Source organism: Miniopterus natalensis, chromosome 15, assembly GCF_054644295.1.
Source record: "Miniopterus natalensis isolate mMinNat1 chromosome 15, mMinNat1.hap1, whole genome shotgun sequence".
Classification (NCBI taxonomy): domain Eukaryota; kingdom Metazoa; phylum Chordata; class Mammalia; order Chiroptera; family Miniopteridae; genus Miniopterus; species Miniopterus natalensis.
The window spans coordinates 12,443,586-13,454,728 of record NC_142095.1 but is presented as its reverse complement, the minus strand read 5'-3'; the positions used below and the strand labels follow the sequence as shown (position 1 = coordinate 13,454,728).

At 38.8% G+C, this 1,011,143-nt stretch overlaps 1 protein-coding gene and 1 long non-coding RNA gene across 13 annotated transcripts; one reads left to right on the top strand and one right to left on the bottom strand.

Moving 5' to 3' along the window:
• The first annotated feature begins 243,831 nt into the window (after nucleotides 1–243,831).
• On the top strand, nucleotides 243,832–884,565 carry RBMS3 (RNA binding motif single stranded interacting protein 3). 12 transcript variants are annotated; one of them, XM_087824903.1, is made up of 15 exons: nucleotides 321,963–322,983; nucleotides 457,737–457,909; nucleotides 500,607–500,665; nucleotides 560,087–560,178; nucleotides 661,472–661,629; nucleotides 677,862–677,941; nucleotides 756,845–756,951; nucleotides 776,371–776,417; nucleotides 786,226–786,322; nucleotides 788,600–788,650; nucleotides 824,125–824,235; nucleotides 831,766–831,813; nucleotides 867,511–867,591; nucleotides 870,136–870,263; nucleotides 878,091–884,565. In XM_087824903.1, exons 1-15 carry the CDS (start codon nucleotides 322,909–322,911, stop codon nucleotides 878,095–878,097), a joined length of 1,314 nt encoding a protein of 437 aa, XP_087681029.1. In that variant the 5' UTR covers nucleotides 321,963–322,908; the 3' UTR covers nucleotides 878,098–884,565. The 12 variants fall into 12 exon arrangements, with proteins under 12 accessions (XP_087681030.1, XP_087681028.1, XP_016054304.1 ...); XM_016198811.2 differs by having other exon boundaries at nucleotides 321,965–322,983; nucleotides 457,740–457,909; XM_087824902.1 differs by lacking the exons at nucleotides 321,963–322,983; nucleotides 878,091–884,565 and adding an exon at nucleotides 243,838–244,012 and having other exon boundaries at nucleotides 457,740–457,909; nucleotides 870,136–870,267.
• LOC107526380 (uncharacterized) lies at nucleotides 316,642–319,580 on the bottom strand. Its single transcript, XR_001602159.2, has 3 exons — nucleotides 319,505–319,580; nucleotides 318,856–318,965; nucleotides 316,642–317,204 (listed from the first exon to the last, which is right to left on the bottom strand). It is a non-coding gene; the product is annotated as an uncharacterized LOC107526380 (long non-coding RNA).
• Nucleotides 884,566–1,011,143: the final 126,578 nt, after the last annotated feature.

Sequence of the window (1,011,143 nt, the reverse complement as noted above, 5' to 3'; positions counted from 1 at the left end):
CCAATTGAATTTTTATTTTTATGGGATTCTCATTGATAGAGAACAATCAGAATGTTTAATTATAGCTTTAATTATAACAGGCTAGTTCCTTTTAAAACACATTTGATTTCCCAATTTCATGTAGCAAATCATTCGCAGAGAATGCCATAGATTTTATAAATTGTCACAGTTGGCCAAGGACCTGAGAAGTCATCTATTATGACCCCCTTTTGACAGATGAGGAAACTGAGGATCAGGGAGGTGACTTGCCCAGGTTAGAGGCAGCCCATTGAGACTGACAGCACACAATAAATAGTGCTGTCTTCCTAATGCTTTTTGAAGGAGTGTTTAGACCTAATGATTTTTTCTGCTATGTAATTTTATGCTGATACAGTTTCTACAGAAACAGGGCCAGAGTGCCTTGGAATAATTTGACACCACTCTTTACGAGACTCAGGAAGAAAAGAAATAGTGGCAACCAAGGCAGTTTTCATCTAAGGTTTCTTCCTGCAGCTACTATATGTGGATCCAGGGGCTGTGGTCGTAGGGCTGCAGCTCGCCCCCACTATGGTTTTGAATTCATTTGCCCCATGCAGGTTTTTCCAAGGGAGCAGGGATGTGTTGTGGATTATTAATGCTACTTTTTATGAAGTGTTTAGCAGACCTTATATTATGCATTTGATGTGCACTTTTAATGCTGGGAGCTGGAATATTGTTATGTTCACTTGAGAAAAAATGGAGCACAAGACTCAACAGGGAGATGAAAACAGAAAGATGACCCTTCAGAAGAAATAGAGCTTACATCTTAGAGGTAAAGATATGTTTGGTACGTTCCCATTAACGATAATAACATAGAATTATGGAATTAAGAAATGGAGGGGACTCATGATAGCATTTGGATTAGGGAGGGCAAATATGTAGCACTCATATATCACTTCTCCTTCTCATGGTATGACAGACGTTATTAACGGTCATGGCACCCTCGATGGACACAGGTTCACTGTCCATCTCCAGACAGTACTCCACGAAGTCACTACTGATTGCTTATCATTGACAAGTCAATCTAGCTATGATTTAAACATACTTTTCACCTTACAGATAAACCATCTGGACATCATCTTTTTTTTTTTAAGGTACTAACCCCAAATTATGCAACCAGTCATTTAAAGTATTAGAAACCAGTGTGTAATTTTTGACTTCCTGGCTGTTTGGCTGGGTTTTTATTTTGCTTTGTTTTTTTTCCCTTTCTACCAAGCTGGGAGGTTGTACTGGAAGTTCTTCCATGAGAAAGCATATGATGGGGAATAAACATGTGCCAAGTATGGATCAGGGCAACAATCCCAAAGAGATGGATAGTTGTAGATCAGACTGACCTTGCTGGCCGCAGAGGATGGGGGATGGCCTTGCCCTAAGAAACCTGGTGGTCCAGGGTGACTCTGCAGCCACCTTGCTTTGCAGAACAATGCTAGTGAAGAGATAGTGTTTGCAAATCTATGGACTGCACTGGGAGTTAGACAAACAGGGTGGGTTATTGAAGAATGGTCCAACCTCCTCTCTTGATAATGGAGTTCTTTGAAAGGAACAGATACTTCCTTGAGGTTCCATAAAGAAGGGAGTATAGAAAACGTATCCAGAAGAGGCCAAATAACCCAGACTCAGAACGAAGAGGAAGCAGAGAGTTCTAGTTCCCTGGCAACATCAGGGGCCTTGTGAGGAAGATTCGGGGTCTTTTCTCTTGCACCATGAAACTCCCTCAGGAAAGGTGCCCTTGGCATGGTTGCATCTATCTGTCCTGCCATTAATTGTTCCATTATTTCTCTCTCTTTTACAAAATGTTTCTTTGCCTCATTGCTCTTACTTATAGATTCTGTTCTTTATAAGACTAGTTTGCCATGATCTCCCATAGCTCTTACTCATTAATCCTCTCTCCACATTTCCTTTCATCTCCTTCCTCCACTGTTAAGTACCTCATGCTCTCAGAAGTTCCTGTTTTAGATTTTGAAGAGAGTCCTACTGGCCTAGCTATCCTATAGTTTAGAAGTTCTCCATGTGTGATGCCCCTTACCACCAGCATCAGCATCATCTGGGAACTTATTAGAAATGCAAATTTCTTGGGCCCTACCCCAGACCTCTGGGGTGGGGTACAGAAATCTGTTTTAACATGCTTTCAGGTGATTCTAATGCACATTTAAGTTTGAGAAACATAGTCTAACCCCAGGCCTATGGATTGGTTACTCTTGTGATCAAGTTCTCACCTCTGCTCTAGTGAGCCATGGAGGTGCCATTGGAGTTGGGTAGAGAAAAAAAGAGCTCAGACTTGTTTACCCAGGGCTGTCTCTTCCTTGGTGACTATGCATGGAGCAAGTACAAAGACTGACATTTCTCATATATCTTCTGTCTAAACCAGCACAGAATCTGGAATCAAAATTCCAAATCTTCATTTTAATTGTATCTCTATAACTTAGAAGTTTTCTGACCATAGTCAAGTCACTTTTCTCTTGTAGTCTCACTTGATTCATAGGCTAAAGATAGACAGCAATACTCATGTTTGGGAATCTGTAAGGATCAAATTATGATAATAACTAATAGTTAAATAGACTTTACAGTTTATAGCACATTTACTCATGTTTCTCAGTTGGTCCCTTGGATGAATGTATGTAAATGTACTTGGAAGCTGCCATCTACTATAAAACTGGAGTTCTTATGGTTATTATATTCCCCAGGAATGCTTGAGGAGGAGAGATGTTTCCTGTGGTCAGACCAGCCCACACATGCAGTGACCATGAGCTTATGCCATGAATCTTGGACTGTGATCTGATTTTGTAAAGAGAACATGCTGAAGCCCTTGTTTCTAATGCTTGAGTAGCCCTTGAACCAAAGCAGTGTATACCCCCTTGCTATTTGAATTTACTTAGAATTCAGCTTTTCTTTTACAAAAAGTATATTAACCACATGCATTTTTCAGAGAATGCAATAGACCTCAAAGTCATAACTTTGGGAACTTATAAAAATGTTATTCATGGTATGATTTTAATCTCCATAAATGAGAAAGAATCTCCATACTCTGAATTCCCATGACATCTATACTTGACTGTTTCTCAAAGAGTGGTTCTTGGACCAATAGTATCAGTGTCATCTGGGAACTTGTTCAAAATGCAAGTCCTCAGGATCTACTACTCCAGACATACAGCATCAGACATTCTGGGGGTGGGGCCCCCCAAGCTGTGTCTTAGTAAGCCTTCCAGATGATTCTGATGATGCTAAAGTTTAAGCATCATGGTCACAGCTCTTCTTAGTTGTGCTGAGTATTTTTTGAGGGCAGAGGTTGTCTATTAATTCCTTCTGTTATCTGCCTCATAGTGCCTTGCACATAGAACATACTCAATAACTACTGACAGATATATTCAGTGGTGGGGTAAGATGTGAAGAATGACAAATTGGGAGCCACTAGACCTCAATCCAAGTCTTAGATCAGTTACTTAACAATTACCACACAAGCTCGTGTCCATGGACAGTTGTGACATCAATGGGTCAAAGTTAGAATATTTAAGTCTTTACTTCCAATGAGGCTTATTTTTGGAATTCTTGGTTATTGAATGGTCACCCCTCCAGTCCACTTGAACCCTGAAACTCAATCTTTTAACTTCACTCAAGCTCTTGAACCTGTGTTCCATTGTGAACAAATACCCCTGTATTTTCACACTTACCATTGAATGATCTCTCTACCTCTTCACATCTAAATGGAAGCCCGGTTTCCAGAAGGCTGCTGTTTCCCTTGCAGCATTCTTCTGTAGAAGCAGCCTCATCTTTCCTGGCTCTTCACTGCCCCCTTCATAACTTTTCGCACTTAGGTAAGCATTAAAGACTGCTTCTGAGCTCATCTTAGTATCCCCCTAGCTGCCATTCTCCAACCTACTCAAAGTCACCTGCTGTCAGCATTCCCTAACGTGAGAATTGCTTACAATCCACCACCTCTCCTCAGATCCTGACACCTGGGAACTGTCAGTGCCTTTCTTACTTTGTTTTCTGTTTTGTGAGTCTCAAACCTAGCAGAATCTTGATGATGGAGAAAGTGCTCAGTCATTTCTCTCTGGATGATTTTGAAGGGAAAGCACGTTATGAAGATAGCTGAGGGTCATACATGAGAAGAGTTTAAGGGCTCTCAAATTTGTCAGTGGTATAATCTAAATTCTAAAACAATTCCTTGGACTATTAATTTGGGGTTGAGTCATTTGGGTCTATCAGTACTGAGGATGCTTTCTGAGGTTCACATACTTACCCTTTCCACTCTTAAAGGAATTTTCCATACGGATTCTGAAACATAATTTTTTAATGTAAAACTCAGACATGGACATTATTTAAAAAGTTGAAAAGTATAAAATATCCTATGTAATTGGAATGTCTCCACAATTCCAATTATGATGTTGGCTGTTGTTTTTAGATACTTATTGTTTATCCATTATGATAGTTTACTATTTATAAAGTTTTTTTTCTTTTTAATCAGTTTTTTCTTATTACCAAATGTCCTTTGGCATCCTAGAAGCTGATTATGTAATTCCTCTTTCTTGGTCTAATGATGTAATACATTTTGTTAATAGATTCTCTAATATTAAACCTCTGTTACATCTTTGGGATAAACTCTGGTTGGCCATAAAGGATAAAAAAATTATTAAAGTATTGACTTCATTTTACTATTGTTTTTTGCTCAGGGATTCATATCTTAATTTTAAGAAGGTTCCATTTTCAACTATACTCCCTTACAAAGAAAGATCTTTTTTTAACTTTTTAAATACTTTAAAAAATTTATCTTCATGATTTAAAATGCAAACAGTACAGGATATAAAATGAAAATTAAAACTTCTGCCATCTCAAACATGCTCTAACTTTACCTCCTACTATGAAAACAACTCTTCTAATGAAACTTTCTAGAAATGTTTATGCGCACAAAAGCATATTAAATTATATGTGTAAGTCTATTTAATACAAAGAAGGTTATTCATGTTATACATGTTATATGCTGTTATTTTTTTTTTTATTTGAGATGCTTTATTATGGAAATTCCTCTTGAACAGCAACAAAAGCCATTTCAATAATATGTTGTTACTTTTTAATAAATACATTTTGAAGATCTTTCAACATTGCCAAATACAGACTAAGAGGTGCCTAGCATTTCATTGGATGATGTAGCATCATTTAACTAGTCTCTTATGGATGCCCATTTAGGTTGTCCAGATTTTCAATACTATAAGCAAAGCTGCAACACACATCTTCATACACCTGTATATTTTATGGACAAATATATATTTCATTTCAGTTGGGCCAAAGTTTGTGTGTTCATCTGAACCCCAAAATCCATACAGTTGATAGGAAAGAGGTAAAAGATTAAATACTTAAAAGAGAAAGATATATAATAACTTGGGCAGTCATTGAACTTCTCATAGTCTCAGTTTTCTCATCCCTGTGCATTTTGCCAATTTTTAATATTATGATAGATATCCCCAAATTACTCTCCAAAGAAATTGCTCCAATTTGCATTAAGAAGTGATTTGTTCTTGACATGGGAAGTAAACCCATGTTTTACATTGTTGGGTAGTAGTCTTATTTAATTAAGGTTAGGAAACCTCAGGTCCAGCTTCCATCAAGCACCCCACCTGGCACCTGGAAGGGTCATCATGAAAGTCATCTTGGATCCTTTCCCTGTGAGCTCTCTCTACCTTTTCTCTCCAGGGTCGTAATGAAAAATTTAAAGAGCCTTTATTTCTACCCATCTTCTGAAAGAACTCTACCTCTGAGAGCTTTTAATTTCAAAATTCTCTACAGCCTTAAACACAGTTGAATCTCTTTAGCTTTTTAAAGGAAAAGGTATTTCCGGAAAACATTCAAGAAGAACTGGTAGCAGAAGGTCCCATTCAGTCCCCGAGCAGTTGTGCTTTTAATAAACTCGAAGGAAGTGCCCCCAAGTTGCCCTCAATTGCAGCCTCTTTTCTTGCTCCCCAGAGGACAGTGCCACCGAGCAGCCTTTATACTCTGCGAAGTCCTGCCTGTTTCCCTGTCTCTGTTAACAATTAGGATGCTTCTGTCCTCTCTCACTTCGCCCCACTGCGTCCTCACTGCTCTGTTGACATACTTTTTGTCTCCTCGTTTATCCAGCCCTTCCCTGTGGCTTTCTTTTATGAGCGAGGCACAGCTGGCCTCTTCCCTCCTGTTGGAATTCACCCAGGCCTGTACTGACTATTCTGCCATAGCTCCAGGAGACAGGGCCAGGTCATTATAAAAGTGAAAAAAGCTTCTATCCAATTTTTTTACCTTAAATTTCTGATATTTCCCCCCCATTTTAGTCCTGCAGAGCCTCGTTTCAGCTGCTGTGTTTTGTTTATGTGTTTATGTGAGGTTGGTTGGTGAGATTTCTGAGGCTCCCCAAGAAGTGCAGTCATTACGCCTCAGTAATGAACCTTTGGAGACGACTGTGTTGGGAGAGGCCACATTAAGTTCTGAGTCCTGCAGTCCTGCTTTGAATCTCTGTTCCTTCTCTCACCAACTTCTCATGTGACCTAACTTCATGGGAGCCTCAGTTTCCATATCACCACCACGGAAATAGGTATCATGTAATGCCTCATTAAAAGCATTACATGAAAAAAAAAATCATTGCAAAGAGCTGAATGGTGCCTGGTACATAGTCAGAGTTCAGGAAGTTCAAATAGTGCCAGTTACTATGATTGCTATTGTTATTTACAGGTGGCTTTTTGTCATAATTTTGGAGCCTCACAAAATGCACAGGGATGAGAAAACTGAGACTATGAGCTGTTCAATGACTGCCCAAGATATGATATGTCTTTCTGTTTTAAGTGTTTAATCTTTAATCTCTTTTCTATCAACATTATGGATTTTGGTGTTCAGGTGAACATTAACAAACAAGCTTTAGTCTAACTGAGATGAAAATGACATTATATATTTTTGTGTGTCCATGTGTTGTGCATTTCTTAGTACTCAAACTAACTCCTCAAAGGGGACAAAATCACCTTTAAAGTCCTATCTCACATTGAGATTCCCAGAAAGTAATTATAAACTGCCTCGGTAAATAACCTATGCATATTTGGCACAGAAATGCTCTTTCACTTTCTTCTGGCTTCTCTCTACCATGAGCTAAGTTACCATGCTTTTCTACTTCCCATGTATAGCACGCCTGTACCTTCTCCAGCGTAACACTGTTTCCTCCATCTGTGCCCTCACTGATTTCTCCTTTGTGAATGTCTTCAAAAACAATACTTCTGCCTCTCACACACTTAATTCAAACCCGAGGCCAGAATAAAAGGTTATAAATCTCAGTCTCTTACAACCTCAAACTGGGATTAGCTTGGTCTATTTTATGAAGGATATTTGCATGTGATTTACAGAGAACCTTTAAGAATTTTTTATGGCAAAGAATAATTAGGACTTCTTTTCTCCCTTTCTGTTTTGATGTTCCCCTATTATCATTTTAATTATGCCCCTTCCAGGTCTGGTTCCTCTCAGAAGTTCATAGCAGAATGGATTTCCAGAGATGCCTTGAGCCACATAAGTGTGTACTTAAGATCTAGCGAGTGTGTGTTGGGATCTTGCCCTGTGCCTCATGAATGGTGTCTCATGAATTTTATACCTACAATTTCCTTTACCACCACAAAATAGACATTTTTTTTTAATGCTCCATCCCCACCCCCTTTTATAGATGAGGAGACTATGGGAGAGCAATGTTTGGGGAGATGAGAGTGGGGTAGTTATATGACTTTATTCAAAACTCAAACCTCAGCATGGTGAACTGGAGGGGAGCTTTGGTCTTTTAAGTCATGTAGGATGCCCACCAATTTCAGAGCCCGGCTCAGGGGCATGCTGTTGTCCATTCCTCTTGACTGTAATCCTCAAAAAGAGGCTTGCTTGCTTGCTTTCTTGCTTTTCTTGCAAATTGTTGACTTCACAAAATTGGCCATCCAGTGATTATTTTAATGCTTTTTGCTGTACAGTTTTCAAGCTTTCCATCCTTATTATTTCTTTAAATGCCTAATCACCACTCCTGGGACCAGCTTGCTTCCTGCTAATGATGTGTACTTGCTGAGGCTGTATTTTGTGTTTTTACGATTATTATAAGTTCCCATCATCTCATTTCCCACCTCAGACTGGCAGGTAAACAGGCAGGGAGGGCATGGTTCTTCAGCTGCTGGAACACCCTAAGAGAAAATGGGGATGAAAACCCAAATCTGGAAGAACTAAAGCATTATAGGAAATTAATATTTTATAGAAGGGAGGGAAAAAACAGAAAGGATAAGAAGGAATGAGAGATAAGAGCAATTCTAAAAGCTTGTTGTCAGTGAACAGGAAGCTGGAATCTCAGTGGGAATATGGAGAGGTAGGAAATCTGGAAAAAAGGAACGTCCTTTGGAGGTCATGTTCAAGGGGCTTGCTGAGCAAAAACTGAGCCTTTGGGTATATGGGGGGGGGGGGGCAGGTTCCTAGGGTTGCTGTCCAGTTTGAATTGTAAGTCAGGAGACTGCATTGAAAGCAGAGTCTAGTTATCTGGGGCTAGAAACATGACAATACTTAAATAAAGAGTTCAAGGCCCAAGTTAGGGTTTTCAATGGGGCTCTAGTGACGGAAAGGAAACTGGGAATCAGAGCCTGAACAGAAGGTACTTAGTTAAGCTTATTGGAATTAAATGGTGAATATTAGAGAGTGAGGCTGCTGCCTGATGCTCACACAGGTGCCTGGGAACCAGTCCACAGTGGGCACACTGAGTGTTAAGTTTCCATTCCATCTCTGCACGAATGAGGGTGTAACCTGGCAGGATGTGAGAAGCTTCTTTTCATTAGCAAGTGTAAATAATCTGTGTGACGCCTTCACACCAATTCTAAAACTGAGTCATGAGTACCAGAATAAAGGTAAGGGGGGGCGCTATGGGACCACCAGGGATACTACTACCTAAGCCTGGCGGAACCTTGAGTGTTGGGGGGATTTTGTTTGGCTCTGAGTGGAGGTTACAGGTGGAAGGGGCAGCATAGGGCAGAGCATAGTAGTATGTGTGGGTATTGATGAGGAAAACCAGGTTTCGTAACAAACAGAATTTTGTGTCACTTATTCTAGAAGTTAAAACTCTCCAAGACCACCTGGCCTTCATAGCTCAGTGGTTGAGCATCAACCTATGATCCAGGAGATCGAGGTTCGATTCCCGGTCAGGGCATATGCCCGGGGTTTCTGGCTCGATCCCCAACAGGGGATGTGAAGGAGGCAGCCGATCAATGACTCTCTCATCATTGGTATTTCTATCTCTCTCCCTCTCCCTTCCTCTCTCTGAAATCAATAAAGACATATTTTTTAAAACAATCTCTAAGACCAATGAATCTTTAATATAGTTCTTCAGTCATTTAGCAATAAAATAGCACAACTTTTTTCAAATATATGTTATCAGCATCCCTCTCAATTAGCTTTCTTGGGTTTGCTAACTCGTGTTCATGTCATAAGGTCTACAATGGGAATTATAGGGAGTTAAAGAAAAGCCCCCCCACAGGAGCTGGGTTGTGGAATCCAGCTTCGAGGAGTCAGTGGAGGTTTCCCAGGAAAGTGACACCTAAGGTACATCCAAAAGGTGAACAAGAGGTAGCCAGGTGAGGTGGGTAAATAAGGGAGAGTTTTCCAATAGAGAGTGAAGTAGATATTAAACACGGCCTCAATTTTTTATCTCTCTGGATTCATCAGGCCCATTGCAATGTAACTCTGCAGTGTCCCCATCCCCCAACTCTGGGCTCAACCATGTGACTTGCTTTGGCTAATGAGATTTTACTAGATGTGATGCAAGTAGAGGCTTTATTGAGCAATTTTTTATTTCTGCTCACCCTCTACTTGCATGCTTCCATCATCATGAGAGCATGCCCAGTGAGGATGCCAGAGGATGAGAGAGATGGAGCTGAGTGTAGTTGCTGTAGTGGTCCAGCTGAGGCCATCCTAGCTGAGCCATAGCTAGCCAATCCTTAGACGTGTGACTGAGTCCAGTCTAGATCAGCAGAGCCACCTCCCTTAGTGCAAGAGCAGTGAACACATATCGTTACATGCCATCATGATTTGTTATGCAGCCTTATTGAGGCAATAGATAACTGAGAGAAAAAGACAGTGAAAAAACAGGGTACTAAAATCACTGAAAGGAGCTTAAACAGTCACCATTCTCATTGCTTATCCTAATGTATTGTCTCTGGACTTCTGTGAAACAGTTTAGAAACAGTTCCCCTTGTATGATCAATACCAATAGAATGAGGACTGAAGAGTCTTGAGGCAAATTCTGATGTGGGTTCTATTGACCTTAGTCAAGGAAATTGAAGCCAGCTTAGCAGAGTCTTACACCTATAGAGCTGGAGTTAGTGATGGAGGAAGAGTTCGATGGATTACTTATTTAGTATCCCTGAGTAAAGATTTATAAACAATCCATAGTCCTCTCTTTTGTTGTTTCTCCCAAAATGGAATACAACTTGATATTGCTGGGACTGTCAGATATGCCATTTAAACATAGGATCTATCAAATGACTAAAGATCATGAAAAACAAGGCAGTTAATAACCTGCTCCTGTGTTAACACTTTCTCTAATGACCTAAACATTGAACCTAGTACTCTATCTAGCCCAGCAGTTCTCAGACTCCTGTGTGCATCAGAAACACTTGAAGGGCTTGTTAAAATAACATTGCCGGCCCCCTGCCCCCAAAGTGTGACTCAGGTGACCTGGGGAAGGCCCAAGAATTTTTGTTACTAACTAGCAGGTTCCTGGGTGATGCTGATTGTGCTGGCTGGAGACTGCACTTTGAGCACCACTGTTTCCATGACAATGATGGTTAATTTTATGAGTCAACTTGGCTAGACTCTGGTGCTCAATTGTTTGGTCATACACTGGTCTAGATGTTGCTGTGATTAACAATTAAATCAGTAGACTTTGGATAAAGCAGATGACCCCCGCCTCCATGATGTGGGTGGGCTTTATACAGTCTTTAGAGGCCCCAAGAGCAAAGACTAAGGTATCCAGAAGGAATTTTGCCTCAAGACTGTAAACTAGAAATCCTGATTGAGTTTCTGGCTGTTAGCCTGAAATTTGGACTTAAGGATGCAACATCAACTCTTATGTGATTTTCCAGCATACAAATTTCAGACTAGTCAGTCCACACCATCATATGCATCAATTCTTTAAAATGTTTCCCTCTCTCCTTCTCCCTCTTTCCCTCTCCCCTCTCCCTCTTTTTCTGTGGGCTGCACTATGGTTGCATTATAAACTATTTACCACAGATTATGTCCTAGACTGCTTAGCATTATTTAACCTTATCTGCATTATAAAATTGTTCATAAGTCCTGGCTTATAGTTAGCATTTAATAAGTACTTTGAACGAATAAATAAGTGAAATAATGGCTTCTGTTCTTAATGAAATTTATTTATGCATGAAAGGGCTATAAAAATGAGGAACTACCAATTAGCCCTAAGAAATTGTATAAATGCATGCATATATTTTTACTTTACCAGGCTCACAAAAAACCTATGAGGACAGTAGCTGCCAGATAAATCAACAAGCTGGTGTAGTGATAACTGGAGCATAGACTCACTTATCCACTCAACAAGCATTTATTGAGTGCCTACTGTGTTTCTGACTCTGTGTCAAACGGAGTATTTACTGCTTGTCACTCATTATGGCACTTTTCTTCAACTTCCTTAAGAAATTTTTATAAGCACTATTAGGACAATATATTTTCACACATCTAGAAAATTAGTCATAGTTTTCTTACATTTTGAAAATTAAAAGAAAATTAAGCAAATGGAACTAGAATTAGAAAGAATGAGCAATTCATTAGGCGATAAGAATATTAACTAGAAATTGGGAATCTCTTTCCTATTTGAACATGCACTTGAGCCTAATTGGCGAAGTTTTGAATACGGGATGATGAGTTGTTAATACAAATAACACACCTTTTATGTACTTAATAAAATCCAAGAGTCTGAGATGCATTTATGTCGCAGACAATTTATCTGCAGGAGTCAGTGAGCTGAGTAACAGAAAGAGATAATAGGAAATCGGCGCCTGAGAAACTTATAAAGTAAATGAACGTGCGCCTTACTTTATTAATTTATAACAATAACGTGGCGGAGAAATCAATGAGGAGTGCTTTGAGAGAAATGGATGGGGGGAAGAGTTCCTCCTTTTGGCAGTTTGTTGAAATTATTTCCTCTGCAAAGGAAATGGTGGCCCCAGGTGAAGAAATGTCTTGCTCTTGGGACAAAAAGAAGCATGTACTTAGCAGAATCTGGGGGTGCTTTGCTTTATCCTGTGGGTCTTATGATTTTAGAGAGCTCCCTTGGCTTCCAAATGCTGGTATTTGCATCTCTTTGCCTGAAGACTCTTTTCCAAAGCCTCCACTTTAGCAAGCTTGCAGTACCTGGAAAATAACTATTTCCTGCTCCTCAGGAGCCTTCAACCAATGACTGATAGGTGTGTAAATACCCCAACTTTCCTCAATCCTTGGGTGCTATAACTCCTAGGTATTATTTTACAGTTTCCCCAGAGTTTCCACTCAGGATTAAGCTCCATTTATTTGTGTGGTTTTTTTAAACATCGATTTTTTTTAGAGAGTGAGGGAGGAGGAGGGATAGGGGGATAGAAACATCGATCGGCTGCCTGTCCTGGGGATCAAGCCCGCAACCCAGGCATGTGCCCTGACCAGGAATCAAACCAAGGACCTCTTGGTTCATGGGCCGACGCTCAACCACTGAGCCACACATGACAGGCAGGATGAAGCTCCATTTAGCTATAAGGGAAACTGGCTTGATGGGCTGCCTTCTATTCCCCACTTTCTTAGCAATACTTCCTGCATCTCCCATGTAAATGCTGGTACTTAAATCCCTGCTTGGGGTGGCTTCTAGGAAAACCCAAACTAATAGAGAAACAAAGAACCTTGGCTTTTTGTGAGCCTGGGCAAGGGGCCTGATTTTTCAGGCTCCCTAGTCCTGATTAGCAAGTACTGGTTAGAAAATTCCAGGTTTTCAGGGTTTAAGGAGCTGGTTTGGGGTAGAATTTTTCTGACAGAAGAACATTCCAGACAGATGGGGGGTATTTTAAGGCCATTTAGCTGAACTCTTCCTTCCTGACCTCTCTCCCCATTAGTATGTCCTGTGGCTTCATCGACACACAGTTGCAGACGGCCGGTTACTGATAATCAGACTGAGCTTTATTCATTTTTCATTGCCTGTCTCCATTGGAGACAGCAAACATGTATCTCACTAACATTAAGAAAAGCATTTTGCTTCTCTGATTCCTTGCATTGCCAACTTAATTAGCAGTTTGTGCAAGCTACTTACTGCCTATTGGAGATGCTCTGTCCATTCCACTTAGGGAGAGAATGTCCCCTTTCGAGAGTTTGTGTATGTCTCTGTGGAGGGAAGTTGTGTGATGTGGACTTTTCTCCCAGACATTATCTTCCATTCTAACTACTGTAAATAGTCCCCTCACTCATCTCTTGCTGCTGCTTTTAAAACCACAAGGATCTATCTTCCAACTGGCAGCCAGGATGGTCCATTCAGATGGAAATTCTGTTTATGACCTTTCCCCATAAAACCTTCCAATGTCTTCTCATGCACTTTCTATATGAGCCAAGCTCTTCCCCCATATTACAGGGTCCCACACCCTCATGCCCTTTGGCTCTTTGCTCATATGTCACCTCAAACAGGTCTCTCCCCACCACCTTATTTGAACTTGCAAGTTTACCTTTAGTGCTCCTATCTCCCTCCCGGGCTTTGTTATTTTTATGGTACTTACCACTATGTGATTTACTGCATGTCTGTCTGTCTGTCTGTCGCTTATCTTCCTTCGCTAGGCCAGTGCTTCTCTCACTTAAAACTCATGTGAAATTATCCATCTTATTGTGTGTATCAGTGGTACATTCCTTTTCATTGTTGTGTAGTATTCCATTGTATGTTTATCCATTCACCACTGGAAGGTCTTCCAGATTGTTTCTAGTTTGGGGCAATTATCAGTAAAGCCGCTATAAATATTTCTGTACAGGTTGTTATGTGGATATAAGTTTTCGTTCCTCTTGAGGAAATACCTAGGAGTGGGAGGACTCCTATGGTATAGTATATGTTTAACTTTATAAGAAACTGTCAAACTGTTTTCCAAAGTGGTTGTACCATTTCTCACGATCGCCAGCGTGTATGAGAGTTCTAGTTTTCCTAAATCTTTGCCAGCACTTGCCATTTTAGGTTTAAAAGCATGGGAGCCACTTTAAAAGAGCACCTGAGACTAATTATTCTATTTAATCAGAATTTCCAGGGGACCCAAGTGCAAGTTTTTGTGTTTTTTTTAAAATAAGATTTATAATCTTAGTATTAATGGAGTTTATTTTTGTAGAACAGTTTTAGATTTAACAGAAAAGTTGTCAAAGCACAGGCAGTTCCCACGCATCCCTCCTCTCCCTATTATTAATCTCTTAGATGAGTGTGGCACCTTAGTTACAGTTAGTGAACCAATATTGATACGCTATTAACTAAGGTTCATAGTTTACATTAGGGTCCACTCTCTGTGTTGTATAGTTCTGTGGGTTTTGACAAATCCAAATGTTATGTATCTACTATCACAGTGTCCGCACAGAATAGTTTCACCTCCCTAAGAATTCCCTGCGCTCCACCTGTGTATCCCTCTCCTCAGCTCTCCCTGAATCCCTGGCAACCACTGATCTTTTTACTGTCTCTGTAGTTTTGCCTTTTCCTGGATGTCATATAATTAGAATTTTACAGTCTGTAGCCTTTCAACCTGGCTCTTTTCACTTATTAATGTGTATTTAAATTTCCTCGGGTCTTTTTAAAAGGCTTCTCAGGAAATGACAATGTGCCGCCAGTTTGAGAAGCACCAAATTAGGATATAATTTCCTGGAGGATATTTCTTTTCTTCGACTATGTTTTGTTGATTTATATGCCCCAGAGCCTAGAACCCTGCCTGGCATAGAACAGGTTTTCACTAAATATCGAATGAGTTAATGAATGAATGAATGAATGAAGAAGGCCAAACTCCGTTCACAGGGACCTGAGGATCCCTCCCCATAATCCTCTCATGAGCTCTACGAGCGGCTTCACACCAAAGGGTCCACTCGGTTGATCAGTATGATTGGACTGGAGTTTGCCACTTAACTATTTTTTGCTGTACCTGTACTTTATTATGCCTGAAAATACAACATACCTTGAATTCCTCCTGTAATTCCTTTATCACGATCATTTCGAAACTGACTCTTCCATTGTGTCTCTCAAATCCTTCCAGACTTTCTATACCAAATTCAAATTTGATTTCTTACAAAAGACTTCCCCAGGCATCCCAAACCCTCCTGTAGACTCTTAAAGTAATTATTGCTTGTAGATTCATTGGACATTATGAAGTTCCATCTGTTCATTCTATTCCATCGCTCTCCTGAGATCCTAATTACACTCGATTGTGTTATTTTCCTGTGCTCCTGCTCCACCCCCCAGCCAGACTCTAAGGCCAGAGATAATATTGTTATTTACTTTATTCACTTTATTCCCCCTGCTACCTAGCATTATACCAAGCTTGATAAATATATATTTTTTCTAGTTCAGGAAATGAGCTATGAGGACTGAGAACGATGTACTGGGAACAGTGTGGGTCCAGGCAATCAGAGACTGGGAAACCTCTCTAAGCCTCCATCTCCTCATTGGTATAATTAACCTTTATACTAAAGTTTCCAGTTCCTCCTCTCTTGTACCATTCTGCGTTTTGATCATCATGGCCACAATACGATAATGAGACAGATGACATACTTGGCCCAAATAGATAAAGCTTCCGTTGGGACTGAACAGCGGTCTTTGAAAACAACAAAGGGGCAGGAATAAAGCTGTTAGCTTCCGATCAGTTCTGACTTTCATGGAAAATTCTTGTGAGTTATTTTCCCCTCTCCCCGTCCCTGCCCTTCGCCTGGGATACCTTTTCCCTTCTACACTTTCCCAGTACTCAAAGGTAAACAAACTCAAGTTCTACCTCAGAGAACCTCCCCTGGTTTGTAACAATTTTAGTTGCTTTTCCCTTCCTAGAGCTATGGTTTGGTGTCTGACATTAATTTGGGGGAATTCTTAGTCATTATTGTTTCAAATAGTTCTTCTGTTCCTTTGTTTCTTCTTCTGATATGTCCATGATGTGTCTGTTACACCTTTTGTAGTTGTCCACAGTCCCTGGAATTCTGGTCTCTTTCTTCCAGCCTTTGTTCTCTTTGCTTTTCAGTTGTGGAGGTTTCTCTTGATATGTCCTCTAGCTCAGTGATGCTTTCCTCAGCCAAGCAGCCTGCTGATAAGCCTATCAAAGACATTCTTCATTTCTGTTAATGGTTGGCTTGTCTTATCTCTAGCATTTCTTTTTGGTTCTTTCTTAGGTTTCTGTCTCTCTGATTACATTTCCCATCTGTTCTTACATGTTGTCTACTGTATCCATTAGAGTCCTCGGCATATTCATCACAGGCGTATCCTTAATTTCAGTCATTGTATTTTTTTAAAGTCTAGAATCTCCACTTAATTTTTCATAGATTCAAATTCTCAAGTGAAATTTTTATCTTGACTCTCTCTTCCTGAACATATTATTCACAGTTATCTTAAAGTCTGCATCTGGTAGCTCAAATATCTGGATCACCCTTAGGTCTGTTCTGTTCATTGCATTTTTCTCTTCTGTCCCTTTATAAGCCTAGTAATTCTGAACTGAATGCCAGACACTGTGTTAATAAATGTTAGAGTCTATAGATGCTGTTATCTTTCTCCAGAAAGGATTTTGTTTAGTTTCTGGCTAAAGGATTAGAGCTGAGCTAAGGCTGCATTTCAGTCCCTATAAAATCTGGTCCATTTCTGCTTCATTTTAACTAACTATGGAGTGTAAACTTACAGAGAATCTTCACCTATCTTGGCACTAAAATTCTGACTTCATCCCCTCACCAGGATGCATTGCCGCCAGGTCTGCTTAGCCTCTCAGTTTCCTAGCAGCTGCTTTCTGCTCCATTTCTTCAAATTTGGCAACATGTCATACACATTGATAGGTGATTAGATTGCTACAGGTGATATGGAAAATCATGCTCAGCTCAATAATTATTTGTAGCTGGTCAGTAGCATCATGGCCCTTCAGGTTCCATATGCCTTGATTGCTCTGCAGCGCCTTCCAACATATCTGATGGCTGCAAATAGATGTTTTTAGTCTGTGCTTTGTTTCCCTTTGTTTTTCCACTTTATCTTTTTTTGTAGTTGTTTTCAGCAGGAAGATTGGTCTGACAGCAGCTGATCCATTAGATCCAGGAGCGCAGGTTATAGAGGCCAGATCTAGAAGTGGCATAGATCATATCCCTTCACCTTCCATTGGCTGGAGAAGATCTCATGGCTCCGCCTCGGTATAAGCTGGGCTTTGAAATATAGTCTTCCTGTGAGCCCAGGAGGAAAATAAAACAGTTTAGTGAAAATATAGCATTTTTTTTTTCTGCCACAGGCAATGACTAGTGGATTTATTATATACTTTGAAGGTTTCAACGTGATCTCTATTCACTTTAAGCCCAATTTTAAGCTAATGCTTAAAAGATAAGGAAAGGGACCGTAGAACAATCTGTGTATCATTTTTAAAATACTCAATATTTCTTAAGTCCCATTTTTGTTCTAGGTATTATGCTAAGCACATTCACATCTGTCCTGTTCTCAAATCCTCCTCATATGCATCCTGCGAAGTAAGTATTATTATTTTTCCACACTTTTCCAAATAGTAAGTGTGAGCCTGAGGTTGTTATTTAGTTGTACTTTGTGATGTAGACTAAAGACTGATTAATTTATTCCATAAGATGGTTTTTAACAAATTGTTGTAAGTTGCTCTTATAGCATCTAGATGAAAGGTAATATAATAATTAAAACCAAGAGCTCTGGAACTGGGCTGCTGGGTTTCAATCCTGTCTATACGTTTCCTGATTGTTCAAACAGTAGGCAGTTTACTTCGTTTCTCTGTGACCTGGTTTCCTCCTCTGTAAAAAAGAGAGTAACAGATTGTTGTATTGAATAAATTAATTTGAAAAGAGCCTAGGAAGTTCCTATTACATAATAAGCACTCAATAATTATTAATTACTGATATTATGTGGTAGCAGAGGATTCCATTGCTGTTTCTATTACAGATTTACATAGCGCTTTGCAGCTTTGTAAGAGATGCACTAGAATATAAGTAAGTTCCATGAGTTCCAGGACTTTGTCCCTCAGCAGGAAGTACAAAACTTGGCATCAACAGAGGGTGCAGGCTATTGAATTTCTGATGATACAAGGAGAAAAGTTTGGCTCCCTTTTTTCACTTGTTCTTGTCAGTTCCAGCCAATAGTGTCTATCATATATCTTCCCCTCTTTTATTTGACAATTTTTTTTTTTTGCAAAGAAACTCTTTTCTCCAGTTTTAAAATTCTAAATAGCTCTGACTGTATCAGTTACCAACTCATCTCTCTTGAATTGGAGATCACTGTATTGCACGATGAAAATGTTGGGAGGAGCAAATGTAATTTGGATGAGGCGGTGGATATTTATTTTCTATCATGATGAAAAATGTATGCATTTACACTGTCACAAAACAACTCTCGCTGTGACTTGTGTTTCATACTTTATGTACATGATATCATGTACTTTTGACAGTTCTTTCCTGTTTCTGACAGATTTCTTTTTCTTTTTAGAAATAAGGAAGGCGCACATTTCTGTACTTGTTTTCACTTTTGCTCTACTTGTGTTAGTATCTCTCTCTTATCACACAAGATGTAGTTATCTGTCAATCAATATTTACTAAGCACTGACTGCATCTCTACATGCACATCGCCTTATTAGGGTCTGACTGTTGGAAACATGGCCTGCAAGGGAAAAGAAAAGGCTTACGTCTAAACTATTGGAAATGAGTTAACCTATGCCAAAGTATGTTGAAAATAAGGAAGGTCTTGTTTTCTTATTATTGCTATTACCTGGTGTATTAATTTCTTCAGGTTGTTATAACAAATTACTACAAACTGGATGGCTTCAAAAACAGAAACTTATCCCCTCTCAATTCTGGCGGCCAGAAGTTCAAAATCAAGGTGTTGGTGAGGCAGGTTCTTTCTGTGAGCTCTAAAGAAGAATATGTTCATGCCTCTCTTCTATTAGCTTCTGGTTGCTGGTGACAATCCTTGGTGTTGCTTGGCTCAGAAACATATCTTTTGTGGGACCATCATTCATGAAGATCTGTATTATTTTTCCTTGAATTTTCTCTTTTGTCATGTTCATAGAAATCTCCCTCAAGGACAAGGAACATATATCTCTTATGTTCCCTAGAGTGCAGTTGAGTGCTCTACCCAGTAAAGCCCTCTTAATGTAATAAGATGCATATGTATCTTATTAAAGGAATGGATAGCACACAGCACATGTAGACGAAAATAAGCAAACTCATGACATCTGATGATACCATTGGAATTTAGTGATGAGACTGACGAACAGTAAAACAGCATGGTGTGAGAGTGGTAAGCGCTGTGATATGACTCAGTGCGTATAGAAAGTCATCTGATTCAAGTCTAGAGGGAGTTGGAAAAACTTTCTGGGGAAGGAGACATAGCATATTAATTTTGAAGAGCTGGATAGGAAGTTATCTGTGAGAACAGTGAGGACAGGCATTCTAGGCAGAGAGGACAACACATGCAGAGATTTCCAGTGAGAGACCCCTGAGACCAGCAGGGAGTATTTGGTCTGGCTGGAAATATGGTGCATGAGGTGGAGGTAAGACCAAGGTTGGTGAGTGAATGGCAAGATGTAACACTGAGATTTCATGAGGGCTGCATCATAAAGGATCTTGTATGCTCTACCAAGGAGCTCATATTTATTCATAAAAATGACAAAATCATTGCTGTGGTGGCTGGAAAAGCATTGGATGAACTTTTTACAAAATGGTAGCTGTTGCAAAAGAGTAAATAAGACTGGAGGCCAGTTGGTTAATTTGGCATTGTTGGACTAATCCAGGTGAGAAATGATGGAGTGATGAATGCCTCCATTTAGGACAATCTAGGCTGAGGGTGGAAGTGTTTGAGAGTTATTAAAATGATGTTGTTGGCATCGTTTTAGTGGCTATTTGAAGTTAGCCACATGGGAAAGGGAAGATTCAAGAGTGATTTGTGCCCAGCCAGAGTGGCTCAGTTCACTGAGCATCATCCTGTGCACCAAAAGGTTGCTGGTTTGATTCCCAGTCCTTACAAAAAGTAAGGACTCAATAAATAGTACTTTATTATTATTATTTTATAACACAAACTCTCTGCAGACAGATCTACCCTGCCCTTGGAGAGCTTTCTTTCCTGCTTTCCAACTTTACAAATTAATGTAATAGATTATGATACATTACTAAGTGCATAGACCCTGAGGACTATGATCTCTGCATTCAAACTTACCTGTGTCACCAGATCACTTAGTTTTCCCTCTTCTACCCCACCCCCATCTGTTTGAATTTCTACAACATTTAGGGTATGTCTTACAACATTTAATACTGGATTATTGAGCTATCTGCTCTATGTTCACTTTGTTTTAGAAAAGTAGAACTAAATTCCTCAAGTGCGTGTATCTAGCACAGTTCAGGGCACCCAGAAAATACATCAAATGGGATGATTTGATAATCAACAATCTTTTTGATCTTCATAGTTCTCAGCATCTCCTCTTTGGGGTCTTGCTGACATTCTTACTTCTCAGCCCTCTCTTTCTATATCAAAAATAATCTTCATGTTCAGAGTAGAAATGGACTCATGGATACAAAGAGCAGACTGATGGTTGCCAAGGGTAGAGTGTGTGTGTGTGTGTGTGTGTGTGTGTGTGTGTGTGTGTGTGTGTGAAAAGGTGACGGGATTAAGAAGTAAAAATTGGTAGTTACAAAGTAGTCATGGGAATGTAGAATACAGCACAGGGAATATACTCAATAATATTGTAATTACTATGTATGGTGCCAGGTGGGTACTGGAAATATCAGGGGGAACACTTTGTAAAGTATATGATTGTCTAACTATTATGCTGTACACCTGAAACTAATACAAAATAATATTGAATGTAAACTGTACTTGAAAAATAAAATTTAAAAGAGAGGAGGGAAAAAAATCAATGTTTATATTTAAAAGAAAGAAGTTAAAGCAATGAAGTGAAAGATAGACCTTTTAAAACTTTGGTCTCAAAAATGAAGTGGGAGGAATGTTGGTTTTAGAACATTTTGACCTTTTTGGATGTGTTTTCTTCCATTCTCTGACAATTCAAAAATTGCAATAATAATTGCATTGTTCCCTAAATGCCATAGTTATAACCAAAGCCAAGAGTATTTCATCCACCTATTAGGAAGAGTTGTAGGAAGGAGCCCATAAAATATCCTTGTTTTCTTGATAAGAATGCAGATCACCTCACAGCCCAAGGAGAGTCTGCCTCGGCACTGGAAGTCTTGGCCTGTCTGCACTAATGGCTTTAGCAAAATGCCTGGAGCAACATAGGACATTAGCACTAAGGGCTTTCTTAGGATGGAACTATATTTATGTGGCAACTCTTTAATTTCATTTTCCAATTCTATTCATGGACTCTAATGGTTGTATAACTTGGGGAAAAGACAGCATTCTTTTGAGTAAAAGCTCAGGTACTTTTAATAAGGGCAAATTTACTTAACCTCTTCAAGTTTAGTTTTGTTCCCTGTTAAATGGGAATGAAAATATTTCCTCCCAAAGGAAACATTTAGTATCTTTCTTTGTAGATGTCTGGAGAGCAATAATAATGAGACAACAATCTGTCCCTTAGCTCTTTGAGCAACTATAAGCTACTTACAAATGTTTTGACAGCTCTTCCAACTTTCTGCCAAAGTATATTTTTAAAAAAATTTAAAACATGACTATCATGTCAGAGATTTATTTAACTCATTCATGAGCGAAGCAGCAGGATGTTAGAGCTGATTCAAAGAGAATTTGAAAAACTCAGTATATATAATAAGTCTGAAAAAAATTACTGCTGGAATAAGATTGCAACATTTAGATATAAAATTTGTTCACTTCCTATAGGGAAATGAAACTGGTAAAATGGTAAAAATATAAGTAATGAAGCAATTGTAAGTTTTGCATTACCATTTCTATCTACTGTTCAGATGTCATTTGCAATTCTATCAGATGAAATCTAAAGTTAACATTTAACTTTGAAAATTATGAGTCCTAATCAATGGTAAATAGTTAACCAAAGGTACCATCTCCTAGAAAAATACACAATCCTGGAGAAGATCTGTTAGACAATATTCCTGTGACTCTGAAAGGACATGTGGTCATTATTTAATCTTATTATCAAGTTTTGAATATATATTTTAATAATAATATTTGTTTTCAATATTTCCTATTATTCCCATTCCTGACTGGTACCTTCAGTTCTTTTATTATTTTGTTTTTGACTTCTCTCTGTCCCTGTAAGTCCACCTGTCTCTAACTCTCTTTTTCTGCCAGCCATTTATTGCCTAATTACATCCTCTGGTCTTTACCCATTTGCTTCCTCTCAAGCCATTACCTGAGTCTGCCTTAGTTCCTATGCTTACAGCGGACTTAAACCTAATTGGCTTTGCACAACTATTGTCTTCCTTTGAGTATTAGTATTTGCTGTTCCCCTCCCAGTATCTCTATGCAGTATAAGGAAAATAAGCCTGGAACAGCATCCTTCCATACATCTGAAATCTAAAGCAGGCAAGCATAGAGTACTGTAAACTCAATGAAATCCTGGTTCTCTGTCCTTCTGTCTGCTCCCAAATCACTGTGAATACATATTTCCTCAAGGCAAATATGCAAAATTCTGTGACATACATTTTCTAACCATTCTTTTTTTTTTAGAATCAAATGATCAGGGATCTTTTAAACCAGTATCCCAGGATCAAGTAGAAATTAAACGTAGGGAGCCATTACTAAGGGTAGAAGGTATAATTTTGTAGACTTTTAAAAAACATTCTCTGTTCATGTAAGAGGACTGTATCTGCTATATTCTAGCCCATCTTTTTATCTTCAACACCATCATTTTCACCAATGAAAGCCCATATCTAATATGCATTATGCTTATTAACAAGCCATTGATTTCACCAATGAAAATCCATTGATAATATTCATTATGCTAATGAACATTCTTCTATGTTGAGCAGAGATAAAGCTAACTGAAGCCTTGTAGATGCCATCTGGTGTGTGGTCTTCTGAATAAATGTTAACTAACCACCCTTGGAGTGTCCTCAGATATGGAAACTATCCACTCCTAGAGTTGTCACATTCATTTACATTAATTATACAATCTAGGCTGGAAGTAGTTTAAAATTAAATAGATTCTGCCTCACAACCTGGACTTGGCGTGTTTCTAAATTGTCACTGTCTATGGAAGGCAGGAGTGACATGGTATGTGCTGCAGTGGAAGGTTCCTATCTCTAAACTGTGGAAGCTGGGACAGTGGCAACACTTCTTTGGGAATATAAGTCCCATGTACCCTGGCCGTAGTTGGAATGGAGCAAGGAAAGCACTCAGGTCGAAACTTCTCCCTGAGCGTTGGGCTATCCCCCAGGATGAGATGCCATAGCCCCACAATCGCCGTGGCTATTGGCTACTGGGAAAAATATAAGGAAGGAAAGTGAAGTGTCCTAATTTACCATAAAGAAAGAATATCTTTTTTACATTGCTAATTTCTTTTGAGCACTAGTGCCTGTCAGAGCTTCCGGGGAAAAACAAAGACCAAAAGCATCTCTGGTTTAAATTCAATTGTAATTGTGTCAGGTTTTATATTATGATAAAACCTTAGCCTCCTTACAGGAAGGTTAAATCCCTAGTTGATTCAAAGTGAATTTAGTTTCTCCAAAGATGAGCAAGATGAGACAAAAACATGACCCATTTTTTTCCTCCTCAGGGCCCAAAGTTTTGCTGTATTGTTTCCCTTCTCCCCACTATCTTAGGAGTTTTCTCCCAGCCGACAGTGCAGAGGTCTGCTCTGCTGCTCGGGGAGTAGAAAGGTTTGTGGCTCCCTCCAGCACGGAAAGGCCCTGGATTATTTTAGGCAAAGAACAGCCTGCTCTGTAATCCACTGGGCACTGTGTGTGGTGTGCCCTGGCCGAAACTTTTACCTGTTTACAACAATAAAATTTCGTTTGCTTTTAGAGATGAACTGATGCCCCCTCTGTCAGACTAACCCAAAAATATACCCACCAAGGGAGATACTTAACCTCTCCTGGTGAACGACACTGCATATAGTTGAGTGGTGGGAGATAGAATTGTAGGTTCATTTCACTTCTTTCTAGAAGTGAAGGGGTTGCAAAAGATGCCGAGACTCCCAAATTTTGTGGTTATGAAATTTCTGAATCCATGTGATGCCATGATCTTCCTGCAAGAATTTAGCACCTACAATTATGAATACAATTTAAGCAATTATTTAAATAAATGTCCTAGTTTTATTTTATTTATTTATATTTTTGTTAACCCTCACTGAGGATAATTTTTTCCATTGATTTTTTAGAGAGACTGGAAGGGGGTGAGGGGGAGAGAGAGAGAGAGAGAGAGAGAGACATCATTGTCAGAGAGACATATCAATTGGTTGCCTCGCACATGCACCCCGACTGTGGCCAAGTATGGAACCTGCAACCAAGGTATGTGCTCTTGACTGGGAATCGAACCTGGGACCCTTTGGTGCTTGGGCCAACACTCTAACCACTAAGCACACTGGCCAGGGCAAAATGTTCTAGTTTTAGAATCATTTTTTCCCAGTGTGGATGGCAATGTAGAGTGTCTGCTTTTTTGTGTGTTAAACCGTTTCCATGTTTCATCTTACTTTATTCCATTTTTTTTCTTTATATTTATTTCCTTTTTTTTTTTTTTACCTTAGTGTAATTTTTAGAGATTTTACATATACAAGTGATTCTAATGCAAATATAATGAGCCCCATGGATGCCCCTTCCACTCATGTCAAATCAGGATATTTTCCGCAGACTTGCTGATTTCATTCCTTTGCCTTCCTGTTCCAAAAAGAATCATTATCATAAATGCGATGTTTTTTATTCTCATGCATGTTTTTATATTTTTAATACAGAAATTTACATCCGTAAGTGATAAATAGTTTTGGTATGCAGGTTTTTCTGCATCGTTTTGTTTTGTATGATCCTGCCATAATTTATTTATCCATTTCTTAGGAGGTTTTCAGTTTTCACCATTACAAACAATGAAGCAGAAAACATTCTTTTCCATGTTTCCACATGTAAGGGTTCTCCAGAGGATTCGACTACAATGGAGTTGCTAAATTTTTGGATATGAATATCTTTAACTTTACTAGATATTGCCAAATTGCTCTCCAAAGAGAAATGCTGGAGTTCTTTATATATGCCGGGTACTAAAATATGGTTGGTTATATGCACAGCAAATGTATTTTCCAGTCTGTGCCTTGTCTTTTTCTTTTGTTCATAGTGGATTTTTAAAGTAATTTTAATTTTAATGTATTCAGAGATATCAAGTTTTCTTTTCTGTTTTGTGCATTTTGTATCTTGTTCTATAAATCCTTTAATTTTATTTTTAACTTTATTTTTCTTGTTTACACTGTTACAGATGTACCCATTTCCCCCTCCTTTGCTCACCTCTACCACGTCCTCACCCCACTTCCCTCTGGCCATCACCACACTGTTGTCTGTGTCTATGGGTTATGCATATATGTTCTGTGGCCAATCCCTTTACCTTCTTTCATCCAGTCCCCCTCCCCCCTTTCCTCAGACAGCTATCAGTCTGTTCCAATATCCATGCCTCTTACTATTTTATTTGTCAGTTTATTTTGTTCATTAGATTCCACATATAAGTGAGATCATATGTTATTTGTCTTTTACTGACTGGCTTATTTCACTTAGCATATAAATCCTTTTATTTTACGTGGTCATGAAGATGTCACCCTCTCCCTCATCCTCTGATTCCTTTGTCTATGTGAGTATGTTTTGTGGATTGCCCTAAATTATAGGAGCATTGGTTCAATCCATGCTAATCCAGATGCAAGGTTTAGCTCTTGATATTTTCAGAATACATAAGTGAGCAAGGTGGATTTTATAGTATTGACAAAGGAGGAGTTTACATATACTTCACATTAGGTAAATCAACTCCTCCTGTTAGCTATTTCTAATCTCTCTTTTTGTTAAATCTGGACCTCACCAGCACTTTCTCTATCAGAATCAGCAGGCATTTTTTTCTCCCTTTGAGGAGCAAAATAACTCTTTACTTTGCTTCATGGAAAACTTCATTTGTTTTGGTACAAAATATGGATAATAGTTGACTTATAAATTAACAAGCAATGAGAAAAGTATCATCTGAATCACAGTGTCTCTTACTTAAAGAAATTATCAAAATGATTTACTCACTTATTTATGTCATATTTATCAAACATCAACTAAGGGTCAAACATTAAACAAGACACTGAGTGAACAAAACAGTGTCCCAGATGAAAAGGTCAAGGAGGGAGATCTGGGAAGACTTCTCAGAGGAGGTGACAGTTAAAGCAAGATGGGAAGAGTAAGGAAGTAGCCATTTCATGGTGAGGGAAAACATTTAACAGGAGAGGAAATGACAAATACAAAAGCCGAATGCCATGAAGAAGAGCTTGGCGTGTAGGAGGTACTAAGAGGATGACCATTATGGCTAAAAGGAAATGTTGAAGGAGCAAAAAGATATGGGATGTAGACGGAGAGCAATAGGGGTGAAATTATTTAGTGTCTTAGGCTTTAATAAAGAGAGGCTAATGATTTGCGTTTTTAAAATATAGCATTGGCTGCATGTAGTAGATAGAGTGGCAGTACCTTGGAGTGGAAGAAGGAAACCAATTAGGAAGCTATTGTGGGAGCCAGGTGAGATACAATGATGACCAAGATTAGTTTTATGAAAGAAGAGATGTAGAGAAATACACCTTAGTGAAAGAAATGACAGATTTTCTAGAGGTTAATAGAGTAAGGAAGAAAATATAATCAAAAATGGATCCCCATATTGTAACAATAAAAAATGGGACCTAAATGGATATGAACACTACCCAGATCGGTTTAGGGTAGGACAGGGATGGTGGCAGTCGAGTTTTGTCTTACACACATCACTCCTAGGTACCTATGTGGCATCCATGTGGAGACTGAGTGTTCAGTCAGATCGGATCTAGAACTCAGAGAAAAGGTAAATTTTGGAATATCAGCTGGTAGGAAAGGACAAATTTTTTCCTAATTCATGGTGGAGAGATTGATATATAGACAGGAAAGAGCAGTGAAGAAAGGTCTCGCTTTAGTTCCACCCTAAATTTTAGATTTCAGTGACTACCAGCCATGGCCTTGAGTTTCTGTGAATAGGCAGGGATCTTGGACAGAATATATTGCAGGAAGCCCAGGAAAGTGTCAAAAGATGACAGTTGTCCATTTGATCCCATTTATAAATCTCATTGCTCCTCTAGGAGTGTGTTGATTTTTAGAATTTTCAGTCAAGTGTTAGAAAGTATGCACCGATGTACTGCAAAAGCAATGAGGTTGATTGCACACTTTAAAGGAAAAATTGAATTATATCATTGGAGATTTGTTGAGAGATTTGTATCATAAAATGTGTTGATCAATAGGCAGCAAAACTGACATGCCTGTGTCTGAGCAACATTAACAGTTCTAAAACTTCTCCTTGGGTTTGTGTTAATATTTTCAAAGTAGATTTGTTGATTAATTCTGTATCATTGACAAGGCATTTGGCGCTTCAGTAAATTGTGCTTACGTTTTCTTACTGCACATAAAATGAGGAGCAGTTGAGGTTTTTTGGCTGAATCTTCTGTATGACCACTGATAGATGTATTTTCAGCTTGTATTTATGTTTATTTTCAGTGCTTAATCCACTTGTATTTACCTTTAGCTGCAACTTGCAGACAAAATTCTGGGCTCCGTTGTCCAGTCTTACCAATGACAAGTCTACCTATTAGTCAGAAAATATTGGGTGCCTACTATGATCCAACTGCACTGGTATCCATGAGAGTTACCAGAAAAACTAGGTCATCATTTCTGAACTCAAGAACTTGCAGTCTAAAAAAGAAACCAGTTTGTTATCACCTACATAGATTGCAAGATCCAATGGAAAAATGGTTAAAATAGATTAAAAAAAAAAAAAAGCAAAATCGCTTCCAGGTAACAGTGACCACATGGCATGGGTTTACAAATATCTCTAATGGCATGAATGAAACTAGTAAACTAGCAAGTAAACAAAAAGTGGATCACCAGTAGAAAAAAAATAGGAAGTAGAAATAATTGAATGCCCTAAATTTCCCCAAAAGTGACAGCCAAGAAAAGAACTAAAGGATTATAGTGTGACGTGACATATCTCTGAACCACAGCTCTAAAACTTAAAAAGCAATATTGGTGAGTGTATTATTCAGAGTAGGCTAAATGCTGAAACATGAAATGTTAAAACCTCGGTGTTTAACGTACTACAGGTTTCCTTCTCCCTCATTATATAACAAAATAGTTATACCATCTGAGATACCTTCCAGGCTCTTTCCATCTACGGATTCTTCCTTCCCTAGATCCTCAGAGTCCTCTCCATTAAGGGGACAGACTCAGAAATGTGCAGTTTTTATGGAACAAGCTTGGAAGCTGCCAACTTCACTTGGCCAGGAGACCTCCGTGACCCTTAACTGCAAGGGAGGCTGGGAAATGTGGTCTATGTGTGTGCTCAGGAGGAAAGGGAAAGGTGAATATAATAGTCTCAGCTACAGAGTCTATACAATCCCTAAAATTTCCATGAATCATCTCCAAACTGGAGAAAAGTGAAACGAAGAATTTTTCTTCATTTTTTCTCTTTTGATAAGGGATAGTGAAATAGCTAAATGAGAAGTGAACAACTGAGGGTGACTCTACTCAAGGAAGGAAGGGTTCCAGGGCTCCCCCTTAAAATGGGGAACACTTAGAATAGCTCCCAGGGTGAGAGGACACACCATTACATAGCTAGTATGAACTCTGGTTTAAAATGGTATCAGAATCAGGAGGCATTAGAGAACCCAGGCCTCCTAATGACTGCTTACCATCTCAGCTAAGCTTTCTCTTCTTTTGGCTCAGCCACTCCACTCCAGTTGCTAGATTCACCATAACAAAAAGAAACACAAGAACAATTCACTTGGACCTGGAATGCCCAGGCTTTATTTCTTATTTAAAAAGATACAAATAGGTCTCAATGGAAAGGAACTTAAGGGGAACTCACTCACTCTCCCTGTCACAGATCAAATAGAAATTCTGGACAAGTGTCTCATGAAAACTATGAGATGCAAAAAGAAAGCCACATGGCAGCTATAAAACACACTGTAGAGGGGAAAAACATAAGAGGAAAAGACAAAGAACCTAGTCTAGAAGAAAACTGTAACTCAGGGAATTAAAGAAAATCTCATGAATATGCTTTATGTTATTGAAGAACATAATAGGATTGAAAATTCAGGTCAACAAAAAGGAGCTCCAAGATGAAACTGCAAGGTAACAGGATGTGGTTGCCAAGGTAAGAGATCCGGGGTGATGACAGTCCCACTGTCAGTCTCCAAGGCACAGAACAGGGCAGAAGATGGAAAAGAGTGGATATGAGAGGGCAGACGAATAAGAATCAACATGCTAATAGATGCATGGAAGGAACTGTGTGCTTCCTAAAACCCAAGGACAGCAGTAAAGCTGGGCTGCCAGTAGAAAGCAGAACCCAAGAAAGGATTGGAAAGCCCCAAGACTCTCAACATTTCTTGTGTCTGCTGTTATGTTGTAAACCTTATCTCTCTCTGTCTCTCTCCCTCCAGTCTTAACAAGTTCTCAGTCCACATGGAAGAATATGCTTTATGTTATACTTCCAGCAACAAATAGACTCACTAGCTAGCTCTCAGCCATAATTCCAAATTTTCCAGGAGAAAAATCTTATGTGATGTCCAGTCACCTTGGTCCCATCAACCACAGAAGAAGCATAAAGTCATGCAGCAATAATAGTTAATAAACTCTGAGTGTGACCTGGATGTCAGACACTGTGATGCCAAGTGCTTTATATGGGGCATCTCATACAACCTTCACATAGGAGAGATAGTACTATCATTATTTTATTTTTCTTTAAATTGGAAGTTGTTGTTTTTTAAATTTTCACCCAAGGATATGCTTATTAATTTTAGAGAGAGGGGGATAGAAGGAGAGACAGATAGACATCGATGAGATAGAAAACATCGATCGGTGGTTGCCTTCTGTATGTGCCCTGACCAGGGATAGAACCCACATCCTAGGTGTGTGTCCTGACTGGGAATTGAACCATAACCTTTTGGTATATGGGATGATGCTCCCACCAACTGAGCCACACCAGCCAGAGCAGTTCTACCATTTTAAGTAGATGATTACAGATTACTTCGAGACTCAGAAAATTTAAATTGCTTGCCCAATGTCACACATAGTTTCAGAGTTAAGTTTCTAATCCAGGTGGCCAGCTCCAAGATCTGTCCTCAGCTCTTATGCTGCTTATCACCAGGACACCCAGGAGCCAGTTACAAAGAACAGAGGATGATGGTCTATGGATCAGACAGATCCCCTAAAATATAAACATTATTTTTCTAAAAATGTCTTTGGGATAGTCTCAAAAGTAGACTTATCAAATCAGTGGCCATATTGCCCAGTGGCTTTCCTGAAAAGTTGCCCTGATATATACCCCCTGGGAAACGTATGAAAGTTCTTCACCATCACATTACTGCCAACACTGAGTACTAAAATTTTATTTTATCTTTGCCAATTGGGTAGGGAGACAGTTTAGGAAGAATTATTCTGAGTGAGGACTGGGGAAACCTTCACAGTGGAGGTCAACGAGGGCACAGCAATAGCAAAGCAGAAAGGCCTGGAAGTCCATGGGTTATTTGGGGAAGGTAGGGCAGTCTGGGTGGCTTAAAAATAGTGTCGAGAGTTATATTTAGGAATCAGTCTAGAGAATGATAAAAGCCAGGGTGAAATACTATGACCTTATTAAAAACATTTTAGACATGAGAGGTGATATTATTCTCAAAGAAAGTAGCCCCTAACTAATCTTTGGGTGAGGTATTTGCCTATGGGGCTGTGATACTGACACACATTTAGGCACAAGTACATTCTTTCCTTCACCACCACCCCTCCCCTCCATACAATCATTTTCCTACACATACCCTTTTTGTTTAAAAAAATGCTGACAGGGCTCCTGTGAGATTGCTTGTATTAGAGTAAAATAAATGCACTAATGGGATGACAGGTGTGAGGGCTTTTTGGCTTTAAAATGCATGCATCCGACTGGAGACATTTGCATTCTATGAGATAACTATGCTAATATAACATTCACACTCAGAGGAGAAGTTTAAATTGCAAATTTGGAAAAGCTTGAAGTCAGTAAATAATATTTTGGGGAGACGAGTGGCAGTGCCAAGGCGATTTCAGTGAGGAAGTTTGCATGGAAGGAAAGCATTTACCAGGTGTGAATTTCCTCGGAGCAGAAATCACCTGGGAAGCCTGGGACTGAATTCTGTTCCTCTCTGACAGTAGATTGCAAACTGTAGAGCGCATTAGAATCACCTGGAAGGCTTGTAAAACCAAATTGCTAGGTTCCAACCCTCCCAGAGCTTCCCACTCAAAAGGGTTGGGGATAGGCTGAGAATTTGCATTTTGAATAGTTCCTGGATAATGCCTGTCCCAGGGACTCCACTTTGAGAACCTTTGCTCTACGAAAATCCATGCCCAGCCGGGCGTGGCTCAGCAGTTGAGCGTCGACTAGGGTCCAGGCGATCGGGGTTTGATTCCCGGTCAGGGCACATGCCCGGGTTGTGGGCTCAATCAATGACTCTCTCATCACTGATGTTTCTATCTCTCTATCCCTCTCCTTTCCTCTCTCTGAAATCAATAAAGATATATTAAAAAAAAAGAAAATCCTAATACTATGCTTGTCAAAATGGGTGAAAGAGAGTAACTAAATAATAATAATTAAAGATTCCCCCGATTAAATCTGGATAATGTTTCTCCATAGCTTTGAAAGGTTCCTTTATGTTTTGGAAGAACCTGATGGCAGGAAGGGGCAAGGTTAGAAGGTAGATACACTCTCGGGAATGGCCCTGGCCCCAGGCTGCTGCTGCTGAGAGCAGCTCTTATGGCCTGTGTTTCCTGGCGGCTCCAAAGCCAGCCAGCCAGCCACTCACCCGGGGTGATGATGTCAGCATGCTCTGCTCCATCACACCTGGCTGAAGGGATCAGATAAGCTCCACGGGACAAGGCCCGAGGAACAGCTCAGTCTTGACAGGTGAACCAAAGGCCCTTTTGTTTCCTGAGCTGAGGCCTGCTGCCAGGTAGGTGGATTTCTGTCAGTCTGCTGGCTGCTACACCTGTCTGCTTCTCCATTTTCCCTAAAAAGAAACCATTAGTGATTTGCAAAGCTGCTCCAGAGCACGTGGGTCTTTAATGTGAGACTGAGGTCGAGTCAGTATTGGGGAGGCATCTCCCGACTTTGGCGGGAAGCCACGTAGGGGAGTGGAGCCTATTAGGGCAGCCAAGGTATTTACGCGGTAGTCACCAAGGCTTGCCTGGACACCTTTATGTCTAACCCCTCCAGGCAGGTGACTCACCTGGAATTGTCCTGTCTGATGCTGCCCTTCTTGGGACCCCAGTAATTTGATTCCCACTGGGCTTGCTGCTTATCATCTGGTGGAACTCACAGTGTTCTCTTTGAGAGTTAGAACTTTTAAAGACCATGTGACCATGTTCTTTTGGACTTTCAGCCAATCCTGCTCATTTTGGAACAGCCAAGGTGTCAATGGGTTAACTTCAGCATCTGCCTTTCTCTTTCACCCTGTGGTTTGTTAGGTGTGTGGGGATAGGGAGCTGTGGGAGTGTGGCTTCCTCTCTGGATATGATTTATTGGGATATCAAAAACTTTGTAAAAGAGAGGGTGTTTTTTTTTTTTTTAAATAAAATATTATTATAATTGTTTGTAGGTCTAGAAAATGCTCTAAAAAACATTCTCCTTAGAAGGGAGAGAGGGCTAGGTGATATGTTTTTTTTTTTGTGGTGCAGGATTGAGAAATGACCCTGGGGACTCACTCTGAGTTACCTGGACAAGCTGCCAGACCAGGGTCTGTCTTCTCCCAGCAGGCGGGGCCTTCTCCCATCATGAGAACTCCAACTTCCTGAGGGCCTTCGGGTGCTGAGGAGATGTTGCTCCCAGGTACCTTCTGTAAATAGCTGACACCCCAATCTAGCCTGACACCCAAATGGTCTGATTATCTCCCGTGAATAGAATTACTCTTATACTTGCTCTATGACAAGATTTCTCAACCTTGACATTATTGACATTTTGGCCCAGATAATTTTCTGTTGTAGAAGGCCATCCTGAGCATTGTAGGATGTTTAGTACCATCCCTGATTTTAACCCACTAGATACCAGTAGCAACCCTCATCCCCAGTTGTGACAACCAAAGACATCATCAGATATTATCAACTGTCTCCAGGGGTTCAAAATGGTCCCTAGTTTAGAACCATTGATCTAGAAGAAGGGAGACACAGCATGGTGGGGAATCCTCCCCTGGAACAAAAATCCATTCCTGGGTGACCTGGTGATTGCTCTGGACCCAGCTCACCCTGATGGGGAGAATGGGAGGATGGGGACCTGTGCCTTCTCTTCTCTCGCTGACCTCATGACTAAGTTCTGGTTTGTTCAAAAGCAGAGCTCAAGATGTGGGTTCAGATTGTTTATTTGGGAGAGCAAGGAAATACATGTGAGAAACGTGAGACTGGACACAGAGGAAGACATAAAATGTATGTTGATGAGTAAATTACTGCTATGGATAAGTGAGGCTCAATGCCTCTGGGACCTTCTGAAGAACAATGTAGAATTCACTTCAAAAGTGTCTCTCCAAAGAATGGAGAATTGGGCATTTGTCCACTCATTCCTGTTCCCCAACTGGTAGAGACTGTCTCTGAGGAGCACATTAATTTCCTTGCACTTTCTGGTTGCACCTACTTGCTACCTAGTAAGCTCAGGTGCTTCTGGGAGAAAGCCCTCAGGCAGTATTGAAGAGAAATGACAGGTGCTTAAGGTAGGAAACTGTCTACTTGTAGCTGTAGGCGAACCCAGGTATGCTAGGTTGGGACCTTAACAGCATCTTCTGTATCCTGTCTTTGTGAGTTTCTTCTTTCCTCAATATAGTCTGTTTCTCAACCCATAGCATATAATATTGAGGAATTGGTTCCAAATCCTGGTGCATGACAAATAGGATGCACGAAGGGACCCAACTTGCAGGACCTTCTCTAATTGCCATTCTGTGGGCTAAGGAGATAATTTCCTGAATAAATTTTTGTGTCTGAAGGTTTGTTTTGCTGATGGCCCTGAAGGTGTTAAAATGAAATGTTTATACCTTTCCATGTTATCTGTCTTTACAGAGGCTTTTGATTTATCAGGGTCTTGCATGTGTTAAAAGAGCAAGTGGAGCATCCCTGGCACTTAGTATGCAGACAGCATGCTTACTAGATACTCTGATTTCCAGCGAGTCTGATGAAAGATGAGAATTAGAGTTATTGCTGCCTTCTGTGAATAAGGAAATTGAGATGCACTGTGGAGGGTCTATAGGGATTTCAAAGACCTTCAGTGGTGTTATGTGAGGCCACAATAGCCCAGGATTATTGCTCTTGCTTATGGGCGGACAGGTTTGAATGCCAAGCTGAGGGGTTTGGATTAGATATGACAAGCCACAGGAAGCTTCTGAGGCTTGCCTAGTAAGGAAGTGACATGATGAAAATGGTGATGGAGGGCTCCATTCAGCTGCTGGAGGACAGTTATTCTAGTGACTGCCTAACTGCAGAAAGAGTTGAAGCAAGGAGAGACTAGAGGGGGAGAGACAAGCCAAGAAGCTATTACAATAACCCAAGGATAAGATGGTGAAGATTGTAGAGTCAAATCTGAATCCCGATAAGAAATTTCAATTTCTCACAGCCCTTTCTAGAGCTAAATATAGTGAGGCAATATCTGACTGTCCTGATATTAATGTAGGAAGTGTTCTCTGAGAAGTGTCCCTGTAAGTCATGGAATCATGTAATGTCGAAGCTGGAAAGATCTAGGGTCACGTACTCCAGTGGTGGCTAATTTAGATGTCTACAGAGCCCAGGTGAGTCGCGTGTGAGGCAGGTATGACTTTAATTCATATAACTACATTGCCTGGGTGTGTAGTGTTGGGCACTGTGTAGTGGGGTGCTGGGACCATGACAGAGTATGCTTGTTCCACAGTATGCTTGCACCAGCTCATGATAGCCAATGGTTAAATTTTCAGGACACATGTAAGTTGGTTGATATGCCAATGGTAGCTTGAAATCAATGACGGCAGGAGTATTTCTGCCATCAAAGCTGGCAAACACTGCAAACCAGGGCTCTGTGTTTCCCAAGAGGTGGCTGTTAAAATATTTACCAGAGGCCCTGTGACAGACAAGAGCATGCGTGCCCAGGCTAAAGTGGACAGCTGCTACTCAACTTCAACCTCCATTACCTCAGTGGCCTGGTGAAATCATTATTTCCAGATGTTCTAATTTTTCAAGAGTGAAACGCCTTCATTTTACATGATATCATGCAGGCCTCGATGGAGAAAAAGCAGGGAAGCCAGCATAGAGGGACTAAGGGGACAGGTATATCAGTCAAAATGTGTATTATTAAAAGTAATTATCCGCCCAGCCAGGTGTGGCTCAGCGGTTGAGCGTCAACCTGGGATCCAGGTGATCGAGGTTCGATTCCCAGTCAGGGCACATGCCTGGTTGCGGACTTGATCAATGACTCTCTCATCATTGATGTTTCTGTCTCCCTCTCTCCCTCTCCTTTCCTCTCTCTGAAATCAATAAAGATATTAAAAAAATAAAATAAAACATAAAAAAAAAGAACCCTTAGGTTTATTTTAAAAAAATAAAATAAATAAAAAATAAAAGTAATTATCCATTCTCTGTTCATTGCTCTAAAGGAACTGAACAAATGACGCTCCACAAATAGGACCAAACAAAGGGACAGTGGCATTCTTTAGCCTAACCATGAAACTTTTCTTTCATGATATCATTGAGTTAGGTGTGCATAGCCAAAGAACTGATGAGAAGTAATCAGGGACTAGCAAGTAACTGAGGGGTTATCTCCTACTTCAAATATTCAGTAACATTCACTGAAGAGCAAATCTAAACAAAATTAGACACTATGCGATTCCACCCTTGGATGGGTCATCCCATTTCTTGAATTTCTGCTCTATCTATGAAAACAAATGGGCACTTTCTGTGGTTCCTCTTCACTTAGACCTCGGGAGACAATTATGCATGGCTTACATGGATGACTTACAATGCCTCAGTACTATGTCAATAGATTGTGGTCTCTTAGATCCATTTCCCCCCCCCCCCCCCCCAATATTTAGAACTTCTTGTCATTCTAGGCAACTCACAGGCAAGTGGGGAAGGATCCTAAATTTAGCTAATTTTGTAAGAAAGGATTGAAAGTACACTTCAGCAACTACACACATGCCGAATAGCAAAAGAAAGCTCTCCTAATTGGCTGTTGTGTGTGTAGAAGGTCCTGGGGAAAAATAACAATTAAGTTAAAAGCTACCTTTGCATCATAAATCCAAGTACCTTGAAAAAGATGACTTATTTTAAGTTAATTGCAAAGACTTGTTTTTTGTGACACAGAATTCTGAAAGACTTTCTTTACATGGGGAGTAATAAAAGCAAGTAGTTAAATTTTTTCTCTTTACTTGGGAAGTTTAATTAAGGTTTGTGTGTTCTATAACCTTGTCAGATCTCTGTCCTGGCTTGGTCTTAAAATAAGTTTTATGGCCTTCTTGACCTTCATTTACCTTAGAAACTGAAGCAAGCCAAGTTCCTCAAAGTGGAAGTAGAAATGGTCTGTACATTTTAAAGTACTGCAGATGTACTTAGCTGATGACTTGGGATTTAGTACTAGTTCCTTAGTGTTGTCTTGAAAACACTGCTAGCTCATTAACCACTAATCATACCCTCTTCAATTACTCTTTCTATTTACATTATAGGAAATTCTGTTCTTTTTAAAACCAGTTAAATGCTAGAAGTCATCAGAAAGGGAGCTGTTTTATTGACTGGAAACAGTGACCAGAGCCACACAATTTATGGATCAGATGAAGTCAAGCCTTAAAGGAGGATTTCAAGTTCTTCCATGGGTCTCTTCTCTTCTGAGCACATAGGACAACTGCATTTAATTGACCCTTTGGGGCAAGTCAAGGCCCTATGAGCCTTGACCAATGAGTTGTTAACAGAAGTGACATGTGCTACTTCTGGACTGGGGTATTTAACTGCTGAGGCTAGGGCCTCGGGAACACTCTCTGTGCCTCAGGTTTGGCAGTTACCAACTGGCACCATTCACATGGATAGCTGATATATCAGCTAGGCCTCTGAGTAACATTGGCAGCAGAGTGTCTCCATCTCCCTCTACCTCTGGTCACTCACAATGGATGTGTAGTGTAAACAAGAAATGAATTGTTTTTATTTTGAGTCACTGGGATTTGCAGGTTATTTGTTACTGTAGCATAACCTATCCTGACCTGAGTGATGTACATATACACACAAGAGGTCTGTGATTCTGAGAAAAGTGACTCAAGGTGGAAAGAAGTGCCTTCTACCAAGATGCTTTCTTGTTTTTGTAGTCATCTGATGATGGAGGTATAAGAGCTCAGAGACCATCACTCATGCTGGAAGTGTATAACCAATGTCTCTCTCTTTTTTAGTATGTTTTTATTGATTTCAGAGAGAGTAAGGTAACTGGAGAGAGAAACATCAGTGATTAGAGAGGGTTATTGATCTGTGGCCGATTGGCTGCCATTGATCTGTCATTGCAGGCCCCCTTCCAGGGATGGAGCCCGCAACCTGGGCATGTGCCCTGACTGGGAATCGAACCACAGTCTCCTGGATCACAGGTCGATGCTCAACCGCTGAGCCACGCCAGCCAGGCTGTGTAGCCAGTTTTGATGACCATCATCATCACCCTCATTCTCACCTCCTTTTCTCTCTCAGTTTCGTCAAATTGACTTTGAGCTTAGACCTTAGGGGTGAAAAGAGATCAGCCAACATGCTTGTGTTTGAATTGGTGTAAGGTTTTCAAATTAGAATAGCAAGTATTCTTACCAGGGGTAAGAAACAGTTTGATATGTTGATGACTATGAGAGGGTAAGAAGTTTACTGTAATGGATGCTGTGGGTGCCCCTCCTATGCTCCATTTCTAGCACAGTGCGCTCAGGGAATTGCCTCTAATGGCTACGAGCAGCCAGCTTCTCTGAGCATTGCTTTCCACCGTTGGGAGGCACCAAGGATAGAAGATTATAACCCCCTCTCTCTCCCCACCAAGGACAGCAGCCCACAGTCAATTACTGGCTGACTTGGGGAACAAAACACTGGCCCCTTTGTTTCTAGGTAAGATAATTTTGTTTTGTTGTTTATGTTCCAGAGTTTTCCCTTACCCCCAATTAGGCTAAAGCTGGACTCTACCTGAAATTTCGTCCTTGGTTAGCTCCTTTCTCTTTTCTATCCTGCTTCCCTCATTATATTTCTTTGACAAATCCTATACACCTAGATCCCTGTCTGAGGCTCTGAGTCTTGGGAACTCAACAGAAGACAAGTACCAAGGTAGGAAAGGGTCCTATGAGCCAAAACACCTGGAGAAACGCTGCATGGAGTTAACTCCTTTTGGAAGTTCCTTGCGATTAGTAGGGAGTTAAATCTCCCTGAAGGCCTATAGCTGGCAAATTTGATTGACCTCGAATAACCTATGCTGCTTGGAAGTTAAGTGCAGGAATCTCAGCAGTAGACCACTGCTTTGCAGAGAGTACTTTGGGGCAAAGTACCTAATCCTGCTGTGCCCCCTCTCCTCTCAGTAAAATGGGACTATACCCATTGTGGACGGAAAGGTAAAATGATATTTAGCCACTTTGGAAAATAGTTTGCCAGTTTCTTATAAAGATGAACTTACCTTATGTATCACTAATTCGCCTAGGTTTCTACCCTCAGAGATAATTGACAATATATCTTCACACAAGGACATATATGCCCAAGTGGTCATAGTACTGTTATTTATAATAGCACAAAAACAGAGACAACCCAAATGTCCACCAACTGTGGTGTAACTACATGATGGAGTATTATTCAGCAATAAAAAAAGGAAAGAACTACTGATACATGAGACAACATGGACCTCAAAAGCATTAGGCTGCGTGAAAGAAGACAGGCATAGAGGACCATGTAGTGTATGATCCCATTTATATGGAATTTCCAGATCAGAGGTTGCTTGGACCTTGGGGTGGTTTTGGGAGTTGACTGAAAAGGGGGATGAAGGAATTTTGGGGGGTGATGGAAATGTCCTAACACTGAATTGTGGAGATGATTGTAGAACTGTATACATTTACTGAACATCATTTCAACTGTGTATACACAATGGCTGAATGTTATGGTATGTATGCTATACCTCATTACAGCTGCTATAAAAAAACCCTCATTGAGAATGTGTGTGTGCGTGTGTATGTGTGTGTATTTTCTTACTCTGACATCCCTTAAATTACTTTTTGTAGATATCGAAATCTATTCTTAATAAATGAAAAGACAAGTTCTATATGATAATGAAAAATGGGGAGCTGTAATAGTTACCTCCTGGGGTACTGTGAGGATGGCATGAGATAAACACAGAGTGTTTGATACATGTTAGCTATTATTATTTTTTATTGTTGTAGTTGAATCAGCATTTGCCCACTTATTTTTAAGAGCAAAACATTTTCTTGCAATACCTGGTAATGAGATACTTTGGGATCCATTATATAAGACATTTTGTCCTTTGTTGTTGCTTTATTGTTTGTTTGTTTTTAACACTCTTCAGTTAACTTTTCCTTGTATTTTGACTACGGCATATTTAATTTGAGAAAAGTTTATTTGTTCCCTGTGTACAATCATCTTGCTAAACCTGGTGACTTCTCAGGATTGCAGATGCCATGAAATGCTAACTTGTGGGTTCCATCAAGGACACAGACTTCTACAACAGGCATTACATTCTGATAAAATTCATATTATTTTTGAGAAATTGAATACCATGTGTTGGGCCAAATATCTCAGAAAAACCAATACATATATTCTCTTTCTATCTTTTTGACATTAGATGAGCAAAAAATCCCACCTAGATGACCTTGTGTTTTGAAAGGCAAATACATCGGCTAGTGTACTGTTTTTGGCTCAGCCAGAAATGATTGTGAATTTCGTCCCCAGAAAGGCAGATTACCAAAGTACATTAGTGTTTTGGGCATGTGCAGTATAGAACAATTTGGCCCAATTTAAGCCGTCAGAGCAAGATTGCACCCAAACAGAAGTGCTTTGTAGAAATGAATTGACAACTCCAGTAGTTTGAAATCAATGCATGCTGGGCAATCAGACTCCCTTATCGCTCCCCGAAATGACCTGCTTAAAGAAAATTGAAGCACTGTTATGGCTGAGATAGCTGTGCAATCCACATGCTCAGAGTGGTGATCACCTTCAAATTTAAGCACTTAATTTAAGAGCTCCAATAATTTTAAATTGCTATGTGCTGCAAAGAGTGACAGACGGTAACCAGAGTGCGCCAGTATTTTTAAAACACTTCGGTGTTCAGTGTAATATATTTCAGTGGAAAGGTTCAGAGCAAGTTGAAGCCAATTTCCAAATTAACACTGAAGAGTCAAAGGCGACACGGCAGCAAACTTCAGGTTGGTTTCCCTTCTTTCTTCCTCCTTGCCTGTCCTCAACCCCACCCCCAGCCCAAAGAAGCCTCGTCATTCAACTTCCCTTTGGATTGAAAAACCTCAGGGGTTTGTGGGGGCTAAAAATCCAGTCCATCATTTTAAGTGTGAAATCCCCTGGTGGAGCCACACTTGGCAGAAGAATATCTCCAGAGCAGGGAGAATGGCCCGTGGGACAAAGGAAGAGGGACAGCTTGAGTGTTCGGGGCTCTGAGGGTGGTGAAGTGTAGAGGGTGGGACCTGGGGGGCTCAGAGAACCAGAGGCTGTGTCTGGAAATGCCTCTGTGTCCGGCTACCTCTCCTCTCCTGTCCTGCCTGGAAGCCCCTTGTCATGCCCAGGCCCTCACCCTGCCCCACTCTGCTCACTGGGCCCTCTCCTCTTTCCTTCTCTTCTTCCGCCTCTGAATCCCTTCTCTTCTTTCTCCATGAGACCTTTCTCTGCCCTATCTACTGGTGTCTAAATTGCTCATTTAGAGCACTGGTCCCTCCCTCCCCCACCCTCTCCACTTCCATCCAGCCCATCCCCCAGTTTCTACTTTGTAATAGGGTCCATTTTTTTTCTTTTTAACTGCAATTGAATTCATAGTCAACAGCCCCCTTTAAACTCTTAATTTTTAATTTAATTTATTGGGGCGACACTGGTTAACAAAATTATACAGGTCTCAGGTGCACAATTCTACAGCACATCATCTGTACACTGTATTTTGTGTTTACCACCCCAAGTCAAGTCTCCGTTCATCACCTTTATCCCCCCATGCCTCGTCCACCTACCCCTCACCCCCCAGCAAACACCACAATGTTGTCCATGTCCATGAGTTTTTTCCACATATGAGTGAAATTTTATGGTACTTGTCGTTCTCCAACTGGCTTATTTCACTTAGCGTAATGCTCTCCAGGTCCATCCATGCTGTCACAAAGGTAGGATTTCCTTCTTTTTTATGGCCAAGTAGTATTCCATTGTGTAGAGTGTTTAAAATTCAAAGGCTTTTAAAAATCAATTTTGATTTGCTATATTTACATACAGGAAACTATCCTTATTTTAGTTATACAGGGTTTTGTTTGTTTTTTTTTACAAGTGTGTGCAGTGATATAACCCCCACTATTACTGAGATGTGGAATATTTTCATCTCAAAATGCTCCTTCATGCCCCTTTGTTGTCACTTCCTTTGATCCGGGCTTTAGGAAACCATCAACCTTTACCTGTCACTGCAGATTAATTGTGCCTGATCCTTCACCAATGAAATAGCGAAAATAATGTCCACCTTAACTGTTGTCTTGAGGTTGACTGGAACTCCGTGGGTATTTCCCAGGAACCCTAAGGGCAAAGGAGAGAACCTGCCTGTCCCCTCCTCTAAGAGCCTTGAATTTCTCTTGAAGTTTTATATATTAAGTTTACAATTTTAAGTATTTTCTCCTTTTACTCCATTTATATCCATCCTTGTTTTAACTTAAAAATTACATTCGAAATTACTTACCATCCAGTAAAAATAATGTTATTGGACAAGATACTATATTTACTCTGTGGTTTCCGGCAGCTTCTAACACACTGAGATTCTACTTAGGTTGGGGAACCATCTAAAATGCCCATCCTAGCCAGTCCTGCCATAGAGCTGTCACTCAGGATCCTCAAGCTCTTATTAATTTCATTCATGATAAAGCCTAACCTAGCAATGTGGGAGGTCCCAAAACAGTCCTGGGGGAGGAATAGAGCTTGAGAAAGCTTCCACAGGGCAATATGAACGGAAATCAGGGAGGGACCTTATCTGCACACCTTGCACGTCTAGGGGTTACCTCTGCATGTGGAGCTCTTGACTATGCATTTCTAGAGCCTGTTCAAACATAATTATTACAGTTATTATAATCAGGCCACATTTATTACACTTATATGTACCAAGCGCTGTTCTAGGTACACAATTCCTTTTTGTATTTAATTTGTGAAACGATTCTGCAAAGTAGTCACTAATATGAAGAAGCTGAGACCTTCTGAGGTATTTAAGCAAGTTACTTAAACTTGTACAAGGTCCTATAGCAAGTAAGTGGTAAGATCTGGAACCACAGCCATGTTGAACTCCAGATGTATCCATTAGCAACATCTCTGAGTTGAAAAACACCTAGTGCTTGAAAGGTGAGAGTCTAGTGGAATGAGGTGCTTGTGCCTGGAGTCTTTAATGATGCAGTGTTTGTGCCTGTGTGTGCATGTGTCCCTGTGTGTGCTCCTGTGTATATGTGTGTGTATATGTGTGTGGAACCTCCCTTCCCTTCATTATCCCCACTCCCTGCTTTATTTCCCTCTCCCTCTGTGGTTCAGAACTGGAAAGAATGGTTTTCCCTGGAAACTCGGATTTCTGGAGAGGACAGGTTGCTTTGATCTTCTATAAGAAAAGGATCCCAGAAGGGAAATTGGTGAATGATAAACCATGGGGCTGGGCTGGAGGGCATCAATCACATTGGTTGGCCTGGACCCCCATGCTCTGGGCCGTAAGGGATTATGGATTCCAGTGAGAGCGGGGAGGAGGTAGATGACACTCCTTAATTTAAGAGGCTCTTGTTCTGTTTCAGCTATGTAGCTCAGAAGTAGGGCCTGGCTTCTGTGGGATGCGGGGGCAAGGGCACAACATGTCCTTGGTTCTGGGAAGGATCTGGTTCCAAATGGAAGCTGCCTCCTGTCTCCCCAGCAGCCTTCTCCCCATAGAGGGAGGGCGACTTTTCATTTGGAACAATGCTAATGGAGTCATTCGGGTCAGTGTCTCTGAGATAAAATCTGTCACTCCCTTCTGCAGGCTCATTATTTCTACCTTCAGGCTGCAAGGAGACAGCGGAACACTAGAGGGTAGGGCTATTTCCTCCCAGGGCTGACTCTCAACACACACTCACACACACACACACACACACACGTATGTGACTGTGGTCTTAAAGGTGTAATGAATTATGGGCACACCTTTTGTCTTAAATGAAGGGGATGTCAGTGTTTAAATTCCTTGCATAAATGTTATTGCTCTGAAGCTCTGCTCCCAATCTCTTTATGGATATGCCTCCATATTGGCTGTTAACAACAACCACAACAAGAATGAACTGCATAAGGGCTGGTCTCAGCCTGGAATCATAGCCCACATAGTTCTAACTGTTCAGTAATTTAAACAGAAGAGTGGCATTACACTGACTTGGCGGGCGATTTAAAGTTATGCTAAAGCAGGATTTTGCCAGCTGGATCCTTGACCCTGTTTGGAAACATACTTGGCTGTGTGCAACAGGGACCACTGATCCAGGAGGTTTGAAGAAATGGATTTTTTTTTTAAACAAAGGCAGAATTTTCCAGAAACCTGCAAACAGCCACCAATCAAGGTACTAAAACTTCAGGACAAGTGGGGATGCTGTCGTTCTTTAAGCAGTACTAGCAGTATTAGCAACTTGTAGTTTATGAGAGAAAGGGGAGGACCCACAAGCTCAGCTGTGATTTGAAGGTGACAGGCCTCTTCATGGAACAGCAAAAGCAGGGGCATGTGTTCTAGATTTTTCTTCTTTACAACTTTAACATCATGTGGTTCAGTCCTGCACCTTTCTGTCCAATAGCCCAGGGAAACATTGACATTTAACCACGCTGACCTGGGATCTCTAGTTTTTTTTGCAACCATCACACCTCAAATACCGATGGGGCTTCCTGGATGCAGGCTGAGTGGGGACTGGAGTGAACCAAAGGACAAGAGGGAGGTAGTTCATTTTGTATCATAAACATCCTTGTGACTGATCATGTGGCTGCTTTAGTGACCACTGTACCTCCACATTTCTCCCTTCACAACCAGAGCTGATTTTTATAACATGTGAGAATCTGGATTTACTCTGTGTGGCCACATCGTCACAATTTTTATTCTGGATTATAATATATGTTTTCCCAATATTTAAACGTAGGCAGCTGACTGACCAACAAACCAAATACTGGGCAGACCAGAGACACTTCCTCGATGAGCCAGACAGGGCTAGTGGATACTTGCTTTGATGCCTGGTCTCAGAGTCTTATGTCCCCATGATTGGCTGTAAGGTTCTCCCATCTCTCTTTCAGAGCAAGGATGTGACTTCTCTCCTCTGGGAGGGGCTGCCATAGGTGATGGGGTCACTGCACTTGGCATTAGACTTTCTTTTTGGCCAGGTCAAATTTTGGCACCTTTTAACTGAGTGATCATAAGCGAGTCCTTTCTCCACTCTGCTCCTCACTTGGCTGTCCCTCCTGTGAAATGTGAATGAGTGTTGGTCTTGCCCATCTCTTGGTGTTTTTGTCAGGATTTAATACAGAATGGACATGAACATACAATACTCCGTGAGTGTTGACCACTAAAGAGGAAAGCAACCTTGGGATGGTAGTCCAGGATTGGGGTTGTGTCCTTTTGAATATATAACTAAGCAGCTGTGAGATCTGGTCCAGCTGTGTGATCCTTTTGGGACTTGGGCTTCTCATTTGTGAAGACCAGGTTTTCTTAGGGGCGACAGTAGATCGAGAGAAGGCAAACCTGAAATCAAGGTGACACTCTGTCAGTTACTGACTGTGTGATCTGGGTCAGTTAGGTAATCCTTGCTCCTCAGTGTGTTCTGGCAGCATCGGCATCTCTTGGAGCTTGTTAGAAATGCAGAGTCTTAGGCCCCACCTCAAATTGGCTAAATCAGAATCTGTGCCCCCAGGTGATCTGCTAGTGTGTTAGAGTTTGAGAAGCTTTGACTTAATCTAGGGCTACTCCAAATGTGTCCTGGACGAGCCATAGATCATCTGGGAACTTGTTAGAAAAGTAGCTTTCCCCCCAACCCCCAATCCTCGACCCCCAGCAGCCCTAGACCCACTGTACTAGCAATCTGAGCATGGGAATCAGGAATCTGTGGTTTAACCAAGTCCATGGTTCAGGCTATCTGGGCACACCCCTGATTTAACTATTTGAACTTCAGTTACCTCCTTATCTCCAGTGTAATTGCAATAAGTATATCGTTAGTTCTAAGGATGAGAAACTGTGGCGTAGTATAGCAGAGGAGAGTGGGATATAGTTGAATGTGATACAGGAGAGTATAACACACTGCACTATGTGTATGTAGAGACAAAGCAGTCACATATAATGAGCAGAACTTGACAAATAGTGTGCGGTGAAGAGCGAAAAAGGAATTGGAAACAGGGTAACCCATGAGGTTCTGTATAAGTTATGGTACTTTGGTTTCAAGCCAAAAAAACTAACCCTGGCTAACTTAAGAAAAATGGAATTTATTGGAAGGATATGGGGTAGGTCATAGAATTAAATTTAAAAGAAAAAAATGAGCCTCCAGTGCTTGGAAAAGGCCACAAGGAGGGAAGCTCCAGAGATCTAGGATGGTTACAGAAACTAATGAATGGTGTCTCCGGGGCACCTCCATCAGGATGAATCATCTCCAGTTGCCCTTGGGCCATTCCTCTCAAGATCCAAATTCTTGGTAAAGTAACTGCCTGGCAGGCGTGGGTTGCCCAGAGGACAAGATACCTGAACTGCTCAGTGTAGGTGGGGGTGGAGGAGCTTCTCAAAGGAATTCATTGTTATCGAAAACTGTGGGCATTGGGATTGGGCAGCAAATCACCAGACACCCACCGCAGATGTTTCTAGCTCCAGTATCCCGAGTCTAACATTATGCATGGACCTTGGTCCTGGTGTGCTGATAAGTCCTGGAACAGCAAGCTGGAAGACAGACGGGTGCTGGCTTTCAGGAAATCTGGCTGCTGCTCCCACGGTGCAGCCGTAGGACTTTTCTTTATATCCAGACCTGAGTATTTTTGCCTTGGCGATTAAGAGTTGTGTATGCGACCAGGACTAAGTGTACCTTCACACGCACACTGTCTTTGCTCACATGCCTCGCTGCTCAGGGTGAAGCTGTGAAGTTCCCCTTGGCCCTGCCCTTTCAGTAATGAAGCCTTGAAGTACACAGCACTGGAGAAAAACACCTCGGACCTCTTTCTTCCCTCCCCCCCCCCCACCGTTTTATAAGTGATTAGAAAAACATGCTAATGTCTAAAAATTGCCATAGTGGCTCCATGCACTGTTTGTTTTTCTGAATATTTTGTTCATGTGGGACAGATAGCTGTGCATGGCTTGAGCTCCAGCTCTTTTTTTTTCCTGCTTTTGATTCTATCAGTTAATCACAAAAACGGCCCTTCTGTGTGGGGGGGTTTTCCCAGGTGTGTCTGTGCCATGGTAACGGTAGCTGGTAATGGTTTGTCTGAGCAAGGAAACTGGCATGAAGACTGGCTTATTTAAAGTGCATGGGAGGGAAGCGGGGTTTTCAGAGCCTTAAAAATGATTGCGCTGATATCTTGAGCATACTGTGGTGCCTTGTAACACTTGCTAATCAAACACAGAGACCTGGAGGGGCTGGGATGTCCAGTGGTTACAGTACCTGCCCATCAAGCAGTCTTGTCTGAACATCACCCATGAACTTACCTTTCACATGTCCTGGGTGACTTGGGGTTTCATGTACCACTCTTTATAATGGACGCATCTATAATTACACCTCAAAGTTCTATTTAAAATAGTAGACCAAGGCCAAAATAGCCAATACCAATTCAAAGAAAGAATTGGTTTTAGATCTGAAACTGTATGGCACTCCTGAGCTTACTATCAAAGATGTGTTTGCCATGAAGTGCTCTGTTGAGAATAAATATAGTGATGCTTCCTCTGATGAAAGGGTTTTCATTTTAAAGTCCTCATGGGAGTTAGAAATTACATAAAATTAAGATTACCCTTGGAAAATCTCTTAAATTCCAAATTAAGGTCAGTATCTATGGTTTTGTTTATATACTTTTGCAGCAAAATAATATACTGAATATATAATAAGTAATATATTTTTATAGCATATTATATAGTATGTAGTATATTTACATGTGTGCATATTTATATTTAATACATAATACATAATTTATATTCAATATGAGAAATATGTAATAAGCATTATATTATATAATATAGTATATATAATATGTAATATATTATACTTATGTATTTTACATAACAGTAAATATATTTATATGTTTATAATATATAAATAAAAGAAATATATAAAACATGCATAAGAATATTTGTATTTAAAATACATAATATATTTATAATTCATAATTTTTATATTATATATGTATGCAAGCTGCACAAGCTTATAAATTTATATGCATGTGTATATAGCATCAATAGTTGGATGTATGTTCACAATGTTTTACAGGATTGTAACTCCAGAAGCAAATATGCTTATATTTGAAATCCCAGAAGTTATGGCACCTCAACTTCTCTCCACCTCAAGGTCTTGCACTAGAGTAGAAAGTGCCTTCTGTCAGCTCCCTTTGAGATGCTCTCATTTATCCCTGCATACAGCTATATAACCTGAGCTCAGCATTTGGTATTTGCTGGCTTTTCTGCCCAAATGCTATGAATTTAAGCTCTGCATAGATATAAAGTGTGGGTCATTTTTGAAGTCTGGTTATCTACCAATCTCACTTTAGGGTATTAGTATTCGGGAGCACAAGAAGCCAAAAAATGTGCTGGCCTGCTGGAATTGCCTTTAGAAGAGCAATTGCTTAGTATCCATTCAAAGAAAAACCGAGTATTCCCAGCAAATGGGTGATCATTTAGATCCTGATAATTTATTTACTCTTATTTTACCCATCATAACAATTCTATCCTATCAATTATACATGAAACTGAATATTAGAAGCCAGAGGTGAAACAGGCTGGCATGCATTTCCTTTCAACCCAGTCACCTCAAATTATAAACAAGTTAGTTCTATATTTATGTCCCTCGGCAAAATCGTGCATGCATTTTACACATGCCAAGTATAAGCTAAGTCAGTAGTTATCATTGCCCCACACCATTTTCCTACAGACTCCAGTTTGATTTTCATAAACAACTGTTTCTCAGAAATGATATTTAGGATTTCCCTCTCTGTTTGAGTATGTTACGTGCCACCTCTCTTCATGGTGCTTATAAAGCAGAGGGAGGCTACCTTGCTAAGTAAATTTCTTCCTGTCCTTCTTGTAGAAGATGGTACAATGGGGGTATCTTCTGATTCCTTGGCACATGTTTGTTTTTTGCTCTAATTTGTTCTGGACTAACTAAAGAATTGGAATTGGTTTTTGTGTGTAGTTTTTGAAATCCATCTTATTTATATTCGACTCATCCCTTGCAGTTGATCATTAAAAAAGGAAACATTAGTGGGTGCAGCGGAAACCCAGATCAGGAAATGTAGAAAAAAGCAAGTTGTGTTTCAGATGGAAATTTCCAGTTGGTTCTCCTTACAGCCTGTCTATGGAGCATTTGTAAGGAAACTTTGCGGACAGCATAATGAGTGCCTTCCCGAGGTCCCAGATATGCGCAGTAGCTTCCGCGATGACAGGACTCCCTTAATTGTCATTTCAGGTTGTCCAGAATGACAGGAATAAAACAGAAAACAAGAGTTTTGTGTAGAATGAGAGTGGAGTTCATCAGGGCTATTAAAAATTCTAATGACATGAAAGCCAATTATTGTGACTTCAGGTGGTTCTTCTGAGTGCACTTAGATACGTGACAGTTGAAGTAAACATTTCAGCTCCAGACAGCTCCATTAATTAATTACCTCTCAGGATTCTAAAGCTTTCAATGCTTACATGCTCTAAGAGCCACGTGGAATACTTATAAGATACATATTCTAGGCAAGTCCAGACAGGCACACTACGTACTTGATAACATTTTCCCCATGTACTTGCTTGACATTTACTTATGAGAGTAAAGCTCAGATTTAAAAATACTTTACCCCATCCTCCATTTTCCCCTATAGAGAAATTTATACAGAAAATTCTATAGCAACTTAAAATGAAAAAAAAAAAAAAGTGACTGAAGAGGGCAGCCTTTCCACAATTTCTTGGAATTTATGCCACTTAAATACACATTGCATTGTGTGGTTAATTTTTTTTTTTTTTTTTTTCTGATTTAATGCTTGTGAATGCTTTTTACACGTGCTGGCCCTAAATCCTGTTCTCTTAAAAGTAGGCTCAATTCTCCACTCACCTCCCTCCTCTCATATTAAAAAAAAGGTTTTAAATAATGCACATGGCAACAAAATTCTTCTAAATAGATGACTGTGGATTAAAGAAGGGGAAGGGATTAGCCAAAGGACACATGTGCATAATCCATGGACGCAGACAACAGTGTGGTGATGACCAGAAGGTGGGAAGGGGCAGGGGCTGGGTGGAGGGGCAAAGGGAGGGGAAATCAGTAATAGTCAACAATAAAAATAAAGAGAAAAAAATAAATAGATGGCCATATTTGGGAGAATTCACTTTACCCCCAATTTACTCATGAGTATTTTATTGAGTAATTTTTTTTATTTCTACACAACCTTTTAAACGTTACAGTGAAGTTGTTTCTTATTTTAAGAATTATGAAACCTTTAGTTTCCTGGGGGGAGAAAAACTGAAGGACATATTTCTACTTTTTTACGTCTTTTATGCCCACAAGAAGGATCAGCCACAAGATAATACTCAGGAACAGTCATAAAAGTGTTCTCTCTGACATATTCCGCTCAGTCATAGAGCAAAGACGTCAAAGGTTTTCCACTTGTAAACACACTCACCCTGGAAAGGTCACCTACCAAAGATGTTAGCACATGGCAATTAGCATGGAGAACAAACCCAATCCATTACGACAGCTGCGGCCATCCTCTCCTCACTACCCACAGCCAAGTGGTCAGAGCAGAGCCTGTCACAGTGGTTGGGAGGCTCACTGCAGTGAGGTGACATCAGGGACTAAGTTCTTCCGCCCTGTCTCATGATAAAGATAAAAGAGGCAGGAGGAAATCGGAGGGTAAGAATGGAGGTGTAGGCAGCATCCCGGGACATGTTCCTATTGTTGGGGGCAGAGTGTTGACCATGATTGTGAAAGGGGGAGGGCACCTAATAGGAACAGGACCATGGTTGTTTAATAATTATTCACCTTATGAATTATAGATAAGAAGTTTTCCTCTAGACGCTGGGAAACTGGAGGATGTGTTGCAAGAAGAAAAACACCTTGGGGCCTGGATAGGTCTATTGCTTAGAAAAGAAAATGCATTTTGAGAACAAAGGACAAGATGTGCTTTGATTTGGTTGCTGTGCCTGGAGCCTGAGCCCCCTTCAGGCATTTGCCTCAGAAATGCTGACCATTCTCAGGTCCCAGGAACTGGCATAACTGGGTTTTAACACCATTGAAAATTAACTACCTTGTTATCAGACTTCAAGATCCTGGAAAGAAACACATGGAGCACAGACCTTGCAGCCATCCTCCCACCCCCCTTCTCCCTTGCATGCAGCCTCTCTTCCTCATCTCTATATAACCAGCCAGCTAATAAGGGAAGGGCAGAGCATATTTTATATGGACAAATCCTGCTGCTCTCCCATTTTGCTGGCATTATTGAAATAAACACTCATATATGATTCAACCCTGTCTCGGCTTAATTGGTTCAAGTGGTGTCCAGTTTCTATATGGGGGATAGCTTCTACAACTTATATGTCTCTGTGTGATGAAGAAAAGTCTGGGACATAAAAAGAGACATCTCTAACTTGATGGGGGCTGATTAAAGCACTCTTAAAATTCAGCAACTGCCACCACCCTCGTCAGGCTTTGAAAAGCCTTGTGGATTATAGTGCATTGGTGGTATCTAAGCTCATGGAAGCCTTTCCTGAGGATTCTCATGGCTTTGAGCCAAAAAATGATTGGATTGGATTTCCAGGCTAGGGGTAACCCCATTCTGGGAAACTGGGTTCTAGCTTGTGACCAGATCCTTCCCACTTAGCATTGTCTACTGTATGGCATTATGAATGTAAAAATGCTTTGAAAATATACAAAGTAATATATGAATATTGATAGACTCATATTTTCTCAGAAAATTTGATGTTTGTTCAACCTCTCCAATTTATAGATGAACAGAAATTACTTCGTTTAATGCTACATAATTAGTATCAAATTCAGGAGGAAATAAAAACAAAAGAAAACCTACTTCCCACATGTTTTTCCACATACCATATGTGGCAGGTAGCCTCCACCATGCCCTTCAGTGATCCCTTTCTCCTGGTATCATACCCTGGTGTGATCCCCTCCCACATTGTAACAGGATTGGTCTGTTTGGCCAATAATCACCAATAATTATAGGCCACTAATGAAAAAATCTCAGGCTTCTTCTGCTTAAATGAGAACTCTGACAATGCCTGGCATCATAGCATATGTTTTACAAGTTTCCAATGCACTTTGCCAGGAAATCTTTAGTTTGCTTATTTGTCCAATGAAACCAACTTTGAGTTTTACATTTTAAATATGTTAGTGCCCTGACATTTTCTGGAGGTTATGACCTGACCCATAACTTCCTAAATGATGGTTTTCCTACTGCAAGTTCCAAAAGTAGCCATCACTTGTGGGGTGAGGGTGGGGGGAGGCAGAGGACACAGAAAAATGAGGCAAGGTGTCCATCAATCAACTTTCCACAAAACAGACAGACAAACACAGAAAACTCAACACTTTTTAAGTTTTCTCTCTTTGGGGCTATCCTATGTATGAAAGTCAAGGGGTTGCTTAAAGTGTTTATTGACATTCAAAGTTCCTAACTCTGAGGAGTTAGGATCAAATTTTTCACTTAGGCTGATATACGCTACAAATTAGCTAACTCATTAGGTAACTCATTATTTCCTCAGGTAACTCATTACTTTTTCAGGAATGTTGTATGGAAGATCCAATCCCTGAGATGTTAATAGATATTCAGTAAGAAAACAAGTTGAGAGAGAGGGAGAGGGGGAGGCAAGGCAGGAGAGAAATAGTTAAATAAGTAAATAGGTCCCCTGGAAAAATGACATTGGGAAGCTGAGTTGAACAAATTGAAATTAACCCATAGATGGGTCTTTGGAACTAAAATTCTCAATACCTTTACCTGCCAAAGTGTCCAGTGGGTTAGAGCACTGTTCTATGCATTTACCTTCCTGCTTTTCTGCTACTTAAACATTCCAGTGAGGGACAAGAGCAATGTACAAACTCCAGCCTGGGGACCAAATCTGGCCCAAGCCTGTCTTTGCAAATACGTAAGATTTTACTGGAACACAGCCACAGTCATTCCTTTATGTATTGTCTATGGCTGCTTTCAAGCATTAAGGGCAAAGTAGAGTAGTTGTGAAAGAGACCATATAGCCCACAAAGCCTAAAACATTTATTGTATGGCCCATTTAGAAAAATTTTGCTGACTTCTGGGTTGGATCACTTGGAAGATGTAGCATTTCCCAAATTGACAAAAGAACCATTTTTCAGTAGTTTGTCCTGGGGGTCCAGTTTCTGTAGAGCACAAATTGGGGAACACAGAGTCAGCTCAAGCTTTCCTTATAGGTGTGTGTGTGCTCCCCTCCCCTCAGTTCCTTGAAAGACTAACTCCATGCCCTGCCCTGCCCTGTCAGGCAGCTGTGGGAAGAGGATTTCTGTTTCCTTGAGACATAGAGCGGCAGATCGAGCCCAGTAGCTAAAGGGAATCAGTTCGTTTTTATAAGATATAGGAAGATCAAGTTGGGTTTCAGAGAAAGCTGTGTAACAGGAAGCTTATCATTTATTTACAGAGCATCCTGCTAACTGTTTTTAGTCTTTTGCAGGAAGGGAGCTGGAGGTTACCTTGTGCTCACATCTTCAGGGACTTAGAGTACTCTGTCTCCTTGAAGAAAGTGACTGCAAGACATGTTAAATAACAATGTGAAAATTCAGGGATTTAATTTTTTAAAAAGACCTAAAGGAGGGAAAATTCTGAACCTTTTTTTTCTATAATTTACAGAGTAATGTATTCTCCCTGAGGTATGATTCACAGGATACTATATGCTTTCTATCACTTGTATCATAGTAAGAGGTGAATAGGTTTTCTGCTAATAAGGGGAATTAGTGATCTATTGCTGTGTAACAAATGACCCCCAAATTTAGCAGTTTTGAACAACAAACACTGATTATCTTGTATAGTTTCTGAGGGTAGGAAATATGTGATCAGATTGGCTGGGTGGTTCTGGTTCAGGGTCTCTCTGAAAGTTTCGGTCAAGCCATTAGCTAAGGCTGAAATCTCTGAAGATTTGACTGGGGCTGAACTTTCAAGTTCATACACATGGATATTAGCAGGAGGTTCTAGTTCCTCACCATGTGGGACACTCCATAGGGTGGCTCATGATATGGCTTCTCTCAGAGTCAGTGACTCAAGAGCAAGAAAGGATGGCCAAAATTATTACCTAATCTTGGAAGGGAGTAATCATTATTTCTATATTCTATTGGTCAAATATAGCACCCTGGTACATTGCCAAGGTCAATACCGAGAAGCAGAGGTCGTTGGAGGCCGTTTTGGAGCCTGGAGACCACACTCTGCTTATTTAAAGCAGCATCTTTTGGCAAAATCACCTCTAAGGCCCTCCTCCCTCCTTGCCCCTGGACTTGGAAACTCAAAGCCCAAGGCCAGGAAGTTGAGCCTAAAATCAATTCTGCACATGCAACATCATTACCTGCATAGAGAACACCATTTTGTAATGAGAATAAGATACCTTCTCTAAGATATTTTACTTCCATTGTTGGAAAATCATATCAATTTTCAACTCCTGCTGGAAAAGTGTTGCAATATATAGACATATGATTTTTGTGTGTTGTGAGTGGCTCTCTCATGCAGGCACACCATGCACAACCTCATACATGGTAGAAGGAGCAACACCCTTTGCGGTCGAGTTGTGTATGCATTAAATCCCTCACTGGACTGTAAACTCTGTGTGGGGAAGAACTGAGTCTTCATTCATTCATTCATTCATTCATTCATTCATTCATTCATTCATTCATTCATTCAACTGTTATGCACTGAGATACTGCTACGTGCATGATAGTAAAAGCAATGGTTAAAAAAGGAAAGTGGTAAAAAGATAAGAAACCTGCTTTCTTGGTATTTACATTCTAGTGAGGGACACGAACCATGTACAACCAAATAAATACACGAATGAAATTTCAGATAGTGACAGAGCTGTGAAGGAATTACAGTGGGTAATGGTATAACGAGTGATAGAGGGTACGCTTGCTTGTGGTTCTTTGTGGCAGGGTGGACCGAGGGGACTCGTATCCATGTTTGTAATGCCTCACTAACAGAGTGCTTTCCACATACTATGTGTGCAACAAAATGCTTGTAAAGTTAAAGTGCACTGAGGGGCCACAGAACTAGCAAATAAAAACCCTGGGAACACCATTTTGATTTCAGTAAATATGTCTGGTATTTCAGCTCCTAGAAGGAGATGGAGCCTGTATTATTCTACATATGTTTTTGGTCAGCAAAGCTCAAAGACTTGTTTAGGTGTCCTGAACAAGACGCATTTTTTTCTTCTGCCATCTCTGGAAAGTAAATCAAACCAAGAGGCAAAGCCTTTCGAAAATAGCTACGAAGCCTTTAGTACTCAGTCGGACTGAGATGTTCTCCCTTTTATTTTTTCCATTGAGGCCGGCTTAGATTTATTACACTTTGCATTTTGTAATGGAATGAGGACATGATGAGTAACTCATCCAATTTCACATTTCAGACTTCAGAGGGAGGATCATGGAGGTTTGGGAGGTGGCCCGGAGGAGGGCAGTGACATGAGTAACAGGCTGGAAACTAGGGCACACAAAGAAAGGTTAAATAAGACTGGTGGATTTAATCGAGGAAAGAATACCGAAAGGATGCTTAGCATTAGAAAGAGGTGGAGGATAGGTGAGTTCCTTGTCATAGACCTTAACAATCTGGGCGATTACTGAAACTGGAAAGATTTAGGCCAGCCTTTAGGTCGCGTTCCTTCCCCAGCTATTAGGATTCTCTGTAGCATTAGGAATGTGGTAGACCTCCGTGACTGAGCCTGCTTGGTCCTGAGTTCTGGGATTCCCTAATTGAGCTCAATAATTTCTTATTCAAATCAGGGTAATTAGTCTGTGATTGTGTTTATAAAGGATAGGAAAGGTCGAGACTCTTTTTTACGTATCTCATGGACGCTAGCAGTAGAGGCACTCAGTAAATGTTGAATCAGGGTAGCCACAGATACTGGAATCCGTGTTCCAGGCTATCACAAATATAATGAGGAAATCATGCTGCTCTTTCAATAGCAAAATTATTAAAGAGACTCTAGAACTTCACTCTACATCCTGCTTTCCTTTGTCAATTTCCTTTTCTTAGCTTGCCTGGTATGTGTGCATGTCCATGTGACTTTTTTTTGTAGCTACTTATTAAGGTGTGCGTGGGTAGAGCCTTTACCACTTATGCTTTGTAAAGTTTCTTGCCTTGGAAGAAAGGTTTTTGAGTCAGCTCTCCATACCTTATTTAAAAAATGTTACTGCTGTCTAGGTGATTTGCTTTTTTGGTCTTGTTTCTTGCATGATTCATCTCGTTGGGGTTGGAAACATGATTTTTCATCTGAAATGAAAACCCCACAAGTCATGGTCTGTCATCCAGAGTTCAGTCTGTCTGAGAACCCATGCTGGTTCTTGGATCATCTTTGTCAATGACTTTTTGTGCTAAGATGTTAAATGCAGATGTCCAATTGGCACCTTCCAACACTATTTATTGGTTTTCCATTTTTCATTTCTTTTTGTTCTTCAAATATGCTCAAGGCTTAATGCAGGGGAAAAAAACCTCCAGCTACTGAAAAATGTATGTGTTGCCAAAGTTCCTTCTCTTATGGTGATGGGCAATTAGACTTGGAGGAAGCTGGCCAAGCGAAGGACAGTTGGGGGATGGAGTGCAGCGGCTGACTGGCTGGCGGGCAGTCTTGCTGCAGCATCTGGCAGATTTACTCAATTATGAACTGCCACTGAATTTGGTCTGTCTTCCAGGGTTCTGCATCGCACATCTCTTTCCTTTGTTTAATAGACATTCTGTTAAAAAGGAAGCCTCTTAGTAGCACTCTGCATGCTTTTGTCACTAAAATGTTCTACAGGCTCCTCCTCCAGAACTCCCTTCTCTACAAGTCACCTGGATTCGCACAAGCCTCACAGCCTGGAGAAGGGAGAGAGAGAAGATGTAAAGTAGGGTCAGTTGCTTTGGCCTACTGCTCTCTGCTTTTGTAGATCACTTAGTTCTTTCAAAGGTTCCTCACAGTATTCCTGAGACTTCATGTGGTATAACGTGTATCCATTAACCAATGTTCTCAACTTCAAAGTGGTATCTGCTATTTCCTTATTTCTTGCCCAAGTTATGTTAGCAATTGATATTTTATATGAAGCCATATCAAGGAACTCTGCATCCTGATATTTTGAAGTCTGGGCCTAAGGTGCTAGGCTTTCTAAGAAATTAAGGTAGCTTTTAGGGCTCTGGAATCCTACCAATTTTTATTGTATTTGTCCTCAAGAATGTAACTTTCATCACCACTGTTTCTTATTTAAACATTATCCCATTCATTCTTGCCAAAGTTGAATAGGGCTCAGTTTACAGAAGCTATTAATTATTTCCATGTTTACTGAGCACTTATTATATTCCAGGCACAGGCATGCCTGGTTATGTGAGTAAATAAGACCCAGCCCCAACTTGCTCCCTCTTCTCCCCCATAACCTTGTGGAATGTACAATCTCAAAAAGGAATCTGTATTTAGAAGGGAATTTCAAGACCTTGTGATCTGCGTTTGATAAGAGGTAAGTTTGGATGTATTGGAAACACAGCAGAAGGACAATAGCCCATTCTTGGTATTCAGGGAAGGTTTTCCAAGGGCAAGGGGTGGATATCAAAACTGAAACCCTTACCCAACCATTTAATTGGGCTGTGGTGGTTCAAGGTTCAATCTATATCAGTAAATTAAAAATCAGATTCTTTTTCCCCAAGCGTCTTCCCACAATTTCCAGAAATATTTCTCTGGAGCTTGAGAGTTCATTTTATCTGTGCAGAAAAAACTGCTATCAATAATATCTTTGAGTCTTCCTGCCTCTCCTTTGCGCCATTCTTGTCCTTCAGTGGCTGCAGGTAGCAGCAGAAGAATGTGCTGGGGTGATTCTGGGATTTTTCTTTGCTTCTAAGATTTACTATCAATCAACTGAAGAACCTCCTTTAAAAAAAAAAAAAGCAAATTGCTGGATCCCACTTCCAGAGATTTGTAAATTCCTGGGACCAGAGAATTTGCATTTTAAGCCAGCATGCGTTATTATTCTCATCTGGATATTACCCTTTTATTAACCATTGGTTGCTAAGGGCACTAGTAGGAGGTAAATGAGGATATGAACAGTTATTTACCTGGTTTGTTAGGCGAGTTTATTTTTGTCTAGGCTGAACTCCAAACCACACTTTATGGCTACTGTATTCAAAGGCACATGAAGGAAACCCAACCAGATTTTGTGTTTTGTGCTGGGAGACTGATTTTTGAATACTGTCACATCCATTGGAAGCTGTGGTCCAATTCTGAACACTGTCATGTCTTTAAAATTTGTAATTAATGTTGACCAGTTGTTTCATTGTTTCTCTGGCCTTTTACATTTATCCTTAACACTAGAAAGGATGAGAAGTGTGTGAATCACAATAGCCTGCAATTACCATTATAAAGTTAATTATACTTGTGTCAGTTCTGAAATGCAGGGTGACCTTTAGAAAAAAGTTAAGTGTGGACATGGAAATATTGTGACACTTATCAAGACGGGAGAGATGGGCATTTCATATGGGGCTACTGTTGAGTTCAAATCCACAGGTGCCCATTGTCTGCCTTTCCCACTTCAAGGTTACTCAGTAATTTGGGTCATCACCTGTAGGTCACATACCTCACACTTCTTTAAAATGTTTTTGAACATCATTGCTCCTATCTTGACTTTAATTACCATAATTTTGTTTTGATTAAAAAAACCAAAGCTTTTAAGAAGACAAGAGGTAGCAAGTGTTGGTGAGAATGAAGAGTAAAGAGGACCCTTGGGTACTGTTGATGGGACTATAAATTGGCTCAGCCACTATGGAAAACACTATGGAGTTTCCTCAAAAATTTAAAATAGAACTTCTGTGTGATCCAGTCGTTTCACTTCTGGATATATATCCAAAAAAGTGCAAACAGGATATCGAGGAGATATTGGCACTCCATGTTTATTTCAGCATTATTTACAATAGCCAAAATATGGAAACAGCCCAAGTGTGCAAAATGAGGTAACTCAGACAGTGAAAGACAAATGCTATATGATATCACTTATATGTAGAATATAAAAAAGCTGAATTTTTGAAAACGGAGAGTAGAATGGTAATGACCAGGGTCTGGGTGGTGCAGGAATTGGGAAAATAGTGTGTAAGGGCACAATCTTAAAGCTAGTAGATAAATGAGTCCTGGAGATCTAACACACAGCTTAGAGATTATAGTCAAGAGTGCTGTATATAAACTTTAAAGCTGTCAAGAGACTACATCCTAATTGTTCTCACTACACAGAAGAAATGATAATTATGTGATGTGATGGGTGTTAGTAATCGTATCATATGGTGGTAATCGTATCACAATACACAAATGTACCAACTCAACACATTGCACACCTTAAACTTACACAGGTTATATTTTAATGATATCTTAATTTTTAAAAAGCTTTATTTTTCTAGCAATAAATATAAAACTTGTTATAATTTTAGAAACCTATATTGTGGTTTGAAACAATGATGAGTAATGTTCTCAAAACATGATGTCTCAAAAATAATTCCTAAGTCTTTTCGGAGAACTGAGACTCTGCTGAAGGCCAAATTATTGGGCTAGAAAACCAGCTAATAGCCCCTTCCTAAAAATGCCAGGAACTTAGCATCTGCTAAAATATTCAGTCAAGGGGCTGTTCTGGATTCTTAACATTCTCTAGTTACCTGAGGTTTAAGAAGAATTTTTTTTTTTTTTTTTTTTGGGTATTTTAAACATAGTATTGAAAGGAATCTAATCTTTCCATGGAAATTCAGTGTTGCCACTGTAATCATTTATACACTTTAAAAGTGGATTATCATTTACTTAAATAGATTTGGGGCTGAATAAGAAAAGAGCGTGCCGTCTAATTTAACCTTATTTTACAGATAGGAAAATGGCATCAGAGAAGGTTCATGTCATGCACTGGTAAAGTCTGATGCATCCCGAGTTCCTTCCTATTGCTTCTCCCTGAGGAAGTAGGAGTAAGTTTTAGTTTACCTTCTAGCTACTTCCTTGAGAGCTTTCCCTTTATCCAAGCTGCAAACTGAACCGCTCCTCCCACACTTTGCGACAGGGCCCGGTCCCTTTAACCTCTGGGGGTGCGTGAGACAGGGAGGGCCTGCGAGCTGGGCCCAGCGCTGCCTCCTCAGATGCGCTCAGGCCGCAGGGAAGCTGGACCGAGCAGGCCGAATGTCGCGTTTAGCGGGCATGCCAGCCTTCTGTGGCAGGGGCTCAGGAACGCGGCCGGAATCAGCAAAGGCCAGCAGGGAATTGCACAGGGATCCCGAAAGGCGGACGAAATGCAGCGGTGGTGAATGCAGAAGCCGGCGATGCTATATTGGTCTAGCCCTGGCCAGGTAGCTCAGTTGGTTAGAGCATCGTCCTGATACGCCAAGGCTGCGAGTTCGATTCCCCATCAGGGCACATAAAAGAATCAACCAATAAATACATAAATAAATGGAACAACAAATTTATCTCTCTCTTGCTCTATCTACCTATCTTTCTATCTCCCCCTCCCTTTCTTCCCCCTTCCTCTCTCTATCAAATCAGTTTTTAAAAAAGATATTAAAAAATACTATATTGGTCTGCTGATCATTTTCCAAACATACCAATTGCTTTCACATCTTCGTGCCTCAGTCATTATGTTCTCTCTGCCCAAAGAATCCACAAGTTCCTGAGGGACTGAAATCTTGTGATTGGACTTTTAATTTGAATGAGCCAGCAGAGCATATCATTATACCCTGCAAATAACAGAAAATATTATTCTAGTTCATTCTACGAGAGTTTTAGGCAAAGGGAGCAGCCTGAAGCGCAGTTTCAGCTGCTTAACAAGATCCATTTCTTCTCTTCTCTTGGCTTTTTCCTCATGGCCACAAAATGGTTGCTCTGGCTCCGTGTAGCATATTTATATTCAGAAAGAAGAGTGATGGGGTTTTGGATTAGCTACTCTACAGTGAGCATGTGGCGTTTTCCATTCCCAGGGAGCTGGGAGCGATGGTGTGGTCGGGTCTCTGCAAAGATAAAGGGTCTGTTTTTATAACAAGGATAAATGACTCTCAAATGACCTCATGTATTAACTTGGGCATTTGTACACCAGGTTTTGTTTCAAGCAGAAACTTATAATAGTGTGTCTTATTTCCTTCCAGTTGAATTAATCCCTGATATATTTAGAGCGCATTACTGTGCAAAGCGCTTCCCACCTGTTATCATATTTGAAACTCATGGGAATGGCATGAGAAAAATCATTATTCCAATCTCACAGAGGAGAAAGGTGAGACAGAGAGCACTTGGGTGACTGGCACCTGGCTCCAGATGTTTTGACTCTAAGTGTCCGCATTCTTACACTTGTCTCAAATGTGGAGGGGATCTGTGGGAGGCAAAAGGGGGCATTTGTAATACTTTCAACAACAAAGATAAATTAAAACATGAAAAAGAAGAAATGAAACAGAATGATTAAGTTCAGACAGTCTCAGTTGTGTTAGTGTTTGGAACTGTGGACACTGAATCAGTTTTGTTTAGGGAAACAGAGAGTGTATTCAATCTGTACGACAGCATGAAATCTTTCTTTCTCCCTCCCTTTTTCAGAGGACCTCAGCCAGCAAGTCTTCAGGTGCTCCTTCCTACAGCAGATGGTCCAGCTCACAGCCCCACCAGGTAATATGCTCCCTTAGAACCTTGACATCCTCGTGTTCCTCGAATTATGCTTAAACTTACAGTGATTTTGTCACTGGGCAAATGTAGAAGGGATCGGGCTCTTGTCTCTTCTCCCCTCAAAGGTGGCTCCCTCGACAAAGGCCTGTCTGTGCAGTTTGGGGTCAGGGTTGTGTGAGATGGACGATGACTGGAAAATGCCGCAGTTCCCCATTCACAGCCCCCCTCGGCGAATAGCTAATGAAATCAATCTAGAAATCACTGGAAGTTAATTTTTCTTTTTTTTTCTTCAACCAAAGATGATCCTTCCTGTCCCCTCTATTCCAGAAAATCGTGTATGCTCCCATGTGGGTGTGCATACATGTGTACATGTTTATGGCACATGTCTGTATAAGCGTGTATACACCAATATATCAGAAAATGGACTAATATTAGAATCCCCCCTTTTATTGCTTAGTTACTCAAGGTGATCAACAAAGTCTCTTCATGTCAAGCAATACTGAATATTATTTAACCTCTTTAGGGGAAGGTAGACCAGCGGGATCTTTTCTGTTGGTGAGCAGTTTTTACAGGTGACACACTGTGCCCACATGGCTTCTTCCTGAAGCGGCACATGGCGAGAACACTAAATTTGGACTCTAAAAGCTGAGTAGGACTTGCGTTCAAATTGCCTCCTGGTTATGAGACCAGAAAGAAACAAATCCCATTTACCCTTCGCTCCCTGAGTCAGAATTCTCTCTCGGACTTTTCGGGTCACCTAGCCTGGCTGTAGTGCTTCTAAGAGAGGCGCATGACAAATGGTTTATAGTCACATTTCTTCCTCATTTTACTGATCTTCTGTAGAAATTTAGCATTGGTGATCCTTTATCCTGACATCAGCATAATGTGAAACTTTTCTATACTCCTTTGTATCTTCTCTTTGCAATTAGAATTTGACATTTATCAATAAAACAACATCAAAGAAAATTAGAGAAAAAGAAATTCTCTCATTGTGCACTTTTTTATCACACTACCTATTTCTGTATGAATTGGTTGGTGGAAACAAAAAGTTGAGGCGCTGTCTCCCCGTGCCTCCACTGGCCTCAGCCTGTGTGGATGTTCTGGTTTTTGGCAACATTGGAAGGATATATTGCTTTGTGGGTGTAAGCTAAGAGAAGAGGCGCAGACAGAGGGACAGTGGCACCAGACGAGGGAGGTTGCTTTGAATGTCCAGGTTTCCTTTACTTCCTGCACAGTAGCCGTAACCTGAAAATGCACGCTGGGCTATGAATCAGCATTTCTGATCTCTGTTCTCACATTTTCCAGAGCCTGAGCTGAGCAAGCGACTACTCACATCTCTGCACTCACCCTGATGACGGAGGGATGGTCTAACCTAATCTAATCTAGTCTTCGTAGTCTAAGGAAAGTGAGACCCAGAGATGATATTGTCCAAGGTTATACAATGTAGTTGGTCTAGGATTCTTTTTTTTTTTCCTCCAGAACTCATTCAGTTTTATAAGAGAGATAATCTGATATAGTCATTCTGTGACTCAGCACTAGTCCTGCAAATTTTCACCTGCTGCAATGAATGAGAAAGGTGAAGACGGGAGTATCTGGGGCAGTCCTGAATTCTGAGAATATATCCTTTTAGTTTTCTGATAATACAATGACCTCATTTTATGAAATCAGGGGATTATTAGATGGTATTTGTGTAATTTTTAATATCCTAGGCAAATTAAAATGGTGACTGCCATCTACACATTTCCCATTGTTTTCCTTGAATTTTGATGAGTATATAAAAATCCACGAGCAGAAGAATTACCAAAAATGGGTTTCACTTTAATGCTCTCACATGTTGAAATAAATGTGGAAACTCAATCTTAGCAGTGCAGGTTTGATTGGCAGGGGCATTACTTGATGGCATTTCCAAATGGCACCCTGATTAAAACTAATATTGGTAACATCTCTTTCGTATTGAGGATTCTCTTTAATTCTAAGTGAAAGGAGTGGTACATTGCTCTGTTGTTAGGCAGTTTTGTCATGCAGACCTCATAGAATGTACTTCCATAGACCCAGACGGTGTAGCCACCACTATTATCGCACGTGTTATACTTTACATGACTGGTGGTAGGTTTGTTTACAATGGCATCACCATACACATGTGAGTAATGCATTGCCCTGTGACGTCACCAGGGCTAAGACATTGCGATGGCTATGACGTGAGGATGGCTATGACATTAGGATGGCTATGACGTGAGGATGGCTACAATGTTATGAGGGCTAAGATGTCATGATGGCTATGGCTAGGACAACCCTAGGCGATAGGAATTTTTCAGTTCTGTTATAATCTCCTGAAACCATCATCATATATGCAATTTGTCGTTAACCGAAACATCGTTTTGTGATGTATGACTCTATTCTGCAAGAGTTTGCTTGTTGCGCAGGTCATTTGCTCATTTGCTTTCAGAACTACTCTCTGCCTATCCCTGGACACCTGCTTCCCCAGGCTTCCTGACTAACTGACTCCTGAAAAGGTTCTCCCAATGGGTGGCAGTGTTGGCAAATTGGAAAGAGATGGGAGGGGGAAATGCAGGATATGTGTCTGCCTCTCTGTTGCTTTGGGTGGTACATCTCCACGGTCTGAGCCTCCCTGTGGATCCAGCTCCCGGGAGGCTTCTGGCCTCTAGGTAAAATCTTCTATGTCCCCCAGCTTTAGGGGAGGGAGCAGTGTCCCCCACCCTTTCCTGTCTGTTTCATAGCTCTCCCAAAACCCTAATACATCGTTTCCTGTATTAAATCCCTTCTCTTGGACTGCCTCGAATGGGCTCTGTTTTTCCCACAGATTTTCCAACTGTTTTCTGACTGATACACCTACCATGGCATGATGCACTCCATTTTTTTTGTTTCTAAAACAGTGGTTTTTAATTTTAGAAATATTATGTGAATATTTACAGGATCACCAGCCTTGCAGCTGCTGAAAACTCTGAGACTTATTCTCTTGAGCTAGCCTGGTGGGTGGTAATCCTTTTACACCCATATCCCACACAGAATAATTATTCCTCTTCTTTGTTACTCATGCTCTAATCCTTCCCTTTTAAATTTGTGTTTATTGCAAAAACCTTTGTCTTTTGTGTTTTCAGTGTAATAGGCTTATTGGCTTCAGTCTTTGAAAGAACCTACACAAATGCTCAGCCTGAGGTTGAAAATTCAACTGCAACTCAATTTTTGTTTCCAGCATTGTGTCTTTTTCTGATTTTTGGCATCAGCAGAACATTTAAGGGCAAAAAAAATGAGTCATGGATTTGTAGTCACTAAGGAAGGTGGGTCTTTTTCTATTTGTTTTCAGAGCACTATTTGTAAATCTCAGACACACACACAAATACAGTCATAAGTAAATCAGGAATAGATAGATCCCTACTCCTTTGAGAATTAATGTCATCACCATTCGCTCATAATCATTATCATCATGCCTTACATTTATTGACTGTTTACTATGTGGTGTCTGCTAATTTCTTTACATGTACTGTCTCATTTAATCCTGTCAATGTCTCTATGATCACGGTGCAGTACTTTACAGATGAGGGAATCGGCAACCTGAGCAGTTAATTAACTTGTCCAATCACACAGGGTTGGTTCTGTCAGATTCCAGCACCCTAGTCTTTCACCCAGTGGACAATACTATCTCCGTAAAGTTTTTAGATTAATTTGTGGCCACCACTGAAAGCCCCTTTTACAAATAGTTCTGTTTTGAGCTGACCAGAACACAGCTTTTTGGCCTTTAGGTAATATTCTTATTCTGAAATTGTTTTTACACAGTTAACTTTCTCTGTTGAAACAGATGCTTGTATTCATTCAGCATGAGCAGTATATTTACAAATAGACATCTTTCAAAGCATAGGCCTTAATGTGTTTATTAATAAGTTTTATTTAAAAATGCACCATTTATTTATAATTTACCAATTTGATGTTTTATTTGGAATAACTTGAAAATATTTGTAAGACAGAAATATCTTCTTCTATTGCTTTGCAGTTTGCAAGAAATGCACGTAGAATTTTATATGTTTACAAATATTTACCACATAAAGTTCATTATGAATTGAACTTCGGGTAAATGAAACAGACAGTGACTTTTTTTGTTAAATGTGGAACTCCTTGGCCTAGGAGGGAATGCCAGACCGTCTGTTTTATATATCACACACACACACAGGCGTGCACACACTTGTGCACGCGCACACACATTTGTAGGACTGTGTGTAAAATGGAAGTCCTCTACGATCTCCCTGATCCTTGCACTCATGTATTTGAGGATCTGACCAGAATAGCAAAGTGGCGACTCTCTTAACTAGGGCTGACATCCAGTTGACATTCTAGCATTATAAATCTAGAGATCAGGGAAGACCTGAAAAACCAATTTTTAGGCATTTGCAAACTGTCATGTTCTGTTTACAGGTTTTTTTAAAAGCATAAGGAAAAAACTGGAAAAGCAAATTTGACATAATATAAATCCTTACTAATATGGACTTGCAGTTGACAATGAATTATTTAGAGTGTAGGAAATTAGGGTACGATAAATGAAATGTCTGATTAATGATAGCTTGTCTCCAAAGATGATGCCCCAAGGAACCATGCCCCTAATACTCACAGCTTCTCTCTCTTTGGAGCTTGGTTGGCTCTCTGACTCACTTTTGATCAGTGGAATACAGTGAAGTGATCCTGAGGGATTTCTAAACCTAGGTGCTAAAGAAGTCTTGTGATTTTAGCTTTGTGCTCTTAGAATGCTTATTATAGGAGAAACTATCTTCCATGTAGAAGCCCAGCAATCATGAGGATGCCATGCTGTATGGAAGCCCAAGCTGGTCGTGTGGAGAGGCTCGGTAAAAGGAGAGATGCCCAGCCAGCCATCAGGTGTTTCTGCCACCCCAGCAGAAATGTTGGGTCTGTGAGAAAAGATGTGTTCAGATTATTGTAATTCTAGCCACCATCTGACTGCAATTGCCCATAAGTCCCTGTGTGAAAACACCCAACTGAGCCCAGCTGGTAGTTTATTATGCAGGAATCGGTAAAACAATCACTCATCTTAAAATAAACGTTACTATTATCCTTAGCAATGGCTAGGAATGTGTTGGCAAGTAAAAGGTCAGCTATGCTGATTTGAATGAATTGTTAATATTCATTTGCATTAACCATACCTCTTCTATAAAAATGAATACTATTTAGTGCTTGAAAAAGTTAGGCAGAAATTTCCTCTGCAATCTTCTCTTTATATTATTTTTTTGAACAAATATTTTCAGACACATCAATGCCATTTTAATTTTCCTTCAGGGTTTGGCACAGATTCTAGACTTTAAGACACCAGAAATCAAAAGAGTGGTTGGGATATAGTGGAGGCAGTAATGGTCACCAAATATCCCATTTGCTCCCCTGGATTGCAATTTCCCGCTGCAGTCGGATGGCACTATAGGACAAATTTCAGCCAATGGAATATTAGTGGAAATAGCACGTCACTTATACCCTGCGGAAATAGAAAGGCCATGTATAGTTCTCCAGTCTCTATTGCCTGACACAAGGATGACGGCAGATGTGTTCCAGATGTTGTAATTATGAGACGATAGAGTCTCCATCCGCCTGTATCCCTGGGTGAGGGAGGGGGGCAGAGCCCCTTCCTTGTTAATACATGATGGGCAACTGTACAAGCCAGAAACAAGCCTTCATTGTTCTTAAGCCACTGAGATTTGAGCTTAATTTTTTTCTGTAGTAGAGTCCAACCCCTTGTGACTCATACAGGAGACCTAATATCCCATAAGCTCCATTATGTCTACCCCAGGCCATTCAAAATCAACCTGAAATCTAAATGGAAATAATATAACTTCTATGTAAACAGAGCTTCAAGACAGAATTTCTGATTTTTTTCTCAAATTAGATTTATATCCCTAAGTCCCTCAATAGAGAAATTTTTGCAACAGCACTGTTTATTTACTTGGGTAATTTGAGAATACTTGACATTCAATTTATTCTCACATCACATTGTTTTCTTTTAAAAATTGATTTTTTCATAGTAATTTTATAGCAAGTATTTAATAAAATAATTTATTATATGATTTTAAAATATTTAATCTAGTCATATCAATGAAAACATCTGAGTTAATTTTTTTTTACTTTTAAAAATCATTATTATGAAATTTTTAACCTTGTATGAAAGTAGGGAAAATAGTGTGATGAAACTGTGTAGCCATTTGCCCAGCTGCAACAATTATCAACATACAGGCAATTTTTCAAACAGAAGTTCTGGCTACATAAAATTTCATTCTGTTTGGATCATCTTTTCAAAGATAAGATAATAATTATGCTTTTCCCCCACTTCCAAAAATAGATCAAAATTTTCTACGAACAGATGTGCTTTGTGGTCATGATGGTGTCTTCTTTATTTTGCTCTGTGGGAATAACTTCAGAATCCTTTGTAGAATAGCTTATTTATAGGGTATCCATTTCTCCCTGTTTGACTAGATGACAGATGACACCTATTGTCTTGGGGAAATTATTAATAGCACCTCCTTTCATTCTCAAAACTATTTGGATTTTTTTTTTTTTAATGTGTCTTTATTGATTTCAGAGAGAGGAAGGGAGAGAGAGAGAGAAACATCAATGAGAGAGAGTCATTGACTGGCCATCCCCCCCCCCCTTCTGGGGACTGAGCCCGCAACCCAGGCATGTACCCTGACCAGGAATCGAACTGCGATCTCCTGGATCCTAGGTTGATGCTCAGCCGCTGTGCCATGCCGGCTGGGTAAAAGTATTCTGATTTGGATAACAAATTACATGCTCATCCTCATTATTAAACAGGTGTGCTTGTTCCCTTGTCTAGTTTTTGCTTTCTTACGTCTTGCAGATCTGGATTCTACGTCTTGCATGGTAAGGCCCGGACAAGTCTAAACCAATCATAATCAGTGATGTCTTATCCCAACATCCATGAGTGGTTGCATCCATGGGTGCAGTATCTTCAGGGTTACAAATGTCTTTGACATCTGTAATGGCCTACCCAGGACCAGCTATACAATTTCTGGGGTCAAGTGTAAAATGTAAAAAAATATTGAAATTTCAAGAGGGTGACAGCAAAGCATGAAACCAACCGGAGGCTCTTCGAAGCATCGGCCCCTGTGTGACGGCATAGTTAGCACACTCTTGGAGCTGGCCCTAGGCCCACAGCCGCGCGCCCTACCCCCACCCCCACCTGCTTCTCCGCATTGGCCAATTTCAACACCGCATTCCTGTTGTAAACCCTCTGCTGTGGTCTGCGTGGTTAACTTACTCCTCAGTCCCACCCTGTGGGGCCAAACACTGGGCCTATCTGGCTGTTGTTACCATCTAATGAATACTTTCTATTAATAATGAGGTAGAGCCAGAATTCCAACACAAATTTGCTTGATTTCAAAGCAAAGGTCATTACCCTCCTGCTGTCCTGACTCTTAATCCTCGTGGCCTCGCTCAGTCTTGGCAGAGTTTTCACTCCGGTCCAGGATTCTAAGGAATGGAATTTAGTCATTTATGGACAGATGACCAGGAACTAAGATTCGATTTTGCTGCTCTCCACGGTCTCATCAGTCACCTGGAACTTCTCTCTGACATGTGCACTGCCTCAGGTGTCCCTTCTCTCTGCCCACATCCCCTCTCCCTAATTACTGTACTTACTGAAACATGCCTGAACTTGAACTTGGTGGATCTCCTGGGCTAACCTCTTGAGCCAGCTTAGTTTTATCATCCACTCTTAAACTAAGTTCTCTGTCTCACTCATTGCATTGTGGCTTAGGCCTGAGCTGGTTTCCCCCATGAACATTTGGAGTTAATTGGAACGTGCAGACTTTTAAGGGGAAAAAATAATGCACGATCATACCTGCTGTGTTTTCCCCAGTGCCAATTACTTTTATCATATAGAGTTAAATTCCATATTTTCGAGGACCTCTAGTATTACCGAATATTTTATGTAGCCCTTTATCTGCTCTAAGAGAAAAGGGAAGCCTTTGTGCACCTTTGCTGGAGATGTAAATTAGTGCATCATTAAGGCAAACACTATGGAGCTTCCTTAAAAAGTTAAAAATAGAACTGTCATATGATCCAGCAATTCCGCTGCTGGGTGTTTATCCAAAGGATGCAAAATTGCTATCTTAAAATATATCTGCACCCCCATGTTCATTGCAGTCTTATTTATAATAGCCAAGACATGGAAACAATATAAGTGTCCATTGATAGATAAAGAAAATATGGTGGAATAATATTCAGCCATAAAAAAGGAAGGAAATCCTGCTATTTGGCACAATGTAGATGGAAATTCAGGCCATTACACTGTATTACTAAAAAAAAAAAAGGTGAAACTGAGATTATTGCATGATGACCACTGTTTCCTTAATTTCCAGATTTATTTTAACTCTAAAAAACACACAACAATCTTAAATGAATGCTATTAAAACAAAACAAAACAAGAGAAATAAACAGGAAGAGGGAAGAAAACAATTTCAGTAGTGTTAGTGATTCCATGTGACTGTCTCTTCAATAAACAAACTCAGGTGAGATCAGTTGATATATCTCCTGTTACCCAAAATATCTTGTTACCATAATACCCCCATGAAGCGACCATTTTGCTGTTCTCTGTGTTATTTCACTGTTCAAAGATGCACATTTTTGTACAATATGACTCATAAATGTATACCATCCATCACTGGATGCCAAAAGGAACAGAGACCTGTTTTGTCTTTGGAGGAAAAGACGTGTTGAATACATCGAGAAATATGTATTGATATCCAGTGTGATGCCTTCCTGAGGGATTTTCAAGTATAGTTTTGGTGGCATTCAATTTGGCTTTACAGATTATGTGTAGAACTTAACCTCTGTTAAAATGGAGAACCTCTGTAGTTCTCCATTTACATTATAAAAAAATATAAATGTATTTATCCAGCTCAAAGTACCCACTTGGACTAAAACCCCTTTGAGTTCTTTGGAGATAGCTGCTGATGGAAGAGAAAAGTCCCTGATAGAGCTGTGTTATCTTAGCAGCCAAACATTCAGTTACTTTGTTTAAGGAGTAAACTCAGATTTCATCTTGATTCTTTTGTGTTATGGTAAAAAAAGAAGTGGGACTTCTGTAAATTTATTAAGAGGCACCGTTAATGTTGAACCGAAAAATAAGGCTTAGAAATATTGAGGCTCTCATATCCTTTCTCTATGATTTTTATTTCACCACAAATGGGGAATCTAAAGCATCTGCTACTGGATGAGCAGTGAATGGGACTATTTATTGGAGCATTAGTGGATATTAGAGGCCACTTAAGAGTAAATAATATATAAATAAATGTTTTGCTGTGGGAAGAAGTCATGAATGGAACAAGAAGAGATTGGTGTATTCATTTAATACTAACACTGATGTTAGCCATGGTATATTCTTACCCAGAGTATGGTGACCTTCTCATTTTCACCTAAAGGGAAGCATGGCTACATCAGTGGTCAGGGATGCTCTTTACGACAATCTGTGCACTTAAGAACTAAGAGGGTCTTCAGTGGAATAAATGGGGAGACATCTTGATGTTTTGTGGGACTGTGGAAAATGGAATAAGTTAGGGAAACCAGGAGTCTTATTTCACTATGAATCCACTCAACAGTATAAATGCTCATTAGCAAATTAGGTGTAAACGCCTGAGGTACACAAGCCTCCCCTGCTAATATCAGGCAGGGGGAACGGTAGAAAATAAAGACAATCAAAGCCAGGCAGTTGTTCTTAGCAATTTGTGGTTCAGTGGCGAGGGACCTGGCGTGTTTCTTCTCGGGTTGCTGATTGCTGCCTGGAGAAGCAACTGGCTCCATCGCTTCGCTGCTGTGCTGCGCTGTAGCCTCCCCTGAATCACTGGTGCTGCCTTCTTAGTGGTGCCTGATAGAGCTATTTATTTTCTTATGGCTGCACAATCTCCAAGTGGGTCTCTTTGGAATTTGGGAAGTAAGATATAGGATTTGGGCTCGGGATGATATGATTACTCAACAAGTTCTTTAGTTCCGTAGTGAGATATGGTTTTATAAGATAGATATGTTTATCTTTTATAAAATGTGTGTGCATGCGTGTGCGTGTGTGTGCAAAATCTTTCAAACCGGGGGGAAATAATGAGAGTGATAGCTTGTTATTTTGAATGGGGGAGGCTGGGAATTCTCACCACAATAGTGGTCAAGAACTTCGACTCTGGAGACTCTAGATTCACATCCCAGGTATGTCACTAGCTTGATCTTGGGAATGCCACTGAATTTCTCAATGTTTGTTTTTATCTGTAAAAGACAGAAAATGATTGTAGCTAACTCATAGGGTATTGTGAGTATTAAATGATATAACAGTACTAAATTATAAAACAATCAACAAAATCCCTAGAATTTAGTTTTTTTTTTCTTTTTTTAAAACTTTATTGTTAAAAGTATTACAGATGTCCCCTTTCTCCCCTACTGATCGCCTCCACCTGGCATCCACCCTGCACCGCCCTCCAGGCCTTCTCCACACTATTGTCTGTGCCACAGGTTATGCATATAAGTTCTTTGATTAATCTCTCCACCCCCACTCCCTACCCCTACCTTCCTTCTAAAATTCATCAGACTGCTCCATGGTTTTATATCTCTGTATCTATTTTGTTCATCAGTTTATTTTGTTTATTTCACATATAAGTGCGATCATGTGGTACTTGTCTTTCTCTGACTGGCTTATTTTCCTTAGCATAATACTTTCTAGTTCCCTCCATGCTGTCCCAAACGATAAACGATCCTTCTTCTTTACAGCTGCATAGTATTCCATGGTGTAAATGTCCCACAGCTTTTTTATCCATTCATATGCTGATGGGTACTTGGGCTGTTTCTTGCATTGGAATCAATTTATTAACCCAAATGAAGATGAATTCTTTGGATCCACAGGTCAAAATAACGACACGTTGTATGAAGGTCATATTATTTCTGTCCACCTTCCAGAGTGTGTCTCCAGACCAGTGAATGTTTGGTCAGTGGTGTTTATCTCTGTAACTGAGAAAGGAATCAGAAAACTCAGCTATTAAGGAAACTAAGTTGATGCTCAGGATACCTAGAGGAAAAGCCTCCACCCCAGTATTTATTCTTCTTCTTACAGCTTGTAATGACAGTTGGGACTCCTCTTTATGGTCAAGGTGAACATTATAACTATTATAAGATCTAATTTATATAAACCATATTAAATCACATTTACATCTCACACTAGACATTATTTTTCTAAAAAATTTGGAAGAATTTTTATTACTTTGCCTTTGAAATCCTTTGACTTCAAGAACAAGTACAATTTATGAGGGACTATGATTTCTCGACAATTGTTGTGCATACATGAGAGTTCTTGCAAAGTGAGAAGAACTGGATCTATAAATTGTTTTCAAATGCAATGATATTTTATGATACTAAATTTGGCTACTGATGAAGTGGCTGATTTTATAGCCTATAGATTTTTTTTGTGGTCTACATTCTGTAGATTTTGTTTTATTTTCATATTTTGAAGCTAATAGCTTTGTTTTTTGAGTTTTCATATTTTTATAGACTCAAAAAGGTCATAAGCCCTGGATACTGTCTATTGTTCTTCATGGAAAAAAATGACCCTGCTGGTGACCTTTTTAAGAATAAGATATGGGCTTATACTTATGCAGAGAAAATTTAAGTTGAAGGTTAAACAGTTTGGACTATGGCAAAAAAAAAAAAAAAGTCTAGGTATTTGGTTATCTTTTATTTTTTATGGTGTTTGTTTAATGCAAGCCAGTAGTCTCACTGACCTTTAAAATTCAAGGTTTTTTTATTTTTAGAAAGTTAAAGCAGCATATATTCCCTATACTTTATAACAGTCCTAAAAGGGTCTTGGGAAGCACCCTTAATCCATTAGCATTTCTATAGTGAAAGTTATGAATATTCACCAAATGGAACTAACTAAATAAAATGCTTCAAATTAGTTTAGGTCAGGTTTTACCACCAAATCAATTCTTGCCAGATGAAGTTTTGCTGCCAAAAGACTTATGAAAAGACTTTAAGTTGTCTCAGCTTTTTATATTTTGTAATACTGTTGAGAGATTACAGACCTATGACCTATAGGCTATTATTAGCATTGGATAATTTTACTTGACTTGTGAGATAAAAAAGAAAGAGGAAAGATATTGCCGTCTTCATACTATGGCTGGCAAAACTGGGATATAGAGCAAATTAATGACATTTTCTAGCTGATAGAGCAAGTAAGTGGTCAAAATGGAGAGGAGACCAGAGCATCCTGTGTCCCAGAGATGTTTCCAAATTTTTCATGGCCTCCTTCGTTATTCAAAGGGCTGCTTCCCTTGCAGCTCGCTTGGCCTGCGATAGCAGTCATTTCTTTAGACAGGCCAGGACTCCAGCACTTCTCAGTCCGATGCTGTTGCGTGCAGTTTCATGGGATTTTGATGCACATGGGTAACTGGTTGTGTAATTGTTCTAAAGAAAAGCTCTGGTACTTACACATCAAAATATACATGTGTGACATTTGTTGGGATGAGCTAAATTAGGTGTAACTGTTCGTTGCCAGGCCTAACACTTGCTAGTGTTTTCCTTTCCTCTCTTTGCTGAAGTCAAGAGAACTGAAGCTAGCTTCCTGCTGCATCTCCGCCCAGCTCTTAAAATTCCCTGCTCTGTTTCGCTGGCACCATGCAGCCAGTACCCATGGTGCATTTTATTGCTGCAGATGCTTGATTTGCCTGTTTTTGTCAGCACAAAGGTTAGTCTCAGGAGTGATGGCTTGAAATAATTCACCTGATGTAGTCTTCTTGGACATCCAAAACCTGAATTATTTTCACAACACCTGAGGACACTGAGAAGCCTATTTCATCACTTATGGTGTCTTTAGCAGAAAGCCAACTTTAGAATTCAGTTTTTCCCGTTTGTATGTAGGCATTCATTTATTCCTTTCTTTTTCTGTTCATTCAGGAAGCATTTATCAAAAACCTAGCAGTAGGCTAGTTGCTAAGAAGGTCCCATGTAGATCACTGGACAACTGTCCCTCTGGAAATACAGTTGGGGAAATAATGCTTTTCTTCACTGGCTCATCAAAGTCATCAATTAGCCTAAGCATTCACAACTTTCCAATGCAGTGAGCCAAGGCATCATTCATTTTTTTTACAATCACACATAAGAAGCCAGTCAGGATAGTTAAGTGTCATGGTTGGCAGCATTAGGCTTTGATGACATATGTGGTGGGTTCAAAGTCTGGCAAACAATTTACTAGGCTAGCTGATTTGAGAAGTTTCCTGTGCATGATATATATTTGTGGGTACATTTAAGAGTCCCTCAACTTTTGGTTCTGTTGTCTGTGAATGGAAGTGATAGTTTTGCTGAAGGACATAATGAAGACATATGTTAATTGAACCTGATAGTGATCCAAACAGTAACTTGTTTTCTTCCCCATTGCTTTCCTCTGAGCTATTTTGTCATAGGTCCCTCTTCTGTCTCTTAAGGAGAGATTCTCTTTTATGCCTTTAACAATAGGCACAGTACTGTTTTCAGGCATTAAAATGTTCTAGTCTAGTTTAAATTAAAAATTTACAAAAGCAACCAAAAGACTGGGAGAAGATATATTTCAAATATATTATGTATTATATATACATGGCAAATGACTCATCTCCAGAGTACATAAAGAACAACAAATCAGTGCAAAAAGACAGACAGCCCAGCAGAAAAATGAGCAAAAGACTTGAACAGACATTTCACTAAAGTCCATATCCCGGTGGCTCATAAGTGAAAGGTGCTTATTTCATTAGTTACCAGAAAAAAAGCAAATTAGAACCACAATGAGATACTACTACTTAGCTACCAGAAAAGCTAAAATAAAAAGATAGAAACTACCATGTATTGAAGAGAAGGTGGGGCAACAGGAAATTTCAATTAGTTGTTGATAGGAATATAAATAGATTTTTCCAACATGAGAAAACTTTGGCAATATCTATTAAAACTAGACGTAAGCATATGCCATGACCCAGCAAACCCACCTGTAGGTATAATCCTGGTCAGTGTGGCTCAGTTGGCTGAGTATCCTCTCAGGCACCAAAAGGTCACTGGTTCAATTCCCTGTCAGGGCACGTGCCTGGGTTTTGGGCTCAATGTCCTGTAGGGATGTGCAGGAGGCGGCCGATCAATGTTTCTCTCTCACATCAATGCTCCTCTCTCTCTCCTTCTCCCTTTCTCTCTCTAAAATCAATAAAAAAAATATTTAAAAAAAACACTGGACATAAACCCAGCAAATCCACCCATAGGTATGTACCCAACAGAAATGTGTACATGTTTTCACAAATGGCATCATCTGGAATGTTTATAGCAGTAATATCCATAATAACCGCAAACTGGAATCTATCCAAATTCCTGCACATTCAAATATTTTATCACAATGCAAATCAATGATCTACAGCTCTAGGCAGAAACATGGATGAATCTCATAGTACAATATTGAGTGAAAGAAGCCACACCCCAAAGACTACGTATTCTACGGTTTAATTTATTTAAAGTACAAAAACAGGGAAAACTAATCTCTAATATTAGCAGTCATATTTTAGGAGGTTAATAATTGGAAGGGGGCAAGAAGGAGACTCTTGGTTCTTGATTAGGGTGCTGGCTACATGGTGTATTCAGTTTGTAAAAATTTATCACACCATACACTCATGATATATATATACTTTTCTGTATGTTATATTTCAGTAAAATCCCCCCTCCCCCACAGTTTGGTATATTTTTTCACCTGTCCTTTACTTTGCTTTTCTTTACTTCCCCATGTCACCTACCAGTTTTTTACATTACTGTTGTTATTGACATTCCTTTGAGATTTGGGATTCCGCAGTCCAGAAGCCCAAAGAGCCCTGTGCTGGAATAAGCTCCTCTGCCCTCTCCTCTGCCTAGCCATGTCTTGCATATCCAGGAAGAGCTCTCTCTACAGCTCTATTCCCAGGCCCCTGAAGGCCACCTTAGGCTACAGGTTTCTTGAATTCACTGACAGTACCAAATATTAAAGTCTTAAAGACTGAGAGAGAGAACAGGAAAGCCTCCCCGCCCCCTGCCCCAACAGCAAAGCCAGAAGTTACTCCCAAATAGCTCTATACTTTTGGTCCCCACAATTTTCTTATAGTCTTATTTTTTAAATTTCCCAATCTCTTTCCTTCTTCTATCCCTCCTTTCTTCCCTTTTTCCTTTCATCAAGGAGTTGAATGTCTATAATAATGTCTATTATGAACTAGACAAGGGGCTAAGCGTTGAATACACAAGGATGAAAAATCCATAAACTTGAGCTTCAAGTACCTTATCTTTTAGGATAGATGGGGACACAAAGGTGATTATCTGCTAACTTCCTTTCTTATTACTAGAAGGTCTTCTCTTGGGAGCACATGGTAAAAATAAAATTACTCCTGTTAGCCCCTTTTGAGCAAATGGTCACCTAAGGAACATCTTCAAAGGACAATGTCTTTGAGTACAAAAGAGAGAAAATTATTGTCAGTAGAGAGGGCAGCACTAGGATATTAAAAGTTAAAGTAAACAAAGATTATAGCTTTAACTTAGTGCTAACTGGAGCCTCCTGGTTCCTTAAAATTTAGATAAGGAACACAGTGTTTCCTGACTTTGTCAGAATTCAACACCTAGGTCATGGTCAGTCTTTAGAAGTTCAAGGCTCTTCTTAAATGTTCTCTTATCTCTGTTCCTATTACATGAGAATAGGAATTGTTCTTCATCCTGTGGTTATCGCAAATGTGGAAGTTCTCCTTGATCCTTCCTCTAAAGTGACTACAAATCAAGAATTTTTGTTCTATTTAAGGATCACAGGGAAGGTTTACATTAGATACCATAGAGCAAATAACTAGAGTATGCAAATGAAATTCTATTAAGTTATTTTTTCACCACCACCATCATTATGTAGCATTTGCAGAAGGTTTCTCAGCATCTTCCTGGCTTCTCTGTGGGCCAAGTTAAAATCTTCTCCTTGTCTCATGGTGAGAAGTTTATCACTCACCTTTTGTGGTCTTGGTTTCTGCCAACCCGCATCCCCACAGGTTTGCATACCTCTACACCAGTGGCGTTATTTTCCTAAACAAAGATATTTTCCTCCTTAAGTTGAGTCCTGGTACCCACTCTTGGTAATAAATTATTTACATTCATACCTAGGATAGTGGCCAAATCCAGCTTTGGAGACAGTTTTCTTGATCCCAGCTTATCTCCATTCTCCACAAGCAGCAGCCTCATAAAACATCCTCAAAGGGAAACAGAGAAGCTGACTTTGATTAAATAAGGCCTGGTCCAAATTTTTTCAGGGATTATTAGAGCCATAAGAGTCAGGGATGAACTATTTAAAAGTTGCTGAGAAGTGAGAGGCAGAGTCTTTCTTCTTCTTGTCCTCTGGGGTGTGATTTTGGATTTTTGCATTTCCACCTGCTTCTTCTTGAGATGTGTTCCGGATGCCCCTCTGCCTGGAAACATTTTCCTTCATCCTTCAGGTGTTCCTTCAGTTATAAACAACCCTGAGAAAACTTTTAAAGTTAGCTACAAAACCACTCACTGCCTACCGTGATTTCTTCTAGCACTTCTTTATCTCTCTAATAAAACTATTATTTCAAAGTAGTATAATTTAATTTTGTGGGACCACCTTTCCTACTAAATTTGAGATTTGAGGCAATGCCTGGTCATAGGATCTGTTTAGAAGTAATATCTGTTTCTTAATGTGATTGGTTAAAAAGGGACAATGAATAACAGGCAGTCTTTTTGATTGCCAAGCATGTTAATGTTTTGAAATGGTGAGATGTGAGCTTTCTTACAATTAAAGAAGAAAATTTAGCAATATATAAATATCTTAAGATAAAACCTAAAAATTTTGCCAATGTAACTTTCTTTATGCAAGAAATACATGAATTAGTGGCTTTAAACAATGCTAACTTTCTACTATGTTATTAGGAAAGACCACAAGTACAGATGAAAATGGTGCAAAGATATTTCTCCCATGTTTAAGACAAAAAACCATGGGTGTAGAAGGGTACTGTTGGATTTGTAGGAGAGGAAGGACTTTTCCTCTATCATCTTAGGTTCCATGGCTGGGCCTGAGAAATAAACTGACAAAATAAAGAGTGACAGGAGAAAAGCATACCAGTTTTATTTGGTGTTAATATTTTTACATAGATGGAAGCCTTTGTGGAAATGCCAACCTTAAGAAGTGGGTAGACCTGAGAGCTATATACCATTTTAACAAAAAATGATAAATTGTGGCAATACAGACAAGACAAAGGAAAAAGGGGATTGGGCTAGGGGCAGTAAATGAGGGAAAGTTATCAGGAAATATATGGGAGGGACTAATGGAAAACAAGGATTATTTTAGTGGGTTTGTTTGAACAAATTCTTCTTGACATCAGTTTCTTATCTCTGGCAATAAGAATGTTCTCTTCCTGGTGTAGGGAGATCACCTCCCTCACAGGAAATTGTATGACCTGCTTTTAAGTCATTGAAAGGGAGAGGTCACAGAACCCTTTCTTCATCCACTGTTTCTCAAGTGCCTTCAGCTCAAAGTAATCAATATTCCAAAGTGTCATATTTGGGGATGACATAATCTGATCTTCAGATTGTAGTTTTAGTTTTGATAAAGCTGGCTTCTATTAAAAATAAACATCTTTAAGGACCCATGTCTCCCAGGAGGAGATACAAGAAGGAATGCAAATTCTAAGGCATAGGGTTCACAAAAGATGTAGGCTCAAATGACGGTAGAGATTTAATTGTACTAATATTTTTATTAATTTTATTAATGTATGTGTTAAAGTTCTAGTTCAAAGTTTCATAAGTTTTGATTGACCTGTCTGAACTCTTTTTTCCATAAATCTGTTATTTTTCACAGACAGGATGCAGTTTTTCAGTAGAGTATATTTAACATTAGGGGGGAAAATACATGTATTTGCAATTCCTAGCAAAAAGACATTCTCAAAAATATTTGCTAAATAGGAAGGAATTATAATTCTGGGACTATGATATTCCCAGAACTTTTTACCTGAGTGTCTCTTAGTTATAGCTGAGCTCACTTTCTTTCAGATTCCTAAAAAATTACCTATCTTGACAGTCCCAACTCCTTTGTGAAATAAACCATTTTTGTTTCTCATTATGACTCCCTCATTTTTGTTTCTCCTTCACTTATAGTCTCTTAATTACCTGTGTGCCTGTGTTTCCCGCTGGACTGTGAGTTCTGCCAGATCTGGTGTCTGATAGACACTCCACAAAAGCAAATTATTGAATGAATGAATGCTGAATGAATGCCTGTTTCCTTTTCTAACCTAGAATCTTAATTTCTCTTGGAAGAGGTAGAAAATGACAAGGTTTATCCATCAACCACCTTCTCTGGTCCCACAGGGAAGCCATTTCTAATAATACCTTGCAGTTATTAAGCACTAAATATGTATCAATTAATATAATCGCCACAACTACCATATCAAGGAGTACTTTTGTTCTCCCCATTTTATAGATGAGTAAACTAAAACTGAGAGATTACACAATCTGCCGACACTAAACAGGCCGTAGGTGGCAGCTCTGGGGTTCATACCCGGGTATCTGATCTCCGACCCTAGTTCTTAACTGGCATGCTGTACTGCCTCCAAATGTCAACAAAACGATCTCCCTGTCAATGTTGTGCAAATGCGTGTGCGTGTGCAAGGTGTGTTTCATCACAGCTGAAGGAGTTAAAGGGCCTATAACTTTGAGTGACTATTCCGCTGCTCTCATGGGGTGTAATTCAGTACCCTTTCTCTGGGAGGAATAAAGGACTTCTTTTAGCCAGTCGTGCTCAGACTTACAGCTTCAGTCCATCTTATTAAGCAGAGTAGTTTGCCTTCCTTAATGAGCCTAACCGCCCAAACTACGCCATTTTTCTAATGCTTAAAACCCCGATTCTTCTGCCTCCCTCTGCCTTAGCCATTCTACAAATACCTTCTCTGCTGTGTTTTCTCTTGCCTGGCAAGGTAACGAACTCAACAACTACCTTCCCCCCCTCCTTCCTCCAACTCCACCTCCACCTCTGCCTCCCCCCCCTCCTCCGGAAACTCTTGTGGTCGTAGATCTATTCTTTGATAGGGTGCAGTGCTGTGGGAGAATATTCCAGAAGGCTATCCCCCACCACTAGATCCCAAACTACAGATTTAGAAAGTTTACTCTTTTTCCATCTCAGTTAAATAATTAGACAAAGCTACTTAACTTCTGAATACCATAAACTCTTGTAGATGAAGACATAGAGATAATTATGTAAATTAGTGACAAGATGACATAAGATAATGCTTTAAAAAAATGCATCATCCAAATTCTGCATAGGGGTTTACAATAATAAGAAGCAGGTCAGCAAAATGTTGCCTAATGGAGACCCCTGGGGAGCCTGTTCCCAAGGATAAAGAGAAGCCTCAGAATTAGTTTAGCAACGGGTTATAAATCCTTTCTACTCCAGGGTGTAGTGGTGCTGAGGATATCTGAAATAGGTTATTATCTTAGTAAGTTAAAATAGCCTCCTGACCCCAAGTTATTCCTCAAATCATAACCCCCAAATTATATGTTATTCCGTTATTTTCAGAGCCAACTTTTTATGTATAAGCTTCCATTTAATTCCTTCCCAAATAACTGAAAATTCAATGTTTGGTAGCCTGTATTCTTAGGGTTTACTCTACCCGTTATGTAGAAAGTAGAGTTTGTGTGTGTTTGTGACAGAAGGCAGGCATGTAGGAGCACATGTGCATGTATGTTGACATGTATGTCGTGTAGATTTCTGCCTTGCATGCCTTCATATTTAAAAGAAGAAAAATAGGGCAGCACAGCTATGTAACTCCCCTCTGTGTATTTTAAAGAGGTTTCGTTTGCACGGTTGCTTTCTCTGTAGATCTGAATTCATTGTCTCGTGATCAGCATTTAAAGTTGTTTTGAGCGGTTTGACTGAGTACGTGAGGAAGGAAGAGTGGGAATGGAGACAAGTGGATCTAATCTGTGATTCTGTGGGAAACCAGGAGGAAGCTTTAAAGATTCTCCTCTAATTTGGGATGTAGAAGGAAATGGTGCCCTTTATGGCTCTTTGAAGCTGGTATTTCAGATATTTTTCCTCCTTTAAATTGGGTAATTTATAAATGAATGCTCCCAAAGAAACTCTTAAAAAATCAAAGAAAAATTATGCTGCTTGAAAATTGATTTGTCCTCGGTATGTTTTAGTCTAAATATTTTTCATGCAACTCATTTTCGAATACTTTTCTGATAAGTACTTGATTTTAAAATTCCATATGCTGAAAGTCAAGGAATATGCACATAATGTATACGAGAGGAATGAACGTGGTAAAAGGTCTCTTGGGGAAATTTTCGGCGGCATCTTTCGTATCTAATGGAAATGGAGCCTCACCTCCAGTTACACTTGTATTCCACAATTTTAGTATTTGGGTTGAGTTGGGGAAAAAGATAAAGCATATTCCTGCTGGGGCCTCTGATTGGCAGGTGCTATGCCTGGTTTCTCTGAATGTCTGTGTAGATCGGATTTAATTCTCAAGACAGTCATGAGAGGAGGGGAGTATCCTGATTTTACAGATGAAGATGAGAGGGCACAGAGGTATTGGGGAATTTGTCACATTCACAATGAATTTAAACATATTTTTATGGCTCTTTAAAACTCCTTCCACTACAGAAGCAGTTCTCACACTTGAATGGACATGGGAATCACCTGGAGGGCTTACTAAGTACAGATTGCTGGGCCAACCCTCTGATTTTTCCATTCGGTAGATCCTAGGTGAGGCTGAGAATTTGCATTTCTAACAAGTGATATTGATGTGGCTGGTCTTAGGGCCCCACTTTGAGAACTAGTGCCCTATAATGTAGAATAGTTTCTCTAAACCCATGTCAATCATGTTTGTGAAGAGCGAGCTTTCAGGGCCTGAGTGAAATCTCAAAAATCTGTGACCTGTATTACTTTATGCTCCTCAAGTGCAATGCCCGTGCCCTTGAGAGGCAGGGGGGTTGCCTGGGGGGCCTGAGAGCTACGGGGTAAACACAGTGCCTCTGCAAGGAGTGCCTGTTTTCCTTGATGGTGAATAAATAGTTGAACATGCTATTTTTATATTAAAGCAAACACACAGCTGTGTGATGGAGAACACAAAAGCACATGGATTTCTAAGATAAAACTCTAGATTTCAAAGGAAGTTCACCCGGATGGTAGACTGCTTTAGGCTACGCTCCGAGTCTCAGAGGGCGCATGCTGGCTCTCCTCTGGCAATAAGCGGATTTAGTTAAGAAAAGAAAAAAGGTTAATTTAGATCGATATTACATACCTTCTTGAGATGAGAGTTTCTTTCTCTGGATTGAGATTCTAGTCTCCTCCCTGACCTTATAGTGAGCATTCCTCAGGGTTTAGCCTTCAGTACCAGGTACATCAACCCCTTTCTGAGGACATATAGAAACTCCAGTGTTAGAGATGACATTTCTGTTTAACACTTGGTCCCATAAACTTCAATTTAAAAAATGTTTTTAAGGAAATTGAATATATTTCAAATCTGTTATCTTTATAGAATCTAAAGTCAGTTTTGGGGGGATTTCTTCCTTCACTATGGACCCTAGAAAAATTTAGGATTCATTACATGGCTACACACACACACACACACACACACACACACACACACACACACACACACCAGTAAATATACACTGTTCCTAACTCAGATGCCCATTGTCCTAGGCTGGCTGCACTGGCCATTTGAAGTGAGTGGTTCCAGTCTTTTGTGCTCAGCATGAGCATGGGACCCTGTTTTCCTGTCCCCAGTTTGTGGTTCTACTAAGGGTGGTAGAGCTCACCTCCTCCTAAAAGTTCTTTCATTGCTGTTTTTGTATGGCCCACAAGCTAAGAATGATTTTTCAGTTTTAAATGATATGGGGGGAAAAATCAAAACTGGAAAATGTTTCATGACACGTGAAAATTATACTTGTGTTAAATAACTTTATTCCTAAGTATTTTATTTTTTTTGATGCTATTTTAAATGGAATATTTAAAAATTTCATTTCAGATTCTTCGTCACTAATATTTAGAAATTGTATTTTGTATGTTTCTTTTGTACCATGCAGATTTGTTAAACTTGTTTACTAATTCTAATAGTTTTTTTAGTGAGTTTATTAGAATATTTTATATACAGGGTCACGTCATCTGAAAATAATTTTCCTCTTTCCTTTTTTAATCTGGATGTTCTTTGTCTTGTTCCTAGTTTTAGGAAGAAAGCTCTCGTTTTTTCACCATTAAGTTTGATTTTAGCTATGGATTTTTTTGTAGATGCCCTTTATCAGGTTGGGAAAGTTGACTTCTATTCCTAGTTTGTTAAATCTTTAAATCATGAAAGGATCTTGGATATTGTCACATTTTTTTCTGCATCTCTTGGGGTAATTATGTTGTTTTCCCCCTTTTTATCCTATTTTTATGGTGCGTTATGTTGATTGATTTTTAGATGTTAAGCCAACCTTACATTCCAGACATAAATCCCACTTAGTCATGGTTTGTGATTCTTCTCATATGCTGCTAGATTTAGTTTGGTAGTATTTTGGTGAGAATTTTTGCATCTATACCCGTAACAGATATTTGGTCTGAAGTTTGTGTGTGTGTGTGTGTGTGTGTGTGTGTGTGTGTGTGTGTGTGATGTCTTTATCCAGCTTTGGTATCAGGATAATAACACGTCTCATAGGATGAATTGGGTAATGTTAGCTTGTCTTTTTTTTTTTTTAAGACGAGTTTGTGAAGAATTGGTATTATTGCTTCTTTAAATGTTTGGTAGAAATTACCAGTGAAGCAATCTCAAAGGGTGCATCCTTGAATTGATCAGCAATGTAGGTACCTATGGCTGTATTCTGTTATATTTCTCTGAAAGAGCAAGTAGACCGAATTTCACAATTGCCCACTAAACACTAGAAGAGAGAAGCAATAGCGGTTTCCTTATAAAGTGTTAGCTCCCTTGCACTTTCAAGGTTTCCATGCGTGAGTGTCAAATGAGTTTTTGGAGATGTTCCACATAGCAGTGTCAGAGAAGCAGCAGTGCAACTGAAGAGGGGAGCTGTTATGCAAAGCTGCAGGTAGACACTTCCAGGTAGAAATTTGTTTTTGCATCAATGGCTGGAATAAATGGTTGAGTGAAGATTCGAGTTAGGGTACAAATGTGACTCAGCGTAGTGCATCCACTGAAACATTTAAATGTGCTGTACTTTTCAGTATCTTTATTAATTCATAGAGACTTCAAAGTTGTGGTCACCCCACATCTACAAAAGATTTAAACAGGAGGGTTAGTGGAACAAGCTTCAGCTACAACTTCTGCAACTCATTCTGAGACCTTACTTAATATTCATCCCCTTTTTCCATCTCTCATTATAGATTTTCCTCACATTTCCTTCAGCACTTCAGTGTAGATAAGTTGCTAACCTGACAGGGCAACTTGGAACTTTACCTCTGAGCGATATGACTTCTGAGTTGTTTTACCTTTGTTGAACCATGGTTTTCACAGTTCCTCGTTTACAGTTATTACTCAGCATAGGACAAAGCGATGCCCCAGAGAACCCTCTAGGTTCCATGTGTACCCTTGTCTGCCTCTCGTTGTATAGAAGCAACCATTCCTCCTCATAGTAACAGGATCAGTTACAACTGCCAATATAATAACTCCTTTCCTTGCTTGATGTTCTGTAGTCATGAGGCATCTCAATGGCAAGGTGGTAGTTGTAGGTGCAGGTTCAGTGAAATCCAATCCAGCAGAGCCTAAAGTTTCAGGGACAAAGAGAGCAAATTCTAAAAACTGGAACCTAGGCACAATGGACATTGTCTGTCTTACTTGTGCCCCTTGGTTTGCCTGGCCAGTTGGTTCTGGCTTTTAGGGACATAACACCATGTGCATCAGCCATTGCTTCAAGAACAAATCCCAGAGTGCAGTGTCCCAAACTCATAGGGTGCTGTTCTTGAAGTGGACCTCATTTGGGCCTTCAGTGAGCCATTCTATCATGATATTAGGCTGATTGCTTCTGAGTGATGTGATATATGGATCAGTAGATTGGGTGATCAGATGCCCATCATCACATAGTTGCCATAAAAGGGTCCTTTAGCGGTTGATGGTTGGTAGGAGATGATGCCGGAAATTAGGTGTTCTGTAAGTCTTTGCTTGTTGGCACTGACAGAGAGACTGTAGGTCAGAAAGCCAATTCCATATCTGGAGTAGATATCAATTTCAGTACGTAAAATCCCAGATAGAAGTTGTCTGATAAATCAATCTGCCAGTGAGTGGCTGGCTGGTCTCCTTAGGAGACTGTTGTACTGAGAGTTCAGCAGCATCAGACTCGGTTCTTGGCAGGCTGAGCATTCAGCAGTGAGCCTTAGAGCCTCCCATGCTATGACTGGGCTGTTTCACCCGTGCATATCCTTCCTGCAGCCACATCAACTCTGTTCAGGGGCCCTTGTGAAAGCACTGGGAGCAGTGGTTCCTTTTTAGCGAGCTTTAATGTGAAACCAGTATGAGCATGTTCATATCCTCTCAATAGATTCCCTCACATGCCTCTTCTCCTTCTGATCTTTTCCCTTCCAGGCAGCTGACCAATAAGATAAGCTATTCAGCAATACCCAGAATTCAATGTTATTCTATGCTTCAGGCCAGGCCACTTCTTCCTCCATGTAGAGCAAACGACCACATGTCCTGCTCTCATTTTTCCCCACTGGGAGGATTTCTCTTCACCACTTTCCCTAAGGCTGACTATGACAGGGCTTTCAGTGTGGCAGCATTTTCACTTAGTCCCAGTATATGGAGCTAATCCATCAGGGAACTGGCCTGAGTGTATCTCTCCTTGGCAGCTGAGCATAGGATCTATGTCCCCCTGAGGCGGTAGGTAGGAGTTGATAGAGATGTATCAGTACAGCTCAGGTAGGAGCTCCAGGAGTCTGGGCCCCTCTTTATGGAAGTGATGTATGCCTTCAAGGCCTGCTTGTGCCTGATCCTGAAGGTTTACATCCTATGATGGATCGCTGCTGCAGCTATCCAGCGTTATGACTTGATGGAGCTGATGATATAAGTTCATAATGGGCAATTCCCGACACATAATTACTTGGTGTCATGCGGTCAGGATCCTAAGATGCCACGAGGGCTCCTTAGTACTCCAAGACCTGCTTTTCAAGTAGGGGGTAGTTTTCTTCCGCAAAAGGCATGGCCTTACTCTACAACCCAGGGGATATGCTCTGGAGTCTTCTCTTAAGGCTTGTCGGGGACAATACGAGGCATTCTTATTCAACATGAGTAACTCCAGCACTGCTAAATCTGTTGGGTGATACGGGCTGAATGGCAGGACAGCTTGCTCTGCATCCCCAAACTGCTGCAGAATCTCCTTGTGTTTGTAATGCCACTGAAAACTGACACCTTTCTGAGTCACCTGATAAATGGCTCAGAGCAATATTCCCAGGAGTGATATAAGCTGCCTCTAAAATTCAGAGAGACCCACCAAATGCTGTACATCATTTTTTTTTTTTTTTTTAAAGCTACGGGGTACAAGGTGTGACAATTTGTTCTTTACTTAAGAGAGGATATCCTGACATGCCACAGGCTACTAGACATCCGTTCTACTCCCAGGAATGTAGTGTGGTCTATTAGCCATTGTCACAGATCTATGCAGGTCAAGACACCCTGATTGCCTCTTTGGCTTTGCTTTCCCTCACAGTAATTTCATCCATCTTGCCTCTGTCTGTTAAGTAATACCACATGGCCTCTGATATTGTGCAATGCCATTGGCCTTATTGAAGCTATAAATCCCAGCCCTGTGTCAGCATCTCCCACTGTTAACTCTATCTTGCAGAGGATAGCATTAGGGCGCTTCTTAAAGAGGCTGCTGTCTCCGTCCCCCATGTAACTTCCAGGCCACCGGATGACTCCATCCCTTGAGCTTATCTTTATGTCCATTCTTAGGGTGTTATAGCTTTTTTGAATCTTCTACTTAAATCTTCTACCAAAACCCCGATAAGCCACTGGGAACCAAGTATTAAAGATGGTACCTGCCTCCTACCTCCCCAGTTTGCCATACTGTGGTTTCCTTGTACCCTAATAATAGAAGGTTCTTTGGGGAAACTCCTGCTTTCAGAAATCTCCAGAATAGGAGCTAGTCAAGCCATCTGTTCTCAGAATTACCTACAACTGCAAGAGGACTCATTTCATATACTTCTTGTCTCTTGGGGCTAAATCCAAGAGGCAAAGAAGCAACAATAATTCCTTACTTGTTCTTGCTTTCTCTTATTTTTCTGAAATTCTCTCTTCTTTCCTGGCTCAGGGCTTTTTTAACTCTCATGGAGTGTGTGTGTGTGTGTGTGTGTGTGTGTGTGTGTGTGTGTGGTGTGTGGAGGTGTGATAGTTATTACTAGTGCTCACTAATATCTAGTTTTCTTTTCCTCCTGGGAAATATGAGAAACGGAACTTTTCAGCCTCCATGCAGTTAGTCAGAGCTGTCTGACCAGTTCTCACCAGTGGCCTGTGGTCAGATACGATGTATGTTGGTTGTATTATAGCCTGCTCTGGCTGCCATAACAAACCACCACAGACTGGGTGGCTTAACAGTAGACATCTGTTTTCTCATGGTTGTGGTAAAAAGTGCTGGCAAATTTGGTTTCTGGTGAGAACTCTCCTCCTGGCTTGTAGACTGCTACCTGCTTGCTGTGTCCTCGCCTGGTCTTTCCTGCGTGTGTGCATGGACAGAGAGACAGAGTACAAGCACTGGTCTCTCTTCTTACACTGGAACCATCTGTAGCAGAGTAGGACCCTCTCCTTATAACCTCATTTAATACTAATTACCTTCATAAAGGCCCTGTTTTTCCAAACACAGTTCCACTGAGAACTAGGGCTTCTACATATGAATTTTGAGGAGACACAATCCAGTCCATAATAGCAGTGAAAATCCCTTCTTCATGCTGTTCTCCATCATTCATCTTACATCTGGAACACATGTTACAAGATGCAACTAAGCTGAGCCCTGAGTCAGCACTTAGAAAGGTGTTCCTTGGAGAGCCAATGGGACCACAGAGAACTTTGATTAAGAAACAATATGTATAAAGTCATGGAGATATGGAATCTGGGCCATTAGCCTCTCCTGACTAATTCAGGGGTAATATAGCTCCTGGCATCTATATACTCTATTTCTTTTTGTCTCATGACTAGCACAAGGTCTTTTAAATCTAGGAAATTTTATTTACATATTTCTGTAGAGAAGTGGTCATATGGGACCTATGAATTCACCTTTTGAATTCATTAAAATATTAATAGATGATGTTGTATATATTGCTTCTTCCATGTCATCATATGGTTTTAATGAAGACCATTTTATTGGCTCTATAATATTTCAGTGCCAAACCTGAGATACTCTTATTTTGAAGACATTCTTTTCATACAGGTCATTATATTACTTATAATTTTGTTTGCTAATAAAACCTTTCTACCATTTATGTTGAAGAAAACAAGGCCTCTCCTGGGGTGAATTATCAAAGTTTAAAAATACACCTTTATTTTTAATTTAAAATTAATATAATGTTCAGATTCAGTACGCAATTGTCTTTAACTTCTCAAAACATGTCTTTTTTATGCTCTTGCTTTGGCTCTCAGTGAGCTTTATTTATGTGCTATGCTCAAAGTACACAGAACTTTCTCATAGAATGAATTTCCTTGAATAAATAACATAAAGTTCCTGCCCTAAGGAGCCTGGAGGCTGCAGGTGTGTGAGTCACCTAATCCAGGATTCAGAATCAAGAAGCAGCACTGGACGTGGGTTGGGGTGGTTGTTTCTGGAAAGATCAGCAGCAAAGGTGTGTTTTTAGCCCAGTGACACACAATTGATGCAATGGTACAATGATTTATCAGGCAAAATGAGACATTTACCAATAAAACAGGCCATTAGGAAGTCACTAGTGAGTCATTACAGGAGGCATTTCAGTTTTAAGGATGGCCTCAACCTTGCAGCAGGGAGTGACAAAGAAATGGCTTACCCTTCAGGAGATCTCGGCATGGCTGAGCTATTTTTTACTGCTTTTTCGTGGTATCTGAACAACACGCAAGAGGACAGAGAAACAAATACAGCCAGCTTTCCATTGCCACCAGTGACAATACCATCTCTACTTACAGCCCTTCATGAGATCTCTGAAATTGTGTTTCTGAACTGGTCATTTATGAAATGTTTAAGGCTCTTCCGATAAATAAAGTGGGAGGTTATGTCACAGTCTTCACGGGGCCAAAGGAGTCTGCCTTTGTGCTCGGTGTGAGATCAGGATGGTGTGGGCTGATGGGGGAGACGAGGTGCAGTTCAGGACTGTGATTCAGCTCCATGAGTAATGAAGTGACAGGCTGGAAGGCAACTTCATTATCTGTGGTGCGATGAGTCCATCCATCTGTGGAAAGTGAAAATACAGAGAGAAGGCAGGAGACGTGTAATGGGAAAGGAAGGGGCATGTGTTTGTTAAGTGGGTGGTCTTGGGAGTTAGAGAAACTTTAAGTTTGAATCCTGGCCTAATTGAGCGATTTGGAATGGGTTACTTAACTTCTCTGAGCCTCAATGTCCCCATCAGTAAAATGGGGAAATAAGTAATTCATAATGAGTGTTTCAATGTGTAATTTGGAACAGTAAAAATATATACCGTCTTTCTCAAGTATGCTGAGAAGGTCAGTTGAGACAATACATAAACGCATTATAAAACACTAGGCTGTATTATATGGCTAATGATAATCATTTTGATATCACTTCTATAGTTTCAACCATTGTTTATACGCTCAGATATTCTAAGCTTCCTTAGTCATCTGGGGCCTCTTTGGTTGCTTCAGGGAACTAGAATAAGTCTTTTATATAAGGATTGCTTCTAAGTGCCACTAGACCAAGGCGGTGATATAAACATAACTTAGACAACAGTAGACTGTCGCGCTAGTTGTGATGCAGTTTCAGAGTGTGGAAGGGGGCTGTGGTGAGACTTGGACATAGCTTCTAGTCATGGCTCTACCGTTTATTAGCTTTGTTCGCATTCATCAGTAACTTATTGCATAGATACCAAATCCAAATTTAACTAAGACTCGGTCCTTGCACCAAAGCTGGTAGCCTGATGAGGAAAACAGACTCATAAGCAAATAAGATCTCTCCCAGAGTAGACATAAAATGGTCTGTGGTCATTTCCATTGAACAGGGTGCAGTAAACTACCTGCCTGGGAAACAATAAGAGGACTTTATTGATACCGCGCACTTTCACACTCATTTCGAGGTGCACATTATATGTTAGGAACTGTGCTGTGGCCTGAAGTAACTGGTGGGGGGATAGAGTTATGCCTGCCCTCAAGGACTTCAGAGAAGAGAATCAGGGTGCAGAGAGGGGAGCTCCCGCAGAGTGGGCTGGACACAACAGTAGAACTCTGGACATTAGGATCAGGGGAGAAGACTCACTGGTGAGACCGTTGTAGGGGTGGGGTTCTTAGTGGCACAGAGCAAAACCTACTTGTGGATATTTTAAGCAGAAAAGGAAATTATTAGGACTACATTAGGTAGCTTACTGAGTTACCTGGAAGGATGGAAAACCAAGTTGGCAAAATAGGCAGAAGTAAATGGAAGCTAGCTACTCCAAACCAGATCTGCTGAGGGTACCTCGGCTGTCCCGGTTGAGTATCAGGGCACCATCCTGGACCATCACCACCCATTGCCCTGGGTGCTGCCTGTGATCCACTCTGGACTCAATGCCTGTGACGTGCATTCATTTGAGAAAACGTAGGCCTCCCGCTTTCTTCCTGGTTGCGAAGAAAGCTGGGGACGTGAATCTTCCCCAGCTTCTATATGTGGAGCACGTCCCCTTTCCCACTAAGATGTGTAAGTGAGGTGTTCTCCAAAGGTAGGAAGGGAATTCAGAAACTGGCCAGCCAAAAACACACGCTAGAGATAAGGAGAGGTCACGTTTTCATCTTTGTTCACTTTCTTGTGCCTGTTGGTAAAAAGCAAGTTAATTTCTTAGCATTTCTCCTTTATGGAGGAATATTTGCAAGGCTGCATTGCATCCTAGAGGAATCAAAAGAAAGCCTCATGTGCCCGCGCTTCCTTATTTCTTTCCAAGCTAGGCATAAGATGTGCACTTAACAAGCGCCTCAATGCAAAACATGGCTCTGGACCAAAAAAACTAATAAGCAATCCCAGGGTTCTTTTGTTCCTTTCTTTTGAATAATTGCTTTCCCTATTTCTTTCTTACCAATTCAGCCAACGTACTTTATCTCAAGGAAATTACACTTGCTCACGTAGGTGTGTGAGTAAGCAGAGTGGCAAGTTTGTTTCAGCTAGAATTAGATGGATATTGCAATTACTTGGGAAAAGAACATTTCCCTAAATTCACCTATGAATCCTCTACAGATCAAAACAAGGATCGCTGGAAAGATGGTTCTCTTGCCTTAATACATATTGTATTCTGTGAGCACATAACGACCTCTTGTTATGTGGTAAAATGCCCTTTTTAGCACCGAGGGGAAACAGATCTATTTTGATCTTCCTCATGATAGGGAGAACAGATAAGCTGAGTTTTTTGGTCAAACCGAAGGGGATTATGAGTTTTTCAAGTGTGTGTGATAAAGACTGAAAAGGAAGTATCATGGATGTTTGTATAGCTCAATAGTATTAATCCTAGAGCCTCCATTTAGAATTGAAACGAGAGTTTCCTTTCTTGACCTCTCTTAGGCACCCGTTCTTTGGCCTTCTATTAACATCCCATGATACACTCTGCCCCAGCATTTATCTGTTTTCAGTTTACTTGTTTGTTTGCCTAATGGTTGGTAACTTTTTGAAGGCAAAGACTGTTCTTTCCCTTGAGAACTCTTAGCTCTCCTAAGCTCTAGTTAAATCAGAAACCAGAACATTTGAAGGAACAAATGATTTAAACATAGAGAGCTCAATAGTATCATGGAATTAGAGTAATTATTTATTTTATATTCAGAGTAAATATGCCAGGCAAATAGTAGGTTTTGAGTGTGTATTATAAGCCTGGTAGCATGTGAGGGATTGGAACTGGATATGGCCTGTAACAGACATGATACCTCTCTTGGATTCCAGAAGAATGTGCTTTGAGGGACAGATTGTGTACATTTATATGTGGTTCAAAGGGGAAAGAAGGAATTTCAAAGTGCATTTCTGGCCAGAGGAATTAAGCAGAAGCCATGAGAAAAACATACTTCACAATTGACAGAAAAAGAGGGAGAGAAAAATGGATTACGGATATGACAAATTGGTAAATTTGACACCTATTTCTGGGTAAAACTCGAGGAAATTATAAAATGATTTGTGAGTTCATAGAAAAAGAACAACCACTGATTTCAGAAAGTGTCCCAAAGAACAGGCATATAAGTTACTCCTTGATTTATTTTTTTATAGATTATGGGACTTCTAAATTTAAAAAAATGACCAAAGTCTTTATTAATTTGAGCAAGACATTTGACAGTTTTTACTGCTATTCTGTTGATGAACCAGAGGGCTGTTGGCAAAGAATGTGGGTTATGATACGTTTCTCTGGGGTCGATATAGAAATGCCCAGCCTCATAGCTCTGCATTTGTGCCTTTCCCTTCCACAAAGCTGGTCAGTAACTTGGATGTAGACCTAAAAGGTATGCAAATACCTGAAATCTGAGGATCACATAATAAATATGGAATTCAAGATGATTTAGGACAGTTGGAACAAACGGCCAAAACCAAGACAACTTCATTTATCATGATTAAATTTAAATTCAGTTGTTTAGGTTAGAAAACAAAGAACGGAGATGAGTAGAACTGTCTGGGCTACCATCAACATAAACATGAGCAGATTTTTGTACAAACTAAATCTCCTACAAGGGAACAGAATGATGCAGCTATTCTTATTTCAAGCATTCTTATTTCTTATTGGATAGCATTAATAGCAGGATATTGTCAATTCCAAGGGAGCTGATGGTTCTGTTCTAAACTGTGCTTCCTCAGTTCACACAAGAGTGGTGTCAAGTGGGTGCTTCATTGATTAGCCCAGAGAAGAGCGATCAGAGAATTTCTAGGAAATTAAAACAAAAACAAAACCTCTCTGATGGTTCTGTGTATATTTGGTTTATAGGAGAAAGCTTTTAGGGACACCCTAATAAGGATATATGTATTTTTAATTGAAAGGGCTTTTATGTAGACGAGAGAATAGATTAATTTTGCATTGTTCTAGCAGGTGGTAGGAACTGGATTAGGAACACAATTCAGCATGAAGAACTGTTCACTGTTAGAACCGTGTGAAACCGGAGTGGAAAATCTTAGGAGGCAATGAGTTCCCATGATTATTAGTGTTCAGATGTGTGACTGACGGCTCTCCAGGTAGGGATTTTTACACGGAGGGAAAGGTAGATTAAATGGTAGTCTCTAAAGACTTCTAGCTCTAAGGTGACCACCTGAGCTTTTAGATTCTGTTTGTGTTTACTTTTTAACTTCAAAGGCTAACTTTTAATATTTTAAAATCATCCTTTTATTATCACGTACCTCAGTGAAGACAGTAAACAGAATCTATAGTGAGGAGGTGAAATGCATGTCGCTTGCTGTCCTCTGATAGGTCTTAGCTGAGATCGACATTAACAGGCATATACACGTGCCCAGTTCTATCTCTACATGTGCTTGTTGCTTTGTGCTGTAGGCAATGCTGCCATTCCTCAAATATTTTAGCCCTTCTTTTAATTCCCCTCAGAAGCTTTTCCCATAAATAAAAACTTTGAATCATTACATTTTAGTGTACTTTTAAATAACTGTAATAAGAGTTTTGTACTTGAATTGAATTCGAATTCTAGGTGGCACCCAGATTGTTAATGAAAACTTCCACAGTCTAGGCACGTAGGCAGGTTTACACTGGGCATTGATAAGGTAATTATGACCATATTTATTGAAACTTTACCCTCTGTGGGATATACTTACGGTCAGTCTCTGGGTTTTATCTCATTTAATCCTCATGAAAATCCTGATAGAAAACACTCCCATTTTATGGGTTGGGGAGACAACTGTTTGGAGAGTTCAAGTTATTTCTCATGGTGACTCAGAGCAAAGGCTTCTACCACCATACCTCCTATCACAGTAGAGAGATTTATTTTGAATACCCAAAAATCTACAGTTTCATTTCACTCCCAAACTCCAACCACCCAGGAGCAGACACTTCAGGAATTTCCTTTTTATACTTGCTTTTTCTTCTTTTTTTTAAATCAGCTGCACATGACCAAAAAAAAAAAAAAAATCAGACTTTGTTTTTGGTCGGATCATCCCTTCTACCCAGCCTATTTACCAATTTTAGTTCTAAACATTTAGGATTGCTTTCAAATGATAAATTCTAGGAATTTGTACTCAGGTAAGTCTAAACTATGTCATGTTCCTCCCAGTACCTCTAAAATGTCCCCAAACCTCACCTAATCAACTGGGACCATTCATTGGAGTCCACAATGGGTCAAGTCCCGACCTAGTTCCCATGGAGAATGACCGCAGAAAGCAAAGACTGTCAGCCTAGGAAACACAAAGTGATGTAAGAACATATTCCAAGGGAAATGCATGGAGCAGGGACAAATTAAAATGTCAGGGGTCAACCAGCTAATCCGCTGTATTTCTGCGGGACGCTGATTACCACGGTTGAGCATTATTAAGAGTTTTTCAGTGCAAATATTATAAAAAGCATTGTACAGTCAGAGCAGATTTCCTACCTTTTTATTGGTTCCAGCCATGCAGGATTAGTCACCGATTTCAGCAACGAGGAGCCCATACAGTACCGTCCCCTGCCTTGATTGCAGGAGGCAGCAAGGTTACTCGGTGGGGGGTGCTAATTCCACCAAGTATCTAACTACACAGCCAAGCTTAGGGAAATAAGGCTGTGACATACCTGTAACAATGGTCTTCCCTCTTCTTGTTTGTATTGCGTGACTTTGCTTTCCTCATAAATAAATCCTTTGAGACCCACTCTCATTGGATTCCCTATTGCAAAGGGGCCAGAGATGGTATCGGAACCAGTAGTTAGTTCTTTATTAGTTTGGGACCATTGGAAAAATACTTGGGACAGTGAAAACCTCTTTTATTCTTCCTTCCTCCCTGAAGTATATGTCCCCTCTTATGCCATTTCACAGTTAAAGTAGAATTTGGTGTAAATAATTAGCTCCTAAAATCACAGAATGGGAGGAGTCCCCTCTATGCTCTAATATTTTAGGGGGACTGATGGTAAAGAAATCATTTGGGTGCATGTGCGCTCCAGCGTTCAATGGAAACGTCTCTAGCTGAGAGTCCCATGCGCATTCTGAGACATGATTACCTGATTGGATGCAGGGCTTGGCAGAAATCACTTCTCAGCTCAGACATGGATGGCGACAGAGTCTCATTACGTTAATTTTATTTACAGGGCAGCCCGGTTTCCTGTGCTGTGAGCCGGGTGCTTATTCAGCTGCCTTGGCTTCGGCGGGTTTGCTGCACAGCATATTTTTATTTCCTAACCATTTTGGCCCTGGAAGGATGTCTGGCCTCATTTCACTTTCATAACTCTGATGAAAGCCACAGAAGTTTCCAGGGATCCAGAGCAGGCGACTTGTGGGGCCCGTCCTTATGCCATGTGAATGGCTACTGGGAGGTGGGTTCTGATCTGGAAAGAGCCGCTTGTCTCCAGAGGCCCTCAGCTTCGCAGAGGAAGGGAATGTTACCACTGAATGTGACATTGGTCTCCCTGTGCTACATCTCCGAGGCAGGGCTGGTAGCCACTAAGGTCCTAGATCTGCTACCTCTTCTTGGTATGGTAGATGTGGGGTCTTTCCCACCCTCACTATCCTCCAGGATGCTCTGTGTTGGTACTTATTACAAAGGATGTGAAAAAAACCCGAAAGAGAGTCTGGATTTGACTTTGAGGTTGCTACTGGTTTTTCTCCGCTTTTCATTCAAGGCCTAATTTTCTTATACATTACAAGGTACCTACACATATATTCTGTCATATAAGTATCACCACATATGTGCGAAGGTGATGGATGGAGACAGTAGTGACATGCCCGTTTCATCAAGGAGGTTCAGAGGGACCAAATGACTTAAGGCAGGTCACACAGCTCCAAAGTGCTGGAGCTGGAATCTAAACATATATCTCTTAACAAGTAATCAATGATCATTTTTTCTCATTCAGGAATGGTCCTAATCAAAATTAATATCTTAATTATTATATGAATCTTCAGAAATTATTAAATTTGTCAGAAGCATTGTATCACATTTGGAAGACAATTATAGATTGGACTTTACTCAGATCACAAGGAGATACTGACGATTGCTGAGAAATTAAATCATGACTAAGCTGAATTTTACTTTCAGCTGGGAAAATTAAGCATCCTTTCCACATATTTGCAGCAGACAAAATCGTATGTTATGTTGAGTGTGGCTGCCTTGAATATGCTGTTAATGAAAAAGACTGAGGTTTCCCGACATGGAATTCTGGGGCTGACAGAAGTCTTCAAGCAGTGCTGTTTTCATGATGCAGAGTTAACTGGTCCCCAAAGCTGATGTATTTGTACTTTGGGGCTGTGAAAAGGCACTTGTTTATGCATATACAGGGCGTAAAATATAACTAGAGTTCATCCCAAACTAACCCAGACCAATAGCTCTGTTTCCCAAGCTCAGGCTATCTCTGGGTACTGTGCTAAGTGCTTTGCTTATGTTATTTGGTAATGTACTAGTCCCTACCAGGTAGCAGGTAAGGTACCATTAGCCCGATGAAGACAGGGAGGCCCAGAGAGTAAGGCATTTGCTTAATAAGTAAGCAACGGGGCTTGGAATACAGGCCCAACTCAAAAGCTCAAACTTGTCCCTGAATCTCCCGCAGCCACGACCCCAGGCCTCTAGCAGGATGTGCTGCTGAAAGCTGCCTGCCTTTGTCTTCTTAGGCCAGGGCTTTCTTAAATACTATAATAACCTGGGAGTACTTGCAACCAGAGGTTGCTACTTTCATTCCCCCTCTCTCTCCCTACAAGAGGGGCAAAACCCAAGTTCCAATCGGAATTGAATTGTCAGGCTTTTATTTTTGTTTCAGTGCAGGTTTTGTGAAATAGGAACTTTAGACAATTATCCCTGTCTTTCATACCAGAAAATAAAAAAGAAAAAAAGAAAGAAAATTAGAGAAGAAAAAAAGAAAGAAAAGCAAGCGTTTGCTTCAGTGGGCACACATTTAAAGGGTAAGATGTTTCTCTTATCCTGAAAGATCTGAGTAATTGCCTCAATTTTACACTTCTTTTCATGTGCAGATATGGCCTCATTGTTTGAGAGCTTTTCCTACCAATAAGGTTCCAATATAGTTGAAGTTTTCAATTGTCTCAAGTAGAATGTAATAAGATCTTTTTCTTTGGGGCCTCTCATAAGTGTATTTTAAGAGAATCATTAAAATACGAATACCTGATTTGGCAGTGTTCGCAAATATTCACAGCCGTTCAAGGGCAGTAGCTCTGTGGGATGATGGAAACTGTTCAGCAAGTTAGGACCACGGTAAATCATTAATGCTAAATGTGTATACATGCCATTCTGCCCCTCCCACCTCCTAAAAAATTAAGCTGGATTTTTTAATTGAGCAATTCTGAATTGTTATTTTAAAAATGTAATTATCTTGAGTTTTCTTACTGAAAATTGTTTCCATTTTTTCCTAGATTTTTAAGGTTGACAAATTAAAACAGAATATTTTAGAACTGATTTCTTCAGCAGCTGAGATTGTTTTCTGTAACATTTTGTTCAGAAACAATTTCCATAGCGGAATCATCAACCAGAAAATCAGGACTGATAGGGAGAAAGCTACAGCCAGATGGGGACCACAGTTGGGTGGCAAAGTGCTTGGAATATAAAGAAGAAATAGTCTGTAAATTTCATAATGGTGAAATTGGATGAGCCGTTCAAATTTATGATCTCAACCTGGTGATTGAGCCAAAGGCAACTCTTGGCGCTTGAATCCTAGTACATCTTTCTTGCTCTACTAGATTTCCTAACTTCAGGGAACCCAGCTGGTGGATGGAGAAAGTGATTGTAATGTCACGGTTCAAACTGCAGCTAAGTTCACCTAACTTTTCATTCTATATTAATTTACTTCAGCAGGTCCAATCTTTAGAACTTTGCCTTTATATGGAGATTATCTTAACATCTAGAAAATAATGTAAGACTCTATGACTAAATAGTACAGTAAGAATTTATTTATTCTAGTCTCTATGATAATCATAAAATTATTGAAACATCAGGGAATCTAAAAATTTAATGGACTACGTAGACCCCATGGCATAATATTTATGCCTGCCACAAACAGCATATTTGTAAGATTCTGTTCATTCCTGAGAGGGGCAGGAAAGGGGTTGCAGAATGTTAGAAGACTTTGTACTTGCTGGTAGCAATCTTGATCTCCTATCTTCTCTATACCATATCAAAATAAGTGTTATTTGAGAAAAATGTTATCCTTCATTTAAGGCCTGAAAACACTTGATTCACGAAGTCCCTGTCCACCTAGACACACCCCTGGGGAAACAGGTGAGCCTGACTGACAATTGGGTTTTACTCATGTCTGCAGCATCAGTTTGTAACCCTTAGGGTATGTTTGCAACTGAATTTCAGTCGTATTTATGAACTGGAACCTAGCTCCCCTGAAAAGAGACCCATAAAGGAGCCAGACATGCTTGGCTTGGTTGCCTGGCAGGTACTCAAGGGAGTACTAATGATAGAAGGCAGTGCACTGATTCAGAAAAGGAGGCGGTTTCTTACTAAACTTGTAGTGCCCTAGGTTCCTGTTAAAGTCAGAGATTTTCTCCGTGGAGAAGCATTAAAGTCATTCTTCAAGGACAGATATTCTTTCACTGCCACACTTCCTTCCTTGGGGTATAACAACCTAGAGGAAAGACCCTGAACTCCTGGGAGGAGCACAAGCCAGAGTCTTCGGTTCGCAGAAAACACTTACTTGATGAGTTCATGAGCACATGGTCCTTGAGCCAGACTTGAAGAATTTAACTGGAAGAATTTTTTAAATTAATGAATATTCAACTGATATACTCAGAGTTTCCAAGAAGAATGAAATAAAAAGTCTGAGAACGTGTTTATATTATTATGGAGACTTCCAGATACTGATGGAAGGCTGGGGAAAAGTGTCAGTGACAGCCAGAATCTGGGGATGGAATTTGGAGGCTTTATACTTTTTATAACCACATTGAGGATGGTGGTTCCGTCTGCTGCAATGGCAGACCTCCTCCCACCACTCAATTCCTCCTCCTCAGCTCCATCATAATTCCAGGTTATGTGTTTCTCAGGAGTTTTATTTTGCAGCTAAGTAGGATGTGGCGTGCCTAAGCACTGGGGGTTAAGCACATGCCACTCCGGGCATATGACCATAGCCCTGGTACAGGCAACACTGAGATTGGAGGGCTCATCTCTGTTCCTAATAACCTCTCACTGAGGCCTTCCTGACTACTGATCCTGCTTTGTGCAACTGTCCAGCGCCCTCCACCACCTCCATGGTTGATCCTGAGGTCACTTAGCTTCACTACATGGACCCTTTATGAAGCAAGAATAGGAATGGATGCTGGGCATGGTACAGAAGTTTGCTAGTCAAGAAACAAACTTCATCCTTCTGTGGGAATCCAGTGGTGAAAGTAGATGGTAGTTACTCTCAACTATAACCATGGGAACCAGTGACTGCGAGAAGCATTGGAAATTCACTAGCAGGAAGTTGATCCTTCCCGGTACCTAAATAGAGGGTGACTAAGCAATAGGACAGGGGGTGGGAGGAATAAATGGAGGAAAAAAAAAAAGATTTCAGAGAAGTATAATTTTTTTTTTTAATCTACCACTTTGGGAAAATTCATAAAAACAGTGATTTCCCCTTTGGGATAGAAACTCTTTGCTAATTGTTTCAAAGGCTCTGCAGTCATGATTTTAAATATGTCTGAGATTCTGTGATGATATTTTATTTTTAAGGGAAGCCGGAGACAGACTCTTTAATACCTTAATTCTGAAGAAAACCAGACAATCATTAATTGAAACAAATTTGGATTCTTGTAATTGAAGAATTAAATGAAATGAAATCTTTTTATCAACCCCAGTCTCTTTCCTTATTTTTTCATGGAATTTATTTGCATTTTTAGCTGTAGGCTTAGTTCCTGTCTCTAGTTTCTGAGCCTGTCTTCTTTGAGAAATGGAGCTCTGGTCCCTGCCTCTCCACTCTGGTAGGAGAGGAGCATTAAGCCCCCTTTCCAAGTATGTTACCCTGTGAATGAGGGTCCTGAGACTCAACAAGGCAGAATTCCTACATCCTGTGTGTTTCTCACTGTCCTGTAATGGTCTAGTTCTGATCATAGGATTCTCTAGCACAAAGATGCCTTGTTAGCCTCCATAGAACTGATCTTCTTTCCTCTCCTTATCCTGAGTTCCTCTGTAAGGACTTCAGTCTGTACAGTCTACTTATAACATCAAGCTGGTTTAACTCTTAAAAGGCCCCTCTTTGGTCAATGGTGTCTACACCTAGAGAACTCACAGAACTCAGCAACCTGTCTGGACTTCTGAAGTTTAGTCATTCGCCCTGTTTCCAGGTGTTGAGTCTGATCTACCTTCTAGGGCCTCTTTCAACATTATCTTAGGTCAGGAGTTGTGAACTCATAGGACTTTTGAATGGAGAGTGCTGAGTAAGGATTGAGAAAACTGGATTGTGTGTGCCTCATTTCAAGGCAGTGGCCACCAGTCATATCCTGCTGATTATTGCAATTTCAAGAGAAGAAAGAACCCAAATTATGGTGTGAAGTTTCCTGATTTGAAAATTTTGGCAACTAATTCATTTATAAAAAAATGACATATAAGCCAAATAAACTCCATCTGCATCCTGACCTGTGACACAGCTATAGATGTGGGACTTCTATATATATGTTTCTGAACTGTGCAGTAACCCTTGTGTCTGCCCTTTTGTCTATGTGGCTAAGCCTGTGCCATCAGCCTCTGAGGCTAGAACATCCCACTATATATTGTAGCCAAGCAGATGGTTTATCTCCAGGACCTCCTACTGCCCAAGAATTTCCCATATTTTTGCATGTTGGGCACCAACATATTCTCAAGGAGCAATTTCTTGGAACTGTGATTTCTACCCCAAGAGATTATTACTAAGCAACTCTAGTGTGCTAAGCACTGTGCTATTTATTAAGGATACAAACATCAAATATCAGTAAGACAGACTTTTTTTCTCCAACGGTACAGAGGACTCAATCTAAGGTGAACCTCCGATGAGGAACATCCTTACATACTCCCCTCTCCTTGAGGGCAGACAGACCTGTTACTTGCTTCTAATCAGTGGAATATAGCAAAGGTGATGGGATGTCAGCTCCTTGATAGTTTATGTTATATGGCAGAGGCAATGGGGTATCATGCTCATCATATAAGATACACTCTTAACAGACTAGAGCAAGAAAATGCCCTGTTGGCCTTGAAGGAGCAAACAGCCATGCTGTTAACTGCCTCCAGCAAGGGTCATGTGGCATGGAACTGGACATCCTCTAGGACTTTGGGGGCAGCTTTCAGATAACTGCCAGTAAGAAACTGGGGCCCCTGGTAATACAGCTGCAAGGAGATGAATTCTTCTAATGGCCTGAATGAACTTGGAAGTGGATTCTTCCCTTGTTGAGCCTCTGGATGAGATTGCAGCCCTGGCCAACACTGCAGAGGGACCAGCTAAGCTCTACCTAGACTTCCATCCTATGAAAACTATGAGATAATACATGTGTGTTGTTTTAAGCCACTAAGTGTGTGCTAATTTGTCATACAGCAGTAGAAAATTAATACAGCAGTTTGCAGCTTACCGTATTGCATTATATAGATATGGATCATTCCCTTTATCTCAGGAAGTCCTGTTGGATAGTAGAGAGTAATCTGGTTTGTAGGCTCTGGTAATACCACTTCCTCTCCCTGCCTTTCTAGTCTCAGGGTGGGAGTGGCTTTTTGATGCTGCTAACCTCAGGATTGTCTCACTGTCCTTTGAGTTCTTAGCATTTCTATCACCTGTATAACCAATTCTCTGCACTGAGTTCCCCAATTCTAAATAATCAAGTGATATCTCTCTTGATAAGACTTGGATTGAGATACCAAAGAGGAGGATTGGATGGTCAACATTCCTATGTTAGCTACTCATTATTACACAGCAAATTGCCCTCAAACACAGCAGCTGAAAATAACAAACATTTATTATTTCACAGTTTCTGAGAATTAACAGTCTGGGTACTGGGTGGTTATGGTTTAGTCTTTAATAAGATTTCAGTCCAAATATTAGCAGGAGCTGAAGTCTCATCTGAAGGCTCAACTGAGGAAGGATTTTCTTTCAGGCTCACTTTTGTGCTTGTTGATTGGCTTCAGTTCCTTGCTGGCTGTTGACTGGGACTCCTTGCCACCTGGGTTTACCTGTAGACTGCCTGAGTGTTGTATGGCATGGCACTGGCTTCTCCCAGAGCAAGTGATCAAAGTGAGAGGGAGGGAGGAAGGGGGAGAGAGAGAGAGAAAGAGAGAGATTGAGAAGAGACAGTATCCAAGATGGAAAATGTCATCTTTTATAACTTAAATTCAGAAGTGATGTACCGTAATTTTTACTGTATTCATTGACCACACAGACCCACCCTGTTACAATGTAGGAGTCAGTACACAGGATGGGTGTGCTAATAGAAGTCATCTTGGGAGCTGGCTGCTTACCACAAGTACTCCAGAGATGTCAAGTGGATTTGATCTATGGGAGACTGTCCCACCTTTCTGTGACTTTTATTGGAAAGGCAAAAAGTCACACAGCAAAGGGTAAAAGAATGTCTTGGTTTAGAGGACTTTGATGGGAAAAAGCCAATACCTCAGTGACGCTATGTCAACTGTGAATTGTATGTGACATTCAGATGTCAGAGGACAATGTTCACTGTTTCAATTCGAGAAATGATGGAGAATTATAAAGATGTTATAATACTTGCTCTGGAAAAGGATTTAAAGCATTTACCCACCCAACATATTGTATCTGGATGCTATGACATTTGATGTGGGGCAAATGTCATAGCATCCAGATGTAATATTTTGTTCAGAAGAACAAATGTCTGGTTGGAACAAAATTTATTATAAGCTTCTAGGGAGACTGGTTCTGGTGTCACTTTCTTGCCTGATGACTTGGCAACAGACTCTCCTTCATAAGCCTCAGGTAGCTCTTGTCTGTGTAGGGTTTTCTATAAGGAAAGATTTAGAAAGCACAGTCCTTTCACTGTTGCCTGACAGATGATTAGGTGAGGGGCTGAGTGAGTGGGTTAGGATGAAAGGAGAGAGCACCTTCATTCCATGCCTAGTCTGTGGTAAGGAGACGTGGCAGCCTGTTGAATGTCGCTTGTTCTTCCCTGATGCAAGGGAAGCTAAGACATAAGTGTCACTGAGACACAGGTGTTCAGATGTGCCATGTGCAGCCATTGTCACTTCCTGATGAAAAGAGATCTCATCTTATCCCCAGTCAGTTATGTTTACGTTTAGCTGAACACAATCTGCCTGGGAAATGGCCCAGTTCAAGAAAATTGACATTTCAGGGAGAAATTTACTATCTGCTATTCAGAATAGAGAAGGGAACGTCTAAGAAGCATCTTTGTTTTCCTGAAGAGAAAAAGAGACAAAGAGAGAATGAAAAAGAAAGGGAACTGAGCCTGAATTAAGCCCAGGGTATAAAATAAAATTTTTTCTTAATAAACTTCAGTCAATAGGATTTTTAAAAATTTAAATGGAGAGGCATTTTTATGTTTGAAATTTCTAAGCTGTAAAAATAAATCCTGGAAGTAGATTGCCTGGGGTAAGATTTAATTAAACATTGTACAGTAAATTAGCATAATTTGATGAGGATCAACTTTAGTTCCTAGAAACTGCAACATGCAGAAATTTCAAGTTTGTAATATCTTTCAGAATTCCACTGTCTCATTTCCAAAGTGTAGTTTCAGGAAATAAAAACTAAAGAAGGTATTACCAAGCAGAAGACAGTGCATTAGAAAGATGATGTACTTACTGGCTGTGGGCTATGAGGAGGGCCTTGATGCAGATACTAAAAGTTTGTAAGATGGATGTTCCTTTCTAAACAAAATATATGGAAAAAAGGAGTTGAATTGCTTAGCTTGAAGCAGAGAGGTTATCCGGTATTATCATACTGATACTTTCCTGGGCTCTGACTTAACTAGGATTCAGAGGTCTGCCTGCCTCCCTCCCTTTCTCCTTCCTTCTCTCCATCTCTCTCTCCCTCATTTCTTTTTTTCTTGATCTCTTTCTAAAGAGAAAGGCTACTGTAGATGGTATTGTGGCTGCATTCTCAGGAACAACGAGGATGCCTGGAACATAGGGGGCCTCATTAAGTGTGCTGAATGAAATTCTGGATGCCGTCTTGCCCCATGTGCGAGTGGCTTTCATGAGTGAAGGTTAATGAGTCCCCAGGTGTCTTTACTTACCTATAGCAAATTTTAGAAGTAGAGACTATCTTTCCACCCCATAGTGACAGTCCTGAAAATCCCACAGTGGGAAATGTAATGGTTGAAAAACTTTAAATGAAAAGGAAATCGGAATTTCCTTAAAGATAATTTTTAAATTTATTCTACAGGCATTATAATAGCCACTATACTCATTTTCATTTTGCAGCTCTAATTTGAAAGAAAATTTCAGGATCTCTCTACCTTACCGTTTCAATGTCATGCTTATAGGGCATGTTGACCTTAAAAATAAAAGTCAGTTATTTTACCAGCAAAAATGGGTTTATTGGGGAATAGCAAAGAATTGCCATTTGGGACAAGCAAGCTATATCTAAAGCCATAGTTAAGCCCAACCAAACAGAAGAATGCTGTTCACGGAGGAAAAGGAGCTCAGGGTGCTGCTGCTTCTCATGGCTCTGTTGCTGGGGTAGTTTCTTGTAGAAGATGCAATGTAGTCGTCTCCTGTAGGGGCCTGCACTGGATGCTTTCCTGTTGATGATTGTTCTGTTGGGTCTGGAAATAGTTCCTTCTGCAGCTGGCCTGGCCTGGCCGGTACTGTGTGAGGGCTCCCCCTCCTGGCCTCCCGGCTCCACTTTAGCGAGGTTTTGCTTTAGTGCTTTTCCCAGCAGCGGGGCACTGGCCCTGTAGAATGCACGCCGGCCTGAGCTGGTCCAGGTGTTAGTCTTTTAGTTGCTGGGTCCTGGGAATGCCTGTGGTCCCTGGGGAGGGGCGGGGAAGTAGAGGGCGCTGAGGTCATCAGCTGTTTCACAATCATTCAAGGCATATTTTAATGTTTTAATAATGAGGATGGTGCAACTACAGTGTTCCAGGTGAATACTGGCATGCTTATAGAGTTGCTTTACTTTTTTTGCCAATACTCAGCCTACTTTATGATGTTTTCTTTCCTCTGTATGTAGGATTTCTCCTAAAAAATTCATTGCCTGCAATATTTTACTGGAACTTTATAGCATAAAAGCTGTTAACTTCATCATCCCATGTCCCCCACTCTGGTACCTTCGTTGGCCTCTAAAATGCAGAATAATATAGGTGCTCAGATTTGTCTGATATAAATTTATGCCAAGTGTAGACACTACCAGCTATGGCATGTAGGCACTGTTTCTCTCCTCCCAGGAGCCATGAGGGTTTAGTTTTAAGGCCCACGTTTCACTTGACCTCATAGTGCGAGGTACAATAGTCAGCGATCATTTTAGGGTATCAAGCAAAGGCTGCAGAGATAGGAGGAGCCCAGCTGCTATGGACTTCTCCAGAATTTCATAATAAAAAAAACCCCAAAACTGGGAGGAAACTAGTTTAATTTTGGCATATATTATACCAAATGTGTATAGTATAAAGTTTTTGTTTTGAATTACACATAGAGTGGGGCCTTACAACAATCTTTTCCACTAGGAGTCAGTCCCTAAAAGTTTTAATCTTGCCCTGCTTGAATCTCATCTCTCTTCTATTCTCTCTTCCCAGGTTTTATTGCCAAAAAATCGACACTGATTCTGCCTTCTGAGTTACCTCCTCCTTTCTCCGTAACCCTTGGTTTATGTTTTTCCCAATTATCCCCAACTAGAGTAGTTGGCAAAATCACTTACGCTGGAACCCAAATTCTTGCGGGTTTACTGGAAAAGGTTATACAGAAGTAAAACCACATAGACTTGAAGTTTGCATAAGGGGAACTCAGGGCCAGGGAAAGGTTGTGGTTTTGTAGGAAGATCACTCTCACTCTCAAGACGCCAAGGGCATTTAAAAAAATTTTTTTTTAAAGGAGTCCCCACTCTGTTTATGTGGGATGTTGTCCAGGGCACAGAGCATCTCTGGCAGGACTCTGCTGGCCTTTTGCTTTCTAACTGGCTGTTGTAAGCAAAACCAGCTCTCCAGTCTCTGCGTGGAGGGCACATGTGCAGCTGCAGGGAAGAGGAAAGGGACGATGTCTAATGTCTTTCCCGGTCAACAGTTTAAAATGTTGAGCTTGGGTCCTCACAGGCAGGGGTCATCAACCCAAATAAAGTGCAGGCTAGTTGCCAGCTCTGGAATATCCACCTAATTTTCCTTCAGTCAGTCTGTAAACCAGAAGTATTCTGAAGTCTGTCTGTGGGTTTTGACTTCCTGAAAGAGAGGTGGGGAGCCCTTCCTCTGGATGGTGTCCCCAACACCCTATAAATCAGCAGCTGGCCCACTCTGTATTTTCAGGCTATAATTCTTCACAGTTTCTTTAGATCCCATGGCCAAGTCTAGACTAGCTACTTAAGGATACATTTTGGGGTCCTTTCGATAAGCAACTTGACCACAAATAGATTAATTTTGAGAATCTTGTGGTTGTCAAATATATTAGGAGTTGAATTATAGTAAAATAGAAGTTAAAAGCCCCAACTTGATAGCCTGACTGCCTGGGATTCTGGGTTCACCTCTTACCAGCTGTGTGACCTTGGGCAAGTGTTTTTTTGACCCCTCTGAATGTCTATTTCCTCTTCTACCAAATAGAGAGAGTAACAGCCTCTACCTCATGATTTTCTGTAAGGTATAAAAGAGATGATTATTGTAAAACCCTTAGACCAGTGCCTGGCAATAATAAGCACTTAGAAAATGTAAGCTGCTATTGTGTTTGTGGTTGTCGATGTGGGGTCTAAACAAGTACTTTTCCTGCTATCTTCTAAATCCTTCTAGCTGAGCTAATAATCAAGTTATCAGAGTCAGAGTAACAGGAAAAAAATGTACAAAGTTTATTACGAATGTACATGCTAGAGGTGTTGTAAGATACGAAATCGGAAACACATTGGGCAGTTGAGGCTTATATGTCATTATGGAGAAAGGAGGCAGGGGTCTGAGATTTCAGAGGAAAGTGGCATTTTGCATGTAGCTGAGAAAGAGTGGCAGGCAAATTACTGCTGGACATGACTGGGGGCAGGGGAGTATAGTTAACAGGCCCCTGCTTGGACACTTTCTATCTACATTACTAAGGTGAATATGTCAAGATGCTCATGCTGGAGCAGGTCTTTCTATCTGAAACTCTTAGGCAGGAAAGGGAGAGGGTCCAAAGTTTTTCTGTGTCGTTTGTTTCTTAGTAACCAGATTAAAATCAGTATCCCAAATGGCACCTTTTTGGGGTGGCATATGTAGGTCCCCTTCAGTGAAGATGTCATTACTACTATTATTATAAGAAATTTTAATTTAGATCAGGTTGTCTGGAAGTAAAGCCTCAGAAAGCGATTCTAGTCCAAATAGTTATTGAAGAACTACTCTCAGGTGAAACCAGTGAGGCAGTGAGAGAGTTAAGCTTCTTCAGGCCTCTGATGGGTCCACCCCCTAACCAGTCTCTTTCCTACATCTTCTGGGGTCGTGTCTCTTGTCCAATCTGGTCCTTTCCCCAGGCTAGGCTGACAGGCCTCTGTGGTTGCTACCTTGGCTCTTACTATGCATGTGCTTACCTCCCCCTTTAAGGTTCTGTCCCTTCCCCAGGTGATCTTCAGGAATGGACCTGTGGCTTCCTGGGGAGTATGTGAAGCTGTAACTTCCTAGGGAAGAAAGCAGGCTTATACTTCCTAGTTGATTATGCTTAATAATGTCTGATTTCCTTTGCTCCCTTCCTTTATTAGTATTTAGCCACTTACGCTAACAAGGCAAGGAATAATCTAGGCAAAGATGTGGTTTTAGCTGAGGTCTGACCTCAGCCTAATCCCACGGGGAGCTCCGGAGTATGAATCACAACAAAAGCTGTTCCACTCTGAGACAAGGGGACCAACGTTTGTACCCCTGAAACAGTTAGTCATTGACTGCAGGCCGCCCCCAGTGAGACAGCGTGACTCCTAGGAACTTCCAAGGGAGGTAACCCTGAGAAGGGGATTTAGATGAATTAGCCAGACATTGCAATTAATCTGGAACCAGCAGTGAGATTCTATGAATGCATCTCATTTGGAGAAACATCCCCATTGAAATGGTTGTGTATGCCTGAGACTAGAGCATCAGAAGCACCCAGCAAAAGCTGAAGGGAGAACTTTTACAGACTTGCTCCTGGCTTCTTGGTTGACGGTCAAGAGCACTCAGTTTGGGTTTTTATTAGTATTTAGAGTTTGCAATGTCTTAAGGCTCCTGAACAGCCTCCCTGAACCGGATTGGTGAATAACTAGCTGGTGACTGGAGTGATTCATTTGCCTGAATTCCCTTGCTCCCTTTTGCCGATGCTCAGAAATCACGCACCGTGGGTTGCCATAAAGCTGTTGTATGCATCACGGTTCTCAATGTTTGAAACCTGCTATTTTGAGGCCCGAGGCTGTTTTCTTTTGCTTTGTTTGCTCTCTTTAGGAATGAGAAAAATTGGATAGCCAGGAGATCAGAACCTGCCACAATTGTTAAAGTGATTGGAATATAAAGTATAATTTTCTAGTCCCCTCCCTACTTACTGCTGTGGCACCTCCCTCCCTCCTCCAACCTTGCATGGCATTCATTGAAAGAGAATCTTTCATTTTGCACCATGCTGGGTTAAGTTCTTCCATTATATTCATTCACTGTGCTTAGAATTGAAGTAGAAAAAATGCTTCCCAGGCCCAATGAAATTTTGAACAAGTCGAGAAAAGCATTTTAATTAGTGCTTGAACTTGCAATTAATGTGCTCTACTTAAAAGACCCGTTTAACCTCAGATTCTGGAGTCTAGAATTAATGAAAGCTTTTGTGTACATAGCTACCTCCTCCTCACCTATGTGTGACTTGTCCAGTTTGCAGGCTTATCCTCTGTAAATAATAAAATCCTAGAACCCCCCGCCTATTGTGTCTTAACCACTGCTTCTCACTGCCAACTGGGGACTATTCAGTGTGCTGTGCCAAGTAATTTTAATATAAGTCCAATCTAAACGTAATAAAGAAGGGAAATCAGGTAAGATAGGAGAGAGTATCTTCCTGAACTATATAAAGGCAATTTTAAATATCTTATGGTTTGGAATATCCATGCCATTGCTCCTTCCCTTCATTGGTACATGTTTTTAAGAGTTGGCTGTAAATGCTCTCCTGGTCTTTGGTGAATTAATGACTCACAAAATACCATTAGAGAAACAAATATATTTTTTAAAAAATATTATTCCATGTAGAAGCTTTGTGTGTGTGTGTGTGTGTGTGTGTGTGTGGTTTTTAAAATAAACTTTTTATTTTACAATAGTTTTATATTTATATGAACATTACGAAGATAGTATAGAAGGTTCCCATGTGCCCCACACTTAGTTACCCTATTATTAACATCTTACATTAGTATGGGACATTTCACAGTTAATGGACCAATATTTTTAGATTATTATTAACTAGAGTTCATACTTTATTTAGAGTTCCTCGGGTTTACGTAATGTCTTTTTTGTTTTGTCCCAGGATCTCATCCAGGATACCACATCACATTTAGTTACCATGTCTCCTCCGCCTTAAACTGCAGTAGTGTCTCAGGCTTTCCTTGCTTTTGACCACCTGGACAGTTTGGAGGGGTAGTGGTATATATTTTGTAGAATGTCTTTCAGTGGGAGTTTTTCTGATTTTTACCCCCTGATTAGACCGCTGTAATGGGTTCTTGGGAGGAAGGCCGCAGATGATTCTCATCATATCATATCGGGCGCCTTTGCTATTGACATGACTTTTTTCTGCTGATGTTAAGTTTTATCACCTGGTGGACATGGATTTCTCAACCATGAAGTTACTCCCTTTCTTTTTTAAAAAAATCCTCACCCGAGGATATGTGTTTTGTGTGTTTTTTAAATTGATTTTCAAAAGAGATGAAGTGAGAGAGAAAGAGGAGGAAGAAAGAGAGAAATAGGGGAGAGAAACATCGATTGGTTGCCTCCAATATGCACTCTGACTGGAGATTGAACCCGCATCCTAAGCATGTGCCCTGCCCAGGAATTGAACCTGCAAACTTTAGGTGTACAGGGGACCACGCTCCAACCCACTGAGCACCCAGCCCAGGCTCCTCCCTTCCCTGTCCGTACTCTACTCTTTGGAAGGAAGTCACTGTGCGTAGCCCACACTTAGGGTGGGAGGGAGAAGGGTGTTATGTTCCATGACTTTGAGAGGAAATATCTACATAATTATTTAAAATTCTTTTGCTTGGGTGGTTGGCCTATTTTTCCTTATTTATTTAATCATTTATTTGTATTAGTATAGACTTATGGATATTTACTTTATATGTTGGGCTATAACCCAATACTTTGTTATTTATTTTGTTGCTTAAATTGTCCCAGCTTTGGCCGAGAGGACCTTCAGTTGGCTTATATGTCTCTTTGATGTAACTCCCATAATTTCTTTTTTTTTTTTTAAGTATTTCATTACTTTCTGGTACTATAGGATCTGTTTCATTGTTGATGGAGTAAACACATTTAAAAAACACAGATGCACTCACCCAAAACCCTTTGACTGCTGTGCTTCCTATGATTTGATTATTGATGGTTCTGTAGTGTATTTCGCTTTACTTTGTCTCACATTTTTGTCTATTGTAAACATTATCTTAACAAGGGGCATGTGAACATTTTTGAAGTGATACTTCTGGAGAATATGCTACTGCAACCGCAATAGTCCTTCTGATTTTTTATCTAAGCCTGAGTCTCCTCATCTTAAATGAACTAGGAGATAAAACAAGGTAAGCATTTTGTGAAGAGCCACTCATTCTGCATTAATGGCCAATGCTGACCCTACTTCCCATTCAGTGGTATCCTTGAGCTTCACAAATAAACTAGTGAGGCCACAAATTAATCTTACCTACATCTCTCTTGGTTCCTTTTATGTGTTTGCCTTCTCTCTGTGCAGTGTTTCATTGTAAATACCTGTGGTACTTTGATAACTACATTAAAATGAAGGCAATGTTTGTAGCTATTTATTTATACAGCTTTTTACTTTCTTTCATCTCAGTGGAATCCATAAATAAAAACGTCTTTTCCTTCAAGCAGTTGACTCTAAAAACACTCATATTTAAGGAACCTGCAAAAGAATATGCTACCTTTATGATTTATTAAAAGAAGATAAATGAGGAGTTAAAAATACCTACTAAAGAGAGAAAATATGGCAACTGGTATATATGTCAAGTAATGCTAGAGAATTATAGTTTTATTACTCAAGATCTATTTCAGACAAATGGGTAGAGACAAATATTCCTTGTATTTTAACTGTGATTTATTTTACAAGTAAAGCTCTATCTATGCAGCACAGCTTAAAGTTAGGATTTGAATTGGATTGTCAGCTGTAGCCAAGGCAAGTAATTCAAACTGTGAAGTGAAAGTTTGAGTTGAAATCTCCAGCTTGCATTTAGCCAGAAGGCTTCTACATTGAGACTTTTCTATTAAAAATAAAGGAAACACTTAGTTTCAGGTATTTTGCATCCCAGGATTCCTGGAATAGACCATTTCAATATCAAATATTCCCTCCCGTTCTTCCTCTATGTATATTCTTCATTAAAATCTATATTCCTATTTATTGTTCAGCAAATGTAACTACCATATACATTGTGTAACCTAAATATGTCTACACCTTAGTTCTCTGTTAGAACTCATTCTTTTAGCAAGATTTGACATCTCATTAGTTTTGAAACAGCGGCTTCTTGGAATAACCATCTTTAATGGGAAGCAGCATGGAATACTGTAGGGTTTCCTAAACTCAGCTCCCCATGACACTGCTTCCCAAAACGTTAATGAGAGTTTTACAGGGACTGGGTTATGTGACCATACACATTTAAAAATATCGGGTTGAACAAAATTAAATTATTTTTTCTGTATAAATTCCTAGAACTGTTGATATGCACTTAAACATTATGAATCTTGAAGAGGGAAATGTGACTCTAGTGTTTCCCAAAATTATGTGGCACTTCCTTTTTTCAATCCCATAGAAATTCTGTCCTTCCAGTTATCTATTGCTGCATAACACACAAAACCCTGATTTAAAACAGTTTATGACCATCTCCCACAGTTTGATCTTGGATGGATTCAACTGGGCTGTTCTTGCTTGAGGCCTCGTACTCACCTGCAACCAGACAGAGGCTGAGGCTGGAGTTATCTGAAGACCCAACTAGCCTGGACATTTATATGATGGCGGTTGATAGTGGCTGCTGGCTCAGAGCTTGGCTGTGACTCAACAAGAGCACTTACCTAGGTCTTTGCTGCATGCCTTTGGTTTCTTGCAGGGATTCTATGAGGTGACAGTCTCAGAGGGAGCATTGAAAGAGGGAACATTTCAAGAGACACAGGGAGGAGCTCCAAGGCCTCTAATATTTCAGGCTTAGAAGTCCCACAGTGTCACTTTGGCCGCAGTTTCTTGGTTAAGCAAAGCCTAAGACCAACACAGATTTGAGGAAAGGAAAATTAGAATCTACTTCTTGATGGAGACTAGAGAACATAAAGAGAAGAGAAAGAATGAGTGGTGGCCATCTTTGCAAACTATCCACCAGACTTTTGAACATCTCATGGGACTGATATTTTATAGAACAGTTTGGGTAGTGATGAATCTGCGTTGGAGCAGGGTGGAGGTAGGGGATGTCCACGCATCAGAGAGAAGTGTTCTGTCACTGATGTTGCTTAGAATTGCTGGTATATGGAGATATTAGAAAATATGCAAAGTTTTAGATAATTTTATTATTGTTTTGAGATTCTCTACAGATAGTTGTCAGGTGAAATACAAGATGCCCAGTTAAATTTTAATTTCAGATAAACAACAAATAATTTTTTAGTGAAGATGTGTCCCAAATATTGCATGGGGCATACTTACACAAAAAAATGTTTATTTATCTCAAATTAATATTTAACTGGGTGTCCTGTAATTTTATCTGCTAAATATGGCAACACTATGATAAAGTACTCCTTTACTGCTAATGTTATTGTCAAACTCCTTTTTCACCCTCTCACCCCAATATTGTAACACCATTGAGCTTAGAAAAAATCTATGTAATAGAAAGCTTTAGGTTTTAGAATCAGACAAATGTGATTTCAGATTTTGGCTCTGCCACATACCAGCCTTGTTGTTATTTAACCTCAATGAGCCTCAGTTTCATCATCTGTTGGGACCAGTCAAAATTACCTGGTGGGATTGCTAGGCTCTTAGGTGAGATGATGTGTGTAAAGCTCATGATTCTGTGATTGGGGCTTAACAGCCATGGAGCCAAAGGGAATCCTGACTCCTGTTCCTCCAGATAAAGCAGAAGTGAGAGGGAAATCCCATGCAGCCTGGTAGATGGTGTTTATTTGCTGAAGAACGTCAACAGGCTCGAACATAAGTGAGGTGTTTATTTTCATTCTTACAAAAGAATGGGGCTGTAAGTTAGATATCATCTTGGGAGTTGCAAGTTTGAGTCAGACCACACTTTGAGGAAAGAAAAAAATTAAATTAAAACAACTGTGCTGTCAACCCCATGACTGGTGCATGAGGTCTATTATGCAATTCTTCTGAATTACTTGCTCAATGATATTTTGATTTTGATTTTATTTGCTTGCATATCCACACTTTTATGTAGATCATTACCTAAAAGTTATTTCAGTATAATTGACAGTATGAGTAAATTTCATGATGGTTATTCTGATTAACCTCATGAAAAAAAATTTGAGGGCGTTACATCTGAATTAATGCCATAAAAGAACAATTTTCTCGGATGAACCTTGATGTGCAGGGAAATGTTTAGTGAACATATGGTCTGCCAAACACTGGAAATCATTCGGAAGTAAATGTGTTTATCTTCATTTTTATAGCTGGAGAAACTGAGGCTCAAATTGGCCTCAAGACTTGTTTGCAGTCACAAAATTAATAAAGGTAAATGTGCCCCTGCCCACCTACCCATTGTTACTGCCGTCATGAAAGCCGCCAATGGCATCCTTGCCATGGAGTTCAATGGACGTCCTCAGTGCTGATATTGACTGACTTTCCAGCAGCATTCTACAGTGTTTGACCATGACCCACGTTTGAAAGACCCTGTTCTGGTCTCAATAATATTAATGTTCTGGATCTGGCTCCCTCCTTCTGATCAGGCCTTTCCTTTAATTTCCCTGGAAACTTACTCTGCTTGATTAGATAATTATGGTTTGCAGTTCCTCAAGATCGGCCCGGGCACCTTCCCTTCCATTTTCTCCCCTCTTTACTTCAGTCTCAAGCACAACATAAATCAGCAGTTATCACAGTTCTCTTGGTGTTACACATCTTTCCACTGCCCACCTCAGAGCTGCACCTTTATTTTTAGTGGTGCACTTATTATTATTTTTTATATATCTTCATGTCTGCTTTTACTCACCATGAGATCCTCAGTGCCTTATACCTAGCAAGCATATATAATATAGACTTGAGCACTGAAAGAATGAATGAATGAACCTGGGTAGTATGACTTAAAACCTCTTTTTTCCTCCCACTCCCTAGTCTCCTCTCAAATGACTTTAGGGAGAAAAAAAAAATCCCAAAACTTTACTTTGCACATGAGGGGACTGAGATTCAGAGAGGTTAAAGACTTTATCCAAAGTCACACAGCACTCAAAAGCTAGGTCTGGGACTCTGCTCTCTCAAAGGCTGGAGCTCCCTATGTCTCTATCGATTTGATCCCAGCTGCTGGCTGAATATACTCATGGGGATGCTGGTTTTCCTTTGCTGGTAATGGAAAAGTCTTGGGGAATTGGACCCGCATATGTTGGTTCTACAGCTCATCTCTGCCATTTAGATCGAGCCAAAATCTGAAGTTCATCTCTGTATCAATTGCTGTCCTTTTCTCTTTCCTTCTGTATGCTACAGTGACTCAGCATTTTTCATCACCCTTTTTCTCCTGTTAAGGTTATCTAAAAAATAGTCCTTGAAAAAGAAAATATTTTAGTTTACTTAATTTAATAGAATTCTTAGAGATTCCAGATGCCTAAGATTTAAAATTCTACGTTGAAATTTCAAAAATATTAGTGCAATACTATGTAGCAAATAGCTCTTTGTACAATTCCACAAAAGGAGTCCTCTGTTTCCCTGGGAGAGTCCTTACACATATTCTGTGGTTGGTGGTGTGGTGAGTGGTACCTTTTTTATTGACTGACAGAATACATAGAGTATAAAGCCAAATAACCCACAGCAGATGACTAAACTTAGCTAGGCGTGAACTTTCCTTTTCTTCCTCTTTTTTTAGTGGTATTGAGGGAGTGTGGTCGGGGGGGCGTGGATGGCCAAAGCAAGCAGGAGCGAGAGGAAAAACACGGCATGCGCGAAAGAGGGCAGGAAGAACATCGGACAGAATCTCCATTCTCGTAGATTTACAGAATCTCGGCTGACGGAGCTGAGAGAGCTCTGGGAAACACATCTCCCTCCCTCATTGTATAAATTAAAAATTACTAAGGCCAGAGAAGCTGTCGGAGTGATCCGGCTTCAGTCAGTGAATGGGAGAGCCGAGAACTGAGGCCTTGCGTGTCAGTTCTTCCTCTAAGCTTCAGCTCACTCGGTACCTTCTCTGTGACTTTCTGTGAGCCCCCAGGCGTGGCCATGTACCCTCCCCCCAGTATTGCCATGGCGCTCTGTGTACCCCATGCACCCCATGGCCTCTGCGTGTCTGCCCTCCCTTCCTCCAGTAGGATGCTGCGCATGCATCGAGGGGTGGGAAGGGAAGAGGGACATTGGCATGCTCTCTGGTACGGTGGGAATTTGCTTTCCTGTTTCTTAAAACAGTCCTCTTTGGGGAAGGGAAGAGGGACATTGGCATGCTCTCTGGTACGGTGGGAATTTGCTTTCCTGTTTCTTAAAACAGTCCTCTTTGCCCATCACCATGTAGGAATTTCCCAGATGGCCCCTTGTTGTTCCTCAGGAGTTTCGTCTGTGTTGGTTTCTGAGACCCAGCCTGTCTCAGTGACGAGTGCTTTGCTATCACACCTGGCGTCCTGTCTACACCTGTCACTTGTGGTTTGGTTGATCCAAGATAGGCTCTTTATTCTTTTTGAGAATCAGTTTTCTCTTTCCTGTGAAATGGGTATATGAACAGCTGTGTTTCCAGATCTTTATTCAGAGTCTATGAAATAAAGTAGAGAAAGAAAAATATTTTATTTTATTCATAACCATTTATCCCTTCAGTGTCCTCTTCCAACTTCAATGGCCACACTGTTGTCCACGTCCACGAGCTCTCAAGTAGCTCTTGATTGCTTTCCTGCCTAAATCCCCTCTTCTCTAGGCAACATTAGCTGCACAGTTTTTGAGAAGGAGATCATTGGATTGAAACAAAACAAATGGTTTAATGTTGGCAGAGTGTTGCCTTTCAATTCCCCAGTTTTGAAAATGGCAGTGGTGACCCCGGTTTTATTACCCCTAAGTAATTTTTAATGAAGGGTTGATTCCGTGCTCAGCTGGTTGCAGCGGAGGGACGCGCTCCGTGTCTGTCTTGGTGCTGCTCAGCAGGTAGAGCGAGTGGAGAGTTCCACGCTCAGCAGTGCAGTGGGGTGACAGCTCTGTCCTTGGACTTCCTTCCTCCGCGAAATTACACGTACAGCACTCTACTGCAAGGGCATTTTGCTGTCACTTGCTAAAGCACAGGTAAGTACGTGAACCGTGTTTGACATTTATAAGCAACCTGGGCAATTCCAAGAACTGCACTAGATAATAAAGACACTTTCATAAACGTGGCTGACTGATGGCTTAGCCAAAATACAATACCTGGTAGTTTATGGTGATTTTCTCTAACGGGGGGTAGATATTGAATTTATTTCAAAAGTGCCTCAAGAGTCCTCTTTATGCTACCAAGGCGTTACCACATTTTTGCAAAGCACACAATAGGAGAGTAAATACTTCAGGCCCTAAAGTAACATTGTGTGTGTACATGCTGAGGGAGGAGGGCTTTGTTCAGTGTGCTATTGACTTCATATAGATAGATTGATAGACTGCATTTCATTACTTTGTGGAGATTGCAAAATCATTCCCAATGTAGAATTTATTAATGAAAAGGAACAGAGAGTTATTTACTGAAATTTATTTGATTTCAATAAGCAACTCAGGGGTAATTCCCTCTACCATGTTTTCAACAAATATGCCATTAAAGGCTCGCATCCCATTCTCGGCACAACTTCTTTCATTTCTCTTTTTAAATTAAGTTATAGAATAGCAAAGCCCAATCACCTACTTTAAAATTCTCTTAGGCATTTTACCTTCAAATTCGGAACAATTTTGCTTGCTACGTACTTCAATGGGCAGCGACCACAATGTGAGGGCAGCGAGTCTGCTCTTTTCAGTATAAATAGGAGAGAATCAGGAGGTGTTTTCATGGTGTTTCTGCCATGAATGAACTATGCAACCTCCGCAAATAATGTGCCCTTTCAATGTCTAAGTCCTTATTTTTTAAGTGGAAATCACAATACCTGTCAAATTTACATCGCAGAGTTGAAATGGTGGTAAAGTGAGATGATACACATGAAAATATAGCCCTTTCCAGTCTGCAAGGCTCTTTGGCGCATTTTGCCTTCGTGTGGCATATTTTGCAGATATGAGTTTTGTTCCTAAAACTTTTGGAAATCCTATGTGGACAGATGTGGGCAAATTGTTGACATGGCATTGGGTTCTATGATTACCATGCTTTGTCTTCATTTGCTGAGTTTCCTGCATTTTAGCACATACTACTGAGAAATAAAAATATACCAATATGCATGTATGTGTGTGTGTGTGTGTATATGTATAATCTTAGCAGAGGTGAGGTATGATTCAATGCCTCTTTTAAAACACTCAAAGCCCCAAACAATAGCCCTCAATAAAGACAGTTTGACTTGAAGAGAAAATGAAAGACACATGATACCTTAGACTATTGTGGATACCATTCATGTAGGAAGATACTGCTCTTGGCCCACTCGTGGTTAGTTGGAGATGTTTCAAGTTGTTTTTAAATTCCAAAAATGAGTGTGTTAGAGTTCAGGGGCAAAATGGTCTCTGATGATAAACACAAAGATCTTAACTTATGTTAAAAACACTCTTAATTACATGGATAAATGATTCATCACAATGAGTGTATTAGACTTTTGAACAAACTGTTTTCTAAATGTGTTTTCTTTCTCCCAAACTGTCAAGGACAGGGTGGCCTAATATATATACACATATATACACACACACACATATATATACACATATACACACACACACACACATATATATATTTAATTTATATATTATTCACATGCTATAAAATTTACACTTTTAAAGTGTGCAATTCAGTGGCTTTCAGTATATTCACAGTCATGCAACCATGAGCACTATCTAATTTATCTTTGTCATCACCAAAGAAACTCCATATCCATTAACAGTTGCTCTCATTTCCCCAAATTCTAGTTGTTGGCAACCACTAATCTTTCTACTTCTATGGATTTGCCTATTCAGAAAATTTTGTTTAATTGGAATAATACAACATGTGCCCTTTTGAGTCTGGCTTTCACTTAGCATATTTTCCAGGTCGATTCATGTTGTGGCATATATCACTACATCATTCTCTCTTATGGCTGAATGATATTCCACCATATGAATATGCCACTTTTATTTATATATTCATTAGTTGATGGACATTTGGGTTATTTCTACTTTTGGTCTATTATAAATAATACTGCTATGAAAACTTATGTACAAGTTTTTGTGTAAACATTTTCAAAAGTAATAGACTTTATTTTTTAGAGCAGTTTATGGTTTACAGAAAATTGAGCTGAAAGCCTAGAGAGTTACTATGGACTCTGTCTCCCCCACCACTCGCCCACTCAATTTTCCTATTATTAACATATATTGGCGAAGCACATTGGTTACAATTGATGAACCAATATTGATACATCATTATTAACTATAGCCCATATTTTGCTTCAGGGTTGGTTCACTCTTTTTGTTGTACAGTCTATGGGTTTTGCTAAGTGCATAATGCCATGTATCTACTTTTACAATATTGTCCAAAATAACAGGTAAATGTGCTGTGCTCCATCTCCCTTCTACCTTGTCTTCCCTTCTCTCCTTTCCTTCCTCTGAACCCCTGACAACCACTCATCGTTTGCTGTCCCCATGATTTTGCCTACTATAGAATGTCATATAGTTGGAATCGTAAGAAAAGGCGTGATAAACGTCTACTAGAGCAAATTTGCTAAGAAAAAATTTTTGTTTCATCAGAATTCAAAGGAAAGATTCAAGATACAATGCAGATGATTGTTGACTTGTGATGATGGATTATAATTGTTAATCAAGAACCAATTAAGTTGTAAATATAGGAGGTCATCTGCGATGCCCTTTGCTATTGCTCTTCTGCAGAAGAGCCCCTGCAGTTTCCTTAAGCAACCATGCTTCTTTTCACACATAGAGTTTTTGTTTGTTTGTCGTTGTTTTTGCATACAGTTTTATTTTCCTGAGAATTCTTCAGGTTTGTCCACTCCTCCCATCTTTCTCTGGGTAAAAGCTTCTAGTCCTCCAGATATTTCTTGGCATATCTTCCATGTCTTCCAAGATAATTTCTTTTTTATATTTATTATAGGAAAGCAGATGTCCTTTTCACATGTTTCTCTCTGGTGTTGGGCTGTTTCTTAGTCTTGTTGCTACAAATATTCCTACCCTGTTTTCCCATGTAGTGACTAGGAAAATATAGAGAATATAAATATTTGTCTGTCTCCGAGTGATAGAAGGTTTTATTGACTGTGAGTCCTGCCGGTTTCAGGGTAGCAGTCTATTCTCAAGTCATCATTTCCATACCTCCTCTCGGTCCCTCTTCTGCTCTATCACAGTTAACAACTATGTCTCATATCATGAAGCAGAGACCTTGTCAGGAGAAAGGGAGAAATGAATCCCTGATCTAATACTCAACTCTAATTTAAGGGAATTTTCTCCTTAAAAGTCTCATGAGATCTTGACACTTCTATACACAGGGAAAAGACTGAGGTGGATTTATTGCTCTTGACATTTGGCATTAATGGAATCTTCCATGTCTATCAACATAGATAAGATGAATATCACATTTATTTAGAATCTACCTATCAAGGGAAAATGTAAAGGTAAAAAACAAAAACTAATGTGTTTTCTGGTGGTCCTGTTGAACCAACAAATGTAAAGGATGTTTGTTGGCTGTAATGGTGCCTAAACTGGGAGAAAAGATGGAAAAATTTACCTACTAAAGGATATTTTACTCCAGATCCTCATCACGTACATGGAGATTTTAGTTACAATCTGTGTTTGTAACACACCCTGATTGGTTAGAGTTACTATGCTAAGTAGATGTCAAAGTGGATCAAGTCAGTGATGCAGAAATGAGCTCAGTTAGTAAAAGGAATCAGGCATCAAAGACTTGGAACCTGAAATGGGTAGAGCATTAGAGTGAAAGAGAAGACTGACCAGCGACAGGGTAGCTGGCGACCATGGTGCTGATGTCTCAGACGATGCAGATTGATTCCCAGGGCAGGTGGGCAGTAAGAAGCATAGGAGTGAGAGACTCAGAGAAAGGCAAAGCCTGTGACTCAACTTTCTCTTTAGATTTTTGATTTGATATGAAAACTCTCATGGAATGCCATGCATGTGTGGCAGGACACTGAGTTCTAAACAAACGCAATCTTAAGGATGGTTATATGCAGAAAGTTGCTTTTGTGTTAGGATAGCTTAGGCTCTACTGCAGTAACAAATCCTGAAATATCTGTAGTTTAACATCGTAATAGATTATCTGTCACCCACATCATAATATAGTGTGGGGTCAGGTGGCTCCTCAGTAGCCCTCTTTCAAGGGTGACTCAGGGAGCTAGAATGTCTCTGTATCGAGGCTATGTCATATGGAACAAGTGACTCCCCTGTAACTAGTGAGGGAGAAGAGCAGGGCTGGGGGTCATGAAGCATGTTTTATAATAATTTCCCTCTCTTCTAGCTACACATCATGGACCAGAACCCAGTAATGTGGCCCTAGCCTAAATGTTGTGGTGTCTGGTAGTCTGCCCGTGTGCTCTGGAAGAAGACATGAGTCATTACCTCTGACTCAGTTTTTGAGAGTATGTGGAGAAAATGCTACGTTGGCATGTGGCACATCTGTGGAAGTCCCTGGAAAGGGTTCCTTGTCAAAATGAAGGATCTTATTAATGATAGGAGGCAGAATAAACTGATGGTTCAGCTTTAAAAAATACATTAGTACTGGATGTTCTTAATAGAGTGATAAACATCTGAGACTTCACTTAGAGAAGAAAGAATATTTTGGGCATACATTATTAGAATTTCCAAATTAACAATGAATGCCTTTTAGCCATAGGATATCCACCAACTATTGCTACCAACTTTAAACTCTCTGGGCTGAGGTTTAGATCCTGTTTAAGGATTAAACACAGTCTCTAAGGTCATGTCCACTTCTGTCATTCATCGATAACATGGTTTTATCTCTCTCTCTCCTTTTTTTTTTTCTTTTTTGACACTTGGTGGTTTATTTGATAGGAACTCTGTAGCTCATGAAATAATTTTTATTTGCAAAGGAAATTGTTGCAGGTAGAAACAAAAGACTATTTTCCAATCTCATGTGTGTTATCCACCAGTATAGGAATTTTAAAGATTCCATTTGCCATCTGTTATTTTTTTTATTCCACAATGATCATACATAAATATTTTTCCTCTTACTACAATACTAATTTATTTTCTGCAGTGACTTAATAAAAAGGTGTATTTCACATTCTGAAGTGTCTACAAACCCTGCTCTCTGTCGTTTATATATATATATATATTTCTTTTTTTCTTGGAATACTGTTAGTTTCTTGGACATAGAGTTTGTTTGTTAAAAAAAAAAAAAAAAGGAGAGGGGTGATGGTGATGGAGGATTTTGGATAAGTATGAATCAAAGGATATTTTTCCATGAAATGTGAAGGTGAATTTTAACCCAACATTTAGCCTATTTAGTGGATATGATGTTTAGAATGTGAGTATTCTCTGGTTCTCTTTTCAGTTCTGTGAACAGATATACGTGGTGGTTTTGGAGTCTGATCCAACATTTTATTCGGTGACCTCTTAAATACGTTACTTGCCTCTCCATGCATTAGCTTCCTCGCCTATAAGCTGGGGTCATCCTAGTACTTATGCAACAGCATAGTTGTAAAGATCAAAGAAAGAAGTTCTTAGCCTAGTGATACTGGTAAGCAAAGGTTAGAGAGTATGGTGATGATTAATACCATCACTTTATTCAGTGATCAGTTAATTGCAGAATGAGCGCTTAATCTTATTATTTGTTAAACTCAACAAAAACATCTCCATTTTGATGGGAAATATGCCTCTGAATCAGGAGATCGCGGTTGGATCCCCAGTCAGGGCACATGCCCGGGTTTTGGGCTCCATCCCTGTGGGGGGATGTGGTACAGGAGGCAGCCAATCAATGAATTGATGTTTCTGTCTCTCTCTCCCTCTCCCTTCCTCTCTCTGAAATCAATAAAAACATATTTTTTTATAAAAAGGTCCAAATGACTGACTTCAGGTAAGCAGAAGAAAGCTACCTGTAAAAGGTAGGTTTCTTCTGCTTACCTGAAAATTTACATGGACGTTTATGGATGTTTATCAGATTAGGAATGGTTCAATTCAAATGGAAAGAGTTGGAAAAGTATAAAAGATGTTAACACAAGCAGGGTGTCATCGTTGTTATTAGAAGGGGTAACGATTTATTTACAAGTGAACTTGCACATTGAATAGGTTATATACTACTTTCATTTAAATAAAATGCACTCACTAAATGAATCCTTAGTCTTTAGGCTACTATTAAACCTTTGTCTCAGTTTTTCTGCTGAAGAAAACTTTTGTAATTCTGTTTTCCATAAAGAATAATGAGTCCTGAAAACAGGATTCACTTAGAGTTAATGAAACTTAAATGGAATGAGCTCATTTTGCTACTGTTAAGGAAACATCTAACCCTCACTGTAAATTATTGTATTACTTTGCTTATCTTCATAAAGAGATGACCATTCCCACATAAACCTCGGAAATCAGAAACGCCACGAAAATGAACAGCTTAATCTTATTTTGGTATGATACTTTCAAATAGATAGAACCTTGGAAAGCCTCGAAGAGTAGAGTTCTTGATTCTCACGCTGTGACAGGATGAACACAACTAGTAGATTTGAAAACATGCTTTTCCTCAAATCAAATCAAAGTGGGGGAGGGGCATAAGTCGTCAAATGGAAATGAAATCCCTAGCAGTGGTTACAGCTGTGGATGTAGCAGTAGGTTACTTGAAACTTTAGAACACAAGCTTTTAGAGCATCATCATCATCATGATAATAGACACTAGGGCCTGTTTTTGGCAATCCCAGTGCTGGCTATATCCCAACAACTCCATGGTCACTTGGGATGAGACATTAATAAGTGGTGATAAGGCTTAAGATCTCAAGAAACCTCATTAGAAAGCCCCTTGTATGCCTGGCTTGGGCTAACCCACGGGACTGAGCCTTAGTTCAGATAACTGCTGAATGGCTGCCTTGCATTTAATTTTTCACAACCCTCCTACATTGTATGTTGAGCCACATTTGAAGTGCATGGGACAGAGGCAATGGCCTCTGAGCAGACCTGTGTTGGCCGTCTTTTCCAGCCTCCTTGATGCTAGAGCTGTCAACAACATGGCAGCTGCGTAGAGCCAGGCAATGGTGATGCTGGTGTAGCTTCTACGTTAATACTATTCAAGGCTATATTGAAGCAATCCTTTTACTTGGTAACTTCTGCAATTCAGTAGCACTCCTACTCCTCCTTTCCCCAAGAATGAGTGTAACTTGGCTCACAGATAGGTAAAAAAAGCAACAACCCATTTTCTTCTCCAAACCCTCTAGCCAGAACCAGAATATGATGTTACAATACTAATTTGGTGGTGTTACTATTTAAAGTAAACCCTTTAGAACTGTATTTTGGAAAGGATGGGAAAACTTATATGTGGGTGGTCCTCAAGTCTCTGTGTGACTTTTTTTTTTTTTTTGGTATCTTTTTTGCAAGAGCTGAGAGATCGTAATAGATAATAGGGAATTAAATAGAAACATCATCTAATAAGCATGATGCGTGCTGTCACTGTTAATTCAAACATAATGAACAATGACTGAATAATGAGGGTTGCATCCAGAGGTCTGCCATATGCTCACTGTGGATGATTGTTGGGGATGCCTCCTTAAATATGGATGCCATGAGCTAGCCAACAGCACTCCAAATAATCAGATTTTCCACTGCTCTCAGACTCTCAATGGGATTTTAGGTATTTCAGTTAGTCGGGTCATAAAAATGAAATCAGATTCCAAAGGGTTTTATAGATGTGTATACAGTGGCAGAGAAGGAAGGAGGGGGGAGATAAGGAGAGAAGTAAGGGAAGACAAAAGAGAGAAGAGAATGGAAACTTAATGCTGTTTTCCTCTAGACTATGAGAAGCATCTTCTGAATTAGAAGCAGTGTGTTTACCATTCTTCCTTCCCCCATCTGAAGATTAATTAACTTCTACTCTATATAAAGCTGGCATGCTAATGGAACACAGTCTACTTAAGTGGACATTTTTCTCTGGATAACATTCTAATGTCTAATTAAAGTCCAAATTACAATGTATTCTGATATGTAAGTAAAGCCAAAATGATCCTTCTATTGTGTAAAATTAGTTGCTGTATTTAGCTCATTCATTGGCTAGATAATGTTTAGTCTGCATGAACTGATGGACTGCAGAATATGTTCTGATTTGCTCCAAAGTACCGGGTGTCTTAGTTGGGAGAGGTACAGGGGAAAGCCCTCTTTGAGGTAGAAAGGAAATTCGATTTCCACTCGATTGTATAGGTTGGAGTGTTAACTTTATTACTTATGGTCTTGAGCAAGGGCCCCAAGCTCTGAGACTTTCTTGCTCATTGATATGGTGAGGATAGGGTGAGAACTATGTGAGATTATGGAAGTGAAATCACTTTGTGAACTATTAACTAGGCCCTAAACTATTTGTTGGACATAATCTTCTAATCTCTTGAGAGATTATTGACAAACAAGCCCCCTGCAAAAGAAAAAGTCTGAACCAGAAGTAAACATTAAAAAAAAATAAAAAATCCAGAAACAATACCCACATATCTCTCCAAGGCGTGCCCTAGGATGCATTAACAGTAAGTCCGGACAATCCAGCTTTTATTTTAACCTTTATAGAGCATGAACATCACTGATTAGTGTGATGCTTATGAAAGTGCACAATGATCTAAGGGTTTATTATGTTAGCATTTTAATGGTGAAGAAGGAAATGCATTTATAGATTCATATCAGACTTTCATCCACACATGTTGAAATATACTCTTTCATTACACTCAATAACTGGAAGATTTAGACCTTAAGCCTTGCAAATTCTGGTAATTCATGCCTTTGATGGCACTTTCTCTTTGTTGCATCGCATCAGCAGCAGCACAGTCTGATAAGGGTAGGGCATGCTTGAAGTCGCATGGAAAATTTCAATTCCAAACAGAAATAGATGCCGAAATTTCCATTATTTTTCCAAATGAGACTGTTTATTCAGAGGAAAAGGAAAGAAAATGGGAGGAAATAGGCTTTGATTAATTTTTTTAATCATGAGAAGTTTTGGGAAAACATAACCTGTTTACTTCTTACATCACTTTGATATCTACTCCCTATGGACTGAAACTCTATATTTTAGCAGATTTCAGGATGTATGGTGAATGTGTAGCAATAACACACAATATGAAATAAATTAGGTTTGAGAGTAGCCTGGTTAACACAAAAGTAGCGAAGGTGGTCATTTTAAATCATTGACTTAGCTAAACAGTTTTTAAATACAAGACTGAAACTCAAGTGTGAATAAAAATAAAAATAAAAATCTGAGAGAGGAAGAGATTAACTAAAGAACTTATATGCATATATGTATTGCCCATGGACATAGGCAATAAGGTGGTGAAGGCCTGGGGTGGGGCAGAAATTAGATGGGGGGGGCAATGGGGGAAAACAAGGGGGGGACATGTGTAATAATCTCAACAATAAAGATAATCTCAACAATAAAGATAAAAAACCCAAATTTAGCAAACTAAAAACTAATTTAAAAATACTCAAGTGTGATTTGCATTCGGTATCTATAAAAGAAAAAATGAATTCAGACTTAGCAGCCATCAAGTTTATTTCTTTATAGGAGAAAAGACCACCCCCCCCCGCCCAAACCTTTTGAGATTGGAAAGAACTGATTTAATCAAATCTATGATATGACTAAAAATTCCTGAATCCTTTCAGAGTTTTGAAAACCCTGTGTATGAACTTTCTATACATGGAGTAGACAGTCCCCTCCCCCCCCAACACTCTGCTGCCCCCCAAGGCCATTAGGAATGTTTCAGATGCAAGTAATGGAACAGTGACTGAGACAAAAGGACATTTAATTATCTCACAAAACTCTAGAAGGCCAGAGGTGGATTTGTTTGGTGCAGAGACTCAGCCATGCCATTGAGGACCCAGGTTCTTTCTAACTCCCTTTTCCTGTTCTTAGTATGTTGGCAGTGTCTTCTTTTATTAGTCATGAAGTGGCTCTCCCAGTTCTGTGCATCATATCTTTACAACAGGAATCTTAGCACAAGAAAAGTTAACAGGAGACAAAAGTACCTTACCTCACTATCTGTACTTTTATCAGGAACGAATTAAAAAAATCTCATCCCATTTATTAATTATTTAATTTTTATTGAATTTATTGGGGTGACGTTGGTTAATAAAATTATATACGTTTTAGGTGTACACGTCTGTAATGTAAATGGTGATAGAAAGCACAATTTTTACCAGAAGCTGTCTAATCAACATTTCATTATGACTCAGTATCCCCCTAGTGGTCAGCGATACTCTTTGCTTCAAGGAAGGCAGTCAGGTACCTGGCTGCTTTAGTTTCACTAGGGGAAGGCTGGTAAGAGCGAAGGGGTTGGGGGGGTGGGGTTGATGGGTGGTTCGCTGACAGTGCTGCTGGGCCATGGGCCACAGCTGGAGTAGCAAAGTTCTATATCTCTCTGGTCTATTACCTATTTTCTTTTTGTGGTGGGGGGATCTCTATGTAATTATTTCTACCCTAATCCCATCCTTTAATTTCTTCTGTCATTTTCTGTGTACAGTTCCCTTTGCTTTTTATCTCTTATTTTCTCACTTGTCCCCGGAGGCACTAATGCGATAATATATGTAAAGTGTTTAATACAAACAGACTAGCTGCAAACCCCTTTAAAAGCGACCTTCCCTTTTCTTTTTCTACCATTGCTTATTTAACTGATGAAAGATTTTCTACCCCCCTTTTATTTTTCCTTTAAAATTCCATTTATGAAGGCAAAGTATAAATACCTAAACTGATAAATGTAAGTTTAGTGGCAGTAATATTCACATACCAAAGAAATACAAAGCTCTATGTTGTGATTTAAAAACAAATTATAATATAGAATGATTTGTTAGCCACCTCTACTGTTGATGGAAAGGCTAAGACTATATTTAACAAATTGTCACATAATTCCCTATTCAGATGGATGCCTCCTTCTCTAATTAAACTTGTTATTTCTTAATGACAGCATTCACAGGAAATAAAGCACTACTTCTCAGGCAATGTTACTGTCTTCCTGTTTTATTTAATAACAACCGTACAATAGAATTATTTACAACTATGTTGCATTGTCAATTTGCAGCATTTCTGTTACACTGAAGGCTAAACTGACTTTTATGCACTCAACTAGAAATCATTTGTACTCACGATAGTATTGGAAAATACATTTTGGCCTGTAGTCAATCAGTGTATAGATACACTTCTCAGTTTGCTAACGTTTTATTGGGCAAGGACAACTTATATTCTATAAGTAGTACTGTCAGGTAGAGCTTTGTGGATGATAGGAATGTCCTGTGTCTGCACTGTCCACTGTGGTGGCCGCCAGCCATAGACAGCTACTGAGCACTTGAAACATGGCTAGTCCAACTGAGCAACTGACTTAAAAATTTTAATTAATTTAAATTTAGCCATATGTGACTAGTGGCTGCCACATTGGACAGACTCCTCTAGAGGCACTGAAAGTTGTTGGCTTCATTGTTTCTCTTCACCACAGTTAATGATGGAGTGACTGGTTCTGGAAGTTACCACCTTCTCCTATACAAGTATTGTCTGAGAGCCCACTTGATCTTTTAGAAATGAAACTGCATAATATAAACGGGGATAAACTAGCTAATTTTAGATGTGCATATGTAGATATAGTAAGAAAATGCATAATGGATATTTTGGGTACAGGGGGATACAATGTTGATTACATTTTTCTGACAGGGTAAAGCAGAGGAATAGGAGATTGTAATAATTATTTGAATATTAATTCTCCTTTTTGTGTTGAAGAGCTAATTGGACTTTATAGTTTTATGTCCATCTGAGTGAAAATTATTCCCATTGTGCTAATACAGTCATCATTTATTATTCATGTCCATGACATGGACTAGCAACAGTACTTTTCATTACTGTCATTAATTCAGTCATTTATTATGCCTACTACACCAACTTTCAAAAGGAATTGGAGATGATTCATTTATGTCATCACTTTGCTTATCAAGTATTTGTCTGAATATTTATAAAGTTTGAATACAGCTTCTGACACAGTAAAAATGCTCAGCTGAAGAGGACCTCATAGTATTTATGTGTTAATATTACACCTGCCCTTATTTTATTTTTCTTAATCTTAGTTTCCATTTGGTCATATTTTTTTTTACTTACATTTTTTATTTTGTATATAGCTTTAAAAGCTACCTGAAACTTTAAAAAAAAAAAGGTAGGATAAAAATCCAAAATTAAAAGTAAGTAAGTATATTAATATAAATACTCATTAAAGTTCAGTTGAGAGGCTAGAAATGGATATATTTATAATCTTCTGAAAGGAGTTTTAGAACTCCTATGTACCCAAAATAATTTAACATGCATATTTTTTTGACCTAGCTATTCTACTTCTAGATATTTTTCTTAAGTAAATAATAAAATAATTTACAAATATATAGATAAAAAGATGTGGATTATATTTTTATTTATAATGATTATGTTTAAAATTTTGAAAATAACATGAACGTTTACCAGTCACATATGGATAGGTAAATTATACAAGCAAAAACTGAACATTATGTATCATTAAAGCGATGACATAGATCTATACTTATTGACACTGAAAGATACTGATATTACATTAACAAAAATGTAGGTTATAAAAGAGTATTTGAAGAACAATTTCGTTTGGTTCAAAATAGTGTGTATATTTATATTGGATATTGGATATATGGTATCATTTTAATGGTTGCTATGCCTGGATGGTGGGATTAAGCATGATTTCAAATTTATTTTTCCCCTGTAAGTGTTAACCATGTTTATATACAAGGCTGATCTTCAGCTGCTATGTCTTCTTAAAGCCATACCAGTGGTTAAAATATGGAAATACTTCCCTCTTATTTGAAAGATAGTTAATATCTGGAGTCCCCTCAATAAGTGTGACCCTGTCTCTGGCCCTCTAGATTCCTCTCCAACCTCCTGTATCTCCCCATGATTTAGTAACGGAAGTAACCACGTGCCATGGGGACCTCTGTGAGCCTCCTTTGGTTTTAGCCAATGTCTGCTGACAACTTGACCCCCTGACACATTGTCTGATAAATGTTTGAAAATTATTCTTATCTATGTATAACTTTCATATCACAAAATAAACCTATTTTTTTTTATTTTGAAACAAAAACAAATGTAACATTGCTCATCAGTTATAGCAGGAGGATGTGTTGCAACCTAACGTCATTATTTTCCTACCTCGTCAACCTGCCTAGCAAACATTTATCCCTAGACAACTGAGAAAAGAGAAGTTTAAACTGAAATGCTAGCTTTACATTAGTGCCTTTGCATCAATAGATGAGGCCATGGGCATTTATCAAAGGTTGGAGAGCAATCAGAATAAGACAGGCCGAGTCTTCCTACTTTCCCCAGAGTTGGCCTTTACAGAGTAGAGATTTAATGTTATTTTTGGAACTGGTTTGAAATACCAAAATATCATTGGCATATTTATTTAAATATAGGTACAATAGCAACTCGCTTCTCTAGAACACACACTCATCAATAATCAAAACTTCTGGGAAAGAAGCAAAAACGGGAAAGAAGCACAAGAGGCTTGTGGACAGTCTACCATGGGGTTCCCAAGTCTGGATGCTGTTCTAAGGAGACCACTAAACGGCTCCCTGAGGCCTCTCCTTTTAGAGTTCTGACGACCCTGGTTACTTGTTTTTGTCACCAGCAGCAGACCCGAGGTGGGCAGGGTTTGCAGGCAGCCAGGAAGAACGTGGATGGCCGTGCCAATTATTTCCAGCTGGCACCCATTCAGATGGGCAGGGCCTGTGTCCCATCAGCTATTCATTTGGAATACGACAGGCTCATACTTGGAGGTTTCCAAACAGAAAGTGGGAGAAGAAAGCACACAATCCATTGACTTCTATGTAATGGTGGTTTTTTGCTTTAGGTTATGGGTATGTGTGCGTGTGTTTGTGTACATTGTATTAGAGCATCAAGAAGTGACTTCTAATGAAGAAAGAGTAATTAAATAGATGATAAAACCATTTAGAAAAAAAAATAAGGGAAAATCCAAGTATAGTTGGCTGTGGCTAGTGTACTTTGGGAGACCCACTGGCTTATGTGATCTTTGTCCAACTGTTGGGTCCTGCTCTCTTTTCCTCAGTTAGAAAAAGATGTTTGATTAGGTCAGTGGCTCTCAAACTAAGCTTTGCATTGGAATCACCTGGAGATTTTGTTCAAATCCTTAGGGCCATGATGCTTGAGCCTCACCTCTTAACCACTATATTATTGGAATCGGATTTCTGCCCCCCAGTGACACTCTCCGGTGGCATTGGACTATTGTAAAAGGCCTTGTTACCACTGTTTTCACTTTCCTGTATGTCATACTAGGCTTTGGGGCAAATGTCATACTGTCCTTCAGAACAGGCCACCGTGTACAGAATCCAGGCCTTTTGTGACTCCATGTTTACATCGAATTAGAATTTTCATTAATTGATAACCTTTAAAGGACAGCATCCCTTTGAGCGAATGCAACCAGGAAATTAACTTCCAGTGGTTGTAGCTCCTTGTCGCTGAGGCCATGGGGCCTGAACAAAGGTTAGGAAATGCAAACGGTGACTCTCGGCATGACTCTTCTTGCACAGCAAACGTGAAAATTTAGAGACCCAGTGGAGCACATACCGTTCAGTTCTGCCTTAATATATGTCCTTCTATGAACGAGCCGGGCGCCTGGGAGCGTCTGCCTGGCTGTGCTGCTGCGCGTTTTTTATTTGTTTCTTCAGTATCGCCTTTGGTATTGTTGTCTAGCACCCTTCATTATCTTAAAGTGTATTCTTTCCTGAGCTGGAGAGCGTGTTGGCTCCCTATGGTACGTGAGAAGGGAAACCTCGAATCCGAGTGCTGAGGGCTAACGGGATTAGCCATCAGCGCTGTTGGGGTGCGCTGAGAGTCAGTGCCACTTTACCCGAGGGTGCATGAGTGGGGTCCAGCAATGCAGGGGGAAGGTGCATGGGTGGGGTCCAGCAATGCAGGGGGAAGGTGCATGGGTGGGGTCCAGCAATGCAGGGGGAGGGTGCGTGGGTGGGGTCCAGCAATGCAGGGGGAAGGTGCATGGGGGGGGTCCAGCAATGCAGGGGGAAGGTGCGTGGGTGGGGTCCAGCAATGCAGGGGGAAGGTGCATGGGTGGGGTCCAGCAATGCAGGGGGAAGGTGCATGGGTGGGGTCCAGCAATGCAGGGGGAAGGTGCATGGGGGGGGTCCAGCAATGCAGGGGGAGGGTGCATGGGTGGGTCCAGGAATGCAGGGGGAGGCAGCCTGCCTGTGTCTCAGAAGCATCTTTCCCACTGTGCTCTGAACAACACACAAGTCTTGTGTGTGAAACTCTCCTCCTCCCCTTCCTCCCCCTCATTAGATTATTTCTGAAGTGTAGGGGAGTCACCCAAAGAGTGAACCCTGCATTCAGACTGATTGTGTTCAAATCCCAACTCCTTCACATATTTACTTTGCTTTTATATTAAGGTACATGTGCTGGAGCTGGATTGTACCAGCCTGTAGAGCTGACTTTATGTCTTCCAAGTTCACAATCAGTGATGGCATGTTGGTAGCTCAGAATTGGCCATATCTGGAATATGTGCACACTGGGAATTGGCAGATTCTATGAGCCAGGAATTCTTTCTCTCCCCCCTCCTCCCTTTCCCCCTCCCTCCCCCTCTCCCTCTCCTTCTCTCTTCTTTCCTTTTTTTTTTTTTTGAAAGCAAGCTTAGCAGAACACTACAGGATATAATGTACATTACACTAAAATGCAGGTGGCACACTCCCTGTAAAATAAATATACATGATTATTTTTACTTATGTATAATCCACTATGCAGGTCAAGGTACAGAATATTACTCCAAAAATGTTCCTCATGCCCCTCTCTGTTAAAGTCATTTCCACACGAGGTAATCCCTGTTTCGACTTCTGTGATTATCAGTTAGTTTTGCCTTTTCTTAAAATTTATATAAGGAGTCATCGACATGTCCTCTTTTGAATCTGACTTCTTTTGTTTGAGAATATGTCTGTAAAAGTCATACGTGTTTCTGTATGTACCTGTGCTTTACTCTTTTAAAAATAGGTATAGATTTGTATTATGCAATTTTTATTTGGTAGTCTATAGTCACACATGTGGGGATTTTTTTGGCTAGTACAACTAAAGAACTGATTTCATAATTGAATTGAGATGTGGTGAAAATGTAAAATATGCATTAGACATGGAGGGCTTATAAAATAGAATGTCTCCCAGCTTCTGGAAGTTGTGGGCAACCCTTGGTGTTCCTTGACTTGTAGATGCATCACTGTTTTATTTTCCATGTTTAGAATTTCTCTTTGTTTCTTTTTCACAGACTCTAGTTCTCTAGTGAAATTTTTGACCTTAACATTGCCTTTCTGGACACATCTATCAGTTATTTTGGCATCAGATCTATCTATAGCTTCTGGTGTTCATATATGAGGCTGCTTCTGTCGCATCTCCCCCCACCCCGATATTATGTTAATACTTGGTGATGGCTGATTGAATTTTTAGCACATGTTTGAAACACTGTGGAGGCTCAGAATGATATTATCCCTTTCCTGAGATGATCCGTTGATAGGGACAGAGGGACATCACCTCTGCTAGGGGCTCACTCAAAGCTGGAGTTTTTATATGGCTCAGTCTACCTTTCAAATCCTCTAACCTTCTATCCCTTTGGGTAATCCACCTAAGACCCTGAGACTATTTAGTAGGGTCTTTGGGGGACAAATTTTAAAGCCCAGTTTTATCTTTCTAGCACCATGTAACTATTAATAAAACTCCTCTGTGGCTTTTCTGCTCCTTTCTGCTTTCCTACTTGGCTTCTTAGTATTTTTTCCAGCACAATTTAAGAATCTGTAAATTTCTCAAGGGCAAAACTTGTGCTGAGCATTGGGATCACTTCTCTTCAGACACTTGGCCCCTCATCGTCTTCTAATATGGTAGCTCCAAATGCCATTTTTGTCTCAGCATCATCATGAGATTATCAAAAGCTCTTCTGGCTCCTCTGCCTTTCACTGGCTGACATCTGCCAGCCTTATTAGCTTCTCATTCTGCACCAAGAGTTGGCAAATGACCCCGGGGGAAAGCAGTGTGCAGAAAGTTGGGCTCTGCTCGAGGTCCTTTCTTTCCATTATCTTGGCCTCTGTGGTCCAGCTTTCCTTGGCAGGTCCCAGCACCTTCGAACAGATGTTTCCTTTCGTTGTCTGCCTTTTTCTAGTTCTCATTGGAGCTTTTTCTTCACTCTACTTCATCAGGAGCAAAAGTTTTACGTTAGAGTTTTAAGCAGAATTCAGACAGACACAGGGCTTTAGTAAAATGTAATTTCAGTCACAAGCATTATATCCGTTTCTTTCCCTCACCGAAACCCCTAAATTACATGCCTTGGAATATAAATAGGACACTCCTCTCTCTCCCCGGTCTATCAGCCCAGTGGCAGCTATTAAAAGAATGCAGTGTAATGTATAATGACAGCAAATTTTCAATGCAAGCTTTGCTAGAAATGAAAGGGGTGTTCTAGGGTAAGTCACGGCACTTCTCTTGACTCTCCGATGTCTTCTTTTATATACTTTCCACCTGGGCTCATGAACTGAGGTTGAGTGTTAACTCTCTGAGCCTGCCTCGCTGTAACTATTACCTCTAATCTCTGAATTGGCCTAATTCCTTGTCACAAATTTCAACTTTGTTCCCTGATCTTATCCTATGCCCCCCTCACCCCCTTATCGGTTCCTCTTTTGATATGCTAACTGGCCAGGTTAGGGTAACTCATTACAGAATCCTCCCCATATTGCTCTGCTAACTGTCCTTGTCTAGGTTCAGTTCTGACGTTGACCAGAACTATCTTGTTCTGCTACAGTCCAGCTTGTGCCAGTGCAGTAAGCCTTTGAGAGCTGCATTTTGTATTCTGGTGCAGGTGGCACACAAGTTTCAACCTGTGTGCCAGCTCAAATCCAGTGGAGATGGCTGCATTGGCTGCTGAAAGAGTGCCGTAGCCAATGGGCCATATGTGTCTCAAATATGAAGGGGATTATACATTTTACACTTGTGAAATTTTGAATGAAGGGTTTTCCTTTGAGATCCCATCTAAGGAAAGGAGGAAGAAAAGTGTCATGTTGAATGTCTATTATAGGCGATGTGTTTCTGTGTATTTTACCCCACTGCTTTTAGGTAATGGAATACCCAAGGGTTTTCCATATCTTAGCAGAAGAATCTAATTAGCAAATATTCTCCTTATCTTGGGCCTGAAAAACATGGGCATTTATATTACTATAGTCAATTTATGTAAATGCCTACTGATTTTCATAGTCATGTATAAATGTATTTTATAACTAAATATCAAGTTTATTTATTTATTTATTTTTAGCCTCGCCCAAGGATATTTTTTCCATTGCTTTTCAGAGAGAGTGGAAGGGGGGAAGGGAGAGGGAGAGAGAGAGAGAGACATTAAGTGAGAGACACATCGATTGGTTGCCTCCTGCACCCACCCTGACCAGGGCTGGGGATTGAGCCTGCAACCGAGGTACAAGCCCTTGGCCATAATCGAACCCGGGACTCTTCAGTCCACAGGCCGATGCTCTAACCACTGAGCAAAACTGGCTAGGGCCAAATATCAAGTTTATTGAGTTATAAATAACATATAATATATGAACAGATATTAAGTATGAGGTTGATCAGTTTTGACAAATGAATACACCATGTTACCCATCTCTGTCAAGTATCCTCACCCACCCAGAAACAAACACTGATCTAATATGTTAGTTTTGTCTATTTAGAACTTTATAAATATAATTTTACAGTATATACTATTTTGTTTCTGAAGTCTTTCTCTCAGAATAATGCTGTTGAGATTCACTTATTTTTTATATATATATATCAGTAGTTTATTACTTATTATTACTAAGTGGTATTCCACAATATAATTATACTTTTAATTGCCTGTTCCTTTGTTAATGGACACTTGAGCCTTCCCAGCTTTTGGTTATTATGAGTAAGTCTTTGACAAAGATTTGTTTATGAGGCTTTTTGTGGGCATCAGTTCTCATTTATTTTGAATATATAAGTGGGAATGGGATCCCCAGTTGCATTGTGTACATCTATAGGAAAGATGTATATATTTAACTTTTTAAGAAATGCCTGTACTGATAGTGTTCTACATCTTGAAGCCTATTTTATCTACTACAGTAGTCTCTCTCCCCTTCTTTGCAGTTTCTCTTTCTGTGGTTTCAGTTACCCACCACCAACCAAGTCTGAAAATACTAAATGGAAAACCCCAGAAATAAACAATTCATAAGTTTTCAATTGTATCCCATCCTGAGTAGTGTGATGAACTCTTGCACCATCCCACTCTGTCCCACCGGAGACAGGAATCATCCCTTTGTGCACTGTATCCATGCTGCATGCTCCCCACCTTTGTCATGAATATTCATGAAGGCCCAGGGAAAGGAACTGGCAGGGGCAGAGCCTCTCCTTTTATCCGGGGCTCCCAGGCCAAACAGTCACGCCAGGGCAGCCACAGCCTTACCATTGCTGAAAGTGCAGCAGGTTGTTTCTACCTGCATCTAAGGTGGCATCTTTCTCCACGCAGGGAGAAAGCAGCTTGATTCCCTTTTCTTCTTGGGGAGGCTTGTCAAACTTTGGACTTTAGTTTAACATGTTGGTGGGTGTGTGTGTGGGTATGTGTGTGCGTGATTAATTCCTAATTTTTGTGGCCTCAGTTTTCTCATAGGCTTTGAAAAATGACTTTGTTTTTGTATATTATCTGACTTCTCATTTTGTTAGAGTAGGAGCAGATTTATCTTGTGACTTTTCTTTCCGCAATAGAAGTAGAAACCCATAACTGTTTTTTAATGTCTCTGCCTCAGAAGGTCAGAGTAAGATCCCTTCAAAGTGATCTGAGGCCGGCATGATCATCTTCATTTGTCAATGAAATAAAATCAGTTCCAAAGGGTAGGAATAGACCAGAACCTGTATTTTTAAAACTATGTTCTTTCTCTTGTCTTCACCATGTGTGCTCTTTGTAGCCAGTTTTAGGACATAGCTGAAACCTATCACTTTGCAGCCCTGACAGGGTACAACTGTACGGGTCACAACTGACATACATGTGGAGAAGTAAAAGCGAAACTGATGGAAAAACCTGCCAACGTCTTGAGGAAATGAGATTAAAAATACGTTCCTAGTATTACCTTTGGCTTTACTCATGAAGGCTTCTTCCAAGCAGTGTCTCACCCCTGCAGCACTTAGTTGGAACAACTTTAAAAAGTGTAGTGGATGAGTTAGAGCTTTATTGGAATTTAAACATGTGGTTCTAGGATTGCCTGTTGAGATGATTAAATTTTACTATTTTTCTTAAAGACATGAATTCAGTGGTCATGAAAGAAACTATTTAAATTGATAATTGACTCCAATAATTTGTTTACACAAACTGATACAGCTCCCTGACAGCAGACTATAAATGCCGATGTGAATTCCATATAATTGAAAGTTTTTGCACTTAAATTTAGAATCTCATTATAGTAGCAAATGCCTTGAAATGCTCTTGTACTCAGCTTCCTATTGTTTGTTGGACTAGTGACATATTTGGTTAATCAATTAAACACACATTATTTTATAAAATTACCTTTGCCTTTAGGCTTGACTTAAAATGGCTTGGGTTGCATTCAAAGAGGTGCTTGGTTAGTTACAGCAATAGCTCTTAATTAGTGTAAACCACAAATGATTAGGATTCGGATGGCTGACGATATAACTTCTGATGTACTAAATAGAGTTTTACTAGCCAACCAAAAATTTATTCAAGGAAGTCCCATGAGTCATGTTAAGGCCACTGGATGAGGGTCCAATGGCTCTCTTTATAAAATTCGATCTGAGCTACATTTTAGAACATCAATTTAGGAATAATCCTTTTTTTTTTAAATATGTTTTTTCAGAGAGGAAGGGAGAGGGAGAGAGAGATAGAAACATCAATGATGAGAGAGAGTCATCAATCAATCAGTTGCCTCCTGCACGCCCCCTACTGGGGGTCAAACCTGGAAGCCCAGCCTGTGCCCTCACCAGGAATCGAACTGTGACCTCCAGGTTTATGGGTCGACGCTCAATCACTGAGCCACCCCAGCTGGGTAGGAATAATCCTTAAAGAACTACAAATGGGTTATGTGGAGAAGAGGTTCTTGAGGCTGACATGAGCAGTACCTATCACAGTTTTCTTTCTTTACACACATACCCAGTTTGTGGATACAGATGGGAGACAGAAGTATAAATGAGTTGCTCTGACCTTTGAGGGCTCCACGTTGCAGTCAGCTCTACAGCAATGTTCATAGTCATGCACAGGGTGCAGCCTCTTACCCTCACCCCTTCTTCGATCCTCTTACTCCTGGTTCTTAATTATCAATGGGAAGTTGACTATTAGAAGAAACCAATAGATAGATCATAAAAGAAATACGACAGAACTAGATTTTAAAAGTGTTTTATGGAAAGGGAAGAAATTCAGTAAAAATGAGCCATAAAGTTACTCAGCCTATCCTCCCCAAAATTAAGTCCTAAATTGATCAGCTGTCATCTTGTATTATTTTTGGTGACCTTTTATGAATTAGCAGCTCACAGAATGGGGAGGGAATGTTTTGTTTGTTTTGGTTTTGGTTTTTTGGTTTTTTTTTAGAGATTAGGTTTTACTGATGGATTTAAAGATTAAACAAACTATAGCTATTTCTAGACAATGGAGTAATTCCCAGCTTTTTCTCCTAACAACCTTTCTTAGTAGATATATCAAAGTTCCATATGTAATAAAATACAACCAATGGAATTGCCAAGTGAGCACTATTGGTTGAGTCATGCTAGCTATTATTTTTTTAAGTTATTTTGGGGAAGTTACTATAGCACGTGGGCCAGAAATAGAATGAGTTTTTTTTGTTTGTTCTTGAGGTATCTCTATCCTAATTGCCTTTCATCTTGGCTGAGTAAGAATCATCTGTTCTTGTAAAGAATCCCAAGCCAGACTTCACTACAAACTACTGAGATCATAATTTCTATTTTTTAACCTCTTCAGGTAGTTCTAAAGTCCAGCCCAAGGTGAGAACCGTGGACCTCTCTTTAATCTCCTTGAGTGGTGCTCAAAGTGTGGTCTTCAGATCAACAGCATTAGTATCATCTGGGAAACAATTAGAAATGCAAATTAACATAAATAAGCCGTACATATTCAAAGTATAGAGTTTGTTATATTTTGGCATATACCCCCAAGAAATCATCATCACAATAAAAATAATGAACATATGCATTGCTCCCTTGTACCCCTTGGAAATCCCTACCTCTCTTTCTTTTCATCTCCAGGCAACCACTGATTTGATTTCTGCAACATAGATTGCATTTATATTCTAGAATTTTTATATAAATAGAATCATGTAGTATGTACTTTTTAAAAATTAAGAGACTTTTTGAGCAGTTCTGTGTTTATAGAAAAAAATAAGCAAAAACTACAGAGAGTTTCCACATACCCACTCACCCCAACCCTGCCCCACCCAATTTCCCTTAGCTTTGCCATCTTGCATTAGTGTGGTGAATTTGTTAAAATTGATGAACCAATATTAAGGCATTATTAACTAAAGCCCATAGTTTGCATTAGGGTTCACTCTTTGTGTTGTAGAGTGAACCCTAATGTAATAGGGTTTTGAAAAATATTGATTTTGACAAATGTGTAATGACATGTATCCACCATTACAATATTACACAAAATGATAGTTTTATCACTCTAAAAATCCCCTGTGTCCCACGTCCCTCCCTTCCCTCGGCAGCCACCGCTCTTTTTACAGTCTCCATGTATTTACCTTTTCCAGAATGTTATATAATTAGAATTACATAGTCTGTAGCCTTTTCAGATTAGCTCCTTTCACCTAGCAAAATGTATTTAAGGTTCCTTTCACATCCTTTCATGGCTTGACAGCTCATCTTTTTATCACCACTCATGGATGAGCCATTCACAGTTGGATTATCCATTCAGCTACTGAAGAATGTCTTGATTGCTTCCAAGTTTTATTGATTATGAATAAAGCTACTGTAAACATCCATGTGCAGGAGTCTGTATGGACATAAGTTTTTGACTTACTTGGGTAAATGCCAGGGACAATGGTAGTTGAATAATATGGTAAGATCATGTTTAGTTCCCACGAGCGATGGCTGAGAGTTCCTTTTGCCCCACGTTATCACCAGCATTTGGTGGTGTCAGTGTTTTGGAGTCTGGCCATTCTGACAAGTCTATAGTGGTATTTTATTATTTTAATTGGTGATTCCCCGATGACATATAATGTTGAGTATCTTTTCATATGCTTATTTTCCATCTGTATTATCTTCTTTGATGTCTATATCTTTTACCTATTAAAAAAAATTAAGCTGTACTTCTTCTTACTGTTGAATATTAATAATTCTTTGCATATTTTGGATAGAAATTTCTAACCTGAAATGTGTTTTGCTCTCCATCCATGACTTTTCTCTCCATCCATGATTTGTCTTTTCATCCTATCGATTCACTATTTTGACTGGCTTCCTTCACTACACAAAGTTGCTTATAGACTCATCAGGTTGTTGCATATATTCATAGTTCATTCAGTTTTATGGCAAAATTGTATTCCATTGTGTGGATGTACCATAAATCACTTATGAATTTGCCTGGTGATAGCCATTTTGTTGTTTCCAGATTTTGACCATTGCAAATAAAGGTGCTATATGTAACGTTCAGGTAACAGTATCTGTTAAGACATACCATAGACTTTCATTTTTCTTGTGTAAGGACCTGGGAGCAGAATAACTATGTATATGATAAGTGTATGGTTAATTTTTTTAAAGAAACGCCCAGCTGTTCTCCTGTAGTGGTTGTGTCATTGTATGTCCTTACCAGCAGTGTGTGAGTCTTTCAGCTTCTCCACATCTTCAGGGCAGTTGGTATGACTGGCCCTCTTTATTTCAGCCTTCTTCTGCTGAGTGGTCTTGAGTCCAATCGCACTGTCGCTGATGAAGTCAAGCAGTGTGACTTCAGCTTTGTGCTTCCTTATCAACATTTAGAGGCAGAGTAAAAATTGATATCGAAAAGATAAAACAATTTTAATTTTTGCCCTTATATGTCCTAAGCCACAGTTTCGAATTGTTATCCAGGGACCCCAGGAAGTCCCCCTTCAGGACGTTCACAAGGTCAACATTCTTCTCATGATAACACCAGGTGACTTGCATCGTTTTACTTCCCTTCTCCCATAGGTGTGGAGCTTTCTGAGGCTACAGAGTGTGTGACGTCATGCTCTGGCGGCCAATAGAATGTGTCCTTGTGCACTTGTGTCTTCAAAATTTCTCAGTTCTAATTTTTAATACAGTCAATATTAATCCATGTAACTCACATGAGCAATAGCTCTTTGGGATCCTCAGTGATATTTTAAAATGTTAAGTCTAAGACCTAAGATATAGATAAAAGTTAAAGCTAGAAAAGTTGTGTAATAAAATGTGGGAAAAGTATAGAAAATGAAACAAAGGGAGCAAATATTTAAAGTATGGGAAACAGAATAAATGCCTTCAAAGCTCAGAGCTTACTGTATGTTCTTCAAACTGGGAAGAGGGGACTATAAACACATCTCAACATGTGTTATGGGCCCTGGGGACCTGGCCTTTATTCAGATGTTGACAAAACTCTGGTTTCTGTAGCGCTAGACTTGCTGTCTCATTGCTCTGTTCCTGAGTCACCCGCAGCCTCTTTCCACTGTGCCTGGTCAAATGGAGCATTTTTCAGTTTATGAGAAGCTGCCACTGGTTAACGTGCCTCCAGTATGAAAATACCACTGCAGGGACTGAGAGGAGCTGGAGCTTGTCCTGAAGCCTGCTTGTGTTTCTGAGTGTCAGTGGCTGCTGGGACCCTGCCACCCTAGGATAACTTAGGAGATGACAGAGGAAAGAAGGGGTGATTTGCAGAGAGCATGCAATGGTTTCTGTTTCTCCATGTTTATTGGTAATATTCATGTGCTAATACATAGATGCTTTAACATGAATGAAGAGAGGGTTTCTAGGATAAACAATCAAAACTTTTCCCCTCTAGTTTAGTATCTTGTCTAGTTATGTGGTTAGTGGATGGTGCCTCTATTTCCTATATCAGTGCCCTTTGGCTCTCACACACTCCCTGGCGGAGTTTATCGTAGGAGACTGAGATTTACAATGCTATTGGGGGCAGGGGGCAAATGGTTTTAAAATTCTACTAACACAAATCATAGTAATGAATTCTTTGTTAATAATGCTACTTTACTGCTTATTGCAAGTACCACCCCAGTTTCTTCTGCTATTGGTAAAATTACCCTTTTAATTTTAAAAATCTCCCCAGAGCACAAGTCTAAAATATGAAACATTTAGGTAAATGAAATTGTCACATTCTTTTGAGACCATAATTAATGGTTTCTTATGTTTTCTGCAGACCTCTAGCTTGCTTTCACTCTGATAGTTACAACGTTCATTCATATTTATAAATAAAATATATGATTTCCTCCTAAGGTTAAGTTTAGGCATTCAAATTAAAACAACTGAATGAGCTTTTAAAAAAGTGTCTTCAAAATAAATTAATCATATATAAAAATGTAATTTGCTGTTCTATATATTTTTGTAGGTGTTTGTTTGGGTTTTTGTCCAATAATTATGATATTAAACCTGAATATTTTAGAGTGAAAATATATCCCTTGGTTCTAAGGGTAATTTTAAGCATTGAAATTTAAGTGCCTATTTGGACCTTGCCCAAGTTTTTGTCAAGATGTATTAACCGAATTCTTCTAAATCTATAAATTGTTTTTATTGTATCATAACATAATTAAAGATTCAACAGTAAGTAAGTTGGAAGATATACTGGCAGCATGAGAGAGTATTTAAGATTCTGAGAGATGTGAATCAAGGTGGGGAAATGTTAGTACATTTCAGCTCCTATTTTTACTGAGATAAATTAAAATTCCTAATACAAAATAGCATACTGGCCATGCCACTAGTCTATGCTGCTTGCTCATTACTCATCACCAGCAAAACCATGAGCTTTATTATCAATGCAATGGTCACTTTGTTTAGTTAGCATACATTTTTTTAAAAAAATTCTCACTCGAGGATATTTTTCTCATTGCTTTTCAGAGAGAATGGAAGGGGAGGGGGAGAGAGAGAGAGACATCACTTGGTTGCCTCCCAAATGGGCCAGGGGTCTAGCCTGCAACCAAAGTATGTGCCCTTGAGTGGAATTGAACCTGAGACCCTTCAGTCTGCAGGCCAATGTTCTAACCACTGAGCAAAACAAGCTAGGGCTCAGTATACATTTTTGGACTACCTCTATGCACAGGTTTATGTTAAGATAGTTATTTTTTCATGTTCTGTGTGTAGATCACAAGTACAATTGCACAATTGTAGTTTTACAGGAATTTTGAATCTGTGGGGATGTCTTAACATTTATTCACTCAAGCAAATTACTTTTTGATTATGAATATGTATTTAGAAAATATTTTCCTGTATGAAATTAGATGATTGGCACATAGGAATTGAAAGTATATTTTATTCAGATAAAATAGAAATCTGCTGGTTGCATATTCTTATTTTTACAGAATAAACACAATTGCTGAATTTTAAAGAATCTGACATCAACTTTTCTATTTTTTATCAATGGACAAAACTCTAAGTAGAAGGCAGTATTCATATGTAATAAAGCATGAAAATGTGTTGTGATTGCTGTTATTATTGTTGCTATTGCTCTAAGATAGACATATTCTCAGAAAAGAAATTGAGGTGTATAAAAGCAAAGTAAAGACTGAACTAATAGACCAACGTGAAAGATACATGGGACTTTAAAATTGAGGGTGGTACAGTCAGCCACGCACAGGTTTTCTGTTTTGTATCTAATTTTGACTTTCTCCCATAGCCAATAGCTGTTCACTTCTTATATCTTCAGTGCATAGTAATGAATTATATTGGCTATTTGATGTGAGAACGTATAAATTTTAGAAAGCATTTGTGCCCTAGCCGGGTAGCTCAGTTGGTTAGAGCATCATCCCAATACACCAAGGTTGTTGGTTCAATCCCTGGTCAGGGCACATACAAGAATTAACCAATGAATGCATAAATAAGTGGAACAGCAAATTGATGTTTCTCTCTCTCTCTCTTTCTCGCTCTCTCCTTTTCTCTGTAAAATCAATCAAAAAATATATATTTTTAATAAAGCAGCTGTAGGAGACAGTGTAATAAAGACCAGGCTCCTCAAGGGAGCACCGTTAAAAGGATTTGCTCCTCCGGGACCCATGTGCCACATCTGCCTGCCACTAGCTACCCAAAGACGTCATCGCAAAGTCCAGGACTAGTTGTTCTTTGATTAGCTCCATTGTTGAGGAGGGATTCCTGAAGAAAGTAGGACTCAGGGTCTGCTTCAGGCCCTTCAGATGAGAGTAACAGGTTACCAGGCCTGCAGGGGGAGGCTGGATGGGAGCTTCTTTCCTTCTGGAAGAGAATGACCAGGACCCCCGGGGGTAGGACAGGGGGCCCTCTCCTCCTCCCTGGGCCTCGCTTTAGAAGTAAAATTCAGCAGGAAACCACACCTGAGCCTTCAGCACCCAGCTGAAGAAACGGTGACAGTGCTCGCAATAGAAAAGGCTCACTAAATACTTAGAGAATGGATCTTGAATAAAACTTTGAATTCTTTTAATATACTGTGCAGAATAGGAAATCATTCGTGAACTCGTACACTCTATCATTAGTTTTAAATTATGAGTCATAACTCTTTATATTTTTATCATCATCAGTGGGTCACACTGGCACAGTTCAGAGACATTGGTATAGAATCGAGCCCTCAGAAGGATACCAGTGTCAGGGTGGGAATTAAGACAAACGGCCCAAGGTCAAGCCAGAAGGGGCAAGCAGAATGGGTGCTGGAACCAAGGAAAGGAATAGCAATAATAACAAAACAAAGGCTATTTTAAGCTTGGTTGCCTTGATTTTTCTCCTGTTGTATTGAAGGGATTTTCCAACTGGGTTCTGAAGCCTTGAGGTTCTAGGGAGAGCTATGGGGGTCAACTTGGTGTATGTGCAACAGAAAGTCAGCGCAGCCTCTCGATGGCTAGTGAGAGCTGCTTGTGCACATTTCTTTCCAAATCTGGGGTTTATGACCTCATGTTAGTGGCTTTAAATTGGCCATAGCTTGACTGTTCACACCAGAAATGGCCAAATGCTTCAGATCACAGCTATCAGCTAGCTGTTAACCATATACCAGCACAACTCTGGATAAAGTTTCAGGCATCCCATCAATAGAAGATTACATTTAACAACACAAAGAGGCAAAAGAAATTTAGGATTTGAATTACTGATTTTCTTCTTTATTATTACAGTTTTGCAAATCTGTAGCCAGTTTGTTCTCATTTAATAAGCAACCCTAAGAGATAATGAAGCCAGAGAGCTTCTAGGAGATTATAGAGTCAGGATGAATATATGGTAAAGAACTAAAAAGACTCATGCTACCTAATCAAGAGTAAAAAAGTTACACATAAATATACTTTACCGATTTCACATGGATTTTTGTTTAGCTCAGTGCTTCTCAAACTTCAATGTGTGTGTAGATCATCTAGGGATCTTGTTAAATGCAAATTCTGATTCTGTAGGTATAGCATGGGCCAGAGATTCTGCATTTCTAACAAGCTCCCAAGTGACACTGATGGTCCTGTTCTATGGACAATATTTTGACTAGCAAAGATTTAACTATTGTTGCAATTAGAGAAAAGTAAATAAACAAAAAGGCAGACAAAGGTATATATTTAAATACCTAGTTTCTCAGAAAGTAAACTGTGTGGGAGGAAAGATTGTGTTTTATCTTTGTGTTGAGGATCTTTGAATCCAGACTATTGCACTTTTTTTTTTTTTTTGGCAGATGTTTGTCGAGTTCACACAATACAGTAAAAGATTAAATGAGCTGGAAACATTAGAGATCCCAATTATACAACTCACTGACTACCCATAAGCCTGAACAATGAGAAGCATTCTGTGTGCTTCACTCATTTAACTTCACTGAAACCCTTCTTGGCATCCAAGTTACATTAATGCGATAACTCTTGTGTAGCAATTAACAAACTGTGGCGATTGTGAACATTTCTGGAGTTTGTCATATTGAATGGGAGCAGGCTCTGGGCCTCTAATTCTTAACTCATTTTCTAGGGTAGATCAGGCTTTGTAGATGATTTATCATTTTTTTTCCATTTTTCTTTGCTGAGGAATCAAAAGCGAGTTTATGGCTGTATCTTTCCACCAGACACTTAGTTTTGGAAGTTATTTGTAATGGATGACTTTTGATCAGTGTCTTCTTTTGCTTTCTTCGCTTTAGAAAACTCATTGAATCTTCAAGGATATAATTACATTGAACCCACACAAATGCACTTCCAACACTTCCATCAAGGTCACAAAAGCTGAGTGTTCTCCATTGCCCTGAGCCTTGTAAGTTCAAGCGCACTGAAAGGCAAATGGTGAGCTGAATAATACCGTATCCAATGCTAACAATATTGGGTATTGTGTCCCTTCCAGTGGCTCAGAATTAACTGTGTCGCTGGAGGAAGGCTTGAGGAAGAGAGAAAAGCTTCTTTTCCAAACTCAGAGGGTAAAGAGTATATTACCCAGAGGAGCAGCAGATGGTTTTTCAGCACTGAAACGCAGCATTGTTTTCATAACAACCCAAGGGCATTTGGAAGTCTTATTTAAAGGAACTAACTTAAAACCTTCAGGCATTGGAAAGTGCTCGTAGATTTATGGTTCCCCATTTTTAGGAAAGCAAGGACTGGACTTCTTTCCTTCCTACAAGTATGATTACATTGTTCTGCAGAAATTAAGGCTGTCCTGTTGTAGAGGATCAGGTGTAGGGATATTCTAATTTCCTGGCTAAGTACGTAAGTGAATGGAAGAATAGTTTCCTTGTAAAGTAACTTGACTTTACATTTGTAAATGGGTTGGCTCTGGTGGATTCTCAAATCAAGAATCTTTTTATTATAGCAAAAGAAGGGTTTCTATCCCAAGCTCTGTGATGTGTTTAATTATTCATGGATAAAAATTTCCCTGTTTACCATCTTACCATTTTTCATCATAATATGTGACAGCCATTTAGCATGTTGTTATTTTTTAACTCTACTCTTGGTAGGTTAAGTGATTAGCCTATGTGTATAATCAGAGGAATTTTGAACAAAATGCGTTTTTTAAAGCATGCACAAGGAAGCTACACAAATGCTTCTTAAGAAAACATGGAAAGAAAAAAGGAAGTAAGAGAAAATAGAAAGAAAGAAAATGTATATTGTGTTATATTTAATGTGAAATGAAGTTTTAAACCTTTTAAGTGAAGTCTCGGTTCTCAGATCCTATTTTATATAACATTATTACTTCACTGATATTTCCCAAAGATAAGGTTTGGCTTTATGATTTGGTACGTGACCAGCCCCGTCTGTCAGGTACCTCTGTGTGTTGTATATTAAGTATGCCCAAATATGACATGCTTAAACTTCACGTTTAGACTTAAAAAAAGGTACTTAAAGTTTGTAGAAACATGGGAGAAATCAACTGACTCCAGAGACGTCTCCATGAATTGTTGAGCTGTGAACCAAATTATTGTTCACAGAGCTAGGACCTCATTATCCCATGAATCACTCTTATAGTTCTCATGGTAAACTTTAGCTCAGCAACTTATTTTGTAATATAATTATGCATCAGGACTCACCATTGTTGCACAATGGGAAAAAATAAAGCTCATTTCTCTTAAGGTAAACGCAAATGAAAATAAAACATACTTTGTCTTGGCATTTAAGAATGTTCCATAGGGTACTAAATGGGTGGTAGGTAAGTCAGAACAATAGATAGGGATGGATAGCTAGGTATAGTTTGAACATTGACTCTTGGGAAGTTGCCTAAATTGTGGTTTGTGTCTAAGTGGCTAAGTCCTAAGTGGCTCTTCCGGTGTCCTGGGCTAACCAATAATCTGGCAAGAAGAATTTGTTCATTGGTGTAGATCACTGGTTTGGCACAGCATATGAAATCCACATGAAGAAGCCTAATTTTGTACCATGGATAAATGCAAATATTGAGTCCTTATAGCCAGTTTTCAATGCTTGTTTTGAGCTTGCACATGCCACCTGGTTACCAAGAGAAGTTCTTCTTTACTTTCTCAGTAATTTTTACTTTATTTTTTCTATGAGTGAGGCAATGGTGAAGGAATCCCTTTAATTTTAAGTTTAGCAAAAGGAAAAGACTTTTCTTACCAGATCTTTCTATGAAGGCAGAAAGCTCAGTTTCCTTGATTTCCTGGTGACACAGGAAAAGGGCGTGTGCTAGCCTCACCTCTATTACAAGAATCTATTCAAGTCGGAATTAACTCTTTAAACTTCAGAATTCCTCATATGAGTTCTTTCTGCCTTTGTGGTAAAATGAAGTCAGTTTTTATCTCTCATTACCCACATCTTCAAAATAACACAACCTAGAGTAAATAGCCTCTGTTTCCTTAACAAAAAAAAAAAACACTGCAGCCTTTAGCTCTCAATTCTGATTCAAAAAGAGTTCTGCATTAGCCTGAGTCCTTCCGTTGGCTCTGACCAAAGGAACAGGCAGCTGCTAATCCCCAAAATCATTCAGGCCCATCATTATAGTCAAAGGCATTTTAAAAATAAACTTAGTTTTAGAGTAGTTATTAGATTTACAGAAAAGTTTCAAAGCTGTTCTATAGTCAAACTCTTGCAAAGTAGACGTCATACTGGCAATATGTTACGTAAGGTTAGTAGAGGTTTTCCTTTTAATGATTTGTTATAATAAATGATTGTATACATAGTGGAAAATGCTAGTGTATCCAACTTCTATGAGCCCAGTTGGCTCCCATAGTCGGCATATAAAAGTATTGTTAATGGAACAAATTTTATTGATCCATCAGCATAAAGGTGGCATTTCTGTGAACACGTCAACAGTGATTCCACCCTGTAGATATTGAAAAGTTTTTCAGAGATGTCATCTAGAAAATTATAGGCAAGCCTATTTTGAAATAATGTTTCAGTAGTAGGAACTATTTATAAATTTCAGCCTTATCATACTTTTATGAAATAGTTCCCATTTAAAAAATAACATTATTAAAACATTTCCCTTAATGTAATATGATTTATGAAATAACTTTTTTAGTATAAAAAGCAAACCTGACTTCTCCTCTGGGTAATATAGCTCCTGTTCCCCTTGCTTAATATAACTATAAATCCTGGAAATAATGTAAGAGTCAGCCAAAGGAGACATCTATAAAGAAAAAAAATGTTGAAGGCAATGAGAGAAACAGCATATTGCCTACAGGGAAACACCAATTCAAATAACAGTAGGTTTCTCATTTAAAGCAATGAAGGCCAGGACAGGGAACATTTTTCAAGAGCTAAAAGTAAAGAACTCTCAACCTCCAGTTCTATAGCCAGCAAAACTATCCTTCAGGAAGGAAAGGGAGATAGAGATATTTTTAAATGAAGGAAAATTAAGAGACTTTTCCATTAGCAGGTCTATCCTTGAAGTATGGCTAAACAAAGTTTTTCAAAAATAATGGAAATGATACAAGAAGGAAGCTTGGAGCGTTAGGAAGAAAAAAAGAATAATAAAAAGAATAGAAATATGAGTAAATACAATAAATTATTCTTTTCCTTATGAGCTTTCTAAATCATATTTGATTGTTGAAACAAAAATTATGCTACTACCTGTTACTTAAGACTATGACATTTAAAACCGGGGAGGGTAAAGGGTCCACATGGAAGTAGTTTACGGCAATAAAATGTTAAGACCAGTGAATTGTGATTATATAAATATCCCAGAGAAATCACTAAGAAACTAGACAAAGTGATACATTCAACAGCAATATAAATAAATATGGAATGAGGAAAATGTTTCAAAAGCCCTAAGAAAGCAAGTTGAATGAAAAAAATTTAACCCCACAGGTTACATACTGTATGATTCTATATAACATTATTGAAATGATAAAACTATAGAGGTGGAGAACAGATGAGTAGTTCCAGGGTTAGAGACTAGAGAACCAATGGTAAAGGAACAGACAGTTGTGGTTACAAAAGCAACACCAGCGATCCTTATGGTAATAGAACAGGGGTCTCTCTGTGTTATTTGTTGCAAGTGTAAATGAATTTATAATTATCTTCAAATCAAAAGTTGAATTTTTTAAAATGTAAAAAGCCCCCAAGTCTTGAAAAAATTTTTGACACATAATTCAATTCTTAAAATAATACATTGAATGTTTTCAAGATTTTTAAAAAATTATTAGAAAAGGGAAGTTTTAATGTAATACACACATTAAAATGCCATTTATGCTATGTCTAAATAAAACAATTTCATACTGTGTGGATAGAGATGTAAATAAGGAAAGTCTAGAGATGTATATATTATTATGATACACAGCAGTTTTGATATAATACCTGCTTTTAAGGAAAGACAGAGAATTGAAATGTGGATATGATGAAGCCTTAGTGATAACTGCATTTTTTTTACAAAAAATAAAGCTAAAACAAAAAGTAAAATATTTGTTAACTCTCATGTTTGTTCTATATTATATATTATTTTCAGAAATATTTCTAAAAAGGGCTTTCAAGGGACAAAAATGAATAAACTTGATAAATTTTGTGTGATTATAACTTTGGTTAGACAGGCCTCATAATTGTACCATTTTGGGTTTTTTTTAAAGTGACTTTAGCTAAAAACAAATTTTATTTCATTTCTGCTACATGACATAATTGCAATAAAAAAGTATTTCAACTGGAGTTACATGAAGCACCTCAGGGGCATAACATTTTTTCTATATTATAATGGGATTAAGTTGGTTAGAAGGAAATTTATTTAAAGAAATGTGAAACTGAGGAACTTGAATCAATCCCTCATTTAGCGTGCACATTCAGCTTTCTAGCAGGATTCGAGGCAAATTATAAATGGAAAAAACCAACCCACAAAATAGTACAATTCAGGATAATCACATACGTAACTGATTTTAGAGACAGAGAGGAAAACAGAGAGAGAGAGAAACATCGATCAGTTGCCTCCCATATGCCCCCCGATCAGGGGCCTCACCAGGGATTGAGCCCACAACCTTTCAGTGTATGGGAGGATGTTCTAACCAACTGAGCCACATCAGCCCGGGCGGCCTTTACTTTTTTACCCAGCCCCCTGACCCTGCTCCCCTTCGGCAATCATCAGTCTGTTCTCTGCATCTGTGAGTCTGTTTCTGTTTTGTTGGTTCCTTTGTACTGTTTTTTAGATTCCACAAAGAAGTAAAATTATATGGTACTCGGTTTTCTCTGACTGACTTATTTCACTTAGCATAATACTCTCTAGGTCCATCCATGCTCCTTTTTCTTAATATAAATACAAAAGTAATTTTCCAAACCAAAGTTTAGGAGATTGGAGAAACTATGCTGATATGGAGGTCCTCTGAAGCCCTCCACAATACGGTACAACCAGTTACAGTTCTATTAGAAAGAAGACAATCGTTTTGCAGTAATCCAAGGACAAACACATCGCAAACTTCTATGTGTAGCTTGAAAAGAAGGGTTATTTCAGGGCAGTTGACTGGATTGATTTTAACTATGGTTTAAAGAATGTAAAAACAAAACATCTTTCCTCTCAATGCGTAGGAGGAAAGATGGGCTAGGAGAAAGCATATTCATTAATAAGGGGACCAGAGACAAAATGAATTTTAATTCTGAAGTGGATCTATGAGAGGAGTACTTTGTAAGAAAAATGAGGACCTTCAGTATTGACAGCTGGAGAGTGATAAAGGGCAAGCGAAAATAATAGAGGGATGAGGCAGATGTAATATAGGCGTAAGATTACAGCTTGAATTTCCAACTTCAGGTGCGGTGAAATAAATCTCTTGTAATAAGACTTTCTTGAATATTGATACTTCTGTTTGCAATGAGAGCATAGACAGGCTCTTAAAAGCAAGCTTGTTTCTAAGAAGAATTCTTTGGAATGGACTTGGAGACCTCTAATAAAGTTGTACTTTTGCCTTGGGAGAAATGTATTCCTTTCCCCAGGAGGCAGCTAAGACAAATGGCATTTGATGGAGGGGTAACTTGGCACTAACCAAATAATTCATCATAATTGGGTTTTTTTGCATGTCCATATATGGTCCAGCAAAAACAGACATTAAACAGAAAGCATTTGGTGACTGGACTTGTCAACTAAAGAGAAAAAAATATCAGCTCAATGCATCTGCTGTTGTCTGTAGTAGAGGTTGGTAAACCTTTTGTGTAGATGTCCAGATAGTATATATTTCAGGTTTTGCAGGCCACAGGGTTTCTGTCACAACTGCTAACTCTGCTGCTGTAGCACAGAGGGACCATAGACAGTCCATAAATGGATAGGTGTGGCTGCCTTCCAGTCCAGCTTTATTGACAAAAATGAGCAGCTGCAGGATTTGGCCCATGGACCATAGTTTTCCGACATCTGGCCTAAACTATCTTGGAGCCTGGAATATGGCCCATTTTTATTGTTCTAGAAACTGTTTACCAGGGATGCTATGAAAAACACATAGGTTCAAAAGCTTGGGGAGTATAAGTTGTTGGTTGAATTCATGTTTATAAAAAAGGATACTAACTGATCTGTTCACTAGCATCCTACTACACAAGTACTGTTCTTCAAGACTGCAAATACTTTATCCACCCCTGTATTTTTTTTTGTTTAATTTATCTTTATTGTTGAAAGTATTAAAAATGTCCCCCTTTCGCCCCATTGATCCCCTCCACCCTGCAACCCCCTCTAGGCCTTCACGACACTATTTTCTGTGTCCAGGGGTTATGCCTATATGCATATAAGTTCTTAGGTTAATCTCTCCCCACGCACCCACCCCTGCCTGCTCTCTGAGATCCCTCAGTCTGTTCCATGCTTCTATGTCTCTGGATCTATTTTGTTCATTAGGTTTCACATTTGAGTAAGATCATGTGATAATTGTCTTTCTCTGACAGGCTTATTTCACTTAGCACAACACTCTCCAGGCCCCACCATGCCATCTCAAAGTCCAACCCTGTACTTCTAAAAACTAAAGTACTTAAAGGTATATACTTTTTTTCACTGTGTACAGAGCATGCACTTTTGAGTAACTACACATTAAAAATAATACTTCCCTCACTTATTTCTTATGCTTTTCTGCCCTCAAATTCTAAAATGTGTTTTATTCATTTTTCCTTTTCATACATGTATCTTTTAAATTCATTTAAAGACCCAATGAAAATTGAATTGGGAAAGAGATGACATAAATTAAATAGTCTCAAAAGTAAAACTAATTAAGAAATTTAATGTGGAAGAGTTAGAATGTGGAACTGTCTCAGGGTCAAATTTTTAAATGATGAAAAACTTATTCATGCACATATACCCTTATTTAAATGATTGATGAAAACCCTGCTCTGTGCTAGGTCCTGTGATACATACTGTAAAGGGCATACAAAGTAGAAAAATTAGTCAGGAGTCTCTCCCTTGACAGAGAACACAGACAAATTGTCCTTGCTCATAGGTGACACTAATAGATGTCATGCAATATTTGCAAGAGTTCATTTCTCTTTAACTGTTGGCCTAGGGGAGTTTAACCTAAAGTAATTCATTTTTCTGAAAGTAGTTGAGAGGTGAACATCTTTTTAGTCCTGTGAAACCAGCTGGCGAATATCCTACTAAGACCCCCAAACTTTCTCTCTCTCCTCAACCTTCCCCTACTGTCTTTAAATAGCCAATGCCATTCTGCTACAGTTGAGCTGCACACTTGGTCTTGCTAATTCCATACTTTTTCTTTTTTTTCCTTCACTGAGATGAACATCAGTGGAAATCAAGAGCAAAGGAAATTTGTTTGTCTTTTATAGCTTTTTAAATGTTTTGACGTGGAGTAGTCAATTGATTCTATTTTTGAAGTGGATTAGTCAATTGATTCTATTCAACTTAAATAGAATAGTTGGCAATTTTTAACAGTACACAGACTCCAGATCTACCTATTTTTCACTTTTGAATGATTGTCAGGAGGCAGGAAAATGGTATAATGGAAGGATTATGGCCATTTGTCTTGGGTCCATTGTGCATGACTTAAAAAAATAAAAACTTCAAACATAGAATTCAGTTTTTATTTCCCAGATAACATCTCAACTGTGGAGACCAGAGATGAGGTGGTGGTAAGGGTTGGGATAAAAGTGAGGGATAGCCTGGCTGGCATGGCTCAATGGTTGAGCATCAACTTACGATGCACGAGATAACAGTTCAATACCCGGTCAGGGCACATGCCAGGTTGCGGGTGTGTAGGAGGCAGCCATTCAATGATTCTCATCATTGATGTTTCTATCACTCTCACTTCCTCTCTCTGAAATCAATAAGATTTTCTTTTTAAGTGAGGGATAGTATATGTTATGGGTTAAATTGTTCCCCCTAAAAACTTATGTTAAAGTCCTAACCTCCCCAGTACTTCAGAATGTGACCTTATTTGGAAATGGTCTCTACAGAGGTGATCAAGTTAAAATGAAGCCATCAGGGTAGAGTCTAATCTACTATGACTGGTGCCCTTTATGGACACAGAAACAGACGTGCACAGAGGAAGCCTGTGCAAAGAGACCGAGAGTGAACATCATGTGAAGATAAAGGCAGGGTTCAGATTGGGATGATGAATATACCAGCCACGGAATGCCAAACATTGCCAGCAAACCACCAAAAGATGGGTGAGAGGCATGGAACAGGTCTCCTCTCACAACCCTCAGAAGGAACACCAACACCTGCCAACACCTTCGCTTCAAACTTCTAGCCTGCAGACCTGGGGGACAATAGATTTCTTTTGTTTAAACCGTTCAGTTTGTGATACTTTGTTATAGCAGCTCTTGGAAACATAAAAATAATATAGACTATACATTCTTTTTAAGCACACATGGGACTTTTACGAAATCTGACCATAAATGGTTCATGAAGCAGATCTCATCAAATACCAAATGACATCTATGATGACAATGACATTTTGTTTGTTTTATTTTAAAAATATTTTTATTGATTTTGAGAGAGAGAGGAAAGGAGAGCAAAAGAGAAACTCATCCATGTGAGAGCAGAATATCATCAGTTGCCTCCCCCATTCCCCACACCAGGGATGGAGCCTACAACCTGGGCATGTGCCCTGACAGGGAATCAAACCAGCAACCTCCTGGTGCACAGGGCAACCCCCAACCAACTGAGCCACACCAGCCAGGGCAACAATGACAAATCACAGGGATGGGTACCGATGAGTGAGACAGGTGTTTGTTACGTGCTTCTAGGATGTCAAAAGGATGTCCTCTAGATATTGTATCTTAGAAGACATTCTGTCTTTGTTCCTTACTTTGTGCAACTTGGTTATGTAAATGGGAGTAGGAATCTTCTCCTCATTGCTGTTCTGCAAGTCTGCTTGGGACTTACAACAAACCCACATTTTGCAGAAATTCAAAACTCATGAATTCACTGATACCTGTTCTGGATCTTTGAGTGCAGAGCAGTTGCAATTCAGATGACAAGCTGTGAGGAATCCATGGTGGACTTGGAATGCATAAAACCAGAAATAAACTTGATATTATGACAGCAATAACCAACATTTAACCTAAAATTTATATAAATTAGTTATTTCTTATCATTAAAAATAGCCCCACACATCAGGGGCCATCAATTTGTAAGAGAATGAAATGGAAATGAATGAGAAATGGGAAACCGGGTTTACCAGATCTGTCCTTGTAATTTAGGTTTGAAATTTTTGCAGTGATTATAGTCCTATGCTGTCTCTGTACACCTTGTAAGGTATACTCAACAATGTATCTTTCAATCTTAATTTGAATAACTGCAACTTTCTTTTCACTTGCAAAAATTTTTGTGTGAGTCTCTTCACATACTGTATATGTGGGCAGATATAATTAACTCTAGTGCTGAGAAAAACTAGAGGTATAAAAAAGTTTTAATCATTTGTTCACCATGTAGATATTTACATAATTTAATCACACAAACTAATTAAATGTCAGGCCATTTGTAATACGGAAATCAAGCGATGACCATAGGTCATCAGATGTAGTAATTAGATATGCATGTATAATCGCATTAGAATCATATTAAGAAAAAAGCAAAAATCAAGACAGGTCATTTCTTTGTTCCTAATTACTTTTTTATAGTTTTGAGTTGATTTATCGGCACCATTAGGAGCTACACAAATGTGTAAAGTGTGTGTATGTATCTGTGTGTGTTTTAATTGGGTTTAGTATATGTCAAGTCACAGTTTTCAAGTGAAACTTGTTGATGTTTATGGGAGAGTTAGTTAAGAAATTAATGAGAAGGATAACCAAAGAGCATATTTTAACCCTGTGTTGAGCATACTGCTTTTTATTCTGCTATAGCTCAAGAGTGCCAGGAAATTTAATTTTCAATGCATTGCCCAGATTTTAATGGAAAATAAGAAGGAATAGCCTCAACAAATAATAGTGCAAACGTTTTCCTTTGTTTTATGAACTTTTGTAAAGTAATCTTAGGTAAAAATAATTTGCAGCAAATTCAAAAACGTCACAATTCTTTGTTAATAGTAATCGTTTGTTCTAAGCAAATATAAGATGTAACTAGTGGCAATTTCATCCTTATATCCCTCATAAAATAGAAAGTGAAGCAGTCCTTTTTATTTTTAAAACAGAATGCTTCTTTTAGCCTTACTTAAGGATTTGCTTTGGTTGAATTTAGAGATTTTTGTGTTTGCTTGTTGTTTAATAATGTTGTGAAGGAAAACAGCCAAAGGTAATGGAACTCTCAAGGAGACGGCAGACTTCAATAAGCTGGCTGAGTTCTGTAACAGTAGGAGACCATTATTAAACTGGTTTTCAGGGCCAAGGATGACACCTTCATTTTAAGCTTTCCACATTAATAAGACAGAACCTCTCTTTATCATGGAGATGGATTTGACTGGCAGGCATTTTATAACCAGTCCTACATTCTAGCAACACATATCCTAAAGATTTTCTAAGCAATTTAGACGGCTGATTTTTTTAAAGCCTGAAAGAACAGTAAGAGATAGGTAATAGATTTTGAAAGCAAGTATCTACTTTGAATTACTGATTAAAAAACAGAAAAATATAACAATTGTAAATTTAGTTCTATAAAAACAAAGCAAGTATGACTCATCAGAGCTTTAAATAAAATAGCATACTAGAGAATAGCCAAGAAAATTTAAGAAAAATTATAAAAAGAAGAGTAGTGAGTGAATAATTCTAACAAATATTAAACATTTTAAAACTATAATATTTAAAACAATTTATACCCTTGCATTCATAGATGATGTATTATAATTGAAGGAATAAAATATTGTTTCTAGGAATAGATCCAAATGTTTATGGAAATTTAGTATATATTAAGGTTGCTTCTTAGATCACTGGGAAACAAATTTTAGAAAATTGTTTTGGTAAATTTCACTAGACATGTAGAGAAAGAATAAGCTGGGCACCTACTTCAGACCTTATGCTAAAATAATTTTGAGATCAGCTTCATATGTATAATTAACTATAAAATTCTAGAATAAAAAGAATTAATTATTATAATGTAGTTGAAGTCTTCCTAAGAAAAATACAAAGTCAAGAAGTCAGTTCGACCATGTGGCTCAGTGGTTGAGCATCGACCTAGGATCCAGGAGATCACAGTTCGATTCCCGGTCAGGGCACATGCCCGGGTTGCAGGCTCCATCCCCAGCACGGGGCGTGCAGGAGGCAGCGGATCAATGACTCTCATCATCGATGTTTCTATCTCTCTCTCTTCCTCTCCCTTCCTCTCTCTGAAATCAGTTAATATATATTAAAAAAAATAAGTCAAGAAGCCATAAAACAAAAGAAAAAATTTACTAGGGTTAATTTAACTGTATATGTGTATATTTATTTGTATTTATATATGGAATTTATGTTAACAACTTGTAATGGTTGACTAGGTGCCTCGTCCCTTTGTTTTTATCAACTTCAAAATAGGGACCACCAAGTGCCATCTCTCTACTTCAGTCCTGCCTTCAGCTCTGAGACTCCTCCTGACTCATTTGAGCCACTTAAGAGAATTTTAGAGGAATAGCTCTCCATCTTATCTCCAGGCAAGACTTGGTGTTGGTTCTATGTTAAATTGGTTTGTTGGTAGCGGGAGGAGATGGACTCTGGATTTTGTGATCAACCCCTGTTCTTTCTTAAGTTTTTTAAAAAAAATATGTGCCTTGGTGGCTTTCTTCATGTTCAGAGATGAAGGACAGCCCCACGTTTCTCCTGCAAAATAACCAGAGAAATTTTTTGTTTTGTTTTTTTAATTAAAGTAGTTCTTTAAAGATGGTAAAGAACAAAGTAGTTCTTTAAAGATGATAGAGAACAAAGATGACCACTAGCCAAGGCCAGAAAAGTAAGGACAGAGTTGCCTGGGAAAGATCTTGAGAAAACTACCACTCTGCCTCTCTGAATCCCTAGGCAGAGGCAAACCTAGACTTTGTCGGGACTGAAGCTTATGCCACCTGTGGGCCCTTTTTCAGAAAAATACTTTTAACTTATATGTTCAGAATTAGTGAAAGGAGTGAATATTTATTTAGAGGGTCCTGACCAAGTGAGGGGCCCCAAAGTTAAAGCTTTATTAACTTTATGGTAAATTAACCTCTGCTGCTGTGCTAATTATTATCTGATTTACTGTACAACCTTCATCTGACACTTAATAATACACTGCCTAATTTTGTAATTTTACTCTCCATGTCTAGAATTTAAATTCCAGGAAAGTGGTTTTCAAAATTTGCTCTCTTTTTATTATACCTTTTACTTTTCTGTCTCCTGTTCTGCCATGCTCACCCTGAACCAAATATCTGTGTTCAGAGTGGGTGCTCAACAGATATTTATGGAACAGCTTTTTGAATAAACAGTGAATGAATAACTATTTCCTCTGAAATGGGTATACAAGAAGTGACCAGGCTAAATGTTTCTATAGATGATGTTTTAAACCTAGTTAATGAATTGGATGTGATTGAATCATTGGGACTGGCTGGCCCTAAATCAATAATTATTAATGTAAGGAGTATTATTATTTTTCAAAATGGGCTACTTGTTAATAGTCAACTAATGCTGAAGCTCTTCTAGAGGATAATTGAATTAATTAACAGTGTATCCCTATACACAAACACTGTCTTCCAACCCAGTCCAAGAAAATGCCAAATTTATATCATCTTCGTTTGCCATCAATTTGATTATCAGAGTAGTTGTATCATTACCGACAAATTTTCACACCATTCTTTTGTCTTAGATGTAAATGAAGATGTGGATTCACTTCTCTAGCTTTCCTCGTCTGCCCTTGCTTTTTTCCTTATTAAAGAATTACCCATGTAGAAAATTAAAAAGAAAGCAAAACTATAGAATCGCAACTCACAGACACTCCACTGATTTGTAATTTTCATAACTATTAACAACATACTCCCTGTGGACTATAGCATAGATGGGATAGGATGCTGGTTATTCAGGAGCTCCAGCTAAATCCTTTCCTCCCACTCCAGAAGACATAATAAAAGCAAGGAAGGGAAAATGACATTGGGCAACCTTGAATTAACCTTACTTTATTATTTTTTTTCAAGAAAATGATTAACAAATGTTGGCCTTTTTTTCTTTCTTCCTGATAGTAAAACAAATGACTTCCAACACCATGATGCATTCTTTAACAAAAACAGAAACATACAAACTTGGAATTGTTATTTCTTTTAGCCATAAACATGTTGGCAATTATTGTCTTTTTATTATCATTGGCCAACTAAGTTCCATTAGCATTTAACACAACACAAATGAAGGGAACCGTAATGAGTATGAAAAGACTACAAATGGGGACAGTGACCTTATGTTAGTAGGCATTCAATTGTACAATTGGAGCACAAAAAAACATTATCAGCAAGTTTCAAGGGATACTATTATGGGCCCTGACTTCGCTAACAACTTAGGAATAGCAGCTAGATAGATATTCTAAAGCTGTTACATCTAAATCAATCCAGTCCCAAGACCTCACTTGCCATATTTCTGATTAAGGACAGAGCGACTAAATGCTGTTTATTGACCAAATGAGGAATAAAAATTGGCTGATATATACCATATTGCTTTCTGTTTTGTGATTATAATTGTTATACATGGCCTAAGATCAAACACAAATAAAAGTAAAATGTGAGTGAAGAAAAATTAGTCATTAGAGGCAGATCTTAAATGGAGCCAAAATGCAGTTAATGCGCTGATGAGACCACAGAGAGTTAGTATCGGCATTCAGGGCATGGACTGTGGAGCCAGGCTGCCTGGGTGTGAGTTCTGGCTGCACCAATCGCTGCACATGTGACACTGGGCGAGTTGCTCAATCTCCATCTCCCTAAGCCTCAATTTCTCATAGTCTCATGATGAGGAGTCAATGAGTTAATGACTATAAATTGCTTAGAATAATGCCTGGCATGTAGTTAATTGCTGTATAAGCTCTTATAATAATATTTTCAGATAAAATAGAGGAAAGGGGAATTGTAGAATGTTTCTGAGGCACCACTGTATTTCCATTTGTGAACTCGACCTTAAACTTGTGGAAAAGTGCCAATATGGACTATCGAAAAGAGGAAGAAATTTAACATGTCATGAGAATAATGGTTATCAGTGAGCTTCAGGCCTAGCAAGTTCTAAATCCAGTTGGATTTTGTTTTGCTTCAACAAGTGGTAAGTGATCCACTAGTCTTGGACTGCTTTAATCAGTAATGATTTCCTGGATCACCTAGACAATGTAGAGCCAGGTTGCAAGTCCATTCTCAGAGTTTAACTATACCCTAAGTATATAGCCTCTGGGGTCCCTGCTTGAAGTGGAAGTGACTTTACTGGTGTCTCTCTCCTTGAGCCAGAAGCACTGACTTGATTCCTCCCAGCTCCATGAGGTTGCCAAAGCATCTTTTAGATTGACAAGTCATTGTCTGAATTTAAAAAATACTCATAGGTCAAAGCAGCTTTATGTACTGGGCCAGTTCATATGGTTTATAGATTTTGGTTGAGTATCTCCTTACTATAGTCTTAGTTCTTTGATGCTTTTAATAATTTTAAAATATATTTCATCTAACATTTTGGTTGTCTTCCGCAAATGATTGGTTCAGTTTACCCCTACCACCTTTCTCTAACACTTAAAGTCTAGTGTTTCATTGCTGGGTGGGGTATTTCCTGCTATCCAATAACTTCCCCTCTGTTCAGACAGTTTCTATAATGTTCTATGCCCATGTCTCGGAGAAAGAGTGAGCAACATAATGTAAAGATTAAAACAGTCAAATTGTTTACTTTTGCATTTTAATGGCCGTGTACAGGACAAATATGCATTAGCTTTCTAGATTACCCATATAAGACAAAAATTATTTACTCCCAGTGTGGGCAAAGGTTCCTCAAATGGAAGAAAGAAATTAGGCAACGGAAAATCTAAAAAGTGAGATACTGGACAATGTGCCATTTGGTCACTGAAACCTGCAAAACTGTGACCTCCAGGTTGTTGAGTCTATGCCCAACCACTGAGCAACACTGGCCGGGCTAGTAGCATTTTTTTAGTGAAACCACCTGGGCCTGGAGATTTGGGGGAAAGAAAATTTTAAATTATTAATTCAGTTTTCTTAATAGATATAGTGCTATTCAAATGGTCTATTTCCTATCAGGTAAGTTATACCCCTGGCTGGTTTGCTTCTTCCCTCTGCTTTTCAAAATCTTATATATATTTTTATATATAATATTAAGGTTTGGGGTTATACCTAGTGAGAAGAATAGGGAAACATATCTACTACATCTCCCTGAAAAGAGAAGTCCACATTATTAATTTTCATCAGCATTTAGAAGTTCTCCCATGAGGGACCTGAATAGAGTTTATTTTTTTCTATTAGGTTCACTGTCATTACTCTCTCCACTGGCACTAAAGATGGTTCTGATTTGTGTTAATTTTTTTGTTTATCGTGTTGGATTCTGATTGTTGTAATAAAGTACAAGACTGTTCAATATGCTTCCAAGTGGATTGTCTCCTGCAACTTAAATTAAGAGATGCTTTACAATATTGATAAGTTTCAATTAGTATGCTGACCCTATAAGTTGTTATTCAATACAGGGAAGATATATAGAGGAAATACTGGGACAATTTAGAGAAAAAATACAATCACAGCTTGAGTAGTAAATATTGATGTAGGTTTAATTGGCTCTATCATCATGCTCAATGAACAAGTTTATACTTTTGGAATAAATCTATAATATTCATATCAATGCTTGGGAATATTGTTTTAAAATGAAGTTTACTTTAAATCTCTTGAAAATAAGAGATCACCCTTTTATATTATGATATTTCACTCTCTTTTATCCAATAATTGAAATAATATAGACTAGGGTGATGCTACTCTGAGTACAGTCCATAAAGCATGGCGTCAGCATCACAGGGGAACGTATTAGAAATGCAAATTTGTGGGCCCTACCTTTGACTTAATGAATCACAGTTTCTGTAGGTGGGGCTCAGGAGTCTGTATTCCCAAGATCCACACATGATTATTATGTGCACCTTTGGCAAAGTGGGTAGGAATTCTTTGGGCTGCAAAGCCCCATTGCCCATTCCAGCTCAACCACATTTTAGTTGTGTCATCATTATTCTTAGCCATAAAATAGTATAATAATAGAATATACCTTCAAAGATTGTTTTGAAAATTAAATAAATAGATGAAAGTACTTGCAGTGATGTCCAACCCCTGCTTAATAATTGATAAAGGTTAGCTATTCTTATTAAAATGTATAGTATGATCATAATAGTGAAAAGTAGAACTTTTATTGATTTTTTTTCTTAATGGATATTTTCACTTTTACTAGAATTCATATGGCATGGAACTATCTAACTTTTAACTTTAAGTCAGTTGTCAAGATAGTATCTGTTTCTAGCCATGCAAATATAGGCTATTGCATGTTAATTTTATATTCTCTGGTGTGAGAGATTTTTATGCATGAAACAACATACATGGCGACATGCATGTGCACACACACACATGCATGCACACGTACTTACATCATTTGGCCTATATCATATTTGCAGGGGACAATCTATGGAACCCAATCAAGTTGGAGCACTGGGATTGTCTCATATCTGCTCTTTTGCTCCTGTGGCCCCTGGGACCTGTCTGTTTTCCATATACCCCGGTCCAGTTAATATTTCTTAGAACACTACACTGAATCTGTCTTTCTTCCTTACCTCTTTTTTGCCTTCTAAAGCCTCTGAACTTGAAATCTCCTTCCTGACTTCCTGAAACACATGCTCTACTATTTCCCTGTAATAATGTCCCCCTGTTGATCCAATCCTGTCCACAAGCCTCAGAACTTGCCATGTATATCCCCATCTTACCCTCATCTTATCGCCTGCAACATGGATTTGTTAGAAGGACAGATTTGGCGCATGGTCCATATGTAGGTTTTGATATTTACTTTTATGCATATACCCTTTCTCAACATCAGTTTAACCATGACTTTTGGGGCAGGGAGAAGTGTACGTCCTTTAGCTCTTTATAATAAATGTTTAGCCTTTGGTTGTTCATGTCTCTCATAAAATAATTTTAAAGGATCTAAATTTTTGATACTGCTTTTCATTTTGTGAATTATTTTTATGGACACTCTCCTACTCATAATGTCATTGATTGAGCTCTTTCTTTATGTGAAGCATTGTGCTTTATATAATCTGACTCATTTAATTTCCATAACCCTGTAAGATAGGTACCGCTATCATCCCTTTTCCAGAGTGAAGGTCACATTGGTGGTGAGTGGTTGTAGCTCAGGCAGTCTAACTCCAAGAGCCCCCTTACTCAGCCACCTTTTTTTGTGACCTCAGTTAATTTTACCAAAGAAAGTACAACAATTCAGAGAGGCTGAGTAAACTTGGCCTAGGGTAACTAGGTAGGCTCTCTAGCTTCAAATTCTTTATTTTTTTTTTTACTATACCACAGGAAATATTTGTTATGGAAATAAAGAATTGGGAGGACTCTTTCGATGGATTACATTTTTTTAAAACCTCTGATTTCTGAGATCTCACCACAGTAATGTAAATTGTGTGTTAAATGAGCTAGAGGAGATAAAGGGTGAAGGTAAAGAGGTAGAGATGCGTAGAAGGAGGTGAAAGAAGGCACATTTCATTATGAGGTTGGGTCTTTGTGATTTCCACAATGCCATGTTTCTTTTTGTTAATTTTTAATTTTTTAAATTAAATGTATTGGGTTGACTTGGTTAATAAGATTATATAGGTTATAGTTTAGATTTCTATAATACATGATCTGTGTATTGCATTATGTGACCACTACCCAAAGTCAGATTATCTTCTATCACCATATATGTTTCTATTTTACTAATTGAAATGTAAATGTCCTCATGCTTGTCAGCATTTGATTGTAAATGAAGACCTACCTGAAAGAGCTTTACAACACGTTTTATTTCTCCCTCCTTTTTTATACAGAGGCTTAAGAAGAAAACAAACAAATAGAAACAAAAGCCAAACCTGCGGTCATGGAAATGACCAAGCACTAAATTTAGCTTTAAATTCTATTAAAGTAATGGGACCAAAATAGATAGGAAAAAGTCTGTATATATCCAGGGAGTAACAGAACATTACCAATAAACAACTTACTTTATAAACTACAAATTGGGCTAGACAGGTTTGGTCACACTTTTCCAACTGAATCACTGAATTAGTGAATGAAGAGCAGTAAGTATAATATATTTACTAGGAAATACATGAGCTAGGAAATAAGTATGTTTCTCTGTACTTAAAGTTCAGCTCAAGGTGGAAGAAGTTGAGGAAAATGCAGCCAAATGAGATATGGAGATTATTGATTTGATTGTGCCTTTCGATATATGTTCATGGTTTTAATTTGCCTTTTCCTGATGACTCGTGAGATTAATCACCATTTTGAATGTTCATTCTAGTAGGATAATGGGTCAGATGTGGAAGCCATTGTGTTTTACTTTGATGAATAAAAAAGCTGTAGGGATGTCAAACATAAAATCAGATTTTGCCTTCAAGATTTCCTACAGTTGTCTTTATCAGTCTAATTTTTTGAGTCTCTGCTATTAGCCAGTGAGAAACACTTTTCTCCCCATATTACTCACTGGACTGTCTTGCATTAAAATATTTTTTGGTTCCACTATGAAAACGAAAACTACCAACCAATCAACTAAATGAGCAAACTAATGAGGGCCCTCGGATATATAGTAATTAAGAGGCTATAGTTTTGTTCAGTCTGGCCTAGTAACTGAGGATTTCTCTTTGCTCTCTCAATGCCTGATGCAAAACAATATGGGTTCCATTGACTTTAGGTGTCTTGGAGACAAGCTGACAAAAAGCTTACTTTAGCTTATGTTAAAAGGATATCAGAGTTTAAAAAATTTATCATTTTTTAAAAAAATTATTATTTTAAATTTATTTTAAAATTATAGTTGACATACAGTATTATATTAGTTTCAGGTGTGCAATACAGTACTTAGATATTAATATACCTTGCAAAGTGATCACCTGATAAGCCTAGTACCTACCTGTCACCATACATAATTATTATGTTATTGACTCTACTCCCAGTGCTCTACTTTACATCCCCATGGCAGTTTTTATAACTGGCACTTTGTACTTCTTAATCCCCATCAATTTTTTCGCCCATCCTCCTACCCCCTCTTATCAAGCAACCATAAGTGTCTTCTCTGTATCAGAGTTTGTGTTGTTAAGATTCCATGCATAAGTGAAATTATATGGTATTTGTCTTCTTCTAACTTATTTCACTTAATGTAATACCCTCTAGGTTCACCCATGTTATTGAAAATGGCAAGATTTCCTTTTTTATGGCTGAGTAATATTCCATTGTACCACATCGTCTTGATCCACTCGTCTATTGATGGACATCTAGGCTTGCTTCCATATCTTGGCTATTGTAAATAATGCTGCAGTGAAAATAGGAGAACATATATCTTTTTGAATTAGTGTTTTTGATTTCTTTGGATAAATACCCAGAAGTGGGATTGCTGGGCCACATGATAATTCTATGTATAACTTTTTGAGGAATCTCTGTACTGTTTTCCATAGTGGCTGCATCTGTTTACAATCCCACCAACAGTGCACCAGAGCTCCTTTTCCTCTACATCCTCACCAGCACTTAATCTTTATTGTCTTCTGATAACAGCCATCTTAACAAATAGGAGGTAATATCTCGTCGTGGTTTTGATATGCATTTCCCTGACGATTAGTGATATTGAGCATCTTTTTACCTGTCTGTTAACCATCTGTGTGTCCTCTTTGGGAAAATGTCTATTCAGGTCCTCTGGCAATTTTTTAATTAGGTTATTTGTTTTTTGATGTTGCATTCCATGAATTCTTTATATATTTTGAATATTAACCCCTTATCGGATAGATCATTTGCAAATATTTTCTCCCACTCAATAAGTTGCCTTTCTGTTTTGTTGATGATTTTCTTCACAGTGCAAAAAGCTTTTGAGTTTGATGTAGTCTTATTTGCTTATTTTTGCTTTTGTTGTCTTTCACGTAGGAGACATATTCAAAATAATATTGCCAAGACCAATGGCAAAGTTTATTGCCTATATTTTCTCCTAGGAATTTTATGCATTCAGGTTTTTTAAGTGTTTAATCCATTTTGAGTTTACTTTTGCATATGGTGTAAAAAAGTGGTCTAGTGTTTTATTTTTTTGCATGTGTCTGTCCAGTATTCCCAGCACCATTTATTGAAAAGACTGTTTTTACTTCATTGTATATTCTTGTTTCCTTTTTCATAGATTAATTTACCATATAAGTTTGGGTTTATTTCTAGGTTCTCTATTTTGTTCCATTGATCTATATGTCTGTTTCTTTCGCTGGTAGCATATTGCTTTGTAGTATATAGTTTGAATTAAGGTAGAGTGATACCTCCAACTGTGTCCTTTTGTCTCAAGATTGCTTTGGCTATTTGAGGTCTTTTGTGGTTCCATGTAAATTTTAGGATTGTTTTTGTTCTGTGAAAAATGCCATTGGTATTTTGATAGGGATTAAATTGAAACTCATTCATACGGCTGGCGTATTTTTACTGTTCTACAGAATATATTAAAAAAAAATTAAGTTAATAGTAAATGCAATTTGAGTACCAAATGGTGATATTAGTTTGGGCACTAATTAAATAACTCATTACTAAAGGTTTGTATTCTCATCAAATATAGACTGGTATCCAGGAGCTCAGGGAAGAAACATTTCTGGAAAACATGTACACCAAAATAGTGACTTTGGGGATATAACACTCTAAATCTTTGGGCTTAATTTCCTATTCATATAAACATAGGTTTTCCGATAGCTTTCAAATCTGAGGTACAACTCATTTCTAAGATCTCATCGTCTGATGACAGGTCAATCACTGTTGACTAAAATAAGTACCGACAACACCTACGTGGCCCCAAAAAGCTAAATTGCAAAGAGGGAACAGGTATCCTTGTCTTAAACTTCATGACACTTGATGCTCTGTTGGCTGTTTTCAATTACATATTTCAGTTTGAGTCCAGAAAATTAACTAGATATGTGTTTTTGGAATGCCCAATTTTAAAATGTGATTCCCTGAATGCACACACTATTTCCATTGTAACAAACGTTCTATGTAGCAGACGAGTGAAAAGATCTACTTTAAAATCCCAGTTCCATCATATACTTCCTTTGTGAATTTGAGCTCCTCTTATAAAAAGAGAAGCAGAGGAAATAATAAAGCTAATAAATCCTGGATGCATTTAAGTCCTTGATTCCAGTGGTGCTCAAAGCCATTTGTATGTCTCCCTCCTGAAGGTATTGAGTTTTTCCTTGGAATCCTTAAATCAGCAATTCTCCTTCTCCTTTATATAATATAATACAAGTCATGTTTCTGGTGCTTACAATGACTCAGATGAGTTATGATTATTGATCAAAATATATATTCATATTTGCCTGTGTCCCTGATTTCCCTTTTGCCTTTTTATTATTATTTTGCTTGTATTTTGAAATTGTGTATCATTTGTCACATAAGAGAAAAGATTGATGAGATGAATTTCAAAGATTCTTTAGCATTCTTATATAATGTGGTTTCCAAAAATCTTTAGACAAGCGATGACACTCATGCAGCCTCATTACCATCCAAAAATAATCATAGAAAATGTTATAAGAATCCTTGAGTTTATAAGGGTAAGTATGGAAAACTGGTCATAAGGGTGAAGAGGGCTGTACTACTCACTATTTGGGGAGATATTAAAAAGGGATATATTTTCTCATTGTACGTGACATAAAGGTTAGAAAATACCTAGGACTGCAAATGTGACTGATCACCATCATCACTGTCATCATGAATAAGGGGCATATCTTAGACAACATCAACCCTCAGATTCTGTAAGGATTAGACTTTTCAGTTTGGTAAGTCTCAGATAATTATTAGAAAGCATCTCTTAAGATCTTTGCTTCATGTTTACTTCCTAAAAGAAGTTCACATCGCATAAAAGTTATTCAAAATGAATTAGAGGATGCAGAAAATAGAGGAACTAATTGCTGATCAATCCAGAACATAATCACTGGACAACAATTCCACATTATGACTTCCATGGGCCTCTTCCTCCATAAAAAAATTATATTAAAATTTTTATTTTAGGACACTGTTGGTGAAAACACAAATATAGTAATATTATAGGATATTTTTTGTGACCTAAATTTTTTTTTTAATTAAAAATATAAAAGCATTTCATAAGGTTCTAAAAGTATCATGGGCCCTTGGCATTGTGCTTACTGTGCCTGGTAGATACAAGGACCCTGAAGAGCAAGTCACCCCATTCACTCTTAGCCATTAGTACATAGTTAGATTAGATTATCACACAATTAGGTACTACCTTAGATAATGGGGGGCCAAAGCTCTGAAGCTATGAAATGGTAAGTTTTATTAGAAAGAGAAAGACAATTTGAACAAATATTCACAAAACTTGAATCCTGATCCCAATGATCTCCAAGGTTATTGACAGAATCATATATGTTGGAAATGACACTAGTCATAATAGCCCTTATGGAAGAAATTGTTTTTACTTATATAAACTAAATAGTGTGTGATAAAATCTGTATCCATTTGCTTCTTGCCTTAACAAAAGAAAATTATCCTCTATGTAACTGTACTTCTGAAAGAATATTCCTCTTTTTGCCTTTTTCTGTTTGCCTCAACATACCTTTTAACTAATTTTATAAGCTTTTGGCTTGCAAACCTTTTAACCAAAGGAATGTCAAAGTCTAATGTGTCAGGAGAGACTTGCAAGCATAATGCTCATTTCATTTGTGAAAAGTTAAAAGTTATAGCCCTTATTAAAAATTCTTAAAATTAAAAATTTATTTCTGCTGTCAACAATGCCATATGATAGAGGAATGTGTGTATGTGTGTGTGTGGTGTTTAATTAAGCTTTTAACAGATTAGCAAAGATGTCTTTGAGGACTTCTTTGTGAAAATTGGGCTAAGATTGATGTGCATGTAAATATATTATGGTTGAATACAATTAGAATTGTGTAACAGAGTGAAGACTTTTTATTCTGTACTCCATAATAAAAACCCAACTTTCCTATAATGCAAAGCATGTCCTTTGCCTTTAGAAAAAAATGGATATTAATTGACTTTTGGTATTTTGGGTTGTCATTAACTTGATGGTAACATTTCTTGTTATTAATACCATTTTCCATGGTCACATATGTGGGGTTTTGAAAATATGTGGTGTCTCTTCCTGTGGGTTAAAGAAGGAGATTGTTTGGATGAATTACTTCTGTCTAGACAGACTCCTGCCTTTGGTTGTGTCATTCATCAGCCAAGGAGGACAGGGAATCAAATAGAGATGAGGGATTCGCATGCTGCTAACACGCAGACCACAAGCTGATTTGAACAGCATTAGCATGGTGCGTCTTAGCTCTAATAACTGGGTGCTTTCTTTGCAATCTCAGCAAGTTGTATTTACAGAGCGACCAAAGGACCCTGTGAAATTCAGGCATGGCTGGTCATCAGGAGGACTGTAAAACACTAGGTTTTCATATGCATGCAGTGATTAAAACAAGCCTTCAACTTAAACCTTAAGTGAACCGCTTTGGATCAGCTTGTCAAGGGCACTCAGAAGCCCACGCTGTCTGAGTGAGTTGGTCATGCACAGATGCCACCAGTCTTTTGTACGGTCAACCTGACTTTCATAGGAAGCAGAAAGTTTCATCTTGCAGACTTTTCCTCTCATTCCTCTTCCTACTTGATGGCTTGTTTGCATGACCCTCATTCCAACGATCTGAATTATAGAGACGCTTTCCTGCGTGTTGTCCATGCTGGGATAAAAGCAGAGAAGCTTTGAATTCCTTAAATGAAAACTGCGTACAGAGCTTTACTCTCCAAATAAACGCGTAGTGACTTGTGCACTAATAGCACCCAAGTTTCTGATGCTGTTTTAGGGGATTCTGAAGGATTTATGACTTTGCTGCATTTCCCTCACCAACTTAGACGTACTTCAGGGTTTTATCATCACTTTTGACAAAACACCTTGAGATGAAGGTTGTAGTAGAAAGTGCTCTACATGCCAAATATTGGATAATATCTGAGGCTGTTCAGAACAAATCCCAATTCAGCTGTCCTTCCAAAATTAAAAACCGAATCTTCAAAGCTTTATGTTATTTTTACGTTTTGTGTGTGCAAATGAAAGAAAATGTTGGACCATTTTCCATAATTTGACTAAATCACATTTTCCCCCACCAAGTGAAGAATAAACTCCTCATTTGCCATATCACTGGTGTCATTTTACTTTTCTTTCCATGCCTCCTTTTCCCAAGCAAACAGACTTTGCAATCAGATGCCTGCTAGCCGGGTGTTCACGAGCTGTGATGGATTACTTTTAATAGGTGCTATTTTCCTACTTCATTAACTGCTCCTTATCTGGTGATGTTTCTTTGGGCGAGTTGGAAAAGAAACAATGGCTTAGCCATTTACCCAAATAGGCAGTGACACTGAGTGTATTTTTAAAACGTTGATTATGTACACACAAGGTTGTGTTTATTTGGGGAGTTCGTGTGAGCAAGAGCTTGAGTGTGTGAGTGTTTGTGCTTCTTTCAACTTAAAATCCCCTCTCCCTGTGCCTGGCCGATAGCCACCACCATGCCAGGCTCCATGGCAACTTTCTTAAGGACAGAGCAGCAGAAATGTGAGGAGGCCGCGTGCCCACAGGCAGAGCTGCCACAGCCCTGCCAGGGCCTGATGAGACAGTCCCAGAGCACTCCACACGCCACGAGAGTTGTGCAGGTTCCGGCGCTTGGCTCCTGTGACAGCGGCAGGGCCTCAGGGCCTCGGAGGAAAGTTCAAGAATCCCTTCTGACCGGTATTCCCACATATTGGAATGTAAATTCACAGCCCGCATGTCTAGACATTATTTTCTCCTTCCCACTTGCTTTGGATCATTTTAGTATTTTATATCTAGCACATATTTTTCAGTGATATTTGGAACTTTGCTTCACAGAGACCATCGCCTGATACAGTATATTGAAAACTCAATCACTTGCATAAAATGTTGACTAAATGATGCTTTTAATCATTTGTCCCCAATCTGCTTTCATGAAAAGAATATGCTTGTTTGCTTTTGAATGAATTGTAATGGATTTATGCAAATTTCCCCCCAAAATTGTAAAATTATTTGTTAAAAGATATGGCTATGGATTGAAAGTTTGTTTGCCCCCTAAATTCATATGTTGAAATCCTGACCCCCCGAAAGATGGTGTTACTAGGTGGGGCCTTCCCTTCAGAAGGTGCTTAGTCATGAGTGTGGAATCCTCATGAATGGGATCAGTACCTTATTAAAGAGTCTCCAGAAAGCCCCCAGAATCTTCTACTATGTGAGGACACAGCGAGAGGGTGCTGGCTCTGAACCAGGAAAGGAGCCCTCACTGGAGAATTTCCTGTGCTAGCACCTTGAACTTGGACTTCTGGCTCCCAGAACCGAGAGAAATACATTTCTGTTGTGTATAAGCTGTTCTGTCTGTGGTATTTAGTCTATGAACTAAGACAGATATATACATAGTGTATATCATTGGTTCTCAACCAGGGCCAAATTCCACCCCCCTCCCCATGAGATACTTGACAATATCTGGAGACATTTTTGGTTGTCACAACTGGGGCCATGCTACTGGCATCTAGTCGGGAGTGTCCAGGGATGATACTAAACATCCTATAATACACAGAACAGCTTCCATAACAAAGGATTACTGGCCCCAAATGGCAATAGTTCCAAGGTTGAGAATCCCTGGTTTATATACATGTGTAATATGTGTGCGTTCTGTGTGTATGTGTATACATACATACCATTTTACAAATAAAAATCCTCCCCAGCCGGTGTGGCTCGTAGGTTGCACATTGACCTAGGATCCAAGAGATCCTGGTTCAGTTCTTGGTCCGGGCACATGCCCAGGTTTCAGGCTCTATCCCCAGTAAGGGGCATGCAGGGGGCATCCGATCAATTACTCTCTCATCATTGATGTTTCTATCTCTCTCCCTCCCTCTTCCTTCCTCTCTCTGAAATCAATAAAGATATATTTAAAAATAAAAATAAAAATCTTGTGTGTAGCATGCTCAGATAGGAATAAACTATGCTAAGGCACCTCCTAAGTTGTTTCAGCGCTCTCTGCTTAGAATGGAACCTAGAATTCTCATATAACACTTGTCAATCTTGGGCCCAAGTTTAGATTTTTCTGTGCAAGTTGTTTAGCACTCCCATAACTACAATTGTTTTTCTTAAGACCACATAGGTTACCTTAGAATACCAGACCTACCCTGGGGATTGGAAACTGTGACTCGTTTACTATGTCTTTACCAATGATTTTGGTGCAATGAACTATAAATAATACACATAGTGTTTTGACATTAACTATTAAGTCTTTCCCATTAAGAATTAGTAAACTGCTTAGTAAGTATGGCTAAGAGAAATATTTGTGATTCTCAGTATCAAGATTGCTCATTTCATCACCAAAGTTCTGCTAATGCTCCCTAGAGTGTTTATCTTGTTTCCATCTAATACTATTCAGCACAGTTGGTTTTTTTAAACCAACTATAGAAAATTCTGAGTTTCTGGTTGCGCAAATTCAAAGCTAACCTTTAAAGATAAACCCTGGACATTTTATTGGGTTAAGCAGTGCTCCTCAAGGTGTGGTTATCTGAACTGGCAAAGCACCACACACATTTGATTACTGGTCTGCAAGGATTTAGTTATAAAAATTGTAAGTAAGCTTTTAGAAACTTCTATAGCAACTTGAGACTGACCATCTCCTTAGACATTTGGGCGTTGTCAAATTCACATGTGGAGTTGTGGGGGGTCACTAGCTATGAACTAGTCAGTGGGATCACATGAACTCACAAGGCAAGATCACATATTGGTTTGTAATAAATTGGAAGTTAAAAAATTAACTGACTTTACCATCGATAATATTAGAAACAGTGTCATGTCTACTGTGTTTTTATTACCTGGAAATGCTTTCTTATTTTCTTCATGCATGGGTCAGTCCTGCTTATACCTGCACATGTCTGCTTAAGTTACCCCTCTGTTGTGCTGCAATGTTGAGATTAGTTGGCCACTCTTTACAGGTAGTGTATGGATTACTTGCAACCTACAAACGGTCTTCTCTTGGAGAAAAATGAAATGATATGTATCAGTAAGGATAGACTAGGATATGCTGCTGGTAATCAACAACCCCCAAGTCTCAGAGGCTTAAATCAGCAAAGGTTTATTTCTGGTTCACAGTACCTGCCTATCACATGCAGCAGGGGCTCTTTCACTGCTTTCATTGTAGTCACCCAGGAGCCCAGGCTGATGGTGTATCCACCAAGTTTAACATTGCTGACAACTGTCCAGGGACAAAGGAGGACTTTGGTTGCTCTTTAGTCAGGCAGTTAAATTCTGCGCCTCACATGTCACTTCTCTCCTTGGTGGCCAGATCTAGTCATTTGACCCCATCCAATAATGCAAGAAAAGTGGTGCACAGCTACCATGTGTTCTGGAGGTGGGGCCAAGAGAGATTTGGTGAGCCTTGCCAATTACTATGACACTGGGAAATGTCTGGCTTTCACTATTAAGCACACACCTTTGCCATTAGTATCCCTGGGTTTCATGTCACTTCCACTTTTACATAGACATAGGAGCCAGGATAGGGAAGCAAATAGATTATTTCCTCTGATTTCAACTAGAATCCCCACTCTACAACTTAGTTGGGGCATAACCATACATAAATTATTTAATCATTTTAAAATGGGACAATAATACCCACCTCATGAGTTGTAATAAAGATTAAACTGGGTAACTTTTATTAAAAAGCCTTGCCTATTGCTTTTTAAATGCAGGCAAATGAAAGTGTTTATTATTGGACTATAATGGTTTCAGTTTAATTTAAAAAAAATCTTGTTTTTGTCTAGAAAAGCCTAAATAATATTGAAATCAATTTAGGTAGAACTCAGCTGTTAAATCAAGATAGATCCTTAAGCATCTTTACAATATTGTCTGTTGCTGTTGACCTAGCCAATACATCTTGAATATACTTTATGAAATCATGGTGGGTAAAAATATTTCTACTTTCACACATTTACCTACTATAGCATTTTGCAGTGCCACGTGGGTCTTTCTTGTTCTAGGTTACTGTGTAATATTTCTAGAAAATTAAAAACGTGACCTGATGGGTCTTATTTCAAATCCCTTTTCAATTTCAACTGACTTAAAGGCTAATTGCATATATATTTTTTCATTTAAGCGTTGATTATATAGGTTAATTTTTCAAGAGAAAGATCATTTAATAGACTCAGACTCAAACTAATACTGATAATCAATATATCAGAAGATTATTTCTGTAAATAGAACCTTTTGATGATCAGAGGAATTTTGCATGTGTGATATGGAAAAAGCCATCCCAACTGTAGTAAACCATTTGGCAGTAACTCATTCCCACGGTAGGGTTAACAGTCAAATTTTGTAGCTTTTTCTTTCTGGCTCTGCCACTAATGAATGGTTTGATTATACCACCAATCAGCCTCTTGCTCTTTCTGCCTCCTTCCCTCCCTCTCTAGACTCTAGACCGTACTATTAGTTGAATGATTTCAAAAACTGGTATTTTGCAAGTATATCTGTGTTCTTGAGCCTAACTTCCACTTGAAGGTTCATTACCATTTTTTTGGTCATGAACTTTATGGTACATTGATGCAAAAATATTGCCATATTTTTTCGCCCATCCCTGTAACTTGCCTTCCTGGGGCTTTGCAGCTTCTCCCTTTAAGAGGTGGAGACTATTTCCCCACCCCTTTCATCTGGGCCTGCTGTGAGACCTGCTTTGCTCAGCAGGTGATGGTGTGTAAATTCAGAGTCTTGGCCTCAAGAGGCCTCACAAGCTCCTGTTTTCCTTCTGGAACCCAGCCACTGCCAAGAGAACAAGCCAGGCTAGCCTGCTGGAGGGTGAGATACTGTGTGGGAAAGAGCTAAGTCATCCCAGCTGAGGCGATTCTAGACCAGCCAGAACCCCATAGCTTCTACCTGGCTGCAGACCCAGGAGCGAGCCCATCAAAACTTCCCAGGTAACCCTTAGAATTATGAGAAATGATCTACTACAGTGTTTAAGTCCCCCAATTTTGGGGGTGGTGTGTTGATGCTGCAGTTGTTATGTGTACCTTAGACATATTTAAATTTTCGAGGCCTGTGCGAAGGAATGGAGCAATAGTATGTGTAAATTATCAATGAATCCTATGTCTCAGAGGTTTCCTCCCCAAATAAACACATTCTTTATTTGCCTGGGGCTTCTCATTTTTACCATGGTATCAGTCTCCTTTTGCTGATATAACAAATTATTATAAACTTAGTGGCTTAAAACAGCACAAATTTATTATCTTATGGTTCTAGAGCTCAGAAGTCCTAAAATCACACATTTTTTTGACATTTGGATTGACTAAGAATTTCAAAATCATTAAGTCCTGATTTTTTGGTTTGTTTTGTCACTTAAGAGGTGTTTTACTCAGTTTTTCCTTTCCTTTTACATTTGCCTATAAACAACAACAACAACAACAAAGCAGGCCATACCTTCAACACTTTGGAAACCTCCACAACAGAAGTTCTGCTTTTTGTAGATTCATAGGACTCATTTCACGAAACTTTCTTCCACTATATAATAAGACTCCCTTTCCTTCAGTTTCCAATAATGCATTTTCTCATTTCCTCTGAGCCTTTGCTAACAATGCCTTCGAAGCCCACATTTCTACCAACAGTCAGTTTATGACGCTTTGAATATCCTTTAAGAAAATGCAGACTTTCTCCACTGTGCTCCTCACTTTCGTCTAAATCCTCACTAGCAGAGCCATTAATGTCCACCATCTGTCTAAGGCCACCTAGGGGCTCCCTATCACCATCATCAACATTCTTACAGCCTCCACCCATTGCCCACTTCCAAAGCTACTTCTGCATTTTTAGTTGATTTTTATACATAGCAGCAGCCCACTTCCTGCGTCAAAGTCCGTATTCATTTTCTATTTGTGCTGTGACAAATTTCCACAAATTTAGTGGTTTGAAACAACATAAATTTATTATCTTACGTTTCTGCAGGATAGAACATCTAACGTGAACATGTTGGCGGGGCTGCGTCCCTTCTGGTGCCTCTAGGGGAGAATCCATTCCCTTGCTTTGTCCAGCTTCTAGGGTCTGCGTGCTTTCCTGGACACGTGGCCCCTTTCTCCATCACCAGAGTCAGCAGCACAGGATCTTCCAATCTCAGTCTCGCTCCCTCCCTCTCTCTTACCTCTACTGCTGTGGCATGTGGCCTTCTGTGACTGTCACTACTACCTCCCTCTTATAAGGACCCCTGTGCTTACGTGAGGGTAACCCAGAAAGTCTAGGATAGTCTTCCCATCTCAAGACCCCTAATCATATCTGCAAAGTCCCTGTGGCCATTGGAGGTAATATATTCACAAGTTTTGGGAATTAGGTCATGGACACCTTGGGGGAGGGGGGCATTAGTCTACCCACCACCATCTTTCTAGATTTTCTTTTAATATTAAAATCCAAATCTACAACAAATAGTACTCTTTCGTGGGTATTAGAAATGGAATGTACCTATTAAAATTCTCTTTCTAAAAGAGGAAGGGTGAACTTTATCTTATCAGAAACTGATATACAGTGAAAAGTATATTTCCTTAAAGAATTCCCTTTGAAGTCTGAGCTATTCCTAAACAATTCATGGTTTAAATAGCTTTAACTAGTATTAAATTTTTACTAGTAAGAATTTTTACCAGTAAATTTTTACTCTTCATAGAAGTCTGTCAACAATAAGCAAAGAGTATCTTTGGATGAGTAGGAAGGTGGAAATGTTCCACGCTCCTTTCTCTGATGCTGAAGCTTGTTTAATTTGCTAATGAAGTAGGGGGAGGCTGTGCTTGGCCTCGAATGCCCGTGGTCCAGTCAGATTTCCAGTTTAGAAACAATGCGTAGCAGCTAAACCAAACCTGTCAAAGCCTCTAAGGTTATTTGTCCTTATCCTGGCTTGGGGTTTGGTCACCCTTCACTCAGCTAAGCCATCCTCGTTGTTACTGTTGATCTTAAAATATTCAGCTGCTTTTCAGCTTCGGCCACAGTACTTGACACCCTGACCTTCAGCGACATTGACTGCCACAAGCTGATTATGTCCTGCAGAGAAGGAAATTTTCCTTTTGTATATTTTGTTTACTTGCTGTCACCTCTCTGTGACCCTAGTTCTTGCTTTGTAAAATTGCATAAGAAGACAGAAGAAAAGTGCGCAGAAAACAGATCCTTCCTCTTCCTGCCCCCAACTCATAATAGTATTAAAATAGTACTTCTCAGTGTCTTCTATTGGCAAAAATAAAAATATTATCTTTGCCACCTCATAAAATCTAAATGTATGACCTCATCTCCCACTCTACTTCTTTGAAGGCCCTTGGATTCTGGTCCAAATATTGCTCTTTTTATAGAAAAAGATTATTTACTCTCAGCCTAGGATGTTTCACTTCTGGTTTTAAGGCTCAGGCAGTGAAATCAAATGTAATTCTTCAGCATGGTGTTAGGGCCTCTCCCTTTTCGCCTTCTGCCAAGCATCCTGTTTGCTCTCTGGAAATTGAATTTTCACGGTGAAGAACATCATCAAAGTAGCTCCAAAATAACTCCAAACTATTTTCTCCATAGAACATTTGGTCAGTTTAGGGCCCAGCTGTTGACAGCTGCAAGTTACAAGGGAAAAGGTATCATTCTGTGATATTTACTCTCTTGCTTTCACGTGTTATGCTTCTCTGACAGTGAAATACTGTGAACTGACTTTCTACACTAAGGTTAAAGAAAAACCCAGGGTGCTGCCCCTGAAGGTTGATTTGATACTTTGCCGATGCATTATTCCTCCCTTTCCGGAGTGAATCTTCATGTGCCATCAACCTGCCTCCTCGCCCAAAACACTGGAGTCCATCTGCAGCTCCTTTAGGGGTCTGCCTATGGGTTTCCCTCTCCCCTCAAATCAAGGCAAGTTAGCATCATCAGCAGCCTTCCTACTTCCCATCTGCCGCCTTATTTCAGATTTTGAGATGCTTACAGTATTCACAAGTCCTGAAAGCAGTTATGGTTGCCTGAAAGACTTTTTATGTTGAAATCCGTTTTATAAAATTGATTTATTTTGTAGTATTAAATTTGCATGTGCGTGTGCATGGGGGTGGTGGTGGTAATGTATTTTAATGCACACTACCATTGACCTTAAATAGAATTGGAGTTGCACACTGGGAAATTTTAAAGAACACAGTATGACTTAGTGGTTCAATATAGAACTTTGGGGTCAGGTCATATAGGTGTAAATGATGACTCTTCCATTCACCAATTTTGCATCCTTAGGGAAATTACCTTTGCTCGGCAAGGCTCAGTTTCTACTTCTTTAGAATGGTGATCATGTTAGAGCCTTATCTAGAGGGTTTTTCAGATAATTTAATGAGATCCTACAAATAAATGTCTTAGCACGGTGCTTGGCAGGTAGTAAATACTCAGTAGTTTGTATTCTTTATCTTGATAAAGAGGTTAAGCAACTGTTCAGGAAAGTTCCAGTTTAAATAGAATTATAGTTATAGTCTTTCAAATGGAATTGACATTTATTTACTTAGTATACATTTATTAAACTCTCATGACTTGTCCAGTACTGTGATTGTAAATTCAAGTTCCCTGCCTCTAAGGTTTCCAGGAGAAAACAGTAAACCAGCAAGTGTGGTGAGTACTATGATAGAGGTGTGGCCAGGATGGCGCTAGAAACGAGTGACGCGAACCCTGAATGATGAGAGGAGGGTGGCATAAAAGATTGGATTATGACAAAGGAGCTGAACCTCATTTCTGGCATGTATTTGTATGATTTTGACACCTGGTTAAGGAAATAACTAATTCAGAGACAGTTAACCTTCTTTAGAAGTTTCTGGACCTGGGTGGCCTCCAGAGGAAGCCATAAAATGTTGTTGCCTATCTACATGGAGGACTCTGGAGAATTAGAGAAAAGAGACAAGACAGTGGACAGACCCCTTCCCTCCTGTTTATTGGATACAGTCATTAGGAAGGTTAAAAGGCTGCAACCTAGAAGGTGTGCTCTTTCAGGAAGGTGGAAGCTCTGCAGGGAATGTAAACAGTCCTGCTGACCATGCCTGACACCTCGTTAGAGTTGCTTCTTTGGGATGTTAAAATGCCTTTAGGCTTAGAGATGGTTGTTGGATTCATTTTCTAGAAAAGGGAAGAGTAGCTTCGTCGTGACTATTGACCCTATAACGTTCACTTGCTTCCATTAATTGCAGTGAGCTGGCCACTGCTAAGTATTTGTGCCCTGTCTAAATGGTTTCATTGTGATAAACTGAGCTAATAAATATTTAACTGAATGATGCGTCTACAGATCGGATTGTCTTAATGGGATGTACCTGCTTTTCCACATCTCTCCACTTCTTCCCATTATATACCCAGTACACCCGCTGACCCAGTACCTGTCAGTTTTTGGTTACTGCTGGTTTCTCTTTTGAGGTCTGTATTGCCATGTCTCTTGAAGCAACAAATTTTAGAGAGAGATCAATTAAAATAGAGCACAAATATCTAGCTACCCACCCCATTACCTGAGAGGCTGTAAGCAGCTGATTTTTAGATCTGGCTTCAGAATCCTTAACTCTTTGCTACAGAGGGAAACTAATAATGGAAGACAGTTGGCAGGTGAGATGAAACTCGTTGGTCTTTTGCACCAGTACAGTATTTTGCATGCTTAAAATAGTGGATCAGATGAAATTGGGAAAGAAGGATGTCTATTTTATATTTGTACATGTGTATATATGTTTGTTCATATATGTTTTGTACATATATAGGGAAATGAAAGTAACGATAAAATTTGCATAATCTATAATACAGTCATGCAATTAATAAATTGTATAAAGTAATAGGTTTGTAATATTTCCCCCATTACATTTATTATTTGTAGCTAAGAAATGCTCTCTAAAATTGTCTTTCTTGTAAAGGCAAAAGAACATTTTCTGTCTCCATAAAAAAATTACCCTGCCAGTACCTGTACAGGTTTATGTTCAGAAGCTATAACCTTTTTTATGGGATTTAAACACAGGGAATTGTTCACATTGATTTGGCTGTCACACAGAGCCTAGGCAACACTTTGCACTTTTCATCCACTCTGTAAGAAACAAAAAGATGGGTTAAGAAGCAAGGCATTTCATCCCTGTACTCCGTAACTGATAGAAGTGGGTGGTTCTCCCTCCTTTGCTTTTGTGTTTTATCCAAAGGGTAGAGTAGAAAGCTTTCCCAGCTCTTCATGTCTTTTCAACTTGCTCAGCATTTAAAGAATGTGTCTCTGCATAGTCCTAGGTGAGTAGAATATCTCATTTTTGGAAAATGTTTTCTATAGTCTGTATTAGATTTATTTACCAACTAAACTCAGTTTTCATGCAGGAGATCTAAACTCTCAGTCTGAAGTTGGAGTTAATTCCATCAAGTCGTACCAGAAGACAAGTGGGAAAGACTATTTTGTTATTCCTCATGGGAAGAATTTTCTTGCTTTGCAGTAGTCCTATTATATTATTTTAATGTTTGTTCTTTAAAAGTTTGCAGCATTTCCAGCAAATTCTAATTCCCTCTTAAAACCCTTTGAAAATAGAATTGAGACCAGTGAAATGGGTCATCCCTGTGATAGAGATTTTCCATCTTTTGCCTTTTCTTTCGCTGTTCAAACTGCATCATATTTATATATGACATTACACAAAAATATGACTTTTCCATAATGTACACTAGGGAGATGCCTGAATTTTAATAGCTTTGTGGGAGACTATTTTGGAAGAACAGATTGTCCTGGAAAAATGATATTTGCCAATATCTTGTATTGGGAAGTGATTTTCCATCTGACCAATTGTCATACCCTATTGATCAAAATTACAGCCATTTTAAAAAACATTTTCATTTGGTTGGTTCCCTAGACATTTTTGGTTGAGTTTATTGTGATTCTATATAAGTTTCTAAACATCAAAAATATTAGCTTGGAAGTTTAAGACCGAGAGGCAACCATTAATATTGCTTTAACAGGCTATAAAAAGAAGTTCTTCAGAAAGTCAGTCTGAAAGTTACCGCACATCAAAACATGCCTATTCAGCCAATTTAAATAATCTCAGAATGAAGTTAGGGTCCCTCTTTACCCTACAATGCCTGGAAAACTAATAGTGACATTGATTTCAAGGAGAGAAAGAAGGAAAAGCATTGGGAAACCTTTTTTAAAGAGATATTTTATTTTATTTATGATTATTTTTTTAGTTTTATGTTTCAATTTATTCTTGCTCCTTGGTTATGTCAGAGAGGGGCTAAATTGATGGACACCCGTGACCAAGCTGACAGCCACACAGAGACATGATATTCATTATAAGTAGATAAGAGATTTGGGTATATTTTGTTTGCCAGTTTTCTGATACATAAGGAAATATGATCAAACAGGTACATACTTGCTTCATTTCATCTTGTCTTCCTAGTTAATTAGAGTCAAAATACCTTTGATAAACAGGCAGGTGCTAACTCCCTTTATTTCAACCATATTTTATGATCTTTTAGTACAGGTAATAAAACTCACCTTCATAGATTAGCACAGTATTCAGCACATGGCATACACTCATTACATATTTGTTTATTTTGAGGTTGATGATAGACAAGGCCAACAATTAATAGTCTAACAGTGATTGTACTGCAGGATTTTCTTTTCCTTCCACAGGGTTAAAATTTTAAATAGGATGAATTGTATCTCCCTTGGCAGTTTGATTTATATGTATTTTAGAAGTAGAATCTTGAAAAAACTTTCTTCAACTTTGAAATACCAGGACAAATGTTCACCATGTGCTGTGCGAAGTTTAAGGCATTTAATATAACTGTATGGTCTATAGCACATTGCTCTTCTTTCTTAAACAACATAAATTTGTTGAGCTGGGCCTTAGAGAACTATGATTTGTTGACGTGAATTCAGCATGATTCCAACCTGCATAGTAAGAATGTTTTGATTCCTTTGCCAACTTTTATTTCTTTGCCAAGTTTTGTGGAACATGCTTTTGGTCTTGGCAATCTCATGCATATTAGCTATTCTATTCCTTCTAATTTCCAGAGAGAGAGATTAATTATATTTCTCTCTTCTCCTGGGAGCCATACATGTGATATTACTGGACAACAGCAGTAGGTTGTCTCCCTGAGACATTTTAAGTCGGGGTGGTACCAAGGATTTCTAGCTTAGACCCAAGCTAGAGACTGGGTCTAAGTGGTTCACTCTCAGCTGGTATTTGTCAAAAATTCTTGTTCCACCAAACTGCAGCAAACAAGTAGATTGGAGTTCTTACTTTGTCCATGAAGACATGAACTATGCCTCTTTCTGTTCAGAAGAAGTGCTTTCTTGATGGGAACTCCAGGTGGATGTGAAAACTTGCATTGTTGGCTTTAGAGAGAAAAAGTTTTGAAACACAGGAACATGCACTGGAGAAAATCTTAGCATACTTGTTTTATTCCTCTCTCTAGTCCTAAAATACACACTAATGGACTCTTTACAAATAAATTTTTCTCATTAGAAAGCCCTACCTGAGGCTTAAGATGGGATTCATTGCCGCAGCCAACTGAACAGAATATGACATTGAAGGGGCTGACCAGCCCCAGCTGCGCACAGTAAGTCCTTTAATTAATTACCCTAATTCCCACCCCAGTTTGCCTGTACTCTCTGTACCTGCTGGGCCACTTGGGGGGCTTCACCAAAAAATCACTGTGTCCACCTCCACTGTAGCCTCCTTTATGTCTCTGACGTGATTTACACATCGATAAAACCCATCTGACTACTATCTTGCAGAAATGTGTCAACTTTTTTTTTTTGCTGTGTGCATACTTCCCTTTTCTATGCTATTATGGATTAATTATTTCTACATAGCTTTATTATCATTCTATTGAGACTTTGAAGAGAATTGGAGATAAGTATGGATGTTGAGATAATGATTTTGTTAAAAAGTTTAGTCTCTGTTTGGGAAAAAGGAAAAACAAAGAAAACTGCCCTGTGCTCCGTGTTTCCCTCTCTATTGCCTACACAGGGACTGGCTAACATTTTCTGTAAGGGGTCAGAAGTAAATCTTTCTGAGTTTATTGACCCTATAGTCACTGTCACAACTCCTCAAATCTGCCATTTGAGTGCAAAAGCAGGCATGCACAATATGTTAAGAAATAAGCACGGTTGTGTCCCAGTAAAACTATTTGCAAGAACAGGTGACAATCAGATTTGGCCAACAGACCATAGTTTATCCACCCCTGGTTTATATGAAAGGCCCTGAGGGAGAAAATACTGATAGTCTAAGCACTGGACAGGAATGAAATATCTGTGGATGCATATCTTTCATGTTGAGTTAATATCATGAACCCAATTTATTGCTTAAACTCTCACTTTCTCATTGTCTATAGATAGTAGAGATATGTTAATTGGAAAATGTAGGGTTAAGAACACACCATTCTACCCACAAAATACTTGTTTTACTGTTTCCTGGTGTCAATGAATGAAATAATTTCTTGTGAGCTTCTTTGTGACTTTGTTCTTCACAATAGAATAGTATTTGAAAAGAATATTCTGGTGTGACACCCTGATAACAGAAATAACTTTCTCAGAAATTATGTTTACATGTAAAAAAGAAAAAAGGTAAAATCTCCAACGTTAGAGAACCAGAATTGCAATATGGCACACCTATCTGGTAAATTAGCACATGAGAAGAGTACAGCAACAGAAGATAGCTCACAATAACTTTCATCTGAGTTTTCAGTTAAATGGGAACCCATTAAAATTTGGAGGCAGGAAAAGGGCAGAAATGTGGAGAGTAGCTATAATATAAAGTATTTTGACATTTAAATGGATCAGGGAGTTGTTGCAAACATATTTCCCCCACGTATTTACTAAGGTGGATGCGTCACAGAGCAGCTCATATCTCCCTCTTTCATTTAATTCATGAAATACTTTAACACCAAGAAAAATCCCTTTACGATGTTGAACTTGATATTTGTATGTGCGAGCTGGAGAGAAAGAACTCAGCACTGGAGCTGACATGCAAAGAGCAGAGAACCTTACTGGGGAGAGTGTTTCTGTTCCAACTGAGGGCACACGTTCCCGCGCGCAGGGCTGGGCCACCACGCTTTGCCAGCTGCTTCTGCTCCTGCGGGGACTGGGGCTTCTGTTCTGGAAAGTGAAGGTTTAGTTTTCTTTCCTCTTTCTTCTCCTATGATACAGGAACCCACTTCTCATTTCCTCAGGATAGGATTCTCATGATTTGGATTAGATCTATGTTCAGTGTTTATTTTTACAGCGGTGCCAATAATATGATTTCAGCCATTTGCTTCTCCTGGAGTTAATCATCGTGGGGATTTTTTCCACTTGCTTAATAATTTATGTGCCACTAATTCTCAATATGTTTACAACTCACTGGGCTCGATATTAGTTTCATCTTAAGACACCTCTTCCAGAGTCTTCACACCTCACCATTGCTTGCTCTTCCCTGAGAGCCGTTATCTTAGGGTCACCCATCACCGTCATTTCAAGGATTTCCCTTATGTCTCTCTAGTGACAGGTGTCCTATTTCTGGGATCCTGGGCTTTTCCTCTTTTTGGTTTACTTCCTTGGTTTTTGTAGAATACTACATAAAACTTCCAATATCTTTGTGGTAAAGAGTTGGGATAAGGTGAATTTTTTGCAATGATGCATATCTGAAAATGTCTTTTTCTGCATCACACTTGATTGATAGTTGGGTTGAATATAAAATTCTACGTTGCAAATAATCCATCTTGAGAATTTTGAAGGCATTGCTCCATTGTGTCCTGGCTTTTGTACTGTTATAAACTTTGCTGCTCTTTTGATTCTGGATCATTTATAAGCTAACTTTTTTTCTCGTGGAAGAGTTTAGGATTTTGATCTTTTTATTCTCACATTGCTATCATATCTGTAGTCTGGAAAACTGGTGGCCCCTTAAAACTGGAAATTCTAAGTTCCTCATTTCTGAAAATATTTTTGTGTTTCCCGTGTCAATGTTTTTTTCCCTTTCTTCTTTAACTCAGTCTTTCTTTCTGGAACGGCTGCTCTTCTCATGTTTGGTCTTCTAGATTCAGTTTTTAGACATCTTCTGTTTACTTTTATATTTTCATTTTCCCATCTTTGTGCTATTTTCTGGGCGATATACTTATCTTAATTTTTTGTATATAAAATTTCATTTTAATTTTTACTTTACATGTATTTTACTTTACTTTAAAAATGGATCTATATTTAAGTTGTGCAAACTCTGAATATATTAGGCTATTTTTTAGTTTGGATCACTGGGAATGAGTACAAGTCAAGATTATCAGAGATATAGAAAATACAAAAGTGGAGCTCAAAAAGGAAAATAAAGCTAAAAAGGAAAGAAATAGAAAGTCTTCAAAAGAGACAATCTGCTTACACTTTTAAAAACTGGAAACAATGAAAGCAAGCAGACTTTTATTGAGAATGATCCACGTGAGATTCTTGAATAGGAGACTACAAATTGTTTATTTAGTGGAGATTTAATAACGGATTAGTATCATGAACCCAGGAATAAGATTACTCTCTTCAAATCTGTAGCTTGAACAGGTCAAATGAAATCTCTGCAATTTCACATTCTTTACTATGAAGATTTAATAACTGACCCAAACAGTTAAAATTAATTGAAAATTATATATGAAACCAGCAGGTAGAATGAACAAGAAGAATCCTGAGGCTATTCATTGTTTATTGAGCAATGATCCTGGACAGCGACCATCACATTCCTCTGTTTCAAATGAACGTTACAACATTTCATCTCTATTTTCACTTAGCAGAAAATTTAGTAATTCATTTTACACCAAAATGCTTTCAAGTGGAATAAAAGACTATAGAAATTGCATTTTATATTTTAGGTTTAAAGGCTATGTCTCTTGTTAAACTGTTACACTGCTCACAACTCGTTTTCAAGGTCAGCTTTGGCCAATGAGGGTATTTGTGACATAGCTTTTAATTTTTAAAGCCTGTGATTGTTCTCTGAAGGTTCTTTTACATCTTGTAGTTCTTGATTCATGAATAAATATTTCCTACTCTCTCTCTCTGAGAATATTAACACTATTTTTGAAGTTGTCTATGTATCAACTCTGCTTCCCCCAGATTTCTTTTTATTCCCTGTGTGTTTTGGTTTGTTTTGCGCATTAGAGTTTTTCCCCTCAAATATCTGCCTATCCTTTATCTGTTCAAAATTAAGACTGTGGTTCCAGAGATGGTTAGAAATTCTTACATGCAGAAAATAATTTTCAAACATGGGTTGCCAGGCCTATTTTATTAGGGAAACTTCAAGATCATCTCTGCTGCCCTGGCTGTGTGGCTCAGTTGGTTGAAGCGTATCTTACACCAAAGTTTTCAGGTTCGATTCCTGGTCAGGACACATACCTAGGTTGTGGGTTCCTGAGTGGGCGGCACTAGCAGTTGCCTAGTATCAAAGAAAGCAAGCATCTGACATCAAAGTTCCTGAACAAAATTACAATATATTATTCTATGTATTTTTTTCTTCACTGTCCCTCCGTCTTCTAGATTTCTAAAACTACCAACTCCTAACCTGTGGAAGCTCTGTTGTGAAAAGTGGGTTCTTTCTTAGCTTTCTGAGAGCTGCCTCTAGATGTGACTTCCCAGGACTGAGTAAGCAAGCTTCCCCTAGTCCTTCTGATTTCAAGCTCACAGGTAGCTGTTGTCCCCTCTGTGCTTCCTTTGTCCTTATAGGTTTGTTTATTTTAAGACATCTGTTTACCATCATTTTCTTGGAGTTTTGGGAAGGAGTGCATCTAAATGAACTTACCCAATTCTCCCTTGAGTCATTTTTTTAAAAACTTAAATAATGCTTTCATTTTTCTTAAGTACTATTTGTGGAATAATGTTTTTGTATAGTTATGTTTTTGTTATGCACAGAAAATAAACACACATGTTTTTAAGTTGTCCACATAATCCCCAAGATTATTTTATGGACTTCTAAGTAAAACATATTTTGAGAAGTGCTGTGCAATATTGCTAAGCAGGAAGCTGACACTCCTTAGACATTTATTGACTTGGAGAATTAATGGTCCCTGGGCATTCTTTAGAATCATTGTTTTTAATACTGTATTTTATGCAATATGTTCTTATGTAAATTGTGTGTGTGTATGTCAGCTGATCATTCAGCCACTTTATGGAAACAACACTACAGATTGTCTGTGTAACCCCAGGAACAATTCCCCACTGCTGAGTTACCATATCATTCAGCTAGGCTGAGAGCCTGGCTGTGGCATAAGTATTATCATTATTTTTCAGATATTACCATCTGCTCATTTGATCCATTAACCTCCTATTGTACCTCATAAACAAAACGTCCAGCTATATAAGTAGAACTAATCAGTGGAAAATACATTTGACACACACTTTGCTTTGGGAACAGGAGTCAATGCTTTTCCTACTTTCTTTCTCTTTACTAAATAAATCTTTAATTTTCCTGATGGAAGAGTGTAGGTAATCCACGTAAATGAAATGATCCTGGTCTAGTTTGTTTATTTATTGCTGGTAACAGGTTAAGACAAAACAATTAACATTCAAATTAGCCATTTCTTTGTGTCCACCAAGGGCAGAAAAAATAAATGAGCTCATAGGCTGTGAAATTCATACACAGTTTCTCCCCCTCCTACAGACACACAAATTGGTTTCTTTAGCCAGTAATTGTAACATCTTAAAATGATGTAATTTTATATTGGTCATATTGAAATTCACATGAAGTTTTAGAGTCTGAAAAATTATGTGATTTAGTGGTATATCTGGATTACTTATGTGGGTCCTTCTTTGTATTTCACATCACTTAATAATAATAGTACTCATACTCTATGTTGCAGACATTGTATTGAGAACTATGTGTATTAACTCATTTATCCCCACAATGACCTTTTGAAATAGATATTATTCCTCTTAACTAATAATGAGATGAGGCATTCAGAGAATTAAATAGCTTTTCTTAGGGTCACATAGCTAGTAAGTGGTGAGTCAAGGGTCCGAAACTTCGCCCATAGAATGGCCAAAAAATAATGAAGGAGAAGACAAAGCTGGAGTACTGACGCCACCTAAATTCAAGACTTAGAGCAAAGCTACAGTGATCATGATACTGTGGCATCAGTGAAAGGACAGACAAGTAGATCAATGGACTAGAACAGAGAGCCCAGAAACAGACCTGCATAAATAGAGTAAACTGATCTTCAGCAAAGGAGCAAAGTCAACACAGTAGAACGAAGGTAGTCTTTTCGACTAATGGTTAAGTGGAATAACTGGACATCACATGCAAAAAAAAATCAAGTTAGAGACTTTATACTCTTCACAAATATTAACTCAAAATGGATCATAGGCCTAAATATAAAATGCAAGACTATTAAACTCCTAGAAGATAACATAGGAGAAAACTTGAATGACCTTGATTATGGCTTTTGAGATATACCACCAAAGGCACTATCTATGAAAGAAAGAATTGATAAACTAAACTTTATTAGAGTTAAAAACTTCTACACTGTGAAAGACAATGTTAACAGAACGAGAAGATATTCCACAGACTAGGAGAAAATTTTGCAAAAATCATGTTTGATAAAGGACTGTTATGTAAAATACACACAAAACTCAACAATAAGAAAGCAACCAACCTGATTAGACCAAATCAGACACCTCACCAAAGAAGATATACAGATGACAAGCATATGTAAAATTGTTCCACATCATATGTCATCAGGCAAATGAAATTTAAAATAACGATGAGATATCACTACAAACCTAATAGGACAGGAAAAATTCAGGATACTGACAAAGCCAAATGCTAGCGAGGGTGTGGAGTAACAGGAACACTCGTTTTTGTTAGTAGGAATACCAGATTGTACTTTGGAAGACAGTTCTGCAGTTTCTTACAAACTAAGTAATACTCTTACCATATAACCAAGCACATGCGATCAAGCAACCACACTCCTTGGTATTTACCCAAAGGAGTTGAAAACTTTTGTCTGCATGAAAACCTGCATAAAGATATTTATAGCAGCTTTATTAATAATTGTCAAAACTTAAGCAACCAAGATGTTCTTCATTAGGTGAATGGATAAATCAACGGTGGTATACATAGAAACAATGGGATATTATTTAGCACTAAAAAGAAATAAACCATCAATTCAAGAAAAGACATGCAGTGACCTTAAATGCACATTACTAAGTGAAAGAAGCCAGTCCGAAAAGGCTACATACTCTATGGATCCAGCTATATGATATTCTGGAAAAGGCAAAGGCAAAACTGGAGACAGTAAAAAGAGGGGTTGTTGCCTTGGGTTGGCAGGGGCAGTGGGTGGGACATGGGGGGCAGTAGGGCTGAATAGGTAAAGCACAGAGGAATTTTAGGGCAGTGAAAATACTCTTTACGATACCATAATGATGGATACATTTGTTCAAATGCATAGAATGTCAACAAGAGTGATCCCTAATGTAAACTATGGACTTCGGCTTAGTTATTATAATGTGTTGATTTGGTTTCATCAATTATAACAAAGATAACTCTCTGGTGGGGAATGTTGATCATGGGAGAGACTACACATGTGTTGTGGGAGCAAGGGGTGTATGGCAAATCTCTGTACCTTCCCCTCAGTTTTGCTGTGAACTTAATACTGATGTAAAAAAGTTAAGTCATAAAAAAAATGAAGCTTTATGTTCAATGCTCATAATTTAATTTTACATTATTAAATTTTTTGTCTAAGGGCTTTAAACCTATGTTTGTTTTCCAAAGTATAAACCTAGTTGAAAATGTTACTGCAAAAGTTAAAACTGAGAAAGTCACTGACCCTCCCATATTCCCCTTAGGAGGTAAAGTCTTAGGCAGAAAATAAAAAGCAATTAAAAACCAAAGCCAATGCATTCCTTTCCATCTACCTCCACTTCTGTCACAGTTTTTAAAAAATATTTTATTTTCTACACTTCTGTAAGTTTATTACCAACTTGCTCCAAGAACTTCCCCCATTGTCTGAGTTAAATTAGTTTGGTTCTTTTTATATTTAGTTGATCAGGTAATCTTTCTATTCTGACAAAGGAGTTTTGTCATATCTTTATTTGGCCTCAGAGCGGAAACTATTCTCATAGAGAATTAAAAATTGGGAGTTTGAATAGGAGGCTAAAATGGCTTGATGTATATATTTGAATGACTCAACATAGAAATGTTGGAATAATCTGTTCTAATTTTCTAAAAAAAAAGCATGAGTTTTAGACTCACTGCAGAAAGGAGTGAGGAAAGCTAATATAGGCTTTTCCTGATAGTTAAATAGTAGCTTTGCAAGGACAGTTTATACAAAAATTTACATAAGTAGAACTTAAAATATTTAAACAATATGTGCGCACATATACAGATGACACAGATAAATGCATGCATATGAAGTATATACATATATATGAATATATGTATAACACATATTTAAACATACACACATGATTTCGGTGCGCACTGTAATAGACGTCACTAAGTCTAGAATATATCTGGTGAATCTGTGTTTCTCCAAGACAGAAAGTTGCTATTTTCTAAGCTGTGCCTCTTCATCTAAGCCTCGCTGTTGGCACAGGAAGATCTGATTGCTGTTGAATACGAAACTAATATGCTTAACACTATAGCAACATCTTCTCACATTAATTCAGACCAAAGGGACGGTGAAAGATGCCTGGTAAAGCACAGCGGAAACACTGAGCTTCCTGAGTCAGTTCATAGCTTCATTTTGAAAACTGTGAGGAAGCTGCATCCGTCAGTGTCCACACAACCTACTGTACTCAGGTATTTTCAGCAGAAGACATTTCATGCAGGTAACGACTGCAAAGGAGCGACCAGGGCAAGGAGTAAGGATGGGAAGGGAAGGGTCTTAGAGTTTAGTTGCTCTAACATCCGCCACAGCTGTATGCGTGGGAGAGGGAGAAGGCAGTGGCGTCCCCACAAATCCATGACTGCCGTGCTGCTGAGGCCACTGGGGCACCCACCAGGCCGGGCTGTCAGTAAAGGACTGGTCATTGGCCTTCGATTTTGCAAGAAGTCCGCACTCTCGCTGACTTGCTAGTTTTTATATGCATTTGTTAGAATTGTGTTTCCTAATTTTTTACTGCTACTGTAGAGAAATGTGAGAAGATTGTTGATTTTCCAGTCTAGTTAGCTCTTTATTTGTCAGGACAAAGTGGCACCTTCCAAGTTTCTTACATGCAAAACTGGAAACTGGAAGTCTAAGTTGCTCATTTAAAAAAAAAAAAAAAAATTATTCTGGATTTTTTAAAACTTTCAAAATGAAATGTTTTTTCCTAGGAAGGAATTCTGTTTGTTTCTGTGATTTACCTGGGAATACTGACAGTTTCCAGCCAGTTTACCTTTATGAGGAAGGGTATGTATGCCCTTTGGTTTCTAACTTCATGTAGTATCTCCTGTTAGGCCACTCACTTAGTTAAGGACCTAGATTTTGTCTCCAGTAGATGCTCAAATTCATAGTTTGGAAAATCTTACAAGGTACAAACTAGATGTCTTATCTTGGGCTGCTATTACAAAAATACCAGAAACTGGTGGCTTAAACAATAGAAATCTATTTGTCACTATTCTGGGAACCAGAAAGTCCGAGATCAAGGTCCTGACCTGTTGAGTTTCTGAAGTATCCTCACATGGTATAGGGAGGGAGGGAGGAAGGAAGGGAAAGTTTTCTAGTTTCCCTTCTTATAAGGGCACTACTCCCATCATGAGAGCCCCACCACCACGACCTAGTTACCTTCCAAAGGGGACATCTCCAAATACTATCATATTGTGGGTTAAGGTTTCAATGTATGAGTTCTGGGATGACATAAACACAAAGTCCACGGCACCAGATTAATTTTCATTTCTGGCCTCAGTGTTATATTCCTTACTTTATTGGCAGATAATCTGTGCATTAAAGGACATGTTAATGACATGTTATCAGGACTTTTAATTGTCTTTACTGGAGTGTTCTTTGTACACCATGTTGAAAGGTGGCCAGCATAACAATAAAATACATTAAAATCGTTCATAATATTAAGTTTAGAAAATAAGCTAAGTTTCAATTAGTAGATGAATGTTAAATAAATAGATAAATACTGGGACATCTATACTGTGGGGCACAGAATATTCAACAGCTTTTCAGAAAGAATGTATTAGTATCTATGTGTGCATCTAAAAAGTTCACTCGTTTATTTTTTTTAGACAAAAGCAGGTTACAGAATAATGCGAGAGAGCTATACACACTTAGATACATGCATAACATAAATACCGAAAAGTAATGCTTGAAGGATGCATTCAAATTGTTGCTAGCAATTATTTGAGAAGCAGATGGTGAGGCCAGTTGTGGAACTGAGTTGAAAAGAAATTTTACATTTAGGGAGTGCATGTCCATGTATTAGATTTTTAATAAAATTTTCAGGAGTATTAATAGAAGCTAGTCTAACTCTTAGCATATTCTTTATATGAACTAACATAGTCCTCTGTAAGTTTACTTGTGATACCTATTGATACCTTTATTTGTTAATTTAATAAAAGATTTGGTGGAAGCAAAGGCTTCTATAAAAATAATTTTTTTAACTTAAAATCTGAAAGCAAAAGGAAACTATTCAATTAATATAATGCTCTTTTGATGTAAGTTTTTAAAAATATTTTCTTTGCCTTGAATTGACATTGTTTGAATCATAGGTACATTTTAAAATTTCCATCTTTTCAGTTGCAGGGATTTGTGTTCTATTAGAGCCAACTCTATTAAATCTTACATCCTAGATTTGTTTTTAAAATAAGTTTAAATTAGTTTTAATTCAGAGCAGAAACTTTCTTCTGTAGACACATGTGTAAGATTTGTTAAAAATAAATTACCTGATAACACATTTCAGAAAAAAGTTTATTCCTGCCATAGTAGTTTTTGATAACTATGTTAGCACTCTTAAAGGTAATTTAATTTTTAATTACACATTTTAGTGATTTTATTTAAAGCAGCAATTACAGCAATAATATTGAGGAGACTGAAATTTTTCTTTAACACCCTCTTTATTTTTCACAATGTATTTTTCATCATTTCAGTTACTGGCCTGGAAGAGAATTATGAGAAGCTATTTATGAATTTTTGCTTAACCTATTATCATGAGGATCCCATGCTAAAGTAATATATGAGTATCAAAATGACATATCTATAGCCTAGTTTTAGAAAATACATTCAAGATTTTATTTTATTCATTGTTTGTCTTGGTTTCAAAGCATTAATCTCTTTAATGCCTGCAATGAATACAATTGACAGCTTTTCCTTACATCACAGCCTTCACATCACGATGGCCCCTGTGCAAAGCATTGACCTCAGTGGCTTCCTTTTACTAGTGGATGCTGTTCGAAGCCTGATGAGGTGTTTGGCAGAGAGAGGAGCATAAGAGAAGGCTTCAAGTTCTGCAGCAGCGACTGCATTGGTGAAAAGCAAGTAATTTTGAATGCTAGAGGTTAGGTTCCTATATGTCTGGAGCCTAGGGTACAAGAATCGGTAGAGACTCACACACTTGAAGAGGTAGGAAGGAACAAGGTCACATTATGTAGAAGCTTCATAATTCATGAGAATGGTTGATGGAGAAAGGAAGCTGAATGGATAAATATAGGAATAAAGATGAAAAGCTATGACTGTGTTTTATAAAACACAAATCAAATTATATGTACTATTACATATATTAACTTAAGGACATTTAATATATTTTAATGTATCTGAATTATATTTTATCACACCAGTTCTTTCTGCTTGTTAGGTGTCTTATATCTACATGCTTGAAAATCTTTTAAAGTAGCATAACATTTGTTGCTAGAATGAAATTAAAGTTCCACAGAATATCTATCAATTCGGAAAACACTTGAGTGAATTTCTAATGAGGATTTGGGTTATTAATTAGGCACGTTCACTAACATTTATTGAGGGGAACTGGTAACAGGACTCCCAATTTAAATTCATCTTTCTGACCTCATCTTTCATTTATTCTTGCACATACCCATGTGGTCCAGCAAAATTACTATGATGGACTGTATCATTAAGTGTTAATTAGTGGCATGTATTATTATTAGCGGTGTAGGGATTTAAGGATGGTAGAGCTATTGCCCTTGAGATAGTTTAGAGGTTTTAAACATGTAAAGAAAACCCTCTGTTTTATATGATCTACTTAGTATGTATGTCAGAAAAATATTGCTAATGGGCAAGTAAACTTAGTAGAACACTCTTTGTCCATACTCCAGTATGTGCCTTGGAATCTAAACACAGGAAAAGTCTCTAATGGAAGTTCATTATTGAAAACTTACCAAACTGTGTATCACTTAAATTGTTCTGTTGTTTCAAATGGGTGTTCCTCCTTCTATAAATTCTGTATGGTGTTTTTCAAGAACTGGAGCTTCTTTGTAGAAAGTTAAAAAGGAAGAAAATATCTCTTTCATAGGATTTTGCAAAAAAATGTAGCAAATTCTTCCACCCTAAAGTCCTTGCTTAATTCTATTTTCATTGGCTCTTTCTAATTCCAGGTTTTATATTTTTATAGATCAAGGACAAGTGAAGAGAGTCCTTGCTCCCTTTCCAGCTACTATTTTATGTGACTTTAATAATATATAATTATATTTTATTCAAGTCAAATATTTTTTATATTATGAATAATTACTGTTTTGAGTCCTTGGAGAGGATACCACTGTTGCTTTTATGGTCTAAAATAAGAAAGCCTGGAAATCAAGGTTTTGTTAAGAGTATATAAAGTATTCAGTGGTACCTTATTGTATTATGATATGTAATTTGATATAATATATATATATGTATGTATGTATGTATGTATGTATTAATCCTCACCCAAGGACTTTTTTTATTGATTTTTTAGAGAGAGAGGAAGGGAGAGAGAAAGTGAGGCAGAGAGAGAGAATCATAGATATAAGAGAGAAACATCAATTGGTTGCCTCCCATATGCACCTGATAGGGAATCGAACTCACAACCCAGGTACATGCACTGACCAGGAATCAAACCTGCAACATTTTGGTGTACAGACACGGACAAGCCACCAACTGAGCCACCTGGCCAGGGCATAAATATTATGTATTAATATATAGTATATGTTATATATTAATACATCAATAAGAATGTTGGAGGAATACGCTATTCTGAATAGTTTAATTTGGGAATTGCTGTACTTCACTCATTCTAAGGTGCATGTTTTCACATCCTAACATTTTTGAAATTGTAATGTGTCCTTCAAGCACGACATCTTACAGTCTTTTTTGGTCAGACAACGGTCTCAGCATCATGGTCATTGCCTGCTCATGAGCAGCCTTGGTTGTGATCCATCCTTGGTGGCACATCTAGACTTCAACTCTCAATGTTTCATTCTTCACACCCTTCAAGAACTGTTAGAGGAGGACTGCTTGAGGGCCTGAATTCTGCTGGCTGCCTTAAAACCTCCTAACACACCTGCTGTTGAGATTTAGAAAGAGTCAGCATCAAGACTGGCAGAATCAGTTTGAGAAGCTTGGAAGGAAAGTTCTCAGACACACTAGCGAAACATCCTCTTAAGCTGTATTACTAACACTCTTGTTGGTTTGGAGAATGATATTCATACAGAAAACTGGGATAGTAACATCTCTAAGTAAAAAATGATACTGAAAATTTAGACTCAAAATATGATAGAGTACTACAGATACTTTTATTTCAGTTATAATTCTCTTCTCATGATTGTACGAAAGTGATAGAGTTAAAATTAGATGTCTAGTAAGTCTAACAGAGCTCTTTCAATAAGTAGAACAAAGATTATAATTGATAATAAAACCTCATGTTCTTTTTTATTTGGCAGCTTTTAGTATTTTCATATAGTATATAAAATAATGGCATATCATGTACTTAATGGCACCTTAGAACTAATGGAAAACTATAATTGGCTTTTTTCATGTTAAATACTATGAATGTTATTACAACTTTGGTTTTTTGTTGGGGGTTTTATGTGATCATCCCTATAAAGGTTAATTCTGGCTGTGCATACTGCCTATTATGATATTAAAATTAGAGAACATAGGAATGAATATACAGTAACATTAGCCACAAATTATTTCTTTTTACATTCCTGATAGCAGCATTGATTTTTTTTGGCCTGACATTTAATTGTAGGTGAAAATTCAACCTAACCAGTACCCACACCTTCATTTATATGACCTTTATTTTAATAAGACTTTTATTATTTTAATTTTCTAAATACTGATGTTTTATAAGCTAAACTAGAGACTTACCATAGGACATATCTGACCTAATATTATTGTGATCTGCTTTAACAATTTACAGGAAATTCACAAGTCCTGAGAAAAACAGTTTATTGTAGATCAATAGGTGATGTCCAATATTTAAGTCTGATAACCTTAACATTTCATTCCCATAAACCTTATTTGTTACCTACACGAGCATAAACACTTGTAATGGGAAATAACACATTTGATGTTGGTCTTGGTATGATCATCTATTATATGCATTTTTAAAATGTATTCCATCAGAAAAGAGGAGAGAAAATGTAGCTATTATGCCCTAATAGAATGCTTTCTAATGCTTTCTCTGTATGAAATTATTGATTTTAGTTTACAAGAGGATCTGTTTCCCTAGCTCATAAATTCAACAGCTGACTGAGACCTAACAAATACAATTTTTCTTTAAGCTATTAGAAATGTGGGAGGGAAAACGGCACTGTTTCCATTATGTAGGTAATTAGGGCGCACTTTGTACAAACAACTGTTAGCACTTATCTCACCATAGAGTTATTATTCATATACAAGTCTGTTGACTGAAGCTAACCATGTGCTTTTTGGCAGCAGGGATCTTTTGTTCCATCTTTAAGTCCATAGTACCGGGTACTTTGTCTGCTGATTGTTAGTGCTCAATACAGAACAGAAAAGGAATGTAAGCTACCTGAGGTTCAGGATCTAATCTGCACTGTTCCTTTTGCTCAATAGGTGCCTAATAAATACCTCAAATTAGTAAACCCTGGAGGAAAAATAAGATTGCTAAACTTTCTCCAAATTTGAGCATTTTTGAAGCAAATGGCAATGTAAAAGAAGAAAAGTTTTAGCTGCATTTGTGCACCTGACCTTTGAGGGGCTGCCAAGTCACCCTCCCCAGCACAGACCTCCCTTCAAAGCCCTCCTGCCCTGCTCAGCTGCAGACAGAGCTGGCAACCGACAAGGAGAGCTGCCTCCCTGACCCTCTCCCACACGCCCCAGGCCAGCTGCAGGCCTGGGACAGTCAGGTTTGCAACAGATCTGCCAGGCGGGTCCATTCCACTTAAATGAATATTTATGTACATCTCATTAAAAAGGCCCTAATTCAATCTTTAATAACATTTTTTTCTCTGACTCCAGTCGGAAGTTAGGATTCCGGAATATGATTATCTATAAATGAAAAGCACTTTTTTGGTTACGCTTTCATATCCTTAGGGCTGACTGCTCGTTTTACTGTCCTACAATTACGATTTAGAACCATGTCTCTGGCTACAGATTAATATGGCTGGAATTCTACCTAGAATTATGAGTTCGATACGCTGAATATAAATTGTGTCTCCATGATATCAGAGACTCAGAGTTGAATAAAGGGACGTGCTTTCTCCACTTGCAGCAGGGTATAATTTTATGAAACATAAAATTTATTTTTAAACTTCAGCCCCTGACTCTGCACTCTTGAGGCTCTGTGACCTACCCCCCACCTTTTGCACATGTTTTCCCGTTCTTCAAGCTCTAAGATCTTTCTTTCATCCTTATAGCTCAACAGTGTGAATTTTTAAATGATTTATATTCCAAAGGTTTGGGGAGCTGATTATTTTAAGAAAGAAAGGACTTGGAAAATATATAGTCATTTCCATGGAGCAGGGCTTTGTAGAATAACAAAAGCTTAGGCTTCTAAAAATTGTCTTTTTTTTTTTTTTGTAATCTCTGGGTGGCAATCTCCTGTCCATAACATGACTCAAGTCAGTTATCCTAATGGATGTTTCTACAGATTATGGCCAGTGAAAAAGTATCACCTCTTCTCAAGGGACACCTCAGGTAGCAACACACATTATAAGTGCAGAATAAACAGTATTTATCTTAAGCAACAATGGAAGAGACAGAATTGAAATGAAAGGAAAAATGAGAAAAACTCATTGCCAGCTAAATTGTGCAATTTCTTTTTTGCTCTCCCCCTCCCTTCTCCTCTTTAAAGACCCAAAGAGCTATAGAAAAACACTAGACATAATGTCTATTTTTTTAAAGATGAGGAAACTTAGGCTCAGAGAGTTAAGTAGCTCATCCAAGCTCTTACAGCTTGGAAGTAGCATTAATGAGCTGGGTACTCAAGTCTCTTACTCCAAACAGAAGACGCTAAGAAGAGTTAGAATATGCCTGAAGTGTGTGAGAGGTTGAACTATCAAACAGGAAACATGAAGACAATAATGATGGCAATTCGATCACTTACAGAAGAGTTTGGAATAGAGCAGAAGGGGTGAATAGAATGGGAGATAGGGGTTTGGTTTCAAAAACAACAAGCCAGATATATAGGGTGTCCCCCCCAAAATGTATACACACACTTTGAGCAATTATAAAGGCAGTGTTTATTAAAATACCTTTCATTTTCAAAATTGAGCTCTCCACTGTTACAGTATGTATACATTTTTGGGGGGACACCCTACATGTGTCCTTTGGTATACTTCACATTTCAGATGCCTGCCACTATTGTACTGCAGTGGGAAAACTGCACATTAAATTGGGAATGCATCTATTTTTCCAACGTTCTGTGTATGTCCCATCAGAGTGACATGTTGGTTGGAGGAAGAATCCTAGGACCCCTGAGATGGAGTAGTGAGGTGGGAAGCTTTGTTCAAGAGTGTTTGGGTACATGGATTCAGGGCTTAAATCTGCCACTTAGCACTGTGGCTTTCAGGGCCTCAGATTCCTCATGACGGTGGAGGCAGTGGGGCAAAGGGATGTCTACATTTTCTTTCTCCATTTCTACACTGTGATTCTATGATCCTTGATCAAAAGTATACAATTAAAAGCCTTAGATGATTGTACCTGTCGATGTGATTTTTTATTCTTTCATTGCTCTTCCTTAACATCCTTAAGGTGTGAGATTTTTGTTGTTGGCTTCTCTCCCTTGTAGACTCCTTTTGACTTTAAGCAATAGCTTAGAGGGAACTTGGAATAGCAAGGAGATAAGCGTAGCTTACACTCATTTGCATTCTGTATTTCAGATTCATAGAATTGGCTTTGAATGGTTTAACTATATTGTATTAATTTCCTATACTTTGGAGTTAATAGCAAATAATGAGTGGATAAGTCTGATGCAAGTCAATGGAGGCCAGAATTAAATTAATAGGACTGTACATTAAAATGTAAGTGAACTGTTGAAAGGGCTCAACGTCAAATTATAAAAGGTAGAAATTGGTTGAAAGTAAAAGAAGACCTGATCATTCCTGTTAGATAAAAACAAAAGTTTACTTCGAGTTATATTTTAAAAACTAATTAATTTTCTTCTGATTCCAAGTAATATTTATTTTTTGGAAAACGGAGAGAAATTAATAAGCATAAGATAGCAACAGCACAATATCCACAGTCCCATCGCTTAGCTGTAACTACAATGGATCTTTTGGTGTAATATCTCCAATTCTCAGGAACTTAAGTGCATTTGAAGCATATGTTTTGTATTTGCTTTTTTTTGATACTATTCTATTTTTTAGCAATTTTTCATTTCATTAAGCATTATTAGAAAATATTCAAATTACTGTATATTACTCTGTCATACAAATGTGTTATTTAGTTGCCCCCTATTATTATATAGTTAGGTTCTTTTTGCTTTTCCTAGTACAAAGACAGATATACTCATACATAAGTCATTGGGTGTACTTCTGATTATTAATTAAAACAACTTCTAAGAAGTGGAATTCCTGGGTCATATTGTCTAATTGCTCTTTAGAAAACTTTCTTCAATTTATATCCCTTCCAGTATTGTCTGAAAGCATTCATCTTCCCCAAACATCATCAACTTAGGACAGTCCAAAAATAGTATCTCATTGATTTATTTTCTTTCTTTCTTTTTGATTAGTAATAAGGTTGGAATAAATGCAAGCTTTAATTTCCCCTTCAGTATATTTTTGCAAGAGTTGAGAGGGCCCCAGGGGGGTGGAGGGGCTTCAATAGAAACATCTATCCCAAGTAAGCTTTTCAGGAAGTATAAATGATGAGATTAACAATGGGGTTACTGAAAAGCCTGAGATATTTAAGTGCAATTAATCACTTGACCCTTATAATATTGACCAGAAAATGCTGATAAAAACAAACAAGAAATTATAAAGAAAGGAATGAGTCTATCCAATAAATATCTTGAAAGTTCAATCTATTCGAGATCACCAGAAAGGAGACCACAATGGTTAAGACCATGGGTTTTAGAATCCTGAAACTTTGAAGTTAAAATCTCAGCTCTGGCATTTATTTAGCTCTGTGGTTTTGACCAAATTATGTTTCTTCATCATAAAGTGAGAATAACAGGGCAATTTCAAAGGATTGTTGTGAACATGAAATAAGAATTTTAAAATTCATATCACAACTCTGAAGAGAAAAGGCACTTAATAAATGGTAGTATGAGTAACAGCAGAGAAGGTTGCTGTTGACGTGTTATGACTGCTGTTATTTGTATGTAGGGCAGATTGACACAGAGGGGAGGTGGACAGGGACCTATGTACTAGGGTTGGTAAAATTCCTCGAAGTTATGTATTCCTCTAAAAACACCACCAGCCTCCCCCCACCCCCTCCCCCCAAAAATGCATCATCACCTAACAGTAGTGCCTAAAATTCTGTCTTAAGAAATGTGTCTACTTACCTTAAATATTTTTTATTTTAGGATAAAATAATGTAGAAAGATGGGACCCATTGTTATAAATTAACCATTTATACTTCAATGTGAATTAGTTGATCAGATTCTGAGTGAAGATTTTAATAAGGAGAAACTTGTGAGCTCTCTATGGCCCAGGAGGCAGTGAGGGATTATACATCTTGGAGTATCCTTGACTTGGGAAAGTGACAAGCCTTTGGTAGCCAAGTAGTATAAGGATGGTTAGGAAGGAAACTTACTATATTGGAATATAGAACCTGTCAGTTAAGAGCTAAATACAGTGAGTGTATTCAGTAAAATGATTTATAGAGGAAAACGTATGCATTGTGTCGTGTACACACTTGGTAGGAATAAAATGAGCTCTTTAAATTACTGAATTCAGGAGAATGGATATTGTGTGGAAACAGACAATATAACCGGGGTGAGGTAGGAATGCAACTAGAGCTCAAGATAATGAATCAGAGGGACTGGCTGCATCTAGACATGTTCAGTTCTTGGCATTAATCCTAGGTCTTCCTCTTCTTGATAGTATTATTTAATAATAAAAGCCATATGGAAGCATATATTAGGTGACTAAGGAATATTAGGTCTGGGAAACACTGAAAGGCAATTGTATTATAGGCAAAGGATGAGACCAGGAGTGTGTGAATTCAGATTGCAATAAAATAAATTTTTATAAGATTGCAAGATCCAGATCTATTTGGGGATGTTGCAAGCAAGTCATCTCCCCCTTTTTCATCATGGAGTCAATGAAAATAAATTAGGCAGACCTGTGGTGCCTCCACTTTCCTTTACCCGCTCTATAGGAGGTACTGCTCAGAATCCCTGGAACAGGAGACACCGAGCTCCTTCTCCTGGTTGCCCTGGTGGGTTGACTTATGATATCAGGTTTGTGTTTTTGGCCATGTGGCATCTTGTGTCAATACCTGTTTCCCATTTACTGATAACCACTGTGGAAATAGTGACATACCCAATAGATGTGTGAATATTCAGAAGTGGGGACCACAGCAGGAGTATCTCCAGAAGGATGGTGGGGAAACTTTCACTTTAGCCAACCACCCCTAGGCTCCAAGCAGATCATTTTCCTGTCCTAGGGTACATTTTTCAACTATTGCTGAAGCTGAACTTAGAAGATTGCATTTGGTGACTATCCAAACACCTCATTAGACTCGTTGCCTCCTATAGTAGGAGGATGGGAAAAGTAGAAATAGCTAGTAAAAAATGGTGTTTTGAGGAAGCAGGTCACAATTTGGTTTTCTACAAGGCGGCTCTTAGTCTACCTGCTCTTCCCTGCAGTGAACAATGATAACCCAATTAATCTACATACTGTTATTCAGGCCACTTCCTCTAACAATACATTTTGATGTCTGATACTAAAATCTCACGGTTTTTATTAGTGAGAAAGCTCAGTCTTGAAATCCAGCCACTTCTTGATGATCTAAGAACTCATTACTGTACTTTCATAGTGGGTTTTCCAAGCCTCTGTTGTCCCTCCCTGTCCCTCCCGCTGCTTGCCTCAAGCAATTTCATTCCTGATTTGCACTTTCACTAGAAGATGGATCTGTAGAGAAATTGAATTCAAATAATTCATTTTTATTGCTTATAGAGGAGAGTTGATAGGAAGGAAGTAGAAATGACAGAAATGAGATTTTAAATCTCTTCTAGAAATTTCATTTATTTCAACCATGTTTATTGATTGTCTACTGTGTAATAGGTACAGTAGGGGATAGAGAGAGCATAAAGCATGGCCCCTGCCCTTCAAGAGATTTTAATCTAAAAAAAAAGTGCTATATACAAACTGTGCTATCTTAAATGCCCCATTGAGTAAGGCTGGTATAAATAAATACATACATGAACTTCACCACCAGGAGGTTGTAAGTGTCATATAGGTGGCATAGAAGATAAATGGTGGAAAATTTCATTTTCAAGAATGGCAAGTTTAGAGGGTGTGTAATCATGGAAAGATTTACTGAAGAGCTAGCATTTGTCATAAGTTAGATTTGTAAGAACATAATACCTGTGGTTACTTCAAATTCTGAAAATATTATATACTGACTATATAAAATGGGAAAGTACAGAGAAGAGTAAAGAGGGAAAAATCAAAATTGCTCATATTCCCACCACCTAATGAGATACCCATTGTTGGTTTTTTCGCAAAATATTGTTGTAAGCTATTTTTCCTCGTTATGACTGTGTTTGTATTTGTATTGTTAGCCAAGGTCCTGAGAGGAAACAGATGGCATAGTTAAGTTATATGAGTGGTAAAAGACAGGGGAAGCACAGGGGTGGTGCAGTACCCCAGGGCTAGTAATAGGAATGGAGCTGTAAACAACTTCGGCCTGCTAAAGGAGGGACAAGAGGAGGGTGTGGTCACTAAAGCCTAGGAAGAGAGTGGGTAGAGAAAAAGTGACCTTGAGAGAAGCCCTGAGAGTCGGGCAGCCCATGCAACTTGACAGGGAGAGAGACTCAGGGGAACACATTCTTGATCTCCTCTCCCCCATGTCTCAGAGCTTGTACTGGGGCTTCCCATAGGCTTCACCCAACTGGAAAGCAGAGATCAGGAGGACCCACTGGGTAGTGCATGTAAATCAGTTTCCTGGGGCAGACAGCAAGGTGGAGAAGTATCATGGATAAACCTGGAAGGGCCAATCAGCATGTCTTTGAAAACTGGATGACTCTGTACATACACAGTTCTTATAACCTGTACATTGTGACTGTTATACATGTTATTAGTTACTCTACTATGATGACACTTTTAATCATTACATGTTACTCCATAAAACAGAGGACTATAAATTATTCAATGAATGCCCTACCATATAATAATGAGAATGCTTCACATTTTTTCACTATAAAAATGAATGATACAATATGTATGTGAATGTTTCTTTATTTAGCTCTATGCACATATTTTTATATTCTTAAGATTAATTTCATGAAGTAGGATAGTTGAGACAAAAGGTATGCTTTGTTTAAGACTTTTAATGTATGTTGCAAAATTAACTTCCGGAAGACTATACCAATGTATTAAAGTAGAGCTTTAATGAGTAAGATTTTGATATATGGAAATGGATGGAGTATTAACAGATGGAAATTTGGAGGGGCTTCCAGGTGAGCACTTTGAAAATGGAAATGGAGCTGAAAAGGTGCATGTTATATTCAACAATGGACAGCATCTAATTTGACCTTAATAGTAACAGGGTGTGAGAGTTCATTCATACTCACAGTGTTGGAATGCCCCATGACTGCGATCGACCAGAAGTGTTATGCAGGGCAGCCCAGCACAGCATAGCTTCAGGGCAAAATGCACTGGATTATCTGCAAGGAGATTCAAGATTGAAACTGGTAAAATGGGACAAGTTTAAACTCAAAGTGTAAAAGAAGATGTGCCTGGTAGAATTATGCTCAATGAGTGCAAGGTAGCTTAGCACAAGATAAAATGCCTAGGGGGCCATTTGACAAATTTTGGGTTAAGTTGTGGCTCCACCATTTAGGTCAACTGTGTGACTTTGGACAAGCAACAAAGTCTCATGGTTTGAAGTTTAGAGACTTTTTGCTGAAAGTGCAGTTAACTGTTGAACAACATGGGGGTTAGTGGCATCGATCACCTGCACATTCAGAAATCTGCATATAACTTTTGACTCCCCCAAAAACTTAACTATTAATAGCCTCCTGTTGATCTGAAGCCTTACCAATAACATAAACAGTTGATGAACACATATTTTGTATGTTATATGTACTATATACTACATTATTACAAAAAAGTAAGCCTGAAAAAAAAAAGTGAAGAAAATCATAGGAAGAGAAAATACATCTCCAGTATTTACTGAAAAAAGTATGTGTATAAGTAAACATTTACATGTCAAATTGTGTTGTTCAAGGGTCAACTGTACTCAGCACAGCATCTGGTACATGGTAGGAATTATACAACTGGTCACTACTAAGAAATTAGTCGAGGACAGTAATTGGTCACTGTGTTCTGTACCCCATTTTTCTGGACTCTGGCCCATTTGGTGGGGGAAAGGCAACATGTTGACAAACCAGTATTGCAGGTGTTAAGTAACATTCTTCTCAATGGTTAACAGACCAAATAGAGGTGTTCAATTAGGAAAATAAAATAATAGCAGATTATCTTAATCAAAGTCTATAGAAAAATAGAATTTTAGTTTTTAAAAGACTTTGGAGCCTGTTACCACTTGCCTTTGAGCACTGGTAGAGGAATGATACTCATGTGTTATCAGGGAATCTCTGAAATATTCTGCTGTGCATTAGTATAGCGGATCTTCTATTTTGCCTGCCCAGATCCCATTTACCCTTCTTTGGGTAAAAATCACTACAGTTTCCCCCTAAAACTCTCTCATTTTCAGTTCATGAGGTTTGTGTGGATCTCAAAGAAGGGAACTTATAATGCTGGTCTGCCTGGTCAGAGCTCAGGACTTCCCTAACCTCAGTGATTGGTTCAAGGGTGATATGTCCCAAGTCAATCCAATCAGAGTGAAACCTGGGATTTTATGGGACCTTTTCTAAGAACTCACTTTTTCCCCCACCCCCATTGGACTTAGGTTTATAAGAATGAAAGCATGAAGCTGCTGGTAGCTGTCTTGCCATCATGAGGTTGCTTAATGGAGAAGCCAATATAGAGATGGACTCCAGTTGAGTGACAGAGAGCAAAGCCAGCTCTTGTAATTCCCTTGATGCCAAAATCAAACTATACCTGAAGTTAATTTCCTTTTGGACTTTAGAGTCACAAGAGACAATAATTTCTCTTTCTTTAGTTTCAGTTAGTTTGATATGGGATTTTCTGTCATTTGCAACTAAAATAGAGCAGGCACTTAGTTCAGTAGTTTATTTGTCTGTGCAATGTGAGTTCATGGGTAGGATTTAATTCTTCCAAGTTCCCATGATTGGACTAAAAATTTAATTTCATGCTATTCAACAGGGTTGGAGAGCTAATAAGTTAGAACACACTGGAGGTGAACATGCTGCTTCTTTGGACTTGAGCAAAAAATTGATATCTTTTATGCAATAGAAACTTCAGCCTAAAGTCCTCTCATCAGTGAAACACTGCACTTTTAAAATAAGCAAATATATAAATAAAGGCGAATGTGAGGAATCTGGTGGAATCTCTCCATTTCATTAAAATTGAATTTTCTAAGAGTAGAGAAACACACACTTGTTGGCCTTTTTTTTTTTTTTCCTTCCTTTCTTTTTTTCAAAGCTAGGATCGTCTGGCTCAGTGTACAATAAATCATTTGTATTTTTCTCTGTAATCTTCTCATTCAGGATAAAAGCAACACATATAACTGCCGGCCCCCGTCCACTCACTGCAGACTGATTTCCTCCCTGCTTTCATCTCAGCAGTTGCTAATGTCACAAATAGGCAGGCTTTGAAGTCAGAGGGAGGGGACAAGAGCAGCACAACTTCTTAACTGTACAGACACCAGAAAGCTCCTCCAGAAACCACAATTTCACCATCAAATTCAGTTCAGGAGTTCTTGCTTGAGGCAGCAGAGATCATCCCTGACAAGTGATAGGAAAGACTATTTCTTTCCTGCCTCTCTTAGTCCCAGGTATGAATAGAAACCTTGGGCCTCTTCTTGGAGTGCAGTGGAAGAAAAAGAGGGACAGAGAGTCTGCCCCCCTCGGAGAGGTCCTGTCCCCTGCGGCTGGTGTTGCAGGGGACATTCCTTTGGTGTGTCTTTAGGGAATGGGAAAGGTGGAAGCCAAGCTCGACTTGACATTGAGAAGAAAGGAGGGAGCCTTGTTTTTTGCCTTTCTTCCCTCATGTACTTGCTTTCCCATTGGTGTCCTGCTTTAGACTTTGGGGCATGAAAGACATTTGAGCGGTTTATGGGTTGCTCGGACCTCTGGGTAAAGTGCTTAGACAAGTCTCCTGCATTTTTCTTTCTGCTGTGCAGGGCAGCTGGGAATAAACCCTAAGCCACGTGGCTGTTGATGGCTGAGTGGGGCAGACGTCTTGACAAATGGATGGCCTTATGCCTTTCCCCTTTCTCTCCCCTCCCTCCCACCCTTCTTCCCTGCTTCCTAAGACTTTCCATCTTGGGGCAGGAGGTGGTGCGGAGAATTTCTTCTGAAAAGTGCCATTGTCCACACGCACTGAGTGCGTGAAATCTCATGCCATAGTTCATCGTTTTCCTCCTTTGCTTTCCTGTTTCTTGGCTGTGTGTTTAAATGCTCCATTTTCTTCTCTGAATTCCCTGTTTCTCCCATTCTCTGTCCTAAGCAGCCTGTTCGAGCTTCATACAATCGCGTTATTTTTCTTCTCTCTCTCGCCGTGCGCCTGCTTCTAGCTGCCCTCTTTGGAAACCTTCCTTTTCTGAAATCCTTCTGAGTCCTCAGGCTCTGGGCAAGGCCTGCCCAAGGAGCCCGTAAAGCTGCTTAGGAAATGCCTTGGAAACTTTAATGGGACAGGAACATTCCACGCTCGGCATGAATGGCTGACAATCTGCAATTCTCCTTGGCAAGAGATTTTTCCAGAGGCCTGTCCATAATGCTCGCATGCCAGAACTTGGGATTTCCAGATGTGATGTTAGGGCTATGGGCAGTCGGTTTGCCTACAAAAGCAAATCTAAACTGTAGTTTCTCATAATTATTGGGGGGGAAAAAAGCCATTTCCATGACTTCTTTCTTTCTTTTTTTTTTTTTACTTCTAATGTGTGGCTCACATTTAGACAAAAATTATCAAGGCACTAACTGTACAATTATTTCACAATAGTCAAGAAGGTGAGTTCCATGAACTTAAATCTCACATCCGTTCCTTCTCTGGCAGAGGCTCACATGTCCTCTTAATTCCTGTTTAAATATGTAGATATCACTTAAAGTTTATTTGCGTATTCATGAGGAAAGCTATTTCCCTGCCTTCTAATCCCCAACATGGGTAGGTGTGATTTAACAATTACTTACAGTCCTGGTAAAGGGTCTGGTCAATTTCTAAGGTTAAAAAGTATTCTGGAAAAGAAACTGTTAGGAACAGAAACTCCAATGTAGAGAATATAGCCAGGCGGGCTTCTGGAATGAGACACAAGGCATCAGGCCCTGAAGCTGGCAGAAGGAAGAGTGATGTAATTCAAACGTGAGATGCCTGTTCCAGCCCTGCGAACTCCCAGCTCTTTGAGCCTTAGAAAGTTACTGATAGAATCTGAACCTTAATTTCTCATCTGTAAAATGTCATCTGGGAATGATGCTATCTTGCAGATTTGTTGATAGGATAAGATAAAAGAATGTTTCTAAAGTACCCAGCACATTTGTGTTTAAACTTACATGAAACTTACTACGTGCCAGACTGGCTTCTGAGTACTCTGCAAATACTCCTCCATGCCTTGTAACAGTCCTGTGAGAGAGCCCTATTTTTAAGATCATTCCCATTTTCCGGAGGAGACGAATAAGCTACAGAGAGGTTAGCTAATTTGGTTAAGGTCACACAGCTAATGACAGAACTGGGATTCCAACCCCAGCATCTGGTCATCAAAGCCCTGGACACAGCCACAGGGTGGTGCATTCCATGTACCATGTTACTCTGTGAATGTTAACTCTCATTCCTGGTTGCTGCCCATTAGGTTTTCATGATTCCCTGTTATATCTTTTAGTTTTGTGACATGAACATTGCTGTTTGACCTGTAATGTGACTGCCTTAACATGCCTTAACATTTGGCTTCTTTTAATATTATTCTGTTATTAACGTCTCCTTGCCCACTCATTCCTCTGTTCATTGACACTTGTATTTCTCAATCCTCTAACAACTTTCCAGTGCATATTTTATAGTCCTGTATGGTTCATCTTTACAGTTCCTTTTCCTGAATTTGAACTCAGTAAATTGCTAGAGCATAAATTGTAGCCCACATCAAATACAGGCAAATTTGTATTTTTATTTTGGTTTAAATGACTTGTTTTCTGCAGCTATGCTCTCGGCTGGTAGGTGCATGACTTGGTTTACTATAAAATTTTCTTTGGCTTGATCTTCAAGCTGGTAACCCCACTCCACCAAACCTCAGGGTGAACTTTGGTCTTCCTCCCTCATTCCCTTATCCCACCACCTATTTTGGAACACAAAAATGGTAGGTTAATTCAGCTGCCAGAATGTAATGTCTGATCTGTTTTTAAAATGGAATGAGAGTCTCTTTCTTTAGAGTTGGCCAGAGGCCCCACCACTCCCTTCTGTCTTACTCTCTACCACCACATTCCTAACTTTAGGTTACCTGCCTGGCCTTGCAGTCACCTGAGTTTGTAATGAGTGCTGTAGCATTTGATTTCCAGATATCCAGAGGTAACTGAGTTTCAGTCATGTTCACAACCATCCCCTTGTTTCTAACTCTGCCTTTTACCTTGTTTTGACTCTACCATTAGCCCCAGTCCCAGGTCTATACTGACTCTGGTTTCCCCCCACTGCTTGTGTGAGTCCTCTCTGTCTTTATTGTTCTATCACTGCTGGGTCCTCAATGGCTGTTGGACCCTCAGTTGGACCTTGGTTCTACTGCATCACTCTGCTCAGTTCTGGGCTAGACCTGCGTGCAGCTACATGTCTGCTGCTTCTTCAGGCCATCTGCTGACTCGTGGCCTTTCCATGTACTCAGTATCTATAGTTCTGGTACCCAAGGGACTGTTCCTCCTTTTCAACCCCATCTCCTTCTTGTGATACTTGAGTCAATCTTTAGGAACTACAGGAGCAAATCCATTGAGAGTCCCTGCTAAATGTCTCTCTCTCTCTGTGCTTTGGAATAAGTTGTGTGTACTCTTCCTCTTACCAAGTATTAACTGAATTCCTGTTATTTCCAGAGTGCTGTTTAGAGTGTTGTAGTAGAAACACTATTATTTCCTTCTTATGTCAGTTTACTTCATATATGCAGAAGTTGGCCAAATGCACCAGGCCAGGGCTTTTGGCTTAGTCCTAACACAGGCAGCTGACACAAGAGAAGCTGTTAGCCCAGCCCCAGACTCGCAATCCAAAATCTCGCAGGAAATATATGCAAATTCCAAAAAGAAACTGGAGTTTGTACACTAATGCTACAATTTCGACTATTAATCCTGACAAAGAGTGGTTTATAAGTCTCGTTAATTCTAGTATCTAACTTAACACATGCCACACAATTTCAAAAGACTAATCCTGATAAATACAGAATGTTCTCTCTTGACTGTACATTGTGGTTAGCAGAGATGTGTTACACCAGTGCCCAAAAGACAGGTCTTTAATGGGCTTCACTTCTGTTTCAAGCTGCAGACAGTAGGGGTAGATAGCAGTACACATCTGAAAGACAGCTGAAGGTTCTCCTCGGACAGCGGAGGCTTCACTGCTGGAATGGGGCCAGGCTGGAGCTGTCTAGATGCTCTGTGAGCCTGCTCCAAACTAGCATATTTATTATCAAGGAGGAAGGCTCGCCTGATGTTAGGTCAGTGATGTTTACCTTGCAGTGTTTCCTTGCAGGAAATTGCAAGAAAGTGAATTAAGTTTGGTGGGGAAACCAAAGAGAAAGCCACCTTTCTTTAAGGGCAAAGTCCTGACAATATCTTTGCAGACTGGGAAAACTAGCTATTGGCTTATTACTCTAGTTTTATAAAATGAATGATATATCTGAAAAGACAAAGAGTGACAATCCATCAGGGGCCAATGGTGTTTTGTTGAAAATGGGAGCATTCTTACTGTTTTGATTTTTTGTTGTTGTTAGAAGGATAGGGATTTGTTTATAAAGGATTATTTGGCCCAGTTCTGTTGGTACAACACACACATCTTTTGAGGTGGTTCTGAGAAAAACCCCAGGCTTTTCAAGTCTGAGAACAGATGGAGCTCTAAACTCAACTGCATTTCACAACAGGGACATGTGTTACTATCTACCAGTCTGTTTTCACTTTATGTGAGACGTTCTCCTCTCTAGCCAGCAGAGTTATGAAACTTCTGTGAGTATATAAGCTTTGAAGTGGATGCGCTGTGCAGTTCTTGAATTTAGGGAAATGCAGACCTAGCCGTGCTCTTGAATAGCTCTTGTCAATTCTTAATTACCTTTGGGAAGTGTAACCATTTAAATATGTTTTATAAGATGGGCTCTGTAGAATTTTGGTCACAAGGTATTAACATGTATAAGTCTACAAGAAATTGAAGTCAGATGCTTTGAAGAAAACAAGATAAAATAACTGATTTAACCACTAAAATTTCCCATTCCCATAGCTGCCTAAAATCCACTGAATGAGATCTAGTTGGTTGTATATGAGGGCACTGCAGACGCTGTGCCTATTTCACGATGTTAGCTGGTATTCATGAACTTCTCGGAGCAATCTCTGAGTATGGGGTTTAAAATCACCTCCCATTTAAAGAGAAAAATCAATTGATCTCTCTTCCCTCTCTCCCTCCTTTCTTTCCTCCCTCCTTCCCTTTTTTTTCTCTCTTCTTTTTCTTTCCTGTTCTTTTTTCCCCCCTCAAGTGTTATAAACAATAAGGGGCCAAGTTGAATAAAAGTAAGTGTTGCCTTCACCAAAGAGCATAAAACTGTTGTGTCTCCATTTTTCACAGGCCAGGTTTACTACGTTGAACCTAAAACTTCCCAATGTTAAATAGATTACTTAACTTAAAATTACTTAACTTAATTAAATGACTCATTATATGTTTACTTTGACTTAGTAAGACCCTTACAGTTCAACTTATGTATATACAATCGACTCAAAGGTTTTTAGAATATATCTTTTCTATAAGAGTGTGCTTCTTAGCTAGTCCTCAAACATTGACTGGTAAAGTCTTAGAGATGTAACTTTGTACAGGTTTAAAAAAATATGCAGATCATTATTAACAAAAGATAAAGTAAAGGATGCTTGTCATTGGGTATATCAGCACCCTGGGGAAAATAGCATTTGAAGTAATCACATGTTGGCATCAATATTTTGGTTATGTTCAAGGTCTTAATGAATTTCTTGCATTTCACATGCCCAAGATTGTAGTTTCCAAATCAAGCTTCCTATTTGTTTGTCTTCTGAATTTGCTTTCCTTTGTATTGCCTGTGACCTGCAAAGCTTTATTTGTGTGTTTCTCATGGACTTTGTGGCACTAAGGATAGGAGGAGGGGACCTCAGTAGAATCTTAGCCTTTAGCTCTCAGTCAGATAACACATCTTCCTGTTATTTGCATCTTAGGACTTGGAAAAACTGGCTTTTTTGTGTTTTTTTAAATAAAATGATGGGCCATAACTAAACTTGATTGCATTAACGAGCTGTAAGTCTTATAGAGAGTGCCAGTGGATCATTAAGTAAAAATGTTCATGTTCAGGGTTGGCAGATTAGGACTTACAGTCTTTTTGGTGCTATCCCTCGACGTTTTGTGTAAAGGGAAAAGAGATGCCTTTAGACCGGTGGTTCTCATAGTGTGGACCTTGGATCAGCAGCAGGGGCATCATCTGGGAATGTGGTAAAAATGCAAATATGGGAGCCCTTCCCTGATCAATTCTAAAGGGAGAGGAACAGGAGCTTGAAGATGTCTTCATGCAGGCGAGCCTCTGAGTAACCCTTAAGTCATCAAGCAGAGGCAGCCACCTAGCCCCCCTACTCAGCAGGTTGTCTGGGATGGGAAGAAATCTTGTCAAGTTGGATCTCTGTCTCTTACCTGGTTTAGAAGGACTATATTCTCACATAGCCATCTAGTTGAAAATAATTCAATTTTTAAAAGCCTATAGCTTTTATAATAATTTGCTCTAAATTTAACAGTCCTCTCCCTCTGTAAATTTATCCCATGGCTCAACTAATGCAAACTGTTCTCGTACCCTATTTTTAGAACTTAAAAAATGAAAAATACCTTAATTTCCTTTCCCTTTCCTTTGGACATTTGAAGTGCATTTTTAAAAGAAACCCTTTGCCTTTTACACTTCATGCTTCTTCATGCCATCCTTTCTTTTTTTGCCTAAGTTTATTTTCATAGGACATTTCCCCACACGTGTACCTCTATAGGAATTAACCTAGTTCTCCAACTGGAAACGTGTTGAAGCAAAGTCCCCCTTTTGCAGGAGGACAGACAATGGCAGTCCTTTGGGTGCAGAATTAGTTCCTCTTAATTCCCCCCCCAGGTGTACCATTTTGCCCTCAAACTTGTATGGCCTCCAAACCTTGTGGAACTTTATTGACTTTGAACATGATCTAGCAAATATCCTCTAATTAATTTAATCCCTGTAGACATAACACTTGTTGATCAGTATAAATCAAGGCCGAAAATATCAGTGCTGCTTTTGGCAAGAAGCACCTTGATCAGAGTTGTTTAAAGCCCATGCAACAAAGATATTTAGGGAAGATTTTCCCCCACCCCCATTTTATAGGGACAAGCAACAGACACAACATTCTTTATGTATGTGTTCAATCCCTTCTAACTTCCTTCTCCCAACTGCTAATAAAAATTATTAACATTTTTAGATTTGCAGAAATAGCCCTGGAATAACTAGAAGACCAAGCATCCTGAGAGGTCACGTAACATAGCCTACTTACTTGCATTAATTTTTCTCTGAAGGATATTACGTCTTTTTTGTTTTATCCAGGACTTCCAGACTTGAAGAAACAATTGTCTTTCTAGATAGCAGTTTCATGACTAACAACACATTTTGTCAGGAAAGTCTCCCTGATGCTTAAGCCTGGTGCCTTCAACTATAGCTCAAGATCATTGTCTCTGCTTTGCCTTCTTTATCCCTGAAAGCCTAGCAGTAAATCTCCCCTTGGCTGTCTCTTCTCTTCACTAAATTATCCTGATTTCCTTCAACTTTGTCCATCTATCTTACTTTCTAGCTTTCTATATTTCTCTTATTTCTTCCTAAATTCTTTCTAAACTCTTCATATAAACCAGACTTATTATTTTAGTAGGATCTACCTGAGTGGGTAGATGGATTATCTAATGACTCTCGGCTATATATTTTTTCTTATACCTGGAGTAAAAAAATCATAGACTACTGTGATTCCTTTATTCTTTCTCCACGTACTTTCCTGTGGATTTAGACATGCAAGTCTCTTTGCAGCCTATTTTATATGTTGGTAGATATATAGGAAACCTTTTTACTGATTGTATTTAGCAGTACAGAATTTGAAGTTACAGCATCAACACATAATGCTTTTCTCAGGCCAATTATACCTGAAGTTGGTGAACCTTTTCCTTAAGGGGCCAGATAGTAAATATTTTATTTTGTGCAACTACTCAGCTCTGCTCTTGTAGCATGAAAGCAGCCACAGACAACATGCAAACAGATGGGTATGGCTGTGTTCCAATCCAACTTTATTTAGGAACACTGTGAAATTTGAATTCACATAATTTTCACATCACAAAATATTATTATTTTTTTGACTTTTCCCCCCAACCACTTAAAAACTCTAAAAACAAACAAAAACAAACAAACATCTTAGCTCATAGGCAGCATAAAAGCAGAAAGTTGGCCAGATTTGGGTCTCAAGCTATGGTCTGCTGATCCCTGAGTTATATGGGAAGGAAAGTTTTATTTAGGTACTGACAACATTTATTAAGCTGCAGCATATCTCTTCATCCAGAAGTGGCTGCTTTGGTCCTACTCACCTGAATTTATTGCCACAATCTTTTATGAATCAGACCCATTTCCACTGTTTTCTAATGTCTTCCCTGGCACAAATTTAATGCCACTGACTACACTCCTCACAGAGTAGCTGGCAGGTGTTCAACCAATGTCAGGTGAGTGAATGAATGAATAAACGAGTGATGAATGAATGAATGAATCAGAAGGGAGCTAGGGAGAAAGGGAGACAGAGACTACCAAAACTGGAGATAATTGCGTAATTGGAAAGGAGGAAAAATAAAAACAAATAAGCTCTTTTAAATAAAGGATCATCTATTTTCCCTCATCTCAGGACTTTTGTATTTTGAACAAAGGGGAGAAATAAGGTTGAAGTGAATGTAATTCTTTTGTTCCTCTGCTTTGCCTTTGGTATTGCCTCAGACTTGTGGGCCAGTTTTAATTTTAAAATTTGTATCCATATTAGGGTGCAAACACCTGTGCTATTTTTTTAAAGATGCCAGTATAATGAAGTTATATTCCTATATGTGGCTGATTTGCTCAGTCAATAAGGATGTTATGTTAAATAAAATGAGGTTATTGGTTCAAGTTTACCCAGGACCAACTACAGCCCGGCAAATGATTACTCTTTTTAATAAGATTTTTAAAATTTTTTGATTGCAGTTGACTGGCAATATTATATTAGTTTCAGGGATACAGCAACATAATTATACATTTCTATAACTTATGAAGTGACCACCTCAATAATTCTAGTACCCATCTGACACAACACACAGATATTACAATATTATTGACCATATTCCCTAGGCTGTAGTTACATCCCTGTGACTGGGATGCAGTACATATATACAAGGGAGTATTACTCAGCCATAAAAGAATGAAACTTTGCAATTTGGGAGACAACATGGATGGACCTACAGGCTACTGTGCTAAATGAAATAAGTTAGAGAAATACAAATGCCATATGTTTTTACTTACATGTGAAATCCAAAAAACAAAACAAAAAAACAAACCTGAAACAAACTCATAGATACATAGAACATTTTAATGGTTGGCAGATGGGAGGGGGGCTGCGTCAATGATTGAAAACTGGGAAGAGATTTAGATGGGCAAGTTGTGAATGCTTGTGATAAGATCTAGGGCCCTGGCCAGTGTGGCTCAATTGGTTGGAGCATTGTGCACCGAAAGGTTGTAGGTTCTATTTTTGGTCAGGGCAGGTTTCAGGTTCGATCCCTGGTTGGGGCACATATGGGAAGCAACTGATGTTTCCCTCACATCGAGATGTTTCTCTCTCCCTCTCCCTCTATCTCTAAAAATAAAATAAAATAAAATAAAAAACAAACAAAAAACATCCTTAGGTCAGGATTAAAAAAGAAAAAGATCTAGAGAAGACAATGTGGGCAAATCAAACTAAATCCCTGTACCTGGAAATGTGCCTTATAGCACATATCCTCTGTATGGTAGATAAATGCTATTGTCATATAAATAAAGGGCAACCTATTTATTTAGAAAAATATACATGATTTATTCTGTCTAATATAAGATACAAAAATTCATCCTCATCAATGAAAATTTATTTTTAATGAATTAAGTCTTTTGGGGCACTTCAAATGTATATTATTATTATTATTATTGCGCCTATTTTTCTACATGTGCAGATGTTTACTTAAACCTCCCTGGTCGCTTTGACACTGGAGAGACGATGCTGTTTTGAAAGGCCCGATACCATGTATCCATGTGCTTCCTGTGGCTTCACTGCTTTAAGTCTATTTGAGCAATATGTTGGGAAAGTTTCTTTAAATAAGAAAGAAAACAGAAAAGCTACCCGTCAGGGATGCCTAGGGTGCTTTGTATTCTGTGGAATGTGACCAGCTGGCTCTGGAAGGGTTTGGGCTCTTAAAGAGAGACAGCAACTCAATCCCTGTCCATTAGAACAACCTAGTGACCTGCATCTGCACAGGCTCGGCTTGGTCCGGTTCAAGGAGGAACAGGCTAGCGAACAGAGCCATCGGGGAAGCTGGCAAGGCCACTACTTCCGTCCCGCACAGAAGGAGAGTTCATGGGAAGAGGTCAGGCTAAGATTCCAGTGCTTTCCAGATATGCTCCCTGGAACTCACATTCCATGACATTCAACCAAGTAGCGGGTTCTGTAGAGAAAGGCGTCCAGGAGACCCTATGCCATACACTCCGCCAAGGCAGACTCGTGGGGCACATGGGCGAAGCAAGGGCTCTGAGCAGCCCTGCAGGAGACAGCTGATGCCGGAGGGGCTTTGCCATCCCCTGTGCTTTACGAGGCTAAAGTTAAGTAGCACTTTGTTCACCTAATATGTTACTTCAGCCCCAGACTTTGGGTTGTGGAAAATTCCTGAAGAAGATACTGTCAAAAGTTAAAGAATCTTTTACCTTTAAAAAATATTTCTTCTGTGCTGGGAGGTGAAAAGCTATATTTTTCTCTGATTTTAAGTGATTATGAGCTTGTGTATTCTTGATTTTCTTTTTAAGGCTTTTGAGGAATTGGCAGTAGAATGAGAAATAAAATCCTACCCCTCCAAATTCTTTGAGAAATGCCAAAACGTCTCCATTTAACTGGGTCAGCCCTGAGTTAGGATCGTTAACCCACAGCTTTAGTTATGCAACACTCAACGGGACCGCTGGTTATATTAAGGGGTATTGCAGAGATAATGGAAAGAATTCATTTTTGGTCATTTCCATTTTTAGGATGAGTACAAGACACATGGCAAGAAGTGTGTTATGAAAAGCTAGGGTGTGGCAACGTCCCAAACATTATGGATTGTGGGCTAGCACAGGGTTTTTCAACCTCAACACGACTGATGGACGTTTTAGGATAGACAATTCTTTGTTGTGGAGGCTGTCCTTCGCATAGTAGGAAGTTTAGCACCAATCCTGGCTTCTAGCTACTAAATGCTAGTAGCATTCCCCAACTCTAGTGGTGACAATCACAGATGTTTTCAGACATTGTCTCATATGAGAACTGCTGGGCTGGCAGCTCTGCTGGGGGGCCTGGGTCAGATTGTCGCCTGGCAGCCCTCTCATTCCCATAGGCTTTATGACGTGAGCTCCCGATCGTTCATCTGGAAATGAACTCAAAATATGTCCCTTTAGTTATGAGCTTTGTGTTCATATTATTACTACATTCTCAAAATAAATTCATATTTGGTAGAGATATATTTCATTATTATAAAATCCAAATTGTATGTAAGGCCTCAGTTTCTCTTGTCCCTGAGGCAAGGCTTGAAATAGGAACGATTTAGGTGCCATAACTTCTAATATAGTAATTAAATGATAGAATAATATTTTAGAATTTTAAATGTATAAGACCAATGGGATGAAATATGCAAAACATTTTGAGAGGTTCTGAATAATTTGTTTAAATATGTGATTTTTATAAGTGAATGTTTATTTGCATGAGAAAATACATAAATATAATTTACTTTTTTTCATAAAGCTAATTCTTTGTCAGATTAAAGGAAATCAGTCAGTAAGCACACTAAGAGCAGTAACAAATAAGATATTTTCAACACTGAACTTTTCACCCCAGATTCTTGGATCCACACCTTTATTTCTACTGAAAGGGATTCAGATGATTTTTTTAAAATTCAAAAATGAGGACTAGAAGAAACAAATTATGAAATCTATGCTGTGTATCTATAAATTGGAGAAGTACCTTAATTGCTTGCAAGGCATTCCTTTAGTGTAATTTTTCACAGTTAATCAGGTTCCTGTTATAGTAATAGCAACCTATGTAATGTTTAAATTATCTTTGTTGATATTTTTACATTTCACTCTTTTCCTCCCCTGGTTACTCCTACCTTTCAGTTTTATCTCTTATTATTCAAATCAGAACACTAAGAGAAAGAAACTGTTAAAAAAATAAATCCACTGGGCAAGGATTGATTTTTTTTCTCACACAAGTGTGTGTGCACACAAGATGAAGGTAAAGAAAGAAATGGGAGGGGGAAGGAGAGAAGACACTGCAGAGTTACTAAAAATATTTACGACTGGAAATGTGCCTTATGGTGTAATCCTTTGTACCTATTCTATTAAACACATTTTTAAAAAATGCAAAGAAAACACTAAGCTTTAAATAAGAGAAGCTGTAAGAAACACAAGTCGACTGCACTGGATGGGGCCGGACCCGGGCATGGCCTGCGGCGGGTTCTTGGTCCCCTGCAGGCTTGATTGGCAGTGGCATGGTCCCCTTCCTTCTACTTGCTGGGGCAGCTGGGCAACACCAGGCACAGTTGCTCTATGGCTATGAGCTGGCAGATGTGTGGGCACAAGGCACCCCTCATTTGGGACTGGATTCCTCTGCTAAATCATCAGGATTGACCCTGAGGATGATATAGTGAAAAGTCACACATCTTGAGAAGCAGATCCGCATTTTGCCATTTGTGTCCTCTGGGACCTTGGGCATCTATTTCCTTTTGTTCACTAGATCTTGTGCAAGGTGCTGTGGAAAATACAAAGATAATACAGAGTTCCTGTTTTTTTAGGAGCTTATAATCCATTAAACCTTCTGGGATAAAGAGTCAAGAGAGAGACATCTTTTCTTTAAAGCCAAGTTCAGGAGGCAACGCTGAGTATTTATTCTTCTTTGCATTTAGAGCTTTTGGTCTTCCTATTGTTCAGGCTGAGAGCAAAGAATGACAAAAGCATTATTTTAATGCATGTCTTTAATTCATTTATTTCATGTGTTTGCTTCCTAGGTAGGGAGCAAAATTAGTAAAGACAGGATTACAATTTGCAAACCTTTTCTTAGTTCTTAATATATTATTTTGAAATGATCTGAGAAATATATGTTCAATATATTGAAATGATCTGTTGAATATATATTCAAAGTATTAGAATATCTTTCTCGTCTATTAAACTGTTACCATATCAAGGGAAGGGCATATGTTTTAGTCATCATTGGAATCGTAGTGTCCTAGCATAATAGGGACTCAATAAATGCTGAACTGAACCAGGCTTAGAAAAGTGATGTGTGATCTTAACGATCAGTGGAATGTGTATCTGTTTGTGATTAAACAAAAGTAGGGGCAGGTTAAATAAGTTTACTATTTATAAAAACTCACGTTGCCCCTACCCAAGAGATGACTGAGGTGACTCTTGTCAGGTTATCTAAGAAGTTAGCATGTTAGAGGTACAAAGGAACACATATCATTTTTTCCTTTGAGTGCTTCTTTCTTGCCTGGAGAGAATTTGGTTGGCTTGCCCTTTTCATGCTTTCATTTTGCCATACAAGAAAAGATCCATATATACAGCAAACCTCAGTGTTTCCATTTATTTATTTCCACCTTCTCTTGCTTCCAGAAAGATCTGAGTTGAAACACTCCAGTAAGAATTATGTACCTAATCACTATGCTGACCTGAGTCTTCTGGTCCACTTGCCTGATCTTATCTTAAGAAACTGTGTGCTGAGCTGGTTTCCAACTCTAGTTGCTAACAACATGTCAGGTAAATAATAAATGAAACAACATATGTATTTCTTGTGTGTCATGGAAGACTTACTCTGAATAAATAACAAAGCGTTCAGAGGACAGTGAGAGGTTATAAAGGATTGTTTCCATCAAGCTTTCCAGCTCATCTGGTACATAACAAACAGATCTAACCCAAGCAATTTCTTTTGTCACCGAATTCTCTCCAGGCAAGAAAGAAGTGTTTCTTCCCCACCCATTTTGGGTGGAAGGAATCAAGAGTAAAATATGGTTTCTACCAGTAAGTTCAGAAAATGCTGACAAGTGACTGGAAATTCAAGGAGACAGGACTGAAAGCACTGTTACTAAGTAATGGTTGCCTTGTAAGGCTCACACACTTTCTTTTGTTTATACCTTTACAGATGAAGCAGACTGTAAAGAATCTCACTTCACTGAATTTTGTATTCCCTTCCATCTCGAATCATCAGTTTCACCTCCCTAAAGCCATGTCACGTGTGTGGATACATGCGTGTTTTAGTGCAGTGAAGCCACATGCGGCTTAGTTCAAATAAAGATTTGAACTTTGCCTATGATATTGGTAACTTTGTAAAGCAGGGGTTGGCAAGGTTTTTCTGTAAAGGGTCAAATAGCAAATATTTTTTGGCTGTGTGTGCCATACCATCTTTGTTTCAACTACTCAATCATGTAGTTAATAATACAAAACAAACAGATATAATTGTGTTCTACTAACCCTTTATTTACAAAAACAGGAGGCAGGCCGAGTGTGGCTCACAGGCCTGTAGTTTACTGATCCCTTGTCTAACAAAATGCAAAGTGGACAATAGGGGGGAAAAGTCACCTCTTGATACAGCAGCTGGACATCTTTGAGTAAACACATTTATAAGCAAGTTCAACTTAAAGACAGGTTGAAACTCCTGGAGTACGAGATATTTTCCTCCTAGACCATATATGAATCAGTTGTCATGACCAAATAAGAAAATGAAGTCTTTGTCGCCTTGAAACACTGTCCTTCCCCTTCACATTATTCCCCTTAGCATTCCTTCTCTTTAACTTAACTCCATGATGATAAACCTCCCTGGTGAAATGGGCCAGAGATTTGCTGCCAGAATGACTTAGCATCCTCAAGCCCCTGCCTGCAGCTCTCGTAAAAGCTCCCAAGCTCAGCTGGCTGCCCAGGCTGGCTCTCTGTTCCTGTGGGTTAGAGTGGGTATCACGTTTCTAATGGATTAGCTGACTACTGGGAATGCAGAAGGGTTTTTAAAGTCTCTTAACTTCTAAATGCAGCACATAAATGGATTTCTATGAATATTTAATTTGAGTACAAGACCCTGAGTTCTTTGCAATTAGTTTAACTGTTGCTTTCAGGAGAGAGAGTACTTCCTGTGAGTGTTTTAGGATTCATGGCGTCCTCTGTTTCCCTCATTTTGGAACTTTCCATCAGCTGGGTCATGACCACTTTTATAAAATGTTCAGAACCCATTCCCTATTTGGGTACATCTAGCACACGTCTCCTCTCAGTCTTTAGGCAGGAAATGGAATTTTCAGGTACAGTATCTCTTACAACTTCCATTAGCAACCTTCCCAATGTATCTCCACAGAACCTAGGAATCACGTTTGCCTAATGGACTAGCAGTGTCTGAGGCAAACTTCACGTGGGTCCCTTTCCAGTCACATAAGCAGTTTATTAGAAGCACAATCTGGCTTGAAATTCCAGATGATCTCCTTTGGTCTTCTGATACAAAAATACTAAAATACTAAAATTATCTTTTACTTGATAAGCTTTCAAAAAATGCTTCACTCAATAAATTCAAGGTTCTAATCCTAGTTCTTTCTCTAACGGTGTAATCTTAATCTTTCTGAATAAGAGTTTACTCATTTTTAACACAAGAGATTTTTTATTACGTAATTTTAGGTCCCTTATGGCTCTTAAATTTGATGCTTCTTTGGGTTCAACACTTTGCTAGGTACTGAACCACCTACAAATTATTAGAATTCCCTGACTTCTAGGAAGAAAAACAATAATTAAGAAGGCAACAGGAACACATAAAATAGTTAGGAAGCATAAAATGCATCCTAGAATCAAGAATGCCTAGCCTTGTTTTCAGAAGAGAAAGGTCATTGTGAATGTGAAAAGAACTGATGCGAAAGAAGAGTTTGAAGTGGGCCACTCTTACAGAAATCAGGCTGCTAAGAAGAAAGAAGACATTTCCAGGAGCCATTCGGGGTGGGGGTGGGGAGCTATTAAAAGAACATAAGAATACTAGGAAAGAATACAGTGTGTACTAAGAAAAATAAGGGATTTGGTCATCCTGAATTTTAACCTTTTATGGACATTGGAATTGTTACACTGCAAACTGGCTCTTTAATCCTTTTTGGCCCCTTTCCTCCTTTGTTCTCTTTCTTCTTTTCTCCTTTAAATTTTTTTTTTTAAAATAAACATGGTAGAAACAGCCTTCTGATTATTTTATTCACCACATATTTTTTAGGGGCCTGATATATACATGACCTCAGGCCCTAACTGTTGCTTGCTCTGGCTACTGCAACCAGTGTCTTAACTGGTCTCCCTATCTCCAGTTTACCCCTATGCAGCTCTAAAAATTCCAAAATGTAAGCCTGGCTATGTCATTGCAGCTGCTTCCCAACACTGAGGACACAAGGCAAGCACTTTGCATTAGCATCACCAGCACTTCAAACACGCCTGATTGCTCCCCACACTACCCGCCCAAGTCTTATATCACCTCTTCCCTCATTTCCTCCATTCCCCAACCGGGTTAATGACTTCCAATCGGGGCCACTCTCTCTACCTTGCTTTCTGATGTTATTTGATTGCAACAACTGGATGGCGATTTCATAGGACAACGGTTGAGGCCTTTTCAGTTTTGAATTCCAAGTCCCCAGCACCATCTGTGGTACATGGTTGTGGACAATAAATGTTGAATAAATATCCAGTCCTCCACACCGAGGTACAGAGTTTGAAAGAGAGGACACATTCTTTTCTTTATAAATTTAAGTTTCTTAAGTTTTCACAGAGTTGTAGCCCTGGCTTTGCTAATATATCATACTAGTTGGCTTTCTGTCTTATTTGATCTCATTCTGAGAGTATCTTTTCCTCTTGTCTATCTGCTAATGTCTGTCTAGCTCCATTATTAACCTTGTAATGAATGCTCTAATGTATTCAACATAGGATGTCTTAACCATTTTCTGTAATTCGTGCCATCACCATCTGCTATCTTGTGGTGCTGGATCCTGGAAAATATTATGGGTTTCCATTAGTGAGAGAGTCTTTGTGGATTAAAGCAACGCTGTGCTTCTCTTTCATAATGTACTCGCCACAACAACAGGACAACATAAGACCTTCCATGGCAACATCTGCAGAGAAATAAATCCCTTTGTGTGTGGAAGCATCTGTTTCCCATATATCTCCAAATTGTTAGGGCATGCATTTCCTAGTATCTCTGTTTAGCACAAATAAATCTATTTTCCACAGGACAGTCAAAGAGATATAAATATACCATATATATATATATATATGTATATATATACATATATATATATTTACATACACACACCCTCCACAGACTCTAAGTATGAGTAGATACTAAAAACACTTTGAATTTATTATTTATTCCATGTTTATGACCATTTAATGTATTTTGAAAAGACCTTGATATCAATAAAATGCATATTTTGCCTCTATTATTTTTAATTTATATTATTTTATTTCACATAATTTTTTATCTATTCACTTTCAGTTGTAAAAGAAATCGTAATTACAGTGACTAGGTCTCCACCTGAACCTTGATTTTCAAGCTGGTCCACCTCCCCAGACACACAGGTAGAGCTCTGGTATGTTTGCTTCCAGGCCTTTTCCTAAGCATTTGTATGCATATAGCTATATAGGTGTATACACACTCGTGTTTTCATAATACACACACATAATACAAACACATATATAATTTTACAGTGTACTTTTAACAATTAACAGCATGTCAGTAAACACAGATTTATATGATTTTCTTCAAAACTACCTCATTGTATTTTCAGTCTATATAATGGCGACATCTGAATGAGAGTAACCAGAACTCCTCTAACTGTGGCTTCCCCAGTAAAGACATCTGTTGTTTCACGTACAAGAAAACTGAAATTAGGTCCTTCCAGGGCTAATTCACCATCTCAGCAATAATGTCCAGGGACCCAGGTTCTTTTTAATTTTTTTAACCATCCTCATACGTCAGCTCCCCCCGCCCCCCTCATGTTTTTTGACTATTTCACACTAGGCATCAGTTCATAGTGCATTTAAAAGCAAGAGTAAGAGGGCTGGGGCAAAATAGATTTTCTTTTATCAGGAGGCCTAGTATCCTTCGGCATAGTTCCCATTGCATCTCACTCACGAGAACTGGGTCAGTTCCACCCCAGCTACAAAGGAAGGCGGGAATGCTCAGAGAAGGGGAACAAAGTAGGCAACCCCGGCTCAGACCTATGATGATCTGTTACTGAGACTTCACATATTGTTGCAAACAGAGCTGTATGGTTGTATGGAAAAAGAACGGGATGGCTAATGGATGGGCAGCAAACAGTCTGCCATAGAAAGCAGTTGTTGAATTTTCCATGTTCGTTAACATTTCAATGGTATCTAATCTTTGTTGTTAAAAACAATTCTATATTGAAAATTATTGTACATGGTTTCTTGCCCATTGGTGAGTTTATTTCTCTTATGGAAATACAATAACAAGAATTGATGCCATAGGATATGAAATATTTGTTTTACTTTAAAGGGCCAAACTATTCTTTAAAATAGTTGTAACATTTTGTACTCTTTCCAGTAGTGTATGGAAATATCTGTTTCACATACCAAGATGGACTTACTAAGTAACTGTCTAAACTTCCTCCTTTGTTCTTAGTGGCTCCCAGTCATTGAGGGTGTGCCAAGATCCACTTCAATGTGGGTATTTTCTCATTTGCTTGATGAGTAGGAGTCACTCACTTGTTTCTCAATTTCTTTCAGAGAGAATTGCTCTGTGTGTTGCTGTAGGTTTGCTGTGCCCATGGGGGGAGGTAAATTCGAGACTTCTATGTCATCATCTTAGACCAAAACTCTAAAAGAATTTTCAGAGTCATGAAGGCTGAGTGAACACTATCACCTAACTTGGGAAATTTTCCCAACTTGGAAAGAAAGGAGTCAATTCTTCAACTGTTGTTGATGGTGGTGGTGTTTTTTGTTTTGTTTTGGAATTACTAGGTTTTTTTGTTATTATGTGTACACACAAAATTTAGTTCTTTAATCCATCAGATTTTTAATAGTGAAATATCCTATTTTTACATTTGTCACAAAAAAAAGTATCATGAAAAAAATAGGCAATTTTCTCTATACTAGTTATTTAATAAAAAATTATTTTCATTAAGATTTAAAATATCATCTTTGTTATAATCTCAGTTTTCATGAACACATAGATGGGCTTCTTCAAACTTTCCTTTGTTCCTATAACCTGTTTACTTGTATTTGTACACATATCATAGTTTTTAAAATCAGTCACACTTTATACTATCATGTTATATTTGGTAGGAAAAGTGTCCACTCATTATTATTTTCTTCAATATTGCTTAAATATTATTTTATCTTTTCTCTTCCCTGTGACTACTGTAATCAGTTTGTCAAGATATATTAAAAGTAAAGTATTTTAGTTTTGTCTTATAAAGGCATTATATACTTCCTGATGGATCTTGTTTTTTGAAATTTGTTACTTTTTATTGGTATTTTAAATAGATTCTTTTTCTTATTAAGTTTTCTAACTGTATATGGTGAATATCTATAAAATTATTAATTTATGTAATTTGACTTTGAATCCATCCAACTTGTCAAAATCTCTTTATATGTCCATACTTTTAAAGTCAATCCCTGTGGAGATGGATATGTTATCTTGACATAAAGACAGTTTTATCTCTTTTATTTTTATACTTTTTTTTCTTGTCTTATTGGATTTGCAAGCATGTCCAGTTCAGTGATGAACAAGTAGCAGAATTCTTATCTAATTCCTCAATAAAATGGATTATTTGTTATATTTAGCCATAATATATGAGTTTTCTTGTAGATATTACTGATTAACTAAAGTGTGTTTCCTACTAATCATAATTTGCTTGGAGTTTCTCACTAATAAAGATGCTGCATATTTTTCTTATTCCACTATTGATGTAATGTTAATAATAAACAACAGAAATAATAAAGATTAACATGCACTGAGTTCTATAAGCTAGCTACTGTTTCAGGTGCTTTAAATTCATTCTCTCATCATTTCCTAAACTACCAGTTTGCTTGTGAAGAAACTGGGCCACAAAATGGTCTGTGACTTACCCAAAGTTACCTGATTGCTAAGCAATGATAGGTAGATTGTGATCAGTAGATTTAGTAATTTTGAAACCCTTATTTTATCTTGAAGTATTCCTCTTTTAGAATACAGCTGGATTAATTTAATGTTTAATTTAGTAGTTTTGAATTTATGTTCATAACTGAATTGTATGTCAGCTGCCTATCTGGCCAACCTATGTAATATGTTGGGTAGTTTTATCTTCTATCTTTCATAGGATTACGTATATAAGGATATAATTATATGTACATGAAATAGATAGTATATTCATTAAAAATCTAATGAATCCCATACGTAAATCTATTTGGGTCTAGTAACACTTTTAAAGGTAGAACTTGCCTTTCATTTTTCTTTGTGAGCTAATAATGATATATATAACATATATTTCCCAAAGAATATTGTCTATGTAATATATTGGCTTAAAGTGAAAGATACTTTTTCTCCCTTTTCTTCCTGCCTTTTATTTTTATTCAAATAATCCTCTGTAATTATAATTATCTGCCCTCCTTTTTCTCCTCAAGTTGTCTTCTTTGTGTCTTTTTTTGTTTTTTCCTCAAGTTGATTTCCTGCAGCCTTCTCTTTATGGAACATCATAATTTCAAAAGTTTGTTTTTTCTTTATTTTAGTGAGCTTTTTAGAAAACTGACTTGAAACCTCATTAAATTCTACTTTTTATTGTGTGTGATTTTCATAATTTATCTTTCATTAATTTCTTCTTTCTATTGTATTTAGTTTCATTTCTTTGATTTTTGGAGGAGATAAATCTTTATGTATTAATTTTCGTTTTCTTTCCATTGTGGCCTCCGAGAATGACTTCTTTTTGGTGACCTTAGACAGGTCAAATTTAGTCAATATCATATAAGAAAATGTGTATCCTATTTTTGGGGCACAAAGCATCTAGATATGTGTATATGTGTGTGTGTTAGTCTAGCCTCTTGATTATTGTATTTAAATCCTTTATAGCACTGTTATTTTTTTTTTTTTACCTATTTAATCTGTCAATTTCTTAGACAAGCTAAAATTTTCTACTCTAGCTGTGCCTTGCCTAATCATAACCATGATTTACTGAAGATATATTTTTTAATTTATGGATTTGATCCTACAAAATCATGACTTCCAATGTGACAGGAAATGTGAGATTAGCTACTATAACTGGGACACATGTTTCCTTTTATGATGGCAAAATCCAGTCTGCTTTATCTGCTTAGACATCCCAAAGAAGAATAAAAAATAAAAATCTTCAAAATCAATTTTGCAAATCAAGGCTTCTGCCTGAAAGGGTTACTGATGTGTAGCTTGCAAACCGTTCTGCAATATTGGCAGTTTTCTATCAAGATACAGATAATCCCCATCTGTCCTTCCCACTCACATAGCAACTTTGAAAGTAATGGGCTGCATTTCCAGGCATTTCTCAGACACTTACCTGGATGTCTCAGTGCTGCTCCAGGATCTGACAATTCCTCTTTCTCTTAGAGTTTCTTTTCTGCCAAATCCCCTCCTTGCCAACAGAGGCACCATCTGTTACATGTGCAGTGAGTGACTGAAGCATCACTGGATCTCCTCTGTCAGTTTTATTTCAACATCTAAACAATTGTTAGTTTATTTTTAAGGCAGTTTTCCACTTGAAAGATCCTCATTTAAGCTCTAGACATCCCTCATGCTAATATCTGCGACCTGAATGCAGATGTTCTAGAAGCAGCCCATCCTTACTTGCCTTTTATTGGCCGTTAGTATGCTTACGGAGGGTGAATGGCCTTCCAGCCAGATACCTTCCACATTATGTCAGTGGAAACTATGGATGTTGGGATTGATAATGGATGAGTGAGGGGTCAAAGAATTAGAAAACAATGACTCCTCAACCAGTTAGCACAGAACACCACCAAAGAAACCACCACAACAGGCTTCTTAGTATTTCAGCTTAGTATTCTCGGCTTGTTTCCCCATTCAGGGAATCCCCAAATGGAAACAGGGTACTAATCTCATCATGAGGGCCCACCCTCATGACCTCATCTAAACCTAATTACTTTTCAAAGGCCCCATCTCCAAATAGTATCACATTTGGGGCTTAGGGCTTCAAAATATGAATTGAGAGGAGACAATAATTCAACCTATAGTTCCATACTTGAAAATAGACTTTTCCCTTTAGGAGACCCCAGGTTATTGTTCTTAGCCTTCTGGTTTTTAAAAAATTTTTATTTGGTTCCTCAGGGATATCTTGTAAAATAATTTCAATTATTTGTTTATTTTTGGTGTGTGGTTAAAACTATGCTTCTCTAACCTACAATTTTCTAACTTTATGTTTAGATTTTTCTATCTTTGTTCTGTAGGCCATTTCCAATTGGATATTCTTTAGGTAGATGGATACTGATAGGTATATTACTTTTTGTACCAAAACACTTTTTTCTACTTTATCAGTCTCATCAATACCACTGTTTTATAGAACTGCCATCTTGGTAATCTTTTCATCCCTTTGACTTTTAAAATCAATTGTTTTCTGTAATCACAATAAAGAAATGTAGTAATTGATTCCAAGCCTTTTCTTTCAGTGCATTCTATATTTAGAGCATTATTCAAGTTGTTGGGAAAAGTACAGAGATAAATAAAAAATTAACAGTCTAAAACAGGGTTTGCCAAACTATGGCAAGCCAAATCCTGACCATTATCTGCTTTTGCAAATAAAATTTTATTGGCACTCAGCCATGCCCATTCTTTTACAGATTGTTAATGGCTACTTTTGCCCTATAATGACGAAGTTGAATAATTGCTACCAAGACTGTATGGACCACAAAGAGTAAAATACTTATTATTTGGCCCTTTACAGAAAAACATTGCCAACCCCCTAATCTAAAAGGTGGTGGAGTCTGTATGTGTGTGAGTGTGTGTGTGTGATAGGACAAGATATACATGCTTTTGCACAAACACATATTCTAACACTTTTGAATTTAGCTATACCTGCCACACATACAAAAAGATATGTAACAAATGATATGTTACAAAATTATGTGATAATAAAAATGAAAGAGCAGTTAATATCTGCTGAATGACTACAAATCGGGTAAGACTTCACAGAACAGCTCATATGTCAGTAAAAAATTTGAAAAATTATTGTGATTTTGATAAGAAGAGGTTAGTGGAGGCATTTTTAAAATAAACATTTACTGAGTATCCACTGACATATTCAAATAGATGGAAAGTTTCCTTAGGGTGGGAATCTGTCAGTTCCATGTGCCTTCTGTATGACCTAGCACATAGTCAGGTAACATTAAATACCTGTTATTTAACTAGCTGATGAAATAGTGTATAACCAATGCATGATGACATTCTATAGCATAAACTGTAACAATGTGGAGAAGACATAATTCCTGGCAGAATTTCCTGGAGACGATGAAACTGTATAGTGGCTAGGACAGTTCTTGGGTGATGATTACCTTTTTTTTTACTAAGATTCAATTATAACTCTAGCCTTAATTCTCTGACACCCAGTCCAATTTTTCAATCTGTGATGATTTTTCACAGCAGGTAGAGACTACATTGTTTGCTTTAGAATGAAAACTCCCCATGGTCTGTGTCCTTTGAAGTAGGAATTCAATAAGTGGTACTAATATTAGAATATTGATGCCAAGGGCAAGCCACTCCTGGTAGTTGGCCACACTTTGCAGCATGGAACAGTAATTTCATAGAATTTTCCACTAATAAGTCACTCCTATGTCTTTGGCCGATGGGAATTTAATTTTTTGGAGACTGAACCTAATTGAATTAGCTCATCACCTTAAGCTTATGTTAATATCTTTGGTGATAGCCGTAAGCTTTCTACCTTTTCAACTGAGTCTATTTGCATGGTTTTAGTTGATGAATTCTAAGTTTCTAGCCCAGAGTTTTCTGCTGAATGCCAAATTCACAGTCCTCCACATAGTAGACTCATAGACATCGCAGCTTCAATAGGCTCACTATTGAATTTATTATCTTTTACACCATCCTCCCTCATAACGAAGATCATTTTTCTGTGCTCCCTAGAATGAGTGGTGGTGCCATCTATCACCTGGGAATCATCTGTGATTCTTCATATTTTTCTGCCACCTCTCATCCCATGGGTCCTAAATATATCTCAGATCTGTCTACTTGCACTTCTGTTGAGTCAGGCCACCATCACCTCTTGTCTGCACCACTGAATGCTTTTCCCCAAGTCAAATCCCTACTCTTTGGCCTGACCCTGCTCCACCCATTTTCCAGGGACTTCCAGAGTATCTTCCATTAAATGCAAATCCAGTCACTTGCCCACCTGAATAAAATATTTCACAGGGTACCCTTACTTTGTCCTTGGGTAAAAATGTAAACTCCTAAAATCCTCTGGACATGTGCCCTCTCTACCTCTCCAGGTTTTTTGTTGTTTTTTCCCTCAGCTCCTTGAGCATTTTTCCCAGAAGAATAGCCTTGGGGGTACCGCTCTCTCCCTTAACTCTTGACACAAAGATCTTCCCACAAGAACCAAGCTCCATAAACGTTCACATAATCAGGGCTATCCTTTCAGCATGTCCATCCTCTGTTCCTCTGAAGCCTCCCCTCTATCTTTCAGCCACTACTTCAAATATAAAGTCTTCCAGTTTACACCCAGCAGGATACACAACTTGCTTTACGCCTTCCCTCCCTGTAGCCCCATTATGGTCTGGGGGTGGGGGATGGGGCGATGCTCCTCTTTATTCTCATTTACTATGTGCTTCCCTATTGAAACAATTATGTCACTATTTATGTGCATATTAAAGTGCCTGTCTCCCTTGCTAATTATTAATCTCTATTAATTTTTTTTCTCATGGTTGTAGTCCCAGCCTCTACCCAAGACCTGGTCCATTGTAGGCCCTCATTAAGTAAGTGTTTAATGAATGAATGGGTGGATGATTCATTTGGAACATCTATTGCTCGTTAGAAATGGTTCCAGCTGCAGAGATAGAAGATGATTAACTCCTGCCCTCGCATCACTCAGGGTCTAGCATTGAAATTCCTCTTAAAACCGATAAACTAGCTTACCTCTTGACGTTAACCTATTAAATGACTTGTAAGAATCATTTGCCATTTATCTTATTGTCATTTTTATAGGCTAATTTCATTTGAGGGAATCAGCCCATTCGAGCCTCAGTCACTCTGGGACTGTGGGAGTGTCCTCCAGGGATGTTCTGTGGGACTTTAACTTCCAACACACTCAAGCAGGAGCAGTCGTGTGCTTGGGCTCATTGAATGTGCACCCAGCCAGGGATTAGCTATAAAGTGACTCTTCGTGTGGAAAAGGAAAGTAAGTGTTAGAATCAATTACTCAAATGTAAAGAAATTAGCTTCTGCTAGGTTGATTTATTTTTCCCCCCAGAGGAAAAAGAGGAAGGAAGGCAGGGAGGAAGTGAATGTGGGAGGGAAGGAAGGTGAAGGGAAGGAACAAAGAAAAGAAGGAAGGAAGGGAAGAAGGCTTCCCTAAATTCTAACCCCAAAGTTATGTGCTCGTGTTGTTCTAAAAAATAGTAGCATTTTATTTTAATAATAATTGTTAGTACCATCTAATGAGTAGGAGACACCCTATTAAGTGTTTTATGAATTTCTTTTTAATCCTAATGACAAACTTATGAGATGGATTCTATTATTAGTCCAACTTTACAGGAAAGGAAACTGAGACCCAGGAAGGTTGAGTAGGAAAACACACTCGTCCTGTGTGTCTCTCACTTACTACTCACACAACACACTTTACTTCTGACAGGTTTGGCCACCAAATGTGTGGAGGTTTTTTCCACACCAAGCAATTCTGTGACACCAGCTGGGTGTCCTACAGTTTGACTCAATTTTGACACTATCTACCTGGGAATAGCGTGAGATCCCACAGGTTAAAGGCTCAGTCCCACAAGACTGTCCCTCATCCCCCACCCCTCCTTGTGCCCCACACACACTTCAGATGTCAATCTCAAATCCAAGTTGTCACCTGGGCCTCGGACAGAATGGCTGTACACTCGAGGTTCCCACAGCCCCCTCCTCGGGTTTGATTAATTTGATAGAGCAGCTCACAGGACTCAGAAAAACAGTTTACTTTCTAGATTACTGGTTTATTCTAAAAAGATATGACAAAGGATTGAGATGAACCTGCAGATGGAAGAGATGGGTAGTGCCAGGTATGTGCGAAGGGGTGTGGAGCTTCCATGCTCTCTCCCTGGGCACTACTACATGTTTACCAAACTGGAAGCTCCCCCCACCCAAACTCCTTACTTTGGGGATTTTAATGGAGACTTCATCACATAGGCATGATCAGTTAACTCTATTTCCAGACCCTCTTCCCTCTGCAGATAGTGGGGAGTGGGCTGAAAATTCTAAACTTCTAATTGTGCCTTGGTCTTTTGTGGTGACCAGCCCCTCCAGGAGCCCACCAAGAGTCACCTTGTTAGAATGAAAGACACTCCTATCACCTAGGAAATTCCTAGGGATTTAGGAGTTCTGTGCCAGGAACCAGGGACAGAAACCAATATATATATTTTCTATTATTTCACAGCTCACCTCGTGGTCTCTGGCCATAGTTCCTTTACAGTAAAATGATATACAACTGACAAGATTCTGGCACGTGGTTAGAATCCCATTCGGTCATTAATTACTAGTTCAGTCCATTGTCATACCAAGTAAAAATGTCTCCCTGGGCAAGGCCACTGAGGCTTGCAGGTGTTCCTTTGAGCTTATCAGGTTCCAAAAAGCAGGAGTGGTCTTGACAAACGTGTCTTCACCTTTTCAGCCATTTGTTATAATCGAGCTGAGAGACAAGGTCATCTCTTACTCTTAGCCTCTTTTGTGTGATTACATAATATTGGATTTCCCTCTTTACATAATCATTTATTCATTCTTTTACCCTCAGCTACTACTCCTTTCACTCTCCATTTATACCAAAACTCTTCCACCTTTAGAAAGGAGATTGGGTTCAGCCACTGCTGGTGCAGATTGCAGGCAGCGTTTCTAGTCTGGCCACGAGTCTAGCAGCAGTCCACTCTCCTAGAACAGGGTAAGGTTACACACATGCAGAACTAGTGGGTGATTTTTACCACCAGGCAACAGAGCCTTGTTCCTGTTTGCCCCAATCATACCAGGTTGGGCCAAGGCACATCCTGCTCCATCAGGCCTGTAGGAATTCTGACATAAGGGTTTAAAAACATAGTTACAGTTTCTTGCTGGAGAATCATCCCTGTTACCAGCAGGTGTGGTTGTAGCCCTGGTCCCGTGACCACTCTGTCACATAGGGGACAAATAAAAGTTGAGGTGATGTGGGAAAGAAATAAAAAAGCATCATCGTTATATTAGCACTCTCTCCAGTTGGAAAGACTTTCATAGTCATACCAGTATCCTAAGGGTATGGAACTTGACCAATGTTATAAAGCTGGGAGACAGCAGAGCCTGGGGCTTTGAATTACCTGATCCATTCCCAGATAAGTATATAAAAACAACTGAAAGAATGTAAAAGTTCCTCTCCGTTCACACGCATGCCAGAAACCCTCTTTCCAATCGCCAAAGTACTGTGAGTCATTATGATAATTGGTACTTAGTAGTGGACAGAGCTTCTTTCTTTCCTAATAGAGGTTTACTGGGCACTAAGTGGCAGTTCCCAGTGTCTGGGAGAGAACATCTTATCAGTCAGGGTGGGTCTGGTGACTACCTGGTCCAATCAAATACTAGTGAGTGGGGGAGTCACCTGGTATTACCTGGCTGGTCTAGGGCTGGCTTCATTTGGAGCTGGGAAGGCACCAGAGTGTCTGGCAAGAGCCCTAAACCATGTCTGCAGAGCATACCGAAAGCTTCACCATATTCCACTTTTTGAAGTTTTGAAGCTAGAAAATAACAATAGACGTAAATGCCAGAAAGCACCATGTTCTATGATCATTTTATAAAAAGGGCCCCTGAGGCAGATCCTCTATAAGTTGTGAGAAAAGCAATGCTGAAAAAATAAGACAGTCCCCGTGTCAGGGGAGCAACAACCATATGGAAAAAGTCTCCTTGCATCTGCAGAAACCAAGAGGGAGACACATCTCTGAGGAACATCCCAAAAGATAACAGGTCAATCAGAAGAGAGAGGATGCTTTTTCTGGGAGATGTTTCTCCCCATTTCCTTGTGCAGCCTCCTTCATTTCCATTGAAAGGATTTATTTGAAAGAAGCTTCTTATTCCATAGGGTCAGTTTCTCTCTCTCTCTTCCCTCTCAGGCCTTTGTAGATGAACAAAGTCGCCGCTTGTCCCACACAGGGTGCAAGGAGAGGTTTAGTGTGGGTTTTACTATCCATTCAGGCTCTGTTTGCAGCTGGTTCTAAGGGAAATCTTTAGAAACCACATAGCAAGAATCCTTTGCTTGGGGCACGGGGTGGGGAGGGAACTTTGAAAAACCTATTGAAACTCTGAGAGCTGTTGGGTAGAAACTTCTTTTTTAAACTTCCTTGTGGGCTGTACGGGAAATCAACACACACAGGGAGCCATTTAGCCTCTCTGTGAACTTCATGTTGACATATGCTTACCAAGAAGTTCATTGTGGGTACTTAAGAAATGCACACGTGTGTTCACAGGTGTGCGTGTACGTGTGTGTGTGCCTATGCACACATATATGTGTATATAAACATTTTGTAAAGTGATGCTAAAAATAAAATTAATGATGGGAAAAAAGAGCATAACAAAAAAAATACAGATGTGAATAACTTTTACAACACTGTGCTTTTAGGAGTAGGGGCTAGATTTGTTATATTTCTAATTAAATCTTTAATATCCACTGATGGGTCTTTCTCAAGTGTACTTCGCAGTGTTTTACACTAACGGCTTGACCCAGAATGTCATCATTGGTGTGTAATGTTTGGTTCATGCTTTTCATCTTTATCTACATGATTCTTGCTTTAGAACCGAAGCAACTTTAAGATCTTCAGTGATGCGCCCTAGCCGGTTTTGTTCAGTGGTTAGAGCACCGGCCCATGGACTGAAGGATCCTGGGTTCGATTCTGGCCAAGGGCACATACCTCGGTTGCAGGCTCGATCTTGGCCTCAGTCGACCAGGGTGCGTGCAGGAGGCAACCAATTGATGTGCCTCTCTCACATCGATGTTTCTCTCTCTCTTCCCCTTCCACTCTCTCTGAAAAGCAATGGGAAAAATATCTTCCAGTGAGGATAAAAAATAAATAAATAGAATAAAATAAAATAAATCTTCAATGATGGGTCACTGAATCGCTAATGTTGCCTGGACATGCTGGTTTAAAAAGCCTAAGGAGAAGAAGAATATATGTTTTACAGGTAAAAATGAAGGAACATGGACAGAGAGAAAGCATTTGGTTGCTAGGAGGAGAAATCCACCCAAACAAGTGAAGGCAGAATGGAAATCATGGGAATGGTTGACAGGATTCCTGTGAAACGTGTGACAGGTCTTATGGGAACCAGAAAGCCCTTGGTTCCCCTCTCCATCTGCACCACATAGTCTCTCAACTCCGCTTCTTTCTGCACATCTGCTCCTTTCACTTTGTATAGTCAGTGGTCATTCAGTTGCAATGTATACTCCAGATCACCTTAGCAGGAAAGAGGGATTTAGTATCTGGATGCAGGAATATCTTGTGGAACTCAGGATCTGGAAGTATAGCCAGCTGTTGCAAGAGACTGAGCCAAAGGCTGTAAAAGTCATCCAGAGCCGAAAAGTCCCTTCTATTTCCTTCAGGCAAGAGTGTCTGTTATCTCTGTTATTGGTCTTTTTCTCGCCTCCCCTCTCACTCTCATTTTTACACCCCCCACCTCTTCCCAGATGGGTTTTGTTTCTACATTCATGCAACCAAACCTCAGCTCTTCCTTTACATCACTTCCTAGTTCAAGCGTCCAATGGAGATTTATGAGTCATTGAGTAGCAATTTCATATTCCAGGGGGAAAGTCTCTGACTGGCCCAGACTGGGTCAGGTGCTGACTACCTGGTGACTTAGCTTGGGAAGGTCACCTGGAGTAAGCATATGCTATGTTCTGCAGGAGCTGTGGGAAGACTAGCTGGGCTGCTAAAACATGTTCACCACAGTAGTTATTATAGGAGTCTCTATCCCGTTGGTACATGCAGGATATTCCATATACTTTAATAGTATTTGTTATAAAGGATATACATTACCCTTACGACTAACCTCAGCAGTATTTTTAGGTTATCATTGGAATATACTTAAACTAATATCAGTATAAATTTATTAACTGTATTTCTAGAATCATCTTGCAATTTCTTCCTGCTGAGGGGGATTCATTGGGCAGCATTTAAAGGAGACAAATGTGGGAGGTTTGAGTTGGCTACGGCGTCATCACTAACAATTGAACTTGAGCTAACTTTAGTGTATTATTATGTGATAATGATATTGCCAATGGGGAAGGATGGTGTTATTCCCTAACAGGGGCTGGTGTTCATGCCTGCATCTCACAACAGTTTTGTGCTCTTTTGGATTGTTGACTTCATATATTTATATTAATGTATTCCTATAATGGTTTTTCTCTTTTTAAAAATATATCTTTATTGATTTCACAGAGAGGAAAGGAGAGGGAGAGAGAGAGAAACATTAATGATGACAGTCATTGATCGCTGCCTCCTGCATACCCCCAAATGAGGATCTAGCCCGCAACCGGACATGTGCCCTGACCGGGAATCAAACCTCAATCCCCTGGATCCCAGGTCAATGCTCAACTCCTGAGCCACACCCGGCTGCGTATGGTTTCTCTCTCAGTCTCTCTTTCAGAGTGCAGTATGTGGTTCATTCCTAAGCCTTATTCTTTGGGGATGGTGCATTGTTAATCATTAGTCAACCCTAGTTCTGCATCCATTGAATGTTTAATTCTTAGCTCTGTATCTTTGTTATCTCTTTAGTTGCCTAAACTCTGTACGTCCCCGTTTCTTCAATAAAATATGGATAACAACACCGATGCCATTGTCTTGTTTGAGGAATTCAGAGAGACAATGCATGAAAGACACACAGAAGCGAGGTTTCTGTAAACATTGCTGTTATGATTCCTACCACTGTATTTACTCTCAGAGAGGCGGCGAGGTGGTTGTGGGAGCTGCCTCCGGTCACCCCCTCGCATGCCCCCAGCCCCATCTCTGGCTAGGCTGACTGAAACTGCAGCTCTCGTGGACAGCTCCTGGTCACCCAGCACTTGCAGCACCCTCCCTGGGTTTACCTGTGTGTCTTTCCACTTTCTGCCCCAGGGCCTCTCTCACGCCAAGAGAGCTCACCCTCCCATGTCACACGCAGCTTGGAGGCGCTGCCTGCGATCATTTCCTAGAGGGCAACCCTTACCCAGCGGGGGACAGAAGGCAGTCCACAAACACTCCAGCCTCCCAGCTTTCAGTGGACACGTCTGGGTGACATTCTGAATACTTCTCAGGAGCCTCAGCAGAATCCACTGCTTTCTACCTTATACCATAGATCCCAGGAACACATTAATATTGATTTTTCCTCATTTTCTGATCCCGTTTTGCTGTTCCTTTCCTCCTAATTTTTGTAATCATGCCTGCCCACTCCTCTCCCTTAATACTCAAAGCAGTTTTCTTCCTTAGAATCTGTTCATTCTTCCTCAGTTTCCTCACCTATACAATGCACATGATAATAGTCACTTCCTTGTAAATTTGCTATTTGCTATGAGTAACACACAAGTCATCACAGTGTAAATACAAAACACTTCGGACCCTCAGTGCCTGATAGGTAGTAAGTTGCCTGTAAGTGTTAGGCCCCAGTATCGCCTGTAGACTTCTTCAGCTGTGCCTGGAAACCTTAGCATTAGTTACACCTTCCTTCGTCATTGATTTTCTTTCCTTTGTGCGGCTTTCTTCTGCCCCTCCCTCTGTCTCCCTTTGATTTGCTGGTGCTGACTCAGGAGAGAGAGCAGCAAGTGTTCCCTAGAGCTTCGTAATTTCTGGAAGCATGTGACGAGCCCTTGTTCTGCGCTGTGCTCCGCTTTTCCTTGCTCCAGCAGCCCTGACTCCAGATCTGCCGGCACACACCGGATGCTGTGCCGCGCTTGCTTCTGCAGAGGCCCTTTCTCCGGACGCTCTGCTCTTCTCTCTGGCCGCCTGCCTCTTGGCCACCAGCCGCTCCCTGGCATTGCTCTCAGAGGGCGAGCCAGGGAGGGGGAAGATCGCGGAACCCAGACTAGCCAGTTATGGGGTCGAAAAAATTAGGACTCTTGCATTATTGGGCTTCAGTTTTCTGACCATCTCTATCCCATCCCCATGAAAAATTCAGAATCAACCTTGTGCAATGGCAGAATATTTTTCTTTGATCGAGATACAATGAAGACGTAATAAAACACAGATCTCACGCATTCAGTTTGATGAGTTTTGGCAGATGTATGCATTCATATAATGACTGCCCAAAATAAGATGATTTCCATCACCCCAGAAAATTACCTTACTTTCCTTTCTAATCAATTCCCCTCAACTACCCCAGCAAACACATTTTGATTTTATTACTATATGTGTTTTCCTCATCTTGAACTTTATATAATTGAAATCACCCATATCTGTTCTTCTGTTTCTGATCTTCTATTTAGCACAATCCTGAGATACATCTATGTAATTGTATGTATTAGAAGTTTGCTATTTTTATTGCCGAATACTATTCTATTACCTGAATGTGCTCTAAAATTTTTTTAACCCATTATCATGTTGATAGACATTTGAGTAAGCTGTGATTTGGGACTAATGTGAATAAGGCTGCTGGGCATATTTTTAAAATGTATTTTTGAGTAAATATATTTTCTTTGAAGTAAATCACTGCAGGTGGAATTGCTGTGTCATAGGTGAAAGTATGTTGGGTTTTATAAGAAACTACCAAGCAGGATCGATAACATTTTACCCTGCCACTGACAATGTACCAGAGTTCCAGGTCCTCAGTAACCTTGTCAACATTTAGTATTTTCCGTCTTTTCAGTTTTCGCTATTCTAGTGGGTCTGAACTGGTACCTTACTGTATGTGGCTTTGTTTACATTTCTCTGATGACTAATGTTTCCGGGCACCTTTTCACTGTGCTTACCAACTATCTCAATTGTCCTCTTTTGTCTTTTCAAGTCCTTAATGGTGGTGAAGTGAAGCCAATTTGACCAATACTTTTGAGCGCCTGCCCTCAATCGTGCAAGAAGGAAATGCAAATATCTAGGGTTCTTCAGAAGTTCAGGGAGTCATCTACTTAGTAGCACATGCTATCGATGCTCTACTCATACCTCTTGGCATTTACTTGCCCAGAGCATGTCAACAATCTCCCGAGACTCTCTATGGGATAACTTCCTTTTGGCCTGTGGTAGTATAGGCCAGAAATGTCTGGGAATTAATGCTCCCAGGGGCAGCCCTCAATCAATGATAGGTGGGAATCAGAGGTTAAATACCCCTACTTTCTTTCACTTTGAACAGAATAACTCCGAAGATGTTCTACACTGACTCCCAGAGTCCCCCAAAAGAATTGAGCCTTAGTTGTCCACAGTAATAATGTATTCAATGAAGCAAACTTATCGGCTCCTTCTTTCCCTGTCACATTTCCTATTCTCACACTGATGTTCTATAGGATCACCTCCAAAGTGAACTGCTTGTACTCAAGTTCTTACATTGTAATCTCCTTCTAGAAAACATAACTGAGATTCCTGTCCCCAAAGATGTATGCTGAGACATAATAATTGTATGAGAGACTAATTAAGACATTGATGAGTTATGATGATGAACTTATGGCATTGATTTCCTTGGTAGCCACACAGATGATGAAAGGACCAGGTGGATATGGCAGAAAATCAGTAATGTCAGTGCCTAGGAGAAGCAAAAGTCCCTATGGACTAGAGGCTGAGGGTTGGAATAGGTTTTCTAGAAAAGCTAGGGATATTGAAGTGTGAACTGGGAGGAGGGGAGGACATTCTAGGAAGCAGATGGGTTAGGACGATGGCATGGACATACACATTATATTTGGAGAAGCAACCTTTCTGGAGCTTGAGATTATACGGAAAGGAACAAAAAAATAAGCCTTGCAGTGTAGGTTAGGATCACATTAAAAAGATTCAAATGAAAAATTAGGATGTTTGGGCTTTTCCTCCTAGGTAGTACAGAGATATTGAACATTCTTCAGCAGGGAGTAACACAAAAACAGTAGGTTTGTAGGAAAACTAACATAATGTCATTGTAGAGGGTCAATCAAGGCTTAAAGTAGAAGGTAGTTTTAGTGACTGATACAAACTGATAAAATCCTAAAAATGGGTAGTGGTAATGGGATTGGAAAGGATAGCATCAATTCAGGAACTATTGAAAAAATTCAGTAGAATTTGGTGACACTGATAATGGAAAGTTGGACAGATAAATGAGCCCAAGTAGTTCTAAAGCTTCTAGGCAGTTGGTTTCAAAATATTGCCCTAACATTATCAGAAATAAAGAAATTAAGGGGAGATGAAATTTTAGAGTAAAGCTATTAATCCATTAAATTTTATATACTGTAATTTAAACTTTGGTTCCATTTGTGGTGATCAATAGTCATACATCCACATCCAGCAGATACTTAAGATTTGGGACTGGAATTTAGGAGAGAGTTTGTACTGTTAAAGTACATCTGAGAGTCATTTTCTTGGAGGTAACACTTAAAGCTTTGGATAAGATCACGAAGGAAGAAAGTTAAAAGAAGGAAGAACATAGAACTGAGGATAAAGCCCTGGCTAAAGACCACACTGAGAGGGAGTACAGAGAAAGATAAGCGAGTGAAACACGAATGTGCAGTCAGAAGAGTCATGGAGTAGAAGGGAAAGATGGTAGAGTGATGGGGGAGAAACACTGAAATATCTTCACATGTCAGGGAGAAAGGTGACTCCTGGGGCTGTGGGAGAGGTGACGCAAGACCTTGACTTCATTAGGCCCTCGGCCTGCTTGGAGAGCTGAAAGGGACACATGTGAGGAAGCAATAAAACAACACAGTGGCAAGCTGAAGCGTTGGAGCTGCCCTGAGAGCTGTGGAGGGGCCGGGGGCACGGGCCGGGGCAAGCGACAGGCGTCGGGAATGAGACCGAGTCAGAGGCGGAACCTGAGCATGAGTTCAGTGGAAAGAGGGAGAGAAAAAAGAATTTGCATGAGGAAGACCACCATGAGTAAAATAACTGAGGAGAGACTGAAGCTATTTGGGGACATAATTAAACTAAGGGATGAGGGTATTTACAAACTTACTTATGCAAACACTGCCTGCTTTGCCAAGAATTTTAAGCTCCCTGGGCTAATTTAAAGAGAAAGGACCTAACCATGTCTGGCCTTGAGGGAGCTACCTATGAAATCAGCTGAGCTAGTGAGAGTGATACGTGACCACAGATGCAGAGCAGAAACCGAGACACTTTGGGGGCTAAAAGTGGTTTTGTGGCTGGACTTAGTCTTTGAAGTCTTTTGAGGTTATTATGAGAGAAATTGCCCTGCCTAGTGCCTTGCATTGCTGAGGCCCTTACTTCTTTTGGTTACCCCAAGATACCCAAATCTGCTTTCATGAAAGTTGTTCCTCTAAGTATCTAGTGGTATCAGAATCTAGCCCAATGGGAAACACAATCTCGGATAAAAGTTTCTACCCCACTAGGTTTCCTGAATATAATGGCAATGAGATTAGCACATTTTCCCAGTGATTGAGTTGGCATGTGTCCATAGATTTATAAATAGAATTTATTGTGAAAGTTACTGTGCTACATGGGTAAGTAGCTATTGCAATTTGATGAGAGAAAGTGTTCTCTGAAAAGAAACTATTATATGCCTTATATGCCATGGCATCTGAGGACAAAAAGGGACAGAGGATACAAGTGAGTTTTGTTTTCAGTTCATTCTACTCTATGTACAATTATGAACAAGCAGATATATTTAACATTTGGCAAATGGATTGATATTTTCCTATTCCTCTATTTTTAATCACATTGGTAGGGCCAGTTGGGGGTAAATGACAATTTCAAATCTTTCATCATTTTGCTGTCTTTAGGGGGTAGAAGGGTGACATGTTGGAGTATGTCCAGATGTCTGCTGGTGTCTCTCCCAGGAAAGCAATAGTCTCATGGTACTTGAATACCTTTTAGTGTCAGGAGCCAATCTGTGCCTCAATCCAGCCATCATATCCTGATCTGCATTTACTGCATTCAGATGAGACTGATGGTGAATTTCTGAGGTGAACACTACGATAAAAGGAAATTTAAGTAACTGAAAATATCACTGTTGCTGTCACTGCTAAACATATCTCATTTCTGAAGGATGGAGTTGCATGTTACAACCAGAAAAAACTGTTTTTAATAAGATCAGTTTCAATGAGCTTTTGTGTTTTGTGATCCAGTCCAAATTCTAATAGTGAGAAAACACTTTTATCCCGGTCAGAACCACATTTAACGTCTTCTCTTAAAAAAATCAGCATTCCCTTTAACCAGCTGAGTTCTGTGCCATGATCATACAAGAGAATGCATGCTGCTGCTGCTGCTTGTGTGTGTGTGTGTATGTGTGACTTGGGTTTTATGCAGAACTGTCTTTACATTGCATTTCTTTTTTCTTGATAGTCTAGCTCCACAGTGAGAGCCTATCAAACTAGTAAGTCAAGACTGACCATGAGCCCTGGCTTCAGCTCCCAGTGGAACAGCAGCCAGCCAGCCTGGAATACATACTCCTTTCCAAGAGCGAGCTTGCACTACCAGTCCCATGCCAGCTACACCTACTGTACTGGACACCCTACTGTAAGTACCCTGTTCTGTATTTAGAAAATTGGATGCTTTACCCAGTACATTTTGAATCCAGAATTGGTGTCTCTCTATTAATTGGGCAACTTTTCCAATGCTATAACTCTTTTAAGGCAAGAATATGCTACTCTTGAGTAACAGATGAGCCATGGAGAGTGTCTTAAGTGTTTACATGACATATGTTTGGATCTTCTGTGCTGAAAATTGATGTTTCATTTAAAGCTATCTCTAGGTGTAATAGGTTGGCAGAATTTTCAGAATGCTGGTACAGAGGGTGAATATATGTATGTCCCTGGTTTTATTTTCTGGCATCCTCCTGGCTGTTGCTTATGAATTTAGTTGTTGCTTTTGCATTGAGAGTGAGTGTCTTTCAAAATTGACCAGAAGAGTCCATGGAGCCTGTATGTCCCCAAATTCATTAGTGATGTTGTTCCTAATAGTTAAACATATTAACATATACATGTAAATTCAGCAGTAGGGTGTTTTCCAGTTCCTGCTACCTAGAACTCTGGGTTATTGGCATAGATGACTCAAAGGGCAAGAGAAATAAGCTTTTTCTCTGGAGAGAATTAAACTCGTGGAATTTGAAAACCTTTTAGAATAGGGTACCTGTTTCTGTCGTCATGTTTTTTGGTAACCCAGTAAGATTACTAAGATTCTTGCTATTGTAAATTATACTTGCATACTTGAAAAAGATCATAATGAATGTTGATTAGGGAAACCTGTGTTTACTATGAAAAATCCAAACACAAGACTCCTGGGAAATGAGAGACCTTTGAAAGCAAGCCGCGCATGCTTGTCATAGTGCCTTCGTCCTACTCTCAGTAATAGTAGACTTGACTTGGATTATTCAGCCATCCACAGGGCCCATGTGGACTTCTGCACGTTGGCCATTCTGTTTGCATGCCAAGGTTATGGGATTATAAAGTGTTCCAAGCTTCTAAAATGAGAAAATGTGTTTCCAATATCATGTCATAAAAACACTTAAAAGAAGACTCAAGGAATCCACTCAAAATGTAAATTGGTGTAATTCTGTTAAAAGGTGATTTGGAAATGGCTGTCAAAATTTAAGTTGCACATACCTTTGACTCAGTAATTAAACTTTTGGCATCTAACTGGACATGTACAAGGATGTATGCACAAGGACGATGTTAGGAACAATTTTGAAATTACTTGGGTAAAAACACCTAAATACTCCTTATTTATTTTGATTCATCCACTTTTTTCCCCAACAGCAATTTATTAAGTAGCATTAGGCATTTTTATATTCCAGTATTTTTCTTGGTGGAAGAGGCACAGGAGTGAACAAGGCCAAGTCTTGCTCTCATGGGGCTTCTATTCTAGGGAGCAGAAAGCTGGTAATTACATAAATAAACATATCAATAAATAAAAAGGGGCAACAAACCAGGAAAGTGTGCAGTCATGTTAAATGCTATGCAAAGACTGGAAAGAGGCTGGATGGTAGAGAAGGGCCGAGTGACTAAGTTGCATGGTCAGCCAAGTCCTCACTTAGGAGAAACAATGATGCAGAGTCCAGGAGGGAGAACATCCCAAGCAGAGGAAACAGTGAGGACCTGAGGCAGGAACGAGCCTGAATGTTCATCACACAGAGAAAAAGCCAGTGAGCGTGGCACTTAGCCCCGAAAAAACAGACCGAGGTAAGGTCAGAAAGAAAAGCAGAGGCCAGAGTATGTAGTGCTTTGTAACGTGAAATAAGGCATTTATATTTTTTTTATTTAAGCATGGTGGGAAACCATTGGAGGGTTTTAAGCAAGGAAATTATAGGACATAATTTATTTTTTTTAGGACTCACTCTGGCTGCTTGAAGAATTCCTGGTCAGGGAGTCAAGTTAGGAGAGTATTACCAGCATGTACGCACACACATGCACACACACACACACAGAGGCATGTGTGTGCGTGTGGGGGGGGGAGGTACTTCCTCGTACTGCAGACTGAAGTTCTGCAGTAAAAGGAAGATTTCTTCTTGTATATCCCTTAGTATGTTTGATGTTCAAAATAATGCATCTTTTTGTCATAATAATAAAGAACCAAGATGCATATATTTTGAATAAAATTTTCTGGAGTAACTAGTTCTATATCTAAAATGTCTCATTGGCCTTTTCCTTCAGTCAATATTTGGCAAGCTAGTTATATAAAATATAATATAATGAAATATTTTAATTCATATTCTTACTGGCCTCCAGGTCATCTAGAAGTAGCTGATACTTACTGAGCACATTTTCCAAGCTCTGTACTGAACACCTTCATGTGTATTATCATATGTGGTATTTTCTGTCTCAGCTTGGGACTTCATGCATGCAGGGAGCCAACTTAAAGTATATGCAGATTTTCAACTGTGTGGGTGGTCAGAGCCCCTAATCCCCAAGTTGCTCAAGGGTCAACCATATATATATTCAGCATAGCCCTAGGAGGTAGATACTGTTATTGTCATCAATTTAAAGATTAGTGAAATGAAGCTCAGGCAAATTAACTATCTTGCCCAATGTTACGACTAGTGGTGGAGCCTGAGATTCAAATGTTGGCTGTCTAGCCTCCAACCAGTATTCATATCCATTGTATGCTATTGCTCCTTACCAGAGTCCCTCTGTTGTTGTTTACATGCTGAGGACAATGATTGTACCCCAGATAGAACTCTTTGTAATCATTTAATTCAAATGTGCATGTTACTCCTTAGAGAAGTCCTTTTATTTATAAGATACTTGATTTAGGTCTGGGGGAGGAATGAAGAATAGATTTTGTCCTGTCCTGGAAACCACTGGAATAATTACAGGATGTCTAGCCACTTTTTATGCTTTAAAACCTAGAGACTGTTACTTCCTTTTGTGACACCACTGAGAGTGAGTTGAATCAAGCATGAAAGTAGAAGGAAACGAGAAAATCTATAGGAAAGAGCCATGGGTATTATACTTTTGATTTCAAGGATACTCTAAGGATCAATTTTAAACCTATTTGACATTCTTCCATTATTTCAACATTTAAATATTTCTTTCAGATTTTCCTCCCATGTGTGATCATATGGCAATAAACTTTGGACTCCAAGATCAGTGCTCTTTTAAGTTTCCTACCACCTTCTAAAAGAAATGATATAATCTAAAAATAGACCAGGGGTTCAGTATAAGGGGACTTTGAGAGCTAAGTGAAGATGCCAACATCCCAAAGGGGTGATAATTATTACTTGGATCATTATGGCAAGCCAATTACTAGAGAAATATTTGGCGCTCCAAAATGTGAGAGTAGATTCGGTAGTTGTCATGCAGTGTAAGATCCACAGAGGTTTTGTGGTTAAAACCACAGAAATGGAATTCCTGTCTGAATAAGCTGCCAGTGATTTTCTTGAGTCATATAATTTAGTAGCCTCTAATGAAACTATAAATGCTCTACCACCTTGTAAGATTCTGGCCCTTTTCTCTAAGTTGCTAGTTTGATTGAAGGTTTCCAGCTCTTTAATTTCCCAGGGTTACAAGGGTGTCAGCAAATGTGATGTTTGTGTAGTCAGTACACGTGATGCAAAGTGCTTCCTTTTGCTTTCATTCCTCTGCTACTGAGGAACCCAGATACCCCTTGAGTGTCTGTCTGATTAGTGAACTTGAAATTGGTAGCATATGGAAATCTCAGAATACAGTTATGCCTCTTGCTGACCATGTAAGGATTTCTTAGAGTCCTATTGTACAACACTGTATTAGTTTCCTGTGGCTGCTGTAACAAATTACCACAAGCTCAGGGACTTAGAACAATACACATTTGTTTATTCTCTTACTGTTTTGGAGGTTAGAGTCTGAAATCGAGGTGTTGGCAGGGCTGCAGTCCATCAAGAGCCTCTAGAGGAGAATCTGTTCCTTGCTTTTTCCAGCTTCTAGAGCTACATTCCTTGCAAACCTGGGCTCCTAGGCCCTACTTTCATCTTCAAGGCCAGTAGCATAGCATCTTCAAATCCATTTCTTCTCCATCTTCACACTGTCTCCTAAGTCTGTGGTCAAATCTCTCTGTTTCTTTCTTATAAAGACATGTGATTACATTTAAAGGCCCACCCAAATAATCCAGGATAACCTCCCCATCTAAAGATCCTTAACTTGATGACATCTGCAAAGTTCCTCTTGCCATATAAAGTAACTTGTACAGCTCTTGGAGACGAGTTGGAGGACATCTGGGAGGACTGTTGTTCAGCCTACCACAATCATAATATCCAGTGACTCAGTGGCTAACTTCTGGGCCACTTTGTGAAACTGACGAGACTTCTCACTGAGGAAGTTAAGGTGAGAGGGGTATTTTGAATGATAGAAGACTGAAATTGATAACCTACAATTTTTCAGCTCACGGTACATATAAATTAATTACTAAAATTCTATGGCATACACAAAAATATATATTTTGCTGATCTGACAAAAAATAGGTATAATTTTGATTCAGTCATCATATGGCTATATGGCTATTGTTGTGTTGGCTCTTTTCTTTTTTTTTTCTTTTTTTGATAATCTAAAGGAAAAGAGGTCAGTTCCCCTGACTAAATAGTCAGGTATTGCTTGTTTTAATAATTCTTACGGCACACCGGTTGAAAATCACTGCTCTATGGCAATTCAAAATTATTGACATTTACTAATATAACTTTGATTTTTCTGAAACACATCATTTTTCTACTTCTAAAATGAAATAACTATCACCTTGATAATCACTCCAATGCATATCTTAAAATAAAATGTAAAGGCAAAGTTATTAAAACTCTCCTAATGTTTAATCCAGGGCACTGGTAAATGAAGAAGCTATACAAATGAGGAAACTCTGTCCAGGCCTCTAAGATAGCATCTTCAACTTGGGATATAAAATGGCAAAGAGTAATATTCAAAATAGTCAAGCGGTGCAGTAATATAACTGATAATGTAAGTCAAATATTAAACATTCCATACTCTTTTTTTATTGCCTAAGGAAGTTGATATCATATAAATTTCTTACCTAGTCATATTTTTTGTAACACATTTCATTCTAATGATTTCCAAATACTATATTGACTCGCATGCTGGTTTTGGTCTTTCATTTTATATTTCTATCAGCAACTAAATGATAACCCTGCTAGCTTCATGATTTGACATGGGGAACTGCATCAAATTTCCAAGAACTTGCTATGAACTGATAGTCGTTTAGTGACTGGGGATCACGTTAATCCTAAAAGAAGGATGTTGGTTGAGCTGCCCTTCCTGATAGCTCTCTCCCTGCATCTGCTCCCTTGTGCCTTTTTCTTCTCACGCCTGAAAGATGTTATAATTTGGGTGATCCTAAAGAGATAGATAGGGGGACGGGAGGGGGGGGTGGGCAAGGATGAAAGGTGGATGGGGGTTACCTGATCCTCACTGCTGAGGCCAGGACCTGGCTACTGTTTTCCCTTTCTCTGGTGAGGAAGCACCATGCACCTCTGTGCCCCCTGGATGCTAATTGGGAGACAGCTCGTGCCAACCACAGGCAATGACCAGGTAGAGCCAGTTAATAATGAAGACAAAATAGAAATGGCTAAAGAAAAGAAGAGATAAAATAAAAAAGTAATGGAAGTGTATACTCAGAGGTTGATGCTGCCTAGAGGTAGTGGAGGCGTTTGCTAAGGCCCTGTGTCTCCTTCAAGAGAAGAGCAGGCAGGTAGGGGAGGAAGGGTGGGCGGCCTGGTGCTGGATTCTCTTTTTCTTATTGATTGATTTTAAAGAGAAGAAGGGAGAAAGAGAGAGACGTTGATTTGTTGTTGCACTTATTTATCATTCATTGGTTGATTCTTGTATGTGCCCTGACAGAGATTGAACCCACAAACTTGGCATAGCAGGATGACGCTCTGACCAACTGAGCTACCCAGCCAGGTAAAAATAAATCCTCGAGGGAAAGAGGGAGACAGTGCTAGCATTGTCTTGCTAGAGGACTATCTCATTTAGTCATTGAACAGGTTTCTAGGAGATTCCCTCTCCAGAAACATGTATACAAAGCACAGGGACAACTGCCTTCCATCAGGAGTTAAGTTGTCAAATAAAACCAGGGTTCACAAAGCTATCAGTGGGGACATTGTCTCACAATGAAGGCAATCGCTGTCTGTGTCCATGGCAACTGTCTATATCCGAGGCACCCAGTAACTTACTAGCTGCTTCCTCAACCCAGACCCTACTTCTCCCCACAGGCAGGGACAAGCATATCTTTTGGAGGTTTATAGAAAGGATTGGGAGAGGTTGCAACTCTCTTTCTCCTAAATAAGGACTTTTATGCTTCAAGGCTACCCACTAACTTCGGAAATAAATAGCAAGTCCTCTGTAACGGATTCCCTAGCACTGTCCTCCAATACCTATGCCACAAAGAATAACAGCCTGTTTGTTGGTGGTTTCTGAAATGAAACACGAATGCTGGCATTTAGATTACTGATGATTTTTCATGGTTATCCCAATTACTGTTATTCTGTTTACTAACATGTGTGAAGTGTTTTGATACTTTAATAGCTGGTATGGCTGAACACTAGCTTAATAACAGATTTGCGCAAACTTTTTGGGCTGTAGAAAACTTTTCAAGGAGTACTGGAAATGAATAGTTTTCCATGAAATAATGACCAGATCTTCAGCTTCCGTGAGTTCTCTTTTATAAACTGATTAGTCTGATAACTTACTAGTATTCTGGTAGCTAAAGTCACCATTTATCTCAGTTTCCCTGGTTTATGCTAATTTCCTAGATCATTTATTAATAGTGTCCCCTTTTACTCTCAAGAATGTTTAAGTTTGGAAGATATATTATACAGTCTCTCTACCACAGCCCTTTACAAGAGAGAATGAATTCCTTGCATATAAATCTTACTTTGGTCTATTGCCTCGGGGTGTAAAAGCCTCCCGGGGGTACACCAACAAAGGAGATGCTTCATGTAATGACTAATCGGGCACCATAAGCCAATGAGGTTCCCCGTCTTTCCCAGCTGTGTGTGCGCGAGCTAAGGGACAAGAGTAGTGTATCATAGTCTGAAAGTCATGTCCTTTGCAATTATTTAAACTCATAAGGAAAATTTTAGATAGCTTAAAAATGGAAAAAGGATATATAATTTTCCAAAACTCTTCAAGGAGCACATGAACAGAGTTTGAAGACCACTACTCAGTGGTAATTTTTCCTAAACTTTTTTTTTTTCACTGCTCACTGTTCAGGACTCTGGCTGCCCCAGACCTTGCCCAGCTGCTCAAAAGGCCAAGACATTACACATCTCTATCTCTTTCATATTACATCATATCTAAGGCTATCACTCCCCCTTCACCCACAAAATCTCCTACAAGACTAAATATATAAAGCATGTAATAACATGGTTACATTCATTGAAGTTGGGGTAAAGAACTTTATTGGTTAGGATTCTTTTGCTACAGAAAACAGAATATTCAACTGACAGTGGCTTCAAAAACATAGATGCGTAGTAGCTGTTCTAATAATTAAAAGTCTGGATGTAGAGGTAGATGCTGGCTGATTTTCAGGTCAAGGTCAGAAAAGGCCATGCTGCTTCTGTCTAGCACTCTTGAAAAGTTTAGTTTCCGAATGCTCTCTCAGGACACTTTCTTTCTGAACAAGTCGCCATTCTATGAGGAAGCCCAAGCTACCTGGAGAGAACATACGTAGTTGCTCTCTGGTCAGTAGTTACAGCTGAGCCCAGCTTTTGTCTTCTCAGCCCACATGTCTGATATGTGAGTTGAGGTACTGCCAGATGACTCCATTCTTGAGCTGCTTGAGCCACTTCCAGGTATTTGTCTTCCCACTAAAGCCCCAGACAGGAGAGAGCAGAGACAAAGCATTCCCACTGTGTCCTGTCTAAATTCCTGACCTGCAGAACTGTCAGCATAATCAAATGGTTGTGATTTTAAGTCACTAAACCTGGGATAGCTTGTTACTCAGCAGTAGTAAATGGAACAGTAGCTATTTCTAGGTTTGGTGCAGCAATTAATCAGCATCATCAAAGGGAGAGGCTCTTTCTGTCTTTCCTCTTGCCATCCTCAGTGGTTGTGATGTCACCTTTCCTTGGCACAGAATGAAGCCCACAACCCCACATTTCATTCCATACAACAGTCTTTCCCAAAAGGAAGGAAGAGAGCAGGGACTTTCATTTGCACCACTGTTTTATCAAGTAGGAGATTATTCCTCAGAATTCCTTTGGTAGACATCTCCTTATATCTCACTGACCCAAACTGGTTTTCCTAGTCAACTTTAGACTAATAAGAGGCAAAAGAATATAGACCTTCCAGTATTGCTCTAAACCATGCACATTTAAATAATCTTCTATCTTTTGTTTTTATATGTAACCAATCCCAATCTTGACCAATGAAAGCAGAACTTACCCATGTGATTCTACTGTGCAATCGTATTTGAGAATCATTGGTTTAGAACCTTGGACTTAAAGTGTGACCTGTGGACTCATGGTATCAGCATCACCTGGGGGCTTTTTAGAAATACTTCAGCCTAGACATCATAAATACTTCAGTCTGCATTTTATCAAGATCCCCTGTTTATTTATATGGACATGAATGTTTGCAAAGCCCTGGTTTAAATAAACAATAATTTATTCCCTGGGGCTAGTCATATTGATACCTAAACAAATTCAGGGTCCTATTAGGACAGAAAAGGGGAAATGCCTGTTGGGAAAACAACCAACAGTGTCTGCCATAGGGACCTAGACCTGTGTTATTTTGCCTCCCCAGCATGCCCCGAGGCATCTCCCTAGAGGAGTAAGTCTCCTTGGAACACAGTTTTACAAATCATACACTAAATGCCAATTCCTGTTTTTATTACAGTTTTATAAAACCAAGATTGAATCAGCTGTGATGCTTCTACTTCTCTGTATGGCTGGTCTGTCACTTATTTGCATATGACTCAGGGAGAATAAATACTCTTGGGCTTACTGTCCTAAAGCTCCCTCTTTTATTTGCATAATTTTTCAGGGACTAAGGCTTTAAAGTGTACTTGCTCCTGGGCTATACTTTTTTGGTTGTCTAGTACTCACTCATGTAGACTACCTAGAGTAGCTGAGTCCCAGCCATGACCCCTCAACTCCCTTAAACTTTCAACAAGGTCATATCTTCATTCAGCAAACATTTACTACATTCTGTAAGCTTGACATTGTGGTGTGTAGGCTCGGTGATAGGAAAGTAGGATAGAAGAGGAAGGGAATGAAGGATATAAAATGTCCATATTTTCAAGTTGCTTAAAACTGGTGAAGAAGAGATAAGGAAAGAGACTGATAGTAGATGATGGTAGCAAGGTTTTAAACCAGTGGTTCTTAAATACTAAATATAGACCCTTGGCACCTGTAGGTTGAGGGAGTTGCAGACATGTAGGGGCTGAGCATTTGGGCTCTGACATCAGACTGACTTGAGTTCATATCTCAGCTGCATCACTTAGGGAAAAGGTATTGAACCTGTGAGAGTCCACTTTCTTCTCTATAAAAATAGGGAAATTTAAGCTACTTCCTGAGGTCATTTTGAGAATTTAATGAGATGATATATGCAAAGCTGTTTAACACAGGCTTACTCCTTATAAATCACTAATGGATAGAAGTTATACTACAATAGGAAAGAAATCAATTTCAATTTGGATGATCAGAGAAGGCTTACAGACTCCCAGATTGCAGTATTTGGATGGCATCCTCCTTAAGACTCTGGGACTCAGCATTTGAATTATTGAGAGGCCCTTGAGAACATGAAGATTTCATCTGTATACGCCTGGAAATTTCAACCTTTCCCCTTAATTTTCTGTTGAGCATCATGCTTTCATTGACCAAGACCAGGAAGGCATTACATATTTGCCCACAGTTGGCCATTTCTAGTGAGACCTGACATCTAAATGCTGTTTGTTTTATATGGTTTTTTCCCCAAACGCAATGTTTTCCATGAAAAAATGAGAACCTTGTTCTGGTTCTTTTTTCACACACTGTTGGAAAACCTGAGGTTTCATGTGGTGCATTTTATTCCCTTTGCTCAGTTCTCAGCCATGAAAGTCACTTTCCCGTGGCTGTTTCTCTCTTCTGATAGTCCCATATCCCATCTCCATAATGCAGGCCTCAGTGCTGCTTAATTCTGAGTATCCAACACAGATGTCTGGGGAATGGATTCAGCCATCAGTCCCGCCATAGTCCACACCTCCTATGACAGAAGCTTGGATTTCATAGGACATTGTTGGAATTCCAGGCAGGATCTCAGGCTGCTCAAACCTAACTTTAACAGCTCTCAATTTCTTAGGTTTAATTTAAAAAAAAAAAAAATCCCCTGCCTTGATAATTTAAAAAAATTGACATTACAATTGATTACATGCAATAAAGCATCACATAAAATAAATTTTAAAACCATCATTAAAATATTACCTTATAAAAATAAACTATTTTCAAAGACTTTTGTTGATTGCATGGCATCTCGCACATTTTGGTTATGACCACTGGGGTGAAATTCAACTCTCCTAGTAACAAGGACCGTGATTCATAGGAAATTTTTTTTAAAAATCTTAGTTATTGATTTTAAAGAGAGGATGGGGCGGGGGGCAGAGAGAGAGAGAAAGAGAAACATGGATTTCTTGTCCCACTCATTTATGCATTCATTGGTTGATTCCTGTGTGTGCCCTGACAGGGGATCAAACCCACAACCTTTGCACATCGGAACAGTGCTCTAACCAACTGAGCTACCAGGCCAGGGCTAAGAATTTAAAGGTGATAGGGAAGAAAAGAGTGGCATCCCTGATGCAAAAAGGTGCATGACATGGAAAGGTCCTGGCTTATGATCAGCACTGTTCTAAATGTTAGGGCTGACGTAAGTTACCCGTATGTCTGCTATCTGTTATCTTTGTGAAGGAAGCTTCCTGAACATAAACTTGTTAAGGTGAGACTTCATGCTTCCAAGGTAGTGAATGCCTTTGGAAAAGAAAAAGAAATTAATCTTAAGAACAAAAATGCTTCTGATTAGCTCCCCATTCCCTTTTAGGGAGTGTAAATGCTATCAATTGCTTTTCTGAAGGGATTTTCAATGCAGTCTCTCAAGGCCCAGCTTTGCAGTAATCACAGGCAGTGAACTGGGATGGCACCAGCGAAATCAGCTCAGCACATTGGAGCAGCTCCCTAATTGTTCAAGTATGAAGACCCATTAAGGCTGGGTCTTTTCAATCACGAAATTAGCGCAGGTAAACATTCAAGCGATTTTGATTATACGTTACAGTGAAAGGGAAAATTCCAATGTCCTTCCCTAGCCATGGAGGAGAGCTGTTTACCTTTCAGATACTTTTTGGTTGTGGAAGCTTTTTCTTTTTCAAGAGCTCATCAAACTTAGGTGGGTATTTCAATAGTAATAGAGAAATAATAACAAACAAAAATATAATAAAATGTGCACCTCTGAACCCAACAGAACCTCTAAACCCTTCAGAAACAGAACCTTACAATACTTTTGCTGCTCCCCTGGTCCCCTGTAAGGCAACTCCTTGCTAGGGCCTGGAGAGGGGTGGGGATATGCTTTACCACACACTCGCCTATGTTCAATACTATCAGTCAATTAAACTTTTGTTAATCTGGGTGAAGATGGTAAGCTATTGTCTTAATTTGCATTTCTCTCATCTCTGGCGAGGCCAACCATCTTTTCACTTAATCAACCATTTATAATCTTGTAAGAACTTGGCTCCTTCCCTGAATAAAATAGCATGATAATATAAAGCAGTGTAACTAGAGATGTTCGCCCTTCCACTGCATTGTAATTTCATCATAAAAGCAATAGAATTATATTCATATCACCTGCAAATTGGTATTTTTGTGGATATTTGGACTTAATCTAAAAAAATCACAAACTTAATCAAGCTAAAAATGAGTTAATTTGTCTGCGTTTGTTGCCTGAGATCTTTTAGTTTTGATGTTTTAAAATAAGAGGTTTTCAAAGCACATTCGGCAATGTTATCTGATCCATTATATGTTAAATATTTTTAAATCAACAGATACAAATTAAGCACAACAAAATGCTTATTAATTTATTACTGCAGAAGTTCTTTTAGCAAGTATTACATATTTGGCATTCTAATCCCTGTTATACGCTTTTAGTGAAAATATTTTATGTTAATGACAGAATGTAATAAAAGCACCAGTAAAACCCAGGGAAATTACGAAATTCAGAATAAGAAGGGATATTTGTGAGGGTACATGGGCACCTCAACTCTCCTGGCAACATTCTATGTTTGAAGCTGGGTGATAGAGATACAGGTATTTGCATATATGATTTATACCTTCATATATTTGTAAATTATGTCTTGAAAATTAAAGCCTCAGTACTTGCCTTTCTCCAATTCTACAGTGGCACATGAATAAAGATTACCACTCTAAAGCTTAACGATCACATCTGAGGGGTTCCGATGCCAGCATACTTGGCAGCCATTCAGTGCGGGGATTGTGGACCAATTCACCGAGTCTGAATGGCCTGGATGCCTGCACTTAATCTGGCAGAGGCGAGCACGCCACTCTGATGATAGCAATTACTAGAATTCTTTGAGTTCACATGAACCACAAGTAATTAAAGTTCTTAAAGGCACCTGCAAAACAGGATGAAAAATAAGGAGGCACATGACTCAACAAATCTACTCAAAACCACTCTTATAAAACATTTTTTAAAAATTTAACCAACTGTCCTCTCTGATCGATAGTTTGCCTGTCTAATAACAAAGACCTGATGCTCACAACCTTCTACTTCTTACATTTGATGATGAATTTAAATCCCCCAAATGTGTTTGTTACCTAGTCCTAAGGGTGAGTGATGGGCTTCCTGTGGCCCCGTATTTGGGCACCTGGCTCATTTTGAAAGATAAAAGATCGCAGCCTAATAATGGTCACTTTGGGATTTAATGATTAAAATGCACAGGAATATTTTGTGAAGCAGTCTTTTTGGGATGGGAGCTCTATCTTATTTAAACACATATAACTTTTGTTGGCAAAGCTTTTTACTGACAGACATGGATAAAAATGTAACATCCGTTGGGGGGGCATACTTATTTAATGGTACACATTTGGACTTGACATTGGCTTTGCTTTGACTCTCAGATCTCATAGCAGAGATTTACCCTTTAGTGGCATTGCCTTGAGTGGTGTTCAACACTGCTATCAGTGGCAGTTAACATTTATGGCACAATTCATTTAGGTTTTTATGAGTCCTTCATATTCTCTTTATGATCCCAAACAGCAAATGTCAGTGCAGGAAATGAGTAACACTGCACACCAGAATCTCTTTGATTTTCTTTTTTATGTTAATAGTCACTAAACTTCTAAACCCAGGAAGGGTAGTTTCCTCAACCCCTCACATTGTGTATACCTTGAAGATCTTTAAGTATCATCTGGATGGAATTTCTTACGACAGAGTGATTTATTCTCTGATCCAGCTTGGGACAATATGGTTCAGGGACAGAGACATGATACCATATGGCACATATGACCATTAATTTAATTATTTTGCTTATTGAACCACTACTTGTTACATCTTTATTAAATACCTACTGTCTTAGCCAGCTTGAGCTGCTGTAACAAAGTACCATAGACTGGGTAGTTTAAACAACAGACATTTATTTCTCACAGTTCTGGAGGCCAAGATCAGGGCGCCAGCATGGTCAGATGTGATGAGAGCCCTCTTTCTGTAGCAGATGGCCAACTTCTCCTGTGTGGTCACATGGCCTTTCCTCATTGCCTGCTTGGAGAGGGAGCTAGGGAGAAGGGGCAGGGGGGAGGTTATCTTCCTCTTATAAAGCTATGGATCCCACCATGAGGGTCCCACCCTGATGACCTAATGAGCTAATTACTTCCTAAGCTCCTAAGTCCCATCTTCAAATACCATCATATTGGGGACAGGGATTCAACATATGAGTTTTGAGGGGACACAGACATTCACCCCATAGCACCTGCTATGTGCCAGGAAGTTTTATAGGCACTTCTGTGTGTTTGCTCAGGTATTCATATGGCTGATTGCTTTACCAAACACAGTTACAAATCTCAGAGGCTAAATGATAGAGAAACGTGTGAAGGTTTTCCACACATTGATTAAGGTGCTAGTTTCATTATGTCTCCCAACTTTGCAAACCCCTAGAACCTTGGAGTCACCCCAGGACCCTCTTCATTCAACCTGCAAAGAAGGGAGGAGAGAACAGAAAACTAGAACTGGGAGGGCTTTGTGGATGTGGCCTTGAGGGAGACATACGTCACTGCCACCACATTCAATTTGCTGGGACTCAGCCATGTGATCACGCTGGTTGCAAGGAAAGCTGGGAAATGTGGCCATCAGTCCTGGAAAAGAGACAATCTGTTTGGTGAGCATGCCTCTCCCAAATATACGAAAATATTAGCCAAGACCAATGAGGTTCCTCCCCGTATGGAGCATCCATTTTGGTATAACATGATGGATGAAAGACCTGTGAACAGATGCATGGTCAACAATACAGATGGTGATGAGTGCAGCGCAGAAAGTAACAATGGCCGGTGGGATTCAGGCGAACAACAGGAGAGAGAGAGTAGCATGACGGGAGAAAGAATTCCTCTCGAAATAACATTCCATCTGGGACCTGAATGAAGGGAAAGAGTCAGCTATGAAAAAACCTAGAGGGAACTTTCCAGGCAGAAGGCAAAGGGTCAGAGTCAGGGCTCAGTATGTGCAGAGCTCAGAGAGAATCTGAGTCTGGCCCAAGCTCATGGACTGAGATTGGGAGCGAGATGAGTGAGCCCAGAGGGGGACACTGGAGAACCTTACACAGGTCCTGGAGGTCTTTGCTTATTCTATGTAGAGAGATTTGATGAAGTATTTTGGATACATTTAATTTTTTCAACAAAACTGGGAAGTGGATATTATTATTCCCCCTTTTAGAAACAATAGAGTGTCATGGAGTTCAGGTAACTTCTGCAGGATTACGCAGCCAATAGAGTAGAGTCAAATTTACTCCTGAGTCTGACTCTAAAGTCATGCTTCCAACTATGATGCAACCAGGCTTTCAACCAAGATCTTAGCCAACACTGAGAACTTGTTTTCTTTTCCATGCATAAAACGATGTAGAAGAATGCGCTCTGCAATCTCAAAATTTCTGACAACTCGAAACCGCTGAGACTCTTCCAAAGCTCACGTATATTTCATGAGACATTTAAAATATTTTCATTAAAATTTTTGTCTACTATAAATATGCTTTATTCTTATGTTAAGTATTTTAGTCAGGTTTATCATTGTCAATTATAAAATTATTGTGATGCAAGGAAACTTGTAAAATTTGATACAAATCTTTTCACTTGAAAATACTACTGCTCTCAAACACTCCCCTCTCCTAAAATGTATAGCAAACTGTTCCAAATTTAACTCACAGGATTTTCCAATGTACCTTTTGATAACCTATGCCTCCTTTTTATTACCATCTAGTCTGCTGTTCTTAGAGTTTATATTTGTTCAAAATGCCCCTACCTTCATTCCCATCTTTATTTTCTTGGCAGCTAACTTTCCTTAAGTTCAGCTATTTAATTTAAAGCTTATTCTGAAGCATAGAGTAATAGGTTAAATCACTGTCAGTCTATTTTCCCTCAAACCTAGGCAGGCCACTAGAAATCCTCAACCAATTAAAGATAAAAGATAGCAGGGAGTCCGATTCCAAACCCTATCATTCAATTTTTCTCCCAATGTCTTCCCTTTCCTTTCATCTTATTTTGTACTCATGGAATCTTTTGTCTGTCTGAGGGCAGAGACAAGCTCACTCTTGAACCCTAGGATACAAAAGTACTGGAACATGAAACGTGTGTGTAGAAGAGCTGTCCACTGATTTATTTTCCATAAATGATGTGGGATTATCAGAGAACAAGAAACCCTGCAGTGGGTCGCTGTATGTGGAAAGTTGCTGCTTTGGAAACCTAGTTAGGGAAACTTTGAAACTGACGTGTGATACATACACCTCGGCATAAAGAGTCTCCTTTCTGTTCTGCCTCATTCTACCAATGCATGGAAAATTCAGAAATATTTTTAAAACAATGGTTTATTTTAAGGATAGGGAGAGCTCTATAATTATTTTCAGGGGAGATTAAATAGATAAATACCTTTTATGGCAAAAAGAAGACAATCGAGGAATATTTTTTAGAAGGAATCTTAAGATCTTTAGACCAACTAATCTCTGCTGATTTACCACTGTCTCCTCTTTATTACCCTCCTTTCCTATTGTCTCTTGTAAGGTTGACACTGGACAATAAGCTGGGATTATAGCGTCAGAAGACCTAAAGTTTTATCCAGACTCCATCATTTATTCATTTGCCGGCTCTACCCAAAATAATTTATGAATCCTGACCTGGTACCTGGTATTCTTCTCTGCACAGCATGATAACACAAGTGAAGGCACTTAGCAATATTTAATGTCATGTTAATGGGAAAATATTAACATTATTAGAATTTTTTTTTTTTCTGATTCAATTTAGCATCCTGGCTATTAAGGGCATCTCCTCTTTATAAAATCCCTGTTTATTCGGAACACTTCATCATGCCTGGACCATCCTAAATGCTAAGCTCGTTCATTTTTCTTCCTTCAGAGCTTTCCCTGTAATTGTTCTAGGATCAAGGGGCATTTTTTGAAGTGCAGAGTCTTAGGTTTGTTCACCGATGCATTCCTGCCTCGCGCTTCTCACCCTTCCGCCCTCCACGCCTGTTCTTTCTCCTGCATTTTCCTGGCTCCATTTGTTGCCACTGTTCTCTTCTTCTAAGCAAATGCTTTCTTATTATTTCCTTGGACATGATGAACTTTAAGGCCCTGTGAATCAAACGATGCTCTTCTCCTGGGAACAAAGTGAGTCATTTAAAATCCCCTCAATATTAGACTGAGTGGCAGAATCTCTTTCCCCAGCAAGTCCTTCCTGACTTTCTTCCCCTATGTGTCAGGACATTGCTACAGGCTTGTGGGATAGACAGGACTCTACTGCCTATCATTGTTTAAATTAGTTTTTTGCAGGGGGCTTGAGTTTTGAATTACAAAATACAATATTATTTTAAAACACAAGTTGTTGCTAATTGAAAACGACTTTTTCTTTCTTTCTTTCTTTCTTTCTTTCTTTCTTTCTTTCTTTCTTTCTTTCTTTCTTTCTTTCTTTCTTTCTTTCTTTCTTTCTTTCTTTCTTTCTTTCTTCCTTCCTTCCTTCCTTCCTTCCTTCCTTCCTTCCTTCCTTCCTTCCTTCCTTCCTTCCTTCCTTCCTTCCTTCCTTCCTTCCTTCCCTCCTTCCCTCCTTCCCTCCCTCTCTCTCTCTCTCTCTCTCTCTCTCTCTCTCTCTCTCTCTCTCTCTCTCTCTCTCTCTCTCTCTCTCTCTCTTTCTTTCTTTCTTTCTTTCTTTCTTTCTTTCTTTCTTCTTCTTTCTTCTAATATTTATTCAGCATCTGCCATGTGCCACATGTTGGTTCAGATGTTTGGGGTACAGAAGTGAATGAGCAGTTGTCACTCAAGGAGTTCATAGTTTAAAAGACTAGGTAACACCTATAGATCATTAGGATCATAAGATGTGGGTAAAACAAAGTCTGTGGAAGCTGCCATGAAAGCACCAAACATGATTTACTGTTTCTAACTGGGGATGACTTTACAGAAGAAAGGCTACGTTAGTAGAATCTTGGAAAGTTAAGAATGAGCCGTGTGTATGGAAGGTCATGCAAAACAGACAAATCAGCAAGACAGATGCCTGTTTCTTCAGGTATCATCAGTCTCTCTGGGCCCAAGTCTCTGCAACATGAGACAGTTGTATTAAATTTACTATCACGTCTCTCTCCAAATTCCATGCTCCTAGGATTTCTACCATGTTTTCACTATCTGCTGCATGCAAAGCAATGTGCTGACCTCCATGGAGAAAATGTTAGCTCTGTTCTCAAGGGCCTTGCTCTCCAGTGAGACATGGTAGGGACATTTCATTTCTTCAGCTTCCTGTTGATAGCAGTGCTTGAAGCGTGTGAGCAAGTTGTATGATTATGTCTAGATTCATTATAACAAGTACTGTGATCGATTACGGATGTCTGTTCTGATGAGGAGAAAGGAGTAGAGGTATGTGCATCATTTTTGTTTAGTCTTAGAGGTTAAATTTAGCAAGTTACCCAAAACCTTATCAAAGTAAAAAGTTAAAGAAATGAAATAAATAAGAAAACACCCTGAAAAGTAGAGTGTCATTTTTCGGGGGGGGGGGGGAATTCACATCATGAAAGACAAAATTGTCAAATCATGGCTTGTCCTTTAACAAATAATCTGATATCTCATTGGACAATAAAAATGATTTTGTGTTTGGGGGATGCAAAGGGGAAACTCAATATAAGCTGCTTTGAGCAAGTTAAATTACATCTTCTTTCCTAATGGCTTATCTTTCATTACAACACTGCTTAGAGGTGTCTCCCCCATTATAGTATATACTTCTTAAAAATTTTTATTTTTTTTATTGTTGACAGTATTACAGATGCCCCCCAGCTTCCCACCCCCCAGGGCAAGAACCACTGGGTCAGAATGTTGAGCAGTGTATTCTTGGCAGCTAGCACAGAAGGTATTGAATAGGCAACTCCTACACAGAAGGTATCCAATATATAACTGCTACTTGAGTGTTGAGTGAAAAATGAAAATTTCCCTGGGATAGTTTGTGTAATTTTTTTCAGCTATCAAGGTAGATACGGAAAGTTCACATCTGCAGATCATAAACAAGATGTGAGAGAATGTCAGGTATTCAGCTGAAGCCAACTATGCATGAGGAAGAGAAGTTTAGAAGTGCTGTTATTTTAGAAATAAAACTTTATGAATCTTGCATATCACCAAATAACAAGCTGGCTTTTCATTTACACAATGGAAATGAATATTAAAGTATTCATAAAACGAGTAGAGAAATATAAAGTTATTCTGATGGAATGAATTTTTAAATGCAAGGAATGAATATATATTATAGATTTATCTCAGCATGTAACAGATTTTGATGAGTGCATTGTGGACCACGGGTATAGAATTCATTTATGCAGATTCTTATGCACAGTCCATTAGAGTTCTTGAAATACATTTGGCCCATGTTTAATAAAAACTCTACAAAATTTATAATTTTCTTTTATGCCTCTTTCTTTCCATTTTTCTCTTAACCTATTTATACAGGACAGGCTGTTCCTATTGTTGGGTCTAACTTCAAGAAACATTTTGTTATTCATTAAATTGATTGAGAAATGTTTCAATTCTAGGAAGAGCTTCCTTCCAGCTAAACCTCATCATCTTTTACAGTTAGAGACCCATTTTTGCCCTCACCCAGGCAACGCAACTCTTATTTAAGCTAACGCTATGAAGTATTGCTTATAAAACTTTCTGTGAATGTGAAAACTTCAATTTTAGTGCTTATTAATTATAAAGTCATTCTCTTTATCGCTAACCTATAGCAAAATATTTCTAATCCTATTGCAATTCCTTTTCAGGGAGTCTTCTCTTCTTTTCCTTTTCTATCACAAGTTTTTTATTTCAGAAAGATGCAATTTGTGACTTTGTACAAAAGCTGTCCTTGGACCTCCTGCTATAGGAGAGAGTTATAATGAGAGCCCTTTATCATTTTCAGGCATAGTTACCTTTGGATGGGTTCAAGACTAGCATCATCCTGAACTCAAATATAGAATTTTTGTGTTGCTTGGCTATTGCTCAGATACCCACACCTAACTATGAGAACACAATTAGCAACCCAATTTAAAAAACAACAATTACGCCTTCCAAATGCCTTCTTACTTCTGTGTTTTGTAGTGTTTTTCCTTAGCTAACCTAGTGTCAGAGTACACAGGCAGAATCAGTTAATGCGCAAAATAAGTAACCTGAAAGATGGCTGGAGAGAGAGAATGAACTCAAAAAGGCATAAGTATTCAAATAACTCATTTTTGCATCCGCCCTTTCGGAATTTAAATCCTGAACCTTATTGGACAGAGATAAGGAGACTCCTGAGCTTGGCACTATTTGAGGAGTTTCATTGACATTGGATTGAGTCTGCTTCTCTACGATGAAAATTTTAAGCATTTTTTAACATAAAAATGGTCTTGGAGTCTACTTGCCCATGAAATTCACATGATTAAATATAATGAGGATTTTTCCTCCACAAAGTAAATAACCTCCTTCCCATGTGTATATTGATATAAACTCTCAGTGTGTTTGTTTTATGATTTAGCACAAATGGTTTCTCCCTTGTTTGAGGCTGAAAAATGGATTTCCTTTTGGCTCCCCTGGAGTTCTTTTTCTTTGATGGCTAGAAAGTAGGTGTTAGCTTTTCCTGAAAATCACACTTAAAGAAAACTATTGCTATGCCTTTAGAAGGTTTTCTTTTATTTATATATATATATATATATATATATGTGTGTGTGTGTGTGTGTGTGTGTGTGTGTGTGTGTGTGTGTATATTTAAAAGCACCATGGAAGTATCTGTTGCTAGCACACATTAGAAATACGTTCTCATGATAAGAACAATTCCCAAAAAGCCAGGTGATTTTTTTAAAAAATCATATTAAAATCTATTTTATTAAAATGGGTGCTTTGCATTTATTGTACTATTCCATAGATTATGTTAGTGCCAGTATAAGATTCAAGAGTATATTATTTTATCTGTTTATCACATTTAGATAAAGAAAATTAATCAAAATAAGTAGGCTACAATCTGAAGATCTTTAGCAGTATGGTAAAGATTTACATAATTCCCTATTGTATCTACCTATTTATAATTGCTAAATATGTGTCTAGGTCAATATCATTTGGTCTGGCACAACTAATTGGCATTTTCTAAACCATTTAAAATCATTACTTCATAATTATAAAAAAAACAAAAACCATAAAGTATACAGGTTTTCTAATGTGATAGATACAAAGAAACAGGAGGCTTAAGTAGTTTCCTTTAGATGACCCAGGATTTGGGGGAAAGGAATTAAGTAATATCAGTTTATCCTTTTGTTTGGGGGACACAACTCTGTGTTCAGAACTGAGACATGGCATGTGAACAGATATTGTCATTCTTATAGTGCATATTTCCAAATGGGAACCTTTTCTGCTTGGACATATTGTGTCTGAGATGCACCTTATGATAATAGTAGGAGTAACAGCTAACATTTATTGAGCTCTAATTATGTTTGGCAGTGAACAACATTGTTTTAATATTACTTCATTTAATCCTGCTAATTATCTATGAGATAGAGGCTGTTGTTATCAGCATTTTACAGACAAGAAAACTTAGATTTAAAGGCTAGAAACTGATGCAGTATCAGGAATCTGACAGGTATTAAAGGGTAACATCGGGTGTTATGCTTTTCACCAATATTCTGTGTCATGAGAAGAATTCAGCTGAACAGGAAAACCAGAGAAAACCCCTCATTAATACTGATACTGTAAAAGCTATGTTCTAATTCTTTAAATTACTGTTGGACAAATATAATTAAGCTTTACAGTTAACTCTCATCAGATTACGATCCCACATTATAATTTAATCCTTCTGGGTTTTGGTACTGCTATAAGCACAGAGCTGGTACAAAAATTAAGCCTTCACATATCAAATGAATCAGTCGTGGTATATCTACCCAAGTAAGCTAAGCAAACAAAGAATATAACTTTTGTATACATATCTCAGCCAAACTCATTTCTTCCTGATGCACTGCATTTGCAGAAGTCCTCTTCCTGTGGCATGGGCTGTTTTTCTCCATGTTTCCACACTTTGTTCCCCCAGCCCTGCTGTCATGTCTTAGGCCCTAATTGCCATGACTCCTACTCCTGTTCATGCTTTTTTCATCTGCTCACTGTCCCTGAAATTCCTTGCAGATCTTTTTTTTTTTTTTTTTAAATATATCTTTATTGATTTCAGAGAGAGGAAAGGAGAGGGAGAGAGAGAGATAGAAACATCAATGATGAGAGAGTCATTGATTGAGTGCACAACCCAGGCATGTACCCTGACCGGGAATCGAACCCCGATTGCCTAGATCCTAGGTTGACGCTCAACTGCTGAGCCACGCCCGGCCGGGCCCTTGCAGATCTTTAATGATTCCAAAAGCAACTGATATGTGATTGAGGCAGGGTATATGGAGTCAATAATAATTCTAACACCAAATTTAGAAGTGCTGTTTGGAAGAATATATGCACCCGTGTCCATGGCAACATTATTTACAATAGCCAAGAAATGAAATCAACCTAAGTGCCCAACAATAGACAAATGGATAAAATTGCTGTGCCACATACACATGATGGAATATTACTTGGCCATGAAAAGAATGAAATCTTATCATTTGCAACAGCATAGATGGACCTAGCGGGTATTATGCTAAGTGCAATAAGTTAGACAAAGGAAGATAAAGTACCATATGATTTTAATTATATGTGGAATCTAAAGAGCAAAGGAAATGAACAAAGAAAATATAAACAGACTCATAGACACAGAGATCAGACTGATAATTTCCAGAAGGGAGGAGGTGTGGGGGCTGGGTGAAAAGGGTGAACAGATTACGAAGTACAAACTGATGGTCACAAAATAGCCATGGGGAGGTAAAGTACAGCATAAGGAATATAGTCAATAATATTGTAATAACTATGTGTGGTGTCAGGTGGGAAATAACAGGGGGACCACTTTGTAAAGTACTTGATTGTCTAACCACTGTGCTATACACCTGAAACTAATATAAATTAATACTGAATGTAAACTGTAATTGAAAACATTTTCGAGTGCTGTATTCCAGTGGCAGTGGTGAGTGAGGTGTTAGAAATGAAAAGATGTGCTGTAGATTAAAACTAAATCAATAGACACTAAATGATTGGATGTCTGTATTCTTCATGCATCTTTGACAACCTCCACTGTCCTCTGTGTCTGCCTAAATCTTCCATGCATTTGCTGTGCATATATCTAAGTCTCCTTCTCCATCACCTTAACATTTCGGATTTGCAGTACCTCTGCTCATTTTATTAAGGAGCAAAACAGCCTTGCAAAGAAATGCCATCCATCAATAGAAAGTAATGAGATTTTTCTGTGCATAATACACTGGGGCTTTCTTTTTCACCATAAGTTGTGCATAAGCCACACATGCTGTCCTTTCCAAGTTGCATGGAATTTTATTTGCATCTACTCTGCTGTAGATGAACTCTATCAGATTTTAAAATCACAAGTCCCAAATGGACTCCCTGTGTAAAGTATATAAAAACTCAAAAAATAAAATACAATGCTGGAAATGAGAATCATGGAAAAAATCATGTTTAATGCATTTGATAATTACTGAATTAATGGTCTCCAGTGGTTCCATTTGGAGCTGACGGGGACTGGGACCCAGCCAGCTAAGAGAAATCCAGCTTCACTCACAGAAGAGCTCACAGCCCTGGTTTTTGTTTTATACTTCCTATTGTTTTTCTTCTTGTTAAGCTTCCCACCACCCATATGTAAACTGACAGATTAATATGCATATTATTACACAGAATGGTTATAAAATTGGAAACACAAAATGTTAACTAAATTCCAATCTCTTAAAATATCCTGATTCCTTGAAATAAGGGCACAGTGTGAGCACTGCTGAGGGACTGTTGTTCTCATGATCTCTGCATCCTTTAAATGTTTCCCACAAATGTCCCCACCACCTTCTCCACTCCCAGATGACTAACATATGTTTCTGTATTTTTGTTCTTTACCAAAAAAAGCAAGATTTCTACTGTTCTTATAAAACTGAATAAATAAAGAGAGCCTAGAAAGCTTATGGAAGTAGAAAAGTCATGATCTACACAGGGGATGGATGATACAGTATAAAAACTAAAGATTTCCCCCATTTGGGGTTATAAGATATTAACCCACCTCTATTGATCAGTGCAATGAAAATGCCACTATAACTACATAAATATAATATATTTTGCATAAATTCTGAGCCTTCTTCACTAAGCTCTGCCCACCTTTTAAAAAGTGGTTAGTCATTGGCTATTTTGATTGACAAAGTATAACATGTAGATGATCATCACAATAGGCACGTGATTAAACAGTTTTTCTGTCTTTCAATGTGATACTTGTCATAGGTGACTATACCCACCAACCTCTTCACTTTACTCATGAGTAAGAGTAGAAAAGTGGATATCAAGGATTATTTTTCTCATTCATTCAACAAGCACTTACAATAATAACAAGCGAGATATAGGGTGTAAATAAAATACAATCCCCACCACTAGGAATTCACATTCCAGTAGGGGAGAAAAGTATATTAAGAAACAAAAGACAACACTCAGTACAATGTACTAGTTCATAGAAAAGAGGTAGGTGCATGATACAGTGGAAACTCCAGGGAGAATGTAGTCAACTTTCCTGGGATGGAGATGGGGGAAAGGGGCAGACATCTGTAAGCAGAGCTCCACCTGAACTTGTGATTGCCCAGGTCCAAGCAACGAGAGGTCCTAAAGACTTACCCTAGCATTTTTAAAGAACACATTTCTAAGATTGTACATTCTCTGCTCCTGCTTGTACAGGTTCTATTTTATTCCATGTCAATTAGAAAAGGAAACCCTGCTTCATCATCAGTTTCTTAAGAAATGGTCAGAATCACCATTTGTTGACCTTGAGTGAGTTTGCTGAGTATTTTGTGGCCCAAGAGAAGTGATAACAGATACCACACAGTCCTCACCATCTTCCTTGGTTAGAGCTTCTTCCTTCCTCCCTCCCTCCCTCCGCCCTCCCTTCCCTCCTTCCTTCTCCACTCCTGGCATCAAAAAAATGTCTCTGGTGGCTGTCTTCAGAGTCATCAAATCTCCTTTTAAAAATTTCGGCATCAGCCTCCACTCACTCCACCCAAATAGACTCACCTAGCCCAACTGGCTTTATCAGAAATTTTTCTAAGCAAAGGTAATTTTCCCTCAAGCAGGAATTGTTATACCAGCTGCTAAGAGAATGAAACTTGTATAACACGAAGAAAGCTTCACTGAAATGATGAAAACTTGGCTGAATGAATGACTGGCCTTGGGCCATTCCTAAATAAGTAGATTGGTAATGCTTATTGAGTGCCACGTTCTGTTCTGTTCTAAGCATGCTAAATGCTCATTGTATTCAGCAGCAAATCTGAGTAGTGGCAATAGTGCTGCCCTGATTTTACTGAAAGCACAGAGATAAAGCGCAGAGAAGTAAAGTCACTTGATCAAAGTTCCACAGCTAATAAATAGTGAGCTAGGGATTCAAGCTCAGAGATTGACTCAAGCCAGTGGTCTTAAACATTACACTGTATTACACAAGAATTGGACACTGAATGCCAGGCTTAATCTCTCAAAGCACTCTAGGTATATTGGATCACTTTGAAAGTTGTCAGAGACACTCCAAATAACAGCAACAACTTATGAATATATTTTATCACATATGAAAGCGGAAGAATAACTCAGAAGTTGACGCATCACATATCACATCCACATTGGCCAGAACTTCATCACATGGCAACACTTGCTTACAAAGATTGGTTGAAAAGTCAAGTTTTTTAATCTTGATGACTACATACCAGCAAATTTCTAATACTGTGAAAAAGACAATGGATATTGGGGGCAGCCAGTAACCTGTGCTGAAGTGTATTAACTCTGCATTTTTATCCTCAAATTCTTTCAAGGTCCATTCCTTCTCTGAATAGTTTTACATTAGACTTGAGTTACAAAAGAACTTTGATAGTCATCAGATGTAACAGATGCATCCCTGTTTTGTCTCTGCAGAACATGGACACGTGGAATCATTAGGGTGAAATCTTTAATGATGTATGAGCATCTTTTGTGTTGAAAACAACCTCACAAGAGAACAGATGCACCCACAATCCCACAATGCCTACAGGTACAACCTCATTCTGTGACAAAGACTAGCCCTTGATTTTGGTCGTCAGGAATGGAAGTGCAGGATGGCATATGTTTTCTAAGGGAGGTAAAAATATAGACCAGAGACTTGACAACCTGATAATATTGAGGGGGAGTCTTTGGCCTTTCAATACTGATGGGACACTAATTGCTCATTCATTTCCATTGGGTTTGATCCAAGAGATGGTAAATAAATACTACGAAAAGGGCAAACAAATCGTCAGAGGTTAAATTTGGCCCAGTGGAAGAGGCATTGCTCTTACAAAGTTGTAAGTGTGTCACTAATGATATGGTGAATCCAGAGCTGTGATTGATAGTGTTCATTCACCAGGGTCAGATAGAGCAAGGAGATGAACATATGAGAGCAGTGAATTTTTGTTAGCTTCAAAAGTGAACTTAGGGTAGGTGGTGGTGCTAGGTTAAAAGGCACCCTGATTGTGGTGCTATATACCAGGCACCGTATTAGACAATGGGGATACAACCATGATCAAAAATAATAGACCTGCCTTTGTCAGTCTTTCATTCTGGATGAGGGAGAAGGACAATAAGTGAATAAATACCACTATTAAGTATTCTTATAGTAGTGTACTTAATAAATGTGTTAAATAAAATAACAATATTGAAATGGAAGAGTGAGCCAAGCAGAGGCGCCAGCACTGCGGTGCCCTGAACCAGGACAGTGCTGAGCTGTTCGAGGGGTGTTGAGACCAGTCTCATGGCACCAGTGAGCCGGAGGGAGAGTGGTAAGAGGTGAGCTCTGAGATGTTTCTGGGGAGCAGATCTTATATAGGCTGGCAAGCCAAGGTAAGGGATGTGGATTTGGAGCAAGGCTGTTGTTGATATTTATAACTTTCTCCTTCTGTTGCCCATTTCATCATACTTTTTATTCCATCAGCCAGTCCTTCATCTCAACCAAGATTATAACTTGGAGGGTTAAATTAGACCTTCATCTCTGAAAGTTGGAAAGACTTGAATTCTCGATATCTGTGGATTTATTCTTTCCTGTAGCTTTTCGATAAGTAATATTATCGGACATAAAATTATTAAGAGGTGTATCAGAAAATCTCCTGGGTTCCAGATATATTCCTCTGCTCCCATTATACTACATCAACTCAATTACCCAACCTATATTTTAATCACCTTTGCCTATTACTTTAGTGGCCTCAAGGGTCCAAAATGGCCAGGTGATCATGTCACTTTCTAATTCAGTGAAACTCTTGTTGCGTGACCTTGTCAAACCATTCTTCCCTTAAGAACTAAGGCAGCTAAATTAGCAGAGTCCAATTTTGGAGTAATAGAAAGCAAATATTTTATGAAGGGATATTAGTTGTAATAGTGAAAAGAACCACCCTTACCTTCACCACAAGTAGTCAGGGTGTGAGAGAAACATGGCTGTATGTTGATCCCTTGTTCCAAAGCTACCTGCATCCTGTAGGGTAATAGTCCAAACTTTCCGAGGGTTGCTTCCAGGCACTTACCATGTCTGAGTCTTCAATAGGCCGTTCTACTGACCTATCAAGTTAGCTGCTACTAGATAATGGTATATGTGTTAATACCAGTGAATTCCTTGGCCATGAGCCCATTGCTGGGCTTTTTGCTGTAAAATGAGTTCCTTAATCGGAAACAATGGTTTGTGAGTTGATAATACTGTCAGAAGCCTTGTGGAGAGGAAATGCAAATCAGTGTCTAGGAGTGTCTACACCTGTGAAGATAAACCACTTCTCCCATTGTGATGGAAGGATCCGGCATAGTCACCCTGCTGCCAGGTGGCCGTTTGGTCTCCCTGGGATTGGTGTTACATAGGAGGCTCTGTGTTGGCCTTTGAGGCTTGCAGGCTAGTTGCTCACTAATGATGAGAACATAACCAGCCTTGGTGAGAGATGTCGAGAGACGTCCATGCTTTTGAACACGTGGGTGCCCTGCTGCCTTGCTTACTTTTTAAGTGAATACATTAGCAAGAACTGGAACAGTTAGAGAAAGAGGCTGATTGACATCCACTGAATATATCCTAATTATCTTATTGCCACCTAATTACTGAGCGCCTCCTCTGTAGTACATGACATTTGGTTATAATTCATATAGCACAAAAATATCTGTACATGTGCCCTTCTCAGAGAGCTATTCACATACTTTTCCCCAGATTCCTTGGCATTAACTTTCACTTTTGTTCAAGTCCCTGACCATTCACCTAAGCTATTAGCCACTGTCCATAAATCAGTATAGACCCTTTTTGTTAGCAATCTCAAAATGTAGAGAAAGGGCCAACAGAATATATTGCTCAAATTCTCTCCAATAAGATGTTTTCCTTTCACTCTGTGCTTAAGAACTACCCTAGATTGTGTAATGGTGCTGAAGCAATCTATGTCCATTTGTTTTCAGCATATAGGGCTATAAACCAAGCCCACATTTGTATCCTCAGTTAAACTGTTCATAAGAACTTCCATGTTGCCTTAGGTCTAGATTGAGGGAGAGGAGACACTATAGCAGGAGTAGGTGTTATATGAATCACTGATCACATAACTTGTTTCTTCCTTCAGAACCTGCTCCAGATCCGTCTCTTATATCCCATTTCCACTTGGTGCAGATGCCCAACCCTCTGGTTTGATAGATCAAACAACATGGCGGGCAGCTCAGGATGCCCACTTGATGTCTCACAGTCAAGTGTATCGTACCCATGAGAGCCCAGTGGCTATCTAGGAGCTGTTACTCAGAAACAAAATAACTATCTGTAGAATAAGATAAGCCTTTGCTCTGAAACCTTAAAGGTCTGCATTGTGAATGTCCTATTGAATATTCGTAGCAGGTCTATAAAACATGCATATCTGCCACAAACACTTTAAACCCCAGTGGACCTGCTGGGTCATAAAGCTTAAAAGGCAGAACAGCTGGATCTGCAACAGAACCTTCTCTTTCTCTGGGCCCCACTCAGGGGGGGGGGGCACCTGAAGGTACCCTTTAAATGGTTTAGAGAAGCACACTGCAATGCGAGGCATTTTTGCCTCAAAAGTCCAAAGGTGCCGAGCTAGCTTTATGCCTCTTTCCTAATTCCAGGTAGTGCAAGCTGCCACAATTTGTCTTACATGTTGGAGAAAGTAGCTCATTTTGCTCCAGACCACTGGAGTTCTAGAAATTTCACAGAGGTAGTGGGCCTCTGATTTCATGTGTGTTTTGCCTACCCTCTGGCATTCACTCATCTTAGTAAGGCACCTAAGCTTCATGCTACTTTCTAGTCTCCAGGTACTAGCCAGCATAATGCCACCCATATGGTGGATCAATGTGGTGATCTATAGACTGTCCAGACAAATTAGGTCCCTGTGGACCAGATTATGGCAGAGGGAGGGAGAGCTGGCATAGGCCTGAGGCAAGACAGTGAAGGCATGCTCCTGTCCAGGCTGGTTGGAAACTAATAACCAGTGTAGGAGATAGTCCATTACTATGAATAACAACAGTATCTAAAATCATGATGCTGGATAACTTCACCTAGAGAGTGAGTGTAGGAGAAGAGAAGATTGAAAAGAAAAGAGGTCTACTAATGTTAGGAGGCCAGAGAAATGAGGCTGGACCAGTCAGAGGAACAAAGAAAAAATATCCAAGGAAGAAAACCATAAGGGTAGTACCCCTGAAGTCAGGAGGAGAAAGTGTTATAAAGAGATAGGCATTTACACATTTTGCCGAAAGGTTCAGTAGAATCGGCATTGAAAACAATGGAGAATTTAGCAGTGCGAGGGTCTTTAGCAAATCGAAAAGAACAATGTCAGGGGTGTGGGGAGCAGGAGGCCCAAAGCCTGATTGGAATGGATTCAAGAGAGAATGGAAGAGAGTAACTGAAAAGGGCAAATACAGAAAGGTCTTTCAATGAGTGTTTTTGTAAGTATAATGAAAGAAATTAGTGTACACTGGAAGGAGTTAATACAGCATGCTTGTGGACTGATGGAAATGAGCTAAGAGAAATGGAAAAAATATATTTTAGGAAAGAAGGGGACGCAATTACATGAGTGAAGACAGTGAGTGTGCAGGAATCAGAAGAGGGTGCTCTAGTTAGGGTCCAAAGATGATCTGCAGTCAGGGTTCACAGAAGGGAAAAAAGAGGGTAACAGTTTGAACTTAGCATATTTGCTTATTCTGCAAAAGGTGGGCTCACAGCAGTTCTCCCTTTCTTCAACCTTCCCAGTGGGTGCACGCACGCGCATGCGCTCACACGCGAGCACACATACACACGCCCCTCCATGCGGATGCAAATACATTAGCAATGAAGCATGGAAAACCTGAAGGCCAGGTGGAGGGGCTCATAAATATTCATCAGGACGTCATGTTGCTGTTTCCCGGCATTCTGTCCTCAAATATCACTGTTATATTTCAGAACCAAGTATTTTTACAAATATAAAAGTTAGATTACAAATTATCTCAGGATCTGGAGAAGATCTTTGTGCAGTTTCAAAATAACCATGTACATTTCATGATCATGACACACACACAGATTCATTTAAAAACACAGGTGCTGAGGATGGCTTATAGGGGCAGCTGCTGGAGCATTATCGAGTCAGGAAAAAGACCGTCTTGCTTCTCTGTATTACAGGGTCAAATAGCTTTGACTTGGAGTCATAGATATAGTTTGCCTATGTTGTCATAAGGGATGGGCTTTTTTTTTTTTTTTTTTTTTGTAGAAGGACAGACAGTAAATATTTTAGGCATTCAGACAATATGGTGTCTGCCACAACCACTCTATTCTGCTATTCAAGTACAGAAACAATCTTTTGTTCCAATAAAACTTTATTTACAGAAACAGGTGGCAGACCACATGTGACCTGCAGGCTGTAGATTGCCAAATACTGTTTTACATAAATTTGGGAAATCAAAACATATTGATTTATCAGTGGTTCTTAAAGTTGAGCCTTTCTAATATTCAACAGGAAAGAGCTGCACAATATAGTTTTCTGAAAGGTTTCGGCATGTAATGTTTAACCACCCAAAGAACCCTATGCAGCCTTGTGAATTGTTGGCTTTTGGCAAATTCTTAAGCTGCTTGGCTCATTAAAATATGGCGAGGAGAAAGGCAGTTCTTAAAAAAAAAAAAATCTCATTATAAAGCAGAAGGGGGTACTACTCCCAAATGCACTGAGGGCTATGATGTTTAGCTGGGATAAAATATCCAATATTGTACATATACATTTTTCCAAGCATTTTTAATTTTTGAGAAAAGTAGAAATAAATGTTCATGCTTAGTGTGCTTAAATCTGGTCAAAACGAAGTACAGTGTTTTCATATTATAAAATTCTGTTTCTGTAAATTACATCATTGCTAACATTCATATTACCTAGTCTTTTGAGAGATACCCCTCAGCATTGTCTTGGCAGAATTCTAAGGTCCAACCACTTGATATCTTTTCAACTTGACAGGAAGAACTTAACTAATTACAGAATGTCTCCCTTGTTTATTTATGAATTATAATGAAAGATAAATGTCTACTTAAGCGTTTAAGTCCTCAAAGCTCTTAACCTCTATTCTCTCCGCTGTCTCAAAAGAAAGGTGACATGGCAGGCAGGACAAAGACCCTGGTTTTCCTTTTTGTTTAGCCTCTGCCACTTACTGCTTTGCCTCTAGAAACCCAGCTGTTCTCTGACAAGGAAACCTGCCAGAAACATAAGAAAATCAAAGCTGGATGCAAATATAAGTAATAGAATTGAGTAACCTACATATGATTGTATATTATATTTTATCCATTTTATTCTTGACCACATTAATGTGCCGTTTTCTCATATGAAGGAAGTAAGTTCCTCCAGTTGGTGAGGAACCATAGCCTGGTAAGTAAAAACACATTTCCAGGAGTCCAGTTACTTAGATGTAAATCCCAGCTCTGTTATTTACTAGCTGTGTGACCTTGGCAAATTTATGTGCCACTCTGTATATCAGTTTTCTCATCTGTAAAATAGCAATGATATTAGTACCTGCCTCATAAAGTTGTGCAAATTAAATGTTAACATGTGCAAAATGCTTAGAACTGGATCTGGCAGAACATACTCTCTCAGATAGTATTGGCCTTTATTATCATAATTATTGATAACTTTAATGTTAGGGTAGCATCAAGTTTTTACCTTACCAAATAAATTGATCCAGGCTCCCTCCCTCCCTCCCTCCCTCCCTCCCTCCCTCCCTCCCTCCCTCCTTCCTTCCTTTCTTTTTCTAGCCTTCTTGGAGGGGTTGATGGGGCTGGGGTTGGGGGGAGTATTTATCACACTAAGCTGGATTGTACTACAGTAAAAAAATCTCTGAAATCTCAGTGACTTAAAAACAACAAAGATTTATTAATCACTTATCCCATTTCTGTGCATTGGCAGTGATGGGCCTACTGTCCAACAAGTGGCATCAGTGTTAGAGCAGTAGGAGGGAAAATTGATGATGTGTTTCTTTTCTTATGTTTCTGAATTTTCCAAAATGAGACATTTTAGAAAATATTATAAATAAAAGTAAAATGATCTTATTTTAATAAAAATAAGCTTCAATTATAGCAAACAGTGATCCAAACCTAAAGAAATAAATAACCCACAAAGCAAAAAACTCCCATAATGTTTGAGGGAGGAAGGGACTTTTAATGACACATATTAATGTAGAAGAAAAAGTCTTTTTTCCCCCTTTATCACCATAGTCCTTTTGTTTCATCATTGAGTACAAAGTCAGGAAATTTAGTAGTAATTTAAAAATCAGCACTATAATATTGCAGCTAAAATCGTGGGTTTATTGATGATTTGAATAAGTCTGTTGGTGATAAATTGTTCTGATTGCTAATAAGATATAAATAGATGAAATCATGGTATGTATTTTCAGTAAAATTAAAGTTTAGTAACAGCTAAAATGCTTATGAACTTATGAAATTTTTGAAAGTCTCATTTTACTCCTCAAAGGCAGTAAAAATGATGCAAAATAATGAGATTTTTTGTTATTTTATTTTTGGTAATGTTATTTGGCCATGAAGAATTATTTTTAATTCAGCAATAATCCCTTTCCACATTATTTAAGTACTTCCTGGCTTGTGGAAGAATAAATTATCCTTTACTTACACTCAAATAACTACCATTAATTTTAGTGAGAGTTTCTGTCTAAGAATGGAAAATGAATTGGAAAACAGCTATGGAAATTGAACAAAATCCTGATCTTTTCCCCTTAAGAATATTAATTGTACATCTTAGCAGATACTTTATTACTTTTGTATCATTCTCAGAATGCCAAAGAAATAAGCCTTTGAATGTCTCCTTTCTCTCTAACTATGATAGATAATAACTATTGGCTAATATTTTGTAACATCAAGTTTAGGTGTTAAGGATATTGTTTTCCTTCCCTTCTTTAACTTTCCATTTTTATTATAGTCATTCATGTTCTTGATTAATCCAGTATTTCTTAAAGGAAAGGGGAAAATAGCAGGTCCCTGCTCTACCCTTGCTTTCTGCTTCCAGAGGCAACTACCTGGAAATCTTTCTGTGGTTTTATTAGTTATCTGTGCAGCTCTCAATAATATACCTATACTTGTATTTCTTGGTATTCTGATTTTGAATATTATCTGCTATTTTTTCATTATAGACATTAAAGCTTTAGCACTTTCTCACCTACCCATACACGTCTCATCATACTTCTCCCAATATAGCTATAGCTTAATATTTAAATGATTATTCAGTGTGCATATTACAGCACCTCTGAGCCATGTTTTATACTAAAATCATATCTTTTTGTGTAATTTTTATGTACCCTGAAGTTAATAATCACCCTTTGTTGCCGTTTGGTAGTTTTCCTGTTCCAATCTGGATTGTTCTCCAGACCAGCTACAGAGCTGGCCTCCTGGAATCTCCTTCCACAGCTCATCATGAGGAGTCCCTCCTGCCTTTGATCTACTGCCTTCTGGCTCCAATGTCTTCCTTTCTCTTTGCTTACTCTCTCATGTTGGTGGTATAAAGCTTCCAATAGTTTCCCATAAAGAGGCATGTGGGAGATTAATTTTGCTCTGTGCTTGGTTCATATTTGATTGACAGTTTGGTTGGGTATAGAATTCTAAGCTGGAAATCGCTTTCCTTAGAATATTGAATGTATCTCACCATTGTTTCATAGCTCTAAATTTTGGTATTCAGAAATCAGATGACATCTAATTCCCAATACTGTATATATGATCTGAAATTCCACAATGATGTGGCTTGTTATGGATGTGTTTCATCCATTTATCTAGGGACTAGATAAATGGGAAGAATCATGTTTCCATTCTAGGAAAATTCTTGAATATATTTTGATAAATTTTTCTCCACGTTGAGCCTTGCAGGCCTTAATAAAGAGTTTGATCTTATTTTGGTTGCGGGAAGAAACTGTTTGAAAAATCACAAGGAGTAATGTGATACAGCAAATGCATAAATCAAACCCTGATACAAGTAATGTTTTACATCATATCTGAATATTTTTACTCACAAATTCATCATAGTAAATCCATATAGAACAGTCAAAATTTAATTTTTGAATAACTATCACAATGTCATGGTTAAAAAATCCAAAAAGTATGTGAAGGTATACTGTGATAAGACACACTTCTATTTCTTTCTCCTATTGCCCACTTCCCAATTGCCACACGAGGGGATCATTTTTGTTATTTGTGTGTGCTTATGTCCTTTATGCAGAAATAAACAAATAAGAATATTCTCACTTTCCCTAATCTTTATACAAACTATGCACAAAATTTCCCCTTACTTTTTAAAATGCAATATACCTCTAAAATCTTTATATATCAGCTATTAGAAGATTTCTTCCTACTTTTATACAAGTATGTAGTATTCCATTTTATCCACATAGTATGATCTATTTGTCCAGTCTTCTATTTATGAACATCATATTTATTTCCAAGAATTTGCCATGAATAAGGAATAACCTCCTACATATGCCATTTGGGGGTATTTAAGTATACCTGTAAGGTAAATATTCAAGACTGAAATTGCTAGGTCAGAAGGTTGATGCTTTTGTAATTTGGATCAATGTAGGTTAATGGTTGTTGTTTTTTATTGTTGTCTTATTTATTTGTTAAGTTCTTGGGTTCTAGAATCAAACTGCCATTCATTCAAATTCCAGCATCACCACTGTAACCTTGGTAAAATGAGTAGTTCCACCTACATCAGAATGCCCCAGCTAAAGCTGTGTCCATTCCGATAGGGTTAAAATCCAGTAGGAAGTGAATTGAGGATATGGATATTGAATGTGGAGTCAGCTGTTTTGAAAAGTTTGTATATGAAAAGAAAGAGAAAATGTCAGGAGGATGGGATTGTGGATGAAGGGGCTCTCTAAGTGGGAGAAATATGAGCACGTTTAAATTTTGATTGATATGATCTAGCTGAGAAGAACTGGTTGAATATACAGCAGATAAGAAACATAAAAGTTACTGAGAAGGAAGAAGCTGATAGATCAGAATGGAAGAAGAAACAAAGGGACTTATTGGGCCTGAATGATAGGAAGAGCACTCCTCTGCTGCACCATGAGGGACCATGAAGGTCAAAGAAAAGGGGAGGCGTAACATTTGTAGTTTTAATAGATGGTAGCTGAGGGCTTTTCATGTAGTCACTTCAACTTTTTTCACTAAAGTAAAAGGCAGAATAATCCTCTGAGATTAAGAAGGAAAAGAACAGTGGAAGGATTCGAATTTGGATCTCTTAGAAGGGTAGAAAAGATCGAAGCTGTTGCAAACGATGAGAAGTTGACTTGACCAAAGCAATGGATCATAACTGCCATGCTCCTGTTAGTTTGGTGATCACAAATTTACAGGGAAGCCCAGCTGTCTTTCTGTGGCTCCATTTCTCAGGTATAGAAAATGTATTATTTGCTTGATTTTCTGAGTAAGGAACAAGGGCCATTATGGCTCGCTAAGTGCATTTTAAAAATAATGAACCATGAGATCTAAGATGAAGAATGAATAAAGAAGAAAGCAATAGATTGGGTAAAAGTAGGGGCTTCAGGAGGGTTAGCCATTTAATAAGCAAATAGGAAGGAGAAGTCGTGATAATAGTTGTTTTCAGTATTAAATAAGTTAATGAACACAAATCATTTAGCACTACCCCTGGTACAGTGCTCAGTAAATGTTAGCTGCCCTGATTATCATGAATAGAGTGGCGTTCTGTATTTATCCAACCTAATACTTCTCTTTGAGTCCAAAGAGTACAAGAATCTTTAAACAGAGAAAGTAGAAGAAAGAGCCTTCCAGCCAGCTGCTTATTTCAAAGGTATAAAAATCAATCCACTTTTTTAATCTGACAAGCCGATGGGGCAGTACATTTTTCCTTGTTTCTATTGCAAACACGTTGCACTAGCTTTGAGAGTGATAAAAGTAAGAGAAATGAAATTTGACCAGGTCAAATAGAGCATTTCTGTGATAGCTTTCAGAAGCTGCCACAAATTAGGTATCTGATTTAAAGACGGCATGACTCCCTTCCTTTCACCTCCCCATCTTTGACAAGGTTGGGCTGTGGAATTGGACATAGGAAAGGTGGAAGAAGGTGAATACATACAGGTCACTTGATGTTGCCAGACCCAGGATATAGATTGATTGGCTTTGGTTATTTAATCCTCTTGTAATTCTGTTATTCCAAAAAAAATGAGACACTCAATCTCTCAGAATAACCTGTTTTGCTAGGTGTTTTCTTGTTTATTGAAGAGTAGTTAGAGGGAGTGGGAGAAGAAGCATACACAGCCAAATTCAAGCAATGAAAATAACACAACGGCAGTCATCTAATTTATTATCTGTACAAATGTGAAAGCATAGAAGAGAGCAGAATTTTTAGTAGCCCTGGATGAAAGATGAAAGTAATTCAGAGTGATTTGTTGCAAACTAGCGACAGGTCAGCACATTTGAATCTCATTTGAATCCAACAACAATCACAAGACGGGTGTAAACAGAATATCTTTGGTTAGCTCTGCATGTCTTTTACTGGCCGTGTGAAAAAATAATAAAACTCTCTAGCTGTACACGGGTACAGAACTTAAATTGGACTGCTGTTAGGTGCTCCAAACTTTCCAGTGAATATATATATTTTCCCTATGGGTCCCTTTTTAATTTTGTTTGTTTTGTGTTTTTTATTGTTTGTCTTCTTTTTTTAGAGGGCATGGCCTATGTTTGTTTGGCTCCAGTTCCTAGAATAATGTCTGGAATATATTATTAGGTGCTCAAAAAACATTAGTTGAATGAATGAATGAATGAATTAATGGTGAATAAATGTCTAAATTGTGCTTTCACTGCATAAATAAATTCTATTTTAGCAAGCAAACATTTGATTGAAACTGCATGAAAATTTAATATGTTTAAATCACCTTTACAGAGCATCAGTTTAGGATTTAGTGGGTAGATCCAACATGTGCAGGGCAGGGGACTTGAACTGCTACTACTGATGTAAAATATCTACCATATGAGCTGGAGCCAAGCAACACAGTGGCACGTCATGGAGGAAATTATGTGTTGTTAGATCACAGTGTAGGATGACACTTTTTTGGAAATATCTTCAAGTAACATAATTTGGAAGAAAAATACTCCATCAGCTATAGAGACATTTTTTCTATTAATTGAATATGAACTGGGAAACCACTAAGGTTTTTCTTTTAAACATTGAACGGATGGCAAATTGTGATTTCAGCCATCCTATGCAAGACTCTTTAAGAGCATCGTAAACAATGTGGCTTAGAAAGAAGAGACTCTTGATTTTTTTTCCTCATAGTTTCTTTTCTTTTTCCAGTGAGTTGTTGACCATGTAAAATATTATATCCTGATTTCCTAATATAAGAAGCAAATGTATTTCTGTATCTTGGGGTTGTTTTTATTATTTATGAGTAGTATTTATATTACATACAGAGTATAGTCTTTTCTGCGTTATTCTTTTGAAAACTCTGAATAATTCATACTTACAAATGACTTGAAAAATCCAATAAAAATGGAAGAGGATTACAGGAAAATGGTTACCTTTCCAGCAAAGATGAAGAGTTTTGATTGCATAGAGTTGCCTTTCTCAGTTTCAGAATACCTTGTCCTTTGTCCTTGCACCTCCCCTTTTGTTCACGGCGATGCTGTATGTAATGAGGTATGGCATGCACCGTGTCAGAGAAGGGCCCAGATAAGGGAAAGAGAATGGTCAGAAAGTTCTTGTCTAAAACAGCATTTCTCTCCACTACCCTTATCGGCTATTACTATACCTTCTCCAGTTTTCAAAGCCAATATATAACTGTGTAGCTCTTATATAACAATAATATATTTTAGTGGCAGAATTCACAGACATTGGTTTATTAACAAACCACAGAATTTAGATTTCTGTGTACATTTCTAGTTCTCATAAAATTCATCTGAAATATCTATTCAAGCCTGAGTTTACTCATAGGATGACCTGAAAATGATGTAATTTATTAAAAACTAATCTGATATATTTAATTTTTAAAATTCTGAAGCATGCTCCGTGAGTCATTATACAGTTTATATCTTTCTTCTACCTGAATGGAGAGAATTGATCATCTGGTACCTTAGCCTACCCAGATCATGCTACAGCAACAAACCCAAAATTTTTATGGCTTAATACACTAGATTTGGCATGCCTTTTAATAGCTTCTATGCAGAGATTCAGTCTCATGCTTTCATATATTGTTATTGTTACATCCTAACAACTTAAATCATAGTAACTACTTATCAAAGGAACATGTGAGAAGATATTTAAAATAATCATTTTAATTCTCTTCTATAAAAAAGATTGGTGACTATGACCTCTCATCAGATTTCAATTTTTTAAAAAGTAAAGATCTTATACCTGAAACAAATCTGAGACTTATTACAGCCCCCTTATTTCACAGGTGAAGAAATTAAAAGCCTGGATGAAACTACTTGCCGGAAGCCCATAGCTAGTTAGTGAAAACATAACTAAAACTCATGTGTCTTGGTCCAGAGTTCTTTATCTTAAATTCCTTGTGTGTTATTATGGCGTATTGAAAGTCAAATTTAATTTTCTGTGTAAGAATGAATTATAGACACAGACAACAGTGTGGTGGTTACCAGAGGCAAAAGGGGGTGGGGAGAGGTTGGAGAAGGTATGGGGGGGGCAGGATTTCTAGGAAGATTGAATGTGATGTGTGAAAGAAAAAATACTGTCAAAGATGGCACCAACGTTTGTGATCTACACAACTGGGACGATTGGGTCGCCATTGACAGCAATAGGGAACGCAGGGAGTAGAACAAGTTGTGGGGGAAATACCAAGAGTTAGTGTCAGACATGTTCAGTTGAAAATGTCTATTAGACATCTGAGTAGGGTTTTAAAAGACACAGGTGGATACGAGAGGTGTTGTGAAATAATGGTTACGAGCACAAATCTTGAACCAACTTTTCTGGGTTCAACCGATCTGCCTTTTCAACTTACTGGCTGACTTGTTACTTTCAAAATCCTGTTTTAACCTCTTTATGTTTCTAATTTTGATCTTGAAAATGATAGTAATAGTACATAAATACCTCATAGGGTGGTTAAAATTATTAGATGTGTAGAGGATAGGAGAGAATTAAATTTTTCTCTATCCTTCTAGGTTCTTTCAGCTGGTCTAATAAATCAACATGAGACAGATTAACAGGAGGAGATAACCAAATTTAATTACATATGTTTGTATGGGAACCACACATACAGGACAGTCAGAGACACCACATACAGGAGAGGTTCAAAGACAGAAAGGAGGTATAAATGACCTCATGAACTAATGAATGAGGTAAGAGCCCTGAGGCTTCAGAAAGGAGGAAGGTAATTTTTACGACAATAAGAAGAGCAAACTTTCAGTGATTAGATGTTTGACCTATGGTTTAAATAAAAAGTTATCTCTGGTAATAACTCTCATTATGGGCCAAGCCCCCAATTTATATTCTTCTAGGTAGTTAAAGGAGGGGCCAAGTTTCTTCTGTAGAGTTTTGATTGCCTTCAGCTATATGTAATCTACCTGCCGAAGTGGCACCTCTTTGGGAAGCTTGGTCTAAACTCTTTTAGTCACCTCTTTGAAACTTACTGAGAAGTTTTACATCCCAGACTTTGGGCTGGTATATTGCCCATCTCGTTAAACCATTCTCTTCATACTGAGAGCAGATTAGTTCAGTTAGATAGTTGTCTCTCAATTCCGGAGGTGGTGATGGAGTTGGGCTCCCAAAGTTAAGCCTGTGGTGCAAACAATTAGGTTTTTAATAAGAGGCATCTCAATAGAAACAAAAGAAAGCAAAGGTTAATTATTGGAACAGACTATAATCTTGGTTTCTGAGTTCTGAAGGCAGCCGTTTGAGATTTCTAGAGACTACCTGGCTTGAAGCGTCTTTGGAGTGAGGGCAGGCAGTGACAATCCCATAGACTCACCTGGTTTGCAGTTTGAATGTCTCTGCTGATCTTCCTGAGCAGCAACATGAAGACTGGCCAAACAGGGGCTACTATGGTGATTTCCCTGAAGTTTACATCAAGTCATCTAGCTTCAGTTTGCAAGACTTCAGGAAAAAAGGGAGTTTTAGTTCTTAGTGATTCCAAGTCAAAAGTGAGAGAAATACTGGAAATGTTGGTTTGGAGAGTTATAGCCAAATAGTTGAGGAAAGTATAATAATTCAGGATCCAGTCTAGTTTACAGGTTGGAACAAAACCTCAAAAAACAATGAAGGGCACTAGAATCTAATATCCGCAAAGGTGTGTTACTGAAACATAATTTTTCCCTCTAAAATCACCACCCTCTTTACCAAAGCTGGCCAAATTAAGACTAATTTGTTTGCAAAATAAGTATAGTTTCAATAAACTGGGCCTCTTGTTTACCCAGGTGCAGCAAGAATAGTAATTAACCATGTAGACTCTTTTAAATCTGTTTGCCGGAACTTTTTATAAGAAATCTCAGATTGAACTTTTAAAGGCCCCTCAAGGCCAGAAAAGCAAAGTCAAGGATTTGCCATCAGCCTTCTTGTGCAGTGTGTATAATTTTGGGTCTGTTTCTCTTCTTGAGGTCCCTAAAATACCTTGTGGTTCCTACATCTGCCAGAAAATGAACCACCTTACTCACCTGGTAAGGCTGCTGGGAACTCACTAAGCAAGCTACCAGGGTTTTATCAACTTTTATAAGGCAATATTAGTTCTGTAAAGCTGTCTGGTCATATTTGAGTTTATGCATGTCTTTCTCATACATGACATTACATCATAAACCTTGGTAATATAACCAATGTTCCCAATTATGTCCTGTTACAAGGAGAACAGACTGTTATTAAGCTTATGCAAATAACTACAGTATTGCCATGAAAATAATATTTTCTGAATTATGGAGGGATTAAGTTGGGAGAAAAAGACAAATGTTTCAATTCTACTTGCAGAGGTATAATTTACCGAATTTCTCTTAAGTCATGGGTTGCTTAGGAGAAAAAAGTTTTCTTAAATCTGGAAAATAAAATAAAGAATCAATAATGTTTCAAAGAAGAAGTCATAAAAATTGTAGTCATTCTCATCGCTTGATTCTTTCCCATATTGTTAATTCTTGTTGATCTTGATCTTTTAGTTAGCTGTTTTATGGGTCCAGTTTTTGTTTTTTTCCTAGAGTTCTGTAAATCCTTTCCCATTTCAGTAGTATGATCCGAAAGTTATTTGAAACCTGTATTCTGGAGTAAGCAGCAGAGTCGTTTCCATAAACTTCTCTGAAGATAAAACAAATTTACAAAAGCATCACAGTAAGACAATAAATGTAAATGACAAAAGAACTTAAAAATGGCATGGTTAAAGCTCTAATGAGAATATAATGCAATTGGAAAGGAAACATGCTTATTTCTGTGACACACATTTTAAGATAATAATTAGAATTACAAATGATAATGTTATACCAGGACGTGCCAGAATTTTAGAGATTTTATACAATTTCTAGAACACATATTAATATCCATGTAAATATTATCCTGGAAGATTTAACATCACTTATTTAGCAACACTCCCCATATAATATAACATATCAAATAAGCTTAATTACTGTAACATCTCTCTTTTTATAAGTAGAGAGAACAAGACTTTGAGATGTTTCAGGTACCCTCTAAAAAATGTAAAAATTAATTCATTGAGACTATTTAAAATTATTTGAGGGAAGTTCTTGTTTGTTTAAACTAATTAAATAGAGCTCTTTTACAAAATAACAATACCAATCAAAGGTAGAAAACACCACACATGCATGTAACATATCCATAGACATAGACACATAGACAAATGCAAACAGATATTAAATAGTTTTTGTTTTAAAATTTTAGCCATGAGATGGCTATGATAATGTAAAGTTTATAAAAGAACAGTTGAAATAAGTTTATATGTTAGATCTCTAAAGCTTTTTCTTATTAATATTTGTGGAGAATACATTTAAATTTTGTGTTCTTGACAAGTCATCTTATGGAAACTGTATAGCACCTTGTATTTTTTTTTAAACCCTCTTTTTATTTCTCTTCAGTCTTAAGAATTGAGGATGGTAAAGATAAGTTGGTTTTGAGCAGCTTTTAGAGCTGAACCTCTGATTTTGCAAAGCTCTGCAAGATAAGGACAGTTCTCAATTTCTCAAAGAATTGGGTTGTAGCCTAAATGACATCATAGGTTGATCTACTGGTCTAACTACATTATTATATTATTCCGAATTTGCTCCTTTCCCTCTAGGCTCTCTAAAAAAAATTTTTTTATGAGAATCATTTGCATTTCAAGGAATGGCTCTTAGGTTCCTTGAAAAGATGGGGGTAGAAAATCTACATCATAAAGGTACAGAGAAAGTATCCAAGTTACAAACCTTTTAAAAAATCTGTTCCTATCATCCTCTGAATATTAGCCTCCAGCTTCTAATTCTTACTGTGTGGGCTCAGGCAATTTCAGTTTCTTTTCTTTTTTTCAGCATGCCTAATTAATACTGCTTGAAGGGTGGATTTATATGCCTTCTGTTTTACATTATTAGGTAGGGAATATGTTCCCTAGGGAAACATAATGTCCATCTCCATAATATAATCAGATAAAAAAGATGTAATCCCTTCACATAAAGCCTGTTTAAATATATCAATTCTCTTATAAACTTTTACCTTAATTCTATCAACTCTTACTATTTTTTTTTTTTTTTTTTACTATAGTCCTCATTAGGACTTTATCAATAGGCTTTCATTTTACAGTTCTGGGTAGAGGAAGTGTTCTTGGCCAGACATAATATCCCTTCCCATAAAGCATCCAGGTAAAGTTCACATAGCTTCTTTACATAAAGCTGGCTTAAATATTCCAATTTTTATAATCTTATCAATCCTTGCATTTTTATGTTCTTTTGATCTAATCGTAGCCCCAGTCAAGCCTTCTCCAATGGGTGTTGGTACAATAGTTCATGGGATTTCTACATCAAGGAGTCCTGGAAACATCTTTCCATCCCCTGACCATTTTATTAACTCGTATGTAAAAGGCCTTTGAGTCCCCAAGGAGGGGTCAAGCCAAAGTACTCTGGCACTTTTATCAATCTTTAATTTGATTAATCAACTAACCACTGCCCCAAGTGATTGCTTGTCAGGTTTCTCATTGCAATCTCTGCCTCCTGGCTTTTAAAATTTCCCCAAACAGGGGTAAAAGAGATCAGATTTATTTAGGGTCCTTTAATGGTGTAGAATTAAAATGTTGCTTTAGAACACTCAGCCTTAGATAGTACTGTATTAAAATCTTTGTTATAACCCCATCAATGTTTGTTTTATTTATCCCAAACATTTTTAAAGAAAATTCTGGAGGCCATTATATGTCTTTGTATCCACATTTTAAAATTTGATCTTTCCATAGTTACCAATAAAGTACCTGCTTTTATCCAGTTAAAAGGATCCAACGTGTGGCCATTGATGATAGGATCTATTGCTCTCAGTAATAACTCAAAGCAATATTCCTTTTTATGGCTTAGCTGTGGACAAAGGAGAATGCAAAAATATGCAGCCCTCACAAGATCCAGAACATTTACTCCCAGAGTTAGATACAACCATTCCGAAACACAGGGAATCACATTTCCCCCTTTTTGAACAGAATAGTGTGACTTTTAAAAGTTTACCCATTTTTTTTAGATTTCTTAAGTTTAGATCCACTCAGGTGCCCAATAGAGATGCCTATGCATCCTCCACCTGGCAGAAAACAAGAACTGTTGGGGCCCTGTTTTTCACCATCTCTAGATGGAAAAGAGTTAGTAAAAACCATGACCTAACCACGAGTCATTAAGCCCAAGGAACTAGTTCCACAAGTCTTTTTTTCTGCTATTCTAAACTTAGAAAAGGAAGAAATGGACTCACACCATCCTGCTTCTACCCAACTCTGCAGGTAGAGATCTAGGAGTCTTACTTGGCAAGAATTCTTATCTTTTGGCCAACTGTAATCAAAGGCCCCAGGATCTTACTACTATGACATTAGCTTTGGGTGAGCAGTGCCCAGCTAGTGAACTATGCTGCTGACTACACCAACTGTGGGGGAGAAAGAGATTTTTCTCTACCCTTTTAGGTACTTTCAGCTGGTCTAATAAATCAACACAGGACAGATTAACAAGAGAAAATAACCAAATTTAATTACATATGTGCATATGGGAACCCAACATATATGAAAAAGAGGCCCCACGAACAGAAGAGTTACAGAGACAGAAAGGGGAAATGAGGTATATATAACTTTCTGTGTAAGGAATGAGGTAAGAACTCTAAGCCTTCAAAAGGGAGGAGGGTAATTTGCAGGTCAATAAGAACAGTTGTTCAGTAGTTTTATGACCTGCCGTATAGATAGGTCATGAAAAGTTATTTCTGGTAATAATTTTTATTATGAGCAATGCCCCCAACTTAAATTCTTTTAGGTAGTTAAGGGAGGGGCAGAAGTTTTTCCTGAGACTGCAAGGTCCCAATTGCCTTCAGCTCAAAATAATGCACATGCCAGCTCTGGCTGGTGTGGCTCAGCCTGTGGGAGTGTTGTCCTGTACACTGAAAGGTCCCAGGTTTGATTCCTTCCTGTCAGGGCACATGCGTGGGTTGTGGGTTTGATCTCTGGCCCCGGTTGTAGTATGTGTGTGTGTGTGGAGGGGGTAGACAACTGATGTTTCTCTCTCACATCAATGTTTCTCTTTCTCTCTCCCTTCTCCTTTCTATAAAAGTCAGTGAAAATGTCCTCAGGTGAGGATTTAAAAAAGAAATAAAATAATCTACATGCCAAAGTGACACATCTTGGGGAACCCTGTTCTAAATCACTAAATACTTTTAGCTGCTATCATCACTGTCATTTGAGACTAGAATTTGAGATAGAAGTCTGGGCTGTAGATTAAAAATTTAGAAGTCATTAGTTTATAGATGTTCTTTAAAACTATAGGACAGAATCCTATCACTGAGGGCACATGTGGATATACTGTAAATAGTATATGCTTCATTTTCCAAAGTTTCTTGATCCAAGATTTTTTCTCTTAAAACCTCTTTCCCATGTAGTATTTTATAAAGGAATGTTGTAAAAAATCTCTGAGTGGATGCTTAGTGAAAATTTTAGAGTAGAAAATAATGCTTGAAGTATGTTGGAAAGCAATATTATAATTTTTCTTAGGAAAGTCAATTAAGTGTCTCTTGGGATAAAGACCAGAGTTCTATATGTCAGGGAGCAAAGATGGTGGGTAGAGATCATGGGCTCACATTAGGAAGTATACATAGCTGTTTAGTAGATACACCAATTTTCTCATTATTTCTGTCATAGATGCATCTAGGATACAAAGCCACAGTAATAGTGTCTCCAGCAGGTGGGAAGCTGTGAAGATGAGTTGTATTATCAGCAATTACAAGCAGTTCTCTTATTGGTCACTGGCCAAGATACTTCAATTTGGGGGGGCAGGTGGTAGAGTAAGAAATGCAGCAGCTCAGTTGTACAATCCAGATGCTGTCCTGAGTTATTTCTTTTCTTGTCAAACCTTTTTCACCAGACATTTCTAGAGTCTCCTGAGTTTTCCCTGGACAAAGGAATTCTGCTTTTATGCATAGTCATAGAACTTACCCATGGTGAGCAGGTCATTGTTTGAATCAGTTCTCTGGTCTTGGTAGATAGATTCGTAGTGGTCCTTTCATAGGCTCACATCTGTTCTTACTTGTGGCCAGATAATAGAATTAACAGAAGGCTGGCTTGAGCTAAGGGTTTGGCCACTGACCATGGCCCACATTTAAATGTACTGACTGCTGTGAGGCTCCATCAAACCCCCATATTCTTGTCAGAATGATGTTCTAGCCAGGATCATGCAGTGCCTGAGTTAACAATGGTTCTTTGTGGAATCTTGGATTTTTCATAAGAGTGCTTATCAAATTGGTAAGAGATAATTAACCCTGCAATACTTTTATAGAATTTATACAGATGAAAAATTTCAGGTATTACTAATGTTTCTTCTACCAACATTTTACTAAGCACTTCCTATATATCAAGTCACCAAATTCTTAGAGAATGCTGTGACATTTTCCTGATTATTCCATTTTTCTACTGAGGTAAGCTAAACACCTCTGAAGTTAACATTTCATAGAGTAACATAAGTAGGTAGAGATATGAGATTGACACAGAACCTCCATGGCTTTTCTCTTTCTTCTAAGCATGTAACAATGTCTTCAACCTGGAGTTTTAAGTCAGGGTCCCAGAGATATTATTCTTGGTCAAATTGGCACATTTACTTACTGTTTTTTGATTATTTTTAAGTCACTTGCAAACATGATATGAAGAATTCATGGACAGCATTCTCCTATCACGTGAACTTTCCCACCTGGAGGTTTCTCTCTGGTGTTTTCATGTATCTGCCGTAAAACAGTCCCTATTTCACAAGAGTCCCAGAAGCTTTTTCTTCCTATATCCATTCTGTTAGAAAGTCAGAATGTCATACAAAGAGCGACTAGGAAGTTAAGAGGCTGCAGATTTAAGTTTTGGGGTCCTTCATCATTGAAGGCTTTCTTTGTGAAACAATGTTTGGCTTTGATTTTTATACACACATGCATTTACACATAAATCTCTACATATATAAAAATATGCTTGTATTTTATTATACATGTGTGTGTATACACACACACATACACATACACACATACACACAACTTGATGACTGTTACATATATACCCTTATTACCACCACCCACATCAAGATACTGAACATTTTCATATCCCCCAGGAAATTCCCTTTCTAGACCAAAGCAAACACCACTTCAGCCCTCAGTCTCCACATATAAACATATACACTCTTACAGGTAACCCAGATTTTTACTTTATTACCATAGATTAGCTTTCTCTGTTCATGAACTTCACATAAGTGGAATCATAAGGAATACCTTCTCTGTAGTCTAACTTCTTTCGCTCAACATGTTTTTGAGGTTCATCCATGTTCTTTCTCATTTAGTACTTGTTTTTCATGCTTATAGCTTTGTAGTAGTTCATTGAATATCTTCCAATTTATTTATCCATGTTTCTGTTGATGGACCCTTGGATTAAAGCTGCTAAGAGCATTTTTATCACAATCTTTGTATGAACATAGGCACTTATTTTTATTGAATATGTGCCTATGAATGAAACTGTGGAGTCACAGGTCAGGCTGAGATTTTCATGGAGTGATTTGGAATGCTGGTTCGAGTAAAGGAAGGCAAATCAAGTGATTTTAAAAAGTTAATTAGTACTTATTGTAAAAAGAGGTATTGGGGCTACTCAGTCTGCAAGATATGACTAAGAGGTGGCTTCCTAATTCTCTTGAAGTATGTAAAGGGTAATTTTAAGGAAGAAAGAAACACTATCAATTTATACAAAGTACAAGATGAGAGAAAATGGGATTAAATTTTGACAAAAGAGTGCTTAGGCAGAGTATTATCATAATTAACATAGAAATAGGTTACTGTCTCCAGGGTGTCTTCCAACATACTGTTCCTTCCTTGGGTAAAAGGTAGATAGATGTAGAAGCAAACTTTTCTTGCTATCTCATGAGTCCTATTCCTGATTTGTCCTCTGGAAGATATAACTTTCTTCCTAATATGTCTGATGTGTAGAGTGACTATATATTTTTTACTCTTGTAGCCAGAATACTTGGGTTCAGTACAAATAATGGTGAACTGGATGGTGTGTCAGGACAAAGGCTTAAATCTGGACCTTCCAAGGAAAACTGGAGAGTATGTTTGTGTCTTTATGATGAACATTTCTGGGGCAAACCAGTGACACCTGGACACATTTGATGAAAGTAAAGCTAGTGAAGAGCTCTGCTTCCAGTATGACAGAGTGGCTCATGTTAGACCAAACTTTATACAGATAATAAGTATAAACTCTGGACAAAATATAAAGAACAACTAACTGAAGGCAGTAAAAAGACCCAACTCAGAGAGATTGTGGAGGGGAGTTTACTCTTCAAGGAAGGGAATGACTCGGGGTGAATTTTATTTTCATGCCTTCTAACCTGTTATCAGCAACACTACATGAAGACTGGTGACAAGGGACATACATTTGTAATCTATTTGAATATAGGTGATAGTTTCCCTGTTTAACTTAGACACTTATTTGATGAGAAACATCCTGTTATATTAAAATATAAATACACAGAGACAGCTCAGAATAAAATATTCTAGCATTTTGTATCATGCCACTAATATAACCTATAATGTATTGGGCATTTGTCGAACATGTAGTATCCATCAACATTCAAACAGGGAATTTAAACAATTATTCTTTGTGAAAGCAATAGAATTTATGTGCAGAGCCATCAGAACTGAAAGCTTGACATGGGAAATTTAGCAGTTGAAATGCAACCAAGAACACATCAGAGGTGACCTACATAAAGAAACTTAGTACGAGTGATTCCTCCTTTGGGGAATTTACTTTTGTTCTTCCTTGTTCAACAGCGGAGAGAAAAAGAATCTTGTCTGTAAAAATGCTGAGGAAGAAACTACGATGGAGAATTGTTTTAGAGGGCCCATTTGCATTGTGTCTGTGAGGAACTCCAAAGGTTAGGTATTAGAATTAATTTATTACATCTGATATGCTTCTTTCTTTAATGGCTTTTCAATGATGGCTCTCTTGGGACTGGCTGGCCAGTGTCCTGAAGGTGTGAAACCAACGATCAGGAAATATTTCTGCAGCAGAAAGAATCTGAAGTCATCCAGAAAGTCCAATGGAATCTTTGAAATAGCAGCCTGTCTCCTGACCCCTCCGCAGAGAGTTCAGAATCTTTTTATACTTAACACAGAATTCATTGAAAACCACAAGATAGGAAGCAACCACCTTTGACTTTATATTTGCTGAGATAAATCACACACACACACACACACACAGACTCAAACATATTGGTAAAATCCCAAAACAGCACAGTAAGTGGGGACCAAAAATTCAAACGCACCAAATATTTGTTCATATTATGGACAGCTCAATGAGACGCTTGGGGTGAAATAACTTAGCCAGCTGACTGGGAATTTTAGGTTTCAAGAGTCAATTGCCAATAGTCTTATGTCCAAATTAATTTTATTGCATGATATGAGATGGTAGGGCTTTACTATTTTCCTTATAAAGGTATACACACAGAAAGGCACAGACACATTAAGAACTGAATATAAAAAAATCTAATTTTGTTTTGATAATTGTTAATCTGTGTCAGATAATCTTAAATTCTCCTTAGGTCCTTGGAGATATTCTATACCCAGTAGCTTATACAATGGGTTACTAGAAAGATTATTCTATTAACTTCCAGTCATGGAGTTGTGAAATCTTAGAGCTAGAAAGGGGTTAGTTCAATACTCTCATTTACAAAGTCATGTAGAGTACCTGAGAATTTTCTAAATTCATAGATCTGGATAATTTCAGGATCAAATTAGATCCAAATATTGTCTTTTCTTGAAGGATGTCCATTCAGTATTCTTGCATTTATTAATTTTTCAACTAGTGTTAATGTGTATAAGGAAATAGGAGGAGTGAAATTTCAATAATTTAAAATCCAGAATGAAGGGGAATTCAGGCATTCATTTGTTTTTCTATCATTGCCTCTTGTTTGTACACTCACTGTCATTCTATAAGCCACTCTGAGAAGTTTTATTCAAATATTCTGCATATCTAAGATTTACCTCCCATGACTGTCCAAACCTCTGGCCTTTGCTTATCAAATAATATGATGATAACTGGAGAGTCAATTTTTTAAAGAATTGGAGATCCTTGAGGGAAAATGTCTGCATTTTACAATTAAATGTTTAATATTTTATAAACACTTTATCTATTCACTGATCTTAATGCCTTAAGGGAGATAAAGTGTCAAAATAAGCAAAATGAAAGAACTGACAAGCAAATAATTTCCTAAAATTGAAAGGTGAGGAAATTTGAAGTATGAGGGTCATTTTTTTTCATTGCCTAAAGCTGGTTATTGTTGTTGCATTAATCATGAGTTTGTGATATTTCTGACTTGATAGAAAGAAATATAAATACCATGAACCAACTTCTTGCACTAAGAAAACATTCATCTTGTTTTTTTAATAAAATAATATATTTTATATATCATTTCACCACTTGCTTTAACATTTTTTTAAAGGCCTAATTCCTGAGGAAGTTGAGGATGATTGAAGAAATTACATGACATAACAAATTGAGGGAATTTTAAGTCCCAACATAATGTGCTGAAAGAAACTTTGTTGAAATATTTCTTGCTATTATTTTCAGATTAAAAAGCTAAGGTTTAAATAGATGATATGCACTTAAGGATAGGAGCCATGCCTTATTCAAGTCCACTTCCTCTCAGGAATTTTTACATAGACCACTCAACCATTATTGTGACCCTCAGCTGTCGTTGACCTATATGAAGCAATGTGCATCTACTATTCCTGCCAATTTTTCCATTGCCCGCATTGTATGGATTAATATTCTATCGCCATAAGTAAATCTGTCGATGTCTTTGGATTTAAGTATACAGCACTAAACCTCTAAATGAGTTTAAGAATCCCAACCAAATATCAAGGATTGCTTCCATGAATTAAAAATTACAGGACAGAATTTTACAGAGAAGACTATGGAAAGCTTTTTAAAGGTACATTTACATTCATGATATAACTCATTTTACATTATATTGGGATTTTAATCACAGTGTTACATTTTTAATTCTCACTAATTGTTTATTATTTTCCAGAAGGTATTCTAACTGAAAAGAGGGGAAAATATCTACCTTTCCTTAGGATGAAATGAAAACCAAGCGCATGTGTATTCTAATTCCCGCTCCTTTTCATAATTATAATCAAGGAAAAGTGTGATGACGCTGATACCTGTCACTGAAGACCATGTTCTGTGAAGCTTCGAGGCATGGCTGGAAAGGACTTGTATTTTAGAGTCACTTAGATACAGAATTAAACGATGATTGGCACGTTTTAAAGTTGAGAATTAATTTTAAGAATTAAATGTGAGATTCAAGTTATTGAATCAGCTCTGATGGCCGGAGCTAGAACACTGAGAACACTGAACATAGCCACAGGAACCCCTCTGTTCCTGGTGGGAACGTGGAATGCCGCAGCCACTTTGGAAGACAGCTCGGCGAAATATTTGCGTATGAGTTTCCTCTCCCAGAATTAGCTGGTAGCACTATTTCAAGAAAATGATTGACATTATACAGGAAAGAATCTACATTTTGTGGTCATTTAAATATAGATCTGAACTTTATTTTCTCTTTTAAAAAATTAATTGAATTTATTGGGTGACATTGGTTAATAAAACTATACAAGTTTCAAGTGTACAATTCTATAACCCATTATCTGGAGAAGTTATGCTATTGGAGCCCAGACCAGTGTCAAGTGATAGAACCTGAAACTACTAGAAGCTACTTGGTACTGGAGAAGAAAGCGGAGAAGGGGAGATAAACTACTTTTTCATTCTTGGTTTCCACTGTCCAGCAAGAAGGAGGCCACACAGAAGCCAGGAGGCCCAGGAACCTGGGAAACTGTGCACCAAGTGTCCCCTCTAAGGGAGTGGGGGATTGTCAGGAATGGACATGAGGGCAAACTGATTAGGGACCTACCTGCCCAGGAACCTTTTGTTGAATGAGAAGAAATATAAATCCATCCTGAAGCATCCATTCTTGACCAGTGAGGCTCTGTTTACATTTAGGGGACCAGCAACACATGAAAGTATCCAAAATATCTGGGAACAGAAGAAAAATAATGCATGCATTGTGCTTTTTTGCCAGATAAACTGCTGCACTGTTTTAAATCTTGAGCTCATTCACCTGAAAAGATGTCTGGAGGTTAATGAAAATCATAGTTATCACATTATTAAAAAATGTAACTAATATATCTTAAATCCTCTGTTTCCTGACTTGGAGGATAGCCTGCAGTGTTCTGGTCTACATCTTTCTAAATTTTAAGTATGGTCACCATTAAAAAGTGCAAATCGCCAAACAGATATCATGCTTAATCATCTATTGCATTTATTCAAATTTACTTGAACCCTGGAATTTGTTTTCTTATGTTCAAAGACAAAAGTAAGCAATTCAAGGAGGCCACGTTGAGTCTCTTCATTCCGTGACCTTGAAGGCCCTGGCCCAGCTCTGAGCTTTCGGAGGGATTAGCGGCTCCGATTGTGGCCCCCCAGCTCCTCTTAATAGTTTCACGCCTGCTCTCTTCCCTCCTGTCCCCTGCCTGCCCAGCCACCCATTTCTCTCCCTGCTCCCTTCAGAGGCCAAAAAAAAAACAAAGTGCAGGGTCCTCTTACCTCCTCATGCCAATTTTTTCAGAAGCCATGCTGTCCCTTGCATATGTCATACATGAAAGAAAACACAAAACAGAGAACATGCTGGATAGCAGCTGTCCTGAGGGAAAGTACACTTCCACGAAATGAAAATAAACGAGTTTATATTTTTATACTCTTTGATGTTATACAGAACAGACATAGATTCCACTTAGGGTTCCACTCCCCTTAGGCTCATTAAGGAAGGGAGGCGGGCAGTTAGAGGAGACACCGTTAAAAGGGGACATTAATGTACTTTTTAAAGTAATGGTCAGGCATATAAATCATTGGAGGAATGTAGTACAAAATAGTGGATGAAATATTTATACATTCCATTGAAGCTTAGCGTATGTTCCAGAGGGAGATGTCCTGGAGAGATGGATCTTCCCCTTTGTTCTGAATCTATTTTTCCAATTGCCCTGACACAGCTGTTGGCTTCACAGTCATTCCGAAGTTGATTAGATCAGAAGGCAGAGGGTTGCCTGCCCAGCGTGACCAATGACAACCATCAAAGGTGGTGGGTATTCCAGGCTTGTAGTTTGTATATTGAAGTTGTTTTGGGTGTTGTGAGGGCCTCCAAGAGGGTCTCTAAATTTTAGTGCCACTGTATTTATACATCATTTGTGTCCCAAACAGTGCACCGTAATGGGCAATGCATACCACTCGCATAAAATCTACCGATTGAGTTTGAACATGGCTGTCAGATTTATGAAGCACGGCTATAATTACATTCACATGAAGGCTCAGCTAAAAGCAGAAACAGAATCTTATTACCTTTGTTTTGCTTGTTTTAATAAAATAAAATAAAATAAAAAACCAACAAAAAACCCCTAGCAACTTTAATTTTAAGGAAGTAAATTGTTACCTATTGAGGAAGTCTTTTGACTTGCTGTCAGAATGATTTAATGTTTCTGAAACATACGGTGCAGGTGAGCCTCAATGCAGATTCTTTTCTGTGTGAAGGTCAGACAGGTTTATAAAAACTGCTAAAAATAATAAGATACTATGCTAAGAGCTTTTCAACCATTGTTTCTTTTAATTGTCACAAAAACCTCAAGGAAGAAAGTATACGTTTCAATGTCAATTTTACAGATGTGAAGACCGAGGCTTACAGAAGTCGCCCCTGACCTGGGGCGGCCCTTAGCACATGTTCTGATCCGTGGTCCATCTGAGCACAAAGCCATATATAGGGTAGCTTTTAGTGAGCATTATGCTCCTACCAAAGGCATTCCCCTAAGTGAATATTGGTCTGCAGGTCACTGTGATGCTGGGGGTGGCCTGGGGTGACTTGGGGCCTCTTCCCTGGAGAAGCAGAAGTGGCTCTTTCCCAGCCACAGCGATGCTTTCACTTGCCTCCCTCCAGTCTCCTTGCCAGCCTGGCTCCTTGGGAGCTTTGCCTTGCCAGGGGTACCTGGTCCCTAAATATAGGACCCAAAGCCAAGGGCATTTTAACTACGTCACCAGAGTAGTCAGCTGAATTACTGAGCATACCATTTTAGAGTTGGAAATGATCTTCAAGTTCGTCTGATCTGAAGCCATCATTTTCCAGGTGAGGAGACTAACATCCAGGGAACTGGAGGAGTTTGACGAAGCCAGACAAGTAGGGAGGGTAGTTTGGAAGAGAAATCACATGCATTCATTTCCAGTTCTGAACTCTTTCAACCATACCCAGTTGCCAGGACACGCGTGTCATTTCCCTAGGCAATAGATAGTGTCCTCACGACACGATATGATACAATGTTCATATTATATTATCAAAATAAACATTGAATAGCTGCGATATATTATACAAGTTGGCACAAAAGTAGGTTTACAGTTATGAGTATGTGAAACAGTTTATTCTTATATTGTTATTTATTAATTATTGTATTATTTTCTATACGATCAACTTTTAACCTACCTTTGCCCCACCCTGTATAAATTTTATTTTTAATCTTTACAGAAAAGAACTATTTTTCATTTATGGCTTTAAAATTCATTCTTGAAAATTGTCTATCATCTCTCATCAAAGAGAGAACCAGAGGATGAAATCGTTGTCTTAGAAAATGTAACAATAAAGGTATGGGTAGAGGAGACCAAGTTTACTCCTGTGTTTTTCCTTCCTTTACTCTTTCAGATGCTACCTCTCTCTAAGAATTTTGGCTAAGATTCCAGAGGCCAAATCTAGATGCACAATTCCTTTAAATTGATATAATTGCAACAAAATTAGGGGAGGAGGCACTGAGGGGAGTATAATCTCCTAAATACAGTCATGTCAAATAGTGGTATTTGATTTACAAGTGTAGATTCTACCCCTTAATACATTCTAACATTGGATTTCTTTTATAGCTCAGAATAAAACTCGATTTATAACCCAAAAAATGACTTTAGAAAACATACTATCTTTTATTCCTGAAGATGTTCAGAGAGAGCGCACCTTACACACACTTCGTAGTTTCCCGAGGCATCCTGGCCTAATAGGATGATATGTATGAGTCCTTTTTATGTCCCAGGGGAAATAATCAGATTATGTAAATGCCTGAATGTATGTGGCTCTTGTGTTATTTTCAATTCTGAAAAACTAGCTATTCAAATTGTTTTCTACGTAGAAAAATGTTGTTTCAGATAAGTGATATATCTAAAGCATGTTTTAAAAAGAATGCTGTTTCTGTGTTTGGAAATAGTTAAAGTGGGGTTTGGGAAAAGCAATGAGCATTTCAAGGGATGAGATTCTAAAGAAGGAGACAAAATACAAGATACAATGCAAACTAAATTCACTCTTTCAAGACCATCCTCTGGAGATTAGGTTTGGAGAAGTGAATGGAGAGAAAGTGTGTGGAACGTTTCCTCCAATTTGTAATATTGAATCAGGCCCATTTTAAACTGTGCTAATTTATTCTTCATTGAACCATGGAGATTAATTAATCCTTTGTTTTGCTGGATTAATGAGTAATCAATACCCCAAAGGGGGAAAAGAGGGAATGATTTCTTCTCAAGGAGCAAAGCATTCGGGTAGCCAAGTCATTTTATTCTTTATGTTTACAAAGCATACCACAACCAAGATAAAATGTGTGGCATTCAAAGAGATTTGAGCTTGTGTGTGTGTGTGTTTTAACTAAGATATTCTGGGTTTGTGTGTTTCAGATGGATATAAACCAGTGGGACACATGCGCTAAAATAATCAATGTATTATGGGTATATACCGGTGGTCTCTGCTCTTCCCATAAAATTTAAGTCAATGTCTACAGTTCTTTTGATCTCCTTCCCTGTGAGCCCCTCCCTTGCCACTCAGTCTAAATCTGACCATCCTCTTGCCACCAAACCAATCCCTCTCAACCAACTTACCTTACTTACTTTACTTACTTTCTTCGTAGTGCTTATGACTACCTGAAATTGTCTAGTCTATTCATTCACCCACATCTTTCCCACTCCAGTCATCCCCCACCAAAGAGAAGAGTAGGGACTTTGTCAGTTTTGTTCACTATTGTAGTCATTGAGTCTATCTGGCAGCCTCACACATAGCCGCCAAGCAATAAATATTTATTCAGCGAATGAATGGGCTTGCAATGGAATGGACTTGATCTGAAACAGCTTCTGTGAGAGAGACAGTAACGGGAGGAAATGGGTAGAGGAACTTGGAGCTCTTGGTGGCTTAAACGCACAATGAGATATACTGAGAATGTCACAGCAACGTAGGAACCTGTACTTGGTCTTCAGAATACCTTTTCCTGGATCAGGAGCTGTCCTGTAAGAGTTCCACAGAGGCCTTGGACTGTTCTTTGCCTATCTAGCCTGAGCAGAGTTGCATGTAGGGTGGGATAGCATGTTGGTGATGTGGGTTGGATGGATGGAGGGTATGTCTGGAAGGGATGCTTCTCTTAACTGTGAAGATCATCCTGGTACAACTCCAGGTTTGCTGCCACCATATTAATTCCCATTTGGCAGATTAATAATAGATAGCAGGACATACCCTGTGGAATAGTGCGTTGTTAGTTTTGTAGGAATTAATCTGTAATCAGAAGTTTTGGGATAGTCTTCTATTCTATCATAACTTAGTTATAATTCGACAATCGTGCCCTGGCTGGATGACTTAGCTGGTTAGAACATCATCCCCATATGTCAAGGTTTCAGGTTCGATCCCCAGTCTTGGCACATACAAGAATCAACCAATGAATGCATAAATAAGTGGAGCAACAAATCAATGTTTCTCTCCCTCTCTCTAAAATCAATCAATCAATAAAAAATTTATAAAAAATAAATAATTTTACAATCTCATTAACATTTATATTTCCAACTTGAAAGGTAGGGATACTAAAATCTAATATATTAATATTTAGTTTGAGTTAGGGCTTACATTATAAACACGTAAGTGGAATTTGAAAGTGGAATAAAGGGGTGTCTGAAGTTTTTTGGCATGTGTAATATATTTCTAGTGTAAAAAGTGTTTAATTAAGATACGTAATCCACTTGCGGCAGAACTGGCAAGTGATCCTATACAGCAAACATATATATTTATGAATAATCATGATATCAATCCTTTCAAATAAAATTGAGAATGCTCTCTTTATTTGCCTTTTCTTTAAACCATTCCACTTTAGAATATAAAGTCCTAATTCCACCTTTTAAGATTTTTTTGGGAAACTATTAGATTTTTAAATTTAAGAGTCACTGTATGTTGGGTCCTCAGTGGCAGACAACAGAGCCTGCCTCTGACTAACAGCAATAGAGGCAACTTATTGAAATGGTGTGTAGATTGAAAAATCAAAGCCCTCGCCAAGAAGTGCTGAATTTGAGAGAACTAATGAGGACTCCTCAGGGTATCACTGTAGTGAGAAAGAAACGTCAAACATTTTCTACCCTGACGTCACGCGAGAAAAACATTTTTGAGCAACAAAGCTGATTGGTTCAATTGAATCAGGTGCCAAATCCTCATATGGGTAGAGACCATCTTTTAAAAAAAAAAAAAAATCAGATGACAAACGGGTGTTCCTCAAGGGAAAATTAACATGGCATTACCAAACATAAATAAATAAGTAAATAAGTAAATAAGTAAATAAGTAAATAAGTAAATAAGTAAATAAATAAGTAAACAAATAAGTAAATAAATAAATAAATAAATAAATAAATAAATAAGATGCCGGGCAGGCAAAAACACAAATACCCACTATGGCAACTGGGCTAATCCCATCAGTTTTCATATTTTGTTTTCAGAGCATGGGAAATAGGCTCTCATATTAATCACATCACCTTGAGCCATGATAAAAGAATAGACTAAGATTAAATCTTAGTGTTGATTAAGGAACAATACAGTCAGTGCATTACAAAGAAATGTTAATTGATGGTGACAGGTAGGGAAGTGGAAGGAAATTGATATTTGGAGAGAGCCAAGTATTATGCTAATTGCTTTGCAGGAGCCTCTGATTTAATATTCATGATGATTATAGGGGGAAGGCAATCTTAAACTTACCTTATTGGGAGGGAAACTGAGGATTGGAGAGATTAAGCAACTTTTTCTCAAGGTCACATACATAATGACATGTAAATATGTGGTACAAATGTTGTATTACTGTCAATACAATTCCAAAGGAAAACAGCATGCAGTTGTTAGTCTGCCTTGCTGAAGCGATGTTGCTCTTGTCATGGATAATTGCTGCCTAACTCCTCTCTGTTGGACCACCACGTTATCTGGAGATCTAATAAAATGTAAGCATCTCTTTTTCTGCCAGTGTGGTTAGGATTATGATTGTTATCACTGTGTAGTGATCTCTTTTCTTGCTAAAAATCTCAGCTGCCAGTTTTTATTTGGAACCCACCATATTGTTTTTAACCCATTTGTCTTAGGTCAGGTTTCCTAGAAGCAGGTCTCCAGGCAGGGATTTGGGTTTAAGTGATTTATTGCAGGAGTGTTTTCCAGGGAACAAAAAACCAAAAAAATACTTTAAAGGAAGCCAGGGAAGCAGACTAGGGAAGGGAAAAGTGTCAAGCAGGGATGTGCTCTCAGGTGAAAAGTGAACCCTGTCCTTGTCATCTGGGGACTCTGAAGCCCAAGTAAGACTATAGATTACAAAGCGGGGCCAAAGTAGGTTTACAGGTGTTCATATGGAAAATAATACAGTAATAAAGAGTAAACTCATTCTGGCCAGACTGGCTCAGTTGGCTGGGCATTGTCCTGTGCACCAACAGGCTCTGGTCTCCTGGGGCACATGCCCGGGCGTCTGGCTCGATCTCCATAGGGGGTGTGCAGGAGGCCCCGGGGGGATGTTGCACTCTCACATGAATGTTTCTCTCTCTCTCACCCTCTGCCTTCCTCTCTCTCTAAAAGTCAATGAAAGTATTTTTCTTTAAAAAATGAATAAACTATGTTTCGCATACTCACAACTAAGCCTGCTTTTGCCCCGCCCTGCATTTCTCCAGGGGAAGTGGGGCTGTGGGTAATATTCCAGAGCCTGGCAACTGGGAGCCTTCAGCAGGTGCTTCCACACAGGAGCTGGAGAATGGGCTACAGCTCCACACAGGGTGGGGGGAACAGTCATGAACAGTATATTCTCTCTCATTTGACACTTAGGAGTTGAGCCATTGCTCTGTGGTCAAAGAGAGAGCAGGCCTTTGCTTTCTTTTTTCTCTCTCCTTGCAAGAAAAGTTTCTACTCTTCAGCAAACCTCCTTTCTAACAGGAAGATGCAGCTCGCAGCTGAACCTTCTCATTTTGGGCAGGAGGGCCTGGGCCATTGGACACCTAATGTGCTGTTTGGCCTCTGGCTGGGCTTGGCCTGCCTCTAGAACTAATGCTACAGTGGCTTCCCCCAGAGCGGAGGGAGAGAAGCCTCAGTGCCATGCAGCTGAGTCGGGGCTGTCCTCAGCGCACCAGAAACTCAAGGATAAAATCTCCTCAAGGAAGGAGCAGTGCCTTTTTTGTTTGTTTTCTTCTTTGCAAGTCTACGCTAAATGTTCTTATCTTACTTTTATGGGTCAGGTAGATAGCTTTTGTTCACTCCGATTTTTTCCTTAGCTGCCCTTCTTGAATTGGGTTTTGTGAATTGATACACCTTGGGGTTTTAACGAAGCTCAGGCTCTTTAATATTATTTTCGTGTGCTAACCCTGAGGCACTTCTAAGCATGAAGGTTTTTAAGGTGGCATAAATAGGTATTTCGTATTTCTGTCTTACTTCCAAAGGATAGCCAATTTGCATTTATTTTATTTTTACCAAATAAATTGTTCATTACTCCCCTATCTTCCTTCCCCTTTCCCTTTCCCTGGATCATTGTCTTAGTGTAGATACTTATCACTTCTTCCCTGGGGTATTTATTGTAATAGATTGCTATGTGCTTGTCAAAAGCATAATGGTGACTTACAGAAAAATCCAAGAATGCATGTCCATTTAATGTAAAGAAAAGGTGCAAGAGATCAACTACATGGAAATGGCTTTGCAGAGCCAGAGAGTCTTTACAGAGGGACCTGTGGCAGAAAATAGGGCCCGGCAGATGAGCGAGCCGATCACTTTCTCAAGAATTTACCCTTGCCTTTCTCTCATGGAGTTTTATACCCTTTGATCTCTTCCAAATGTCTTAGAGGGTCTGGCTTACCTACTATGTGCAAGAAATGAAACAACCCCAACACACATCTGCGTGACTATGATAAGACTCTAGAGACCTTTTTGTTAAAACCCAATTTTTATATCTTTGTGTGCCTTCTGAGTATTTTTTTGCTCATATTTTATATGAAGTTAAACAATTCATTAAAAAATCAAATGATGTCATTTTCCTACTCATGTTTCACTGGTATCCATATGTAATTAATTGATCATGAATTGTATGCAAGTATATGTGTACACACACACACACACACACACACACACACACACTCTCTCTCTCTCTCTCTCATCCTCTCCCAGTTTGCACCTATGCCTGCACACCAAACTATTTGCAGATCTGTGAACACAACATGCTTTCTCAGACCTCTAAGGGTTAGCACCTGGCATTTCCTCTTTGGTTCAGCTTCTTTCTCCATGTCTGCCTAACGGAGCTCAGCCACCTTCATTTCTTCATGATTGAACTCAAATTTTACCTTCTCAGTATAGCTTGCACTGAATTCCCACAGTTACTCTTTCTTCTGGATTTCTATAGCACATTTTTAATATGTGCATTTTACTAATTTGAGATTATTTATTTACGTGCCTGTTTCTCCTCTGAGACCCTGAAGGCCAACATATAAATACGTAGTTATAGTTTCCCAGGGCTCATCTGGATGTTTTCAAATGATTATGCTGCCCAGGCACCTTGTAGAAACCAGTAGAAATACCACACCCAGCGGAGACCTGAGGAAACATACTCTTAGGTAGTGTTGCCGACAGAGTTAGTGATTCTTGTGTAAGTGACTTATATGGAAGGAGTGCTTTAAAAGAGAAATCTTTAGGGGGGTGAAGAAACTGAATAGAACAGGGGAAGGAGTTGTGCTTAGGTGTGGATTCTGAAGTCTAACTTCAGCCTGCTCCCAGGGTAAGCTCTGGGGTGTGAACCTTGCCTGCCTTTAGGCAAAAAGTTTGGCTTTTATACCTTTGATTATGAGCCACCCCCAGGAAAGAGGGTAGTTGTAACCCCCTAGGCAACTCTGGGTGAGGTGGCTCCTGTAAGCTAAAAATACACCTTCAGAAAAGATGGAGGCACAGAAACCCAAGCTGGGTAAAGGAGTAAAGGAGACCTGGAGACCTTGCAGGGGTAAAAGCAGCACCTGCTACACATATTCAAATTTTGATAGGTGTTAGAGCATGCTTTTTGACAAGTGCTGTGGTAAGTGTCTTATGTGTCTGAGCTTGGGCCCTACAGTGGCATATCATGGAGTATGTGTACTTAACCAACTTTCAGCGACGTGTAGTATCACCCAACAAATCTAGTTAGTGAGCCGAGAAACAATGTCTCTGACTGCATTTCATGGAATTCAAGAAGAGCTGATTGCAAGACATCATTATTTTATGTTCTCCTGCTCTACCAGGAAGAACAACAAAATGCTTGCTATGAAACTGTAATAAACAACTTTCATATCGTCCATCATGTGACACAACCTGCTCTCAGAGATGTTGAAATGTAAATTTTAAAAGCGTGTGTGAAATTTGGACATTTATAAATATTGATGGCCAAGTGACAAGTAGGAAGAAGTTTATGTTTGGAATTTTACAATATTAGATTTTTAATTAACTTAATATCTTTGAAGTTAATTCTACAGTGGGTTACTTAAAATGATTATTACTAACTTGAGAATGAATATAGTACATACAAGGGTTGTACTAAATCTGGGTACACTTTTAAAAACTTTCATTTGGTCAAAGATGACTCTATGATCTCATACATGATTATTATGTGCTGTAGCTGAGAATTGTTAATTACATTTATCAATAGTTACTCAATGACTACTATGATTTTCTGGAATGAAATATATAATATTGGAAATAGTGTTTTCTTGTGCATATATTTTTAAATCTTCAGCATAAAGCATAAAACCAGTGAGGCTATTGATCATTTCAAAAGATTTTTAGATGAATGGGGCCAGTCACACATGATTTTATATTTCACACCATCTTCAGTCCCCATTCCTTGCTTCCTGGCATCTGACACGTTTCAAGAGTTGAAAAGCTAAGGATGATACCATTAATTTGATAAAAACAAGATTTTTGGTGGTGTAATGGGGCATTCGATTACAGATTGATGTTTTTCTAACTCTCCAATGTTAGTGTGAATATTATACATATTAACAATAAAACATGTTTTAAATGAATTATTTGAGCAACGCCAAATGAAATGCAACAGCCGTACTCGTTACGATTTGGTTCCGCTAGTTAATTGAAATATGAGAGATTTCTCTATTTTGTCTGTGTTAAAAAAGGCTTATTGCCTTAGCCAGCTAGTTGCTATTACCAAAATTAAAAACTACATAAATTATACAAAGCTATCCATGGAGGCTAGCATGAAAATTACTGCCCCTGCTGAGGACAAAATGATGTCTTCAGTTGAATTGCTAGATACAAAATAACAGCAAGAGATAAATTATTTTCTGGGCCATTGTTAAAGGGCTAAAGGTGGGTCCCAAACCTCTGGTGACCAGATTAATTTTCTCCTCTATGGTGGGTATGTCTTTGCTGGGTTTCGAGTTGTCTATTCCAGAGAAAATCGCTGCAATGTTAAATAAAGCTAAGAGTCACAAAGAAAATCATTCTCATTTATTGTTTTTGTATGTTGGCTTGGTTTTATCTACTATTGTCAGAGAGTCAGCTGTGAGATATTTTAGAAATTATCAAAATTTTCAATTGGCTGCTGCCTAAACTGGTTCAACATACTTAAAGGCAGATTTCAAGACAGGTTCAGGTACTTGCAATCATCAACATTTTTAGAACTAAAAGCCTAAGTTTTTTAGACTTTTCCCCCCGTGTGAAGGTAGAAGGATTGGTAAGAGAGAGAAAGTTTTTATCACATAGTTTTGTCCTTAGATATAAGCTTCAATTTTTCTCCAAAGAAACAATATCTTAAAAGAAAGCCAAACGGATAACCTTTTAAGAGAATGTGAAAGCATTTCTCTGTTGGACCATTCGGCCTGGCCCATGATGCAATCGTATCACAGAGAAATTGAACAGCTTCAGATGTTATAAAATTGGGTCATCTTCCACCATCATGATTGATCAGAAACTACACCAAAATCAGTGGGAGTGGAAAACCCGTGGAAATAACTGCAGAGATTAGATATGTTTCATTGGGAGTTTGATTCCACAAGAATTTAAACAGATATTCTTCTTGTCCTTTACTTTGAGTTCAATAGAAATTTATTTTTCAGGCTAAGAATAAAAGCAATGAAGTGAGCAATAATATACATTTTTACTTTTTATAATTTTTTCTGGTTTTAAAAATAATAGAACAAGCAATAGGTCATTTATAGAAGAAAATAAAAATCACTTTGATTTCTAGCACTCATTCATTCATTAGCGTGTACTATGTGCCAGGCATCATTTTTCTAGGAACTGAAGTTATAGCAGAAACTAAAACAGACATTTCTTGAGTGTGTGTGTGTGTATGTGTGTGTGTGTGTGTGTGTGTGTGTGAGAGAGAGAGAGAGAGAGAGAGAGAGAGAGAGAGAGAAATACATCAAATAGAAGCTCTGGGTCGTACAGTACTCAGTTTGAATCCTTATGGAAGTTCCAGGTCTAAACACCAGTGCCTTAAAGGACTAGGGAGAATCCCCTGCCGTCCACTGGTTCAGTGCATTCCTCTATCTCGTGGCCAACAGAAGAGCTCCACTGTGAGTAGGAGACTGTCAACTCAAGGGTGGCCTGCCCTTCTGTGGCATCCTGCCCTTGATTTCATGAACTGATATTCATCAAGCCCTCCTCTTAGATAGGGCACTACCCACTGATGATCTACACAAAGCAAGCATGGCAGTGACAGGCCCTACTGCATAAACATTTTTTTACACCCCAAGGGCCAAGGCAGCTTGAGATTTAAGCATGCAGATGGCATCGCCCAGATTGCCGCATAGGACAAATTAGGATTCAAGTCAGCTTGAGTTGTACAGAGGCTTGGGAAGTTTAAGCTAATTTATGGTGACCTGCAGAGGCTAAAATAAGGCAGAATCTGGACTTTTCCACTAGTTATGAGACTCTGGGAATGATTCCGAGTCACTGGTTAGAACTAAGATAGTATTTCAGAAGACACATTGAGGCACAATCTTAGCTCTCCCTCCGACTTGGTGACATGCTATGTAATATATAGGTGTGTGTGTGTATGTTTGTATGTATATTGGGACACTCATGATGTATTGCTTATCTGTCCTATGGTAGGAAAAGAAAATGAACGGTGGAAAAACAGCTATGTTTTTATGTGGATAGGCTGCTGATGTGACTGACTGTGTAGGGATTCCCCAAGTTGTCTGAATTTAAGTTCCCCCAGATTCAGAGACAGGCAAAAAGGCTTGGTTGTAGATAGTGTGTTTGGGCTGTGACCCCCTGAAGAAACAATGAGGGAGTGGGGAGGGTGGAAGTTATGAAATCCCAATATAATGGTGTGTTATCAAGGTCACTGCTCAAAAGTTGGTAGAAAAAATAAAAATAGCTGAAGTTGGTCAGTGGGGTTCAGTGACACTGAGAGATTTGGAGAAGGTACAGGACTTTCAGAGTTGTGTGCCAGAAGGCTGGGGGACGGGAGCATTTATCTACCAGTGCCTGTCCTCTGCTGGTTTAGTGTTGCCTTGGTGCAGTCCCCATGCACCTCCAGGTGCCACTTACACAGGGGGCCAGCAGCTCTTGAAGCCACCTCTGGCTGATGGTACTAGGGCCTTTGCTTGAGGAGGTGTGCCCTATGCAAGGTGAGCCTGTGCTTAATGAAATTGTTCCCTAGAGTTGAGGTGGCCAAGGGAGTGTGACACAGGCCACCAAAGTTTCTGGGGTTTTGTCCAGATGTATGTATCCAAGAAAAATATGCCTTAATTTACAGCCCTTAAAAATAGTGTTTTGGGGGTGAGAGCTTAAAAATAGTTAGGTTTGGCTTACGTGTTTTATTTATTGAGCATTTGTTATGTGTGCTCAATAGGTGTGCTGAGGAAACAGAAGGGGGTAGGATACCTTTTAAGGGTACAGTTTGGTGCAGGAGATAAGTTTGTTAACAATTCAAGGTGTTACTCAAATGAGATATCTGTAAGATGCCTACTGTGGTTTCATGGAGAAAGTTGCTTTTATTCCAGACTAAGGAAGACCCTCTAGAAGGAGGTAGTAACAGTTGGGATACACACAAACATACACGCACACATATGCATGTATACATGTATGTGTTTATACACATATATATATGTGTGTATAAAATTCTTTCAGAAGGGGCAGGGTTGTCTGTTTTATGTGAATTATTTATCTTTATTGTCAAAATTCAAATCTAGAAGCTTGATAAGATTCACAGAGTGCAAAATGACCACACAATAGACTGGTTTTAGTGAAAGTGTATTTATTGCCCTGGCCAAGGTTTGGCTCAGTGGTTAGAGCATTGGCCTGTGGACTGAAGGGTCCCAGGTTCGATTCCAGCCAAGGGCACGTACCTCAATTGCAGGCTCGATCCCTGGCCCCAGGGTTGGGGCAACCAGTCGGTGTGTCTCTCTCACATCGATGTTTCTCTCTCTCCCCCTTACCCTGTCTCTCTGAAAAGCAATGAAAAAAATATCGTCGGGTAAAGATTAAAAAAAAAAAAGTGTATTTATTTTCCTCCTAGTTCACATTTATGCTTTGGCTACTTTTATATTTTTAGTCTCCTAGTAGTTACTTGTGTTCATTGAAAAAAATAAAAAGCATCCGTGAAGCTTATTCCTAGCTTAGAATTTGTATTTGGCCAAAGAAAACCTGTGCACCTGCCCGAAGGGCACCGTCTCTGGGCTGGCATGCACCAGCTGCTCCCCAGCCGCTGGCACCCCGGCGCTTCAGGCCCAGAATGCGGCAGGTCCCGGGCCCACGCGGCTGCTGGGCCATTTCAAGTGGGCAGGATGCAATTACCCACACTGACATTAGGCCAGGGGCTGTCACGAGGCCCTCCCCATCTGCTGGGGGAAAGGATCACCAGATAGTTAACAAGGACCAGTGGTCAGGATCTTCATTCTAGGAATCATTTCAAAGGCAGACACTTAAAAATATATATATATATATACTGAAGGAAAACTGTACCTGGTATAAAAATCACACCCTTCAGTGGAAAATAAATAACATTAAAGCCTCGAGAAGCTCAGTCCTTTCCTGTTTTTGGCGGAAAGACTTGTACATGGACGGGGAGCATGAACATTTCTACATTAGCTCCTCTTAGCACAGACATAGTATAACAGACAGTTGGTTCGGAAACTGGCAAAAAGAGATTTCCCAGCCCAAATGTATTGAATCCGATGCGTTTATCCCCTGTCATAACAGGGAGACTCATTACAAACTCGTGGAACGACACTGTGCAGTGTTTCTAGGGGCTTTGACACAAGGGTTGTTTTTTTACCAAGAAACGGAACTAATTTTTAGACTTTGCAGCAAAAATGCATAAACTGGGGCTGGACAGCAGCCCTTAAAAGCTACTGTGTGGTGACTGCACGTGGAATCCACAGGTCCATTTTAGCACAGCGATCCCCGCCTGTGTCCCCTGTCCCTGGTAACGTGTGTACCCCTCCCTAGTCAGAGAGAAACGAGAGGTTAAGGTATCTCGTATCCGATCGCTGTTTGATGGGTGGGCGTCCGTCACACTGACAAACAGAGTGGCTTCCCTCTGTTCCTCTCAGTAATTTGCCCTGTTTTATGGACCGAGAACTCAGCCTAAGGGGGGAGTAAGAAGCACCTCCAGGCCAGAGGTCCCTTTCCCCACTGCTGCTTTGTGCAGATATGCTGATGTCCCTGGGTTCCCTCGTGCCACTCCCAAAGCAGGTGCCAGGGAGCCTTCCCTGTGCTCTCCCTGCAAGGGGCTGTTTAACGTCACGATGCGAATCTGGAAAAGCTCTCCCTTCCCTTTCCCACTGGATGTAGAAAGGAAGGAAAAGAAATGAGGCAATAGGAGTCTTATTCAGCAATAAAAAAATTTCCTTTGTTGGGATGGTTCACTTTTAACTCTCTTTGCTTGCCAAGGCAGCATTTGGAGGGCCCCGAGAGAACTGCCATGGCTGGAGGGGGTGAGACAAGGTTAACTGTCACATGTAATGTAGCTGTCCACCCTGGGAGGGAAGAAGCCACAGGCTGGCCACCTACATGCCGAATTACAGCATCACTGTCCCCTTCCCTGCTCCCCCCGCATTGGTAATGTCACCATTTACCTGTTTCTGCAGCAGCTGCCATAGCCGATGGGGAGTCCCAAAGTCCTGGGGGCTTCACACTAGTTACCCCACCCTGCAGTGCCAAAGCATCTCAGAAAGTGCCCTAAGATGAGCTCAGCCTGACCATCAGCCCACCCTAGCCAGACATGGCCAATGTTCTTAACTCTCAAGAAGTGTGAGCAATTGGCCCTGGCCAGTGTGGCTTTGTGGTTAGAGCTTCATCCTGTGCACTGAAGGGTCTTGGGTTCAATTCTCAGTCAAGGGCACATACCTGGGTTGCAGGTTTAATCTCCGGCCCTGGTGGGGGCACGCACAGGAGGCAACCAATCGATGTGTCTCTCTCACATCGATGTTTCTCTCTCTCTCCCTCTCTCCCTTCCACTCTGTCTAAAAAAAAAAAAAATCAATGGAGAAATATAAAAAATAAAATATAAAGAAAGAAGTGTGAGCATTTGATTGCACTCACTAAATTCTGACCTGACCTGTACCATTTGTTCAGCTTTCACTAAGTGGCCAGTAGAGATTTCTTCTTCTTTCCTTCTTTGTGGATCATTTGTAAGTAACAAAGTTCCTCTCTCACAGAGGAAAACAGAAGGCCCATTAGTTACCGTTGATCTCAAGCTCTGCTGGTGTTAAAAACGTGGCATTGTTATGGCGAGGTTCGGGGTGTCCTCCTTACCCCTCCTTTTGCTCCCCCATCCAGCAAGCTACCTTCCACACATTTTATATGAGCGCTGGTTTTCCGCAAGGATGGAAGTTGGCAGAGCAAGGAATGAAATGAGCGCCACGTTTTATTTCTTCCTAAATAATTCTCCTCAAGGTGGGTAAACTTTTAGCCGTTAAATTGCTAAAAACGAAGATTCTCCGCTGCAAGAACAAATCTCCAGGTGACAATTATTTGTCTGTGTTCTTAGCATTTACGAGTCTCAGTAAACAGTCAGGGCATTTATGTTCCACCCATTACCTTCGCTCATAAACGTCCTTAAAGAAAAAGGAATCATTACGTTTCCTGACTGCATAGTGAGCGTAAACGTTCAGCACCCTGGGGGTCCCTGGGTGGGACAGACAGTGCACCTCAACTACCAGGGATCGAACCGTTTTTGAGGCATCGGCAAAAGTGTCAGGCTAACTGTATGGCCGTGATTTAGTGCTGTTCATGGAGATGTCATCTCTGGAAGACAAATTATAATTTCTAGGGCTATTTTTGGAGTTGGGGCCTCCCAGTACACAGATGCTGGGAATGGCTGGAAGTCACAGAAAGACACTGGCTGAAGAATATCAACCTCGTTCTGCTGGAACAAGTCTAGCTGTCCACGCAGGGGCCAGCCAGCCCTGGTATCTTTGTTGCTTAAAAGATACAGCCTCACCTTAGTTCAGCAAGTGCATCCTGGCATTGCAAAGTGTCAGAGCCAGAAATGGACCTTAAATGACCTAATTAGAACCAGCATTTTGCATGTGAGATAACTGAGGCTCCCCCTGGGAACTGATCTCACCAGCATCAGCGTCTCACAGCCAAGAAGCCCCCCAAATCCTGGCTTGGGGTTTGGTACTCTTCAAGATCTTCCCTGGGGTCAGGACGGTGGCACTGATTACAGGGTAAGGAATACACACAGAAAAGAGAGTGAGTTAGGAAAACAAGAAAGATAAGTTGCAGAGAAGTAAGTTTTCCTTTGTGGTGCACATAGCTTTCACCATTCTTTGCATTGCAATCAGAAAACACATCAGGGTAACTTATTTGCCAGTAGCCACCTGCAGATGAAAAATGAAAGGAAATGAGACAATTCTACGTTTTCTGGATCAAGACTTTTCAAACTGTTGTGAAAGACTGGTTTTTGTTCTCTTCTGACTGACTCTATCTAATATTTTGGTAAAATACACAAGAATTACTAGAAAAGTGAAATCCAAAAAAATAAAAAAATAAAAATAACCAGGCTTTTAAAATACGAGTCCAAACTTGTATGATTTAGAGACAAGAGACATAAACTTCTCTGACAAGTTACTGTAGAGTTGCTAGACACTTAATCTAGATCCCTGTGCTTGCTGCTCATGGGCCTGGGAGAGCCTGCTGGTCAGCACTGGCCTGTGGGTGGACCAGGCTTTGGGCAGCACTGCCCTGGGTCTCCTTTCCTCTCATGTTTTGCACAATTGTCTGGTTCTCTTAAATTGGACCTTTCTGATATCAGGGATGGGGATCAGGGCATCTGTCATTCTTCACAGGCACTTTATTGTGGTGAATACAGTTTTAGGAAAAAAAATCGTTTCCCCTCATGTTAAGAAACAAAACAAAACAGAACAGAACGTGACTGTGGTTGAACTCTCCTAAGGGAGACTTAATTTTGGGACTTTTGGGTTCATCTGGTTTGAGTGTAAAGAGGATTACAAATACTAAGCATGGCTAGTCGTCATTAAATTTGAATTCCACCAATTCTTGTGACCTCTGAAAGACCTGTGAAGGTTTTTGGTGCATCAGTTAAGAGTAGGCTTTTCATATTCAGGAAATAAAAACACAGGACACTCAGCTAAATTAGAATCTCACACAAGCAATAAATACTTTTTATAAGTATGGACCCAATATTTCATGGGTCATGCCATACACAATATTTGGGACATACTTATATTAAAATTTGACTGAACTTCAGATTGAACTAGATGTCTTGTATTTTATCTGGTAGTAGTTTTCCAATTAGTAGTCACTTTCAGCCTAGACTTGTGCAGATCTAGATTTTTCTAGGGAAAAGAATCAGTTCAGCCGATCAAATCTGGTCATATCGACCCAACTTGCTCAGCTATTGACAGCTGGAAGCTGGACTGTCAGTGCAAAGTGATAACATTCCTTTAGAAAAATGTGTTTTCCATGTAACAGTGCAGTTAGCTGTCTTTTCCTACTTTGAGACTTTTAATTAGTGTTTTCCAAAGCTCTTCTTCACCAATGGCACGAGGCATGGCAGAAGGTGAGCTGGTGAGAGGGGCCATTCAAATTGAACAGCTACATTGGGACAAAATTGGCTCAATGGACTGCAAATAGTGGAATTCTTTGCATCGAAATATACAGGGAAACATAGTGATAGACACACAAAAAACGGCCCTATTCCTACAACATATGGTAAACAAGCTGACAGGGATGCATCAGTATTTTTTTACAAACAAATTTATGAGAAACTTAGATGTGCAAAGGCAGAATTAGTTTATATTGAAAAAATGAATATTAAAAAAATGAAAGTCTTAGATACTTAATGCAGGTTTATTTTAATCCTTTTAAAGATATGTCATCAATAGCTGTATTCTTTCATTCAATGAGAATGTTTGTTTTGAGGTCTTAAATGAGAGTTTTGACATTTTCGAAGTAGAATTAATGCTCCTAGATGTTACAGAAAGGTTTAAGCTTTTCTTAAATTGACGTCAGATCCAGGTAAGAAGGAAATGGCTACTTAAAACACATGTGTAATTTAGATACTGTCACCTCTGGGTGTTTAAACATATCTTGTCAACTGATAATCATACCTAGAAATATATACTTACTAAAAAATTTATTTTAAAATAATGTTTAAATAATATGTTCATTTTAAGACAAATTGGAAAATGTCAGTATTTATCAAAAAGAGAAGTAAAATCACCAATAACCCCATCACAGAGAAAAGGTTCCACTGTTGTTATTTTGCTATAGTCCTTCCAGTCTCTTGTCTCTGTTTATATTTCATTGTTGAAATCATATACGGTGTTGTGTTCTGATTTTTCCCCCATTAGCTATTCAACTTAAGCATTTCCTAAGTTGTTAAAATGTTTCTAAGTATCATTGTAATGGTTGAATCATATTTTATAGTGAGTTTATTTAATGAACTAGAGTTGGACATTCAGGTTTTTCCAATTTCTTAGTCTTAAACTTCTAATGGTGATCTGTTTTAGATTCATAGAAGTAAAATTACTGGGTTACAGGAATGAAAGTTTTTAAGGCTACACATGTTATTAAGCTGTATTGAAAAGCATTATAGACATTTATTAGGATTGTATGAGTGCCCATTTCACTGACCTTCATTGCTAACATATTCCTTTTATTTTATTAACCTGTTGGATTAGGGTTCTCCAGGGAAATGCAACTAGTATGATGTGTGTGTATGTGTGTATACAGAGAGAGTGTCCCTAGAAATACATATATACTTTAACAGCTGATAGTTCAGTTTTGAAAATAAAACATTTTAATAAACACTGCCTTTATAATTATTCAAAATGTGTATACATTTTTTGGGGACACCCCATATGTATACACACACATATACAGAGAGAGAGATTTATTTTAAGGAATTGGCTCATGTGATTGTGGGGCTAGCAAATCCAAAAAAAATGCAGGTTAAGTTAGCAGGCTAGAGACTAAGAAAAGATTTGATGTTGAGTCTTGAGTGTAAAGACAGTCTGGAGACAGAATTTCTTCTAGAAGGATCTGTCTTTATTCTTAAACCCTTCAACTGACTGAAGGAGGCCCACCCACATGGTAGAGAATAATCTGCTTTATTCAAAGTCTACTGATGTATATGTCAATCACATCTAAAAAACACCTTACAACAACATCGAGACTAATGTTTTTTGTTTTTTAATATCTCTTTATTGATTTCAGAGAGAGGAAGGGAGAGAGAGAGAGAAACATCAACGATGAGAGAGTCATTGATCGGCTGCCTCCTGCATGCCCCTCACTGGGGATCGAGCCCACAACCCGGGCATGTGCCCTGACCGGGAATCGAACCCCGAACTCCTGGATCCTAGGTTGATGCTCAACCGCTGAGCCATGCCTGGCTGGGCTAGACCAGTGTTTGATCAAACATCTGGGTACCATAGCCCAGCCAAGTTGACGCATACAATTCACCATTACGCCTGCCATACAGAGTTTATGCTATATGATGGAAGGCCATGTTCTTTCTTTCTTGCCTTTTGATCAACACGATCTGTTTCTATGAAGACACACTGACTTATTTAAGACTTTTATATAGACTGTAAGGTTTTTGTTTTAAACACAAAGATTATCTCATCCAATTTTGGTATAAAGCATTTATAATCTCTATCAAATGATGCTTTGGAAAAAGCTGGGATTGGGCTTTATACACACGAGTCACGAATAGCCCTCTGCCATGTTACAGCTGGGTGTGAGCTTGGATAGGATCGTTAAACTCCCTCCCTCTCAATTTCTCAACAGTGAAGTCTGAAAAATCATACGCACCTTCCAGGTGCTTGTGAGTTTTAACTGAGGAAGCATTTATAAACTTCTCATACAGTGAGTGTCTAGCATGTAGTAAGCATGTGTTTCTATTCCTCGTCTTCTTCACCTTCTTTCTTTCTTAGTCAACCCCACACCCCAGTGCTCACTCCCAGTGCAGTGCAGAAAAACACTTCCCTCCTTTAAACACTCAGGACTGTAGCAGTTCTCCCAGAAAACATAGCAGATTTTGCTTTTGGAGTACACGTCTCATTTCCCCTTCTATTATTTCAGAAAGTATCATACATTCATTGCTGATAGACAAATGAGATGATTTTAGGTGAACATTTTATTCATTTACTTAACAAACATTTTAAAATTGTGTATTACATCCCAAGGACTGTTCTGGGTGCTGGGGATGTAACAGTGACATGATAGATGCATTCCCTGCCTTTTCAGACTTTAGGTATTAGTGGGGGAGACACTCAAACAAGGAAAGCAACAATGATAGACTCAAGCTACAAGTATTGTCGTATTAGGCAGGGTAGACTAGGTGATGCTGTGGTTAAGTGACCGAACCTCAGCAGCCTAATACAATAAAGGTTCAATTCTCACTCACTCGTGACAAATCAATGACTGGTCCAGGTGACTCTTTAAGGTAGTTGTGCTCAGCCTTCCAAGATGTTGCCTCTATACCAGCAGGTCCTTCCATCAGAGAACAGTGGGCTAGAGAATTAAATAAGAGTTAAAAGCATTTATAGGTGTCACTTCTGCTTCATATTTCATTGGCTACAGTAAGTCACATGGTCATGCCTACTTTCAATGAAGTGAAGAAGTGTATCCTGGGTAACCCTAGTGGTAAAGGAGAACCAGATGTGCCTGCAAAGTATTAAGCTCTATGAGAGGATATTATGTATTTTTTGCAAAGATAATAGAAACAAAATAAACATGAGCTTTTATGTATAATATTGCTTAGAATTATAGTAAAGTATGCTTTTCAGAAAAACTCCTGAGTCAACTTAAAGAAAATGACTTAATAACTCTTACTACAAATTGGTAACTCAGATAGGAGAAAACACATTAAGGTCATTATGAATAGTTGATGTATGGTAGATACCGAGTTGCTAAGTCTACTTGAGGACAAGGGTGAGGATACTTATATAGGTATCCTCAATTATTTAGACACATAATAGATGCTCAATAAAACTTTGTTGAAGTTAATAATGCTTATTGCTTTAAATTAGTCTTGCTTTGCCCTGGCTGGGTGGCTCAGGTGGTTGGAGCAATGTCCCATGAACCAAAAGTTTATGGGTTTGATTTCTGGTCAGGGCACATACCTAAGTTGAGGGCACCATCCCAGGTCAGGGTTTGTACACGATGCAACTGATTGATGTTCCTGTCTCACATCAATGTTTCTCTCTCTCTCTCCCGCTTCTTTCTCTCTCTCTCTAAAAACTCAATAAAAGAATATCCTCAGGGGTGAGGGTTAAAAAATTTATTTTTGCTTTTATACTTGATTTTTATACTTGATATACTCTTGAACTATAGTCCCATATTATTTTATCCTGAGGCTTACGATTGCCTTCCATGGCCGATATTTATTGTTTTTAATCTACATTAATAGTTTTGCATTCAATTATAATTTAAATTTGGACCACATATGGTTGAATCACTAGTCTCTTTTTCCTAATTTGTCTCAGGTATTTTCTTAAACCACTGGTCAGTATTCGGTTGGTGAAAAAAACGTTATAACATTACTTTAATGTTGGAATTTGCAGTCTACCATCTTGTCTTTCTTCTTCGTAAAACCAACTTTTATGTTTAATACTCCTTTAGAAATCACTAAAAGAAAAGAAATTCACAGATTTGAATAAAGAAGGCAGAAAATGCCAAAAAATATATATTCAAGGTCATGAATGTCATCTTGAAGATGGAATAGTATATGTGCTTTCAAACATAGTGCAATTTTTTTTTTCTCTTATATCTCTACTGTTATTTTCCTTTGCTTTTGCCTAAGTCTTTGTAATTCAGAAAGTAACCCTAAAGAGAAGACTCTGGTTTTCTTTGAGTGGATAGGTCAAGGACAAATGAGAAGAGTCTTCATTTCTATCCAGTTGACCCTCATTTTAGCACCATCACTTCTCTACCTCACGATGGTGTTTCTGAGGCATCGCCTCATTCCTGTCAGCCAAGAAATCGTCTATAATGAGAACCTCTCCAGTCTGTGCTGTGAGTCATGTGAATCTGAGAGAGTCCATGTCCTTTGCTGCAGTTTGCTGCTCTTGAATTTGTACAAAATTTGGTGGTTAGTTGGCAAATGGGACGCAGCTGACTTCTGATTTAGAGAGTGTCTTAAATGAGTTACCTCCTACCTTACCTTGATCATTTAAATGGAAAGCAGTGCTGCTCCAACAGAGCAGACATGATATGAAAACGATTTCTCACATGAGTTTCTTCCCTCCCAAATTGCCATGGCTACTGGTATCTCTGAGGGGGAAAAAATTAAAAAACAAACAAACAAGGGTTTTACAATTCTCACAAGTGGTAAATCATCTTTGCATTATTTAAGAAAAGCTTTAAATGTTCCATGAATTGTTTTGGCTAATGACAATTGATGCAAAGAATATAACAATAATCTAATAAAATAGAATAGCCTTTTGGAAAGTGATAATTTGTGTGGAAGATGCTGATAGCATCAATACATATAAGTGGGCTATAGCTTGAGCTGAGGAATTATTTTTCCTTATATTTGTAAATAAGGCAGTATTCTTTTCCCTTCAAGGAGTATCTAGATCACTTATTAATAAAAGAATACTGGCTTCCTTTGTCCATGGTGGCAAAATTGGCAGAGGCAATGTAGGATACTGATCATATAGGCCTTAGAATCTGGAGGAGCCCGAATAGATCTTTTAGGAGGACAGTATTCTATAGTTGAAGATCTAGATCTAGAGCCAGAATATTTGGATAGAGTCCTGGCTGTAGACTATCAAGTGTCACTAATTGAGCTTCCCATACAAAGTTCTCACCAAGGCTTTAACAGTCTGGCTCCAGGGTACCTCTCCAGCATTATTTTGATAGTCTTCACTCCTCACTTGTGCCATTCCAGCCGCTGCGCCATTTCTCACACATTCCTGAGACACACTCTTGTTGCCAGGCTTCTGCACTTGCTGTTCCCTCTGCCTGGGATGCTCTTCCCCCAGATGCAAGCTGATATTTTTTGAGCAGATTAAATATGTTCCATGGTATTATAAATACATCATGTTTAGCGGGCGAATTCTCATAGTAACTATAGGAAGTGGGTAGTGCCATTGGATGGATGGAAATAAATGGGGGCATGCTGACACATCAGAGGCACGAGGGGAACCAAGGCAGTTTGGGTGGGAGCCAAGACTTTCACAATGTGTATTCTTAAGAGTATGTAATACCCAGGGCATAGTTTACACCCTTCCTTTAACCCCAGAGCTCCTCCTTGGAGAGCATTTCTGACTATCCTATTTAAGGTGGAATCCCTGTGATTCTTACTAGTTTTATATTTTGCAGCAGCACTAAAGGCCACCTGGTCTTATATCACCTACTTACCTCGCTTATCCCTTTATCTTTCCCCTAGAATACTCTCTTTAGGAGGGAAGAGCCTTGTCCTGAATGGTGGGTCACCACCCACCCCACACCCAGAAATGTACTGACCTGGACTAGAAAAAGATATGAGTGGTGTGAGATGATCATGTTTAAGGCGTCTCACTCATCAAACATTTACAGAGTATCCCCCTTATGGCAGACACCACACCTGTTTTGGAACCATGAAGGTGAACCAGAGTGATGGGAACTCCTCCTGCTTCATGAGCTTCATAGAAGCATCATGCAATTCACAGGCAGTTACACAGGATAAGCACAATATTAGGGCAAATATAAGGTGCAGTGGGGAAGCAAGGGTTCAGTGTAAGCTACTGTGAGGGACTGATCTCCACGCTGAGACCTAAAGGATGGCCTGAAGGGTAAAGGGACAGTGGAGGTGGGTTTGGGAGAACACTCTGGGCAGAGGGAGTGACAGGGGGCCCTGAGAGAGCACCTTCGGGTCCTAAAAGCAGTTCAGCATGACTCAGGTGGAGAAGGTAAGGGGAAGATTTTACTCTCTGAGTCTGGAGAAGGAAGTTGGGTTTGCAAGGGTCTTGAAAACTATTCCAGGAGTCAGGATTCTCTTGGTCCGAGCAAGGAGGTGCCCCCGAAGAACCTTTAAATCAAAGGGATTTTTATTTAGTACCTTATCAGTGTACCACCTTCAGCCAGTTTAGTTGGCAGTATCTCCATTTTCCAGATGGGACACCTGAGGCCCAGAATAACACATCTAAACATCAACCGAGTTGATTTAATTTCCTCAATTACAGGGCTCTCAGGACTCCTAACTCCTACCCTCCCACCCTCTCTCCTTCCTTCCTTCTGTTGTTCTTGTCAAAAGGCAAACGTAAAACTATTTACTCACCACCATTCTCTTTTTCCAAGGGGCACGCAGGCACTCACACAGCTTCCAAAAACATCCCCGAGCGGAGGCTGATGGCCTCAGGGGTGGCAGGGCTTGTGCAGGGATGAGCACGATATTGTGCACGGGGCCCGAGCTCTGTTCTTGACCAGCAAGCTGGATTTGCACCGGGGGCTGTGTCTCTGGAAAGGCGCCTCTGGGCTGGGGGAGCAGAGCCGACTTGACAAACTCTAGAGCAGCTCAGCGCCGGCCTGCCCGCGCTTTGGGCATGCGTGAGCTCTCGCAGCAAAACACAGCTGGCTGGGCTAATTTTAGCCACGCCAGCCTTGAAAAGAGACCCTTTAAGGAAATATATTTTCTCGGAAACAATTTGTATTATAATGCAGCAGCTGATCGACATGTCAGACTATCACTTACTATTGGTGGGGGAAAACTCTGCCAAGTAATTATGATTTTTTGTTCTTTCTGTGCGTGTGTGTGTGTGATATCCATAAAGCAAGTAGAGCATCCATGATCAAAATAATTATAAAGAGACAGACAATGAGAGAAGCAGTGTTTTTTTTATTTAGGAAGAAGTTCACACACCTGAGGGAACATCTCTTTTGGTATTTCCAAACTGGCCGTGATGAGAAGGCTTCTTCCCGCTGCGATAAGTTGGCCACTGCGATCTGGGGTGCGCGGCTTGTTAACCGTGGTCCTGTGTCCACTCAGAATTCCCTCAACACTTAGCATCTTCCGAGTCCTCCGAGAAGTAAAACGTTAGTTTCTAAGCCCTGCCTTGGGTTCGTCGGGCTTCAGCGCCTTCGCAGGTTTGGAGAGCCTCGGGGGCACACTTTTTTGCATTGTAACCAGCTAGGTTAGTCCCTCTGCCTTGGTTTTTTTTCCCCCCCTTTCTCTCCCTTCCTCCCTTGGCCTCGCCTCCCTCCCGCCCGTGGTCCTCCCCGTTTTGTTTCGCTGAGCCGCTTACCTTTTCAACTTGGCCCGAAAAGGAAAGAAGGCAGCCCCCGCGCGGAGCAGATGGACAGAAGGATAAGAAAGGACCCACCGCCCGCGGCCGGGTCCCGCGGTTCCGTCCCAGCGGCAGCAGCCTGGCTGCGAAAACCCGCTCTGCTCTCCCAGCTAGCCAGCAGAGGGAATCGGAACTTTGCTTGCAGCAGCAGGGGCTGAAGCAGCCCTTTTTTTTTTTCCTTCTTGGAGGAAATACTGCAGCCTTCTGGACTGCGTACGTCGCTCCCTGGAGAGGCTCCCTCGGTTCCACCCACCGGCTGGAAGGAGGGGAAGTGAATGAAAGGACAGGACGAGCCCCGATCACCATGTCACTCTGGGAGGGAGACAGCAGCAACTAAGCTGTGCAAGGTTTTTTTTTTTTTTTTTTCCTTCCTTTTTCTTTTCCCCTTTCTGTTTCTTTTTCTCCCCCGTTTTCTCCCCCCCCCCCCCAGCTTCCTCTTTCTTTCTTTTTATTTGCTTTTTTCTTTAAGGTGAAGAAAGAGACACACAGAAGACAGGAAGCTGATCTGCAAGGATTCGGGAGTTATGCTGAAAGGACTTTGATTTTTTTTTTTTTTCTTTCCCCTTTACAAACGCTGGCAATTGACATCACTACAGACAGCCTGGTACAGAACAAACTGCCTCATCCCGAGTGGACCCCGGCGGCTGGGAGAAGGCAGACGAGACCTGGGGAAGCTGTGTGTGCGCTTTTATTTTTCCTACCGATCCCCGTCTCCTAGTTTTTGTTGGTGGTTTTTTGGTTTTGTTTTGTTCTTGTTTTTGTTTTTTGGTGTGTTTTTTTTTTATATTCTTGCTGGGTTGGAACTAGCGAGTGGTGGAAGGCGAGGAATCTCGGAAGCCTCATCAGTCATCGGGACTGTCAGGAATAGTGGTTTAAGAGGAAGCTCGGCCTGGGGCACTATACCCTGTCATCCAGTTCCCTGCCTCGGAGATAAAGATTCCAGCTACATGGGCAAACGCCTGGATCAGCCACAAATGTACCCCCAGTACACTTACTACTATCCTCATTATCTCCAAACCAAGGTATGGCTCGCGCCCCAGGCTGGCAGTCAGTGCGGTGTCCTTCTGCACTTGGGATGGGAAGCAGACAGGCATGTGAATTATTATTTAACCCCCCCATCACCTCTTCCTGCTTCTTGGAAATTAGTAACATACCAGCGGAGTTATTAAGGCAGCGGAGAACATAGAAGAAAGCAAGCCTGGAATTGTGGCTTGCTCTTTAAGGAGAGATAATAGTTTCACCTGAGTTCTTTTGTTGTTATTTGGCAGCGTAAATGTGCCTGGTATCTGTAAAGTCCTTTGCAGATGGGCAGGGTTGTTAGAAAAAGGAGATCCTAACAGTGATTATCAGGCACAAGAATAAAATTTCAGGGGCTTTTCTGGTGAGCTGTTCTTTGTTTGCCACTCTTAAGAGGGTTTTTCCCACTGGATAGGACACCCCAGGGTGGGGGTAACTCAAACTTTTAATCTCTGAGTATAGGATAAAAGAAGGGTGTGGAAGGTGTAAGACAGTGAACTAAAGTCTCTTGGAGTTTGTTGGGGTGTATATATATGTTTTTTTACTTGCCTAACATTTTGTTTCATATGGAGGGTGATCAGGATGCTACAGACTGAACTGTGGAGCTTTTCCATAGATGTTCTTGACTTTTAGAAGCTCTGTTTGTCTGTGTCGGCTTCGATCAGAAGGCCTGGGTCTTGAAATGGGATGAAATGTAACTGATGGTAATTGGACGCGAATTGGTTAAATACTTCAGGGTTTATGCGTGTGCTCATTAGGGGGCCAGTGGGAAGCCCACGTAGCTAAGCAATGGGCAGTGCCAACCATGAACTTTACCCTGCAGTTCACACATGAAGGACTCTCAGGTGTGATATCACGGCTCCAATTTGTCAATTAGATTGAACTTGATTTTGGGGGAGAAAAATGTTGGTAGAGTTCCCACCTTGAATGCACGGATTATATTTCTTTACCGATGATATTATTTTGTATTGCATTAGCCAGACTCCACAGTCTTCTTCGTGGATAAATATGCCGAGAGTGAACTAGGCATGCCTGAGTGATCTCTGCTGTCACCAGGGCTCCTTGATGCGATTAAGCTTTGGTAATTCATGCTGTAGTTATCTCTCATTTATTCTGTCTCATCAAACAATGCCTGTTTGTGAGCCAGACCAGGCAGCAGACTTTCAATATTATATTAAAGATTGTTGCCTTTTTCCCTTCTGTTCCCAGCGCGCTGTGATTCGCCCTGCCCCTCCAAGGTCGACTCACATTGCTTTTTGCCTTTGTGAGCATTTAGTTTGTGCTGCTGCTGCTTAAATAGACCAGCCCTTCTGCTCCAGTGCCTTGAGTTTTAACTCTTTGGGGATTGGGAGGAGAATGGTGCCTGCCTTCCTTGAGGAAATGGCAAAGCAAGGACAAGCTGAAAAGGGGAAATTTGTAGTCATTTCTCATCCCCCAAAGAAACAAAAACAACAAACTCAAGGGGTTGCATGAAAAAAATATTGGACATTCCATCCCTTTTACTCATTTGGCTAAATTTTTCCAAATGTTTCAAAAATCACGCTCTCTTTTGGGTCCTTGTTTTCTACTGTGAAGTGTATTCAGAAAAGAAACTTTAGATGGAAATGAATGGAATAATTGCTTTTCTGCATGAGATTTCTTTTAACCTATTACCAGCAGGAAATAATGTCATGCGCATTATATTAAAGACACAGGGTGCTGGATGAGCCACCCTGGTGGAAAGTGTGTGTGTGTGTGTGCGTGTGTGCGTGTGTGTGTGTGTGTGTGTGTGTGTGAGATTGGGCTAAAGGGGAAAGTGGAGTGATGAGGGGAGAGAGGAGAGCTGTTTTGGGGTCCTATGTAGTTTAGTGTTGTGTAGACAGGCGGCATCTGGATCTTGTTACTTTCAAGCTAGTCAAAGCCATCAACTTCTGGAACATTTTTAAAGAAGTTAGATCCATTAGGCGACCTAAGCTGATATTGGGGTAATCAGATCAGGGTGGTAGGGAATATAAGATCAGCGACTTTGGCGATCATGGTAGTTCATATTGATTATTATGTTGTGAAATTTCGACAGTGCTGTGAAATTGTCGAATATTGTTACAGCGGCTCTGAAATGACAGGCATTAATAACATCCCTGGAAGCTGAAGATGTGAAAACGTGCCCTGTTTTGAAACTTGGTCACACAAGGACTGGGAGGAAGTGTCAATGTGCAATTGTATTTTAAAAGGTGGAGACTTTCTGACAGCATGGATGCTATATAAAAAAAGTACTCTTCATGCCCCAGTATAGCATGAAAACCCCTGGGTTATTTCAGTGTCAGTTTTTGCCCTTTTCACACTTATATCTCAAAATATAACCTCTAATAATTTTGAAGGACTTACCCACTGCTTATATTTATTTATACGTCTAGGTGGGATTCATAAAGTCCACTAACTTGGCTTGTAATTATAATCCTATTTTGAAATCATAGCTGTTGAACATGATGCTGATATATGAGGAATACTCATGGTTGATAGAATTCTATGGCTGATAACAAAGATCATACTCCGGCAATATCATGCCTTCAGCTATTCTCTAAGTTCAGGTGTTTTTCACTAACCCACAAAAGCTACTCGTTGACATTCATTTTGGGTGGAAAAATCTTCATGGGATTTTAAAGAACTGAAATGTTTATTGTATTCATTCAGAAAATGCAAAAGTGCTGAGCCTTCTCTTTTTACTTAAATATGTGTGTGTGTTAGATACGGTTTCTATTTGCCTGTGATAAAACAAAATGATAATGGACTTTTTAAATAAATGCAAATCTTTTCCATTTCCTCAAATGTAATTAAAGTTTTTAAAAAAGTGTGACATTTTCCTGCCTTTGCTGCTTCCCTTATTTTCCATTATATTAAAACCCGTCCTTTAACTTTGTTGCTTAAACTTTTTTAAAAATAGAAATAAGATATTTATGTTTTTGTCCCTTTGAGTAATTTTCCAGATGCTTAAAATGCTTTATTAGAAAAACTTACCTGTAAGTTAAATAAAATGAAAACCCAGTGGCCTACTTGTAGCTATGCCTTGTAGCAATATTGTTATGGTATGCTTTCTCTCCCAGACCTCATATTAAAAGTTGTCATTTGTTAATTTTCTTTTTGATCATTTTGTTTTTCCTACCAAGAGGAGCAATTTCGAAAAAGAATATTGCTTTTGATTAAGGAGGAATGAAGAAATCTTGGTGACATGTCATAATATTTAAATAAGAGACATAACTGGATTAAAAAGCATGAGTTTCATCAAAAGAAATTTGCTGTTGGGAATCCACCCAGAATAATCAGCAGATTTTAGAGAAAGGGGACCGAAAAAACTGTTCATTAGCTAAGTGATAATTTACATAATGATGTTTGATTGAGTTGTAACCTAATATATCTCAAGAATTTTGTCACAGCCCATTCAAAGCAACCGACCTGTTGCTATTGCGTTTTGAGATCCAGAGTGAAACTCAGTCTGAATTGGAGGTATTTTTTGTGTGTGGCAGGGGAACAAGGAGGGTGGCTCTTGGAAAAACAAACTAGTTACACTAGAAAAGCTAAAGAGAGTAAAACATGGTCACAGCCTGGAGAATTGATATTTTGCAGATGAGAAATAGATGTATCTCTCCTATGTATGCGATTTTTGGAGAACTTCAGTCGTCCTCATGAAACTTTAAAATTTGCACACACACACTCAGCAAGCGTGCCTCTCTCCCTTTTCCACACTCTTCCCAGCTCACTGTGTCCCTACCAATCCGGGACACAGTTTCTAATCACGTTGCTCTTCCATCAGCCTACCGCTGCTCCATCTGCTTCCCCGGAAGGTCTTGGAGCAAAGGGCTCAGACTGCAGGACCCCGGCAGGGTTTCTCTGGTGGGTGACACTCGGGATCGTGTTCCGAGCCTGGCGTGAAGCCGGGGTCAGGTGTAAGGGGTAATTCATCAGCTGCACGCAGATCCCAGGCTGACCTTGCAGCCCTCGGCAGCCTGCACTGCCGCCCTCTCTAAAAGTCGAGCTGGAGCCCCACGGTTGTGCCATAGAAAGAGCGGGTTGTGCCATAGAAAGAGCAGATTGTGCCATAGGAAGAGCAAGCACTTGAGAACACAAGGGCTGAGGGGCTGCGAAGAAAGAGAGGCTCCTGGGGGCGAGGGCTGTTCTTAAAGATGTCAACGTGCAGGTCCTTCAAAAACAAAACAACCCCTCACGCGCTTCTTGCACATGAAAATGTAGAAAATCTTGCCGAGGGAGGGAATGAGGTTAGAGTTTCCTTAGTACTTCCTGCCCAGATTTGCATTGATAGCCAGAGTTGGGAACTTGCCAGTTTTCAAACAGCCTTGAAAACGTCCAAGTTCTGGGCTCCTTTCAAAGGCTGAAACATACAAAACTGGTTTTCGAAAAAACCTTTCAGCAATTGAGATTTTAGGTACAACTCCAAATATGTCTCTCGCTTCGGGGGTGTAATATGATAGCATGCAGCGATGATAAACCCTGGTCGTCTCATTTTAGGACGTGTACAGTTTTAATTGTTTTTAAGGAGAGGAAGATAGAAACGAGGGGCCACCCTTCCTCTGGAGCTGTTTTTCTTCCTTCTTTCCCCCCAAATCTTTATTATCATTGGGACTGTCTTATCTCTTCTGTAATGTGGTCATTGTTTTCACAACACTAAGTTTAGTGCCTACTTAAAAGGAGTAGAAATGTAAAAAGTTCATGGGCTTTTCCCCTCCCGGATAATTTCCAACTTAAGGGAAACACCATGTAGATTTCATTTCCCTTTCCAGTATCTTTCTAACGCATTTTTCTTTCACTTTCTCCCCATTTGGAAAAAGAGTAACAGAATTATAACTCGAAATTATTTCCATAAAGTAATGAAATCTCTTTGAAGGGGTGGAGACTGGGGAGGTTTGCAGGGAACGAGGCAAGAGAAGGGGAGATAGAGCCTTAAGTTCATCCCAGGTCTTTCTGGCTCCAGGAATTCTGGCATGCTTCATTTTTGCACTAATATGATTTTACACAATTCTTTCTGACATTATCAGTCTTTTTGGCAGAGAGAGAGCTCCGTCACAATTATGCCACGCCACATTTTAAGAAAACCAGTCTTTTTCCTTTAAAAGAAAATCTTTTTAGTGTTGGACTTCTTATTCGGAGTACATGGTTGATGTTTATCCAAAATTGGCTTCGAGTACTACATTAAAATCGTGTTTTGTAACAGTCTCATAAGCCACAGCTGTATGTGATTAAATAGTGTAATATCAAAAGCATGTGAGAATAGACATTTTTATACTATAGCTGTTGCACAGCAAGAGTGCAGATGGACCTGAAGGGAGACCAAGAACAAAAATATATTCATATGTTGGTGAGGATATATGTTGCTCTTTTGTTCAGTAGTTGGAAAAATGCTGAACCATTTTGGGTATGATTAAAAATATACTTCCTTAAAATGAAAACAGAAATGCAATACCAATTTTTATTTTAAATATGGAGTACCATTTAATTAGAAAAGACGTAGTTACTGAATGGGTCTGAAACCAGTGCATATGGCAAGATCGGAATTATTCCAGTGGAGCACACATTCAGAGAGCAAAAGTGAATTTCCCAATTCTGTTTTGAAATAATAAATGGTTTTCTTCTCTCTCTCTCTCTTTTTTTTTTTTTTTTTTGCTACTTTCTGTGGAACTATTATAAAAGAAGAACTTCAGGCCATGTAGCCCTAATCAAAAGTTGCTAAATAATCAAAATCAGCAACTTAGAGCAAAATAAGCAGCAGTATGATTCTTTTTGAACATGTTTGAAAATACGATTATCAGTTTTGTAAGAATATTGCTCTTCCCTTTGCCAGTGTTAAAAAATTACGTAGTTACACAAGGAGACACAACTTTTGCTTCTATTTCATTGGCAGCAATGCTGTAGTAAAGAGGTCTCTATTTCATATGGGATGGTTTAGCTATAGTTTCTTAAAATAATATTTGTTCGTAAAAACTATGATCTTTAGATTTTTAGAGACTATAAATCTACAGGACTACAAATACTAATACAAATTTATTAAGTCATTGTTTTCAGTGTCTTGAAAAAGCCTATGGAGTTGGCTATTGGTTTTCAGATTTCAGACACTAAAAACACAGTTTTAAAGAGGAAAAAAAGAAGGGTAGAGAGAGATAAGTTGGATTGTTTGCGTTTTAAATTTTTCTTTTTCAAGTTGATATTGGCAGAGAATTCATTCACATTTAAAATTGGTGTTTTTTTTCCATGTAGATTTATTAGTCAGGAAATGCATACCATATGGAATCAGATACCTGGATAAGTTTTGTAATTCAGAACATCAATCTCTAATAGACATCAAATATCAAGAGTGTGGATAATAAATGATAAGACATGGATTCTGTTTTACTTTGGGGAAATTCTCTGATTTGTGTGTCAATGAATTGGTTTCTAGGTCAGGTTCCCTAAGCTGTCTTCCAGGCTGAGCATTTGTGACTCTCACTTTGAGATAGATGGGCCTCCTTTGATATATTGGTGGTATGGGGAGATGACCTCCGTTCTGTCCCACTGATGAGTTTTTTGTTTGGGTCCCCGGTGCTTTCCATAGAGCAGATCAAATGCTGCTTTGTAGACTCTGGTGATTTGACAAATTTAACAGTCCGCATCCTTCCCCACATCTAAATCCAGCGCAGGGAGAGAAACACATCCATCACCTGGGAGTGGGTGGAGGACAGTTCCCAGGGGCGGGACAGTGACAGGCATCAGTTAATCACTATCATCGCCGGCCTTGTTGTGGTGGTAAGTTTCCTCCTTACAGTGGGTAAAATTAGGACCTACCAAAAAATTGATAGTGGCAATGTGATGCTTACTTTTCCTCACTTAACTTTCTCTCTACAGGTGGTAGAAGAGCTGAACATACATATATTTGGCTAAACCGGTTGAGGTAATGAAGGAAAGAGGATTGCCTCACTAAGATCCTGACAACTCTAGTTTCATGAATGAATCTGGGAGCTAGTGTACATATGGAAATAACAATTGATAGATGAAATACCATTTGACTGGAGTTTGCAAACCCCTCAAATTCCTGAGTTTCTTTTTAATAGCCTTTAAAGCATGGGGCAGAAATACTACAGTAACCATAGTATGTGGTATTGTAGGAGGGAAATACTAACTTCTCCAGGACATATAAATAAGAGCATTATCTTTTCCTCTTTTTCTTGCTAGGTACCCTTCTGGTTCCCCCTCCCCTCCCAAAGCCCATGTTAGCTGAATTAATGAAAGTAAATGGAATCCTGAATTTAGCTTTTATGAATGATAAACAAATAGGAAAAAATAGACTAGATTACATACATAGTCAAGGCAACCATGACAATATCTTTGCCTGTTGTGTAAAAATTAAAGTGTAATAGAAGAAAAAGAAATCTTATGATATTCTAAATATTGGTAGTAATCATTTCAGGAACCGATTTTTAATTTGTTTTAGAATTAACTTTCCTATCGTTATATTGTAGGGTTAAGAAATTTGTATATACGGCACTCAATATGCTAGAAGCAGATGATCTTTTGGTTATCACCTTAGCTGATAGTTTTCAAGATGAATATGGGTCATGCCTAGAGTTGAATGAGGATTTTTGAAAAGTCTTCCTATTTTTATCTCATATCTAGTCTATTTATCTTAGTTAAATTGCTGATTGATGACAATTTAATGGAAAGGAAAATGGAAAACGAATGCTAACTATCTGGTTTTCTGGAACTGGTTAGGATACCTTAAAAGCTTTTCTTATGTAGGCAAGTTATATCTGAAGCTTTTATTGATGTCTGTAAACTTTCATGTTGCCCCTTTTAAAACTTATCATTCACTCAAGTTGGATGGTAGCACCTTGAAAATAACTTAAAGGTAAGGTAGCTTATAATTTGAGCAAATATACTTTTAAACTCCCAAATACTTTTGAGTAGAAGAAGTGTGTATAAAGCAAAGCTTGGAATAAAATTTCAGAGACTGTTTTTCAGGATAACACACACACACACAAAGAACCAAATGATGCGTTATGTTTAATTTTTTTCTTGAGAGGTGAGAATAACACTTTTTTTTTCTTCCCCAACTTGATGCTAGTGCCTTGTAGGGTTGTAACAGCTCCTGGATTAACCTTGCTCTTGGGTTTCGTCCCTTAGGTCTGTAGTACTTTGCCGTGCACACCAATTCACACTGCACTTTTGGACATAAGGATGTTGTGTTTTAATCTAAGGAAGGCAGGGAATTCTGAAAACAATAAAATTTTGATTTTCTTCCCCTCAACTTATTCCAAAAAGTTAACCAATGCCTTTAAACTTTATTATTTAACTGTTAGGACAACTTGACTTCATGTTAGCGATGGGATGGCTTCTTGTTGTTCTTGTATTTAACTTTGTTGATAAGCTAAAAAAGGCCAAGAAAGAAGTCAGAGGAAGTAGGTCAATGAACATCGAAGAATTTTTTCCATGCTTAGTGACTTCCTTTAACAACGGGAGAAGTGAAGGGTCATTGTAAAACCTCCATATTTTGTGGATACTCTTAGAGGCCCACATCCCACATTCCAACAAGCCTATTGAAGTGCACTCACATTCCACACATCAATTTAAATTTTTTTTGGCAATAAAGTATTGAAAGAGTTTTTATCATTTTGCTGCTAAAACTCTGAGTGCGAGTAAATTCATTTATTTGTGCCTGTAAGTTTGGGGCCATCATCTTGCATGTGTGTGTGTGTTCTTGCAAAGTGAAAAAAAATATAATCTACAGATCCCCTTGAGGTACAAAGAAAGGTTATCAGAGAACTGAGTAAAACATTGAGTTAAGTTGGCAATGCATTATGTTCTGTAGATAAGCAAAGAAATGTTTATTAACTTATTTCACAGTTTTCATTTTTGTTTGGAGGCAACATATTTTTCTCATCTCTCCTGTGTCTGTGGTTTGCTGGGTTCCTAAAGCAGTCAGAGAGCTGAAAAAGCTGGCCATCTCTCTACCTACTGTGGCCATTTGGCACTCCAGATATCTCTGTATTTTAGTAATCCCAAATTTCCGGGGCGGAGCACGTGGTAGAACAGCAGAGCGTATCGGAAAATGTCATTAACATTCTTTGGCTAAACTATGTCAAAAGCAGACACATTGGATTGACCTTTGGCAGGGAAAGCAACTGACAGTTCCCGATCTGGGTGCCAGGTTCACAGAATTTTTTCATTGTGCAACTGTTGGAATTGTTTACCAATTGGAAAGAAAAAGAGGTTGAATGTAACAGGTGTTTCCCTGGGCTCCCAGCTTAGGGGTACAAGCAGGAGGCAACTCAATGGCACAATATTTATTTTATGGCATAATCCTAAATTCTTCTCTCTCTAAGTGGGGTCATGGGATTATTACATGTACTAAAACTGCTACCTCTTTCCGATCCTCAGTGTCCATGGCTCTTCACCTGGGATAACTTCTCTTGGTATCCAGGGCTCAGCCTTTCAGAATCTTGGTGCCTCTTAACTGTATACACACTTGGACCAGACCCACTGTTACTCTCAGGAGGGCTTGAAGATGCTCAGCATCTTGAAGATGCTACTTTTCCAGCCCTAAGCCAAGCATGATGGCTTTCTTCATTTTCAGTGCTATTCCAGTCATTCAAGAGAAATCAGGATCCCAGGCCCGAAGCACGGCCATCTCCTCCTACCTTAATGAAGGAGTTTTATCTGACTGTAGTGCCATGCATATGCTCATACCTGAAAATCCACTCCTCCCCCCATCTTAGAGGGAGGGTTCTCATAATCACCCGATACTTTGATTCTCCATCTAATTACTCCATTTCTCTAGCCGGTTATCGCTGAATTTCATCAGCAGATTCTGTGAGTCAGCTTTGACTTATCTCTCTCCTACATAAAACATACACACACACTCACACACATACACACTTCTGGGAACCTTAAGGATGATTTAAGTGGTTCTGATTTTCTCAAAGGCTAAATGACCACAGAGAAGTATGGAGGAGCAAAGTGATCTTAAGGAGAAATACACCTGTCCTTTCCAGTTCTAATATGATTTTTTCCTGGTAATTGGAATCACCAAATAGGGGTGACTAATAATTTTCACTTTCTTTCAAAAGTGTAGTAGCCTTCCACGATCGCAAATATATTGATAACATATTATGCAAGTTAGATATCTACTCTTTTTTCCTGTTTATTTTTCATACCATCCTTAAGAAATCTTGATAGATTGATCCTATTTTTCCCCAAAATAACTTCACAATAATTGTTTATACTATAGAGATTCTAATGATCGCCAGCCTTTTAATGATGAGGCTGTCAGTAGCATGGTAGATAAAAAATTACAGTTTTACAATTTTAATTAACAAGTGATTTGTGAGAAGCACCCAGAAAGATAAAACCAAGAGCAGTTAGAAAAAAAAAAAAAGTAAGGCTAAGGGTATCAGGTCTTAATCTACTTTCAAAAATTTCTGGAATTTGGCTTTTTGTTTTCCTTTCCAAGGCAAAGGTTAAGAGCTGTTTGGCAAAGAGTAGATCGTTCACAAATTGAAGAACCATCACTGGGAAAACCTAGACTGTCAATATAAAGCTTGATATGGAGGAGTCATATAGTTGAGGCTCTTGGTGTCTTGTGGGAAAAAAAAAAATCAGTGCTTTTGAGAACAAGTTAGTGCCTTTGTTTTGTTTAGTCACATGTCAGAGCAATTAGTAACCTCTGGCACTTGCTCCTGATGTTCTGGTTTGCCCATCACTAGTTCTTAGGGAGGACCTGGATAATTTTAAACATGTTTTGGAATTTCTGTACATGAAATGTTCACGTAAAGCTCATGTATGTTCAAAAATATAATCATGAGTGAAGCTATATTCTGTGTAGAAAGGATCCAGCTTTGAGAGGGAAAAGCAATGGCATAAGTTATAAAACCAGCAAAGCTGTAGTGGCATGAGAATTGCACAATGCAAAGAACTAACCAGACAGCAGCGATGCTCGAGGGCCACTAATATGCCTAGGGATCCACAGAGCAGTTGCATTGAGGATGTGTGTGCAGTTGTGATTGACGCCTTGGAGCTGCAGCACACGCATATGCTAGAGTGTGGGACCTGGTGAAAGAGAGTCTAGATTTCAGCATGGTTACGGAGGAGTTTGAGTCAATAGAGGTCCAAGGAAGCTATTATTGTTATTGCTCACGGCCCACCTTTGTCAAGTTCATTTTACTCTCCATCTGTATTTCATTTAGAATGGTTGGAGTGACCTTGCTTTTTTTTTTTAAATTTACATTTATTGTTGAAAGAATTACAGATGTCCACTTTTTCCCCCCATTGGCCCCTTCTACCCCGCACCCTGCGTTTCCATTGCATCTTCTCCATCTCCTGCCTTTGCCAGGTTGTCCTTCCTGGGGAACTAATTCTTTCCTTTCTGTATCTCAGCTCCTCTCCCCTTCTTCTTGCCCTCCCCCCTTTCTCCTGTCCTCAAGTTCTCTCCTATGGATTTCATTTCTTTGTCTCCTTGCCTTTAGCTCCTAAACTTCCACTTCCTCTTTTTTGTTCTCTTAGCTTTTAGCTTCCCCCTTAATGTTTTAGTTACTGCTTTTTATTTTTTCCACTTCTTTTCAAGGTAGAGTGAGATTGGGTTTCAACTTTCTTCTTTAGCTGGGTTGTAATGTTTATTTTTTGGCTCTTTGAACATACTTTACTCATCAGGATCACATTTGTGTCAGGGCTATTCTGTGAACCCCCTGAGGACCACAGAGTCTTCATCTTTTAGTGCCCTGCAGTATCCAGTAGAGTGCCTGATGCAGACTGAGTGCGTAATGAAAGGTTTTCAAAATGCATTCATCTATCCTGCTCTCTGAACCTCATGTATTACACGGTTGCTAGAGTCAATGATTTTAAATCAGAGTTGCTTAAGGTCATCTTCACCCCCGTGATGCTTTATGCCAAAAGTCATTTGGTTTATCTTTCTTTATAGGTACAGATTGATGCAATCTCTCTCTGTCTCAACTTCCCCCACCCCTTGGTGAAATAAGTGGGCTACTGGGGTAGGTACCCTAGGAGTGTTGGCTGGAGTTGGGTTACATGTCTAGCTAATGAGATATGCTATGATAACAGAAGGTGAGCCAAGTTGGAAACTGCAGTAGAGTAAGGGGAGAAAAGGAAAGAACAGAAATGAAAAACTGCCACAGTGCTGCATTCCAAGATGCTGGCAAGAGCTCAGGAACCCATGCCAACTCAGGGAGGGACAGACGGAGACTTCAGAGACGGTCTAGGTAGCTAGTATTTGGAACTTGGGGATGAGAGTAAGCAAGTAGGTCAGGGCTAAATGGTAGTGGTGATGTTTTGGAGGCTCTTCCTGAGCAATTGCCAAGAATATCAGCTTGTATAGGTGGCTCCTTCCTTGGGTTGGCAGAGAGTTGGGCATATAAGGAGGTGAACTTAGTTTAAGGAGTTAGGAGATGGGTTGAGTGCTAGGCCCACCTTTCTATTTTCCTTATTCAAGACAAGATCTTGAGTGTCACAGTAATATATAATCTACTCATGTGAGGACACAGCAGTACTGACATGGATTTTATTAACTCAAATTTTTGAAAAGACAACCTCAAAGTTCAGGTAAGACTGGCACAATTTCTATTTCAGAAAGAAAATTCTATACAGTTTCCCTGTACAATTAAGCAGGTATAAAGATATGCCTAAAGTCATTACCGATGATACGAGATGGGATTCTGATGGAAACCTCAAAGCCTTTCTCACTAAGGAATGTGTGAAGACAATAACCCAGTCATGGCTAAGAAGACAAACTGTGCTTTTGATATGGGTGCCTCTTGATTTTTCCAGGTTGTGCTGATTTCTTTCATTTTGTTCCCTTATGTTTCCTTTGTTTTCTCTATTATGTTCTCTTTTTGCATCAAAGTTCTTATTGCCATTTGTAGAAAATAGTTTATGTATTTAATTGCACAGCATTTAGTAAATTTTTCTATTGCAAAGTAATTCATACTGATTGTATGTAGTAAAAACAACTCAAGATATATAATGAAAATATTAATAATTTTCTTGAGCATACCACATCATTCTGTCAAGAACTCTCATGAAATACCAACATTAATAATGGAATCATGTGTCCTGTAGCATTTTTTATGCTCATGCAAATATACAGTCAAATCTATGGCATATGAGATCATATTGAATAAGTTATTTTACTCATTTTTTTCAATGAAAAGGAAACTTTGTGAATTCTCACCAGTTCTTTAGACATATATATTTTTGTTTTCTATTGTCAGAGTAATTGTTTCTACCATGTTTAAACATGTTTTCTGCAAAGATTGTCCATTGATGGACATGGATTTTTTTTTTTTTTTTTGGCCATTGTTTTTTCATTATAAATAATATTACATTATATGTACAAAGTACTCATTTAAATATTGAAAATTTAGTCAATGATATGCTAAGCTGGTTTGTTTTCCTTTTTAATGCTAAAAAGTGCATTGAGGAGCCCTGGCCAGTGTAGCTCAGTTGGTTGGATCATCAGCCCTTATACAAAAGGTGGTGGGTTCAATTCTCTGTCAGGTAAAATAAGTAGGTTTCGGGTTCGGTCTCGGGTTGGGGCACATATGGGAGACAACCAATCGGTGTTTCTCCCCCCCTTCTTTCTTTAAAAAAAAATAAATAAAAAGAAAAATAAATAAGAAATAAAATAAAAAATAAAAATTAGGGGGAAAGAAGAAGAAAAATGCATTGATGAGTTTCTTAGCACCCAAGGATTGACATCTATACTTGGATTCCTAACTAAGAGTTGTGCCCTGCAGGATTGGCTTACCCCTTCGTGTTTTGGAAATAAGGACAATAGTCTGCTCCTTTTGGTGGAAAAATGAACTTCCTGATTGAGGTCTGAGTTGAAAGGGAGCCCCTCACATTTGGCAGAAGCAGGAATATCTCATTTCCTTTGTGACACCCATCTTTGGGATCCCATTAGATGCTAGGGGATCTGGTGCTACCATTTCATTGCTTCTCACCCATTTCGTGTGGGATACACTTGTGTTCCAGGTGGATTTCTTTTGTCTGTCATCTCCTATTCCAAGTTGAAAGAGCAATAACAGGCAAGGACAGCTTCAGGCAGCCAGGATCTTCCTAACTCATTGGAATCCCACTGAGGCATTTTTAACAAATGCTTTTATTGACTTTAGAGAGGGGGAGAGAGAGAAACAGCGATGTGAGGGAGAAACATACATCGACTGTCTCCTGCACACCCCCTTCTGGGGATCAAGCTCCTAACCCAAGCGTATGACCTGACAGGGAATTGAGCCGGCGACCTTCCAGTGCACGGGGAGATGCTCAACCAACTGAGCCACACCGGCCAGGGCCGACTGAGGCATTTTTGTACAGATCAAATATTTTATCCAAGGGTTTGGGCATTAGAATTTTTCTTTTTAGATTATCTTGGTAATACTCCAGAGTTGTATTTTGTGAGAATCCTCATTGTTGGACTTGTTTGGTGCTACCTGACCCTAGGGATAATATCATGGTCTATTAATTGAGCTGAGAAAAGTGACTCTGTAAAATCAAATGAACCCAGGTGAAATCCAACGTTACTTCTTTTCTCTTCTGTGCTTATCTTTTTTCTCGTTACCCATATTAATTTTAATTAAAGTCAAAACATGGAAATGAAAAGATAAAACAAAAGTTTACCTACAGAGGTGTTGTGCTGCGCAGATATAGAAATACTTCCTAACTAAGATCCGTCTAGAAGACTGTGGATCATAAAGCCTAAACAGTTTGTTCTTTTTATAAGAAAAGTCAGACCAAGGACACATAATTCTAACAGCACTTACTTTTCTTTTATATATTTATATTTTTTACAACTTAATCGCACCTTTCAAAGTTTGATTGCCATCTTCCATGCACTTCTTTGGAAGCTCAAGGAGTTATCCTAAAGATGGCCCTTCAAGAATGCTTTTTGTTTTTTACTTTGATGTGTGTGAGATGGGTAGGGAGTAGGGATAGCAGTTCAACACACCAGGGACAATTTACATAACTGAATACTCACCATTTTTTCCCATGCTCAAACACCGGCAGTATATTATACTTTGCATATTTTTATTATAAGTAGAATAATTTTTAACAAAGTCTGGAGAAGGAATTTAATGATCATAAATGAAAACAGCACTTTAGTTAGGTTACAGGACCCTGAGTGTGCTAACAGTAGTTGTCGGAGGCACAATTTTTTTTATTCTAGAACTTGCTTTAATACCATTTCCTCAGGGTTTCCTTACCTTTTTGTATTTCATTTTCCTGCCATTTCTTCCTATCCCAAGAATATTTAGTTATTTTATAACAGTGTCTTGACAATCAATATGAGTCTAGTAGTAATGTGTTTCAATGTTCTACAAAGAATGCCAATATATTAACATATTATGAAGATGATAAAATATAAATAAGAACCATCAACTCCAAGAGATTGTGATTAGTGATAGTGGTAAGGAGTGGGTGACTGAAAAGCCCGAAATTGACTTGATACATGAATATAATAGAGCACCAATCCTTGTGATAGCTTAGATCAATGCTATTCATTGAAACATTTCTCTGAGCTCCCATTATGTTTCTCTGGCATCCATCTCTGCAATCAGCTGGACTGAAATCAGGTAGTGAGCTTTGCTTTCAATATTTCTTATACCTCCTGCATGATTTTTTAAATTATTGTTTTGATTGGAAACAAGTCTGTCTCAGCATTCCATAGACCTCTCTTCCTATAGTCCGAGATGAATATACTGGGAAATTGCCTGGTTTTTACATTGCTATATTTCATAGTACTTGCACTTTCCTCATTTAAGTTCCCAGGATGCCTTTTGTCCCCTAAAGTAACTAACTTAGTAGAGGTAAGGAGTGTCATCCTTGCAGCCAATGTATTGAGTGTTAGCTCTTGCTTCCCTAGAGATAGTCCTCATGGTTAAAATGTTTTGAGCAAGGCCAACATTGGCTCTGAGTGTGGTATTGGGTTTTAACTAGATAATTTTCCAGATTATTCACTGGGGAATGAAGGAATTAATTATTGTTCATTTTCTCCAGCTTACATTGAGCTTTCAAATATCCTTCAAACATGCTCACTTGTAGCATTGCTAAACTTTAATTTTACCTTTCTGTTAATCTTCCAACTCCAAAGGCTACCCTCACCAAGCTTCGCATCCTTAAAGCACAAGGGTTGTCTCAAAGGTCTTCAAGCAGTGTGATTCTCAGTACTTGCATAGCATATCGTAGGTGATTAATAAATACCAGTTTATTACATAGAAGCGGTTGTTCCATATCCTGAACTCTAATAACACTCTCTGAAATACCCTTTGGACACTGAGGCATTTTTCCTTCCTTTGTTAACTGCCATTAGCCCCACGAGAAAACAAGCCTTACCTCCATTCTCTTTGTATGGCTCTCAGCTTCTACAATGTTGGTTTGAACATAGTGCCAGTTGGTGTCTACTGAGTGAAGAATTGATGGCTTCGCTCCCCGAACATCCTTGAAGTGATTTTATAATCTTCAGGAAAATTGAATGAAACCTAGTCCATACCTATCTGTGTTTCTCTTCTAGTTTTCTTTATACCTTTTTAATTTCAAAACAACGTTTCCCTTTCAACTTCAAAGATACATAAAACTAGGGAAATATAAAAACAAAATTTCCTCGTGGTGTTAGGCATGATTTCCTGTAGTGCATTTGCTTTCTTCTCGCTTATTCACGTTTCCTCTTGGGCCAACATTGACTTAACATGAAAACAAGTGCCTGAGAATAGGTACCCTTTCCCATACCTTTGTATGTGTTTGTTGGAAGACATTTTGGGAAATAAGAGTTTTCGGTGTTTGTGCAATATTGGATTATAATACCTTTCATTCCAGGACTGTGCTAATTTATATCATATTTTGGAGTTGTCAAGAAGGGATTTGGAACTTGGAATTTCAGAAAGTGAAATGAAATGTATCAATCAGTGCATGTTCATGGAGGTCTCCCTTGGGTCAGCACTGTCTGGGGCGGTTTGGACAAGACCAGGGAGGTTATAATGTGATCTTTGCTCTTCAGAAGTTGCTAAGTTATTTGAGGAAGCAGAGATGACACATGGAACAAGGAAAGTAATTCAGTGCTAAGTTGTGTGACATTGACTTGAAGCGATGAGAAGGGACAAGGCTCTTTGGGCAAGAGTTGCCCTTAAGGAAGAACAGAGTCTTGGGTCATTTTTGAGACAGCAAAAGGAATTGGGCATATTGGTTAATTTGGGGATCAATGGGAAGGTGTTCCTGCTGGAAGAAGAGTAGAAACATAACAGAGGCCTGAGGTTGGAATTATGGGGAAGCAGGAGTGTGAGAAGACAGACTCAGCTGGAACAGAGAATCAGACAGAGAGGGAACAGGTGGAGAGGCAGAGCGCAGCCATACAGAAAGGCCTTAAGAGGTTAGGAAAGAAAAAAGAATAATTGCTTAATCTTTGTGCAGGGAGTGGCTTTCTTAGCTTCATTCCAAAGGCATAAGCCATAAATAAAAGGAATGATAGATTTAAAATGTTTTATTACTTTTATGAAATTCCCACATTTTGACTAAAGGAATATTTATAAATTTTCATCTAGCAAAACCCACCTATAATGTAAAATAAAAACCAAATAAACACGCTTCTAAAACAAGATTTCCAGCATAACATTACAAAGATTTAAAACTCTAGATATAAAATATGCTTCTACTACAAACAGGGAAAAAGCACTCCAATAATAATAGGGATAAAAATTTAGAATGTCGAAATAACACTAGCTAACAGTAATCAAAGAAATAACAGTGAGGTATTATTTTTCATCTGCTGGATTTTAAATATAAACATTTCCTAGCAACTAGAGTAGACTGAGGTAGAGGGAGATAGCCAGTCCCACACAATGCTCATGGTCTCGAGGATATTAGCAGATAGTCAGGGTTTGTATTCAGTTTGAAAATATCTGTGCTTTTTTATATAGCAAGTTCAATTCTAGAAATGTCTGTTAAGGGGTTAAAGTATGTATGCAGAAGAGCGCTTATTACAGCAGTGTTTTCAATAGAGAAGACGGTAAGCAATCTAAAGGTCCATCAATAGGGAGTAGATTAAATAAATGATGTTATATCTTTACAAAGAACTGCTATGTAGCCATGAAATCAATGAATATGGGTATATTAACTAGGAAAAGTGACAGATTATTAGGTTAAACAAAGTTATAAAACAGTGTTATAATATGGTTCCCAATCTGTCTTTGGACATCTGTACATGTGTATGTGTTTGTGTTTATGCTTATATTCATGTTGGTTCCTAGAAAAACATAGATGAGGTTTTGTTTGGGTTTTTGAAATTATAGACATTGTTAAGTGCTTTTGAGTATGAATTGATGATCGTTGCAAACAATTAACACTGGAAATTAAGTTCTTTCCAAAAATAATATTAACAGATTAAGAGGAAGCAAGCAAACACGTGAAGGATCTTGATGCAATTAGTAGAAGAAACCCATTACAAGTTGTTTAATTGGGAGAGAAGAGTATACAGGAGAAAGGAGCACCTTGCATTGATTACTGGTATTTTACAAGATGCAGCGGAGCAGAAAGGTAACATTTAGGAAGTCCCGTTAAACCTGGGCGAGCGGTAGGAAAACACAAAACATCAGGGGCCAGAGAAAGGCCACAGCGGGGCTGGGCGCGGGCGCCTGCCAACGATCTGAGCATCAGGATGAGGGCCCCTTTTTAAACATGACCGCTCTGAGGTGACAGTGGGTCGCAGCTGTGGTTTAAGCAAGGTGGGAGAGAGAGCCGAAGCGAGATCTGAATCCAGGGGCAAAACCAAGCTTTAGGCACCATCCACATGGAGGTGACAGCTGAGTGCTGAGTGTGGATGAAATTGTCTCATGTGAGAACAAAGCCATGAGTGTGGAGTGGGGGCAAGTAGAGCTTTATTCTTCCCCCTTCTCCCAAGTGTTTCTTTACTTACGCTCTGAGGTCGTCCTCAACAGGATCAGGCTCTTTGAAGTGCTAAGGAAAGGATTTGCTGCCCTGGGCGGTTCTGCCCAGTGGTTAGAGCGTCGCCTGGGGAATGAGGCTCCTGGGTTGGATCCCGGCCCAGGGCAGGTACCTGGGCTGCAGGCTCGGCCTGTGGGAGGCGACCAGTCCATGTGTCTCTCTCTCTTCCTCCCTCCTCCCGTCCACTCTCTCTGAAAAGCAATGGAAATAATGCCCTTGAATGAGGGTAAAAGGGAAAATAAAGAATTTGTTACTAGCAAGTGTATTTGACTGATACACCTCCGAGTTTAGAAACTTGACTAGCAGAAACTCAACCCATCTTAAAGTCTGAAATTTTCATTTCCAGGTTTAAATTGCACCCTTACAGGCAGTTGTCCTCTGCCGTTCACTTCCTATTTTATTGCAATGAATCTTTTATTTTATTGCAATGAATCTTTTATTTTATTGCTATGGTTCTTTTCTGTGGACCCAGTTTTGAAAAGTTTTATTTAGAAAGAATGAGACAGGTGGATGTTTTGTTTGCTGGTGAGCTTGTTGAAATGATTGCTTTTTATTTATTTTTTATTTGCTTGACTGACCAATTTATTATTTATCAGTGGGATTTTTTTTTTTTTCTCAAGTTGTAGTTTAGGGCACTGGTTTTCAAACTTTAGCACGTTTAAGAATCCTCTGGAGAACTTGCTAAGACATTGATATATTTTTGGCTTGCTTTTTTTTTTGAAGAATCTGACTCAGGAGGTTTGGGGTAGGGCCCAGGGAATATTTCTCATGATCTCTGAAGTGATGTTGCTGCTGGTCTGCAAACCGCAGGTTGAATAACACTCTTCTAGGAAACGTGATTTGGAAGCCCGTTTTCATTTCCATGGAGGCTCTTTTCACAAAGACACATCCAACTACATCGCCAAGTACTCTGTTGAAATTTATTGATGATGGCTCTTTCTGATTATTATTTAGCCATTTGTCCAGATTTTTACTTGGCTATAATTGAAATAATTAAAATTTTCTCGTGGTTTACTCTTCTCGACCTCGGTGCCTTCAGACTTTCATGATATGGTTGGAAAGAGACTTGAAGGGGAGCACAGTGAGTTATCCTCAAGACCCCAGGATCTTGGCAAAAAAGAAAAATGAATTTACCTTCTGAAACTTAAAATTAACTGATTTTATTACTACATGCCAGCAAACAATATTTTCTAGGCACAAAGAATGTCTAGTTTAATCACTGATTTATCAGGCTAGCTAAGGAAAGAATGTATCAGATGTGGGCTGTCCTGTCCAAGGAAAAGGAACCTTGAATGCTGAAAATCAAACATTCTTGCCCATAGAGAAGGGGTCCCTGCTATGTGACTAGGATGCTTTGTCATGCCTCAGTCTGGTATGGGGGGAAAATAATCCCTCTTGTCTGTCCATTACCCTTTTTATTTCAAATTGCATTTTATTAGCAAACTTCCTATGTTTTCATTTCTACACAATATGAACATATTGACCATAAGGATACCTGTTGTCTATTGATAAATTGGCCATCTTATTTATACATTAGTCTTGTGTGAATTGACTCAGGTTGAGTCTGTCTCCAGGATTCTGATCATCTCAGTGTGTGCTGAAAAATTCAGTTCATGAATCTGCAGAGCTAGGGGAATAACGCTGGACCACCAAGGCAGCCAAATGGTGGGTCCCCTGAACAGCCAACAGCCACGCCTGAATGGAGACTCACCTGCTTTCCTGAGAACTTTACCTGCTGTTCACTTGTTCATTTACTGGGAAACAGAACTAGAAAAATTTATAAAACCGAAAGGAACTTTGAAACCACCAGGGTCAGACCTTTCACTGTGAAGTTGAGACCATAACCTTCCATTGGAACCTGACTACCTCCTCAACCTGGCAATTGACATGACTCAAAAGGCTAAGTTCACTGTCCAGAAATATTCCACAGCCTGGTGGGGTGTTTCTCCTTTGTGATGTTATCCTCTGAAGTGTGACTCTTGGCACTGGGTTCAGATGCTAATGCTAGAGCCAGAAACCATCAAACTGTAACCCCTAGGCCCCTTCTTTAGTTTAATTTAAGAAGTCCATATCTACATTATAAAACCCGTCTGTTTTGTTTAACTTTAAAAGTGAACTTCCCTTTCATTGAATTTCTGTTTTTAACCTTTGCCCAGGGTGACACTTCTTGATAAAAACCTCAAAGAATAAATCCTGTTGACATGAACATATTCTTAAGAACATATCAGAGGGAAAATATACATCAGAGCACCAAATAAGTTTGAGTGGAATTTTGGACCTAATTGCCCTAGGTTCATACATTTGAAAACATACATTCAAATACTCATTAATTTATAAAGGGCATTAGAAAAAAAATTTTCATAGGGAATTCTTAATATTTGTTTGCTTTATGTATTATCTGTTATACTAGAAAAAAAGTGATCATAAAAACTTCATTCTAATTATTTACTATTATTTTGGGCTTCAGTTTTCTCTTTGTAAGAGTTGGTTGCAAGGATGAGGCATCATATCTGCAGCTTGCCTGATATATGGTTCTTGGTACATACTTGAGTATTGGTAGTTATTCTTAAGAAGTAATTCTAAACTAAACTGATGTTTAGGATGGATGGTAAGACTAAGCAAAGATGGACTTAAAAGCATTGAGAGAATATATCTGGACTCACTACTTTTTAGCCCTGCCTCTGCCTTCTTCAACTTTTTGAAGTTGGATCCACTGAGGACACAATCCTGCAGACAAAGATCTGTCCCAGTCTTCCCTAATGTCAGCAGGCTATTACAGCTCTAGCCTCAACTCTTGGAAGATCCCAGAAATAAATCACCCACCCAAGTGTGAGATGCGGGAACTGATCACAAGTACTGGCAGTGCCCCTCACTGCCCACTGGACCACCTCTAGGTAGCCATGTGGCTCTTGAATTTTGTAGAACTATACGTCTCCCTTAGGCCCTGCTTGCTATCTAGTCATTTATTCCATCTGGCAGTACTGTCCTCCTTGTGCTATGTGCTGTTTCATGGTAAGGTCCTAGATCCTGCCAATGTTCCTATCCAGCCATCCATTCATATCCCCCTCCTCACCCTACCCAATCTCAGCACAAATAGTTTCTTCTTGTCTTTTAGATCCCAGCTTAAATGCTTTTGCTGACCACTCAGTTTAAAAGCAGCCTCCAGTCAAGCTCCATTGCTCACCACATTTTAACTCCCTACAATGCACACAGCTCTTACTATTGCTGAATTTTTTTTGGTTTATTTTCTTATTTGTTTACTAAATGCCTACCCTATTAGAATATAACCCTATAAGAACAGGAATCTGGTCTATCTCATTCTCTGCTGTAGCCCCAGAGCCTAGAACAATGGGTGCTCAAGAAATATTTGTTAAATACCCATCTGCCCTTCAGGCATATTTTTGTATCTGGCTCTGTTCTTCCAAATTCTGTGCCAGATTATATGCCAGGATCATGCTTTCTTTGTCTTTGATAACAGTAATGAATCTACTTACCTCAGATACACCCACCTCTCTTGGCTAAGAAGACGTTGATAATTGCTAGCTATGTCTGCTCCAGCTTGGGATCCTCCTAGTGTTTCAGGAGACACCACCAGTTTACCTGAGCATGAAATCCAAATGGCAGGTTCATTTTTATCCTTAAAGGTGTTACTGAATTTCCATCCTACCAGGATTGGGTTGATGGTAACTGCGCTGAATTATCTAAATTCTCTTTCCAAGTAAAGTGGTTTTTCAGAGGAATTGTTTAGGGAAATTTTGTTCTTCATTTCAGAAGCACCTGAAGGAAGTTACAAAATAGTAGAAGTATGGAGATACAGAGTTTGGAGTCCACTAAAGCTCAGCAGTCAGGGCGGACAGAAAGAATATGAACCTCAATAAGGTGAAGGGATTAGCTAAAGAACATATATGCATATCCCATGGACACAGATAATAGTGTGGTGAGGGCTGGGGGAGGGCGCTGGGCAGAGGTGGGCAAAGGAAAAGGGTGATGGGGGACATCTGCAATAGTGTCAACAATAAAAATTTTTTTCTAAAAAAAGAATATGAACCTCAATGGACTAGGATGCATTCATCAGTTGTTCTAAAAGCCCATGAAGAAGCAGAGGTACACACATATGTGGGCACAATGGTACACAAATATGGTGGGCAATGGAACTTGACTCATGCCCATGTGTTGTTTGACACTTCTTTATTTTCTCTTGGATCTTTAGAAAATCTCTATTCTAAAATTTGCATGGAGTGGACATCTGATTTTACTAGTCCAGCGTCCATTCTTCTCATGTTTTCATAATTGCAATCCAGTTTTCTTATGGGAGGCTAAGCTTCTGTTGGTGTAGTTTTAGTTCAGTTGGTTATCAAAGGGCAAGGCGTGTGGACACAAGGTAGACTCTTGACCTAGGCTAAGAAGAGCAAGTGTTCTTTCTTAAGGAGATCTATCTTGATTTATCTTGTTAACTTTAGCCCTGAAAAAAGACTATCAACTCCCTCAGCTTCTATTCCCACAGACAGCTGCTTCTTCAGATTTGCCTTTGCCTTGGTCAGATCTTTATGCTTTGGTTAATAAGAATCAATTACTGTTATTTGCAGTCATGGAACCCTAACTCATACAGAGTAAGTATTTAATAAATATTGAATAATAATAAGACAAAAAGTTGATACTTAGTTTGAGGAAATACAGCAGAACCTCAAACTCGTTCCTTCCTTCATTTCTGCCTTAACCAGGCGGATGTGATGTGCGTGTTTTCATTAGGAAGGGGCAGTGGTTACATTCAGGCAGTGTAGTCTCCCTCACCATAGGGCCCCTCCATCCCCTTCAGTTGACCATGTTGTGTGTCTGTGTCCTTGACTTTGCCTATGCTGTCTTCTTTGTTTGGAACCTTTCTCAGGTCCTCCTGCCCCATCCCCATCTTCCATGTCCTGCTAATATCTTACCTCATAGAACTGTAGCTTCAGATTGAAAAACAAATCTCTTTCTCCTGTCCTTTCATTATTTCCACTGTCCTTCAATGAGCTTTACTCATTTTGTAGCCTCTACAGTGCATAGAGAGGTGGTTGTAGCTTGTTGCTAGACAGAAAGCCACATGTTAATTTAATCTGTTAATGTAAGAAAAAACACGCCATGAAGAAGAAACTCTTTTAAAAAATATATTCTCTGCTGCATTTGTTGACCTTGTTTACAATAGCTGCTACTTCTGCTGCCAATATTTCCATTTCATTCATTGAACTCAGGCAGCCTTAAAACATCCTCCCCTCTCTGTCTTCACTCTATTCCTCCACCAAATGTCTCCACCTGCATTAGTGTCCATTCCCCAACTGACCAGAGGGCTAATCGATGCATTGTGTTTTATCTAAAGAATTCACAAGTGGAGAGTTGGAGGATGGTTGAGCTCTCTGCAGCGCAAATGCTTTTGCATGGCTTATAAGCAATTATGTGGGTATGTTAGTCCTATTTTGAGGAACTCATTTATAGCTGGTGCTGCAATGAGTAGGCATACGATTGTCTATTTATAAAGTGGCCCCTATTCCCTTTCCATGCTTGTCTGGCTAGAAGTGGTGGTCTATATTGGGAGGGGGGTTTTCTGGAGGACAGGACTGTGCTGGGAACCAGCAGGGAAACCCAGGACAATTTAGGTGACTCATGGCAGTGCACTGCTTGTGTTTCCTTGGGACTGTGGTGTGTGTTGTTCAGTACAAAGTTGGAGCCTGAGCAGAACAGATGAGAAACCCCATGTAGAGTGCTAAACAGGTAGACAGTGGCTGCCTTTGGCGGTGGGACTTCAAGAGAAAAGGGGGGGAGCGTGGCATCTATGCGTAGATGATCATTGCAGTAATCCAAGAGTAGTTTCATTCTACCAATGTAATAAATAAAAGCCTTTGTAAATTAATTGCTTGTCTATGATTTAAGGTGGTGCAGAAAAAGAATATAAATCAACTGTTGGTTGATGAACGATTTTGTTATTCATATAAGATGTTTAATATTATATATAATATGTTTTGTTAAATGAATAAATAATAAGGGAATGAATAAATCATTAAATGAATAAATATATAAATTATATGAATCAAGAAAATTACAACATTGCAACTCATACTTTTGTCTTTGAGTTAAATTTATTGAAAATGTGTCAGATTCTTCACTGCTTAAAAAAATGTAAGCCTGTATATAGGAATTTGTGTAATCGCATTTTTGTAAACCTGTAAAGTCATATAAAACTTTTTTCATAGTTGTGGGATGGTATGCTCTGGCAATTGAAATGAATATTTAAAACTGATAAATGTTGAGTTCAACTCCTCATCAAGTTCTAGCTTGTCATGGAGATTTGGAGAAGTGTTTGAATTCACTGTACCTTGAATTCACCTGTGAGGTTAGGGAAAATTCTATCCTGCAAATATTTATTTAGCACTTGCCTTGTACCAGGCACTTTGTTGGGTTGGAAGCGTTGGCTCATTGAAGGAGACAGAGTTATTTTCACATTGCATTTTCAGAACCTTTCACAGTGTCTGGTATATAGAAAGTACTCAGTCAACACTGGGTGAATACAGTGGATCTATTACTAAGTGAGAATCAGTATATAATTTAGGGGTGGGTTTAAGATAGGAACATGCCTAGTACGTGATATGATATGTTTAGTCCTAGAGCAGGTACAAAAACCTGCTAGGGCCAGAGTTTTGTGAGTATGTCAGTTTAGAATCATTGGTCAAAACTTCATGGAAGATATGTTATTTGAGATGTATTTTTAAGATTTTATAGAATTTTGGAGCAGTGCCTGAAGGGATGCTCTGGCCAAAGATCTGGAGTTAGAAAGTATGCACTTAAGAGGTATAGAGCACAGTGGTTGAAAACAGGGAGAAAAACTGGAAAAGAAAGTTTGGTTGGAAATCAGGAAGATCTTGAATGTCACAGAAAGTTTGCTGATATCTTTTCATGAAGATCATGAACTATAATTTTTTTTTTTTATTGTGGGATGATATTATCAGACAATAGTTTTGAACACTTATGCTAGTATTGATTAGCATGGGGATGCTAAAGACAGAACTTGGAAGCAGGAGGTCAGGTTATAAGTTATAGAAATAACCCAGGTTAAGAAATCATGAACTTCTTGCTTTTGAGAATTCTGCTGAAAATGAAGAGGTATAATAGAGGGAGCAATGGTAGAAATTGGGTAGTAATTTGATTACTGCCAGTAAGGGATAGAGAGGTTTCAAAGGTGAGTGAAATGCTTCATCTTGGAATGACACTGAAGATGGGACAGTCTCACCTGAGAGGGGAAGTATAGGAGGAAAGAACAGGTGCGGGGACAAACAGTGAGTTAAGTTTTGAACATGTGAATTTGGAATTGTTTGTTGTTCTGTTGGCCTAGAAAATGTTAGATATTTGTACTGAGGGTTATAATAAAGATCTAGAATAAAGAATAAGATTTTATCATATCAAGAATTATAATAACAGCAACAACTAACACTTTTGGAAGGTTTTGTATTGTCTGACTCATTAAATCCTTGCAGTAACCTATGAGGCAGGTGCTATAGTTGTCATCATTTTACTGATGTTTGCAAGTAATCGGAATAGCTGTTAGAACAAGCAAGATTAAAATGGAAATTGTAGAAATAGAGGGGGGGAAATCAAGGAGACAATCCTATAGAGTATTAAGGAGGCAGTCAATGAATGAGCCAAAATTTGTTGGAGAGATGGAAGAAACAGAAATGAGTATTATGATAACTAAGAGAATATGAAATGTCATAATAAGAAAAGTATTTGGTGATTTCATATATTGGGAAGAGTTTAAGATAGTTGAACATATTTTTGGTCTTGGTCAAAGAAAAAGGTGGCAGATATTGACAGGTCAAGGGCACAGGTGGGAAAACTGGTCTTAGAAAACTGAATCCATAATTACTTCTTTCTCCAAGAAAGGAGGAAAGAAAGGGTAGCTGAGGACAAAGATAAATTTTGTGATGGGAAGAAGTAGAAATAGATCATGTCTGAAAACTTTAATCTCAATAAAGTAAGTCATCTTCTGTGAGTGAGCTGGGGGCCTGGGAGAGGTCACATCTGAAGAGGCAAAGGCAAATTCTTCTTCCTAGTAGAACTTCATGCTTTATAGTTCCAGTAACTAAGGGATGTTAAAACAGAGGAAACGAACTACATGCACAGGAAACGCATGCAGTGGAATTGGATTCTTTCCATTGAAATTCTTAAATACGCTTGAATCCAAGATTTTACGCTTTAAAAAAAATAAAACCTTGATTTTTAGTAAAATTCTACAACTATGGTTAAGAATGAGAAGCATGCAAACCATACTCGTGTGTGAGCATTTTAAACCTAAGATATATTTGTTTGCTTTATGGGAAGATTTTTTTTCTTCTTGAGGAACATGAAACAAAGGAAGGTCAGAGGAGTTATCTCCTCCAGCTGCACCTCTCCTCGTTGTTATTTGGCCGAAGCTGGGGGGAGAGATCACTCAAATGAACTCCTTGGGGTAAACTGATGTGATGAAAATGTACTGTCATGTGGCACTTTGGGGAGCAGCAGTTGGCCTATTTGTTTATGTTTATGGCCGTGATGTCATGTGTTAGTCTATTTTTATTACATAGATTAACTAGTGTTTTATCTCCACTGAGTATTTCTGTTATTAGACAAGAGTGAAGCAAAGCCAGGCAATCTAAAACAAAACATAAAACCTTTTAGTTTGCACAGTGCAACTCCCAGTGAGCCAGTGAGTCCATATCTCTGTCTGATGCTATATATCAACACTGCCACTGGGTTATCACTCCTGAGTGCTGCCTTTTCTGTGGTCCAAGCCATGGGCATTTCTTTTCAAATCATATCCCTGATTCCATAGAGTAATGGTGCTGCTGAGCATGGCAATGGTTGATAAACAGAGCTAATAAGCAAAGCTCAGCATTATCTTTTATGTGCAAACAGATTTGAGGTGTGTTTGGTAGGGTCTCTTATTATCTCCAGAGAGCCCTGGCAGGAGAATATCATTTTCCAGTTCTCTAATATGGCTCGTCTGTTAATTGAAATGGAGATCTCTGATCAGTCCAGGTTTAAAGAATCTAATACGTTTCTGTAGACTACTTTATGCCCCATAGCCAGGTCTCAGGAAGGAAGGCCACAGGTAGGACAGAAAATTGGGTTGAGGTGCATTGTGATGGGCACTGACTGCCAGATTGATTGAGAAATAAATACCTAATATTCTGAATGTGTGCCTCCTGTCACGATATAGAAACCTCCAAAGGAAATTGGCATTGTAACAGAAGATATATGAAGCCAGAGAATAAATATGGCATATGTTCCTCAGGTGCCCATTAATTTTGGTGTGTGGGGAAAGTTTGTGATTTACTGTTGTAGGCAATGGGAAGCCACTATAGAGTAATAAGCATGGGAAAAATTCAATGCAGTTTACGGTTAGGAAGATTTGCTTGATTGTGGCATATGCACTTGGCTAGCAGAAGATCAGAATAGGGAAGTGAGAGCGCTTGAACTGGACCAGAGGTTCCTAAAGTCCACTCCGCAATGCACTGGTGCTGTGAGGTGTACATTCAAAGAAAGGACTCTCTAAACCATTCAGTTTGGGAAGGGCTGCATAGTCCATCTACATTGTGGAGAACACAATGCCCATTATTAAAGGCTTTGAGAAGATCTGAAGGTAAAAACCTGTTTAAATTGGGTCAACTCAACATTTCCCAAACCTTGTGACTCCACGGTCTTGTGCAGAACAACATATTCCAAACGATAAGACAAGTATCAGGAATTTGAAATGGAAAACAACCAGTCATTTTTTTCTCCAGCATTTTACATCTTAGGTTGAGCATAAGATAAAGTAGTTAACTTGTATTTAGGGGCCATGTTTTTTGAAGACTATGTGCTCTGTTTTTAAAATTTGAACTGCTCTCAACTTGGCAAGTGGTGCGCTCACACAGACACAGAAGTGAATCAAGAATGACCAGGAGAACGCAGGTTACTATTTCAGGACTGGAGTTCACCCTCCGTCACAGATTCCTTTGTGGAATGGTGGTGGCTATTGTGAGTGACCACAGGTTTAAATCACTGATTTGTTTTTATTGTTTCCGTTTCTCTGTCTCTTTGTCTGCATTTGTGTCCGTGTGTCTTTCCTCCTTCCCTATGCATCTTCCAGTCTGTCTGTCTCTCCTCCGCCGTCTCTGTCTCCGTACCCCTTTCTCTCCTTTCTTTCCCCTCCCCTCTCCTTTAACTCTCCCCAGGCCAGCACCTCTGGGAACACAGGGTGGAATTCCCATAAATTACATGTGCATGTGCCGTGACTCCCTGTATTGACCTTCTGCCGAACTGCTATTCCCAGGAAGCCGCGGGCACTTTAGATAATCCCAAGATCCCTCCTCGCCTTTGATCTGCTCACTCTCCTCTCCTGGGTCCTGCTTCCCCCCAACATCGCCACCCCCGCAGCGCCACCCTCGCCCAGCCCATCGGTTCAGGACCGAGGCATGAGAGGGGCGAGAGGCCGCCCCAGGTCTAACCCCTTGGCAGATTCTCTCTGCATTTCTCAGTGCTGACCTGGAAGGCATTTTCTTACCATCTGCGGATCACATAATTAATTACTTTTCTGAAGGAATGTTCACATTTCTTATCTCGCTTGTTATACACATCATTTTTCAAGCCTTGGAATGATGAGCTGGCATTTCAAGTAAGGGTGGTCCCACAAATCAAACACAGTGTGCCTTCAGTTTGGTTTCTTTGTTGAAACATCTGGTCTTGTTTAGTGCACGGCAAGAAAGAGGTGGGATACACGCAGAAACCCCATTGCCCTCAGCTCCGTCTTTCCATTGCCTCCAGGAGAGAAATGAAGTTAATTTCACAACAGCTCCATTTGCCAAGACTCATTTTCATGTCCACGGGCATTTGAGCTATGTGTGGCCAGCTCTTCCAGATTCCAGGCTGGGACTCCTGCCTGGAACAAGGAAGGCTGGGGTGCAGGTCGTTGGTGTCCGGAGTGACAGGATTTCCTTGCAACAGTGTCACGTTCAATGTCAGTGCATTCGTAAGGGTGATGTGAACCACCACCACCTCTCAGATGTGCTCGTCACAAAGCAGGACTTCTCCCTCTCAGGAATCATAGGACTCTCTCTTAGGAATAACACTCTACAGCTTAATGGTACCTAGACTTCAGGTTGGCAGTACTTTGCTAAATGGCATGATGACCCCAGGAAAGACATCTCCAAAGCAAGAGTGTGTATCAAGCAGGCGATGGTGCACAGATGGACAGAATGCTTAATACAAGTCCAGACTTTTCTGTAAAGACTCTCTCTTGAATGACAGCCTCAAGCCTTGGCTCTGTTCCCTCCCAGAGTTTATTTGTAGATAGCATTTGGCAAAAGGAATCCAGGATGAGTAGAGAGGAGTCAGTATAACCTAAAGAGATAGCCCTTGAACAGATATGTGAAAATCTCCTTGCTGTCAGTTCTTATCACCCTCTTGCTGCTTGGTCATTGGCAGGTGCCCTTCCTTTGGCTGTGGATGCTGTGATGATGGCGCGGTGGCTGTGTTGGGGTCCTGGTAGTGACAGAAGCAGTCAGAGTGACTGCTATGCCTATATAGCATTATACATACCATCTACTTCATGCAGGCCCTGTTCTAGCTATTTTACATATCAGCTCAGTCCTCATAGTCACCTTATGGTAAAACCCCATGACACTGTCCCCTTCAAACTTGGACATAGTATAATCAGCAGTTGGCTTCAAGATCCTTGTAACTCTCAGCTGGCTAGCTAACTCTGGTTATTTCATTAATCTCACAATAATCCCTTCTCATATGGGACTGAACATTTAGATTCTGTTTCAAAAACATGACACAGATTTACTATCACATTAGTGTCCTCATTTTACAAATGAAAAGATTGAGGTACAGAGTGTGTAAATAGGTTTTCCAAGGTCACGAAGCTAGAAAGCAGGAGACTTACCAAGTTAGCATGGCCTCAGAGTCCATGATTTCCACTACTACTGTATAGGCTGAGGTTTATAAAAGATATCTATGGGATAAAGTTTTCAGGAGACCATGGTTCTGGTCTTGGCTTAGCTTAGTTATAGATACCCTGTGTTTTAGCTCTGTGTTCTGCGCCTCCCGCAAGGGGCTGGAGGGAACCAGACATGGTATGGACAAAGCCTGCTGGGGAGCTGGCTTGTCAAGGGGGAGCTTTGAATTCCAATCTCAAGTTTTATCTCAAAATGAGTTTTATCAACTTGAGGAATTATTTCAAAAGCTAATTTCTTGTATCAAACATGAGTGTTGTCCTATATTGTATATTTTTCTTAATTAAAGTTGTCATTTCCTAAAATGCTACAAAAAGGCATGTGCTTTTGCCTGGTAAAGTGGTTCCAGTAGCTGGCCTGTGAGATCAGTAAGAAATATGCCAAAAGAACATTGGATCCTCTCTCTGGATTTGACTTTGGGGAATCAAGGATTGGAAAAAGTTCTAAATGCCTGCAGTCAGAAATATAGAGCTTGAATGTTTATAATCTGATGTTTCTAGGCCCAGGGGAATTCTCTGGTCTAATCACAGCCCTTGCTGAAACCTAATGTGAAATTTAACCTGAAAATAAAACATATAAATTAGATTCTATCAATACTATTGAAGAGCAATGTGACAGTATTTATCAATAGCCTTAAAAAATTCATAAACTTTAATCTAATTGTCCTATATCTAAAGAAATAGAGGGTCATATTCAGAGATGCTCTTCATTGTGGTTATCTATCTATCATCTATCTATCTAATCTATCTATCTATCTATCTATCTATCTATCTATCTATCTATCTATCTATCTATCTATCATCTATCTATCATCTATCTATCATCTATCTATCTATCTATCTATCTATCTATCTATCTATCTATCTATCTATCTATCTATCATCTATCTATCTATCATCATCTATCTATCATCTATCTATCTATCATCATCCATCTATCTACCTACCTACCTACCTAAAGAATAATATTCTGGTTGAAAAGAAATCAAGCAGAAATATATAGAGTAAAATGTCAAAATGCTCCTTATTCCAATTCTACTACTCAAAGTTTGATCACTTTTCCCATCTTTAATGAGATATAATTGACAAAAGTATTTATGGATAGTGTACAACATGATGTTTTGATATACATACACATTGTAAAATGATTATCACAATCAATATATATAACATATCCATCACCTCACATATTTATAATCTGTGTGTGTGTGTGCGTGTGTGTGTGTGTTTGGTAAGAACATTTAAGATCTATTCTCTTAGCAAACTTCAAGTATACAATACAGTATTAGTAACTATAGTCATCATGCTGTACATGAGGTCTCCAGAACTTATTCATCTTGCATAATTAAAACTTTAGATCCTTTGACTAACATCTTATTTCCCTTACCCTCACGCCCCTGGAAACCAGCATTCTATTCTCTGCTTCTGGGTTCATCGTTTTTAGATTCCACATATAAGTGAGATCATGCAGGATTTGTTTTTCTGTGCCTGGCTTCTTTCGCTTACTATAATGTTCTCCAAATTCATCCATTTTGTTGCAAATGACATGATTTTCTTCTTTTTTTAAGTCTGAGTAATTTTCCACTTATATGCATGTATGTATATATATGTGTGTATGTATATATGTCACATTTTCTTTATTCATCTGTCTATGGACACTTAGGTTGTTTCTATGTCTTGGCTATTGTGAATAATGCCGCGTTGGACATGGGACTTTCATCAAGATACTAAATTTATTTTTAAAATATATTTCCAGAAGTGGGATTGCTTGATCATATTGTGCTTCTAGTTTTTAGTTTTTGAGGAACCTCCTTACTGTTTTTCCATAGTGGCTGCACCAATTTGCATTCCCACCAACAATACACAGAGTTCCCTTTCTCCACATTCTCACCAACACTTGTGTTTGTTTTTTGTCTTTTTGATAATAACCATTGTCAAGTGTGAGGTGATATCTCACTGACTTCAATTTCTCTGATGATTAGTCAGTAATTCCATATACCTGTTGGTTGTTCGTTTGCATGTCTTCTTTCTACTAATACCTATTCAGATCCTTTGCTTATTTTTTAATCAGCTTATTCATTTTCTTGCTATTTAGTGGTCTGTGTTCCTTATATATTTTGAATATTAACCCATTATTATACGTATGGTTTGCAAATATTTTCTCCTATTCTATAGGTTGTCTCTTCACTCTGTTGATTTCTTTGCTTTGCTGAAACTTTTTTAGCTTGATGCAATCCCATTTGTCTATTTTTGATTTTGTTACCTGTGTTTTTGGAATCATATCCAAACATCACTGTCCATACCAAGGTCAAGAAGCTTTGCCCCTATATTTTCTTCTAGTAGCTTTACAGTTTTCAGGTCTTTTGTTTTTAATCCACTTTGAGATGATTTGCATATATGTTGTGTGATAAGGGTCCAATTTCATTCTTGTGCATGTGGAAATCCACTTTTCCCGGCATCAGTTTAAAGAGACTATTTATTTCCCATTGTGTGTTCTTGGAACCTTTGATGAAGACCAATTCACTATCAATGAGTGGATTTATTTATGGGCTCTTAATTCTGTTCCATTGGTCTATTTGTCTATTTTTTTATGTCAAAACCATACTGCTTCGATTACTATAGCTTTGTAGTATGTTGTAAATTCAGGTATTGTGATGCCTCCAGCTTTGTTCTTTTTGCTGAAAACTGCTTTGGCTATTCTGGGTTGTTTATGGTCAATTAATCTTAACAGTATTGCATATCATTCTAAACCTTATTCTCATTATATTTATTTCTTCCTTTCTTTTCACACACACACCAACATATATGCACTCATGAACATACACACACACATACATTTAGCTACACACATATACAGAAATGTAATTTTTAAGAAAATTGTGGTAAGACTATAGATATTGCTCAATAACTTACTTTTTCCATCAAATTGTAAGTATCCTTTTTTGTAAGAGCATGGAGAGCTATGTAATAATTGTTTTTTCAACTTTATAGTAGATGAGAGACATGATGTTCTATTAGACATTACATTTAGTGAACACTAAGATTGTTTCTATTTTGATGATAAAAACATGCTGAAGTAACACACTGGTCACTGTATTTTGCTACATGTGTAGAAGCATGCCCATGAAATGAAATCTTTGAAGTGGAATTGCTGTGTCAAAAGGACATTTAAATTTTTATAGACCAGTATAAATACATTCTCTTCTGCTCTGCCACCATCACTGATAAATCTCTACCAATTTACTTTCCCACAATGTCTGAGCATCCTTTAGGTTTATTTTGATGTTTTTTCCCTAGATTTTTTGAGATACATGTTATATCTTTAGTTTTATTATTTGTTATAAATCTATTTTAGACTTTAATCTTTTCTTTGAATGCTCTGTTGGGTGCATCTCATAGGTTTTGATAAGTACTACCAGCAATGCTACTCAGAATATTTAAGAACTAGTAACAAACAGCCAGAAAATGTGCCATGACCAGTGACTCCAGCCATAAAAAAACGGAACGGCCATACTGGTGTGAATCAGCTGGATACTGGATATTTCACTTTCACTGGAATTTACCTCCTGCAACCCATCATGAAACAAAAACATACAACTTGATATTTTCTAAACATGTCAAATATATTTTATCCATATGCCTCTTCTCAGGGACTCTGCTAGTCAAAATTCACACCCTTAAGTCAAGGCTCATTTCAAGTGATACCTTCATGGTAAAGAGGAAGTTATCTTTTCATGAACTCTCTTTTCATTTTGTCTGAACTTGGAATGGTGGATTTTATGATGTTCACCAGGGGTCAGCGAACTTTCCTGTAAAGGACTAGGTAATGAGTATTTTGGGTTTGATGGGCAGTGACTCTCCACTATACTCACCTCTGCTCTTGGAACATAAAAACAGCCATAGATAATACCTGAACAAATGGGTATGGCTGTGATCTTATAAAACAAGTTAGATTTACAAAACTAGGTGCCTAACCTCTGGGCCATATTTTAGTGACTCCTGTATTTTGAGCTACACTATTTAAAAGTTATTGTTAACTCTTTAAATCTTCTATTCTGAACTAATTAGTTCTTAGAAATGAGGCTAAGTGGTTTAAACTTTAATTCCTGTGCACTCAAGAGGCATTTGTTGAAAGAGTGAAAAATGCTAATACCATCATTTCTCACCTGCAGAAATTTTGACAATTCTAACATGAACTGTGAATATTGGATATATTTAGATACCAAAATAAAATTTGTGTAAGACTTTAATTTGGTGTACAATTTGTACTTTTATTGCTCCCTTACTCATATGCCAGATTTAGTTTATTCTTTGAGATTCACTGTTTTTTAATGTTTTAGAGATAAAAAGAGTTTAGAAAAAATAGTCCAACAAGAAAGTCCTAAATCAAAATATGATAGGTCTAAAAGAAAGCCTATGCAGTTGAGCACTGTGACATTTATTCTTATCTAAAAAGCTTTATGTGAGTCGCTAATTTGTTTTTGGCTTAACTAAACTAAGCCAGGATAGATCTGAGCAATGATATATTTAAAAAGCAAACATAATATGGTGAAAGAAATATTTTATTTTTTTTCACTCTTATATTTCATTTCATGTCCTGAATGGGATATTCCTTAGGACATCTATAGTAGCATATTGAGCTTTGTTCAGTCTCCCTCTCTCTAGTTTCAGGCTTTAACTGAACCGACAAGCTTTAAATCATCTATAGTTGAAAATTTCACTTATTCTGTTTTTAGTATGACAGGCTAAGGAATGTGTAATAAATTTGCAACCATTCAGAAGCCACAGAGGAAATGCACATATAAGCTGTTATTAATTGGATAGAAAACACATGAATCAATAAATACCTATAATTACATACAGACAGATAAATGAAAATAAAGAAAACCAGACATGAATGAGAAATTTAAGAAATATAAAATATGAAAGAGATTATATATTTACATATTAAAGTTTTGAGTAGGAATACGTCTCCCTACCAACCATAAAAGATAAAATAAAAATATAATGATGTCATATCACTTAAACCACATAGTTCATCTTTCAGAGGTAGCGAGATGATGTTTTACTTACCTTCACTTTTCTCCTTACAAGACTACACTTGTTTTTCTTCTTACAAGATCCAGTCATGGAAAGAACAGCTTGTCTTATTACCCTCCAGTGGAAATGAGTTATGAGCCTTTTATCTGGAATTTACAAGGCAGCTTTAACCTCTTTATAGTTGAATTTCAGTGATGAATGCAATATCTTATTTCATCTTAGTTAAGTTTTTTCAAGAATTCCTTTCTTGTTCTGATTTGTAGGTACATACAAGGCAATAATGGGAAAGCTCAAATTACTCCATTTGGGATCCTGTTAAACACTTTTCTATTGTCCTGCCAGTCTTTAGTATTAATTTCCTGTTTTTTCTTCTGTTTATGTCAATCCAACTAGAACAACCAGGCATTGTGACATTCATAACAATTACTCTATTTCAGAGAAAAGCTTGTATTTTATGTAGTACTCATCATAAAATAATCCCTCATGGCTTAATTTGCCTAACTTTCTCTTAGGCTTATAAAATAAGCAGTCAGGAATTTTGTGAACTAAGAATATAGAAACTGGCTACTTGGGCATCAGTTGCATGTTGAAATGATGATACATAAAGATGGAGAAGGGCCTAACCTGGGTGCTATAAGCAATAATAATAGGGACAGGGACACACCCTGCACAAGAAACATGGATGGCCTGTGTGTCACTTGGCTGACTTTTTGGTTTTTAAAAAATTCTTCAAAATATAAGGCCCTCATTGTTTGAACTTATCAAATACAAGAGCCCCTTCCCATGAAATAAGTCATCCCTTGGCACTGATTAGCAATTGGTTCTGAGTGATTACCTTTGGATGATCCGATAGAACTTGTGTTTTGCCCAAAGTCACAACCAATATAGGTAATCATGAAATTCCTCCTTTCTTCGAACATTTCATTAATTCATTCACATACTCATCATTTATTGAGTGCCACCTGTGGGCCAGGTAACGGGGCTGTGTGCTAGGGATACAGAGTTGAGAGAGACAAGATCCCAAGCCTCCCGAGGCCTATAGTAAGGAATAAATATGCAAATCAATGATTATATTTTTATCGGTGGTCTAGTAGAAGCATGAACAGAATGCTAGTCCAGCCTAAGGGCATCAAAATCAGATTCAGGGAAAATACCATGGAGGAACCTATATTTAGACTGGATTTTAAAGAAAAAGAGGGAATGCTAGTTAAAGAAGCAACGAGACAGCATTGTGACCTGTAAAAAGTCAAGGAGACATGAGACAGCACCAGGTATTTGAGTAATGTCAAATACTTCAGCATGTCTTGAGCAACGGGAGCTCAGAAGAAAGCCAGAGGCCAGATCCCTGAAGGTTGTGATGGTAAGCCAGGAAATGTGACACCAGCACTTGGAACAAAGCACTTCAGGTTAAGGGAAGAATTCACCTGCCCATTCCATAGCATTCCGGCATCATGCCAACTCCGTGTCACATGGTTGTCCCATTCAGGCCGTTTCCATAGGGTTTAATGTATGCCCTTCAGAGCAAAGGCAGGCCTCCTCATCTTAAATGGAATTCACACACCAGCTGCTGAGAGCATAGCTTCTTTATCTCATTTCATTTTTTTCCCCCCCTGTTAAGTTCTGGGGGCCTGCTCAGCCTGCCTAGTTCTTGTGAACAATTTTTCCTTGATTTATACTTGTTTGGCTGTATATACAAAGCAGCAGAGATACAGTCAGGGGAGGTTTAGGAGGTAATGGCTCGGTCAATTAGTATCCTCTGACCATTAAACATTGCCCTCTTCAACCTCTTGCACTCTTATCCTGGCATGCACATGGTAGAGAAAAATCTACCGTGAGATTCAGAGGACTCAGGTTTTAAACCTGGTGCCAACTATAACACTCTTTGAGTCTGTATGCAAGCCAAGTAGTCAACCTCTGGACTTCAGTCCCTACTATGTAAAAAGAGGCAACGGGCTTATTGGTCAAGTTGTTTTTCTCTAAGTCCATGGATTTTGTTTTCTCAAGTGAGACATCTAGTTGTTTATCTAGATCACCTTTGCACAAGATACTAGGTTATAGTGAGATAATAAGGACTTAATTTCACTCTGAAGTTAGGCCACAGGTGACTGTGGATGGGAAAGGACAGAGGTTCTACGACATGAGAGGACTGCATAAATTCAGAGTTTCAGAATGCCTGATTTTGTTTTAACTCTTAAATATCAAACTCCTTGAAAACTTTCTCAAAGAATTTCATAAAAAATGTTTTCTCCAAAGGTGAAAGGAACCATTCATTTTTTGATAAACTGGATAATCTTCCTTCTTAGAAGCATTCTATGGCATATAAAAAGAGACATTTAAACTATCACAGACAAAATTTTATAAATGTCATATGTCACTTGGAGATGCTTAATTCCTGGACATGATAATCAAAGAGAGTTTTATTCACAGAAGAATATTTTTAAGAGAAGCATTTGCCAACGGGTTGATTTTCTATTTTATGTTATCTACTCACTAGCAATGCATGGTTTTGCTACTCAGGCAACTTGGAGTCATCAGAAATGTATTGGAGTAAGGATATTATTTTCAGTTATGAATTAAGAATTTGAATAAATAACTCTAGTTGTGTTTTTAATTTTAAGTAGAAAGCTATTAATAGATACTGAAATGGCAGGTAAAAATACCGTTTCATACAAGGTAGGATAAATAGAATGTTACATATTGAAAAGAGTAGACTTGGAAGCCAGAGGGGATAGAATATAAACCACGGCTCTGATGGTCTTTATTTCTAAGATCTTGGGAAAGTCTTTGAGCTTTGTCCTGGCTTGCAATACCGGTGTGCTTTGAGGAACAGATGGAGTTAAGATATAAAATACTCAGCCAATGCAGGTACCAAATGATTTCTAGATCTCCTATTTATGTCATGGAGCAGGAATCTGAAGATAAAATTCCTTAGAGCTTTTCTCTCACTTACAACTTGAATAGCCTCCAAATAGTCAATTTATATTGTGTTTTATTATACCAGACACATGTTTCCCAAACTTTTATTATATATTAGCCATTTTTCATTGAAATATATGATCCTAGGAACTTCCTTAGGTATTAAAGATAATCAATTTAACATTATCATCTGGTGTATAATAAAGCGAAATAACAAGACAAATTATTACTGTTTCCCATTTAACAAATGATGTACCCTGTTCAATTACCTCAAAGTTCAGTTTTTAAGAAAAATATGAAAATATAATTTGACCACAAAAGATTTCAAATTACAATGTTCTGTATGGTTAAATTTTATAATTTTAACAGTTGATTCAAAGTGAAGAGATAGAGAACAGGTTGTGAGCTTTCTCAACTTGTTATACATTGTTGGTATATATAGTTCTTTATTCCTTATAAATAAAGACCCAAATTGCAAATATGTCAACATGTATTTTGTTCTTCTTACAGTTGACTATGAAATACTTGGGTCGTCGTGATGTATTTTGTAAGATGAATGTCAATTGCATCTCAACATTAGTGTTCCATATGCTTTCTGCCTTTTAACTAGAGCTCCATGGTGGCATACAAATATTAGTTACATGACTATAAATAAAAGCAGTTTATACATTTATAAAGGTAAAAGCCACCAAATTGGCTAGCGGTGTTTGGCTTAGGGCTGCAACTACTGGAGCCCAAGTCATGGGCATATTAGTCCCCCTCTTCTAACTGCTGTGTCCTTTACTCAGCAGCACTAAGTGGCTCTAAATGGTTTCCTTTTAAGAAGAAAAACTGTGTAATCATTACTTATTGATTTTTAAAAATTACATATTATAATGAATTCCAATAGTAGGCTGAATGACAAAAATGCCCAGGAACACATGATGAAAGAATTGGAAAATAATTAACAGAGATTTTGCCAGGCATTATGATTAGTGCATAGATTTTTCTATATGACACTCCCTTTGTGGAGAGTTCTTCTTTCATTTCTTTTTTCTTCCTTCCTTTCCATCTTGCCTACCTCCTGTTTTCTTTTGTCAACCAACATTTTACTGCATGCCCTCCGAGATCCAGACAAGGAACTAGGGGTATCAGAAGAGTTTCTAATCTTTGCTTTTAATTTTCCTAGAGTTGTGTGTATTTACATATAAATATATGAATTCTAATTAAGCTGTAATCACTTTGGATGCTTTAAAATACAGTAATATTCTGGAACTTTTATCACCTGATATAAGCCTCCACATGCCATAGACATGATTAAAAAGTTTATTTTTTCGCATTCAAATAGATCTGGTGAATATAAAGAGTACATTTTAGAAATAGAAACTCTTAGTCTTTGCTTCTCTTGACTGCAAGTCTCTTAAATAACTTAGTCCAGATCAATTCTGTGGCCACACTAATAATTTTTTTCATATGTGGGGGAAAAAATGGCCACACTCCAGCTACTGGTCTTTCTATTTCAGGAAATATGTCCATATAAGGAAACCCCACTATAAGCAAAGGATTTGTAGATGGTTCCTTGGAGTTAATTTTTATGTGCATTAGAAAGTACTTAAACCCTAAGCCACGGAGAGGGTTTACAAATGATTGTCATAAGCTCTTTAGTACTTAAGATAGAGTAGCACCCCTTTGCCACTGAATGAATAATGTGGAGAATTTGTGGGGCTGCTTAGGGCTCTGCAGCCCATTGTTTGAAGATTATGTTCTTGACGTTTCTTGCTAAAAGTCATTCATTCATCTAGTAAGTGTTATTTAAGTGCATACCGTGTGCTAACACCTGGACCTGACACCTCCATGGAGACCATCAATTTTAGGCTTAGCCTTCAGAATCCAGCAGTAGTTGGTGCTGCTAATGTCAAGAGCAAGTCAAGAAAGACTGAGGCTCACCCAGCCGGGCGTGGCTCAGTGGTTGAGCATCGACCAATAATCTAGGAGATCTCGGTTCGATTCCTGGTCAGGGCACAGGCTCAGGTTGCGGGCTTGATCCCCAGTCGGGCGTGCAGGAGGCAGCCAATCAATGACTCTCTCATCATTGATGTTTCTCTCTCTCTCTCTCTTCCTCTCCCCTGGCGAAATCTCCATTTCTGAAGGTGCTGCTCTGATATCAAATATCTTATGTATATCAATGATTATCATACAGTTTACGTATAAATTACTTTTCTAAATAAAAATAAGTATATACCTCAATTTATTTTCCACACCAAGTTGTTTTTTTTGTAATAGGCATGCATAACACATAGGAGCTATAGTAATTGCAGAATTATCTATAATTGCCATAGAAGTGAAATGTATATTGGCTTATTACTCCTTTGATCTTTTGAATATTTGGACAGAGAAGTGTTGATAATTTGGCAAACTTGTGATGGGGGTAACTGCGCACTGGAAAATACCGAGATTCAAATCTTCTTTATTATTTACATTATTTTGATCTTTACGTGATCTAAAATGCATGTTTAACTCCAGCATGTGGAGTAAAATTTACGATAGAAATGAAAGACAGAGGTTGTATGTAACATGTCTATTGTGCTCTTGGCTCCTTTATTTCTCCCTTCACTTCTAAAATGTAAGTCCCTACTTAGATGGATGACTTCTAGCTCAAATTTAAAAATCAACTATTTAGTATCTCATAATATCATTCATGCTTCCATTGCATTTATCATTTCCCCCATGACTTCCATTTAAGCATGGCAGCAACTTCAGGCATGAAATAAACTTTTCAAGGCATTATGCTATTGTAGGCATTTTTGGAAAACTCTAAGGAAGCCAATACAATAGCACACCCACTCAGATATCACCCTAGTTCAAACAGGGTTCTGAAATGGGCCTGTTTTCTTGGATGTGCCCACTCTGCATGGAAATAAATTCACTGCAAGATAAATCACAATCTTTAACAATAGTTAGATATTTTTTTAAATTTTGTTTTTATTTTAAAATCTGGACTTTATTAAGAAAACAAAGACACTCACCAGAGTGAGAGTAATTTAGATTTTACTGTACAGTGTGAACTTCAGTGCACTTCTGCCAAGCAGGTCATGAGCACTGACATCAACGTTTCATTGTCCTCGGGAGGAAGCCAGCTGCACCCATTGGTCGCTGTGGCTGCAGGAAGAGCCACAGTATATTGGTCTGGTCTGGGTTCCTCCCTTCTTCCATCCTATTCTATTTGCGATGCTCTTGTGATCTTCTTGGAGTTCAGGCCTCATAACTCTTTATAGATTATGCACAGTTTTGACTAATATGATTGTTTGCTCTAAGAAGCAGGTCTTTATGTATTAGTTGGTTCTTCTTTCTTTTTATTTATTTAATCCAAAGTATATATATTTTTTACATTCAATATTATTTTGTATTAGTTTCAGATCTACAGCATAGTGGTTAGACACTCATATATTTTACAAAATGATCCCCCACCCCCGATATTTCCAGTACCCACCTGGCATCGTACATAGTTTTTACAATATTATTGACTACATTTCCTATGCTATACTTTACATGTCTGTGACTATTCTGTAATTGCCAATCAGTACTTTTCGATTCCTTCACTTTTATCACCTAGTCCCCCAGCCTCCCTCCCCTCTGGCAACCACTAGTCTTTTTCAAAACATGTGGCTTCCATCTGGATGGCTCACTTGCTAGATAACCTGGAATGGCCATGTCCTGGGCTCTGTTCAGAATGTGTCCCTCTACGTGCTGTATTTTTAGCCTTGGAACTCATTTCTCCTCTGTTGCTGTAGTGGATTGGATTGTTTGGACAGGAAGAGTCACTTCCTTGTTGTGTTCTCCCAGCATTGTAGAGCTCTCGATGTTTCCCATTTGACCTTCCATTAAGCACCCCCCCCCCCACACTATAGTTTAATCACTTCCTTCAGAAGATCTTGCTTCAGAAGTCAGATGCTTTCCCCAGTCTTAATTTTTTTTCTTCTCCTTTCTCTTTCCTTTCTTATTTTTGTTTTTCTTAGTCTACCTACCTTCCTTCCTTCTTCTCATTTCCTTACTTTTTTTTCTTTTTATATGTTTTTATTGGTTTCAGAGAGAGGAAAGGAGAGGAAGAGAGAGGTAGAAACGTCAGTGATGAGAGAATCATTGATCAGCTGCCTCCTGCATGCTCCCCACTGAGGATTGAAACCTGGGCATGTGCCCTGACTGGGAATTGAACCATGACCTCTTGGTACATAGGTCGATGTTCAACCACTGAGCCATGCCAACTGGGCTCATTATTTCCTTTATTTTCTCTATTATTATCTTTCTTCTACTTTTTTTATCGTTATGAAAAGTAGATCTAAACTTAATGGGGATTTTATACCACAGATCTATTTGCACACAGGTGAAAGAATACATGATTAATTGCAGCATTTTTTGTAGTATGAAAATATTGCAAACAGTTTAAATATCCATCAATAGAGGACATGTTGTATAAACTGGCATTTCCATAAGTTGGAATACTATGTAACTCTAGAGAAGGATTGGGAAGTGCTATATGTATTAATTTGGAAGTATCTCCAAGACATTTTGTTAAATGAAGAAAGTAAAGTACAGAAAAACTTGTATTTTATATTTCCTCTTGTGAAAAACCTGGTGGTAGGGAATAAGATTCTATTTTTGTTTTTTCATTGTAACTAGAAATCATAAGAAATCTGTATAGAAAACACAGGAAGCTACTGATGGTTGTCAGGGATGGGTGGGCTGATGGAGAATGGGAGGAGATAGTTCATTGTTGTACCTTAGAGTATCTATTAACTTTTAAAAGCATGTTAATATATTATTTGTTCAAAAATTAACTATAGTGTAAACCTCAAAAACCAAAGGAAGATGCGGTTGAAAGAAAACTACTGACATTACATGCTAAAAAATTAAAAAGAATTGGCATGATTGACACATTTGTCCAAACTCATGGGTGCCCTTGTAGCATATTAGTTGCTTAAGGTTGGAACTATGTAAAATTGTCGTTTTCATAGAAAAAAAGAAAAACACAAAAAACTTTTGAATATTGGCAATTTTATATATTTCAGTGGAATATTTATCTCAGTCAGGCCATCAAAAATCCATCACCAGTTTGCCTGAGGTATTATGCCCTTTAATTTTTATTGCACTTCTCTTTTGTATCATAAAAACCCTTGGAGCCTTTTTTCATTCATTTTTTACTAGACCACTTGAGTAGCACTGTGAGGTGTGGCAATTCTCCTGAATTATCTTTCCACCCAAGCTTTATTAACTTTGCACACAGCTGTGGATTAAGTCCTCATGTTCTACCACTGGGATTATAGTGTTCTAAGAATTCACACTGAATTCCAGACATTCCTTGTAGGTCTAATGTCCTCATGGTCACCAAATTTATCTTTCTGCAAGGCAGTTTGGATCATGGTACTCTGGAATAAATTTATCCTGTATTAGTCAGAGTTCTCCAGGAAACAGGACTAATAGTATACTTATTTTACATGGACATGGCTTTAAATGTTGAAATCAGAAGTCTTTGGGAATGCTGAGACAGTGATTATTTGTTAGAAACAAATGATAGATGTGTTTTCTGTAAACATGAGTAAGTGGGAATGAGATTGTAAAGCTTGCCAGGGTAAACAAAAAATGTGTATTTAGTATTATACAATTTCTTTTCAACTCTACCATCCCCCACCACCCAGTTCTTCATCCCAGAATTGGGGTTGATTTGTTCCCTTCCACAGGTTCCATGCAAAAGTTAGATGACTGAAGAAGTCTGCAGTGTATGCTCCTGCCCTTCAACCTCTAGGTAAATTTATTGGCAGTTAATGCCACTAGCATTTTTGTGGACTAAAAAGTGTTCTCGTCTTTCTTCACTGATTTAGTTTCTGTTTATCCTTCTAATCTCTGTTTAGGTCCCCCTTCCTCATGCCAGCCTTCCTTGACCTTGGCTGGGTCAGATCCTCCTGGTAGATGCTCACAGAACTGCTTACTTTCTAAAGCTTGTCATAATTTCAAGTTCACCGTTATTTATATGATTATTTCATTAGTCTTTGTTCCTTACTAACCCCAAAGCCCCATAAAGTTGAGGACAGTCTTCAACTCTCTATTGCATCATTAGTTCCTAGTATAGTGTTTTGTACACAATAGGTACTAAGTAAATATTTCTGAAAAATACAATACTGTTCAGATCTAAAAATTCTTATTTTTGGCTATAATTTAAAATTTGGGGTACATTTATCAAATGTATACTGAGCTAAAATTTAATGATTTTACCAATTTTCTGAAATTCCAATCAGTATCTTTCTTTTTTACTCTGAAAAGTAGGTTAATGGTGTGTTTAATGCCAATATATAGGTGTTTTTGATTTTTAATTTCCCTATAATCCAATTAAAATTTCTCCAGTTTTTTGAAGATGCCCCTTTTGATTTCAGGGCCTAGCTGCATCCAGATTTTCATGAACCGATGAAAAGTATATGCATATGGGCTTTAAAATATCCATACAACTCTCCAGTCTTCATGGTGTAATTAAAATTTGGAAGGGGAGGTGGTTCCAGTAATTTATTGTGTTACTCTAGGATCAGAATCTAAAATTTAAAAATCACAGAAGATTCCATAGTTAGCTTGTGTGTCCAATGCATATACATTGGAAACCACAGGAGCAGTTTCCCAGCAAGAGGATTTATCAACAGATTTAGAATGAAACCCAGAGAAACAGTCTATGAAGAGTTCAGTCATAGAATCACATCGTAGAAAAGTGGTAAGGTTCAGAGAAATCTCTTATCCTCTGCTCCTCCTTTGATCAGAGGCCACTGCCGAGTATTAAATAGGTAGATTTATCATTGTCTCAATGCATTCATTCAAAGAAACTTAAGTGTTTCAGTCTGCCTTGCACCGAGGCAGGCACAATGCCTAATTAGCCACAGTCCCAGCTTCTGAGTGATAAGCTGGTGCTCTAGTCCCTCATGAAATTTTAAAATTTCATTCCTGACCTAAAGAGACCATGATCGGATCTGGAAGATCTGAACCTCTTGTCACAGTCACAAGATACGTTAAAACATTGTCCATTCCAATTTGTCCCATGCGGCTGTTCAAATCTCTGTGAAATTCACACCACCCTCTATGACATCACCAGGCACTGTTGCGTGGCCAGAATAGACTCATATTCAGAGCTCTGTGTCTTTCACCGTAGACATCAGACAGTGTGTGAACAGACACTTGCAACTGTCGCTCACCCAGGCCCCCAAATACCTGAAGTTCAAATATACACGCTGTGGTATTTTGGTCTCTATTTCCCCGCACCGTGAAAGCCTTGCCTTCCTGGATTCCCGTCCTCCTGTTGTCAGAGTGGGCGTTTGTGTATTGGCGCCTGCCCTGGTTTATAATTCCAGTGACGTTCGTCACTCAGTAGCATCTATCTACATGCAACCACCCCTGTGCTAGATTAGCTTTGGAATAAGTAATACTTTATGAGTCATATTTTAAACTAATCCGCTTTATCTAATTTATGAAATTATTTAGTCTGGAAGAGACCTACAGAGAAACACATAGCTCATCCCCTTTCTAGAATAATGGGATGGATTTTTATTGTCTATAAAATCCATTCTGGGTGGGTATCTATTCTCAGCCTTCATTATCTCCAGTGATAGCAATTCCACAGCCTCCCTTGGCAGCCTTCCCTATTGCTGAACTAGCCTTGCTTATTAATCCTATAATAATACCTTATGTTCTCTAAATATTGAAGCAGTGCTTACGTTTCCCCTGCTAACTCGTCCCTCCCTGCCCACCCTGTGAAATGCTGCATGAGGGGGCACACTCGTGTAAGCACGTGGTTCCGAATGATATGTTGGGCAGCCCTGTCCTGAGGCATTCCCTCAAGGGGCTTGTTAGGGTGGACATTGTCAGTCCATACAAAATTAAGCCATTAAATCCTCAGCATCAGGATGGTGATTGAATTGCTTATGCCACCGGGATGAAATTGCTTTGCAGACATAGGCATTTCACAGCCTGTAGAATTCTTTCCTTTCTGCATGCTCTAATGGTAGCCTCAGGTGAATGCCATGTTTTAGGGGCTATCCTGGCATGTTTGTGCTAGTGTTGGGACAAGGGCATTGGCTGGACCTGTCCTAGGAGGGTGTGATCCAAAAATGGTCCTGGAAAGAATTGGTTATGGAGACTCGATAAGGAGCATCCTTGCTCATTTTCATGAGTCTGTGCAGTACCTAGTGTTGGCACTCTACCTGTGTCTCCTTGAATCCCTTTGGTCATTCCTGTGCATCCGTCACCCAGCCTCTGGATGCTTTGCTTGTGCTGCCAGCAGTTGGACTGTGTCCAGAGGAGTGCCCTGGGACTGCTAGATCGCCGAGGGGACAGAGGTGCATGTCTTCCCTGGCATGTATGAAAGGTGAGCGGAGCGCCCTTGCCTTAAGTTGGGACAGACTCTAACATGCAGCTTGGCATCCGTAGTTCCCCAGTGGGACCAAACTTAAGCTCCCCTTTGCAGCACTTCACTGGAAAAAGGACTCTGGCTTGGCTTCCTGCCCCTTCCTGTCATGTTTCCTTCCACTCCCTTCCCATTTTATCCGGGGAGCACTTTTTAAATCAATCTTATACAAGAATCCTCATCTTGGGCTTTGCTTCTAGGGAACCAGACTCAAGACACCAGTCCTTGTTCAGCCTTTATCTAGAGTGTGGCGGTCGGCTCCCCAGCCTCGTGTGGTTAACTGACCTGATTTCCACGGATGCCTTTCTCATGATAAACACATCCGATTCCACCCGAGGAAATAATAAGTTTTGTTCTAAGTTTGAAAGGGGCTCATCCATAATCTTACTTGGAGTTTCCTGAAATCACAAAGCTTAGTTGGGATTCAAACTCAAAATGGTTCCTTTTTTTCTTTTTTTTTCCTGGAGTTTTCCTCACTGCACCATCTGTCCTATGCTTCTTCGTAATGAGCTTGTCTATCTATTAGCTCAAAGGCTGCCTATTGACTCCAGTTACAGAATTTGTCTTTCTTTCAAACTGGACTGTGAATTCCTGGTGATCAGAATGCCTGACAAGCAAGTTCACAGCTGCCCACTCGTTGCTCGTTGCCTTCTACCGATGACAGGGCTTAAGTGTATCGATGTTCATGGAGAGGTCCTTATGGTTGGTTCCCTTTAATTATCCATTTTGTTTCAGTTTACTTAGCTCAGTTCCTGAAACACTGTCTGATTTATCTTTTTAAGTCCAATAAAATTTTATATCCCAAATTAGGAAATATCAGAATAATTAAGGACCAAAGGCCAGGTAGGAAGGAAGTGATGCATTTGGGAGAAAATAACAAGAAACAGTCATAATCATTCTCTTCCTTTTGTTCTTTCCTATGGGTCTTTATCCACAAAAAGTTTTTCCCCCCAGTCTGTTCTCTCTCTGACTCTGTCTCTCTGTCTCTGTCTGCCTTTCTTAAATACTTTAGGGATATTAACTGAGAAACGTGCTTTATCTCAGAAATGGTTATCTTTCCAAGAATGAAAGCTGCTCTGGATGTAATGTCGAATTAGCCCAGGGGCACTGGGGACAAGTCTGGCCATGAATGTTCCAGAAGCTATTACTGAAACTTACAAGAGCACACTCATTATGGTGTCTGTGTCTCCTTCAGTTCTGAACTCTTTCAATGAACACCCGAAATATCCAGCATATAACCTCTTTTTAACCATGCCTTACACAGCAGGTAGTCCATAAATAATTTTTAGATTACTATGGAATCAATAAAACAAGGATCAGATGGAGTTGGTACCATATTTCTTGTGAGCACAAAAAGCTATTTTCAAATACTTAATTGATGCCACTGAAAAATGAATAAGGAAGTTGTATTTATGTTGCATGTTCCTGCAATCATTAGCAGGTTGACTCTGAAAGAAGAATTCAAAATATAATTAAATAATGCATTGTTCTAAGATGACTTCATACCCTTATTGTCCTGTAGCTTGTGATTTTGCTTGTTACTATTGTGTCAGCTACACTCTTAAATATTTTTTTAAAAAAAAATTATTAATGGGGAATAAATATTGAAAAATTTCAGTAACAGAAAAACCTAACCTTTTACTCAAAGACCATGTATTATTTTTCCCATTTGGTTGATAACCCCTTAATTTTGTATATGTGTGTGAGTATATAATCTCTATGTATAGTAAGATTTGCATATGCTACCTTTATATCAGAGAGAAATTAAGGAAAACAGTCTTGACAGACCCTAAAATTATAACTTAGTTTATCTTCAAGTCAGTCGTTTGTCCCATTCATGGCATGATACTACCTGCTGGATTATTTCCCTTATTACAGGGGTGGGAAAATATGTTTGCAGTTGTGAGTACATGAAACACAGAGTTTATTCATGTATTAAACTACTATGTATTAAAATACATAAAATAATACACATTAAAAGAAAACAATCCACCACATGAACCCATTCTTCTTTAACTCTGGACCATATTTGAGGGAGGGGAATAAAAAAGACTACTTTCAGTCTGTTGGGAAACTTAACTCTTAAATTTCTAATGAAGTTGCACTTAAGACAATTTAGTCATTTAGCCATAGCCTCTGTTCTCAGTTGGCAAGTTTCCCTGTAATTGGGGTGGGAGAGTCTTAAAATATTCAACAAAGAGTGATGCCTATGACTAAGTTGTGTCTCCATTGCTGTTGTTGAATAAGAACAGATGTGAAGTCGTCTTTGTTATTTCAGTGTGACTAGGCTCTGATCTCTGCTATGACTGGCATTTCTTCACAGGATAGTCTGACAACCCTACACAGTTTTCATTTATGTGAGGAACCTCCCCTTCCCCCCAATCTAATGAAGCAAGGAAATAAAGTAAAAGCATAGCTTGGAGCTCAGTTCTTCTGTTATCAGAGGGACTTGGGTTTGTAGCTAGCCTCATGACCTTAGGCAAGTTATAGAGCCCATGTCTTATTTTCCTCACCTGCTCAAAGGGACTATATTGGAGAATTGATGTGAGAATGAAAAGAAAATTATGTCTAAATTGCTCAGCCTTGTACCCGACACCTAGCAAGTGTTTCTTAATAGTGGTACTAGTTATCCTCTTAATAATAGACTGAGTCCTAGCTGTTATATGATCCGTTTGCTTTTATTACGTGCTTGTTATCTAAGCTTCACAATTTCTGTTTGTAATGCAAACATCACTTAGTACATTTTTAGTTCATATCAAGATAAAGAGTAAAGGTGTCTTCAGGAACATGAAATTAGGAAGCTAGTCTGGTTGAGTTATTTTCTATCCCCAATTTTGATGAAATATTCTCTCAAGGTAATCCTTTGCATTAGAGAATAGTCTGTTTTGTCCCATCCTACAAGTATGTTGTAAAGACTCTCATGTCTCTATATTTTTAAGAACAAAAAGTGGTCTGTTTTTATATCCAGTTTAATCGGTTTTTTTGGGGGGGCGGTTGCAGCTGTGAGGCAGCACATGATAAATCAAAAACTAATATTTCCAACGTCCTCAAAAAATAAAAGTCTGTGACAGACTAAATATGGGCTAAATGAGGCTTATGGATGATTTGTTCTAATTAGATATAAGGTAACTGTTCCTGCAATTGTGACTTTTATTAAAGTCAGAACATGCGGTTGCTCAGCCTTTCCCTCATTGCCCTTTAAAAAAATCATTTGAGAATATTTTGGGCCGGCTGTCGCTGAGACGGTATGGCTTGGCAGTGTCTTGGTAACTTAATAAGCTCACTGCATTTGTCATTCAGAAACTGTTCTTTATATGCAAAGCTGTCAGACAGATTGAGTCTATAATTTTTTCGCATGAAGTAATATGATAAAACTCCAGTATCAGATTGAACGCTGCGCCGGCACTGGGCATGTTGCACGCACAGGTTGGAGTTGTTTACAATGGAAGCATTGTTTGACGACAAATACTCTTTTTATAGCGTGCGTCAGTTCTGTGCTAACAGCAGGCCCTATCCCTTGACTGCAGCCCTCCTTTTATGCTGTTAACATACGGGGAAACGAAGCCTGCTTCTCAGTGATGTTCGACGTATATTGAAATGGTTAACTGCGACAATTAGACGGCGCGCTCAGTGCTGTCGTTGTTTTCAGTCTTCCTACAGACGCTTCCCGTATCTGATTTTGCCGGTTTTGTGACAGAACAGACTGTCCTTACCTCCTTCCTGCTTTTGATTTAATCTCCAGGGATAATGCTTGCTAATATAATATAAAGCCTCAGCTCAGCACAGAGGAGAATCTCGCGTTTGAGGGGCACACATGTAATGGGCGATGGCATGAACGGTAGGAGCATCAGCAGAAATCGTGGACGGAGCCCGCGTAACAAATTCTAGAAGGTCTGCCCTTTGCATTTGGTGCCATGGTCCACGTCCTCGGAGAGCTGGCCCACCTGTGTCGGTTTCAAGGGGGCTGCAAGGGGAAGAAATGGCTACAAATGTGCGCACAGCAGAAGTGCTTAAAGCAGCTCCTTGCCAGGCAAGGTCCTGTTACAGATGGCGGGCGGCCAGAGCGCCTCCAAGCCCTGGGCTGCTGCTTAATGCGTTTGGTATGTGGGGGGGCCCCTAACGCCGGAGCTGCCCGGGGCCCACCGTCCGCCACGTCTGAAGTGGGAGCTGCCCAAGCCCAGGCCAGAGCAGCTTAGCCACCCGACTCAGGCCTCAGCAGGGTACGCATTTTCACAGGAGGGCGGCTTAAATGGGGTGAGAAGAGACCAGAAAGCACTGATCTCTCTCTCTCTAGGCCTTTCTCCTGCTTTTCCCTGCTCTCGGGGGCCCCCCTCTCCCCCTTCCTCTCCACTCCGCCCCCCTCCTTCCTCCTGTCCTCCTTCCCTCTCTGATTTTGTTTTCTATTCTGTTTTCTTTTTGAACGAAGCTCTGTTCTAAATGTCTTTTAAAATGATTATAAAATATTCATGGAGATTCGTGGTCTGGGCTTGGCTAACCTTAACTTTTCAGCTGATCTGCCTTTCTGGGTTTTTGTAACAAAGGAAAACCAGATTTTTTTTTTTTTTTTGCATCCCCTGACTTCACAGCAAAGCCCCCATCTGGAATGAATTCGGCGTCTTTAGCAAATATGTGTTCTCTCTTCAAAATCCATCTAAAAATAGTGCTCAACCAAGCAAGAAAAAATATTTTGACATTCTCTTCATGTTTTGTGGGGTAAGCACAGTTTGAAACAGGCTTTCTGTTAATTTTCGCAGGCGTAAGAGCCGATGTATTTTCTGTGCAATGTGCAACCTGTTTTGCTCAAGGATGCTTTCTAATGCAAAATGTAATCTTGCAGTTGTTTGGGAGCAGGGCGCCACACTCGTCACAAGCTGGCCTTCACATAGACTCTAAGACTGGTACCCAAAGCGAGAGATCAACCAGGGCCTGTTGACACAGGCCAATTTCTTACGTAGATTTACATGAGAAAAAGCACAGCCAGCCTGTGAGGTCATGCTCACAGCCTAAACTTCTAGATGGCAGTGACTTTAGTACCAAACCGAAGACTTGCCTTCTAGGAAAGCTGAGCCCTAAGAACAAAAATCCCCATAATTTATTAATCAACTACCATGTGTTGGCAGCATGAAAGGGACCTTATATACATATTCACCTTTAATCCTATTGTTATTGCGCATTCTCTGATGGGAAAACTGAAGCTCAGAAAGTGTAGCAAGTTGCCGAACATAAACCAGCTGATAAATACTAGCAAACAGATTCAGTTCCAGGCCTGATACTGTCTGCTATGTTTTTGTGTTCTCCCTTAGGGAAGGAAAAAGGGACACAATCTTGATCTTTTTGGTCAAGTCTATATTTAAATAATTAGTAAAAATTTCTTTTCCCAGTCTTCTAACACTATTTGATATTTTAAAGTATAGAGTTTTGGAAAATCTGAAATTGTTTTAAAAAATGCCATCATTGTACTTTCATTGTAACATGCCTAAATTTTTAAAATTAACCCTGGAATAATAAGATATATAATATCTTTTAATATATAATATCTTTTAATTATAAGGTATATAATTATTCTTAACCTCCCAAACCTATCCCTTTTGTTATTTTGTTGAGATGACTAAGGAAAATACTTGAACTTAAAGTTGATGGACATTTATAGAGATATTTATAAATTAATGAAAACATTGCTAAGAGTATCTGATAAAAAATGTGGAAAAATTCTTCCAGTTGATCAAAACTATTTCTCCTCCTAGAGAAATGGTCACTGTGTGGCCCAAATGATCCATAGTCTTTAGGAATATGATATGGAAAGTTACATTTCAAATTCCCACTCTGTGTTCTGATGTCATACATAGCTGCACAGAACCAAGGACTGAGGTCATGTAAAAACACCTTCTAAACCTAAGACACAAGTACAGAACATTCTCCCAATACTGCTTGTCCCTACTTGTGCATAGTGTTCTCTGGTGCACAGTTAAGTGTCACTTTTGGCATGGTGGATCTTTCTAAATAACACTTATGGTGGAAAATGGTATCTGGTAATTGTGTTTTAGAAAAGAGCAAGTGATTTGAAAAACAAACAGCTCCACTGATTGCCTGATAACCTAGGTTAGAACGGTACACATGGAAGAAACTTAGGTCTTCTATTTTGGCCTCTCCAATTTTGAGATAAGAAAACTGAGGCCAGCGGTATTAAATGACAGACCCAACACCTAAAGCTGGTTAAAAATGGGGGGCAGTGGGGACCAGACCCATGTGCCTGGTCTGTGCTTTTTCCTCTGCATTGTGCTTGGCACTCTGAGCTTCTTGAACAAGCTTCTGGTCCCTTCTGTCTTTGATTTATATTCATGTTTATGTTCCAACTATAAAATATCGATGCAGTATTTTAAATATTATAAATGAGGCTTAGAATATATTTTATACTTCATCTGCGAGTTTTACTAAAGCAAATAAAATGTTTTGTGCTTTGCAGATTGACATCGATTACAGCACACACAAAAAATAGAGAAAAAGAGGCTTTCCTTCAGCCCAACACTATGTCCTTTGTTAAATATAGAATAGAACCTCTCCTATCAGGGTATAGGGCAGTGGGTCCCATAGTGCAGCCCCTGAACCAGTAGCTTCAGCATCACCTGGGAGCTTGTTTGTTAGAACAAATTCTCAGACACCTTCTCAGAACTACTGAATCAGAAACTCTGCAAGTAGGGCCCAGCAGTAGCTTAAAAACTACTAGTCTGCTTATGTAGATTTTATTGGTCTAATATACAGACTTCCTTGCAGCCTTCCTTCCTTTTTCCTTTCTTATTACATAAGTACTTTAGTTTTTTGTTTTGCATACTTAATTTCTTTCAAATATATAGTTATTAAGCAAGCACGATGTCAGCCATTATTCTGGATTCCGGTGTAGGTTAGAGCCAGTTTCGTCAGCTCTGTCTGGGTGAGCGGACCAGCATCCTCTGTTCAGAGGTGATTCTTGGCTGGTGCTTTCCTTGCTGATTTCAATTGATTGACTCTCCTGTTTGTCTCTGCCGCTCTTGCTGCTCACTGGAATTGTTGGCAGGCCCCACCGAGAGGTGAGCCGTGGTGGGCCCGAAGGCTGCGTGGCCACCTCGCCTCGCCCTCCCACCCTGCCTTTGCTTCCTCCAGGCCAGGACTGGGAGAGGCTGCTTTCTCTAGAGCCCATGCCATAGTTCTTCCGGAGATGAGCAAGCGGGAAGCCTCATTCGGCCAGCTCTAGGCCTAAATTCCTGTTTTACCAACACTAATTCACTCCATTATCCTTTTCTGGCTGAAGAAAGATCAGGACAAATGGCATTTGCAGATGAGGAAATCTTGGGGGCAAGGGCTTTTAGAATGTGCCTCGGAAGGGCTCAGTTGTTCTTCTGTCTGTGTTTCCTTTGCTGATGGGATCACCTGTAAGCGGCCACAGGTCCTCTCAGTGCAGCATTTCCGATCTGAATTTCTGATCTCCTGTTGTCCAAAATGGCTGGACAGTGCTATGTTGCAGAGTCATTAATCACGATTATTAAGCAGTGGAAGAGGAGAGCTACATGGCTGTTATTTAACTGCTAGCAGCGCTTTGAAATAGATAGACCACAAGTAAACTGTACCACTTTTTTTTTTTTAAATGATCAGAACAATGTCATTGGCAAGTCACATCTTTCTAGTGAGGGGGCCAGTGGTCATAAATACTAATAAGTAGGCAATCGACTCACAAGTAATTTTCAAGTTCTAGCAAGAACCCCTATATAAATATGTTCCTGGCAAATCAGAGATGCCAAAAATTCCTTTTACAGAGAGAAACTTTTTGAATAAATCAGAAGAAAATCTGATGTGGGAATGCCTTGAGAAGAAAAACTATTGACTTAAAAACATACAATGGTACAGAGTTCTGATTTCACATTATGCTCTGGAGCAGGGCGAGGAGCACGTCTGGTTGGTTGCAGGTGGGAGAGAAATGAAAGAATCTGAGAAAATGACCACCAAGGGACGAATGGTGCAAAGAGATGACATAGAGCTGGAGATGAACATTATCTTTCATTTTTGCTGAGGACCATTCTTTACTGACCTATTATGTCAAAATAGCGCTCTCCAAGTGGTGGGACCAATCCTAGAGCAGAGAAGCTTCCACCACATGTAGGGAGAGATTTTAGCAGAGTTTGCCTGTCTTTCCTCAGGAATAGTTACATAATTTGCAGGTCTCAGGGCAAAATGATGGCCCCTTGGTGAAACATTATTGAGAATTTTCTTGATGGCAACAGCAGAGAATTAACCAAAGGCCTCGCCCCTCTAAGTGAGAAGCCCTGTGCACATGTCCAATGCCCGTGATGCCTGCCTTCCTCTTGCTCATGTCTTTAAAATATATTTTTCCTTTTTTTGCATCAGTGTGTGTCCCCATTATAGTGCTATTCATGGGGAATGCAACTTTGTAAAGTCTTCCTTTGACATTGTGTATTAAAAGGTCTCTTGACTCAGCGGAGGCTTTTGGGAACGGAGGAATACCTCTCTAGTGCCTAAATAAACTGCGAGGTGGATGTGTCTCAAAATCTCCTTCTTCATATTCTTTTACAATTATTTTTATTTTCTAATTGAATTTATTGGGGTGACATTGGTTAATAAAATTCGATAGCTAATTCCAAGCTTGGACTCAGGAGGTTTAGTAAAATGCAAGTTCCTTTTTTTCTGTTCCAAAGTTGTTTCCTTAGGAGAGAGAAATGCCCTTTGCCTGAATCAGATCAAAAACAAAGCTTGTTTCATCACAGAATCTCCTAAAACCGGTTTTGCTTTTTAGGAGATGTCAAATATCTTAGCATCCTTTAGGTGTTTTTGTTGTTGTTTGTGTTTTGTGTTTAACAAGATAATTTATCGTAGTGTTATTTAGTCACGTCACAGAAATGGTAACAGATAAAGTGCATCTTGTGTTCTTGATGATTCCTTCTCATGACATCATTTAAAAAAAGAAATTAGAATAGAGGAAGTGCTTTTTATGTAGATAAAAGGCTATCTTTATTTGATGCTTTTTAATCCTATTTTTAATATTTTATTAGTTTGCAGCCTTTGAGATATTATTTTCATAGGAGCCATGCTCTTCTTGCAGTGAGTTGGAAAAGCTAGTCACTAGTAATGGTGCTTTTGGCTTGTTAGAGGAAAATAGATAGATGATAGATGATAGATAGATGATAGATGATAGATGATAGATAGATAGATGATAGATGATAGATGATAGATGATAGATAGATAGATAGATAGATAGATAGATAGATAGATAGATAGATAGATGATAGATAGATAGATGATAGATTATAGAAGATAGGCCAATGATTGGTAGGTAGATAGAGCTTTTATATATAGGTGTGTATAAAAATAAATAAATAAGGAGTGAAATATTTTACTTATAACATGTAATTAAAGAATCAATATGGTGTCTCATTTAGTCTTAACAACTCTGTGAAGTGGATGTTATCACTCACTCTTCAGGAAAGAATAGCTTCAGGGAAATCGTTACGCTTCCCATTCTCACGCAGTGGAAGTTCTCACATAGGTTTGTATTCACTCTGAAAGCCACATTCTTTCCATACTACCCTGCAGTCTCAGAGTATTTGTAACTTTCCCAAGTTTTTTTATTATATTACCTCTTTTGATCTGTACTTAGTAACTCATGAAATAAATACTCAATTTGACCAACAAGTTACTAAAGTTCAAGAAGGTAAGGAGACTTGCCTGAGCTTGCTCAGTTCTTCAGGAGCCCATCAGAGAGCAGAATGTCGCACCCACGATCCCAGCTCTATGTTCTTGTCCCTGGGCCATGCCATTTCCACTTGACTTCTCCTCCTGTCACCGCCTTAACTAACAACACTCATTTTTGAGTAGTTCATAATTCTCTGTAAGTCTCTACCTATTTAGCCTGTGTAGAATTGTTATCTGCCATCTCCCAGCATCTAAAACAATAATTATCCTCAAACAAGGAAGTACACTATAGTCATTTTCATTCTGAGATTGTAGAGCTCAGCTCTTCATTTTAGGGACTTTGCCAAACATTGCTAATTGGATTTCATTTAATTGGATTAAAACTGAGGAGGCTTTTTTTCCCTCTCATCTTATAACTTCACCCCTCTTGTTTAATTTTCATAAAACATCATGTGGTTGGTAAGATCACATCCCTGGGGATACAGCTAGGGTATCTGGTGACTCTAGAGAGGTCTGAAAGGAATGACTACTCTTGGTGTGATAGGCAGATGTGTTTTCATAGTAATCACGTTTAATAAATTGAGAAGAGACTGCTGAATTCTGAGTTATGTCCAAGAATGGAGGCTTCAGTTATGGACAGAAAGTAGGTAATTGGCTACTTTACCAACTGAGTTAGTAAGTCATTCATGGGGATTGGAGACCTAGTTTTCTCCATCACTCACAGGTATACTGAAAAGCTGACCAATTGTAAAATCTACTTCGAACGCAATTTCTAATGGATAGAAAATGGTGAATCTTCTATTGGCTTTAGTATATTTTTAGCTGATCGTTTTTCTGCATTTGGCATATGCAAAAAATTGATTTACTTGTGTCTTACCCATTGCTGTCTGCTAATCTGTACTGCAATCCCATCTCTATTTGTATAAGGTATTGAAGTATAGACTCATTGGGGAAAAAGTATCATTTAAAATACATATTTAAGGATCACAGTACAGTGAATAGCTAGCTTCAGATTTAGATCACAGAAACACTATGGACCAATGAGCTGTATGCCTGGGATATTACCAAATATGTGAGAAATTTATTTTCATTGTTGTCAAAAATAGGATACCTTGAACCTTATGTGCTACACCTGTTTTGACCAATTGCACCGTTAGGTAAATGTATGTCAGAAATCTATAAATTGCAGTTTAATCAGGAAATTTCCACACATTGTAGAAACAGTTCATACATTTGAGGAAGAGTTGGAGAAGGCCCCCTAAAGCCCCTTCTTACTATAAAATTCTAATGTAACTATTCTAAGTTTGTAAGAAAGTCTTGAGAAGCCAGTTTTAAAAAAGGTTGGGCTAATTTACTGGTGGAAAAATTGATTTACTGACTTGTGTTAAAGTGGAGACTGAAATTCTAACCAGATGAATGTTATACATTATATGTTTAAGCTATTTAAAAAGATTGGCTATTAGGAAAGAATTTTAGTGTAACGGTTTCTTGTATAGTTACTATTCAGTAGAATAATTTTTGAAGTGGTGAGAAATTTGTATTTGTATATGTAACTAGATTCAGTAATGTGTTTGCATCCATGATTTTTATCTAATAAAGTAATAAAACACCTTAAGAGAGAGCATGCATGAATCCAATGCATGCTATGATTGACCTGAGTGGACTCTCTTATGGAAATGAACATGAGTGATGCTGTATGAAGACTACTTTTTCTCTGAAAATGTAGCCAATTACCCGAGGAGACCATGTCTTTTCTACTTAAATCTAGTCATACCAACATTGATTAATGTTACTAAGTCTAAATAAACCACTTTAACTGACAAAGAAAAACAATGCAATTTAAAATCTTAAGTGTTTTAGTCTGAGTGAATAATTTTGGGAACTTTCAAAATGAACTTCACTACTTGAAAAAAATTTTTTACCTATCTAATTAATGTCTCTAGTGTCTCCTAAGTAGATGGCTAATATTTCTTTCTTACTTATGGAAAGATTCTTTCATATATTATATCAGATCACAGAAAAATTCTACTAACGTTGAAGATAAAAGATTATGTTTCCCCCACTGGAATGCCATGTAGGGCTTGGTAGGAATCTTGGTGAGCAGAAAGCACCAGGGAAAACTGGTTCTGGCTTCTCTGCTGGTCACAGCTGGTAAGTAGCAGAGTCTAGATTTGAACTGAGACTATCCTCTGCATTCCCCACACAGGTCCTTTTGACTCCATTGCTCTTGTCTTTGCTATAAGCGTGCACACTACCTCAGAACAGCGCCGCAAGCATAAATAGCAGTGTCCCTGTTCCATAGGTAAGGGAATGGGGAGTGTGTGCAGGTAGGGCACTGGCCCAAGGACCCACCCATACAATGATGGGTGGCAAGGTTGGTATTTGAGCCTAGATCACTTTCCTAAATTTCCTATTGCTTATACTAATCCCAGACAGAAGAAATCACATCTCCCTCCCTCCCTCCCTCCCTCCCTCCCTCCCTCCCTCCCTCCCTCCCTCCCTCCCTCCCTCCCTCCCTCCCATCTCTCCCCTTCTTCCTCCCTTCTATTAAAGCAGAGGAATGAAACACCTTTGTATTTATAAAGGAATGCCTTTTCTTATATTTTTTCTCCACCCATTATCTTTGAAGGCCTGCTGTGGACCAGGCGCTGTGCTCGGCCCCATGGGTTGCTAAACTGTTTTGCATACTCTCACAATCCAATGTGATCTGGAGAGTTTTCTTCCACCGTAACAATCGCTTGATTCCTGGAAAGTATAACAGACACCGTCTCCTGAAAACTTACATTTCCCTTACCTAAACAAGGGCAAGTTGAAATTGTCCTTGGTTCTGCTTCAGTTCACCAGTTCTGAATTTTCTTTTGGGAACTGCTGATAGAGAGCAGGTTCCCAATTATAGCTACTATTTTTAGTTTTCAAGGATTATTGTGTCTATAAATGGTATTCCGTTTGTTGAGTCTAATGTCTTAAACGCAGTCCAAAATCAATTAGCTATTATGTGTGGCCAGGCTACGCATTAGAAAGGTAACCTTTCTCTCTTCTGTATGCTACTGGTATTTATTTGGCACCTAAACCACAGGGTAAGGAATTGAGATGGTAACTGTTGCTTTTCTGGAAGTAGCTTAAACCAACAATTTTCATGTATGTGCTGCCCTTTCTCTCTTCCCAAAAAGGTCTATTTAAACTTTTGCACATTTAATCACAGACGAAATGAATGAAATAGATTATTTTGCAATCTCTCCATAAGGGAATTCTCCAGGAAAGAGAATTCTGGATGCTCCCATTGACTTGTCCGTAAATCCCAGCACCTGCAGATTTTTCTTCAGGAACTTCAACCCCAACAAGAAGTCTTTTGACAATGGGCTGTAGGACTGTTGATTGTTAATTATCAAATGTCTAATGTCAACGATCCCACAAACAGCCTTTAGCCAACTGTGATGGCAGCAATATTTGTCTTGTTAAAGACCCTGAAGTTAAATTACTGCTGCACTCTTTTCCTTCCAGGCCAACATGTTAGTTATGGTGGAAATGAGCTATTGACTGGGGTCTCCTCGTTCAGCGGGACTTCCTTTATTATTTTTAGTGCTCTCATGAACTAAGGGCCAGCCATCTGCATTCTTTTGTTCATTGAATTCTACCTGACAGCCTTGTCTATAATTTTCCTTGTAAGAAGAACAGAAAGACTAAGAATCATAAATTGTCTCTTGAAAACTCATGGTTTATCTACTTGTTGCATAAATGCTACAGATTTAAATTTTCTTGACTGAGGAATATTTAGTAACACGAAGCCCTATATGGTAGAATTTTTTGAAGGAAGAGGAATATTTTTTTACTCCCACACTTTCTCCACTTTTTTTGCTGTTAGTTGTTCTTTACCTAAAATCTTGATTTCTCCCGTTGCTTTTATGGGGATTCCTCTGGAAGACACAACAATGCCTCTCTCCACAGGAAGCCCTTTCATAGTAGATAGCTCTTCCCATCTGTATATTTTTATTTGACTTGCATGTGGTTTTCTCAGCCAGATGCAAAGCTCACCATGCTCTAGTGCAACTTTCTAAATTCTCCCTGAAAATGCATGTTACCAGGCTCATGCGTGAGTCTGGCATTTTGAGGGACATGCTGACAATCCATGGCCAGAGGAGACCAATAAGGAAACAGGCTCAACTGAAGTCCCGACACAATGTTGACAGCATAATTAAAATGATTAATTTGAAGTAAGAAAAGTGTTTCAAACTAATTAGAAAAATGGTTTGGTCATACCCCCAGACTGTACATGTGGCCAGGAGAAGCCAGGATTTTGATATAGAGAAGGGAAAAGTGTAGATGTATGTTAAAAATTTGTCATTCTTTTATCAGGGGGAAACTACAAAGTTAAAAACTATAGGTTATTTTTATCTGGGCGGTTTTTCTGTGAGTCTTTGGGTCTCTTTTCCAAGCCCATTTGGCTTGTGGGGGAGCCATATTAAAAAAACAACAGAGAATGCTTGCATATCTAGAGTTGGCCCATATTAATATAAATTAATTCTCAATCAAAAGGTATACTCACAAGCTTACTGCTCCTTACGGGGAACACAACACACAAAAGCACCAGCAGAAGACACAGCTCATAGTAGGGTCTCAATGTCTGTGTGTGGACTGACTTAGCCAAAGCAGTACTTTTGAAGATGGCAAAATGATAATACTGTGAAATTTTGATTTGGTTTTGTTGGTCTTTTCTGTTGTCCTGTGAATTTCAGGGAAGGCAATTGCATCTTATAGGCCAGAGCCCCTGAATTATCATGGACTAATCCAATTTGTGGATTGCTAATGAGCATTAGTCAGGCATATTCTCAGACCTCTTTGTGTACACAACTTTGTTAAGAAAAACTTCTCAGCTTCTAGAAAAGCTAATTTTTAATATTGTGAAGTTGGAGCTCTTTGTATGTAAAGAAAATACTACATAAAAGAACTGCTTTGGCCTGCAAACACAACATCTCAAAAGCTGTTGACCATAACTTTCTAACTAAAAGTATATGAGAACTAAGTTTCTTGCCAGATTTCAGGTTTTCTTTCTCTCTGTGTTTTGTGAAGCCAAGCAGTGGATTTTCAGTTAATGCCTTGGGCTACATGAAAAAGGAGTTTCACCAAGAATGTTGGGAATTCCTTTGGTGCCCAAAAGGAAATATGAGGACTCTGGAGGCTGATGAGAGAAAAAGTGGAGAAGCTGTAACATCATGCCAATTTGTGCAACTTATTTGTTTTCTCAAAGAAGACCTGAAATTGCTTGTGAATTTTATAAAGCCTAAATAAACTTTCTAGCATTTTCAATTTTAATGCAAGTTAGTGTTTTTCAAGTGACAAATATGTGTAAGTAAGTGCACTCATTCTGGGTCTGTAGTTTTTAAAGATAATAAATAGGTTCAGTTTTTTGCACACAGGATGCACACTAAAATTAATAGGAGAAAGTTTGGTATAGGGATCTGTTTAATTTAATTTTAATGAAACTAGACACACTTGTAATACTGCTAAATTATAGCCTATTTTGTATATCCTTAATAATTAATTTATTATCTATGGTGTGTGTGTGTGTTCATCATGGGGAAAAGCATGTCCATTTTGACAAATCACAGGAAATAGTAAATTATTTGGATTCCACACAGTCCCCAAGGCTAGGACAAAGGTTTTACCTCTGAAATTCATAACCCAAGGTCCAAAGGGAGCGTGGATGGAATTACAATTTAAATAGTATAAGGTGGAGGGGTACAGGGTGGAGAAAGAATTAAATTTTTTGTTTATTTCTCTAAACAAAACCCATTGTTACAGCTGCCCTTAAGAGGGAGAGAATGCAGATTTTTATGCTAAAAACTTCTAGCAATATGAGGCACAGAAGCATTTAAGATGATACTAGCCTTTAAAAAGTTTAGATTGGGTATTATAATTATAACCTATTCAAAACATTTTAGAAAAAAACATAACTGCTGGGTAAAGTTGACTATATACATGAAATGGTAGTGAAACAATAACAAATGAGCGTTGCGGATTTGTGCATACTTGCAATACACTGAATTTCAGGGTCTCTTATTAATAAAGTTCAAAGCCTTATTTTTTCCCCCCTCAATATTCTTGTTTTTCTCTCATTTCAAGTTTCTTGGTTGCATTGTCAATTAAGCTAATTAAGGCTGAAAAATAATTTCCCAGAGGGGGTATTGAACTAAAACATTCCAGGCAAAATCATTTCCAAGACTTAATCTAGTCAGGAAATATTAATAATACACAAGTGGGGTTATGCATAAAAGGAATGGTACAAAATGCTACATTGTTCATGGTACATATAGTCAGACAAAACACTGCATTTACTGTCTCCAGAAAAATGAAAGTTAATTTATGCAGTTCATCACCAGGCTTTATTACAGCACTGTGTATTTGTGGCAGACCTAAGGCCGTGGGAACTTTTCACTCTTGACTCCACTTCTTAAAAAAAATCAAATCAAATCATTCTTTACTTTTTTAAAGGAGCACAATGCAATAATGGAAGTACAGTTTATAGTCTCAGCTTTTCATTACTAAGTTGAGTAGAAACTGATAGAAAAAAATAAGAATCTTAAACTCTGAGCTTCACTTTTCTCCTGATTAAGGGAAGTCACAGGGATGTGGGATTGTCTTTAAGCCGCAGATTGAGGCTCGATTCAGAAATTAGAATGTTCAGTTCCCATCCAATGATCAATCTTTAATAGAGATGTGCATTAATATTAAATTGCGTCCCTTCCTCCCGCTCAAGTGTGTCGCAGAATGGATGCTTGGGTGTAAGGAGGGAGCATGGGAAGCCTTTCTGTCTTTCCCCGCCTGCAGTTGGCCTCCTCCCGCCACCTGCAGGCTGTCATTTCTGGCCCTGCTCTTGTCCAAGTGAGAGAGGGAGAGAGGGGAGAGGTGAGAAAGGCAGGGAAGTTCTTACTTGACCTCTGTCTTGAGCTTTGAGCTCTCTTACCAAGTCTGTTTCTTTCTTGGTAACGTAGTATCTTCAGTGGCCTCTACTGTGAATGTTTGAAAATACGATTCTGTCATTTTTCTCAGCAATCTGCTCCCTCCTTGGCCCTCTGGAGGGCCAATCTGTAAATTCTCTTTGTAGAACCTCATTAGCTTCCCAGTGGCTGGTTCTCCTGGATGGAGACACAGAATCTCGAGCCTGACTCTCTTTCCCTCCCCTCCTTGTCCATGGAAGTCATGCATCCTAGGCTCCAACCAGTCCAGAGTATGCAGGCTAATCTCACCGACACATCCACTGTTTCATTTTGTGCCCCCAGCAGCTCAGCAGCTGCTCCCTTCGTCTTCTACTTCTCTACATTCCCAGCCCATTTGGCCCTGTTAATGCAGCGGGAGCACACTATGCTCTGGAGGGGTGCTTCTGAAGATCCTGTCTCTTGACTTGAGTTGAAGAGTAGACATAGGACAATTTTCTCTAAACAGATCATCTTCACAAGTTTTTCTTCCATCTCTGTTTCCTTGATCTGCACCACTTTTTTAACCTTCTGTGACATTTTGCAAATGCTGTCTGTTGTATCGTGTGCCTTACAACTTACTCCACTATTTTCTATTTATTTTATCATGGTATCCCAGTGAAAAAAATCTACTTTATCTTACTGTTACAAATGATTTACATTCTAATAGCCTTCAGAGCTTAGTATTCCATTTTGTCGTTGTGAATCCATCAGTAAACCTTTATTTATTCATATTCTAGCTGTTCATTTTAAAGATTTTTGAAAGTAAGGGTTTTGTTTTTTTTAATTGTCACAAAATCATGGCTAAGAATTAAGGAATAGGTATTCCTATTAGTTAACACTGTTGATTATTTGTTTTATTTTTGCCAATCGAATAATCAATTGAATTAGGATTGATTCATTTTAGAAATTAGCTGTTTATTTACAAATGTTTCTAGGTCTGGATTTATAAGTGCATGAAACAGAACATTCTATAAATAAATTTCAATTAATTTACTACAAAAGAAGTAAATGAAAACTTGATTCAATCTTAAAATGTCTTTGTTTGACAGTATTGCACTGAGTATCTTATATATACAAAGCCCTGGAGTAGATGCTACAAGGGCCATAAAGATGGGTAGAACTGAAACCCAACCCTCCTGGGACAGAGCTAATGGTCTGCTCTAAGGCAGGGAGGTTGTCCAGGTTAAACTTTAGTCAGCATCACACATGTGGAGTAACTTAGTTTCTTTTAGATGGTGATTGATTATTTGGAGAAATAACTAAAATATAATATTAGTGTATTTTTTTCTGTTGAATATTAAAGAATACAAAGAAGAAACAAAAATTGTCCATAATCTACTCTGTAGATAATGCCTCTTGACAAAAAATAAGCTAACAAAATAAAACAAAACCAAAATATAAGTGTATTTTAAGAAAATTTAATAAAATGGAAGGCTATGAAGGAAAAATGAACATCTTCTATCCTATACACTGTTTGCTCTTTCCAAATCTAACTACTTTGAAACTTCTTTCCTGTTCTCCTAGTAAATATTGTGTATCCATACTGATGTTTTCGTATCTGTATAAAGTTAGCATTTAATAATATGCAGATACCAGCTTGCTTTCTTGGTTTCTTCCTTCTTTCCCTCAGTTCTTCAATTTTCTATTTCTCTTACTCTGCCTGACTTTGTAAATAGCAGCAGCGTATCCCTCATTGTTGATGTATGCTGATGTCCTTAATCAGTGCATTCTTGATGGATGCTTTCCTTGCTAATACAAGCAATGATGTGATGCAAGTTGTTATGCACAGATATTTATGGTCCTTGGGCTATATTCCTGAGTTGCAATACTAGATCAAAGGAACCCTGAGTTTTTTGTTATTTTAGTAGACATTTCCAACTTGCCCATGAGAAATAATTCATACATTTATACTTTAACCAATACAGTTGAGTCTGTGTTTGTTATAACCTCTCTGGCATTTTAACTGCTTAAGCCTCCAATTTTTGGCCAATCTGAATTTGTGAAATATACAGTTTCATTGTTTTGTTATACACGTCTTTGTGAGGAAGGTTATATCAGTTACCCATCATTTGCATGTGTTTCTAGAAACTTGCTGTGCTTTATAGATGTTTATTTTAAATCGTTTGTCCTTTTACTGATTTTTTTAGATCTTTGTAAATTAAGAAAATAACATCAGTATTGAATGTAACTTTCTACATATTCTCTGCAATTTGTTTTCTTCATTTTGATTTTATTATCTTTTTGCCATAAAGAAGTTAAAAATGTTTGTGTAGTAATATCTTAGATTTTCTTTGAGCCATCCAAGTTTTTAAACTTACTTAAAGCACTCTCCCACTAGAAGGTTATGAATAAATGTAACCGTAATTTCTTCTAGACATTTTGCTTTAATTTTTATATTTTAGTGTAAGGGGTGAAATTCATATATACATATACAATATGCACATACATATATATGAGGTATATCTACACACACATATATACACATATGTAGATTTGTACATATCTATAATTTTAAATATATATTTATATGTTTCTAAAAATTCAATCAACTGGGCCCAACACTAACTATGGACTAATTCTTCTTTCCACAGTGATTTTAAATTTAGTTGTACTATGGATTTAATTTTCATATATTTTGGTTATATTTCTGAATCCTTCTAGTTTCATTCCATATATTATAAATTCATTTGTTTCCCCAGAAAAATAATTTTAATAATTATAATTTTGTAGTTAGTTATATACCTTTTAGGGCTATTCTCCCTTTTTTAAGCTTCATTTTCAAAAATCATCTTCATCTTTTTTCTTTTAGACAAGCATTTTGTTCATTTTTACAAACACACACACTGTTTTATGGGTCTTTTAATTGGGACTACATTATATTTATAGATTAATTTTGAACAATTTCACCTCTTTATTCTATCGTGTCTTCTTTTTATACCGTATGGAATATCCATTCAGCAAAATACGCCAGGGTGTGTAGTAGAATTTTAAAATTTCTCCACGGAGGTGATATGAATTTCTTTAGATTTATACCTAGTATTTTATATTTTTGCTAGCTACTGATAACTGAGTCATCTCTTAATTAAATTTTCTATATTAAAATCATAATTTTTTAGATCACTCCCTTACAGAATTATCTTAGTGTTTCTAATATATTTAAAATTGATAGTCTTGGATTTTCCTGAGGCATAAACAGATCACCTAGGATTAATGATAAATATATTTTCTAATATCCTATTTTTATAATCTTTCTCTTATCTGATTGCATTATCTATTACCTATAGAACAGTGTAAAATTATAGCACATTCTTGTTTGTCTTGATTAAAATGTGGATGATGCTTGTTTATTAACAGTGGTTTGGCATTTGACTGTATGTGTGTGTATGTGTATTTGTGTAAAGAAAGTAGATATTTCTATTATCGAGGTTCTTTTAGTATCAATGTATGACTTCAACTCTGTGCCTTTTTGTATAAATTAAGTAGTATAGATTCATAGAAGCATTCATTTCTTAAAAGGCCACCAGCTTCTTTTCTTTGCTTGACTGCAGCTGGGCCTTTTTGCTCTTCTTCGACTTATTATAATTAGGTTTGTGGGAAGAAAGATTTTGAAATCATGCTTCATTCTGCCATCGGAAACCAGAAGTCCTGGTGGGAATGTTTTAATTATTCATCACAGAATCTCTGTGTAGTAAATCAAATAGAGTTATATATTTTTTACTTGATGATTTTGCTAATGGGATTCTAATATTCACAACTTAAGAAAACAGAAACAGCTGATATTGTTTTTAAAACAAAATAATTAATTATTCCTTGGGAGTTTCTACCAAAGAGCATTTGGATGTCTATGAGATAAAATTACAAACCAGGGAAAGGAGAGATAGATACTTGTATTTTAATATATATGCAGTTTCTTATTAGAAAAATCTCATTGACATGTGCAGAATTATTTTAAGTGTGAACAAAAAGTCCTTCGAAATAGATGAATTCATCATCTGGACTTTACAACCTTTGAAATCACATTACCTGATGTCAGTTAGTATTAGACCCAGATGCTTTCCCAGCAAGTCTAGTCACCAGTAAGAGTGAGTTTTCAGTTGTTTTTTACAAAGTGTGGCAAAAAGTAAGTTTATAATTGTTCATATGGAAAAATAATACAATTCTACATAGATATGTGCTACATGCGTATATGTGTATATATATGTATATTTACATGGATGTGTATGCTAATTTCTTCAAGTATTTTATGCTCACAATAGCCTGCCATAATAACATTTTGTTTACTTATGCTATGAATATAACTCTCAAGCAGACCGCATTTGGTTTCTCGTAGTCACATCATCTGTCTCTCTGTCTCTTTCTTTCTCTGGGTCTGCCTCTCTGTGTATGTCTCTGTCTCTTTGTCTCCATACTTATATATATATATATATCAGCTACATATAATTCAAGTTTTCAGGGACATGGAGTTAACACAGAGGAGATGGGTGATGCTACTGTAGACCAGCGTCCGGCTCTGCCATCACGATGTATTCATTGCCAACATCAGGGCGCCTGGCAGGGTGGCTACTGACCAAGAGGAAGACTCTTGCCGGATGCTGCTTATTTAGACAATGCCAGTGTTGGCCAATTGCACTTTCCCTTGGTGGCCGCGTGTTTCCCTGTTACTTATCTAGCACTCACTGTCTGGCAGGCTGTGTTCCAAGAACTCTAAATCTGTTACCCTACTTAATCCTTGTAAAATCTTATGCGAGAGAGACTGCATATCCATTCCATTTTCAAATGGAAGACTGAGACACAAGGCATTGAAGCAACTTGTCAAAAATTATACAACTAGTAGATGCAAACCTACTAGTAGGATTTGAACCATACAGCTTGGTTACAGAGCCCATACTCTCTCCCATAACACTCTCTCATTCTTTACCTGTGTTGTAATTATTTATTAATGACATGGGCTCCTGCCAGTCTGTATATTCTCCCAATAAGGAGCTATGCTGATCTTGCCTTCTTTCTATCCCCAGTGTCATCACAACACCGGGCACATGATAGGGGATACATACTTTATTTTTTAAAGTGAACTGAAGTAAAATTTTGTCTCTATAATACTCCTTTATTATCCTTCCTAATAAACAACCTTCATAAAATCATTGAAAAAATGAAGTTTAGTTGAGGAAAGACAATACAGGAAAACAAGTTCATATTTTTCTAATACATGCCTCATCTGGTCTGCTTAATTCACATTTGTCATCAGTGCACTTCAGTATTTTAATGACAAATGGCCATTTTTCATAACTTGGAGCTTCCTAACATTCTTTTACCCACTCTTTTAGCCAAATGGGCACAGTTAAAAACAAACAAACAAGCAAAAAACACATAGAAGCTCTGGTGGTCTTCTGATGGCTCTCGTATTTATTTAATTAGGAAACATGATTACATATTTGTCACATCCCAGAAAAAACGTACTTCTCATTACAGCAACTCCACAGTGTGCTCCTTTGTTTCCAGAATCAAAGAGAAAGCTTTGGCTAAATGGCAATTTACTTTTTTTCTCCAAAGAATAAATCTTGTGGGCAGTTGCATTGAAAAATAATTTACATAAAACAAAAAGAACAAATCGTAAGTGTGCAACGTGTTCAATGACTTAAATGTTCAGGGACTTTTGATTAAAGTATATACCCATGACTACCATCTCAATCAGTATATAGAACAGTTCTGTCCTTGCAGAAACTTCCCATATTCCCCTTCCAGCCAATTCTCCCCACTCCAAACCTTCAGCAATCCCTCATATGATTACTATCAGTGATAACTTAATGTTTCCTGTTCTAGAACTTTACATGAACCTTATAATAAACAGAAGTTACTAAAAAGAACTATGAGCATGATCACTTTTATTTTGTCAGGTCTCTAGTCAGTTATATAGTAGGCATACATGCAGAGAAAAATGCCAATGCAATACAACCAGTGCAAGTTGAATTCACACCTAACATTGAGCCTTCACTTAAGGGTGTTTTCAGATTATCCTCAAAAAGCAGATCTCACGCTAACAGTTTCTCTCACCTCTGTTGCATTGTCTCTGTCCTTTAAATGACTACTGTGTGCTGTGGTTTGACAACCTTCTCTGTAAAGTACTGATGGGAAAAGACTTTTACTCTGTGTTTCATTGTCCCAGTGACAACCAGTTGTCAAGTAATTAGACCATAATAATCCCTCAGTAGAATATTTTCTTAAGGTAACTTATTGGGTCAACAAGTCCTCTGAAGAAATAATAGCATATTTTTCTTTCTGTGAGCTGGTTAGCTTCCTTCTACTTGTCAAGACTAGCCAGAGTGTGATCTTAGTGGCTTCTATTTTAGTCCATAACTATTCATGATTGTCCTGAGTATGTGTATGGAAACAGCATGTCCTCTGTAATAGCTGAGTCCATTTTTATCAAGGACTGTGTCTCTTTAAAAGTTGGTAATTTGTATATATTCATGGCATCAGTCTGGGTTTACATAGTGAATAATATTTACTAGAAAATATATATGTGTGTTTTGGGGAATGTATGTGTTCAGATACCAATGTGATGATACTTCATTTTATTAATGACTGCATTTATTGCATCAAGCTCCTGGGAGATAATATACTCAAGATACGTTGGATATTATTTGGTTTGGAAATTTATAAAAGGACTGGTCTTACATTGGGTGCAGCTTTTACAAGATCTTATACATGAGTAACTGCATATAAATATCTAGTTTTAAAGGGGGAAAATTAGTAGGTACTGCCACAGTTTTTACCCATATGGTTACTTCCAAATGCTATAGCTTCTCTTCTGGATTGGACCATCTATAGTGTACTGCACAAAGGGCTGAAGGTATTTTTACTTGAGCTTTACTACAGACTTTAGAATCAACTCCCAGATAAGAGTTGCAGTTCCATTGTATTGCAATTCTTTAGTCCTTGGTAGAGTCCTATTTGGGATGTCATTCATCATCAATACTTCTTTGTGTCAGACTGTGTACAGAGGAATAAATAAGTGATTCCCTTGCTTTTACATTTTGGGCCAAATAGAAACTCTTCCTCTCTCTCATCCGCCCTTAAAGTTGAACTGGCCTAGATACAAGTCTGCTCCAAACATCTGATCATGGTGTCCGCATCCAGTTCTGATTTACGTCCTAGCCCCTAGGCCTTGTTAGTTGCACTTGGTCGGCCCTCATGCTCTGGCCTGAATCTGGGGAGTGCTTCATTATAACCTCTAAGGAAGCTTACTACTTAATTTAGAAGGAATGATACACAATAAATTTCATTTATAATACGTTTGGGCAGAAATAAGCCTAGATGGAATTAGGAATAGATTGCTTCTTATTTGGGTTTCAATTAAAAACGGCAATGAGAAATCTTTTTTTTTTTTTGCTATCAGATGGTATAAAAAAATATAAACTATGTATCACCTGAGAGGGGAATGGTGAGCAGAAATTGTTAGGTCTAAATAAGAAAAGCTTTTTTGGACCATCATTTAGATGTATCTCTATATTTTAAATTTATGTGTCTGAGGTCCAGTATTTTTACTTCAAGGAATTATGTGTACCTGTACATAATGATAATGATGTATGTACAGGAACATCCAGTGTAGACTTCTTTGAAACTAATAAATGCCCAAAGTGAAAGGAGATTGCTTACATGTGATAAAGCTACATATATGACATTGAAAAATCTCAGGTATATCATTGGGAAAAAGAAGAGAAAACCCTGCAAAACAATGCATACAGAATAATCACATTATTATGTAAAATAAATGTCTGTGTACATGTCCATAAACATTTGCAACTTCTTAGAAACTTTGGCAGTAACCTGGAGAAGAATTCCAGGAGGGGTGATGACATGGAGAGAGTGGAAATGAAGGACTTCTTTTTTTGCAGACCTCAGTTACGTATTGTGACGAAGCAGCACATTCCAGTGAGTCTCACCTAGGATTTTTCAGTCTTCAAGAGCAAAGTACGAATAGGTATTTAATGAAAACAACCTAAATATTTTAACTGGAGCTTGCTGGCCCAAATTGGCTTCCTTTCTGAGAAACAGATGTGAAGGTAGCTAGCAGCAAAACAGCCGAGCAGTATCAGTGATGACCCTTTCTCACATACTGTATATTTTCGATTTATTAAAAGGATGCTTTGGAAAAAGCCATGAGAGTCCTTCAGGAATAGCCCCCTCTCCGCAGCCTTATTAGATGCACAGACGTGTGTGTCTCCCGGTGAGAGCCTCATGCTGTGAAAGTCATTGGAATAATAAATTAAACTTCTCTGTACGCTGGCTTTCTGAGCTTCAGGTGCAGTTTCCTTTTATGCTTTTTCCATTTTCCTGTAGCTTTGAAGTATTGGGATTGTCGACTTAGTTCTTCCTCCAAAGTTTTGCCAGCATAATGAGTTCATGGAGTCACTAATGCCTAAAATAATTTGTGGAGCCTGGATTGCAATAGCTCTACACAGTCCTCCTCATGCCCAATTTCTAAGGGCTCAGCAAAAAGATAAGACCTAATTAACAGAAAGAGACTTCACAAGGGCTAGGATGGAAGATCACATAAAATACTTTTTGATATTTTGTATTAGAGTCTAACCTCTCCGCTTCCATTATACTGATATCAAGATCACCCAATAGCATCTATTTTTATGTATAGAAATCATCACATTAAATTGCAAATTTCAAACAGAGATTTTGGAAAAGGCCTTGGCCACACCAAATGGCAATTTCAATGAGTTAGAAAGATATCTGTGAGGAAGACTTTGGAAAGCAGTTAATATGTAAATTTATCATTAAGCTGTGCCTTTAAAAATTAAGCATATCCAAAAGATTTAGAAAAGGTATATACTGTGTATACTGCTTTTAAAATTTTAGGAAGTTGGCATTCAGTTTAGAAATTTAGCAGCACAGGGCATTTTCACATCATTCAAATATTGTTAGAGTGGCTTTTGTGCCCTCTCTGAACAAAGGAGAAAAATATTCTTATAGATGGCGATACATCTGCATCTTCAAAAATAATTCTAAGGTTGGAGGAAATATACACGTAAATGCAACAAGCATGAAACAAAGGCACAGTATTTCTTTTTGTTAAGTCTCTTCACATGCTCTTTCCTTCCAGCTCACATTCTTAGAAAGGATATCCTTTCTGTGTGTCCCCTATGTCTGGGTGCCATTTCTCTGTTGCTTCTTGGGAAGGCGTGTCTGTTGCTTTGGGCTTCCTTTAGAAACTTCCTATCCTCCTTTTGCCTTTAAGGACACAGACTGCCTACTATATTTTCTCTGCTCCTAAATAGGAAAGCAAAACAACAACAGCGCGCCCCCCAAAAAGTTAGCTGCTAACTTTCTCACTTACAAATTCCCTGTGTTGGTTTCTAAACTACTCAAACTCATCATTTCCATGGAATGTTCTCCAGTTCTTGAGTATTGTCTCCTTAACAGGGGTAAACGATGGATAGTTCTCACCAGATTATAACTTAAAGAAGGGATATGAAATAAGACTTGCACCAACATTCAGCTTTAAGAATATTCTACACTGTAGTGTGCATCTAAATTTGGGACAGCTGAAAAAAAGCGCTTTGTAAAAATGTAACCGAATCAGCTTTATTTCAATTTTTTTTGGTACAACCAGTGCTGTGCAGAAGCTTTTTAGTTTGATATAGTCACACTTGTTTCTTTTTGCTTCTGTTGCCTTTGTTATTGGTGTCAAATTCAAAAAATCATCGCCAAGATCGACGTCAAGGAGCTCACTGCCTGTGTTTTCCCCTTGGAGTTTTACGGTTTCAGGTCTTACATTCAAATCTTCAATCCATTTAGCATTAATTTTTCTGTACGGTGTAAGATAGTGGTTCAGTTTTATTCTTTTACGTGTTGTCAGATTTTCCTCCACCACTTATTGAAGAGACTGTCCTATCCCTATTGTATGTTTTTAACTCTTTTGTCAGAAATTAATCGACCAGATATGCATGGGTTTACATCCCATTGTTTCTTTATCTACAACTTTGAAATGAAAATGAAAGCCTTCACTGGAAAAGCATTTTAATCCTTGATCAAGTAATCAAAACAATGATAAAGGGAAATTTGCACCGCCAGTGGCTAATGGTGGATGAAGTGTTAGATAGAAAATAAAGTGATATTTGGAAACACATGGAAAAAACAAAAGAGTGAAGACTCCAATTAGTATATATTCTCTGGTAAAACTGTGTAAAAATCATACTTATGGGGAGCCTTCATGTTTAAAATTTTTGATATGGGTATGCTATTTTATAAATAAACTTATAAACTTAAATACAATTACAGCTTATCCTATTAAAAATTACAATAGAAAAATAACTTTACCTAACTCTAATATGTAAACATTCCATTATTTTATGAACACATGATGAAATATTATACCTCCACTAAAACTTATGTTCAAGAAAAGAATTTAATAACCTGAAAAACAATTATGATGTCATAAGAAAGCAATATTTCAACGTGTGTGTGTGTGTGTGTAAGAGAGACAGGAAGTGACAGAGAGAGAAACAGAGACAGAGATAGAGATGAAAAGGGGGAGACAAGAGAGAAAACATTTAAGTTGATGCAGAAATGCAATGTGCCAAAATAGTATCATTGCTAGAATCAGATGACTTATTTATCTGTTATAAAATCCTCAACATTCCATATTTTCTGTTATTAACATGTATTACCTTTATAATCAGGAAAACATAATAACTGATTATTTAATTTACCAACAAACAAAGCTTAAAAATTTTTAAAGAATATATAACTTTTAAAAATTATAGTTGTGTTCACTTTATAGAAATGATTGTGTGGTTTTTTTTATGACTTCCTATATATTCTATTTTTTCCTACAAAGAACATACATTACTCTTAGAAGAAGAGATGAGGTTAATGTTTTTTTAAGAAAAGAGAAAAACAATATTCCCCCATTTTCAACCAAATGATTTGGTGAAACTAGAAAAGTAAAAGACAGCGGTGCCCTTTGTCTACAACTAGGTTATTACTAATGAGGAAGGACAATAATGCACTTTATTTTATTATGCTTCATCCTTCTGTCCTAAGCCAATACATGAAAGGAAATATTAGGGATAATATGTTTAAACACCTACAAAACAACAATCAAGATGTCAACTTTGATGGAAATAAGAGAACCCCTGCTGTGTTTTTCGTTTAGACGTTGAGATCACTTTGAACACAGAATCAGTGAAACCATAACTAGTTCTTCAATTCCTGTAATAGAGAATTACAAAATGTCTCTGTGTACAGATTTGGAATACTTCAGTGGCCATCAATTTAGTTAACTTTTTATTAAAGTAGAGAAATTTCAGCTAGGACTAGCTTCCCATTAGAAGTTAGAATGGGCTCTAACATTTTTTCATTAGATGAAAAAACCACCGAAGTCCATGTACTTCTATGTAGAGGAACATTGATTCAGCTCTCTGACTAGCAAACCCTGATATTAATATTAATAGTTGGCCTGACCACCCAGAAGGATGGAACTGTCATTACTGAAATGTAGAAGGCTGAAAGTAGAACTGGTTGATCTATGTTCATTGGAGTTAAGGTTGGAGAGCAAATTTGCCATCACTTTTCCCTTGATGCCTAGTATATGGCCTGGCACGCAGGGTGCTCAATAAATATTTGTCAGACGAATTAATGAATTCTCAAAGCTTCCATCTGAGCTATCTTTCACATCACTACTGAAAAATGGAAGTTAGGAGAGGCTGTTGAAAAATCAAAACTTCATTTTAAGTTTAAATATAGAAGAGGAAAAACACAAGAACTGTTCTAAATTTCCTGAATTGGTGACATCCCCAATTTGTATCAGCTTTTTAAAAAACAAACAAAAAAAACCACTCACAAGTGTTTGCAGTTGTTTAAGTGGAACTTTTTAAGCCATTGTCTCTAACCGGTATCACCCCGTCTTAATAAACACACACATACAGAAACAGACACACACACACACACAACATGCTAGTTGAAGGCGAGGAGGAGAGGGAGAAATGAAGAAAATGAAGTTGAGTTAATGAAGGGAACTGTTGAAAAATTCTTTCCACTTGTCTTGGTGATGGTTGGGGTAGAATATAGGACTGACCAGTGAAGAAGTGCCCCAGAGTCCTGAGCTAAGTGGCAAGGAGAGCCAGACATGGGGAACTTGAATTGAATGGATTGTCAAACCTGGAAATAAATATAGTTAGAATTCTTTCTGTACAGTAGAAAGGTCCCCAAATGGTGACAGTCAGGATTATAAAGGCAGCCATTCCTATCACACTTTTCAATTTCAACCCTGATTTATAGAGATAAAGATAACTTTTCTCAGTTAAAAAAGCCTCTCTGTCTGAAACTTCAATTCCTAGCCTCCAAGGCTCCGGCTTAATTAATCTGAAGATGCAATGCAGGCACCAACTTTTCTTTCAGATGTCATCTTCTTGAAGCCTAAAATTATGTCTCTCTAACAAATAGCCCAGAGAAATTGCTTTGTGGTTTTCCTTCCATACATTCAGGAATGACAGACAGACAGGCCTTCTGACCTGTGGTTCCGGGAAGTCTTTTTAATTGACTATCTACAGAAGTAAGAAGTTCAGCAGCTGCGTGGGCTGCTTCCTCCATCGCCTTCCTGATGGACTTTTCTCGGAGAAGGCAAGTAGGTTATGACGTCATTTGTGGGTTTCAACTGGGCTTTGTTGAGCCTCTGATCCCGATTGGGGTAGAATCATAACTGATCCTGCCTCTCATGACGTAACTTAAAATTTATAGGGACATTTTATCACAAGTACTCTTCAGATTGGACGTTCATTTTCATGTTAGATAACCTGTTTTAAGATTCCTGTCTCCTGGTAGATATATTGCTTTTGATAATCTCTTGGACTTTTAATTTCCATCTTTTGGTTCGCTTTAGACTCAACTCTGCATGGCCCCTTTGAGTTTTAGTACTTGTCTTTTAAGGCATATTCAGACCAGACTCTTTCTATTGGTTAATGGTGATAAAAACCTGGCTCTTCTGCTCATGTGACTCCTAGATTCAGACCGTCTAATAAATCACCAGAGGAGGAATAATTAAAAGCTTCTTTCAGTTCTACTATTAAATCACCAAGGATGCCTGAACCCTGCTTCTATATGTGCTGTAATTTATACTATTAGTGTGGATTGTTTGGGTTTTCTAAAAATAATAAATGACCCAGTGAATCGCAATTGGCCAGAGGCATACAAGAAACAATCCATAGTATATAGATTTGTTCAATGGCATTTAAAAGACCTTGATTAGAATTCAGTCTGGGCTGGAGTGAGGAGAATGCTGTTTACTGATGGCTGTTTGAAGTCCTCCTATGTGGCAGAGGCTGGGGGATTCACAAACAGAAACAGTTCTTCCTCCAGTGGCTGATCCAGCTGTCAGGAGGAGCTGACATTTTAGAAGAGAGGTATAGAAATGCCTGAATGTCATGCCTGCCGATACCACTTTCGTGTTTTTGTTTTTATGCTACCTTTGTTTGCTCAGAGCTCCAGCAGTGATCTGGGCTGGCATTCCCAAGACGCTGCGCCCTGACAGTTCTTTGAGAAAAATGCTGGTGTTTTGTCTGTGGAGTGGGAAGTATTTCCTCGGACATAATAGTTCACTGACCCCTGTTTTCTTGTCAACCAACCTAAGAGTCTAAGAATCGTTTCAACATACTTAGTGGTTTAAGATTGGGAGAGATTACTTGGATGGCGCAGGAGTGTGGGTGGGGAGGGAAGGCAGGTCCAAGGGCATGAGTTTAAATAGTTCATCTTTGAAATGGAAACAAAGACATTGGATTGGTTTTACCAACGGGTTGAACCGATCTCTAGTTTTGAGAAAGCAAAAATAGATACCTGATGAGGCAGTCAAGTTTATTCACCAGGATCAGATTTAAAGATCTATATGTAAGATTGTGTTGGAAACGCGTGCTCTCCTGAGTGAGCAGCCATGTGGTCACTGCTCTGAGGGAAGGAAGTGCTGGCATGCACAAATATCCACTTTCAAACATGACACTGATATTATTGGCTGTTGGAGTGAGTGTGTGCACCAATGTGTGAGTGCATATGAGCCTATTATGTGTGAATGTGTGTTTGTGTGAGTGTTATGTGAAAGGCAGGCAGGGGATGGCACAAATACTTTTATCATGGTGGACTCAAGGAAGGCTTTGCATTGAATCTAGGTCTTGCAGGAAATATCCAATGTGAAGATGGAGATGATACTCTGGAGGAGAGAGGATGCCAGGCCAGCAAACTGGACTAAGCCTGAACCAGGCAGTTGTTTTTAGTTTTTTTTATCAGTTCCAAGTACACAAAGGTCTTTGTGAATTGTTTTCCCACAGCTTCATCACATTTAAAAGAATCCTTCCTTCAGTCACTCATTAATCCTCTGAACATTTTAAAAATAACAAACATGTATCAGTATTCTCTTAGGCGTGAGAGTTTTAAAACGGACAATTCTAGATCACAGAATAAAAAACACAGCCAAAGAGCATACAGTAAATGGGAGGACCAGAGACTCGTATATAGTCTTCCAGTGATTACCAGTGTTAGGCAAATGTAAACATAATAAAGTTAATTGTGAGAGTTTGCCAACACTTGCGTTTATTTTGAGAGAAAAGATTAAATATGCCTGAAAAGAAGATTTATTAATTCTTAGTTGCATTTGTAGTAAGATAAGCTGACTAAAGTATCATATTTCCCCCTTTTGATGAACAATCAATATCTAGTGAGTAATCAAACAGGAATATTCCAGAAATTTTAGTTGGAAATTACTACTAGAAACAAAATTTGAAATGGCTTTGTTGGGAGCCAAAATTCCCAATGTCTGTATGAACTGATAACCAACAAAATAATTCTACTTGCCTTTTATAATTGCAGTGTTTTTCAAGTATTACATTTTTGGTTTTCACTATCACTTTTACTATTTTTTCTCTAATAATAAATTAGACCGAGCACATCTTTCTTCTGGGAAGGGAAAAACGAAACCGTTGATTGAGATGTCTACTTTGCCTAGAATTATCATTGGAGAAAAAAACAAAAACAAAAACAAAAGATCTGTCTTCAAGTCTACCCATCTATAAAGTGGAAATGCTAATAGAACCTATGTAATAGACTTATTGTAATGTTTCAGTGAGAAAAAAAAAAATGCACTTGAAGCCATTTCAACAGTGCCTGGAATATGGTAGGTGCCCAAGTATGTCAGCTCTTTCTATTTCATATTTACACATTAGCAAATCTAAATATCTATTTTGAAAACTAGTAGGAAAAATTCTAAGATATAGGCACACTTACCTTTCTCTGAATTTATAATTCCGTGAAGCAGGAGGCTGGATTAGTATATGGGGTTTCTCATATTAGAGGTCACGAATGAGGCGGCAGTGCCACATTCCTCTTGTGTGTTAATCTTGAACTCCTGTCACTTTGCTTCCAGAACCCACAGATCATATGCAATCCAGTGAATTCTATACTCTTAATCTGGGTAGAAGCAGCTTCTGAAACTGGGGGGAAAAAAAACAAAAAAACAGGTGGGGGAGGGATAATGCTGGGTCATGCCAAGGATAATCCTCCCCCTGAAAGAAATTCTGGCTTCCCAATAGGACCAGATGGGTGTTCTCCCTAACCTCCTGGCTGCACATATGTGATGAATAATTGTGATTTAGCAAAAGAAAGTGAATGGAAAGGGAACAAATTGAAGCAATTAGCTAAAAGATGGAAAAGGGAAACAAGAGTCAGACTTGGCCCCCAGTCCTTGTGGGAAGGAAACCCTTGGTGTTGGTTGAAGAAATAGTAATGATCACTTTCCCTGTTTGCACACTGTTATCAGTGGTTAAGGTCCTTATGGTTTGCTCTAGAGACTGGGGAGGAATGCTCACATATGAAGCCAAGCGAAGAAGTGGTAAATAATTGAGCCTTGAGGGATCCTTTTGGAAAGAGGCTAGTTAGTCATTTAGGGGAATGCACTTTTGATATTCATCTAGCTGGTTTCTGGGTGCCTGTTTGCAGGAAATGAAATTCTAGGCTTTGCTGTTTGAAAAAGGGTGGGGCAGGGAGGGGAGTGTTCTCAGAAGTAATCAAAGCCCCTTTAGCATTCAAGATGCCTGGGGAATGTTTGAAGCTGGACGCACAATGATGTAAATCCAATGGTCTATTAGTATCCCGCCTAGTGAAGGTGGAAGCCTTAAAAATCCCGCATGTAGGTGGGTGGTCTGCGTACAGCAGCATTGGACACAACTAGAGGACAGGAGCCCGGAATGCTAAAGGAGGGTTGTCACTGGGGTGGGTGCGACACCGTGGGCTTGCAGGGGAGGGAGGGTGTAAAAGCCCCAGGACTGTCCTCATCTGACTTCTCTCCATCTGAGCGTAACAGCCCGTCCAAAAGGGCAGAGGTCAGTAAGATCGGGATACCCAAGCTGTGAAGGTGAGTCACGCACAACCTGGATAAACAGCCCTTCAGTCAGGGTGAGTGCTTTGTATTGAGAGTGCGATAGCTCCTGCGAGCTTGTGAGAGCCGGTTTTTTCATTTTCCAGGAGTATCACAAGCTGTTTTTAAACACAGTCATTATCAAAAATTGCATTGTAGAAACTTGTAATTAAATGATTATATGAAAAAGGCAATGCTCAGAATTCACCGCTTCCTGATGACTGTCCTGGGTGTTGCTGTTATCTGCCTTCTTGAAGTTATTTACGTGCCTTGTGTCTGTTTGGTGACAAGAATGTAATGGTGCTACGGCACATGCCTTCCCAACGCTGCGTTCTGTGAGGTTATGTTGGTAGCTGAAATTGGCTTTCCATTTCCAGGTTCAATTGCCCTTACTCCCACCCACATGTAAAGCAGCAGGGGGTGTTCATTTTGAAGGTTTCATAGGAGCAGTTATAAAGACAATGTGTTGAATGCAACAGTACTTGCTAAACTCAGCCTCTTGGTCAGTCCTCCACTGGCTTTTTTCATGGTGTCTATATTTCTTAGCAGTTAATTAGCAAGCCCTGCTATAGCAACACCACCTTTGCCAGAGCCAGGGGACCTCAGGTACCACTGGTGATCAGATGAGTTGAACATGGACCTGAATGTGACACGAACAAAACCAAAGATTCTGATTTAATTGCTCTGGGGTGGGACATTAGCAGTTCAAGGCTTCCCAATGTTTTGCTTCCAGAGTTTCATCTATCTTGTTGGCCTAGAGTCTTTCTTTCAAGATCAATCTCAAATTTATAGCCTTCTTTGAATTCACTGTGACAAGATTCCTTGTACAATTCTCTGTGTTTTCCTCAGAGTTTCCTGAATATTCCACACACACACAGACACACAGACACACATACACACACACAGACATAGGCCCTCATACGTCACACTTTATAAGGGTCATTTTTTCATAATTTAATTTACCAGTTCTTAAAAGCAGTAACCCAATAGATCATTCCATTCCCTTGCACCTAACAGTATTAATATGTACCTATAACCTGGTCAATGATCAGTGAATGGGTGAATCATAGAATGAAGGTTTTGAAGGTGGAGAGAAGTTAGAGTAACAAGAAAAGAAGGTGGAAAGGAGATAATTAAATTTTGCTTTATATTACTTGAAAAATATGCTTCATGGATGCAATAAGCATTTATTGAGTATTTACTACATGCCAGCTCTCAAGCTGGGCATGGGAATCTAGTAGGAAAGATGACTGATAGTGTTTGATCCACATGGAGGTAGACAGAGCCACATAAATAAATGATTTCAAAATGGGAGAGAGATTTCACTTAGTATGGCCAAGGAAGATCACTCTGAAAAGATGCCCTTTCCTCTGAGACCTGAAGAGGTAGAAGGAATTAGTTGTACAGAGACCCGGAGGAGGGGCTTTCTGACCCAGAGAAAGAGCGGAAGGGTATGAGAAACAGAAAGAAGAGCGAAGGGGCAGGGACAAGATGTAAGAGGTCCAAAATGAGCGGTGGGCACCAAGGCTCAGGGCCTTTCAGCCAAGTTACAGAGTAATAGTGGGAATCCCCTGGGGTTTTAGTTAGGGAGAGGCCCCTGTGTGTGTGTGTGTGTGTGTGTGTGTGTGTGTAAAGAATAGATTTGTAACAATACCTTGCACTCTTTAAAACATGTTAACTCCTCATAAGTGGTGTTTATTTTGCCAAGTGGCAAGGGATGCTGTTAAGGTTGCTCTGCACATTTTGAGGCGTATGGGTTGCAAAGCCACCTGGATTATGGTTTAAAGTGGCATCTTAAAAATAAAATTTAACACATATGGTTACTATGTGCTTGGTATTGTTCTAATTGTTATAGTTGCTTTGCATATGTCAACTCATGTTAATGGTCACAACCACCCTAGGAGGTAAGTGTTGTTTTTGTCACCATCTCACAGATAGGGAAGCTGAGGCACAGAGGGATTAAGTAAATTGCCCCTGTCATACACATTAGTAAGTAAGCGATGGAGCCAAGACGGAGGCAGGACTGTGAGCCTCCAAATCCCTTACTCTAAACAGTGTGATGCCAGTGTATGGACTTTCTTGTCATTGGCCTATGGTAAGTACAGAAATTGAAAGCAAATGCGTGATCGGTGGTCTTGTCTCATTGAACAAGGTCGAGACCAGTCTGGTGTAGGGAAAGCCGTCTGGAATTGCATGTGACACGAGCGCAGTTGAGTCATGACCTGTAGGACCACACATCCGTTCATGATGGATTGGGAGAGAAATGGTCCTTCACCTCAGGTAATTCAAAAGGCACAGGTCTGAACCATAAACTCTGCTGCCGTAGATGAATTAAGCTGGTAAATCTCCTTCCCTGTGTCTCTTGATATTCCACATGGTACATCATGCGCAAAAATGTCATCTGTAACTTGCCTGTGGATACTTATTTTATGTCTTTCTTGCCTCTTGGGCCTGGAAGTTAAGTGTGAAAGTAAGGGAATAAGTATAAGGAAAAAAGTCTAGAAAGGGGTGAGATCATAGGATCTTCTGCTCTCCACTGACCCTGCCAACTGGCAGTTTGGGTTTCACTGTATGACTGTCACCTACCTGCGACCATCCTGCAACACCTCTGGAAATTGTGAGCCTATGACAGAAGCAAGGTGGTTTAGTGCTAAATATTTATCACGATCATCTTGGGCCAAGTGGTCCAGCAGATTTGAGCCTGGTGTTAATCGGCCCAATGGTATGTGCTCGCTTTTTTCTCGATGAAGGCAACAGCCAAGTCTCCCAGCTGCAACCTACCAGCCTGGAGAAATGGGATTGGTTATGGGGTGCGGATGGGTTCCTGTAATGTCCCCTCCATGGGGTGGGGCAGAGGGAGATGCGCTCTTTCCAGATAATACACAAGGAACTGGAGTAATGGTGTTCTTAAGATTATGCGGCAAACCAGTGCCGGCAACGCGCTGTCCAGAAGTCTTTTTTACTCCAGTGTGATAACCCTTAAATCAAATTCCCCCTGCCCTCTTGCTCTAACTGGAGAGGTTCATTTTGTTCCTTAGCTAATGACTCCCCCTGGGTCAGAATCACACACGTGGTACTTGGGTGGAAGTGATGTTCATTTTCATCTTAGTCCTAGTCGTTAGTGTCACCTCATGTGTCTGGTATTCTGTGTTGGCTGTGGGACCACATTCCTCTCCCTTTCCTGAAGTAAACAAAGCAATTCCCAGAACCTACTGCAGGAACAGTTACCGCCCTTCCTCCCTCCCCCACCCCCTCCCCCCCTTCCCTTCCCCCCTCCCCCTCCCCCTCTCCCCTCCCCCTCCCCTCCCTCCCTCCCTCTCCCCTCCCTCCCTCCCTCCCTCCCTCCCTCCCTCCCTCCCTCCCTTCCTTCCTTCCTTCCTTCCTTCCTTCCTTCCTTCCTTCCTTCCTTCCTTCCTTCCTTCCTTCCTTCCTTCCTTCCTCTCTCCTTCCTCCCTTCTTTCTCCCTCCCCCAATCTGATAAAATATTGTAAGTGAATATTGCCACTAGCCAGGCATTTCCTTGCAGTTCTAAATAAAATCAGAGCCCTGATAAAGATGTTGTGAAGGCTTATAATACAAGGTCCAGATGCTTCCACAGACAAGTCACACGCAGAGGGGAAAAGTGGACTTCTTGAAAGACATTTAGTTCTCATGTTGTCTTAGTCAAAAACAGTGAGCATTTTATTTCAAATAAACCAGCAACTACTCCAATAGTAGACAGACATTTGCCTTGAGTAGTTTGCTTCATGGATAGGAAGGGGTATTAGAGAAACAATTTCTCTTGTGCGCAGTGGCAAGGAGGGTCTTATACACACAGCAATGACTCCGTGAAAGCGTGGGTTTGAACTTTACCCATTTATTCTTTAATACCACTTCCTGCAATTTCCAGTTGCAAGTTATCTGTTGCTTTGTTGTCTAAATTGGCTCACATAAGAAAATTGCCTACCATGTGTGAGGGAGGGGAAGGAGTCATGAAAACGAACCCTCTGAAGTGTTAAAAGTGTTTCTGTTAACTCTTGGGAGCACTGAAAATCAAACAACTTTTATTGGATGACCACTGTGTTCATTGGGGTCCTGGAAATAACACGTTGTTTGGAATGCAGGTGGTCATACCTAAAGTACAATGTGATCTACTGAGATACCTTTTCAAGTTTAATATACACTCTAGATATGTGGTGATTCTATATTGCCATCATTTAAACAAATTAACAGAAGATATTCTTTACAATTTTAATATGGAGTTGAGATAGAGAGCGTTCTGAATAGTGTTGTTATATTTCTCTCATTTCTTTTACTAACCCTATTTAAGCAAACTAACAAAATCTGGGCTTGATAAATGAAAAAACTATACACACACAGCACGCATTCATCCATACATATTGCTAGTGACCGTTCTGATGAGAAAGTAAAACACAATGAGGAGGCCTGTCCTCTTGTTTGAGGTATATGGTGTGGCTGTCGGAGAGGGTGGCTTCATGCAGCGCATCCTCACCTGTGCCCAGGCCTTCACGCCCCCCGAGCAGCCTCCAGGGCTACAGTGTTATAGCTGATGTATCCTGTCCAAAAAACACCACCTTTTACTTTTGGGATGCCACTTATAAGGAGAAGCAGATCTTTGACAAAATAACTGCTACTATTTGGATGCCATAAATAAGTAAAAGTTGTGTTTTCGTTTTAGCTTAGGGGATTTCAATAAGAATTGGAGCTTGAATGGAAACCTTCCTTTTTGGAGACTAGCTCAGGCTCCTCTCACAACTTGTGTTTCTGTGTGGGAAGAGCCGCAGTGTACACTCTGTCCTGCTCCACTCTGCCTCTGAGGCTGGACACACATTTTTTGGCTATCAATGTGTGCTGATGTTAGTAACCTTTTTAATATGAGGCAAAGGCTGTGGAGTTATTTCTGGAATGTTCATCTTTCTTCTAGGATTCTTATAAATTGATTTGCCAAGAAGGGTTCCTCTTAGGCTCCAAGCATGCTTTAAAAACCAATGCAGATAGCTAGTTAAATTTATTGTGAGTCAGACTCAAGCTGTTGTGTGTTTGGATACACTTAAGAATCAAGGGATACTGTTAGCATAAAATATCTAATTCCGCACTGGACTATGAGCTCCTTTAGGTCAGTTGTCTTCATCAATTACCATCTAGCAACCAACCCAGAATCTGGCAGTGTGTTGTAGTAACCAAAGGTATCTGCGATCAGGAATCAGACTACCCAAGTTCAAATCCTGGCTCTGCTACTTACTAACCATATGGTCCCAGGGTCATAAGTTTTCATATTTCTTTGTCTTCAACTCAAAAACATGGGTAATGTTATTTGCATACCGCCTGCAATTATTATAAAGATTAAATAAGAAAATGAGTGTAAAGCAATTAGCCTACAGTGAACAACTAATAACAACATGTTAGCTATATAGTGAATACTTTTATACACACCCTACTTTGGGGCAAACTGTTGCCCCGAGGTGGTTGGTAACTATGAAATGATAGATGGAAAAAAATTCAAGTGCAAAGATGGAATTCTAACTTTGCTTGAAAAGTGAAAACACATCCACCAAAACAGATAAGCCAGAGAAACTCCAGACATATTAAATAACACCCGACAGGATGGGAAGGAGGGAAGTGGGTGAAATACAGGCCTGCGGCGATTACTTTCTGGTCTGAAACTTTTTATTGAACTACCTGTGTCATAAAACTGGGAGAGAAGGTTTGCCACCACGGACAATAATTTGATGCCTTAACCATATTCCAGGGCAGGCGCGATTCTGCGTCGGTGTCTGGAGTCTGGGTGGGAAAGTGGGAAAGGAGACTGGGGCATTTCAGAGGTTTGGAGCCGAGAAACCAAGAGGCAGTTCCTTTTCTCCCCAGGGTCTCTGACATTCCTTAGTGTTGTGAGCAGGGAGGAGAGAAATGCTCGTTAGTTGGCTCGCTTTACCTTGTTCTGGTTAAATGGAAAAGTATCAGCGTAAGTTACTTGTCACCACAATTCCAGCTGGCCAAGTCTGTGCTCTCAAAGCAGAGGCACACAATATCTTCTAACCCCTGAGACTCAACAGCACGAGAGAACTGTGTTGCCAAACAAACCTCCCCACCTCTGACACCCTCCTGGGTGTGACAGGGAGGGAAGGAGGCACCTCACGCCCAGCAGACCTTCAGGGCCAAGCCCATCACCACGACCGCCCAGGACGGCCTGGTTAACGCTCAGGCCCTAATCCCTTCTAGCTTTGTCCACTCCTCTTTCTGGCCCGATGTCCAGATCCCCTGAAACTCACAGGATCATATACCAAGTCTCTTCCAGCCTCAGGCTTTTCTGGAGCTCTCCCGTTGGCTTTCCCGCTCAGCCAACCTGGCTCTCCCAGGAGACGCTCCTTGCCCCAGGCCGCCTCCAGCTGGGGGAGGATGCTCCACTGGTGCCAGGAGGCCGTCCTCGCTGTCGCTGCTGGATCAGTCTCACTCTTTTGTCTGTGAAAACCCCCCTCTTTGAATCTCCTGGGTCTTCCAAGCCCCTCGCCTGCAAGCTGCCCGTGGTTCGGGGACGCCCCTTCCTTTCCAGCGCGCTCGGGGTGCGCACGGTCCCGCTGCTCTTGCGGCCCGGCTCCCGCCGCCTCGGCCTCTCCCCCAGGGAGCGCCGGCTCCAGTCCCGCCAGCCGCCCGCTTCACGGCCACGTTCGGATCGCGTTGCTGCCAGTTACCGAAAACCCTCTCTCACGCCCATGCCCGGGCTCCTGCTCTCCGGTCATTCTTTGGTTTTTTAGCTTTGGGTATTCTAACCCCAACACTTTTAAAAAGTCTCTTTAGGAACAATGAGCCATTGCTTCTATCATTTTTTTTTTTCTTTATAATTCATTCTCCTGATGTCTCCACATCCCTCTGTTCTGTCGTTAGATTTCATAGAAAACCATTATTTCTCTCTCTCTCACTTTTTTTTTTTTTAATGTATCTTATTGATTTCAGAGAGAGGAAGGGAGAGGGAGAGAGAGAGACAGAAACATCAATGATGAGAGTCATTGATCGGCTGCCTCCTGCACGCCCCGACTGGGGATGGAGCCCGCAACCCGGGCATGTGCCCTGACCGGGAATCGAACCCTGACCTCCTGTATCCTAGGTCGATGCTCAACCGCTGAGCCACATGGGCCATTATTTCTCTCTTATATACATTTTATTGCCTTGCTCTTTCTCCTTTGAATTACTGTGGCAAAATCCTGATCCTGGCTACTATTCCCTTCCCCCCACCCCCTCTTAACTTGCATGCACACACCTCAGCCTGGCTATAGAAAATCACATTACTGTGGTGACTGATCTCACTTGAAATTTATGACCACGAACCTCAAGTGAACCTTGAGTGCGATCACCCAGCCATTAGGCTTCCTGGCCTGTTCATTTTCCCACCCGCTCAGGTGACTAGTTTGTTCACATACCTCTTCTTTCTTTCTCAACGTTTACTCTAGCTGATAACTTTGTTTGCTATTGCACTGGAAACATAGAAGCAAATAAAAGCGAACTTTAAAAATGCTCCCCACCACAATACCTTCCAGCAGTTACTCCTATCAGGACACCAACATGCTGTAATGGTTCCCATCTTAAGAGAAAAAGAGAGAAAGAAAAACAAAAGGCAAGCTCTCGACTCCATTTCCTTTTCAGTGGTTGCCTAATCTCTCTGCCCCATTTCATAGCAAAACTTCCTAAAAGATGTCTCTTCTCCCTGTTTCCACTTGCTCCCTTCCTGTTCTTTCCACCGCGTTTCCGCCCCACCATGCCAGCAAAACGCTTTTGTCACAGTGTCACCAAAGATCTCATGTCGCCCAGTTCAATGGACGGTCTCCATTTCTCATTTTACTTTGAATTCTTGGCAACATTTGACGCCCTTGATCAGCTCTTCTTTCTTGAGGATGGTGCGATGTCGTGTCTGTGTGCCCCGACTCAGTGCCTAGTTGCTCCTTTCAGTCTTCCTCTTATTTCAATGTTGGGGGACTCCAGGGCTCAGTCCCCAAGTCCCCGGGTGTCTTTGTCTTCACTCATTTCCCGAGTGAGCTCATCAAAATTCATATCTTTAAATATCATCTATATCTTGATGGTTTCTAAATTTATATTACAGAGTTTAACCTCTCTGGTCTTTATAGAAACTGGAAACCAACATTTCCATTTTATTTTATTTTTAAAAATTTATTATTTTATTTATCTTTATTGTTGGAAGTATTACGATGTCTCCTTTTCCCCCATTGATCCCCTCCACCCGGAATCCACCCCCCCCCCCCCGGCCTTCCCCATACTATTGCTTGTGTCCGTGGGCTCTGCACACAGCATGTAAGGTCTTTGATTAATCTCTCCCCACCCGCCTTCCCTCTGAGGTCCCTCAGTCTGCTCCATGCTTCTATGTCTCTGGATCCATTTTGTTCATCTGTTTATTTTGCTCATTAGATTCCACATATGAGTGAGATCATGTGGTACTTGTCTTTCTCTGACCGGCTTATGTCGCTCAGCATAATCCTCTCCAGTTCCATCCATTCCATTTTAGATATTAAATAGGAATTGCAAAGTTAACATTTTTCAAAGCAAGTCATTATTTCTCCCTCAAACTTGCTTTACCTTCATTCCGAACAATAAAGAACAACTTAGTCCTTCTAGTTGATCGGGGGGAATCTCGATTCATCTTTTCTCACTTATCAGAGAGAACTTATCAGCAAATATAAATGGCTCTACCTATCTATTGCTCACCTTGCCCTTAGCTGTGACCCCAGCCCAAGCCAAGATAATTCCTTGTCTACTTTATTACAATACCTTTTGAACGAATCACCCTGTTTATATCCCTGTGGTCTGTGCTCCACCTTTGAGCCAGAGGAAACCTTTTAAAATATATATCGGTGCATGCCATGTTTTCTGCCCCAAACCTTTCAAAGTTTCTCATCTCATTAAAAGTATAAGCAGAAGATTTTATAAACATCTATGAGGACCTGCTACTTTTCTGCCTTACCTCTTTCTTCTCTCCTAATTAATGCATTCTAGCCCTGACAGCCTGTTCCCTAGTCCCTGTGCTATGAGGACCCCAGTCCCACCCTTTTCCCACTCCCACTTCAGTTGTCTATTTGTTCCTCAGGTCTTTAATTAAATGTCACCCCATCAGAGAGGACTTCCCTAACCAAACTATCTATATATATGTGTGTGTGTATAATATATATATATCTGTGTGTGTGTGTATCTGTATGTGTGTGTATATACACACATATATATAAATTAAATTAAATTTTTTCTCTACTTCTAACTTTCCATATACCTTATTCTGCCAGGTAGATACATAAATAGATAGATTTTTAAAAATTATCAGACTCTTGGCAATAGAATGTAAGCTTCAGGAAGACACAACTTGTGTGTTTTGTTTATTGCTGCATTTCTAGTACCTAGAAGGGTGCATGCATGGCACATAGCAGGTGCACAATAAATATCTGTAGAGTGAATAACAAGTGTTTGAGCTTAGATTTGGCTGTTTGTCTTTTTTATCACTGCAATATTTAACCCCAGCTTGCTTTCCAGGAAGGCCAATTAAAGAAACACTGTGATTTTTGCATTGAGTAAACATCATTTTGTGTCCCCTGCCCTCTTCCCAGTCTGCGGGGTGACAACATTTTTCTGCTACAACATTTTTTTCCTACAGAAAAAGCTTGCAGACTGATGCCTCCCTCCCCTTAGTGCAGACACGTCATTAGGCGGTTTCCCGCAGTGCTGGTCTGAACATTTGAGAGGAGTTGGGTAGAGGGAGATAGCACTTAACTAAAAATTAAATCTTCTTTTTATTTTATTTTAAATTTAGAAGTGTCATTTAATTGAATTCTTTCAGAGAATTATCCTACCTTGGGAAAAATAGTGAAGTAATAACAGCAGAATCAGTGTGACTCTCCCTCTAGACAAGAGACAAATTAAAACATGCAAAAAAGATCCAACTCTCACTGTCTTTCCTCCCCCTCTGATTGCCCAGGTCTGTTTCCTAGCCCTGGTTCCTCATTTCCCTTCTTGGCCATTAGCCTGACTTTTTTACGTTCTGTGTTAAAGCAGCCTGCCCTTGAGATTGCTCTAATAGTGATTTCAATCTCTGATAAGGCAAGTTTACAAATTTAATGAGGAAAAAAATGGGGAAAAGGCCACTTTTTGCTGTAGAACTGTGCTGGGCTCCGCATTTACTGCCAGGGCCTTGGTGTTTAAGTTCCCAGACAAGTGTTTTGTCACAGAGACTGAACTGTTGAGGGATGTACACAACCCTCCAGCCACCCTCAGCTGTAATTTACCTACGGACTGGGCACCCTTAAATACACCCTAGGATGTAGACATGGAAGATTACTGCGCATGCAAGTTCCCACTCACTTGGTCCAGCATCTCCAGTTTAGTCAACGTATGAATTTTACATCGAGTGGAATGGCGATAGATATGGTTAGCAACAGTGGCTTTCTTGGTTCTAAATTTCTCTATGGCGACAGACACTGTGTAGGACTAGAAAAGTGGGTTCCAAATAAAACAAGAGCTATAATCCCTAGATTTTTTTGGGTGAATTCAACCTCCATTCTGTTTATTTAGTTAGTTAGTTACCCTCACCTAAGGATATTTATCCATTGCTTTTCGGAAAGAGCGGAAGGGAGGGATATATATCAATATATATATGTTTGTATGTGCTGTATGTATATGGAGAGAGAGAGAGATGGACCAGGGCCGGGGGTGGAGCCCGCGGTGGAGGTATGTGCCCTTGACTGGGTATTGAACCTGAGACCCTTCAGTCCGTGGGCCCACGGGCCACCCGTTGAGCCAAACCGGCCAGGGCACAATCTCAATCTTGTCTACTAAGTGAAGGTTGTGGTTTAATTTTGTTTCCTGCTCTTTGGTGGTTCTGCCATCTGGAGGTTGAGTCTTTACAGATAACTGCGCCCGAACACCTCCATGGGCAGGGGCAGTGAGAGGCTGCTGGTTGGCGGGAGAAGGGATGGAGGATTGCCCTTGAGAGTGACGGCACTCTCTGTGCTTGTATGTTTGTGATGACTTTCCTGGGTCATGATGGGCACTGGGAGGACTGATGGAGAGTCAGAGATTTTGAAAGGACTCCTGCGAAAAGGCCCTTTGGTACCCACCCCTGCTAAAAACTAAAGTTTTGACTTATGTTTGCATGGCTTTATATCAAATTCCATTGTGCGTGAGTAATAAAGCTATGGGGATTTTAAAAATTCTTTTGAAAATTGAAAATTGCAAAAATCCCTCCATCACCATCTCCCCTGCCTTGTTAGATAGCTTGGGGATTTCCAAACTCAGGATGAAATGTCACTGTTGTAAAATAAATAGATTTGGGAAATACAGTTTTTACATGATATTTCCCAAAACATGTTTTATTGCCACATATTGGAAGAGATATTTTGTGATTTATAAAACTCATAGTCAAATAAGCCCTGCAGACACTGCCTATTAATGTGTTTTATTAAATCTGAGATGCTGTCGATTGTAATATAGGCCATTCTTTATTGTTCTGCCAGAAAAAAATGCTGCCAATTAAACTATGATTCAATTATAGAAGCATCTCTACATCAAAATTGTTTTGTAGAAAAAAAGGCATGTTTTTGAATTTATTTAATACAATGTGTACAATCTTTTTGAAGAGCCACGGAGTGTATTAGTATGGCATTAACTCTGAGAAGTACTGCAGTAAACATCTCTGCTGAAATTCCTTTAAACCAGAATTTCCTAAGCTACCCGATTAGCCATTTGAGTTTCTATCACACCACCCATCATCATAATATTTGTTAAAAATTGTTTAGGGATAACTGATAGAATATCATCCATTATAAGCATGGTAAAGATAGGTGGTATGTTGAAAGATCTGAAGAATGGTGAGAAAAAGAAGAGATGAAACACAACCTTGAAAAAAATAGATGCAACAATTCAGGCAGGGCGACTAGTAAGGATATAGAAAAAAGTCCAAGAAAGGATTCTGAACAAGCTATTGAATTTGGGTAGAAAAAATGGACATGACTTTACTTAAAGGAGCTTGACTGGAAAAAGGGTAGAAAGAGTATCTGAAATTGTTATCGGTGAACATTTATGGGAAGAGACACGAGTACAAAAGCTATTATTGCCATTGATATAATCTTGGCTATGACCATAGGCTTTTTCTCAGGATGCTGTTTAAAGCCGATGTCAGTTGGCGACCCAAATTATATTTGTGAAAGTTGTAGAGGAAGGGTGGAGGAGGGGAGCATGGTTCAGATCTTTGGAAAAAAGATGTTGAGTTCACGTCAACTTCGTCGGCGCGTCTTCCTGGGCCGTGGAGTGGGATGAACAGAACTGAGCACCTGAGGACCCCAGGGCCCAACTGTTAGGGGGTTTGTGGATTTCATACTGTGATCTTCTTTTGTTCTGGAATGGCAATGGAGCGACCTCCATGAAGTTATCTTCTCAGTTACATTTTGCTTTGTGGAAAACCTATTTGAGAAAGAGGAATAAAAAGAATAAAGAAGATAAATTATCCATATATATCATTATTTTTTGCAAAGCTGTCTGCAGAAATGTAAAGCAATTGCATAATGCAACCCACTGACAACTAAATGGGAAGCATAACCGTGGAACTGACTTTTAGCACAATAAATGAGTTACAACTATGATAAATAGAGCTAAATGCAGAAACTAAATAGAAGAAAGATTAGGCAGGCTCTTAACATAATCAAATGGAAACATGTATTTCCACATCTGAAATTATCTTCTTGGCTTCCTTGTTGATTCTGTTTCTTCCATTTGGAAATTATCACTCATGAGAGTAGACTTTGTCTTTTTCATCATTGTATTCCCAGCTCTTATGTTAGTGCCCAGATTATGCTCACTCCAAAATTTATAAATTATTTACAAAGTGAATGAGTGAATGAATGAAACATAATTTCATTGATCACATTTACTACTCATTATAATTTGATAATGTGTCCTTAAAGCGTTTCAATCTTTGCCTGAGAGATAAATTCTCCGAGTAATTTATTAAAATTACAGATTACAAAGTATTTTAAACAGCAAGCAATGACACCACCGTGGGGGAAACGTTACATACGTATGCTCCTTGCTTTAATGTGCTCAGTGATTGCTGCATGTCTAAGACGGTGAGGGTAAGAGAGGAGAATGGGCTGCGACCTTGACTCGGGGAGAGAGGTGACTCCAGGCATTGCTTCACTGCAGCTGGGGTGCCACGCTGCAGAATGGCCGGGTGCCTGCAGAGGGACCGACCGCGCCTTCCCTCTTCCCCACTAGAATCTTTCTTCCAAAGCCCAGGGCCCCCATCACCCTGCTGCTGACTCCCTATCCCCTCCTCTTTTTGAAAAAGCCACTATTGCCACAGATTCCTTTAACTGCGAGTAAACTTCTGCCGGTTTGTGTGTGAAAACTACACTACAAAGGTGAAGCCACAGCTTTGAAAGTCGGTGCTCAGTGGGGATGAGCCGGCGTCTGGGCATCCCGCGGATAGGAGCAGCCTTTTTTCCTATCATGAGACTTGGAATTGTAAACTTCCAGTATACACCTTATGTGAGGATATGTACAAGGGGGTATATTAAGCTCTTTGTCTCTTTGCGTCCTAATGCTGCTTCAGAAGAGGTGAACCTTTTAACATATTTTATTTGAGAGTTTTCCTTCCTTTTTTACGAAACCTGAAAGTTGATTTAAAATTTAGTATTTTTCAGTGACAATCCTCAAAATAATCTGGGTGTTTTGTTTTGTAACATTGTTGTATTTTTATTTAAATCTCAGCAGGACCACGTCTTTTCCATGGCTTTTAATATAAATACTGTATAAAAATATATACAGATATATTCTATCTCTTTGTATAGTCATTCACTCAATATTATAAAGCCCCCTTCTGTGACACAGGAATTATTGGGTTCTGAGCATTAAAAGATGCATGGGATTACCCTTAAGGAACTCATTTATGCAGGATGTGATACCAGTATCTAAATAAATACAGTATAATGTAGTAAGGAAGAGGAATGGGACTTTTGAAATTACTATGGGTGAACAGAGGAGAAAAAAGAATTACAGAATTCAGGTAGAGGTGTTTATAAATAAATATATACATATATATATATTTCATAAGGACTAGTGGATAATGAACTACACAGATACCCAATTAATTTTATCATATTTAGCAAAACCAGGCTTACCATATAGAATGAAAGCATCAACCCTACTGATCCTATTAAAATGTCAGTCAGACCATGTAACTTCTGTGCCCTACCCTTTAATGACTCCCCAAAGGCCCCCCCCTTGGCCCCTAAGGCCCTCTGTGATCCCCACACCCCTCCCCTCTGCCAGCACCTCCTGTTGGATTTCTGACTCTTCTACCCTGCTCCAGCTGCAGCGGCCTCCTTGCGGGTCTTCACGCTTGGCCTTGCTCTGGCTCTTTTGCACTGCCCAGTCCCCCTCTCCAAATGCTCTTCCCTCAGATGGCCACACCTCTTCGAGATTTGTTCAGATGGTACCTTTTGAGTCCAGGCTACCCAGAACACCCTATTTTAATGCACAAACTGCCCCTCCTGTCCGTTTCTCCGATTGCACCTCCCAGTTTCCCAATATTATTCTGGTCAGTCACTCTGGGTTAGGGATCAGTCTATTAAGAACAATGCATAATATTTTCAGTTCCTCACTATTGTTTTCTGTTTCGTATTTGAAAAGAATCAGGAAGGAGCCAGTTATCATAAGACTCATCTTCTCCATTGCTGGCCATGTTCTGCCGTGACTTTTACCTAGCTGCTATTGGAACTATCCCATGCCAGACGTCTGGAGTTAGGCATTAACTTGTGTATTGACAGTAAATGCAAGGATGTGCATCAGAATATTTTTGTGTGTGTCATGTATGTGTTTATATAAAGGCATACAGGACATTGGAAAACACTGAATCAATACATACAAGAAATACTTAAGGACAATCCCCATCTTTAAAAGGGGGTAATACCTGTTCCACCTAATTTGCAGCATTCTCATTAGGTAAAAATAAGTTTCTTTATGTTCAAAGTACTCTTAAAACTGGCAAGTGCTATGACATTTCCCATTATTATCATAAGAGCTCTGAACATTTAAGTGCATGTTTACTTTCAACACCTTATGTTTTTACAAAACATTCGATTTTCAAATATATGTTCATGTGTCATTATTTTTATTTTAAAAAATATTGACATCATTTTATTCAGAGAATAGCGTGATTTGTCCATGATCAAATTCCTATTAAATAATAAAGCAGTCTCTATGTTGAGTCTCTTTTCTACTTCACCATTTTTATCCTATGTAAATAATGAGAGAAGTAATGGGGTAAATATGGAGGGAAGCCAGCATGGGAAAATCATTATATTGAGATCAAAGTAAAGAATCATTAATTGATGCTAAAACTAGGGAAGAAATTTTGATGAGGAGCAGGATATTTGCATAGTCCTAAAGTACCTCTTCAGAGATTGTTTGGTAGTTGTAAACTAAAAGAAAAAAAAGGTAAGTATGTAATGGAAAAATCAGCCAACACTCTGGGTAAACATTACCAATGAATAGGATGTGATCACATACCTATGGATGTGATGCCCTGAGAGGACATCATATCACTTGTGCATATTCCAGTCAGGAATAATGCATAACCTGAATTTAATTATAAAGAAACATCAAATAAATCCAAAATCAAGAGTGCTCTTAAAACAAAGCAACTGTCCTTCAAAATTGTCATTGTAACAGAAGACAAAAAAATGACCAAAGAAATATTTCAAGTTAGAGACAACTAAAGAGACATAACAATCAAATACACTATTATTGGCTCCTATACTGTAGGCAGAATATGCTATTAATTCCGTGTGGTTAGAAGGCAAATTTGGAGTACTGGTTCTCGATTAAAGTATTGTAGCAATGTTATTTACCGTACTCTATAGGAGAATATTCTTATTCTTAAGAAATTCACCCTGAGGATTTTAGGGGTAGTGGGCCATGATTTAGCAATTTACTCTTAGGTGGTTCAGAAAAAAATGGATGGATAGAGAGATAAATGGATGGACAGAGAGATCTAGACAGAGAGAACAGCAAATTTAAAGCAAATGGGCCAAAATGTGATAGGTGAATCCGAGGAAAGGGTAGTGGTATTATTGCATGTTCTTTGTTCTATTCTTACAACTTTTCTGTATTTGGAATTATTTCCAAATAAACATTAAAAACTAATGAGGCACTAGGTTACAATTTAGTGCAGCAGTTGGGAGTTTTTGATTTATCTGAAAGAGTTTATTTTCTTTTCTAAATACCTGACTTACAATCAGGCAGGGACTTAGTCTCTTGGGAAGCTAAGATGTTTTGTGCATAAAAATAGCAATATAGAGGTGTTTGATATGTTAATATTTTCCTGCATTTTCATTTTTTATTATTTATTATTAATGAAATGCAGTTGTCTTTGAATCCTGCTGAGTGTTTAATAATGAAATTGTGCAAAGTACACTTTCAAATGTCTGTGCTCCATATGTGTTAGCAACACAAATTCAATATGCTTTTCAAATCACTTTCTAAAGGAGTTAACCAACTGATGCTCTTTAAATGCATGTCTACATACACAATTGCCAGATTGACAAGACATGTTATGAGTTTGTGTGTTGTATGGAAAGTACCCATTCCCTGAGCTTTTGGTTAAGTTGTGTTAGACATCTACTGAAATGTCCAAAGTACTGTAACAGTTTAGTAACATGCTTCCCATGGTCCACAGTTGAATTTATTCACTTCCAGAGACTGATTAATTTCTTCCTTAATATCCTGGGATCCTTTTTGTATATTAGTTCTCGGTTTGTTGTGATGCTACCACAAAGATTGACCTCGGTCTTAAGTGGTTGCTGGGTTGAATAGTTTTCCCCAACTTGTACTATTCATGCTCAGCACACACAGTGCAATACTTGTCCTTAGCTAATGTGCAATGAGGGAGTTAGACTAGCTTGTCCTCAGGAGATGCAGGAGATCACCTAAGACAGTCATGCCCCCAAACTCTTTTCCTTCACTTGTTTCACTTGTCCCCACTCTCCTCTCATTCCTTCACATCTTCTATCTCTTCCTTCCCACCCCCCACCCCCAGATCTTCTCATCCAAGCTTTTCTCCATTTTGGCCACAAGAGAACTTCAAGCAGGCATTCCCAAAACCATAGGGTCTTGCTCTGGGATTAGTAACAGAATAAATACAAGGAAAGCTTCCATGATGACCAAGTGCTCAAACTGTGGTGAGGAAAGAAGGATGTGGGAGAGACTGCTCTCCTTGTGGCCTTTGGGGAATTATACACAGAGCTACTCTCAGTGCCATTAGTTAGAGTGGAAAGCCTTTAGACTCAAATGGACCTGAGTTTAAACCCCTTCTTCACTTATTAGCTGGGTGAGCATCATAAGTCAGTCTCTCTGAACCAAAGACTCTCAACAATCAAATGAAGGAAATGACAATACCAGTTCAGAGAATTCTTGTGAGGATAAAATGAGTTTACATTTTATAGGTAAAACAACCCTTACAAGGCCCGCTGCTGTCTAACATGCTATTTATATTGTTATTTTAGTCAGTATGTCATTTATTTAATTTTACTTTCGGTAGAGTCCACTCCCTAGCTTCAAGACAATCTTTCTAGAGCTTTTTTGGATTAATGAGCAGGATGAATACAATTTGTGTGAATAAGCTCATGGCTGAGTGAGACAAATCTCTCTCCCTTCTCTCTAGTGCTCAAGTAGTAGCCCAATGAGATTTCAGTGGCCAACATTTTATCAAGTGCATTTCCTTGAATCATGTGCCTACTATTGGGATAAATAAACAAACTAGTCTTTTAACTGACAACAACAAGATCTTGGGCTGGTAAAAGCCAGAGTTATTTTTGTGATTTGAAAATTCTTCTGAATTAGAGATGAAAAGGTATTTCTCGTGTTTCTCCTGTTGGAAGAATTTTAGCCAGATCACATGGCCATTGCCCATTGTGAAAGTATGCGGCTAGGACTTCTGGAAATGCTGTCAAGATGGGTATGCAATAAAATAGTATTTTTTAGTTCTTAAAGGATCCCTCTCTTAGAAGATGTCATGTGCCGCAGGTGTCAAGTGTCCCGACAAATGTTTACCTAGCCTGAATAAAGCCAAGAACTGTGGATCTCAACCAGTCTATGTTTTATGGTGTGTCGACACTCTGGAGGACACTTACAAAGGAGAGAATGTGATTGAGGTTTTGGAACTCAGCTTTGAAGAGGAGAGTTTGGGTGTGTTTCTTACAATTTCCTGCTGTGTATCTGGGAAATGTTTGCAGAGAGTGTGAATCACTTTGTAGAGCTCCTTAGAAGGGTGTTTCCGTTTCCTGTGCTCCCAGGCTGCCTGTGCTAGGCTGTGTCTCTGGCTGAATGCCAGCTTCAGAAAATCACTTCTTCCTACTGTATCAAGCATCCTCTCTCTGTCTAGTCCTGCCTCGTCCCCTTTTTCTTGTTCTGGAAAATTTTAACTTCCTTTCATAAATTACAGGGTGTAATTATTTGGAATAAATAAACAGACGAAGCCCAAATCTCAAACAGCTGCGGTCCTATATTTGTGTGTGTGTGTGTGTGTGAATAGGAATGAGCTGCTGTTCAGAAGTTTCAGACACTCATAGCATGCTAGCTTTAGCCTCATGACCTCAAAATAGCTGCAGAACCTCTAGTATCATGCCCTGATTACATTAGTATTCTGCATCCTGTCCATGTCCAGGGCCTTGCTAAGGTCAAGGGGAAATGAGCAAAAGCCAAAGATGTGTGCCAGCTGAGTTTATAACCTTGATTAGACAAGTAAGATTTTCCCCAAATACTCACTCAATGAACTTCCAATTATGCCTTGTTGGCCAGCCCGTCCCAAAGCCACTCCTAGCTAGAAGGCTGCCAGGCAGGGAGAAAAGTAGAATGAAGGATAGTGATTGAATCAGCTAATCAACTGTGTTTGCCACGTGTCCTAAAAGAATAGTGAAACACACACACACACACACACACACACACACACACACACACACATATATATATATATATATATATATATATATATATATATATGAATAGTTGTGTGGATAGGTTATAAAGGGGAAAGGGCCTGTGAGGGTCAAGCCTTATATATGTATCAGGTTGTTGCATTCAGGTTTCAAACAAATGGAACAAAAGTTTTGTAACTTCAGAAGCGGAAACCTTGTTGCACCAAGCCAAATGTTTAGTTATAGCAATAGTTAAATTATTTTGATGTCTATTTTCCATCCCTTCTGGGGAGAAAAGCTTGATTAACCTACTAGGTAGGGCAAGTAAATGTCTTTATTTAATTCTGAGACAAAGTGTTGAATTCATTTTAAGGGATATTCATGGACTACCTACTAAGTTCAAAGCACTGTGCTTGATACTACAGAAATTCTGACACATGCTACAATGTGGATGAAACTTGAAGACATTATGCTAAATGAAATGAGTAAGGCATAAAAACACAAGTGTTGCATGATTCCATTTATATTAGGTACCTACAGTAATGAAATTTATAAAGACAAAATGTAGAATAGTGGCTACCGGGGAGAATGGGCAGTTACTGTATAATGGGTATAGTATTCCTATTTGGGATGTTGAAAACTTTCTGGAGATTAATGGTGCTGATGGTTGGACAACAATATGAGTGTACTTAATGCCAATAAACTTTACATTTAAAAATGGTTAAAATAGTAAATTTTATGTTATATATAATAATAGTAAGTTTATGTTATGTATATTTTACCACAATAAAAGTTAAGAAAGGCAGGAAATAAAGCAAAGTACCTACCATCAAGGAGTTTATACTTGAATGGCAGTGGGAATATACCACTTAATTTTAGACCAGGTGGAGCACAGTAAGTAGGCCCAAGTGGAACAAATGTCTGTAGGGATCCACGGGTTGTAGAGTACATTTGGTCCAATGAGGCAGTTCTTCTTCACTGATATGGCGTTTACTAATTTAAGATGGATTTTGATGGATGTGTTCAAGTTTTACAAGGGAGAATGGTGGGAATGTGAGGAAGTTCGTGCCATTTCTAAGGGCAAATGAGTGGATTTCTTTGTCTGGAGCACTCAGTATGGACTATAATAAATATGAGTCATGAACTGGGAAGTTCATTTTGGAGGATGAACGAATACTAAACTAAAAAGACCTATGCAGTTCATGGTGTAATTGGAAGCCACTGAAGGCTTTTGGATAGGATACTAATGTGATCAGTATTGCTCTTAACTCAGTTAGAGAAGAGCAGTGCAAATAAAGTGAGGGAGTGAGAGCAAGATACAGTTACAGCTCCTGATCTTAACTGCTGATATAACATGGGTGATGCAGAGCAAAATTCAATGGCTAGTCTGGTATGAGTCCAATTAACTGGGAGTAGTGTCATTGCCCCTACCTCCATATGCATACCCAAAGGAGATAGTGAGTTAAATTCTGTTTATTTCAGTTAGCACAAGTAGCAAGTAATAGGAAATACAGATCTGCTTTGGATCTGGTATTAAGACTCACCCTCCCAAGTGTGGTGGCTAAAGGTTTACAAGAGAGAGAGAGAGAGAGAGACAGGCAGACAGACAGACAGACAGACAGATTATTGAAGATAATTGAGAATAGAGCCTTTGAGATAGGCCTTTCTGAATTGCATGCAGGTTGGAGACAACAAGGAAGTGGCATCCCCAAGGGGAAGAATTGACCAGTCAAACACATTGTGGAAGGAGGGCAGAGAATGGAGTGTTTGAAGCCAGGAACGTAGTTTTAAAAATGTTAGATGACATAGAGTGCAGATGCATTCAAAAATTTTTAATGTTTTTATTGATTTGACAGAGAGAAGAAGGGAGAGAGAGAGAGAGAAACATTGATTGGTTGTGGGGATGGAACCCACACCCTGGCTATGTACCAGGACAGGGAATCGAACTGGCAACTTTTCAGTGCATGGGACTATGCTCAACCAGCTGACCCACACTGGCCAGGGCATGCTTCCAGAATTTGAGGGAGATGACAGCTGAGAAAATTTGGGTGGTTAGAGATCTCTCTGGACCTGTGAGGCTACAGTATTCCTAAGATGCTTATATATAGCACAACTCAGAGAGGAGTTTGAAGTGAGATAGTAAATTGGGGAAATAAAAGAAACAAATGCAGATGACTCTACGGAAGCTCAGTAGTTAAAGAAAGAAGGTGGGAACAGGACCTTGGGAGGAAAGCAAGGTCTCATGAAGGATGTTAAACACTGGAGGTACCTGAACATGTTGCCAGGAGCCAAGAGAAGGAAAGAGAGAGATTAAACATACAAGAGAGAAAGAGGCCAGTCAGAAGGGGAAGAAATAGGTATGGGAGGGTGAAAGGAGTGCCTGCAGCCCTACACTGACCAAGGTTAGAAGGACCAGGGAAAAATCAGAGGAAGAGTTAGAAGGGAGTTACTTCCAGGTCGAAGGGTTGATGTCATCATGGCTGAAAAGAGATTTTTGTAAAACTTGGGTGAACACACTAGAATTGAAACACACAAGAAAGGATCATGGAACAAGTGGAAGATAGTACAAGGAAGGAGAATAATTTTCATTTCTCAGCTTTCCAATACATGTGTCACAGAGTTTCTGACGTCTCTGTTTTTCCAGTTTTGTTGACATATAATTCATGTATAGTTTTGCGTAAATTTAAGGTGTACAACATGATGATTTGATATATGTCAGTGTTGTGAAATCATTACCACAATAAGATTAGTTAACACATCCATCACCTCACGTAAGTACAATTATTTTTTGTGTACATTGTGAGAGCATTTAAGTTCTACGCTCTTAGCAAGTTTCAGCTGTGTAGTATAGTATTATTAACTACAGTTACCGTGATGAGTATTAGATCCCAGGACTCTTTCATTTTATAGTTTGAAGTCTGTACCCTTTGACTAGCATCTCTCCATTTCTCTCAGCCCCAGCCCAGGGGAACCACTATTCTACTCTCTTTCAATGAGTTTGGATTTGAGTTTCCACACGTAAGTGAGATTACACAGTATTTGTCTTTCTCTGTCCTACTTATTTCACTTAGTGGAACTCCCTGAAGGGCAGCGTTTCCTTCTTTATAGCTGAATTATTCTACCATCTATATATCATATTTATATACATATACATCAAATATATATGCATATATATTACATTTTCTTTATCCATCCATTCTTTGATGGAAGCTTAGGTTGCTTTCATGTCTTGGCTATTTTGAATGATGCTGGAATGAACATAGGAGTGCAGATATCTCTTTGATATAGTGATTTCACTTCTTTCAGATCTGAACCCAGAAGTGGAATTGCTGAATCATAGGGGAGTTCTATTTTTATTTTCTTGAGTGGTTGTACTAATTTACATTTCCACCAGTGATGCACAGAGTTTCCCCATTCTCTACATCCTTGCCAACACTTACCTCTTGTCTTTTGATAGTAACCATTCTCACAGGTGTACAGTGATATCTCATTGTGGTTTTGAGTTGTATCCCCCTGATGATTAGTGATGTTTAACACCTTATTAGGTACCTGAGGGCATTTGTATGTTTCCCTTGGAAAAATTTGTATTTAGGTCTTTAGCCCATTTTTAATTTGAATTACTTGGGAGGGTTTTCTGCTATTGAGTTGTGTGGGGGGAATGAATAGGTGGAACCCAGATGATTTTTCGGGCAGTGAAATAATTCTGTGTGATACTACAATGTGGGATATATGTCGTTATTACATTTTCAAGATCCATAGAATGTAGAACACCAAGAACAGAGCCAACTGTAAACTACAGACTTTGGGTGATAATGATGTCAATGTAGCTTCATCTGTTGTAACACATGCACCACTGTAGTGCACGATGTTGATAATGGGGGAGTTTGTACATGTGTCGGGGCAGGAAGCATATGGGAACTCTCTATTCTTTCCACTCAGTTTTGCTGTGAACCTAAAATGCTCTAAAAAATAAGTCTATTATAAATAATAGACTGTATTGGATATAAATAAAAAAATAGAGTTTCCAGTATGCCTATCACTCATTATAAAAAAACAACCTATATTAATGACAAATTATTAAAAATGTTATGTTCTATCATATTAACATCGGTATAAAATATATTTTAGTAAGATTCCATCAAATCATTGATAAGATAAAGTGATAAACTGTTATATGTACCTCTATGAAAGAAACATGAAACCTAACTTGGGCTTCCGGCATTTACAGTCTTTGCATTTTCAGCCTAACGTGTGTCTGATGGGTTGAGGGCTTCAGAACAACCCACCTTTTCATCATGAAAAGATGTTTGATGCTCTCCTTGATGCAGAGCTACAGGAAGGAGTATTGCTTTTGTTTACTGCTGCTTATTTAAACTCAGGGCATGTTTTAAGAAGAAAAGATATAGCAAGACTAGGTTGGCTTTTAATTTAATCAGTGAAAACCACTTTAGTGTCATAAAGGGGCATAGATGGGTAGAACGACATCAGTGGGAATTTGTGAATGAAGAGAAGGCATAGAAACCTGCTTTCCTTTCAGATTCCTCTTATAAGTAAACCTGAACTTGAATTCGATTTTCTTTAAACTTTGTTGAACAGAGAAGCTCCCTTTACCAAAAAAGCGTCAGCGCTGAGGTTTTATTCTTCACAGTGTTTAGACCACTGCTGCTGCTACTCTCTCTCTCATGGTCGTGCTATGATGGTTAATTTTTTAAAACTGGAAAAAGGGAAATAGTCTCAAATTAAAGACAGACAGCTTTGAACAAGTCCTTTTAGTAAAGCATTTTAAACGTCCAGCACGTTAGTGAAGGTGCCCATGCTGTAATTTAGGTAACAGCGCGGACGCCTCGCTGGGGTGCGTTAGCTGTTCAGGCCTGTGGGTGATTGCCGTGGCCCGTGTTCTTTATTTTATGCTACAGTATCGCCTTTTTACACTGACAATGATGAATAAAAGCCCTTCGTTATATACTGAAAACTAGGCTTTTGAGTGTGTGCTTGAAAAAATAGTGAATCCTATGGTTCCCGGGTCATCAGAAACAGGCATGTAGGAAAAAATTACCCTAATGAAGAAAGAGCTTACCTGGAATGTCTTTAACCAAGAATTCAAGGTGGTACTCAAGACTCCAGCAGAATCCTACGTATACTTAGCCAAATACACAAACAGCTCAATTGCTCACTGTAAAAATCAGTGAAAACATTTTAAGGAATTGTGCTATTTGTTTATGTACTCCCTGCAGAGAGTTGGTGTTCAAAAAATGTTCCTTGAAGGAACAGGTTAAGCAGTGATGTAGGTTTTTACAACACCAAAACCCAAAGATGTGAGTAGCCTTATACACTAGTGGTGAGATGTGCTTTGACTAACTTTTTTTTGTTTTCTAATGGTGATTCCAGTGAGTTAGCCACATCGATCTTCTCAGAGAGAGCTGGGAAGTGTTTTCCCATTTGATTGCAGAATGTTCTTGAACAGAAGGACAACTGGTCAAAGACCAGAAGAGTTTGGAAACGCCTCCTGTATACCCTGCGCTGACTCCAAAATGTAGCATTTTTGTAGACTTTGAACCAGGATTAGATTTTATATCTTCCAAGGGGAAAGACAGTGCTCTGCAAAAGCTTGCAGTTTGTGGCACAGAACTTTACACGGAACAATACTCAAGCTGTGTCGATGAAGGAGCCAGACGGAGGGCTACAGGGATGAGCTAGAGTTTATTGGCACAAAGTAACTCAGCAGCTCCAAACGGAGGGAGACCGAGACACTATGATCTCATATCATAGCTATCTGCTATTTATGCTTTATTTACAGAGGGCTTAATTTGTACAAGGCCCTAGAGCAATGAAGAAATGTGTAAAAGGATCCTTAACATTCTAAGATAGTTGAATATAAGGAAGAGGGTGTTGAGCTGTTGGTCACAAATGAATCCGATATGACATGTTCTCAAGCCAAGTAAAAGATTACAAAGTTAGTAATGAAAATGAACAAAAAAACATATCTCCTACTTTTTTATAGTTCTTCAAGAATGGTGGTTTTATTTGAATATATTTTCTTATCTGGGCAGGAAAGTGCCCAGCCATGCCTAAGCTGAGGTCAAAAGGAAATAAATGCACATGACATAGATGAATGGATTCTTTTTCCCAAGTGCTACTGGTCTCATCTGTTTAAGATGCTTGTTGAGAGCAGGGCATGTGGAACATCTGCTGTCACTTTTAGTTGATATGTGTCTGAAGGAAGTGATACGTGCAGCATCCAAACCAGACTTGGCTCTAGGTAGGTGGATTGGAAGCACTTGAGTGGCCAATGTTACAGTCCTCTCATCACCCTGGTTACCTGAGCTGAAAGAAAGCTCCTGTAGGGTTTGTTAGACTGTATCTCCATTTCTAGGCCCAATCCACTGGGAAGGCCAAACTTGAAGGAACAATGAGATTTCTAGAAGGACATTCCAGGGCTGCTGTGGAAAACTGTTTCCAGGGCAGTGTGATGGTCATTGGGAATTCTCTGAAGAGACAGTGTGAAGTGAAGGGAGCGCTTTTAGTTATCTCTTTTTCTGTCATTGTTCAAATGTGATCAGAGACATGAGGTTAAAAACCTCTATTAATAAAGAAACAAGTTTGTTATTGGGAAAGTAATAAATAAACACATTTTAAAATGCACAGGTTCGTCCCAGAGACAGTGTTGCACAGTTCCCAAACTGCTCAGCGATTTCTCCCGGCTCCCATGTGAAACTTCTTGGTAATAGGAATTCGAATGAGTTTTAAGTTCTTTTTTTATTGACTCCAGTCTGTCTCTGATAGCAACATTCTTCCTAACTGGATTATGCAGTATCATCATAGGCTGGATCGGAGTGAAGTACATGGAAATGTAGAGAGACCGAACTCTGGGCATTCCGAGGGTTGGTTTCCAGCCGTGCTTCTCAGACTACCCAAGAGGGGGATCGAGTTCTTGTTTATTGCCAACCCATTACCAACTGAGGCTTTCGTAAAGTACAAAACTAGACACTTGGATGTTCTGACCATTCAAATTGGCATAAAAAATTAAAGTTCTTGCTCTCAACTCGTGTAATCGATCTTGTTGAGGACTGGTCGCAAGTTGCCGATTGACGCCAGTCCATACTTTGAGTGATGCTGATTTAGAGCGCTCCCTTGTTTGTTTTGGGGACAGTGACTTTATCTCTCAGAAATTATTTTCCCCATTTTTAAAATGATGTGGGAATACACAATTTTATTACTGAAATCCTAGGATTCTATCCTTTTTGATAATATTTTCTTTTTACTAGTTAGGAGACATTTGTCATATACACAGCCTATGATCTAAATGGTCTCTGTTAGGCCCTACTTCTGTAAATGAGTGAAGAGCCTGTGGCTGAGGATTTATGGGTGGTATTTTTGCAGAGTTGTCACTTAATTTCAGGGTAGCAATTTTTTTTACCAGCTCCTTTGAGGAAGGACATCACTGTCTGGGTAGCTCTGGACTTTTTTGTGATACTTTCCCCCCTCCTGTTCCTTGCTGTTCCCGGCTGTCCCCTGAGTGCTCCAGGTGATACAATGATGATGAGCTGGCCTGTCAACCCTGAGTGATAAACCTTCAATTTGGTTTCCTAACAGATGTGAGACTATTGAGTTACAAGTAGTTCAGTTCTGAATATGGCAAAGTTCCTGCAACCCAGATACATTAGCCCCTCCTCTCCCAATGCCAGTAGTGAAAAAATGTATAACCAAAAGATAGCAACAAAAAAATGTAACTTTAAAAATTATTAAATACTGTAGTCTTAGGTATTCGATTGTCGTCTTTTAATGAATGATCATTAAAGTAGGGATGGGAGAAAACATTTATCTAGAGGTAAAAGTCACATGAACCGTGGGTAAATGACTGCATGGAGTCATTTGGCGCCTAGAGTTTTTGTTTATAGAATGTTTTAAATTCTAGGTCGGAAATGCAGGTTTTCATGGACTTAAAAAAAATTATTTTCTTTTGAGAATATTGAAAGAAAGTTAGATCTTAATGGGAAAGTCAATGGTCTTCACGAATAAGTTATTTGGAAACCTCTGTGCGGTTTCTGAGAATTCCAGATTGTCAGAACTTTCTCTGAGAGAAAACAGATACTACAGATAGTCACATCATTGTTTATGCTTTTGGATGCTCACTTCCAGACATTGGGTATGATCCTGTGCCCATGTTAGAAAAAAGAAAAAGAAAAATAACAGAAAATTTATTTGCCAAGTCATGCTTTTAAGAATTATTCATCCTTAAGTGATTCTAAGGAAATAAAATATTTTTTCCAACCAGTGCTTCTGAATCCATAAATATTCTCATCCACTTTTTAAATTGCCTTTGTGGCAAATCAAAGTACATTATTTTCATAGTGAGCATCATTCATCTATGATATATCGTAAGTGCCATTTGCCACACATGTGGTCATAATGTGTCTTCGGTGAAGTGAGACAGGGCAAGTGTGTACTAATTGGATGACTGAGTCACACGCAGGCTCCCTTAAATACATCTTGCTTAAGTCAATCTGCAAATCGTGTGGCTATTGTTCAACTGTCTGCTTCATTTGTCACCTATAGCAGTGGGAAAAATTCAGCCAATTCAGCTCTGTTTGCAACCACTCAAGGTGGACCTCGTGACCTAGTGATTGATTTGGACAATATACTTTGTTTTCTAGCTCTCCCACTTGACACTGATGGAAAAAGCTGAGGGTATTGCACAACTTTTGCAGGTATTCATCCTCTTGAAAGAGGCAGATAGATTGAAAGAGTATTGAATATTGAATATTCCCACAAAAATTTTAACTAAACACAGACATAAATTTTTCCATGTTGCCATGCTGCATATCCTAGTTGTTGAGTTAAAAAAAAAAAGTTTCTAGACTGCCTTCCAGAGAGATGCAAATAAATACTCAGATTATGTTGAACAAACCTTCAAGTTACACTGTCAGTCACTGTGATGTTTACCTGGAGGCAAATTAAACTAGGTAGTTAGCTATCTTTGGTGCACTTCTGAAGGGGAGTTCTTCAGTACTGTGATCAGCTCTTGATGTGTTAAACAGTTGCGGCTCACAGTTATGTCATCTCTAAATTCACTCTGTTGAGCCTGACCTTAAGATAATGTAAAAAAGCAATTAGTTTTAAACAGTAGGAGGGCCATCAGTGTGAAAGAAACAGATTACATGGTGGGGTGATAATTTTAGTGATTGTTAAGGAAATTATTAAAAATGAAATCTGTACTAAAAGCTGTGATTGTGATCGTTAAAACTGACACAGAGAAATGCCTTCTTTTTAAACAGCTACACTCCCTAAATGACAATCCCAGTCTCTTTCTGTGTCCTAATGGGAGGTGGTCTGGCTCATTAAATCACATCAAAACTTGCGCTGGATAATCAAGCCAAACATTCCTTACACTTGATTTGTTAAGTTCTACCCTGATGCCCTGCCATTCAATATTTCAGCAAATATTTATAATGTACTAATCATGAGCCAAAACTTGGCTTGGCATTAGAAACTATTGTTTATAACCCTTATCCAGACCCTTAACTCTGTGTACTTATAGACACACAGACATACTTTTATATTTTCATAACTTTGATTTATTAAACTAAATTTTTACTTTTTGTTGACTGCTTTCAGTTAGAAATAGCAAAATGTCATTCTGTTCCTTTGAAATTCTACTTCTTTTCATTTCAGTAGTGGAATTATAGCTAAAATTGGCAGAATTTTAAAATTTAAAATCAAATTTGTGGTCTGTTACAATCACTTACCTCTATCCAGGTTTCTATTGCCCCAAAGGAATTGACCTTGAGGTTATAAGTTTGATTATCAATTAGAAAAGTGATAATATTTATGAAACTTAGACACATGCTAGACAGCATCTTGAAGCTGAAGCTCTTATATGTGGAAACTGTGGAACGTTTTGTAGAACCAATGTCAATTCAAATTCGGTTCAATAGTAAATTTATAAACAAGCACAATACAAATGATAACAATGACAATTACTGCACTCTTGCTCGGTACCAGATACTGTTTTTAGTGGTTTACATCTGTTCAATTCTGTCCATCATCACAATAGCCCTGGATGTTCAATTTTTAGACATGGAAACTGAGGCTCAGAGAAGTTAAATAACTTCTCAGCGTTCCTCATGTGACCTTGAAAAAGCATGTATAACAGACCACAAATTTGTAACAGTCCACAAATTTGATTTTAAATTTAAACAAACCTCAGCAGTTTCCAGGGTTCCCATTCTTTTTTAAACTATATATATCTTTATTGATTTCAGAGAGAGGAAGGGAGAGGGAGAGAGAGAGAAACATCAATGATGAGAGAGTCATCAACTGGTTCCCTTCTGCACGCCCCCTACTGGGAATCGAGCCCACAACCTCGACATGTGCCCTGACTTGGAATTGAACTGTCACCTCCTAGTTCATAGGTTGATGCTCAACCACTGAGCCACACCAGCTGGCTAGGGTCCCATTATTTACCTTTGTGCTCTGAGGCTGCACTTTAGGGACAGTTTTCCTCAATATACTCATCATAATTCGATTAGAACATACATAGTCAAAGAATCTTACTATGGACAGGTACAATATATTTATCATAATTTTATTTAAATACACATAGTTAATGAATCTTAATATAGGCAGATGCAATATACTTATGAATGTGATTAAGTTACATAGTGTCAAAGAATCTTGGTCTAGGAAGACACTCTCAGGGTCCAACCATTTAGACAGGCCCTTAAACATCCCTACAACCTCCCCTCTCTTCACCCTAAGAGATCACTGAGTTAGACTTGAGCATCCCACTTGCTTCTGAGACTGAAATTACTCCTTTCCATCCCAGCTCTCAGCAAAGTCATGCTTCTAGTCTGTACAAGTCAGTGTCTGCAAAACTAATCTGCACAAATCAACATCATTAAATTAGGTTGTTGGAGTTTTTTTACATCAGCATCCTCACTTGGGTAATAGTAGGATAATTCACATCATTAATGGAAATATAATCAGAAGATAAATGTTAATATTTTTAAGAGACATCACAGGACTTAGAGGAAAGTAGTCCTAATACGTAACTTTTTGAATACTTAGTAAATCAAATATTTCCAGTTAGTGTGCACTGGAATTACAGATTTCTTTGAGTTAAGTTGGTCTTTAATTTTTCTCTTAGCAACATCCTTACATCCTAAACAGTTTCTGACATAATTCTTTATCTCTTTTAATATACCTATCACATTAATTAGCTCAGATGGTCAGAATTTGGATCAAGCAACAAGACAGTCCTGGGTTTATTTCCCATATGAGTCAAAACATTGTGTTTAAGGGAAAGAATACAGAGTCTGGAGCCAGGCCTAGACCATGAGACCAGCTCTGCCACTTACCAACAGTGTACTTTATCTCTCTATGCTTCAGTTTCCTCATCTGTAAAATGTTTACAACAGTGTATGATACACCATAAATACTATAAAAGTGATGGTTTAGGAAAAAAACCTAAGGCTTAAGAAGCAATCATAACCTTATTCTTGGTAATTAATTGATGCAGAATAAATATTTGGCAATGATGTTTAAATTACTCTGTAATTTTAGAAGACTTATATGTGTAAATAGGTTGACTCTCTAATGTCATCATAATACATTATAGTTTAGTTGTTTTTTTTCCTAAGTCATGGAATCTTACATCAACAGATCCTATATCTTTTGAAAGCATCCATGTCATTATATTGTGTAATCATTATACCAAACAATTGTTGTTGTTTTCAATATACATGGAGTTGAAGAATCTATATCAAAATGCTCAGCTATGATGAGGCTGAGCTAGACGACTTTTTCACAAACACAAAATGCTTTGTTATCTGGTGGATTTATATTAGACCATGACTGCCAGCTAAAGTCCCTTTCCTTGAAGGTTGCAATGCTCCATAATTAGTTTGCTATTGCAGTCAAGTCACTAACAACTTTTTTTCTAATCCCAGTACAGAATGAAATAGACTCTCAGGGATGGAAGGAACCTTGAGGTCATCTAGTTTAACTTGCTCATATTATAGATGAGAGAACAGCCTCTGGCAGATTAAATGTCACACAGCAAGTTAGTTACCTGTCCATCAGTAACTCAGGAAAAGAGTTGTATTTTTTTAAGGGACTGTTTCAGTTATCTGTTTCTACATAACAAGTAGCAATAGATAAGGTGGCTAAACAGTCATAATTTGCTGTTTATTTATTAAATTGCTGACTTATTGAATGCTGCTGTGATTCTCTGAATTTGCTCAGCAGCTCTTCTGCCCCACATGGTGCCACTGGACTCACCTACACAGCTCCATTGACCTGAAACTCTGCAGAGCACCTCAGTCTGGGCACCTCACTGCTCCTCTGCATGGTCTCTTTTCCCACGTGTTGTCTCGTCTCTCCAAGTAGCCTCTCTCTCCTGCAGGATATTCTGTGACTGAAATGCCACGTTTCAGCCCTAACCCTTAGCACAGTCTTCCTTACGTTGAGTACGAATTGTTGTCTCTAAAGCTTATCTGGATAAATCAACTTCAGGAAGTTCTGTTGTCGGGGTTATTTCCTTACAGCACGGTGGCTGGGTTCTAAGAGGGAGCATCTCAAGAGACTTAGCCCCAAAGTATCAAGTGCTCATCGGACCCCTGCTTGTGTCATACTTGTGGATATCTGCTGGTCAAAGCAAGTCTATGGTCAAGGCCAGAGCTCACATAGGAGAACACTATAATAATAGGGCATGAATTTTGGAAGATGTGGTTCATTGGACGCTCCCAGTGTCCCTGCCTACCAAGAGGCAGAGCATTTATGTGGCCAGGGTCAACAGAGCAAGCTGCAAGAGCACAGTGTCTCTGATACACAATGCGACGCTACTTTAATTATTATTATTTTTTTTTGCATTGCTTCCCTTCAATATTCAGGGCATAGTCACAGGCAGATTGTAGGATTTGGGGACAGGTGAACCTTTCCGCCAGTTGATGAGCAAGGGAAATGTTCACGTTGGCTTTGGCAGGCACTTTTCTTTATTTCAGACAGTGAGGTTGTGATAGAGCCAGGCAGCTCTTAACATTTTAACATTTAAATCTTTAACCAAAAAGCCAGAAAAAAACCCCAGTATTTTCAATGTATATGTAATAAAAAGTAAAGGCATGTGAAAGCTATTTGGGGTGTGATCCACCAATAGAAATAGAAAGGCTTCGGGATTAGTTTTTATTGGATGAAATTACTGTGGTTTGAACCCCCACTGACGTGCTACAGACTGTAACTCAGAAGGGAGAAAGTAAGTGCCAACCTTCTAACAAATGTCACCTATCAGCCTGCGCAAAGAAATACACGCATGAATCAGTCACAGAGCTATGTCCTCCGTAAGGCTCCTCTTGGCCTCTCTGAAGTCCTTGACACATACCTGTGTCACTGACAGCTAGTATGCAAATTGTCTAAAAGCTCCATTAGGCTAGTCTGGGCAAGGGAAGCCCATCTGTCAGCTCTGTGACACTTTCCCTCTTGGATCCTCACCTGGGAATATGTCCTTGAGACACCCAGATGGATGAATTCACGCCAGTGTCTGGTACCACCAACCGCAGAGGACGTCGTCACTTCTGTTTCTTTTACTAACTTTAAATTTGATTTCCTCTTGCCTCATCTGCCAAATAATTAAAATTTAAGGCTGAAATTTAAATGGATGGCAAAGCCCTTTCTTAATAAAACGGACGCATTATTTTTCAGCCTAGAAGATGGAACATGGTGAGCCCTGTGTTGGGGAACTTGGGGTCCTTTCCAATGCTGTGTGTGTGGCCTGGTCCTGTCGGGAAACACACGATTTCAGATTAGCTAGAGCTTGTCAGCTGTTGCTGATAGCTGTCAAAGGCTTTGAGAAAGACAGTGGCATGCTGTTATTTTAGCAGGCTTGCCTATTAAGGGCATTTATTGGAAATTGTTTCATGATTCCTGTCCTCTCTTCTTTTTTTAAAAAAAAAGACAACACAACAATTGCATATAAGCATTTGGGGAAGAAAGTCCAGCCTTCATTTTTGTGATGGTTTTATGATTAGACTCAAGTCTCTTGCCCAACTCAGGTTGAAATCCCCGGGGGAAAGATAGGAGTGACAATAGAATCAGAAGTGCAGTCACCCCCTTGATAATGGGTATCTGTTCATCATAAACAGGCTTCTTTCACCCATCAGGCCCAGCAGAAAGATGTACTCATGTTTCTTTCTGAATGTAGGAAAGGTAGCATAGAAATAATGGTGGCCTTTCCACAGGGGAAAAGAAAACATTAAGGATCAGAAAACATTAAGGATCATAGAAATGTACCATAAATCAAAATCTAGAAGCAGAAAGGATATTTCTTCCTTTCAAACATTCTCAAGCCTATGGCCAACAATGTCTGCAGGTCTCTGGAAGGTTTATGACACGACAGGGTGGACGCTTTTGATCATTTTGGCAGCTAAATGGTTCATAATTTTGTCGGATTAGATCCTGTTTTCCATCTTTTCAGGAAATGGTCCAAAAGACGTACTGTTGTTATTGACAGGATTTCCAAACTAGTTATTATTTGCTAATAATGTTTTGTTAAAAGTCTGAGCCGAGCATCTTGCCAGACAGAGAGTAAAACTTTTATGCCCAACGGTGTTTGGATGAGCAAAATAATTATACCCTTGTCCACAGCAGATGCTCTGTTCTTCGCTTTGGCAGTTTCCCTGTTCAGTGTGCAAATAATTTTCTCTACTGAAGTTGGTGGCTATTTGCAACAAATATATTTTTTTTTCCAGCAAAAATGGATGTCTTCCATCACCACTTGCAAATAGCAACAGAATTGATTGGAGTTTTTATTGTTTCAAACACACACACAAATCTGTTGTGAAGCAAACAGAAATGCATGCATGTCCCATGTGCATCCAAGGATGTAATCCTAAGAAATTATTTACCAAAATAGTTGAAAAACTACATTGTAGCAATTCCTTCACTACCCTTATTAAAATCAAGATTTAAAAAAAAATTGTCTCAAGGCTAATAGGCAAATATAATTTTAAGTCAAACATACATAAGTTTAGTTAATAATAGAAAAGACCTGCATTTACATATATTTATAAAAATCCTATGAGCTCTCTCTACCTCCGCATTTCTGTATCAAGCAAAATCCACTTTATACATATATTTTGGGACCCCAAATATGGAGTTCACTTCCCTGAGAGTTTGGACAGGCCTGTCTGGTTGTCCTATGTTTGGAAAAATGAAGGTACTCTCCTTGGTCGCTGATGAGCAAATAAATTTCCACCAGCCACTGTCCTTACCTCTTTGAGGGTAGCACAGCTGCTAGAACTGCGTCTGCGAGCAGCAGGCCAGCGGGTGTTTGGCAGAGAGCTGCAGATGTATTTTCTGTAGCTCCCCTTTTCTGCTTTTACCACAAGTCCTCCTAAGTAGAAAGGCAAATAGAACCTCTCCTCAAGCCGCCATGTTTTCACAACCACATAACACAACATACATTTATTTAATAAAACTAAGGATATAATTGGGGGTTAGGTTTCTGGATTGTCCCTGGATTGCCCAAGAATAATCATTGATGACAAGAATTTTATGGTGAAATTCAACATCCAGCAAGTGATTAAGTACCAACTGAAATATGTTCCCTAAGTCTGCATGTTAAGTGCTGAAGATCAGAGGTGTGTCCGGTCACGCACCCTGTCCCCTACTCTTCAGCATGCCAGGGGTGGAAGTTGCTATCGAAGGCCAAAATTTTGCACACAATATAATATTTATCACCAGCAGAGGCATGAGGAAAAGGTTCCCTGGAGCCTTGAGCAGGGCGGAGATAAATCTGCCTGTGCTAAAGGTTTCTCAGAGAAGGTGAAATTTGAGTCAGGATAAATGGGTTTTGCTCCTGGGAAACCAAGAGGAGGGCATCCCACAGGGTGCAGCAGCGTGGATCAGGAGGCAGTAGATTCCTCTCTGCCAAATGCCTTTATCGGAACATTCTCAAATACCACTCGTAGGCTAGATGGCACAAATAAGAATAGGTGGCCCTGTCTGCACATGGACATTTCTCTCCTCTTGTTGAAAATGAGTCGCAGCTGAAAAATCAGGAGCAATCCAGTATAATCTTGATAAGAGTACCAGACCATTATGTGTATTCATATCCTAATAAAGATTTGATGACTCAAATATTTATACTTCTAGTTGTAATGGTCACATGGGTGTCACTTGAGATGGTCTCAAAAATGATAGTAGAAATGGCCGTATAATAAGATTCTAGGTACATGCAAGATTAAATGAGATTAGTGATAGCTATTATTCAGATGTACTTAGTAGGACCTCCAGGTTATTTAAGTGTCGGATTTTTATCTGTTTCCAGATGGAGAGAAATGAGTATTCCAGGGCCATTCACAGAACTTAATCCCTGGCCAAAGGTTGCATCCTAAGTTAGAAATAACTGAGTAGGTTCTGTATAAAGTCAGGAACTTCCTTCACAGCAGAATAATCGATGCCTCACTGGGGACATGGACCTTTTTCTTCCTTTCCCTTAACCTTTCTGCTCATAGGCTGCTCTTCTACCCTTTCTTCTCTAATCACACGCACCTAGACACATCTGTACTTCCATACCCTTCCCCTGTTGGGAATGTCCTGACACCCCCCCTCTGGGATATTGTCTACTCTGTAGAGAATTCTTTTAAGGTTTTTGGATGAACTACTACTGACAGGTAACTTGTGTCCATTTCTGATCACTGCTGAACCATCCTTGTAGTCTCTGGGTTTATCCTGTGACTGGCCACATCCAATAATGAGCTTTTCTACAAAAATAAAATAAAGCCTGGACTGTAATTCAGTAGAGGGACTATCTGGTTAATCAAGTTTTACAGAATATTAGAGAAAACGAATCCTTCCCATGAGATAGACCAGAGTCAAAGACCACCCACTTTTCATCCATGTGCATTGCAGAATCTGCTTCTCACTGCATGTGTCATCCTCTAGGGATTACCACCAAGGTCTTTTTGTGGGAAAAAAAAAAAAAGAGTGAGAACCAAAAAACTAAGGAACGTCATTTTTCTTCAAATAATTTAATTACTTAGAAATGCTTTTTGGCGAAACATAGTTTCTAGCATCTTCCGTCTTCCTGCTATTTATTCATACTCCGGATTACCTCATTCATTAGTTCTGACAAGGGGCTGCATTTGTATCATTGCCTGACAGACATGTTACATGTTTCAGTCTTAAAATATTTGACTCTGAGCTCAGTGCTGCATACTTGGGAGATGATGTTAAATCAGCCTCAGCGACACACCGCTGTCATCATGCCAAATAACTCAGGGGAAAAATGATAAGGGTATAAGGAGATCAATAAGGCAAGAGAACCGTGCTTTCAAAGGCAAGGCAAAATATGAGAAGGGCTATCAGTCAAGCATTGGGGTGTAAATAAAGCAAGAATGTGCCTTGTTTGGGACACCCTTATGCCACAGTGAACCATTATCCCGTGAGTAGTAAATTTCCCTTACATTTGCCTAACTCCTCTTAATATAGGGCATTCTAAAATACATCCATAAGCCTCCCTGGCACATCGATCGGTCTGGCATTGCTCTCCCTTCTTTTCTAACAGAATAAAATGAGGTGATGGCGGTTGAGTGCTGAGGACAATTCCTGGGCCATTTTGATGTTATTGGTCACAATGGAGCATTCTCTCTACTTAATGATGATTTATATAGTTCACATCTTTGTAAATATGAATTATGCAGATACATTTCTGCCCTGTGAGATGATATGACTCAACAGGACCCTCATAAGTGCCCAGTTGCATTGGATTTTTTGAGTGGAAAGCAAGCACACTGTAGAAAATGGCAATTTGGAGATGAAACCTTTTATTGAGTAGTAGGTACTCAGATGTACATTAGAAAGCAGTACTTTCTCTTTTTCAGCAAAAATTACATTATTCTAAGTTTGCAAAATGTGAATAACTTGCAGACCCAAGACAGTAAAATTTATGAATATTTGGAAATAATTTATTTTTTCCAGGCTAATGGTCAAGGAGACTTTGTGAAAATGTTCCAGAGCCCTTGAATGGCGTCGACAGAATGTGATGTTTAGACTATGAAGAGCATTTTAGGATTCTCTCTATTCTAATATGGGGATGAAGTATGAAAGTTAATTTTTGCTTTAAGAAGGTAAAGTTTAAGGCTATGTGCTGGATAGATTAGAGTATTTGGAGCTTGGGAACAGGAAACACAATTTGGGGACATTAATCCATATGTGAAGTGCTTCCAGACAAGAATACAAGCAGTGGAATGAATGGGAAAGACAGATGTGAGAGACACGGAGAAGGGAGCCTAAGCAGGACTTGGTGCCTGAATGAAACATAGCCATGAGAATACAAAACAGATGCATCCAGATGTTAAGTGACCAAAACACAGTTGATCTGTGAAAAATGACCGCTAAGTTCAAGTTGAATATTCAAGGCATAATGTACTATAAAATGTTCATGCCATGATCTGGAGCAACACTTGGAAGTACCCTTCAGCACAGTGAGCCATCAGGAAAAGTGTCCAGAAAAGGTAACCAAGAAACATGGGCTAGAAGCACATTGTAGGCAGAAAGAACAGCAAGGAGAAATCATCACACAAAGTACTTATATCTAAAAATGGGGAATCACCTATTGGTCTGGGGGAGAGGTGGAGTTTTCTGGTCACCTGTTGGTAGGAGGGCTGGCTGCAAAGGTGGGTTGAGGAGTCAGTGGTAGCAGGTTTACTTGGAAGCTGATGGAATTTAAGCTTGAGAGCCCCTCCTTTTCTCTACCCTTTTCAGTATCCTGTATCTAATCTTATCTTCATTTTGAATCCTCCTCAAAAATGGCCAGTGACCATCCAACTTGTATAAACTTTAGCCTCACAAAAGCCCCACATTTTCCCATTGCCTAGCCATGTCTTCACATGGTCATGTGGGTTTGGGAAATTTGCAAAAGAAAGCTACTCATCACAACTGGTTAAGACCCTTGTCCCTTTTCATTTCAGCTTCCCCATTTGTACTTTCTCAGATGGTGGTGGGTATTTTGGAATTGAGCTGAAGGGAAGTAAGGTGGGAGATGCATTTAGTCTGGATGCAGTGCGATATAGGATTGTGTTATCATAACTAGCTGTTCTGTGCTAAGAACGGTTTCCAAGAATAATCAACCTGCCCATTGTCCTGGGTTGTGGCAGGAACATGGTCCCAGGCCCTATTGTGACAGGTGTGTGGCCTCTGACACCCAATACTGAAGGTATACGGGAAAGTATAGAAAAGAAAAATATTCGTAAGATCTGAAGCCAAAAGATAACTTTATGCAAAATTCTTCCCATTTTTTGGTCACCAAATTTACTATCCTAACAATTTATAAGCTATTACCATGAATGAGTTGAGAAGCAGAAGAAAAAACACTATGCTAAGCTATCAATAAAAAAATACATTTCTATCACCACTAGAAGACAAACAAAATTATCTTTTTATTCTCTCTACTGAAAATATAAAATTACTGCTATATGATGAGGCAATCAAAGAGTATGCAGACCACCCCCCCCAAAAAAATTAGGAGGGAACATTATTTTGAAGTCTGTCTTGGAGTTAATATTGTTATTTTCAGCATTTTTTTATATTTGTGTTACATGTCAACTTTTTAAAGTTGATGGTTTGTTGCAGCTCTTTTTTCATCCTAAATAATATTTATTTTTGTAACTAATTTTATAAATTTTATTTTTTCTTAAGAAGTCCCTAAAGTTGTATAAGTTTTAGGTACTACAAAACTTGGATCTGCCCCTACATTGGGGGGGGGTGGACCTTAACTTTCATAAGTATATAATTTTAGCCCAGACCCACCCATGAAGACCTCTTAAGGGTTCAGCATCTGCTGTGTTCTGAATGTTTGTGTCTCTCCAGAAATTCACCTGTTAAAATCCTAATGCTCAATGTGATGGTATCAGGAGGTGAGGCCTTTGGCAGCTGCTTAGATTGTGAGAGTGGATCCCTCATGAATGAGATTAGTAGCCTTATAAAAAGAGACCCTACAGAGACCTCCCGTACCCCTTGCAATATGTGAGGGTACAAGGAGAAGTCTTGGACATAGAACCGGGCCTTCACCTGACCGTGCTGGCACACTGATTTTGAAATTCCAGCCTGCAAAACTGTGAGAAAGAAAATCCTTTTATTTATGAGTTACCCAGTCTGTGGTATTTCATTATAGCAGCCTGAATGGGCTAAGGCAGCATTTGTTGCTTTCAACTTTTATGGTGTGGTGTTCAGCCTTTTTACCTTCACCCATCTAGCTCTACTCTTTAATATCCCAATTCTCTAATTATTATATTGGAGACTATCTGAGTGTTTTATATATTAGTGGAATATTATATTTGTATTCCCTAGTACTCTATGCCCAAATTCAGGTTAAAAAAAAAGTTCTAGTTTCTGCATAGCATAGTATTTGAGAAGTATGTTTAAGTGAGACTCTATAACTGATTCAGATCAAAAATATGTGTTCAAATCAAAATTCTAGTAGACTATACACTAAAGTCAGGAAAATTTCAATACAGAACATTGTTCCACTTAAACACTAGAGAGTTTCAGGAATTATAATGTTTCATTCAGAAAAGTATTTTCATAAGTACACAAAGGATTTTGAAGTAAATGGTGGAAACTGTCCACCATTTATCAATACCCTGTTGCCAGCAAAACACACGTAAAATAATTACTTTTATTCTATTTTATAATGGAACAAATAAGATGCATTCTAATACACAGAGAGAACACACATTGAAATTTAAGTTTATGTAATGGACAAACTTGGAATTCAGTTATCATTGTCCTAATTTCCCCCAATTTCTCTGCATCTTCAATAAAGAAAAAAAATCTGTGAGACTAGGTAGGGACAAGACGTGGATATTGATTGACCATGGAACTAGCATATCAGTTACAATAATAATTTTCGTTTTTATTCTGTTCATAAACAAGTCTTATCTTCATTTCACCTGCCAGGGTATGATAAGTAGCTCAAAGTAAATGCAACACAATCTTCTAATCAGGACAAAGCATGTGCAAAACATATGTCATTTTTTTTGTCATTGTCTGTGTCCTTGCACAGATTGTAGATTGTGTCCCTAATAGAAACCGGTAGCCAAGATTAGAGGTGTGTTTGTCTGTCTCTCTGTCTGTCTTTACAAATTGCTAACATATGATACTACATGGCCTTGCCAAAAGCCTTAGTACTGATTGAAATGAGTGACTAGTGGAATCTAAATAAATAAAAGGAAACAGGTCTTTACATCTAGCACAGCCAGCCTCAGGGTGAGTGGACGGTCAGCATTGTAGAATATTGTAGTAATACTCCGAACAGTGCTTCTAGGCCAGTGGTGGGAGTGCTAGGTTCTCATGCTTCTGCAGGCCACTCCGTGGTGGGGTCCACACTTCAGCAATCCTTACTTTCCTCGGCTGAAATCAGAGCATAACACCGGTGGATGTCTGTTTTCACTGGATAAAAAATACTCCTGCATCAAAAAAAGTCTTAAATATGAGTCTACTGATAGACCATAACTCATCTGAGTCAAAGCCATCACTCTGGTAGAAAGTTTTATGTTTTTATTCCGTTCTCTCATTTTATTTTTATCTGTATTATTACCTATTTCTGCAAACCACAAGAAAAAGTAATCAAATTAATTTCATTTATTGTCTTTGAGAACTCTGGTTATATAACTTGACCAGTCTACATTTCATTCTTTCTGATACTTAAAACGATCACTGTGAGTTATAAAATAAGTTGTTCTTTATTTGTTATGAAGAACACAGTTTACACTAAAATAAACAGACATTCTCATGAGAATTAGCATTGCACACAGACACTCTTTTCTCTTACACTTTAATAAAAGTAAATATAGACCACATTTTGGTGCATATCAAGTTTATCTTTCATTTGCTTTCTATCCTGCGATTATATGTGCTGAGAATTTTATGCTAACTTCCCCTGCTTGGACTGTTTCTCTACTTTTATTTCTTTAGGATTTAAAGGAGTAATTGTCACTGGTTGTAATTCATCTTTTAAAATATTTCCCCCTAATAATATTTAGCTTGTACGTTATTGTTGAATTTGCATGCATTCTAGTTAGTCATGCGGATATGTTCTGAGAAATGTGTCTGGCGATTTTCCCTTTGTGTGAGTATCAGAGTGCACTTACACAAGCCTAGATGGTGTAGCCTCCTGATACCTAGGCTATGTGGTGTAGCCTATTGCATCTACACTGCAAACCTATACAGCACGTTATTGTACTGAACATTGTAGATAACTGTAACACAATGACAAATATTTGTATATCTAAACACAGAAAAGGCACAGTAGAAATGCGATATGAAAGATAAAAAAACGGTACCTGTATGGGGCTCTTACTATGAACAGAGCTTCTGGACTGGAAGTTGGCCTGGGTGAGTCAGTGATTGAGGGGTGAGTTTTGTAAACTTGAAAAATTTGTGTACGTATTGTCGGCCAAAGCTTTGTGTTCTGTACGATGCTGGTTATAAGCAGAAGGGCTGATGGATTCTTATGTAAGTGTTTTACCTTATAGATGTAAGGTAATATGCAAAGCTGGCTTATTAAAGTGTTTAACTCCACTGGCTGTTGTTTCCTGAGTAGGGAATGCTTATGAAACCACTGGTGTCAGGACTTCAAGGAGGCAGCTTTGACCGCTGTTCCAGTAGACCATGCTATAGTTGTTGCTGTTGTGATGGGTGCATCATAGCTTAGCTTCTGAGGTTTGACTGGCTCTGTTTTGATTTTGCTTAAGATATGATCAGATTTATGGGGCTAATGGTCTTCCCTCAGAGAGTTTAAAGTGGGCCCTGAGTGTTTGCACTGCGAGGAGCGATGACATGATGACCCTTTCTTAGCGAGGGGCTCTCCGCTGGCGAGTGGACAGGAGGTTCTCGGAGGTCATCTCCCCTTAGGAAGTCCTGATGTTTCCTGTGCCGGTTCCCAGTAGATCGTGGGACTCACGAAATCAGTCTGCGCAGCCTGCCCACCACCCCTCTGGTCCCAGCAGCGGAGACAGAGCCGCCGAGAATTAGTGATTCTTCCTCCTCAGGATATCCCTAGCTGCTTCTTTACTACCCATGCGTTGAAAACCCATCCTTCTAGGATGTTAGGCCACTGAATGGCGAGCATGTCGCCTGTGGTCACATCCATTTTGTGATGCAGCGGGGGGCTGGAGCTGGCTCTTACCACTCGGGCGAGCTGAGTGCTAACTTCTCAGAAATAATATCCTGAGCCGGTTGTGGAATTGCTGGTAGGTTAAAAGCAGCCAGATAGAAGTATTTACATGTCAAATATCAGCAAAGCTGTGCATCAAGGTTGTGTTTTGTTTGGTTTGGTTTTTCTGAGAGCCCTGGGATACCAGCACGGTGCTTCTCTGAGTGAGGTTTCTGTTTTGAAGCCGTGTCTAGTCAATTAGCCTCACTGAACAGAGCAGGCACTGATGCTTCTTTGGGGGGAAAAAAGGGTTGGTGACTATTGGGCAACTCTTGGTGATTATAGTTTAGCAAAGGCTTTTCTCTTCATTTGTCAAGTTGCACGTGATACTTTAAACTGAAGCAAAAGAAAACAAAACCAAATCGCTCTCCACAATATTGGAAATGAATAGTAAGTGCTTGGGACTGTATAAATGTGTGATTATTCTGTTTTTATTTAATAGACTATTTGCTAGTTACCCTGGGCACATATCATACAACTTGTTAGAGATTAGGGAGATAGTTAAACTGAAATAAACAGTTTAAGCCATTGTTCACCCACAAAGTCTCCTTTCAGGGCAGCAATTTTTAAAAACCTAATTATTTTTGTGTTAGAAGCTATGATATTGATATAGTTTATTTTCTGTTTATAAAGGTCCTTTTAGTTAAGGGCATGGGCATTTAGCAGTTAGTTATTTAACTGATAAACTTTTCCTACATATCAGAAGAATAAGATGTATTTGGCAATAGGTACTTGAATGAGTATTTTTTACAATTTATAGATAATTTCCCTGAGTTTACATATTCTAAGAATGACTCCCCCGTGAATGTTTATGTTTTTTGTTTTTTAAAAATTACTCTGAGGTTTCTATCATCAGTTTATCTGGAGATAATTACTGTCAGTAGCTAACATAGTACTAACTGAGCCTAATGTCTCATTGAAGAGTGACATTTTTTTATTGATAATCTAGATAATTTGACAAACATGAATGGGCATTTTACTTTGTACTGTAAGGTTTTAGTCTAGGCTAGCCAGAGTTTGCTAGATGATTCAATGGACCAACCAATATACCTCTTTACTCAAAAAATCTTTATTGTCATGGTAACAATGAGTATTGCAAGAATGCTTTAGGATTTATAGAATAATAATAACTAGCACTTGTAGATTGCTTGTTGTGTTCCAGATTTTATTCTCAGTGCTTTACACACAATCACTTATTTGAAATGTTTAACAATTTTTTTTAAGGGAGTTATTATCCTCAGCTCTACAGATGAGGAGACTACTTTTGATGAAGCTAAAGAGATTAGGTAACATGCCTGATGTGGTACAGACAATAAGTGGCAAAGCAGGATTTGAATCTGGGTCATGTGGCTTCAGCATCTATGTTCTTAGTTCCGGTAGCAATAACACTTCGCTTCTTCTAGAGCCTTTGTGAGTTTACCACTCAAGGGCAAAAATTCTTTATTTGCAAGTCTCTGAAGCCTCAACCACCAATTTTATAAGGACAAGAGTCATTTGGAGAAGGAAAAGCAGAACTGTCTTATTATTGGGGATGATTCATTCTCCCGATTATGGAAAATGTCACCGGGCCAAAAGAATCTCCAGTAATCACACAACAGAGAAGATACATCGAAAAGTGGATATATTCATACTGTTTTAGAGATTCTCTAAGTACAAGGTAGATTGACTTAAAATTTACTAAAAAGGGAGTCCTTACAGAGGCTTATAATTATGAGAAGTAGAATTTTGAATGTGTAAATATTTCATAAATTTCTGATTTAAAGATCATAGTAAATTGATAACAATATAAAATCCCTAATAGTCATTGCCTGACCTTTTTTTTTAACCTTGGGCATTAATTTATTCTCATAGTTACCATGTCATGGCCCAAAACACAATAAATGCTGAAAATATATTCACAGAAAATGATCTGTGCAAATGCTCCTTCCAATTTTTATAACGAAGCAATTACTTTGCATGCATTAATTGCTGTCATATTTTGATCTGCTTTCTAACATTGTCTTTTCAAGAAAATTATTGTGTTTTGCAGTCTAAATATTTCAGATTTAGGGCTTTCAAAGCATAGGTTCTGTTCACATTTAATTTTGCTACATCAATAAAATGTGAATGAACTGGCTGATAAAACACAAGTATTTTAGGTCATGGGATATAGGTTATTTTTTATGAATGTTCTCAACTGACCAAGTTGTTCACTGTAAAAAAGCACTCTTCTTATTTTGCCTTTGTTCAGTGGAGAAAGAAATAAGATTGTTAAAATAACATACTACATGGCGGGGGGGGGGGAGTAGGAGTGCTATTCTTTTGGGATGTGCAGGTAAAGTAGATGAAGTCATATTAAAAATGCAGAGCTTCCTACTCAGGAAGGAAGCTTGTCTGCCAAAAACAGGGCCATTTATTCTTTACCAGCAGTTTATCTCAATTGCTCTCTTTTCTTTTGGTATTTAGCAATTTTACAATACAGACAAAATCTTTGTTATTGGCTAAAAACAAATAAAATCCATTTTGTTTCTTCCACAGATTATAGTTTACTTCCTGGACATCTCTTTTAATAATGTCCACTTTGGGTCAGGGGAGGTATCAATTGAAAGAGAGATTTCATATGCCAAAAAATGTAGACCCAATCGTGAGGGAGAAAACACTTAAATATGATCTCTACTGAAAGATAAATTGCATTAAAATAATCTGTGACTAACAGCATAGAAATTGCGGCCGTTGTTTTGCTCAGCACATTGAGATACTACAGATGTGCTATGTGGTGTGGGGAGATGATGCTTCGTAATTGTCAGAATGACCTACATCAGCACAGTGCAATAGAACTTTCTGCTGTGACGGGCATGTTCTGTGTCTGCCTGTCCATACAGCAGTTACTAGCCATGTGTTTCTGTACATGTGGCTAGTGCAACTAAGGAATTACATTTTTTATTTTAATTAATTTGAATTAATATTTAAATTTAAGTAGTTAATGTCACTTGTGGCTACTGTATCAAACTGTACATATCTAGAGCTAACTGTGGAATTAACTGGAGTGAAGACTGCTTAGCTTCAGGTCCTGGATATGGTACAGAGGAGCTGAACAACCTTGGGAAGTCTTTTAACCTCCCTGAGTCTCAGTATTTTCATTTTCAATGTAGAGATAATAATGGGACTTACCTCTAAAGTTCTGAGATCATTAAATAAATTGATTGGTATAAAGCTCTTTGAACTGTGCCTGACATATAATATATGCTCAATAAACATGAACCACTGCTATTCTTGTTAATTATTTTATAAACATTTGTAGATTTAATGATGTAGAAACTGAAAGAGAGATATAAATGAAATAGGTATAAAGTAATAAACAGAATGTGCCATAAAATAGGAGAGACTTTTAGGTGATCCTTGAGGAATGGCTGAAATTTATATAAATATAATTATAGGGTGACCATATATTCTAATTTGCTTTGGACAGTCTCAACGTATACCTTGTTTCCTGGTTTAATTATTAATATTTCCCTTCTTTGCTTTCAAAAGTATCTCACAAGTGTTTGTAAGATAAATTTTGGATTCACCCTAGAATAAGATAAAAATGCAGCCCAGGTATTGGAAGAAGACAAAATAAGGTATAGATGCAGATGTGACTGTGGTGTGGCATGAAAGATGAATGAGCCCTGGGAAATAGAAGGAAACAGAGTTAGATATGGGCCAAAGAGACATAATGGAAGTAGGATGAAGCTTGGATAAGGAAATTAGATTTGATTTTAATGCTGTTTATGCTATGATTGCATTGCTCCTGAGTCAACACAGATTCACTTTCAGAAAAAAAAAATTCTGATTTAATTGGACAGAATTATTCAGTAGATCAAAAAGGCCTTATACCATTTGGTGTCTTGATTGGCCTTCCATTATTCAAAGTAATTTTTGTTATATATGCTTTGAAACAAAATTTCCTATTTAGATTGCCCATTAGCTACAAGTAACCAAATCAGTAATATGATTAGTTAATATGAAAATTAGTTGATTGACTGGAATTATGGCTCATTATATCTGTTTTCAAGAATGAAGGAAAAACTTGGAATGTGGACATTTAGTTATAATAAAATACTGTGTCACAATAGCTTATGGCAGTGTTCTTGGTCCCCATTCTTTTTAGGCCAGCATATATGATAAAGCTAGGTGAATTAATTGTTGACAATATTACTGATTGTAATTTTAGGGAAATAAAGAGTGGACTGTGAAACATAGAAGATTATAAACCAATTAGGAAGAGAGTCAAAAATAGAGATGATGGGGAAAGAAACTAAACTAAGAATTTAAGTAAAGATATATTATAAGGTACAAGAATGTGACGAGTGAAATTGTTTTAGTCTTCACAAGATCTCCTTTTTATTTCTGATTGCATTCTGAATTGAGATGCGGACCATTGGTGAGCCCAGAGATCTCCACGAACAGTTGATGGTGACCTGTTCTGTATTGTCACTCGTTTCCCGGTGACTCTAGCCCATCTTATAAACAGACATTTGAGTGAATCTATCTCTAAAGTATTCCTGGGACAAACAAAATAGAAGTCCTATACAGAGATTACAGTCAGGTTTGGTATTTCTGGAGAATCTTAACAATTACTGTTATAGTATAGCAGACATGGCACTCTTCACTTAGGGAGCCAATCATGGCTCATTTTTTAATTTTTTTGCAGGTGCAACCAATAATTATCAATATTGGAATCATGAGCTGTTTAGGCTATTTTCAAAGTATAGACCCGACTATTTAAACTAATGCCACAAGCACCTCACATTTTGAAGTGTGTTTTAATTTTGTTTTTCATTAAAGAGATCAAGAGTTGGCCAAATGAAGAGGGGTTAGGCAAAGGCCAGAGGTCATTGGCATTTGGAAAATTGAACAATCTTTATAAAAGGCGATTGGCATCATTTATAGCAGCCACTCTTCTCTAGCTTGTAAATATATTAATTAAATTGGTTTATAGGTGCTTAAAGTGAACAATAACTAATTTATTTGTGTCTTCAAGTACATTCATTTTAAAATGCCATTTAATATCCAAACCTCTGATTGGAATTCAGTGACTTTAGATTAAGCCTATTTGTAAGTAGTGCAGAGCAATGTGCAATTAGTCAATCTACTGAAGTCTTCAAAAACTAATATTTAGAGCAAAAGTGCATCTCATCCTAACAGAATTTTAATAAAACTCCGTAGTGATTTGTAAATACCTTGAAACTAATTAGCCATTCCATCCACAGTGATTGTTTCATCACTGCTTAGTTATTGCTTTTTGGTTCTTGATGAAAATGGCAAACCACAGCTCTAATGACATAGTTTCATCTCAGAGGCAGTGCCTCCCATGCTTTAAAAAAATACATGGTTGACTGTTATAGGTCAAGGTAAAGTATTCCAACTAAAATGTTTATTTTAAGGATCTGCCTCATGATGACGTTGATGCAATTGACAGGAACAAAAAATATGTATTGGATACCGACTCTGTGCCAGGCACTGTGCTAAATATTTTATATGTCATTTTTATAGTAAAGCCTCACAACAGTTGTGTGAGGTGAGATCATCATAGTCTGTCTGTTTCTTGTGTCTAGAGGCTTAAGTGCCTCGTTCGAGGCAAAGCGGGATTCTCAGACGGCGATGTGCAGCTCTCAAGCACCGTGTTAGCACTGTTGACGGTCGCTTTACCTAGACCGGCTGGCGGGGAATCGCGAATGATTGCCTTTTGTGCAGGATTTTGTCTTTTATTGCTCATTTCCATACCCGAGCTGTGGGGCAGGCTTTCACCAAACTCCATTATAAAAGGTGTAATTGAAACAATTGTTTTCTATAGTCATATTCTATATAATGGAGAGGCAATCGCCTAGTGTAAAACTGCAAAGTGATAATGTATGTGGTTCACGAAACTCTGGCTAAAATTGCATGGCTTGCCTTGGGTATTAATTGCGCTGCATTTGTTGTTGCTCGCATGCACAATATTCACAGTCCCCTTTCTTTGAGGCTATTATAGACACCCCAGTGATTGCCACAGTTTTAGCCATGTCCACTCTCTCATGTCGTGTCGATACTAGGGGAGAGGTCTGCAGAGGCAAGGTTATGTGGAAATTACACTGTCTGGGAGAGGAATCCAATAGCATTATCCACCGAGCAGTGGATTACATGTGTATGCGCAGGCTAAATAATGTATGATTTAGGACAGGAATGTGGTTTATATTCATTTTTGGATAGTGAAAGAGTTGGCATGTCAGTCCCATGAGAGACTTTATCCAGGGTTTTACCCTTGAATGGATAAAAGAGTACAAATTCTATTGCACTGAAGATGAATGAAAACAAATTGGGGAGCCCATCAGCAAAACAGACGGCTGCGTGATGGAGTCCAAGGCTACTCCAAAACCACCAGACCAACTGCTTCAGGACCCTGCCAGCAACCAGATGCCAGGAATAGAATTGACTGCAGTTTGGCATCCAGGCTCTGTGATACCCAGCCAAGGGGAACTGCATGCAAAAAATATTTAAAATTCTCTTTGTAAAAGAGTTATGTTTTCAATCAGAGGGAGAATTATGTTTCAGACCTATTCTGCTTGCAAATGAAATGTGGCATACGGACAATTTATTTGCAGAGGATGGAGGTGTAGGGAGGTGATGCCATGTGTACTTGGGGGTAAGAAGTTGAACTTTGGGTAGGTAATGAGGTTTTCCACTGAAATCATTTTTAGGCCATTGGGTTAGTATCGTGATTCAATGAGGGTACTGTATTTGGTCCTTCAAAGAGAGTGGCTGGATCTGTTTAAAGCTGTGATTCTCAAGCAGAGGCAATTTCACCCCCTTTAGGGGGCATTTGGCAATATCTGGAGATATTTTTAGTTGCCACATCATGAGGAGTGGATCGTACAATGAGCATCTAGTGGCAGAAGATGGTTGCTGTTAAATATTCTACAATGCACAGGACAGCCACCCACAGCGAAGAATTGTTCTGTCCAAAATGCCAGGAGTGCCAAGGTTGAGAACCCCTTTTTTAAATGATCTGGCTGGTGCATAAATATTACAGCCCTGCCTTTAGACAGGGGTTCGTCTAATGTAGTTTGACATTGTTTAAAACATGATCTTTAATGATTTACTTTACCCCATTGATATGTGAACAACATTTATTGCATGTACCGAATACTTTCTGTTAAAACAAACAAAAACACCATTCACATCCCTCTCCAGGTTGCCTCTAAAACACATAGGGGGTAAAAAAGACAATGAACCTTTCTCCAAACCTACAGGCACAGACCACACAATTTACAAGAATGTAGGAGGCCCGGGTTGACTCACTTTTCAAACTTGAAAAATGAGGCATATTAACAAAGCACACTAAATGAATCAGCTGTTTAGGGTGATCTACAAGCCAGTTCATTTTCCTGTTATTAAATAACAAGCCATGAATCTTGACAAATGAACCCCACTAGTTTGACATTATTTGAAAAACTCATAATATGCTTGCTTCTGATGGGCACTTCCCCTTCGAAATTAAACTTTAAGATTGCCATTATTTAAATGCTGAGAGAGGGAAGGAGCTTGTTAACCTTCCTTTTGACCGTGTGCTGTTCAGCATCATCATTCTCTTCTCCCCGGTTACACGTGGCTCACCAGAGCTGTCCACCTCCAGGGCTCACTGCAAGGAAGCCGATTGGGTTTACTGGCCCCCTGTCATTAAGAGGTGAAGTTTGTAGTGTTTTGGGGACTACATGGCTTCTGGAATGAGACTCCCTCAGTTCAAACTGGGGTTCTAGCCTTGTGACCTTGAGAAAACCATTTGCCCTTTCTGTGCCTCAGTTTTCTCATTTGTGAACTGAGATGAATATCATTTGCCTCATTAGGCTGTTATGAAGACAACGTATAAAATGCTTAGCAAGGCCCTGGCTGGGTAGCTCAGTTGGTTAGAGCATCATCCCTATATGCCAAGGTTGTGGGTTCAATTCCCCATCAGGGCACATAGAAGAATTAACCAGGGCATGTGTAAATAAGTAGACCAACAAATCCATGCTTCTCTCTCCCTTCCCTTCCTATCTCTCTAAAAATCAATTAAAAAAATGCTTAGCAAGCACAGGCTAAATGTTACCTGTGATGATTAGAATCTTTACCTTAAGAATAACTCCTTTAAAAATGGATGCCAAGTCATTTTACTTGATTTTCTAAAGACTACACTGCTTTCGCAGCCCCAACATGTGACTAAGAAGGCTTCGGTCCCCTCCCATAATCCCTAACAGACCCTCCTAGCAGTGCCATCATGAATAAACATCTAAGAGAAATCTGCCTGCTTGCCGAGCATGTGCAGCTTCTGCTTCCAGAGAAGTCTTCTATCTCCCCGCTTCAACGGGAGTGCCATCCCAAGCCCCTCTTTTAAAATTCTGCCGTTTCTACTAGTTTTAACCAACAGACACTGCAAATTCATAGCAACCCCTTGGGCTGCTGCAGCTCAGGGTTACAGCGTTCAGGAACCCCAGGCCCTAAGTCTTCACCACCCCAACGAGGGTTTATAAGCGTGGCTTTGAGCGGTACAGCAAATATTTTTTACTACCATTTCAAAATTTCTTCCTCAGTGCTTCAGAATGATTTAAAAGCTAATCAATGATAAAATTCCAAGTTCATTTAAAGAGGGAGAATTGAGAAAGGAATCAGTCATGTTTAACCACTTTTAATCAGGAAAGTGGCTGCTGTGACCCATTAACCCCTAAAGATTATTGATGCTCCCTTTTTTTTTTTTTTTTTTTAAGATGCTGTAGTTTAGTCATTTGTCTTTGGCAGCCAGAGCATACAAAACCTCTCTTGCTTTTCACAAATTAATTCATTTCAGCCTGTGCATTTGTCAGACATTCCCGGAACCTTCAGCCAATGTTTTGTTGATTAAAAGATGTGTATTTTGAAAATGAATGGAGAGGAAGGAATTTATAATTTTCAAAACCAAAGAGTGATTTACAGTGCAGACTGCTACCTGAATCATTCAGTGTATCATCAACACGTAAATGAAATATTAAGAATTAGCAGGGGTGTCAGAACTGGGTCTTAAAATCTATGGATTAATTGGTTCCATAACACCCAGAAAGTCTACCCCTTTCAGCAGAATTTCTAGGACTCACAAACAAGAATATGACCTAGAAAGCCACCTTTGTATAGTTTCATCAAAGGGCTTTTGAAATACATCCTTTCTCCACAACAATCTGCTGCTTCTGCTCCTGTTTATAAAGTACGTACCTTGTTTCAGTGCACACAAGTTGCCACTGCTGATTCCAGCTTTGATTTGCTTTTGACTGTTTGTTTAATTTTTTTCACCCCAGTGAATACACTGGGCCCTTTGCAGGGCACATTTATTGTTTTAGGCACCATGCAATTTACTAAATGGTGCTCCAGTTGTGTAAAATTCGCGCACAGACCCCTGAGGGAAAACAAAAAAATTAAGTCAACATATATTGATCATCCTGCAGACGGTGCTTTCGTATTTGATCAGTCAAGGGCTCCCTGAACTGGTCCATCTCATCTGCGATACAGGACGCTGGAGACATGTTCCCGGCTCTCTGGTGGTTTAAAAGGCTGGGCAGGAGGAACAACTGCTTTAAACAAAGACTCATTTTAAAAGAAGCCTGAGTACAGAATGGAATTCAAAGAATTTAGAGGGAGGGGAGGTAAAAGTGGTAAAAAAAAAAAAGCCCTGGGAAATTTAAGAGAAGAAAGCACATGGGATGCAAAAGATAAATTTCATCTGTCCATTGCAAGACACAAAGGCCAGGATGCTACTTCAGCCAGATGTACTGAACGCCTACTAAGCGCAGGGCTTGTAAAGAGGTAGGGCTTAAGTGTTACGAGATGTCCCAGGTGCGAAAAGCACAATTCTTCAGTCAGGAAGGATAATTTTTCATGTGCGACCAAGAATCTTTATGCAGATATTAAATTCCAAAAGGCAACGAATACGTCGTTTTATTCAAATATTGGGAACAGAAAAGTCTCCTGTGTAATTCATTCTAAAATTCTACATGAAAAAAATGTTGGTAACCAATTAATACTAAAGAAATGGTTGAGAAAATGTTTATTTCAAAGAAGGGCCTTAGAGTCTCTGGGGTTCACTCCTGTCATTTCTGCCCTGTCACCTCCCCGTTGCTTAAACAAACTGCCTAATCCACCCTTGACCACCCTGTGTCTGCATTTGCCTGTTCTGCCATTCTTCCCACCCCAGAACCCCCCATAAGTAAGAGGAGAGCCCGAGGGAAGGGAGGCCAGCAAGGAAGCTTGAGGTCCTTTATGTAGGACGCGGTTCAGACCCTGGCCTAGGGAAAAAGTAGGAATTTGAAGAAAAGGGTGATTCTAGAAACCTCTTAGAGATTTTTGGCAGCTGACCGTATTTTGAGATTTAGGATTAGGGAACAGATGAAGCTAACGCCAAGGTTGCTAGCATGGAGGCTGGAAGAGTGGCAGGGGCATGGAAAAAACAGGGCAATTGTGATGGGTGGCTGGTGTGGAAAGGTGGGAGATGAAAGCAGATATTATGAGTTGCATTGTGACAAACTGCATCTAAGAGGCGTTGTCTTAGTTGGAAGTGTGGACTCGGGCAAATCTGAAATCCTGGAAATGTGTGTTAAACACACTGTTATAGCAGGAAACAAGCTGGGCTGCTGCTAAAGTGTGGCCTTTTGTATGGGTTAAAGGCTGTGTTAGTTCAATTTGTATTGTACATCATGTAGCCTAAATGTTTATTAAGCACCTACTTGCTGTTTGATAAGTACATACTTCCCACCCCTGATAAAGCAGCTAACTCGTCTTCAGGTTAAAACTCAGCCAAAAATGTCCCCATAGGAATCTGATGAATGTGTTTATTGTGCCTTTAGGTAGCATTCTGGGTTAGAGTTGAGAATAGCTGGGATAGTTAGACAGACTAATATCACTGTCAATACAGATATAAATGACAAATATTATCCTTATCATCATCATCATCATTATTACATTTTTGTTATTGTTAACATTTATGGTATACTTACTAAATTCCAGGAACCATTCTGTTTGCATTAGATCATTGAGTTTTGGTAAAAACCCTAAGACACAGGAGAGTACTATTTTTACCCTCCTCGCATTAATGAGAATGTTGAGTCTCAGAGAGGCTAAGGCACCATCCAAAGGTCACACAGTCAATAAGAGATGCAGCAGGGACTCCAACCCAGACAGTCGGTGTAATTTTAGAACTTCTGACGATATGGCTATAAAAAAGAGATGACATATAATGAGTAATATATCTACTAATTTTGGCATGTGTAATTATAAAGACCCTGACATTGTATATTCTAAGTTGCTGGAGGTCATTTTATCATTTCCATTTTGTCGTAAAAGAGTGTGACAGGTTAGAGAAGGAGTTTCCCGTTGGGGAAGATTTTACTCCCAGTGCATGAAGACAGTTTTGGTTGTCGCAGCTGGGAGATGGATGCTACTAGCATTTGAGGGTGAAGGCCAAGGATGCTGCTACTGCCCTGTGATGAGCAACACAGCCCCAACTGCCAAGAATTATCCTGGCCACGTGGTCAATGGTGTCTAGGTCGAGACCCTGGAGTAGAGGGAAATAAAGGGAATGTTGACTGGAGGGAGAGACTGGCCGCCGAGTCTTGCTGACAAAGTCATTTTTCCCGTGAAGAAGCAGGTTTGGGAGGAGGGAAGAGAGATAAGATAGACTCACTCACTTGCTTGTTTCTTTGTAGAATCACTATTCACAGAGTGATTTCTGTGCATCAGGAACTGAGCTGGAGAGTAGAGCTGAGGAAACAATCTCAGGGAGTCGCTTTGGAGAAGAGAAGGGAACCGAGGGTAGAGGCAAACCAAAGATGCTGGGCTAGCAAACGTGTCCTGGGCAGAGCTTTGGTGTCAAGAGGGAACTGTGTTCTTTTGTCAGAGAGGGAGATAACACGCTGCTTTAAAGAACTAAGGAGAATCACAGTGGACACACTCCGAAGCCATAGGCTACTGTCAGGAGCACCTGGGAACTTCTTTATGTCCCATTAATGGCAAGCTTCTGCAGCTCCAAATACAGGGCCAAGGGGGGAAAGGTGTCTTTTGTTCCCAGAAGTCCCCAGAGTAGTGATATATGTGTGTGCGTGTGTGGATTGGAGAGGCCGAGGTGCTTGCGTTGGTTGCTTTCAGGTGCTCTGCTGGCCTGGGATAGGTGCTGGCTTTGTTTTTCCAGTAACAGCCTTTTCTGTTTCCAGCAGTCCTATGCACCAGCTCCCCACCCCATGGCTCCTCCCAGCCCCAGCACAAACAGCAGCAGCAACAACAGCAGCAACAACAGCAGCGGGGAACAGTTGAGTAAAACCAACCTGTACATTCGAGGCCTCCCACCAGGCACCACTGACCAGGACCTAATCAAGCTGTGCCAACCGTAAGTGCCCTTCTGCTCTGCGCCGCTTCCAAACCACACGCTCGCCCACGCGGGCTCAGACCACACAGGGCTGGGTTCTCTATGTCATACACCCATTCATTGGTGTCTCAGTGAGGAAGACTGTTGTATGAGTGGGGTTTCAGTTTCAGATCTTAGGCCATGGTACCTTAGGGAATGACACTTGTTTACTCTATGGTGTGGAAATGGGGGTCCTTGAGCAGATGTGCATGGGAGTGCTGGTGGATATGCATGTGTTCACCAGGAATCTGATGGGCAAGTATTGAGTTGGGCCCTCAAACCATTGACTCCAATGAGGAATCTCATGAAAAAAGCTGCCTTTTTTTTTTCTCCTCCCCCCCCCCAAATTATTAGTGAGGAAAATATAAAAAACTCAGAAGAGGTGGTAGATGTCAGGACAGTTCACACCTGTGTTGCAAAGCTTTTCTGGCCAGTTCTTGGTAAACCTCAGTTCAATGGGAACCAGGTATTTGGAAAATTATGAGGCAAATTCTCTAATTCAGTGAAGCTGTTTTCCACCATGGCCACGAACTGCACTCACCAAGTAGCTTTACATTTTCTAGGAAATGTGCTAGTGATTAAATGCCCTTCCAAAATTTTTCCATTATTCCATTATCTACCAACACATGTTATTAACTCTCTTATTTCTTAGAAAATAAATTGAACATATGTAAATATATAATCCAGGTAAAATTAATAATAGATACTGAATTAAGAATCATAGATTTGTGTTTTTAGATTATTGCCTGATGATTTTCAAAGTAATATCAGCACAGCATTTTGTTATTTGATTGTGCCTTAGCTGCGTATTTTTAAATTAGGGGAAACTATTACTCAATTGTTCTTTTTCTCTTTTGCAATGCTTTTACAAGAAGGTTGAGAGGATATTTATTTTGTATATTTTCCAACCTCTGAAATATTGGAAGAGGAAAACAAAGCAGACAGTATTTATTTGCCTTTGTTCTGGTTTATAAGATTGGGAACAAATGGCAAAACAACAGGAAGTGGCAGATAAACCAAAACACAAATATGCTAAAATATAACCAGTTGACTAGGCAGAATGTGCATGAGGGTGGGGGCACTTTGAAAAAAAATTATTTAGAAGCAGTTTTAAAAAAAGGAACAAAATGTGCCAGGACTAAGACATATGAATATATGTTAGCTTTTGGTCTATGAAATGTTGAGATTGAAAATTGGAGGGTAAATCACTCACGTTTTGTTGTTGCTGTTAGAAAAATCTAAACCATTTTGAAAAGTAAGGTCTTTGAAAATGTGAAAGATTGCGGACTTTTTGTGAGAAGCTTCAGACAAAGTATTTTCTGTAATGGAATCTGATGTGAAAAAGAAGGGTAGATATTAATTTTATTTTGTATATGAATCTCATTCATAAAAAAAAAATCTTGGATATTACAGAAAGATTGTTTCCCATTGCTCTATACTAGTCAGAGCATTCACTGAAACACAGATTTCTGGGGCCCAAGATTCACTAGGTCTGGGGAGAAGCCCAAGCATATGCATTTCTCACAGGCTCCGTGGTGGTGTTGATGGTGCTGGTTTTTTTGGGATGCATTTCTCTGCAATAATATGAAGACCACTGACTACTTCTAATGCATCAGGCTTCACTTAATATATGAAGGTTGTTGAGCTGTACTTCTCTGTATTTCGACCTGCACAGCTACTCTATGATCTTGAGGCAGATCATTGACTCTCTTTGAGCCTCAGTTTCCTCCCTGTAGTATCAGTGGTGGCTGGAGCTGCCTCTGATTGGTGCACTAGAGCCAATTGTTAAATATCCTGGAATTCTGTAATTTGTTACAGACTCAGTATCTTGAGGTTGGCCATGGTGGGAGGATTTATGTCACAGGAAGAAGGGAGCCTTACACATCAGGGCTTTTAAAAATTTTTATGTCTTATTTCTGGGGGGGAGAGCTAGTTTATGAACATACCGCTGATAGAGCATGATACTATGACATCCTGTATCAGTGCCCATTTCTGCAAAAAATGTTGCTAGAAATGTACAAATGGAAAGTGTTCCCTAAAAGCCTGTATTGGCATTTTTAATTCAGCAAAGAAATTTAGTGATATAGAAACATTATTTTTGAGAAAAGGAGTTTTGTTAATATTTCTTATGTTCATTTGAGAAATTTAAAGAATGCTAAGTGCACAGAGGATAATGGTTACTTGTTCATATTAATTTTTGCTAGCTAATAAGATGTGGCTCATGTTATTATAAAAAAATGTTTATGGGTTTTCCAGCTACTGAAGTGGTCTAGACCTGGGGTTTATTGCTTAGATTCATTTTCCTAGAGAATCTTACAGAACTAATGTGATCAGGCAATGGAATGTAGTAGAAATAGCTGTGCGCTGAGCAATCTGGGTTTCAGCCCTGGCTGGCCCACCAACTGGGTATTGGCATTAGACAAATGATTTGTCCCCTCTTAGCTTTAGTTTCCCCCATGTATAAAATAATGTGTTTGAACTCGATAATCTTTTAATTTTTTTTTATTCTAAAATTATGTTATTTTATTGAGGCCCTTGTTAGTTAGCAATAAAACCTGCTCTGGGCCACCTTTGGTATCTTTCACCAGTCCCCTTTTGCAGGGTTGTTGGGGCCACAATCTAAAGTGATTACAGCTGCATGACTATGAGCTAATGGCTAGAGATGCCTTTGGTACAAGACCAATGCAGGTCAAATGTAAAATCCTGTTTCCGCTCTTACATTGCTCATTACCGTTTTACATTAGTAGTCTTGTAAAGATGTATATCATTTTGCATTTCTATTACTCATGCAACAATTTAAAATAATTTCATTTTTAAAGCAGATAATATTTGTTGGTTTAAATGAACTTACTATGTTTATTCCAATGGAATTGTAAGTATTTTAGAGTTAATATTATCATATAATATAGAAAATGCAATATTTGCTAATATCCATACTAATGAAATGATAGAAAATAGAGATATACAAAAAAGGGCATAGATATATGGAATCATCTGGTATTTGAATGCAATATTCATGTTAATACTAATGAACAGCAAGAAAATGATATTAAAGGAAAGCAATTGCATTATTTCACCATGAGTCATATGAGAGCAAATTCTGTTGAAGTATTCCACTCACAGTCAACACCAAAGCTCCTATGTTTGGACTGCAAGTAAAATTAAAAAATGAAGACAAGAAAAAAAATGAAAACTAATAGACATGAAGAATGACTGCTCCATGGAAAATCTCTAGTTATAACTATGTTTTGGAACGAATACATTACATTGTGTATCTTGTAGGAAATACCTTGTAATGTCTTCATCTTGAGAATTCTCAAGGAACTTTATTGTGTTCTCAATCAAGAAATATTTACAGAGCACCTCTGTTGCATACCAGATACTGGGCTGAAGATTCAGTGGTGAGTAAATTTAGAGAAAGGCCTAGCTTTAGTAGAGCTAATATTCTCCTAGACGAAATAGGACATCAATTAAATAATCCTATGATTTGCTATAAAATTGCACTGTAAATGCAATAAAGGAGCATGGACCTAGTAGTCTTTGTAACATGGGATTATACCTTGTTAGGGCAATGAGGAAAGGCATCTCTGAGGAAATGACAGTCGAGCAAAGATCAGGAGGAGTAATAAGTGAGGAAGGAAGAGAAGAACATTCCAGATGGAAGGAACTTTATGCCTGTTGAACCAATGGCTGAAGGGAGCATGGCAAAGATAAAAGGTTGAAAACAAGGCCAGTGTGGTGACAGCAGAGAGAGGGAGTTGGAGTAAGGGGTAGTATGAGCTGGAAACATGGAGAGAAATAAGTTGATCCCTTTGTATATCATATTAGGAGCTTTAAGCAATGGAGAAAATCATTGAATTGTCACAAACAGGAAGGTAACATAGTCAGAATTTGTTTCAAAAGATAACTCCACCTACATAGTGGAAAGAAAGGATCCCCCGAGGTCAAGGAACAGTCAGAGTAGGAACAGTGAAAAGTGATCAGGAAGAATAAGTTAGGGCTGGAGAAACAGGAGTGAGAATTAATAATGGTGTTGCTGGAACAATTATGTGTGGTGAAAGATGTCTTTTTTCATATGCACTTATTTTCCCATTAAAAAGCAAGGACTTGAGAGACAATCAAATGAGCTCCAAAAAGAAACAGCGAAGTAGCACAAAATAGGACCCAAATCATTGATTTTTAGTCTATTTTTCTTACCCAGTCATGAATGGGTCATCAATATACTATTAAACATTGAGTGGCTGCAATATTAAAAGCACTAAAGGCAAATAGAGTGGACCCTTGAACAATATGGGGTTAGGGATACTGACACTCCCCATGAAGTCACATATCTGCATATAACTTTAGACTCCCCCAAAACTTAACTACTAATAGCCTGCTGATGACCAGAAGCCTTACCAATAATATAACAGTCAACTACTATATATTTCATATGTTATATGTGTTACATACTTTATTCTTACCATAAAGTCAGCTAGAGGGAAGAAATATTATTAAGAAAATCATAAGGAAGGTAAGATACATTTACAGTACTTTACTGTATTTATCAATATCATAAATTTAGGTCATCTGTTTACAAGATAAAGCATCTATCAGTATGTATATCAATTTGTCATATATGATGCAAAACACTGTAGATGTTACATGTATAACTAACATTAGACAACAAAAATGAAAAGACAATGTGAAAGATAAATTCATATTTATTTACAGGTATAACAATTTGTGCATTGATAACCAAGAAGGAGCAATATGATTGCTTTTTGGTAGTCTAGTGTAATTGATACGATTGCTTAAGTGGTAGTAAGAAAATCTTCAAAAATTTTTCCGATAAATTTACTGAAAACATTCTACGTATAAGTGGACCTGTGCAGTTCAAGCCCATGTTGTTCAAGGGTGAGCTCTATAATGAAAACTAAAACTCCAATTGATTATATAATTATATTCATGGGATGGCTTACCAGTTGGAGACTATGGGTGTAGTTCTTGGATTATATGCCTTTTATGCTTATTTCAAGAAGAGGAGATAGAAGTGGGAAAAGATAGATTTGCCTTAATAAAGAGAGAGCATTGCAACTTTTTTGGACCCAATAAAATTTTCGTGATATAATTATTTTTCGCATATTAAGCTATATTTCCTCCCTCAAAGAAATTGGAAACTTCTATTATATTATTGTAAACATTCCCTTGAAACCCATTGAAATTGCTCTTAAAAAATAAAACCAAGCATTTAACATAATGGACAGAATTTTAAATGGAAAGAAAACTCATTAATGTGTTTATATTTTCCATGTGAACAATACCTTTTATCTAATCATTCTCACGGCATAAGTTTTAACAAATACAGTGCTCTTAGAAGGCCCTCGCTGGACATCGCCACCACTTGCACTCAGTTAACTAATCTGGAGCCAATACCAGCCTTGTGCTGCTACAGAGTAAATTGTTCTTCTGTTCCACAGTGACCACGCTGCTGCTAAGGCCACCTGAAGCAGAGTGAAGGCACAGGAGGGACACTCTTAGGTAGATGCACACATATTTCCAATCATTGCCAGAAGACCAGAAAGTCAGCTGCCCTGCCCCGCATTTTTCTCTGCACATGTTCTTCTTGCTCAAGCCCTGACACCCTAGCATGGCTCCCTTTAAATTGAAGCTGTAAATGTCACTTTAACATTTAACAACAGACGAGAAACACCCACAGTGAACTGGGAACAAAGTCGGAGTGTTTGTGCTCAGGAGCTGGGGGCTGCCCAAGCTAATCCCCCGGAATTTTCCCCGCCCCGCTGGGCGCCTGGCCCAGGTGAGCGCTGCAGGCGGAGCCGCGGAGCTGGCTGGAGCCCTGCGGCCCGGCCCGCGCAGAGCCCGTTATGCGCGGCCTGTCAGCCGGCCTGACAAACGCCCCGACACAATCAAACCTTTTATCAACTGCAAAGCAACCTTGTCACAGGCATCTGTCAGGCCGTGCAGACACAGCAAAGGAAAACAAGTCGTCATGCACTCGGAGCAACCGAGGAAATAAGGGCGACAGGACTGGACACTCTCTGAGTTCTTTCTTACTGTGTCATCGAAGATTTAAAAGTTCCCTCTAATAAATCCCGGGGAAATTTATTAGGAGCTTTCTCCTGCAAGTCGGACTCAAATTGCGCAGCTGCTTTTGAGGTGTCATAAATCTGTGTGGCGGCAGGTGTGAGGAGGAGGCGGCTGGACTCTGCCCCTGTGTGATTTAAATGAGAGAGCGGCTTTCAGGCCCAAACATTTCACTTTTTAATAACGTTTGCATTTAACTGATGATTAAGCAAGAAACTCTTCCTATTTTGACTCATACTATTAAACTTTCTCTCTCTCTTTCTCTCTCTCTCTATATATATTCTGAATCCACTGAGTCAGCATGGAGCTGACACTTGGTCACATATATTAATTCAGACTCAGGTACTGGCTTATTTGCCGAGTATGTATTGTAAACCAGGCCTAGTTTGTAATTAATAAATACTTGTTAATAATATATTTTGCACTTATATGTATTATGAACAACTTTTATTGTGTATTACATACTATGTAGTCTGTTTTTACATTACCTTATTTAATGTTCAAACTAGCCCTATGAACTGGCAACAATAATTACCGAATGATAGTTAAGTAAGTTGAGACTCAAAGGGTTAAGGGTCCGGTCCAAGTTTACACAGCCACCAGGATTCAAAACCCGGCTCTGACTTCAAAGCCCTTATTCATAAACCATTAAAACATTCATTTAATGAGAACAAGGGTAGCATAAGTCACGAGTGCTCAGATCCATGGCTGCTCATGAGAATCCCTTGAGGAGCTTTAAAAAATACTGATGCCTGAATTTCACTCCCGAGGAGTTTGAGTTCACTAGCATGGGGTCTGCTTTGACACTGAAAATTTTAAAAGCTTGCTTAGGTTATTCTAACATGGAACAAAGTTTGAGGACCCCTTGAGCAAATGCTGCCCACACTAATCAGAAAACATAATTTAATCCTTCGTCTTAACTTCCTTGCTCTGACTTTTATAGAATCTAGAAATTTCATAGGAGCTACCAATTTGATTTTAATTAACTATAAGACTTAAAAAAAATTTATTAAGGTAATTTTACAATGAATTGGACTTTCTGATTACAAAATGGAATATTTAAATTTAGATGTGAATAGGTCTCCAAAAATGCTTTTAGAATGTGTTTGGAAGGATCTCACATTCCTTCTTCACATAATTTTCATAAGCCAACATTTCTTCAATATTTCACTTTTTAATAATGTTTGCATTTAATTGATGATTAAGCAAGAAACCCTTCCTATTTTGACTCATGCTATTAAACTTCTTTCTCTCTCTCTCTGTCTCTCTCTCTCTCTATATATATATTCCTATTTTTCTTACTAACTATAGTCTAGTGAATATAAATCTAGCAAATCTTAAAAAATAATCAGCATTTGGGGGGCATCCTAGAAATTATTGTCCCACTGATTCATTGAACATTCATTTATTATTGTTTCCACTACTTTAGATGAAGAAGATTCTGCTAAATGCCCATGATTTTAAAAAATCTATTTATTTAAATTGCTGATAGCTGATAACACTTTTTTATATGTATCCTAGAAAGAGAGAGAAAAATTAAAATGAAATCGCCGAGAGCATCAGTTAACTTAGGTTACCATGTTGGAGGTAGCACAGGCAGAAAAAGGGGTGATGGGAAAGGGTATCATCAGCTTTTTTTGGATGTGCCAAGTAAAGTCCTGGAGGTCTGCGAGAAGTTGAATTCCAAGCAGATTTGCTGTGTGCATGAAATTTTGAGGAACTTGGGGTTCAAGAGCAGGTTCTGGAAAGTTCAGATGGCATCTTGTTTTCCAGATGACCAATGATCTTCTAATTGCCAAACAGAGCTGACTAGTTTTTAGTCTTTTTTTAATTTGATCTCTCTGTTCCTTGACCCTGTTGACCTCTCCTTCATTGTCAAAACTTTCTTCCTCCTTGGCTATCCTGCCCCTCTTTCCTGAGCCCCTCCTTGTTTTTTGAGATTCTTCTTTCCAGCATCTTTTCCTCTACTGGCCTCTTGAATATTTTGGTGTTTTCCAGAGTGTTGACCTCCTCTCTTCTCACTCCACAAACTCTTTTGTTCTTCTCTACTTAATAATTTCAGCTATTCTGATTATTATTAAATCTATACCTCTAGCCCATACAGATCTGTTTCTTCTAGCCCTAGGTCCATATTTCATTATTCCCTGGACAATTCCAAATTTGAATCTTAAGAGCTATGAAACTCAATGTCCTACAAAGACTGTTCCTGGACTTGTTTCTTTTTCAGTGTTTTCTTTCTCTGTGAATGGCACCAGTATCTATCCAGTCACTGAAATTAAAAACAAAAAAACAAAACTTGGAGACACCCTTTTCCCCAACCTAGAAACAGTTCCCAAGGTGCATAGATTCCAATTGTTTGGTGTTTATGATACCCAACATCTCTTCTCTTTCACAACTGCCATAGTTTATTTGCTTATTTATTCAAAAGTATTTATTGAGTGTCATTTATTTGCCAAGTGCTGCAGATTGCTTTAGGGCTGGTGAGTCTCTGCATAGAATTTGCATTCTAAGGGGGAGAGACAATACATGAATGAATGAATAATTTAAAAAGATAACATAATATGCCATAAAAAGAATTAAATGCCATGAAAAGGAGGTCGTATGTAAAGACTGAGAGGTTACTATTGACTGGGTGACCTTGTGATGAAATTTCAATGTCAAGAAAGGGTCAGGAATACAATATGCATGAAGAAGAACACTTCAGGCAGATGCCAGAGAGCCTGTACAAGAGCCCAAAGGTGGAAATAAACTTAATGTCTTTGAGGAACACAAAGAAGGTCAGATAGAATAGCAAAAGAATAGTGGGTAACGAACGATGGGAATAATAAGAAATGAAACTAAAAAAAAAAAAAAAAAAGCTATACCAGGGCTAAATCAGCAAAGAGTATAAAGATTGGATTTTTCCCTAATTTATTTCTTTTTTAAGAAAACTTGTTCTTACTATTATAAAGAGTGGATTTTAGGGGAGTATGAGAGAGGCAAGCAAATGAGCAAAGAGGCCATTGTGGAAATCCAGGAAGGAGGTGGGGATGGCTTGGGGTAGAATAATAGGGTAGAGGAAGTTAGTTGTGATGGATTCTGGATATGTTTTGGAGACAGTTATGATAGAAATTACTGATGAATTGAACATGGTAGTCAGGTTAAGCGAAAGGGAAATTAGGGATAATTCTCAGATTTGGGCTTTAGTATTTAGAGATTGTATAGAGTAATTTAATAAAATAAGGAGGACTGTAGAAGGAGCAGTTTTGAGTGGACATAAATCAAGAGTTCTCCTCAGTCTTGTTATTTTCTAGTTCCTCTTTGACATCTAAAATGAGATGCAAGTTGGCAGTTTGATATATGACTGCTTTCAAAGCAGAGTTTAGATTCAAATATATAGAAAGGGCATCACTGAGCTTTATAAATGGCATTTGAACAAGTTGTACTGATACAGTAATATAGTGCCTAATATGTGCTAAACATTATTCTAAGTATTTTACATGTAAGTGCTTCATAGATCATGTGTTAACTCATTTATATCTCATGACAACCCCCATTTTATAGCTGAAAAATCAATGACACAAGTTAAGCACTTTCCCAAGGTTACACAACTGGTAATTGTCAAGTCCAGTGTTTAAGGAGCTTGGTTTAATAGTTTCCTCTCTTAATTATGAGTCCTACATAGGGTATGCATATAGCAAGCAAAGGAAAGTGGTTACACAGCTCAACATTCCGAGGTTCTGAGAGGGGGAGAACCAAGACGAGAATTTGTAAAGGAATAACCAGTGAGACAAAGGAAATCCAGAAAGGCAGAAGGGGGGTATTATAGAAGCTGGGAGAAGAAAATGTCTCAAGAAGGCAGGATAATCAAGTGCGTTGAATACTGTTGAGAGGTTAAGAAAGGTACCAACAGAAAAGTTACACTTGGATTCAGCAGCATCAAGGCCATGGACAAGCTTGACCAGGGCAGTCTTTGTAAAGGGGTAAATGCTGAACCACTTGGTAGGCCTTTCTTCGGGCTCATTACCTGACCATTCTTCCAAATGGAAATGCCTATTTTTCCTTTGTGCCCAAACTATATCTAAATAGTTATCTTTTCTAAAAATGTCTCACTGATGTTTTGGTTTATTCATTATCTACCTCTCTCATTCTCTCTATCCCTCTCTCTCTCTCTCTCTCTCTCTATCTCCATCCCCATCCCCATCCCCATCTCCATCTCCATCTCCATCTCCATCTCCATCTCCATCTCTCTATCTCTATCTCTATCATCTCTATCTCTATCTCTATCTCTATCTCTATCTCTATCTCTATCTCTATCTCTATCTCTATCTCTATCTCTATCTCTGTCTCTATCTCTATCTCTATCTATCTCTATCTATCATCTCTACCTCTACCTCTATCTCTATCTCTATCTCTATCTCTATCATCTCTATCTCTATCTCTATCTCTATCTCTATCTCTATCTCTATCTATCATCTCTATCTCTATCATCTCTATCTCTATCTCTCTATCTCTATCCCATTATCTCTCTCTATCTCCATCTCTATCTCTACCTATCTCTATCTCTATCATCTCTATCTCTATGTCTATCATCTCTATCACCTTTATCTCTATGTCTATCATCTCTATCTATCTCTATCTGTCTCTATCTCTGTCTCTGTCTATCTCTATCTCCCTATCTATCTCTATCCCTATTTCTATCTCTATCATCTCTATCTCTATCTCTATCTCTATCTTTATCTCAATTTCCATCTCTGTCTCTATCTCTATCTCTGTCTCTATCTCTATCATCATCTATCTCTGTCTCTGTGTATCTCTATTTCTCTCTCTCTCTCTCTCTACCTCTGTCTCTATCTGTTTATCATCTGCCTCTTTAATTCTCTTTCTCTCTTCTCCTTCTCACCTTTCTTAACTATAAACTTTTGAGGACAGTAGAATTCTCTTGTTTGCTTTTGTACACCAGTGCCTAGCACAGTTCCAGGTATTTAAGTGGTGCCTGACAAATATTTAATGACTGAATAAAGCCTGCATTCATTAGTAATGTCAAAATGATTTTAGTGGACTTGTATCCTAAAACTTGTTCCAGGGCAGATCTTGAGTTCATAGTGGGAGACATAGGAAGCAGGATTTTATCTTAGACCCTGGCATTCAAAGTTGTACCACTGGAGTGAGGGAAGAAATGTTTTGAATATGAAGACTTTTTATTGTGTAGATCCCAAGGAGAGTTTTGGAGGGAAGTCTCAGGATAATGTGAGTCAAATGTATTTAAAGAACTAAATAAAGATCAATACTTTGCTTACTCACTCAGTGTTGCTACTGAGGCAGGAAATAACCATTTATTCTTGCCTGAGCCATAAAGTTTCAGCTGTCAAATGGATCACAATGTGCCACTGATGGCTAATTCTGTACCTAACGCAAAGCAATTTGTGCTCATTGAACAGTGTTTGCTGAAAGGTTTTTTTTTTGGCTCTGGAATTTTCCTATGGATTTCTCTTTGCAACCAAATGACTTCTCGGGCCACAATATAAGGGACTATTGATGAAAAACACACATGAAAGTGTTCCCTGGAAATACACCTCTGTGTATTTGTCATATTAAAAATGACAGCTTTTCATCTGAAAATTGGCAGTAGTTTGATTTGCATGTGTTATTTAATCATAGGATTGAGAATCAGTTATGGTTACAATTTATTCTTAAAACAAAGTTTAGAAACCATCTGCTTTACTTTTTATCTGTTATCATATGCAAGACATCTCTAACACTGTGGTGTCTCTTGATCAATGAGAACTTTATTTTGTACAATAAATATGCCCCTGAAATTTTTGTAAATAGATTTGTTGTTTAGTTTTTAAATCAACAGTATTGAGGAGTAAAATTAAATGCACTCATTTTAAGTGTAGAACTTGATGAGTTTTGACAAATGTATGCACCTACCTAGCCAACATGACATAAAGCATTTCCATCATCCTAAAAGCTGTTTAAAAATACAATCACTGGCTAGGAAGTTCACAATTTAAACTCACCGAACTAAAGAAAGCAAGGAGGTAGCATCATTCCATGAGAGGAGTGGAGAATTTTGAGTCAGTTCTGGGTTCTCATTAACCACTTACTAGTTGTGGAAGCTTGGTTGAGTCATTAGACCATCTGAGTCTATCAGCGACTGATACCCATTGAACCCTTAGTAAGTGCTAGTTACTATTATTCACTTATGCGATGTGTTCAGTGTCAAAAATCGTTATTGCCATTGGTATTTCTATAACAGGACTGAAGTAAGTGGAGTTCACCTGTAATTTTAAGGATTAAGCATTCAAACGAAGCATATATTTTGGTTTTTATATTATTCCTGTCTTTTTTATCTCTCTGTATCCGTGAACACTTATATTATCTTCTACTGTTTTCAGTCTTATTGCTATCTGTTGTGTAGTGGTATATCTTTTCTATAAACAGCCACAGTATCAAGATAAACACATACAATTTGGGTTCTGTCTAAAGGATGAAAATTAAAATATAGTGCAAAAAAATTTTAAAACATTTATAGTTGTAGTGCATAAATATGATGTAATGATATGCATTTTAAAAATAAAATGGAAGTTTTGGAATCAAATTGATGCCAAACATTTTAACTCTTGAGTATAGTAAAGCTTTTTAAAGCATATTCAGTAATCTTAGTCACTGTGCGTAAATTAATGGTAATTCTGATGTCACTTAGATTTTATTTCTGAATGAACATGTTGAGTTTGGTTTTACTTGAATCAGTTTTTATGAACTAAATTATCTTACGAAGTCTATCTTTAGAAAGTGTTTCCTCAGTGCATTAAACAATTTTTTTAAAATTATTTTTTGCTAACTAGAGGCTTTTATTTATTTCAATAATTACACTAAAGTTAGAATCAGGGGCACAGATGCTTAAATCATATCAATTACTGAAATATCCTTTCATCAGTATATAAATTCAGATGTGTGTCAAACTTGGTTTCAGTTGATATCTTTCTTTGAATATTCAGAGATCCTGTTATTCCAGTTCTCAGTACCTATAGCTTTGTTCTTTTTACATCATTATGAGAACACTCTGGGCTCCACTGTCAAATCTATCATTTATTAGCTATGTGTCCTTGGACAAGTTACACTACTTCTCTGTTCCTCAGTTTCTCGTTGTATAAAATGGATGTAGTAATGGTACCTCCTGCTTAGGGTTGTTAAGAGAATTAAATGAGTTAATACAAGAAAAACACTAACGTAGGGCCTGTATGGAGTGAGTGTTATGCTTATAAGAACTTTCCCCTTATAAACTGAAATTAATTTGCTCCCAGTATAAACATTCTGTGTGAAGCTAGTGGTCATCTGATCCAATGATTTCTAGCTCTGAACTGAAGCCGTGCTATCACAACACACTATCCCAAGTCCTTTCTAGCTCTGGTGTTCTGTGATTCTTTTCTTCTACACTTTCTACATAAACACAATTGCCTTCCCCGTTCAACACACAGACCATGGTTATTGGTAATGACCGCCCTGCACACAAGCTTTCAAAGGCAACTGGGCCTGACATTGATTTGCTACCTAAAAAATTGAACCTTGCTGACTCTTGCACAGGAATCTTAGGAAAGCGACCACGTTTGAAGGGAGCTGATTTGTTTCACGGATTCCTGCCTCGACAGCACAGGGCAAGCCAGAGACACAATCAGTAGAGGACCTGCGTGTCTCAACATAGGACCGTGGCACAGTCCCACGGTGAACTCGGTGATTGCTACAGTTGCCCACGTGCTTTATTGGATAAAGTGTCCTTGGGAGACTTTCATGACCACAAGCCAGAAAAAAAGCTGCAAGCCGTGCAAGTAAGAACTAGAAATGAGGTTATCAGAGAACTGTTACAGGCTCCTCCGGTTTCAAACTTTACAAGAGGAGTCACCTTGCAGGAATAATGGGCGGCACCTCTGAGAAAGGCAGGGGACGTATTTCCAGGGACCGCTGCCAGGCCAGGCCCGTTTTGTCTGGGCGGCAAGTGATTTTCTGTGGACCTTGACATCATCACCGAGCCCTTGCTCCTCTGTCTGTGTGTGTGTGACTCTGTTTCACTCTAACTGTAAAGCAAAAGGGCAGTGTTTATTAGGTTACAGCTTCACACTAATTCCCGGGAAGATGAATGCGCTCATATTCATGGCACGTTTGAATTCCAGCCGAAAGGACAATGAGAGCGAGTGCTGACATTTTCGAGGTGCTCTGTGCCAGACACTGTTACAAGCACTTTACAGGTACAGTGATTGACTATTTCTGGCTTGTCCTGGACTTTCCCAGTTTCATCATGAAAGTCCCACATCCTGGCGACTCCTCGGTCCCAGGCAACTGCTAACAAGAACTGTGCTCACTTAATGTCCTTGATCGGTATTTGGAAACTGCTGCTTTAACGGAAACAACACATAAAATGAAACCAGTGTTATCATAAGCCAGTGATTTTCAGCCCCTGTGCCACAAGAATTTTTAAAACGTGCAATACCTGACTTTTTAGTCAGGGGCACTGACCTATTTTCCCTTAGATTGTCAAATTTTAAAAATCACAACAGCCAACAACGCAACAATAGTTGTCCAGTGTGAATGAATCACCTCATAGAATTTTAGTAATTAGTTTGTGTGCCATGAGCTGAAAAAGGTTGAAAATCCCTGCCATAGGCTAATGGATATAAACAAGAGTTAAGTCCCTGTGGCATATCTCTGGTCACAAAAAACATCACCAAACTTCTAAATAAAGACTCAAAACACTTTTAATATTAAACATGATTGAGAACTTGGGTATTTCAATCCTACAGATGTATTGAGAGGAGGAAAATTACTTTTATATTAGTTTTTGGTGACACCAAACCATAGTACAAACTCCAGTGTCAGAACTGCCTGCCAGTGGGCACAAAGGAATGACTTTCTAAGCAACTGCATGAAAAGTAATTAATTGCAAAATTCTGCCAAAGCAATATACCTATGATGTGCAGTTAGTGTAGCATCTGGGTCATAACTACTAAAGAAATAGTGTTGAGTGTCTAGTTTGGGGTAGAACACTTCAGCAGAAAGTGTTTTGTTTGCATTAATGTCCTTTCTCCCTTTTTTAAAAAAGCATGAAAAACTCTCAAATATGATGATATATCCAAAAAATATGACATTGTGTTTCAAATGGAAGCTACTCTTTCCTGGTTATCAGTGTGATAGAAATGCCCAATGATAGAGTTTTATTCCTCCCTCTGTAAGAAGCTAATAGCTTTTCACTGTGATATGTATAATAACTAGCTCCTAATAGGAAGGCTCCCTCCTAGTTGAACCTCAACTTGTTTATCTTGCTGTTGTATATTTCATGGGCAAGAACACACATGGGTGTGTGAATCAGTTCAAAACAGACAAAGCACAGGTGCCATTTCGTACAGTCTGGACCAATGGAAACAAGATGCAATTGGCCAGTGGTTTATTAGCTGCCTCTTGTTTTTAGAGCTTGTGATATTATTCCAATGATGAGCATCCTCATATGGTTTCCTCTGTGATCTAGAACCCACGATTTCTGTAAAATTTATACCAAAGATCAGATTTCTTAAAATGGCCTTCTGACTGTGTAGGTCACAAAGTAAGCTCAGATGCATAGTGTAAGGGAGAAACCTGTTATTAGTTTAAATACTGAATACTTCACTCAAAAATGAATTTCACAAACTTAGATGAGTGTTTGTCCTGTTTAGAGATCCATTCCCATTGTCAAAGGGAGCTCTATGATTCCAAATATCTACATGATAACCAATTAAATTTTCCTGGCACCTAGAATGCCCATAAGCCCGTATTAGCAACAAGATAGGTGAGTCAACTTCAAGTGTCGTTTGGTGTATTTTGTGCAAAGAATTGGAACCAGTCCAGGAGATATGGAGAGAAGAAACAGTTTCAGCTGTTGAGCCAAAGGAGTTATTCATCATTAATGTCCCACCAAGTTATCTGACCTTTGTTTGCTTGATTTTCTATAGGGGATCTAGGTTAGGGTTTACAAAAACATAGCAAACATGAAATGAATGGAGAGAAATACACATTGGCACTATCCTTCCCTAGTAGCTCAAACCAAGCATTTTATATTAAACAGAAGAAATTTAGGTAAAAGCTGGTATTCTCAGGAACCACTAAAATAAACATAACCTTTAGAAAGTGTGCTTAAATGTCCATTTTTCTGGGTGAAGTTCACATAGCCTGAAAATGATTTTAAAATTGATATATATTTTAATGGATTCTTGGATCTACAGCAACCCAATACATGTAATTTTGCTATTAATATGTTTATAAATGGGAGAAAATCTACATATTCATGGAGTTTACACTGAAAACTACTGGAATCCCTGCTTCTCTTGCTTGCTGAGACAATCCTCAGGAACAACAGCAGCTGTTTCAGGGACCCCAGATTTAGAAAATCCCCAGTGTCATCCTTTTAACCCATTCAGAAGACAAGCTTTGGTGTGTAGCATTTGCCTTTCAGCCTCTTTCTCGCAAGTGCCTTTACCCTTCTTTGGCCAGAGAAACTCAGAGCTAAGGCTCCCACAGGAAGTAGATGCCACTGGACGAGATCTTGGACAGGGGAGTGCTCTCCGTCTCGGGGTTGGCACTGCCTGGCGAAATTGCTGAACTGCAGCACCTCAGTCATGGTGCCCGCCCGAGGGCTGGGTGCCAAGATTGCTATTTGGCAACGAGCATCCAGACAAGCAGCTGGTTATTGCAGCGCATCCGAGCAGCGTGCTTGGGGCCTTGACTCTGGTGCCAGATCCTTCAACCCAGTTAGCAACTGAACCCTCCAGGCGCTTTCTGGCTCTGCTCCCCCCTCGCCTCCGGTGGGCTTCGCCCTGGAAAGCGTGGTCTCCAGCAGGTCGTCCTGCCTGGGTCTTGAGCTATGGCATCTGTCTGGAGTAGGATGCTCATAGGCCACCTAAAGTTGAGAGACCGCTTGGCAGCTGTGACCGACTCTGTGGGGGCACCAGCGGAGCATGCTTTCACTGGAGCCTGGCTGCAAGAGGGCACAATCAATCCGAGCTGCTGGCATCCCACGCCAGCCAGGGGCGAAGGAGTGACAGCCCGCTGGCAGCTGCCTTGGGCCCTGCTGGCATCTATTTTGTGCTGTTCTTTGTGAGAAGTGCTAAGGCTGAAGGGCCTGGTGAGCAAACTTGTCACGAGGAAATGGGCAGGAGGAGGTGAGGGAAGAGAAACTGACTCAGGAGCTGCAGCCATAACCAACGATGATGCCGTTAGCAATGGGCCAGCGGGGCCTACTCAACTTCCCCTGTGTTTGCAAAGGGGAAAGCGTGCCTTTCTCAGGCTTTTTGGACTCTCTCTTCTGCCAGGACTTCTGGACCCTGAGGATGGTTTGATGTTGGCCTTTGGAAGGGAGAGAGCGCAGCTTTTTTGGGAGGCCGGCTCCCCCTGTAGGTGTCCCCCTCCTGGGATCTGGCGCCATCTGCACTTTGCTGCAGCTGCTGATGAATTTAAACGGAGTTAGCAGAAGCTGGGCACAGTGCACTTGGAAAGCGATCAGCCCCCTTATTTTGTCGGGGTGGGAGTGGGGAGAAGCAACCCTGGCAGGGTTATTTTCCCACTGTTCTCTAACAGACACCATAATGTCATCTGCAGCCCTGAGCCTTCCACGTTGGGTCCCTGGAACTCAGAGAGCTGTTCAGAATGGTTCGAAATGAAGGCCGATCGTTTGAACATGGCCATGGGGTGATTCTCAGCATCTTTCAAAGGATGCCTGTAATTTCTCCCGGGGAAAGTTGAAGTCTGCTACAATGGTGGATCTATTAAAAACATTGGCACAGGGGAACAAGGAGTCTATTGTGTTTAATTGCTGGGATTCCCGCCTCACCACTCAGGACAAGTACCAACAGGATACTTTCTATGAAACTTGCCTTTTATTTTTAATATTTCTATCACTTTCTCCAGCGAGGCACATGGCCAGCATGTCTATCACTTAATGTAGGTGAAGAAATAGAACGGGAATGTAGCTCCAATGTTGTATGCTAGCTATAAAAATGGTTTTCTCTTTTTTTAAAAAAAAAAATCAGGCCCACTGACATTTTTACTTACTTGGTCATTTAGCCAAGAAGCATTCTTGTTGTAATTCACCGTGTACAACCACCCTTAGTACTCAGACACAGACGAAGCAAGCTCACGTGCATAGTATAAGGGGGAAATCTGTTATTAGTTTAACTGATGAACACGTCACTCAAAATAAATTTCACAGTCTTGGATATGAGTGTTTTTCCTATTTAGAGATCCATTTCCATTGGCAAAATAGTACATTGGCATTTTTTGTTCACGGATTCAAATTGGATAGTTTGTGCTTAAGCCTTTGTTCCCTCTTTATGTGCTGAACCCCCGCTCATACCAAGAAACCACCTCAGGCACCTTGCGTCATGCAGCCTTTTTCTTTGTCTAATTTTCACAAGATCATCTGCCACATCCTGCCTCTATGCTCCCATTCCATCTCATTTATGTATTGATTATCACTTACCACCCTGTGGTAAAAAACGCCAATGCATTATTTTGACAATGGAAATAGATCTCTAAATAAGAAAATGACTCCTATGTAAGATTGTGAAGTTTATTTTGAGTGAAGTGTTCATTTCTTAAACTATTCATTTCTACCTACTCATCTCTCCGACTAGACTATGAGCACGCTGAAGACAGAACTCTTTCTGGGTTTGCGTACGTTTTAATTTCAATGACATTGAATTATATAGTGAAGTGAAATTGTCATTACTTACAGCCAGGACTTTTTTAGTTTCAGGTAAAGAGTACAGTCAGTTTATGTTATTTGCAGAAGTTATTTCTATAGAGTCACTGCAAACACTGAATTAGCAAATACTGAATCATTGTTCCTAATATGTTGTTAGGCTTCTGCAAAACGCTGATCACCACATGTTCATCAGTCGATCAATACACACCCTTGTTTTATGTGTGTTTCTGTTTAAAGATATCTATTTAATATCTAAATTAATTCACTAGCATGGAAATCATGGCCAACAGTACTGTAACTCACACCTGAACAAAGGCGATCTGATGTATATTTTCTCTCTAAGTCGCTGTCAAAAATCCAGATATAGCAAAATTAAAACCACTAGATCAGTGAAAGTATTTGGTAAGAGCATATTGTGTGTATAAGCACAGTTCGCAAACTGGGAGCTTCCGAATTCAAAGCTGTTACAAGGCTCAGAGGCATGTTGCAAGGTGGTTGGAGAGTGAAAAAGAGGAAGTTGTCTCACACGTACTAAGGCTGGCTGTTACAGTGGGGGTTTCCACGGCAGGGGGGTGGTTGAAAGTGAATATCTTGTAGCATTTTGGAAAGACGACAGGTTTCTTTTGATGATCAGAGAGGCATTTTCAAGAAATGACCTAAGTTTTACTCATGTTCATGAAATAAGCTAGATTTAGTTTTGCTTACCTGGCTTAAAAGGTTTTGTCTGTTTGGGGGAATTTTCAAGCCTGGTCTCTATTTTATTTTTATTTTAACAGCACATTGTAGCTGCCTCACACTTCGGGACACTAGAGAGCACTTCAGCACTAGGTTGAGGGCCATTTTAAACAGAAAAAAGGCACAAAAATATGTAAAATGGTGGCACTAAATAGATCACAAAGAGGACACTTGTTTATAGCACACGAGCCGAAACACGAGAGCAGAGCATGGCCTTGTCCAACCTCAGCTGGGAGCATTCTCATCAGACAACTCAAAATTTTCACCTCATTGCCTATGTCCACAAATGACCATGAAACCACCACTGCAAGTGTTGATTTGGGGGTTACAAATAAATTTTAGTAAGTAGGGAAATTCATAAATACAGGGTCTGTGAATAAATATTACACTGATATGTAATATTTTGTATAGTCACCTCTTTGCTTGATCTTAATTGGGTATGTGGAGGGGTATAGAATTAGGAAACAGTTTCTATGGGGTATTTTATAAAAAGGGGTTAAAACATTTTCATTTGAAGTACATTGTATTTGAAAATGATACAACATCTAAAGCACTTCTTATTTATCTGTAGTGTTTAATTCAGAAAAGAGCAACAGACCATTTAAAGACATGTGTTTTCTGGAAGACACTCCATGCCCCCTATAATTTTCCCTAATCTGGAGGGTAATGCAATATGAACCAAAAAGAAAGTATTGAATACATGAAGGCACGACCTGAGAACAAATATCTGCGCAATGGATTTCCAGTAGCAGCAATGAGCTTGACTCAGAATAGAATATAGATATGCATGTATTATTGATGATAATTCACTCTGGGGAAGTTCCCTCTGCAATTTATCCAATCCACTGTGTGCCACTGGATATAGCACAGGCATCTTTTTATCCAGCCTAACTGGGATTATGAACAGTACCAGAAGGACTCGTAGGAAAGTAATGGCCATTTCACAGTAATAGATTTTTTGCTAATAGAAAAAAATGGGTATTGTACTTCCGAGACATTATTCACATATTGTGCATGCATAAATATTTGAGGGAAGTAAAGTAATGTAAGCACTTACATCCTTTAACAAATATGTTCTATTAAAGAACTGGGTGGTTGTGTGTGGAAGGTGATAAAAGAAATACATGCCGAGGCATATGTCCTGCCATAGCCCTCGTAATGCGGGGGTGTAGGGAGGCAGAGCAAAGGCATTAAACAAGTATATGGGGCCACGTGGATGAAGGCAGTCAAAAAGTACAAACGTGCGGTTCTAAAAGCAGTAAGTTCTGGGGATGTGACGTACAGCACAGTGACTATATGTAATACTGTATTGCGTATTTGAAAGCTGCCAGGAGAGTCAACCTTAAAAGTTCTCATCACACGCACACAAAGGCTCCAATAACTTTCACGCAGTGACTTTCAGAAGATAGTGTGATAACCATGGAACCGGCATGAGAAAACCTAGAGCGTGTCGTCTGGGATGGCCCTTGCATTCGATGAGGCAGAACTGAAGCCTGAACAGCGTCATGAACGGGACACACGGGCACACTGGGGGTCGCGTTCGGTCCCGGCTGACCAGCGCGTGTGGGCCACAGGCAAGGCGCTGGCGCAGGGGTGGGCTCGACCCACTCAAATCAGTATTGGGGGGTGGCCTTGGCGGCCTTTCTGCCTTCACATCCTGCCAGGTGTCCAGTCCTTTCGTGGCTCTCCTTAGGATTTCTCCTCCGTTTGCTCATCCCTGGCTCTTCGCCATTCCTACAGTTACTTCCACCCAGGTCCCTGCTGCCTTGCTGAGAAAGCCCCTGGGCTCCCCTCCCTGCCTCTCCCAAAGGCCCTTTCATCTGTACTCTACGATGCAACAGGCATCAGCTTCACATCGTGTGACCCAGGTGATTCACCTCTGAGCTGAGTCCTTCACATGCTCCCATTGTCCTTGCACGTCAAAAAGGCCACTTATGATTAAGTAGGTTCCCCAATTTCCTTCTCCAACCTCACCTCCTACCCTTCTCACCTTGCACTATCTCTTTCAACACTAGTAAACTCACCTCAAGTCACTACGATCGACACACTGTCTCTTGACTTCAGGTTTTTATACCTGCTGTTACCTCTGCCTAGAACACTCTCCCTTCCCCATCACCCTCCTACCTGGGTAACTCCCATTGCACCTGTTCAAGTGTCAATCCATAGGACAATTTCTCTAGGCAGTCCTTCCCAACCCCTCTCAGATTAGACCAGATGGCCTTCTGAATTGCTCACATAGCACACTGTGCTTAGTCCATAGAGAATTAGTCCAGAGTGTATTATAATTACATATTTAAATTGTTGGCCTCCCCTCCAACTAGACTGTAAGCTCCTTACACACAAGGACTGTATCTTTTTTACCACTCTCTACTTTTCAGTGTAAATTGAATGAGTTCAATAAAAGTTACACAGGCAAGTGAAGGTTTTTGGAGAAAGGATAGTGCTAAAATAGATGCATAGAGGTATAAATTATTCTGTATATTATATAGCTCTACACTCATGGTTACTCATGGTTAAGCCTTTAAATTACATAGAAATAAATATATAGAAATAATAAAAGGCCTACTAAAAATCTTGATAAGGCAAATGGAAGAAAAGCTGCTGTTGTTTAAATAGTTTTTCAAAACATAAACATTGAGTACTGCCAGTTGCCCATGTCTTTTTCGAGTACTTGGATGGAAGGGGTTAAGCAGGGTGATATTAGCACCACACTCTCAGCTAAGCAGAGCACATTCTACAATTCCTTGTAAACAGGGCTATGTCTTCTTTTATTCAATTTCCTTAAAATTTTTCTCTATAATTAAGTATTTCTCCTATTACATCACGATGTGAGAGACCGTGGATAGTGGAGTAACCAATGTGACAGCAATCGAGAGATCTCATTCTGAGCTTGTTACCTTAGGTGAGTGATTCTGACTCTGCCGAAGGATCTGCCGGGTGAGTCGATCAGAAATTCGAGTCATTTGTCCCCACAGACAAGTGAGCTGTAAAGACCTTCTTATGTGCAGGGCACTTTTCAAGGTCTATTGATAAACACACGCCACCTTTCCTGTATTCACATTAGGAAGTACATGGACAGGGTTAGTTCGCTTGGCTTCGCCATCGCCCCTACCCCCAGGGTTTTGTGGCCCCGCAGGCCACCTTGTCATGCAGCTCTCAGCGGGGAGAGGGCTGCTCATCAGGAGCCCCGTCAGGGCGAACTGGTCTAGAATCTGAAGGCTTGGTTTTCACTGTCTTCTTTTCTCCTACTACCAGGGGAACAATTATAGCATCATATAACATTCATCTGAAAAATAAAGAATGACATTATTTGTTATCTACCTGCTTAGGGTGCCACAGAGATAAATTATATTCTTCTTGTAAACTGTCCTCTGCTACTCAGGCAGAGGTGCTTGTCACCATGAGAGATATTCATTCCTTCAGTCTTAAGCTCCTTTAACGGACACCCTCTGTTGGCAGCTATGTTAAAGTCACTGGGAGAGGTGCTGAGAATCAAAAGTGATTAGAGCGAAGCCCCAGCCCATGAGGACCTTGGAGGTGAGCGGAGGGACAAAGAGAAGGAAATCATTACAGCAGAGCACTAACTTCTAAGTTTGATTTCTAACTTAAAACATTTCTGCCTCTTCAGTTAAGCATGATTTCTAACTTAAAACATTTCTGCCTCTGGTGCATTTCTGTTATATAGGCACTTTAAGTACAACAGAAAATTTAAACCAGACATGTGCTAAAGTAAAGGGAACATCCAGAGCTGAAAGAACCATAGAATCGCAGGGTTAGAGTGAGCCGTAAGACAGTTCAAGTCCAGACTATTTTCTAAAGCTTAAGTTCCATTTGGAACCCTAGTGTCAAGGGGTCCACCAGCTTAGCATCAACATTTCTAATGAGATGTACTCCCTGCCTTGATATATTTCATGTCACTATCAACTCTCATTGTTTATGAGGTATTTTCTTGTAACAAGTCAAATTATGTCTTGCCAAACAGAGCAAAGCTAATTCTTCAGGATAGCAGGCTTACAAATATAACAAGGTAATTGTCAGTGTCTTTGGGTCTTTTCTCCAGGCTAGATAAAATCGATACACTATTGGTAGAAGTCTGTTTATGGTCCTGAAGTCTTTTCTGAGTATACACAATAGAATAGTACTTTTCAATGCGCCAGTTACAATCAGTGGGTGATGAGATCAGTCTGGTGGGTAAGAATTAGAACAGAATAGAATCAAATACATAAAGTCAGAGTGCTTTACACATAATAAGCATAGGTATTGTTTTGTGAAAGGTTTATTTTAGGTGCATGTGGACATCTATTTGTGTTTCTGTATATTTGTGTTTGTGTATACACAGAATCCTGGATTCAAATTTTTTCCTAATGCAAGTCACAGTAAATATGATACAATAAAATAATAAAATACCACTGGCATAGTCCTGCAAGATATTTCATATACCTTAAATAAATGCTTCTCAAATATGAGTGTGCTTAGAAATCACCTGGAGAGTTTGTTAAAAACAGACTGTTCTTTCCCATTTTTCCCCTCCCCTTCCTCCAGATTCCGTCAGAGTGTCTGGGGTGAGAGAAATTGCATTATTTTCATTTGAATTGCATTTTAATAACCCCCTGCTGCTGCTGATCCATGGAGCCCACTCTGAGTACCACCCCTCTAAGATACACGTGACTAACTTACATAAGAACCCACTGAGGGCTCAGGAGTCAGTCTATATCGTAAATGTTTAGTAGTGCTTCATTTAGTTAGTAATGCTTAAATTCTTTTATGTTTTTAATTCAAACTAAATTCAAATAGATATTTTTAATTATTTCCCTCACACCCCACTTTGGAGATCGTTTGAGAATTGGGAGGTCAGGTTTTGAGGCACAAACTCTAGAAGGTCTTACAGACAACAGTGGTCCTCAGGAGTTAATCGCTTCTCTTGGGGGACCTCTGAGAGGGTCTGACCCATCTTAAGTTTCCTAACACCCATACCCTGAGCTTCTCCTTAATTCACTTGGTAGAGAGCTTACCCTCAGTGGTCTCGGTATAAGTTTTTTCTTTTACAATCTCACACCATCAGTTCTATCTAACTTCTCCAGTTCTAGATTGATTTCCCTTCACAGAAAACCCCCATGCAAAATAGTCCAGAAAATGTGCTTCCTAGTTGTCTTTTCCAGCTGGACATTTGAGGTTTCAATGGCCCATTGTGATGTTCTCGTTTTCTTGCTCTTGTTTCATCCTGATGTTCAGTTTTCTCTTCCTTTCTTGAGCTCCTCACTTGGCTTTACCTTTCTAGGTGTCCATGTGCCTTAGCCCCTCTCTGCAGGACTCTTCCATCATGCAGACAACAGCAGCAGCGGCAAGAACAAAAGGGCATCCCTAGTTTCACACAGTCCCAAAGCTGTTGACAAACTGTAACAACTGCAGAAAGAAGCTTTGGTGCACACAGATTGGAAGAGGGTACATGTTGGGAATATTGCAACATTAGGCAAGAGGCGCTCTGTGAAATATTTGTGAATCTGTAATATTTTGGGGCTGTAACAAAGGCAAGTCTAAATATAAAAAGGGAGTCTAAGCTTTTGAGTTCAAATCTGACACTTACTAGCCTTGTAAATTGTGGGCAAGTTGCTTACATTCCTGAGTCACTATTTCTTTAAAATGGGGCGCTAATGCTTCATGAGGCTAAGTGATTTACGCGCATGATAAAATATAAAGAATTACGCTCGTGGAATATTCTGTCCTAATTACTGCTGTGAATCTGAATCCTGAATTACAGAATCATTTTTTTAGGTTAAATCTTAGTCTTGTACAGATCTTTCTTGATGGCGTTAATATCAGCTTCAGGCAGTATCGCTCCTTTTAGACGTGCTGTCTTCAATCTATGCCATTTACTCATTGAATCTTGTTGTCAATTCCAAATATTTAATGATAAATCACTGGCTACTTTCTTGCTTGTGCGCTATCATATATTACCTCCTAATTGGATGTATTTCATATTCCCATTTACTTCTGTTGCCCATTTATTAAGCATTCTGGACAGTCCAGGCCCAATTGTTGGTAGCTATGGCTCCAGGCATAGGGCTGCTGCATCTCACTGTTCTCGGTGGCTTCCTAGATGTCAGCTCTGGGATAGAGATACCTTTCTACCTTTCCCAGCGTTACCCAGTCCTTAGAATGGAGACGACACTTTCTTTACCCCTGCTTCTTCTGTTTTTGCAGTGTCGATAAAGCTGTTTTTGATGCTGTGCCAAAATATATAATCATAGATTGATACCACAGCTAGGTTGTTAAGAATGATAAATCCATACGTAGGAAGGAGGATGGGGTCTGTCAATAAGAGCTCTTTATTTGTTGCTTTTTCTTAGAAGCACAAAACGACTTAAGAAAACCAAGACTGGAATTGCAAAATTAAACCTGTTTTTTCCCCAGATAACTACAGCTTTTTATTTTTATTTTTTATTTATTTCAGAGAGAGGAAGGGAGAGGGAAAGAGAGAGAGATAGAAACATCCATGATGAGAGAGAGTCATTGATTGGCTGCCTCCTTCATGCTCCCCACTGGGGATCAAGCCCGCAACCCGGGCATGTGCCCTGACTGGGAATTGAACTGAGATCTCTTGGATCCTAGGTCGATGCTCAACCACTGCGCCACGCCCAGCTGGGCTACTACAGCTTTTTAGATACAGGCTTTAGTCACTCATTCAACAGATTTTTATTAAGTGTTTATTATGTGATTAGTGCTGTGTTAGGTGTTGGGGTGCCAAAGGACAACAGTACAGATATGGCGATGTCCTTATGGATCTTCAAATCCAATGAAGGGAGGTAAACATGAAACTGCTAAAAGACATGGAAGAAAACTAGAGAGTTTTTTGAGAGTATGTGTTGAAGGGATCTGATTGAATCAGGAAAGGTGGGAGACCTCTGGGAAAGGCATAATTAAGGTCTTAGAGTCCTTCAAGTTTGTTTTGGTTCAAGATTGTCTAAAGATTCATTTGCTCAAGACAGTAGAGTTCAGACTGAAGGTCGCTGCTCTCCTCTCCTTCCAAGTCACCCCAGCCTCTCCTTTAAAATATCATGTATGAGTTTGAAAGGGGACCAGATTCTCAGGCTGAGTAGGCTTTCCAATGAGTTGTTCAGGCTATGGTTACTCTCAGCAGAACTAGAAGCAATTTAAAGCCAGGACCTTGTCCTGAAACTTTTTAAAAAATATTTTCTATGGCACTTGCTGCACTTAATAGACACAAAAGAAGTACTTAGAATACTTGGATGATAGTTTGAACTCTCTATGACTGGCAGGTCTACAAGGCTAATGATGAATGTTACAGGTTGAACATTGTTTATCAGAGGAGAAAATGCAAATTTCTGAGATTCAGCTCAAGTGCTTCTTCTTCTGGGGAGCCTATGATGCTTGTCTTTCTCTATCCCCACCATATCCCTAGCCCCCAACTTAGGTGTACTCACACTTGCCCTGTTCCCTTAGGATGTGTTATTCTGTGTACATCAGTCACAGCCTCTTGTTACCACAAACACTATATTGGACTGATTTATTTTCATGTTCGTAGCCTGCTTTAGTTGATAAGCCCTTTGGGGCCAAAACTCACATCTAATTCATCTCTGTATTCTCAGGACAATTATTGGAACATAGGAGAATCCGGATATATAGCTATACAACATTTAAATGAATAGTAAATAATAAACATGACAATGACAAAAACCTTAATTTACCTATCTAGTTCAATCTCATTTCTCTACAAGAACAATTAAGACAACACAAAAGGTTTTAAAGATAGGGAGTGGAAAATGTAAATCTGGCAGTTTCCTTTTCCTAATTTCTGAGAGCCCCAGCTGAAGTCATGTGAATCAAAGACATAAATGTCAACAAATGGATTTATTGGTGTTAACTGTGCCAGCTTCTTGAACGTTAATAGTTAGGTAATATACTCTAATGACTTTCTAACATGCAAGTGCATATTTAGAGATGGGAACACTATAGCTCTTAAATAATTAATAATAAATAATTAATATATTCCTCCAGAGAGATGGCTTCTATTATCTCTGGCCTATTGGGTGGTCTCCATTCATCTTTTTAAAAGGCTTTATGATTTGGGACCAAAATAAAGGGGAATGTGCATTTCTTTTGAAACATTTTTTCCCCTGCATATCTAGTGAGCCCCTTGAGCCTAGAGGCCTTTCAGAAACACACACTTTGTATTTATAGGTTTAAGTATAGTGAAGAATCTCTTTAATTGGAAAACTTTATGTAAAGTCCTGAAAAAGGGGTTTTCAAAGACAGAAGATTTATTTTCCCAAAGCAACTAGTTCATATTATTGACTTTTTTAAAGTTAAGTTGCCTTAACTATTCTTTCAGCCAAGCAGATTCTGAAGTCATTGGAAGGCACATTACCTATATGCTTTGCTATTTTATTTCTTAAAATCCAGCCTAATTTGGGTCTGGGCATGTTCTGGTGGAATCGCCTAAAGGAAAAATGACTTGGTCATTCACGTGTGCCCTTGGCCATCTAAACAGCTGTGTTAGCAGCAGGTCCTGGAAAGACTGGGCTCACGACTTTTGGATATAATTCAAGAGTCAGTGTGACTCCACTGCAGGACCTCATTCTTTGCCCGTAACTGTTCCTTTGTGGTCGTCCTGGAAGTCAGAATTCAATATGAATGCCTCTTGAGAAATGCTTTTAATGAAGTATAAAAATGAGTAGTCTGAAGAGGAGGACATTTCCAATGCAGTGATTACACTTATTTCTGCACACCCATGCCAACTAAGGACTACAGATACGTAACGAGAAGGAGACACATCCCTGTTGCAGCCACAGCTGAGTCCTGGCCACTGACAGAACGCACACCTGGGAGCTGGTGCTTTCTCTGTGAAAAGCAGAATTCAGGCTCCTGAGCTTCACACTCTCCTCTCAAGTGCCCTCTCCATGAACTCTCCAGAATGCTTTCATGTTAAATAATTGTTTTTGAATGCACAGACCTAGTGATTGTTTGGTTATCTTTTTTTTTTTTTTTTTTTTTGTGGCCTCCTTTTAGAAGATTAAATATTTAAGACTTTTTTTTAGATCATGCATTTGCACATGCACAGCTTTTGAATTCTTTTGAAATAAAATTGCTCTTAATGAAACATCTGAAAACATGAGCAAACAGTGAACAAGCGGAGCTCTCCAGGATAATGATGGTATTGTTAAGTGATTGAATAGTTGGGAGATTAATATCATGGTGTACTGGCATGTTGGTTCATTCTAGACATAATTTAACAGTAAAACCTACTTAAGAAAGCAGGAGGCTGAACGGCCTGTCAGACACAAGGCACATACACATGGAGCGCAGCACAGTAACAAATTAAGCACTGTTTATCCACAGACATGGCTGGCCTGATTTTTTCCTTAATCTTTGATTTAGGTAATAATGGCACTGTAATTTTAACTCTCTGTGCAGTTTGAATGTTTGCTTAATTGTCTTATTACCATTGTATTTACGGATGCTGATACAGGGTGCCAGCAAAATTTGGCTCTGCATCTCTAAGTCTTTATTTACATAAGGCCAGAGATGATTTCAACTTGATAACACGTATCCCATTTCTACGAGATGACTCTAAAATTGTTTGACCAAAGGCTATGGGGACGTTTTAGGCCAAGTGAAAACGTGTAATTACATTTCTGCAGAGTTCTCACATTCTCAAAGCCAGGCTTTTCTTTCCCTTGCATATTTTACAGAATTCCCCAGATGAGACCCAAGTGCCTTTTGCTCCGATTTTGTCATGCCATGCAGTGTCTGCACCTATTAGCTCTAGACCCCGAGAACGTGTCAGCTGAAAAGTGTAAAAACTCCAGCAAAAGGAGAAAACAGCAGCCTCACATGAAGTTTAAACCTGTCCTTCCGCTAGTCAGCTTTGGCAAATGCAGTTTTACTAACTCAGAAGTTATCTTGACTCTATACAAAGTTCTTTTGTTCGAGCTCCTCTTGGTTCACCAAAAATGTGTGGAATTTCATCAGTTTTGTGCATGTGCCGTAAAACAGTATGTTTACTGTAGTGATGTGCCTCTAAGTCCTCGGGGAGCTTGTTAAAATGCAGATTCTGATTCAATAGGTCTTGGGTGGGGCCTCAAATTCTGCATTTTTGGAGAAGCTCAAGGTGATGTCACTGTCGTTGCTCCATAGACTGCACTTTGAATAGCAAGGTCATGAACATGAAAATTAAACATGTAACATCTTTCGTAGATAAAAGATAAGACTCCAACAAATACATGTAAGTATGATATTATTACCTTAAGGGACTGAGGGCCTATATAGGATTTTACTAGAGTAGAGGGATAAATAATATTTCATCTCTTTGCTGTTTAGCTGAAGTTTAACCTTGCAATGCTGGTAATACCTTCAGCTGTTGTGTTTTTCTACACTGATGTGGTCTCATCTGTGCATGACATGGAAATGTGTATGACAACCGCGGCGACTTCAGGGTCATAAAATATCCCAGAAATTCCATTGTTTTGTTGATTTGTGGTTTTAAAATAAACTTCTGGCAACAGTCTACATGCAGCGTTGTTGGTGTTCTTGAAATTTTCCATCCTTCAAAAAGGAAGGGTGAACCAGAAGATCGGTATGTCTTCTGACTCGTGGTGGCAGATTCCCCAGGAAACTTGTGGCTTGATAGAACTTAAGCTTGTTCAGATAACTGCACACAACACTCATACGTTACCTTAGGAAGGCTGGCTTGTTATTTACCCATTACACTTGCGAAAACGTCATGTGGTGTTAACCTAATCCGGAATAAGTTAAGTGGCGGATGCTGCGTACTTGGTGGAATTCAGTTACTTTGCAGGGCTTGGGTTTTAGAGCTTTCCAGTATAGAAAGTATTATAATATCTTTTGTGATATTTGAGAAATGACTTGAAGTAAAGGAACATTTACTTCTTCTCTTAATTTTGTCTCTATGGTAATGCCAGAAAATATAGTTTCATTTTGACTGTCAAATGCTTATTATTTGAATACTCTCTTTAGTAGTTTATTTTGTATGGAGTCAGTTTTCTAAGCTAGAAGAGTCTTCTCCAGACCTACTGTCAACTACCTCAAACTGACCAAAATAATCTAGAGACAGAACCTTCTAAGGACTACGTGTTTGGAAACATGGATGCTCTCTAGTGATTTTCAGTTTCTATTCTTGCCTATATTTTATTCAAACATACACACACACACACATTCAAGATTCTCCTTCAAAGCATAGTGAACTATAGAGACATACTAAGACATAACATTACAAACACCTCTTCTAAAAAATGAGATCATATATTGGAACTTGTTCGTGACTTAATAAAGTTACATTGATTCTCTCTCTCTCTCTCTCTCTCTCTCTTTTGTTAGTTCTCACCCAAGGATATTTTTTCCATTTATTTTTAGAGAAAGTGGAGAGAGAGAGAGAGAGAGAGACTGAGAAACACATTGATTGGTTGCCTCCCTCATGCACCCCAATCTAGGCTGGGGATCAAACCTGCAACCCAGGTAAATACCCTTGACTGGAAATCGAACTGGTGACCCTTTGATGCCTGGGGGGGCATGGGGTGGGGAGCTCTGCCTACTGAGCCACACTGGCCAGGGCTGATCGTCTTAAGTAAATAGCAGAAAGGCATGCCTAGAAACTTTGCCTAATTAGAGTTGTCCATCTAGTTTCATTAATGCATTGTTTACTAATCTATAAAACTTACAAGGAGCGATAATATTTTAAACTCAGTAGTTTTGGGGAACTATTCAAGAAGTCTACAAAATTAAGGGTTGGTAAGGCAGTGGGGACATTGTTATTCTGCTGGTGATGCAGCCTTTGGGAACAACGTGTGCTCTGCATGCCTCAGCAACCCCTCTCTGATCGCAGAGCAGCAGAGCTCCCGCCCGTTTGTACCAGCAACTAGATATGAAAATATTAATGATAGCACTGTTACCATTGCAAAAATAAAGGGACGAGTAGGAGAGACCTAAGCGAAGATAGACAGGAGCTCTGATAAGCAAACTGTGAATTATTTGTTGAAAGGAACAGTGTAACTCAGTGAAAAATAAAAGAATCACAGTCTCTTGCTCCGAGATGGTTGAATCCATAATTTAAAATGTAAAGTGGAAATAAGAAAGTGGCAGTAAAATCTGTAAACTATGATTTCTTTTAAGGGAAGTACTATCATGAGCAAAACTAAACAATATATATCACATACGCATGATAAAGTAACAGCAAAAAGCAAGGGATATTTTATTACGGAATGCGGGTCAGTGGTTGTCTATGAAGAAAAGTTTAGGAAATAGGTTTAGAGAGAGGTAAGCAAGGTATTTCCCAATTACAACCAATAATTTATTTCTTAAGCTCTGTGATGTGTGTTCATCTAAAACATTTTTATAGCTTTTACGTGTTTTAGTTAACATTTCACATAACCAATATTCATTTATATGTAAATATTTATTAACATATTTATAGAAATTAAGATATAATTTAATATAATTATACAGGGGTGGGCAAAAATAGGTGTATAGTTATGAGTGCACTAAACAGAGTTTATTCTTGTATTATTATTTATTAATTATTGTATTACTTGTATTATTTGTCTTTTTACTGTTATTATTTCATATTCTTACTTATGATTTATCTTGTAGGTAATGATGGCTGGTAATTTAACCTACTTTTGCCTACTCCTGTGTATTATAGAAAATCATTATGTAAGTCAATATGTAATTAAAGTATTAAAATAAACCTATTTATTATTTTTAATTTGAAATGTAATAAAGTCAATATTCTCAGTTGTAATAAATTATAACAAATAAGACAGGGTTGGAGATAAACAAACTAAAAGTTAAAAAAAAATCTCATGACTAACTCTTAACTTTTACCTTTTAAGTACAGTATAGAAAACGATGTTGTAAAGTGCTGTGTATTTTGTTTTTAAAAATGTCTGTTTTTAAAATGCAATTTGATGGTAAGTACTCTAAAATCCTCAGGCACCATGTAATAGGAAATTGAAGTCGGTGTATCAATATCTTTACATAGAGATATTAGGTTTTTCCCAAAGAAGATGAAATCCCCTCTCTCAGTGATGACCCCACCATAGAGGCTGTAGGAAGAGGCCTTTCTAAATCACACGCACACAAGGACACACAGACACACAGCTCTCTATGCTTTCTAATGTTATTGTTTTGAGAAACATGTAATTTCCTGGAGGAAGCAATAAATGTTAGCTCAACAGATAATTGCATCAATGCTAATTCTAAAATAGCCAGTGGACATTACATTGATAGGTGCCAGCTGACTACACCTTTATTCTTTTGAAGTTTCTTGATATGGCAACATACCCTGGATTGATGATATACTTGAAACAAAACAAGGCCATGGAAATGCAGTAAATGAGCTGTGACCTTTATATTTCTGAGGACATTCTTTGGTAGTTGGTAACATTCACAAAAATATAAGTTTATTAATTCATTCATTATATAATAATAATAATAAACCATCCTTTGTAAGTGTGTAAATTATAAACCATCCAGTGATCATGACTACTTTTTTCAAGCCAGCTTTTTGTGTTTGTGGCTTACTGTTAAAATTTTCCAACATGCTAAAAGAATTTTTATGTTATATACATCGATTTTTATATTGCCTATACTGAAAAGTCATGGAGAAAGTCCTTAAAAGTGCAGAATTATATAACTGATAGGATTATATGAAACACATAAACAAGAAAAACAACATTTTGACAAAGAATTTAGCCAACATAGCAAGTGCTTGATTGGTGAGAGTATAAATATTTTTCTACATTTTTCAAATCTGACTTTAGGAGACATATTTCCTCTATAATGGAAAAAATAATCAACTTATTAAAATGTCAGTACTCAAGTGAGGAGTGGGCTGAAGACTGTTAATAGAATTTCAATTTTATGGCCATGAAATGTGGCTTTTCATTACACTTTAATGTAAAGGGAAGTGGAACCAATTATGCTCCCATGGCTCAAGAAAACTGCATACCATCTAAACACATCAACCTTTACTTTGTTTTACTAGCAGTTAACGTTAAGACAAGTGAACAAGAGGCCACCTCCTGAGCGGAATATACTTCATTGCTTCTTGTCTGCAGGTGAATCCCCATTGTAACCACAGCACAATGAAACCATTGCTGATCCCACTGGGGAAAGTCATGTAGCTTCTAAGGGAATCCACGCGGTGATGGAATCAGGCTTGCTTGCAGGAGATAAATATATGTGTGGGATACAGGGCATATGTTAGCCACTTCTCAAAAGGACTATTTTTATTGCTATAATTAATTTTATAAAGGAGCCTTGGTTTTTGTTGTTTTCTCTCCCCCCACCCCAAGTTACCACCCTTAGATATGGGTACAAAAAGTCTCTTTACACAATAAAAACCAATATGCTGCTGACAATTTGGTGGAACCTCTAATCTGTAATTTTGTTTGTATATTTCTTTTTTATTCAGCCTGTGGCAAATGGGTCTCAATTAAGGATTTTAGAGACTTTAAACATAACAGTAAAATTTCCTGCGAGAATGGATGGAAGTCTTTCTTGCTGCTCCACGTCTGTGTCTCCTCTTCATTAAAAATATTGTTAAGTTGTGCCACCAATGCTATTATTTTCTGAAGGTGTTATTGAAAAATGCTATATGATAGAAAATTGAACTAATCATCAGTGTACAGCTTCTTGGTGTATTTCACGACCCGAACACACCCATATGACCAGCAGTCACCTTGTGAAACAGGACATGACCAGCACTGCAAACCCCCCTCGTGTCCCTTCTGGTTACTAATTCCAAGGATAGCCACTGCCCTGATTGCCAATACATCCATTTATATGAATAGAATAATTTAATATGTTGTTTTGTCTACCTTGCTCAACACTGGAGATGCATTCATATCCTTGCTTGTAGCTAGAGTTTGTCATTCCCGTCATGGTGTGATATTCCCTCGTTTGAGTAAACCCAATATATTTCTCTATTACATTGCTTTTGTCCATTCGAGTTCTGTCCAGTTTGAGGCTGCTAATGAACATTCTTATAAACTATTTTTAATACAAGGAAAAAGAAACAAAGCTTATCTAGTAATTTTGTACGTTGTGGGCATAGCAGAAAAAAATTAAGTTTTCTTTTAAGCTGATTATTTACATAGGAATTAGCATCTTTATCATTGGCTGTTCACCGGCTTTTATTGGACACCTGTCCTCTGCTGTCTTTGTGCTGTGGCTGGGATGCAAACAAGGGAGGCAGCTCTGTTCTCAAGTAACTCTCGGAAATAAACCCAGGGACTGTGCCGTGACGGAGATGACACCGGGAGCCGAGGTGCTCCTAATGCATCTAGAAGAAAGATGAGTGAAATCTTCTGGGCGGGACAGTCGACATGGTCGTAGGCAAAGGGACTCATGAGTAGAGAGGCAGAAGGAAAGAAAGAAAATTCTTGGCTGGTGGCGCTGCGTTCATTACAGCAGGGGACATCCTAGACGCTTGCCGGAATCAAATCTGCTTTGGGGGCTCACATTGGGGACTGATGGGAATAAAGACTAGAAGAGAAACTGAGCCTGCTGCCTTCCCTGACTGACATAGTGTAAATGAGTTATACAGAGCATCGTGGAGGGCCAAAGGAATATTACCAAGAAAAGGATTGGATTTTTTTTTTTTTTACTGAGATGATTCTGCAACCCACTGGAGGAGCATTATACATATAATACAATGATAATAGAGAGTTACTTTTGGTGTGAATAGTGTCTAGATTCTTAAGGCACAATAAACACATAAAATAAGAAAAAGATGTAAGCAAGTAAGAATGCATTTGTCAGTAAGTGAGTAGCTTTCATAAGTTTCTCCTCTTCTTACTTACACCACGGTTAAGAACAGCTGGTTTTATCTTTTCTGGAGAAATATTACCACATCCTCAAATGCTGATTGTCTTTCTGCTAGAAGTACATGCTCTTTGCTCCATAAATATGTATAAACCGTGGAGTCTCCCCTTAAATATTATAGGGCATGATCTGTGCTTAAACACGAGAGGCCTAGTGTTTCAGGAAAGTATGAAAACAGGCTTTGGGCTGTGGTAGTGTAGATATTATGTTACACTCAGAGTATTGTAAGGGGCCTGTAGTTGAAGTTAGAGACACTATATTCAAGTTTTATTAAATGAAAGTCGATCAGATAAAAAGAATCTGTAACAGGGCATGCCAATTTTTCTGGCATGTGGGGTGCAGCTGAATTTTTCTTGCATTTCCCTTTAGTCCATGAACTTCCCAAATGGCACAACTAAAAAAAAATGTGATGGGTGTGTTCTTTGTCATGCAAAACATTTTCCCCACTGGAATGAAAGAAATGTGCTCGGGTGTGTATCTGTGTACACCTGCGGGAAGAGTGGGAAGGGCTAAGGCAAATGGACCAGAAGTCACTGGTAATTGAGTTGAGACAGCATTGTGTGAATTTTGCAATCTACTCACTTTCTTATGTTTTTCAGGATCGATTTATAACATCTGACTAAATTTTCTGACCATTTGGTCATTGAAAGATTGAGCATCACCCCAGCAACTACAGTTTTGACTGTTTACTATAAACCTAGCATGAGGCTAGAATGCTTAAAATGCTTTATTTTATTGTGTTCTCACTTACCTAGTGTGGCAGTTACATATATTTTACATATAATTTTAAAAGTGCTATGGATAATACAGAGAATGTATAAAGCAAATAATCTTCAAAAAGGTCATTGGACTACACCATTGATTTATGGTAGCATGAATTGATTGAATATCTGTTAGTCAGTGGGCTTTCTACAATAGGCCACAAGGACTGAATTTTCTGGGGTGACACAGAACAGTCTTACCCAATATACTCCTCAAAATTTAATGCAAAATGATTGATGTGTTCACAAAAATGGCTGTGTTCTTTTCCATTTGGGTATGCTGTTGTATACGTTTTGGGAATTAAGGCAAAGAGGGTTAATTTAAATTAAAATTGGGCTTGATTTTTATCTTTACTGCTTTTAGTACATGTGAGCTTTTAAAAAATGAAAATTACCGTCATTGGACTACTTCTTTCTATATTATATGGTTTTGTCTGGTTTTCCCTTTGTGAGTTCTAATTATTTTAAATGAAGCAGTGGCATTCTTATATTGCTTAAATGCAGAAATGCATTTTTAAATGTTATGAAGCTCAGAAAGATTCCAGACATCTCAAGACTATCATTCTTTTAAAGACAAATCTCCCTGGAAAATAAATCTTCGCGTTCTTAGCATTGGGCACTTTCTCATACCAATAGTAAAAACTGTGTATTCATTAAAAAGCTCGGAGCAGCTGCTATATATACAATTTTTCTTTCAGTATTTTATTTCAATATTTTTAAAACCTTGAGTGTCTTTGAAGATTTAAAATGATGTAAGGCATTAAAATTTTTACAATAAACACTTCAAGACAATTTCTTAGTTTGGCTCTTGAGAGATGTTATAGCTCGCTCTCTTTTTGAATGAAATAAAGTGAATGAGCTCAAGATAGGGCAAGGAAGTGGTGTATCACTATCAGAAGGATTTGCACTTTGCCACGTTGCAGAGGGGAGATGTATCTGTGCCTAGATGTACTTGACTCTCATTGCCGTCCTGGTTGTCTTGTCCAATGAGGGCTGTGATATTCGGCATTCACTCATTTATTCATTCATTCAATAAACATCTACTGAGTAAAACCCTGTGTGTAGGGACAAGGATATAAAATAAATAAGACCTATACTCTACCCTCGAAGAACTCATCTTCAATATTAGGATAAGAAATGGTATTATATAGTTAGATAAAATACAGTGTTGATAAGATATTGCCTTTTTATCATTAATACAATTAATACAATGCACTCTCCAACAGAGTTATGTTCAGTGCCTGTTGGATCATAACCAGAATTGAAATGAGCTGCTTGGGGAAGAGAGAAAATGCCAGCTGAGCTGGGATGAAGAGGATGGAAGTAGTGACAAAGAAAACCTAGGAGGAAATTAGAATGAAGCTAAGTGACCCATGTCAGGATTGGGAACTACTACTTTAATAGCAGTAGAACCACAGCAGAACTTCTTTGAGAACCTGACTGTACCCTCTGGTACTGGGGACTAGAGTGGAAACCACGAACATTCTCTAAACAGCCAAGTTTCAGCGCTACTGAAAGATGGCCCTCAAAGTGATCACATGTGCTGTGCATTTGGTGCAGTGTTTTCATAATAGTCTTGAGGCAATAGATGATATCAGGATTGTCAGAATTTGAAGTTTGATGCCTTTCCTAAACAGCAAGTGTAAATTCTGCCATGAAGCTGTGGTTTCCATTATGTGTTCAGCTGATGTTAGGTTCACAGAAGTACTAGAATGTGCAACATGCTGTGAAGTCATAAGCTCCTTTAAGGAATAAGTTTCTCTGAAAATGAACTGTAACAATTAGCAATGAGTGTCTGGCTCTGTGTAGTGACTGGCACATAGCAGGTGCTCAATTAATGGTGTCTCTGTGTGTGTATGTGTTTGCACATAAATGTGGTCCAGTTATGTGTTTCTGAACTGGAAGAGCTGTCAGGTCCATAAAAGTCCACTTTAAAGTCAACAGATTTTTATAGAGGTTTATTACGCATCAATCTCTATAATGGATATTTTGAGGAAGATCAGAAAAGCATAAAATATTATTTGGACTCCTGAAAAATCAAGGTCGGGCTGAAAAGACAGTCTCCTGGGGAACAAACAGACAATGTTATGAAACAATAAAATAATGATAATAATAATAATAATAATAATAAAAATAAATTCTAGGTGATTTTATGCAGGCTGTGAGCACAATAGCTTCAGATTTGGGAGAAATAGCCAGTGGACATGGCAGTCGGAACATACAGTTTACCCTTGAAGGACGTTTATTATGTAGAAAGACAAGGGACAGCTGGCAGACGTCGGTGCCACCACCCCACGCTGGCCGTCCTCGGGCTCAGTGGACCTAGAAGAACTGTTTTATTTGGCCTTCACGTTAGCATCTCCAAATGCCAAAGAGCGAATGAACCATCTAGAAGAAGGCAAACAAGCACATTTCCTCAAAGGATAGTGTTTCATGCATTAAATAAATGTAATCCCTTTGTCTAGTTTGGTATCAGTGTAGAAGGCCTGTCAATAATGAGTTAGCTGGGAGTTAATTGACTGCAGAGACTCTATTTTCAGTCTCTGTCTGTATTTTTTGAATTAATACACACAGTGGGTGATTCAGCAAAAGGATTTAAAAATACATTCTTCATAGAAAGATCCCATCAATTTGATGCCTTCATAATTCGTGAAGCGTAGATCCATAATAGCTCTATTTTCTCTTTAACTTTGGAAAATAAAAGATGCCATTAGTTTAAATTAGGCTTGTATGTGGAATAATCATGTATATCAACAAATATAGTTTGAATCAGATGCTGTTTAAGAGAATAAATGCCCGGAAGAATTGACTATTTCTTTAAAAAGAGTAATGTAAACTTTGTATTGACAAACTAAAGTAAAAGTATCCCTATTTTTATTATTTTCTTTACATTTCTACAGCATATCATCTGTATATCGTATTGTGTGTTTACTACCCCAAGTCATCTCCTTCCATCACCATTTACCCCCCTTTCTTCGACCTCCCTCACCTCCCTTCCCTCTGGCAATCATTATATTGTTGTCTGTGTCCATGAGTCTTTCATTTTTTTCTTTGCTTTAAAGAGTTGATAGATGGCACATGAATTTATAAAAACCAGTTATGGAAAATCAAAATATAATAAGTGGGTAGTTATCATAGATTGGCTACTGTTTTATACGGTACCCTTAAAATTAAATAAAATGTTGTTTGGGACCTGGTCCTGCTTGGAGACTGTGTGGGCACTCAGGATAGTTGCTGAGTATGTAGATATGATGCAAAATTGTGTATTTTAACGTTGAAAAGTGTCCTAACAATTCTGTGTTAGGTGCTTCTGACATTGACTACAGAAGGTACTAAATGCTAAGATGGAAAGACATGATATAAAGTGCGTTCACTTCATTTATTTGTTTCCCCGAAGAAGTTGAAACCCCCAAGGAAGTTGACTGCGGATAATGTTTGATCTCCTCTCGCTGGAGGAAATGAAAGCATAGGAGAGTGAATTGGATTTGTCTGAGAGCTTCTGGAGCTGGGGGGCACATGGGACCAGAGCTCTGGTGTCTATTTCCAGGCATCATTTAGTAATTTGGTCACATACTTTTCTCTGATATCAGATTTTGCTTTCCACTCATGGTTGGCATCAAGAAAAACTATGAACACTTAAGGTCTTAATCTAAACCCTAGGAAGGGGAAGTCTAAATAAGTAAAACCATTCAAGTTTAGGAATACCTTTTATTTCAGAAGTATTTTTTTCCCTTTAGGAGTGTGTAAAAAAGTATCTTTAATCTATATAGAAGTTTTTACTCTAGCCTATTAGTATACTTGACCAAAACATCAGGAAGAGAAACTTAATATAATTCTTCACAGGGGTATTTTATTAGTGGTTTTTGTGTCATTAAAAAAAAAGTTGAAACTTATTTACCTACATCGGTTGTTGACTTTGCAGAGCATGGAGAATGCAACTCTGGTCACGCAGAAAGTACCTTTTTGTGGAGTGAGAGTGCAGACGTGGACTGGAACCAATGGCCCATTAAATACCTACTTTTGTTATTTAAATACCTGCTTTTGTTGTTTAAAGCATATTCTTGCTTTGCGAAATAATTGTTAATGCAGAATGTAACTGAGCCAAGGAATGAAATTCCTACACCTCCAGTCAGAGTAGAGGCTCCATCAAGCACTCCGAATTGTGTCCATAGTTTTGTGATTGTGTACTACTGGGAAGTCTTGCCTAGAGTGTAATTAGGAATCAGGAAATCAAGAATGGCATAATTTATTTTTTTTGGCGTGTGTCTGTATGATTTTTCTACTTTTAGTAGTATTGTAACTTTCTGGGAAACAATTGTTGGTTTTAGAAAAAAGTTGCTTGCTTAGATATCCACAAATGCTTTCCGCAAGAAGAAAATATTTTATTATAATTATTTTTTACTTATACTACATTTAAAGAAGAAGATATCTTTGCAATATTGATACAGTAGGACAATATGCACACTACAGGTTAAAAGTCTCATTGTGAAATGACATTCATGATAAGTTATAGTAATTTTTAATTTCCTCTTTAAAAGACAGGGCTAAATTTTAATTCAGAAGGTGCATATATAAAAATATTAGGAGTAGCTTTAGCGACTATTGTCGACTAAAGAGACTCTACAAATAGAATATTATTTTACTGGTTATTTTCCTTAAACAGAAACTCTTGGGATAAAATAGAGCTTAAAAAAGAGGCCGCATGTGTTTTTTGGGGTGAAAGTTGAGGAGGTGAAGAATTTTGGAGAGAGTGGGCTTCTATAATTATAATATGAGGGGTTAGACACTTCAGTAGTCATAAACCAACACCAAAAAGCTTTGAACTTATGGGTATTTGTGTGATTAAGTATGGTGAGGACATAGTTAATGAAATCTCTAACATTAAAAATAACAATATAAACTATAGATGCAAATTATCTTGTCAGCAAATAACTTTACCTGCAAAATTTCTTAGTGGAAGATTTTGACTGCCAGGTGGTCATGATTTATGCTCCCATTTGGGACAGAAACTTTGCCCCCATTCATCTCTTACCCATCTTAGAGAATGCCAAAGACTGAAGACGTTTTTATATAGCAGACAACAGGAAGGAAGTCATTGCAAGAAGAACTAATATTTAATAAGCACTTATTCTATGCCAGCCACTGTTATCAGCACTTTTGGTAAACCCCATTCAATCCTCACAATGACCCTATGAGGTAGAGACAAGTATTATCATTCTTTAGATCTAAATACATGTATATAAATTTGAGTAAATAACCTAAATCAATATTTAAAGTGGTTTTATATTATTATAGATGGTTAAATGATGCAAAGAACACATAAGGTTTAACCAACCAAATATACCAGAGTTGGACCCCCAGTCAAAACATCTAAAAAATAGAGGCAAAGGCATTTCCAGCACTATTCCATTATCAACACTAGAATTTTAGTAAAAGACCAACAAAATACTCTGAAGAATTAATCAAACAGTTAAAGGTGATTACAAATGTAAAAGAAACATTGGTGTTAGCGAACCCAGATCATTAATACGTGGAAAGTTTAGTATTTGTCATATATTTTTGCATTTAGAAACTCAGAATGAAAAGAAAACCTACCAAATATTTTGTGACAGGGGCTGCAATCTTGAACATAATGTGAGTTGTTAATAAGCCTGGCACTTAAATGTGCATTATAAATTCTTCATGTTATTATGTTGATTCAGAAGGATCTTTGGTGGAATCCTAAAGAGTAGGATTTTAGGAAATCAGCTTCTTTAGTCCCATCAGTTATACCTCATGCAAGGGACTCAAAGAGGTTGAGTTATATTCTTCATATAACCCATATATTTAAACAAAGCCATGATTAAATAATGAATATATGGTAGACACTTTGTTGTAGATGAAGTACCACTGGATAATTTATTTATTTATATCAAGCATTTGTTGAATTTCTGTTATCTTTGGTGGCAGGCATTGAAAATACAAAACTCAGTCTTTATCCTCAATTAACTTACAACATAATATATTTTTAGTAGTAAACTAAGTAAATAAACACATTCATTTATTTCTATTTGCCCTAGGAGCCCTAATAGGATATCTCAACTTTTCAATTTATCGCTCTCCCAAATTCTGAAAGGTGATGATGACAGTTCTCCTTTTCACAGCTGGAGAAGTGTTTAACTGCTCAGGGTTGCAGCACCCGTGAGTGCCAGAGGTGGATGCAGGCCCTGTTCAGCCTGGCACCAGGGTCCGTGTTTTTTCCATGCATCCACAGGGTGTGAGATACTCTGATCACAGTCACACAGTATCCCCTTTCGGCCACCTATGGCAGCCTGACAGGTTCAGTTTTGAGGGCTCTGCCCGTGATTACATAGGAAAACACGTTCTCGAATTACAGAGAACTGGTGGAAAAAGATCAGCCAGGTGTGAAATGGGAGTTCAGAGCTTTTCTCTTGGTTTATCCCTGCTCAGTTGTGTACACCTGTGTTCATTACAGTGCTTTACGTGTCTTATTGGGCTACGATAACTTTTTTTTCTTTCTCTCTTTCAGGTATGGAAAAATTGTATCTACAAAGGCAATTCTTGACAAAAACACAAATCAGTGCAAAGGTATGTGCGAGGGCGTCTGTACCTTTAGCTCTGGCCAATGCTCCTCCCAGGTGGAGGTCAGGCACCTGCTGCACGGTGATCACCGTGTACAGGACATGGCAAACCTCTAACAATGCCGAGGCTTTGATGAGTTGTATTTCTAGTAACATTGCTCATTAATTTTTTTCATTAACAAACAAAATGAAAATCACAAATTAGAGCAAGAACCAAATTGCTTCAGCATAAAACTAAATTACCTCTTAACAACTTTGGGTTGTCTGGTATGAATGATATCATCAGTGATGCAAATTGATTTCCTATATAGAAATGAGGAACTCTGGGGAAAACTTGCCCATGCAAAACACTTTTTAATTTATCTGTTTTTTAAAGCTTTGGCAACATTGGTTGACTAGGAATGAGTTTACTGATGGGCCCACCGTCTGAACTTCAGCTGTAAGCACCTCATGGGATCTCAGAGTTGGTATCTTATTAAGGCTTTTATGGGCGGGGGAGGGATATTTTTGAAGTTATTCGACTATATCTGTGGCTCATGTTTCTTCATGTCTTGGAATCCAATACTCTTAAGGGTTGCATTATATTATTTATGAGATCTATATGGTCTCTCTCACATGAGTCAGTTCTTATTGAAAAATGGGAATGCTTCCAGTAACGTGTTATTTGTTGTTTCTCTAATGCAATAATTTTTATAATACTGACATTAAGAAGTAGAATGGAGCCAAGGTCATTCTAAACACTGCCCCTATCTCACATATCAATATAATATGCGCAAGTTTTAGGAATGAATACTCATATACTACAATGTACCTTAGCCTATTTGGGTTGTGGTAGTCCGATTCAATTCAGCATTTAAAAAAAAAAAACAAAAACCACTCATGTTTCTTGTAAACTTGCAAATGAATTAAGTATTCAGGTTCTGCAAGGAAAAAATAATAAGACATGGTTTCTGTCACCTAATAACTCAATTTCTAGTTGAAATAGAAACCATCAAGAAAACCAAGAAACTGATAGTAATAAAATTATTAGGATCCATATATCAACATAATATATGTGAGAGGTATCTGTAAAAGGGGTATCCACAAAATACTGTGGGTAGAGAATGTGGAGATTCCTTTTAAGGGAACTAAGTTTATAATGCAAAGGCACAATGACAGGCTTGAGAAAGTTTGATGTTTAGGAGAAAGAATTTCAGAATGTAATTGATCGGACCCACATATCTGGAAGAGAGAAATGCACAGGTAAGGATGCTGGTAGAAAGAAGCAAGGCGCCAAGGTTTTGGAGGCTTTAACTATTCCATGTCGTATAACTTAACCTAAATCCTTTTGTCCAGATAGTCTCCTATCTTTTAATTCCTTATTTTTAAAATCAAGCATATTCATACACATAAAATGCTCTCTCTTCATACCTCTACTAGGCTATGTCAAGTATTTCTTCCCAAATTCACCTTCTCAAGAAGTCCTCAGTAGACTCTTCCTATCCCATCTAACACTTCACAACACTACCTCGTTTGAGCACCGTCTGGAAGCAAAGGTCCTATGCTACCAAATCTCTCACGCTGTTGTGATTAGTTTGTGTCCGCATCTAGATTATAGACTAGGCTGGGTTTTGGTGGGAGAATCTATTGGCAAAGTATGGAGGAAACAGGGTGTTCAGAGTGGTTACGTAGATTCCAGAGGCCATTCTTTCTCTCTGGAGCCTTTGATGTTGCATCAATGGAAAGAACAGATGTGACCGGGTATCTGTCTTCTAAGCCTGTAAAATCGCGGAGGGTACCAAAGACATATATATGCACACGTTTCCCAGAGCCGTCCTTTAAAAGTAAACATTAATAACTGAGAATATTTATTTATCAGTGTAGAATTATTGTTTTTACTGGTGTGAAGACATCAATTTTCACTTATCTGTGATTTCATAAATATATGGGAAATTGTATATAGTAATACATACTTTAAATAACATGTAAAATATAATAATGTGAAATAGACAAATATAATGTGATATGTTCAGTTTATTACAATTTATTTAAACTTGCAATAACATAATTAAAATCCTTTCAAATATAGGATTTCAAAAAATACAGACTTTTTAAAAAACCCCCACTTAGGTTCTTCAAGGATTTTCCAATTAAATTCTATACCAAGAAAATTTCCAAATAATAATCTAAGTTTTCTTGGACATATTATGTCTCTACATATCTGTTTTCTCAACTGTCAAATGAGGTCATTTAAACCTATGATTAAAAACGTATTTTCAAAATTGCATGGAACCATGTTTGAAATGTGTCCGGCACATACATCAGGTGATTTTTTTCTATGGCCGTGGACTTGGGTTTCTTCTCATAGGAACCATATTGTCTAGAGCTCCTGCATATCTTATATAATTTAATGCAGTCCTGAGAACATATTAAGAGTTCAAGGAATGTGCATTTCATGAATTGACATGTGTTTATTGAGACTGGCTTTGTTAATAGTAAAAAGTGTAAGTACTTAAAGAACGTTCCTTTCACACATTTTGGTGTTGGCTATGTGATACCCTCCGGATTTTTTCTAGCCTGTAAACCTGATGTCTTTGAGGAAAAGCACATTCCGTCACAGTAGCAGGTGGTGGAATTCACTGTAATTGAGTTGGGTAGGTTCCGAAAACCAAATGCTGCTTTGTTCACCCTTTCTTATACTTTTTACTCTGTTGTTTTATAAGTTCAGAGGCAAAAGGAAACAAAAAAACCTGAAGATTTTTGATATCTTGGTGTGTGAAACCACAGTGAAAATATATGTTGTTTAAGGTCGGATGAATTGTCATTTTGCTTGATGGCTGCCATCATTCTCATTGACTTATTTCTCGGTTATCATTTTGCTATTAAAATAGCTATTTTTTCTTTAATTTAGTAAAGAAATAAGAACTTCAGAGTACAAGAGAGAAAAACTCATGCACATGGCTAAAATAAGAAAGCCCTAATCCCCAAACTATAAAAACCTAAATTGAATCCAAAAGACGAATGTATCATTTGTTATGATTCTGCAGGTGGCTGTAAGTGGGGTCAAATGTCTCTTTCGCTATAAAACACTGGTGATATCAAGTCCCTGTTTCATATGATCTTTTTAAAAACTCGTGTGGTTTTCTCCCTGTTGTGGAGTAAGAGAAAATAGCAACATTTGCATTTAATTTGTACTACATCTGTTAAGAAAAGGGCAGTTCATTGAAATTCCTAGGCATCTAGATAGACTTACTGGTCATTCTGCTCACATCAGCCCTGAGTTGGAGGAAATCTGTACTCATGAAATATCTTTGGAACACCCTTATGCCACTTTTCTCTTTTTTATTTATTTTTATTTTATTTAAGTATAGTTGGTATACAGTATTATATTAGTTTCAGGTATACAATATAATGATTCTACATTTATATACTTTACAATGTGATCATCTCTCTAAGTTCTCTGTAACTGTGAAAACTTATTGCAGTATCATCTTAATAATCCAGTCTCAAAAGACAAATATTGTATGATTCTACTTATATGAGGTACCTAGAGTAGTCAAGTTCATACAGACAAAAGGCAAAATGGTCTGAGAGTTTTGCCAGGGTCTGAGAGTTTGGAGTGTGAGGAGTTTGAGTTTAATGGATACAGAGTTTCAATTTGGGAAGATGAAGTTCTGGAGATGGATGGGGGTGATGGTTGGACAACAGTGTGAATATATTTAATGCCACTGAACTATACACTTAATTGTTAGAATGATATATTTTGTTATTTTATCACAATAAAAAAGCAAACCAACAAACTCACCAAAAAATAAGTGTAATAATGAAAATAAATACAGATATAATTTCCCTCTAGAAGAAATAAGAATCTTCAGCTGCAGCTATCACAGCTGTTCACATTCTCAGGACTTGTCCTCTATGGGAAAGCAGGGGCTGAAACAAAAGATTTTAGGGAAGCAACTGTTAACGAGCACACTAGGCTTCAGATTTGAGGGTGATTTGAAATATAAACACATTTGATATCGTACTAAATGAAATCAAGAGGCAAAATCCCATGAGAAATATACTATAAGGCACCTTGGAATTTATGTCTTTGGGGCACTGTTGTTAAAACAGATATTAAAGGGGAACTGAAGCTTTTTATTGAAGGAATGACTGAAAGAAACAAACTTTTTTTTTTCTGAAAAAGGGAATTATGTGGGGTAGAATTTAGAGCCTCATTTTAAAAAGCTATTAAAACACTGTGGTTAAAGAGTTTTTTAAGGATTCTCATGAGATACTTTTTATTTCAAGGGGTAAAAGTTCAGAAAATCTCTAATTTCATATGTAAGATATAAAGAAATTATGGCTAATACTACATCTTTTCATAGGGAAACAGGTGATGAAATTGAGAATGATTTGATTTGAGGCAAACTTTTTTACATTTTATTTTTCAAATAAAAATCATATGTATTTGATGTGTACAACATGATTTGACATACATATACATAGTAAATAATTACTACAATCAAGCCAATTAACATATCACCTCCTCACATAGACACCACTTTTGTATATGTAATGAGAGCACCTGCAATCTACTTTCTTGGAAAATCTCCAGGATTCAATGCTGTATTATTAACTGATTTTTATGCTATGTATTAGATTTCTAAACATATTCATCCTACATAGATAGCAACATTGTACCCTTAAACCTACATCTACCCATTTCCCCTTCTTTTTTGCCTGTGATAATCACCTTTCTGCTCTCTGGTCCTATATATTTGACGTTTTTATGTTGCACATGTAAGTGATATCATGTGATTATTTTTTCTTTCTGTGTCTGACTTATTTGACTTAGCACAATGTCCTCCAGATTCATCCATGTTCTTACAAATGGCAGGATCTCCTTTTTTCAGGCTGAGGAATATTCTAGAGTGTGTGTGTGTGTGTGTATCACAATCTCATTTTCCATTTATCCATTAGTAGACATTTGTGCCTGGGCTATTGCAGATAATGCTGCATTGGCCATGGGAGTGCAGGTATATCTCTTTGAGATACTGCTTTTGTTTCCTGTGCAGATATACCCAGAAGATGTATTGCTGATCATTCAGTTGTTTTATTTTCAGTTTTTAATGAACCTCCATACTGCTTTCATATGGTTGGATCCTATTACATTCCCACCGGTAGTATAAAGGGGGGGTTTCCTTACTCCACATCTTCATCAGCAATTATCTTTTGTTTTTTTTTGTGTTTGTTTATTTAATAGCCATCCTAACGGGTAGGAGGTGATATTTCATTGTGGTTTTGATTTGGATTTCCCTGGTGATTAGTGATATTGAGCATCTTTTTATGGATCTGTTGTCCATTTGCATGTCGTCTTTGAAAAGTGTCTATTCAGGTCCTTTGCCCATTTTTAATAGGGTTGTTTGAAGTATTTTTGCTATTGCATTGTATGAGTTTCTTATGTATTTGAAATATTAACCCTTTATCAGATATACTATTTGCAGATATTTTCTTCTGACTAAAGAAAAACTTGGCAAACCAAAGATTCCCATATGAAAAGTCAAATTTTTCCCAATCTATCTTAATTTCTAATCATTCTTTTGAACCAAATAAGAGTAACGCTAAGTGAAATCTATGTACATATACAGCTTTTATTATATATATTAATGTATTAATTTATATATTTATTATACATATATAATTACACGTGTATGTCAATATGTGTGTGTGTATGTGTGTGAGAAAGGGGCAGAATGTTTATGAGATAATTATATCTTAAATGTGTTTTTAAAATCATTCTATGAAGATTTACCTAAAAGGTATGTTGCAATTAAGCATCTGCTGTGTTACAGAAACCAAACAAGGCCTGGAAAAGTTGTTCTGCTTTAGATAGTGGTCAGGGCCTTTGAGGTTTTCTTCTGTTGTGAGAGAGTAACATAAGACAAGTAATAATGGGTTAAAATTGCATATGCAACTATCAAATCAATGCACAGTTGTGTTTGTTTGAAATCTGTGTGAAAAGATAATATTGCTACATTGCATCATTGTATTCTGACTTATTATGTCCTATTAATATGAACTGTCATTATAACTACGTACATCCTATTACGTTGTTCAATTTAGCCCATCTTCCCTCTCTCTGTGCCCTTCAAAATTTACTGGTGGAGAGCCACTTCTGTCACTATGCTTCTTGTTAGGGGCATTTTTTTAAAAATTATATGTAGTATTACTTTCCAGATAGGATGGTTTTATTCTCTAAGTAAACTTCTGTAGATGATAAAAGGTCAGCATGGTACATGAGCTGGTGAAAGCATCAGACATGATGGCAAACCAAAGTCTAGTTTATTTGTTTTGGAAGAAAGACTTGTGTTACCTCTATTAAACCAGTCTGTCTTAGCACCAGGGCTATCAGGTTTCCACCAAAAATTTTATCTTGTGTTTCCCATATGAATTCCCTTAAGCAGAGGAAGTAAACTCTTCAATCTGTTTCCCACCAACCTATCGACCAACCAGTCAACTAGTGAACCAAAAAATTAAATTAAACTAAATTAATAAAAAGGAAGTGAATCCCAACACAAGAGTTAGGGATGGGGTCTTTGGTTTGTTTACCTGGGACAGAAGACCTTATCAGAATGAGCTTGGGAATGAGTAGAAGATGAGCTGTAGAGTCCTCAGAAATATGGTAAGTTGTGGCTATGGAGGCAGGAGATATATCTATACTAATATATTGTGCAGCTCAGCCTTGGTCAAGTAGTTGTTCAGCATACTGGCATCTAGAGTCTCTCAGAACATTCCTGTAATTCATTCAAAGGGCAGATTTGTCTGGTAAAGAATGTTCGCTGCAACACTGCTTAAAAGTATTTAGATGTAATTGCTTTTCAGAGGAGCTTGAACCATTCTGTTATTTTCTTAAAACCAGCCCACTTCATTTATTTGTGTACCGGAGTGGTCCTTGAAGGCATGCATATCTTCACCTTTCAATAGCCTATACCAGTGTTCAGTGTATATCAAGTCACTTCAAGAGTGGTTATTTCCCCCATTTTACTGATGAGAAAACAAACCTGGAGATGCTGAGTAACTCCTCAAACATCAAATAGCCAGCGTTCAAACACAAGTATCTGTCTGCCAAAGCCTCTCTCTCCATTATTTCCTCTGCCTCACTCGAAACAATCCCCATAAGTAAGACCAGCAGCGAGCGACCCCGGATGTTACTAACGACAAGTAGACACAAGCACAATGTTCTGAGTTTGTGGGAAGGTGGACAGCTTGAAAGAAACACGCAGCAGTTGTTACCCACCCACTTCCTCGCCACCGTGCACTGCATTGATCGGCGTTCCTGGTTTGTTTTGTCATTTAACAGAGCTGTAAAAGAGCATGCGGATTGTGCCTTGAAAGCACGGGCACCTTTTGAGAGTATTTTGTTCATTTTGTTTTATTTAGAGTAATTTTCTTTTTTTTACGTTCTAAGAATGATTTTCTGTTCACTTCAATTTTACACTTAAGTTACAATGACAAGTGTCTAGCCTTCTCCGTTTTTTGCTTTAAAGTGAGCATCAGTTTAATCAATTTTATGTGGGAGAATATCACAGAATTACGGAGGGTAGCAGCAGGCAGAGTGCAGTTGACAATTTCTCTTGCTCTCAGGATTTGGAAGGAAGCATGTGCTTTCTTAAAGGGCCTATGTGGTTGAGTTTCAGAGCAAATGCTCTCTTTCATCTTATTTAGGTTCGGTTTGGCTTGCCTCCCTTGTTTGCTCATGGGAAAAAGTTAAGACCTCTGAAGAGGCCACTCTATCCCAATTACTTACCCAGGCTCCCTTCTTTTATTTAACTAGCTTGCACTTAGTTGTGCAATATGTTTTGGGGTCATTGTCTCCTTGACGGATGAACCCAGGAATAAACAACTATTTTCTATTTGGATTCTGAAGGTATGATCAAGTTTAACCAAAAAAGACTTTCAATGTTTAGAAATTATCCAGGAACCAGTTCTTGTGGAAAAACACCCAGCTGCCTGCTAAGGTCAGTTTGTTTTCTTTTTCAATCTGTTTTTCCTCAAAAGGTTCTTCCCCTATCCTCATAATTTCTTATTGTCCCAAGTTGCCTTCAAATCTCTAAATCCAACCCAAAGTCTCTTGTTTTCTTGTGTTTTAAGGAAGCCTTGTGCATCTGTGCTTGGTTTTTTCAACAGGTCTACTCAACAGGGACATGTGTCACTTCCTCGACCTCCCTTTAGAAGAATCCCCTGCCGAAGTCTGAGTCTGAATTTTTATAATGTTGGGTTGTAACTCCATGTCTTTCTTGTCTGGTCTGTGATAGATACGTGGCTCAGGCCTGATGCTCAACTTCCACATGCTGATCTTATAAATGGATCCTACTTATTGGGACTATTGAGATAATTATTTTACTTCTCCAAAATCATCATTTGCATTTAGTCTGTTTTTGTGGATGGGATTTTTGTAGGAAATGCCATAATAGCAAGGCATCCATTTCATGTTTGTAACCCAAATTAACTCATTCTGATGTAGGGCATGGATGTGTTTTGTCAGGTTTCATATCCATAGTCAACTACGAAGACCCTATGCATTGGGAACGATAACATTCTGTCTCACGGCATCTATTTTCTTCCAGAGTTAGCCTTGACATTGCCAGAGTCCCTTGAATTTTTTAGACAAATAATGGGACAAATGTAAAGGCTTTTTCATTTGGTTTTAATTCAACAGTTAAAGCATTACCTGAAGCTCTGTGCCACAACTGGTTTCGTTCAGGCTTTGTTCTCTAAACAATTTGTAGATGGTTGTTCAGAATTCCCAGCCATCATTAGCTAACTGCAAACATGTGGAAGCATGGAGGCTGTGACCTTCAGATCCACTCCAGAAACACAAACTTAGTCTCTGAGTTTAGAGAGGAAATGCTTCCCTCTCTCCAGCCAGGAACTGGGACTGATGTTTTGCCCAGGTCACACACACATCTGAGCTGTCCTGGACAGCAGGGGGGGGAATGGACCTCCTGGGTAATATGTGCATCACTAAAACTTGACTGTTTCCTTGGTCCAGGGAGCAGAAGCTCACTTAAAGTGTGCGGCTGTTAGGATTTTTTTAAGACTCAAAACATGGACCCAAATAAAGTGGAAATTATTGATAATTGATGAAATTATCAATACTTTATCTGTGAAAAGTCAACCAAAAATTTTAATTTAGAGGGGCAGTGGAGATGCCTCTTATTTGCCAGTTCTGTTTAAAAGCAAAGGTGGTCTATTATGACAACCTACCAAAAGTCACTACACTTTCTAGCCCTTTGAGCAAGTGAACTCAATCATATCATTGTTTTTCTAAAGAAATAATATTTTAATTGTGGGAAATCTAGGCACATGAATGTAATTTTTGCATTGTTTTACTGAAATCTCTAAAATAACATAAATATGCAAAAATGGGGAGTGACAACTCCTGTTAAAGCAATGGCATATTTAACAACCACTGAGGAAAATAATTGTTAAAACTCTGAGGTAGCATAGAAAACTAGCTTCAGTGGGAAAAAGAAAAGTAGAAAAATCTCTGTATACTCTGCTATTAACTAGGTCAATGCATGCTTATGATGGCTACTGAAGATATTTTTGCTTGTTAGGTGTTCTTATTGGTTGACATTTATGTCTTCTCCTCTGGAAAACAAATTCTTTGAAGGAGGGACCATGTTTTACTATATCTGCAAAACTAAGACCTAGCACATAACAAGGGCTAATAAGTATTTCTCAGTGAACCCATTAGAAGATAACAACTATCTAGAAAAACAACAATAATGAGTGATGTGGAAATAATTAAACAGTATCGAAATGCAACAAGGAGAAAAAAACACATTCATTTATTCAATAATGAGACAGTTTAAGGATGAATATCTTCATTCAAATTCAATTATACGTGTAAATTTTAGGGTTTCTGTCCTTTGGAATGAGATATTAAAAATGGTAGACATCTAACTACTTATTATAGAACATAAGGCCTTTCATGACCTGTCCTGTCCTGTCTCTAACAACAGGGTGACTATACTTTTGTGTAACGTGAGCCCCGCACAACTCAGAAACCGAAGTATTCGTTGTAGCCCATGCGATGGCACCACTGGCGTTGTACAGTGAGCAACCTGTGTGTCCATGCTGATGACCCTGGTCAAGTCGCACCTCTCACCACCATACCCACCTATTTCCACATCATATGCAAAGACACTTTGGTGTCTGTTATCTTTGCCTGAAACATTCCCCACCGCCCATTAATAATAAAGTCTGGCACGTACTGAGCACTTACTATGCATAGAAATTATGCTAAGAGATTTTTATATATTATGGCCCTGTTTTCCAAATTGTTTGACTTAATGTCTTCCTTTTATGGGTGTGAGAGGCCAGGAGCTTGTCCCCATCTCCACAACTAAGAAATAGCAGAGATGGGGCATAAATTCAGGCCGGCTTTGTTCTAAAGCCTGGTTCTTCAGTCTCACCCTCCTCTGTGCTGTCTCTGTGCCCTTTCTCGTCTTGCAAAACTCAGCGGATGAGCACCGAGTCTTCAAAGTCTTATCTTCCCCTCTATTCGTGCGCGAGCTGAGATATCTTTCTTCTTTATATCTTAATAAAACTCTCAGTTCTCCCAAGTTTAGACAGCTCTTAACAAAGTGGGTATAATCAGTGATTTTTCTCCTCCATGTTCCTCTTAAACCATGGCCTTATCAAGAGCAAAAATTATATGCTTCTTCAAATAAAATAAAAAAAGGACTGTATCTTGTTTATTAATTGTTCACTGTGCTTAGCACATGCTTGACACGTGAAGTAGTTATCCATCGCATGTCTGGACAAATAAAATAATGAATGGCTTAACCACATCTTAGGTTCACAGTACATGGATGTAGCACCAAGAAATCATCAAGCGTGTGATTTGGGTTGTGATTAGAAACCAGAATAAAATTGTAGCCATTTATCACTCAGCTGCTGTAAGCACGTGTTCTTGTTAAGAACACTTGGGGTTAGGGTTCTTTTGCAGATTCCTTGCCCTTTTTCTTAAACAGTGCTTTAATCATGTCCCTTGACTGCTTAAAACCCTTTGGGACTTGTTATTCTGTTCCTTATCAAGTCTGAATCCCTCAGTGTGGCTTTAAAGGGCCTCCAAAATATGTCTTGACTCACAGTATTTTTCATTCTGTTTCAACATGTATCTTTAACGTTAAGTAGGCTGTCACTTTACTCTCCCAAAGCATCCTGTTTATGCCACCCTTGGGTCTTTGCTCAACTCATCCCCGCCTCCCAGAAAACCCTTCTCTGTAGCCTTCTTCCATTGTAACCAGACTTAAATTACTAGGTATCTTCAAATTCCACTTTGCCAGTGCAAGATTCCCTATGTACTTTAGCTCTTGGTAGTCTTTTTCCTGTGAATTCTTATTGCCCCTGTCAGATAATTTACCACCTGAAGATATTGTTGATTATGTCCAGCAATGCTTTATTTGTGCTAGTATGGTTTTCTCTACAAAATTATTAACAGACGCCATCCATTTCTTTTTGCTGTTTAAAACCACAAGGTATTGAGTTCCCACTATGTGCTAGGATCTATGCTGCGTGTTTTACAAACATCTTATCAGGAATTGAGTTTCCTTTTGGTTAATGACAAAGGAGAAAAATCTTTCAATGGAGAATTGATTAAAAGTTGGTTCCTAAAAATAACTTTGACCCAAATTTAACAGGGATTCCAATAATTCATTGTTGTGTTTGAACAGATGACATCATACAACTAGTTCTGTGCATGAGTGTTTTGTGTGACTTTAATATTTAGTACATAGTGTATGTGGATAACAGTTTTTACTCTCCTCTGATAGTTGGTGCCTCTGTGAGTCTCTGTATTTGGTTTATGAACTATTCCACTTTAAAAGACCTCAACCCTATATTTAGCCCAAGACGTTGCCAATGTCTGCTTTGGAAACCTGGCAAAAGAGTTTGAATTGGTAGGCATAAAAAAAAATGGAAGTTATGGGCCCTACTTATAGGACCATCATATAAAGAATAACACCCTTTTGGTCTTTATTTGGAGAATGTTGCTCAATCATTTTCTCATAAGAATAATAACAAAATGAGATTTTTATACTATGACTTAAAAGTTGAGGGGGGTCCACTGTGTCTTAGGAAAGGACAAAAACACACAACTAACTGCAAATGGAAGTTTCATGTTTGTTCCTGTTTGAGACACTTTGCTGACACTGTGCTCCTGACTTTGGAATTCCTTGACGAGCAGAAATTGGAAAGTAAAAGGCCAGCTTTTCCAGTAACATCAGCTTTAAATTTACACGCAATTAAAATTCTAATATATATTTTTTGGTTTCAGAAACATTAGATATTTCTGATACATTCAGTAAAAATCTCTTTTTTCTTATAATTCCTAGAGCTATTTATTCAGATGTATTAAAAATAAAAGGCTAGGGGAAGAAAAAATGGGAACGTCTGCACCATAGAAAGGTTATCTTCCCTATCTCTCAGCAGATACTCCTTAGAATCATTAGGAGTGTGGAGAATTGCTCTGTCATTTTTCTATTATGCTGGTTAGTAAATAAGTACAACACATATTTCTGAGTTTTCGATATGAGCTTTAGAAAAGGGTAAAAAAATAATTTATTCTTTAGCTGCAGCATGCAATGAGTGTAATAAACAAATTTTGATTCTCCTGACATTATCTTTTGAATTAAATTACTGTCTAGAGACTGTAAATACTGCCTGAATTCTTCTTAAATTTAATAATTGCAATCTATGGGGCTGTCCACCAGGATTCCTGGAATAACTAACTCAAGTAGTCTTCAAACTTTAAGATTTGATATCAAGCTATTTGTGTAATTCCACTTATTTATACTCTCCACTTGACATGTGATCTGGTCTGCTTTATTGTTTCCTTTGTCACCAGAAAACTGGCCTGAAGACTTGAGATTTAACACCAAGGACCTCACAGGGAAATAAAAACTAGAACCCACTAAACAAAACACAAATCGGCCGTGGGGAGCGCTCTATTGTGCCTGCTCCCTGTAGATGGATCTTGGACAGAGGCTGTCTAATATTTCAGATTCTGTGGCATGGAACCATCCTGGGTGCCATGGGCTTCCACCGCTGGCGTTTAGATGCATATACATGAACCCAGGGCTATTCTGACAATCCATCTTCTCTGTCGCAGCCAGTCCAAGAGGATACATTTGGAAAGTGCTGCAGTTCTGCTCTCGACACCTTCAGGTGACCATTCCAGAGCTGCTCAGGTGCCACTGGAGAGGGACCACGCTATTACTGTCCGCTCTGTGTCATAAACGGGCCCTGTTATTTTCAGGCAGACCCCTTAGTGGCTATTTCCAAGGGAGCAGCTCGAGATTTGATTAGATGGGGCTCTCTCCCAAACACATCCTTTCACATCTGACATTTACACTGGTTGCAGATTTTTATGTAACTCGTTAGAGAGCAGCCTGAACCTTAAAAAGGTGTTAGTCTTCCTAGAACCCTCGGGCAAAGGAAAGTCTTTTATTGAACTTAAATGTTTGGAGTTGAGAGCTGTACTTGTCTGATTGGAAAGTGTTTCAGGGAAACGGATTTTGTTATTTTTCTAAGCTGGGCTGCAGGAATTGAGCTGGAGATATCACTGACCGAAAGGAATTTTTTTTCCTCCAAGAGCTGAGAACCAAAGGAAATGACTCCAATGTTTAAAATCCTTTTATTTCCTCTGCGGACGGTATCTGTGCAGCTGAGACGAATCATTCCACTTGGCCCCCACCCAGACTCTATGGGAACCGAGATTAGGAAGTTGTATGGTCAAAATAGTCATTGTACAAATTGCTTCCAGTCTGAAAAACCTCAAAGTTCTTGACAGAGCCATAAGTTTTTACATTTGATTTTTTTTTTTTTTTTAACATGGCCCACTGACCCTATCACTCATTAATTACCCTGCCAGGATTTCTTGGGTTCTTTCAGCGACTTCTATAAATTTTTTCCATTTCTCTGGGGTGGGGGGAGGAGGTGGAGTTTGCGAGAGAAGCATGCGGGGTGCCTGTAAATTTCCTCTGCGTGAGACACCACGTTTTGCCCATTTCCGTCACCTTCCATTGGAAATAAAATATCGCCGGGCCACAGTGAAGCTTATAAAAATGTGCTGGCTTCCTTTCCTAATTTCATTCTCCGCCTCTCTCCTTGCCTTTTTCCAATGTGAGCAGAATGAAATGCTGGATGTGGCCTCAGAATTCAAGGCCCGAAACTTCCTTTGACATGACCATGCTCTGGGGAAAGAGAATGGGACCCGTCACTCTACCAAACACTCTGTGCCCAGGGCTTCCCTCCCCAGGCCTCGGGATCGCACTGGCTGGTAGTATTTCTCGGGCCTGGCACAGCGCCTGGCATGCTTAGGGGCTCTCGACGTCTGTCACCGATGCAGCAGCCGAACGGGTGGCATGTTCTGGTATAGTACCAGCTGCTTTGAGTCCATAGGAGAGGGATCTAGGACGCACTTTAAAATGTCAGAATAGTTCTCTGAATTAATAACTGTGCTGAGAAGGTAGCAACAGACACGATTCCCTGTTCTACAAATGTTTAGTTTTTTTCTTTTACCTGATCTGTTCCATGGGAAGTTATGTAGCAGAAGGCTCTCTTGCTATGATTGACTATTTTCTCTACCAGTAAAGCCACTCAGACTCCCATGGAAGTGATTGCTCTTTTATCTCAATGGTTTTCCTTCTAAGAAGTCTTTAAATTGGATGGGAATTAGTAGCAGTTCTTTTATTTAACATATACAACACATTAAAGTGAACATTTAGGCTGACATTTAGCACTGAGCGAGATTTACACATATTCCTTGCTTAGACTAATTTGTTGCGTCCAACATTTGTCAAATGTGTATTTTTGGCAGATCTTGTGCTTGGCACTGGGAATAAGAAACTGGGAAGATATATTGCCTATATCCAAGTACTCACAGGGTAGGAGGGGCAGATACTACATACGTAATCATAATATCTAATGGCCAGTGAGCGCTGTATACATGTCAGATCTTCTTCTACTGATGCCACATGGCATAGCTCATTTAATATTCCCGGTGACTTTTTTAGATAGATGTTAATTTAAGGTTATTAACATTTCACATATGAGGATACCCAGACTCTGTTTTCAAGATCATTCGGCCTCCAAGCCTCAGAGCCTGAGCCCAGGCAGTTCTAAATTATAAGCTCTTAACAGCTAGACAGCAGTGCTACAAATAAAGTGCTCTTAGGCAAAAATGAAAGACCCGTTAGATTTTTCCCTAAGTTTGGAAAGAGCACGGAGGAAACTTTCAGGGAGGAGGCGACATTTGAGCTTGAGTCTAAAGGGTGAATGGAAGTTTATCTAGCAGAGAGGGCAGGGAAAGATTCTCCTGGAGAGGAGAGAACATGGCTATGCAGAAAGCTGTAGAGGTGCGTGGCTCTTCTGATGGCTTAAACATAGAGTGTGTGCATGTATGGGAACAGTAAGTGATACAACCTGAAGGGCAAGCTCAAGTCTTATTGTGAAGTTTCTTGCATAAAAGCCAAAGCAAAGAGCATGTTACAAAGGCAATGACTTATAGGAGGGACTTATAGGTGAAGGAAAATATGGTGCCCAGAGCTATGTTTTAGAAAGTCACTTGTAGCAAAAGAATTGCGAATGACAGAGGAGGAGGTGAGCTAGATGCAGGGGACAGGCCAGGAGGGTGGGGCCTTTCCCTTTCCTTCCTCTGTTAGTGTAACAGGATGAAAAGTGGCTGAACAGTGACTGGTTTTCCCCATAGTGTTAAGAAGGTAGGTACCAGACCCAGTGTGGTGACTCCATCATTAAGGACTCAGCACTTACCCATCCTTGGATCCCAGATAGCTGCTCCACTTTCACATTACATTTGCATTTTAGGCAGGAAAAATGAGAAACGTAAAGGGCAAAAGACAAGTGGCAGCTGAATGGGCCCCTGTTCAACAGATTTCCACTTATATGTCACTGGCCCCAAACTGTATCATAGACATGGGTTCGTGCTACTCAGGTGAGGCTGGAAATTGTTTTTATTACTGGGCACATTGCCCACCATTAATAAAAGAAGGTGCTGGCGGGAAGAGAATTCTGGAAAGGTGGATGCTACATTCCTCTATATAGGCCTTGAAGAGGTCATGGACAAGGAGCTTTGGGAGTGGGAGAGGTAACGTGGGGACAGATGTTAGAGATGAGAATCAGTAAGCCTTGGGCACCAATGAGATGAGGCAGGCGGGAAGGGGGGGCGGGCAATGAGGATGGATAGTTTCTGACTTTGACTATGGTTTTAACAGAGATGGGGCGAATAAAAGAAGATCCACTTTATGGTCAAAATAATGCATTTGATTAGGATATATTGAGTTTGGTACAACACTAGGACATCTGTGAAAAATTAATTAGCTGGTGTAAACAGACCAAAAGGTCAGGAGACCATGATAAGAGTGTCAGGATCATTGTTCATAAATTGTTAATAAATGTGTATGGATATCTTCTCTTGACCCCTTCCATAGTAAAAGAAGGCCACGGTTAATAAAGACACCACCCTTTAACAGAAAAGACCATGAAACTATTTCTAGTTTTCAAGGTCAGTTAGCAACTCTCTTTTCACCTTGGCAGGAAATGGCTAAAGTTTAAGTGACCATTTTCATCTTGTCAACATACTTCATGCCACTTTCTTTGTTCTTCTTTGAATATCTGGAAGATTTTATAAGCTCATTCACAGTTTGTAATTTGCTGAAGGCAGGGGTCCACTTACACTGTGTAATAAGGTGGCAAAGATGACATTATAATTTTGTGTGTCAATTAATGGAGTATTCGATTTTTCATAAGAAATGTCTTATGTTCACAAACAATAAACAAACTGAGAATGGTAAGGATACCTAAGTGAGCAAGGCTGATGGGGCTTGGGGTAGAGAGATGGGAAGGCGGCAGTTACCTTACCTATATATCTGTGTTCCCAGACTAATAGTAGCCTGAGTTGACAATGTTACAATGAAGTTGCTATGTCTTCTATTGATAGTTGCAAAATAAATAGGTAGAACTCTTCTAGAAAGCAACATGTCCCTATGTTTTCAGATACCCACAGATATATTACCTACTGGGAATGAATCTTGGGACAGAAACTAATCCAAAAGGAGCATAAAGTCATCTCTAGAACTGTAAATGAGAAGTTATGAGGGCTGAATAAGGCAAGGGCTATGTGAATGGAAAGGCTTGAGGTTTAAGAAGTGTTAGAAAGCCAACTGGACCAAGTCATGTGATAGAGAGGATGAGTGGAAGATGGGAAGGTGAAAAAGAAGAGGGAGCCTAGAATGATTTCCAGATTTCTGGCCTGGACAACTGCCTTGGCTCACTCATTTAGAAACCAAATGCCCAAAAAGAAAAAGAAAATACTAGAAAGTTTACACAAGTTTTGTATTGAGAATGGTTGCATTTGAGAAGTCTGGACAACAAAGTAAAGATATTGATAGACAAAAATACAGGTGTGGAATTAGAAGATACCTACGCAGGAGACATAGATCTGAAAGTCATAGTGGATATTGGGGAGCAACCCCAAAATATTTTTGTTGAATGGAATACTGGCGCACAATAATAATTTCAAGGGCAATGTTACATCTGGGGGAAAAAATCTCATGATATAATATTAAATTTAAAATGAGAATAAAATGAACCTCTACTATGATTACAGTTTATATATCTGAGGAGAATGACTAGATGGAGACAAAAATGAAAATATTATAATCTGAGTGGGTGGTATAGGATGATACTATGATTTGCTGTTAATACTATTGCTGTTTGTGCAATAAAAATAACTTAAAAGCTTCGTACATACTTAACCTACCTGTTGCTATAGAATTATGAAATTGAGGAATGTTCTTAGAAGCTATTGATTTTTAAACCTTTTTATTTACTACAATAAAATCATAGATGAAAATGACGTATCTGTAATAAATAAAAATGGAGCCACCATCATTTGAAGCTTTGGTGAAGATATATACACCCTCTTGCTTTCCGGCCCCCAAGTATTTCTGTGACCCCTTAAGTGAAGGACACAGTTTGAAAACCACTCAGTGCTATGCCATTGTCCTCAGATGAGGGTGTGAAACTCAGAGGTCAACCAGTAGAACTCAAATAGGGTTCAGCTATCAGACTGGCAGTTTTTTGGCTATTTGGTTTCTATCTACAAATTTCCTGCTTGGTTTTCACACTTTTTATCAACTAGATCAGTTAGGATGGCTTTATGGGGTACATTTTACTGCTGAAATCTCAACCTTGGACATAATTTCCCAGCCAATATACTATCAAACTGTGGTATTGATGTTACAATGAAGGTTTTACAATGGCATTCTAAGGTACAGTTATTCTTTTCACTTCATTAGAATTTATTTCTCTGATGTATTGAGTGTATGGCCAAAGGCTTGATCCTTCTTTTCCAGTTAGAGTTGCCAGATATAATAGACTTAAATTTGACTTTCAAATAAACAGTGAGAATTTTTACTATAAGTATATTTAGTATAAGCGTTTTTAGTGTATGTTCCACGCAATTATTATTCATTGTTTATCTGAAATTTAAATTTAACTGGACAACCTGTTTTTTGACATGCTAGATACAGCAACCTAGTCCCAATATTAAGAAGGTACTTTCATTCTAAAAATCTGGACCTAGTGACAATAGCCAGGAGCCAAGTGTGGCTACTGAGCACTTGAAATGCAGCTGGTCAAAATTGAGATGCACTGTGACTATAAAATACACACTAGATTTTGAAGACAGTATTAAAGAATAATGTAAATATCTCATTACCAATTTCAATACTGTTTACATGTCGAATGATAGCATTTTATTAGGTTGGTTTAAACAAAATGTATTAAAATTACCTTCACCTGTTTCTTTTACTCTTTTTAAAAATGTGGCTACTAGGAAATTTAAAATTACATCTGTGGTATGCCCTATATTTTTATTGAACATTACTGATTTTCTAGATTCAGGAGATATTCTGGTTTTTACCTATTTTATCTTGCAGAAGATATTTTCAAGAAGGCAAATTTGGTACCATCACCACAGTTGGCTCAGTAACAGTTATGCAAGATTTATATAAAACAAACTTAGCTAACCTAAACTGAGAAAAATTAGAGTATTATCTCCTTGTTGGTGGAAATAAGTTTAATTTGATAAACACTTGGGAATATTGTTTATCAAATTCAGAGAATGCATATATGCCAAGCACAAATTAATATAAAGGGTTGTCGAGCTTCTTTGCTGTTTCTCAGCAAACTGCTGAAAGTGCTGATTTCTTTGTGATTGCAGAGATGCGTGTTAGATTTCCTTGTGGGGTTCCATCATGGCTCATTCATGTTTAATTCTACCGAGGGAAGTTAAAGAATCTCAAATCACCGGCATCTATATTGGGAAGGAATCATAACGTATTCCCTACTGAGGCCAAGGTTCTTGTCAAAACGAGTATTAACTCTTCCATCTGCCTGTAACATGCTTCCGCAGAGAGGCTCCGGGTCACTCCTTACTGAGTTCAGCTCTCTGCTCAAGTCATCTCTTCAAGAGGCCCTTCCATGGCCATGTTGTCTAAATCAGCAGCCTATCGCTTCCTCACTCGTACCCCACTTTATTATTTTTGCATAACCCAGACATTCTGTTGCATTTCATTCCATCCTTTCTTGTACTAAATGTGTTTAACTGTATTAAGGAGCATATGCTATTTTCTATCCTTCCAACTAGCATAGAGCTTCTTGATGGTACAGTGCAGCATCCTCAGAACCTAGAATAATGCCTAGATCTCAGGTAGGTGTTGTGGTCCTGTGACTTTCTGGTATTTCCTAATACAGTTATTTCTTATTGGTTCTGTGATGTAATAATTTGTTAATATCTTTTTTAAAAAATCAAGTTTTTAATCGATCTTCCCTACTTTGGAAGTCAGCAAAACATAGGTCCTGGATCTCTGCTCATTCACTCCCTGGTGTTGGGCTTCTACACTGACTCATGCAAATGATAAGTGCTGGGAATACAGCAGTGATCCTTATAGCCAGAGCTCCAGCTCTCAGCAGGTTTGTGCTTCTAAAAACAATCTCATTCTTAATGGTTTCAAGCTTCCTTTTTGAATTGAAATGCCAGAAAATTGAGCTCATTATGTGTAAATCTGTGCTGACAAAAATTTGTTTTCTAATTTTTGATGGGGTCAACAAAATACAGAGCACTTGTTGGCCCCTGTTCTCAGTTCTTTATGTAAATTAACTCATTTACCCTCACTGTTACACCAGTGCTATTATTATTTGTGGTTTTCAGAGGAAGAAACTGAGGCAAGGAGAGGCATGCTACCAATAACTGATGTCTGGAACTTTTTTAACAACTCAGATACATAAGGCTGACGCAGCCAACCTTGTGTATTTAATAAAATATAACTATTGTTGACCTCCTTGTTGAAAGTTTAAGATCATGATTTATTTAATCTGGCTTGGGCATGCAGTCAATTTGGAATGACCTTTATCTCCATTTTAGCATAACCCAGTCTTACCCATTTTACAAGACTCAGCTTGCTTTAGAGCATTTGATAATCAGAGCCCAAGCAGGAAAACGGAAATGCCTTTAGGCAGTTCATAAAGAGGGGTTGTTTGCGTAGAGATGGAAGAGCTAAACACAGCCTAGAGGGGCAACTCAGAGGTTAGGACAGTAGGTAACTGCTAACACATCTAGGTGTGTGGGGCAGATAAGAGGGAGGAGGCAGGGTTACAGGAAACTGCCAGCACCTTAGATCTAGACCAGGGTGGAAGGAGGTGGGGTTTCTGTAACCCAGAGGTTGAGGCCATTCAGTGAAAGCAGGATGTCTGGTAGGAGCTAGGACCAGGAGGAGACACTAAAGGAGAAAGAAATACATTGTCTTCCACAAGATTTTATTCTTTAGTTAGTGCCTTCCATTGGCTAAGCATCCCAGGACCCACTTGGTAAAGGAGCCTGGGAAATGGAGTCTCCAAGGACACACATCAGGAGAACGGTTCCACCGGCCAACAGGTTACTGACCAGCACACACGAGAGCTCCTCTGTATTCAGAACTTCCACGACCCTTCCTTAGCACCTCTCCTCTTGTAGATATTAGAATAGTGCTGGGCGCACAGTCACCGCTCATTGACCTTATTATGTACCAGCTCTGTACTACACAATACATATAGTAAGTTTTTTAATACCCAGGAGAGCCCTGTGAAGTAAGAAAAATTATTATCCCATTTTGTGATCTCCCTGAATGCCCACAGCAACCCTATGAGCATTCTGATAAAATTTTTCATCGTATTTCATTTTTTGCATCATTTTTGTTACCTATTCTTTTTTAACTATTACCATGTCCAATTTCAGTAAGAGGAAACAGATTCATGAGCCACACCCAACAAGTGGCAGAAAGGGGATTCAAATTTGAGTCTGAATGGATCTGAATGGCTACAGAACTTATGAAGGCTTCAGTGAAACTCAGTACCATACAACACAAAAGCCTGCAGAGATAAAGGGAATGCAGCAGGGGTGGTGATGCTTCTTTAAAATACACACACCATACACTGATTTTATAAAACATTTTAGTCTGGAAATATGAGCAGTTCTCTTTAAATTCTTAAGAATGGCCTCTTGTGACCACAAAGATCAGAAGAATAAATTTCTCTTAGTGAGCAAAACATTAGTAAACACATTTTCAATGTAATTGGAAAGCACACTTAATTAAGGAATTCACAGCCTTCTCTTGCATTTTGGCTCTTTCTCCATTTTAGATGTCTGTGTATGACTATTGTGGGGACTGTAACTTTAAAAAACACTTTTTTTAAAAAGCCCACAGCCTGTGAGCTCATTTTTATTCTGGCTCTGGCCTCAAAAACTGAGTTTGACTAGGCTCTGCATCAAAATAAAATCCGGAGAGGCATTCCTAAACTTGGACCTTTTGTCCACGCTCGCTTCCTGTTGACCGAGCGAGGGCCCTTCAGCTGGCCTGTGGTCAAGCTGCTTGCACAAAATAAGGAGCAGTGTTCTCAAGGGCAGCGGTATCTTGCAGCTGATTAAAAGTAGCATGAGATGCAACCAGAATGCCAGTTCTCTTTCCGCTTGGGGTTTGCTTGAGTCCAGAGGTCAAAAGGAAGACAGAGCAGCGCAGTGTATCGGTTTGTAATTCCACTCCCGCTACAGCTCAGCGATACGACATACTCCGATCCTTGTCCCATCAAGGAGTTCTTCAATCTTCAATCTCTGTCCCCTAAACACTGGCTTGTGTGGACATGCTATTAGCTGGCAGGGTTCAATTTCAATATTAGCGGTTACATTCGGTTTCAGGCTCCTCGCAGTTGTCTGTGCTGGGTATGAATCTGGAACTGCTGCCAATTTTCTTGGAGGGCATTTTAGTATCATTACCCCAGTGCTCATGCTATTATCTCTGAAGTGTTGTTTTCCAGCTATTTTCTGCCTCTAAAAAGACAGTTTCCTTTAGCTATTTTATCAATGAAATTCGAGTGTGCGATGTAGCTCTTTCTTTTTTTTTTTTTATTGTTCAAAATATTACAGACGCCCCCTTTTTTCCCCATTGACACACTCCCGGCCCCAGGCCCCAACCACACTATTGTCTGTGTCTGTGGGTTGTGCATGTATGCATATAGATTCTTCAGTTCATCTCTCCCCACCCAGCCCCCCCACCCACCCCCACATTTCCTCTGAGATTTGTCAGTCTGTTCCACGCTTCTATGTCACTGAATCTATTTTGTTCTAGCTCATGACTTGTGATTTTCTTTCTTTCACTACCTGGCTGAGGAAATGCTCAGCATTGAAGGTAAGATGGCACCTTCAGGATCATCTGGTCCCTCGCTACTGAAAGTGTGTTGCCCAGATGAGCAGTGTAGGCATCACCTGGGAGCTTATTGGAAATACTCAATCTGAGGCTCTCCTAAGACCTGTTGGTCAAAATCTGCATTCCAACAAGACCTCGAGTAGTTCATGTGCAAATTAAAGTTTGAAAAGCAGTGAGCTGGCCCAGATTTACTCTCCTAAGCAGTCCTAAGAGGGGTTTTCCAGCTTTTTTTTTTTTTTAATACTTACCAAATAATAGGGATGTCACTTTGCAAGACTTGGAGAGCTGAACTCTGTCTTGTTTAATTTCCACTCTTAGACCTTTGTTCTTCTCTGTAGCAAATAACATAGGTCTATTGCGACCTTTCTAATATTTGACGGTAGCTAACATTCCACAACACATTCCATCCCATCCCTCCCTCCCTCTCTCCCTTTCACTGTCTCTCTCTTTCTGTCCCTCATTCCCTTTGTGTCATACACTCCTCTCTTTATCCCTCCTTCTTATCTCTTCTCATGCTAAGCGTTTTTTTTTCTGCCATCCCTCACCTTGCTTGATTTCCAAGTTTCAACAGCGAAGATTAATATTTCACCAATGAACTCTAGCTGTCAGGTTCCTCTTAGCATGTGATGTCTGAAATGGAGTGTAGTATTTCATTAGATCTTTCAATAAGCCTACTGTATCATATGTGTTTGTGAAGAAGTACAGGGGACTTTTTTTAGAGCAGTAGAACAAAGACAGACCTACTGCTGTTGAGTCTGAAGAATTTAAAGGCATCTTCCTGGAGGCTGCCTGGCCACCATGCATAGGAGGATCCAGTGAGTGACATCATTGTTTGACATCGTCATCGATAGGTTGAGTAGATAAAAAGATGGGAAGCATCTACTTAAATGAGAACTATGCTAGGTAATACTAAAGCAGCAATACAAAAATGCATAATTACACTTTTTACTTCCCTTAGCCAAGCTCCTAACTTGAGTGGAAAACCAATTCAGGGTAAACTTAAAATGCTAATAATTAGAAGTATAAAATGATCATGAAAATGCAATTGATAACATTCCTTGAGGTTCAGGGTCAGTGTAACTGGTCAACCTCTTACATAGTATAGACACCTGAATAATGTATGTTATTGTAGTTGGTACAATCCTGGCTAATACCATTTAAACAAATGAAGTCCTAACATAGGATTTAGAACTCTTTTTAAATCAAGTGCCCTGACATGGGTAAATAAGAAGCAGATTAGGGAACAATTGGCCTAAACTCAGATACTTTGAATGAATCTACATCTCAAATTTGGCTCAGCTCAATCGACACTTCCCAAGTAATTGGGAAACCGGCATGTGTGAGGAGTATCATAATTCCTGCCTAAAAGTCTGCCATTTATTTTTAACATTTTACATAAATCAGCTATCCAGAAGTTCTAAGATTTTACCATCTTAACTCATTGTTTCTTATTTGACATAATGTCACTCAAAGAAATAATAGTTGATGACATTTCTGTGATTTAATATAGGGGCACTGCCATGATTTATGATTAGAACAAACACAGAAAAATACCAAGTATGATCTTCCTGTTACATTTTTTAGTGTCTTTCTTTTTCCCCCCTTAAACACTAAAAAATGTAAATAAGTTTAACAAATAACTTTATTTTAAGTGGCATATATGGTACTCTATCTCCTAAAAAATTGTACAAACCACAGTAATACACATTATTCAAGTATCTATGATACATTAGAAGTTAATGACTTAGACTACCCCTGAATCCCAAGGATGTTATCAATTACATTTTCATAATTTTTTATACTTTTAATTTTTATATTTTTATAAGTGTTTTATGCTTACTCCAGAATTTGTTTTCCAATAAAGTTTCTTTTGGTTTAGAGAAACAAAACCACACTTCTGATAGGATACCATATTGAAAACGTCTGAAAACTTTGGAAAATTGATTTCTAGTTTTGATGGTAGAAGAGTCATTTGCTCTCAAGTTGTCTGAAAAAATAAAAAATAGATTCCGGGCCTGGCCGATGTGGATTGGTCTTTGAGCATCAACCTATGATCCAGGAGATCGCAGTTCGATTCCCGGTCAGGGCACATGCTTGGGTTACCAGTTCGATCCCCAGCAGGGGGCGTGTAGGAGGCAGCCGATCAATGACTCTCTCATCATTGATGTTTCTCTCTCTCTCTCCCCCTCTCCCTTCCTCTCTCTGAAATCAATAAAAACATATTAAAAAATAGATTCCGGCATTGATTTGCTACTCATATTTTCTGATTGACAATGAGAGTGAAACACACACACACACATACACACACACACACACACATACCACAACCAGAGGTTATGTGAATATAGTGATTGATCTAAGGCGATTCCTTATACCAGTGTGTGTGCTCAGAGATAGAAAATTCTGAAGCCACATCAGAACTGCTGCCTTTCTCCTACACAGAATCTAATCTTCCAAATAATGACTGTAATTGCTAGAAATAATACAAATGTGAGTTATTACTATATGGGTGAAAGGGATGGCAAGATGCCAAATTTGTAGGGAGAAAGAAGGAAAGAGATGACCACTAATTTTCATACACCTTATTTTTTATTAATTCACAAAATTTCAGGTTCTTTGAAAATGCAAGAAATCATGTAAAGCATCTTATAAATTTTAGCTACCTTATTTAATATAAGTTTTAAAAAGAGCTTTCTGTTATAAAGAGAGCATAAACAAAAATCTGGAATGTTTAGACAATGTATACACCCCATAGACATTTTGATTTTTTAAATTTGAAATACAGTGTATATTGATTCACTTCAAATTGTTCATATTGACCATTCCCCTGGGGAACATTAGTAAAATATCATGATTACTACATATGTGGGTGCATCAGTGAGGTCTAAGGATTAATTCCCTAATTATATCTTTATCAAAAAATAGAAATTAAAAGTTCTAGTTTCTATTTTATGGACTAGAAGTGCAACTCACACATAATGCCGTTGTGAAATTATGAGATTTTTGTGAGGAAAGGGGATCTATGGCAGTGTTTATAAAATTCCATTAACATTTTATAAATGCAGATGGGTAATTATTGGAAAAGAAAACATCTGAAAATAACATATGCTACAGAATGGATAGAAAATTGGTTTCACTCACCATCTGTAAGTTTCATCTCAACATATTTTGTTTGCATCAGACACTTATCCTTTGCTAGCCTTCCCCTGCCCTACACTCTTGTAACATGTTCTTTCGTGTCAAAAATCTTCCTTTTATCAAAACTTATCCAAGAAGACCCTATTGTGTACCAAGATCAGTGCCTTTTCTCTCTTTAGCCATTTGTTCTGAGAAACAAATGCAAGCTCTGTCTTTCATAAAATTTGTAACAAATATTCTTATGGAAATGAATCAACACAAAAATCTGACAACAGCTAACACAGCACATCGTAAACTTGCCAGAGCATCAAATAACATGGACCAGATTCAGAATTATAAAACTTTTCCCCGAGATATTTGGGTCCCTTAAAATACTAGCCACAAGAGAAAATTAAGTGATCAAATTTGATATGAACTAAAAAAATAAATAAAGGCAATTTGTAAAATTTGCATAAAAAATAACGCGGAAAATGATTTCAGTGAAGTTAAAATGAAAATACTTTGATGCTATGCATAGAAAATTAATATGGAAGATTACTTGGCTAAATGCAGTTGATATTGGAAAATACTTCATGAAAATTCTTTAATGATCAGATCTAAATGATTGTATCCATAACCTGGAATTAAAACATCTTGGTCAAAAATTGGAATCTAAATGGTGAGATCAGAATACTCTTAATTGTTAAGAGCTTAGTAGGTTTTTTTCCCTAGGGATACTTATTATTATTATTTTGCGGAGCTCAAAGTTTAAATTTTGAGAATTTAACAACATGAAAATGTAACCATACCATCTGCCTGAGGGATGGAGGCTGAGTATTTTGAGGCCAGTACCTAGGGAACGGTGGTCCAGTCTCTTACCACTCAAAGTGTGGGCTGCAGAACAGACCGTCAGTATCACCTGGGGCTTGCCAGAAATGTAGAATCTTAGTCCCAAATCAAATCTACTCAATTAGAATCTGCATTTTAACACGATCCCTAGATGAAGTCTATGCACATTAAAATTTAAGAAGCACAGTTCTGTTCTAATGCCCCATGAGACAGGCTTCAACCATGCTCTTGCCTGAGTTTTCATTTCAGTTTATTTAAACTACAGACTGCATGGTGATACACCCAACCTTGATGCTTGTACAAATGATATGTCTTTTGTTCCTCTTGGTTCTTTTTTACATTTTCAGTTGTAAGGAGGCATAAATAATGTAATTTGAGGAGGGGCGGGGAAAAACAAAAACAAAAAAATCTTGTGATCTGGTTTGGAGCTGAATTTTGTAGCGGGATATTTATAGAATAAGAGACACTGATATTCCACATGTCCTAGGTGCCGGCTTCTGATGCTTTTGTTGCTAATAAGCACCCGTCCCTTGGTGTTTGAGCATCTCATGTTCTTGCTGAGGCAGCAAGGAAAATGCAATTCTAGGCTCACGTAGGATGTTGGCCTGGTAATGAGTAGGATGCTAACCCTCTATCCCTCTCAGCAGTGATCAAATTTGGACACAAACTTTAGGGACAAAAATAGATCTTGAGTACTAGATTCTGAACTACACTTGGCTAGCTCATTTGGGGACCATTGTAAGCTGCCTGTAGTCACGTAGCAATTCCCCAGTATTTTCCCTCTTTTTCCATTACTTGTACATTCTTCTGGTAGCCTGATCACCTCACTATTTTGGTCTCCAGTCTGTTGACTTCGTTCCTTGGAATAACAGGAAGAGTGCCATTCCGAGTCTTAGGAGGCCTGAATTAGTACAGCACCTGCTAATATTGTAAATATTGAATAAATGTTAGCTCTTTTCCTCTTTCTCATTATTAGTAGGACTTTGAAGCCCTTTTAACTCTTAGTTTTCATTTGCCGCATCCATGAAAGAGAATTATACTGAAAACAGGTGTATGCAAATCGAATTCCATAGATTTGCTAATATTCATGGTGCTTTTCTGGTTGGTATGTCTTAAAACAAAGTGCCTTGGAAAACCGGGAATTCATACAGATGCCTTAGGTGCCATCCTAAGATGAGAAAAGCTGAGTGAATGGGGGAGTCGACTCTCTACTTCCCAGAGCTGGGGTCCCTGCACCTATTGTACATACTATGGTTCTTCATAAAATTTTCACTGAGAAAAATTATAAGCCCTTAAGAAATAAGTGTGAGACCTGATTCTCTAAGAGATAAAAAATAATTGATCATCAAAATCCCTCTAACAGGAAATAATAAAGCACACGTATGTGTATGGCCATCTAGTCTTCACTTTGCGTAGTGACCAAAATTAGAGAGACCTGACTCCAAAAATATCTTTTGCATTAATTAAGCCACTGGATAACCTATACAGGTTTATGTTGTGATTTTTGAGGTTTCCATAAATTTTATTTAGAGAATTACAACTTCAGAGGCTTTGGATGATTACTTTTCTCTCAGGTGCCTCTTCCTACTTTGCATTTTTACATGGGTATATTCTATGCCAATTCATTATGAAGTCATCACAGGCCAGAAGCATTTAGGCCCATATGGTTGGGTTACATATCCTCATGCCAGTTTCATTTTAATGCTGTTATTTATAACTGCTATTATCTCTTAAATACCCTCTTTGGAGTTTATATTTCTGCTCAGTTCTTACTATGGAGATTAAGAAAATCTATTTCTAACCTATTTGTTCCGCAAAGCATTAAATGCCCTATGATAAAAAGCCAAGCAAGTACATGTATTTACCAAGTTCTTGGTCAACATTATGGGTCATTCCTTAAGTCACTACTAAATGTGTTGTATTTTCATGTTCATTTTATTGATGGAAATGTAAATACAAGAGTAATGAAAGGCCATGGCTCAAATTAAGGAAAGAGACCAAGCTGACGTCCTTGGAAGTACATGAGTTTAGTTCCCTATTTATTCTCCTATGTTATGTTCCATCGTCACATAGTATCACCTGCCACCTGTAGAGGCAGGAGACGTTTCTGAAAGACATAGTTTCCTTTCTTCTCAGCAGTCTGGGGACAAAGGTCACGTTCCAGCAACATCCTGAGCAAGTCTTTACCACCAAGCACATTCTATTTGGAAACTCAACCGGTTAACCTTGAACAAAAAATCTGAAGTTTCTGCCCACAGAAAGGAAAGCCTGGCTGGATACCTGTGCCTTCAAAAGTAGGCAACTGAGAAGTGGCTTTCCCCTCACATTTGTGTTGATTGAGTGAAACAAGGATACAAGTTGCCTCACTCTTTTAAGAAATCTCTCATCTTCCCTGGCCCCTGTGGTTTGGTTGGTTGGGCATCACCCCTGCATCCAAAAGTTGCTGATTGGATTCCTGGTCAAGCCACATATTGGGGTTATGGGCTCCATCCCAGTAGGGGGCATGCAGGAGCCAGCTGGTGGATGTTTTGCTCTCACATAGATGTTTTTCTCTCTCCATCTCCCTTTCTCTCTCTCTAAAAATCAGTAATAAAAAAGAAATTTTTCATTTTGTAATTATATGTAAATTTATACTCTGTAATAGGGAAAAAAACAATTAAAATGTTGTCTTTCTCATAGGCATGTCATAGGTGGGAGATAATCTATATCTGTTAAATGTAAGAAAATTGTTAGTAAAATCTCTGCAACTTAAGTTACCTTTAAGAGATTGAGGATGGCCAATTTTAGATGGATGGATTTGGTTGGAGTTAGTTTAACCTCTTGGATCATGAAGATATTTAGCAGTGGGAATTTAGAAGGGTTTATTTCAAATCTTTGTGATGGTGACAAATTAATTATACTTCAAATAAGCCTTCATTATCCATCAGCCTTCAGGTATGGTCCCACAGCTTTCAACAGCACAGCTGACATATTGTCCATTTGTATGTCATCACACAAACTGGGTAAAGAATTTTAACTGTAACGCATTGATTAGTTAAAAGTGTTTTTTTTTTGTTGAGAGAGATTATTGATTCAATGGAAATATTTGAAGATAAGAAAGTCCGGAACAAATTGAGAAAATAAAAATCCAGTCAACATTATGCTGTTATGCAAACTGCCAAACTAAATATCTAAGGGGTATTTTCTTGCTATGAATACAACTGACTGCAGAGAATGAAGCCATTTAGCACAGGACGTACAAGATCATTTACCTAGTGGCTCTCTATTAGGGACAGCCCATTGTTAGACAATGGGGTTCAAACAATTTTGCTAACTTTCCTTAGGAGTTTTCAGAGCAATTCTGAACTAAAGCAATAAGAAAGATCCTCTTTACGTAGTGAAGATATTTGTATGTTAGATGGTGGTAACTATGGCGTGATAAAGATACAAAGATTTTGCAAATGTCACTTAGTGATTTGTTTTAATCTTGACAATTTACATGTGATTGTCAATGCATCATTCAGTAATCTCATTTGCTAAATTATAAAGATCACTTCCATTAAGTTTTTCATTACATGGCACTGTTCAAATTCTTTGACTGTTGTTAAACAAGAGCTAATTGCCATCTCTAGTAAGTTTATTTTCCCTTTGCATATGCGTTTCTACTGATTAACTTTTTCCACCCTCGTGAGGTCTCTGAAGATTCAGGATTTTGGAGTTTCCTCAAACCTGGAGTCCTCAGAGCTAGAGTTTGGCAAAACCTAGTCTGTATCATAGTACCTTCCACAAACTTTCCCTTGAGGCTCGAGTCATAAAGAATTCATGAGACTCATAAACCAGATGTCTATCTAATAAGGCATTTAAGTGTGAGATCAATGGTTGATGTCATTGCTCTCTTTATTGCTATAAATAGCAGTGGAATTTTGACTGATCAAGAAATATTCAGTATGGTGGGTTTGGACTGCGTGACTCACCATGAGCTGATTTAACATTCAAGCAAGAATTCTGTTAGAGTTATTTCCCTCTTACTAGCAAAGTGATCCACTTCCAGTCTATATGTAGTCTATTGGTTTGATGTGTCAGCAGCGTTTGATTACGGTACATATGTTTGAGAATAAGCAACAGATTGTTGTACGAAAGTCTCTAAAGTGTATTAACTTTATTCATTTTTAATTCTCATCTGGAGCTCTGAATCTCTACAAATTTAGCTGGACATATGTAGTCCTGCCAAGGAATGACCTCCGGACCACTTGAAAGTTAGCATTGTGGGTAGTATCAGTTTTCTCTCTGATTTGTATTAATTTCCCAAATAGAGAATATCTGAGAAAGACAATGGCAAGAGACCCTTGGTAGGCATGCATGCTCTACACATACACAGTAAGAGCCAGTCATTTGTGGTAATCTCATTAACTGGAAGCTCCGGCGTTTAAGGGAAGGAACTTTTGTATTTGTGTGCATGTGTGTGTGTTTTTGATTAACCAAGTGATGCCAGCATTCATAATATGCTAGATCAGTATAGTTTACTTTTTTAAGACAGGCAAAAAAAAAATAAAAGAATTGCTTCTAGGGCTACTGAATGATTATTGAGATTGCTCCTCTTTACCTTCCTCATGGTTTGACCATGTGTCACATCAGTTCTATGGTACTTGTGCGCTCTACTCTGATAGTTACTGATTTGGAACATATGCTATTGTAACTGTGCCACAATCTCTGTCATATTTCAACACCATAACCTTGCAAGGGCTTAGGAAGACTTGGAGACATGTCAGAAGAGCTTACCGACCTCATATGTTAGCAGTGCTCCACGGCAGAGCTGCAGAAATGAGCTGCAAATTTCAAGTAGTATATTGAGTGTGTGATTTATTTGTTTGCTGGGCAGGTCAATTAATTATTTCACTGTGATGCCACCCTAAGTTGTAAGTAGAGAGAGAAAATGAATTGTCACATTCTGTGCCTGTCCCTTGTACCACTTAGGATGACAAAAGCAGTTTCTCTCCTGAATGCAGGTGATAACCAGAAATATGAGGATTGGGCTGCTTTAAAGGTGTTGGCCAGTGTGTCCCAGAGAGGCAATTTGAAATGAATTTAAAGATAGTGTACTCATACTCTCACAACCTTTACGTTCTCAAGGGAGTATTTGTCTTTGCCATTTCGGGCTGCTCTAACACAAAAAAACAGACTGAATGGCTTAAGCAACAGCATTTATTTCTTACACTTATGGAGGCTGGGATGCCCAAGGTCAGAGTGCCTGCAGATTTGGTGTCTGGTGAGAATCCTCTTCCTGACTCACAGGTAACTGTCCTTTGCTTGTAGTCTTACATAGGGAAGTGAGTTGGCTCTACTCTCTTTCTCTTCTTATAAGGACACTAATCTCCATCATAGGGGCCCCATCCTCATGATGTCATCTAGACCTAATTACCAACCAAAGGCTCTCCCTCCTATGCCATGCCATTGAGGGTTAGGGCTTTGACGTATGAATTTTAGGGGGACCCAAACATGCAGTTCATGACACTATCATAAGGCAAGAAAAAGAAAAATAGTAATTCTTATTTCATACTTGCTATAAGATGTACTTCCTTTCTTGGAAACATGAGGATTGGATAGCTTTTTTAAATTTTCAAATTTATTTTCCTGAAAAGATTTAGATTGGTTATTGTATTGATATATATATATAAAAAAAAAATGTTTCTAGATCTTTTGTTGAAAGAGAATGGAAAGAGAGGAAAGAAAAAACTGACATATTGGAGAGAGTGGCTAAAAGACAATTTTTCTAGCACAAAGATGAAGCTTCTAGAGTATTCATCACTGAATTGCTACCCCTATAACCTTTGGAAATTATTTTTCTTTTTCCCAATTTGAAAATATATTTATGTTGGCAAAGTGGTCCACTGGCATATTTTCATTAGTCTAAGTGGAATTTGAAATGGTTTGTCAGGGCCCTAACTTTGGCCCCGAAGTTTCTTTACTAGGTGAAATACTAATTTATTTTACTTGGAAAGAAGAATTATTTTAATAGAAGAATGTTCTGGCTTCCAAATCGGCCGTCTTGGCAACAGCAATTTGAAGTCAGTATATGCTAGTGAATACCCTAAACTCCTAAGAAGTTACCAAAATACCTTCAACTTAATTGCTTGGATGAAAGTTGTTGGAAGAAATTCGCGTGCCATCTTCACAAAAGCCACCCAGGAGCTCTCCCAAAAACAAACCCTGTCTCTGAGACTCCGCGTTTGAATCTTTTCCATTTTATCCTGAATCGTGAATGAGTATTAATACATGGCACTTGCTGGTGTTTCAAGTCTTCTGTTTGGTTTGTGTATATATGTGCGTGCACCCAAGCCTTACCCAATTTGACAATCATGAGGCAGATAATTCTATGACATTTGGGAAAAAAGACTGTCCCGGTTATGTGGACTCAATGTACAGGCTTAGCCCTAAATGTAAAGCATGATCCTTATTCTAGGGCAGGTTATTGCATATCACAGGGAAGCACTGTATAGACTTGCATTGGGTTTTACTTGATGAACATGAATAAAAATAAATGTGCATGCACAGAAAATCAATCAAGCACTGTAACATTTATGTTGCCATCACGTACATAAACACATTTATAAATGGCTTGGCCTCCGTACAATTTCTGTGCCCTGGATTTCCCACAAAGACTCGAGGTGACTTATAAAAGCACATGCTTTACAGTAGGTATAATAAACTCGAATTAGAAATAGAAAGCCAGAGCATTGACAGGAAGTGGAAGGAAATATAGACTGTTATCGAATGCCAAGCTTCCTGGTAACCCAAACAGAAAGAGACACAAATAAGGAACATTGTTACCCTTATTATAACTGAGGAAGTTCTTTAGGAGAGGCCAAAGTTTTTCCTGGCAGAAAATTCTAAAAGAAATGTTCTCAATTTATTTGAGGAAGAGTTGCTTGGAAGCCAGTGAGTTTGAATTTGTCAGGTGCTTAAAATGGTACGAAGGGTAGATTTATATTTCACAGTTACAGGCCTTGGATTTTTTTCATATTACTTTTATAAATGTCATCCTGTTATAGAGAGATGATAAAAAGCAGCAAGTGGGTTACTTAGTCCGTGTGGCCAGCAGAGGCACAGGCACCTGGGAAGCAGCCCGGTGTCCAGCCCACCTGCATTCCCATCCAGCTGTGTGTCCCTAAAGTTCTGTGACCTCTGTGACCTTCCAGCTTTTTCATCTATACAAGAAGAATGTTAAATTTCATAATTATTGAGATTACATGAGAAAATATATCTAAAATATCTAAGATCATCATAGTACCGTAGCATCAAACATTGATGCTAAAGATGAAAAAACTATTTTCCTTGCTCTTTATGCTTACTGTCCCACTGGTCAGTAATTTTCACTTGCATAATAGAGGAATCAGATGCCCAGGTGAATGAATCTCATCACAGAAATTACAGTTGAAGTCTGGATTTCTGACTCAGGTGTTCCATTTGGAAGCCAATACCATACTTATTTAGGGTTTGCAGGAAATGAGTTAGGATGGATATGTGGGTTTCCACAGCTGGGATCTACCCTTTTGGAAACAACACACACCATTGTTTCCAAAAAATAAAGGTAACTATTCATAATGAAAATCTTTTTCAAATTCAGTCACACCCTTTCTTGGTTTTTAAATGTGAATCTACCAAATAATTACAAACTCTTTTAGCGATTTAGGGGTTACTAGATTTTATTCCGCTGTAATCCAATGCTAATGCTAGAGCACTTTGCGGCCATTGTAATGTTTGTCCCACACAAGGAATGCTGGCCTCCTGTGCATTTGGAATTTGTGAGTCGCACTGTGGCCACTTTAGCCCCTCCTAATCTGTTACATCTAACATGCTCCAGACTTGAAAACTAGATGACCAAGCTCATTTTAACTGTGAGTGAAATAAGAATAACTAGAATCTGGTCACCTAAGTACCTGGGTTTCTGTACTTTAGCTCTGTGCCTTGTCTTGAGTTCCTTGGAGCTCAAGGTCATTCCAGGTCCTCCAGGAGTTATTAAAGACGGATAAGACGTCAGGAGTGCTCCACATGCCAAAAGTTCAAAGTCCTTAAAACTCTCAAACACCTGATTGAATATTCAGTAGAGAATCTCAACTCTTTTCTCTAAGTTTGCTTTGTAATTACTCAAAAGAGGTAGCTGTTAATTCCTTAAAGAGTTTAAGGGAAGGAAATGTCCATCTTCTCCACAGATTTGGTCCAAGATTTAGCTACAGTCATCATTCAGGCATTCTTCCATATGTCTCACCTAGATGCCTCTTGGGAATAATCTGTCCCTTTTCTTTGAATTTCATTCACAATGAAGAGCAAACACATTCTAATAACAACCCCTAAAGTATTTGAAATTAATTATTAAATAACTTTAAGTTTTCTTTTTTTTTTTTTTAGTCTTAGTTTTCATTTTAACTAAATTATACGTAAATGTTTCTTTGTCCATAGGTGATATTTCCTAGTACATTGCAAATGGAATATTTTTGTTTCCAATCTATTTTTTAAAGCTAACGTGACTTTAGGTAAGAATAAATGTTTCCCATATGACAAAATGGAAGGAGTATATACCTCTTACACTTCCCCGATATGTATGGCTGCACAATTTCCTGTTTCTCTAATTTGGGTCTGTGTCACATTTATTGAAGTTTCCATTAGGTAGTTAATTTACTTCTTTTCATTTAACTCTTCTATACAAGACTCTGTACCCTGCATGACATTTATTCGTTAATAATCAATAGCCCCACCTAAATTTTTCCGTTGGGTTTGTAACATATTGAGTAGTATCTAGAATATTTCTACTAGTCCCTCTGCTAACATTTATCATTCTCATAAGCTGTGCTGTGCTCTGGGATTAAGGTTTTATATACGTGGTTTTAATATAGCTTCATAATAACTCTCCAACATAGGTAAAATTATAATCCCCACTTTATCGATGAGAAAACCTAGGCCAAAGAGATCAAGTTATTTGCCTTAGTTATCTAGCAGCCCTGTGGCCTGGAACTGGACCCAGGCAGGGTGGATTCACGTCTTCCTGCCAGGACTCTGAGCGATGCTACCAACACAGGGCCATGGGTCTGGGTTGATGCCTGGGAGCTTCTATCCATCCCCATAATGTTTCTTTCAGAAGGAATAGAGATGCATTTGGGGGCTCATCTCCATTTGACGTAGGGATCAATTGCTTCCCAATTTGTGAAGTTTCTCAGAAGTGTGCCTACTCTGCCAAATTGCATTATTAATCTCATGCAAATGCTAGCAGCTAATCCTCACTCAGCTGCTTGTACTTGCGCATGATTTCTGGGAAATGAGCTGAGAAATAGACAGAAAGCCATCGCCATTGTGTGGCTCCCAGGGACATGAACATGCATAACCAAGCTTACCCTCCGTGTCATCTGTGACTGCTTTAGGTGGGTGGGCCCAAATTCCACAGTGTTAAACAGCAGATGAATATAAAATAGGCCCTCAAGCACCATCTACATATGAAATACTCCCAAGCTCAGCGGTCTTCCCAGAAGCACAGCCTCATATACCCAACTGCCTGTCATTTATTCTGACAAGTAGGTGGTATTCTTTGCCCCAAATCAAGAATTAACATTCCCAATTTTTAAATGGCAAGAGAGCTGACAGTTTTCTCCCGGTTAACTGCTCTGTTCCCTCTAATAAGTGTGGAGCCATTTCCAGGCTGGCTGACAGTTGTAAAGTCTGAATAAGTCTCTTCCTCTTATTTTACCATCCCCCAAGGGCACTTATGGCGAAGATGTGCTTCTTTTCTTGCCTTTTGTAAAAAGATCAGAGAATCTCTTAAGTAATCTGTAAAATATTGTCACCATCCTCTGTAAAGGTAAAATTTAATAGTCCATGAGAATTTTCAGAAGCAGTAAAAATATTTTTAACTGATTTACATTTAAGAGACATAATAAAGCCTCACTCAGTATGGTCACTGTGGGAAAGAATCCTCTGGACAGTATCCCCTCTTTGAATTTCCTGAGTGTGGGCTGCAGAGAGAGCCGGCCACATGGTGGGGAGAGGAACAAACAGCTTGAAAACCATGTTTCTCCTTGATCTCTGAGAGACACGTCTGCTAAGTTATGGATTAGAGGTTAATGTTACTATCAAAAAATAAACCCATGACCTGTTGCACGCACTGGGCAAAGGGTTACATTTTCTGAACTCAATTTGAAATAAAACCAGGAGAGAAAAATCTGAAGCAAGAAAAAAATGGCCAACAAAACCACAATCCTGGGATATTCAGATTGCTTTTTGGGAAAAATGTTTTGAAAGAAATCACAGACGACATGACAATTTATATTTACCAGATAAGTAAAAGGACTCAAAACACTTAGCTAATTTTCTGACTTGTTTTGGAAAATATTGCATTGCATTTCTTAAGTTTCTTTTTAAAGGTACAGTGTTCAGCATTTTTTTAGACTCTTCTCTGTTTTGTAGCACAGTAGTAACATTCTTTTAAAATAGGAAATATGCATAATTATTGGGACAACTGGGAAATGATTATTGGGAAATAATGGGATGGAAGGATATTAAATAACTGTTTTATTATGTGATAAATATTATGTGTCAAATAACTATTTATCATCTTATTGATATTTCATAGTTTATTTTGATGATCATTATGGAAAGAGTGAATGCTTTTAAAAGTAACATTATATTTTTAAATTTAACTTTACTTTTTCCATCAACATTTACCCCTCTATGTCTTCTTCCACCTCCCTCCCCCCAAAAGTAATATTATTTTTATAATGCTAAGAAAATTACCAGCCAAGTTGGCATCACCCCCCTAACATAATGCATCAAGGGGAAAGTCAATGAAATGCTGTTTTGAGTTTATTCTTGTATATGATGTATGAGATTTTATTGCCTATATTTTCTTCTAGGAATTGTTTGGTTTTGCATCTTACATTTAATTTAAGCCTTTAATCCATTTGGAGTTTATACTTGTATATGATGTAAGAATGTGGTTTAGTTTCATTTTTTTGCATGTGTGTGTCCAATTCCCCCAACACCATTTATTGAAACTGTCTTTACCCCATTGTATATTCTTGCCTCCTTTGTCACATATTAATTGACCATATAGGCATAGGTTTATTTCTGGTCTCTCTCTTCTGTTCCATTGATATATGTGTTTTTGTGCCAGTACCATGCTGTTTTGATTACGATAGCCTTGCAGTATAATTTGATATCAGGTAGTGTGATACCTCCAACTTTGTTTCTCTTTTTCAGAAAGTTAGTTTTTCTTAATGAGGTACATTTGCAATACCCACAAATAAAAAATATGCAAGGCCATAAATGCATAAAAAAATAAAACACTACATGACAAATTTGCTTCTAGCCTTTGATGTCAGATTTTAGTTGGGAGCACATTTCAGGTGCTAACTGATGGAACTTTGAATATCAGAAGATGAAAATCTTTATACAACACACTGTGGCTACTTGAAGTGAAAGGGGAGTGCTTTGGGAGTGAAAGGAATGTTTACATTTGCTAGAGTTGGTGGACAAGTCTGGATGGAACACAATGAAGAAAATGTATTTCTGTACTCAAGACGGTGTTATCTCAATGTTTCACATCCCTGCCCATTTTGGAAGCTGAGTTATTATTCTAAAATCTCAAGAGGTTAGCTCTAAGATCTAAATTGCTACATTCATCCTCACCGATTAGGTATCCATAGTCAGGGCATGCATTAAAAAAAGAAGGGGAACAAAAGACACATATCTTTAATGAAAACTGTCTTTGTATTCTAGAATCTTCCCTACAGCATGAGTCTGAAAATGGTTTGGTCTTCTTTTTACCAGATTTTTGCAATCCCCCTGAAGCATGCATAAGGAATCATTTTATTTCTCTTTAAAGTACACCTAGAAAAAAGTTAGTTGGTGTTAAATGCAACAATTGTCACCTCTAAGCAAAATGTGAATAGCAGTTGTGCTGTTCCAATGGTTTGTGTGTTTTTTGTTAATCTTTCCTTTGTCACAATCTTTGTTGCATATTGTCTGAAAAAAAGAAAAGGAGCCCTGGCCGGTGTGTCTCAGTGGTTGGAGGACTGGCCCACTCACTGAGGGGTTGCAGGTTTGATTCCAGTTCAAGGGCAAGTACCTGGGTTGCAGGTTCAATCCCAGCCTGATCCCGGCCCCTTGGGGCATGTGTGGGAGTGTGGGAGACAACCAATTAACATGTCTCTCTCATATCAATGTTTCTTCCTCATCCTCCCTCCCTCCCTCCCTCCCTCCCTCCCTCCCTCCCTCCCTCCCTCCCTCCCTCCCTCCCTCCCTCCCTCCCTTCTGGATTCTCTAAAAAAAGGGGGGGGATTACAATTCTCAGCACCTCAGAAAATAATTACAATTCTCAACACCTCAGCACTGAAGAGTTTTGTATATTCCTGGGTGGTCAGTGCCTAGAGAGTGGCTCATCTGGCAGCTGGCAGTCACCAACACAACAGCTGGGGGAGTAAGTCCTTCAGTCCTGAGGTGGGCATTTAGTGACCCACCACTCCAACTCTCATATGCACAAATATATAACATTAGTATTTTAATTTGTCACCAGTGTCTTGATTTGCTTGCATGTCATATTGAGAGCAATGTAAAGCAATCTTACAATACCAAAATTAAGTAGCTAATTCAATGAAAAATAACATTTCATTGTTATTTGAAATGAACCCATCATTATTCCATGCTATGATATGAATCGTATTTATTTGTTTCTAATTGCCTTATTATCTTTCCTAATATGCAAATGTATTTTACATAGTTATATTTATGGCATGTATGCATTTTTCATTATCTTTTTTCGATAACATTACATCACATTTTCATGTCACCATTAATTTTCACATTTGTAATTTTAATAGAAACATGATTCTAGCGAGTTGCTGCACTATAAATTGCTTAACCGTTCTCTTAGTGTTTGGCATTTAGCTTGTTTCCAGGTTTTCCCTATCAAGTCATACCATAAATTATAGAATTCTGAACTCAGCAAATCATTTCAATTCAGTAAACAATAGCAGTTGATGCTGCCTCACATGAGAATAAATGGCAGGAATAATAATAATAATAATAATAATAATAATAATATGTGGCTCAAAACCACATATGAATGAAAGTGAGGGACAGTCATGTAAATAAGTAGCTGTATAATAAAACAAAGCCAGTGACATTGGAGAGCAAGACAGGAGAGATTATTTCTAACTGTGTTGGAGGGAAAATGTCATAGAGGAGGGGAATTTTTAAGTTAGGTTTTGCAGGATGAGTAAAATTTATACAAGGGAGAAAGAGAGGCCACTTTAAGCCAAAAGAAAAGTAACAGCAAAGAAAAAGGGATATAAAAGTAATTTACCGATATAAGTAACTGTGAGTCATCAGGTAGTGGTTTATAGGGGATGAATAGGTGATGGGAAAAATAATTCAGAGTCATATATTCCAGAAGCTGGGCCTCTATATTGAAGAGTTTGGATTCACCTGTAAGTAAAAAGGCAGTTTTGTGCATAAGAGTGCCATGACTCGATTAGCGCTTCCGAAGAAAGTCACTGGCCTTAAAGTGAAACATGCGTTTGTTGGAGAGCTAGACAGGAAGGAGGCTCCCATTCCTGGTAGAAAGAAGATAATGCACTAGCTTGAGAAAAATTTACTAACTTATTCTTTCATTTTCTGGTTCTTTCATTCATTTAAAATCATCATGAATATATATAATCACCTTGCAGGGTGTTAGACCTGGGGCTACTAGAATAGAGATCAAGATCTATTTAAAATTATCTGCTCATTCAACAAGCATGAACTGAGAGCCAGCTTTTGCAAAATGGGCAAATCAGAGTTGAATTCATCTCAGTCCTTGGTCTTGAGTTCTCAGTCCAGTTGTGGATGGGGCACAGGGTTTGGTGATTACAGGCCATAGGATTAGCAACATGAATAGAACACTAACGTCCTTCACCAAGTCACGTTCCACAAAGATTAGACAGACTCTCTAAAGACTCTTTACCCCATCTCTTGAAACAGTGGACCAGCTTTACTCTCTTATGTGTTCTCCACTTTCTACAGAGAAGCAAAATCTAAACCTGGAAATCCAAACCAAAGTGAAACAATGCTCAAGCGAAGTCCTCTGGCTACTTGGGGAGCAGGAGGAATTAGAATATCTTGAAAGAGTTAATGTTTACTTACTGAGTTTTTTAGGATACTCCTACTTCTATGAGAAACCAAGGGCTTTGAGATACCTGCACTTTAGCACTATTATTCCTCCTCTAGGGAGGGCTTTGGCCCTTTCCCTGTCCCTCCTCTCCATGGGTTGCCCTCCATCTTCATAGAGGCATACCCAGGACACTGAGCTGCTGTTACTGCTTCACCGAGGTTTCATATTTATGGATGAATCGCTACTCTAAAGGGAAAATGCTTTGTTCAGAAAGACAGGATATATTTTTCAAAACCATTTTCAAAATTAATATAATAATAGTAATTAATTTTTATAGATGATTACAGCTAAAGCAAGTGTTTTGATGAAATATAAGAAAGATAAAACCAAATTACACCTGAAATATATCATTTGTGTAAACATGTTTTAGTATGAAGACATGTCCAAAATAACTAGCTACATTAGAGATTTCAAAATTTACATTTTATTTTTCTGCTGCAATTGGAAGTAGTTTGTCAGCTGCCATAAACTTACATAAATAAGCTTATGACCAGGTAAAAATACCTTCTGTTTTCAGAGGATAAAAGTGTATCTTGGAACCATTCTTTAATTAGTGGACTGTTACTTAATGGCTCCAGGCGAGAGGTAACAACCTTTTAGTGGGTATGATTAGCTTCCCATACCCCTGAGGGGTGGGGGGGTTGTATGTAAGGGGGGGATGTGATAGACAAGGTATTTTGAGAGGACGCTGTTGGTGCTCTCCCAGGTCCCCTGGGCTCCTTTCACCTGCTCTCACACCCCTCCCCAGATGTGATGTGCTTGTTTTCAACTGTTAGAATCTGTAACTCTTCCTCCTGGGCTGCCCTTAGGCTACTGGTGCTGCTCTGCCGGTATGTCCAAGAGCCAGAAGTGCCTGGAATTTTAAGAGACTCCTCCTTCCCCACGGTGGTTCCTACCCAGTGAGTCTCTGCTGCCTGAATGCGAAGGCCCAGCTCCCTGGCTTGGGCTGGGACAACTCCGAGGTGTGACTTGCATACTGAAGTCCCCTGAGGGGTTAGGCGGAAGCCACCCTTCATGAAACCCTCTGAAATCGTGCTCCCTTGCCTCGTTTGTTGTCCTCTGTTTCTGTCACTTCAAAACATGTTTTGCTGGAAGCACTTCCTTAATAAATAGCTTTCTTATAAATACTTGTCCTAGAATATACTTGTAGGGAAGCTGGGGACAGTGCTTCTGTGTGGAGCATCTCTTCCTGTAGCCCTCCTTTTAGGGATATCTTCTGAGTTCATACATCTTCTAAGCTGCTTAAAGAACCTGAGAAAAATAAGTATAATGAAACGAAACATCTTCAACAACCTGAAATCCCAGGCAGACCCAGGGACTAAGATCCATAGGAACAGCAAACCGGGCTGCCTGTGTGGGTGCTGCCTTTAAGGTGCCCAAGGCACTGTGCCCATTCCTACCAGCCGTGTCCTTTCTATACCCCAAAACTGATTGAATTCCCGGGTGCAGAAACAGCTGCTGAGACCAAGCTCTGGCTGGAGGCCTCGTCCCTAGGAGTGAGATGCTGGAGGCAGCAAGCAGGCAGGGAGGCGCAGCAGAGGCCATGCTGGAGTGGATGGGCTTTCAGCGTTTGGTTGGGTCAGAGACCCCGATGGACAGCAGCGGGTGGAAGAGCCACCCCTGCCCAGGACAGCCACACGAACCGACCGGTAGACACTGGGATTGTCCAGCTATTGTCCGCTTACAGATCTGACTGAAATTTTGCCTAAGTATTTAAAGAATAATCGTCAGCCAAGGGAAATCCACTAACTCTATTTATAAATGCAAAATCTGGGAAATGTTCTCACTATTTTGGGTAAGTAGAAAAAAAAATGTAACCGACCAAAACCATCCTGTGACAAAAATGAAAGGAAATGATCTCCTGAAGACAAGAGCAGACCTCTGAACGCTATTTATAACAGGAACCAGAAAAAATGTAGAAGACTATTTGTCATACTTAATCTGATGGAAGAAGACATTGCCTTTGGTAAACAGGAAAAGAGAGCCACGAAATAGAATAAGGGGAGATGAAGGGGCAACGGGGTGAAATGAAAAGAGGACAGGATGTGAGGCCAAGGCAACAAGCCGGGATGAAATGGGAGCTCGGGGGCAGAGGGGGCAAGGATACAGTTCAGCATTAAAACCCCGTTACAGCCGACCCCTCCACATTCATATTTCCCAGAACAGCAGAAGGTGATATTAGATGAGATGAAAGGAATACAGGACAAATTGAAGCGATACAAACTGAGAAGTATAAGTGGCTGGAAGGAAACGCGATTATTTAGAACAGAAATAACTATTAAAAGCACAGTTGAAGAACCTTTCCCAAATCTGAGGGGCTGAGAGAAAAGAGAGCGGAGCTAGAAATGCAGATTATAGATGTTTGTTGTAATCAAGGCAAAACTATTTAAGAGAGAATTAGACACATATCTTGATAATATTTTTGAGTGGCTAAAGCAGCCTTATTTTTAAAATTTTTTTTATTACAGTGTGAATTCAACAACTTTTTTTGTATTGCTATTTTAAAATCTATCATACAGAAGCCCCACTGCACAGTTTCCTGCTGCTTGTGCAACTCATTTATATCACAATGAGACAATTTTGACTCTCTGAGACTAGGGTATCCCATGTGCAAAATGGGAATAATGGTACTTACGTAAAGTTCTGTGAGATTTCAATGAGATAAGCTGTGACTAAAAGCTTAATAAAGTGCAGAGCATGAAGCATGTAGCTTTTATTTTTATTATGATGTGGATTTTGATGGGTATATACCTCCAACCAGGAAGCTGCCCTGCAGAAACTTGCCAGGGAAAAGATTGGAACACTGCCTGCCGCCCAGCCCCAGCTTCCCTTTTAGGATGGAAGTCACCCTGCTGTGATGTTTTGTCAGCTTGGGCAGATCAGCTTGGGAAAGATAATGCCATCACTTTGGGTTTAGATACAAGTCAACTCTATCATTTCCAAGAAAAGAATATCTTTAAAAAAAGCCATCTCAAAATACCTGATGTTACTGAAACTCTCCCTGCTTTGCTGCCTAGAAGAGGAAGCTTTGGGCAACAGGAGTTTTCTTTAGCCGCATTTTGTGTTCTGTCCATGTCTTCGTAAGGACAGAAAGCAAGCTGTCTCAGACCAATCTATTTTTTCTTCCCTGTGTTCTTGAAGCCCGGAGGGAATTCCAAGCTCCCTGTGTTCATATGCAGAAGAAACTGACATAAGTAAAGGAGAGAGAAGTATATTCTCCCCTCACCAGCAGTGTGGGGAAGAAAGCTTAAAATAATGTTCCCAAACTTTTATTTACCTTGTATGTGGTATTTATTAAATGGCCAAAGGACCTTAGGATACAGGGAAAGGAGAGCTTTCAGGAGCTTATAGAAAATGAGTTATTAATGTGGTATTTCGGAGTCAGAAAGGAAAAAAAAATCTGGCTTGAGCCCCTGTTTGTGAATTTTCGAGTGCTTGAAAACATTTCCAAGGTCAAGTTCGAAGAGCAGGATTTGAAAACGGCAATTTTGCTACCTTTGCAGTTGTCCTGTTGTACTGCGGAGTTCTGGCACTCTCTCTAAACTGCCCTTCTTTATAAACATTGTTGATCCTCGTGGGTTTGGGCCAGCAGCTCACCTTATTTTTTTTCTTCTGCTGAGCAATATTGTTTCTGGGCACTTTTGTGAAGCCACAATAAACTAAGCAAGCAACCAGCAGACCCTTGACACAAAGTCATTTATTGATCTAAAAACAGCACTGTGCTGCCCAACTAGTATGGCACAGTGGTGGAGCATTAACCTGTGATCCAGGAGATAGTGGTTTGATTCCTGGTTGGGGCACGTGCCCGGGTGGCGGGCTCGATCCTCAGCAGGGGGCGTGCAGGAGGCAGCTGGTCAATGACTCTCATCATTGATGTTTCTCTCTCTCTCCCTCTCCCTTCCCCTCTCTGAAATCAATAAAAATATAGATAAATAAATAAATAAATACAGTCCTGTGCTGACCTCACCTTAAAATCTCATGCCATAAAACTCCAGTTCCTCAAAAATAGCCAAAGTGTTAACACCAAAGCACCTGCATCCTTGTTTTCAGTGTGCATTTGACATATTTAGAAAAGAGAATTTGGCCTTATTATGCTAATAATTACTATTATTTTAGTTATGATGACTTTTACATCAGCATCTACCAAGTCTACTGAGTTAAATCGTTTGCTTTGTTTGTCCAAAAGTGCAAAAACAGATCAGGCCAGTATTGTGATTTTAGGGTTGATGGTGCAGACTTACAGATTCTGTGTTGTGCCTTAAATTACATAGTAATAAAAGGACATTTTAGGAGAAGAGAGGTGAGGAATTGTTTGCCAAAGAGAGCTGTGTGGCTTAGAATGCCTGAAGTTATATATTTCACTAGATAAAAGCAGAGGTTTTTAATATGTTATTATTTCATTCATTCACTCACATGCTCATTCTTTCAGTGGCTAATATGAACCAGAAAGTATAGCAAGTCCTGGTGATTTGTCCAGTTATGAACAAAACCATCCTGTTGTCTGTTATTGTGGCACTTACGGTGTGTTAGGGTAACATATAATAATCTTATAAACAAAGAAATCCCAGGTAATGCCCAGTGCCGTGGAAGACATTAACAGGGGGTGGTGATGGAAGCTAATGGAGGATTGGAAGAACCCAGCTTCTGGACAATCTGGGAGACCAGCACTCCAGTCAGAGGGAACAGCAGGCACGAGAGCTCCGAGGCAGCTTGGCCAGAGTATAATAACGGAGCAGGAGGGTTGCCTGAGGCTGCTGTAAACGTTGTTCAGACGTGATGCATGATCAGTGCATGTTATCTGTCCTGCATTACCTCTCCAACCCCTCTTCTTTGGTCTGCCTTACGTTTGGCCTATGTTAAGTTCTTGAGCTCACCCCTTTCTTCCCTGTCCCTAAGTCTTTGCTCAAACCAGAATTCCCTTCTCATCTCTAAAGGTTATCATTTTGTTGAGCAAGAAACAAAAGCAGAGGGAAAAAAGGGATATATACTTTGCAATTCCATGTGTATGAGATTCTAGAGCAGGCAAAATTCATCTATAATGCCAGAAAGCAGGTCAGTGGCTGCAGGGCCCAGAACTTGTGTAGGAGCCTTGCGGGTGTTGACTCTGTTTCACAGCTTGATTGTTACGGTGGCTTTCCCAGTGAGTATGCCTGTCAGAGTGCGTCAACATGAATGCTGAAGCGAGCATTTATCCTATGTAAATTATACCTCAATAAATGCATTAAAACATTATAAAATAAGACAAAAGGAAAAAGGGCATGTTTAAAAGCTCAGGTTTATCATCTTCCTTACCTCTACCCTACTCAGAAGTAAGCTTTCCTTCTAGCGTCGTGGTCTGTGCTACAAGTTTTTGTACTTGTGAAAAGCAGGCCACATCCAGCCTTTAATGAGCAGCATGGTGTTCAAATAGCCATTTCTCCACCGGGCTTCCAAATTCCCTAATGAGAGGATCTGTGGCGCGTTTGTCTTTTTCTCCCTCCGTCGCAGCCACCTCAAAGCTCATAAAAAGACCTCCCCGAGCATTTGTTAAATCATTAGCACAGTTTTCTATTTTACATCTTACCTGGTTCCCAAAGAGGATGAAAAGGCAACAAAATTGATCTCTAAGGATGGATGAATGAATGTACAGTTCCTGGCACCGGGGCCCACATCCTGGCTCCATGTGGAAAAATGGGGAGCAGAATGGGTTGTCGATCTACCTTACTCACACCCGACCTTGCCTGTTGACTTAATGAAATGCTTGGGATGGTTGCTCTGTTCTCCAGAATGTAAAGGAAATTTATTGGGGTGCCACTGGTTAATAAAATTAGGTAGGTTTCAAGTGTGCGATTCTGTCCTACATCATCTGTATATTGCATTGTGTGTTGAGTTACCAGATGTCCAAGCAACCCTTCTTCTGGGCATCTACCCGAAGATTTTGAAAATATTTATTCATAAAGCTCTATGCACCCCTATGATCACTGCAGCATTTTTCACGGTCACCGAGACATGGAAACAATTAAAGTGCCTTTCAATAGATGATTGGATAAAGAAGCTATGGAACATGTATACAGCCATAAGAAAAGATGAAATTCGTGATAACATGGATAGAACTTGAGAATATCATGCTAAGTAAATTAGATGGGAAAAGTCCAGAACCATACGATTTCACACATATGTAGAATATAAAACTGAAAACAACTAATGAACAAGCAAGACCAACCAACAAACAGGACTCATAGGTCCGGACAACAGTGTGGTGGTGACCAGAGGTGAGCGGGGGTAAAGGGTGGAGGGGATCTGATATACGGTGATGGAAAGAGATTGGACTTTGGATGGTACATTATTTTTCTTACTGGTCTATTATTTCTATGTAGACTTCAGTGGTAGAACCACTGTTGGCAAGCCACAATGAGGTGGGTACAACAGTGTAATAAGAAAGTGGTTATTATGTCCCATTATTACATAGAGTGAAGAAAATTCGAAGGAACATAGTGTTCTATTGCACAACTGCCATTCTGGATTGTTCTGGGGAAAGCTCTGTAAATCCACCCTCCTGTGCTTATTCTTGAGAAGCCTTCCTCCCCGCCTTCCCTTATAGCCTCTCCCTGTGCAATTTTTGGTGTTCTCAACTGGCTGATTACCTGGAATATTAGCTTTTCAAAATAAGGCACAGAGGTTCACCAATTCCTTCCAACTCGTAACACTTTAAAATTGTGACTCCAAATTATTCCTGTAAAAATAGCTGATTTGTATGACCCCTTGGGGATTCCTTATTTTATCTGAAACCTTGGGAAATGGTTCAGTTTTGTGGAAATGATGGGGGAATGTCTGCTCTTAGCAATTTTTGTGTTCAAGGGCAAATCCACCTCTGTGCTTGCTAACTCTAATTTTCCCAGGGTTATGAGACTTTAATTTGATTCTTTATCCAGTGTGCATGAAATGCTCACTATAATTTGCATAATACATTTATTGTATAATGGCTCTTCACGTTGGTTACCTGCTTCCTCGAATGGACATTACTTTTTAAAGGGGGTATATTAATGTAGCGCCAATTTGAGCTGTGTAACTAAACAGAATTAGGCGTATCTCTGAAGGACTAACATAAAAGAGAGAAGGAAGGAATGCACTTGCTCTGAAATTGGCTATTATGTAAAAATAGCTTCAAGCCTGTATTTTCAAATATTCATTTTGCAAATAGGGGCAGGGGGAAGATTAGCGTCTTTTAAAATATAAAGACTTGTTATGTAGAGAAGGGATTACACTTGTCTGCTTTGTCTCTATGTTAGAATGTGCTTAAGGCATGTGGGTTAAATCAGGGTGCTGAAATCCAGCACCGTCTAAGAAGGTGAGGGAGTGTGAGAGAGAAGATGCCTTAGGCACTAGGCCAGGTGGTTTAAAGGCATTGAAATGTATTTAGTGCTCAGAGCCAACATATAATTAAGGTAATAGCGTTATTACCCTCAATTTTGTGTGAGTGTTTTGTGCATTGGACTCATTGCTACCAAATAGAGGAGCTAGGATTTGAACCTAGACTGTATGATGCCAACATCTTTGTCCTTCAACTATACCAGTTTTTTATTAAATACACTTCTCTAGTGTGTGTGCCCTAACATTAGCCTTGTCCAGGTGGAGTCTGCCTGAGTGTTTGGCCAAGAAAGGTTAGGGAAATTTGAGAATCAAAATGATTTTGGATGAGATGGCATTTAAGATCCCCATTTTCTCTGCAATTTTATGAGACTAGTAGGCTCAGTCCTGACTTGGGTGGCTTATTGCAGACAAGGGTATCTTAATTTCTAATGTGCATTCAATCACCTGGAGATCTTGTCAATGTGTAGAAGCTGATTCTGTAGATCTGAGTTGGACCCCTGAGATTCTGCATTTCCTTCCTTTTTTTAAATCCTCACCTGAGGATATGTTATCATTGATTTTTAGAAAGAGAGAAAGGGAGAAAGATCAATGTGAGAGAGAAACATTCATCAGTTGCCTTCAGGGATTGAACCCCCAACCTAGGTATGTGCCCTGACCGGGAATGCAACCCACAGCCTTTTGGTGTATGGGACAGTGCTCCAAGTAATGCCATCACTTCTGGTCCACGGACCATGCATATAGTAGCAAAGTAGAAAACCTCACAGGTAAGGCCCTTCTGGTCTCTGCTTGCAAAGCCATTTCCTGAGAGACCCAGGTCCTGATTGGAGTTAGCCAATTGTACTTAAACATCCTGGTCACTCTTCCTTAAACCCAACCAGCATGTCCTATTCTCTGTAGACAATTAGGATTCTTCAGGCCAGCTCTACCTATAATAGGGAAGACCTAAGCTGTAAGTCATGGATCGCCAGCTATTAAAGGGAAAAAAGAATTGTGCTATCAACTAGCATACCAATGTATAAGATATAATAAAATTTCCTTGGGAAAACATGTCTTTGTGGGGAAAAAATCCACTTTAACTTATAAATAAGTGTGTAATCATGAATATAATGACATGACTATTTAAACTCTTGGTATCCTTTCTGAATCGCAGGTCTGAAATTTTGTCTCATAAAGTCCTGAAGTATTTTCAAAGTTTCTTAGAGATGGATCCAACTTAATTACAATGAGAAGGAAAATGGCCTTCTACTCCCCCTGTATTTCAGGAGGATATTGTTTTAATTTGATTTAACTGATGTCTTTGGATTGTAGTAGATAAGGATCTACCTTTAAAACATCTTTAAAAGAAACAAAAAACTTAAGAAAATCACTCTTTACAGTCTAGGAGGCTTTAAAAGTATTGTTTATTTCCATTTTATTAATTTTTAAATCTTTCAAAAAGTTGGAATAAAATCAGTTTTGCAGGTTAGGAATCTTTAAGAAAGATTTGGGCAACTGGGATGCTGGAAATAATGAATTAATGGGATTCTAGAGATCCATATTTATTGACCAGGGAAGGTAGTCACAGATGTCATGAAGAGAAAACTGTGCATAACCTGATACCATTTGGTTAAAATAAAGAAGTAAATTAAATTAATAGTTTATCTTTGGTCGGTGGCATTGTGACTAATTTCTCTCCATGTCGACTGAAATTTCTTCAATAAATTTGTATAACTTTTAAAATTAGAATGAAAAACCACTTCTCTTTATTTTTAGGGGAAAATGGACAATTGGGGAGCCATTCATGAAAATCTTAACTGTGACTGTTTCTCACTTCAGAATTTTTGATAGCAGGAATTATTTGTATTACTCTGTACCTCCCTAAGTGCTTCCAATAAACACAGTCGTAAGAGCTAAAGAATTAGTTCTAGCTGCCTCTTCGTATTAGAGCATCGGAAGGAATCATAGCATGGTTTCTTAAGAAGGTGGACCAGAGCGCTAAGGTCTAGGTGGAAAGGGACTTATATTTCGCTGAATACTGTTTTATTTGGCTTGATTTTTTTTTAATCACATGTGTGTTACTTTCAGTTACCCATTTGTACACTTAAGTTTATTTTTTAAACTCTGATACCAAACTAGGCTTGTGCTTGGTATTCCAGCTGGGATGGAAGGAAGTAATTTGGGATCCAAGAGCATGTAAAAGCTGCCATTTCTCATAGTGATTGAGACAGTACTTGTGTTGACATTTATTTAAAATATTTGGAATGAGGCCGATAAACACAGGGTGAGGACCGTACCCAGTAAAATGGGTGTACACTAGGAAATGCAGGACTTGACTTAAACAGGAGCTTCCTGAGGGTTCAAGAGTGAGTTTTGTCAAGGTTTGGAAAGCGGAAATTATGGATGGAGCCCTTTCTCAGGAAAATAATGGTGCTCAAAGGGACACAGGGCTTTGTACAGAAATGTAGTGCCAAATTGATAGCAGGGAAGTCTAGAGCGTAACAAAGGCGGGGGCTCACAGGTAGCGCATGCTTCTGAGAAGGTTGGCCTGTGTGCAAGATTCACCCTCTCCTCCCTTTGGCCCTGAGCTACGCTATCAGTGCATCCCTCTGCGTGGTTGCCCGTTTGCGCTCTAATGTCCATCCTGTAAAGGGGAATGGTGGTGAGGAGGGGCTGCCTCCGCTCTAGAAGGATGTGTAAGACTACAGACATGCGTCCCAGGCCACTGGCTAGAGCCATTGAGCGTGAATGTGAATTACACACCTGGGGGCAGGGAGAGGGGGATTGTGCTTCTATTGATCCTCACGCATGGATGGAGACCATCATTTCCCTCTCTTCCGACGGAGGAATGGTCTACAGCTCTACCTGTCTGTTAAACACGAGCAAGGCGGGCGGGAAGGATGACCCTCAGGAATGAAATCGTAGTTCCTTTTGCCCACCCTACTGTGCACTGGGATTGTAGACATATAGAGCATGCAGTTACAGCTTGCTTCCATCTTAATTACAAACTCAGTGGAATTGTCTCATCAATAGCCTGGCTTGCTTCTGCAGCCATACTGCATTGCATACTTGTACCTCCAGCTCTTTCTGATGACAGGGACACATAGGCCAATGATTCACACAAGACATATTTTTCATTTGTATGTTTGAACACAGCCTGTTAGCAGAGGAAAGCTTTAAAAGATGATTCACAGAGGTTAATCTGCCCATTTACAGCCAAGCAGACTGCCCCCTTGATCTCTGCAATATTATAGTAAAATAATGGTTGATCTAGGAGAAGACCGTGGCACATCAGTGAGTTTCTTTAATCTCAATACAGCACAGTGATCTCTCTAAGCTCATAAGTAATGATCCTGATCCTAATTTTGACATTATTCAGTATGAAGCAGCAAGTTATCTGATTTAAAAATCAGTTGAACAGGGTGAGCAGGGAAGTGAGTTTTGGGATTTGAATTTGTGTTTGGTTTAATAAGACCTTTTGTTCAGTGTAAATAGAATGAGAAACTGTCCCATTGTCTGGCATAACGAAGCATCTTGCTCCCTAAATTTGTCTGTCTTTGTAATTATTTTATTCTGCCAGGAAATGCCATTTAGGACCTAATTTCTTTTTTTCTCATCTTTACTTTTGTCATTTGCATACAAAATGTCCTGAGTTTGCATCCACCTGGAAAAAACATTTGCCATTTTAGAATTCTAGTACTTTTTTTTTTTTTACCTTTTGTGTGGTACTGATTCCTCCCTATACCTTGTATTTAACTTGATTCATTTCTACTGTGCACAGACACTGACAAACAGAAAGACAGAAGAATAAATTTGGAATGTGGATAATTTACCATCATGTCATTCAGTGAAAGGGGACACGACTCAGGTATTCAGCCCTGATGAGCAAAACTGTACACACAACACCATGCACACTAAACTGAATGAAAATATGCCATTTTGCATATACTCACCTGACTTACATGTAACAGGATGCTACTCTGTACTTAAATTTCTTTATCTACCCTACTTACTAGACCATAAACGGACTGACAGGAAGAGCCATATTAGAGTATCTTTATTTTTCTTGCAGTGTCTAGCATGCTATCTTCTTTGCACGTAGTAAATATTTAGCAAATTAAATAATACTAATAATGGGAATGTCACATTGAGGTTCAAAAGTGTCCCTCATAAGAGGTGAATCCTATCCCAAAACTGGATGCTTCATTTTAGTGTTTCCGGCTCTAGAATATCAGAATGTTTAGTAATTAAGCTCAACCCTTCGGGGAACACAGGGAAGCGATAGAGTGGATACTATGTAATGGACGCGGTTACCTTATTGGCATCTATTTGTTAAGCGTTTACAGGTCCAGCGCTGTATGAGCACCTTATTTTCTAAGACGTTTCAAAGTCCAGGTGATTTCATATTTTAATGGTTCAGATTTTTTTCCCCTCTCAAAATAAACCCTCTTGTCTCTGGCTTTTGCATTTTATTGTTTCCTCCGTTGTCCCCTGGCTTCATCATAAGGCTCACCCACAGGAAATGGATGCAGAAGAAGATCCTAAATTTATGACTGGGTTTTCTTCGTAGTTTGGTTTTGTAAGTATAAAAGTAGCAAAGAATGTATCAATGCTGTCTTTCAACTACCTCCTCGGATTGCATCATGCCCAGAACTAGGAAATCCGATAAGAAGAGACGACATTCAGCAATAACTCAGCAGTTTAGGGATGCAAGAGAAACCCAGCAGAAACAAAGACATGGAGGCGGCCTAGACTCCATCACTTCTGCGAAGCGTGCAAACCACTCGTCCCTTCCTGCAGGCAACCTTAACCTCTCAACCCAGTTGTCCTGCTCTGAGCCCAGACAACAGCCACGGAACATTGTGCAGCTTAAACAGAAACGGAGGGATTTATGGAAGCGCAGTTCTCAAACATCCCCCACTGCTAAATGAGTAGAACCTCAGCTGAACGTATCCTTTCTAGACAAAGCGTTCGCTTGTTCTGTTTAAAAATCTCTCTCGACACACAGCTGGATTGTCTTTGAAAGAACTGGGTGTCACATGGAGCCCTCTCCTTCCAGCGGGCTTTTAGGACAGTCATTCTGAAGAGGAAGAGCCGTGCAAATGTCGTGACGTTTAATGTGCAGCTGCCCTGGGAGGGCAGGCCTCCCTGGCCGCCTGGGCGCCACCGCCCTCTGAAGCAGGAGTTCTGGTTTACCGCTTCCCCCCACATAGAGAACAAGCCCAAGGCTGCTAAATAAATAAGCCGTTCAGACAGAGAACACCAGGAGCCAGCAGCAGCGCTGAAGTCTAAAACATAAAACGTTTAACAATTCAGCTGGGTTGTCACACAGTGGTCCAGCGGAATGGCAAAGGTCACAGAGAACAAGCTGCCCGCAGATGCCCTCAGGACAACCAAAGCAGAAGTCCCTGGGCAATACCGTTGCTTGTAAAATTCTGTTACAATCTTTATGTAGATTTTTTTTTTCTTCTTTTTTCTATAACGTCATCAGGCTTGTAGTGCAATAAAAACAGCCGAACTTTACATTAAGGCACGCAGTTTAAAGCATTTCAGGAAAGCATCGATCCTCTGTGCCCATGGGTTGCGGGCGTGCGTTGGGCCAATGACCTAATTAGCGTGGCTCTGGTTCTTTCTCGCTGCCCTGCTTCCCGCTGAGCGCAGGGCCGCCGGCTTCTCCCCCCGCGGGGAGGGGAAACACAGGGTGTGTGCAGAAAACAGTGACATACAGTTTTCATTCGTCTGAACCCGCTGCCAAGCTTAATTCTGTAATTGAGGGGTGAGACCGGTGGGCTTCCAGCCACTTGGGCCGGGCCTTGCTCTGGTTACCGGTCACGGGTGTTTGGTCGGGGGCTTTAGCAGTCACCGTAAAGCATTATTAGCTGGAGCTGAACTAATCTCCCACCCTGGCCCTCACCAGATGTAGCTGCAGAGGTTCCTGTTCCCAGGCCTGATTATTTGTCATTAAGGAAAGCAAATTGAAACCAAATTGAAGTTGTTGTGTTTTCCTCGGTGAGTGCGTCGCGATGCCGCAGGGGCAGCTCCCTGTTTCACTTGGCTGGCTTCTGCTCGTGACGTGCTAGATGCTCTCAGCAAACTCAGGAATGCGGCCTTTGGTTCTAGAGTCGGGTGTTCCTCGGGCTTGCTTGGGACACTTCTACCTGAGAAATTTCATTCTAATTAGAGTGTGTATGAAGAACATAGGAGGCAGTGAAATATTTCAGTTCTCGTGGCTTTTTTTTTTTTTTTTTTTTAAGTTGTGGTGAAATATATTTTTCATGGAAAGTAATGTGAATAAGAAAGAAAATCTGCTTGGTTGGTCCGAAATCCTTCTTGTAATGTCCATGCTTCCAATTCCCAAATTCACTTTGCCAGTTTTATATATGTATTTTCTTTTTTTCCTATTTATTTATTTTTAATTGAATTTATTGGGCTGACATTGGTTAATAAAATTATATAGGTCTCAGGTGTACAATTCTATAACACATCATCTGTATATTGCATCGTGTGCTCACCACCCCAAGTCAAGTCTCCTTCCATCCCCATCTATCCCCCCTTTACCCTCTTCTGCTCCCCCCTTTCCCTCTGGCTATCTCCATGCTGTTCCCTGTGTCCATGAGTTGTGTGGGCTCTTTTATTTGCTTAATCCCTTCACCTTTTCACCCAGCCCCCCAGCCTCCCGTCTGGTGGCTTACTCTTTGTGACTTTGTCTCACCCAGTCTTAGCTCCCTTGCTGGTGTGGAGCCTTCCGTAGGGGATATATTTTGCAGGAAGGGGACATTCCCTGCCCTTGTGGCACACTAGCCCTTAGAAATGCACTCTTCTCCAAGCCCTCCCATCCCCTCCTCAATTCAGAGAAAGCCGAGGGTGTCTCAGCCTCCCGGAGATTTCCTCTGTTTGGGTTGGAATTCAGCCCTGGATGTGAGCATCTTGATGTTGTAATATCCTGTGTAACATTTGATGGGTGGAGAGCGAGGGAGGGATTCAGAGAAAAGAAGCTGCACTAGACTAGAGGCCAAGAGGCCTGAAATCTGGGGCTACTTTTCTGGGCGGCTGCTGGGCTGAACTGGAACTGTGACTACTTGGCATTTATAGTGTTCTTTATAGTCAAAAGTATCAACAGACATTTTTAACAGTTCATTTCCACAGTAGGGCCATGAGTACTTAAGCGTCTTTTAGACATGTGTTCAATTAATTCCAACAAGTACGGATCAAGCATAGGCTGTGTGGTGAGGTACAGTCCCAGGAACTGGGACTATGCAAAAGAAATAGCACCTGGCACCCGGCCAGCGTGGCTCAGCTTTGAGCGTTGGCCTAGGATACAGGAGATCGAGGTTCGATCCCCCGTCAGGGCACGGGCTCGATCCCAGTAGGGGGTGTGCAGGAGGCAGCCGATCAATGACTCTCTCATTATTGATGTTTCTCTCTCTCCCTCTTCCTTTCTCTCTCTGAAATCAATAAAGATATATATATATTTTAAAAAGAAATAGCAGCTGGTAACCAAGAGTCTCTTTTTTCTTCCAGTTACATGAGGGGAGGAAGAGTCCTTTTAGCAAAGGATGGTGTTTTATATAAGTTCCAGATCCCCTCACCCCTCCACCCTCTCAGGAATATTGTTTATTGTTATATAAATGATCCTCTTGCCCTCCTCTAGTTTTAATCTTTAGCTTTCTGCTTCATCTTTTGTATAGATATTCAAAATTACCAAGAACAGTCTCTTAACAGGTGCAACAAATAAATGTTTGTTGAATAACTTGAATATTCAATAGTTCTCTACCCCGGGCTTCACATTGAAATCAGCAGGGAATAGATATACGCGGGCATATACACACAAACACGTGTATGTGTTTGTAAACATCTGGGCCACATTCCCCAAAATATTGATTTGATTTTCTTGGGAGTGAGTCCTGCGCATTGGCATTTTTGGTAGCGCCCAATATGATTCTAGTGTGCAGCTGTGGTTGTAAACCATAGTATCTCCTATCTTTAAACAAACAGCTCATTGACCTCATATTTCCATCTAGCTAAAGCTGTTTATTAATTCTCCATCCCATCCAAGATCATGGCAAAGAGGCTGGTGAACATTCTCTCTGCCTCAGCTCTCACCCTTCTACTCAGGCAGTCTTCCGTCCCCACCACTTCCCTAAAGCCAATCACGATAATGACATCCATGTTCCTAAACCCACTGAGCACCTTCCTCATGCTCTCTGGCACTGGGCAGAGTGGACCTCTCTCCTTGGACACTTTCTTACCGTGACTTTCAGACTCCTATCCCCTCTTTTCTTCCTTCTTCCTCTGATTCTCCTTCCTCCTCCTTTGCCATCTCATTTTCTTATCTGACCCCTAAATGCTGAAATTGTTCAAACTCTAAACCAGGGTCCTTTGTTTCTACTTACAGTAGGCTCTTTTGTGTGTGTGTGTCAATTTCCATCTCTGTAAATAACATACTTATGGTGTGGACCTCCTAATTGACATATCTAATCCTACTCCCTGTTTTATTCAACGGACTAAAAACGCCAACTGCTACTTGACGTGTCTCTCAGGTGTTTCTGACTCTTCCTGTCTCAGTTTGATACTTTAATTTTCCCTCTCCTCTGTTGGATCCCCCACTAATCACCCCATTTCAGTAAATCACATCTCTACCCACCCAGTGGCTTATGCCAAGAAAGAACAGTCATAACCCATGTCCTCTATAGCTCCCTTACTTCCAACCAAGTCGATCCATTACCAACCCTATTAATTAAAAGTATAATTCAAATCATCCATCTCATTTCATTCACTTCATTGCCAGCTGCCACTTGCCTCTGTGTTACCTTGCTGATTCCATTCTTTCTGCCCACTTTCTCCACAGCCATTCAATCTTTAGCAGAAGCCAGTTGGAGTGACCGTTTAAGAAATGTTGATCATTTCATGCAACTGCTTCTTACGACTTTCAATAATAAACAAAAGTGAGATTCTATGCTGTCATTTTCTTTCAAAGGAGACATGCCATTTTGTCATTATAGACTCAGTTATATGGTTATTTGTTTTATGTCCATCCGCCAACTCAACTCTATGCTGTATAAGGATGGGCGCTGGAGCTAGAGTGTTCACTATTTATACCCTGTATAAATTTATACCCTGTGCCTGGCCAGGTGCCTGACGTGGAGCTTCGTTACTGGATGAAAGAATGAGCTTGGGCATGGATGAGCAAGGCTGGCTACAGCGGGAGGTGGAAGGGAGTGCCTGACGCAGCCAGTTCCGCTGGGAGCTCAGCCGCTCCATTACCAAATGCACTGACTGAACCAGCTGGGCTGAATTCTTTCATGGAATTGTTTCATGTCGTGCCCTGACTTCAGAATCCAAGGATGTTCAAGAACTGCATTCTCTCATTGGCGGACCTCAGGGGCCAGTAGAAATGATTTGCAAAGTGAGAGTATGGAGCGGTTCATTGTATAGTATAGTCGAGAAGGGGCTAGGCAGACTTGGCTTCAAATCCGGCCCTGCCGGTTAGGCAGCTTGTGATTTGTGTCCCCTCCCCAGAGCCTCAGTTTCTTCATGTATACACATGAAGGGACACGAGGACAATAGTACCTGAAGCTATTAGAGTTTCACCAGGTGTCAACCACCCAGCACGGATTCTGGCACCTGGGAGAAAACATCCATATTTCAGTTGAATTTCCCGCCCCCCAGCTCTAAGGCCTGGCTTACCCTGTTCCCTTTCCCCTTTCGCTCCTGCCTTTTTTCGCCGGCCTCACTCAGCTTAGTGGGTGGTACTACTCATGTTACTCACATAGTTTGAATTTCGTGGGAAGAGAATTGCTCGTGCTTCCAGAGAGCCTTTCTTTTGGATTAGAAACACCAACTTCACAGCTACCCTGCCCAGCTTTTCAAGAGCATTTTATGGGAGACTGCTGGGTAACAAGTTCATTTTAGGATAACATGCTGGGAGGAGAAAAGAAGAAGGCATTCGAGGGGAGAAAATCAAAAAGTTAATTAAAAGAAACAATTTGGTAATTGAATTCTCTTGCACATTTCTTTACTTATTTGGAGGGGGGTCCCAGTGCATGGTTAGTAGGTTTGCCTTTGCAGCTCACCTCAAAACTTCTAAATGAGACAAGTAAAAGAGTGCAGAGCCAATCCCTGCCTCATAGATGAGAAGAGGCGTAGGTTACATACGGTGAGCTTTTTAGATGTGCCAACAAAAGCTGCCCGCTTGCTCAATCCTGAATATTTTTATTTTTAAATATTCTTGGCAGCTTATATTACTGTTAGGCTAAGTCCTGGACTCATATCAGCTATTTTATGGGCATGCAAAATCCCTTTTGCATTTAGTCTGTTTTACTAGCTATTTCTTTGGCCTCACTCTGTCTCTCTGTACATACACACACGCAGACACACACATGCGCACACAGGCACACAATCAGTAAAAAGTAAAGGCAACTCTTGTCGTTTTCAGATTGTACTCCAGTTACAAGTGGCATGGGTGTGTTTACTTATTTTAAAATGTGTTCTTTATTTTTAGAAGAAGTTTGAATATTTATGTCATTATTCTTTATCACAGATCACTTTAAAATCAAAATAATTTATTTAAGATGTGATTGAAAGAGATAAGGTCCTGTAATGAATTAACAGGGGCTTTGGAATCAACTGGAGCTAGGTTCAAACCCTAACTCTCATTAATAACCTTTATTAACTCACATAGTCAACTTCTATTGATTGAATGCCTACTGTGAGCCAGGTACTCTTGAGGCTGCTGGTGATCTCTTTAGGCAAGTTCTAGTATGGCTTTTATTAACATCAACTTTTTTTGAGGTTTTGAAAATTAGCTTTAGAGAGAAATTTTAAAAGAAAATATTTTTCAGTATGTTGTGGCCCTCATTCTTGCAGCAAATCCATTGAGGAAAGGAGAACAGGGTTAAAGAATGTATTATCACCTTACTCACCAATTTAGTCTAAATCAGGTTGCCAACTGCACACACACCCTCCAAAGCAGTCTCTAGAATGTAAGATATAACTCTTTTATTTTCGATGATATTGTAATTTTCCAGACATGCTAAGGACTATAGATTGAGAGCCTTTATGTTCAACCAGGGTCACGAATGCAAGTGTGACCTTGAACAATCATTCCTTCTGTGTGGTCAGATGCAGCTACTTGTAAGTGCTAACAAGAGGCTTTGTGTCTTCCCAGGTTACGGTTTTGTGGATTTTGACAGTCCCGCAGCTGCACAGAAAGCGGTAGCATCTCTCAAGGCAAATGGCGTGCAGGCGCAGATGGCCAAGGTAAGACTGGTGTTTTAGATTGTTTTTGTTTTTTCGGTGATCATATATTTCTCCAATGCTGTGAGCTGAATCAGAATTGCAGTTTGCAACCATATGGATTATATTTACATGTTAGGGAAAATAAGAAACCCCACAATAAGTTTGGCTTAGAAGAATCTGGCTGGTTTGTTTCTTTGTGTATATTTTACTTATGTGCTCTTTTGTTATGGTAACCTCACTAATGATTTAAGGGCACCTGTGAAGTGCTCTGTTTTGGCCGGAAAAGGGGTGTGTGTGTGTGTGTGTGTGTGTGTCTAGGACTTTCGGCAGGAAATAGTATTGGAGTAGTCCAGTTCTCAGCTGGTTGGCTTTGATGAACAGTGCTAAACAATTGCTTGCTCTCATGTTGGGGAGAGCTTGGTTGCTGAATGTAGAGGTTGTCTTATCTGTGCAGGGAAATAAGGTTAACCAGAGCGTTTATTGTCTGTTTGGCTAGAATTGCACTTTGGCCTTTATAAACAGAGTTTACCTAGATAATAATTTCCTAGATACTAATAATTTTCATCACTCATTTATTGGTATGTAGAACAAAGAGTCTGGAACTTCCTATCTGAAATTATAATGCATTTTTATATTCAAGAAAATAAATGAAAGTGTTTATAATAGTTTTGTATCCTGATTACAGTGGTGGTAATAAGAATCTACAGGTGTGATAAGATGACATAAAACTATACACACAGATTATACCAATATCAATTCCTTGGTTTTGATATTGTACTATAATTACATAATATGTAATCTTGGGAGAAACTGAATGAAGGGTACATGGGATCTCTCTATAATGTTCTTTGCAAATTTCTCTAAATCTATAACTATTTCCAATAAAAAGTTTAAGAACATTTATAACATAAGGATGATATGTACATATCTGCTTTAAAATAATAGTCATTTTGTATTTGTTTCACATGCAACTTAAGTTTTTAATTTTTTTCTTACTATTATTATTTGAGTTTGTTTATCTCTAATTCTCAGAAGTTAGGTAGAAGAGCCAACAGATCTAGAAATGCATGTCGTCATGTCATATTCGTCTATACACTTACCCTTAGTTATTGCCATAACAGCTGAGTGACATAATGACAAAGTCATCAGATTTTCAGTCATTGGAATTTAGTTATGATTGCTAACATTCACTGATAACATTTTCCATTTTTAATCTCAGATAACTAGAGGTGGGATGTTTGGTTTTCCTCATCTTCGGTTGTCTTCTAGCAAGCTGATACCATCAATATCTGTTAACCTTTTGTTGTGGGTCACTTCCCACATAGATTACTTTGATAGACTCATTGCCCTTTATGACTCATTAATTGTTTTCAAGGCAGTGTAAATTAGAGTTTGAGTTCTTTCAGCTGTGTAATGTATTCCTCATCTGGATTATGCCTGGGAGCTTTGAATTTGGTCACGAGCTAAGATTGATGAAGTTAATATTTGTAATTAATAAGAAAATTACATACATGTATTGGTTTAAAGCTTACTTGGCAAAGAATTAAGTTACTTGGCAACTTAAGCAGTGACTTATACCTAGGAGACAAGTGATAAACTATAGGCGTTAGGTATATGCAAAACATAAAACTTGAATTTGGACTTAAAGGCAACACCAATTGACAAGAAAATGATTACACAGATGCTTATAAAATTGTTATTGGAATACCTCTGATCCATTTTATTAATAAACTACCAAATTTTGGAAATTACTAGTCTGTGATAATTTAGAAATAATGAATACAGTGTGCATAATCTCCACTGTTTCAAATGTTCTGAGAATACATATATAGTACTTAGTGGATCAACAGAAATAGAAAGTTGCCATTAATTTTATAACTACTAAGGAACCATTATGAATATTTTCCCTCTGTTTCTCAGCATTCTTCCACAAAAAGGATTCTGTCTCTCTCACTCTCTCTCCTACACACACAGACAGACACGTCCCCAGTCACTGACATCTCAGCTAAACAGGAAATTATCGAAGGGAAAATATTTTAAGGAGCCTCTAAGAAAATGATTTATGATCGCTAGCATTTTGGTACTTAGCTCATGCCCAATGTACCCAGTATGGAGATTCCAACCAGAATGTTTAAAGGTACTTTTATTTTATTATTTTATTTTATTTTATTTTATTTTTTATTTTATATTTTACTTCTAAAGTTGCTGAAAGATTTCTACTTTACCAATTATGCTGTCTGTGGAATAAATTCTGATTCCCTTTTTTCTCACAAACTTTGAATTGAAAGCCCAGAGCTTTAGATCCACATCTGCCTACTGGAAAACTTTCAGCAGCAAATGACTTTGTAATTTAACTACCCAGAAGCAAATAAATAGCCTCCCTTTGACAATGAAATGGAACAAGCTTGCCCACCTTTATTAGCAGATTTCTCACTGAACTATTGGATTTCATGGCGCTTTTCCCTTTGTCCTGGTGATAGCTATTATTTATTATCATATAAACCTGCTGTCTGCAGGGTGTGTGAAACTGCACTATATTTTTTTGCCATTTAAGTGTCCAGTGAATTGCCTCCTGCATCCTTGTTCTTATCAATATCCTACTATGCAGGTTGTGATGCTACATTTTAACACCACCAGGGTTTTAAAGCAAAAATGCTGCAAATAATCTAGGTTAGCAATAGCAACCTGGAGTGAACATGAAACCTTCCAAGTGAATCACTTTATTTAGCTAACATAGTCCAAGTGTGCATATGAAAAATTCAACCATTTTGTCAACAAATAGGAATTAAAAAATAAATCATCCACTAAGAGGTAATTGATTATTAATGTTAATAGTGTATAACCATTAACACGGACTAACATTTTCTGTATACTTGCTGTTCTGCCAAAAAGGGTTTTCAGGGATCAAAGGATATGTTTCTTTTAAGAGAGCAGGTTTAGTATATTTTAGTAATACATAGTGGTTAAGAGCATAGGTTTGGAGGGAGAGAAACTTTGGCCTTAAATACTGGCTCAGATACCACCTGGGTATATGACCTTGATTGAGTTATTTAAATATCTCTGAAAGCATCTAATAATAATAACAATACCTAAGTTACAGGGCTGCTGTGAGAATTAACTTTTAAAAATACACAAAGAATTTAGCATAGTGCTTAGATTATACCAAAACTCAATAAATGTTAGTTTTTCGTAAATGTTGTTTTGCATTACATTCACATTTGTTGCTGCACATTCCATAATATGTGCTTTAAGTGTTGTGTTATTACAAAACAGTTTCTTGAAAAATATAATAAGTAGTATCAATCAATAAACATTTTTATTGCCTGCTAAGTGTCAGACACTTTACTGGGTGTTAGAGATTGAATTAAGCGTCTTCCTTATTCTGAACTTTTAATATTTAACTTATCTCCTTGGATTGCTACAGCTCTGGATTGAGAATATTGGTTGTTATTATTCTTGCCAACCCTAAGTTATTTAGAAGAAAGTCATTGGCTAAAGAACGTGTCTCTGTACGCTTAAAAAGAAGGGATCTGAGAAATCCAGCTAACAATAGCTTAACCTTGTAGTTATTTATTTCACTTATTAATAAGACAGCCATAGATAAGCAGTGTTAGGCAAGTGCTTTAGCGTAACATCAAAAATCAAGGCTGCTCTGCCATTCTATATGAGTGGCTTTCATCCATACATATTCTATATTGTTTTTAAAGCTCTAGCTATTACATCCCCATTTTAGTCAGGACTTAAAACCTATGTAATTTTATTAACTGATATCACCCCAATAAATTCAATAAAAATAAGAAAGAGAGAAAGAAAGAAAGAAAGAAAGAAAGAAAGAAAGAAAGAAAGAAAGAAAGAAAGAAAGAAAGAGAAAAGAAAGAAAGAGAAAGAAAGAAAGAAGAAAGAAAAAGAAAGAAAGAAAGAAAGAAAGAAAGAAAGAAAGAAAGAAAGAAAGAAAGAAAGAAAGAAAGAAAGAAAGAAAGAAAGAAAGAAAAGAAAAGAAGGAGGGGAGGGGAGGGGAGGGGAGGGGAGGGGAGGGGAGGGGAGGGGAGGGGAGGGGAGGGGAGGGGAGGGGTATATGCAAGTAAGCAGGCTATTGGTGCCCATGGGTTACTGCAGTGGGGTTGTGCCTACTAGTAAACCAGCCAAACAGGGAAGCTTCTCAAAGGCGCTCAGGTAGGAGAGAGGCATTGTGCAAGGGCAACCTCAGTGGGTGATAGGAAAGGTGTTGCTTCCTAAGATCAGGTGGGAAACTCAATCAGTATGTTATGTAATGATGGACAAGTGCTATCTGGGGATTCTGATATCCCTAGGACAATGTCCAGGCGTCTTGGAATTCTTTGATATTCCAACAATATCAAAAGATCAGAGAAGCCTATATATTATTATTTGTCTATATCCCCAAATATTTCACAGGTAGATAAGAGCCTAGAACTTAGTAGGATTTTTTTCCATCCTCCTAGTGTCTTAACACATGTTGAAAGCCTACTGTGTATCAAGACTATTCTACATGCTAAAGATATAACATTGAACCAAATAAAGTTTTATGATCACATTCTACTAGTAGAAGGCAGAAAACAAACAAGTTGATATGTTAGGTGGTAAGAAGTGGTTCATAGACAATAAAAACAGGATGGAGATACTAACTATGTAAAGATGAGGATGGTGATTGAAGGTTGGGCTGGCATGCATTTTAGATAGAGTGGTCAAGGAGTCTCTCTGATGAGATGACATTGAAACCGAAATAAAAAAGAAATTATGAGAGCAAACTATAATATATTTAAGAGATTGTTCTGAAAGTTGTCTGTAGTAATTCAAAATAGAGCAGGCTTTTTAGTGAGCTAACATGTTTAGGTTTATTATATCTATACTTTCTTCTTAATAATAGAAAGAATACCACTATCGCTTCTCCCTTTACTTTTGTGGGCGTTTTCTGGTTTCAAATCATGCTAATGGTGCATTTCTCTGAATATACTTTTCTTATGAACCAAATCCTAATTGAGTCAGTAAATATTTTCTTTCAATATTTAACTGCAAATGATGCTGTTCTTTTGTACTGCTGGATGTAAAGATATGACAAGATACCCTATACCGCTGTTATGGAAGGCACATTAAATAACTGTAATTCCAAAGAATGGCATTTCAATGTTGCTTTTAACACAGTTCATTACTCTTGGATGACTGATGCCAGGTAATGAAAACCTTGCTATCTCATTTCCTAAAATGAACGTTTGCGTCACGTGTCCTGTGGAGCATATTTTGAACAGAACAACATCTCTATCAAACACCAAGTATTATTTGCCTCATGATGGAGATTTTTTGAGGTTGTCAGTTAAAGCACTACTAGTGATTGGTCTTTTACATATCTGTAAGATATTTGTGAAAGTTGGCTTTGTTAGCTATGTCAACTAGCTCTTTATTTTTCTGATCCTAATGCACAATGAAGGGATTCAAAGCCCATATTGAAATTGTCAGTGTTGATCTTAATCCTATTTGTTAATTATTTGAAATTTTTGAAGTAGAATCTTCTGAAGTTAAATATTTGTATTAGCTTCTACCAAATGATTTACATAACCTGTTTGTGGGTACCAATGTGTGCTTCTGCAAGGACTCCACTGTATCCTCTTAAGCAAATGGTGGGTAGGTACTCTAATAGTTTGCTGCTTTCTTAGCATTTGACAAAAATAAAATTCAACAAAAAAAATTTACCCTTAATTTGCGTCATATGTTGGAGTTTGTAGCAGGTGACGAGATACTTTTTTACTCTGGGGTATGTGTGGAATACAAGTTTCCTTTAATTTGAAAGAAATACCAACTCTTGCCTCTCTGATGGGAATGTGTCCACAGGCTGATCTCAATCAATATCTCATTTCTTAATATACTGTGGAGAAATCTAGTAATGAACAGCCATCATTTACGGCTTTAATAATTTGTTCTTAAAGTACAAAGAAGCAGATCCTTCCTCTGGTCATGACTGTTGTGAAGTTTGGAGGGGGCCTAATTATAAGCACCACTTTGTCCCATGTAGATTATAATCCCATTGAAAAAAGAAAAAGAAGTAGATGGAAATCAGAAAACTATCAATTAAATTATTAGGGAAATGTGGCTTATGTTTATGAGGAAAATGAATCTTTTGATACTGAATGCCAGAATTGGATTCATCTAGTCACAGCAGGTGATGAGGGGTTTTTCTTTTAATGAGACATAGACAAAAACAGTGAATATGCTGTCTGCTGGAAGATAGATCCCAAGGAAAAGGGAGGGAGCAGAGGAGCCATGCTACCTGAGTTCTTGCTCTCAAACTCACAAGTTGGGTAAATCGTTACTCCTCCAATTTGAGGGTGTTGAGTAAGTGCACAAGTAAGAAAAGGAGTGTTACACACATATCCTTTCATATGAAAATACAATGAGGAAGAACAAAAGCTTCCCTGCCTCTACTCCTAGCCAACTCTGATTGCTTTCTTCATCTTATTTTGCACTGTACTTTAAAGAAAATGATTGGATAAATTGGGATTTTAAAATTATATATTATATTCATATTCTTAATGGCTTAACATTCTAGTATGGAGAAACCTGCTGATTACTGAGGCATGTTGTCCACCTTCTAGCTCTGTATTTACCACTGGGCTTTTGGTATCATATTAAAAAATTGTTGCCAAGATCAATGTCAAGGCGCTATTATTTTACGTTTACTTATAGGTGTTTTATAGTTTTATATTCAATAGGAGTGATGAAGAGTTCCCACCCTTCTCTTGTTCCTGATATTAGAGAAAAAACTTTCAACCTTATGCCATTAAGTCTGATGTGACCTGTGGGCCTGGCATACATGGCCCACATCTTGAGGCATGTTCCTTCTATATTCCATTCGTTGAGAGGTTATATCACAACAGGATGTTGCATTTTGTCAAATGCTTTTTCTGCATCTGTTCAGATGAGTACATGATTTTTGTCTTTTGTTCTATTAGTGTGACATTGTGTTTATTGACTTCTGGACGTTGAGCCATTCTTACACTGCAGGTATAAATCCCACTTAATTTTGGCCTATGATCCTGTAAATGCACTATTGAATTTTATTGCTAGTATTTTATTGAGAACTTTTGCATCTATATTCATCAGGCTCATTGGTCTGTAGCTTTCCTTTATTGCAGTGTCTTCATTGGGCTCGTTATTGGGTAATTCTGGCTTAGTAAAATGAGTTGAGGCGCGTGTCCTCCTCTTCAAAGTTTTGGAAGAGTTGCGAAGGACTGGGGTTAATTTTTCTTTAAATGTTTGATAGAGCTCACCAGGGAATCATCTGGCCCTGGGCTTTCCTGTGTTGGAGAGTTTTTGATTACTGATTCAATATTCTTACTGGTAATTGGTCTTTTCGGATTTTCTATTTATTTAAGATTTGGTCTTGGTAGGTTGTATGTTTTTCACAATTTATCCATTTCTTCCATCGAATACAGGATTCGATGTATTGGCATACAATTTATAGTAGTATCATGATCTTCCGTATTTCTGTAGTGGTCATAAATGCCCTCTTTCATTTATGACTTCATTTATTTGAGACTGCTCTCTTTTTTTCATAGTCTAGCAAAATGTTTGTCAATTTAGCTTTTCAAAAACTAGCTATTAGTTTCATTGATCTCTTACTGTTTTCCTGGCCTTCATTTAATTTATACATTCTCTGATCTTTGTTATTTCTTTCCTTGTAGTACCTCTGGGATTATTTTGTTCTTATTTTTCTATTTCCCTGAAGTGTAAATTTAGGTTGTTTGTTTAAGCTCTTTCTTTTTTCTTAATGTAGGTGTTTATTGCCACAAACTTCTCTCTTAGAACTGCTTTTGCTGCTTCCAATAAATTTCGGTATGTGGTGTTTCCATTTTCGTTTGTTTCCAAATATTTTTTCATTTCCCTTTTAATTTCTTCTTTGACCCATTGGTTGTTCAGAAGTATATTGTTTAATTTTTACATACTTGTGAATTTTCCTGTTTTCCTTCTGTTATTAATTTCTAGTTTCATAACATTGTGACCAGGAAAGACACTTGGCATGATTTCAATGTTCTTAAATTTGCTTAGACTTATTTGTGACCTGTCATATGATCTAACCTGGAGAATGACCTATTCACCTTGGGGCCAGAGTTCATGCCTGGTTCATCTTCATACTTACCTTCAGGTTCTGCTCATTGTGGGCTCTCAGATTTTTATTGCACAGCTTCAAGAAGTTAACAGTCTTGCAGAGGCTGAACAATTAAGTCGGCTGAAAAATAGAAACCAACTGATTAAAATACTTATTATACTGCAGTCCCTGCAAATGGGCCCAGATAATAACTTTTTGATTACTAAAATTTCTTTCCATTCGAATTCTGAAATCCTAGATGATTAAGCATCTTCTCAATAATTTGCTATGAATGCTAGAATTTTTTAGGAAATGTCTCAGTTCCTTTTTCTTTTAAGATCCATCAGAGTAGCTAGTGATCATTAGTTTTCCTTCAGGGGTAGACCAGTAGAGGAGATGAAATTTGACTGGCATTTGTCTACCAGCATGTCTTTTGCAAAAGGGTAGAAAATGGTGATAAATGAAAACTCAGGTACTTTCAGAAGTCCTGTGGTATTTTTGGCTCTGCTGACATACTCTCCCAAAATAAAGCAAAAATAAACCTTCCTTTCCTTTTCCTTTCACATCACTTGATTCTGTTTCCTTTCCCTCCGTGCATACACTACCTCTGAACCATACCTGCTTTTTGGAACTTGCATTGAAGATGATGGTACTATTCCTTCTCTAAATATTTTAAGTATAACATTTATATTCAGCTTATGTTTTTGCAAATTGTTTATACTCATTGACTCTTCTTTATTTAAAATGCAATCAAGAAAAACAAGTTATGGATTAAGTAGAGCACCTAGGCAGAATGTAAATTCTTAAACTGAAGAAAAATATGAAAATACTACAAATGTTCAAACGTTATTAACATTGACCTGGTAGTGAAAAGGTCAGTGCGCCAGTGTAAGGAAGTACAGTGGTTTAAATAGGCAAGTCCCCATCTCCAAACTCTTCTATATTTCAATCTGCAGAATAATGCTCATAATGTTATAGGAATTCCTTTGAGTTTCCCAGAATTCTAAATGAAGTGAATTTGTAAAAGCTCTGTTATTCTAAACACTGATGATTCTGGAATACAGTGTGGGTGGGGGAACGATTTTTGCACTTCATGGCAGACACGCGTGGAAGAGGAACTGGGCTTGAGATTGGATGTAGCTAACAAGGGCTATTCAAGAAGAATGTCGGGAAAGTAGAAATGGGAGTTGGTATAACATTGCTGCACAAGTTGATGAACCAGTAAGAATAGAACATGGATATCTATTATGCTTGGTCTTGCAGTTCAGATCCTATAATACTTAATATTCTCCCTAATTCCAGTTTTAATGGGCATAATGCATGAGGTCCAGTGTGCAGGCTTCGATGATTTATGTCTTTTATGCTAATGCTGCTAGCATGCTCATTGCACTTCCAAAGATGTTGAAATAACAAGTTAGGAGCTGGTCTGCTGTAGCAGTTTGAGTGTTAGAAGGTCTGGTTGTCTGCCCCTCTTTCTGGTTTTGTTAAGATATGAAACAATGTAGGTTTCTTATTTGCTGCTTGTCAGTGTGAGGGTGTCTTAGGAGTTAAGATGTTAGTTGTGATGAAACACACAGTTTACAATAATTGACCTTTCTTAGGAAATAGGAGTTGGGTCGAATCATGCATCAGTACTATTAGGTTGTGACTAATCTTTGTCTGATACCTTTGGGTTGCATAATGATCAATTAGATCAATGATGACTGCCTTTCCTCACTTCTAGTTTTTGCTCAACAGGAACTCACTGGAGTTACAACACTCCTGTTAGCTGGTCGTGCAATTGCTGGTTAAAGACTATATTGTTGGAACGGGATTCACATCAAAGTGTATGCAAATGCCTCTGGATCAGGACTTGGCTTACAAGCTGATAGACGTTCTGGCCGAGTCATTTGCACACCAAAGGGTTTTGTTCTCAAGGGTTTTTAAGTGTATTTAACTCCTTTTGAACCTCGACATGAGTCTTACTAGATCCCAGAGGATTTCAGTAACACATAGAATTTTGCATCAGAGCTGGACTCGAAAGCAGTTTGCTCATATGATAGGAATCTTGCCTCAGACTCTCCAATACAAAGCATCCATGCAACGCTGCTGTGTGCAATTTCTTAAAACAACTGGAGTTGACATTATGAGCAGAGCATATGACTGTATTTTTTGTATGCAATCTAAAATCACAACCAGGCATAAGTGGACGCGATAAAAACCAACAGCCAGAGTAAACACATCTGTTTCTGAGTTTTTCTGGACTTTTCTCTTCCTATTTGTTTATTCATTCTTTCATCTTCTAGAATTCACGTGCAGACAAATGTTGCTGATGCCCATGTTTAAGAAAAAATACAGGAGAGAAAACATTCTATCCATCTTTTTTTTTTCTTTAAATTGGGGGCAAAAAACTCAACTATATGAATTTAGGGCTCAGTTATTCCACTTAAAACGCAGCTATTCTATAGTAGTCGATCCAAGCAATAGACAAATCTTACAAAATAAGTCAATAAAATAATCTGAAAGAGAAAAAAGAACATTCTTTTCACAGCTTGACTCAACATCATAGTCTATTAAAGTCTGTGTGCTGAGATGTATTGGAAAATGGCAAGCATCCTGTTTGGGATTCCAGAATTGCTGTATTGGCTACATTTCGAAGATATTGTAAATTTATCTTGTCTATTTATTATAAATTTTAGGTATTTTGTGTAAAAAGATGCCACTGGTAAACCATTAAATTTAAAATTAATTTTAATTTAATTGTTATAGCCCCCTTCTATTTGCTATACAACTGGCAAAAAGAATCACCTAATTTTAGTTTCCTGGACTTTTAGTTTTTTAAAATACCTTAAGTAGAAAGAAAATTTAAGCATTTTACACTTTTATTCGACTTTCAGAATATTCATATTTTACCCTTGTGTTTTACACATTGTTCTTTGCCTGAATTTACCAATCACATCATATTAAAAACTGAAATTTATAAAAATTAGTTAATTAATAGTTTTGAGTGTGTTACTTATAAATTTTAGTTTATCATTCATTTGTAATATTAATTTCTTTTTGGTTTTATCGAAAAAATAAGCTTTGTTGAAAAATATATACATCTACTTATTTTATGTATTTTTACCTATAACTTAAGTATTATAGAATTTTTAAAAAGTATGCACAGAAACAGAAAAAAAATGGTAAAATAACATAGTATAAGGAACCTCAATATGTCCCTAACTTCAACATCCATCCCCTGTCAATCTTCCTTCATCCAAGCCCTTTCTCAGTTTCCTTGCACCACTGGAACACATCCCAACCAACATATTATTTTATCTCTAAGTATTTCGCCATTTGCCTCTACCAGCTAAGGATTTGAATATACCCATGAAACGATCACCCGGATTGAAATTTTTTAAGTGGTTTTAATTTTTGTGAATGTATTTTAATGTTTGACAGAGTGCCCTCAGTTAAAATCAACTTTAAATCTTCCCAAGCAAATCAATGAGAATTATCTGGAAAAAGAATGACTTAAAAGTAAGAGTAATAGTGCTAATGGGTCATTAAGGGGTGAGGCCTGATGCACCCCTTCATTGCTTCTTACATTCTTAGTCTCCTTGTTTCTGAGTTACATGCCACGTAAGCCAAAGCTGTGTGATGACTTTGAGAAAGCTTTCCAGGCTAATCCCCTCGGGGCTGTTTGGTTCTGTTATTGTTTGCATGACAGAATGTATGCTTTCACTTGTATGCATCACTCATCCAGTTGATTTTTAAAATTTTGTATGGAATGTATTGGGGTGACATTGGTTAATAAAATTATATGGCTTAGGTGTACAATTCTATAGCACTTCATCTGTACATTGCATTGTGTGCTCACGGCCTAGAGGCCTTTCCTTCCTTAACCATGTGTCCCCCTTTACCCTCCCTGCCCTGCCCCCTTCCCTCTGGCGATCACCAAGCTGTTGTCTCTGAGCTGTGGTGTCTCTTTCTTCTTTGCTTAGTCCCTTCACTTTGCTCACCAGCCCCCAGCCCCCAGCCCCCCTCCCCTCTAGCATCTAGGTTTTGCGAGTGGTTTTTATTCTTACAAACTGCAAAGAGCAGCTGAGAGAAGGGCATACTCAGGGCTGGAACAGCAGCTTATCCACTCGCCAGCACTGCTTGGAAAAAGCACTGTGTAATTTGTACTTTAACCAGAACAGTTGACAGGCAGGGGGTACAGATGTTCCCAGAACCGGGGTAGGCGTTCAGTGTGCTTAACGTTGTATTTTGTGCGTGCGTGTGTCTCTGGCCCTCTTTGCTTGGGTAAGGGAGAATGTTAGAGGGCAGCCAGGAGGCTTCCTTTATACTAATACAATGCTTGGTTTAGGTATCCCTTATATGTTTTATATACATTCTTTATAAGCATTCCCTGCAAGGTGTTGGTACTAGCAGAGTGCTTGCTTCTCAAACTGTGTGTTGTGGCGTCATTTGCTTTTATTTCCAATCTATTGTGGACCAGTGCTTTTATAAAATATAATAAAAATGAATTATCAGAAAAATGAAATAAAAGAAAGCAGGGACATATAAAATACAAGCTCTATTGTTATGAGTTTTAACAGACATAACCAGCCTGTCAAATTGCTGTAAGGTTCTAAATGCTGACTCTGCATTTCTGTTCTGTAGCTCTCCTCAGACAGGTAACAGACACTTTGTCATGTGGTGCCACTCTGCAGACTGGACTGGAGGGTTGGCCTGTACTGCACGAATGATAGTCATGATATTTAATTGCCGATGTGTCATTGTCACTGACCATTAATCCCAGACCCTGACCAAAGAGCTGGAGAGGGAGTCCTGGATGCCCCTTATCCATGCCAGGTTTTAACTGGATTGCAAGATGATTCTAGGGGCTTAGAAGAGGAACCAGGGTAACCAGGGAATATGCAGGCATGGAGTGTGGTGGCTGGTCAGACACTGTTTACCAAGAGGCATGGAAGTATCTCAATATGCTGACACGTAATTAGACGGAAGCCATACCAATACCTATCGGTGGGAAATCCTCAGCACCTCATCCCTCACCTCTCCAGACCCTGGAGGACAGGGAGCCTGGTGTTGTCCCTGTACCTGCTCAAAGGCCTGGCATTTGTGCGTGATGAGCCAATATTTGTTGAATGAATGGGGTGACTGAGTGAGGTTTGTAGAAGGAACTCTTTGAGAGTTTTTGCTAAGCCTGATAATTCATAGTAATTCAGATTCTGACATATGCTGTGTATATGTCAACATCCAGATGTGCAGAGCTTTCTTTCTGATCAGATGTAAGATGACATATAATCAGAGGTAAGGAGCACAAATAAGGAAAATGAATTGTGCTTGAACCCATGTCCATGGCCAAGAATTGTTAGAAGCTTTTGCTCTGAGCTGCACTTGAAGCTTTTTTTTATTTACTCTGCATGTTTGCAGCTCTAAAAATGTGGCTTTCTTCTCATAAGCAGAAATGTAAATGTTTAAAAATCAATTTTCCTTTGAGTCAAGGTCTCTTCTAAAATAAGTCATTTAAAAACTTTATTTTAAATATTTTCTAGATGATTAATTTTTTTATCTGAGGACAACCACCAAGGTGGATATGGGGAATTAACTGATAAAAGTGGATCCAAGATACATATGGACCCTAGCATTAGTGCATGTACAGTGTAGAATGAATATGACAGATTCATGCATAAACATCAGCTAGAGAACAGGGGTGAACTAATATAAGGCTAAATGCCCACAAGAAATAAGTATTATACAGCAGTCACCACAATTTGTCTTGTGCTTTTGCAAGTCTAGGCTTATGCATAAAATTTGTTCTCACCAGCCACCCTTACCCACCTTGGTGAAGGAATACAAACGAATTTTTCAGATCTCTGCATAAATAGCACTTCTTTCAGGACCACTTTGAGGAACAGTATCTCTACTCATACTCAGTTACATGTCCCTTCCTTGAGCCTGCCCAGCCTCCTGTAATTATCCTGTCAAAAGGCTTAAAACCTTTTGACATTGGCGATTTACTTCTGGTCTCTCCCTTAGTATTAGCTCCATGTCTGCATATAGGGGCTCAAGAAATATATACTGACTCATAAAACAAATGATAGATTATGGACCTTTTATTAGTGAACCTTCAGAAACCATGTGGCCTTATTTTAATTTCCTAGCAAACATGCTTTGCCCCTACTCTTGCTGAGCACAGCTGTGAATTGAGCATGGCATCATATTTTAGAAGGAGGAATGATTCTGTAAAGGATTCATGCATTCTGGTGGAACTCTACACATAATATTTTTTAAGTATACAAGAACTAATGTTTCTACACACATATTTTCTACCCCATATCCCTGACCTTTCTGCCTTTCTTTGGGAGAGAAAAAGCACCATCCTTTTTTGATATATTTAATGGGATTTGTCAAGTCTTCAGTGCAGAAATATTATTTCTTGAGTAATAAAATACTTCTGCTTGTGGTAGGGCATCTTGTCCTGCCCCCAATGAGATATGTCAAGCCAAGCATGAATGGGAATGCCAGACATTATGTGTGCATGTTTGTCAGTTGTGTGATCTATTTCCCAAACCCAAATGCAGTGCAATGACATATTTTACTATTTGTGAACTTTACCTTCTATTAATGTGATTGAAGCCACTGGAAATGGAAATTGTCAGGGCAATTTAACAAAGAAGCCCTGTAAAACTTATTATAGTCCAGGTAGTAAAAATCAGGTTAGAAGGCATATTCTTCAAACCTGAGTTTTATTTGGTAAAACATGTTGGTGCCTGACCTTTTTAGAAACATAGCAAAAAGGAGTCATTTAGAGGTCCCTCTCTTAAATTATAAACAGCAGCCTGATAAAATTCGGCAGTGTTTTGCTCACAGTATATGACAGAATGCGTAAGTACACCAACCAGACAGCTAAATGACTGGCCATTTGAATGAATTTGATGTGGATTTTATGAAATTGCATACTCTACAAAGCAGAAAAAAATCAGTCTTACGTACTGGAAGAACCTAAGTATTGGTAAATTAAAGAATCTTCGCAAGTTTGTAAGTGAAGTTAATCTCTCAGTGCCTAGACCTGGAGGCTGAGCCCTCCCCTCTCACAGACAACTTTTACATTTCTGCAGCTCCATTTCAGGGCAGAAGACCAGAAGTGTTGCACATATTGGGCATTAAAACATATACTTCGGGAGTGTATTTTCAATGTGAAAATATTAAAAGGTCTGAAGAGAATGAAAGACAAAGTGAACCCCCACCCCTCAGCCAGCCCCAGACGTGACCACTGTTAGCAGGCCCCATGTGCGTACCCAGGCGTCCCGGGGAGCAGCAGCCTGGGCTGCGGGAGGGAAAGGCCAGCGGCTGGGGAAGCTGCGGTGCCCCTCATGTTTGCTGGCCGAGGGCCCCCTCGTGTTCGCGGGCCGAGGGGACGGCGCGGGGAGAACATGTGGGGTGGTTGGGAAGGGAAGCGGAGAAAAAGCGAGCCAGTTCTCCAGTTTTCCTTGCAGAGTCTACTCTAGGGAGGTATGATTTGTGCATCTATTGAAAAGGTATAAATCAATGCATTTTGAGAGGTGTATGCAACTGTGAGGCTCCACCACCGAGGCACAGGCCATTGCGCTCGCTCGTGTCCTGTGCCCGTCCGCAGCTGCGCCCGCCCTGATGTGCTGCAGCCGCAGGGCGGGCTGAGCGTGCCGCCTGATAGTGTCTTCCCGTGTCCCAGAGTAGGGCTATCTGCTGTGTTTCCCCAGGGACTTTGTAAATCAAATATATATACACACACACACACACACACATACACATATATATATACACACACACACATATATGTACATATATATAATTTAAATAATATAAACCACTTTTTATATAGAAAAAGCAGGGAGAACATATTAATATTTTCTTTAACGATACTGTGAAACCACCTCAGAAGCACTTTTTTGTAAACTGTTTTGGATTGATGGATGGGAGACAGAGGTGGTAGGCTTTTCAAAGAACACCTAATATTTTTTAATTTTTGAAGCATATTGGTGTATTAGTTATTTAGTAAATTAAATAAAATTTTCAGAACAAACATAGAGCCAGGCCGGGTGTGACTCTGCGGTTGAGCATCGACCTAGGATCCAGGAGATCAGGGTTCGATTCCCGGTCAGGGCACATGCCCGGGTTCCAGGCTCGATCCCCAGTAGGGGGCGTGCAGGAGGCAGCCGATCAACGACTCTCTCTCATCATTGATGTTTCTATCTCTCCCTCTCCCTTCCTTTCTCTGAAATCAATAAAGATATATTAAAAAATAATAATAATAAAATAAAATAATAAAATAAAATTAAAACGAGCACAGAGCCAAGCCCAAGTTCCTCCACCCTGTCATTTCTTGATGGGCCTGGCCCTTTGTGATTAGCAGCTGGGTGATGGCATAATGTGAGGCATCCAAGATCCTCTAGTCTAAAAAAGCCAACTTTTAGACAGAAAATGAAGGCTTCTTTTCCTGTGATCCATAACATTACAGAAACTATCTTGGTTTCTAGGGATTTCTGTTAGGAATGTCAGATAACTAACTCGACAAGCATTTTTAAATACCACAATAATTTTAGCAAATACCTAGCACTGCAAGTTATAGCGAGCAGCTGGATGCCGCTTTAATTTGCTTCCTTCCCCTCCCGTCCCAGCGAGAGCATGATAACAACACAGAAATAATAACGCGGCCTAGTGTCCGCTGGAAGGAGCTGCGATTGCTTCCAAGCCCAAACAAAATTAGGGAAGGAAAGAAAAACAAAGACAACACATTTCCGAAGATCTCCTTGTAAAATGTGTAGGAAAGTATGTGAGAAGAAAAATGCACGTGGACATAAAATTATACTTAGAAAATATTAGGGAAGTGAGCATCTAACAATACAGTTTTCAGGGGAATAAAAAAAAAAACCTCCAAAAAATTGTGATTTACTCATTAGGAAAAAGGATAGTTGTAAACTGCTCAAAATCAAAATGCTAGACATGCTATTTTAGCTTTTCGTGGACGGTGTTGTCGCTTTCTTTTGTGCCTCTAGCAATAGGATGGATAGGGGCCTGGGGCTGGGAGAGCTGTGTGAAGACCATGTGGGCGGCGTGGAAGTAGAGGAAGCAATAGATCAAGAAGGAATCTACCCTCTGCTGACCTTGGTCTGGGCTCTTAGCTCCCCAGGCCTCAGTGTATCCATATATACAATGGGAGTATTACTCTAATTCTTCCCTTATAAAATACAACTGACTTGATTCAGTTCAACACTCCAAAATTTATATGATGAAGGATTTGATAACAGAGAATTTTGCCCCTGGACTGTATTATTAATTAAGCAAAGTTTTATTTCTGATGCCACCTATAACAAAGCTCTTTGGATAGAATCCAGGTTACACCCAAGTTACATTAAATTGCTGAGCGTAGTATGTTCTGATACAGTGAAGCGTTCTTGTCCACAAAGCTATTTGTCCTTGCCTCCTTAATTAAGTATTATCTGTTGAATGTTTTAATCTCCCAGGAAACTGTGGTACATTGAGTTGTGTTTACTAAAAGTCCAGTACCTTTGATCTTAAAAAGTAAAAATGGGGGATAGAAAAATAAACTTCCAAATGCTTTGAACCCTGAGAACAATGTGCTGTAAGTTAAAATAAGGGTGGATAAGGATGAGGAGGGATTTAACAGTTCCAGAAAACAAATGGAAAAATTCGATGATAACCACGTTGGCAAGAGAGAATTTAATAACTTTTTATGGCCATCGTGAAATTTTGTCTCCTGAATCGGGCCCTTTAATAGCTAGATTTGCATGCCATCATTCGTATTTTTATTGTCATCCATGTACGTGCCCATTACTAAGTCTAGGATACTAAAGCAAAATTTTTAATACATTCCAGGATATATATTTTATGTGGTTGGATATTTCCAATGACTTCTTTGCATGATTTTTAAAGAAGTCTTCACTTCCACTACTGATGATTTCGCTTTAATATTCAAGTTTGCCGCTTCCATCTCACTTTCCAATGAAGCCAGGTATCGGATACCAGTCACCTTAAGTTATAGCCAAAAGAATTTTAGAGCCTATAATTAGGATAAAGCTCATGTGACCAATCTCTCAGATAGGTTTTTGTTCTTTAACTGAGGTAGACTTAAATGCTATAAAAATAAAGTAGTATAAAAATATATTATCTTTGCATACTTAATATCTGTATTTAAAACACAGTGTGGCTTAATTAAATTTTTATTTTTGAAAATTTTCTGTGTTAACTTTGGCATCCTTTAAAGGACTTTTATTTAGGGAGTAGAAGGTGCTTAGTTAACTTTTGTTTTTTAGAGATGTTTGTTAAGTCATCCTAGGAGTCAGTCCCTAGCTATTTTGGATTTCTTTTGTCAGTATTCTAAACTAACTGGTTTACCCTTTGTATGAAGGTCATCATTTTAGGGAATTATATTGGGTGGATTTATTCGTAAGTGAAATACTCTGATGACCCAATTTTCATTATTTTTTAAATTGTGATAAAACACACATATCAATTATTTCAAAATCTGAATATATCTAAGTTTAAGAAATCTAATACTGATTAATTTTTTTTTTCTGATTAATTTTTAAATGAAGTACTTTCTCCCATGTCCCTCTAAAATACCTAGAGAACCAAGAGCTGTTTGGGCTGCTGGGAAATGCTGGCCCCTCTCTGAGAATTAAGTCAACATAGTGTCCCTGAAATTCTGGTCCCTGTCTTGGTAAGCCTTCTGGGATTATTTATTCATGTCTCCTCATTCCAGATGCCTGCTTCTTTGTACTTCTATCGGGTGAAGGAAAAAGAACATGCTAATTCCACTTATCAAATGCAACTGATATAATAAATAATGGAGTAGAACTTATAACTTTTACCCACTTCAAAAACATTGCAGATGCTGAAATGGAAACTAAAATCTATAGGTACTCATGTAGTCATAAATGTTAAACTTTAAAAAAGTGAAATAATCTTCATTTCAGAAGAATGCTCTGTGATTAGTGGGCAAGGTAAGGTTGGCACTATGGGCTCCTTACTGTTGGGAGTTCTGTAAATTAATTTTGATGTTCTTTATGTCATTAATAAAATAATAAACACAAAAGGTAGGGGTTGTATCAGTAGAGAGCCTGTTGTATTTTGTATTACACTCTTCAGTAAAGGACAAGAGTTTTGCCTCCATTAATTGGAAAGGACAAATTATAACCTATCAGAAAAGTCTCCTGACAACTTAATATCCAGTTCTGATATTTTGTTTGGCTAAGATTAAGGTTGCCAGGTTCAAGAATTCTACTTTGTTATGGCAGTAAAATAAGCACTGTGATATTTTTTCAAATAAAGAAGGAAGAAAAATTTCTCAGATAACAGGAAATCCTGATTGAAAAGACATCACATACCTATGAAAACTCACTGTATGGAATTAGCTCAAGTTGTGAAGTTGGGATGCCCAACCTAGCCTTGGCTTTGCCATTGTAAAACCTACATATGTTTTTAGAGCACCTGTTTTGTGCCAGGCGCTGTGCAAGGTCCTAGAGATGAAATAAAAACTAAGAGGTGGTATATATATTTTTGTGGCATTTGTGTAACAGACCCCATGGGACCAACTTAAAGCATGTGCAAGCCAAACTTTTGATCCTTGGGGAAGAAGATTTGATGTGAGGCTTTTTTTCTGGGTCCCATAGACCCACCATTCATCAGCTTTGGCAGCTTTCTGTGATCTATGGCCAACAATTTTTGCTTAATCTACAAAGTATAAACTCTTTCAGAATAGCAAATGAGCTGCCCAGGTGTTAAGAAGTTCACCAAACCAGTTCATTTGCTGAGATATGAGAAAACACCCATCCTGGGGATATGTACCTCCCCTGAAGTCTGGAAAAGAAACAGCTCCAGAATATTGGTTTAATTGCAGAGTTTAGTGATAAACAACAAAAAGCCCTGTAAAAATATAATAACGTGTGTGTGTGTTGGGTACCTACATAGGACTGTGCTTAATCAAATGAACATTTGGTTATAAAAAGGAAAGAATGGCTCAGGAGGCAACTTTCCTGATTGAGAAACAAAGTTGTTCATAATGGTGGGTTGCACTGTAAACTAGGCTGAACAGCTCCGCCATTGGGTATTTGATTTTGGGCAGAATTCCTAGGTTTTCCCTTTCAAGCAGAAGTTCCTGACTTTTATGTAGTCTTCTGTGATTTTTACTCTCACGTTATTTCTCCTTGGAATCACACACTAATTTTTGAGAAGGGGGTTAACGTGCCAAGGCCACCACTGTCTCCCGGGGACAGAGCCAACTTCTGCATAAAACTGGGCCCATTATTGTTTACATGAGCATCCCCTATGTTCGGCAGACACCTTCCATGCCTGGGTAGGGACCCAGGAGTTTCAGTCAGAAACAGAACAAAACCTGGAACTGGTCCTTGTTTTAGAGGGATGGTGGGGGATAGTATAGATTTTATGAGAGGGAACTCCCAGCATCGCTCAGTATAGTTGGTTAATTAATGCTCACTAGCAAAATAAAACGGATGGTCTGCCTCAGCTGTTTTATGTCTGTGTTTTTGTCAAAGCAACAATAACAAAAATGGGCTGAAATTCACAGTTAATGCCAATGCAATTGGAACATTTCCCCCTAGAGAAAGGGAGGGATAGAGGTTTTCCTCACATGGAACTGAGTATGTCAGTGATTTTCTTCTCGGACTAGTTTCTCCACCCACTGCAGTTGGAGTGAACTTGAGAGAGACTGGGTGGTCTCTCCAGGGAGCTGAGTCTTACCACATCCCAACCATCAGAGACAACCAAGAGTTTAAACAAGTGCACTAGCATCTTGCCCTAAACTGGCTGTATTTAAAGGATATAAAGGGCTTGATTAAAGTATTCCATCAGTTTAATACAAATCACTATTTCATATATCACAAGGAAAGAGAAAGCATTGCCTTTTAAGGAGACATTATCCATAACATAAAATATTTTCATATAGCTCTTTTAGACTTCTTTAAGCATAGATTTTTTAAAAAATCATTCCTGTGCATTCATAAGAAGGAAAATATAAGTCATTTAGACTGCTTAAGTAATTCTAAACAAGTTTTCACAACCAGAATCTGACTGAATAACTTTATGAGTGAGAATTGTCAGAGCCCATGTTTCGTTTACAGTAAACTCCTGTATGCATCGTGAACGTTGCTGACATAGCATCGCTCAGAAGGATGCTCTGCTAATGTCTCTGAGCTTTTCTTCTAAGTCAGCCACCCTGGTCTTTTTGAGGCTCATATGCAGGCGATGATAATTGCATCCTAATTGTACCTAGTTGACAGCTACTTTAAGAAGCATCCTAATTTGGGAACCATTACAATCTGGGGAAAAAATGTGCATTTTAGAATTGATGAAATATGTAATTCACACCTTAATAATGAGAACTATCTTTTTTCTACTTTAAAGGCTTGAAAAATTCAGAGTGGAAAGTACATAGATTTCAGAGCCAGACAGAGCTGAGTTCATATTTCTCTATCTACTAGCTATTTTAATGAGGGCAAATTATTTAACTCCTCGGAGTCTCAGTCTCATCTATAAAACTTGTCTTAAAGCAGTATTGGGGATAATAAATATGAATAAACCTCATTGCCCTAAGCAGATGTACAAAAATGTGTTATCTTCTTTTTGTGAAACAAGAGCTCAGTTTAACCAAGTGTTTTCTCTGCACTTGAACTCTTTATATTCGATGTTTCCAGGTGGAGACTGCTAAAATCAGTATAGTAGTTAAGCCTTAATAATGAATTGGTTACTTTTTTTTAAAATATATCTTTGTGATTTCAGAGAGATGAAGGAAGAGAGAGAGAGAAACATCAGTGATGAGAGAGTCATTGATCGGCTGCCTCCTGCATGCCCCCGACTGGGGATCAAGCCCGCAACCTGAGCCTGTGCCCTGACCGGGAATCGAACCCCGATCTCCTGGATCCTAGGTCGATGCTCAACCGCTGAGCCACCCCCGGCCGGGCTGAATTGGTTACTTTTGAAGATGATGGACACATTCATATAGCTTATTTTTAATATAAAGAGGTGGGCAAAAATGGGTTTACAGTTATAATACGAACAAATAATACAATAATTAATAAATAAAAATACAAAAATAAACTCTGTGTTTAGCATTCTCACAACTGTAAACCTCCTTTTGCCCATCCCTGTAATTCACCTAACATAACCCACCCATGCTTGTGTTGTCAACTTTTTTTATTCCTTCTGTTGAGGATTTGAATTTTGGCTAAGGTCAAATGGTGAACTAGCAGTAGGTCAAAGAATTGATTTTATTATTTCTCCTACATCACTTTCAATCCATTCTTTAAACAAATGTTAATTCCAAGACTTTCTCATGGGTTGGAAAATGGTGGACCAGTTAAGGCTGTCTTCTCTATTTCAGGCTAGCATGTATCTCCCAGTGCAAGCATTAATAAGACTTCTACTGGAGGTACAAGTCTTGAAAATTCAAATCAAAGGATTAGCCTTCTCATTCCTGGTGTTAATTATGTATGGAATTCATAGGAGGTCACAGGAAATCATCAGTTTCTCATTTTATGGAACAGAAAAAGCTAGGAAGGCGGAAAATGAAAGCAGTATATGGATTCCTCTAGAGTGTGACAGAAACTTGGAAGCCACTGGCTTCCCTAGTTTTTTTTAACTTTATTTTTTCCTTCTGTTTCTTTATCTCACCAACTCCTGAAGGATCTGGAAAAAGCATCTCGTTTCCCACAGAGCAAGGAATAGTATGAGTCCCTTTTACAGAATGTGAGTTTTAACTTCCTTTAAGCTCTGTTTTGGTTCTGTTTTTCCTTTCTTTAGGATGGAGAAGCTGGTGAATGTCAGGGTTAAAGTCACTAACAGCCACTGTTCAAGCTGAGAGACTTTTGGAGAATGTACTTTATCACCATTGATTCACATGCATTTAATTGTGTTATAAATTTTTGTAATTTTAATAATAGGCATTGAGCAGTCTGGAAGCAAGAATTGGATACAAATTCACTGCAGCTTCTCTCAGTGCCTAGTACTGTGCCTGCCATGCATAGGGCATTCAGTACATTCTTACTGACTGTCATGAAAATTAGTAAAAATGGGAGGGGGGGAAGGAAACAAGGGGAAATTAGGTATTCAGAGAATATTCTTAAATTCTTTCTAAATCATTCCAATGGAGCAGAATGGCTGGCTTACTTATAAATACCATCACCTGCATTTATGGTTAGAAGTATGACTCTTGAACCAACCCACCTAGGCCCATTGACTCCAGATTCTTAAGATCAAGGCTTGGGAATCTATACTTATAATTATTATTCTTGATCATTCTTATGCTCAGGAAAATTTTTTAAAAATACTGGGGGACAATAGTACTTTTTAAAAAATACTTAATTTGATAAAAAAGTTATGATTTATTTCAGACTATTTAGAAATTGGAGTATTAAAATGTGGTACTGGGTAACAAAGTAATTGGGAAGGATGTTTTCTTGTTTGAGGCTTGGTACTCAAACTATCATTTTACTCTTCTTCCAGAACTCTCTTTACTTCTCTCGGGCAGCAGAAAAACATTCAATTTTATTCTTATCTCAGGACCTAATATTCTTCAGTGTCCAGGACACTGAATAGTTTTTCAAGGTGTTAAGTTGGCACTGATTCAGAGTAGAAGTGACTCAGAAAGTAAACTTTTTCTGTCTGTACTAATTGCATTCTACCTATTGCTGTAAAGATAATAAATAATGAATTCTGTTTAAATAACATAAATATATATGATTGATAAAAGCGAGAACATTCCTTAAGGCTCTACTTTTAACAGCTTTCCATTGCAGTATGATCTGAGGTGCATAACTTTGCGAAGGTCTATTTGTGCACATTCTCTGTCTCCAGACGTGTGGGATTTGTATACCAACATTTCATCTCTAATTGGTTATCTTTGTTTTTATTAGGGTCTGCATCAGATAAAGAATTATAAATAATAAATATTATTGAGTGACCAGATAGCTCAATCACAGAGGAAATAAGAGGTTCAATTTTTCATGTAAGATTTTGATGAACTTTTGTATAAATGTAAGTAGAGGTTTTTTCCAATAGTTTTAGAATATTATTACTTTCCTTCGACAGTAAAATATGTTGCTACACCATAGGTCAAATACCAGAATCTCACCAGAACAAAAGTTCAATCACATGTGTCCCATATCACTAGTGGCTTATTGATTCATTTATAATGAGATTTTTGTGCAATGAATGACCCAGTCTAAGCATGTTTTTTTCCTAGTCCTTGTAAATCACTATTTGTCTGTCTGAAAACCTATTTTGTACTGTTTGCAGAGCACCTTTCACTTGCTAATGATCTGTGGAAATTAAACAATAAATGGGAGGAGAGGCAAGGTTAACTTTTCAAAACTTCTACACTCTGGGTGAATTAGACACAAGAAGCAATTATCTTCTGACCCTCCTCCCTCCCCACCACCAACATTCCCACTGCTCACCCCAGGAAAACTTCCTAGCCAGAGAGGAACAACAGATACACACACATGCACACGCCACTCAGCAGAACAAATGGGTGTGAAGGGAAGTCTGTTCACACCTCCTTGCAAAGGAGAAGCAATTAGACCAGATGCTTTTTAAAAATTTTTATGTTTTTATTGATTTCAGAGAGAGGAACAGAAAGGGAGAGAGAAACATCAAGGATCAGAGAGTCATTGACCGGCTGCCTCCTGCATGCCCCCTGCTGGGGATCGAGCCCACAACCCAGCATGTGCAGGGAATTGAACCATAACCCCCTGGCTCATAGTTCGATGCTCAATCGCTGAGCCACAACCGGCCAGGATACAAATGCTTTTTTTACCCTGTACAGACTGGTGTCTGTTCTGTTTCTCTGTAGAGTCAATTCACTTCAGAGCCTGGGCATGTGCCTTGATGAGATTTTCCCCAATATAATTCCAGTAAAGTAGAGTGAAACTCATCAACCAAATTTTGCATAGATATAGGTACTGAGGATTCAAGGAGTTAGCAACTTTCCCAGGACTACAGATCATTTAAATACTCTGCATGACAAATGCAAAATTGGATTTTTATGAAATTATATTTGTTCTGCACTAAATGTCTTTTTTCCTGGTTTGCCAAGTTCCTTACAGGTCTTGGTGGGAAAAGAGACCAAGAGAAATAGCAGAGCATTTAGTGTCCGTAACCGAATATGCTCATAGTTCTTTAAGATTTATCAGTTGATAATGATAAGTTGTTTTTTATAATTGTCATACCAGAAAGTTTTCAAATTCTTTCAGTTCAAAACTGAACGCTTCTAAAACATTTGGACACTTGTGTATCTTGGATTTGGGAATTCTGTTCTTCCCTTGTGTCCTGCGGCGAGTGTTTTTGATGATAATCATAAGAGAAATTTGTGATGGCTTTCAAAATGCTCCATGCTTTAAATAGCATTTTGCCATCCAAAAGCCAGGAAATGACTTAAGTGGGTCTTTGTGCATTTTAAAAACATTGAAAGCTACCTCCTATGAAATGCGATTTATGAATGTATAAAATGTAATAAGTAGAGAATAGGCCTTGATGTGCTTTCTTCCCAACATTGAATTCAAGAGGTTTTCTCTGGAAAGCACAAGAGCAAGGCCATGCATAGTCCCCTCTGCTTATTTCCCTACACCTTACATAGTTTCTAATGACACTTTTTAGTTTTCTTTCGAATAACTGGCATATCTGTTTTCATTTTTATTCCAATGAGATTTACTGTGTGCTAAAAGCAATTTTATCAAGATCTCCAAGAAAATCTTGAACTGTATTTCTTTTTTAAATTAATATTTATTGTTGAAAGTATTATAGATGTCCCCTTTTTAACCCCAATGACCCCTAATTCCTCCTAAATGCCCCACCCCAGTCCTTCACCACACTATTGTCTGTCCATGGGTTATGTATATATGCATATAAGTTCTTTGGTTAATCTCTTCCCACCCATCCACCCATTTCTATATGCCACGCTATAGGTTTGTACTATACTCATCCCATGGAAGCATGATCTCTGCCTCTGCTTCGCACAAATTCAGAACACACATTTATCCTTAGCTCTTGTGTCAGTCACGTGGGCTGCTATAACAGAATAACAGAGTGGGTAGCTTATAAACAATAGAAATATGTTTCTTGCGGTTCTGGAGGCTGAGGATTCCAAGATTGAGGCCCCAGCATAGTCACGTTCTGGTGAGGGTTTTCTTTGTGGTGCACAGTCGGTGACTTCTCACAGCACCTTCACATGGAGGAAGCAGCTGAGGGGCTCTGTGGGAACTCTTTTATAAAACCATTAATCCCATTCACAAAGGCTTCCTCCTCATGATTTAAACACCTCCCAAAGGCCCCACGTCCTAATACTATCACATTGGGATCATGGTTTCGGCATATGAATTTGGGGAGGGGGTACAAGCATTCGGACCAGATCAGCTACTTCCATCCCTATGTATCCAATGCTCAGATAAAAAGAATAATTTCTGTATGGCTGTCTGAAAATGTGGACATTCAAGATGGAAGAAATAAGAGTCAGCTTTCTGCTGAGACTCGAGGTCAAATATAGGAATGCACCTTGATTCCCACTTTCTCCTTAACCTACAGATAACCCTCTCAAGGGAGCTATTTGTATTAGAGGGAAACTGCTGTTGGGCAATAGCAGGAAAATAAATAGAGTAGGCCTAAGGCACTATATCTTCATAGTTCCTCTAAATAATAGTGTTAGAGTCTGGATGGTCTTGTTCTTGCAGCCCATCCAATTTAAACTGTGTACTCTGCCCTATGCTTTTTAATGAAGGGCACTTATGCAGCAATAGCATCACGAGATGGGAGCAGAATGCGGCACACCAAATTATTTTCACATACTGTAGTATTACTGTTTCCTTTTCAACGTCTTACATTTTGAAACCCAGAATAAAAATTAGCCCTAAATCCAAGTTTACTACTGCCTCAGGCATCTAGATACCATTTTGCAAATTTTGCTCTATGTTGTAAACCACCAAAATACACTTTTTTTTTTTTTTTTTTTTTTAACATTTGCTAGTTTTACCAATGGTAAAAACAAAATCTTTCCCTATTCTCTTCTGCACCCTTCCATATTTCAGCTGCAGGCAGCTCCATTCTCCTAGTTGCTTAGACCTAAAACTTTGGAAATATCTTGGCTCATTTTTTTTTTTTTTTTCTTTCTTACAATCCACCCCCAATCCATTAGGAAATCCTCGTGTCTCTGACTTTAAAATTTATTCAGAATCTTACCACCTTTCCTCCTCTTCACAAATAAAATTCTGGCACAAGTCAACATCATCTTTGACCTGGATTCTTATGCCCCCTGGCTCTTCTCTTTCTCTTTGCACTGCCTCCTTCTATCTATTCTCAGTACGGTAGACAGAGAGCTCCATTAAAATTATTGGATCAGATCATGGCCCCTACTGCAAAAAGCCATGCTGTAGATTCCTATGTCACTCGGAATAAAGTGACATCCTTACAATTACCTATAAGGGCTGACTTGAAGACTCCCTCATATCACTCTGACCCCCATCTTCATCTACTTTCACCCTCTCTCACTTCACTACAGCCCCATTACTCAATTAATATATTTATTCACTCAGCAGGTGTTTCCAAGCATTTGGTTCTGTGTCCACCATGTTCTAGGCAGTAGGGATACATATAAAACAGGGCACATATCGTCCCTATACTCTTGAAACTTAAGTTCTAGTACCTTTTAAGATGCTGTAGTTTTAGGGTGTAACCCTAATCAATCATACATGTCAGCCTTTTCTCCCAAGATCTCGTGTTTCAAACCTCACATCTGTCTTCCAGGCAGACACAAAAACAAGAAGCGAGCAAGGAAAAGATAGTGTCCTGAGCTAGAAAAAATTTCATAGAAAACTTCCATGACCTGTCAGCTTATTCCTCATTGGTCAGGCAGTGTCTTTTCACTGCCCTAGCTGCAAGGGATGCTGGGTAATGAAAGTGTTTAGAAGGGTTTGTTGCTGCCATAAAGAAAATCAAGTGTTTTTGTTTGTTTGTTTTGCCAGCTAAGAAGAAAAAGAGAATGTAGTCTGTGTAGGTAAATAGTTTCCACCACGTCTGGTATGAAATTACCTGTTGTTTACACTGAGTGTCTGTAGGTCCTGCCCACTTCTGAGAATTTTAATCAGAAAAGCATTACTACACATGTTTTTATATTAGAATAAGGGCTATTTATTGCCATCAGCTCAGGAAATGACCCAGTGTGGCCTTGTAAGACAGAATTAATTTGCAGTGACTCCAACTGAAAGTTGGCTGCCTTTTAACTTAATAACTTGAGAATTGTCAAGTATCCTTTGAAGTTAATGATAGTTATAAAGTGCAAATAAAAGTTTCCTAAAGGAAATCAAAGTCACTAAGACTAGTAAATGAATGCTGAATGCTTCATACCTAGAACTATTCGAGTGTGTGGGAGGGGGTCAGGTGTAAGGGAGCAGGACAGTGTTTAGGATTTCATTGCTATTTTGTCGTCTTTTGGCTTTTGGATTATAGAATACCCACAAGTTTGCCCCTTGGGCATGAAATTTAAAGCATTTAATGTGTTTCTGGTTGTCTGGTAGAAGCAAAGATATTTTGTGTGAGCATTAGGATTGTGAGCATCACCCCAGGTATAAGTGTATTAGCACAGCAGGACCTCACAAGGTAAATGAATGCGCAGTTACTTGCTTCGGTCTCTCTGCCATAGAAGGCGGTTTTCCAAATTAGGTGGTTGGATCCCTGTTTTAACTAGCTTTTATTTTCTCCAATGAATAAAGTAACTAGCTGAACCAAGCCTAAAAGATTTATCAGCACAGAAATAGCAGGCACTGTTTGTCCAGGTTATGTAAAGCAGCAAAGGGGTCATTTCAAGCAAGTATCGGGCAACATACTAAGTATGTGTGAAATGCAACCACTTCTAATTTCAGGACCAGGTTATTAGCAGTGTGGAAGCTCCTAATGAGGCCAGAGAAACTTTCTCACGTAGGAGCATCCCCGCCTTTCATTTACAGCGATACCACTCAAAGTTTGTTTCAGCAGGAAGCAGCACTTTTGACATTTTTTTCTTGTTGCTCACTGTGGTTGTATTTTTCCTTAATTTGCTGATCGGAAGAGATGCCAGAGTGACATCCCTGGGGACTGTAGTTTCCTGTTAGCGTCTGTGTAAATGAAAGCAGCAAGCGGGAGCTCTGTGGTTGCTGGATTTCTTGGTGATTTTAGGGATCCAGAGCAGAAACCTACAGACCCTCCTGAAACCTCCTTTGATATGCTCTGCCCACTGCCCCACCCCCAAAAGACACAGCAGTCAAGTTAATTGGGTTAAGGTTGGTTAAGAGAAATTAAAAGATTCTTTCTCTTTATGCCTTTCTCACATGCAACATTTTCAAAACCCCAGTGTTTTCTATAACTCAGTGTTTTAAAAATTGCCAGATTATAAAAAATATGTGCTTAGTAAAAACGCAGATGTAAAAATTTTTCCTTGGAGATTCTGTTTATTAAGATCGGGTGATAAACCTCTAATAAGCATCTCAGATTTTTTTCATCATCAGGCAAGCTGAAGACGCAACAGTCTTGGAATGGGCAGGATGATGCATCTTAGAAGAAAAGCACTACGTTTAGTATTATCTTTTAAAGTCCCTCATTTCTTCATTGTGGAGTATTGATTACTGGGACACAGTTATAAAGCATTTAGTACCCATAACATCATGGGCACTGGAGATGACCATTTCTCTTTCTGTAAAAATGGAAGTAATAGCTTTAAGAGCAATAAAGAAACTTTCCTAACAACACCAAACTCTCCAGCTATTTAAAATCTCCTAAGAAGCCACTGATCATAGTTGGATGCTATCTTGTTTGTGCTTTGTCAGTAGGAAAAAAAACTACTCTTTTTTTTTTAATTTTTTTTTTTAACCTTCTTACCACTCAGAGGAACTGTGGAGTGTGGACAGGATGCCTTTTCTAAAACAACTAGGCTTATTTTAGTAGGACATGCATGTAAAGGTCCATGTGGGTATGCTAAGCAGTTTAGTTTGGGGATGTTCTTGGAAAACACAGGAAGATCTGCCCTCACATCAAACAAAACTATGTCAGGGCCTAAACACACTTTAGTATAATTGCAAACAATATGCTGATGAGTTTCATAGTAGTAATTTTCTGCCTGTTGTAACTATCTTGAAAAATTGCCAGGACAGGATCATGAGGCATTTGATTCTTTTGGAGTAAGACCATGTATTAAAATTCAGTCCAAGTCTATAGCACACCATCTGCATACTGCATCCTGCGTTCACCACCCAAAGTCGTCTTTTCCCGCCACCATTGAAACCCGTGTGGTATGGTTTTATTAACCAATGTCAGCCCCCATAAATTCAATTTGAAAAACAGGAAAAAAGGCATGGATAGACATATACTGATGAAAAAAATGTTAATATAAAAAAATTAAAAAGCAAGAAAATATTCAAGCCAAGTCAACAATAGATTATGAGCCTATCTTCGAGTAGGCGAATGATATATTTAAAATCCTTAATCCACTAAGGCTGTAACTGGTAACTCTTGATACTCTGATATTATCCTGATTATTTTATTTAATCTCCCTGGATCATGTGGATTACAAGATTTTCCCTCACAGCTGCAAAATTACTTGATAGTTTATCTTCATCATCTGTTACCCAACGCATCTCAGAAGCTGTCGATCAGTGTCTCATGTCACTATTGGAGTGTGATCCCAGTTCTTTCCTCATTCTGGAACTACCAAAACATAGCATTATTCCTTAGATATTCAGTTGCCTTTCAGGTGAATGATCTGTGAAGCATTTGAAATCTACAAAGAAATACAAGGAAGAGACAGGCCAACACACTCCACAGTTTCTCCTATTCTACAATTTCTTCATAGACATTTCTTGACTTGATATATGGTAGGAAAGGTTGGAAAATGGGCTATTATTTAGACATTACCAAATTAGGTCTATTTTAAGTCAGACAGGGCTTAGGCTCTTTGGTTGTTTATGTCTCATGTTGCAAATTATTCTAAAGTTTGTTGTTTACCAGATATTGCTTCAAACTCATAAATTTCCTTAATGCATGTCACTGTACAATAAGACCACATTTTTTATTTGTGAAATTGGAAAACACATTCAGATTCATGTAACTGCTAAAAATATGAATCAGAACAACCCCTTCCTTGAGTTAAAAGTTCCTTTTATTTTGAAGATTTGCAGATTTTTTGTTCAAGTTATTTACTCTAGTTGGTTTATAATGTTGCAAAACTGGAATTGTAAGGAATAGTCCAGTTTGGGGAAAGAGATCTGGATGTGGGTATGGTCTACCTCAGTTGAATTTACATTTGATTGAACTTAATCTCTGTGTGAAAGGCTACAGAATTAAATATTATTTATCTAGTTTTGCAAAAAGTTGCAAATGACCATCATTTCTAAGAGAAAGGAAATGGTCATATAAAGGAAAAATAATTTTGAGGCACTTATTAAAAAGTACACATTTATAGATCCTATCCCAGACCTACCAAATAAAAATATCCAAGGGGAAATTTTTGAAAATTATGTTTTTTTTTATAAAATATTCCTGGTGATTGTCGTCATTATGCAAACTTTGGAAACATCACACTACTATATCTGTAAGGTAGAATTTTATTTGGCCATCATATTCTGCTTCCAAAGAATTTATAATAAGGTCAGGAAATATTCACCATACTTAATGACAAGAAATACTATATATATATTATGATCACAATGTAACATAGAGTAAATAAAAGTGTTATCGTAAAGCTGGCTTCTGATGTCCTCTTTTCACTTAGGAAAATACTTGGATATGAATGGAGAAGCTCAGTGTCTGCCATAGAGGGGACCAGCATGAGACAAATTATAACCAAAATTATTGCAGGAAAGCGGTAGGAATTTTTTGTTCCTTGGATATCTCTTGGGGCAAGGGACAGATACGTTTGAAAGTGAAAGGAAGGGAGACCGAACAAGAGATAAAAGACTGAAGGGGAAGATGACTGATGTTCAGTGAGGTGTTCCAGGTGGTGGGGACAACCTAGATGCATAGGACCAGAGAGGACCACTGGTAGAATTTAAACAATTGTTTCTACAGTGCTGTCCTGAACTGTCGCGTCATTCCCTCTCATGCCTAACCTTCAGTAAACCTGCTCTAGGAGGACATAAGAGAAAAGACACAGCTACACCCACGGGCGCGTTGATGCAAGGCAGAGAGGAGAGGGAGAACGGTGGCACAGGAGAATGACACAGGGATAGATGCAGATGTGTCGCCATCTCAGTGACTCCCCAATATATCGAGTGGTTGCGGAAATGCAGAAGGTCGGGTAATCCCATGCAGGTGACATCTTGGCCACACACACACACACACACACACACACACACACACACACACACAAGAAAGACCTAAAAAACAAATGTCAGAAGGATTATCCGTGCATGTTGAGATTAAAAGTGATTTACATCCACTTTTATTGCTTTCTTCCATCGAGCATATATTACCTGTGTAACAAAGGGGAAAAATGATTAAACTTTGGGGAAATAAAGATAACTTCCAGATGTTTTCAATAAACTAGTTTAAAAGTTGATTTAAAAAATAAGGCAAATCTAATACTCAATTTGAAATCATATAGCCCCAAGAGCTATGCTATACTAGTTACGCTTTTGAAAGACCTTCTTTGGTTAGTTGATCATAAATAAAGCCAAATCCCTGGGTTCTGGAAGGCTGATGTGACACACAAGATAACTTACATTGAACTGCTGGATCATGCATGGATGCCACTGGTTCAAAGTGGGGAAAACATCTTAATGACGTTATATTCATCTGTACAATTCTTTTAGCTATCAATCATATAGTGACTTGTGGCTTCTTTTCCATTTTTTAAAAGTAGCTTTTTTTACCCAATTAAAAAAAATAATACTTATGAAACAATATTGCATTTAGCCCCCAAACATGCAGTTTCTACCATCAGATAAATTGAATTTGAAGGCCATCTCTACCCCTTACTCCTGGGTGACCTTGGGCAAGTTACCTCCTGCCTCTGAGGCTGTGCTTACTTTTGAGGACTTTTGTGAAGATAACATGAGTTAATGCATGCAAAGGGCTTAGCATAGTCTGTGGTCAATTGTACAAAATGAATTAACGATGATTAGTATTTGTTTATAATAGAAAGTTTCAGGCAAAAAAAAAAAAGCATTAAGAAGGAAATAAAAATAATCTGCCTAATGATAGAGGTACTATCATCTTCACACCTTCTCACCTTCCTTCTTTTGTTGTTTAAACAAAAAGTACAAAAATAGATTGTCATATACCTATTGTGTAATAATCTAATTGTTCAACTTTATGTAAACTAAATCACGTTCTCTTCCAAAAACATCATTTTCAGGGACCCCTTTTCCATTTGTAATGAAGCAGCATACTTTTGTTTAAATAATATACTGTTGGACATGCTAGCTGTTTCCAAATTTTTGATACTTTAAGAAGGCTGCACAGACTATCTTTATACTTAAATACTTGTGCATATTCATGATTATTACCTTAGAATCAACTTCTAGAATGGGAATTACTGAACCAAATTGTATATATTTAATATCTGAAAAATACATATTTATTCTGTATTGCTAAAGTGTCTTCCAGAAAGTTTGTAAGGTTGTGCCAATTGCCACATCTAATAGTATAGGAAATACTCTGTAAACAATAGATACATTCTCTTTTTTGCAAAACAAAAAAAAGGGGGGGAGGGGCAATGCCTTTTCATTGATTTTGTTTATATTCTATTGAGATTGAAAAAATGGAGTTATTTGTTTTTTCCCCACTTGTGTATTACATGAATATTTGAATATTTTAAAGAATAATTTTTCAATTGTCACATTCACTGAGGTGGCATTTGTTGAACTCCTGCTGAAGGCAGGCACATTGAGGTGACAAGTGTAGACACTTAATGCTAAAGTGGGTGGTTCCTAAGAGCAGCAGAGCCCAGGGAAATTGGCAGGGTTCCTCTGGGGGCCACATAGGTGCATATTAATCTTTAGAAGCCAAGGGATCCCACTGGGACCTGCCCTTCCCCTTGTAGGAGGGAACTAAAAGACAGGGAGCTTTGACAAGTCTACCCAAAGGAAACTAACATTTCTTGAGCATTTTTTGAAGTGATGAAGAACCACAGTTTCCCAAGTGAGAAAGAATAACTGCTTTCATTGGTCGAGCACTCACGCTGTGACAGGCTCCCTGCTGGGGTGTCACTGCTGTGTCATTCAGAATGGGTGTAAGAGGTAGGTCCCCCGGTGAGGCGAAGGGACTTGCCTGAGTGGAGATGCTGGGCTTCCTCAGATCTGTCCCAAGCTCCCCCTCCCCTCTCATGTACACTTAGATTGCTCAACTTTTCATCTTATTGCATTTGTGATTTTGCCTTATTTGCTTGTTACTTTTCTTTACATTGATTTCCTATGTTTCTTCCTGAAGGTTTCTTTGAAAAGGAAGCTGTGTATCTCTATCATAAATGTAAAATCAGTAATATTTACCACATAAAATTTAAAATATATACTCTTATGTGTACCAGGTTAAATCATTTATCCCTCTAATCGCCATCACCTGCCATCTCCTGCCAGTGACCAGTGTCACATCTGGGGAAACACGACCCCAGACCCTGCTTGCTTCTCTGTCAGAAACAAATGCGTTCGGGGGTCCACAGGAACAGACCGTGGGAGCTCTGTAAGAGCCCGACACCTTCGTGCCTTTCTCCTGTCGGTTTCTCAGTTGTCATTCTCTTCTGTTTGGCTTCCAGGAGGACCTGGGAAGCAAATTTTGTACAGTGGGAAGGGTGTTTGTTCTTGTCTTGGAGGGGGAAAGCCCCAGAGACCCAGCTATGCTCATAGAGGGGCTCAGCATTTCTCATTTAACTTCATTTGAGCTGAAAAGGCCTAGAGACTCAGAGCATGACCCAGAGCCACCCTCTTCCTTCTCTGTAGTTCAAGGCTGCTCTTCCATCAGGAGAGCTGGTGGCTGGTCAACCCGGGTGATTGCCAGTTACCAACACAGATTGAGCCTGTCTGGCCAGGCTGTTGTCTGGTAGCCTTTTGTTAATCAAATATAATGACAGTTTTAAAAACGGTTAAATCCATTGACCATTCCTCATGTTTTATGAGTGAGGAAACATGGGCACTTTGTTTCTCTAGACATTAAAAAAAAAAATGAAGCCCCACTGTGCCCGCCTCCCTTGGTTATTGTGGGACATGACAGTTATCTGAAGGGAACCAGCCAGATTTAATCTGACAGTCACAGTCAGGGAAGAGGGCTACCAATCTAATTACCCAGTAATCTAGTCAGGATGGGAGTAATTCTAGGCCTTTCCCAGGCAGCTAATCACATTTCCTGTGCATTAGCAGCCACACTTAGGGAGCTCTTAGAAAGGAGCTTCTTGGCCCACATGGGCTCCGCGAGCTCAGCGCGGTGCCATTTCTTTGTTGACTTCCCCCCAAGTGGCTCTTCAGGTTGTGGTTGTTGTTTTTCCCTCTCTCCTCTCTTCCCCTTCATTGCTAAAATGGCCTTCAGTTAGCTTCAAGTTCCAAGTTAGACAAGTGTCTTGCATTCCTTCCAGAAAGCAGCAGAGGGGGAGGGCTGAATTCTTTGACCCCTTTGCTGATTTTCTCCTGCAGGGATAAATTAAGGAGTACCTCGCAATCTGGCAGGGGAAAAAGAAAGGTAAAAAAGTTATTTTTCTACAAGGAAAGTGCTGTTGCTTATGAACTGTTTTGCATATCATTTATCTATGGAAGTGGGTGATTTTTGAGACAGGCTTTATGGAAAAAAGGCAAGAGAAAAGAGACCTTTAACAGATGTTTAGTCTTTCAGTGTCTCTGAATGTCCATCTCTAAGTGATATCCATCATGTATCATTTCCATAATCACAATTTTAATAGGAAAAGTAAAGCCTCCATTTAGGATAATTTCATATTATTCCTATAAATCAGAATGCTGATTTTCACGTGCCTTGGTTTCTGACACTCAAACATGGAGGTGTCTCTGGAAAATCGCTATATTATCACCATACCTTTTTTATTCTTCAACCCCCATGCTGTGAACATTTCTCCAACTTTTCAAAATCACTGCTTGGTCAGTGTAAATCCAAGTACTTGAATCTGATAGAGGGGAATTCCAGTCTCTAATAGCTTTATAATGTAGCAATTTCCCCCCAAGTTAGTCATGATAAATGGGTCTCCCAAATAGCCTCTAGCAATCATAACACAACACATTAGGCGGAACACTGTGAAGCAGGGGAAATGTGAGATACTGTGTGAAACTGTTGTGTTGTAAAGTTGAGCAGGTTTCAACCACAATTTGCACCCTCTAAACTGCAATGTTTTGTGGACTCAGATATGTTTTCATTCCTGTAACTGTGGGAGGTACACGCCCCTAGGGGCTTCGTTGTTTGGGGGTGCCTCTGTGCACACGCAGAGACTGCTGCTAAATCACAGGTATGTTTGAGCCTAAAGTCCGAAGTATGGTGAGCCTAGCGGCTGGTGTGCCGGGGATGGAGCACGTAGGCTGATTGTCCTGCTTCTAATTATGTCGTTTCCTCATTTGTTCTAGGTTCAGATTTCACAAAAACGATTGAAGTGAGTTTATTTAATAAAGAGTTCAATAAAACTTTAAATAAACCCAACTTTGGGGCCATTACCTGATATAAAATACAAATTTTAGTCTCTTACTGTAATCACTGTAATTGTTTGACTCCCAAGGACAGACGAAAGTCGGATTACATCTGAAGAGGGATTTATGCTGGGCATTTTTATCAGTGCTTCCCTGAGTCAGAATGTAGATTTCAATCCAGATGAAATGCGTTCTCTGGGTCACTAATTGAAATGTTTACCAACAAAAATTATATTTAAACATGGCAATATCGCATCAGTTTATATAATAACATTTATCTGAGAATGTGAAAAGAGTCATGAGAAATTCATACCATGCTAGCTGATCCCTACAGAAATGTGTTTAACCAAGGCTCACTTCTTACAGACTCAAAATGGGAACAATATTATGTTATAGTGATGACTTTAATGATTCCAGCATCTTAGTTTATAATTGGCACAAATAAAAAGAACATCAGTCCTTACATCTCTCAAGACTATTTCTCAATAGAAGTGAAAATGATTCAGGAATGCAGGGGAAGCACAAAGGAGACTGCATATTAATAGCTTTACTGAGCAATGGAACCTCAAGGTATTTGCAAATGTGGCACTCTTCGTTTATTGAATTTATTGGGGTGACACTGGTTAACACAGTTATACAGGTTTCAAGTACACAATGGTACAACACTTCATCTGTACACTGTATTTTGTGTTCACCACCCCAAGTCAAGTCTCCTTCCCTCTCCGTTTATTCCCTATCCCCTGTACCCTCCTCAACCTCCCCCTGCTACAATCTCTTCACTGTTGTCCATTTTCCTGTTTGTTTTTTTTTCTCTTTTTTTCCCTCATTCCCTCCACACACACACACACCCTAGCTCTCCACAGCTGTCAGCCTCTGTCTGTGGGCCTGTCTCTATTTTGCTTTTCTCTGCTTTAAACCCCAGATCTTGAATTACTCGAGTGATTGTGATCTGCAAATCAGTGTACATTGTTGACTCATCTGTTCAAATTAATATCTGCTGAAGGAGATGGGCTTTGTGTCTCACTCATTTTTTGCCAGGGTGTCTGATGCTGTCCAAGGAATGTTCCAGGACAAAAGGGTCTTTATGTAAAAACAGTGATAAATTCCATTATTACCATATATGAATTATCAGCCTGCCCTCGATCAAGTCAGTTTCTGTACAAAGAATGCTCTCAACTTTGAACTTTATTTCAGTCATGCTGAGACAACGCTTCTAAGTTCTGATTCAATGTGTAGGGGATCTTCCATTTTATTGTATCATTTTTAATGCTGTTTATTTCCTACCACCTTGATTTGGCTTCTCTTTTTAAAAAATCAATTTGTGTAACATGATTTAGTTTTGAGGCAGAGTCTACTTCAGGCTTGTGATCGCTTTTCTTTCTACAAAATTAAAAATATCTGTTGTTTGGCAATATGAGTGGCAAAACTCCCATATTGGCAATGTTCAGTATCTTTGATAATATTTTTAAAAATTGGCAGTTTGGGTGAGTTATTACTGGTCATTATCCAAACCCTCCCCAACCCCAATATAGTGTTTTAAATGTATATTGTCTGCTTATATGCTTCTTTGTCAGGCCTACTTTTGGGAATTCTTGCAAAGCCCTCCAGTGCCTCTCATCTCTTTAGGCAACCTTACTGAGCATGCATTGGTATTTTATGTGGTAACATATGATCCTTAGTGCCCTTTGTGATATCCCCTTTGATCTGTGCTGCCCAATAGAGTAACCATTCGCCACATGTGCCTGTTTAAATTGGAATTTAAATTCATTTTAACTTACTACAATGAAAAATCCAATTTCTTAGCTGCACTAGTCACATTTCAAGTGATCAACAGGTATGTAAGCCATGGCTTCCAGATCGGACAATGTAGGTATAGAATGTGTTTGTTGCCGCAGAAAGCCCTGGTGGACAGCACTTTCTTACATGCTTGATAAACTCACAGAGCAAAGTACTACATTGACTTAGAGACAGAGAGCAATTGTGACCATCCAGTCCCAGGTTCAATACCAGAAGCAGCCAAGTCAATAAAAGTGGCTGAGGCTCTTGGAAGGTACACACTTATAATTACACCTCATCATGAGTCCTCCTTGCAATTAAGTGGAATCATTCAAATGTTGATTTTATTGCCCTTAGACCTTTTGAGATAACTAACATGGCACCTGTCCTCAACCCCTACTGCAGAATTAATTGTGATATGTTGTAAACATAACTTCTTTGGTCTAAGTCTCTTACACATTTCCTCCATCCATCCCTTGTTATAAACATTACATATTACCATGTCATGTTTTCTTTACTTTTAAATAATTTTTAATTTGTATTTTGTTTACTTTTTGAAGAGATAATATGTTCACATGAGAATAAATGTAAGGAGGTGTCCCCTTCTCACCCCTGACCATCAATAAGACAGTTTCCCTCCTGAAGTCGATGCAATCATGCTATGTAGCTCTGGGAGCACAGTTCTCACTTGGAGTTGTGCACATGCCATATGAATTTATCATTACATTTCAGACCGAGTCATCAAATTGTAACACATAACATTTTTTTAAACTCATATGAGCACATTCTTATGTTACTTAAGCTAATTAAGCAAGCTGAGTGTGGTAAATATATGATTTGTGACCTGTGAAGGTGTGTATTACTTAGATTCTTACAAGTTGTAAGGAAAAAAAACTACGTCACGGGTGATGGGTGTTTATTATAAGCATATGTGGGAACTGAAGAAGCATAAGGAACTTTCTAGGCAGCTGCAAAGTCACTTTGGGCCTCAGAGTTTCACAGTCTGAAATGTTTGTTAGACAACTGAAGAGGTGACAGTGACACACTGTCATTCATGTGGCAAGGACAAGTTACTCACCCTACTTTTCGTATCTTCCACCAAGAAACATTTTTGACTACCTTTTATGTATATTGATATACTACCAAAAGATAAATATTTGAGTGTATTTTTCAGTGTCCAATGTAGAGGTCCCCTGGGTAGTCTGTCGCTAAAACCCATATTCATATAGATGACCTTCATATCCCTGGATACCACAGACTCCAATGGGAACTCTGACCCAGATCATTGTGATCAAGTAGTGAAGTCACCTGGTCAAGGCCCAGCACACTCTTAATCAGAAAGGTTGACTTCCTATTGGCCACTCCCCTCACAATGGGGCTGGCTGGGCAAGATAGGCACACAAGCATTTCAAAGACTATAAAGAGAAGATGTGCTTACCTCGTATTTAGTGTGTTTAGTTTGAATCCTTACATGCATGCTATTGTTTTATTTTAAAGGCATTGTCTGAAAGATAAAAAGGAAACAATATTTTCTCATTTTACAAATAGGAAAGCAAACACCCAGAAAAGTTAGTGTATTTGAACTCTTTCTATGAGAAGTGTGGCCAATACTTGAAACCCAAGTAAGTCAACTAGACCCTTGCTCTTTCCACTTGAAAAGATAGTTTCTTTATGTCAGACAAAGTGTCAATTATATGTAGTGTTTGACAAGGTACTTGCTCAGTGGACAAATAAATAGAATTAGACAAGGCAATTTAATTACTGGGTAAGAAACCACTTAAGTTATTTCAACGGCAGCACTAAAATTGTCTTTCAGGTATGTTAGCTAAAAGTGTCTATTTTATCAAAGCTGCACTCTTGTACCATTTTCTGATCTTTTAATCATACATTTATTTGGAAAATCTAGTGGTCCTAACCATGTCAGGAATTTATTAAACATCATGTTGTATTTAGGGATGCTGGTTTATTCGTCAGGGTATAAATACAATTTATTCGATAGGTCCTGAAGTTTTAACGTGGTTCTACACTCCAGGATCAACCCCAACTCCCTTAGCTGTTGATTTCTTTTGGTATTGCTTTTTTTTAAAAAATTCAAAACCGTATTTATTGCCCTGGCTGGTGTGGCTCAGTTGAGCATTATCCTGTGCATCAAAATGTTGCTGGTCCAGTTCCCAGTCAGGGCACATGCCCAGGTTGTGCGTTCGGTCCCCACTAGGGGTGCATGTGGGAGGCAACAGACTGATATTTCTCTCACATCAATGTTTCTCTCTCTTTCTCTCTCCCTCTCACTTCCTCTCTCTCTAAAATCAATAAAAACATATTTTAAAAAACAAACCATATTTATTACCTCATCAAACCAATTAGCCATCAAACTGTCACATGAAATGCTATTATACAACTCACTTAATTGCAACCTCTGTGTCCCAACAACCCATACTTGCCCTGCATCAGAGACCACTGATACCAGGACACGCAGATCAGAATAGAGCTAGTGGTTAGGCCTCTACCCTGCCTGACAAGATTAATTCATATAAAACATAATGGAAGTGCTTCATTATTTAATTAGAAAGAACATCTAATTTTTGCAATGAAAAAAATCAGAGGAAAATCAAATATATATTCAGAATAGATTGTTTAAAGAAAACAGCTTGCTTTTTTTGTGGGCTGGGAACTAGGACTGTTGAGTGTGGTTATTGTTTTCTGAACAAAGTAAAATGGTAGATTTTGACCCAACTGAAGAAAACTTTCATTAGTCCATCATGATAATAAATTTAAAGTTGATAGTTTATCTATGGTTTGTATGTGAAAATTCAGAAATTAAGCAAAACATTTATTTTTATTTGTATCAGCTTTCAAAATTAAGGAAACATGCACACAAATGCACACATACAAACACATATACAAGTTTTGATAGGAAGTCGGTTAGTTTCAAAGCACTGTTAATCCTAAAATAGTACTCCTAAATGGTGGACCTCTTTTGTCATATTTCCAGCCAGTACTTCAGTGATATAAATCCTATTGGCAACTTAGTTTCTCTCTTTCAAAGCAAAGAGCTGAATGATTACAGCCATGGCAGGTGGGGTAATTGGTAGTTGAGCAAAATCTCATTCAACTCTGTCGTATATACAAGTTATCATGTTTCATATCCTGATTTTGAATGCATTCTAGAAATAAACAATATAATTCCTTTTAGAGTACTTATATATATTGGTCTTTTCAAAAGTAAATGCCAGTTTTTGATTAATTATTTTTAGTCAACTTCGTACTTACTTTGGCACACACATCTGCTTACACATACACAAAAAAGGAATGGCATCTCCTGCCTTAGTTTGTATTATTAATGGCCATAACATTCTGGAGACAGTAGAAAACCCCCTTTTTGGTGATGATAATGGTCAGAAGATGTCTTTGATCCCAAACAATCAAGAAATGTATAAATTTCAACATATTGGCAGCCTCGCAATGTCTTCTTGAATGTGTAAAAGCCATAAAAATGAAAGTGGCCATAATTTCCTCAGCTGCAATTTTATCCTAGTTGGTTTTTTATAAATATAAATTCTTACATAAATAAACACTTTCTACCGAAACCTTTAAATTTTCCCACAACCTTCTATCCTCTCAAGGAGCTGGGAGATGAAGTAAAGAGAAAGCCAAGTAATTCACATGTAAGTAGCAATTATTTAAGATGTCACCAGGGTGCTTGTCAAAATAGATGGAAGCCAGATAAACAATGAAGGTTAGATAAGAAAATCAACACCATGTTTAATTTCTATACCTGCCTCAAGCCATTTAGTGTTTATCACCAATCAATGGGTCAGCCCCCCTGCTACTGATCTTATAATTACATGTATCCCACATGTATCTGAGAAGGTCACTAAAAGGCTGTGGCAGAATTTTATTGCTCAGATACATAGAGTAAACAACAAAGCTAAAATTTCTCAAAGCAAATTCTTTTTGGAAGTGCCTCCATCAACCCATGGAAAGAAAAGTGAATGGTGTTTGAACAGGCAAAATATTCAAAATTCTGTTTCTCAGATATCTCTAAGGTTTGTTTTGTGGCTGAAGCCCACAAATCTCAGAGGTCCTGAGGGAATCTCTTTACCCAGCCACATGGTCTCACATCAGTTTCTGTACTCTGTGGCTTTGCAGACTTCACGGTATTAATTTTCTGCTTCTCGAGGCTGACCTCTAGACTTCAAAACCTGTTTATTCTCTTTGGACTGAACATCCGAGGAGCTTAGGAGAGAGAACTTGCAGAAAGCAAGGTAGTGGTTAGCAGCACGCTTTATGTTAGGTGGGAATGTGGAATCAAAATCAGCTTCTGTAGTCAAATGCCATACAAAGGAGTGGATTAAGAAGATGACACACATTTGGAGCTATTGCTTGGAAAACAGTCATTATTTGAAAAAATACAAATAAAAGTCCCCATAAAAGATGACTTGACTTATTAAGATTTGCTTAGAAATCTTTGTGATGGTGGCATTGGAGTAACACTTTAGGCCCATACAAACCTCAGGTTTAATTGAAGGTCTGTTGCTTATTAGCTGTGAGGTCTCAGATAAGCTATTTAAACTCTCTGAGTGACATTTTCTCATCTGTAAAATTGGGATAAGTATACTTACATTGCATGGTTGTTTGAGGACTACAGACATCGAATAGCAAGTATTTAGCGTAGAACTATGCAAAGATCAAGTTACATCTATTACTATTACTTGTCGTCCTCACTGGAGATGCACAATTCTGTTTAAAGTATAAAGGGTGGTGGAGAGCCGAAGGTAAACACCTCTGAAGCGTGTTTAACCACCCAAGGCCAGAGAGGCAGTAATTTCGGGATTAATATTGTTTTCTTTCGGCTAAAGGATTCTCAGCCATGGGCCAGGGTGAGGATGTGTATTTGTGTATTTATGAGCTTCCAGGTGATAATAGCCTTTGTACCTAAGCCTTAATTATCATAACCATCCACTCACATTAATAACACTTTCATCGTGGTATTGGCCCGTGCCAATTGGGTGTATCTTTTTTCACCAAATAAGCCTTGCAGCTACTCCTCAAACCACCAATAGCAAACACCAATATCTCCAGCAATCATCCTGTCACAGTTCTACCTATTTTGACTTTGCCATGAGTCACATTTATTGACCACAATCATGCTTAGGAAGTTCTAATGTTTTTCATAGAACAGAAATTGTTCAGTTCTCAACTCCAAGGTCTGCTTTGGCAAGAGACATTTTTCAGTGTCTTTATGAATCTTGTTATGCATTCATTCAGCCCATATTTACACTTCTGTGCTCAAGAATTCATGAGGATGTTTTGCATCCCTTCTGAGTGGCCTTCATTCCCCTCTCCAGCTCTGCAGGAAGGGAGATTAGTAGTGAGTCAATCTGCAGGTACCACCTAGCTGGTACCTCTGCCCACCCCTTTTTTAACAGCTGCCACGGTAGGCACAATATTGAAACGAGAGGGTAGGGAAGATTGACAGGAAAGACACTGCCTATAATCCCAATACTTACCGTTTTAAATCCACTTTACAAATGATCTACTTGGGATGTAGTAAGGGAGGGACTTGGTAATAGAAGAATATAGATTTTTTTAACTCCTTAATGATACGTAGTAATTATAGGGCCACGAACTCATATGCCTTTAGGGTCGCCAGTGATTATTAGCCAGAAGGCTGTCATGTGGACACCGCATAATGATTCAGCAAACCAGGCCTCTTTCATTCTCTGGCTTCCTCATCCTGTGGGCCTCACCATTTGTTGGCAAATGGGGTAAGAATGCAGTGAGTTGCATGTGGAAGATCATCATGAGCCATGCCTGAAAGGAACACATGCCATTTGGCTCACACGCCCTTGGCTAGAACTTGGCCACGTTGCCACACAAGGAACTCTGGGAAATGTAGTCAAGTCCATCCCTAGAAGAGAACATCATGTTGATCAGCCCATAGTCACTGCTAAGCCTGAAATATTTGCAGACATTTGTTCTTCTGTTTTCTCATCTGCTAGAAGTTCGCATGCGCCATTCCTTATGTTTTGTTGCATCTCTGCAGCCGGCCTGCTGGCTTCTTGGTTTTCTGTTAAACATTTTTACACCCTATTTTGAAGGCTTTGTTTTGTTTTAACATTTCTGTTTCTTCTATACACTAAACACATTCTCCATCTTGTTGCTTCAAAGGAAGATTTTGTTTCACTGAGTGCTGAGGGTGTTTAAGTTTGAATACCTTTGCTGTCAGTGAGCCTTGGCAGTGACTAACAGAGCCTGTTACTGTCCGTGATTTCCTTAGCTATGGCTCCTGGTGGAAATCACTGATTCCTGAGTAGATATCCAAAAATATGTTTGTTATTTTTAATTTTTGAATTTGAAGCTGTCACAGGGAGTAGGTGGGCAGGTTCTATTGGGAGTGATGTGTAATGTAAAAATAAAATGATTGAATGTTATGGAATTGTACAGTGATTTTGATTAGTGTAGGCAGTCAATACTAATCAATGTGCACAAAACAATACAAATGTTCTTGCTCTTTTAGCACATCATTGTATATGGTGCGACTGTTAATGGTTGATAAATGATAAGGGAAAAAGATATAAATATACCCACCCAAGCTGGTGCATGTCATGAGGGTTAGTAATTTGACGATCTATAAAAAGCATAGGCTTATTTAACTATTGGCAAAACTCCTGCTCAAAAAATCATGAAGATGGAAAATTTCAAGATGTAAATGTAAATAAGTGACAAAAAATATAAGTATCTATCTATAGCCATTAGAATGTGGTGACTAAGAACTCTATGAATGAGACCTCTCAGATTTGAACCCTAGACATACCAAATCCTATCTGAATCTCAGTAAGTTAATTCTTAAACTCCATTTCCTCTCCTGTAAAATGGAGATAATAGCAGAAATAGAACTCACGATGTCACAGGGATCAATAAGATGATGTTTGTGAAGAGCTTATGCAATCTGTGTCAAGTAAAAAGCACCAGATAGGCACACACAGAGAAAAAAGCATCTTCATACACAGAAAAAAACAATTTAAATCAATGAAAATTCTGTGGGCATACCAGTCACCTCAATATGATGTTAGTATGGAGACTCTGGTTCTTTAGGTTTGCCATGGAGGCTGAGATTTGCGTTTCTTACAAGTGTATAGATATTAATGTTGCTAGTGAATGAACCACACTTTTAATGTAAAGGAGCTGAGCTTCATAGTTATATTCTTATCTAAATCTTGAGTTATCTGTTTATCTGTGAATGTGATGATTTGATTCTTGGCAAATGATGACAAAGAGCTCTTCATGATGCAAAATATCTGAAAAGTTTCCATAATTGAGCAAGAGATGTTAAACTAGATGCCTGAGAAACAGAAAAAGTAATCTAACATTTTATTCATGTCATACATACTTTGTGTCGAGAATTATCATGGCCCAGGGATGTAGTTCGAAGGGCCAATGATATAGGGTTGATGTGCTTCAGTACTAATGAGACTTTTTGAAATTCTGATTTATTTGCTGTTTTTTAAATAGATCTTCTGGAACTATTGTCTGCCATGGGTTGTTCTGGCATTGTTATTTTTTCAATATGCTAAAGAAAAGATGGGCAAGTTTGTCTAGTCTTTTTTGGCTCATGTTTCTGGTAAAGCTTGTTGAACCACTTTTTCGAAGCAGTGTCTTGGGATTCCTGCTAGAGTACTTAATTTAAGTCACTACTGTTTTCATTAATATCATCTATCTTTTTCTATTTATTGGTCCACTTAGCAATGTATTATCTGCTTAAGTCATTGTTAATCCATTATTCAGATTATGAAACTATTCATGTCTGCTGATCACCTTGCTAACTATTCCTTTATTATTCCCTTCCTTTAAAGCAGACTTCTCTTTATTTTAATGGAATTCTATAGCTGAGTCAAGATTTTGACTAATGTTGGCAATGGCCTGTGCTGGGCTTTGAAGATCCCATAGAGGGTTGAATTCCCTCTTTTCTCTTTGTTCTGCTGAATTTCCATAATGAATGGTACAGTGCCTATAAATCAAAGATGGGTAAGGAAACTCCCAGAAGGGAGGAACCCAGAGCCGCCCACCTGATCAAAATCTTGGCCCCCATATCTTGTCACAATGCACTGTGGCCACTGTGCATCCTCAACACACATATTTTCAGTCTTCACAACCAATAGCCCTATTTATTATTTTGCATAATTATCAGTGAAGTGGTCTACACATCTTGTAATAGCATTTGCATTTCTTTTTTTAGGGAAAAACTGTATACTTAAGGGTTCATTACACCAGATTGTGCTATTAAACATACAACATATGGAGAAAAAGAAAAGGCATATGATAACTGTGGTTATTATTTTTCCATATATATGTAAACAAATATATGAAAATGTATGGAGTCATGATGCTTTGGGAATTAAAAGCATTGAAAGAGAGCCTAATTATACATTTTGACACCTCCTAGTGTTTTAAACAAAAGTACCAATTTATATTACCTATTTCTAAGCACTGGGAAGAAGGAGAGAATATTAAGATTAACTGACGGCTCAGCGGTTGAGCATCGACCTAGGATCCAGGAGATTGTGGTTCGATTCCAGGTCAGGGCACATGCCCGGGGTTGTCGGCTTGATCCCCAGTGTGGGGTGTGCAAGAGGCAGCTGATCAATGACTTTCTCTCATCATTGATGTTTCAATGGCTCTCTCGCTCTCCCTTCCTTTTCTGAAATCAATAAAGATATATTTAAAATATATATTAACTGACAATAAATAATTTTTAAAAAATTTTCTCTGGAAAAACGGGCAATGCTTTATATATATTAACTCAACCCATTTCAAATGTACAAAGTAGGGGAAACCCAGATTCTTGTGGTAAAAAAAGTAATAATAATTGACAATGAAAAACAAACAGGCATTCCTTTGAAGTGACCAAAAGTTAATGTTGGAACCAAACTGTCAACACAAACTGCAAACATGCTAAATTCCAACATTACAGAAAAAAAAATTGGGATTGAAAGTGAACGATTCACACCCCAATGTTCTCTGACCACAGTAATTTATTTGGTGGCTCTGCCCATCTCCAAATAATTATTTTCTTTGAATTCTACCCATATGATTCTTCTCACTTCTTAAACTGCCCCTCTAGAAGTTTCCTCTCTATGGGAACTTGGGAATTTTAAGACATGGAAATAAGAGCTATTTCAAGAAGAGGGGTGATCCACCAGTGGTTGCTCATAGAAACCTTGCGCTGCTAGGGCACCATCCTTATATTTTATTTATTAATATAAGTGATATAAAATATATGCTTCTTCCAAGACTGTCTCTAGCTGTGAATATAAATCTGACCTGGTGTTAATAAACATCTAAAATTTTTGTTGCATTAAGTTTGTTATAGAAGACAGTGGAGTGCTTAGAGGTACTCACTATCTGATGGATAGTTCTTTGGAGGCAGAAGCTGTACCTTATTTTCTTTAACATCCGTGGTCATACAATGGCTCTCCTAGCATAGGAACTCAAAAGTGTGTGTTGAATTAATGTTGTCTCCCCACACTTTCTCCCTGTGATTTATAATCTAACAAATTAAAAATGGCTTATGGTTTTAAATCACCACTATTTCATGAGAAAGGGAGATTTAATACCCATCATCCCCAATAAAGTGCACAAATGGCCACTAATTCCTAAAATTCCTTAGCAGCTAATGTTAATGACAATTACAACCATTGTAATTAATATTTTGCATATTTAAGACTTCTACTTTGGATTATCAGTCATGCCATTTGGGGGCATATGGACAAAGAGCAATTCTGTATAGTTTTGGTTAGTAAGGTAGCCATGAAAATATTTTTGCGACCGTCAAAGGAACTTTTTTTTATTCTTCTAATAAAAAGGAACCAAACAGAAGTCTCTCTTGAGGCCTGGATTAATGCAGCACCATTGAAGAGTTGATAGATAAGCTAAAGATTGGGGAGCCACCAGAGGCAGTTTGGGGAGATACAAGTACTCCAATGGCTCAGAAGGCTTATACTACCTACCAGCTCTTGTGATTAATCTGACCATACCATGGCATCGGTGGGAAGCTCCTCAAAATCTATTATGGTCAGTGATAGCCAAAGGTTATTTATTTTTAATAAGTTGATATTTTAGATAAAGAGCATGTTAAGGTTTTACTTAGCTTATATGTTCCTTGGGGACAGAGTCTTCGTTGGTTTACGGTTCTATACCCAGAGCCCAGCACAGCACCTGGAGGAGCAGGAATTTAATAAATGTTTGGATGAATGAATGCATTACTCAATTGGATAATTTCTACGACTTCTATTTCTTAATTTTGATAAATTAAAAAAATAAAATTTGTTAAAAAATCATTTTCTACTAAATACTGCAGTTGGATTGATCTATAAGTAAGTATGAACTCCCTTGAAAATGGTGAAATTACCTAGTACTCATTCTCACCATGAATTTCACCACTTTTAAGACTGAAAGAAGATACTGTCTCTAATGTGGATCCAGAAATTTGATATTTAAGGGAATTGCATGCCAAGTACCTTTGGTAATCAAGGTTATTCTTAACCTATATAGCTAATATGACTTATTGTTGCCCAAAGTTGTGGCAACAATTCTTTATAAATATGTTAGATCAGTCCAATGGAGTTAGGATGATAAAGCATTTTCCAGGGGTATAGAATTGAGGCAGGAAAGTCTCTCTCCCCAAACATCAGCTTGATTATAGGCCCATAAGAAGAAAATATTTTGTTTCATTGGAGCAACAGACCTTAAGGAAAAAAAGTCTTTAGAAGATACTCAAACACTGAACATTAATCCTATTTGAAGCCTAATTTTTTTGTGTGTGTGTGTGTGTATGGATTGAATGATAATTAGAACAGTTTTAGGTTAATGGTGTTTATTTTGAACACCGAATACAAAAGAGTTCATAGAGGCCACATTTACAATTACTCTGGATTTCTGCCCAATGCAAGAATCCATTATGGGAAGAAAAAGAATAGAAAAGGAAAAGAAATTTCTTATTTGAACTGGCTAGAGGAAAAAGAAAGGAATAATATTTAAAGCCCAAGTATGAGTTGGAAGAATAGAAGTAATTGTAAAGAATAGTATTTAGGGAAATGAACATTCTGGTTCTCTAGGTAATACCAGCTTAAAATGCATAGGTAAGTAACGGAGATGCTAATAACCAGAATTAGGCATATCTAGTCTTTTTGAAACCAGTTCTGATCAGATTTATGGGAAACATTTAGCTATTTCGTCTGTGTCTGGTAGCTAAATGGGTTAAGCCTCTTCCTTATTAATTTTACTGTCATTTTATGAACAGGAGCCCACAGAAGAATAAATAAATTTGACATCACCCCCGAGAAAAACACAACCCGTTAAATATCAGCACCTCACTGAACTGAATTCTAACTGAATTCTATCATTTTTCTTTGTAAAACATTACTATATTTAAAAAGTAAAATAGTTTACATATTTTAGCCTTAGCTAGATTTAATGGTTCTATTATTTTGCTCCAAAGAAACATTTTAATAATTTGGGATATTTTCCCTCCTGTCCCCACCCTTGGTCCCTCCCAGCCTAAACTGGCCAGTTTGCAGGGTGGTCCTGTGAGCACAAACATTCTGATAATGGCCCTGTGCCTCGCAAACAGAGCTGATGGCAGTGTAAACAGTTGCTCTAAATCAGAAAGCATTCAGTTCTGTTTCACTTTCAGGTTTTATAACTTCCTCAGAACCCATTTCATTGTGAGAACCACTTGTTAGTCACCAGTTAAAAACAGTTTTGATCACTTTCATTTCAAATGTTTTATATGCTTAAAGAAGAAAAAATTATTAATTAAGTATCACTCCTCTCTGGTACTGTGATAGGGATTCTCTATGAAACTTTCCAACTGTGTGGAGCAGATAAAATTTGTAATCTTTAAATACGACCAGCACCATTATCTGCAAGTACCAGCTCATATCTAATGTTTAATAGAATTCCCTTCAATGGCTCCTCATCTCCGTCAGAGTAAAAGCCAGTTTTTAGAATAATCTACAAGGCCTTAGAATATTTCTGGCCTGTAGTTAACCCTCTCCTCACCTCTCCTGCCCTCTTCCCTGACCCTGTTGCATTCACCCTGAGTTCCCTGCTGTACAGGGGGCCCCACAGGCATCCCCTGTGTCAGAGCCCATGCTCACGGCATTTCCTCTTCCTGGCCCAGTGTTCTCAGAAACATCCATCGGCCTCCCTCCCTCTTTCAAGTGTTTGTCCAAATATCACCTTCTCCATAAGGAATTCCCTGAATACCCTACTGAGAGGTCAATGACCCCTATTCCAGGACTTTCTGTCCTCGCCTTCACTTGACCTTTCTTTCCTTAGTGCTTGTAATATATTAAGTAATTTGCTTTTTAAACTGTGTATGGGGCAGGGATCTTGGTCTGTGATCTTCACTGCTCTATGCCCAGGGCAGAGAACAGTCCCTGATCCCTATTGGGCATTAAACATTTGTTTAGATATTTCTTTAATAAATAAATAAATATTTTATGTTTTATATTTTAACAGGTCTTGAACTTTTTCAGTGTATCGGTAGGAATGTGTATTTTGGGGTTATAGAATCTTACATGGGAATAGATGAAGAGGTAACTCCTTTGTACTCGAGTGGAGAGAAATGGCACATGATTAAGTATTTGATTATGGAAAACCAATACTATCTTTTAATCATTCTCTCTATTAGTTGAATATTAATATAATTCAACATAGCGTCATTTGCTTCACTGGCATTAATTTCATTACTTTTTTATTAATAGCTATATAAATCTGCCAAGAGAAGATATTTAATTTTTTTCAAATTGGTTACTTTGTATAGAAATAGTTTTAATACTTAGCATTCTTATACAAATAGGAATTAGTCTATCATAATTATTAATTATTAGCCCTCAAAACATTCTTTGGCTTTGAAATTCAATCACCTAAGCCCTACTGACCTGGTTTAATGATTTACTAAGATCAGGGATTATCCTGCCAGCACTGAACAGGGCAAGTAAGAATGAGCTAGGTTTTACTGCCCTGTCTTGTACTCAATAAGTCAATTGTTGAAATTACCTGAACATATAAATTAATATTTAATATTTAAACAAATCTTTCCACTGCTTCCAAAAAATACTGGGTCATAATGTGCTGTCCCCCGCTCCCAGTGAAACTGGAAAGAGAACAGGTAGAAAACATCAGTGATAAATGGGTAACGTCAAGCGATCCGTATGTGATAGAATAGAGTTCTGAAAAGCAGAGCTCCCTACCTGGTATCAGGTTGACACTGACATAGGTGGGAAAATAGCCATTTTTCTTGGGTAAGAATCCATGGCTTGATGATATTTAACTCACAGAGGGTTTTGTAATCTATCCCAGTGGTTCTCAACATGTGATCCTTAGACTAACAACATTGGTGTTCCCTAAGAATTTGTTTCAAATGTAAAATTCTCGGGCCCCATCCCAGACCTCTGAGTTAGGAACCCTGACAATGGGGCCCAGCCTCTTACAGGCAGCGTTTTAACAAGTCTTTGAAATGATTCTGATGCAGGCAGTTGGAGAAATGCTGATTGATTCTCTTCAGTGAAGACGTTTAGAACCTTTGTGATATACAATACACTTTGTGTTGGGGAGGGGGGGGTCCAAAATACACATTCTCTGCCATAGCAGAAATTATGCTGAAGGGAAGTCTCCTGAAGTGATTCTGCTAGGGCACATTAATATCCTTAGGGGAGACCTGTGTCATTGACAGGGTCTTTCTCTGGGTTTCTGTTCCTTTTTATAGTGTTTTCCCTGTCTTATTACAGATAGCCTCAGCACCCCCAATTTTTTTTTTGGGGGGGGGCTTTTCTGGAAAACCTGCTCTTTTTTTCTACAGGCAGTCTAGGGTAATATTCTTGGAAATTGGATATGATGAAGAATAACCTAATAAGAGTTGTTAGCACTCTTGGGGTTATGTGGTATAATTGGAAAAGTGTCAGAGCGGGAGTTAGGCCGAATTTAAACTACAGCTCTGTCTCTTCCATACGAACTCTACAACCTGGTTAGACTACAAAAACACTGAGTCTCAGCGTCTTCACAAGGTTGCTGCGGGAATGAAATAAATAACCTGCCTGAAGCTATGAGTAAGTTACAGGTGAAATATAAACAGAAGTGCTAGCCACTATTTATTTAAAAGCAACCGTAGGGCTAAAAAAAGTAAGATTAGTCCATACAAGACCCAAGCAGCAATCCTTCCATTGTGCTCAGCTCTGGGTTAAGCCTGTATGAAAGTTCTCTTTTCCATCTTTCAACGGCTGTCAACACGTGATTCGTTGTGACTGCGGTTGACATATTCTGTTGGATTGGGGGTGGTGGGAGGAAGGTAAAGACTAGGGATTTTAAAAATACATCACATAGGATCTTGGCGTTCGAGTACTTACATGCACTCAGTTTTGAGAGAATTCAAAGGAAATTTATAAACGTCATTAGGGGTTAGGAAGCAGTCCTTATACCAAACACAAGAAGCTGACATGATTTTGCTCGGAAAAAAAAGTCAGAGGAGGGGTTTAACACTCTACTACGTGGGATACGTATGAGATTACTAACCAGCTGAGATTCTTTGTCTCCAGTGAGTATAGGGCAAATGAGAATTGACTTTAGTTGCATTGGTAATAATCTCCAGATAGTGCAAACTGGGCTGAGCATCCTTATAGGGAGGGGACGCCCACTAGTGGTATCAGGGGACTGGGAATGGCTACTTGTCCCATATTCTGTAAACGCTTCCCATTATCTCACAGACTGATGCATAATTTCCGTGATTAAAATGCTATTGCCTTGCCTAAGCAATGAAGTATTCTGTCCCCTACGAGGTGATAGAAAAATGAAAAGTTTGATACAGTGAGTTAGCTGAGTTGCCTTTAAAAAGTTTGATTGACATGGGGAGAGAGTAACAGGATACTGGGCTGCTGAAGGGGAAGGAGTTTTCATTACCTCAGAGAGGAAAGAGTTTGGCATGTGGAGTCTGGGGTCCCATCAACTTTTCGGTTTTATTGAGATTCGACCCTCAGTGGGAGCTATTAATGACTGACTGGTTATTGCTTCATCTGATGATGTCACCTTTCTGGATATCTTTAAAAGCTGGGCAAGTGATTTACAGTTATCTTACGTTATTTCCTGAACTTTCCAACAACCATTTAGTTGTGCTTACACATATCAAAAAGGTTTGGACAAGAGCTGCTCCAAGCTGTCCTATGATCAGGGCATCAGCAACACCTGAGAGCTTGTTATTACCATAAATTCACGGGCACCACCCAAACCTTCTAAGTCAGTGTTTTCTGGGGATGGAGTCCCAGGATTCTGCATTTTAACAGGCCCTCCAGGTGATTGTTTTATGCTATAGTTTGAGAGCCACTGATTTTGATTGCTCTTGCCTGGTTGAGAACATACATGAGCTTCTTGAGTTTCTTTTTTGCCTCTTGGCAGCACATGCCCACATGCAAACAATGTCAAAGCAAGGTCAAATATTTCTTTGCAGGATCCTTTCATTTTTATATTTTTCAGCTAACCTCTTAATAGTATTTATTCATGTACATTTTGCCATGCACTAGATTGCTAAGATCATAATTAAGAAGCTCATTCAAATGCATTTAAAATGTTTAAATGGAAACAACTTGGAGATGTAATTGCCAAAACTGAATCTAAGAATTAATTTGTAGCTCAGACCAGCCAAATGGATTTTCCCGTTTTTCAGTTCACTGTTTGTACAAGGAAATTAAAAAGTATGGAATCACAGGCTAAGCAGTGAACCCTTGAAGCATATTGCAGTGTGCTCACTTATTCTCATTAGGCATATATTATATCATCCTGCTCCTTAGGACTTGTAGTTCCAACAGCCAGACTAGAGCAAGTGAGGGGAAAATGGCAATATATATATATATATATATATATATATATATATATATATATATATTATTCAACTGTTGTAAATTATTGCCAGAGCATATTAGCACACACATTGCTATGAAAATTAATAGAACAGGTTAAATATCCTGTATTTTTAAAAATTTTGCTTGTTAAAAAATGTCTTTGTTTTAGCATGCAGTGCCCAGCTGCGCTTAAACCACTCAACTAGGGAGAGAGGTATGACTGAGAATTGAAATGCATTTTTTGTGAATTTGATGATGGCCACTGCTGGTGAAATACGATTGTGTTGCCTCCTGCATTCTACCAGTGATAATAGGTTTTCACAAGGCATTTTACACTTGTTTGACAAGACCCCAAGTTCTGAGTACTTTGTGCCCCGCTGTATCCATCACTTAGACTCTGAAACCCCCAATGGAGATTTGACAGAGCAGTAGTTTATCAACCATGATTTGCCAAGTCAGCATTAATGTCTTTGTGCTCTGAAAAAAAGAATGAAATAGAGTTGGTGATCTTCTAATCAAGGTGGGCAAGCGTGATTTTATATTTGCACATAAGTGATGCTTTGCCTAACAAAAGCACAGGATTAAGATAGTTCAGCATGGACCACTTTTATGGCTTTGAGTGTGAAGAGAATGGTGGAGTATAAGTAAAATAGTGTGTCTCTTTCTCCCTGGCTAAATTTGCAAAAATGAAAATCAAGGCATTTCAGGACCAAGTCATTCCATTTAATTGCACTTTGTGCAAATGGTGACAACTACTTCTTGCTCCCCATCAGATAGGAGCAGGAAGAAGGACTTGATCTCAAGGTTCCTCAATAAGGTAACTCATACATTGTAACTTCCCCATCTTATGATGAGAATTTTCAAACCTACAGCAAAGCCAGAAACCTTTACAGTGAACTTGCTAGCTATCTAGATCCCGCAGTTAACCTGTTACTGTACTTGCTTTATTATACAGCTGTTGTTCTTCTATCAGTTCATCAATCTGTCTCATTTTTTTCAATAAGGCATCAATCTGGGACATCGGCACACTTTGCTTTTAAATACTCGGCATGCCTAGTATTAGCTAGAGTTCAAATTTTTTGGTTGGTTTGTTTTTCTGTTGGGATGAAAATTCTGTACAATGAAATATACAAATCTTAAGTATACCATTCAATGAGCTTTGCTGGAAGTATCTACCTGTGTAACCTGTCTAAATAGACAGCATTGCCATCACCCTAGAAATTAATGTATATATGTCTGAATTCATGTACACATACTGCTAGACCTCTAATACTTGTTTTTTAATTTAATAATGAGGCTCCCTACAATTTTGCGTGGTAACTGTGGGGGCTGCCATGTTTATCTTCTCTGGGGTGTCTTTCTCTGTTATCATACTTAATGAAAACTGCATAATATTCCGTCTAAATACCATCTTATATATCCTGGACTTAGTTCACCATTGTTTAACTTTTCTGATGCTTCATCAAAGTTAGTAGAAGAATGCAAAGGTACATGAAGTGAAAGTTCATCAGCTTCCTCCCCTCAAAACCACATCAAATAAAAGTAAATAGACTTACCCTGATTGATCGACTTTCTCCACGCTCATTGATCTTAAGGAAGGTTGACCAGAGGCAGGAAGGGAATTAGAATAAACCCTTTGTTTGTTTTGAATAGTCCAATGGTAAACCAAAAATAGCTACGCAGAGTTTGTTCTTGTATCATTATTTATTAATTATTGTATTATTTTCCATACAAAGAACTGCACACCTACTTTTGCCCTATTCTGTATTTTAAACCAGTGCTGGTTCATTGGTGATGGCTGATGGTTGCCGATGGTGCTGTGTTGAGAAGGCTCCTTAGGCTATTATCTGTAGTTAGAGGGAAAGTACCACAATTGCTTAGTGATGTGTGTCACAGGTAGAAGCTGGGGCTGGGAAGCAACAACAGCTATGTCATCCCTTCTGCATCCTGGGTTTACGTGAGCTCCTGAACATTCCCATGTGGTCACCCGAAAACACTTCTAGATTGAACCAGACCATTGAAAGGGGCAGATGGGCAGTGCCACTCTAAAACATTTCTGCCTCAGTTCATATTTGTAGCTTATTGAAATCATCAGTGTTGCTTTGCAACAGTTGTACCCACGAAGGGGATATCTAAATGGGATTTAAAAATACAAGACAGGGAAAAAAGAGAAAAGAAGAGTCGGAGAGGGGGAGGGAGAGGGAGAGACAGAAACTGATGTATGCTATCATTTAAAGAATGAAAATGTGTTACTAATTGCCTTAAGGCTGATATACTCCAGGAATTACACTTCCTATGCAAAGTATAAAATTCCAAGTATAGAGGCTACTCAGCTTACATCCCCATAAACCCATCGTAAGTTGAAAATATCGTAAGTTGAAAATGCATGTAATACACCTAACCTACCGAACAGCAGAGCCTACTTTAAACGTGCTCAGAACACTAACATAGCCTAGACTTGGGCAAAATCATCTCACGCAAAGCCTATTTTATAATAAAGTGTCGAATATCTCATAGAATTTACTGTGTGTATTGCTTTCACACCACATAAAGTCGAAAAAAATCCTAAGTTGAACCATCCTAAGTCAGGGCCCATCTGTAGCAAAATATTTGAATCGCAGCCACCATGGGATAATATTGTCCAATTCAACTTAACTGCTTTTCTCTAAAAAGCAAATAGATACTGGGTCAGTCCCGATTATGCCTCGCATGTGGGGGCAGGCTGGCGGGCGAGGACTCAAGCTTCGCTTTCATCTTTTTTACTAGGCGGCTTTATTTATAACACTTCAGCAGATGTCGAGACGATTTGTTCTGTTGCTCACAGTCTCTGTGTGATCTCTCCCTCCACCGCAGTGTTCCCCAAGTGTGAGTTGCTTGGCTCGGGATCATTTTCAAAGACTCAATTTTCAAAGCAAATACACACACAAGTCAGTAGTATTTTCGAAAACAGAGGTTATCACATTTTTCCGAGGGGGATAGACGAGGGAAGGGGGGATGCTGAGAATAGAGTGTGAGTTTATTTCACATGGCAGGCCTCATAAAGATCGCATCCGTAAGGGCGCTGCCAAATTGAACAGCAGAGGGGGAAAAAGGGGGGGCAGAGGAGAGAAAGCTAAAAGGAACAACTTGAGCAAAGGGTGCAGTTGAAGGAGACATGCCTAGAGGGTAAGTTTTCTTACCAAGCCTCACTTAACTCTCGACCAGAAATACGCTGGGGGAGACACACACACACACACACACACACACACACACGCACGCACGCACGCACACCTCCTTGAAGGGAGAATTTTTTTTTCATCAGGATTGCTGAGGAATGTTGCTGCTGATAAGGCTACAGAAAATATTTCTGGGAGTGCATTTTCAGAACTTGGGAACAGAGACAGTCTGTCTGAACCCAGCTCAACTTTTCTCTCTTATCACTTTTTAAAAGCATGTTATCTTGAAGAGCCAAATTAACATTTCATGATATGGCTTCTCGGCAGCTGATATTGGGCATCACAAGGCTAGACAGGAGTGACTAAGCAGTTCTGTAGAATGACTCTCCCCAGAGCTGCTGGCTGGACACTTTGGGTGTCAGTCATAGACGGAGGCTATTGGGTCCTCTCTAGATTTATGCAGCTCTTTACGAAGGGAACTGTTTGTTCCAGGAAGGGTCTGAATAGCTTAGGAAACATGAGCCACAAAGTATATTCTTACCGGAAGCCAATTAATTATTCACACTGATGTGTTAAAAAGTATGGTTTATATTCTGGTTTGAATATTGCATGACATAGAATTTTCTCATTGCATTTGGAGATATGCTTAGTAATATCCCGGGCAGCAATTTTCACACTGTGGCACTGTGCTGGGCAATCTACCAATTAAAATTTAGAAATAAAATAAATGCAATCCTCATTGCTAAAAGATGAGGCCCAGTATTTAAATTTTGACTTTTGATGCCTTTAGTATTCTTGACACTCTGAAGAGTTTCAAATGCCATATTATAATGCACTTTAATGTTTTAAAATAGGTGAGGTTTTCAGAACCATACAGTTTGGTAAGATGTGGTATTTAAATGTGTTTCTGTTGATAGCTATATGATAAGAAATTTTACAACATGGTTATAGCATCTATAGAAGAAAATAAAACTATCCAAGTCTTGTAAAAGATCAGTATTAGTGGATTTATTTAACTATGTATAGTATTATATTTAGAGAGCTATAACCTGGCCATTTTTCACAGAATACATTGTTTTGCTTGTTAGTTTTCTGTTTGTTTGCTAGATAAAAGCACTTTGAATCAAAGTTTCTCTCCTATATTTTGGGATATTATTTTTTTCACATATGATTGCTGACTTCTATTTCTTGTATCACAGTATAGCAATTTTTAACATTGCATCATGTCCAAAATTTGAATGTCATTATCCAGCATAGCTTCTGATATCAGAGAATATTAGAAAAATCTAAAGAAGTACAACTCTGGAACAAAATTTAAACAGCTAAAATTTAAGGTTCATTACACACACACACACACAATGAGGTAGATAAGCTGGTCTTCGTGCATTTCAAGGAATAGCACTTCCTCATTTCTTTTCTGTCTGTTTCTTGATAAACCCAAACAGAATTCCCTTTGGCACATTTATTTTAAATGTTTTATTTTCTTAGACTTTAATTGACTGTGGGTGGGTGTGCTTCTGTGTACATATAACTTTTATATCTTCTAGTGGTAAGAACAATTTCCAGTAAGCTTTTTTTATAAACGGAGTTTTAATACTTTTGATATGAATTTTTCTTATTTTTTTTTTTCTTTTATATATTTGATAAGATACTTAGTTGGCTACTTAGCTTCCATTCCAAGTCCATATTTTTTTTGTCTCATGAGGTTCATCCAAGCTCAAAACAGGTTATAATTCCAGTCTTTAAAAAAGGGAGGAACAGCCCAGCCGGCATGGCTCAGTGGTTGAGCATCAACCTAGGATCCAGGAGATTGAGGTTTGTTTGATTCCCTGTCAGGGCACACGCCCCGGTTGCGGGCTCAACCCCCAGCAGGGGGCGGGCAGGAGGCAGCTGATCAATGACTCTCATCATTGTTTCTTTCTCTCTCTCTCTCCCTTCCTCTCTCTCTGAAATATATATATATATATATATATATATATTTTTTTTTTTTTAAAGGAAAGAACATTAGTTGCAACCTTTCTTTAGTCATTACTTGACACAGGTTAAGTGCTGGCTGCCACCCTTCCTCGGCCGTGAAGATAGACAGATAAGTAGATAAATGTATAAAGAGGTATATACATATATTTAGAAAGAAATCATTTGCGAAACAATGGGCATAAACCGCAGGCCTTGAGCTTTAAAAGGCAGCCTAACAACCAGGAAAAAATTCATGTTTCTTTAATGAGCTTTCTTTAAGAGCTTGTGTGCATTATTTCAGGACACAGCCAGGGCCTGCCTGCATCTTCACTCTGATAAGAAGTCCAGTGACCCCTCCTGGCGGTCTTCAAGGGGCACTCCCTGTCACCTGTCACGGTTGCACCCACCTCACCCACCATCTGCATCACCACCACCCCCCTCACCTAGCTCTGCAGCCGGGCAACTAAGGGAGACCTAATGTGGATGTTCCGTCTGATACGTGTCACCAACAGTCCTTCCGAAAGCCCTCAGGGAGCCCGGCTGTGAGCCGTGTGGCGAAGCTGGGCCGCCTGGGGCTGGAGGGAAGCACTTCACCACGGCAGGCACTTCTGGCCCCAGCCAGGCAGACCTGAAAGGCTCCCGCCCTTAGCACTTGGTGCATATTCAGGAGGAGCCCCATCCCGCGCCTGGGCAGACAAGGTAGATTTTTCCTTTGAGCTCTTCCCTCACCTTGACTGTATCTCTGTCACTTTAAAGAGCATATTTGAACCTAATTGTTTGTATGTCTCCCAATGAAAGTATGATCTCTGTGAGTCCCTCCATAGAAAGAACTATTTTATCCCATCTTTGCAAGTTCAGTGTGTCTGATGTGGCTCATACATACATCCAGTGTGGGACTGAATACCATGAACTGTTCTAATATTTTAAGTAAAGAAGAATTATGAGTAAGGAAAGAAAATAAATTAAATATAAGAACTTATGTTTGCTTACAACTGGATATACACCTTCTTTTTATCTTACACAGCCATCTTGGTACGTAAAAACTCTAAAATGATAAGGTGTAACTTTAAACAGCTTAATTTTTCATGTTTATTGTTTATATTTTCTTCAGTTCCTGTGTGCAACAAGATTTTGGGGTTTGGGACAAATGAATTCATTCTTTTATTTAAGGAGTGGGGCCCGGCTACCCTTAGTAGACGTGGCCGTGACCTCTCTTTCTCTGGGGTAAAAATGCAAGGCTCGGTGAGATGTTCCCCTCCACAAAGTCTCTACCCTTGACTTGGTTTGCGTTGAGAGTAGTACCAGGGAACAATGAGGTTGTGCATTTTGAAAGTGCACCATATTGTGGGGATTTTCTTTTTTTGTGGCTTCTTTTTGAGTCAGATTTTTTTTCTTCCTTTTCAGGTCTTACACCATTATGCAGAATCTTGTAAATTGTGTCAACTAAGGAAATAGTTACCTATAGTATAAGTGATTTTAAAAGCGAAAAACATAAAGGGGTTTTTCTAAGTCCCCAGAACAGCTAGCTTTCTGTTTAATCCAGTCCCTTCAGAACTCATCTTATGCCCCTGGTATTTGAAGCCATATGATCATCTGCAAATAATCAAAAGGACAGAATCTTCAAAGAATTGAGTCCACAGACAACACGTATTATGTTGTTTAGTTAGTTTAACAAAGTCGCCTAGGCGTCTGAACATTATTATCTACAGGATTTCTTTTTCCTTCAACATAAAGACATTTAGTTCAAATTTGTAGAGCAAAGCATGTCTGTTTCATATTTGACATGAAGTGTCTTAATTTAATCCCCATTTTACTTCATTAAATAGGCACTGAGCTAATTATTTTTTGAGAAATAATTGATAAATAAATGATAATTAGACACAAAAGCTTTAGAGGTATACTTTGTTGGCACACATGGGAAAACATTTCTTCTTTGTAAATGTAAAACTTTGTGTCATAAAAAGCACTGATTTGAAACAAAAAAATTGAGGTCATTAAACTTCGCGTTCTCATTTTCTAGGTCACTAGGGAGATACCAATACTTTTGCAGTCGTGACTTCCTAGAAAGAAGTTGTGAAAGATAATAAAATGATACGCCGCCTCTTTAATTGTGGTGACAACTCGTTTTGAAGGGATTCCTAGCCCCATGAACTGAGGTCAGTTATGTAGAATCTACATTGCAGAGCGTAGAATAGTAAGTACACATATTAGAATATTTCTAGATTGCAGTTGTTTTAATATTTTCTTGCCAGAGAAGACAACAGTCACATTATTATTTAATGGGACTTAAGAAAACTACATGACATAGAAAGGATAATTACTCTCAGTTTCATGAAGCATCCAGATGGATTTTATTTTCCCTCAGCTCCACCCTGACTGTAAGGGCCATCTTTCTGTCTGATGAGATGGATTCTCCAGCTTTCCCTTGTTTTTCTCTTTCTCTTCTCCCACCTTTTATTCTACAAGGTGTCCCCCTAAAATGTATACACACTTTAACAGCTGATAGCTCAATTTTGAAAATTAAATGTGTTTTCCTAAAACTGCCTTCATAATCATTCAGAGTGTGTGTGTACATTTTGGGGGGACACCCTATTTTTTGCAGGACCATATTTTCCAGCGATGAATTCTATTCCAGTGGTTCCATGTGCGTTAGCTTCATTTCCCCTTTTTCTTGAGGATGGAGAGATCATTTGCTTCTGCAGTGGTTCCCTGAAGTCCTTACTGCAAGGTGAAGGGCATAATGCTCTCTTGGTGATAGGAGCTCTTTTTGCCAGTTTAGAAGAGTACAGATGGATGAGATACTTCTGTGTCCACAAACTGTGATGCTTTGAAAGGCTGCATATAACCACACCCTCGTCTTTCTAGAAGAGTATAGTTTCCCACGTTTTAAATGTAACCTTTAGTTTGATATCTCAAGAATGTCTCTTGTTGATCAATGGAGACAGTCAAGTCAAACAGAACGTCACATGATGTTTCTTGATGGAGACTTAGAGAGAGATTTGTATTTTAAAGGGGACTCAAAGAACTGAGAATTTGTAAAGGGGGAACCATCATTCAGGGTTTGCATGGGACAGCCTCGCAGCTCTGTTGTCTATCAACTCTGCACCAAAATTTCTAGAGGTAAAATTTTTGTTTTTAATCATATTGACTCTCTGCCTCCCTTAGAGTATGTGAATTTTGTCAAATATATATATATATATGTATATATATATATATATACATATATATATATATATACACACACACACACATGCACACATATATATATATTTAAAGGGATGAGTCGTTTTAGGAACTTGAACTTATCTATTAGAATGCCCCTTGGATATTCTTCTTGCCTACACACACAGCCAAGTGCATAATTGTAAAAGAGCATCTACATCTTGCTCTTGTCATCACTTCTGTGCCCTCCCTGCCCATTGAGAAGTATTTAGATTGAAAATATTTAGGGTTCTTTTGCTTTGAAATGTTTAAAAAAAAAAAAAATACACAAATTAACTTATGAGAAAATGTAGCCTAAAGCTTGATTTTATGACCCATACATTTTGAATATTTAAAATAAGGCTAAGGGCTAATAAATAACAAAGCAGTGGATATTCTCAGGGGAGTAATTTTACTCATAGAGCAAGAGTTGATGGTTTGTGAGTTTTACATTTCATTAGGAAAATTTTACCATGGAAGCAGAGTGGAATATATACAAGTTCTATCCTAAACTGGCAAAATGGAGCCCTCAATGGAGTGTGTTTATACATACTGATTAACTTGAATTCCTACCTCCTAAGGAAGCCCTATGCAGATAATTATATTTTCTGGCTTATTAGACCAAGAAAAAGACAGAAAATAACTTTTATTATGGAGCACTGTTGGTCTTTGCAGCCTCAGTTTACAACTTTTAAAGAATTTCTTGTATGGGAGATGCCAGGAGATGCCTCCTTCTTTGATAATCCAGCCACTGGCTACCCCAGTGGGTAGGAATGAGACACATTGCTTAAGATATTGATTCTCTAGTACATTCTTAGAGTGTAAGTTTTATTCTTCATGTCTTTTACAATACATATAATATAAATAATATTTGAGAAAAAGTAAACTAAAATATTTTAAATTTTTAGGTAAAATTTATGATTCAAATTGTTCGTCACCTCCCTGAAATCTTTAATCAATTGATCTTTTTTGCTGTATCTTTGAAATTGGTTATGTATATTCTCATGGGTCAGTTTTGACAATTTTCAAGTGCTAAATAATCTCTATATACAAATCACCAAGAGAGTTTTGAAGGTAATTGCCATTAGATAGTGCTTCACTGATCAGAAATTTAAAAGCTCCAGCTTCTCTGTCAAGTTCTGAATGTTCCATATCAGTACTCCAGGTTTGTACTTTTGTTTTGTCTAAACAGTTTGATCTTTGTGCCATTAAACTCCTACGCGTTTTTGCTATGTTTTAAATATTTGGACTAATTTTAATACATGAATATTGATAGAAAAGAATGTTTTGTGTATTTTTATGTCACTATAACTCATTAAGCTAAAAATTTCTCTCATGTCTCAATCAAAAAAAGAAGGAAAGATTTGCTTTATTTTATAATTAGGATCCATTTTAACGTGTTTGTTTTTTTCCCAAGTGCAGTGTTTAGCAAGGTTTATACAGGGTGTGGCAAAAGTAGGTTTCCAAGTTGTGAGTATGCGAAACACAGTGCTTATTCTTGTATTATTATTTACTAATTACTGTATTAATTTTCGTACAGACAACCGTAAACCTACTTTGCCCCACCCTGTATATGTGTAGAGGTTTAGATACCAGAAAATATAATCTACAGGGCGAGTTCTGTTATCTTGTGGTTTGAAAGGCAAGTTTAACCCAACAGAATTGCAGGCAGGGAGAGATATTACACAAACATGCCAATCATGTTTGACATCACAGTCTTGTATTGACACTTCCATTAAAACTTGGGAGAATAAAGCTTTAATCTTGAGGCGTAAGTTCCAGTAAATATTTTACAGAACAAAAGTTTTCTCTTGTATTGATAAGGAGTATTTTGAAACACAAAACCACTCAGAAGAAAATGGAATAAATGGTTAGGGATTCTGTACCTCCTCCCAAAATACCTGCCCTTGAACTGAGGAATAACTTTCTCGTCTGATAGGCTGACCCAGAACATGACTTGAAAGTGACCTCTCTGTTTGCTCTCCTGTTAAGAAATAATAGCACGTGCCGTTGTTACTTCTCTGCTCATGATCGCTTGGTGGGCTTCTGGCCACACCAATCAAGCAATCCTTCATAAGAGCCAAGCATTTGTTTAGTGGGTTCTTCATTTCCACTCATCTAAGGTAGAGACATCAAGAAGTCCCACAGAAATACCCCAAAGGAAAAAAACAAGCAAGATGTCTTAATTCTTGACACTCGTGATTTATTGAGTCTTCTTTCCATTGCCGTGGAAGAACTATACGCGCCAGATTAAATTTTTGTATTTGGTCTGGTTTCTCTGACAGAGACTCATAGTTCTGCCCTACAGTTAAATCTAATGGAAAGGACACTTATTGGAAGTAAATAGCATGTTTTTATCTATAGAAACTGTCTTTCTCTTCCACACAAAACAATATGGATTTTCTCCTAGGTGTTTCTTTGGATAGCTATCAAACTCTGGTCATGATAAATTTTTTTAAAAAAGATCTTATTTATGTGTGGCCCTTTATTATATGCCTTAAAATGCTGTACGTTTTTATTTTAACTTTATCGTGCATATCTAAACATTCAGTCCAGTTTGTTAAGACTTTAAAAGTTATCATTTTTAGCTCTCTGATACCACTTGCCAGCATTCATTGTTTGGGGCCTTCTTTGCAAATGAGATATAGCAATAAGCATTAAAAGCTTTAATGAGGTGAATCTGAATATGCTTGAGTGTCCTGACTTGCTGACACTAAAAATAAAACAACAGAACAGGGGAAAACACCGGGGTCATCTCAAGTTGTTCTTGTAACCTCTACAGTAAGAAAACGTATTTGGTGGCCTAATCAAGGAACTGACTATTGTGTTCCTTTTCTGTCCTTTCTTAGATATTATTCAGTGTGGTCCAAAGCTTCCTTTTCAGGCCTCAAGTCAAGGGGACAACAACACAGAGAAGATGGTGTGTGATAGTATCATTCCTCTGATCCTCTCCACAGATCACCTAATAATATTACTAAATGCAATTAGCTCTGTTGCTTCTGCATAGTAGTACCTAGTACCCCAGTAACTCTAACACGGCTCAATGTGAAGATGGGCCCTTTACAAAGCAGACAACATACTATAACGTTGAGAGTAACTGTGCTCTTTTTTTCTTTGGTGTTCAGGTTCAGTATTTATATTTGCTTTATAAACAGTGCATTTGCTTATCTATTTTGGGGCCTGGAGCAATGCTTTATAAGATTACTTGATTTAATGTTTTCAGATCACTTAGTTGATATCATGATTTACATGTATTTCCCAGAAGCATGTGCCGTAACATATACCATAATGGATAAGCCACTTCTGCATGATCATCTTGAGACTAAAGTCTCTGGTGAAATGCTTTCCTCTATGACAAGACAATACTGTGATATCTCCTAAAAGTACAAGGCCTTTATTTTCTTTCCCCCCAACTTTAGAATAAATTAAAGACATCTGCTCACCAGAAAACATTAATTAAGAATGCATGATTGTGATGGTTGATGGGGTATCAGGCAAACAGACTGATGCATAGATCTCAGGTTCATGAATATAATTTTCTCTGGATATTTCGAAGGATATTTTAAGGTGATTGAGTGCTTGAGGAATAGTGACATTTACATTTACGACTGCATGTACACATATACACACATGAATGTGTCTATGGGGATGCTTAGTTATGTGCAACTCTATAGAAATAGGTGCAAATGTTAGCTGTTAGCTGCCTGACATAAGATGTTGAAACTACTAGAGGTGGTCTACACAGAAAAGTCTAATCACATTTTTATTTCAAAAGCATTTAGGTCAAAATAGAATTTTTAGACAATTTATTCACATGCCCCAAATGGTTGAATCCTTGGTCTGTCCTCTGTGTTTAGATTGTATATAACTACCATTTACAATCCTATATCTAGTGAACAACTGAAGTCATGAGCAAATAGTTATCCAATAATGAGAGAGAGTGTGGGACAAGAGAAGCCCTCCAATTCATTTAACTGAACTATCTATTGACTGTGAGCTTAGAAAATGACTTCATCTTCTTGGGTCTGTTTTCTTATTTATAAAATAGACCACCTTACTTCATAAGATTATTATGAGGATTAACTAATACTAACATATACGTAAACCTAATTCACTTCACTTGTTCACTTAGTTTTATAAATCTCCTTCTTGTTGGAGAAAAGGGGGAAATCGGTGAATTAGGTCAGCCAAGACATCCTGTGGAGAGGGGTGCAGGGATCCATGGGTTGTCATGGCCATTCTAATCACCTGTTTCTGATCACCAGTTTTCACTAAATTTTGATTACATGTATCATCTCTTTGTCCCAGACATTCCAACCCAAATGTGAAACTATGTTTTAATTTCATTTCCAATCCCATCCCTCAAAATTATTTATAGAGTCTTTGTCTTCATAACGCACTTTTCTGCAATTTGGAGGAAACAACTTCATATCAGAAAAAAGCTAATCTCCTGCCTCTGTTAATCCATGAGAAAAAAATAATCTGCTTTGAAAACATTTTATAGAGCTGACTTGGCTAACCTTATTTAAAATTTATTACCATAGAACCAGTTAGAGAGAAGTATTCTGTTCTGGGTTAAGTCGGTTAACAAAGGTTAAAAATTAGTCTGGAAATGTGTATATATATGCAAGTGGTCACAGTGTTTTCCTGCTTGAGTTTTTTTATTTCTAATTAATGGAGGTTGTTTCTGAGTTTCTAGTCATGCAGGGTTTGCATAAGGATTGAGTTCAGTTATGCATCACACTCGTCCTCTAGGCAAGTCACCGCCCTAGATGTTCTGGATACACAGGAGGAAGCATCGAAACAAACAAACAAGAAAGAACAACTGTTCTGACCCCGCCCCCCAATTAAAGAATCTAGCAAAGTAAAAAAGTGCATACAAGACTATAAAATGAAAACAAGGCAGATGACTGTGTTCTTGTGGACAGTTCTTGGGCCCAGAGGGCACATGGTGAAGCCTTCCTCATGTGGTTATCCGTAACCTTAATCTGCCTGCTATTTCGCATTGCTGTTTTAGGCTGGTGGGGGCCTCTCAGTGCCCGCTCTCACTCCCACTGCCTGGTCCTTTTTCTCATTAAAAAATGGTTGGTCATACAGACTTTATTTGATTCCCATAATGATTAAATGGAATAATGTGGGCAGTTGGCTGGACACGTAGTGGGCATTTCATAAATGTTAAGCTCTCTTCTAACTTCCTAGAACTCAGTGGCAGCTATACTACTCTTTATGTTTATTAAGGAGAGGGCATTTTACTCCATAGATAGAGCTTACTCTTAATTATTATTTTGTCTTTGGATCTTATACTTTTCTTCTAGAGCTTTTATTCTGCTGGATTGCCTTTCTTGCCCGTAAAATTTTGAATGGACCCTCAGGCAGACCTCAGGTAACAATTTCATGTGAAAAATTAACAATGAACTGATTATCAGAGTAATTCCAGAAAGTTTAGGAAACTGCACCAAATTTTATTGGCAGAAAATAAATTTTCTTTTCATTGTTAGGGTTTTTCATGTAGGTAGCAGTAGAGAACTAACTCTGCTTGTAAATATTTCCAACTCTGCTTAATTTAGTTTCACAAACAAACCCAAACTTAATTTTATGCAAAATCATAAACCAGTTCCCATGACCAAAGTTTTACTAATTTCTAATTTGATTTTTATCTGTTTTCCATTTCTTTGTTGATTGAGCTGGTCATATTGAGCAACAAGATGGTGACAGGACAGATGGTTGGGTCCAGGGGTCACTGGCTGTTGTGTTCCCCCTAAACCAAAACCAGTCTCCAGGATTTGAAAATTTTTTTCCTTTTACCTGCTTTAAGTAAAGATTCTCATAGGCACTGACTTCTTAAAAATTCTCCTCATCTTCTGTAAAATAACTCCCGTAGGATCCTGATTTGCAACAATGATGGATGGTGTCACTTGATTATGGAAACTTACAAGCATCTAGTTCAAGCAGCCGGGGCTTTTAGCCTAGCTCTGCTCCTAACTAGCTGTGTGGCTTCATGTGAATGAGGCTGTCAGTATTTTCATCTTTAAAATGGGGACTATAATAGTACCTGTTTCACAGGTAAAATAAATGCTCCTAGTACACAGGATGGAACATAGTAAGTGCTAGATAAATGATATCTGCCATTATTATTGAGAGCTAATTAATGGTGATCATTTAAACTACTCAGCAATTACATTTTCATTGCTGAAAGTCCTGTAAGAAGCAATGTCACACACTGTGCAAGAGCTGGGAAGGAGGGATCTTTTGTTATATTAGCCACACTGCATCACAGGTGACTGCTGGCTCTTCCTTTCTGAACAGAAGCCAGAAGACGAAGGCAAGTTAGGTGTTTATAAAATCACTTTATTTATAATACTTGAGAGTTGATAATATTTACTGTATTAGCTTGGGCTCCCCAAGAATCAGATGCTGAGATAAAGATTTGAGAACAAGGAGATTATTTGGGACATAAGGGAAACATCAGTAGTGAAGTGGGGGAGTGTGACAAGGAAGGATACCTTATCAAGCCAACAGCCACTGTGAGTTACTGGAGCTCAGCCTCACTATGACAATTCTGTGAGCCAAAGCAGGACACACACAGAGATACCACAATCCAAGGGGTGAGGGAGCTGGGATATTTATGCACCAACCCATGATGGTCTCTAGTTAAGGGTCACCCTGAGTGGTTTGTTAGTTGTCAGCACTTCTAGAGTGCTACAGAAGGTGACAAAATACCCCTGGCCAGCCAAGGAAGTCCTTACCAAGATAAATGCAGGGCCTGTGTGCCCCGGGGCTGGGAGGGATAAGGGAACATAAATGGGCACCAAAAGCATATGTTTCAATTGCTTATACAGTAATGTTGGTTTGAGTTTGGAGAGTTTAAACATATAACCTTGAAGCTATAACAAACTCATGTTAAAATCTTATCTTGAAACCTTCATAGTTTTGGTAAAGAAAAGCTATAACGAGCCTATGGAATTTTAGACAACTTTCTCCAAACCATAGTCCATGCACACTTGCTGTTCAAGGAGCCCGCTGCATAATCCATCTTCATCAGCCTCACCACCACCTGTTGGTTGATCTCTTGGAAACTTTGGGGGAACAGGACCAGAGCTTCACCCAGGTTCCCTTTCTGTCCATTCTTTTATCTACTCATCTGAACTGCTTTGCATATCCATGTTATCTATGAACAGCCAGGGTGGAGTTTATTTTAACCTATAATTCTGATTCACAAAGGAAGAAACTTATTAAACAAAAACTTAGGTAAATACTCCACTGCCTGATCTGCTTTAGTGGTGCTTTCACTTGCAGATTCTACCAGCTTCTGTCCTTTTGTTATATTGCTGATCATTGTCATTCCTCTGGCAGGCTCCATGTTCACCTCTGTCTTAATAACTAAGGGAGAAAAGCAACACAGAAATCTTCATACCTGGTGCTTCATTTTATGTGGGCTCCCTGAAGGGACAGGCTTGTGGCTGTGCCTACACTCCTGTGAAATTAATGTTCCTTCTTCAGACTCCTGTTATTCTATTTACAGCCACAGGGCTTCAGTTTTATAAGTGTCCAGAAAGTTCTGAGTAATGCATAGAATTCTACGTACACAGGAAATGCAACCTTGGCAAAATGTAATAATCCCTGGTGAGAGAGGAAAACAGAGAATCAACAATCCGTTGCTTTTATTGAAATAATAAAACTGGAACAGTTTGTGTCTGAAAGTGCTGTAAACCAGGTTTTTTTCCCATGTAAATTCTATAGCCTGGATATAATGGACCTGCCATGAATTTGGTAAATGGAGAATATAGTATTTGGACAACACTTGACTTTTCCTCAACACTCTTTTTTTCTTTGTTTACTCATTTAAAAATGCCTATTTTTATGGATGATTGGTCAAGATGTGGGCTTGATTGAAATAGTATTTCATGTGAGCATGAAAAGAATTTGTGTATGTGGAGGAACACATTAAGGAAAAATGAGTGCAGCCATTTGCTGATACCATCTCTTAAGTCTTCCCATTCACTTTTTTCAAAATATTAAAAATTTTAGAAGAACTCAAAGTGGACTTTGCTCGTCCCAACATTTAGTAAGAAGGAAGCATTTTACTCAAATGTAAAGCCCACTCTTAATTATTATTTTGACTTTTTGAATATAATTACACATTTTTGCATTAAAAAAAAATTACAGAATTAACTTCATATTAAAGATTATAAAATGTCTATCTTCAAATGCTGCTGTATTTGGTTTAGGGATAATAAGGGTCATGGTGTTGGTCTTTCAAGAGATACTATATAATGAGTGAAATATTGTAATGCAATTACCTTGGTGTAGCAATAAATGCAAGGACCAATGGAACGACCCTTTTGTTTACAAAAAGAAATGTGATTCTTTGAACCTTCTTTGGTCCCTGGCTCTGTAGCTAGACTATCTGTATTCTTGTGGCTCTTCGAGAAAAGCTTAAGGATTCAGAATTGATTAAATCTCTCTCTCTCTCTCTGTCTTCCCCCATCACCACAGTATAGACAGTTCCCATTTTATTATATCATCCTATCAGCCTTCAGAATCCTCATTCCTCATGAAACAACAAAAAGAAAAATATCCCACTTTCAGCAAATCTGATTTAAAACTGGGAAATATATAAGGTAACACAAAGTAGACCCTGTAGAGGGACCTAGGTGGTTGCTTAAGGATTGACATTGGCGGTGGCATGGATATTTGCTATACACTGCTTTCTCTAAGACTGAACAAGGGGGCTGGACTTGTTGAGCATTTAGATGAAATAGGTAGACTTATATACCCTAGTACTTATATATATTAAGCTTTCTAAGGGACCTTCTAACACAGAAACTCAGACTAGGTTATTTTGGCCAAATCCTAAAAAAAGTACCACCACCAGACTGTGTGACCTCTGGATAGCCTTTCTTTCCTCTGAGTCCTTTGATCCCAGGGACACTTTGCTCTGACTTTTCAGCATCTGCCCTTAGGCCTATTACAGGTGGATTATAGTCAAACATCTAAATATGGAGGTTTTTGCTGTGATAATCTAGGGAGTCATTTCTTAGTGAAGACAGGAACAGTAGGGGCTTATTTCCCCTTCTATTTTATGTGTTGCTAAATCAACACCAAATTGTATTGTTTGAAGCTCTTCCTATGAGGTGGGCATGGGAAAAGACATGATGAGGCTCTAGAATTTTCCTGGAATAAATGCTTCCCACATCACTTGCAGAGCCTATATGCCCAACATTTTCATTATGTAAATATTTGGTTGTCTAGCGATACAGCTATAAATAGCAAAGTATACCTGTTCTCAAGGACCTTAGAGTTTAGGAGGTTAGACAGGCATGATAATTGGTAATTATAGAATTTATGTACGGTAAGTGCTATAGTAAGTTACAAGTCAGCACAGAGGAGGGAATTATAACTCAATATTTTAGAATGTTTTTCCCGGAAGAGTGAAGACAAGGTATAATTAGCCAAGGGAATAGAGGGAGCTCTGTAAGGAGGAAATCTTTTGCAGGAAGGTTAGATGTTCAAAAGGGAAAGAAGGGGGGGGCGCAAATTGGGAAACTGAATGTAATCTTTTTTGAGGGTCCAGGGGGGATTGTGACTCGTGTGTGTGTGTGTGTGTGTCCATGTGCACAAGAAGGGTGAGGAACTTGTAGAGGTCAGGGCCAGACCTTGAAAGGCCTTATGAACCTAGCTAAGCCTTTGGAAATTATTTCTTTAGATGATGAAGAACTGGTAAAATATTTTAAGTAGGGAATGTCACCCTCCCAGCCCCCCCAAAAAAGCCCACTCACTGCAACTTGGAGAATGAATTACTCAGTAGCCGACCTGAAGGCTAAAGAAATGGACCAAGAGCCCTAGAGAGGTTAATGCTGACTTTCAGGTCGGTGCTGGCTGCCACTACTACATACAAGTGCTATTTTGAAACATTTTAAATATATTAACTAACTCTCAAAACAACCCCTTTGGGTGTATAAATGTTTCTTATAGTTATCTCCATTTACACTGAAGTACACTAAGTCAAAAATGTGGTGGAATTACACTTCTGCAGCCATGCGACTGGGCATTTGTAGAAAGCACAACCTGAATTTCGGTAGTTTGCCCCCAGGGCCCACTCCCCTCTATACTGGGCTGTGCTGCCTTCCCCATGTAGACTGTGATGAAGAACTTGTAGCTATTTTGTTTGAGTAGGTTAATACATGTATATAGTATTTTAATTCAGTGGAGGGGTTGACACAAAGGCTGATGAAATTACGAAGAAGATTGTCTCTAGCAAACATTTTGAGGAAATCAGTTGCCATATACTTCTTTTTTCTTGGTTAATCCTCACTGGAGGATATTTTTTTCATTGATGTTTAGAGAGAGTGGAAGGGAGGAAGGGAAGGGGAGAGAGAGAAACATTGATGTGAGAGAGACACTTTGATTGGTTGCCTCCCTCACTTGCCCCAACCGGAGATCAAACCTGCAACCCAGGTATGTGCCTTGACATGAGATCAAACCTATGGCCCTTCAGTCCGCAGGCCGATGCTCTAACCACTTAGCACATATACTTCTTAATGGATGCTATTTCTGAACAGCATCTGAATATCACCTGGAAAGTATTAGAGTAGAAACTTTCTGTCTTAGCACATGTAAGTACATGGGTGCTAATGGTTCCACAGTGACCAGAATATTAGTACAAGTGGTTGACTAAAAGTTCTGCCCTGCTAGTGAGTGACCTGCTACAGCAAAGTGCTCTATTGCACCATTCCGTTGCTAGCAAGTCACTCACTGTTAAAGTGGGTAAAAACTCACCTCACTGGGATAGATTTAGAAGACTGAGTCAAGATTCCAGATTCCCAGTCTTATTGTGAAAGATCTATGTAACCTTTAAACATTAATTTAGTCATTGCTCCTGTTTTAATGTTAAAAATAAAATAAAATAAAATACATGTTTATGTTCCAGGAAGAGACTGACATATATAGAACTTTTCATTCAGTGTGATCCCAGTACATAAATACAGATGAATGTCGGCCCTTACCACATTTTCTTTTAAATGTCAGTCATTTTTTAAAAGGTAAAAATAAGCCCCCGAGAGCAGCAGAAGCTACTAATTTCTGCCAACTTGAGCAAATGACATATCCTCTCAAACTCACCATTTCCTCATTTGTAAAATGAGAATAATCATGCTTATTTTGCAGAACTGTTGAGAGAAAACGCATGTAAAGCGACTGGCACCTAGTGAGCGAGCGCTCAGTCAATTTTAGATCTGCGATTTATTTCTTCCTCCTTAACACCACTGTTATATTGTCATTACTTAAAAATGCTGACATTATTTTCCAAATTGCTGTGTTGATTACAAGCTTTCTGAATGAAATAATTACTAAAAAATGTTAAATCTTTGTGAAGAATTTAGATTTTTGACAAGAAAAAAACAAACACGCTACTATACTTATCTCTATTGAAGAATGAACAGAGTCTACCCATAAAGATGAAATTTTTTTCATGAAAGTGGCCAACAAGGCACTTATTAACCTTGACCATTGCTTGGCAAGGTTAGGTCTTAATTCTAAACTTATAAACCTAACAAGACTCTTGTCACATGACCACTGATTTAATTAAAATGTGACCCCCCACTACCACTACCACCACCACACACACCCCACAGTTTTCCAAAGGGAAATGCTTCCTGGTGTCACATCCGTTGTGTTTGTGACTAAACTCTGGGTTTCAGCCAGGGGCTGGCTGTTTGATTCACAAAATGAAGATACAACTTTCACAGTTGTGTCCGGAGCGGATGGCAATCCTGTTGCAGTTGACCAACTACAATGTAGAACATGGAAGGGGAGGGAGTTGAAAGATTTCCTAGCAGCTGTGATCCACAGAGTGTGTTATTTAAATCTGGTATGGCGTATAAAGCTTAAAAAGTCATTTCCAGCCCTGTCCTGGTAGCTCAGTTGGTTAGAGCATCGTCCCAGTACACCAAGGTTGTGGGTTTGATCCCTGGTCAGGGCACATACAAGAATCAACCAATGAATGAGTGGATAAACAAGTGGAACAACAAATTGGTGTTTCTCCCTCCTCCTCTCAAATCAATCAATATATTAAAAAAAATTAATTTCCATGCAGAAAAAAGGGATATGGGGTAAATCGCCCCACTTCTCTGACTCAGGTCGTGGTCCTTTGAGTGGCGTATTGTGCAAGTGAGGCTCACTTTGCCCTTCTACCATTTTGCTCTTGCAACATAAAGAAGTCACATGTTGTGTCACATGCTCTTTCTTCTCTTTGAAGCCAGAGTCAGAGAAGTCCTTCCAGAGCACAGAGAGTTTAAGCGCAGTGCTTAAGCGCAAAGAGTGAAAATGTGAAATTGGATGTGATGAGTGTTAAAAAATAAAGGGGGGGGGGGGGGAATTTCATTAATGTAAAGTTTTCCAGAGTCTTTCCGGTTTGGAAGAATTATAATAGTTGATTTGTTTTACCCCGTGCATTTTCTCCAAACATTCCCTGCGTTGAATCAACTCCACGCCCTTTGACTCATTTCCTTTTACACGTAACCCCGAGCAGCCTGAATTCACAGAGACACCGCCGCAGCATGGGCACATCACAGGGTGCGGTGAGGACACACTGGGATCTGGAATGAGCGTTGCCCTTCAGATTTGAACCCCAGGGCAATGCTAGCTCCGCACAGTGGAGCTGTTATTCCCATAAGGGACTGTGGTGATTTCAGGGCTGTTTACTGCCTGGAAACGAGAGTAAGGGGTGCTGGCGGGCCTTCCCTTGCTCTTCCCTGGCAGCAGTGGGCCAGCCAGGGCTCTGCCCGCCCCTCCGTGGCTGTCACTCACACCCAGCTGCTTCTAGCCATGGTGAGCCATTGAGGCTCCAAGGACATGATGTCACCGACTGAAGGCTTCCAGTCTGTTGTGACAGAATAATGGGTCCTGGTACAAAGGAAGCATATGCCGTTGATTGTGGGAACCCTGTCACTTGATGTCAGGAAGAGAAATCATGAACAGTTGTGAATCTACCCTATGCCTGAAATTGTCATAAAAATCCCCCTTGCAGATACATTCTAGTCCAGGACTGTATTTTCCTGCATGGATACTTATGGTTCCCCCACCTCTAATAAAATCTCTGAAAATATTGAAGTATTTATAACCCTGATTTGCTCTGTTCTGCAAAGGGTGCTGTGATATTGTCATGACATCAATCAAGAGTGACACGTAATGAAGACTTGCAGGTCTGAGCGGGCTCAATTGCTCTGCTTCACTGTTTATCTCCCAGGCAGCACTGGGGCGGGGGGTGAAGGAGGGGCTGTCTATAAAAGACACCTTAAACTCAGGACTTGGCAGCATTTATACAGTATGAAGACAGGCACCTCACTACACCACTCTCTCACAAGACTCTTCAGGCAGTGCAGCCAGTGACATGTTGAAACATCTACAGGTCTCCAGGAATGGCACCATGGATGTTCACAGACTCAGTCACCATCGTGCAAACACTCCCTATCTGACAGAGGGATGACTTAGAAAAACCACACTGGCTCATGTTTTTTCCCCAGATACTTTTATTTTCATTAGTGCTCTTCCCAATTACAGAAGATGGTGTTAGGAGAGCTGAGATCCTCAGTTATCTTATATCCATTCTCTTGGATTGGAAGAGAAAGAAATTGTAGACTTTTCCAAAGATGGTTTGCTATTTATGTTTGGACATAATCCCGAGTCCTCAGAGAAGTCCCTGTTGCATGGCAGACAAACTCTGAGCAGTGTGTGGCTTACCTTTAAAATTCAAGTGAGGTGTAGTATATGAATTGTCTCCGCCTTTGTATGGGTTAAAAAAAAATCCAAGAGACGTAAAAAGACTTGAAAATTAATGTCTTCCATGAAGGTAACTTTTTCACATCTGGAAAATGTTTCTCTATGTTACTGTTTCTGTCCCCAAATAACCATAAAGTACAAAGTTTTATCACATGTATTTTAAACAAGTTATGGCAATGCCTATTTAGTTTCTCTTTTAAAAAAATTACTATTGCAAGAAGTGAAGTAAGTTGTGTGAGACAAGCCAGGATCCACTTTTGTGCCTAGGTAGATTTTGCTGATTGGGTTAATAAACATATCCATCCTCATGGTTAGAACATTTTGATAGAATATCCAGATTAATGCTGTATCCATAACTTTTTTTTTTTTATCAAAGTGCCATCTTTTCTGGACCTATTTAGTTTGGAAATACAGTTCAGTGTTAAAATGGTTCTGCATACGTATAGCAGTGAGTTCATTATCACTGTATCCACTGTAAAAACAAAAGAAAAAGATCTAATGTAAAAAAACCACTAAATCAGTCTTTCATACACACACAAAAAGCTGACTATTTTTTCTATTTTTCCTGTAAGAAAAAAGTATGCCTTGTTTTTTCTTGGTCTGTTCCTTCAATTCCATATAAAGCCAAAGTGGGCACAATTCATGTTTACAGAAATCAAAGACACTTTTATTTTTTGGTCCCCTGCCATTTCTCTCTGCCATGGGACAATTTCTTACTGTTTCTTGCCTAGCGAGGGTAGGAATGGAAAGACGGTCAAGTGCCAGTAAGCCCATTTGAGAAAAGACAGGTCAAGGTTTTTCATTTTAGAGAGCCTACAAAACACAGAACAGCTTATAGTTATGTGCTGCGATGCTTTCGGTCGACACTTTTATTGTGCTGTGTTTTATTGTTAAGTTCCATTGAACATCAAGTGATTGGCCTAGCCTATGGGATGGCCCTCAAGTGTGACAGTGTCAAATGTGCCTGGTGGCAGGCCTGACACGGGCTGATTGCTCCTTCCATTTACAGAGCATCATGCCTTTGCAATAAAGAGCAGAACAAAGCCCCTACTGATTGACAGCGATGTATGCTGCTTTGTTTTTAATTCTTTAACACTTGACACTCTTAGATGGTACTTTATACAAGGAGGACATCAATTTCCTTTAGAAGCCAGGAGGCAAGAGGATAGATTGAAAATGACCTTCAGTGCTGATTATCTCTACTTTTCATTTAAATATCAGATGGAAAGTTCTGAGGCCTGCTGATTATGTTATTAAATAGTCAGTGACCTAAGTCCCAAGAAATAATGTAGCCACCACCTTGGAAGCATGGCTATTTTTGGCTCTAAATGTAGGCAAGGATATTAAAAATTTCCTCAAATTGTTGAGTGCAGCAGGTGTTCTGTTGGAGAAAAATAAGATAATAAATAGTATAATCCCCACAAAGTTGGAATTAAATCTTGTGGGAAATGAATAATTTTCTTTGCTAACATATTAGAAGCTGTGCAAATTTAATTTCTTCTTTATTGTCATCATCTGGATTTGATGCTCCCACTGGGATGTCAAGAGAAGTTTCAGGGGATTGAGATGATTCTAGCAGCGGGCACTGTTCCCTCAATGGTGGGATGAATGGATGGAAGCCAGCCACTTCTTGTGGGAAACAGAGACTATGGGCTGGGTCCCTACACCGATGTCTCCTCAACCTATCAGGAATCATAATAAGAGATATAAGAGCCCTTGGAAGTGTTGAAGGATGTGGTGACATTGTGACATGCTACCCACATGCCCCTTCAGTGAAGAACTTGTTACCCCAACTACTGGGAGGGCTGTTGACAGACAGCCTTAAGACGTTAGCTCCCAAGAGGGATTATCTCAGCTGCAGAGAGCTATGTGGTCCAAGGCCATGCCTTTCTTGGGGTGGATCATATCCAAGGACTGACGGATGTGGTAATATTAATGCCTGGCCATCTTGGCCCAACTCAGAACACCTAAGGACCACTCTGGCTCTGCAGCGCTCACTGGGATCTGCTGAGGTCACGCCAGCATCACAACTAATTTCTCCCATTGTCTAGTCCTGCTTCCATACATTCCCTGTCACGGGTGACAATCCCAAAGCCTCTTCTTAACGCACACACAATGTACTCTAAACTCCATCTCAGGGTCAGCTTCCCAGGGAACCCAACCTACCGTCAACAAGTAACCAGACACATTCAGAATCCTTTACTGGAGCATTTGCTGTTACCATTGCAAGTGACATTGTAGAATTGGAATCCCGATTTACGTCTGATAGGTCTTGTTAGCAATGTGAACGACCTTCCAGCTAACATTAAAAGCATAGAAATGTTATATGTGAATGTACTGAAGGAAAGTCTCATGCCTTTATATTTACGTCTAGGATCAAGTGCCAGCTCCTGATTGGATTGGAAAAAAGTCAAAAGAATATATTCTGTTTTGTGAGAAATATCTTGGGCTTAGTGCATATGGAAGGTTTTACAGTTTTTGAGTTAGGTGCATGACTCTATGAATTTTTCCCTTTTAAAAAACTTCTACCCTTTTAACCCTGGCCAGCATGGCTCAGTTGGTTGGAGAGTCATCCAGTACACCAAAAGGTGACAGGTTCCATCCCTGGTCAGGGTTCTATCCCCGGTAGGGGCACATGCAGGAGGCAACTGATTGATGTTTCTCTCTCTCTTTCTTCTTTCCTCTCTCTAAAAAAAATAATAAAATAAAAAACTACCCTTTTGATTTAAGATTTTAAAGAATTATTGCCTTCATTATCAGTACTCACTGATGCTGCCAATTCAATTATCTACAATGGAGGGCAGTGGTGGCCAAGATAAACTAAAACAATAAATTATCCAGAACCATTTATGTTTTTCCCCAAATAATTTTTTTTATGTTGAATACAAATGCCTTATATAGCACATATTTAAAAATATAACTTTTCTATAAAATGCCTGAGGACAATTGAAAAAAGACTATCTTTACATTTGATTCCTTCTCTAAGAAAGTTATAATCATATATAATCATAATGATGAAGCATCGTCTTGCATAAAAGTCATATTTCTCTTATTTTATGAGTCCCAAGTAATACTAAAAGGAAGTAGGGTGAGTTCAGAGAAGAGATCATTGAAGGACACTTGGGGGCAAAATAAGTTGCCATTTTTTAGATTGCATTCATAATTTCCTTAACCATTACAAATAAAATAGAGGGAGGTGATTTATGTGAGAAATTGCCATTACCCATTCAAACTTGGTTGTTACATGTATGAAAATTTTCGGTGAAGCAACCATTTAAGCCATTTCGATTTTTAACAGTTCACCTATCTGCTACTGGAAGTTTTTATATATGTGCCTTTTTAGACTTGTGAATTAAAAGGACTTGGGCTTACAAATTTACATATATGGACTGTTTTACATTGAAGTAAGATATTAATTAGGAAAGCTAAATTCTCTTTCTTCCCTGTGTCAGTAGTAAATAATACTATCCCTGTGATAATAAAAGCTAAATTCCATGGCATACATTCTTTGTTCAGGCACCATACTATTCCCTCTACATACATGTTCTCTTTGTTTCTCCAGAAGTCTTGGGAGGCAGCTCACATTAAACCTATGAGAAGCTAAAGCTCAGAAAGTTTAAATAGATCTCCAAAAGTCCCACAGCTAGAAAGGAGCAGACACAGTGTTCAGGGTCAGACAGCCTGACTCTGGGATCCATACTCCTTCCAAAATACTGAACGGGGTGGGTGACAGCTGTGTGTCATCAAAGGAACAGAATCAACTTCAACAAGTAGCATAGTATGCTAGCTCAGAGATGGAAACCATAAAATGCCTCGTTTCAGTGAGTTCTCTTCATCCAACTGAACTCTCAGACCCTGCATGTCACCACTTATATTTTTAGAACCTCAGATACTGAGTATAAGACTCTCCTCTTTGAGAGCTCTGAAGAAGTACCAGACTGCCCCTTGCATCTTTTTTTTCCATTACTTGGCACTGAATTAATGCTATGCCTTCTGAGAATATTCTCATTTCTCTTTTTTTTCAGTATGGACAATTGTTTATTCAACCATTTTAACATATGCCAGGGAACCTTAGTTCATTCATCAAAAAATATTTCAGCACCTACTATGTGTTAGGTGCTCTGCCAGGCATTGAGTATAGAGTAGTAAAGAAAACAGATATTGTGTTCACTTTCGCGATGTTTATTTTCTTCTGGGAAAAGAGTCAAGCGATATGAATTTCAGGGGCCAATTTATTTTAATTTGCTCTAATAAGTTCATCCATTTGTTGTTAACATTCTTAACCTTATTAAATTCTGAAATAAAGAGATTTACTTCTTTTAAAGAAAATATTTTTCTCATCTCATCCTTGAAAACAATGAAATGTTTTTTTTAAAAAATGCATGGGTCAACATCAAATGACATCTAAAAAGTGGGATTTGAGGCATGCATTTGCCTATTAACATGACCTAAAACTTTTTATTGTTATGAACAGCAGTGATTATTATATGTATTTCATATAAAGTTTTTAAAGTGTTCTAAAATATATAAATGATTATTTCCACTTATATTTTCAATTATTTATGCCAAAATGTTGTGCTTCATTATGTTTAGCCCAATTTATAAAACTAAGATACACAAGACTTGGAAACCTTAAGCCATAAGGTTTTCCATAACTGTTCCCAAGTGTTGAGTCAGCCTTCTCAGCATATTAGCTCAGATAGCAGCCAGTTCTGCAAATTATTACCCCGTCCAAAGCTTAGTGTCATCATCCTTCCTATTATCTGCACTGGATTAAATTCATGACCCCTCTACCAATTGGACATGTCATGTTGGCCCACTGTTGAGTGCATCCCTTCAACTATTCCTGGAAATGGTTCTCTCCGCACTCATTGGCTCTCTGAGCTGTTCTGAATGTGTCTGGGAAGAGAGCCTCAATGTTTTGGGTCTGTGAATTTGGCCTGAGTGTGAATAACTGGTTGTGGTTCTGGCCTCAAAGGAACGTGGAACATGGCCCAAGAGATTGCCTGATGAATACAGTCATGGAATCTGGAACAGAAAGAGACCTTGAAGACCACCCAATCTAACCATTTCCAACAGGTGCAGAAATTTTAGAGCCAAGAGGGGTCAGATGACTAACCCAGGGTCTCAGAATGAGCTCGTGGCGAAAGCCAAGCTAGAATCCAGTTCTCTCCTCCAAGGGTCACCCTATTCCCATGACTCCATATGCAGGCTCTAATCTTTGGCCTGCCCTGGTCTTAACCTAATAAATAGATGGATGACTATAAACTTTGGACAGGTTTATAATGAGGATTAGCTGTTGTTCCTGTGATTGAACAAATATCTGGCTCAACTCTAATTAATAAAGAAAGGGAAAATAATAAAGCTAAGTAACTACATTATTTACCAAAGTAAATGTGAATACTATCGTAACTATTAAAAGGGTTTAAATTAATAAATCTTTGGGTGACTTTGGGTAAATAACAGAGTCATTGTGTTTTTGGGTAATCACTTTTTCCTCTCTGCATGCTTACATGTGATAGAAGAACATTTTCTCCCATATAAAGTTTACAGCTTAGAGAATTGGAAACTTCCCCTGTAATTTCTTTTTATGGTTCATTATCTAAGAGAAAGGGCTGTTTTCTGTTTTTGCAAAAGGAGACTTAAAGTCATCCATAACTTTCTCTGTGAGGATGTGATTTTGGCAATAGTAACACTTGTGACCTTCCCGGTGACTGATTGCTCTTACAAACACCTATTAGAGTATATTGACTATTGAGCTTTCCTTAAATACTGTGATTCAAGCAAACCCCTTTGTGCTACAAATTACAAATTCCTTGTAAAATCAGACTTTAGAAAAGTTATCAATCACTTGTTTTTTTTTTTTCCTCTTTCTTTCTCTTTAGTTAATATTCACTTCCATGCCTTGGTAGAATCTTTCACCCTCTCCTGGTTCTGAGTGTCTGTCTTCTGACCCCATAAGAATAATTAAAACCCTTAAGAGATATTAAAGTAAGTTGTTTCACAATAAAAAGGAATTGTAAGGTACAATGTGCTGTTCTCCTAAGCTACCTGGCATACTATTCCTACAGTCAAAGAGAAGATTCCATGATGGAAGCTTACAGGCAGCCTAGTCCCTAGAGAAAATAAAATTATTTTTTCTGATTTTATGAATATGCCACATAGCTGGGTGGCCGCATCTTATGCTGGCTTCTCTATGTAAAAGTGACTGGTCAATTTCTTTACCATAAGAAAAGCAAGAATATCTTCACACTGTATCTTTTTAGTTTCTGACCTAGGAAAATCCTCTAGTCTCTGCCTCTCCACTTCACATTCTCTTTAGGCATGCTGGCCACACACATGGGTAAGAAAACACTTCGTATCCTAATGCATGTTCATATGCGGTATCCTTGCTCCTTCCAAGAATGTACACTGTCTTGAGAGCAGGGAAACCAGCCAAACCCAAGTTGGAGATGACATGGGGCTGGACCAGCGGGCAACGGTAGAGATGTAAAGAAGCCATTGAATTCTGAATAATTTTGAAGGTAGAATTAACAGTATTTAGTAGCTGAATGCAAAAGATAAAAGAAAGAGGAGAGTCCAGGATGACTTCAAGTTTGTGGCTGAGCCACTGAAGAGTTACCATTTATAAGACAGAGAGGGCTGGGAAGAAGGAAGTTGGGGTTGGGGACAGTCATCCAAGTGCAAATGTTGAGTAGACAGTTGGGTATATGAGTCTGCAGATAAAAGGAAAGAATAGGATTGGACACGTAACTTATAGATGGAATTTAAACTCATGAGATTTGATAAAATAACCTGGTAGGAACTTCATGTAGGGTAGGGAGCACAAGAGTTAGATGAGAGTGAAATACCAGCTCTCTTCTTCCTAGAAATACAAAGATCAGGTATAGATAGCGAGTCACTTTAAGGTTTTTTTGTTGGTGGTGTTTTTCCATTTCACAGGTAGGTAGGTTCGGTTGTAGAAAGTAGGTTTAGATATTTAGGCATGCACATGCCTGCATGCACACACGCATGCACTCAAATAATAGCTCCAAAGAAATGGGGGCGACGTTGAATGGGCTGTTCTTGAAACTTGGCCCACAATGAATATAACAGCCGTTACAGGCCTTGAGGCGAGTCTTTCTTCCCAGGCCTGTGTCTTATTATTTGGGTAGTGTTAGGTATCTTCTATGTTACAAAGCACAAAGGGATCTTGTGTTGTTTCTTGACATAGATAGTAGAGAACTGTTCTAAATTTGAGGGGAAAGAAAGAAGAGTAGCAACTTCTTGAGGATAAATCTATTCCTCTGAGTGCACCCCTCCCACCTCCACCCAATTAGTGGTTTTGTTTGAAACTTTGGTTTTAAGAATATTTTCCGGAAGATGATTTCCCTGCCTCTCTGAATTGTAGATAATGTCCTCCAGTCGAGCAAGGTTTATTTCTTTAATGAGCCGATGTGACATCCAGGGGCTGGATGAGGGACACTCAGATATGCCTAACACTGTGCTGGGTATTTTGTAAATGTCTCACCTAATTTGTCCTGCAGCCCTGTGATGTTGGTATGGTGAGCTTCATTTATGGCTGAGAAAAGCAAGATTCAGAGAGACCTAGCAACCCAAATCCTATGCCTTTCCCTCTGCATGCCCTACGGGGTCTTTTTACAGCTCTAACTTCCCCCATGTCTCCAAAATTTCTACCTACAGTAAAGCCTAAAGTTACAAGACTCCCTGCTGTGACTATCCAGGAGTCGGTGCTTAGTCTTTTCCAACCATGTGACTAAGCACACATTTCGGTACCCACTTGTGTGGACACTATCTTCCCCTGGAGAATTCGCCTGCATGTTAAATGGGCAGCTTCCTAAATCCTCACTGCCCATTGGGCGGCCTTTTCTATCATTAGTTTCATTTCACAGACTTGGTAACTGAGAATTAAAGAGACGGTCTGAGGATCAGAGGTGAAACTGCGGGCCAATTCTGTAGTAACAAGTCGTTTCTTTGGGGGTGAACCACCTGCTGGCGCGCTGTAATTGCTTGACAGAGGGATTGTTCAATTGAGTGCATCAAATGCCTTATCATATTTGCGCACATTTTTTCCATGTGTGCTCACTTGGCCTGCAGAAATCCCCAACCAGCCTGATTACCCTTTGATGCTTTGTCATCTTTTGTTCTGCCTTATCATTCCTAGGAAGCAAAAAAAGAAAAAAGAAAAAGGAAAGAAAAGCATCTTGAAATATAACATTTGAATTTCAATGACTCTAAGAAGAGAAGACATAAATGGCCCCTAAATTCAGCCAGTAGGTTGGCAAAGATGACAAAGCCGGGTCACACTAGTATAGTAGGTGTGTGAGAAATGGAACTTATATATTGTTGGCAAAGATATACTGGTACAAATTGGGGAGATATCTAAACATATTAAATTGGTATTCCCTTTTATACAGTAATTCTACTTCTAGAGATGTATCCTATAGATATACTCACATAGCTACTGGAGTTAAGATATCCGGGCAAAGCCCTCTCTGGATAGCTCAGTTGGTTAGAGCGTCATCCTGATAAGCCAAGGTTTCTGGTTCAGTGCCCCGTCAGGGCACATACAAGAATCAACCAACGATTGCATAAATAAGTGGGGCAACAAATCAGTCTCTCTCTCTCTCAAAAAACTTAATTATTAAAAAAAAAAAAGATATCTGGGCAGAGATCACTGAGCCAAAATGTTTGCTTGCTGCGCTATTAAAAAGCAAAGGACTCTTTTATGGTGTTTTCAAAACAAACAAAATGCAAATTAAGCTCTGAATTTATATTAAGTTTATTGTTTTGGTAATGCAGCAAGTCTTATCCTTTCTATATTAAAATGTTTGAGATAAGAAAGAAGGAAAGGGAAAGTGTATTCTTGATGCCAACACCCACAGATAACCATTATTAAAACGTTGATGTGTTTCCATCTAGTTTTTTGCTGTGCAAATGTGTACGTGGAATATGATTTTTTCCTGCTTTCCCCATATAACTTTTTAACATTGATATTTTCTTTTATCAAAATTTTTTATAAGAATTGTTTTTAATAACCACAAGATCCCCCATTCTGTGGAGGAATAGAAATTAAACTTTCTCATTGTGTAGGGTATTTATTTAGTCCTAGTTTTGCTTTGAAGCACCCTCCCTGATGGTAACGGGCCAAAAGGTACCTACCCATTGCTTTTTATTAGCTAATTTTCCCCCCACATATCCTAGTAGATTTTGTTTTGTCGAAGCTTTGTTAATAGAGTCTGGGTCAGTATATTCTGATTTGTTTCTTTCTTGGTAAATCACCTTTATGGCAATTATAAGTGAAGGAGTTATAATCAAGAACATATAGAGAGATCACATATATATATTACCTATATACTACATTTTTTTCTTTTAATTTTAGCCCTCACATTTGATTTAATGAACATATTTTTGAAATTTGGGGTGACACGAGTTATGTTGGTGGTGGTAGTCTGGCACCATTTCAAAGCTTGGAGTCTGGAGTCACTGACCTGGGTTTGAAACTTGACTGGCAGCTGTGTGACTTTAGGTCAGTATTTTATCCACTTGGAGCTTCCATTTTCTTATTTGTAAAACAGTGATGACAATAATGCCTACCTTGAAGGCTAGACATAAGTATTGGGGGAAATGCAAAGCACCATGCTCAACGCATAGTAGGTGCTCAATAAGAGGTAGTCACTGTTCCTACTGTTATTTGTTCCTTGATGTTTACACTGCTCTTCTGATTTCACTACAGTTTTTGTTTTGTTTTGTTTTTGCCACACCCTTCCTCCTCGCTTCAAGGATCTTTGCCTAGGCTGTAAATTGTGTGAAGCTCATTTAATTATCCCTGTAATAATCACACTCTCCCCTGTCCTTTTCTTTCTCTTCTGTCCCTTTCCCCACCCCCAAGTATTGCTAAAATATGAGTTGTGAATTAGTAGCAGTAAATGAAAATTATGACAGAATTCTGAGTTCCCATTTTTTTTCATGTCTATATAAGTTGGTATCTTTAAAATCAGAAGTACTAAATTGCTGATTCTTAGAAATCGTTTAACATTTCTGTAAAAGCACAGTTCTTCAATGTATAAGTGATGAGGCCATTGACCTTTAGGGCCACACAGAAGCGTGGGGCTTGAATTCTAGTTCTCTCGCTAACCTCACACGCAGTCAGCCTCAGACTTGGTGATTCCAGTGCAGACCTCAAAATGAAGGAGGAGAGGCCAAAAATGATTTAGCTGCACTGTGAGTTGGTAATGACCTGCTCAGATCTCTTCATGATGCCTGTGGCTTTTCTGGATCCTTGACTCCAGCTTTTATCTTAGGCAGTTCGCATTTCTTGGGGGGCAAAATTATGAAGGGCCACCGTTTTTGAAGGGACTCATTGTCACTACCAATCAGATTCTCGTGGGAAATGGAAACCACAGTGGAACAATCATAAATGACAGTTCTTATTATGTAATTTTGTAGGAACTGACATTTGCTGCCCTGTCTTTAATACAGAGATCAAAAGATCTCCATTCCTGAGGTTTTTAATTTTTTCCCTTTAAGTTATAAAAGTAACATTAAATGTAAAGCAATAATAATAATAACACAGAAGTGTTTGAAGTAAAATCTCTTGTAAATCTGTCCCAGAGACAAACATTGTCATCTTTGTATATAATGACATCTTTCAATCTTTCTTCATGTACATACGTGCATTCAAGCATATCACATATCTGTATTATATACACTTGAAAAATAGCATTAGTGTTCTTTTCTCTCAAAGTAGACTCTGAGACAAAGATTTGAGTGGATATAGTTTATTGGGAAAGTGATCCTGGAAAATAGAAATGGGGAAAATGAGAGAGTTGAGAGAGGTGCCCCAAAACAGTGATCTAATAAGCAGGTTTGGGCTGTGAGCCATTGGAGCTCAGTTCTGCTGGGGAACCTCGGAGGCACCGTGTGGGATGCACCTCAGGCAAGGTCGCTGGAACATTTATTCTCTTACTTCCGTACTGTGGCTGAAGCTAGCCCTGGGGTGTTAATCCTCCTGCTCCTTGGTCTGTGCCTGTGCACAGTTGAGCAGCCTTTGGAAAAGGCAGAGCAGAGAGCCCCGTGCACCTGCTGGCATGGCTTTAGCACTGGTGCCTGTGACCATGGCTGTGTTGTAATCACATGAGCCAAGGAGATGTGCTGTGTTACACTCAGATCACCAAACATCATCTATAATCCCATCCTGAATGCTGTTCTTCAACTAGCTTTTTAAAAACTCCATCAGTGTATCTTGGATACATTTTCAAGTCAACACATGCACACATACTTTTTTTTAAAAAAAAAAAAATATATATATATACCTTTATTGATTTCAGAGAGAGGAAGGGAGAAGGGGAGAGAGAGATAGAACATCAATGATGAGAGTCATTGATCGGCTGCCTCCTGCTTGCCCCTGACTGGGGATCGAGCCTGCAACCCGGGCATGTGCCCTGACCTGGAATTGAACCCCGATCTCCTGGATCCTAGATCGATGCTCAACCGCTGAGCCACGCCTGGCCGGGCCATACTTTTTGTTTTTTAATGGCACCATTCCTCCCTGAATATTAGAGTGAGCTAGTAAATCATTTGAGTGAGAATAATGCCAGTTTTTCTCCTCATTTGACTTTGGGAGCCTAAATACCTCTCCCAAATAGGAAGAGTGATTTAACTTCTAAAACAACTTGTCTCAAACTTTGACATACACAGGAATCACCTGTGGATCTTGTCAAACTAGAGGTCTGATTTGGCAGTACTCGGGTAGGACCAAACCGCGCTTTGAGTTCAAGGTTCTACAACCAAATAATCCGAAGAGAACTTGCACTGTGAGAATATTTTTTATAAGAGTCTGGACAATTTTTGTAAGGATAGACATCTTGAACCCTAGTTCAGTATGCTGGGAGAATGTAATTTTCGGCTACAAAATTGCTTTGGGACCTTGGGCAAGTCTTTTGTGTCCTCTGAGAAAACCTTGGACATTGTTATCATTCAGGTGCCTTGGTTCTTAATATATTATTTTATGATCCAATGTGTGTGTTCCTTTGCTGGCAAAGAGAATATTCTTCTCGTCTGCTTAGTTCTAGCAATGTGTTGGGCCAAGGTAGCCTATAAACGATGTAGGCTATGCCAGGGTTCCTGAGTGTTTACACTTATGCACCTCCACTATTCTTTTTAGCTGAAACTAAATGGGTCAGACCACAAACCTAGATGTCTAATATCAAACTTAAATGACCCAAAGGCAAATTCTAGATGTCTCTGTTCTCCATGTCTTCTGTCACAATAAAAAACGAGTATCCTTGAACCCTCCTTTCTCACATTCCTCACATCCCAGCCATCAGAAAGTAAGCAACCTACCTGAAACACAGAATTTTTAGTCCGCTCTTTACTACCAACATCTCTACGGTTGTTTCCATAATCACTCCCCGATCTGCAGCAACATCTTCCCGGCTCACGGGAAGTCCACCCCTTTCCCTAACTCTTCGTTCTCTTACAAACATTTCTTTTCTCGACAAGTCAGATCATGTCTTCAGGTCAACTCCCCACTTGAACCGTTCCCTGCCTTCCCCACTGCACACGACAACACAGTCCCAGGTCCCTGCTTGTCTGCACAACATGGCCTAGGGTGCCCCATCCGGTCTGGCCCCTGGGTGCCTTTCCAATGTCACTTCATGCCACTCCCTCCTAGCTCACTGTGCCCCAGCCCCACTGGCCTTTTTCCTTTTACCTTGTGCCAGGAAGCTCTTTCCTTCCTGAGGGACTTTCCACCTGCCTGGAAAATGTTTTCAATTCTATGAGTTTCATAGTGTTTTTCTTTTCAGTGGATCTGAAATTCATCCCTCTCTTCTCTGTGTAAATGTTATCATATTTAGCCATTGTGAGTCTTACTTTGGCAATTTCTAAAGGCTCACAAGGAAATGGAGATGGAAAGAAAAAGTTGAAGGTAGCCGTGGTTTCTGTTCCCACTGCCCTTCCTACCTGTCTTCCTTGATTTCTGACTCCCTGTCTGCTAAACAGGTAGTTGTCACAGGGGAGGTAGTAAATTAAATACCATAACCTGTACATAGATGCATGTTGATTGAATGCTTTCTTTAAGGTGAGCTTCTGAAATTGATGCAGTTACCTATTCCCTCACGTGCTTAATTTTGTTTCCCATTTACCGGAAAAGAAAATGTAGGCAGGCACAGCAGTTTAAGATTTAAAAAGAGGTGGCATAGATATTAACACCTATAAAGTGTCTCTTTAATCCTCACAGTAACCCTCCGGTAACAGTATCTTTCTTTTAAATGACAAGGAAATGAACTCACTAGTCCAGAACTATAGAGTGTGCACGCGTGTGTGTTTGTGTACATACATACATACATATGTATACTATCTCCATATATATAAACATATGTATAACTTATATGTCAGTGCTTCTGAATTTAAAACCAGACCGGTCATGGAAATCCCTGGCACTTTTTCATTCTATTGGCATCTTTTAATGGCTGGAGCCTGTGAAAATAATTTTAAAGGATTCATGAGTTCTCTATGAGAATTTATAAAATTGGGGCTTTCCATTCTATGACAGTCTTACAAAATTTATGAGAGCATATTTGAGGTCATCTGGTTGACTAGCTGATGTCACTGCCTGTGTCTGTATTTATGTCTATGATCACGTAGTGCCAAGGAGACCCATTGTCCCTGTCTGGGCCTAACGAGGAAAGAAGGAAGTAGACCTAATCAGTAAATGACGCTTTTAAGCCAAATGAAAGCTGTCAGCGTGGCACGCTATCTCAGATGAAGGTTTCATGGCCTTCCAAATGGATAAAATTGTGGGAGGATCAGGATGTCATGTGGCAAAAAGAATGTACCCTATGAATTTCAAAACTCTTTGGTGCAGCAGCCGTCCGCAGCATATTCACGCTGCAAGTAGCAATTCAGATTTGGCAAAACAACATCATCCATGGTATTAAATCAATGTTTTAATTAAATTGTATTGGTTATGGAACTTTGCTTTTATGCAATTTTCAAGTGTATTTGGTTTAATAGTTGCAATTGAAGCTATAAACAGAGACATTTATATCTCATAATTAAATGTTTGTACATATTTAAGTTCTCTTTAATAAAAATAACCAAATCAACACTGGGAGTCATATATATATTTCTATAAACTATATAATGTATATAATAACATTATACGGTGATAGATACATGCTAGATATTATTTCTTCTTCTTTAAAGGGTTGATCCCAGGGTATCTCAACCTTGGCATGACGATGCCTCCTTTCATAGATATTCCTCCTTATAGGCAGCTTTCCTGTATGTTCTGGGATGCCAGTAGCAGCCTCCTCACCACAGTGTGACAAACAAAATGTTTTCCATATATTGCCAGGTGTCTCTTGATGCACAAAATTGCCCTGTTTTAGAATCACCGATCTATACATTACTCAACTACAGTGACTGCTTATCCCATTATTGCTATTATGATCGCCAGATTGGTGATTTGTAATTCCAGCCTTCCTTCTACATTGATTAGTTTGCATTCTACCTTAAGGAGTTTCTCATGTATTTAGCTATTCACTTATATAAGAAGAGACTCACAGAGTCTTATTTTATTTTATGGGTTAAAATCATTACTAACATTTTGTATATTTATGCCCCAATGTTTTGAATAGAGCTCTAACGAGGTGAAGATAAATGATGGATATAAACCAGCTGCTCTTTTCTCTGCTCTTTAGTGTAGCATATTAGCTAATTCTGCAGCTCTTTTCAGGTATTAGGGTAATCCAGCAGAAGCGCCGTTGTCTCAAAGGGTAGGTGCCAGTTGTGCTTCAATGATTCATTGAAGTGGAGCTGAAGGAGCGCAAGTCACTTTCTCCTTGGAAGCCGGGAACGTTTTATTGTTCGTCACTGTGCTGAGAATGCCAATGACTCCAAAGCTGGGGAAAAGAAAGACTCTTAATGAGTTTCAGCATTTTAATGTACTGCGGGTTCCCAATTGTATGAATTTAAGAAGCTTAGCAATTCGGTATCTTCTGAATAATAGCATTTATTTTATACTCTAAATACTCCCAGGGAAGTCTGAATAACGTTGGAGCTTCTTTGGTGTAATAGCTTTCTTTGCTGGGCTAATTGACTTGAGCAGTGGAATTGCTCCTTTAAAAAAAAAAAAAAAGTCACATGGCTTTGATTAATGAGCCCAGTAATAAAACATTAATCTTTTTAGCTCAGGAATGATAGGAACAGTATCCTCTTCCCCTACCTTCGTGATGTGTTCCTAGATTCTCTTGCTGACACAGTGGCCACATTTTAAGGGACTCATCACCAGTTCAATATGTACACCTCCACATGACTTAATAGACCATCTACTAAGTTTGCACCTATGAGGGCCTCAATGGGACAAATTCTAAATAACAATAATTATTTTTTATAAACATGACTTACATGTAGTGATGATCCTTGAATGCCTTAGATTTATTTCTATAATAATAATTATAGAAATGAATTACTGAGCTTCTCCTGTGTACCTGTCACTCTACTAAATTCTTAGTTTATTGTATCTTGGAATTCTCACAATAACACTGAGGTTATTAGTATTATTATGTCCACTTGAAAGTTCAGGAAATGGGTTGAGAAATGTTAATAACTAGTTAAAGTAAAAAAACTAACTGGTTAATGTCAGAACCACCATGTTACTGTCTGTTCACAGATTATTCCCACTCCATGTTTTATGGAGGTTTATGAATAAAATTACTTTTGTTACCATTAAAATATATAAATAGTTCAGCCCAAACTAAAATTTTTGGTTGTCTTAAGACTTATCTCAGGGGTTTTTATATTTCAAGAATTAATTTTCACATTTATTATGTAGCTAAGGACACCATTTAGAAATAATTTAGGTTGTCTTATCACCATTTTGAGGAAAATAGAATTTCAGGTGATGGACTATATAAGAGAATCTACAAAGTAGATTTCTACGTTCTTGACTATACTAATGTGTTGGCTAAGGAGAAATGGTTCTTCCTTATTGAAATTTTGTTGTAAATTATCCACTAGGCTCAAGTGTCTACAGAAGGCAAGAATCATTGGCTTATCATGTTTGTATCCTCAGGATTTAGCTCAGTGGCTGACATGCTAGAACATTAAATGTTAAGTGAGTGAATAAATGAATGGTCGATAGCAATGGTGTCAAAAGTAAGTGGATGATCCATTTAGTAAAGTGCCTGGACTCAAGATATGTAAATCAACAAGTGACTTTGATTCAGATTAGTGTTGTGACCCTAAGCGCCTCCAGTTTTTCAAGTATGCTAGCCTACTGAGGTTTCCTAGAGACAGCCCAAGGGGAAAACTGAGATATATGCATTCCTTTTCCATTGACCTTCTATGTGGTCTTGGTAAAATCATTGAGCTCACTGTTGAGACACATGAAGACTAAGACTTATCTCTTTCCCACTTATGAGTTTTGGGAAAGTTACAATTAATATATGTGCCCCATAAACGCTGACAGTGGTGATGGAAGTTCCTCTTTTAAAAGGTGACTTCATTTATCTCATTTGAACACCTATAACCTGCTGTTGTACCTTCTCTTTGCTGTTTCTCTGCCAGGGTCACAATGTTTATATAAGAAATAGATACAAGACAGTAGCACCTACTAAGGCTCCTCTCCCAACCTGCCTCCTGTGTTCGTGCATTGATAAATTGGTTTTCATTATGAGATACACTCGCGTGTGCACACGCACACACATTTTCTCCAAACTGATATTAAGGATCATAAAAGCCACCACATGTATGATAGCCTGTTTTGGCTTTCTTTGAAAAGACTAGGATTAAGTAAACCTAGGATATGCCATCCTTCACTTAGACAGACAGGATTCAAATGTACAGTTGAATGTTTTTAGGTGCTGACATAGAGCGGTTTCCTCTCCCTGTATAACATGTGAAGTGTGCAGGCCAGTTTCCTATGAAATTGACATTGGACAACTTAGAAATAGAAGTACATTCAAAACCGCAATGCAAGAGCAACATTTTGTACACAAAGCTGTGGTTTTTCACTTTCTATTATTTCTATTTCTATTATTTCCCCAGCCTGGTAAGTAAGACTGAACTTCAGGCCTTCTCTTGCTAACTCCTTCCCTCAGTATGATTAAGTGATTTGCAGTGTTAGGAAGGTAAATCGTGCTGACAAGTAGGTTTACACATTGAACACCTGTATGAATCCATTCGATGGAGGCTCCTTCACCTTGACCTCTCAGGAAAAGCTGTAAGCCAGTCATTAAATATACTACACTTATTTTGAAATCTCAGCTTCTGATTCAAATAGATTGGAACTTGAATTCTAGTTGGATTTCTTAATAGATGTATGCCCTTGGGTAATTGCATAGCTTTCTCAAACATGTAAAATCAGGACATTAATTGTATCTACCTCAAGAGTTGTTTTAAGGAATAAAACCATAAGAATTTAAATAACTTTAAAGCATAGTGCATGAAATAGTGCTTAAAAGTAGCAAGCTTAAAATAAATATTAAGTTAATATTGCACCATAACATGGTAATGATATAAATCCTATCTAACAACAAATAACCTGTGACTTGATAATAATGTTAATCCTATATAGTAATATTTATTTAGTATAAATATGTCCCATGCAGTATTGGAGACATACTTATACTAAAAAACTTATTTGTATTTTGTAGGAAATTCAAATTTAACGGCGTGTCCTGTGTTTTGTCAGGTTACCCTAATTTCATGGGTCCTAGTGTTTGCCACATGAGCTCCATTGCACAATTCCATGGGTCACCATTTGTGTTGCGCTCGCGGGGTATCATTTACATAGAATACAATGAAAATGGTAGCCTTAAGTGGAACGCTATGTCCCTAATATCTTTGACATCTCAGTGACACGTTTGTGTGTATACCAAATATGAATGTGAGCCTCAGCAAGTTCTAAGTTCATATTCTAGACAGAAAATACAAAAATTGTTTTTATCTGTTCTATATTGATATGTGTTACAGTGATTCTTCCAGAAGATTTTAATAGGGAAACATAATAAAGTTATGGTTATATTCATGTCATTTTCATAATTCTAGTTATTTGAAGGAGGATCATGGTCATTATCAACAAATCATGTGACAAATTTCCATCCCAGAGTTCACAGCAGGCTGATAAAAGAAATATTCCTGGAGAGCCCCTTCAGAGAAGTGAATTAGACTCTGAGAAAATGTGGTGAGATTTGTTTACAATATTGAGTAGTTCTCTATAGTTTTGTTTCCTGTTCTCATTTTTGACTGTCGGGACCCTGAGTACAAGACCAGACATATTTGTGATACAGTAATATATTACAATAAAACTATAGAGAGATCTCAATATTGTAAAATGTTAATTTAGCATTTTCTCACAGGGGACACCATCACGTCAGGGCTGGTAGCTGGTGATACTGAGCTCGAGTTCATGAGGTGCATGTGGAGGGAGAAGTCAAGGAAAGCCAGGAATCCAACCTGGCCACCTGTTCCAGGACCACAGGTAATGCAAATTTAGTCACAAAGACTCCAGAGGCTCATTCAGTCACTCACTGTTCACCTCATCTTGAGGCTGCTCGATTGATCTAAAAGTAAGAGCTGACACCAGCCTTAACAGCACAGATGACCAGTGGTTCAGGTTTTCCTGAGTGCTCGGCAGGGTTCCATAAGCAGGCCTCTGCTGAGTTTATTATCCAGAATTAAACCTTCCGATTGAACCCAAGGATGTGAACTCTAATTTCCAATGCAGTACTTGCATAAAATTTGAAATAATTAAATGCTTCTTTTAAAATGTGTGTTCCTTAAGGAAATTGTTCTTATTGGTGTTTATTTTAAGAAAATCGTTCCTATTGGTTCTTATTGAAAACCTGGTAGTCAGCCTCCTAACTCTATCACCATGTGAAACTAGGGGAATAGAAACCACCCCCTCTTTTAGTGAAGGAGAAGGCACTTGAAAACACAGGGCAGCGCCCTTCACTGCTTAGCAAACGCGGCAGAGAGCACATTTATTAGGCACCATTTGGGGATGAAATCCTGCTTCTTGGCAGCCCTTTACTTTTTCCTTTGCTGTTTAATGCTTTACCTTGGATGTATGCTTCTGGAGCACCTACCTTAGGGGAAGGCTGTGCACCTCTCTTTCCCTGGTCATCGCCATGGCTGTGTGTCGAGGGGATGCAGAAGTCCCAGTGTGAAGGTCAGAGCTGAGCCTGGGTCTTTTTTTTTCATAGCAATACAGATTTGACAAAATTAACACAGTGTATTACTTAGGGTTCTCCAGAGAAATAGAACCATCATAGATTATATATATTATGTTTGTGTGTGTGTGTGTGTATTTATTCTATGGAATCTGCTCACATAGTTATGGAGGCTACCAAGTCCCAAGATCTGCAGTGAGCACACTGGAGATCCAGTAAAACGAATGACATAGTTCCAGTGTGAACAAGGCCAGCAGGCTTGAAACACCTGGGAAGGCTCAGTGTTCCTGTTTGAGTTCCAAGGCAGGAACAAGCTAATGTCCAGGTTGGAGGCCACCAGGCAGAAGGAATTCTTTCTTAACTCAGGAGAGGATCAGTCTTATTTCTATTCAGGTCTTCAACTGATTGGATGGGGCCCACCCACATTAGGAAGGGCAATCTGCTTTACTCAGTCTAATGATTCAAATGTTAAGTTTATCTAGAAGCACCCTCACAGATACATCCAGAATGATGTTTGACCAGCTCTCTGGGCACCCTGTGGCCCAGTCCAGTAGGCACAGAGAATTAACTATCACACACACATATAATACTGAAGCAAATATGGCAGAATGGCAGGCAGGCTTCTTCCAGGCCTCATCTAGAGGTGCTGTAACTGCTACAGCCATGCATCAGACATGCTGAGAATACTGCTAGAGGGTGAAAACATCATTTTGCAAAATTAGTGTTGCACTAGTTCTAAAACTTCAGATGCTTTTCAGCTTGTTGATATAATAGGCTCTGACTCCCTGCTTCTGTTTTCAGGCTGAGAGGAAACATTTAATTTTTATTATTCATAATTTTTAAATTGCTACGATATTTAAAATAGACTGTTTAATTAAAAAGCAATTGCTCCTTTGTCTCCCTATTGAATTTTCTTTCTACAAGTGATTCCAATGAATAGCAATATCCATAGACAATCTTGAGCTGGTGTAGTGTGGTAGAAAGGATACTACATCAAGGGTCAGAAAAATATCATTCATCATTCATTTATTTACTAGCCAGGTGACCTTGGTAACCTTCTTAAAATATCAGAACCAGCTCTCTCATTTGTAAAATGGAAATAATAATTCTCACCCTATCTACTTCACAGGGTTATTATAAGGGGTCACATGAAATAAAATAACCCTGAAACACATTGAATACTATAAAACTCACCCTATGTAAGATAATAATGTTATTATCTTCAATCTATATGAATATCCCTCTTCAGGTGTTTTTATTTTTTATTTATTTATTTATTTTTAAATATGTCTTTATTGATTTCAGAGAGAGGAGGGGAGAGAGAGAGAGAGAGAGAGAAACATCAATAATGAGTCGACGCTGATTGGCTGCCTCCAGCACGCCCCTTACTGGGGATCGAGCCTGCAGGCGACACGTGCCCTGACCAGGAATCAAACTGGGATCTCCTGGATCATTGGTCTATGCTCAACCACTGAGCCATGCCAGCCAGTCTTGATGTGCTTTTAAAGTATAGTCACATGTTTGCTTTAGAGTTGTTTCAAACTTCCTCAGGATATTTTACTTTATTTTTTATTAACTTTTTTACTGTATTTTACAGATATTGATCTGTGACAGATTGGAAATAAAATGGGTCCACCCCAGGCAATGTGAGAACATTGCTCTAAAATCTCCAGTGCCGTTAACCACCTCCTGAATAGTTAACCTAGTTTTGTCAAGCATGTCTGTTACCAGATTGTTTTGAAATCATCTATTAACTACCTTTCTTAGAACCATGTATATGTGATAACCATACACATATCCAAAAAACACTGCCCAGGCATAACCTTTGATCTAGATATGGGCAACAATTTTGTATCCATTTGCTTAGCTACCTTGAAATACCTGAAGTTGTTTTAAAGTGTTAAAGAGCAAATGAGTGCTAATAAATCTTATTTTGGCAGTTTACATACACAAAAAGAAAATCCAAGAAAAGTGGTCATTCGGGGGAAAAAAATTTCATATTCTTTAGTGAAGTGACTTGTCTCTAGTCCCATTAACAACGGAGAGGGTGCTTTCTAACATTCTCACCATCTTTTGACAAAACTAAGTAATAAGTCAAGAAATTCCAATACAGGTGAAGATATGTAGAAAAAGACCAAAATGGGGGAATTACTAATGGTGTCAATTAAACATCATAGATGTATGAATTGTAGTAATATACTTTTATAAACTAGTATATGCTGCAGAGTGTTCATTAAGTCACACTGTATGAAATGCTGGCTAAAGCTAGGAATTGTTTTGATTTTACCCCATACCCTTAGCTCTGTAACTAAAGCTAATTGATGAATGAGCAGAAGTGACTAAAACAAGGACTTCAGAGATATTTATTTTTGTCTGTACTAATATTCCTTTGAACCACAAAATGCTGTCTACTAGTCATTGGATTTTAAGAGCAAAGGCAGTGCCATGAATTGGTAAGAACATTGGGCCAGGTATAAAAGGACCTGGGTTCTATTGCAAATGTGTTACTAATTAGCTAGGCAACCTTGAGCTAGTCATACCCACTCCTCTCGCTTCTGTGTTGTTCTATCTGTAATGACCAGTTTGGATAAAATGCCCCCTTAGGTCCATTCTGGAGCTAAATGATCATAAAAATTTAAGTTAAAAAATATTTTTAAAAGTTCTTTAAGATTGCAATGATCGTGTGAGAATTTTTTCTGAAAAGTTAAGAGGAAAGTGCTGTTTGGTTCATAGTGCCAAAGAATCTTTTATGTCAGCATCCATTTACATACATCTGATGCATAAATAAAATTGAAAGTAAAAATATGAGTGTATGTATTAAAGTTCATTCTATGCAGAAATTAAAGTCTATTCTCAAGTCAACAAATATATTCAAGACTAATACTATATTTCAAAGGATTGAATTTCTTAATAAATAACACTGTCCAACATCATATTCTTTCTGTGAATACAACTTAAGGAATGTCACTGCCCAACGCTTTATTGTCTCTCTAAACACAAATTAATGAGTTGGCCTTGCTGTTTGAATTTGGATTCAGAACACAGCTTACTGGGCAATCCCTTATGTACTGAGCTCTGCGTGTTTATTGCATGCCATTTGGAGAAGCTGCAGTGCATTCTACACTTGGAGAATTTAGAAATGGATTTTAATCAGGAAAAATTGGTGCACTGCTGCCTACAGAAAATGAAAAGATCTGTACAGTACAGTATAGCTCTGGTTGGTTGCTTATGATTATTTAGCTTGATCAAGGACACAGGAGTGCAAATGTTGGGCAAATTCCAGTCCATTCATGGGATTGCCACGTGTTGTAGCTCTGGGTTAACCCAGGAACTCCCAAGCTGTGGGACATGTGTCTCTCTCCCATGGAACTTGAGTTGATGTACATGTGTAGGACCCAGAAATCACATCATAAGAAAGTTGTTCTTTTCTTACTTCTTTCTCAAATCTTATTTTTCTCAGGAAAACGACTCTGCTGCTCATGTGCTTCTCACACCTCTTTTAATCACAAATCTCGTTCGTAACTAAGAGAACTTCAACCACCAGGGTCAAAGCCTTCTGCAAACAAACATCACCGACATGATTTAGTAACACTCATTTGTTCCCTATTTTTACAGTCACCTATTTATGCCAAGTGATACTGGCTTTTTAGTTATGATACCAACATAAAGTTATGTTTCGAAATAAATTTATTAATGCCCAATGCTATGTTGAGTTTAAAAAGAACTTTTATGTAAATAACATAATAGTACATGGCTGGCAAAATTTTCTAAAATGACATGCAAATGAATGAAGCTTGGGAAAGTACACGGAGTAACAGATAGGAAACTTGGTCACTAAATCTAATTATAATTCTATCACTAATTATTTGATTGTCCTTGGACACGATGATGAATCTTTCATGAGTCTATTTCCTCATTACCCCATGAATATGATGATATTTGCTTAGCTACCTTTGGAGCAACAGTGGGAAGATTAAAATGAGATGATGGGTAGTGAAATTTGAAAGCTGTAGGTGCATAAGGTTTGTTATTATGTATCTGAATCACCACTTCTTTTTTCACCATCCCAGAAAACAACAACAACAACAAAACCATGATCATTTAGGAAAGGATAATATTATCTTTGTTTTCTTTCCATGATCATACCACTTATTAGTGATGTGTGTGTGTGTGTGTGGAGAGGGGGGGCTACAGTTGTACATTGTCTACATTTACACTATGCTAAATACTAAAACTGTGTTATCTTTTTTTGATTGATCATATGTATATTTTTACTGTTTTCCGTGGTGATAAAAAACGTTTGAAAACTAAACTATGTTTTAAAAAATGAACCTAATAATAGATCTTATGCATCTTAAAGCTTAATAAAAATATTATGGCTTATCTGGATATTTAGAGCTATTTTAAAAATAATGAAGTTATCTGGACCTGAAATAATATTTGGAATCTTGCTTATTGTGGTTATTCATTGTGCTTAAAACGTCAACTTTTCTACAATACATGATACCATGTCTTTACAAAAGGTATTTTACTGTTATATATGCCATTTCCTACAGACTTCAGGGTTTCTTTTTTCCAATTTTATCTCACTTATTCTTGAAGTTAAGGTTGTTGTTTTGGATAAAATATAATGGTTCAGTGAAACATCTAATATATTTTTATATTAATAATTAATTATGTCAGGTTAATGGCTGTGTTTTCTTTTGATATATTAATTTACGTGAAATAGAGAACATTCATGCACATAGAAATAATGCTACAGTTGTCGTTTGGTTTCCCATTCCATTAAGCAAGCTTATTTAAGCACTATTGCTGCTGGATTAAAATATGATAGGGATCACAATTCATTTGCATATACATATTCATGGACTGTCTTGGGCAGCAGTTTTCAAACTTGAGCAGTCATCAGAATCACCTGGAAGGCTTTTCAAAACACAGCTTACTTGGCCCGCCCTCAGGTTTCTGATTCAGTAGTTCTGGGTGGGGCCTGGGAATTTGCATTTCTGGCAAGTTCTGCAGTGATGCTGAGGCTGAGGCTAATGATGCTGCTCTAGGACCATATATTTTTTCCCATTGGTCCGGTGCAAGGCAGGATAGCAGAAGAGTGAAGCTCAGGAACTCTGGCGATATGCCCAGATTTCAGCCCTGGCTTTGACACTTACAAGCTGTGTAACTTGGACAAGGTAGGGATCAATTTTGTCATGTGTAAAATAGTAACAAGCATATCTATTGAGAATACTGAATGAAGTAATGCATATGAAGTGTTTAAGGCAATGCCGAGAGTGTTATGAGCACTCGGTAAATGTGACATTAGTAGGTAGAGGTGATGGTAATTAGAGTGGTAACGGTAGAAGTAGTAGTTGGTGGTAATAAAGAATATACATATTTACCTTAGTTCAATTGCAATAAATGTTCATTAGTTTTTTCTAAGGAAGGCTGGACAGAAAGGTTGGTTTTCATTGATGATATTGTTTCTAAAAGAAACATTCTGGCAAGAAGGAAATTCAGTGAAAAGAAGCAGTGTCCTTAGTGAAAGAAATTTCAAGACCATGCTGAAGTGGAGTCTAGATTACAGTTTAATCAAAAGCTTATTCATTTATGCAGTAGGTATCTCAATATTTAGAACTTACTACATTTGTTTCTTTCCTTTCCTTAGCAACAAGAGCAAGACCCAACAAATCTATACATCTCAAATCTCCCCATCTCTATGGATGAGCAGGAACTTGAGAATATGCTGAAACCCTTTGGACATGTCATTTCCACAAGAATACTAAGAGATGCTAACGGCGTCAGCAGAGGCGTTGGCTTTGCCAGGTAAATCCCTTGCTTTGTATATTGCCTATCTTTCCTCATTTGTTTCCTTTTAATTCCATTTCTTTCTCGTATTGGGTCCCAAAGCAATAGAATTTTTTAGAAGTAGTTTATCAAACTTATTCTATGTGTCTTTGCTTCAAGCCAAAGAATCCCAATGTAATTGTAAGTACATTGTGCTTTCTAAAATATGTAGATCGAATGTTTACATGTCTGGAGTCATGATGATATGCATACTGAGTTCCCAGTCTTCTCTATGCCTGTAGATCAACAAAATCAGATGCTGCCAATTTCTGCTAGGAATAATAAATGCCCAGTCCCCCAAAACTAAAGAGCCCATGTGGTGAACAAAGCATCCAGATGGTTTTGCATTGATTTCCAAAGAATGAGGTGATAGAACTTCTCAGTCAGCAGAAGAGAGAAGAAAGATACAGAGAAACAGGAGTTGTTGGGAATTCCCAAGGAACACAAAACTGTAAGAGGAGGTCAAGGGGGCATTTGCATTTAAGAGGCCCTGGCTGTGTGTTTTTGATGTTTTACACAACAGGAAAAAAAAAAAAAAAAAAAGGCAGATTGCACTTTTTTCATTGTTGGAAAGGGAAGACTAGCTCTTACTTTAACTTTAAGGCAATGTTTATAAAAGAGGGTCTCAGCCAGGAACAGAGTTAAAATGGTTCTACCTGCTGTGCCTTCATGAAAAACAAAGCTAAAGAAACTACGGGGAAAAAGAAATTGCTCAACCAAACAAGAAAAGTAAAAGCTGTGTCTCAATGGCTTGGTGTGTGTATATGTCTCCAGATGACTTCACATGGATGAATGGGTGGATGCTAGTGTCATCTGGAAGCCAGTCCAGTGTAGACAGGTGTCTTCACCTATGATGAACCCTGCCATCACCTGGGAAACCATCCAAATCAACTCCGGTTAGCCCACTTTGAAAAATAGCAAATTGAAGTTTTAATTTGCGGCTCTCTGATGATTAGTGATGTTTCAGCATTTTTTCATATGTCCCTTGGCCATCTGTATGTCCTCTTTGGAGAAATGTCTATTCAAGTCCTTTGCCCATTTTTTAATTGGATGGTGTCTGTTCCTAGAGTTAAGTTATATGAGTTCTTTATATATTTTGGAAATTAACCCCTTATCAGATGTATGTTTGGCAAATATGTTCTCCCATACAATGAGTTCCCTTTTCATTTTGCTTATGGTTTCTTTTGCTGTGCAGAAGCTTTTTAGTTTGATGTAGTCCCATTTGTTTATTTATTTTTTTCTTTGTTTCTCTTGTCCTAGGAGATGTATCAGTGAAAATACTGCTACATGAGGTGTCTGAGATTTTACTTTCTATGTTTTCTTATAAGATTTTTATGATTTTGCAACTTACCTTTAAGTCTTTTACCCTTTTTGAGTTTATTCTTGTGTATGTTGTAAGTTGATGGTCTAATTTCATTTTTTGCATGTTCCTGGCCAATTTTCCCAGCACCACTTATTGAAGAGATTGCCTTTACTCCATTGTATGCTCTTGCCTCTTTTGTCAAGTATTAATTGACCATAATGCTGTGGGTTGATTTCTGGGTTCTCTGTTCTGTTCCATTGATCTCTATGCCTGTTCTTGTGCCAGTAACAGGCTGTTTTGATTACAATGGCTTTGTAATATAGTTTGATATCTGGTATTGTGATCCTTCCAACTTTGTTCTTCTTTCTTAAGATTGCTAAGGCTATTCAGTCTTTTTTTGTTCTACATAAACTTTTAGAATATTTATTCTAGATCTGTGAAATATGCTATTGGTATTTTAATAGGGATTGCATTGCATCTGTAGATTGCTTTGGGTAGTATGGACAAATATCACATGATCTCACGTACATATGGAATCTAATGAACACAATAAACTGATGAACAAAATAGGTCCAGAGGCATGGATGCATGGAATAGACTAACAGATCTCAGAGAGGTAGGGGTATGGGGACAGGAAGAGATTAACCAAAGAACATATATGCATATATGCATAGCCAAAGGATGCAGAAAATAGTGTGGTGAAGGCCTAGGGTGGGGCAGGGGCTGGATGGGAGCATGGCAAAAGAGAGGAAAATGGGGGACATCTGTAATACTATCAACAATAAACTTTAAAAAAAGGAGAAAGATAGCAAATTGTAATGTAAATGTTAGCTGATTTCTAACTTGACTTCCGAGAGGTCATGGACCACGTCTTTAAATTCTTTATAGCCCCCACAATGTTCTACACATAGTAGACCAGTAGATATGTACAAGATACATATTTGATGATTTTGAAGAGGAATGGGTGAAATGAAGAAAGTCTCCCTGACTTGAATGTATGCATGAAGCATTTAAGTTTTCAGACCACTGTTAACTGTCTATTTTCATGGTCAAGGCAGAGCTAATCACACCACCTGGGTGTCTGAAATTGGCTAATGTAGTCATTCTTGGATAGAGAACAACCTGTAGTTGGAAGTCTGACTGGTGTGGGAATTCACTGTAATCACTGTTATCCTTCACACAGCATGCACATTCCTTTGGTTCTTCCCCAACCTCTCACACCCCAAAAAACTCTCTTTAACAAATTAGTTTCTCCTTCATTTTGTACTCCTGCTGAGAAATGAACATCTTTCAAATCAACAGAACACATTTTCTAATGAAATCTACGGTGATTTTTTTTAACAAAAGATTTTTTGTATCGAGTATATTAGTTTATTAGGGCTGTCATAAAAAATACAACAGACTGGGTGACTTAGACAGCAGAAATGTATTTTCTCACTATTCTAGAGGCTGGATATCCAAGATCATGATGTCTGCAGGTTTGGTTTCCTCTCCTCGCCTTGTAGGTGGCCTTCTCCTGGTGTTTTCACTTGGCTTTCCCTTTTGTTTGAGTCCTAATCTCCTCTTCTTAAATGGACATTGGATTAGGACCCACCCATCTGACGTCATGTTAATTTAATGACCTCTTTAAAGGCCCTATCTCAAAATACAGTCACTTCCTGAGATAGCATGGGTTAGGACTTCATCATGTGAATTTCAGCAGGGGACACAACTTTGCTCAGAACATAAAGATTGGGCTGTTCATTTCTCTCATCTGTATCCTCTGTACATGCTGAGCTTGCTTAAAATAAAGAATATTTTCCTTAAGTGCAGAACCAAGTAATGCCCATTATAAGGGTGAAACTATAATCACAGTATGTGCTGTCATGAAACAGTAAAACCCATAAAACTTTTTTTTTTCTTTTTTAAGACCTGACTACGGATGGGAATTTTAAATTATTATTTTCTGTCTGCTCTGAATGCAGCCCCTCAGTCCTTCAGTGCATTTTGCATATAGATGCCATGAGAGATTCTTTAAAAATGCAAATCTGATCATCTCAGAGGCCCGTGGACTTCCTTTCCGTATGGCCTGAGTAACTGGATTTCCAGACCTCAGACATCATTATCCCCGGCATCATTATCTCTGACATGCTCATCTCGCTAGCCTGCCTTCCTGCCTCCTGCCCTAGACATAAGCTGCCCTTCTCCACTGTTTATATGACTCTCCTTCTGGTTTCTGCCTACTCTTCCCTCAGATGTAGAATAAAATGTCTTTTCTTCAAAGAAACCTTCACTGACTTCCAACTCTAGCCTACAGACAAAGTTAGATTCTCTCGTTATATAGCTCTTGTCAAAGTTGTGTGTTTTTCTTAAATAAAATTTATCACAATGGTAATGAATTCACTGTTTAATTTCTGTCTTCACCCACTGGATTGTACATTTGCTTAAGTCAAATTTTCTTTTTTATTGTTGGATGGATGGGTGAATTGTGGATTGAATAATTACCTTTCTATGAAGTTTCTGAATGACTAAACTCCAAGCAATGGTTTTTAAAACTTTGAGCTTTGAATATGAATTATCTTTCACATTCTAATATTGAAATTTAGGTCTCTGTACTCTAAGGCATGCATTTTCCAGTTTTTGAAAGTGGGATGTGGATTGTAAAGGAAATCTTAGGTTCAGATCAAACCAGTGATTTCTTATGCCTAACTAAGAATCAAAAGAAAATCTGGATTTGCCTCTCCTGTAAGAAGCCAGGAAACTGACACAAAATAAGTATTTCATTCCCCTTAGCTCAGACCTGAAATTCCAAGGAGCAGAGTCTAACATGATTTACCAATTTGATGGAGTGAGAAAATAATTTTGGCTATTGTGTATGTAAAAAGATCTGCCCCAAATCCTACTTCCTCATACTTTAGGAGTTACTCTGCATTTTCTCAAACAATTGTGGCTGCTGCTTTAACTAACTCAATCATTTGCAAATTAATCTTGCACAAGCTTCCTGCTTTTACCAATACCATCTTTTTCCCACTCAGCCTTTCTTATCAGGAGCTCACCTTCCAAACCACAAAACAGAGATGTTTTGACTCACTATTTTTTCTGAATTCTTCCAAGGATAGTACATAGCTAGTGAGATAAGTTAATGGATTACATGTATGCAATGGAGGCCTTGGGACAGTGGTTCTCAAAGTATAGTTTCTCAGACAGCAGCACCGCCTGGGAAAGTGTAGAAATGCAAATGTTTGAGCCTCACATCAGACCTACTGAATCAGTAATGAGTGGGGGGTAGGTGGGGTGCAGCAGTGTGTTTTAAAAAGCAGTTCAGGTGTCTCTGACGCTGTCTAAAATTTGAGAACCTAAGGGCATTAGGTTCTCAGAATCATCTGGAGGGTCTGTAAAAACTCAGATTGCTGGGTCTCATTCATATGAATTCTTCCAGATGGCATTGATTCTTTTTGATGCCCCTTTCACATTGTCCTACTTTCTCAGCGTGGACTCACCATGAAGCTCTCTCTCTTCCTACTCCTCAAGGGTAGAGACCGGGCCTTATATTTCTTTATAGCTTTTCTAGGACCTAGAATGGAATCTGATACATAACTGATCCCCACTAACTTTTCGATAATGAACCAATGAAATCACTTTAAGTTTTTTGTTTGTTTTTTACTATAACAATATGCAGGGAGATAGCATGTCTCAAAAAAACCCAAAAAACAGTTTTGAGATAGTAGAGAAATCTAGAGTAGCATCAGCCCAACTACTCTTGGTTCACAAATTATTTCTTCCTCTAAAGTTTACGGTGCCACCGACATTATTAAAAGAACATGCTTATTGAGTTGGGAGAACAGCCAGCGTATAATTGTGCTAGTAAATTGTACATATCTCTTGAATTTATGACTACCTCAGCTCATGAAACCTGAATCATTTTTTCATCAGGCTTCATCTTCAATATTACCATTGGTCACTAGTAAACACCAGATGTGGTCCTTGATTTGTGTGTAGGAGATCCTCGAATTGTTTTGACTAGAAAGCAAGCCCCACATTATTATCTTACCCTAAAGCTGTACAGTAATCTTCTTTGATAACCATCTCTTCAAAGTAAAGGTAGTAGAATCTTCATTTTATATTTAAAACACTGAACTTCAAAGCACCGATCCTAATGCCAGGAGGGTGCGCAGACAGCGCAATTACAGGCTTTGCAAAGTTCCAGGAGCACTAGATAGTGTCTGAAATTACAGACATTTTATTTCATTTTTTATGTTTTTAACTCTCTTGTAACTTAAACCAATTCTGTAAGACCCACCTCCCTCCAGGCAGCATTTTATAGCCAACTCATAAACCTCTAAAAACAGAAGTTTATGGTGGGAATGCTGACAGTCAGACAGCGAGACCCACTACTGCAGGGCTAGCGGGTGCCAGCAGACTACCTTGCCTTGGAGGGTGAGGATCGGAGCATAAATCAGCCCAAGTCTGGAGGGACGGGACTGTGTGTTCATGTTATCCATTTCCCATTCCCAGAAACCTGAGACCGTTTGTCTAACAAAAATCACATTGAAAAAGTATTAGGAGAGGCTGGTAAAGAATGACCCAAAGTAGAGGAGAGATGGGGGGTAAGCATTCGCAATTAATCCAGCTTCAACATCTGGGAACATAGAACCTCTTTAAGAATTGCATTTACTGTCCCCTGGTGAGCTAAAGAGCGTGAGAGACTGCTGAGCACAGAGACCTTTGTATTTTGTAGTACTTGCCGCCCCTCTCCCTTACTTTTAATTTGATTCTCATGGAGTTTTGTTTGAATGACTTTTAACACAGAGGAAGCCCTGTCCCACTTCTCTCAACCAAATGAGCAAGCTTTCCAAATAATTTCAGTTCTTCTTTCCACAAAGTAAAAAAAAAAATTAATCCTGGTTACAGGCAGTCAAATATCAGCCTGATTATTAGAAATCAATATAAATAGCAGATTAAAAATATTCTTCTTGTATGACTTTCTTTTAATAACTTTGAATATCTTTAAAATCTGATTTATTTTCCTTTTACTACCCGATCTTCTTGCTCCCTGGTGAAGTATAATGAGAACTCTGATTCCGAATAAACATAATGCAAGTATAGGGATTTTATCAATTATAAAGCAAATTGCCAAAACTTCTTTATTAGGCAAGTTTGTGCTCTTTTAAAATGACCACCTGACTTACCAAAATGTGTTTCTATCGTTTGGAAAGTGTTTTGACCAGATCTGTGTGGAATTCATACTGGTGGTGTCAACAGTTCCTTGCCTTTTGTTCTGACAGTTCTTTGGGCTTTACCATCTCAAACACCTGGAGCCAGGAAATCAAACGTGAGCAGAGAAAAGCTCTGAAATGTAAACTCAGTGATTAGTCACATACAAACTGCAGCCCTGTTTGTTCAGGAGCAAGTCACCACTGTGTTTGCCGAGACAAGAGAATGAGGGTCGCTGTTCCTTTCGGGGGCTTTAATTCCTCTCCCAGTTGCCAGCAGATGTGAGCCACCAGAGAGTCACGCCCTGGCCCGCTCTCCCTCGTCTTCAACTTCGTTTCATGTGTCACTATGTCTATCTTCATCTGTTTCTTCTCATTTTCTCTTTGTACCTCTTTCTTTTACCATCACGAAGTCGCAATCACGTGTATAAAAACAGAACATTCTATTTTTATTTCCTTGTTTTCAGAGCCCTGGTTTTCAAAACCCAAACTAACCAACCAAACAAATGAATTAAATTGCACCCAATAGTCTATTATTCTGAAATCTCCTGGACTCAGTTTTCCCTCTATGTGTACCTTTTTAAATATTTAAAGAGGGAGAGAAAACATATACTTTATTGTTTTATAATTACTAAATTGAAATGACCCATCCCGAAGACTGCCTCAGGGGAAAGTGAGGAGAGCTCCAAATATGATTTGCCCGTGGGAAGCCAAAATGGGAGAATTTGCTTCCTCTAGATTGAAAGTGGTGGCCATTCAGTGTGCTCAGGGCCTGTGAGATCTCTTTGCTCTACCTGCTCTAAGCATAAACCGTGACAGGGACTCTTGGGCCATCCAAAGTCTGTGTGCATTTGAGGTAGGCTGTCTGCTTCCAGCCAATAAAGAGGAGAGACTTGGGCATAATCATTTGGGCTACAAGTGTCTGTCTCTTCTATTTAGTATCTTTCCTACATTCTCAGTTTCCTGTGAGTTGGAACAACCCATCTATTTTCTACATCTGTGTGGTTATGAATGTGGGTTTATGGGCCAGAAATAACCTACCTTGCGTCTTAGTTCTGCACCTCCTATCTGTGTTCTTATACTAGTTACTTAATCTCCCTGAGCCTCCTTTCCTGATATGTAAAATATATTCATTCATTTATATTCATTCATTTCATCTAATAAATATGTCTTGGGCACTACTAATATGCCAGGATTTATTCTAGATGCAGCCATTCAGAGGTGTACACAGAAGATAAATATCTGCTTTCGTGGATGGATATTGTACTGAATTGAGGAGACAAAAAGCATGCAATTAAACAAATAATAAAATATCAAATAATTAAAGATTCATGGAAACAGAATAAAATGCAGGGGTGCAATGGAGAATATGACAGAATGAGAGCCTGGAATTCAGGAACAGGAAAGCCCCCTGAGGACACTGAGCTTTTAAACTGAGATGCAAATGATAAAAAGGAACCAGCCAGGATAGTCTCTTGGTGGGTTCCAGGAGTGAAGAGAGCATCCTTGGCAAAGGAAAAAGGGAACAGAAAATCTATGGTGAGGCCAAGTTCACATATTTGGGAAGCAGAAGAAAGGCAAAGTTGTTATATCATGGAAAGAAAAGAAATATAATCTATAGTAACATCTAGGAATGGAATATGACTGCGGCTCAAAGAGAATGATTACAGGCAATAATGCATTCCAGTGCCTTTAATGGCAGGATTTCTCTAAACCTACACCTACTATACTCACTGATTTTTTTTTTCTTTATCTCAGCTTTAATTTTTTTCAACTTAATCTTCTTCCATTTCTGTACCAAAATTCCTTTTGAAAGTATGAACCTATGGTTAAAAGATAAATTTGTTTATGATGTATCTAGATGATAATGTTAATCGTAGGTAGGCAGTAATCTAAGTGAGAATGAGTGTAAAAAACTTTCCCCCCCTTATGTTTTTCTTGAAACACACAGCCTCCAGGATAATGTTGTTTCTTAATTATTGATAGTTTTATGGTGTAGCCATCAGACTGTGGGCTGGAAACAGAATTTTACCCCAGATGATTCAACTACAGAGACTAGAATAAAGGACTATTTACAGAAGTGTGGGCGGAGTTAAGGGAACTGACAAAGGAATCTTAAGATACCCAGAGATGAGCAGCAGAGGAAGGAAGCCTTCACCACCTTGAGAGCTGAAAGCAAGAGGAGGAGTGTTCCCGAGGCCCAGTGAGGCCCAGAGCCTTGGAGCAGGGGCTGCCTGGATGAGTTGTAGCCAGAGGGGGATCCAACCCCTGTCAGAGACACAAGTGCCAAAGCAGAGAGAGAGTGAGGGAGAACTGGTCGCACTTCTCTCTGCTCCCGCTAGGTCCCTAATGGCTAAACCCAATGAAATGCCATCAGATACGGGAGCCAAGATGATACTGCCCATAGATGGGTCACTTCTTTGGGGCATAGAACTGAGCAGAGGAGACATAGAGAGGAGGGGTAAACAGAAAACACAAGTACACATGGATAAATTAACTTGTTTTCCCCTCTTGACTCTATCATAAATAAACAACAACAACAACAAAATAGTGCAAGATCAGCCACAGCTAGCATCTGCTTCTTTGCCCTGGGATTGGCAATTGATACAGGTTGGTAGGAATGCTGGCAAACTGACTCTGTTTAAAGAAAACAGCTGCTCAATTCTAGGCTGTGGTTGCTCTGGTGCCCTTTTTCTGGTACCAAATATGTGTCATTTTCCAACACCAGCTCTCCAATTCTCTGACAATAACTGGGAGTCCAACAATTCAATTCAACTCTGACACTACCCAGAGTTACTATCAGACTCCACAGGTTTAAGGCCTCAGTCCCACAGTCCCGAGGCTACCCGCACTTCTACAGCGCCAACTACAAATCCAGGGGTTCCCATGACCCCCCTCAGGTTTGAACGTTCACTAGAGCAACCCGGAGAACTCACAAAAAACACTCTACTTATATATACTGGTATATGATAAAAAATACAACTCCTGAACAGCCAAAAGAGATGCACAGTGCAAGGAAGGTATGAGGATGGCTCAGAGCTTCCCTGCCCTCTCTAGGTGCACCACCCTCCCAGAACATCTCTAGGTGCACCACCCTCCCAGAACATCTCTAGGTGCACCACCCTCCCAGAACATCTCTAGGTGCACCACCCTCCCAGAACATCTCTAGGTCCACCACCCTCCCAGAACATCTCTAGGTGCACCACCCTCCCAGAACATCTCTAGGTCCACCACCCTCTCAGAACATCTCTAGGTGCACCACCCTCCCAGAAGCTCCTGAAACCTGTCATTCAGTGGTTATTATGGAGGTTTCATCACACAGCATGACTGATTAAATTATTGGCCATTGGTGATAGAGATCAACCACCAGCCCCTCTCCAGTCCCCCTAGAGGTTGGAGGGTGGAGTTGAAAGCTCCAATCCTCTGATCACTTGGTCTTTCTGGTGACTAGCCTCATTCTGAAGCTGTCTAGGGGTCCCAGCTTTAGTCATCTTATTAACATAAATTCAGATATAGTCAAAAGGGACTCATTATGAATAATAAAAACATTCTTATTACTCATAAAATTCCAAGGGATTTAAGAGTTCTGTGACAGGGAGTAGGACAAAAAATAAATTTATTTTTATTTTATTATTTTATTATGATTATTATTTTTTAAATATATCTTTATTGATTTAAGAGAGAAGAAGGGAAAGGGAGAGAGAGAGAGAAAGAAACATCAGTAATGAGAGAGTCTTCTGTCCGTCATTGATTTGCCACCTCCTGCACGCCCCCTACTGGGGATCGAGCCTGCAACCTGGGCATGTGCCCTGACCAGGAATCAAACCTTGATCTCCTGGATCACAGGTCGATACTTAACTGCTGACCCATGCCAGGTGGGCCAAACTTATTTTTATTATACCATACTTGCCATATAAAAAACATGGATCAAATTATCTCATTTTTGGGAGGAATCAGAAATTCAAATTTTTGTGTGAAGTCTCCCAATTTTAAATTTTGACAATTATTTCAAATTTTCCAAAAACTCTTTGCAGTCCAAACAAAACATCCCTGAAGGCTGGATTTGGCCTGCAGTTTCCAGTTTGGGACACCTGACACAGAATTCCAGCATAGTGGTTTTCAACCTGGCTACACAGTGGAATCACCTGCATAGCTTTGAAAAATATCTGCGTAGACTTCATGCCAAGGCAGTTAAGTCAGAATCTCCTGAGATGGGGCCCAGACATTGGTATTTTTCAAAATAGTTTCCTGATCATTTTAATGAACAGACATTTTTAAATAAGCTTTTTATTTTGGAATAAGTTTGGTTTTACAGAAAAATTACAGAGATAATACAGAGTTCTTACATACTGCATACCCAGTTTCACTTGTTTTTAACACTTTACATTTCCAGGGAATAGTTATCAAAATAAGAAATTGACTTTGGTATATTACTATTAACTAAACTCTAGACTTTATTTGGATTTCACCAATTTTTTTATTGACACCCTCTTTCTCTCCCAGGATCCAATATAAGTACCATTTTGCAACTAGTTGTTATGTCTCACCAGCCTGCTCTGGTCTATGACAGTTTCTCAGGCTTTCCTCATTTTTCCTGGGTTGTACTAACCAGGTATTCTGGAGAATGACTCCAGATCTGGGTTTGTCTCATGTTTTTCTCTTGATATTATGTACATGTTTTTGGAATAAATATCAGGGAGGTGACGTGCCCTTCTGGTCATAGCATATCAGGGTATATCTCCATTTTTTTTAGAACAACTGCTCTAGTCAATAGTGGCTGGGTGGAATGGAACTAGAAGGATCCATCCAGCTTTGGAATGGATTAATGAAGATCAGTATTGGAAATCAGGAGGGAAGACACGAGACCACAGTGGAACTCCATCTCTTCCAAATAAGCCACCTGAATTGAAAAATCAAGAGAGAAATGTCCTATTCCAGGCTCATCCACTAACTAGTCTTTGGGGAAACCAACCACAGTCTCCTAGGGTTAGTTTCTTCATCTGTATAGTGTAGAAGTTGGCATCAGAGGCTATTTCTAGTTCTGAATTTATGTGATTCCAAAACTCAGGAGTGGGCTTTCATTAGGCAAATATTGTCCACAACTCTGTTTCCTAAGAGGAATGTGTTGTGATGCTGAGCAAGACCTTACCCAAATGCAGGGGTTTCTACAAAGGGAGATGGCAGGGAGGCCTCTCTGCTTCACTCTTTGACATTTATGACACTTGTGTCCTAAGCATATCAAGGATCTCTCAGGAAGAAAACAAATTGCAGAAGCTAAGAAGAAAACAACTCACCCTCTCATCTTTGTTCCTGGGACTCACTGTTATCCTTCTGTGATGGAGGATTAGGAAGTAAATGACATAATTTGTTTTCGAAATACAAAGAGTGGACATTTTAGTCCTTTAAAACATCTTGTAATGTTGACCCTTTGCGTAAATCTTACCGGAAATGAGGGATGGCCAGCTTGCAGTGTGGGATGTTTCTAACGTGCCAGTCATTTGTACAGAGCCTGTGATTGCAAAACCACAACAATTTCGCAATAGTGAAAACCTCTAATTAACCATAATAAATGACAGGGTAGATTTTTTTTGAACATGTGGTTAATAATGCTTGTTGCTTTAAGGTCATACGTGGAGGGATGCTCCATTGGGGTACATAAGTGGGCTGCAAGGGGTTTTGCAAAATGCTTTTTCACCCCTGCGTGTAAAGTCTGACCCAGAACATTGTACTAATATCGGACCAGGCTCTCACCTGATGTCATTTGCCTGTGGGAATTGTATTGGCTTTGAAACTAGCTCCTCTTCGTAGCTGTTGGGGGGGGGGGGGGGGAGTTAAAAAAAATCACAATTCCATGGTGCGTTTTGAATGATGGAAGCCAGGTTCCTAAGCACCGAGACAAGAAAGAATGTCTAACGGGGCCTTTAATGTGTGTTTATATTTAAACACCAGACCTAACAGAAAACCCTTAAGCTTTATACAATGATTAGAGCCTTGTAAGAACCTAATTAATGTCTCATCGGGTGAATGGCTGGCCCGGCATGCGAGCTGTTCCAGGGGCGCGAGGGGGTTCAGGTACCTGCGAGGAAGAATAGATGGGGTTGTAGTGACTCGGGCCGTCTGAAAGGGACATGTCAAGGCAGCTTTGTCTGGCGTGCCGCCTTTTCAGACCTACTTGATAATGCCAGTGTCAGTTTCAACTGAAGCGTGTGCCAGATTGCAGATAGCCCGAGCTGGCGTTTCAAAGCAGTTAATTGTGAAACTTGAGAAGAAAATGGGCACATTCTTCAGAGGTAGCTATTCAAATGCAGTCTCCTTCCCTCCCACTCCCCCCAGCTCCGTGGATCTCACTTTTGTTCTGTTCCCACAAAAAAAATGCATGAGAAACCCTGAGCCTTTCCCCTTGGCAGTTCCTGCGTCGCCTTCCTTGCTGGGGCTGTTTGGCCTTGTTAAAATGTGCCCCGTGTATGAAAATGAAATTGCCACTGCTGGGTGGTGCGGCGCAACACGGTTTGACACTAAGAGCCGGGAGCGATAGGAAACAGACTTTCATTGCATTTAGTCAGAGACGGGAGTCTCTAAAGCCTCACTGTAGACACTGACTTAGTTAAATGTGAATGATTCTAAAGTGAACAATCTACCCTGCTTCTTTGTGCTCACAGAAACAGCCCCCCATCCGGCTTGATGTGGCTGTAAAACAGTCTTAAGAAAAGACGATCATACGTAGAACCCAAAAGGGAAGACTCGAGCCTTTCAAACCAGAACAAAAATATTTTAGGTGGGTCGAGTGGGATGACCACTTGTTCTTTAGCTTCCTCTGGATTCCCTAAAACAATGGTGTAGAATCAACAAGGGAACACACACACACCCACACACACACACACACACACACCCATCTAGTTTTAGTCTTCATTTAGAATTCCATGTCGTTTTAAGACAAAGAGAAAAGATTTGATTTGTAGGACTCTTGCAAGCAAGCTTTAGATTCTTAACTGCCTTTTATCGAGATGAGTGCCCAGAGAGAGCTTGAACAGGGAAGGGGACTCTGGGGCATAAGATTTTTATTCTGTAGCTCTCCTGGAGTAAAAATTCCATAAAGTAACATCTGTAGTAATTAAGGGCTTACATTTCCTCTCCCATTCATGTCTCTGCTAGGAAGGAAGGTTATTTTCCCTAAGAGACAATAGATAGTGGATCTTGTGGGAAGAGAGAAAGAACAGAATTAAAATTCTTTTGTTCCTAGAAATGGAAGTTTCCTACTTAAAAAAGAAGAAAGAAAGAAAATTGGAAGACTTTACTGTAAAAGATTCCACCAGAAAGAAAACTTAGAGAAGTTAGAAAAATTGTACTTAGCTACTCCAAAATATTTGGGATGGGGAAAGATTCATCTTGCGTTTCGTATCCAAATATCTTCTGACTTGGGGGAAACTGTGATTAAGCAGTGAACAAAATGCTATCTTTGTTTTGATAATTTTAATTTTTAGAACTCCATGTGATTAAGCTTAGAGTTTCTTTTCCTTTCTTTTTCTTTTTTTTCATTTGGACATAAAAATCAATTCCTTCTTCAGATGTTTTTCAAAATAACACCTATGTGGGGACATCCGATGAATGAAAACTAACCAACTCATGTCAAATTTGTTTCCTGCACTTTCTTGTCATAGCAGGACAAGCTGTGTAATTTTGTGGACCCAGTAAAATATAAAAATGCAGGAACCCTTGTTGGGAAATTATTAAGGATTTTAAGATGTTGACAACAGAGTTTTAAACCAAGTGCAGGCTTGTTCTAAGTGTGTGACTGTGGTTCTGCACAGGTCTTGTGCCCGTGAGCCAATCTGAGTGGTAGGAATAGATTTGTCATCTGTATCAATAGAGGAAAATGTGTGTCTGTTCCATGCCTCATAGGGATGAATGTACATCAGAAAAGAAATTTTTAAAAAATTTAGTCAAAATAATTATAGCGTCCTAAGTGATACCAACGTCAAATGTTTTAATCTGATCACTCAGATGGCTTTGTCTGCATCTCTTAGCTTTTCTCCAAGTTTCCCCAGGCAAATCTTTCACTGCATCCACAGTGATCGGCTCACTCTACCCCCTCTAATAGGACCCAGGCCCTCTCACCTGCTCAGCTCAGGTCCCTGCCCTAATTACTTCCTCAAGGGCCCGTCTGGCCTCTGTCTTTGCGGCATTTCCCTGGCTTCTGGAATTCCTCTCACATTTCAATTCTTGTAGCTGTAATAAATGTATAATTTGTTTACATATTTTTCCATATCTTGTATCCTCTACATGTAACATGGTCATATAGTATTATCCTGATAACACACATAAGATTTAGATGTAGAGAAGTTTTACCACTTGTGTCAAAGGGCTCTCTCCATTCCAAGAAAACTCATATTAATAACAGAGCAGAAAATTTAAATTATACTTGCATTTTAAACAAATTTCACACATTTCATATATATGCTTTCATATGGATGTGTCCTGTTTCTTAAATTTATTTTTGTCTCTAGAGTGCTATTTGTGGGACTTAATTCCCTTTAATCAGAATAAACCCTTTAATTTTATCTTTCCCATCTAATTTTATAAAATAATAAAACCCAGATATAGTTAATTATTTTTAAACTGTTGCTGAGCCCTGGCCAGTGTGGCCCAGCAGGTTGGCCGTTGTCCCCCACGCCGAATGGTTGCCAGTTCAGTTCCTGGTCAGGACACGTGCCAGGGGTTTCGGGCTCGACCCCGGTGGGGGGTGTGCAGTAGGCAGTCTATCCATGTTTCCCTCTCACATGGATGTTTCTCATCTCTCTCCCTCCCTCTCTCTCTAAAAATCAATTAAATTTTTTTTTTAATGTTGCTGATACCAACTCTACTTAGGATATGGTAATACTACCAATATTGAAATTCTGACGCTGTAGCTCAAAATGTTCACTCATTAACTTCTATGTGAGATGACAAAATTTGGCATGAGAAACCCAGTTTAGGAACATTGATATCTAGTATAAAAAAATCAAGGATTGTCCAAAATTCAAAATCAAGAAAGTTCAGGACCTGCAGTTTGCTTGTTTACCTTCTCCTGTCACATTTCAGACGCCAAGCAGTTCTCTTTTGTCTCTTTCACCCAGTGGGTTTTCAGGAAAAGATTCACGATGCTCATGGCAGCACTACTGTGTTAATCATTATTTAGGCTGAAAGAGGTTGAAATAAACTTGTTTTATGAAGTCCCTCAGGAGTATAGGTTAGTCGTTACACCGTGGCTTCGGTGTCCCCCGGGTCTCAGTTAAGACCCAGCCTCTGCCACTTATTGGCAAGGTGGCTCCTCTCTCCAGGCCTCAGCACCCTCCCTGGTACGAAAAGCAATGCCGAAGCCTGTACCTTTCAAGTTTGCTAATTTAGACATTTAACGGGTATTTCTGGAGCACTTTCAACTGCCAGACACTGTTGTGTAGGTTACGTAAGTAATGTCTCAGTATCACCTCTGAGCGCGGGCTCAGCGCAGAGCCGCCCAGTAAGCAACTCTCAGTACAGTCATCCCCCGGCCCTGCTGGGTCCGTGACGCTCTATTGGCCTGGTGCTGGTGGTCCTGGTAACAGCTGGCAATCCTGGTAAAATGCTCAAATCAAGCTTTTCCATGACTTCTCCCTTTCCCTTTTTGTTTTTTATTTATTGTCCTGAATATGCACAAGTTCGTGAAAAGTATATGATCCCCTGTTGACTTCTTTTTCCAGAATGGAGTCTACTGAGAAATGTGAAGTGGTAATTCAACATTTTAATGGAAAATATCTGAAAACACCACCTGGCATCCCAGGTAAGAAACGCCACCGAGTGATCATTCCACAGTGTCTGGGTTTATTGTTATGGTTGGAGGGAGTGCGGGAAGGCCCTGGGCGGGTCACTGGGAGGGAAGAGCTCGCGTTTATAAATGTATGACTTTTAAGACTATGCAGCAACTCATCTTTCTCAAAACTACCACACACTTCTTGGTGATTCTTCTTTGGCTTTTCTCTTGAATCTGCTGCTCATTCCCTGAAGTGAATCAGGAGAAAAAGACAGCAAAGAGCGGTGAAAGATGCCCTCAAAGTGAGGGAGGTTTATGACTCCCGTCATTAGCACTGGTGCCTTGATTTCTGATCTATAAACTCTCCGAACAGCAATATGCACAGTAGAGTCCACAGATTGATGCCGGTGTCCAAACACATCTTACCCGTCTGCGACAAGAATACGGAACGTGAGAATAAGCATTTATAAACTTTTCTAGCAATTAGACATTGCCATAAAATCCGGGCGCATAAGTTCATATTTTACAAAAATGCCAGTTACTAACATATTGATAAAACCATCCATTCATCAGAGAGATTTTGAGGAGCACCAGTCTAGACTATCCCAGGGTGTTTCACATTTCCCAAAGCGAAATTCTTAAGTACATACATCATAAGATGATATAACTTGATGCTATTAAGAATTATACTCAAGGCCTGGCAGGGGGGATGGGGTCAGACAAGGTCAATGGGGGGAAAAAAGGAAGATCTATAATACTTCCAACAATAAAGATAAATTTTTAAAAATTAATTACACTAAAAAAAAAAGAATTACACTCAACAGACAAAAAATGAATATAGCCCATTGTCAGAGCTTAAGCAGAAATGCCTGCCTTAACTTGATATTAACCTGGTCGTAGCATCTATGGAAAGTACTTAATATTAGGTGAGTACATTTAAAGATAAATTATACTCATGCATGAAAACATTAAAAAATGACAGGGGTGCTAAAAAAAAAGGATTGCACTGAGTAAATAAAGAAATATGCATGTTGGTTTATTTGTTGCTCTTTTGTTTTTGGTGACTCTCAGGGGAATAATGTGACTCTTTCAGCCCTGCAGTGTTTTCCCTTTTGATCTTTTTCAGCTGGATTTTAGAAACTTCAGAGGTTGAGCATTTTGATTCCTTAAAATATACTGAGGTTTATACAAGAGGAAGTTTGAACAAAGAGAAATATTTTTGTGGATGGGCCAGGGTTCTTTTATGAATGGGTTGGTTTGGGGAGGATGTCAGGAAAGGAGAAGAGCCCTTCAGACTGACACTCGGATGACGTGGGCAATCCAAAGCAGCGTCTCTGCTTAATCGGAGCCAACACGCAGCGAAGCCTGCGCCTCGGTCTGGTTCGCTTCCATGCATCACGTCCCCTTGAGAACCGACTGCATTTGGATCCTATTGGAGACATATGGTGTTGTTAAGAAAAGAGTTAGCAATTTACATCTCAGCGTGTAAGCTGCCCTTGCGTTTTAGGAGACATACTTTGTTGTGTGGTGTGTTTTTTTCTTTTAGCATAAAAAGCACTTTAAGGCACTCTGCTCAAACCCAGCATTGAAGAAAGGAGTTACATTGTTAGAGGATTTTCCCCGTATTTATCCCATTTTATCCAACAGATGCCTGTCAATCAAGAATGGGCAAATTATATAGAAATTAGTGTTTATTCAAGTTTTAATACAGGTCTCAGTTTTTTCTAGGTTTCTTCCTCTTCAGAAAAAGACATTGAAATACTTCTTGACTGGATTGATTTGAAACTGTCTTATTTGCTTTCCCCATAAAGCATATAGCTGACTAGTAGAACTTAATGTTAAAGACAAAGAGAGCCAGTGAAAATCCCCAAATGCCCGGGCATTCTTCCTGAAGATGCAGACTCTGGTATCAGCCTATCTAATATCATAGCTACACCCAATGGAAACATTGTGAATAGCAAGAACTTAAGTTAGGAGTTTCTCACACACTTTTATCTCATGGGAACGTGAGAGGCAAAACAGGCGTTCTCAGGTATAACTCTCTGAGAGAGAGCACTTTATGCTTCTGATATTTGCACTCAACATTAATAGAATTAAATATACAATTCTGATCGTAATTGATGCTTGAATTTGCTTGTTTATGCATTGGAAGTCAAGTAGAGTTTAATAAAGGTTTACAGAAGATATTTAATCTCTGGTAGTTGAATTTGATGTGGAATAAAACAGGACGTAGCGCAAGATGTGGGTATTTTGGAAGACGCAGTAGTAAAATGCACTCCTTGGGTATATTTAGTAAGTCAAGAGAGGTATAATCAGATGTAGGTGCGTGCTGTTTGCCTTTGTCTTCATTGCTTATTTGTTGTGGATGGTTGAAACCTTATATACAGAAACTAATAATTTAATCCGATTATCTCTTCCATCTTGAAGACTAGATGAGATGTCGCCACGGGCTCTGATATCAGATTGGAAGCCATTGCTTTGATATTTTCTAAAGAAGTAACCAATTTCCTAACGTTGTCAATACTAATATGGTGCTCTAGACACTGTCCTTGCTTCTGGGTGTACTAATTAAAACCAACTATAATTGACCTGACCTACCTGCAACTAAAACAGAATTCAATAATTATTTAAAAATCTCAGTCTTTCACATTCTCAAGATTTGGCATCTTTGAATTCTGAAGTCTGTGGTTTTATAGAACTCCCATTGATGGTTTCAATATAATGCTTTAAGGCTCTGTGATTGAGGGACCCACGGTGACACAGGAATGACCCGAGGTTCTCAGGTCCTAAAAAAGCTGTTGAAAAGATTGCATGTTAAGTCAATTATCTTCTCATACTAGAGCTTTTAACCTTATTTTAAACATGTAGGGAACAATTGGTATCAAATTCACATTCTTTACGTCTCCATTCAGGGATGACTTGGGAAAATGTGCACACGTCAGTGAGCAAATGTAGGGACATTTTGGCTCTTGTCACTTTTGACAGCGATTCATCTTAAAGGAGATGCAGTGTTTTGTGTGTTTTCCTGAGATTATCTAGTTTCCCAATCCTCTACTGTGTCATTTCCATAAAAGAACAAAGAAAAAATAACTTCAACCCAACATTTTGACATTGCTCAGAATTTCAAATTATAAAAACATCATAGTTAAGGATATTTGCAAGGGCATGTAACATGGACCACATTAATGTTGCTGCCTCCAATTCGATTTGCATTATACTAGGAACAATTTACTCATTAAATAGATTTTGCGATGTTATTTCGTTTTCATTCCTGACAGATTATGTGAGTTGAAAGCAAACTATGTAGATACTTCTTTTGGCTCATGTTTCTTTCTCTGGGCTCCTCCTATTTGTTCATAAAAGATCTAATTTTAATGAATACATCCTGGATCATTAATGCCTCTTAGAGCCTCTCAGAACTAGCTCTGTTCACTTTGGTATATAAAGTTATCAATGGTTACTTCAATCAATGAAGCTAAACCTATCAAAAATCAAGTTATTTGAATTCTGGTATATATAGTACAGGAAGTTAACAAAGATCAGGTGGCTGTGTTGCTACCAGCAAGTGGGAAGAAGACGACCAAATGAGTAGGAAGCAGCGCCAATCATTGTAGCCATCCTCAGAAAGAGACCATCCAGCATTTTCTCCGTTCCCTAGAGGGAAATATAAACACTATGTTCCATAAATGCTGCAAGTCCCACATATTGATCTTGATTTTTTTGTGTACAAAATGAAGGATTGTTAGTTGCTTGCCTGCCTAACCCCAGACACTTCTCTGCCCCATAATGAATCGCTCAGCAATGTTGTGCAGCCCCAAAGCATTGCATTTTCCAACCAGAAGCAAAGGGTAAGTTCCCAGACACTTCAGGGATCTGTAGGGCATGAGCTTGAAAGGCTCACTTTCAAAGAGCCCCCGGAGCAGAGTGATGTGCCACGCGGAAAAGGCAGCCACGTGTAGGGACGTGTATTGAGGAACAGAACGTGCAGGCTGGTTTGTAGAGAAATAAATCGCGTCTGCTCTCAAGCCAGACTCTTGCCTGTAAGCACATGTCCCTATTGGTGGAGCAGCCGTTCCGGAAAAAAATGGAATAAATCTCTGTTAGTATGATTTTATTATTCTGCAGATAATTATTTCTAATCCCCAATGAACTCCAAGAAGTAGGGGAGGGTGAGAGAAAGCTCAGCACATTCAGAGATCTTTGAAATTTTCACAAATCCTGTGAGCAACAGAAATTTGGACGAGTAATGAAGTGTCAGAGGGATCATATTTTTCTAATAAGTAATATAAGACTGTGTGCCTTCTCGATGCTTTGACATCATTTTACTATCGTGTGTTTATGTCAATAGAAATGTGTATGATTGTGGATATGTACCTATACATCGTGGGAGCACCGTGGGGAAAAATATTTAAAATCTGATAATTTTTAAAGAAAACAAAGAAAGAAAATATGCTAAATTTAAAACGTCCCCTGGAGTGAAATGTCAACAATGTACTTAAATAAAATTTATGTTAAGAGACATGGTTCAAAATTCCAAATATTCGAGCAATAGATATATAAATTTTTTATCAGTGGAAAATGTTGCAGACCCTCACAACCAGAGTCTCTTCCATGACATCAGTCCATTAAGTCCACAAATGCAACTATAGCTGAGTAAGAGGCAGCAAATAGAAAAAATCATGGTAGAGTGTAGCAAAAATATTCCTTTATGGTTCCACCAAAGATTAGCACAGTCTAATGCTGCGTTTTCCATCTTTGTGACACTAAAACATCATTTTCATAAAAACTTTGCAAACACTACCATCCCTTACTGGGTATCAGATTAGATTTTTCATTAATAAGACTTTTGCAATACTTAGGAGCTACTTTCTCTGAAGCCTCTCATCTATAATGTTAGTGATGCCTTCTAGATTATTTCTATGTACCAAACACATAGTTGCTTCATGATGAAACACTGTTGGAATGTTATTAGTGAATTTTACAAGCAGCTTGACAACTTCATGGTCAGTAGTCTGAGAGTCTAAATCTGGATAATGAAAAAACAGATAGAGAAGGTTCAGGTGATCGTTCATCTTCAGGAGATTAGAAATGATCAGAATGGATTTTGTCCCACCGCTCCTCTTCCCACCTGTGACTGCAGCTGCAGATGCTGTGGGCAGTCTCCATTCACCCTGGAGGGGTCCCATCTCAAGCATCCACTAATTCTCTCCACTTTTCTACCTCACGGCAAAATCTATAAAAGCTCACTCAACCTGGCATAGGTTTTCTGCAAGCTCGGGTGGAGTTATCACTCCCTGAGACAACCCTCAATCAATGGACGTGGGAGTCACTGCATAAGACTGGACCTCTTGTCCTTTGGAGGGACAACTGTGAGTTACATTCTACACGACTCCTTAGGAGGTTGCCTATAGTGGTTGCAAGTTCAATGAGGCCCCTTTTTATTGACTGTTCTTTCTTCCCCACCTTTCTTTTCCATCATATCTGCTTCCTTACTACCTTATCCCAGGCTCTAATTTTGAGGAACTCAAATTAAGATAGGTGTTCCCAGGACTGGTAGTGAGGAACTACATTTTAATTTAAAACTCCTGGCTGTAGAGAAAGGTAGACCCAGCTAAAGTAGTGAAATGAATTTCATGGACCAAATATATTGTTTTCATGATTTTTTTTTTTTTTTTACAGCAGCGTTTATGAACCACGTATCAGGGTTGATAAAGGCAAATATTAGTGGTAGTAGACAGATGATAGACAGGGCTTCAGTTTAGCAAGAGAAGCACAGCAGAAGGTAAGGACCAGTGGCATACAGCTGACGCCAAAACAAGTGAGCCCATAAAGTGGTGGAGTGTAGATGAAAACGGGATGGCATTAGGGACTGGGAAAGGGTCATAAGGCCAGCCAAGTGAAGGAGAGACGTAGCCATAAGAAATTAAGGCCCCAGAGAAAGGAATTTGTGAGGTTCTGGTCTTAGGTAAATGTGGAGTGGTGGACATCGAGAATGAGCTCCAGGGTGAAAATGCCTGCAGTCGGCTGAGGTGATCTTTGGTTGACAAATTGGAGGCTTCTGATGAGAATGTGGGAAGGTTTTGCAGCACTACTGTAGACTTCCCTACTTCATCTCACACTTCCCTTGATTTTGTCTGAAGCTCTGATCTTCACAGGAGTAGGCTAGGAAGTGTAAACAGTGCTGAAATAATTTTTTGTTTATTAACTTGATTCTGCGTCATCAAACCCAGGATTCATTTCTTTTTTCTGTCGCTTCAAGGGCTATTGCTTAGCTCAGTGTAGATTCTCAATACATACCCTTCGGAGTTGATGCACAATTCCATGAATTAAATAAACTGCATGCTCACATTTGTTTTTAATGAAATTCTTGAGTGGGTGTGGGGAATACACAGCCCCTGCTAAACAAGCATCGACAAACTTGGAGGCAAACAGTGAGGGAAATCTTTTCTTAGCTTTTGAAAAGAAATCTCATTTGTAAATCTAAATATACAGGAAGAGAGGGAGCTAAATATTCACAAGAAAAAGAAACTTAATTTGATCGAGAAAGATTCTAGTTTCTTGTCAAATGCCTCATTTTTTTCAAGACTGCTTTTCAGGGGGTCCTGCTGGCAGTCTTATTGTTATTTCTTTAAATAACTCATTGCTGGCACAGTGATAAATTCTGCTTTCTGACATGTCAAATTGTCCTCCCTAATTTATATCGAAATAATGTCTAGATCTTAACTTTTTGCCACTGGATCTAGTTAAGCTCATTTTTCCCTTTTTTACCTTTTCACATTAAAAAAAAAGTGAATATTTTGAGGATAAGCAGAAAAGAGAGTTTCTTGGTCTATGCTTTTGTCTTTTTTGGCATAATGTTGCTTCTCCCTGCCTAGAGGAAGTACTACATAGGCTTATTATTCCTATCATAATAACATAATAAAATCTATAGTGTTTAATTAACATAATATGGTCAATATGCTTTGCTAACTATATAGTTTCTGTAATTATGTATAAGCTTCAATGAGTAGTAGCAGAATTTGTCTGGAGTCTCTACTTGGCTCCAAAACCTGATACACACACACACACACACACACACACACACACACACACACATATATATTTAACACAGTCATAATTTCATGGAATAGAGAAAACGGACAAGGAGGTTTTCTGTACATCTCCAGAATAAAGTCATCTACATCTATGACTTCTAAAATAGTAACTGCCTTCAGGTTTTCAGAAAATCCTGCATTGAAGATTTCACAGTAAAAACTTACAAAATAAATGAGAAAATCTTCATTTTATTTCTAAAACGACGATGGACTTTGTCTTTTGTCAGCAACACTAATGAGTATTTAAACCATTTAGTGTCTGTCCCGAATGAGTCCTATTAGCAAGCAAAGAGGGTTGAGTGGCTTAAGACCAATTAAGATACAAGCCATGGAAACCAAGCTCTGAATAATTAAGTGCTTAGTGCATTTCCAAATCTAGAATCTCCTTTATTAGGACTGATTTAAAACATTCTAGCCAATTTGGGGATGAATGTGTAGTATCCTAAATGAAACACTTGCCACTCTCTCCCAGTAATTCTCAAGAAGCCTGCCATGCCCACAACTCATTATTTATGATTTAACTTTTTTAGAATGAAAAATCTGCAGAATTTGAGAAACTATTTCAAGAGAAATATTATTAAAAATGCTCGTTAGGCAAGCTCTGAGCCACCCATCATTTGTTTCTCTTAAAACTGTTTCCTCTGATTTCTTCTTTGAGCCTATGAAGAATGAATCAATTAGTTTACTATGCTTTTCGACACTTTTTGGTACCAAAAAAAATATTTTATAGGAAATTGGCATGCTTATGATCTGTTTTTTAAACTTCAAATATTTCCAAGACATATTTGTCCCATTAGAGTGACCTTTTTCTAGAAAGAACTTTGATGTTTACCTTTTCCCTTTCCCTTCAAACAATTAGCCCACAAACCCTTTGAATGTAAGGATCATGCCTTGCTGTTTGTTCTGTTTCAAGCATTTAACCCAACACATGTCACAGAAGAGTACTAATACTGTAATTACTTGTTAATTAAGTAAATACCTCTTTGTGGTAGACAGCATAATGCTCCCCCTCCCCCAAAGATCTTGAAATCCTAATTCCCACTGTCTGTCAATATGTTAGGTTACATGGTACAGAGGAATTAATGTTGCAGTTGAAATTAAGGTTGCTAATAAACGGATCTTAAAGTAGGGAAACTATTCTGATTATCTAGATGGGTCCAATGTAATCACAGGGTCCTTAAAAGTGGAAAAGATTAATGGAAGGACGTGACTCACCATTGCTGGCCGTGAAGAGCTGAAGCAGGCAAAGAATTGGACTCTCCCCAAAAGCCTCCAGAAAGGATCTTGGCCTTGTTTATATCACACGTTTAGCCCAGTGCCATCTGTGTTGGACTTAGGACCTGCAGAACTCTTAGATAACAAATGTGTGTAATTTTATGCCCCTGAATTTTTGTTAATTTCTTATAGCAGCAACAGAAGACTAACACACTAGCATAGAACATAGAACTTTCTTCAGCTGAACATCATCTAAACTATTTCTAAACCACATTATCGAACTGACAATGGAGAACTTTCTTGGTTTCTTCTATTTTGCACCTTTGAATCTCTTGGGGTGCTTGTATGTTAAGTAGGAGAAAAACCACTTCTTGTTAATTATTTGCGCTTTCTTTGTACTTTCTCTTAAGGATATGTTAGGATGGAAGATTGTTAAACATCTAAAAAGAAAGTCTGGGGGGGGGTGGGTCCTTAGTCCTCAGAGCACATTATTATTGACCCCAATAAGTCAAATATTAATTCAGACATGCAGCAAGATTAGGAGGCTGTAAATAAGAAAACAGCCATTTTCCCTTGGTCTGAGTGTGGGACTTATTTCGGACAGTCCTGACAGTGGTTGATGGTGATTGACGCATGTTGGAGTTTCTATATCCCCACTGTGCTGCTGCTGGTGAGAACACCCTGAGTGTGACCTACATTACCTTCCCAGCTGACTTCCCGGGGATAAACATGTGAGAGGTGCTCTAAGTGAGCTTGCAGTTGTTGATGGGTAGGTAACAGGCTTCTCTGTAAAAAGCTTAGACCATTTGATTATTGATAAGACATTTGTAGTGGTAGATAGAATTGTGATCATGTGTCCTAAGAGTGAGTAGTATGATTTAGTTAATCATAATGTCCTGCAAAGTTCCATTCAAAGGATTCAGAATTGTACCAATATATCATACACTGGGGTATTAATACAACAATTCTTTTAAAAGTACAAAAGCATTGAATTTAAATATTGACATTAACCTATTTTTATGTGCAACCACTGTAACATGGCATGGTGCGTTTCAGCCAAATAATGGTCCAGACCTGTGGGGTCTCTAAGATCCTTTCTGGTGGTCTACAAGGTCAAAATATTTTCATAATACTGAAAAATGATTTGCCCTTTTCACTCTTATTCTCTCATGAGTGTAGAGTGGAGTTTCCCAGGGGCTACGTGATATGTGATATTACATCAGGTTAAATGCAGAAGCAGATAGGAGAACCCAGCTTCTATTAAGTTGGACATTAGAGATTTGCAAAAACTGTAAAACAAGGCCACTCTTGTCTTTATTTCTTTTGTTTTTGAAAATATTTTTATAAAAATGCATCACTTATGTTACCATGTAATAGGTTTATTATTGCTGGGTTGTTTTTTTTAAAAAAATAACTAAATATCTTAAGGTTTCTCAGTTTTATTCTTTAAAATGGTAAATATCAATAGATATAACCTATGTAAACAAAAGCTCTGGCATCTTCAATAAAACAAAGACAAAACAACAACAGCAATAATTTTGAATGCCGCTGATCTAGAGTAAAATTTAAGGTTCAAACTCTTTCATCTTCTCAGAACTAGAAAAGACTAAGAAAGATAGCAAGGATAAATACAAAGTTTAAAATATTCTCTCATTTTTCTGATCTTATTTTGAAAACCTAGATATGTTTGAGAAAGCTACTTTAAAGGGAGAATTAAGAAATACATTTCTGTTGAATGAGTTACACTCGTATTTTCTTTGGTGACAAGCAAACAGGTACCTTAATTTATAATGAATGTTTTGTTTCTCAAAAGCAGAGGTAGTGGCTGTTCTTCTGAACATTTGCATTATACTAGCAAATAATGTATTGTTTGACAGAATACATGACTGTTTTACTGAAACAGTGTATGCACGCGGCGCGTGTGGTAGCTGGCATCGTGGGGGTGGACCGACACATAATGTGTGAGTGGCAGGTGAGTGTGAGTCTGTCCGAATTTAGGGAGAAGTTAATATTCATATCTAAGAACCAAAAGGCTAACCACTGATAAGACATGGGAGTTCTATCATAAGAACTGCTCTGCACCATTTCTTTTGGTCGCTGCTAATTTCATATAGGGCTCCTATTACAACTGTGCTGCACCGTGGAGTATTTTACCACGTGGACACAACTTAAATACAGGCTTCCAGGTTTGCTAGTTCTAGTAAACAATAATTCTAATATAATAACCATGATAATCCTAATAATGTAAACACTAATATGTAACTGACTAAAGACTGGTCACTATTAATGTTCACACAAAATCATCATTTATTTTTAATTTTCCAAAATGGTAAAGTCTCCAGGTGTGGAGTCCCAAAATCATAGTTTCTTTAAGCTTATTGCCTCTTAACCTAATATAAAAGATCTCTAAGGAAAGTAACTTACTAGTCATTCTTAGTAACTGGTTATAATATTAACGTAATGAAGCCATGTAATAGGAGGAAGAATTTAAGATTAAATTTCTCCTGTAATTTATTTTAAAACTTAATATTTACTTACACTCTTTGACAGTCCCTTTGTTCCTCTCATCCTAAGAACAGGTGTTTTGCATCTTTGCTGCATCTATATGAGGTTAAAGAGCAGCATCCATCCAGTTCATGATAAACTTTCTAATAGAGCCTCATGGCTGGGGTATTTTCCCTCGGTGAACTTAATTGGTGGGAGAATATATACTAAATGCCTCCACTGGGAGCAGATGGATCTTGGTTGAGTTTGGGCTTTTTCTCTTCTTTACTTTGGAACTTGGGCAAGTTATTTAGTGTGCAGGTTGGAGCGTGACAGTTTTCTGGGATGATGATAAGGAATGTAACTCGGATAAATGTTTACCTGAAACTTGCTCTGGTGACTCCCAGGTTCATAAACACAGGTCACACTTCTTGTGGGAGCAAGATGGCCATGTGAGTGCAGAAGGTCATTTCTACAAAATAGGCATGATCTCAAATTTGTGGTAATGATTTCTTGGCATATCTTTGTACCTCCAGTTCACAGGGCCCAGCATCTCCTTCTAATACCCTCCTTCAAAGAATTCCTACTCAAGTATCAATAGAACATTTTTTGTGCAGATTTTTCTGACTTCTCACTCCACTGCTCTTCACTCCCATTGCATCCCATTGAGTTGTTTCCTCCTGTACGGGGTGTCCATTTGTGGTATGTAGTTTTGTACGGCAGTTGCTCTATACTTACCTTATCCCAACTGGATGAAGGCAGAATTATGCTTTTTTAAAAAATCTTGTATCTCCTCCAATGCTGAGCAATGGAACATAGGAGTTGCTTAATATAGACAGACTGAAATGAATTAAAAATAGCTGAGCACAATTATTCCAGTGTGATTTCTTAATACTGTCTTAATCCTCTTAATAATGCATTCTATTAGTAAATGCTTATAAAGCGAATACAGATACCATCAACTATGATGAGTCCACATAGAAATATTTTGCATAAACTGTGAATTTAAGAACATTTAAATCTCTAAAGCTTTCTTTGGGATGGAAGACATTGATGAAAAGCACAAGAATCATCTTCTTTGCATAAAGTTTAAAGTATCTTTCCATTTCACATTCTTTCAGTTGCTCCTGTCTCTAGATTAAAAAAAAAAAAAAAAATGTAATGGCCTACGGAAATTAAAAGAAGCAAAAGAAATATAAACTAAATGTGTTGGAACAGCAAACATCCTGTTGGTTGTTGCAATTAATTCTGCACTAGCAATTAGACATACGTTTCTTTCCTAATTAAGATCTTTTGAGAGCACAGTTCTAGTCTGCATAAGGCTCTTTATTTTCCTAAAGCTTTCTGCAGGTATGCCCTTGCCATTCATGGGGCTGGAGTGCCCCAGGCCATCGGCAGAATGGATTCATTAATCTTTACATTGATTCAAACTGTTGTTCGAATAAATATTTATACCCTTTTTCCCCTGATGGCTTAATGAAGTCCTGTATCAATAGCACTAAGAGTTTCTCCCCTTGACCTTTGTCACATGTTCACTCCGAAAATTTTCATCCAGCTCTTTTAATTACATTGTTAATCTCTTGCTGCCTTAGTCCAGTTTGCCACAGAAATTTATTTGTCCTGGATTCAGTAGAATTATTTTACATTCTTTCAGCTTCTGCAGAGAAGAAAATTTCAGTCTTTGGGTTGCCTGTTTTAACTCCAGGATTTAAGCATTTCCAGTTTCTTTCTTTCTTTCTTTCTTTCTTTCTTTCTTTCTTTCTTTCTTTCTTTCTTTCTTTCTTTATTTATTTATTTATTTATTTATTTTTTTTTTTTTATTTTATTTTATTTTATTTTATTTTATTTTATTTTATTTTTGTCTGACTATAGGGAATTTCTCTTGTTACTTTTCATATGTGATTATTTCTATTTTAGTTATGACACCAATATCTACTAAAAAATAGTTAGAGGGAGTGTTAGCTAATGCCTGGTAATATTTATTTTGCAGTATATACATACATCAAATCATCATATTGTACACCTTAAATCTACACAACATTATATGTCAATTATATCTCAGTAAACCTGGAGGGGGGGGATGCAGTTAGAGCCAGGAAATATCTGTTTCCCTGTCCTCACATCCTATCAGTGAACACCTTTTACATGGGGGGGGGGGGATGAGGGGCTTACTCTATGCCTAACATTTGTGCTTAGTGCCTTATGTATTATTCTGTTTCAATCTCAAAATACCCAGAGGATAAGGGCACTATTCCTTTTTGCAGGTGAGGAAGCTGAGACTCACAGAATTTATGTAAATTACTCAGAGGAGGCATAATTAGTGGACGGATTGGTTGATCCCAGCATTTAGTTCTGCCACTTACTTAACCTCTCTGCGCCTCAGTTTCCTCATTGACAAAATGGAGATAGCCGTTCCTTTCTCTAGTGTCGTGAGGGCTGCTGTGGATTAAGTGGGTTCTATAGTAATGTAAATAGGACATATTTATCTCGGAATGTTCTTGGTGAATACTCAATGCTATTTAGGTGTAAATAGCACTTAGTTATACCAGATCATATATCTTTTCTCAGATGGAGAGGAGAAATACAGCAGGGGAAAAACCAGCAAGAAATTTAGTAACTCTTCCCCGAGGCATGTTTTTCCTCCATTCCCAAACTTGGAGGGCTAAGTTTCTTTCTTACTTGCTAAATGGAATGAATATTAATTTTCTGTATTGCCTTAAATGCTTTATCCCTTCAATTCATTCAGAGCCTTCCTCCTTGGGATTCAGTTGCTTCCTTCAATACCGATTCTAGTTTTCAAAAGAGTGGAAATATTTGGCCATTACGTGCAGCAAACCATGCACTTGGTTTTTCTACGAGTGTTTAATAAATGGCTCTTTTGTTACAAGGGAAAGGTAGCCTATTTATAGAAACTTGCTTTAGAGAAACAATCTTTCTTCAAAAACTAAGCTGTAGAATGATTTTCTTTTCTTTTCTGAATTGTTTGTTAATGTTGAGAGCTGGGCACAGAAGAAAAGACACATCCAGAAAGCTTCAATTAGAAGAGTTATAGACTCGGGGGTTTTGTTTGTTTGTTTTCCCCTCTGTCTGTATGTTATCGTTTCATTGGATGGACCAAAGGGTCATAGAAACTAAGTGGCACCTGATAATGCTTTCTATTCCTTGTGCTCCTGAGATACTGGAGAGAAAATGTCTTGCTATCAGTGATGTTTTTAGACTGAAATGTACCACTTAGAAATATAATTACCACAGGTGCCTAATTCAAAGAACTGAATAGAGTTCCTTCTGTGGTTACAAAGGGCCTGCAAATCTCAAAGCCATAAAAGAAAGTAAAGTCTACTGGGGTGGATGCAATTCCAGCAATCCTAGATTAAGGACCCTCAAAAATCAAATCTTAATGACAAGGTAGAAAATCCATATAGTTCAATGATTATAGGCACAAAGACATTGTATACTTTTGAACCTAATGTATCTTATGATAAATCAATGGCCTTTATACTAGTAGACATTTGAATTTGTTCTGAATTTATTCATAAAACAAATGTTTTAAATTTGAGTGTAAAGTAGATATAGGAATACTTTTCTGAGGTGAGGGATAAACAAATATAAGTGTAAAGGAGAGGCCAAATCATGGGGATAAAAGAGTAATGATCATCTCCATCTAGACGGATTAAGCATTATTCTAAAGAAGGACTCATTTTTACTGCCATTCTAGGTTTTCATGATATACAATAATAGTGATAAATAGTTACCAGGCAATTACCATTTTCAACTAAGTAATTAACTCATGTTAGCTTTGCAAGTGTAGAAAGAACATAAAATACGACTTTTAAAAATAATATATTCTCAGAAGAAGCATTCAGAGTTGTAGCTCTTAGATTTAAGAAATCTCAAAGCAGTTTGATAACAAATTTATTTTCCAGTACGATGTCGTTCCATGACACCCTCATTTCTTTTTGTTTTTGTCACTGATTACAAAGTTTTACAAATCACATGTGAAGTGGCTTATCAGCTGAGCCTCTGAATGAAAAATGTTATAAAAAATATCCTGAAATATTTTTTTAAAGTTAAGGATGAAAGATCCTTTCCATGCAGAACCAGCTTGATGACTTTTGGAATATTCTTGATATCAAAAAAATTCCACCCAACATGCATGTCTTGAAATTGATGACAGCCAATTTGTGCTGGTTAGAACCCGGTTGATATACCAGATCAGATCCTGATGAGCCCTGGGAATCGAACAGAACTAGATGGAGTTGGGTGTTAAGGTTGGGTTTGATTTTAAACTACTTGGGCTAAGTTCTATCCAGTTAGATTTTTCTTTTTCTTTTTTTATCCAGTTAGATTTTTAAACAAATAAATTGTACCTTATCTTTCTGTTTTAAAAAAGTGCTTTCCAGATTAAAGATATTGAGCATTTTTCTATCACATTTCTCATCTATATATTTTTTTAGTTTTCTGTTGAAATTTACTTCCATATTGCCCAGCTCGCTTGGCTCAGTGATTGAGCATTGACCACTGAGATCTCCAGAAGATGGAGGTTCGATTCCTGGTCAGGGCACATGCCCTGGTTGTGGGCTCGATTCCCAATTAGGGGCATGCAGGAGGCAGCCGATCAATGACTCTCTCATTATGGATTTTTGTATCTCTCTTCCTCTCTCTGAAGTCAATAAAGATATGTTTAAAAAAAAGAAAAAAGAAATTTACTTCCATACTTAAATAATTTAATTTTTATATGAAATAGAGTAATGTTTTCCATTGTACATTTTATAAAATCACTTTAAATGTAAGAGATTTCATTAGCATTCACTTCTGCATTTTTTACCTTACTCTACATTTAGCTCCTTAGTATATTTGGAATCATCAAATAAGTATCTAAATTGATTATTTAACAAGGTGTCTCAGCAGCACTTAGAATTAATCCATTCCTTTCATACTGTTTGATGTCACCTTTCCCTATGCTAATTTAATTACCCATGATGTGTGTGCTTGCTTTGCACTAGAGTCTCACTGGTATGCTTACCTAATCATTATAATATATTTTATCTCACAGAACTAGTCTCTGCTGTAGATTTTACTTTCAATTTTTAATTTTTAGCTATTCTTGCTTCTTTCATTTTCCAGATCTGTCACACGTTCTCCAAAATGTAAATGATAGATTATTACAGTACCATGTCAAGATACAGAATATTTCCTAAGAGCTCCCTCATGCTGCCCCTTTGTGGTCAAACCTTCCCTCCAATATTTTTGTTTGTTTGTTTTTAATTGATTTTTAGAGAGAGGGAGGGAGAGAGAGAGAGAAAAAAATATCGATGTGAGAGAGAAACATCGATCCGTTGCCTCCCTCATGAGGCCTGACTGAGGATCAACCCTATAACCTGGGTATGTGCCCTGACCTGGAACTGAACCCGAAAACTTTTGGTGTATAGAAGGATGCTCCAACCAACTGAGACACACAGGCCAGGGATTCCCTCCTAGTCTTAATAATAAAACCCACAACTTTGATTTCCATCTGGATAGGCTTCCCTTTTGTAGAACAGTATACAAATGGAACCCTATAGTGTGTAGGTGTCTGAATCTTCCTTCCTTCTCTTAGCATAAGGCATTTAAAATGTGCGCATGCTGTTAACTGTATCTTTAGTCCATCCCTTTCTATTTCTGAGTAGTATTTCATTAAATTGTTCTACCTCATTTTGATTGTCCTCTAGTTGAAGGCCATTTGGGTTCTTATCGGTATTGGGAAAGTGCATATGATAAGATACCTATTTTTAATCCCAAATCGGTGACTTTTTTGGGTGCCATTAATTGGGAGTGGATCCTGAATTTTATCTAATAACTGAGGTAATCGTTACCTAATCCTTAACTTGTCTCTTATGAAACTAAATTTTTAAATATAAAGCCATTTATTTTCTTGGGAAATTTAAAACTTAATTGTGATGAATTCTGCAAATGTATATTTCATTTACTTTATATTTTGAGTTGATAATATGTAAAAATAGTTACAAAATTCACAGTGAAAAGTAGTTTCTCTCCCTTTCCTGTGGTACAGCAGCACCCCTACTCTCCTCCCTAGGAGAATTAGTGTGAACTTAGCTCTCGTTTCCAGAGGCTGTTCCTGAATCCCTAACATACATTTATGTTTTTATTCCAGTGGTAGCAAATATATAATCTCTTCTCAACCTTGATTTCTTAACTTAATCAGGTACTTTAAAGATTATTCCTAACAATACAGGGAAAGCTGTCACATTACTTCTGATGGCTGTATAATATTCCATTATATAGATAAGCAATACTTTTTATAAAAATTTAAACAGTTTTTTACTTTTGGATCTCTAGGTTGTGTCCAATCCTTTTCCATTACAAACAACACAAAAATGATTAGCAAGAGAAAATAACCAAATTTAATACATACATATGTATGAGAACCCTACATTCATGAGAGAACCAGAGAGCCCACGTGCTGGAAAGGTTCAGAGACAGAAAGGGAACATGGGTATATAAGACACCCTGAGCTAGAGATGAGGTGGGTTCATTGCAGGACTAGAAGAGAAGACGCCTTCTAAATAGCAGATTGCCTGACCCTGTGGATGAGTCAAAAGAGGTTATCGCTGATACTCACTTATTATGAGCAAGGCCCCTAATTCAGGTTCTTCTAGGTAGGTAAGGTGGGGGGCAGAAGTTTCTCTTGAGCCTGCAGCTAAAGTTGCCTTTAGCTCAAAACAATCAGCCAACCACAGAGGAATATCTTTAGGTGACTCATTCTGGACCCTCATAATTTATACCATTTAATTTTGTGAGGTGCCTTTTGTAAAGTATGGTAGGCCATTATGAGGGCTCCATGACACAACTTAACCTTGGTGTAGATGGGAAATATTGATGTATTTTGTGGATTTCAGCGCTACAACTTTCCAAAGAGCATGATTCATTCATGAGTAATCTGTAACCTATACCCCTTGTATAGTCATAAGAAAACCCTGCCTTGATGATTTTCTATTGAATATCAAAGCTCTCAGAAGTCTGCCATTGGAAATGAGCCTACACAGATTCTCCAAAATGACCCAAGAGGTACTCCCTCCTCCTTTCCTTTCTCTGGTATTGTGATTTACCAAGTGTTTTACAGGAAGTGATTAAGCATTCAGGAGAATTACTTAATTTTCAAAAGGACTGCTTTTTTATGTCTTGCTTTTTGAGTCAGAGGGATTTTGAAGTTTAAAATACTGAGATTTTCTGTGGCCTCAATGGTAAAATATTTATACTTTGATATTGAGCGAAATTTCCCAAATTGCATGATCTTTGAATACAAATTTAATTCACATTTACTTTTCAAAGCTTTTAATTCTTTGTGGTTCAAGTCCCCTGACTGCACTTCACAGGCCCTTTCTGTTTGTTTAGCTTGGGCTCCTCCCCTGCCCTGAGTCCCAGCCTTGGGTGGAGACAGGAGAGGAAATCAGAGTGAGCCCTCACCCCCCCCACCCCCACCCCCGTAAAAAGTGCACCTATCCCTCTGTATTTATTCCAACTTGTTTGTAAAATCCTGTAAGGAATCCTGCTTTTAAAGTCCTTTTAATTTTTTTGTTTGTTTCTAAAAAGCCTCTCATACATAAGTGGGGTGAATAGGTGAATAACATTGATTTCTTTCAAAGAAGGGTGTTATGTAAATGCCGCCTAGCAGAATTGCATTTCCATTTCCTGCATTGATCTCATCTTAAAGCCTTGCAGTCAATCCTGTTTTTTATGTGTTGCTGTTTTAACAGAAATTCCATGTTACAAAATGAAAGTGACTGACCAAAGATGTTGAAATGATGCTTAAAAGCCTCTTGCGTATCATCTTTGGAGTTTCAGGATGTCATTTAAAAACAAAAATGGCAAAAGAACAAATGGTGGTGCACTTTAGCTGACATCATTATTCAAATAGATTCTCGGTGGTGTTGTGGGGTTTTTTTCTTTTTCTCCTAGAAAAATCCATTTTTGGAAGATGGCTTTGACCCAGGCCAGTCTATAAGGAATAGATTTTACCGTGTATCATTAAGAGTGGGGGATTTACTTACCTTGGAGATGGTGCAGCTGAACCCATCATTAAGTGGCTGGAACTCTCCCCTAGTCCAAACTCCATGTGCTCAGCAAGGAGCACCAAGTAGAACCTCCCCCTGGCCTAAGACTTCCTGGCGGGCCCACTAACAGCTTGTTTGTAGATATCCCAGTGGAGAGTCCCATTAACAGGACAGTGCCAGGCCTGTCAGTGCCGTTTGCATTTATATCACATTATCTTGGGCACATAAATAGGCTCTTGAATTGACACTAGCATATCATAGTGATTCCCGCACTAAATCATTACCGATTTATTTGTCCCTAAAATGACTAGATTTGGGTGGGTGTGTTTTTTTATATATATCTTCATTGATTTTAGAGAGAGAAAGAGAGAGAGAGAGTGAGAGAGATAGAAACATCAATGATGAGAGAGTCATTGATTGATTGCAGCCCACAACCTGGGCATGTGCCCTGACTGGGAATCGAACCCCGATCGCCTGGATCCTAGGTTGACACTCAACCACTGAGCCACGCCCAACTGGGCTAGATTTTGGTTTTTTAATTAATGATAATGTTACATCTTAATCTTCAAATCTATTTTGAATCCTATTGTAGTTTATTAAATGTATTCAGTTGACACAAACATTAACAAGCTCTACCTTTTAATCAGATTTGTAAAACTAAAAACTAAAAAATCAGGTACAGTGGACTGGAATTCATTGTTATATCACTGTGGCTGTTTACCACATAATGGTATGATTTCTCTTTTGTATACCTCTGGAATTCTTAGTCTAAAAGTGGGAGAGAAAATGTATTTAGATCAATATCCACACCGTGGCTTCCTGCTTCAGTTCATAGTTATTATTATTTTTTTACAGTTTCAATTCCAGTTATCAGAAAATAGGTACTCAAACCAAATTACACTTCAGCTTCTAGCAAAGGAGTTCATATGTGTCTTATCATTTCTCAGAGTCCACATGAAGGGCTTCCTTTGAAATGCAGGGTCTTTCATGCTGCTGCTTCTTACTCTGACCATGTGCATGTGTCTTTGCTGCTCTTTAAAAAAGGCTGAACTCTGGAACCACACTGCTTGGATCAGAATCCAAGCTTTACCACCTACTACTTGTATGACCTTGGGCAAGTGATTTAGCCCCTCATTTGTATAATGAGAACTGTAATAGCACCCCCCTCATAGGATTACCACCTTCTAGTAAGCACTCCATATTTGGTTTAGTAATATTTATCATCATCATCATCATCACAAATGAACATCAATATTAGTTATTTACTTCGACCTTGTTTTAACACATCTTAAATTCTTCCATTAAGACTTTTGTAGTGGGAGATAGCTATTCTTGATAGCAGCCCTCATTACTTTCTCGTGTAGGCAAGACAATTTAATAAAAACAACAGAAACAGGAAGATAGTATTTGGGGAAATTGCTTGTGCGAAACTGTCTACCTATGCTGGAATTTATTCCTTTTACTTGACAAATATTTATTGAGTCTCTACATTAATCAGGCATGGTGCAGGGCCCTGGAAATACAGTGGCAAACAAAACAGTTATGGTCCCCGAACTCATGAAGCTTAATATCTGAGTGGGAGACAGTTGATATCCAATAACCTTCAAATGGATAATTATACATTTTGATAATTCTATAAATGTAAAGAACAGAATGCCATGAGAGGGAGTAAGATATAACCTATTTTAGTTATCAAAGAAGGCTTTCTGAAGTTGACTATTTAATTTAAGACCAGAAATGGACATGGACAGGTGAAGAGTTAGAGGGAGGAGGCATTACAGGGAGGAGGAACCCATGTGCAAATACCCTGAGGCAGGAAGGAGTGGAGGTGTCCACTCTTTTTGTTGAAGGACAGTGGATACATTTGGAGCACAGGGAGCAAGAGAGCCAAGCTATATGATAGGGCTGGGTGGAGGGCTGGTCTGATCACTCAGGGCCTTCGAGACCTTCAAGGTCAGAACTGGATTCTAAGTCCACTGGGAAGTTTTTAAGCAGGTGAGTGACACAGTCCAATAGATATATTTAAGTGATCGTACTGGTTTCTGTCTAGAAACTGGATTATAGAAAAATGAGTAGAAACAGGGCCACCATTAAAGACTATTGCTGTGCAAAGGAGAGAGCTAGTGATGGCCTAAGGGCTATAGATACAGAGATATCCCAGCATATAATTACATATTGTTAATTACATTTACAAGTTTGAGAGAGAAGAGGCAGGGCCTGGTGAGAGAGTGCATGTTAGTTTGGGGGGAAATTGAGGTACCCATAATGAAACTCAGGTGACTCAATTAATGATGTAACATTACAGATGTTACTTAACATTATAGATGTAAATAGATGGTGTCATCATCTATTCAAGTAGAAAAGATGGAGAATGCTTTCAAAATAGCTGAAGATTCTTTTGTACATTTCTGATTGTAAGTCAGTATGACATCTGCTAAAGATTAAACCAAAAAATCCACATAGAACTAGTAAAATACCAGCACATGGCAAGTGCTCAGTAAAAACAGTTTTCTGATAAGACAAGTTTGAAGCTGATACCTTTGATATGACACAAAGAAGAGCCTGTTAGCATCAGAGGCCCTCATTCACTGTTTTTGTTTGTTTTGTGGTTTGATAGGGCACTTTGATTCCCTGGCAGAGATGAGAGTGCCTTGTTTTTGGGAACACAGTTAAATAAAAGTGACTGTCTTTCAGTGTTGGCCAAACTGTCCTGCTGATTTGCAGTACTCACAGATCAGAAAGACATGAGGGAAACAGTAGCCTGCAGGTTGATGTTTGAGGCCTGACTCTTTTGTTCCCCTTTCTCTAGACACATGCAAGCAAATACTTGTCTCATTGTCCAACAGCTGCTTTTTGGAGCCCCTTGTCTGCACTAGGCACTGTGCTAAGCCCTGGATGTTCATTCCAGGTGCTCATATGAACCCTCATCTATATGACTTCTCCAAGGACAGTGCATGCTGTCTGCAAAATGTTCTCTGAGAAGAGCTTCTGCTGCCACGTGGGAGGCAAATTGTTTCTTAAATCTATTAAGGCTGCCCTTTTTTGTTTGTTTAAAATATTACAGATGTCCCTTTTTCTCCCCAGTGCCCCGTTCCACCTCGTCCCACCCCCCTCCCCAGTCCCTCTCCCCACCATTGTCTGTGTCCTTGGGTTGTGCATATACGCATATAAATTATTTGGCTACTCTATCTCCCTCCACCCACCCTCCCTCCTCCATTCCTCTGACTTTCATCAGTCTGATCTATGCTTCCATGTCATTGAATCTATTCTGTTCATCAGTTTATTAAGTTCTTTATATTCCTTGTATAAGCGAGATCATGTGATGTTTGTCTTTCTTGGCCTGGCTTGTTTCACTTAGCATAATATTCTCTAGGTCCATCCAAACTGTCCATCCATACGAGATCCTTCTTCTTTACAGCTGCATAGTATTCCATGGTGTAAATGTCCCACAGCTTTTTTATCCACTCATCTACTGCTGGGCACTTGGGCTAAAAGAAATTGGGAAATAATTACCTGGAGAAAATGTTTTCTCCTTTAAATGATAAAGGAATATATGAGAGGTTTTAAAAAATTAATTATTTTTATTTATTTTGGTTGAATGAAGGTGATGCAAGGAGAAAACACAAGGCCTTCCAATAATTTATTGTCATCTCTAGGAATGGTAATAAAGTACCATGTGAGGAAAAAATCTCTAGAAACCAATAGATGATAGATTAATAGATAGATGATAGGATAGATGATAGGTAGATTAGAAAAACAGATGATAGATGATAGATAGATAGATGATAGATGATAGATAGATAGATAGATAGATAGATAGATAGATAGATAGATAGATAGAAGATACAGTCTTTCCCCAAGCACTCCTTAGAGTGACAGGACTGGAATTATGAGTGTTCTATCATAGGTGTATATTAATTTATCTCAAACAACACATTCTACCAAAATATTTCTGGGAACCCTGATGAACCTCATCTGTGGGCTGTTTGTACAATTCTGACCCTGACTCCTAAGCCAGGATTCTCTGACAATGGGTTCCATGGACCTTCATGAGAAGATAGGCTCACTTCTAGATGCAGCTCTGGTCCTGGCCTTGAGGAAGGGCCTGAGTGAATTTGAACGTGGCTGCAAAGTCCAGCTGCAGCTGTGCTGGTGGGTCTTCTATCTTACTTTAGAAATGTATTCTACTTTGAAGTGCACAGTAAACATAATTTTGGCTCATTACAAATGCAGTTCACTTCAGTTCTCTTTAGCTAGTGGTATCTTCAACCAAACTGATAACCAGATGAGAAACATAAGCTCACTGCATTCTTTGAAGCTTAGTTTGACTAATGTGACCTGTATGCAGGGTCAAAGATGTGTGGTCCTTCTTTGGTCTTTCCTAGTAATGTGTAATCCCGCTGAGCCCTCGGATGTTGTTGATAGATTGTTTTTAGTTAGATAATTCCTCTGGACTGTCCCTGAGCCCTTTCCAAAAAGGAGCATCTTAAAACAATATGGTCCGGCCCTCGAGTCATGGATGTAAATGCATTTTCAGGCACAGGACTTTGTAGCAATCTGAGTCCACAAGTGAAACATGTGCCTGGGGAGCACTGAGTGTCCCCGAGGAGATACCTTGACTGCCCTGGAACGCTTTAGTTTAGGGGACTCAGCGTGTGAATGTACACATGGCTGTGTGCCTGGTACGCAGCCACCCATGTGTGGTAATGAGCAAGGCACAGAGCAAAAAATAAATAAAAATCACTGAAGGAGATGGAGAAAAGAGAATCGGTTAAATTCATTTGCTTTCTCAGGGGCCTCCCTTTAAAAACCATGCATGTCAGAGTCGCACAACTCTCTGCTTCCCATTCTCAACCCGTGAATGCCGCTCATTCAAGGCTGCAGGTGTTTGTTGACCTGGGCATTTTTAATACTGTTGTTACTGGACCCCAGCGGACTCCCCAGGCTGCATGCGAGTTACCCTAATGCTGTTCTACTTGCCTCTGTCATCATCTTACCTATTGTTTGATGGGGAGAGAAAAGGGCAGTGAGCAAAACAGTATTTGCTGGTACTTTCGCCATGACCGTAAAGGCTTGTCAACAGTCCAGGATACCCGGGAGAGGAAAAAGGAGGGTGGATGAGCTCGCACAGGAAGGGGAAGCTGTGTTCCTGTGAAATTCACTGTCTCTCTTGGAAGCCATCAGAGGCCAGCGCCATCTCTGTAAACCTCAAGGCTGAGTACTTACTGAAAATGCAGCTTTGTATTTTTCTGGTTAACAGCATACATGACAGGCATGATAAAATAGTGCTTTTTTTTTTTTTTTCTTTTTGTAGAATTCCCATGTTGTTGCATATCTACTGGATTTGTTTACTAATGAATTCCCATCTCCCTATACTAAGGCATCAGCTCTCTGAGATCAAGAATCTTATCAGTTTTATTTGAGGTTATATCTCCAAATTAAAACTACATAACTAGGAAAAGCTTAATGAGTTAATAGATAAACAGTAGTGGAATTCGATTCTAATCTATGATACAGCATTAGGAAGCTGTGTAACCTCAAGTGCCATCCTTAAAGCCTCTTGCATTCGTCTTTCTCTTGTGTACGAGCAGGGACCAGGGTAAGGGGACAGCTACAGTGCCTGCCAATGCCCGTTGCAATGCCAGCGTTCTGTGCATTATTAGCAGGAAAAATGGTAGGCCGATCCACTGCCTCACTGATTCATTTGTACACACCTTACAGATGGGGATCCTGTTATCTTTTTCTGTAGCTTCTTTTAAGTATTTATAGAATATTGCACAGAAAACTTTTATTAAGAAACACCACTGTGCCTGGCTGGTGTGGCTCCGTTGGTCGAGTGCAGCCCTGTGCACCAGAGGTCGCCGGTTGGATTCCCGTCAGGGCCCATGTCCAGGTTGCAGGCTGGATCTCAGGAGGCAGCCACTCAATGTTTCAATGTTTCTCTCTCATCGACGTTTCTGTCTCTTTCTCCCTCTCCCTTCCTTTTTCTCTCTAAAAAAATCAACAAAAACATATTTTAAAATTTTTTTCAAAAAAGAAATACAATTGATATATCAATGAGAGCAGCCAATTCCCCTGAAGGAAATAATGGTGAATGCCTCTTAACTATCCATAACATAAATGATTTAATGTTAAATTGTACTCCAAGATAAGAAGACCCCTAAAGAAGTTGCTGACACAGATAGTTAAAGCTATTCAAATATTATCTAATCTTTTCTCTATCTTCCTCCCACCAAATCACCAAATTTCCAAACTGTCAAGTCTTTTACTTTATCTGAGTGATAAGACATGCTTGAGTTTCCCACATTTCAAAATGTGTCTTCAAATGCAGTTTCTCTGTGCACGACGGGTGCTCACCCATTAATAAATATTTCTGCAACTTTCTTAGCACATCAAGACGAACTATGTTAATACGATCCTACTTAATGCCAATGGCACATCAAAAAAAATTCTTGAAAGGAAAGATTCTTCTTCTTGAAGTCAATTTAAAACTTTCTTATCCATTTTAAATATTTCATTGCATTAATTTTTCAAAGCAACAAAACAAATATTCATCAAGTGAAACTAAGCATGACCCCCTCAGATGGGTACATCTGTTGCTTTCCTGCTGTGTTCTTGAATAATTCATTTTAATTCATTTAAACTATACACTTCATTAAAATGAGCTACACTCGTTTACATACAAAATTTACATTGATGGGAACAAAAATAAAAGCTGCTAGAAAGCTGACCCTGGAGTTCCGTGACTCTTTGTGATTTATGACTAGCTCGCCTCTGTCTCTTTGCATCCCCAGCCCCATGGGCCTAGTGAGAGCTTTATTTCTATCAGCAAATATGTGGAAGACATTAGAATACTTTGATACCTTTCTCCCAGGGCCTGTGTTCCTCCCCAGCACCTTTAACAAGATTTGTAGTCACTGCTTGTCCCTTTTAGCTCCCTATGCTCACGTCACATAATAGCTCTACCAGGTATACTAAGTGACATCTAGGAATCAAAGCCAACTCGGAGAATACAAATCAGCTTTCACTTCTCGAAAATTAATCAATGTGAGCTGATCCCATGCAGTGCAAGGAAAAAAGTCTCCAGTTTTATTCGCTTTTTACCCTTTTGAACTCTGTTCACTGATGAGCCGAATGGTGTTGGAGGAAGGGGTAATATTTTTCACCATAATAGCACTGCCCCCTCCCCCATGGGCACGGTTATGTCTTAAGCCTAGAAATGTTAAGATAAGAAATGGGCGGGCCCGGCCGGGCATTGCTCAGCGGTTGAGCATCGACCTAGGATCCAGGCGATCGGGGTTCGATTCCCGGTCAGGGCACATGCCCAGGTTGCGGGCTCGATCAATGACTCTCTCATCATTGATGTTTCTATCTCTCTCTCTCTCCTTTCCTCTCTCTGAAATCAATAAAGATATATTTTTTAAAAAAAGAAAAGGGCGGAAACAGAGTTTAACTTGCTTTTTCTTTCTTTTTTCCAACATCAGAAATAAAAGAAGCAATATGACTATAAATCTGGTAATTAAAATATCACAGGAATTATATGATATTAAAATACTCAAAAAGGAATATTCTTTTTATTTATTTTTTTATCTTTATTGCTGAAAGTATTACAGATGTCCCTCTTTTTCCCCCCATTTCTCCCTCCACCCCGGGTCCACCCCAGCCCCAGCCTTCCCCACCCAATGTCTATGTCCGTGGGCTATGCCCATAAACACATAAGTTCTTTGATCAACCTGTCCCCACTCACTCCCCCACCCCTTTTTCTATTTTTTATTAAAACAAGAACCTATTTTCCTATAAGTGTGGCAGGTAAAGTTTCCATGATGTGGAACCCAAAGAATAAAGTAATTTACAAGATATTTTCTACACAAAACTTTATCACAATATTTGACAATGTTCACTATTCCTGTTTATTCGAAAAAATGTCTCTACCTCGTGAAATTATTACATCTCAAGGGTTATATACAAGAACTACACAGCACATCGTTTTATCTTAGTAACTAATCATAACAACACAGTTTTAAAGCTTCATAATATTCTTTTGTAAGGAGCCAGAACAATTTGTGCACATTCAATATTGTTCATATTTTAGTAAAAGTAAAGTTAAAGTGTGAAAAACAAAACAACCCCCCCAAAAAAACATTTATTTTAATGACAACTGGTTAACAGTTACTTTATATAAATTACACTTTGAGAACATAGAGGCTTTTTTTCATATCACAATATTTTGATAACAAGGTTTGTCAAATTTTCCAAATCCATGGTGCCCTTTAGTCAGGAGAAAAATGCCCTTGAAGTCCCTACCTAACATCTCCCTGTTTACATGCTCATCTGCCCCCTTCCTTTCCCCCTCCCTCCCACACAACTATACCCAGAATAAAGAAAGAAATAGGGTGTTATAGTCTTGCTGTTGAAAAATAGTATAAACCGGTAAGTATGCAAATGAAGGGGAATATAAGTAAGTTTTACATTATTTATTGGAAGCCAAATCATAAACCAAAGCTTTAATGTTTTTTGCATTAAGACAGCAATAGAAGTCAGTGCCCAGATCACTTGGAGATCCCACTGTGGCTCATTTGCGTTACACGATATATACATTTGAAGGATTGTTGATCTTAATCAACTTCTTGGTTTTTTAAGGAAAATACCATGTAGCCAAGCTTAAACATTTCTGATGTATTTCTCTCTACCATAAAAGAAAAACATGTTTTAGGACAAATTCCTCTCACAGTTTTATTTGTATGACACACAATAAGGTATGGTGTGTTAGTTCATGCTACTATGACAAATTACCATAGACTGGGTAGTTTAAACAACAAACGTTTCTTTTTCACAGTTCTGGAGGCTGAGAAATTGGAGATCAGGGTGCCAGCATTGTCAGGCTCTGGTTTACACGTGGCTGTATTCTAGAAAAGAGAGAAAAGAAACTCTTTTGGAGTACCCTAATCTTATCATGAGGGCTCCAAACTCATGACCCAATTTCCCCCCAAGGCCCCACCTCCAAGTACCATCATGTTGGGGATTAGGGTTTCAACACATAAATTTCGGTGAACACGAGCAAGTAATCTATAACATATGGCCTTCTCGAAATTTCTGCTCTTTTTTTATGTCTTGGAAAACATAAATGGAAATATCCTAGGCCTTAAACCCAAAATCTAGCCTGGGTTCAAATGCTACCTCTTCCCTTTACCAGCTTTATTACTCATAAAATCAGATCATTTATATCTACATTTTTGGTGGTGTTGTGACGATTAGAGCACATACTTGCATTCAATAAATGGGAGTTGCTTGAATCTTCATTGACTTATAAAGTTAAAGCTGTCTGAACCTTCCAAAGTCTCCTTTTCTATCTCCAAAAATCCTAAACTTTTGTTTGATTTCAAACAAGGTAATGTACATTTTGGGGAATATGGAGTGCCATATGCAAGTCAATTAATTACCATCAGGGATGTTTAGACCTAGAGAATTTGATTGTCTTTTTCTGGATTCTTTCCATATGTCGCACTCTTGGTCAATTACTATAACCTTAGAGGAAGCCTTGGTGCAAGCGAAGAGCCATTCAGAAATGTCTATTAGGCATTAATACAGGATTCTACTTTATGGGCTACTGTTCACTTACTGTGTGTCTCTCTGATTGGGCAGTGGCAAAGTCGATTTCACCAAACACAGATTTCCCTCAATGAATGTTTTTTTACTATTTTTCTCAAATTACATTATCAGTGAAGCTGTCCTTTAAGCCAAAGGATATTGGACATATACTCAGTTGTGAACAGATATTCCAGTTTTTATGGTAAGAAGAAATTATGTCCAATTCTTTGATTATTTTGATAACAGAATTTAAGAAGCACTGGACTAGTACTGTACTAACCCACTGCCATTATAGCATGCATTGTTCAAAGACCATTGTCTGATGAATAGTAATTCCCACGTGTCAACAAAATGAAGCAATAATTAAATATTTGAGCATATATATATATCCCAATCTGTTTGTTCATGCTCTATTTATAGCATGCTACTTATTTTACTTTTATACAAGTTAGAAGTAAGATTGGCTGAGGATTCCGAACTAACAGAGAAGTGAGCAGTTGTCCTGCAGCCTAGTAGAGTTAGGGCAGTTTGATGTCACAGAAAATGGTAACTAGCATTCACTGAGTTTTCATAATTTACAAGACTCAGCACTGTGAATGCTGGGTACTGAAAGCATAGACACTCATGACTGAGGTGAGGGAGTTCAATAAAGAAGGCAAAATGGTAGACTTTCTGGAAATATGACCGAGGGTTTTATCTGAAAGCCTTAGTATTATACCTCTATCATGTGGTCTCTTAGATCCTCATGACTCCTCGAGGCAGAAAAGATCAATGTTCCTATTGACAGACGAAGGAAGTGGGGCTCATAGAAAGGAAGTGACACATTCAAGATTCTGCTAAAGCTCTTCCTTTCCTCTAGTTATAAAGAATTAGAAAATTAAGCTTCCAGTTTGACTCTACTATTTTCTATCTTGTGATTTTTGTAATTTATAATTAGCTATAAAATGTAGAGACATATCCTATTTGAGTTGATTTTTTTTTTTTTTTTTGAATACATGCCAAGTAATTCGGAGGCAACCCAGAGCTTGGTAAATGGGAAGAGAGAAGCCTGAATGTGTTTTCAAATTGATCACAGAAACTCCACAAATTAGATAAACCATAAGCCAATAATTGAGACTCAACTCTGTTGTTTTATCACTCTTACGAAATCATAAAACCTGTGACACAAAGACTGGACTTCCAATGCTCTGAGCTTTATATGTTTTTTAAAATACTTCTTTTTTCTTGCTGTTTGTCTAGAAACTAGAGATAGGCCACTTCTTCATGGAAAGTCTCTGTGTCTGATTTCTTCCCTGTCAAAAATCTAGTTTGTTCGTTTTCAGAGCGTGGCATGAAACCTCAATTTGCAGTATGACTTAAAGAAATGACAAGTGAACCTGCGATGTTTTCCTTCTACTACAGGCATGAGGATGCCAGTTGCTTTAAGGAGCCTAGTAACACGCCTCACTGCAGGGCGTCATTCTCTCTCTGCAAAGACCTGTGTGCTGTGTGCTTGTGTGCGTGTGTGCTTGTGTGCGTGTGTGCATGTGTGCTTGTGTGCATGCACATGCATGTGTGGTGCTGATGGCAGGACTGGGCCGCTGGATTTCTAGGTGTAAGTAGCCAAGTAGAGAGAGATTATTATTCTCTCATGTGTGTTCAAAGTCGGCTGAAAATTCCCTCCCTCTTACTTTCACTGCCCTCTAATATCTGTTTTCAGCATTAACTTGTCTTCAAAATGTATAAGGAAGGAGCGAGCAGGACTTGGAGAAGTGGCCTGTTCCTTTTCATTCCAGAATGTGAGAGACTTTTGAAAACCAAAGCTGTGACCCATGAGCCATAGCTCTCTTCTCAGGCAGAGGGTCGGATGCCCACGGACAGAATCCGAACTCCACCAGCCCCAAATAAAAAGAGCCGAGGGAAAGAAGTGCCACTGTATTTCCGAAGCGCAGTTTAATTTTTCCCTCCGCCCTTTATTTCCTGTCATTTTGGTGGCACCTCGCCACTGTGCTAGTGTTTCAAGCCTGGCCAGGGACGGAAGGCCTCACCCAGCTGCGTGCTCTTGTCCATGCGAGCCAGTGACAGGGGAGCGTAGATGCGGGCCGTGTTTTTGGCAGAGACCCCGAAAGCCAGGCCCTGAAGCGCAGTGTGGAGCGGATGGTGTTGGGTGGCAGAGTTACCTGCCCATTTAGGGTTCTTCTGCTCTTCCTATTAACCACACCGGCGGGCAGAATTTGGACGGATAATGCCCAGCGTTTCAACCTGCTTGGGTAATTCTGGCCCTCGAAGACTTAACGCAGGGTCCACAGGTAAATGTGAAACTTTATGGAGCGAGGAAGACTACAGAAATGGTGATTGCTTTAGCTTCTCCAGCACGCCTGTGGAAGCCAGCCGAGCATATCATGGAGCATTAATAATTATCGCAAGATAATGTCAGGTTTCTGAACCATGGTGTATTCTCTCTCACTTGATTCAGGTATATCACGAATTCTCTTTCTTTCAGTGCCTATAGATTACTCTACATTGAGTCTTGAATACTGGTCAAGAGCTATCCTTTCTAATCCCATTACTTTCCACAAATTAAGTATTTGCACGTGCTTCTCCAAAAAGGATTTGGATTCTTTTGCAAAGCAGTGGAAGCGGATTTGTTTTTCCAATTTTATAAATATCTGAGTCCTGAACATCTGTATGTACTTTGAAATGTCAAAATTCATCACTTTTGACTATATGCATTATTAAGCTGTAAATTGGCTGTGTGGGAAAATATATGCTTTAATTTGCAAATGGGCAATTAAGCAGGAAAACCTTTAGAAGCAGAGAAAGAAATGATGTCTTACTTTTTTAAGAGGACAGTGTTATAGTGTCCAAAGGGAGGTGGAACTAAAAGCACCTGTAATAAAATGGTAAGAATATAAAACTGTCAGCATCAAGATTGCCTTCTTCATATCACAACATGACAAAAATGTAACCAACTGTCTTTTTCTGCTCTGCGTAAATCTAGCCTTTAAGCTTTCCCAAATCCTTTTTTGAATAGAGCAGGGATCCTAATATATTAATAAACATAATTAAATAAAATATTTATAAGATCTCTGCCAGATAAAAAATTTTATTGGAGGGTGATTTTGCACTGTGTATTAAATTTTAAAACATGCATAACCTATGGACCCTATAATTCTATATGTAGGGCTCTGTCCCACGGAAGTAATAGCATTAATATGTAGAGATATTTGTACAAAGATATTCACTGCAGCATTATTTGTAATATAAAAAAACTCAAATGTCTCTCAATAAGAAAATGATTCTTTAACATTTTTTAAAACTTAAAATGTACAGTGGAGCACTATGCAGACATAAGAAAAAAAAAGATGTCAGTGTGATGACTTGGAAAGTGGTCCATAGCATACGTGAGGTAAGCAGTTTGTAGCTTAACGGATGTGACTCAGTGCCGTTGTAGAGATAAAATATAATGCAAAGGTGTGTGTGTGTATGTGTGATCTAAATATATTGAATATATTGGTCTTGGCGATGGAAAAGATAGCATTTTCCCATTTACAAATTATAATCTTTTTCTTTCTTTTTTCTACAACTTCACTCCAAATTTCAGTTTTGGATTATGCAAAACCAAATGTACTTTTTTCAAACATCTTTAAGCAAAATTTGTCAAAGCTGTTGTAACCCACACCCCACATTAATTTTTAAGTATGGGTAGATTTGCTCTTTCAACCCCAGGTTACTACGGTAGGGTGTGGGAACCCAAGGTTGGTGTCACCTAGCTCTCCTTTTTGTTCAAACCCCATGAACAGGTCCCCCCTTGTTTATCAGCACACTTCAGAATCTCACTAGCTGGGGCTATTTTCTGTTCCTTCCTTTTGTTAGCTGTGTCAGCAGATGATATTCATATTGGAATACCCCTGTGGCTTAACATCAAAGCCCCATAACTTCGTCATCCTTTCTCTTTCCTGCTACTTGCTCGCTGACCTTTTGCAAATTTAATTATTTATACCCAATTTGGCTGCTTCTCTCTTTCTTTTTGCCTGCTAATGTATCAGATGTAGAATTGATATTGCCGACCACGCAACGGAATGTGCTCAGGAAATCTCTCGCCTTCTAAAGCCAAGTGACAAACGAAAAGGAAAATGCCAGAGGGTTTTGCAATTTGAAACACAGAGTTGCAAAATAAGAATGCATGGCCGAAGTTATGGTGGAGCACATCCATCTCCCCCCTGCAGGGAGGAGGTTCCACATCCCAGGAGCGGAGCTTCTGATTAGCTATTCAGCAAAGCACCCGAGCTTAATACGGATGCCCTAATCCCGCATTGTAGAAGTACGACTTAATAGGTTGCCATCTGATTGACCTGGCTTCTTATAATAAGACATCGCAGGGTGGCTCATCCTGTTACCTGTTTGACTGTCCCTTTGACCTGCTCTATTGTTGGGGAAAAAGTAAAAAGATACGCCTGGAAAATGGGAAGGATCAGTACATTGAATAATATGGCTTGAAAAGCAATGATGATGATGATAGCAATTCTGATACTGGATGAAGTTAAAACTTCACTTAAAAAGGCATTTTAAGAATTTCTGCGGAATTCTGTTCAATCAAGGACATGAATTAAATGGTCAGTGAGGAAACATTGATCTCAAATGTGATTTGTTCAAGTGATGGGAAAGGACCTCGATGTGGGCCCTCCCTGTTTTTCCTTACCCGTGAAATGATCCGGAGATCTAGTTAGGACTGATTTACTGGTATTTCTGAACAAAGGTAATGGAGAAGAGAGAATAAAACTTAAAGACCAGAAAATGGGAATTTGTCACTATTTCAGATTTCAAAAGTTGCATAAGAGAAAGAAAAGTAAGAAGAAAAGAAAGAAAGAGGGAGGGAGCGAGGAAGGGAGCAAGAAAGAAAACCAAGCTTTGTTGGTGAACCAATGAAATAAATGAGGGATTGACCTAAAAATCTTTTTGAAAAGTAATTCGGTTAATGTTCATAAATTTACTAGCTTTATACTGTCATAACAGTTTTGAATCACAGGAGGTATAAGATAAACTATCTTTTTTCACATCTGTGTTGTCTTCCCAAAAAATATGTATCTGATAATGGCACTGACAGGTCAGAAGTATTAAAATCTCATTTCTACACCTAACTTTGAAAAGGCATCAGGGAAGCTGCCCGGCTCAGAGCTCACGCCTTTTGTTCTTCCCAGATAGCGCCTATGTTCTCACAGATTGTTTTAGAAATTGGGAGAGTGCTCCCTTTCTGGACAGGGCTCTTTAAGGTTTAATTACTGTGATGATTAATCCAATGGACTGATGTTTCCTGTGAAGACAGCATTGTCAGGCTGAAAGGCTTTCTAGCAAAGGAAGAAAAGAGCTTGCATCTGGGGAATTTTGGAGGGCGCAAAAGGTACATAAGCAACATCTGTTTAAAATAAAGATTCCTTTACTGCTACCACCCCAATCTTGGTTCTTAAGTGTTCCTTCTATTGGTTAGACATTTTCAAATTTTGTTTTATTTCATCTTACCATGGTATCCACTTAGTGTATTAAGGGATTTGCTTATATTCTTACCCCAAAAACATCGTTTTTAATTTTTAAAAATCAGAGCCAAATGGGCCGTTGTGATTAGAGATGTAAAGAAATAGCGTAATGGTTGGATTATAGTGTACATGTAGATGTAATTCTTTACATCTCGATAACACCTATTTTTTAAATAAAGACAGTATCTTGATGTGGGTGGTTAGGAGCAAGAGACACGGTGAGTAATGTCTTGTTAGAGATAGGTGATCCCTTCAGCTTTATGGTTCTCTCTGTCTTCAGTTATAGTTCTTTTATTTCTATCCCCAAATTAAACTTACTCTGGGATTCCTTTGTGGTGTCCAGGGAGCGTTAGATACTTACTAATAGCAAATTATTTCTACTTAAGTGAATGGCTGAAATATTCAAACTACCTTGGAGCTGTTCTGCATTTCACAAGTCTTCTTTCATGATATTTCTTTTTCCCCCCTGTGACATTTCAAATATACAACACACACATATGTCCATATATGTGTGTGTGTGTGTGTGTGTATGTATATGTATATGTATATGTATACGTATATGTATATGTATATGTATATATGTTTATAACATTTTATTCTCAGATAAGACAATAATAAGGATTAAAGTAAGCAAATTAACATTTCTCTTACCATTCTTGAAAGCTTTTTTCCTCCCAAATAACAGATTCATAATATATTGAGCCTTATTTTTAGTTACTTTTGGTTTTTACAGCATGTTAATTATTTATTTTAGAAACCAACAGAAAATACACATAAGTAATAAAACAAATTTGGCCACAGAAACGTATTACCTATTTTTTGGTGTATGTATATTTTTCCAATCTAATTTATTTGACAATGAATATTTTTCCATATATACACACATATGCATATATAAAAATGGTTTAATGTATGATAGATTGTTATAGTACCTACTTTCTTGAGGTTAGAATATAACAAACTCATATATATGTATATGATCTCTTAATGGTTTCATTTGCCATAATATTTAATGAATCCCCTCTCATTGGATATGAATGATGTTTCCAGTTTTCAGTATTATAAATAACACTGTGATGAGCATACTTGTGGCTCCACCTTTATATGGGTTCTCAACTATTTGCTTAGGATAAATTTAGCAAAGTCATTCCTTGATTTTAATATATTTGATGGGTCATCATAAATATTTAGTTCAAAATATGGTAAATATTTCACAACCAACTCTAGAAAACTTTACTCATGTTATTAAAAGTAATATTTCCATAAGATTCTTGGCACAACAGCCAAAAAAGGAATCAGTTGGGATGTCCTTCTAAAAAGTATTGATCCGTCAGGAAACCATGCTGTGCTATACAGAGATTCAAAATTGATGTCTAATTTTCTATTTCTTGCAGAGAAGTTTCTAGTGAACCATATGGCCTTAGGAATCACTAATGTTAATTTAGGAAGACAGATATTTAATACCCAATTGTCTGTTATGGGCTCATCCTTGCAGAAGATAAAGTTTCAGAATGAGTGTTTCCTTAAAAATCCATCTGGGTTTTTGGAAAATAGGTGTGCCTGGTTGCCAGTTTAAAATGGAAATAAGATCACCACAGGGCCTTGGAAATAAAACCCTAATATTAGAGTTTAAAAATTTTTTAACATTATAATTTTAAAATTATCTTTCATTTACATAATTCTCACTGTAAAAAGTTAAAATACTCTAAAGAATATGGAGTAAAATATATGTCCAAATATTTTTCTATGCCTAATTAAGTGCATATAGATTTGAACTGTAAATGGAAATATATTATAAATATTTTTGGCAGCTTGATTTTTGATTGACAATATGTAATATAGATCCAACTCATTCTTTTAAATAGCTTCATAGCATTCAGTTGTATGGATATACCATAATTTACTCGATCATCTCCCAATTATTACTATAATGAAAATAATTAAAATTTATATTAGAAAAACTTAACTTATTGAGGGCTTAAGTTCTATGTATGTATGACCTCAATACATTTACTGCAAAGAACATCTTTACATATAGGGTGGGGCAAAAGCAGGCTTACAGTTGTGGGTACTCAAAACATGGAGTTTATTCTTGTATTATTATTTATTAATTGTTGTATTATTCTTCATATGGACAACTGTAAACCTCCTTTTGCCCACTCTGTATACACAATGATTTATTTTTCTATTATGGTCACTGGCATTGCAAGGTCATAGAGTCAGTGCATTTAACACGTAGATAGATCATGCTGATTTGTCCCTCAAACTTACAGAAAATCTAAAACTGGAATATTTAATTTCAGAGAAGCTCATTATTTTATAGATAAACATATAGAGGAATTTTTCACCATTGTTTCATCATTAGAAATTCCTTCCAAAAGAACCTCTTCGCTCTGATGCTTCCCAAATGAACCAAAATAAAATGGCTTCCTGGGGTTGGTTGCCCTTGAGAATTTTGGTCACAACCCTAAAAGCTCTTTATCTTTTATTCATTGCTCTTACAATCCACACCATCCCAGAGAACATTTTTTTTTTTTTTTTTTTTAATTTTTAAAGCACTGGTTGAATCTTTCTGTGAGAACCGAGTTTGGAAACAGGCATCGAGAGCAGTAGTGTAAAAACACTTGTAATGGCATAAAAAGTTGCCCAGGCACAATTGATTCAGTGCCCCCTCCTCTTCATTTCCAGTTCCCTAGGCCTCTCCTGGGGGGCCTGGGCCTCATCTCCAACTGCAGCACCAGCTCAGGGCAGACCTGATTGTCCTGTCACTTTACTTTAGATGCAGGATCAAGCCTCAACCCTGCTCATATAAGTTAATTCCCAGGTTCTTAAGGCTCCTATCTGCAAGCCGATTCCCGTGCACACCCAAGCCCTGAGGTCACCCGCTCCAACCACCCTGCAATAACTATTATTTATAGTCTTCTCTTTCCCAACTTTAAACACTTAAACCTTAGCTGCATCTCCCTTTCTTCCCCCCTGGCCTCCACATTTCTCCTTAGGCAACAATGCACTGTCATGTTTATAAATACGGGCTTCAGAGTGACATCTGGTTAGACGTTGCAGGCAATTTATTTAATCCCTCTAAACCTCAGTGTGTTCTTTGTTAGAACAGAGTTAAAATTAAAATTAAAAACAGGGTATTGTGAGGATTAAATTAGATAGTGCGTTAACTGTTGCTGTGGCTGTTATTGTTTCCCTGCCATGACTCAGGCAAAGTTCAGTGTAGTCCTCACAGTGCAGCGTAGTCGGGGTGCAGGGGATGTGCCTCCGAACCCACGCGCGCCTCTGGGAGCCCAGGCCCCTTCCAGGGCGTGGCTGGACCCCACTGAGGGCCTGTGTGTCCCCCACTGGCCCCTTCTCTCTGGCTGCAGGCACAGGTGAGAGAAAACAGAGCCCGAGCAGCAGGCCCAGGGCCACGCATTCCCCCCCCCCCCCCGCACTGCACTGGCCCGAACCCCGCCATCCGACCCAGCCCCTCACCGGTGGCACAGGAGCCACAAGAGCGGGGCAGCGTAATCTGTCTGGGTGCCCAGGAGAAAGAGGGCACAGATGTTGGTGAGCATTTCAGCAAACCTCTGCTGTGATTATCATTTGGATGTGGAATCAACACATTTTTGTTAATTGGCACAACTTCTAAGCATTCCTGTGACGGTTATTTGCTTGCTTGAAATTTAACACAGCCAAGCCCAGAAATCAAAGGTTTTTGCAGTGATTGGAAACAATTGAATACAAAGATATTGTTACAAATGCTCATAATTTGCAGCTCTTTTTATTTTATCTTTCCAAAAAAAAAAAAAAATGAACCTTTAAAATATAGTCATTTTCATACCCAAAAAACTTTTGTGAACTGTAATAATTGGCACAAAATATATGTCATACTGGGTTCCAGTTGACACCTAAATAGATTAAGTGGAAAATGAAGCAAATAGCAAATATTCCTTATTAGTTATCACTTTTATTACTCTTGATTTTTAAATCCAATGTGTTGCCTTTTAAAATTTTTTAAAAGGCACATTTTGAAAGACACAAATTGAATTTAATAATTGTGTGCTGTCTTACATTTTCATTTCTTCTGATTGCATCTGAAAGTGGAAGTCAGCATGCATTTGGGAAAGAAAACACCAAAAATAAGAAATGCTTCTGGTCAGCATACTTAATATTATCAAGTAGCTTTATTAATACAAATGTCGTCTTTCATTTTGGAAGACGATATTCCCAGTGAGAACTATGTCTATGTGAGCTGATGGGGAGAAAGAATAAACCATTTGAAATCATTTTTGACAATAAATAAAACGTTAAAAGAAATAGAGTTACTGTAGATTCAACAGTCTACTTCAGTACTGCTCCTAGAGTCGATATACTATTGAACCACACATATAACCATCCACCCATTCATCTATGTATCCATGTAGCAAAGAAATATTGCTCAATTGCTGTCTGTCATACTCTGGGTTAGGTTAGATCATTTTAAGTTCAGTGTTGCAGCAACCTTCTGATTTAGGTTTATATATATAAAGATATGTATGAATGAATACATATGAATATATATAAAAGAGTGAGAAAGATATATACAGTAATTAGTCAGCATCACATTAAGCATACGTGCCTTAATATGAAAGCTCATGTAAGATTTAAGGTCTGTATTTTTCATGGAAAGTCTTAACTTCAATCAGCAACTACTAAATTGCCCCCCCAGAAGTTGTATCAGTCTTCTTTTCCACCATATACAGCAGTATTTTTTTAAATTTTTTCCTTAAGTTACCAGTTTAAAATTTCTTCTCACATAGCAGGTAAAGTATAATCCTAATTTTCATTTTTTCATAACTCTGAGGTTGTGTATTTTTTTCACACTCTGTCCACCTGTATCTTTTTTCTGAGTTTTCTCTTACTAATTTATTGATTTTTCTGGTTGACTTTTGATATGACTTAAACCTTGCTGATAAAATTTCTCAGTGACTCGGGCTTACATTTGATATCAGCCATGTACATATAAAAGTTTTGTTGTTGATGATGATCATCTATAAACATAGTTGCTTTATAAAGTGTGAATAATATTCTATTTACTTGATTTTCTTCACAGAGATTGGATTAAGATAAACAAAATGCTACTTATTATGCTTCAACCAAACGTACTATAAATATTAATTTCTTCAGATATCCAAATCTGATAATAATAATCAGTATGCCCTTTTTTTTTTTTTTTTTTTTGCATTTCCTGAAAACATATATGCTTCCTTATTGGCCTCATGCTGAATAAGCCTAAATTGGTTATTTAAATTTAGCAGTTCAAAGAAAAGTGTTTTCTCTATAATAGCTCCCTTTGCCTTTCTCAAAAGTGTGTTGAATTTTACTATCAAAAACCCATATAACTGGAATGCAAAGTAGTGGATTTGAAATTAAATTGCATTAAAATTTTCTGGGAGAAAAAATTCTAAAAGCAAAATATTTTAGTAAAAAACAAAAATGAAATGCCATCTATTATCACCCAACAAAGTAAAAAAGATGTCAGAGATTTGTACTGTGTTCTTAGATTGATGGTGTTGAGTCAAACATCAGGTGTTTTTAGTCTTGTTTCCTCTGGGGTCAATAACCTACACTCTTGAAGTAGTGTGTATCCTACCCTCACAGGCCTGGGCCTCCGTGTTATTTCAATCCGTATTTTATATTTGTTTTTATACCTAGAAATGGTTTGCAAAGCTATTTACCATATCCCCATCATTCTGTATGGCAGAGTCAGCAAAGTTTTACTTAAAGAGCCAGGTAGTAAATCTTTTTGCTCTATGGGCCATAAATTCTCTGTCATAACTACTCAACTTTTTCCATAAACAAAATGTAAATGGATGGAGGTAGCTGTGTTCCAATAAAAATTTATTTATGTAAACAGTGACAGCCCAGATTTGGCCCATGGGCCACAGTTGATCAACTCGTGATATGTAGTATTAGCCAGTATACTTTTAAAGTTTTTGAATAGCATCAAAATATATATTTGGCTATTTTTGTTCACATTGAACATTATGGTTTTAAAATTTATATTGGCTGGTACTTGTGGATCTAGTTCATTCATTTCATATGCTATGTCGAATTTTTTATCTGTTTTTTTAACGATGAGCAGTTATTTTGTTTCCAGTTTTTCACTGTTGTCAGCAATGCTTCAGTGACCATCCTTCAACTTCTCTCCCTGTGCATATGTGCAAATGACTCTCAGTGGTGCTGCTTGATATTCGGGAGACTCATCAGACTGTGTGTCTGAGTTAGCAGCTCAAAAGGCATTTTAGCAGATGAAAATCTGGACAGCAGAGCTCAGCATACTTTTTTGTTGAATCTGGACAGAATCGAAGGGTTGAAGTCACTCTCTTTATCTCTATCCGTTATACTAAATATTAGGTCAAGAAAATGGTGAATTTAAGCACTGTGGTTTATATATTTAATTGTCATGTTATCAAAACAAAAGGGTCTTATCTTTAAAGGTAGAAATTTGAATTCTTTCTGGTTGAAAAACACAGACCTTTCCTGCAAATGGAGTTTGATCATTTCCATGTTAATTTTTCCAGTAGTTCAATCAAGCACCCTTTTATATTTGCTGAACTGTGATTTTATTTTTCTTCTAGTGTTCAGTTCAGCTAATTGAAAAGATAGAATTTTATTCCAAATGTTGCTATTCATAAACACAGAATAGGAGTTTTTCTCTTTTGCCCTAAGACATTTTCTATCACCTATTGGATTTTGATCTGCAAAATTATATCGTTCCAGGTTCTATGCCTTTAATTCAGATAAACTATGGCTGGGTAGACAGTAGCAAGTGATATTTACTAAACTGATCCATGCACTTGGTGCTACACAATTTTAAGAGCACAACAGCATGTACAATAAAAAGGAAGTCTCCCTCCAACTAATTCTTTTCCCTGGAGGCGGCCAGTGTTAGGAGATTCTGCAATTCTCTCAAAGGGTTAATCAGTGCCTAGAAGAGTGGTGTCTTGTGATTGGAACAGATTAGCTTCCTACAGACGTACAAATAAATACAGAATGCATGTTTATCTATTCCTTTATTGTTTTCTGCCAAAATAAAACTTGTTATCCAAATAGCCAAGTATATTGCTACTTTGCTCATTAGTAGATACTTTTAGAGTAAATTTTCATGAAATATATGTGTCTAAGCACAATTTGATTTTTCTCTCGTTTTTTTTCCTAAAATTTTGCTTAAATTATGAAGAGTTTCTTGATTCCTTTTCTATAACTTTTTCTATTTCCAGTTGTTTTAGAATTTTATACTTAGCTATTTAATTTATAACCATGAACTTTATTTTTTATTTTGTATAACCTCCTGGGCCTCCTTGTTATTTCAATCTGTATTTCAGATTTGTTTCTATACCTAGAAATGCTGTACAAAGCTATTGGAGAGGAATCAGCGTTGTTAACATGACCCCAAGCACATGACAGGATAACAGTTACTCAACGCCTAAATCAGCAAAGCTAGCAGGCATAGACTTTTAAAGAAGGCACATAAATTTAGGCACCATTTCTGCTTTCAACTAGCTTATGTTTTCATAACTGCATGATTAACAAACTATGTGTGAGAAACTGCAGCAGTTTTTACAACTGTGGAGCCAGGGTATCAGGAAAGCTTCCTATGGAATTATTCTCTGGAAAGTACAGCAGAACAATTTTAAGAGAAAGTCTGACAGTAAGAGTAGTTTACAATTTAGAGAAGCTGCAAAGTAGGCTAGCAACTAAAGCTCATTCTGAGATTCTTTAAAAATATGTTTTTGTTGATTTCAGAGAGAGGAAAGGAGATGGAGAGAGATACAGAAACATTGATGAGAGAGAAATATCAATTGGCTGCCCCTTGCACGCCCCCTACTAGGGATTGAGCCTGCAACCCGGGCATGTGCCCTGCCCGGGAATCGAACCTGCAACCTCCCGGTGCATGGGATGATGCTGCTCAACCAGCTGAACTAGACCTGCTGAGCTCATTCTGAGATTTTGATATAAGAGCCACAGCAGTAAGGGTGACTGAGGATGTTTGCAGTTACCGTTAAGTTCTTGCCTATTTTTCTCTCTCATTGCTTCTGGCCACATCACATTTTGGTGGAAAATGTGTCCCTTCTTATTGTCATTAGATTATAGAAACTGGAAAACACATTATCAGAAGTAGACTATGTCTGTCTATTTTTCTCAAAACTCAAATATTACTTGACTCATAGGGAATATTATTCCTCCATTATATATGATTGTCATTTTACAAACTACACAAGGGTATGACAATATTAAGTCGCTGGACTTAAAGCTTTCTTTTTTTCTTAAAATTTATCTTTATTGTTGAAAGAATTACAGTTGTCCCCCTTTTTTCCCCCATTGACCCCTTCTACCCCTCACCTCCCCTTCCTTCACCACACTATTGTCTGTGCCCAAGGGCAATGCATATATGCATATAAATTATTTGGTTAATCTCTTTGCACCCCCTCCCCCCTTCCCTCTGAGATTTGTCAGCCTTGTTCCCCTTCCCTCTGAGATTTGTCAGCCTTGTTCCACATTTCCAGGCCACTAGTTCTATTTTACTCGTCAGTTTATTTTGTTCATTAGGTTCCACATAAGAGTGAGATCCTGTGATATTTGACTTTCTCTGATTGGCTTATTTCCATTAGCGCAATGCTCTCCAGGTCCCTTCTTGTGTGAGTTTTGGCAGGCCTGTAGGTACGCTTCTCGTTTTCACATTTTTCAGACAAACCATTCATCAGAGCATTCAGTGGCATTTGCCCCTTCCTGCGTCTGAGTGTGTGACTGCAAGTATTTGAGAGTTTTATTTTTTCCTTCCTTCAGACTAGTAAATGCCTAATTTTAAGTGGACTATTTCTGTCAGTTTTGCAGCTTAATCCCTGTTGCCATGATGAAGTAGCCCAAAACATTCTTCGGTGGTGTCGGAGGCTTTGGAATTTCAAAGTAAATTGCTTCTGGGAAAAACTAATCAAACTTGCATTGCAGACCTACAGAAAGTGCATTAAAACATATTACACTGCACTTTCTTGGTAGAATAAATTGAGAGTCACAGTCATGATTCTTCTAGCAATGTCAGATTCTGAGACGCTTCGATTAATTTTGGCTTTAGATTGAGTTCCTTTCCAACACTCCACTCTGTATTTGATGTGTCTACATTTTTCAATGTATCCAATGACAATTTATGCCATAAATTATTGGCTTTGGGGCCAAAAACTCAGAGTAGAAAGGTAAAACAATATACTGGAAAGAGTGCATGAAGATGATATGGATTCGATTTGATTTCCCATTACTGACTTGCTACGTGACATCGAGCAAACTCTGCAGCCTTAGGGGGCCTTGATTTATATCACATTCCTGTCTACCTGTGGGATGGTCGTGACTGCCACCAAGCCAAAGATAGAGCATGTGCGATGATTGGACAGGAAGATGCATGAGATGTTAAGATGAACAACAGCCACAGGAGACTATGCATTGAAGGTTAAAGTTTCAACCAGCATTTTAACTAATGTTGTTATTGCAAATTAAAATATTTGCAATAGCAACATTTAGTTATTACTGCAGAGTAATAACTAAAACCAGAACTCATCATTGCAGCCATCTAACCTCTGAGATTGACACCATCAATATGCACCACTGACAAGCCAGTGGGGGCCTTAACGTCTGAATTGACTGATACCCAAATGGAAGATGAATGTTTATCTTTCAGAAATTTTCAAGAGCATCCTAATAACAAGATTAAGAGTAAGAAGATGCAGCAGAAAATGAGAAGAAACATTTAAGGTTTACTATGAGACAAAGTGCGTTCTAAGCTTTCTGGTTTTTAATCTTCAGAACTCACTGAAATGGATTTGGCTCTTAATCCCATCTGTAAACTAATAATAATACTTAATCTTAGGAGAGTTAAGTGAATGGCCTAAAGTCTTGCAGATGGCAGGCAGCAGAGCTGGGATTTGAACTACATGATGTTGAAAGGCAAGTTCTTAGCCAGTTAATATCTCACATGTTTAACAGATCAAACGTGAATGATGATACGAGTTATCTCAATTTAAAAAACAGTTTGAAGACTCTGGGGCAATGAAAAATGCCTTAGTTTACTATATTCCAATTGACTGAAATTTAATAAAGTGTGTTTAATTCAAATTTCTTTGAATTGTATTTTAAGAAAACCTAGTAATATGAAAGGACAGCTCATTTCACACAGAATAAAAGATAAAACAGAGAAAAGGGATTGTGCTTCTGGTATTTTCACACCATTTTGCCAAAGGGGCCTTTCCCAGATCTGCTATTCATACTTTCAAATTTTACATTAGATCTAGAGTCTTGAAAATTTATTTCATGTTGTCAAACTTGATCATAATTTCCATCCTCAGAGGCCAATTTAAGATCTCAAGACAATTTGCTTTAATGGGTAAATTAGAGGGAGCCTAGTAAGAATTTTACATTTTACAGACAAATAAATGGTTTTGAAGGGAGTGAAATCATGTCCCAGGTTGCCCACTTATCATCACACTGCGCTAAATGCTGGCGTTACCGGTGCAAAATAGGCCGGGGATTGTCCTCAAGATCCTTGCATTGCTGTTGACTCTGGGAGGTCATCCTTTTCAGAACAAGCTATAGAAACTTAGCCGTAGATATTAGAATCAAGTAATTTTCCCCTATAAGATTTATTACCCCAATAGTGGACTACAGGACCTAATGGCATCCTCAATAGAGCCTGTTGGTGCCCCTACCCAGGGCCCTATAACCAGGCTGGAGCACTCCTCTGCCACCCTCTGTGGATTCTGACAGTTCACATTCGTGCCTGTCTCCTAAAAATTACCTTTAGCAACAGGGAACTACCTTGCCAAGAAATTTCTTGGAAATTATTTCATTATCACAGAGGCAATCAACAGCCAGTGACTGACAGACATAAGGTCAAAAGACCAGCCCTCTTGCCTCAAGGAGGGATGACTTAATGGTGCCACTTCTGCTTCCTTGCTCCCAGTGGGATCAGGCTGAGACTACACTCCAACCTGAGATAACAACCTTGCTCAGGTGCCTCCCCTGCTCTTCTATCCCACTTTCCTTAATTTCTTGCTGGTTTCAGTGGAGTACTCACTTGCTCTGGGTTTCTTAGACCCACCTCGGTCAGTGTCTCATTTCTATGACTTTCTTGAATGACCTCCCGATAAAACTTTTCTTGAGAAGGCCCTCGTTTCTTTCACTTGTTTGAGAGAAAGTAGACTGCTACATCTCTAAATCTCACTCTTCTCTAGACGTAGCACACTCTAGAAGAGGTCAGTGCTTTAAAGAGGATATAAAACCGAACGAGGTCCGGCAGAAACCATGGGGAAAGCCGCTTGGCATCTGGAGAGCTGAAGACTTTCCAGATGAATGGAGAAATGCTAGATCAATGGTCTCCTGACTCCTGGTCCAGCCCTTTTTCCTCAGCTTACTCACTGCCTCTGTCTACATCATAATTAAGATTTAGGGTCTAGTGTGATTCTGTACATGGCTCTGAATAAAATTGTTTACACGGTAAGAAAGATTATTGTTGAACTGTTTCCAGGTTCTTGGAACACGGATACAGGAACCAGAAAAAATCTGCCCATTAAGCACTGTCCTCAATCAGAGACTGAAATCGGTCACAGTTGAAGTTAGGCCGCAGCAGCATGACTTTTCCCTTCAAGGAGGAGCCTTGGCCGGAGTACAAAGGAGAAGATGCAGCCTCTTGGAGGGAGGGATGAAGGGGCGGCTGGAGAGCTGCTGGCGGGGAACGCACGAGGAAGAATCAGCGACGAGTGCGAGCCAGGAGACTCTCTGCGCTTTCCTTGAAGATTAATTTTTTTTGCCTCTGTCTCATCTTCAGTTAGAAAAGGGTATTACTAAAATTAACTAAAAACAAAAAAGAGAAAGGCAAGCTCATGTTTTTTTCGCTTTTGCTCTCTCTTTTCTTTCTCATCAATGTGATAAAAACAATATGTTAGTTAGCTGGGATATTCATTAAGGAAAATATTATGCTGGGACTCTTTCTCCTCTCAAGGTATCTCGTGATTTCTAATAAAGTAACGCACATTCATTTCTTCAAAGAGACTATTCTATTCCCTGGGAGATGTGGCGCTTTGAAAATTTAGCAAGTTCGAGAAGGAAACTTTTCCAGCTTCCCAGAGCTATATTTGAGAGGTAGATTTTATTTAAAAAGTGGTATGAATTAAATGTGTTTAGTTTTTTATATGTATGCTTATAGCCAGAACAATGAAATAATATAACAATATATGAGGTTTTGAAAATATATTTGCAGTAATTGATTAGCGCTCCTAAGAAATCAGCAGTTAAACCAGCGACTCCGCTTCTGGGTATATATCCAAAGAAACCCAAAAACACTAATTCGAAAGAATATGTGCAGCCCTATGTTCATGGCAGCGCTATTTACAACAGCCAACTATGAAAGCAGCCCAAGTGCCCACAGGTAGGGAAGGAGATAAAAAGAAAGCTTTGGTACATACACAGAGTGGATATTAGTCAGCCATAAAAAAGAATGAAATCTTACCATTTGTGACAGCATGGGTGGAACTAGGGGAAATTATGCTCAGTGAAATAAGTCAGAGAAAGACAGATGCCGTATGATTTCGCTTATATGTGAAACCTAAAGAACAATATAAATGAATGAAACAGAAACAGACTGATAGATACATGGTACAGACTGATAGTTGCCAGAGGGAAGGGGGTGAAAGGACTGAGAAGTGCAGATTGGCAGCTACAAAGCAGCCATGGGGTTGTAAAGTACAGCAGAGGAAATATAGTCGATAATATTGTAATAACTGTCTGATACCAGCTGGGTACTGGACGTATCAGAGGAACCACTTTTTAAACCGCTCTGCATGCACCTGAAACTAATACAAAATAATACTGAATGTAAACTAACTGAAAATACTTTAAATATATGTTAAAAATGTAAAAAAGAAACTAGTAGTTAAAACAATTTATTGCCTTTGATGGGATATTACAAAATGAATCGAAGATTAAGCTAAGTAAATGTGTATGTGTAGAGGAAATTCATGTTGAAGCCAGTGTGGCCTTGCATTTTACATAATACTTAAAACCTTAGTCTTTGTCTGAACCTCGAAAGCTCATGAAAATTTTCCTTTGAAAGCCTAAAGTGAAGAGGAATATTAACCACAGACATTTTTATTTCATTTATTTATTTTTTATTTTTTACCCTCACAGCGTGTCTCCATCATTAAACTTAGAAGACAGGGCTACTCTACTGCAGTATTATTCTTGAAATGCCTGGTGCTTTCTGGTGCTTTACCATGTTGCCTCTGGGATACCATTGGTTTTTACCCTATAATTTTTAAATTGCTACCTTTAAGAGCTGGGGGGATAAGTGTTAAGACCAACTGACTCTGAGATATCATTTAAGTAAAATGACTTTAAAAGAAAGTAATTAGAATATTTAGATAAAATTGTAGAACATGAAAGAAAATGATTTCAATCAAAAGATATGATGTCTTATGGCACTTTATAAACACACTTCCGTTGGTTACTTTTGGCAAGATAACTAAATTTGATTGAAATGTACATACATACATGTACGTTATACCCCTCAGTTTAAGTTAACATAGACTGTCCTACAGAAGAAAGGTGTATACACATGGATTTATTTTGAAGTAGTGATGATAGGATAAGTCAGAACAAAAATGACAAGGGCAGGTGTACAGCCTTGTTACACACAACGGCCTAACTCCCTGGAGTTTTAAAGGCATCAAGGCCTGAGGAAACACAGCCAGACCTTCTAATATGAGCCTTTATGGGGGTCTTCAGCTCATTTATGCTGTCACTTTGTTCCTTGTCATTAGAATGAAACACCCAGATTTTAATGGCCTATTTCCTTGGCAAATAATAATATAAACTATCTCAATCTGACCTTCACATTTGTCTCTAATTTGAATCGCTACTTTAGGATAGTCTACCAATTATATCCCTGACAAACAATGAGAAAGGGTCAGAATAGACAACTTACATAAAAAAAAAAAAAAAAATGCTTAAAGATAATAAGATACTGATACCTTATTCTCGGAATATGTGTTATAAGAAGAGCAGGTGCTGCGGAATGTATTGATATGAGAATGAGCGGAGTCGGGAAATGGAAAATCATGCAAGTGCGTTTGCTGCACCGGCATAATTGAATTTCAGAAAAACCTAAGTGATAATAAAAAATGCTCGGTGGAAAATTAATCACACCTTCTTGGATGTGAATTTTTAGTTTCTTGGCTCGTCAGGAATCAGGAGCCATATCTATAAAAACAAACATAACAGTCTCTTCTTTCTACTGGGAAGTTTTCATCCTGTTTGGTCTCTGAGCTGGATTTCTTTGCATCTCCTTACACGCGCTTACATTTGCAAACTAATTTCCAAGATCACCCACACATAGACTGTCGCATCAGTAGGTGCACCGGTATTAACTTTGAGCAGGGATAGATTTTCCCGTGTGAAACTGTTGTGAAGTTATTATGACGGAGAAAGAATTGGCACATCCCTCCTTGGAGCGTTTCCCTGTTGCCCACGGGGGTGGCTTGCTTATACTGACTTTGATTCTTTACCTGTGTGTGTGATTATCTCACTTCTCAGAAACTGATTTTTCTGTGCAGTGCAATAGAGACAGTGACAAGAATCAGAAGTTTGTGGGGGGAAAAGTGATAGGTGATAAGGTCTGATGAAACATGCTGTCCTTTTGGAGAATCAAGCTGCCTTACTCACCTTTATCAAGTCGTTTGGTTGTAACCAAGCCTACAGAGAAGCAGCAGAGGAACTGAGCGGAATTAGAGTGGGCCCCCAATAGAGCTGCCTGCATTCCAGCAAGTAAAGAACTGTGTGTGTTCACCACGGTTTAAGTGCCCGACCTAAGACAATGCCTCTGTTATGTGGTTATGGGGGCTAGAACCTTCGTGGCTAGGGACACTTTCCTAAAGTCGCAGGACTTGGCAGCCTCCTGTACTCCTTGAAGACACTTGTAGATACACTCCAACTTGAACTGCCATCAGTCAAGTTCAGTTTGTAGTGAAAACAAAATTAGAGCTCATGGAATCTGTGGATTCAGTGGTTCTCTCAAGGCCCTGGGACTGTCTGGATGATGCTCTCAGTGTCCATGGTCAGAGGCTTTCTTCTGGTAACGACTGCCTTGCTTTCTCTTGCAAATGCCTTACTTTGCATACATATCCTGGAATCGCAGAAGTTTTGGCTGCAGGGTTCTTATGTTTTTAACTCATCTTTCCCTTTTATTTATAATCAGATATGCTTACAGCCAAGAGGGTAGATGGGTTTGTGCAGATCACCTGGCTTCTGTGTGACTGAGTCGGGGCTGAGACTCTCAATTCTGACTTACATTCAGGGGCTTCCTCTCACATACTGTATTACCTCTGTTAGAGTTACCGGGGCCAGGTTCTGAGAACCAGAACCACACCAGAACCACACTAGCTCTAAGAAACTTACCCTGCACAAGTTGGAACAAAAGTCCTCACCTAAGAAAAATAACAAATACATTCTAATTCAGTCTGTTCACTCGGTGACGTACAAGGTAGCCAGCAAGATAGCAAACTGGAAGAAACGGGCCAAAGAGATGATAGGAAACGGGAAGAGGAACTAGAATAATCAGATTGTGTCTTTCGTAAGTTTTTTTGGGTCGTAGTAAATGCTTTGCCTGACGGTAACCTCACAGCGTCCAGAAACCATCATTTTCCTCCCCTCCCTTGATTTTACCCTTGACTTTTCAAGAGTGGAACTGTTTAGCTGCCAACCTAAATCCGTTAGCAGTACTCTTTTAGAAATCCCTTTCCGGCCACGTGAAATTTCGCTGTCCGCATACTCCAAGAATCCTCGACTCGCTGCCATCCTGTAGGCCGGCGATTTTCACCGGTGCGCTGCAAGAATTTTTAAAACAATCAATACCTGACTCTTTAGTCAGGGTCACTGACCCTTTTTCCCTGAGATTGTCGAATAAAAAAATGACAGCAGCCAACACAACAATAGCCATTCGGTGTGAGTGGATCAAAGTTATACCTTTTTTTTGCTGCAGAATTTTAGTAATTGGTTTATGTGTGCCACGAGAAGAAAACAGTTGAAAATCGCTGCTGTAGACCCTTCTCTCCCTGTGGAGGCTCTTAACCTGTCCCTTTCTAGTTGTATGCCTTAAACTCAAGCTGCTTATTATTGTTGTTGTTTATTTTATTTTAACACGAATAGACCATTCAACAATATTTGATGAGAGACCTCCTACGTGCTGGTAAGTTAATACGTACTCTTAGTCAGAAAGGCGTTTAAAACTAAGTAACTGACAACATAGAAAAGAATGCACTAAGCACATTGCCTTCTGTTTTTATTTTTCCCCCAAATTCGAAGTGATCTGAGAGGACAGGACCTACATCTTGCCTTCAGTTTCATTACCGGCATTGTCCCCCAAATGACCTAGTTCCTTAAATAAGAAATATATACTTAAAAAGCACGTAGCCTTCAAAGAGTTAAAGTTATAAATTTCACATTTCTCTAGACAGGACTTAAAAGAACAGTCTCTGGCAGAGCAGATTAACAAAGGTAAGAGCTGCCGGATTGGAAACAGCACAGTCTAGAGGGAGAAAATTAATTTGTGGAAAAGTAGCTTTTCTTGCCCTGTGTGTGTTTTTAATGGCCTTAGCCGAGCAGAGTGGAAGTAGCTGGATTCTCTGCAACCCATGCACATGCTGGAGCATTTCTTTTCCTTCCCATCTTAAACATAATTGACTATTCAGTAGTAACCCTCATAGAGGAAAGAAAGGTCAAGAGATCTATGTGTCTTTGACATCAGCCTGCTGCCAGGGAGCAAGTGTCTTAGTGTACAATGCTCGTTTACAGTGTCTTTCCTGATTCCTGGATGTACAACCTGCTGAACATCCTGCTAAGATAAAATACAGATTTTTTTTTCCCTATCTCTCTGCTGGATTTTCTTCCCCCTCTGCCGTCTGACTCAAATCTGCCATCTCACCGCTCCAGAGCTGCCAACACAACAGTCTTCCCTTTATCTTCAATATATTTTGGAGTCGTGGGAAGACAAGCCAAAGCAGAGCAAGCGTGGAGATAGCAGGAAATAAACAGAGACTGTTGTGAGCGTGCATGGAACATGGCTTTTAAAATTACTATTTCTTACCTGCTGGTGCTGATGAACCTTGTGGTTTGGCAAAACGGTCGTGTTTGAAGCCATTTACAACAGATTTCATAAAATGCCCATTGCATTCTCTATTTTAATATTGGTCATTAAGCTGGGATGCGGGTATGAGAATGGTTTCCGAAGGACAGAGAGCAGAGGACAAGCTGGAAAGGAACATTGAGGGGAGTCTGCCTCTGCTAAGAGGAAATTTCTTCTTCGACTGCATTTCAGCCCCATTTCTTGAGCTCAGATCTCCCCTGTGTCTGGTTAGAAATTGCAGAATTAATGTGAAGCTTCCTGTCCCTCTTCTGTACTTTATTCAAGGGAATTGATCAAGAAAAGTTTCTTTGTTTTTGAGCTGCTTGTGAAAGTCTCCCTATTTCAGTTAAACAGAAGCCCATTTTCTTAGCAAGTTGTGCTATTTCTTTGGGCCACATTTACATGTGTGTATCAACTAATTATATTGTGCAGATATTTTTAACATGTGACAATCTTCTTCTTCCATGTGCTTCTTTTCTCTTGGAGCATTTTTCAAAAAATGTTGGCTGGGGGCAACTTAAAGATAATTGTTTTCTATATGAAACTCTTTAAACAATTTGATTAAACTTAGCAGGGCTCATGAAACTAAAGTTAAAGGTTTAATGCAAGAATGGAGCACTTCAATTGTTGCACAGAAAAGTCTTGTTCTGGAGCAGATATCAGGCAGACAACCCGCTTAATATCGTCCTCGACTCTCTTTTGATCACGTGCTATGCTCATTTGACAAACTCAGTGCAAGTAATGGAAGTGAAGATGCAGAGCAGGCTCTTACCAGCAATGAAAAACAAAGGAGAGACATTTCAAAACATAGTCCCCGATTGTGATTGTGGTCAGTAGACCATTTAGTTCATAAAGCTTTGAGGAAATATAATACATAGAGTGCTTGGGGGTGTAATATACACGCAGGTCCCAAAAGCCCCCCTGGAGAATTTCCCTTGATGAGAATTTTAGTACTTAACTGAAAATTATGGCTTTTGGACCCTTTCATTTTTATTTCTGGTGAACACATCAAATCCGATAGCAACTTGTTTGGCTAACACATTGCAGTTTAGACTCTTGCCGCTCGCGTATTTGTTTCCAGCAGTCTGCAGTACCAATTGATCTTAACCAGCAAACAGAAAATAGAGGCACAGGGAGCTAGAACATTACCTCAATAAGCGGAGACAAGCAAGAATTAAATTGACCTTCAACTTCGGATTTCTCTGTCCTTCCTTCAAGCAGGTATATTCAGAGGTGCTAAGTTGATTTATGTTAAATTAAAGCCGTTTCAGTAAAGCAATGACCTTGTACCAATAAATGTTTAAATATCTAGTTCTTCAGGGATCAGCAAAAAAAACACCATTCTTAAAATAACACTTTCTGTGAAAGCTTTTCCCTGCCAGAGAATTTACTCTGAGTGCATTTAACAAACAACTTCCCAATAGGGACAAACTAAAACACGGCTACTACATGATTTTTACTTTAACTTTTATTTACGGGTTGAATAGTGCCAAAGATAAATGAAAAAGGAAAACACTAGAGAGCCAGGTATATTTGTTAGCTTATAATATGCTGATGAAATTCTTGTTATGAGGACTGAGTAGAAGTTATGGGCATGGGTTCCAATCTCACTTTTCTTCTTGAAGTTCCCTGGGATGGTACCCCTCATGGAGGAACCTCTTTGTACTGGGGTTTTCTTGGCTGCAGAATAAAAGTACAGGGGAAAATGATGTACAAGATGTTTTTGAGCTTTGAATATTCTATATTTATAGCTCAAACAAATTTTTAAATGATCCATAATTCAAGAAACACATACAATTACATCTTTATTACAGACAATTTAAAACCATAGAAAAGGTATAAATTAAATATACAAGTAATCTTTGGTTCAGAGAGTCCATGTAATGCATTATTATAACTCACTCAAACCTTGCTGACATAGAAAGTAAAATAAATATTTTTAAGATTCCTCAAATGCTTTTGATAAGAAAAAACAGAAATGTCTAATAAACCCATCAGAGGAGTTATTTCCCTTTAAATTTCTATATAAGATCCTGATTTACCAAAGGCTGCTTGATTTATTAGTCTTATTTTTTGCCTCGATTTTCTAGGGGGTAAATTGATGTTAAAGGCATTAACACTTTTTTTTTATTCACCCTGAGAGTAAACATTAACCTTAAATAACAAGGTGAGAGAATTGGTACAATGGGATGTAACGCTGCGTCTATGACAAAGGTTAACCCAAGTCAGCTCTGGCGGGGATGGGGAACCTCTAGTCCAGTAGTTAAGACTGTTGCCCCGAGTGCCAGGGCTGAGCTTCCTGGTGCCATTGGAATCCCAGGAGGTCAGAAATTTCATATTTTAGTTCCAGTGTTACCTTTCTTCTAGGAGTCCTCATTTTGAAGCCTTCAGCCTTCCCCTGGAGAGTTTCTGCTAGAGCCCTGCCAGCATTAAGTTCAGGCTCCCCCCCAAAGATAATACTCCAGGGCCAGGCCAGGCTCTATTTATTCTCGCCGAGGTAGTGGCTTTCATGCTGTTTTGTGCCTTCTGGATTATTGCCCCCCCCCCTTTTTTGTAAACACTGCCTTTTTGATCTCCCGCAAGCTGCCAAGATCACCCTCTCTATCTGTCATCTACTGGCCTCCAGTAATCTGGTGTCACTGAAGATTTTTGGCATCTGGATAAGTTTTCACTTCTAATCCAGTCTCTGCCATCACCTCTGGCGTTTTCAACAACCATTTATTGTATCGAACCACTGTGTGTTGAATGGGTGTGTTGGCTCCGCACAGCGTGACCTCTCTATTTCTTTCTCTCATTATCTGCAATAGCTTCCTCTTCAAGTTCTCCTAACCATTCAGCCTCAGAGTTAAACCCAATACCATACCACCTCATGAAAGGGCTCTTTCTCCAAAATCATGAAATCAACATCCTGCTCTCATCCCCAAACCTTCTACTTTCCAGTTCAGCTGCTCAGTTAATGATCTTTCTCCAGCCTCTTGGGAATGTCCAATCCACTGGCCCCTCTTTCTTTGCCCTACCCACTAGCTTTGACTTGCCATCCTTTGTGCCCCACGTATCTGATTAAATCCCAATCTTGGATGAGCTCAGCTTCCTGCTTTCTCTGTGTCTTCACATAAACCTTAGGTAAAGAAAATCGGAAGAGAAAAGCATTGCTACCCTATGATCACCACCATCAGCTGCACCTCTGGAATTCCTCTAAAATCCTGCCACTTTCCCTGGTTGCCTCCTTCTGATTCTCAGTGGCTGTTGCAAACCACAGTGTCCTTTCTGAACACGCTGCCTCCCTACCTCTCCAGACACTCAGCAAATGACATCCCTGTTCACTTAATTGAGAAGATAGCAGTCATGAGATAGGAACTCCTTCTACCTGCCACCATTAAACTTAAAAATCTATCATCAGAACACAGCTTGTCTCCTTCCTTCCTATTGCAGTAAAAAGTAGAGTAAAAGTGGAGACATAGAGAGATATCTTTTTACCAAGGAACACTTACCAAGAAAGGTAGATTTACTGAAGGAAATGTTATCTTTCTATCTAATAACATGCTAAATACTTAAAATGAAAATATTTTTTCTCATAGTCTCACAGATGCACTATTTAATCTTGGATTTATAGAGTAGAGCAAACATGACTAGAATTGAAATAAGCTTAGAATTCTGACTTCTGTGTTTACCAATAACTTTTGTCAGGTTACCTAATTTCTTCCACCCCCAGTTTTCCTATCTGTAAAATGAGAAAAGTATAGTTAGAATAATTAGAATAATTAAGTGATTGCCCCCAAATGTCTCCCACCCCCACCACTCACCTACGACATGCTTTCCTTTATTAATATTCATACTAGTAATTTTATAAGACCTCACATTAAAAAAAAAATACAAGGAATATATATTTTTCAAAATGGTGAAGCAAGGACAAGTTAAAATTAGAGGAATATAGGGAAAATTATTTGTCTTTACTTACCCTGAAATAACATTAAAACCGAAACTGATGAGTACAACCAAAGTAATATCTGTTAGGCTTAGATGTGAAATGTATCGATATGCTTCACAGCAAAGAATCCTAGCAGATTGATGAAAATTCAGGATCTGGACAGAGATTATTATAATGACCCTGCTCCCAGTAGCCACAAGACCATCTGTAAATAACCTAAATCTCTAAAAGTCTCAGTCTCCTCAGCTGTACTATGAAGGAGACAATATTTCTCATAAGGTTTTGGTAAAGATGAAATGACATAATACACATAATGCATTTTACACTGTGCTGGGCATATAGACTCGCTCAATAAACACTACTGGAAAGTGGCATGGGGAGAGAAATGGGACTTGTGAGATATACATATATATAATTTATATACATGTATGTATATATACATATATAAATTCTTTTAATCTTTGTTTTATACCAAGTGAAAGAAAGTTTGTTCTTCTACACAAAGCTCATGGCCAGATAGTAAATCTACTAATCTCTAATTGATTAATCTGTATAAGATGAAGAACTAGCCTATGCTTTCAGACTTGAACAAGTTGCCTGGTCTTTGTCTTCCATCTACCTTCAGATGGTGGTGACCTTGCAATTGAGTGGCTACAGAAGCAAGAGAAATGGCCTTTGAAGTCTAGTTTTTGCCTTAATGCCTAACCCTTGGACAGTGCTGTCTCAAATGATGGTTTTCATTACATAGGAAGGTTGGGCCAATCATTATGAATGCAAAAAGCTTTAGTAAATTTTTTGTTTGAACAGTATAATGATAGTTCTAAAACAAGTGATTTTTCTCCAAGATCATAGCAACTATGAGTCTCTTGAAGTTATATTCTAGTGAGCATCGAGCAATATTTTTGTTAGCTCTTTTTCTACTGCTGCTATTAATATTTCTTAACCCTATAGTTACCGTGGGGGGTTTTAGTGGGAATTTTATTTTTCATTTTTTATTTTATTTTTTTCCATCAGCATTTATCCCCTCTATGCCCTCTTCCACCTCCACCCACTACCTTCTCCCCCGCAATCACCACACTGTTGACCGTGCCCATGAGTTCTCTCTATCTCTTTTTTGCTCAATCCCTCCCTCTACCCCCCCCCCCCCCAGCTGCCTGCCTGCTATCTATTTACTGTGGTTTTATTGTGGGTTTTATATATTATGTCTTGGGTGTTCAGGTTTAATGTCTTTGTTTTTCTGCTTCATACTTTAATTATAATTGGTATATATTTGGAACATTAAACTCTGATTGCCATTTTATTCAATAAAGCTTGTCAAACTTCCCAAGCTTTTTCCCCCTGGGTCCTCCTTACATGTTGATATGAATCGATAAATCTAAATCAAAGTTGTATGAAGTTTCATCTTCCCTCCCTTGACCCGGTGTGAGTTGCTCATGCATTTAATTTATGCCACTAATGAATGGTATCCTTACCAATGGTATCCTTACAGTGAAAATACAATCACTGTAATGGAGATTTCTGCTTCTGTATTGTATGAAGTCAAGATTGATTTAGTTATTTAATGTCTTCATCCTCAGAATTGTCCTTGCAGCTTCTGTCAACAAAACAATGGATGTTTAGTTTCAAGGAAATGTGAAATCTAAAGCCACCAGTGATAGCGTTTTTTTTTGACACCAAGACCAAATTAGCATTTTTGTGAACCCTGCTGAGAAGTGTTGGTTTTGTGTCTCATTGGTGATATGTGCCTACTGGCTATATCTGGTGAGTCATTTTCCTTGAAATAAAATCCTGCCACATTCCTTCATTTTGCCAGAGGTCTTTCAAGTTATAAACACAGGAAAATACCAGAGAGCTCTGATGAAGGCAGTGCTTCCCACAGGCCTCCCTGTGGTGTGTGAGAGGCGCCAAAAGATTGGTTCGAAGCTTATGTCCCAGAGTTGGCTTTTTTCAGCCCTCAGTCTAATCCTTCCTCCTGAATACCTGAATATGGAAACAGGTCACTTTGTAAAAATAGAACTAGTACTTTCTACTACGAATTTATCCATTACTCATTAATAACACTTTGATCTATGGTGAGACCTCCTGACTCTTAAGTATTACTATGTTGTTCAATATTTTACTGACTTTGGCCCCAGCTGAATAGGATATTTCAAACATAAGTATTAAATTGAAAAACTCTAAGAGAAGTCTTACTGATAACACTCAGAAATATATTACATTGAGACCAGCTGGTGTGGCTCAGTGGTTGAGCGTCGACCCATGAACCAGGAGATCACGGTTCGATTCCCATGCAGGAGGCACCCGATCAATGATTCTCTCTCATCATTGATGTCTCTACCTCTTTCTCTCCCTCTCCCTTCCCATTTGAATGAATTTCCCATTTTTTCAAAGCAGATTTTGATTTACTTTCTTCTATATTTTTTTCTAACTAAGCCGTTTTACTGCACCTTAACATTGGATGGCTATTTGCTGAATCTGGAATGGTCAAAATTTTTTTAGTTCAATAGGCAATTTATTAATCTTGGTTGTATGAGTAATTAAATCGATTAAGCAGAAAAAGTGAATATAAATATAGGAATCCATTAGTGTCCAAATACAGAATCCAAAGTTTATAATTCCTTTTTTGTTAAACATTTTTAAGTGTATTAACATAGTTATCAATTTAGCACAGGGAACTTTTCAGTAGTAAATATGAACTATCTTACATACAGTAACACATCAGATTGAGTCAGATATTTTTGCCATATTATTTTGTTCTCATATGAAATTTTTTAGATTATGTGGTTCTTTATTTTTGCAGTTTTATTGAGCTAAAGTTGACATACATCACTCTATAAGTTTAAGGTGTACAGTATAATGGTTTGACTTACATATATATTGTGAAATGATGACCACAATAAGTTTAGTTAGCACCCATTATCTCATACAGACATGATAAAAAGGGAACTCCCCCAGAAAAGAAGAAAATATGTTTTTCCTTGTGATGAGAACTCTAAGGATTTACTCAAGTTTATATTTTTATTGTCAACTAGAATGTTTTTGTTTGGCACAACAGTCTAAAAAATTGATTTATAAATTCTGTGAGTTTAGGTTCCCAGTAGGTAGCTCTCAGAATATAGGTATAATCAAGGACAAATAGAGTATTTAAAATTCACAAATTTGTGTTAATGAACGTTCTTTAATGGCCGCCAAGGAGAACAACTTTTATTGGGATCATCTTTTGTGAGTTGTCCCCATGAAAGGGTAAGGTCTTACTAAAGGGAGTCATTATCATTCATTCCAGAACTACAGTGTCAACTATAAATGAGTAGATTGGTTAATACCTCCTTCTAGGTAGTCCGAGTCCTTCATCTGTAACCATCGATTTGGTGACAGCCTGTGATTATTTTAACTGGCCCCCATGCTGCAAGGCACAGGTGGCTTGCTTCCTGAGCGGTGCAGGGCCCACTTCTAAATTTCAGAGAGGTTTCTGTCACTCCCCAAAGAACTTCCTGACAGCAGTGACGTTTGGCCTAATCACTTATTCTCTGTTCCAAGGCTTCTCTGCAGTGGCTCTCAGAGCCAGGAAAGCTTCTGTTGTCTTAGAGCCACAGCCACCAACATCTGCTGCTGATACTTTGAGGTGTTCTAACTTCTCTTAAAAAATAAGACCCCTTCATTTTGTGCCTTTAGGTTATTTTCCTGGACATAATGCCAAACTCTTATGAGGCTTCATAGTGTTATGCTTCTCAAAATTATTAATGAGGAAACATTTTAAAGATATAATTGGAATTGAACTGAAAATGTTTATGAAATGTTACCTAAAAAGCAATAAAAATAAACTCAATTTTTATTTCATGAATAATTCAATATCATATAAAAGTACTCTAAAGAAATGCACCAAAATGATAACAATTATTGGTCTCGGGCCGGGGGTGGAGTAACAGATTTCTTCTTTGTATATTGTATTTTGCAAATATTACAAAATAATTATTAATTGGAAAATTCTATTTAAAATGGTGAAATAATTGTTATATGGTGAGACAATAAACATAAAGCAAAATATTACCAAAAGACTATTTTGCAAAGATTTTTACCATATAATATTACTGTTAATAATTTTTTCTGTGACATTTACACCTGTTACTACTTAATATACTTTGCAAATTATGCTGGAATACTTTTTGCATCATCATAACTTCCATTTGTGGTGTGTGTGTGTGTGTGTTTGTGTGTGTGTGTGTTTGTGTGTGTTTGTGTGTGTGTTGTGTATGTGTGTTTGTGTGTGTGTTTTGTGCGTGTGTGTTTGTGTGTGTGTTTGTGTGTTTGTGTGTGTGTTGTGTATGTGTGTTTGTGTATTTTGTGTGTGTGTTTTGTGTGTTTGTGTGTGTGTTGTGTGTGTGTGTTGTGTGTGTGCTCTCCTTATTTATAGCCTTCTCGCTTGCTCTTCCTCTTACATGTCTGCACTTTTAATATGAAGCTGTGGGGAAACAAGAGTAGATTGGACGTCTCTCTTGGGAAACTATATTGGCCTGGTTCAGTGGTTTGTAAACTTTTTGGCCTCAGAACACCTTTATACTCTTCAAAATTATCAAGAACTCTAAAAAAATCTGTTATTTTGTTGTAACTATCAAAATTTACCATATTAGAAATTAAAACTGACCATTTAAAAATATTTATTAATTCATTTAAAATAATAAAAACATTGAATACTAATCTACATAACATTTCTGAATATACATGCAAATAGGCAAAAAGAATTAATTGGAAGGGTGAAACTATTTTACATCTCTGAAAATCTTTTTAATGTTTGAGCTAATAGGACACAACTGAATTTTCATATCTGCTGCTTCATTCGCCATATCACTCATCATGCAGCCCTTAAAACAACTACCCTGTTCCTGTTGAGAATCAGACCTAAAAAGAGAGTGAAAAATACCACTATCATCTTGGTATTATTATGAAATAGTCTGACCTGCTGAATTCCTTGAAAGGGCCCTGAAACACAGATCACATGTTGAGAACTACTAGCCTAAGATAGGCATTTTCTTTTTGTAGCTGGTTAGTATTCCATTTTAGTGAATGCACTGTATTTATATAAACTATTGTGCAAATAATATTTGTATTGTCTTGAGGGTTTTTTTCTTAGAAACAATGCTGCCATGAATATTTTTATAAATATACAATTGTTCCATGTATGGGTGTATGTAAAGATGGCTATTTTAAGATGAATGACTGGGCCAAAAGTTATGCAGACTTAAAAGTGTGTGCTATCTCTCTAAGAAAAAGGTTTTATAAAAATGTAATTTAATCAATACAAGCTCTTGTTTCCTAATTGTTTGAAATACTGGGAAAGAATAAATTTTACTGCTGTATTCCTCAAATATTTTCCCCAATTAATATATTCACAATTTTTTATTGACTTCCCTCAATCTAAGGATTAGGAATTTCAGTACTTCTCCAATTTTATATACTATGCCCCTCCCTCATGGTTTTTAATATTTTGGAGTTTCTAGTAGTGATGCTAATTAAATACTCTTTCTCCAGCTCAATTGACTGGAAATCCCCAATATAATGAATATAGATATGGATTTTTTTTTAAGATTGAAGATAATGATAATCACTTTTACTTTATTTATTAAAGCATAGTTGGCATATAATATATTGGTTTCAGATGTAGATATGGAAACATTTTAAAACTAATCCGTATTTTTGAAAAGTTCATCAGGAAATGACAGTTTGTATAATTGGAGCAATGTATCAAAATAGATGAATTCCAAAATTATATTAGTTCCTGAAATTGTCTTGAGGCAAAATTTGTTCTACTTTCACAAGTGTTTCCATTTTCTTGTTAGGGAAAAGAGACACAAACTGAAATCCAACTCTAATTTTCCCGTGGGCATAAAAGAGAAGACCTTAGTAATTACTTATCTTTTTCATCCAACCACTTAGCGTCTTCTTTTCTCATGTTTGCCAATAAATGCAAAAAATGAAGATCCCCGAGGGAGAAGATGTCCTCTCAGAACGGCTGTTCTTAGGCCTTCAGTTCTAATTACACCTTTGACCCATTCTTTGCAATGTTTCACCTCTTGCCAGAGTAAAAGAATGTTCCTTTTTTTGCACGTATTATTCTAAATTAACCCTTTTTCCTGTACACTGTCCACATTATGTCATTATTAAATGCATCCTGGGACCGAATCTAACTTTTAAAGATTTTTTCTTCCATTTTGAAGGAATTGAATTAACAAAACTCTTTTTAAGACTTTTCATTAAAGCTTTGTTCAGAATACGACTTGTTTCTCAATATTAACTCTGGGCATCCAGCTATAGAAGGCTGTAAGTATTTGAATACATAACCAATATAGCTAATTTAGGCTCACTATTTCAAAGTGTGTCTACCATGTACCAGGCCTTATTTGGTATGATTTAATGGCTCAAATATATAGTTTTTGCTGGATTAATGAATAATAATAATTGCTATTATTATTATTGCTGATACTATTATCATTAAATCAATACTTGCAGTCTTCCACCTTTTCTGCCTTTTCTTTTATTCGTTTCCCTCTGTGGTAGGCTAGATAATAGCATCCAAAGATCTCCATGTCCCCATCCTCAGAACCTATAAACACATTACCTTACACGGTGAAAGGGGTTTTGCAGATGTGGTTAAGTAAGATATCTTGCGATGGGGAGATGATCCTGGATTTCTGTGGCGGGCCCAATGCCATTACAAGGCTCCTCACTAGAGGAAAGCACGAGCGTCAGTGTTAGTATTAGGAAATGTGGCAACAGAAGCAAGATATTGGAGTGATATGAGGGAGGGACCAAAAGCAAGGGAAAGCAGGCAGCTCTAAAAGCTGAAATATCAAGGAAACAGAGGCTTTCCTGAAGCCTCCAGACAGGATGCAGCCCTATTAACGCCTTGATTTTAGAACTCTGACCTCCAGAAATGTGAGAAAATAAGTTTGTATTGTTTTATGTATAGTTCCATAAAGTACGTTTATGGAACTGTGTTAATGCAGCAATTAGAATCTAATATACCCTTTTCCTCCCACTTCTTTCTTTATTTCATGCCATTAAATGTTGCCTTTAGAACCAAGCACCTACGGTAGTTTGACACTACGTAGACTGGATGATATGTAGAGTGTGCATTGAAGTTCAACCCCTTTGCCATATCAGATAGGCTTCTACAGTTCGTATAGTGAGGACACTGTGACCTCTATCAGCTCAAAGGCCTTTTGTGTCTTTGTGACATGAATGTCAATACATTCAAATGAAACAATGCAATCTTTTTTCAGAACAAGTTGCCCTTAAACTTTGTACTTGCAGAACCCCATCTCTTTACTGGAAAATAATATTAAATTTAGTTTAAAATTTAAAGCTATAAGTTCCTCTAGATAAGCAATGCAGGACTCCAGTGATTTTTGTGTTACCGGCAAAGGTGTGACCTTAAAATATGGGAAATTTGAAATGATATTAATAGATATATATTTAGCTTACAGTTGCTTGTTCCAAGAGCCATTGAGGTGTATTTTATTGGTCACACCCTATAACCAAAATCCTTTTGCTGTAACATACAAATAATTTATCAAGTGCATGGACATTAACTAGGGTTTTGTTTTAGTCCAACATTAATGGAAAAGGAATTCCATCTGCTGTTGTTTGTCTTATGTGTCTTGGAGTATAAAGAACCAAATGTTAAAGATTAGTCTCAATTATTCTGTTCACAGTAAGTATAATTTATACTTCTGAGGGGTGGGACAAACGATGGATTATAACACTAGGCTTCACTCTTCCTTTGGTTCATATTAAAAATATGTAGGTTTACATTTTCTGCTCTTGGTAGTAATTCTGTCTGTACCAGGAAGAATACATATAGATGTGGTACAAACTCCACGGATATAAAAATATTGTTCTAACTGTAAAATAACTGACCACTTTTACAGAGATGGGCTGCTAAGGCTCTTTGCATTGCTTTGCCTGTAATTGGTTCCCATGGGGACCTGCACAATCCATAATTTCTGATAAAATGGACAGCAATGGAGAAGTTACAAATTATAAAGCAATTATGAGTGGGCTAGTCAATAAAATTTCACAATCAGTCATTAGAGTATTGTATTTAAGGGAACACAGGGTTCAGAAATGTTGCTATAAACTAATGTGTAATTTGGTCATACTTCTTGGTAAGGCAATAAGACCTTTAGCTGTCCTTTGATTTAGACTTTCTCTAGGAGGTTATGCAACATAAGGCAATATGATTAATGTCATTATTGAATAATTTAAAATTATTTCCTGTGAAGGAATGAATCCCATTAATGGGACTGAATGCAGTCTTCAGTGAAAGGTTCCAGCTTTGGATTCAAATAGGCTGGTGTTTCCAATCACTTACTAATTATGTGATTTTTTTTTAGTGATTTATTTATATTACTAAGACTTATTTATATAGTCCATAAAATGGAGATAATAACATACCTCATTGAACTGTTTGGGAAGTAAATGAGATGCTGTGTTTGAATTGGTCTAAATAGGATGTATCATTTAGTGGTAATAAATAAATTCTCAAATCTCTTAGCTCCTAAAACATGTTATTCTGTGTTCATGTTATAAAGTTAGTTTCTGGGAAGCTCCATTGTACAGTCACTCAGAGAGCAGGGTGAAAGGAGACTGCACCACCTATAAAACACATGGTCTCAAGGACGTGGTGGCCAGGGACCAGAGACAGGAGAGGCGCACCAGGCCTGGAGACTTGTGTCAGAAGTGACATACATCGCGTTTGTTGGTTTATAGGCCAGGGAGACTTGGAAACATTAGGAAGAATGGGAGCATGGATATGTGTAGGAATGGTCTTTCCCACAACATCGAAAATGCTTATTAGCGTGATGCTGGCACATAATTAGAATAGCTCAGTAAATGTTAGTGGTGGTCACTGTCATCACTGTGGTTATTTTACAGGCAGTACAGTTTATAGTTAAGAGTTCACATCTAACTGTCTGACTTTGGGCGAGGTTTTAAAGCTCTCTGGAGCACCCTGGCTGGCGTGGCTCCGTTGGTTGGGTATCGTCCTGTGCACCTAAAGGTCGCAGGCTCGATTCCCTGGCAGGGCACATGCCCAGGTTTCCTGGTCGATGTTTCTCTCTCCCTCTCCCTCTTTCTCTCTTTTCCTTCGCCTCTCTCAAGCCAATAAAAACAAAAACAAAAATTAAAATAAACTCTCCAAACCTCTGTATCTTCTGTTTCAAAGTCAGTTCACGTCATCAGATTGTCATAGGGACTAAATGAAATAGTGATTCCAGGTAGCACATCCTCCAAAAAGATGGCATTTTTGTCGTTACTATACATTTTTATCCTTCATTTTATTTATTAGTTGGTTAAATCCACCGAAATGTCTATCCGTGTGTGCTTTTCCTCTAATGGCGTTAAGATTTCTTGATTAATTTTAGCTTTATAAACTAATAAAATATTGATTTTTTTTCCCATTTATGTCAGGTATATGCAATTATTAACCAATCACCCAAAAGGTATTTATTAAGTGTCTACTGTATTCTAGAGGCTACGGATAAGCAATAAACAAGACCAGCAAGGTTTTTGCTTTTATGGAATTTAGATTCCAGGGCAGTGAAGAAGAAAACAGGCAACAAAGAGCCGAGAAAGATCGACTTAAGTTTCAGATGATGATAATTCCTGTGACTCCACTGAAACGGGAGAGTTTGGTAAAGACTGCCTGGTGAATATTTCATTTTGTACGGTCAGGGATGGCCTCTCTGAGGAAGCAACATGTCAGTGGAGATTTGAGTGACACAAATGTATTTGGGGGAATAGCATTCTTGGCAGAATTTAAAATGCAGACACCCACAGGCCAGAGTTATCTTGACTCTTTAAATGTAATTAGAGCAGAGTGAGCAGTAGGCAAGTGGCTGGAAATGAGGCTATAGAAATAAGTAGGGACCTTTGTCTATGAAAATAACTGGATATATTTTTTTCTGTTTGATGAGAAACTATGAGAAGTTTTCAAGCAGGAGAGGTACATGACCTGAGTTGTGCTCTAGAAAGATCACTGACTATTCATGGAAAACCAAGTATAGGGGCTATTGCAGAGTCCCAGAAAGAGATGTCTGAAGTGACATTCATATGCAAAGCATCTGACCTTTCAAGTGACATAACTTTTAGTTTGGGATTGTTACCTGTTTTTGGATAACTGTTATGAGTGCAATTCAGTATCTTTTCAGTATCTTTCTTTTTCTGTGCTCTGTTGCAACGAAGTTCCAAACTTAATTTAGAAGTTCATAATGTCCTCGAAGGAAACATCTGATGGAATTTACAAAGATAGATATCATTGCAGGCAAATAAATTTTACTTAACGTTTCACCTAAGGTCAAAATGAATTGATTAGCCAGGAAGAAAGAGTAGTTTTAAGTCATAATAGGCTCGTATAGCTTCCCTGTTTTAGAAAGAACTACGCTGGGTTTTTCCTAATGAAATAAAATATTAGACTTGAATTTTGAGTCAATGAATTAGTTTGTTGTAGCCTACCTCTTCTGTGCCCATCTGATGTAGTACCCAGGAAAAAATGAAAGGTACACCTTTCATTGCCAAACAGGATAAGCAGCATCGAGTAAATACATTTGCCATTTCAGGAATGTTCTTCCTGACACAATCTTGGGACAGCCTGCTTTTGAGAGATAAATGGATGAAGCCATTTAGAATTAAGAATTAAACCTGCCTTTTATCTTTTCTGTCATGTCCAATTAAATAGTTTATGTTGAGCAAGAGTTCCTACCTTCCCTGATCTAAGATACAATGTCATACAAGATGCACAGTTGGGTGGATAAATAATCTGATCCATGTTTGTTTATTTGTAACTCTGCAAGTTCTGGAATCTTTCTTTGGGTTTACTCATTATGACTTTGTATCTTGGAGTCAGAGTTCCAATTTCAGAAGCAAAGCCCTTGCCTTTGGCAGCTAAAGGCCTGTTATTATGGGCAGAGATTAAAATTACCCTGGACCAAGATCTATAATTTTGTATATTAAGTCTTGGACCAGTGCCATAATGCTAGGAAAGGGAGGTATCAGTGCAGTGACTCATTTAAAATTATTTTTCTCATGAAGCAGTCAGACTAGTAATTTTAAATGCAGTAAAGGGGATAAATCTAGACCACTCTAGCTTTGTGTTTAAATAAAATACTGTGAACCCACCTAGTCGGGTGTGGCTTTCCCATTCCTATTTTGTGGAGTCAAGACACCTGCTCTCAATACAGAACAGAGATAATTCTTTGTTCACCTTTTACTTTGATGTCTCCCTATGTCTGTGATGAAGGAGCTAAATGGATTATTTCTCAGTTGCTGATTTGGTCATTTAAAGAGAAGGAGAGCTCAGGGAAGTCCTTCCCTCCAAGGCAGCTACGTGAGGGCTTACACATTAGACCAGGGCACATGGAGAGCTGCCAGGAATGCATTCGCAGGACCTTCCTCCAGTATGCCAGTCACTGTTCTCCAAATGCCTATATTTTATGAACTGTGCCATTGTTCTGAAGTCCTATTCTGGTATAACCCATATGTAATAGCAGCTTATGCATGTAGTTATAATATGCTTTAGATTTTGCTCAGGAATAACTATAAGTTCTAGAACAACTTTTGAACTTGGAAAGTCTGATAAGAAAGCCCAAGGAAAGTCCAAGGACCTAAAGACTAAAACAGGGCTTTTACGTAAAAAAAAATTTCTATATTCTGTGAATTGCCTAAAAATACCTCAGCATATTACCAAACTGCAATTACTTAAGAATGTGTCCAAGATGTGACTTGCAGAATTTTTGTTCTTTAGGAGACAGGGGAAAAGTTTCCAATGCCTACTTTAAATGAGAAAGCCCTCCTTATAGATTTATTAAACATTCAATGGTTTATTAAGGAATTTAGAGCTCTCTTTGGGAAGAAATATTTTAAAACTTGACAGATGTGTATACTGCCCAAGTGGATTCCGCTGCAGTCTTGGCTCATTCAGCTGAGTGGCTGCGGAGTGAGCCATCCGCATGCTCTGCTGTCTTCAAGCCATAGGACGGTTTTCAGTGTCTTCAGTATCACAAGAGAGAGCTTGCCGAAAGTGTGCGTGTGTGTGTGTGTGTGTGTGTGTGTGTGTGTGTGTGTGAACTGTTAGGTTCCAGGAGCCACATGATGCTTTGGGGATACCAAGCTGAATAATGCAGACATCCTATCCTCAAGAAGCTTTTAAGTTAGTGGAGAAAGTCATATAAACATGAATGAGCTGAGGTGGTTTCTACATAACCAAGTTAGTCGTCTCTATGACAGACGCCTAAGAGAAGAGATTGGAATTGACTTGTGATTTTTTAATCACTTGTTAAATGTCTGCTTTGCTCTCAGAAAGAAAATTCTTTAAGGGCTAGACCTGTATCCATTTTAAATCGCTGCGTGAAGCTCTCATGGCCAGCGCAATATGTGGTGTACAGCACTGTGTTTCACATTCACTTCGAATGAACTTAGGTAAGGCTGAATAAATACATTAAGTGAAATGTATTAAAAATTAATGATAGAAAAGAAAACGTAAAAAAATATTAATTAATGGTGAGTTCACTCTGTGAGAACTTGAAAGTGGGGCCGGGGAGCTGGGAAGAAAATTAGGGGAGATTCTATGAAAGTGATTAACTGAAAAGGGGGCAGCCAGGCCAGACGGAAGGAGCCGTGCAAGGTGTGGAAGGTCTGTCCGCACTGAGGACTCCTGCAAGCCGAGGGGGGATGTGTATATTTAGGCCGATGTCGGATGGTGTTTTGTGCTAAGCAGCTTGGATTTTCTCCTGCAGGTGAACATGCAGGGGATTAACATGATAAAGTTTGCCTTTTAGGAAGATCTATAGGCAATTGGAATCCATATAACAGACCTTTAATGTTCAGTCCCGGTGGAAGAATTGGTACCTAGCTAAGAAAAATGGATTTAGGACAGTTACTCAAACCTTCCCCTGAGGTAGTCTGGCCCTAAGCCCTTTTATCCCCGGGTTTCTGTAGCAAGAACAAATGCATATTTTATTTCAGAGCTATTTGCATGCATTGTTTTTACAGTAAACTCCGCGGGTAGGGGCTGTCAAGCTGTTTTTTTAAGTTTTTCATGACTCAGATAAATTTAACCATCGATGTTTACAGCACATATATGGTCTTTAACACCTCTTTGAAAAACTCGATTTTTAGTATCTGGATTAAATTTATTTAGTATTGATGAGCACGTGATTCAGGCTACACGAAGCACTCTTCAAACTGTCACAAGTTCAGTTCCTTGGCTCCTGAATTAGAAAGAGATCAGTTCCAGGCCGTCGCCCGGGTAAATCTTTCGCCCACTGAAGATGAGGCTCCCATCCCCGCTGGCACCTCTGGCCTTGTTAACTGATACCCGCAGCGTAATATACAGCTTTGCCTTTGACACTGGAATTATATTTATTTCTACTAACTCAGCTCACTGCGTTCTGGGAATTCTTTCAGCCTCTAGCACAGGAAATATATGCTCAGGAACAGCATGTGAGAAATTGAGATGTTTTCTTGACCTGAGCTTGAGTTCAGTTTGGGGGTACATATGTGCGTGTTTTCATTGGTGCTGGACTGTAAGTAGATACGGCGAAGAATCTTGATGTGTGTGGGGGTTTTTTTGTTAAAAGATTCATCCCTACGTTTTTCTCACCATTTGTTTTTACCTATAGCAGTGGACGTGAGAACCACATGAAATTAGAGTCACACCTGGGATTAGGACTTGGAATTCTTCTATGCTTTTGTTTTGTTTCATTTGCAAGTACATTCGCTAGTAATATATGGAAATTATGGGACCCTCTGCTCTCTTAAAAGAGGAAATGGTTGTGCCCTCACCCTTCAGTCCTTTAAAATTTAATTAATAGAAGGAATGGTAAGCAGTTATTTTGTCTATCTGCCTGCATTTATTTAGTCATTTGATCAACAGTTGATGAGATGTACATTAACCCTCAGCCACTTTGCTAGGCCAGCAGGGCGGATGCTTGGCAAAGGTGAACAGGCCCCAGCTCCTGGCTTTAGTCAAATCAGACTCCCATAATAGCAGAGGAGAACATGGAGATGCATTATGGAAATTTAATAAGATTTAGCTGGTCCCCTACTGATGGACATTTATAAATTATGGTGCAGGATAATTAGGCTACCAGGCTGAGCAGCATTTCAAAAGGGTGATCTATGCTAATATGGAAAATTCTTCATGCAGAATTAAGGTAAACAAAGAACAAAACCCACCTACGAAGCAATAGTGCCCCCCTTTGGAATTAATTTTAAAAAAGAACGAGATAGATGGATTAGTAGATATATATTTATGCATTCCCCTGGAAAGAATTATAAGAAAAGGGGGGAGAGGAGTTGAGACGAGGTCTTACACTTTTTATTTTTAATCTTTATATAGTTTGAATTTACTAACTTTATATGTGTCCTTCCATTTGTATATCTACTTATTTATTTTTAATATCAAAGGAGCATCTGCACTATAAGATTATAGCTGTATTTTTTCTTCTTTGTACCTTTTTCTGGTAAAATGTGTGGTGTTACATAGAGTATGTAATAATCTGTAAACATTACATACGGTATGCGAAGAGCTTTGTCAGAGACAATTACAGTGCCGAAATACAGAGGAATGAGGCAAGACCAGACAGTGGTCCATCTTGGTCAATAAATGAGATTCTTTTATTTTTATTTTTAAAGATTATCTTAGCCCTTTCCTTGATGCTGTGCCTTCCAACCATACAAGGTCCTCCAATTTGTAGTTGGGTATATAAGTCTGCCAGTTGTAGGTGAGTCAGTTAATGCTTCTTGGAACGACTGGTATTTTCCACTTTCTTGGTGTCAAAACATGTCCTCATTCAGCACAGGTAATGTTTCAGTCACATTCCCCATAAAATGAACCAAATTTAACCTTCAACGCATCCTTTGCATTCTATCTACTTGGAACATTTGTTTCCTCTGTTAATGTTATTTCTCTGATATACTCTTTTTTTTTCTTTAAAAATAATCTTTCCCTAAATGAACAGAATTATGGAAGAATTGTTAAGTAAAAAAAAAAAAAAAAAAAAAAAAAGGTTTACTACTTAAGACAGAGAGTTGAGTTTGACGTAATTGCACTGGCCATAAGACAATTTATCAAAAAGTGGTTTTCTCCGCCATGTGTCTAAGCAAACAGCTGTTCTCTGAGTTTGCCATCACTGTGGGGCTTTTTCCTTTCCTGTAAGGCTGCTTGCCATAGTAGAGAATTATACTTGAAACTAAATATACGTATTAATCCACTACCAAGGGGTAAAATTGGGAATGTACAGGCAAATTGCACTTTCTTTGCAGTATGTTCTTAACTTTTTATTTATTTCCACTTTTCCGGTTTAGATTGTTGTGCTTGTTTTGGCCTAAATGGTAGGGATAAACATGTGTCTGACACTTGTAACTATAACCCCTGAAATCTGTCTATTCTACTAAAACAAACTATTGTTATAGTAGCAATGGAAATTGTCGTAAGGACCCCATCTGCTGTTTCGTTTTAGTTCTAATTCTAACCTGTGGGCAGAGAACAACCATAATTATATCTTAATGAATGTTAAATATTTTTCTTCCATCCCCAGATCATGAAGTCAATGACAAGGACTGTATAAAACTCATTTCCTTTTACCTCCGATGGTAAGAAGGGTAACAAATAAACCGTTGGAAGGAGAAATCTAGAGAACACAGTCTGGGTGTTAGTTTGCCAGCAGCTACCACAACATAGCTGGGAATTCACTTAACTTTTATTTTCCTTATTGACAAAATAAAGGGTTTGGATTAAATAAATTTTAGGATCATATGACAGAGGCTTTCTATACCTTCCAGGCTGGAAGTTTATTACAAGTAAGAATTACCCAAATAGCTACACCTTGCTTACTGTAGTATATAAGACAAAATTAAATGGTAAAGAGGGTGCTAGAAGTTGAAAGGGAATGTAACCAAATAGCTCCCTCTACCAAAATATGATGATTCTGTGCTGTAACCGTCACATACTCTTTCCCATGTAAATCATGGTTTAAACTTGGAACTTGCTAGCTCTATCATCAAGAAAGATAGATGATAGATAGATAGATAGATAGATAGATGATAGATAGATAGATAGATAGATAGATAGATAGATAGATAGATAGATAGATATAGATAGATAGATGATAGATAGATAGATAGATAGATAGATGATAGATAGATAGATGATAGATAGATGATAGATAGATAGATAGATGATAGATAGATAGATAGATGATAGATAGATAGATAGATAGATAGATAGATAGATAGATGATAGATAGATAGATAGATAGATAGATAGATGATAGATAGATAGATGATAGATAGATAGATAGATAGATAGATAGATAGATAGATAGATGATAGATAGATAGATGATAGATAGATAGATAGATAGATAGATAGATAGATAGATGATAGATAGATGATAGATAGATAGATAGATAGATAGATAGATAGATAGATAGATAGATAGATAGATAGATAGATGATAGATAGATGATAGATAGATAGATGATAGATAGATAGATAGATAGATAGATAGATAGATAGATAGATAGATAGATAGATGATAGATAGATAGATAGATGATAGATAGATAGATAGATGATAGATAGATAGACAGACAGACAGACAGACAGACAGACAGATAGATAGATAGATAGATAGATAGATGATAGATAGATAGACAGATAGATAGACAGATAGACAGATAGATATTATACTCTCACACACACATACATATATGCATCAGGGCTCTATCATGTACAGAGCATCTGTGGGAGAGAATTTAACAAATCATTTGCTGACACACCGGGGACTTTACAAAACTGGATAGAAGAGAAACAAGTATTTGGGGATAAGTCTGGAAAAGCAAAGACGCAGCTCTGACATAGAATTAGCAAGAGTTACACTTATATCTATCACTTTTTACCCCAGATCAGCACAGGCTCCTTCTGCCTGCGCATGGAAGGAGATGAGTAATGCTGTTCAGGTGTAAGACTGCAGGAAGCTTAAGGACTGTGTCGAATTATAGCAAGAGCTGAAAGGAGTTCAAATTCATTGTTGGCAGTTTCCAACTTCAGGTCTAGATGGCCCAGGTGCTCCAAAAGTATTTCAACAAAATCCTATCGTTGTGCCCATCTCATTCATTCAGACTTCGTTAGGCAGGGCTGTGAAGGCCTGTGTGTTAGCCAGGCTGACTGACACGTGGGATCAGTCCTTCATGTGCTCACTTGTGACCTGGAGTTTGTGCAGGGGGAGCCGTGCATGTAAACTGTGATTTCAAAACTGCATGTGGTAGTAGACATGATTTCTAAATTAGAGGATATTGTACGACTAGAGTGACAGAAATTGACATCTATTCTGTGCTTCCAAAATGCCTATTCATGTCTCTACAATAGCGTCCACTGCCATCAATTACAGTGCCTTTTACTTGTCTTTCGGCCCCTTGAGACTGTGACCACCAGGGCGATGCAGCGTATATCATATACTGAAGAGATTTGAGGTCTTTTGTATTTTGTTTTTAAATGAATGAGTGTGTTAAAATATTTTTGAGTATATTGGCATTCTTCAATATGTGTCATCTTTTAATCATTAGTATGAATAGCTTTTAAATGTGCAAATCACCCTGAATAGCACAGACATAGTTTGGGTTTGTTGTTTTTTATTTGTTTTCTTTGTGTGTGTGGTTTTTAAATGTGAAGAATCTTTAATCCAGCAATTCTACTCATAAGTATCTTTAAAACATACTTGCTTATGTGTACATATACATACAAGGGTGTTTACTGCAGCTTTGTTTTTATAACAGCAAAACATTTAAAATGAAACTGGTACTTAACTTTATTTATACTTGACTATAAAGCAGCCATTATAATATATAGGAGTTAGATCTATATGTACTGACAAGAAAGATCTCCAAGACATACTGTTAAGTAAACAAACACATAAAATTGATTCACATGCACATACAGGGTGTCCCCCAAAAATGTATACGCACTATAACAGCTGATAGCTCAATTCTGAAAATGAAATGTATTTTAACAAACACTACCTTTATAATTATTCAAAGTGTATATACATTTTTTGAGACACCCTATACAGAGGCAATCCCTACATGGAAATTTTATCACATTTTAAATTACAGTTCTTAATCTTTTTTTAATTTCTTTATCTCATCTCTCTATTTTCACTCTGAGATTTTATAAGCCCACCTCCAATAAACTGCCTCTGTTGTCCTTATTTATCTTCCCCACCCAGCTCGTCCCACTCTACTTGTATTCTTTTTTTCTGAAATAAGATTTATAATCTACCTGAGGTGAGGAATTTTAAATTTAATATTTAAACCACAAGACCTGTAATTTAGGATAATAAAGAAATATATTTTAAGATGGAGATGAGTTAAGTTTTAACAGAAAATAGAAAATCAAAATAAAAAATTTTACATTAATTTTGTTGAGCAAAATATTTACTGTTGTTTTATTTGTTTGCTTAAGACAACAAGTCCTGTAAATCATTAGACTATCCCATCAGTTTGTGCATCAGATGTTTCACACTTAATACAAAGTTTGCAAGAGTAGAAATACTCCACTAAGCAAGCAAACAGTAATTACTCCTTCCTAATTGCCATGCAACTTTATTGCTATGCATTGTTATAATTATATTTTAAATACTCCCCATTTCCATGATAGACCATAATGGCTGCTAGCACATTATGATCTGTGGCTTTTAACTGCATCTCACTTCCACAAAGGGGTTATTTTCATTTCATCTCTATTTTAACTACTGTTAAAAGAGACTAAGCAAAATTAATTGGCACCGTAATACTGCAATAAGGAAATTGTAGACAATATGATATTTCTGTGCTACTGAATTCATCTCATTGCTCAGAGGACTCATGTTTGATACCTAAGAAGAATTCCTTCTTCTGCTAGGGAGCCAGTCATAGTCAAACCCACGTTTCTCGAACTTCAATGTGCTGACCCATCACCTGGGGATCTGGTTCAAATGCAGATTTTGATTCAGTAGATCTGGGGAAGAGCCCAAGACTCTGCATGTGTAACAGGTTCCCAGGTGCTGATACTCGGACTATGCTTTGAGTAGCATCTCTTTAGGGTACTATGTATACATGGTGTAAAATGCTATTGACAATACACGGACTCACACACACATATAAACTTTACCCTGAGCCCTGCTATCATCATTACTTTTCACTTTCAAACCTGGAAATCAGTTGCTACCATCAAAGAACTTAACACAAACAAGAACAGCACCCAACCTATGAAAGCCTGCCAAGTAGGCACGAGGCAACCGGGTCAAAGAAGGCTTCCCTGAGAACACGACGTTTGAGCTGCATTCTGAAGGCGGATTAGCAGTTTCCCAGATGGAGAGTATGTGAGAAACTAAAACTCAAAATTACATTCCTGGAATTCAAGGGCAATGTTATGGATATATCCATTTTGCTTTTTATTGATTTCAGAGAGAGGAAGGGAAAGAGATAGAAACATCAATGATGAGAGAGTCATTGATGGGCTGCCTCCTGCACGGCCTTTACTGGGGATCGAGCCCGCAACCCGGGCATGTGCCCTGACTGGGAATCGAACCACTCAACCACGGAGTCACACCTACCGCGCTATCCATCTTTTTTGAATGACACATTTAAAATTTGTTTCTGGGGTTTTATTTTTTTATTCATTTAGCAATACATTGTGGTCCTTTTTTCCCCATCATAATCTTCTTCAAATTAGTAAAGTAGCAGCAGTTGTTTCAATTTAGCAACATCAGCAAATATAAATAAATTATTATCAACATCCGTAGCTTATTGAAGACTCTCGAATATCAGGGCAGCTAAGATTTGAGGCTTCTAAGACTGTAAAACATGACTCACAAAGACATCTCAGCTGGAAGTTAAAGTCTCACTCCATGACTTTGTAAATTTCTCTTAGCAGTAAAAATAATTTTTTGAAAAGGGGATTGGGGAGATGGGTGGAAAAGGTGAAAGTATTAAGAAATACAAATTGGTAGTTAAAAAACAGTCACAGGGATGTAAAGTGCAACATAGGGAATATAGTCAATAATATTGCAATAATTGTGTGCGGGGCAGGTGTGTACTAGACTTATGGGGGGTGGTCACTTTGTAAGTTGTACAAATGTCTAATCACTATGCTTAAACTAATATAATATTGAATGCCAACTGTAACAGAAAAAAATTTTAATTGAAAAAAAATAATGGAAAACTTCAAGGTATGTTTAAACCCAGAATCTCATAGTCTATCTCCATTTGATCCTTAGCAAACTAGAATATTGTCATTTGGTAATTTTGTTGCAAGGATGCTTCTGCAAAATTTTTCGACACCAGTGTGTAGAAGAAATTCCAAGGTTAACAATTAGTTCAGTGCCTTCTGTTTTCCTGCCAACACTGCCCCCCTAATTCTATAGCTTCCAAGTTTGCACAAAGTAAGGCTTTTAAATATGTATGTATGTAAGTATGTGTGCACATGTGTGTACATATATACATATGTGTGCATATATACACATATATATTAATTCTCTTGTTTATATAAATGTATGCTATATATATTTGTTACATATTTAATAATATACATTTAATACATATTTAAACTAAAGAATTGGGAAAACCCTGCCTTTTTAGATTGCAATTATAGGTATATAGTTGTTTTATGGAGGACAAACTAAAGAGATGATCTTTAGGTAGTTTAGATCTTTACTAGATAGTTCTTTAGATACTTTAGATAGTTTAGATAGTCTAGACAGATCATAGAGATGATCTTTACATAGTTTAGATATGCAGTTATAGGTATATAGTTGTTTTATGGAGAACAAACTAAAAAGATGATCTCTTTCAACAAAGAAAAATTTCCTAGAACTTGGTTCTAGAACAGTTATTATCAAACATTTTAATGTAGGATTTGGGGAAAAGAAAACTCAATAAAACCAATCACTGTGTGGATGGCACAATACTTTTTCCAGTAGTAAAATACAGCTTTGGTGGATTTAAACTGCCCATAGACCTTTTGCAGTTGAGTCACACAAAAATAATAGTAATCATAACGAAAAAAAGAAAAGAAAGAAAAAGGAACATTCATCTTGGGCAACTGCATTTTAACACACATAAGAGTAACACGAGCTGCATCGTGCACTGGGGATCATGGAAGCCAGACTTTGGTGGTGACTCAGGAGAGGGACCTGGGCTGCAGTGGCCAGATGGTCCAATGACAAGCTGTAGTCAGCAAGATCCATTTTGGAAACACAGATCCTCTCCATGAGCAAACATCTTTGTCATTCCTGGAGAACAGTCCCACGTACTGTGGCCAGATCACCGTGGAGTTAGAATGGAACAGAGCTGATGAAAATGAAGCCAGTTGATTAAACACTCCCAACTCTGACGCTGACAAGCGATCAGGTTTCACAGCTGATAACTGGCAGTGGCTAATAGAGGTGCTAAGAGATGCTGATCGTTACAGCTGTATGGATTTAGTACCTATTTATGCACCATACAGTTTTAAGCCCTTTCTGTGCATGAATTCATTGAATCCCTATAGCAGCTCTTTGAGGTAAGTAACATTATCACCCCGGTTTTATACATGAGGAAAAGTGAGTCACAGAAATGTTTTTAAAAATAATATCCATTGTGTTATACCTAGCAAGTCGGGAAACCAGACCTCAAACCCAGGAAGCAGACTGCCACCCCTAATAATCGACTGCACCCAAAATATGCATGAAAGCCTATAGAAGCATGAATAGCCCGGAGAGAAGCCATTGTCACAGTCTATAAGGATCTGTTTTAGGAGATAAAAATTACAATGAGTCTTGCTTCAGACAGTAGTAAGTATGACTCATGGAAGTCATCCAGAGAAGGAAAAGAGGCAGAAGCTACAATTCTTTACAGCAAGACATTTAAGGCATTTCTAAATTTGGTTGTCTAGAAATTTGTGTTATTGCCAGTGATAAACTCACATTTAGCATGACCGTACCATTTGAACGGATGGATGTACCTTGAATGTTTATAATGTCAGGAGAAAAAATATCCTATAGTGAGGAATGATTTATATATATATAAATATATACTTTTGAAATCTCACAGGAAATTTTCTTATGCATAGAGTTTTGAGGTCCATTGATTGCATTAACCCTTTTGGCTTTCCTTGGGAGAAAGAATTTGGACTACTTGTAATGTGATAAATTCCATAATAATGTTTTGCTTCAGCCAGATTAGTAAATGCGAGCAACCTCACTGGGAGTGAAAATGGGGAGGAATGGGTTTTGGGATTATCTATTAAGATGATAATGCTACATACCAATTTCTAAATCGTAGTGCATGAAACAATGAAGACTTATTACAGATGTGTGGGATGGCCTTGACTGATCTTACCTGGGCTCATACATGTCTCTGTGGTCGGTTGCACATTACCTATGTGCCCCTGGTGATCTTAGGGGAGCTCACTCCAGTGTCTGTACGGGGGCCGGCATTGGGTGATCTAGTTTGGCTTTGGCTGGGGTGGTGGGGATGACTCGTCTGCATTTGTGTCTCATCTCCCGACTGGCCGGCTGGGCAGAGTCACGTAGCCATACACAAAGGCAGAAGAAGCAAAAATATTTAAGTCCCCTTCTTTTGTCTCATTTGCTAATATCTCACTGGCCAAAGCAATTTACAGGGGGTCAGACCAAGAATCAGACTGAGAGGACTCCGCAGTGCTACCTGGCAGGAGAAAAGGGTACTGGGAGGAGTGGAGAATTAGGACATTAACACAATTAATTCTCAGCAGAACACATTTTTTTCTCCAGAGTATAGGGGGGGAGGAAAGGGTTCATTTTGGTTTTCAGTCTATAAACTTCCAAGTTAATATTTGGTTTATTCAAGCACATAAGCTAACAAAAAACCCTCCCGGGCATATTAGTGCATTGATCAAGTTTTTGAGGCCAACATGGCTTTTTTTTTTTTTTTTTTTTTTTTAATTCATTCATTTTTAAATATGTTTGTAGTGTTAACAAGCAGCAGTTTTCACAGTCAAGTAGGGATGTGGAGGTGGCATCAATTTTCAAAGAACAATTTTTGCCCTGTTAAGTTTTTAAAAGATTATCATTTTGCAGTGTTATCGCTAGAAGGGGAGTTCTGGCAGACTTCAGTTTGGGCCACGGTTTCTTAGGAAATAAGTGTACAGAACTCAGTAGGCCCATATTTCCCCCCATCCATGATTCGTTCCTTAGGGCCATATCCTTCGGCTATATTTTATCATGTGGGTTCACTTAATATTCAAATCATTGGTCTCCCTGGGATTCTGACGAGATTTTACTGGGAAGTTGGAGTGAGAGGGGGTGAGTGAGCAATCAGTTTCTAGCCTTTATGAAATTATAGAGGAAAATGAGAAAAATAGCTAGTTTGGTGGCAATTAGCAAAAGAGCCCCCTTTGTAGAAAGAAGCTCCCAAGCACCTCTTTCCAAAATAGAATTGGACAGTTTCTACAGGGAAAACAGAGTCGGTCTGAGGGAGAAATATTTATCCAAACACAAATACTGGTTATGAATATGCGCCTAACGTAACTGGAAGGGGTCGACACATGCCTCTTTACTTCTAAGGCGAGTTCACATTCTGCTTCAACTGATTATTTTTTCAACAATGCTTGTCCTACTCTTTTATGGTCTGCCAGTACTTTTCTGAAGTCCAGTTAGATCAGCCGCCAACAGAGCTGAGACTAAAAGGGGGCCAAATATCTCTCTAGAAGCAAGACTACTTCAAAAGCTATGCATTACAAAGCCCTACTGTGACTCACATAATCACCGATTTTTAAGGGGAATTTGCTAATATGGGATTGGTTTCTTATCTCCCCAGCCCCTAGTGAGCCTTTACTGTGCAAATTCGCTGATGGAGGACAGAAGAAGAGGCAGAACCAAAGCAAATACACCCAGAACGGAAGGCCTTGGCCCCGGGAAGGAGAGGTGAGTCCTCACTGGCTTGTGCTCAGAAACTTGGCCACAGACATCCCTCAGAAAGAGCAACAAGACAGACGACTGGGGCCACGAGGAAATCAGGTCTCGTGGAAAACCAGATGGCTTCTCAGGGGGCAAATGAGCAGGCCTATGGCAATGTGCTCAGGGTAAAATTATTTGAGAAAGGGTATAGGAGTTCAGCATTGACCTCAGCTCTGCTCCACAGTACGTCTTCTGTTTTTTAACCAAACTCGAACCCTACAGGCACTCACAGAAAGACTTATTCGCAAAGAATGGTCTGTAATTGTATAACAGTTATGAAGTCAGGGTATGATTACTTAAGAAAATATTTTCGGTGACATCAACAGTGAGAGTTGAATGTTTGTGTTTTGAAAAAAAGGAAACAAACACTTAGATTGAGCTTCTCTACTTGCACACATATGTGCATTTATGCATATGCCCGTGTGTTCATAAATGTGTTGATATGTGTTATATATGTGTATATAGCAATATAAAGTTTTCAGTTGGTCAAGGAGAAAGAAAAGTTAACATGTACAACATTTTGTTTTGACAACAAAGAGAAAAGCATAGAACTATTAATTAGCCATTTACCCTCCTAACACAAGATGGTAGAAAAGCAAGCTTATGGATCTAATTCCACTTGAAATGATATCTTTGGGTTATTTTTTATTGTAAGAAGACAAAGAAAAGGTGTCTGGGCTTCTAAGAGGTCTTTTTATTCTTTGTGAAATGGAATGAAGTTGTTTGAATGACTTGAATAAATGCCATTTTGTACCAAGGCCATAATTTCAACAGAAGAGCTTTATTTAGCATTTCTATTCAAAGCACCTACTTCATCCATTTATCATTTAAGAGGAATCCTATTTGATGCGGCATTTACACTCTCAGCACTGAGAGAACATTTGTAAGGAAAAAAAGGGGGTGCAGATTTTTCTTAACAAATCCTTTAGTCATTTTTTAGTTTCTAAGACTCTCATTTGTTTTGAGTATTTTCATGCAGGTCTCAAAATTCCTCTTAAAGAGTATAGTTATGTCCAAGTTCTGTATTATCTATAACTCATTACCATAAGACATGAAAAAGAGAATCATCATGGAGTGCCTAAAGCTAATTAAAAATAGGCAAGAGTCTCAATATTCTCAATTTTAGAAAGGCAGAATGACCCATGTGTTTTTAGAGTGCAGTTTAATGGTCAGTGGGTAGCCCCACTGCCCCCAGAAGACAGCTGATTTCTGATAACACTCATGATCATACGTTGGTATGTTGGTCCCATACCAAACATCCATAGACTACAATCATTTGATCTTCTAAAATTTAGCCAGGTCAAATGCCCACTGATTAGAAATATTTCTGAATCCAAATTATAACCCAAAAGCATCAAAGCTGAATTAGGTAACTTAACACTAATGACTGGAAGTTCAGTTCTTGTCTTCTTAAGAACCTATAATACTACATTTGCAGTGTAGCGTTGTGATGCCAGTTGCAGCAACGCACCTCGCCTGGGTCTACATTTCACAGAAGCCAAACCAGTGAACATAAAAGGAATGCAGAGTGAGAGCTGCCACCTGGTGCTGTGCACATCCAGAACCTGGGGCTTCTGCTTTAGAGTATGAAAAGAAAGAGCATGTGTGCTATTGGCCTGATAACATTGTGATGTCAAGTTTTGAACACAGAGCACCTTATAATTTAAATGTAGGTTTTAAAAGTATATTCCTAATATTTGTTTTCAAAAGTTGCTTTTTTTAAGAGCTATACATTTTCTTATTGAACTATGAAAATGAAGGGACCTTAATAAATTTATCTGTGAGCAATACAAATATATTCAAAATGCATAGACACATTCAGAAAAAAGAAATCAGAAAAAGAGATGGCATGCACTAAAAATACGCTTATCAAATGTCTTGGTTTTGAGATGAGCATGTTAATTTTTACAATTTTATTGCGGTCTTAGAAGTTGACACACCAAGAATGTGGGATAACTTTGTGTGTCCATCATTATTTATTTTTTGCATCGTACTTGCTAGAGTAAATTAAAGTATATTAGAATGGTTGATAAAGTATGACATAATACACATTAATCCTATGTAAGCACTATTTAATTAATTTTATATACCAGTAAATTCTAATTACTGTATTTCATTGTTTCTAAGATACACATTTTTTGTTGTTGTTTTTCCACATTTTCACACTTCTGAAATTTGTTCTCCTCATATCATCAATGTCATCATTACAAGATAATTTGTGTTTGCTCTTGTTAGTCACCTGGGCGTACTTCCCACATTCTCTGCTTAAGGTCCATGACCAGGCTGATTGTATGAACTGAAACTGTAATCAAAGCAAGAACAGTGGGTCAGATTCTTAGGGGGAATTATCTGTTTTCCCTTCCTTCATCTAGTGTTAAGCTTGACACCTGCAACTTCCCTTGAAGTTTGTTTCTGATGCATGGCGTTTTCATTTACCTTGTAGCCCTTTGACATCCCAGCTTTATACGGAGATCATTTGGGGTGTTTGTTTTTTTGGTATACAGTTGACCTTGAATAAGATGGGTTTGACCTGCACGAGTCCACTTACACATGTTTTTTTCAATAAATAAGAGTTGCCCCTTTGTATCCTCTGGTTTCCCGTCCGCAGTTTCAACCAACTGCAGACAGAAGACAGTTATCAATCTGCAGTTGGGAATCCGCAGCTGCTGAGGGCCAAATATGTCCTTATTGATTTCAGAGAGAGGAAGGGAAAGGGAGATAGAAAGAGAGGGAGAAACATCAATGACGAGAGAGTCATTGATCGGCTGCCTCCTACACACCCCCCATTGGGGATCGAGCCCGCAACCCGGGCATGTGCCCTGACAGGGAATCGAACCGTGATCTCCTGGATCATAGGTCGATGCTCAACCACTGAGCCACACCAGCCAGGTTGTATGTGAATTTTTGACTGTGTGAGGTTGGCATTCAATCCCTGTGTTGTTCAAGGGTCAACTTTATACAGTTATGGGAAACCTTTCCATTATCATTACCTTAGATAAAGTGAAGAATAATTTAGATTTTGCTGCTTCAGAATGTGAAATAATAGCACAAATCGAAGCTGTTTACTTTCCTCCTTTTGAAAATCAGGTAAAAATGATAGTGTGAAAAGCATTTCTGATGAAACGCTTAATATACAAAACCAGTAGATTGCAAGCATCATAGAAGTACCTTCAATATGACAATTGATAGGTTATATTATAATTTTAATTTATTATGTAAAGCTGTTTTCTTCTGAATGGCATTTTGATTATAGTTCTTTTAGCACAGTTTAGTGAAATGCATTTTTTTACCCAAAAAAACACAATACTGAAAACTTTATACACATAAATTAGTGCAAATTATTGAGGTTTTGAAATTTAAATTTACGCTGGTACATGTTTTTGCATAAGAGAGAACAAAGGCATATTGTAAAGTTATTAAGTAAGCTTTCAAGTGACAGTGGAAACTCTGAGCAGCATGATCTGGGGTGGGGGATCTTCAGCCTCTTTCCCAGTGCGCTACAGTTCTTATTGTTTAATTTCTTAATGTAGCAGTTCAAACTCTTCGGTCACAGTATCCCTTTATACTCTTAAAAGTTATTTATTACTTCATTACAAAGAAACAATAAACCCATTACATTATCAAAAATAGTGTATTTTGTTGAAAGTACTATATTTTTCAAAACAAAGACAATTATTTTTAAGAAGAATGACACTATTTTACATTTTTACAAATCACTTACTGTCCAGCTTAGTAAAAAATGACCAGGTTTGCATATCTGCTTCAGCATTTAAGCTGTTGCAATGTGCAGTTTGGTTTCTTTCATGTCAAGAAAGTCTAGCTTACCACAGACATGGCATTGAAAAAGGTAAGAACTATGGATCTCCCAAAAGAATCTCAAGAATCTCTTTGGTGTCATTAGACCACATTTTGAGAACCACTGTCCTAGAAAAGCTTGAGTCAAAGACAGGGCTGATATTCAGCTTCCATATGCCAGAAGAGCCATGCAGCCTGATAAAACATTAAATGTATCTGTAGCATTTGGTACATAACTGCTGGCACTTGTCCATCAGTGCAACTCCATTGCCCCTTCCACTTTGGTACCTTCTTCAAGACCTCTCATGATCCAGCAAAAATGGGGTGCTGGCTGGCACAGCAGGAGTTCTCCAGGACCTTGCTTTAATGTTTAGATCCTGATTGGCCAGTGCTTATGCCATACTAGGGGTAAAAGGTTTTAAGGTCACCCCTAGCTCAAAAATGGTCTCACTTGATCATCTCTATGACTCTGAAAATATTACATTGGCCAGATATTTGATTTCATCTAATGCTATATTCTCAGTTCTTACTTCAGATAGTATGTTGCCCAAATAGATCTTGTTAGTGTTCCCCCAAATGACTAGTCTGGAATCAGGAATGCATAAAATTAGTTCAAAAATATACCAAGAACATAAAGAGGAACTCCTGTTGCATCTTCCAATACTTCCCAAGAATTCATTTTCAGAGACTACCAAAAAGCTACCAAATTTGTTTGTACTTTTTGCCCCAAATATGAACAGCTATATAAGACGTTCAACTATGTTGTAAAAGTGATTGAATAAATCAAAGGATGGATATTTCTACTTTGATCATGAAAGGCTCTCAAATTTTGAAGTCATTTTATATTGATTCTTGTTGTGACTACTCTTTGGATTTCCTTCAGAATTTTCAAATATCAGTAAATGCTAAGTTTCAAATTACAGAAGATGATGCTATTTCTCCAAATTGTCATGCTGGGATAGTATCCTTAAATAGTGCAAATATTATAAACAAAATAGCTTTCACTGACTTCAAAACTCTAATCTAGCTTTTATAAAATCTTCCCAAACCATATACTAATTGAGTCATTAAATGCCATTGATAATGAGTGCTTTGGGAATTGTATTTCCAAGAAGTAATGTTTTTGCCATGGACACAAACAAGAGACATGCCAACTAAACGGTGAGAAACCCAACAAATTACTCATACGTCCAGTGAAAAAAATGCCAAGCTTTTATTATAAAAACTAAAATCAAAATTACATTTATTGCCTTTATCTTATTTACAGTGATCTGCTGGAGTCAATTGAAAAGCAATGAATAATAAATATTTTCTCTTTGATGCTCTGAAGATTTTTTTCTTAATCTGGAAACAGCAAGATTATCTTCATAGTCTAGATATTCAAATGAGCTAATGGAACTAATTAACAGTCAACACTCACCTTTGCAGGAATTGTTTTTAGGTTATGTTAAAGAGAAAAACAAGTCAGCTTTACTTTTTTTGGATGTATTCTAGGATGTATTACTTTTTTTCTTAGTATTCTAGGAATACTAAGTTTTAGAATTTCTCACCTATTCCTAATGAAAAAGCAAGTTTTAGAGGAGACATCATGATATATTATTTCTTGAAGACATTTTATTTACATGCCTTTGGAGTTGCCCAAGAGACAGGAGTATGGTATAGGCAATGCAGGGGGTGCCATTCACACAGACCAGAAATGCATCCCTTCGCATAGTAAAATGCTGTGGCTTCGCCTGGGCATGTTAGTTTAAAAACCTTTAAGGGATGGAACACACTGGTATCAAGTTCTTTAATTTCCTTAAATTAATAGATTCCATTAATGCACTCACAAAATCCACTATTACTGAGCTGAAAGCTAAAGTTAACAGTTTTATCACAGCCATCTTAAGCTAAGTGATCTGTTATAACCTGTCACCTAGATAATGTTATCTATTGTCAGACCTGAAATCAACTGTTTGCAGTGATGGATGAAAACCTCCCCGATGCCGTAAAGTTTTATAACTTTTATCTATTTAGAGCTACCATTAATAAAAAGTCTCTTCAGTGCCAGTAAGTGAATGAAGACCTGCAAAGTTCATGCGGGAAAATGGGATTCCTCATGCTATTATGAAGTCTACAGCCAAGTGCAGGCAAAGTTGATACACCTGATTCCAAATACCCACCGCCCTCCTCCCTGTTGTGCCTCAAGGCACTGATAGCGATTATTCATTCTGTCTGCATGAGACTGAGACAAAGATGTCTTTTAAGATTTCTGAGTTGGCAGATAGTCATACTCAACACAGTAGTTACATCCTATGTTCCAGTTCTAGAGAAGTAAACATTTTATTTGAGGGATATGCTCTAATTTTTTTGTTTGTTTTTGAAAAAAGTCAAATACACACGAGTTATAATTTATCCGCTGTAACTGTGTCTTCACCACCATCATCATCGTTACCCCTGCTTTATTCCTTCCGTGACTAATACTTTATGCTGCACCCTGAGAGCCCAGTGAGGTATAAGGTATGATTTCTGCCCTCAACGTATATTAGATCTAAACATCCAGAGTGAGAGCCCCTCTAATCTCCTTGTGTTTCCAATTCACTCTCTTACTTTTTACAGAAATGTTCTTTTTTTTTTTTTTTACAACAATTCTGTTTGGAAGAGTTTTTGAAAGGCAATATCGAAGCAGCAGCGTAGCAAAAAGCAATGAGTCAGTCAGTATGCACTTGTTAAGTGTCCATTGTGTGGGAGGCCTGAGATTGCTGGCTGCGGATGTGATGTCAGTGAAAGAAAACCAAGCTGAAATAATAATAAAGATAACAACAAAAATGGGAGCCACAGGAGCATCATTTCACAGTAGTCTTGTTGCTAAGAATTAATTGTTTGTTTGGGTGTTTGTTTTTCGGGGTAGGTAACTGAGAAATTGATTTCTATGCATTTACAAACCAGAAATTGTCCCCAGAGTTGGGAAGCTCCACCTTGTCACCTGCCTGATAGAGGCCTCTATGCCCTTGGGCGCTGGCTGAGTGGCACAGAGAGAATTATGTTGAGAGAAGCAGCTTGAGCTTTGGGCTGTTATTTAATAAATCTCGAGTCCTTCTCCAACGCACCCATTGAGAATAGTAATTCTTTCTGAATTTTAAGGAATTGCGTATGTCAGCATCCGTTTGCTCTTCTTTATAATTTACAAGGCAGTTTAGTGGTTAAGGGAGAAAACTCAGGAATTTAAATCGCAAATCTACAGCTTCTGAGCTGAGTGACAACACGGCAGGTTTTTCAGTCTGTAAATTTCCTTTTTCTCATCAGTAGAATGAGGATGGTCGAAGGTGTATATTTTGTAATTGGAAGGATTCAATGAGGTGGTGAAGGTAAAGTACTGAGCACAGTGCCTGGGAAACTATAATTGCTCATGTATCAGCTGTTATTATAACTGTCATAATATCATCAACACAAACCAAGGCTTTTTAATCTAAAAACCAGCTTTGCTATGTGTTCCTTATGACTCAAATGTTTAATTCCTTGTTTTCCAATTTTATGCCATGTCTATTTATTTTCCAAACAGGAATTATTTTGAATTATTGACTTTAAACGAAAATTTGCTGCCAATATAATTTTTCAGCTGAATTTTTTTTTACTTATTTTTATAAAACATTTTATGGAACAAGTTGAAATTATTTTAACTTTGACCCACATTTTATTAATGTTTTTATAAGATCACATTCCAAATCATAAAGAATTACTTAGCACTGAAACATTAGGTGTTTTTAAAATTTCTAGCCAATTTTCCTTTGAAGGTCATGTAATCATAAAAGCCAAAAGCTGGCACGTATAGGGGGACTTGGATGGAGATGATGAAAGAAAAAGGAAAAAAAAAAAGACAAATAAAAAAGAAAACATGAGCTATTGCTAGATATCAAGAAAAAGGTTGAGTTGAGCCAATATTGAGAACTGATAAATTACATGGTTGGCATTTTTAAAGGGAAAGAAAATGAATTATTAACTTACCTATTCTGGCAAATACTATGGTAATTAATTTTGGATACCAAAGGTGCTTACGTAACCTGTGGCTATGAAAAGGACCCCTCATGCTCAAGTACCTTCCAATATCCTTCAAAGCAACTGTCTTTGACAGAAGAAGCATTCTAATGCTATAGTTGGTGACTTATTAGATATAACAGGAATTTTCTTACATGTACTATGGCTCCATAGGGCTGAATGTAAATAATTTTGAAGCTTATGCTTTCTAATCTATTCAAGGGTGATGTTCTAAATTCTGTGCAAGGAAATTTTAGACTCTTTACAAATAGTGGTATTAATACCATTTATAAAATTTACTTTTGTTTGCCAAAAGACTCAGACTCATGAAATAATCACTTTGAAAAAAGATACAGTTGATCCTCACTATTTGTTGGCTCCATATTTGAAAATGTACCTACTGGCTAAATTTATTTGTAACCCCAGAGTCATTACTCATGCTCCCAGCTGAGGTTGAAATACATGGTGCGCTCTTCCGCCTTCTGTTTCAGCTCTCATAATGTAAACAATGTCATTTACTTGGTTTATTTAGGGCCACATTTTTCACATTTTTGTGCTTTATGTTGGTGAATTCACTGTTTAAAATGGCCCCCGAGTGTATTGCTGAAGTGCTGTCTGAGGTTTCTAAGTGCAAGAAATCTGTGATGTGCCTTATGAAGAAAATATGGGGAAAAGTAGAGATAAGTTTTGTTCAGGCATGACTTGTAGTGCTGCTATTGGCTGTGAGTTCAATCTTAATGAATCAACAATATACAGTCATTTTTCTGTATCCACAGAAGACTGGTTCTCCAACCCCCACCCCACCCCTGAGGATATAAAAATCCATATATGTTCAAGTCCCTTATATATAAGTGTCGTATTTGCATATAAGCTATATTTGTCTATAGGCTACATCAGGGTATGCCTATATATAACTTCATTTGTATGAATTCAGCTTAGTGCTTGGAGCATGACAAATTCAAGTTTTGATTTTTGGAACTTTCTGGAATCTTTCTTTTTTCAATATCTTTGCTGCATGGTTGGTTGAATCTGTGGATGCAAAACCCACAGATACAAAGGGTTGACTGTATATTAAATAAGATGTATTTAGATAGAAACACACATAAAACAACATTATGGGTTGATCAGTTGGTCAAAGTGTTGACCAAGGGCTCACAGGAACCTAACTTTGTATTTCCTCTAGGAGCAATGATTCAATATTCACTAATTCAGTATTTATGGTGACTTTACAGAATATAATTACTGCAAATAACAGGAATTGACTGTATCTTGTTTTATGATTATTATTATCAAGTGAGATCCAATCTGTTGGTTAAGTTTATACCCCTCCCATCGATGTAAAAAACAGTTTGCCTGGGTATCAGAAGTAACTGTACCAATGCATGAGCCAATTGTCCTTTTTAGTTGTGTCACAGCCAATTATTAATTGTTGTGGATTTAAAGACAACAATAGTTCTTACTCTACTCAACCAAAAAGTATAAAACTATCTAAGGAATTTGGGAAAAGCTCTGATTCTATTTTTATTAATTGAACGCACATGTGAGTGACCAGTTGGCTTGTAGCCATTTCATAAAGATCGTGAAACATTTGACCCAATGTTAAAATTCACATACCTTTCTTAGCAAGAAAGAGCCCTTCATCTAACATAGTGAATTATTTCTGTAATCATTTATAACATTCTTATTTATACACCATCCTACTTAAGAGAAGAAGGCTCTTGGCCCTTTAGGAACTGAAATGGGTCGTATCGATATGGAAAATCGATGGTTTTCCATAAAATCTGGGGAGAAAGAGGCTATCTATCCCTATGGTCATCATTGATAGGAAAGCCTCTCAACAGAAAATTTTGTTGTGTTTTTTAAAAGCATTTGGCTGTCACTGTGACCAGTGCTACTGTAAATAAAGTATATTCTTTGAGACATTCTTAGCAGTGAGGAGACAAGATGCAACCCCACCAAGTGGCCCCTGGCCTTTGGTTGGATCTCCTCTGAAGAAGAATGTCCCTTTCACAAACTATTTGATCAATCACCAGCCAACATCCTTCTTATTAAGTATTAAGAGCAACCCAACAGTGAGGCTCAAGAATTTATTACTTATATTAACCTTGAAGCGATATTGGCTGCAATTTAATTTTATAATATTGAACATTAAAATTTTTATGTTTCAGAGAGATGGCATTTAGATACTGCCACAGTGAGCCACTAGAAATAAAAATACTTTGAGGAGAAATTACTACACCTAAAAAATTGCTATGTCTATATAGTAAAAGGAAATAGTATATCTAAAGAATTACTTTTAAAACTAAGTAATAACATGTAGATTTAGGATGTCTTTAACCATAGTTCAGGAAGGTAGAAACATCATCTGTATAGTTCACTACTTTTTTCTTTGTGTATATCACAGTGCTTGATAATTAGTTGTCTAATTCTTTTCTTTAATAAGACCTTAGGGAAAAAATTAAGATATATCTATTAACATCGCCAGGTTCTGCAAGTAGTCTTGCTATTCTTGAACTGAAGGAAGTCTTTAGATATGTGATCTTAAAAAAAGCAGTTAACTGTTATGGTGAATGCCAGCACTCGCAAGTTGGGTTTGTCAACCAGCCCACCAGATGTATTTTTTATTTATTTCATGTGTTTTACCTGTAATTTAGAGAGCAGGCTCAAAGTGAATAAGCCTTTTAATTTCAAAAGAAATTTTCCCATTGGCACAAGAATGTGAATGCTCAATAATCCAGCATGAAAACTTTCTTACTTGGTTAAGTGTTTTTATTTTAAAGCTGCTGGGCCCAATATTTACTAACCTATGATCACTAAACATAAAAAGTAAATCTTACAAATTCCTATAATAGTGTAATTGTTCGTGTAATGTGATTACTGATGAGCGCCAGTCCTCTGCCTAGTCTCCATTCTCAAAGAAGAGAATGGGGTGGTGTATTTATATTCTTGGAGCAGAGGAAGGAGTGGGTGGTTTAGCAGAGGCATAAGACTGGAAAGATGACATAAGCAATTACAAGGAGAAATGCTGATGGTTGATCTCTATGTCTCCATGGATCAAGGCAGCTAAATGGGGCATCAACCAACTGGGAGGTTTCTGGAGTTGTTGGCATTGTTCTGGCAGTCCCAGCTTGCCACAGGACTCAGATTGTCCCCATCAATATTTAAGCCATAGCTTACAACCTCCAGGTAACATCAAATGCAGCTGGTACCTGGATGAATGTGGGTCCATTAACCAGATACCTGGAACTTTCACCTCCCTAGGTGCACAGGATTACCCCGGTAGCAACATCACCATTTTATATTTTTCACCCTGTATACATCACATTGTTGGTCCTAAGCCACCATCAATTAAAGATGAAATATTATTTTAAATGTCACTAAAAAAGAGGAGACAATTGCCAAACTAGCAAATGCCATCGATTACAGGAGTCCCAGTTTTGCAGATATTAAAATGTGAAAGAAAAACTGTCTTAGAATCAATGAGTCTCAGTTATTTAGACTGAGTTAAAAACAGAGAAGTACGTACGTAAAATATGGTAATGTTCTCTTATTTTCTTTTATGCTTATCGATCAAGGCTTACTTTAACTTCAGTTTTATGACAAACCAGGACTTCTTTTTCCCTCCAGACTTTGAGACCCTTAGCCAGCCACATCACGCAGTGCTGTTACACTTTTTCTTCGGCTTCCCTTTTAACTGTGCTTCTGCGCAGCCTTAGGCTTTCTCAGCCTTCCAGTCTTCATTCCTTCTGCATCTTTCTATCTTGTTCTTGTCTGTTGCTATATAAGAGAGAAATTCTCTATCTGACAAGGATGCGTTAGTGAAAGCCAAAGAGGAGAAATTCCATGATGACATAGCACATAAACAACAGCATGACTCCCCTTGATGTTCTTTGCCCAAACATAAGGCGGTGAAATTTTCTATTTATTGACTTTTGTGTGCTCTTTTTTAAAGGGATGAATCCCTTGCACCTCATTTGCTGGACAGATTTCCGAAGCTGTCAGGATGACTGGAATTAGCAGCCCCCTTCTCCCCACTCTTGGTCAGTAACTTGGAGCAGCGGGGCCTCCTTCCCCTAGGCTCCTGCTCAGGATTTGTCTCCGGTGTCCTGGCTTCCCTGCTGCATGGGCAAGTCTCTGAGCAATCCCAGCAATCATCTTGCTTCCTTGGTCTACTGACCAGTCTAGGACTGAAAGGTTTTCTTTAGAAGTCTGAGTTCAGCTGAAGTTTTTAAGAGGAAAGTTTACTTAATAAAATAAGTAGAAATGAAAAACTCCAATTCCATTTTCAAATACAAATGTAACTGAAGTCCAAATTCAAAATCATCTTTAAGTCAATTATTTATTAATTAGCTGCTTTAATACACATTTATTGAGTCCCTGTTATCTTCTAAACAGTGGGCTCATAACAGGAGATGGCACCATGGGCACGGGCAGGAATCTAGTTGAGAAACACACATGGCAAAGCACAGTCATATTAGCTCCTATCCTGTGTCACGGGGACAGAACAAAAGCAGCAGTTAATGCTACAAGGTGAGAGAGGGATGGCTTTAAGAGGTCGGATGTCTAGTTAGAGGCTGGAAGACTAGAATTTTCAGTTTTCCCACAGACAGTGATGCATAGTTTCCAGCCAAAAACTACAGCAGCAGAGGCCCAGAGGCCCACGGTAGGGTGAGCGTGTGTCTGAGTTTGGTGAAGGACAGGGTCTAAAATTGCACAGGAAGATTGTGGAAGTCAGTTGGTAAGTAAAGACTTGATCACGAAGGGCTCTGTGAGCCATGTTTTATTTCAAAAATAACAGGATGTCACTAAAAGAAAGGATCATTATGTGGTCCGAGTTGCCTCACTCAAGAGCGGTCCTCGCAGCACAGCAGTGTGGCGGATGGATTAAAAAAATATTGCAGGGAAAAGTAGAAGAAGATGTTATGGCCAAGTGATATTAGCAAACACCCAAACAAGAAATGAGAACTTCAAAAGAGGCACTGACCATACATCGAATTTACTAATGTAACTTGGCAATAAATGTCTGGAATTCAGGATAGGTACTTGAGTTTGAGATCAAGATTAAAAAATCGCTCAGACATAAATAGTAGTTGAGATCAGAAGGTGAATGTCATCACTATACAGGAGAGAGGAGAAGAGGGAACCTGGCCCGAGGGCTGGCATCTCAAAGGCAGATGGAACACGTAACGCCAAAGCAGAAATCGCTCTCTGAGCGGTCAGAAGGACACTAGGGGACAGGCTTACAGAAGCCAAAGGAAAGGAGTTTTGAAAGAAGAAAAGAGTTACTGGTTAAATGATGCAAATTCATCAAGTGTAATTTGGAATAAAACTATTCCTTGGATTCAGAGTTTGTGAAAAGTAGGGAGAGCGGTGCGAGCCATTCCACAGGCTGGCGGGCATCTTTTGTAGGACACTTAGCCAGGATGTTTCTTGTCTTATCTCAGGACCATGCAGAGTAGTCTGTCTTTTGTAGACTTGGGCAGTTTCTTTGTCTCCTGTCTCATTTGTCCCGCATCTTCTCTTCAGAGAAGGACTGGTGCACGTAGCGCAGGGGGTGTTCTTTCAGCAGTAAGAGCAGACACCTGCCTCAGGGTCGACTGCCTCTCCCTGCAGAAGCAAAGTGGTCACTAGTCACCTGGCCACCGTAGAGCCATTTCTGCTAAGACCCTACTATTTGGCTCTTATGAAGGCCAAGGGTCCATTCTCTCACATCCCCTTTCAGTTAGCGCTCCACTGGCCAGTCCCCAGTTTTGCCCTAAGCATATTGTTTCCTAGGATTAGTTCTCTTAGCGGCAAGTAGGTGGAAAGCCCCTTTTCTTTGGCCAGAAGGTTTACTTGGTATCAGTCAAGTTGTGGTTTTCTGGTGATCTTTATTTCTTACTCTATGTTGGGCAGCCTCACTTCTGGAATCCCTTAGGAAACCCTCCACTTCTCAGCCGGTATGGCTGTTTGGATTTATGAATTCTTACTAGCTTCCACTAGAAACATTGTACCGTGAACCCCAAAGTTTCCGTCTTTATTCCTGACCTCCTGCCCATTCTTAGCTGGATCCTTCTGGATGTAGTAATTCCCTCCATTCTACCCCAGCTCTTCTGTATTTCATTGACCCAGCAAAGTGAAATGTCTCCTGACATTTCCAAGCATATTTCTGAATCGGGCCTCTAGTCAATACTTCTTTTACAAATGACATGCCTTTTTTCCCCTTCCTGAATTTAAAATTTTAGGTAAGTCGTAAAGTATATAATGTGCTTTGTTGTAAAGGAAAGGGTTTTTTCCCTGTTATAAAAGTAATTCTCATTATAAACAACTTAAAAGACTCAGAAAAAAAAATGAAAGGAAAAACTGTCATTTATAGTTATATGCCTCAACATTTTGACATTTAACACTGTTGAAATTAATTTTTTGTTTAATTTCTAGTCAGAGATTTAAACATTTTAAAATTTTATTTGTTGACACATATGGACACATAATTTTGTATCCTGCTTTCTTCACTAAAAGGTGTGTTTTCTAGAGAGAAATACTGGTAAATAAACATAAACAAAGTTAAGTGAGGTTTTGCTACAATAGCAGTACCTAAACATGTATAACACATTAATATATATATATGTGTGTGTGTGTGTGTGTGTGTGTGTATACATATACATATATAAAATCTTTATTGATTTCAAAGAGAGGAAAGGAAAGGGAGAGAGAGAGAGAGAGAGAAACATCAATGATGAGAGAGTCATTGATCGGCTGCCTCCTGCATGCCCCCTACTGGGGATCAAGCCCACCACCCGGCCATGTGCCCTGACCGGGAATCAAACCACGATCTCCTGGATCCTAGGTTGATCTATGCTCAACCACTGAGTCATGCCAGCCAGGCTGTATAACACATTTTGAAGCCCCTTTTAGACACATCATCTTTTCAGTCATCTTATTTTCTTTATTGATTTAATCATCACTAACTAACACTTGTAAATATTGTTAAAATTGGTTGCAAGAAATAAACTCCTTAAAGATGACATGAAGAAAACTGTATTCTCATGTTCTTCTGTGCCTTCTGGAACTCATCTTGTGCTAATTCAATACGCAATATTTACTAAAATATACAGAATTTACTACATAGTTACCAAAATGTTGCTTTAAAGCTGATCATAGAAGATTGGAAATCCTTGCCATTATTCATTGGTAACTCATCCAACTCTGATGACTCATGTGTCAGCGCAGAATTTAGAAAAAGGGGAAACGTTAGGCTAAAACATTAATGTTTCAATTTTCCAGGAATTCCTGTGTGTATCTGTTTGTATGAAGTTTATTGCCTCAAACTTTTTGATCTCCATTCACATTACAGTGTAAAAATAGTTTGAAAAGTGATAAGAACCATTTTTTCAGCCTACCTCTTCACTGGTTTTATCATAGCCAATGATGCTCTGCTCCTCAGATGAGACCAAGCATTGCAGTCTAGGAGAGCTTTCATGTTAGTCCCTAATATGTGCATTTAAGCAGTATTTCCATAATTATTACCCCTTCATTTAACCTGTTAATTGTTTGAAGTTATGAATATCAAATATTTAACTCCAAGGTCAAACTGATGTGTCTCAAAGAATTTGCTATAATATTGAAAATGATTTGATACCCTAATTGCTATGATTAGCTATATTTTAAATTTTTCTTCTAAAATACTTAGCTCTTATAGTATAGACTCTGCCTGGAAGGATTAGACATATGGCTGAAGTACTAAGCCAAAATTCAGCTGCTGCTGAAAAATGACAAAAATGCCCCTTTGCATTTTAAATAAATTATAATTGCCTCCAGCACACAAATAATGTGAACTTGAGAATTGGAAGATATTTGTGAATCTAAAAGCCTTTTTTCCTGAAAGATTGACAGGATTAAATATCACTTTTCTGCATATGTGGTGTGACATTTTCATTTTGTTCCAAGTTATTTTACTTTTGGTGTGACCCTGGAGTTTGTAAACATGCCATAAAATTTGGTAATTACATAATGATGATTTCATGGTTCTGGCTTAGGATAAAGGTAGCTAGACATAGCAGCAAAATTGATTTTCTTTTTTACCTTTATGGAAGGAAACAAAAGGAAATTGAATGCAAAATCTGCTTTAAGACCATACTAGAATTATAACTCAGCAATCTGTTACATGTGAAATGAAATCCAGGTGCAGCCAGTGTTACGACATTCAGCCAACAGGTGAAGTTGAAAGAACCTGCTGTTGACCCCATGCCTTGTTTTCTTACCCACAATGTTCCAAATGCATATGACTTGACACTATCTCTTGTCTCCTCTTGCCAAAGGTCCTGAGAGGCAGGACTGTCCCTAGGCAAAATCATGAAGTAGGTGAAACTTGTTTTTATTCCCTACCTTTCTGCAACGACAGTCTCACCTTAGAGACTTTATACCTCCCTGTCCCCAAGTGCCTACTCCCATTGCTCATTGCTCTGGATTTACCCTGTTTTCCAGGAGGCTCGTAATGCTTCTTGTTGTCCAATCCCTCTTTGACTGTATAATTTTCTTGCTCAAAAAAATGTTCTATGGCTCCCCAGGAGGAGCCAGGCCATCAAGATGCTCCCTCCTTTGGAGTCTTATGTCCCACTGCTCCCTCCAGTGTTCTACCGCAGATGGGCCACTCCTCTTGCCCTTTTTATGTACACACTTTTTTCCATGCTATTCCGTTAGCCTGAGCAGGCCTTCACCACTCATCTCCATCTGTGGAAATCCTAATCATCTTTCAAGTTGCCACTCAGCTGTACCTCCTCCAAGTACCTTCCCTAATCACCCCCAGCCTCTCTCCTGGACACCTCATTTGTACCATGTACCACTCATATGGCGCTCATCACATATAGCTTTGCATCATAATATTTATGTATGTGTCTTGTCTCCAGGCACTGTGCTGGGCCTTTTACAAACATAATCTCACTTAAATTTCATAACAATCAGGTAAGGTAGGTATTACTCCACCACCAAACAGTTAAGGAAACTGAGGCTCAAATAAGCCACACTGCTCGAAAATACCAGAGCTAAGACCTAAACCCAGGCCCAAAACATGTATTCTTTCCACTAAACCATGTTGCCATTTTTCAGTTCTGTTCCATCTTCTGAAAGGCGGATGGAGCTTTAAGACAGAGGAAGAGGCCAGCTTAGCCTTTCTGGTGATCAAATATGTATTCAACAAATGGATAGATTTTATTGGTAATTGCTGTGTTCCTAAGCAGAACCGATTGGTTAACTATAATCCATGAGGAATTCAAATAAAATGGGAGAGAAAATAAAAATTCCTTACCTAGAGTTGCCAGAACAAACCCAGCATAAGAGAATGTTGAAGAAAACGTATAGTTCAAGAAAGGCTAGACAGCATTGGTGTTTGAGCACTACTGGGGGATAATTACCAGGGAAAGAAGTGGATTTGGGGTTGACTAGGGAAGCTTCCTATAAGTCTCCAGGATTTTAACCACTTGGGGTAGTTGGGAGACTGAAGATACGATTATCTCCCTAAACTTTCATGAACCAGCAATATCTCTATTGAGTATAAAGCCCATTTTTGACATTCAACCCTAGTGCAGCATCTTGGATAAGTTAGGGGAGAGAAGCTTAGTGTTTTTAAGAGGGAAATCTCACCCCACATGGATTGCTTTTACCACTGTTCTCAGTAGTACCCAGGACCATGGAGTTTCAGCTCACTCTAGTCATCTTCATTCTGGGAAGGCTTCGGGCTAGGGCCTTCCTCCTGCCAGTCACGTGGCAGAGGCCCCATCCCTGGAAAGAATTTAGACTTTGCACCATAGGCAAAGGACAAAAATCTGCTTTTGTTTCAGTTCTTTTATCTCATTTCCCATTCCCCCAGCGTACCACATTATCACTTGCCTATTTCTCTAACGTGAGTAAGATGTGGTTATCATTAATCGGGTCCTCAGCGCGCCTCTATTAACTTCTGACAGTCACTCAGTGTTGTTTGCGATCTGTTTCAATGTATATATGCTCTCTGCATGTGAATTCCATTCATATTTGGCTCTACCCTTTTGTTCCTCATACCAATCTTGGTAATAACGGACAAGTTATTATTTAGAGAAAATAAGGATACAATCTAAGCTTGAATGTAGCAGGCCACACTGGACTTCAGGCCCCACCCTAGGAAGCCTGAGGATTTTTGTTTCAGTTAGGTGCTAAATCTAAGGAATTCAACAAGCCTAACAGGAAAACCACCTTCGACCACACTGGAAGAAACTCAAACACAAAAGCTCTTTTTTTCTTTTCTTTAAAGTTTTAATGATTTTTCTTAATCTCTACAGAAGTCCTCAAAAGCTAATTTATTTTTTGTGTCTTACTTTTAATTTTGAAATAGTTGTAGATTCACAGGAATTACAAAAGAAATTAGAATGGAAGTCTTGTATACCCCCCACCTCGTTGCACCCAATGGTTATATCTTAGGTAATTACAGGGCACTAGCAATGCCAGGAATTTGACATCAGTCTAATTCACTTTTAAATTTCAAAAAAGAAAAAAACAACCTAGTCACTTTTAAATTTTGTTCTGTTTTCTTTCTGCTCACAAGTGATAACCAGGTTGACAGTCCTGGAAAACAGAGGGCGGTCTGTCCATACAGCCACAGAGAAAGTTCGCCAATGTTGTCAGCGATGGCTCTCAGATATCACCCAACTCCTAGGTCAAGGTTACAGCAGGGCTGTGGAAGGGAGCCCACATCTGCAGACTTGGGCTGCAGTCAGGTTCTGCCTCCAAACACGTGACCTTGAGCAAGTCACTCAACCTCTCCAAGCTTTAGTGTCTTCATCTATAAAATGGAGAAAATAATTCTCCTGTGGACTTCGTAGGGTTGTGTGAGGATCAAGTGCAACGATGTATATGAAGGAACGAGGCGGCCTGTGAGTCAGCAGTCATGACTCTCTTCTCAAACTACTGCCAGTTCCCGAACTATAGCTTTCCAGAGGTGGTTTTCTTCTTAGAAACAGAATAAAACCACCTCCTCATTAACCAGGAGGCCTAGAATGTCCATCAAGTGTCAATGACCTTCCTTTTCCACCCCTCTTAGTCCAACACACAAATACCAGCAGTGTGTTGGACAAGCACTCTGTGGCTCATTACCTACATACCCCTCAGGCATCCGATCTATTTTAAAATAAATATTTCTTAACATTGTCTTCTAAAAGTTCGATGCATTTTAAGGAGCTTTTATTTTTATCCTGACCACACGAGATTCAGCCTTACTTTTTTTTTTAATGCCGTGAGTTGTACAATAGGTGGTCTTGACAATAGTGAGGAATTATAAGGATACTGGGTTAGACAGCAGATGGTTTATGAAGTGAAATGGAAATCCTCCAAGCTGCCCTGTTCCTTGGTTTGTCTGGATATAGAATATAAACTCCCCAACTCACTGGTGGATCCTGGTGTGTGGGTAGTAAAAATGCTTGTCTTGGCCGCAATAACGATGGAGAAATATATAGGAGAAAATAGACTTAAATCAAGGAAAGTAAAGGTAAAAGTCTTTGCGTGTAGTGAATCTTTGGGCCACTACAATAAAATGTTAAGATCTGTTTTCTCCCCTCTCCCTCTTACATACAGGCTGGCATGGCTCTGACCTATGACCCCACAGCTGCCATACAAAATGGGTAAGTAACCCCCATTTTCTCTACTCTAATTGCTAAGATGTCTTTGATCTCCAAAATCAGAACTGAAGAAAAATGTCCAAATCTGTCTTTTGTTTTAAACCTCTAAACAAAAGCTGTAAAACAAAACATTTCTCACCATTGTATTTTTTTTTAATTTTTTTGTCTTTCCATGAGTGATTCAGACTTCAGAGCTCCTCCCATGCCCCCCATTCTCACAGTGCCTCTGCCCGTATTAAGCTCTGCATGTTCTCTCTGGAACTGCCCTTATTTATTCCAAACCTAAAGGGGGAAAAGCGAAGTTTCAGCTCCCAGTCTGAGCAGCCAAAGGTGAACCCTGGGTGGTGCCGTGTTTGGGACTGTGAGGACTGCCTGGTTGACAGGGAACATCCCTCCCTTCTCCTGCAGGTCACCGCCTCTCTACCCTATTGACATTGGCTGAGATATATCTCTTTACCTTAAATCACCTGCTGGGTTATGTGCCTTTACCTGTATCTTATATGAACAGTATAACATCGGATTCTTTGAACTGTCTCAACAGTTGCAAAAATCATTCACTCTCTTCTGCTGCTTATTAGATATTTACAATGATGACTATTTCCCTCATGAAACAAGTTTTATTTAAGATGCTGAGGACACCTATTGATTTTACCTACTCTCTTCTGATACAGATCTTAGTGCCATCCATCAATCCCTCTCTTCAATACCTTCCTGCGCACTGAACATTCCTTTCACCTTACAGGTACACTCGAAACTCTTCCTTCTTTTCACAGGTGAACAACTCTAGTCTTCTATACATGCCGCCTTCCTGTGGTCTTCTTTAATTAATCCCATCAAAGTATGAATTCTGGTCTCAAACTTTACGAGCTTCCCTTGCTGATGCCCCCCATGATCTCCAAATTTGCCATTTGTAACAGTAACTTGTTTAGTCCTTCTACTTGAAATCTTGCCTCATCTGGCATTTTTTTAACCTACTTATACCATCTTGAAATTTTCTTATCATTCGGATCCCACAACCCCTTCCTTCGTTGACCTCCTTGCTCCCCATTCTTACTGCTCACTTGGTGTCTTTTTATTTCACCCCTTCTACCCACTTTTGCTAACCTTTCTCAGGGCTTAGTGCCTTATCACTCTCTTTTCTCTGGTGATTGCACCCATTCCTCTTGCTCTTAGGAACTGGAGGCTCCTAAGTCTCTTCTTCAGGCTCATAACCGGATGCGGAGCACTATAGCCTGTGTTTCTGACAGCTCATCGAGTACTGCTGCTTGATGTCTTCATACGTCCCAAATAAGTCATTGCCCTCACTAGCCCTTCATAATATAAACCAAACTAATGCAAATGAAAAACACATACCAAGTTATTTCTTTTTTTAATTCACTCTGAAACCACTTAGACTGGTAACTCCAGTTCTCTGGTTTTTCTCTTCTCCAACGTTCTTCATGATCAATTGGTCATTAACACTCATTTGATATATCTTTGAACTATACCTTCAACACTCAGCCCTTCCCCCAGCTACTTGTTGAGCTCACTCGTTCACTGCTCTCTACCTTTGCTAAACTTTTACCTGCCTCTACTATAACTCTCCTCCAAACCATTTTCACATTGCTTTTTGACTAATTTTTTAAAAGCAAAATGTGATCTTAGGAATCATCTCCCTGCCAGGTTTAAAGTATTTGGTGGACTTTACTAACAAAAAAACAAAACTAGAGCTTCCAAGAATGGCACGAAAAGAACTATACGGTCTGGCTCTGAAACTGAACTGGTCCTTCTGTGATTCTCAGAGTATCTCTCTCACAACTTTACATCTCTCCGTCTTGTTCATGGAATTCTCTCTGCCTGGAGTTCAGGCATGGTAATATTCCTCTGTCTCTCTCCCCCCCCTCCATCCTTCCCTCCCTCCCTTCCTTTTTTCCTTTCTTTCTCTCTTTCTTTTTAAACAGCTCCCATTTAAACAGCAACATCACATCATACCAGACAGAGCTGGTTACACAGTTCGTCATGAGAGGAACAGTACAAGCAGCGGTTAAGAGTGCAGACTGCAGAAGCGGCCTGCCCAAATATGCATCCAAATTCTGTCAGTCACCAGAAGCGAGACAGTTGTCTTTCTCCTCTGTGAAGTGGAGACACGAGGAACAGTACCTTTTCATAAGACTCGGTCAGGACTGAAGGCTCCCTGTGTGGCACAATGTAGTCATCAGTGTAAATATGGGTGCTGCTGTTGCCCTATATCTGATGTTCCCATGATACATTTGAGTCTTTTTATCCCGCAGCCATTGACCCCCATATCTATTTCCCTGCTGGACTGTTAACTCAGTGAAGAGAGGTCCCACGTCTTATTCGTCTTTATAGACTGTTTTACCTAAGATTGTGTGTGCCAGATCAGAAATAGAAATGTAACCGATCACATCTGTTTGGCTCCAGCAAGTTGGCATTAGGGAAGCCATTTCCCTTCCCAACATCAACCCACCCTCGACCCCATGTAACACCTTCATCTGAATCCCTTTAAATACAACCCAAAGCATCCAAGCTGCCCATGACTTTCTCATATCCTGGGTTGAGAATGAAGTTTTGGAAGCCTTAGGCTATCCACTGTGTTTTTGGTGACAGGGAGATAAAAATGTTACATCGTGAAACTGAGAAAAAGGGAAGATGGTAGCTAATTGCTCTTACTCATTTCATACTTCATATAGGTGATTTTTAAATGTCTCGTTCATCTTTGGTTTTATTACCTCATATGGTAGCATTTAAATAAAAGGAAACTAGTAGAACAATCATTTCTACGTAAGATGTCAAAATAACCACAAAGATATCCTCAGCATACTGCCCCTTGAGTTAACATGCCACATGCCTTTTACAGGGTGTGGAATCTGATTTAGGTAACTTAGCCTGTTGCAGAATCGAGCATGAATGTCTAGGATAAAGTATTTTTTCCCCTACTCATATTGCTGTTTTCGATCTAGCAGTCAAACCCACCTCAGAGAGCAGTAGCCTAACAGAGACAGAAATATTTATTACTGTGGGGAAGAAACTGGCCCCAAAGATATAGCTGCAACTCCCTCTTACCCAGTTAATATTATTAAGCACTGCTTCATGCTGACTCAGTGCAGGTCAACAACTTTTTTCTTTTCTTTTGAGTATCTGTCTATTGCTCTATTTAAAATCATTTTGTGATACAGGTTTGAAAAAAGAAAATGTTCCCATCATGTCGGGGACAATGGACTTGTAGATAGTTCTCGGACAAGATACAATAGAAATGGTATTGTGATAGAAGCGTGGGGTAATATGAAATTTGTATGTAGTTTAACTCTATGTGTATAAACTATTTCTGAAAGAGTACGCAAGAAATGGTGGGAGCCGTTCTGTGCTGTGGGGAAAGCCAATGGAAATAGGAGTGACAGGGACTTAATTTTCACTGTTTATGTTTTTATACTCTTTACAAAAAGAAAACAGAAGTGAAAGCCGTAGGACCACAGAGAAGAGGCATCCTACTGAGGGATTAGACAGCTTCTGGGTGGGACACTGGCACTGTCTTGTTCCCTTGAAGACGTCCCATACTTGATGATCCCGTGCTATCGGGTCGCTGGATTCTAAGCCATAGGGTTTTCTGAGTTGCATAAGCAAGTACGTGGCTGGGTTGTAGCTAGGAGCTGCACAAACTGTGTGAGGAGTTAAATGTTCTGAATTCCATACCCTCCACGTCAATAAGCAACATGAAACTGAAATAAGTAGTCCCACATTTAGCTTGATTTTTAGCTGGTGAAGAACATACATTTGTAAGTGTGGACCGTGGTGCTTTGGGGCTGTGTGCATTCAGGCAGTAGAAAATGTCAGTCTTGTCCTCTGCTCGAAACTATCCAAGATATCGCTCTAAAAAAGTCAGTTCCATGTCACTTCTATCTAAGGCTTTGAGGGTTACAGTGAAGATGTGTCTGGGTCACCATGGAAAAGTAAAAACCATAGTATGTTTGACTGTAGATGCACTTACAAGAATAAAAAAGAAATGCCTCTTCTTTCAGAGCTACCTGGCATAGCTCTGTAATTCGTTACTACTGTCGCCCTACTGCTTTTCCAGCAGCCCAATATCAATCTCCATCTCTTTCAAATGTGAGTGTGGGAGATGGGAAATTACCCATCCCTATATTCAAAATGTCATCCTTCCTCTGCCTGTTTACTGGGGCCCAGGATGCTGCGCAGAAAGAAGTCTCTCGGGTGGCCTTATTTGAGTAAAATGCATTCCTGGGAGAGATAGGAAAAGGAACGAGTTCTATAGCGTTGGCTTGCCCGCTGCTTTAGATGGGCATTTGATATTAAGTGATGCAGAAACCTTATCTTATTACCCTAGCAAAGAAATCTAATGTGAAGGGTACATTGGCATTACAATAAAAATGACCAATAACTTATTAATCTTATGCTACAGTGTTACCCCCAGGATAGAATTCACGGTTCTGGAGAACAGTATTGCCTGTGGACAGAAGAGACAGGCCAGCGCTGTTTATTTCAGTGTGCAAATAGGATTTGGTGTGGTTTTCTACTGTAAAAAGCACTCTACCTTGGGGTTATTGATATATTCATGTTATTTTTATTGTCAGTGAAATAAGATTTCCCCATATTACTACTGACTGCCAAGTCCCCTGAAGATGACTTTTCTGCAGGCAAAAGAATGTTCTATTAGTGACCTAGACTTGCATTTTCTGGACTTCTACAGGCCACTTGCTTTAAATGCCAGAGAACCAAGTAACTCTTTGCACTCCTTAAAAATATTACATTTTCGAAAGGCCAGCTCAGAGAGTTCCATAGACAGACCATCCTTAGTTAACTTCTTTTAGCCACTCTGGCATTTGATATTTTGTTCATGTGAAACCTCCCCAGACATAACTAGTCATACTCCTAAGGCAAGGTTTCTCAGCCTCAACACTATTGACATTTTGGATTGGATAGGTTTCAGTGTGGGAACTGTCCTGTGCATTGTAGGACATTTAGCAGCATTGCAAACCTCTACACACTAGATGCCAGTAGCAACCCCCCTCCTCCAACCCAGTTGTGACAATCAAAAATGTCTGTAGATCCTGCCAAGTGTTCCCTGGGGAGCAAAATCACTTCCAACTTAGAACCACTGGGCAAAGTATAAAAGGAATACTTGTCACACACATCATGCTATGTGTATTTTGGCAAAGAAATATCTCGTAAGAGAGTCAACTATTCCCAGGACAATAGTTTGTTAAAGAATCCATTCCCAGTTTTCTGTACCACCCTTTGCAAAGCATAATGCATATATAACAGATACACACAGCATCAAGTCGCGAGTTTAGGATTACCTAAGTTTTGTTATTATGGCTGACAGGTTCTGTCCACTTTTTCTTTCCTGTTCCCCAGTAACACAACAGCTATGCTTGAAGTATTTGTTTGGATTTTTTTTAAATGTGCTGGTTACGTGTAAGTCATTTTCAATCACGACAGATACATGGCAGGGGCTGGGAAAGAGTGAAGAGACTGAGAAACATTCTGCAGTTTTCTTTTTGGAGCCTGGTCCTGTGTATTTTCTTTAGATACTGTATCCCTAGGCCTTCAATATAGTCACAGCCTCTCTGGTCATGGTTTAGGCAAGGGTTCCTTGTAAATTCTTCCGGTTTATGTTTGGACTTGGGAAGAGCTTCTATCAGAAAACCAGAATTAGGGGATCACGACAGGATGCTGAGGCCGCTCCTCCCAGTATGTTTTCTGGGAAGATATATTCTCTGACTTCAGCAGCGGTACTGGAACTTGTTAGAAAGTATGAAATAGCATTCTTGTTTGATGGATAGGACTAGAGTAGATAGAACAAAAATGCATTCAATTTACCCCCAAGGGCTCCCTTTGTTAGTATCCGTTTCCTTGACTGGTTTCTTTATGTTTCTGCCCTCTGTTTTCCCTGTAGAAATTCCTGTGAACTCTGCCTGTCATTCCAATCTTTATTGCTTTCATTTTTAATACTCCAATTGGTACATTTTACGAAATAAACCAGCCACACTAAAATGCGGTGCACTGTGCTCTCTGTTGGTGTAAGAGGCTGCAAACGGGATGAGAGGACTGTTTGTGGAGTGGCCATGGGTGCCTCTCCTGTCATTATGAGCCCCAGATACATCTTTCGTTCACTGCCTCATAAGTAACATTTGTCAAAGATAAGACCTGAAGGCGATTTGTAAATGCAAGCCATGATTGTTGTAGAAAGGGACTGTTTTTCCTAGTTACTAATACCTTTTGCATGCTTAGAAAGCACGTATTAGTTATGTTCCCCCTGAGCATTTGTTAGATATGTGATGCTGGCCCATCTTCTCTGGGCTCCCTCCCCTGTTTTCTATCAGTTCAGGAACTGTCTTCTACTGTCCCACCCTCTTGGCATTGGCCATCCTGTACTGTGATCACTGCTTATTTTCCTAAACTGCTCACTATTCATCATTCATTCATTCTTTCTTTCATTCAACTTGTAGCTACTATGATCTACTGTGTCTCCATTTCTGTTCTAGACAACAAAGCCAGTGTGTCCTCGACATTCTCAAAGCTGTCAGTCTAGAGGGAGAAATAGTCAATACATACATTGTATCAGTCAGTCCAGCTTCCATAACAAAATACCGTTGATTGGATGGCTCTAAACAGAAATTTATCTTCTCACAGTTCTGGAGGCTGGAGGTCCAAGATCAAGGTCTGACAGATTTAGTTTCTGGTGAGGACTCTACTCCTGGCTTGTAGACGGCTGCCTTCTCACTGTGCCCGCACGTGGCAATTTCTCCTTGTGTATGTGTGGAGAGAGAGAGCAAGCAAGCTCTCTAGTGTCTTTTCTTATAAGGATACTAATCCCATCAGACCATTCAGCCTTCATTGCTTCCTTAAAGGTTCCATCTCCAAATATAACCACACTGGGATTTAGGATGTCAATATGAATTTCGGAGAGACACAAACATTTAGCCCATAAAATACATCAATTTTTTATTCTTTTTTCTATTTCAGATAGTGATAAGAGCAATGGAAAAAATCAGTTAGAGGAAAGGAATAGAGAACAACTGGGACAGAGATGGTGGTTGCTACTTTAGCTACAGGCCTCTCTGAAGAAGTGAAAGCTGAGTGAGACCAGTAATGAGCAAGAGGTAGCCTTAGGGAGATTTAGGGCAATGAACATTCTAGGTAGAGAGAATTGTAAATTCAGTAATCCAAGATGGGCGTGAGAATGACAGGATCATGTGACAATAGAAGGTCAGTATGGTTGGATCCTAATTGGCTAGGGGCAGAGGGGTAGGAGAAAATATTAGAGAGGTAGGCAATAGCCTCATTGCACTAGCCAATATCAGGAATTCAAATTCTGTTCTCATGGCAATGGGAAACTATTGGAGGGTTTTAGACTGATTCATGTACAGACAAGATTTGATTTAAGTGGCTAAATAGAGAAACTCAAAGGAATGTTTTAAAGTCTTCCTCATCTTTGGTGCACATAGTAAATACTCAGAAAAATTTTTTAAATGGAAAGATGAATGTTTTCTGGCATAGCAATTGACTTCTTTTAAAAATCAGGTTTATCAAGTATAATTTACATAGAATTTATATTCACTCTTTGCAGTATACAATTCTATGAGTTCTATGAGTCATTTAAGCTCCAACAATCAAGATATAGAAGTGTTACATCACTTCCCCAGGTTCCCTCATGTGCCATTGTAGTCAGCCCCTTCCCTCAGCTCCAGCTTTTGGCATCCATTGATCAATTTTCTGTCTTTATAGTTCTGCATTTTCTATATTGTGATATAAATGGAATTATAAAATGTAGAGTCTTCTGAGTCTGACTTCTTTCATTTAGCATAATTCAATCAAGATTCATCATGTTAAATGTAGCAGTATTTCTCTCCTTTTTATGAGTAGTGGTCCATTGTACAGACGTACCAGTTTGTTTATTGATTCAGTTAAAGGATCTTTGGCTTGTTTCCAGCCTTTGGGAAATATCAATAAACCTGCTATAAACATTTGCATTAAGATTTTTGTGCAAACATATGTCTTCATTTATCTTTAGTTAATATCTACCAGTGGGATTGTTGGGTTATATGTGATGTGCATGTTTAACTTTATAAGAAACTTCCAACCTGTTTTTCACAGGGGCTGTACCATTCTGCATTTCCACCAGCAATGAGTGAGAGTTCTACTTTCTCTGAATTCTTGCCAGCACTAATATTGTCATTAAAAAAAATTGTCCATTCTAATCCATAATCAATATGTAATTGATTGTGTAATCAATAGCTTTTTTGCAAACTGCACAACTATAAATATAGAGGTCTGGTGGGTATGAATAGAAGGATGTATAAGGGAATAATTTTTTAGCCATATTTTTTAACCAAAAGAATGATATTAAAGTCCTTATTGAGAGCTAGATAAAGTAAATTTGAGACTATAGTTTCCCATTGGTTGCTTGGAGACTTTATTATAGAGTATAAGCTCAAAGAATTTACTCCTTAAATGGTACCCTTGAAATCTAGCCCCCCTTTCTTCAGCGTGAGTCTTGTGGAAAGGTAACCCATGAGATTCTGTTCAAAATATCGGGGACTCCCGAGATATAATGAAGCTTTTGTCCCCAGCACTCCCACCTCAGTTGTACAATTTTTTTTGAATGAAAAGTAGTAGTTGATTTTTTGCTAACAGTATGGCAAAGTGAAATAATGGTTGCATTATGCCTGATACACATTTCCCCAGGATATCTTCCCATTGGTGAGACACTCCATTGTAGGCAACCTGCATTTGTCTTTCTTTGGCTGGACACTCTAGCATTTCACGTACCAGTGAGACATGGAGGAAACATGCTTTAATTTTATATATTTTTTTATTTTATTTACTTTATCTTTATTGTTGAAAATAGTACAGATGTGCCCCTTTTTCCCCCTTGACCCCTTCCACCCCGCACCCAGTCCCCACCCCAGGCCTTCACACATGCTTTTAAGTTTTGAGGAAGAATTTGAGCGTTCAGTACCTTGTGGACCCTAGGGTATAGTCTAAGCAAAGACAGGTATGTCACTGATTTCAGTGTCTAGAAGCTACCCTTTAATGGACCCCTAGAAGGACAATCCTCCTCTGATTTGTGAAGCCCAGATCTTGCTCAGTATCATTCTACAGTTGTTCAACGAAGGACCCTGAAGGACTAGAAAACTCAATGCTTTTTACAGTCTCCAGGAGCACATCACATGTGTCTAGAATCTCCACCCACACCATGATTGAATCCAGAAAATATCCCTCTCTCCACCTAGACTCAAACCGCCCACTTCTCTTTTCATGGAGGGAGCATTTAGCTGAGTTTTTCCACGAGGGTGTGGACTCATGCCTAGTGCAAGTTTCCCAAAACTCCCTTGGAGCTGATTCCGTTTCCTGAGTGAAAAGATCGATGCACTTTGTGTCCGAGTAACAGCGGCCGCCTGGATGAAGCCTGGTGCTCTCATTTGGCCCTTTCCCCCCTCCCCAAAGAGCATTCAAATGGCACCTCCTTTTAAAAACAAAACAAAACAGCTCCCGTGGCTCTTCCCTCCCTGCTGGTTAAAACACACTGTTACCCTCCCCTGGCATACGAGATGTTGTGCGGCCCACTTTATATGATGACTCACAGTGGTCCTCTCTGTCCGGGACAATCTGTTCCTCTCGGTGACGAAACCAAACCTGATGACTCTCCGGGATGCTCCTGTTGAAAGCTGGTGGGCAAACCTGAGGGCGGAGCTCTGGCCCTCCCAGAGGTGCTTGGTGGCATTTGCTGAGCGGCCGGGCACAGCAGCCTTATGAATCTTCTTCTTTTGTTGTTGTTTTCTGTTTGCAGATTTTATTCCTCACCGTACAGTATTGCAACCAACCGCATGATTCCACAGACATCTATCACGCCATTCATTGCTGCCTCCCCTGTCTCCACATACCAGGTATGTCCGGCTCCCCTGCCCCTCAGGGGAGATCTTTCTTGCCAGTAATAGACTCCATCAAGGCAAAGACGCAGGGGAATCTTTTTTTTTTTTTTTTAATTGTCCTCCAACACTTGACTCACATCCCTAGGTGATAATGCTCCAGTTACCGATTAGCCTGCACTTCCCAGGGCTTGTGTGCATCTATTTCACTGAAAAATAAAACCCACCGAGCTTTTCCTCTTTCCCGCTGCGCTCCCACGATTGCGCTCCTTTCCCGCCAGCTCTCGGGCCGCTGTCTTACCACCGAGAGAGGGTTTTGTTTTCTGTCTGTTCCTTGGGTCGTCACGCTTCCCGGTGTGTCTTTTCTAAAAGCCCGTTTCTAGCATCCCCTGCCCTTACTCCCGCGTATTTTATCATTGTCATCTCATTTGGTCACAGTCTGTCCCGTGTATCCATGTAAAACGACATGGATAGATGTTAAATCATTTTCCCCGAGAAACAGAAAAGGCGATCAGAGTGGTAACAGGTGATTCCTCCTTTCTGTTCGTACCTCATGGTCAGTTCCAAAAGGGCCAGAGGAGGCCCCGGGGCTTCCACATGTGGGAGCACAAGAAAACCTGAGACTCGGTGTGTGTCCTAAGCCAGATGTTGCAGCCAGTTAACTCTATGTGCACAGGTGGATTGAAATAGGCATACTTTTCCCTGAAAAAACGACTTCTTATCTCAGTTCTTTGAGTGCTCAGAGCTGTGGTATCGCTCCCTGTTTCTCTTTACTGCATACTGTTCTTCGGACGGTTCTTCCAATCCTGAAAGGAAATCGCTGTCAGTGTTACGTAGAGAGAGGCCCCCATGTCACTGTTTAAAGCCTCGGGGTCTGAGAAGGAGCGAGAGAGAGTGCAAGAGCGTGCATGCCATGTGTTTCTCTCCGGTGTGCAGGTGGTGGGGGTGGGGGGGGGTTCGACCATGGGCCACACTAACGCTGCTGACTGCTACTAATTCAGTTAAGTGTCCCCTTAATTCAGCTGCCACATACTTCATTCCAGGATGCCCCGGTTGTCAGGGCATCAAGCTGGAGACTACGTACATTTTTTCCTTAACTGATCCTCCCCCCCACCCCCCAAGCAGTTCATTTTCATTCATTTCCTGCACTTAGATTCCTGATACATGTCTGTGGGTGGACAGAATCGCCTTGCACGTGAATTGCGTTCTGGGGTCTCCGAATGGCTGATTTCCTAATTGCCTCTCGCTGGGGCCCATGAGGCTACGTGCAGGTGCTGTTCACTTTTTGTTCTTCCTGCAGGCCTGCCTGGTTGTAATGTGCGCTTTGGTGTTTTTTTAAACCCTCCCCTCCCTTTTTTTTTCTAATCTTGGCCTCTGTTTCAGCCAAGACCACCCATTGAGCCCCAGTGTGGAGCACTTTGGTGACATGAATAAAATATCCACAGAAAAGTGATTTTACTTGGGAGGGCTCATAAGTGGAATTTAACCCCAGCTCTCTTTTCTCATAAAAGGAATTAGAGCAATTTCCTATGTTGTTGATTCTTGCCTTTCAACACTTCCTTTTTTTTTTCTTTTTTTTTAAATCTAAATGGCATTAGCAATTTTGCTTGTGTGAGTATATTGCAAACAAAATCTTTAAGGTCCTCTCTGTGACAGTCAGCTCCTCAAGCTGATGTTCTCATTCTGCTGACAAGGCCCGTTTCAGCTCAGTTGGCTCAAATACTCATTTATATTTACATACCAATTACCATGAGAGAAAAAACTTACAAACTTGCCTAACCTGGGTTTACCCCAAAGCATTTCCCCCAATTTTCGGTTGACCTCTTTAATTCTTACGCCAACTTTTACCACTTGGACTTATTTCCAAGATGGGAATCACTTGAGAATTTGAAGTTAAAACTAATAGAAAAAAGGAAGTCTTAGTGGTAAACTCTTGCCTCCTTATTATTTGCCTGGATATCCCTGGGAGTTGACCTCTATGTAGGAGGTCTGTGAGGCTACCTAATATTTCCATCTCTAACACCATCCTCAAAATATGCTCCAGGTCCCGGCCTGGTCCATGTGGGCACTGCAGCCAACTCCAGTGAAGTAGGAATTTGCTGTACATGTTATCCTGTTTCAGGGACCAAATGAATCAGGTCCGAGAATGTGCTTTCTATTGTTAGTTCTGAGCACTAATTAGCTGTAAAGTCAGATGGACTCCACTTTTTTATGACCTAGTGTGACTCCACTGAAAGCAAGAACCAAGTTCTCTCTGTGATTGCTTTGTGCTAATAAATGCTGTTTGATGCATAGGTCCAGAGTACTTCATGGATGCCTCATCCGCCATACGTTATGCAACCAACAGTAAGTGTTCTCAGTCACCTGAGGCTATTTCTATTATCCAAGTGCAAGCTTTTGTAATGCATAGAAGCTTTGGGGGAAAGCTTTCGTTATATTCCTACCTTTTTCAGGCAGCCGTACCTTCCAGATATAAAGCTGTTCCTGAAATTCTACAAAAGCATGTACAATAGACAAAGATATAGACAGATGCATAGGTAGATAGATGGACAGATAAATAGGTAGATAGATAAATGATTGATAGATAAATAGGTAGATAAATAAATGATGGATACTTGATAGATAGATAGATAGATAGATAGATAGATAGATAGATAGATAGATAGATAGATAAACTTTCTTGGAGGAAATGTCAGTAATAACAGTCAGTCTCACAAGTTGATGTCTACTATTTGTTATGAATAGGGAATTTCTACCCCACTTCTACTTCAGGAACTCTGAGCTCTGAACAATTAAATCCATTCTAGGAGGAAGGCCTTTCTGTTTCCCTCTCCTTCTGTTATGCTTTGTTTTCTTCAAGTGCAATTTGGTGTGCTTTGGACGTGAACTTCAGAGTCATGGCCAAGTGTTGACTCAAAGCCATATATTTGAAATAGGAAGATGGTTGTCTATTAATAGATGGAGATATATAGATAGATAGCAAGGTTGCTAGATATTTTCTATGTTAACTAACCAGAGCCCTTCTCTTCTTTTGTGGAAAATGTCTCCCAAAAATATTCAAACTCTATTTTCTACTTGCTAGATTTCCCATTTTGTGGAACAGTATTACATCAGTCCCAAGTGAAAAATATTACATATTCCATTAGAATCTAGACTGGAGGCTAATGATTTCATTTGTCTTTGTCTAGTTCTTCTAGGTTTTCTAGCTCTACAGAAGTACAAGATAGATTTCAATAGCAATATGCTCATGAGAGTGTGAGGGAGGGCAGGAGCCCTAGACTGAAAGCCGCGTGACACTGTCTCTGGTGTTCTCTTCTGGGTGTGCTCACATCTGTTTTCTTACCTGTCACTATACTTAGCAGGGCTGGGGAAGAATCAAAGAAGAGCATATATGAAAATTACTTATTAAGTATGACACGCTATACATTATTACCATTTTCCTTATTATTATTGGATCTATGTGTTGCCCAAAGAAGAAGCAATGCTACAGTTTTACTCTTTTATTTTTTAAAATTTATCTTTATTGTTTGAAAGTATTATAGATGTCCCCTTCCCCCCCATTGGTCCCCTCCACCCCAAATCCACCCCCCACAGGCCTTCTCCACACTGTTTGTGTCCGTGGGTAATGCATAGGCATTTTTATTCTTTTAAAAGCTAAATATAAGTAAGGTAGCACATGCTAGTGACCAGGAAGCTAAATGCTTAGGCATCCACTTCCTGGACTCAAAGGCTCACAGCACCTGGTTTTCATATTTGACCTTTGGACATTTTTTTAAATAAGGGACATTCCACGTTGCTCCCAATGTTTTGATAGTTTGTTTTTTATTTAAAGAATAAAATATATATAGCTTACTACAGCAGAACTTTAGACCGTATTTCACAAATCCTCCCTCTCTTTGCTCTAATTTCCACACCTTGGGGGCTTCCTGAGTTCATCTGGTCTGTGTACTGTAAATCATACCAACATATAACGAATCCAAGATACACTTTTCTGTCCAAGTCATGAGGTAGAATTCAGTATATGCTGCCAAACCAATGTATAGCACAGACTGAGCCAACACAGGAAAAGAGGAGATGTCCTGCCAAGTTCTAAAGAGTAGAGTTTTCAGAAGGAAACAACCACCTTCTAAAAAAAATAGTGTGTTCATCTATAGAGCACTAATGCTAGCTTGGTCCTCATGCTGGGGTTAAGCATCATCTCATTGTGGCCAAAAGGAATGCACATCTGGCAAACTATTCAGATTTCGCCAGATGTCAAAGTATGTAAGGCTTCACAGTATTTCTAGAGTTGTGAGAAGAGATGTTTGTATGTGTCTATTTCAACTATCACTCAGGACCTTAGCAAGATTTTTCATTACCACCTCCCTCACTCCAGCACAGCTTCAGCCCCGTTTTTGAATGCATTATTTCTCATACGTCTTACTCTAGAAATAGGTGTGTGTGTGTGTGTGTGTGTGTGTGTGTGTGTGTGTGTGTGTGTGTGTGTGTGTGTGTTTGCCCCCTTGGATCTTGCTTGCTATGGCTCAGTGATACCTTATCACTCCCCATGACGCGACTGTGCACCATGTTTGAGCTTAGGTCACTTGGTTTAAAGTGTAATGTTTGTGGCTGGGGCAGATTCCTGGGCAAAGGAGTGGCTGGGCCACCCACCACTTTGTTGTCTTTCACATGGAAAAATTGGCTGGACGGTGTCATGGAAACACAGAGTTTATACCACAGTCTCTGCCCTGCAACAGCCTTGCTGGTTGTCTGGATTGCATAAATATCCCAACTGATCTTGGTTCCATCATCAAAGGGAGGGTCAAATTAATCGCTCTGTGATACCAAAATACAAAAGTGCTTAAGCAATCTAAGGAAAAGAAACAAAATACCGGAATCTGACAAGAATGAATGACTTGATGGTGACTAGCATGGAGTCTTAGTTAGGCTCTTTGAGGTAAAAACAAAAACAAAGCAGAAAAATCTAAAATAAAACCTTTCCTAACCAAACTTTTGGAGCCATATTTTCGCCATCTGTTATATATTGACGTAATAATACCTAAATAATTATGCATTTTGTTTATTAAAAAAAATAAGGTATGAAAGCTCTTAAAATAGTGCTTGGCAAATAGCGAACACTCAATAAATTATTACTGTTATTGTTATTATTAATTTATATGAGTAGACTGCACGTTGTGCCTTGTTAGCTCAATTATATAACGAATATTAGTATAGAAAGAAAATTGAGAATAAGCAATAATCACCTATTCCTGCCACATTCATGTTGCTTATTTAACTTCCTTTACTAATGAGTTTGGTGGAGATGGCCTCTGTAGCCCTAAATAAGACAAATTGCTTAGATTGGCACTTACTTCATTAACTTACTAAACCATTCAACACCTAATACTTAAAAAATAGGCCCATTGGGTACCTCTTGGAATCTACTTTACAAATAAATTCAAGGTGTCAGTATCAACATATCTCAAACGTTACCCTAATCCTGATTCACCTCCAGCTTTTCTCCTCTCTGGCATTTTCTCTTCCACTGTTGTGAGAAAGTCTCGTTTTTAAACTCTAGTGTCATAGGGGCATATTTTCCCGCCATCGCTGTGAATGCACATGGTTTCTGCTCTGGAGCCAGAAGCCTCGCAGGTTCTCGTTTGGTCTCGACTCTAAGGTCTCTAAGATCTTAACCAGGTTCCTGAGGGGAAAACAGCGCTTCCAGAAAGTCTTAAAGCAGAGCACGGAGCCTCTGGTCTTCACCAGGATGGGAAGGGTTAAACCGGAGTCGCACCATCCATAAGAGAGAAACAAAAAACGATACAAAGAAGGGAAGGGCCAGAGAAGAGCAGAAAGCTTAGCATGGGACCGAAGCTTGCCATTAAAGTTTGCTCCTTTGCAGCCTGAGTTTTGTAAGTTGCATGTAATGTACCTTTTGCTACATTTAGAAATAAGATTTTGAGAGGCTTTTTACTTTTACGAAAGAGGGCATAAAAGTCTCCTTGCCTGCGTTAGAACTATCACCCTGATGTTGGTGCAAGAAAACGGTTCCCTGTCAAGTTCCTGGATTCTGGGACTTTATCCGGGCCCCTGGCGAGTTGTCAGGCCCCACGCAGGGGGCAGCGAGAGTGCTTCTGTTTGCACTTTGTTGTTTGGCACCTGAACGGACACTGAGGAGAGAGCACTGTTGGACCAAATTAGGAATCCGATTTTTTGCTGCGAGGAAGTAAAAATGCTGACTTTGTCAATGGCGTCAGCTGTCGGCGCGGCTTTTGCACGCGGGCTCTGCACTGCGCCCGCGCTGACAGGCTTGTGAGAGATGATGGATTGCACCGAGCGTCTGCCCCGCACAGCCCGTGGCACATCACCATGGCACATCGCAATCCCGCGCGAAGTCACAGTTGCGATGCCCACGTTGCGGTACGTCGGATATTTTATTCAATCGGTGCTGACAAGGAGAAAAGGGGATAGTTCCCAAAAGAAGCCCGATCCATTCTTTTAAATTTTATTTAGGCTCATTTGAGTCATAAATCTCCTGCCCTTCGTATGGTTAGCGTTATTTCATCTCGTGGAGAAAGGTCAGCTTTCATTTCTACTTAATTACAAATTGGTTGTCTAATTAGAGCATTCTAAGAAATGCCCGGTGCCCTTATTGAATCGTTGGATGATTTGTTGCTACGCATGGCTAAGTAATGACTTTTAATAAACCATTAGTTTACAGCTGAAGAGTAAATATAAACTTCTCTACAACAAGGTGTTGAAGAAAGCTCCAGAATGCTTGATTTGGCCATTGTTTGCCTGCAGACTGGTAAGGACTGAGGCTTACTTTTAGAGGTTGTGTCCCCCACATTTTCAGGTGTGTTTTTCTATAAAAGTATGTCACCAAATTTGGAAAGAACATTTAAATCATTAGAATTCTGTTCAGAAAGCAAGGTTTGCAGATACTATCCTTTTACACCAACCCCTGAGCTGAGCAAAAATCCTAACTCTCATAGTTTTATGATCAAAGTCAATGCTTTTGCTACCTAAGGAGCTAATCAGGTAAAGATGTATCTCCAGGCCAAATCGTGTTGTTGTTTTTTTAACTACATAGCAAAAATAAAACAATAGCAACTCTAACCCACATACACCATTTCTACCAGAAGAAAATTCAAATGAGTGAGAATGAACTTAGGAGGAGCAGCTTCTTTTGAGTATCACCTCTTTTTAAGGTGGGAGGAAAGTGAACTTGAACAGTTCATTTCCACAGAAAGCCTCTTAGACGCCTTAACTACTGTAAAAAACAAACAGTGCTGGCTTTGCCATTGTGAAATGTAGCTTCTAAATTCTACAATAATTTTTCAAAAATAATCTAAAGTGGTCTTAGAAAAAGAACTTTAAACAATTAAATTCAAGGTTCATCATTCAAAAGTGCATAGAGCATAAAAGCCTTTCCACTCATCAGTTCCACCCTCCAGAAGTAAACTTTGTAACAAAGTTGCATGTCACCATCCAGTTTTGCATGCATAGGAAAGTACATATGTGTATTTTTAAGATACATACAAGACCAATATACAAATATTGCATTATAACATAATAGAATGTCCTGGATGCCATTACATGAGTCACATATCGATTTATGTCATTTTTTCAACTTTTCATAATGTGCAATTATATAAATACACCAAGAGGTATTTAACCAATTTCCTAGTCAGAGTCATTTAAGTTGCTTCTAGGAATTGCTCAATAAACTCAAGACTAATATGGAGCGCTTGCAAGAAAATATCTATAGGATAAATTGATGGCACAAAAGGTATGTGCTTTAAAATTTGATAACATTCTTGTCAGCTTGCTCTTTGAGTGAGAGTGTGTGCTCCCTTCCCATGGCCTCAATTAACACTGTAATCTCAAGTTTCAAATATTTGGTTAATGTGATAAATAATGAATGGTATCTTATTGATGTATTACTTTTATTTCTTTGAGTTCTAGAGGAGTGAGTTGCTTTTTATATGTTTATTGACGACTGTTTTTATTTTTCTCTGAGCTCTAAGTTCCTTTACTTTGCTCATTTATCTGCTGGGATATTGATCTCTTCTTGTTTTTAAAAGATCTTATTACAATTAGTAAATTAACATTGTCATAGAAAATCTAGATATTTTCTCTGTTTACTTTGAATTTAATTTTATAGTGTTCATCATACAGAACTTTAATATTTCGTATTATATATTTAGTATTTACCAGTTTTTCCCTTTAGAGCAGGGTCAATAACCTTTTTCTGTAGGGAGCCAAACCACAAATATTTTCAGCTTTGTGAGCCATATGGTCTCTGTCACACGTAAGCATTTTTGTGGCTGTAGTGTCAAAACAGCCATAGAAAATACATAAATGAATAGGCACGGCTGAGTTCCAATAAAACTTTATTTACAGAAACAGATGAGGGCCGCATTTGGCTCCTAGGCTGTATTTTGCCAGTCCCTCCTTCAGAACATCTGGACTCCATGCAAAATACCTTATTAACTATAAGATTTTAAACACCATATGGTTTTGTTTAGTGTTTTTTTTCTTTGTACTTTTCTGTTTTGAGTTCAGTAACTTTTTTATAATTGAGATGTAATTGACATGCAACAATGTATTATCATATGTTTTATTATTGTGTTTATAGTATATTTTATTTTAAATTTTTGTTTCTTTCCGAGTTTATTTGTATTATGGGATGAGATTATGCTTCAACTTTCCCCTCCCCAAACAGGTAACAAATTATCATACAACTTCTACCATATAAATTGTCTGTATTTTTTACACTGATATAAAATTTTATACCAAATTTTGCATCGAATAAATCTCTATATCTTTGGTTGTACTTTTTCACTCTATTCTATTCTGTTGATCTATTTTTGACCATGACTCTGCTATTGTAATAACTATCACTTTATAATACCATATATGTTGGATAGGACTTGTCCCTAATATTGTTTTTTTCTTATTTCTCAATAATTATTCTAGCTATTTTACCTTTCTAGAATAAATTTAGTAGTATGTTGGGAAGTTAAAAAATTCCACTACAATTTCTATTTGGATGACTTTGAATTTATATATGAACATATGGGAAACTTAAGAATATTTTTCTAAGAAAAAATGTCTGCATTTACTCAAGATTTCTTCTAGATTTGTTGGGGTGTAATTGACAAAAATGTCAGATACTTAAGTGTACATTATTGCGATTTCATACATACGTACATTGTGAAAGGATCCCCACCATGTAGGTAATTAACACATCCATCACCTCATATATTTTGTGTGTGTGCACGCGAGAGAGAGGCTGAGAGAGAGAGAAAGTACATTTGTGTTCTAATCTCTTAACAAATTTCAAATATTTAATACAGTGTTTTTAACTAATGTCACCATAATTTACTTGAGATACTCAGACCTTATTCATCTTAGAGCTGAAAATTTGTACCCTTTTGCCAACATATCCCTATTTCTCCCACCCACCCCCAACCCCTGGCAACCACTTTTCTACTCTCTGTTTCTATGAGTTTAAATTTATGTATTTATGTATGTATATAGTCATTCATTCATTCATTCATTTTAGATTCCACTTATAAGTGATACCGTGCAGTAGTTGTCTTTCTCTGCCAAACTTATTTCACTTAGCATAATGCCTTTAAGACCCATACATGTTGTTGCAAACGGCAGTATTTCCCTGTTTATTATGGCTGTGTATGTATGTGTGTGAATATATATATATGGAATCCTGTCTTCATTTCCTTGGATATAAACCCAGAAGTGGGATTCCTGGATCATATGGTAGTAATATTTTTAAGCTTTTGAGGAAATAAAAAATATAGCTATCATATGACCCAGGAATCATAGTGGCTACATCAGCTTACATTCCCACAAACATTACACAAGGGGTTTCTTTCTCCCCGTCCTCGTCAATACTTGTGATCTCTGGACTTTCTGATAATAGCCATTCTCAGGTGCGATGTGATAGATATCTCACTGCAATTTTGATTCGAGTTTCCCCCACTGATTAATGACGTTGACCACCTTTTCATGAACCCGTTGGCCATTTATATGTCTTTGGAATAATGTCTGTTTAACTTCTCTTGCCATTTTTAAAATCAAATTGTTGTTGTTGTTTGTTTTTGTTTTTTTGCTCTTGGGTGGTATGAGTTCTTTATCTACTCTGTTTATTAACCCCTTATCAGATATATGATTTGAAAATATTTTCTCTCATTTAATAAGTTGCCTTTTCCTTTTGTTGACGGTTTCCTTGGCTGTGCAGGAGCTTATTAGTTCGGTGTAGCCCCATTTACTTGTGATGCTTTTGTTGCCTTTGTGTTTTGGTGTCAAATCCAAAAAACCATTGCCAAGACCAATATCAAGGAACTTACTCCTTATGTTTTCTTCTAAGGCTTTTACAGTTGCGGGTCTAATGTTTAAGTCTTTAATCCATTTTGAATTTTTTTTTTTGTGTACAGTAAAAGATAGGGATTTGGTTTCATTCTTTTGCATGTGGTTATCCAGTTTTCCTAACGCTCTTGAAGACCTTTCCACATTGTGTATTCTTGGCTCCTTTGTTTTAAATTAATTAATTTTATATGCATGAGTTTATTTCCTGAGCTCTTTATTCTGTTTCATTGAGCTGTATGTCTGTTTTTTATATCAACACCATGCTATTTTGATTACTATAGCTTTGTAGTATAGTTTGAAATCAGGAAGTGTATGCCTCCAGCTTTGTTCTTTTTCCAGATTGCTTTGGCTATTTTGGGTCCTTTGTGGCTCCATACACATTTTAGGATTGTTTATTTTATTTCTGTGAAAAATCCCATTGAAGTTTTGATAGGGACTGCATTGATTATGTGGATTCCTTTGGGTAGTATGGTTGTTTTAATATTAATTCTTCCAATCCATGAGCAAAGGATTGTTTTCTCTTTATTTGTGTCTTCCTCAATTTTTTTCACTCCTGGTTTTATTTATATATATGTATATATATATATTTCCACATATTTTACTCTCTTTGATAAAACTGTAAATGGTATTGTTTTCTTTGTTTCTGTTTCTAGTAGTTAATGTAAACATGGTACATACAAACATAACTAACTTTTGTATATTGCATTTTTATTCCGCAACTTCGCTGAATTTGTTTATTGGTTCTATCAGCTTTTTGGTGAACTCTAGGGTTTCCTTTATATTTCATGTCATCTGCAAATAGTGACAGTTTTACTTCTCCCTTTCCATTTTGGATGTCTTTTATTTCCTTTTCTTGCCTAATTTCTCTGCCTAAGATTTCCAGTACTTTGTTGAATAAAGGTGGCAAGAGTGAGCATTATTGACTATTCACTTCAGGAAACAGAGGCTCAAGTTCCAGGAAAACATACTAAATAATAAAAAATATTCTTAAGCATCCAATATGTACAGAAGATTCTTTTACCCATGGGAAATGGGTGAGGGGGAAAAAAGAAATAATGACCTAAAGACAGACAATCTAATTGTGGAGATAATTTTTATGTGCTTAGGATGATATACTTAAAAGTTCACAGCAGAAAAGGTGGCAGATATTTAGCAGTTATACAACATTGGAAATGCGAGGTATCTGTGAACAGTTAAGGGCAGGGAAGAACACGTACATAAATAAGTTTAAAGCACAGGTAGTGTTTATGAGGTTGACGAAAAAGGAAGAGAGCGCTTTGGGTGAAAATAACACACAACATGTATAGGGTTGGGTTTCAAGTTATTTCAGGGCTCAGGGAGGAAAGTAAACTGCATTAAGGGAAATGTTTGTGCTAGGAGTAAGAGAAAGATTTGTTTGGAAAGGTAAATTGTGGCCTATTGAAGTCCAACTTTTGTTAGTCAATCTGACACACTTTACTACACATCTTTTATTAGCTTGATAGTCCTAATGCTGTTGTCTAGAATTCAGGTTTACTTTGGAAAATATAAAACAGAAAAGCTAAATTCTGTCACTGATGTGTGTTAAAAAGTCATAAATTTCCAGTAGAGTAATGGATGAATCAATCATACATGGAAAAAAATTTAATTTTGCTGCATTATAAAAATGTCATTATGCAAAGCCTTTGTACATAAAGTCATTTTATATCTGCAGAAATATTCATCTTTAAAGTAGAAACATTCACCCGCAGAGGGTTCATCTTTTAAGTAGAGCTTCTGAAGGCTTCTTGGAGAGAGCATTTCCTGATGTCTAAGATCCCTGCCTCCTCAGTCCAGGAGTGGCTAGAATAAGTGGTGAATTGTAGTCTTTTGAAATCCAACTGTGTGCCTATGATCTGTCTTTTGGTAGCAGTTTTATGTTATTTTACTATGGACTTTTAAAAGAAAGACTAGCTCAAGGAATAATGTATTACTTTTTTAGAACTTCAGGCACAATATTCTGAACACAAAACTGAAACAGCTCCTAAGAGAAAAGATTCCAAGCGTGTGCAACCCCCAATGTATCCTTAGGTCGTACTTAGAATTTCTTCATCATGTCATCAGTAAACCAGAATATGCCAGTTCCTTTGTAAAGACATTGACATTGCATTAGTAATAGCTACTTAGCACATTAAATATAATTAAATGGAAACACAATATTAAGTATCCAAATTATTAAAGCTTTAGTTTCTATGGATTATCTCTAGAGAAAGCAAGTATGCAGCTACAATAAAATCCATGTCAAACTATCTAGAAAATAGCAAGTTACCAGGGCAACACAATCATAGGGCGATAGGGTAAATCATTTATTTTATAAATGTTGCTAGGGCAACAGAAACTACTAAGAAATCACTGAAGGCTTGAGGATAAGGGCACAGATGATCTATGAAATGACATTTTCTTCATAGTACATTCGAAGAAAATGTCCATTCGTGTCTAGAACTTTAACAGTTATGCGATGTATGTGGGCATTCATTAAACAAATAGTCATGAATGGGTTAAAATATTGAGAATATTTCTAAATGAAGAACCATATGCTTTCACTCATGTGTGGAATATAAAACTGAAACTTGTGGACACAGACAGGCGTGTGGTGGCTTCCAGAGGGAAGGGGGTGGGGGTATGTGGGGAGAAAGAGGCTTAATATATGGTGACAGATGATTTGACTATGGGTAGTGGGTACACTGCAATATACACATCTGCAATATACATAGAAATGTACACTTGAAACCTATATGATCCTATTAACCTATGTCACCCCAATAAATTTAATAAAAAATATATTATTCTCCATTTTTTGCTTCTCAGAATGTCATTGGGATGCTTTATTTGACGTTAAAGGTTAATCTGTGGTAGGTTAGCCCTCGAGAGCCTAGTTATTTCTACATAGGTGCTTGTCTCCAATTCAGGATTATGGTGAATGATGTTGGCTACCTTGGGTTTTGTCAGACAACCAATTCGGGTGTACCGGAGCTGGGAGGGGGCAGATTGTATATATCTATATTCATATATATGTAAAATCAGGAATGCTTTAAGACGATATATTATTTTATTGTTTGTAAAAAATGTAAGAAACTATATAATTTAGATTAATATTTTCAAAATACTAACACAAATGCCAGTAAAGTGCCTTCAGGCTTTTCCCTTCTATTGCTCAAGAGGATTATTTACCAAAGGTAGGACTTAAATTTACATTATTTCTCTGTTTGAATAGAATTTGCTTCCCTCTTGATCAGAACCCCGTCATAAAGTGAACACTTACAATAACTCAGGTATGGGTAACACTTACATGTGCGAAGTGTGGAAGCAGCAAGGAGGCTGGAGTTGCTCACTGTGTCGGAGAGTAGCGGCCTCAGGACAGGCGTTTGTTGGCCGTGGTCGATCATTACAGGCACAGACTGTAGACGGTGAAGATCACTCCCGCCCATCTCTTCTCTATCGTCCTTTCCTTCCTGAAAAGCTGAAGAATTAGTAGATCTACTCGTTAGGACAAGCAGCAACCCTCGTCTTCACTGCAGTGAAGGAAAACCCTCCTCAGGTTGAGTAAAAGAACGAACTTGGAAAGCTTACAGTGTGGTATCTGAACGAGGATAGTTTGTGCTTCCTGTGTGACCTAAGAGTTTACTCTTTGACAGCAATTTTCAGAAGTAATTTATTGATCATACGAGAAAAACAGGTTAATTAGGTTATATTCACATTATAGACAGATAAATGGATGGATGGGTAGATAGGATGGATGGATGGATGGATAGATGATACACAGATGATGATAGATGATAGATAGATAGATAGATGATAGATGATAGATAGATAGATAGATAGATAGATAGATAGATAGATAGATAATCAATATCCTAGGGTATATGACTATTTATTCTGTCCGAACTGGAGTATAAATTTATTATTTAAGAACTTGTTATATCATTCACAATATTCATTTGAATAAAAAAGGAATATCCACTACCTTTAGACCCCAGGAAAATGAATGATAAGGATTTCTACCTCATCTGCTATGAGAAACAAAACTAATGGCACTTGCGATTAAAGACACACCCCAAAAGGCAGCTAAATTAAAGAAAAAGCAAAAATCGTATAGCAGAGGAAATAAATTTGATAAATATTTAAGCTCAGAGTAGTTGACTACAATAGGGTGTTAAAATTTTGTCTGAAGTTTTCGTAAGCCAATGCCAAAATGATTAGAGATTGGCTATATTGTTTTCTCCTTCGGTCACTTCTTTTATTAACTCTCAATAAAAACCAAGCAAATGTTAACTTTCAATTTTGTTATGAAATGTCTAGAGCAGCTAAATTAATTTTCTTCAGATATGTTTCCCATGACCTAGCTTGATGTAACAATGACACTTCATAAATCCAATTGGCTAGCATGTGACCTGTTCGCTCTTTTAGATTGCCCTAGTCTCAGCCAAGATTTTATAAAAGTTATACCATCTGATTTAGAGTTATGATCCAGATCAAGGCTGGCTTATCTCCCCGCTGAAGGGGGCGGCAAGATTATCAGCAATCTGTGCCAGATTCCTCTCAAGAAATGTCTTCCTGAAGAGCCTGAACATGTACTCAGTTGAGACCCCGTAGTTCTGTGCCTTTGATGATTGAGAGACAAACTGTGCCTAAAACATTGATGGCAGGGGTGGGCCCACTGAGCTATCATCACTCAGTGGCTCATGAAGCGCTCATGGTTTTTAGCAGCACTAGAGCCTGCTGTAGCTGCCAAGGTGAGTCAGGTGCAAAATGAACTTGTTGGTAGTAAGCTGAACAAATAGAATGGGCTTATTTGGTATGGACTTCGAGAATTTTAAAGAGCATCTGCATAAATTGACGACTTGGCTTCAGACCTAGCAAATATCTATTATATCTTACAGTAATTATTCAACAAGGTCAGCTGGCTCTGAAAGCTGCACTTGAGAGGTGACAGCAAAATCGTAACATCAGCAGAGAAAACGTCTTTTCCTGCTGAATTTGGCAGGGGGGCGTGCGAATAGTTTAGTGGGCATCACGCTGTTTGTGTATTTTTTTAAAAAATTAGTATGGTGCTTGTTCCTTTTTTACGTCACTTAACGTAAGCATACTTCTTGGCACATACTGGAAGCTCAGAACAAACTGGGGAGACTGAAAGCAAATTTCAAGTAAGAGGATTAATCTTTATCCATGTTAAAATAAGTATTGTGTTCTCGGCTTTTTAATTCTCATTTAGTACAGAGGAGATCAGCCTAATTATCAACTTGAGTTCTGAACAGTAATCTTAAAACTTCTATTCAGAAGACAGACCTTTTATCAAAGAGCTATCCTTAAAGGGTTTGTAATCGATACACATTAGAACTATTTCTGCATAACAATGGTGTATGTTAAAAATTGATTCTTACGTTTCTATAAAGCCTTTTATCTCTTCAGTCTTGTACCTCAAGTGCTTTCAGTCAATACTGAAAGATCATTAGGATGCTAAGTTTGTTACATGCCACATATATAAATCCTCAGATTCTAATATCACTCTCCAAAGTTATTTCTTTCTACTTTTATGAGATGTGTGTATGGAATTTCTCTCAAGGAATAATTTATATTATACATGGCATGGACAGATGGATAGATGGATGGATGGATACCATGTATATGTTTCTGTCCACATAGGCTGATCTCCATGATAGCTATTATTTAGCCAAAACACTGACCTATACGTTTTATGCAAATATATGTTTATATGAGGATGTTCAAAGTCTTACATATGATTAAAAAAAAAAAAAAGACTAAACACTGTTGAGATTCAAGGCGTAAATTAGAATGGAAGGAGAAAGAATGAAAGGTATGAAGGAGATGAAGTAGAAAAGTTGAGGAAGCGTGAGAGAAAGGTTATGGAGGATGAGTGGACCGACTTGACTCTAGCAGACCTTAGCCCGGATGGCTAGGGAGAAGGTAACGTCCTGAACCTGAATTCGTTTGTGGAAAAGAAGGAATGCATTCAAGATCAGGGGCATAGAGTTCCTTGGGGGCACATCAAATTTGTAGAACCAGATAAAGATTTTTAATATGGAGTTTGAAATAGAGTTTTGGCATACAAAAGTGGCAGTGATCGACTTGAGAGTCATCTCTTCCCACTGGAGAGAATGGATGGGATTCCTAGCAGTGCATTTACTTTTCGCTAGTAATTACCATGCCTGAAATATGCAATAGCCCTTAGGCTTAGGAATATGAAATAATAGGCATACGATAACATTACATTAAGTGTACTAGTCTTAAGTGCTCTAAATCAAGTGCTTGCTTATGCCCCTTGCAAGCAAGATTATTTAGCAACCTAATTATACTTTTGCTTATACCCATAAATTTACAGCTAATTATATAGTGTATAACATATGCCTTTTTGAATCAACCAAATCATATGCACCTGATGTTTCCACTTAAGGGACTGACTACAGTGATACGTTGGAAAATAGAGATAGATATGCTTTAAATTAGAAGAAATCGTAGAGGCCATTTAGCCCAACCCCTTTTCAAGCTTAGGAGTTGGTATAAAAGTTTGAGAAGTTGCCACGTATGCTCATGCAAGACTGTTTCATTCCAATCCTGCATAATATTTCAGAAAGATATTTTACTTATTCAATCTCCTTCCCTCTATAGCCACTAATCTAGGGAGAGGAAGAACAACAAAATATGAAAACACAGCAGCAGCCCCTTGCCTGGCACAGACCAAGGACTCAATCAGCTCCTTGCCCAGCGCACAGGAACACCCAAGGAGGCACCTGCATATTTAGGTTTATGCATCTCATTGTTAGTGGCTGTAAATGTAGGAACTCTATCAACCCTAAACCATGATCACTGAAGGGTCTATACCACTTTTAGGATAGGATAGTCTCTTCTTCATGTTTCTGAAAAATTTTTTTTATTTCTTTTGCTTTATTGACAAGAATAGATCATCTCATGCTTTTCTGGATTATCCCATCCTTGGCACTGCGGGTTTTCCACTGTATTCTCTAATGTTATGGTTGAAGCTGGTAATAAGAGCCACTTTTACTGATCATAAAAGTATGAGCTCAGAATGACTCAATCATTCCAGTATTTCAAGTGGGCCAACTTGAAAAGGCTCCAGAGGGGGAACGTGAGAGCTAAATTCTTGAAAAACTTCATATTTTCCTGTGGGATTTTCCCATGCCCTGAGGGTTTTATACACACTGTCTTGGGGGGGTTTTCTCTCCTTCCTATTTGACATTTTAAAGACCAGAGGGTTTCAAGTCAGTTTCCCAAGAATCCTTAAATGCATGTCCGTATCTCTAGACAAGTGTTTACAAACTGGATGGTGGCTCAAAGATTTAACTTTCCTTTATGTCTTTAATCTAAAAATAAGAATCAGTCTGAAATTCGTGAGAATGATGATTCATCGGCAGACAATCAGCAGCAGGGACCTTTAGTGGAATATCTGTAATACAACAGGATTAAATGTTTCGAATATAAACCTTCAATAGGTACGATATAATTACTGACATCTAAACAGTTTCTAAGAATTTTGTCAATTTTTTTTCTCTTGCAAGTCTAACAACTAAACCAAAGACACTTAATTCTGTACCCGGAGCAAACTGCTAATGCAAGAGCATGGAGCTTTAGTTTTTTCCGTTGAGATTCACTAGGGTGTGTTCCCAGTATTTATGATCCTGATTTGCTATGGTTCAGCAAGGCTGCCCCGTTAGTGGCAATTACCCTTGCTTATGAAGTTATGTAGACAGTCCACGTAAATCAGAATGATCCAATCATTCGATCATGTCCATTTCTATTACACACGGCCAGGCATATGGTGAGAAATGTTCTGGCTGACACAATATCTTCTTACAACTGTCCTAGAAAATGAAATAAATTATAGTATTGATTTCTGAACAAAGTCAAAAGTATGCAAGAATGAAAGTCTATTTTTACCTATATTCCTGTGATCTCTGATAGATCTTTCTCACCTTTTTTCCCCCCATTTGCTTTTTGTCTTATACAGATTAAATTCATTAAGACAATTATTAAATCTCATAGCACCTGTTTAAGGTGCATCTTTCTCTTCTTGATTATATTAAGTTTAATAAACCCCAGGGACTATTCAACCAGAAAGCACACACTTGTTTATTTTTAATTATTAAACTTCTCAAAAATCCTGATTTTGAACCTATGTGAAAATAGTTGGATATCCCCTCCATTGCTTTCAGTAGAAATTTACTTATTGGTTGCTCAGAAGTAGCATGTTTCTCCTAAATTAGGCTTTTAATGATCACACAAGTCTGACTACAAATGTGATAGAACGCTAAAAATGTAAATGAATCAGAAACATGTGTGTTATATTTCCATAAAAAATATGTGTGCATTTGAAAATTAATTATATACCTTAGGGAAATAAAATGTGTTTTAAATTTTAGTAATCTCTAGGTATTTAAGAACCCTCTAAGAGGAGATTCAAGAGCTTCCAATTAGGATTATTTTGTAATTAGTTAACTTCTGGAATATTTCCAGTAGAATCAGAAAACTTCAGTTGTCTGTACGTTAGAAGAATGATAGCAGTAAAAAAAGTAGATATTTTTTACCCAGTCTTTTTTTTTTAATAACATTAACATTTTTAGATTGATTTTTTAGGGCAGTAAACTTATTTGGAAAAATAGAACTGAAGTCATTTATTCATTCACTCAGTAAACATTAGTTGGATGTCTGCTATGGGCCAGGCATCATTCTAGATGCTTGGAATACAAAACTGATAATAACAGAGGTTCCTTCTTTTATGGAACTTACATTTCAACAGGGGAAATACTAATAAAATAATAAAAAATGTGCTGACAAGCCATGTTCATCATTTGAGGTTAGATTTTGATGAAATTGTCAAGAAGGTAAAATTTGTCTTTAGGAAACTCAGCCATTATTTTCAACATCCTTCACCTCTCCCCAACCATGATCTTTCTTCAAGACACTTAAAGCCAAAAGCTCATTCTTTCTCTCTTTTGCTTTTTTATTTAAACAATACTTGTAGAGAGCCACCGTGTGCCAGACACTGTGTGTTGTTCCATGTTCAGGCATACGGTGCGGAATAAACAGGGCCAGCCCCCGTGTCTCTGTGTGCGTGTGTGTGCATGTGTGTGTGTGAGAGAGAGTGTGTGTGTGTCTGTGTGTGTGTGTGTTAGGTAGGAGCCTGGAGAGGGACCATAGGAAATAGAAAACAGCCTTTTCGTCAAACTAATGGTGTGTGTGCTTCTCGGAAAACCTCCTCTAAAGAATTTGATCTGGTTGTTAGTATCTTAGTATAGATGAAGTTGTAAATGAATAGACTTGAGCGTGTGCATTTTTTTTCCCTATTACGATGTAATGAAAAGTTTGTGAACCTTCTAGAGAATTGTAGGCATCAGCAAGGTGAATTGGTCTCTGGAATAATGCTCTGCCTATTTAGCTTATGTAGAGGGCCTTTGTTCTCTGTCTTTTTATGATAATATTATATACGTTATCACAAAATATGAACCTGAACATTATAGGATAATATTTGCATGGATGAAGGAAGTGAAACTCAGAGAGGTTAATTGCCTTTTCTAATATCACACAAATTGGTGTCAGAACTGAAACAGGTATGTTTAAATTCAGTTAACGACACTTCTTTTTCATTATAGATTCTTCATTAAATTTTCATATATCAGGTTATATAACTTAACCCAGAGTAAATTAAGTTGACAGATTAATAAAAAATTATAATTGGGTCCTTTTGTACATAGAATACAAAATATTAGTAAGTTATCTTTTGTCCATTAATACTGATTAGATTAGTATAAGAAAATATTTTTTCATCTTTTAGCAGTCCGACCATCATTATATTTTAAGTGGAAAGGAATTCATATGATTTAGCTAAAAGCTTTGATTCTGATAAGCACATTCAACCAAATAGTATCAGAATTTAATTCTGTTGTCTCAAAATTATATAATGTTAGATGGGTCTGAGGTCAATATAGCTTACTTTTAATGTTCATAATCGTTGAAAATGGCCCATGAATATTATAGAGCTTTTTCAGCTTATCACTCTTTTCAGCTTAATGACACTTTTTGCATTTTAAAACCTATGGGTTAAGTAAAGCACATAGTAAATAACTATGGGAAAATTCCACAAAAGTACATTACAAAAAAGTGGTGTGTTTTCTTTAGACCTGTGTCAACTAGAGCACTATTGGAAACTACAAGCTAAAATCCTTTACCATCTTCCACAGATACAGTAGTTTATTACTGAAGGATGTAAGTAATTTGAACATTGTGTAATAATTTTGATTTAATTTTGTATTGAAGACCAGAATCTTATTTTTTTCAAGTCCCGCATATTAATTCAAAAAGATCCAAGAGTTCTGAATTAAACCAAAATCAAATAAAGAAATAATATTGTGTCATTTTCTTATGTTAGATAGTACCTATTGTGCAAAGTAAAAATAAAAATAGTCATTAAAAATAAAGCCAAAAAAGATAATTTTTTGTTTCCTCTTTTCATATAGGCTCATATTTTTAAATGGAAAAAAAATTAATAAAAATGAAGCATTTCCTACTGGCTTTTTAAGGGTTTTTTCTAATTAATGTTTTAACAACTTAAGAGGTTTTGCATAAAATCCAACATCAATGTAATCACATTAAGAATGATTTGCCAAAAACAGAAATATTAATAGTACAGAAAACAAATCCAGTGGGTTTCGTTGACGTTCTGAGTCACCAAAGGTGAAGATAAAGGCAGGGACCACGACACTCTTTTGGGGACATAAAATCGATACTAAAGTTACATAGTGTGTTACATCTCCTCTTTCAAGAAACCAAAGAGAGGCAAAATAAAGGATCAGAGAAGGAATTTCTCAGAGAGGTAGAAGGAAGGAATAAAGCTTTCCTGAGAGGGGACGGCAGCTGTCAGAAGTCCCGAGTCTGCTCCAGATCTTGCAGGCGATCGGGGCTGCTTCACAGGTGGCCGAGTGTCGCACCTGCTGACGCAGTCTGTAGAGTCACTAATTGCTAGAGCTGCTAATCCCAGTTATAATTTTTTCAGTGGTTTCTCTACATTCTTGTTGCAATTCCCTGTCTCTTGGTTATAATCAAAACCTGCGGGTTTTGATGCAGTTTTATTTTGACACTTTGGATGCCTCCATGGAGCAGGTTTGGGGAACCCTTAAGTAGCTGCCAGGAACTCCAGGTCCTTGCAGGCTACATGTCCCTATCGAGGAGGGCCGGCTGTCGGTGCTGACGCCACCGCCCGAGGCAGCTGCAATTGCTTCTTTACGCTCTGTAGATCATCAGATTTTCTGTTACTGCAATTCATAAACTTTGTTTCCACATTTTTCACTGAATGATCTCCCTGATTCGTCCCAGATTCCAGGGGAAAAAATTATGGACTAATTTTGTTGATTGGACATGATTTGAGAGTGTTAGCTCTAGAACCCCTCAGAAAGCCTGCTTGTTCCATTATTGACCTCTCTAATATTTTTTTTAAAGTACCCCTATGAAAAAGGTGCCACCACTTCTGGCTATCGGATTTGCAGATCAGGCCATGCCTGGCAGTAGTAAGGAGCAAGAGCCTCTCTGGCCTGCTAAAAGCCAGCCACACAGGTTAAAGTCAAATCAGATAAAAGAAAATATTGGACTGTTATTCACTCTTGCTGATAAGTTTTGGCATTTAAAGTGAAACATCGTATCTCTTACTTCTCTGTATGAGGAGACCCATTTATACTTTGGCTTTAGAAAATTTTGTGGTGTGAGCAAATTGACAGATCGGATCACTGGTTTTCACAATGTAGGTGTTAAAAGAATGCTAAATTAACATTGCTTTTAGTTGTTCTCAAAAAGCATGGTAAATCAAAAACCGTTTTCTATTTTCTGATTTTTTTTCTTTCTGAAATTCTTGCACACTATCTTTTTGCATACTACCTTCAACCCAAAATATTTTAAGAAAATCATTTTACCCATCCAAGTCCACAGTACTAATGTACCAAACAGTATGGGGCAAAGTCATTTCTTAGATGGATATATTCTTAGAATACAATTTTTATTTTTAACTTTGATCATTGATTTCCTGATTCATAATGTCCTCCAAAGAATGTTATGTAAAACAAATGGTAGTTTTAAACCCCGCAGAAACTATTATGAACCAATGAAGCTGCACTCTTTTTAATTAAGTTTGAGTTTTGTGCAGTGGGTAAAAATAATTTTTTTAAAAGTTAACCTTATTCCGAGACCACTGGATATTAATATTTATTAAACCTATCCTATGAGGAAACCATGGAACTGTAATTAGATTCTTTTTGGGTTTTTTTTTTTTTTTTCATTTTACAAAATACCCACCATAGTCAGAATAGCCTGTTAAATGGAATGTGTGGGTTAGTGTGTTTGCTACTCCATCGCCATGCAGATACTAAAAGCTACTAGTTGAACAGTTGTTTCTGGGATGCATGCAGAATTCTTAGGAGGAATGGCACAATGAAATACTACCACTGAATTAACAAGTGGGTTGACAATGGCATTAATGAAAAAGCTAAAGAGAGCAGAGGCTCTCCCCATAAGTGAGCTATGATTGACAACAGGAATGAACACATCTATAATTACTGCCAACTGTTCTTTAGAGATGAGACATCCACCCCTTGAGACTTCAGACTTTGGCCTATAAAGAGGCATTTTGATCCTGATAACTGAGATAACCATTGAGTAATTGTTAGGCACAGTCTCATGAGTGTGCAATCTGCAGTTTCCTCTCACTTTTAGAGCTATTTCTCACATTCGATTCTTCAACCTCATGTGTGGTGATCTCAGGCTGTTTCCAGGGCCCGCTGTTTCCAGGGCCCACAGTTTCTGCTGCAGCAAAATATTCAGGCTTGTGACATAGCGCCTTAACTTATAAGGCAGACATAAGTCACGGACCTCACCTGTGACTCCAGGAGCTGAGTGTTAGCAATCAGCCAGCCAAATTTTTAAAATAACTGAAGACAGAAATTGGCATATTATTGCCAATGGCACTGACTTCTAAGGGAAATTTCAATGTTCTTCATCACTTTTGTCTATATTACATTTTGAAACCTTTTTTAAAAATGTATCTCATTAAAGTCATTTAACTACTTAACTCTAAGTTCTTTCAGGGCAAGACACAACAGGCCCTCAGTAAGTATTAGTGAGTGAATGAATAAATGAATGAATGTTCTTGATCTTAAACTCTAACTATCAACAAAATATCTTTTAAAAAGTTAAGGCTTTAACATTTCAGACAGTTGGCATATTTATCATAATTTTAGAAGCCTCATCAATATTGCAAAGTGATGTCATTCTTATTACTAAACGTTTTGCTTTGTCAGTTTCAAGCAAGCCAATACAAGACTTCTTTAAAAGCAGATTAATTCTTATTCCTAAAATATATTCTAACATCAGGGTATCATTCCACCACAGAACAATTTAATTGTCTATCCACTTAAGAAAGATGTTATGGTCTCTTCACAGTGTTTCAAAGAGTTGGATGAGTTGGTGGTGTAAACATTTCCTCGTGGGAACTTCATACAATCAAAAGAAAAGAAATGATTGATGGATGCATCCTCCAGCTAATTGAAGTGGTTCTGAGTCAACCAGATGTTTTCAGCTGAATCATGCCCACAGATGCTATTGCTTCATGATTCCTTAATCTAGGGATTACCCCGATTGGCTAGCTTGGTGACATCTGAGTGTTTCAAATAAGTTTCCTCTCTTTTGTTACATACTTTGTAAAGAGCTCTTGTCCGAAGCTGGCCTATCTTCGGCCCTGGAAATGTTTTCAAGGAAGTTATCAAAGCTGTTTGTTTTTCCTGCTTTTGGATGTGGTCTTTGGTGAGGTCAGAAGAATGGAACGAGAGCTGCCACACATGACACTGGAGCTATTTCCACAGCTGGCTGCAGAGAGTGGGTAGTCCCTTACAGATGAGTTCGCATGTGGAGGTAGATGATATAAAACATCTGTCACAACGGGAATAAGCACAAACAATGTCCCTTTGAAGATCGCCTTTTAATGATGAGATGGGGGGCTCTGTCTCCATAACAGGAATGAAGGATGTCGTTGTTGGCAGGCAGATGGCTTCAGACTTGCTCTTGCATGAAATAAAGCAAAAGTATATGCTGAAAACCTCTGATGCTAGTCAACCGCCTACTTTTGCTGAACAGTCATTTCCCCACGTAGCGCACATATAATCTATGCAAAAGGGAAGATGCACTGTAAGAAAAAGGTGGGGGAAAAATGAAGACCAAAAGAAACTATTTTCTCTTGAGTAACTTTCATAGCATAATTTCACCTGGTGGTTGAAAAGTCAGACAGAGCATGTTTTTGCAATAAGTTTAATGTATTTTCAGCTCCATGTTATTCTTCATAGAAGTTTAAAGCAGTGATATAAAAAGGTTATATCATCATGGCCACGTGATGTTAAACATGTCAAACATGTCAAAATTTGAATACCTGTTAATAGACATAAAGTCTTATTTGTTTCCCTTCAAGGAGCAGTAGGAAATAATAAAAATATCTTAGTGAACTATTGTAAGAGAATAATAATAGTTTAGTTTCTCATTCCATCTACCTTAAAAAAAAAAAAAATTAAAACCAATAAAATTAGCATATATTTTTATTTCATAATGTTGTTATTGAAAGAAAAAGCTTGACAGCAAGATAACTGATAGCAAATAAATGCTGATTATTAGCCAACAGTAAACGTCTAGATCCCCTAGTACCAGACCATAAGGGGTGCTAACTGCCACTGCTGTTCCCCCGCCCTCCCCAGCCACATTGCTGCAAACCATGGAAACCTGCTACTTCTGTCACCGCCTGGCCAGCGAAATGGATGCCACATGCCCTTCCCACCTGTTACTCTAAACTCTGTTCCACACTAAATCTTTTTCAGGTTCCTCTGGTTACCGCAAGTCACATATCTCTAGCAGCAACAGAGTCTAGGAATTGTAGGGTTTCTTCAATTCTATTTTGAAAAGGCAGGATTCGATTCGTGGGGGACTGATAACGTGGAGAGAGTATTAAAACATAAATGTCTTCAGCCATGACTCACAGAGATGCTCCATGGGAAGTAATTGGATTAATTGTAATGAGAGACAGGAAAGTCTTCAACGTAGCCAGTCACACTTGAAAGGAAGACACTGAGGGTCTGAGGACATGTATGATGTAGTGTTGACAAGACTTGACTATGGGTTTGATTATAAATGATGAGAGAGAAGGAGAAGGCAAGGATGACCTGGAATTTTCCATATTATTCCAAGAATCTAAAAGAGGAGGAAGAATATCCTCTGAGGACAGAAAAAGGAAGAAAACGTTCAGAATGGGACATGGCCTTGTTGAGGTGTTGGAGATGCTAGACCTAGTGAGCAGTTGGAAATTCGGGTCAGGCGTTTAGGCAGGAGGTCAAGACAACAAAGAACTGTTAAAAACTTTAATTTTTAAACTAATTTCAGCACTTTTGACTAATTCCATGAGAGCCTAACAAACAGCAATATTTTAGAATTTTATTCCAACATCATACAATACTTTATATTTATGGTATGTGTATAGATGTGGACTCTTACTACTTTATACCTCCTCTAACTCTGGGCCATAACAGACATTTTCTATTCATTGGTAAAGCAGAATATTTGGAAAGAATGGAAGTTTCAGCTCGTTGGAGGGTTGCCATGAAAACGTCTCATAGGAAATGAAAGGAAATTTTTTTGTAAAGGAGATTTTATAGCTAACGGCGCAAATCCTATGGAGACCATTCAGGAACTGAACTAAATATCTAGTTGATTGTAGTTATATTTGTGGGAGGCATATTAATGTTTCTAAAATTATTTGAAGCTGCTTGGCCCTCAAATAGGTTCTTAACAAAATGATTAAAAAACAAGCCAAGGATCTCTTTAGAAGCAATGCAATAGAAAACTTACTCAGAGCCATGGCAGGCATAAGTAAAGAAATAAAGCAACTCTTCTTAGACTTGACCTTGAATATGACTCTCATGGGGATCTTACTGAACTGCAGATTCTGATTCAGTGGGGCTGGGCCTGGACCTGAAATTCAGGCTCCCAGATGATGCTATCTGGTCCAGGACCACACTTTGAGGAACAAGGCACTAGAGAGTCTAAGACCATTCTATTAACCTTAGCAAAAGTCACAGTTGCTGTTATAGCATGACTCTTTAGGAGAAAGGGCAATAAAGTCTAAGTGAAACAAATGATGTTGTTATTTATAAGTTTCTACAACAAATAGGACACCAAAGAAAAGAAACATAAAATGGGCCTCAGACTATGTCCTGGTTGGATGCTAATATGTAAGTTTTACCTTAGGAGATGGCCATCCTATCAGGACATATTTCATTACAGCATTAGATTTCAAAACATTTCATCAACGTATACCATTATATACTGAGTCTGAGACATGTTAGTGACAAAGGTACTAATAAAAAGTGAATTTTAAAGGGAGTAAATTTGTTTCTTAATTGGGTCTTGACTTCACAACTGTATCCTTAGGTCTAGTTGAGTTGCCAGCTCTAACCAGGCAAATTTCTAAAAATGTGTTAAAAGAGAAAACAAAAAGCCCAGAAATGCCCTCTGAGGGACCACAAAGTAAAGTCCATTGTGCAGCAAATTGCAGCATCCTTGGAATAGCTGCTTTCCTAGTAATAGCCAGAATCAGGGTGCCTTGTGACATAGTTAGGCAATTTGCACTATAAACAATGGCCATAAGTATGATAACAGCCAGCTTTTCCTCTTGATCACCCCTGGGGTTTGAGAAGTAATTTCCCAGGCCCATTCACCAACAGGATTCTGCAAACCTTGAAAATGATTTGCAGCTGGGTTTTGGGGGGGCCTATCTGTCAGTAAAGAGAAGTTTTTAATGAGAAGCTTTCTGATAGCTCACCATCCTGAGTGCTTCTAGTTAAAGTGAGATAAACCTTTTACAAGACAAAAGATGATGCCCATAAATATTCAGACATCTGCTGGGAGCCCTATTTGCCTTATCATTTGGAAAAAGACTGGCCTGGAATACTGCCTTGGATGTGCATTTAAAACTTCCTGTGTGTTGAAAATCTACTCGGAGGTGTTCAAAGTGATTGCTGTGTAAGTGAATAAAATATTTTTTTCTCTTACCACATGGCAAGGTTTGACAAGAACCTTAGGCAAATAGATGACTATTAAAATGGCCTGCGGCATGGGAAAGCCCTGATAAAAACGTTTATGCTGGATTTGTGTCAGTCTGGCTGTGATACATAAAGGACATGTTATGGGGTATATGTAAGTCTTCCATTGAATGGAAATTATGTAGTGAGCTCCAACAGTGAAGTTGCTTGGTAGTGTGTGGCTCTTAGGAGCCCAGGAATTCTCAGAGTAATTGACAAGAACATCAAGCTGGCAGTGGTCAGACGGGGGCACTTTTAAACGAAAGCAAAGTCATTGAATGGATGGATTTTTAAGACCATCTTATTGTCCAGTAGGGGATTGCTTCTGTTTTTTTTTTTTTAATTGAATCCTCTTGTCCGGTGTCAGCATGGAGTTGCTGTTGATTTTACATCCCTTTGAAGTCACAGTCTGGCCCTGGCTGATAATAAATGCCATTCGTTCACTTAGTCATTCAGCACCATTAAAGGCTGCTTCATGACAGACGCTGTGCTAGGTTTTAGAACCATGGAAAATAAGTAAACATCGTGAATAACAGAGTGAACTTAGAATCTAGGGGAGAAATAAAGTATGGTCATGATCGAGGTGTGTGCCAAATATCATGAGAGAAGAGAGAAGCAAATGACCAACAGCCTGGGTTAGGCAAAGGAAATGTCCCCTGGAATGTAGCATTTGATCTTAGTACACACATGCAAACCTGCTGTAGGGGCCCAAGGCTCCTGGCAAAGACACCAAGAGTGAGAGAGAAAGATTGGCCAGAGAAGGATGGGGAGTTCAGCATGGATAGTCTTGAGGATTAGACCAGAAGGTAAATGGGAAGCCATAGAATCTTTATAGAGGGTGTGTGCTGTGTGCTGAAGAGGCCGCCCTAGACCTACATGTAGGAGCCTTCTTTGGGAAACGTCACGTGGAGCTAGAATAGGAAGGCACAGTCCCATGGGCAACCCTATTGCTTATTCAATCTCAGTGACTTCTGGACAGAACAAGCAGGAATGGAAAATATTTTGATCCCATTACTGAATTGTCTTATGTGTCCTTAAACTCCTCTAGTACATTAACTTACAATAGCCATTGGCTTAAGAGTGCCAATGTCCTAAATATTTGACATTTCCACTATGAAATAGTGTCTTTCAAGATGCTAACTCAGCTATAAAAATGTGATCTATGCTGTACTTTGGTAGAGACGGTAGTTTAACATGGCCTCCTTTCTATTTCTTCTTGGAATAAAAATAAGGAAAATCAGTTCTGCTCATATTTTTGGGGTTATCTTTAAGGTAGGAAAATGGTAAGGAGCTGTTCTCCATGTCTCTAATATAAATTTTTATTATGTAATATACTTTATGAGTAGATATCAGTAGTTTTCTTTGTATCTTAAAAGTAGAGAAGATAGTGAAATCTATTATGACTAACCCATTCATTTGGTAAGTGTCATAGCTTGATGGCCTTTCTTCTCAAATCCCTTTTAACTGATTTTGGAACTTTGTACATGTGTGAGGAAGGCATATGCCCTAAGAGTCCTGCAAAGTAAGGACAAAGGACTTAGGTTGCACCATTCCTTTTTCCGAAAAAATCATGTGATTTCTTCGTATCTTCAGAACGCACCACATGGATTTTCACAGCACATGGGTCTGTGCTGAGCCGCACTTGATTAGATTATGGGATTAGAATGGGAAGCTGAGGGACCTAAATTCACCCTCTGTTGCTAAAGCCATTACAGATTCACCGAAGGCCTGGGATCCTTCCTTGTACACTTAATATTTCTGCTGGCTCAACAACTGCGATCTCATTAAGTAGAAATAGGAAAGGAAACAAATATAGTAACCCACCTGCATAATGCAATTCCTTTTGTAATTTTAACAAGTTTAATGATGAAAGAACTAATTGTTCAATTGCACTTCAGTCAACAAAACCCATTTGACCATGGAGCCCTACGTCTTCAGGTTTTCAACTCTCCCTCAGTAATGTAACATATTTACATTTTGATCTATTAAAATTCTCAAGAAGCTGTTGACAGCATTAAAAGTCACTGCCAAACAGGTTTCTTTAGTTTTAAGCATAAAACGCTAAAGGATTCAATCAAGTATTGTTGAGAATCCTAATTATCTATGTACCTGCTTTGGTAAGAAATACTTCAGTGTGACATATTTATATTCTTACTCAGAATGACATTATTGTATAAATAGGCACTTAACCAATAATTGAAACCATTATTCACAGTTGAATTGGCATGGTATTTAATTAAGATTCCTTTAAAGGAGACTCCATGGTTAAAACTAATTTGGTTTTATTGTCTTTAAATATTACATATTTTTAAATATTTTTAAATTGATTTTTAGAGAGGGAGAGAGAGAGAGAAACATTGATGTGAGAGGGAAACTTTCATTGGCTGCTTCCTGCACACCCCCACCGGGGATCGCACTCTCACTGGGCATGTGCCTTAACCAGAAATCGAACCGGCAACCTTTCAGTGCGCGGGACAATGCCCGAGCAACTGAACCACACCAGCCAGTGCTAAAATTACATATATTTTAAAAACAATACCAATCAATAATAACTGAATCAAAAAGCAACACAAAATTAAGAATGTTTAAGAGAAAAAGAAAAAAAATATTTTTATAGCTAATAGATATTCTCTCTTTAGATAAACTATATACATAACTGGTCTAGAATGCCATGCTTCTAAACATCATACCCTTAGCCCTCAAAGACACGTCTCTAGGTAGCAGTCCAAATATTATACCGATTGAATTTAATTTATCTAAACTTAGGAGAGAAACATCAGCTCTAGTTAGCCACATCTCCAAAATAAATAGCAATATAAATTTGAACTAAAAAATAATCATATAGCCAATGAAAGTCACATAACAGTCTTGCTTCCTTTCATGGATAAACTATAAGATTTAAGCAGTTGATTTAGATGTCAAGTCTTTAAGAAACTGATTTATATCATAAATATAATTTTGGTGCAGAAGCTAAGATTTTCTGTTAGTTGTAGGGAGCAGAGAGTGGATAGATAGTTTGTGCCACTTTCTAATTACTGCAGCTCCAAATCTTTCTCATTTTGTGTAAATGGAGCTTAAGAATGTTTGTCTGCATGTGCCAGGGTTTCTGAACCTCAGCATTAATGATGTTTCTGGCTGGATAATTCTCTGTTGTGGGAAGGTGTCCTGTGTGTTGTAGGATGGCTCTACCATCAATGGCCTCTACTCACCAAGTGTCAGGAGCACCCCTTCCGCAGTTTGACAACCAAAAGTCTCCTGATGTTGTCAAATGCCCCTTCTTGATCAAGCAAAATCACCCCTGGTTGAGAGCCACTGGTATATGCACATGGACAAATGCATTTTATTTTAATAATTTCCACAGATATGCGATGGTGGTATTAATAGAACTTTTTATATCAGGCAAATTTCAGATCTCATTTTTAAGAATATGGTGGTTGAAGATACTAATAAGTGCACAAATGCATGTGCCAAACCATGGTTTTAAAACTCCCCCTTGTGAAATCGAGTTTTCTCAAAAGCTTCGGAATGCTTCGCTTTGACTGGCAATCCCAAACTTGCATTTTTAAGTACCTTTTGATTTGGAATTTTGTTCTCTTGTCATTCTTCCAACCAGTATTTACGAAGCATATGTTATACGCTCGCACTGGGGACAGCCTAGGACACTCTACTCTGACAGTGGTGAGCAGCAGACAGGATTTAGGCCCTCTGACTGCGAACAGTCTAAATAAAAAAACGTTGCTAAGTGTTAGCCACTGTTTATTTCACTGAGCAGTTAGAGGCAGTGACATAGAAGGCAATTCACAGAAACTGTTTTGAATATCTGCTGCCTGCCCTTGCTGTTCCTGGGGATCACAGGGAGCGTGGGAGCAGCCCTCGCCCCTCGGAAGGGCTGATGCTGAGCGAAGCGATCAGAGCAGTGAGAAGGCGGGGGTTAGGGACGGCGTGGACCCACCTTCCTCCCGCACTGCGGTGTTTGTCCCGGATCATTCCAAAACGCCTCCCAAGTCAGTCACTCCTGCCAGCTCTGCCACAGCTTTTGGGATTTCAGACATAATGTGTTTTAAAGTCAGACTGCCCTCTGCAAGTTGCCTGGGAGTGTATCAAGCTCGTTGAGGATTCGTGAGCGTTCCTGAGGATGGGGGCACTTTCCTGCCCCCTTTTTTCTCAGCAACAGCCCTTCTTCAACCTCACCCAACAACCTCCCTTGGCTAAAAATTAAAAAAAAAATAAAAATTTTTTTTAAACCGCCCATGCCAAGATCACAAATGAAAGGATTAAACATCTCTGCATAACCCGCAAGGAATGTTAAACGGGAATATCGGGGGACACTGCCTTTGGATAGCTCTGCCCCGGAATCAATTGAACTACCCTTATGCCACTTGTGTTATTAATCATCTGTGTTCTTGGAAAATCGTTTGCACTCACTAGTTTACTTGTAAGCCCTCATCACTCTCTGCACTCCACTTCACATGGGCTAAAAGTGGTCTGCTGTACACAAACTCCACTCGGTTATTTTCTAACTAGATTAGAAATATTAAAAAGTTGACAGGCAGAAAACCATACAGGTGAGAAAGAAGACAAATGACCTTAAACAATATATATATATATTTTAATTTATCTTTATTGTTGAAAGTATTATAGATGTCCCCTTTTTTTGCTCCCCATTGATCCCCTCCACCCCGCATCCACCCCACCCCCAAACCTTCCCCATACTGTTATCTGGGTCCCTGGGTTATGCATTTATGCATAAAAGTTCTTTGATTCATCTCTTTCCACCCACTCCCCCAGCCCTGCCTTCCCTCTGAGACCCCTCAGTCTGTTCTATGCTTAACAATATATATTTTTTAATTTAAACTTTTTATTGTTGATACTATTGTAGATATCCCTCATCCCCCCCTTTGCCTACCTCCACCCAGCCCCCACCCCCGCTCCTTAGCACCCCGCCCACTATCTTGTCGGGCTGTGTGTATATGTTCTTTAGCTAATCTCTTCACCTTCCTTTATCCAGTCCCCACCACCCCCCTCCCCTCTGACATTTGTCTATCTGTTCCTATATCCATGCCTCTGGTTCTATTTTAAGTTGTATTTAATGATTACTATGAAAAACTCCTATCGTTTTGCATAAGTCATTGTGGGAAAAGAATATAAAATGGGCCACAAACATTTTGACAAGGCACCTAGATACAACAAAAGGGGAAAAGGGGGTGATTTTTCTTTTCTTTTTTTTCCACTTATATTATTCAAATAATGTTCTTCCCTCTTTTACAAAATTCCTATGATTTCCAATTCTGGCCTTACCAAGATTTCACACAGGAAGAATTCTAACATGCGCAACAACCCAAAGGAGATGGAGCACATGGAAGCAGGGCAGGTTATCAGGCAGAGGCCTGAATTATTCAGATAATTGCCCATTTCAGCTCATCAAAAATGTAGGCTTGGACTCTTTGCATATTTAAACAAAATATAATGGGATTATTGCTATAAAGGCTCGTGCCCTATCACAAGGCTGATTTAAAATACATAATTGAGAAATAGTATAAACAAAATAAAAGCAATTGTTGGTATCTAAGAACTGTAACAGTGGTTTATACAATAGCAGTTTATAGGCAAAGAGGACTTCTCAAACCTTAGGGTGCATCAAAGTCACCTGGAGATATTAAAACACAGATTCCAAGACACAAATCCCAGAGATTCTGCTTTTAATCCTGACCTTTCGTTTGCTGCTGCAGGTCTACAGATCATAAGTTGGAGTGTCACTGGACTAGAGTACTGACAGTCACAGGAATATTTGTATAGTGGTTTCTTCTCACTGTAGTCCATTGTCTAGCTTTAATATAGGGTTTTTTGTTTTTTACATTTCTCTATTCTTTATTTACAAAAATTACCAGTTTTCTTTCTGCTGATACCATTATACAACTCTGTTGCATTAAAATATGAACAATAAATTGTGATTAAAGTGTATACTAATGATATGATGTGTTTCATGTATAATGCCTTCCAAGGTGTTGGCCAGATATTGTAATAAATTCTAAAGGGCGTGATTGCCTCATATAACAGTCTAAGGGTAGGGCTGGCATTAGGCAAGGCTTGATCTGCTCAAAGGATGTCATTTTAAGAACCTGGTTTTGAAGTTTTAACATATCTACAGGCTAGTTTATCCCCCAGTGGCCCTGATGATGCAGGAGAGAGGGGACAGCTCTTCCAGAGAGATACTGAAGAAGGCAAGAGGGGGTGAGCAGAGACATTTGAGCAGATTATCTGGGAGAAAGTCATTCCAGGCAAAGGGGAATCACGGGCAAATGGAATGAAGGAAGGAGCGTATTTGAGAAACAGCAAGTTGGCTAGTGTTCTGAAGCAGAGTGAACCACAGAGAGAGTGGTAAGAGATGAAATCAAAGAAGGGGCAAAGGGGCAATTAATCTAGGCCCTTGCACTGATACTGGCTTTTGCCCTGAGTAAGAAGGATAGCCATTGGGAGATTTAGAGCAAAGAAGTGACAGGATCTGGCTTACATTTTAAAAAGATCACTCTGTGTTGAACTAGACCAAGAAAAATAAGAGAAAGCAGGGAAACTGATCATCCAATTTGCAATAGCTTCAAATAGGTTTTAAGTCAGCTACGTGCGCTCTTGATGTAAGAAAGCCTGCATGTGTTTTCCCATATTTGCCAATGATTTTAAATTTTATTTGGGAAAGTCAAATATTGATGAACTCTCCAAGACTTGAAATTTCTTTCAACTATTGGCAGAAGGTTAACAACACAGATGCTTTTCTGGCCTTAGGTCAGCTGTGTTTACTCCACATCAATGATCTTTGGAAACTTTATCCAAATTGCTGTTGAAATTGTTTATTTCAGAACGAGGGCGACCAGATCTACCCTACATCTCTTGAGTGTGAGCAGCTTTGTTTTGCAGGGGCAGTGGCTAAAACAGACCAGACATTTCCATCAACTGTTTGGTTTTTGTGCTTTTTAGTGGAATTACAGCATGTTACAGTATTTTCCTTTGCAGCTTAAACATTGAGCAAACCCAGACATCCGGAGATGCTAAAATGAAAAATCTGTTTCCTTTTGCCTTGCCATTTGCCAAGCAAACTCTGTCAGACAGCACATTCTATACATTTCCAGTAAATGAAATTACCCTTAATGTGTTGGCAACATCTGTCACAAAACACTCTTCAGTCTATGGCTTAAATGCATTGGGTAGAAATGGATTTGACAGTACATTTAATGAGGCACAATTATAGTTGAGGGCACTAGTTTAGCCTTAACAGTCATAGGTTTCTCTTTTCCTATTTTGTTATTTTTCTCTCGTTTTCCTCTCCTTTTTAAATGTCCGATACAATACAAAGGACATTCTTTGATGAAAAAAATATCTAGCAAACAGCATTCTTTGTTGTAGATAACCAACACTTCAAAGTCTTAAAGTTGTCCCTTCCCCGGTAAAGTATCATCAAGAAATTTTGTTTTCAAGGGGTTCCTGTCTACTACTTCCAGCTAACTGTTTGTAAAGCTCTTCCATCCCCTGAGACTGTTTAGAAATTTATGTTCTCAATAATTTACGGAAATCCTTTTATTCACTGAACGTTTTTCCTGAATATGAACAAGAATGTATGGACTTACCAGTCTTCCCCCAAGAATTACTATTTTATTGTTCATTTATTTGCACCAACTGGTCTGGGTAGGAAAAGAATGTGGCTTCTATTTACAATCCCAAATTATGACAAATCCCTTCCCATTCTTTCCTTTGATTGTCAGGTGTTTGGTTTATACACAGAAGCAGAACTCACTCTGTGGCATCTGTAATCAAATGAGTCCCCAAACACTTTCTGAGAAAGGATGCTTTAAAGAGACCAGATGATCTTTCCTAAATTAGTTCCAAATGTAGGCACTCAATCCTTCTGTTCTTATCATGCATGGATTTTGATTCATCTGTCACAGACTCACATATCTCATTTGCATATTGCCTTCCAAACAAAGACTCAAGTCTGCCTCTCGCAACCCTGGGGAACGAGGTCACCCCCTAGGGCGCTGAGTAGAAAGTATTCTTACCAAGCACGATTTGGTCTTTATCTCTGATTTATGACAAACAATCTTTATGTGACTAGATCAGGCTGATTAAATTGAGGGGTTTCCAGAGCTATGACAGTTCAGCTGTATGTTAGAAGCTCTCTAGGGGCCAACACTCTGGAAAGATAGACTAAGTCTCAAGTTCAAGAAGAGTATTGAAATCTTGCACCTGCTAAGGATTAAAATATTGTGAAAGTGCCACTTTGGGGTTGAAAAAAATATGCTTTAGGACTTGTCTTAACTCTGAGGTTATTCTATATAATTGTTCTCTAAGTGATTTAAGAAAACCTCCAGCCCGGCTGTGCATGGCTCAGTGGTTGAGCATTGACCTAGGATCCAGGAAATTGCCGTTTGATTCCCAGTTGGGGCACATGCCTGGGTTGTGGGCTCAATCCCCAGTCAGGGGCCAGCAGGAGGCAGCTGATCAATGACTCTCTCGTCATTGAAGTTTCTATATCTTTCTCTCCCTCTCCCTTCCTCTCTCTGAAATCAATAAAATATACATATATATTTTTTAAAAAAGAAATTCTCAGTTCTTAAAGTGTTTACTTCTGGTCTGGCACAGCAAATAACTGAAATGAAGGCCAGTAGTGGTTTTTAAAAATATATATAAAATAAAGATGGTTTTGGTAAAGAGATTCAGACAGCAGGAAGAAAAAGTGATGTCTCTGAATTATAAGTAAAAGTTTTTATCATGTGTCTCACTCAAGACGCATCCTGTTGAATGATGACTCACAGAAGCACCACAAAATTCAAACAACACAAATCTACAACTGTGTATTTGCAAGCTGAAGACCTATAAAATAACATATATCTTTTCTGATTGAGTCTAGCTCAAAAGTCCTAATGCCTTTTGGAATAAAGCTGAATCTGTGTATTAAGCATTTCCAAATATTTGGCTCAATTGCTGTTCTTGCCCCATATTAATGGAGAGAAGCCCATAAAAAAGGCTGAGTGATAGCCTGAACCTTGAACACATACAGTCGGGAAGTTGGATTTGGGTAGTAACATGAGGAATGAATCATCCTGAGCAAAAGAGTTTTAGGAAACATTTGCTTGTGGGTAATGAGTTTGGGGTCTGAGAGCCTATTATCTACATGAATCTGTCCTGGTTTTATTTCTTCAAAATGTTTACTTATGTACATGGGGGGAAAAGTCACGTAGTAAAAAAATAATGTTTACAGAAAAATTAACATTCAGATACATAATCATGTGATTACCAGGGAACATTTAAATGAGTTGCTATAGCATGAGCTTCTGCCTTTATCATCATCTTTAAAATAAAACATTGGAATGATATCATAGCAAAGACTCCATCCAACCCTAGATTTTCAATTAAACAAATATATATTTTTCCATTGTCTAAGTTAGTCAATGAGGCAGAAAAGTCAGGTAGAGGAAAAGGAAGGAAAGGGTATGTGGCCTGGCTCTGTGCTTCAGTAGCCATGTGACACTTTGTGTATGGAAAGAAGTTTTTTTGAATGTCTAGTATTTCTTGCATTCCAACAGTTAGAATACATATTCTAAAGGTAGGCTTTTCCTAACACCTGATGAAACATTTGACATTCTTACAAGCAATGTTGCATTTGCCCAGCATTTAACAGTTTAGTGTTCTGTCTTGTATCAAAAGCATAGATACAAAGAAAGTAGGTCAAAATATTCAAATTTAAAAACATGGGAAATAGTAACTTTAGTTTTTATAACATTTATATTAGATTTTAATATGTCCTTCAAAGAGACCCAGTCAAGGAACCCATCTGGATCAACGTTATCACCCCAGTGGTAGATTGTATTGAGGTGATCAAAATTATCCAAATAAATCATGGCTAAAAGTCATAAACCAAAAGTCTTATTCATATCTATAAAAACTAGAGAATTTCTATGATACTCATATTTTTTATTCAGAGAAGATAGTATTCAGAACAGTGAGAGAGGGGACACACATGATATCTTGGAATACATTCTACATTGAATACTGGAATTTTAAATACCAGGCATTTTAAACACATCACAGATAAATCACATTGGAGGAAAGGAAGCTGCTAATGCTATATATTCACATGAATAGAAAATGACATGGATGGTTGTAAAAATTATACATGGTTGAATTTAGCCTTTTCATTAAAAAGTATACACATTGGATGTTAACACAGGTTACTGTGTTTATTTGTTTTGAACGTTTCCTTCCTTGTGGAACGTGTTTTCAGATGGATACTGTGTGTGCTTCTAGGGTGCTGTGATCACGCCGACAATGGACCATCCGATGTCAATGCAGCCAGCAAACATGATGGGCCCCCTGACACAACAGATGAACCATCTTTCGTTGGGCACAACAGGAACGGTGAGTTGAAGGGTTTGTTTTGTTCTGTTTTCTTGGACTTCTTCCATAAGATGAAATACTCTCTCTTTTCACTGGCATCATCAGCAAAACGGGTTCTGTACCATTGACTAGCACACCCTGCAGGTTCCAGTGGGAACAAGCTGCCTTCTGCATGCACACTCAGTCCTGGGACACGCTTACTCGCGCTGACAACGCCGAAGGTTGTATTGTATTGTGTTGCATTTAAATTTGAGTTGCAACTTTTTGTTCTGAGGACAGGGTGCACCAGGTATAATGTCTGTTTTTGGAAAAGTGTCTTTATGCATGCACCTGCAAATGGAGACTTGTAACTTAATACTCTTGAGCCTGATTTTCTTTTCCCAGATGCTTACACTTCAGCTAATACATCATTCCCAGGTTACTCACAAGGGAGCGGCCAGCCTTGACTATGAATAATGGGCAGGGCTTTTTATTTATTTTCCATGTTCAAGTCAGTAAAAAGTAATGAGAACCTGACATAATCGAGTTCCTTTCATCTTTCTTTTGAATATATTGACATAGATGATGTTGGAATCTAATGTACTTCATCTTTTTTTTATATAAGTTGGGATATTTTTGGCTAGCCATTTTGTTTCCTTAGGGAACAAAAGTATATCAAAAATTGCCTATTGCAGCTTTGATTTTATATCAATGAGGCATTTGAAATCATTAGCAAAACTTTGTTAGTTTTAAATCTAGACAAAGACAACTCCCCAAGTGGTCAAGAAGGTGAATGGTTAATACCCTCTGGAACCCTGCAGCTCTGTTAATTACCATTATAGAGAACAGTGAAAAACATCAAAGTCAACCTCTCCTTCTGACACCACTGGTAACAGTTTTTAGTTTTTATAAATGATAAGGCAGATAATTTGTCAGTTTTAAAGATGTGGGAAGAAAAATATGTTTTCTTTTTACTGAGGCAGCTTAAGTACTATAGAAAGAACACTGGACTCAAAATCAGGAATTCTAGACTCAAATCTTGATTGAGCCCTGTTGTGCCTGTCCTGGGAAAATGACATCTTCCAGCCTCAGTTTCTCTCTGTCTAGTTGAAATATTGAACATGTTATATGGGGCCCCTTTGACTACATGCCTCTATGTATTTAAGCCTATAAGTCTCATACTCACCTCTTCTGTGATTCCTCATGATTATGCTAGCATCATCTCCAAACATCATGTACTGTGTACACTAATAATATATTGGAATTTTTCCTTTAAAACAATGACTTGCTTGACACATAGGCTTTTTTGGAATATAAGACATTTTTGACATGTCCACTGAGGCCTCAATAATCTGCTCTAAATAGGAAGACAGTCCATATATCTAATGGGAAAAGTCACTTTGTTTCAATAAAGAAATTTAATTATATTAATGTAAACAAAGTACCTAACTCTAGGGCTTCAGTTGCTGAACCTATAAAAAGCAATTGATGACACTTTACCGGTCTGAAGGCTCGGGCTGGGTCAAATGATTTCTTGGATCTCTGACCTAGACTTTTAAAAGTCATGCCTAAGGTGACATTTTAACTCTATACTGTGGCACAGCTAACTTTCATCAGGGAGATAGAATTTGAAGATAATATTTCTAGAGCTTTTAGTAATATATAAGGATTATTTGTCGTCACTTCGTTCATTTACTAGCAAAACAGATTCCATGAAGTGTTGGGAGGCCTGATGTTTCTCATGTGCCCACTGCTGATTTCCCTTCATATCAGCCTTAATCTCCTTAAAGGATCATAAATTCTCCATAAGTGAAGTATTGCAATCTTATTATATTGAATAACAATCTGGAAGCTGATAAAAGAGGGAGTTATCATGCAAAGCCCAGCAAGAAACACTTTATAAATCCTACTCATTTGAATCAAAAGCAAAGCCAGCTGACTTGCTGACGTTCAAATTTGCAACTAGAAAAAATATAAGAGCTAAGTTTAATTGCGATTATGACTGGATCCTTTAGGGAATTGAAAAGTAAGCTAAAATATATAGAACAGATCTAGGATTAGAATAGTTATTGATTCAATAATATATATTATGATTAGTATTTGAGCATTTTTAACAAGAGCACATTTATATATAAGACCACCATTTTTACCCAGCTGACAGTAGCCAAATTGTTCAAGAATAAAGTACAGCCCCTCCCTTTCTTAGCAAAAGTTTCAAGTGTGGCTTATTTTTAATACCAAATTCCCTGTAGCTTTTTCCCCCACTCTTTTCTCCCTTCACATTTGTACTAAAAAATATTTACGTATATTATAAGCTTTGTATAAATTGATGTTTTGCAAAGGTTTAAAATTTCATAGGGTTCTAGAAAGGCAGAGGGAAAACCATATTACTTTGTTGGTTTATTGAACAAAATATCCCCATGTTTAGTGTCCAGAGTACTGGTGTGCATTTTTCTTGAACTGTCACTCTTAGACTTTAATATGCCATCATAGATTCATTTCATGTGAATTTTTGATTGGCATCCGGAGTGGCTATCAGATTTTCCCACGTCTGCTTCTTTTCAACATACTTTATCATTGCTGGGAAGGTGGCCTGTTGTCATGGAAGGAATAGTGGAAGTTGGAATCAAATTTGAGCTCAAAGTCTGGCTCGGTCCCTTATTAGCTATGCATGTTTAGGCGGGTTATTGAACCTCTCTGAACTTTTATTTCCTCTTCTGCAAAGTAGAAAAATAATATTTCCATCCCTGGGGAGTTGCCAGTGTTAAATGGAAAGATATATGTGACATTCCTAATACAGTGTGAAATCTGGTGGATGCTTATCACATCAGCCGTCCTTACCTCCCTACCTCCGGTGGCTTCAAGCTGGTGGGAATCTAGTCCAAGTCACCAGAAGGGATGTCGGAAATTAGCAAGCTCACAGCACAACTCACTGGCCTACTCTATTTCATTTGGCATAACATTTCTTTTTCACGTTTGCACTCCCTTAGCGTCTAACATACTCTTCCAAAGTTGTAAACCCAGAAGTTTGTAGAGGCCAGCCAAGTCACATTGACAAATGAAGTTGGCTGAGTTCAAGCAAAAAACCCTAGAAATATATGATCAAATTTGGCCTATATTTACCTCTCATGTACTGTAAATATACACGATATTGGAGATTATATTTTAAATTAGAGGTATTTTTAATGCTATACTAATAACTTCTCTGCCTGAGCGTTAGATGAACAGTCGCGGGAGGTGGCGCCCTTGGCAGCCTGGATAGAACACAGTGCCACATCTAAAGAAGGCAGCCACTACTCAACTCTAGGTCACTATTACTGCAGAGGCATGCACACCTAGGGCAGCCTCACATTCCAATTTTTTAAGATATACTAAATATTTGGATCTTAATGGAAAATTTCCCTATATTTGAACATTGAACCCAGTTTGTCCTAAAAGTTCTCAGATTGTGACTCCTGCCCAGGGATTTCCTACATCTCCTCTGACCCCTCTGGCCATGGCTTCTTCTCTTCTTTCACATGCTGCTAAGACAGGGTTTCATTTTTTAACTTACTTCTCATTAATACATGATTTCCTTAAGCAATGTTATCTACTTTCATGGTTTTAAAATCTGCTTGCTATGCCAAAGACTCCTAAAATCTGAGTCCTCAGTGCTAACCTCATCTTAACATTTTAGACCCATTTTTCCAACTACTTGCTAACTATGTCACATAAGTCTCCCTCCGATATCTCAAAGTCATCATGACCCAAACTAATTGTATTAGCTTCCCTAAGCTTCCTCCCCACTGACCCCCTTCCTCTTGTACATTCCTGCTTTTTATTTCCTCTCAAGCCATATCCATGACCATTTGCTCTGGTAGTCACATGCTACACCTAGGACTCAGTCTACACTTTCTCCCTCACCACCATATACACTTACTTTTCAAGTCCCACCAATTTTATCTCATAGACATTTGTCAAATACAACCCTTCCTCCACACTTCTAGGTTCTCTGCCCTGGGCCTCATTTGATTACTTATAATATTAGTTTTCTAACTGTCCTTCCTTCTTCCTGTCTCAGTTGGCTCCAGCCCATTCTGCAGCATGTTGCCACAGCCAATCTAAAAGTATCTGATCATGTCTCTCTCTTACCAGTAACTTTCGGAGGCTTTCAGACATCTAAGCTCACTGAAATTCTACAAGGCCAGATTTGAGCAGTGACAAGTCAAGATAAAAACAAGAGCCTCAACTCCAGAAACAGATAGGTTCCAGGGACAGAGCAGAGAGAAATGCAGAGAGTGATCTAAAGTAGGCAGTGGTCAGGGCTACTGGGGAGTTGGAGCCAGATCGCAGTTTTCGTGTTAGAAGGGGGGCCTTAGGCCATATGCCAGTTCCCATTTTCCTTTCTAAGATCCCTGGGTAAAGAAGTGTATTGAGACAAGCTTCCTTTTCATCTTCATAAAAGTAGATACATTTGGTCCCTATAACCCCCATTTTTGAAATGAATACCATGTAGTTTAATTAAGCTTTCTCTACCACTTGCCACCTCAAATGTTTATTGTTCAATTCCCTACCTATTTTTAAGCTAGACAGAATCTTCAGGCCTTAAAAGAAATGAATTTTATGCAGGCAGTGTAGCTGTTTTATTCCAGGGCTCTGCTGACCTTGAGGAATTTTCTAGCTTTTCCACTTTTGTTTATTTTTTTTGTCATAGGGGTCCCTGAATAGAACCAAAGCCCTGTTAACCGTCATTTCTTATCAGTCTATTGTAAGCTTTAGCAGAAGCCACTGGGGATTTTACTGTGTTATGAGAACCTCCAAATTGCATGACAATCTTGTTTTACAAGTTTCTTATCTCCTTTTCATTTGTTCAGTTGGTGGTCACCAGTGGCTTACAATGTCACTGGAATCTGTTGAGAGAAATAAAAACTTTTTGTTCTGCAGGCTCCTTATCTGCAGTTCTGTTTGTGTTCTCCAAACCACTGGTGATTTGTGACACCATTGGATTCCATGGTGTAACCATGCCGCTCACAAAGATAATCTTGTAATCCTACTTCATTTGGGTGCCATAGTTCTCTAACATTTTTCAGTCACACCATTCCTCCTTTATTACTCTAAAATGTTGACGGTATCAGGTGAAATTCCTGAATTCCTCATTTTGCTTAAAGATTGTCTTTTTCCAATTATTACGTATAACTATTAGGACTTGTTACTAGGAAATAATATTGTAAATCCATAAATGGTAATGAGTCTATCTCCTTAGATGGTTTTTCAGGAAAAAATGTCAGTTAATTAAAAAATGGTCAAATACAAGACTGAAAATATAGATAAAAGGGAATAGTTTTTAAAAATTGGTTTAGTCTTATTGTAAGATAAATGGACTTTAAGGTAGTCTTTGAGCAATAAGCAAATAGGCATTAAGTGAAAGCCTAGTATTATGAAAGTTTAATTGCAAATATTACATTTTTTCTGTTTAAAAATGGATTCTGAGTTCAAATAAATGAACAAAAAAATACAAAAGCCCAATAGATAAAACAATATGAATAGTTGATAGAAGAGGAAGTAGAATGCAAAAAACATGAAAAAATAAGAGAGTCATTTAATCAGATACACACAGGAGACATACACATATAACCCATTAAATAAAGTTATAAAAATAGTGTACATTGCTGATGAACGTGTAAGAAATGCACATGCCCATTATATGAAGACAAGAGTCTAAATTTGTGAAAGTCTCAGTTGGATAGCAAGGCGGACACTTGAAAACAGCTCTACTAATTGACCAATAAGTTTTAAGCTATTTTATGGAAATATCCTAAAGTAACAGAAAAGCCTTTTTACCTGAAAAGTGTTCAAGCTAGTGTTCATTATAATGTCTAATGAAGGGTGATTAAATAAACCTAAGCCATCCACAAATCAGAATGCAACACTGCATGAAGCTATAAGAAATTAAAGTAAGCTGGAAAAGGGTCATTTATCATGTTAAATCAAAAGAACAGGGTGTAAATTTGCACATGTGGAGTATAGTATCAACTCAAAAAAAATTTATGAAATAAGGCTGTACAAAAATACAAAACAAGGGTCATTATTTCTGGGTGACGGATTAGGGATAATTTATATTTTAATCATACTTTTCTACATTCTCCAAGTTATAAAACAATACGTATGATTTACTCTTATTATTTATTTTTCAATGTTATAAATATGTTTGTGGGGAAAATGACTAGTGGCATGGTCTTAAAATTAACTTTTTGTTTGTTGTAGTAATAATGTGTGATTACAGTTTTTAAAAGGTACTAGGAATGACTATCACTATTTAATAATATTTGGAGATCCTATAAAATCGATTCTGCTTATGCTAGCTTTGGAGAGTATAATCAACTCACTAGTTCACATACCTGTTGCGAGAAACAAAATGACTCATGCCTAAGGTTTATTTGCTTTTGAATCTTTGATCAATGTTTCCTTTTGCTGGTCAAAGTGCCTTGTGATGTTGAAGTTTTTATCTGTCCCCTCATGAAAAAGTGAGTTACATTGTCCTTTTGTGGCAAGGAGATTAAACAGAGAAAGTTTTGATAGTCCAAAGGAAGTTTTCAAGTTGATGGAAAAATGAAGGTTGAGGTTTTAGTTTTTTAAAGAAGTAATGATCATATAAATGGGATAAGGGTCGCACAGAACACCCATTTAACCATGTTGGCAGTTTACTTGACTGTGAGCGATATTTGGTCCTTTCACACATGTTTTCTCTCCAAGGGGAATTGGGGCTAGATTAGAACTTTCCATTTTTAAAAGGGGGAGCCTTGGGCCATAGGCCAGGCCCAACTCTCCTTTTTTAGATCTCTGGCTAAAGGGATTGTATTAAACCAAAGCCTCTTTCTCATTTTCAAAAACAGCAGACATATTTGGTCCCATATAACCCCAAATTTGGAAATAGATGCCATGTAGTTTAATTAGCCTTGCCCTACGATTTGCCACCTCCGATGTTATGACACTTTGGAAAAGAACAGCGATCATCTGTTGAGTAGATTCTGTTCTACTTGTCTCCGCTCTCACTGTCCCAGCACACAAAGCTCCTTGGCTTTGACTGACACCCACTGGGATCAGAGCCAGAGCTGAGTGACCAAAACGCATCAGCCCCCATAGAGTATGGGAATGTGTAAATTTTTTATTTATCTCTTTTAAATTTTCCATTTTTTATTTTTACCTCCAGGACTTCACTTCATATTGTGCCCTGGGCCCCTTCCAGATGGGCTGCCTTGTAGAACTTTTGGGTCAGCCAGAGAGGGTATAGATTTTATATTGATACCCCAAAGAAGTGACCAAAATAACGACTGAGGAACATGATAGTGTTCTGGAATAGACTGTACTGTCCCAGAAGGTCACATGGGGCCTAACACCATGTACAGTGTGGTTGTCATGGGGACCATTGTATCAACTGTAACCTAGGTAAGGGTCATAGTGCCTTAAGAGCTTAGAGGTAGGGGGCCTAGACAACCATATGACATATAGTGGGCACATACAGTAGAGCTAAGATTCTATTTTATTTTCTTTTGTACTTCATTGCATTCTTTCTCATGCTCTTTTCATTCAAAGATTCAGTCCCAAGACAGGATTATGATACTCCACCAGCTGTTGTGTCAGGTAGGAAAATTCTAATTCCTTTCAGACTTGATTGGTGGGGAGAGATGGAGGTTGCCTGGTTTTCTCTAAAACTCTTTAAAGCAGTGATTCTCAATGGGGCTGGGTGCAGGAAATTTAAATTTCAGTTCTGGGGTGGAGATGAAGAGGAAGCAAGGGAGTAGGCAGAGCATGGTTCAAAAATATATTTAATATTCCAGTCCAACTTGGTATATGGAAAATAAATATGTTGCTTTTGTAATTAAAAGTAAATCTCAAAGACATTTGGTCTGTGTAGGATACGCAGAACGTAGAACATAGAATCTACGTTCTGTGTACCAGTGGTTGTCAGTGCTAGGAGTGCTCATCAGAATTTCTGAGAAGTGGGAAAGAAGGGCACAAGTTAATAAAATATAGTTTGAGAAGCACTGCTTTGGAGACCAGAATTCTTCTGAAATCAGAAAATCATCCCATTTTGCTTGCTCAGCGCCCAGCATAGTGTCTCACCCATAGTAGGTGCTCAATATAATTGTTTGTTGAATGAATCAAAACTTCAGATTTGTTCCAAAAACGGTATTTTGGATATTGAAAGAGAAGCTGCCAATGTCCCACTTGTACAGCAAGGTGGCAGAGATTGATTTGAGAATACACGAGTATCTTGAGGATTTTAACTAGCAATATTTAAGTTCACAAACTTTGGTGGTGCGATTTATAACAGGGTATATGTATGTGAAAAAGTGGGGGTTTTATTTTGAACTGCATGGATCTTGTGCTTTCTTAACTTTGAATTTTGGTTTCCTGCAAAGAGCATAATGGGCACAATTTTTCATTTTTGTTGATTTTTTTTTAACTAAATAAAACACTGGCAGCCTAAAGAGCTTTGAACTCTTTGATCCTTTCATGTGTTAGATGATGAGGGTGTAAATCCAAAGTAAGAGATGAAATGCCAGAAATAGAAGGAAAGAGCCCATCAGTCAGTAGAGCTTGGCCACTGAGCGGTGGTTTTCAAACAGAGAACATCCTGTTCTTGGCCACCAGGTTTGCTTGACGCAGCATCTAAAGGGTAGTCCTTCCTTCATGTCTTGTGGACTCGTTTAATTATGCCCTTGGTTCAATAAGCATCTTAGAAGTTCAACTGAGAAACAATGAATTAGCTTTCTGTTGTGAAGTCACTTTGCCCTTTTTGGAGAGCTCTATAAATTGCCATTAATTAAAACATCACATCTTTCCCCACAGTGTATTACCTATCATACCTCAATGTGCCTGTTTCATTTAGCATACTTTGTTTAATGTAATGTAGCCTTTACTTGGTTTAATATATTGCACCTTTGTTTAACGAGAGGCATCTACTCTTGAAAATTTCCAGTATTAATAAGGAAAGACATAAACTGAAACTTTCCTTCAGCTAGGTTTCCTCATTTCACTTTTAAAAACAATAAATAAATAAATAAGCAATGAAAACATCAAAAGCACTTACAAGATATCAGCCACGGGTCAGGATCAATACATATCAATTGAAGCAGAACATCTGGCTTGGAGTTCCCACCTAATCTCGTAGACAGACAGCTGCCTCAGAAAGTTCTTGAGCAGAGAACTGACTCAATTAAGTGCTTTAAGAAATGTAATCTGGCTTTTTATGTGTACTTAAGAAACAAGAAACAGTAATCACATAGAACAGTTAGAAAGTCCAGGTATTATACGATTAAGAATTTAAGAAGTGCTAAAACCCCATCAGTGGAATGCAAAAGAAGGGACTAATATAGAAGTGACAGGATAAAGAACATCTGAGGGGATTTTATAGTTGCTTTCCCTGGATACGATTGAATTGGTGGTTTGACATCTTATAAATCTGCACAGAGTTCCTTTCCATATCTCTCAGTATGTCAGTGTTGGACAATTCAAATAGTAATCAAGTCTTTGTCTGTATAGAAACCACCTAAATTATCATAACGTATCAGAGTTGAAGATATCAGCTTTGTAACCTATCGAGACATACTTAACCTAATTTCATTCATTTACTATAGCAAACATTTATGAAATCCTTCTGAGTCGTAGGCACTACACTCAAGTATTAGGGATACAGGATGAGTACCAAATAGACCACTGTTAGAAAAGAAAAGCCATGCTCTAATTGAATGTTGTGGTGGTGGTTGTTATTTGTGATATTTAGATGTGTAAAGTATAGAGGAACTAAAATCTAGACTCTGAGAAGAAGATCGGAAACCCTCAGGAATAAACTGAATTCTGAGCTGGATTTAGAAGAACCAATAGAAGTTGAACAGTAGGACAAGAGTGGGAGAGGTGCAGGAGGCGAATGGGACAGGGTGTGTAAGCTCTTAGAGACAAGAAACGGTGTGGGGCGATTAGATGAAGCAGGTCATTTGTCATTCTTGGGATAAAATGTCACAATTGCAGACACTGAGGCTGGTTCAGGGTAAATCTGATTGTAGGACTCTTTCCTCTCTGAGCCACGTGTCACCTTTTTAAAAATTTATTCAAATAATATTTGTTGGGAATGGCCATTACTGCATTGGGTGCCAGGGATGCAATGTCCCTCTAAGAACCTAGGATCTAATTAGTAAGTTAGGTACCAAAGGTGTTTGCAACATGGTGTCTTAAGTGCTTCCATATGTACAAATATATGATGTTCGAGTTTGTAAACTCTCCAATAAGATGCCTGAGTTCAGAAACCACTTGTGTAACTTACTAGTTGTGGACCTTGGGAAAATTACTTAACTTCTCTATAGCTTAGATTACTTGTTTGAGGAATTAATAATAATTACCTAATAAGGTAGTTGTGAGAATTAGATAAGTAGACATAGAGCCTGCTTAAAACGGATCCGAGCAGAAAATAAGTACTCCAATGCTATTAGTAACAACTATACTTATCATTCTTGTTACAAGATGCTATGGTAGCAAAAGAAAAACAACTAGCATACGGTAGAATACGTCAGTGAAAGTGGAAGAAACATCTAAATGAAGACGTAAGGACACTTGGGAATTAACCAAGTAAAAAATAAGTTGGAGGAGAAACTATCAGACCAAGTAGACAGCACATACAAAGACTCCTGGGTAACAGAGTATGAAAAGTTCAAAAAACAAACAACAACAACAAGGAGCCTAAAATAAAGATTGGAAAAGACAACTCTAGACATAGCAGGAAAATCAAGAATATGATGTTTCCAAAGAAACATAAGCAACAGAGTATTTGAAGAGAGGCTTGTTCAGCAAGGTGGGTCCTGATCAGAAGCCACTGGATTTAGCTGCAGAGAGGTCACTAGTCTACCTGATGGTGTCATTTTTAAGGGGAAGGACAAAGACTGGGGATGTCCTGTGAGAAGGTGGATGTAACAAATGCCGGAAACCTAAAAATTTGGCTTTCAAGAGGAGTAGGGGAAACAAATGGAGAATGGAACTGATTGATTTACTTTTTTTTTTTTTTTTTTAAGATGGGAAGTATTTGGTCATGATAGTTAGGAGTCAGGAAAGAGTTCTAAAATTTGAAGATGTAATTCATAAAAGGGGTGACTTGTAGAATAAGGCCACTGAGGAAGCCAGATACTTCTTCTAGGAATTTGGGAAGGGATGAAATATGTGCGCGGGCGTTTGTAAATGTAGGAATAGGAAGTTGAAGGATTTCCTACATGATAAATACTATTTGTTCTTATGTGAAGTATTAGGGGGCATCCTAGAGTAAATGGGAGAAGGCATGGAGAACAGAGCTTTGGAAAACTATGGAGTAAGAAAGCCAACTAAATACATAGGAAGTTTGAAGGGCAGTCCTCGGGGTCCATTTGAAGCTACAGACTATGGATTTTTGTGATATTAACTTCTGAAGATATTTGCTTTTCCATAGTAGTGATCAGTAGCCAGAAAGGGAGACAGGTGGGCTGATCCAAGGCTAAGGTTGTAATGGTTGGAGTGAGGAAAAGGAAAATGTGTGATGCCAGCATTGGCAAGAGAGTGATCGAGTGACAAGCTATAGTTTCCAGGATGAATAAAAAGAGAAGGAGGGCAGTAGGGGAGGGGAGACCAGCAGAAAGGGGGGAGATGGAGACTAGAGGCATCGAGGAAATGTGTGAAGTGGCCTGAATTAGAATACTGGGATTTAAGATTTTGGATAATAAACGATTTCTTGGCAAAGTCAAGGTCATGGGTGCAGGTGGCCAAAGTGGACTGGAGGTGAAGGTGACAAAGGTTAAAGAAATTAAGCAATATGATTATAAACTGCTATTTAACTGGGGTAATTGTATGTCTGGAAATGTTTTATTTTATTTGGGTTTTGACATTAATAAGCTGCGGGCTAATTATCAGGAAGAATGTCCCAAATATAGGGAGTCACTAATAGAACATAGTTCTGAAACATATTACAAAAACAATGAAGAATTTTTAAGAATAAAGTTCTTTCCAGAACACTTGGAATATAGATTTACTTAGAGGCAGAAAAGTGTATTGGATCAGTGTTTTGCAGAGTGTAATTTGTGTATCACCGTGATACTTAAAATTAACTTACGAGTATAGGGGTCCAAACTTTTAATTTTTTTTAATTTCAGCAGCTGCATCGTTACTTTAATGTAAATTTGAATAAAGGAATAAGTTCACCAAATGCATGGCTTAAGGAATACTTTGTTTAGGAAAAGTCTAAGGAAAATAGTGAAACAGTGAAAACATTTTTTAAATGTTTAGAGAAAGGCAAGAGTGGCGATGTCCAAAAGAAAGTGGCTGATGTTTGGGAAAAGGAAGTCTTTGATTTATTTCACAGGAGTCATCTCTCCTTGTCAAAGTCCTGCTATACCTTATCCAGCTCATTTCAATACCATGGGACAGACATTGGAATGACCTACCTTTTTATGCAAAATCAAGAGTCTGTTCTCTTTTTAGTGTTTCTTTACCAGAACAATTACAACTCTTTAAAAGATCTTCCTATTTTAAGCAAATTTGAAAAAGAAAAAAATACTTGAAAACCTCATTTTTCTCTTAATAGTTGGATTTTATGAGGCATATATGAAAACTAAAAATAATATGTTGTCAAGTTTTAATCTCAGTTGCTTTAAGCTTAATTTCCTTGAAGGGTGTTATCATGAAATCAAGCAAAAACTATTGACAGAGAATAAAAGTAGAGCCAATATTTGTTCACCTTTTCTAAAAACCTTTTCAAAATTTGAATCTGTTTTTGGAAAAGATGAAAAATGAAAAAAAGACCCCCAAGACACATGAGAGGAACCCATAGAACTCCTGGAACCATATATTCTTTCTCTGCCATATCGTTTTTACACACCAGCTAAAATAGATTGAAAATAGTCAATGTTATCAGTACAACTTCATGACAAGATTTCACAGAAAAAGGGTACTTAAGTCGCAATACAGTTTCACTCAGTGTGGTTGAATATGAAGTCATTCAGTGTCATATTTCTAGCAAGGAAATTATGCTCTAAAAATGAAGCCATTTATATAGGCATTTGCCCAAATTAAGGCAAAATTCACTGTTAAAATAGTAGGCTGTTTTTCCATATTGTTTCTGCTAATTCATAATAATAGTTTGCATTGGAAAGTCTCATTAATTTGGAATTGGTGACGCTCTACCAAAGATTTGGTTGAAGCCTATCTTTATACTGCGTCTTCTTTTGTGGGAATTACTTTATAAAACTATCCCATAATTTGGATGGCGTTGGGGTATTTAAACTACTTCAAAGAACAAAACTATGTTTCCAGCTCTAAACAACATCTGTTTTCATGGGTACCATGTGCTAATTACAAATGATTTCCATCTCTTAATTAAAAATTAGGACCATTAGTACCTCCAATTAGCAACAATTAGCCATTAAATTGTATTTACTGTAAAAGACCTGACACAGAGTTATGTGTTCCCACAAGCCATGCATGAAAATCGGGTTCATTTCTTTGCTCAAATACTGTGCATCTACTTAGATTACAAAACTGCATTTGTTTTAAATGTACTAATTAATTGATTTTTTATTTTCAATAAGCCCTAATAAAGGAGACTTTACTACTTATTATTCATCGTTCAACTAATATTTACCAAGCTCAGGTAGTGCTACAAGGAAGCAGGTCTGGATGGCATAAAACAGAGATGCATTCCTTGCCCTCAAAGAGCATGCAGTCTACCAGAGGACAGGGTTAGAAAGAACTGTCATAAAACACAGAATGGGACTTTGTCCGCGATATTTATACAAATACTTGGCAAATAGGCATGTGCATGCTGTTACTGTGCTCTTGTGTTCCTGCTGGTACATTTATATTGCTCTCTGCGTTACAAAAATTAAGTCTTAAAGCCTGTTCCTGAGGGGCTACAGTTTTTATTGCTCTGTTCAAGTAGCTGATCACCAAAGGGAGGGGTTAAGCAAACAGGCTGTTCTGATATATAAACATCACTGTTATTTAGCCCGTTTTTATGGGGGAGGGGTGGGAAGTTGGGCTCGGAGAATACAAAATCCTATGCCTATCTTCTAATCCAGCAATTTTTTTTTTCTGTAATGGTCCAGATAGAAAATATTTCAGGCTTTGCCGGCCATACAGTCTATGTCATGACCACTCAACTCAGTCTTCTAGGGTGAAAGCTACCACAGATCATGTGTAAAGAAGTAAGCATGGTCACATTCCAATAAAGCTTTATTCATAAAAATAGACAGCAATCTGAATTTGGCCTGTGAGCTATAGTTTGCCTTCGCCCACTCTAATCAACTTATTTTCATAAATATTACAAATTAATACTATTATCAACATTGTAATAAGCATGAAGTGCTTTTCTTTTAAAGTTAGCATTTTTGTGTGTTTTTTAAATTTCTTGAAAAGCAGATGAAATGTAAGAAAAACAGAAGTGGGAAATGTTGAGATAAAGATTGAGACATTTCTTAGTATTTTAGTTTGTACAACATGAGTGACCTGTAGCACTGAAGTGTTAAAACACTTTAAGTATATTTATTTTTACATGTCTATCATCTATTGGTTTCCTGGGACTTATTTGTATGTACCAGCAACAGGATTATCAACCAGGAAAATAAAATATATATCCTGCTTCACATCGCCAGCATTTAGAATTCTGTACTTTTAAAAATTCAGTGAAAAGATAAGAGATTAATCATCCCAACAGATTTGTAGTAAAAATATACGTTACATCTTTTTCACACTACCTGGGCAGGTATTTTTGTTGGGGTGGTGGTTGGTGAGTGTCCACGGAAGTTATTCTTGATGGATCAGTTCCCCCCGCCTGGCAACTGCTGCTGAGTCCTGGTTTTGCTTGTTTCTGTTTTGATTTTTGCCTTGCACTTAGAAAGTGAAGGGAAGCTTTCTTGGTTTTGTCTAGAGACCAAACGCTGCATAGGGCAGACGTGGGATGGCTGGAGATAGGGCTGCTTTTCCGTAGCAAAGTCAGAGCAAAGCTGCACTCGGTGCAACGCACGCATCAAAGGGAAGGGCAGTGTCCCGACGCCGTCCCTGGGCTTAGGGGCACCGCGGCAGCCACGCCTGGTGTCACTTAGCACCTCGGCCACCTCCAGGGCGGAGTCCCCATGATGGCAACAGAGGAAAGAGCATTTTCAAGGCAACAGCCGGTTTTGAAGGCAGCTAATTGTATGTGCAGGAATTAGCGCGCCTGGTACTCACGGCACACGGTTCCCTTCTTAGTCAACAGCACAAAGTGGGCCCTTGAGGATCCCGCCGGAGAATCGGATCCCGAAAGGACCTCGGCTGAGCACCGGCCGAGGTGTGCTAGCGGCGGACGACACTGGAGATACTGCCTGACAGGCGGGCTGCCGCTCCCCTAGACTCTGTCAGATTAGTTTATCAGAAAGCAAAACACCTGAACCGCAGGACGGCGTGTCCCTCTAGCAGTGCTCTCCCAGAGTTAAAATTTAATGCTCTAACCTCTTGTTTCTTAGACGGGTAGCACATGGCACAAAGCCTGACACAACCTTACTGGCTTTCCTGAGACGCCAGAGTGGAGGTAATTGTCCGGTACTTTGCCCAACGTCCCCCACATAAAGAAGCGGATGATGAATTGCTCCTCGAGTTCGGTGGCTCAGCAAGCGCCCCCCAGGTGACCCGACACACTGCCTCTGAACTGGCAGCGGAAAATGCATGACAGTTCATTTCCCCTTCGGCCCTGGCCGTCGGGACAGCTGGAGTCAGACAGGGCACACTGCACGCCTTCCCGTGGCCTGTTCTGTCCACTGCTCTCTGCTGCTCCGTTTCGCTGGTGTTTGTAATTGTGCTTTTTAATATAGTGCTTGATTTTGTAAAGCCTGCACACGTTCGATTTAAATGAACAAACGCTCTTAATCCCTATGATAAATAAATAAAAATAAATAAATGCTAATAGGCTCAGGGAAGTCCGTGTGCTCCGAGGCCTCAGTGGAAAGACCAAGTGACAGATGATCGTGGTTATGTGTTCATCTGATCTAAAACTTTGCAGGCCGGGACAGTGTTTATTCATTTTCACACATGCAACTCTGAATAGAAGTAAGTATGGTATCATTGGAAATGGCTTTTAGAGCCAAGAAGGTGCATGTGATTCCTAGTCCCATCATTTAATAATTATTTAATGACAGCTTCTTATATGTTTTGAAGTTTGCTCTTCCTTTCCTTAGATATAGATAACAGTGCATTAGCACCTCCATGTGCTTATGGATACGGGAATTAACTGAGACGACGTATCTAACGTACCTAGTAAGCACTTCACTCATACTAGATAGTAAATAATTGGAGCTCCCTTTTCTTTTTCTTTACCCACATTCAGGGAAGTTTCTTAGGACTTTTGAAGTATCACTAACTTCATGTTTGGCATGACAGATTCACCGAACCAAAGCAGTGTTTAAAACAGAGTTCCCAAACCCAATATGTGAAATTACGAGAATCGTTAAGGGAGTTTGTTACATGTCTTCCCTATTGGCTAAGCAATTATATTATTTTTAGAGGAGTTAATATAATAAATAAATAATAAAGCTTTTTTAACAATAGGAAAAATAGTATTTATAATGTAAGTGAAAAAACTGAGCCATCATTGTAATTCTGAATTCTAAAACACACACATGAAAAGAAACCAGAGGAGGATGCATTAAATGATTGTCATATATCTTTAATTTTTTTCCTAAATTTTTGGCATGTTGCTTTGAAACCTGAACAATTTACTAAAAGTTTAGTGGCACAGCCTTTGTATATACATAACTGTAAGGAATATTTATATTGAAGAAAAAGGTGAGTGCATTAATACCAAGATGGCAATGGTTATATGGGTGGTACTGGTAGCAGTGATGATCTCTAAAATGTTCCCCACTTCCATTCATTATTTCCCAACACTAGAGCATTTAAGGCAGAATTAAGAGAAGCTTATCTCTCTATCAAAGTGGCATAGAATCTTTGAATGATTCTGTAGCCTAAAGTCACTCTTAATTTTATGAGTTCATTGTCCACCTCCCAGAAGGCGCATCTCCACAACCTTTTCACATTTTTCATAGTGAAATCACATTTCAAATAATATACTCTGTTTCTTGCATGCAGCACTTGGAACAGTCTGAAAAAGTCCCAGTTATTTAATGTGAGACTTCTAGTCTCTTGTGGTTTATGGAATCGATCTAACACATTTGAAATTGGGATCATATGCCATATACTTTAATGACTTATTGTCTAACTTCCACAAGGTATATTATATAATCATGTATGTATTTCCCTAAGCTCTAGATCACAAAATATTAGTTCCTACCAAAAGCATAATGATGTTGTTTGAAAGTCCATTGCGTCCCAAGATATTGCCTGTTCTTCCTTCTTTTCCAACACTAACTTTTATTCATTTTGTTCTTGTAGAATATATCACAGACAGTATATTATTTCTTATCAGACCAGATTTTTTAAAAAATTTCACTTGTCTGAACTGTGCACTTTGGTGTACTCACTGTGGTTTAGCCTTGGTAAAGTATTGATTGGAAATTCTTCAGCTCCCTGACCTGGATATCGCATATCAAAGCTGTGATCACTTCACATTAAGTTTTCTTAAACATGGAAACAAAATTTGAAAAAAATAAAGTTAAACTAGGGGTGCCCTTTAATTTACATGCAATGGACATTTTATTTGGCAGCAAAACCATGTTGGATTCAGAGCAATGGATCACAGGCCCCCGTAAGGCATAAATTTAATTACTTTATGTGCCTGCTCTGAGTCCAGCAGTCTGCCCAAGAGACTCAAATCTGGGAATGCGTAAGACTCCAGAAATGGGAGTTTCATTCATAATTGAGCAGTTATTTTAGCAAAGCAAATATATAGCATTGGCAAAACAAAAAAAATTGTGATTTTTAAAATACTTGTTCTTGAAGGTTAAAGCCTCCTAGCCAAAGAAGACCAGAAACCAACTATGGTCAAATAAAGTTAAGTTTACTAGCTTATGGAAACAAAGAAGTTACAGCAGGTGAACTATGGAGCATCTAAGAAGTTTGGAGGGGCTTATTATAGGATTTGAGCTCATGCACTGTGACTTTGGGAAAACCTTAAGGAAGTGAGGGTTTATTTTACATTGGGTGCTCTGAGGAAGTGAGGAGAAGTTGAATGATTGGGTGTCTTAATAAGTCTAGTAGGTGAGCGGAGCAGATCAGAGCAAGAGTCGGCTTTGCTAACGATGGTGTAGACATTCACCTTAGACCGAAAAGGGAGATGCTTGTTTTCAGGTTTGCAGAACTTCCTGGCTTCCCTCTGTCTTTTATCCATCACAGTCATCAAGTGTTCTTGTCTGATAATTCTTGATAATATCTTCAAATTTTTAAATTGGGAATACTATGACCTCCCTAATAGCCACCAGCTAATTAAAGATAATTTGAAAGATTTTTATGAATCCTTTCCTTACCTGAAGGGCAATTTTTAATGGTGTTCAACAAAAATATAACTGAACATTGAATCGCCTTGATAAAATATAAATACAAACATGAGATGGGTCAAAATGAATTTTATACATCACATGCATTGAGTGTATATGGAAGATACTGTGAATGCAAAGATGATTTTATATACAAAAAAAAGGGGCACTATATTCAAGGTGCTGTGCCAAGTGCTTCATGTGGATTCATTTGTTTCATGTAATTGTCACAACCAACTAGTAAGGAAGTTTCTGTGTCCTCTGCATACTGATTCTTTATAAGCCTAGCTGGACTCTCACTCATGTCTATGCTCTTTGGCTGTTTTAAACTTTTTGATCTTCTCAAGTTCCAAACACGAGTCCTGCCATTTATACTCAGAAAATGGCTACCTGATCCTTTATGAGAAATGGGTACCATAATTGATCTGACCTCCCCCAAATGTTTCCTGTTCACTTCAGATGTCTACTGCATTTCCCTGTCTTCCTAGCCCCCAGTGTTTGTTAAGCATGCCCGTGTTTTTGACGATTTAACTCTTCCTTCTATGCCTTTACCTTCTTTGATGGTCTTACAGCCCTGACCACTCTCTATTCCACATACACCTTCTTTGGTACATATTTATGCGTTGGTTCCCTTTCCTCTGCTTAAAAAGAGGTATAGATCCTTTCTATCTCACTTCGCAGGGTGCTGGTCTTAGATTCTTTATTTTCATTCTCTTTTCAGTGAAGGCATCTGTTTCCTTGGTTTGAACTGTCATACAGGTGATTTCCAAATCTGTATTGCTTATTCTGGCCTCAGCGTTGACTTCCATGCCTGTTTCTAGCAGCCTCTTAGATGTCCCCCATCTGCTCCCACTACCCTTGGCTGGTTCCATGGAAGTTCAGGTTTCATAGTCATAATTTAAGTCTAATACTCTTTCCTCCTAATTCAGTTTCTTCTGCAGACTTCCCTAGGACTCAAACAAACCTCTATAAATATTATTTCTCTAAGCCAAGATTTTATAAGTAAGGTGTAGCTTTGAGTTTAGGATTGCTACAACCTTTGACAGTGGCTTGGCATATAGATCTCCTTTTTTGGGTGAGAACCATGTGATTTAATATTCAATCGAGCCTGGAGTGGGATAGAAAATTTCTTATAAATCAACAAGGCATTTTTTCTCCTAGGCAATTGTGCTTAAAACCTCAGAGATATTTTGGCTTTCCCTATGCCGTATACAAACTTTTTTCCGTGTGAATTCTACCTCTACAATATGCTTTGAAACTGTTCTCCTCATTCCATTCTTTTACCCCAGTTCAGGTTGGGTCCTTGTTATCTTTCATTTTATTATTCCAGTGTTTTCCTAGTGTCAACACCCGGTCCTTCCCTTTCTTATTCAGCCTTCACATAAATGCCTGAATAAATTTTAAGATTAACACTGTTTAAACTTTATCTGCAAGGATATAGTCTTAATATAACAGTTGGGAGTTACCTTAGTAGGTAGCTATCCCACCATAAGAGTATTGCCAGAAAGAGGGTCAGATTAGATCTCGGAATCTAAAGTCATCGTTTTTAATACCAACCCTCAAACTTGCATACCTGAATATACCAGAAATGCTACACTACTCCAAGCTGCGGGTGGCTTACAAATATTATTCTACAGCTGTGTCACACTGTAGAACCACAGCGGGATGATAGCTCACTGGTCTCTGTGTGAGAGCAGACCTAAAATTTTTCTGAGAAGAATCTTATGCTTCCTGCAGCTAACCCCTAAACACAGGCGTTTCCTTTTGGGTGGATCGGGTGGGTTCTCTTGAATTCTTTTTAGCTTGTTCAATTCAACACTGTCTGTCTAATGCCAAGTTCAGTTGATGGTTAAAACAGAGGCCTATGTGTAACCAGCAGCAAAGAAAGCTACATCTCAAGTCCTTGTCAGGAAGTATAACAATTCCAAAGTCACAGTTACTCATACCTTTCAGAAACTTGGCTAAAACAAAATAAGAATTTTTGAGAAATTTTTGGATAATATGCAGTATATCCATTCTCTTTGGTTATTCTAAATTATATCCCTGGATTTATCTCAGAAAGCTGTCTTACCTGGATGGCTGTGTCTCACTGAGCCCCTGAAAAATAGCTTTTCCTGAAGTATGCATTGGCACAATGCCATTCACTTATGTTTGAAGGACACTATAATAAATAGCCCTTGGAAAGTTGCTTTGCTTGCTTTAAAGCTATTGTTCATTTGAGTATCTGCTCATTTCAGACCTATGGGAGAAATGTCTCTCTTGCCTCCATATAGGGAAGTAGGCTTCTATGCATCTGGTTTATTTTCTTGCCTAATGGACACAGTGAATCATGTAATTCATTGCTAACTCTGATAATTTTAATAAAATTCATTAGCCTTGCTGACTTCATCTTACTTTCTTTCTCTTTGACTCATTTTTCAAACTTATTTGATACTACATTTTATATAGTTAAGATGCTGCCTTAAATCCTTTTTGAGAGCAAGGTGAGCTATAATTAAATAAATTCTATAAGTGGAGACGCCTAATATATTATTTTGCCAGTCAAGAGTCACAACTCAAAGGCTGCAAGAATTAAGAAGGACTCATCAGCCTTGGGTTGGAGGCCTTCCACACTATAATCCTCCACTTACTCTTCCAACTGTTTTTCTGACTCTTTCCACAACTCTATTCTTTCACTGGTCACAATAATTTGTTGGATGGTCTGGCTATGATGTGTTTCTTTCTTGCCTTTGTTCATATTGACTTCTTACCTGGAATATCTCCTCTGCCATACCTACAGTCTCTGCTGGTCAAATCTTACTTAGTTCTAGTGTCTATCTCTTTCATGATTCTCTTCTTTATTTTCACAACCAGATGTTATGTCCCTTTATTGTGAAAACTCTCGAAGCCCTCTGTTAGCATCTATTGTAGTCCACCTGATAGTATAGATACTTGTACATTCCTCACCACCCCATTTTTAGGTTGTAATGTCCCCAGAGGCTTGTAGGTCAAGGACTGTCCTATTCTTATTATCCCTGGTGATACTGAAACTCAAAGTTTTGATGAAAATGAAACAGTTTAAACAAGGACTCACCATCAATTAAGAAGTTTACAGGGACTCTTACTCCAATTAAAGAAGACAGAATGTAGAGACAATACTAACCTAGTCAGACACTTGGATTTTCTCCAACAGACCTAAAATTTAGAACTGCTTTTCCCCCAGAAAGTTACTCTAGGTGACTGTCCTACCTTAGCAGAGTTAGGACGACCTCCATCCCACTGCTCTTGCTGATTCAAACCTCAACCCACCCCAGTGCATTCTCTCTATAGCCACCAGAACCATCTTTCTAAAACAAACATGGCCTTCATCCATGTCCACAGCCTTCTAAACATCATCCTCAGTCCTTAGCCAGTACGACATGGCCCCCGGAACCCCCATGTCTACTTCTCCAGACTCATTTCTTACTACTTCTGTGTTCCAGGCACAATGAACTCCTTCAGTTCCCAGGAAGGGCCTCGCCTGCAGGGTCTTCACATAGGTGGGGATGTGATAACTAGGAGCAGTCCCTCTGCCCAGAATGCTTTTTCTACTACTCTTCAACTTGCTAATGATGGCTTGTTTTTCAGGAACTGTCTCAGATACTTTCTTCTCCTTGGATGTCTCCTTCATCCTCTGTCTTATCTTATAGTTGCCCCTTTCTCTTACTCTCCTAGGTCCCTGGGAGTATCTTCATCATCACATCTAGCATGCGGAATCACCACTTTATGTTTAATTGCCTTGCTTTCCCTCTAGAGTCAAGACTAAAACCTCTTTTAGAGCAGGGACTGTTCACTCATATTTCCCTCATTACCCAACAGCATCTGAGTAGGGGTTTAGTAAATACTTGTTGATGGGATAAATGATGTCTACATTTTCAAATGCTGATGTGGCAGATATCCCTTCTATAGCACCCTAACCTTAACTTCAAAAAATTAAAATAGCAAGAAGAAGACAGACTTAGAAATGCCAAGAAGTTTGGAAATTTGAATGAATGAGTGCAGAGAGCTTTCTGATTGGGAAAAACAAACCTTATGAGCAAGAAAGTAGAAGAAACTCAACAAAATAGATCCAGTGACATAGAAGCATGGGAGAGACTGACGAATCTCAGAGGGAAGGTGGGGGTAGGTGGGTGGGTGGGTGGGGAGAGAGTAACCAAGAATTTACATGCTTAAATGCATAACCCATGGACACAGACAATAGTGTGGGGTAGGTGCAGGGTAGAAGGGTTCAATAGGGAAAAAAAGGAGACATCTGTAATTCTTTTAACAATAAAGTTTTTAAAAAATGTGGAAGGATTTGGAGAAAGTAGAATTATTAGGAATGCATTCTTGCATGAAATAATTTTAAAAATTGGTCAGAGCCCACCTGTCAACTGTTAGAAATATGACTGCTCTTTAGCAATGCCAAGGATCCGGAGGGTTTCATTTTGTTCATTGTTTTCCCTAGATAGCCATCACGGTCATTTACCTTACTAGCATTATTGTAATTGATTCCCTAGAGTCACCTTCTGAAAGTCCTTTTATACCCGTTTTATTGCCCAGGTCCTCACATGCACACCACTGCAAACATACTGGTCCCAATGGCATAGCATTTTTACCTCCCTTTTTTCTAATCAAGTTTTCAATGCCTGTATCACGCCTTTTTGCAGATTCTCTGGAAGACATGCATCCAGGTGCCCCACTATCATTGTGAATGCTAATCAGGACAAGTAATGGCCTTTAGCTCTTTTTCATTAATGAAATGGAAAAGCACCATGCCCAATCCATTAGTGATGCACTATTATATTAAGAGCTTACTTTAGAACGGCAGCCAGCCAGGAGACATAGGACTGGTTTCCCTTAAACAGGATTTCCAACCTTGATCAAACAAGGCACCCTTTCATCTGGCAGGAAAGTTTGCTCTCTCTCCCTCCCTCTCGTTCTCATTTTGTTTTGTCCTAATTTATCCTGACAGCCCCTAAGGGATTTAACTAATGTTTTCTAAATAACATTAAAATTTTTTGCAGATTAACAGTATTCATAGGGATGAAATATCAATTAGTCTTTTGAAAACCTTTCTCTTTGATTGTCCCTGTCTGAGGATTTTAGTTTCTTGAATTCCTTACTCTCAAAGAGATGCTTTTTCCCTTAGTTTTTCTCATTATAAACTGACTATAAATGTAAAATAAGCAGCCATTCTAATTCTAATTATTATTATTATTTTAGCATTCATGCAGCTAAAACTCCCCTGTGGTTTTCATTCCTTCAGGAAATTATGTTTGATTGATGGTCTTGCATTTGGTCAGTTCAGGCAAGACTTGAGGGTATTTGTAATCTCCTAAACTCAATTGAATTATTTTGCCCTTAGCTTGTACTTTATAAGGCGTCTGCTTTAAAACTCACATCACCCAAGCCACTTAGATGTCACGTTCATTTGTAAAGGTACTTCCATGGGATGTTAAAGTATATATTTGTGTATAAGGCCCAGTTCCTAAAATACCTTTCCTTACATGTACAACCACTCAGCCAAGGCAAAACACATCGGCTTCAGTCTTTTTTTCTATAATTGTTCACTTATGTGTTAAGAAAGTGAATATTAAAGCAAGTGACACAAGCAATGCATCCTTGTTAAAGGGCTGGGAGGCACAGTTTTTGTGTTCCTTTCTTCAGTGGGCTCCCTTCCTCACCAAGTCCTCTCTGTGGCTAGAGAGGTGAGAAGAAGGGGTACTTGACAGCTCAACAGATGTGCCTCACCCCCTCCCAATGCTGGGCAGGCAGCACATGGTAGAGAAATGAACCCAAACTTTGAGAAAGGTGAGCATTTAAATCCCAGCTCCCCTTGGAGCCTCCACGTGGCCTCCTGGAGCTGCCTTTTCATCTGCCAGTGACCATAATGATAACAGCTCGCAGAGACAGACCGTGAGAGCGAGATGAGATACGAGGATGGTCATCATACATACTCAGTTCTACTTACTTTGTAGAATTCCAAGTTTCTGACTTAACATTTTCAATTCTCTAAGTCATTAGTTCTGGAAACATGGTTCTGGAGGAGCAGCATCCATACCTCCTGAGAATTTGTGAGAAATACAGTTCTCGGGCCCCACACTAGACATACTGAGTCCAGAACTGGAGGTGGGCCCAGCGATACCCTTTTTAACAAGCCCTCCAGGCAATTCTGATGCACAGTGGAGTTTGAGAACCCCATCTTGAAGCCAGTCAGCCAGTCACAGATCTGGAGAAGAGGGAACCACAGATGTTTACAAACATAACTGCAAAAATGTGTAGGTTTGGCATGCTTCTGGTTTTTTTACATGGTCACTCCAAGGAGGTCTTACTAATGACACAAGGTAAAGTTCTATTTTTAAAAGGGCCAAGACTCATATGTGTCTAAAGAGATATATAGATAAAGAAGTGATTACACCATGTCAACAAGCACCTGCCTCCCTAGCACATTCCTTGGAGCCTCTAGTATTTAGGACACTAACAAAATGGCCCTTTTAATTTTCCACTGGTGTTAAACACAGCTAAGAGGATTACACTACACTTGGATATTAAGGCTCTTTTTATAACTGGCAGCATCTAATCCTGATTATTCACTGTTTGTATTTCTAAAATATATAAAGTGAGACACAAAGCTTTCAACTGAGTCCCCAGTTTCACAGTCAGGTTGACCTTTCCGCCTGCAGACTCACTGTGACTCATTGCTAATGAGAAAGTTGTACTTTCCTCTCTTCTCCGGCCTTTCTCTCCCCCACCCCCACCTCTCTCTGTTCCATTGTCTGCAGAATGACTCCTGTGTAGTAGAATTGGGAAGAATTTTTATTGTGCACATATTTACTTATCACCTGTGCCCTTCACAAATGTTTTCAATTTGGGGGTGGGGTGGGATATATATTTTTTCCTGTTTTATTTTCATGTTCTTAATGCAAGATACAACTCCAAGGAAGAATGATAGAAATTCAGAGTACTCAACATAAATCATCACTTAAATTTGATTAATATTTTGGTCATTTATATGAAATATAAATTTCCTTAGGGGATATATTTAAGCATCATTTCCCAAACAACCCCTAGGGTAGCAGATCTAAAAGTCTGTAGCATATTAGAGTCACAGGGGAGGGTTAAATACCCCAACACCCAGGCCACACTCCAGACCAATTAAATGAGATTATCTGTAGGTGGAACCCCGACATCAGTATTTTGTTAAAACTTCCCAGGTGATTCCAATGTAGAGCCAAGTTTGAAAACTGGGGTCCCAGAGAATGCTCCTCAGTCTCATGAGATGTTAATGTAGTACTTTAAAAAAATGTTCTCAGGTCCAGCACACTTGGGAAACACAGCAAATTGTATTGGTCTGCTTATAGATTCTTACAGATTCACAGTAAATATTTGCACATTAAAGATGGAGGAGTCCTGCAGGGAGAAAAATAGTGGATATAGAGAAGGAAGAAGAGAAAAAAGGAAAAGGAGCCTTCACCCTCAAGAAAAACATATTTTCTTAGCTTGGTTTATTTCATCACTTTTTAAATTCGCTTATTCAGAGGTGACTTTGTATATGGGATACCTGTCAGAAAAATTTTGTAACACCCCTTCCGTGGAATATCACTTAATAGAAGGCTTCCACAGCAAGGTCTCTTCTTACAACGCTTATTAAAGACCTGGTTATAGCTGGATTTTGCTTCACTCTAGTGTAGGATGTGATATTTACAATAACTTGTTGAGTTTACCATGAATCCAGTAATTATACAAAGTGTCTGATACAAATAAGATAATTGGGTGACAAATGCTGTGTGAGATTTGGGTTAAAAAAAATAATAATAAGTGTCCAAAATGAAAAGAACAAAAGAAATAAATGGTACCTAGAGAAATCTACATTTGGTAACACGGGAAGGTATGGGAAATCCAATCAGGTAAGAAAGTGTAGTGATCTGATAGCAGAAATACTGCCAGGAAACATTAGATCTAGTATTCAGTGGCATGTGTAGGGTCAGTAAAAATAAAGTGAAATTTTGTGATCATTCAGTATCCCCTTCCTATTACACTCACACTCCATTTTATATTCCCTTCTCCTAGGCTTTTCTAAAGACTTTATCTCAGAACTTTATACCTCCAGGGTCTATCGAATCAACTCTTCATCTTATAGTTCCTCTCCCCTTCATCAGAACTAGCCTGTGCCCTTCTCTTAGGATTCTCCCAACTCCTTCCTGAAAGTCGACTCTGTGGTAAAATATTAATTTCTCAGTGTGTTAACATTTAGCCCCAGTGAAGGAATCCCAGGCGCTGTGGCAGATTGTTTCCACATTAGTTGCAAGACACATGCAGACTGATGGCAGTCTTTCTCCATCTGAGTTTCCTAAGAGATCTCAAAAAATGCTGCTAATGAGAGTCTCCTAATTAGGAAAAGTGCTTGAGATGCTGTAAATAGTAATGAAAAATATTTAAAGTAATTTGACAAATTGGATTTGGGTAAACACTGAAAAGGGACAGCCAACTGTTGATATCAGAGAAGGTTCCGTTAGCAACTGAGTTTTATTGATAGGGTAAGGAAGGGTCAAATGCCTAATAGGCCAGGTAACCGAGACCCAGGTGACCCCTGACCTGCTATGTTTTGGGCCAGTTCTATCAAAGCTGATGCTCTTGTGTGTATTTTTTAACTCGGTTTTTTTTTCTTTTGCCTAATTTCAAATTCATATAACCTCCCCAACCACATGGAATAATTAAACGCTCAGCTCAAAATGGTTAATTAAAGAGGGAGGGAGGAAGGGAGGAAAGGAGAAAGAAGTACAACACAGAATATTTTTTTTTAAATGTATTAAGTTATAAATCTGAAAAGCCATAAGAGCTGGCTCAAATGATTTCACTAAAGACCTGTTTTCTTTCTACTTAGCTGCATGTCATCTACACATTCCACAGTCTCACATCTGAAAAACCCAGGCCTGCCTTGTCCTGGTAGCAGACTGGCTGACCCAGTGATGAGCTCACATACTCACACTCTCCCATGCAAAAGAGAGAAGGTGTCATTTCTAGAAGTCTCAGTAAAAAAAGAGATGTTTCCCTTTATCAGAAGTTCCTATATATATATATATATATATATATATATATATATATATATATATATTTAGTTTCTTTGGATCTACTAGAGCTATTTTTATCCATTTCTGGACAAGGGAGTGGGATACACTGTGGCATCAATCCCATTCTTACTATATAGTTGGGAAATGGGGACATAAGAATTCCCAGTGGAAATGCAGGTTAATATTGAGAAGGAAAAATGGACCCTGAGTGAGTAAGAAAAAATCGTTCATTGCACCTGCCCTCTTGTCATTCTTTATACGCTCCTCTCTAAAATCTACGCTTATTATAACTTTTGCTTGATTTTTATTTTTGATCTTGAGTCACAATTTAATCACTAACCCCTCTTAAAATTTCTTATTTTAAATATCCTTCAGATAAGAATTAAACATATTTTTAAAGAAATTCAAGCTCATATTTTTATTTTCTATAACTGTGCATGAAATTCATTAAGAAGGAGATTGGTTTATATCCACCTCTCTAAGACTCATAGCATCTTAAACATGGTTGGCTCTCATAAATATTTTTGAGTGATAGATGGGAAAAACAATTTCTTTGGTCAGAAGAAAGATAAAAATAGGATCTAAAACTCTAGAAAAATCTATGCTCAATGTTCTAGGAAGAGTATCCATAGTGGCCTGAGAGTTAGTGAAGGAGTGTGCCCAAGACCTAAGAAGAAACTAAAGTCTTCTAGGATACAGAAGTCAAGGGCAGGTGACTTCTAGGGGAACCAGGTCAAGGGAAATCAGGAGATAAACATTAAGAGTAGAGCAATAGCCATATAGGTTTTGCTTTCTGTTTGACTTTGGCTACTTTACTTCCTCTCTACAACTACCCAAGAAAGTTTTGTTTATGTTTTATATCTGTTAGTTTTATTTCCTTTTGGAATTACTTCTTCAGTGGTCACACCCTTTATTTTTCCATTGGATGGGAATTATTAAGATTTGTAGTAACTTTTCAGCCCTTTTGATTTCATTGTATCCAATTTTACTTTATTTGTTTAAAAATGTAAATGAGATCACTGGATCCTCCAATATTTTGAAATCAGATAAGACTGGCTGGAACCCCCAGTTCCATACCCTTTAGAAGTCCAAGGCTTTCTGCAGTATGTGTTAAGTTGTTGAGGGCTTTATAATCACCTCTTTCTGCTCGTACATCGTAGATGGATTCAGATATGAAATTTACCCCCTTTCCAGTTTTCCCACAAAAATTTTGCACAGAGTAAAATTAATAAAGACTTGAGGTGTGTTCAGTAATGGAAACATATGAAATTTTAAACTATGTCATTTGAATATAAAGATGTATCTCTGAGCTTAAAATGTCCTTTGGTGGCTTCCCCACAATGGAATTTCACCGGTCTGTTTCTTCCATATATTAAGGCTCATCTCACTACATATTTCCCATCTTTTAGATTCTTAATATGTACCCAGCCCTATGTTAAGAACTTTGTATGCATTATTTCACTAATATTTCTCAAAAAAAAACAAAAAACCCACAAAAAACCTTTAAAGTATGAATGTGTGATTCCACTTCTACACTAAGGAAAGTGAGGTTTATAGGTAAAGACTCAAATGTTTCTTAACCATCCTGCTAAACTAATCAATGCAGACATATTTTCCTGGTTTTATTGGTTGATGTTATTACTTTACAGACTATAATTTTATTTCACATTGCCTGAAAATCCTAAATAAAAAATTACTTGTAAAACCCCATTATTAGGTAATGATGATTTGAGGAGGGATGGGAATTCACCGATACCTGTGTAATCTTACTCCATTGCAAACTGAGAAATCCTTTTGCAATGTGTATCAACAACCCTTTCATTAAAATGAGGTTTCCATTTTTTATCTTCTTTTTTGCTCCAGAATACATGAATATTTATCATAAACATCATTATCTTCATCATTCATTTATTAAATTTGAAGCATAGTGTTAGACTAATTTATTTTTAAAATGTTCTTCAAACTAATGTGACATTCTCTGAGTCATCCCCAAATCAGTTTATTGTCAAGCATCTAGATGCCAGAAAATAAAGCAAACAGAATGCATTTATAAAACAAGAGTATTTACCCATTAAATTAAAAATCACCAAAAATACTGAGTTAACATGTTAATGTTTCAAATCATATTAATGTCTAAGAATAATCAATGTTCTCAAAAACAGAAACAACAATAAAAACAAAGAACAAAAAACAAAACCTGAAGAAAACAAGTTCGGTTGTGCCACTAGGCTATTTGATGGATAGAAGGTTTGGATATCTTTCAGAGGAGCTTCCCTGATCAATACCAAAAGTAAGGAAAGTCATTAGTAGGTGCCTCTTCTCCCTGTCCATTAAGAAATTGGGGACACACTAGTGAGTCAAGAATAATAATACCAAAGATGGTTCCTAATGAATATTTTTTTAAGATTTATTCATTTGGTCCAGTTCCATAGAGGGCACAGCTGCTTAGGTTTAGACAGAGCTTGAATTCAAATGTAAAGTCTTTTAACTCTCAAGAGTAAATGACCTCTAATAATGAGCAGATGGGGGAAGAAAGCATGTTTACAGACCCAACAAGTAATAGTTGCAGCGTTACTTATAGGCATTTGTATACCAGGCTGGTGAAACCATGCGCTCCCAGCTGGCCTGGCTGGAACTTGGAGGTGACGCTCACAGGCCTCGTATCGTCATCTCCTGAATCACCATCCTAGGTCCATCTTGGCTCCTCCACCTTCATGGTTTATTCTCAAGGCATGCCATACTGCTTGCCCGGTGGGTCATCCATTTACTACTAACCTCACGTGGTATCTTTTCCTTTGCGTCCCTCTGAAAGCACTTTTTAAAACCCAAAGATAAACTTCTCCACGTTCTTATGCTCTATGCAAAGTTCTCCCTTCCTCATGTCTTACCTAAGATCTGGTTTATCTTAAGAATATGTCCTTCCTCAACCACCCTCTTGAATAGAGACTTCATTTGTTCCTGTTGACTGATGGAGCTGGGAAAAAGTGTTATCAGTCTTCTATATCACCATTGCCTCTTCTAGAACTGGGCAAATTCCTTCCTCTTTTGATGATCACAATGTTCCAGGATGCTGTCTTCTCCCCTTCGTTTGGCTATTATCTGTTGATCTCCTTGCCAACCTGAACATTCAGTATGGCATTTTGTCATCAACTCTTAACTCCTGCCTCATTAATACCATAGTGTCACAGTACTTCAGCAATAATCTTGGGCAGGGAACTTGCCACCATTTTCAAGGATATCAAGTGTGAATTCCTTCTGTTTCCTGATCCATAACCTACAAATTAATTGATTCTGGCATTCAGCCTCACCTTCAGAGTACTTCTCAACAAGCACTCCACCCCTCTAACAATGACAAAACTCCTTTCCTGTGATGGAAAATCTTATTTCTACCTTTTCTGCCCTGCCTCCTTTTATTCCGATACAGCTAGATTTATAAAAAAGTGTAAATTGTTTGTCAGATGGATCCAATTTCTTCTCAAAAACATGTAGGATATTTTTTCTGATTCAGATCTCCTTTTCTCTTAATTTTATTTCCTTTACCCCCTCCCTTATTATGCTTTAAAAAAGAAAAGAGAAATCTGATTTCTTAGCTAACCTATTCTCCAAGTTTCTGACGTTCTCCTTGCAAAAATGGTTTTCCATTCATTTACCAAACTCTTGCTTAAAACAAGTAAGATGTTGTCACCCAGGCCTGAAGTGGTTTTTGCAGTGTGAATTCCTGAATGAACCTATGACCTTTCTAACTAACTGAAGGTTCCCAATATTTGAAGGCAACAATCAGGAGTCTTCACAAATGTCAGACATTTCCTGTCAAAGAACTTTGGTGAATCTAGGAAAGTCTCATCTCTTCCCTCAATAATAATTGTTGTCAGCTTTATTTTATGCCATAATGTGCTTCCAAATAAACACCAAACTGCTGAAGACACCCTGTAATCATATTCTGTTTCCTAATTTATTTATGCCATAGGTGTTGTTGGTCTGGGTTCTCCAGAGAAACAGAACCAGTGGGATATATAGAGAGAGACATGTAAGAGGAGGTTTATTGTAGGAATTAGCCCATGCAATTATGGAGGCTGAGAAGTCCCACAATCACTGTCTGCAAGCTGCAGCTGGAGAGCCTGGTGATAGAATCCAGTTTGAGTCTGAAGGTTTGACGACCAGGCAGCCAATGGTTTAGCACCCAGTTCTAGGCCTGAGAATCAGGGGACAACTGGTGTAAGTCTGGGGGTCTGAATGCCCGAGAACTAGAAACTTCGAAGTCTGAGGGCAGGAGAAAATGGACATCTCAGCTCAAGAAGAGAGAGAGGGAATTCACTCTTCCTCCACTTTTTATTCAGTTCAAGCCCTCAGTGGATGGGGTGCTGCCCACTCATGTTGCTCAATGGGACCTTTTTCACTCAGTCTACTAATGAAAATGCTAATCTCTTCAAGAGAAAGCCCTCAAAGACACTCAGAAGTAATGTTTTACCAGCTGTCTGGGCATCCTTAGCCCAATCAAGTTGACACATGAAATTAACCTTCACAGGCAACAAGACAAAAAACAAAGATTAAAATTTCTGTGCTCTTCCCCGAATAATTGTATAGCTCCTTTAAACTATACAGCTGAGTTTTCATTCAGAGTGCTTAATTATTCATTCATTCATTCATTAATTCATTCATTCATTCATTCATTCAACAAATTCATATTAAGTGCCGAACATGATGAATCACACAGGGCCCCTGTAGGAGCTTTCATGGTTTGCCTACAGCAGAGGTACAGATGAAGAACCGTTGAATGTCATAGGAGAAAGTCATCACTTCCAAATCCAGGACCAAGCAAGGCTTTGTGAAGGAATTTGGCATTTGGACTTAGTTGCAGAGACAGCTTTTGGACATGTGTTGTATGTGAGTAGAAAGAGGTTAGAACACAGTGAAAACAAAAAAAGGCACCGAGAAGGGAAATGAGGAAGGGCGTGCTCTTGACTGTGTTCAGGCAGATGTAGGTCCCCATGATTCTAAGAACTCAGTGGGAGTGGGTTGAAACATCCTTTCTCTCTTCATTGTTTGACAAGTGTCATCAAACAAACTATTCTACAGTTCTGGTGGCGTGGAGTAGAATCTGGACTCTGGCATGAGAAAGTCTATTCCCTTCCAATCCTTCTATCTCTTGCCCTTAACTCTTTTTTTTTCCACTTTGAGCTCCTTGTACATATCTTTGGAAGCAAGGATGGTATCTTTCTCCCAACAGAAACTGCTTCATTATGTTTTTGTATTGCCAAAGTTATAGATGCTCACATAGAGTAGTACCAGTCAAATGTTTTTCCCCTTAAATATGTAACGTTCTTAGAAGTATTTTTCTCAAATGGCTTTATGTCATTTTTGCAACTTCCAGTTTATTGTTGCTTTCTAGTCTTTCCCCCTTGTTTAGAATGTTACGTCATCTTTCTTTCTTCTCCCTTCTTCCTCCCTACTCATCTTTAAGTTTCCCCCCACCCCGCACATCTTGGATCCCTCTAACACGAATATCCTAACTTGTTGAGTAGGTCGAGTTTTATCTGTGAGAGTCTCTTAACTAAAAAAAACAAACACATTAAATAAGAATGTGTTTGCTGTCTCCTGTAGACTGAATTCTTTCAAACTACATTTTAAGGGCACCCTCAACATTTGCTCTTCTATGGTCTACTCTAGTCCACTGGGATGATTGGCGTTCATGATGTGTGAGTGAGGTGGTGGAGAGGAAATTTTTTGTGTGGAAATGGAATTTACTGTGGGTGGCAGCTGGATGAGTTCCCTTTCACTTTGGCCGAAGCATCTTTACCTAGCCCAATTTAATGCTTTAGTCACAGACTTAAATTGAAAACAACAAAGCTTCCAGGCATATTGGGGACTTCTTAGTTCGCCTGTCTATCTTTTTGACAAAATCCCTCGGTTCTTTTATTTCCAATATAAAGAAGCAAGCCTGAAGAAAAGGTTAAATGAGCCTGAAGAGGCTGAGGGCATTAGTTGTTGGGCTGTGTGTTCATATAAATTTCTGAAAGTTCTTTCCCAATAATAAGTCAGTGAGTCATTTGTTAAAGTGCTTTCTTCTTGATGCTCTCAAATTTAGAGATGGATTTAAATGTTGATTGGATCCCAACAGCCTCTCTCATTTGAAGAGGTCACCACTTTACAGAGACTTTTAATTCTTTACCATTAATAATCATATTAATATGCAAAAATACTAGAAAATGTTAAAAAAAACATCAGGGAAGATATAAACAGGCAAGTAATTTAAATAAAAAGTGGGAACACTACCAGAAGAAAGTAGTAATAATATAAAAGGATCAAGTTGAATTTAATTATCTACTCTGTTTTGGGGTACTGTGGCTAATGTAAGATTGACAATAGTGAATGATGCATAAAAATTAAATAGCTTTATACACATTAGATCAGAAAAGAGAAATGAACCCTCCAGGACACCCAATGGGTTAGCAACAAAATTGTTCCTTCTGGACTGTGTCAGGTCCTATTCCCCAGTCTATGCTTTAACCCTGTAGTATATGCTTACTTAATACTTGAAACATAATAATAGCTCAGTACAATTTTATTAATGTTGTTAATAAGTGAATTAAGACTATATATTCATTATTTGAATTTTACAATAGAGAGTGTTGGCCTCTTAGTTTCTGAGATCCTCACTTCTGGTGATTTTTCTCTATCCTAGAATTTGTCATTAGCAAACACTGTACCAACTCCAAATTTGAATTTCAAACACTAGTTTAATTTCATACGTGCTACTCTCTGACTACCACCTCCTTCCTTCTATACACTTCTTTAATGACACTTAGGACAATAATTCCTTGACACCATTAAGCCTGCCTATCTGTTTATTACCTACCACTTTGTCAGTATAGTTTCCCCTTCATTTGCTCACATCCATGCTTATCTTGGATCACACAGTACAGCACTGTAATCACTTTTTTCCGTGAGTTCTCGCCTCCCTTGGCCCACTCTGCCTCCTTCATACTCTCCTGGTAAAACTTGGATCCTCTTGCATCCAGTTGTCAGTCCGCTCCATTTCTTTGAACCACTGAATGTGCCTAGAGTAAAACATTCCGTCAGTGCTGACGAATGTCACGTTAACTTTGTGACTACACAACTTAGACGGGCCCTCAGCACTGCCCTCAGTATAAATCATACTACAAAACCCTCATCCATTCGCTCTCTCGCTCTCCAAAGACAACCATTTCATACCTTCTCCCAACCCCACCACGTCTCACTGTCACCTCACAACTTGCTTCAAAAATAGAAACAATGAGGAGAGAACTTAGGTACCTTACAAATTTCCTAACCTTCTCCCATCCGAATACACTCAGCCCATCCTGTTTAAATAGGTAAGTTGTCCCTGTTCTCATCTAAGGTCAATGTTTTCTCTGTTGGTCTTTTTCTCTTTTTTGTAAACTTTTATGGAAGTATAACATATGTACAGAAGAGTGCACAATTCATAAGTTTACAGCTCAGTAAATTTTACAAAGTGTAGACGCTCATGTATCCACCACCTAGGTCAAGATATATAAGATCCTATTCTTACAGAGGCCTCACTTGCACCCCACCCTTTTATTATCTGCACAAAAGTACCCACAACCTGACTTCTAAACCATATATTTGCTTTGTTTCAGAACTTTAAATAAATGGAATCATACAGCATGAAGACTTTTATGTCAACTTTTTAAAAAATCCAACATTATACCTGTAGAACAAGTTTTTTGTTGCTTATATTATGATACAATATAAATATATCAGAACTTATTAATTCTACTGTTGATTGACAGGTTATTTTCAGCTTGGAACAATTATAAATAATGCTACTCCAAATATTTTTTACATATCTCTGTGTATATTTGAAAGAATTTCTACTGTTTTTATACCTAGGAGTGGGATTGATTAGTGATAGGTCCTGTAATTGTCCAGTTTCCCTGGTACTGCTATACAGTGTTTTGTTGTTTGTTTAACTTATCTTTATTGTTGAAAATATTACAGATGCCTCCTTTTTTCGCCATTGACTCCCTCCCACCCTGCACCCACTCCCCTCCCCAGGCCTTCACCACACTATTGCCTGTGTCCATGGGTTATGCACATACGAATATGTATTCTTTGGTTAGCCTCTCCCCACCTCCACCTTCCCTCTGAGATTCATCATTCCGTTCCATGCAGTTTCACAGAACACAAGTTTATACTCCTACTAGCAGTGTTCCAGAGTGCTTGTCTGCATCTTCTCCAACACTTGGTATTGTCAGTCTTTTCCATTTCTGCCATCCTAGTAGGAGTGTAGTGTTATAACATCATATTGATAATTTATATTACCTTGATGACCAACGAGTGAGGGTATGTATTCATATGCACATTGGCCCTTTGAATTTTAGATACTATCTTTTGAAGTGTCTGAGTGACTATATATACATATATTTTTTATTGTTGTTTCTTTATTGAACTTTTTATTGAAATAATTGTATATTCGCATGTAGTTGTAAGAAATAATACAGAGAGATCCCTTGTATAATTGCCTCAATTTCCCTCAATCTTCAGTATGAAAGTTTTCATGCCTTTTCTCAGAGTCATTTCTAGGGATTTGATATTTTTAATGCTATCCATACAGTATTTTAAATTTCACTTTCAATTGTTGCTGATTATACAAATACAATGTGGTTTTTTTTTTCACTTGTATCCAGCAACCTTGCTAACTTTCCTTATTAATTCTTACAAAATTTTTAAGTATATTATTTTGAATGTGTCTACATTAGTCACGTCATCTGTGAATAATGAGAGGTTGTTCATCTTTCTCCCTTTCTTTTTCTTTTTTTTTTCTTGTCTTATCGTACTGTCTAGAAACTCCAAAACAAAACTAGAACAGACGATACTGGACACCTTTATCTCATTACAAAAGTCAAATAGAAAGTGTTCGGTATGTCACCACTGAAGGTGATGTTAGCTGTGTGTTTTTTGTATATAGCCTCCTATTCCTAGTTTCCATCTTTTCCTATTGTACCAAGACATGTTCTCATAGCTAGGTCTTAGCTTTTATCAAAAATATTTTTGGATCTTTTGAAATGATCATATCATTTTCTCCTTTACTCTGTCAATGTGGTGAATTATGTTGACTTATTTTCAAATGTTAAACCTACTTTTTAATCCTGAAATAAATTTAGGGAGTTTGTATAAATGTTTATGTGAGATATTGGGCTTTATATTTTCCTTCTTGTAATGGCCCTGTTGATTTTTTGGTATACGGAGTATGCTAGCTTCATAAAATGAGTTGGGAAATTTTCCTTTTGTATTTTCTGGAATAATTTATACAAGGCTGGTATTATTTCTTTCTTAGATATTTGGACAAATCAGCAGAAAAGCCAAATGAAGCTGTAGGTTTTATTGTGGGAAGGTTTTAGATTATGAATTCAATTTCTTTAGTACAAAGAGCTATTCAATTTGTCTATTTTTTGTGTCAGTTTTGCTAAATTGTGCTATTCAACAAATTTGTCTCTTTAATATAAGTTGTCAGATTTATAGGCATAAAGTTGTTCATAATATCCTATTATCTTTTCTACTTTCTCACTTTCCATTCTCTATTAAACTCAGTGAGTCTTTCATTTCCACTACTCCATTGTACATATGCCTTCATATTTGCCTCCATTCTGAAATCTGATGTACAATTAGTTGTCAGTTTTTATCTGATTTATCTTTATTTTCTAAGTTGTCTTTCTGGTTCACTGGATCTCTCTCCTGTCCCATCTTTCTCTAGATTTTATGTTACCTATCATGAAAAATTTGAGGAGCGGGAAGGAGAGAATTCATAGTGTGTATATAGAGTTGTTTCTAGTTCAAATTTTAAAACATAGTTCTTAATCATCCATATTTCTATAGTATTATCTTTTATTTTCATTGCTACCACAATGATCTGTGAATATGCTCAAACCTAATGGACTTTGTTTTTCCCCAATACATTCATGAAAATTGCTTTCTCTACAAAATTGAGGGCCTCCATAGCCTGTGATCACATGGGGATAGCCATTGCTCACAGATGAGGTTTTGTGAATTTCCAAGCTAAGAACAACCTCCAAGAGTTGTTCTTGCTACTCTATTTTCTGTATGCCACTAACAAATGGCCCCCACCCCAGAACACAGCACCAATCTGAATTTTTTGTTTAATAATTTAACACACATCTCTCTGTGGGTTATGTTCAATACTATTCTGGGGAACTGGATGGGATAACACAGGCTACATATTCCCAAGAATTCTAGGCTCCCATTTCTCTCAGGCCCACTAACTGGCCCTCTTTTCTCTTCGTGTGTGTTTACTCCCAGTGTGTGAAGTATATGCTACTATCTGTATTCACTCCCACCTACTCTTCAGGGATAGTTAATTTCATTACTCAAAACTGTCTACTTGGTTATTTCTATATTAGCATCTTAAAGAATGGTCTACTTTATAAATTAATACTAACATAAAGCATTACAAAAGCTTAGCTATTACTATTCTGTATGGAGATCCCACTTCATTTTCCATCATTTCGTGGAAAGGGTACAGGAGAAACTGAGCAGTACTGGTCCAGGTAGGAGTCCAGCCTTACATAGCCTCGTGGGCATTCTTTCCTTTCAGGGAGAATCCCTCTGGCTCTCTTCCTCTCTGTGGATAGTCTCTCATTCATTGAGTGACATAAAGATTTAGAAAGCATCTTAAGAATTATACTTCAGGCAGCTATTACTACTTAGTCAAAGCAAGTTTGCAAAATGATACAAATCTGCCATTCCAAATTCAGATATTGCTTCCCAACTGAGATTATACAATTTTACAAATTCAAAAAATATGACGTCAAAACTGCAGGATACATCTACCTGAGCAAACACAGTGCCTATCCCTCAGCCTCCCCACCCAACCCTGATGAATCATAACTCAGATTGTTCCCTATATCCTCAAACTTCCTTTATTAGGAGCAACTTTGTGCTAGATGATCTTAAAAGTAATTCACACTGCACGCTGTCAGCATCGTCTGCCACAATTGCTACTTTCTCTGCTCAACTTCTTTTCCGAGGTGCATTTTATAACTTTCTTGTATTTCCCATTGACTTTCTGAGTTTGATAGAGCCTGGAAAGCTCTCCTTGCTAAAATTTGTTAAGCAGATTTATGAATTTTATAGCAAGGACTGGAAGCACCAATTTACAGTCTAAATAGAATAATGATAATTCCAAATGAGCAAGTTTGTTAAATTATTTTAGTAAATTCTAAAAATTGAAATGTGAGGACTTTCTTGCCACTCCTTTGCTTTATAAATAATCAAAATATTCTCTTTCCTCACTAGAAATATATCAAAGACTTTTTTCTTTGTTTTGTTTTGGGGGTAGAAAAGAAAGTAAATCCAAAGCTAAAAATTTAAGTTTTCTTTTGTTGTTTCCTTGGGAATAATCAATGATTCCCCGGTAACAGAAACAGTTTGTCCTAACTTAAACAGGCAAAAACACCATTCCTCTCCAGTTTCACCATTTTTTCCCTCTCTTTGTGTAAATATCTTGGTGATGCAGTGTCTAGACTTCTTGGAGCAAGTGATGGAATCTGGAATTTATCCTGTGAGTTTGAAAATGGCTATCCAGGTCTCCTACATGCATGTGGAAATCTGGTGTTTCCAGAATATGTGAAAATCATCACACTGTTTACCAAAAAATAAAATATATCAAGTCACGTCCAACTTTGTGCTGCCTCCTACAAGGAAATATCGTATAAACTTGCTCATTTTATCTGTATCATCTCATTGTAATGTTCCCATCAGTCGTATCAAAAAAATGCAAAATAATTTCCACTCATGAAGGAATTATGGTAGATTTTTTTCTAGTTTTTGAGAAATGCTCATAAGAGAAGTTAGCTTCAAGGATGGACATCCATTCTTGTTGTGGTTTTAATAAGTAATCCAAGGGAATGAACCAAGTCAAAGGGGCAGCTTTTTTTATATCGCAGGTCCTTCTCTTGGTCCTATGTCATTTGCTAGCTGAATAAAATGAGAGCAACCTCTGAAGCACCCAAATCTAAGCAATTTTTTGTGCAGCTTGGATTATTAAGTCTGACTGTAGTTTATCTCTTAAGGAAATCAAACTGTGTGCTTACAAAGAAAATGCAGGGGTTTTGTCACCAATTACATAAAGCTGGGAGTTGATCTTACATGTAACTGTAACCATTTCCTGTAAGCACTTGCTCCTAATTTTATAAGGCTGTCACTTCTTGAGGCTTTACCCTAGAATGTACTTGTCTACTGCGGAAGAGGTCTATTGCGAAAGTTTATCCAGAGATAATAGTCTAACAGGGTATAAAACTCCATAGCATCGACTTGTCTGAAGTGTTTATTCCTAATTTTCAAACTCCTTTATCAAGCACTATTAGTTTTTCCATGACAAAAGAAAGAAAAAAGCAACCTGAAAGTAGGGTTTTTTTTTTCCATTAAAATACATACACACACAGAACACACATTGAACTGAGCTGACCTTATTTATACTATAAAATCTCTACTGGTTCTCTTCAAAATAGCAGCATAAAACAAGTTAAATAATAAAATAAATAAGTACCTAGGGTAATGCTCCTAGAAGAAAATGAGGTGTTCTGAGTATAAAGTAATTTTTTTTTTAAAGTATGGAAATTGAAAGACAAAATGTTAATGGTAGACATATTATTCTCTATTTTTAAATCAGAACTCAAGCCCATTAATTTAAAAAAACAGTATCTATATTACATGGGAATGAGCAAAAGGAACGTCTTAAAACCTTATTTACTTAATTTCGAAGATAATGAAGTGGGCTGAAAAGTGTGCAGAATCACAGGGAGAAGAACTGGAGCTTTTCCCATTATATGTAGGTCTCAGTTTCTCAGTCTGTAAAGCGGGTGAACCACCCTGCTAGCACACAGCACTGTTCTAAACAGAAGATGAGTGTGAATTTACACTGTAGTCAGTTCAGTCTAGGTCATGTTCACACTCCACTGAATGTCACGGGAGGCGTGAAGATCTGCTGATTCAGTTTTACCCAACAAAACACAGATAAGGTTCGGAATAACCCATTTGAAGAAGCTTAGCTAAAAACTGCAGCAAATGCTTTCCATTAACTACACCGCCTAGGAACTCCCATTAGGCCTGAGAGGCCAAAAAAATGGGGCGATTCTCCTGTGAGCTAGTGAAGATTGCTTTCTATGGGCTCAGGCCATGTCGCTAAATCTAGTTCACAGGACCGCCTCCTTCGAGGTGCCAGCTGTGGAGCAGAGATGGATCAAAGTCCTGGCCAGCATTTGGGTGCCAGTGTGGTCATCGTCTTATGCAAAGGACACGGATACTCACTTATTAGGCCCAGTTACAAAGTCTGGAATTACTAACTGGAATAGAAAACAACCAAAGCCGAAATGGATTATCCTTTCCTAGCATATTATAACTCTTGGAAAATCATGACCAAAAGGGTAGAAATGAGCCACAACAGTTATCAACTCTGTGCTGAGATAAATTCGTAGTTGGTAAAAAATGTATTACCACTTGCTACAAATCTACTAGGATTTTTGAGAATCAAAGAAACATTTTCCAAAGCACATTTTTTTTCAGAGCACTAGTTCTAAGCAAAATGATTAGGTGCTACAAAAAAAAAAGTTTAGAAATGCTGGTTTAATGAACTTTAACTAGGCTGCTGTAAAATAATGACTCCTCAAGAGTTTTTATTACATGTCAATATCAAAGAAAAGAATATAGCATGCGGCATTGCTCAAGTGCATGGGAACACAGAAGGCTTTTTCTCACTTGAGCCTAGCATTCTATAATACATTGTAGGGAAAACTAAATCAAAGGATATTTAAAACCTATATAACACAGTCAAAGCACCTGTCTGAAACAGTCAGGGGACTATAATTATTCCCCGACGTCCTCTCCAAAGCAGTTTTGTTGGTAATGCAAACACCTGCCACAGGGCTCTAGATGTGAAATAATATTTGCTGAAATGTGACTCCAGAGTTCTATACTTATTTTAAAAATGGGTAGCAATCAGATACCTGAATACCTATTACCTGCTTAAGGACACGAGGACAATGAGTTGGATTAGGAATTTATTTAAACATTATATAAACACACTCTGGGGCTGGGAAAATTAATATATGTAATGAGCTCAGAATTATCAATGGCTAACATTGATAATTTGTCATTGGAATTGGAAGTGGAAGGCTTTCTACTCGTATCAGTTTATTCTGCCGCTGGACAATAACTTACGGAGAAGCAGGCATTTGGTTGAGTTTGAAGATCCAGAGACAAGTAAAACTTGGTCCATGCCTTCAAGGAGATAATAGTCTGGACAGTTTTAATAGAAGAGTGATGAATGCTGCGAGATCACAGAGGACAGGGCACAGAAACCTCTGACAGTTTTCAACTATAAAGCTCAATTAGCAATGCCACCAGAGCTTTCAAAGGATCGCTCTTGGTCCAAGTTACAAGGCTGTTCAATACAGATATGAATTGCACTCGGTTGGTCTAACTCTATTCTAACAGACAACAGTTCAGTTTGTCGGATTCGGAGTTTTTTCATTAAGGCTGTGTCTATGCAAATAGATACAGTAGGACAGTGCTTAGTTTACAGTGAAGATGCATTCATTCCAGAATTGCTTTACTGCCATAATTCTCCATAAATATTAAACAACTGATGAGCTAGTCTCCATTCAGACATCCCCTTGACTCAGAATCATCATGCCTCTTGGATACTGAAAGCTACGTAAAACGTAGTAATTTGGGTTTTGCATATTTATGCATGGCCCTAATTTTTCAACTCAGCAAATTTAGAAGAATAAATATTCACAGGCTTGTGATTTTTTGTCATAGACATGATTTCTCTAATCTATGTGAATTGATGATTCTGGTTCTAAAGTTTTATAGTGTTCATCAAGTTTAGAAACTCAGAAATATAGTTGATTCTATAGAAAATTCTATTCTCAAAGAGTAGAACTTGGAATTTGCTGGAGGGATGTGTATTGGAAATAGGAATATGGGTCATACTTTCTGCTGGGTGACGATGTAATGTTTCTTTGGGGCTCCTTGTCTTCGTTGCAAAAATACCCGTTATCCCCAATACATATGTTACCGAATGCTCCACTTAGTGAAAAATGGTTTGAACATTCCATTGTTTATTTGGATGAAGAAAATTTGGAGAGTTCAAAGAGCTGAAAAGGAAATCCTGATGATGACATGAGAATGGGGTGGGGAGGGGACAAAGGAAGCTTCAGTATTATCTGCAACACTGTGTTTTTACGTATAGAAAATGGTGATGTGACAATAGCAAAATGATGGCATGTGCCCAATTCTGAATGTTGCTGCCTAAGTCTTTCTTGGATCATCCCTCTATTATTTTTATTTAGACAAGAAATTAGTACTAACAATATGATTCATTCATTCAACAAATAATTTGTTGAGAGCCTACTCTGTGATAGATGCCAGCAATGAAACAGAGACTGAAAAAGGGCATCATCCCTGTCCTCATGGAGTTTACGCTTTAGATACGAAAGTGAAATATTCGAGATCTGATAGAGACTGTTTCCAAAGAGAAAGCGAGCGAGTAGGGGTGAGTTAGCTTGTACTGATACTGTGGCGGTGGGCTGCCGTTAGTCCTGAATCAGTAAGAAGTAATTCTATGCTGGTAGGAACTGCCCTATTTTGGGTCAAGCTAGAGTTTAACTTGAATCATGCAGCGGCCATGGGCCACGCATCTCATGTGATGTCTGCTTTTCTCGTTGGTTGCAATCCCAAGTTCACCTGCCTTTTTCTTTGATTCCCTCTAGTATATGACTGCTGCCGCTCCTATGCAAGGGACCTACATTCCCCAGTACACGCCTGTGCCTCCGACAGCTGTTTCTATTGAAGTAAGTCTGGTTCTGTCTTGTAGAAAGAGGGTCGGAGAGATACATCTCAGCCACATAGAGTGTGGTCCCCGTAACCCAAGGATCCCTTATGTGTGTGTGATTGTGCTGCTCTGGCATTTGAAATTGCAAGCTCAGGATATGAAAATGTGTGCCTTTACTTGGCTCTGCCTGGGCTTTCCTTTGCACATAAAATAAGTTAATTTGCTATAAGGTATGAGGGAAGTGTCTTTTTCGTATCTAGAGAAAAGATCAGAGGCCGTATCTCTACCCCATCAAATATTAACCACAAATACACATAAATAGGGAGGGAAAAGAGTTTGCAGCTATTTGTATGAGCTGGTTCTCTAGTGCCTTCTTACTCAGAGTGGTCCCTGGACCAGCACCGCGGGCATCATTGGGGAGCTTGTTTAAAACTGCAAACTCTCAGACACCACCCAGACCTACAGAATCAGAATTTGCATTTTTTAAAATTGAGGTAACACTGGTTTATAACATTCTGTAAGTTTCAGGTGTGCAACATTATAATTCAACATCTGTGTATACTACATGGAGCTCATCATGTAAAGTCTTGTTTCCATCTATCACCAAATGTTTGACCCATTCGCCCTTCCTCCACCCCCTTCCTTCAGATAACCATCAATCTGCTGTCTGTATCTATGAGTTTGTTTTTGTTTTGTTTGTTTATTAATTTTTTGTTTTATATTCCACATATGAGTGAAATCAGATGGTTTTTGTCTTTCCATCTAACTTATTTCACTTAGTATGGTACCTTGTGATCCATTCACATTATCACAAATGGCAATATTTCACTGTTTATGGCTGAGTAGTATTCCACTGTATACATATGTACATTACATCTTCTTTAACCCATTCGTCCTTTGCTGCTACCAAGGTTTGGGAAACCCAGGCTTTTAAGAGGACACTATCATGTAATTTAGGAGCCCACAGAGGCCCAATTTTTAAATCGTTTATGTGTCCCAAACCTGTAGACCCCAAAGAATGTGTCAGTTATTATTAAACAGATTTTAACAGGATTTTCAGAATTTTAAGACTATGCAATTAAAACACATTTTCTTTGCTATGTTTAGCTACCAGAAAGCATCTAGAACATGAGGAAATTATGAACCTGGACATTTAAACATAAATCTCTGCCACATAATTGCATTTCAACACCAAATGTTCAACAGAATAGGAACATTTTGATGACCATGAAATAATGAGACACATTCAACAGTGTGGCTTATTAAAAACTGTCTAATTATTGTGAAACCTAGAATTTAAAAAGAAGTCTTTCCTTAAGAAAAATAGAAGCACACTCTGATATATTGCCTTTAATTTATGTTTATAAGGATAAGCACTGATTTCTTTTCTATGTAAAAGTACTCACTGAAAAATTCACCTGTCTCCGTACAATAGTGGTGGAAAGTTCAGAAAAAAATGCACAATAGTATTTGTGAGAAAAGGGATTGAATTAATATAAGAGAATTTTCAGATTCTAAGCATCTCAGGGATCTTCTTTGGCAAAGAGTTGACCAAGAACATTTGAAACCCAACATCACTACAGGTGTCCAAGGCTGTAAGTAAAACCAGGAGAATATATTCAGACAGACGCCTTTTTTAGGCCTAGTAATTACTAAAGGAAACCACCTGTGCCTCTCTGGAAACCAGTATGTATCCCAAAAGATGACCAACCTGAGAAATTCATTCTTGCTGACATCTGTGAGATCAAGAGAATGAAGGGTAAGGGAAGGAGCAAATCAGAATTAAGGAGTTTTTGAACTCCTTTTCTGAAACCTCTAATGAATTCCAGGTTATATTGTGGAAAACAAAATAAAACAAATCAAACTGCTGAAGGGAGACTTTCTTAACAGTATTCTTTTAAAAGAATTCCAAACACTGACATTGATTTTTATTAAGGTCAGCGTTCATTGCTTTGCCTGATCATATAGACATGGTACAGTGCACTATCCCAAGAAAATGCTTGAATATACAGTTTCTGTAGAAATCCTACATGAATTTTTTTATTAATAATTTACCATTTAGTGTGGCTGAATACAACCTACATGGCTCAGTGGTTGAGCATGGACCTAGGATCCAGGAGATCCCCAGTTTGATTCCTGGTCAGGGCACGTGCCCGGGTTGCAGGCTCGATCCCCAGTAGGAGGCATGCAGCTGGTCAATGACTCTCATCATTGATGTTTCTCTCTCCCTTCCTCTTTCTGAAATCAATAAAGATATCTTTTTTGAAATAAATAAATAGATAAATAAATAAAAATAAAAATTCCAAGTATGGGCAAAATGATTTCTGACCATTTGACTGCTCCAAGGACTTCTGATGGGAAGGCTCCTTGGTTGTACATTGAGGTGAATTTCTCAGCCCTTATCCAAATATGCTCTGTGGTTTTCCTGTGAGGACTTATTGTGGCTTCACATAACTGAGTGCAATTATACTCAAGCCAAATAGGAGAGTGGTATTCCCTGCAGTCTGGAAGAGGGCTTTTTGCTGAAGCTAATAAAGCTTGGTGTTCTTATTTGCCCCCTTAGGGTGTTGTTGCTGATACCTCTCCCCAGACAGTGGCACCTTCATCCCAGGACACCAGTGGTCAGCAGCAACAGATAGCAGTGGACACATCCAATGAACATGCATCTGCATATTCTTACCAACAGTCTAAGTAAGTTCTGGCTCTACTAAGCTCTTTCCCTCGAGATCAACCATCTTGACTTCACTCTCATGTTGCACCTGTTAGCTCTTGCTGCAGTACAGACCATCCCAAACTTAGCACCCAGCACTTACTTAGTTCATGATTATGTGGGCTGGCAGTTGGAGCTGACCTCAGGTGGACAGTTGACTGGACTTGCTCAAGCGTCTGGGGACAGCCGCCCGTCACTTTTGCAGCTCTGCTGCTGGGTGCGCATTGGTTGCTGGTGGAGCGATGGAAGTGATGGAGCCACACGGTTTTGATCCTCTGGAAGGCTTTTCACACAGAAGTCTCAGACTCTGAAGAATGAGAGAGGAAGCCCAGGTGACCAGCATTTCTCAATTCTGTTTGTGACTCGTTTGCTGCCGCCCCTTTGGTCAAAGCACGACACATGGCCAAACCCAGGGTTCATTACCAAAAGGCTTGGGCGCGGAAAGGAGCATTGCATTCATTTTTACCAAAAATAAAAAAAATCTACCATATGAATCCATATTTTGGAACAACTCTAATATCCCCACACGAAACTAAATAGTGAGGCTGCATCTCGGTCTCCGTTTCCTCGCTCTTAAATAAAAACAGTAACACTCTCCTTGCAGAGTTGCTTTGAACATCCCTTGAAATCATTCACAAAAACTGGTACTGTAAAATATAAAACAGGGAGTAGGGTGTTATTCGGGAATAAATGGTGAAGCAAAAATCACGAAGTCAGAATTACTCTTGCAAATTCTTAAATCACTTAAGAAAAGTACAGTTGGCTTTGTGATGAGTAACTATGTAGATTAAAATTTGAGAGGTTTTGACTGAAACCAAAGAAATGAACAAAAGTTCACTCCATATACAGATGTCTTGTCATGCAAACTATTCTACTTTGCAGGTAATAATGAAAGCCCTGGTAAATAGAGAATTCCCAGCGATCCTTTCTGTCTGCATAGTGTTGTCCCATTTCTTCATCATCATTTCTCTTTAACCTCAATTCACATTAAGAGACTTGTTTGTTGTTGAAAGGTTAATCACAGTAATGAAGTCTTCTATATGTGGTTTAGCTTCTGAAGTCAGTCCTGTGAGTTAAATGTAATCAGAACATGACTCTTCACCTTACAAATATAAGGTATTATCATCATCATCATCATCATCATCATCATTACTATCACATAATAACTTTCAGAAAAGATCGAGTAAATAAAACGTTTTTTCTTTTAATTCACATATAGCCTGTGAATTACATGCACCAACAATATGGTAGACTCTGGCACTCAGTTCCAAGCATATTGGAATTTTTTTTAGTCTGCTCAGCAGATTATATGGGGAAAGGAGTAGAGATTGGTGATGTGAAAGCACAGTGAGAGACACTGGTGGGAGACGAGAGATACTGTATTTGCCACAATAATTTTTCAAGGCTTTGTGAGTAGGCGAAACTGCCTTGTCTGTTTTAAAGTGCAATGAGGAAACCAGTGATCCTAGACCCTTCTTGCTAACAGCTTAATGATGTCTGGATAAATAACTATGCTTTCATTTATCCAACCAACAATTATTGATTGAGTGCCTACTATGTGACAGGGAGTATTCTATATGCTAATGAAAGACTGATGGAAGAGGCAGACACCTCCCCCACTCTTGGAGTTTATTTTCTACTAGGAGCAGACTCAGAATCATGGGTCAAACAGCAAATACAATAGTACCTCTGTTTTCAAATGTAATCCATCCCAGAAACCCGTTCGAGTTCTGAAATGTTTGAAAACCGAGGGATCCACAGCCGACGGCTAGGCCTCAGGATCTTGCCCTCAGCAGAAGCCACGGGGCATGTTCGACTTCCGAGGCATGTGCGAAAACCAAAGCATTTACTTTCGGGTTTACAGCATTTGTAACCCGAAATGTTCGTCAATGGAGACGTTCGAAAACCGAGGCACCACTGTAATCAAAAAGAAACAGAATTTCAGAGCAGACTGCTTAAAAAGATTCTTGTGATAGAAAGTGACCGCGTAGATACCTAAGATTTGTATCAGGGAAAGTCTCTCGTATAGACTTGGTCTGAAAGACACCTAGAGGCTAATCTCGGGGAGCTTTGGAGAAAAAACATTCTAGACAGAGCAGACAGAAATTCAAAGATCTGGAGTGGGGACCCGAGGCTGAAGTGTGGTGGACAGGGCCACGGGCGAGAGTTGTAGAAGGTGATGCTGAACAGGTTAACTTTTTTAGAGCCTTCGGTTCTTTAGATACTTGACTTTGTGTTGAGTAATTATCCCTGGTTTTATGTTAAGTGAGCTAGAAAACCTTTGGAGGTGTTTAAGAGAAGAAATGACAGAATTTTATTTACGTTTCAATGACTCTGTTACCAATGGACACTGGGTATAGAGGGATATATTTCAGGATGGCTTTCAGGATGCAGATTTCCCCCTCTTGCAATTGTCCAGACCCTCCTCCTCTCCCTGCCTGAATAACTTAGCTCTAGCCGCCCCTACTTGTCAGCCCATGATAAGATGCTCTTTCTCAGGGTCCCCACCTTTCATGGTCATTGTACGATGTGATGGAGAGGCGAGTGCTCTGCCTGCCCAGAGAGAGCATCTCTGCCTCTCGTGGATTCTGGTGAGGGTCTTCCCATCCGCCTTCGCACCTAGGCCCTGTTTCACTTACAGTACCTTATGCCGGGTACTATGCTAAGGGACAGGATCCATGCCCTCGAGGATTTTCAGTCTAGAACAGGATTTAGATCTACACATAGACAAGGAGACTGCAAGGAAGAAAATGAACAGGACTCTTCTTTAAGGTACTATAATAAGTCATAGAAGAATGCATTTAATTTTTCTTGGTTGTGTAAGCTTCGGTGGAGGTTGTGGCAACTGGAACTGTGTTCTTACAGGAAGGAGCAATGTTCCAGGTGGAATAATGTCCTGATCAGTGTCCAGGGTGGGGAAACTCAGAACATTTCTTTGAGAAGTAGATACAGAGTAGTAGAATAGTGTAAAGAGGCAGACTGAACCCAGATTCTCATATCAGGCACCATACCCAGGTGCCTGAACAGCATTTCCTTAGTCCTTTGCATGTTCTTCCAGTTGAAGTAGCTGGATTTGGAAGCAGTGTAACAGACAGTCTTATCATTGCCGTCGTTCAGACCAAAGGGAACAGAGTTCTGAAGTAGGACGGTGGCAAGTGTAATGGTGGGGGTTGGGAGATAGAATGAAGTAAGAAAACGAGGGGCCAGGACTTTTAAAAGTTCAAGCAATACCGTGGGGTTACTGATGCCACGAACAGGGGCAGATGACATAAAATCAGGGGCCCTGATTTGTGGAGAAAGATGAGGAATTGAATCATCCTTATGATGAGTCCATGCAAAGAAGCATTATTCCTCGAAATATTTGAGGAAGCCTGGATCTGACCTCAGAAAACTTGAAGTGTTCAAGTTTAAAACTGGTGGCACCATGGTCATGCGCCTTGAGCATGGATTCTTACGGTGCTAGTGCAGAGCTCTGCGCAGATAATAAACATCGAGATGAGAGGCCCCCCAGCCCGTGTCCTCGTGGGGTGAGAGTTATGGTGAGGGGTGTCCCCGCTTGACGTTTCCTTGCACTCATGCTGGACCGTGTGTTACAGGATGGTCCGCAGGGTGTGCTCGTTGCTGCAACGTGACAGAGATGAAAGCACCCTGGAACACGGAGCGTTTCAAATGTGTGACGTGCCGAAACCACTCGCGTTGCCTCGCGGACGTTTCTTTTACAGCCCCAGCGCTATTCTTTCAAATAATCTAAAAACACTCAAAGTGGAAAAATTCACTCAGGTTAGATTCTACCATTTTCTCGAGGGAGGACTATGTTATCCTTATAAAGGCCACCAGAAATCTACTCGAACAGTCTTGTTTTGAGGTCAAGGCACAAGCAAAATCCTTAAAGTTATAGGCTCCAAATTTCTCTGCAAAACTGTTATCTTTTCAGTTCATGGAAGAGTGGTATTTCTAAAATATTTTCGACAATCCATGTTCTCTGGAGTACTCCAGATTCACAAATAGCAGCTTATTTCCATCTTCATTATACTAATTGTCATCCCCTTACTTTCATTAGGCAGCTCATTTCTAACAATCATTATGTTAATTGAGATATGGATAGTTTAAAGTGCTTGTACCAACCTCTGTCCTTTCTCATTAAGTGATAGCTGACCTCCTGTGGGGTGTGAAATTCTGATTCTGGTAGCTGAGTGCCCCTGAAAAGCTGTTTAACCCATCACACATACATTTAACATCATAATGTCTAATACTAAAGTTATTTTAAAGTAAATTAGAAACATCACTGCAGAAGGCCACAGGATAAATGTTTTGGGGATCTATGTCAGCAAATATTTTAATATTCCAGATTTTACTTCCCAAGCTAAAAAACACATCTTCACATTTGTATTCATGTTTTTTCTTTTTCTTCCATTGTTAAAAGACACTATTACTACAAAAGGGACTCTGGAATCTTATCGGGAAAGGCAAAATTGGTACCTGTGGTTTATTTTGGAAATTCCATGGAAATTTCAGTCCCTGCCCAAGTTATCAGTTTTCCTTTGTGCTTGTAGGAAATCTTAAAAACAAGAAGGACTTGAAACACTGTTTTCAAGCAGCATTAGGTTCTAATATGCAAAATCGAAAGCCCTTGATTCAAATTCCATCTTGGCCACTGACTAATTGTCATTCAACCCTTCGGAGCCTCCTATCCCTCTTCTTTAGAGTGAGAGATTAGATTGTCCTCTGAGGAGTATAAACTAGATTTCTGGTACTGGGGAGGATTAGCCAACCTTCCCTGGAGTTGGGAAACCTGCTGTAACCTCAGTGAAAGATTTTCTTAATTGCAGTTCTCTTCAGACCTATTAACATGCTAATGGATGCGACCTCCTAGAGGGCCAGACAAAGATTTCAGATGTTTTACCTCCTGAAAGATTAGTGCGTCCTGCCCTCCAAGAGTTTTGTTTTAACATATTAAACTATTACAGAACTCTATCAAAATGTTTTATTGTCCACACCATGATGATTTTGATACTAATTTAAAAGATGGCCGTCTTTCAAAACCAGGCTTTTTTGTACTGGATACTCTTCTTGATGCCCTAATCACATGCCTGGCTTGCCTCTGGGTGATCCAGGAGTGGGAGTCCAGTGTGCAATTTTCCCAAAACTCTGGACCACAGAATCCCTCTTTTCATACGTCATCACCTGAAGCCCATCTGTGAGGAACAACACCAGGGAATATTAATTATTAGGTAATCTCTAAGACTTGTTCCAGCTCGAAAAGCCTAGAATTCTAAGGTTATAGTTTGCTGCTTCCTAATCTATTCAATCTGCTTTTCTTTGTGTGTGTGTGTGTGTGTGTGTGTGTGTGTGTGTGAATGGGGGTGGTGATGGGGGAGTTGGGGGGTGAGAGGGTTCAAGATGCCTCTGATCTTAAATTCAAAGCCCTCATCTTCCAACATCCACACTGACCTTAGAAGGCCCTTGTCTCAACCCCAAACTGCAAAGTCTTTTACTCTTCTAGCCTCCTCTTGAACGCCAGTTCCCTGTACACGGTAAGTATGTTAATGATGTGTGAATTATATCCTTGATTTCCATGCTTACATGTCCTTTGAGCTTGTAAGTAACAATATTCTGTTTGCACAGAACTTTACAGTTTGCAAATAATTTTTATACTCATCCACACGAATACCTCTTTTTAAGTTGCAGCCAATTTTATTTCTAAAATAACCTCACCGTCTAACTTACAGCATTCTTGTTTGTAATGATCACAGCCTTGAAAACTTAGAAACTTGTTTTTATGGGTATAGTGCAATTCACAATTATTATTGAAATGTGCACTTTACCTGGGACAGAGAAGGTAGACAGGAGTGAATTCAGTTCTGAAAAATAGCAACATTTTCCCCCCTCAGACTTCAGCTAGCAACCATGAACATGTAAAGTACAGTGACTTATTTCTCCTCATTTGTTTTCATGTAACACTGAGACTACTCGAAGGGTCAAGCAAGTGACGGGAGAGGGCTATTAGAAGCATTTGCGTAAGGTTATAAAGCTTGACAGCAGCTCCAGCCTAGCTCATGAATATGGAAGCTGCAGGACCAGTGCACATGACGCACCTGAGCAGGGAGGGTGCTCTGGTCAGCGTGGGCCATTGAGCAAGACACTGTTCAGTGAGCAGCTCTTACAGAGACACATGGTATTTAAGGTGTTTTCTGCTCCGTGTACAATAACACCAGGGTTGAAGATGGGAGTAGGAGCAAAAAATAGATCCGAAAAATAAACAAAAACACAAAACCATTCAAGATAGGTTTTTAGAGATAAATGGAGCAAGTCTACACTTAGCAAAGGTACAGAGAAAGATCAAATATATACCTTAGTTTCCATGACAACTACTAATAAAATTTCCCTTATTGTTGCTCCTATTATGAAAGTTTTAATTGCATTTCTCACTTTCTTGCATAACTCAGAAGAAAAGGTACTTCTAGAGACTTAAACTATTGGTTAAAAATGGATATATTCAGTTTACCAACTAGTCATTGCCCTTACATAATTCTAGGTATAAGTTAATCTGGATTCTAGGAGCCATAGCTGACTCCTATGAGGACTTTTTGCAAATTAGGAAAAGCAATCCCTCTGGGCCATCCCAGGCTAACTGCCATGTAGTTTAAATCATTGTCAAGGGCTTGCTGTCAAAGTGAATAAGGCCCGTTTGCTCGGTTTGAATGCAGCCCTGCACCAGAGTACATAGTTTGGGGAACAGACTAGTGGCTGGAGCTTAGCCCCACTGTGCTCCCTCAGCCGTGCATCTTGTACAGTGAACAACCTGTACAACCATACGCAGCAGCCCTAAGTTTCTTCTACTAAATTAAGCAAATGAGCGTCAGAAAAACCTGCAGAGCACTAAGAGCACTAAGGCCTTCGCCTACATACATATGACCTCCAGATAGTTTAGATTCTTCTTTTTATAGCACACCCCCGATGTTATTTAGCAAAATTCTAATCTGTAGGTGGAAAAGCTAAGAATAAAGTTCAACCCTCTAGAAGCTCAACCCTGCAATAGAGATGGGACAGCAGCAGAGGCCATTATTTGGACTGGGCCAGGCAAAGTGGCATATAGTAAAAGTTACTTTAGCCTTGTGAAACACCTACTATGTGCATGCCACTCTGCCAGACTTCTGGAAGGTATAAAGTGAAAATAAAATATAGTCCCTGCTCTCAAGAATTCAAAATCTTGATGAGATATATAAGCAAGGAAGAAGAGGGAAAGTGAACAAAACTCCTTGCCCTCTTAACCACATTACTTAATTCCCTGGGACAATAAGACTAACGTGAACATCCTTGGTGAACACCATAGATAACATACAGTCCATTGCTGTATCTTGGGTATATAGTAGGGACTCACACATTTGCTGACTGAGTGAATGATGAATCCCATGGGAGTTTTGAAGGGATAGACATGTGCAAAGAATTTCTGGGGAAACTACAACATAAGCCAGGCAACAAAAATAGGCTCCATTTGCAAAGGGATTGTTTTTTATCTGGGTATATTTGTAATATTTATTACTTTAGAACTGAAAGATATTCTTGACCCATAAGCCTTGCTATTTAATGTGAACATACTTTCTGGCTCAAATATATATTTGTGAGAAAGTGGCAGAATTTGACACTTGAATCGGCCCAATATGCTTTTACAACTTCATTGTAAATAACATGACTGTTATTTTTAAAGAGCTTAGTATCTTTTTAAGAGGCCTCAATGGACAAGAGCACAGAAGGAGATTTCAGAGTTGCTTTGTGTAATAACCACTCTTGTTCAATTGTTTTCACAGACCATAAACAAGACTGAAGAATGTCCGTCCGAAACTTTGCCTTGAATGAAGAGACTTCATTGAACAAGAAGTTGGCTTCCAGTTTGCACAGGCGTCAATGGAATGCTTTTTTTTTTTTTAATTTTGTACTTTACCCAACGAAAACAAAGCGTTTTGTGTGCTGTGCAAATGGGTCCTTCATGTGGTCTGACAGTTTATTTTTTGCCATCATTTTTTAAATTAAAGTAAAAAAATAAAATCCCAGAAGAGGAAAAACAACAAAAACGAAACATGGAAGGTTGACATTTTATCTGGAAGAACATTTGAAGTCAGAATTGACCTGAAGGTGTAGATAGATTTTTTTTTTTTTTTTAACAGAAAACCGGATGTCAAGAGGTGGGCAAGCAGAAATGGAAACTAATTGTCTTCCTCAGTAATTAAGCTACTCTCTTTTTTTCCTTCTTGTTTAAATGTGGGTTGTTTTTTAATTTTTTTTCTTAGAAATATTTAGGTAAGGTTTATCTTGAATCTTAATTGCCTTAATTTTAAGGACGTCAAAGGCTCTCGAGGCAAGCTGTCAACGTCTTGTTAAAAAAAATCCAGAAAGAATTGAAATATTGTGCCGGCTTTAACTGGTGCAGAAGCTTAAGACTGTGAGTTTTTAGGATGAAAAAAAAAAAAACTGTACAGTTTAAAAGAAAATGTTTTTCTTCATTTGAAGAAAATTTGCTGATAAAAAGAAACCATGGCAACTGCAAGAATTGGAAAAATGCTGGGACTTTTCATGAACTTTGTCTTAAGTGTTGAACCATTCGAGAAGGCTAAAACATTTTATGGTAAAGTTATTAAGGTTGGTTTAAAAAAAACAACTGCATTAGAAATAATGCGTGTTTGGGGGGCAGAATGCAGATTTTTTTAATTTACAAAGCGTGATTGCTAGCAAAAGCATTAGTGCTTTTTATCTGCAGTCTTTTTTATGAGCTTTACAGAGTTTTTAGTCAGCTTTGCTTGTCACATTGCAAAACCTAGCTTAAGAGCATTAAAAAAAAACAAAAAACAAAAAACTTAAGTAGATAGGAGCTTATGGTCAAAAGTGCAAAACAAAACAAAACAAACAAAAAAAAACAAAAAACAAAAAAAGCAATAGATAGAGAAATTGTTGACAATTTCTGTAGTCTTTCCTAGTTGTGATCAAATTCAGCCTATGGATGGCCTATTTTATACCAAAGATGAAGTGGTACCCTATTGCAGTCCAGAAGATAGAGGTTGTTTTTCTTTACTTTTCTCTTAAAATTTTTATTTGACCTACATGGCCGGACCAGTTCTTACTTTGTTGTTTGTTTAAACTACCTTCCACTGGTATTTTACATACTGCAAAAAGAAAAATTTTTTTTGTATATTTGTTGTTAGTAGAATCTTGCACCTGCTGTGTTCAGCGGTTTCAGCATGAAGAGTTCTGGATACCAACTGATAGAGCCAAATGGCTTTCAATTCCATGAGCTTTTCCACTTCCTTGCTAGCTCTCTTGAGTAGTGAAACCTGTATGGATGGCCACCAACCAGCTAAGACACTTTTTTAACAGGTTGAAATGTTTTTGTGAATTTTGAATGAAAGACACTTCCTGAACCTGGTCTGAAGGGTCACTTGTCAAAAAGAAGCTTAGTGATATTCTGTTAAGTGGTGAGTGGTCTCCTGAAAAGGTCTCATTGCATTTGTAACACTAGTCTTCCTTCTAAATTCCAACACCTCTTGATTTTGTCTTTTGCACCTTAGTCTTTGTCATCATCCACCATGAATAGTCACCTTGATTCTGCAGTTGGGAAGGGATATCTTCTTTTTGCCTTTTTTCATTGTATTTTCATATCCTGGTGTTGTCAGAAGAAAGACAAAATAGGCCTTTTTATTTCAGTTTAACTCTCTGAGGCAAGTAGGACCAATAAGATTGAGTACTCTATTAGTGGGATTTAGGTAAGCTTTTAATATGCTAGTTGACAATCAAGAAATTCTATGATTTATATTAATAAGAACCAAAACAATTGGGTTTGATCAATCATTAAAGCCAAAGGAGATATATTTGCATTGAGAAGGGTGCAAAACTTTCTCAAAAATGGATTAAATTGATGTAACAAACATCTCTGCATATTTGGTTCATGAAATCCATATTCTGCCTGTACAGTTTTACCTGAAACTAAGGACAATGAAACTTTAACTGAACCATGCCCTAGAATTGCTTTCTGAATGAACCATTAGAATCAAATAAGTGAAACTCTCTTCACAAACTGAGTCATAGGAAGCTGTCTTAGTCCAGAAAGAAGAGGTAAATACGTGAAGTGCACTATAAAAGAAAGCAAAGTAGGCTTTTAAAAACATTGAAACAAATTTCAAAGATAAATTATATTCCCATTAGGTCAACATGAGCAATGAGTTTGACTCATATGAAAGTGTCAATATTCCACTTTTTGTGACTTACAAACAGAAAAGCCTAGTGTGGAAACAGACCTGGTTCTCTTATTTGCAACACCATGTATTGAAAACTCAAATCTAGAGAGTGACTCCCTATCTTTGTGATCAAATTAGAGGCGAAAATATATCCAAGAAAATGGAACGTGCTACAGAGAAATTCAAACTGGTCACATCCATCCTTATGATTTTCCATGCTTTCAAAAGAATCCTACGTTTCTACTTCCTTCTGTTCCATCCTTCAGCCTCTCATGTATTTTAAGGGTGGCACTTAAGTTTTATCTTTGAGAAGTGGGCCCCCAAGTTTCAGGGGGTATAAACAAACATGTATGGAAACTGTATTTTCTGTTTCTTTTTTCACTCTCTGAACTCTTTGTATAAATAAGGATGATCCTGGGCATAATTCATTTGAATATGAAACCAACATGCTTTCTTTTGTTTCTGTAAAAAATAATAATAATAATAATAATGTGATACAAAGAAAGTCTCATTTACACAATCAACAATGAGGCTAAGAGGTAGCTACCATGTGGCTGATGAGTGTGCCTAGGTAACTTCCTGTTTCTATTCAAAACAACTGCTTTATTTATACATTCAGAAACATTTTTTTCAACTATGAAATTTCAATGATCTCAATTTTTTTAAGCCACTTCAGGCAAAAGGAAATTACCTGTCATTTTATGTATTCATGTGTGTTTTGTGTTTGGATTTTTTATATCATGCCATTCTATAAAATATCTTATTTCAAGTCAAAAAGAAAAAAAGAAGGGAAAAATGGCACATGTTCAAATTTGCATCTGTCATCTTAACTAATCATTGTTTTAAGAGTCATGTCTGGGGGGAAAAGCATCAACAGGTAAGCAGCATTACATTGTATTACAAATAAAACAAACCAAAATATGTGTCCAATATATGCAGACATCAGGAATTTTAATTTAATCAACAATCGATATGTTGGTTATTTTAATCCTGTTTAGGACTGTAATCTTTTTTGCTTTTGAAGTATTCTGGTTCACCAGGTTTTCACGCATTTATTCAGATATTCAATTTTCCCTCTCAACTGTAGTTGCCAAAACGTAATCTAAACATTAGGAAACAAACTATAGCCAGAATCCAAACGGGATAAACACTATCTCATCCAAACTGTAGTCACATGGTCAGTGGAGGAGTGCAGTTTTTTCTGTTTTTATTGTTTTTAAATAATGATAAGCTATTGTCAGGGGTGGCAAAGTATGCCTAGTGGCTGGGGGCTCCTCATGGTCTCCTGAAAATGTCATGGACCCTAAGTGAACTAAATGTGATACTAGCAGGGGCTGGTGACTGTCCTTGAACATTGGCATGTCTTGAGTATTGCAGGTGACATAATATTCTAAAAAAAAAATCCTCTAGCTGACTCCAGTTCGGTCAGGGTTAGTTTGTTTCCTTGGTAGATTTCAATTGTTCAGGTGTTGTCTCCATGCTTCACCTGAATCAATTCTTCCTGTGACCTTAACGGATCTGCCACATTTGACAGCATGTAAGACTCACCTTCACCTTTCCTAATGAAAACCACACGGTGTTAAAAGCACTCACCTTAGAGCTGGGAGGCTGAGAGCAGGTGGCTGGATGGGACTGGAAATTCGCTGTACCTGCAGAATGCACCGACCCTTTGCAAAACTGCTTTAAAACTATTTTTAATTCACAAAAAAAGTACTTTTCCCCCCCAAAACAAATTTATTTGAATAATCGGGATGCCATTAGATACCTATGTACCTTTTACAGTGGCCTAAAATCTCCATTCACGCAAAGTGAGATTTGATTTAAATAGGACCTTTGCAGTCTTCACGACTGAGAAGTTTCAATGTGCTGTCTAGACAGATTATAATGTTAGTAGGAGACTAAAAATACATTTGACAATTGAGCCTCATGCTTCATTTGAGCACACACACCATTGCAGATGAGCTGATAAACAGAAATTCTTAAGTGGGTTTCAGTGATAAATGTTTTCATATGATAGGAAATCAAGTGAAAGGATAATATTTGTGTATAACACTTGGCACGTTTGAGGATCACTTCAAAATAAAGTTAAAACATGTCATGGAGCCCTTGATCTGTATTATCTTGTCCACAGTGGGGAGTAAAGGAGGAGATTTTGTTTTCATGTTATTGTGGCTGGCATGCTTCAAAATTTGGAGCTCCCTGGGACTGACAGCCTCTCATGCAATCTGAGGGGCTGGTGTGATTGAAACAGGCTCATTGATTCCCTGCACTGTCCCCTTCCTGTGGCGGATGATAATGGGATTTCATTAATGAATCAACTCGTTTTACAAATAACATCCACTGTGGCATTGGAAGGCAGCTGAGTCTAACTCAGATGTAACACTTTTCACCAAACATTTTAAAATACATCATTAGTCTTTTCATCCAAATGCTTTTGGTCAAGGCTGTCCTTTGTAGATTACGTGGCTCAGGAAAGCACAAAAGCCAAATGTAAGATCCCTGAGTGGCCCCCAAAATCTTTTACGACGTAGGGCAGGGAACTCCCCCCAGATGGTTGATACCTTTGATCTTTGGTCTTATACCCCAATACATGTGCTCCCTGTCACACACGCACGGGATGGATGCCTTCTCAATATTCATTTCTTTGTATTTCTGGGAGGGAGAAGGGTGTTTCAAGAAAGGCTTCCTTCACTCAGGAAGCGTTAAAGCTGAAACAGAGGTGAGATCAGGCTTGGAGTCTGCACAGGAACCACTAGGCCACCAAGTCACGCTTTCCTTCCATCTTACACCGGTTGGTAACCGCCCGTGATGGAATCTTGCAGAAATACAATCACTCTCAATTTTTGAAGGGCTAATTATCTACTTTGTGCATTTCCTCTGTCTTTTCTTTTCGACTCTTAAAACTTGGGGCTCTATTTCCTTTTACTAACATGTCACCCTGAGGGTGGAAAAAGAAACAATGGGAAATAAAATTCAAATCAGTCTATTTTGCTTTTTGTTAAGTATTGGTTTATTGAAGGAGTTTGAAATCATTTGTAAAAATTAATGTCAGAGCATTATATACTGTTGATTTTTTATTACCCATGATGTTCCCATCCCATCCACCACAAATAATTGAGAGTTGGCTGTATTCTTGCAGAGTATAAAGAAAAAAAACTGTAGCTAATAATTTGGCTTCCCCCCCAAAAAAAGCTGTTTTGGTTTCGTTAACTTTTGAAATTTGAACCAGTAGAAAAGGTCAACTCAGAATTCAGTTATGAGAATATAATAGCAGCTCTTGGTTAAAGACACACTCTTGTCCCTATCTTAAGTCTTTCACCAAAAAAAAAATCCACACAATTCATTGTTTTGTTTTGTTTTTGTTTGTTTTTTTACTTTTCATTACTGTATTAAGGCTGAACGACCTTGACAATCCAGCGGATTTATTTAAATAATCATTTCAAATTTAAATAGTGTCCAAAGTGTAACTTTAGTGTTACACTTTGTATTTTAAACCCTCTGGTCTTAGATTATTAAGAAAGATGCTCTGTCCGCCTCCCTAAATATGTTATTTCCTCATATATAAAAAAGGAGTCATTCCACACTTTTCAGGAACTGTAAGTACAATTTCAAAGAGACACTTGAAAAAGTTTTTTCCATTCTGGAAATCAGTGTTTTCATTTCTTTAAAAAGAAGAACTAATTGGAAGATTAATTTTAAAAATATATGGGTAAAAGTGTTCTTGCTATGAAATATTCAGTACACAATTTCTTAAAAAAATTGGGACACAGCTTCTTTTAAACCCCTGGTTTCAGGCCGTATTTGACTTCATGGAACTTCTGGAGCATCTAATTTTGAACTTAATTTAAGAGCATTTTGTACTGCTGTTCTGACTGTCATGGAAAGTTCTGTAATTCTATGGTGTTTCTGGTTTTATTTTTAATATTTTCATCTGTACCACAGTCAAACTAGCTACCATTTCCCCCATTCCTTGGGCTTTCTGTAGATCAGTGGATGTTAGGTTTAAACTTCTGTTTTCTTTGATGAAGCTTTCAATAAAAAATGAAAATAAAATCAACCCAGTAGGGCCATTGTGTTCTTCACTCTTCCAGAGATGGGTTGGGGGAGGGACTGGTGGGAGGGAGCAATGTCTATACATGTTAGATTCCGTATGCTGATGGCTTCCTACAGAATTCCTCAAAGAGCCATTCATGGAAACAATGTGGGAGAGGAGGGAGCATTCTGTTCGTGCAAAGGGGCATGAGGAAATCACTATTTTGGGGTTGTAGGGGGTAATAGATCACTTAGATCTTTCTAGGACCTTATACACTGTGCCCACTTTTTAGGCTTAGGGATCTGGTGATCATCCAGCTCCTCTATCCAAACATGCCTAACACCAGCAACTACTCGATGCATCTTGTGTGAAGGTCAGGAGACAGAGAGTTATATGTAACACTAAAAAATTTTCTTTTGACACCTGTGGTTTTTAACCCCGCAAGGATTAAATACCAGGTCAACCCAAATCCTAAGCGTCCATTTTTCAAGCTGTGGATGGCTATGCTAAGCAAGTAACCAGAAACTATATTTCTCTGGTCCAGAATAGTCCAAACTAATTCAAAGCTCATATTCAAGGGCCCCAAATATTCTGTGCTATAATATGCACTTGCTGTGTTGTTTAAGAATATCCAATTCTACTCTAGAAGACAGGAAAACAAGTGAGATGAAAAAAATTAATATGATGTGTTCAACGCAACAAAGTAAGTCATGTTTAAGAAAGATAAAAAATAGAGTATATGTGAAAAAAGAGAAAGACCAAGAAAACGCTTTATGTTTATGATGCACTAAATATATACAAAGTACCGTGTAGCCTGGATACACTAAATATACATGAGAAATGTGTCTGAGGCCTTCATTCGGCCATCCTTTGTAACCCTTGCAGAGCTCATCAGGGTAACTGGTGAACTGCAGTTCCTTCCTTCCCTTCCCTCAGAGGCAGCAAGCATGTTTCATTGGCTCCTTCCTTCTCTTGTCTGCCTTGCTCAAACCAAGCTCCCTCGGGTCCTTATCACACACCAAGCGAGGGAAAGGTTGACGAGGCAGAGGGAGAAGCAGGAGAAAGGAACACTGCAGAACATTCAGCTAGTGCGGTCCTTCCAGCCCTCTTGCACCCTGCCTTCAGTGAGTGAACCTGCTCCGTGGACCTCCCCTTGCTGCGTGCTGTGGGCTGGAAACCCATGTAACGAGCCCTGTGCTTTCAGCATACAGTGTCGGGTAAAAGTAGATTTACAGTTGTTCATATGGAAAATAATGCAATAATTAATAATACAAGAGTGAACTCTGTGTTTCATGTACTCACAATTGTAAACCTACTTTTGCCTTACCCTGTGTTTAATTGGCCTCTGAACCTTTCTGTTCTGTGACCTCGAGTACAACTTGTACTTGGAGGCTACCACGGCATCGAGGTGATTTCCCATGTGACAGCGTCATGCTTTAGAATATAAGCACCCCAGAGAGAGTAGGGAGAGCGACCCAACCAGTGTCCGGGTTCTAAGAGCGTGTTGTGTGTTGTGTATGCCCCTTTTCCCTATATGAGTGTCTGTTCACCTTGCACTTCTTGGCAGAAGAGGAAGTTGGAAGAGAAAGCTGGAAGAATGGAATTATTGGAGAATGTAAGAAAATAAGACTGAAATAAAGATCTTGAATTTAATTTCACCCACATTCCATCAGGGTTTTTTTTTGTTTGTTTTTTTCCCCAAATGGTTCTTTTACGTTCATTTGTTTTTCAGGAATTAAAGACTTTTAATAAGAGAATACCACCACCACCCATATGCACAAAATTCTTGCAGGGCATTTGGGAATTTCCTGAAATGCATCCATAGGCTTTTGGTAAAAAAGTAAAATAAAAATCCTTTGTTTTAAGATATAAAGATAAGAGAAAGAAGACTAGAGAATGAAGAATCACGGCCTCCCTTGTATAAAAAATAACCATGATTTCTTGACCTCATATCTGTGTATTATTTTAGTGTTTTATCATCTTTTTCTCCCAAAAGAACTCAGTGCTTTGTCAATTCTCAATAGTACCAATAAAATTCATATTTAATAATGCTCTTTTAAAGGGAGGCTGCTCTCCAAAGTTAGTAAAAAGTAGTATAGCTCAAACTTAATCTCAGAGGATTTCATTATTTCTAAATTTTCTGCAGAAGAGTTTCATTTACAGTGTGGATGAAAAAGTCTTTCCATATATCAGAAAGCTGTCTTTTTATTTAAATCCTCAGACGCAGGGTGCACCTTCCCTCCCAGGGCCTCTCTCCTGCCCTGAGGAAGGGACAGGTTACTACTGTGATAAAGCGGTCAGCAGGTGGCGCTGCTGCATTAGTCTCCAGTGGATTCCAAACCCAAAGCCCGGATTCAGGATTCCCAAGCAAACCGGTACTGGGAGGTGTTGCTGCAAGAACAAGAGTCAGCACTAACTGAGCCTTCGCTCTGTGCCAGGCCCTGTGCCACGTGCTCCACATACCTGAGTTCACACGACCCTCACAAGAGTGCTCTGAGGAGGCACTGCCATTGTCCCCGTTTTTCAGATGAGGTTTGGAAGGTTGGGTTACCTACCCAGACACCTACATCCATGAAGGGCTAGAGTGTGCTTTTAAAAACATATCCAAAAGCTCAGCCCCTGGTTCTAAGGTTTCTCTTCTGCAATGATTTTGGGAAATACCAATATGGAGGACATTTTAAAAAATATCTTTTCCAAGAGGTCACCTCACTGGGCCTGAGACTGCGTGACCTCTGCAGAAGAGGGCATTGGACACCATTCACATCATCTTCGTCACAGAAACCCAACACAATTCACATTTTCCATCCCAGGAATAACTTGCTGTTTCAATCATCTCTGTGATTTGTTCTGGAGGAAAGAGCCTGTCTACGAAGTGGATAGGCATAACTTTTCATTGCCTCATTCATTTAACAGTGCCTAGCGCATGGACACTCCATAAATATTTTAATTTCTCGTTTACAAGGATGTCCTGCTCTAGTAGGCAGAGGCTATGACAACACTGTAGTGTGAAATAAGACCTGGGGACTTTGGGAGCAATATGTTTAACCTTTTTGTGGCTGGATGCAGTAAAGTCTCTTCTCATCCACACATATGGAAGCTCTTCCAGGCCCCTTGCTGCTGCCTTTTCACGGTTACCTTTTTCCCAAAATCATCTGGAACATTTAACTCATTGACAGTAAAGAGAGAAGAATCAGCTATTCTGGGCATAACTCTAGTAACAGCTATGATTTATTACCACTGATCTTTTTACAATCATGCCAGGGAAGTGCTGGCCACATTTTAAACATGCGGGAACTAGGGCTTTAAAAAGTTGCATGACTCAACCATGTTTTCATGGTGCAAGCTTATGCCCAGCTATATACAAAGCCAAAGATTTCTCTCTAATGTAGTGCTGGATCCAATGATATGACTTAAAGGGATACGTTTCTTGTCCAAAATAACTTTTCTATTATCTGAAATTTCAACATTATCATTTTATTCTTGATCACAAAATATTGGAAAAAGTACTGAACAGGCATTGAAAAGGCCTTAGGTTCTCACTTTAGGTATTCCATCTACAACACATTTTCTCTCTCTCTCTCTCTCTAAACTCCAGCTTCTTTATCTGTCAAAATGCATACCTTTTACTTCCCACAGTGGAGATCAGGATAAAATGGGCAATGAGTATATCAGGTGCAAATCCCCTAATAATTGTAAAGGCAAACCAAAAGCAACACCTCACTTTAGTTTTTCAGTCCTGAATTTCCCCTTGAAAGCACAAGATGTTCTTGTGAAAGTTCCTCCTGATAGCTAAGGGCAAGATGGATATCTGAGAAGATGGAAGGAGGCAAGAAGACAATAGTAGATAGAGCAGAGGTTAATAGTCAGCTGCTTCGAAATGTTGCACAGATTCTCCCGGCCCAAATCCCTTTGTTCCCAGGCCACAAGAACGAGAACATATAGAAACTGAGCTGCTAGTTGAGCTAACTCCCTCCACAACGTCAGATGATAATCCTTTAAAATCACCCAACCTACAAACATGCTCTGCCTTGTTGGAGCCTCCAACACAGTGTCAAGTAATGTAAAGGCAGCTATTGATAGAGGGGCCAGGTCTTAGCAATTAGATATGACTATTACACACCGGCACTGCAAACAGGACCGAAGAACTGGGCGTAGGGTCTTCTGTACACCTCAAGTCCATAAGGTATGTTCATTCCAAGACGTAGATGAGATCAGAGTAGCCAGACCAATAAACAAGTTGCATCAAACTCAAGTATTTCCAGGACAAGTGACTGCTATTAGAAAATGAAAATGAGATCCAGCCTTAAAAGTATCTGAAAAAATCTAAGGAGCATGAGACAGTGGTTGTAAAAAATACATCTAACTCTGCCTTTTTGCCTGCCACCATGGTCCCCTCCTCCCTCCCGGTCTGCTGTCTCAGGGCTGACTTGTTTCATGTTTGGTTTTGGTTTTTTTCTTTTTGCTGAAATATAATAACATCATAAAGAAGCATGCATATATTATAAATGATCAGCACAATGATTTTCATGAACTGAATACATGGGGGTAACCAAGAAACAGAATATCAAGTTCCCAAAGACACTGCCCTCCCATGTTCCTTCTAGTCATTTCGTAACCACCCCCACCCCACCCTCCAAGCTAATTATTTTGAACTCTAACAACCTGGGATGATTTTGCCTGGTGCTTACTTTATATAAATGCAGGTTGGCTTGGCTTTTAGGAGAATGTCAGTATTATGCATGAAGAGAGGAACAATAGTTTTGCTCATGTTCGGAACCCCAGGATATCTATTGTTCTTAATACGAGGCTATATTATCCAAATTTTAAAGATCTTTAGTTTCAGCGATCGCATGCATTCTTGTTCCTGCCCTATAAAGGATGTTTAGCATCCTTTATAGCTAAGAAACACAGCAAAAGTTCTGAAAGAAATGTCTTAAGAGAGTCAGGGCACATTCTTAAAGCAACAGTGCAGTCCCCAGGAGAGGCTGGATCTCAGGCTTCCTTGAGGGTTTGGTAGCACATCACTCAGTGTCTGCTCATCCCCTCTGGGTGACATGGGGTAGCCGATGTCAGACTTCACTGGGAGACCACCCAGAGCCAGGAATTACCGACACACCATTGTTAACGCAGCCGTACTGCATATGGAGTAAATTAAACCCACGCCCACCAGCGCAACAGGCAACCTCTTTGGCTTCTGACTGTAACATAAATTGCTCAGGACTCTCCTTACTGTGGGGGGTTTGCTCTCAGCGCCTTTCCTCCTTCCCGCCTGAGTCCCTCCTGCCAGGTGGAGATCAACCGGGTCTCTTTACGGCGTTTCCCAGGTGTGTGCTTCGGGGTTTATGTAGCATGGGGGTGGAGGGGTTACTACACAGCATTCTTTTCCCACTGTGGTCCTGGAGGAAGGAATCACAGCCTTTGGGGACCTCGCAAAAGCCAACTGCTTTGGGGAACCCGCAGCAGCTGCCATTAAAATGCGCGTCGAGCTTTCAATATTTTGCAATCTGATCAAGCCTGAGTCTGGGCCTCAGGAATGTGGCTTTCACCAGGGTTCCTGCCCCTCCTTCGTATTGCACTGATTGTCCTGTGTGGGCCCCTGCCTCTCTGTCCCCTGTCCCTGGCTGCAAAGGGCTTCCAGCAATGCTCTACGGCCACGGTGTGTGTTTTGCTTTCCCCCACTCTAAGACTTTTGACATTTTTAGCCATTTCCTTTTCAGATATTTAATCATGTTATTACAAAAGTAAATTTATCTCAAACCTGACAATTAAAATAAACTTCAACTTCATCTTCACGCACAGCCATCCATGTTCATGAACATTGTCTGCTACACTTCTGAACAGGAGTGCTCCTCCAAACTTGAAGAGTAGTAAAAATAGGGTGTTGGGTCCCTGTCAAGATGGCAGAGTAGGTAGATGCTGCGTTCACTTCCTCCCACGATCACATTAAAGTCACAACTAAATTACAGAACCACCATCCTGGAGAACCGCCTGAAGACTAGCTGAGCAGAACTCCTACAACTAAAGCTAGAAAGAAGTCGTGTCTAGACTGCCGGGAGGGGCAGAGATGTGGAATGGGCTGGTCCCACACCCAAGTGTGGCCGATAAAAATTGGGAGGTTAAGACCCAGAAAGAGTATCTCAGCTACAGAGTTGACCACAGAGGCGCAAGGGATCCCAGCCCCGCACCAGACTCGCAGCCCAGAGCCCCAGCGCCAGGAAGAGGAGCCCACAGCTGGCTGTGAAGGTTAGCAGGGGCTCCAATCGGGTGAGACTAAGGGCTGCTTAGCTCCAGGTGTCCCCTTAACGGGCCGAGCACACACTCCCAAGCTAACAGCCGCAGATCACTTTGTAGCCCTACCAGGTGGCCCCAGCCCTGGATCCCCTCCCAAGAGGCCCCAGACCAAACACACCTGGTTCTGCTTCAGGCCACAGAGCACCACACAATTAGTACCACAAACAACACTCCAAAGGGTAGAGTGGGCCGGCACCAGAGCCTCACTAAAGCAAATCTTACTTTGTGAGGTCAGCACCCTGCCCCAACCCCCCCAACATCCCGTTCTCTGTAATCACAGGCAGTGAGCCAAAGGGTCAGTCCTACCCGCTGCTGTGCCAACAGCAGTCAAGGTTTAGCTACAACAAAAAGCACATAATCCACACTAGGACTGTGTTCATTAGATTATGGTAGAGAAGTTTTTTAAAATTCAAACTAATTTAAAAAAGAAAATAAATACCTACCATGATTTCATGGCAGATAACTTTATTTTCACTATGCAGTGCTGTGTCATTTTTTCATTTACATTACCACACTTTCACTATATTATTTTCAATTGCACTATTTTAAACATTGAATTAAGTCCTCTTGAACAGACACACTGTGATTTGCCTTTGGTCTTAATTAATAAAAACAAAAATATTATGAACCATATTATTGAGCAATGCTCGGCAATTTACTTTTGAGGAGCTGAACTCTAAACTACTTAACTGAAAAGAGTCGGCTTCCTTCAGCAATATCCAGAAGACCACCGCATGTTATTTACTTTAAGCTGCTTACATTGATTGGCCACTGCACTCAGATTCATGTTGAAGATTTCAGGCTCAGATAGAAAAAATAATACTTGAGATGGTGAGGTATACTTAGTTTTTAAATTTTTATTTTGGTTACAGTTTTATGTTCTTCAAATGTAGGACAAACAGGTGAAGTTGAATGTCAAGGAATTCTTATTATCTCCAACAGTAATTTTGAACTAATAAGAGGTGGTTATTTAGCAAAATAAAGTAAGGTGCAGAACAATGTATGTGTTGTGCCACAAACTGAGTCGCAAAAAGGAAAATCTGTGTGAGTTTTGATATATGTTTATCACTTTTCTATTTACACCCCCCCCACACACACACACCCCTACATACAATCTACTTGTACAGGGATAGATGTATCTGAAAATATTCACAAGAAACTCATCACTGGTTTATTCCACAGGGGGGAAAAAATGAGTTTTTAAAGGAGGTTTTTAAAACTATATGTTTTTCATATATTTTACATTTTTATTCTGTGAATATCTTACCTCCAAAAAAAAAACCTAAAAACTAAAATAAACAACAATGGAAAATTATAAAGAGTAAGAAAGAGGTGAATATTTTTAGAAAAGATATATGTATAGGTTTTGAACTCTCCAGGGCTCCTTGAAATGAAATGGTCTAACTACCAGGAGGGAAGCATCATTCGGGGTTCACAATGTGTGAGTGTTGGGCCTCTTAGACACTTGGTAATGCCCTCTCAGAAAATGTTATTGAAGGCAAATAAAATACATAAGAAAAAAGATATCAGTCATTTTGTAAAACATGATCAAATGTGTAAATTTTAAAAATTTGATACAAGAATGTACGTGCTTCATTACTGATGCCATAAATACAAATTAATGACGTGTTTAATGACTTCTGGGGTTTTGAATTATCTGCAACAACTGTAGTGCGAGGGTGTGAAATTATTTATAATTTATATCAGTGACACAGTACTTGGAATAGTATGTACTATGGTTTGCTACTTATAATTGTAATCGAAGATAAAGTTAAATTTCTGTTGGATGTTAATAAAAATAAAGGACTATTTTTTGTCACTCATGTTCAGAGACTCCCAAAACAGTATTGCAAGACTTTCTTGGGAAGTATGTTGAGAATCCTTGTTGGTACTGGTAGGGAGGAGAAAACCACTTGGGATAAACCCATTAAGTGCAAAGCCCATCTGAGGGAATCCGAAGACTCACCTCAGAGTGATGTCTGAGCTAGATCTTAAAGCACCAGCAGGAATTTTCCAGATGAATACAGAGAGCAAATTATGTTTTAGGAGATAGAATGATGTGAACAATAGCAGAAGAAGGAAACTTGTAGACCTACAGCACAAGGGGAGCTGGTCCTCAAATGCAAAGTCTCGGGAGGGCGGGAGGAGATGAGATTGGAGGGGAGAGGAGGACTGTGCGTGGGAGAACCTTGTGACCGGGATTAGTGGGTGAGGAACAGCTTTTGTGGCAAAAGTTAATGAGGTCAGTATAAAGCGTTTTGAGTTGGAGCTCTTGGTGAGACATCTAGACGAGAACTTTTAGCAGGCAGTTGCCTACATAGCTCAAGGCTCAAGAAGGTATGAAAAGGGTAAGTCAAGTTATAGCTGGTCACTAATAGCATGAGCGTGAGTGAGATGGCCCAGGGAGAGAATGGTTAACATAAAATTGAGCCAAGAAAAAACAGTGATCACTCAATGCTGAGTTACAGATAGAGGAAAAGTAGTCAGTAATGGAGGTGGAGAAAAATTGTTTGTAGCTAGGTGGGGAACAGTACAGAATGAGAGAGAAATGAGTTTCAAGAAGAGATAGTTCAGGACAACCGAACACTGCTGGGGCGGGTGTGTGCAGAAACCAGATTGCAAGTGGGCTGAGCAGTGACTGGAAGGACATCTTATTTTTGTCAGCAACGTGTCCTTAAACTAGTAATGACATCCACATAGCTCAACCGCAAGCTGGTCTTAACACAGCAGAGTAGCATATTTAACGGAGATTGGTCTCTTAATTAATGGAGTAGCATATATAAAGGAGAATAGTTTCCTTGATTAAAGTCCATTATAATTATAACAAAATCTTATGGATTACTTTAAAACCCTGTATGTGAAATAAAGTCTGTCTTCAGTCTCGTGCACACCTAATATGTGATCCTTAAAACAAATTGTGATGGTAACACCAGCAGAAGAATCAGCATTCAAGCTCAGACTTCAGACTTAAAATCAAATCCCATCATTCCTTTAGCTGCATTACATCATATTGGTAATGGCTGCAGAGTGGAATATCAATTATGTGTGAGTGTGTTTGCATGTCTGGGTTATCTCATGAGCCCATTTGATCTACGAGAATCACTTTGGTTATTACCGAAGGCAAGCAGAGCCTCTTGGCAGTAACTATCTTTTATTGCATCTGCTAAGCAGAAATCCTTGCTCTGTTTTAAGCATTGCCTAAATGTTTAAATATATTATGGCCCAGCAACAATGGATTTAATTGAAAGCACCCTTGTAAAATAAATTCTGTCAGCAGCAATTTGTAGAAATTTTTGAAATATTGCGGTGTTTGTGTTTACAAGCGCCAGAATTCTGACATAGTTCAGACCAGAGAGCAAAGGGTAGGAGAGTCAGGAGTAAGAAAAAAAAGTATTTCCACTTTCTTCTGTAATAACTTTCTGGTTACTATATGCATTTTTTGGTCATGATCCACCATTCAATGATAACTAATGCTAGAAATTAATATAGGTTGGTGTCTACATTTCTTTTCAGGTTTTTCATACATTATATAATTTTTTAAAATTTTATTACAATATTCTGAGCTCTATTTAAAAGAATATTTCCTTGTCTACTTAGTTTTTTATACAATGTTTCTCAAAGTATCTGTGGTGAAGAACCAGTTTTTTTATTTTCTAAATTCTAGGCTCTTGCAAACCAATATTTTAATAAAACACAAGAAAAACATAACTAGAAAAAAATAAATAAATAAAAAAGACAAAAATTACAAATCCACATTTTGAATTATTAACGGATTCAACTGATGATATTAAACTACTCTGTCAAATTACTCTGAAAGTTTTTAATTGCTAATTTGCAAGTTTTGTGCTTATGAAAGGCCAGTAATAAACCACTCCTCAACTTGTACATGCTTTCAGGGGAGACTTTGAGCAGCCCTATATTACAACATCACTTTGACATCTTATATAACCACTCCGCTGTTCATATATATCAAATGTGTTATACTTGTCACTTCTGCCTTACTTAATTCTTACTGGGTTTAAGCAGGGACAAGTTTTATAAAGACCAGTGCTTTTGAAGAGACATAGAGAGAGCAAGAAGAAAAAGCTGGCAAAATAAGGAAATGGTTTCCATTCGTCGAGCTCGGAAAAGAGACGTGCCAACAATACAATTAGTCTATGGCCAGAGGGGGTTGTCTGTCCCATAAAAGGTTTCTATTGGGTTATTATTTTCCAAACTGGAATACAAGTGACACTGTTAGTAAGCCACATCTTATTTGGTGCTACACAGATGAGTATGTTTTTATTTTTATATTTAGGAACATTTATGATATTAGCAAAATCAAACTAAGCATCAAAATTCTGATGTCAGGGCTCGTATCACTTAGGTTAAGTCTCAGTGGTAAAGAGAGTTGAAAAAATATAATTAATAATAGTATAGATGTTGTGCAAGTGTAGTGCTATGGAAATCACTCAATTTGGAGGACTCCAGATTCAATATAACTTAAGTTCTTATTCAGAGTCAAAATTCTATGTATTTCAGTGATTGTTTTGGAGCATAATATACATCATAGAGGAACTCTGGGCCCTGGGAAAATGGGTTGAAACACAGAAGAGAGTGGTAGTTTTGGTAGCTACTGCTGTGAGTCAAACCACCTTAAAGTGAGTCATCTAAAACAACAATTTCAGGGCCACAATCCTGTGGCTCAGGAATTTAGCCCTCACAGCAGGAGCAGCTTCTCTCTGCTTTTGCAGGTCTGGGGCCCCAGATGGGAAGCACCTGGGCTGAGAGGATTTAAAGACCAGGAATCACCTAGAGATCTTGATAAAATGCAAAAGACGCCCATTATGATTCAGAAGGTCAAGATTGGGGCGTGGGTTGGGGTGGCCTGAGACCGTTGTCAATGATGCTGACTCCAGGACTGCACTTGGAGGTGGCAGGACAGGAAGACACATTATATTTTGTGTTCTCTTTCATGAGAAGAATTTTAAAAACAACCCTGATTATAGTCAGCTTTAGATAATGTTTCTCTACACAAAAACTGGTTCCAATAATTACTATCAGTCAATTCAAATAAAGTAAGTTTATGTTCAAGTAGAAAACATCTCCATCCTTTATTAGAAACATAAAGATTGGCAGTCCCTGAGAGAAGTTCTAAGGAGATGTGAGATAAGTGAAATTAATGAGAAATGGTAATACTACTAGAGTGTTTACAAAATATATGATTAGCTCATTCAAATTTATAGTTTTGAGTTTGCAAGTCTAAGGCTCTTGAGCTACGGCTTTGCCTTCCACACTGGCTGGCATGCTCTTAATCTCAGAATCGGAGACTAACTGAATGTTCAGAGCAGCCAACCACACAAACACACACGCGCGCGCACACACACTGCCGTTAAATCTACTCTGTCCCAGTAGCATCCCGAAATGTGTGTGAAGAAAGCATTCCAGACATTTCTATCAGAGTCCCAGCCCTTTCCTAATTGTTGAGCCCTGGGAGGAGAGAGAAACGGCAACAGTAAGTAATTAGATAAATCTATGATTTACACATTAACGAGCCAGGAAATGCAACCCGTGGAGGGGGAAATGAAATCCTGGCCAGCTAATAAGTGTCTGTACTTATTAAGGCTGAAGAGACAGCCTGAGAAGCAACCCCAAGCCTCTCCCCAGCGGCAGGGCAATTCCCCGCGGCCTCCGTTCCACAGGGAAGAGCGGCGTCAGGGCACAGAGCTGGGAAAGGGCAGGAGGGGATCCAGGGGAAGACACAGGCCAAGCCTTTCTCGGGTGGGTATGTCTCAGGCCGGGGAAGGGAGATGGTGAGAAAGGGGAGACGCTGAAGACCATGGGGGAGAGGGGGAAAGAGGAAGTACGCCTTCTAAAGCTCAGCCTTCATTCTGGAGGGTGAAGGGAAAAGTTAAATTTCAGAGTCATCCACGAAAACTTGGAGCACAACCTTGATGGAAAATGTTTCGCAGGACTATGTAGACCTTTAATACCCCGAAGCAAGGGAAACTCTCCCTTGAAGAGTTTATTGCTCTCCTGGTGATAACTTCGTTAACATTGACTCTTTTACTAGAAAGGATGAAACAAATATTATCTCTGCCTTTGTTTCTGTGGGGCCCTAGCAGGTTTGGCTCAGTGGTTAGAGAGTCAGCCTTCAGACTGAAGGGTCTCGGGTTCGATTCTGGCCAAGGGCACTTACCTCAGTTGCAGGCTCGATTCCTGGCCCTGGTGGGGCGCATGCGGGAGGCAACCAGTCGATATGCCTCTCTCACATCGATGTTTCTCTCTCTCCCCCTTCCACTCTCTCTGAAAAGCAATGGAAAAAATATCATCTGGTAAGGATTAAAAAGAAAGAAAGAAAAGTTTCTGCGGAGTGGAAAGTCTATACACACGTGTCTGTACACACTCCAGCAGTCCTGTATGAAAATTCAGAAGAACTCTGGGTCTTTTTCTCATTGAGAGCTTTGGGTTCCGATTCCAGATAGTTTACTTACAAGCATGACATTAGGCAAAATGCTTTGCCTCTTTGAGCCACTGGCTATTTGTCTTTAAAATGGAAATGATAGCCTTGGCCGGTGTGCATCAGTTGTTTGAGGGTCATCCCATGTACCAAAGGTCACCCCGACCCTTTGATTCTGGTCAGGGCACATGCCCGGATGCTGGCTTAATCCCCAGTAGGGGGCGCCTGTCACTGTCTCTCTCACTCACTTTAATGTTTCTCACTCCCTCTCTCTCCCCAGGACAATAGATTTTTATAAATCTCTACTAACAACTGTTCTGAATGCATATGTTGAGGCTCAAAGACACAATATTGCCTTTTACAGGCAGATTTTTAAGAATGAAGCAAAAAGTAATCAAAGGGGTTTTAGGTAGAGCTATTCCCAGAACAAAGCAAAGAAAGTTATTCTCGACCACTAACAAGGAGGGCTGGGACTGTCCTAGTCTAGGTCCACCCACCCCCCACCCCCAAACAGAGTCTACAGCAAAGTCTTATGTGCAGGTAGTTTGCTTGGTATTGATTCCAGGAAGCAGAAGCTTTGGACCAGAAAAAGTACAAAAGGAAGGAAAGAAGAAATATGCTACTGAGTTGACAACCACCGTTGGCAACGCCATCCAAAGAGATGTTCTGAGGAACATCTAGAATGATTTTTATCATTTTCCAGGGGGGACCTCCAGGGAGAAACATTTCTGAGTTCCCGGATCCCATTGTTTGAGGTTTGTCCTAGGGTGTGTTAACTCCTCTCCACTTCCAGACACACCAAGCAAAGAAATCCTGGGGCAGAAAGCAAGATACGTGCTGCAGATACTTGGGGTGACCTGCTAGCAGAGCATGAATTTCATTTCATACAGAGCGAGGCTAAAGCCACACCTGGAAACAGAGGTGAGGCTGAAAGGATGGGTGTGGACGGGATACCAGAAGAATTTGATACAATAAACTTCAAGATTTCTTTTAATGAATCATCTAAACTCACTCTATTCACTTGGAGCGCACATTAGGAATTATCACCCTCCTCTAAAAGCACATCGCTTATTCTTCTGCTTGACTTATGTTCTATGTAACCTGTTATTTTAGAGTCTGATGCAATCACTGGCTGAGTTCGCTTTGTACAGACTTTAGCACAATTTCCTTCTACACATAGCAGTAGGTCCCCTATAATTGTTTCATTAAATATATTTTTTTTCCTGGAAGATCTGTATGGATTTTGAAAGTAGAGAAGAGAAATTTGTATCCTAAAGAAAACTGGAAGTATCTCAATAAATAGTTTTAAAATGTGTGAATGAATAAATAAATTAATCTAAAACCATTCACTATAGAGACTGAGTTTTCATAACCATATGACTAGCCTATTTTGTTTCTGGACAAAGTGAGGACCAGTATTAGAAGCAAAGTGTTCCTGAGTGAAAATAGACTGTGTAAGAGTGATTTCAGAGGATCGATTCGTAAGTTATATAAATGTCTAACCTCTATGATGTACACCTGAAACTAATATAATATTGAATGCTTACACAGCGGAATACGACTTGGCCATAAAAAAGAAGGAAATCTTACCTTTTGTGACAGCGTGGATGGACCTGGAGAATATTATGCTAAATGAAATGAGCCAATGAGAGAAAGACAAACACTGTATGATCTCACTTACATGTGGAATCTAATGAACAAAATACTTTAACAAACAATGTCACCCCAATAAACTCAATAAAAAATAAAATAAATGGAATGCTTGGCAAAAACCAACATTCAAATGTAAAGGACTTTCTGGCCATTAAAAAAAAATCCTGCTGGCTTCCACTTCCTGGCAATCTTTCAAATCCAAGGAAAAAGGCTGCATGAACTGAATCTAGACTTCTTTGAAATCTGACACTTGGCTTTAATAATTGGGGGACATGATATTGATTTCCTTCCACCAGAGGGCACCATAGACTACAACCCAGCAACCTTGCTTGTGGGTCTGGGTACACAGGATAATCTAAAGCAGCTACTTGTAGGTTTCATGTTATTATATAGCAAGGGTAGATTTCTAAGGTCAACGTATAGGCATTGTCAATTTTTCAATAAGGTAGAGTTTATAGTAAAGACATTAATTTACTATATCCGTCTGACATTTTTACCTTCCAGATGGAAAAAAAAAAAAATAGGAGGCTTCAATTTATATTTATATATGTAGTTCCACCAAATTATTTCTAGAAATTGGGTGATGGAAAGTTGTTTTTTCTACAGGCACCCCACGACCAAGTCCACTTAAAATTTTGCCTGTTGAGATTCATCTGGGACAAGTGTTTGGAATTTGTGGGCTCCGTGGAACTGTCATGAGGCTCTAATTTCCAAGGAAGCAAGGCCCTGTCCCCCCAGTTGTTTCTCTAGCACTAGCAGTTATGTGTCCTTTCATTTCCAACCCAGCCGTGCACTGAGCAATCCCTGCCCCCTTCAGTATAGATGACACCCCTGCTTACCATCTATTGAAAAGCCAGGCTTTGCCCCGAATCTCTGACAATCAAATGCTTGCAAGCTGCCCTCTAGTTTGCCTCAAATGCTGGGCCTGTGAGGAAAGATTTACTTGTATGCCTTTTGCACTCTGAGGGGCAAATTTTATGAGCTGAAAGCTCGCTTGCAGCCTCCTGTGAGTGTTCAATAAGCCAGAGAGCTTGTGAAGTTTAACCCCCACGGCTGCCTTCCGCTGGCTGATTACGGGTGAAAGAGTGCATTTGAAAATGGAGTGCCATTTGAAATTCATGGGCTGGCAGGGCTCACAGCTGATCATAATTTTTCATGTGAAGATGTGATTTCCCTCCCCCTGTTTCCTCTTGTTCCGCTGCTAAGGAGGAATAAGTGACTTTCCCAGCCTGTGACCTGGGACTTTCTGCAATGGTGATGCTGGAGACAGTTACAAAGGTAAGAGAGGCATCAGGTTTCCAGGCTCTGACTTAGACTTACAACGGATGGCTTTCAGGCTCATGGAATGATGCCTCCTCTATGGGGAAAAGCAAGTGCTTCCTGACAGTGTAAGCCACTCCCCAATTCTAATGTAGCGTCTACAGTCACTTGGATAATGACGTTAGCTTGTATTGGACAAGTGTCTCATAGAGATAACATAGCTTTTCAGTTGAGTGGGCATCTGAAGTCCAAGTGACCCTTCCACTTTCCCCAAGACTCTGGATAGTAATTATAATGGTTTTTATTTTCTTATAAAAATTAAGGAATTACTAAGTCATTGAAATGTAGGGTGGGGCAAAAGTAGGTTTACAGTTGTTCATATAGAAAATAATACAATAACGAATAAATAATAATACAATAATAAACTGTTTTGCACACTCACGACTATAAACCTACTTTTGCCTCACCCTGTATGTAATTCAACAGACAGTCCACGTAGCATGAATTATTTTGTCAGCAAATGTAACTTTTCTTGTGGCTCTCCCCCGCCCCCACAGTATCATGTTTTTTTTAATTCTGATCCTGCGCAAATCCTAGGCTAGCTTATGTCTTCTGTAAAACCTAAGTCCTCACTCTAAACAATTTAATTATGAGAATTCACGACTTGACACATGTTTGAGCAATTTTATTTTGTGGGCACATCTCAAACTGGGGGCTGCAGTTCAAATAGATAGTAAGGAGGATTCACAGGTTGTAATCAATCATTTAAAATTCTTGATATGGACATTTGGTCTGAGTAAAGCAGGGTATTTTTTTTGCATTGAAATTAAATCAAGCCAGTGTGGTCGCCTTTATCAGAATCTATTTGGGCTGTTAGTTACAGCAGTTAGACTGTTGTGATTATTTCTGACAAATGAAAATAGGAGAAAAATAGTTACAGAATAAATACATAGAGCTCTTCATCACCCACGCATCCCGTCTCTTCTTACTGCTTCATCCCCTCTCTTCTTCCCTTCAGTGCATTTAAGGAATTGAAACAGACATTTGTTACCCATACTTCTCATTTCCCATTTCCTCCACAACCTCTAATAGTTGTTTTCTGCCTTCAGACTTTCACTGAAATTACTTGTGTTCAAGTTACCAATGCATTTCTGATTGCCAAGGTCAATAGATGCTTCACTGTCCTTCTCATTTGCGTTTCTGTAACATCTGGAGTCATAGATTTCCTTTCTTCACTCGCATGGTTCATCTGGCTTAACGCCGTCTCTCTAGTCATTTCCTTTCTGCCTCTTTCCTTTGCCTAAACTTACAATTTCTCTTTAGTTTCTTTCTCATTCCTTCTTTCTCAGTCTATAATTCCCCCAAGTCTCCTCATCCTGACTTCAAGTACCATTCATATAATAATAATTTTTTAGTATTTTCTGTGGTTCAGACTTCTGAGATTCAGCCTCACATCTCTGTCTCCTGAATTTCCCCAACTGGATGTCTGAAGTGAAGACAATGCTTCGTGTCCACCAAAACTGTTCCTTTCTTGTTTGTATTTTTGTGGGCACATATGTAGCAAACTTCTCCATAGTTATATGGGGCCATGTGATAAGACTTATGGCCAATGGAATGTGAGTAGAATCAAAACATGTCATTTCCATTTCTGGTCCCTATAATGCCCTGCATCATCCTCTAAGCTCTCTTTCTTCTCTGCATAGGAGGGTGGTAATAGCACAAGACCCACTAGCCAGGAGCAGCCACTGGAATAAAGAATAAGTTTGTGTTAGATCATTGAGAATTTGGGTTGTTAGTTATAGCAGTTAGACAGTCAGATTATTACCATGCAATAGAGGAGCTGACATATCGAAAACAAAATTCATCTTGCTCCACAAAACAAAGTTTCCATCTCAGTGAATGGGACTCCAACTTGTCCAAACCAGAAACTTTAAGGACTCTCAAAACTTAATCCCAACCTTATCACCACATCCAGTCTCTCAGCAAACCATGTTAATTTGACCTCTTTAACATTTCCATAGATACTAGTTCATACCCTCATGACTTCCAGCTCACACAATTACAATGACCTCTGCTTTGAATCTCTCCTCTCATCCTTCACAGTTCATTGCTCACACCCTTTGAATGATAGTCTTGTTCTCCATAATTTTTTTTAATCTTAAAAATTGACAGTGTTCAAAGTTTGTGTGCCCACTGCTTTGAAATGCCAAAACTCACAACGCCAGCTTTGGAGTAAGGAAAGGTTTATTGATCAAGAAAACACCAGCCTGGAAGATGGGAGACCTAATAGGGCCACAAATCCATCTCCATTGGTGGGCTAGGTAAAGGGCTTTTAAGGGGTTAGGAGGAACAGGTATTGGAAGTGCTGGTGGGTGAGCTTTAATTGGAGGACCTTGAAAGTTGGGCATTTATGGTAAAGAGTCATCAACACTGGGTCTTCCTGGATAGCGGATCCTTGGCTTCTGAAATGGTTTCAGTGTTCAAGTTCTGGTTATGTCCTGGTCCTTTGGTTCTGGGGTTGGGGAGGGGCAGTGCAAGATTTTGGTTCTGGGTGCAGCTGGAGGTCAAAGTTCTCTCTTCTGCACATGCTTGGGTTGCATGACTTGCTGTTTTGGTCTGCTGTCTCTGAAAAACAATTCAATATCTTCTTAATCAGGATAGGACCCTTTTCAGCTGGTTCTAGAGTTACAACAGCTCCAATTTTCTGCTAAAAAAAAAAATACAGTATATGTATATTTTAGAAATTTTGGAAAACTCAGAAAAGCATTAAGTAGAAAATAAATATCAATTACAATCTCATTAACTCAATACAAACTGTTTAAATATTTGGTTCATGGGATTCCTATGTTATTTTTGTATGTGTGTTTATAATTATTATATATAGTATTTTAAATTTAATTTTTATTTTTATCAAAGTGATACATGTATAAATTTTAAAAGTGGTTTACTAAACTATACATAGTAAAAGCCATAGCTTCTTGTCTCCCCATTTGCAATTCCACCCCTCAGAAGCAAATGCTTTTAAGTAGTTTAGTGATTTATTCAGTTGCTTTTCCTCTTATTTCTAAATGTCATGCTTATACTGCTATTCCTTGATTTTTAAAATTATGTATGTTATCTACTGACTTTGTGCTGTGGAAAATGAAGATTAAGTTCTGTTGTATTCCACACCCCCACACAAACATTCTGCTTAATAAAAAATTATGCTACTCTTTTCGGTTAAATCAATAATGGTATTTACATTATTATTACTCTGTAAATATTATTCAAAATCATTTTTCATTAGGTAGACTCATTATATTTTTTCTTGTCCAAATTTTTATTTTTCCTGAAGTTTAACAAGTATCTCTATTTATTGTCTTCTTAGTTTTCTATATATCTATCACAAATTTATAACTATATCCTCAAAAGAGCCAAATATCCACTTCGCTACATAAAAACACATTAGACATTCAACTAAATACATTTAGGGGGTACTTTCCTTATTAAAGCTCTCCATATTCATGTTTCAACCTGGATTAAATTTCTTAGTATCCAGAATATATTACATAAAATGCTTTAAAAAATCAATAAAAAGAAGGGGGGGGGGAATCAAAAAATAAGAGATAATGGGAATAAAAGATATGTAAATGCTATTACCAAAAAAAGGAAGGCAATGGCCATTAAATGTGAGAAGTTGCTCTATTTTATGAATACCGGCAAAACGGAAAAGCTTTATGATTATATGTGTATTAAAAATTGTAATGGTACAGCCTTTGGGGGGAGTGCATCATAATCTAATGAAGGTGTAGACATGCACACCCTACGACCCAACAATTCACTGGAATTATAAACCCTAAAGTATCTCTTGCTCACATGTATAAGCAGATCTGTGCACTTAACCTATTTTGCTGCATTGTTCTTAATAGCTTCTAATGGGAGAAGCTCTAATATTCATCAACAGGACCGGAATAAATAAACAGTGGTGTGTTCATGCAGCAGAATGCAGCACTACAGCGAAACGAGTGAAGTACATATATATATGTGGATGCACCTCCTAGCACTAAAGCAGAGAAATGATAAAATGCCAACTTCAATATAGTAATTATTCCTGGAAGAAAAGTGTTGGGAAGGTGATGGGATAAGAGTACATAGAGAACATTAATTTGATTTGCATTTTCTTTTGAATGAGCATGATAACTACTTTGTTATTTATATCTCTTCAAAATACCTCATAATATATGAAAAACTAGAGGCAAATATATTGTAGGAGAGTCTATTTTGCGTGATTTTTAGTATATAGAAATTGGATGGTTTCAATGGTTTTAGGGCCCCCATGGAATGACTCCTTAGAACCAGAAAAAAGATCATAAAAAATAGATATTATTTCACAGAACAGGAAGGAAAGGATTAACCAGTTCAATTTTCTCCTCTAAGTTTCTCCGAGAGGCCAGAGGAACTGTATTTGGATGGTGTTGGGGGAACGCGTCTCCTGGCTCGGCTGGCGGATATTGAGCAGCTCCATTGTGACTTTAGGGAACCAATACCTGCAAGGAGAAGAAATGCAGTTAAGTAAACACTTGATAAAACAAAGGAGCTTTGAATATGTCTCTCTGTCATCATGACCGGGAAGCACCTTCAGAAAAACTCAGCCTTCTGTAACCCCAAAGCTTGCAGGCCTGTGTGGAAATGCCAAAAGCTTTTCCCTGATAGGCACCCACTTTAATGTAAGAGTGTCACCTGCTCATTAAGCTGAGGTCCTCTGCCAGTGACGTCTGTTAACAGAATTCCTCAGTCAGGCCTGATGCTTCTGCACATGTTTCATTTGGGGATTGAACAAAACTCTGCACTGAACTGTCAACATTAATAACGATAAAGGCGCCGTAACAGGCACACGGGATAAAAGGTATTGCATCCAGCACCAGATCCCATCGCAGTTCTAGGGGGGGCTTTGTGTTACCCCGTTGACCATTAAAGGAATTCTCTGGAGCCCTGCAGCGCGAACCACGGACTCAGCCTTAGAGTTCTTGCATTCCCTCCCAGCTTTACTAACTCACTGTATCGCGGTGTGGAGAGTAATTCCTGGTCTCTTCGCTTTGAGCAGTAAAATGCTAAAAGGCCCACAGCCCTCACAAGGGTATAGTAAGGCTTACTAAATGTTTAGAAATTTCTACTAATAAGCTGTTTTTCTCTCAGAGCATTCCAAGACATGAAAGCTAATTAGGTACTATCTACTTATTAAGTGCTAGATGATGAATGTTTTCACTGAGTTTTGAAATTCTGGGGAAGAAATTGTGAAGCACAATTATCGTTGGCAGTAAATGGTACACGTGATGAACAGCATGAAAAAATTCACGTCATTACTGGAGCATATTTCAGCAATTTCACTGGCAGAGCTGGAACAAGGTACTGTCAAAATGGAAAGGTATAACTAACTTCAAGAAACACTGATACATCTGAACTTTCAGAGCCGACTGTCAGGATGGATCCTCAGGTATCGCAAGAGTTGAAGCCAAGAAAAACGATGTGTGTTTTTTATTAGCTAATTTGTATGTAGAAAAGCCAATTTCCAGAATCATAGTCAGTCTGCCCTAGAAATATTACAGTGGCTCTGAAGAAAATCTCCCCTTTGGTAGAAAAAAAAATGGTTAAGGACTTGGAAGGGAAGGAAACACTACGCCCATGATTACAAAGCTTCACACCCAAAAATGTCTAGAACTATTACCTAAAGTCTGAAGACAGGCCCAGGGCCTGGGAGCAACAGTCCTGGCTGCTTTCTCTACAGGCAACTTCAGTGGCTCTGTGTCTCAGCTCTCCGCCTGACCACGTCAGCACCCAGCCTCCTCCCAGAAACTGTGAACTTTGTTTTAAAGAGATGTTTCCCTTTCTTTTGTCCAGCTGGGTTAAAACACAGCCTACCTGACCAATTATAAAAATAAATTAATAACACTAGAAAAAAACCTGCATCTCAGCATTTCAGTCATTGACTGTAACTTCTAGGAAAACCAAAGAATGATTATTCTATTTTCTATTATATTTTTATTGATTAAAAAAAAAAATTATTTTTATTTATTTATTTTTTTTTAAAGGGAGAGGGAGGGAGAGGGAGAGAGAAAGAGAAACATCGAACAAACATTGATCAGCTGCCTCCAACTGGGGCATGTGCCCTGACCTGGAAGCGAACCAGCAACCTTTTGGTACACTGGACGGCTGACAACCAACTGAGCCACACTGGCCAGGGCAAGGATGATCCTTCTTTACAAGTGTAAAATGCTTTAGATTTAGAAGTGCTTTCATACTCTACTTATTCCAAAGTCAGAGACCAAAGACCTATTTTTATAGCAGTTTTTCCAGATGTAAGCATAATTGTCGCTTTCGAAGTGTCTTCTGTATGATGAGAACCATCTGGGGCTCTCCCAGTCTTAGGTTTGTTTCTTAAACTTTCAGAGGTTGAGAATCTAGAAAACTTAGAGTCTTGTTTGAGGCCTGTATTGTTTTGATTCCAAATGGATGAAGTCAATTCTGTATGGCTTAACTCAAAAGGAGGGGTGTGTTTGGTTTAAAAATCAAGCTGGGGCGGGGAAAAGATGTAACTGAGTTCAGAAACATCTGGAACTAGGAACTTGAACGCCAACAGGACTGACACCCCACCCCCGCCTCTCATTTTTGCTTTTCTTTGAGTTCCAATTTCATTCTTTCTTCTTCTGGGCCACTGCTAGATATGTGCTGACTTATGTTGTTTTTAATTTCTAATTTCAAAAAACCAAAAATTCCAGGAGAAGGCTTTGCTATGTCTGGGGTAGGGGTAAGGGTGAGAGGAGTAAAAATACCCTGGACCTCCTGTGAAAATCAGATGCTAATAGCACAGAGAAGTGTAGCTTACCAAATAAGATGGGTGCCGTTCTCAGAAGAAACAGTGTCTGGGACAGACAAAGCAAGAGGCAGCCATGGTGAAATCTCATTGTGTCCTTTAACATTTGCAATCTGTAGATGAAAAAACAGATTTAGAATGAGGAAGTGATTATTCAAGGTCATGTGGCTAGTTCCTAAGTGAGAAAACTATCATTTGAACCTGGAGCTCTTATCTGCCAGCCCCTTCTCTTCCATAATATATTACTCTATAATTTAATCTTTTGGTGGGTGACATAAAACTTGGCATATGTCACATGACACTGTGATGTCTGTATAATTTCTCTGGAGGACACATGGAGGTTTTATGTTGTCTCAGGTTTGGGGTTGCCCTCAAAGAGCCTGTGAGCAATGTTAGTGGGTCATCTCCAGAGAAAGTGCCTGTTCACTGAGCAATAGGCCATGTTAAGCTTTTGAATTAGGGAAAGCAAATCTCAGACACAGATTTTAGAACATTGACTTCTTATCTCTTATCACTTAGCATATAACACACTTTATAGTTTATGTATTTATATTGCTTATCACAAGCTGTTCCCAACTAGAATGTAAATTCCATATAGCAGATTGTTTCCTCCATTATCTAAAACAGTTCTTAGCAAATACTAAGCCCTCAATACATATTTATGAAATGAATAAATGAAACATTAATGAGTAAAATGAATCTATATTCTTCCTTTCTTGGTATTGGTTCCAAAACCAAATACAGGAAAGAGGAAGCAATCAATATAAATATTTTGTTATATTTTCTATCACTCAATTTATGTATTTTTATTTACAGCTGACTTCATGTTCTCATTTACAACAACCATTTGAATGTTTGTCGAGCAGCTGCCTAAGTTGTACCAGACTTGGACAGTCAAGACTGAAAAAAGAATCCACTCTTCATTCGTGTCAACAGGCAGTTTTCAGCCTTCAATTTTTTGATCTTCTACTTAGTCGTATATTATGGGCATTTCCTTTTGTTATAAAAACAAGATGTTCAAGTCAATTAATATTAAAGGCTGTTAAACAGATAATTTAAAATACCCTTCCCTTCATTACATTGAGTCAGCGCAGCGGACTTGCTTTCTTTACAGACATACTTTCAAATTAGTTTCTAGTAATCTAAAAGCTGAGCAATTTAACATCAAATAATCCAGATTTCCAATTGCTCTAGAAAAATAGGAAATTTCAGATAAAGGAGCCTACATCCCCAAAAGGAAACTAAATGATACTTAGAGCCAAGTGGCAGCAACTAATTTAGCCTGGGTATTGGCTTGTCAGTAGAGTTTTCTTTCATGTGCCTTCTTGACTCATTTATATTAACTAACTGGCCTCTACTTATTTTGAATTTGTAACCTCTGTATAGAGTATTACATTATATGGATGTATCATTTTCCTAGCGATTTCAAGCTTAAACAGTTAAGTTATTGCTAAATTTTCACTCTTATAAACAACGACTAAATATCTGTCTGTATGTCAGATTCTTTCCTAAGGGTAAATTCCTAAAAAGGAAATTACTAAGTTATAGGGTAAGGATATTTTAATTGCTTTTCAAAAAGAGTATATAATTTTCTACCCTCAGTTACGTACAAGGATGCATATTTCAATGATGGTCTACTGAAGCTGCATTTCAGGATGTTTTAATCTTTACTAATTTAGTAAGCAAAAATTGTATTTTAATTTGGATTTCCTTGATTACCACTGAGATTAAACAGCTTCAATATTTTATTGACAGTTATGCAGTAGTATTTGCAAATTGCTTTTATTTTTATTTGCCATACATTTATGTTTGGTTTAAACTGTTTCTACATTAATTATATTAATGGGTTCCTCAGTGTATTTGCTGTATCTTGGTACTTCCTTAGGTGAGCGGAAGTTATTTATTAATATTCAAATTAAAAGATATTTTTATTTTTTATTTTTTCTATTGTTTTTAAGTTTACTATATCCTTTCTCCTATAGAGATGAATTAAAAAGCCACACATACATAAGAAAGGTTTCTAGCCCAGTCTAAAGGCAACATCTGAAAAGAACTCCTGCTGGAGACATCACTTTACGTGAGTACGGCTGAGGCAGAACTGAACAAAGCCCAAAAGGGAGAAAGAATGGGATGGGTGTTGATTTGAGAGCTGTTAAGTAGCTAAAATAAGCAGGTATTGGGGACTGAGAGCACGGAGAAGGAAATGATAGCTGGGAGTCTAGAATAAATCCTAAATTACTGGATTGTGTGATTGGGTAAAAGGTGGTTGCATTCCAGAATGTGTTCCCTCGTAGATAAGGAATGTTGAGAAAGGAGCAGGTTGGGGGAGATGATACAGAAAATAAGCACATCCATCGAAGAATTAATGTCAAATGAAAGGCACTAGATTCAAGCTCCCAAATGCGCTATGCCTGTGTGTTCGTGTGTGTATAGGTGTGTTTTAATTCTTTTTCATCAAAAGGAGTGTACATTTTCATAATATAGGGTGCCCCAAAAATATGTATACACACACTTTGAGTAATTATATAGGCAAGTGTTTATTAAAATACATTTCATTTTCAAAATTGAGCTATCAGCTGTTAAAATGTGTATACATTTCTTTGAAACACCCTGTATATTATTAGATCTGAGATCGTGTTTTATTTTGTACTTGACATCTAATATAAGAACGTGTGTTTCTAATAAATTCTAAGTATATCCTAAGGGTTTGTTTATTGATTAAATTTCCTGAGGCATAACTCATTCCCATGAGGCGCTAATAATCTGATAATTTCAGATCCTGAATGCCAGAAATATTGGTGAGAGCAGTGAAATAACTTCTTAAAGGCTCTATTAGTCATATTTGTATTTTAACTTTTACTAGAATATGAATTTCTTCCATTAACCTTCTCTCCTACACACACAAACCTTCCTGATACAGGAAGCCTTCAACAAGAACCTTTTGATGAGGTATCAGTCAAAGACAAACTTACCATATCTAAAAGCATCACCCCAATTACATTGCTTCCAGTAGAAGGTAACCTGCCCCTGATTCTAGAGAGGTTAAATGAAGCCAGGGGCACCTTTGTCCTATGTCATCGACCTCCCCCACAGGCTGCTCTTGGAGTTCTCCCACTGGGCTGAGCCAGTGCCTCTCATTCTGAGAGCAGTCAGATGTCGAAGAAGCAGCAGCCTCTCTCAAGCAGGGGGCGGGGGGACAGGCAAGGGAGGCCCTTGAAGCTGCCATTCAGTGCTTCGGGGAACAAACTGCCTAGGGAGGGGACAGTGAGGCTGAGACTGCTGGACCTCATAGCACCCAAGGCAGAGCACAGCTCCCAGAGGAGAAAATCCTGGGGAAAATGGAAGACAGGGTGAACATGACAGAAGAGTGGCAGGAATTAAAGGAGGGATGGTGAGATGAAACCACGGAGGAAGCTATTCTCAGTGCATTTCTGAGAACTTACAGCTCCTACAAAAATTCACGCTGAGCCACTCTCGGATATCCGCAAATATCTGGGAAAATATGAGCATGGTTTGGTTTCTTTGATTTTAACATGTGTTCAATGCCATGAGGGATTTCTGGATGGAAAACGTCCAGCATTTGTATTCATCACGTAATTGTCAGAGATTTGTTTCAGTGGATTTTTGTGTTGTTGTTGCTGCTGTTATAGAGCTTCATTCCTCTCTGGATGACTTTCGGTGCAGCTGATGACATAAGAACCAACTCTGAAACCGTACCACCACAGGAAAATTTTGATGAGGGTGGTTTCCACTTACAGAGAGTGCCTGTGCATCGAGTATTGATTAATCTCATAAGAACACTGTAAGGTAGGTATGCTGAACAGTTTTTCAAATAAGAAAGCTGAGCCAATACAGGGTGAGGGAGCTGTCCAAGGATTATACATATTCCAATATTATAAAATACTGGAGCTGAGACTTATTCTCTGGCTACACTTATTCTTTGATTTGCCTTCCCGCTTCTAATATTTCTGGAAGACAAGGCTGGGTGATTTTAAACCTTTGTGCTGGAGCATAAAAAGACCTGGGAACATCAAAGTCAAGACAAGCTTAGAACTTCTAGGATGTTGAAATTGTGACCAACATTATTGGTGGCCAATCCAGTATCCACCGTTAACTTGGTTTTATTTATTTGTTGACTGGGGGGTGGGGGAGCCTGGGAAATAAAGGGCACATCTAGTTTAATTTCCCAGCCTCCTTCTCAGACAAGAGTTGCCATGTGCCACTTTCTGACCAATAGGAAGCAAGCGGGTCCCTGAGGGCGGAGCCTCAAGAGGATGCAGTAAACTCTGCAGGCACAAGCCTTTTGCTTTCTGTCCGTTGCTGGAGCACATCGATGATGCTGAAGATGCTGCAGCCATTTGGGACAATAAAAAAAATAAGCAAGGGACTAAAAGCCATGAGCTACAGATGGAAAAATGGAAAGACGGGAGAAGCCTGGGTGTGGAATTCTTTTTATATGGGAAAAACAAAAGCTCTTTCTATTAGAGGCACTTGGTGATGGATAGTGTGTTAAATAAAACCAAATATAATTCTTAACAGATAAACAGATTAAAAAAGAGAATTAAGAACAAAACAAGTTAATATGGGCAAAGCGTATCAATAGGCTCATTTGCCTTCATAAAGGCAAATTAAAATTTATGATAGTGATAAAATACCTTATACTGATAGTGGTGGGAGTGAGTTTTGGGGAATTACAGCTATGCCTGCTGATGGGAGTATAATCCAATTCAGCGTTGACAGAGATTGTTTTGGGGAGTGTGCAGGAAGCTTTTTACAATGTGCATAAGTTTATGACAAGCAATCCCACCTCTAGAAATCTGTCTTGTGGAAATATTCAGGCTAGGTGTGAAGAGAACACTATCAAGACCTTTATTACAATAGTAAAAGTCTTTTAAAATACGGCCCCAAATAGAGTTTATTATATCATTTGATCAATTTAGATTTATTCTGGAATCTCTATGTAAATATATAAATTACACAAAATTGCAAATACTGTGACTTAACATAGAGAAGTCCAGGATATAGGTGGTTTATATCACCAATAGCACACATACATACACACCTGTATCATGTGTGTAATCTCTAAAGAACACAGTTATACTACATGCAACTGGCTTTTTTAAATTAAATACAATACACAGCCATTTTAGTACATTCACATTTACCACATTCTTTTTTGACAGTCTTTCATGCAGAGAAGTTTTTACAGTGGTTTTTATAATCTTATCTAATGTTTTTTTCTTTGTGCTTTTTCCACTAATTTTAATTTTACTTCCCCCTCCCTATTCTGAGGTTAGATACACACCTGTATTTTATTCTTTTTTAAATAGATTAATTTTATGACCCCCCTATCCCTTTTGTATCTCTAGAATGTAGAGTATGGTGCAAAGTAGAAACTGAACTTCAATAAATTCACATATTAAGCAACTTTTTGCCCACAGTTCACTGAATGAAACACTTTTCAAGTCTTGGTATGGGCATATTTTAAATTGGTCATTTATTGGAAATCAGAAACCTGAGTCGGGTGACATGACCTTCCAGTGTTTCTCCTGGGGAACTTCAGCGAGTTTCAGCCCTGGTCAGCATGCTCCATCCTACATTTGTAAGATAAAAGCATCCTTGATTTTTTTTATCTGTCATTGTTATATATGATAGAACACTAAGTAGCTGCATTTGACTAGAACTGTCAAATCAAGATAATGGATGGCTTATTTGGACAGATGAAATTATGGAAAGACTTCCTGTCTCCTCGGGAACTATTTTCCTTAACTTCATTCTAAAGCTGAAGGGATGTATCAGAGGGGTGGATGGAAAATTACCAGAGAAGAAAGAACAAGAGAAGGCAGACTGAAGGAAAAACATAAAGACATATTCCCAAGGCCGCCTTTGATCTTTGAGAAACTTAAGTGTCCTTTGGATCAGAGAACTGCAGGACCAGGCTTGACAACTCAGCTGCCATTGATGTGAGAACAATTGGGCTATTTCAGGTATATTCAGAGCTGCCTCGGCTTGCTACTCAGAAAACGTTTCCCACTAAAAAGCCGTATTCTCATTTTCATTTCTCTGTTCATTTCCAACCTCACGACTCTTTAACTTTGGACTCCTATGTAGCCACAATTTTCCCTCTGGCCACAGAGGTCACCCACACAAGCATGAGGTGACATGATGAGACACCATTTAGTAGTCATCTTTCTAATTGAGAGCCCTGCCATAGCCCCAGTAAGCCCAACATCACACGGCGTGAGGGAGGAGTTGCTTTTGAAGTGGCTGAAAGGTCATTCCTCCCCAGACAAGATTTTCTGCAGCCACAGTCTGGGAGGAAAATGGCTTTCTGCCAATTCTGATACACAGTCAAGCTCAAGGCACAGCCTCAGATGTCCATAAGATAGAAAGACAGGGAAAATAATGTACTTTTGATGACTGTTCTTTCTCCCTTGTGTCTTATTATTTCATTCTCCTTGGGAACCGTAAAAATTTCTTACAACTAACCAGAGAGAAATGGCAAATAGAGAGCAGGCTGTTTTTTCACTGGGGTTTATGGCGTTTGCTAACTTCAAATTTAAATGATTAAATTTTAGATAACCAAAAAAATAACTAAAATAATTACATTCATAGTGTGCAGGCAGTGCCCTTTTTAAAGGTGCGAAATTTCAGTTCAAGTGGTATTTTCTTTGAGCACTACCGTATGGCCAGGTACCATACCTGGAAGAACACAGAGTAATTAAGCCCTGGTCCTAGCCCTCTTAAATATTTCAGCCTGATAGGTTAAGGGAATAAAGTTAGATTGAGGACTTTGTATTTTAGTTAAATATAAATAGCTTTGTTGTTTCAGAGTATCAGCCAAGGACCCCAAAATAAGAATAACAGAGACCAAGCAACCCCACATTATAAAGGAAGGTACAAGGCCATCTCTGCAGAACTTGTAAACTGAGGAAGTTGGAAGCCAGCTATACCAATATTTGGAAAATTGGCCATTTCCTTAAAAGCTAAATAAAGACTTACCCTACGACCCAGCTATTCCCCTCTTAGGTATTTATCCCAAAGAAATGAAAACATATGACCACACAAACCCTTGTACATAAATGTTCATAGCAGCTTTACTCATAATGGCCACAAGTGAAAGCAACAGCCATCAACATGTGAATGGATAAACAGATGGTGGTATATCCATAAATGGAACACTACTCAGTAATAAAAAATGAACAAACTACTGAAAGAAAAATGCAACAAGAAATAATGATTCTGTTGACTTTAAACAAGGTCAGCCAGGCACTTCTCCAGCAAAATGGGTTTATTCAGGAGCAATGAAGAACTGCAATCAGAACAGGCCACCACAGCGGGCCACACACAAGTCCCCCAAAACAAAGGAAAGGAAAGTCTTATATAGAGGGTAAGAGGAAGCTGGGAGGGCCATTGGAAACAAAGTGCTCTCTGCTGTGCTTTGCAATCATGTAGGGGGTGAGAGCTTTCCCTCTGGCCTCCTTACTTCATTTTAAATATGGTTTCTGTTTACTAATTTTTTATAAGTCACAGAAACATTGTGTGAAAGGAAAGAAGGCAGACACAAAAGGATATAGACCCTCCGATTCCATGTAAATGAAATTCTAGAATGGGTAAAACTAATCAATAATGACAAAAATAGATTAGACGTTGCCTGGGACCAATTGATGGGGGTAGGTGGGTTGGAGATTAATTACCAAGAGGCATGAGGGAACTTTTTAAAGTGCGAAAATATTCTCCACCTCACCTACGGTGGTGGTTACAAGGTTGGTTACTGCACCCTTTAAATGGGTACATTTTATTGTATGTAAAATATACCTTAATAAGGTTGCATTTTTAAAGAGCCAATTGTGCCAATATTAGTTCTCCCAATTATATGAGAAAAAGTCTAAGAGTTCATTAGGGAATTTTTTAAAAGTAGATTTTATTGCAGAGAAACAGTTGACACAGAGGGAAGGGAGGAGAGCTGTTCCTTCTTATCATTTATCAAGGACTTTAAAGGAACCACTCAGCTAAACTGACATCTATTCCCTAGAAATTGTGAAATAAGAGGGCTAGTATCTTATGAGTAAAATATCTCAGTTTGAGAGGATAGCTAGAGTGTCTTGCTGAGATGCAGAATGAGGTGGCAGGAGTGCTCAGAAGGACTTGCATTTCCAATGTTTGATGAGTCCAAGACTTATGTTTGTTTTCTAAAGGTGAGGTGTGGGCCACACAGAAGGGAGGTAGACTTGGGTCGTCTTAAAATGATCCTGTCCATCAGGACCCGCTGAGTATTGGGCCACAGGAAGTCAGTGGTTAGGGTGGGGGATAGTTTTAAGTAGTTGTCCAGAAAAGGCCACTGTGAATGGAAGATCCTGAGAGCTATAAGACCATCTAAGAACCCACACAGGTGCCCTACAAAAATTTAGAGTTGTTTTTTGGACACTGACTTTTCCCAGAAGGCACTAAATTGTAAATGTACCCCACAAGCAATTCAATTGTCCCTTATCTCTTCTTCCACCAATGCTCACACCACTGAAGAGCCAAGAGTGGTGACAATTTAGGAAGGAAAAGGAGAGGAGAAGAGTGAGCTAGGATGTTGGGACTCACGCCCCCATCCCAGAGCTGGATTAGAGGGTGGAGGGGTTTCAAATTGAGTAAGAAGTTGCAACTTTGATAAGAAGGCATTGGGGTTTTTAATGCCTTAAAAATGAAATTAATATAAGAGGTCACTAGAATAGCTAACGGAATTCAACCAGCTCTAGTTTTCCAATTAGAGTTTTGGGGCAAAATGAGTGCACAGTGTTACTTGACCAGGGCGGTGGTGAAAAAACAAAAACAATGGCTGCCTGGTTGATTCCTCAGTGCCCTGATCATTGACTAAACTGGTTAAAATGTAACTTCAATGTAATATTAAAAATGATTACTTCTAGGACAAAATGCGGCTTGACTACCTTTCTACTTTTCCCAAGTATTACAAAAATATTCAGGTGGCAGGTGTAAGTCTCCAGGCCACAAGCATAAACTATTTTTTCAGGAAAAGCTCCCTTTTGTGATAATTATGGAGGCTCAGTCTTGCCAATTCAATGTGTTAAGGGAGGGATTTAAGGGTAACTAAGAGTATTTGAAGAGGATATCCAAGAGGGAGTGGGTCTTAGGTATTAGATGCAGGCACCAGATTCTACCCTGATAGTCTACACGAGATGACATCCACTCAGGTGTCTTGCAGCACATCACGGTCTTTGGTTGTGTGGTCCACACAGGCTAAGCTCACTCTCAGCTTGCTCCTGATATAGACAGTTGAACCTAACAGATAAATGGATACTACAGGAACTTTATCTTTAACGTCCATTATTAAGATGTTGGGAAGTCTCACCAAGTCAGGTGGTGATGCCCATGAAAATGGTTTTGAACTATAAAGCACTATATATTGGTCTGACAGATAATTATTATCTTTAAAAACATCTTCTTATCAAGAATTAAAAAGTAAATCCCGGATCCCTCTTATATATTTACTTTGAGACTTATTTTAGTTCTACAAAGATCACCTCACTGCATTTCAGGCATGAAAAATATGCGAGAGAATTTTTTTCCCCAAAATTGGAAAATGAGCCTCCCTCTGCCCTTTTGGAACAGTCACTGTTGGCTAAATGTCACCCCCATCATTCTCCCACTCCTATCCCAACCAGTCCAGGACACGCTGGTGCCAAACAGTGGTTCCCGTGGCTCCTAAATGGTCTGGCCAACCCAGGCTTCCAGCCGAAGTGAATAGTGGAGCTGTCAGCCTGTACACAGGACGACATTTCCTCCTGCCAGCTGTAAACAGCTTGTCGAGGCTGAGCAAGGCAGGCTGGCTTCAGGAGATAGACAATGACATCAATATGCCAATAGTTCCCTGCTTTCCTCCATCTGCTGTCAGAGCTTGGTGTCAGTGGCACTGCACCGTGCCACTAAGGCCTTAGGGTTCACCCTGAATTCTCCTCTCTTTCCCCCACCTTCCTCCAGGGATCCATGCTCCTGGAAGCTGAAATTCACAGCAGCTTAAATCATTACCTGCTCAAACATGTTGACTTTAGCTAGCCTTTCTCTCCCCCATCCCTCCTTCCCTCCGTTCCTCCCTCGCTCCCTCTGTTTCTCTCTTTATTTCCTAGTTTGAGAGTGTGTGAAAAATAAATAGCAGTAGGTAGCAATGTGAGCTGAGGAAGATAGCTTTGGCCAAGAAAAAGGAAACTAGGGCAGGCCAGTCTCTTTGTTTCTCTTATAAAGATGAGATATATGTGTATAATACATGTATATTTTACATGATAATAGTTTATTTTTATAATTATATTTCATTATTTAGATAGTAATGTGATTAGCCTATTAAGGCTATTAAATAAGAATATATAAATTTATATATAATTTATAATTTACATTTAGATATATATAACATATGAAAAGACTCTACGTTATATAATAGAGATATAGTTATTAAAATATACTAGATAGTAACAGCATGGGCCATTGTAACTGCAACAATTGTAGCAATAGTAGTGATCCTAATCACAATAATAAGAGCTACTTTGACTTCAGGTAATCTTCCTACTAAGAGATTTACATACATTATCTCATGTAATCCTTACAACAATCCTATGAAGAAGTAGTACTTTCCTTATTTATATAATTGAAGGAACCAAAGTGTAGGGATATAAAATAATTCTATCAAGATCACCCAACTTGTAAATGGTAAGTGCTGGATTAAATCACAAATCTCCTTAACTCTAAAGTCCTTGGCTCTTAATCACAAAATTAGGTCAACTTCTGTGGGGCCATCTCTTACTACCTGTCTGCCACTTTCCTCTCATTTGGGGAAGGACAAATTTATTTTGGGTCATTTGTCTCCACAGATCTTCCAAAGTCACAGGAGGAACAATACTTCTTGCCAAAACACATACAGATCAAGAAACCCATCAATCTTTATTCTTTTTTATGAAATGAAGCCCACTTGGAGCAATGTAGCAAACTATTTTTGCCTGATAGAATCTTTTCTCAGTACTAATGACAGAAAGAGCATTTTGAAGGACAGAAGAAGTGGCAGACCATTCACAAAAATCCTTGGGCTACTGTTGTATTTACCCTTCCAGAGAATTCTCACACACACAGAGCATCCCCATGCAAATGACCACCCAAAGCCCACCGCATCTAGAAACGGTGAGCACACATGCATCCGATGACCAGGTATGGAGGAAAAGGGACAAATGCCTACTCTATTTAAATGCCAGTTGTCTTCTTTTGTGCATTTTAAGAAACGTAGTGAAATCATAAGGCGACATTTTAATAGTCGTTGCCACAGTTTTGCCAGTTTTCCTATTGGATCATTTGACGCTTGTCCATTTCAAAGAGTCATTTACACGTGATTAGCAGATCTTAGGTCAGAAATCAGATCGTCAAATTCTGTCTACAGCACCATTTCAGACTTGAAAAAGAGAGTCTTCCCTGCTGAAATCAGCATATTTCCTGGCATCAGACATCAAGGCTGGTATTTCCCTGAGGTTGGAAATGGACCCTTCTTCAGGCAAACTCCTCTCCCCTTGGCGCTACAACAGATCAGTGAGATGAGAAGACAGGCAGAAGCAGTCCTCAGCGGACGCCCATGGGTGCTGTGTGGGTGGATGGGGGAAGATCTCATTACCTTCAGGGATCAAAACTTACAAACCTGTGAAAGCGGTTGGGGTTGGGGTTGGTGTGTCTGTACCAATGAGTGGCTTGTGCCCTAACAGAAGGGGTCACTTTCAGAGCATTCACATCTGAACCAAGGACCACAGGAACCCAAGATGAATACTGAAGGTTTCCCTGAAATCAGCTTTAACAACAGAATGAACGGGGGAGAGTTTTGTTATCACTTTGTTTTATGTATCCCTGTCTTTCTTCCTTCTAAACAGCTCTGGGTATTTCGGTTCTAAGTGTGAATATTTAGTGAGTATTTTTCTGATGGGACCAGAGCCAGCTCTTTCTTGATGGGTTAGCTTCAGAAGACCACCCTTACTTCCAGGTATGACTCAGGCTAAGCAGAGATATTTCACTCCTGCTCTGCCATGGCTTCTGTGACTGGGTCGATATGCTTCATGCCAATGACCAGGAGATGTTTCTCTTTTTTCCTTTTTCCTTCTTCTTTGTTTTCCCCCCTAGCAGTGCAGCAATAATCTTAATGTGTCTGCTACTGTGTTCTAATAGTCAATTTAGGCTGACTATTAACATAAAATAGTGCACCATAAAACTACTGCACAGATAAGCACCCTCCAAATGGTAGATTCCAAGGAGACGGTGTTCTTTTCCAGGGGCAACAGAGGGCACAGAGTTTTAGAGAGGAGGGAGGATGGTCTGATTGTCCTATGTCATGGCCCTAAAATTCAGTTTATTATTTACCTTGCGTGCTGGTTTCTGTTTGCTGAGACACCTGACTCAAGTGTTAAAGGAAAATCACTGACACTTGTTAACACAGCAAGGCTTTATTGAAGACTATTGTGATAGGGGTGTTGCAATAGAGGAGAGAGATCTGGTTCAACTCTGAATACAACAATGACAGCTGGGTACTTATAACCAAGAAACAGGGTAAGGGAGTCAGTGGATGGAAAATTACTAAGAGGAGCATCAAGGATTGAGGGGCAATCCTGCTAACTGATCAAACAGGATTCTTGCTAAAGACAGGCCAAGGACTCAGACATCAAAGGTGGGAGAATATAGAAACATTGATCAGATATCCAGGATGGGGAAAGACTTAGCACAATATTTTGCTAAGACTGTACTGGACAGGCCAAAGACAGGACAAGGGCCAAGGTCGAAGCCTGGTTGCAAAGAAAGTTCAGAGGAACATGACTGAAATTTGGTCAGAAAGAGTCTTTGTCACAGGGTGGCCACTAAATGAAAAATTGTAAGCCTATTATCTGGTACATAGTCCTCTCTATCTCAGATGAGTCCTGTGCAGAAAAAGTGGAGACAAAATCCCATAGGGCATCTCCAAGGTTCATATATCCCTAGGCCGAGTGCAAGGATGGCCTTAATGTTAATATGGACCTAGGAGAGCCCTGGCTGGTGTGGCTCACGTGGTTGAGTCATGTCTCATGCACTGAAAGGTCACCAGTTCAATTTCCTGTCAGGGCACATGCCTGGGTTACAGATTAGGTCCCAGTTGGGGTGTGTACCAGAGGCAAATGATTAATATCTCTCTCTAAAATCAATAAAAAATATATATATTTAAAAATATCGGCCCAGAAGAAATAGCAACACCTTGCTGGTTCTAATTAACAACCCACATAAGACTGAATCTAAAGCGAAATTGGGAATAGGTTATGTTTCAGGGCCTCTAAGTCATTATTCGACTCCACTTCTACATAAACCCTCACCAAGTCTCTCTTTGACCTCAAGCTTCTTCCTGATTTCTCCCCAAATTTTAGATTTTTTTCTACTTTTGCCAATAATTAAAATATATATATTTCACAATCCTTTGTTTCTCCAAAATGACAATTTTTGCATAAAAGAACTCCCTGGACATAATGCTTGAACCATATGATATATCCAATAGAGTATTATGATGATATTGTCAGGGAGACAGCTAGGTCCTGGGAAGAAGGATGGCTTTTGGTCTCCTATAAATCATATCATATAGGTTGTTGCCTACTTTGTGAATATAGAAAATTGACCTTGACCTTAGATTCGTGAAGATTTTATCTAAAAGAGGATCAGGCACATAGGAAACACTTAGGAAAGATCATTTTATATCTCAATCCTTGCTCTTTTTTCTCTAAAATCCTGGCTCAGGTAATAACATATCAAGTGTTAATGAAAATAAACAGGAATCTGGGAAGAACTAGACAAGCTCACACTTATCAGGTCTGAAATTAACTGGCTAGAGTCTTTTTTTATCAGAAAGAATATGTTTCTGAATTTAAATCTGCAGTCTCTCAATTATAAATTTCATCAGGATGCAAGACTTTGCAATGAGTAAATCTATAAAACAGGCTTTAAAAGAGAAGATCTGATAGAGCTTATGTATGTGAACCTATGTTGATTCATACAGATCTATGTTTAGTTATGCTCAATGAGTAAATGTTAACTATAAATCTTATCATAGGTCCTAGCACTGAGGAGTAGCTTTGGATGTGTTCTCCATTTGCGTCTTAAGACTATACCCTTCTTTTAGAGATTGATAATGCTCTGATCTGATGTGCCTGAACATCTACGCACAAATCTGTTTTTTCAACTCATTTTCTATGAATAGTCCTCAGTTTACTTTGGTCCCTTTGAGAGGAGAGAACATGAAAGTTCAACACCAAGTGAGAAAACGCTTAAAATGTCAGTACTAGAGTTAGAATGAAGATGAGAACCTAAAAGCAACCCAGGAGGTTTCCACTAGCTAATGGTGAGTCCTTCCATGCCCTTATGGGCCGCAGATAATTCCTACTGTCTACACAAAGCATGTCGTTGCTTCTCAACCAGACCGCAAATGAGTAAGAGTCAGCTCCACATGGAGTGACTTTAAATGCTGACATCCTAATGGGATTTGTAAGCCAAAGAGACAGGATATGGCTTCCTCTATACAATGTATAATCCAAGCTCTCTTGAGAGATTTAGAAGTTAGCATTTGCCAAGTAGGATGCTTTTAGACTGCTTTGCTTCCTTTAATCACCATAAGATGAAAATTGTGGGGAAACAAAGAGCAGAGGGCAGTCCAAGGCTTTCCCTTGGCTTTTATTTCCTCCTAAATGCAATGAGAGGCAATATCCGTATATTAGTTGTTCTGTCTCCAGCACTAGACTTTAAGGGGGGTGGGGGTAGGGGAAGATCTTCAATGTGGTCCTGAAGCCCAGGGCTGGCAATTCCCACTCAGTGATCAGGAACAGATGCTGGGAATGCGTCCAAGGCAGACTACGGAACCCCTGTAGTCATCAATTCCAGCAAAGGGAGGGCCTGTTTCTAGTACAAATTATTGGGACTACAGTAAGGTGGAATCACAACTTCCTTGTCTGTGTTTAAATACTTCCTTATTTATAAAAAAGCTCAAATTATGGTAGCAAAATTTTAATATCTGAACATTTTTATAGCCCTGAACATGGGATAATAAATCAGAGAAAAGAGGCATAATATTTATTTATTTATTTATTTATTTATTTATTTATTTATTTACCAACTTCTTACTGAAGAAATTTCTGGACTGGTGCAATATAGAAGGGCATAGAGTCCTGAGGAAGGATGACATCTAAAACAAGAAAACCTGAATAAGAATCCTTTCCTCTCCACTTATAAGTTTGATGAGGTTATACCTCTGACCCTCCTCTGCTTCCAGTGTAAGGCAAGGTTACAATCACAGTCATATATGATTTGAGGAGGAATTAAAAGGAATGACATATGTAAATTTGCTGCTACATAGTAGTTTTAAAATAAATCTTAGTTTTCACATCTGTTAATTTTTAAAGACCTTCGGACAGACACTTCCTATTTTAAATATTAAAGCAAAACTATAAATTTAATGAGAAAGTGTATAGTAGTATTTCTTTTATAAATCAGTTCTGTAGGAATAGGTTTAGTTAAAACTAGAAATGATATGCAATAGGAATTTGAGACTATGTCATCCAAAAATATGTGACTATTTTCAACAGCTTGCAAAATACAGCTGGCTCAGTCTATCACATCTTCTTAGTGTCTCAATGATAAAAAACCTGCTTAGCTTCTTCACCTGGTTTACAGTTGAAATCTGCCAATTGACTCAGGTAATTAAGACTTCCAATGCTTGCTAAGAAAAAAGACCTACTGTACATCTGCTCCTGACATTCCAACCAGCAATGATTTGGCTTTTTACGTAAGTTTCAAGAAAAACAATTTTTACTTTAATGAGTAGGTTTTGAAAACTCAGAGAAATATGCCTGAGCTAATGCATAAGCACAGGAAAATGTAACCAATTTTTATTTTTCAGTTTTCCCAAAAATACACAATAAAAAACACACCTAATTAACCAAACAAGCAATCAAATAAACAAAACAATTTTTTTAAAAACAGTAATACAACTGGAGAAAGCAAAATTCAAGTTTCCTATAGTCCAATTTTAAGTTTTTACTGCCAATGCTGCTGTTCCTAGAATTATAACAAAACAATTTTTGTTTTGGGTGATGCTGAATTAGCCAAAGAAAAAGAGGTACTCCATTTGTTACTGCTGTATAAGAAAACTTAGTAGCTTAAAATATAAAAATCACTTATTTTTATTGTGAATCCACGCTATTGGCAGGGCTTTGTGGGATCACTTGTCTCTGCTCTATTTGGCATTGTCTGGGAGGGTCTGAATGGAGGGCTAGAGAGTCCAGCTGTGGAGAATGCTAGGAGGCTGGTGGGTGGAGTGCAGATAGTAGAGTACTGAACTTTACATAAAAGGAAAAAAACCAACAGTATTCACAGGGTGAAGGAGGGTGGAGTAGAGATTGAGAGCACAGGCTTTATAGTCAGAGAGACCTAGGTTCAAGCTCCAGCTAGTAGCAATGTGATGTTGAATGAAACTCTCTGAGCCTTAGTTCTCCCATCTATAAAATGGGATAACAACATTTCCTATATTGAGCAAAGTAAGCATGGACACACGTACCATTAACACCATGCTATTTATTTCAGCAGTGGAATATCAGAGCACAAAGCCCTCAGTGCATAGGCCCTAGCTAAAACTGAACTTCAGATAAGCAATGAGTAGAAATATTTTTTCACTATAGACATGTCCCAAATATTGCGTGGGACATAATTATACAAAAAAATTATTTATGGTTACCATAAATTCATATTTAACTGGGTATCCTGTATTTTCATTTCCTATGTTTTATTGGCAATGCTATAACCAGCTCAAAGTTTTCTTCATTGATTCTGACCTAGTGGCAAAACATTTAGTAAATTATAAAGTGCTACAGAGCTTCGCACCTTGGCAGTGTCATAGCCAATGAGGTTTATTGGAGGTGAGATTATTGCTAATTAATAAAGTGCTATAGAAATATAAGAACTTATTAATTTTTTCTGGGCTGGACTCTTAGGGTCTTACTTCCATCTTGGTGCTATTGTGAGACAATCGGGTACCAGGTCACACAATTCTAAACCGGAAGTCAACCCCGTTCCCTGGCATTTAAGGAGATGAACAGGATGGAGTTTACACATATGATTTAAAACAATCATAACAAATGATTTTTTCTTAGAGCCGATAAAATAAAACAATCAATATTTCTCAAAGACACACATACATCTTTCATCAGTAATTCCAGGGAAATCAAGTACAGTGCTGATGTCTTCAACTTACAGTGAGTCTTAAACTTGGCCTCAAATTACTTCCCAGAGACTTGGCCCATAATTCTGGATTGGAAGTCTGTTTGCAATGTCCCTACTCTCAAGTTTTAATTACTTCCTGCGGGGGATCCTTCTCTTAGTCCCTGAGATTATTCAGAAGAGAGACATCTGCTTGCTCCTAAACTGAAATGCTACTTCCAGACACAAAGTGTTTTTTTTCCTTTCTTTTAAAAATTTCTCTCCAAGTAGTGAAAATTAAGGTCTATTTTCTCCTAGAGGAGAAAAGTTACCCGCTTTGCCATTGGAACTGTAAAACCCTTCTATCTTCACTAATCCCCAAGAGGCCTCTCCTTGCTGTTTTCCTAGAAAACTGAGGGGATTAATCTACATATAATGACCAAGGTTAATTAAGTAAACCTCACCACCAGATTTCTCTGCAAAGCTGAGAAATGGTGTCTTTTACAACCCAGATCAGTTAAGTTAAAGAAGTAAAGTGATGGACTAATGGGACAGAATAGCTAATTAAACTGGAAATACACTACTTGGCCCCTTACATTGTATGCAGACATGCAAAGTTCTAAATAGTTCTGCACAGGCAATTAGGAAACAGGACACTACATAATGTGTTAATTATTTCAAAATATAATTACTGCAAGAAAATTAGAGGAGAGGTGGGCATGGCACAGAGCCATAAAGCTAGAACTCACAGAGCATGGGAAGAAGGTACTGTAAGTGTTGGAAACGGCTTTGACATTTCCTGGCTGGTAACCCAGTTGCCTCAGTTTCCTTACATAAAGCACTTAGCGCAGTACCTGGACAAATACTCAGAAATGCATAGTTGCTGTTATTTCATGTGTTCTGTTGCCTTTTCTTTCCTGCCATGGAGATGAAAATCTTCTTTTGCTGGCCACTAGGTGGAGAAAGCAAGCCTTTTACAGTTATTGAATTAAACAAGGCCAAGTCGTCCTGACCTAAATACTACAGACATTTCAGGGTGAGAATTTTTTTTCCTTCAGAGCTTCAGCCGGCATGAACACGGAATCTGGAGAGACGTTTGGGAAGTTTTTGTACAGTTCACATGAAAGTGTTTGATTTTTGAGTATGCTCCTGCCCCGAGGCACTAGAATTCACTCAGGGAGAGTCCTCCGCAAATTATGAAGTTCACAAAGTCAGCTTCCCTGCACTTCCTCACCTCCCATGCCCTAATCTCTTCTCAAGTGCATTTCAAGTAGGCACCTGTCCAGTATTTTTTTCTTTCTGAGGCATTATACAGCTACTGATTCCCAGGGACATCTGCATTTGAAAATGAACTCCCTCAATAAATTACCTTTCTTTAATCTGTAATAAAGTAGTAATGAGACCCAGTTAGACCTGCTTCATAGAGCTCTTGCGAGGATCATTTAGTTAATATGTGTGCAATCACTTGTGAACTCTAATTTTATACAAATAAAAAAAATCTATTCATATTGAAGATATAAATTTCATTCTTTAAGGGAAAAAAGACGAGAAGTCCAAAAGCGTCTTGAGAAAGAAGCCAAGTTGCCAGGGGGTGAGGTGATATAAAAGGATATGGTAGAAGCTTTGCTGTTAAACAGCTCTAGGTGCAGGTGGAAAGAGGAGAAGGGTCTGTGTTTATGGAGTTGTGCCTGCATTTCAAACAAAATGTTTCTGAAGATCATCCACATCACCACCATATTTCCACCCAAAACTTAGCCCATAGATATTCTAGGTAAAGCTATTGTAGCTCTTTGCAGCATAAGCTCAGGTAACTCCAAGTTCCATATTTCCTTGCCTGATGCTTGCTCTCTATCTCCCCTTCCCACTTGTTTGCAAAGTCTCTTTTCATTTGTTTTATACCTATTTTTACCCTCCCAGCATTGACTCTTCAGATTAACAATGATTCCCAATGTTAACCTATTCTATTGTTTGGCATCTCCCCAAGAATTATCTCATTGGTTCCAAAAATTGCAGCTAGCACCTACATCCCTGACTCAACTTCAATAATCCATAATATTCTAGCACTAACCTCATGATCTCCTTCTATATCAGGATGATCAAGCAGGAAGCACCCAAAGATTTTTTTTCACTTTTAATGCTTTTACTCAGAGTGCAAATTTTCTCCTGTCCTTGATAGAAAACCAACTTGTGTACCAAATTTTCAGCCTGCAGTTCATATAATTGTGTTGCAAAAAAAATATTATTCCATACTTTTAAAATAGCAATCCCATTTGCCTTTCCACTAGTGCTCTTTTTTGTTAATATTTTGTTTTTCTTAGGTTATTCTAAAGTTAAAACAACGCTCTTGTTCTCATTGTATCAGGTACTTACTTTTTCTTTCTTTTATCTTTAATGTCTTGTTTTTTCCATCTATAATATATTCCATTCTCTTCCATAATAGAAAGACTATTTTCTTAACTCCCCTTATTGTCATCCCATAATCGCCAAATAAGAGATCGTTTCTGTTACTACTTAAGCATATTCACTGAATAATTATTTATTGATCACTTACTATGTTCCAGACACTGTCATAGGCACTAGAAATGCAGAGAGAAAGACACAGCAGTAGTCCCTTCTTACCAGCAGTTTTGCTTTTCATGATTTCAGTTACTCATAGTCAACCAAGTTCTGAAAGTATTAAATGGAAAATTCCAGAAATAATTCGTAATTCCTAAATTGAGTGCCTTTAGTCACTTAGTAGCCACCTAGGTTATGAGATCAACTGTCTCCGTACTGCAATGCTTGTGTTCAAGTAACCCTTATTTTACTTGATAATGGGCCCAAAGTACAAGAGTAGTAGTGCTGGTAATTTGAATATGCCCAAGAGAAGTCTTAAAGTGCTTCTTTTCATTGAAAGATGTGTATGTATAAGAAAAAAAACAGTATATATTGGATTCAGTACTATCCACTGGGTGACTTGGAACTATCTCCGATGGATAAGGGGAGATGACTCTATAAATTAAAAAAAAAAAAAAAATGAATGAGATAATTTCAGAAAGTAATAAATGCTTTGAATAAAATAATCAAGGTAATGACATGATGAAGGACAGGCAGGGTGGTGGAGCTACTTTAGATGGGATTGTTGGGGGAAGGCCCTCTGAAGAGCTGACATTTGGGCCAATACTTGAGTGATAGGAAGGAATCAGCCTTGTGGTGAGCTGGAGGGAGAATGTTCCAAGCAAAACATGTCCATATACATATACAGAGACACATGCACCTGCATATACATATATACACACATATACACACACATATACAGATACATATAGAAAGGTGTAACTTTTTATTTTGACCTTTAGTTCCCAACATTACCTGTTAAAGGACTTCCTTTTCAGTACCTATTTCCTGGGTACTGTGTTTGTATGTTAATTTAATATAAGATAGAGACAAGTCTGGCTAATACCATCTTCTAATTTGTCTGAATTTATGTTGCCCAAGGGGAGCCTATGGGAGCTGGGCTAATGTGTGTCCCTGGCCAGCCTCCAAATAGGCACTCTAGACAAGGTTATATAGGAAATATAATATCCTCTCTGACCTCCAAATTTACAATGTCTTGCCAACTCCATTCTTCCAACTCACTAACATGAAAACTTTTATTACTCGGTAGGAAAATAGAGGCCTTTTATTATTGGGTAGGAAAAAGAGAAAAATCAACCTGACAGTCAACTTGCTCTTAACCCTGTTATCCCTGGAAGATTCCCTCCCACTCCCCCTTTTTGAGCTCTTGCATGTTCTAATATGTGCCCTAGAAGCACTGAAAGATCCAAGCTGTTTCATCACCTTGGCAGGAACAGTATTCCTTGTGTCTCCCACCTCCTGTCCACCTCCAATAGATCTGATGTTATTTTAAAGAGCATTGGTTTTACCTTTCAACCAAGAGAAAGGTGAAGTCAATTATTCTAAAACAAAAAAGTGTTGCAAGAAAATGCAAGAGGCCAGAGCATCAGATGCCAAGAAATATGAACTAAAATAGCTTGAACTTTTGATCTTTGCCTGCTGATTAAGCTGGAAGCCCAAAATAGACTTTTGTAATACCATCTGTGACCTCCTCAATCTCTTAGCTTTTTTCTTTTATTCAGACCATGCTACTCAAATTTTCTCTTTGAAGGTCACTAGTGACAAATGACCTTTCAGTTAACAATGTCCAATGGGCATTTAACAATCTCATCCTCAACCTTCCAGCGGTATTTGATATTGACAACCACCCTTAGCGACTTGCAGTTTCGCCTCTCTTCCCGGAGCAAAAGGGATTGTCCTGTATGTCTTTTTTATCTCCCAGAATCCTTCTTTTAAGCCTCATTCACTGTTTTCTACTATCCCACCCCATTAATTTGAGGGTGGCTTCTGTTCTATGTGACTCGCCATCAGTGATGTCAACTACACCTTAATGAGAATGTCTCCAAAGTCTAAGTCTATAATCTTAACCACTCTAAAGACTGAGCTCTTCATTGCCAATTGTTTGCTGATATTTCCTCCCAGATATTTCTGCTGGCACCTTGTATTGCCAGCCAACAGCATCCCCAAACAATACTTGCTTGTTAAGAGTAAGGGAGTATTATGGACTGAATTGTGCCCGTCACCCTTCCCGCCCTCCAAATTCATATGTTGAACCTCTAATGCCCAGGACCTAAGAATATAACTGTAATTGGACATAGGGCCTTTAAAGAGGTAATTAAGTTAAAATGAGGTGGTGAGGATGGACCTTAATTCAGTCTGGCCAGTGTCTTTATAAGAAGAGATTAGGACACACAAAGAGAGACAACATGGATGGATATGCACAGAGAGAGGCCAAGTGAGGACACAGCAAAATGCTGTCATCTGCAAACCAAGGAGAGAACCTTCAGAAAAATACCAAACCTTCCAACACCTTGATTTTAGACTTCTAGACTTCAGAATTACGATAAGTAAATATTTGTTGTTTAAGCCACCCATCCTGTGGTATTTTTTAATGGCAGCCCTAGCAAAGTAATAAGGGCTTAAAAAGAGTGATATGTATAATTTAAACAAATAAGTTTGATGCTCCTCTTCGTAGAAAAGTTGTTCGCAAGTAAAGGCAATTTTGCTCCCCCTTGGGGGCATTGGACAATGTCTGGAAACATTTTGCTTGTCATTCTGTGTGTGGGGGTGGGTGGGATTTCCTACTGACATATAGTGGGTAGAAGATATGGATGGTGCCAAACATTCTACAATGTACAGAACATTTCCCTTCCTCCATAACAAAGAATTATCCAACTCAAGCCTGGCAGAGCGTGGCTCAGCGGTTAAGTGTCGACCTAGGATCCAGGAGATCAGGGTTCGATTCCCGGTCAGGGCACATGCCCTGGTTGCGGGCTGCAGTCGATCAATGGCTCTCCCATTGATGTTTCTCTCTCTCTCTCCCTCTCCTTTCCTCTCTCTGAAATCAATGGAGATATTTAAAAAAAAAAAGAATTATCCAACTCAAGATGTCAATAGTGCTGAGGTTGAGAAAGCCTGCTGCAATGGCATGAATTTGCCTAACAGGTTTGTGATTTGGGGGTGAGGAGCTTTAACACTTTTCTTGGTGGTTGAGCCTACAAAGTTATTGCTGCAATAGCTAACTGTGTTGTGCCAGGCACTTTGAACTGTTAGCTAGAAGATGTGTTCACTAGTGATCTCCATCAGGCCAGTTGGCCCTGCCTGTGAGGAACATTCTGGACTGGGGAACTTTCTACTTTACAGTTAGCAGAATGGAAACATTTCTGATGTTTGATTTCTCACAAAACACAGAAGGCAGAAACTAATTCCGTATGTCAGATATATCTCCCTTTAAATGGGACAAAGAGACCCATTCTTTTTGCCCACAATGTACTGAACATGAATTTATTAAGCCAATTAATTATTAAAGCAAATTTAAGTGTGCTTTCTTTAATGATACAAAATATTAAGACTAAGTTTAAACAAGATTTTTAAGACAATGACTATGCAGTCACTTAAAGCTTAATTTCTTTCGACCCCCTATTCCCCTCTAAAGGAAGTTGGATATTTGCACCTAAGACAGGCAAGAAAGCAGCAGATGAGAAAACAATTTATTTTTTTTCTCTAATGGAAGCTAGAAGATAGCCTAGTACCAGCCAACATTGAAACTGCCATGTCTCTTCTGTTTCCAGTTTACCCAATTGAGTTGTAACTGAGACATGGAAATTGTTTTGCTATCCCCTCTCTGGAATTCAGCAGAACAGAGGGTAAGCCCTGAAACGTTTGAGGTTGGGGATGACCACTGACTTGCCTTAGTAGTGGAAATAAGAGCTATCGGAGATGCTTGTTCCAAGCTCCATTTCCATTCCTATAGTTATGACATTGGTTTTAAGCAGGTGAAGATTCAGTGTCATAATTAAGAAAGAGAAATTGTTCTAAACTTGAATTGAGCAGAAGTATGTGAACTAATCTGATTTACTATTTGCTTCTGAGAAATAATTGGCATTCCAGATAAAATATTGACAAATTTGACAAATGTTCGGTTACCATAAAAAAAAAGACTCAAACTACTAAAATTAAGATTTTTACATCATTTACATCATCTTGGGCATTACTATTGTTTTTTACAGAAGTAAAAAGGATTATAAAGAAATACTATAAATAGTTGTGTGTAGTTAAGTTACATTTATGGGCTATTGTGATGCTTTGGGGCTAAAATGAGCATGAATTTTTTTTATTTTTTATTTTAAGCTTGGGAGCAAACAAGAAAGATGGAGGAAACCTGACTGGATTAGTCCCTCAGTGTAGGATTAAAAAAAAAAAATGTCCTTTGGGATCACAGGATTCCACAGCAATGGAAGACTCAGTGAATATTGTAGACACAGTAATTACAGTTGGCCTCATATTTCTGGCTTTGACTTGATTAGGTTTGTTTAGTTGATTTCAGTGATGAGAGATCTTGCAGATCGCTAACTCTGCTTGTCCTGTGCTTCTTCCTCTCATCAAAGTGCTTGCCTAAATGAAAACTCTAAGATTCACAACTCATCGAGATGACTCTGTGAGTGCCTCATAAACCAGGCAGATTAGATTTTGTATCTCTTTAGCTCCACAAATCATCATTTATGATTCTCACTGTTGGATGCAGAGTGATAAGACAAATATGAGGAAATATGGGGACCAGGGTAAGATAATGTCATTTGAATTAGACAAATGAGGCCCCGCTGGAAAGGAATACCCAGAGTTTCTGGACAAATAGATGAAGTCAAAACAAAAAATAATTACAGTGCAGAAATAGCTGGTGCTGGATGAACCTGCTTCTTTCCTAATGTTGGTTGGCAGCTCTTCATCCTGATTATTCCATCTGGAGATAATTGTGTGACATCATCCATAAAATTAAATCATAAATCAACCCAACTAGTGAACAGGCCAGCAAGCTGCTGAGAAAGTCACATGGAGGGGAGGTGAAATTCTTATCTTAATAAGAGGTATGGGGATGGAATTAAGAGAAGAAGACATGTGGAGGGTGACCTTTGGTATGTCCACAGGCTCACTTGCTGACAGGTGTCACCACAGTCTATGCCTCAATAGTATCAGGACAGCCAACATATTGCCTGCATTTTCCACTTGATGAAAAGGAAAGTATGTCTGTTCATGAAAGGGACCATGCATCCCTTTTTAAGGTTTTCCAGTTTGAGTTGTAGATGTCCAAAATGAAAGCACTGGGTTTTATATCCTGAGGAAATATTAGCAGTGATAGAAATTCCATAAATGCAATAAAAGTCTTATACAAGAGCACTTGGTCAAACATGTTCTCTAGACTTAGCTTTTGAATATTGAAAGAGAACACCAAGGTCTTTGACTTTATAGTAAGTGAGCTGTGGTCAATTTGCAGGTTATATTTGGAAAAGGTTTTTCAGAGCACAAGGTGTGGTTTTAAAGTAGTTGATTATGATGAATAAAAGAGTAAAGTAATTAAGATAAAGACAGACTCATTGCTTAAATGGCTACTGTTGATTTCCACAAGTGCATTTGGTCTGGCCAGCAAGTTGGAGGTGGTCAAAAGTCAAAGGTCATCCCAGATTCCCTAACAGATCAGGCTGGAGCAAATGGCCTAAAGGCATATGCTTCTTTCAGTTGAATCATTTGAGATGATGAATCCCAGTGGCTTTGGAGAGTTCATTTGTGACCATAATAAATGCAAAGTCCAGCTGTACATCCAGTCTCTGAATTTTCAAACTCACAACATTAACAGATGTTGAGAGACTGGCAGCTTATGGGCATCTGTGGTAGGAAGGTCACTCAGCAAAGATGCAAGTAGAAAAACAGTAACAAAGATAAATTCTTTCTTGTTTGTTTTTCCCCCCTTCTGAATAATATTAGGACCAATAGAGCAAGATGAGTCAACAGCTCTGAAAAAAGCATACTATTTTGTTTCATTCTCAGTTGTGTTAAGTATGTATGCAGGAGGCAGTTAAGCACTAGCAGAGCAGCAATGATAGGAAGGTCACCAGGGCAGAAAGCCCTGGGTGTCTAGCAGCAGATAATTGTAGGGTAGGACCTCACCCCTGGGGTGGCCTTTCCTCTTGTAGTATATCACTAGTCCTATGGTTTAGACCCCTTGATCTTTCATATCATTGGTCATGCAGTTCAGACCTTCCCCTCCCCTTTCTTCCCCCGGTGTGTGACTAGTCATGTGGTAGACCCCCTTAGAGGAGGAACAAGGGGGCTGACTTCAGGGCAAACTCCCATTACTAATGGTACCCTGGCTCAGACCAATCAGTAGAGACCATGACCCTGAGACTTCCAGATAAAAATTCTCAAGACAGAGGACTCAGCTGGTGCTCCTTCTCTCTCTGGAGCACACCCGCACATCTTCCCTTCTCCTTTCCCCAGGTGCATTCTCTCTGCCTTTCTTTTTCCTGAACTCCAAGGGCCCCCCTTTTTTTTGCCTCTAGCCCAGCTGGCTCACCTTATCTACCTCTGTGACTTTCTAAATAAACTTTCTCTTATATTCTAAGTTCCTTGGCTCTGAATTCTCTCTTTGCAGAACTCAAGTACCAAGGTTGCTGAAGGGAGGTCCGGTAATATTATGGTGCCCTTCTGCTGCTAACACATATAATGCATATATATAGAACTGGATATATTTGTAGGTATAAGTATATAGTTGGTTTTAAACAGGTCGAAAGTGTAAGAAAATAAAAAATAAAGATAAATATAAAACACCTTCATAGGGAATATATATTATTACCTGTCTTTAATTATGTTCTTCCCCCAGTCTTTTACCCCTTCAGAAGTTTGTTTTCAGCTCTGTGTTTTGACCAAACTTAATCAAAACCCAGAAAACTACATATGCCAATTTTATGATCATAAACAACACTAGAATTCCATTTTTCAGGTTTATTGTATTGGTCGGGAGTCTTTTAGTTGCAAACCTCAGAAAGCCAACTCCAACTAGTCTGCAGGAAGAAAAGGAATTTATTGTCCTGCATAAAGATAGCTAGATGTATATCTAGAGGCAGGCTGGTTCAGGGATTTGAGACTCAAGTCTCAAATAATCCAGTCAGCTCTCCAATTCTCTCTGTCTCTCTCCACTTTATCTCCAACTTCATCTTAATCACTTGATTCTACTTTTTTCCCTTGGTTTTATATTCAGATAGGCTCTCTTTCCATAAAAACAAAAAGCCCCAAGTGGTTTCAGGCCTATATATTCCTTGAGACCTATGATATCCAGAAGAAGAGAGTATATCTTTCTCAAAGATTTCAGAAAATGTACACAGTGGCCATGGTGTGCGTGGGGGCACAAAACATAATTTTTCTCCCACCTTCTAAGTTCTTCCAGGATAATAATTAATTAACATGAGCCAGATTAACAGGAGAAAATGTCCAAGTTTAATATGTATGTACATGCAGGGGTTCCATAGAATATAAGAACGGAGAACACGTTGGGCAGTTGAGGCTTACATGCCATCTTGAGCTAGGAGAAGGAGGACTGTAGTTTGGGCAGTTCACGTGGAGATGGAAAAGCAAATGTTTGGTAATGAAAGGTTTGTTGGGCCATCTTAACAATGGGACATCCTAGCTCCACTTTGATCGAATGGGCCTTGCTAAGTTCCTCCTTGTCTATTACACCGAGTTCATATTAAACTATAGTTATCTGTGATGGTATCTTCCCTCCAGGAGCAGGTCCTCTATCTAAATTCCTTTTAGGCAGTTAAGGGTAAGGTCAAAGGTTCTTCCTGATTCTTTTGTTTCTTAAAAATAACCAGTTTAAAATAGTCAATATCCCAAAAGGCTTATTTCCGGGTAGCAAACTCTGCTCCCCCTCAGGTATAAGGGGGAACTTGTGGACGGTGAAGGAAGGCAGTCTAACTAGAGAGAGGAAGCTTTCTTACATTTTAAATCTATTGAATGAAATGACTGGGTCTTTGTTTTAGAAGGATTACTCTGTTGGCGATGTGGAGAATGAATTGAAGTTGGAGGAATCTAAAAGTCTGGAAGAGACCTTGTAGGCAGCAGAAGGTGAGGGTTTAGTGGCAAAAAGATTAGAAAGGATAAAAAGCAGATTCAAAAGGCCTTTGAAGAATATAATTGAAATAACTTAGCAACCAACATTGACAAATATAAATAGGAAAAAAATCAAAGATAACGTCTAAATTTCCATTTGGATGATTGAGTGGATTTTAAGGTCATTCACTGATATGTTGAGACATCTCATAGTGCTGAGTTTGAATGTATTTTTTTTCTCTGTAGATATTTTAAAGTGATTTTTCTATCCCTTAGGTAGAAATATCAGTAAATCCTGTACCTCTTGCATTCCACTTAGAGCAGAAAAATTGTGGAGCAAATTTTAGGCAATATTTAAGATTAAAACTAGGGTAATGTGTTTATCCATGGGGCCATTTATTCAATCCTTTCAGGCTAATTCCATTAAAGGACATCAAAAGTTTAAATCTTCCTTCTCAGCTTTTAATAATTCAGAGTATTGATGTTATAAAGATTTGATTTTTCTCCAAAAACTGTGTATTATTATTTAATTTTTTTTTAATGTTAGTTTATTGAAGGCTGCTTTTCATAATTACCTGGAAGAGGGCATTTATCAAGTGTCCAATACAGCCCACAGGTGCTGCCGTATGCAGAGCCCAACAGGGTAGAATAGGAAGACTACTGGGACCAATACAACTTTACTTACAAAAACAGATAGCCAATTGTAGTTTGCCAATTTAATATTTTTCAATTATATTACTATCTATCTTAATTACTGAATGTTTTGGTACCTCTGTAAATTTTTTTGCACAAGGATAGTGCCTCACCCTAGTTCCAGTTTTGTTAGTACTAAGCCAAAAGAAGATTGTTACCAAACACAAGCTCAGGGCACTGTATGCAGGAGGTAATCTATGGGTATGAAAACCAGGAGCCAAGGGTTTATCCAGCGGATCATTAGTCTAGAAGCCCAGACTAATGGAGCCCGACTCACTGTCAGAGGGTTGGAAGAAGCACAGGCCTATTTTGAAACATGTTCTTTCAGACAGAGCCAGCCTAACCACAACGGCATGACAATGAGCAGTTTGGTAGGTTTCCCTGGGCCAAGAATGTGCTCTTAAATTTTCTGAAATATGCTAAGCAGGAGGAAATAATTTATAAAAATGTGATATTTGATTTTGAGCCTTGTTACTAAAAATGTGGTATATGGATCAGCAACCTCAGCATCGCCTTGTTAAAAATGCTGCTTCTCAGGCCACACCCCTGGCCTACTGGATCAAAATCGGTATTTTTACAAATAAGTTTTATACACATTAAAGTGTACGAAAAGGCCTTCAAAGTGAAGAGCAAAATTAAAATAATAGAGCTTTTTTTTAAATTTTAACTATCCTCTTACTGTTTTAATATCACATGTATTAAAAGGTATATATATTACATAAGGTACTGTATACCTATAAGAGTGCATATCTATTAATATTGGGGTATGTTTACAAACATGGGGTGTGTTTTTTTAATCAACAGAAATACACAAGCAAAGATTTTTGGAGACCACTGCTTGGAAGATTTCAGCTCTGACATGCAAGTCCTTGGCAAGAGGAGTAAAAGAGGAGTAGAACAAAGCTTAGGGCATTCTAACCTCCTGGAGTGACCTTCAGGGTCAGACTGTTATCCCAAGGCCACGATGACTGATCACCGCATCTGTGAATTAATTCAAATACCTATAGACCCTTCTAGGAAACTTCTTTACTATGTCATCCCCAAGCGATTTATTATTTCCCCTGAATACCTGATCCTGGACCACAAAAGCAAGTTGGGTTCACAAATCGATACTTAGAAAAGTATGAAGTAATAAAGAACAAGGCCAATTTAGAAGTTTGAACAATCCTCTCCTAGACTGATCAAAGGAGCTGTAGCTACCCAACTTAAATTCATTCTCTTTTCTCTAGGTAACACCATGAACTGCAAGTACTGATGACCTGATAAATGTCCTATCCCCTTCAACAGGGACAGAGATGCTGAGGTACATCCCATCTCTGTGATACATTCTCCTAAATAATAAGTAGTGCTTTCACTCAACCACTTAGTTCCGAAGTCCCTTTCTTGTTTTCTTTCTTGCCTCCTACATCTCTGTTTTTTCTCTTTCCCCTCTGTCCTATTCGCTACACATTTCAGGTTATAGATGACTCACATTAATAAAAGAAATAAAGAAAAATCAATCAATGACTTCTGGAAGGGTATTAATAATAGCATTTAACTGGAGAACTATCTGAGGATTAGATAAGTAGACGTTTTCAAGTAATATTTAAATTTATTACTTTAATATATCTGAATGTGACTTTGGGGGAAAATTCAAATGCCAAGTCCTAGGCCAAACAATTTTCTTTGCAGCCTTTGTACTCAGGCTGCTCGACATTGCATTTTTATGGTGCAAAGAAACCGCATTTAGAAGATTGCCTCTGTTTTCCCTTCCAATTTACCATATTGTGCTTTGCTCATAGAGCAGTCCTTCTGGGTCCACACATACATCTTGTTTATGAATACTTCCCTTTGGCTTTTCAATCACTGTTAGTAAGTCCCTTTGGCAGGCATCCAGAGTCACCCCAACTCATATTAAGTTCTAGGTTTTAGTGAATTATATTACAGTGATCTCAGTTAGCACTCTAATGCCACAATTATGGCTAATTTCTCCAAGAAAATATGCAAATGAGAATAACAAGTAATTGGTCTTTGAAAGTTAAAATATAAGAGGCAGAGTGGCACACAGGAAAAACACAGGATTTGGAGTAAAAACTGGTTGTTCAATAACCTTGGACAAGATTGTCTCTTTCAGCTTCATCTATAGAATGGGAACGTATTTACTTCCTTTTAAGGCTGTAGTGATTCTTAAATGAGATAAATATAAAAAATACTTCTCATGGGGCTAGGAACACAGAAGCTACCCACACAGGACTGTTGGTACTATTGTTAAAGTCAACACATTCATTCTGAGCCAGATATGTGAAGTCTTTCTGCGCAAGCCTGGACCACTTATAAACTAATTTAATGGATCAGCAATACCTAAGAAAAAGGCTAAGTCAGGTAGAAGGGCGTTCGTCAGATATGGAGGTGGGAAGAATGAGAAAATCAGGAAAAAAAACAGTTCTGGCAGTGAATTTCCTTACTGGGTGGAAGCGAAAAGGAGGCCTTCAGGAAACGTGGCTGTGTTAGATCTCCAGACTGATCTGAATGCATGAGGTATCAGGAACTGAGGCCAATTAGCATGTCAACATTTAGACATTTAACTCAATAGTTTCAGCCTTGGCTGCTCATTATGATCAACTGGGAAGTTTTCAAAAAAATATTTATTTCCAGTCCCCACCTCCCAGGAATAATTTTGAGTTGGTAGTTCTGGGGTGGGCCTAGGTATTGGTATTTTATGAAATATTCCCAGGGCAGCCAGGGTTGAAATCCACTGCTCTAATCATTTGTTCTATCTGGTGCTCACCAATTATCCTTTTGATTTCCCGGTAGGCCTTGTCCACAACAGTGGGGTAAGGTGACCAAAGGAATTTTAAGTGTTTCTAGGCCTGGGGCTGACATTTCCCAGGACGAATCACGAATGTGATGTTCGGTTATGACTTGGTTTCCCATGAAGTCCGACAACTGAATGAGTATGTGCCATTCATGCCAGAATAAATGTTACTGGTCCCTTCGATAGTTATAATTCTTACTATAAGTTAATAAATCAACATTCTGTGGCTTAGTTTCCTACCTCCTATCTCACATAGGTCAATTCCTGGAGGTGTGATTACTTCTAATAATAAAATTTCCCCCTTTGTCCTTTCCAGTTCACTTCCCCTTCCTTTCTTTCTTGCTCCTTCCTGAATAGTTTAGTTCAAAAGCCACGAGGAGCAAACAGACAAAGTTGGCATCTTTGTGGGGGGGGGAGCCCCCGGTGCCCAGGGCAGGATGTTGGAGGCCAACCACGGTAGAGAACCTTCACAGATGGTGAGGATGGGGGTGGCCCAGGGGATGTGTAAGAGCCCACGGAGAGTGAGGAGGAAGTCACATGGCAGGGATGGCAAAGGTTGTGTTGGAATAAATGGTAGCAGCCCAGGACTCAAATTACATGGTCAGTTATGATCCCACTCTCCAGATAATCTGAGGAATGCTTCAATTGGGCTTGAAGGATTTAATAACTCCGGTCGGCGGGTAGAAGAAAATACTATATAAAATCTTGGTTTTGTTCTAAAAATAGCTGCTCTGCCACTGTTCTTCTTGCATCTGTATCCCAATTTATTAAATGAGAGTATCTATTCACCCAGTCCATTTTTGTTAAGCACTAATTAAGTCATAAGTGCTGGATTAGACTCTGGCTATACAGACTCTCTGCTTCATAGTTCTTGGGAGCCTGTGCAGTGCACTGCAGGCCCCAGGTGGCCACTAGAATGGCAAGGTCAAGCGCTCCCAGGCAGGAGAGAGCATGAATGCACAGGGCAAGTGTGGGTCAGGGGAGCGGGGAGAGGGAGAGAGAAGGCTTGGGAAGAACCAGAAGCTTTTTCAGAATAACCAATCAGTTTACCAAACTTTCATGGGCTTGCATTGGGTCCACCTCCCTGGCCAATGATCTTTTTCCCAGGTTACACTGACGGGTTGTTATGGTCCAGCACCTCTGTGCCATTTTGACTTTATTATGAATGTACTTATCTCCCCCAGCAAACCCTCCCCCACCACAATCTGTAGGGTAGGGAGAAAGAGAGAGATGTTAATCCTCTTGGAGGGACAATGCTATGGTCCCTGGGGTGTGAAGATGTACCTTCTTGGTGAAACAGTGTCTCCAGGTGAGCATGCCCAACAATGTCTGGCTCCCCTTTTGCTTCCTTGCCCACCAATAATCAGCTAACTATGGTAACACATCTCTAGTAAAACCACCCACATAACAGCATGAAAGATAAACTTGTGAACTGACAAGTGGAATATGCTCAACTCAGTGATGGAGTCAGCATAGGTGCCCTGGCAGTTCGAAGGAGAGCCTCCCAGCCCAGACCTCAAGGTATGAGGCCAGTTCCCCAGAACAATTAAGTGAGTGTTTTAGGTTTGTTAAGGAGAAAACCACATGCCCCAAATTGCGTCACTTACGCTAAAGCCCATGATACCACACCTAGATTTAATACCTGACCTAATTGCTCTTTCAACCTCTTTCCGAAACATAATCTTCATCAACCAGTCTGAAATTTTCTGGTAAACACCCATACGGCAATCTGTCAGGTGGGCCCTCACCATCCACGACCTTGCCAAGAAAAAAGAGGTAATCTGCATGATAAAAACATTCCCCAGGAAAATGTCCTGGCCTAAAAATAATTCTTTTCTTTTGTTACTAGCTCTCCTGACACACCCTTTCCTCCCCCTATAAAAACCTCCCATTTTGTACAACCCCTGGAACACCTTTTTAGCTGCTTCTTGGGATGCTGGCCCATTTATGAATCACTAAATAAAGCCAATTAGATCTTCAAACTTACTGAGTTGACTTGTGCTTTTTAACAGGTTCCACAGCACCAGGATGTGGGAGAAATTGGTAACCTCTCCAATATGCCAAACTCCTTTGAGAAAAACATTTAAAAAGACATCTGTATTTAGGACAGAATTGTATTGCCTGAAAATGAAACCCTGGTAGGTTACAATTAAATGTGTGATCACTACTGGCTTCCTTTTTTAAAAGAACAACATTTTTGCCTGAACAAAAATGATTTAATGTCCTGCCTATTGTTAAGATAGGGAGAAAGACTTTTGCTGTTTTGCTGCTTTCTTAAGTAGGTAAATAGTATGTGCTCTTTTGTGTTGATATTCTACAAAGTTCCTGCTTAATTCGAGAAGGTATCATGCTACAAAATTTGAAGATAGAGAAGGGAAAATAGAAAAATAGCATTATCCTCTGGCTCTCAATTTGAATGTGATGGATTTGTTAGACGCTGCTTTCTTTAACTGAAATTCTTACCCCTGATCTAACCAGTTTGTCTGGCAGTTTCCATTGAATACATGTCTAGTGTTTTGGATTCCTTGACTATAAGTGAACTTTTCATTAAAGTATAACATACAGAGAAGGGCATAAATCATTTAGCTTTGTTACTTTTCACTTATACACACACATGTATAACCAACATCCAAATCCATAACCAGAACGTGACTGACCCCCCACAGACTTCTGTGCTCACATCGAGGCACCTTCTCTTCCAAGGTAACTCCTACCCGGATTTCTAACCATAGATGAGCATCCCCTGCTTTAAGCACTGCATAGATGAGACATACCCTGCGTGTGCATGTGGGTCTCACTTCTTTTGCTCAGCATTAATTTAGCTAGATTCATCTATTTTGTGTGTAATGGTTGGATTGTTTGATTTTTAACTGCCATTTATTAAGTTATTTTTTTTAGCTAGAAAAACACCAGAGGTTCATGGTTATCATCTGACATCCTGACATTCTGCTTCCAACTGATGAAAGCTCTTATTACTAAGACAAAGAAAAAAAAAGAACTTTCAGAGCATTACAGTTAGTGTTTCCTCCGGAAGTTTGGCAAGGGCGTCGGAAGGGAGTGGATTAGTCATTCAGAGGATTTTGTCCTCAGATGTACTCATTTTGTAGTTGAACAATTCCCATTGTAAACTGGGATTAATGCTGTTACGCAACCTCTGCGTATGACTCTATATTAGAAATATAAAAGCTAGAGTTTAAATTCGAAGTACCACTAGCTGGCATTATCACAGTTTGGATTCATCATCTCTCTTAGGGCTGGAAATTTGGGGCCAAGAATAACAGAGGAAGTTCCTTCTTAGTATAAAACACGTCAGTGCCACTTTAAAAAATGGATGCAGAAAGATAACCTTAATTTGGTGATGTTATTAGTAAGTTCTACCACACTGGGAAAACTGCAGATCCTTCACCTTCCTTGCAAAGGAAGTAGCAACATATTAGGTTGAGCCTGACTCTACCGGGGAAATAAGCTGTTTTGAAATGTGAGGACAATTAAATTTGCAAAGGCGATCAGATAGTGGACTTCCTCCTGAGAAGGGGGCAACCATCTGCCAAAGAGGTGCAAGAGAGACCTTTGTTTAATCACCAAATGGGAAAGAACACAGGCCTAGTAGCTCTGGCCATGTCTCATTGTCTCCTTACATTTCTAAATTCTTCTGTATGAAACCCCAGCTAACTGTATGTGTGTATTTACAGTATAATGTGATGTTCTGAAAAACTAGGGTGCTTAGGCTGGTTTCCTAAAGGGAGCTAGAAGGCAAGGAGTGCATTGAATTTTTATATTAGTGTTTAATTTGTGGTGCCCTATTGTAACTCAGCTACTAACAAAATTGAGTAGCTTTATGATGAATCAACCACAATAGTGAGAGGTCTTGAGATGCCCAATAATGGTCACTAACATTTATTAGGCACTTCGTACATGCCAGACTTTCTCCATGGATCATGCTATTTAAATATTTCAACAATTATCATTATGCCTATATTTTCACACACAAGAAACTGAGACTTAGGCTGAATAACTCCCCCAAGGTCACAGAGCTGGAAGAGCGGGTTTTGAATCTCAAGTGGTCTGACTCCAGAGCCAGGGCTCAGAAGCATCAAGCCCCACACCCTGTAGTTGAAGGACTCTATGACTATAAAAAGGGGGCACAATATCACCAGCCTCATAGGGTTCTTGAGCTATTTAAATGAGATGGTCCATGTGAAGTGCTGACCAGAGGTCTTTACCAAAATAAGCTTTTGGTAGATGTCGGCTGCTTATTGAGCGAATGATTAATCTGGAGGATTTGGTGGGGACATGGCAGTGGTCATGAAAATGACATTCCTGTAGGTTGCTGTGTGTTACATGGCAGGTGGCATGGTGTGGTGGGAAGGGCATTGCTTTAGAACCAGAGCACTGCTGCTTCTTTTTATAGCTGACTTTGGCAAACCACTTAATCACCTTGAATCTCTTTCTGCATCTCTGTGATGGAGACTATAATTGCTACCTTTCAGAATGTGTATGAAGCATATGTAAAAAAGTGCCCTAAAAATGTCTGGCACATAATGGAAACCTTGCAGAGGTTAATTGCCTTCTCAACAACCTCTGTGACTCCAGACTGGGGGATGTTGTGATCAACTGGAGGAAGTTTAGATCTGGTCCAAAACCCATTATCTGAATGAGCTTCCTCAAGAGAAAGTGCTGGTTCATAATGGAAGATGACTAAGTACTATTTCAGATGAAGGATGGGCTGGGTGAACTATTTCACCTTTACTCTTTTAGCTATCGTGGAACCAGGAAAGTATTCTCCCAGTCTTTCAGAAAGTTCCTTCCAAAACGCTTAAGCCACAGCAGGTTTTAGTAACTCTCAGGATCCATTAACCTTGACTACAGTAAACAACAGTGATGGGGAAGCATGTCAAAGATTCACAAGTGCTAAGCACTGGTTGGTTTCTGGCCATCTTTCTGGCCAAGCCTTGTTTCCTCTGTCATTTGGTGGTGGTCAGTGTTGGTTTTCTTAGTGACAGGATCTAAGATGATGCTTTATTAAAATAAAGTTTAAAACATTCTCTTCATTCTATAATGTTCTGGTCTCCTTTTCCAACCAGGAGTCAGGGCCTTCGAGCTTCCTTTCCTTAGACTTTTGATGAGCAAAAGATAATGTGAAGAAGAAAGGAAAATAGTGCAATGACTTTGAAAGTAATAAAGGAAAGAAGAAAGATCTCTCCAATCCAGGAAAGGGTTAGAAGACACTCATCCTGAGGGCGGGAGGACATACCACCCAGGGAGGCAATGACACCTCAGAGTGGAGCTGCCTGGTGGACATAGAGAACCTGAGCAACTGACGTGTGCAAAATCAGCTGCTTTTACCATGAGCAGAAGCAGAAAGCAGCAACCCTGGAGAAACTGAACAAGCTCTGGCAATGGGCATCTTCCTGGGAACTAGTGAGACCTTGACTCAAGACCGCTACTGGCAGGTTCCTTGGCCCTGCATAGGACCCTGGGAATTCCTGAATACTGATGGGGAACAACATCCATAAGGGCTGAGAGCACATCTCCCATCAGCCTGGAGAGACAATGGCTGGAATTTGATTTAGGTTGATCATTAAAAAATAAGGAATGGTGATTAGTTCCACCATACCGGGTTTTGTAGCACAAATGTATACCTTCCACAAATGTGAACCTGTTGGAGAGTTTTCAGTCTAAGGTCATAGTATCCTGGTCTCTTGTAATGATTAGAAAGTGTTGCCACATTAACCCAGCGAAAGGTGAAGACAGAGAGACCCTCAGAGATATTAAGCGACTGATCTGGCCACATCCCCACCATCCGTGGGGTCCAGGTGAGTGAAATCCGTAATTCTAGATGTCCTGGCTCATAACTGACCCCTCTCCAGGTTTGAAAATTGCTGTTTCAATATGATATCCATTACTTCAAGCAATATGTTATTTCTGCTCATGATATTTATGGAAACCTGGTGGACAATGGAAATGCAGCGGAGCTCCCCTGGTGCCTTTGAGAGCCCTGCGCCTGCCCTTCCTTGGACAGCATCCATGTTGCTTCTGCCTGGCTCTGAGAGCAGGGGGCTTAGAAAAAGTATTAATGATTGAAAAGGACTTTAGAATCCTGAGATGAAAGTGCTTGGTGAGCCTGAAGTGCCACCCCTTGAAGGATTACCTCTGTGTATGATTTGGCTGCCACTTGGTTGTGTTTAAGGGAAAGGCTGACTTCAGAAATTGATCCCTTTACCCTTTGAGCAAGCCAAAGTGGGCAGAATTAAAAGGGATTTGAGGCTGCTGCTAGCAGCTTTGTAGTGGAGGCCTGCTATCACCCCTGCGTGGGCACAGTCCCCCAGGCTCCTGTAGAGTCACCTTAATCTCTGTCCCTCTGCAGCTTGCACACTTGAGGGTGGGTGAGAGAGATGAGCTCCCGAGAAGGGAGGAAAGGAGCAATTACCCAGCTGCACACTGTCGGCCCCCTTGGCCCTGCCTTTGGCCGGGCTGTGTTCATGCCTGTGATATTCAAGCAGTGGGTGCTCACATCATGCAGCTCTGATGGGTTGGCAAATAGTCTGGGTTGGGTGGGGACAGGGAGAGGCAATGGGAGGGAGAAATGGACTCCAGGAAGATGCACAAGATCTCTGGTCACTGTAGGGTAATGGGCCTGCCTGGTGTCCTCATAAGCTGTGATGCCCCAAAAGCTGCATCTACTTGGTTTTCTTCTGCTTTATTGCCACCCTTCATCTCACACCGACTTCCTTCTCTTTCAGCCTTTCTTTTCTTATAAGTTTTATTTCTTCCTGGTGTCTCCATGGAATAGAGATTGTTAGAGCTTAAAGGGATTTCACCAGTCATCTGTTCAAAAGTCTCACTTGATAGAAAAAGAAACTGAGGAGTGTGAGTGACTATCCAAGCTGATGACAGATCCAGGTTGATGTTCTGACTCCTCTCTAGGGCTCTTTATAGGATGTGCCACTGCCTCCTCTCCTCTCTTGTCCTCTCCTGTCCTGTCCTCTCTTCCCTTTCCTTCCTGTACTATCCCATCCCCTCCCAAGTCTCTCCCCCATACAGTAACTGTCAGAAAGTAGAAAATTGGAGTTCTTGTCCTAATCATCACCAAACTGCCATGTGACTTGTTGAAAATCACCCGGTCTCAGGCCTTGAATTTGTCCATCTGTAAAACAAAGGATTGGATTCAAGGGTCTCAGAAGCAGCGACAAACAATTGCATGTGTTCACCAAATCCAGCTCATTTTCCTCCTGGGCATGTGGGAAGCCTACATTTCCCAGCCTCTGCTCTATTCCTTTGGACCAGATGACTGAACTGGGGCCAGTAGAAGGGCTAGAAGGGATGCCTCTCATTCCAAGGCTTGGTCAGAAGCCATCATCCTCTCTCCTCTTCCCCTTCGGTGGTGACCTTGGGGGCCAGATCTGGAGGATGGTAGCACTTCTACATGGAGGAGGAGCGTGTGGAGCACTACGCTCTCCCCACCACCACCTGCCCCTTCCTCACATCTACTACATTGGACCATGACATGAACGCGCTAAACCTTTGTTACATGACTGGGAACTAGGGATTGTTAGTTACAGCAGTTAGTGTGCCCTGACGAAGCAAACCTTCCTGATCCCTCTCAGCCACAATGTGTTAAGATTTTACCCGTCATTGTTAGTTTTTTATTCTCCTTCATTCAACATTTATTAAGCACCTGCAACGTACCCGAAATTGTGTTAAAATATAGTGCCTCTGCCTGGCCAGCATGGCTCAGCGGTTGAGCATCAACCTAGGATCCAAGAGAACGAGGTTTGATTTCCAGTCAGGGCACATGCCTGGATTGTGGGCTCGGTCCCCAGTAGGGGGTGTGCAGGAGGCAGCCCATCAATAACTCTTTCTCATAATTGATGTTTCTCTTTCTCTCTCTCTCCCTCTCCCTTCCTCTCTCTGAAGTCAATAAAAACATATTTTTTAAAAATATATATATATAGTGCCTCACTTCTGTCAGGAAACTTGTTGCCCCAAATCGAATTCAAACATGATTGGAGGAAATCCAGTTATATGAGGCATAACCTGCCTTTGATTTCTCAGGCTTTCTTCCCACCACCGTGATAAAGAGGACACTAGGAGAAATGGCTTTCGATGGCCATTATCCAGCACCATTTTAAGAAAGTCTCAAAGCAATTATTAAGTACCAACAGGCCAAGTTACAAAGGAATGAGAGGTAGAGGTGTTTCAAATTATGGGCTGGTGGGGCCTAGTTGGAATGATTCAATGCTATCCACTCCAGGGGACTGGACTATGTCAGCCCATTTAGAAATCCCTATATTGGGCCTTTCAGGTTCTTTTGAAACCATCTTTAAATCAGGCCCATGGACCAGCGCTATCCATCCTCATTAGAACTGTCAGTTCCTGACTGGCTTCGGTGTCCACTCCCACTCTCAGATTCTTGAGATACATTTTTCTTCCCAGCATTGCAGCTGAGCACATCCATCTGGCCAGTGGAAGAATATAACAGGGCATATTTTCAGCATGACCAATTAGATGTGCAACTCCCATTAACAATAGCAGGACTTACGCTCCAGATTCTTCCTCCATAAATCCGGCCTTTCTCCTTATGAGCAACAGATGGGTTTTCCACAATGGCTCATTACCTCCTGGCTCGGCTCTGCTGCCAGAAGTGAAATATAAAGTTATTTATGGATGAAGAAAGATGCATAAGTCACCATGGATTATTTTCCACCATCCTTTTTTGGTTGTTGTTTATTTAGAGATTTTTTTTTTTCCCCCTCAAGATGAACAAGTTAGAGAAGATGGTGGTGTCCCCACTGGGAATGGAGATGGATGTCCCTTCAGCTCGGTTACTCCTCTTGATGGCCACAGGTCTCTGGGGCGATGCTGCATTTCCCACAAGAAATGGTAATTGGGATATTTCCATAGAGAAGATACCCATTCCTCCAAGATCCTCTAGCCTCTGACAGGCCATCTCTGTGAAATTTGGTCAGCGGGGGCACAAGTCAGGCCACTTAACTGCATGTGATACACTCGAGAAAAGAAAACAAATTGCTTCTTCAAGAAATGCCAATATTTTTCAGCACTTGACATCTCAGGCAGATAGAGATTATTCCTCTGTCAATTGGGAGAGAAGGACAGGGGAGCAGACAAAGAGACTGGCATGCTAGATGTTATATGGGATAGTACACAGTAAAAGCAGAAATGTCCATGAAGAAATAGGAGAGGAGAGATGGGAAGGTTGAGAAAATAGCACTGAGTATAATATTCTCAGGCTGTGAGTGCTAATAAGCAGGCTGTGCTATGTGACTATATACCTATTCTGTCCAGGTCCTTAAGCACTCTGTGCCTCAGTTTCCCTATTTCTAATATGGGAATAATAATAGGATATCATATGATTATATGAGGACTATGAATTCATATTTGCAAAGCACATACGGCAGTACCTACCACATAAAGAGTGCTATAACTGTTTTTCATATAAAGAAACTCAAAGCAGCAGTGGCCATTAACTGCTTTATCTTCCCATGTGGTTCAATGGAGTTGCCATTTGTAGGGACCTTCTCACCGCTCAGGACACAGGAGTGACTATATTATCTAACCCAGGTTCTTTCTTAGGATTTTTGAATGGGCACAAAGGAAAGATGGTCAGTCCCTCTTTTAAGGGTAAGGTTATAAGTTATAAATCCAAATACTTCCAGAAACCATGAGACCTAGTCTGTGGACAAAGCTGATCATCAGAAGACTCCAGCACAGAGGGAAGCAGAGACAAGAGGTGGAAAGTCCCCAGCAGTCTTCCAGTTCTTGGTTTCATTGCTTTCTAAGCCAGCTATATCCATGCTCTTTCGGAAGTTTGTTTACATGAATCAAGATGTTCCCTTTTCTGGGACAGGAACACGGGCATAATCAGTCCAAATTGGGTTTCTGTCACTCACAACAACAATAACAAATTTACTGGAAAAAGACCAACATTTACTGGAAAAAACAGTTCCCTGGGCTCCTGCCCTCCCCTTCTTCAGCTCGTGCCAGAGGAGATAGAGAAGGAGAGGGAGAGGGAGGGGGAGGGGAAGGGGAGGGGGGAGAGGGGGGAGGGGAGGGGGAGGAAAATAGATGGAGACAGAGATAAAGACAGAGACAGAGATGGATATAAACAGACAGAGAGGTTGGTAGATATGAGGTATGGGGAAGATGGGGAGCTGTTTTAAAAAGACACCCAAGGGGAAGTAATCATAAGGCTATTTCTACAGCCCTGACATGCAGATCACAGAGCCGAGAGCTGAGGGTTACTTTCCAGTTTCCATTCAGATGATGTGATTTCAGACTTTTCCTAGACATTACTCAACACAGGAAGGTCTTTTCTTCAGAGGTTGTCAATAGCTCTAATAACGAAGATGGTTACTCCTCGAGTTGAAATAAGTCTGACTCAGCAAAGCACCCCCTCGTCATTCCTAGCGCTTCCCTCTCGAAACTATCCATTTTCTTCCTGTTAGTTCAAGAGGATCACAATATTTGAACATGGTTTTTATTTCCTGTAAATCTTTTTTTTCCTTGGGACAAACATTCTACCAGAATCACTCCATTAAGTATTGCTGAGAGAGAAGCTTTAGGTTACTTAAGAGTCACCAGGGTTGGTGGGAAGACCATTTGCTTAATGTCAGACCAGTTTCATAGTAAAATGCGGCAGGCTGATTGGAGTCTATGATGTGAAAAAAAGAAAAATGACAGTAGACCTGGGACAGACTTTCAGCAGAAAGAATAGGTCACAGGTGCAGTCCCAGACACTGGTGACCTGAATTTTGCAACTACTAAACCAGAAACTAATTGGTAACGTATAAATCCCATTTCATTTTTTCCCTAGGTTGATTTCCTTTAGAACTGACAATAATTAAAACAGATATTATGCCAAATGATAGCCTGTGGTTGGTAATTAGAACACACATGCTGCAGGGAGTCTATTGAAACACTACCTTTCTTACTTTTACAACAGCTTTAAATAAAAAGAACACATTTTTGACACCTCATTTCCCTGAAATTGTGAAAAAGAAATTAAACACTGAAACATAGAAGACTTTTCTCCCCACTTCAGGTTTCATGCCTCCGGTCCTGGAGGTTTGATTCTAGCTGAGATTTTATTTCTGTTTAGAAAGCAGAAGTAATAAAACAACTCTAGCTGGTCTTTAAAAAAACAAAATACAACCGGTGAAGCAGACCTTAAAAACAAAACAAGGGGGGAAAAAGAGAAAGAACAAAACCCTACAGTAGTTATTGCATTTCAAAGGACTGACGCTTTGTCCCTATAATATTGGAGGCTATAGAAGCACCACTGCACATTCCCGAAGTCCTAACAATTAGAGCGCAGTTTAATTTTGTTATTTTTATTTCAATAGCGGCAGTAACTGTGAAGTTCCGAGCACCAGGAAACATTGCCCCCAGATCCTATCAGCTCCATTATTTGTATCACTTGAACATCCCACAAAAATGTTGCTCAAATTACAATTAGATACCACTGCACATCTATTTAAATGACTAAAATCATAAAATTACCCGACAATGTCAACTCCTGGTAATGATATGAGTAACTGGAACTCTTACACAATCTCGGAGGTGACACACAATGGGGAAGGAACAGTGTGGCAATTTCTTATAAACATAATTTCCATGTGACCCAGTGATCTCACTCCTAGGTATTTACTCCAAGTTAAGTGAAAACACATGTCTGTATCAAAACTTGTATATGAATATTTGTTCACAATCACCCAAACCGGAAACAACTCGAGGTTCATCATCTGTGGCATGAACAGATGTGGAGCCACACACCGAATGCTACTCAGTAATGGAAGGACAAGGTCCTGATACATGCAGCAATGTGACTGATCTCCAGTGCTCTATGCTAAGTAGAGAGAGACACAAAATACAACATACTCCATAATTCTATTTATATGGCAATCTGGAAAAGGTGAAACTGTAAAGATCAGTGACTGACAGGGGCTAAGAGTCGTGCAGGGGAAATGCCTGCCAAGAGGAATGAAGGAACTTTTGGGGGTGATGAGAATGTTGTATGTCTTGATTGTGGTGGCGATTTCGTGCCTGTGTGCATTTTTTAGAATTGATAGAATGGCATACACAGACGGGGGAATTGTAGTGCCTAGAAATTGCATATTAATAAACCTCTCCCAAACTCAGTGGCTTATAGTCATGCCAATTATTGTCACAGCCCTGCATTGGCTGACGTGGCTGGACACTGTGTAGTGGCTCTGCTTCTTGTTGGAGGTCTACAGATCTGGGTCCGACCTGCGAGCCTCTCAACCTCCTGGAACCTGCAGGATGGCCGGGGGACGTCCTCATGCTGATAGCAGAGGCACAACAGAACAAGTGTCCGCTTTGCATTCAATCTGCTAAAATCGCTTCGGTAAAAGGAAGTACCATGCCTTAGCCTAAATGCCAGGGGTTGGGAAGGACACACCTCTAACGGGAAGAACTGCACGGCAAGTGTGGAAACGAAGTGTTAGAACCATACTCCAATCTTACAGAAAGTCCGTACTGAATTACAGTTTAAGAGTATGACCCTAGGTTTATTTAAAGACGGTGAGAAGAAATGGCTAAGTGAAGATCATTTTTGCTTTTTGCATTATCACTATTGAAGTTCCGTTTTTTATTTTACATAGTGTTCCAATTATGAAGATCCTACTATAACTTCATACTCTGTTTTCTAAAAAACACTATATTTTCTCAGACAATTAGATGCCTCTGATTCTTCTTGGTTGCTTTTCCTGTTAGTAACCGCAGAGCTCAAAGCCAACTGCATGGCTCAGTTGAGATTCCAAGTCCCATGATATTCCAGGTTCCTTGCATGTTTCTCCTCATCTGAGGACCTATAAGTTCTTCTTAATCTGTATGTGTATTTGTCTTATTTTCTTTGTGCTTTTATTGTAAAATTTACAAATACTTTCTTGACAGCTGGCAGAGAGACAGAAGGAGAAAGATAATAAATAATGCAGAGAATTGTGGGCAAGGAGGTAGAATATTTACACTCTAATCATTTCTTTGAATATACCACTTGACATTTGCAAATCCCATGATCTCTTTATCAAATCTTTATCTCTCCTGATTTGTTAATCTTCTTATAAAGCTAATCATGTCTCTCTACTTACTTTTCAAGGTAATAGAGAAAACACGTGAAATCACAATGCATTTTGGGGGCACAAGTGACTCTGGTTATAAGCCATTTCAGAAAGTGAATACATAGGTGTGACTTTGGTCCTAGAGGGAGCTTATATTGTCCTATAAATGGAACAGTAGCCTCTCCTTGCGTCCTTGCAGTGGCTTTGCCTGCCGAGTGGTTTAGGAGATTTGTAATAAGCAGAAGGCACAAAACCAGTTCACTTGCAGTTTCAGACTTGTACAGAAGGATGACAGTTCTTCGTTGCTGACAGTCATGAAATGAGCCGTGATCTCAGGATGGTTTTAAGTGGAAAGCTTGCCACAATCTTGGTAAGATCCTCCGGGATCTACTGTGTCAAAGCCAAGGTTGAATGAAGTGCAGGAATAAAGGAGCTTGACTGGCCACAGAGGGGCAGCTTCCAGGTCTGTGAATCATTGAAATGGTATAATGACCATCACTGGGTGAGAGGGTAGTGAGGAAACCCCCGGATGAGTATAATTAGTTCTCTGACCTGTGAATACACTCCCCAACCCACAGTGTAACACTGGGCAAATGGCACAACTTCTCAGAGTCATATTTTTTTTATCATAAAAAGTGAAAAGAAAGAGACTTACACTGGCAATTATTTAGAATGTGTAGAGAAACTGGAGCCATAAGATTTGTAATCAACATGGGCCCTGGGTACATGTTTGAGTTTATCAAAGTTTTAAGACCCACATGCTCCAAGAAGCCTTGAATCAGTATAAAATTGCACCTTGGGGCTCTGTTTCTCCAAGAGCAGGGGAGGTAGGAAAGTGTCATTTTATTTTTGTCTGGTAATTTTACCATGAGTGTCCTAATGATGCAAAATGATCCTGCCAATTTCACAGGTACAGGTATCTAGGTACTTTTTGGTAAATAAAAATAGACATCTAAAAGTCTGAAATAAGTGAGATTTAACTACATCATATTTCTCATCTTCAGTCATAAGATTGTAAGGGGCAAATCTTTATTAACTGAACATCACTGGTAAATAAGTAATCACAAGAACAATCCACAGAAACCCTTCTGAAGGCTCGATCAAACCTCACATTTTAGTCTTTTTAGGTGTTCTAACCATCGCCCTGCGTGGGTGAAAGTTCAGCGGAGGCAGCCCTGCCAGTGTGCCAGGTGCAGGGCACTGTTACCTTTTCAGCGGGCAGCTGGCAACTGGAATCCTCCAGTTTCACGGAGCCATTCAGAGGTAAACCCTTGGCATCACCTCTCAGGGTAAAGGCTCCACACCTCACTGTATTCCGACAGTCTGTTCTTGCAAAGCCAGGGAATTGCTCTAAACAGCCAATCCGTAGGTCCTGAATATTTATTTCACCAATGCAGACCTATTCCCCACATTCATCATGGTATCAAGATACTAATTTCACAAATAGAAACAATTTCTGATAGTTAACATGCTAATTTTAAAATGTTTGGTATTGGTTGAGGTAAAGATAACAGATACACTTGCAATAATGGCTTCTGATAATAGGCTCTCTGATTAGACTGCCAGCGGAGTCACCCTGCACTGAGCATTCTTGAGTACAATGCAATCTGTACCTTGGCTGTAGTTTTATCCAACCAACATGCAGAGATTATAATTTTTTTAATGCTGAAATACTTTAAAGAAAATTATATATATTTTTTGTTTTAAAAAATGTTTTTATTTACTTTAGAGAGAGAAAGGGAGAGGGAGAGAGAGAGAGAAACATCAATGTGAGAGAGAAACATCAGCTGGCTGCCTCCTGCACGCCCCCTCCTGGGGCTCGAGCGCAACCTGGGCATGTGCCCTGACCGGGAATCGAACCAGCGACCTTTTGCTACATGGGACTACGCTCAGCCAGCTGAGTGACACCGGCCAGGGCAAATTATATATATCCCCATTGTTACAGGGACCTTGATATATGGACTCTGTAACCCCAAGGCTTTGCACAGTCACGCAATGGGTGCCGTTCCCTACTTGTTGAATTAACTAATGCAAAACTTCATGAGTAAATACATGAATCAATCAGTGACACCATGTAGTCCTCACCTAACCCTGTGCGATATGACCACCAGTTTATAGATTACAAAGCTGACATCTAGAGAGGGCAAGCAAATTCCTCAAGGCCTGGCCTCTTACAAATAGAGGGACAAGTGTTCCTACTAAAGTCCGCCTGCCGCCAACGTGCGTGTACTCCCCGCGGCACAGGCTTACCAGCCATGAGCCCGAAGCTATGGGGGTCCACGGTGTGCTTGAGAAACGTGAGAGCTTCCACTTGGTACAATGTCGGACCATGAGAGTGGCAAAGAAGATAATCTTGGAAAACAGTTGTGATTTATCCGAGAACCATGTTTTATTTTATAGGTAGAGGAGGGGGTGAGTCATCAAATATACATATAAACACACACACATATTAGAATAGTGATCTAATTTCAGCTGTACTTTAAAAGATGAACCTGGGAGTAGTTCTTGAAATAATTTGTAGTTCAAAAGAGGCAAGGAGAAGGGAGTCTAAGCAGAAAGAAAAGGGCAAGAATGGAAAAGGAATAGATGGGAGAAAGATAATTAAGCTTAAAAGGACAGAGTGTAACAACTTGGGATAGCAGGGAGCGGCAGGAGATAAATATAACTCAAAGCTAGTTTCTGGGTTGCTGCAAAAATTTAAAATATAAATAGTGGTTCGTTCATATTCTTGCGGGAAAAATAGTTTCCAGTTGCATGCCAAGATGCCTATTTTATTCCTTGATGTGATCCTGCTCAAACAAAGTCATTTGTTCCTGTGTTGGATGCTCAGGGCCCCAGCCTCCACAGATTCTGGGTTGAGCAGCCACCAAGAGAGGTACGCCCCTGTTGCGGACTCTCCAAAATATAATTTTCAAAATGTTTTTTAAAAGCCCACACAATTATACAAATACATAGCAAGCATACATCAAAATGTTAATGAGGGAACCAGCGGGATGGCAAAGACAGTTCAAATGCAGATAAGAGGAAGCGAATGTGTATTCATGTGTTACTTCAGAAGAGAAAATAAATGTATAGTGATGGAACGAAACACATGCTAAAGTAATATTTATATATTAAATACAAGACTGATTAATGTTCCGCCGCACAATAAAACAGCCTCTGTGGTTATCTTCTCTAATGGACAAAAGTCATTTGCATAGCTATCAGGGAAAAAAAGAGACTCTTCTGCATACCTATGAGATAGAAATAGTTCACTTTCATTTTCTAAAATTAACATCTTTACAGAATTCTAACTCTATCGACGTATAATATGTATATGCCCTAATTAATAACAGTGGCAAGCTACATTCCTATGCCCAATCAGATGATCCTTAGCCAAGTCCGACACCCTAGGGCGACATCACATGTCACAATGATCTTTTTGGTATTATTTCCAAACCTTGGGTAATTTTTCTTCATGGGACACATGTTTTGCCTGCCTACTGAGCACATTTTTCCGGGAAGCCCTCCTCCCCCGTGACTCCATCTACATGATTCCTGCACAGTTCACCTTGTCAGCGAAAGGCAGCTCTGCCCCCAGAGTGCCCTCCCTCCCAGGCTGCAGAAACGGCCCAGGAGAGGGCTGGGCCCCAGGAGATTATTGCTTTTCCACTTCTCTGCTTAGCCCAGAACTGGCCAGCTTGAATGAAATCATGCTAGGTGTGTTGTTTTCAATTTGTCCATTTGCGATTTGTGAAGCTGGGTTTTGGGTAGTGATTGTAATAGAAATAGATCACATAAATAAATGAGACAGTCAAACTCCACTTTATTTTATACTGTCAAATATGAACATACGAATTGACAACGCTGTTTCCAAAAACCTAGAAAATGCACACCATAACAAACTTTTACGTTGAAATTGTTCTGTCTTCCATTTTCATTCACATATCTTTGTTGCTGTTTTTTACATGAAGGTACAAGACAATCAATAACCCTGAGAAGACCCACCTTCATTCCAAGGTTATGTCTTTTTTTTCCACGTGAAACTGCATTCTTGAGTGTGTATGATGATGGCCATTGAGGATGTAGATATTTTTGCTTGTTTTATTTTCTCCTCATATTTTTACCAAGAAAAATAAAAGTGGGCAACCCCACATCTGTTCCTCATCGTTTCCTTGTGTGTTCACTTGCTTAGGGATTAGCTTTCTCAGGAAAGCCACGTTTGGGAATCATTCTAGAAATCCCGAGAGAACAAAAACCTGTGTTAACGTCCCTATTATCCTGAGTCTAGCTCCAGACCTGTAATTTCAGAAACCAGAGTTGTTTCTTCTTCAGGCCAAGTGTAAGTTAGTCCACTCGGGGAAGATGCCTATTAACCAAGGTGGACATAGAAGACCCAACAGTATCTGGAACAAAATTATCAATTGGTTAAATGAAAATTTGGATTCTAACCACAGACAGGACCAGATAATTAAGTTCAAAACTTCTCCCTGAACTTACACCACTCCAGGTGCCAAATTACAAACAGGGAGTGGCTGGTAAGCAAGTAATTAGAACAGGGAAAGTTCCTTCCAGGGTTCAAGGGCTTGACTGGTGGGTTGACAGCTTCAGGCTTGCCGCCGGGTGTAAGGTTGCTGTGCCAGGGAATTCTCTCTCCTGGGCAATGCATGGGTGGGCATTATTGCAAACATTGATGTCTCTGCATCTTTTATTGGCAGCCCAGCTAAGAAAATCTCTATTTTAACCACATGCTTTTCTTTTCTGATGGATGTGAGGCCTGCTGTTAGAGCTCTTTGGGGCTGGTAACTGTTCGACTCCTTTAAGAAATCTTTACATGCTTCTACTCTGACCCTTAGGGATTGAAGTTACTGTTCAATTCTGAGATGAGGATCTTCTTCCTTTCTTTGATATGTCTGTTTTTTTTTAGGAAGCATCACCACTCCCATCCACCCCCACTGCATACAATAGTCACCATTGTCTTTAAAAGTTCCAAAGATTGACTGAGGCCTTATTTGCTGTATAAAGGTATTATTCCTCCACGGGCCTTCAGTCCCTGTATATATCAAACAAAAGATACTCACTGCTGGGGACTGAATGTTTGTGTCCCCCAAGCTCCAAATATTGAAACTCTAATCTCCAATGGGGTGTTATTTGGAAGTTTAGATGAGGTCATGAGGGCAGAGCTTGAGCATAAGTCACATGAGGTCAATCATTGGGTTGCTATACATTTCTGGAACGGGCAGATCTCATGTGTCTATTATGGCTCCTCAGAAAGGGAGAACACATTCATATCTTTATCTATCTATCATCTATCTATCTATCTATCTATCTATCTATCTATCTATCTATCTATCTATCTATCTACCTATCTATCATCTATCATCTATCTATCATCTATCTATCATCTATCTATCATCTATCTCCTATCTATTACCTATTATAAGTATATGATAAAAAGGAAGAATATCATTTAATTTTTGAATAATAAATGCACAGTGCTCTACTGTAAGCTCTATACAGCCAACTGATTTCCATAGATTACTTTCTCAGATTTTTCCCAAACTCTTGTATTCAAAGTAAGTCTACAGTAATTGACAAACAAGCGTAGTTCTGGTCCGAATACTGGTTGATGTTTTTATTTCTACTAACCACTGAGATGGAAATAAAACAAGAAAGATGATGTGAACTTCACTTATTCATCAATAATGTGAGTGACTTCTTTGCCATGTTGGATAATAGCTTTCAAACATGTGAAGATGTACTCAGAGCCTGTGTTACTGATAATGTAACAGCTACAGACACAGCACACTTTTAAGTTCAATCTACATTATTAAGATTTTATTTATTACTTTCTTAAGTTTAGTGCAGAGACTGAAAACTATGCCCATTTGCCAAGTCTCCCTCAACCCACTTAGTAAAGAGATTTATTGAAAGACAGCCAAGCCCATTCATTTATATATTACCTGTGTCTGCTTTTAGGCTACAACATCAGAGTTAAGTAGCTATGACTAAAGTCATATGGCCCATATAGTTGAAAATATTTACTCTCTGGCATTTACAGAAAAAGTTTGCCAGCCCATGGCCTAAAGGACAGAGAGAAAAAATAAATGGAAGACTGGGACCTGTATTTTCATTGAAAGAAAATGGACTTTCACAAAGATGAGAAGCTGCTCTGAGAAAGAAGATCTTAGAACACCTTAGGAACAACAACAAAGGTGGTTAAAACACCTTTGATTGATCAATATATGGATTCAAGAATTCCAAGAAATGTGGCCAACAACTTATTCTAGCAGAAGATATTCATTATATTTTTACTAGATGCTGATTAAAAATAGATTATTGATGCACAGAGATGGAAGAGGAACCAAGTGAACCCTGAATGGGCACAAGTGATCTCTTTGCCTATAATCCCATTATATTAACTTTTGAATTTCATAGCATGGAAATAACTGAGCAACTGCAGGAAACAGAAGCACAAAACAATTGCCAGACAGTGTCCTTCCTGAGAATTCACCTTTTCTTTTCTGAAGCCAAAGGCCTTCAATTTCAAAAATAGCTGCTGGTCTATCACATTTTCACAGTTCTTTTTCAATGTTTATAACACCCAGAAAGGGAAAAAATAAAAGAAGATCACAGGAGCAAATGAGGGCATGTATCGGTTGCAAAAATAGCATATACTATATATTTAAAAAAATTGATGGTATTATAGGGGAAAATTGACAAGATAATTTTCAAAATGCAAGTCCTTAATTCTTTATTTCTTTTCTGGGTATCCAATGCAATTATTTCTGGAGTCAGGAACAGAAAATTCTTCATGGTACATTTAATACTATTACTACATGGCATATTTAATGTCAATAAAACCATATTTATACTGTTAATAAACTATTCAAAGGTGCTATACTAAAATGAGAGGATCCCACCAAATCTCCTCTCAGAGTAAGTACAGTACACTTTGTTATAAGGCAGGTATTCTGAGGTCAGCATCATCTACTACCACTTGTCTTATAATATCTTAATTATCTGACCATTTTTCTAATTTAGAAATTCTGCTTAAATTTAATTGGTTTTGATTCCAAAGTATCATACCATCTTGATATAAGCCCGAAAAAGTAGACATGAAAACAGACACTGCAGTTCTGTGAAAAAGTTTCATTATAAGGCACTCATATACGTAATCTAGAAAATGTAAATTTTTTTGGATGATTATTTTTAAAAAAACATAAAATGAAAATGTTCTTATAGGGAACTCCCAGAGCTCTGAGATTATGTCCAAGGACCCTGAGGAATCCATTTAAAAAGAAAGTTTATAGTAAATATTTTTCTAATGCATTTGACTTTAAAACCATGTACAGTGGTAGCTCAGTTTTCGAAGGTCTCCGTTGACAAGCATTTCGGGTTACGAACTCTGTAAATGCTTCGGTTTTCAAACATGCCTCGGAAATCAAACATGCCCCGTGGCTTCCGCCCAGGGCAAGATCCTGAGGCCCAGCTGTCGGCTGCTGATCCCTCGGTTTTCGAACATTTCGGAACTCGAACAGTCTTCCAGAAAGGAGTACATTAGAAAACCGTGGGACCACTGTATTTGTGGAGCATCATGGGACATGCATTTTGAAAAGCAGTGTTTTCATGAAAGAGTTAAATCATGTTCATTGTGCCTCTTCTCTGTGATAGACAACTGGAGAAATAACCTAGCCTTGGGTTCATTTTCTCAAGGTTCCGGGGAAAGCCAGTTCAATATGAAATTAAACCACCACCTTCACACAGCCCAAAACATTTTTAAAAAAAATATATCTTTATTGATTTCAGAGAGAAGAAAGGAGAGGGAGAGGGAGAGGGAGAGAAAGAAACATCCGTGATGAGAGAGTCAGTGATCGGCTGCCTCCTGCATGCCCCCGACTGGGGATCAAGCCCTCAGCCCTTCATGTGTCCTGTCCAGGAATTGAACCACAATCTCCTGGATCATAGGTCAATGCTCAACCACTGAGCCACACTCAGCCATGCAGCCCAAAACATTTTTAAGCTTGAAAAATAAGAAACAGATCAGTGTCCTCTCTGGGTCCTGAGAGGGCCGAAAGCTCAAGTGCCAACCTGCTGTAAAAGGAGCAGCTGTTTTGGTGCTCTCTGACCTGCCTGGAAATGGGCACTTCACAGTGCTCTCAGGAGAGGGCCTGTTCCTAAGAAACTCTGAGACCAATTTTGCAGTCTTGGTAAGTGTGGTTAAAGTCAAGTCCCTTTCAGACTCTTTAGGGCCTTATCATGATTATATCTTTAAATTTACAGACCATTTTTTTTCTCGAAAGGCCTTCAGGCATTTTTATCAGCTATGATTCAGAGAGAGAGGGAGAGAGAGAGAATGAGAATGGGCTTTTTGTATCGGCCTGTTTGGACTGCCATAACTAAATACCACAAATTGGGTGGCTTACACAATAGAAATTTATTTCCTCATGGTTCTGGAGTCAGGATGTCTGCGATCAAGGTGCCAGTAGGGTTGGTTTCTCCCAGGGCCTCTTGCAGATGGCTGCCTCCTGGATGTGTCCTCACATGGTCTTTCCTCTGTCTGCACCCATTCCTGGTATCCCTTCTTGTTCTTACAGGATGTCAGTCCTATAGATTAGGCTCATTTTTATAACTTCATTCAACTTTAGTTACCCCTTTAAAGGCTCGATCTTTAAAAACAGTCACATTAGGGGGTTAGGGCTTCAACATAAGAATTTGGGGAGAATGCAATTCAGTCCAAAACAAGGTATGATCATTACAGAGCATTCTAACAAAATATCAATGTTTGAAAAAGAGTAAATGTTAAAGAACCACCTAACTTTCTACCACTTAGAAATAACAACCTTAGCTTCAAGTGAAGGTCATTGCACACAGCTCTTCAGCCACTTGAATGAATCGCTAGATTGATGAATTGTAAATGAGGTGAATAGATTGCAATCTATGTAGGTAGAGTGAAAGCATATAAATTATTTTTCAATTAAATAATTTGAATTTGTAGTGGTGTGATACTTTACCATGCAGTTGATTCTAAAACCAGACATAAAGTTACTATTTTTCCTAAAGATTTTTAAGATTTGTCTGGCTCACTAGTCCTGTTTTGAGTAGTTTGGGAACAAAGCTGAATCATTTCAGAATCTTTTCTTTCTTTCCTTGCCGAAACCTTTTTATACTTATAATATGGGGCTGTGATCATGGATGAATTTTTGCTTTTTTTTTTTTTTTTAATTTATTTTTACTTTCATTTATTTCATTAGATAATTTTTTCAGGGTTGGTGGGGATCTCTAATCTGGTTTTAATCTGCCACAATTACCTATAAGTCCTCATCAATTAGGTTTTCATTTCTTGAGTGATAGCTTTGTTGTTTTCATCACACTTCCAGAGATATAGGGTTTCACCAACTAATAATGGAACTAATGAACTTATTTGTTGTTTTGTTTTTGTTTTTAAAAATATGTCTGTATTGATTTCAGAGAGAGGAAGGGAGAGGGAAAGAGAGAGAAACATCAATGATGAGAGAATCATTGATTCACTGCCTCCTGCACTCCCCCTACTGGGGATCGAGCCTGCAACCTGGGCATGTGCCCTGACCAGGAATCGAACCTCGATCTCCTGGATCATAGGTCGATGCTCAACCACTGAGCCACTCCAACAGGGCCTAATGGAACTTATTTGTAACAAAACTATGAACCTCTATATGCAGATTTTAAAAAAACTATAAAAACCAACTATTTGTTACTATTTGTTGTTATTACTCCTAAAGCAGGACTTTGGGACTCTAAGATGATTCTATTTATTGTTACAGCAACAAAAATACTGACAATTTAAGGAGTAAGAGCATCAGAGGGCCCCAGAGTCACTGTCAGTGGGCATTCCCCTTTTCTGCAAATAGGAAAGCAGATGCACAATTGCAGTATCTTGCTCAAGGTCAAATAGCTTTAGGGGCAGCAATTGAGCTTCTGTTAGCACTAGGACTGTGTCTTTTAAATGTTCCTTAGGCAAGAAATATTAAACTACAATCACTACCCTTACCTCCTGACTGTGCAGAACCCGAGGCGGGGGACCATGTGGTGAGGCTTTGCAAAGGCCCACCACTGATCCAGGCAGTGAATTTCCAACATCGAGTAATCAGTCTCCCATGGATGAACAAACACTGGTGTGCACAGAGGTGTGGGCATTTTCCCCTACTTGTGTTGGCTAATACATTCCCTTCTTTCACTGTGGAATTATACTGGCTTAGAAACTGCCAAGTTTGTCTCTCTTAAAAAATGCAGCATATACTTTCAACCATAAAAGCAGAAACCCAGCTGATTCCTGCCCTAGTGAATTTTAAGAGCTAAATGAAAATATCCAAAGAAATAGTTCTAAATGTTCAGCTTAATGCATGGGGGGAGGGGAGAAAGAAAGGCCAGGGAGGGGGGATGTAGGGGCCCTTCAAGGTAGGAGGAAGACCAAGGAGTCTGCCCTTTGTTTATTCTGAGCTAGGAAACGCAGCAAAACAGAATGTTTGCCTCTATACACCCCTTTCCCACTCCATCCACTCCTCAAAGTCATAACCCCAAACCAACAACCTATGAAAATCCAAGTATCCCAATACATTTTCTTTAATCACATGGATTGTTTTACTAATAAGAATTCACATACTCTTCAGCCAGTATCCCTTCAATGGGATCAGTAGAATAAGCACTTAAAAAAGTGAATGGTGTTATAGACAGATTAATGCCCCTCCCTACCAACATGTTCATGTCCTAATCCTTAGAACCTGTGACTATTTTACCATAATGGCATGGGGGACTTTGCAGATGTTGTTAAGAACCTTGAGATGGGGTGATTATCTCAGATTATCCAGGGGTGTCCAAAGTGATTACAAGGGTCCCTATAAGGGAAAGAGAGAGGAAGGAGGCTCAGAGATGTGATGATAGAAGCAGAGGTAGGGGAGGTTTTGAGATGCTACAGTGCTGGCTTTGAAGGCACAGGAAGAAGTCGTGAGCCAAGGAATGTCATAGCCTCCAGAAGCTGGAAAAGAGAAGAAGGCGGATACTCCCCTAAAGCCTCCAGAAGGCATGTAATTACTTTTGTAGTAATTTGTTACAACAGCAAGAGGAAACTAATATGAATGCATAAATTCATGACTATTGTCGTGCTGATTCCAGAGCAATAAAGCATGGCTAGGGTAGAAACTCTGACGTAAATAGTGGATCTCGTGCCTTATAATAAAACCCAGTGTCTTTTAGAAGGAGACCCTCACCTATAGTTTTGAAAAAAACATTTCTGGAGAGATTAAGACCTTTTTTTTTCTTCAGGGGCCTCCACTATTTTTAAGAACTGGTAGAAACAATTTCAAGGGATGCAGGAATTATTAATAACCATTTCCTGCTGAACTGTATTGAACTGAACGGACATGCTTCTACTTAAACTACTACTGTGTCCACTTCTGCACGAGCAAGTGCCCACTGAGCTTTGAAAGCTTTTGACTGAAGCATGACCCCACCAGAAAGCTTCTGTTTATGCTTGTGTTTTCCCCTCTCTGAAAGGAAGACTATTTTCAAATATAGAGCTACTCTCCGTAAGCTAGAGACCACATGATTTCATCATGCCGCAGAGAAATAAAGGGTCTTTGCTTTCTCACGGAGACTTCTAATGGCCTTTGCAAAGGACTAAAAGCAATATTATGAATTAATTCCAAATTTTCTAACTAAAAAGGAAATTGCAAAAAATACATGCCCTGGTCCCCATCAACAGGTGGCCATCAGGCTCCTGATAGCTGGGAGATTAAAGCATGGATGTGACTTGGGTTTAGGTGAGCTAAGGCAGGTCTTTTCCTAGGCACTGTAACTTAATAGTGCTCCAAAATACACAAATAAGAACATTTTTCTATAACTTCATGGCTGGTAAAACAAAAGTGTCATTTAAATCTAATCATTTACTGTGTGACTAAGAACTAAAGACCTGTTGATCTGAATTCCCCCTCACTCCCAACCTCTGCCATGGAGTGTGTGTGATGATTTTCATATGGAGGAATTAGTAAGTGGTAACAACTGACATTTCTCTGTAGGAAGCTTTGGACCTGCCAAGGCTCTCTCCCAGGTCCCATCCTTTCTTTCCTTTTGGCTATGATGTGTTATTATTCTAAGTCACAGCACATATGATTTTTAGATCTGCCATAGTCTTTTTTTGTACAATTCTAAATTCTCGGCATCCTTTAAAGCCTGTCGAAGTCCTGCCCAAGTCATTCCCTCTGCTCTCTAGCTGTGGTTGACAACTGTTATTCTATAAACCCACCACTATTCTCTTTCTATGTGAAGAGCACCCATGCTCGGGAACTCCTTGTTTTCCCAATGGGAACTAGTAAGATTCCATCTCCATGACCATAGTGAATGACACTTGACTCAGTTGAAAACCTGCAGAAGGTCCACACAGTCCTCATCTCAGTGATTAGTCTACACACCAGGCTCTCCCAAAGAACCGGGAACTGAGGCTGCTATGATGAGCCTTTTCCTTCCTGGTCATGAACTGTGTGGACAGGACCTTCTATGCCAGAGATTAGCTAGATTAAGTCAATCTGCCTGGTGGAGAAAAATCAATCTGCAGCAGAAAAGAACAGAATTGAGAAGCTGAGAGAAGAGAGAAACTAGGTAAGACAGATTCATTCTTAAGGTCAACTTTACTTTGACCTTTCCAGTAGTTTAAATAAGAAACTATTTGCCTTATGCAAATTTGGGTTGAGTGACTGTATGATCTCTTTGCAGGCCTGTGGCTTCTTTTGCATAGACTGTGTTCCCTAATTGGATTGTGTGTGTGACTTGAGAGCAGGTAACTAACTTAAATTTAGCAGAAATGCTTATCATCATGGGAGGAAGCTCAGGAAATATTTAGTGGTTGATTAATGGAAGAACTTCCTGAACAGATGTGTTGCATGTTTATCAGACATTAGCAGATATTATTAGCTCAGTTGGGTACATGCAAGAAAAACCCCCCAAAAAACACAAGAGTCAGTAGCTTCAAGTCTTGTCTCTTCCTCCGTCCTGTTGGCATTGTTTGAATTCCTTCATCTTTCTGACCTTCAGTTTCCTCTTTATATTTTAGATAGGGATAATCATGTATTGGTCATGATATTTTCGGTTGCAAGGCACAGAAATGCAATTTAATTTGGATTAAGAGGGAAAGGATTTGTTATTCTTATCTAATTTAAAGAGTAGCAAAGTAAGTAAGCCTTCAGGTATAGCTGGGTAAGGCTAAACAAATAATATCAAATTCTCTATCTCTTGGCTCTAATTTTCTTTCCTTTGTGATGCCTTGTTAGTAGGTATGGGATCTGCAACTGGCAAAAGCCACATGTCATTTACCATAAAAATCTGTTCTTGTGACTTCAAGGATCAGATATCTCCAAAGTACTCTGTGTACACAAATGACCATCTGAATATTAGTAAGTATTAAAATACCCAATCAAAAATGACACTGGTTGCTGTCTGAAACGCCTTTTAACATTATAATCATTGAAATCTCGGAATTATACATATTGTAGCAAAAATTCCTTAAAACAGATTTACTACAATCAGGATTTTAAACTCTCTTGGATGCATAGCCCTTTGAATTTAAAAATACTCCTTTGGTCCTAGAAACTTAGTAGCAGAACCTCCGTGAGGGTCTTGCCAATCCCCATTTAGGAACGGAAGGACATCAAGATGTCGCTAATTCCATCACGGGACACAGACAGCCAGAGCCACGGCAGGACAAGGGTTACGGGTTTTCTGCTTTCCAGGCATCACCAAAGAGTCACATACTTTTCTCCATCTCAGGGCAGCGAGAGGGGAAATATAACAAAAACAAGCTGACACAGAGCAGAGAATTTCCTCCTGGGAAACGAGAGCATCAGCTCTCTGTGATTTCTCTCGTCGATAGATAAAGTCTCCCTCAAGTTTGATACCAGGATTGTGACCCTTCAATTTCTGGAGAAAAACTCCAACTCAATACAGCTTCCATCTTCACTCTTTTATGCCACTAAATCTTTGATAACTACCTAATAATAAAGTTTACTATTTACCATAATTGCTGTGATCTTTAGATGATCACTTCAGGGATCAGCTTTTGAGGGACTTGGTCTTCCCAGGGGTGAGGATGGGGTGTGAGTCGTGTTTTGCCTTGAGGGGAGTGTGGAAAGGCTGAGGGTTTCTGCTCGGTTCATCATCACACAGATTTCTGTCTCTTTGAGAGATTTACGAGTTCCTGGCTTTTCTAAGAGATGTATTTGGTGTTGCTATTACTGTGCGGGGACTGATGCAGTGAGAAGATGGAGGGGGCATTGAGAATGTGAAATAACCTGTGTAAAATAGACGTATCCCTTGAACGAGAGCCGGCCTATGCCCCAATGTGAAACGAATTACTTACCATTCTCCAGAAAGCCCTTGCTCCTTTCTTCCTCTGAAATGCTGCTGTTCCTGCCACTGTGATCCATTTACCTTCATAACCTTTGTTAGACGTTCGGCTTCTCAGCCAAAAGGTTTCTGGAATTCTAAATGTCAAAAAATGTCCCCTTCGTAGTAGCCTCGGGCAGCCAGGATCCAGCTGTTACTAAGAGCTGTCTGCCTGGTTGAAGAACTGGCATAATTTTATTTTTATCAAACATATCTTTTTTGTTGATTTGTACTTGAAAAATTCTTGCAAGTATCTATGACAAATAAAATGCTTGTTTTGAAACTTTAAACACCAGGAAAGCTCTGAGGTTTTCCCAGGCCAGTTCTTATCAAATCCTTCTTAGTCTTCCTTGATTATAACGGGCATACAAATGCACAGCGCTATTACTAGCACCACTGAAAGTAATCCCTGTTACTAAGCACGCATCACATCTGCCTTCCTAACTTTGCCCATAACAATAGACATCGATATCACTCAGTAATGGGGTCTTCTCACACAAAGGACAACTGACAAAAGTATTTGTCTTTGTCATTAATTTGTTATGCATTTCAATTCCCCCATAAGTTCTTTTTGTCAGATTAATTATACAGATCTCTTTCCATTTTTGCCCCAGATCTAGAATTGATCTTTGAATCCACAGATAATTGTGTCTTTCTAATTGTTCCATTTCCTGTTGGGGACATGGGCCAGATGACTCCTAAGATTGGCCAGGGGTGACTATCCCTGGTATGAAGACTGCAACGCTGTCACAGCCTGTCCTTGCTCAGTATTTTGGTGGCAGTCAAATGCCCGCAAACCTAGGGCTCAGAGTGATATGCTAGCCTTTCTCTAAATCACTGTTTTTTAATCCCTTGTGGAATATTAGAATCACCTTGGAAGCTAAAAACAAGAATCTTGGGGACTAAACCTATGATTACTGAAAATCACTGTTCTACAGTTTTGAGCAGTCACAATGCCCAGGACTCTCTGCATTTTCAAAATCTGAGTTATTTATTAATTGAATGAGGAGATCAAATCTGCAAAATGCCAGCGTGCCATACTAAAGCAGTAGTTTCCTAACAGGGGTGCTTTTACAGCAGGCATTTGGTGACGTCTGGAGACATTTTTGGTTGTCACACGAGGGAAAGGGGATGCTACAGACATCTAATGGGCAGAAGGCAGAGAGACTAAGCAGCCTGCTGTGCACGGGACAGCCTTGCATAACAGAAGGTTATCTAGCTTCCAAAAGGTCAAAGGAAGCTTAGGACATTTTTTTAGAATGATTAGTAAGGGACACTGCCGAGTTCTTAAAATTCTCTTTATATTCTTCGTTATGCTAAGAGAAGATGTTATTAATAAAAGTTGGAATGATCTAGACTTCTTTAGATGTACAGGGTGGGGCAAAAGTAGGTTTATACTTGTATGTGTAGCACAGAGTTTATTCTTGTACTATTGTTTAGTAATTATTGTATTAGTTTCCATACAAGCAACTGAAAATCTATTTTTGCTCCATCCCATATTCTTCACTGGCTAATGGGGAGTTGGTTTCTCCTCTAAACACCAGTACAAAAACTTTGCAACAGCATTTGAAGGTCTTCAGATGTGCAGTGGATTGTAGATTTTAAAATTTACATTTCCCAGCAGTTTTGACCCCATCCTTCATGACAACCTTCGTCTAAAGAAATATTTCCTTAAAAGAAAGTACAAATGAAAATATATTAAATGAGTAAGGTACTCAGTCATCAAATTGTTTGTGTAATTCATATGACTTTAGAGTAAAAGAAACCTCATTGTCAAACTGGTTCAGAGAGGCTGATATTGTCCAAAGTCCCACAGATAACAGAGTTGGGAAGGACACTCACGGCTCAATTATTTACCCACCACCCTTTCCACTAGTCTAGATATTTTTTGAATGAGTCATAGCCAAAGATCCAATTCAGCCATGTCAAGTTTACCCATTTAAAAATTAATGACTCTTGGTTTTTCCTCCCAAATGGGGCGAGAATGTCATTTGTTGACCCAAGTAGCAGTTATATCGCAATGTGGAAGGATGGATGCATTAGATTCTGACAGCCTGATAGAGCAGATTGTATTTTCCAAAGATGACTACCACTGATATCCCATCCTTTATGTTTTTATTGCAATGTTACTCTGATGCTGCGCCCAAAGAGTGGTGAGGTCTACATTTCCTCCTCTTGAACTAGGAAGACCTTCACAACTGCTTTGCCCAAGAGAACTGTGTTAATTTACTGCATAAAAATTCCATACATTTCTGCCTTTCCACTCTTGGGTGCTTTCTCTTGGAAAAGAGCCATCATTCTATTAGAAAACCAAGCAGCCACGTGAAGGGGCCTCCTCTAGGTGTCCCAGCCAAAAGTTCCAGTTGCTATCATGACAGACACCCAGCATCAGCTCCCAGATGTGGGAATGGGTAAACCTGCAGATAAGTCCAGCCCCAAGACCTCAAATCCCCTTTAGGCCGTTCCAGCTGATGCCATGTAGAACACAGACAGGCGGTCCCTGCGGAGTCCTTCCCCAGTTACAGATTTGTGAGCCAAATAAACGATCACTGATGTTTAAAACTAGTCTTGAATGCTTTATTACTTAGTAGTAGATGCCTGATACACCTGGCATTATTAAGCTTTTGAATTGTACAACTAACTTAACTTTTTGTGATCATACCTGGTTCACAAGAATTTTTAATGATTATTTATTTAATAACTGATCCCAGATCCGGTTTGGCAAATATTACAAACCCTTCGCCAAATGTCAGTGAATAAATTGCCATTCTGTATTATACATCAGTCTTTGTGAGCAAGTTAAAAGTGAATTAGCTCCTGAAGGATAAGTCTAGTCTATTTTTGAACTTCTAAGTCTGAAAGGGCCCGAGAGCCAAAGTATGGTAAATTCATCACTGGGAAGGATCCTGCCTTTTCAGTTTCTGGTAGTGAAATAGTCTTTCTTCTGATACCTGGACTTTGCCGAACTACTTAAATCTCAACTCCACTCATGTCCTTTTCTTCACATAATCTCATAGCTAATAAATCACTATGCATGAATGAAGGAGTAAAAAACTAAGGCCCTTTGACATGGCCTTAAAGACCATCCGGGGATGGAGAGCTACAAACAGTTTTCCAGACCTTACTTATTTTTGTGAACCAGTCAAATCTTTTCATAATCGGGCATATGTTTTTTGTGAGAAGCACCATTCTTTATGTTGGCTGTCCTCTATTAATGCAGAATATTTGTCATATAAACTCACCAAGGAACTCCAGGCCAAGTGTTTTCGATTTATGAAGTCTTAGATGTGGTCTACAATAGGTTAATTACTCTTGGGAGCAAAATGCTTGCTTATAGATGAAAGCAATGCTAAAGATTTATTGGCACTAGTGAAATAACTCAGAATAATGTAAGATAATTTCTGCTAAGGCTGTGGTCTCTCAGAGTGGAGAAAGAATCCTTTTTCTTGGGAAAAAGATATAAATTGGTGACATCTTGAGAAATAAAGTTTCTTAAAGCAAGAATTGTTTTGAAGTATAGAAATAAGCTGAATGAAAAACAGGAAGGTAAGAGAAAAAAATGTGGGATGACTAGTCCAACCAGAAGCAAAAACTTAATATTAATCTAAATGAGGACAGTTTGATATTGGTGTAAGGATGGACAAATAAATTAACCAAACAGAGAGCCCCCAAATTGACTGGTACGTACACGTAAACTGAATATATGACAAAACTTACTCCGTGGGTGACTGGGAAAAGTATAGAACATTAAATAGTTGTGTTAAGACAATGGGTTATCAAAAAAAAAAAAGAAATTGGGTTCATATCTATGCAACTAGTTAGTTAATTAATTAATGCTCAAAAATTAATTCTAAATAGGTTAACAACTTAAAAGTGAAAGGCAAACTTTAAATTTATAGACAAAAATATACATGAAAAAGTTAATGGCCTCAAGGTAGAGAAGGATTTCATAAAAGGATGCAAAAAGACACAACGTTTAAGAGAAAAGATTGATAAATTTAACTACATTAAAATCGACACCTTAAAACACACACACAAGCCACAAGATGAGAGAAGATATTTGCATCAGAAATAATTGAGAAAGCTTTATAATTAAAAATATGTTAAGAACCCCTACAATCAGTAATAAAAAGACAAGCAACTTACTATAAAATGGGTAAAAGATAGGAACACACATTTCAAAGGAGAGATAACACAAATGACCAATTACAAGAAGGTGCCAAATTTACTACTAATCAGAAAATGCATAATTAAAATAAGAAGACATCAAATTAAACCACTGATTGGCAAAGAGCAAAGTCTGATTATATCAAGTACTGACCAAGTACTGAGTCAATGGGAAATACTGTCCATTGACTGTAGGAATGTAAATGAGGAAGTCACTTTGGAAAATGAATAGTCTCGTAAAACGCAACATATACAGATCCTATAACCCCAGCAATTCCATCTCTAGAGATGAAGTTATCACACTGTACACAGGGGCATGTAGAAATATGCATGAGAAAGTTGTTTATAACAAGAAAATGGAACCAATCTAAATCTCTATGGGCTTTAGTACCAATAGGTACATTGTAACTTAGGGACTGTTATAGGGCAGTTGAAATAAAGGAGTTATAGCTGTACCTACCAACACAAATGAATCTCAAATACCTAATATTGTATAAAAAAGACAAGGAAGAATATAGTCACTATGACTGAATACTCTTTAAAACATTAAAAACAGGTAAAATGAAATGATACATTGTTTAGAGGTCCCTACATAAATAGAACAGTATGAAGAAAAACCCGGGAATGATTAATGACATTGGAGATACTAATTATCTCTAGAAGGAGAGAGTAGGAGGAAACAATCAAGTACACACACCCAGGGAACTTTAAGGCTATGTCATCCTAGGCGAGGTGATTGGTTCAGTGTTCATTTTACCTTTGTCCTATAAATTATACATACGTGATATATGTGCTCTTATCCAAATGATATATTTAAAAATACAAATCACACACACAAAGAACATAGATATCATGCTATCTCATGGCAGGTTTCACATCCTAAATTTCTGATAGCTTTGTAAACTAGGAAACTGGACTGGATTGATTAAATTTCATTTCCGAGTGACATTCAGAATTTATCGCCCTGCGTTAACAGATGAGGAGGTTGGTTCCTGTTACCCAAGTTATAAATAGATAAGCACAGGTTATTTTGAGAGGACAACAATGCCCAAGATTGGAAATACTATTTTAAAAGATTTCCTTTGGGGTTTGCCCTTTTAGCATAACCTTGTCCTACCTAGACATTCCCCAGAGGGTAAGGTCTCCATGCAGGCCTTTCCCAACATTCTCTGAGCTTGTCTATGTCACCTTGCACCTTACTGGGCATCATGACCATCCTAGTTTCCCATGGCTGGCCTTCAATTTATTGTTTAGTCATTACCATCACTGCCCTTAGGTTCTTTTCCTTTATTAGACAGAATCAGAATTGAATATTCAATTATTAAATGAAGACCTTCTAAAGCAACAACCATAATTCTGCTCTAAACTCATTAAGGAGTCAAGTATGATGCCAAATCTTTTTCTCAGGGACCACATTTGGTCGGACTACATAAAACAATCAAAAGTAGTAAGAAAGTACTGAACTGTGAGGACAATTGAAGGACAAAAAATGGTAATTTTTAAATAACTTTATTGGTGATGATTGATGTACACATGTTTAATCGGTACAATCTGAAGTACTTTGACATATGTATACATCCTTGGGAACAATACTACAATCAAGAGAAACATTTTATTACCCTTAAAGGTATCCTCATGCCTCTCTGTGATCCATACCTCCCTTCACCCCTTCCTAGGGAGTCAAGAATTTGCATTTTCTGGAATTTATATAGATTGGTTTGCATTTTAAAGGATTTTTATATAGATGGAATCATATAGTCTACATTCTTTTTTGGGGGGTGAGGAGGGAGTCTGGCTATTTCACTCAGCATAATGATTTTGAAATCCAGCTGTATTGTTTTGTGGATCAATAACTTCTTTCTTTTCTATTCCTGGGTAGTAGTCTCCTGTATGGATATATCAAAACTTGCTTATCTTTTCAGAAAGGATATAATATTAATCCAGATTTCCCAGGCTTCAAAGTTTTAGAATAGAGGGGCTCCTGTCAACATAATTCACAGGTGAATCTGGCCGTTTCCTTCAGCGACTCATGCGGTGATTCCAGCCTTTACCTCTCCCCCCGTCCATTTCTGGGTGTCTTCAGAGGGTGCCCTGCAAGAGCCCCTGAGCGTTGCGTGTTTGTTCAGCGCCTTCCCCAGCTCTGCCAGGCCCTCACAGTGGGCAGCGTTCCACGGGCAGCTGCCAGCACAGGCGACGCCCCGGAGCCCTCAGGCGCCCGAGCCGGTGCCACTCCGCTGGGACCGGGAAAGTGCTGCCGGCTGCCCGAGGGCCCTGCAGCCACGCTGCTGACACAGCGCGCATGGACAGCTCGTTCAGCTGGTTTCACCCTCCCTAAATGGTAGGTAGTCGATGTGAGGCCATAAATTTAAGTTTAAAAAATATATAAAGTTATTTTTCTGTAGCCTTAACGTTCGGCAGTTGAACTCAATGTCTAATTGAGCTCACATTTCACCTAGCAGAAGGAAGTTAAATTTAGTCAAGTCAGTGCATTCACAGCTAAACGTTTGGCTCCACTCACCACTACCTAGGTTTTATTTTTTTACCTAGGTTTGCATCTAATCGCCATAGGGTTTATATGTTCCCAGTCTCTCCTCTGCTCTCAAACCCCCATATTACCTGGGAGCATGAGTCTCTCCTGGGACCAAGTCCGAGGAGCAGGCTATCAGAGGCTCAGGGGGTCTGCTCGGAGGCTTGGGATGTTCCTCCTCTGCTGAGGAGGCTTCACTGCTGCGTTCCACCTGTCATGCAAAGCTCCCCCCCTACTGTAAATTCTAAGAAAAAGCTCCCTGGTTTTCATTCGCATGGGCTTCTGGTATACCCCCCTTCCCAGCTTGTCATATGTGCTCAGATACAAACAATTCCAGTGTTGAGTTCCTCAAAATATCACCAGAAATATGTTAAATACAGTGAACATAAGCTTATTTGAATTTTCTGCAGTTGGAGGGAACACCACCTCGGTAGGATTCCAGAAGCAACTCAGAGGGGAAGCGATAAGTGAGAGATATTCATAGCACTTTGGGGTCTGGGCTTAAACAGTCCAAGGCATGTCTTTTGAGGTAAGTAACTGACTAGAACTGGGCAAAATTCATTCTATAATAGTTTAGAATGGGTTGTCAGTCAGGCAAGACCCTTGAAGTGCGTGCTGATAGACATAGTTTTATTTGCTAAGCAAGCTGTTTGCCGAGAAGACTGCTGTATCTGATAAATTGATCTGTAGGAATTTCCTGAAGCAAACAGTGAAGTTATTTATTAGTTTATAGTTTTATCTTCCCTGGACAATGTTTTCCTGGGGGAAAAAAACACTAAGTCATGTTGACATAGGTGATTAAAAGTCTTATGCAAGTCACATTGACATAGAGGTCCTAAGGTCTCACTTGCTTAGACCCAAACTTGGTCTTACACCAAATAAAAATGATTCCTTGCAAGTTATACCCTTAAACACCACAGTATTTCTGTTTAATGGGGTATCAGAAGATGATTTTCAGAACCATTGATAAGCTAAAGTGAGCCTTGGAAAATGAGCAGGATACAGAAAAATGGAGAAAAACACAAAGGCAATGAAACGAAAGGAGAGTATGAACGGTGATATTTGTGAAGAACAGTGAGGAAAAGCAAGTTTATCTAAAAGATAAAAGAGTATAAGCTTCTTAGTTTTGGTTGAGTAGATTAAAGCAACATTGTGATGGGCTTGGCGTGCATAATTAAGGAGTCACAATATCTCTCTTTACGTTGTCCTTAGGGCTTCCCAAGAGCCTCTCAGTGCTTTGTATCCTATCCTGTATATGCTGCCAAACACACCTAGGGTCACAATGACACAGTGCCACATTGGGGGTGGGGGTAGTGCTGGGGATGACTCTAGTGGTACAATTAAGAAAAGCAGTAAATTAATCACTTAGCATGATATCTTGCACATAGCAGGCACTGAATAATTAGTAGCTGATACGATTATTACCAGATTGTGTTAAGAGTCGAGAAGATTGTTTGGTGGCACAGTATTGTAATTAGGCATGCAGGGATAGCTGAATCCTGTGGACACAAATGCAAATCTCACAACTTTATTAATAGCTGCATTGCTTTGATGGGCCCTTATAGGGGTCGACGTGTAAGGGTACATTTGGAGCGTGAAACTTGCTACTAGAAAAGAAAGGAAAAAGGTGGGGAGACAGTAAAAAGAATTAAATTTATTGACCCACTTAGATATATAGCATCAGAGGGGAGAGGTATTGTTTGAAAATCCTCTGGTGGGAACTCTCGGTGACATTTCATTTTCCCACCGAAGAAGAAATTGAACAAAAGCAGCATGGAACCTGAGTTCCTGGGTTGTTCGTTTGTCCGTTTGTCAGAGCCCAGTGACTACCCGCTGGCAACTGTGGGCCAATCGATATCTCGAGACTGACCAGTCAGATTAATGACTCCCATGCTCTGGGGAAGAGCTAAGAAAGTGGTAGGTAGAGGCCTGAGAAAGAGACAGGATACTGCTAAGTTTTCTGACTCCTACATTTCCTTTGGGTGACGATATAGTTTTAGGGCTATATTACTGATATTTTCCAAGACACCGAGGAATCCCTCATCCTGCCCCGTGTATCAATTTTCTTTCCATGGGATCCCCAAAGGAGTTATAGCCACGTGACTAATATAAGAAGGTCCAGGCATAGTTTATTGATAACTGTAAGAATCTAATACCTAGAGAGGAAAACCCTACATTAAAAGCTGGATTAGCACATACAGTTTAGAATGAAGGTTTCCTATCTCTTGCTAAGTCTACATCCTGAGAGTCTGTATGATGTAGATGGTTATACAGAGAAAAGAAATTAAATGTATGGTGAGAACAGTATGGCTACATCTACATGAAATACCTGGCTGGAAATTTCCCCACACAGCCATATGTACTAGGTGGAGGGAGCAGAAAAAAGGAAGCTGAGTTTCTTTTGCAGGACCTATTAAAATACATATCTATTTTCCCATTAGAAATCGTGACCCCTTAACATTCCAAACTCTGAACAACTACACTAGCAATTGCTCTTCCACTGCAAAGAACTAGGAAAGAAGTGAGCAGTGGAGCCAGAAAAGGGGTTGAAGTGTATTTCTCCATCCCAAAGATTCAGGCATGTGCTTAGAAAGGCAGAAGGAGACCCACGAGAAAGAAAGGAGTGGAGCAGGCTTCTGGCATCACTACACATACACGATTTTTCCTTCTACTCTACCTGACCAGTCCTAGGCTGTGATCTCATGATACCAGCTGGCCAACTATTTAAGGCCTGGGTAGAGAGACATCCTAGTGGTAGAGTTGAACCTTTTTATCAGCAGATTATATCTGTAGTTCCAGTATATAACAGAATGCTTAGTAAGTATTTATTGAATTAATTGCATGAATGTCAACCTACAAGTGCTGCCCAATCTTGAGGAACTACTGAACTGGGAATCATCTGTACCTGCTCTCATTCATAGGCATATATTACTTGAGTCATCTCTCACAGGGGGAAAGTGTGGCAGACTTTCCAACAACACCTTGTCCCTTGCCACCTTTCACTGAGATGCCCTGAAAATTAAAATCTTATTTTCCCAACCTCCCTTGCCCCTAGGGGTGGCCATGAGACTCGGTGATGGCCAATGAGATGTAAGGAGAAGTCTGAAAAGGTTTGGCTCTCCTAATAAAGAGGACAGACTTATGTCATGCTTCCCCTTCCTCATGCCCAGATCTGAAGGCAAGGCTGAGAGAGTCACAAATGTCAACCCTGACACCTTCAAGCCACTGAAGCAATCCCAGTCACTGCCTACATCTAACCTTAGTTCCCCTTGAGAAAAATAAGCCCCTAGTAGCTTAAGCTAATAAGAATTTTCAATTACACGTGGCCATTAACACTCTTGATTGTTACAGAATGAATCTGGTAAGGAAACAGAAAAGTCTTGAAACTAAGTCACTCAGATGGAAATTCACAGCTGAGCTGAAAAATAATCACCATTTTTCTTTGTGCAATACAAACATTTACAACCTGCATCTTCCTGACACTTTCCCAGGTGCATGAGCGAGGAAGATGGAAAGTAAGGCTGCTCTGGTTTTTCACTTGTAAGTTCAGGAACAAATATAGAAAAATGATTGTTCATAGAGAAGAAAAAGCCAGGATTCATATTTCAAATGCTCGACTTTCCTCTGTGCCCAGAACCCCAAGCCTTGAAGCTGGACCCCCCACTCAGATTTCATAGGCCACATGTCTGTTTGAAAAGCTGCTTTGTATTGCAACAATGAGGCAATGCACTATATTTCTTTTATATATTTAACTTGTTATATATATATAATCTCCATTAAGAACACAACAGATTTACCAAAAAAGTAATATGTGAATAAACTAATACATCTTAAGGAGTTATGGTTTAGCCTAAGAAAGCTGAGCTTAGCATTAAAAATTTCATATTCTTATAGCTCATTATGTTTCGAGACCTCGGTTATATATTTGAGTCCACAAATATACAAGCAAAAAACTCTAGCAGTGGTGTTAAGTAAACTTGAAAATGAATCTTAGTTCTACCATATGTTACGGTATGAGTTTCCTGTAGCTTGCCCACTGGTTTCTTATTATGATAACTTTGATCATATAAGTTAGTCTATCTGAATCTCATTGTTCTCAGCTGGAAAAGAAATGACTAATACTTGTCATCGAGGTTGTGATAAGAAGTGGAGAGAGAGACCTAATACATATATATACATATTTATATGTAATCAGCTATTATTATTATTAATTAACATTTGACAGATAAATATCCTCTCTTTCTGCATTATATTTTGTAGGAATTTCCCACAGGGTCATTTTTTCTGGGATTACACAGGAGGGGATTGATAAACTGAACCACTACCTCAGACCTCCAGTCCATGCCCCTCAACATTCCTGGGCAGCTGCTTAAGCCATTTGACCAAGAGCAATTTGGAAAACAGGTTCATCTGAGTGAAGATGAACTTTGTTACCCTCTTTCTAGGGTCCCAGGGGTTGCAAAGCACAAAGTCAGAGGTAGAAGGGAGGCCAGAACCAATCCCTTTTGGAAATCAGGCTACAAATCCTTCGGAGCAAGTAAGAGCCCAGGAGCTCCCTGAAGAAAACCCGATTCTTAATGACAGAGAGGAAAAACAGATGTTTACCCACCCTCCTCCTGCTCGGCCAGCTCCCCAGCTCCTCTGCAGATTAAACAGCTGCACTCTTTGTTGGTTTATTGATCTTAAGTAAAGGGATTTTAGACAAGTTCTTTATTGGTACAACTTGTCCAAGCTGTATACTGTATGTCATAAAAGGGTGTCTGCCAGATTGTTCCACTGAATTATAAACCAAGCTGATTTCTTATCCTGACAACCAGAGAATAAGAATTTCCAACACTTGTAAGCAACCCTAGTGAATATGAAATGCAAGAATCAGGTAAATTACAAAGATAGATAGATGATAGATAGATGATAGATAGATAGATGATAGATAGATAGATAGATAGATAGATAGATAGATAGATAGATAGATAGATAGATAGATAGATAGATAGATAGATGATGGATAGATAGAATTTCAATAAATGGGGAAACTGAGATTTGGGGATTTGCCTGAGTCTTAAACTTACCTTAAATGAGCTAATGTTCTCCAGAGACCATGTGGACTTGGGCCAGGCCTCAGTTGTAATTTAGAATCTGTTATTAAGCAGTTATAGTTTCCTGGAGTCTTTCAGTGTTTCTAGGTATTTGCTACTCCATCTCTAACATGAGTTCACTTGGATTCAATTATCACCAAGGACACTATCAGATCTAAATGCTATGATTTAAAAAAACTAAAAATAAAAAATGGTTAGCATTGCAAATTTGGCTGAATGGTGATACCTAAATAGTGGTAATACCTTTCCTGGTCTCCATCATGATATGTATGAAATCACACTGGATGGTTTCGGGCTGGAATACTGCCCTTTGGACACAGATTTCCCCTTTCCAATATACACAGCAACTATAAGAGGCAAACTTTTCTGGTAGTACATTTTTATGGGAGTGGGAGTGTGGGGAATGTCTCCTCTACAGCAGGCAGATTCATTTGCAAGCAGCTAACTCATATTATTGATCCTTGGGGTTTATACCGATTGGAGGCTTATTAGGCAATTTCACTGGACCCTTTATATTTCGAATTAAAAAAAAAAAAAAAGCAAAGGTGCAGATATTCTATTACCGTAAAAAAGCAGAAAAATCAGTGTTTGTGAAGTTGACATAGACCTGCAGCGCCACCTGTTGGCTGCTGGGTTAACAATCACCACAGAGTTCTAAAACTTTCAGGAGAAAAGAGCTTATCTCCAAAATAAAAAATAAGGGAACAGGACATGTCAAGGCCAAACTTAAGTTAAACTCATTTACAGTTGAAAAGTTCAAAAGTGTCCCTAGAAAATGGGGGGTGCAACTTAATTCTAGCTGGCCATGCAGTAACTGGTGGTTTTCATTAACTTTATTTTTAAGGAAGCATTAGAGAAAAATGAAAAGGTAGAATGATAGAATTTCAAAACTGAGTAAGTCTCTAAATAATAGCATTACCTCTTCATTGTAGAGAAGAAAACGCCAAGACACTAGGACATTATGTATTCCAGAGCTACAGAACTTGGCATTGTGGGTGTCAGGACTAGAACTTATTTCTTCAGATGTTTAGTTCAAGTTCTTTGTGGATAACATTCTTCAAGAAAATGCACTTTAAGAGATCTGCTTATTTCTACTTTTGATAGAATGTTATTGAGAATCAGAAATAGTTCTCACAATATTACTTGTTTAAATCCATAGCATTCAGGAAACAATTTTAATAATAACCCCTATTTCTAGCTGCCTATCAAAAATGGTAGCTAACGGAATCTAAACTTGCCGAAGAACAACTTCTTTTCTTTTCCTTCCTCATTCTTCTCAGCGATTCATTCATTTTTTTCCAGCCTGGCTTATTATGCCCAAGGCTAGGCTGTGGTTCCCTTCAGACATAAGACTATTAGATGTAAGATTCCCTGAAATGTTAATTGCTCACTTGGGACACCTAAGAAACAGCTCCCTATCCCAATCTTATCCAAAAGGGATGGAAGCTTAATTGAGAAATGGGTCATGATGACACAGACAAGGTGTGTCAGGAATAAAGGTTAGTAAATGCCACCCTCATCGATTAAAGATCACAGGAGTCCAGCAGAAATTATAAGCACCGTCACAGATAGAAATCAAGAAATATCTACCAGAAACAACAATCTTTAGAACTTTGTCCTTTTCTAAAATTAAAAACAAACAACAACAACAAAAAACTTGCTTGTATATATTTTTAAAAGTGATTAGCAGCGCTTTCCTTAAAGAGAAACACTTTAAATTCCCTCCTAAGAACAGCAAGGAAAAAGAGAACCTGGGGAGCTAGGCCTTGCTTCCTAGTCAGTTTGAGGGTACAAGGTGACGCATGACTAAGGCTTTGTGCAGGAAAGGACAGCAGGGCAAAACCGAACCAGCTGAACGATCCCTTGGTGCCTACAAAGTGGTCTTAAGGACTTGAAATTGGAAACTTGTATGGATCCCCAGCCTAATCGCCCACTCAGTCCTTTGTCCTTACTGGAAGGCTGAGGGTTGCCGATCACCCTCTCCCTCCCGTAACCTCTATCCATTTTACCACCTCCAAAATACCTCTGGATCTGCCCTTCCCTCTCCATTCCCCGATCACTCCTTAGCGCAAATGACACATTTCACAGCAAGTGCCTCCTCGCTAATCTCCTTCCCTTCAAATCCATTCTCCACACTGTCACCAGCTTTCTCTACTTAAAATGCAAATGGAATCATGTCATCTTCTTGCTTGAGCAGGAACAAAATCCAAGCTTCTTATCATGACACAGAAGACTTTCCAATCTGGCTCACAGTTTCTGTCCAACCTTATTCCCTGGCTCAACACCACCGGTTCCTCTACGAATTCGGCTTCCTTTTGCCACACACTTGTGTAACTTCAGCACCTCTGTCTGCATTTACAGTCGATTCCTCCAGCCTGTCATGTCCTTCATTCCCATCCCTGGGCAAATTCCTACTCATCCTTCAAGGCCCATTTCCATTATCACCGCCCCAAAGGAGCCGTCTCTAAAATTGTCAGCAGAGAGCTCCCCTGCCCTGTGTGCTTATGCTCTGCTCCCCTATCACTTACGTGCATTATAGCATGAAGCTCATTGTATTGAAACTCCACTAGCATATTCGCCTTCCTTACACGGACCACAGTTTCCCAATACGAAGATCCTGGTAGATCTTTTTAGCATTTCAAATCCTCATCATGCATCAGATCACAAATGTTCACTGAAGATTAAGCGTGAGTCTACCACGCTGCTACAGACTAGATACGCAAAGGGTAGCAATGAATGGTGTGCACAGCACTCTCACTCAAGGTCTGTCTCTTTTGCATCCTAAGTATACAAACAGTTGGAGAGCAGAGAAGAATTGTGTGTGCTCTGCACTGGCTGAACTCCACTGCAATGTGGTGATTCTCTCGTACACCAAAATCAATGGGGAAACCTATTGTATGTAATAGGTGCAATTTTAGCTTTTGCAAGCACCCTAGCCATGGATGTAAGGGATGACATCGTCATCTTGATTGTCATGTGTATAGACACTGTCCTATGTACTCACTACCTGTGTGCTGTGCCCTGGACTTAACAACCACTGAATTGTCATTACGTGTTTGTGAGATAAGTAAACATTGAAGGGATGGATGCCGGGGTGGATGGGTTAATGGATGAGCTACTGGGATGATGGACATGCTGATAAATGTGTATTCCTGGTCTTCCTACCATGGGCATCCACTGCACTTGGCAAACTGTGAACTTTGAGGTAGATACTGTTTGTTGGTACTTAAGCTCATCATAGTTTTATTGGGCCGTCCTCTATTGTATACAAGCATAAAGTTTGGAAACTATGCTTCTCCGATGCCCCTTGCCAGCATGAGTCTGGTTAGATTTTAGTGAGAGGCACTTACGTGAGATTTGAAAGCAGAAAGAACGAGGAGCCTTTATTCTCTGGTGACAGCTATAGGCAGGAAAGTGGGCACTGGCGGGCGGCCAACGAGGAGTTTTGCCTGTGGCTTTCAGACATCTTACAAGGAATTACACATGTTGGTGCCTTAGACAACTAAAATTTCTGAAATTCTGGATGTCCTGAAAGTTTCCATATTGACCTTTATTCACCCAGCTTTCTAATAATTGTATGTTTTCTCTATAAGAAAATTTCTTCCTATCTAAAATATCTAGGATAAATTCTGAGTGGTACTCTTGGTTGCAAAACTAAAATAAAACAGTTACTTAGACTTACTGAACATTGAATTCAAGAAGCTTTATAGTAATATATATTTATTTTTACATATAGTAATATATATATATATATTTGAAAGCTCATTGCTTCATAAAGTAGCTAATTCCCCTACGTGAGAATTCAAATTCATCTTTCTTTATCTTGAAATAATTGGTTCTCATTATTTATTTATGTTCTGATGCTTTAGTCCGCCCACTCTAGAGCATTCTCAAACCCTGGGTGCTGACGGTGTCTATAGACAGGCTGGCCTACGGTCAATATCCTTGGGTCCTCCAAGAAGGTTCGATGCTTAGGGAAGTGGAACAGTATCCTAAGTCTGCACAGTTTTCTGTGGTGGCGAGTTTCGGAGTTCAGACCACTGGAACATGAGCTTACTAAAGGCAATGACAATAACTCAATTACCTGTCAATTCCCAGGATGCAACATGGTGCTTCTTTGTAGTTGAACTGAACCAAAGAGCACAGGGAAGTTTTAAGTGGGAGTAAATCTAGCATTAGAGGGGATAAATTTTAGTTTACCTCCAAGGAAGTAGCACAATTTCTTTTACATTTCAAATTTTAGATCAGAATATAACACTTATTATAGAATAAATTAACACAATATAGAATTATAATCCCTCTTGAGTACATGAGAAAAGTATTTAAAGCCATTAACTAGCAGAGAATTATTTCAGTTGTTTTAACAAAACTTAACAAGGTTCGAATGAATTTTGTTAAAATTTGCAGCTGTTTATAACAGAACCTTTTACCTTTAACATATTCAGAGGTAACACATATACTTTTTAAAAAAAAAAAGTTCACAAATAAGCAAAAAGTTAACACATTATCATATATCTTAGAGGGCATCTAACAGAGTAACAAATTATGATATGCCTAAGTTATTAAAATTTTAAATAGGACTTTAAGATCTGGTCAACATGGAGTAACAGCGACTAGATTTATCCCACCTGAAATGACTATAAAAGGAGAGCAAAATACGTGAAACACTGGTGTGCAAGAGGCCTGACACCGGGCAACAGGCAGCAATTTCTGGGAGACAGGGAAGGAGAGTATCCAGGGTGTGCCTCAGAGGAGGGGGGTCCCACTGGGGCCCACCCGTGCTAGTGAATTGAGAAGAATGAGAGAGGAAAGGTTACTATATAGATTCTACAACTCCAGTGAAAATACAATGAGCAACTTATGCCAAAAGCAGAATTTGGAGTTATGGACCCACAAGCCAAGGAATGCCTGGAGCCCCCAGATGCTGGAAGAGGCAAAGAACAGATTCTCCCCCCGGGTCCGAGCAGGAGGGCAGCCCTGCCACCCTCTGATTCTGGGCGCCTGGCCTCCAGGATTGTGAGAGAATGAGTACAGCTTTTGTTTTAAGCCACTAAGCTTTCGGTAACTTGCTATGATAGCCCTAGGAATCAATACGTCTGGTGTGGAAATTTTAGCGGTAGCTTGTTATAATGAGCCGAAAGCGAAGAAGAAGAGGCAGGGTGCTGTACTCTCACACCTGCTCTAAAGGCTGGGGGAGTGAAAGGCTGCGAGGCAAAGCGAGGGAGACACTCAGCATGAAAGTGAGGGGAAATGGCCTTGGCTGGTCGCAGGCGGGACACTCGGGGACACAGGGCAACGTGGCTCAGCAGGAGATGAGCAGCTGGAGGAGGGGGCTCATCACACAGCTTCAGGGTCAATTTTCAGACACTCTTTCATCTCCACGGTAATGGGCACATCTCCTGGCTTAGGGCACATCGCCTCTGTCTCATAGAATTTCTTCTTCCTAACTTATCTGTGCTCTGGGCCCCAGACAGTATTTGTGTATTATTATTGGTAATATCCCCAGGAATAATTTTAGTTTTCTAGAATAAAACATATTTTTAAGAGCCAGCCCCACCATGAGGACCATCTGTATGACTTATCCCTACAGCGTGCAGATCACTGGGAAGTGGCTGCATAAACGTGATGCCAGTCAAAAGGGATAGACCCTCCCCGCTCATTTTCTTCGCAGTCTGACAAGAATTCATTTTTGTCAATAGCGTTATTAGTGTAAATGTGTTTTCCACTAACTGCCTGCCTTGATCTTCACAACAGCTTCGTGTGGTGGGTGGGGTAGACATTATGATCCCTACATTTTTCTTTCTTTTTTACAAACAAACAAACTTGGCATTTGGTGGCTTCCCCAGGTCATTAAGATAATCACGGATGCGGCGACAATTAAAAGGTAGACGTGCTGATTCTTTCTCCCAGTGTTAATTCTAGGCTGGTCTTTCATCAGCTTGGTTTATAAGCCTGCATTTTTCGAGTGTCCACCGCAGTGGATGCCATCCGTAACGCACCGGAGGAGAGGCATGAGGACGCGGGGTAAGCCCCTGACCTCAGAAACTGTCTTCTCAGAGGACAGGCGTACAGAGGCCTAGCCAAGTCCCATGTAGATGCCCCATAGTAACAAGAATTCCTCTATACTGTAATTGGTGGTCGGCCTTTTCCTACAAGTAGCACCTATTCTACAAAAGTGGGCACAGAGAGGCTGGCAAAGCCAGGCAGGAAAATGGTTGGGCAAGTGTGAAAATGTAAGGGACCCCTGCACCCCAAGTAATCTTCCAGCTGAGAACTGGGAACCACTAAATGGGGATTTGTAGCATTGCTGTCACTGTCCTGGATGTCCCAGTTAGCTGCAAGACCCAGAATTGTCCCCATTGGTATTTAAGCCAAAACAGAAAACCACACTCACTGGCACCAGGACCAGGATGGATTTTGGTCTTGCATTCGGACTCCTTTCCAACTCTGCCCACAACCTAGGCCAACTTGACCCTTTTTTATGACTGAAAAAAATCACTATGTGGTCCAAAGAAGATATATGACAGGTGAAAAAAATGAAATTTAAATGCAAACAAAAGCTGTTGGACCATTGAAATACCGTTTATTGAAGTGGTTTTAAAAATTGTTTTGCAGTTAATAAATTTTCTAGTAAAATAATTCAAAATATACTGCACTGGAATGATTCATCTTGAAAATGTGATTTCAAGTTTTCTCACATATACGTACTAGAGGTGGTGTTTCTCACAGAGATGGTAGAACCCAACTGCTTTCTTCTCTTGTAGGATTTGTACCTAGATGTCAGGAAGCCAAAGCCCATCCCATCGATAAGATACACGTGGGGCCATTTCCACTATTCTATTTTCACTAAAGTTAGCAACACTATGCTGATATTTTTTTAGCAAGTTGAACCTGTGTCCATTAATATTCTTTCCACTTTATGGTAATGGTTGTTTACATTAAAGGCCACATGCACAAATCTCTTTAGGGTACAGAAAAGTAAAAGAAGTGGGAGATGAACCAGGGTATAAAACATACATGGGCGGGTATGTAAATTTACAGTTGTTTGTATGGAAAATAATGCAATAATCAATAAATAACAATACAAGAATAAACTGTGTTTCATGAACTCACAACTGTAAACCTACCTTTGCCTATCCCTGTAGAAACTAGTGGGCTTTTGGTTAACTGAAGATCAAACGTCCTTCCTAAAGGGACCCAAATCTAAATGTTAAAAAAAAGTATGTACCTCCCCCCTGAAAAAGCTGTTAATCTGGTTGCTAATTTGTAATATCTGGTTTACTTATCCAGTTCCTAGACTATACCAAGTGCCCTCTGATACTGACTATGTGTTATTCATAGTGGTTAATCCAGAGATAAAGTACTTTGAACTTTAGCTTCGAACTTGGCAACAAAAGGTGTTTAATAAGTATCTCATGGGTGAGTGAGTGAAAAACAATGAATGCATAAATAAATGGCTAAAATTTTGGAACAGGAAAAATGTTCTGGGGAGAATGTAAAGGAGAAAGAAGTCATTTTTACTATGTTCTTGTTATCTAAAAACTGATACTTTCTTATTTACTTATCTTAATTCTTACCAAAAGACTTCTGAATGTACATAAGCATTTTCATTTACCAACTGAGGGAACTGATTCTCAGAGATGAGAAGTGATAGGCCCAAGGTCATGTAGTTATGAACGAGTGAGACTAATTTCTTTTGGACTCCCAAAGTCCTCACATGCTCATTTTACTACATCTGAGTATTTCTTCTTGACTCAGCTAAAATGCCAAATACAGCCTGACACTTAAAAACCAGAAAAATTGGATTCTTCTGACTGACTGGCTGTCAATATTTTATTTCATGGCCAGCGTGCTCATGGCACCGCGGACTAACTTGGAAGCCTCACTTGCCTGGGCATTGGGCTGTGTCCGAAGGCTCAGCCCCATGGTGACAATAATGTTGGAAAAGTTGAGGAGTTAGTGCAATGCTGCTAATTAAAAGTAGACTGAATTTTGGAATGTGACACACACCATATCACGGGTACCATATTTTCCATCTCCTTCTCTTTCAGCTCTCAGAGAAGCCTTGGCAAATCGTCGGTGCTCAAAAAGATCATTTAAGAGCTGAAGGGACGCTTCAGGTGCAATGACGAGAATTTAAGGAATCTAAAATAACAACTACAGAGAAAAGTCTTCTGATGGTTTTTGAAGTTCTTTTAGTTCTTTAGCAAAACGTCCTTCTTTGTAGCCTTTGACAAACTTAAAGAAGTATTAAAATCAAAGAAGCTTCTTTGATGTTTGGTAGGGACTTATCATATAATATGTGCTTTTAGAACAACCCCGATGGACTTTCCCAGTGACTCGGAGGAAAGGAGACGTGCGGCTGTCAAAGGGGGAGCTGGGGAGAGAGGGCCGGGCCGGCGGCAAACTCACTCTGCCTTCTCCATAAACGGGCCTGGTGCTGAGCCACAGGGGCAAAAAGCAACGGTAGAAACACCAGGAGGGCTTAACTGAGCCTCGGGCCATGCGGTGGTCATTTTTTATCCCCGAGGCATCCCAAGAGATGGCTGGATCTCAGAGTGACTCTACAGTGAGTAGGTTAGAGTTCGGTTATCAAGAGCATGGACATGAGACCTTGCTTAGCCACTTCCCCCACTCCCGCCAGCAATCACCGCACTGTTGTTCATGTCCATGAGGTTTTTATCTTTTTTTTTCTTTTTTGCTCAATATTTTTCTTTATATGTCCATGAGGCTTTTTTTTTTTTCTTTTTTGCTCAATATTTTTCTTTATATGAGCCAATGTTTCTTTTGCCACCACAGCTCAATACACAAATGGAATAATCTAAATTCTTTTTGTTTCAAACCCCTCCTGCATACTGATAAAATTGGCAACATTATTTTTAATTATTTGGGACATCTTTCAGAGTGTCTCCCATGTGCTTCCCCAATAGTTCTGCCTTTCCCCAGTTCACCTGTGAAGACCTCAGCAGCCTGCAAATAATTGCCATTGCCACTCACTGTGGTCATCTCCCCCTCGGCACCAGCACTTCCACTGGTGGCTCTACCTGCACCAGACACCTCTGGCGTCTTGTAGACACTGTGCTGGATGACTCAGGGTGCTGATGCCATGGACTTTTGTGCAGAAATATGGATCACATGCCTCTCCCTATTTTGTGTGATATTTGGCACGTGGATCTCAAGGTCGTTTTACCAATGGTCCAACATCTTAAAAGAAATTTTAATAAAAATAAATTGTTGGGTCTTTATTTTTGGCCACTCTTACCTGCTAAGCCTGTACATATTATCTCACTTTTCTAGGCTTAGTTTCTTTACTGCCTAGGCCTAGGGGCAGTTAAAAGTGGTAACCATTATGCCTTATATGGAAACTTCACTTGTTTTGGCTGATGGGCCAAATTTGTCTGCCTCTCAATCTCTCTCTCCTCATTCCCCAGAGGTAAATATAATTTTAGCAGTCCTTTCAACCAAGCTTCTAGATATTTCCAAGGTCATGTGAAACCCAACCATGCACAAGGCTTGGTTTTCATTTGGGACCCTCCCTTCCCACCACCTACTTTCACCGACTACCTGGGATTGTCAAGCAGGAAGAACACCTGTCATATATTTTCTTCCCACTTCTTATCACTCAGTAGGACACATTTTTATGATGTCAGACCAATAATAACATTACTTTTCCCCCCAAATTCAGAGAGTGTTTTTAGTCTTTTTTCCTATATAGTTCTCTAGAAACGATAGCAGATTCTGAAGACATGCTTGCTCACTTTCTTAATCCAATGCTTAAAAACCTCAGTGTCTGAAAATGATCCTGAGTTGGCCTAAATCCTGCACAGTGCAGTGCAAACTAAAAGGCTTCCCGTTTGATCCTTTTGTGAAGACAGAGCTGGGCAGACCTGGCATTCCTCTCTAACTAGCATCACCTTTTGAGCAAACGCAAAATTATGTCAAGTCTGTTTTTCTTCAGCGTCATTCTAGATATGTTCATTATTTCCTCCCTCTGTTTTTCTAATTTTTCAAAAAGTCTCTTGAGCTATTTCTTTGAAAGGCCTTCATGTCCTCCTGAATGCACTATAGTCAGATAAAACAAAACAAAACCAAAAACTCCAATTGCTTTGGTAAGTTTAGTACTTCCATAGTCATCAGAGCCTTCCTCCTGTACCTTGGCTGGTACTTCTGTTCTCAGCATAACTGATTGCTAAAACTTCATCTTGGTCTCTCTCGTGGAGGGTCATTTCATGCTAATAAAAGCAGACATTGCCTTCCCGAGGAGATGATTAAGTAATAACTTAATAGTCACTCCTGTTCTCTAACCAGACAGTGTTTCAACCCCGAGGAGAAAATGTGGTGGGTTATGCATGCAGGTACCATGGAGACATTAAGAATGAAGAAATACATTGTAAAGTATAAAAACAACAAAATCACTCTCTTGTACACCTGAAACTAATATAACCAATATAATACTGTATACCAACTATACTTTAAAAAAAAATGAAGACATTAAAGACAAAATAAATAATGACCTTTCAGAATAATGAGGGGCCTCAAATATGGAAAGTCCAAGAGTTGTCTCTACAGGAAAGCACATTTGTGATGTGTATTGCACACTGTAAATCCAGAATGGGTAGTTTCGTTTCTCTAAAGTCTCAAGGAAGTTGATCCATCAACTATGGGACTTTTATCCGTGACTACAGAGAAAAATAATAAGAAAAACCATCCAAGTAATAATAATTCGGTCATATTCCCGTCTCCTAAATTCCGCATGCCTGTCTGCACACAGAGCCCGGCATCTCTGGGGAAAATAAATAATATCTGAGGGTCAAGTAAAATTATTCTATCCAGTTATGTCAAGCAGAGAATGAAAAATCACTGCTCAGATGTCCTTTTACAGACAAATATTTCTACGTTTTTTCCATTGTGTTAGCAATGACCTTTATTTCCTAAAGCTGTGCTTGAAACAGTCTGGGTAAAGGTATAAATGATCATAAGAACAGGGGCATCTGGGAAACTGTGAGCAGTTTGAGTTGACTGAAGTTGGAGAATGGAAGAAATTATGAGAAGGCCAGATTACAAAGGGTCTTAGATGCTTCATTAAGGAAGGGCTTTTTACTGCAGGCCATGGAAGACCATAAAAGATTTTAGCAGGGTTCTGACATAAATTGGAGACTATAACACAGAGACTTTGAGCCACATGGAGAGTAGAAGGACATGAAGCTTGTACTGAGGTGGTGGTAACAGAGATTTGAGTTACTAAGGACCTGGTAACTCTATTAAAAGAGGAGGTGTGAATGACTCATTTTAATTCTTGAAAACAGTCACCCTGGCCCAGGCCATATTTAAATTTCTGGGATTTAATTCCATCTTGTTTTCAATTCTGGATTTACCTCATATTTTGTGGTTGAAACAAGTTGCTTTCACCTATGAGACTGGGCTGTTGAATGAATTGGAAAAGAGTTAATGATGATCAGAGAAATAAAACATTCAGAGACTGATCTGGAAGAGAAGACCCAGGGCTCTCTCTTTAAGGGCTGCTGTGTGAACAAATTAGTGATTAGCTGAGGCCAAAAGTGAGTGTGGTTGTAAATGCATTATGAGGAGATTGGGTTGGATAGACCAGATGTTTCCCAATTTGCTTTGGGAAACCAAAGCCCTAGAGAAAGGTTTGCGGAAAGCCACCAGGGACCATTAACCTGTGACAATGGTTGATTGCCTTGATAATGATCTTTCCTTTCCAGAAGTTTCCAATGATAGGAAATGTGGAAACATAAAAGCCATTTGCCTAATCAAGTCCATTCTTAGCTAAGGAGAACAGTGCACAGAGCATTTTTAAAGCCTCTACTGAGTTCTCTGACCTTCCAAAGAGGGAGGGGAGAAGATGTGCTTATCTAGTTTTATTTAAAGACTGTTTCAGCTAAATAACACGAGCCTTATATTCTTATTGAAATTCCTCACCACAAAAATCCATTAGAGTCCCTGATAAAAAGAGAGGACTCAAAATCCTCATGCTAATTATTTGGGCCAGTGGCACAGCTTTTTGCTTTGAAGCTTCTTAGAAATATTGGCCCTCTGATGATGAAAGATGCTTATAATCTGGCCAGCCAGTCAGAAAACACCACCTCTTAAATTTGATGACATAAACTTGTATCAGCTTTTACAAATACCATCTGTAGTTTAGCACCAGGTGAGTGAAAGAAAATAGATAAGCTTCTAAAAGAGAAGAAGCTAAAACTCGGTAAGACTCACAACCTTACTATTCAGAATGATTTATAGACCAGCAGATCAGCTTCACCTGGGAACTTAGAAATGCAAATTCCTGGGCACCGCTCCATACAGGCCTGATGATTCAGAATCAGCATTTTAATAAGATTCTCCAGGTGATTTCTGTGTAGCACATTTGAGAGCCACATGGAAAGTTTCATATGGAAGACATTTGGGGGGAAAGTAGCCAAGCGTAATGTTCCTTTTAGACTTCTAACCATATGTTTTTGGTTTTTGTCTCACTCTAAGGTAGAGGCTATTAACTTTTATTTATTTATTATTTATTTAATTATTTATTTTTAGCATATATGAATCTCTTTAGCAGCCTGGGAAAGCCTATGAATCAGTTTACAGAATAGTTTCTAAATAATAAACATAAAATACATATGACAAAGGAAACCAATTACTCTATAATACAGTTATTAAAACCATAATAAAAGGAAATGTGAGGTGAATTCTACCAAACATTTGAAAAAGAGCTAGTACCAATCCTTCTCAAACTCTTCCAAAAAAATAGAAGAGGAGAGAACACTCTCAAACTCATTTTACAAGGCCTGTGTCACTCTGATAGCAAAGCCAGACAGGGACAGTACAAGAAAAGGAAAATATAGGTTAATATCCCTGATGAAAACAGATGTAAAAATCTTCAACAAATTCTAGCAAACTGAATTCAACAGCACATTAAAAGAAACATACACCATGAGCTGGGAGATTTATTCTAGAGATACAAAGGTGGTTCAACACATGCAAATCAACATGTGATATACCACATTAACAAAATAAAGAATAAAAATCATACGATTATCTCACTAGATGCAGGAAAAAAGCATTTGACAAAATTCAACATCTTTTCAGGATAAAACCCTCGACAAACCGGGTAAAGAAGAAACATACCTGGATGTATTGAAGGCCATATATGACAGGCCCATAGCTTACACCATATTTAATGGTGAAACACTGTAAGCTTTTCCTCTAAGATAAGGAACAGGACAATGATGACCACTCTTACCACTTTTATTCAACATAGTACTAAAAGTCCTAGCCAAAGCAATTAGGCAAGAAAAAGAAATAAAAGGCATCTAAATTGAAAATAAAGAAATAAAACTATTTTTATTTGCAGCTGACATGATATTATATATAGAAAACCCTAAAAACTCCATCAAAAAATTAGCACTAATAAATTATTTAAGTAATTTTACAGGATACAAAATCAATATACAAAAATCAGTTGCATTTCTATATATCCAACAATGAATTGTCAAAAATAAAAATTTAAAAAGTCTCATTTATAATAGCATCAAAAAATAAAACACTTAGGAAAAAATTTCATTAAGGAGGTGAAAAATCTATCTACTGAAAAATCTAAGACATTGGTTGAAATAAATTGAAAATTATATAAATAAATGAAAACTATTTTATGCTCACTGGAAAAATTAATATTGTTAAAATGTCCATACTACCCAAGCAATCTACAGATTCAAAGAATCCCCATCAAAATGGCATTTTTTTCACAAAACAGAACAAACAACCCTCAAATTTGCATGGAATCACAAAAGACCACAAACTAACCAAAACAATCTTGAGAAAAAAAGAACAAAGCCAAAGGCATTATACTTCCTGATTTCAAACTATGTTAAAAAGCTATAGTAATCAAAATAGCATGGTGTTGACATAAAAACAGACACATAGATCAATGAATCAGAACAGAGAACCCAGAAATAAACACATGCATATATGGTTAATTAATTTATGACAAAGGAGCTAAAGTATTCAGTGGGGGAAGAATAGTTTATTCAATGAATGGTGTTGGGAAAATTGGACAGTAACATGCAAGAAAGTAGAATTGGACTCCTACTTTAAGCCACATAAAAAAATCAGCTTATAATGGATTAAAGACTTGAATGTAAGACCTAAAACCTTAAAACTCCTACAAGAAATCAGGGGCTAAGCTCCTTGACATAGGTCTTGACAATGACTTGGGGCATTTGATACTAAAAACAAAGGCTAAAAAAAGTATGAATAAACAAGTAGGATTACATTAAACATCAAAACTAAAATGTTCTGCACAACAAAAGCAAAAAAGCAAATGGTGTTCCAAAAATGTATACACACACTTTGAATAATTATAAAGACAGTGTTTATTAAAATACATTTCATTTTTAAAATTGAGCTATCAGCTGTTCAAGTGTGTATACATTTTGGGGGGGGACAAAAACAGCGCTTGGCACACAGTAAGCACTCAACAAATATTTGATGAATCAAACAAGGCACCAGAAAGAAAAATATTCAAAAGGACATTTCCTAATAACTACTACTCATTTTAGTGATAGCTACACCTAACTGACTTGCAATATTTCTGTTTTAGGATGGCATTTATTAGAATAAGTGGATTGAATTTAACATGCTCTCAAATTTAAGTTGTAAAATTTGATAACCTTAGAATAAACAGGTGGGCCCAGGGGTCAGAAATAATCTGATATCATGTTCAGGAAGCGGCTTTGGAACTGTTAAGTACAGGGTAATTTGAAACCACCAAAGTGCTCTCATTGTTAATATTTAAGGAGTTCTGGGAAATGTGTCCATTCATTTCACAATTTAAAATACACAAGTCTTAATAGCAATCTTTGAGTGTCTCTGAACAAAATTATCAACAGGCATAATTAGAAAAAGCTTCATATAATCTATGAACCTACATTTATGAATCTAAAACTCACTCCTCAGTATCAGCCCTCCGACCATCAGCTCCTTCAAAAAATCACTTCTCACTGAGAATTGATTATATTTAATACTGATGTTGAAAATGAACCAAAAACAGAGACTCAAGCATGCCAATTTCTTTACACCCTTGCCAACACTTGCTATATTCCATTTTTATTGTTATTATTATTATCGTAATCATCCTAGTGGGTGTGAAGTAGTATCTCATTATGATTCTGTTTGCATTTCCTTAATGACTAATAATGTTGACCATCTTTCCCTGTATTTATTATCTATTAATATATTTTCTTTGGAGAAATGTCTATTCAAATCTTGTGCCAGCTTTTAAACTGGGTCATTCGTTCCTTTAATTGTTGATTTGTAAGAGTTCTTTATATTTTGTAGTGCAATGCAGGGTCTTCCTTCTTTATGCATAGTCTGCAATGTTTTCACTTTATTCTGTCTGGTCTAGAATTCATTAGCTCTCTGTTTAAGGAGCATTGTTGAATGTACCGAGCAACTTTAGCTGCTTACATTTGTATCTGCTCAAAGTTTACTTTAAAATACATGCTCTTTAATTTATCAATGGCGTTATATGGAAGATTTACCTTTAATGCCCTTTGCCAAATGCAGGTGATGTGTTTTAAATGCTCGGCCTTATTTCAAATGTTGTCTGCTTATTGTTTGTGCAACTCACTTGCTAAGTGGAGCTTTCTGAGTTGTGTCTCCATTATCTGCAGTAAAGAGCACTTTCTGCCAAACAGCAGAGGCTGGGAGGGTTATATATGCTCCGTGGCAGGAAGTCACTTCCTGATTAACATCTGATCTGAAAATAACTTTCCCCTGCACAGTGTTTCCTGTGTAACCCGATTAGCTATTCCTTCTTCCAGTGAAGCCCAGGAAGGAGCACTGCCGACTCATTGCTTTGTGCCCTACAGTCTGTAGGTTTTAATTTTCTATCTTGAAAAGAAAACTTCCTCTGTTTCTCTAATTTCTCCTGAATTAAATAAAACCCTTTAGCCAAGGACTTGTCCATTACTGTGTTCCAGTGACTGGAAAAGTGCCTAGAACATTGTAGGTACTCAGTAAAATATTTGTTGAATGAATTAATTTAAGGACTTTTATAAACTTTCTAACCTCATTCCTTCTTATAATCAGACCATACTCTGAGTTAAACGGGCTTTTTGCCATTTCCTGAACCCTCCATGTGTTTTTCCCATTATTTTTTCTATGAAATGTCTTCTGTCTAAATTGCACTACCATGGGCCCTTTCTACAGTAGTAAATGCTCCCAGGGCATATTATGTAGATACCCCCGTCAGGACTGTCACCGTAGGCGACTCTGCGTTCCACTCCATTGTAGATACAATTGCACACATGCTGTGGATCACACAGCTCCTATGAGACACTTGAGATCCTCTGAGCCTCACTTCTCCCTAGGCCCAGTCACTGCTGTGTAGACAGCTCTGCGTGGGTTCAGACACACTCCGGCAGGCGCAACCTGCCAATCCCTCACCTCATGCCCACGTTGAGCCCTTTCCCCCCTGCAGTGGGCCAGGCCCATAGATGCTGAGGCGTTCAACACTGAAGGGGTTCACTTGGCTTCCACACATGCACCTTCGGGAACTGAGAGCCACTTCAGGCCAAATGGGGCAAAACCCACCAAAGGAATATACAAACTCGTAAATACATTTTTCCTTTCTTTTCCTCATGAATAGATTGTCCTAAAAGTATTGTTCGGATGACCTCCCAGAAGACTGTCTTATGAGATAAAGCAATCATTCCCATTTGATTCAAAGCAGTAGAGACTCCATAATAAATTCTCTCCTATTTTCAACATTCCTCCACCCCTTGCCTTCCTACTCTAGGAAATGTCACTTTCTGATAAGAATGCACATAAGCCTTTGCCATAGGCTTTGAATTCTGGGAAACCCAGACTATGACATAATATGTGCTGACTCTCAATATTAAGGATTTTTTAAAATGAAGAAAAATATAGATCTCACCCTGAAGGATCTGGCTGGAGAAAAGAAGCATAAATTATTCACCATAATTAAAGGTACCCTTTGCAAAAACTGAACTATGAACAAGGTACTGAGGGAACAGAGATGAAATGACATTAAGTTCTATTAGTGGACATGGATTTGAAAGGTTCACTAGAGAAGAGAGCATTGAATTAAGTTTCAAAGAATGAAAAGCATTATTCCAGGTGGATAAGGTAGGTGAGAAAGGCAATTAAGACCAACAGAATAACCTAAATGGATAGAAAAGAGGCGAAAAAATACACTATAGACATTAGATGTTTAATAATCTGTTTTCCAGAGCTGATTATGAGTTCTTTTAAAAAGAACAAATATTATTCAACTTGGTATAATTTATTCTTTCATCCATTCATTCAATAAACACTTGCAAAGTGCCTGGCACTTAATACTTGCTCAATAAATAGATATTGTTTGGATCTGAGCTCTTAGCCATCTTTTACAAACTGTGGAACGGGTCATTGGGGAGAAAAAGGGACATCTGTAATATTTTAAACAAAAATAAAATTAAAAAAAAACAAAAAAAAAACAACAAAAAACTAAGGAAGGACCATTCTTGCACTCCTTAAATATACCCTACTTGGTTATGATTGTTTTTAAATATCATTTGAATCAATTGGCTAATATTTTATTTAGCATTTATTCCCCTTTGGGCTATATTTATCCTTTGAAGGATTTTTCAATAAAGTTTGCAAAGTTTGCAAATGAAAAAAAGAAAAGAAAAAGTAATATGAATACACAAGTGTTGTTATTCAAGAGCAGATAGAAACCCACTGCTTTGTTATTTTGATAAAAAAAATAACAGTGTTTTGGATTTAATATTAAAAAAATATATTTTAAAAATGTAACATGTAAAGGAACCTCATCGTGGGTGCTAGGAGCATTTATGTGAATAAATGTTCATGTGCAGTTCTCCTTCCATGCAGCACACGATTCCAATTTGTAGCATTAGGGGAAATTATCTGAAGGATATGAAACATTTTAGGGACAGAGGAAGTGTGGAGACACGGAATGTTTTATGTTTATTTCTTACCACATTACATCTCCTGTAAATGTGTGGCTACATTTTATTTACCTTCCTACGAAAAGAAGGCTTTATTTATTTATTTTTTTAAATTACTTTAACGTGTGCCGTGCACTGTGTTAACTGATAGGACATGAAGGGTAGGTAAGTCAAGGTATTCTCCGTCGTCAACACGATAGCTTGCTGATGGCTGCCTGGAGCCCTGGGGGGATGGTTTTGAAGCCAACTCTAGGAGGACAGGATGCATGAAAGAGCTTCCTTCTCGCAGCTCACAGTAGTGAAGACACTTGTGCATGACTCATTTATGCAGTGTAACATGTGGTTCTGGAGCCTGGCAGGGGGAGCGCCTCCATCATTCAAACTTCATGAGGGACAAAGGTGAAGAGAGCTCAAGGAGAGCCACCTCTATCTATTTTACATCCAGTGCTTTTCTGTAAGGTCACATTTGAAAACCATTGCCATAGAGTCAAAAGTATATGAAAAACACTGACATCATCCAGCCCTTCCCAGAGTATTCATTTGTTCTCCCCATGGGCAGCCTCTGGCATATTGGTTCTCCTTCCACGTGTGTGCCTTTATCTTCCTTAGGAGAATCTGAGCTCCCCAGAGACAAGGGCTAGGGCCTCAGCTTTAGTTTACTCCCTACCACACCTACGAGAGGGTTTTTTCGTGAGTCAGTAAAGAACTAAGTAAACCTAATCTTATTTGCCCCCAGTATGCAATCAGCCACTCTCTGATTAATAGGGCCGGTGAAAAAATTAGTTTATTCTGTTTCAACCTCAAGGAAACCTCACATTAGCATTCAGCAATGTCTTTACCTGACACTCACTTGAACAGCGGTACTTTTGCCAAAGGGCCATTCAAGAAGAGAGAGAGTTAAATTGATTACATTCCAGCCCCAGGGCCAATACAATCATGGACTATGGTGGGTATGCAAGGACCGTGAAAACCTTATTGAACCTGAACTACATGGTAATTTAAAATGACAACAAAACCCTCATTTTCCTTGACAGCAGGCAGAGGCATCGCCTCGCCTGGCTCCTTGGCGTTCAGGTTCACGTTGCCGGGGTCACTCCAGCGGCACCTTGCCCTTTGCCTTTTGTGGAGACTGGTGGCCGTGTCATGCCTCCCGGCTGGGCGGACAGAGGAGCTCTCAGCCCAAGGAAGGGCAAAGGCTTGGCCGGACCTAACGGACAGATGATCGCCTTTGGTTTGAGTCCAAACGAGAACGGGGACTGCACAAAGTGGAGAGAAATTGATGAAAAAAATCGCAGAATTGTGCAGTCATTTGGCACATGGCCAGGCCAGAGGGAGCCCTGCAATAAATCATAATTTTAAGACTGCCACTGCCAGGGAGGCCTGTAAAAATTAGAATTTTCGCCAGAGCTGAATGGAAGGTCTTCCCTTCCTTTTCTTTCCTCTCCCCTCCCCGTCCCCTCCCTTCCCCTCCCCCTCCCCTCCTCTCCCCTCTTTTCTCCCCCCCTTTCCTTCCCGCCTTCCACATTCAGTGTGGAATTTTCACGCATACATAGAACAGCGCGTGTGAGCAGCTCCACGGCCAAATCTGAAGCATTTCCACAGCCACCTTCACCAGCACATCAACCCAAAACACTTAATGATGAAGGAATGTACCCACGAGAGAGAAGCATGTGAAGTACTTTTTTTAATTCCCAAAAGCGTTGGCAGAGGTGGAATAAATGAACCACTTTCTAAAGCTTTTAAGTTCATGCTGTAAAAAATAATAAAGTCAAGAAAATGTTAAGTCTCACATTCCCCTTTTGGGGGCAGGTGTGCTGACGCTGAGTTGATAAATTCTCACTTTATAATCAGGGAGCTGCTATCTCCACACAGAGGAGAGTTAAGTGAAAATACTCACCTTCCAGTGGCCGGGTAGAGCAGTTTGTAGGAAGGGCAGCCTCCCTTGGGGACGCGGAGAGGTGGCCGGGAGAGAACCTATCCAGCTGGAAGGGGTTTCGGGGGAGAGGGCCGAGCGAGAACTCCCGCAGCAAACAGGTTGTGTTGGAGCAGTGGACAGAGTTAGTGGCCTCGCGTCCCCTCCCCTCCCAGGGCCTGTGCCTTTGGCAGTGGGACTTCGCACTTCGTCCCATTGCGTCCCCGCTGTTTGACTCTAGGCTCAGCCCGAAGCTCGCTTTGCTGTTGGGATGTCAGCACGCTCAGTGCCAGCGGCGGCCCTCCGCCCAGAAGGGCCAAGTTCACCAAGGTCCCCGTGCTCTGTTCCCTCATTCGCCACTCTTGTCTCTTTCCTGCCCCCCTTGTCGAGTCCATCTCTACTTTCAGAAGTTATCGCCTGTTTCTCAGAATCCTAATGAAAAAAATCCCTTCCCCATTTTAGCTCAGCATTTCAGAACAGGACTTAATCCCATCGTCCAGTTTCTGCAACTTTTTGGTAGGTTCAGAACAACTTTTGGGGGCATTCTGGCACACCTTCTAACATGTACTTAAAAACACAGGTCTTAATGTCGAAGTGAGAATGCTTTAAGGAGGACAGTGTCCCACAACAGATCTTTTGGGGTCTAAAGGAAGTGTTTTTACGAACAGGTAGTGGACAAGATCTGGCCTATGGGCTGTAGTTTGCCAACCCCTGGTCTAAAGCACAAGCCTGTGCTTTAACATCCTTTTAAATCCTTTAAAATCCAAAGTAAAACATTTACATTTTAAAAGCATATGTGAAAAGTACTGCAATGAACAATGCATTTTTTAGAACTACTTGGTCATTTCAGACTTCTCCTCACCTGACTGTAAGTTAATTTATGCATCTTAATGTTATGCAGTTTTCCTTTTAATGAATTAAGATGTTCATTGAGTGCAGGTTATTATAAGAGAATATTTAGGATTCTTGAATTTCATAAAGCGATCCATTCGTTCTTCTCATAATGGCCTCGTAAAAATAACAAATATTTTGAAAGCCAAATGGCTTTTATTTCAGTTTCAGACTTATACATATATATTTTTCCATTTTGTGAATATTTGTTTTGTTTTATTTTTGTTTTTGTTGTTTTTTTCTTTTTTCTCTTATTGGTTTGAAAGCAAGGTCTATTTAAATGCTGCATCTTTTTTTGAGAGTTTCACAGCCCTCGTTCCATGATGAAGGTGGTACCCAGTTGCCGTGGAGATGATCACCAAAGCTCCATTGAGGCCTGAGATTTGTAGTGGGAAATGAGCATCAAGAACAAATGAATTTTTATGGCACTTTTAAATTACAGAACTAACCTTTATGCTGACCCTATCGTATTATCAGTGGGATCATCTAGTTATAATTACTTCTGCTGGCAATGAAAAGTTGTTGGATATTAATACTAAAGCTGAGCTGCCTGGAACACAGAATTAGACATAGCCACAGGCCATATCCAGTATTCAAACCACAGCTCTCCCCTGGGAGAAAGAGCTAGGAGAATGGATTCTCAAGGTTTCTGAATGTTGTTAGGTATTTCTGTAAATGAGAGACAGATGATGTAAATTTGAGAGTTTTTGCCTCTTGACATGTCTGCACTAGTGATTTTTCTGGGTAGACTAATGGCATGGAAGTTAAATTTGGTAATTAAACTTTGGTTCAAGACTATGTTACCAATTCCCTTGGACTAAGATTGCCACATTTAGCACACGAAAATACAGGATGCCCAGTTAAATTCAATTTCAGACACACAACAAATGCTTTTATATTGTATGTTTCATGCAATATTATACTAAACGTTATTGTTTATCTGAAATTAAAATTTAACTGGGCATCCAGTAATTTATTGGCAACCCTACCTTAGAGAAATCACATACGTAATCTTTGTGAGCCTCAGTATTTTTATTTACATTCGTTTTTATCTAAGTGCTTTCTAGCTCTAATAAGATTTTTCAAGGTTAGGAGGAGCTAGTTGCTATAACATGTACTCCCTACCTTCTAGGGGCTTAATACAACATGCAGTATTTTTCTTGCTCATATACATCCAGTGCAGTTCCGTAGGCTGCCTTCCACATGATAGTTCATGAAGTTAATTAAGTTCCTTTGTTTTCTGGCTTTGTCATTTTCAAAATATGGTCTCAATAAAATTGAACTGTAAAGTACACCTCTCCCATTGATGAAAACCAGGCATGGTTACCACCTAGACTTCAGCTACTGGTGAATGTTAAACTAACCATATTCCAGAAATAAGAAATAGGTTCTATGGGTCTCTCATCAGTTTCTGCCATATACCTGCACTTTTCTCATCCATTCACTCATTCATATATCTGGCACTGCTTTAGGCATTGAAGACAGAGCAGGGAGCAGACTGGATAAAGTCACTGCCCTTTGGAAAGTTGTGTTCTAATAGAGAGAGAGAGAAAACAAACAAATAAACATGAGACTACAATACATCAGCTATTATGCAGAAGAACAAAGCAGCATGCAAACATGGAGAGTTATGGGGGTATATTAGATAGAGGTGTTCGGGCCTCTCTGATAAGGCAGTATTGGAGCAGAAACCTAAAGGAAGTAAGAATGTCTGGGGAGAGAGGATTTCAGGCAGAAGAGGCAGCAAGTCTAAGCTATAAGGCAAGAATGTGCCTGTGTAAAGAACAGAAAGAGGCTGGGGTGGCCAGAGCATGGGGAGCAAAGGGGAGAGGGTGGGTAGGAAAGCAGATAAGAGAAGCAGGCCATTGCAAAGACTGTGGCCTTTACTCTGAGATGTGAAGCCATTGGAGTGGTTGAGCAAAAAAGTAATATAATCGCACTAAATTTTAAGTCAGATATTTAAAGAATTTGTGCTGCTTTACTGAGTACACTGCAGATGGGCAAGGCTACTGCAAGATACCAATCTCAAGGCTGTTGCAGCATTTCCAGGTGAGACTGATTAACCAGAGTACACAGAGTACAGTTCGTAAGAATTGGATGCATTTAGAACATATTTCAAAGGTAGAGAAGAGATTTGCTGAAGATGCAATAAAAAGTGAGAAGGCTAAGATTACTCTGAAGTTTTAGGCATGCACAACTGGTAGAACAAGCAGACATTTACTGATATAAAAAGTATACCGGCCCGGCCAGCATAGCTCAGCTGTTGAGCATCAACCTATGATCCAGGAGACTGAGGTTCGATTCCTGGTCGGAGGCACATGTCCAAGTTGTAGGCTCGATATCCAGCAGGGGCCATGCAGGAGGCAGCCGATCAATGACTCTCTCTCACTGATGTTTCCATCTCTCTCTCCCCCTCTCCCTTCCTCTCTCTGAAATCAATAAAAATATATATATTTTAAAAATCTATCAGAGAAATGTATAGGGCTGTTAGACATCAGAAGGATTTAATTTTGAATAAATTAAACTTGAAGTGCCTCTGAGTCATTCAGGTGTTGAAATAAGCCTGCAATTCAATGGAGTGGTTGAAGCTGAGGTCCGATGGGGTCATCAAACAATTAGACTGAGTGCAATTGCCAAGAGAATGAATGTAGACAGAATACAGAAGAAGGCTAAAGACTAACTCCTGTAACAGTCAGACATTAAGGAGGTCAAAGAGACGAGAAAGTCAGCAAAAAATTACTAAGAATGTGTAGCCAGAGAGGAAGGAAGTAATTCAAGGATAGATTCAATCGGATGTCCATGGAATCAAAGCTTCAAATGCTATTTGTTGGTTAAGTTGAGAATTCATTAAGGGCCATTGGATTAAGCAATGTGAACATCACTGGTGACCTTTCAAGGCCTAATTTGACGGAGAGATGCGGCTGAAAGCCTAACTGAAGTGAGCTCAACAGAAAACAGAAGGCAAGTCCTCAGTCACTTAGGGAAGTTGCCTAAAGGGGATCAGTTCTGCAAGCTCAGAAAATGCCCGCATCAAACTGAAGAATCATACACAGCAGGACTCGTCATGAGTGGGCCAGGGAGGAAGGTCAACTATTTTGAAAAGCCTGCCTCTCTCTATTACTATCCTTCTCTCCACGTCCTGTCTCCCTCAACCCCAGAGATCCCATAACATCTCACGGGTATCCAGGGTCCTCAAGGTCAACTGAAAATTCTCCTCTGGAAAGCAACTAGCAATAACAATAGCTACTGTTATTGCATTTATTATATTCCAAGTTCTGAGTTCAGTGCTTTAGAAATGTTTTATTTGATCTTTGCAGTGGTCCATGAGATAATTATTACTTGACTGATTTTAAAGAGGCATGGGGAAGTTGAAAGAAACTTGCCCATGCTGACCCCGATTGCATGTCTATTGAACTCAAAAGACTTTTTTTTTTCTCATTTCACAAATGCTGCTTCTATGATATGTCATTTTGCTGCTTTTGCGTGTGTGTGTTTAACATGATCTGTGATAACAGAATGGGTTTGCACTGCCTTGAAGAGACTTGGGCATTAATGAGCAGGTAGCGGTGACCTGATCTGGGGGACCATGGGAGCCTTCCAAGATCACACTTTGGCTATGTGCCCTGATGCAAGAAGGTAAAACTCATAGATAAATGTTCGAGGATGACTGAGACGTCTTCCCTGTCAAAATGAAACATATTGGAACTTTCTCCTTACAAGTCAAAGAATATCAGAGAGACTATTAGAAACTTCCCTTTTAGAAAGAAGGAATTGTTGCATATACACAGGTGTTGTAACCTTTCCAAATTCTATTGTTTTCTAGAAGAAAATTATGCCTTCCCCAGAAAGCTCCCAAATACTCCAGTAGTGTACAGTTATTGGGTTTAAGTCTAAGCAGATGTAAGCCATGTGGCCTTTAGAATTTGTGCTAATTTGCATGTCAGATCATGGGACACAAAGATTAGACATCCAGGAGTTCAAATCCCAATGCTACAACTTACCAGGTATGTCTCTAAACCTTGGTTTCCTCATTTATATGTAAAGAGAATACATCTTACGGTTGCCCTGAGAATTCACACATGTAAAACACTTAGCTCTGCCTTGTCCTTAATGGTAGCTGTTATGATTATGAATTTCAATATTGACTGAACCCAGACATCTGCAAGACCTTAGAAATTGCTTCTATAAGCTACTGGACACAGAAAACATGTTGTACTAGGCTCTCAGAGACACTGTGATGTCAGAAGGTTAGCATGGAGACAGTAAGAATAAGAATTATTATTATTTTTTGTACCATGCCCTATGCTAAACATTGCACATGTACAGTATCTTATTTAAACTTTACAATGACTCTATAAGTGCTAATGTTATCCCCATTTTACAGATAAAGACACTGAGGTATAATAAGTAAAATAAATTGTCCAAGATCACACACTTAGAAAGAGGTGAAGCTAGGATTTGAACAAAGTTCTAATGGCTGCCCTCTTCCCTAATGAGACATAAGAACAAATACCTGTACTTGTAAAGCACTTTCTAGAGGTAATCTCCATTTATCAATTCAAAGGAAATTATTAACCTTGCTTTTATTCTTAATGTGGTTTTATAAAATAAACACTAAGCATTAGCACTCATCGCTGATATAATGTCGTGTGAGTGAAAAGTTGTTACCTGGACACTCAGAATAAAGTACAGTCCCATTTCCATTAGTTGTATGGGTTGTTAAAAGCTGTTATTATAAAATTGTTTCCAGTCCATTTAAATAGGACCTACTGTAAATTGGAGTGATATTATTGTCTCAATTTGGATGATATTCCAGTGTTCAGTAAGGGGGGAAGGTGGGGTGGAGGAGATGGGAGAGAAAAGGGGACCACAGTCTAACGAATAAATCTATCCCTTACGTCAGCATTCACTGGTAGCTGATGTAAATAGGGAAGAAAGGACAGACAGCTTTTTACAAATCTGCCATTTACCTAGTGGAGGCATCCTGCGGGTTACCCTACAGGAATTCACTTTCCTGCTTGGTTTGCCATGGAAAGAAATGAAGACCTGACAAGCAGAGTGCTTAGGTTTGCTTAGCTGTGAGATTTCCATTAACCACACAGAAGTTTGCTTGGACACATTGTGTGTTTGTGTAGCACACAGTGGCATCTTTTCATGACCCATCATTGTCTGGATAGACTTCCAAAGTCCTGAGTAAATAATACAGTAAATAGTGTGCCCTGTCCTTTCTGTCAGGCTATGACTATCACAGGCTGAATTAAATCGCAACAAGACCAAACACAATGCATAGTAGTTAAATGTGTTCTTGTGCTCGTTGGCACATTAGCCACTCCCTTCAGAGCACTTTCTCTCCACCAGACTATTGGGAATGTGATGATAAAGTGCAGATAGAGAGAAATTCACTCTCCAAGTTTTATTGAGGACCTTTTCCCTAACTAGTAACCATAAAGTATTCTCTCTTAAGAGTTCATATTAGGTACACAGTAGGATGACATCCATAGCTAGCAATTATTTATACGGCCTGGTTTTGCAAAACCACTTGCCCATGTATTTTCTTATTTGCTTGGAGCAAGTATCACTATTATTATTTCATTTTACTCATTAGAAAACTCCAGCTCAAAATGGTTCAAGGATTTTCTTAAAATTATTTATCTAGTGAGCAGCAGATACAAGACATAAGTGCCTGTAGTTCCATCTCCAGGACCTATAATCTTTCCACTACTCATCTTCACATACAAACCTATTAGATCTTTGCTACTAAAGTATGGTCCATGGAGCAGCAGCAACCCCATCACCTGGGTACTTGTTACAAAGGAAGACTCTCAGGCTCCACCCAGACCTACTGAATCTGAACTTGTGTTTTTAACAAGCTCTCCAGTTGACATTAAAACCTGATGAGCACTCTACTCGTGACTCACATGTATAGTATGTCCTTTCTCCAACTGAAATAATGTATTAATAATATATTAACATGCAATGGTATTTGAAATCCTGTATTAAATACCAACAAGGCAGTGGAGATCATGCCATTTCTTCAGATATTATATGGCCTTGAAGGTCTATCATCTTCACTTCTTGAAAATCCCATTTTGGTAAAAATACAACCACATCCATAATTGCACAGACACCCACCTGAACAAGGGAATTATGCTGTGTGTCTCTACCTGTTTGGGTAACAGTGTTCCTTTTCTAATGAAAAGCATGGTGGATTGAGAGGGTAAGCCATCTGAAGCTTGAGCCAGGTATTCCATTAGGAGCTTTCTTGCAGATGCAAATTTTTAATTAAATATTTGATGCCAAGTAAATGCTTGTGAAATTACAGACCCCCTACCATATGGTGTGCTGCTCAACAATGGATTATATTTGATGTTCCTAAGACAAATTATCTATTGGAAATCAGTGCTACATCCAATAACCAGTTAAATGAGTTCGGATAAGTCATTTAAATTCCTTGTTCTTATTTTTCTTGCCTGCAATGTTACATTGGATCATCTCTATGCATCTTGTCCAAGTTTCAGCACCAAATTGGAATTTTTAAAGTTTCCACAGATTTACAGAGTTTGAGAGAACCTAGTGGATTCACAGCCACATAATCTCTTTCCCTTTGCATTCTTTTGTAAATAGAATTCTCTGCACCCTTCATTAATTGCACTTAAGGTAACTGTTTCCTTTCTTATCCCTAGCACAAAAGAGCTTCTAAAATCTCAGCAATGCAGTCCAGCTCAGCTCCAAAGTGAAGTACACATGGTTGAATGCCAAGGAGTTGCTCAAGCCCCCAGAGGAATTCACAGTGTTATCACAGGGCCAGATGCTGGTAAGTTAGAGTAGCTGGCCTGGGAAGGAGGTTACGGCTGAAAAATTACACAACAGCAGAAACCTGCATCCTGGATCCTATTCAAATAAGCCCCAGAAGAATGGCTCACTCCATTTTTAGAGTGTGTCTAGGCCTTTTTATTCTTAACCAGGTCTGAGACGTCCCTCTCACTTTCCTGCCCAAATGTAGCCAGTCTTTTTAATTTTTTTGTAATGTTTTTTATTGATTTCAGAGAGAGGAAGGGAGAGGGAGAGAGAGAGAGAAACATCAATGATGAGACACTCATTGATCGGCTGCCTCCTGCACACTCCCTACTTGGATCGAGCCCTCAACCCAGGCATGTGCCCTGACCAGGAATCAAACCATCACTGCCTGGTCCACTGGTCGATCCTCAACCACTTGGCAACACCTGCCCGGCTGTAGCCAGCCTTTGAGCAGATATTTTAGATGAGACCTTGAGATGGGGGCATGCTGCCAGCTGGTGCTGGTACCTGAGGGGTCACCAGCACCCTAAATTCAGACATCTGCTACCTGGAATAGTAATAGTGTGTGTGTGTGTGTGTGTGTGTGTGTGTGTGTGTGTGTGTGTGATTAGTAGGGGTAGAGTTTTAGAAAGAGAAAACAAATTCCAAAAGTCCAGGAAGCACTGGGTTGAGTAAAGTCCAATAATATTTAACATAGGGCCTCAGACATTACTATACCTAGCCCTGGAATGGGGCTCAACCTTCAACTCTGTCCTCCTGGAATGTTTCCTTTTAAAAAATTCTATAATGTGAATCTCAGCCCTCAATTTAGAGAAAGCCAGTCACTACCACTAGAAAGCCTCTCCCTGTGATCTGTCTCCTTCTCTTCCAAGTCCCATGAGTCTAATCTATAGATCACAAATCCATTCCCTCCCTTTCAACTCCAGAAGTGTGGTTGCTGAGTTAAGTCTAGAATAACTCATGAGAGGGGGCTTGCGACAAAGTAGGTGCCATAGAAGTCAAAGGAAAATGATCTTTAACACTCTATTCCAACAACCAGTTTTTTGAGGTCTCTCAATCATGTGAGGTCAAGCTCTGTCTCTTCATTTTTCTGGGCAGTAAGCAAGTAGCTATTGTAACACACATGCACCATACATGCACACAATAATTTTCAAGGGCAATAGAGTCTAGACCAATGGTCATCAACCAGGGCTAATTTTGTCTACCAGGGGTCATTGGCAATGTCTAGAGACATTCTTGGGCATCACAACTGGGGAAGACGTGCTATTAGCATCTAGGGAGTAGGGGCCAGGGATGCTGCTAGACATCTTATGGTACACGCATAGGCCCCTACAACAAATTATCCAGCCCAAAATGTCTTTAGTGCTGAGGTTCAGAAACTCTGGTCTAGATATGTAATATAACTTTGCAAGGAATCCCTACCTACAATGACACTAATATTTTGTGTTATTTAACAGATAGTGGTGGAGTTACACCAATCCACTTCAAAGAAGTGCTCCCCAACTTTCTAACTTCATCCTTGCCATCATCTGTAATCTGCTAAGAGTTTCAAGACTGGTTCTCAGGTAATTCCTTTGCAGTCCTGCTTTGGTGGTCTAAGACCAGGCTTCGAATGTGGGAGTGTCCAACACAGTCACACCCTGATGCTTTACATTCTTTAAAATAATGTGTGGCCAGTTTCTAGAAGTGTGAAGGACCACAGGAACATCTATCAGAGAAGAAAGTGAGGAGAATTCTTCAAGGCTTAGAGTTCCCTCTAAACTCCAGAATTATCTGATGGCATTCACAAAAAATCTATGCAATAAAATGTGCATGAGCCAGAGAGTTGGAAAACCAGTGGTCAGAGGCCCTATGTGTCTTACTGAGACCATAGTGTTGGCTGACTCTTACCTAGAGAGTAGAGGCTCTCTCTTCCTCAGTCCTGCCTCCACAGCACAGGATGCTCTGCTCCCCTAGTGTGGGAAGACTTCCGAGCTCCTGGATCTAAAGCCTCAGAAGCATGTACCAGTGTATTTAGAGCTTGCCAGGACTCAGAGTAGGCTAACCTCACCTGCCTGTGGAGGCCCCTGCATTCCTGAGCATGCCACTCTTACTTCTTGCCAATATCTCATGGGCATCAAATCAAGAACATGTTGAGAAATAATTTTGAAATCAGCCTCAAAGAAATCAAAGTAAAGTTAAAGTCTCTCTGAGTCACAGTCACAAGAAGAAACACTGTCTGAAGGTGCCTGCATGCCCCAGAGCTGAGGCTAATAATATAAAGAGAGCCTTCTGCCTAGAAATCAGGAGAGCCTGGGGATGGGAGGAGCCTGTGGCTTAGTTTTAGCCTTACCCACTTTCCCTACTTTATTTCTCTAGAAAATAGTTGAGGTTGGGAGTGTGTTTTGTATAGTTTGTGTGAAATTCCTTACACGGAGGGATAAATTCTACTTTCTCTGTTTATGGGGTGGGCAGCCTGTGAACACACTGCTGGCTGCATTACCTTTGGCTTGAGATATCTGAAGGCGATAAATTCAAGTTTCATCAGGTGACTCATAGGAAAGGTACGTTCCCCTTCTCTCCACTTCCACCAATTCTTAAGGGTGTATCATAATTGCCCGAAGGCTTCTTAAACACAGACAGCAATGTTGCTCATTGTGTAGGGCTGGGGTGGAGCCCAGGAATTTGCATTTTAGACAAGTTCCCAGGCAAAGCTGATGCTGCTGGTTTGGGATCAGTCTTTAGGAGACATTATCCTAAACAGTATGATCAATGTTACTCTAAACCAAAGATTATCCATGTGACTCCCTCCTTAGAAACCTACCATCGACACTATTGAAAAAACTTTATGGTCTTAGCCCAACTTTCAAGACCCCTCTAAATTGACCCATTTCCCACCACTTCTTTCTAAGTTTTACTCAGTCTCACGAGGCCACCTCCATTCCTCAGAACGTGTGACGTTTCAGTGTTGTGCTCTTCTTGCAGTGTCCTCGCCCACCATCCTCATCAGAGTGAGTCCTACAAGTGTTTTAAGAAGCAGATCAAGTGTCACTTCTTTCCATACCAAGCAGAAACTCTGGTTTTGTCACACTCATCGCTCTTTCCTCTTATAGTTTGCTCCTAACAATAACAAAGCTCTTCTCATTTTCTTTAAAAAACAAAACAAACAAACAAAACAGCCCACAACCAGCACTGATACCTACTTGATGCCATTGGCATAGTTTTCAGTTAAATAATTTTGTGGAAGAAATATCACATTTCTGTATTTTTATAGCTTTATATTTTTAGTTGAAGTCTAACATGAAGCCTTTACTGAAATGGGTTGGCAGGAAAAGTAAATGCAGTCATTTTAGAGCCTCGCCCTCCTCTCAGGCTCACACCAGAATCCAGGCCTATGTGGTGACTGGAATCGGGAGCAGGACTTCTAAAGCCAGTTCCCAAATGCACTGACCCACTGATCATCCAAGCCCACAGTGGTGGATCTCTGCTTTATGACAAGCTTGAGATATGGGAATCAGAGCTGAAACTGGAAACAGCAGGCCCAGAGTAGATGCATCAGAGAGTTAATTAATACCTTTTGGATACTATTTGCATATAGTACATGCTTGGATAGTCTCTGAGAAGTAGCAACTAAAAATAACACAATGGTGGACATTTCAAATGTTGCTGGTAGGAGACGCAACTTCAAAGCATGACAGTCTTTCAATCAAGACTATATACTGATCTACAACTAATATAAAATAATATTGAATTTCAACTATAATTGCAAAGTGAAAAATAGAATTTAGGAAGTGACAATAAAATGTAAAAGACATAAAATTTAAAATAAAAAAAAAGACTACACCTTGATCACCTACTAACCTCTGCAGAGCATCTACTCTCAGTGAGGAAGATGTTGGCATTTTGAGTAAGAGGAGATATTGTAGACAAACATTCACGAAGCATTATTATGTAAAAATAGTAGTTTATGAAACAATATGTGCTTGTGATCTTATTTATGCCAATATATGTGAGTATAAATACAGAGAGAGGGATGTTTAGAAATATATTTTAAAATATTAATGCCATTTTTATTTGAATGTTGGTATTGCGGTTAATTCTTTTTCTTTATACTTCTTGGATTTTTTTAAGGAAACTTTATAATGAACACATATTTCTAGCATAACACATGCATGCATTTTCTCAATTTTAAGACACCATTGATGATAAGAGCATCATAAAGTTAATAGCTTCCCAGTTTAAAATACTCACTATTTATTTCTATATATTATTTTGTATCACAACCAAATGTCTGACTTGCTCATGGAGGGGAAATAATAAAAACTTAGGGTTTTTTTCCTAATAAAAGTGAGAAGTAATAATATGAGATCATACCTCAGTTACAAGTTAATGATCATATTTTACACAATATGGATATTTCGAAATTTAAAAATTTTAACATTAAGATGGACATCTGCCATTAAAAATAAACACAAGTCATTTGTCAAAGCTGTAAATTCACAGACACTGAAATAACCAAAAATGAGTATGTCTTAAATTCTAGAGTCTCTCAACAATGTTCATAGACCAACCCAAAAGCCAAGTACAAATAATGAGACAAAAAAAAAAAAAGACATCATCAACTAATTTCCTCTTCACTTTTTCATAACATGGTTGTCTGGTATTGCATGTGGCTATTGCGAAAACGAATGGCAAATCACTTTTAGCAGCCAAGATAAACAAAGAATCTTAATGATAACAGTGTTCATCTGTTTAAAAAGAAAGTATGCACAGAGACCAAAAATTTCCAAGTCTGGTGGTGGGTGCCCTAGTTTGGTTACCCAGAAGCAGGCCCGAGACAAGGAGTCATTGCAAGTGGCTGTCTGCGAGCTGTAGGGAGTAATTTCCCGTTTCTTGCTATTATCAGCAGTCTGGGTTGAAAACCCTTGTGCATTCACCTGGGCCTTTGATTACCTACCCGACTCTCAGGTTCCTCTTTTCACAGATTTCCGTCCTTAGGCAGAGGCCGCTGCCTGAAACTACTGGCAATCAGGGAATTCAACAGGCCTCATGGCAGATGGTCTTCTATGTGTCCATACGTGGGGTCAAATTATATTTGACTAAGCTGAATGGCCAATTACATGCAAAATTAGGTTGGCTTTTTCCTCTCACCAATTTGATTTACTATCAATCACATGGATTAAACAATTGATGGTCATTTTTTAAGCAGATTTTGCTGTCATTATTTCTTTCCTCTTTCCTTTTTCTACATAAAAATCCTACAGAAGAAAATACATATGTAAAGTAAACATACTAAATGTAAATGATAAGTATATTGAGTTATATAGTGAAATATAACACATAGAATATATTCAACATAGAATATATTTGATGTAAATTACAAATAGATTAAATTGTATATAGGTTCCAATTTTGAAAGCTCTTAAACTTTTCTACCATTTATAATGCCAGTCATCCTATACAATCTCTAGTAATTTTCCCAAGGTCACATGGCTGATAGTGGCAGTGCAGAAAATAAAGCTCAGGTTTCTAGTCTACTTTTGTTGTTCCCAAAGGTGACACTTACTTGCATTTCTATAGAGAGGTGATGATGGCAATACTGTACTTAGCTTCAGAACCAAGCTCAGATTTTATTCTGTTTGACAAAAGTATATGAGTAGCCTTACAACAAGAGCTTGCTTAATTGCAAATACTTTTGACGTCTGCAGTGTGTGTGTGAATTCCCTTTGTAGAGGAAAAAGAATTCGGCCACATGAAAGCCTCTGCCGTCTGAAACAGAGACTCAGCCCCAAATACTGGTTCACATCCATCGTTACTCTGCGGTGATTCCTGAGGCAACAATTAACTAAGTGGGCCCTGAGACGACTTTGCTGCCAGGAGGGATTAAAGAATTTATGAGTCACTACTTGTGTTCTAAGACAGGTGACAAAGAAATAATGTCGTGATTTTTTTCATTGAAACCAGCGGTTGAATGGAATCCCCTAGTGAGAAGGGGAGTGGTGTTGGTTTAGACTCTAGCAGGCCCCTTGAGAAAACTGTGTAGAGCGGGGATGAGATGACTCACTCATTTCT

Coding starts and splice junctions, on each gene's coding strand:
- RBMS3 (XM_087824902.1), top strand. CDS start 243,887: ATGAGCCCTGGCTTCAGCTCCCAGTGGAACAGCAGCCAGCCAGCCTGG. Junction 244,013..457,739: donor ACTGTACTGGACACCCTACT/GTAAGTACCCTG, acceptor TGTTTCCAGCAG/TCCTATGCACCAGCTCCCCA. Junction 786,323..788,599: donor CCCCTGTCTCCACATACCAG/GTATGTCCGGCT, acceptor TTTGATGCATAG/GTCCAGAGTACTTCATGGAT.